Below are 982,728 nucleotides of genomic sequence, written 5' to 3' on the forward strand. Positions count from 1 at the left end.
GGCCCACTATCGGCACAGGCATGCAGCCCTTGTGCTGGCCCAATAATACCCACCTGTGAATTGAGGTGTCCTATTGGCTATTGAATTCACCGAAAAGTTGGAAATGTACTACCGAGCAGGGCAGAGTGACAAGAGATGAGAAGGCCATTAGGAGGAAGTGTAAGCTTATTCAGACAAAGTTTTTAAAGGATAATAAAATACTTCTTTTGTGGTACTGATTTCAATTTTTATGATTTACCAAATATAGACTATATTTTCCTTTTCTTTTTATATTTTTTCTTGTGAAACAAGAAGTACATTTTATGGTGACTAGGGAGTTGGCTAGGTGGGTGTCTGTTATTTATGTATTTAAAGATAACAGAGTTCCCACTGTCCTAGCTGTTAAAGGATTCTGCATTGTCACTGCTGTGGCTCAGGTTTGATCCCTGGCCTGGCAACTTCCTCATGCCTTGGGCGTGGCCAAAAAAAAAAAAAAAAAGGATTAATTGATAATCTAATATATGGGAAGGCCCCAGGGGAAGAGTAGTGACTAGGACTCAAGACTGGCTTTCAAATGACTCAAGTTTAATGAGAGAATCAAAGAAGTAACCATTTAAAATACAGAGTGTAAGAACTTTAGCAGAGGGGAGCAAGTCGTAAAGGAACATAAACAACATTCACCCGAAAAACTAAATACCAGGGTGATTCCAGAAATCCCTCCAAAATGAGGTGAACAAACCCTTGAGGGTTTTCTATTTTTCAACAACATGCTATAAAGTCTCTCATAATTTTAGTACTATTGACACAACTTTAATCAGCAATGTTTTTTCTGAGATCAACTGGATGTTTGGATAGAAAAAATGGAATAAGAGAGACTTTGGGACCTGCTACGGCTCTGCTTCCATTTGTAGGATGTTAGACTATTCTATTAGGGATTTTTCCATTATTCTAGCCTATTATTTTATTATGAATTTTTGGCTTGTTATTTTATGTGGGTTTTTTAATATTTAATTTTTATACTTTTAGCATTAACACATTTTACAATTAGTATTTTCTACTACTTTATTTTTCTGTTAAGTTTTAGAGAGTTTAGAAAATTACTTCATTATTAAAATACTTTGCCATCAAAACTCTCTGAAAATGTAGAATATCAAGATATTACTTTGAGGTTTTCTAAGCCACTCTCCTTGGGAGTTATTTCTTTCTTCTGGAATGCAAACTTACTTCTGACAGTCACTTAATTCTAATTTGGAGGTTTGTTTATATTCTCTCTTCATTACTTCATTTTTTTCCCCTCTTCTTATACCTCTTCTTTTCCTCCTTCCTAATAATTTTAAGTAGAAATTAAATGCCTAATGTATAAATTCCCTAATCTTTTTATGGATTGAGGCAATGGAGCATCCAGGACCTCACTTCTTTCTATCCCTATGCCCTAGGTCATTTTTGATTCAGGAGTTCCTTCTATTTCTATCTTCAAGTCAAAGTCTAGGTGTCCTGAAAAGCCATTTGCAGATTTATTTTCTCTAGAGGATTTTTAAAATTCTTTCAACAAAATCATATTTTCTCACTTAAATATATATTTGACTTACCTTGCTTCTTACCTTGGTCATTAATTTACTTAACTCTCCCAATAGATGAAAAGATACTTAGAGAAGAGATTGCATCATTTAAAAAAAAAAAGTTTAATTTCTATAGCTCCATTGTAGACTATCTTGTACCTATGAGATACCTGCTAAGGTCTGTTACACAAAATAAAATTAGAAATCAAGTTCATCCAGAAAATTCAGTGTAAGGCCTCATAGAACCCTCACTCTATTCTTTCAGTCCTCACGATTCTACCATCTGGTTTGCTGGCATTCCTGGAATCTCTGAATTGGTGGAATAATGTTCAGCAGCAACTTGGGGCTAAAGCACCATAAACGATTCTATCCTCAATGACACCCAACTCAGTACTCAAATATCCAGGCTCCTTCCTCTCTCACAAAATACAGGTGGTCTGTCTAGAACCCCCAGTGGATAGTCACTGGGCTAGACTGTCAATTACTTGGAGAGTTCACCTATGGACAAAATTTGGGTAAAAAGACAAAATCTGTTAACCATATGACTGCATGGTTAACATTTTTATTTTAAAAAGCAGGATACTGTGTATAACACTTTTTTAGAAAATAATTAAGATTGTATAATTAGGAGTTCCCGTTGTGGTTCAGTGGTTAGCGAATCAGACTAGGAACCATGAGGTTGAGGGTTCGATCCCTGGCCTTGCTCAGTGGGTTAGGGATCTGGCATTGCTGCGAGCTGTGGTGTAGGTTGCAGATGTGGCTCGGATCCCGAGTTGCTGTGGCTCTGGCGTAGGCCGGAAGCTACAGCTCTGATTAGACCTGTAGCCTGCGAACCTCCATGTGCTGAGAGAGCAGGCCTGGAAATGGAAAAAAGACAAAAAACAAAACAAACAAACAAACAAAAAAGATAGTATAATTAAATGAATTCCATGTTTTTAAACACAATAAGGACATATAGACTCCTTTAAATATGTTTATTCAAATTTTATTTAAACAGAATACACTTAAAGTAAGAGATTGAAGGGGTAATTTCTACATTTCACAAAATAAAAGCTCCTTTGCAAGTTTTTATTAGTTTATTTAAATTTTACATTCTCAATATATATTACAAGAGCTTAATATTTTAATTTAGAGTATATATACTGTATTTGAATAGCTCTTTGGGGGTTATATGTGTCAAGAAAGGTACATTTTCCTTTTTATTACCAATTAAAAGTGAATTACCTGACACAAAAAAGGAATGTGGCCATTTAAAAGTTTTGTCTCATTCAAATAGAATGCAGTCTGAGATTCAAAAAAGATTCTTCCTTGAAAACTGCAATTGCTTCCCATCCCCTGAAATGAGGAAAAAAGAACAAAATGCAAAAGTATATATGCCATTCATTTATTCTCATTGGATATAAATTTTCCCCTACAGTAGAATACACTAAATATCTGAGTATTTTGCTTTATCCTGGCTATAATCACGTAATCTTTAAAAAAGAAAACTGCTTAAAAATTCTATTTTCTTCATTTTCTACAAAATATGTTCTTCTTCCACAATAAACTGACCAGCACTCTTAGCATCAGAGACACATGGTATATGCATGTAAGTGGTTATGACCTTTAAAATTCTTGGTTCTTCACACACATCTCCTCTTCTGTTAGAAGCACGGTTATCCAGGTTTCCTTTGGAATCTATCTCTATTTATCCACTCAGTGTATGACAATGTTTAGCAAAGTGCTATCTCTTTTCCCCTTTACCTCTGACCCTTACAATCTCAGTTTAATTTTTACCTAAGAGCTTCATCCACTTAAACCTTTATGCAACTATACTGAAAAGAGGTTGCTCCAGAACACAAACACTCCCCATACACACATAAGAAGAGTTTCCAGATTACAAAGTTAACATTTGGTATTTAATATTTCTATCTACCATAGAGCTTTCAGTTTGAAATTTTTCTTAAAATATATTTTTTTCACTTGTAGCTGTCATTAAAATGGGGTGAATACCTCCTCTGATATCAAAGGAAGTTTTTAAAACTACTTTCCAAGTCCCAAGGGTAGTGTACTTGAAGGGCAAACTAGTCAGTATCTTTAGAAAATGAGTGGGGGAAAGTAGATTTGATTCCTATTTGAACATTTATTATTGGTACCAGTGAATCCTACTAACTGAAAATCTAACTACGATTATCACTAATTATCGCTATATCGCTACACTGAAGTAAAGCTACATCCCATTATCTCAATTACTGAAGTCTTATAGGCAGGTTGTTTGATTTCTCTCATCTCACTGTCTATTCAACAGCTTTTCACTGCACAGATTGATTCACAAACTGTTGCTGCCTTCAAACTATATACCATAAAAGCTAGCCAAGAAATAATTGTATGTTGTAATGAACACAAAATAATTTGTGGCTTCAGAATATGTTTTTGACACAAAGCCTGCCTGCCCATCATAGAAAATTTTGTCAATTTATGTAAAAATATTTATTACCTGTAACCATAGATACACAAAATCAATGTGTGTGTTATGTAACATTATGTCAGTAATGCAGTTGTTACTACCTTGAGATTTCTTTTGGTCTAGATTACTGCTCTGCCAAATAACTTCTTTATTATACTGGGGCAAGTGATTGCTGTGCTACATTTGCAATTGTAATGATAATTTTCCCGAGAATGCTAAATTATGTCCTAATTTATTCAAAAGCTTTTATTTTCAAAGCAATTAAACTTATTGTTGATTGATATTTACCATCCGATGTTCCTGGAACACTAAAAAAATACGCTTTATACATAATCTTCCATTATAGCACACTGCTTGAGAGTAGCTATTTGATATAACCACAGTGAGCTGAGTTTACAAATCAAAGAACTAAAATTATAGCGACTTCACTGGAAATCCATAAATCCATGCACAGGATTATGTTCAACAGAATCACTAAATGCTATTTGTTATTCAAAGATAAATGAATCAATAGAAAAATAGAACTGATAAATCATGAGTAGTTTAATGCAGAGTGGAGAGATAAACTAATAAATCATGCATTTCAAGCACTCGTTTTCCTTATGGCATGTCTGAAAACATAAAACATGCAATGATGAGATGCAGGTCATTATGAATGAACAATATCAAGACTGCCCAGAATAGCATTTCATTTCACATCATAGGCTTAATGAAACATTTAAAAAATACTATTCAATGATTTCTTCAAACAATCAGAGAAACTAATTATGTCATGAAAAACTTAACAATCCAGGCCATTATTTCCAAATAAATATTTGAAATGTCACAGAGTGGGTAGTGGAGTAGGTGAGGGAGAGGGCACTAATTACATGCATGATTGGCTTCAGTGCGCTCCATATTATTACAGGTATCAATTTATACTAGAACGGAACTGATACAATCATTTACTTTCTCAAGTGTATTTAACTGATCTGTTAAAAATCACACACATATTTATTAATAACCAAAAAAGGAAGAAATCAGCTATTGAGCTTGGATTGTGTTGTATGGCTTATTGTCTGCGAAAGGTAGGAATTTTAATTAATAGTTAATGTGTAATTCATTCTCTTCCAGAGTTTTAGTCATCCCCCAAATTAATCATGAAAACCATAAATTTTCTCCACAATGCTTACTTAATTACGCATTAGCCCATTTCTCTCAAGCATCTTTTTTTTTTTTTTTTCTGAATCTTTGGTGGGAAACACAGTTTGTTAGGCACATAGTTTCAAACATCTATTTGGTTACTGTTGTGATTAAGAATTTTTTTCTAGATTCACATGCAGGAAGGAATAAGGCTTGCCATATTAACACACTTTGCTGCCAAGTAACATGTTTTCACTTATGTCTGGAATTAAAAACAGAACTAAACAAAATAAAAACCACTTCCTATTTTTTATCACAAGAAACTTTATACCTGATATTTTAAATTCCACTCAGAAGCATTAAGATGTTGAAGAAAAACTATTTAGATACAGCAAGTAGACAACTATTTAATAAAATCTTTCAATTACAAGTTTCTCCTCAAGTCAAAGGTCAGAGATCATTGATATATTGTTCGATTCTAAGTGGGAAAAGTGTAGCAATCCGTATTTATGATCATTGTAGCATTATTAATTAGTGCTTATTAATAATGGGAATCACATTTCCCATGGTATTTCCTTTTTTTTATGTTGTACAGATTTTTCTTACAGGTTAGTAAATGTAAGTTGGGGAAATAATGGGTAGGGAACATAAAAATCTATGGGAATGCATGCAACAAAAATATGCAGTATCACTTCATGTAAACTTCTGCTTTCTTCATGCAGAGATGCCTATTGAAGACTGAGACAATAAATTTTCTTATAGCTGGATTTTACATTAGCTTGGTAACAAAAACTGTTAAACCAATTCCATGATTTTGCATGAGCAGAAGACTTGAAATAGTTGAAAGATTTCCAGCATAAGTGTTCCATGGCCCAATTATGCTAATTAGATCTCTAAGAATGAAATGATACAGGATTATTCCTTGCTTCGGTTTCTTGTTCTTTTGACGAGAGAGCAGAACAACCCCGTTTTTGGAGGAGGGCCCATCAGCATTGGGGCTTGATTCTTGTGTATAATTTTTATCTAGGGAAAAAAAAAAAAGAGAAAGAGGGTAGAAATAGTTCCAGATACCAACTTTTGAGAATCTGTTAAGGTTAATAATATCCCACGAGTAACCGAAACACAAGTATAAATCATAGTTCTAGAGTTTCTATTATTTTAAAAATATTTTTAAGGAAGATAAGAGTACGCATTTAAACCATATTCCGATGCTCAGGGTGCTAACAAGAAATGAAATTTAATTGAAATTACATTTTAAGTATCGCGTTACCTCTAACCTCACTTGTAATAACACCCCCAAATTCCTTGTTCATGCCGCATGATTATCTAGTGTAATTTATTAACCATAAGTTATGTATTATTTATTTAAGACAGGAAATAGTGCACCATTATAGTATTCAGAATCCCAGTTATAGCCTAACATCAAGATGTACTTGCTATCAAGGCCAGCCTTATTTACCCTGCTAATCAGATTGTTTCTCTCTTTCAACACGAACTGCAAGGCTTAATTTCAAAACAATCATTAAGAATGAAAGTCAAAAGTTAACGTGCATAAAAGGTCAGAAATGATGAACTAGCTTTCTAATTTGTTAATTAATTGGTAATAGAAAGGAATCAAATATTGAAAAGCCTGCTTAAAACACTTTGAGAGACTGTTCTAAAACTACTCATTTTGATTTCTTTGAAATAAAACTACGAATCACCTTAAATGAGACAACCTTAAAGTAGATTATGTCTGCAATTTTCTCTAATTCAAGTCTAAATTAGAGAAGACATTTTATGAATATATGCTATGCTCAAAGCTAATTGAAAGCAATTATCAAAGTGGCATTTTGTCTGTGACTTTAAGATACATTGTAAGATAATAAATGATTCTCATTATGTAATAAAAAGGTCACATCTTGCCTTTGGGCTAGTGACGCTAAGAGTTTTTCAAAAGCAATCTGAGACATTTTCTTTAGAGAACTGCGACTAATACAAGAACCATCGCTTATTAAATATCGGTTGTCAACCTGCACGGCACCCGCATCAGAGATGAGTACTTCTTTCAAAAAGAAACACCACCTCATTAAAAGCTGCAAAAATATATCTCTTAAAGTGCATAGCTGACATTTTCAAGTTAAAATGAATATCCTTCACTTGTCATTCACTAATAGCAATGAAACAAAAAAAAAAAAAGTATGTCACGTGGACAGGATCATTAAAGTCAGCACTGGGGCTTTTGGGAAATGGCGATTTACCTTACAGTCTAGAAAGACAGAAGTATGTCAAAAACCTGGATAAATGAACAATTTTATTTAACTTTGGTGGAATCAGGTTATTCTGGGGAGATTCAATGTTCTTCTTCATACCGTAAAAATAAATTTTATCTGTAAAAGCCCAGGCTAAAACCAGCCCCAAACTCTCCGGATATCTGATTTTATTTTATTTTTGTTATCTTACGAACTGAGGAACTAACAGCCAGACAGTTAAGATGCCAGAGTGGAACCATCCACATGGAGTGAGAGAGATCTCTACCAGATTTTCTCTCTTAACAATTCACTTTTAGATTACACTCTACCTTATGCCATTGACATTTATACTCCTCTAAATAATACACCATCATTCATTCACTTATTCATTCCACAAAATGTACTGAGCCCCTACTGTACTTTAGACAATGTATAAGGAACCTTTAATAGACAAGCACAATCTCTGCCCTCAGTAAGTTAGTCCAGAAAGATAAATTTAATAAGCTTGTTCAATAGTGCTATAGATGCTGAAATAGGAAGCTAAGCAGAAAATGACTATTTTTTAGTGCTGAAAATAAAAATGAATCTATTTATATAAAAATGCCGTTTTTAAATGAGTACTTGAGGATTCAGTTAACACATACCACTTATATATTAACTTTAGGTTCAAACAAAACATCAGTAGCTAAGGTAAGAAAGTACAGATTTCTGATTTACAGTTGCTGGACTAAATCTTTTAGAGGGCATGGTACTATTATTGTCATTAAGACCTTGGAAGAAATACATCATTCTAGTCACTTACAAAAGACTAGCATCAATTCATGACAAAGCATAGGCAAAATTCCCCATTTCATTGTGGATGAGATTTTGTTTGCCCTTTGTATTTTTAGCTATTTGGATTTTTGTTTTATCATAGCTATCTTTTTATTAGCAATCCCTTTGAAAGAAATTACATGTTCTTATTCCTTTGAAAAGTAGCACAGTGTCTCGTTTAGTGCTCTTGACAGAGTGGGACCTTTCATTCGTGCTATTGACTAAAGTGAAGTCGTAGCTTACAGTTTTTATGTAGGATAAGGGCCCATCCTATTTTTTTCCTCTTGGTCAAAGTACACAACTCTTTCTTTAATGTAACGTTAATTATGGAAAAGATGAAATCTACATCCTTTTTGTCTGTTTTTTATAAAGCTGAGAAACAACTGTTTTCCTCTCAAGGGGGATAACATGGAGGAAACTCACAGTCATGAAATGTCTACTGTGTATCCGGGCTCTTTGCATATGTTACTTTGTCTGATAATTACAGGTGTTCACATATTTGAACAGAAGCAAAAACTACTCCTTTAAGGATGAGAATAATTCCAGTCCACGTGAACTCTTGATATGATAGTCACAGAAAGTCCACATGTTGGCTTCAGAAAGCTGTAGAAACTTAACAGGTTCAGATGGCTTGTGTGTGTGCGTGTGTTGGGGGGGGATGTTCGGTAAGGGGGGCCTCATTAGCATGGGATAATGACTCAGATGCCTGTTTTAAACTCCACACTCTGGAGTTCCCGTCATGGCTCAGTGGTTAACGAATCCGACTAGGAACCATGACGTTTTGGGTTTGATCCCTAGCCTTGCTCAGTGGGTTAAGGATCCAGCATTGCTGTGACCTATGGTGTAGGTTGCAGATGCGGCTCGGATCCCGCGTTGCTGTGGCTCTGGCATAGGCTGGTGGCTATGGCTCCGATTAGACCCCTAACCTGGGAACCTCCATATGCCGCGTAGGCAGCCCTAGAAAAGGCAAAAAGACAAAAAAAGACCCTAACCCCCCCAAAAAAAAAACCCTCCACACTCTTTGTGTTGTTATTATTATTGAGAACCTGTTATCTATTAGAACAACAATACTGCATAAGGAGCAAATTTTATCCCTTGAAAGATGTTTCAGCACTCTGAAAACATGAACCAAACATTAGGCTCTCTTTGAGTGTGTTCATTTCTTTCTTTCTTTCCTTTTTTTTTTTTTTTTTTTTTAACTTTTTAGGGCTGCACCCATGGCATACGAGGTTCCCAGGCTACGGGTCGAATCTGAGCTATAGCTGCTGGCCTACATCACAGCTGCAGCAACTCAGGATTGGAAACGTGTCTGTGACCTACACCACAGCTCATGGCAACGCCGAATCCTCAACCCACCGAGGAGGGCCAGGGATGGAACCCACATCTTCATGGATCCCAGTCATGCATGTTTGTTAATTGCTGATCCATGAAGGGGACTCCAAGTGTGTTCATCTCTTATAAGAGTCAGGTAGTTACTTCTTGGTTGTTTCTAAATATATCAAAGTATTTACTGAGCACAAGCTATGGGAAAGGCATTTCACAACCTGATTTTGACTGTTTAGTTTGGAAGAGAATCTGATATTGTAATTGAGAGAGAATTGTGGGCAACCATAGGCAATGGTGATGGGACTCCTAAAGTTGGAATAGCTGCACAAAGGTAGAAGGGCATTGCTGAGAATGCAAGATAAATACTGTCAGAATTAGGATGGTGTCCTTCTATAAAAACTTTTCATTTCTATTTAACCTCTACTCCCCTGAAAAGCAACAGCAGCAAAAGTTCCAGGGCTCTTTCTACTTTTATCTTCCTATTGCAGGTTAAGATTGGGAACATCTAAAAATATAAACAACAAAGTTGATTTCACTTTCAGTTTTATAATTATTCAATATGAAAGATGCATACATAGAGACCAGATCAAGGATCACAAGGCAGTTTTCTTGTTTCTATGACACTTCCAGGGTTGCATGGAATGACAGCTGTACCTCTTATTGTAATATTAACAAGAAAAAAAAGTAACAAGATTTGGCTTTTGTTGTGCACCAAGTATTATGCTAAGTGCTTTATACCCATTATTCAGAAGCTACCTATTTCATCCATCTGTTTGAGTTGCTCTTGAAAAAAGTCAACTCCCATAAAAGTTAATACTACTGAAGTGCACAGAATTGAAGAATGATTTCATAAATGGAATAGAAGAGGGGTTTATATCTGATAGCACACAGTGAATAGTGTTTAGTCCCACCAGTTTTTGTGTTCTCTCCAAAGGCTTTCCTTCATCCAACTTAAATCAAGGAAAAGAAGAGAGTCTTCTTGGACTCATTCTCCAGGTAGTATTTGACCCAACTCATTGATATTTTCTTTCTTAGTCCTTGTCCATCAGTATTGAATATTTCCACTACTCTTTTTTTATGAAGAGTAGTGCTTCTCTTACTCAATGCTACCTGAACACCATACTTAACACCCAGCCTGTGGGTGCCACATCCACCCACACAAGGGCTTGTCAAAGCATTTTGATAAGATTAGAACAAAGGTAGGTCTATTTTTCTCTTCATGGAACTCTCCTACCTTATATCAAAAGAATACTTTTTTCCCCATGATTTTAATCATGTATTATCTACTTTTATCTTTCCAACAACTTTGGGAGGTAGGTGACAACATCCATATTTTACAATAGGGACAAAAACTTGACAGGTTATGTAACCAGTATTACACCTCTCCAGTTGGTAAGTGCAAGAGTTGGATCTGAAAGCTGACTCTCAAATCTCCTAAGTGCTCCTTGTTAATTTCCACCTATGCACCTCTGTGCCAGTTAGTGTTCTAGAGAATCTTCCCTCTTTTCTGCCAGTCAAACTTTGATTCCTGTCCTGCCCAGCTCAAATCACACATTATTTTGGAGATTTTAAATGCTCTCTGAGAGGACAAACAGGTCACTTACAGAAAAGTAAAAATCAGCATGGCATCAGGCTTCTCGAAAGCATTAGTGCTAGATGAAATGGAGAAACACCTTCAAATCCCAGAGGAAAAGCTAATTTTAGAATTCTATACTTAGTCAATGTATTGATTTAATACAAGGGTGAAATGAAGACATTTCAGTAATAACAGGATCTAGAAAATTTTCCTGTTATATGCCCTTTAAAACATATTTAAGGGTGTTCTCCAGTGAAACAAATGGGTGAGCTAAGAAAGAGATTCAAAAAGCAGGGGTCACAGTGACAACACCAAACACCCCAGGGAGGATGTGGAGCAACAGGAACTCCCATACATAGTTGCTTGGAATGCAAAATGGAAATAACTTTGGAGGTTTCTTACAAAAATAAACACATTCATCATATGATCCAGCACGTAGATTCTTTGTATTTATTCAAAAAACCTGAAAACTTAACGTCTGCAGACAACCTATACACAGATGTTTACAGCATTTTTTTTTTCTTTTTTGTTTTTTAGGGCTGAACCTGTGGCATATGTGGCATATAGAAGTTCCTAAGGTAGGGGATGAATTGGCACTACAACCGCTGGTCTACATCACAGGTCACAGCAATGCTGGATACTTAACCCACTGAACAAGGTCAGGGATCGAACCCACGTCCTCTTGGATACTGGTCAGGTTCATTAACCACTGAGCCACAATAGGAACTCCCTACAGCAGCTTTTTTCACAATTGCCAAAACTTGGAAGCAACCAAGAGGTCCTTCAATAGGTGAATGGTAAACAAACTGCAGTTCATATGGACAAAGGAATATTATTCAGTGCTAAAAAGAAAAGAGCTGTCAAGGCATGAAAAGACATGGAGGAAACCTAAATGCATATTACTAAGTGAAAGAAGTCAATCTGAGAAGGCTACATTCTATATGATTCCAATTATATGACATTCTAGAAAAGGTGAAACTATGGAGACAGTAAAAAGAAGAAATGGGTAGAGTGATGAACAGATAAAGCACAGAGAATTTCTAGGGCAGTGAAAATATTCTTTATGTTATAGTGATGGAAACCAGCCCAGAGAATACACCCTAATGTAAACTATGGAATTTGGGTGATTAAGATGTGTTAACATAGGTTCATCAATTGGATCAGAGATACCATGCTGGTGGAGGATGTGGCTGGTGGGGGCTATGTATGTGTGAGGGCTGGAGATATATGGGAAATCTCTGCATCTTCCCCTCAGTTTTACTGTGAACCTAAAAATGCTCTAAAAATTAAGATTATTAACAACAACAACAACAAACAGCAGATCCAACTGCCACTCAAGAGGACAGATTTGCAAGGAATCTAGAAAGAAACCTGCAGGGAAGGGTTCTGGCCATAAGAAGAGGAGTGGGGATAACAGATGGGTTGATATGGTGGAGCTTTAAGAAAAGGAGAATTACTATCATGAGACTTTGTCAAGAAAGAAAAAAAGATATTCTAAAATCTTTAAAGGAAAGAAAATGTAATTGTGTGTGAGTACTTGGTTCTAGAGTTGACAACATTTTCATTATCTCATCATTATATATCTTATATTGATTTAAATAAAATTATTATATATTGGTCCAGAAGTAGAACAGCATAATGGTTAAGATTCAGACTGCGTGGATCTACCACTTCCTATGTGGCAACTTTGGGCAAATGACTATAATTCATTTCCCTCATCAGTACTACAGAGACTTTAGTATAGTGTCTATTTCATTGGTTTCTAATAAGGATTAAAAGGATCAATGCACACAAGATGCTAAGAAGGTTACTTGGCACATAAAAACCACTCAGAACATATTAACTATTAGTAAGAGAGTTAAATGGAATAAAAATCACTTTTCTATAGCATAAAGTAAGTTGAATATACCTAAAACTAATAGGTCAAAAAATTATAGCAAAGCATATTGTTTAAAGACATGCAGTAAAAGATCAGAAGAGAGAGCCAAAGAATCGAAGAGGGACCTAGTGATCCAGAAATAATGGGACAGAAAATCATGGACTTGGAGAAGAGACTTGTGGCTGCCTGATGGGAGGGGGAGGGAGTGGGAGGGATCGGGAGCTTGGGCTTATCAGACACAACTTAGAATAGATTTACAAGGAGATCCTGCTGAATAGCATTGAGAACTATGTCTAGATACTCATGTTGCAACAGAAGAAAGGGTGGGGGAAAAACTGTAATTGCAATGTATACATGTAAGGATAACCTGACCCCCTTGCTGTACAGTGGGGAAAAAAAAAAAAAAAAAAAAGAAAGAAATAATGGGACAGAGGCTAGCTACTTTTCCTGGAACTCTGTACATTCTATTTTTTCCAATGTGCATATATTATGCTTTTGTACAAGTGTTAAAAAAATCAGTAAGAATAAAAATTCCCCTACAGGTAACTCTCTTGCACTCTAGTGTTTTGGTTCTGGTTCAAAATCCAGGACAACTGACATCATTGTTAGAAATGCAGACTCCCCAGTCCCACCCCAGATTTGAATCAGATTCTGCCTTAACAAGACAGCCAGGTGATTCATATGCATATTTAAATTCAAGAAGCCCTGGTCTATATGTCATTTCACTTCTCTTTCTAAGGGGTAGGGTCATTAAGAATTTGCTGAGTGACTGAGAGACTGAATGCTCAGCACCTTCATATATGCCCCCCCAAAACATATAGCTGAAACCTAATATTAATGTGGATCCAAATAACCTGATCTACTTAACTTTAATTAGCTTTATTGATAATCTACTAGGGACCAGCTTGCTTCAGCCTTAGTAGTGGGGATTCCAAGTTGAACAGACATGTTTTAAAACACAGTTGAGGTGCAGGACAGTGTAATGATAACAACATATACAGCAGTAGGATGTGATATGCATTTTGTTAAGAAGATATTCTCAGAGTGCAATGGAAGCACAAAACAATGCCATTTAGATCATGGAGAAAGGTCAGGACTAATTATAACTGAGCCTTAGCAACATCTCTCTGGAAGCATAGCTCGGGGGGCTGCATGGCAAAACAGAAACAAGGAGATTAGATGGGCGGTGAATATAATGTAGAAAAGAGGTAAAGTGGATTTTAGTTGTGGCAGTGGAAAAGCGAACAAACAGCAGATTTGAGAGACAGCAAGGAGGTACAATCTGCAGGGTATAACCAGAGGTGTGGACGACTGGAAAAGGGAAAGAATCTAGTATGGCGCCCATGCTTTTAGATGTTTCCTATGTGTGCAGTAATGCTTTTTTATAGAAAGGGGTGTGCTTTTGGCAGGAGTAAGAACCAGAAGTTAGTGAACTCTGTTGAGTGTGACACTCAGAGGAGAGACTCAGTGTCTCTGGAATTTGTAGGTCTGGTATTTAGAAGGGAGAACAGGTCTTGGGACAGATTTGGGTGTTACAATCCTATAAATAACATCATCTATTGATGATGAGATTAGTGAAGGACAAATGTGTGTAGCAAATGCAAATATCAAATATTAAACTGTGTAACTGGGGAACATGGACATGTAACAGTGAAGCAGGAGATTATATATTCTGAAAGAATATGAGTAGAAATAGCCAGGGAGGCAGGAGAAAAGCGAGAAAGAAGTACCATCATACAAACATTTCTAGAAAATCTTCAGTGTGGCCGACTCCTATTAATGTAGGAGAAGTCTTCCAATTACATGTACCTAGGCATGCCTCCATTTGTCACGATGGTTTGCATATAAGTGATGTAAGCTACTAAGTTGTTTATATTAATTCTAAATCCAGAAGTCATATTTGAGAGTGATATATTGTAGAACATTTATGTAATGTGGCGGTTGACAAGCATTTTCAATAAAGGGCTAGATGACAAATATTTTAGGTTTTGTGGTCTGTGAGGTCTTTGTAACAACTTTACTATGCTATTGCAGCAGAAAAAGTATCCATAGACTACATATAAATAAATCGGTGTGACTGTGTCCCAGTAAAATTAAATGTGAATTTCATCTAATTTCAACATTATGAAATACCATTCTTCTTTTGATTTTTTCAACCATTTAAAATATAAAAATAATTCTTAACTCTTTGGCTGTGCAAAAACAGGTAGCTGTGCAGATATGGCCTACAGACCATAACTTGCTGACTCCTGATGCAATTACAGTCAAATACTGAAAATTACATCTCGAATTATGAGGCAGAAGGTGGCAGAAAGGAATTTTAATTTAAAATTATGACTTGATGGGTCAATAGCTAAATGATGGATATATGTGGAAATAGTCTCACATGGCATGTCTTTTGCTATACTGAGTGCCACCATTCAGAATTCATTCTGTGAAAATCTGAATTAGAAAATGTACTAGCTTTCCCAATTCTGGTAACATATCAACCGATCAAATTTAGCTTAAAGGTTTAGCTCTTTATTGCTTTGCACTAGGGTGGACTTAATAATATTGTTTCTTAGACAGTACCTCAGCAGGGAGCATCTTCTTTTTAAAATATTCTCCCTGTATCTAACCAACATATTCTTTCTCTGATTCATCTCTTTAAGAGTTTATTATCACTGGATTTATTCAGCTGCCTTAAAAATGAATGGGGTTTTCAGAGCAAAAAAAAAAAAAAAAAAAAAAATTCCATAAAATATCTGTGGGGAGAGCTTAATTTAGCAATTATCCGGAACATTAGAAGTTACCTAACTTGATTCTGGAATAAGATTGTCTCCTTCCAATAATGGAAACCATTTTGAATTCATGCATGTAGTTGAGCCATATGACAGCGGGAATAAAGAGCATGTTAAATTTTTCAGGTCCATAACTGCCAAAAAGCAAAGCAATGAAACATAACAATTTTCTAAAATCCCTGTACCAGCCTCTTTATGATTCCAGCCATTATTTTCTGGAATGATAGTAATTTCCAAGTTTAATGTTAAAGTCTTTGATCTAACATCAAATTCAGAGAAATCATTGTGACGATTTACAATAAAATCTTTTTAAAAAATGGGTTTGAAAGGTTTACTCGCTGATTAAACCCAAAAGAATTTTAAATAGGTGGGGTAATGAGAAAAGAGAAACTTTTTCCTGAAAGTGATGGGCTATTTGGCTACATCGCAGGGGAAATATTCATACCTGGATTTGAAATCTCATTCAAGATATAAATTTGGTTCTCTCTTTATTTTATGGTTGTAAATTGGCTGCCAGGGAAGGTCAATGACATTTTAAAAAATGTTTTTATTATTTCCATGTCTTTACAGAGAAATTATATCCACAATTTTAACCCAGTAACTATTTTTCTTTTTGTAGGGTCTCTCTCTTTGGTCATATGGGAGAAAAAAAACAAAAACGATAAAAACAAAACAAAACAAAAAATTCCCCTCTTTGACTACAACCAGAGAATATTGACAATATTTACAAATTGTGGTTTTACTTCTCAACAAACAATATTTCATATACCCTTTCCTATGTAGTCTTTTCACATAGCATAGAGGTTAAGATCATGGATTCAAGACAGGAGGCAAAGGTTTGCGTGCCAGCTTGGCCACTGACCAATGGATCTCACATTTTTGAGCCTCAGTCTCTATTGACTAAATGTGGATAACCATACACCTACTTAAAAAGACCAATACAAGTACCAAATGAGGCTATGCATGTCATTTATGTGCTTAATACATTTTACTTAATAATTTTAGCACAATTATGCTTAGTCCAGTGGAAAACACATTTTGCTAACTCCTCCCCGAGACAAGGTTTTTGGGATTCCTTGGGTGACATTGAGAGATGACATTTATGGCCATCTGCCTTTCCTCTGAGGAGGCCAGGAGCACCTGTTAGGATTTCAGCCATATGCCAGGCTCCAGTTCTACCCAATGGAAAGACTAGAAAAAAATCCATGCTGGACATTTACTAACCCATGGAAAGTCTGGGTTTTTTAAACCAAGGGAGATCAATAAGCCCATTCTGACATACTGTGAGAAGCTTCTTTAATGAACCAATTCCTAGTCTCAGCTATACCCTTCATTATTTGACATATCACAGGACTGACTGACAGACTTCCTCTTCAATTTTAAACTATTTCATGGTAATCCAGTCAACATTTTGACAGGCTTCTCATAAAAACCTGCCACCCCATTACGTGATGATAACATATATATATATATATATATATATACATTTTTTTCCCCCTATCCATTCTAAGGACTGAGCAACTGCAGAAATCTGTTTTTTTTTTTTTTTTTTTTTTGCCTTCCATTCCATTCCCAACCCAGAATGTTCTTATCACCAGGCAAATCTAATGATCTTACTTAAACTCTCTAGTTCAACATGACCTCTAAATTAAGCTAAAAATCCTTCCTGTGAGCTTGAAGGTCCTTTAGCTCAGATTCCCATGGAATCACCTGCCTTACCCCACACCCCCTTCCTCCTATTATATTTCCATCATGTCTTCTTTCATGTCCTTGTAAACATCATGCTCCCTCCCACCCCATGTTGTTCCTTCTGCATCAGACACTCTTCCTTCCCTTATGACTAGATATATGCTCCTCATCCTTTAGTTCTCAGATCTATTTTGAGTTTGACAGCCTTCCTAGAACTCCTTTGTGAAGGTCAAATCCTTCTATGATAAAATAACCTCTAATATGACAGGAGTACCATGGTACCACAGTATCACAGTATCAGTCCTGTGAACCTTTCATTAACAGATCTTACTTCATTATTGAAACTTTATATACATGGGAATCTTCGAGTAATGTATACCTGAAAAGAGTTCAGAGATCATGCCTTAGTTTTGTTTTTTCTCTCCATTATAACACTCTAGGACAAAAAGCCAGTACCTATAAAGAAGGAATTCAGTAAGAATTTGTTGAAAGAATGAAAAAATAAATCACTGATATTTTTGACAGGGTTTTATTAAATAGTTGTATTATTAATTTTTATTTACATATAGAGGTGACTAAACTAGCTATAACATTCCATTAAGCGAAAGTCTAATTCAGAGTAAGACCCTATTTTCTTCAATTCTATGGAGCCTAAGAAAGGTGAGGAAGCTGCAGGAGAAAACTGTGAAGCTGGTAAAGGCTGGTTCATGAACTTTAAGGAAACAAACCATCTCCTTAGCATTAAAGCCCAAGAAGAAGCAGCAAGCACTGATGTAGAAGCTCTAGCAAATTATGCAGTAGGATTTAGTTAAGATAATTAATGAAGTTAGGAACATTAAACAACATACTTTCAATATAGACAAAACAGCCTTATATTGGAGGCAGATGCCATCTGGGATATTTATAGCTATAGAGGAGGAGTCAATGCCTGGCCTCAAAGCTTCAAAAGATAGGCTGATTCTCTTAATAGGGGCTAATGCAGCTGATGACTTTAAGTTGAAGCCTATACTCACTTACCATTCCTAAAATCCTAGGGCCCTTAAGAATTATACCAAATCTACTCTGCCTGTGCTCTCTAAATGGAACAATGTAGCTTGATGACAGTACATCTGTTTACAACATGGTTTACTGAATATTTTAAATCTAGTGTTGAGACCTACTGCTCAGAAAAAAGATTCCTTTCAAAATATTACTCTCATTGACAATGTACTTGGTCACCTAAGAGCTCTGATAGAGACGTACAATGAGATTCGTATTGTTTTCAGTCCTGCTAACATAACATCCATTCTGTAGCCCATAGATCAAGAAGTAATTTTGATATTCAAGTGTTATTATTAAGACCTACATTGTGTAAGGCTATAGCCACCAGTAGAGTGATTCCTCTGATGGATCTGAGCAAAGTAAATTGAAAATCTCCTGGGTAGGAATTATCATTCCAGAGGCTATTTTAAGAACATTCACGGTTCATGGGAAAATGTCAAAATATCAACATTAACAGGAATTTGGAAGTTGTTGATCAAACCTCATGTAGACTTTGAGGGGTTCAAGACTTCAGTGGAGGAAACAACTTCAGATGTTGTGAAAATAACAAGAGGACTAGAATTAGTAAGTAGAGCCTGAAGATATAACTGAATTGCTGCAATCTCATGATAAAACTTTCACAGATGAGGAGCTGCTTCTTATGGATGAGCAAAGAGAGTGGTTTCTTGAATGGAATCTACTCCAAATGAAGATTCTGTGACAATGGTTGTAATGACAAAAAAGGGCTTAGAATATTACAGAAACTTAGTTAATAAAGCACTGTAGGGTTTGAAAGACTGATCTCAATTCTGAAAGAAGTTCTCTTGTTGGTAAAATGGTATCAAGTAGCCTTGCATGTTATAGCGTAACTGACCTTAAAAAGAAGAATCAATTGATAACAGCAAAATTTACTGTTGTTTAATTTTAAGAAATTGCCATAGTCACCCTAACTTTCAGTCACTATCTCCCTGATCAGTTAGCAACCAGCAACACTGAGGCAAGATTCTCAACCAACAATAAGATTATGTCTCAGTAAAGGATCAGGTAATAGCATTTTTTAGTATGAAAATATTTTTAAATTTAGGCACATACATTGTTTTTCAGAAATGATGCTATTGTACACTTAATAGACTACAGTATACTGTAAATATAACTTTTATAGGCACTGGGAAACCAAAAAATCATGTGACTTATTTTATTGTAATATTTGTTTTACTGTAGTGGTCTGGAACTGATCTCCAAGGTATGCCTGTAATATGTTAAAATTAAAAAATTTTTTAAAGTCTCAAATAAGACACGTGCAACTATGTTCTGAATATTCAAGGAAATAAAAACAGTAAATTATTGCATCATATTTTGTATATTTTTATTAAGTTTTCTTAACTCAATTTTTTTTTTTTCCTTAGGGCCGCGCCCTTGGCATGAGAGGTACCCAGGCTAAGGGCCAAATCAGAGCTGTAGCTGCTGGCCTACACCACAGCCACAGCAATGCGGGATCTGAGCCGCCTCTGCAACCTACATTATAGCTCACAGCAACACTGGATCCTTAACCCACTGAGCGAGGCCAGGGATGGAACCTGTGTCCTCATGAATGCTAATCAGATTTGTTTCCGCTAAGCCATGACGGGAACTCCTTACTCAAATTTTTACTTGAAATTGGTAAACTGTCCTGGGAATATCTCTATGAAATACTGGATCTTTGCTCTCTTAGTAGTTAAGAAGTCTTATGCTTTAAAACTTTCAACAATACAGTAGTTGCCTCTTGAGGAAAAGCTTAGAATTTAATTTCTAATTTTTATACATAAAGTCAGAAGAAATGAAGGGCTAGTTCTCTCACAAGGTAATTGTGGGAGAAAAGTCAGGCTCAGGCTGTGTGATTCAATGGTTAGTGTCCACCAGAAGAGCAACCTCTACCTGCTCTGGAAGGAAAGAAAGAAATCAAATCTACATATTAGTACAATGATGCTCATCAACAAGGAGGCTACTAACTTTCCCCGTTCTAGAGAAATATATTCAATTTTGAACTAGATGTAAATTTAAACAACTATTGGTCCTCTTGAAAGCTAATCAAAAAATTCTATTACATGCATACAATTTGACCACCTTTAGCATGATTAACAGTCCAGTTTTAGAAATTTAACCTCAATATAAATGCATAAGGTATTACATATACTTAGTATATTTCTCATCTCACTTTTTGACCTTTCATGTTTTTTGGACATCATGTCCAATGTGGGTTAGGCATTCCTATCAAAGAACTGAAATGAACTTTTCTAAATCGAAACTTAGTAGATTAATTCAGGTTTCAAAATGGAAAATAAAAGAACAATGTGGGTTTATATCATAATACTTAAAGTACAGAAAAGAGCTATTAAAAGGTAAGTCTAATTGTATATGTAACCTGTTTGGGATAACTTTTAAAATATAGTATCATAAGAAAAAATTCTTTAAAATATTTTTGTGCAAAATGCAACCAAATCTAATCAGTTTGGCATTAATTAAGCTCTAATAATGTACTTCAGTATCTTTCCTAAATACTGTGATCTGTTTCCCCTTCATCCAGGTTGATTTGTGCACAGTATAGTGTCATCATAATTTTAAAACATACTGAGAAAATGACAGAGCTGCAATATTAAAATAAATGATTAATGGTATTTTTTTCATGTTTTGTACTAATAGGTATTACTGAGCCTTTAAATTAATAGAGCTGTCAAGCTCAAGGGTGTTACAGATCCACCAATGAACCAGAATGGAAATTATATATTCCACAGACACCTAAAGATGACACTTTGGAATATTTTAAATTTTAATTAGTAGGTGCAATTGTTTTCTTCTCTGTAACCACCACAAATTAATTGGAAATTAGTCACAACCAATCCTTTTTTTTTTTTTTTTAAACAATCTGAGATGAAGAGATTGGTGCTTTACACCTTAACATTCTTGTTTGGGGGCCAGAAAGCACACATGCAGTAAATTGCATTGTCAATTACAAAAACAACAACTGTTGTGAAATGAGGAAAAAATTATGCACAGGTAAACAAAACTAATTAATGCATAAGTAACAGAGGAACACACAAAATAATGCTACTAAACACTAATGTGCCAGTCTTTGGGGAGAAAAATGTTTAGAAATGCAAATTTATGCAAGAGTATTTACCAATGAAGTCTTAGGTAAAAGGATGCTTTCCCTTTATGTTTTATTTAACTGCTTTTGGAGTCTCACTACCACTCACCCATTAGAATAGCAACCTGCTTATTTAAATGTTTCAAGATGACAGGAGACTGTTAGCTAATTTCCTTTCTTCAAAATATTACGATGTAACTCATTAAACAACAAATGGTGGTATTTTCTTCTTCTTCTTCTTCTTTTTTTTTGTCTTTTAGGGCTGCACCCGCAGCATACAGAGGTTCCCAGGATAGGCGTCCATTTGGAGCTGTAGCCACCAGCCTACAGCCTATGCCAGAGCCAAAGCAATGTGGGATCTGAGCTGAGTCTGCAACCTACACCACAGCTCACGGCAACACCAGATCCTTAACCCAGTGTTTGAGGCCAGGGATGGAACCTGCGTCCTCATGGATGCTAGTTGATTTCATTAACCGCTGAGCCACATGGGAACTCTGTTATTTTCTTAAGATTTATCTTTATTTTGTATTTAAATATTAGTCAAAATGCAATATCTAGGCATATCAAGAAAATATTCACCTGTTAACCATTTTCCTACTGATATTTTATGGGTTACTCTTTTTCTTTAATCACTAAAATACACATGCTACCTTGCCTGCTTTTCTCCCTGCTCTAAAGTAAGCCATTAGAGTTGCTTAAGATGCTTTAAAAATGGTGTCTGTCAAGGCAGCAAGTGTCATTTTACAATAGGTGTGCAACTTTTAATAAGAAAATATTATTCTTATTAAATTTTCAAAATAAGACTATTGTCCAGGAAATCAGCCTGGTGCATTAACTATCAGTTAATACCATTAAAAGTTAACTGACTTAATGCAAAGGTCTTGAGAGATTCAAGAGTTAGGTAAACCTACACGTTTCATGAACTGCTTTATTCTGCATGGGTTTTTAATATAATTTTCCTTTTAGATAATTACTAAAGATTGATCTTTAAATGATCATAGGGAAAAAGTAAAAGTCACTGCTAATTTTCTATAACACTCTGGTTAAATCTCAAAAATACATCAAATACTATTTCAGCATAAAATAACATGGATTTAACTATTTTTTTTCTTGTAGGGTGTTAGTCTAAACAATGAAAAAGGAATTTCAGGTGCATTATTAAATATAATGATAATTAATATACACTGCAAAATAACTAATAGTTTTGAAGTGTTGATAAATGCGATGCATAATAATTTTCAACAACCCTTCAGTACTCTCTTGTGATTTTGCAGGTAGTTGGCTTTAGAAATACGGAAAAAGTTCCAAGATTAAGTACTTTTCTGAAATCCAGAGGTCACTGATACAACAAATAGAAGACCCCGGGCAATGGCCTTTATTTCTGTTTTCTACCCAGTGGCGTATAGTTATTTTGCACAGTAATATTCCTACGCAGCTTCTGTCTCCCCTCCTATGGAAGTCCCATAAAACACTGTCTTCAAGGAGTGAAAAATATTTTAACCTCGGACTACTATGAATTTCCACTAAAGTGCTTAGAGAAGTGGACTATTTCAGTTGTGGAGGCCAGCCTACTCAAAATAACTTCTAAAACATTAAAACCATATACATGTAAGGATAACCTGACCCCCTTGCTGTACAGTGGGAAAATAAAAAAAATTATTAAAAAAAAACAAAACAAGAATAACTTTCAAATAAAAGGCTGATATGCAGAAGTTGTAATAAAATAGTTAAGATTCTATAATAAAAGAGTGGTAAAGATTTGTAATTTCTAATCTGTTTTCAGTTCCCAGGTCTGTGATTGGTTAAATCCAGGTAGTCGGCATAAAGAGATCCACCTGCCATTAAAGATAAGCAAATTCTAGCTATTTTCCTACTTCTCAGATTCTCCCCTTTTTTCTCATAATTCTTTTCATGTACTGTTTACATTTAGGCTTTACTAGCCTCTTGACAGGAGACATCATTCTATACATAATTTACCTTTAAAAGTGTTTATCGTACCTTTAGTAATCAAGAGAGATATAAACACATAAATTATGGAAATAAGCAATCCATCTGATACTGTATTTCCTAATGTAATATTATGTGAAATTCTCATTTAAATGGTATTCCCAAACACAAAGGATTTCCATAGTATTCAACTTTACAAGTAGGTTTAAAGCACCATTAAAATAATCTCTTTCTTAAACCAGCTTAACTCCTTTTCAACCTGAGTGCTCCATGCTTGGTTTGCTGTGGTTAGAGCTGCCAGAGAAGTCTCATTGACTGGCTTTGCCTATTTAATACCTGCATTCTTTCACCCACTACTGTGCATTACAGAAAGCTTCAGAGATCTTGTATTTTTGTCCTCTCTGAACTTTATATCTTTGGGCAAATAAGCTTATTGAATGGTTAATGGGTTTTAGGAGTAGAAAAACAAGTTGGGAACAGCCCCACTTTTATAACCCTTTGCTTCATGACTTTGAACCGTCACCTAACCTCATCTCCACAGTCTAAAAGGCTCCCATACAATCACATAACTTACTTGCAATAGTCTTAAATATGTCTGCATACAAACTAATCTAGAAAAACACATCTCCTATGGTCATCCACACCATTACTGCCTAGAGAAATACCTAAAACATAACCTAATTTTTATAAGTGAGTAGAAAAATCAATGATTTTTTGGGTCAATTATTTTCCCTCAAGCAACAAGGTAAATGTGGTCTCAACTGCTTAAATGTAGGACACAAAAATAGAAAAAATTAATGCAGTTTTCTCAAAATGGATAAGATTTATGATTTGAGGTTTAGGGCACTTCTCAGACTTATTTAGAATTTTTGTAAAAGACATGTAAATGGTGACTATACTGTAAAATATGTAAGTTGGCAGATAAGTACTTCTGGCTAATAATACATCAATCTGACGGGTACTACACAGGCAAATCTCAAATGGCCATATACAAAATCTAAGGAGAGTGGTGGTGTTTTCATTTCAAGTCAAGTAGAAGTAAGCTGGCACCACCCTGAATCTCCCACTGAAGGCAATTATAAACCCTGCACAGATGCATGGAACAGCTAACTGAGGATTGCTGCAAAGCAAATGATAGCAGGTAGATAAGGGAAGGAAACCAGAACATGAAACGCTCTGAGCCAGAGATGATCTTCCTGTTTTTTTCTCCCCCTTCATATTTCCCAGCCTGGAACTGTAACACCAAGTATAGGTGGAGAGCTCCAAGAAAAGCCTTGTTTTTGATTCAAGGGTAGGCAATGAAGGACTTGTAGGGAGAGGTGAGAGAGGGTGAGAGAAGTATCTTGTGTCATTTCACCCCTACTCCACCCTAATCCCTCCCATCCCAGTACCCTGGCAATTCCATAGCGGTGACAGGGGGCTACAACTCCAGTGAAGGAGAGCCCTTCTCTATTGTCACTGAAACTACAGTCTCAAAAGCATGGGCAAATGTCTGCTGACTTTCTCTCTCTCTCTCTCTCTCTCTCTCTCTCTCTCTCTCTCTCTCTCTCTCTATTTCTTTTCCTTAAGGCCCTGGAGGTAGATGCTAAATCAGGAAGCATGTGGTAGTGCAGAGAAACTAAAGGTTTGGATTTCTAGCCAGAGCAGCCCTGGCAGTTCAAAAACATCAGGGAGATCCTGGAGTGGAGAGGGCCTCAAAAAGACTATCTCTTAAAGTTGTTATATGATCTTCAGAGTTTACCCCTGGACAGCGTAAGAAATAGATTTGACCTTAAGAAGCATACTGACAATGGAGAGAATTGAGTTGGGGGTAGACCACACCCAGGTTCCAGATAAACCTATGGATCTTGTACATGGAGGATAAATCTAACAATAATTTGAAAATTGAACTGATACTGGAACTATGATTCACAGGCAGCAGGTCAGGATTTGTGGCTTGAACCTAACTGGGTCAATTACCTGCTAAAAGAGCAACAATGACAACAATAAAAAAATTATTCCTCACGAGAATTAAATAACATCCAGATATAGTTAAAATATTCAGGACACAATCCAAAACTTTCAACATATGATGATCCAGGAAGATCTCAAAAAACTCTCAAGGGGGAAAGATAGCCAATGATGCAATCCCTGAGATGATCAAGTGTTGGAATTATCAGACAAAAAATTTATAGCAGCTACTATTACCATCTCCAAGAAGTAATGACAGACACTCTTGAAATGAAAGCTGATAGAGATTATCAGCTGAGAAAAGGAAGATAATAAAAATGAACCCACTGAAAATTTTACAACAGAAAAATAAATGACAAATGAAAGGGAACTGCAAAGGCTCAAGAACAGCATGGAGATAAAAGAAGAAAAAGTTAGTGAGCTTAAATATAGATGAATAGGTATTATCCATTATGAACAAGAGAAAGAACAAAGAGGGAAGAAAAAGTTAACTGAGACTTAAAGATTGAGATACTACATAAATATCTAAAACATGTCATCAGGACTTAGAAGGAAAGGACAAAGAATGCAATGCTTAAATCACTATTTGAAGAAATAATGGCTGAAAACCTCCCACTTTGGCAAAAGACATAAACCTACAGATTCATGAAGTTCATAGAAACTAAAAAAGAATAACCTTAAGGAAATCCAGCCCAGATTCACCAAAATAAAAGTACTGAAAATTAAGGACAAAGAAAAACATTTTTGAAAGCAGCCTGAGAAAAACGATGCATTACATTTTGTACAGCAATGATTCAAATGTGGATTTCACATTAGAAATCATATTATGTAAAAGACAGTATGTGAGGTAAATGAAGTAAATGAAGAGGATTTAAGGATGAAGTCTTATAATACTTACAATTAAATCAGAAGAGCTGAACACACTGGAATTCCCATTGTGGCTCAGCTAGGGGGGTTAAGAATCTGACTAGTATCCATGAGGATGCTGGTTTGATCACTGCGTTGCTGTGAGCTGAGGCATAGGTCACTGATGCGGCTTGGATCTGGCATTGCTGTGGCTGTGGCATAGGCTGGCAGCTGCAGCTCCAATTCAACCCCTAGCCTGTGAACTTTCATATGCAACAGATGCAGCCCCCCCCCCCAAAAAAAGAGCTGGACACATAACTGCATAGCTGAAATACAAGGCTGTGCACTGGGATGGCATTATAAAGATATCAACACAGTCACACGAATACAAAGGACCAGGCAGTTATTTCAGACAGATGGGCAGTTAAAAAGTCTTCATGAGGAAATTGCTGCTAAGCTTGGCATTGAAGGGAGGGATTTTATTTTATCTTTAGTATATATGTATTTATATGCCATTGCCTTCCAGAAAGATTTTGAAGTAAACTTATAAAAATACATATATCTCAACAGGGTAGGATAATTAATTCAGGCAAAATAATAAACAGTAGGTAAGATTAAATGAAAGAGATAAAAACCATGAATCCTAGACAACCGCTGAGAAGAACCACAGATTTGCAGGGAGTCTGCTTGAAGGCCAGAAGAATGTGTCTTTTTTCTAAACCACACAATAGGGAACGAGGATTTTAGGTACAAAATTAAGCTGTATAAGGAGAAAGCCTTTGCAGAATGGTTTCTATGAAGAACGGCTGGCATATGGCAGCTTTGGGAGATTGCTTGAATGCCATGACAAAGACAGTGTACTCCATGATGTATGAAACGAGGAGGCAATGAATTTTGAGATCAGACTTAGATAATCAGAGTTGTGTTGTTCAGTACTAATTCTGGTAATGGCATGGATGGCTTTGGCTATATGGGGAAGCAAAAAATAATGTATTAAATAACGAGAAAAATGTAAATAAGGTGAAAAAGAATTGAATTCTGTTATCAATGATAGAGCTTTATCTGGTTGCTAACACAAGTGACTGAGTGAGGCAGCAAAGCATCATAATTAAGGGAAAAGGCTTTAAGCCAGCTCAGCTGCTCTACCTCCAACTGTGTGGCCTTGGGTAAGTTGCTTGGCTTATCTGCCTCAGGTTTTTTTTTTTAATTTATGACATAGGTGTTATAATAACTTTACTGACTTCTTAGGGTTGTTTTGAGGACTAAATAAATGATGGATATTAATATGCAGAACTGAAACTGGTACACGGTAAATGCTGTTAAATATTGTTAAGCATTACTACCATGGTTTCCTCCAAACATCTCTAGGACATCACAATGTTTTAAAAATTCAATTAGCCTTCATCTACACATCACTAAATTCCTGGGACTGGAAAATCTTACTTTTACTTTTTATTTTCTATCTTAATGTCCTGAGATTAATTTGTCATTCTGGCAAATGATTGAATGTCACTTAACAATTATGGTTATTTTAAATAATTACTACAAAAACACATAAATAAAAATTTAATAGGCCCGAAACACTGTTCCTCTTTTTAAACAGTTTGCATTTTAAAGCTCTGCTGAATATTTTCTCAGCAAACATAAGTGTCAAAAAGAAGATAAACTCTGTGTACTTGTGTGCCTAAGGCCATGAGGATAAAGGTCAGGCCTTCCTAAGACAGGAGGCAAGCAAAGTCTAGGCAACTAGTCAGTGTCTGAATCAACTAGATACTAGAGTCCGAGAAGGAAAGTGGCATTGGAGTCAGAAAACAGCCTGTGATGGAATGGTCTACACAGTGGAAACAGGGCCTGAGGGAGGCAGGAAGTTGCTCTTAAGGCACTAAGTGAACAAGTCTCTGTCCCAATAATACTAGGAAGTAAACTTAAAGCAGCAAGACTACCAGGTTTGGCAAAGACTGGCTGACTACAGATCAGGGTTGAGTTGTGTGCTGAAGGTATTTAACACTGGAAGCTGAGATTGTGCAAGTAGGTCAGAGTCCTGAGAAGTATTATCCTAAGGAAGGTAAACAGGCAAGGGAGACCAAAACACATGTAAGTGCCTTTAAGTAGTTGCCTTGAATTCAGCTATCACTTTGATGAATCTTCATATTTTACCTGTGGTCATTTTACCATTTAGCTTATGATCTGTTCTTGACTTCCTTTCCATTCTCTACCACATGGAAGAAAGTTTCAGGAATCCTTTCTGACTTAATCATAAATAAAATACCCAGAGTGATACTGCATTTCAACTTCTTTGGCATTACTTTTCACAGAAGTATTACAAGTAACAACTAATACACGAGTATTAATATTACAAAGTATTAAAGGAATGTAGCTCACAAAATGTATAAAATGAATACATGATTGATAATGGAGTGAAGTGGCCCAAGAAGTTTAATTGTCCATTACAGAAAACAGAGATTGAATCTTTTAAGGTTGAGAAAGTACTTCTTCTCTGATACATTCATCATTCTTTGCTTTGAGAATGTAATGAATAAAGATAACTCAAAATAACGTTTACATGTATACATATGAAAAATATGTGAATGAATTGCTAGCCAACCTACATTATGTTCAGTGAAAGATTCAGTAGACTGCATTCTTTTAAGCTGTTATACTACCCCAAGAAATATTTAGGAAGCTCACAAATTCAAAATGCACTTGGTGTTGGCAGCCTAATGATGTGTGAGGCACAGTGCTATGCTCTGGAGGTAGAGAGATAACCAAAATCATTGTGCCTGACCTCAATAAGCTTATGTCACCAAGAAGCTAGTTAGAAAAGTGGATAGTTTCAATTCCATATAGTTCTTTGATAAAGAAATATGAAGCACTGAGGCTGAGCTTTTGGACTAGTTGAGGCTGGGGATGGGATGGAGTGGAGGAAAGATAATATTCAAAAAAGGCTTTACGAAGGAATGGCAGCATGAAATGAGTCTCAAAAGAGGAGGTGTTTAACTCAACTAAAGGAGAAGAAAGCTTATTTGGGCAAGAGGAAAGTATATGAAAATATGAAAAAGAAGTGATGGTGTTAGTGAAACAGGAAGCCCAATTCAAATTATATTTTATCAGATAGAAAGTAATCAAATATTTTAGGTAGAACAGTGTCATGGTGAGATTAGTATTTTATAGTGATTACTTTGGTAGAAAAGTGAAGGTTGGATTTAAATAGGAAAAAAAAAATGGAGATGGGGAAAGATTGATGTGGCCATTGCTGGAAGTGAGAGAGAAATCAAATGGACCAAATTGAGGACAAGGTACTAAGGATAAAAAGAGTCCAGAAATATGAAATATCAAGTGGGCAGAGTTATGGAATCTTAGGGTATAGAGAGAAGTATATAGAATGAGCCTCAGATTTTTAGCTTATGAAACTGTGTGCCCCACTACTCTATATAGTAAAGGGAGGGACAGGAATTTGGGAAAGTAAGAAGTCATTACTTGGTGGGTGGAAAGGAGATGGAAGGAAGTGCATGATGAGTCCATTGTGGCTACACTGAATTTAAGGCTTAAGATGGTCACTCTTCACTTAATGAAATTTTACCAGGCACCCATCACTTGTAATAAACTGAGGTGGATGGGCTGGGTGTGCAGATACAAAATGAAATCTGACCCAGTATGTGATCTCTCATATTAGTATTCTTCCTTCTCTCCTCCCCAAACTGCTCTTTTTTCTCTCCACAATGGGAACATACTGACAACATAGTATGTTTGAAGTGGTCAGGAGGAAGGATTAGGGAGGATGATAGAAAGGGGAGTTTACTCAGGCCCTGGAGTCCACCACAGAAAAAGGCTCTTCACGAACTGGTTCAGTATAATGTCTTCTTGAAATAATTGTCTCTTTAGTTTGACATGCTTATTAACATTGCTAATTATTACAGGGTTAAAATCCATTCTCCATTAATTCAGTGACTAGCATAAAACTGTTAATACAGGAGTACCTAACAAGCTTTCGTGCACTACTTTTCAGTGAGGTAATTTAAAAGGCCATACAAATAATTACAAAGCATATATTTGAGAAGAAAGTTTTAAGCTTTATAGTTTTTGTTTTTCCGATACTTGAATTTAGGATTAGTGAAATTTTCAAGTAAATATTACCTTAACTTTTTTCAATTACTGTTTTACGTTGAAAAATATACATAACATAAAATCTACCATTTTAACCATTTTTAAGCACATAATTCAGTGGCACTAAGTACATTCACACTGTTATGCCATCATCACCACCATCCATCTCCAAAATTTATATTACTCTGATTTTTTTTAAAGTATTAATTTATAAAAGAATTAAAACCCACTTATCACCTGCTTTTCCATTTTACATATTCATCTCAAGGAAAAGCAGAACTTCTGCTGTGCTCTAAAATTATATCTAGAGCAATTCCTTCATAAACTGAGTATCGGCTTATGGATATTTAAATTCAGAAAAGAATTTTAACATTCTACCAATTTGTATGTTCTGTAAGAGAAACACTGTGTTATTCAATCGAAGCGAGAACACGCTTTAGTTAAACCATACCAGTGCTGTGAATACTAAATATCCTCTTCAGTTAAAGTGAAATTTAAAGTTCAGATCTCCACGTGGTTCTAGGAAATGCAGAGTATGCCAGAATACGAAGTAATGGTAATGAGCCATAGTCTAGTACAGTTCTTGGCCCACTGTAGACTGCAATAAATGATTGAAATAAGAGTGTTTATATGGAGAAAAAACTAAATTTAATGTATATAAAATTTATTATTTTTTTACAAAGAAAATTGCTTTTCTTTATTGAATAATTAGGAGGGTCATGAGTATGGAGGATGCCAACTAGATTTTAGTGAATCAAAATCAGTAGGCACTCACCCTTTATTCACTCACTGTAATAAACATTTATTGAGGGTAGCAGGTATAGAGAACAAGGTAAGAAATGGCAAAGAGCTCGCTGATTAGGGTGAGAAATGACAGAGGCTTGGATGATGATAAGGACAGAGATAAAAAGTTGAGAACTTAGTGATCTATCTAGGAGGAGAAACAGGATGTAACTGCAGCTACAGAAGGACCAACCCCAACCACAGAGAATGTGAGAAACACTCTTTAGAGACCTGTGCCTTGGCTTTTTATGAGACTAGGATATTACTTTATAGAAACTCAAGAAAGGCTCTGTGGGTCTTTGCTTGGGCCTGCTTGTCATGCTACCACGTTGCCTCTTCTGTACGTGGCATCTCTTTGGAAATCACAATTCCACCATGCACAGAGGTAGCCCACTGATGCTCAAGAAAATATGTTAGATTCTCGAGAAAGTATGTTAATAATGCAAGAGGGGGTTATATTTTAAATATATTAATATTCTCTCTAAAAGTTATTATTAATTTAACAAGTGTTTAGATCATGATAATTAACAGGTGAAATGAATATCTTGTTACTAATTGAGACAAAAGTTAACAAGAGAGTTCTCAGCAGAGATTGTGTGAAATAAGCTAAAAGTATTCTGAGACCCTAATTATATTTTAACAGAGATAGATTTTTAAACCTGGAGAAGGGCAGTAAGTGATTACCAAAGGTCATACTGGAGAAGGGATGGCCTGGGGCCTTTTCAGGTGGAGATTCAGGGTGGAGAGCAGCCATGAAGAGTGCCAACGGTGGAGTCAGCTTCTTGCCTTTCAATTTCTAGTCTGCCCCTTAATATCTGTGTGGAATCGGGCAAGCTATTTAAACTTGGTCTGCCTCAGTAGCTTTATTCATGAAATAAAGCTTATTATAGGGTTTTGGTGAGAATTAAATGTGTAAACACAGGTCAAGTGTCTCAAATTGTATGTGGTACAAACTAAAAGCTTAATAAATGTCACATATTATTGTTGCCATTATTTTTTCTTGATTTAAAACACAGCATAGGTACCAAGAAGAATTCCAAAGAACACAGAATATTCATGGAAGGTGTTTGGTTTCATTGTCTTTCATTTATTCCTCTGTGATGAAGGCTGATGAAAAGTGACCTTTCATTAAGTCTAGAATTCTGGGAGTTCCCATCGTGGTTCAGCAGAAACAAATCTGACTAGTATCCATGAGTACACAGGTTTGATCCTTGGCTTTGCTCAGTGGGTTAAGGATCTGGCATACTGTGAGCTGTGGTGTAGATCTCAGAGGCAGTTTGGATCCTGCATTGCTGTGGCTATTGTATAGGCCGGCAACTATAGCTCTGATTCAACCTCTGACTTAGGAACTTCCATATGCTATGGGTGTGGCTCTAAAAAGATTAAAAAAAAAAAAAAAAGACAAGAATTCTGCTACCACCGTGACTACTAGCATCCTGCATCACGACTATCACCACCATCACTGACAGCACCTCCACCGTTATCATGACCACGACCATGGCCATCACCTCTACCACCATCATCAAAACTACCATCACCATAAATTTCACCACTATTTTCACCATAACCATCATGACATCATCCTAACCATCATTATCAGCACATGATCATCACCACCACTGACAGCAACAATAGCACTTTCAATATGCATGTGAGTATAAATGTGAACTCAGAAGTGCCATTGGAAGAGGGGAGAATAACAAACAGGATGTAAGTGTATATGTGCAGGGATTTTTTTAAAGGATATTTGAAACCAACTACAGATGTAGCAGAAGGCAGGAGAAGTTAGCCAGTCTAGAAAGATTTTAAGACAAGTTTGTTTTACATTATTACAACAGAATTAATGGATTTTACAAATGTGTGGTTCAATTAGCCAAAAAGAATACAGCAACGAATAAACACAAAGTCATATTCATGTGCAGTATATAAAGTCTGAGCCAACTTCTTCAGAGTAAAAGCATTGGAAAGGTAAAAATTAAAACTCCTTTCTTATATGCTAAGCTGTGCTCTTTGCGATCAGTAGCTAAGTGTTTGAATTAGTGGTTAGGAGAATGGGCTATAATCAAAGAGTCTGGGTTTGAGTTCCATATCTGTTACTTGTCTGACCTTAAGCTACTTTTTGACCTTCTAATGCCTCAGTTTTCTCTATCTGGAAAAATGGTGATATTTATTATTAAGACTTTGTGTGAATATTTAATAAACACTAATATAATGTATGTCAATTATTCTCAAAAAAATAAACCCCAACACAATATTCACATGTAACCCCGTTACATCAGCACATAGCACAATGCCTGTACTAATTTAAGACGAAGACCTCTGCTGTCACTCCCTAACCATCTTCCCTCCCAATCTTAACTAGGCAGTAAATGGTACCTTTATTTGCACACAGAGCTAACCTCGATTCATCCTTTCCCTCATTCCTCTCTCTCATCCTAAGGGAATTCATTAGCAAACTCTTCCTGTTTCACCTCCAGAATGTAGCTCAAATCCGTCCACTTCCCGGCCACTACCCTGGCCCAAGGGCAGACCATTCTGACAAACCCTGTCTTTCAGCTGTTACTCAGTACAATCCATTCACCACGTGGCAGCTAAGGTGAACTTTACCATCGTTTTTCTACTTATCTGTCCCCTGCTCATCTTTTCTACTTTACCTCTTACCACTCCCACCTTACCTCTAAAAAGTTTGGTCACACCATCCTCCTTACTCTTTAACACACCCAACTCATTTCTCTTCTTTCAAAATGACCTCCCAGAGCCACTTACATAAAGTAGGATCCTTTGTACTCCACCTAGTTCCTCTTCATCATTTATCATAAATCTTGTCATCAAAAGTTATATTTACTACATATCTATTTCTCTATATTAATTTATTCAATTTCCTATTATAAGAATGCAAGTTTCTTTAGGACAATATATATATATATTTGTCTTTTGTCTTTTGAGGGCTGCACCCACAGCATATGGAGCTTCCCAGGCTAGGGATCGAATCAGAGCTGCAGCTGCCGGCCTATGCCACAGCCACAGCAATGCAGGATCTGAGCTGCGTCTGAAACCTACACTACAGCTCACAGCAACACCAGATCCTTAACTCACTGAGCAAGGCCAGGGACTGAACCCGAAACCTCATGGTTCCTAGTCGGATTTGTTTCTGCTGCACCATGATGGGAACTCCAGGACAATTATATTATTGACTACGTTCTATTCCATGTTCTATTATTGCAATGTTTTATTATTGACCATGATCTATATTATCGAGCAGGCTTCTAAATTCCAAGAGTAGTGCCAAGCATATTACTGAAATGTAATAAAATATTCACTATACAAACGGAAACTGAAATTTAGGGAGATCTAAAGATTTCACTTAAATCATAGCTTACTGTGGAGAGAACAATTGTAATGGGAGGTTCTCTACAGAGAAGAAGCCCTCAGATCCTCTCATGGGGGCAAAAGAGCAGATGGGTAATAAATTCATGTCTGAAGTTCCCATAAATATTTTCCCATAAGGTGTTCTTTTTTTTCTTTTTTTGGCTGCACGCGCAGTGTATGGAAATTCCCGAGCCACAGCTTTAACCCACGCCACAGCAGCAACCAAAGCCACTGCAGGGACAATACCAGATCCTTAACCCACTGTACCACAAGAGAACTTGCATAAGGTGTTTCGAAATAAGTACAAAAACAGTTAAAAGAACCTTTATCAGTTTTGCTAAATTCCAGAGTTTATAACTGACCTATGGTATCTAAAGGTTATACTTTGGCTAACACAAACATTCAAATACTAAATCATTGCCAAGTGCAGAAAATATCTAAAACCTGAATACAATGGCTCTGCCACATAAATAAGGAGGGAAGAAGGTACTTGGTGATAGGCCCAAAGCTTAGATATTGTGATTATTTACTTATGGGAGTATTTGATTAGTTAGTTATGGGAGTATATAATATCTGGGAAACAAAAAAGAAAATGATACAGCAATTTAATTACCCTGTACTTACTGTGCATGGGGTCTGCATCCACGGTTCCCCATCGATCTGCATTGGCAGAGACTTGCTAGTCCTGGGGAAAAATATTTCAAAGTTTAACACAGCTTTATACAACAGGCTGTAAGTCCCATATAAGATGATGAGACCAGGGAATGCATATATGGTAATAGCTAGGCTCTGTTCTAAAATTATATCTTCTGAAAAGGAACTTGAACTCTTCACTATTAATGAATACCTGAAAGGTACCTTAATTACAGGACCGTTAAGAGCTTCCTGGTAAATGTGGTGATAAAAAATCCTGGATGCCAAAAAACAAATGCTGGCTTTATGCCTAATGACACGATCAGAATTCCTATAGTCAAAAGGGCCTCCTTGATTTCATGCAAACCCACATTGCAAACCTGGAGAAAAGTGTTTGACGTCGCAGATTTTCTAGCATCAACACTTTCGTACATATAAATAACACCAATCATATCTGTGCTGTAGCCTGTGGTTTCATTTTAAGGTCAAAATAGATCTATTTTATCTGTAGGTAAATTTGTGAATACTGTTTTTTAAACAAATTTAAATATAATACACATATAAAATCTTACTTTATAATAAGTCATTATTTACTTTTCTAGAAACAGTGGTGGACTTTAGTTCATGAAAAAATATAAGTTAATGGTCCTTCAACAGTGTTTTCATTGGGTATTTGGCCTGGTAGATACTTCCCTCTGTAAACTAAACTGAGTGTGAACTAGATTAGAGGGGGAAAAATTTGTATGTTAGAATTGCATGCATGGTCTCAACAAAAAAGAATCAAATTCCAGTGAACTTGCAAGTAACAGTGAATGAAAACTTTGTAAATTCTGCCAATTTCCATTATTTGTTCTGGGGTTAGGAGATGCAAACTACTGCATGTGGAGTGGATAAGCAATGAGATCCTTCTGTATAGCACAGGGAACTATATCTAGTCACTTATGAAGGAACATGATGGAGAATAATGTGAGAAAAAGAATGTATACATATGTGTAACTGGGTCACTTTTCTGTGCAGTAGAAATTGACAGAACACTGTAAACCAACTATAAGGAAAAAAATAAAAATCATTAAAAAAAGAAATTGATAATGACGTACAGATAAAACAAACATTATTATCAGAGTCTGCTATAATTTTAAATAATTCGTAGTTATGCCATGTCAATCTCTTTCTCACTATAGAGAAGGGAGCTACCTGATAACCACAGAGGAGCACTGAGCCAGCCGCCGCCCAGCACTTTTCAAGCCTGTGTATATTTGCCCCATCTCCATGGCTCCTTCCAAGCCAACCACCTCCAGCAGCTGATCACTCAGATCTGAAAGAAAACAGAAGCCTTGTCAGTTCCAGTGCATATGCCTACTGCACAGCCTAAAATTATGGAAATGAAAAATAAAAGTTACTTCGCAGAGAAAGTTTCTCTGACTAGGATTCTCTATTAAAAGTAACAAAAGGTGGCCTATTTCCGACACACTCAGTTTGACTAAACCTTGAGGTGCTCTGGGAAAAGATGTGTTGTCAGCTTTTTCTAAAATCAAATGGGAAGAATGGATTCTTAGCCAAAAAATGCCAAAAAATATACCAGTAGTTTTTATCATCCACAAATGTGATGCTATTCCACAAGTATATATGGAACATTTATACACCCCCACATCAGACATTTGGCAGCAAATACACACTTCAGTACTATAAATAAAGTATGAGGATATGCTGTCAAACATGATTTTTTTAAATTACTTGGACAAAGACCTTAGAGGTTACAGATTTAAATTTCTCATTTTAAAGATCAGAAGACTTGAATCCCCGAATCATGGAGTGACTTGTCCACAGTCATAGGTAAATCTGTGAAGTTCGAGAAACCATATTAGTTTCCAGAAATGCTTTTCTGATGATAAGGAATATGTTACCAAAGTCCACCTGAGAGTAGATTAGGCTAATTAGCACATTACAGTCATTATATTTTTTAACAGAAGACAGTAAAAAGAGGCTAACAGTTTTAGGTATTGCTTGCTGGGTGTTTCCTCAGTATCTGTCACTGGACTATTCATTCTCTATATCACCTCCTTTGCTACCCAGCTCCCCACCCCCAGCCAATTTAAGACAAAAATAATTATTAGAATTTACAGAGCTGAAAAATGGAGAAGTTAACTAATTTATCCCTATTCACATATATAGGAAGTGACAGAGCCAAAATTTGAATCCAACTACTCTGAGGCATAACTACATGCTATATTTGATAAATCAACCACAGCAAAAAGAGATATTTAAAACAAAATTACAGAAGCATTTCTTGTATAGGGAGCAAGAGTGGTATGTGTGAGCCGCAAGGTCCCTCTCCGAACTGAAGATTTTCATGTGGCTTGAAAGCAGAGGACGCCCTCACATCAGAAAATTCTACAGGACCCAGTCTTGGAGCACAGTCTTGAAGCTTAAATACCTGAACTCTTGCTTTGAAGGTAAAATTTTAGGTGCACATGTATGGTCCCTTTCTGTAGTGATACTTTCATGTAATTCATGTATTTTCAAATGTAAATAAATTACTTGATATTTTTAAAGTATTTACTACTAAACACTTTTTACAGGTAGGCTAGAGCTCCTCTCTGTGACAACACCATATGGCTGATGATGAGGTGCTGCAGAGGGGCAGTGGGGAGGTGGAGGTTTGGGGCCCTGAAATGAGAAGCACAGAGGGGGTTTGGCAGTGGCGTCAGGGGCAGGGGTCTCAGCCATGGTTAGGCCAGGGCCGAGCTGGGACTGAGGCTGTGGAGGGAAGGTGGAGGACAAGGAGTGGCTTCTTCTCACCTAGCTGGGTGGCCTGGTCAAAGACATGAAGTCCCTGGAGGAGATCTCTTATCTCTGCCCATCAAAGAATCTAAGATCACTGCCTTTTTCCAGGGGCATCCCTCAAGGGCAGGTTTTGAAGATCATGCCTTTGCAAAAGCAGACCTGTGCTGGTCAATGGACCAGGTTCAAGGCACTTGTCACCACTAGGGACTATAATGGATGTGTCAGTTTCAGTGTCAAGTGCTCTAAGATGACAGCCACTGCTATACGTGGAGCCATCATTCTGGCCAAGCTCTACATTGTTCCCCTGCAGTGAGGCTACTGGGCGAACAAGATCAGCAAGCCCCCTGTGGCCCCTTGCAAAGTGATTGGCTGCTGTGGCTCAGGACTGGTGCACCTCATCCCTGCCCCCAGGGGCACTGGCATCATCATAGCCCCTGTGCTCAAGAAGCTACTGGTGATGGCCAGAACTGACGACTGCAACACCTCTGTCCACCTCTGTCAGGGACTGCCTTGCCACCCTGGGCAACTTCACCAAGGCCACCTTTGATGCTATTTCCAAGACTTACAGTTATCTCACTCCTTATCTCTGGGGAAAGACAGTGCTCACCAAGTCTCCTTGTCAGGAATTCACTGGCCTTCTTGTAAAGACCCACGCCAGTGTGTCTGTGCACCAGACCCAGGCTCCAGTTGTGGTCACCACATAGTTGCATATGAGGAAAATAAAGTGAATGAAGCTGGTTTATTAAATAAATAAATAAATAATAAATAAGTAAGTAAGTAGGCTAGAGAGGTGGTATGTAGCGGCACAGGGTGGGTATGATCGTTGTACATGATCCCATGTAATAGCTGGTTATAGCTGAGAGACGCCTCCAGGGAAAACAAGCATATGCGTGTTGTTATGTACTTCATTTTGTATAGAAAACCCTCATTTTCCACTAATGAATCCATTTTAGCATGAAGCTCAGAGAGGTTAAATGATATATTTTCAGGGTAGTTCAAGTGTGTGGTGAACTGCACTTTGAAATCTCAAAGTTTGTTAGGCCCATGATCTGTAGTAAATTAAAGCCCTGAAAAGAGAAAGTGTGACCAAGCCACTGCATTTTTTCAAGTGAACTCATTTTAAAAAACTATTATTTTTTAAACTTTAAGGTCTAGCTGCAGTGTTAGTTTTCTTCATATAAACACAACCATCTAGCTACCAAATGAAATGTTAACAAGTCATAATAACTTAAAGCATTCACCTTGCTTTTCTAAGCCATATTTAGACTTATTTCTCATGAAACTTATTCTGTGTTTCTAGCTTAAATTTATGTTGCTGAGAACAGATGGACAAGGAATGGAAACATATTCTTTCAGCTGTAGCCGGCACTAAAATGTGCTTGGCTCTAGAGCCTGGGTGTTAATACGCACATTTCTTAGATATATGTCAACCAGAAAACTGCACTGTGGCAAGCACTAAAACCGCAGATGTGTGTCTGGTGATATTTATAAAACAACAACAACAACAACCACCGCCGCTAAACTGAAGTTCATATTTAGTATTGTGTAGTTTGCACTGCCTGATTCTTAAATAGGTGAAATTTTATGCTAATTTTTGTAATGATCTGGTTGATGGGAAGTATTCTACAAGAAATGAAATGCTTTCTCATGACAGAGTTAATCTGTAAGCCCTAACTTTTCCGTGAATCACAGGGATTGTCTACATCCACAACATATTGCTACTGTCTACCACCCTCCTTCTGATTTTTTCCTTTCTTTTAATTTCTTGTTTTCTTCCCATAAGACTACCCTGAAAATCAAACCCACTATTAATAATTGGCAATTAAGACACTTCTTATGGACTTAGAAGACACAGGCTTTCAAACTTCCATGTTCTTGCTAACACAAAGGACTGTGTAGAAATAGAATATTTAGAATATTTACCAATTCTCAAAAAAGTAAGTAAATACCATGTTCCTTCTAATTAAGTTGTTCAGAAAAAAATTTCTAATTTGTGCTGCATAAACTTATTTCCATGACACTTCCACATTTTTGAATAAAGCATCCTGCAATGTCTGTGTACAACTGCTGCCTCTCATACACTGTCTTTGAGATCAGTCTTGACTGGTTTCAGACAAAAATAATTTCTATATAATTTTGAACTGTTTCTATATATGGTATTATACAGAAGCATCAGATACTTCCTCACTTCACATTCCAGTTAAAATTTTTTTATCTATCTATCTATCTATCTATCTATCTATCTATCTATCTATTTTGGCCATTCCCATGACATGTGGAAGTTCCTGGGCCAGGAATGAATTCATGCAATGGCAGGGACCCAAGCCACTTCAGTGACAACACTGGATTCTTAACCCACTGTGACAAAAAAGAACTTCTAAAATGTATTTTAAGTGTAGGCCTCCTTGAGATGGCACCCCCAAGCAGATTCACCACCTTAACTGGCATGCTCCCTATCTACTGCCTTCATGTTTAAAAGTAGGAGTAGTGGGGGAAAAAATGTAATTGTAATGTATACATGTAAGGATAACCTGACCCCCTTGCTGTACAGTGGGAAAATAAAAAAATTATATAAATAAATAAATGTAGGAGTAGTGAACTGGAGCTGCAGCTGGCGGCCTACCCCAGAGCCACAGCAATGTGGTATCTGAGCCGCGTCTGACACCTACACTACAGCTCATGGCAGGGCCGGATCCCCAACCCACTGAGCGAGGCTAGGGATCAAACCTGCATCCTCATGGATATTAGATCCACTTACGCTGTGCTGCAAAGGGAACTCCAAAATTTTAATAATATATTGTGACATCTGAAAATTATATTCAATTCAAATTTCAATGTTCATAAATTAGTTTTTATTGAAACATAGCCATGCATTCATTTAGGTTTTGTCTGTCTGCTTTCACACTACAATGGCAGAAGACAGTGGTTGTAGCAGAAACCATATGGCCCAGAAAGCCTAAGATATTTATTATTTGGACCTTGAGGAAAAAAAAGCGCCAACTTCTGCTTAAAAGAAACATTAACTCTTTGAGGCCACTGAGGTTTTCACTTAGTACTGCCACCATAAATCCTAAACAGCATCACAGTGGCCTGAAAGATATAACATCCAAGTACTTGTTCTTTAGGGTGTGTATACTGGTCCAAAAAACAGCTGCTCTCAACCATGAATCTTGCCACAGTCAGATACTGTGAGGTTTCTCGTAATCAGTTTGTAATTAATCATGAAACATGAAAGTCTCTACATAACTTTATCACAAAAGAAACTAGAGCAGCTTAACATTCAACGTTATACTCAGTCATTGCATCTGGTTGGCTTTCTTGTGTCAAGGTAAAGAAGGAGAGTCATAGAGAGGAAGGCAGAAGTTGCATCCAGGTCTAGAGATCCAGGTGAGTGCTCCAGCTATGAGAGTCATTTGCTGAGCACTGAGAAATCCAGACGTCCTAGCTGTGGGAAGCGTGTCTACCCTGATGAAGACAGCGCTTTTGTTCAATTTAATGTTATGAGACATACTTTTGAAGGGGAAAAAATCCTATGTTTCTGAAAGAGTTACCATATCTTTCCAAATGGATCTATGGGTATTACAGAGGCAAGAGAATCTGCCAAATTTGGCATTTTCATATTTAAAATAAAAAAAATCTCGAAGAAGTGCTTCAAAGGGAAGAAACTTAGTGAAATAACTTAATTGGGATATAGTAGAACAAGATACTTAACATAAGGTCAGTGACTCTGAATGCAGAAAAATAGAACTTTATTTTCACTAACATGTAACCGAAATTAAGCACTTGATTATTGAGCCATTGCTAGATTTTTAGAGGTCATTTATTAAAAAAGAAGCACTTATGCTACTAAATCAAAATCTTTATGGCATTTCAATATAAGTGGTTTCCTTTGTAAGCCTACTTTGTAAAAAAATTTTTAAAACATTACTCTGAGAAGAGTCAGTAGATTTCAGCAGACTGGCGAAGAGAATTATAGCACAAAAGTGATATGAAACCCTAGAGTTAATTTGCTTTTAACTTTGTTTATATTTTCCTGAACACTGTTAGTGCTGTATTACTGCTACACAGGTGACTGGGAGTATGAATGCAAAATCTGAAAGTCAGGACTGCAATAAGGGTTTGAAAATACAAGAACAGCACAGCTAATAAATGGATAATATTTATTCATAGCTTAGTCTCTTCATTTTTGACAGTTATACTCTGATAATATGTCTCATTATGTAATTGTTTCAGACTGCCATATGTAGGGAACAGAAGAGGATGCATTATAAACACAGACTGAATGTGGGGTTTAGCATTTTGGCATTTTGTTGAATATAGCGGGTACTGAAGGGAGAGGAACAGGGTGGGTGCAGGGCAGGGTATATTCCTTTGTACATGGTATCTAGCAACATGCTACAGCACAGTGGGAAGTCACGTTCAGAGGGACATTCATTGACCTAGCAAGGACATTTTGTCATTACCATAAATCATTAATTATATCATCACCTATTAAGTCCTTATTTGGCCAGGGTGAGACCAGGCTAGCCATGGAGTTGTACCTCCTCAGTGTGGGTAGACTGAATGCCTTCAAGTGATGCTTCTTTTATCTAGCAAACATTTGAAATGTTTAAAATAAACTTTTAAAAAGCCAAGGGATATATGAAATTCCTCCACCAAAGTGAGTTCTTCAAGGATTCTTTATGAATGTGTCTATCTATTGCTCATTGATTCTTAATTTAGAGGTACCTCTTATAGCTGTCTTCCCCGACCTCTACAAATTAGAAAATGTAATTAGAAAGGGCTGAGTGGAGAGAGCTGAAGCAGAAATTTAACATGAACTCTGTTTCTCAGTATAAGTATATTTAAAGCAAACTTTTAGCACCTCAGGGAACATACTATACAATTATATCAAGGAAATGGGGAGTATATAAATTGTATGCCTCTTATGAGCAGGCTCTCTGCTAAGGGATTTATAAGCATTTTTTCATCTAAGACGCCCAACAATGCTTTTTAGAGGCTGGTGTTATTCTCCTCATTTTATTGATGAGGAAACTATGTTACTTGTTCAAGTCTTCACAAATAGTTAAAAAATCTGATTTTCCAATAACCCAAATCCAGGTTATTGTACATATTTGACAACAGTAAGAACCAACTGAATGTCATCAGTAATGAAAAGAACAAATACGAGAAAGAAATACATATAATACCTTAAAATGGTGCCACTACGTCATCCTACCACTAAATCATTTCAGATTCTGTCACCAAGTGTAATATCACGTAAAACTCATTCATGATGTCTATTCCAGGTCACGTGTGTGAATTATACTCTAAAGAATCTTTATAAGTATGCTAAGAATTGCAAAATACTCTTTGAAAGGATTTCTACCCAAAGTGGTTAGAAATTAAACATGAAACAGGTTAGAGTCTAGTACATAAATGGATTAATAAGAGTTCTTTGAAAAATCTAACAGTGTGAAATATCCCATTCTTTGTTGAAATATGAAAAGTAAGGAGTTAAGGTAAATACAGAAATATATATACAGTGGAATCATATGCCTGATGTTAGAGATGATTTTTAAAGAATAGATTTGATTGGAGTTCCCATTGTGGCTCAGTGGTTAACGAATCTGACTAGGAACCATGAGGTTGCAGGTTCGATCCCTGGCCTTGCTAAGTGGGTTAAGGATCAGGCGTTGCTGTGAGTTAAGGTGTAGGTTGCAGATGCAGCTCAGATCCTGTGTTGCTGTGGCTCTGGTGTAGGCCCGTGGCTACAGCTCCGATTCAACCCCTAGCCTGGGAATCTCCATATGCCACAGGAACGGCCCTAGAAACAGCAAAAAGACAAAAGGAAAAAAAAAGGAATAGATTTGATTATCTCTTTCAAAGCCATCTGCTTTTTTTTTTTTTTTTTTTTTTTAAGCACCCAGCTAAAGCTGACTATAACATCACGTATTTTCATTCTGAAACTCTGAACCCTCCTAAATGGATACCACAAAAAAAAAAAAAAAAAAAAAGGAGTAAAGACCAGAAATCATAGTGTGATGCACTGTCAACAACCTCTGTATTGTGACCAAAGCAGTTGAGGGCTTGCAAATCACTTTGTGACGGCCTACTTGAAAAATGGTCTTCAGCTCAGGACACACAGCCCAAGAAATCACAAGCATTTCATTCACAGAGTGAGCCAGCTTAATGAGCAATCTATTGCTACAACTGGTAACATGTACTACCAGTAAATGCAAGCAGAGAGTTTAGGAGGTGCAAGCTAGCAGTGAATCTGACACTGCTGCTTCTGGATTCTTGAGTCAGTTTGTTCTCAGCAAGCTTTGTGGAGAGACTGAAGGCTGTCACTTGTTTTCTGTGTGAATGGGCCATTAGTGTGTGAGGGGATGTTTTCACAGCATCGTGCCTCTCCTGCCCTCTTCCACAAACCAAGCTACTTCATGTGTCTTCTCACATTAGTGCCATCACTAAACAAAGCCAGTGCTCCTGAATGGAGGCTTATGTCAGCAAATTCTGAATAACTTTTGGAAGGGTATCATGCACCCCAACCCTAATGCCTGCTAAGGGGCTAAAGTCACCAGGGAGATCACCAGTCCTTATTCTCCTAAGAATTAAGTAGTTCCAACAATGAAAAAGCAATTTAAAATCCGATTTATTAGGGGGCAGTGCCAATATCACTTTACATATGACTATGAGAGCTTTACATTCAATTTCCAGAAGCACCCTGAAAATCAGTTATTTTCTTGAGCTATGTTAGATAATATAAGGGTATATTTATCCTGACTCCTTACTTTAGTTTCAATGAAATATGAAATACACTTGAGGAAAAACAATAAAATATTAAAAAGATAAAATCCATTTGAACACACATATAAACTTAAGGCTGAAAAATTAAAGACCAAATATAATGGAGAGAAATAGGGATTGACACTAAAAATTGTCCTGTAGAAAAGAGTTGAGTTTGATATTTAATTATTCCTGGTTACATATAAATGTTGTACTTCTGGCAAGAGATAGAAGTTCTTATTACATTGGGGTTTTGTGCTTTTTAAGGCCATTTGCATAAAAACAATGTTCGTCAGAAGTAAACCTCACTCTCCTGGCAGTTGGTCTTCAGAAAATTGGCTACAGAATAAATAGAATTAAATCTCAGTAATCTTCATTTGGAACTTGTTGATAGTGGTTAAAATATAGGATTATATCCTGAAATCTTGGTGTCCTGCCAGAGGGCCCTTGAGTGCCTGCTGAGTTCAAGGCTCTCCACAGCAGGAATGCCGCAGTTTCTGGTTAGAACAGTGTGTGTGTTTAAGGATTTTTGCTGTTATGCAAGAGTGAGGACCACCCCCTCAACCGAGGACAGGACATGAAAACAGGACTGGAGACAGGAACTGTTATGATCTCAAGCACTAGCAAACACACATCATCATTGCCTTACCATTTAAAGAAACGCACTTCTTGACTCATTCAAGTTACAGAAGACACTGCTTAAAGTTTGGTTTTTTCATTCTTTTAGGCTTATCACAGATCATAAACGGGTTGGCCAACATATCTAATAGGCTACCTGTTAAGTTAGTATAGGTTAAAATACACCTGAATTCTTCTATTTTGTATATATCCTCCTTTTTTTTCTTTCTTCTGAAGTAAGATAATTTTATTTTATGACTTTATGGCTATAGAAAAAGAATTATATTACATCTTGGATTACTAAATTGAATTAATGTTGACATAAGTAGCTTTATTTGGATGGGGGTTTTAAATTAATCCCATTTGTAAATACTTATAAGAAATACAATATCCTTTGTCTTGTCAATTATGAAGTTAGCAGAGAAATTCACTCCACATATGAAATCACTTAGAAGAGAGAACTTGCAACCTACCACTATATAGGAAATTTTCAGTGTCTATTCACCTCATGATGCTTATTAATCATGTACTGACAAGTTTCCAAAGAGCTTGAATTTAAAAAAAAAATAAAGAATAAGCCCTTGTATGTAGACATGTTGAGGGATTCAGATAAATACAAAAGGTCTCTGTGAAAAAGTTTTCCTTTACTGTTTAAAAAGGATGTCATTTTATCTTCATAAAAGAACTCTACTGATATTAATTCATTTTTTTAAGGAAATACAGCAACATTCATGACTAATAGTAATGTGAAAATTAGAAATGGAACAAAGTACCTCACCCTGAAGAACACTTGAGAACATAAGAGAAGCTCAAACGCAAACTTTCAGATTTCCAACACTGAGAAACTAAAGACTTTATCAGTCCTTTCAAGGAGTGCCTTTGGGGGTGGGGGAAACCAAAACCTCTTTCATAGTACAAAGTTTACTAACATAATTCTTTCTTCTCCTACCTCATATAAGAGATATGTCCTTTTTAAAAGACAATTTAAAGTACTACTGCATGGATATGCTTAGTACAAAGAAAATTTATTCCATTTAGTAGCATTCTTTTACAAGTTATTTATTTAAAAGGGCTTCACTGTATTGGTCTTGTAGCCCTTCATACAACTGAACAAAAGCAGTTCTATGAAAGAAGTCTAAACTTGGACAAACCGTAAAAAAAAGCAAAGTTCCTCTCTGTTTTTATCAAATTTGATTGCTGCAGCTGTTCCCAGTTTCTGTATTTTAAAAATAGCCTTATTCAGTGCCTTGTTGGCTAAAGGCCAGAGTGCCATTAGAACATGCTGTACGGAAAACCTCTATTCAGTTACAGATACAGAAATATATTTAAGATCAGTGGGGGTCATCTGCAGCAAACACTTGGAAAGGAAAATAGAATTTTAATGTGTTTGGACTGATCGCCACTTTTACCAGATAGTTCAAAGCTCCTGTGCAGAACCTTCCTATTCATTTTTTCCCCTCTTAGGTAAAAATGCAGAATATGTATCAATTTCATTGGAAAAATGTTAGTAGAAAGGTCTCTTCCTCAAATGTATTTGTATAGCTGAGATACACATTTCAAAGAATACCTACTAGTGGTTTCTGTTGGACAAGTTCATAGGTTTGCATCTATCATGTGGAAAGGTATGTATTATTGAGCAAATGTTACAGATAGAATTGCAACTTCTCTCTGAAGAAAGTCACCCAACTAAGGTCACTAAGTATGAAATAGACTGATGTGTCCAAGGTGACTCATTTTGGACTGATAAATTCACACCTCTGGGCTTGAAGGATGTGGGGATCGGGTGAAAGAATTGAATTATTTGGTAGAATTTCAGAGCTGTACCCAGATATTCAATTCTTTTCCTTTTTTCTTAGCAAAAGATTAAAACTAGCATTTGGGACTAAACACATTCATAACAGAATGTTAAATTGCAAGTAAAAAAGCTCTGTTTTTCATAGATCATCAATAAAAAGTAGAAATTTCTGAAGCAAAGGAATGAGAGTAATAAGAAAAAGATAGAGAGCAAGTGTCTAGAGAGAACCCGGATAAGAGGAGTTTTCATTGGGGAATATACATCATTGTCAAGAAGTGAAGCAGCTGAGATTTTCCCTTTCTTGAAAGTTAATGTTGTCTTCCACAGTCTGGGGGAGTCTGGCAGAAGACACGAATTTCTGGAGTCAGAGATCCAAGACTTTATTACCCACAACATTGATGTCAGTTCCCTGAACCCCAGTTTCCACAAGGCAAGGCAAAGAGCATTTCAATCATAGAGTCAAAGGGGTACAGAGAAACTAGGTCAGTACTCAGCTGGCTTCTTGGTATAGGATAGGGATCACTGTGCACCCAGGGGCAGAAATAAGACGCACACTGGGTCTTATTCCCACAAGGAATGGCGGTGAAGAGATGATGGCCAGGTGTTCTAGCTGCCATACATAGTAGAACCAAAAGTTCAGTGTGACTGAATTGGTAAGTAGAGCAAAGCTACATCATAACTGGACTAGTAACAGCCCACTGTAATGAAGATTTTTACTAGGCTATTAAACTAATGCAATAATTTTACTGGTATCTTTCATGATTTTTGAAACAATTATAGTAATGATGACAAAGTATACAATAAAGTATACAATAGCTTAGGTCTCTGGCTAGCAATATTAGGAAATAAGACATATGATATTTACCACACTCTTATTGTAATCTCAGATAAAACAAAACCAAAAATGTCAAAACAAAACAAAAAAAAAATCAAAGAAAATCTCAGAAATCATGTGTGTCGGTTGCCAGGCAAGGTGCTAAGGATACAGTGGTGAGCAAGACATAAACAAAGATTCTGAATACACTCTTTGGAAAGGACAAGTGCACATTTCACTGTAGGTTCAAAAATGAGCCTAAGTCCAGAGCTTTTGGAGGGCAACCTGCCCTTGCATGGGAGGAGCCATCCTGGTTAATGAATTGAGCACTTAGATCCAGCCATTCCCGAGCTTTGTCTTCCATTTTTTTTGCTGCATGAGCAAATATGTATACTTTGTATCTTTCAAAATAATTTTAAATTTAAACATTTAAAATAAAAGCAGTCTAGTTTTATTTAGTTGGCTGAACTGAATCTTTCACAACTGAATGGCACCTGAGTGTCATGGCTTCTGGTTCTTTCTATTGCCAGATTTAGCCTCCTCAGTATACTCTGGTGGTGTCATTCTCCTTTCTAGACGCATTTCATTGGTTTGTATGCCATAAACAGTAAGAACTTTGGCATCCAGCTTTCCATAATCTTAACTTTATTTCCAACATTCCTGTATGCAAATTTTCACATCTTGTTCAAACTACTATTTTCTGTTCTCTAAAATCGGCCCATTGATATTATTCCACTGCTTAATATTATGTAAAGCTTTTCCCTCCTCTCTTACTTAAACTGTTAGTCCTTTAAGGCTTAGTTTAATAATACCTCTTCTGTAACACTTTTTTATGTCACCAACCCACTGCTAAATGTAATAAAAACACTATTTTTGTGACCCTCTTGACACAACACACACTGTGAGGCGGCAAACACAGTATCAAATATTCACATAGGGTGGACCCTAGAGTGCAAGACCTCACAGTTAAAAATGACACAAGTCACTTTTTACTTGGTCATCTCATTGCCTAATGGACTATGAGAGCTCCTTACTACTGACCATGATCATTACCCATATTCTAGTTCAATTCTGACTTTTTTCCTCCAACACTACTCCCAAAAGTAATCCCAATTTTTACATAGTTCTGATGAGTTTCTGGTGATCTCATTTTGTTCCATCTTGATTAGGAATTTTGGCAAGTATTTTTATTTTCATGGTTTAAATTTTATCTCTATATTTTGTTATATCATACATACTGTTTCAAAATAACTAACAATCATTTGTTCATTTATCTATTTATTTCATACTACAAAGTTACACTGAGTACCAAATAAATGCTCAGTAGATCAATATATGGCAGGAATTATGGAAGGTGACTGAGATGGATGAGAATGAAGTTACAGTTCCTAACTTCAAAGAGGCTGGTATCCTTAAGATAAATCATAAATTAAGAAAGAAACTGTAACGTGGTATAATTAGAGCTACAATAGATGCATATTCTAACTACACACTGACAAAAATGTTGAGTGTTTAATTCCCTGGGTGGTAGTTGGTACTGGAGAGAGTTGAGAGGGGAGAAGTTCAGGGCTAAGTCTTTCTGGACTGATGATACCAATGGTAAGTTTTAGTTTTCTAAGGTTGGGTTAAGTGAAGCTCCTCTAGTATAAGCGGTGTGCATGGAAACACAATGACTTTGCAATGGCAATGGTAGGTTCCGTGAATTACAAAAATCTCTATTTTCCTGGATTATAAGTATGAAGGAGAAGAGCTGAGAGAAATGCAGTCATGATGACTCAGTCATGAAGGGTCTTATAAACATTGCTTGGAAGTTTGGATTTTCCCTGCAGTTGACTGGGAGCCAGTTAGATTTCTAAGCTAGAGAAATTATTAGATTGAAATTTAAAAATAAGATTAAGGGAGGCACTCGGAAGACAGATTGTAAAGGAATGAAGTAATGAGCAGAGTGGTCAAATGGAACATGGCTGCAATAATTCTCATAAGGAACGACAGACAAGGAATTAAAGAAAGGCTTTGACCATGTGCATGAAAGGGAGAGCTATGTAGCAGGGAGAAGTGACAGAACCACCAGCTGGGAGATGGAGAGTGTTAGAAGGACAATGATACCCAGGCTTATGCTGGTTAGGCAGGCCCATGGCAGTGCCACCAACCGACAGGGAAATCTGGGTGGAAACCAGTGGGGAAGCAGAGGACATGGGGAGTTTATTTTAGGATATGCTGACCTTGTGAGCTCTGTTGGGCATTCACGAGGAGCTCTCTGAAACTCCAAAGAGAGGATTTCTAGGAGTAAAGAATGATGTGGGTATGCACACTATCTCCAAATTAACTTAAACTCTTTAAGGGCGAGAATCATACAGTATTGCTCTGGAGTGTGTAGTTTTGTTTTGTTTTTAGATCTCCAAATGCACAATCTGGCACAGAGCAGACAATCAATAAGCATATGGTGAATTAGTAATAATACATTGTATTAAGTACACCTGAAACTTTCTGAGAGTCCTCCTTAAGTGTCTCCAAAAGAAAGACCCATTCACCTTTGAATTTGTTTTATGAGTACTAGCTGGGAAAAACAAAAAACAAATGGCTCATGATTTTAGAGAAATTTTCCTCAAGTGACAAACATATTCCTTTTAATTAAAGGTAAATATTGGAAGTTCCCATTGTGGCTCAGTGGAAGTGAACCCAACTAGTATCCATGAAGATGCAGGTTTCATCCTTGGCCTTGCTCAGTGGTTTAAGGATTCTGCATTACTATGAGTTGTGGTGTAGGTCACAGATGTGACTCAGATCCTACATTGCTGTGGCTGTGGTGTAGGCTGGCAGCCCCTGATTCAACCTCTAGCCTGGGAACTTTCATATGCTGCAAGTGCGGCCCTAAAAAGAAAAAAGAAAAAAAAATTAAAGGTAAATACTGACAGATTGTATTTTATATAGTACTTATTTCTTACATTTATGTGGCTGTTTAGTTTCCCACATTTTTTCATGATTTAACGCATGCATAGTACTTAAGAATTATGCTTAAGCCATTGTTAGAATAGTACTTAAGAATTATGCTTAAGCCATTTTAGACGAAATGAACTTAAAATGGAAGACTTCTTAGTGATAAAATTTTACAGTTGGGGTGAAGAAATCTCAAGAGATAAATTAGGGTTCTTTTCAGGATATCACAATTCCTTCTGACAGCTCAAAGATACAGATGGGATGGGAGGATTCTCTGGATTACCGTCATAAATTAATAATATCAAGGTAATTTTCAAAGGAAAAAGTTGTTTTCTAGCCATTTTGTCTTTGGAAATTCCTTTGTTATTCCTAATTCTTCTCAATTATCATCATGATTCAAAAATACTGATAACTTTGTTATTTTTACTGTCCACTCTAAAGATTGGAATCAAGTTGCCACTTTCTTTGATATCTCATTTTTTATTTTTTGATATCTTTTAAATAGTATAAATACGTTAGAAATCTATAATAATACAATAAGGTGTTACACAGCTGCCAACTAAACACTTTATTTTCACATATTTCCAAAAATGATTATAACATGATAACATTTTAAAATTTTAAAAATTCTTTCTTTAAGTCAGAAATACCCAGGTAATTATCTGTCATTATAAGATGCTAATTATATCCTCACATTGTTAGATATTGGAAGTATTTTACGAATTTTGAATTATATTAAATGATGATTTATTTTTTCCAGCAAAGTCACCATGCAAGAGGCACGTACTTATTACACATGTTTTTCAGCATATGTTGCAAGTTTATTTTAATGCTGAAGAGGCACATTATGATCAAAGCAGAATTCTGCCCAATTTAAACTGTTCCAAGCTATTTTCATACATTCACTCATGTAATACTGTAAGATTTACATTAAAATGAATGCTCCTCTACAATTAAGTGATTCAGTCGACATTAAAAAAAAGGTGCAAATGTGTGCAACGTGAAAAAAAAATCAACAGATGTGCGAATAATCTCTGCTTTGGGGCCAGTATCAAAAAGAACAGTAGCCCAAAAAGAAAGTTCCAACTTTAATTCTTTCTATACTCAAATTTTCCTGCACCAAATTAGAGGATATACACAAAAACATTCTCATAATTTTCCTTGATAATGATAACTGGATTGGTCAATCATTAATTGGGATGAGGAGCTACAAAATCAATAACAGCATTGAGATGGATATATATTTTGACTTCACGTTTTTATACTCTTCTATTCTGATAATGAATAAATTCCAAGGGCAGCAATGATTCACCCTTATTTAGAGAAGGTTCACATGTATAAACAAGAATATTTAGCATCAAAGCATTTAAATTGGAGTAAGCCAGCTGGGATACACTAACAAAAAGAAATGCTTCTGATTCCAGAAGTCACTAAAGCCGCAGGCCAGTGTGTGCAGTTGTCTGGTTGTACACCATCTAACTCTAAGGTCACCATTCACATTCTTACCATGTGAATGGCATCTCTTCAAATTTTACAGAGCATAGCCCATACAATCATAACACTGGATTTCTGAAAAATGTCATGAGGCTGTAGGAAATGGGAATAGGTTTACTTAGATGAGCTACCTCACATGAAAGTACTTCAGAAAGCTTCATTTCTGACTCCGTGACGTGCACTGTGATGGTCACTGGAAGAATGATGGGCACCTACTTCAGCAGGTGCCGGGCAAAGAAAAATTTGATGCCCGTCGACAATCAAATATATAGATAATCTGAAACTTCCTGTTAAAAAGCACCCATAAAAGGTACTTAAATGTCATCCTTATTCTTTCCTTCTCCAGGGAATTTCAGGATATTTATCCTTTTGTCATTTTAACTGAGCTTCCCAGTATCATCTATTAGAAAAGATCTAAAATTGGAAATGGCACTCACAGACAAGCATAGAGGAGGAAAATGAGACGACGTAATAGCATTTTAAAATATTGTCCTGGAGTTCCTATTGTGGCGCAGTTAACGAATCTGACTAGGAACCACGAGGTGGTGGGTTCGATCCCTGGCCTTGCTCAGTGGGTTAAGGATTCTGCGTTGCTGTGGCTCTGCCGTAGGCCAGCGGCTACAGCTCCGATTCGACCCCTAGCCTGGGAACCTCCATATGCCGCAGGAGCGGCCCTAGAAAAGGCAAAAAGACAAAAAAAAATTGTCCATTTATGTTTTTTCAACCAATGATTTATATAAATCACTGCTTTATATTAAATCATATACTTTAAAATGAGGACAGGACAAGTGCTTCGGTTCACAAATTTCAACAAACTCTGCTGGAGTGGATGACATTTTAACGCATGGACACTTGTATACTGAGGCCTAATACATGCATCCATGTTTGACTCTGATATGACCCAAAGCTTAATTGTTCTGATTTATTGCAGCTCCTCTACACAGATCTACAAGTAGCCTTGGAAAACTGAACCTTCTAAATGTGTCTGTGTATGTCTGTCTAGATAAACAGGAGTAAGGAAATGATTAGCCTGGGATCTCTGGTTAAGTCACTGACAGTACTTCAACCATTACATAAGATTGACTCTCCACACACGTCTTAAATAGGGAAGAATAAAACTGGTGAGAAACCATAGGGTTTACGATTTGGTGAGGAGTTAACATTGACCTAAATTGTTTCATAAAACTTCATTGGCTCTTTGCCCATGAGAACTAAAAGGTTCAAGTTCTTAGTGAACTTGATAAAAAGAGGTTGTTGTTTTTGAAACACTATGAAATAGCCAAGAGCCCTGTTACAACAACAGAGTAGCAACTATTTTCCACACAAAAAAGAATATGAAAAGCCGGGACTTGGATACAGAAGGGGAACGTATGCTCATGTGGATCAATTCAAAGAGAAAAAGAAATGTTTTACGTGAATTGTTTCTGTCCTGTATCTCTGATAGTTATTTTCATGCAATTCTTTGAAATTAGGGTCTGTGCTTTTATTTGGGAAAATTTTAATCATTTAAATTAAGCATTCAGTGTGTGTGTGTGTGTGTGTGTGTGTGTGTGAGAGAGAGAGAGAGAGAGAGACTGAGTGTGTGTGTGTGTGGCTGTAAGCTCACACTGGGTGTTCAACAAAAATATCATAGTTTTTATTTCCTGGTAACCAATTTAATTCTGTCTCCATTTTCCCATTATTGTATTTTCTCAGTAAATTCCATCTCAGATATTTTAAAGAGCAATTTCCTCTCTAAAGGCTGTATAATAGCCAGGATAATTTGAAAACAGCTTCTCATTCTTACTGTCCTACTGCCACTGTTATTCATGGTGTTGAAGTTTGCATTCCGATGCCATGAACATGGGGGACGGAGGAAACTTGTTGAGACTTGTTCTCCAGCTTTCCCCCAGCTCTTCCATCTGAGGACATTTTACCACCTTTTCAGGACTTCCAGGGACCCACTCATAGTAACTCCTTCCTTTGGCTGCCTGCAGAACTTCTCCTTTCTCTTCCAAAACCCAAAAGCTCCTCTTTTGTTGGGACATCTTGTATCATCTCTTAAGAGAACAAGAGTCACAAATTGTTGGTCAGAGAGCTAAATCTGGTCCACAGACTTCTTTGACTCATACATGTTCTAAAACATTTAATTTTTGTCAACTTTTTTTTTAATCTGTCAATTTTTTTTCTTTTTTAAAAACCACTATAATGAGGTGTAATTGATGTACAGAAACGTTACGTATTCAATGTATACAATTTGATGAGTTTGGGAATAAACATACACCCATGGAACCATCATTACAGTCTATGCTGTAAACACTCATCAGTTCACAAAGTTTCCTCCTCTCTTCTTTGTGATAAGAATACTTAACCTAAGATCTATTCTCTTGGTAAACTTTTTAAGTGTACAATATAGTGTTAACTGTAAGCTCTATGCTGCACACTAGATCTCTAAGAGTTATTCTTCTTGTATAATTGAAACTTTATATTCTTTAACCAATTCTGCTCTGTTTCCCCTCCCCCAGTTCCTGGCAACCCTCATTCTCCTCCAGGCTTCTATGAATTTGACTATTTTAGAATCATCAAATGGGATCATGTAGTGTAGGTTCTTCTATGTCTGGCTTATTTCCCTTAGCATAATGTCTTCTATTCCATCCATATTGTCACAAATGGCAGGATTTCCTTCTTTTTAAAGGTTGAACGATGTCCCATCGTGTGTGTATGTGTATATATATACACACCACATTTTTCTCAATGCATTCATCCATGCATGAACACTGAAGCTGCTTCCATGTCTTGGCTTTTGTGAACAATGCTGCAATGAACATGAAAATACAGGTATGTTTAGGATTCTGATTTCAATTCCTATGGGAATATACCCCAAAGGTGAACTGCTGGATCATTTGGTAGTCCTAATAATTCTGTGAAAAACCTCCATACTGCTTTCCATAGTGGTTGCACCAATTTTTACATGACCACCAACAGTGTACAAGGGTTCCCTTTACTCCACATGCTCACAAATACTTTTTTCTTTAAAGAACAGCCATCCTAATGGGTGTGAAGTTATTTCATTGTGGTTTGATTTACATTTCCCTGATGATTAGTGATATTGAATACATTTTCATATACCTATTCATCCTTTGTATGTCTTCTTTGGAGAAACATCTATTTTGTTTTTTTTTTTTTGGGGGGGGAGGTTGTTTTTGCTAATGAGTTGTCGGAGATCCTTATATATTTTGGATATTTACTCTTTATCAGATACATAGTTTGCAAATATTTTCTCCCATTCTTTTTAACATTTTTTTAAAAAGTTAAACCTTAAGGGAAGATTTCTCAGGAGAAGTCACATGTCTGCAACACCCTGAGAATATGGGATTCAGCTGGGTGAACAGGTAAGCAATGGTTGTTTCAGGTAGAGCAACAGTATGTGTAAAGGCACAATGAAACATTAGATAAATTCTGATGTTTAAAATGACTAAGAAAGTGTTCAAATTGGCCGCAGCATGGAATTTCAGGGCTTATGAGGAAAAAGGTAGATTAGGTTAAAAATGTAAGCAAGTGCTGGTCACACAGTTTTATAAACAATGGTAAAGAGCTTGAACTTATGTGAAAGGCTGTTAATCCTCCACTGAAATACTTTATATAACAGTCAACATAATCAGGTTTTAGGCATTAAGAAATCACATGACTCCTCTGAAATCCAGTTTTCTCTAATTTGTAAAGTGGAAATAATGTCATATATCATGCTTGACTTACTGGATTACTGCAAAGATAAAATTATCAAAGTTTGGAAAAATCCTGAGATACAAGTAAACCTTACATTAGATTAATTTTATTTATTTATTTATTTTATTTTGCTTTTTAGGACTGTGCCCCTGGCATATAGAAGTTCTCAGGCTGGGGTTGAATTGGAGCTGCAGCTGCCAGTCTACACCACAGTCACAGCAATGCCAGATCCGAGCTGCATCTGCAACCTACACCGCAGCTCATGGATCCTTAACTCATTGAGCAAGGCTAGGGACTGAACTTGCATCCTCATGGATACTATTCAGGTTCATAATCCCCTGAGCCACAATAGGAACTCCTAAAATTCAATTGTTTCAACTATTTTTGTAGCAAGATCTCTGATAGAGAATCAATTTGTTTTAAGACAATGGTACTAAAGTATAACTTACATCCATTTACTAACATTCAACTAAGGGAAAGACAAATATGATACAGAAAATATAAGTATTAGGGTAAAAAAGTATGAATGAAGACTGTAGATGTGGAAAATAACTTCTAATTAATCTTTTCTCTTATAGTGCTTCTCTTTTGGGTACTGAAGACATTTGTTTTGCTTTTTGCCATTCAACACATTTAAAGCAATCCCTTTATGTTTCAGGAATATAAATCCTGCCTTCAGCAGAGAGCAGAAGCTCACTGACCCTGCCTTGTTTGGAATCAGCATATGGTCCACTGGCATATGAGCAACAAGCACGTGACATGGACTTTGCCAATGAGGTGCACCAATGTGAGGCCTAGTTTGAAATTCATTGGCTGGAAGAAGGAGGAGCCAGGCAAAATGACTCCAGCCAGGATGGCAAGGAGATTCTGTTTCTGAGGGAATACTGTTGGAGGGTAGCATCCTGTGTTCTACATCTCTATGGTAACTTTTGTTTTACACAGAAGCAGTGACACTAAAGTTCCCTGTGGAAGAGACAGATGATGTACTTTGCCTGTGGTTTCTGGCAGTGTGGCTTTTAAGCCTCATTTTCTGTACTTTGGATACACTCTGGGCTACTAATATTAATGATATAAATACTTTTTTTCTCAGACAAGTGAGACTGAATCCTGTTGTCTGCAACTGAAAATTCTGAAATATATGTCAAAGTAAAACTATGGTTTTTATCTTGAGGTGGCAATCTTTTTAGTGACACTGTTGTACTTGGGAACTAGGGCATGAAAACAGTGAGGGTGAGAGTATAAATGTGGAACAAAAGATGAGGAAAAAAATGGATCCCACCACTACATCCTCAAAGTTAAGTAAAATGGCATTTTAAAAAATTAAGTTTCAAAATTTAAATAGGATTTATCATCACAATTTCTTATGTGATCCTTGAATATGTCTGTGGAATTTTGTTTGTAAAGTTCTACTCTATGATCTTCTCAGTTAAGTTTTATATTGTACACATACAAGCTTTACATTATGATGAGTCCATATTGTTGTTCTTTAAGTTATGAATTGTGTAACCTTGAAAAAACATTTAATTTTCTCAAACACTTGTCCTTTTGTTTGTAAAATGAAAAAAAAAAAAAAACAAAAACCTAGTAAAGGAATAGATTAAAAAAAGTTAGCACCATGCTTGGTATAAGACAGGACCTCAATAGTGTCAACATCATCAAAAACAAAGCCAATTCAATGAACTGGGAAAGTCTTTCAAGGGTTGAACAGGAAGGAGTGAGTTCTAGTGCTCTGGATTCTTGAACTGAGGTAGGAGTACAGTATTAGAAGGCTTTAAAACTCAAGAAGTACAAAGACTAGTCTAGGATAAAAACATATATTCTACTTACTCTTCATGTCTGAAGTAGGAAGTAGGAAGGATTAATGGAGGTTCAAGTTCTACTCCAAACATCTCCCATCCATTTTACTAGACGTTAGGGATTGCCAGACAGCCTTGATATCTTCCTCTTTTTCTTTATTTTTTCTAGGTTTTTGGATTGATATTTCTTTGTGCCTATGTATAAATATATGCCAGCATTTTTGTACTGAATCAAAGAGTTCTAAATGGAAATACTGGCATTAATTCTTAGAATATTTAGTAAATTTGCTTTTACTCTTTCCTTCTTCATTTTTCTGCTTTCTACCTTTATGTCTTTAATTTTGTAATGTAGTTCCACTAGGTAGGCTCTGCAGCTACCTTGATTCTCCAACTGTTTACTGAATACACTGCTAGTGTTTGTTCATTTCTATCCTAGTGATCCCAGAATTGTCAGAAATAAACAAAAGGACATTCACGGCCTTGGGGATATGACTAGTTTTAATTTTTTCATTTACTTTCTTTTGCTTCTTCAATCTTCCTCTTGGATTCTCCTCTTCTTTCCGCTCCATTCCTTAGTTAGCTGGCTTCTTGGTAGCCTGTGTATTCTACACAATGAATCACTAAATTACTAAAGCAATATTGATATAGTGGTGTGCACTGTTTCTTTTTTTTCTGTGGAGTGTGTGCATAAGTCTGAGACAGAATATAATTGTGGCTGTATGCAGAGTAGGAAGTAAGCAGGACATGAATATAAACCTGGAAACTATTACTCCTGATGAAAAAACTTTAAAAACCATCACCACTCATCAATTTTTAAAATATAGCTCATGTTTAAACATTTATTTGTTTCAAATGAATAATGAAAGGCAGTTCCATCTCCCCCTCCCAAACCAAAATTAAGTAGCACTGAAATTCCTTTTCATAGAGAGAGATATTTAAAAATTAGTTACTTGGAAGGATACAGACACTGCTTGCAACTATAAAAACAAGATCAAAACATTTTGATGCCCTTTCCCTACTTCAGGAGGACAGCAACTACACAAGGCTATTCTCTAGAGTAATGATCTTGTCTCCCTCCAAAGGTTTTTTTTTTTTTTTTTGTTTTGTTTTGTTTTGTTTTTTTTTTTTAAATCCCGTACATGGGAGATCATATCCAGTCTCCAGCTACAGAGAGCTCCACTCCTATTAATTCAAAGTGGGGGCCCCAGAGGTTCACATACAGGAAAATCTGCTTCTTAAGAGGTAAGCTCTACCAGTCTCCCATGTGAAAGATAAAAAGAAGAATTTAGCTTTGAACAAAATTATGTATTTATATAATCTATATTCTTCACTAATCAGAAGTAAAAGCATAAAAGAGAAGTTACTAAAATATCTTTTGTTTAAACATAGTTCAGTTTACTTCCATGTCTTAGTAACACTGTTTTTGTGTTTTGGATAGGGGAGGATTTGGTATTGTTATTTTTATCATTATCATCAACATCATCATCATTTTGTTAAGTTATCTGGCAGATAGAAAATGTTATTCACCCTATAGCTATCTCATTTTTCAAAAAATGTTGAGCATTCATTGAGAGGAATGAAAGAAATCTGGTTGAAGATGCAGGTGCACTAATAAATGGGTGGTCTTTGGATTACAGTATTTATGTGTACTATGGCAAAGCTGAACAGAAACCTAAATGTTATACATACAAAGTGGTACAACAAGAACATCTGTGTTGAGGGGATTGAACTGGCATGGCTAACACCTCCAGTGCCAGGTGCAAAGGAAATTCAATACAGCTTGAGTAATCTTGACTGCTAGCATCTGCCGGCATCAGATTATCTCCTATGTTCCTAGTCCACCACTATCCATTAGAGTATTTATATGATACATCTGGTGGTGCAATGGCCAAGCACAAAGTAGTGATGTTTCCATTACTGGGGGCAAATGCCTGACTCTAACTCAACACAAAGGCAAACAGGAATTCTTTTCAGGATCAAGGGCAGCCAGCCAATTCTCTGAGACTGATTAGTAGAAAGCACTCCAGAAAGATGGCTGCTTTTGTTCTTACAGTTTAGTTAAATACATATCCATGTGCATAATCTGGAGAAGGTTAACTCTTCAGTTTAAAAATCTGTCTCTGAATATTATTGCCAGGAAAAGAACAGAATTTTAATGTGTTGCAAGAATCATAACAGAGTTTTAATGTGACTTGGCTCAATCCAAAATTTCAACATACAACTGATTTTCAGAATCAGTCAGTATGGGAGGGTGAGGATGGTGGAGATCACCCATCTAGCAGTCTCTACAATATGGAGCTCACACCAGTTAGGTTCCTCCCTTCAAATACTCCAATCTCCCTTACCCTCAAGAAACAACCATGCAGGCTACTGCAGAGAAACTAGAAGTCAGTAAAGGGGCACTGCTTCAACACTCCATTTTAGAGCCCACACAAACCAGCACCCACCTTTTCCCCTTTGTTTTCTGTTACAATAGATTTGTGGGCTCCTTATAGAGCAAGCCCATTTCCACTGCATTATACCCTCACTTTTACTTGAATTTTCATACATACTCTCTCTCCACTGGGTTCTTGCCATCTGGATTTTAACCCATTTAGGATTCTCCCCTTAAAAGAAAATCTCTATAGTTGCTCTTTGCTCCTAACTTCATCATTACTCTCCTCTTTCTTAACAGTTTTACAAGTTTCCTTGCCTTGTTCCCCTCCTACCCACCTCTCAGACCATTAAAATCTGTTTTTTTCCCTTAACATTTCATTAAAACTGACTATGTTGATTTCACAACTCAATTTTCATGCTGCTGAAGTCAAAGGACTTCATAATTCCAGTGGAGATATCTGCAGTATTTGACATATGTGACTGCTATTTCTCATGTAGCTCCTTCATTAGCTTCTGCTTTGAAAATGTTTTTGTTTCCTCCGTCTCTGGTCACATGTTCCTAGTTACCTTTTCTCTCCTTCTTTCCTCTAACAATGAAAGGATGGAATTCTGCAGGGCTTTGTTTTGAGTTCTCTTTTCATTGTACTCTTTCTTTAGAAATTCTCACTCACCAACATTCATCATTTACCATCATGTTGTAGTTGACCTACACCTTTTGATCTCTAGTCTTCAAAATTCAGGCACTGACAATGAACTTATTCTTTCAACATCTGAATTTAAATGACTCACAAGTACTTCAAACCCAACACTTCTTAAGTTAACTTATTATTCCCATTACCACCCCAATACTGACTTACATCTTTTCTAAAGTTTGCAAGTCTTCCCAATTTCACTACCATCCACCTAACTGATTAGGCCAGATAGGTCATTTTTGACATCTTTCTCCTTCCACAATCTAAAAATTACAAAGACTTGTCAGTTAATTTTCTGAAATTAAACAAGTCTTGGAGTTCCTATTGTAGTGTAGCAGAAACAGATGTGACTAGGAACCATGATGTTGTGGGTTTGATCCCTGGCCTTGTTGGGTGGGTTAAGGATCTGGCATTGCCATGAGCTGTGGTGTATGTTGCTGCTTGGATCTGGTGTGGCTGTGGTTACAGCGTAGGCTGGCAGCTGTAGCTCTGATCAGATGCCTAGCCTAGGAACCTCCATATGCCGTAGATGCAGCCCTAAAAAAATAAATAAATAAATAAAAGAAAGAAAGAAATTATACAGGACATACATGAATATGTATTCAATAAAAACGGAAAAAATGTCCCTTCTCTATTACTTCTAATATTTGTCCATCTTTTCCTTTCTCTATCTAGATGTAAAATTGTATGAATTTGGTGTATATTCACCCAAATCTTTTGTCTACTTTTAGTATAGTCAGGTTGTGCATGTTTCTCTCCCCCTCTCTCTTTCCATTTGCTCCTTCCCAGTTACTCCTCATACCTTTTCACTTCTGTTTTCTGATACCACCATCCTAGTTGGACGTTAACTGTAACAGCTTCCTGATTAGTAGCCTCACATCACTCAAGTCTCCCTCAAATGCAGATCTGATCACATCACTTCCTTCCTTAAATAAACTTAATTTTTCTCAAATCCTAAACCCTTGACAGGGCCAACTTGTCCCCATATTTTCTTGTCCTTGATCATCTCTCTATTTGTTAGCACTCTTAATTTTCTACAGCAAACAGAGCTTTTCACTTTCTTGAATATGTCATAGTCTTGTTTGGGGGATGTTCATCCATTTATTAAATCAAATTCCATGTGCTATTTCAAATTCATGTTTTCAAAGAAATTTATTTTGATCTCATGTTTTGGAAATAAATTTTTTAAAAAATGTATTTTGGTAGTATACTGCAATACAAATTAAAAAGTAAGTATAGAAGGAAAACAGAAATGCTATATGGCAGTTATTTCTGGGTAGTAGGATCAACATGTATTTCTTTTTTTTTTGTAAATCAACTATACTTTATTTATTTAATTATTTTTTTAATTTATTTTTTTCCATTGTACAGCAAGGGGATTAAGTTATCCTTACATGTATACATTTTTTCCCCCACCCTTTGTTCTGTTGCAGTACGAGTATCTAGATATAGTTCTCAATGCTACTCAGCAGGATCTCCTTATAAATCTATTCTAAGTTGTATCTGATAAGCCCAAGCTCCTGATCCCTCCCCACTCCCTCCCTCTCCCACTGGGCAGCCACAAGTCTATTTTCCAAGTCCATGATTTTCTTTTCTGAGGAGATGTTCATTTGTGCTGGATATAAGATTCCAGCTATAAGTGATATCATATGGTATTTGTCTTTGTCTTTCTGACTCATTTCACTCAGTATGAGATTCTCTAGTTCCATCCATATTGCTGCAAAGGCATTATGTCATTCTTTTTTATGGCTGAGTAGTATTCCATTGTGTATATATACCACATCTTCCGAATCCAATCATCTGTTGATGGACATAGGGTTGTTTCCATGTCCTGGCTATTGTGAATAGTGCTGCAATGAACATTCAGGTGCATGTGTCTCTTTTCAGTAGAGTTTTGTCCGGATAGATGCCCAAGAGTGGGATTGCGGGGTCATGTGGAAGTTCTATGTATAGTTTTCTAAGATATCTCCAAACTGTTCTCCATAGTGGCTGTACCAGTTTACGTTCCCACCAACAGTGCAGGAGGGTTCCCTTTTCTCCACACCCTTCCAGCACCTGTTATTTGTGGACTTATTAATGATGGCCAACATGTATTTCTTATTTTAGCTTTTTTAATTTCCACATTCTTCCATTTTCTGCAGCAAACATATTTTACTCTATTAGAAAAAATTTCTCAAAATTTGCTTACCTCTATTTTGCTCTCTTCTATCACATAATTACAATAAAATAAACAAAAAAGTTTCAAATGTAGTGCATGTTTCTATGTGCAAGAAGGTAGAACAAATTTGAAAATAACAAAAATACCAAGAGATGATCAAGTGCATGAACTGCTTCTTTATCCTCATCCAAACTAACTTCAAATTAGTAAGAACTAAGGAAATACAGCATGGAGCGAAAATCCCATTGACTGCTTCACAGGTTTTGGAATCACATAGTACAGTCTGGCTTCCATTTATGTCTCCCATCCTCTTGTTCACACTCCTTTGTTCCTCCTCCCACTCAGCATTTAATGAGCACTAGCCAAATGCAAGGACACTGATAAGCAAGTCTAAAGAATTCATGGTGAAATGGAGGGGTTGATCTATAAACAGCTACACTCATCATCATGGCAAATGATGAGATAAAAGCACGAAGGCCACAACCATTACTGGAGGTACCATTTGGGTGGAGTCCTGAGAAAACCATGGTCACTTGTCTGGTGGCTGAGGGATGCACTGAGATTTTTCATACAGGGAAGACAAAAATATGTTTCAGGTTATGGCAAATAGAAACAGTTTCCTAAGAGAGGAACCTGCAGTATCAGCATGCATGTATTCAAGGTGGTTAATGACAAACCCAGGAGAAAAATACAGTTTCTGAGACACATTTTTCTCAAGAGTAAACTATAGGTAATATATTAAAAGTGCCTCAAAAGGTGTAGACCCATGGTAAGCATACATACTAATATTCTTTCTCTTCCATCTCTTATATGCATATTCCTTTTCTCTAAAATTTCATGGGAGTTTATGCATTCAGATGAGCCCATAATAATAAGAATGGTAGTTATAACAATAATAATACAATCAGTAATATTTAGAATATTTAATAAGTGCAGTAAATGTTTTATATGTTTTATCTAATTTAATCCTCAAATAGTTCCATAGGTGGGTGCTACATTTTAGACGAGAAAACTGAGAAAGAGTTAATTAGCTGGCCTAATTAATTAATGGTGGAGCTGGGATTTGTAGGTGGGGATTCTGATTTTGTATTTGAGCTCTCTTCTAATATAATTATTATTGATTTTACTTCTCTGTATGTATGTGTACATGGGAAAAAGATTCTGAAGGCATGTGTTTTATTCAAAAAAGTCAAACACTTTAAAATGTATTTGTTTATACAATGCTAAGCTTATTTCCTCTACAAGTGTGCCACTGTATACATGTGGCATGGATTTTATTTCTTTAAGCAGACTGATTTGCAGATTCACTCACAAATAGTTACCAAACTCTTACTATGTGTTAAGCTTTGTGCTAGGAATTTAAAGGGTTGAAACCATTCTCTGCCTTCCTGGAGTTTACTGTTTAATGAGAATAACATATTTTAAAAAAACTAAGATATATATTGACAAATTATGATGAATACTATGAAGGAAATCAATACTATGCTATGTCGGGAAAGAATAATAATGAGGCATAATCTTGGTTTTTTTCCTTTTCTTTTTTAATCAGATTGGAAGCTGGAAGTGAATATTACTTAAATCACAGCCATGCCTAATATTTTTTGGATTTCTTAAGGCTATGCCAGTGTATTTATTATGTCATGAGTGAAATTTTGTTTAAAATGTTATTATAAACCCAAATTATAGAATGAAAAATGTAGCTATAAAAAACAAATATTATGTTACCGCTCTTCTCAGTAAGCATGTGGGGGGGGGGGGACTGGAGAAAGAGGTATATGCTCAGAAAAGTATTTGAAGGATTTGCACTAATGTGTTGATCAAGGTTATCTTTGAAAGATGAAATTATGAGTGATATTTTGTTCCTTTTCAAAAGTACATATTTCCGTATCCTACCAATTTTTACATATTACATTTAATTAAATACACACACGCAAATGCATTAGATTAAAAAATTTCTTCCAAAACTCTAATCTAGCTTTTTTCATCTTGCCCATTGAATAAGAATTTGAAGGGATTAATAAGGTCACTTTTCTCTTTATATCACAACATATACATCAAATAACAAGAGAAAAGCTAAAGGGGGTCTTTAAGGCAACTTATAGATCCAAAGTGCATTATATTTCTAAAAGACAAGCATGAGGATGCTAAAGTACTATTTGGATAATAAATTTTAAAAAGTGAGAATAATTCAAAGTTTTATTTATAAGTAATATCTTTTCTAATAATAATTTAATAATTGTAAGCAACTGTCCACTGATTTTTCTCTTCCTTAATTACATTTAATGCTTAGATTATTATTTTATTCCTTGTTATATAGTTTTTTAAAAAATTTATTGGAATATAGTTAACTTATAATTCTGTATTAGTTTCATGTGTACAGCAAAATAATTAAGTTACATATGCTCCAGGATCTGGGAGCACTTACTGGTGGGCTAATACCTGTGCTGGGATACCCTGGACTCTGCATCCAGCCATGTCAGGAAATGGCTTTGCTAACCAGCAGGCCAGTACTACATCTGGAACCTCCAGATCCATAACTACCCACTTCAGGACCCAGCTGCAACTGCAAGTGGGCCAGCACTAGCCCTAGGAACCCCTGGTGCTTCACAGACATCAGCCTTGTGACACATCCATACTTACCAGTGGCTAGGCATTCTTCACATGAGGTAGGAAATGGCAACCATCCAGACCAGAGGCCAGTCATGCTTCTCTGACTGACCATACAAGTCAGCCCACTAGAACAGAAGGGCCCATGCAGCCCACACATGGGACACCCTTAGAGCATATGGCTCTGGTAACAAGAGGGGAATACACTGCTGGCATGCAAAGCCCATGCAAAAGGCCACTTCTCCAAGATCAGGAAACATAATCCAATTGCTGAACACATAGAAATAGTGAAGTGGAGATAAGCAATCTACCCAATAAAGAGTTCAAGGTAATGATCTGAAGGTGTTCGAAGAGCTTGGGGGAAGAATGGTTGAGCAGAATGAAAAGTTAGAAGTTTTGAACAAAGAATTAGAACACATAAAGAAGAACCAACACAGCTGAATAATATAATAATTGAAATAAAAAATACATTAGAAGGAATCAACAGAAGATTAGATGATGCAGAGAAATGGCCCAGCAAACCAGAAGCAAAATAGTGGAAATCACTAAAAGATAGTTCAGTCTGCAAATAATCAATGTGATACAGAAATACAGAGTATTAACAAATTGAAGAATAAAAATCATATCATTATCTCAATAGATGCAGACAAATTCTGACAAAATTTAACATATATTAATGATTAAAAATGCTCAAGAAAGTGGATATGGGGGAATAAATTTGAACTTATTAATGGCCATATATGAAAGACCACAGCTAATATACTCAATGGTAATAAGCTGAAAGCATATCATCTAATATTAGTAACAAGATAAGAATGCCCTCTTTCACTACTTTTATTCAACAGAGTATTGGAACTTCTAGCCACAGCAGTCAAAGAAAAAACAAATTAAAAAACTCAAATTGGAAAGGAAGAACTAAAATTGTCACTGTTTGCAGATGACATGATACACAGTAAATCCTAAGATGCCACCAAAAACTACTAGAACTCATCAATGAATTTGATAAAGTTGTAGGATACAAAATTAATACAAAGAAACCTGTTGTATTTCTACATATTAACAAAGAACTATCAGTAAGAGAAATTAAGGAAACAAATGCATTTATAATTGCATCAATATGAATAAAAAACCTAGGAATAAATCTAACTAAGGAGGTAAAAGAACTGTACTTGGAAAACTGTAAGACATTGATAAAAGAAATGAAAGAAAACATAAAGTGGTGGAAAGTTATACTGTGCTCATGAGCTGGAAGAATGAATATTGTTAAAATAATCCCACATGTTCCAAAAGAACTGGAAAAATTCTAAAATTTGCATAGGAACACAAAAAAAACCCTCTCAATAGCCAAAACAATCTTGATAAAGAGGAATAAACTGGAGGTATCACATGCCCTGATTTTAGACTTTACTGCAAAGCTACAATATTCAACACAGTATGACACCGGCACAAAAAAAAGACATAAATCAATGGAACAGAATAGAGAGCCCAGAAATGAACTCACATGACCAATTAATCTATGACAAAGGAGGCAAGAATATAAAATGGGAAAAAGACAGCTTGTTCAATAAATGGTGTTGGGAAAACTCAACAGCTATATGCAAAGGGATCAAACCAGATTTCTCTTTCATACCATGAACAAGAATATATTCAAAGCGGATTACAGACTTACATGTAAGGTCTGAAATCATAAAACTTCTAGCAGAAAACATAGTTTGCTCTTTGATAATGATCTTGGTATACTTTTTTGGATATGTCTCCTCAGGCAAGGGAAACAAAAGCAAAAAAATAGACAAATCAAACTAAAAAGATTTTGCATAGTAAAGGACATTATAAAAAATATGAAAAGGCTGCTTACTGACTGGGAGAAGGTATTTGCTAACAATATATCAAATAAGAGGTTTGTATCCAAAATATACAAAGAACTCACAAAACTCAACATCAAAAAACCCAAACAACCCTGCCATAAGAAAGAATAAAATCTTGCCATGTGCAACAACATGTGTAGACCCAGGGGGTATTATGTTAAGTTAAATAAGTCAGACAAAGACAAATACTGTATTATTTCACTTCTATGTGAAGTCTAAAAAAAAAAATCTAACACAAATGAACAAATATGGTGAAACAGAAACAGACTTACAGGTACAAAGAATAAACAGGTGGTTGCCCAAGGAGTGGGGGGTGGGGGGAGAAGAGAAATGGGTGAGCAAGATAAAGAGGTACATACTTCTAGTTGCACAATAAATTAGTCATGGATCTGAAATGTACAATGTGGGAAATGTAGCCAAAAATTATGTAATATCTTTGTTGACAGATGGTAACTAGACTTATCTGGTGATCATTTGGAATGTACAGGAATACCATATCACTACTTTTTGTAACAGGAACTAACACAATCTTATAGTAAATTATATTTCAAAAATAAACAAGCAAACAGAAGATAAAGAGATCAGATCTGTGGTTACCAGGGATAGGGGTGTGGGAGATGGGGAATTAGACGAAGGCAGTCAAAACGTACAAAATTCGGAGTTCCCGTCGTGGCGCAGTGGTTAAGGAATCTGACTAGGAACCATGAGGTTGCAGGTTCGATCCCTGCCCTTGCTCAGTGGGTTAACGATCCGGCGTTGCCGTGAGCTGTGGTGTAGGTTGCAGACCCGGCTCGGATCCCGTGTTGCCGTGGCTCTGGCAGAGGCCGGCGGCTACAGCTCCGATTCAACCCCTAGCCTGGGAACCTCCATATGCCACGGGAGCGGCCCAAGAAATAGCAAAAAGACAAAAAAAACCCCCAAAAACCACAAAAACATACAAATTCCATTTATAAGATAAATAGTACTAAGGATGTAATTACAACATGATAAATATAATTAGCACTACTGCCTGTTATATATGAAAGTTGTCAAGAGAGTGAATCCCAAGAGTTCTTATCATAAGGAAAATTTTTTCCATATTTATTTCATTTTGTATCTATATGAGATATACTCACTAAACCTACTGTGATAATCATTTCATGATGTAAGTCACAATCAGTATGCTATGTACTTTAAATTTTTAAAGTGTTATAGGTCAATACATCTCAATGAAACTGGAAGAAAAAATATCTATGAGGTCCCAGTAGAAATTCCAAAAGGTCTAGCTAAAACATAAATGGAAACCAGCAAAACATATCTCAAAATAAGCTAAAAGATATGTGCAAGCATGAAAAAAAAATGGCATGTTTCTTCCATACACAGAAGTATGAAAATTTCCATACAGAGCTGAAGCTATCAATTTCCTTCTCTCTCCTTGTGAAGTCACCAAAAGTTTGCTGGGTGGACTGAGCCTTGACAAAGCTATGCTCCTTCTCAAGGAAGCTGATTCACCATCATTCTTTTTCCCCATTTTCCTTTTCCTTCCCTTTATACACTGTGGTCTAGGCAGTGAAAACTGCATTGCATCTGATCCTATGGTCTTACTCACACTTTTGTAACAAGTCCTTTGTAAATAAACCCTTCTCAAGTTATCCCTACTTGAGTGTGTAATCTTTTTCCTATTAGGACCTTTACTAATGTGCAAATGTTAGATTTTATTTGACTTTGAAATAAGTTGTTTTATTTGGTAGGGTAGATTGATATAAACACAGATATACCTACCATACATGGTTTTGTGTTCCTAAGACTGAAATTTTCAAAAAGAATTTGAGCAATAGAATAATCACTTTCAATGTGAGATATTAAATATTAATGTGTTCAAAATAGAGACCAGAAAAAGGAATGTATTGGATTATCCAGAGGAAATGAAGAATTTGAAACCTTTTCCAAACAGATAATAAATCTGAGCTCTAGCATAACTTAGCTATGACACTTGAAGTGATATTTACAAGGTCATAGTAAAAAAAGAGTTAACAAACCTTGATCAAGATTACTCTATATGTCTCAACACTAAAATCATTTTGCAAAAGCACTCAATAGTTACATAAAAATATCACTCTAATTTCAAAAAAATTGTAAAAACCACAATGATAATCGCTCAACCTCGCAGGCGAATCTGTTGGTGGTCTAAAGCTGTCTGCTAAAGAAAGCTCTTTTTGTGCTGTGAATTGACCAAAGGCCAGATGCTAATGGGAATGAAGACATGATCTGCTTTGGAAGTGGCTCTTGCCCATAATGAATAAGAGATGCCTTGAAGGAAGATAAGGGGAAGGTGATCATATTTTTGTCCAATTATGGACTTTCTGGACTAAAATATTACATTACATCCTTTGAGAAAGTAGTTAAACCATCATTCCGGGGAAATAGATTTTTCATAGTTTTATTGAAATATAATTCACATGCCATACAATTCAACCACTTAAAGTACACAATTCAGTATTTCTCAGTATATTCAAAGATGTGTGCACAATCTTCACAGTACATTTTAGAACATTTCCATCCCCTCTAAAAACTGAAACACTTTGTTGTACGGCAGAAATTATCACAACATAGTGGTGTTATGATAAATAAACTATATTTCAATAAAACTTTAAAAAAATGAAAAAAAGGGATACCCTGTATTATTTACTTATCATCCCTAGTCCCTAATCACCCAATCATATAAATCGAATCATAAAATGTCTTTTGTTACTTCCTTCTTTCACTTAGTATAATGCTTTTAAGGTCCATCTATGTGTCAATACTTTATTCCTTTTAATGTGTGAATAATATTCCATTGTGTGAATATATTATATTTTGTTTATCTATCCATTGATGCACATTTTGGTTGTTCTCATCTTTTGGCTATTATAAATAATGTTGCTATAAACATTAATGTACAAGTGTCTGTGTAGCCACATGCTTTCATTTCTCTTGGAAATTTACCTTGGAGTAGAATTGCTAGGTCATAGGCTAACTTTCTCTTTTTAACCATTTGAATAATCACCAGACTGTTCTCCAAAATGTAGCACCTTTTTATAATCTTCTTCAGCATGTATTATTATCTAACTTTTTGGTTCTAGCTATCCTAGAAAATGTGGAGTGGTATTTCATTGTGGTTTTGATTTGCATTTCCCTAATCAGTAATGATATTGAGTACTTTTGCATGTGCTTATTGGCCATTTATATATTTTCCTTGGAGAAATGTCTGTTCAAAACATTCCCCATTTTTGAATTGAATTATTCATTTTTCTGTTGGTAACATATAAGAGTTCTTCATATGTTGTAGATACAAGTCCCTCGTAACATATATGAGTCACAATTATTTTCTCTTATCTGTGAGCTGTCATTTCACATTCTTGATAGTGTCCTTTGAAGCACACGTTTTTAATTTTGATGAAGTCCAATTTATATATTTTTAAATTTTGTGTTCATGCTATTGGTGTCATACATAAGAATACACTGCCAAATTAAGGAATCAAGATGTACCCCTATGTTTTCTTCTAAGAATTTTATAGTTTTAGATCTTAAATTCAGGCTTCAACACAAGTTAGCTTCAGCATATGGTACGGGTAAGGGTCCAATTTCATTCTTTGTATGTGGCTTGTCCAGTTGTCTCAGCACTGTTTTTTTTTTTTTCATTTTTTTATTACTCAAATGAATTTATCACATCTGTAGTTGTATAATGATCATCACAATGCAATTTCGCAGGATTTCCATCCCACAACCCAAGCACATCCACCCACCCCCAAACTGTCTCCTCCAGAGACCTTAAGTTTTCCAATGTCTGTGAGTCAGCATCTATTCTGCAAGGAAGTTCATTCAGTCTGTCCTTTTTTCAGATTCCACATATCAGTGAAAGCATTTCGTGTTGGTGTCTCATTGTATGGCTGACTTCTCTTAGCATGATAGTTTCTAGGTCCACCCATGTTGCTAAAAATGCTGGTATTTCATTCCTTTTAATGGCTGAGTAATATTCCACTGTGTATATGTACCACATCTTCTTGATCCACTCCTCTGTCGATGGACATTTAGGTTGTTTCCACGTCTTGGTTATTGAAAATAGTGCTGCAATGAACATCGGAGTACATGTGTCTTTGCGAGTCATGGTTTTCTCTGGATAGATCCCCAGGAGTGGGACCACTAGATCAAATGGTAGTTCTATGTTTAGTTTTTCAGCACTATTTGTTGAAAAGACTTTTTTCTCCATTTAAAGATGTTGGTGCCCTTGTCAAAATCAGTTGAAAATGGTCACACTGAGTCTGTAGATCAATTTGGGGATTATTACTATCTTAGAAGTTTTTAGTTTTCCAATTTATGACATGGAAAGTTTAATTTAGAGCTTCTTTAGTTTCTTTCAACAATGTTTGGCAGTTTTCACAGTATGAGTTGAGACAGGAATTTTAATTTTCTCCCAGTGTTTATTTTATGAAGCTATTAGAAATAAAATTGTTTTCTTAATTTCATTTTTTGACTCTTAATTGCAAATGTTAGAAATACAATTGATTTTTATATAATGATCCAGTTTCTAACAAGCATGCTCAATTCACTAATCAGTTCTAATAGTATTTTAGTAGATTTCTTAAAATTCCTATATATAAGATTGGGTTGAGGTAATTTTACTACTTCATTCCAACCTGAGTGATTTTTTTTTTTTTTCTTTTAGAACTGTCCTACCCGGACCCTCTAGTACAATGTTGACTAGAAATGATGAAAATGGACATACTTGTCTTATTTTTGTTCTTAGAGGAGAAAGTATCTAGTCTTTCACCACTAAGTATGATATTAGATGTGTGTTTTATAAACAGATGCCCTTTATCTAGTTGAGAATTTTTATCCTAGTTTGTTGAATGATTTTTTTAATTAGCACAATTTATATAACATAATTACATATCTATGTTTTTTCAATTGTTATTTCCCCAACACATTTTTTTTCTCCCACTATAGCATGACAGTGAGAGAAAAAAGTATGTTTAATATTTTTAAGCATGAAAAAGATACTAGAATTTGTTGAATGCTTTTTATGTATCTGTTGAGAAAATCATGTTTTGGTTTTTAACTCAGTGATATGTGTTTGATTTTTTAGATGTTAAAACCAACTTACAGTCTTAAGATAACACTTGGTCATGGTGTATAATTCATTTTATTTGTTGCTGAATTACTTTGCTAGTATTTTGTTGAGGATTTCTGCATCTATATTCATAAAAGATACTATTCTGCAGTTTTTGTTTCTTCTTACGCCTTTCTGTGGTTTTGCTGTAATGGTAATAACTACCTCATAGAATGAGTTAGGAGGTATTCCTTCCTCTTTTTTTGGGGGGGGGGACAGTTTGTGGATAATTAATATTAACACTTCATTAGCTTTTACTAATAAAGGGCCTGCACTTTCTTTGTTTATAGATTCTGAACACTAATTTCTTTACTTTCAGTTGAGATTATCTATTTCATTATGAGTCAATTCCACAGTTTGTGTCTTCTACAAATACATCCATTTAATCTAGCTTATCTACCTGATTGGAAAATAATTATCCATTTTATTCTGTTATAATCTTTTTTCTTCTATAAGAAAAGTAGTAATAGCCCCTCTTTCATTTCTGATTATAGAAATTTGAATCTTCTCTTTTTCTTGGTCAAAGTAAAGATTATTTAATTTTGTTCGTCTTCTTAAAGAAGCAGGCCTTGGTTTCCTCAACTTTCTCTGTTTCTTTTCTATTCTCTGTTTCACTAATTTCTATTTTAAACTTTATTTTTTTCTTTCCTTTTGTTTGTTTTATATTTAGCTTGCTCTCCCCACCCCCCTGCCACATTGTCTTAAGATGGAAAGTTAGTTTATTGAGAGCTTTTTCCCTTTTAAAAAATACCCATTTTTTTTGTTTGTTTTGCCTTTTCTAGGGCCGCTTCCAGGGCACATGGAGATTCCGAGGTTAGGGGTTGAATCGGAGCTGTAGCCACCAGCCTATGCCAGAGCCACAGCAACGTGGGATCCTAAAAATACCCATTCAATACTACAACTTTCCCATTTTTTTCTGAGCACTGTATCCTATAAATTTGGTATGTTTTGTTTTTATTTTTGTTCATTTCAATTTTGCTTTTGATTTTCTTCTTTGACTTACTGTTATTTTGGGGTATGCTGTTTAATTCATATACTAGTGAGTTTTTGGAATATCTTGTTATTGAATTATAAAAATTCCATTGTAGTCAGAAAACATACTTTCCATTATTTCTGCCCTTTAAAATTTACCGAGGTTTATTTCATGACCCAGCATACAGTCTGTCCTGGAGACTGTTCCAAGTGCTCTTGGGAACAATGTACAATTTACTGTTGTTGGATGGAATGTTTTATATACTATACAAATGTCTTTTATATAGTTGTTTGCACAGATGTTATATAGTAGTTTACAGAGTTGTTCAAATGTTCTATTTCCTTATTGGGGTTCTACCTAGCTGGTCAACCATTATTGAAAGAGGGATATAGATGTCTCTGCGTATTACTGAATTGTTTGTTTCCCCCTTCATTACGGTCAGTTTTTGCTTCATGTATTTTGGTACACTGCTGTTATGTGCATACATATAATTATTCAACTAATGGGCTGGTCCTTTATCGTTATAAAATGTCCCTATTATCTCTAGTGACACTGTTTCTGTAGAGTCTATTTCTCTTTGTGATATTAGCATTGTCGCTCCTTCTCCCAGTCTTTTTAATTTTTTTATTTTAATTTTATTTTTTTTTTTTGTCTTTCCTAGGGCCGCACCCACGGCATATGGAGGTTCCCAGGCTAGGGGTCCAATTGGAGCTGTAGCCATGGGCCTACACCAGAGCTACAGCAATGCGGGATCCAAGTCGTGTGTGCGTCCTACACCATAGCTCATGGAAACTCTGGATGCTTAATCCACTGAGCAAGGCCAGGGATCAAACCTGCAACCTCATAGTTCCTAATCATATTTGTTAACTGGTGAGTCACGATGGGAATTCCTCCTTCTCCCAGTATCTACTTTCCATCTGTTTTTACCTTTGAATCTGAAGTTTGTCTGCTATAGACAGGATGGAATTGGACTGTGATTTTTAGTTTGTCTTTCCATTCTGACAATCTCTGCCTTTTGATCAGGTTGTTTATTCCACTCACATTTAATGTCATTTTTTATATAGTGGATTTATTTATGTTTGTCATTTTACTTTTCAGTTTTCGTTTCTTTTGGTATATCTCATATCTTTTCTGCACCTCTCTACTGCTTTTCTTTAGTAAGTGAATATTTTCTAATGTAGTATTTCAATTACTTTAATGACTTTTAAATACATACTTTCTTGAGAAATGTCACTATGTATTTTAAGGCTTACCTTATACTTCTTTATTTATAAGAATCAGCTTCAAATTTATAGTAATTTCAATTCTAGTGATATACAAAAATGTTACTTCTACAGTTCTATTCCCTTTTCTATCCTTTCGTGATATTTTTATAAATAGTATATTGATATTTAACATTACATTTATAATTATTGCATGACATAATTTTCAGTCTTAAAGAAGTTAAAAGAAATGAAAGCAAACAAGTATAGCTTTTGCTAATTAACCTTATTTATCATTTCTGGATCTCTTTATGACTGTGCATCAAGATACTATTTGGAATCAATTCTTTAGCCAAAATAGCTTAGATCACTAATTTCCATTGTACTATTTTGCCAAATGTATTACATATGTATATGTTATAGGCCAAATAATACATTATATGTCTAATGTACAGAAGAATAGCTTTTTAAATTAGCTAAGGATAAGAAATATACACATATGACAAATACACACACACACACACAGGTTTTTTTTTTTAGGGCCATACCTATGACACATGGAAGTTTCCAGGCTAGGGGTCAAATCGGAGCTATAGATGCTGGCCTACACCACAGCCATAGCAACACGGGATCCTAGCTCCATCTGTGACCTATACCACAGTTCACGGCAATGCCTGATCCTTAACCCATTGAGCAAGGTCAGGGATCGATCCTGCATTTTCATGAATATTAGTCAGGTTCATAATCTGCTGAGCCACAATGGGAACTCCAAATAGGCTGTATTTAATGGTTCTAACATTATCTTATTGTTTTTCATATGTTTGTGTGAATTCAAGTTATCGTCTGGGGTCAAATGCTTTTAGGCTAAAGATTTTCTTTTAGTATTTCATGTCATGTGGGTTTGTTAGCAACAAATTCTTAGGTTTTTGTTTATTTAGGAATATATTTATTTTTCCTTCATACACAAAACATGGGTCTTCTCAATATAGAACTCTTGGTGACATTTTTTTTCTTTGAGCACTTTTAGTACCTTATCTCTCTCTCTCTCTCTCTCTCTTATTTTTTTTTTCTTTTTCTGGCTTCTGCTGTCCTGATGGGGAGTCACATATTAATCTTTTTGTAATTTTGCATAAATTAGCATGCTTTTTATTCCTGCTGATTCAAAGATTTTCTTGCTGTCTTTGGTTTCAATATTTTTACCGTGATGTGTCTGATTAAAGATCTCCTTGTATTTATACTGCGTGGAATTTGTTGAGCTTCCTGGATGTGTAGATTAATGTTTCCAATAAATTTGGGGCATTTTTAGACATTATTTTAAAAAGTATGTCTGCTTCTTTTTCCTCTCCTTCTGTACTCCTGTTATGAACATCATGGTGCCCTTAACAGTGCCTCGTATTTCTCTGCATTGCATTTTTCTTCATTTTTCTCTTTATTCTTAAGACTGTATAACCCTTATCAATCAATTTTTAAAACACTAATTCAGTTCAAATCTACTGAATTTTTCACTTCTGTTAGTAGCACTTTTCAGTCCCAGGATTTAAAACTGGTGCTTTTTAAAAAAATAATTTCTACCTCTTCATTGATATTGTTTATGTGGACAAAGAATGTCATCGGCTGTATCAGTAAAAACAAACAAACAAAAAAACAAACAAAAAAAGGATGTTGTGGCCATCAAGCCATCAGCCATGTACCTACCCCTGACTGTGCACACTGAGGGGATTCAGGGTGGAGAAAACAGGATGTCGGCCATAGATAGTTAAGGTGCATAGCAAAGGAATGATTTCAATGAGCCCAGACTCCTCCGTTTTCTCATATATACTAAAGTGCTAAATTCAGTAACTTGAGCTATCTGGTTTTTCTTTAATTAATAGTAATCTTTTGATGTTCCAATTACCTGGTTTCTGTTACAGAAACTCCTAAATATCCTGGTTCTTCCCTTACTTCTTCAGACAGTCCCTCAGAGCTATCTGAAAGTTTGTCTCCCAGGCTTAAGCCATCAGTAAGTCCACTGAATAAAACGTAATATGCAACTTTTAGGTTTTGCATTTTTCTCAGAAGACATCTTTATGATTTAACATTGTCGTCATACCTTTATTTTTTTTAATCATGATTTCTTTACTTTGAATATGTTTATAATGGTTACTTTGAAGAATTTGTCTGTTGAATCTAACATATGGTTGTAGACACAGGCAGTTTCTGTTGTCTGCTTTCCCTCTGTGTGTTGTATGAATCATACCTTCTTGTTTCTTTGCTGTTCTTATATTTTTTCTTATTGGCTACTTGACACTTTATTCATTTATTTATTTTTAGGGCCACGCCTGCTGCATATGGAATTTCCCAGGCAAGAGGTCTTACTGGAGCTGCAGCTGCCAGCCTACACCAGAGCCACAGCAACTCAGGATCTGAGCCACAGTTGCAACCTACACCAGAGCTCACAGCAATGCCAGATCCTTAACCCACTGGGCAAGACCAGGGACCTGCATCCTCATGGATATTAGTTGGGTTTGCAATGGCTGAGCCACAACAGGAACTTTAGATACTTGACACTTTAGATAATATGTTTTGGAAATTCTAGGTACTCCCCCACCCCACCAACCCTAAGGGCTTGTTATTGCTATGTGCTTATTTATCTATTTAGTGACTAGCTCAGTGAAGTTGATTTTTCCACTGCTACCCACTCCCCTATCCCACCTCCTAGCATGAAGCCTCTTATGTTGCTCCTCAGAGAAGACGCATTTGTGTATGCTTACTGTCCCTCTGTGATGACAGTGATCTCTGCGGGGCTCTCTGTCTCCTTCCCTTACCAAAACCAGGTCCAATACTTGCCAAGCCTATTTGTATTCTTTTCAACAATTTCTTAAGGAATAAATTGCTTGACAGAATTAAATCAAACTTGAGATCATCTGAAGAAATAGTTCTTGAGATTCCTCTCTAAAATTTGTTCTGACTAAAGAAAGTACTTCCCAGATGCATCTATGCCTGATTCTTCTCAGCAAACTTGCCAACTTAAAAGTTTAGTCTGTATGTCCAATGAAGCTGCTGGTCTTTTCCCAACTGCCTTTCATCATAACCACCACTGTTTTTGAGAGCATCCTTCACTATGTACTTCTCCACATTCTATTGTGAATGAAGTCAGTTCCTCTGGGAAAAGAATTGGAGCCTCTATTTCATTGCTTGTATTTTCCCACTGCAAAATCTCTTAGCTACAGCTCTGAAGCAGAAGTGGGGAGGCAGCATACGTCTCTTTGAGTTAACACCTCTGCATTATGAGCTAAATGTTTAATTGATGGGATGGGCACAGTAGTTTTAGTAGATTTTGTTGAATGTTTCTTTTTTTTTTTTTTGTCTTTTGTCTTTTTGTCTGTTGTTGTTGTTGTTGTTGCTATTTCTTGGGCCGCTCCCGCGGCATATGGAGGTTCCCAGGCTAGGGACTGAATCGGAGCTGTAGCCACCGGCCTACGCCAGAGCCACAGCAACGCAGGATCCAAGCCGCGTCTGCAACCTACACCACAGCTCACGGCACCGCCGGATTGTTAACCCACTGAGCAAGGGCAGGGACCGAACCCGCAACCTCATGGTTCCTAGTCGGATTCGTTAACCACTGCGCCACAACGGGAACTCCCGAATGTTTCTTAATATGTTTATTATATGACCTATGTTTGCCATTTGCCTTCCTTAGAACCACTTGAGAGACTCTGAATGTTCCCCTAAAACTATTTCTACAGATTTAATTTTTTAACATTTTTTATCAGTTCCACTAGGGAGTGATACAGAGCTTTTTGTGCTGTCATATCAAAAGTAAAATTAATTTTTTTGGCAGAGATTTGGGTCTGTATTTACATAATCCAGCCACATGTATTACTTGAAATGTTTGTCCTTTTTTTATAATAGGTTAGATGAAATGAATCCACAAATAAGATAATTATTACTTATAGACATTAAAAAGAGTGACTACTAGAAGATTGTGATGACTTAGTTTTGATCAGACCAGCTAAAGACATAGACAATCACATGATCTACTAAGAGAAAGTGAGAGAAATCACGACTATAATAAAAATGAGTTGATTAACTAAGAGCAGTAATTTCTCTTTTCCCCATAACACAAAGGCCTACATTTATTCTCTAAAGTCAGCCAGGTTTATGGTTATGAAATGTGCAGGAGAATTCAGGCCATTTAATCTTATAATTAGTTTCTCAAAAATGAATTAGAAAAATATTACTCCTCTCCATACTTAATAGGATTTCTATTTACTTTTCCCTCCCCAAGAGTCATTGATTTTTCCAGTTTCATTGAGTTTCAGTTTGAAATATCTGAAGGTCAAATTAATACTTGGCTATAGAGATCCAAGGATTGAGAAAATGTCTAATCACATCATAAATAACCTTTCAGAATCCAAACAAGGTATAATAGAAATAAAATAAGTAAATATAAATCCATACATATAGACAGAAGCATATCAAGAATTATTACAAATGGCTGAATTCCAGGGGAAAGTGCTATTATAAATATGTAATCCTTAGCTACTCATCCCCTCCCCCCATATTCTTAGATTTAAAGCCAGATTCCTTCATTATTTCTGACCTGATATGAAACACCATCTGGCATGTGAATGTTAAGAGGATTATATGTAGGCAAAATAGATATTTTCTTTCTTTCTGACTCTAAGACTTTTTAAAGGCATGTAGATTACTTACGTTTGAAATGTGAATTACAACCAAACTGATAGAAAATATGGGTTTTGTTATCTATTTTTTAAAGAAATTATGCATTTAAACTATTTGAGTTGGCACGCTGTAATTTCTCTTTTAAATTTTAGTCTCATTACTATTTCCTTGAAGAAAGATTTTAAATCAAGAACTCATAAAGCAAATGGTAACATAAATATTTTTATAATTATTTTATGATATACACACATGTCAAACTGACTCACATAGTTCACCAAATATGTATTGGCCAAATTTTCTGATAATTAGAAAATGTTTGTCAATATCTAGTTGTTTAATTTATAATACATAAAATCAATCATATGTGAAAAATATATTACAGCACTGGAATAAATTTCTATAATTAGTTTTTATATGAGGGATTTTTATTGTTTTAACATTTACTTAGAATCATAATCTTTTAAAGCTAGTATCTAAAAGGTCATGTGATTACAATATTTGTTTTGAAAGATAAAAATGCTGAGGTCTATAAACTTTATATAATTTACCTAAGGCTTCTACAGCTATTTAGTAAGACATCCAGGATTAGACTACAGATTGCCAAAGTCTTGGTCCATTCTATTTTTTCTACTATACTTCCTTTAGAACAGTGGCGCACTTCTATCCAGAAAAATCTCACTTTGAAGGGTTTGAGATTCATATGGTTACTTCATCTTAACACACACTATAGACTGAAACTAGATTTACATTCTGGAAAGTTCCCTTTCCCTAAATTTTTATGAAAACAATAATAATGGCTAAATTTTTGAGTTTCAAAACATCTCTCAAAGGTGAAAGCTATTAGAAAAATCTATGAGCAAAGAGCCAAACAAAACTAGCCAATGCAAATTAAAAACAAATAAATAAATAAATAAAAATGATTTTCTAAGGTCAATTCACCAAGAACTAAGAGTCAACCAAATTCCCATTTCGAATATGGAGTAACTAAGGCTCACTGGATTCTACCTTGATAAAATTACCCAAGAAGGAAGGAAAAAGAGGAAGGAGAAAGGGAGGAGCAATGCTGTTTGTTGGTCTAGTCTTTATGCTGGGCTCTATGAAAAAAAAAGGTATGTAAATATCAAAAACATGGAACAAGGACATGTAATTTATATACATTTCACATATACATACATAACATTTATCTATCATTTCATTAAAACAGCAGGAAAAACAATGGGACAATTAAAACTTGAAGTTTTGTTAGAGTATGATTTCAACCCCTGCATACATGATCACATCTGTTTTCAGCATTCTGGATAACTATGTGTACTATTAAAAAATATTAAACAAAATAGTTAGCCAACTTCATTTGTTGTTGTTATTTGTGTCTGCCAAGAATATCATCAAGACAGCATTTATTAAGTCATTGGCTGTGCTGAACTAGCTACTGCAGAGAGTGGTTTAACCACGCATAGTCTTTAGTCTCAAAGAACTCAACGTCAGCATTACAGAGAATTTCTGACTTTGAAGGCTAAGGTTATTATGTCATAAGCTTCTGTGGCTCACTAATTCTTAGGACACCAGGGTTCTCTGCAATTTATTTTTATTTTATTTTATAACTGATGCCTGTTTGCCTGGAAACCACAGAACAGAAACAGCTACAATGCATGCTACTGATAATTTCCTCAATTTGAAAGAAACAAATATAGAGGCTGACAGCACTGAAGGGCAAGAACTAAGATGTTAGTGGACATACTCTGGCACATGGTCCACTTTCCATTGCAACATGCTCTAAGTTAATGAAGAAAATGTACTCATTTATTATTTTAATATTGCAACCTTCTGAAGTGGCCTGTCTCTTGTGATTGGGAGTTCTACCTCATTATTATTTTTGTAAAACCAAAGATTCTAATTTGATAAGACACTAAATTTAGTATGGGTAGTTCAAAAATATCTTTAGAGCTATGTTGAAAGTACACCACACAAGTGTGGGTGCATGTAGACTTCCCTCCCCTCCCGGCCCCCACATACAGTATAATACTACACTGGGAGCATCATGATACAGTCTGTCCAAACAGCTCTACCCAAACAGCAGGGTGACCTTACCCATAAGAGTAGATGTGAACAAATGTGAAACTGGCTGATCATTTTGTTGTCTGCAGCAATTAGACAAATCATAAGAGAAAAATGAACAGTAAGATTTTCCAGGACAAATGAACACCCAACCTATGGAACATATTCCAACATTATTAAAAAACCTTTTCTTCTGTTTCAAAACCCATTGCTTCTGTTACCAACAAAGAAGATCACAATTCAAAGTACCTGGCATCAGTTTTTTCTTTTTCTTTTCTTTGTGTGTGTGTGTGCATGTGTTTTAAAATATTTTCCTATAAATAATGGCAATGAAAAAGAAAAGCACTTAGGATAACTTATAGTAAATGACCATATAAATTTCACTTAGAAATTGATAAAATGATCAGGTGCCATACACACACACACACACACACATTTATAAGAAAGTATATGGAGATACATGTTTATGCATATCTCATTCATTTATTCTATGAAATTTACACCATAGTAGAAATGCCAGAAAGTTTAGCCATTCAAGGAGAAAATTCTTTGGGTAAATTTTTAGGAAATATTGCTTTATCAATGACTACAAAATATATTTATCTTTTGTTCAGTGACTCTCATTCATTCCCGAGAAGCATGTTTCTAAGTGAAAAGCTGTTAGTTTTAAAAAAAATTAGTTGTAGTGAGAGAAATTATGATATAGTCCCTACAAGCTAAGATAACCAAATACTTTTCACTATTAGAAAAAAAAATGAATTAATAGAAAAAAGCATATATGTAATTAATGATAATTCCAAAGTAAATAACTGTTACTTTGCATGTAAAATGCAATGTAATGGAATTTAATTTTCTGTGCCAAAAATATAGCATAACTATATATAGTGAGAGATGGTTGGTAGAGGAAGTATGAAAGAGAGTTGGTTCTTGGAAAGTTCATTCTTACCGAACTAGTTTTCTAGCAACAGAAATTTTACAACTGCCTTTAATGGGCTTGGCTGAACATAGTTCAGGAAAGAATCCGAACAAAGACTGAAAAACACAGAACAGAATATCCAAGGACTGTAGGACAACTAAAAGGTTGTAACATGAGTTGAATAGGAATATGAGAAAGAGAAGAAAGAGAGAAAGGAAAAGAAGAAGAAATAAAATAAGAAATAATAATGACTGAGAATTTCCCCAAATTAATGTTAGAAATCAAACCATAGACCCAGGAAGCTCAGAAAGGAGCAAGCAGGATAAATGCTAAAAACCTATACCCAGACATATCACTTTTAAATTAGAGAAAACCAAAGATGAAGAAAAATCCCTGAAAGCAGGTAGAGGAAAACAAACAAACAAACAAAAAAACCTTACTTCTAGAGGAATAATGATAAGAATTACATCCAACCTTTCTTGAGAAATCATGCAAGTAAGAAGAGAGTGGATAAAATATGCAAAATGTTGGGGGAAAACCCACCACCAACTTAGAATTCTGTACCCTGCAAAATCACCCTTCAAACTGAGAGGGAAAAAAGACCTTCTTGGACAAACAAAAATAGACGGGGTATGTTGCCAGTACACTTGTTTTTCAAGAAAAGTTAGAACTTACTTAGTTCTTGAGAGAGAAGAAAAACAATACAGGTCATGAACTCAGATATTCTAGACAAACGAGAAGAAATAAATGAAGGTAAAACAAAAAACTTTTATTTTTGTAATTCTCAGTCAAATAGATAATTTATTCAAATTCATAACAGCAACAATGCATTGATTATATATAAATATATATAAACATAAGCATACATGTGTATATATATAAACATATATATATATATATGTATGTGTGCTTATATATGTGAAATAAATGACAACAATGATAAAAGGGATGGAGAAAGGAATAGGATTATTTTGTCATTATAAGGAGTTCACATTACCCATGAAGTGGTATAGTTTCATTTGAAAGTGGACTTTTAACAACTACTGGAGAAAGTGGAAGGAAAAAAAACCAACCATAACTCATATGCCAAGGAGAGAAAATGGAATTATATGAAATGCTCAATTAAAAATCACAAAAAGCAAAAAAGACTAAAAGATAAAAAGAGGAACAAAGAACAAGGGCAACAGATAGAAAACAGTAAATAAGGCCATAATTCTTAATCCAACTATAGCAATAACCATGTTGAATGTCAAGGGTCTAAATGCCCTAATTAAAAGAAAGAGCTTGTCAGAGAGGATCAAAAACCACAACCCAACAATATGTTATCTATAAGAAAACCATTTTAAATTTAAGGACTTATATGGATTAAAAGTAAATAGATAAAGAAAAAATATATCCTACTAACACTAATCAAAAGAAAACAAAAGTAGTTATATTAACATCAGAGAAGATTTCAAGCATGAAAAATTTTCAGATAAAGAACTACAAACTGTTACATTTAGAATAGATGGGCAATGAGGTTCTCTTGTACAGCACAGGAAACTGTGTGATTGGGTCACTGTGCTGTACAACAGAAAATGAAGAAACATTGTAAATCAACTATAATTTAAAAGAAGAAGTATATTACATAACCTTAAAGGCATCAATTCTCTAAGAATACACAACACTTTTTTTTTTTTTTTTTTTTTTTTTTTTTTTTTTGTCTTGTTAAGGCTGCACCCACAGCATATAGAAGTTCCCAGGCTAGGAGTCTACTCAGAGTTGTAGCAGCTGCCTACACCACCACAGCTCATGGCAATGCCAGATCTTTAACCCACTGAGTGAGGCTGGGGATCGAATTCACATCCTTATGGATACTAGTTGGGTTCGTTAACTGCTGAGCCACAACAGGAACTCCCAAGACATAACAATTCTAAATGTGTATGTGCCTAATAACAGGATGTGAAACATCAAGAGGCAAAAACTGACAGAAGTGCAATAAAAAAGTAGATGAATCTATTACCAAAGCTGGAGACATCAACATCTTTCTCAGAATTACACAGATCCAGCAGGCGGAAAATCAGTAAGGACATGGCTGAACTCAACAATACCATTAATCAACTGAATATAATTGACAGCTATAGACTATGTCATTGAACAATAAAAGAATACACATTTTTCCCAAGATCACAGAGAACATTCACCAAGATAGACCACATTCTGTGAAATAAAACGCTTTAATTAAAAAAATATTATTCATACAATGCTCTGAAATTGCAATGGAATCAAAGTAGAAATCAGTAACAGAAAGATAACTGGAAATTTCCAGGATACATGGAGATTGCACAATATACTTCTACATGACACATGGGCCAAATAAGAATTAAATGAAATGAAAACACAATTTATTATTTTTGGATTCAGTGAAAGCCATGCCTAGATGGAAGTTTATAGCACTGAATACATATATTACAACAGAAGAAAGATATAAAATAAATAACATAACTTTTCATCTTAGGAAATCAGAAAAAGAACAAACTAAATTCAAAGTAAGCAGAAGAAAAGAAAAAAAATTAGAGCAGAAATCAGTGAAATTTGAAAACAGAAAATCAAGAAAGAAATGAAACCAATGAAACCAATGAAATCAATGAAACCAATGAAACCAATGAAAATAGCTTTATAAAAGATCAGTAAACTCAATAAGCTTCTAGTTAGGCTAACTAAGGAAAAAGAGACAAGGTACAAATTACTAATATCAGAAAATGAAAGAGTGGATAACACTATAGATGCCATAGAAATTAAAAGAATGTTAGTGGAATACTACAAATACCTCTGGGCTCATAAATTTGAAAATGTACATAAAATGAAACAATTCCTCAAAGACACAATCTGGAGTTCCCACTGTGTCTCAGTGGGTTAGACACCTGACATAGTATCTGTTTGGGTGAGGGTTTGATCCCTGGCCTCGCTCAGTGGGTTAAGGATACAGCATTGTCACAAGCTGGAGTGTAGGTCACAGATGCAGCTTGGATCCAGTGTTGCTATGGCTGTGGCATAGGCTAGCAGTTGCAGCTCTGATTCGACCCTTAGCCCAGGAACTTCCATATGGCTCAGGAGCAACTGGAAAAAAAAGATACAACATGCTGAAACTCACCCAAGAAGAAACAGATGATCTAAAGAGTGGTATATCTATAAATGATATTCAATCAACAATTAACAATCTTCCAAAACAGAAAATACTAAGGCCCACATGGGTTCAAATATTCATTTTACTAAGCATTTAAAAGAGAAATTATATTAATTCTATATTAAATTTTTGAAAAAAAGCAGAGGGAATATTTGCTAACTCATTCTATGAGACTAGTTTTACTATAGTACCAAAACTAAACAAAGACATTATAAAAAAACAAACTATAGATCACACCTCTCACAAAATTAGATCGAAAGAGCCTCAACAAAATATCAGCAAATTGAGTCCCAAATGGTATGAAAAGTATTATATACTATGACCATGTGGGATTTATTCCAGTTATTCAAGGTTGGTTTAACTTTTGAAGATCAATTATGTCTTCCATCATATCAATAGACCAAAAAAAAAAAAATCACATGTTTATATTGATAGATGTAGAAAAAGCATTTGACAAAAATCCAACACTCATTCTTGATAAAAATTCTCAGTAAACTAGGAACATGGAGAACTTATTCAAGGTGATAGACTATCCACAGAAAACCTACTTTATACTTAATAGTGAGAAACTCAAAACTTTCCCACTAAGATCAGGTATAAAGATGTCCCTTCTCATCACTCCTTGTCAACATCATACTGGAAGTCCTCAATAATGCAATAAAGCAGGAGAAGCAAAATAAATGGTATACAGATAGGGAAAAAAGACATAGAATTATCTTTGTTCTCAGGTGACATAATTATCTACAGAGAAAATCTGAAAAAAATTGACCAAAAAATCTCCCACAAGCTCCTGGAGCTAATAAGCAATTATAGCAAAGTTGTAGGACACAATGTTAGTGTACACAATCAGTTGCTTTCCTATATACAAAAAATGAGCAAGTGGAGTCTGAAATTAAAAACACAGTGTTATTTTCATTAGCACTCCAAAAATTAAAAACGTAGGTACAGATCTAACAAAATATCTACCTGACCTACATGGCGAAAACTACAAAACACTGATAAACAAAATCAAAGAACAACTAAAATGAACAGAGAGATATCCCATGTTCATGGATAGGAAAACTCAAAAATGTCAAAGTGTCAGTTTTTACCAAATCTATCTATAGGTTCAATGGAATTCCAGTCATATACCAACAGGATATTTTATGGATGTTGACAAACTGGTTCTAAAGTTTATAAGGAAAGGCAAAAGACTCAGAAAAGCCAACACAATATTGAAGGAAAAGAACAACTGAAGTTAGAAAACTAGTGCTATCTGACTTCAAGACTTGCTATAAATTTAAAGTAATCAAGATAGGTGATATTAGTGACAGAATAGACAGATAAATTAATGAAACAGAAGAGAGTGCCCAGAAATAGACCTCTATAAATATAGTCAACTGATCTTTGACAAAGGAACAAAGGCAATACAATGGGGCAAAGGTGGTCTTTTAAACAAATGGTACTGAAACAATGGGAATAGCACATGAAAAAAAAGTGAGTCTAGACAGAGACCTTACACTTTTCACAAAAACTAACTAAAATGGATCACAGACCTAAATGTAAAACACATAGCTAAATGAAAACACTTAGATGACCTTGGGAATGGTGATGCCTTTTTAGTCATAATACTGAAGGCATGATCCATGAAAGAAATAATTGAGAAGATGTACTTCATTAAAATCAAAAACTTTTGTTCTGAAAAAGACCACATCAAGAGAATTAGAAAACAATCATAGATTGGGGGGAAATATTTGCAAAAGACACATCTGATAAAGACTGTTATCAAAAATGTACAAAGAACTAAAAAATCAACAGTAAAAAAAATCAAACAACTCAATTAAAAATGGGCCAAAGACCTTAAGAGAACCCCATCAAAACAACATGCATATGAAAAATAAGCATTATTACATCATGAGGCAAATGCAAATTAAACAATGAGATACCAATACACACCTATCAGAATGGCCAAAATTCAGAACAATGATGACACCAAGTGTTGATAAGTATGTGGAGCAACAAGGACTCTCATACAGTTCTGGTGGGAAGGTAAAATGGTACAGATACTTTGAAAGAGATTTTGGAGGTTTCTTACAGAACTAAACATATTCTTACCAAACAATCCAGTAATCATACTCTTTGATATTAATCCAAAGGAGGTGAAAACATAGGTTGACACAAAAACATGAACGTGGATGTTTATAGCAGCTTTATTCACAACTGCTAAAATTTGAAAGCAACTAAGATGTCCTGAAGTAGCTGAATGGATAATTAACTGTGGTACATGATGACAATGGAATACTATTTAGCATTAAAAAGAAATGTGCTACAAAGCCATGAAAAGACATAGAGGAAACCTGGGTACACATTACTAAGTGAAAAAAGCCAATGTGTAAAGACTGCATATTGTATGATTGCAACTATATGACATTCCTGAAAAGGCAAAACTGTGGAGACATTAAAAAAATGGTGGTTTCCAGGTGTCAGTAGGGAGGCACAAATGAATAGGTGGAGCATAGAGGATTTTCAGGGCCACGAAAATACTCTGTATTAGACTATAATGGTAGTTACATGTCATTATACATTTGCTTAAATGCATAGAATGTGCAATACCAAGATGAACACTAATGTAAATTACAAACTTTGGGTAATTATTATGTCTCAATGAAGGTTCACTGATTTTAAGAAAGGTACCTCTCTGATGTGGGATATTGATAATGAGAGATCCTCTGCATGTGTGGGGAGCAGGGATGATACAGGAAAACTCTATGTCTTCTTCTCAAATTTGTTGTAAATATAAAATTGCACTAAAATATGTTTAAAAAAATGAAGTCACAGACCAGGAGCTAGAAAACACTACTAGGCCAAAAATTCTTAACACAAGATTGGCTCAAAACAGAAGGATTAGCTTGAAGTATTATAAAAGATGCCTTCTCTTCAATTCTTCACTTGGCAAATTCATAAAACTAATTTATTTTGCATGATTTATTTTATCAGAAAATGTGACTTCCCACAAATTGGTTTAAGTATTTTTGCTGAGAACCCTAATGTCAATATAAAACTTCTTATGGTCTAGTCAGTATATTTAGGAGGAAAAAGTCATTTCACTGTGAATAAATGAAATCTAGTCTGAAAAATGATATACATTTTCAAAAGCAATTGTAGTAAAAAGTCATTAATTGAAGAATTACTATGTGAGGTAATCTGTAAAGTCAAATATCCTCCACAAATTAAGAAAAAGAAGAAATTAATGACACCAAGATAAGACATAGCAATAACTATTTCAATTGAAAAACAAGTATTACCAGAAAATTACTGTAACATTAACAACTTTGCCACATTTCATTACAGCAACACAGATTCACAAGTATTTTAACAGACTTGTTAGATCAGTAGATCATCCTCACTAGCCTTATCCCTTTTCATCATCTTTGATTTTTACTTTCCTTATTTCTATAAAGAACAAACCTCCTACATGTAGTATAACTCTCATACATGCTACTGTATCTGTCTGGACAATGCCTTTCTCCCCATTTCCTGCTAAGTCCAAATACTTCAGAACAGTCTTCCTTCCTTTCCTACCAGATGAGTTATGGCCCTAACATGTAGGTCTATTACAAATATCTGTACAGTAATTAAAAAACTACTATGTAATTATTTGTATCTTTATTATTATGATGTAATGCTCCTGGAGGACAATTATCAAGTCTGTTGTTCATTTTTGGTTGACAGATTGGATTAAGCAGGAATATACTTTTTAAGGACTATTATGGTGATGCCACACTTTCTGATACTAGTTAATAAAAATAGACAAATGACTGCTGAAAATTCCTTCCCTTCCAAGTCCAGAGCAAGTGTGGAGCCCAACATTGCCTTCTGTGAGTGTGAACTTGCATTTGCATAGGAGAAAATCCCCACGCCGCTATACAGGGTGATCTAGACCCTGGACACGAAAGCAAGTGAATCTTTAAAGTAAATCAAGTGCTGCTCGAAATCTGTATGATTCAATGTTACTCTACCTGACATGTAGCATGCACTAAGACAGGACAAGTAAAATTCCTAATTTGGAAAGCAAAAACTAACTTCCTTATGGGCACAGTCCTGCTAAGAAAACACCCAAAATACGCTAAGAAAATTTAATATTTACTTTGAATTGTCTGATTATTTTACTAGTTCAAGCTTTATCTCAAGGCTATGAAGAGGTACACATATGACTGAAAGTGCTCTTTTTTAAATTTTTTTAGGGTCGCACCTGCAGCATATGCAAGTTCCCAGGCTAGGAGTCAAATCAGAGCTGTAGCTGCCAGCCTACACTACAGCCACAGCAATACCAGATCCAAGTTGTGTGTGCAACCTACACCATAGCTCACGGCAATGCTGGATCTTTATCCCAGTGAGCAAGGCCAGGGATTGAACCTGCATCTGCATGGATACTAGTCAGGTTTGTAACCCACTCAGCCATAATGGGCTCTCCTAAGAAGTATTCTTTAAAACCCAACTCCCAGAATGATGAGCATGCCTGCTTTAGGAACAAATTCCAGACTCCACCTTACAAATAAAACTTCTTTACAAGCCCTAAGACATCAGTTTCCAAGCTCCAACAATTTTAAGATCCAGATTACATCAAGAGCAACAGGAAGAATCTGCTGGCCACTTAAAAATAGCATTTTTGTCCTTTCTACACAGAGACAGCTCAAGCTTATTATCCATGCTTGATATTTTGCCTTAATGGTTTCAACAAGGAAGAATGGCTTCTTGAGGTGTCTTGGCTAGAGTTGGAAGACAGAGGGGAACACATGAGGGGAACTCAAGACAATGCAAGCCTATGTATAAAAACACTTGCCTTAAGCTATGAGCAGGCAAAGAAAGAAAAAAGGGAACATAGAAAGGAAGCAGTAGAAAAATGATTTGTTCAGACAATTCTCCACCCTAGTCTGGTTAGCCAGGATAAGTTGGACTATCTGAAGTGGCTGAGTGAAGAGCAGTGTCAAAGTCTTTCTTTCTTTATCTTTATACTTTATATCTTAGCCAAGGAAGGATGTTCATATTATTTTGTAAATCATTCATGCCAATGTCCTCTTTTATTTCCCATAATTTGAGTCCCAGAATTTCTTTTTTTAAGTCTCTTTGAGTCCTAGGCCTCATGTTTCACCACTCTGAGTTACAAACTTAGTAAGGTAAATGTTCTCCCTTACTCCTTTTGTTTTCTTAGCAAGTGCGAGAGGTTGTGATGGGAGAAAAATCCTTCCTCATCAGAGGTCCACATTTCTCAGTAATAACTATTCTTAGTTAGAGGTATCCCACAGAAATCCTGGAAGGAAAGGTAATAAAGTATAAGTACATTTGTATCCACTGAACTAATACTCTATGCTGTTCTATAAATTGCCTAAAGATGATGATTATTGTCTAGGAATACTAAGCAAAAGCTACACGGAACTGGGAGAAGGGCAGGTAGTCTCAGAGCAAAGTTGTCTATATGATTAAGAACTGAACATGAAGAAATAGGAATGAGAGCCTAGGGAGGTGTATCCCCAGGTATATGGAGAGAACACCCCTACCTCTCTCCCAGTCATTTCTACTCTTACCCCCAGGAAGGGAAAGAAAGTAGAAATAAAGCTTCTGCTTGTCACTCCCCACATCACAACTGCTCTCAATCAGATGAAGGACCTGGCAAGGGCAATTTTAACTGTGAACCTCAGGGTGAGAAGTACACCTAATTTTGGTTCAAAAAAAGAAAGCCAAGATGCCTAGAAGGCATGGTATCTTTAAAGTACACCTTGCCAGGCAGGTAACAGCCCTTGTGAGCCACAAATTATGCCTGCATGTCTGTCCTTGACCTTTCTCAGGGATGACAATTTCCAGCGTGGAGGGGAAGCAGGGAACACTGTGGTGGACTTTGATATTCAACACATTACATAGTGAAGAAAAAAAAATCCTCTACTGCTGCTCACAAACACACTTAACATACATACTTGTCATTGCTAACAGAAGAATTAAGGATGAGGTGTTAACTATAGATTTAAAGGAAAATAAATTTCATGTACTATTCTCCAAAAGAAGTTATTGTTTCTGATATTTGCGAATACATCTATATATTCTTATGGTTCTTACATCATTTGAAACTATCTTAGCAATATCTCCCCCCCAAAATATTCCCCTTCTTGAAAACATGAACCACACAATGCTAAGTGAAATACTTACTACAAGTATTTTTCAGGGGTTTAAATGCTCCAAATTCCAAATAAATTGCTAGAAATAAAATTTTTGAAAAATGTTTCATGTGAATGTATTGTTTATGCAAATGTAGATTTAATAATCTCAATCAAAACAATAAAAATCAGTTTAAAACAGCCTCATTATATTATACCACCCCATCAAGATTTTTATCAATAATTACGCCCTTGGAAAGTTACTTCCTATTGATACTTTTCCCCTGGCAACAGTAAAATTCCAAGGGAGTTAGAAAAGGTGATGGAGGGGATATATTCCCAGCCTTATATCATTGCAGTATTCACTTTAAAGCAATGTAATCCTTTTCTGTTTCTCCCCCAACATTTCATAATTATGTCATTTTACAAGAATTGTGTAATTTACATAACCACCTAAATTGTCATAATTGCTAGAAAGTGCTGAAAAAGCATACATTCGGCATTTCAGATTCATTTCTGCTCTCTGTTTTAAATGCATTTGAAAATGCCTTTTGCATAAAAATTCTTTTGGTCAACAAAAAAGTAACTTGGGTTTGATTTTGAAGGAACCATCTCTTCTGCTCAAGCTGACTCCTCCTCCTTTTTCTCCAGGAAGCCTTTGCCAGGTGGAGGCTAAGGTTCTACCTAAGAAAATAATTCCCTCCTCTGGATTTTATGGAAGAGGGAACCGAGACCCGCAGAGGTCAACTGACTCACAGGTCATCTCTCCAGTCAAGGTTAGAACTCACTTTTTTTTGACTTGCATATTTTGTTTACTGCCCCACACCTTCATTCACTGCATTTACAAAGAGGAAAAAGGAAGGATAAAATAATGGAATGGTCTCTCTCCACAGTTTTCTCAGCATGCCATTTCCATCATAATTATCTTAACCATCTGTTTTGCTTGGAACAGGCAAAAGAATTTGATATTAAGAAACTAAACTGTCATTCTGTCCAAAAGAGAAGGGTTTCAGAAATGGGACCCTATTTCAGGATGTTGGAGTGAATATCAATTTTATCAGAGGTTTCATCAGCATCAGTGAAAAAGAATGCCAGTATCTGATCATTACTCTCTGGAAGGTTAGTGGCTCATAATTTCATAAATAAAATTTTATAATTAAGCATCATTGCAGCATATTGCTAAAAGTATTGCTAAAAGTGTAATCAGAAAACATGTGACGTAAGGCACTACTAAACAGTTAGATGTATCCAGAAATGAGAACTCATTTTTTTATAACTCTGCTTCAACTTCTCCTCTAAAAAGCTAAACTATCCTTGCATACTTAAAAATTATGTATTAATGTTTAGATTCCTAAAGCTAATTTGGCTGTTATGTATATCTAAAATTTTGTGGCAATAGAAATGATATTCATAAATAGCACACTACATTTCTGGAGTGTTTTACCCTTGGCATGTGCATCCATATATGAACACATGCACACACAAAACAAACATATATACAATTTATGATACTACTAATCAGGCTGAGTTCTGAAATACAATAAATACAAAATGAGCTCATTTACTTATCTGATACTTTTTTTGGTCAAAAGACAATGCAAAATACACATTTTAATCCTGATTTTAAAATAGAATTTTAAGAGTGATGTAAGTATTTTGCAGTTACTGACTTCAAATTATAGACATCATTTGAAAGAATGAATAATACTTCATAATCATCATTTAAAATGAATTGTAATTGTTATAATTTAACCAAGCATCAGAATGAGTAACTATCAACAGAAAAGGCAGCTTACCAACTTCCCAAACATACAGGGAAGGCACAGAAATTTTCTTAGAAAAGTGAAGAGAATACTCAGTACAAGCAAGAAAAGTAATACTAAATTATTACTCTGCCCCCCCAAAAGAGTAAAGTATTAGCAAAACTAAGAGGAATCAGAGACTCTGTGAACAATCACTATTTTTCCAGAATATAATTAATCATAATGTCACTGAAGAAGAAAAAAATAAAACAATATATATTTTGATAAAAGGATAATTGGGGGTGTTTAATAAAAACCAAACTGAGACAAATTTTATGTAGCTGATAAATCTACCATAAACTTGTAATTTTTGATGAAATAATTTTAGACATAGTGAGAAATATTCATTCAAAAGAAACAAAGTTCATAAATTTTCTAAAAATCAAAGCAATTAAACTTTTCCCAACTATAAGTTATATATGAGAAAGAAGCAATTTAATTCCAAATTTCTCTTGTATAAAAGTTAGCAAAAAATTTACCAACTTCAATTTATCAACTTGATGCACTTAAGTCAATTTAATTCTTACACTAGTAACAATAATAGCTTGATTAAACATCAAAAAAATTGAAACTAAATGGAAAAAGTTTTAGTGAAAATAAGCTGTAGGACACAAATCTTTTTCAGAATTTAATATTAGGTCTTTTTCTATTTCCTCCTAGTCACTCGAGTACAGAGAAACAATTTTCTGAAATTTCTTACATTTATTCTCTTCTTGTAAATGATTCATTTTTAAAGCAATAGGTAATATCCTGCAGTCCAGCATTATACTTGCCTTATGCTTTTCTACATTAATTACCCATAGTAACCTGTTACTCTTTTATTTATTTATTTATTTACTTACTTACTTATTTGTCTTTTTGCCTTTTCTAGGGCCGCTCCCACGGCATATGGAGGTTCCCAGGCTAGGGGTCCAATCGGAGCTGTAGCTGCCGGCCTACACCACAGCCACAGCAACGTGGGATCCGAGCCACGTCTGCGACCTACACCACAGCTCACCGGCAACGCCAGATCCTCAACCCACTGAGCAAGGGCAGGAACCGAACCCGCAACCTCATGGTTCCTAGTCAGATTCATTAACCACTGAGCCACGACAGGAACTCCTATTACTCTCTTAAAACCGTGTATGCATGTATAGATATAAAATATTTATATAAAGTTCAGTCAGTTTACCCAAGATTTTTTGAGTAAGAGTCAGAACCAGGTCTAACAGCAACACAATAGTCAACAACGTGATTACCTAAGATGTGGAAGATGCCATTAAAATATATCCTTTATTTGGCATAAAAGATTTGAAATTATCACCACTTTAAGTTTACCTTTTTAAGATGATATAAATATTTTTAAAATTTCATGTATATAATCCTGATCATCTTTGTAGTATTTAGTGAATGTTACTCATTCATATTAAACACAAAATATAATCAAGAATTCTGTGGTCCCTAATAGAGTTTATAATTATTAAATGATATTTTTGTTACTATATAGGTCATTGAAACCTAACAAAAGGTAATTTTCATGTTACACATTTTGAATCTATCTATTAAATTGGTTAGTATTCTCTACATATACAATCATGTAGTAAATATATTTTGGAGGTTCGTGAAAAAAAATTTAAGTCCATAAATTTCTTTTTATTAGAAATAAAAATTACTGAAAATTGCGTTACTTTTGCCTTGGTTTCCAGGGCTAAATTTTGGGTTCAACTACAATAACCCTTCTTGGAGTATATTTTTGATTTGGTAAGAACAAAATTCAGCAATGCTTATGGTAAATAACCATTTTCAAGATAGTACAGGGCAAAGAGTTAAAGTTTTTAACTTCTGAAGGGAGCACAGAAGTGCAACTGTTCTTGAGCCCAGGCAGAGAAGTTAAAGACAATTATTTTCTATGTTGGGTGTCTGGGTGGTGGTAGGTTGGTCCTCATGTCCTCTGCAGTTTTCTGGCCCAGTGTCCCTTGATTAGGCTGGTAGGCAAGAACATTCTCGGCACCAATGTTACTGGCCTGGAAATTCCAGTAAGCCACAATACCTGTACCATCCCTGCTGGTATTTAAACTAGGGCAGACAACTATCTCTAGGTACCAAACCCAACTGAAATCCACGAAGATGAGGATAGTATACCCACACCCATGTTTTCCCAGATGGGTAGCTGTAGAGAAGCAGTGAAAGCCAATTGATTAACTTCACAGTGATACAATACTGCGTTTTATGGAATTGGATTCATCACATTATGGTAGGAGTTTACAGAATTTTTCCTCCTTCTCAACTCTCCAGCATTCTAATGAACTCTCCACCACAGAATAGGAAGATTCAGTTAATCTAAACAGGTGATTTCTAGTGAAAATATACATCAAAGCTGCAGCAGCTAGATACTAATTGAAAAACATTAATTGATAAGTTACATATTCTATCTATGCATACATGCTGATCAATTTTCAGATGCTTGTTGAAGTGTCATACGAATATAGCCTAAGAAAGTTAGCATGTTTTGTCTTAGGTCGTAAAACTTTTTCTTTCTTTTTTTTTAACTTATCAAAAGGAGATACATATAAAGCAATGATTATATTACGGTGAAGAGGGATTTTGTTTTGTCAGCAACAGAGCATCTTCCAATAGAGCCCACTCCCAAAGCCTAACTTTATAACTGTTTTTGCTGTTTGTTTCCTCTCATTCATTTTGCATCCGTGTTAGGCTTGCATCTGTTTATGTACTTGTCTATTATTCATCTACAGGATAACTGCTCAGCAGTTGTTAACTTCCTTTCGTATCCTTTCTGCATCTTTTGTTTCCATGAGTTGTTTTGGCAATAAAACCAAGAAAAGGGTACGAAGCTTATAAAAGAAGTGCAGTTGGAACATCATGATTTTATAGCTCTAGGAATGTTATTGCTGATTTCAAAAAGTTTTTAAAAATGTTAAAATGTATCCAGCAAAGTTTAAAGCTCATAGGTATGATAAATTTGAAAATTTGAGAGAATGGAATTTAAAAAGTATCTAAAGCAGCTCACTACTGTTTGATCTTTACATGGCAGACTGCTTTGTGCAATTTTCTGTAGACTACATTTTCATACCAAAATCTCAAGCAATGCAGTCATAGTAATTCCTTACACTTACATAGCACTTCATAATTTTATTATGTGTTTATTCATCCATATGCCCTCTGATCTTTCTAGGTAGATAATTATCATCTTCACATTAAGGAAAAAAAGGAGAGTAAGTATGTTAAATGATGTGCTAAGGTCAAAAGGTCAAGGAATACCCAAGCCCTGACTAGAATCTACATTTACCTGACACCCATAAAAGCTGGTGTAGGTAAGAAGAATCCTCACTATAATAGTTGCTGCTGGCTTCCTGTGGGCATAAGGGGGTAAAATATAATTTGGAATTTTTAGATTATGTAAGCATAGCTCTGTATGTGATTTTAAATTATTATTGTTTTCACAGATTCAATAAGACTCTTTTAATTAAGGTCCATTACCCTAGAACACAAAATTTTTACTTGCTATACCAGAGGGTTTATGGATTCTCTGAAGCCCTACCATTCATTCCAGAATAAACTCTTGAACTTTATAAGGTTAATTTGTTCTCATCAGCTGTATTACAAGTATCTGATTCAACATGCTAGGTTGGGCTCAATGTATAATTCTTAAGTTATTTTCAGAAAAAAAATGAAAGTACAAAAAAACAGCTCAAATAATCAAAAGCAAGACATCTGTAAAAACTCACGTATTCAGAATATGCTTATACTTATTTCTTTGTGGAACCTTCATATGTTTACATGAGATGATCTGTAGGTTATTAGAAATAACTGGTATTTTTCTTATTCAAACATTTGTTCATTTGTTCAATAAGTCTTTATAGCTATGAAAAACATGAAGGCAACTGCAATGTCATTCTTTCAAATGCAATGCCCATTAATCATAAAAATAAAATTCCTTAAATTTTATTAGCATAATAAAAGAAAAAATGAAAATCATGATAAAGTCATTGTGTACTATTTAGCCTTAGTTGAGTTTAAAATGTTGAAAACAATATACAGAATTGGTTCTGACTAGGACAGGAATTTTTACATGAATGATGCAAAATATTTCATGGTTTGGGGAGCCTAAAGGACTTCTCAGGTTAAAAGCAGTACTGATTCTTCCATTAAAGAACAACCATTCTACTGGAGCCTCTTATGACAGGTTAGGTTATTCAAAAGAATGTTGAGCTGGGGTCTCTGGTAATGAGACCAATCCTCCAGTTGGCCTAATTATTATGAGATTGAAATTTAATTGCTATAGGAGATTAATATGGAGTTGGAGTTTAAAGATAAATCTATAGGAATATATGCATTTTACCATATTAAAATTTATAGACCCTACAGGGATACATTTAATGTTGACAAGAGATATAATTTAAAAATAATCTGAGTAATTTACTGGTCACTATACATAAGCTGTGTTTAAAACATTAATGGAAAGGAAAATGTGAGGAAGAAGAAAAGACAGCACGGGAGAGGAATATATGTTTTGCTTCCTCCCTCACCAATTTATTGCCAATATATTGCCATTATCCAGAAAATACTTTTATGCTTAAGGGATTTCATTATTAACTCTCTTTGTTATATTATTTCGACCTTCACACCCTGAAGCTGCAAAAGAATAACAAAGCAATCCTCCAAAGCCATCTAAGAAAATTTTTTTGGTAACTTGCAGTACCTGTGAAAAATCTACGATTTTAAGAAGTCACTTGTATTGCATCCCAAATAACCAAGAAATGTCAATGTTTAAACAACTGCTTAATTATTTAAAAAGTTACTATTTTTGGAGTGGTTAGGCTATCATTAAGTGATAAGTGGCAAAATGATTTTATTTTGGCCCATGACCTCCAGGATTCTCCTCAGAAACCTATGTTTGTACTTTTTTATTGTTGTCAGAGCTGTCACTGTGGCACAAGTTGACTCAGAAGAAAAAATAAACTAATTCCCTTTTTTAATCCCCTCAATCAGAAATGTCAGAAAGTGCCCCTTACCTTTTGTTCCCTCCCCAAAAGAAAGATTCTTGGTGAAAGGGCTTAGCTTCTGCCATTTGGGTCTCCTATTTACTTTTAGTAAAAAGAAGAGAGAAAAGGCAAGTGGAGAAAAGAAGCTACCTTCTGCTCTGACATCTTCCTCTTCATTGTTGTCTTTGAGTTGCTCAGTAATTAACACTTGATAAGCTAAGTGATATTTTCAGTAAATGGTTACAGTTTGGAAGGATTGACAGAGGTGCTATTTTAAAAACAACTTAATAATTTTCATCTCTGGGAATTTTTATATGTGTCCTTTATTGACTTAGCAAAATCTTTGAGTTAATCATTTCACAAATCTTTTTTGGGAGAGTCTTGCCAAATCACAAAGTAGTTATGGTCACAGAGATGGCCTTAATGTCCACGTGACCTTTTGATTCTTGGTAATAAAAGCCTACTAGTGGTTAGAAACTCAAGAGCTATCAAGAAATGATCTGGAAGTAACTTAAGTGCCTGCTGACTAAGAAGTAGTCTTTCAGAGCATTAATTAAATGTATGGAGCTTTCTTCTTCTAACCTCGTTCTGTGGCCATCTAATTAAAGTAAATGCTCATGATTATTGTTGTTATAAATTGTAATATTAATAATTCCTATGCATACTATATATCAGAATAAAGTTCACAATAGAAAAACAATCAGTAGCCTGAATTTCACTTAGTAGTTCCAACATAGTTTCTTCTACCTAAGATTTTTACCTTAGCATTTCTTCCATGGTGAGCCATAATTCTATAAAGGTTATCAAAATCTGGAATGCTCTGACCAAGTGAAGAGGAGTTTTACATAAATTCTAATATATCAAAATTAAATATGTGAATGTTATGTTCCTAAACCCAATTCATGTAACTTATGAAAAATGACATATCGGGAATATCCTATAACACTTTTCAGGCATGTCTTAAAATTGTCCTTAAGAAATAAGCTGACTTCTAAGCAGCTTATACACACTTAACAAGAAACAGTACAAATTAAAAGGCTTTTAAAACTTTAATTGAATTTGAAAATGTTTTATTTTAACTGATTCACTTACCTGAAATTAGGAAAGCAAAATAAAATGAATGAGTAAAACTGATTTGCTTGAACTCCAGGATACATACAGATATATCATGAGAACACTTATGCAGACTTAAGAACAGAAAGAGGGAGAGCTTTAGAGATATGACATGTAAAGTCTAGGAGAAAATATTAAATGATTTTTACAAATATTATAAAATGACTGCAAATGAATGATTAAATAATAAATTATAAAGAAAATTCCAGGTAATAAATTATTCTTAGAAGTAACTAATATAAAATAACTAAGTTGAGATAATAGGACAAATTTCATTAGGTTAGTGACCTGTAGCAATTTATATATTTCAATACACCTATATAAAAAAGACCAACGTGAAACAAATCAGCATTTTACGGTTCATATTTATTAGGCAGATGATGCCCAATGAACGAGAAAAACTAAGCTGATTTCATTTGCTTCCATCAGTCCCTGACCTGCCTGCAGTCTGACATAATTTTCCTTCACAGAAACCAGTCTCTAGTGGTTACCAGGCTTGATCTCATCCAGTGTAGGTTGAGTTCTCTTTGAATTACTGGAGCGGGGTGTACCCTAGAATGGATAAATCAGCCAAACAGAAAGGCCTAACAGGGCAAAGAAGCAGTAGGGCACCTGTCCTTACATTGTCCTGAAAGTGACCTCAAGAGTGACTTTGCACGAGGTAAGAGGTAATTCTGTCTCTGCTTTGGCATAGCTTATATCACTCACAGTAAAGGTCACAAATTGTGACAGCTTTCTATGCTTGAGAATCAGATTACTGTTTGTCTGAGAAGGAGCTGAGAGCCTGTGAGGCCTGCTTCTCTTAGGAATCTAGGTCAGAATTCATCCAGTAACGCCACCCAGGCCCTTCAAAGCAATATCTTACATTGTGGAAATACTTTGAGCAAATCCTGACGGTTGTTCATAAATTATATTACAACCTGAAGGGAAAAAAAGTTACTCTGCTCTTTGACTCCAGCTTTTCATAAGATAAGTCATAAAATTTAATTGGTGACCCCAGAGAAAGGCCATAAGTTCTTAAATTCAACTATACCCTTTATAAGTTTCCAAGTCAATAATAACTAAAGATGATGTTGGTGCTTCTAAATTCAATAGAAATGTCAGCAGCAGTAAATATACAAGAACCATATCCAAATATATGAAGGTTTTAAAGCACAAATATGGAGAATGAAATAGGATATGATAAAGAGAATTATGGTAATAACCTTTTTTAAAAAGCAGTATCAGACATTAAATGCAAATAAAAGAGAAAGTCTATAAGCAAATGCATTAAGCCTAATTTTTAGGCCAATTTAACCTTTTTTGCACACAAAAAAAGATATATGGAAAAGAAAAAAGTAAAATGGAAAAGGAGAGACTTCAGGAGAAATCTGCATGTTGCTCTGATGTTATACAAATGTTGCCAAAGCTGTGCCTAGTGTCCACTAACGGGTGGGAAACAGAATTGGCACTTAAAGTGTTGTGCACCTTGACCCCAAAGTCTGGAAACCTACTGCTTCTGTGGATAGAACTGAACTTTTAGTTCTCTCAAGGTGAAGGCAAATCAAATGAGGCGAATAAGTGATAGAAATTGATGATGAGAAACAGAAAATACAGAGACATTTGAAAATTCCTAGAATTGGATGCTATTTCATAACTTTAAACATCAAATAACTAACTCAGATATCCTGATTTTTATCTTTAAAAGTCAAGGTCATATGCTGAAATCACCAGCATTCCATTTACTCAAGACACTGTTCAAAATAGGGGAAGCGTACTTTTATCCCCTGACGTGGCATTTCAGTTCCCAAAACAAACATACTCAGGAATGCCTTCTGAAGCATTAGCACATCAAAACACACTGATATTCAAATACTTCATTTGGAGTGCAAATATTCAAGTTAGATGATTTCTTTGGAACAGTGCATCTGATAAATAAAAATATCTACTCAGTATTACTACTATCCTTCCAATAAAACTGAGACTGCAATCACCTTTGATCGATCACTATAATATCTTTGCTATTCGATATCAGTCACATTGTATAACTTTATTTATTAAGTGAAGATGTTGAAGACTGATACATCTCTATTTCTATTATTGATATTTTCCTTCTATATGCATAAGATATTGTAAGAGATTTTGTGTGGGGGTTGGAGAGGCAGAATCTACTTTATAGGTACTTAGTTTATAAGTTTATAAAGAAAATAGGATGATTTCTGGCAAAAGGCGAAAGAATGGGGAAGACATAATGAGGAAAGAGAATAATACCCAGGCCTTGAATAATGAGATGAATGCTCCAAAAACTAGAGAAGGAAAGAAGGATGAATTTGCCTGTCTGAACTTATTATAGTTTTCTCAAAATTTATCTTTTCATAAAATCTTTGCGCACAATGTCACTAAATACCAACCACTTATTATTCCACAACTTTTCGTTACTTTTATTCTTTATATCTCATCTGTGGAGAAACAGAGAGATATGCAGGGAGCAACTTTTGAATGAAGGGAGGAATGGGATCCATGAAAATGGCATAGAGGAGTCTTCCCAAAATTTAACTAATTTACCCATCAGACTTATTTATATTAGGGAAACACACACACACACTCATGCACAGCATGATAATCTTTGGGAATAATAAAAGAGTAGGCTACTGCTATAGTAAATATTCTACTGAAACCTTTGCTGAAGCTCCAAACTCTAATATTATTTAGGGATAAGGTTGATAAAGAAGATTGAAATTTGACTGCAACTGATGAAACAGAAACAATAAATAAAATGACATGTTTAATTACATCATGCCCTTTTGGGAAAAATATCTCATGAACTAAAAGAAGGGGAACACAGGAAACGGGGGATCCTAGAAGTCAGTGCTGGCCAAAAGGTGAGGAGACTATCCAAGTGGTCTTGAACGTTCAAACATTATGGTTTCCTTGGCAAGAATAATGGTTTAGTGAGTACGAGTGTTTCAGGCTACTTTAAGAAAGGAACAAGTTTACCAGCAAAAGCTATAATAATTTTATTCTTCACTTAATATGTCTTCATAAAGAGAGTGTGCTGGCTAGATCGGAGTGAAAACAAATTCATTTGACAATTATATCTCATCATAAGTAAGAGCTGGCCATCCAGTAATAAATTGGCTCTCTACTGAAAGAAAAAGGACCTATTAAGGCATATTTCTCAGCTGCTCCCCTAAACACAGTCCCTTAAACATTAGCTGGTTTGCCTGCGATGTTCAAGAAGGCTTCACCAGTCCAGGGATATATATGTAACACTGCTTGCATTTTTAAAAAATACCAGTGTGTTATAAAAAATTAACTCTAAATGTAATGGCTAATATTTATTTGGTGGTGATTAACTGCCAGGTGCTGCTGGCGAAGTGCTTCAGATCTAATCTTGACGATAAGTTTATGTCATACATTTAAAGCTCATCTCATTTTATAGACGAGGGGACTGAAGGTCAGAAATGTTAAGCGTCTTGCTCAGTATCGCACAGCTGGTAAGTGGAGGGGTCAGAGTCCAAAAGCAGATAATCAAGCTTCCGGAGCCACATTCTTAACCATTATGCCAAACTGTCCGTCTGTCTCTACTGAAAAAGCCTAAGTCCATCCTCTGTGCTAAGAACGGCATATAATTCACTATATAACTATGTAACAAATTATAGTTCTAAAGAATACAGCCAGTAGCTTTTCAAATGAAGTTCTATGTTTTTGTTTTTGGCAAAGGAACTGGGAGTGACTTTAAGAAGTCACAGAGACCATTGCTCTGAGTTTTGAGTCTGTACCCTCTTCTTGGTCCCCAGGTGTCTGGCCCTGGCAATCAGCACTGGATTATCTAACATTTCCTAGAGGGTCCATATTACCTAGTCTTAATAATTAATTATTAATCACTGAAATAGCTACAGCTCCCTATTTCTCTGTCCATAATGCTCTTATGTCTGAAGTCTCTCTGGCAACCATTTTTTTTTTTCCCTCTTGTGGGATTAGAGTTTTGAATATAGTGATGAGGACAATTTTTTTAAACATCTTCAGTAAACTTTTTTCTGCTTGGAATTGGAAATTAAAATGCCTCTTCCCACAGTTCCTGCCATGGCGCAGGGGTTAGGGATCTGGTGTTGTCTCTGTGGCAGTTTGGGTTTGATCCCCTGCCTGATGCAGGGGGTTAAGAATCTGGCATTGCTATAGCTGTATCACAGGTCACAGCTCTGGACTGGATGCAATCCCTGGCCCGGGAACTTCCATATGCTGTGGAAGAGAAGAGGAAGAATGAGGAGGAAAAGAAAAGCAAGAGCTGCATTTAATATATGCAAAATCTTAAAGAGAGAACGAGTAACTTTGGGAAGGGGTATGGCAAGAACCAAGATTTGAATTGAACACAAGATGCCTGCATTAAATTATCCCAGAGTGGGCTCCATGTTCTTTGTGACAGGTCTTCTCCACACTCTTGTGCTTCTCTATACATTTTATCACTCTCTCTCTCCCTCTCTCTCTCTCACACACATACACAGAGTAATGCATAAATTTCAATTATTATTATTTTAAACTACTTCTAGATATCGAAAAACCTTTCATAAATCTTCCAAATCGTGTTTCTTTGTTTCCCTGCTTTTCCTCTAGGGCAAACAGCAGTGTATTATCAAGTTTATCCTAAAAGTAAATTAGAAATCAAAATTAGAACCCAACTGAATTTTCTCCCTTTTTTATCCCATCTCAAACCTTTCCCTAATACCTCATAAAGAATTCTTCCTACTGTGCATATTCAGAAATACTGATGATTTCCCCAGAGTGAACAACGTTTCTTAGCACTGAGAAGTGTAAACAACAGGTTTTTTTTTTTTTTTTTTTTTCTACTTGGCCCGGCAGCCAATAAAAACTGAAGGAAGTCCCACACGCAATTCATCACATTAACGTCATATGAAAAATTCACATTTTTTTTCAAGTAAAGAACGAGTTATGGCAAGGAAAGGGGTTACAAAAGGAAAGACAGATGTGGAAGACAATGTGGTGAAATCTTATTGTGGTGTCAAACCAATTAAATTTGCCTTCTCTTAAAGCTGTTCCCCATTACTGGGCTAAGAATTATTTGTAATCAACAAACTTGAAAAGTCTTACTGAAAGAGAGATATAAGTGTTGCAACAAAGATGAAAACATCATCATATTAAGCCTTGGAAAAAATAAAATAATTTGGAGGTGTTTTAAAGATTAAAATATTTTAATATTAATCACCCTCCTATTGCTACTACACATAATGCAATCAGCAGAGTCAATACCTGTATACTCTTATGATGACAAAGGCCAAGACACAGAATTCAATTAAAGACATTTCACTCTACTGCAACCAACTCCCTTGGCCTCTAATTAAGTGGGAAGAAAAAGAAGCATAACAGCTTTTTGAAATATTTTCAGAGAACTGTAAAACGAGAAGTGCAGTCAGAGGTTGCATGGAGACCTCTATGCTGTTGCGAAGGTAAGAGTGAAAAACAAGGCTAAAATGATGCCTTTTTCAAAGACTTTCACACACACTAACACTATGCACACTAAGTTAAAGCTCCCAGACTCACCTCACTACTACCTCATTCCTTCCCTGTAGTTTGTGAAATAGCACTGTGACTTCAATGGATTATCCCCCCCCCCAGCTTCTCCCCTTCTCTTCACAGCCAAGCTTTTACTGCAGTTACTTGCATTTTATTTCTGTACTTGCTAACCTGCAATTCACTCTTCTGTAAACATCATTTAAGCTTGGACCGTTTGCTCCGACCCCACTGAACGGGTCCTACTAAACATGAGACATAATGCACATATATTTCAGTCCCTCTTCTCTTGACCTTTAGGAGGCTTGTGAACAACTCTATGTTCCAAAAATTTTCTTCTGTCCATCTCTTTATCATAATGTCCTCTTATGACTCTTCTCATTCCTTACTTATAATTCCTTTTAAATCTTAGTATAGTTTTGTCCATTCAATTAGACCTTCAACAAAAGTTTGTTTTATTTGCTTATCTACTGAATCTTTGTTTTCTATTAAGTCAATTTTTATCCTTAAATTTTTCTCTTTCACATTTTTGCATGTATTCTATTTTCCTAAACTTTTAAGTTTATTAGTGCTTTAATTTTCAATCTTTCTTCATTCCTAGTACTTAGAGCTATGTAATTTTCCCTACAGATACCCTTTGAGCTGATACTCAAATATAATCTATAGTATTTTACCTTTAATTTCATTCAATATTTTAATTTCATTTTGATGTTTTAAAATTTTCAAATTATGGGTATTTGAAGTGCATTTTTTTTTTACTTTTTTTTTTTTTTTAAATAGGCCCGCTTTCATGGAATATGGAGGTTCTCAGGCTAGGGGTCAAATTGGAGCTGTAGCTGCTGGCCTACACCACAGCCACAGGAGTGCAAGATCTGAAGAACTACATACAACACAACTCATGGCACCGCTGGATCCTTAACCCATTGAACGAGGCCAGGGAGCAAACCCATATCCTCATGAATACTAGTCGGATCTGCTTCTGTGGCGCCACAACAGGAACTCCCTTTTATTATGTAAAACAATATTTTAAGTGGGAGAATAAAATAATCAGCTTTATCTGTTTCAAAAGATTACCCCTGGCTTTTGTGGTGAGAGTGGATAGTGCCAGAGTGGATGTTGAGAGGTAAACTGGAGGTTACAGTGGTAATTTGAGAGAGAATGATAATTTTCTTAGGATATACATAGTGAAGACAAGAGAAGAAGCAGACAGATACAAAACGTATACTGAAAGTACAAGAGACAAGGTAAGAGTAGCATCACAAAAAGCATTAAGAAAAAAAAATGAGTAAAGGGTGAGAAAGTGCTAGGAGGAACTACCTCTTCCTGATTCCTCTATATGAATCCCGTCTAATTAAATAATAAAGGTAACTCCTATTAGGTCTAAGCTTTAAGTTATCTGAGCCCTAGTTGAATAAAATAAAATAATGCATAATAGTAAGAGAACTTTCTTTTAAGTGTGAAAAGGCTTTATGTTAACAAATCCTGTTTAACATTCACTTTTTTGAAAACCAACAAGATTTTGTGATAGATACCACTTCCTTGATTTATTTGGTTGACCTTAATTTTTCATGGGCATCCAGAATAAGAAGACTTTGTGTTTGTATTGGGCACAGGGAGAATTGTGCTTGGGGAAGGTACTTTGGATAAGAAGAGGAATACAGATTCCTTTTGCCTTGAGAATTTTTTCACAGTCAAGAATCAATAAATATTCTGAATTAAAAACATTTTGGACTTGTTGCCCAGAGGAATAACTAAAGATACATTTTCAAAGACAACAGATACAATTTACAGAATGCTGACATTAGGGTGGAAATGCAATGGGACATTCTGTCCTATAGCTTCCTTGCATAATCCAAGAAGATTTAATCAGTTCAAATTTGCCTGAATAGAAGAGAACAAAAATTGCTGGAGGGTGAAAGAGATGGGAGGGAACAACCCAGAGATGGCAACTGCAGCTGTAGCTCTCCAATGGCAACAAGTGTTATGGAAATACACATAAGCACAATCAAGTCTATGTACACCAGAAACTTGGTCTTTGGTACAAAGAGATACAGACTTTTCACAGTTGATTTAATTTACCCATGCTACAAAATGGAATAATGACCATATAAGGAATGAAAAAAGGATTCATAGCTCTAGGGTAAGAATGTTGCTTCAATCAGGGTCCACCTTTCTAAAAAAAAATCTGCAGCTTTCAAATTATTACTAAATTATTATTATTGGGAGACATTTATTTTAAACCAAGAAATTTTTGATTCTTAAAAGCCTGGTTCCAATCCTGCTCTAATCTGTAATGTAGCTGACATGTATCTATTGATGAAATGTGTTCAAAAGGTTTGAAGCAACTATCCCATAGCAGAACTTTTTTTTTCCCCCTTGAATTTTACACCATCCCCTGTTGAACATGGTTTAAGAAATGCCCTGGATACTCATTTCTTTCCAATCTGGAACAGAATACAGATTCACTAATGTGCATTGACTGTCTCTGTCCACTTAATGAACATTTTCACTGAAAGAAAAAAGTTAAATGAAAACTCGAGGAGAAAATTACAACTATGTATAGTAATCTCTGACATACAAGGTATATTTTACATATTTATCAAGATTTATTTTTTAGGAGTTCTCATAAACGAACTCAGTGGTTAACGAATCTGACTAGGAACCATGAGGTTGTGGGTTAGATCCCTGGCCTTGCTCAGTGGGTTAAGGATCTGGCGTTGCCGTGAGCTGTGGTGTAGGTTGCAGACATGGCTCAGATTCCTCATTGCTGTGGCTCTAGCGTAGGCCGGTGGCTACAGCTCCGATTCAACCCCTAGCCTGGGAACCTCCATATGCTGCGGGAGAGGCCCAAGAAATGGCAAAAAGACAAAAAAAAAAAAAAAGATTTATTTTTTAAAAATGCAATATTGGCAATGTGACAAGGTCTATTAAGCTAACACCCATGAGGGTTTTTTTTTTTTTTTTTTTTTTCGTATTTGTTAAAAACACAGTAAATATTTATCTAGTTAAGTGAATATATTTAAAATGTTCATTGTCATTGTATTTGCCTTATAACTAAAGAACATGTGAGACTGAGATTGTCAGTGGAAAGCTATGGGTTTTTTTTCTTTGGTAAGTAATAAGAATTTCTGATATTATCACTGAAACATTAATATTATAGAATTTTAAATTGCATTTCCTCCCATTACTTGTTTAACCTTTGATCTAATGTTAAATGTTGTCTTTATTTCACAAGCATCTTATTATGTAAAAATAAATATACTTAAAATTGTGCAGTACTTTTATCTTCTTCATTGGCAACTATGCATGTCCTGACTTTGAAACTTTATTGCAGATTAAAAACAGATTAAAACACACATATATACACACACACACACAACCTTGAATTTGCTTAGGAAAGAAATACATCAAAATAAATAATTCATGTTGGGATGGACTGAAATCTAGTCTTTTAGGAGGTGCCAACAGATGGTTTACATTTATAGAATGCACACTTGCTGACTTCCAAACAGAAATTAAAATTCATAAAGTATATCATTAGTACTCCTTATAAGCAGCATTATGTTTATGATATGAATTTGGATTTTCCCAGGTGAACAGTTTTCCATCATAATTTTACTAAGAAAAAAAGTGGAACAAACTGCTTTCCAGTTACTATTTTGTGTTAGCAAGTTTAAAATTAAACCTTGCTGGTGATCATCCAGCAACACAAGCCAATAGGCTCAGAGGTAGATGAGGCTGTTGTTTTCATGGTATTCAAGATTTCATAAGAACTCTTAGACATTTTTCATCATACAAACAATAGACATTATTATAAATAATAAAATAAGGCAGCTTTGTAGCTTTTAATTCTTGTTACATGAGGTTAGGACCTTTCAAACAATGAAATTAAGAGCGAGATTTCATCTTATTAAAGGTCATTTTTAGTTAATTTTAGCTCTTCGGCATAAGTGTGGCCACTTAAAACTGTGGAATTACAGTAACATTTCACTTTAGTGAACCTTACTAGTAACCAAAAGGTTAACATTTAACTCGGGTAACGTTATGATTAAAATTTGCTTTAAGCCTACAAAAAGAGATGGTTTCTTGCTCATTCAGATTTTGTCTACCCAGTAGAAAGGGGAATACTGTCAACCATACATTTAATGCAATCAAAAATCAAGACAACCATTATAAAAATAATAAGTATGGGACTTTATTCATTAAGTGCATACTTGGTCAAATTAACTAAATAAATGACAAAGCTCCTTAAGAATGACTATATTTACACATATAGAATATAAGAGAATTAACTAAATGAAGCAGGCAATTGCCAGATGATTTTAACCATGTTTTAACTGCTTTAGATCATGCAAAGCATTGTTTTCATTCTCTTCTTCAAAATGGTGGGTTGCCTGATGCCAAAATAATTTAGACAAATACTATAGTGGCAAAAATCTGTCATTTCAGTGAAAAATTCAAATATAAATGTTTGGTGTCATAGAAATAAAGCAACTAGTGCTTAGGCTGAAAATCTGTTACTTTTCAAGTAATAGTTTTCATAAGGTATAGCTAGTTCCTTCATATTTTCATGCAGAAATAACTAAGTGCTGGGATGTATTATTTGAAGCAATGTAATAGTCTCCTTTTGTAAACTTAAGATATTATATACTTGATGGTAAAGGATGAAAGATAGAGGTTTTGAACACATCTATTCAAAAATACCTGGAGTTGAACTGTTATTTTTGCTTTCTCATGGACTGACTTGATATGCTCAAGTAGGAATAAAAATATACATTATATTTAGATTCAATTAGTCCCTAATCAACTTAATATGTGGGATACATATGATAAAATATAAAATAAGATTGAGCAAGGTCCTCTTCCTTAAAAAGGATATGAGAGAAACCAAACATATTTTATATAGCTCTATTTTATTCTAACATAAAATATAATTTTTGATGTTTTAAAAGGAATACAATAATGTGGTGGTATCTTTTAAATTTTAAGTACCAGAATTTGATATTCCTATCTGTCTGATTCTTTTTCAACTAGACAGGTAGTATTTCAAAAGCTTACATTCTATATTCTTTTTCGAAAAGCAATTGGCACTAAATGTCCTTAAGAACGCAAAGTAGAAATAAATTCTTCCCTGTAAAGCTTCCTAACTAAGCAACTTAAAAACAGAGAATAAAATTACGCTTAATGAAATGTGCTTTCTATAACATAGAAAGCATAGAAGACTTTGAATAAATCCAGGGTAATGTGGTGAATAATTAATAATGCAGATTTCTCTTCTCTGGCCTTAGATTAAGAGAAGCACAGTGAGGGCAGTTGCAGCCCTCTAGAGGGTAAAAGCTCCCCAGATCATAGTGTAGAATTTGAATTTTCAGCAAAGGAAATTCAATATCACCACAGTGTTAAGTAGAAAAAGTTTACATTTTTGGGCCACCTCTTTCCCATGGTAGCATAATGAAACCCAGATGTACATACTGTCTCTGGAGGAATGGTTGGGAAGCCTTATGGGCTCAGAGTCAGGGACTTGCCGCAGGGCTATTTCAAATTACAGTTCAAGCGGGTGGAGGTGAAACATCCAGGTAGGGAAGGATATGGGATGACAGATTCAGAGTTCTGGCCAAACCAGTCAAACCTGTCAAACCACATTAAAGTGACTCAAATTGGAGTTCCCATCATGACTCAGTGGTAACAAACCCAACCAAGATCCATGAAGATGCGGGTTAGATCCCTGGCCTTGCTCAGTGGATTAAGTGGTGTAGGTCACAGATACAGCACAGATGTGGTATTGCTGTGGCTATGGTGTAGGCTGGCAGCTGTAAGCTGTAGCTCCAATTCGACCCCTAGCCTAGGAACTTCCATATGCCGCAGGTGTGGCCCTAAAAAGCAAAAATAAATAAACAAATAAATATATAAATAAGTACATAAATAAAACAAATAAATATATAAATAAAATAAAATAAAATAAAATGACTCAAACCATAGCTCATAACACTACCTGGGCAAGCAGCAATGAAACAGATAAAGGTTATGTCCAGGGACCCAGGGGAGCCAGAAGACACTATGTCCAACAATTCAAAATTGCCCTGCCCATGGTGAGGAAACTTAGACTATACCCTTCCCATCTCACCTCCAGATGAGATTTCAGAAGAAATCTGAGGAGGGGGCAAGATGGCCAAGAACTCTGAGGAGCTGCACATTTTATCTTAGAATAACTGAACATTATGTAAGAGATTTATGAAGTGTCAAAACACATTATTAAAATGATGGGATGGTATTTTTCCTTTCCTGCTATTTGGCAAATCGCAGTAAATTAAAGTTGATTAATTACTGGTAAAATAAACTAAATATCTTCTACATACCTGAGTAAACTATGAGTCTGCAATCCTACAAAAGTAGGTGGCCTTATTATGACTACTATGTTCTTTACCTTGTGATAACATATCCTACATCCAAGTGAAGAAAGAAACCATGAAAGGACTGACTAGTATTCATGCATTTTGTCAGAAATCTCTCTGAGACAGCCATACCAAATATTCTCAGGTCAGCCTTGGCATGCTAATGAAGCCCAAAGACAAATGAAAACACTTCCTTCTAGGGACCTCACTGGGACAGCCAGGGATGAACCTGTTGCTTTGTTTTCCGGGCAGGAATCCTAAAAAGATGTTCATAAGTTCTGATCATAAATAAGGTTCTCACTCAGAGTATAGGCCCAACCGTTGTGAATGGCAGAGACCAATAATGAATAGGATTTAACCCGTAAGAAAGCCAAGTAGCTACTGTTTTTTGCACTTATACGAACTCTGACTTAACCATATAGGAAATCTGCCTATTCTTCTGGAGTGCCCTTTAGAGAGGTCATATGAAAAATGAGGGTCTTATGACTACAAAAGAAAGGACTAGCTAAGTGTCCCAGCACATGAATGAGTCATCCTGGATATTTCAGCCCATTTGTACACCCAGATGACCATAGCCCCAGCCAACAACATCAATGGGAGCAGAAAAATGTCCAAGCTGAGCCCAGTAAACACATAGAATCATGAGAAAAAAAATGTTGTTGTTTTAAGCCAGTCAAATTTGGTTTATCATACAGTAGTAACTAAAAGCAAAACTTTACCAGAAATAGGGTTTTGCTGAAACATAAACCAAAAATAGTTGGTGTTGTCTTTGTAATGGGGGCTGGGCAGAATCTGGAAGACTCTTAGAAGAGCTGGAAGTCTCCTTCTTTCAACTTTCCATTCCCTAATTTATGCAATAGCAACTTCATCTTCCTGTCTCTGGAGCATTTTCTTTTCCAAGCCAGAGATCATTCTAAAGACAAATCTGATTATGTTAGATTTAAAAACTTTTAAAATAACTTCACTAGGCATTGGATAAAATTTTTGATTTTCACACCTAGTACTTCACGATTGTGCCTCTGGTCCTAACCATTAGCATGTACTTGTTGGCCTTAGGAGCTATGTTTGAAACACTTCCCTTTTTCTTGCATTCTCTTTCTAATATTTTTTTCTCAATAGTACCAATTCAGATGTTATTCATCTTACCACTTGAACTCCCACACTCCCCTGTTACCCACCCCATACTATGTTAATTGCTCCAGCTAACACAACTTTCTTCTCTCTTAATATTTTCATATTCTTTTCATATTGTGCCTTTCAAACCCATTCCATGACTCAGCTAATTCCTAAATGACCTTTCGGTACTTTTGAAAACTCTCCCCTCACTTTTCTAAAACTGAGTTAGGATCCTACAATATTCCATCCTTGCCCCAGTAACTGCACTTTTCACACTGTTCATGTGTTGACTCTTTCCCCTTAGATTTTCATTATATTGGCAAGGCAAGTGCTATGTCTTATTTCTCTCTACCCTCAGGATTGAGAATAGTATCTGGCACATAGTAGGCACATTTATGTCTGGCAGAATATAAACATACTCTGAATAAATGAATAAACATAAATGAATAAATGATTGAGCCAAGTACTTTTGTACTTTTTTTTAAACACCATCTTTTTTTCTGGAAGAGTAAGCATGCATAAAACATCTTCCAATTGGGGTGTTTATACAAATTTTAGTGTGCTTCTTGCTTTTACTGCAAGGTGATTACATAGTGAGAATGATGGTTAAAATAGGGGAGTTTGGGTTGTTGTTAAACTACCCTCTTGCCCTTGGCCCAGACTAAGTAGGTAAACGTTATTGAGTGCATGTTAGTGCTACATAAAAGGCAACCGTTTCTCTGGTGGTCTATTCTCTGTGCTCATTCAATTGTTATTTTTACAAAGCAAATAGCTATCAGTGTGTAGAAAAGCCATCAAGCTCTTATAGATGGTTTTAAAATACTGTTTTTAGTTTGTATGCCTTCAAATTGCGCTTAAATAACACAGTTATTTTTGACTGATTGATTCTAAGAATTTTGCTATTACAGCCAAACTATGACATTTTGCATCATATATTTTTAGCATTTTTAAAGAATGAAATGCTTTTCTATTTTTCAAAATGATTTTTCATTTTGAGTTTCAGCCAAACATCTCAAAAATCCATAGCTCCTAGAACTCAGAGAAAATTAGCAAGGCCAAATAAAATATATGTGGCTTGCTGCTGCTGCAGCTGTATATTTTAAAGAAAACTAATGTATCGACTAATTCTTAGAAAAGCATTCATAAATTGCTGTCTTTGAAAAATGTTTGTAGCTATAAAGCCTAGAGATGATGTCATTTTGCTGCTACAAGTAACGAGACTTCTGTGTATTTGACCTTTTAAGTATTTCTATTGAAATTCTAAACACCAATGTACCAAAATATTTCCACCATTATTTATCCAACATGTTGAAAATAAAATGACAAGATTCTACTGTATCAATTTATATTTTTATATATTTTACCCTATGATTACTTTAATGGTTCAGTTGCCTTTTAATACACATTAGTTTAACTAAATTGACCATATTGTTCATTTTAATACTGCCTAATTGTTTAATCAATTTCCTTGATATTAATGATCACAACCAGCATTAAAATACACTCATATTTAAGCAAGCTAATGTGATTCAGTGTAAGTGAAGTTTTTTGTTTTAATTTTTGTCATAGGAATATTACCTTATATTTTAAAGCCAATTTCATTTGAAATACAGATGATGAACAAGTTGGTTTCCCTCTAGAGCTATCTCCCGTATTTGAGACATATTTACGTATAAGTGCATGTCTTTGTGGGTCTTCCAGGGTATGGTAGATTAAAGATGCCACAAATTCTTTGATGTTTTCCCATCAAGTCTTAGAAAGTTCTTTGACTTTTAATTAAAAGATAACAATGGAAGTGATACTGTGCCAATTTCTGGGCCAGCCCTTAGGAAAAACTGGCTGCTTCTACATCCTATCTCGTGGAACTACATGGACACTAGATAGATGCAGATCACTTCAGCCTTTCAGCCCTCTATGCTGAGGTGCCAAGCTGAAGCCCACCAAGTGACCCTGGTCATTGCACATGCAGCAGAATTACCCACCAAAATACTGATTCGTAGAACCATGGGCTGTAATAAATGGCTGCTATTTTAAGCCATGCAACTTTGAGTGGTTTGTTATAAAACAGCAAATAATCAAAACATAGAGCAAATAGTGTGATTCTCTGGGCTGACAGTCCATTTTGTGATTCTCTTTCATTAAACTATTTCAGAACCAGTCTACTAACCAGGCTACAAGAGGATAAACATCTAAATGTTAGAAAATGACTCACAAGTGTATATAGAAATATTGAAATAATTAAGTCTATACAACCAGGGTTAAAAAAAACTTCAGGGTTGCTAACCAAGTATTTGTTTGGGTTTTACATTTGTTTTGGAGATAAGTCACGTCTGTTAGCGTCTACCTCACTGAACTAACCAATGAATAGAACTATCTGACATAGATATTAAACATCTATCTTACACACACACACACACACACACACACACACACACACACACACACACACTTTCTCTCTCTCTCTCTCAAGCTACTTTTCTCACATCACCAGATTATAAAGTGCTTTACAAGTCATAAAGGTTCTGGGAGCTAAGCAGTGAATTCACTCAGCACCCACAGGCAGCTACTTCTGTGGAGGAATTAGTCTTCAACAGCAATAAATAAATAAATATAAATAAAACAAAAATGGAATAAAAAACATACTCATTTTAGCATTCATATATATGTATATAAATACACAGTGATGTTTTAAGCATATACAAGGCTATTGATTGAGAATTCAAAATGATGAGGTACCCAAAGAATTCTCAGGATAATAGTGTAAAATCATAAAATAAATTATTCTGATACTTGGAAGTAAAACTGGTGCAATTTAAAAAATAAATATGTTAGATGATACAGAATCTTTGAGACTTCCTATCATTAATAATCAGTTTTGGAGAAAGCTGATTTTGCCTTTCCTTTAAGAAAAGTATGTAAATCTTCTGTTGGAAACATAGATTAAAAGTATAACATATTTATAAAATATGCAACGTATAACATTCAAAATACACACTGAACATTTTGAAAATAAGTTACTTTATCACCTCTGATAGGGAAGGGTTTATTGAAGAATAATTTGAATGTTAGAACATGAAGTATCTTTGATGGTCCTTCTACAGGATGGAAGGGTAGTGTACTAGTTACCTATTATGGGTAACACATTACCTATACATTCAGCAGCTTAAAACAGCAAGCATGTATAAACTCACGGTTTCTGTTGATTAGGAATTTGGGAGGGACTTAAGAGAATGATTCTGGCTTATGAGTTTTTTATGAGGTTGCAGCTAAGTTGTCACCAAACATTTGAAGGTCTACTCAGGCGGATCTGCTTCTGTGATGGCTCACCCACACGGTTACTGGCTGGAGGCCTTCGTTCCTCACTGGCTGTGGGCAGAGGACTTAGCCCCCCACCATATGGATCTCTATAGGCTACCTCAGTGTCATCACTACATGGCAGAGGGACAGATCAGAGTGAAAGGAGGAATTTTCAGTGTCTTTTATGACCTAGTCTCTGCAATCTACACACCACAGCTCATAATTTATTCTATTCATTAGCAGAGAGCTGCCAAGTTTATCCTGAATTCAAGGGAGCAGAATTAGGCCCTACCTCTCAATGGGAGCAGTATTAAAGAATTCCTGAACATATTTTAACACCACCACTGGTAGGCTCAAAGACACCAAGAATCAACTTCACTGGTTTGTCTGATCCTGAATTAAAGGTGACAGTCTAATCTAGCGCACATTTGTTGGCTCTGAGTCAGAGTTAGCCTGTAGTTCTGAAGACTATACTCTTTCAGGGGCTTTCTCAGAATTCACCATTTCTTCAGTTCCACTAGTGAGTCTCACAAGAATCAAATATGTTCTCTCAAAATGCAACTTCACATTCTGGCAGTGTGGGAGCAATCTAGATCAAGGTGTTACCTGGAACAGAAGAAAACAACTTGCACTGAATTGCAGTTCAGAGATTTAAGAACTTTTTTAGATGCAACCCATTTTTCTTCTTTAGTTTGTTCGTTAGGGAAATTTTGTTTTCACTAGTGAGAAATACTGGAATGTCATTTGAATCCAAAACACATCTTAGAATTAACTACATAGAGGAGGCTTTTCTACACTTCTTAAAATAGGTTGCAAATATTTAATTATCTGTATTAAAAATCCTGTAACATTACATAAGATGGAGAATTAATGGGTAGGCATTGTGGAAAGATGGAAATATACTGACTTTCAAAAATCACGGATCAAGAAATTCTATGCCTCTAATTAAGTTGCTTAACAATGAGGATTTATTGTTGCTGTTGCTCAATTTACCCCATGGAAAAGGGGTTTCATCTTCAAGATGCATGGGGATAATGGAAATAGAAAAGTATAGCTGTCAAAAGTAATGCAGCTCCAAATCTGGGCTACTCTCATGGTTTTTCTACTGTAGTCTACATACTTTGTGTCTCATGGCATTACTTTTGACAATTTTTACTGTACTTATGCTACATTTTCTTCTCTTTCTTCCTGCAAAACAGACTCTTCTGCTTAATCAGAGTTTCTCTTTCCTCACAACTCTAGCTTGGTGTCATAGTCTCATTCTTTCATCTGTACATCATGCATTTCAGCTGCTAAGTCACTCCTCAGGCTAGGTTCTGTATTGTGGAATTTGGGGCAGGACCTCGCCCATCCTTTCAATCAAGCAGCTCTGACTGAGGCAGACAGGGGTACAGGGTTGCAAAGGTCTAGCTCTTCAGGAAGAGATGTGGCAAATGTGTTCTTAGAATGGGGTTGTTGGTAGTGCAGGCATTCTGAGCCCTTGTCCAAGTAGTACAATGTTGAATAAATAGGTGAGTAAATGAATGAAAGATTTTAGTTCTATCTCTTCTACTTATTATTTCCCATGTGATCTTAAGAAAGCATATCTATATGTCTGTTTTCATACCTGTCAGAGAAATTTTTTTCTTTTTACAAAATAAGACATTGAAGGCTTATTTCTGTGAAGCCATGGTTAAAAGTTGTGGGGTTTTGAAAAATGCTTAAGAAGATTCTTTATCTTCAAAAACTTGTAGTGTTTAATAGGATGTATGAAGCATGTAAATAAATAAATAAAATATGAGACTGAAACTGACTTTTAAAAAGAGAGACTTTAAACACAGAGCTATTAGGGTTCAGATTAGATCTAGATAAGTCATAGATAACATCTTCCTTAACTACTTTACAGGAAGGATAATAAAGGTACAAGCTGGAAGGGAAAGACTGTAGGGACAAGTCTTGAAAAGAACAGAGTCCTATAGGAACACAGGCTCTCTAATGAGTAAGTAATAATTTAGGAATTTTATAATGGACCAAAAAACAATTTAAAGCTGCCTTGAACTCTTAAAAAATATTTTATAAGACTCAGATCTTTTTTCTTTAAAAAGTCTGTGGCCAATTTAAATTCATGTTCTTAATATTTTGCTATATATCAGAACTGCCATTCAAAGGGAAATAATATGAGAAACAGACTACGCCATGGTCCAGGTTATGTTGCTTATTGTTTCTATGTTGCTGTGTGAGTCTTTTAATTTCCAAGGCCTCAGTCTTCCTCAAAAACATGCAATGACTAAACCAAAGAATTTGAAGATCCTTGTAGCTCTGTGATTCTATTGAGTTTGGTCCATTTAGTCAGTTACCTGCCATTACAGAGGCTGTGGTGTATACATTTTAACACCAAACCACAATTTAATAACAGGGCACAGGAGCCGCAATGCCTCCTATTCTGTTCCATTACTAATTTATCAGAGGCTAAAAGCAACCAAACTAAGGATCCCAGACAGACAATGGTGCCTTTGAGGGGCAAGGGAAGCATCATTTAAAGGGAAAGCATTACCATTCTAAAATAATGGCAGAACACAAGGCCTGAGTGCTTTGAAAGAGAGCACTACAAAAAAGGTATTCTTGGCTTAAATGCTCCAAACATAAAAGCTTTTAGCTGGGATTTATAAAAAAGAGAAAAGAAGAAAAGAAAATAGCTCCCAATGCATTGGTTTCACCAGCATCCCTTTGTATGTATGCTGGTGCTGAAGGGGTGGTGGTAAGGCAAACTATGATTTGCCAAAAAACCTAACAATACTATGTTTCTTTTTAGAACAAAACATTAACATTCCATTAATGAGGGTAGAGAAAGCAGAAGAGCTACTTCTGTGCTCTTGCCAGTTGTAGTTATTGAAAGATCAGGCGTATAACCATACTCCCTCAGTGTGTTAGCAGTATAGCTAAAAGTCTTTTGCCCTTGACTTTCCTTGACACTTTGATTTAAAACAAGTAAACAAGCATAGAGTACTATATGTGCATATGCGATTTAATTTAATCTGAATTGAAGGGCAGTGATGAGACTAAAAAGCAAATAACTCTTTCTAATTAATTATATCATTTATATATTATCTTTTATAAACAACACATGATAGTATGCTTATTGGGAGAATTAGATGAATTAATAGTCTGTCGATTTAAAGAAATATAAAGGATATATGAGAAATTAACCTTTTAATATCTCTATCATGTTGACAAGGCATTTGTTCACAGATTCTCTGTACTAAAGTTCTTTAATTGTGAAAAATTCTATACAGATGCCAAGCATTATTATTACCATATACATACATGTAAAAGTATCAGCTGGAAGAAAAATCTTATGTGATAAAAAGGAATGTGTTTTATAAATCTATATAGATGACCATAAACTATGGAAAAACATTTAAAGATTTAAATTAGAAAAGTATATTTTCCAATTATTTTTGATTGAGATTTATGTCTTTGAAGAAGCCATGCACATAGTTGGTTGAAGATTGCATCGTACAGTAGTTACCTTTATCTGCCACATTGTTAGAACCTCCTTCACTGTCTGTTTTCCCTCCACTTTTATTGTCTAAACCAGATGTTATCCACAACTGATAACATTATTTTTCTGATCTATTAGTATCTTCATATAATAAAACCCATAAAAAATTAGGATATGATCATAGTGCATGATGCTGATATTTAACTTTTTTAGAAACAGCTGCTGCTCTAGCATTCTTAAATGAAAGATTCTAACTGCAAATCCTTTCTGAATAATAAAAGACTTTAAAAGGAAAGAAGGATAGTTTGTAGATGGCAATATTGAGATTAGGGAGCCTAATTTGGGGGGGGGAGTTAAAATAGTTGAATGAATAGATGTTTCTGATAATAGTCAGGATAGCTGGTATAAAGAACAAGGAGATGAAGATAATGCAACCCAATACGTCTGTCCCATTATTAGTCTAGATTCATAGGAAATATCACAATTTTCCCCTATAGATCCTATGACAATATGTTTGGCAATATCTTGCAGATGAGTTTTGACGATAGTGTGAGAACATGAAACAGATGTGCATGTGTAGTTAATGGATTCAGTTTGACCGATACTCACAGACAATACGTTTATATCAAGCACGGTGGGCTCTCTGGTTTGGTATATTTGCTAGTGACTGCAAGGTTGGAATGCTGGGACTGGGGATGATTAGTATAATACAACAGTAGACTTTCATGTGATATGGTACAGAGAACAGATTTTAATTGAATGACAACTTTACCTACAAATGTTATATGTATCTCCACTGGCTAAATTCATTTCTCTTGTTCTGAAAAGGCATGTTTTAAAATTGTACAGATACAATATTACTCAGTTGTTACTAGTACATGTTCCTTCTTTCCTTCCTTTGTTAATGTTGAGGAAAATGTGTGTGCATTTGTACAAAAATATTTATGTACATTAGTAACTTCTTTTTGTACCCACAGATAAGCAATATGATAATATCCAGAGATAATTATTTTAAAATTTTGCTTGCAGAGGGTTTTTTTCCAAGGGGTTTAAATTACTGGAAGCATATTTCACCATATTATGGCAGACTGTTCTAGAATTGAACATCTATCTCCCTTTTTGATCAGCTTGAGGAATATACATGGGAGATGCTTTGGCTAATATGAGATTGTATTGTGACTTGCATGTTTAGATGGAGGATCAGTCCAGGATTTGAGCTAAAAGGTAACTGTGTGATCACTGACTTCCTGCTTGCTCCAGAATAGCTCCCTTAAATAAAGTAAGCAATCCCATGCTTCACTTTCTTCCTTTGGATTTTGACACTGTGTCCAGAAGTTTTCTTACATGTAACATACAATAATAAGTTTTTGTCATTAGCTTCCACATTTTACCTTACTTTTAAATTTTTGTTATTTATTTATCTAAAAAATTTATTGGGGTATAGTTGATTTATAGTGTTGTACTAAGCTTCATGTGGCATCAGAGTGAATTAGTTATACATACATATATATCCATTCTTTTTTTTCCCATATAGATTATTACAGAACATTGAGTAGACCTATCTGTCCTATATAGTAGATCTTTGTTAGTTATCTATTTCATATATAGTAGTGTGTATGTGTTAATCCCATCCTCCCAATTTATTCCTTCCCTCTATGGTTCCCCCTTTGGTAACCCCAAATTGCTATGAAACTAGAAATAAACTGTAAGAAAAAAAAATACAAACACCTGGAAGCTAAACAATATGCTAGTGAACAACCAATGGATCTCTGAAGAAATTAAAGAGTTAATAAAAAAAACCTATAAATAAATTAAAATTAAAAAAAAATACAAAACCTATGGTATGCAGCAAAAACAGTCCTAAGAAGGAAGTTTATAATAATACAATATTATCTCAGGAAACAAAAAAAATCTCAAATAAATGACCTAACCTAATACTTAAAGAAATAAGAGAACAAGAACAAACAAAACCCAAAGTTAGTAGAAGGAAAGGAATCATAAAGATCAGAGCAGAAACAAATGAAATAAAGATGTAGAAAACAAAAGAGAAGATCAATAAAACCAAAAGTTGATTCTTTGAAAAGATAAAGAATATTAGTAACTCTTTAGACAGACTCATCAAGCGAAAAAGGGAGAAGACTCAAATCAATAAAATTGGAAATGAAAAAGGAGAAGTTACAACTAGCACCACAGAAATACAAAGGACATAAGAGATTACTATAAGGAACTATATGCCAATAAAATGGACAACCTAGGGGAAATGGAACACATTCTTACAAAGGTACATGAAGGCTGAACCAGGATGAAAGAGAAAATATGAATAAACCAATCACAAGTACTAAAATTGAAAACATGATTTAAAAACTTCCAATAGCAATGAGATCCTTCTGTGTAGCACTGGGAACTATGTCTAGTCACTTATGATGGAGCATGATAATGTGAGAAAAAATAATGTATATATGTATGTGTAACTGGGTCACCATGCTGTACAGTAGAAAGAAAAATAATGTATTGGGGAAATAATAAAAAAAATTAAAAAAACAACTTCCAACAAACATCCAGGACCAGATGTCTTCACAGGTGAATTCTATCAAACATTTAGAGAAGAGTTAATACCTATTCTACTGAAACTTATCCAAAAAATTACAGAGAAGGGAAGGCCCCCAAGATCATTCTATGAGGCCACCATAAGCCTCATACTAAAACCAAAGATAGCACAAAAAATAAAGTTATAGAATAATATTACTGATGAACATAGATCAAAAGAAAAATTAGCAAACTGAATTCAAATATATATTAAAAGGATCAAGCAGCATGACTAAGTGGGATTTATCCAGGGATGCAAAGATTCTTCAATATCTGCACATCAATCAGTGTGATACACCGCATTAACAAACTGAAAAATAAAAACCATACAATCATCTCAATAGATGAAGATAGAGCTTTTGACAAAATTCTGTACCTATTTTTTTTTGATAAAGTAGGCACAGAGGGAACCTACCTCAACATAATAAAGTCAACATATGATAAACCCACAGCTAACATCATTCTCTCTTTTTTTTTTTTTTTTTTTTTTTTTGGTCTTTTGTCTTTTTGTTGTTGTTGTTGCTATTTCTTGGGCTGCTCCTGCGGCATATGGAGGTTCCCAGGCTAGGGGTTGAATCGGAGCCATAGCCACCGGCCTACGCCAGAGCCACAGCAACGCGGGATCCGAGCCGCGTCTGCAACCTACACCACAGCTCACGGCAATGCCGGATCGTTAACCCACTGAGCAAGGGCAGGGACCAAACCCGCAACCTCATGGTTCCTAGTCGGATTCGTTAACCACTGCGCCACGACGGGAACTCCGCAAACATCATTCTCAATGGTGAAAAGCTGAAAGAATTTCTTCTAAGATCAAGAACATGACAAAGATGTCCATTTTCACTACTTTTATTCAACAGAGTTTTGGAAGTCCTAGACATGGCAATCAGAAAAGAAAATGAAATAAAAGGAATCCATATTGGAAAAGAATAAGTAAAACTGTCACTGTTTGCAGATGACATGATACTATACATAGAAAATCCTAAAGATGATACCAGAAAACTATTAGGGCTCACCAATGAATTTGGTAAAGTTGCAAGATACAAAATCTATACAGAGAAATCTCTTGTATTTCTATACACGAACAAAGAAGGACCAGAGAAAGAAATTAAGGAAACAATTCCATTTACCATTGCACCAAAAAGAATAAAATACCTAGGAATAAACATACCCAAGGAGGCAAAATAGCTGTACTCTGAAAGCTCTAAGATACAGATGAAAGAAATCAAAGGTGACACAAACAGATGGAAAGGTATACGATGCTCTTGGATTGGAAGAATCAATATTATCAAAATGACTATACAACCAAAAGGTAATTTACAGATTCAATGTAATCCATAAGAAATTTCCAAAAGAATTTTTCACAGAGCTAGAACCAAAATAAAAATAAAATTTGTATGGAAACAAAAAAAGATGTCAAATAGCCTAAGCAATCTTAAAAAAGAAAAAAAACGAACTGGAGGAATCAGGCGCCCAAACTTCAGATTATATTACAAAGCTACAGTAATCAAAACAGCATGGTACTGGTACAAAAACCATAAATACAGATCAGAGGGAGAGGATAGAAAACCCAGAGATTAACCTACAAACCTATGGTGTATTACTCTTGACAAAGGAGCCAAGAACATACAATGGAGAAAAGACAGTCTCTTCAATAAGGGGTGCTGAGAAAACTGGACAGCTACATGGAAAAAACATGAAATTAGAACATTCTTTGACACTGTACTTTTCTTGATAACAACTAATCCTGTCTTCCTATACCTGGCCAAAGTTTTCTTACTAAGACACATATCTCCTCAAATCACTTTCTATGAAATATCTTCAGTGATTTCTAGTTATTCCAAATTCAAATTTATTGGTATGGCATAAAATATCCTTGATGAGCTGATTCCTCTCTACCTGCCTTTATATTGCCTTCATTACCTGACACTTGTCATTAACATCAGTTTTACAGTTTCTCACTCTTCACTGTTTCTACTGTGTGTGTTATAAATGCGGTTTCTTCCACTTGGAATGGCTTTCTCCATTGCCTTAGATACATTCCTCTTCAAGGTTCAGATTAAGCATCACTATCTTAAAAACTTCCCTCTACCTCCTTTGGACAAAACTTATTAACACTTTTTATGTTATCATGGTTTGAATATACTTAATATACTTAACTTTCATAGTTTTGCTGTTTTATTCTGCTTTCAAATGTGTATCTTCATGAATCTTGAATCAGATACCATAACTCATAGATCTTTACAATCCCAATTCCTACTGCACACACTTTTTAATACATAAAAATCTTTGTATGAAAACCTGTTGAACACTTAATTATAAGCTTTCTTTTCCCAGTGACAGAAATCAAGGTTCTTAGTCATAATTCAACATGAGCCTCTATCTTTAACTAAACCAGGCTTAAGTTTAAATCTTTCAACACTTCCCCCTCTAATTGCTTTTCATTCAGAAAGAGGAAAGCAACATTTAGCAAGCACTTAATTGCAGCATGTGTAGAATGAGTCAAATGAAGTCCATGTTTGGAAATTTTAATAGTTTCAATTGATATAGAGTCTCTGACTCCTGGAACAGCCTATACTTTCTCTGCCTTGGACATGTGACAGAAAACAAGCAACAACTAGGGAAAAATAGAGTGTTTTTTTTTTTTTTTTTTTTTTTTTTTTTTTTTTTTAACAAAATTAACTAGCAATTCTTAATGGCCCTTAACAAATCCACAATGCCAATGATGTCTTGCCAGTAAAAGATTAGAATTCCAGAAGTTTGTAAACACATCTTCAAAGCTAGTTCATAATGATGATGAAGCTAATCAAATTTTAGGACAATGCAAATTGTAAGTAACAAACAAAATTGTCATTTAATCATGACTTTTAAAGGGAGTACTTATCTAATTCCTCATTCACAAAGAGTAATATCTTTATGAATATAAATGTAAGATGTTTTGAAATCTCATTCACAATTTTATTTCCTACTTGTACTACTAGACCTATTAATATACAGAAAATATTTTGTTTTTTGATATTTGAGAAAGCAGAATGCATTAAGTTCATGTTACTGTGATGCAGCAGTTGACGCTTTAATGTTTCTTTATTTTTTAGATTTATTTTATTATTTTTTTCCTTTTTATAGCCACATCTGTGGCATATGGAAGTTCCAGGGCTAGGAGCTGAATTGGAGCTGCAGCTGCAGCCTATGCCAGAGCCATGGCAACACTGGATCTGAGCCACATCTGCATTAGTTCGCAGAGATGCCAGATTCTTAACCCAGTGAGCAAGGCCAGAGATCAAACCCACCTCTTCATGGACACAATGTCAGGTTCTTTACCTGCTGAGCCACAACAGGAACTCCCAGCTTTATTGTTTCTTAACTTGGCAAAGTGCAAACTGTCCCAGATGAAAACTATAGCCTCGCTATTTAGTGACAGAATTTCTTTGATTAGTGAGACTGCACAGCTCCCTATTCCCTATAACAAAGAGAAGTAAACCTGTTCATTTTTGTTGAATTGTAGAACTACATTTTCTTACATCATATCCCCTCCCCTCAAACAAACTTCTTTTAATAGGTGAACATTTCCCAGTAATCTACTTTTTTTCAAAAAGGTTTTCTTAGTTAATAAAAAACATGAGTTAAATTATGGTAGATCTATATGTCAGAATATTAAACACCACTGAAATTCTATTAAAATATATTTATAGTATTAAGTAGATGCCCAGGGTACAATTTAGCTAAAATTTAAAATTTTGCAATATTATCTACACAGTATTATTCTGAATTTGTACTTTATATATATCATATACAAATCGAAAGCATTACTGGAAAATACACACTAAATTTAAGAGGGATTATGTCTATTACTAAATCGTATTAGTATGCATTATTTCTAACTTTCCTATGGTGAATTTCAGTATTATAACAATAATATTGACTAAACTTAAAGAATATTATATGCTATTCACTCTGCTAGGATCTTTCCTATGGATCGTCTCAGTTAATAAAACAACCAAATGGTATGGGCACTACTATAACCTCCATTTTACAGATTAAGAAACATAATATTTTAAATTTTTAAAAAAGTTTATTCTGAAAAAATAAATTACTAAGTTCTATTTCTATATAATATTTTAAATTTTTAAAAAAGTTTATTCTGAAAAAATAAATTACTAAGTTCTATTTCGTTATATTATTTAGCCACACTTTCTCAGTCTGCACCTGTAGAGATCACTGTTGCTTTACATTGAATTAAAAATACTTGATTTTCAGATGGGCAAAAAACACATGAAAAGATGTAAAACATCACTAATTATTACAGAAATGCAAATGAAAACTACTATGAGGTACCACCTTGCACCAGCCAGAATGGCCATTATCAAAAAGTCTACAAACGATAAATGCTGGAAAGGTTGTGAAGAAAAGGGAACTCTCTTACACTGTTGATGGGAATACAAATTGGTAAAACCACTATGGAAAACAGTATGGAAATTCCTCAAAAAGCCAAAACCAGAATTATCATTTGTTCTAGCAATACCATTCCTGGGCATCTATCCAGAGAAAAACCATGACTTGAAAATATACATTAACCCCAATGTTCATTGCCACACTATATACAACAGCCAAGAATGGAAGCAACCTAATATCTATCAACAGAGGAGTGGATAAAGAAGATGTACATATACATTACACAGCCATAAAAAGGAATGAAATAATGGCATTTGCAGCAACATGGATGGACCTAGAAATTAGCATGCTAAATGTAGTTAGTCAGACAGTAAGACACAAACGTCATATGCCATCATCATATGTGGAATCTAAAAAAAAGGATACAATGAACTTCTTTGCAGTACAGATACTGACTCACAGACTTTGAAAAAATTACGGTTACCAAAGGAGACAGGCTGTAGAGGGAGGGACAGACTGGGGGTTTGGGATGGAAATGATGTAAAACTGGGCTATGATGATCATTGTACAACTATAAATATAATAAAATTTGCTGAGTTAAAAAGTAAAAATTACTTGATTTAGCTCTAGTTCCTAATATATGTAATTTATTGATTTGCCCATATATGTACACAAAGCTCTAACTAAGCTAAAATGTATTGCCATTGCATGGGTGTTATAAAATTGAGCAAGACATGAAACTTACTAGCTTGTCCAGAAAGTCATTGATTACACTACAATTAGTGCTATAATCAAGGGGCTACAAACTACTGATGGAGCAAAGTGGTGGGAGGGAGGCAGTAAGTAAATGTCTCATAGAGAAGATACTCTTTCTACTAGCTGTTTAAGTTGCTCATCTTTCTCGAAAGCATTTCAAGTACAGCAGACTGAGAGTGGACAAAGATATAAAATTAAATATACAATGGTTTAGCAGAGGCCAGGGAAATGTTATTGTCAGACAAATGTCTCACAGACTACTTTGTGGATGATGCATCAGCTGGGCTGGGCTCACTGATGGTTGTCCCAAACTGTTTAGTAACTCACAATATATATTAATTGGATACTAATATGTGCCAAAGATGGACCTAAAATGCTTTTTATTTTTTGAAATCAATTATACTATATATTTTTTAAGGTACACTTATGTATGTGGAAATATGTTATAAATAATTTAGGGAAACAAAGAACACATTTATGAGACAAATTCACATTTAGCACATTTGAGAAATCCTTGACCTTAACAGCCTTAATGGCAGTCAGCATTTCTGGACTAATTTCAAATTCTTAAATATCACATCTTATTTGTATTTAAAAAAAAATTAAAAAGAGGCCAACTTTTCTGTATAACCAGAAATTATTCTATATATATCAATAAACTATATAGTATAGGTTTTCATTGTTTTTTTTTTTAACTCCCTTTAGGAGGTGACAGTAATTAGATGCTGGAGATTTCTTTGCCAACTGACCCTCAAATTTTGCAATGTCAGAAATCATTATTTATAATTAGTGTGAGTATACAGCTGAGCATTCTGTCCAACCACCATGGGAAGCCCTTCATGAAATCTACCTTATATAATACATAACACCTGTGAGCCAGCTTGGTCCAGGGCTGTGTGGTATCACTTCCTATCTATCCAAAAGTGTGCTTCTCTGAGCACTGAGGCATAATACTTTGGAAGGGCAGAGTACATATAACAAGACAAACTTAAGGAACAATATAGCTTTACATGTTAGCATGGTGACAATATGAATTGTATGGCATCTAGACTTTGAAAAGTGAAAGAATAATGGGAAAGCATTACTTAAACACTAATGTCTTGCACTAAGGGATCTAAGAGCAGACAAAATTTGGGACTGGATTTCAGAGTCTCTGACAGTAACTAATGGTTTTCCAAAGGGGGGAAGAAATCTCAAGCAAAAATTGGGTAAAATTCATATAATAGAAATGTTTACTCACAAATATTCACTTGATGTTGCAAAAGACATTTTTCAGATCTTTTTGATGGGAAACTTTACTAAGTTCACTGAACATTAAAAGTCTGGATAAGTTCTGAGATTCTAGACTGTGTTTCAATAACTGTAGTTATAAATATATAAGCATATTATAACTTAACACAGTTCAGTTATTATTAGAATTATAAAATATGTGCCAAAATCTAAGACATTGTTAGATAAATGTTTCAAATGATAGTAAAGCACCAACAACATAAATTTCCTTCACATGCAACCAACATATTAGCAACTGGACATATATCAGTTTTCCTACCAGTCACATCTTCCTATATAAAGTGATACATACAGACATATGGAATTTGAAAAACCTGGTTATTTTTGGTGGGAGGAAGGTAAAAGGAGGGCTATGTGATCTCTACCATCTTTCACAGCACTAAAAACTCTGAGAGTATAATTTAAAATGTTATTTTTATTTATTAGAAAAGCAGTTTTGTTAAATTATTTTAGAATGTTTTAATTAGATCCTACCAATTCTAAAATTCAAAATGACATAGAAAAAAAGTTAGGTTTTGAGTATGCTGAGTATATCTAACAAAATTCAAAAGGAAACATGGTTTTAAGATTTTATTGGTTGCTCTACCACCTGTCTTTTTAAGATATTTTAATGGGTTCTTGAGTTCTAAATTTCAGTGTTTCTCTTCTCTTAACATCAGGTTTACTTTAATGAAGCTGGGTCTGTGATGGCACTTTTTCTTCAGAAATTTTAATGAAAAGTTTCTAGGAACTTCCAAGTTGTTCTAAATGAGTCACTGAGTTAACTTTTGGCAGATGCGCAATAAAGATTTGTTGAATTAATACTCACTTGTTTACTGGTTGTTGTTTCTTACCCACCTCTACTGATGGGTCTACATGGCTGATAGTGAAAACAACTTACTATAAACACATGGTTAGGTTAGAGTCCATGATTCATGCGATACAATGTTTTCAAGACAAATAGCTGACAACTGCTGGGCTCCAAAAGCTTTTAAGTGAAGCATCATTTTCAACAAAGTGGTACAGTAATGAGAGTGGAACAGAGAAAGTGAGAGCAGAGATCTCTGAACATGTAGGTTCTGAATAGGACCTTCTAGAATTTGGTGCCAAATTGAATCGTATTGTGTTAACATGCTTAGACCTAAGGCATTTTAATAATTTAAATTTAATTGAAGGGCATCCTGGCCTTGAATAAGTAGATCTGAAAGGTGAGAATTTTAGCTGCAATTTTATACCATGGAACATATAATGGAAAGGAAATGGCAGAGTCAGCTGAGGCTATGACACTTCAGGATCAATACCAGATTTCTTTGCAAATTTTCTTAAGCTTATTATGATACTTATGTTGTTAGGACCAGAAATGGAGACAATGCCAAATACAAAATCTAAGCCAAGATGATCATGTTTGCAAGCATGTAAGAAATCATACCCTGAACACTTCCTGAACTGGTTAGGAAGAATCTGAAGCTGTTAGAACTTTTGACATTCTGTAAGTGAGGTCCATCTCTGAGTTTTTACTGTTATAGTCCTAGTTGGCTTTGGCCTGGGAGAGGAATATTACAATATATTTCTTTTGCAATAACTTCTAGTGACATACCCATGGTGTATTTCATATAATGAGTTCGTATACTAAGTTCAATTTTCTGATTTGAAAAGAATTCACTCAATTTATTTATTTATTTATTTATTTATTTATTTATTTTTGGTCTTTTTGCCTTTTCTAGGGCCACACCCGCACAGCATATGGAGGTTCCCAGGCTAGGGGTCTAAATGGAGCTGTAGCCGCCAGCCCATGCCACAGCCACAACAATGCCAGATTCAAGCCATGTCTGCAATCTACACCACAACTCACGGCAACGCTGGATCCTTAACCCACTAAGCAAGGCCAAGGATCGAACCTGCAACCTCATGGTTCCTAGTCAGATTTGTTAACCACTGAGCGATGATGGGAACTCCCAGAATTCACTCAAATATTGATTGTAAGAATGTTTTCATCAGTTAGGCCTAAATGATGATTGCTGTCATTTACTATTCCCAGGAATAGAGTGACCCTTGCACTTTTAACCATTACCCTCTTCTATTTTCTTCCTTGCAATTTTTCCCCCAGATCCTTTTTGTTTCCCTTTTAGCTCTTCACCTTATTCACACCCTTCTTTCTACTTTCTTTTAGTTCACCATTTTGTCCTTGCAGATTAGCCAAAGACAGCCTTTGGTTGTTAGTTAGACTCCATGGGCAATTCCCTCAATGTTTTCATTGTTTACATGCAAGCATCCAAATGTATAGCAAACAGACCAGCTGGAAATCTCCGCAAAGACAGACGAATCCAAACAGGAGATTCCTTGATGTGTTGTGGTGGGTCAGTCTGGTTTTGCTACCAGAAAGAACAGCCCACACCCATATGCACTGTTGCTCCTGAATGTGATAGCTTCCACATGGGCTGGGTCTCAGCCAACACTTAGCCCTTAGCACATACAGTGAAAGATGTGACGACAACAGTTTTGGAGTACTGTTTGTAGCATGCTGTTCTTTGGCATAGTTCTTCAGCATCTAAGAACAGATTTCTCCTAATTTCCCCAAGACACATGGTTTATTATAGAATCGGTTGTTAAAAATGTCTATAGATTTAGAAGCAAATGATCAATTTAATATTAAATTCAATATTTATCGCAAATATTTTAGATACTGTTTTGATTGCAATAGAGATGAATGCTTTAACAAATTACCTAAATTCTAATTTTTTTTTTTTCAGAGTGGGGCAGAGGAACATTAGTAATGAGATAACTACGATGATCCTAGACTCTTAACTAGAAAATTATGGTGAAGATTTATTAGTAAAAGTAAAATGCTTAAAAACTGAAGCAAATCTATTTGAATGCATTTTACAACACAGGCATTTTCTAAACAAAAATAATAATTTCCATAAGTAAGCATCTGTCTTACACACCATACTAAAATCTTGTTTAAAAATTAAACAGTTCATGCTATTTATTGATTCTGTCTTGAATACTATAGGTATGGTCTAAAAACACAAATCAGTAAAAATATTATCATAAGTGATGTGAAAGAGTAATTACTTACAAATTTCTACCTATATCACGCTAATAAGCAACAACAAAAAGGATAACCATTAAAAAAAATCACTCTTTGTTTTAGTTAAAAAAGATCCCTTCCTTTACCATCACGCTTTAAAAATAAAATTTAAAAAAAACAAAGGAAGTGTCCCCCCCCCAAAAAAAAAATCCTAAATGAAAGCAATTCTACAAGAGCAGTATGGTTAACGAAACAAATCTTTAGCCTCTTCTAAGCAAATGCCTTAAAAAAGTAAGTGGGACTCTATAACTCTGTATGATTACTATTATTATTATTACTTGTTTTTGTCTTTTGTGTTTTTAAGGTTCTATCTGTGGCACATGGAGGTTCCCAGGCTAGGGTTCTAATCAGAGCTGTAGCTGCCGGCCTACGCCAGAGCCACAGCAACACCAAGATCCGAGCTACATCTGAGACCTACACCACAGCTCAGGGCAATGCCGTTAACCCATTGAGCAAGGCCAGGGATCGAACCTGCAACCTCGTGGTTTCTTGTCGGATTCATTTCAGCTGTGCCACGACAGAAACTCCCTGTATGATTATCATTAAGGAAAACACAGCTGTATTTTTTTGTTCTTTATATTTGTACTGTAGGATGGTCAACCTGTACTATAGACTCATTAACTTACAGTCAGAAAATGCACAAAATCAAATTATATAAGCCAATCCAAAGTGTATGCAGCCGTCTTATAAATTTGGCAATACATAACCACCAACACGGAACCACCTGCACAAAATGATGCTCACAGTCATCGTGAAGAAAGGGAGGCTCTGGCTTGATCCCAAAACCCAATGCAGGCGCTGGGTGAAAAGCTGTATTCTCTGCTCCAAGGAACCTCAGCTTTTCAATGAATGGCGTTCCAAAAAAGAGATTTGGAAAACAGAAGAATGAACATTAGATCTCTTATTCCTCTTTGTGAAAGACATGAAATTGAATTTCAGAGACTGATTTCAAGTTAATTATTCCATCTTTTGTAATTTGAACATTTTGTATAAGGGTGACTCCTGAGACTTTACTTTTGGCCTTGGAAAACTTATAAACTCTTGAGAGCTGAGTATTATGTCACTTGAGTATGATGACATTACTCTGTTGCACAAAAACCCAAGGTCTTGGTGACTTACAACCATTAAGTTTTATTTTTTATTCATGCTACACATTCAAGATGTGTTTTAACTGGCTGTACATTTCCTTCCATCTATCTGAAACACTGATAGATGTGATGTGGAAAAAAAGCACACAGTAACTATACAGAGGTTCTTAAAGTCCTGACCAGAGGAGACAACAGCTACTTCTGCTCATGTGCTATTTGGGAATAAGAGTCTTATTATACACCGGAGTTCAAGAGGTTAAATAAGCAAATGTAATACCTTCTTCTATTAGGGGAAAATCTGTGAACAATAACACAGTTTGTCACAGAGAATACCAGGCTACATAATTTGCAGGAGTATGGTAGAGGAACTGACTGCTACAGCAGACTAAATCAGTGAATGTTAGACTAACAGACACTTGGATGGACTGTGACTTCAGGTCAAAGAAAATGATCACCAATAACAGATCCATTGTGCCACCGCCCCCCCCCCAATAATTCAATAATTAGGGAGTAAGTGCTAAAATATCACACTATCTAAAAGTAGACAAATGCTGGTCACTGTTAGAGAGAGATGAAACATTAAACAGTTTCCTAACTTGTAAACTCAAGTAATTTCTTTATTACTGGCCCAGATACAGGAAAGAATCTCTTATGACTCAAGGAGACATGTGCTTAAAGTGAAATGAGTCCTAAAAATGTCTTCTCAGAATTTGGCTCTTTCCTTGGTGATTCACAAATATTTTGGTTCAGGGATCTTATATCTCCTCAGAGTAAATTATCCAGTCTTATAGGAATCTATAAGGGTACTTGAAGACTTAGGCCTATTGAAAGCTTGAAACTTTTTCTCTCTACCATTTTTATTTTGATGAGAAAAATTTTCAGTGTAATTCCCTTTATGTGACCCAGATAAAAGTCCCAATTTTAATATTTTATTCTCAGAGATTTTTAGAGATTTCCAGACAGTATATAGAAGGAATACATCAAGGTAGACTATTCAATGTAAGCAGAAAATTCTGCCATTACTAGTAAAAATCACAAACCCTATCAGTAGGCAACAAAGATCTTGTTGCTGTAAACATTTTGCTGCTCTAAGCAATAAACCATAATGTCATTTTAGACAACAAAGCAAACACTGGCATAGAGAGCCAAGAGCTAATCTCAGGAGTTTCAGGCAGAGTAACTTATGGAAATTATTAGTAGCATCTATATTACATCCTTTTCAATTTCTTTACAAAATAAGACACAATACTCGCTTCTCAAGTTTTAATATTGTGTTTATCAATGCAAAGGAAAGCAGTGGAAATTATGACAACTTATTTGTTCTGTTTGTGCAAGTCATTTTGTTCTAATATTTTGTTTAAAAATGCAAATGTCTTTTGGGAAGATATTAATTATCATATTTAAGTTAAAATGTCACTCTCTATGAGAGTTCTCTCTTTCACTGCATTTTCATCTAGGGTGGATATGACATGAATTACTTCTGTTGTCTTTTCTTCTTCCTGCTGGGTCTGCTCTTGCAAATAAACAGCGTTGCATCGTCAGCACTGACTCAGAATGCAGAACCATAGTAAGAATGCCTTTCTCACAGTATTTTAAGTGTATTCAAGCTGTGAAAAGTGTCACAGCAATATTCCCATTCTCTGTTAGCTTTGCTCATATTCATATCTTATACTGACTACAATCCAAACTTGTGTTTTTTTTTTAATAATTGTTACAAAATAAAAGGCACACATCAGCAATGTTTTGGAACCCCTAAATAAGAAACCAATTTTTGGACTGATCTATATATACCATTCTTTCTTTGGGAGTATCAATCCTTAAACCAGCAGGTGAAAGAACATTTTATTAAATGGCTCATTCTAATTCAGATCCTGGGTGGTCTTACCTATGGATGAACTGTACTGCCATCCTAAGAAAATAATTTAACCTATCTGCACTTGGAGACAGCCTCTGCATACCTACTCTCTGATTTCACACCAAGAAATGAGAGGCTTCTGATTTGGAAATCAGGTGTCTCTAGGAGCTAGTCTTGACAATGGCTACCGCTTCATTAAAGAAAGAATAGAAAAGTATTCAGGGCTTTTATCTCTACTAGTTTCCTCTTGGGCCATCTCTACATGATGTGAAATGTCAAATGAAAAATTAGTCTACTGTTCTGAACTTTTGAGATCGCCAAATCACAGACTGAAAAAGTGCAAATGATTGTATATAAATCATTCTTAGGATGAGAGAGTAATACAAAAAAAAAAAAAAGAAAGAAAAATTCAGTGGATACCTATTCACATGTCCATTGAGTATATGTTTAAAAAATAATTTTCTTTATATTTAAATTAGAGATATAATTATTTTTTGAATGTGTACATTATTAGTTTAGTATATATATTATGACTAGAAATAGCTATCATTGAATAGTTTGGAAATTTTTTTTATAAATTTGCCCACATAAAAATAGAAAAACTCCTCAGAAATCACATCAAGAAAAATAGTTTACCTGAGTTTGCAGGTGTGTGATAAAAATATCTCATGCCCAGCTTCTATTTCTACATTCCAAGCAAAGGCAAATAGGAAGACCATACAACTTCCCATAGTTTCTGTACTTCATTCTGTCCTGGTTACTCAATGCCATATTTTTTTCTCTTCACAGGATAGGGCCTAATATGTCATATCTGTGGCTGATTTATTCTCTATGTGGTATGCCATTTATTGTTTTATATATATATATGTATATATATATATATATATCACGTAAAACATGCTCAATAAAGAAACTCGTAAAATAGAAAGAAAAAAGTAAACACATATATCACCTGGCCTGTCACCCTTCAAAATAGCTAATGGTAACATATGGTTTGGCTTTCTGGTATTTTTCTCTTTGTCTCCCCCTCATCTCTTCCTGAGCTTCCTTCTCTTTCCTATCTGTCTACCTTTTTTTTTTTTTTTTTTTTTTTTTTCTCCAGGGATAGCCTCTGGATTGCCTATAATCCATCCTCACAGAGCAGACTGAATTTACTTTTTAAAATTCTCCAGTTTAAAACCCTCCATGGCTTCCTACTATACTCTGAAGAAATTGCCAAGTGCTTATATGCTGTTCTTGCTGCATTTTTTACAACTTTCTTCTCTGACTTTGTAGAGTATGGTTTTCCTACTCTCCTCCCCTTCAATTGGTTTTCTATTGCCAAAACAAATCAGCACAAACTCAGTGACAAAAACAATTTTTTTCTCTTCCAGTTCTGGAGGGCACAAGTTCAAAATGGGTCTCACCGAGCTAAACTCAAGATGCTGGCAGGCTGCGTTCCTGTCCAGACGCTTCTAGGGGAGAACCCACACCCTTGCTTTTTGCAGCTTTTAGACTCCATTTGCAGTGAGTGGCTCCCTGGCTCCCCTCAAAGCCAGCAACCTGGTGCAGGATCTTTATCATGCTCCTATTCCCTGGTTCTCTTCCCTCTTTCAATTATTAAGGAACTTTAGGATTACAGTGGGCCCACCCAGATAATCCAATATAATCTCTTTATTTTAAAGGCAGTTGATCAGCAACCTTAACTCCACTTGCAACCTTCTTTTCTTGCTATGTAATAATATAGTTCACAGATTCCAAAGACAAGGATGTGGGCATCCTGTAGATTTGGGAGGCATTATTATCTTTATTATACTCACAAACATTCCTTGGAAAGTTAAAGCCAGCTATCTACCATTCTCAGTAAAATCAAGCGTGCAGACCCTGTGGTAGCTTACTGACAGCAACTTTGATGTGGAGAGTTCCATACTAATGAATAATCCAAAAAGTGGGAAATGTTGCAATATTGCAAATAGAAAGTGCAAAAGATGAGAAGGACTTCAAGATGAGGGGCAAGTTTGTTCAGCCAAAGTTTATGAGGGATAATAAAAATGCTTGTTTTGTTGTACTGACATCTGTTTATTGTGATTTACCGCATATATTGTTTTTCTCTTCTTTTTATATAATTTCTTTGGAAACAAGTAATGCATTTTATTGCAACTTGTGTTTTGGTGGCTGTGTGTTACTTAGTCATTCAAAGATTATTGAAAAATCAATTATGGGATAGCCTTAGGGCTAGAGTAGAATCGGACCCAGGACTGGATTTCAAGAGACTCCTCAGTTTAATGATAGACAATGTAAGAATTTTCACATGGGTTTCAGAGGATGGTTTGGGAGTTCAAAAGAGACTGACAATAGCAAGTTACCCAACTTCTAGACCAGAGAAGTTCTACAAAATTTTCCAAATGGAGAAGACCAGCTATTGAGGCTTGAGGCAGGAGTAGCCCGGTTGTCAATAGGTATCACATTCTTTCTGTTTGTCTTTCGTCTCCCAAGAGCTTTGTGAGAGAAAGAATCTTTATTTCTCTTGATCACAACCGTTTCCTCAGCACTAGTAGACTAGTTCCTGGCACACGTAAGTTCTGTATAAATATTTAATGAACATAAGGATGATCACATACATAGAAAATACAGTTTTTCTTTATGAAAAAAGGCATCATCCTGAAGGAACTATTTGGTAACATATTTCTCTTTCCATTAGCAAATATGTCACCATCATTGTCTGATCCCATTTTGGCTGTAATTCAATCCCAAATAAATGTTTTATCAACCAGACCTTTTTGTATTAGATTTCTCTTTTTATAATTAAAGAATGAAAGATATTACTGCCTTCTATTTCTTAAAGGAGTGCCAGGGACCAAAAATGTGCTTCAACTGTAGTTTTCCAAAGCCCCAAAACTGCATTTGTCTAACATGAATCTATTAAAAGATTTCTGTGCTTTAGATCTTTACTTAGCTCCATTTTCTATCTCAGTTCAGGGCTATGGGACTTAAAACTTCATTAATTTTTTTCTTGGATATGGTTTACTGGGATAGTTTATTTTCAATAAATTCTGTCAAAAACATTGAGCCTACTTTTTGCTTCCCAGTAAAATATTTCAATCTTCAATCCTCCCTCTACCTTGTTTTAGGACCTTTATGTTATTTTGTATAGTTGGTTATTTTCTAATCAATCCTCATAATTCTATTTCATAGCTATTCAATGTTAGTGGAGGTGGTGGCTATGGAACTGGAGTATTAGAAGAAAGGTAGGTAGTAGCAGGTAGAAAAAATAAAGGCATGTTTTATAATAATTCCAGACTGGCTACGATGTATAGTTTCCAGGGAGAAAAGCAAATGAAAAGGTACTTATGCAGAAAAGCCTATGTATAAATGTAGAATTACATTTCTATGGCAAGAGTCATGTCACCAATATATCATAATCTCTAAATAGTTTTGATACATTTTAAGGACTCAATATGAAATGGGTGAATGAATACATTATAGCATATACTAACAAAAGCTTTAGGGAAAATGCTAGATTTGTTTCAACATAGAAAGCTAAATAAAGTTAAAAAAACTATTAATGTGTTTCATTTAGACCAACAACTATAAAATGTTATCCACATTTTGGCTCATAATTCATTCTCATATTCTTTCTCCCCACAGACACCTTCACACAATGTATACGCACAGTGTATACTAATTTTATCAATCGAAAACTGAGTAACGTGGTTTGAGTAAAAGAATAGGAGAGAGTATGAGGGGTTTTTGGAATGGCAGAAAAGGGGTCACAGTGTATAAACTCACCTGGGGGATGCTTTTTCACCAGATACCTCTCTTAGATTGTGTTCCAGGCTCCCACAGGGCATAGCCTCCACTCCTCACTCCTGAGAAGTACTGCCTATGGAGCTGCTATTAATCATGTGTGTTTTATTTGTTAGGGTTTTTGAACTGAAACACTCCCCACAGTAAGCATAGTAAGAAAATATTTTAAAATGGCATGGTCCCCTATAATACAGGACATAAGTTCACTATAATCATATACCAACAACTTCCAAACTCAGAATGGGAAGCTATGCTTTTATAACTGCCAAAAGAAATCTACCAAGAATTATAAAATGGCTCTAGTGTAATTCCCAAACTCTACCAATATTTTCAAATCCTATGTGATATAAGTATTTCCTAACAAAATTAACCTAACAAATGTTTGTTTCTATTTTAGGTGTCTGTGTTTTAAATAAAATAGCAAAGTGGACCTTATTTGTCTTGTTTCACTTTTTTCTTCACTAATCATTATTTTGACATTTCTTAAATGGCTAGTGATGTGATTCACAGATTGATACATACAATGATACTGTTATGATTACCCTGTGTAACACTCCACATGTAAAAGTCTTATATGAAAATAATCATTTATTTTATTAATAACTAACAATTATAAACATACCTGATAAAATTAACTATTCTATAAATCTCAGAATACTTTCAGTTATATTTAATACTTTTTCTTAATTCCTATTTCATTTCTTCATTCGATGTTTCCTTTTTTAATACTTATCATTTTTGACTTTAATCTTACTCTCGATTTTCTTAAAAATACTCAGAATCCAGTTTTAACAAATGTATCATTCATAGAAAAACCTCCTCTATGGCTGTGCTCTTTTTGAGTTTCCTGGTTTTAAATAGTTTTATCTCTATCATTAACCATGAATTTCATCAACTAAAACAAATAGTTAAGTTCAATGACTCAGTTGAAAAATTCATTCAACAATGGTTTATCAGTCAAAGATGACATGTGTTTTGAGCCAGATGGGTTTTCTTAAGGAAATCCGTTAACTGGATGCAGATTTGATTGGATTTTAGCTTTCCTACATTATTAGGCATCAGAGTTTCATATGGCATGCACAGCCTGCAATATATTTGTATATACTTGACATGATTTTACTAGCCAAGGTTTTAAAAATAAAAGATTGTTCTTTTCCTTTAGTTTATCTGTTTGTGGTATTTGACATTTTATTTGTTTTAACACATGAATCATCTTACAATGTATTTCCAAAACCTAAAATCTGAGAATATATTTTAAAATCTAATGTTAAAGAGTAACACCCAAGAAGATAATTTACTTGACTCAGATGCCTCATTGCAATGAAATGGGAATAGTTCATCCTAGACACAATTTTCCCTTGGAAATCAAGCTCTTTAACCCCTCTATTTCCCATATCCTACATATCCTGACAACTGGAAAGTCCTGATATTTCTACCTAAAGAAAAACAATCTCTCTCCAGAGCTATTATATCCTGTCAAAGTCATCTTTGCCTATTGCAAAGATAATACCATTACTGATATAGTTTACATTCTGTCTTCAACTCTCAGCACTGAAATAAATGCAATCAGTATTGTTTTTTTTATGGCCACACCCATGGCATATGGAAGTTCCTTGGCCAGGGACTGAATCCAAGCCGCTTCTGTGACCTATGCCACAGCTGTGGCAATACCAGTTCCTTTAACCCACTGTACTGGGCTGAGGATCAAACCTGTGCCTCTGCAGTGACCTGAGCCACTGCATTCAGGCTCTTAACCCACTGCACCACAGCAGGAACTCCAATTAGTATTTTTTAAAAATAGAATAGGGAGACTATAATTATTATAGTAAGAACTAGGCAATCTGGGCCAGTCCTAGAAAGGGAACCACTATTGCTGTTGTATATATACATAAGTGCATATGAATATATTCATATATTTATACACATACACGTATATTTATACATCTGCACAGATGCATGCGTATGTTGTACACGTGTGTATATGTGTATGCATCCATCTACTTGAAGGCTCAGAAAGCTAATAAGAGAATTAAGAAACTGGGCCACCATCTAAGGATGGAGATCCCTAGGGAGGTGGACTACTTTCGCCCTGTGGGCTTTCCGTCATTCTAGGAGGGGTGGCTGATAGAATGTTTCTGTGAGACTCACGGGGCTGAATTCTGGGCTACCAAAGTAGGTGGCTTGGGAAATACCCTTAGTCTTGTTTTGGGACCCTAAGTGGCAGGACTCTAGCAACAACAGCCAATCAGAATTAGGCAGGATCTCTCAGGGACTGCAACTGTGTTTTGATTCTCTCAGTCTCTCTAATACCACATAGCAATGAATATGAACAAACTGAAGCCAAAGACAACTAAATGAGCAAATTTCACAAATATCAAATAAAAGAATGTAGATACAGAAGACTAAATACTAAATGACTGAATTTATTTTAACACACAGATTCAACTACAATGTTTAGGAATTCATTCTTAGGTATGAAAATTAGATAGAAAATCAAGAAAGCATTTATAATCCAAGTCTCAAGATAATGGTTTCTACGGTTGGGAGTAGTGATTTGCAACTGAAAAGAGGAGATAAGAACATGTTCTGGGGTGCTGGGACTGTTCCATTCTGGGCAATATTTACACAGGTGATCACTCTATGATAAATCATTGAAGTGTATTTTTTTGACACTTGTGTACATGAGTGCTATATTTTAAGACTATTAAAATGTTTATTAGATCATGTTGTTCCCTACTGAAAACCTTCCAATAGTCTGCCATTGTCTTTCTCTTTCTCTTATCTGGAAATAACCTGCTCTCCCTGTGCTCATCACTCTAGGCACAGAGTTCCTTGCTCTTGCTCAAAACAAACAAACAAACAAACAAAAAAACAGGAGTTCCCGTCTTGGCGCAGTGGTTAACGAATCCGACTAGGAACCATGAGGTTGCGGGTTCGGTCCCTGCCCTTGCTCAGTGGGTTAATGATCCGGCGTTGCCGTGAGCTGTGGTGTAGGTTGCAGACGCGGCTCGGATCCCGCGTTGCTGTGGCTCTGGCGTGGGCCAGTGGCTACAGCTCCGATTCAACCCCTAGCCTGGGAACCTCCATATGCCGCGGGAGCGGCCCAAGAAATAGCAACAACAACAACAACAAAAAGACAAAAGACAAAAAAAAAAAAAATTTGCCCACATCAGCCTCTGTACTTGAACTTCCTTTTTTTCCAGCAATACATTTTTATTGGCCTGTCACATAACCATTTTCCTTGTTCTTCAGCTTCAAATTAACTGTACCTTTCTCAGAGATGTATTCCTTGACACTCATTCTATATGAAAGGCAGCCAGTAATTACTCTACACTACCTTATATATTTCCCTCATAGTGGAGGGTGCCATACGACGAAACTACATTTGTAAGTTTTTGTATATATCGTTTGTCCTTTACTTAAAATATCTGCTTCAAATGTAAGAGCTATGAGTGTAGGTATTCTTTTGTTCTTTATTCTCAACACTGAATGAATCTCTGGCCAAGAAAAAATACCTTTAAGATTCTCAAGATTAGTCTATTACACAATGGATAGTAGGAGAAACCTAAGATCTCATTATGTTATTCAGTTATCATAGCTATGTTGCAAGGCAATAGGGTTATTTATTTATCCCAGCTATCTAAAATTATCTTAAATAAATTTTTATATGTATTCAGTGCCAATTTTGAAAATGACTTTTCTGACACACCTGAGAATTATTTCTCGGGGAGACATAACGAATCAAGGGAAAGACTGTGGATAGTAATGACAAAGTGTTTTTTTAATATAAAAGTTCATTTGTAATGTAATGTAACATAATGACAAATGTTATTGTATTTCATTTTAATTTGAGGTATGGCCTATGTCCTTAATGAAGATTTGTGTTAGCACTTATGGCTATTTTTCCTTCATGTGAAAAAAAGGAAGAATTTTATTTTATTTTTTAAAATGAATTTTTGGGAAGGATGTTTTATGTAAAACCATATTCATCCTTACATAATAATAAACAGATATTTCGCCTGAATTCAGAAACTATGTTTTGTTTTATCGATTGCTGATCCTTTTGACACCGTGCCTCTTTCCACTTGATGAAATAAAATATCTTAACTGCTATATTACCATCTGAACACTGGTTTATGTTCCCACTTAAATCCATCTTTGCTGTGCTTGTAACCATGTTCAAATACATCCACTGAATCATGGTACAATTCTTTATTAACTCATAAGAATTAAAAACAGTCAGTCCAAACAGGGATGGCAGTCACAATGGTAATTGCCACATACACTGAAACATGGGCTCCAGGTAAACAATTAGTCATTTCTGTAGTTGTGAAGAATGTTATGGCCAGGAGCCCTCACAGTGCAGGTAGTTAGTGTTTACTGCAAAGTTTTCATGTACTTTGCTTACAGCACCTCTTTTGACACCATGAAAATCACCTGAGGACTGAAAAGTCTATCAAGTGTTGGAGGGGAAATGCTAATCACACATACAAATTATATAATGTTTGAATGAAATCCTAAATTGGAAAATGGATTTCTTCATTCCTATTTTTTATGTTACATGTCTCTTAGTCTACAGAACTTCTTCTTGTAGAACTTTCATCACACACACACACACAAACACATACACACACCCTCATACACACACAAACCTTAAGCAAACAAGGAGGATGCAAATATTTTTTTTTTTCAAAAATAACAAATCAACCTGTAATTCTTCATGTTAAAGTTAAGGTTTATATACTTGCTTCAAGTATAAGTGACTTTCAGATGAATTATGTTTTTATTTTGGTTTTTTATTTTTTTTGAGAACCTTCTAGGCTGTCAGGGCTCTCCATTTGGCATCATTACATCCAGTTAATGTAAGACAGCTTATTTTTATAGTGTGGTATTTTATAGATTTTTTTATTGCACCATTAAGAACATTTTGATTTCTGTAATATTCCAAGATTTTCTTGTCATCATACATAACATTCCACAGCCCCACTTTGTGCTAAGCCTCATAGCATTTACTTACACCCAGTTTTCTGCCTCAGAAGGCCAGGTAATGAGATGAGCTTCGAGAAAAGAAATTGCTAGTTTAGTTTTTACATTAGAGTCCAAGCAGATTGTTTTCTCTTCAAATGCTAGCCAAAGCTCAGTTCACAGATATTTCCCCTGGTAAGTAATCATTGCCAGTTTAGTGTCCAGTAGTGAGTTCATAAATGTCATTTGACTTTCAATTTTTACACTGAGAAATAAAATCTGTATTTCAATACACTATGAACTTTAATGGAAATTTTGAGGAATTTTTCATCTTCTTGATAAAGTAAAAATTTGTCCATTTTGATAGGCCTATTTTAAGCCTAGTGAAAACCACTAACGAATTTGGATTATTGACATTGCTTAGTTTTGGCAATATTACAAAACTATTTCAATGACAGAGGCAGCCTCCAGTTTTGAAATTCACAAAGTTTATTACTGTATTATCTGTGACTTCTCACTCAAAGTTCACATATATCTCAGTCTTTATTTCTTTTGTTATTATTAGCCATAATTAATTAATCTATTTGCACAATATTTTTGTTTTGTTTGCTTGTCTGTTATTTTCTCACCTCATTTCTAATAATATGACACAGAAATCTAATCTCTGGTAGTTAGGTTTGAGGGTGACTTGGGGGACAATAAGGCAGTCATGATTAGAATGAACTAATTTTAAAGCTAGCGACCTCTCTCATGTATGTGGATATATGTTCAGAGTCACTGTTCAAATGCTTTCTGAACGTGTTTAACAGCAGCATTTATTTACAGATATAGCGGTCCATAATCTATCAGATGGCACCGGTGCCACTAGCTTCAGGGACTTGAAGGTTTTCTTGGCAGTGTTCCAGAACACTATATCAGTGTAATTTCAAGGCCCTGATTTGCTAACAATCTTATCATAGTGGTGATCACTACAGTCTTTTTCAGGTTTTTTATTTCAAAAGATAAATATTACAAAACAGAAGGTTCTATAGAATTGCCATAGCTTGACAAGATGACTAGATGGCCAGGCCATTTGACTCTCCTTTTTCAGATGTTTACATTTGAACTACTACCTTAATGATTAATGTCAATTTGCAGGATAATAGCGAGATTTATGTAAAAACAGATGAATTTTCAAGGGCTAAAAAGGGAATCCCCATTGTGGCGTAATGGGTTAAAAAGCTGACTGCAGTGGCTCCGGTCCTTGTGGAGGTGCAGGTTTGATTCCTGGCCCAGGGAAGTGGGTTAAAGGATCTGTCATTGCACAAACTGTGGTGTAGATAACAGCTGTGGTGTGGATTCAATCCCTGGACCAGGAACTTCCATGTCCTGTGGGTATGGCCGTAAAATTAAAAAAAAAAAAAAAAAAGGTGAGACCTAGTTTAATTTCAGGACTTAAATCTGAAGAGTAGTTGGCCTAGTAGGATTTCTGCCTTTTTCTTTTCCTTTTTTTTTTTTCTTTTTAGGGACCACACCTGCGGCATATGGAAATTTTCAGCTATGGGTGGAATCAGAACTGCAGCTGCCAGCCTACACCACAGCCACAGCAACACCAGATCCTAGCCATGTCTGTGACCTACACAACTGCTCACAGCAATGCCAGATCCTTAACCCACTAAGCAAGGCCAGGGATAGAACCTGCATCCTTCTTGGATACTAGGTTGGGTTCATAACCTGCTGAGCAATGGGAACTCTCAAAGTAGGATGTTTAAATTCATTATAAAGTAGTTAAATTTTTTGAGAAACTAGTTGAAAAGCAAAAGACTTAGTGGAGAGATAACCGATTCTATATCTGATTTCTAAGAAAAGGCTATTAATTAATACTGCAAGAGTTTGGTTGGAATTTGAACAGTGATTAGGGTTTTCTGGCCAATATTAATAACAATAAAAGAGAAACTGATAGTGGTTATTGTATATTTATATCTCAGCTTTTATCAAGTGAAGTAAGCCTTTTCTCAGAATTTTTGGCTGGCTGGGTTGATAGAGTAAAGAAACGGAGGGAAATACTCCCTTTGATTCCATGCTTTAGAACTAGGTCTATGTCTTTTGTTTTCTTTTCTTTTTCCCCCAAGAGTTACAATGTATACTGAAAAGTATACTGACTTTGGATAGAACTGAGTTCTTAACCCCTTTACCATATAACCACTCTATGAGTTTGAGCACTATTTTAAAAGCTGAGTCAGTTTTGTCACCTGTAAATGGTTTTTTATGAAGGTTTGCATTAATGTAGCCCCATGGCCACAGAGTCTGTCCTCAGCCTCATGGGTTTCCAGTTCTCCTCTGTGTTTTTTATTTTTTTTTCCCCATGAGTTATCATTGGGTTACTACTGTGTACCAGGAACCAAGTTCAGTCCTGGGAACACAAAAGGAAACAAAAGAGATATGATTTTTATAGTTTAGTAGGAGAGAAAGGAACACAATCCAAGTAATCAAACTAATAACTAGCTAATTCCATTATGACTTCTCACTGAATGTTTTTAGCAATTCAAATATGTCCTCATGCTCCACCAGAAACCTAGAATAATACAAACATGTCTCTGAGTACCTAATTATTCTCACTCTTTGAGTCTCAGCTTAGAATCATGTATTTCCTGACTTTGCTAATCTCTTAGACAAGCTTTGGAGCTCCAACTATACATTTCTGAATCACCAGTATTTCCTCTACTGCTGACTAGTCTTTGTTATAATTGCTGGTTTAATTTTGTCTTCTACCTCCTATTTAAACCTACCATACCACCTGGCACATAATATTAGTGCACCAATATTAGTAGGAAAAATTTGATAAATGATCAAGTAATATGCTTAATTTTATGTTTAGAATATAGTAGAAATCAAATACCTAACAACTATTATCACTATTTCAAACTATACCTGTCTCTATTTTCTAAAACAGGAGAATTTTAATGGCATAAAAAGGCTGAGAGTCATTTAATATTTTCAGACTTCAATTAATTAAAGTCTTTCATAGAAAATGATGTGGTGTTACAAGCTTTCATCTAAGACATTTAACTCTAGTTTTAACATATTTCTAATGTATGACTGGGCATATTAATTGGATAGTCAAATAACAGTAAAGGTTAAAGACTAGAGAATTTTCTAAATGAAAGATGAGCTACTGGCTGCAATATTTGCATACAGCAAAAGAATAGCTGAAACTTTCTTAGGATTAAAGAAATGTGGCCATATGTGTACAAATAAAATACAAATCTTTACCATGTACAGTACTTAATGCTGACTTATAAATTAACTACTCTGTGAAGAAAAAACTCATTGTCAGTAGTTAATATGAAGAACAGGAATGTTAAGATATAAAGCAAGTAATTTGTTTCATTTGTATGTCGCTAACAATATTCAATGCACGTTTCCCTGAATACAGCACTGCATCATTGACTTAGTTTTTCTCTTTCTCTTACAATCATAGTATCTTACTCAAAATTCTGTATAAACATTTTAGTTTGGTTCTAAGCCTTTGCAATATTCCCATAGTGACATCCTGAAATTACATGAAAATATCCTTCACTTCAGCTCAGATGTATCAATTAACTAATAATCTTACTGGCTTGAGGCTTTAGGGGTAAATATCAGTAAGACATTTTTAAAATAAAATACTTGGAAATAACAGATTTTTCTGATTTGAAAAGTAATATAAACTAATTTCAGAATATTTGAGAAAATAAAAATAATATTAAAAACTATTATCTCATTTTTTGGAGATAATCACTTTTTTATATAACTTGTATACATGTATATGCTAAAAGTAAAATGATAATAATCCTGTTTATATAGTTTTTGCACTAGGTTTTCTTCATGTAATTCCAAATCATAACCGTTGTCAAAATTTGTTAAAATTCTGTAATTATGTTGCAATAAATAAATGAATCAAATCAATATGTTGTGCACCTTAAAAACAAGGTTATATGTCAATTTGAGTGCAAAAAAAATTAAGTAAAAACATAAATGGAAAACAATACTTTAACACAGGACTATGTCATGATTAACGTTTTCCCTAAATTTGGACATTTACATAATTTCTCAATATGTAATAAATATATTAGATATAAATCATTTTTATATTCATCAACTTAAAATAGATTTCTTTGATAATCATTATTAAATTAAAGGAACTAAATCTTTTCTATAGCCTATCGCTAATATCAACATGCTATTTAGTATAAAAATCAGAGAATGACCAAATACAAATGTAATTTTTCTTTTTAATCACAAACATCTTTGCCAAATCTTATAACTACAGAGGAAGTAATAAGGAGGCATAGATATCTTCTTTTTAATTTTTTTACCTTTTTTTTTTTTGTCTTTTTGTGTTTTCTAGGGCTGCATCTACAGCATATGGAGGTTCCCAGGCAAGGGGTCTAATCAGAGCTGTAGCCGCCAGCCTACGCCACAGCAACGCCAGATCTGAGCCATGTCTGTGACCTACACCACATCCTTAACCCACTGAGCAAGGCCAGGGATCAAACCTTCAACGTCATGGTTCCTAGTCAGATTTGTTAACCACTGAACCACGACAGGAACTCCTATCTTCTTTTTTAAACATGTATAAGGTAAAGATATGGAATTAGTTACAAGAGTGAAAACATTAACCAATAATTAAAAAACTATCAGATAAACATAGAAAAAAGTGTGAAACTGTGTTTTCAGGTGGATAAAGGGGAAATGTATGGGCCAGGAGCAGAGAGAACCAGGGACTATCAGAGCTGGTGGGAAACATTAAGGGAAGAAAAGCCTTTAGGGGCTTTGCGAGGGGTAAAATGGGGTCTTGTTTGTAAAACAAACTAAAAATATGGGACACATTTTTCTCAGTTCCACATGCAGGTCTCTAACAGTCTCTAAGCGCTCTGTTCTACTACTGAAGATAAATGATCCAAGTTTTTTCAGCTTAAAAATTGGCAAAATGCTGCTTCCTTTGCAGGACTGTTGTTAGGATTAAATGAAATAATCTGCTAGAGACAGGGTATACTCTCTCTCTTGTTCATCCTGTATATTCAGGGGGTAGCATGTAGTAGATCTTCCATAAGAGTTTTTTTAATGGCTCAAGTGAAGCAAATACCATACTGATTAATCACCACTTCTGGGCAAAAAGTGAAAGCCAGAGGGCTTCTTTTGTGAGATTTATGATTTCTAACCTTGTGCAGCCAGAGAGCAAGGAGAGCAAAAGACCAGGCCTGGCACTTACTCATGAAAGCATCAGACTTCAGAGAAGTCTTGTCTTCTATTGTATTATCAGAACCCTGAGAGTTGCAATAGTGACATATGGATACCTGGATAGATGCAATTCAGACATCACATCTACTTTCTCTCTGGGACTGTAAAAAGTAGCCTATCTCTCTTTTTTACAATATACTACTCTTCACACTCTGGCTGAATATCATATGGAAACCTGACAAGAGGTAGCTTCCTTATAGATAATCCTTTCCCTTCTTCAAGGTCTGCCATCAGTCCTCCTGGCAATCCAGGCCCACATTAAGGATCACATACCAGCACAACCAGAAAAGAGATGCTACGGGACTGCTAAGAAAAAAGAGGGGCTATCACTAAAGTTTCTGCAGGGTCTGCAGGAGCTGAGAGAGTATGTAGGGCATGGATCTGGAGGGTCTTGTCCGCAGGTGACAGAATATACATTTACATATAGTATTTAATTGATCTGAGTGCACTCTCTTGTGAAACAATTTAAAACCCTGGCATATATCCTAGGGGACGGTGTTAACAGCTGCTTGGATAATTCTTGGAAGCTTGGAAAAAGTTAAGACCTATGCTAAGTGAGGCAGAAATTCCACAACCGCTATGGGAGATGAAGGAGGAAGTGATCAAAAGACTCAGTGTATTAGGCATGCCTGAGGGAAAAAAAAATATATGTTCAGGCTAGAAACCTCACCACTTAACAGGAGAGCCCTTCAGACACTCCATCTATCAAACAATAGAGAATGTGCTATGCAGACGGACGTCAGCATCGATGAGAAGCTCAGTGGTAGCTGTCTTCCGTAGGCAGCGTAGGAAATGACATTACAAAACTGGGATTCCTGATAAAAATGAGAATGATATAATTTCTAAATAATAAATACCAAGAAGTGGCACATAATGGCCAGAAGAAAGGTAGATGCAATCACTGCAATGAGCAGGAACACAGGAGAGGCAAACTCGGGATATAACCTTACATGGGATAAATCTACCTCTTTACCCCCAATATCAACATCCACTCTCACCACTCGTATTCAGTGCTGAATTGGAAACCTCACAAGAAAAGGAAAATGAAACATCTAAGGGTAGAAAGACAAGAAATAAAACTGTCATTGTTTATATCTGACATGTTTACAGATATTTACGATCCAACAGAATCTATGCATACACTATCAGAACTGATAAATGGTTTCATGAAGTTTTGTATCTGTATAACAGCAATAGACAATTAGAAAGTAAGTACTACAAAACATACTGTTTGGAATAGCATCAAATACCTAGGCATGAGAGTACTATATCAAAAGTTGTAAATCATTATTATGAGAAGTTTTTTTAGAAAACCCAAATCAATGGTAAGATACAATATGTTTATGAACTGGAAGACACAAATTGTAAAGACACTAATTTTCCCTAAATTTACCAATGCAATTCCAATTACTAACCCCTCAGTTATTTATTTATTTACTTATTTTTAGACTGGAGGAATTAACATGCTGTTTCTAAAATGTATAAGAACAATATAACAGGGATATTCTTCTTGAAAATTAAAACATTAATTAGGACAGTATAGTACGGACATAAAGGTTGATAAATACTCCAATAACCAAAGGTGTCAGCAAACTGTACCCTTGAGTCAAATCTGGTCAGCTGCCTATTTTTGTAAGTAGTTTTATTGCAACACAGCCATGCCAATTCACTTATGTATTGTCTCTGACTGCTTTTGTGCTACTGTGACAGAGTTGTGCAATAGAGAGCCTATGACTCCAAAATTTAAAGTATTTACTACCTGATACTAGAGAAATTTGCCTGCTTTTCAGTGTAGAATCCAGAATCCAGAAATAGATCAACACATAAATGAACACTTGAATCACAATTACGTTGCCACACGCAATGAGGTAGGAGCCTTTTCAGCATATAATCCTATGTAAACTGAATAATGTTATGCAAAAACAAATTATTCCAACTTCAATCTTAAACCACACAAAAAATCAATTTCATTCAAAAGTCAAACTAATAGAACTTCTTCAAAATAACACAGGAGATGCTAAAAAAGATTTTAAAAAACTAATCCCTGAATCAAAGCGATAATCAAAAAGGAATAAACTGATACAATAAACTTCAATCAAATCAAATCAAGATGTTCTGATTTTCAAAAGACATCATTAATATAGAGGCAAGTCACACAGCAGGAGAATATATTTGCAATCCATAGAATCAACAAAAACTCTAGTTCTTTCAAATACAAATACATATCTAGTTAGATTGAATCAATTAAAAAATGGGCAAGAGACTTTAACAGTCATTTCACAAAAGAGGATATACAATTAACTTGGTCATATAAAATGGTGCTGCACACCATCTCTTATAAGCTACATTGATATTTAAAACATGATAAACTAAAAAGACTCATCATTCAAAGAGTTGGTCAGGATATGGAGCAATGGGAAGCCTTATCTGCTGATTGGAGTGTAAATTGGTATAACCACTTTTAGAAGTATCTACCAAAACTGAATACACCCTATGGCCCAGCAATTTTCATTTCTTAGTTTTTTCCCAGAAGAAATACCATATACATGTCCAAAGACCTGCACGATAATGCTCATAGCATAGAATTTATAAGAGCACCACTGGAAAAAAAAATCTGTACCATATACTAATATAATGGATATAATTGAATAATGAAAATAAAGATGCTAAACATAAATGAATATATATTACACGATTCTGTTTGTATAAGATTTAAAAACAGAAAAACTTACCCATCATAATAGAAGCCAGGATATTTAGCAAGACATGCATTTGGGGAGGGGGTGCTGTGGGGTTGGTAATGTTCTATTTCTTGATCTACAAGAGTAGCTCCATAGTTGTGTTCATTTGTAAAAATTTACCAGCTGTACAACTATGATGTGCACAATTTTCTATACAAATGCTATAGTTCATTAAAGTGTTCAGGTTTTTTAAAAGGATAATACATAGTAGGGCAGGGAATAGAGAATGGGAGGGGATGGCATGATATTTTAGATACGGGGTCAGAGAAAGCCTCTCCCAGGAGAATGTATTTTAACAGCAACCTGAAAAAAGCAAGGAAAAAGCCATGTGAAACTCCGTGAAGGTCTGAGCTAAGAATGTTGCAGGCAGAGGAAATATCGATGCAAAGGCTCTAAGATGGTACCATACTTGGTGTACTGATGAGCATCAAAAAGGTCAATTTGGCTTGAGGGCAGTAAGTGAGAAGGAGATGGTCACAATTCTGGTTGGCTGAGCACATATTCAACTACTGAATGAATGACTTGTGTGCATGTTGACATTTCTAGTCCTAATATGATTGTGCTTTATTATCTGTCTTTAAACATACATAGCAACATTTTAAAATGGTTTTAAAAACTCTACCTAGCCTTAGAAAAATCAGATTTCAAGTGGGGATAATCGATTTGCTCAATTTAAGAGCTTACTTCTGTTTCATTCAATCTTTAGTTTTGTCCATTTACACAATCCTTAATGAAGACAGAAACCATCAGTTAACTAAGAAAATAGGCTGAGAAAAAGGTGTTAAAAGTATAAACTGTCCATACACTAATCATTAATGGGGGAAAAGAGTTGCATGAATATTTTATATATACATATGAAAGGTTTATATAGAGATGCTCGATTTAAGACCTGACACCAACAATAATGGAAAAAGAAAAACAGAAAATCATTCTTTAAAGGGGCATATTATTCTTAAAGACAAACTAGAGTTGTCCAGGAAGATGAATCAATGACATTTGAGACAATTGAAACTTATTCTCAGATGGCAAAAAGAATATGAACAATGATTACATTTCCATATTTTATGAGACTCTATACATCCGACACTTTAATGCTGATAATTTTTTTCATTTTAACTTAAAAATAGTAATGTCAACAACAGTAAAACAAGACATACAAGATCAATAAAATAAAAATTCAAAGTTTTGAGACCATACAAAGAGCTCCCCTGAGAACTGTGAATGACCTGCAAGGAGACCACACTTCTGCCACCTAGAAAGAGTTATTTAAAAGCAAGAGGCTTTAAACAAAGTCACAGAACTTTAAACAAAACCACAGAACTCCAACTTTCCCTTCTGACTGAGTCTATGTTAAAGGGTCATAAATCTTGTTGACAGTTATTGCCATGTCTATTGGCACACAGATAGTACCAGTTTGAAAGGGGTTGTTACAGTCTAGCTAGGGCCCATTACCTGTCCCATGTACTCACAATTTATTTTCACCCCAGCAGGCAGTGCCTCACAATGCCATTAATTTGTTAGGCAGATTGTACTTTCTGCTATAGCCTACTTTACAGAGGTCCCTCACAAACACAAGTAACGTTGCCAGGAGGAAAACCGACATTCAAGAGCAGCAGGTACCATCTGAGCTTATTGCTGAGGGGAACTTGGTCTTGGCTGCAAAATATATAGGAGGTACCCCCTGGGCAATGTGCTCATGCAGCTCCCAGGGAACCACTACTGTGGCCACCACAATCTTAAGGTCTTTGTGAGAAAGTGAGAGGGGAGGTGTGCAACCAAGGTAGTACAGAATGCAAACTGTGGTCCACGATTCACCACAAAGAAGAAAGGAATGGTTGGGTAGATGAGACATCAAGAAACTAACCAGCAAAAACAAAGTGTTTCAATTATCACAATACCTGGAAAGAGTCAACTGTACTTTAACTTTTGTTGGTACAAAAAGTCTACTAGGAATTGCCGCTTTCCTGGGAAAGGATGATAAAAAAACTGTTTTAATACATAGGTGGATCAGGATTCAGCAGTCCTTTATTCCTCAACAGATCTCATTTAAAGATTGCAATATGTGGAATCTAAAACACAGCACAAATGATCCTTTCTATAAAACAGAAACAGATCACAGAAAGGGAGAGCAGATTTGTGGCTGCCAGGGGGGAGGGAGGAGGGAGGAGGGAGTGGGATGAAGTGGGAGTTGGGGCTTAGTAGATGCAAACTATTACATTTACAATGGATAGGCAGTGGGGTCCTACTGTACAGCACAGGGAACTATATCTGATCGGTTGGGGTAGAACATGATGGAAAATAGTATGACAAAAATAATGTAAATATGTGTATGACTGGGTCCCTATGCTGTACAGTAGAAATTGACACCATACTGTAAATCAACTACACTCTAAAAAAAAGACTGCAAGTATTGAGAATTCTACTATTTAATCATAATACAGCTTCTCAGTAAAGAGAATATTTATTTCCACTATTTAATCACAATATAGTTTCTCAGTAAAGGAAATATCTGAAGTAAAAATCTTATTTATTTTTAAAATTTTGTGGTACCAGGATTGATTCTTAGAAGTGTTATTTTTTTCCACAGCTGGAAAATGACTCCTTAACTTTGCCTTTGCTCTCATAAACATGGGCCAAATGTTAGAAGTGCCCCACATACTGTAGAATGATAGATTTTTGCGTATCTTGAAGTTGATTAAATAAATATAAAACACCTTACTTTTCTACAGTCCACTATATGAAATATATTAAGATGTACAAATCACTCTATAAGGTAAAAATAAATCAGAAATGATTATATCCATTTATATACAGGTTAGGCAACAGGCTTGGCCAAGTTAATAACTGGTTGGAGGCCACATATTTCTTTCTCTTTTCACCACAGAACTTATTACAGCCATATTCTTATAGTCCAGAAAATAAAAACTAGAGCCTATCTCTAGGAAATTCACTGGGCTCAATGACCACGCCACAGTTCTTTCCCCTCAGGTGCTGCTGACTTGAAAAAAAAGTACGAGGAACACAGCCTGGACTGGGATGAGAATTTTGTGTAAAACAAAGAGTTGCTGTGATGTTATTTTGCATTTTTTTTCTTGTCATGGAATATAGCTTCTTTTTATCATACACATCATAGGAAGACATAAAACCAAAAAAAGGAAAAAACTCAATACAGTACAGTCAACAATACAGTATTATAAACTTTAAAGTTGCTAAGAAACTAGAGCTTAATTATTCTCAAGATAAAAAAGAAATAATTATGTGACATGATACAGGTGTTAGGTAGCACTATGGTGGTTATCATATTACAAAATGTAAATCCATCAAATCAACACATTGTGCAACTTAAACTTATGCAATGTTATATGTCAATTATATCTCAATTTTAAAAATGCAAAAAAAGGAGTGCCTGCTGTGGCTCAGCAGGTTATGAACCCAACTAGCATGCATGAGGATGCGGGTTTGATCCCTGGCCTGTCATGTGGGTTAAGGATCCAATGTTGTTGTGAGCTGTGGTGTAGGTCACAGACACAGCTTGGATCTGCCATTGCTGTGGCTATGGTGTAGGCTGGCAGCTGTAGCTCTGATTCGACCCCTAGTCTCGGAACTTCCATATGCTGCAGGTATGGCTTTTAAAAGCAAGCAAACAAACAAACAAACAAAAAAAGCAAAAAAAAAAAAAAAATAACCCCCCCAAAAAAAACCCTCAAAAAAGTCCTCTATTGAACACAATTTTCCTACAGACTATCAAATGCTACTGTCTTCTGATCCATAGGTACTTGTAAATGGCTACAAGGATCAAGATTCAAGAGTGGTCTGGGAATTTGGGGTTAGTAGATGCAAACTATTACATTTAGAATGGATAAACAACGAAGTCCTACTGTATACTCGGGAAATTATATCCAATCTCATGGGATAGACCATGATGGAAAAATAATATGAAAATTTTTTTATATAATACACACACATATGTAAAAACTGAGTCACTTGCTTCAGAGCAGAAATTGGCACAACATTGTAAATCAAGTATACTTTAATAAAAAAACTTTAAGTGAGCTGTTCAGCTACTGTTAGCTCTTCAGTGAATGTTCCAGGGTCACTCTAGAATGGGCCTTCTCATCTGAAGGAGGAAGAGTAATGAAATCTGAATGATGCATCATTCCCAGTGGGTGACATGTAGTGGAAGAAAGACAGAATAAAGAATTCCCTTCTACCTGTTTTTGTCTCCTTTCTCCCTGGAATAATGGGGTAATGATGCATGTTTTGGAGAATACTATGTTCTATAATACTCTCTTCTATTAAAACAAAAATAAAATTCCCCTTCCTTTCCCAAAGCAATGCTTTGGTTCCCCTGGTTTCCTAATTGGGACTTCCAAAACAATTTGTGTTCAAGTTATGTTTCACTTCCATGCATCATTTTTATATCTTCATGACCATTAGCCCTTCCTTGTAATGTTAGTCAGTATATATACACATGGATGCACAGACACTCACGCATACAAACTTTGTCAAAATAAACACATGATCAAGGCATTTTATCTGAGTACTCACTAGAATATACACTTTTATAATACTAAAGGGATCCAAAATGCCAGAATTTTTAGTTTAATTAAACTCTTATGACTAAGCTAATATACTTATTTCATTTTTGTGTATAATTTTGGATAACAATAATTTTTGGGCTTGCAAAAGGAAGTTATTTTCTGTATCCACCAAAAATAGAATATTCATTCATTTCCTAAGGAATGAAAACAACTATTAAAGTTCCTTGTTTTTTCCTACCTTTTGCATAAATATTTGGATAATAAGCTTACAAAGGCAGCATATATAAAATATTCAGAAACCAAACAGCAAAAAAAAAAAAAAAAAGCAATGGAAATCTAAGATTAAAGACCTATATAACCCATTTAGAAGAAATAGGTTTCATTAGTAAAAAGGAGAGAAACTAATAAAGAATTATAAAGTAACAGCTAACCTCAAAAATATAAAAAAATCTCATAACCAACTTTTGATTAAAAAATAGTTAAAATCAGCATATTTTATTTACATACATTTAAAATGAGACATAGATTAATTCATCTCATATCTCTGAGTGTTCTTCAAATCCTATATACATTTAAAATTGCTATTTAAACTTGATATAATTTGTGTCTTTTAAAAATCAAATAGCATGTTCCATACTTTTATATTTAGTAAAAGATATACTGATGCCTTGATTTCCACTAAGCTCACCAATCTTAGTGATCTGACTGGGATGATGTTAAAAGACTATAATATAAGGACTCTTAGGGAGAAACCGCTCATCATCAAGTATAGGAACCTTGGCCAAGCCATCAATGTTTAATATGCCACTTCATTATTGCTCAAGTACTTACTAGACAGATTTCAGAATAGTTAAGGTATTCGCTTGCATTTGACTATGGATAGCTTATTTCATAGCATCTACATGTTCAAATATGAGATGAGATGTCTTAGACCTATTTTCTAATGATGTCACATTTTTGTGCACTTGATATTCTTTTTAATTTTGAAAAACATTTAGTCACAAATTCTGTTAAGTTTCTTGCAGTAAATTTTAAAATGGAATATTCTTTGATATTCGTTGATTTTTTTTTACCTCTTACTAGTCTAAGAAGAGATTCTGAAAATATAAATACCACTTAGTAAGAAAATGTCTGATGTAGTATTTTGGATAAAGAAGTACATATTATCAAGCATCAGTAGGGAAAACATAAGAGCTAAAGGCTTTAATTATTAGAACAGACCTGGATTTAAATCATAGTACATACAAGGATTCTTCAACAGTTTTTGCTACTCAATATTAAAAAATATTATTTTTGTTTCATTCACAGAAATTGAGTGCTACAAATAGCAGCTAATTCTTTCATTAAATCAGAGCCAGGTTACTAATTTCAGTATTAATGGTTAGCTTTGACATGTTTAAAAAGTGTAGAAGATACTTAATAGACTTGTCTTCAACCCCGAAACGAACAACTGTTCAGGGAAATGGAATTGTTCAAAGATACATTTTCTTTCTGCCAATCTATGAAATATAATTATTCTCTTTTAATAAAGCTCTCAACGAGCAGCAATCTTTTAGAACTTGAACAGGTAAAATATAATGATAATGGGAGCAGCTTTGTAAATAAAAGGATAAAATGAGATTGTAATCTTGTGCCATATTATGGGATAATTGGAATAACAGTGAAGCATTCATTAGGCATTTAAACTTTCTCAAAAAACCTCCCTAGGGCTCTTTTAAATTAGTTACGTTTATCCATAGAGATTTTTTTGTCTCACTTCAAATGACTATCACCTTATAATATTCAGGCCTCAATCTTTAGCTTACTCTGATCAATAGCTATATTGTACAGCAGTATATTGTTTACTGTCTAAAACAGACACCAAACATCCCTGAGCTTATAAACCTACAGTGTATCAAAAGAAGATATAACTAATTTATTAAACCAGGAGAATAAAATTATTCAGTGTGGACAGGACGGTAATCTATATGACTCTCTATCAATTTCCACAAAAAAAACAGAGTTCGCTGGATACTGTCCAAGAAGCTATCATTTCTTTATTAACATGCTCTATATAATAAAAGATTATATTCATGGAAACTAAATTCATGGCAATGGAACCCCAGTGATTAGTTGCTTTGGTTGACTCAAGGATACATACAGCTCAAAGATAACCAAGCAGATGGTAGGATTTGATTCTTTTAAGAATCAGGTCTCTTTGCTCTCTGCTGGACCCCCCTAGCATCCTTTGGTAGTAAGACAATATGTGCAAGGAGTAACCAGGTGCTAGATTGCGGTGTTTTCATCACATCCATTAAGGCAACCAGAAAAAATACTTAGAAATAAAGAAGGGCAAAATAAACATGCAATAACTCCTGGCATGGTATGAAATCTCTGTCACTTCAAAAGATGGAGCAATTAAAATTTCATTCTCAATGATTATATATATATATATTTTTTCTACTTTGATGGAAAAAAACATGGTTTTTAAAAGAAAAAAAATAGATGTGACTTTAACAAATTATGTAGCTAGTTTTGTCTTTTTTCATTTTTCTTTCATCATTCTTTACTATTTTAAACCCCCCTTCTAATTTATTTTCATGCGTCCTGATTACAGGAAAATTAAGTTCCCTGGGACACATCTATTACCCTTCAAGTCATCATTCTCAAATAACAAATTTGCTATAGGACTTTATATTTAGGACACTTTAGGCCTCATATTTTGAAACGTCATGTGAAACACATAAAACCTTATGGAAACACACGCTCTACAAGTGTTAATTAGTTGAGGCTTATATAATCAGCCAATATTCATTTAATTTGGAACTATGTTTTATATTTCTACCATGCATAAGTTAAATTTAGCTTGGGTGGATGACCTGCCATTATTTTCAATTACATTTATTTTCAATACACTTGATTGGATATGATAACATAGGAAGAAGAAAGAAGGTTGCTTTATCATTGATATTAGACAACAACATCATAGAGAAAATTACCCATTAGAACATTTATATTTTCCATCCTTCCCTGAATTTACAATTAAAATACATGTATGTGTAACTGGGTTGCCATGCTATGCAGTAGAAAAAGTATATATGTAAAGAAATAAAAAGAAAAAAATCAATAGCCAGAAATGTAGAAGAGTCTGACGATAGCGGAGCATTTTGAAAATAAAGTATTCTGCCTCAGAAATCAGAGAAGGTAACAGCTGAGCCTTAATTTAAAACCTCAATTCTTTTCCTTCTTCCCTTGCTCGTATTGAATTGATTGTCAAATCATGTATTTTAAAAACTGCAGGGAGTTCCTGTTGTGGCTCAGTGGTTAATGAACCTGACTAGTCTCCATGAGGATGTGGGTTTGATTCCTGGCCTTGCTCAGTGGGTTAGGGATCCAACGTTGCCATGAGCTGTGGTGTAGCTCGCAAATGTGGCTAGGATCCTATGCATTTCTGGGGTTGTGGTATAGGCTGGCAGCTGTAGCTCTGATTCAACCCCTCACCTAGGAACCTCCATATGCTGTGGGTGCAGCCCTAAAAAGACAAACAAAACAAAACAAACAAACAAAATTGCAACTACTAATAAAAACTCATTTTTTTCTCTAGTTTTCCCAGATTCATTAGGTGAAAGCAAGTTGCTCCTTTTTCTGTCATTCCTACCAACCTGTTCTTTGGATTCTCTCCATTTTCCTAATTTCAATTTGCTTTCAAGAAAAAACCTTTAATTTCAAATATCTCATTTATGTTTAAGTGATTATTTACCTGCTACATTATATCTAAAATGATTTTGTGTCCTTACCAGTTTCACTACAGGAAGTTCTGGAACTATACCACATGTCAGAGATTGTTTCTAGAATTATACTGCATGTCAGATTTTGAAAATTTGATTACTGAACATGGGTAAAGGGCAATAATCCAGCTCTATTTTATATAGCTCCAGAAGGCATATAAGAATATTCTAAAGAGTGTCATCTGTTTTGATTATTACTAAAATATTAATTGATTTATACTTATGATGTCTGGCTTCCAAATTTCTAGGAGGCTAGAGAGTCTACGAAGTTTTTATGGTTCCTGAAACATAGAATTTCATAAATGCTTCTTCAAAATACATAGGCCTTTATGGGACAGCTAAACCAAATATAAGAGGCCAAATATATGATCTTATATTATAAAAATATATTTTTATTTTTATACACAAGAGATATGCCATATTTTCTTATTTCTTTTTACTTCTATTTCATAAACTCTAAGGCATGCCTTCTGTAAAACATGGAGAACCATCACATTAAGATATACAGGTATATGATGCAATCTTCAAATGCAAACCAAAAATTTGATATTTAGGTAGTTTGATTAAGAACTTGCTGTTATTTGTATTATCCATTGCTGGAAATTTCAAAGGAGGTAGTTTAAAAACATACAATTAGAAACGCATTTTGAGGCATCTCCTTAAAGGTTACTAGATAGCAAATGTTTGGATCTATTTTCAACCAATGAAATTATCATGGTATTAGTACATGCATATATTTTTGTAAAATCTCAAATGCCATGATCTTTTTTCAACAATTTTAACATCCAGGTATAATAATGCAGCATGAAATCTTTTTCTTGCTTCTAAATTTAATTGATTTAATCACTGAATTTAAATGCTTGGAAATTGTTCTGCTTGGTGGTGTCTGAATGCCAAATACATCATCTACAGTTCTAAAATGAATGTTGCAGTTATATTTAGACAACTTAAAACACTGCCTGCTAAATTACCCTAAATAACCCATAGAAATGCTTAGAAAAATTGATAATAATGTGTCACAAATGTCCATTACCATCAACTTTCAGATAACTATAACTTTTACAAGAAATAGGAAGTGTTAGAGTCTTACTATTTCAATGCTCATTGTGCAATTATCCAGGCAATATGATGCACAGCACACATAGATTAATCTCAACTCTTCCAAAAGTCATTTTAAAGATGAAGATCTTGAAGCCAATAACCTTATTTATCTTCAGCAGCAAAAGAAATTCAACTTTTTTCTGGCTGGGCTTGCAGCATGCTGAAGTTCCCAGGCCAGGGATCAAACCCGGGCCACAGCAGTGACAATGTGTCACTGCAGTGACATCACCAGATCCTTAAACCACTGAGCCACAAGGAACTCCAAAAGAAATTTAGCTTTTGCCAAGTTTTCACAGACATCAACTCATTTGCTCTCTTTAATCAGTTTGGTTTAAATTGACATTTTTTTTTTCCCCATTCTACTTCAGAGTTTTCAAAAAAAATAAAGTCATTTGAAGTAGAGACATTCTTTGACAGCCAGATACACAGTCTCTCTTCCCCTTTAGCTCCTAAAAGAAATCAGGGTTTTAGTCTTCCCTAGTATAGTGCACAGACATCAAATAAAGTGTAGTAAGGGCATATGCAGTGGAAGGTACACAGAAAAGTTTATTTTGGGGGAACCAAGACATAGCAAAGTTTATGCAAGATAAAGAAGACTAAAAATAAGGTTTATACTAAGTATTCAAAATTGGGGCTATGCAAATTATATGAAGTGGTGGAATCAATAATATTAGCCTAGTGGGTTTTTCTATACTTTATAGTCTTTCTTGACCCATTTTTACATTTTTTGTCATAGCTATATACTTCCTCTATTATTTTTTAGTTTGGCCTTTTACTATATTTTTATTAAAATGAATTTATCTTAAAATAAAATTATTTAAAAATGCAAATTAGAAAAAAGTATCTTTTATCAACTGTAACAGTAAGCAATTATACTTTAAAATACTCATCTATGTACTGTTTAAAATAGCTCAATTTTCCATCGCTAGAGTGCATGCTACACTTTGAGAAATTCTGTCCAAAGAAAAAAATAAGCACTGGTAAATGGGAATGAAATCATTGAAAATTTCATGGACAATATAATACACTAATTAGTTTTTAAAATAAACTTTCCTAGTTGTACCATATGTGGCGTAGACAGTCACCTAGTTAATGAGGTTTCAAGCAGGAAGTCCAGCTACTTCCAGCAGTACCTCCTTAGCTTCTGGCAAATGTTTGAAACTCTATGGCTTGAATGTAATTACTTTTGCTCAGTGTTTTTCAAACTTGTTAAAGCAGTCAACCTTTTTCTATTTTTCAAATCAAGCAATAATATTTTAAAACCCACTGAGCCACATAATTAGAATTCAAATGTACAAACGTATTTTTGAGGCTTAAATTATTAACACTAGTGATACAGTCAACCTATGAGAATAATGGAGTTATTGTGATAGACAGTTGCAGAGTCACAGGCATTCTATTTTTCATTGATTTCTACAGTATATTTTTGTTGTAATATTGGGAAAATCTGTAATTGTAAATGATATGGAATTTTTATATCTCACTGGGCAGTCTTGCACCATTATTTTTCATTACTGGAAAATGATAATAGTTGGACTTGAATCTTCAAAGTTAAAACTATTGGAATCACTAAAAACTGCTCACATTACTTGAAAGTCCTTATAGATTATAAAACACTTTCACAGGTGTCCTTTTAATATAATTTTTCATTTTTGTCAGTAAAAATTTACCTGCTGTCTGGTTCAGACGTTAACTTGAAGTTTCAATTAATTAATCTTGTTCTTCATACTTAGCTGGAACACTGTTTCAATTTCATTGCTGGCTCTTCAGCAACAGCTGTGAGCATGTTTATATTATAAATCTGTGATAAAAGTACATTAGTTTTGGGGGAGCTACTTAACTAATGCAATTTCTTTATGAGCAAAACTTTTCTAAAAAGTGATTTCCATTTTCATTGAAAATATCAGTACTCTCACCTTGCTTTCACTTCCACTAATTGTTATGCTTGTATGAAACAAAAGTATCTGAGCTTGTGGGCCTTTTAATTACTTAAAACTCACACATACTGTGGTAGTAAGGTTCCCATTTGTAGAATTATTAAATATGCAAAGATATAAAGTGACCAATGCTGAGCTATAGACTTTCCTATTAATATCAGTTATTTATTTCTTATTTTTTATCATTTATATATCTATATAAATCTATATCTATATCTACAGTACAGCATGGTGATCCAGTTATACATACATGTATACATTCTTTTTTCTCACATTACGTGTTCCATCATAAGTGACTAGACAGAGTTCCCAGTGCTACACAGCAGGATCTCATTGCTAATCCATCCCGAAGGCAACATTCTGTATCTATTTACCCCAAGTTCCCAGTCCCTCCCACTCCCTCCCCTTCCCGCTTGGCAACCACAAGTCTATCCTCAAAGTCCATGATTTTCCTTTCTGTGGAAAGGTACCTTTGTGCCATATATTAGATTTCTTTATTTAGATGTGTATGTGTTCACAAATGTGTGGCTATGTATAACTATCTTTTTGTTCATCTATCTATGGATTTATACTCTTATCAGAAAGAAGTGGTGGTGGAACAGGAGGACAGAAGGGAGTTGTTTTTATCTGGTAACAGTATTTAATGATTTGAAAATTGTCAATATGAGAAAGTGTTTTTATAGAACACACTTTTATGTGTTTTTATTATAGGTTTATGGCTATTGTTCCAAAATAATGGTAAAAATAAATTTGAACCAAGGTTTTACGGAACCCTCTGATGAGCTGCAGTTATAACTCAAGTGATCACAATTTGAAAAATAATGGTTTAGCTGAAGGCCTTTATTTCTTTTAAAATGCAAATATCTCTACTTTATCTGTGAGCAGTCATTTATACATTAATGTCAAAATGAATTTATTAGATATCTTTCTGAGGTTTAGATTTAATACAGAAAAAGAAGAAGCAAAGACAAACCCAGTAACAGAAAGAAATGGGAAAGATTGAATATTAGGCTCAGTGCACTGAAAACCTACTTGGCCTACTTTACATGCTTAAAGACCATTCTTTCTATATATGATATACTCATTTGTACTTCCAAAGGAGTTAAACAAAAAAACAAGAAACAACCAAAATAAAAGGCAAACCCGCAAAGAAATTATCTACTGAATTAGATGAATGCAAGTATGAGTACATTTCAGGACTGCATCCAACTGTTTTACAATATTTTGCTGGAACAGTAATTTAATTAAATTAATTACTTTTAATTTTTATCAACTCAAATTAAATCAACTGCTAAAAATTTCCAACCAGGGAACTTATTAAATGAAGATACTCTGATCTTATGCTGTGAGTGTCGTCAAAGACTGTGAGCAAATAAACTACAGGAGATCCATATCGTAGGGCGAAGTATAAATGAGTATGTAATGCACCAAACCTGATCACGTACTTTTGGTCTATAATTTTTTTTTAATTAAAATAAACTTGTAAACTTTTTTCTTAATTTAAATCCCTCTACTAAATAAAATAATTTATCTTTATTACAAGAATCTAGTTTAGTATGCTTTCCCTACTCTCCTTGCCACCAAAAGCTTTCCTTACATTTTTATTTATTTATTTATTTTTATTTTGGCTTTTTAGGGATGCACCTGTGGCATATGGAAATTCCCAGGCTAGGGGTTGAATTGGAGCTGTAGCTGCAGGCCTACACCACAGCCACAGCAACATCAGATCCGAGCCACGATCTATACCACATCTCAGGGCAACACCAGATCCTTCACCCCTCGAGGTCAGGGATCGAACCTGAGTCCTCATGGATGCTAGTTGGGTTCGTTAACCACTGAGCCACAACAGGAGCTCCGAGCTTTCTTAATTTTATAAATCAATAGTAAAAAAAATTAGCTGAAACTTTAAATTTTTTACAGAGACATATTAGAAAAGTTGTTAGTTAATATTTCAAGAAAGTTCATATTTACAAGAAGTCCACATTATTAATTTTTTCATTTATTTACTAAGAGTGAAGTTACTAATTTGAATCCTGGTTAAAGAAACTTTATTAGAATAACAGTTTCTATATTTCATTCTAAAGTCAATGCTTGTAATCATTTTGCGTAAATTGGAAAATATATTTAGATTTAAAATACTGATTGGGGGAGTTCCTATCATGGCTCAGTGGTAACAAATCCGACCAGTATCCAGAGGATGTGGGTTCAATCCCTGGCGTCATTCTGTGGGTTAGGGATCTGGTGTTGCTGTGGCTATGGAGTAGGCCAGGAGTTAAAGCTCTGATTTGATCCCTAGCCTGGGAACTTCCACATGCCATGCATGGGTGCAGCTCTAAAAAAAGTTAAAAAAAATAAATAGTGATTGACCCTCATACATAATACCACTGTTTTTGTGTCAAGAACTTGAAAATAAGATGAAATTATAGAAATATTTACTCTTTTGAAAGGGAAATATGTAGATATTTTAAGTAGTAAATTTCTTTCATTTCTGACTACTAAGCATAATATTTAAGAATTAACAGAATAAATTTTAAATCAAAATAGAAGCATTTTGAGATACATTATTCTGTTTTAAAATATATCGAAATTTATAAAAAAATTTTTTATAAAAAATTTTTTTAAAAAATTAATGAAAAGACTGATTAATACAGAGGTCTATTTTGTTAATATTCAGCTGATAAAGTCATTTTGTGTGTGTTTTTGCCTTTTCTAGGGCTGCCCCCACAGCATACAGAGGTTTCCAGGCTAGGGTTCCAATCAGAGCTGTAGCTGCTGGCCTACACCAGAGCCACAGCAATAAGGGATCCAAGCCTCGTCTGCGACCTACACCACAGCTCACGGCAATGCTGGATCCTTAACCCACTGAGCAAGGCCAGGGATCGAACCTGCAACCTCGTGGTTCCTAATCGGATTTGTTAACCACTGAGCCACAACGGGAACTCCTGATAAGGTCATTTTTAATAATGAATTATACTTAAATTGAAATGAAACTAAATCCAAACTTTCAAGCATTGTTGGTTTAGAGATAGAAGAAAGAGTTGTATCAAATCAGTCAGAAACAAGTTTTTGTTATTACTCTTACAATGACTTTCAAAAACTGATTTCTATTTTTTTTTTCCCATCTTAGTACTGAGACGAAATATATTCCTAAATCTCTTCCTTCTTTCCCAAGTTCATGGAAACTTGGTCCTCATAGTTTCATAGTACAAGGCAAGAAGACAGAACAGAAAAGAGACCTTTTCCTAGGATTACTGACAGTTTATAAAACATTTTTGGCTGGTATGTCTATGCTTCATTTCAAATGTGAGTTCATCATAAAAGCATACAAGGGCGGGTGGCGAGGCCCGCAGACAGCATGTCTGCAGTAGCTCCATAGGGAGTGTAAAGACACTTGTCCTGGTGGAGTTTTACAAATTTAACAGCTTGGTGGATGAATATAGTTGGCAGCTGAGCACTGAGAATCAATTCAGATACATATCTGAAGTGTCATGCAAAGGATATGCTGAATATTAATATACAGGGACCAAACCAAAAAATAAACCTAGAAATTATTGTGTATATATTACATAAAACTTCTTTTTAACTATACGGACTACATTATTAGGTAGTATACATGAACCCATTGCTTGCTTTGGGGGAAGGGAGCAGAAATTTTTAAGCTTGATCTTAGTATGGTCTTCGAATTAATTTTAGAACTAAGAAATTTTTCATAAATCTTTTAAAAAAATCTAACAACCTGACATTTAAGTATAAATGCACTATCAATGTCAATAACTCCTAGAAATGAATAATTATATCTAATTCCCCTCATTTTAAAATTCATATGGCACAAACCTACTCATTTATTCTATGTATTCCTTCTTCAAAAAACCATTTTCTTTCATGTTTTCAAAGTTATATTCATTCTTATAAAGTTATAAAGTATTTTGACTAATTTGGTATAAACTCCCTTGTATTCAATTACAAAACTCTTTAGGATTTACCACTTTAGTGAGCATTAAAATCTCCTGTCACTGGCAGATTGTAGTAAGCACTTCTTTAAAGAGGACACGTTCTACTTTCTCTGTCAATCCCTGATAACTTTAGGGTCATCAAATTCCACAAAAATTACTGCCTGCTATTAAAACTTGAATCAGATACATCAAGACACAAAAATGTCAAGCCATTTCCTACCCTCACCAAGCCTATCAACCGCTCTCACATTTTATTTATTAAAAAAAATATTTTTAATGGGCACATAGACTTTAACCTCTTCATATTTTGTCTTGCTACAATGAGATGAAACAATATGCTTTCTTGGCCATCTGAATGCCATCGATGGTATGAGGTAGATTCTAGAAACTAAAGGAAATATTATGGATACTATACAAAAGTTGGGGTAAGGTCAATTATTAGAATACTACCAATTTAATATCTTTGTTTATACTATCAATAAAGAATTAGTTACCATGTTCTAATGTGAATTACATTAAAATTGAGTTGAAAATTGATCTATAGCTATTCTATCCTACTTCATTAGTCCTTTTACATTTGTTTCCCACGTCTTCTATTTGTTGCTAAATTTCTAGAAAAGTAGATATAGATAACCAAAATTTAATGTGGGATATTAAAACATGTTTTTATATATATGATGCTGAGGACACTAGCTTAATGTAAGATACCTTCGAAATCATAACCTGACAGAAAAAGTCAAGAATAAAAAAAATCTTGCAACACACCTCAGAAAAATCTTGTGTAGGCCTTGTTAAAACAACTTAGACATCCTGACCAAGATGATCACATTCCAGAATTTAAGGGATAATATACCCTACATTACTATCTATGAAATACCTGCATGCATTTTATTTTCTTTGGGAAGAGTCATTTCCAAAAAAGGATAATGAAGGAGTAAAATCCATGAAAAAACAGCCAGTTTATACACAGTTTTAGAACTTATTATGACATAACTTAATTGCAAATGCATATCTGATATCATAAAAAATGCAACTGTATAAGTACACAGACTACAGCACAATGGAAAACTTTTTTCATTTCAAAGAAACAACAATTAAATGTTAGAAAACTTACCCTGACTTGCAAACTTCAACTCTTTAGCATCTGTGAGTGTGGTCCTTTTTTCAGATCCTTTTTTCTCAATTCTGCGATGGCTTCGTCTCTTTTTAGATTCTCCCCAAAGATTAGACCCTCCGTGCATGCTTGGTATATTCAAAATAGCAATTCCTTCCAGAGAGATGTTTATTAAATCAATCTGCACTCCATCACACTGATCAGTAAAATGAAAAGAATACAAAACAATAAGATATTTTATCACTCTCTCCTTGATTTCTTCTTTGGTATTTCCTTATCTTTTAATAAGAATTTTTCAATCTATAATCTTGTCCTTTCTAAATAAACCTTTCCAGAACACTTAAATGGTCATGCTAAATGTCAATAAGAAAGATAAGACAGCCAATAACATTCACCAAGTATCATTAATAGTCTTTAAAAATGATCAAATTAAATCACTGGTGTATCTTTGTGTACTGAAAAATGTTGGAAGGGAAACATTTTACTGTCTGCATATAACAAGCTGCACATTTCCAATGTGTTAAAAAGAGGTTGATTCTGGGAAGTCTGATTAAACTTTAGGGAGAAATTTTAATGACTGCCTCCTATTTAGAACACACTGCAAGGTACTACTGGGGAAAAAATAACAGAATTCATAATTCATGGTCTCATTTTGGGGGGATCAGAGGAAGAAGTAGCTTAAGAACCGTTGAAAAAAGAAAAAAGTACAAAACAGCATTAGAAGAGATCTTATAAACACTGGGGAGACCAAGGATGGTTGCTTTGTCTAGAGTAAGTTCCAAGCACAGTGTCTAAGTCAGTGAGAGCCATGGTTATCTGAGTGAAGGAAACACCAAGAGTAGCAGCAGTAAAAGGAATTTCCAAACCATCCTTGGTTTATAGTTACTTTGAAAAAGGTTTGAAAAATAAAAAAGTTACCCAGATTTCTCTGTTTGCCTGGCTCCAAAACACCCTTTTGATTATGTATATATGGAAAATAATAGTGCTTTGCAATATTCAGAGTGGTCGCTTTTTACTTTTTTGAATTTTCTGTACTTTTCCACTGATGGACATGTGTAGAAAGTGACAAGGCCTAGTTTTGTAATTATTATTTTTTTATTCATTTGCTTTGAGTTTTCTAAAATGGTAGTTATTATAAATATATCCTAGATATTGTTCTTCATTTTCGGTTTTAAGTCAATATGAGAAGAGATATAACTATGTAACAATTTTACAAACTTTGTTAGGAATATACACTTCATAAAATATATCTGCGTGTAATCGTTTTATTTACTATGTCTTATTACAGAAAAAAACAGGTGAGAGAAACATCATCATTCTCTTTCTCATGACAATCATGATTTTTGAACCTAGAAGAGATAATGCTCTACCAAAATTATAAAAACAAAAACCAACCAAACAAAAAAAACCCCTCTTTTTCACATTTTCCTCACCATACTGGATCTAGCACTATATCTTGCTCACCAAAATATAAAAACTGTGAAATAAAGCAACACATCTTGAGCCTACTTGGCAAGGCTAGGAGCAAATTCTAGAGAAGGTGCCAAGTTTTCATTCAATTTGCTTCAACGAGGGTGAAACCAAGGTCTGGATGATGCCTTTTTTTCCCCAAGAAATGAGTGATTTTTTCTTTCCTTTTCATGTATTAAATTAAGATGATTTCTTTTTACTAAAGAATTCTGCTCATGTGTATACTCACTAACTGCTATATATTCTAGATAAACAGATATTAATTTCATAATTAAAAGTAATCTTGTGTAAATACCCTGCAGGCCTCAATGAATCAAACACATACTGTGTGTCAGGCCTCCCACTGTCTTCAAGTGGAATGTACTGGCTGGATAATTAGATAGTACATATTTTTTAACCTTATTTGCATGCATATTATATCTTTTGCACACTGACAAGCAGCAGTAACAACAAAAGTCAGATTACCACAGGGAATTCCCACAAAGAAGTCTTCATTCCTTATAATTTGCAGCCTAAATTAAAATAATTTGATCTTTGACAAGGATGAAATGTCAAGCAGAAGGGGGTCCTCTACAAGCCACGGCCTGTGGCTTCTGAAATCTGCCTAATTTATGTCAGTCACTTCTTAATACATATTTAAGTATTACACGAAAAAGATGATAAATATGCAATCTGACACCTTTGGTATTTCCCTGCTGTTAATTTATAAAGGTCTGGCTTCCCCCAAACTGACTAAAATCATTTAAATAACAGAAGAATTGTGAAATAAGCTGGAGTTGGGGCCCAGCTTCCATTTTCACTCAATATTGAACACAGCAGGTAGTACACTAAGACAATTATTTGACTAGGCCTTCGAACCCCACTGTGACAAGTTACTTTCAGAATTAGTAAAGGAGTATTCCTTTGTTCATCTGCAGAAGAGGAGAGCATGTTGCAAATAGGCTTTAAAAAAAAAATTGAACTAGGGGAATCACACATGACAATTGCTGAACATCAGCATATACTATCATGCATGTTTTCACTCTTCGGTCTTGTCACGTGTAGTTTTAAGGAAACAGAAAGCAGCTTTCTGAAAGGTGAAAAAAATCCTTAAGAAATCCCAAAGAAGGACAGATGAAGAATAGTGAGGTTCCAATGAAAGGAGGACAATATGCTTACATAAATGCCTATTTATTAATGATTTGTTTCCATTGGTTCTTGACCGCAGGCTACCTTCCTCTGTTTGCTTTAACATTATGTTCATTAGTCTGGAAATTTCCAGTGCTGGTTCTGATGAAGACCAGGAGTTGTCGCACACCAGTTGAGTGCATGAATATAAAAGCTGAGGTGAAGGCTATGAAATATAAACAAGTTATAATACTGTGTCAGATAATATTTTCATCCACCTTGAAGATTTATGATTTTTAAAAGGTAGCTACAGAGGAAAAGAATATAAAAGCTTAAAAGCTAACAGCCTTGGTTAGTCAATAAATCCTGAATATTTTTATTATGTTGAAAAAAGGTCATTAACATGTAGCACTACAGGAGCTATTTGCAGAGTGCAGTGTTTTGAAGCCATTGTCCACTCTTTTTAGTTTTGAAATAGATCTTATTCCAGAGACAAATTTACCTAAAAGACAAGAATGGAGTTTAAAATTTTCTTCCAATATATTTTAATACTAGATTACAAATATAATCAGCAACACATCATATAGAAGTGTCAAAGACAAGATTTTATAAGTGAATTTAGTGTTTTAGATTCAGTTAACATGTCATTTGATAGAAATATTCAAAACATCATCTTTGGAGAGCCACAGTGTGGACAATAAATCTGATGAGATATAATGATAAACTATAAGTATTCTCACAGTGAACTTAATTCAACACCCAGGTGAGATAAAACACATTCATAATTTTACTTAATGAAACATAAAAGCATTGCTTTGTTCATTGTTTAAAATGGCATGGAGTAAAATGACTTATCTAAACCTACTTTTAGAAGTTTCTATATATTCATATGTAATTCACAGAATAAAATTATGTTTTGCAGAAAACTAGCACCAAACTTACAAATTAAAATAGACATGTATACATAAATGGCTTAATGGTATCTCTTCTGATATTTGAAGGCTGTGGTACTCTATATTTTCCCAAGAATTAAACTCCATGTTTTTTGAATGCGTTTTATAAATTTTATCTTTAAAGCAGTGTGATATAGGGACTCAAATAGGTAATTTTAGTATTAGCTGGCAGTTCAGAGACAGTGATAAAAGTGCTGATTGCAGATAATCACAAGATATTTTTCAGAGTCGAAAGGGAGATGGCCGGTAAAGGAGAGAAGGACAGAAGCAAATCCGGAAAATAGGCAAACTTGAGACTGGTACCGGGAACACACACACACAGTAACTGAACATGTTAATAATAATAATAATAAATGATGATGATGCTGGTTCAAGATATCAAGCATTAGCTATAAGTCTTAGCAGAAAACCACATATTTTTCTTTATCAATGGAGTCTGTGAGAAGTTTGTGTTGTAGCTCAGTAGTTAACGAACTCAACTAGTATCCATGAGGACACAGGTTCCATCCCTGGCCTTGCTAAGTGAGTTAAGGATCCAGTGTTGCTGTGAGCTGTGGTGTAGGTCACAGATGTGGCTTGGATCCCATGCTGCTGTGGTTGTGGCATAGGCTGGCAGCTACAGCTCCGATTTGACTCCTAGCCTGGGAACCTCCATATGTCATAGGTGCGGCTCTAAAAAGACAAAAAGACAAAAAAAAAAAAAAAAAAAAAAGACAGAGTCTGTGAAAGCCAGAGATTACTGCTGTGATATTAAATTTCTTACCAAAAGTTATCTTATTAAAAATAACTTCTGTTAAATACAGAAGAGAAATTTCACCTTTTGTTTACCTTTTCTGTCTCATTCTTCCTCACTATCCTCAGTAAGAAAAATTATAATGTATATATCTTAACAAAATAACACTGCCTCACCCCTATATTTCTTAATCTTTCCTAGAATAAGGTGTTATTTTTTGTTTCACACTTAATGAATCCAATTTTTGTTTACTAGAACCATCTTTGTTGAGGTTTACACCTTTATTCTCTCCATCACAGTGGAATTTCAATGCAAAAAAAAAAAAAAAATCACTTGGGAAGATTTATAAGAGAGGATAGAACTTTTGAATGTTCTTATCACACACACACACACAGAGGGCAGAAAGATACTTTTGGAAGTGATGAAATATTGGTGGTTTTGCTTACAATGATAGTTTCATGGGCATATTCTTTTCTCCAAACTCAGTAAGTTGTGTACATGAAATATGTATAGCTCTTTGTCAACTCTACCTCAGTAAGGGGTTTAGAAAAGAATGTCCTTTTATTGTTTCATTTTCCCAACTCCAAGACAGTGTTTTGGTAGGGCTGCTGCTGGGCTGAGGTTCTCTAAATGCATGTTGAAAGACTATCCAGGATGATTTTGATATACTAGAGCACAGACAAAACTGCAAAAATCTGCCCTACTGCCTTTTCTAACTGTGTTCTTTCCAGGTTGCTGGGCAATAAGAATCTTACCTTTCAAATTCTGTTAATTGATTCTGTGTCCCCAACACTTTTCTTGCAAATTGTTCATTCTTGGGCTCATTTAGATTTTACAGAAATACTTAATCATTAAGACAATGCATGTATTTGAGGGTGGAAGTTCTTAGCCTTAAAATTTACCATCCTTCCAAGTCCCACAAAATACTAAAATACTGAAACACTTTGGAGAATGGGCCATTGTAGTCTCTCATGAGCGCTGTTCGTTACAAGGAGCAAATTAAAATTCATGACCTTGAAGTGGAACAAAATGTTGGAGGAGTAAGAAGTTGTGCACACCTTCTCCCACAGACATATCAAAAAAAATAAAAAAATAAAAAACAAAACAAAACAAAAAAAAAAACATCTACATGTAAAACTACTTGCACAGAACATCAACTGAATGCTAGCAGAAGAACTTAAACCTCCAAAAAGGGCAAGAAACTCTTGACATAATTGGGAAGAAGAAAAGAAAAAAAAGAGAAAAGGAATTAGGATGGGACTAGCATTCCCGAGAGGGAGCTGTGAAGGAGAAAAGGAACACACCTCCTGGGAAGCCACCTAACTGACAAAAGATCAGCTGAGTCGGTGGGACCTTAAAGTTGCTGAGAAAAGCTCAGCAGCTGGACTGAGAACAGCAAAGCAGAGTGAGAACCACAGAGACCATCTGAGCCACCGGTCCAGACATCACAGCCTGAGACATTCAGGCAGGGGCTGGGTGCTGAGACTCAGGCTCTGGAGGTCAGTCCTGGGGAGAGAACTGGGGATGGCATGAGGGGCTAAGGAGGAGAATACCACAGAAGAGGGAACCCGGGAGAAGGTCCAAACCCGCAAGAGAGGCAAGGACCCATTGTTGGGGAGGGGAGAAGAGGAGGGGCAGGCTGCCATAGGAAACTGCCCTAGCTGGAGTGGGGCATGCCCGTGGGCTTAGAGGGTAGGGTGGCTCTGCAGAGGCCATGGCCTGCAAGAAGCCTCTTGCTCATTTAGGGGAGATTAGGTGCTTCTTGTTCAGGCTATCGGTGGCCAGACACCTATTGTGTGGCCTAAGGGCATAAGGGGGCTGAGTGCAATGTGGTGCCTCTTGCACAATCTAGAGGTGGCAGGAACAGACTGCGGCGGTCCTCTCAGAGGCCAGAGGGAGGCATGGCTTGCCACCACTGGGGGCCTGTGAGTGGGTTCCACAAGAGACCCAAGTCACCTGAGGGGTTGGCAAAAAAGAATAAAAGAGGGCACTGCAACCAAGCACCATATGCTGTTACTCTCACTCCCCTGGGAACACACCCACCCTGCAGCTGCCACTGCCAAACACTCAGGGTGATGCCCACACACTCGGTCACTGTCCCTTCCCAAGACCCTACAACTAGGAGCAACTGGTGCAGCACCTCCTGCATGGGCTAAGTGGGACAGGGTGCTTATTGCGTGGTCTACAGATGGCAGGGGCAAACCATCACAGTTATCTCTGATTCCAGAGGTGGGCATGGCCCACTGCCATTGGAGAAATCTGAACAAAAATCACTTGCAGCCCCATTCACCTAAGGGGCACCACAGAGGAGGGCAGTGTGACTGAACAACACTGCTGGTGCTCTTGCATCCCTGGGAAAACACCCGCCCTGCTGCTGCCACTGCCAAATGTTCTGGGCAGTACCCACATGCCTGATCTCTGTCACTTCCGAGGATCCTGCAAATGGGAGCACCCTCTACAACACCTCACATGTGGGCTAAGTGAAATGGGTTGCTTCATGCATGGTCTACAGTTGGTGGGGGCAAACCACTGCAGTTATCATTAACTCTAGAGATTGTCATGGCCTGCTCCCAAGAGGGGTCCCTGAACAGGCACCACCTGCGGTTCCAATCACCTCAGAGGAGGGCATTGCAATCAAACATAAGCTGTTGCTGCTTTCTCTCCCCTAGGAACTCACACACCCTGCTGTTGCTAATGCCAAATGCTCTGGTCAACTTGAAGATCTGCCTAGAGTTTATTACCACTTCCCAGGGACCTGTAACTAGAAGCAGACTGTGCCACCTTCCTACAGGTCCTTGCTGCTATTGAGAGCCCAACAACCAGGCACTGACTGCTGGCCCACCCATTACCTCCTTCTCCCTGAAAACACACTGAGAATCCGGGGAACAACAGCCTGCTCACACCAAAGAAAGAGACAGCAAATATTCAAAATCTCCCACACAAAAAATAACCAGTAACCCCCTCCCCAAAAAAATACAAAGGGTGTTCTTGCATAGAAGTAGCCTTACAAGACTAGAGTTTGGCTTCCCCAAACTCACAGAAAAAGAAAAGAAAAGCAAGATGAAGAAGCACAGAAACCATTCCCAGTTAAAGGAGCAGGAGATTTCACCTAAAGCAGTCAACAATGAAACAGACCTCAGCAGTCTGACAGACATTGAGTTAAAAAGGGAGGTATTGAAAATACTGAAGGAAGATATTAGGAAGATATTAGCAGTAATGCAGATTCCTTTAGAAAGAAGCTAAAAAATATGAGGAGGAACCAAGAAAACTAGAAAATTCATTTGCAGAGATATAAACTGAGCTTAAGGCAATAAAGAGCAGAATGAATAATGCAGAGGAACAAAATAGTGATGTGGAAGATAAAATAATAGGAATCACTCAATCAGGACAACAGACAGAAAACCAAATGAAAAAATATGAAAGCAATATGAGAGACCTATGGGATAATATAAAGCAGGCCAATCTGTACAGAATAGGAATTCCAGAAGGAAAAGAAGAAGAAAAGGGGATTGAAAATATATTTGAAGAAATTATGGCTGAAAACTTTCCAAATCTAAAGCATACTGATATCAAGACACAGGAAGCACAGAGGGCCCCAAACAAGCTGAACCCAAACAGGCCCACATCAAGACATATTATAATAAAAATGGCAAAATTTAAAGATAAAGAGAGGATTCTCCAGGCAGCAAGAGAAAAGCAAAGCGTTAGTTATAAGGGAACCCCCACACGGCTGTCAGCTGATTTCTCTACAGAAACACTACAGGCCAGAGGGGCGGGGCAAGGTATATTTAAGTGCTGAAAGGAAAACATTTACAACCTAGAATACTCTATCCAGCAAGAATATCATTTAAATTAGAAGGGGAAATAAAGGATTTCTGCAACAAACAAAAGCTAAAAGAGTGCAGCAATACTAAACCCATTCTAAAAGAAATACTTAAAGGGCTTCTCTAATTATTAAAAAAAGAAGAAGAAGAGAGAGAAAAGAGAAAAGGAAGAATTAGGATGGAGGAAACCACAATTGGAAAGCAATCACTTCAATAAGCCAGCATACAGATCTAAACATGAAGATGTCAAAAAAAAAAAAAAAAAGACATCAAAATCATACAATGTGGGGAAGGAAAGTAAGAAAATATATATATTTTTTTTAATTTTAATGATGTGTCTGAGCCTATATGACTATCAGGCAAAAGCAAACAGATTTAGGAAGGGCTTAACATGCTTAAAAAACACGGCAATACAAATCAAAACCAAACGTTACACTCACAGAAACTGAAAAAAAGTACTCAAGCATAAAATACATGGAAACCATCCAGCCAAAAAAAGAAACGAAGAAAAGAGAAACATAGACTCAACTGGAAAACAGGTTTAAAATACCAATAAATACATATCTATCAATAATCTCCTTAGATGTCAATGGACTAAATGCTCCAGTCAAAAGACACAGAGTGGTAGAATGGATAAAAAAGCAAAACCCTTGAATCTGCTGCCTTCAAGATACTCACCTTAGAGCAAAGGACACATACAGATTGAAAGTTAGGGAATGGGAAAAGGTATTTCATGCCAATGGACAAGACAGGAGAGCAGGAGTTGCAATACTCATAACAGACACAATAGACTTTAAAATGAAGGCCGTTAAGAAAGACAAAGAAGGGCACCATTTTATGGTTAAAGGATCCATTCAAGAAGAGGATGTTACAATTGTCAATATAAATGCCCCTAATATAGGAGCACCCAGATAACTCCAACAAATACTAACCCTAGACATAAAAGGAGAAATCGATGGGAATACAATCGTAGTAGGAGATTTTAACACACCACTCACAACAATGGACAGATCCTCTAGACAGAAAATCAATAAGGCAACAGAGATCCTAAAGGACACACTAGAAAAGTTAGATGTAATTGACATTTTCAGGATATTATATCCAAAAAAAATCTGAATATACTTTCTTCTCAAATGCTCATGGAACATTCTCAAGACTTGATCACATATTTGGACACAAAGCTAACCTCAACAAATTTAAGAATAGAGAAACTATTTCAAGTATCTTCCTGACCACAATGGCATGAAACTAGAAATCAACCACAGGAAGAGAAATGAGAAAAAACTGACTACACGGAGACTAAACAACATGCTACTAAATGGGTCAATGAGGAAATCAAGAAGGAAATTAAAAAACACCTCTAGACAAATGATAATGAAGACACATCCACTCAACACCTATGGGATGCCACAAAAAGAGTGCTCAGAGGGAAATTCACAGCAATACAAGCCTTCCCGAAAAAAAGAAGAAAAATCTCAAGTCAACAACTTAACCTACCACCTAAATGAATGAGAAAAATAAGATCCTAAAACCTAAAACCTAAAACCTAAAACCTAAAACCTAAAGTCAGCAGAAGGAAGGAAATCATAAAGCTCAGAGAGGAAATCAATAAAATAGAGGTTACAAAAACAATAGAAGAAATCAATAAAACCAAGAACTGGTTTTTTGGAAAAGGAAACAAAATTGACAAGCCTCTGGCTAGACTCACCAAGAAGAGGAGAGAAAAAACCCAAGTAAACAAAATCAGAAATGAAAAAGGGGAAGTCACAACGGATACTACAGAAATACAAAAATCCAGGAGAGAATACTATGAGCAATTGTATGCCAACAAATTTGACAACCTAGAAGAGACGGACAACTTTCTAGAGACTTACAGCCTGCCAAAACTGAATCAAGAAGAAATAGACAAACTGAACAGACTGATCACTAGAAATGAAATTGAATATGTCATAACAACACTCCCTACAAATAAAAGTCCAGGACCAGATGGCTTCACAGGTGAATTCTACCAAACATACAAAGAGGAACTTATACCCATCTTCCTTAAACTTTTTCAAAGGTTTGAAGAAGGGGGGACACTCCCAAAGACATTCTATGATGCCACCATAACCTTGATTCAAAACCAGACAAAGATACCACCAAAAAAGAAAACTATAGGCCAGTACCTTTGATGAATATTGACACAAAAATTCTCAACAAAATTTTAGCCATCTGAATCCAACAACATATCAAAAAGATCATAAACCACGTCCAGATGAGATTCATCCCAGGTGCACAAGGATGGTTCACAATACATGAATCAATCAACATCATACACAACATCAAAAAAAGAATGTATACATGTATGTGTAACTGGATCACCATGCTGTACAGTAGAAAATATGCCACATTAACAAAAGTCAAAAACCACATGATCATCTCAATAGATGCAGAAAAAGCATTTGACAAAGTCCAACATCCATTCATGATAAAAAGCATTTGACAAAGTCCAACATCCATTCATGATAAAAACTATTCCCAAAGTGGGTATGGAGGGGACATACTGTAACATAATCATAGCCTTTTATGACAAACCCATAGCAAATATAATACTCAATGGAGAAAAGCTGAAAGCCTTCCCACTAAAATCTGGAACAAGACAAGGATGCCCACTCTCACCACTGTTACTCAACATAGTACTGAAAGTCCTAGCCACAGCAATCAGATAAACAAAAGAAATAAAAGGCATCCAAATAAGAAGAGAAGAGGTAAAACTCTCACTGTATGCAGATGACATGATACTATACATAGAAAACCCTAAGGACTCAACCCCAAAACCACTTGAACTGACCAACAAATTCAGCAAAGTAGCAGGATGTGAGATTAACATTCAGAAATCTGTTGCATTTCTGTATACTAACACTGAAATACTAGAAGAGGTATACAGAAATACAATACCTTTTAAAATTGCACCCCAAAAAATCAAATACTTGGGACTACACCTGACCAAGGAGGGGAAAGGACTTATATGCTGAGAATTCTAAAACATTAATCAAGGAAATTAAAGAGGTTTCAAAGAAATGGAAAGATATCCCATGCCCCTGGGTTGGAAAAATAAATATTGTAAAAATGGCCATACTACCCAAAGCAATCTATAGAGTCAGTGCAATCCCTATCACATTACCCATGACATTTTTCACAGAACTAGAACAAACAATCCGAAAATTGTTACAGAACTGCAGGAGACCCAGAATTGCCAAAGCAATCCTGAGGAACAAAATCTAAGCAGGAGGCATAACTCTCCCAGACATCAGGCACTATCACAAGGCCATAGTCATCAAGACAGTGTGGTCCTGGTACCAAAACAGACATGTAGACCAATGGAACAGAATAGAGACCCCAGAAAGAAACCCAGACTCAGAGCTTGGGGTTAATAGATGCAGACTATTGCCTTTGGAATTGATTAACAAAAGATCCTGCTGTGTAGCTCTGGGAAGTATGTCCAGTCACTTATGATGGAGCAAGATAATGTGAGAAAATAGAATGTGCACACGTATGTGTAACTGGGTCACCATGCTGTACATTTGACAAAAAAATTTTTTGGGGGGAATAACTATTAAAAAATAATAGTGATTACAATAAGAATTAAAAAAATAAATTCATGACCTTCATAAACTTCAATTCCAGATGTTGACCTGAGATTTTCAGGTACATATCCATGCCCTAGAAAGTTTAATACAAATTTTGCTTTTAATACATTATCTTGTAATTTTGAAGATTTTTTTATTTTTTATTTATATTTTGGTTACAAATGTAAAGAAAAGCTCAAGTTCTTAAAGTTAAAATTTTCATTTCTGTTAATCTTTTTCCTAGTATCTATGTATATTTTCTCAAATGATTTGTTTCCCTAAACATTTTAGCAGCAAGCAACACCATTCTTGTTTCTTTTAAATTATTAAAGAAAATGCTTATCTGTGTATCTCTGCAGTGAAGATATACTAGAATCTCTCTAAATATAGGATCTTTGAGGAAGACTAAACCATGTAAGTTATGTACGCTGTTTAGCACTAAGCATGAGGTACATTTAACATGAGAGAAATCTTAGATATAATTATTATCAACTGGATACCCCTTGAGATTAATATTATTACAAATATTCACACTTTTTGGAAAAAAAGCTTCTTAAATGAAAGTTGGATGTAGAATAAAGGGTCACACAGCAAATGGTTCACTTTGAAGAAGCTGCCCTAAAAACATATCCATTACTTGAGGTACTCTTGCAATGAAGTGGTTTTATTCTCTTGTATATATTTTCAAACCATAGTTGGAATAATTTTAGGCAAAATAGGAAGCAACAGCAAACAGAATCAAATTTCCAAATTGCTGTTTTTGCTATATTTAATTATGAAGTAACCTTGAGGGTAGAAAGGCATATTCTGCTATTATGATAGACTGGATTCATTAAAAAGTGAGTAGAGAAGCTAATATTATATTATCATCCATACACAAAACATGTCAAGTTTTAGAATTAAGAAAAATACAGGAATTGTAGCAATATTTCAAGAGATACAACAGTAGCATAGGGAGTGCAGAGTGCTGGCTGTGATTTACAAATGCTACTGTAGTGGTGCCTAGAATAAGGTAGTGAAATGTAGAGCAGGGAAGCCAGACATGGAGGGCATGTAGAAACTGCACCATAAACAGTTTTTCTTTAAGATGTATAGCTCTGGGAGACAAAAAAAATCACTGAACATTATCACTGGTAACTTCATTTTTATTTATTTTATTTTATTTTATTTTATTTATTTATTTATTTTTGCTTTTTAGGACCACACGCGTGGCATATGGAGGTTCCCAGGCTAGGGGCTGAATCAGAGTTGTAGCCACCGGCCTACACCACAGCCACAGAAATGCCAGATCCAACCTGCATCTGCAATATACACCGCAGCTCACAGCAACGCTGGATCCTTAATCCACTGAGCAAGGCCAGGGATCGAACTTGTGTCCTCATCGATCCTAGTCAGATTCGTTTCTGCTGAGCCATAACTGGAAATTCCTCACTGGTAACTTTAAATAGTTGTTTTCAATATCTATTTCCATCAAATGTCTTTTGCTGTATGATATAAACATTCTGAACATTTTTCACTTTGTGATGCATATAATAGAGATCGTTTTTTTGTGTGTGTAAATTAACACTACTTTTTAGAGAATTTAAGATTCATGGCAAAATTGAGTGAAAGGTACAGGGATTTCTGATTTATCCTGCTTCCACACATGTGTAGCCTCCCTCACTATCAATATCCCCACAAGGGTGGTAGATTTGTCACAACTGATGAACTTATATTAACTTATCATAACCCCCAAAGTTTATAGTTTACATTAGTGTTCATGCATGGTGTTCATTTTATGTATTTAAACAAATGTATCTTAACATGCAGCCACCACTTCTGCATCAGAGTACTTTCATTGTTCTAAATACCCTCTGTGTTCTGCCTTTTCTTCCCTCCCTTCCCCTTAATCCTTGGAAACCACTATTTTTTTTTAAATTATCTTCACAGTTTTACCCTTTCCAGAATGTCATATGTTGGCACCACATAATACGCAGCCTTTTCATATTGGCTTCTTTCACCCATTTTTTTTCCACACTGAATAATATTCCACTACCTGGATTTACCAAAACTTAAATATCCATTCATCTACTGATGAATATCTGCTCACCTCCAAGTTTGACAAATGTTAAATAAGCTATTATAAACATCCAGTGCATGTTTTTGTACTGTCATGTTTTCAGCTCCTGTGGGTAAATACCAAGGATATGATTGCTGGATCATACAGTAAGTCAATATTTAGCTTTGTAAGAAACCTCAGTTTCTCAAGTGGCTGTACCATTTTGTATTCCCCCCATCAATAATTCTGAGTTCTTGCTGCTCCACATCTTCACCAGCCTTTGGTGTTTTCAATATCCTAATAGATGTGTAGTGGTATTTCATTTTTGTTTTAATTTGTATTCCTCTGATGCAATAGGATATGCTATATCATTTCACTTGCTTATTTGCCATCTACATATCTTCTTGAGTGAGTTATCTATTAAACTCTTTGGCCCAGTTTTCAATGGGGTTGCTTATTTTCTCATTGTTGAGTTTTAGAGTTCTTTGTATATCTCAGACGTATCGGATACGTCTTTTGTAAATATTTTCTCTTAATCTGTGGCTTGTTTTTTCATTCTCTTGGCATTGTCTTTCACAGAGCAAGAGTTTTTAATTTCAATGAAGCCTGGCTTATCAATTATTTCTTTCATGGATTGTGTCTTTGGTGTTGTATATAAAAAGGCACCACCATATCAAGACCACCTAGGCTTCTTCCCACCTTATCTTCTAATTGGATAGTTTCGCATTTTACATTTAGATCTGTAATCATTTTGAGTTTGTTTCTGGTAATGGTGAAGGTCTGTGAATGTTTTTTTTGTTGTTGTTTTGTTTTGTTTGTTTGTTTTGGTGACTGTGGGTGTCCAGTTGTTAAAAAACATCTTTTCTCCATTGTGTTACATTTCTTCTTTTGCCAAAAAACAGTTGACTATTTCTGGGAATCTATTTCTGGGTTCTATATTCTGTTCCATTGATTTGCCTATTCTTTCACTAACATCACTCTATAGTACTAGCTGTATAGGGATTCTTGAAATCACGTAGTGTCAGTCCTCCAAATTTGTTCTCCTTCAATACTGTGTTAGCTATTCTGGGTCTTTTGATTCTCTATGCAAACGTTAGAAGCAGTTTGTTGATATTTACCAAACAACTTGCTGGAATTAGGATTGGGATTGTATTAAACCTTTAGCTCAAATTGAGAAGAACTAACATCATAACAATATTGATTTTATCTATCCATGAATATGAAATATTTTTCTTAGACCATTTTTGTTGTTGTTGTTCCATCTATGTCCAAAGGTAAGATAAGGTAAGAAGAGGTGCAAGAGGCTTCAGAGTATCCACCCTCTATTCAGATGGAAGCCATATTTATTTATTTTTTTCATCATTGCCTTCTGCTTTTGCTGTAGATTTTCTTTGAGCATGAGCTTCTGAGGGTAAAAATGTGCAAAATCCACTATATAATAAACTTTTAAAATAATGAGTTTTAAAGGTAAAGGGTGATTTTAGATTATTTTTATAAATATTTATGCATATATAATTATATAAACATATGTGTGTGTGAAAAGTATTCACACATGCACACAGAAAACATATATATATGGTTTTTTTATCATCACAAACACCCCTCAGAGAAAGTATATATTGAGGCCAAACCTTTCACCTTTAGTGATTATATTCCTTTTCAAGGTTATGATCTGATTCAATCAAAAGGACATTTTCTGTTCCATGGCAATCAATTCCACCCTTAGTACTTCAGCTTATTTACTAATCATGATGAGAAAAAAAGCACGAAAAGATCGCATTCTCAACTAATACCACTTTTGCTGTTATTATCATTAACAGTAAATAAGAAAGCAAGGATAATGAAGAACATAGCCAGGCCATTATGATCCTTTGTAATCCAAAACTAGTTTTGTTTACTGAACTGAATACCTGAATATATGCTACTAATGATTTAGGTGTCAGTAGACAAGTTACGTATTTATTTTTAAAATGAAAAATGTTGAAGCCAATATTTATCAATTCTTATCAGCTGGTCATTAGGTGTTTTTGTTTCATAATTTTGTTTCTTTGTCTTTACACTTATCAAAATAAAACTTTTCTTTTTTCTTTAACCCCTAAAATTTATCAATAAAACTAAGTCATTTTCTGTTATAACTTGTCTCCAAAAATTTTAGTCCTACAGTGTCTATATTTTTTTGGTAGACCTATTTGCTCCAAATCTTTTTAAAGTGTGTCTTTTCTTGCTATCTTTGCTCTTTCTTGGCTTTTCCACTTTCTATAAATGTAATGGGGAAATGGCAACCTCAGGAACAGAGAAAATCTAGTTAATGAATGGGAATGGGAATGGAAAAGTATATTTTTTAACCTTTATTCATGAAAGTAGGTACAATTTTAGTGAACTCTGTTTTAAAGGTTATAAGATATTGAGGCGTGAAAATAATAAGTTTTTAAAATGTATTTTACAACTTTTTCCCTTCAAGTACCTTCTTTTATCCTACATTTTTCTGACCATACTATGCCCAGTACCTTCTCCATTGATTTCTAAAGTTGTGTTCCACCTCTCATTCTTCTATACTGTATTAAAATAACTCCTACTCAAACTTAAACTTATACTAGTGTTTCAGATAGTGTTAGATTCTCAGTGAGTGGCAGAAATAACATATTAGAATCTTGGGTAAAGCTATGAGAATTGCTCAAAGTATAACTTCTTCCATAGGCTATCACAAACATATTAATACTCAAACTAAAGCCATTTCAAATCATTATAAAGATAATTCATTTTTCTTACTTCTATTTCCACAGATTCATGTAGCTTCTTGCAGGTGGCTGAGAAAGTTTCAGATGTGCCAAACTCAAAATACCAAAATTTGTTCTTCATTCTGAAAAAGGAAAGGAAGAAGCAGCTTTAGGCAATTATCAGCAACAGAAGGGATTTTTAAAAATGGAGTAGGCTGGAGTCATGGCTCAGTGGTAATGAACTTGACTAGGAACCATGAGGTTGCAGGTTCGATTCCTGGCCTTGCTGATTGGGTTAAGGATGTGGCATTGTCATGAGCTGTGGTGTAGGTCACAGACAAGGCTCAGATCCCACATTGCTGTAGCTCTGGCGTAGGCTGGTGGCTATGGCTCCAATTTGACCCCTAGGCTGGGAACCTCCTCCATATGCCACCTGTGGACCTAGGAAAAAACAAAACAAAACAACAAAAAATGGAGGAGGCCTAACTTATAAGTGATAGAAAAAATTGAGGACATGTACCATCCATTATGTAATAGACAGTCACATAATAGTCAAAGCTTAATTGCTGGTGTCAAATTATACAATTATCCCAGAGGAGATTATAGGAATGTGTTGATCTGACAGATTCAAGTGTATCTTTGGATTTCCTACAATTATGGTTGCTCAGATTTTAAAATATGGTTTTTGTGCTTATGCTCTTAGCTTGCTCTTAGCCAACTTGATTTTAGACCAGCCATTCTACAGTTGCAAAGACAGAGAAGAAAAGACTTGTCATGAGAAAAAGGATACCAAACTTAAATATGCTGACATTTTCTATATGGTTATGTCTTCACTAAAAATAACATGACTGGCCAGCATATTAAAAAGAAAAACAATAGTGGTTATCCAAAAGATAAAATTTAGTAACTTTTGATAACTATTATTTTTAGAGATACTGTCCTCTGATATATGAACAATAGTGGGAAATTATGATACAGCATGAAATAAATAAAAAGTAATACTATTTTATCAATATAACAATTTTACAAAGAAAATATTGTTTAAAGTACTTCAGTATTTAATCTGGAATTGAGATGTTTCTATTTTTCCCACTTCCCAATTACCTTCTTTGTTTCTCTATGCCAGATAATTAAATTAATAATCATTTAATGTAATTTTACAAAGGTCAGTTAGATTTTTTATAGTATAGATCTTAATACTTAGATTATATAGTATTGGATTTAAAAATTCATTCTCATGAAAAACTGCAGTTTTAAGTTACATGCAGTCTAACAAGGTATCACATCCCAAATTAGAAGAAAATAAGGTAAAATCAGATACATTTTTCACACATGAAGGCAAACAAAAAGAAATTTTTTGTAATGATATTCAAACATATCTCTCACATCAAATTATTATTTTCCTTAAAAATACTGATAAGAACTTTTTACATTGTAATGTAAAATATTTCAACAGTTAAAAAGATATTTACCAAGGATCCTAATTTACCAAGAATACTTAATGCAACCTTATTATTTGTTATGGAAAATGACATGGAACCTAAATACAGTGCTTATTACCATGCTTTGCTGTATAGGGTTCTCTGATATGAAAATATAAATGTGATCTTATATATATAGATATATTTAATAATATTTAGTCTCATATAAGGTTTTCTTTGCTTACAAAATTTCCCCTAGCTCTTCTTGCATCAAACACCATATTCAGGCTAATAAAACGAACACCAACGTAAGTTTCATAGGACTCTAGCACTACAAACCATTATTTTTTTCTAGAGAATATTTTCCTTGGATTATGACCTGATTTCACATATCCAGAGTAGATAAAAATAGATGATAGCTAGTTAGATAGAACAAGGGCAAACTTTTAACACTAAGATCTGTGGGCCTGAGCCAAGTTTATATTAAATTAATGCAAATAATCTACTTTAGAGAATATAGATAGTTCTACAAATTTACACATTAGCTAAAGTTATGCAAAACTGAAAACATTTTTCTAATGATTCATCACTCTCATGAAAAATATATCATTCAATAAAGTGAGAGGAAAATATTGGTTGGTAGGAAGTGGTCTCAAGACAATCTTAGAATAATAATTAGTGGATGTTTTGTGACTTTTTGGAATTGTTTTTCTATATTTAGCCAGTTTTCTAAAAACATTTTTTGTTGGTTTTTTACCCAGACCTTTCTGAATTCATTTATTCATCCATTAATTCATTCAACAAATGTTCAGTGAGAACATTCACTTCCATATGCTGTTTTTAGTTCTAAAGACATAAATATGAACATGAATATCTTTGTCTCTGAGGAGCTCAGAATGTCTAAGGTTATAAGCACATAAAATAATTTAAAAGTTAATTCTCTAAATGCAATATGAGCAAAGTATTGTGCAAAAACACTCAGTCAATCACTCCTACCATGGGGAGTCCAGAAAGCTTTAGAAGAGGTGACGTTATAAGGAATAAGTAGAAAAAGATAAATAGGAGGAAGCTGAGACAAGTTCTGGGCATTTTAGGAGTGCAGTGTGACTTAAGAGATTGCTTGTGGGCTAACATGCCAAGTTAAGGGGTTTGACTTTAATATTACAAATTTAAAGGATGCTGATAGAAGTTTGTTGGCAGTGGAGTGATGTGGCCAGCTTTGTTACATGGATAAATAAAACTAGTAGAAATGAACAGGTGGGCTGGAATGTTGAAATGCTGGTACTGTGGACAGAAATATGGTACTATTTCATTTGGAATAATACAAATGAAATTTAATTGAAGGCCTAAACCAAGTGGCAAGGAAAAAAGAAAGGAGAAGCTCAATTCAAGAGACATAAATAAGGGAGAATCAATAGGAACTGGTGGTATTAAAATATATTGATTTCTGCCATATTGAGGTTATCTCTGGAGACATGTATGGGAATACCCAAGCACTACCCCAACAAAAGAAGGGCTGTGGGCTTATATTTTGACAGGTTCCATGACCTAATGTATTCTGTACTACAGTATGAAAATTAAATAAATATGTATGGCTTCCAATTACATGTAAATGGTTATGTTCTCCTTACCCCCCTCCATCAAAGTTCTCCATAGCTTAACCTGGAGGATGAGGAGTTTGTATCAGATAACCAAGATATACTCATTTCTGCAAACACATCAAGGAACAGAAATTCTGAGAATTTACATTCAGTCTTTATTCACCATATTAGTTAGCATTACTGCTCATGTGCAAAAGCTGCTTTAAATTCTCCATTATTACAACCATTTTATGTTTCGCTTAGATAAATATATGGAGGTAATAAAAAGCACATAGAATCAGATTCCACATGACAAATTAAAAGCTGTTAAATTTTATTTTTTTTTCAACCACACTGGTCTTTAGGTTGTAGAAATGCAAAAAAGCACATTTAAGCATGTATCTATTTGTTTTTATGGCTCACATTAGAAAATGTTCCAAATAATTCAAACTCAAATTTGTCAGATAAAATATATAGCTTTGGATTTTAAGAACAAGGTAACTAGACATTTAACCCACTGTGAAACATTTACACCAAAGTCAAATTTATTGTATTCTTAGGTTTTGTGATTACAGGTATGTTGATAAATGTCTTACAGAAAAGTTACTTATTCTATAATAATTTTAAGTTATTAGTATTGTAAACCCTATTTCAATGACTAATTATGAGCCTACAGGCTTCGGTTTAACATTTAAAGTGCTTGGCTACCAGATGTTCAGGTAAAAATGAAAGTATTATCCATGTACCATGCATTTTCTTTTTTTCCTTTTTTGGCTGCCCCTCAGGATATGGAGTTCCTGGGCCAGGGATCAGATCTGAGCCACAGTTGTGACTGGATCCTTTAACCCACTGTGCCAGGCCTGGGACTGAACCAGTGCTCCAAAGACACAACCAATCCCATTGCACCACAGTGGTAACTCCCCAGGCATTTTCTTACTACCAGTAATTTTGCTTCTTTTACATATTCTCAGGAAAATGTGAACTACCAGAGATTTTGCTCAAGCAAAAAAAAAAAAAAATCATTTCTGTTATGAAATTTAGTTAATGTTTAGTCCTACAAGTCCTAAACATTTGAATAGGCATTTTAATTTCTAGCAATACATTTTGCTTGGAACATCTCTTCCTGTTTTACGAAATTTTTTTTTTAACTTTTGTCTGCCAAGAAATATTAGTGCAGCACACATAAACAAACAAAACAAATTGCTAATGCATATCCCCCAAGGAATACCAAAGAATCTAATTAGATATGAAGCTCCTCTTCTAACAAAGATGCAACGTAAAAGGGGTGAAATTGCCTCATTTATCTTACTGTAGTAAACTTGAAGTCATAAACACACAGACAATTTTAATTCTGTGAAATTACTCTTAAATTAACAGTCAAGTTTTTCCTCTCACAGGTGTGTTTCTTCTATTATTTTCATGTATTTAGCGGTGATTTAGGAGATACAGAAAGATCTAAAAACTGAAGTTTTCATTAAACACTTGAATCCCTTTTCAAGCATCTATAACTAAGCTATTCTATCTCTATTTACATGAATAATATGCTCATCAGATAAGAAAATAAAACCCTTTCACCTCTGCTTTTCAAAGGAAAGCAAAAACATAATGTCCTAAGTAGCTTACTTAAAATGAATTTAGAATGAATATTTTTTAATCATTAAAGATGTTTCAAAAAATCTCATCTTTGACATTAGTTTGCTTTCGCTTTTGTTATGTTATGACAGCATTTCAACAATCATTTAATATCTGGTTTTAAAATTATTTTTTAATTAATTTATTAATCTAATTATTTTTATTTTTGTCCATTATAGCTGGTTTACAGTGTTCGGTCAATTTTCTTTTTTTTAGGTTATTTCCCCAATACAATTTTTTTCCACTGTACAGCATGGTGACCCAGTTACACACACATGTATACATGCTTTTTTCTCACATTATCATGCTCCATCATAAGTGACCAGACATAGTCCCCAGTGCTACACAGCAGGATCACATTGCTAATCCATTCCAAAGGCAACAGTCTGCATCTATTAACCCCAAGCTCCCAATCCATCCCATTCCGTCCCCTTCCCCCTTGGCAACCACAAGCCTATTCTCCAAGTCCATGATATTTTCTGAGGAAAGGTTCATTTGTGCCTTTAGATTATTAGATTCCAGATATAGGTGATATCGTATCATATGTGTTTGTCTTTCTCTTTATGACTCACTTCACTCAGTATGAGAGTCTCTAGTTACATCCATGTTGCTGAAAATGGCATTATTTTGCTCTTTCTTATGGCTAAGTAGTATTCCATTGTGCATATATACCACCTCTTCCTAATCCAATCGTCTGTCGATGGACATTTGGGTTGTTTCCATGTCTTAGCTATTGTGAACAGTGCTGCAATGAACATGCAGGTGCATGTGTATTTTTCAAGGAAAGTTTTGTCTAGATATATGCCCAAGAATGGGGTTGCTGGGTCATATGCGAGTTCTATGTATAGATTTCTAAGGTATCTCCATACTGATCTCCATAGTGGTTGTACCAGCTTCAATTCCCACCAACAGTGCAGGAAGGTTCTCTTTTCTCCACACCCCCACCAGCATTTGTTATTTGTGACCTTATTAATGATGGCCATTTTGACTGGTGTGAGGTGGTATCTCGTGGTATTTTGATTTGGATTTCTCTAATATCAGGGATGTTGAGCGTTTTTTTGAAGTGCTTGTTGGCCATCTGCACATCTTCCTTGGAAAAAATGTCTATTCAGATCTGTTGCCCATTTTTCCATTGGGTTGTTGGCTTTTTTGCTGTTAAGTTGTATAAGTTGTTTGTATATTCTAGAGATTAAGCCCTTGTCAGCTGCATCATTTGAAACTATTTTCTCCATTCTGTAAGTTGTCTTTGTGTTCTCTTTTTGGTTTCCTTTGCTTTGCAAAAGCTTGTCAGTTTGATTAGGTCCCATTGGTTTATTTTTGCTTTGATTTCTGTTGCTTTGGGAGGCTGACCTTAGAAAATATTCATAAGGTTGATATCAGAGAATGTTTTGCCTGTGTTCTCTTCCAGGAGTTTGATGGTGTCTTGTCTTATATTTAAGTCTTTCAGCCATTTCAAATTTATTTTGGTGCATGGTGTGAGAGTGTATTTTAGTTTCATTGATGTGTATGGAGCTGTCCAGGTTTCCCAGTAATGCTTGCTGAAAAGACTTTTTCCTCATTTTATGTTCTTGCCTCCTTTGTCAAAGATTAATTGACCAGAGGTGTCTGGGTTTCTTTCTGGGGTCTCTATTCTGTTCCATTGGTCTACATGTCTGTTTTGGTACCAGGACCACACTGTCTTGATGACTATGGCCTTGTGATAGTGCCTGATGTCTGGGAGAGTTATGCCTCCTGCTTAGATTTTGTTCCTCAGGATTGCTTTGGCAATTCTGGGTCTCCTGCAGTTCTGTAACAATTTTCGGATTGTTTGTTCTAGTTCTGTGAAAAATGTCATGGGTAATGTGATAGGGATTGCACTGACTCTATAGATTGCTTTGGGTAGTATGGCCATTTTTACAATATTTATTTTTCCAACCCAGGGGCATGGGATATCTTTCCATTTCTTTGAAACCTCTTTAATTTCCTTGATTGATGTTTTAGAGTTCTCAGCATACAAGTCCTTTCCCCTCCTTGGTCAGGTGTAGTCCCAAGTATTTGATTTTTTGGGGTGCAGTTTTAAAAGGTATTGTATTTCTGTATACCTCTTCTAGTATTTCAGTGTTAGTATACAGAAATGCAACAGATTTCTGAATGTTAATCTCACATCCTGCTACTTTGCTGAATTTGTTGGTCAGTTCAAGTGGTTTTGGGGTTGAGTCCTTAGGGTTTTCTATGTATAGTATCATGTCATCTGCATACAGTGAGAGTTTTACCTCTTCTCTTCTTATTTGGATGCCTTTTATTTCTTTTGTTTATCTGATTGCTGTGGCTAGGACTTTCAGTACTATGTTGAGTAACAGTGGTGAGAGTGGGCATCCTTGTCTTGTTCCAGATTTTAGTGGGAAGGCTTTCAGCTTTTCTCCATTGAGTATTATATTTGCTATGGGTTTGTCATAAAAGGCTATGATTATGTTACAGTATGTCCCCTCTATACCCACTTTGGTAAGAGTTTTTATCATGAATGGATGTTGGACTTTGTCAAATGCTTTTTCTGCATCTATTGAGATGATCATGTGGTTTTTGACTTTTGTTAATGTGGCATATTTTCTACTGTACAGCATGGTGATCCAGTTACACATATATGTATACATTCTTTTTTCTCACATTATCATGCTCCATCATAAGTGACCAGACATATTTTCCAGTGCTACACAGCAGGATCTCATTGCTAATCCATTCCAAAGGCAATAGTCTGCATCTATTAACCCCAAGCACCCCATCCATCCCACTCCCTCCCCCTACCTCTTGGCAACCACAAGTCTGTTCTCCAAGTCCATGGTTTTCTTTTCTGTGGAAAGGCTCATTTGCGACATATATTAGATCCCAGATATAGGTGATATCATGTGGTATTTGTCTTTCTTTTTCTGACTCACTTCACTCAGTATGAGAGTCTCTAGTTCCATCCATGTTGCTGCAAATTGCATTATTTCGTTATTTTTTATTGCTGAGTAGTATTCCACTGTGTATATATACTACACTATGAAGAACAGTATGGAGATACTTAGAAAACTGTACATAGCATATAACCTAGTAATCCCACTCTTGGGCAAATATCCAGAGAAAACTTTTCTTAAAATTATTTTTTTTAAGGAGAACAATGTTTGTAACAATTCAATAACTTTATTTTATCCAAAAAATTCAGTCTTACAATTCAGTGGAATACGCCAGAAACACAGCAGGAATTCTGAATTTGGCTAACAATAGTGGCAATGAAAGATGCAGCCCTGTTGACTTATGGCAATATGGTAAGTGTTTAAAGTAGTATATTTATGTCATAGAATCCATTTTATTTTCATTGCAGAGACACTACACCACACACTGGCCATATGGTTACTAATTTGTTCTTAAACGTAGTGAGGTATTACTCTTAAAAATCTCTCACAAGTCAAATGGAAGGGCACTGATAACATCTGATTTCAACAGGGGATGAGCAGCATCTGAAAGCTGCAGTTCAAGCAATGCGAAGGAGAAAGCATTCATTGGGTAGCTGCAAAAAGAGAACACTGGCTGGGCAGCTAGACCTCATCACTGCAACAACCATAGGTTAGCATGGGGTAAAAATATGGGGGAGGGGGACACTTGTAGTTTACATTGCTTGTCACTTTTTGATGTCACCTGTAAACTAAATGCCATCTGTATGGACTAGTAATAGCCAGTCACTAAGAACTAAGTCCATACCTAACTCAAGTGAAACCAGCAATTTAAATTTGACCGGCAACTGTTAATTCACCAGTAAATATTTATGAAAAAATTTGTTCAAAGTTTGAGATATTGGAATGAATGGGACCTCCTATTCTAATTTATAAAAAAATCTACTATCAAAATTTTAGTACAGTTATTTATTTGCTTAGAGAAATTTGAAACCATAATTTTACGATAATTACTATCCATATGAACATACTAGTGGCAGAAACAATCCTATATTCTATATAATTATATTTTATAAAAGGAACATTTTATTGAAACCCTCAAACCCATGTGTTTTTTAATAGTAATTCATACTCTCTCATAGCAAGAGAACAATGTTGATAATGTAATCTCATAAGGAAGAAACATGGCTGTAATGACTACTGTGGGGCCATTTTATATTCACACCAAAGAGAGAAAACATTTTTCATGTTTGCAAACAAGACATAAAGATATAATTTTTTAAAATGACATATTAAAGTTCTGGTATCTAATACTCATTCATAAGATATGCTTGCTAAGGCCCCATGAGACAATGAAACAAGCTATAGAAACTTCAGACAGAATCATAAAATAATGCATCTTAGTATGCAAAAAAAGATGGATGTTCTAAAAAAATAATTTTTAACCCAAATTACTTTTACAAGAGCAAAGTAAGTTTTTCATATGTAAGTACATATGAAAAAGATGCTTTAAAAGACCAAATATTTTAGTATGTTTTTTCAATTCTCTTGAAAGAAGAAAAAAATGTGGTTATGTGAGAGTATTTTTGTATATAAGAACTTTCTATCTTATTAATAATCAATTATTGATTTCCTAAATGTTCCTTTTCTCTGCTTTGTACTACATATAAAAATAATTAGGAGAGTTAGAATGGAAAAATATAAAGGCAGTAGTAATGCCACATCACAGAGTCTACACTAAAGAAATACATATATAACATATATATTAAGTCCTCTAAGACCAATGATAAATTAATAATTATATGAAATGTAAAACTAAACCTATAAAATCTTTCAAGATATCTAAGCATGTTTTGAACTAAATACAGTAGATCTCTACTGTTAAAAAATAAATACCTCATAATCATAAAATTTCCCTAAGAAAACTAAAGTCAGGGAGATTAAATGAAATTTGTGACAGCAATATTTGCTATTGTTATTAAGCATGGTACTGTCACAGTTGAACCCAATGAAGTTTAGAAGCCACTTGCCCAATATCATATGAGAAACAGCAGAATCTGACTCAAGATATTCTAGCTTTTTTCCCATTTTGTCTCGTATTAAATATAATAATTAATGCAACTTTTTTCTAAATCATAAAGGAAACGTTACAGTTCAGATGGTTATCATTAAATGGCTCTGTTATTCATATTCTATTTTAAAGTATTTTTAATACCTCTCTCCTTAAATAAGCTAACTAGGGATGACAATGCAATTTAGCACTGACCAAATGGGACCTGAGAAAAATATACTCTGGGCTTCTAGGGAGGATTTTCATTTGGAAAAAGATAGTTGTACAGTGTGAAAGCAATTTCGTTTTTTTCCCTGTTTTTTCAGGGAGAGCGGAATTTCCTAACCAATCAATTCTAAAATAGTCCATTTTTGGATGTCTACTCACATGAGATTTGTAAATAGACTCATTATTTATTTTGTGTTTTCTTTTACTTGCAATCAAAAGCATATTGTTATCACAGTCCAGTATAGATTATAAGACAATTTTCACATATATTATCAATGAGATATTTGGAAAATATAAATGACGTGATATGTATGTTAATACAAGTCTATTTTTCCAGATGTGAAATCTGATGGTAAACTGAAATAAAAGAGTTAAGGTGGAGAATTTCTGTTCAGCATAATCCCTTGTGTTTGTGACTCGATATAAAAATATGAATATGGGAGTTCCCGTTGTGGTGCAGTGGTTAACGAATCCGACTAGGAACCATGAGGTTGCGGGTTCGGTCCCTGCCCTTGCTCAGTGGGTTAACGATCCGGCGTTGCCGTGGGCTGTGGTGTAGGTTGCAGATGCGGCTCGGATCCCACCTTGCTGTGGCTCTGGCGTAGGCCAGTGGCTACAGCTCCGATTGGACCCCTAGCCTGGGAACCTCCATATGCCGCGGAAGCGGCCCAAAGAAATAGCAAAAAGACCAAAAAAAAAAAAAAATGAATATGCCTTCTTCATCTAGTTTTTTGAATTCCCTCTGAATTTTTAAAGGATTATTTCCATGTTCATATTCTTGAAATAATCTTGAGAAAAAAATAACAAAACATCCCTTTTAAGTGTCCCCATTTTGCAACTGATGCTTTTTCACAGTCAATAAAGTCGGAATAGACTAGTGAGCAGCTAGTAAGTTCATACTTCTCACCTTCCCCTGTCCCACATCCAATAACTCAGAAATAGAGACAGTGGGTGATATTTGCATTAATAAAATATACCATAATGTCTGAGGTTATACACAGAAATACTTCAGGTAGAGTATTTCTCACAAATACAAACATGTAAAGCCTAGTCAAAATTGATAGTGAAAATGTAATTAAGTTTTTATGCCTCAATAGAGAATAAAGCTCTACTTTAAAGCGGATTATTGTATTCATAAATAGAAAATATTCACAACACAAAAATTCTCTTCAGTATTCTTAAAAAACAAAAAGAGAAAGGCACTACAAATGCAGAAATTAGCACGTCTCTGTGCCTAGCTCTGAACATCATGGGAACTAGACTGTTTACCTCTCTAGCGGGAAAAAAATATCATTTCTCCTACATTCTGACCACCTGCTCTATACATGGTACTGTGATAGGCAATGAACTACATTTATACATAGGGTAAAAGTGTCTGCTTGCATTATGCTTAATCTCTAGCTAGGAGAAATATATGAAATGATTTCATATTAATTGTAATAAGTTCTAAAAAGGAATTTTACAGGATGATGTGAGTGAACATAATAAAAGGAAATCGCTATATATATACAAATGGAATAGTATTCAGTCATAGAAAATGACATAATGTTATTTGCAGCAACATGGATGCAACTAGAGATTATCATCCTAAGTGAAATAAGTGCGAAAGAGAAGGACCAATATCATATGATATCACATATGTGGAATCTAAAATATGGCACAAATGAACTTATCTACAAAACAGAAACAGATTCATAGACATAGAGAACAGACAAGTGGTTGCCAAGGAGCGGGGGTAGGGAGTGGGATGGACTTGGATTTTTGGGTTAATAGATGCAAATTACTACATTTAGAAGGGATAGACAATAAGGTTCTACTGTATAGCACAGGGAACTACATCCAATCACCTGGGATAGACCATGATGGAAAATAATATACAAAAAAGAATATGTGTGTGTGTGTGTGTGTGTGTATGTGTGTGTGTGTGTATCACTGAGTCCCTTTCCTGTACAGCAGAAATTGGCACAACACTTTCAATCTACTATACTTTAATAAAACACAATTTAAAAAGAGAAGAGCAAAATTTCCTTATGCAGGGAAACTGGCCAGCTTTTGCAAAGACTCTTGGTAACAGACTTCCTCAACCTACCTCCTTTCCTTTGTTCTAATTAAATAGTTACTAAGCAAGCTGGATTTAATTAGGCTTTCCATGGAGTATAGAGTATGTTATCATGAATATGTCCTGAATTACAGACAGGGTGCATTCTACCCTCTGTAAAGGAATTACTACCCCTTCTTCTTTATTTTAAGTGGTATATATACATTTTACTATTCGATAGCTTGTATAAGAGCCTGATCACTTCTGGGTACCATGATACAATTATGATTTTCCATTCACCAGAAGTGAGGATGAGAATGGACTATGATCACACACTCAAGATGCTGCTCCCTGGGAGGATGCTGGAAATTACCGGTTGCTGGGACAAAAGCTGGATAACACACATTCAGCATACTGAGCTGGAGAGGGAGAGAAATGTTCGCTACATCCCCTCTCTTTCTACAATTCACCAGCTGACGTTTTTAGTTATCTCTGTCTCTCTGTCTCTGGCTCTGTTTCTCTTTCTCTGTCTCTCTCTATCTTTTTTTTTTTTCCCAGAAAAAAAATCAACTAATTAAGCAAAAGACGTAAGAATATAAAGGCTCTTTAGTGTTAATATGGTTTGAGGGATATTTAAGGAGCACCCAACTTAGTTTCAGGGAAGTTAATGTAATAATTTCAGTAGACTTACAGTAAAAATGGTTCCAGGTTTCTGTCCTGGCTCATGGACAACGCTTTACAACTAGAATATTAATTAACTGGTAACTTTGTGCATCTAACAACTGAGAAAAGGAGTCAACATTATTAAACTAACTCGGTTTAACGTCATTTGCTATGCATATTAAAATATTTATAGCATCTGAAATCACTAGACAAAGCAGTTTCAAATGCAACATAAGGAGTTCAACATGTGAAAAAGGAGATAATACAAATATTTTTGAAAAACGCGTCTACTTTTCATCACTAAAAGGCCAATTAATTCTTTTCCATTACAATCCTCAGTGTGTAGAATAATTTTAAATCAATAATTATGAATCATTAGAACATACTATACCTTGCTATACTTTAAATCTATTTCTTCTAACAAATTTTTAGATGCTATATTTTGTAAAACTTGCAAAAATAAAGAAAAAAACTACACCTCTCTAGCTCCTTCACACATTATTTCCCTTACCTATATTCTGTAAAGACTACCACAGCTTCACAACTTAAAAAAATATTTCTAATAAAACTTGTTTCTATTCTCTGAAAATTAGTTAAGTGTTTCACTTTTTATTTTTCTTCACACATCAGCAGTCCTTTTTCAATTCTGTAACAAGAAGCGCAACTTTGCATTTTGAAAATGCTGTTCACCTTAAAACTTCTTTCACACTAGAATTAAAAAATGGGGCAATCCTCCTTTTTCCAATGCTGGAGGGGTGGTTTTATAAACACATTAATTATCTCATATAAAAACAATAAAGCTAGGAACCAGTCTACCTGAGTTATACTGAAAATATTGATATTTTTAATCAAATTGAAGAATTATGTAGTCTAACACATGAATCAGTAAATCCATTATTATTTAGATTGCATTTTTTGTCACTGATTTATATCCTGAGGGACCTAGACAACTCCCTGAAATATCATGATCTGTTTTTATTTACAGTCAAGATGCTATAGTTTATATAAAATATTCAGGGTGACTTGTATAAAAACTAATTGACAGATGTAGGCATTATTACTTGAGGATTAATCATTGTGCTAGTGCCTTCAAATACATACTGGATAAGTCTAAGATGAGAAAGAAACATTTCCTCTTCTTTACTCTGCAGTGTTACCTATTCTTCTATTTAAAAAAAAATGCCTAGCCCATATACTACTTTTTCCTGTTTGAAATTATGCCCAAATAAGCAGACAATAAATGCCGATAAATTATAGTTGAAGATGTTTCATAAACTAAAACTATTTTCTTTTCTTTTTGCCTTTTTTTTAGAGCTGTACCCAGAGCATATGGAAGTTTCCAAACTAGGGGATGAATTGGAGCTGAAGCGCCGGCCTATACTACAGCCACAAAAATGCCAGATCTGAGTCACATCTCGACCTACACAACAGCTCACGGCAATGCTGGATCCATAACCCACTGAGTGACACCAGGGATCAAACCTGTGTCCTCATGGATATTAGATTTGTTTCCACTGAGCCAAGATGGGAACTCCAAAATAAACTATTTTCAACTTGCTTTACCATCCACAAATGAATAAACCAATATTCTTGCTATATGAAAATCATCATCAACATATTGCTTTCCAAAATTTAAATAAAAAGTCATCTGTATTTTTCAGTTGAGCAAAAAAAAAAACCAGATACTCTTGTCCACAGAAGTAGTGCTACAGTCTGAACCTAGATATGGCATTGAAGTCATTTCATCCAGAATACTACTGGATATTTATAGTCACTCATTTAGGTTATTGACTCAAGAGAGTTTTCCTATGCTGAAAAAATTATAGAGGTTACAAAGGATATCTCATTGTTATTTTTTTTAATCTATCAATATGGAAACAAAGTCCCTTAGAGGTTCTATTTAGTGAGTGGTCACATGAAGAATAATCATAAGATTATTCACATTTACATGTTTCAGTGTTGCTCAATCTTGCCAGAATTCATTATTATGGATTCATGGAATCACATACATGAGTAGGACCTCTATTTCTCATTCATCTCTTTCTCTAAAAATTTAGGACCTGATCATTTGAGGCAGATAAAAACAAAAAATAACTTCCTTAAAATCATAAAAGGGGAGTTCCCGTCGTGGCGCAGTGGTTAACGAATCCGACTAGGAACCATGAGGTTGCGGGTTTGGTCCCTGCCCTTGCTCAGTGGGTTAACGATCCGGTGTTGCCGTGAGCTGTGGTGTAGGTTGCAGACACGGCTCGGATCCCGAGTTGCTGTGGCTCTGGTGTAGGCCAGTGGCTACAGCTCCGATTCGACCCCTAGCCTGGGAACCTCCATATGCCGCGGGAGCGGCCCAAAGAAATAGCAAAAAAAGACAAAAAAAAAAAAAATCATAAAAGGAAAGACCAAAGAAAGGAATGCCTATTATTTTTGCTCATTCATTCATTCAACAAATATTTATTGAATATTTCTTATGTTCCAGGCACTGTTCCAGTTGCTAGAAATTCATTTGTGAGTAAAATAAAGTTTATGGAGTTCCCATCATGGCTCAGTGGAAATGAATCTGACTAGCATTCATGGGGATGCAGGTTCGATCCCTGGCCTCACTTAGTGGGTTATGGATCTGGCGTTGCCATGAGCTGTGGTGTAGGTCACAGGAGCAGCTTGAATCTGCATTGCTGTGGCTGTGGTGTAGGCTAGCGGCTATAGCTCTGATTTGACCCCTAACCTGGGAATCTCCATAGGCTGCGATGCAGCCCTAAAAAGTACAAAATAAAATAAAATAAAGGCTCCTACTCTTATATTGCTCATAGCCTTTATTTATCTAAATGTGAGATTAGATTGCTTATCATCATTTAGAATTAATGTATCACTCTCTTCATCTCTTATTCTAAGAGCAGAGTGTAAATAAAATAAAACCCCAAAACAATTACAACCAAGCATAAAATATTTAAATCAGCCAATTCCTGCACTAGTCTTTAAAGTAAAGTGTAACTGCATTTGTAATTAATGAAAGTATCATTGACTACAGTGGTAGATTATTAACGGACACAGATTCTTTCCTATCCTGCGTGCATGGCCCTATGCAAAGGAACTATGCTACATCTCCCTTCCAGAAATAAATCTTTTCCATCACACCTTTCCATCTGGACTGGCCTTACTTTGACCAACAGAAAGTAATAGAAATGATGCAGCCTAGGCTTTAATGGTTTTGTAAATGTCACTTCCTCTATTGGAGCACTGTCCTGAGAACTTGTTGTGAAGAAGCCCAGAGTGGAAAATGATGAGAAGAGAAAGATCTAATATCCTGGCTGAGCTCAGGCCCAGCTCATCCATCAGCTTATTGCAGCTGAAGACCTACCTAGCTAAGCCCAGAGAAATATGAAAAATAATGAACTGCTGTTGCATTTAGACACTAAGTTTTGGTGTGGTATTCTATGTGGAAAAGGATAAAAGACACAAAAAGGTATTATATACCTTAGAGTATGCTAAGCTCCACATATACGAAAGTCAGTAAAAGCTTCCATAAACTCATTCTTATAGGTGATGCCCTACAGAATAGTGGAAGGATACTAATTCCTCAAATACACATCGCAAAACTGCTATGGTACTATGTGAAAGGAGAAAAAGTGAAAATATTTCATGAGAGGGTATAATTACTAGGAGGCAAGCATATTTCTGGCATAGGTGACACTCAGCACAAAGACCCTATGGCAAAAAGTAGATACACAAAGCCAAAAAGTAGATACACAAGGCCAAAGAACCTAGAAGGACAAATATCATATGATATCACTTATATGTGAGAATGTTAGTTCAGTGTAAGTGCTGCTAGGTTAGGGTCAGACACTTAGCTGTATAGACTATTTGTCTTATGATTAATACTATTAGTAGCTGTGTTTAAGCTGAATTTGTATCTCTTTATATATATGCATTATCTCTTTTTGATGCAATTATTTACCGCATGAGCATTCAGGAAATAGCAGCAAAACACATTCTTAAAGTATAAGCAGACCAGTGCTTGAATTTCATTGTTAAACCTTGCATATTCAAACCTCACAGCTAAAACTAAGTAACTTAAATAAATTTAATAATGGAAATGAATTAGAGAGAAAAGAGCTCTGGTAATTGTGGCTGTATCTGTATTTCAACTGAACAATTTAGAGTTTTATATAGAAGAAAGGGAATTTGATAGGGCAATTAAATATAGTAATATCCAGGCAAATCAACAAGTTTCTGCTACAAGTTGACTCTACTATATGGTCTTCAACTTCAGTAATTCAGTATAATATAAAGACTATGCAAAGTTCTGAAAGGGAGATAAAATTTCTCAAACTCTCACTGTTCACATAAAAGTGTCGAGTGAAAAAGTAACAGTAATAATTTCCAATCGGATAAAAGTACTGAAATATTTCTGTTGGGAACAAAATCTTGCTTTCCCTTCAGATCAAAAAAATAGACATAGCAAATTAACAACCTTGGAGTTCCCCTCCTTTGCCTATTAGACTCACAATAATATGATTTCTCAGAAGGATGAGGAGGCATCTGGGGGAGATTATTGGTTTAAGCAATAACCCCTTAAAGCAAGTCAAGCAAGAAGAAAAAAGGAAAAGAAAAATTCTGAATTCTTTTTGTTATATTCAATCGTCACAATAGAGTAATTGTCTCTCATCATCCATAAATCTATCATCCTGCTAATACTTCAGTAAAATCATTTCATTGTAGCACATAATATATATTAATAAGCTACTAGACTTTTTCTAATAATCTACTTTCCTTTCCACTTTAGATTTAACAGTCATATAATAATCACTATTCTGCTTGCAAATGAATCATATGCAATAGTAAGGAAATAGCTAAGAGGGAGATGCAGCCCATGAGAGATTTAATCATAGGAAATGGCTGACTTTTTATTTCCAATAACCATCTGCACTCATGGTAAATCAGGTGCTAATGAAGCTCAGGCCCAGACTGCATGGGAGCATAAATCTCGAGAACCAAAAGTCGTGGAGCAACAGACTTCAGAAAAACAGAATTTTCTAAGGAAATGCAGCAAAAGATTATCATATAGAAGGTCACCATCTGCAAATGTGTCACATAAATGAATATATTTGGTAGTCCTAATACCACTTTATGACACTGGCTGTAAACATCAAATATATACCTTTCATTTGAAACTTATCTATTTATTTTTTTGGCCTTGCCCGTGGTATGCAGAAGTTCCAGGGCCAGGGATTAAACCTGTGCCACAGCAGTGACAATACTGGATCCTTAACTCACTGCACCACAAGGGAATTCCCAAGAATCCTACTTGTACAGCAGAAAAGTATTTTTCCTGGTAAATGAGGAAGCCAGTTCTAAACTGGGTAGAATTTGTGCCAGAAAGGGTTAGACTCATGTCTCCTGGGAATCAGTCAGTATGATGATGTCTCCTAAGTCTTTTTGTCTGTTCATAATCCTTAACTTCATATCTTGTTCAACCACTGCTGAGGTGATATAGACAATATGAATCAGGACAGAAATGGAAGAGCAAGGGACCCAGAACCTACAGGTATCAATCAAATTCTCTGTTTCAAAAAAAAAAAAAAATCAAATATGAGCACTTGACAAAATATTGACCTTTTCCTATAAGCTAGTGTAAAACATGGACTATATCTATCCTTGTAATTATTAATGATTACATTCTTAACCTTTTGCAAATAATACAAAAGCAAAGACCTGGAATCACTGGTAAAGAAGAGGTGTGCAATTTCTACTAACACTTGAGTTCACCTGAAATCCCTACTACCCCCAGCTTAATGTTGCTTCATCATTCTCTACTTATTAACATGCATGCAGGAATCCTAGTCAAGTACTAAAAAGTATTTCCTCTCATGTCTGTAAAAACAAAATTAGAAAGCACTAAAAAGATATGTAGACACAAGAGCCAATAGTCTGTAAGGAGCTTTATGAACTACATGAGGTGGATACATAGAGCAGTAGTTCTTAATTTTCTTTGGGTCATGGGTATCTTGAGAATTTGATGAGAGTCATAAACCTTCTATTCTAAAATACATACATGAAACACATGTAAAGGAGTATGCCGAAATTTTCAGGACTTTTACAGTCTTCTTGAAATCTATACATAGTATGCAGAACCATGCAAATGCAAGGTAAAAGTCCCAACTATGGTCACATTTGTAACTCTGAGGATTAACAAAAATCTTAGGTGGTATGTATTATAAATGGCAAACCTTAAATGCACATCATTTTAAATTTCTTATTCAAAGCTATTTGGTACCAGCATTTATTATGTGATATCACAATGCAATTTTCCAACTGTGTTTTTACATATCTACATGAAATAAATTGATGATTTTTTTCAATTTAAGAGTGAAAAGACAGGCACATTTTAATATTTAATAGATAAATGGGGACATTATATTAGAGATGCAGCTATTCACTGATTTGCTATTCTAACAAGAATTCACAAATTTAGAGTTGATTATATTTTATGAATGGTTTTTAACTCTCAGTTCATTGTCCCACCTCCTGCAACTTTACATTGCTGTATCCCAAATATGTTGGCATTGACTTGGTAGAACATAATTTACTGTTAGGAGAATAGCATTTGTATACATATTGAATTACGTATTATTTTCACTTGGATCTTTTTCTCTCATTTATCTTAAAACATAGTAGAGAACTGACTGGTCTTTGTTTCATATTACAAATTATTGTACCTGAAACCAAATCCTAGTCTATTTTCAAATCCACAAATAATATGAACTACAAAGTGATTTTATGGCATCTAATATTATATGTAGGCATATGTTTAAAATAATCAATTATAGAAGGCAGATGCTAGTAAAAGCTAAATATTAGTTTTGAACTTAAAGTTTTCTTCAAAGATTTCCTCTAGAAAGAAATATACTTTTATAAGTTATTGGGAACAAGATGGAATTACACTTCCTGGTCCCTTTATGGGAGGATGGGGCCATGTGGCTACTTCTGACCAAAGAGATGTTAGTGAACGTGATGTGGGCCATTTCAGGATTGGATAATTTAATTGCCAGCCCCTCTGGAATTCACTTCCTTTCTTGCTCATTAAATGACAAGGTACAAGTATGCGGCTTTGCTATCAACTTGGATCCTTGACTGAATTGAGTAAACAAAACTCCGCTGCCCCCTGCAAAGAACTTGGAAATGATGGAGAAGAATCTTTTTGCGGTTTTTAGCCACCCTTATTTGGGGGTTCTTGCCTTAGTCTAACACTTCCTCTAATGTTCAAGACATGCTATACTATATCTTTACAAACATGTTGCTCCCCCTTCCAAACTATTGTCCAAAATGGAGCCCTGTTTTAGTACACTTGGTTCGACATGTAAAACAATAACTGTTACAATGAATTAAAATGATCAAAATGATGTTATCACAAAGAAGTCTGAAATTTATCTTTACATGTATTCTTTCATTTAGCTCTTTGCTCAAAAAAAAGTTTTAGTTCATTAATGAAAATGCTAGTTTCATCAAAACTCCTAATGTAACTGAAAGTTGAAATTTCTTCCCTGCCATAGCTAAGTGGTACAAGAAGAAAGCCTATCAGAAGGAAAGGGGAGGCAAATCCTTCACTCCTTTCTCGGTGACAGCCTTTTCTCTTTCTGTTCTATCTTACTATGCATGTTCTCTAGCCCTCTTATTTGGAGCACCAGGCAGAAGAGGTAAGGAGAGGAAGATAGTTTTTATTTGAATGCATCACAGTAAGAAAATCCCAAATAGTAATTTCTAGTTTTGTCATATTTTTAAAATTCACTTCTCTCTTGGCTGCTTGCTTCATTCTTCAGAGGTTCCTCCTAACACTGCCCTCCACCCCTAACCCCAACACTGGAGATATTTCAACCACAGTACCCTGACATGGTCAAGTGCATCGCCAATGCAGCTCATTTTGACCTCCTCCACATCCCCTGCATGGTTAATAATCTAACTTCCATTTCTTTTTGCTGAGGCCACTTTGTTCTGTTTGAAGGATCTAAAATAATGGCAAAGCAGCTCATGTTCTCCCACCTGGCATCCCCGCTGCCCTCCTTGGAGAGCTCATATATTTGGCCCTCACACTGTGTGTTTTGCCCTGGCTAACTCAGAGACCACTAGATTTCCTCAAATTGCAGTCCACTGGTCTGTGATTAACAGCCACTTCAGTCAGCCTTATGCCCTTTAAACCTCTCTGACATGAGTCACATACAGTGTCCAACAAAGCAGGAGACACGTATGAAGATCTCCAGGTGAATTTCTTAAACCTCCACTCCCGCCTTTGAGTTAGATGGGGTTTACTGAGACTGACTCCACTAGGAGGGATGAAGAGAACCTGATGGAGTATCTACCTCCAGAGAAATCCTCTTTAAAACCCTTCTAATTTGTACCCATTGGCTCTTTTACACTTTGTTGTGACAGAATGTTTTAACAGTCCACAAATTGGTTCCATATTAGCACTTTTCTTTGAAATTAAAGTGCTTCAGGTGAAACCCCCATTATAACAATCTATTCCAAATATAAGTCAAGTTTTGCCAAAGCCACCTGTCCCCCACAGCCTCACCCTGCATTACCCATACTGACTAAAAAAGCTTCAGTGACTTCAAATTCAGTGTCTATTCGAATTTATGACACAATCTAATCAAACCTATAGAGTCCTATATGATCTAGATTCTGTTTGTCTTAGCAATCCTGTGATAATAAGAGCTAGTCACAGGGATCCTCTCTTATTCTCATATGGCAGAACTTGCCCGACAGCAGGGTTTCTCAGTCTCAGCACCACTGATATTTAAGGGCCAGATAGTTCTTGGTGAGGATTGTCCTGTGTGTTGCAGAATATTTAAGCAGCATCCCTGGCCTCTACCTATTATATGTCAGGAGCATTTCCCCCTTGTGACAATCAAAAATGTATCTAGACATTGCCAAATTTTGCCTGAGGAAGGGACAAACTGTTTGCCTACTGCCTTAGGAATTTCAAATAGGATACTTTCTTTGCCTAGAGGTTTCTTTTTTCTCATTTTTCACCTAGAAAATTTTTACATATCTTAGACTTGGCCGACCCAAAACAAATCAGTTCTTCTTCTTATAAAGCATCCTGTACTACACTTCCTTTGTGACTAGATTTTTAAAAACAATAATATACTCCCCTTCCAAAAAGGGGAGTCCAAAAAGATAATTTTCAATGGCTGGTACATGGCATACACCAGACACCAAAGCCAGAATAACAAAATGAGGCCATTGCTAATGCAACTGAAGGCTGAGGAAAAGCCAAGACTCTGATGAGAGAGACCTCCAGACATGTGTAACAGTGGCAATTTTCTTTCAGATGCCCAATTTTCTGTATCTAAAGTTTTCACTGATGTCTCCTCCTTGTAAAGTGGAATAGATGAAACAGTGAGCAATGATAATACGAGCCAGCCAGCACTTAGTGAATATATACTATTTGTCTTACAGAAAATGATTATTCAATCCTAAAAATGATACTTCTAATAGTATTGCCTTTATTTTAAAAAAGAAAAACTTAGACACAAAGAATAGTTGGTTTCAGTTCAGGCATTGGTTTCATTGCTGAGCTTTGCTCAAACTTGGAAGAGACCAGTCTTCATTCTTTATACTTGCTATTCCCTCTGCCTAGAATTTTCTTCCCCCAAAGAACTACATGACTTTCAAGTTTTTATTCCAGTGCTACCTTCTTAGAGAGGACTTCTTGGCTGCTCTATTTAAAATTATAATCTCTGCACCCAAACTGGCATTTCCGATTTTGCTTTCTTCTGTAGAACTTCCTACCAATATTGATGTTTTACTTGTGGATTACCTTTCTCCCTCAAAAACCTAGAAGTTCCTCAAGGACAAGGATTTTGTTTCACAGCTACAACCTCATCTCAGTACCTACAACACATTTCATACTCCGTAAACTCTCCATAAACATTTGTTGAATAAACACACAAATATATTTCCAGTTGGACAGAGGGGTGGGTGTCTCAGTATTTGAGCCAGAGTGGACAGCAGAGAGACCTGGGTTGAAATATTGGCTCAAACGTGTTTCAAGGATGATTTCTTCTTTTTAGTTTTCTACAAATAAGGATACTAGCTGTGCAAATATTATACTGAAAATGCAGAATGGAAGAGAGTAGTAGTGGCTCTCTCCTGCTTCTCTAGTTTCTGCCTAAGAAGCTAGGCTCTGAGGCAGAAAGCAAGTGGGCACCTTGTGAAAGGCTGCCACGTGAGGTGGGTCCCAGCTGACACAAAATATCCGAGACAGCTGTCCCTGTCTGAAAAAGGAGGTGAATGGAGAAAATTCTTAATAAGGCACCAAGTCGACTGTTATAATAATGCACCATAGTAACTCATATTCATACTCAAGATTCTCTTCAATTTCATAAGTAACCTAATCCATCACACAATATTTAAATATGTTTATCTTTCTTGTCACAAAGATTATGAAAACAGACGTATACTTTCATCACAAAAATAGCCTTACATCAGATGAAAATTGTACTAATACCCTCCCCCCCAAAATCAACAGTTACTAACTATGCAATTTTTCATTTAAAATTAAATCATAGGAATACTTTTCCTTTTTCCCTCAACCCATTAAAAGTCCAGTAATTTATAGCAAAGATGACAATGAATGATACACAAATTAATGAAACCATTATTACAGTACTCTAAACTGTAAGGAACAGAATTATAAAAGCCTTGCAAAAACTATGACTGGCCCCAATCCTTGCACTCCAGCAGCATGTGTATTGCTTATTTAAATCTAAACTTACCTAAAACCAATTTAGGTAAGTGCTAAATAACTTTCTAAGGTGATAAAGAAGTACCCAGATACTTCCAAGCAGGCAGACTGGTGAGAGGCTAATCTAATACTCAAATTATAACAGTGTTTCTTAACGTAGAAGTAGTCTTTCTACAAATGACCAAACTTGGAAGAGAAATTTTGCAGTTGGTGTTAGGTTCTGGAGACCCTTCCTGGCCTTCAAAGACATAGGGAATTTTTTTAGAAGACCCATGGCACAAGACCACCCATAGCCTCCGTAACTTAAGCCAATATTTAGGAAGTCTGAAGTGCATGATTTTCTCTGCATATTGCAGGTTCAAATCCTGGATTATAGGATCAGAGTTCTGAACCATGAGAACTCCTAAATGTAAAACAATTTTGTGCCATGATATTCTGAGTTCTCTCTCAAGGGATTTTATCATTTGACCCGTTGTGCAGAATTGTTTCCTAATTAGGCTCTGTCAAAACTAAAAGGGACAAAAATAGGGCTGAGCTGCCTGCAGCCAAATGTACCTTTTATAAATCTATCTCTAAACTTGTAGAGAACTCTTAACAACGGTTTCATTAATTTAGCAATCACTCAATGTCATAGTTATTACAATGTACTAAGCTCTTAAGAGAGAAAGAAAAAAGAAAATTGTTTTATTCCCATGATTTAATTTAAAATGAAAGATGAAAAATTACAATGATGGTAGTCTTGTTAAACTTTTTTGATTTCCTTTATGATTTAAAGTATGTACTTGCTTTCCTTAAGGGCCATGCTTTTGCCTTCTATGTTAAAACTCCTCACTGTACATTCTTATCTTTCTAGGACAGGTATAAAGACACTTAAGCGATTTTAATAAAAGCTAGTATCATATATTTAAAACCTGGTAACAAATGCAGCTCCAAAGAATGTGTATAAAAACTGTGCCTGTCAAAACAATATACCTAACCAGGACCCCAAATTATCTGTGGCAACAATAAAGCACTTTGTCTCTCATCAATAACCCAGTACCTTACATTGGTGAGGCTCCCACTCCTGGACCCCTGGGATCTCCCAGGGAGTCTTGCCAAGTCCAGTTCCCAGTGCCATGGGAGGCTGTGCTTCCTCTGCCATGTGCAAAACTGTTCACAGTCAGGGCTTGGGATCTATCTTCTGAAGTGTCTTTGTAGACAGTACAGTACTGTCCCTTCCTCACAGTACTCCTTGGATTATGAACTAAAATTTCTGCCTTTCAATCCACAAAGAGTTTTCCATGAATGGGTATTTATTGGATCTGCCAACCTACTAAGTGCTGCCTATTATTCTGCAGTGCAGCTGAAGTATCTCAAAGTTACTCGGACATTCTTGCGATAGTTTACACTTCACTCAGGATGGCCCAGCCAAAATTGTGTAAATTGTGAGTCAGCCCAGGAGAAAGGCTTCTGCTGAAAGCAGAAAATAATGAAGGACAAATTAACTTAATTCTAGGTGCATGGGGCCCTTTTTCCTCCCTACTAATTTTGAAGTTGAACTCCTTATGAACATTGATGTTCTATGGAGACTCAGTCATTTCTAGGGGAAGAGAGTGACATTCTCATCTACTGGCATATAAAAACAGAGTAAACAATATAGTAATGTTAATTTCTCAGCTTTGGATGTTTATTTCTTAGTTTGGCAAATGCATTATGACTATGTAAGATGTTAACTTTAGGGAACAGTGGTTAAAAAGTTACATAGGAATTCTTTATACCATCTTTGCAACCTTTCCATAAATTAAATTTTTTTTTTCCAAATTAGATATTTTATTAAAAAATTACTTGATGTAAAGGTGATCTCCAGTAATTCAGAAAGTCAAATCTACCCTACAGAATGATGCAATCAGTCCATGTAAAGGATATAAAATTATTTAATATCTATCCTAGGTATACTGAACGTTTTCATTAGAGAGTAACATCAAATACCTCAACCAAATTATTTCTGTATAACACAGTCACAGATTTAGGGGAAAGCACCCATATGCATTTGAAGACTTAAAAACTCAAAGGGACCAAAACTAACCTTTATTTTAAATAAAATGTATACTTGGAAGCACTGACCTACATTCTTTCCTCAGATGACCTTTTCACTGTGTGATTATGCAAAGAGAATTAATTAAGAAGAGGAAAAAAACCTGTTTTTGCTCATGTCCATTATAAATATTTACATATTTTGGTGAAGTAGAAAAATTATTATTAGAAAAGTTTGCTTTTCTATATTTAACTAATATTTAATTTATTTATATGTTATTTAATAAATTTCTATATTTAACTAAATATTAGTTAAAAATAAAGGCATAATAACACTGAAGAAAATGTCATCTGAGGTAGAATTATACTGATTTTTCATTTATTTTTTAGTTTTTACCATCTTTTTTTTGAGAGTACTAGAGACAATTCTGTTACATACACATTTTAAGCCTCTTTTTCATTACACTAGATTTCTTCATTTTCTAAATTAGCTATTTGTAAATCATATTCATTTCTTTGGCTTCCCTTTTTTATCTCATTAAGCTAAATTCAGTTAGTTTTGAACCCTCTTTAAATAAGAGTGCCTACTAGTGTTAGTTTTGAACCTTCTTTAAATAAGAGTTCCTACTACTTTTCATCATCTGAATGTCCTCAAGGTACAAAATTATCTTTGTTGCACCAACTTTCCCATTCACACACCACTGCTACTACAAATTCTAAGATGAAATCCACCATTAGGTGCTTCAAAGAAATTATGGAGTTTTTTTTTTCCCCAAGTTCATTTCTCTCCTGTACTTGAGAAAGTCAATGATTCAGGGAAAAAGAAAAGAAAGTAGGGGGAGTCCTGACTGATGTCAAGTGTTTGGTTAGTTGATGACCTCAGTTGGCTTTCACTAGCACTTTTAATATAATAATTCCTCTATTAATCTCTTCCCATAACTTTTCCCAATAGACTTATGCCCACCTTTAGAGACTAGATAGTCCTCTCTCCTGTTGACAGAATGTGCTGGTGTGCATCCTGAGGCTCATGGATTGCCCAAGGGGCTGCTGTGTGCAGGGGACACATGTAGGCTGAGGTGTTCTGAAGGTGAAAGCTCAGCACTTTATGCATGATGGAGCTGAGGGTGTGCAAAGAAGAGGAAAGCCCATTGCCATGAGCTGCAGCCAGGACCTCATTCTCTGTGCTGTCATCTCCAGGTGAGAAACATCAGAGAGTTAGAAGCTGGCCTTCTATGTTGTTGTGCCAAAGTAATCAGAGAGAGCCTATTTTATTTAAAATCAATAAACAACTTGGTTAGACTGATTTAAAACTTTTAAATAGTTATATATTTTGTATGTGGACCTCCACTTTTACTTCTTTTCCAGGTCCTAAAAGCCTCTGGTGCAGTCAGAGGATAACAATTCCAGCGACCAAGATTTACTGAGTGGCTTCTACATGTCAGACACTATGCGAAAGTTCTCCATACTACTTTAGTTAATTCAGATGACAACCCACTGATACAGGAATAATGTGTACACACATTTGAGAGATGAGAAAATGAATTTACAGAAGTAGAAACCTATCTGACTAATAGATTTTTCTTTTAGTCACTGTTTGTAGGAAGTCTTCTTTTTTTGTTATTCAGGAAGTGGATGTCCTCCCCAATTTCTTCCTGTATTTAGCTATGGCCTAATCACAAACCTTTTCCTAAAATATACTGGTCTTAGAGGAATCTCAGTGAGGTTTGCCACAGTTTTAATTTCCTTCTGTGCTTAAAGTGGAAAAGCACCCAAACTCAGCAATCCATAGCTTGGATTACTATTTCTGTCAACTCTTCGTAATAATGCACTCTTTTCATTTTGTCAGTGCGGTATCCTTCTGGATCCTGAAGTATGTGCTTCATATAGGTTCAAATACAGCCATCTTTCTTCTCCAACTTATTTCCACAGGACAACTTATTTCCTAGTCTTAGGCTGTTAAATTGTTTTCATCTCAGATTTCACCTCTGATAGTTCGGTAGCAGCTGTCTGGAGGGTTCTACAGAGGACAATGGGAATACATGCAGATGAAGCAGGAAAGAGCAATTTAGAAAATAGGGAGTTGGGTATGCCTCCTATGAATTTCTTATTCTCAATTAATAGAGTTCTTGTGCACAGATAAACAGAAGGCACCAATTTTGTCTACCGAAGTATTATTCAATGAAGTATATATAACAGGTAGAGAGGAATATGCCTCTTTATTCATTCATATACACTTGCCTTTTACTTTCTCATCAACCACCCTCAATGATTGTTTTAGTACCTGCATACATATGCACACCTGCACTCATGCACACACGAACACACACATTCCCCATGTCTGTAGAACATAAAATATAGGTGGACTCATAGAAGAAAAAGGTTTGATCCTATTCACAAAAGTAATTTCTATACTTCCTGCTGATAGGCATGATCGGTTAGGAATACTTACTAAGGGAGCATTAACAGCCACAATAGCAACTCTTAGGAAATTAAGCATTTCAGAGGACCGTAAGAGTATTTTTACAAGAAGAGTGCTGACAATGAGAAGGGTCATAAAGCTTATGAGTTTTCACTGCCATGGGCTTTCCCCTGTAGCTCTAGAGTGAGAAGAAATTACAGAAGGTGCCTGGGGCAATGATTGAGAGTCTAAATGGCCAGTGGTGGTGACTCTCAGCCAGGTGGACACAGCAGCAACAACAGGCCCAGGGTGCAGTGACTGTGAAATAGAGGGTGGGAAGAGCCAAGAAGGGCTCCTTTGGGAAATTTAAAATATGAAACATAACATTATGTTGGTCAGGCAAGAAACTGAATAATTCCATTCCTTGTTCTGAGTGTCAATTTGGTAACATTTTGATAGTTCTAAGCAAGAAGAAATTCTTTCCTTTTCTTTTAGAGTAGATGGAAGAGTAAGATCTGCAGTAAAAACAAGACTTAACAGCAACATTTCTTTTTTCAGTAACAGTTCCTATTTATAATGGCTTGTCTCACTCTCAGGGAAGAATATTTTGGAGAACACAGGATTCCTAAATATCATTTCATGTCTCCTCACCTCATTTCTTTTGGGACTGATACTCTGGTAGTTCGTCTGAGGTATACCAGTTCCTGAAGCAGTACTCAGGATGTCAGCATTTCATACAATCATCAAATGAGTATTAGAATCATTTTCAAACTATGACTAATTCAATCAATTATGATCATATTTTATAACACATAACATGAAATCCAAAACCTCATTAGTTTAGAAAGACAGGAGTTTATTCATTTATCATGTAACAGATATCAGGAGGTATGCAGTCCTATGTGCTGACTTCTGCCTGTCATTAGAGATTCAGATTCCTATCTTTCCACTCAGCTACCCTCAATGTGTGGTTTCTAAGAAGCATTGTCCTACCTGGTTTCTATTGTTCTAGGCCTCATATCAAAGTGCCAGACTAGGAGGCTGAAGATGCCAATTAGAGCAAAAAGAGGCTCCTTCCTAGTCAACCTTTATAAAGTATCCTTCCTGAATATCTCACAGAACACATCTGCATCTGTCTCATAGGCCATGACTTGGTTACACAGCCATATGAAACTGCAGAAGAGGCTAAGAAGTATATGCAGTCTTTTAGCTGAATGCATGATCACCTTGAATTAAAACCAGGGTTCTAACTCTAAGGAGAAAGGGGAGTATGGTAATGAGTGGTATCACTTAACATAGCCTGTCTACAAGGGACATGTTAATTGGCATTCATACTGTTGTTTTAATAAAGCATGTAGTTTTTTTGTAAGTATCAAGACTGACTATACTGTGTCCCTATCTTTGGTCACCATCAATCATGGACTGAGAAGCTTTTAATGATGAGGTATGCACTGCCTAGCATTTCTTTAACAACCCACTTACTCATTTCCACCTTACTTTCAGGCACAAGATAACTAAACGTTAACAAATCTGTGAAGATAGGCCAAACTGTTTCATTAATTTATGTAAACAAACTTTTAGAAAAGACACAATGCCAATTTTGAATATTAGTATGGTTGAAAGATTAGCTGAATGTATATCAAATACATAAAATAACAGTTTCTTAAAAAACATCTTTCCTTATTCTAGACCTAAAATTAATAAATTGTATTTAAAGCAAAGTTGATCAAATACAGGTTGCTTGCCAAATTTGTCTTGCCATGTTTTTATAAAAATAAAGTTTTATTAAAATACAGCAACACTTCAAAGTTTATGTATGGTCAGTCACTACTTTCACTGTAGATTGGCAGAACTGAGCAGCTGTGCCAGACAATCTGGTCCATAAAACCTAAACTACTTACTATCAGATTGATAAAGAAGTTTGCGGATTCTTGGTATAAGTCATAACAAAATAAATAACAGGATGTGCTGAACTTCCCTCAATTACAAATAAATAAGGGGCCACAGAACTGTCTTTAAAAAATGGCTTATATAGCTATATTATTAATTATATAGCAGATTAATCAGTTTTTACCTTGACTCTGACTTGTTTCTAAAGGATGACAAATTCCTTCTTCATATAAATATTTCACTCCAGGAGTTCCCGTCGTGGCGCAGTGGTTAACGAATCCGACTAGGAACCATGAGGTTGCGGGTTCGGTCCCTGCCCTTGCTCAGTGGGTTAACGATCCGGCGTTGCCGTGAGCTCTGGTGTAGGTTGCAGACGCGGCTCGGATCCCGAGTTGCTGTGGCTCTGGCGTAGGCCGGTGGCTACAGCTCCGATTCAGTCCCTAGCCTGGGAACCTCCATATGCCGCGGGAGCGGCCCAAAGAAATAGCAACAACAACAACAACAACAACAACAAAAAGACAAAAAAAAAAAAAAATTAAATAAATAAATATTTTACTCCAGTGGTTCTCAAATGGGGGCAATTCTGCCTGCCAGGAGGTATCTCGCAGTATCTGGAGACATTTTTAGCTGTCACAACTGGAGCAGGGAAAAGTGTTAGGAGCTGCCACTGGCATCTAGTGAGTTGAGGCCAGGTTGCTGTTAAGCATCTCACAATGTATAGGACACAGCTTGCCCACTATCTCATGTGGCAAGTGTGAACTTGAACAGGTGGTTGCCAATTACCAATCACTTTCCTTGAAAGGAAGTGTCATGTGCTATTCTCTCAGTAATGAGAGCTTTGCAATATTCCTTCATCTGTTCTTCTCTGAACCAAAACACCATTTTTACCTGCACTAAGCAATTCAAAATATTCTGTGCATCATTTAAAAAATACCGACATAATGTTTCCCACACAGGCATCATGTTAAATGATAGCTCCTGAGTACTGTTCTGAAAGAATAAAGGATTCCATGGCCACAAGAACTGAAAGGAAGAATGTTTATAATATCATTTTCTTGGAGATTCACCACATACAAGGATATGAAAGTCTCTGGGAGGTCTGGTTGTAAAGACACCTTTGAACTTTGGGCATGTTGATCCTGCTGAGGCAGCCAGCTCCAGACAGAGCTCTAGGATAAATACAGTAGATCAGTGGAGGAGAGGTCATGCCAGAATTTCCTAAACAAGGTTCCCTGAATGATTCATTCCAACTTGGCTATCTTTGGGGAAAGTAAAGATTCCTAAATAAGTAAGTTTGGAAATCACTAGGTTAGGCACAGTTTAATACGTTTATATATGGCAATGGTCTTTATTTTTTGTACGACAGATCCTTTTGACAGTCGTAGATCTTTCTCAGAATGTTATCACATACATAAAACAAAATGTATAATGTTTCAAAGGAAATGAAGTATAGTTATCAAAATATAAAAATGTGACATACTAAGGCAAGTATTTTTTTATTAACACATTAAATAAGATCTAGTAGCAGGTCTAATAACTACAAACATTTTGAAGTGGGTATGAATATAAACGATTATTCATAATAGTTGCAACATAATTCTACATGAAAATGTTTATGATTTTTTAATTGAGGACTAAGTCTCAGGTATAGCTACTACCACTGGAGCTTTTTGTCTTCATTCATATTGAAGGAAATACTTAATTTCAGTGAGAATTTCATAAAGACTAAGATATAAAACATCACAGCACCTTTAAAATGTTATATTGATTGTGAATTTTCAAGAGCAAGGGTTGTAAGACTTATTTGAACTTGTTTGAATATGAGAACTATTCATTTATTTTAAAAATACAGTTCCACATGGCATGTAAGAAATTCTGCTCTGAACTGGTGGTGCTTTAGGCCTGGAAGCTCCTAATGTCATGATGCAGTACTGCATTTATAATAATTGTTTTAAGCTAGCATTTTCAAATCCAGTTCAGCTCCATGATAACAGCTGTTGTTTTCTTTACTGATACATTTCATTTTCAGAAATAAAATTTAAAAAATCTCTTTGAGCTTCATACTTATTCCTAGCAAGCATCTCCATTTAAATTCCCAGGATCAAAGGGAAAATGAGAAGTTTCACACCTCTACACTTAGGGATTCTAGGCTGATTGTGACCTTTTGCCCTAATGCATGACTATGTATCAGTATGATTCCTTTCTAATTCAGTAAACTCATTCATCAAGAAAGATCTGTGGTGAGAAGGCATTTTTACCATAGGAAGCATGACACAACTATGTGCCAGCTGCTGAAATCGTTGCACAGATTTTAGTAAAAAGCAGGAGATAAGTCCGAAAGAAAGTGTAAACTGTTAGTCCATGAATTACTGCTGCCCCTGATCTACAGTAATTACAGCAAAACCATAGCTATCTGTCCCTCTGGTGAACTCTAACAAACATGGTCTTTCAAGCTTATCAGTTTGACATGGACAGCTCTTCTCCCAGGAGGCCTGGCCTCTTCCAAATGAATAAATACTTTGATGGGGGAAATAAAGGACAAAAGAGGGGGGAAGGGGGAAGAGAGAAACACAAAGATTTTAACATTAATTAGATTCTTAAATTTATTATCTTTGAAAGGTCTATCTAATAGGAAGTTTCTTCTTTAAGTGGTGCCTGCCATTTTACTGATGAAGATAAACACAGCAGAAAATAGGCAGGGACTAAATTTTATACTGTGAGAGCAAAAACAAATGTAACAATAAAGTAAAACAGTTTTTGAGCTACAAACTCAAATGACTCATCATCATTGCTATTTGTTTAAAAAATATTTTCATCCTCTCAAACATCTCATGAGCTCCATTACTATGCCCATTTTTTTTTTTTTTTTTGCCATTTCTTGGGCCGCTCCTGGCATATGGAGGTTCCCAGGCTAGGGGTCGAATTGGAGCTGTAGCCGCTGGCCTACCCCAGAGCCACAGCAATGCGGGATCTGAGCCATGTCTGCAAACTACACCACAGCTCATGGCAACGCCAGATTCTTAACCCACTAAGCAAGGCCAGGGATCGAACCCGCAAGCTCATGGTTCCTAGTCGGATTTGTTAACCACTGAGCTACGAAGGGAACTCCACTATTCCCATTTTACAGATTAGTACTGTCATTTGGAAAGTGTCCTTTTCAAACACCCCCTGCTAGAAAATGGTGTAATTATGACTGAAGGAAAATTCTTTTGAAAATGATGCAAAATGCTCCTGAAATCATGTTAAAGGAAACAATATTCAGACTTTCCAGATTTTTGTTTTTAATATCAAAAAATATACCTAACAATGTAAGCCCCCACCCCCCAAAAAAGACTGAAAGGAAAAAATACTAAAAAGACAACAGTGCTTATTCCAGGCTTAAAGAATTATGGATGATCTTTTGAACAATTAAAATTGGGAGTTCCCGTTTTGGCTCGGTGGTTAACGAATCTGACTAGGAACCATGAGGTTGCAGGTTCAATCCCTGGCCTTGTTCAGTGGGTTAAGGATGTGGCATTGCCATGAGCTGTGGTGTAGGCTGCAGATGAGGCTTGGATCCTGCGTTGCTGTGGCTGTGGCGTAGGCCAGCGGCTACAGCTGGGATTAGACCCCTAGCCTGGGAACCTCCATATGCTGCGGGTGCGGCCCTTAGGAAAGACAAAAAAAAAAAAAAAAAAAAGATTGTATGTATTATCTAAATTTTCTACAACATGCAGCTATGATTTTGTTGTCAGAAAAAGAAAATACTGTAAAATAATGATAACTGTATCTGAAAATTATAAGAATAGATTGATGAATGAAAAATTTTCAGTTGATTTTTTTTATTGATTTTAAAAATTCTTTCAGGGAGGTGGGGGAAAAAAAAAAAAAGAATCACTGTAAACTTTCCCAAACAGCACAGTTACAAAAAATGTAAAACACAGTGGATATGGTGATGACAACTAAGGAGAGCACAAAGATGAAATCAGAAGCTGCTTGAACTCCCTTCTGCCTCTGTTGCCAACACAGAAGAGAGAATTTTTATATAGAATTTCAAGTGCTGTCCGTCCTTTACCTCTTTGTTAATTCATTCTAAACATGAAGGCAAGCACTCTTGGAAAGATCATCTGAAACACTAACTGCCCTTTCATTATAGCCTTGTCACACCTTGCCAGACTGAACAGAATAAGTCACAAACCATTTTTTGTTGTTATTGTTGAAGCGTATCTTTCAATATTATCACTGATTTAAGAGTTCATGTCTTTTTAAAAGTCGGACTAACATGGTAGCATTTGGGAGGCACCCTCTTTTGTGTGTCTGCTTCATTCCTTTGTTGGAGTTTCACGTTTTCTGTGTGTGGGATTGAAGAATCATGGAAAATTGCCACTTGTGTGATAAATTACTGTTTTCACCCATCAAACATCGAAAATGCTCCATACGAGCCTTGCACACCATTATGCTGTCCCATCTAGGACCCTTTGAAAGTCAGCAGGGTGCATCTGGCTGAAATTCAGTCAGGCGATTAAATTTATTCAAGCTTGGTGAACTTGAGAGCTTTCAAAAGGAGAGGAGCTGAAGGGATGAGATTATAGTCCTGACAGGGCTCTGGAAAGGTGTCTGACATCTGACTGCTCAGAGTGAGGCATGATACCTGTTCCCATTGATTTGCAACAAAGTCTTTCTCAGTAAGTATTTCCACTTAACATTTCCTCTCAGGGAACCCATGCAGTTGAAGATATTTACGAGTTGCTTTCAGCTTAAAAATAAATCACCTCTAATTCCTCTAAGCGAAATCAATCAAAAACCTGTAAAAAATGGACTGGTTGTTTGGTCGATTCTGGCAGAAAAGTAAACAGCACTTCAGCTTTTTCTCCGCCATTAAGGCCTAAATGGCCTAGAAAGTAAATCAATATTTCTAGTCAGCCTTCTGGCTATTGTTTAGCCAGTAGATATGGATTTGCTCTGGCTTACTGCACTCCTTCGGGACTAACCTATAATCCTCCAAGAGGAATAATAAGTTCGTTATCTAATTCAGCTCTCTGTTGCACATTTAAATGGACCACATCCATCAGTAGCCCTTGTTAAAGTTAAAAGATGAGGGCATGCCATTCAACTCCCCGAATAGTGAAACACTTCCAACATTTATAGGATGGGCATTACAACTCAAAGTTGTGCTGGCTGGCAAGTGACCACCAAACCCTAAGTGAGGGTGCAGGCAGTAATTTGAGGGTGAGAAGATATATATTAAAACTGTTTCCAGAGAAAATACTACTTACCCATTGGTAAACTAGGATATATTCTTAATGCTATATGCTAATAGAATCTTTCATCATGCCTACTAATTCTTCTTTAATATTTCTATTTAAATACTGGTGTGATTCCAAACCATAAGCGCTATTTAGAACTTCTGATGCTGCAAATGAAAATATCTCCATGTCTTCATGTCAGTAAATGAAAATCTCTATTATTACTAATTTCACTTTAATAATTTGTTTTAATAACTTGTTATTAAAGTTCTTGAGGATTCTAGAAGAGGAGAATCTTGGGGAAAAGATCCTTGAAAGAATTAATTTTTCCTTGCCTTTTCAGCCTGATAAAAATTTTTCTTTAACTGCTGTCCATGGCTTAACATGAGAAAGTTATAATGAAGGAATAATATACACTTAAGTCTTAGGTCATTTTATTGATTTCTTGACAAGAACCACAAAGGAAAAGATTAATTTTAATCATTTGAAATTTCAAATATAGATATTTATAGAGCCAGAAGACATTTTTTTCAACATAATGACAGCCATATCAGCAACAAAACAGAAGAAATTTGGGGATATTTGTATGTATCCAAGAGGCACATGGATCTTTCAACATGTTTGGTTTACGTTTCATTCAGAGATCTTTTCCACCAACTTATTTAAATAAAATCATCACAACAGAATTAAGAAGGGTGATCTAGTTATTTGTGTAAAATACTGCAAAAGAATTTAGAAGATGGAATAAGTATGCAAAATATACTTAATTTAGGAGAGAAAGTGTATCAATTAATCAGTATTGATTTAGAGTAGGTAAGATGACAAATCTCTCTGAGGAGAGATTTTTGCTATTTCCTTCTTTAAGAACTTACCTATTCAATTTTTGGAAAGTTTGTTTTAGCTTTGAATAAATTATACATTAAATTAGAGAAAATACTTACTTTTTTAGAAATTTGTTTTTAGGAAACTAAATTCAAGAAAAGTCAAAGTGAAACCAGTATATATTCAGTTTGATATATTTATCTCAACTTGCCAGAGGTATTTCTGTGATTAAAATAATAAATTTAGTGATAATATCATAGTAACTGACTTTTAAGAATTCACTTAATTTTATATGGCAGCATATAATTTTGTCTCTCTTGTTTTTTTGCTGTATTTTGTTTAAGTCCATGGTGAGCGTCTGACTGAGTCAGATTTTGCCACTTGAAAGTTGAGCCAGATTTCTCTCCCCACAACCTTTCATGTTCTCCATCCTACTTGAGGGGTGAGTTTATAAGGCAGATGGAAGAAGGTAACTTGAAAGATAATGGAAAATGGCTTTTTTGTGTCTTTCAGATGTGATATATGGACACTTGAAATTCATATTTCTGATTCTTTTTTTATTTTTTTATTTTTTTATTTGACAGTATATATTTTTTGTTGAACTGTGTGCTCTCCTTACTTTGCTTTGCCCAGCCTTTGTTTGCTCATTCTCTATTCCTCTGCTGGAGTATTTTTTAAAGTTAATACATTTAAAAAAATCAATTTTAGGTTTACGGAAGAAAATGAGAAGTACAGAGTTTCCATATATCCCCTCCCAACAACAGTTTCCCCTATTATTATTGTTATTAATTTTTTTCTTGTTTTGCTTTTTAGGCCCATACCTGCAGCACATGGAAGTTTCCAGGCTAGGGGTCGAATCGGAGCTGCAGCTGTCAGCCTAGGCCAGAGCCATAGCAAGGCCAGATCCGAGACTTGTCTATGACCTGTACCACAGTTCACAGCAATGCTGGGTTCTTAATCCACTGAGCAAGGCCAGGGATCAAACCTGCATCCTCACGGATACTAAATGGGTTCATTACTGCTGAGCTACAAGGGGAATTCCTCCCCTTTTATTAACATCTTGCATTAGTATGCAATATTTGTTAGAATTAACAAGCTAATACATTATTATTAACCAAGGTCCATAGCTTACATTGGAGTTTACTCTCAGTACATATTCTATGGTTTTTGACAAATGTATAGTGATACACATCCACTATGACAATATCATATAGAATAGTTTCACTGCCCTAAAAATTCTCTCTGCTTTGCCAATCACTCTTCCATCCTTCTACCTGAACCCTTGGCAACCACTGATCTTTTTACTGTCTCCATAGTTTTACCTTTTCCATACTTCTATTTCTTTAGTAATATACACATGATAAAGATTCAATAGTTTTAAAATTCTAATTACATTCTCATTGTAACAGGTGATTGAAAAGATATAATTCTGAGAGGTTGCACTAATCATATGAATGAGAATTAGACAAATAAATGATTTTAAAAAATGAGCTGATTTTTATCCTTCATTATACGTGAACATCCTTGTTAAAATAAAGTTGCTTTAAAATTGCTTCAAAATATATAATGATTTTTATATACATAAGCACATACTTCCTAGTACTCTTTGAATGAAAATTTCATGTGTTTACTCAAAGAATATGGTGTGAATAGCCTGACAACATCAGAGTGCCTGATCATATTTTGTTTGCCAAGAGAGTTTTATCTATACTTTTGACAGACTGATTTAGACATTTAATGCATGTAAATTGTCTGTTTTTATTTGCTTCGTTTTATTCTGATGTTTGAAAAACACTTATTTATTTATTTATTTTTGTCTTTTTAGGGCCACAGGTGTAGCATATGGAAGTTCCCAGGCTAGGGGTTAAATTGGAGATGCAGCTACTGCCTATACCACAGCCACAGCAATGCCAAATCTGAACCACATTCGCAACCTACACCACAGCTCAGCTTAACCCACCAGGCAGGTCCCAGGATATAACCCCTTCCTCATGGATACTAGTTGGCTGTTACCCCTGAGCCACAATGGGAACTCCTGAAAAACACTAATTTACATAGAAAACACTGTCACTTCAATATGGTTGAATCTGTCAGTCAAAACTTTTTAAGATTATAACCTTTATCTGGGAACTGTCATTAAAAAGGTAGCAAAAGTCTAGTTTACTTTAATCTAGTTAATAACATTATGTAATCATCTATCTGAGGAAAATATTCACAAAACATTTCCATGTTAATAACATTATATAATCTAGTTAATAACATTATGTAATCATCTATCTAAGGAAAATATTCACAAAACATTTCCCTGTCCTCATAATTATCAATGAGTGGAATGTACCATGTATTCAACACAAGATTGTTGAAGAATGAAGAAATAATTGATAAGTAAATTATACGAATATAAATTTAAAATGACTTTATTTCCATAAAAGAAGCTGAGGCCATTTTTCAGAGGATTCTTAGGTATCATGAGACATTGTCAAAGTGAATTTGGTGGGAGTAGATTTGGGCTCTTGTCTGCACTCAGGGAGTGAAAGGCAGTTGAAAGTAAATGATTTCGGTCGAATTCTACTGGAAATTCCAAATCCCACTGGCAAAATGTGGCTTTGATATCCTACTACCACTGGGGGAAAAAAAAAGAACTCAAGGATATTTCATCACATTTAACTGACTAGAAAAACCTTTATTTTATACTCTAGGTAAATATTGACATTGGAGTAAAATATAGATATTTTAGATAACTCTGGGGTAAGAATTTACCTAATTTTCCCATTTAGGAGATCAAATTTCCACAGATATATCTCTTACATAGGTCCAAAGTATTTTAAGGAAGGACTCAGCAATCTTTAGTTTGTAGGTCAAATCAAGTCTCTTTCTGTACAGCCTGTACATTTGCAATTGATTTGCTGACAAGTAACACAAAATTTGAACCCCAATTAAGCAAAATGTTATCCCCTCAAAGTAGAAAATCAATTCTTCTTGTTTGTAAAAATGTATTACCAATATAGTACTCAAGATATTTTATGTAATATTTTAATATTAATAAACTGTATGAAAATTTACTTATTTTCTTTTTTAGTATATTATACACACAATATCCTTATTTTTGCATCTTGGCTTGCTAATCCTAAGTATTTACTATACGGCCTTTGTAGAAAAAGTTTGCCAACCCTTTGTCTAGGGTATTGCTCTGCTCCCTAAAGATCACAAAATATTTACATTGCTAATTTAGCTGATATAGCATCTTTGGACCTTTATGTTTTCTGCATTCCTCTCACCATTTATTTACCTGTCTTAGTGGTCTACCAGTTGCTTATGGAGCAGCCAAGGATAACATTTTTATAGTTTCTAATGACTTATTTCTAAATCAGGACAGGAAACTGTGACTACTGTTCTGTACTAGAAAACTGTAAGCAAGCTCTCTGAACTGATTTATATAACATGAATATTGTGTACCTCAGAGCCATGTGACTTAAGAACAATATGAGTTCAATGACACAGACAAAAAGGGAAAGCAGGCTATAGACATAGTTTTATGCTGAATCTTTTAAAATGTAAGCACTTGTTAAGTTCAGTTCATCTCTCTTTGTCTTAAATAGCAAAAAAAGTAACCTTTTTTTTTCCCATTTAATTCACTGTAGCATCTAGAAATCAGTGATGGAAAAGATCAATTAGGTCATTTAGTTCCTTTCCAAGTTTCCAATTTTCTCATTCAGCATAATAACTTTGGCCTGTCCAAATTTAAGTGACTGAAGAGATAGGTTTCTACAGTTTAACTTGGGAGATATTTCTAAATCAAATTCATCTGTACCAAAGCATCATTAAAGACTCTGCTATTAGAATTATACTAAATTGTTCTGCACTTAATTGCATCTCATTTGTCCTTTATTCCCCTTGGCTACCCAAAGCAAACTACTTTTTTTCTTTGACTACATTTATTTTAGCTAAGTCACATATATTATTGATAAAGAATATATCAGTAATGGTTTCTGTTAATTGGATGTGTTGTTGCATAATTATCTGAGTTCCTCTGCTCAAACTACTGTGAAAGGGAGACCTCTTTGTATTAAAAATTGCCGTATTTCCTAGGAAAATTTCTTAAATTCAGCAAGGATTCCAAGGGCTTATGTACAACTTTTTCTGGCTTTATTTTTCAACATGTCGAACCATGAACACTTATATAACTGCTATTCTACATGCACCTTCTTCCTGCTATCTGTTTCCCCATCAATGTTCACATTTTGAGTCTCTGAATCCTCAATCACATAAAGCATTTCTTTCTCTGCAATAAAGTACAGCCCCTCTACCCTTCATTGATTAAGTCTAACTCAAGATATTCTGAGGATGCTAGGTTCCCAAGCATATTTTTCTCTTCTTCCTGCCCATTTGATGGATATCCTGTAACACAACCTTGAATCCAAAAATTAGCTGATTAAAGAAGTATTAAGAAAATCCATATATATGACTAAGTCAATCCATCAGTGTTTTGTTCAGTAGGGTCAACTTTTTTCTGTATGTAGAAAATACCACTGCCAGGAGATAGTAATGAACTACGACCTCTGAGAGTGTTGCAACAGGAACTAATGACAAGGAAACATTTGCTATTAGAGCAAATAGACTCCTAATCAACATATTATTGATCCTTCATTTTTGTCAAGGTCATTTTGTGCTTTAAAAAATGATCCTACAGTAGGCTTTAATAGGAAAAGTGGACTAATTTGATTTAAAGAGTAAATGCTATTAATTATGAAAGACAGTCAATAAAAAGCTTGTTCTCCAAAACATAAAGGCAAATCTTACAGTGCCTTTGATTTATGGTAATGAACAAAATGATGAAATATTTTCACTAGTATCTCTTACTCACTCCCATCCCACTATTTGCTCTGTTCCTTGCTCAGATATTAGTAAACCCTTAAAATAAATTTTGTATTTCAAAGTTAAATTTTGTATTTCAAAGTAAATTTTGGTAAAAAATATTTCTTCATTATTTTATCATTATGTTTTATTTTCAATAGAGAAATATTTTATTTAATAGTGGGATATTATTTCTGGAATAAATGTAAGAAAAAGAAAAAAAATCCCAATTTATAGTTAAAGATCTAGGTAAAATTTTTCAAGTAGCTAATTATAAAATGTTGATGTTCAAATTTACCATATAAGATTTAAGCGAGAATTCCAGCATTCTGAAATGCAGATAAAAGCATTTTAGAGAACTATGTCTAAATATTTCACTCTATGCACAATAAGAACCTTATCATATGTATAAACATGTATAAATTCCAAATACGCAAAATTTTAGATACATGGATCTATTAAAGCCATTTTTAGGTTCAATTAATTAGTCATGTTATCTGAAAAAAAACATAAATTATTTAACTGATAATAAAATAAATTTAACGAATTTACGATAAGTAAAATCCTTAAACATTTAAGCCTAAACTATTGAGTTAAAGAAAAATGGTAAACATTTCCCCCCTAAAAATGACTTTAAGCAATACAAGCTACTCTATATATCACTTCAATAACACGAAATTTCTTGGTTATAAAATATGCATTTGAAGAATGGCCTTCAATATAAGTTTTCCCACTGTGAGTCATCAATATATGAATTAAAGTTTGCTCTCCTACACTGTAATTATGTGACTATGTCACCAAAGAATGATAAAGCAGGTCAACCTTACACATCTGTAAAGATGCTATTTTCTTCTTTTTTATTTGAAAGAGTACGTTTATTGGTTAGGAAATAATATACATTAAATATAATAACTAAATGAAAGTAAATACAAATTCCCAGATTATTGTTTGATTGCAAACTGTCACCTGAGAAATCCTAAATGTTATTCTAAATTTTACTAAAGATTTTTTCATTTGAAAAAAACAATTAATGTCAAATTGAAAACATATGGAATAACTTATAGGAAATAAGAAGCAGATAAGTATAGCTCTGCATGGTGATAAAATAATAGAATTTTAAATAGAACAAATATTTTAGGCCAATTATCTGAATTATTAAAATATTATCTCTTCTACATAGAAAAAGCATGTTGGCTTATCATTAGGAATCTCATTAATTACGGATTTAGAGGCATTATTAGTGAAACCTTACATACTGAGATTTAGTACAATGACAATATTCAAGCTCGCCTCAAAGCAGGAGAATCCCAGCTCTGAGTGGCCATGGACCAAAAGACTATGATAAGCTTTTGTTTGTTGATTGGGATTTTTCAAACAGCATATCTAATAACACTGATGACATGTAGGTCAAAGCAGATAGCATATTTAAACAGAATCAGTATTTTATTTTGAAAATGTTGTAACACTGTGTTTTAGAAGTGCTTCTTACTTTCCATACTAGGGTGACAATATGCTTCAATCCATACACAGCTCTTCCATAGTTGCCTTACTATGCAAATAGCTACTAAATTGATAGAGTAACTGAACTCTAAAGACCAAGGACAGAATGAAAGTATGCAGGTTTTTCACTGAATAAAAGAGGCAGAATATGCTGCCCTACTATCTACATCTGACTGATTCAGTGTGGGGAGAATTCCCAACTCTGAGCTGGGTTGAGCAGCTGTCTACTAATTAATTCTCTAGCTTTTTATTGTAAAAATTATGTTATATGAAAATACTGGAGAGAGATAACATTCCATACAAGGAACTTTTCAAGTTTTCTGAGAGTTTTATATTTACTCCCACAAACTGGGGCATAGAAATCTTTGTAAAAACTATGTTTTCTTGCATAAGTGATCAGAACATGACTAAAACTTTCTTGACAGAAGATTACATCATTAGCATTAATACTTGTGTTATATACCACGTGAAGAGTCGAAGCTGCAAATGTCATTTTTACTGGTACAGAACTGAATAGGAGATTAAAAGTGTCAGCTGCGGATGTTTGCTGTCCTCAGACTATTTAACCATAGGGGTTAGCTTACTTCTAACATGCAGATATTTAGGGGGTAAAGAAGTTCCACACATTTACTCATTTCCTCCTTTCCATTACCCAATCATTAGGGTTAATCTATAGGTCTATCTTCAGGTTCTAATGTGGTTAGTTAGCACTTTGTTACTTTTGTCCTTGTAAGGTAGCTCTAGTCTATGCTTTCCATGAGCTTTGGGGTCTAGAACCACTGTGGCCTTCTTCCAACAAAGCTGCTTTTCCTACTATGCCTCTTTCTTGTTCATTTTCTTCCACATTACTCTGATTAACCACTTTCAGCCCTAACATTGCCCTGCATCATTATCCTACCATGGTCCACAGGACCCTTCTTTGCTGTGTGCCTTCTCTTTTGACTACAGAATTTCAGTTTTGTTTGGCTATGTTTTGTTTAATGCTACTACTCTTATACTTCTCAGCTTTAATGTGAAAAAAGTGGATTGTTTTTGTCAGCTCATCAGAGTATTTATTACTTGGCTTCTTTCTTACATAAAATGTGATCCTTGGGTCTTCCACTTCTTTGCAATAAATTCAATTGTTCCGGAGTTCCTGTTATGGTACAGAAGAAATGAATTCTACTAGGAACCATGAGGTTGAGTGTTTGGTCCCTGGCCTCGCTCAATGGGTTAAGGATCCAGTGCTGCTGTGAGCTGTGTTGTAGGTCACAGACACAGCTTGGATCTGGCATTGCTGTGGCTCCGACTAGACCTCTCACCTGGGAACCTCCATATGCTGTAGGTGTGGCTCTAAAAAAAAAAAAAATTAATTGCTCCTAGTTGCCCAGCAATTAGACTTTGTTTTCAAGGAATTGGAAGCCTCCTTTTGTATTTAGGTTCTTTCAAGATGCATGGAGGAACAAGAAGTCTGGTTTCAGATAGCCAAAATTTCACTGCAATCTCTGAACACAGCATTGATATAAATATTGGATTCAGTTCAATGAATGTTTTATGCATTGGAGAAAATGTGACATAACACCATAAATGCTCATATACTGCATGCGACTACCTAAATACCTACTTTGATCTCTTCCTTTTGAATGATTTTGATCAATGATAATGACTGGTTGAAAGACTAAAGATAGTAAAAAAGAAGAAATGCCAAGGTTTTATACTATCAATTGTGAAAAATTATGCTAAACCACATTTACCAACCAATAGTCTCCTATGTTTCCTATGAGCTGAGGCTTTAAAAGTGTCCTTGTGAATATAAAATGAGTAGTTAGGAAAATAGAAAGATACTTATAATGGACATTAGGATAACTGGTATATTGTTCTAAAGGTATAATTCATTCAAAGGCTGAGCAAGTGATAATCAATTTTTAAGCACAAATTTACATTTATGATTTTGACAAATTCACACTATCATTTTGAAAAGGAAGAATGAGACAAAGCTACAATCACTTTTATAAAAAGGAAAACTAACTGGCATGTGTGAAAGCAAAACCTTGAACTGTTTTTATTACCATTTTGTTCTTTTCAAATGAGCAAATCATCTACAGAAGTAAAGAACTTAGCAGCAATTTATCTCTGATGAGTTAGAATGAAGGTGTATACAGAACAGTGGTTACAAACACATCATAGGAATGGAATTAGAAGTAATAGTGGTTGACAGTTATTATTTAGAGTCTTCTGTGAAGTAATGTAAGCTTGGATTCTAACTTATAGTCTACGAATTTAAAAATGCAGGGGCCCTAAAGTGAAGCCAGGTACTGGTCTGTGCAAGGCCTCGATTTTGAAAATCATTTAGGTTTCTAAGCTGGCTGTCAGTGGCAGGACTGGCATGAGGCTAGGGAAGATATAGGGGTTATTAAGTACTACTTTAGCAAGTCATTTTGAGGTGAGATATGCCTTTAAATCCTAGAGACTTAGGAATCCTACTCATGTTTACAATTGGTAGACATGGAAGAAAAGTATGAAAGAAATTTTGAATCAAGAAAGTAAGAAATTGTGAATCAAGAATTATGAGTCTATTGAGTTTGATCTGTAATTTATAAAACATTTAAATAAAAACCAGTGTTTTAACTTCTCCAATCCCGATTTTCTCAATGGTATAATGAGAATACCACTATTACCATCACCACCATTACTATTCCTATAAGAAAAGTAATCTCTAGCATTTAAGAATGTATTTGAAATTACTTTAGCAACATAAGTAGTAATATTACCATCTACTATCATAAATACATTAGAATAATTATTATGTCCACAATATTCTGCAATATGTTCTAACTATGGAAAAAAATTACCATTTCACTTGAGTGTTCAATTCTTCAACAATTATCTATAGCCCAATTTTGTGCCATAAACCTAAATATTAGATAGAAGTATTTATCTGATATTAATCCAAAATAATTATATTTTCTCATAAACATTTAAGATCACTCAGTACATTCAATTGTAAAAAAAAGTGTATTTATGGAATAGAGGAACATTTAGACTCTATATTAAACCACACTATATCCTTAAAATAACTCTACAGACAAGCACTAAGGTTTGAGGAGCTAAGTAAACTGACTACCATGTATAGTGACTGTCTTATATATTTACTCCCATGAAAAAGTGAACTTTGATTTTGGCTTAAGAAAAATGAAACTTGGAGGTGGTGACTGTGCTTTAATTGAGACAGACTATGGAGCAACATTCAAAGTATATGTTTCTAGAATGGCAAAGAAAATCTCCTTCAACAGGGTGTTCTTTGTAAAAGCCATTTCTCTTGAAGTTCTCAAAAAGAGACAGAACAGATTATTTTGAAGCCTTTGAATCTAACACAATGAAAATTTTTTAACAAGCCTCAGACTGCCAATTTTTTTTCCTTTTTGATAGGAGTAATACATGATGACAATATTAACAAAAACTTAGATTATTCTGAAAACCACCATGAATTCTGACAAGAACAATAGAACTTCTTTTCAAAGTATTTTAAAGGAAGCTCTACATAAGTATTTATCAGACTATCAAAAAAATCATTTTTACAGTGATGAGGGTATAAAAATAGTTTTCTAAAATAGATTTTGAAGTACCATATAAATCTATTCAATTAAGTTGGGAGTTAAGGTGAAACACCCTCTATGGTCTCCCCCCAGAGTCAGGACCATGGTTTTACTTCCTTCCGACTCTCAGTACTACCAAACATAATGCACACTCAGTAAAGAGAATAGCACATAGATTTCCTTGCGTTATGTTTAATAATTTGTGACTCTTACAGAAGTAAAGCAGTGATTCCTTACAAGAATCACCCAACTAATCATATCAAAATTTGAGTCCTTTGGGCCTCTTCTGCTGTTTCTACACTGGCCAAGTACAAGCATATACTCTGGCTTTTGGACAAATACTGGTGCCGTACAGAATGCACCATATTCTCCAGATATCTGGCAAGTAACAGACTTCATCCTGCCAGTGTAGAAATAGCATTAGAGCAAGACTAATTGCTGGAAAACCTCTTCAGTAAGATTTGTCATTCAGGATGATAAAAATAATCCCACTTTTCAGAGTACATTCAAACTTTTTTTAAATTTCCAATACTTAATAGAGATCAAAACATTTCCATTTCTACAAGTGAATGCATTTTATGTCATCCAGTTATTTCCTTTGATTTGAGTTCAAGCAGAAAAGCTAAAACCAAAAAAAAAATTCTGTCTAGACTTACTATGTTTATTCTTTGTGTACAATGAAAATTTATTAAGCTTGACATGTGGCGTTAGGAAGTGTTCATATGTTCCATAAATATCTTATTGAAAAATAGAAATGCCAAGAGGGAGAGATCTTTTAGATACATACTTGAAAATACAGTGGAGTATAAGCAGGTTAGATTGAAATGATGGCTCTAGAAATGTACAGTAAAGCTATCCTTGACTGCTTCATAGTTCAATTTCCTGCCCTGCACTAGATGTGATACCTTGTTACAAAAATTTCCACCAAAGATGCCCAAGTATAGTAGCAGCAGCAGTCCTTCTGACTTTAATAACCTGATTCTGCCAGTAACATCTCTAATAACATCCATTGACTCTGATTATTTGAACTGTGTGTTCAAACTTCTGATTTCTTAAAAATTTTTCTCCCCTAGAGATATAATCATAATCCAAATTGTCTTCCATTGGGCATTGCCATAGTCTTATCAAAACAAAGCCCAGATTAAGCCAGTTTCTTTCCTCTTAATCTTCAATGGAGATAATAAACATAGTTCTTGGATTTCCAGCATCCAGTATCCTTATCTACCATCCCCTGAGCCTAAAAAAGCATATCTCTGATTTGTAACTCAAGAGAGCCAACATAACCACAGTAAATAAAAGAGAAACATGTTATGATGTTAAGCCATGTGCACTGCTTGGCATTTATTCAGTTCACTGTAGCTGAAAAAATAACTGTGAGGCTCCATATCCCATTAACACAGTGTTAATTATTGTCATTGTCTCATCAGTGGTTTGTTTATGACAGCTCTGGCTGACAGGAATAGTGGGATGTTCTGTCAAAGCCATCACCTGATGAGATTTTTATTGGCAAAAGATCTTTCTTTCCTTTACTCAACTACATTAGGGGAATCAGTGCTTCATTAACTCCAAACATAATCGCTTGCACTAGGCCAGTTTTTAAATGTGTCAAATAATTGGTATAATAGTTTCTTTCTAGCATTATAGTTAACCAATTCATTCTCTAAATAGGGAGAGACTCTTCAGTCTTTCTCAGCTCAAAAACATTCAACTGAGTAGCACTGAAAGGGAAAACTCTGCCTCACTGGGTGAGACTTTTTAAATACTAATACAGATTTTTATCCCTTTATGTAGGACACCAGTGAATAGGAGCAATTCCATAGGAGGACAGATCTATTTCAAGGGAAAAAAACCCACAATAACTTGTATACACACACACATATACACACATATCCTATTCAACTAATATGAACCACTGCTCTTTTTCTTTTTAATTGTGGTGAAAAGACTTTTTAAATCTCCCTCAATTGAAGGTGGACTTCAGGTTCTTTTGCAGAGACTGATAATTACCATTTTCTCTTTAATTCTCTCTCTTTCCCCTTCTCTCTAGATACAGACATAAGTTATCTGAGGGAAGTACATCTATTTCATTTCTTACATGATTTTAATGTTTTTTCAAAAGAAGACAAGAAAGTATAATTCTTAGAATCAAAATATTTTATCAGTTTACCTATTTCAGTAATTGAAAATATTTCAAGCTAAATTAAGGTTGCTGACAAATTCAGATACGTTGAAAAATTTTAATTTAATGATAAAGATGACACTCTTGCCCAAATCAAATAATGACTAATTTTAATTCCAAGAATACACATTTTTTTTTCTTTTTACAGTTGCACCTGCAGCATACAGAGGTTCCTGAGCCAGGGGTCGTCAGCCATAGCCATAGCAACATTAAGGTGCACCTGTGACCTATGCCACAGTTTCAGGCAATACCAGATCCTTAACCCACCAAGCAAGTCCAGGGGTTGAACGCATATCCTCACAGAGAAAACATCAGGTCTTTAACCCGCTGAAGCACAGGAGAAACTCCCAAGAATACACTTTCCTGCTATTTTTATTGGCTGCTAATTAAATTCTTTATGATATTGAACATGAACTGTATACACAATTCAAATATTTTACATTTTTAATGATTCTGTGTCCACATTTGTGTTTTTGAAATTGAAAATGCTTCCATGCTTAACTTGCAATAATGTGAGAATATAAAATTTGTCTGATCATATATAAAATTAGTTATCAAAATGTGAGAAGTCAGGAGTTCCTACTGTGGCTCAGCAGGTTAAGAACCCAACCACTATCCATGAGAATGTGTTGGCATCATGTAATCAGCTGAAGGCATTTAGAAAAAAGACAAAGGTCCCTAAAGAGGAAGGAATTCTGCTCTTCAGATTGCAATATAGAAATTCTGCCTGAATTTCTAGTCTTTGAATTCATGACTGTAATACCAACTTTATTTTTTGGCTGTGCCCATGTTGAAGTTCCAGGGCTAAGGATCCAACCTGCACCATAGCAGTGACGCAAGCCACAGCAGTGACAATGCCAGATCCTTAACCTGCCAAGTTACCAGGGAACTCTTGCAATACCAACTTTAATAAAAATTTCTTGCCTGCCAGCCAGCTTGCCCTGTGAATTTTGCCCTTTAAATTTTGTCAGCTCCTACAATCCAATCTCATGAGTCAATTCCTTAAAATAAATCTCTCTCTCCCCATATATATATTACATCCATCCTATTGATTTTGTTTCTGTGGAGAACTCTGACCTCTCTTATAAAATGAATTCAGAATTTCTTCCTTAGTAACAAAATGTCTGACTTTCTGGAGTAAGGTCTCTCATTGTGTCATAATCATTTTCTGCTCCTAGAGAGCAGTACATTTCTGCCAACAGATACAACATCCTCCTTCCTCTAGCCTTATACAAGCATGAAAGTAATTAATTCTCATGCTTACTTGAGTTTGGTTTGGCTTTGGCACAGCATGCAAACTCTAGCAAACCATAATTGATTCTGAATAATTGATCAGCAATGAACATTCAATTTTCTTTATCTTCTCTTCCTCTCATCCTCCTATGATAGATGTTTTCACTGGGGACCCATTTTCCACTTAAGAAAAAAAAAAAGCCCCAAATGCAAGGCCTTTTAGTGATCAAATCAATTTATGCTCCTTTCTGCCAATTCACATCAACTCCAATGCAAATCCTCCTGGAGATCTCTTAGGAAACGCTAATTAGTGTCCCATAGTATCCATTAGTTTTCAATAAGGAAGTAAACTTCTCATGTAAAGACCCTGGAAACTATTTACATATGACTACACTGGCATCTATCTAACCACCACAGTGACTTGCTCTTTTCAAGTATCCTTTGATAAAGATTATTACTGAAACCACTAACCCCTACCTGAATCATTGAATCTGGCAGGATAAAAACACCTAAAATCAGGACCTGTGATACTCATCTAAGCTTTGTCAATTTGCTTAGTGATTATTTAGTTTGCTTTTCACTACTGTAAAAGTAAGAGTACATTATAAACGCACCCCTCTATCTCATTATTTCAATTCCTTAGACAAAAGAATGAGATTTCCTTTTAAGAAAGAAGTAAAAGATTCCTTTGAGGAAGACAGTTTTCAGAAAGTCCATACATTTTGTCATGTAGAAAGAAGTAGGTGGCCTTTTGGCCAAAGGCATGCTTACTGTAATATGCCAAGTTGATTTAGAAAGGTTGAATATCTCTTACAGACAGACATAGTAGATCAAAAGTAAGAGTAGAGGAGGCTAGAAAGCGTTGAATGCTGATATCGTGAGGTGCATCCACACACACTCTAAGATATCTCCACATAACCTTCTGTTTCCTTCAGATATAATGACCTTCCTTCCTCCTTAAACCTCTGAAAAATGTTATCATTACCTTCTCTTTGAGGAATGCTATGCTGTGTCATCCATACCTTTCCAAAATGCTGTAACCAAGTGTTTAAAAGGACAAATACACAAATGGACTTGATTCCATTATTCATTCTCCCTAAGAGCAAATTAGCATATACACTCAATTGCTCGCTCTGCTAGAAATTATTCTTCAAATCAAATTATAAATCAATATCCAATGTAATCCTGTTGCGTGGAATTAACATTTACTGGGTAGCCACTATATACCAGAAATTGAGCCCAGTGATGGAAACAGAGGTGTAGCCTCATCTCATAATAAACTTTCCAATGCAGTGGTCTTTCTCTACATACTTTTTCTATTACTTCATCCCACGCATTCCCATTCAACCTCATCTCTTCGGTCTTCTCCAAAATACCAAAAGTGCTCTTTTCTGCCCTGTTCCTATCTTACATTACCTCCAACAAAACTGTTTTTGAATCACTTTTTCCTGTTTATGTCTATTAATTTACATTTCCCTACTTTTCTGTTTACTTTGGCTACTGCTTCTCAGTCTCTTTAGTTTGTTCTGCCCTCTCATCTCAGTCATAAAATGCTACTGTGACCCAAAGCTTCAGTTGAGTGCTCTGTGCCCACACTCTTTCCCTGGATAGTCTTGGGATAATCTTATAGGGCTCTGAGGCTAATCGACCCAAACAGAACTTAACTGTTGCCTGATTTACACTTAAGGGTCCAAATTCCAACAGGTTATGTGATATCACCATTTAGATTTCATATCTACTGTGTATATGCCCAAACTCTTTACTTCCACATTCTAAATCAACTTCACCTCCAGTTTCTCAAAGTAGAAACTTTATTAATTCCTGAATATCTGGATAGCTAAGACATTTTATATGCAATAAAATAAAGGAGAAAAATTATCTTACATGACCTTATCAATATATTTATTTTAGATAATATTTTATAAATAAATTCTGGTTAAGAGTGTGAATTAGAGAATCACAAAAAAAAACTGTTTTGTTTTTTCTTTTACTATGGATTCTACTATTGATTAGCATTTTAGTGAGTTAACGTTATAACTTCTGAAATAACTCATGACAAGCTCCTAATCTCTATAAATGTCAAGGTACTCACCTATTAAATTTGGTTAATAGTAATTATGACACTGGCTTACAGTAAGAAATAAAATATGCTTCCTAAGATCCATAATCAGATTTTATTTATTAATTTGGTCTTTGATTCATTCAAGAAATATGTATTATAAGTCTAATGTGTTATCATTCTAAGTGTTGAGAATAGAGGGATAATCATGAGAGACAAGGTTCAGTCATCATGCAACTATAATCCAGTAGGAGAAGAAAGTCAACATGAAGGAAATACAATAATTATGTAAGCTGTATAGACTGACACATGGGATGAAAGGATCCTATGTGATAGAGAATAAAGGAAGCCAGGTACAACTTTGCAAGGAGATGATACTTGAGATGAGACCAACAGGAGAAGGAGCACTCCATGCAAAAAGTGAAGGGGAAAAAAAAAAAAAAGCCACTATAGGTCAGAGCACTAAGAAGGATAACTATGGTAGGAAAGAATGGGGCATCATTTAGGAAGATGTGACTTCAAACTGGGGGTGGTGAGGCAATGCAGGATTAGCAAAAGCAGGAAGCCACTACTACCTCTAACCTGCATGGACAAAAAGGGGACATGAAATTATGAGAGCCCAGGGAAAGTTTCACTCAGCATCAGGTGGAACCTGAGGTGCTCTAACCAAAGGAAGTTGGCCCCAATGAGGAGATATAGCCTCTTGAGAGAGATGCCAGCCCAGAAGGGAGAGAGTTTTAAAACTCTCCTTTACCCTTTTTTCCATTATCCCATTATCAATAAACATCTCCATTAACAATGACTTTCAGTGGTTAAACCAAATCAGATACCAGATGACAAAATAGCCTGGCAAATACAGCCTAGGACTTCAGCCCCCTATAAAGCAAAATGCAGAGTACAAGAAAATGATCTGAGAACATGTTGGGTCGGACTAACAGAATATCCTCCAGGTCATGAGGGCTTGCTTCATTTAATATTTTTTGGGAAAAAAATCCTCCTGTGAAAGGAAAGGGGGATGGATTTGGAAATGTTATATTTTTAGAGACATAAAGAAAAATATAGCTTGTCCCTGATAAAAGTTAAAAGGAAACTCAGACAAAAGATTTGGGTCTATGAGTTAGTATACTCCTGGTCAAGACCACAAATACAGGCCCTATCTGGTTGTCTTCCAGAAAGATGGCTGTGAATAGGAAGCTAGAAAAAAAAATTTGATAGTGAACTTTTTCTTTAAGTGAAAAACAAGCTTTAGGGTGCAGAGAACTGGCCCATTTGGGGGCTGTCTAAATCTAGGGATCGTGGGAAAGAAACACACAGACTGAGAGAAACTTCTAGAAGATCCTAAACTTTCCACTACTAAGCTAAGTGGCATCTTGAATAATTAATGTATATGTTATGAGATATGACCACATTTGCTTCTCATTTTGTGGAGTTATTTAAGTTATACACGATTTTCTCAAGTGCTATATTATTAGTCTGAATGAAGAAGTAAAGAAGATAAACTGTTGTTTTATCTATGTTTGGGGTCTTCAGGAAAGATATACAGCAAATGAAAGAGGAACAGATGATTGAGGATTTAGTCAAGTGAGTAACTCTGGGTTTTGTATGGAACAGAAAATTTAATTGAAGAAGATGCTGATAGTTACAGGCGAAAATGCAGGCATCAGGTAGATGAGGTCTTTATGAGGTCAAAGAGCAGTTAAGAAGAAATGAAAGCAGCAAGACACCTAAATGGGTATAAAATAGAAATCAGAGAGTGAGGGCAGTGACACATTTTAACTGTATGAATATGACAGGTAACAGATGAACAGAAAGGAAATGATAATTTTTCTAGTTCATAGGTTTCAGAAACTACAATCTTAGGGAGCTAAAAAGTTGCCCAAATGGATTGAGATTCATCAAATGTAGTAAGTGTTTATAATACCTATTCTATTAATCAGCACTTCTGTTTAACAAACGATCTCAAAAATCTAGCTGGTATACAAAAAGAAACATTTTGTCCTATATCCATCCAGTTGATCAAGGCTGGGCTCACCTGGGTTACTCTGCTCAAAGGTGCTTGTGTAGGGACTTTGATCCAGTATTTAGGTTTCCTCTAGAAGCCAGGCTGATGGAAAAGAAGATACTTGGGCATGCTCTTCCCATTTTGGGTGACAGAAGCACAAATTAAAGTCTCAATATATGCAAACATCCCACTGTCCAAAATAAATTGCATGACTCAAATTGAAATTAATGAGGTAGAGAAAAATAATCAGTCTTTTCTAATGAATTGTATTACAAAATGGTATGGCAAAAACTGTGATCAAAACCAGAGAATGAGGAATACAAATGATGATACAAGAGGAATGCAGACAAATGCTATAAATCAGGTGTCCTGATGCTTCTTTGAGACTCCTGGGAAGCAAATGGGAGGTCAACAGATACCAACAACAAGTAGAGACAAAATAAACAGAATTAGGTGTTTAAGTTTAAAGGTTACTCTTCCCCACTCTTCTTTAAAATATAACAGAAGAGTAATAGTCTGAATTGTGCAGTAATGCAGGGTAAGAATAGAAGTCACATCCTTCAAGAATAGGGGGAGGGGTGTGTGGCTAACTTGTGTTAACATTATCCTCTGTATTTTCCTCAGTGGTGTTTAAACAGCATATGATCAATAATGTATACTTATTGGAAAGTATGGATACTGACACAGATAGATATTAGAGGTGAAAGAAATATCAACTCTATTTTTGTACTGAACAAAAATTCCAACAACTCTGGAAGACATCATTATTCAATTCTTAGAGTCCATACTGATAAATTATTATTCATCAGATGCTAACACTGTATAACACATATTATAAGAAGGCAGAATACATTTTAGCATATAAAGTTATGAAGAAAAAAATATTGGGGTTCTTGACAAAGTAAACACATCTCTTAACCCAGAGTTTAGTAATCAGTTTAGTTGGTTGAAATTGTCCTTTGAAGGTATAATAGTCAGAGAAGCTGTGATTGGTCGGGATTTTGTAAAGTAAGGCATTAATTAATAAGCTCTGGGTGTCAGAAGCACCTGAGGACAAATCCATTATCATGGAAGTACCCGGCATTTTATCTCTGGTACAGTAAGCACAGAAATAAAGAAACATTTCAAATCAATAAGTAATTATATACTTATTTACTACTATGTGAAGAATACAGTTTAGTTACAATAGGGAATATAGAAGGATTATAAAACAAAGCATTAATTTCCACAGGGTACATCAGAGTCAAGCTGACCATGCTTTTAGATGAACAGGAAAAATTTTTTTTTTTTCCACAATACCACCTGTGACATATGGAAGTTCCCAGGCTAGGCCAGAGCTGTAGTTGCTGGCCTACACCACAGCCAAGGCAACACAGGATCTGAGCCCTGTCTGCGACCTACTCCACAGCTTGCAGCAAGGCTGGACCCTTGACCCAATGAGTGGGGCCAGGGATCGAACCTGTATCCTCCCGGATACTAGTTGGGTTCTCAAAGCAGAGTGACAATGGGTACTCCTGAATAGGAAATGTTTTGATGATTTATTATATAGAGGGGAGGGCAAAATACGCCGGGGGTGTATACCTAAACTTCCAAATTAATGGAAGAACCGCCATTTCTAACTTATTTTATAATATTATTCTAGTTCACTCATTTTTATAATTTTAATTTTTACAAATTTTGCATTTTCCTTGTTCATTATTGCAACTATTACTGAATTTCAATAAACAAAATACAGTTACACTATAAATAACAAAACCCTTATCTATACTCAAATCCCTCTGCTATTCCTTCATCAATTTTTCTTATCTTTTAATCATACCAAGTCTGTTTACACACACATATACATATATAGACATATATATATACTTTTTAAAAAGAATCTTCCAGCAGAATATTTTAACATATTTTAAAATTTATAATAGCTCTATATTTTTATATAGTCTGGTTATGGGTAACTTTCTATTCATTTTGTTCCAAATTCATTTCATGTATACATTCAGTCTATTTCTGAAACCTTTTGCTATTCCTATCTCTAAGACATTTTTATTTAGCAAGCAAGACATATCTAATATAATTTTCATCTATATTCACTTATATAACCAATCATATTTATAATTTATATTTCCAAGTACATTTCTTTCAAGATTATTTAATCTTTATCCATCATTAAAATGTTTTCAAAAGTCAAATTATGGATATGGTAAAAGTATGTAGTTTTAGATTATTTTGCTATACAAAAGAGTTAAATTGACTGCAACATTAAAAGTACACACACAAGGGCACACATATACTCCATAAATGGAATTAAAAGAAAATTGACAAAATAGGAAAATTGACAAAATTTTTGTAATATATGAGGTATGAAGTTAATGCCCTTAATATAGAAATAGCTCTGAAGAATCAATCATATTAAAATTATACCCATAAAAATGATAAAAGATGAGACAACTCAGAGAAACATACAAATGTACTGAAACTTATTTACTTGTATTCAAACATACACTGATATATTAAAAATAAATTTCTGTATTTTCAAAGGGAAAAAAATTACTTAGTAACAACAGAAAAAGCAATAATAATGATGACATAGATACAGAAACACAGAAGTAGAGATTAATATAAAATCTCTGCAGGGCATGACAATAAACATAAACAACTTTAAAGAGTGTAGCCTATTATTAATGTCTTACTGTAATCTGACCATCCAGGACTCAAATTGTGATCTACCACTTGCTTGTTATATAATCCCAGTCACTTACTTTTTGCCTTGAATCTTAACTTACCTCTCTGTATAATGGGGATCACAACAGCCATCTTTTAGAATGACTGTCAAGTAAACAATATAGAAAACATTTATTGGCAAATAATAATTGCTCTCTAGAAAAAAACTGCTAGTATCTCAATATTCTCTTCCATCTCCTTATTTTTCCCTGCATATAATTTTATTTTTCCCCTAAAACTAATTTTAAACAGAGCTTAATATAAAATTATGATAAAAAATCAGATTTTAGAAATGTTTTATTATCATAATTTTGTCTACATGTGTATATGGGTTATGTTTAAGCACAGGTATTTACATGTGTAGGTCATGTAAGAACATGATATGATGTGTATGCATATGTAATAGCATGTAAGTAATAGCATGTAAGTATGTGTAAGCATAGAGAAAGACCGGATGTCAATAAGAATTCATTTATTCAAAAATACATAATGAATTCTTGTTACAAAGCAGATACCATATGAAGCTCTGGCAATAGGATTGTCAGAAAAAACGAACGCAAAACACAAACACAAACTTGTATAGCAGTAAACAATGTATTAGAGAGACAAGAACTTTTAGGATAATCTCATGAACAGATTTCAAATTGTAACTAGAATAATGCCTCAAAGAGAAGATCTATAGAAAAGCAGGTAATAGGAACACTGACCTCTAGAAAGAAATCAGATTAGGCATGTCTACTCAAGACAGAACTGAACTAAAATCTAAAGGAAGAGCAGGATATATGCAGTAAAAAATTGGAGGACAGATAGCTCCAGGAATGCCCTAAGCTAGAAAGAAGCAAGGGACTTTGGTGTGGTTTGGTTTTAATAGATAGGCATGGCATCCAGTGAGGCTGGAGGGTCAGGTGAGTGACAGATCCCACTGGGTTTACAGGGAATTATTAATATTTAAGGAGGTGTTCATATAGGTGCAATGATCAGAGATTTGTTTAAAAACCACCACTCTGGCTACAGACTGAAGATGAGCAGGTCAGTGAAAAAAAGTGTGAAGATATTTGATTAATTTAAGTGAGAGATTGCAGAAGCCTTGATTAGGGAGAGGTTTTTAGAAATGGAATGAAGCAATGGACCTAGAAGCCACTTAAGAGGCAAAACTAAGATTACATAGCAATGGGTTGGATATGGAGAGTACAGTGTGAATCTTTCCACTGGAGTTATAAGACTTAAACACAAAACAAAACAGTAAGTCACTTGAACACTTGGTACAGGGCCAGGCACGGAAAAGGACTGGTATTGACTAAGAAGGAGCTGAGGTAGTTGGTTTATAGGACCCTAAATTGCACAAAGAGAAGTATAGTGTTGCTACTCATGAGATGGGAAATGCTGTAAGAGCATCACGCTTGAGGAGGAAAATTATTAATTCATATCCTGACCTTGAATTACCTTCAAAATATTCAAGAGTAGATGCCAAAAATGTAGCTGAATAAATTAGCCTGGATCTGAGGAGAGTTCTGGATTGTACATAAATTTGAGAATTACATATGGGGTCCATAAAGTAAATGTTAAAGAGCCTAGTAGTGAGTCTTGAGCTGCTGCAGATAAAAAGAGAAGAATCCTAAAGGGGAGATAGAGCAGGAGTAGTCAGAGATATGGTAACATAGCACCAAGTGAAAAAAAAAAATATGTTCTAGAGGTACCAACTTTTAATGAATTCTGCACAGAGCTCACACAAAAAGCAGTTAACAGAAATCTCACTGAAGAAAGGGATATGGGGAGTTCCTGTCATGGCACAGCGAAAACGAATCCAACTAGGAACCATGAGGTTGCAGGTTCAATCTCTGGCCTTGTTCAGTGGGTTAAGGATCTGGGGTTGCCATGAGCTATGGTATAGGTCACAGACGCGGCCTGGATCTGGTGTTGCTGTGGCATAGGCTGGCGGCTACAGTTCTGATTAGACCTCTAGCCTAGGAACCTCCATATGCCATAGGTGCAGCCGTAAAGAGACAAAAGACAAAAAAAAAAAAAAAAAAAAAAAAAAAAAAGAAAGGGATATGAAGGTCCTTGATGCCCACAAGAGTGATCGATATAGAGAAGACTGGATCAGACTTAAATAATGAAAACGGAAAATAAAGAAAACACCTGTCCCATTTTGGGCAATGGAAGATGGGCAATAAAGAGCATTAACTAGAAGAGCATGAGCTATGCAAATAAAAGTAAAATTTATTTCTTAATGGGAGAGATCTGGATGTACTAAGAACAAAGATTTGCTCTTAGAAGTTAAAGGCTAAATCTACAGTAAGCCAGACCAGAAATAAACTGATACATTTATGGTCAATTAATCTATGACAAAGGAGGCAAGACTATTCAATGGAGAAAAGCCAGTCTCTTCAGTAAGTGGTGCCAGGAAAACTGGGCAGCTACTTGTAAAAGAATAAAATTAGAACATTCTTGGAGTTCCCACTGTGGCTCGGCAGATTAAGAACAAACAATCCAAAAATTTATGTGGAACCACAAAAGACCCAGAATTGCCATAGCAATTCTGAGGAACAAAAACCAAGCAGGAGGTATAACTCTCCCAGACATCAGGCACTATCACAAAGCCACAGTCATCAAGACAGTGTGGTACTGGTACCAAAACAGACATACAGACCAATGGAACAGAATAGAGAACCCAGAAATAAACCCAGACACCTATGGTCAATTAATCTTTGACAAAGCAGGCCAGAACATAAAATGGGAAAAAGTCTTTTCAGCTGCATGCAAATCAATGACACTTGAACACACCCTCACATCGTGCACCAAAATAAACTCGAAATGTCTTAAAGACTTAAATATAAGACAAGACATCATCAAACTCCTAGAAGAGAACACAGGCAAAACATTCTCTGATATCAACCTTATGAATATTTTCTAAGGTCAGCAACAGAAATCAAAGCAACAGAAATCAAAGCAAAAATAAACCAATGGGACCTAATCAAACTGACAAGCTTTTGCACAGCAAAGGAAACCAAAAAGAGAACACAGCGACAACTTACAGAATGGGAGAAAATAGTTTCAAATGATGCAGCTGACAAGGGCTTAATCTCTAGAATATACAAGCAACTTATACAATGCAACAGGAAAAAAGCCAACAACCCAGTGGAAACACGGGCAAAAGACCTGAATAGACATTTTTCCAAGGAAGATGTACAGATGGCCAACAAGCACATCAAAAAACGCTCAACATCCCTGATTATTAGAGAAATGCAAAGTAAAACTACCACAAGATACCACCTCACACCCATCAGAATGGCCATCATTAAGAAGTCCACAAATAACAAATGTGGGAGGGGGTGTGGAGAAAAAGGGAACCCTCCTGCACTGTTAGTGGGAATGTAACCTGGAACAACCACTATGGAGATCAGCATGGAGGTACCTTAGAAATCTATACATAGAACTCCCATATGACCCAGCAATCTCACTCTTGGGCATATATCTGAACAAAAGCTTCCTTGAAAAAGACATATGCACCTGCATGTTCATTGCAGCTCTATTCACAATAGCCAAGACATGGAAACAACCCAAATGTCCCTTGACAGATGATTGGATTAGGAAGAGGTGGTATATATACACAATGGAATACTACTTAGTCGTAAAAAAGAACAAAATAATGCCATTTGGGGCAACATGGTTGCAACGAGAGATTCTCATACTGAGTGAAGTAAGGTAGAAAGAGAAAGACAAATACCATATGATATCACTTATAACTGGAATCTAATATATAGCACAAATGAACAAAATATGGAAAAATAAATGAAAAAACACCATATTCAAAAATAAACACAAAATTTGTTAAGGATGTAAATGTAAGACAGGATACTATAAAATTCCTAAAGGAAAACATAGGCAGAACACTCTTTGACATAATTTGCAAAAATATTTTAATATCCATTTAAAACAAAAGGAACAAAAGCAAAAATAAGTAGGACCCAATTAAACTTAAAAGCTTTTACACAGCAAAGGAAATCATCAACAAAATGAGAAGACAACCAATTCAATGGGAGAAGATATTTGCAAATGATATGACTGATAAGGGATTAATATTCAACATACATAAATAGCTCATATACCTCAACATCAAGAAAACCCACAAATAAACCCATTAAAAATGGGCAGAATAATTGAATCAACAATATTCAAACTATTTTAAATAGACTGTACATATTTTAATTTTATGAGGCTATAATCTCTCACAGGTAATTCAAGGCAAAGAGTAAATAAATACTAGTAAAAGATGATAAGTTTCAATACATAGCAATAAAAAGATGAAGCTGATGAATAGTAAGTACTAATTGTGTATGCCTTTCAAACAACTAGAACTTGGAAAGGGAAAGCTTATTGTAAGAGACTGGGAGGGACAGGTCAGAGATATGACTATAAGGAATGTGGAGGGGGGTTAAGAAAATTTTACCCTCTGAAAGGAGAAAGATTTTAAAACATATTTGAACAATTAAAAATAAAAAAGAGATGAAAAGAATCCTATGATATTAGGAAGGCCAGGTCACCATTATGTGACGAACTGTTCTAGAGGTGGTATAATATGGTACAACTGAAAAGCCCCTCCATAGAAGTCAGGTAGAAGAGTTTCCTCACATCTCTGCCAATAATTAATAGGGGAACTTGGATAAGACATTTAATTAATGCACACTTTAGATTCTTTACATGTGTGTTTAAAGAATTTCCCTATTTATCTGTCACAACGTTATAATTCTTGAGTTTGCTACCAAAAGAAGAGGTAGGGCATGCTACAAGAAAAACAAAACAAAACAATGATGTAACCCTGAATATCTATATAGCGTGATATTATCAGAACTTTTTATGGTAAGTCCCTGAGTAAATGGGAATAAAAGCTCCACACATTTCTTGACTTAATTCTGATTAGGTTGGAAGAGGTGTGAAATGACATTCCCCAGACTTAGGGATGTGTGAGGGGTACTTGACATTCCTGACAAGCCAAGTCACTTGACTTTATTCCCTGTGTAATTTATCCATTAAAACCCTATCTCTTGTACACATAATTTTACAACTACATACAGTTTAAGTACACTGAATAAGAAAGCCATTTTGAGACTTTTTAATATAATCTGTTAAAAAACCAAAAACACGATAATGGAGTTATCAGTAGAGGATGAAATCAAAAGTTAACACATGTATTTCTTAAAGTTAATATGTTAAAATAAGCATGTAAAAAATAATGAACAGATGACATACAATGATCACAAGTAAAGACACCTATTCCTTTTACGAATTTTTATTTTCTAGTAGGTGTTAACATTGGTTTGGCTTTATGCATGAAATCAACGATTACCTTTGAGTCAAACTGTATTCATGTATTTTTAAATTGGGCTTTGCTTTGATTTCATTATATCTAAATGGGTCAGATTCTGTGGTGTTTCTTTTCAGTTATGTTTTATAGAACTGGACAACATGAAATTTTGGAAGATAAGAGAAATCCACTTCCAATCTTTTTTTTTTTTTTTTTTTTTTTTAATGGCTGCACTCATGGCATATGGAAGTTCCCAGGCCAGGGATCAAATCCCAACTATAACTGCGACCTATGCCACAGCTGTGGCAATGATGGATCCTTCTAACCCACCAGGCTGGGGGGATCAAACCTGTGTCTTCACAGAGACAATACCAGATCCTTAACCTGCAGTGACACAGTGGAAACTCCCCACTTCCATTCTTAACCAGTACTCTGTAACTTTGTAAACAATATACTGTTTGAAAATATATACTTTAATATTTTCTTTAGATTATGGATCAGGACCAAAATCTTGTTTTTAGCCTTAAATTCATTCTTGAAAAGCTTAAACTAGTTGATTTATATAGCTCCAAGTAAATCTATCCAATAGTTCCTTTGTCTGGTGACCCACTCAAAACTTAGATTTAAGTTGCAATTCATGCCTTCAATGCACAAGATTGTGCTCTGTTCACCAGGCTCATTCATGGGAGGACATTCTTCCTTTGTGTTAAGTATTCTAATACTATCACAGTCTAACAGTTACTATGCATATTACTAAAATTAAAGGTATACATATCTGATGGAAAGAACTAGTATCATAGGAACAGATGTTATATTTTAGTTTTTCCAACAAATCGCTCTATGAACCTTGGGGAAGACAATTAAGTTCTTTGCTCCCCTATTGTTTTTAGTAAAGATTAAGTATTTTCTGAAATTCATTCCCTCTAAAGTTCTAGTATTCGACCTTTCGTTTTTTTTTTTAGGGCCTCACCCGAGGCATATGGAAGTTCCCAGGGTAACGGTTGAATCAGAGCTACAGCTTCTGACCTATATCACAGCCACAGCAATGTGGGATCCAAGTTGTGTCTGTGACCTATAGCACAGCTCATGGCAATGCCACTAAGCAAGGCCAGGGATCAAACCTGCATCCTCATGGATATATTCGGGTTTGTTTTCACTGAGCCACACAGGAACTCCTAGGGTTCTACATTTTTGAGTATATTATATTTACAATGAATAATTCCATGATGTTAAATATTTCAGTGTTTAAATTTACTTAGATATTGTAAAATGTAGACACTGTATTAGAATAAAATAAACACTGAGATAACCGGCAACTTCAATGTTCACATAACACTTCAGGAAATGTAACAAAATAGAGGTACCTCAGTTCAGTTAGTTATGTTAGAAAATTTTTGAGTGGTAAGAGCTTTATGAATTAAAAATCATGCACTAATTCAAAACAAAAAGCTTTGACATACTTTCTGAATAATTTCCTTTTTTACTTCACCTTGGAGAAAATTATTCTTGAACCTGGACAAAGAGATTTGATAAATAACATTTAAAATTACTAAAATTCATTCTCTCAGTCTAAAGAACTCTATAAATAATGATCTATGGTTCAATTTTGCTCAAATTTCTGCACTGATATGTGAAAATTAGGAAATATAATACATTTTTATCATTATTTTACTATTTTATGTGCAAACTATACATTTACCCTGTTAAGAATGGTAGGGAGTAATTCAAAATAAACCTCAGTAAAGCTGTCTTCTCCAGAACTTTGGATCAGTAGGATGGTTTGGATCACTGTGTCTTCTGTAAATAATATTCAGTAATAAAGAAAAGAAAAGAAAACAAAAACTTTTAACCTGGTTTGAGTGGAAATCTTGAATATATTATGCACTCATTTGGTGTTTTTGGAAAACCAGGAAGTTATTAAGTAAGCTTGGGCTTATTTATGCCAGTTCCCATTTGTTTATGAATGAATGTAGCTTTCTGCAGCACAGTAGTGTTTATAGTACTCCAGGTAGATCTTCATGTCTCTGCATTAAGTACAGATTAAAATGCTTTGAGATTTTTCCCTAAAATATGTCATATATATAAATGCATATATACATATATACAAATGTATCTATACATATCTATGCATACACAGGGAGAGACAGAAAGAAATGAAAGGAGAAACCTCTAATTTCCTCTATAGAAAGATATGTAATACATTTTCCCTCTAATTAAAATAATAAAGCATACAATGCCAAGGGAAATAGTCTCTAGCATACAGCAACTACTCTATAATTGTTAGTTATCATTACTATTATTAAATAACTATGGAAGACATGATAGTTTATATCAATCCATTTATCTGTTTTTAATCTACTGTTCTGCTATAAATACAAATATAAACTGGAATTATACTGAAAATAATTAGGTTTGCAGTAAAAAAAAAAAAATCCTGGCTATGTTAATTGATAGCTGTGTTAATTTCACACAGCTATCAATTTGTTGTTTGAAATACCAAGTAGTTTGAGATATCAAGTAGGAACAATGATATTTGTCTCACAGATTTATAAGAAATAAAAAATCAATGTGATACAAGAATATGAAATGGTCTGACCACATAAAAGGCATCCAATACGAGCTAACTGGACCTGAAATCAAGAATGAAGATTGCTTCTTGAAATACAAAGATTTGTAAACATTCATGATATTCCAGGACATATGTCCTATATAGCTCATTATAGAGACAGGACCTACTTCAATTAAGAAGCCCTTCACTAAATATGATTATGGTTAACTGAGTGCAGAGGAAGTTTATTAGAATCTTACTATGGGGTAGGAGAGTGTTTGTACTATTTTTGAAAATCACTTATACAATTATAATAAATTATTTTGTTTGAAAAATAAATTCATTTTATCTAACAAAGTATATCAAAAATAAACTTCTACAAAATTCTCTCTCTTATGGGAAGAGAAAAGAAAACAGAAAGAGAAATTAGTGTGAATAAATGCTACAGTTAATGTGACAGAAAACATATTTCTTAGTTCAGAACCTATTAAAAAGGTGAATAAAGTTATGCTGCAATCAAAACTTTAGGAACAGTAAATTAATCTTCAACAATGGAGGCAATAATATACAATGGAGAAAAGTCTCTTCAGCAGCCAGTGTTAGAACAACTGGACAGTCACATGTAAATCAATCAAGTTAGAACATTCCCTCATACCACACACTAAAATAAATTCAAAATGGCTTAGACTTAAACATAAGACATGATACCTAGAAGAGAATATAGGCAAAACATTCTCTGACATAAATTGCAACAGTAACTTCTTAGATCAGTCTTCCAACGCAAAAGAAAGAAAAGCAAAAATAAACAAGTGGGACTTAATCAAATTTATAAGCTTTTGCAGAGCAAAGGTCCCAGAGAATGGGAGAAAATATTTGCAAATAATGTGACTGACAAGGCCTTAATTTCCAAAATATACAAACAGATCATGCAGTTCAATAACAATAAAACAAATAAGCCAAGCAAAAATTTTCGGCAGAAGACCTAAACAGACATTTCTCCAAGGAAGACATACAGATGGCCAATAGACAAATGAAAAGATGCTCAACATTGCTAATTATTAGAGAAATGCAAATCAAGACTACAATGAGGGAGTTCCCATTGTGGCGCAGTGGTTAACGAATCAGACTAGGAACCATGAGGTTGAGGGTTCGATCCCTGCCCTTGCTCAGTGGGTTAACGATCTGGCGTTGCCTTGAGCTGTGGTGTAGGTTGCAGACGCGGCTCGGATCCCTAGTTGCTGTGGCTCTGGCGTAGGCTGGCAGCTACAGCTCCAATTAGACCCCTAGCCTGGGAACCTCCCATATGCCGCGGGAGCAGCCCAAGAAATGGCAAAAAAACAAACAAACAACAACAACAACAACAACAAAAAGACTACAATGAGGTTTCACCTCACACCAATCAGAATGACCATCATCAAAAAGTCTACAAATAACAAAAGGTGGAGAGAGTATGGTGAAAAGGGAACCCTCCTACACTGTTGGTAGGAATGTGAACGGGTGCAGCCACCATGGAAAAGAGTACAGAAATTCTTTAAAAGGCTAAAAATAGAGCTACCATATGATCTACCAATACCAGTCTGGGATATATTTACAAAGAAAAGAAAATTCTTTTTTTTAAATTTTTTTTTTATTTCCCCACTGTACAGCAAGGGGATCAAGTTATCCTTACATGTATACATTACAATTACATTTTTTCCCCCACCCTTTGTTCTGTTGCAACATGAGTATCTAGACAAAGTTCTCAATGCTATTCAGCAGGCTCTCCTTGTAAATCTATTCTAAATTGTGTCTGATAAGTCCAAGCTCCCGATCCCTCCCACTCCCTCCCCCTCCCATCAGGCAGGCACAAGTCTAGAAAAGAAAATTCTTATTCAAAAAGATACGTGCGCCCTTATGTTCACTGTAGCACTGTTTACAATAGCAAAGACATGGAAGCAAGCTAAATGTCCACTGACAGAAGATAAAGACTTGGTACATATATACAATGTGTTATTACTCAGCCATAAAAAAGAATGAAATAATGTCATCTGCAGCAAAATGGGTAGGCCTAAGTAAAGTCAGTCAGACAAAGACAAACACCATATGATATCACTAATATGTGGACTCTTAAAAAAGGATACAAACCAACTTATTCATAAAACAGAAATAGACACACAGATATGGAAACAAACTTATGGTTACCAAAAGGAGAAGGTGGGAGGGATAAATTAGGAGTTTGGCATTAGCAGATACAAACATATATATATATAAAATAAACAACAAAATCCTATGGTATAGCATAGGAAACAATATACAATTATCATAAACTATAATGTAAAAGAATATGAAAAAGAATATATACATGTATATGTGTAACTGAATCACTTTGCTCTACATCAGAAGCTATCAAAACACTGGAAATCAACTGATGTTCAATAAAAAAATAAAATAAAATTTAAAAAGAAGGCCATTCTCGCTACGGTGTGGCAGGTTAAGGCCCTGGTGTTGTCTTTGTGGCAGCATGGGTCCAATCCCTGGCCTGGCACAGTGGGTTAAGGATCCAATGTTCCCAAAGTTGTGGTGTAGTTGCAGCTGTGGCTCAGATTTAACCTCTGGCCTGGGAACTTTTATACGCCAAAAGTGCAGGGGAGAAAAAAACATGATGAGAAATGAAAAAATAATTCGTAATATATATGTAAAGATATTCTAAAACATTTTTTAAATCCAATTCTCATCAACTATAAAATTGTTGAGTTTGAAAGATATAAACTTTGATTCTGCAACAGGTCAAGTCATAATTCCTTTTTGGCTTTTAGTCATTATAAAGAAAATTGTAATCATCTACTTATTGATACTTGTTACATGACTAAGGACAAAGCGAAAAAATATTATTTTGTTAGATTGTGATGATCATCACTAAACTGGATGTTTCCTTTGAAACACTGTTGAAATTATTCAACGCAAAGATACCTAATTTGAAAAAAAGTACTGGAGTAGTACTGATGGTGCTCTAGCAGGTTAATGAAACTGTAACTAGGAAAATTATTCACTAAGAACTGAATTAGATTTAAGAGGCTCCTATTTAGCTCTAAAAATGGCCTTCTCCCTACAAAGATATAAAGTATGTGGAAAAAGAGTGTTAAATACAAAATAATAGTCGAAAAAGCCCTGTGTCCCATAATGTCATCCATGTGTTGCCAAAGAGATATATGCTTGGCCAGATTAAAGAATGAAATGGATATTCCATCTAGTATGTGGAATGTGGGGTTGGGCACGTGGTGGGAGGAAGTGGATCATCCGACTTCTTATTGTCGACTTGTAATGCAGCACTTTTACCTGCCAGATATACTTGACACTTTAAATATATCCAACCTGAAACTTCAAGAGACAAATATCATTATTTTTATTTTATATATATTTAAAATTTGAAGTAAAATGAGCCCAAGGCATAGAAAACTGGTGTTTAAAAACGGTTCACATCTGTACTTGCTAAATGAGAGTAAAGGTCCTAAAAATGATTTCAAGAAGAATATATTAGCTAGTCTATATTAAAGATGAATTTAGGTGGCAATATTTTCACTGTGGTATGTATGACTGAAAAATTATTTGGAATCTCATAAAAATATCTTTTACTTACTGATCTTCAGACTTTTAAATATAATATGCAGGAGGGTTTTCAGATTTCAATTCCAATTCAACTTGCCAATACAAATTCCAGAAAATCACTTTGGAGAAAAACTGGGTAAAAGTCTTTCTCTGCTTTCTGCGAATTCAGTGAGTACAGTCTTTTGGGATCTCTGTCTCCTTTTTTATCAATACAGCTCTCACATTTTTTTTTTTCTGTACTTTTGAAGTAAAAAATGAATCATCACAGTAGATCTGAATATGAAAGTGACTATACTGTCCTTAATCTTCTACCTCATCCATTATATAAATTCAGGAACCTCAGTTAGAAATTCTTAAGAGACATCACACACTACATATAGTTTCATTTACCTTAAACTTTATTTTTTAATGATTTTTATTTTTTCCATTATATTTGGTTTATAGTGTTCTGTCAATTTTCTACTATACAGCAAAGTGACTCGCTCACACATACATATATACATTCTTTTTCTCACATTATGATGCTCCATGATAAGTGATTAGATATAGTGTCCAGTGCTATACAGCAGGATTTCATTGTTTTTCCGTTTCAAAGGCAAGAGTTTGCATCTATTAATCCCAGAGCTTTAACTATACATGGCTGAGATGTTAATTTATTCCAATTCAGCTATTAGGTAACTAAATCCTTATCTAGCTGATGAGAAAGAAGTAAATCACTCATACTTTACAAATGTAGACACTCATTTTAATGTTTAAATTAGTTTTTTGGAATTTACTTGTTCAGTCATTGAAAAGTCTCATGGTATTTTGGAAAAGTTTATGCAAGTGTAAAGAACAGCGACTCTGGTACTCAAATGATTTCAAATAGTCAAGCCTTACTTATATCTGGAAGTTATTAGCAGATAGATAGATGATAGATAGATAGGGTAATAAAGGTAACACACCCCACAGGAATTTAGTCAGGCTGAATAATTTGCTTTAAAAGTACTCGGTAAACTGTAAACTATTACATAATTTTTTCTTTTTGTTTTGTCTTTTTCTCTTTTTAGGGCCACACCTACAGCACACAGAGGTTCCCAGGCTAGTGGTCTAATTGGAGCTACAGATGCCAGCCTACACCACAGCCACAGCAACGTGGGATCCGAGCCATTTCTGTGACCTACACCACAGAATTTTTTATTAAAAAAGAAGGAAGACATTTTGCCTTTCAAGCTTTACCAATGGAAAACATTTCACTAAATCTCAAATATAATTTCCATAGAAATTTATTGGGTAGAGTATACTTTAAAAGTTCTAAAATAAGAATACTGTTGTAATGGAAAACAATGTTCAGTATCAACATTGCTTAGGCACAAAGTGTATTACTGTAATTAGACATACTTAGACATGCAGCTAAAGAAACTATACCTCCGGGAGAAACTGATTGCTGTTACTATTTTCAAACAAATAGGTGACTCAAAGTACCTATTTCAGTGCTGATATTAAATGTCTCACCATGTTTCCATTATAAACCCTTCTTTTAGGAGTTTATAATGGGCCATAAAAATTCACTTCAGATACCACTTAGCATTCAGAAAAACTATTATGGCCTCCTGGGAAAATAATGAGAATATTTATAGAATATATATATATATATATATATATATATACACATATATATAAAAATATTGATATGTTTATCTATTTTTAAAAATTCACTTGTGACAACTAATCTCCTTTGTCAATTTGCTGAATTATATTACCTTCTTCAGTTCCATTAACCTAAGAGGAAAAATACAATTAAATTCAGTGTCCTTTCAATTGTTTCTAAATATGATGTATCAACAAAGTATCACTGTATCAGAATTTGCTTATTGGCCTCTAGAAAAATCAAGAGAAGGGCCAATCCCCTTCAACGAGAATTAACTCATTTATTTTTTGAAGTTTATTTTTGTGTTATGGTTGACCACTGCCATTGCAAAATTTGTGTGTGAACAAAAACTGTGCTATTATATTAAAGAAATGAAGAGACAATAGGAAATATGTATATTGTCTATAGATGATTACTTTATAATCAAGAAAGCTTGAAATCCATGAACATTTTATTCAGGTAAAAGACCATCCAATTTTTCCATAGTCATTCACACACAGCACCACAGGAGCCCAAAGAACTCCCAGGCTTTATTTATTTCAAATATCAGAGAACTCTCTTGAAAAGAAAATCTATTTGTTGTATTTTATTTGTTAGTATAGTTTTAAGACTCCATTTCTCTCATGGGACATATATTTTTTTAATTTTATCTGCTAAAAAGTTCTCCCCATTAAGACATTTTTAGTGTTTAAATGCTGCATTGTACATGCATGAGTTTGGGTCATTAAAAATTCTACAGATAGAATAGAATCTTCAAAGTCTACTAGTAATAAAAATAATAATTAACAATACAAGGAATATTAATAGGAAGTACTTTGTGTGTGTGTGTGTATGTGTTTTCTAGGGCCGCACCTGCAGCATATGGAGGTTCGCAGGCTAGGGGTCTAATCAGAGCTGTAGCCGCGAGCCTATGCCGCAGCCACAGCAGTGTGGCATCCGAGCCGCATCTGCGACCTACACCACAGCTCACAGCAATGCTGGATCCTTAACCCACTGAGAGAGGCCAGGGATTGAACCTGCAACCTCTTGGTTCCTAGTTGGATTCGTTAACCACTGTGCCACAATGGGAACTCCAATAGTAAGTACTTTTTATTGAGTAATTTCTATTATCTCTGGTATGGTATTAAGGTCTTTACATTCATTATCTCATTAAATTACTGGAATAACTATGAAGCCAATGCATATTTTGATGAGAAAACTAAGCTCTAAGGGATAAAATGACTGGAACAATATTATATAGTTAAATACTGGAAATGCTGGGACTCAATGTTTATTTTGAGGATAAGGCTTGTATTTCATGATCATGCTCCATCTCTCTACTGCAGAAGAATTACCATCATGATTCGGTAAATTAAAGGTCTTAACAACAGGAACAGTATAGCTCACCTAAGTAATACACAGTCAGGATGGCTAGACAGAGAATAACAGAATATCTCTATGGGATTTTCAAATCCGTAATATAGTTTTGCCACCCTAGAAACTAGTCTTTAAACTTATTATACATTTTGATATTTCAGTTTGAAATATAAGATGAAAATATAGCCTATATTTAAAATAACTATCAAAAAGAATAATGCTATTATCTTTTGAAATCAGCAATGGAATATTAACTATATGAATTCTAATAAAATTATCTGACATTTAAGAAGTTTTAAATGGCTTCATAACTCTTACACTTTTAGTCTTTACCAAAAAGGTGCTCAAATATCATCTAATCCATAATTAGTATATAAAAGCCAATGAATCTAGTTATGCATAAATTTTTTATTTTACTGTGTAATTACTCCTTAGTAGTTCATTAAATTGGTTTGGAAATATTTTGAAAGAATTAGCAATAGCTTTGCATCTTTCAACTCACAAAAATGTTATTCCATATAAAGTTGAACTAAAATTCAGAAGAGAATTTCTAAAAAAGTTAACTAAAATCATTGACATTTCACACAATGATGATTACATATAAACCACTGACACACATTTAACATTTATAACTGCTTCAGTTGTTGAATCTGGTACATGGAAAGAAACTGAACATAGATCTCTTGATCTCTTCCTCTTTAATCTGGTTCTCTATAATGGTTTCTTTTTAATAAACTGTTCCTCTACTCTTTGGTTGTTCAGTCCTAAATTTTTAAATTTGCCACTCTTTTATATCTTTTATATAATCAATTAGTGAATCCCATTAATATCACATTCAAAACATATCCAGAATCCAGCCTCATCTCATCCCCTTCACTCATCACTATCATCTTGGTCCATCCAGTATCACTCCCTGCCTAGACTTGGGCAAGAGTCTCCCAACTGGTCTTGCCACTTAAATCCTAACTCCCATTCAGTTCTTATTCCACGCAGAAGTCAGAGTTGACCCAGTACAACTTGCCAAACCCCACCATTCAGTAAAACCCATATCTCAATACTATGAGTCCATATGTGGCCTGGACTTCTGCTCTTCTGTTCTCATTCTCTCTGCCATTTTTCCTTTTGCTCACTCTGTTCCTCCACCTTGCCCCCATTGCCAAGAAAGTCAAGCCTGGATTTGTTCCTGGACCTTCAATACAAGTACTCTTCCCTGTTGAAAATACTCTTCTTGCCAGATTTTCTGTATGTCACATCCCCTTCCTTTTTCTAAGTTCTCTTCCCAAATGCCATTTAGCAAGAAAACCTTCTCTGACCTTCATTATATAAAAGAGTTAAGCTCTACCACTCTCTATTTGGAAGCTTTATTATATTAATATCCTAGGCACTGTTCTAAATGCATTATATACATGATCTCATAATCCTCAAAGTAATTCTAAGAAGTACTTTTTTTTTTTCTCTTTCATCCAGAAGGTTGGAAAACTTAGGTAACTTACTAAAATTTATACAATAACTCTCTAGACATGTCACTAATATTCAAACTGGTCTCTACAGATTCTTCAGCCCTTGCTCTTTAACCACCACACAATCTCATTTATTTTTCAAGATGCTCCCAATTTACAAATTCAGACATGAGGGTGAAGAGTTTAAGGTAACTATTCAAGATCACATAGAAAGGAGATAGTAGAAAAGTGATTCAAATCCAGGTTGATCAGGAGTTACCATTGTGGTGCAGCAGAAATGAGGTTATTGCTTTGATCCCTGGCCTTGCTCAGTGGGTTAAGGATCCGGCATTGCCATGAGCTGTGGTACAGGTTGCAGACACGGCTCAGATCTGGCATTGCTGCGGCTGTGGCGCGGGCTAGCTACTGCAGCTCCAATTCGACTGCTAGCCTGGGAACCTCCATATGCTGTGGGTATCGCCCTAAAGAGACAAAAGACCAAACCCAGGCTGATCAAACCTGATGATTACCTCCCTGTATCACACTGCCTCCTTAGGGAAGAGGAGATATCATCACTGTTGGCAATCAACACCTAAAGACAAGTCATTTGTTCACTCTGCATATATTCTGGGCTTTATTTTTACACATTTACTCAAGCTTCAGGTAAATAAATGTTTATTTCGGTCCCATGATTTGGCTGGGGTAGAAGTATAAGAAAAGTATACATATAATATATAACATTACCAATATTGATTTTATCCCTGACATTATTTGGTGCTGAAACATGATTTCCATTGATTTGTTCTTCTTTCATTTGCTAATTATTTCTATACTCTTAATAACGTAACTGCTAAACTTCTCATTTTTAAATGTCCATACTGGACCACTGAATTAAAAACCCTCTAAAATAATAACTAAGAAATCCTTTAAATATACCTTTAACCATAATGTAAAGCATATTCCTTCAGAATTTTTATAATGCAATATTGGCATCAAGGCCATAACAAAAATTCTTTTACTGCTTGTATGTTTAGTAAAAGATAAAAATCAACTGTACCAGAATTTTTTTTTTTTCTTTTTGCTATTTCTTGGGCTGCTCCTGCAGCATATGAAGGTTCCCAGGCTAGGGGTCTAATCGGAGCTGTAGCCGCCAGCCTACGCCAGAGCCACAGCAACGCAGGATCTGAGCCGCGTCTGCAAGCTACACCACAGCTCACGGCAACGCCGGATTGTTAACCCACTGAGCAAGGGCAGGGATAGAACCCGCAACCTCATGGTTCCTAGTCGGATTCGTTAACCACTGCGCCACGACGGGAACTCCCAGATATTTTTTATACACAAGCCATTCTTTACAAATTTCACTGAATTTAATAACTACCATGGGTGAACAATTCCATTTATATGCTGGAATCGAATATAATTTAACACAAAGGACATACATTTTTACATTTACACAAAGATATACTCAAGATGTACCTGGTACATCTAACATCCAACACACAGAACCAAATAACTGCATGTAATAATCTGACAGTCACCATTAGATATAAAGTCTTTAAAACAGAACTTGGTTACAAGATTAGTACCTCTTGCTTGGAGATAAACTTTTCAGTTTTGCCTCAGCATTTATCCAGTAGCAGGAGAAAGAAGACAAGCTATCTTTTTATATATATATATATATTTTTTTTTTTTTCTTGCCTTTTGTCTTTTTAGGGCCGTATCCACAGCATATGGAGGTTCCCGGGCAAGGGGTCTAATCAGAGCTACAGCTGCTGGCCTACGCCAGAGCCACAGCAACGCCAGATCCGAGCCTCTTCTATGACCTACACCACAGCTCACAGCAATGCCAGATCCTTAACCCACTGAGTGAGGCCAGGGATCAAAACCATAATCTCTTGGTTCCTAGTCAGATTCATTTCTGCTGCTCCATGACAGGAACTCCAAGAAGACAAGCTATCTTGTGACAACGCTCTGCAGTATGTCCTTAATATCATGTTGTAATTAGATCTGCAGTAAAGATGATTACAAGTATCTTTGGTGCCTAATAAGTTTAGTATCATATCAGTATACTAAAAGAAATATTTTATATCATTTAAGTTAGTATTTAGTAATAATAGCTTTATTCTATTCTCCTCAAAGCCATCTCAAATAACAACAAAACATTCTTATCTATTTTTTCTGTAATAGTTTGAAATAAAACACAACAAATACTTAGGATTACTAAAGTTCAACATTTATCTAGTTATTGTTTGTTGTTACTGTTGTTTTAATATAGATTTAAGCCACCACTGTGGACATATATTTAAATGAATAGAAAAAGGAATATTTGCTTGAAGAGGAATATACCAGGCTAGTTTCATGAGTGATCCTCTTAGAGTTCCATGAATTATTTAACCCAAATTACCTGTAAGAATGGGAGAAGACTGTTCAGTCTACTTTTGGCAATACAAGCTCTTTGCAATAGAAAATTGACACTTGCACACTGGTAAAACTAGACTTAGAAATCTGTAAACAAAGTTAAGTGATTTGAAGTCAGGCAATATCCATGTGAGGTATATGAAATCAAAACCTGATGCTTTATTGTATAAATAAATCTCCCTTAGCATAAACTAGGAGATCAGTAAAAGTTTATTGAATGAATATTGAATGGATTGCTTGGCTTCACTGCATAAGAAAGCCGCACAAAACAATAATTAAGAGCACAAAGGGAAATTATAAGCCTTTGCAAAATGACTGACTAAAAGATGTTTAATTTTACCCCACTATTCAGGCTTGCCTCAGACTTAAGTGATTTCTTGATAATGGCATATTCCAGTCACTTCTGCTCAAATTATTTTTATTTTTTATGATATTTAGGGCTGTACTTGTGGCATATAGAAGTTCCCAGGCTAGGGGTCAAATTGTAGCTGTATCTGCCAGTCTACACCACAGCCACAGCCACAGCAATGCAGGATCCGAGCCATGTCTGCACCTACACCGCAGCTCAAGGCAACACAGGATCCTTAAACTACTGAGAAGGCCAGGGATCAAATCTGCATCCTTATGGATACTAGTGGGGTTTGAAACCCACTGAGCAGTAACAGGAACTCCTCTGCTCAAATTATGAGTAGAAGAGAGACAAACCATTTAGCAGGTTAGAGATCCTCAAGAAAGCTATCTCTGAACCTTGACTTTAAAGTTTGTTGAGTCCATTTTAGAGATTAAGCCCTTGTCAGCTGCATCATGTGAAACTATTTTCTCCCTCCCATTCTGTAAGTTGTCTTTGTGTTCTCTTTTTGGTTTCCTTTGCTGTGCAAAAGCTTGTCAGTTTGATTAGGTCCCACTGGTTTATTTTTGCTTTGATTTCTGTTACTTTGGGAGACTGGCCTGAGAAAATATTCATAAGGTTGATATCAGAGAATGTTTTGCCTGTGTTCTCTTCCAGGAGTTTGATGGTGTCTTGTCTTATATTTAAGTCTTTAAGACATTTCAAGTTTATTTTGGTGTGTTCAAGTTTCATTGATGTGCATGCAGCTGTCCAGGTTTCCCAGCAATACTTGCTGAAAAGACTTTTTCCCATTTTATGCTCTGGCCTGCTTTGTCAAATATTAATTGACCATAGATGTCTGGGTTTATTTCTGGGTTCTCTATTCTGTTCCATTGGTCTATATGTCTGTCTTGGTACCAGTACCACACTGTCTTGATGACTGTGGCTTTGTGATAGTGCCTGATGTCTGGGAGACTTATGCCTCCTGTTTGGTTTTTGTTCCTCAGAATTGCTATGGCAATTCTGGGTCTTTTGTGGTTCCATATAAATTTTTGGATTGTTTGTTCTAGTTCTGTGAAAAATATCATGGTTAATTTGATAGGGATTGCATTGAATGTGTAAATTGCTTTGGGTAGCATAGCCATTTTTACTATATTAGTTTTTCCAACCCAGGAGCATGGAATATCTTTCCATTTTCTTTAATTTCCTTGATTAATGTTTTAGAGTTCTCGGCATACACCTTTACCTCCGTGGTCAGGTGTATTCTCAGGTATTTGATTTTTGGGGGTGCCATTTTAAAAGGTATTGTATTTCTGCATGCCTTTTCTAATATTTCATTGTTAGTATACAGAAATGTGACTGATTTCTGAATGTTAATCTTATACCCTGATATTTTGGTGAATTTGATGATCAGTTCAAGTAGCTTTTGGATTGAGTCCTTAGGGTTTCCTATATATAGTATCATGTCATCTGCATACAGTGAGAGTTTTACCTCTTCTCTTCCTATTTCGATGCCTCTTATTTATTTCGTTTGTCTGATTGCTGTTTCTAGGACTTCCAAACTATGCTGAATAACAGTGGTGAGAGTGGGCATCCTTGTCTTGTTCCAGATTTTAGTGGGAAGGCTTTCACCTTTTCCCCATTGAGTATTATATTTGTTGTGGGTTTGTCATAAAAGGCTTTGATTATGTTAAAGTATGTCCCCTCTATACCCACTTTGGGAAGAGTTTTTATCATGAATGGATGTTGGACTTTGTCAAATGCTTTTTCTAAGTCTATTGAGATGATCATGTGGTTTTTGACTTTTCTTTTGTTGATGTGGTGTATGATGTTGATTGATTTGCATGTGTTAAACCATCCTTGTGCACCTGGGATGAATCCCACCTGGGCATGGTTTATGATCTTTTTGATATGTTGTTGGATTCAGATGGCTAAAATTTTGTTGAGAATTTTTGTGTCAATATTCATCAAAGGTACTGGCCTATAGTTTTCTTTTTTGGTGGTATCTTTGTCTGGTTTTGAATCAAGGTTATGGTGGCATCATAGAATGTCTTTGGGAGTGTCCCCCCTTCTTCAAACCTTTGAAAAAGTTGAAGGAGGATGGGTATAAGTTCCTCTTTGTATGTTTAGTAGAATTCACCTGTGAAGCCATCTGGTCCTGGACTTTTATTTGTAGGGAGTGTTGTTATGACATATTCAATTTCATTTCTAGTGATCAGTCTGTTCAGTTTGTCTATTTCTTCTTGATTCAGTTTTGGCAGGCTGTAAGTCTCTAGAAAGTTGTCCGTCTCTTCTAGGTTGTCAAATTTGTTGGCATACAATTGCTCATAGTATTCTCTCATGGTTTTTTGTATTTCTGTAGTATCCGTTGTGACTTCCCCTTTTTCATTTCTGATTTTGTTTGCTTGGGTTTTTTCTCTCCTCTTCTTGGTGAGTCTAGCCAGAGGCTTGTCAATTTTGTTTCCTTTTCCAAAAAACCAGTTCTTGGTTTTATTGATTTCTTCTATTGTTTTTGTAACCTCTATTTTATTGATTTCCTCTCTGAGCTTTATGATTTCCTTCCTTCTGCTGACTTTAGGTTTTTCTGAATCTTCTCTTTCTCATTCATTTAGGTGGTGGCTTAAGTTGTTGACTTGAGATTTTTCTTCTTTTTTTCGGGAAGGCTTGTATTGCTGTGAATTTCCCTCTGAGCACTGTTTTTGTGGCATCCCATAGGTGTTGAGTGGATGTGTCTTCATTATCATTTGTCTAGAGGTGTTTTTTAATTTCCTTCTTGATTTCCTCATTGACCCATTTAGTAGCATGTTGTTTAGTCTCCGTGTAGTCAGTTTTTTCTCATTTCTCTTCCTGTGGTTGATTTCTAGCTTCATGCCATTGTGGTCAGGAAGATACTTGAAATAGTTTCTCTATTCTTAAATTTGTTGAGGTTAGCTTTGTGTCCAAATATGTGATCAATTCTTGAGAATGTTCCATGTGCATTTGAGAAGAAAGTATATTCAGATTTTTTTTGGATATAATATCCTGAAAATGTCAATTACATCTAACTTTTCTAGTGTGTCCTTTAGGATCTCTGTTGCCTTATTGATTTTCTGTCTAGAGGATCTGTCCATTGTTGTGAGTGGTGTGTTAAAGTCTCCTACTATGATTGTATTCCCATCGCTTTCTCCTTTTATGTCTAGGGTTAGTATTTGTTGGAGTTATCTGGGTGCTCCTATATTAGGGGCATATATATCAACAGTTATAATATTCTCTTCTTGAACAGATCCTTTAACCATTAAATGATGCCCTTCTTTGTCTTTCTTAACGGCCTTCATTTTAAAGTCTATTGTGTCTGTTATGAGTATTGCAACTCCTGCTCTCCTGTCTTGTCCATTGGCATGAAATATCTTTTCCTATCCCCTCACTTTCAATCTGTATGTGTCCTTTGCTCTAAGGTGAGTATCTTGAAGGCAGCAGATTGAAGGGTTTTGCTTTTTTATCCATTCTGCCACTCTGTGTCTTTTGACTGGAGCATTTAGTCCACTGACATTTAAGGTGATTATTGATAGATACCTATTGATTGGTATTTTAAACCTTGTTTTCCAGTTGATTCTGTTTCTCCTTCTTTTCTTTTTTTGGCTGGATGGTTTCCATGTATTTTATGCTTGAGTACTTTTTTTCAGTTTTTGTGAGTGTAACGTTTGGTTTTGATTTGTATTGCCGTGTTTTTTAAGCATGTTAAGCCCTTCCTAAATCTGTTTGCTTTTGCCTGATAGTCATATAGGCTCAGACACATCATTAAAATTAAAATATATATATATATATATTTTCTTACTTTCCTTCCCCACATTGTATGATTTTGATGTCTTTTTTTTTTTTTTGACGTCTTCATGTTTAGATCTGTATGCTGGCTTATTGAAGTGATTGCTTTCCAATTGTGGTTTCCTCCATCCTAATTCTTCCTTTTCTCTTTTCTCTCTCTTCTTCTTCTTTTTTTAATAATTAGAGAAGCCCTTTAAGTATTTCTTTTAGAATGGGTTTAGTATTGCTGCACTCTTTTAGCTTTTGTTTGTTGCAGAAATCCTTTATTTCCCCTTCTAATTTAAATGATATTCTTGCTGGATAGAGTATTCTAGGTTGTAAATGTTTTCCTTTCAGCACTTAAATATACCTTGCCCCGCCCCTCTCGCCTGTAGTGTTTCTGTAGAGAAATCAGCTGACAGCCGTGTGGGGGTTCCCTTATAACTAATGCTTTGCTTTTCTCTTGCTGCCTGGAGAATCCTCTCTTTATCTTTAAATTTTGCCATTTTTATTATAATATGTCTTGGTGTGGGCCTGTTTGGGTTCAGCTTGTTTGGGGCCCTCTGTGCTTCCTGTGTCTTGATATCAGTATGCTTTAGATTTGGAAAGTTTTCAGCCATAATTTCTTCAAATATATTTTCAATCCCCTTTTCTTCTTCTTTTCCTTCTTCTTTTCCTTCTGGAATTCCTATTCTGTACAGATTGGCCTGCTTTATATTATCCCATAGGTCTCTCATATTGCTTTCATATTTTTTCATTTGGTTTTCTGTCTGTTGTCCTGATTGAGTGATTCCTATTATTTTATCTTCCACATCACTATTTTGTTCCTCTGCATTATTCATTCTGCTCTTTATTGCCTTAAGCTCAGTTTATATCTCTGCAAATGAATTTTCTAGTTTTCTTGGTTCCTCCTCATATTTTCTAGCTTCTTTCTAAAGGAATCTGCATTACTGCTAATATCTTCCTCCAGTATTTTCAATACCTCCCTTTTGAACTCAATATCTGTCAGACTACTGAGGTCTGTTTCATTGTTGACTGCTTTAGGTGAATTCTCCTGTTCCTTTAACTGGGAATGGTTTCTGTGCTTCTTCATCTTGCTTGTTTTTTTTCTTTTTCTATGAGTTTGGGGAAGCCAAACTCTAGTCTTCTAAGGCTACTCCTATGTTAGAATACCCCTTTGCGTTTTTCGGGGGGTTACTATTTATTTTTTGTGTGCAAGTTTGAATATTTGCTGGCTCTTTCTTTTGCTACTACTTCTACTTAACATAGTCTCAAAAGTCCTTGCCATAGCATTAGAGAAGGGAAGAAGTGAAGGCATCACTATTTGCAAGTGATATGACACTATATGTAGAAAACCCCAAAGTCTCTACCAAAAAACTACTGGAACTGATAAATGAATTCAGTAAAATTACAGGATTCAATTTAAATATACTGCTGCTATTCACTAATAATGAAAATCAGAGAGAAAAATGCAAGAATACAAGCCCATTGAAATCATATCAAATATAATGAAATACTTAGAGACACACTTTACCAAGGAGGTGAAAAACTATCAAAATCTATAAGACACTGAAGGAAACATGGAAGATACAGTGAAATAGAAAGATACCCCATCTTTACAGACTGGAAAAACTAATATTTTTAAAATATCCATACTTCCCAAAGCAATCAATAAATTTAATGTAATCCCTAACAAAATACCAATGACACTTTTCAGAGAACTAGAACAAATTATTCCAAAATTTATAAAGAACTACAAAAGACTCTTTGGAGCCAAAGCAATCTTGAGAAAAAAGAACAAAGTTGGAGGTGCCACACTTCCCTACTACAGACTATACTACAAAGCCACAGTACTTGCACAGAAACAGACACATAGATGAATGGAACAAAACAGCTCAGAAATGAACCCATGTGATTATGGTCAATTAATCTACAATAAATGAGGCAAGAATATACACTGGGGAAAAAGCAGTCTCTTCAGTAAGTGGTGATATATGCAAAACAATGAAATCAGAACAATTTTTCATACTATATACGAAAACGAATTAAAAATGGATTGCAAGGCCACAGACACGGCTCAGATCCCGTGTTGCTGTGGCTCTGGCATAGGCCGGCAGCAATAGCTCCAATTAGACCTCTAGCCTGGGAAACTCCATATGCCATGGGTGTGGCTCTAAAAAGACAAAAAGACAAAAAAAAAAATGGATTGCAGACCCAAATGTAAGACCAGAAAGCATAAAACTCCTAGAAGAAAACACAGACACACACTTTTGATATAAATTGCAGCAGTATTTTTTCTTGGATCTGCCACCTAAGACAATGAAAGCAAAGATAAACAAATCAGACCTATCTAAATATAAATGGTTTTTGCACAGCAAAGGAAGTTGACAAAACAAAAAGACAACCTAGTAAATGGGAGAAAATATTTGCACAGAAAATGATCTATGATCAATAGAGGGTTAATATCCAAAATACATAATAGCTTACACAACCCATTATCAAAGAAAGAAACAATCCGATTAAAAAAATGGGCAGTACACCTGAACAGACAAGCTTCCAAAGATACACAAATGATCAACAAGCACATAAAAGTATGCAGAACATAGCAAATCATCAGAAAAAGACAAGTCAAAACACAGGGAGATATCACCTTACTAATGTCAGAATGGCTATCATTAAAAAGAACACAAATAACAAATATTGGCCAGGACATGGAAAAATGGGAATCTTAGTACAGTATTTGGTGGTAAAATAAATTGGTGCAGCCACCATGGAACATAGTATGGCAATTCCTCAAAAAACTAAAAATAGAAATACCATATGAGCCACAATTCCACTTCTTGGTATATATCCAAAGAAAAGAAAATACTAATTCTAAAAGATACATACACTTCAACATACATAGCAGCACTGTATACAAAATCCAAGATATAGGTACAACCTAAGTCCATCAATAGATGAATGGCTAAAGAAGACCTGGGATATATACACACAATAGAACACAACTCACCATAAAAAGGGATTAAAATTTGCCATTTGTGACACGGATGGACCTAGGAAGTATTAAGCCAAGTGAAATAAGTCAGAAGGAGAAAGACAAATTCTGTACATTATCACTTACATACAGAATCTAAAACATAAAACAAATGAACAAAACAGAAACAGATTTACAGATAGAATTAGCTAGCAGTTATCACAGGGAAGAGGAGAGGGGGAGGGGCAATATAGAGGTAGGGGATTAAATACTATACAAACTACTATGTATACAATAAATAAGCTACAGGAATATATTGGATAGTTTAAAGAATATAGCTAATATTTTATAATGACTTTAAATGGAACATAATCTATAAAAATACTGAATCATTATGCTGTGCATCTTAAACTAGTATTTTAAATCAACTATACTTCAATAAAATTTTTAAATAAAAATATTTCAAATTATGATGATTTTTCTTACCTGGCTAATAATTTTTGTTAAATTTTGGTTAATTTTTCGAGATTCATGTGACTTTCATCTATATTTTGAATCAATAAATTGCTGCATACAAAGAACAGCTTATAACTGATCTGTCTTAAATTCTTCCAAAAGACTGAAGAAGGAACACCCCCAAAGACATTCCACAAAGCCACCATCACCCTAATACAAAAACGAAAGCTACTACCGAAAAGGAAAATTATAGGCCAATATCTATGATAAATATAGATGTAAAAATTCTCAACAAATTTTAGCAAACCAAATCCAACATATAAAAAAATATCACATACCATGACCAAGTAGGATTCATCCATGTTCACAAGGATTGTTCAACATGCACAAATCAAACGACAAAACAGAAAGATGCTCACAGAAATGGATGACAGACTTGTAGTTGCCCAGGAGGAGGGGGAGAGAGTGGCATGGACTGAGACTCTGGGGTTAATAGATGTAAACCATTACATTTAGAATGGATAGACAGAAAGGTCCTACTCTATAGAACAGGGAACTATATCCAATCTCCTGGGACAGACAATGATGATGGAAAATAATATTTAAAAAGGATATATATATGTATTTATTACGATCTTTGCTTGCATGTTTACATAATTATTTATAAATGTACATTTTACAATGTCTTGACATTCATTAGCTATGAAAGGCTTTGCCAGATATTCTTCAGTGCTTGCCCAGAAATATAAAATGAAAATGAAAGTGCTTGCCCAGAAATATAAAAAAGATAACTTCTCTTCTTATAATATTCATATATTATTATTACTGTTGATAAAAATATATTTCAATATGCCTTCAGATATGCATGCAAAATTTCCAATTATCAGTTTCTCACTGGTAGGTATAGAAACTGCTACCATCACATCAGAAATAATTCCCTCTGTGACTTTCTGTTATTATTGCTGCCCTATGTTATAGCTTATAAAGTGTTCTCTTGGCATTTTGACTTAAGAATTGATCCAATTTTCAGAAAAGAGAGAAAATAATGAGTAGTCCATACAATAACCTTTCCTAGAGTCATGTACTCATGTACCACCACCACCTCCTTTCAGTGAAAAACTGGGCTGCAAAACTCTACCAATGTCAATGGCAGTCTTTTCCAGGTATCTTTGCTCTCAGGAAATAATTCAAAATTGATTCAGCCCCAAACTGTTTCCACACTTCTCTGATTCTTACTTGTAATTCTACTTCTACTTCCCCAGGTTTGGTCTGTGGCTCTCATCTCTCTGGAAGACTTCTAATGGCCTTTAGCTTAAATTCTACCTACTAGATTTCCTGATTTGCTGTTACTTTTAAATATATATATATATATATATAGGAATTGACCTCTAAGCGCAAATCCATTAACCATAATCCATTAAAAAGGACATTTGAGGAGTGGTTCCCACGTGTCTCCACTCACTGCCAAAGTTGTGATTTCTTGAGCCTTGTCTCAGTTCTGATTCTACTTTTCCCATTTCCCTCATTCCATGCTTTCCTTTCTATATCTCCCTCTCCTTCATTCAGTCTGCCCCAGAGTCATTTTTTTTTTCTTAAGTGACACATTCCAGATTATCAACTAGAAGGGATAAGGAAATATGAAGCCCAGAAAACAGTCTTAGGGGAGAATATCAAATGCAATGAAAAGAAGGATCTCTAATAGGCATAGATGGAAAGAACACAGGAGTATAGTAGATGTTTTGGTGATCTTCCCAGTTCCCCACTTGAAGACTAAAGTTCTCATTTCTCTGGCTGCTAGAAATACTGACAGCTGACAACAACTGGGCAGGGAAGAGCTTCTCAGCCCTCATCACAGCTTCTCCCAGGGAAGAAGATAACTGGTCAATTCAACACTAAATAAAGTTTGGCCCCTTGCTTTAAGAATTATTCTCAAGGGCTATTCCAGCTCTAGAGCACTCCATGGAATCAGCTGAAGCCCTTTTTGAGGGCTTCAACTCTTCTTGATCAAAATTAAACTCTTCAATTAAAATTCAACTCTTCTCAGGAGTTCCCTTCATGGCTAAGAGGAAACAAATCCAACAAGTATCCATGAGAATTTGGGTTCAACCCCTGGCCTTGCTCAGTGAGTTAAGGATCTGGTGTTTCTGCGAGCTGAGGTGTAGATCACAGACATAGCTCAGATCCTGAGGTGTTGTGGCTGTGGCATAGGCCGAGAGCTGTAGCTCCAATTAGACCCCTAGCCTGGGAACCTCCATAGGCCACAAGTGCGGCCCTAAAAAGCAAATAAATATATAAATAAATAAAAATTAACTCTTCTCAATCTGATTTATTTTATCCTCTCAACATCATTCCCTCATCAATGCATTTCCTTCACACAAATCTCCGTTTCCGAATCTTTTTTTCCCAAGGAATGTGACCTGAAACTACAGGCTTTGGGGTCAGAGAGATATGGGTTTGACTCAAGTACTTTAACTTGCTGTGTATAACCCTGGATTCTTAGCTTTCTTAACTCTGTCAACAAAAAAATGGTAATATGAAGGCAACAGGATTGTATTTTATAAGAATGACATCATGGACTTGTGTAATCTGATTATTGGAAAAAAATCATGACAAGTGAAAGGTTAAATAAGAAAATATATTTAACACACATTATTTGGCAGAAGAGATTCTCAATAATTTAAAAAAATCCCTTTCTAACTTTAGAAAACAAGAGGACAATCAAACAAAATAGTTAATAAAAACATCTAAATACCACTTTTGAAATATAAGGTAAGATAGTAATCTCAGAATAAAAAAGATTAGTTATTTTAATTGGACTGAAAGTTAAAGTTAGACAAGCAGCTTGACATGGCTGAGTTATTTATTTATTTATTTATTTATTTATTTATTTATTCATTTAATTTAATGGCTGCACTCAATGGAATGTGGAACTTCTGGGGCCAGATATTGAACCTGAATCTCCCAGAGACCCGAGACACTGCAGTCAGACTCTTAAACCACTGTGCCATACTGGGAATTCAGTTATCTTTATTTTGACAAGGCAATCCTAAACTTTGTATTAGGCAAAATAATTCCTACCCCCTGCCAAAGATGTCTAAACTTTTTTCATCCTAACCCCTAGAACCTATGAGTATGTGACTCTAAATATTCAAAAGGGCTTTGAATGTGTGATTAAATTTAGGACTTTGAGATGAATAGATAATCTAGATATTTGGGTAAGCCCAATATGATTACAAGAATTCTTAAAAGTATGAGGCAGAAGACAATCTGAGGGATATGTAACACTACAGCAGATCGGAAGATGTGATATGAGAGAGTTCCTTTCAGGTGCAGTGGGTTAAGGATCCGATGTTGTCACTGTAGCAGCTTGGGTTGCTGCCGTGGCTCTGGTTTGATTACTGGCCTGAAAACTTCCACATGCCTTGCAAGCAGCCAAAAAAAAGATGATGTGATCTGGTACTCAGCCTGTCCTGTCCTTGATGGATTTGAAGATGGAGAAAGAGTGCCATACTGGAAAAGACATGGAAATGGGTTCTCCCCTGGAGCCTACAGAAAGCAAGGCAGCCTTGCCAGTGTGTCAAAAATTTCTGACCTACAGAACTGCAAATTAATAAATATAATAAAGTTTCTGTGTTATCTTTGAGCCACTAGGTTTAAGGGAATTTGTTAGAGCAGCAAGAGAAAACTAGAAGATCCTTCATGACTCATGGAATGGTTTCCAACAAGTAAACCAGGTCTGGTTTACATGTAGGGACTAAGGTTGTGAAAACAGTAAGAGATCAACACATATGACAATACTGGCTGAATAACACCACTACAGGTTTGTTTTACCAGTTGTATTCTCTTGCCCTTCTAATGTGCCCTCTCCAACCCACTTTTGTTCAAATTCCTACATATACCAGAAAAGTTATGTTGTTCTCAGTCTATAAAACTATCACATGGAGAAACATCAGGAAAGTTTATTTCTCTACTTTTGCATGTTACTTTTTTGGGATGGGGGTTAACATTATCCACCTGTTAATTCAAATTAGCACTTGATCTAGATTTTTGCTCTTATCAACCCCTATAGAAATTAACTTTTCTCTTCCTATTTCTCCAGAAATAAGCATTGCTCTCACCTCCTTTTTGTTGATGCTTATTCATATCACAAAAACTATAATCATGCCTAACTGCTGATTAATCACAATTAAAGGAAAGAAATCTCTAAGTTTGTATACAATTTGGACATTAGACTAAGTTCCAGATATGGAGGCAATATGCAGAGATCTAAGTGGAGTCAGACAGCCCTAAGTTCAGTTTCTGCTCCTGCATTTGGTCAGTATCTGATGACAAGAAGTTTATTTAAATGTCTAAATCACAGTTATCGCTTCTGAAAAGTAGGTTGTACTCACTCCACAGGGTGATATGAGTAGAGTAAATGCAGTTAAAGTACTGTGGCAACTAAATAGAAAAATAAAATTTTAGTTTATTAATAAATAATATTATTTTTATTACAAGAATCAATGGCATTAATAAATGCCTTGACAAAGCTCCCCATATAATACTCAATTTCATATTATCATCACTGGTCTACTTGTTCATGTTCATATAGCCTCTCTCTTTTTTTTTTTTTTCCTTTTCTAGGGCTACACCCACAGCATATGGAGGTTCCCAGGCTAGGGGTCAAATCGGAGCTGTAGCTGCCAGCCTACACCAGAGCCACAGCAACGTAGGATCCGAGCCGCATCTGCAACCTACACCACAGTTGACGGCAACGCCGGATCCCTAACCCACTGGGCAAGGCCAGGGATCGAACCCGCAACCTCATGGTTCCTAGTTGGATTCGTTAACCACTGAGCCACAACGGGAACTCTGAGCCTTCTAATTTATGTTCTTTTCACCAGGCAAGAAAAAGAGTGTAATTAGTTGCTTTTATCAATTAGAAAATTTAATTATATTTGGAAATAATATTTATTTATTTTTCTATTGTAAATCAGGACAGAAATCTAGTTTTTTGAAGTTATTTATGAAAGCAATTTGTGGAAATGGGTTCCAAGTTCCAAAAATAAAGCATAGTTGTTAATTTTGGCACATATTATACTGACATTTCCTTTCTGGAAATAGAGGGAAAATGGATACTGTAACTGATAATGATTAAGAACAATACCAAAAGAAAGATGAATAGAAATTTTCACTGTTCTTTGGGCAAAGACTATTTCAAATGGAATTTATTGCCTAACTCTCCCTGTTATACGTGCTAGTATACAATAGAAAAAAAAGTGTATTGGGTAAATAACTACAAAAAAAATTCTCTCTCTCTCAAAAAAAAAAAAAAGAAATAACGGAATTTAAAATTAATTCCCAATACCAATAATCATTTCCTTTATTTTTAATAGGACCGAATATTTAACTCTGAGCAAAGAGCATTATTAAATAAATAGAAGCTAAACATTAAATTCAAAAACTAATATTATTGCAAGAATTGGATTCATTTACCAACAGAATGGATATTATGCCTTCTGTTCGGCTAAGGACTGAGAATTCTTGCTCCCTGCCTTTCTAGGCATTTCTGACTGGACAGCGAGCTGTCTCAGCATGGTGTCCACTTGGAAAATGGGTGCTATAAAGCCCTAACCACTCTCCACCCTTTTGCTAGAGAGGCTACCTTTCTTCTAAAATACAGTGTTTTGTTTTTAAACTAAGTTTTTTCATTTCATACTAGTGACTTCCCAGTGATTCATCTGCAAGTTATACACCTATTTCTATCATAAAAGTCATCCAAGATAGTCTTGCCTTAGCTCAAACTCTAGGAGGCTGACCTTTGCTTTAACTAGAGAGTTTGCAGTATTACATTATTAAAAGTACTGGAACAAAAAAAGGCAAGGATAAACTTTGAAAATATTTAACGAACCTCAGAGTGAAATTACCTAATTGAGTCATTAAAAACTATATCATTGTTAAAATGCTTTCACAGACTTTACTAATTAAGACAACTAACTTCACCTTCCTTAATGAACTGAACTTGCATTGGGCTTTTCTTTCTTTTTGGTTTTCTTTCTGCTTATTGGTGGGTCTCTGCAGTGAAGAGCTGCAACCTCAGCAAACCATAAATTTCATTCTTATACACAAATTATTTTTCTGGGAACCAAGACTATATGATTTATGGAGATGCATTTCACTTTTAAATATATAAAGGAGCTAAAATGACAACAACAGAAAAAAAAACCTTATAGTAAGACTCAGAAAAAGTGATTATAATTAAAAACTAAGCTGGAGTTGATTGATTCAGTAACCATGAGAGTAAAGATTCAAGTTTAACATTACTCACTATTGCAGAATTAACATAAAATAACTGATCATGCTTTTATATTGATTTTGAGTTTCCTCCACATTAATTAATTAATTTATTGGTTTCTGGATTAGAAAAGGAAAATTTAGATTAAGCTGAGGAATAATATTGACTTCTACAGAAAATAAACCCCACTCTTGAAAGTATGCTAAATATATTCCTTAAAGTTTCTCATTAGAAATTATTTACTTAACCAAAAGTCGCTGCATGTGCCAGCTTTAACTGATTTCTTATTTTGATTGCATATCTCCTAAATATGTTTTTAACTGAGATAACTGCGTTAATTGGCATTCTGAAAGGGAATCTTTCAAGTCAGAGAACTGGTTTAAGGTAATCTCTTGGGAGATAAAAAAATATTTTCAACAATTTATTATGAGATTTTTTTTCAAAAGTTAATTCCCCATTACTCCATAACCTCCCAAATTTCCCCTAGGGTTTTCTTTTAGTTCTTCTTAGGAAATAACTAATATTGTGCCTTGGAGAATTCTAGGGAAAGCATTTTAAAGGCAGAATTTATTGGCTTTTAAGTAACTGATAAATAAGACAAAGAAACTGAAGCCTGGAGTTTGTAATATTTTCCCCTCAGTATAGGAAAGATGAAATTTATAAAATTCAAATATTTTATTGCAAGATAACACAAAGACAAAATCCATTAATATGCAAGAATAATTAGATTGCAAAGTCTTATTATCAAGTCTGAAGTTTGAGAAGTTTTGAAGTATTTTCTTTTCTATAAATATTTACCTAAATCAAATAGAAAATCAGGGAGACCAGGACAAATTAATTCAAACAGGACAGACTGCTGATCCAACTTGTCAGTGTAACACTAGAACATCCAGGATTAAGAAAATGAGGCTTACCGTCTCTGCCTTGCTATGAGATTGTGTGCTATCACTGCTCCTTTATGAGGCTGATGAAGTCGTATTAGTAGGTCAAGGGAGCAAAGATATTTTTTTTCTGTTTGTTTTTTTAAACAATCCAACCAAACATGTGACATTTGGAGGAGGACTTAAAGAAACCGTCACAAACACTGTGTTATTTTTGTAATCTATTCTAAAAAGGAAAAAAAAAAAAAAAGGTAAATGCAAACTCTCTTATTAAAGGAATTTGTGAAGCTAGATTTAAGTGTTTATTGAGAACAACTTATTACCCAAACCTACTATACAGTTAATATAATAATTTAGATAAAAACAAAGAAAAGTGAGTGAGTCTTGCTTCCTGGAGTGACAGAGGTTGGAGCACGGGTGAGATTTCAATGAACTACACTTAGGAGTGGCCATGAATTATAGATGACAGCATAGTTAGATGCATTATTTTATCTCAAATTAAAGCTGACATTGTGAAGCAAAGTGTCCTTCAAGAAGTGTTGGCAGCAAGAATAGGTTTCAATCCAGAAATATATTCCTTAAAGAAACAGACAATTAAGTATCACCTAATTAGCTTCTCTATGCATTTTATAAGGTTAACACTTTGCTTTAAATTCTAATAAGAAAAATATAGAGGTAGTGACTTGATATACTCTCTAACCTTTAACAATGTTTAAGATTGTTTTTAACATTTCAAATCCTATAATAATGAAGAAATTACATAACAATGGGGAAAATCTTATCAATTAAAAAAAAATCCCGGACTCTTTCCAAGCAAGAGTGCCTTGTAGTTCGTTGAAATCATAACCCGATGAAACATTCTCCAATTAAAGTGTGTTTAAGGGAAACAAATATGAAAAGGGGGTGTGTGGTTTTCTTAAGGTAGGTTTGCTTTAATTACATGTACTTATATCCAAACTACCTCCTTACATTTTTTTCTTCATCAGCCATTCCTGACACATGAGGCTATATTGTCAATATTTTATTTCAGTAGAGAATAAAATGAAACTTCTTACGGCATTTGCAAAAATATAAGAAGAATGTCAATATAAAGGCAATAAAATATTTTTATTTCTTCTGAAATACTATTACAAAATATTTTAGATATACAATGATGAATAAAAATAATTTAAAAATCTGTGTTCTCTTCATATAGTGAAAAAATAAAATGTAACAATATAAGTAAAGTTTTCCATGACCTTCTCTTTACTTACTCTCCCTTCCTTTCTCCCCCTTCCTTTCTCCATGTAGATAATCCCTTACTTCAGTTTGGCATTTGTCATTTCCATGAGTTATGCTTTACATATATAAGAGTCTCCAAAACAGATTAAAATTTTTGGAAGTTTTAGAGCTTTTGGAAAATATTATCAGAGATACGTATCTTTCTGCAGTTGGCTCTTTTAAATCCAGCACTGAGTTTTATGAGATATATTGAGGCTGACAGATGTAACTCACATTCCTTCATTATCATTGCTGAATGATATTCCATTGTTTGAATTTGCTACCATTGTTTGAATTTATTGATCTACTGCTGATGGCACAGTAGGCTGACTCCTATTTATCTTGCAAATATAAACAATGCAAAGAGTATTCAACATTTATAAACAAGTCACATGGTACACCATGTGTGAGAATTTCTCTAGAATACAAAATTAGGAATGGAAGTGCTGGGTCTTAGCATATGCACATTTTGAACTTTATATCTACTGATAAACTGTTCTTCAACAAGTATTTATCAATATATACAGGAAAGGCAGTGTTTAAGATTTGCCTTTGCTTTTCATGGATGCCAACACTTGGTATTGTCAGACTTACTTTTTTTTTTTTACTTCTTTCTGGCCACACCCACAACATGCAGAAGTTCTAGGGCCAGAGATTGAACCCAAGCCACAGCAGTGACCCCAGGCCATTGTAGTGACAACACCTGATCCTTAACCCACTGTGCCACCATTAAACTTTAAATTTTAATTATTCTGAGAGATATTCAAAGGTAGCTTTTCATTTGCTTTCTCCTTTTTAAAACCAATGGGATAGCTTTTCTTGTGTTTATCAGGTATTCACTTTTCCTCTTTTAGAATTGCTTTTTTTTCATATCTTTTCTCCATTTTCATACAAAATAAATCAACTTTATGTTTACGTCCACAGATACCCTTTTCATATTCTAGATAATAATCTTTGTCATAGAGATTATAATTATCTTCTCCCTAGATGCAGCTTATCTTTCATTTTGCTGTTATTTAAATACAAAAGTTTCCAACTTCTATAAACTCAATATTATTATTTTTTTTGTTTTGTGATATGAAATAGAGATCTGATTTACATTTTTTACACATTGATAAACAACCTCCTAACAATTTAAATAATTTACTTTTTGATTGTTACAATGCTATTTCTGTCATACATCACTTTTTTTTTCCTGTGTGGGGAGCATGTTTCTAGGCACTCCTTTCTAATAATATTTTTCTGTACTTGCACCAACATCAAATTTCACTTTGTGTTAATTATCATTGCCTCTTTATACACATTGGTATTTGATAAGACAACCTCTCCTGCTTTGTCTTGTTATTAAACATTCACCTTCTACACATATTTTAAAATAAGATTGTTCACTTCATTTTAAAAATTTACTCTTTTAGGATCATAAATGAACTAAAAATTGAGGAGAACTGACATTTTGATGGTACTTAGTCTTCTTACTATTAGGGTTTTATTTATTTATTTTTTAGGGTTGAATTGGAGCTGCAGCTACAGGCCTACGCCACAGCCACAGCAACCCAGTATCTAAACCACATCTGCGATCTACACTACAGCTTAGGGCAAGGCCAGATCCTTTAACCCACTGAGTGAAGCCAGTGATCGAACCTGAAACCTCATGGATATGTTGGGTTTGTAACCTGCTGAGCCACAACAGGAACTCCAATATTATGGTTTTAATGTTCTTCCATAAATGCATCGATTTTGTTATTGTTACTGGTGGTCTTACACAACTTTGTTAGATTTATTCAAATGTAATTTCTATCTTCTAAAATATTGTAAGTAGGATCTAATTATCTTTCCATTATATTTGATAACTACTTGTTAAATATCAGATGGCTCATAACATTTCTAATAATCTGAATGTAGACCATTTAGTTGTTTTCCATATTATCACGTCTAAGACACATAAGGACAATGTAACTTCTTTCCTAGTCATAACGAATTTTATTTTGTCTCACTTCATATTTTTGACTTACTGATATGATACTGATAACTTCCAGTATAGTATTCTATAGAAATAATGAGATTACAATCAAAAGCATATATTTTCGGAGTTCCCATTGTGGCTTGGTGGTTAACAAATCCGACTAGGAACCATGAGGTTGTGGGTTCAATCCCTGGCCTTGCTCAGTGGGTTAAAGATCCCGCATTGCCGTGAGCTGTGGTGTAGGTTGCAGATGTGGCTCGGATCCCGCGTTGCTGTGGCTCTGGCACAGTCCGGCAGCTACAGCTCCAATTAGACCCCTAGTCTGGGAACCTTCATGTGCCGTGGGAGCGGCCCAAGAAATGGCAAAAAGATAAAAATAAATAAATAAACAAAAGAATATATTTCCAATTTGTATTATTATTTAACAGGCCTGTTGTTAATTTTCGTAGGAGTAGAGATTTAATTTTACTTACTTTCTTTTTAGATTTTTTTTTTTTTTTTTAAATGGCTGCACCCCTGGCATACGGAATTTCCTGGGCCAGGTACTGAATCCAACTGCAGCTTCGAACCATGCCTCAGCTGCGGTAAAGCCAGATCATTAAACGCACCCTACTGGGCAGGGGATCAAACCCGTGTCTCCACAACAACCCATGCCATTGAGTTGGATTCTTAACCCACTGAGCCACAATAGGAACTCCCTTTTGTGATTTTAATAAGACATTTAATAAATTGCTTTTAAATATTTACTTTTGATATATGTCTACCATAATGTACTAATTTTGTACCATTTATGTATTCTTGGGATCACTCAACTGGGTTATGATGTAGTTGATATTTTAAAATATATTTGTTTTAGGAGTTCCTGCTGAGGTACAGTGGGTTAAGGATCAGGTGTTGTCTCTAAACAAATATATTGTATTTGTTTCTGGATTTGATTTCAAGCTATTTGCTTAGAATTTTACACCTACGTTAATATTTGAAATTAGATTTAATTTTCCTTTCTCATTCTATAGTGGATTATTTTTATCAATATGTTTAAACATAAAATGAATAAGAGTTTCCTTTTATATACCCTCGAACTGGTATGCAATTTAAATAAACTTTTCCTTGAGTATTTTTTCAAAGCTGTTTTAAAAAATATCAGTGAATTAAGGGGTATATTAATTTTTAACTATTGATTCCACTTCCTTGCTTTATGTCTAAAATTTTACATTTCTTTTGTTATCAGTTTTATAAATCACATTTGTCTTGAATATTTTTTCAAATGTGCTGTAAAAAAAGTTCACTGTACTATTATTTTGACTTCTGCATTTTAATTCTCATAATATTTCTGAAATTCTTTATTATATCATTTGTGACCTATCTTGTTATAATTTCTATCTTTTACATAAGAAAATATTTAACTTTTTTTACTTTTGCAAAGTTAGATTTTTACTCTATTTCTTTAAGATTATCTCTTAAAAATATTTTTAAATATCTTAACATTTCTTTGAGTGTATTGAAACTTTTTTTTTCGCTGTGCATGTGGCACAGCCGTGACCTGATGAGCCACTGAAGTGATGATGCTGGATCTTCTTGCAACACAAGGGAATTTCCTATTAAAATTTTTTTTAAGTTAAATAATTGGCTCATTAATTTTTGTTGCCCTTTTCTCCTGTTTACATTTGTAACTTTGCTTTAATTACATACTATGAGAGTTTGGGGGGTTTTTTATTTTTTGTCTTTTCGTCATTTTAGAGCCACACCTATGGCATGGGGAGGTTCCCAGGCTAGGGGTCTGATCAGAGCTGTTGCTGCCAGCCTACGTCGCAGTCACAGGAATGCCAGATCCGAGCCACATCTGCGACCTACACCACAGCTCACAGCAACAGACAGGAACTCCCTATGACAGTTTTAATATGTATTTTCATTATATTTCATTTCTAAAGATTATCTACTAGTCATATGACTACCTACTTTGATATATATTTTATGTGTAATTTTGAATGTCTAAATAAGGGTTTGACGTATTTTCTTTTTGTTACAGGTGACAATTTATATTGATGATTAACTCTTTTTTTTTTTTTCTTTTTTTTTTTGTCTTTTAAGGGCTGCCCATGTGGCATGTGGAGGTTCCCAGGGTAGGGGTTGAATCGGAGCTATAGCTGCTCGCCTACATCACAGCTCATGGCAACACCAGATCTGTAACCCACTGAGCTAGGCCAGGGATTGAAACCACATCCTCATGGATACTAGTCAGGTCTGCTACCAGTGAGTCATGACAGGAACTCATAATTTTTAGTATTATTCATTTGGTATGCATTAGCACTATTTTTCTCACTGTATACTATTTCTCTTAGTAAAAATTTTATTTAATGTTATATAAATGTGATATTTAATGTTATATAAATGTGATACTGAAAAGACAAGTTGTGTGTTCATTAACACCATTATAACATGGTTGCCAAATGCATGGACTTTGAAGATGGACGATAAGAATTCAAATGTTGTATGCAACAATTACAAGATTTACAACTTATCTGACATTTCTCATCTTCAGTTTTCCTAACATGGAAAATTTGGATAGAAAATACTGTTTCATTAAGTGTAAAGTAACAACAACAACAACAAAATAGAAACACTGGGCATTTACAGAACAAAGCACTAAGCACTTGACATTGATCAGACATTTTTTTGTCTTCACAGAAGACTACAAAGGAGGTCCTATTATTACACTCACTTTACAAATACATGATGATGTAGGGCCCTTAGCACAGCATCTATTATACTGTAAATTTCCCAACGAATAATATTTTTATTTTTATGGATTACTACAGCTAGTACTAAGTTTAAAACCGTACAATTTCAAGATAAACCCATCATTATTGTGTTCATAAGAGCAGTCTTTAAAAAGGCGTAAAATAATAATACACTATTATATCTGAAATGCCATAAACCACCACTGAATATGCCTGCTTATTCCCTATAGCAAGTTCATTTAGAAATATGATAACTAATTGATTATTAAATTCAAAATGTTTCTTTTCCAATTGATGAGTAATAGAGGCATGGAATTAATTATTAATATATTTCAGGCTGTCTACCAGTACCACTATGGTCCTCCCACTTCTGTCTCTTGTACCCTTTCAATTCTTTCTTCACTAGGTCATCATGATGGTTCCTTTATTTGCCTATAAGATCCAAGACTAATATTTTTTCTGTTCAGTTACCTGATACCATTCCTAGGTTTTACTGCACTATTAAAAAATCAAGGAGTTCCCGTCATAGCTCAGTGGTTAACGAATCTGACTAGGAACCATGAGGTTGCGGGTTTGATCCCTGGCCTTGCTCAGTGGGTTAAGCATCCAGCATTGCCGAGAGCCGTGGTATAGGTTGCAGACGCGGCTCAGATCCCGCGTTGTTGCGGCTCTGGCATAGGCTGGTGGCTAGAGCTCCAATTAGACCCCTAGTCTGGGAACCTCCATATGCCGTGTGTGCGGCCCTAGAAAAAGCAAAAATACAAAAAAAAAAAAAAAATCAATAGCAGAGTGCATTTTTAAGGCCAACATCATAACAATCAAGGAGAGAATTTAATCTCATTTTTCTCAAGTATAGATTCTATTATAATGATTTTTATTAAAAAATCTCACCCCACATTTTCTGTATTATAAATGATAAAGGACTGTATTATTTTTCCTTCACTGAATGAGTTTAAAATACTATAAATATACTGAAACAGATACACACATATTGGTTGTAAAATGAAAGCACAGAATCTAAAAACTTAGGAGACAAAAAAATTAATTTAAAGAATGACTAAGGCATAGGATCACATAGATGAAGAATTTAATTATTAAAAACAGTATCATATAAAACAAAGCAACTATCAACAATCATTCACAATGTTAGTCCTTGAATGATTCCCTACTTTAAGTTCATATAATCATAGAAACTACACTGGATCTTCAAGAGGATTACTTACAAGGAATTATTCAAAGATAACTGAGCATTTAAAGGTTTTTATTAAATTAAAAAATTGATTAAACATTCATCGGAATAATTTGTGAGGACAAAATTGAGCAACAACTTTGAGCCTATGACTATTCTGTAGAGACATTTAATAGGAAAGAAAACTGGGAAAAAGTGCCCAATTACTAAAGCCCCAGTTGCACAAAAAGCTCTGTTTAATGTCATATCAACTCATTACCTACTAGAAAACCATTTCAGAAAAAAATAGCTGCAAAAATTTTAAACTAAACTTTTCCCTAGCTTTTTTCTTTATTCCTGCTGTTTCTTTTCTTTGTGACACCTTGTCATGACGTATATTTTAAAACCATCACGTTGGAGTTTCTGTTGTGGCTCAGCAGTAATGAACATGACTGTTATCCATGAGGATGGTGTTTGATCCCTGATGTTGCTCAGTGGGTTGGGGACCTGGTGTGACCATGAGTTGTAGTGTAGGTCACTGATGCAGCTCAGACCCTGTGTTGCTGTGGCTGTGGTGTAGGCCAGAGGCTGCAGCTGCAGCACTGATTCAACCCATAGCCTGGGAACTTTCACGTGCCATGGGTGCAGCCCTAAAAAGCAAAAAAAAAAAAAAAAAAAAAAAAAAAAAAAAGGTTGTGTCTTCCAGAATGACTAACTTTGAAGAAAATGGACTAAAGTCTCTTAATTTTCTGTACTTTTACCATATAATTTGAATACATTATCTCCAAGACCACTGCATATTCCATTGCATTATTATGTGTAGGGTGAAACTAGTAATTATCAAAGCAAAAGCTGATTGATACTGAAAAGAAAAAAAAAAAAGAAATATTTTCCACAGTTGCAATAGTCTTTTTTCTTAATTTGCCAACTATATTTCTTTTTCTATCCCCCAATTATTTAACAATGTTTTACCAGGACACATAAAATTCAGAAATATACTTCAATAAGAAGAACTAGAGGAAAGGATATAATGGAGAGAAGATCATAATAATGGAGCCCAAAATGAGGGTTAAAAAGTATAAACTTTGGCTTTGATTGTGATTATATTTTTTACCTTAAAAGGTAGAAACTGTTTCCAAGAACCATGAAGAGAACCCTGCATCTTAAAAGGTAAAGTGACCCTAATGACATATATACATTATACACAGCCACAGGTTTCATGTTTCTTAGAAATCAAGGCATCTATCAAAATGTTTTTTTTGTGTGTGCTAGAATTATGACTTTCCAAAAGCAAGTCCTAAAATATTGCCTTCTGTGCAACAACTATTTTCTATTTTGTGCTGCAGAAATTCCCTAGAATTCAAAGTCCTACCAGGAAAGGATGTCTACACTGAAATGTTCAGAGGCTTTTAAAATTTTTTTTTTTTTACTTTTTAAGTTAAATTTCAATCACCATAATCTATAATATGAGGAAAAGACACATATCAGTACTTTCTTAGCTGTTTAGCCTCTCCTTGACACATATCACAATCAAAATTTTCTCCAGATACTTCCTGCACTCTCCTGTTGAGTGAGTTAATGTATAGGATCTCCCCATGCTTCACGAAAGGAATTTGCTTTGAAGTCCATTTGTGCTCTAAAATGCACGGACAGAATCCTGTCAATAGTGGACCCAAGAATCATACAAATTTCTGTGTTTTGAAAAGCAGCTGTTTAACTAAATGTTCCATTCAAATAAAATATGTTCTTTTCTAGGACAATTATTTGCACATCCTTCAAACCTCTTCTAAGATCCTTATCAAAACTTCCTGAGAACTTTGGTAAATTGATTTACTTAATTTTTCTTTATCAATTGCTCTATTAACTCCTTAGAAGTGATACAACAGGAAAAAGAGGTACAGTATTCTATAACAGAAACTTGCAATGTTAGTTTTTTTTTTTAATAGTTATTTCCCCAATACAATTTTTTTTCCTACTGTACAGCATGGTGACCCAGTTACACATACATGTACACATTCTATTTTCTCACAATATCATGCTCCATCATAAGTAACTAGATATAGTTCCCAGCGCTACACAGCAGGATCTCATTGCTAATCCACTCCAAAGGCAATAGTCTGTATCTATTAATCCCAAGCTCCCCATCCATCCCACTCCCTCTCCCTCCCCCTTGGCAACCACAAGTCTACTCTCCAAGTCCATGATATTCTTTTCTGTGGAAAGGTTCATTTGGGCCACATATTAGATTCCAGATATAAGTGATATCATATGGTATTTGTCTTTCTCTTTCTGCCTTACTTCACTCAGTATGCGAATCTCTAGTTCCATCCATGTTGCTGCAAATGGCATTATTTTGTTCTTTCTTATGGTTGAGTAGTATTCAATTGTGTATACATACTACCTCTTCCTAATCCAATCATCTGTCGATGGACATTTGGGTTGTTTCCATGTCTTGGCTATCGTGAATAGAGCTGCAATGAACATGCAGGTGCATATGTCTTTTTCAAGGAACCTGTTGTTCAGATATATGCCCAAGAGTGGGATTGCTGGGTCATATGGGAGTTCTATGTATAGATTTCTAAGGTACCTCCATACTGATCTCCATAGTGGTTATACCAGCTTACACTCCCACCAACAGTGCAGGAGGGTTCCCTTTTTCTACACACCCCCTCCCATATTTGTTATTTGTGGACTTCTTAATGATGGCCATTCTGATGGGTGTGAGGTGGTATCTCGTGGCAGTTTTGATTTGCATTTCTCTAATAATCAGGGATGTTGAGCGTTTTTTGATGTGCTTGTTGGCCATCTGCACATCTTCCTCGGAAAAATGTCTATTCAGGTCTTTTGCCCATTTTTCCTTTGGGTTGTTGGCTTTTTTGCTGTTGAGTTGTATAAGTTGCTTGTATATTCTAGAGATTAAGCCCTTGTCAGCTGCATCATTTGAAACTATTTTCTCCCATTCTGTAAGTTGTCTTTTTGTTTTCTTTTTGGTTTCCTTTGCTGTGCAAAAGCTTGTCAGTTTGATTAGAAAGAAAAGTCAAAAACCACATGATCATCTCAATAGATGCAGAGAAAGCATTTGACAACCCAAATGCTTTGTTAGTTTTTACATACTTCACATATTACTTGAACACATGGCATGCATGCAGAAACTGAGTGTTATCATGAACAGCAATTTTAAAAAAACGACTCAACTAAACATTGACAAATGATCATATCTTTGAATAATAATACATATAACAAATTATTATAAAACATCAACGTCTGTACCATATGTTCTAAGAGCTTTCTATATTTCTCTCTTTCCCAGCATACCGTTTTCTCAATTTGTATCTAAAGACATTTAAATTCCCTTTTCCAGGCTCCTGGATAACACTTTTGTCCATGGACACACAGAGGCTCAAATAACAAGCTCATAAATTTAAGTTAAATTCCAACAGCTTCCAAAAAATGTGGATAATGGATGGGGTATATCAATACAATACAATAGGTCTGTAAATTCACATATGCAGAAAAACAACACAAAAATACTATTTTGCATTTATATACATTGATAATTTTCAAAGATATTTATTTTTAATTAGATTATAAAATGTACTTACTTTAGAGCACTGTTATGTTTATGTTACTCTGTACCATTTTACATTTTCTCAGTCACCAGGTACTAAAAGTACCAGGTACTAAAAGTACAACTATCAACACATCCAGATCTCAGACCTGAAACATTGAAAACCCTTCTAGATATGAACAGACCTATGCTCAAAATTAGGCAATGGCTACCACAGCAACCTCTATCACAGCATACCCTTGGCATTCTTGCAGATAAAACTCATTAGCTGTTTCTAAGCTTCTATTGGAACAATTCCCTGACTTTGGTGATCTCAAGAAAGATGAATTCTGTGCTTTCATTGGGAATTTTGGATTATGTATCTGATTTTCAGTGGGCTCCTGACTAAAAAGATACTATCTAAGATCTAACAGAGTGACACTGAAATTCCAAGAAACTTAGACATTTTAATCCCTGTAAAACGCAATCTCTTTGTTGGATACTGCAATTTATGCATGTGTTTACTTATCTGCTTATTCATTTTTCTCATTCACCATATACTTAAGAGCACCTTTTGCAAGCAAGGCTCTACACTGAGTGTTGGTAGTATGCTCTCTGAGAATTTTGTAACTTAGGTGAAGAAATACGAATTATAACAATTTAGTAACAACATAATGTTTTTAAGTGTGTGGTTTAAGCTATTAGCATTGGAGGAATTTGGAAGGGAAGACTACATAGGAAGAGGGTGAAAAAGAAAATCATTATACAGGAGGTGAAATTAAAGAACTATCTGAATGTTGTGCATGACCTAATATATAGCTAAAGGTGGAAGTGGGAATGGTGTTGGAATGCTGATCACCATCCCAGTTGAGGAAAGCTAGAGGTTGAAAAGATGCAAATAGGAAGGTACAGAATGGGAATATTGACTGAACAGAATGTTTGCCTGTGGAAACAAGTTGGTTAAGATGGAGAAATCAGAGGCAGACAGTTGAAAAGACCTTGAATGCCTAAGAATTTTGAACTTTGTTATGCAACAGGGAATCCTAAAGTTTCTGATCATGATAATGACCTTTAGCTAAATATTTAACAATGTACTTGCGATGTGTATGGCACTGTGATGCGTCCAATGGTTTAAAATATTTTGAATGCAAATAACTAATTTATTCCTTATAACAACTTTCAGGTAGGTAATTTTATTATCTTCTTATTTGATACATACTCATACAGCTAAGAAACTGAGAAATTGCCCAAGGTCACAACTGGGAACAGGCAATACTGGAATTCAGATGTAGGCAGTCTGTTGCCAGATTCTGTGACTCTATCAAGTATATGAGCAAAATCAATTGTTAAGAAAATCAAACTGGCTGCAACATATAGATGTGTTTAAAGAAGTGGAAAGTCAGGGAATTAAATTCAATTAGAAGAATTTTCAGCGGTACTTGCACAGGGTACTCTTATTTACGCCAGAATAGGGGCTCTAAGAAATGAATGAGTGGGATAAATTCAAGAGTCATTATGGACATGAAAAGTAAATGAAATAACTATATAATAAGTTAAATCATGTCATTTCTCAATTTGTGTACAAATATATGTAAAAATATTAGAAGTTAATAATTATATTTTTAAATGCTTGATTAAATCTGTTTTTTTTAAATTCAAACTCAAAAGTAGTTTTAGTATGGGTTTCCTAATTAGTAAATTATTATTTTTTGTTAATAATCAATAGCAAAGTGTTAAATGTGAAAATATTGACCATAGTTGGCTAAGCCCTATTTTATATGGTATTAAATTTCTATTTGTGTCATTTTGCATTTTACTGATTCCTTATAGTCGAAACTGTGTCTTTGTGCTTTGTCTGCAAGCTTTCTGGGATATAAATTCCAGGTTATTTTGAAGTTATGCCTGTTTCTATCATTCGCCCACTCAAGATATCACACATTCTTCCAACCACCCCCTACACTTGGAACAGGCACTCAATTAATATACGCCAGGCAGGCCACCTTGCTCTTCTCCTTCAAAAACTCCTAAAAAACCATCTGCTCTGGGAGGCATTCCAGCTAAAATAACCACCTACTACTTTCAGTTGCCTATAATATCTACATCCACTTTCTTGAGAACAGCTGACATATTTTACCATTACAAAATCCATAAGATATTTCCTAAATATCTTATAATGGCATTTAACCTCCCCTCAAACATCTATATTCCCTTAAGGCATATTCTTGCAAGCTTTTATTTTATGATAGATCAAGCAAATATTGCTTCAAAATAGTAAAAGAATTAACATTTAATTTGTGCGTGACTCTTGGATCAAAATGTTTAGCCAACCCAGTTAGCTATTCTGATCTGGGTTTTGTGCCAAATTCTCATGGAGAATGTTGAGTGAAACTATCTAATTGGATACTTTATGAAGATACTATAGTATAGAAAGTAAACAATATAGTGAATTGTTTTTAAATTAGTAGACTTGGATTTTTCAAAGTTGAGTATGGTTTATTTTCTAGGCAACAGCTAATTGTGATTTTTTTTTTTATAAAACATTTCATAGAATAAAAAATCAAATATCACAAGGACACACTCTATGGTTATGAAAAATAGATACAACAGCTAGTTCCTTTTTATTTTTGAAATATTAAATTCATGTATTATCTTGTTGGTTAATAACCAAATCCTGAATGCCTGTGAAGTGCTCACTAATCATTTAAACATGTATATCTTTGTAGGCATGAAATTATGCAGGCAATAATCTAAAGACATGCATTTCTGACTTTTGCAAAAGTCAGGCTTAGCTGAAAGATAAAGAGCCTTCCCTGAATTTCCACAGCAGGAATTTACAGATCAAGAGTCAGGTACCAGAAGAATGAGAACAGGAGAATACATACATAAAAGCTATAGAATAAGGAGACACAGTGATGGGATTTCTCCCAACCAGAAGCACAAAGCCCAGCTGTTTCTGGGTGGAAGTGGTGGGTGTCAAGGTTACAGCCCGAATGCTGGGAATGAAAAGATAAGGGATTAGGTATAAATGTTGGCCTCCTCCTCATTCTTCAGGCCAATCCCTCAGCGTGAAAAGGGAAAATACCCATGTAGGACAAGGCAACCGAAGAACCTAGGGGTAGCTTTGGAAGACTGTATCTGTGAGTGGAAAGAACAAAATGTTTCCATTATTCTGTACCCTAGACAGAATAGGCTCTGTGAGGTAACAGTGGTGAAGGAGGTATCCAGTCAAATGGACCTGAAGAAAACCAGGGTTACTAAGATCTTCTTATGGTGAAAAAAAACCATTTTGGGATTATAAGACCCTTCTACAACATAGATGAAATGTGCTAAGAGGATGAAATGGGAGGAGACATAGATTCAGGATAAGTTGGTGGTGAGTATGGGACATTGCGAATGAAGGCAATTACACAGTCCACAGTCACGAGGAGCACATATTAACAAGATGCTCAAAATATCAAGTAGGTCTCCACAGAGGATACCAGTGGAAGATGCTCAAAGACCACCTGACTTCCTTTACACTTCATTGGAATTAGAGATCACCTGATAGAGAGCAGAGAGAGAGTTTTTTCCCCCATATTAAGAGGAAATGTAGAGCTCCCCCTACGGCACAGTGGGTTAAGGATCTGGCATAACCACATCTGTGGAGTAGGTCACAGCTGTGGCTCAGATTCGATTCCTGGCCTGGGAACTTTAATACACTACCGGTGTAGCCATTAAATAGAAGGAAAAAAAAAAGAAGAAAGTGATTATGTCCTTTGTACCCAAACATTGTTCTGGGAGGGTAAAAAAGGGAGGACAAAGCCAGTGAATTAAAATTGGTATCTAGAAAAACTGAGCAGTTAAACAAAAGATAAAAAAAATTAAATTGGAAAAGACAAGTATTTTAATTGACAAAACCAACAGTTTATTCATCAGTGAGAATGGGGACTCAAAAACAAGATGAGATCAATTCTAGAAATTAAAGAAAGGCATTTTTTTTTGCATAGTTTGACTTACGATTGCTTTATATTTTACTGCTTGTATTAATATGACTATTGCCAAAGCTATTAATTTTTACATAATAATGTGAAATTAACTTAGCTACTCTTACCATCAACTCTATCCCACGAACATTTAGAAACAAATCATTAAAACTTCCACTGAAAGATAAAATTTAAAATTTATGCAAGCTGATACATGTTGAATGTTTAAATTTGTACAGTTTAATACACGTTGAATGTCTACTTGTACTAGGCACTTAATGAGCATAGAAGACATCAAGATGAATAAAGCATGACTCCTATCTTGAAAATTTTGACATAACAATTATTTCTAACAATAGTCCTGATTTAAAGACTTTCAGACCATTTCTACTTTTTTTTTTTTTAGTTCTTTTCGAAGTCACTCAACAAGTTTGTTTTGAAATTAACTGGATTTATTTGGAAAGGTACACCTGTTTTCTGACTGTTTAGAAAATATTAATTATCACCGTCAATATGCTTGCAATATTTCCTGCCAAATAGAAAAGAGCATGCATGGCATACATCTCTGTGCTTAAACATCTCAGGATCACATAAAATAATGCATATAAAAGTAAAAATTGTAAATCGGTATGCACATGTATTTTATTATTTAAACAATAACACTGAGGGTCAAAAATTTTCTTAGAATACAAAAACAACCAGGATAATTGTCTAGAATATGTTAATGACTTTATCCTCACATAAATTCTAAACTATTTGACTATGTATTTTAAAGTAATATTTATTTTGAAATTAAGGGAAACCTGTGACCCAAGAATTGCAAATTTTGTCCTTTAGTATGAAAGTATTTATGCTTACTTCATCTAAGGTTCCAAAGAAATACTTATATAGCAACTAACATTTAGATAACTATTGTTTGCAATTCATTTTAAAATATACTTTCTTGACTGAAATTTTTAGATAATATTCCATTTGTCCAAATATGTGCATATGTGTGTATATAGATAATCTGTATCTATATGTGTGTGTGTGTATACATATATTCAGGTAAATTTAAATCAGAGCCCTATAAAGCCAAAAAATGGGTCAAATGAAATTGACTCAATTTACACTTGCAACGAAAATCATAAATAGTAAATATAAGTGAAAAAGCTAATATAAACTACTTTACACATGTGCATGGACATGGAAGTAGCAATGGCTTAGGCATATAGTGATTGCCACATTCCAGTCACTGTTCTTTGCATTTTTTTTTTTTTTTTTTTTTTTTTTTGCTTTTCAGGGCCGCACTCGGGGCATATGGAGGTTCCCAGGCTAGGGATCTAATCAGAGCTACAGCTGCCTACCCTACACCATAGCTCACAGCAACACTGGATCCTTAACCCACTGAGTGAGGCCAGGGATTCAACCCGCAACCTCATGGTTCCTAGTTGGATTCGTTTCTGCTGTGCCAGGATGGGAACTCCTGAATTTTACATTAACTCTTTTGCTCCTTTCTGTTCTCCAGGGTAGGAACTACTGTCATGCCTTTTTACAGAGAAGGAAACTGAGGCTCAGAGAGAGCAAAACTTCTTGCCCAAGGTCATCCAAATGGTAAGCCGAGGGGCATGGATTTAAATTTAGGCTGTCAGGTTCCAGAGTGTGTGCCTGTCACCACTAGAGTCACTTCAAAGGTAAAATTAAATGGTTCTGGTATGTACTGCCTTTCCTAACAACCTAATAAGCAAAGCTAACACTCAAGAGTCCCCACTTCACACACTGTTCTAGTTCACAATTTTGTGTAACAAATATGGATCTGAACTAGAATGTATTACATTGTGCAGAGAAGCCCAGTTTCTTCAAATTGCCCCAAATTCACACACTACCTAAGATGAGAAGTCTACTTAAATGTCTCATCCACTGTACAATTATCCCCAACTTTTTGAATGTTTACTTTCTGTCATTTCATTTTTGTGAAAGACATACATAGTACCTGTTTTCAATAACGTAAAGAAATCCTAAAAGGACTTTTATGCTTACAAAAAAAAAAAAGGAGAAAAGCAAATATAGATAGCATTCAGGTTTGTTTTGCAGCAAGTAGAGGCAGTGCTCACCCTGGAGTGGAGTGACATCTCCAGGCTCCTTCCCTGGGAACTAAACTCAGGCATCTCAGCATCGAGTCACCCACCACAGCTTTGAACTATGTCTGTGAGCATCTGTGCTTTATCTCGACTTATTCTGTGCATCCATCAGCAAGATGTACATCTGCTGGCAAGTGTCTTTGCTTTACACAATTTTGTCTTACAAAAGACTACACAGGAATGTTCTACTTTTGGAGAGCAAGAGAAACCTATATTTCTCAATTTTATCTATTGTATATGTCCCTATGTTACGGAACTTGAGATTTCACTCCTTTTACATATTCTGGTATCTAGCCATACTATTTTAAACATTTTCTCCATAGTTACAGTTTTCTATCTATTCCATGGTGTGTGTGTGTGTGGGGGGTGAATTTCATCTGTAAAGGCCCAGATAGTAAATATTTAGGCTATGTGGATTACATGGTCTTTGTCACAATTCAACTCTGCCCTTGCGGTTTGAATACTGATGTAGAAAGGAGGAAGAACCACAAGCTTGGCTGTGTTCCAACTCATTTTTTTTCACAGAACAAGGAGAGGGTTGGAATTGGTATGTGCATCAGTTTTCCAATCCTTGATCTATCTTGCTACAGAACTCTGGAAAGTGTCTATATCTTGTGCTACCTCTTGGGAGGTAAGTATAACCTGGAAATGCTCTCCCATCTAGAAAAGCTACTTAATTCTACGGCATTCTCTGTGTGTCTCTATCAAACTTAACTTCTCCTTTTGAACCATGATCTTTACTAGAAAATCATTCCTCGCCAATTCTTGTGTAGCCTGTGTTTTCACAAACATTATCATGCTGGATAACTATAACCCGTGAGGTGTCTTACCAACATGATTCCAATTTACAGAGGCAGTAACTTCCACAACCAAGAATTATAACATAGCTTCTTAATCTAAAATCTGTGCTTTTTTTTTTATCATGTAACAATTTTCGTATTAGATAGAAAAATCATGTGATTATTATGAGATGCATGTTACCTCTTAACTAGTAAAATTTTCAAAATCTTTCAACTCCATTTTTATACACTTTCTACAAATCACTTAATATTTCTGACCTGTCTTCCTGAATTCCAGAGAATTATTGGACCCTGCATTAGGACATCAGCATCCTTCATGCACTTGATTTAAATGATAGTTTTGGAGTTCCCGTCGTAGCGCAGTGGGAATGAATCTGACTAGGAACCACGAAGTCGTGGGTTCGATCCCTGGCCTCACTCAGTGGGTTAAGGATCCGGCGTTGCCATGAGCTGTGGTGCAGGTCACAGACGCGGCTCAGATCTGGCGTTGCTGTGGCTCTGGCGTAGGCCGGCAGCTGTAGCTCTGATTAGACCCCTAGACTGGGAACCTCCATATGCCGTGCGTGCGGCCCTAAAAAAGGACAAAAGATAAAAAGAAATGAAGTTTTGATAGTAAACTCTGATGGGGATAAAAAGGAAAAATATCACTTTAGCTAAATCACATGCATTATTCAACTTAATTTCCTCTTATAACTCTGAAAATTAGGAATTCTGTTGTTATTATGGAAATGTTTCTGTTGTTACAGGTGATATAATAGAAGTAATTCTAAATAATTTGCCCAAAGTTTCAGAGCTATGAAGAATGAGAATGAGAATTCACCCACTGCATGTAATTAGTGTGATCTCATGACATATCAGGTCCAAACTTCCAAATCATCAATTTACACTTTCTTATGTAAACTCTGCACAGAATTCTCTATATTTCTTAATGAGGATGAGGGAAACTTGGTTGTATCATTTGAACAATGAAGTTAAAAACTGCAGAAATAACTTCAATATGAGTTTTATTACTGTTTATGTGCTAGAGAGCTTGGAACATTCTGAATGAAATTAAAATGCATTTCATTGGTGTGGAATCATCAACATTTGTCAAATTGTTTTGTACAAAACCCTCTAGGTTTTCACAGCTGTATAAAGGCTCCCTCAAAGAAATAATTGCAGAATGAATAAAAACAGATGTGGCATTTTTGCATATTATCAACAAAAATCTCTTTATCTTGCCAATTTCTTACCATTACTTTATTTATGTCACAATTCTCTATATAACATGTACAAAGAAAGTACACGACATTTTGCAGTATATGTAATCATCTTCAGCAAGGTTTTCAGGTTAGTTATATTTCTCTAGAGATTACCTTTGCACAGAAACTAATTTTGTATGTTCCTTAGCTAAAACTCAAACTTTCATGCTATGCACTCAAAGTTACACCAAACATTCCCACTCTATTAAAAGTAATTGAATCAGAAAATTTAAACGTATTTTAAATGAATGTGCACTGAACATTCTCCAACTTGGTTCAGGAAATAGATTTAGGAAAGTTTTTAATACTCTGCAAACTTTACGAAGAGGAAATTACCTTTAGTTATTTAAAGCTAGGGAAGATTGGTCCTTAGAACTTTAAGACAATGTGCTATCATCAACCCCATGGCAATGAAAGAGTCCTTCTTGTTAAAAAGTCACTTAGTGTTTTGCCTTTAGAAATTGTGTTTTCTGTGTTGGAATATCAAACACCATACAATACCTTTTAGGCTTTCAGCTGTGGGACTAAATTAATTTTGTATAATATAAAGCTAAAATCGAAATGTAATCATTTGTAGTACCTGACAATAATTCAAGTCCTTAACAACATTAGAAACTGGGGGTGTTAATACACATGCACAAACTGGTTCTATGTGACTTCTGAAAGATTAAACTGCACACTCTGTGGACAGCGCAAGAAATTAAATCAGGATATGAATGAGTGCTGTTTTATTAGGTAGATGTTCTAGCAAAGCCTAAAACCCTTGCTCTACTTGAAAAATTAATGGCTTCTTATGTTATTTTTCCAATTGTTAACCTTCCAAAGAGTCATGCTAGCTTAAAATTAACTTCATATATTAGCTATATTCACCTAAAAGTTCACATAAAAATATTTTACAGCTTTTAATTGTTTCAAGTTTATGTAAAAGATTAAATATATTTTAACAAGCATCTGCATAACTGACATGATTATTTTATTCTAATCTGAAAACCTAATTATCACCTTCTTATAGAAGACATGGAACAGCTTTAGAGGCAAATTAATGTATCCTATCAGTGGGGCAGCTTGTCACTTTATTAAATAATCATTATCTTGGCAAATAAAATTGTTATAAGCTTCATCAAACTAAGAAAAGTGAAGGGACTCCCCTCACACTATTAAACATTAAAATTAACTTCCCACAGGTTTCCAAACAGTTTACTAAACTTTCACTGTGATGGATCATAAAGTAGAAATGACAGCATTAACTTTTTTCATAACATAAGAAGCAAATATATTTCATAACAGCCTTTAAAAGGAAACAGATTTCAGACGCTGTATAGATACATCATGTATTTAATTGTACACAAGTTTAAAAGTATGCTGCATGTTATAATAACAAGAAATCATGGTGCACTAGGAAGGGGGGCATGTAAAAGGGCCGACATTCATAAAAACTAATTTTTATTAAGAAATTACCTAAAATACACACATAATTTCTGTATATTAAAGAGCTTCAGTGGGGAGTTCCCATCGTGGCTCAGTAGTTAACAAATCCGACTAGGAACCATGAGGTTGCGGGTTTGATCCCTGGCCTCGCTCAGTGGGTTGGGGATCTGGCATTTGTGTGAGCTGTGGTGTAGTTTGCAGAGACAGCTCAGATCCCACGCTGCTGTGTCTTTGGCATAGGTCCGCAGCTATAGCTCCAATTGGACCACTAGCCTGAGAACCTCCATATGCTGCGGGTACGGCCCTAGAAAAGACAAAAAAAAAAAAAAAAAAAAAAAAAAGAAAGAAAAAAAAGAGAGCTTCTATGTGCTTAAAAAATAAACATTTTCTTTATTTTTATCTAAATGGAAAATGCAAGAAAATTATAATAATAAATGAATGTAAAATTTATTTGAGATTTGCTCAAATTCTTTTAAAAGATATATAGTATTACTTTTTTTTTTTGTCTGTTGTCTTTTTGTCTTTTCTAGGGCCTCTCCCGTGGCATAGTATTGCATTTTTAATATTTATAAAATAATATTTGTATAAGATGAGTTAGGATTCCCAACCAAAGAGGTGTTCAAAAAAATCTTATACATAATTAATGCATTATACCACAGTAATGCTATTATCCCTAAATCCAATTATTTAAGAATTTTTTAAAATAAGAACTTTTTCTTAGAATGTCCTCAGTCCCAATTAGAAAACTGTTTCAGACATTTTGGCTTTTATTAAATTAGTAATACTACAAAGGAAAAGTACCAAAACTCCGACTTTTAGTTTACATTAAGCAATGTCCTTTCCACATCAAATCAAAATTGGTCATGTCCATCAAATCTGATCAAAAACTCTTTAACTAGTTAGCAGAATTAGAAAACACAAAAGGCCTTTGACCTCTCACAACAGATTGATCAGATTTTGGCATTTTATAAAGAACTCTCAAGTGTACTGGCTGACATTCAAATTACACTTTGCTAAAAGAGATGCATATTTACACAAGAGATGAACTACTGGTATAAACATCTACCTTCTGGCATTAATGCAACACTCAGCAAAACAACTATTTTGCCAGTATGCTTAAGAAAGGACTCTTTCTGTGTTGTCTTATTACAAGGATTGCTGCAATGACTAAGTGCATGGGGGCCCACGCCCTCTGCTGGCTGGATTCATCAACTTCTTTAAAGCACTTTGAGAGTCTTTTCAAGACCTGTAAGTAAGGATGTCCTAAAGCTTCTTTCTTTCTGGAATTAAGAATCTATAAAAACTTTATGGAACAACTTGAACTTTAAACTTAATTTCAAGAATTCTAGAAAAATATACTTTTCTGACAGGATCATCGTAAAGGTAGGTTTTTAAATTCTTTATCCTAAAAATTAAAGAAACAATTTAATAAGTTTATATACCTACATAATAAATGCTTCTGATAAACTAGTCTAAACAAACATCAACAAATGGTAAGTAAATGTCTCTGATAAAGCTAGCAATTAATAATAGTATATACAAATGTATATATACTGTAATTATATATAATTTTATCTCATAATATATGAACATATAATTCACCAATGACTTTAATTCAGCATCTTCAAAAATCACAGCTACTATTTATTATAACGAGTATATTTCAAAATAACCAAATCTTGTCAAACAACCCAATTATCATTAATCTTGACTGGACCAATGTTCCAGTTTATAAATGATGGAGCAAGAATGGCTCTTTTATTTGAACAGCTCTTCATTTCCATCCCAGACACTCCCCATTATACCAGTCCTGTAAAGGATCTACTGTCTATGGAACTGACTGATATTTCACAGATACCTCACATTGAACAAGTGCAGAACCAAATTCATAATCTTCCTCCCACGTATCACCTCTTCCTCCTGTATTCACCTCTTGTTCGGCGTTGATACCATTCCACCTTCATTAACATACTTTCATTAACCATTTCCTTCACATCCACCATCATGGCCATAACAATTACTACATTCAATAATAGTAGCCAATTTTCTAAAAATCCATTTCTTTAATCTCATGTTCTTGTGTTAAACCCCGTAACTGCTTTACATTAGCTCATGTGTCCCAGGTTCCAATGGTTCTATTCAAGTTCTCTGTGATCTAAGTATGTTCAAAAAATCCTCTTCAACCTTCCATTTCTCACATTTCAAACATTATCTATCTATCTATCTATCTATCTATCTATCTATCTATTCACCCATTTATCTATCTATCTGGAACCATTTATGATTCCCACTATACATTGATATGTTTTGTGCCACTTCAACACATGATATTCCTCTCATTAACTCCATAGTCACTTGCAAACTGCATATTCATCTTTTAGAACCATGTTCAGGAATTCTGTTTTCTACAAAGCCTTCCCTAGCTCCACCACACTACCACCACATAAAAATCATTTTCTCCTTTGGATCCTTATGTATGATATTTTGATTGCTGCTTTCATCTCACAGTGCTACTATAAGCTTTGTTTACGTGTAATTTTCCCCTGCTAAGCCACAAACTCTTAAGAGGCTGGAATGGTAACAAACTCATATTTTACCCTGAGCAATAAAACTATTTTCTGTTTAGTAGCTATGTATTATATAACTGTTCATCTGGATAGAACGGTAACTTACTGATTACGTAGAATAGACAAACTCCTTATAACCCTGTTTTCGAATAGGTAGAGTGGGAATAATAAGAACAACCATCTCCTAGGGTTGTGGGTAGATTCAAGAAAATAATCCAAGAAAACCATTTGGAAGAGTACTGGAACATAGTGTAGCCTTTAAAATATATTAACAGTGAGTTTTTTCATAGTACAGTGTTAGAACAAAAGACAACTGTTATAACTATCTACTAGGCTATAAGAATGCATAATGAAAATAATATGGGTACTAACTATTGTGGCATTATTTTAAGTGCTCATGGTAATCCAAGTTGTTTTTTTTTTTTCTGAAGTAATTTTCCTAATAAAGACTGACAAGATAAATAAAGAGAAATCAATAGAGGTTTCATTAGAAATTTATGTAATAGTTTAAGTTAGTTTAGACTTGTGTGAAATGTAAGAAATGCGAGTAAAAGTAACTGAGTATGAAAATAAATATATCATACTAATAAATTCACAGATTACATGAATTCTAGGACATGAATGTTTCTGTACTTTAAGTTATTATAAAAATTCTAAATGACATCTGTAATTTGAATATGCCCTAAAAATTAAAACAGAATGAATTAAATAAGAAAAAAAAAACCATGAAGGATAATAAGATAAAATAAATACGTAAAAGTTACATGTAAAGAATTGATTACCTCTGTGTGAAAAAATAAAACAAACTATGTCATCACAGTGACTGACATCAGCAAATTAGAAGGGTGGTATATGTGGTATGGGCCCTTCTTAAAGGTAAATGGACATGTAAAGATTTAAAGCTGATTTATTTTTATTTTTTACTTTTTATTTTTCTTGTCTTTTGCCTTTTCTAGGGCCGCTCCTGCAGCATATGGAGGTTCCCAGGCTAGGGGTCTAAATGGAGCCGTAGCTGCTGGCCTACGCCACAGCTACAGCAATGCCAGATCCAAGCTACATCTGCGACCTACACCACAGCTCATGGAAATGCCAGATACTTAACCCACTGAGCAAGGCTAGGGATAGAACCCGCGACCTCATGGTTCCTAGTCGGATTCATTAACCACTGAACAACAACAGAAACTCCTTAAAGCTGATGTATAAAGCTGATAAATGTGGGCTGATTGCTGGCACTACAAACAGGTTTTATTATAAGATTTTTTCATAGTATCTGTATTTTTATTACATCATTAAGCAGATGCAAGAGAAGATAAGAACCATAGCAATGTAGATGTAACTGACTTCCTAAAGCCAAGAAAGTGAACTAAGAATCCTAAGGTCTATGAAAAGCCCAACTCACTTTCACAACATGTGAAGATTTTGGCAGAGACTGCTAATCAATTTCTAGTGTCTATTGCCCTTTCTTTCTGTGTGTACTAGAGTTTCCCAGGCTAGAGATGAGCCTATGACCCCACAGTGTGAGGCCACATGTTCCCAAGCTCCTGCCTTTCAGGATGGCTGCTTCACTAAATCACAATTTGAGCAGAAGTGATATGTGTGACTTTCAGTAGAGGAACTTGATGATGCTGCTGTAAGCAGTGGACAGAGATATGAGAAGACCATCTTTTGGTGGGATGTCCTCCTTTCTTCTTACTTCAGACAAAAATAGACACTTCCTTCTGGTAGCACACTGCACTCAATTTTGCACTTAACTTCAGTAAGAGTCTTTACCACATTTTATTGTGATTAGATATTTGGTTTTTCTTCTCCACTGACCTGCAGGCTTTTCAAGGGCAGGGAGGATATTTAATTATTAACCTTACTTATTATCCAAGCATTTTTGTATTACAGACCTATAATAAATATTTCTCTCATGTTACACATTAAACATAATGGGAAAATATGAAATTGTGGTAAGGATGTTTGTGTTAAAGTTTTCAAAATTTGGTAGTAATCATTTTATAAGTAAAGGAATATAAATGTGTAAATCTAATTTTTTGCTGAATAAATGATATGTGAACATTCTTAGAATATTGAAATATAAGGCCATCAACTAAGAAGTGATTAATTTTCTAAGAATATTTGTCTAAGAAAATTATATATAATATAAAAAACATCTCTATTTTGGGTATATGGTAAGTCTATCTGATGAATAGTTAGAGGGTTTCTTGAATACTTATACTCAAGTTTTCAACATTTAGAAAGATTTTCAGAGAAGAGAAAAACAAAGACCTGGTTAGAAAGATGCGCTACAGAGCAAATCAAATGAATACTAACATAAAATATAGACTATCAAGGAAAGTCAGTGATGAATGAGTATTTCTTTCTCTGTTCCATACCAAAGACAGAGGAGAGAAATAGAGAGAAAGAAAGATCAGGAAAAAATAAAATAGAATATTAAAATATACATCAAAGACAAAGAAGTCACAAGATGCTAAGAGGGGTGCTCTGAGGATATAATCAAATTCCATACCTGCTGTGTGGGCAACACACACACTGGAAAATGATTATATTGCAGAGGTTCTCCTAACAGAAGAGAGAGTCATGAGCCCCACATCAGGCTCCCTGGCCTGGAGGTCTGGCACCAGGAGAAACAGCCACCATAGGATTTGGCTTTGCAGGCCAACGGTGCTTGAGTGCAAGAGCCCTACAGGATTGGGGGAAACAGAGACTCTACTCTTGGAAGGTGCATATAAGATTTCACCTGCACTAGGACTCAAGGCAAAGCAGCGACTCCCTAGAGGCTTGGGCCAGATCTACCTGTGGGTCCTGAAGGACCTCCTGGGGAGGTGGGGGTTGGCTGTGGCTCAGTGTGGGGGCAAGGACACCGGTGATGGAGGCCACAGGGAATATTCGTCAGCACAGATCTCTCGGAGTTAGACATTTTGGCACCAAACCTTGACCCACTCAACAGCCTGAAGGCTCCAGTGCTGGGATGTCTCATGTCAAACAATCAACCTAGTGAGAACACAGCCCTACCAATCAGCTAACAGGCTGCCTAAAGTTGTCCGGAGCCCACAGCCACCCCTAAACACACCCCTTCACATGGCCCTGCTCAACAAAGGGACAAAATCCAGCTCTAATCACCAGTGGAAGCTTACATAAGCCAATGGATCAACCTTATTGCAAAGCTACATGTGAAAGAATAAGCCAATGGATCAACCTTATTGCAAAGCTACATGTAAAAGAATGAAATGAGAACATTGTATAACCCTATACACAAAAATAAACTCAAGTGGATTAAATACCTGAATGTAAGTACAGATACTATAAAAATCTTAAGGGAAAACACAGGCAGAACATTCTTTGACATAAATCACAGCAATATCTTTTTGCATACACCTTCTAGAGTAATAAAAATAAAAATAAACAAGTGGGACCTAGTTAAACTTAAAAGCTTTTGCATAGCAAAGAAAACCATAAGCAAAACAAAAAGACAACAGAAAAATGGATAAAAAGACAACCCACAGAATGGGAGAAACTCTTTGCAAATGAAGCAACTAACAAGGGATTAATCTCCAAAATATACAAACAGTTCATGAAGCTCAATAAGAAAAACAAACAATGCCATCAAAAAATGGGCAGAATATTTAAATAGACATCTCTCCAAAGAATAGAGACAAAAGGCTAAAAACACAGGGAAAATGCTCTACATTGCTAATTATTAGAGAAATGCAAAGTAAAACCAAAATGAGATATTACCTCACATCAATAACAATGGCCAACATCAAAAAGCCTGCAAATAATAAATGCTGGCAAGAATATGGAGAAAAGGGAACTTTCCACTATACTTATTTGGGAATGTAAATTGGTACAACTAGTATGGAGAACAGTATGGACGTTCCTTAAAAAACTAAATATAAAGCCCTCATCTGATCCAGCAATCCCATTCCTGAGCATCTATCTATAGAAAACCATAATTCAAAAAGATACATGCACCCCAATGGTCACTGCAGTACTATTTACAATAATCAAGACATGAAAAAAACCTAAATATCCTTGGACAGAGAAAAGTCCAAAACGAAGATGAAGTACATATATAAAAAGAAGTATTACTTAGCCAGAAAAAAGAATGAAATAATGCCATTTTTAGCAACATGGATGGATCTAAAGATTATGATATTAAGTGAAGCAAGTCAGACAGAGAAAGACAAATGTCGTATGATATCACTTATATGTGGAATGTAAAAATATGATACAGGAATTCTCTTTTGGCTCAGTGAGTTAAGGATCCATCATTGTCATCACAGCAGCTTAGGTTGCTGCTATGGCACAGGTTCCATTCCTGGCCCAGGAAATTTATGTGCTGTGGGCATGCCCCAAAACTATGATACAAATGAACTTATTTACAAAACAGAAACACACATATTTTAAAAACTAACTTATGGTTACCATAGGTGAAAGGCAGAGAGGGAGGATAAATTAAGAGTTTGGGATTAACAAGTGCACACTACTATATATAAAACAGATAATCAACAAGGACCTACTATATAGCACAAGAAATTCTATTCAGTATTCTGGCATAACCTATAGGAAAAAGCATCTGAAAAAGAATGGATACATGTGTATCTGAATCACTTTGCAAACATTGCAAATCACCTATACTCTAATATAAAATAAAAATTAAATAGAAAAAAAAAAACACTGAACATTCAGATAAGTTTGGTCATTTTATGATTTTTCTACAGAAAAGTTCAACATCCCACTCAGTTACATGGAAGGGAATCAACTTGGTAAATACCAAGCTAAGCTTTCGCTAATGGAAAACAGAAAAAGATGGAATAATTCTCGTTTGTTGGCAAAAGTCATTGAGATAATGAAAATGTAAGAACGGCATCTGCTATTTTCCAGCAAGTGAAACTTTCGGACCAGAATCTGTAAGGTAGTATTCAGGTTTATGTAAAAAAGAATAAGTAAAAAAAGTCAAAAGGAAAATTTAAAAAATTCTAAGGAGGCAAGTTTAGTAACCAATGACTTTAATTGCTTATTAATATGTATAGTTAACATAACTGCATCTATTTCCCAATCCCCAATCACTTGCTGTTTCCATCTAGAGATCTATATGATTTCAAGGGAACTGATTTCTATCCTCTGGTGAAAGTGATCAGTCCAGTGGCAGGCATGTGACATATGAAGAGCCAATAAAACTGCCTATCAGAACTTCCTTTCTCTTTCTCTCTGGACAGTGTGGGTTTGTAGATATAAATCCTGAAAATATTTACCACTATAACCTAACTCAGTCTAAGGACAAAGTTAACATGTGAAGGAGAGTAAAACCAAAACCAAAAACAAAAACAAAAACAAAAGGGAACATGAAATTAGTACCTGACAATTTATTTATCTTTGGATCGAACCTAGTCTGAAGCTCTGGTAACAGCACAGACATTACATCTGAGTTTCTGAGCACGCATGTGTTGCAGGTGTCCACGTCTGATTTTAGAGGCCATCTTACTTGCCATTTACCAGAAATAGGATTCTGTAGGAATAGCCTTGAAGGTGAAATTAGACTCTCTAAGAAGAGTCAGAGAGGTAAGGTGAACACACTGTGAGAGAAAGCTTGAGGGCTCAGTGCAAGTGATAAGATCATGAACAATAACTGCTAATATTTATCAAAAATTTGGTATTTACTAGTCACTGGTTTCTAAGTCATCCACTGTTTTTTTTTACCTAGCAATGAACATCCACAAATGGTACTATTAGTATCAACAGATGATTCCCATTAAACTCTAATCTCTTTTGAAACAACCTGTTTTTATTCATACTGAATCCCCTCTATAAAGGTTTTAGAACACATTTTAATATTCCTGTGCTTGAAAGGTGCTATACATGTCTCCTTCCTTTGAATCTGAGTAAGCTTTTGACCACTTCAATCAAGAAAAGTACAGGGGGAGTTCCCACTGTGGCTCAGTAGTAATGAAACAGACTAGTGTCCATGAGGACGCAGGTTTGATCCCTAGCCTTCCTCAGTGGTTGGGGATCCAGCGTTGCATGATCTGTGGCAGATCTCCAACCTGTGGTGTAGGGTGGAGACATGGCTCATCTCTGGCATTGTTGTGGCTGTGGTGCAGGCCGGCAGCTGTGGCTTCAACTGGAATCCAAGTCTGGGAACATCCATATGCCATGAGTGCAGTCCTAAAAAGATAAAAAAAAAAAAAAAAGAAAAAGAAAAAGAAAAGTACAGGGAATGTGAAGCTCTGACTTCCAAAGCTAAGTCAAGAAAATGCTACAGAGCTTTTACCTGTTTTCCTGCAATACTAACCTTTGGAGGCCTGAGCTGCCAAGTCAGAAGTCCAGGCATCCTAGGCTACCACACTCTGAAAAAACTCAGGAGGAGCCATTTTTAAGTACCTGTAATAATTAATTTTATGTGACAATTAGGCCACAGGGTGTTCAAATTAAACAATACTTCTGGGGTTGTTTGTGTGTTTCTGGATGAGATGAGCGTTTGAATTGATGGACTCAATAGATCACCCTTCCCAGTATGGGGAGGCATCATCCTAAGTGTTAAGGGACTAACAAGAACAAACGGCAAAAGGAGGAGGAATCCGCCCCTTTTCCCTGCCTCACTGACTGAACCAGGACATCTCATCTCATCTTCTCTGGCCCTCCAACAGGATTAACACCATCTGCTCCCCTGGTTCTCAGACCTTCGGGAATTACACCACTGCTTTCCTGGGTCTCCAGCTTGCAGAAGGTAGATTCTGGGATTTCTTAGTCACCACAGTCATGTGACTGATATCATATGCATGTACATATATTATATATATATATACACACACACACATATCTATATGAGTGCTATATACTATATGTATACATATGAAGGATATGTATACCAGGTCTGTTTCTATGGAGAACACTGATTAGTAAGTGCAACAGATAAGTTCTCAACCAACAACTAGCATCAGCCAAAAGAAATGAGAGTTACCATGCCTCCAGATAACTCCATCTATTGGTATCAAATCATTTCCAACCACAGAATCTTCCCAGTTGAAGGCCCAGGCATGATAAAGCAAAGAAAAGCCATCCATGCTTCATTCCACCTGAACTACTGACCCACAGAACTATACATATAATCAAATCACTGTTTTAACATTGCTAAACTCTCAAGTAGTTTGTACTCAGTAACAGTAAACAGAAGAGATTCTGATTGTGGAAGTGAATGGCTGTCAAAACAAAACCAGAAAACATGTGACATTTGCTTTGGAATTAAAGGGTGGGAAGAATCTGGAAGAGACAGGAAGACAATGACAAGTCTTAGGACACTGTTAGTAGGGCTTGAACAATGTAGTAACAACATTATTGGGAAGGGGAAGAAATCGAATTGTTACTACATGGTGGCAAAAAAATTTATTATGAAGTAATACAATAGTAAAGGGAATGTCCTGGCAATTAGCATATTTTTGGTTCCTTATACATGTTTGCCATATAAAAATCTTAAAAAATACAATGAAGTTACAGCATGTCTTATTTTCTTGCTAAAAGTGGAGGTGGGACGGAGAGAATTTTAAAAATTTAAATTAAAAGTTCCCAATAAATTAAGATTTTGTACTACTTTCTAAATCTCCTCAGACATTTACCCATTAAGAACATATTTTCTTCAGATTTTAAAGCTAGTACATAGGATTAGGGGTGGCTTAAATAAGATTCCCTACTTTGTAAAAACAATAGTCATGTAGAAATACAGAGTAGAAAACACAAACTTAAAAATGCTGCATATTTGAGATTATCTTTCTTTTCTAAAAAAATGTAAGTAAGGAAATCTTTTTTTAAAGTAAATTAGCCACTCAAGGTTAAGTGTTTAGAGTTTTAATTATATTCAGTCAGAAAATAATGCTGAACATACCCATATAAGAACATGTATTCCAAAAGGAAAAGCATTAGTAATTAACACTTAGGTGGAGCAAGAAGCAAGAGAGAGCACCTAAATCAGTTCCAATTAGCCATGCCAGGGGGATTACGTTCCAGGTAAAATCACCTTATAATGAGGTGATTAACCTCTTTGGAAACAGTTCGAGACAGATGTACTTTACACTTAATATGTCCTGTAAAGAAGCAGTATGACAAAGGTCCTCAAGCTTCTGTGTCAGTGGTAACTTCCACCAAGAATCAACAAATTTTACTGCTGAAGAATCAAAAACACTTTTATTATACCATTGATGGAGTAAATCCTAAAGCACCTGGATACTACAAATTAGTTATTTATTTAAACTTCTTATCAAATTAACTAACTTATATGGCACTAACTTTATACTAAAGAATACAAAAGCTGAACTCTAACCAATTCCAAATGCTAGCCTATAGATAGATAAACTATGAAAATCAAAGGAAAAAAAATCTGTTATTATCATTGGTCAGTATTACAAGGTCCTTCCCCAAAGTCAGCAGCCCATTGTCTAATTACATTAGTGGATCCTCTCAGCCCCCAGAGCATACCTGGCTCTTCATGCAGTTAGAGACTAAACCAGAAAAACAGAAAGTGAGCATAACAAAGAAAACAGGAGCTTCAGAGTTTTCAACACAAAAACATTTGATAAATTGGGGATAGAGATCCTAGAAATAGTAGCTTTAACTGATGGCTAAACTTATCTTTAGTTTTTCCCTCAAAATTGATGATATACTATGGACTACCTGAAATTACATATGATGTACATATTTATATATAATATATCCATATATATATTTGTTTTCAGCTTATAAAAAGCAAGGAATAATGTAGTGCTTTAACTTGATAACTATTTCCTGTAAGTTTCCATTTAGACACCAAATCTATACTAACGAGCAGAAATTGTTAAACTGCCTTCTTAGTGTTTAGCACTCTTCTCTTTAAGAAGATATTCAATATTTTGGATTATTCAGTTGTGCTTTTTGTGGACATGTCTAAATTAACTACTGTCACTTCACAAATCCTTATTTCTTTATTTTGTATCCTAGAAAGTATGTGCATGTGTTTGCATGTTTGTGTGTGTATAAAATTTTTGCATAAAACACTTGAAAATTCATGTAAAGCAAAAACATGAATCCTTTGAATAGAAATGCAAAATCAAGGAGGAAATATTTAGAATATTTGCTTGGAGATGGTATTAATAAAATGTATCTTGCAAAGGAAAACTAGAAATAAATGTTTTGTTTTCAGCTATATCAGACAATAAATAAGCAACCCTGATTTCAACATATATCCTTGAGAGCTCATGAGTCACCTTAACTTGGGAGCTCAAGAAATATTTCCCCCTCTGTACTGGTAATGGAGACTCTTTCTCCTATATTCTCTGCAGAACATATAATCATCTAAGATTTCTACATAACCTCAAATTCATTTCCCTCATTTGTCTTACAGAATCAAAAGACTGAGTGTTTAGGTGGATGCCCATTACATAAAAAGAACTCCTTATTAAGTGTCTACAGAGTAAATAATCAACCAGCTCAATAGCAGATAGGAATATTTCATCTTAAACTTCAGGACCTTCATTCATCCTTTTGTTACTCCACTGCAACGTCAAAAATAAAGAAAAAAAGAGAGCAGGATAAGAAATCTGGAAAGAATGAAGAAAAGAGCGAGAGGCAAAGACGGAAGGAAGTTGTTGAACCTCTTCCTTATTTATCCTCCAGTTCTCACTCTATTCCAAAGAGTTATCTTACAAACTTGATTCTGAATAACCTGGATATAAAAGCGAGTGATTTTCTTTAATGATACAAGGAAATAATGACGAAAGATTCAGGTGACTCACCCCCTGCCCCAATCACTGCGTACACAGATCTAATTTACTTAACCGTACTATTCATATTTCTTTTTTTTCTTTCTTTCTTTTTTTTTTTTTTTTTTTTTTTTTTTTTTTTTTTTTTTTTTTGTCTGTTTGCTATTTCTTTGGGCCACTCCCGAGGCATATGGAGGTTCCCAGGCTAGGGGTCGAATCAGAGCTGTAGCCGCTGGCCTAAACCAGAACCACAGCAATGCGGGATCCGAGCCGCGTCTGCAACCTACACCACAGCTCACGGCAACGCCAGATCCTTAACCCACTGAGCAAGGCCAGGGACCAAACCCGCAACCTCATGGTGCCTAGTCGGATTCGTTAACCACTACGCCACGACGGGAACTCTGTATACTGTTCATATTTCTATCTGCTCAGATCATACAAATATTTAAATGAGTTTCAACACAGAAATGAACCTAAATGAATATAAAAGTACGGTTATTAGTAACTTTTTTCTTTTTTGTCTTTTTAGGGCTGCATCTTCAGCATTTGGAAGTTCCCAGGCTAGGGGTTGAATTGGAGCTGTAGCTGCTAGCCTATACCACAACTCACCGCAACATCAGATCCTTAACCCACTAAGTGAGGCCAGGGATCAAAACCACATCCTCATTGATACTAACTGGGTTGATAACCCTCTGGGAACTTCCTATTAGTAAATTAATTTAAAGGTTTTATATTGGAATACATTGTAGAAAGAATACATACAATTATGAAAAATTTACATAAATAAGAAAATCTGAAACTCAGAAAATACATGTAGTATATATGTACATAAATAAATAAATCTACGCATCATTAATATGTGTATGTACACACATAAATTTATATATTATCTATCTATTTATCTACACACTATATGACTTAGATGACGATAATGGTTTAGTCATCTGGAAAAACTGATTTGATAATGTTTAGACAAAAAATTCAGGAAATACTATTTAAAGGATATAACTGAGTAGTCATTCTAAGTGATAATGAACAATGAGTATGTTTCTTCTTTAAAAGCAGACCAAAGTTGGTTAGGTACACAGAAAATAAAAACATAAAAAAAAAAAATGTTTTAGGTCATAGAATTCTCATAAGTCTGTCCAAAAGGTCCTTGTGTAATGCTAACCTTCCTAAGGAATATAGATTTTTTTTCTTTTAGGGCCACACCCATGGCTTATGGAAGTTCCAGGGGTAGGGGTCGAATTGGAGCTGCAGCTGCCAGCCTATGCCACAGTCACAGCAACACCAGATCTGAGCTGTGTTTGCAACTTACGCTGCAATTTGCAGCAACACTGGACCCTTAACCCACTGAGTGGGGCCAGGGATCGAACCCGCATCTTCATGGATACTAGTTGGGTTCTTAACCCACTGAGTCACAATGGGAACTCCTAATATAAATTTTATTCAAAAATACTAAAAGTGACAAAGATTAAATTTTTAATGTAAGTACTGTCATTTCCCTAGCTGGTACCTAAAAGGTGGTACCATTTATACGTGTTTACATTAAAACATTAAAAGTTTACATTAAAACATAATTTACATTTTTCCACAGAAAAAAAATGCTTCACTGTACAATAATGAAGTTGTCCTGACCAATGGATACAAAAGTGAGATCATATGCCCTAAACACAATGTCATGCAGAATTTGAACAATGCTTTTAAAGGTTTGAACATTTATTTTATTGAATAAAATAAACACTCAGAGAAACAATTTCTAAGTGGCCTTTAAATCGTAAAAATATCAGGTTATGATATAGCATTTTCCATCACTACTGAAATATCATTTTCAACTTCATATTTTATTCTAGAATTTCGGTTGAAATTTTCTGTCTAGCTATCAATTGACATATGTTTGTTTCAGACTTCTTGTCTGTCTGCTCTGTCCCTACAATACCAATGTAGAAAGTAAAAAAAAAAAAAAGATTCATAGGTTTTATTTCTCTATTAAATTGGAAATTATAATTTTTCACATATAAAGGACTGCAGAATAATTTTCAAGTTAAGAAATATAAACAAAGTTTAAAATAAGTAATGCACAGGTATAAAACTGGCTCTTCAACATCACTATATTTTATACCTGTTTTGATTAATAAAACATATTTGTGTCAGTTATCTCTTTGGATTGTTATACTTTATGCCAAACTGAATTTTATAGTTTTTAGCTTAATATCACATGATATGCAACTTGCAAAATTACACACATACAGAAAAAGTGAGACAAATCTTTAAAGTCTTTTTAAGTTCAACACCATCACCAGATAAATAGTGATAACTGACAGATAATAATGTATTACTAACTTAAGTTGATAGTAAAAGTGCTACAACAAATCTATAAGTAAGTTTGTTATTCATTAGCATGGTATTCATAATGCTCAAAGATTTATATTGAAAAATTTCTGTTTAACACTGCTGTCTGAACGTTTTGAATATTAAATACATGAAGAGTGGAAAAAAGTAAAAGGCATTATTAGCATCTAAAAGAATAGTTCTTCAAAATGAAGACTCATTTTAGGCATACTTCAACTATTTCTGTATTACCATTTTGGTACTATAAAAAGCATAAACTATAAAAGTTGCAGGGTATTTTGAAAACAAATATACACTCAATATTAAATAATGAATAAATTTACCAAATACCTATCTAGAGTTCGTTATGTTCCATGCACTGTGTAGATACTAATGTCCCAGAGAGAAAGAGTCTCATTACATACAGTTAGAAAAAAAATCAATAATCATTCCACAGAATGAGTGAGATCTTAAAGGTATATGCAAATTTTCTAAATTCATGTATACTATTAACTTCGAGTAATTTATAGAGCATAAATTCTTTTCAAATTTAAGTTTCATTCATAGAGTAATACCACATTAACAGTCTTTAATACCACCGTTTCAGTTTTGTTTCTTCTCGTCACACATTTGGAAGGCAAGGCCCTCTGTCATGAATCATACCCAGATTCTGAGGGAAACTGCCTTATTTTAAATTTACATAACAATTTTGGTTTTCTATTTGTAGATACCTTCATAAAAAAACAGAAAGTTTGACGGAAATTAGGCACACACCTCTTGAACAGGAGGATAAGAAAATGATCTTTGTCTCTCTTAGGGAAATAGAGAACAAATACTTTTAAATAATTAATGCGACTTAATGAAATAGTATCTTTTTTTTTTTTTCTTTTTAGGGCCACACCTGCCCTAAACACAGAAATTCCCAGGCTAGGGGTCGAATTATGAGCTGTATCCTCTGGCCTACACCACAGCCACAGCAATATGGGATCCAAGCTGGTCTGTGACCTACACCACGGCTCATGGGAATGCCAGATCCTTAACCCACCGAGCAAGGCCAGGGGTTGAAGCCACATCCTCATGGATACTAGTTGGGTTCATTACTGCTGAGCCACAATGAGAACTCCGAAATAGTACCCTTGTAGAGTACTGCCAGCCTTCAGGGTTTGCTAGCAAATGTATTAAGTGCTGTGTGTTAAGAATCTGAATTGGCTCTTTTAAAAAAGCTAAGACTACAATATTAAGAAATCTTTGTAAACTCCCAATACTTTTTCTATAGTTAGTTAAATTTTGAAGAGTTACCTATAAGCCCCTGTCAATGCTGCACAGTTTTACACAGGAAATTTATTCTGTATTTTATCCAAAATCATTATAAGTTCATAATTATATTATTAATAGATGCATATTTTAGTGTATTTACATATAATTGTTAATACCATTTTTAAAAAGCAAGAACTTAAAATGTTTTTTCTAAATAAAACCCAGAAAGGTGTAATATATTTGAATTATAAGTATAAATATGACTGTAAATAATCGTCAAGTTATGTAAATATTCTAAACACCAATATTATGTAGGAAATGGTTTTAAATAGCATAAATATTTTCAGAATTTTTTCAGACTAAAAAGACATTTAATTAAATTCATTTTGACTATAGACTACCTTAAAGTTTAGAAAGTTGAACAGCATATATTTCCTTCTAACAGTTAACTTAGATTTACAGAGAAATTTGGAAAAGAATATGATATAAACCTCTCAACTAGCACTCCCTTAAGTACCACCGGAAAAATCATTATCATTCCCAGTTCTTTCAATTTCTGTCATAAGAAGCATAGAGAGAACTATATATTTTGGTAATTAATTTCCTTAAGATAATGTTAGAAACATCATGTTCTTTAAAATATAAATGAATTTCAAGGTGAGCATGCTAGGAGATTATATTAATGGCATATGATTTATTGTGACAAAAGATCTGATCTGAAACACCATTATTAGGAGTACTTAAAAAAGCCCATTTGCAAATTCTTGAAAATATGAAAGTGCTATAGCTGAATCTGTCTCAATCATGAAATGTGGAAATCTGTTCTTGTAAGTATGAGATTACTTGTGCACAATATCTAGCAGGTCTTTTTCATAGAAAGTTATCATAAAATGTTCATATTCTGAATATGTTGCATTATAGTTTAGAGAATTGTCTAAATGCTTGTAACTCTAAGTGAAGACAATCTGCAAAAGCGTGGACTGAAATACATATGGATAATTAACTGGGTAATATCTATAATTTTAGGGCTGTTACTTTAAAAAATAGTTGGCAATAACACACTGAGCATCCACTGATAGATACTGCATTCTCTGAACTCACAACAGAAACATGTGACCTATGTCAATACAGAAAGTCTTTTCCATGTTGTTACTGTTCCAAATGAAATATTCCCTTTAAACTATAATAGCAAGATTTATCTGTGACTGAAATGTAAAAATAAGTTTCAATAAGAAGTACTCATATCTTATAAACACACTGGAGTTTACAAGCATAGTGAAGTAAATGGCATCTAACCACATATTGGGCAATGAGGAATGTCCTAAATTGGTACTGCAATCGATAACAAAAACCTAAATAGACATATATGAATAAGAGAAGTCTTTACTATTAAAAAGAATTAAAATTATTCTGGAGAACAGAATTCATTAGCCTCTCACATTTGAGGGATCATCATAAAGATCAGCATTCTTACATATAGTCTGTCAATTTGAGTGTAACCTAAACATACTGACGCACCACTCTAAAACTTAAAGTTTTTATTTCTCACTCCCCACTCCCCAATCTCTCTGTTCCACTGGTTTTCTCCCCTCCCACCCTTTCCCCTCTCTCTCCCACCTCCTCTGTGCTCAATAAGTTTGGGACAAAACTTTCCCCCCGTTAAACACTTCCCCCTGTGTATTTCCTAATGCCTTTAATGAGCTTTTAAATTGTAGAACTCCTGAAAGGGTACACGGGATGCAACATTTTTCAAATAACATCTTTTTTTTCTGCTTGAAACTTATTTTAACCTAAAACATGTAAAGAGATTAACATAATGAAAAATCAGTTATTACCTCACTAATTGTTAAACTATTTAATACAATTATTCTTGTATAAAGAGTACACTAAAATCTATAGTTAAGAAAAATCTAAAACGGTTTTTAACAGCATTTATTTACTATGAAACTACATGGAAGAAAATTATGTCAATCTACTACTGCATGACAAAACTGAAATAAATGTAAGAATTTGTAGAAGCAATTATAAGTGTTCTGTAACATTATGGCACAATGGTCCATCCAGCCAAATTCAAAGACTACTGGCCTTTCGCTTTGAACATTAATATAAAAATCACTTAAATATCTGTATATAAATGCTGATTATGATTTCATAACTTTGTGAAATGAATAGAGTAAAAATGAGTTCAAATGAAGCAAAAGATGATTCACTTTTTCTGCCTCATTTTTCCTGGAGAGTGGGGTGAAGACAGCCATATTTCCCTCTAGAAATGGGGAAGATAATATAGTCAAAGCTTTCTCTATTTCCTTGAATATCAGAAAAAGTCAATGCCTATATTTTGGAAGAAATAATGTCTGCATATTGTTATAGTAGCAAAAGTACTTTGGTCAATGCTTTTTACCTTGAAGAAAAAACTCTTTAAAAGTAGTTTTTGTCCATATTGACATTTTCTTTTTTTTGGTTTACTTTGCATTTAGCTGAGGCCAACAATATAGGACTGATAGTACAAAGATTCAAGTCGTTATATGTTACTTATGCAATGCACAGTTACTCAGAATGATCAAATCAGAGCCTTATATTTTCCTGTAGGATTAGGATGATCACCCCTCATATACTTAGCCATGGAAAGACTTGCAGTACATCTTAATAAAACGCTATTTTCACCTTACACATGAAATCTTTCTTCTTAGCACCTAAGAATGGGCTAGAGATAACAACATTGGACTCCCCATTATAACCTCATGAAAACTAGTAAGAAAAATTATTATTTTACATTTCTGTTAATACTTACACACACACTAAACCCTATTCAGTCATTACATGTAAAATGCTTTCTACCATATTGTGATCCCTTTTATGACACAGGTCATCAACAGCAAACACAATTATAATATGTCATTTGTTACCTTACCTACTGTTGAATTTTTCTGGGTGTTTTTCTCTCATGATGTGGAATCTGTGGGCAATGGAAGCATCCTAAGGAGAGAAAGAGAAATGAAAAACAAGACAGTTTATAATCTTATTATCATGTGGAAATAATGATTAAAAGAGAAAAAAAAATAATATTCTAAATTAAATTTTCCCATGAATTACATTGCCAAGATGTTCTGAAATTAGGCAAAAATGTGTAATCAACACAAATTCAGTGGATTTTAAACTACAGACTAAAAAAGTGTGATTCAGTTACTGTTGCTTATTTTTCATATTTAATTCCAGGAATGGATTTCTAACAAATGCATATATCTCCTTTAATAACTGGTTTTGGCCTCATGCTTAAAATAGGTTTAAGGCAGTTCATATGAACAAAGATGTCAAAAGTAGTTGAAAATATTGTTATACGAAAGCTAAAAGGATGGCATAAGTGGAGAAATGATTGGGTAGAGAAGCTCCAAGTTCTTTGAGATTAATTAGGGGTAAAAAGATAGTGTGAGGGTGCATATCTAGTAAAGGTAAGTATAATACATGATTTTAAGGTTTGCAAAGAATATGTTGGATATGTAATAATTAACTGTTCATTCCATCAGCTACTTTCTGGCTTAACAAAGAAAAGGAACAAAGAGAAACATTTATTTTTGGAAAATTGGTAACAAGTGTAACTAAACTCTGAGACCCCAAATGCATCATCAGTTCTGCTCTTTAATGGATGTTTCTTCCTTTTAGGAAATTCAGTTTCTAAGAGAATCACACAATGTGTGAGATTGGTAGAATACTGTGATTCAAGTTTTTCAAACAGAGACTGTTCTTGCTGACTTTTAAAAGTTGTCCCCGAAATTCCAAGCAAAGAGATATTTTCCCATTCTTCATCTTACACATGATTAATCACCCCAATGAGAAACTAATATATTTACCAGTCACCTCAATAGAAATAGAGCTATTGTTGCAATTAACTATTAATTTTGTTTCAAAGTGAGAATAAAAGAAAGAGAAAAACCAAATACAAAAGAAATAAAGAAGTTGTGTATTTGAGAGAATCCTGAAAACACTAATCAAGGATTTAAAGTCTAATGAATGAAATGAAAAGGCTAATGGGCTTACTCATGCATAACAAAGCATGAGGCACAAGAGAGGGACCAAAGCCCGCTGCAGATGGCAGAGCTGCCTTTCCCTGCAAGATAGAGCTATGACAGAAATATAAGTTTTCTGTACATTTTCTCCTCTAAACAGTGTTGAATAATTGAATTAATCCACAGTAAAAAGGACACAAGGTAGAGACAGGTGTGTACTGAAACAGTTATAAAATTAAAAACTTATACAAATTCTATGGTGGGATATTCTAGGATGTAACTTTGTTACATATGTTTGGTCAATTTCCTAGTTTGCTAAGAATATCAAGATGCTCATTTTTATTGGTCCAAATGCTCTCACACCCAATCACAGAGTTTCTTCCTTTTTAAAGAATTCTCACTAACAAGCCATAAATATACTTTTGTCAGAATGTGAAGCTGCAGTATGAAATAACAGAAAGTTGGGCTATTTATGGTATATTATGCAGCATAGCATTTTTGTCAATTAATTTTTAAAAAATCATTTATTTTGACTTTATCTCTAATCTGATTCAAACTCAATTTGGAATACCTTATAATTAAATGCATACATCCAACAGATCAGTTAAATGACAGCAAAGAAATATGAATCAAGCACTAAGAATGAATGATCAATATTAGTTATCCACAGGGAGACTACCATTGAATTTACCTCTGCTTGAACTATTTGCTTCCGCTAAGGTATAGGATGAAACTTTTAAAAGTAGACTGTGTACTATAATTTGCATTTTACAAGCATATATTTTTGCAATAACAGGTCTCTTCCTTTCCAAAGCAACATAAATAAGACAAAGTGAAGGAGAGGGGAAAGGAGAGGAGGTAGGAGGAAAGAGAGAGGGAATATCAAAAAACGACTTAAGTAGACTGGACTGTAACCGAGTAATTTCTTAGAAATATAGAACACCAACAAGCCAGTGGTAAACAATGTTAGCTCCTCATCCATCTCCAAGATACTCAGGCAACGGATCATGTAGCAAGGAGTGGGGAAAAATATAAACTATTGAGGAACACTGGCATGCCTTTTCCTTTTGTTGAATGGGTTCCATGACAAAGAGGGAGCTGGCATTGCTGACTAAAGGATGGATCCGGAACAATGACAGCAGGTGTTCATTTGGATGAAAATTCAGACCAAATTCCCATGGGACCTCGTCCCTTTGGCATAACCCCAAGAGGTTTGAAAGAGAACTGCCAATCCCTGCAAACTTACCCAGCAGCCATATTTCAGGGACACTTAAGTTTCTTTAAAAAGAAACCAATTAAGAAAAAGCTAAAATAATGTTAGTTTTTTACACAAATGTTGCCCTTCTGGTCTCCCTGTATTGCAGTTTTTAGGGATCAGAAATTAAATTTGGCACCAGTTCCACACCCAAAAATGGACAAACTTTGAATTCAGACTTTCACTTCTAAGACTTGTGACTTTGAGCAAATCATTTACCATGAGTCACAGCTTCCTTATCTTTAAAAGAGAATATCAATACCCCTTTATAGTACTGTGGTGGTGATGTTTTGAGATTATTCTGTATGACAATTGCCAATAGTGTCCTCTACAGCTGAAGTGTTCAAATATTTCTTATCCATACCAGAATATTACTGAAAATAATCAGGTTCTAAAATATAGTTTAATTGCATAATTTTGAAAGATTTATTTGCTGACTCTCAATTTGGTTATATTATTTTCTGAATTTATAAAATACTTTCAAGTTAATTTAAAAAAAAATCAAACCTAGAAGCATCTGCACAGCAAAGGAAACCATAAAAATAATGAAAAGAAACCAATAGAAATGGAGAAAATAGTAGGCACATAAAAAGATGCTCAATATCACTAATCATTAGAGAAATACAAATCAAAACTACAATGAGGTAACACCTCACACTGGTCAGAACGGCCATCATTAGTAAGTTTACAAATAGCAAATGCTGGTAAGAGTGTGGAGAAAAGGAAACCCTCCTATACTGTTGGTAGGAATATAAATTGGTACAACCACTATGGAAAAGAGTATGGAGGTTCCTCAGAAAATTAAATAGAGAACTACCATATGATCCAGAAATCACAATCCTGGGCATATATCCAGACAAACCTGAAATTCAAAAAGATACATGCAACCCTATATTCACAGCAGCACTATCCACAATAGCCAAGACATGGAAACAACTTAAATGTCTATTGACAGATGAAAAAATATAATCAGATCTAAGAAACAAAAATGCAAGTTCATTAAAATAAAACAAACTTAAATCTCATTATGTTGATTTTTCAAAGACATCTGTATAGTAATTTATATATGTATATACGTACATATATAGGTGAATATGCATATATCAGAGAATCAGCTCCTAAAAATATCTGTCCTTAATGCTCTCATCTGGTATTTTTCCAGATTGATTGTTTACTTTTTCTGAAAGGGCTTATTTTTTTTAAATAAAGTTACCCCAATCCCCGAAGTTGCATTTTAAGTTATTAATTTGAAAAACTTATTTTCTATTAATCATAACATTTTAAATTAAGAAAATATAAGTGCTGAGATACCTGAGGCTATATACAGTAATTTTTTACCAAGAGGAAGACATTATCAATATTAACCTTGGTTTTGAAGTGTAAAATATATTTGCCCAAGTATTTTCATAGGTACTATATATATATTTATTTTTTTTTGTCTTTTTTTTTTTTTTGTCTTTTTTGCGACTTCTTGGGCTGCTCCTGCGGCATATGGAGGTTCCCAGGCTAGGGGTTGAATCGGAGCTGTAGCCGCCGGCCTAAGCCAGAGCCACAGCAACGCGGGATCCAAGCCGCGTCTGTAACCTACACCACAGCTCACTGCAACGCCTGATCGTTAACCCACTGAGCAAGGGCAGGGACCGAACCCGCAACCTCATGGTTCCTAGTTGGATTCGTTAACCACTGCGCCACAACAGGAACTCCATCACAGGTACTATATTTTTTAATCCATTTAAAGAAACTTTCTCTAACAAATATTTTTACTTGTCAAATAATTTGTTTTTATTTTTGAAAGTAGTATTATTATTATACCAAATTAATAATTTTCTCAATTTCTTTCCATTCAGGACACAATTTAAATCTAGCGAATTACAAATGAGTATTAACAAGAGTTATTCCGAATGGCAATTATTCTAGAAAAATTAGGAGTCTGGGATTAACATATACACACTTCTATATATAAAATAGAAAGCCAACAAGGACATATTACATAGCACAGGGAAATCTACTCAATGTTTTGTATTATCTTATGCAGGAAAACAATCTGAAAAAAGATACATATGTATGTATAACTGAATCACTTTGCTGTACACCTGAAACTGACACAATATTGTACATGAACTTTTACTTCAATTAAAAAAAATAGATTTAACATTGTAAATCAACAAGAGAAAAAATAAAAATCTTAAAATAAATAAATCAGAAAAAAATTTGAAAATTAGAAGTTCCTAAACTTAAAGATGATAACTCTAACTCTTGCTTCTACATATTGCTAACGTAGCATTACTCATGTTGAACTATAGGTATTACGGGAAATGTGCTATATCCAGGGTACTAGAAGCTCCGAAGGGATGTTTCAGTCGCCAAAGGTGCTCATATCTATCATTGTAATCACCCTACAGCCTACAGAGTCACAAATGTACTTAAATATTTTCTTGAGTAAATGATCCTTAGACACTGTGAGCCCTCATCAGTACAAATTCTAAATTCTTTTGGCAACTTTAAGTTGTGGTCTGTATTATACATATTTCCTTGTGTTTGTTGTATGTTTTGGCCTTCATGATTTGATATTTTAAACTGTAATATTTGAGTCATTTTATATTATTTTGGTTCAAGAGTTAAACAGAAATCTTGTCTAATTTTTGCCAAAATACCTAATATCTATATTAATAGAAATTTTCAATAATTTACTTTTCCCTCACTTGAAAGACACAATTTATTATATAATAAATTTCCATCTCTATATCTGTTACTCTGAACCAGTATACCAAACTATTTTAGTTACTGTAGTTTGGTAATAAATTTACATATCTGGTTGGGCAAGAGTCACAGTCCTCATTTATTTTACTTTTAAAAAAAAAAATTTGGTTATATAAAAAGTCTGTATTTTCAGATAAAATTTGATATCATTTTGATTCAAAATACCTTGCTATGAATATAATCCTAAATCTTTGGTGATACAATGGGATCTGATTGAACAGATAAATTGTGGGAAAACTGGAATATTTCATAATATCAGGTCCTATCTTTTTAAAAGATATAATTTCCTACTTACTATGTTTTCTCATATGATTCTTAGTAGGTCCAAGTTTTTCATATTAAATCCAATGTATTTATGTATTTATTTTTATCAATTTCCAGGATAATTTATCTTATTTTTGCATTTATTGTAATATACCCCTTTCTTATTTTATCTTTTTAACTGGTTATGTCTTATATAGGAAACATTTTGATTACTTACTATTAATCTTTTAAATAGCCACCTTACAATACTGTTATTTTATATCAGTTCCTTTTATTTTTTTAAAATGGCTGCACCCATGACATATGGAAGTTTCCAGGCCAGGGACTGAATCCCAGCTACAGCTGCAACCTACTCCACAGCTGTAGCAATACCAGATCTTTAACCCACCAGGTTACAGCAGGAATTCCCTCAATTACTTCATTTTTCTTGGAATATAGTCCTATCATTTATACATAATTATATGTGCTCTGCCTCCTTTTAAATATTTCTATATCTAAATCCTTTTTTCTTATCTAATTGCTTTATATAATATATCCAGAATAATACCAAATAGAAATGCTGGTATTCTTTTTGCATATTTAATTTATTAAATGTATGTAGTAGATTATTGCTACTCAAAATGTTACCTTTCCTTTTGGTAATTAATTTTTTATCATTTTTGGAAATGATTCATCCAGTTATATTTTATTATGAGTTTGTCTTCCTTTTTTGAAATATTTTCCTATACCAATTAACATCTTATACATGGCACGTTAACAAAAGCTGACATGCTATGTATTTTTCTTTTATACTTTTTAAAGATTATCTTTTAAGTTTTGTGTAAAGTTATTTTTTGAATTTCAGGAATTTTTTTCTGAAATTCAAAAAATTCTAACCATTCCTAAGCATTTTATTAAACTGAAATTCCGAGATTGTCATTTTAGTCCAAAACGCCAAAGCTATTTAAAATTGTCTTTGACAAACATTTTTGGGATTTAAATATTTTATTTTTCATCTCCTATAAATAAAAAAATCTGTTAAAATCCTAAGATATTTTGACAGGAGTGAAAGAAAAAGTACAAATATATAGCTTAAGCTTAAATTTCAAAACAGAAACCCATGCCTCAAATTATGCAGTAAATGAGAACATTTTACTTAAATGTTAACAATCATATTGAAAATTCCCATTGTTTACATGTATTTCATACAAAAGAGCTCATGAAACCAGGCAGACTAGCTCAGGTTACTGGAAAAAAGCTTTGACCTCAGAGAACCTAGAGAGACACGCCAAGAAGAGAATTTAAAACATAAATCCTGCTCTTGGCCTTGTTCACACACAACACACAGGATTCGCATTGCCAGGAAACTTCCAGAACAGTTCACTTTAACCTTAAATTCTATGGACAAAATTGTGGAAAGAATAAACTTACTATATACCTACTATTATCACAACTATATGATTTCTATGAGCAAAATGCTTCCTTAAATATAATTTTGCTCCACTTAGCAAATTCCTGACTGGTTTTTTACTAGGGAAAAAAAAAATACTTCTTTTGATTAAAACTTCCTAGTTTTGAGGCCTAGAAATTTAAAATGATGTAAACAGTATAGATGACATAATCAGTGACTAAAGTGTAAGCCAAATGATTGCTTTTATAATTTCAATTTATTCCTAATTGGGGGGGTATTCTACTAGACCTTAGTTACATTGAAAATCCAGAAATCCCAATTCGTAACAGTTTTAGTAACAGTTAATCATTAGATCAGAATCTCTCTACAGAACCTAAGATGCATTTTATATAATACACACAGAAGCTAGTACCTAAGTAGCAAAAAAATATTTAAATCGACTTTGCATAGTTTTGGTGATGCTCTGATTAAAGTACTCTGGTAGTAAAATTCAAATTGCCCAAAACCTGATGTAAACCTTAACTTCCTAAGAGGAACTGTAGTGTTACAGAACAATCCTAGAAAGAGAAACCACAGATACTCCCTTTAGGAGGGTTCAGAAAGTCAGACCCCTCACAGAAAGCCCTGTTTGGGGTCTACAGAGAGAATTATCCCATCAGTATGATGGGAAGAAACTCTCCCCACGCCTGACAAGAAAGAAGTCAACCACTGTGCCATAATTAAGGTCTAGGATAGGACCAGAGTGGATGTAAGCAAGTCAGGACTTCAGGCATGCAGCACTGGAATACTGCACATGATGTTATGGCATAAAGACTTAAGATGGACTAATTTACTGAAACAAGGAAGGCACAGGCTTGTTCACAGCTGGGCACAATGGTAATTATGAGCACATGCTTTGCAGCCTGAGTGCTTCAATTCTGCTATGCTCATGCTCTTTATGCTGCTATTTCCTCACTTAAAAAGTGGAAACAGTCCATATTTACCTCATCAAGTAAACACCAATTAAATAATATTCTTGTAAGGATCCTTATCCTTTGGCATAGAGCCTGACAAGAAACAAAATAGGAAAGCTATTATAACATTGCTGGGTTACTAGGCAAACGAGAACTAGTCTAAGTGTAATACATAATAGAAGAAAAAAATTGATTGTGTCTTGGTGTTAATTGGTGGCTCAGTGGGTTAAGGATCTGATGTTATTGCTGCAGCTCAAGTCCCTGATGTGGCATGGGTTTGATCTTGACTTGGAAATTTTTGCATGCTGCAGGCACAGCGAAGAAAAAAAAAAAAAAATCAATGGTATCTTTAACACAGAAAAGCAATTCACTTCTTTAAGTATCACCTAACTGGAAAATATTTACAAAAATACTTTGTGAAGATAGTTACATGCCTAGAATATTTCACAAGTTCTGCTAGTATTCACTGAATACTGTAGTGTTCCAATGTATTTATTTATTTATTTATTTCAATTTTTGGTCCCTCTGTAGTAGAATTATTTTCTCATAGTTTGCAGTCTTCTTTCTAATTTGAAAAAAAAATATCAGACTTAAATACTGGAATATTTATTATAACCACTAAATTTGTCAGAGATTGTGAACTCAGAAAAATTAGGTCAAGATCATGTATTTTAACTATTCTTTTCATAGTAAGTTACATATTGAAAATTCTGTAACAGTTTATGGAAACTCTAAGCATTTTGTTGGTATCTATTATCTTCAATAATCAAGATATATTTTTCATTTAAAACAGAAACGTTGGATATATCAGTTATATTTATTTCTGAGGTTGATTTGGTCATTACTGTATTCATTCAATCTAATAAAAGCTGTGAATATATTCATTGCTTTGTTCAACAAAATGTATTCAACAAATCTGCAAAGAAAGTTTTGTCATGTTTGAATATCCAAGGGGTAGAAATGTGATAGAATTTTCTGTAATATCTCAAACTCTCAATTAGTAATTCTTGCATTTGCAAAATAAATCTAAGTTGATATTTGGTGTATGATTATCAGTCATTAAACTGAAGCTGAGAATGACTAAGCTGACTTGAGTGCAACAAGGAAACTGGGGTGAGACAGGGCAGAGATAGTGAAATGGGTAGGAGCAGGGGCTGAAGTGAACTCAAAGGAAGAGGAGAACTGAAATTCAGAAAATAATAGAATTGTGTGGGGGGAGTCCCTTAGAGCACAATGTCACAGGAAGAGGAGTAGTTTAACATAATCAAAAGTAGAACTGGGAAAATTTTCATGGGAAGCGTGAAAGTAAGGACCCCTATAAAATATTTATAAAGTCAATGAATGCTAATAATCCCAATGATGCAGTAAGTACAAGGTACAATTACACATTCTTTATCCCATTTAAATCTATAAGGTAAATGCTATTGTAAAAAAAAAAAAATTGAAGTTTCATCAGTTTGTATAACCTGACAGGTCATCAAGTTGGAGTAGCTACACACACACACACACACACACACACACACACACACGTAAAGTTTACAGTCATGTATTCTACTATCTTTAATGGCCAATTACTTCCAAAATGATTCTAGCCTTATTATAGGAATGGTATATCTGAAAAACAGCAATACCAACAGTTTGATTGACTTAAATGAGGTATTTGAAAGTGACAGTGTATGTTCTATTTATTTGATCTATCTTAGGGGAGAATCTCACTCAAGAGTATTGCACTACACATCATTCTCCTTCCTGTCTTGATTCTCTGCCCTTCTAAATTTTCCATAGCAAAGTACCTTAGGCAGATTTCACCTTTTTTCTACAGAACATTCCTTACCTATAATTGTATATCTACCTAAATAAAGCATTTTGGTTCTAACAGGGCAAAACTGTGATGTGGCAGCTGCTGCTTGTGGCCTTCCCAGTATCTATTTCTTTCTGCTTTTTAACCAAAAGGATCTTATTTCACTTGGGCAACCATGTACCCAACTAATAAACAAGTAAGCAAGAAAGCAAAGAATCAAACAAATCCTAAATCCTTGGAATTTCTCTTTGTAACTAGGAAGGGTGATCTAGGTATTCTTCCTTTCCACCCTCCACCACCAAAACCAATTTCTAGCACGAATGCGTAATTCCTAAGAGGTATAAGCAGAAAACTTGAAATCATAAGCATAAAAGTTACTACTGAAATCTAGAGAGGAAAATAAGGAGCCTGGTCCTTTAAAACATCTTGATGGCCACAGTAACTCTGCACTGAATTCCTCCAGATGTCCTTCTAAGAAAAGAAGCCCTTAACTTGTAATTTTGTTATTGCACAATGAATCCAAACAAATATAACTAAAACATAGGTGATAACTTCTCTGGCAACTCATTCCTCTGAAAATAAATTTTCTCCTGCAAACATAAGGAGATTCTACAAATTCCATAACAGTGATTTCTGGGAAATATTTCACTCAATATTCTTCTTTATGCTTAAAATTATGAATTTCTACAGAGATATGATTTATAAAGATTCTTTCAGAAAAATACATATTTAGACCTCATTTTTTCTGCTAAATTGGTTTTTTTTTGACAGAAACAGACAGATATTAGTACCTTTATTTCAGAACAAAAACATGTCAGTTTAAGGGACTTTCTTGAAGTTACACATTTCAAGAGAAGGGCAATTGACTTTAATCATTTGTCTCCCAGTCCATGTCTCACGGTGTGACTCCCTTATTTATCCCAACAACAGGGACGGAATACTTAGGGTTCCTTTAGGGCACATTCTTGTCAATAGGTATTTAAACGTTAGCTGCTGTTAATGCCATTAGCATATCATATTTTCTACAACAACTAATACTATTCAGAAAATCAGGAGAAACTGCTTACATCCACAGTTCTATTTGTAATGTAATAGTAAGTTTCATTTAATTAAAGATATATATCCCAGGTGATATTATAAAACAAAATGATGTTGATTGGTAATCATTAAATATATTCATGCTTATATTATTTGTTGACTAATCTATGACAAAGGAGGAAAGAAAATACAGTGGAAGAAGGATATTCTCTTCAGTAAATGGTGCTGGGAAAACTAAAAAGCTACATGTAAAAGAGTAGCCTTTTCAACAGGTTTTATGTACTGAAAGAAGGAGCAGTCCTACTGGGGAAGAGGGAGGAGGTATAGTACAGAGGTGCTGGTTCTAGTTGAAATCCTTGAAGAAAAATCCATAAACAAAGTTAAAGAACATAAATCAAACATTGTTTCAGCATTATTTAAAATATTTGGTCTTGTTTTTCTAACCTAAAAGTAAAGGCCTAATCCGTACGCAAGGAAAAGTATCTTACATTGTGGCTTGTTTGAAGAAAAGTAAATACAGTTGTCACATTTATTAGTGTAATTCAGATTACACAGAGGAACATAAGTAGTGAATACTAAGACATTTCTTTAATCTCTGCCTTGTACAAATCATGAATCCTATGAAGTGTTACTGTGAAGTACGTGAGAAGAGTGGCAATTAAATCTCAAATTCCTGAATATCTTTCACATGCCATTCCTGAGAAATTATTATATATGATTAGGTATTGTGTAATCTACAAAAGATTTATCACAGTAGCAAAATAAGACATATAATCCTGACATGTTAAACTATATACGATACCATCTGTGAAAGAATAAAAACTGTTAACACACAAGGACTCACAACTCCCTCCTCTGCTATTTGCTCAATTTTTTTCTCTTCTCCTATCTACTGTGAACACAAAGTTCAAAAGCCTTTTAAATTGACTTTCTAGAGAAAAGTACTATTAGAAAAATAATTACATTTCTTATAGGAGCTAGCAAAAAATCAACTTCATGGAATCAATGAGTGGAATGGTGGTTGGTAGGGGCTGGGGAAAGGACAAAACAGAGTCTCTAATCAAAGAGTGTAAAGTTTTAGTCAAACAAGATGAATCAGCTCTAGAGATATCCTGTACATCACTGTACCTGTAGTCAATAATATATCAGACACAACATTTTAAAAGAGGCTAGATCTCCCGTTAGTGTCCTTTCCTCAATAAAATATAAAATAAAATAACATAAAAATAATTACAATCCCCAGAGGGCTGAAAGGGAATATAATACATCTGTACACACACTGTGGGGCTATGTCATCAAAAAGAGTGAAAAGATCAAGAAGGCAATGTAATGGCAGGGAAACCGGTGGGTGCTGCTGGGATTGGAGAGTTTAGAGGGGCTGGAGAATGGGAGTGGGCTAACAATGTTTATATATGAGTTGTGTTCAAGGGAACTATGAATAGAGATGAAAGCTTCCATTTGGGTCATCCTTTAAATTCAACTTTGCTCCAAAACAGGACTTCAGAGGTTATTTCTTTAAATGCAGTTCAAAGAGTTATTTAAAAACTTTCATTTTTAATAGTTTTGAAATATTTAAAATCATTGTTCTATAGAACCTTCCTTCTATAAACATTTTGCATGATGAAATTTCCTAGAAGAAAAAATATTCTCCTTAGAACACAAATGAGTATTTATAATTTTATAATATATTTGGAAATGCTAATCAAACCCCCTTTGACAGGTATGTGGGCCAACTGCCTGAGATGAAAATTCAGTTTTCCACAGTTGTTCTAGACCTGATGTCTTTCCAGGTCTGACCTCTGATTGATGGCATCTTACAGGTTTCTGATTTGGATTTGTAATTTGTCTAAACCCTCTCCAAGCTAGGTGGTCAACAGTGCTTCACACAAAGTGTCTGACTTTTTGGACATATTAAACATTCTAAATCTTTTTCACACCTGTGAAACTTGCCTCATCTCCTGCACGCACGCGCACACACACACACACACACCTCCTAACCAAAGGAACTTTTCAACATTCTGCCTCCAAACCTAATGTGTAATTTTCTCCAACATACCTGGTTTTCTTTCTCTCCGTTACAATACAGGTCCCCTTCCTCCATTTGAAGATCAGTTCCTTGACCTGTGCTTAGATCCCATCCCTGTTTAATTTCTTGGGAACCACATAGGAGTTTATATCCTTCCTCTCCACTACTTCCACTTCTCCCTAAGTTCTTTTTCCTTAACATTAAAATTGCTGAGAGAGCTATAACATTAAAAAAACCCTTAACCTCCCATGTCTGCAAAATACTGGCACTTTTCCTTTTCACCTTTCACATAAACTTCTTAAAAATACTAACTAGAACTTCTGATTTCACTTCCTCACTCCCTCTGATGCTCTAACCTACCAAAGTTTGGCTTTCTATATCACAACTTAAAATTTTCAACCATGATTTCTCTCTTTGCTTTCTCTACTAACTTTATTTCCCTGTCCTACAGTCTAGGGTATAATTTATTATTCCATTATAATGGATATCTTGATCTCCAGGCAAATATGAATATTTTTTCTTCCTTTTTTAATACTCTCTTTCCTTGACTAGAATCAGACCAACTACGTGTTTTCCTTCTATTTTCCAGGCCACCCCATCTAAGTTTTCTTGGTGGGCTACTTCTATTCTGTCTGTCTCTTCCATAATGGCCTTCCTTGGGATTCTATCCTCACACTCTTTTTCTAACCCTACACAAGTGAATCTGAAAAGGAAGGTAATTATGTAGGAAGATAAGACTTAATCCTAAAAATAAGAAATTACAAAAATGTTTTAAAGAGGGCATCTTAATTGCATTTTAGAACAATCACTTAGACACTGTATGGATGATATATTTGGAGGATTCTGTATTTGAAAGATATAAAATAACTGCTGAATTAGAACTGTAGTAGTAGTATGGGTGGAAAGATAAGTACTTATTTATGAAATATTTAAGAGGTAGGTACTGGCCTTGAAACTGACTAGTACTAGGCATTGACTTGGTGGTAAGCAGGAAGAAATGGTTAGAAATGACTTGCCGATTTGGGATTTGGGTAATTGGATTGATATGGCGTCTCCAACTGAGATAGACTAAGAACACGATGTTCAGCAGAGATGACAAAGTCTTTTTTGGTCACAGTGAAGCTTTTTGCTTAAATTTTCACTGAAACTTAACATCTAGTTTAAAGAAGTGTATACAGTGAATAAATGGACATACAACTGTGTCACCCACATCCAGACTGAAAAAAAAAAAAAAAATAGATCATTTGCGTCCTCTCCAAAAATGCAGTCCCATCATGAAAAGTTGAGTTTTGGTCTTTTAACATTTCCTACTGAGTCTTGATTCAAGTGTAGATAATATAAAAAGTTACACACACACAAAGAGTAACAGTCTCACCTAAATATGAGAGTAAAATATGCAATTTGACTAGTCACTGACTATATCTTTGAAAGGGTACATGGTTAAAAGCCTATTTAAAATTATTTCTGGCATTTATGAAATTATGTGCAAGTATAATTATGTGATGATGTGTGTAAATAACTTTTAAATAATTAAATAGTGGAGTAGACTGATAGTTAATATCAAGAGAGTTTATGTTAACTAGAAGATATTAAGAATATTAGAATCTCAAATACAAATTTAGGTGTTATAATGCTATAATGTTAAAGTAATTTCTTCCAAATTTGTCTTCCCTTTGAAAACTGGCCCTCTTTATCAATATTTAGATAAACATTTAAAATAAAATATGTAAATCAATTTTTGGAATGTTTATATATGATGATGAATAATTGAGACTTTGCTATTCCTTATTCAAACAATGTTTATTCTTACACTATTTGATATAGATTAAATAAACAACCATCCAATTTTTCATTAGGGAAAAAAAATCAAACATGATTTGGAATCAATTATTCCTTACTTTGAATCCTTTCTCTGGCACTAGCTAGCAGTGCAACTCTGGGACAAAATTCTTTTTTTCTCTTTGAAATTATGGTAAGGAGTAAATTAGAAAATAGTTTAGTGAAAGAATCAAACTAATTCCTACAAAACAGAAAATACTCGATAATATTTTCTTTTTTCATTATATTTGGGTTTGCTAATGTAAAACTTGTCACTAACTGGAAATTTACTACAGGAAAAGTGTGAGATTTCTCCCTTTATGATATTTTAAAATTCTTACAAGTATTATCTTTTAACTCATTAATTAAAAAGACTTCATCTGCATCTTAATTACAATATATGAATCAAAATTTAAAAAACAGAATATTTCCTTTAGAAAAGAAACTTCATACATGAAAAAGTGGACATAACTATTGGTTTGCCCATGGATTTTCCTTATCTTTCCAGCAATTCTTAAAATTGAAGCACCTAAAAATATGCCATATATTTGTTTCAAGATCTTTGCTGAGTGACACTGAGACACATTTCACTGATAGTTCTGATGAGAAATCAAAGTTATTAGGAAGTTAACAGCATGAGAAAACTCCAAGACACTGAACTCCAAAGCCTTTTTCAGGATTCTTCTCTTGGTCCCTGCAACATAGCTCTTTCTCTCTAGCTCATAGTTTTAAAATCTCTGCATCTTTGGTTACACTCTTTTCTAGTTTTCAACTATTTTGATAAAATCTAGTTCAATAGCTACAGCCTAGAAGGCTGTGTTCTTTTTTATTTTTTATTTTTATTTGTGGTCTTTTTAGGGCTGCACCTGTGGCATATGGAAGATCTCAGGCTAGGGGTCACTGGAGCTGCAGCTGCCAGCCTACACCACAGCCATGGAAACGCCAGATCCTCAACCCATTGAGTGAGGACAGGGATTGAACCTGCATCTTCATGGATTCTAGTCCAGTTCATTACTGCTGAGCCAAGATGGGAACTCTGCTCTGTGCTCTTGCTATTCAGTTCCATGTTTCTAAGTCCATATTTTATTTTGTTTTGCAGGTGTCATTGCTTAAAATTCAAATACACCTTCATTTTCTTCTCCCAAATAGATCACCTTCTCAAATTGTTATTTCCATCATTGATGCCATCATCCTACTCCTAGCTACTTGAGTTCAGAGTTCAAGTTATTTCTGATTTTTTTCCTTTTCTACCAGATCTAGTTAGTAACTACTGCTATCAATCTATTGAAGCTTTTCGTTTCTACTGTCTTTGTCTTAGACCAGGTTTGATCACATTCCATATAATAAACTACTGCAATCATGCTCCAAGTGGTTTGTCCTGCTAATAACATGACATGCTATAATGATGCATTCTAAGTACTATTACTCATTCAAACATAGTAATTACTCTGTGCCATCAAACTTCCAAATCTGAGCCTTAGTTGTCAAGCCCTTTGATCCTCTGGCCACTCTACTACTTAAAACTTATTAGCCCCTGCGTATCTATCTGATATTTTCAAATATTTAATCTCTGTATTCCTGCTTTCAAAACTCATCTATTTCCAATTAACAAGTACTTATATCTATTGTGGCATTAAAAGTAATTTCACAAACACCAAACTGTTTTGAGTATCCCATGTAATTATCGAACCTGCAAAGTGAAGAAACATGAGTCACCTTAAAAAGAAATAAGATGAAAACTGTTGCATTTGGAATGGATGGGCAATGGGATCCTGCTGTATAGCACAGGGAACTATATCCAGTCACTTGTGATGGATCAGGATGGAGAATAATGTGAGGAAAAGAATGTATGTGTATATACATATACACAACTGGGTCACTTTGCTGTACAGCAGCAATTGGCAGAATATTGTAAATCAACTATAATAAAAATTTTAAAAAATAGAAAAACTAAAAAAATAAGTTCTAATAAATTTAAATAATTTTGATATTTCATAATTAATAGGAATAAAAATCATAGCAGTAAAATTAAATATTTATAGTACACTGAAATAAAATAAACTTAGTTGAAATGATGAAAAGTATGTCAATTATACTGTTTATATGGTTTATGTCAGTAATAACCACAGTCAAATTTTGCAAAAGATGAAACTATCATATATACTTATGCAGATATAACCACTTTCAATACCTTTACTTCAAATGCTTAACCTATGCAAACACTTTTAGAGACATGTTTCCCCATGGTTTTATATCCATGTTTTTAGCAAAATGGTTCTATGATTAGGCATAAATGTTTAATTATATTTATTTGAATTAATTATGCATTAAAAATGGAGTTTCATGTTCCACTTTGCTATTTGAAAACTAAGAACTTTTTACAACTCTCGACTTATTCACCATGAAAACTTCCACATATAAAACTATCACTTTTAACTCTAAATACAAAAAAAAAATTTGCATAATTACATATTGTGGCTATTTAATCATGAGAGCAATTAAACACAAATGTGACCTGCATCACATGCCATAATCCAATATAATCCAAATACATGAATGGACAAAACATTCTATACTTTGGCGCCAACATATTAGTTTCAATCTTTTAAGGGCTTTGATGGTTTAAAATATATAAAAATGCTCTTTAACTAAAATCATATATTCTTTATGCTTAGAGAATATGTACTACTAAAACATATTCTTATAAAAGTTTATCCTTAAAGAGTGCATTTTTCTACATTAACATTTTATCTCATTTAGTATTTACCATTTTATCTTATATGTTAATGTGCTATTGTAGCTTTTTTTATTTAGTTTTATAAAATGACAAGGTTTTACATATCTAACTCAAAATATATGAACTGCTTAAGACAAACCATATTTATCAAATGAGATACTTTTTTCTGCTTTGTGCTGATCTTAATTCAAGACCCCATTATCCAAAATGCACAAATTTACTCAGTTTTTGCAAATATAGGAATATAAATTTAATCTACATTTTGTTCTTCTCTTTTCAAATAAGCAACATTTATAAAAATGGTTTTCAATAGTTAAGAATTACATTCATGATAAATTAGTATCACAAACAAAATATTATGGAGCACCTTGGATTCAAATGGTTTGTTAGGCAAAATATCACTGACTCTCTGACATCAAATATGCAAAGTGAATACATGAATGAAAATGCTTATGACTTTCAAAATTGCACATTTGTAAAACACTACTTTGCTTTCACAATTTAGTTAAATCAATTTACGTACGTCAAATTATATGCCATTCTTTCACTCTAATATGAAATGAAAAAAAAAATTCAGATACTAACCAGTATCTAGTACTACTCATGTTTGCAAGCCTAGTGGATGTAAGTGGTACAGTTTTATGGCAAACAGTTATCTTCTCATAATTAGCAATGCTAGTTCAACAAACAAACAGAAACTCTTCAGAAAGGCAAAGGTATTAAGAAGTAGTTTAAATCAAGTTTGACAGTACTGTTGATAACTACCACAAACAAATTATTTATTGTTGTTGTTTAAATGAAAAGTCCAGGAGTTCCTGGGGCTCAGCAAAAACGAATATGACTAGTATCCCTGAGGACAAAAATTTGACACCGGGCCTCACTCTGGGTTTAGGATCTCGTGTTGCGGTGAGCTGTGGTGTAGACTGCAGATGTGGCTCAGATCTGGCTTTGTCATAGCTGTGGCACAGGCCAGTGGCTATAGCTCTGATTTGACCCCTAGCCTGGGAACCTCCATATGCTGCAGGTGCAGCCATAAAAAGACAAAAAAAAAAAAAAAAAAAAAAAAAAAAAAAAGAAAGAAAAGTCAAGTCCAATATATTCCTACTATATTTCAAGTTGACTTGTGATACTCTAAATGCAGCTGCCTCTAATTAGTGGCACCATGGAATTCAGAGACAAGTCTTGCCTGACACACACAATGGAAAAGTCTCTAATAAGTGAATACCTAAGAATCTATAATACCACTACACAAAGAAAACTATAATAATAGTCAATTCAAGCCTTTTTAAAAATGTACTATTTGTCACTAAATACACTGGCATCAAAACAAGAAACCTTTTGTGCTTTAAAAGGGTATGTTTCTCTCAGTAAAATATTTATATCTTTAGATATTACCAGACTACATAGCTCATCCACAACAATTTCACTGTTATTGCATAACACTGTAAATTATTTCTTTTAAATTATTAATTCAACAGAAAAAAAAGAATTTTTCAGGCCTGTAGTCTTTTGAAAGGACAGCAAAATAGATGAAACAAAACCAAAACGATAATTTCAGCATTTAAAATTTACACATGATAATTCAAACAAATGTTATGACATTTAAGATAATGAAACCCTTCATTTATTCTACTATCTGGTATGAGTTTTATTTAACATATAAGGAGTCAGAACAGATGTCCAAATATTGTAATGCCAAAAGAAAGTTAGGGCATATCTTGATTAACACCCTCTGAGAAGTCTGTAGTGTCTCTTTCAAACTGGTGTGCATTACCTCAAAAGACTATTCAAATCCATTCTAGGATATATAGGTAGATAAACCATTCCTGAGACAAAAGGAAAACAATAAAGCTCCGTATAACCCTTTTAGCAATGTGAGTCGCATACTATTAACAGACCATTCAAGGCAATCAGCTAGTGATTAATTGCAAATTTTGCTAAAGTGACCACAGAAGAGAGTGTGTGTGATACAGAGGGAAAGAGAGAGGTGGGGAGGAGGAGGGAGGGAGAGAGACAGAGGGAAAGGGAGAGGCTTCAGGCTACTGCTGAAGAAGAAAACCTTATGTTAAAAATAATTGGAGACTTTTTGCAGTGAATTAATTCTAATCAATATTCTTGTTGACTACACAGGAGAGTAATGAATTCCTTAAATAGCAGAAGTACCATTATAGACATTGAAATTAATATTTAACCTACAGACGTGCATTTTTAAAAATGTACTGAAGTAGCATTTTCTTGCTTTACTTTAACAAATAAATAGTTCATGTTTTATCAAACATGTGCTTTAGATTTGTTTTTCTATTTCAAATGTAGATTGCAGAAGTAATGCCCATATGGTCAAATTTAACAATAACGGCCTGAAGCAATTTGTTCTTAGATTTTTAAAGATAAACCTCAGTGGCATATTAAAAAAAATAAAAGGTGATAAGAAGGTAGTTAATGAGTATTTATTTCTTAGTTACAAATTGTTGTTATTTCTTTACATACAGAGCACCTTTCAAGTTCTTTTAATCAACTCAGAGTGACTTGGGCAAAAAAAGAATGGTGCAGTATTATATTAGAACAGATATAGTCTAACAAAATATAATAAATTGTTCAAAATGATAATGTTCATAAAACTATCTTTCAAAATTATTTCTTGAATAAACATTTAGTGAGTACCTACTATGTCCCAGACATTGTGCTGCATTCCAAGTTGACAAAATTAAATAAACTTAGACCTGTGCTTAGAAAATTATAACAGCTATAAATCTCTGTTTCGAAGTCTTATTTTTCTCTGAATCTTTCTGGCAATTCAACAGTGACACAGAGGCAAGAACAATATTTTAAAGTTTTTGGGAATAGTAGACTCAATTTTTTTTGCAATAAAATTGGAAACAGGTGAGCAGAGTTGCTTCAGATATTTATAGTAATTTAATTACTACTAAAATTATGTTGGTGATTACGCAGTCCCATTTTCAGGTAAGGAATCAAAAATCAATATACCTAGTAGGAACGTATTTCTAAAAAAATGTGAGTGTGCTTCAAGGTATACTACTATATACAAGGCAGGAGAGTAGGATGAAAAGTGAACATCTTTAGTTAGCAACACTAGCCCTCCATGTTGATGTTGCATTATTCTTTTGGAAAAACTACACCAAACTCTGAAATCCATTCCCCATATCACAGAGGAGATCGTTTTTGGTCAACTCTATGTTCCTGTGTTTGTCAAAGAGTGCATTTAATGGAATGCGTCACTATACTCCTAGTACATGTCTAGTTAGGCACAAGTGCACTTAAAGAGCCTCTGTTCTATAACGTAGAAAACACCAAATAACTCAGAGCTTGTAGGCAAGAATCAGAATTTAGCTGGATCACCTAGAATAATAATAATCTATTGATGCTATCAAAGGTTAGATATAACCACACATATAGTTGAGCAAACTGATATTCAACAATGTTGAGTAAGTCATGCAACACTGAAAAATCATTATCTAGTTTGAACTGGTAGACAAACCCCACTCTGTTCTGGAGATGGTTGGTTATTTTATTTACACGGTACCAGTGAATGCTGAAAGAACTGCTGTACATCACCAAAGGAAGGATAATGGACATTCTAGCACTATTAAACCTTAAAGCTGAAGTTTTGTTGTACATTCAACATTACTAAGAGAAAAATGCATTTAACGTGTTTTCACTTATTGTGAATTTTTATGTCTCAATTGAATTGAATTATTTTACTTTTAAAATACACAGGAGCGTAATCATGCTTTACTCTATCGGAAGGGTTTAAATCCAGTACAGGAAAATTTTTTATTTCGAATGGTATATAATTTACACCTATTCTCAATTTGTGAAATTATCTTTTACAGCACATAAATATTGTTTTAGCAAAGCAAATTTGCTGCTTTATATAGTCTTCTTAATAGCATTTGTTAAAGATGCTTACCCTGCTTAAATGTCCTTAAAGCTTATTAAAATATAGTAACAAACTTGAAAAAAAAATCGCTCTAAGGATACTTTAACATTTCTAACTTAATTAACGCACAATGTTCTAAAATCATAGAAAAAATCAGAGATATAAATTGAAAAGAAAAATAGCACAGGTAGCAAGCCATGGAATTCGCAACACTTAAAGAGACTTTAGATATCCAAACTCAGAGACTGAGAGAATAAAATAACCTATCTAAATGTTAGTGCTAAACCAGGAGTAGAAATAAAATCTTAAAATTGAAATGTAGACATTATTTTTATTTTACATTAAATCGTCTAAATTTAGGTATATGGAAAGTAACTTAAGGGAATTACTGATTTTGTTGTGGGCTGTTATTTTTTTTCTGCCTCAAAAAGTGTAACATTCTGTCAATGAGTACTTGGATTTATCTATAAGCATCTGTCGGCTTTTTGCCAGCAAGGATGTGTAGAACCAAACTAATTTGGATGGTACAGGAAGAAAACATTCATCCCAACAGACTGAAAATGTCAAAACTACTAATTTCTTTAAATAGTGATAAAGTTTACTCATTTGCCTTAAATTTATTAATGACCCACATGTGAGGAACAAACTACAACTGACGGGGAAGGAGAGATGAAGACAGAAGAAAACTACATTTTAAAGAAAAAGAAAAGATTTGTGTGAATATGAAGGGCTTTGACTATACAAAGGTAAGGAATTTTAATTTGACTTGATTGACAACTGAGGAAAAGCTTTATCTTGGAAATGGGCCTCTATCTAAAAAGATAGCTGTGATTCTGTTTTGGAAAGCTTAACTTATTACTACATAAAAGAAGGGTTTTATATAGACTCCTGAAGTGCTAAAATATAGCAAATAATGTTCCAAACATATTTATGCTCAAACTTATTTTCTGTCCCTTTTACTGGGTTTTGCCCAGAAATATACTCAGTTTGTTGTGAGTTGGCATGAAGTAGTTGTTTGAAGCAGATAATTACCAGCTTTGGTGAGAAAAAAGGATTCCTTTAATTAAAATGATACCTGAGTCCATTTTTTTTCAGTATGCTTTTGCTCATTTGGAACTCTTAGAGAGATGGGTGAGTTTTTGCTACCATATTCTACAAAGACATCATTTTTATTGGCCATAAAAGATTCAATTTGGTTTGACGACTCTGCCTTCCAGTCCATGTCTTCTTGAACACCAAAAAGGAAATGAAGATATCCAAGATCAATGATAGATAAACATAATGATAAAATCACAAATCTGTAATCTCATAGATCACCTTGTTTTGAAAATAAACAAAACAAACAAACAAAAAAAACCCCAAAATCAGAGTGGAACACCCTAAATGGAATGATATGCAAATAGTTAATAAGCTTGTGGCAGAGATAAGGGTCTCTTGATTCCTACTACTTCCCCTTTATACTACATAATCTAGCTTTAATGCCAAGTACTTTAAACAAGTCTGAAAAGTGAGTGGCTCATCCCAATGTTTTCTATCAGTGGCAACAAGAATATGGCACATTTGTTCTCCCTCACATCAACCTCAAAAGTTAGAAAATAAGTTGACTTGAGACTATACCTCAGCAGCCTGTTCATCCCTGTGGAATTAAATTTTTGTAGTTTTTTTTTTCTGTCTTTTTTTTAGGGCCACATCCATGACACATGGAGTTCCCAGGCTAGGATCCAATCGGAGCTGTAGCCTCTGGCCTATGCCAGAGCCACAGCAATGAGGGATCCAAACTGAGTTTGTGACCTACACCACCGCTCATGGCAATGATGGATTCTTAACCCTCTGTGCAAGGCCAGGGATCAAACCTGAGTTCTCAGGGATGCTAGTCGGGTTCGTTAACAGCTGAGCCATGACAGGAACTCCTGTAGCTTTTCTGAATATTTTTATATATTTTTCTGTTTCCCAATTTTATATACTCAAAATTTTTCTTGATTGAGTTTGTATTTGCTATAAACCGATGTTGACTTTAAAGAATCAAACAATGGCTTATTTTTTGTATTTTTACTTTTATTAACATTTTTGCCCTATATAACTTAACTGACCTAGAATATAAGTTATTTTTTGAATAAACAGTTCATAAAATTTTCGTATTTTACTGATAAAACCTTCCAATAAAATTACCTTATCCCTCTCTGCATTTAAAAAAATGGCTTTTTAAAATATTAATTCATGTAATCATTTAATTTTTAATTTATGTTTGGTACCAGATTAAAGGCTTGAAATAAGAAAATGGACATGATTGAAAATTTACTTGCTTTTCTGTTGTTATCATAACTTTCCTAAAGTGGAATAAACAAAGGTACAAGTAGTAAGTCTAGCAGCATTTCCGCATACTAGGTAAAATCTCCTCACCTCCACTTGTAGCAATAACAATAACAATAATAGTAAATCATTTATACTACTCCCAGACATAAGCAATCTAGCAGTATTGTGAGAATTTTTCCTGGAAAACTTTGTGTGGTAACTGACTGAGAGGCAGAAGTTCAAAGGACTTCAGGGAGTCTACTGGTGGGGATTTAAATACAGTCGGGAAAATGTTATTGGGAGCTGAAAAAAAGAGGACCTTTATTGCATGATGTTGAAAGGTTTTGCACCATTGCACCTTCTTGTTTTATCAAAGACTGGAATGATACCTTATAAACTTATAAATATTAATGAGAAAATTTCTAGGTAAAATATAAAAACCTACCCATTCACATCTTCTAACTGCCTGTAATAAAATGTGAGAGAGACAGATATCAAATAACAAAGAAACTAATGTTTTAAAGCAAAATTTAAAAGAAAAAAAAATGAATGAGTACTTGATGGGTTTGAAAATTTTCAGTCCTTCTTGTCAAAAGATTCTCAAAAGAGAAGACAACATGGTGGAGTAGAAGGACTTGAGCTCATATTCTCTCACAAAACCATGAAATCACAACTAACTGAACAACCATTAAAAAAAAAGACTAGAACTATCAAAAGAGATATTCTATATCTAAAGACAAGAAGCCACACCAAAAAGTAGGAGCAGTGCTTTGGCGAAAAAACCAAATCCCTTTCATGTCAGGTGGGCAACCCACAAACTGGAAAATTACTGTTATCACAGAGGGTCTCCCACAGGAGTGAAAGTTCTCAGCCCCATGTAAGGCACCCCAGCCAGAGGGTTTGGCCTCAAGAGGTGGAGTCCCAGAGTATAAAGACCAGCAGGGTTTGAGTGCAGGAATGCCACATGACTGAGGGATACAGAGACGCCACTCCTGGATAGCACACACAAGATTTCATGTACATCAGGACCCAGGGCAAAGCAGTGACTCTACAGGAGCCTGGGACAGACCTACCTGTTTGTCTTGGAGGGTCTCCTGGAGAGGCAAGAGTCAGCAAAGCATCACTGATGGGGCAAGGACACAAGGTGGTAGAGGCCCTAGGGAATATTTATTGGTGTCAGCTTCCCTGGAGTCCCCCATTTTGGCATGCTGACCTGGCCCCACTCAAAAACCTGTAGGTTCCATTGCTGGGACACCTCATGATGAACAAACAGCAGAGTGGGAACACAGCTCCTACCATCAGTAGACAGGCTACTTAAAGTTATCTGGAGCCTATAGCCACTTCTAAACATACCCCTTTACATGGCTTTGCCCACCAGAGGGAAAACACTTGGATTCACCCACTGGTGGGCAGGCACCAATCCTTCCAACCAGTTAGGCTGCAAAAGCCCCTGGACCAATCTCACCCACCAGTTAGAAAACAGCAGAAGCATTAAGAGTAACAATCCTGCAGCCTGAAAAACAAAGACCACAAACAAGGAAAATGAAACAAAATGAGGAGGCACAGAAATAGGTTCCAGAAGAAGAGACAAGATAAAACCCCAGTAGAACTATGTGAAGTGGAAATAGGCAATCTAACTGAAAAATAATTCAGAGTAATGATAAGATGATCCAAGACCCTGAAAAATAAATGGAGGTACAGACCAAGAAAATACAAGAAATGTTTAACAAAGAACTAGAAGATTTAAAGAACAGAGATGAACAATCAAATTACTGAAATGAAAAATACACTAGAAGGAATCAATAGCAGAATAAATGAGGCAGAAGAATGAATAAGTGAGCAGAAGCCAGACTGATGGATATCACTGCCATAGAACAGAATAAAGAAAAAATAATAAAAATAAGTTGGGACAATCTAAGATGTCAAACACACCATCTGTTGCAATGTAGGGGTCTCAGAAGAATAAGAGCGAGAGAAAAGGGCCTGAGAAAATATCTGAAGAGATAAGACATGAAAACTGCTAACAATGAAATATTAGAAAAGTAATACAAAAATACCTTTTAAATCACACCCCCAAAAGTTAAATACCTAGGAATAAACCTGACCAAGGAGGTGAAAGACATATATGCTGAGAACTATAAAACATTAATCAAGGAAGCTAAAGAGGATTAAAAGAAATGGAAAGGTATTTCATGCTCCTGGACTGGCTCTAAATGTTTGATAGAATTCACCTGTGAAGCTATCCGGTCCTGGACTTTTGTTTGTTTGAAGTTTTTTAATCAGTACTTGTGATTGGACCGTTCATCTTTTCTATTTCATCTTGGTTTAGTCTTTGAAGATTGTGCTTTTCTAGGAATTTGTCCATTTCTTCTAGGTTTTCAATTTTATTGGCATATAGTTGCATGTAATAGTCTCTTATGACCTTTTGTATTTCTGTGATGTACACTGTAACTTCTCTTTTCATTTCTAATTTTATTGATTTGAGTCTTTTTTTTTTTCTTGATAAGTATGGCTAAGGGTTTATGAATTTTGTTGATCTTGTCAAAAATCAGCTTTTATTTTCACTGATCTTTTCTATGGTTTTCTTCCTTTTATTTCATTTATTTCCACTCTGATCTTTATGATTTCTTTCCTTCTGCTAACTTTAGGTTTTGTCTGTTCTTGTCTCTCTAGCTGGTTTAGATGTATTATCAAAATGACTATACTACCCAAGCAACGCAATCCCTATCAGATTACCAAGAATATTTTTCACAGAACTCGAACAAAATATTTTAAAGTTTGTTTGGAAGCACAAAAGACCCAGAATAGCCAAAGACATCTGAAAAAGAAAAATGGAGCTGGAGGAATCAGGCTCCCGGAATTCAGACTATACGACAAAGCAAGAGTCATCAAAACCATGTGGCATTAGTACAAAGACAGAAATACAGATCAGTGGAACAGGATAGAAAGCCCAGAATTAAACCCATGCACATACAGTCAACTAATTTATGACAAAGGAGGCAAGAATATAGAATGGATAATAGATAGCCTGTTCAATAAGTCGTGCTGGGAAAATCGGACAGCCACATGTTAAAGAAGGAAATTAGAACATTTCCTAATGCCACACACAAAAACAAACTCAAAATGGATCAAAGCCCTAAATATAAGACTAGATACTATAAAACTCTTAGAGGAAAAACTTAAAAGTTTCTGCACAGCTAAGGAAACCCTAAACAAAACAAAGACAACCCACAGAATGGGAAAAACCTTTGCAAATGAATCAGCTGACAAGGGATTAATCTCCAAAATTTATAAACACCTTCTGCAGCTCCATACCAAAAAAACAAACAACCCCATCAAAAAATGGGCAAAAGATCTCAACTGACAATTCTCCAAAGAAGACATACAGATGGCCAAAAAACACATGAAAAGATGTTCAACATCACTCATTACTGAGAAATGCAAATCAAAACCACTATGAGATACCTCCTCACATCAGCAAGAATGGCCATCATCAAAAAGTCTACAAACAATAAATGCTGGAGAGGGTGTGGAGAAAAGGGAACCCTATTACACTGTTGTGGGAATGTAAATTGTAAAACAATATGGAGTTTCCTCAGAAAACTGAAAATAGAACTACCATTTGATCTAGCAATCCCACTCCTGGGCGTCTATCCAGAGAAAACCACAACTTGAAAACATATATGCACTCCAATCCCACTCCTGGGCGTCTATCCAGAGAAAACCACAACTTGAAAACATATATGCACTCCAATAAATGCTGGAGAGGGTGTGGAGAAAAGGGAACCCTATTACACTGTTGTGGGAATGTAAATTGTAAAACAATATGGAGTTTCCTCAGAAAACTGAAAATAGAACTACCATTTGATCTAGCAATCCCACTCCTGGGCGTCTATCCAGAGAAAACCACAACTTGAAAACATATATGCACTCCAATGCTCACTGCGGCACTACATACAATAGCTAAGACATGGAAACAACCTAAACATCCATCAAGGAAGGAGTAGATAAAGAAGATCTGGTACATATACACAATGGAATATTACTTAGCCATTCCAGGAAAGAAATAATGGCATTTACAGCAAACTGGATGGACTTAGAAATTATCATGCTAAGTGAAGTTAGCCAGATAGTGAGACACCAACATCAAGTGCTATCACTTACGTGTGGAATCTAAAAAAAAAAGGACAAAATGAACTTCTTTGAAGAACAGATACTGACTTTGTATGGAAACACAAAGACCCCCAAATATAGGAATTTTGCAAAAGAAAAACAGACTTTGACAAACTTGTGGTTTCCAAATGAGACAAGTTGGGGGGTGGGGGATGAGCTGGGGATTTGGGATGGAAATGTTATAAACTTTGGTTGTGATGATTGTTGTACAACTATAAATGTAATAAAATTCATTGAGTAATTTTTTAAAAAGTTAACACTGAAACTATTCCAAAAAATTTCAGCTGCAGGAAAACTCTCAAATTCATTCTATGAAGTCACCATCACACCAATACCAATGCCAAATATACCACAAAAAAGAAAATTACAGATCAATTACCGCTGATGAACACATACCTAAAATTCTTCAAAAAATACTAGAAAAAAGAATCTAACAGTACATTAAAAGGATCATATACCACAATCAATGATATTTAACTCAGGAATGCAAGGATTTTTCAATATTTGCAAATCAATCAATGTGATACACTATGTTAAAATTAAAGAATAAAAACCAACTGGTCATCTTAATAGACACAGAAAAGGTTTTTTGTTTTTTTTTTTTTTTTTTTTTTTTTTCAAAATTCAACACCCAATTATGATAAAAACTCTCCAGAAAGTGGGCATAGGGGAAACATATCTTAACATACTGAGGGCTATATCTGACAAACCCAGAGGTAACATGACACGCAATGGTGAAAAACTGAAAGGACTTCCTCTAAGATCAGGAATAGATCCTAGAGGTGGACAATGTTTACTCAGGTCACTTTTATTCAATATAGTTTTGGAAGTCCTAGCTGCTGCAATCTGAGAAGAAAAAGAAATAACAAGAATCCAAATAGGAAAAGAAGTAAAACTGTCCCTGTTTACAGATTTATAATACTATGCAAAGAAAATCCTAAAGATGCTATCAGAAAATGACTAGAGCTCATCAATGAATTCAGTAAAGTTGCAGGATACAAAATAAATACACAGAAATCTCTCACATTTCCATACTCTAACAACGAAAGATCAGAGAAATTAAAGAAACAATCCCAATTACCACAGCATCAAAAAGGATAAAATACCTTATAATAAATCTACCTAAAGAGGCAAAAGACCTACACACTGAACTATAAGATGCCGACAAAGGCAGTCAAAGATGACACAAACAGTTGGAAATACACAAACACATTCTTGGAAGAATCAGTACTATAAAAAAAAAAAAGACTATACAATCTAAGACAATCTAAAGATTCAGTACAATCCCTGTCAAATTATCAATGGCATTTTCATAGAACTATAACAAAAGGTTTTTAAATTTGTATGGAAACACAAAGACCCCAAAATATAGGAATTCTGAGAAAGAAAAACAGAGCTGGAAGAAATCAGGCTGCCTGACTTCAGACTATACTACAAAACTACAGTAATTAAAACAGTATGCAACTGGCACAAAAAAAGAAATATAGAAAATTATAACAAAATAGAAGGCCCAGAAATAACCCTATACACCTAGGGTCAACTAGTGTACAACAAAGGAGGCAAGAATACACACTGGAGAAAAGTGGTGCTGGGAAAACTGAACAGCTACATATGAGAGAATGAAATTAGAACATTCTCTAACATCATTCACAAAAATAACTCAAAATGAATTAAAGACCTAAATGTAAGACCAGGTACTATGAAACTCTTAGGAAAAAACACAGCAGAACACTCAGACATAAATCCCAGCAATATTTTCTTGGATACACCTCCTAGAGTAATGAAAGCAAAAATATAAATAAACAAATATCACCTAATTATACTGAAAAACTACTGCAGAGCAAATGAAGTTAAAAATAAAACAGAAAGGGGAGTTCCCGTCATGGCACAGTGGTTAACGAATCCGACTAGGAACCATGAGGTTGCAGGTTCGGTCCCTGCCCTTGCTCAGTGGGTTAACGATCCGGCATTGCCGTGAGCTGTGGTGTAGGTTGCAGACACGGCTCGGACCACGCGTTGCTGTGGCTCTGGCGTAGGCTGGTGGCTACAGCTCCGATTCGACCCCTAGCCTGGGAACCTCCATATGCCCTGGCAGCGGCCCAAGAAATAGCAAAAAGACAATAAATAAATAAATAAATAAATAAATAAATAAATAAAACAGAAAACCCACAGAATGGGAGAAAATATTTGCAAATAAAGTTACTGACAAGGGATTAATCTCCAAAATATACAAGTATCTCATGCAGCTCAATATGAAATGAACCAAATCAAATATGGGCAGGAGATCCAATTAGACATCTCTCCAAAGAAGATAAATAGATGGCCAAAAAGCACATAAAAAGATGCTTAACATCGCTAATTATTAGAGAAACACAAATCAAATCCCCAGTGAGGTATAACCTCACACTGCTTAGAGCGGTCATCATCAAAAAGTCTACAAATAATAAATGGTAGAACAGGTTTGGAGAAAAGAGAATCCCCCTTCACTGTTGGTAGGAATGTAAATTGGTCAAATCATTATGGAGAACAGAATAAAGATTCCTTAAAAAATTAAAAAAGAATTGCCATATGATCCAGCAGTCCCACTGCTGGGCATATATCCAGAGAAAACCATAATTTAAAAAGATACATTCACCCCAATGCTCACTGCAGCACTATTTACAAGAGCCAAGACATGCAAGCAACCTAATGTCCATCAGCAGAGGAATAGATAAAGAAGATATGGTATCATATGTACAATGGAATATTATTTGGCCACAAAAAGAATGAAATAATACCATTTGCAGCAATGGATGGATCTAGATATTTTCATGCCAAATGAAGTGGGTCATACAGAGAACAACAAATATATGATACCACTTATACATGGAATTTAAAAATATGATTCAAATGAACTCATTTACAAAACAGAAACAGACTCATAAACGTCAAAAACAAACTTATGATATCAAAGGTGAAAGGTGGGGAGAAGGGATAAATTAGGAGTTTGGGATTAACACACACTACTATTTATAAAACAGATAATAAGGATCTACTATACAACACAGTGACTTGTATACAAGATTCTGTAATAATCTATATGGGAAAAGAATCTAAAAAGGAATGGATATATGTATATGTACAACTGAATCACTTTGCTATACACCTGAAAATAACACAATACTGTATAAATCAACTATATTACAGTATAAAGTAAAAATTCATTTAAAAAAATTCTCAAGACCTGGCTTTAGGGAGAAGATAAAATCTAGGCAATACAAGTAACATACAAGCTTAAACTTAACATCACAAAGTTGTTACTAAGATTCTTTTGTAAGACCTCAAAAAACTTAAAGGTCTTGCTTAACAGTGCTTCTAAGACTCTTAAGAGTATGCTTTATAGACTTTCTGTTAATAGGATTTTTAAGAATCTTAAGGGTATTGCCCCACAAAGGCCTCTCAGGCAACCCAAATTAGAGAAAAATCTATCAGGAAGATACATAGGGTATGGCCTTGTCTAATGGAGTCTATTTATATTTTGATACATAAAAAGCATGTAAGGTTTTAAAAGAATCTATTTGGGCTGATAGGGACATAGTGCAAAATTAAAAGAAGTCGTTGAAAACATAAGCTACTATGGGAAGGCAGGAGGCTGAGGAAACTAACAAAAAAAAAAAAAAAGGGTATTTTTTTTTTTTAATAGAAAAGAAATAGTGAATCAGTAGAACTAAAAGTTCAGAGAATCATTCCCAGGAATCTTAATTAGGTACTAAACAAGAAACTGACCATATATACTCCACTAGATGTCAGAATTGCTATGAACCAGTAACTTGTATGTACTTTGCATTTCCTCATTTTTTCAGTAGGAGTGTGTCTGTGGCTGTTACTTTATGCCATTGTATGTTGTGTGTGTACAGAGGGAGAGATAACTTGTCTCTTCAGTTAATAAATATTTATTTAAGATAAATCATACTCAAGAATCTATATCTGAGGAACTGCATTCAGGAACCTCACCATGCCTGCACTTGAGTTAAATAATGAGGTTCTGGAATTTGAGTTGATGGCATAACGGGATCAGATTTTTGAGGTTTTGGGAGATAGCACATTTTTCATATGGTATGGCAATAAAATTGAGAGGCAAAGGGTGAATATTTTAGCTTATTTCAATAGTGGTTGTCATTAAGTTCTAGTCCTATCTAACCACACATGTTCATACCTTAGTGAAAGGTGCAGTCAATTTTTCTCTTCTTGAAACTGGGCTTGACTGACAGAATACAATGACAATGACATACTAGGCCTTGTGTCTTCCACCTTTGTCTCTTAGCAAGCTGTTTTTGAAATGTCTACTTTTGGGGTAACTACCCAGCCTCCATATAGAAAGTGCAACTAACCTGAGACTTGCAGATATAAGAAGTGGCTTCCCATGCTGGAAGGAGAGAAAAGAGTCAAACAGAACAAGTTACCAGACACATTGGTGAAGAAACTGTTTTGGAACTGGATTGTCCAGCTCCAGCTGCCAAAGTTGATGTCCATGAATCAGAGATAAGTCACCCTCTGATCACTTTCCAAATCTCTGCCCCTCAAAACTGTGAGCAAGCTAAAAATAGATGTTTTATGACTGCATTTTGAAGTAGTTTGTTATAGAGCAATAAATAACTCTTAATTAAGCCAAACACACCTATACTGTCATTTCAATATTCACTTATGAATCTTAAATACTTTTGGTAATACTTGTTTTTCTGGCACTAAAATGAAATTTATAAAAGTTGGAGCCTTAATTGCAGTTGATAGAAATGTAGAGATCACAAATTTTGACATTAGATTGACAACTTAATTCAGAGTTTGATTTAGATTGTCTTGGGTTTTGTAATTGTAATTAAAATGTCAATATATAGTTCTTGAAAATATGATATGATCTAAACCACTCTTCCCATCACCATGCATGCCAAATGCAAGGCCCCTCTTGCTGCTTGTACTCATCATTCGAAGTCCAGCACAATTCCTACCTGTGAAAAACCTGGCCCAGTGTTCTGACTCTCAGACTTCCTTTTTTCTTAACAACTTTCTACTACCCTCAGCTTTAAGTCCTCCAATCTTCTCTTTAAGGATCAATTTACTTACAGAAAACTGGAATCAATTAAAATACCACTAGACAGCTTAGGATCTCAAAGGCCTAGTTCTGTCCTTCTTTTGATTTTTACTTTCACTTTAGTAAATAGGTTTTCGTCTTTTTTCCCCCTTGTAATTTGTGTGCCTCTTCAGGGTTTAACTTATGTAACCGACTATATATTATTGTCAGTCCTTGCTTTAGAAACATCTACACTGCTGCATCTCCGCCACTTTTTATTGCTCCATTGGAAGGAAGGAAGGGAGGGAGGGAGGGAGGGAGGAAAGAAGGAAGGAACGAAGGAACGAAAGAAACTATTTAATGTATTTTGACATTTGTGTAGCATCTATTGCTGAACCTACCTGATACTGATTGTTCTTGAAAAGAGACATGTTTGATAAGACATACTTCTTAATATTCTTTCCCCAAATCAACTCCACATTTCTGTAACTATCTTCTCCAGGAATTGATCAGTCCTTGTCTTCTGTGTCATCCTAGAGAGACCTTTTTTTCCTGCACCCACAGCAGCAGAGTTCCCGGACCAGGTACTGTCACCAGCAGTGACACCATCTAATCCTTGACTGCTAGGGCACCAAGAAACTCCCTGAAAAGGATATCCTGTTTTAATGAATCTCTTTCCAGTTGCTTCTGATCCAGAGACCATAATACAAACACTGCTCTATATAATGAGGATGAGATTCAAGACAATTTTCTAATAATAATCATAAAGCAGTGAGAGATTAGAGCCAAGTCCAGTTAGAAAATATTTGAAAAAGTGCAAAGGAGATCCACCAGAAGCCTGATCTAGACAGTGATACTGGGGACAGAAAGGAGGGGACAGATGGAAGCTGAACTAGCTATTAACAGGTTCCTGAAACTGTTTTCTATTAAAGCTGCCTTTAAAAAAAAATGAAAATGCACTGTTGTAAGCACTAAAACAAACACAACCAAAAAGATGTTTTCTTAACTGGGAAATTACGATGTGCAGTTATGTTTGGTATCTAAATGCAAATTCTGCATGTAGGCTGCATTTATGGAAGAACTAAAAACAACCACAATATACTATATCATAGTAGAAACAAAACAAACTAGCTGTACTTGGCATAGTAATGATAAGCCCTTTAAATTAAATCTTTATGCAGATTCTATTTCATACTGCAAACTTTTCATGAAGCGTGTGTAATTCTGATGTGTAAACCAACAAATAGATATGCTCTGTGAATTGAGTAGCCGGTTTGGGTACCAGCTGGCTTGGCTGTGTGCCTTTCTAATGGTAATGAAGTCACACAGCTGCTAGGACAATCAGCTGGAGTTCAGATTATCACTAGCTAAATGGATATCCATTGACTAGCTTCTTATCCGGACTCATTAAAGTTCAGTATTGACAAACGAAGAGTGGTTAGAGGTTTAAAGCTAAGAGGCATCTAGAAATGAACTTGTTGACATTTTTCCCCATAGCTTTCTCCTTGTGATTCACTGAGTATCATTCATCTATTTGAGATGTGTGATTACTAATGTACTGTAAAATTTTAAGTACTTGCCATTTACTGTTTTTAAAAAGTGAACAAATATGCCAAAGCAAGTAGTCAATGTGTGTCAGTAAGAAGTTGTCAGTACCTACCACCAAAAATTACTGTTCTTCTTTAAAACAAACAGATTTTTATAAAAAGTTTACAGATGAACTGAAATTGATTTTTAATTTATACTCACTTCTAGAGCATTTTAGTGGAGAATTTCCAAGATTTGACTCTAGCTATACTCATCTACATATTATTGAAAAACTAAAAGATTTCTTTCAACCTAACAAATTAGGTAAAGTGTGGTTAGTGTGACTTCATTAATTCTACATATAATCATCCCTTTAATGTGTTAAAACCTTTTCAAATCCACAAAATAACAAGGACTTGAATTCAATACCCACTACTGTCTAAGTGTCAGAAGCAGAAAACAAGCGTTCCTTCCAACTACTGGAAAACTCATCAATGTTCTTCTTTAAACCCCTGCTGAAGTCAAGGCACAGAGCTGTTATATGATATCCAGTTTTTATACTCACATTACGTATTTCATGTACTTAATTTTGATTCCTTTTGTTTCAAGATTGTTTAACTTTGTTTCCCACGACTCACCCTCATCATCTCTTGTTATGTAGATTACCTTCTACTTGTCACAAGTTCACTGTTACAGAGATTTAAAAAATGCTTAATCCATGTTATCCAACTTTCACCTCCAAAACTCAATTTAAAATTGCTTCTATACATATATGTATACAATTATTAGTCTTAGACTTTGATTAAATATCCTTAGACTTTCCCTCTTCTTGAAACAGAAAATAAAATTTTAGCAGACTTTCCACAAGAAAATACGGAAATAAAAAAGTGCTAGGGCTGAACAAATGTGAATTAAATGCAAAACCCCAGTTTACTTGCTTCATTACAATGCACTCATGGAAATTCTCTATTCCTCTCCAACCTACAGTGTACTTGTTTAATTTCTAGGTCTTTTACTCCTGAATCTAAAGACAGGGCAACATTCTTCCCCTGCCAGTAGTGTAATTTAAAATGATTTCACTTTTAGCTACATCCAGATATGTCTGCAGGTCTGCCTCATATTTTCATGTGTGTACTACAAGACAGGACTGATTGCATTATTCAATGCACATTCGTTAGCTCACAGTGAACAGTACACTCACTATGGCTAACCATACTTCCTAGTAACTCACAACAAAGATTTTGGCAGAATCCTCTTATTAGAGAAGGACAAAATTCCAGACCTCTCACAAACCAGTAAATGTAAACTCACCCATAGGAAGGATGTTGTCCTGACTCCACAGAGCATGCTCAGAGCAAGTCCAGACGTTCAGGCAAAGTACATTTTTTTGGAGGCAAAATGGCAAACTCCTATGGTCAAAAACTACTTCATCATTTTTAAATTTCTTAAAGGGAAAAATTATGTTGCCTAGTTTAAAAACATTTATGCAATAAAAGGAAGAAAATATGCAAATAGAGTGTCCCTATATTGTCACAGCACCACACTAGAAATAAGAAGATGTGACGAACTCTAGGAATTTATGAAAGTCATTTAATCCCTCTGAGTTGATATGTAAAACAGGAGTTGAGACGTCATTCATTCATTCACAAAACAAGGATATGACATAGACTGTGTAAGGCACTGGGAACAAAAAAAGTAGCAAGCTATGCATAGACATCTGAGATGACACCTGGGATCCCTAGGGTACCAGAAAATTCAAGATTCTGTTAGTAGGTGAATGGGTAGGAATATCATTACCCCCTTGGACTTTCCACACCAAAGATTGGCTGCTGACATTCTCTGCTGTAGCAGTGGCTACTGATAACCCCCATACTCTTGTTCTCTTCTGTATTTCCTAGCAGGTTAACCATTGAATAGTTCTGGCCAATAGTTTGTAAACAGATGAAATAGGGGTAATAAGTATCACTATAGCCAACGGTCAATACCTGTCAGGATTCCTTCTTTTTGCCCTAGTTCTCACTCCAACTGTAGGCTAGATGATGCCCAAGTGACACTGTATTACTACATGGCAGAGGTACCAGCTTCAAGTATCTGGGTTATTTAGAGGACAACCATCTAACCCATGGACAAGATATAGTGTCTGTTGGGTTAATCCATAGAGATTTAAAGGCTTGTTTGTTGTTGCAGCATAACCTAGCATAGCATGCTTCATTCAAACAACTATACAATATTAAAAATCTCACACATTCATTGAGATAAGAAATTAAAATCAATGTATTCTTTTCAGTGTTTTTCATGGCAATTCCAAAATCTAGGCTCTTATTCTCCCCCTTCAAAACTTAAAGAGTACAATTTAAGCTCTGATATTTTCTCCAAGGAATACCCCAATTTTAATGGAATACTTAACTCCCTTCAGAATACTGTCAGAGATACTCCTGAAATATTAAATTTGCCATATAAAAATCTTAATGGTCTATTACTAATCAACATTTTTGTGGAGAATCCACATATGACTTAATGTTAAATATGTCAAGCCATAAGGTGTGTAAGGCTGTTTTTATTTTGTACTTGCAAAGAGATTTCACAGAGTTCTTATTTTTGCTGCCATTTGAGAGTATCTGTGGATTCCATGTCTTTGTTCACCCTTTCTCCCCAGGTATCCAAGGAAGGCCATATGTTGAACCAATGTGGTGCCCCCTGAAGCAGGTTTTCCTCTTTAAAATGCTATATTTTGCAGCATTATATGAACCATCCATCGATATTCCATTATGTTGGCACAGGTCTGACCAACTTGCAAGCAGGCATAATGCCAAAGACACAGATGGCATGAGGGGGAAAGAGCCAAAAAAAACATGTGAATCAACTGTGGGAATTGACGGCATAATTCCCAGACATGGAAGTCTAAAAACACTTGTCCATCCTAAGCTTATAGTACATACTTACAGATATACAGATTTGTCAACAATAATCTAGCACTGACAGATTAATTTTAGAAAATATTTTTAAAGCCACCTTTGGCTGCTGAGGATAGCTACAAGGAGTAACTCTACAAACACTGGTGTTCAGTCTTTACTCAAATGACTCTTCAAAAGATAAGCAGGCAAGACATTAAAAAAATTGCTTCTAACTAAATCAGTTATAAATAAGTGGAAAAAGTGTATCTTGGCTTTACACTATATACAGCACAATAAAAATAGAAGACAAAAGTTCAAACACTATATGCTAGGACCAAAGATGACATAGCAGGCTTTGAACTGTAGCTCTGTTAAATATTCATCTTTGACACTTCTGCCTGTGTAGTCAAAAATGTATTGTTTTATAAACTAGTAAATTTCATTATCAGGATTGGACAAGTGAGTACATGAAAGGGACAGTACATGATTTGAAGATCTTTAAATGGATCATCCACTTAAAGAACTGCTTCCCGGATGATTTGGCAGTTTGCCTGAAAATCTGAAATTATTGCCACTTAGGTTAAGCTATTATATCTCCTGAAGGTGCCTATTAGAAGGAAAATATTTTATCAGGGAAAGAAGAACAGTAGATTTTGGATTCTGTGGACAAATGAGGTAGAAATATTGTAGCCAAGGCCTTTTGGCCCTACTGTGAAGGACCCCCAGAATCTCCTCACCTTACCATAAGCTCAACTAAAGACAATTCCTATTAAATTGTTTTTAAGGTTAGCATCTCTTAGAGAAGATGATATTGAACTTCTTAAAGTTGACAATACTTAGAAAACTAATTTAGGACCTAGATAACATATATGGTCACAATGATTGCATCATATATTTAACCTAGGTCTCTAGAGTCTAAATCTGTTATCCTTTCATCCTGACATTTTACAGACTTGAACTAGTTCATTTATATAACTTTTACAGTTTAAGATATACGTAGAAATAGTATATCCAATCTTCATATGACCATTTATTAATGACTAGTGGCATACAAGATTTCAACTAACATGGAGAAAAAAAGTCCTATTTAAGTGGTTGGTTAAATCATGTTACATTTCCATATTTTTCTTAAATTCTATAGCATATAGTACATTTAGTGTCTTCTATGATTAGACAGCACAATCCCATTTTAATCTTGAATCCTAGTGAATTTATGTCCATTGTCTATAGGTGTAACTTGTTTATCAAATGCTTAATATATACTTCCAATACAACATATTCGCATTTGTAGACCATAAAACACAGACACAGAAACTGGCTTCTGAGATGCTACTTTATCCTCATCTTCCTACAAGATGGAATTATTTGCCTTCATTTGATTGCCGAAGAAGATTTACATAAGTGATATATAGTCAAATACTACCCAGAGAGCAGTTTTCCCAATCATAATTTTGTTTTTCTTAAAAGATACTGAAATGTTAAGAAATCAGCTTACTCTTGAACTTTACTAGGATATAAGACAGGATTAGAATGCCCTCAGCTTCCTTGAATCATCTTTCTAAAATCTCACCCCGAAAACTCAGTATCTTTTAAAAAAATTTGTCTTAAAACATTCCTATAGATAGCTCAGATTTTAGAAGTAGCTGACAGTCTATTCCCCAAAGAAACTAGAGAAGTACTATATAGATTTCTCCAATAAAAACTTACGGTTTATCAGTTTTCTGTATGAAATGTAATTCAGCAACTCCCTGTTCATTAATACATCATAGAACTCAATTATAACACAGCTCATCATTACACAGGTTTTGAAAGACCACAAATTATAAAATCTCCTTGATAGCAAAAGTTTACAAACCAAAACCTGAAAACAGTTTATCTGAACTAAACAAAGAGATTTTGCTTGATGACAATTCTTCTATTCTCTTTTTCATTCCTTCTTTCATTCAATCACGTGGTCATTTATGCAATCACTAAGTAATTGTTGAGCATTTATTACATGTCAAGAACTGGGGCAGATACAAAGAAAATATGGCATGTAGTCAAAAGAAAATTTCTTTGGTACAAGATTCAGAATTGAAAAGATTATATAACTTCTGCAGTGAATACATGAAAGGAGATGAGATTTTCATTCAAAGTAGAAAATGACATCCATTATAAAAGTGCTATTAATAACAGCCCTTGAATATTTAATAGAGCAGAGTGATTAAGACAGAATCCATACTTTATTATTCTATCTTCTACATGTATTAAGTAGGTTTGACCACATTTTGGGGTATTACATATAATTAAGAATAAAACTAAAAAATGTTTCAAATCTCTATAGGACATAATATATGGTGTGTCCGTTTAGAACAATAATACTTATGTCAACAGCTTATTCTACTTTTATTGAATGCAAATTTGTTGTGTAATTAATTTTCTCACTAAAAAATAATATAATGAATTAGCACTGTGAGTGTGATGAGGGGAAGTTTTTTGGGTTTATTCACTTGACTTTAAGATAAAAACTTTAGTCTAATACTGGAAGCAATTAAAACTTAGATAATATTACCTATATTTTCATATTATACCAACACAATGATTTTACTAAAACAAGATTTTTTTCAATAAGATTTTAAACATATAGTGGAAGGCCAACTTTTTTATCATCAACATTGTCAAAATTTTATATTGAAATGCAAATGAAATACATTTTTTTACTTGGCTGTAAATGTTTTTACAAGAATAACTATATATGTTGTTCATCTTTGTATACTACCCAGGACCTAGCATAATGTTTCATTTAATAAAAGAGTGTTAGAATGAAATTAACATTGTGAACATATGGATGATTTTCTAAATATAAAAGTGTTCTCTGCAGTTACTTTGTTCTACTCATTACTAGTGGTTAAAATGTTCTACCTGTTACTTGGTGTCTAAATTTGCTGGTACTGCCTTGGGGCTACCAACATTTTTTGGCAGTTAATTACCAAAAAGCAATATGATTCTCTTTTTAAAGTTCCATATCTTTTAAATGAAAATTAAAATCTTTAAATCCATGAGATAAATGTTAAATGTATAATATGCCAATAAAAAGCATACTAATTAACTTGAAAACTAATTATATTTGGAGTACTATTTAAATCACAAGGCTTTTAAAGTTCTAGCCAATGAAATTCTGTCTATAGCATCTTTCTAAATTGTTTTTTTTTTTTTTTGTCTTTTGTCTTTTTGTTGTTGTTGTTGTTGCTATTTCTTGGGCCGCTCCCGCGCATATGGAGGTTCCCAGGCTAGGGGTTGAATCGGAGCTGTAGCCACCGGCCTACGCCAGAGCCACAGCAACGGGGGATCCGAGCCGCGTCTGCAACCTACACCACAGCTCATGGCAATGCCGGACCGTTAACCCACTGAGCAAGGGCAGGGACCGAACCCGCAACCTCATGGTTCCTAGTCGGATTCGTTAACCACTGCGCCACGACGGGAACTCCTAAATTGTTATTTAAATAATAAACCAAACTTTGATCTTCTTTTTAAATCATGTAGGCTCCCCTCCCACCATGTTTTTAAAAAGCTATTTTCCAAAATTCAGGAATTTTTTTTCAGAACTGACAAATGAGGAGTTCCCATCGTGGCACAGTGTTTAACGAATCTGACCAGTAACCATGAGGTTGGGGGTTTGATCCCTGGCCTTGCTCAGTGGGTTAAGGATTTGGAGCTGCCATGAGCTGTGGTGTAGGTCGCAGATGTGGCTCGGATCCTGTGTTGCTGTGGCTGTGGCGTAGGCCAGCAGCTGCAGCTCTGATTAGACCCCTAGCCTGGGAACCTCCATATGACATGGGTGCGGCCCTAGAAAAGACAAAATGCCCCCCCCCAAAAAAAAGAACTGACAAATGAAAATATCCATGAGGACTATACTCCCACTCAAAATAAATTTTAAAAATAGGACATTAACTTGACTTTCTTAAATACTACACATAAGTAGAACTTAAGAACTATCAAGTGCATTATTTGAACAATACATTGATATTTTCAACCATTACTTGCACTTCACAGAATTTGACTATAACTGCAAAAACTCTTTTATTTAAATATTTGAATATATAGTATATTCTGGATTAGTAATCTTCTAATTAAAAAACAACCAAATGATTAAATATTAATGTTACGAGCAAAGAAGATGCTTATCTGAATAACAAAGATATTATTTAGCAGATACTGAAATACTATTCTATATCAAATGAACATATTTTAAATTTCACCCTGTATCAAATATAGTAATAAAATGAATGTTCTTAATTTCTACTAAAACTTTGTCAAGAAAGGTACTATAGAATTTCAAATTAAAAGCAGACTGAGTTAGCAACTTCAAGATCCCCTACTCAGAGCTGTGACATTGCACATCAATAAAAATTCCCTAAGTAACAACTCTCACATTTAAAGCTTTAGAAAGTCAGTTAAGAAATATTACAGTCCGATAACAAAAAATTAAAAATGTAAACACTCATTACAACATAAATAGATTGTTTCTTCTTTTCTATTTCATTAGCAACTTCAAAAAAATTACTCAACATCTTTGAGTAATAACAGATTCCGTGACTATTTGCCAGGAAAATAATGAAATCAGCAGTGGCAGTATTCAAGGCCTCATAATAAGGAAAGGAGTTGTTTGCTTAGAGACGGATTGTCTCTTAGGTGTTCCTGGCAGGCAAATCACTTCCACACCACCCCCCATTATATGAATAAATCAGAAACCAATCTGAACAACCTAACATGTTTAATAATTTAAATTTATCAAATTATCTTTTCATTAATCTATTAACTTGAATATCACTGTTTTCAAGAAGAACTTAGGTACCTCATCAAAAAATGTATGATTTGAGGAGAGGGGAAAAAAAATCAGTAACTTTCACATTTCAAGCATCTAACACAAAGTATTCACACAGCATTGCTACAATATGATCAACATCTCAAACTTCTGCCTTTTTATCTAGAAATAAATACTTTATCAATAAATTATTTGAATAATAATTCAATAACTGGCTGTTTTTCTTAATGCTACTTGCATTTTAAATAAATGATACATTACAGAAATTTAAGATTCATCATTCCAAATTGCTAGCATAGAAGTCATATTTTTTTAAAAGGAGAAAATTGTTTTACAAGTAAACAAAATAATCTAAATAATCTATCTACTCTAGGAATTATTAAACTATTATTAAGAGTCCCAAAAGATAAAATAGAAAGTAAGCCCCCGTAAAAGGACATAATTTGAAAAAATTCATTGAACTAAGTGAAAATATGGCTATATAATCAAACTCTATAGACTCTCCTAGAACCATAAGAGCAATACTATCTAAAAAATACTTTCTTGCAAACATTAAGAATTTAATGGATTTTCTAAACTCTGTAATTTTTGCTGAAGTAGTTTGGGGTTATATTGAAGAGTGAAAATAAGCAAATCAGACCCAAAGGTCCACAGTCAGAGAGAGTGAAGATGTATTAAGAAAGCTGAATGGGGGAGGGGCATACTGAAGAGCTTGTTATGTCTCAAAAGATTGACAGAATCTGCTCCAGCTCAACTCTGCCATGTAGGGAAGACCAGAGGAGTATTGCCTTATCTTTTGACTTTGCTGTTGTTTTTCTGGCCATAACCATGGCATATGGAAGTTCCCAGGCTAGGGGTCAATTCGGAGCTACAGCTGCCGGCCTACATCACAGTCAGGACAACTCCAGATCCATGCTGCATCTGCCACCTATTATGCAGCTTGAGGCAATGCCAGATACTTAACCTACTGAGCAAGTCCAGGGATAGAACTCACATCCTCATGGATAACAGCTGGGTTCTTAACCCACTGAACCACAACGGGAACTCCTCGTCTTGTGATTTTTTTTTTAAGAGAAACATGAAATATAGAATTCTATACATAATACTTCTGTTTATAAAAAAGTATTTGCCTATTCAACATTAAAAAAAAACTAAAAAAAAAAAATTTGGCTTATGGGGATTTAGGATATATGAACTTCTCAAAGAGAAAACCATACTACTACAGCAATATGAAGGTATGAGGCCCTCAAATTTTGCTTGTACCAAAGTGACCTAGAAGGCTTGTTAAAATACAGATTGCTAAGTCCCTGGCCTAGACTTTCTGATTTAGTAGGTCTGGGGTAAGGTCTAAAAATTTGCATTTCCAGCTAGTATCCAGGTAATGTTGCTGCCTGTGCTGCTGCTCCTGCTTCACTGATGTACACTGTTGAGTCTTCTCTGTAAATTATAAGGAACAAATCATAAAGCTCCATTAAAATTTTTGAACATTACTGAAGTTTAAAAACAAATATTTGCATGGATGTACTTTTCATTTCTTTTGAGTGTATTTCTAGGTACAGAATTAAATTTTTACGATACTGTTCTACTTATTGAAAATGGCTGTTTTCACAATACCCATCAGAAATTAATGAGGGTTCCAGGTTTAGCACATTGTCTTCATCATTTAGTATGTTCAGCTTTTGATTTTAGACTTCCTAATGGATATGTAGTAGCATATTATGGTAATTTTTAATTTTTTTAGGGCCGTACCAGTGGCATATGGATGTTGCCAGGCTACGGGCTAAGGGTTAAATCAGAGCTGTAACCGCTGGCCTGCACCACAGCCACAACAACCCAGGATCCAAGCTATGTCTGCAGCCTACACCACAGCTCATGGAAACATCGATCCTTAACCCACTGAGCAAGGCCAGGGATTGAACCTCGTCCACATGGATTCTAGTGAGGTTCGCACTGAGCCACAATGGGGATTCCATATTATTGTAGTTTTAATTTTGCTAATGATTAATAATGTACTCTTCATGTGTTTATTACATTCTTAAAATAGCATTTTTGGTGAAATGTCTATTCATTTGTCCATTTTATGAAAGTTGTCATTATTATATGTTAGTTATTTGTATAATCTGTATACAAATCATTTCTCAGATATATGATTTGCAAATATTTTTCACTCCAGACTGTCCTTTTAATTTTCTTAATGGTGCTTTAAAAGGAAGGCATTTTGAATTTTTGTTGACTTCAATTTATCAATTTTTAATTTATCTGTCATGCTTTCACAACTGTGTCTAAGCACACTTTGTCTAACCCAAAGCCACAAAGATGTTCACCATTTTGTTCTAGGAATGTATCATTTTAGTTGTTATCCTGGATCTTAGTAATTTGTACCTTTGGTCATATTTTCTTGGTCTAGCTAGTTTTTTTTTGTCAGTTTTATTTCATCAAATAATAAATCTTTGATTAGTTTTATTGATTTTTTTTTTTTTTTTGTCTTTTTGCCTTTTCTAGGGCTGTTCCCACGGCATATGGAGGTTCCCAGGCTAGGGGTCTAATCGGAGCTGTAGCCGCCAGCCTACACCAGAGCCACAGCAATGCGGGATCCAAGCCACGTCTGCGACCTACACCACAGCTCACGGCAATGTTGGATCCTTAACCCACTGAGCGAGGCCAGGGATCGAACCCGCAATCTCATGGTTCCTAGTCAGATTCGTTAACCACTGCGCCACAACAGGAACTCCTCTTTTCTCTTTTCTATCCCACTAATTTCTGCTCCAATATTCATCATTCATTCCTTCTGTTTTCTTTGTATTTAGTTTAGCTTCTTATGTGGAAACTTAGATTACTGATTTGAAACCTTTCTTTTCCTGTGATATAGGCATTTAAATCTATAAATTCCACTCTGAACACTGATTTAGTGACAGCCATAAGTTTTCAATTAAAATATTTTTAATTTTGTGATTTTTTTTCTTTGATCATGTGTGATTAGAAGTGTCCTGTTTAATTCTGACTATTTGGGGTTTGCCCAGATTTCTTTGTGTGGTGAATTTTTAATATAATTTTGTTCTGGTCAAAGCAACATCTTGTATGCCAATATTTTTATATTCATTGAGGCTTATTATGTGGCACAGCAAGTGGATGTTACTGGAAGATGTTACATGAACGTGAGTGAGCAGAATGCGTATTCTGTAGTCATTTGGCGGACTGTTCTCTACATGCTAATTTAACGGAGTTGGCTGACAGTGTTGTTGAAGACTATATCTTGCTATTTTCTACCTACTTTTTCTATAAATTACAAAGAGTGAAATTCTGAAAAATTCAGGCAATATCACTGAAGTTTTTATTTCTGCTTTAAGTCTTTCAGTTCTTGCTTCATGTATTTAGGGGCCATATACATTTAGAAGTGTATGTGCATTTACATGCTCTGTTGTACAAATATATATACATATATTCCTGATGTACTGACTTTTGTCATCTTAAGTGCTCCAGCTCTGTTATGGTTACTGTTTGCATGGTATTTTAGTATTCTTTTACTTTTAGCCTACGAATTTAATGTCTCGTATGTAACATATGAATATATATAAATTATAATACATAGAAATGATTTTTAACCCAGTCTAATAACCTCTTATTTTTGATTTGGGTACTTACTCCATTCCCAGTTAATATAAGTACTGATATGGTTAAATTTATGTCAGCTCTTTTGCCATTGCTTCCTATTGTCTTGAGACTACTTAGTCTTTTTTTTTTCCTTTACTGCCTTATTTTGTGATTAAATATTTTCAGTGAAACACTTTAATTTCACTGATTTTTAAAATAGTAAAATTATTTTCTTAGTAGCTTTGCTAGTTATAACAATATATAGCTAAACTTATCAAATCTAATTAACTTCTGCTAAAATATAGAAATTTTGCTCCAATATATCCCCTTTCCCTCTCCATTTTATTATTGCCATGTATAATTTTATGTTCTAATAAATATATTACAATATATAATCCCTATATATTATTATGCAACCTTATGATCATTGCTTTATACCATATTATATATTTTAAAATAATTAACAGAATACATAAGAAAAATACATTTATTAAGTCTTTTGTATGTACTCATACAACTGCCATTTCCAGCAGTCTTAAATTCTTTCTATAAATAAGAGTTATTTACTGGTGTCACTTTCTCTCATCCTGAAAGACCTCTTGTAGTACTTTTTGTATGGCAAGAAATCTTTATTCTTGTTGACAATTTTTTTCCTTGTAGCACTTTAAATATATTATTCCACTTTCTCACCTTCCTTATTTCTGATTACATGTCAGCCATTTTCTCTACTGTCATTCCCTTTATGAGAGCTCTCTCCCACTACTTCCAAAATTTTCAGTTTTTCTTTGAACAGTGTGACATATGGTATGTCACAGTATGATTCATTTAGCATTTATCTTATCTGCAGTTTGCTGATTTCCATGATCTGGAGATCACTACTTTTCAGCAAATTTAGGGAGTTTTCAACCATTATATCTCAAATTCCCCCACTCCTTTCTTTTCTTTACTTCTAGTACTCTTATTACCTGTATACTCGTGCGTGTGTGTGTGTGTGTGTGTGTGTATTATTGTCCTACAAGTTTCATACTCTATTCATTTACCTTCAGTCTGTGTGTGTTCAGATTAAAACATTTCCTTTCATCTGTGTTCATGTTCACGGATTCTTTTTTCCTTTTCTTTTTTCAGAAACACTGGCGTCCAGTGAATTTTCCATTTTTCAGTTATTGTACTATCAATCTCACAATTCCCATTTTTTAAAAATAATTTTGCTGCTATGAGATAATCTATTCACTGTCATTATTTTCATATATACCTTTATTTCAAGTTTATTTTATTTTTAGCATATTTATAATAGCTACTTTAAAAACGTGACCTGATATTTTCAATACCTGGGAAAATTTAGAGATCATTTCTGCTGATTGTATTTTTTCTTAGTATGGGTCATACTTTACTAATTTGAACATCTCATAAGTTTTGTTGAATATTGGACCTTTTAGACAACCAAACAATGACAGATTATGATTTTCCTTCCTTAAGGCTATTGTTATGGTTGTTTTGCTAGTCTGTTTATCTTGACAAAATCTGTGATATCTCTCTCTCTAGCAATTCATCATCTCCTACAATGTATATCTCTGTTCAGTTTGGTTTGTGGAGTTGTTTTTCATTTTTGCTTTTTTTTTTTTTAAAGCCTAGCATTGTAAGAGTCACCTCTGTCACCATTTAACTTAGTGTACCCATAAAGTCTGGTCAGAGTTTGTGCTCACCTACCTCAGCCAATAAGTTTTTTGTTTTTGTTTTTTCTGCTGATTTGTGACCCAGAGAGTACATTTTTAGACAGTGTTTGCAAGTTTGTCCAGGCTTTTATTTTTCATAAGGCTCTCAGATATCTCTGCCACATAGACAGAAACTCTATAGACTAGAAATATGTGGGCGGCTTAGGAATAGTCTATTTATGAGAAGGCACATAAGATTTGTCAACTTGGAATATAAGGAAAGATTACAAGCCTATTTATTATGTCTGTCTGACCTCCCATAGTTCTCTGTCATTTTCTCTCTCTCTCTCTCTCTTTTTTTGTCTTTTGTCTTTTTAGGGCTGTACCCACAGCATATGGAGGTAACCAGGCTGGGGGTTGAATCAGAGCCGTAGCTGCCAGCCTAAGCCACAGCCACATGAGATCCAGGCTGCATCTGTGACCTACACCACAGATCACGGCAATGTCCGATCCTTAAATCCTTAACCCTTTGAGCAAGGCCAGGGATCAAACCAGTGTTCTAACGGATGCCAGTCCAATTCAATTCAGCTGAGCCACGACAGGAACCTCCTTCTCTGTTATTTTCTCAGGACAGTCTGCTGGCCCTGCATACAGCATAGGTGCCTGTACACTAAGTTTTAGGAAAGTACAAATCTCCCTTGTTCATTGCTAATGATAATTAATTTTAAGTGACAATACCCCGATTAAACTAGACACATTTAGTGATGGCAGCAAGGCAGACCCCTCCCTGATTTAACTATCAGATTGACACAGCAAGGGAGGGGAGTGACAGGAGCACATCTAGTTAAAAATAGACCTAAATTGTTCTTGCCCAAATTAAAATATTTTCATTTATCGATAAGCTTCACTTTATATTTCTGGTTTAATTATAGAGCAAAGAATTGTTTGCTATTTATACTTGTTTTTGGGGTAAAAGGATTTGCTGACTCCTCACCTGGTCATTCCATCCACTGACTTCTGAGTGATTTATACAAGATTACTTAAAAATAACAAAAGATAAGATCAACAACCCTGACTTTTTTTGTGCAGAAAAAGATTAAGAATATGAAACTGACCAGATTTGAACTAAGAGTTTTTGACCAAGCTGAATCTAAACCCTACGTTGATTAACAGTCCAGTACCATCTATTGCATTATGCTTTCTAAAGACACGAGAGTCAGAACTATACTTAACATTTAATAGATGTTGATGCTAAAATAAAAGATAAACTTCAATAATTAAGATGTTAATTCAGATCAAATGAGTAATATTTCTTCCCTCCTCTCTTTTTTTTAACATTCTTCATTTTACAATAACTTCCATTTCAGTCTTAACCTTTTTTTTTTTGGTTGCAGTTTCAGCATGTGGAAGTCCCCAGGCCAGGGATCAAACCTGTGCCAAGGCAGTAATGACAGCCATAGCAGTGACAACACTAGATCCTTAACCTGCAAGAGAGGAAAGGAAATCCTCCTTTCCTCTTTCTGAAATAATAAATTATCTTTGAAAACATATTGGAAGGTAAAAACCAAGTTATCAGTCATAATATCCATAAAAATCACTTAATTTTGATAACATTTCCTTTCACAGAAGGTATCATATAAACCATTTGATAAGAGAGACTCCCATTCCCCTTGTTCATGAAAGCTGTTTAAACTGAAGACATTATAGTCTAATAGCTAGTATAAGACATTCCACACGCATGTTGTCACAGGTACAACCTTCTTCATTGATGAAAAATAGGTCATTCTATTCTAAGAAATCACAGATTAGTGAACAACCCAGAAGACAGCCTTACTTACAGTAAGCTCAGGATCTCTGAGAACATTTGCGTTAAAATAACACTCCAAGTCAAGGCTACGTACAAAATATAAATGTTTATATATTAGAACATAGTGTAATACAAGTAACATCAATAAAACAGTCATATGCCATCTTGTTTGGGTGTAATTATTATATACAAATGTTCTCTACAAATAATCATGACTCACAAGATATCAAACTGTTGCTGAATATGTTTCATATGAAACACTGCATACTGTGGTAGAAAAAGCCAGAGTTTTAGAGTCAGACACATTAGTGTATAAATCCCAATTTCACTAATTATTAGCTGAGTGATTTAGTGTGATTTAGCCCTTCTGTGTTTTAGATTCCTCATCTTAATAACAAAGACTGTAATGCCTACACTGTATTTTTCTAATAAGTAAATAATATACTATATATTTATTAAAGTATCTACATACAGACCAGAAATATAAGTGACCTTCTCTCTGCATCCCCCAACTCTGAACAAAGGCAGGTAAGCATACTGAATAAATCGTTTTGTACCTTCTCAAAAAGCCACTGTGGAAATGCCTAACATTGATTTAGTAAGAGCTCAGGAATGACAGTCTCTTAAATTTTTATATTTTATATTTATTGTATTATATCCAAAATATAAGATGCATTTCATATTTGAAAACAGTTTTTTAGGAAATACATTAGCAGCTTATGTTTATACTTGAAAAAAAAAACCAACCTTCTTGGAAAATAGAATTCCCAGTGAACTGGTCATAGTTCCTTTCTCTAAGCACAGGTAATGGTTGTTACTCCTTGCTGAATTCCAGACAAAGGAATTGTAAAAGCAATATTCTTTTCCTAGATATCAGCCATACTACTAAATGTAGCCAGGCTACTTGTTACTTGTGAAATCTCCAAACCCTGCTTACTTATTTTAAAATAGTTCATTCATTAAACTCTAAATTATTCCAACTTGAATGTACCATCTGTTTCCTATCAGGATTGTGAAAATATTAAGGGATTATTGTTATTTTTGTTAGATATAATAAAAGCATGGTAACTTTTATAATAATGCCTTTAGCAATTAGAGACACATACTAAAATATTTACAGGTAAAATAAAGATTGGCAAGAATTTGATAATAATTGAACCTGCTTTAAAAGTGCATAACCTCCATATACCCTTTTCTCCATTTCTGGTGTAGTTGAAGGTTTCCATAGTAAAAAATTTTTAATTTTTGGCTTACTATTGCTACTTTGAACCATTTTGATGAGTTATTTTTAATTATTATCTCTAGTTTGGTGTCCCTGCCATGAATATAAAACAATTTCCAAGCCAAGTAGTTTAGTATTTCCTCTTATCCATGCTGTAACCCTGATCTTGGTAAATTCTTCCACTCCAGTTCAAATTTTCTTTACACATGATCCCAAAATTCATTTTCATTTGTACCAGAACTCCTCTAAGATTTGTTGTGACCTCAGTTCCAGGTTGGAAAAAAAAAAAAAAAAGAAAGAAAGAAAAAGAAAAGACAAGACATTCTGAGAGGTTTAAGTTAAACTCTTCCAGAAATAAGAATGACTGTTCTGGAAATTATACTCTTTTGCTACATTTATACCATGTCTTAAGAAGAGTGTTATCAACTTGTCTCCAATAAGCAGCAGAGGAAAAATCATTCTACCCAACAAGGAATTCTCTCTCATTTGGCTAATGGTTGGGTACATGTCCATGGCAGGTCACTTCAATGACTTGGTCTAATGACCTTTAAATCAGAGCCATGACATTGTAGATAGAAGGCAAGATGTGATGAGCCAGTTGCTGTAAGGGACGTATACACACTGGCAATTTGAAAGAATGAATCAATAGGCACAGTAAAAGAGTTTTACTTAGGCAACAGTAAAAATGTTTAGTCTTTTTTTTATTATTTACTAAGCTAACTGCCCATTCAACATACTTTCCAGGAACTATTAACCTATATTAATAGCATGACACTTAGGGCCATAGTTAAGTTATGAAGGAAAACATCTGAAGAAAAAAATCACTAAAAAGGGAAAACTTTAGAATTTTTATGTCATTAAGAATAACTTAGTATATAGCTTTTTACATATGCTCAAAAGTATCTGTCCGCTCCCCAAAAAGCTAGGCAGACTAATTTTTACTTTACATTTTATATATTTCTTCAAACTCAATTTCATGTAAAATTTTCCTTCATTTCTATGTGTTTTAAATAATTTTGAGTAAAAAAAATCTAGTAAAATTCCACATGATTAATATAAACTATTAAGGTAAATGTAAGCTCATCCCTTCAAAACAGGTTTTCCAACTCAGGACTAAGAAATATGGGCTAGGTAATTCTTCATTGTACAGAGCTGTTTGGTGTATGGTTGGATATTTAGCAGCATCTACAGTTTCTCCTGTCAAGTAGTGACAACGAAAAACTTCTCTAGACATTGTCAGATTTGTCCCCGAGGAATAAAATTACCCACTTTGAAAACCAATGCTTTAAGGTATGTTTTGCTTTTTTATCTAATTTCGGATTATAACAAATAAAAGGAAGAGTTAAACAAGAAAGTGAAATGATGAATTTTGTGAAATGCACTATGATAAGAAGTTGCTTTTCAATTAAAAACATTTTTAAACTAAGTAATTTCAAGTAATGTGTGCTAAAAAAATGTGAGGATCTATACAAGAGTGCTACGATGAGCTGCTGCTTGAAAACTTAAAAGTTGCTTGTAAAGCCTTGGAAATGGTAAGGTGATAAGCAATGCATTTTTCATCAATTTGCTTTGCCATTTCTTCTTCTAGAACAGCTTCTCATAGACAAGACATGAATTTTAAATCTTCGTACAGATAAATGAAAATTGATCAGAGTTGGCGTTCCCATCGTGGTGCAGCAGAAACAAATCCAACTAGGAACCAATAGGTTGCGGGTTCAATCCCCGGCCTCGCTAAGTGGGTTAAGGATCCAGCATTGCTGTGGCTGTGGCACAGGCTGGCAGCTTCAGCTCTGATTAGACCCCTAGCCTAGGAACCTCCATATGCCGCAGGTGCAGCCCTAAAAAGACAAAGAAATGAAAATTAATCAGAGGTAAATACAAATAGGCATATGCATGCACATACACAGACACTTTACTATGAGTAAACTTATACTTTTACTTTTACTTAGCATGTCACATATCTCTATTGTCCTTCTTTTGAAAATGAAGGATGAGAATGATAATGTTAAATATGGCTGCTTGAACAACTAACTGAAATTACTCTTATGTGCTCACAAAGCCTACAAATAATAATGTGTTCATTTATTTGCCTTTTGAGAATCTTATTCTAAATATCCTCAATGTTTATGTTCAAAGATGGTCTTGAACTACCTTCAATATACTGGCGTATCTTAGCATTGATCTCTGATTGACTTATTTCATCTCTACAACTACAAAGAAAACAAATTTGATCAGTACCGTCCTCTGTATAAAGAAAAGCACTGGGTATAGAATAAAACTTGAACAAATATTTGGGCTTAAATTGAGGAACTTCCTTTTTCTTGTTTTGTGATCTTAGCTTTTAGCACCTCCATTAAGGATAAGCCAAAATTAAAAAACAGTAAAAGTAAACATCCAAACTGCTGGTGAACTAGCAAATTTTGGCACTAGAGAATTCCCTAAGAGAATTAGGTTAGAATGGATTTCAACTCAAAGTTTTTCTAAGATTTTTTATTATACATACTTGACTCTGTCTGAACTGCTTTTGGGAGTTTGAAAGTGTAGGACAATATTACCATAAATGTTACTGATTGAGTTTAAAAAAGACTTTTTCCTGTTAACACACCAATAAAGCCAATTTCTTTGAGGGAAACATGATTGTAATGAAAGTAAACACATAGAAAATAATGAATTATAGAATTAAAAGAATTACACAGTTCAGTAAGAAATTCAACCATGTAAAGCTATTTTTAAAGCATCAACTTTTATTTAACTTTCAAAGTGGAAAATTATCAATTCTTGAGATGCAACAACTCAATAAAAAGAAAATGTGCTAACTATGATCTTTTGCTGAGTGCCAGGTGCTGGCACTTAAAACTTCTTGCTATGTGGAAGTGAGATGGAAATTTTTAGTGTGTGAACCTTGTACTATGTAATTTCAAGTGGTCTATTAGTAGCCCCCCAAAAAGCATCTTTGGGTAAGGTAAAAAAAAGATACCTTAGCAAAAATGAATTCCTGAAAAGAACAAATTGACTGACTATAAAATATTTCAAGTTAATATAAAATCTGGATTTTCTCTTTCTGCACATACTTTGCATTAGCCATGTCAAAACCCAGTCACCACTACTTTACTTTAATAGGCCTTTGTGCTTCATTGCCACCTGCTCTCACCTTTATAATATGACCCACACTCTCAAGCAGTTCTTCCCTAAAGCAGCTTGCAGTGACCTTTCCACGCCTGAGTCATAAATCCCTAAACATAGGGGATGAAATCACTGACATGCCTTACATATGCTGGTGTGAATGCACTACAATAATTGCTCTGTAATTACATGGTAATTATTGACCATTTAAGTACATTTAAGAACAGGGTGAGTACTATGTAATCAAAGAGTAATTATCTGATTATTTCTGTCTTTTAAACTGCAGGCTTACAAGATATAAAAATTGCAAGGAACATGATGATTAGTCATTGAACTACGTGGTAACTTGAAGTATAATTATGAAGTAATCCATAGAAATTGTATTTGTATTGTGGTTCTCCTCAACAGTAATTGCAGAGTAACTATATTGTAATATACATTCTGTAAAGTGGTAACACAAAAAATAATTAATACATTATGCAAATAGAGCACATATATATTAACCAAAAATACTACACAATTCATTAGAAAAACACGTGATTGGGGACATATATTTCTCAAGATATAATTAATTTACTTACATATTACTTTAAAATAAAAACATGATATGGAAAATAACTGAAAAAGAGACAGAAGTGAATGAGTATTATAAAGTCAAAAGAGATGATGTTTAGAAATTGATCATTTGAACGGATGGCTAAATCCAAACCAAGAGCGTATCTTAAATTCATTACTCATTGGAAGGACGCACACTGAAGTCTTTCACCCACCCTTACTTCTTCCTGAAATTACTAAGTGGCATGAGAACTCTCTGGATGACTACTTACAATGATACTGAAACATTTGAAATTTTTCAATGATATTTACTTGAAATAAAGTAAGATATTTACTTGAAATTATTTTCAAAGCGTCTAACTTAAGTTTGGAAATGGAATAATAAAGGATTCTCTTTTTAAAATTATCTGATATAGACTGAATTCAGAAATCTGAACAAATACAAAAACTGGGAAATGGCAAGGATTTATATACCGTAGAAGGATTTGGTGAAGTATGGCTTACATATGTGTTTGCTGAGGGTTAAAATCAACTATTTTGCTGAGGAATGGTGCTAAAAGTTAATCTATAAATCTAGATAAGTAACTATTTCTTATGAAGTAATATGATTGCAAACACCAATAACATAAGCCCTGAAATAAAAATCAGTTTGATTTCATTATAAAGTAATTATGATGACATTTTATTTGTAATGTTGGCATGGAGGTCTAGAATGTGTTAAAATCATCATTTTCTTCGGAAAAAAAAATGTCTTTGAGCAATAGATAAAAATTCCTTACCTAAAGGATAAGGCTGATGTGACAGCATCCAAATAAATGATAATGCCATCATAAAGGACCTCGGTTACTTTCAAACCCTGTTTTATTTTTTCAACATAGTCTTAATATTGTCATTTTTTAGTATTTGTTGTTTTCTCCTACAGCCCTATGAAAGACAATATACACCTTCAAGTATTTTTCCATGGTTTATTTCATCCTTGATTTATATTGTTTTGCCTGCTATGTTCCTTCTCCAAGGAATACTACACTACAATAAACTGCAATTTGAAGTACTTTCAAATATTGTCTTGTACAATTAGCCAGATACAAAGGTGTACTCAATGTGCAATGCTATTAGCAGTCACTTATGATCTTGTTAATCTTTTGACCTGAGCAGCTATTCATAAAGTGAAATCCAAAATGGACTGTGGTAGATCTATTTGATCAGCATTGATTAATTCGTATATCATTAATGAAGTATTTTCTTTGATTGAGATCTCATTAAAGCTCTCTGTCTTATATGAAAATGTCAATAGTCCAAGATAGGAATGCCATTTTACTGAGGCTATATTTCCTAATGTGGTAACTAAAAATTATTTATCCTTGCTTTTCCAAAGTGAATCACTATTAATTTTTAAAATAAGTTATTATATACTGTTTTATGAAGCATAAAAAATTAGGAGGTAATAAATAAAAATCATGCATTGAATAATGCCTTTGATCAGCCTGAGGAAGGAAGTTAGTCAGTAATTAACATGGCCAGCAATTCTGTATATATCATAACTCATCTCAAGCTGCCTCCACCCTTGATCACTTCTTAACTAATATAGGCTACAATTTAAAATTTCTGTCTCTTTTATAAAGGGGGTAGGTTGGAAAGTGAATGGCATATATAAAATATGAAAAGATGCTTTAAATGAGTTTACCATACAATATTGGGTGTCTCATGAAAACATCAATGAAATATAACGATACTCATTACATCAGTTCCTAAGAAGAAACGTGCCATTATAAAAAGACGGCAAGGTGGTTCAAACTGACTTCTTAACAATCTCACCATGCATCATTTATGCAATTTACCATTAAACTCTCCTTTGTCTTCCTTTCCCCCTACTAATTCATTGTTCTAGTACAGGATGACTTCTCTCATAAAAAAAAGAAGCTAGCAAAAAATGTCATGAATGGATACAAACTAACTTTCCCAGCTCATTTTATCCAGGCTGTCTCCTCTATAAAGTAACATAAGAAAATATATAGTAGGGCTAAGTAATCTAAATTATGAAGCAAAACATACAAAAACTTCTATATAAAATGAAATAAAAAGAAAGAAATTTTAGTTTGTTCAATTTCATCATCAAATATGTGAAAAATATTTTGCATTTCTACATTTCTGTATTGGCAAACACATATAAAGGACATTTTGTGTCCTCAAATACGCTTGAATCTATCCCTTGAAAAACTGCTACACTAAATGGAACATCCATTTTCACCACTTATATTCAAATACTTCAATGGAAGTTACAACTAGAGCAACAAAGAAAAAAAAGAATTAAAAACAAATTAGAAAGAAGAAAGAAAAATTATGTTTTATTTCTAGACCACTTGATCTTGTATGTAGAAAATCCCAAACCAAAAAGCCCAACAAAAAATTACTAAAACAAGATACAAAAATCGGTCTAGAAAAATCAGTTTTACTTCTATTTACAAGCAATGAACAATCTTGAAGAAAAATCAAGAAAAGTTTGATTTAAAATAGTTCCTAAGACTAAAATCCTTAAAAATACATTTAACCAAAACATTGGAAAGCCTGAACAATGAAAGCTACAAAATACTGCAAAGGAATGGAAGAAAGTCAAAATAAAATGAGATATTTTATGTTCGTGGACTGGAAAAAATTGTCAAGATAGCAATGTTATAGAAATATGCTATAGATTTAATAAAACTCTTATCAAAATGCCAGGAGGATATTCTGGAGAAACTGACAGGATGATCCTTTCACACATTTGGAAATAAATAGAACCTGGAATACTCAAAACAATTTTTAAAAAGAAGAACAAAACTGAAGGACTTATACTGATTTCAAACTTTACTATAAAGCTACAGCAATGAGAAGTATGGTGTTAATGTAAGGATAGGCATGTGAACCAATAGAATATACTTAAGAGTATCAAAATTAACCCTTATGTTTAAGGTCAACTGAATTTTGACAAAGACATGAAATTAATTAAATGGGGAAGAGGAGAGAATTTTTAGGAAATGGTAGTGGGATAATTGGATGCCAATATGCAAAAAATGAACTCAGGCTTTTCCCTCAAATCATATACAAAAATTAACTGAAAATGGATCCCATATCTAAATAGATGAGTTAAAATTACAGAACTTCTGAAAGAAAATTTGGGAGAAAACCTTCATGATCTTTGTGTTGGATACAGAGCTCTCAGATATGGGAGTTCCCATTGCGGCTCAGCAGAATGAATCCCACTACGAATCATGAGGTTTGATCCCTGGCCTTGCTCAGGGGGTTAAGGATCTAGCATTGCCGTGAGCTGTGGTGTAGGTCGCAGATGTGGCTCGGATCTGGAGTGGCTGTGGCTGTGGCGTAGGCCAGCAGCTACAGCTCCAATTTGACCCCTAGCCTGGGAACCTCCATACACAACAGGTTCGGCCCTAAAAAGACAAAAAAAAAAAAAAAAAAAAAAAGTGCTCTTTGATATGATACCCCAAAAAAAGATACAGAAAAAAAAAATCTAAATATATTTCATTAAAATTAAAACCATTATACATCAAAAGACACAATTAAGAAAATGTAAGATAAGAGTCTGGAAGAAAATATTCAAATACATCTGATATCAGGATTGTATCCAGAATAAAGATATCTTACAATCAATAACAATAAGACAAAATATCCAATTTTTTAAAATGGGTCAAAGATTTGAGTAGATATTTAATTGAAGATATATAAATAGCTAATGATCACCACCACTAGTCATTAAAGAAATACAAATTAAAATCATAATGAAATACCACTACATATCTGCCACAATGGCTAAAATAAAAAACGACTTATCACGAGTTAGTGGTGATGTGGAGAAACAATTCTTCATGTAACTCATGTGAGGATGTAAAAAGGCACATAAAGTTCCTTTGAAAAGCAGTTTCATAATTTCTTAAATTGTTCAACAAGTACCTGCCAAACATCTAAGCAATTCTACTCTCAGGAATCTATCCAACAAATGAAGATAAATGTCCACACAAAGGAATGTATGTGATTGCAGCATTATTTATAATACTAATAGTGCAAACTGAGAATAATCCAAGTACACATTAATGAAATATATGTACTATTTGATATAACTATACAGCAGAACACCATTCAATGCTTAAAAAAATACAGATGTACACTCTAATATTACTGACTTAAAACATTATGCTAGGTGAAAGAAATCAGATCAAAAGACTGCATATTTCATGATTTCAATTTTATAAATGTCTAAAATAGATATTTTCCAAAGAAAATATATAGATGGCCAACATGCACACGAAAAGATACTCAGTGTCACTAATCAGGAAGGAAATTACAAGCAAAACCACAATTAGATATCATCTCACACCTGTCAGAATGACTAGCATCAAAAAGACAACAAATAAAAGTGTTGTCAAAGTTGAGGAGTAAAGAGAACTCTAAGGCACTGTTGGTGGAACTGTAAATTGGTGCATCCACTATAGAAAACAGAATGGCAATTCTTAAAAAAAATTTAAACTACTATATGATACAGCACTTCCACTCCTAAGCGTTTATCGAAAGAAAATGAAAATACTAATTGGAAAAAATATATGCACTCCTATGCTCCCTGCAGCATTATTTACAATAGTCAAGATATAGAAGCAAGCTATGTATCCATCCATAGACAAAGGATAAAGAAGATGTGAGATGTAATTCATACAGATATGAGTATATACATAATAAAATATCCCTCAGACATAAAAAAGTGAAATTTTGCCCTTTGAAGCAATATGGATGGACCTAGATTATTATACTAAGCAAAAAAAGTCAAAGACAAACACTGTAGGATGTCAGTTATATGTGGAATCTAACAAACAAAACAAATGAATATAACAAAATGGAAACAGATTCAGAAAACAAGCAGGTGGTTGCCAAAGGGTAGGAGGTGGGGAGAATAGAAAACAGATGAGGGAGATTAAGAGGTGTGAACTTCCAACTGACTAATAACTCATGCTATAAAACATACAGTGTGGGGACTATAGTCAGTAATTATGCAATACCTTCGTATGGTGACAAATGGTAACTGGACTTCTTATGGTCATTTTGAATTGTATGGAAATGTGCATAGTGTTGTAGGTCAATTATACCTCAAAAACAAAAAAACTCACAAAAAAAGAGATCAGAGTAGCGATTATCAGGGGAGGGGGACATGGGGGGAGGGAGACTTAGATGAAGGTAGTCAAAAGATAAAATCTTCCAGTTATAAAATAAATAAGTACTAGAAATATAAAATACAACATGATAAAAATAACTGAACGTTACATATGAAAGTTATTGAGAATATATCTGAGGAGCTCTCACAGGGAAAATTTTTTTTCTACTTCTTTCATTTTATATCTCTAGGGAATGATGGATGCTCACTAAACTTGCTGTGGTAATCATTTCATAATGTATATTAGTCAAATCATTATGCTGTACAGCTTAAACTTGTAGTGCTATATGTCAACTATATCAATAAAATCTCTAGAAAAGACAAATTTATAGATAGAAAGTATTATCAGTGATCATCTGTGATTGAAAATGGGTGCTGGTGTTAACTTGAACACTAAGAAACAATACTAATAAACAAGTGAATTGTGCACTTAAAATGACTGAATTTTAGACTATGTAAATTATAACTCAACTGCTGTAAAAAAAAATTGGAGGATTAAAAACGATACAGAATTATTTTTTTTTTTTTTGTCTTTTGTCCTTTTAGGGCTGCACCTGCAGCATATGGAGGTTCCCAGACTAGGGGTCTAATTGGAGCTGTAGCCGCCAGCCTACACCAGAGCCACAGCAATGCCGGATCCAAGCCACGTTTGCGCCCTACACTACACTCACCCCAACGCCGGATCCCCAACCCACTGAGCAAGGCCAGGGATTGAGCCTGCAACCTCATGGTTCCTAGTCAGACTCATTTCCACTGCGCCACGACAGGAACTCCCAGAACAAATTTCTTAAAATCCAAAAAAAAAAATGTAGTAAATGAGGAATAAAAGAAAAAAATGTCATCAGACTTAGAGAAAACAAAGACAAAACAGCAGATGTGAAAACAACCATATCAATAATTATAGAAACATGAAAGGACTATCACTTGCATCAAAAAGAAGAGACTGTCAGTCTGGATCAAATTAAGCTCCAACTATATTTTCTCTACAAGGAATATACTTTAGATTCAAAGACACAAACGGGTTGAAAACAAAGGAGGTGGAAAACATACCATGTAAATAGTAACCATAAGAGAACTGGAATGGATATAGTAATAATAAGAAAATAACTTAAAGAAAGGAAATTTTAAAATATGAAATACTGGTAGAGGCAAAAAATGAGGGTTATTAATAAATTATCAGACATAAGATATAATAATCATAAAGTGTATATCAATAAAAATTCATCCCAAGATAATATAAAGTAAGAAGTAAAAAAATTTAAAGAAAAACAATGTAGCAATTATGTTTGGAGAGGTAAATATCCTGACTTTTATTAGTAGATAAAACAGTTTGAAAATAGATGTCTAAAACAACACCTGCGGCATATGGAGGTTCCCAGGCTAGGGGTCGAATAGAAGCCATAGCCGCAGGCCTGTACCACAGCCACAGGAACACCAGATCCGAGCTGCCTCTGTGACCTTCACCACAACTCATGGCTATGCTGGATCCTTAACCCACTGAGCATGGCCAGGGATCAAACCTACATCCCCATGGACTCTAGTCAGATTCATTTTTGCTGAGCTGTGATGGGCACTCTTTATAAAATCTAATAAAACTTATCATGATAAAAATACATCAGCAATCTGGCATAAAACTTCTCAGCTTTAATTTCTAACCTCAAATTTAATCACCAAAGCCTGTCTTTTCCCTAAGATTGTAAACAGGGAAAATACACCTGCTTACTGGACTCTAGGTAGTGCAATAAGCTAAGAAACAAGAGAGACAGAAAGGAGACTGGTGGCTGCCTAATATTAGAAGTGGGAGCAGAGACTGACTGCAAGAGCATGAGGAACTTTTGGGGATGACAGAAATGTTATGCAGATGGTTGCACAATTCCATAAATTTAATAAAAGCACCGAACTGTACCTCTATGATGGGTTACTATGGTATGTAAATTACATTTCCTAAATTAAAAAAAATGCTGAGGAGTTCCCGTCGTGGCGCAGTGGTTAACGAATCTGACTAGGAACCAAGAGGTTGAGGGTTCGGTCCCTGCCCTTGCTCAGTGGGTTAACGATCCAGCGTTGCTGTGAGCTGTGGTGTAGGTTGCAGATGCGGCTCAGATCCTGTGTTGCTGTGGCTCTGGCGTAGGCCGGCAGCTACAGCTCTGATTAGACCCCTCGCCTGGGAACCTCCATATGCTGCGGGAGTGGCCCAAAGAAATAGCAAGACGACAGGAAAAAAAAAAAAAAAAAAAAAAGAAAAGAAAAAAAATGCTGAGATATGAAACTTGAGTAAATTACTTACAAATACTGTCCACAAGAATTTTTAAAATATCCATTTTAAATTTCAAAACCTTCATTTAATGCTCATTCTTTGTGACATACACGGTAATTCAGCAATAAAGATCTCAATCCTAGAGTTGCTATCCAATTCCTCAAAGAGCACACTAGAATAGTTTATGCTTAGGACATGTCCTTTGTTCACCTTCACAATATTTATTGGCTTCAATACTTAATTGAGATCAGTGTATATCTGATCACTGCATAGTCACAGTATGTGGATTATCTTTCAGAGTTAACTATTTCAGGGTGTAATACTCAGGCCTTTGAAATTACTGATCACAAAATAGTTTAATTCTCCATAATAATTTGTAAAATTTTGACTAATTTCTCATAGCATGAATTTTCATGTGATAACTAGAAGAAACATCACTGAGTCTGCTTCCCTTATCACATCAGTGGTTTCACTTAAATATCTGACAGTATGCAAAAACTCTGTACTTGTTCTTCCAAGGAGTGGTCCAATTATATTATCCCACAATCAACAGTATCATTTGATAAAAGAATTTTCCCATACATCATGTTGGGGGTATTATGCTTATTAACGTTGCAGATGTTGTTATGATACTCTCCGCAACCACACAACATATTCACTACGAAAATGTGACTTTAATGATGCCTTTGAAATGCTAGTTTCTTCCTTGCCTTTGGCAAAAATTAAATAGTAATCAATTTTATAAACATTATATTATGATTGTTCTGAAATAACTCAATTGGTTTACCAGAGAGGTTATTGTGCTTTGTTTGAAAATTAAGCAAAAGTTCATGTCCCAAATTGTCAGAGATAACTAACCTGGAAAGCTCTAGGGTAGGGTAAAAAAAAAAAAAAAAACCTCATTAATACAATAAAATCTAATTTTAAAAGATTTTGATCTTCATAATTTCTATCATATCATTTTATGTTCTGGCTGCTTGTGCAAAGTCATCACACTTACTAATTTGCTTCCCTAAGAATATGCAGTTTTACCTTCTATGCTTTGTACTACAGTCTGGTTCACAGTTTGAGTTATAACTTCATGACTGATTTCATCATTATATTTATATACCAATGTTTATTTTGAGGCTTTGCCTAATTTCCAATGATCTGTGTATAAAATTCAAACTAAGAGTAAAAATGACAAATGCATTTTTAAAATACAAAAGCCATAAATATAAATAAAATGGAAATTTACCCTGTTACCGGAACATGTTCTAAGAAAACTGAACAACACTGTCCTTTCAGCATGGATATAACTTTTCAAATGCAACTATTAATAATAGTGTCAAATAGTATGAAAATAGTAGTTAACCTTATTTTCAAATCTGTGCAAAATATATGAACAAATTTTACTCTGGTTTCACCTGAGCTTGTTGAACTTTGATAGGTTACAAAGATCCACTAGTGGTCCATGGTTTATTTACACTTTGAAAAATACCACACTAAAAATGTCACTCTTTTTTTTCTAATCTATTCATATGTGAAGGAATGTCCTTTACAAATATTTATGATATTCCTTCATTCATAGGAGCAGAGAACTCAAGTAAATGGCAGCTGTAGTAGTATCATCACTATGATTTTACACTAATAAAAACTGAAATGAAAATTACCCATAAACATTGGTCAGTTATAGTACAATTTCACTTGTGAGGCACAAGGAAGTGCTTATAAACCAGATCAGAAAATGCTACAGTGCCTTAGAGCCGAAATGGAAAAGTGGACCTATAGGCACTATATCTTGCTACCTATTAAACATGACAAGTGAAGAAGGAATGAAATGAGCCCACTGAGGAGTTCCCATAGTGGCTTGGTGGTTAACCTGATGCATATCCATAAGGACACAGGTTGATCCCTGGACTTGTTCAGCGGGTTAAGGATCCAGCATTGCCATGAGGTGTGGTGTAGGTCACAGACACAGATCAGATCCTGTGTTGCTGTGGCTGTGGGGTAGGCCAGAGGCTACAGCTCAGATTCAACCTCTAGCCTAGGAACCGCCATATGCCATAGGACGGCCCTAAAAAAATAAAAAAAATTTAAAAAAAGACAGAAAAAAGACAGGGGCTCACTAAGGAAAAATAATAAAAGATAAAATATCACTGAGATTTCTCCACAAAGACATGGACAAGATAACATATTTAATTAATTAATTAATTTATTTTTTGCTTTTTAGGGCCACACCTGTGGCATACGCAAGTTAGCAGAGGTTGAACTGAGCTGCAGCTGCAGGCCTACACCAGAGCAATGCCAGATCCAAGCTGTGTCTATGACCCACACACAGCTCACAGCAATGCCAAATCCCTAACTCATTGAGTGAGGCCAGGGATTAAACCTGCGTCCTCATGGATACTAGTTGGGTTCATAATTGTTTGTTTTTTAGAGTTCTTCTATTAAGAAACAACAGACTGATATTTAAAGAGAGCTATACAGAAGCAATCCAAAGACCTTTAAATTTCCCTAAGTACATAAATGACATTATCCAACTCAGCCTGGACCACTTTCCAAATGGGGAGTCTGGATCTCCCCATTCACATCCACATTACTCTACTCTTCAGATTTTTATCACCATATCCTCATTTGTTGTACAGACTCGAACTTACAACTCAATTGGTATATGAGTGTTTCTGAAGTCATAACATTTTTAACAGACACATCAACCTAAATTTAAAATTATTACCAAAATTTCTCAACTGTTCCTTTGGTCCTTCACACACTTTTGATTTCTAATATTTCCATTCTAATAATCCCAATCTGTTTCATTCATTATCTCATACCATGGAAAGTGCTGGCCTCTAAACTTATTGCTGGCCTCCCTGCCTCCATTTTTTAAACACATTTTCTTGAAAGTAATAACATTCCTTTCAAATGATCAACTGTTTTCCCCAAATCTTCCAATGGTTCTTTGTAGACTACCCTTAATCTTCAAGTTCCTTATCAATTTTTTCATGGTGAACTAGACTGTTGTTTTCAAACTTTCATACGATCATCTACCTACAAATACCTTTGTCAAGCCACAGTGGTCACTCTCCCCTAAACATGGTTTGTGTTTAGGCGCGTAATAAAATTCCCCACTTTTTAACTCTGCTTCTATCATTCTTCTTGTCCAGGAAACACTTGCACGTTTGTTTGTTTGTTTGTTTGCTATTTAAGTTCTATATTTCTTTAAATAATCCCGGAGAAGACAATTTTCCATATAGTTTTACCAGTTTAGCATTTCACTATTTGCCTGGTCACTTGAACCAACCTGTGGCTGCCTCTCTCTTGCAGAGGCAAAAAATTCAGATATTCAAATGTGAATATAAAACCTCTGTCCAAGCACAAAATTTGAGGATTTTTCTTACGGGAAAGATTCTGCATGGAGATACTTTCCTGGGATTTCAATCATTGCTCCTCTTTCTGAGCAGTTTGGTTACCATTGTATTTCATACTTTGGTGAGCAAATAAAATACTCTATCTCTACAAACAGCTCCCAAATCTACATTTAGCTGACTTTGTTTTTTTTGTTTTGCTTTGTTTTTTTTTTTTTTTTTTTTTTTTTTTTTTTTATCTTTTTGCTATTTCTTTGGGCCACTCCTGTGGCATATGGAGGTTCCCAGGCTAGGGGTCTAATCGGAGCTGTAGCTGCCAGCCTACGCCAGAGCCACAGCAACGCAGGATCCGAGCCGCATCTGCAACCTACACCACAGCTCACGGCAAGGCCGGATTGTTAACCCACTGAGCAAGGGCAGGGACTGAACCCACAACCTCATGGTTCCTAGTCGGATTCGTTAACCACTGCGCCATGACGGGAACTCCTAGCTGACTTTGATGTGATGGCTTTGAAAAAAGAGTGGATAGGTCCACTGGAACCACTCTAGGATTCTGAGATAAAGATTTACTTGCCCAGTCTCATACTATGGGCCAAAACACATTACAGGTTTATGTGATGTTTTGTTTTGTCTTTAACAAGTTAAAAAACTTCTAAATACCCAATGAACAAATTTCTATTTTATCACTGCTACAGTATTTTGAAAAGATATGTTTATACTGAAAGAACTAACTCTAACAGAGTTAGAAGAACTACCTGAAAGAATGGGGAAGGGGGAGTGTAAATTTTGCTATTGCCCTCCCCCTTACCAGCTGCATGAACTTGGGAAAACTGACCTACCTAGACCCCAGTTTGCTCATCAGTAGGAATGAGGCAAGAATAGCAGTAACTCACTCTTAGTGAGGTGGAGATAATAAAATGAAATAAAATTTATAAAGAAGCTAGTACCAAGTAACTCTCATATACAGTAGAATCTCAATAAATAATAGCTCATTGTGATGGCCATAAATGTAAAAACTCAGGTGTTGCTAACTCAGAAGGTACTACCTGGTTGTAAATGCTAGAGAGAAAGCTCCCCAAGTTTTATCTAGACATCTGTGTATACCTCAGGGTATTCAAAAAGAGAGAAGAAAACATGTTAAGTATAGGACAACAAATGAATTTTTAAAAATAATTTCATTTTGATAAAAATTAAAATAGTAACTGAACTTTATTTTAGTATATTACTAAGCATATTACATTGGTTTCAGAATATACTTTTTACTTCTCTATAATCAAGCCATAAATGCTAAATTTCAAAGGATCTTGACATTAAAAATATTCAAATTAACATTATTAGATAATCATCAGATATGTAAAAAAATCATGTATTTAGGAAATATCAGCAGAACCTCAGAAATTTTGTGATGGTACAGATTATAAAAGTGAAAGAAAAAAATGTTCTCCATTTAAGTCCCTTAGGACTGAATGAGGCCAGTCACTGAGAATATTAACTGATTAAACATCTAAGAAAATGTAAATTTTTATGATTTTTGTATTTTTTAATATTAAGTTGGCAGGAATGTAAATTGGTGTGCTCACTATGGAAAACAATATTCTTCAAGAAATTATAAGTAGAACTACCTTATAATCCAGTAATCCCTTTTCTGGATTTATGTAAAGGAAATTAAAATAAGATCTTTAACAGCTATCTGCATGCCTTTATTTACTGCAACCTTATTCACAATAGTCAGGATATGGGTATATCCATCAAGAGATGCAGTATACACATAAAATGGAATATTATTCATCCATGAGAAAGAAGACTATTCTGCTGTTTGTGACATTGTTGGGCAGGAAAGGCATTACGCTAAGTGCAGTAAATCAGCAAAAGACAAATATTGTATATAATTTATATATGGAATCTAAAAGAGCTGAATTCATGGAAATAGAAACTAGAAAGGTAGTTACCAGGACTGAGGGGGTGGGGGAAAAGGAGAGACATTTGTAAAATAGTATAAACTTCAAGCTGTTAAAAGAATTGAGTCCTGGGGATCTAACGTATAGCCTTGTGATTATAGTTAATAACAGTTTTATATAATTGAAAATTCCTAAGAGAGTAGATCTTAAATGTTCTCACCACAAAAAAGAAACATAGTAATTATGTGACATGGCACAACTGCTGTCTAACAGCACGGTAGAAGTCATTCTGTAATACATAAGTATTATCAATTTAATATGTTGTACACCTTAAACTTATACAATATATGTCATTTATATTTCAGTAAAGCTGGAAAAGTATATAAGATTCTGTATTTCTAAATGTTTAGCAGAAGAGCAGTGATTTTCATCAGCCTTGAAGATATTTATGAAGAGATCATATGCTTAGAAAACAAAGCAAATAAACCTAAAATACATAATCATTTAAATAATGGAAAATCTTCACTATAGGAATTTAAAGTTCATTAATACGTTTGGAGAGTCACTCATTTTTGTGCATAAAAAATGTCAAGAAAACCTTTTTTTCTTATGGGTCTTTAACATTGCTAATATGCAGGTCAAATTTTTGTGTTTAACAATTCAGTTTAGTTTTCAAAGAATATCTAAATTACCTGGCACATTTATTATTTGGATTTTATGGAGAGTCAAAAATACTGGGGAATGAATAACAGTAAAGATTAAAATTTCATATGGTGTTTTTGACAGGAAAATTCTCCTAGAATAAGGGTGTTGAATTCCTTAGTAGTGTTGTCTTGTCTTTTATAGAAATCCATTTTTGCTTTTCAGGCCTATCACAGTATTTTTCCCCCTTTTAGTCAGTTCTTTCTTTGCTTTCTAGGCTTGCTCCCAAATGTCAATTTCCCCTTTCATTCACTCCCACTTGTATTTCTGCTGTCAGATGCTTCTTCATGTTTATGCCAAAATACGTACTTTTTTAAATTCAGCTTTTGAAAGTCTTTTTCCTTTATACCTGCTATTCCATTCTATCACCATTCCTTCTAAACTCCCTCTATTGCTAAATGTTTTCTCTCTGACAGATTTTCCTAAAATTGCATTTACTTCTTCTACTCCTTTTTAAGCATCCACGGTAGGATTGTCATTAGGGCTGTTTGGCCATATTTCAGTTCTCCTTTTTCTGGGCACTGACAGAAATTAGGAGTGGACATGCGACTTGCTTTAGGAAAAAAAAAAAAATAAGTGAACCAAAGTGATACATATCACTGCCAGTCAGATGCCTTGAAGAGTGTGATTCACTGTATGTCTTTCCTGCTGCCAAGGCAACCATCAACTTTCCAAGTTGTGCAGAAAACATCCAATTACGGGTCCATGAATGAGGATGATATGGATCAGAGAATCCTGGCAACATATACTGGACACATAGCTTGAATGAGAAATAAACTGTTTTTAATCCACTAAGATTTAGAGCACTTTTGTTACCACATTGTAACAGAAATTGTTATTTTGCGGAGGATATTGTCATGATTAAAAAAAGAAAAAAGAACACATAGGAAGTTGGCTTAACAGTTAGGCTTAGGGTGCTGTATGGCAAGGAAACTATTTTCAGAGGTAGTAAGAAAGAAGGTGATGAGACATACTATACTTCGGTGAGACAGAAGTGGATCATGTACTAAATATCTTGAGCTCTAGGAGAAAAGTTCTTAAAAATGTAAGCAGTGTGTGTTGTTTGATTTGGCAAGGCATTTTAAGAAGGAGGTGAGCACAGAAAAGAACTGGACATTTTGCAATCAAGAACAAAATAATATAAAGAGAATTCATTAGGGCTGGAAGAAGTAACTTCTCAACCCTTAGAGTACAAGATAAAGCTGAGACAGCTTTAGAGAAACAAAAGCAGATTAAAACTTAGTTTTTGCAAAGAAAAGAATAACATGGATTTGCATCTATTATTAAAAACTTTTAATTGATTAAATTGCCTCAGGATAAAGATATGATTGAAGCTATAGTCTTCATACACAGTCTTAGAACCTCTGAAAGATTAATACGCTTTGGAGAAAAGTTAGGCTAATATGTGTGGGACACAGTAAATTCTTTTAATTGCAAAAGATGGCTCAAGGGAAAAAAAGATTAAGGGTGAGTGTCTATAGGTGAAGTTTGTAGAAATAAAACATCTTCAGTTAAAAGGAATTATGGATGTAGGTATTGGGGCATGTTGTTAACTGGAATCAAACAGTTAACAAGTCAACCAAGTAGTTAAAAACATTTTAGGAGGAGTTCCTGTTGTGGCTCAGGGGAAACAAATCTGACTAGAATCCATGAGGATGCAGGTTCAATCCCTGGCCTCACTCAGTGGGTTAAGGATCCGGCATTGCTGTGAGCTGTGGTGTAGTTTGCAGACGCAGCTCGTATCCGGCGTTGCTGTGGCTGTGGCGTAGTTTGCAGATGCAGCTTGGATCTGGCGTTGCTGTGGCTGTGGCGTAGGCCAGTGGCTACAGCTCCAATTCGACCCCTAGCCTGGGAAATTCCATATTTGAGAGTGCAGCCTTATAAAGACAAAAAAAAATTTTTTTTTAAAAAGCGTGAAGAGACCAAGTCTACAAGATTAAGATGACCCATGAGGCCCCAATAATTTATGTATAGAAATTGTATTCAAAAAATCTATCATCTCTCAAGAAAGAGTTATTTCCGAACCCTACTCCAGTTGTAGCTAGAGGATAAGGAAAAAGATTAAAGCAAAGGAACTATGCACAATGGACAACATGGTCTCTGGAAAGCAGGAAAAGGGCTTTAATTAGGTTCCATGACACATTCCCAGAGTTAAAATCCTCAGTTATATGCTCAGAAGCCTTGAACAATTGCTAAAAATCAGGGTCAGTTGAGTAGCTTCCATTCTTTCCCCTTCTGAGAACATGTATTGTGGTCTTCCTGTTGCTGATTCATCACATACCAAATGAGGAAGAGGGCAGAAAATAGTTATTTTTAATTCTAAGTCTCTAGTTCAAGAGAGGCCACACAAAGAATGGAGGCAGATGACTTTCTCACGTCCTGAAGAGACAAGTATGACTATGGTAGAGACTGTGGACTCTGACCAGGGTGGATGAGACTGGCTAGAGCTACAGGGTTAGCATTGTTGTTCAGGGCATGAGTGGACTGGATTTTCAGAGATAACACTGAATATTTTCTAATGGGCACATGGTAAAAATAAACTTCTCTGCCCATTGTAGTTACCTGTGGCTGCAGGCTCCCTTTAGTGATAAGATGTAAACGTATTCTATGTCAACTTGAGGTAAAAGCCTTTAAACATCCAGGACTGAATTTACCATTCCCCCTGCCACAGTGAAAGGAGATGTTGCAGATGGGGAAGACTATCAGCCTGAGTCCCTGAAGTTATTAGCACTTCTGGATCACAGTGCCTTATGGACAGTGATGGGTACACAACATGTTAGCAAGAAACAAACCTGTGATTTTTTTCAAGCCCTCAGATTTTGAGGGTTTGTTGCCATAGCATAACCCAGTCTATCTTGGCAAATATACATATTATTTTTATTTGACTTATCCTGCTTTTATCTAGTAACTGCATCTGTAAATATATTAAGTCAAAAGTAATTTTTTTCATAGTTTTTCAAAGCCTTTCAGCTTTACTGTAATTTTCTTTAGAGGAACCATCACTTATAACCATACTTAAGTATTATTCACACCAACAAGGACAATTACTTGCATGTATAGGGTAACCAAGGATTTAAATTACTTTTTACTTGAATTAATCTTTCAGTCTCCTTCATAAGTGACTTCCAAATATTTTAATGACTTCTGTTGAGCATATTTTTGGCTTTTTCTATCAAATAACCCTTCCTCTTTTTTTCATAATAAAATCTCTCGTTACAACAGACAACTTCTTCCTTGTGACTCAAGCAGAAACAAACTCATCTCCATCAGCACTATCTTTCTTTGCTGCAATAGTAACTCAGGACACAGTGATTGTTTCAGAAATGAATCTATGCAGGCTGGCTTCAGGAGCATAGGGCTTGTGCAGTTAAGAAGGACCTTACCATCAGGAAGGCCCTTCAATGGGTTCTATCTACTGCTTTATTCTTGAAATTCTTCTCAACAAGAGCCTCTTTACTTTCATTTCACACTGGGCCTTGCAAATTATGTAGCCCATCTTGAATGAATGTCCACAACTTTTTTGGTCAAATACTTCCCTAGGGTTTACTACTGGAACTCTAAGCTAAGACAACATCTTTCCACCATGGATTTAGAATTTCAGGAAGTAATTTCTTCCACTAGATGGGCTGAATCTGAAATAAGCAGATCATAAAATAGAGAAGACTAATCCAGACAATACTACTTGGACCTGAGCTGGAAGAGAAATCAAAGATCAAGTGAACAAAGGGATAGAATGAATACTATGGTATAGATGATGGTGCTGAGCCTCTAAATCCAGCTTGATTAGATATGTGAATCAACTCATTTTAGCTTAAACAAGCATGAGTGGGGTGTTGGCCATGTGAATCCCAAGCAGTTCTCAACAAAATTTGTATTATTTCCGTGTGGAGCCTTGTTTGTTTTCCTAATTCACCAAAATGTTCTTGTTTATGCCTGGAAAAGCATTATACCTTGCATAAACTATGCTTGTTCTTGGTTAACTAGTATCCCTAACAATCCCTGAATGCCTCAACTTTTTATAGACTCAGTGCTCAATATGGTATAATAAGTATAGAAGAACAATCTGGTTTTAAGTCTGAAAGGTCAGCAATTCCTTACTTTATTTCGTTGATTTTGTCTTACTAACATGTACTCAATTCAGACTGAATGCTATACCTCTGCTTTGTATGATTATTTATTGTATATATCTCCCCGCTCTCACATAATCCAAAATAAACCTGCCACATGGAGTGCCAGCGAGAACTAATCTAATCACAAGGAATCAGGCTTTATCTTCAAATTACTCATTTGTGTACATACAATGTAAAGAATAGACATTTACTCCTGCATTTCAAACATAAATGGTAAATAGAATAAAATGAAAATGTATGACAATTATATTATGACAATATGACTAAAGTATTAAGATGAATTGTTAATCATTACTTAGCAAATTACAACTTTCATATGGAGAAAATAATACCTTACATATATAATGAATAATATTACACTTGGACTAATACGGTTGTAAGTTAATTATAGACTACACAGCTGATTTAGTTTCATTTACCTAAGAAGCTGTTCTGACCCTGCTGCAGATTAATTATATCTTCAGGAATACACTCTCATTTATCATTGTCACTTGCGGCATTATAGCTCTTAGCAAGAGTGTAAGGCTTTTTTTAATATTAAAAAAATTCCTTAGCTGTGGTACATTTTGCAAGTTTAGTCATTAAAAGCACATGACAGCTAAAACCAGGTAAGATTAAATTAGTTATGGAACATTAGCAAAGTCCATGTCCCAGAAATTAAATGACTGTAAGAAAATAAAAATTCTGTTAAAATCATTCAAGTCAGACAAAGGTCTCTCCTATATTTTACAGCTTTTAAAAGAAGACCTCATGCTTTGAAATGTATGTAGAGAAAATGTACATACAACACATTACGAATTCGTTTATATACACTTAAACAGTATTTCAATATTCTGATTCTAAAACAGTCACAATAATAATATGCTTAGAGTAACACACATAAAGTTTTGTTTAAATTATGATGGATATTTTATAATGCTTGCTTTTCTCTAACAATGAGACTGTTCTTAATTAAATAGGAGCAAGACAAAGAACCAAAGAGATCTGTCTCTGAAAAGAAGACAGTATTTACTCATTCACAGTAAATGATCAGTTAATATCTGTTGAAAAAGACCTATGTTAAGGGATGTGCAAAGGGTAGGCACACTTGAATAACTTAAATTTCAGATCTCAAAGTGCTCAGATTCTAGGGGAAGACAAACAGATGATTATAAAAACAACAGGAATATGTAATTAACATTAAATATTGTGAAGAGTATAATGTTAAACCAAGGACAGGCAAGTTTTTCCTGGATGCTCAGGAAAAACTTTTTAAAGGAAAAATATCCTGTGTTGATTATTCACAAATAGACAGCTGCTAACCTTGTAATTTATGAATAAGAAAGGGGTAGATATACTTTTTTTTCCTCTTTTTTTTTTTTTTTTTTTTTTTTCCTTTTTTGTCTGCCCCACGGTATATGGAGTTGCTGGGCCAGGATCAGATTCAAGATGCAGTTCTTACTTACACCACACTTGTAGCTGGATCTTTAACCCACTGTGCTGGGCCAGGGATGCGTCCCAGTACTGCAGAGAGGCTGCCAATCCTGTTGCATCACAGTCAGAACTCCAAGGGTGGACAGATTTTGAGGAAATTCGTGGCAGAGATAGTGGGGTGGAGGAGGGATAAAGATGGTCATTTTCATCCAGAGAGAATTGATGACATGAGCAAAACTACAGATTAGGAAAACACAGTTCAGAAACTACTGTCAGTTTCCCAAATGAAGATGAGGCTAAAGGATGTGTCAGGGCCAAAACATGCTAAGCAGCTGGGAATTCGCTTGTATTAAATAGTGGGCCACTGGAGGCATAGCTGTCTAGACAGAGCATGGATTTGATGAATTAACACTGGAGGAAGAGAACAACAATGAGGAGGCATTGCAATAGTGAAAATCAGAGATGGTAAGAATCTGAAATCCTTATGGGCTAAAAAAAAGAAGAAAAGAAGAAATATTTAGAGAATATTAAGATACAGAATCATCAGAAGTCCTTGAGTAGTAGTGATTTGTGAAACTTCAAGAGATAGAATACTGTCATATATTTAGATGATGTTTGAAATCATGAGGAAGAATGAAATAACCCAGGCAGACATGGAGGGGAAAGGGCAGAACAGAAAAACAGTCCTAATGATCATCAACAATTAAAGGGCAGATGAAGTTAGAAAAGCACATGAAGGTGACAGGTATTCAGCAAAGTGGTAAGAAAACAACTGTAAGTTTTAAGAAGGTATAGGATTGAGAAAGCCCAAGGAAGTGAGAAAAAAATTTCAAGAAAGAAAGTGATTCAAGGGAGTTCCCATCATGGCTCAGCAGTAACAAATCTGACTGGGATCCAAGAGGATGTGGGTTTGATCCCTGGCCTTGCTCAGTGGGTTAAGGATCTGGTGGCATTGCCATGAGCTGTGATGTAGGTCACAGATGTGGCTCAGATCTGCCATGGCTGTGGCTGTGGTCAGCAGCTATAGTTCCAATTCGATCCCTAGCCTGGGAATCTCCACATGCTGAGAGTGCAGCCTTAAAAAGACCAAAAAAAATAAAAATAAAAAATAAAAAATAAAAAAATAAAAATAAAAAAAAAGAAAGAAAAAGAAACTGATTCAAGGTTAAATGCAGCAAAATACTGAGAGAGATGGTGTTACTAACTGGTCAATTTGAAGGTCAAGGGTGAGAATAGGCAGAGAAGTTTTAGGAAACTGGAATCAGAAACCAAGTAGAGAGCTATAAGTGCCAGTTTACTCTTGTTTAGCAAAAGGATGATAAAGTGGAGGTAACTAAAAAGAACTGTTTTGGACTCAGGAATTATCTAGTAAAAAGATTTCCTTTTTAAAATGTAAAGTGTGTTTTGCATTTTCTTCTTTCCCCAAATATTTTATACATTTAAAACATTCTGTTTAATATTTTGCATTTTATTTAAATATTTTAAACACTGCATTCTATCATCTTCAGAGATCAGAAATCTGTGTCAATAATCAAACACTGTAAACTTTCTTGGGTGATAAAGAAAATGCAGAAAAAATAACTCAAAATATTTAAGTCTGAACACTAAAAAAATAGAACACCTGCTTGGAAAAAGAAAAAAGATAACTGGAAAATACAGAAATCAGTTACTTAACAAAAGAGCAATTCTTGAAAGTTTATTAATAAAATACGAACAACAATTTTATTTCAACCTCTGATGCAATATTCTAGTGTGGGGCTTTTAGTTTTGGAAGTGAAATCAAATTGTAGTATTCATTATTGGTTTTTATATTATGAATCTGATTTTTAAAAAATTCTCACAATTTTCTTTGTGATACTTCTATTTTCTTTTAAATGAACAAGTTATTTATTATTCAGTAAAGAAAGTTACTTAATCATTTTTTAAAATAATTTACTAAAGAGTTTAATGTGGCCAAGCCCAAAAAAAGAAACACTATATAATGGTAAGAAAATGTTTAGAATTAAATTTGCATTGAAATTTTGGGTAAAATAAACTACCATAAGGTAAAATTATCAGGTATTTGAGTTAGTAACCTTTTTGTGATTGACAATTTCCTCAAACATTATTTATCTTTATTGAGATAAATAACCTATTTCAGAAATAAATGTCCCGTGAGATAGCATCTTCCAACAAAAATATGAAGTTAATTATTCAGGAAAAATATTTTATATCGATATAGCATTCATGTCATTATAAATTTGTCATAAAATGAGAAAAGGTACATTTGAAAACAATGTCTTTCTATAATGAGAATCAGAGTCTTGATTAGTGTTTTCAATTTCTCAAATATACAATCTACATTCTTCATGTAGGAAAACACATAACAATTATTATTGGCTTAATAACAGAATTATCTTTAGACCAGCAGAATCTGGCAAAAACAAATTTAAAGTTAAGGAATAAAAGGGTGGTAGCTTAAAAATTAATAATGTTTGTAATAAAAAAGTTGATGAAGTGGACAAATTAAAGGAAATAAGATTTAAAGAAAACAGATTTTGATCATTTGATCATTCTAATTTTAATGATTTTAGGAACAGACCAAAAAAAATCTCTACATTCTTAACCAGTCTGTGACCATAATTAAATTACTACAGTTTAGGTATTTCCTTTGTATTTTCAGTAAAGGCACAGGAAAACATGTAATGTAAGAAATGTCTGATGACTAAAGGAATTCTGATTGCTAACTATTCCACTAACTTCAAATTTACGGTTGTGAGAATCCCTACACTGGAGGAATAAGAGACTCTTAGTGACTGACTAAGGCTGAAGGATACTAAACCATAACTATGCAAATATCTATTTGAAAGGACACTGGTTGGTAATATATATGATGCACTAAAAGTCCATTTGCCTTTGTCAGCTTTCGTCTAGACTCAGAGTAATTCCACAGTGAGCAGAGACCTATTTCCAATTTCAGAAGTACTAATATGGATAAGGTTTTCATTTTCATGTTGGCTTTCACTTTTTACACAGTGTGTGATACTAATTTGTTTCTGGAAATGTTCTACAAAAACTAGAGGACCTTTCCAGAAGCCTTTGAAATTCTTGCTGCCTTACTTGTTTCTGCTCACAGTGTTGACTTCTGTGTTGAAGAGTGTCCAAATTGGAACTTACTGGGATGATTAACAGCTGCTACAAAATCAATACTCTATGTAGGGAAAACAGAATTGGGCTAAGATGATCTTACATGAGCACTACTCTGTGGCTGAATATCTATCGATGTCAGCAAGCCAGATATAATTTATGTTAGTGGAAGCATTTCCATGGATATAATCCATGGGCTTTTCAGAAATGGCCTCAGAGACCTAGAGGGTGAGAAAGATAATTCATAGGTTTTAATTATGCATAATTATGCATATTCCCAGTTGCAAGATGATCACTGATACACTTAGTGAGAAATGGGTTTACTTAAATCTTTCATTATTTTAACATTTATTATGGTTGAAACATTAAGACATACTATTATTGCTACCACAATCTGCCTCAAAGTGAGCCTTAAAACTTTTTATGCACAAATTAAAATGAAAGGTAATACAGATGTTTGTGTATTTGGTTTATTATGCACTAATGCTCCAATTATAGAAGAGTAAGGTAATTGCTGACGTATATCTTAAAAACCCTTTATATCTACTATTTTAGGGCTAAGTACTCTTTATAATAAATTATCAAGATTTTTATAACAATACCATAACTTTAAAATAACAAGATAAATATGCTACCAGTTTAAAGGGACAAAAATCATTCCCTGAACCATTATTATTTGTATTTCTTCTAGCCACATTTAAGGGAAGAAGCCTATGTATAATGTTTTACATCCAATATGCTGGAATTCACACTTCTTTCAGGCACAATGTTCATCTTTGTAACCACTATAATGCTTATCCCAGGAATTAAAGCAGTCACTGAGTACATGCTGATGGGTTAAACTGCAAATGAACTCCTTTTTGATTAAAATACTAACCAAAACGAGGGCACTAAATGACCATGATAATGCAATATTTTACATTTTTTATACTAAGTACAGTGCATACCTTCATAAGTTAAAAACTCTTTATTCAACAATGTCATTTACAAATATGGGTAAATGGCCCAGGAGGGGAACGTTTTGCTGCTCTGTTAAACTGGATCCTCCAGTAAGAGTACCTTTACATATGTACACTCCTCCTACCCTCATCTCACATGTTAATATCTCCTTATTAAAATATGGCATGTGTTTCTTGGGTGAAAGATAACTCACAGGGTGGAAAAAATTCATGTTTAAAGAGACTCAAATTGATCTTTTTTGTGTATGAGGCAGCTATTATTAATTTGAACTATACCGTCTGCGTATTAAATTTGCAACCTCTCTTGCTTTCCATACCAGTGAGAAAAGTACATGTTTTTGAGCATGGGATTTTCATGAAGTATGGCTTCTACAGTTACTAGATATGTAAGATTCCTATAATATTTTATGCAGAAATTGGCCCTCCAGCTCAAAGTCACAAGGATGAAAACAAGAGAAGGCAGGGGCAGTGTAGTAAAGGACTGGGAAAATGCTCAACAAAACCCAAAAGAGGAAAAATAAAATTAATGAGCCAGTGGTCTTAAGGCTAATGATGAGGGCCTTGATACCCTTGGGACACATAAGGCTTAATTCCCAAAGGGGAAATAGCCAAAGATAAAGTAGAGCTTTAAGAAGCCAATGGAGAAAATACTTATTTGAAAAGGATCATTCAAGCACTATTTATTATAGCCAAGGTACAAAAACAACCTAAATATGCACTGATGAATGAATAAATAAAAGAGATGTGGTTAAGTGCACAATGGAATACTATTCAGCTATAAAAAAAAAATCTTGTCATTTGTGATAATATAGATGTACCCTGAGAATATCATGCTAAATGAAATAAGTCAGAGAAGGACAAATACTACCTGATCACACTTGCATGGGAAATCTAAAAAATAAAACCAACAAAAACCAAGCTCATAGATTCATAAAACAAACTGGTGGTTGTCAGGAGAGGAGTGCAGAAAGGGTGAAGCAGTCAAAAGGTATAAACTGCTAGCTCTAAATTAATTCATGGGGATGTAACGTAGAATATGGAGGCTGCACTCAGTAATACTGCAATGCATACTTGAAAGGTGCTAAGAAAGTAGGTCTTAAAATTCATCACACAATAAAGAAAAAAAATTATATAATTATGCAATGGATGTTAACTACACTTACTGCCATGATCATTTTGCAATGCATATAAATATTAAATCATGTTGTATATCTGAAACTAATATAATGCTATATGTCAATTATACTTCAATCAAAATAGAAAAGAAGAGGAAGCAAATGGAACAGTTAAAATAGAAGAATTTGTTATGGTCTGGTAAGGCAGCCCTGCAAAGAGGAACCCCATTGAGCAAAACGCATCAAAATAAAGTCATACAAAGCAAAAAGTATTCTCCATCCAAAAGTGAAATAAAGACATATGTGACTTACATACTCTTAGTCACTTTGTATTTTAGTACTTTGCATCTTTTCCTTCCTAATACTTATCACTACTTGAAATTCACTTGTCTGTCTCAACCCCTCTATCAAAGTGCAGACAGAATGAGAACTAAAGTTCTGCTTGCACTATTCTCCAATTTTGATTTCCCCTAAACCACCCAATGTTTAAAGAATGTCCAGCAAATGGTGAACATTAAATTGCTGTATAAATGAATGAAAGAAAAAAGATGAGAAAGCATAAAACAAAAAATAATCAATAGAATAGCAATTATAGTTTAGTAAATAAAGCACATCCACTTAAAACAAGCAAATAAAACAATATAAAATCTTAAATCGCTATTAAAATAATTTTATTAAGAGGTTGAGATACAGACAGGTGTAGAGTTAATATCTGAATCGGAAATTAAGGATCATGGTAGCAGGTTTAAAAACATTTAAGGAGTTCCCTTTGTGGCTCAGCAGACACAAATCTGACTAGTATCCATGAGGATGTGGGTTCCATCCCTGGCCTTGCTCAGTGGGTTAAGGATCCGGCATAGCTGTGAGCTGTGGTGTAGGTTACAGACATGGCTTAGATCCCCTGTTGCTGTGCACATAAGCAGCTGCAGCTACGATTTGCTCCTTAGCCTAGGAATTTCCACGTGCCTCAGGTGTGGCCCTAAAAAGCAAAAACCAAAATAAAACAAAACACTTAAAAATGTTTGCAAAATCCTTTACAGATTCTCCATGGTCCCATAATACTTTGAATCATATTTCTCATTAAGTAAGAAAATCAAGTCTCATTTCCTTTTCCATATTCCTACACACTGATGTTAACATTTGGTATATAGCTTTTCTAACTCTTTTATACATTCTTAAAAACAGAGGTACATAAAGAACCATTCATATTTTATCAACATCATCATCCTTAACATTGATTAAGCATCAGTGCTAGATATTATTGTAAATATTGCAAGATTTAGGAGTCGCTAACTCAATGCCACAAACTCTTTTAAGATAGCTATTATCCCCATTCTCAAAAGAATAGGAGAAACAATGCTAACTTATGGACAATTTGTTTTTGTGATTAAACACTATAATTTTGGTACCTCTTTTCTTGTTGTGTATCATTTTCAAATTGGTAAACTTTCAGGTTGTTCCCAACTGCATGTCGCTAAATATAATTGGGGTAGCTTCAGCTTTTATATTATTATTTCTGTGGAATGGATTCTTTGAAATGGGATTGATGGCTCAGAGGTTATTCAAATTGTAAATTTTAACAGATACTATCAAACTATTCTCCAAAAGATTATTTAAATTTACAGACCCACAATTTAAAGACGCAGTTAAAACTGTATTTACAGGCCCACAATTATGATTGTGCCTATATTTATATATACTCACTGACATTAGATATTGCCAATCTTTATAATTTTCTCTAACCTGAAAGGCAAAACAATATATTCCACTGCACTGTTTCATTTCCTTATGAATTAATAAGATTAGAAATCTTTTTTGTCAGAATATTATAGTTTTCACAGTTGTAGTCATTTTTCTATTAGATGCTTTTTCAGTAGGAATCCCATATCTTAGTTTATTAACACCATGTTTACTACTTGTGTTAGAAATACCTTGACTTCTTTTTTGGCCATCCCTGCAACATGTGAAAATTCCCAGGCCAGGGACTGAACCCTTGTCAAGCAGTAATCAGAGCCACAGAAGGGACAACAGCAGATCCTCAGCCTGCAATGCCACCAGGAAATTCCTCTGACTTTTGTTAAAGGGTTTAAACAAACTTCTTAAAATAAAAGATTATGAAAAGTAATTTTAATTACCTTTTCATTTACAGGTTCTAAGTTTCCTGTTTGCCTCAAATAGGTTTCTCCTACCTTAAGCAATATAATTCTAGGTTTTCTTCTAATACCTTTTAAGTGTATTACTTATGCTATTATACTACCTTTTAAGATATTATGTATAATATAATTTGCATTTTAATCTAGTTGGTGTATATTTCTAGGTTATGAATAGAAATACAAATTTATATTCATTCAATAACCAATTCTGTCACCTGATTTATTGTGTATATTTAATTTTTACCCAATGATCTGAAATTTTAACATATTATAAATAATGAATTCTCTGCATATTTTCATAATTTTGGGGGCCTAATTTAATATTCTGTTCTATTTATTTTTGTGCTACCACATTTAAATTACAGTAACTTGGCAATATTTTGTTCATGGCAAGGAAAATTTGCCATTACAGGATATTAACTATCTCAAAACATTATAAAGGCATTTTTGTCTAATTACAAATTATCACTTAGCAAAACAACTATAAGTGATACTGTCAGAATTCTCCGTAGCAATGAACTTAATTTATAAATTAATTTGGGGAGATTTGACTTCTTAATATTAAATGTTCCCATACAGGAACATGAGATGACTTATTCAGGTTTTATTTTATAACTTTGCATTAAATTATTTAGTTTTCTCCCTACAGGCAGGCTATCTTTCATATTATATATAAATGTTGGTATTTTATAGTTTTCTCATACTGTTAACTAAATTTATACTCATTAATATATTAACCAGTAATTTTATAAAGGAAAGTTTAAGGGTCATTTTTCTTTTGTACATTTATCTAGTATTTGTTCATTAAATTGATTTACCAGTTTTATTTTTAGTTTATACATATTTATAATATGTCATCATATCACCTTCAAATAATAATAATCTTCTCTTTTCAATAGTTACATGACATTTACATTTTTCTAGTATTAAATTAGCTCACTTTTCTAAAAGTGTTAACTGGAGTGGTGACAGAAAAGATCCCTGTATTCTTCCTGATTTTACATGGGATGCCTCTACTATGCCACTATCGACATGAACTTAACTATTAAGAAATGTTTTACATATTTGGCAGTAGTTTTAAAAATAGCAAACCTGGTTTTTACTTAGATTATGTAATTCTGCTACCACTGACCCATTCTGGCTTTGCTGAAATAAACCTTACAGAGTCAACAGGTTTCAGTCCTTAAATATAATACTTGAATTTGCTAATTTTGTTGTTTGCAACTGCTGCATTTATATTCACGTGTGTGGTCTTTTGTGTTTATGAGGTACTGATATTGAAGTTTGCTAGCTATGTAAAACAAATGAGAAGATATTTCATCTTAATCTATATTTTGGAACAATTTTTTAAACAGAAAGAATTATTTTACTATGAAAGATCTTTGGAGATCACACTAGTTTCAATAGTTCTTTTACTACATTTCTTACCTTTTCCCTTTGGTTTATAGAAATGGTTCACAAAATATGACCCTGGACAAGAAATACTGGGGTCACCTGGGAGCTTTCAGATCTACTGAAATAAAAAGCCTAGATATTAAGATCATCAATCTGCAGTTTAACAAGCCCTTCAGGTGATTCTGGTACATGCTTAAGTTTGATAACTACTGGCTTAGATTCCCTACCCCCTTCTCTTAAGAAAATTTGTTTTTTCTATTTAGAAAGTAAATACTCAATTTCTTCTACATGATAAAGTTTATTGGCACAGATGCAAACGATTGCTATAATAACTATTTAAATATCTTCCACAGCTGTAGTGATATCTTCTTTTTTTTTTTTTTTTTTTTTAAGGGCCGCACCCAAGGCATTTGGAGATTTCCAGGCTAGGGGTAGAATCCGAGCTATAACTCCTGGCCAACACCACAGCCACAGCAACGCTGGATCTGAGCCTCCTCTGCGAAACCTATACCACAGCTCAAGGAGACGCCATATCTTTAACCTATTGATAAAGGCCAGGGATGGAACCTGCATCCTCATGTATGCTAGTCAGATTCATTTCTTCTGAGCCATGACAGGAACTCCGATATCTTCAAATTTATTATGCCCTGTATTTCTTTTTGTTAAATAATTTTGGAGAGTGACGTCAGCAAGTCGGCGGCATAGGAGTTTTCAGCCATCACCATCTGTCTCTCCCCCCCAAAATACAGATTTTGACAAACACTAAAATATGATAGTACCTTTGCTGGGAGTCCGGGAGTCCAGCGAAGACGTTCCAAAAGACCATTGGAGCAAAAATCCAAGAACAGATCCATCGAAGGGATGTAAAAACACTATCCCTTTATCTGCACGGCCCTTCATTCGCCAAATGGCACACAGCTTGGGGCCAAGAAAGGCTCAGTTCAGAGAGGTTTCTCCCGGGGTGGAAAGTGGGAGTATTGTGAGTTCAGCTTTCCCGGCCTTGCAGACGCTGCTCTCGAGACCACTTATTTCTTGCCCCACCCAGAATACCGAGGGTCTCAGCACCGCTGGGGTTAGGAGAGGCAGGGAACAGGTAGAAGAGGGCTCACAGACACAAGGGCTTGGAACTCAACAAGGGGCTGTGGAGACTAAGCGCACTGCAAGGACTCTACCTGGAAGCTCGAGCACAGGCTGCTCCCTTAAGCCTCAACTCATAATTTCCGCCCCAACTGGCCCACTTGAGGCCCAAAGCTTTGTGTGCCTCACCCCTCCCACCCTGCGTCGGGCGCCCTGTGCGCCTGCGCTGCACATGCCCTGAGCAGCGTCTTAGGTGGGAGGGCAGGCCCTTGCTGACCCCTTCTGAGCATGTGCGTACAGCAGGGTGAACCCCACGAAATTGGAGGACGATTCCCAAATTTGAGTATCTCTGGGCTCGGCACTAAGGAAAGCACATAGGAGGCTCCCAGCACCCACTCAGGTTTTGAAGGGTGGAGGGAAAGCAAACAGTCTTAAAAATGCCTCCCCTCAAAGAGGGAACAAGAGGTGGGGAGTGGTCGCATCTATAGAAAAGTTCTGAGGGAGCCTCACAATCCCTGGCTAGCTAATAAGGTTTTTCTCTCCCCAGGCAGTTCAGTAACGAGAAAGTGACTGTTTTTTTAAATGCAAACTATGGATCTTGAAGCATTTGTTTAAACTGGCCCCAGTTCCTCTTAGCAACGTTCCAGCAGTCCTGTATGCTTAGGGACCCAGAGGGAGATATGCTCATCCGTGCCCCAGAGGAAGCCCACTTAACATCCTTCCTAATGCTCACTGTAGATACTGAAGCAGCCTGTAACTCAGTTCCAGCCCCTCTCAGCTACTACAGTCTGGCAGTGTTTCCACATTTTAAGCTTTACACTTACTAAGAGTCATTTGTGTTGAATCCAACACTGTTTCTGCCAATTTTAGTCTTGATTATAATTACATAATTTAATTGACTATTATATAAATGGAAACTATGATTCCCGAAGAAAAAAAAACTTTGTTTTATATGAAAACAAAGATAATTTGGGAAGATTTGTTAAAAATGCGATTTTGAAACTGCTATAGAATTACAGTCTTTGCTGTAGAATTATATGTAAGAGATCATTATAAAAGATTTTTAAAACTATTGTAAAAATGCAGTTTATACTCAGATTGCTTCACAAGTATCTTTTGAGTTTTTGTTTCACCTAAAAGTAACTAAAAATGCGAATCATGGATAGTTTTTTATGGAATGGAATTTATACAAGCAAACTTGGTAGAACTCCAGTCAGTCAATGACCCATATTCAAAGAAATGACCGAGCTGGGCATATAATGGAAAACTGGTCATTTCAAACATAGTTATAAGTTTTAGGTTAAAATGAAATATTCAAAGCTATATATATTATGACCTTTGTTTTACCTCTCAATAAATGTTTATCCCCTCTGGTAAATGACCTTCTGCTGCAGGTAAATTGCACTACTTCATTTCCTGATTATATTCATTGACTCATTCAATGGACTGCCTTAAAAGACAAACACCACACTTTGGCTTACAAGAGTCTTCATGGCAGTAGCCACCTCTGCTACAGGCTTTTCTACCGTTCACTCCTTCTTTATGTTGCAGGCACACTGAACTTGTAGATCTTTTAACACATCAAGCTTTTTCTCTCAAGCTCTTCACATACAGCTGCACCTGCTCGATATGCTCTTTCCACCTCTTTGGTGTCCACCTGACTTATGTGTATTCCTTAGCTCCTCTCTTAAATGCATCTACTATATATAGGCCTTCCTTAACTATGAGATCTAAAGTTGATATTCCTTATTATAGCTCATTCCAACTTTTGTTTTCTCTCACAGAATGTATCACAATTTTGCAAAAAAAAAAAACCCTTGTATTTGTGCATTTGTATTTAATATTTCTTCTACCATTAAACTCCAAGTTCTAATAATGAGGTGATGACATATGTGAATTTGATGGCAGTGCAGGGGGTGAACAATTTTCTAGCTGTGATTTTTGAGATTATCTGTAATTATAAAGTACAAAGTCTGAATGACAGGTAGCACATATCAGTTTTTCTTTTTAATTTCTATAATCCATATTTCTTATTTTATAATCCATATTTTAACATCCAGGTGTTCAGACTCTCATAACAATTCTCTCTCACTTCATAATAATGTAAGTTTAATGATACATAGACTTCTATCTTGTTCACTGCCAGTCCTCACACAGTATCTGGCTCATAGAAGTTGCTAAATAAATATTTTTTTATTGAAGGATCATCATTGTAGAGAAATACCTATTTTCAGAGTTAATTATAATTTCAGGATTATTTCCAATTGTTCTGGCGAAAATTGAAAAGTGTTACAGAGAAGGAATTAACAGAAACTGGCTAGTTATTTACCAATTTCCCTTTTCTTCTTGGGCATACAGAATTCCTTTTTCAGCTTCCTTACAATTAGGTGCAGCTAGTTGATTAAGATAAAGCCAATGGGTTGTAAGTTGAACATGTTCCAGGCCTGGCCCCTTAAAATAAAAACAGACTCCAATACTTCATTCTCTTTTATCACTCAGTTGTTGAATAGAAGAGCTCTGTATATCTAGGGGAAGGTAGAGCCACAAGATGGAAGGAGCCTGGGCCAAAGACCGACCAAATAAAGTAGCAGCCCTCCCAAAAGACAGCTGCTGCTGTACTAATGTGTGAGAAAAGAACTAATTTTTAGTTGTTATCAAAACTCATATTTTGAGATTCTGCCAGCAGTCAAAACACTCTGACTAATGTAAAGATTATATCATAATATATATGAAGATTATGTTTATATTGTTTTGACCCTCACAGACTTTCTAAAAAATTAAATCAATATCTTATGTAAAGTGTAAGGCACTTACAATCAGTACATGAAGGATAATCATTGAAACTAGAGACTGATTCTAAGTGAAGTAAGTCTGAAAGAGAAAGACAAAATACCATATGATATCACTTATATCTGGAAACTAATATATGGAACAAATGAACCTTTCCACAGAAAAGAAAATCTGGGACTTGAAGAATAGACTTGTGGTTGCCAAGGGGGAGAGAGAGGAGGAGGGAATGGGATGGACTGGGAATTTGGGGTTAACAAATGCAAACTACCGCAATGAGATCCTGCTGTATAGCACTGGGAACTACATCTACTCACTTATGATGGAGCATGATAATGTGAGAAAAAGAACGTATATATGTATGTGTGACTGGGTCACCTTGCTGTACAGTAGAAAATTGACAGAACACTGTAGATAAACTATGATGGAAAAAATAAAAATCATTTTTTTAAAAAAGAAAACCACACTGATGGTAGAGTCAAGTTTTGAGACCATTAGGAAGTAGGTTTCCCCAAGATAATGTCAAGTACAAATTATGTGCTATTTTAAAGTTCTCTCATGTTGGTTATAGCAAAAGTTGCCATGTCTGCCTTATCCTTTCAATGCTTCAATTCCAGTTTCACTGCTTCTTATATATTTAGGAATAGCTTGAGTACCATAATTCATGTCTTTGTTTTCTGAAATCACTCACTGGAGCAGAGGGATATAAGCTGCTAAATACAAAGTTACCTGGCTGAGGGACAGCCAAAGCTTGAATTCTCTATAAAATCAGCTGGTTGATTGTGATGCTGAGTATTTATCCTCCTTCTTGCAGGGACAGAAGCAAACATCCTCTCCCTTTCTTTACACCTCTACTTCCCATGTCATAGTGAGAGAGGCTCTGAGTCAACTGAACAGGACTCTTCTGAAGAAAACTCAATCAAAATCTACCTTGTTTAGTTCTGTTCTACCTCAAAATCATAAATGAATGCTATTGCATATCCTTTTATGAGGTCCTAAATCTTCCATTTCAAATTTAGTACTTTAATAGATCCAGCAATTGCCCATCTAATAGGAGGTAGAGTTCTAACAATATTTTCTCCCCTAGAAAACTAATTTTTGTACACTATCAACTAAGTACCATCATTTCTTCAATGAGATTTTGAGCTTCATCTATACTGAGTTTCAGTATGTGCCTCTCTACTCCACTGAGTCTTTATTCATTCATTGTACCATTTTATTGTTATTAGCCATTCACTTGTGGCATGTCTAATTTTGTAAAACAGTTCTGCATTTCTTTTTATTAGCATTTACTGAGCAACTTTGTTATGTATATTTGGAAAAAGTTTTTCAAATTTGTCATAAAGTCCAGCTCTAAGTTTGGACAGTCATGAATCAAAGGTATACATTAATTTGCATATTATATTAAGCTATCTCATATAAGAATAAAAAATGTCTCTATTCTGATCTTTTATATCCTTGTAGAGAGTTTTAACATTTTCTATATGTGGTCCTTGTTTGTTCTTTATTATTTCTATATATTTCCAATTTTTTGGTTGTTATTTTTGAAACTTTATTGATTATTGCTCGTATGATGGACTGCTGTTGATAACTTAATTTGATTTTATATTTGTCAGCTTTGCCATACTTCCTTATGTAGTCCTAATATAGTTTCAGTTGAGATATTTTTAATCTTTATGGGGGGGTGGGTTGGTCTTTTTCACTCTATTATTTATTTGCAATTTTCTTGACAATATTTTTACAAAATCAATTTTGTAATAGATTTGATTAATTACTTTCAATAATATGCTTTTTGGTTTCAATAACATGCTCTTTTTTTTCCTTGTTATTCTTTGAAAGAGTTCCTGTCTTCTTTTTATTATAGCTTTTTCTTCTCATTTCTTTAGATTTTAGCTATTTCTCCTTTTCTAACATCTTGAGTTTTGTAATTAATATTCTGTTTCTTTATACTAGGATTTCTCACCTTCAGCCCTACCGACATTTGAGCTATGTAATTCTTTATTGTGTGTTCAGGGGGTTGTTCCATGAACTGGAAGTGTTTAACCATATCCATATCCTCTATTCACTAGCTGCCAGTAGCAATCCTCTCTCAGACACGGCCAGTGGGTCCCAACATTGCCAAAAATCTCCTGTGATGGAAAGGAATTTCTATTGAGGCTCACAGGAAATTGATCAAAGGCATATAACAAATTGAGAACTTTTAATTCAAGGAAAACTACTGAAACTAAAATAAGAAACTGGTAATTTGTGATGTTTCAGCCTTAGCCTACTTCTTTACCATTCAACTCAATTAAGGCTATGGTTCTACCAGAGTGGAGCAAGTTATGAAAGCAAGCAACCTTACTGCCATGAGAGCTAACATAATTTGAAGTGGAAGGTGGAAAAACTCCATGACCCAGAGAGTTATCTAAAATAATAATAATCTCAGTTGGAAATAAATAAGGAAGGCCAGTGTAGCAACTTGCATGAATTTGTGAAACTGATCAAGGCAAGAAACTTGCCAGCCAACTAACCACATGTTGGGAATGAGACAGACATAAGGGGCCTTAATAAGGCTGTCTAAAAGGCCATATACATGTGCAAGGCTGCACATGTGTTCAGGAAAAACCAAAGAGGGCCCTACTTATCTTTATATCCTTGGCTAATTGAGAGGCCACGTACATGAGCAGAAGAGACAAAAGAGCCAGAAGATATTAAAAGCTGAATCGGATTAATAATTGCCTGACATTTGTATTGTTCCCCAAAGTACACATGGATCCAATGGCAAAAGGATGAAGACTCACTGTCTCAAGGTGTTTAAACACAAACCTTAGTCAATCATGCTGACACAGGAATGATCCCTGAAGTGCATGATTAATATAAAAAAAGAAAAGAAAAAAAATCCTGAGGCGTCAGTGTATTCATACCCTCCCAGGAAGAAAGGCTCCACATAATTAATGGAGGGAAATCCCTAAACAAACAAAGGAATAACAATAATCCCTATGGAAGAATCCAAATTCACAGCTGCTATAATATATTGTATAAAATTTCCAATTTCCAACAAAAAGTCAGCAAACGTGCATAGGAACAGAAAAGCATGACACATACTTTGGAAAAAAAAGAGACAACGATATCTCTGATGGACTCGAGCTCAGATTTAGACAAAGACTTCAAAACAGCTATTACAAATACATCAACAGAACTAATATAAACTTTGCTTAAAGAATAAAGGAAAGCATAATATCAATGACTATTCAAATAGAAAATACCAATTAAAGACCTAGAAATATAAAAAAGAAAACCAAATAGAAATTCTTGAGTTAAAAATACAGTAAACAAAATAAAAAATTAACTGTAGGAACTCAGCGTGGCATTATGCATAATATCCAAAGACTGGATGCATTCTAAATGTATATCAATTCATGAATAGAAAAACAACACATGATATATCCATATAATGGGAAACTTACTACTCAACCCTAAAAGGAGTCCAGTATTCATGTGTTCATATAGGTGAACCACAAAATATTATGTTAAGTGAAAGAAGCCATATGCAAAAAACTATATATTGTATTATTTTATATGAACTATTCATAAAAGGCAAATCTTAGAGGCAGAAAGATTAGATGTTCTTTGGAGCTAGGGGAAGGACCAAGAAGTGACTACAAGTGGGCCTGAGGGTTCTTGTCTTGGTGATGAAAATGCTTGAAAATAGGATAGATTTATTAAAATCATTAAAAGGTTTACTTAAAATGAGTAAATTAGATTATGTGTAAGTTATTTGCCAATAAAACTGTTAAAATATTGTTATTCATATTCATAGCAAATATAAATAGGATTTCATGGAACAAAGGCATTGCATTTTTCTTCAAAATAATAAGCATTGTCATAGTATTAGTAGCAATTGTATATTTAGCCTTCATTATACATCATTATACGAGACTTTAAATGTAAAATCACATTATTTATAACTATAAGAGAGGAAATAATCATCATGATGATACAGGCAAATGAATGCACACTAAGAAGAAAAACATTGCCAAAGGGCTCTTACTCAGGTACCTCTAAGTTCATGGACTCATCCAGTGCTTTCTACAGTTTGCTAGCTGTGTTTGTGTGTGTGAGTGTGTGTGTGCATGTGCACGTGCATAAGAGAAAAATAAGAAATGACATAAGATTAATATTGCGTGAATATGTTTGGAAGGTAATGTTGTAGATAACATTTTAAGACTTCATAATTACTGGGTAATATGTAAATATATTTAAAAGCACTGCTAAAATTATTAATTCCTTAGGGATTAAAATTTCAATAACTTAATTGCTAAATGATATTTTAATTTGTCTCAATTTTTTTCAAGAAATTAAGTAAAAAGTTACCCTTTTTGACTTATTAACCACTTGAGAATACTAGCAGCATTTTTTTTGTTTGTTTTTTTTTTTTTTGTCTTTTTAGGGCCGCATTCACAGCATATGGAAGTTGCAGGCTAGGGGTCAAATTGGAACTGTAACCACCAGCCTACACCACAGCTCCAGCAATGCTGGATCAGAGCTGTGTCTGCCACCTACACCCCAGGTCACAGCAACACGGGATCCTTTAACCAACTGAGTGAGGACAGGGATTGCACCCGCATCCTCATGGATGCTAGTCGGATTCGTTTCTGCTGCACCACAGTGGGAACACCCCTAGTGGCATTTTTATTAGACTTCACAGCTAACCATAAATTTAAAAATAATGTCTCTATGTAAAAACCTAATAGGTAGTGATATTATAATATAGATCTCAGTATAAGAAAATTTGATGCCTTGTTTTCACATTTGCACTAATATTCAACTGTAGCTTATACCGCAAAGCTTATAACTAACTTATAAACCATTCTAAGCTTCATTTTAGTAACACAAATGGTGAAACCAATTGCAAAACATATAGTTTCTTTCTTCTGTTTTAACGCATGAAAAATTTATTGCTGATTCTGACTTTAAATCCATAAGCTTTATTGTTACACATTAAAAGAGGTGTTTTCAAATGAACATCTCCTCAGAAAAGAAAATCAATCATGGACTTGGAGAAGAGACTTGTGGTTGCCTGATGGGAGGGGGAGGGAGTGGGAGGGATCGGGAGCTTGGGCTTATCAGTCACAAGGTAGAATAGATTTACAAGGAGATCCCGCTGAATAGCATTGAGAACTATGTCTAGATACTCATGTTGCAACAGAAGAAAGGGTGGGGGAAAAACTGTAATTGCAATGTATACATGTAAGGATAACCTGACCCCCTTGCTGTACAGTGGGAAAATAAAATTAAAAAAAAAATAAAATAAAAAATAAATAAATAAATAAAAGAGGTGTTTTGCCGACACAAAGATAAAATAAATTATTTATAACCAGTAAATCTTCATAGTGTAAGAGTTTACATCAGTGATTATCCTGGACTGTTAAAAAAGAATGGTTATTGGAAAATCTTACCACGCCAATGGAAAAGTAATTATTGATGATACTGTAAGGCACTGGGTCTCCCTTCTCATCTTTGTCATTAGGTATGACTTCAAACTTCCACCTGTCCAACATGATTTCTGTGCTGTTTTCAATGTCTTTTAAGATTTTCATCAGATTCTCACCTTCATAACCTAATGAAAAAAAATTATCTTGAGAAAAAAACACATCCAAATACCAAAAGCTAAATCTATATGTGTTTAAGTGTATCATTCCAAAGCTCAATAACAAATTTGCAAGAAAATTCTAATACTAGTTGAAGAATTAACTATAATCTTACTATACTCATACCAATATTTTATTTTTAGTTTTAATTTCGAACTCATATTTTTACCCTGTGGTATAAATTCTCAGTTTAGCCAACTGCCAAATGAACAACTTGACTACATAATGCTCACAAACTTATTGATATATTTAAAATAGAATTAATAATATGCTTCCATATCATCCTCCTTTGAACTCTTCCTCCAAAAGACAACACCTTCTACCCAGTTGCTAAAGTAAAAAGCCTAGATGATATTTTAGACTTGCCCCTTGCTTCTCCTTCCTCTGCAGGTCTTAAAATTGGTAGCACTTCTTTCCAGAAGCCACCACCCACAAATAATTGATTCTTTACAGTACCATAGCACACAGTTCTCAAAACTAGTTCCACCTTGGAACTAATACATCACACTACAGTTATTTCCATCTTTCCCCTAAAATTTCCTACAGTAAATGCTCAACAAACCCATTTTAAAATAAATTTATTATAGATAGTCACCATGGCCTGAAAAGATTGTTATTGCTATATTATATTTTCTCTTAAATGTATCTATAGGTATGTAACATTACAGTTAAATGAGGCTTGCTTAATTCTGGCTGTGTTACTTAAATGTTTGCTTGTAATCTTCTAAATAATTTTCTCCTCTGTAAAAACTTAGATTTGTTGTGATAATTAAATGAGAAAAAAAGTGAGAATATGCATAAAAGGTTGTAGTACATGAGGCATGAAAATAGAAAGTTGTCAACAATATAATATTGATAACACTAGAATATGAAATATTATACTAAGTTAAATAACTTTCTCTAACTCTATATACACATACTCTGGAAATGATATTTTGAGTTGGGACAGTATTTTCATAGATTTTTTTTTTCTGTGTTCAACTTCAGTCTATATTTTAATAATCTATTTGTAGAACAAGTAAATATCAGAGGCTCTGAGTCTCATTAGAGGTGTTAGCACACATAACATTGGAAAAGCTAATTAAATTAAAAAAGAGAGAGAATGGGCACTATAACATGCCAACATTCTCTAAAGATGAGTAAATTACATTGATGGTATATTGCAGCAAGAAACTAGGAATACCTATCTTGGAGCCTATCATCCCATCTTACCTTGCACATATCTAAAAACTAACTATGCATTATGTATGTATTTATTTATTTATGTGCTTTTCTTAGGGCCACACCTGCATCATATAGAAGTTTCAAGGCTAGAGGGCGAGTTAGAGCTACAGCTGCTGGTCTACACCACAGCAATACAGGATACAAGCTGCATCTGTGACCTACACCACAGCTAATGGCAACTCCAGATCCTTAACCCACTGATCGAGGCCAGGGATTGAACCCACATCCTCATGGATACTAGTTGGCTCCTTACTGTCAGCCACAATGGGAAACTTCCCATGCACTATTTAATACATTAATTAATACATTGTTTTGAAGGATATACTATATTTTATAGCATAATTCAAAACTTATGAGCACACATAAGATGCATATAGTTGTACTCAATAATGAAACATTGATTTGTTTAAACTAGAAGACTATAATAATTAAGCCTACTTATTTTCCAGATGTTTTTTAGTAGTTCTACACTCATTCTCAATGTTTATTTTCTTCCTAATTTAAATTTCTTTTAAACCCCTCAAATATACATGCTTCCCTGTAGAACTGGAGAAAAATCAGTTAAATATTTTGAAAATTCTATTCTGGTTTGAAAATAAGTATGACAGTATTCAGGTAAAAATGAATTTATATGTATTAAAACAATATTGTATAATATAGTAGGGAAATATAGTATAATATATAGTAATATTCACACACTCAGCAAAATATGAGTAAATGATAATGCTTTAAAGTAAGCATTGAGCTTGTCCTCAGCTATATCTCAGGTGAAGAGATGCATCATTTAACATAATACTGGAAAAATGCAAGAATGGTAACTGACTGGAAGAGAACATAATGGAAATGAATTTAGTGAAAATTAATTAACACAGTGAGTTAAAGTAGGGTCAGTCAACATAAACTCTTTACCATTGGATATATTCTCAAGGATTTTATATCTAAGTATGACAAATGCTGGTATCAATCAGCCTTCTAGCCAAGTTAAATGGAAAAAGACAATAAATCTATCTTGAGAAACATATCTGCAGTTCAGAACCAATTCACAAAGGTGAAGAAATCCAAACTGTAGTCCCTCATTTAACAAATATCTATGCCCTACTTATTTGTATTTATCTATGCTTAAGCTTCTTAAATAATGATCCATAACTATAAATAGTATTCCTGATCTCAAGAAGATAATATTTTAAAAAAACAAATTAAACATACTAAATATGTAAACAAAAGCATATTTCTAGAAAAGAATGATGGTATTTTGCTTCTATTATTTTGGTTTAAAACCTATAATCACTCTAGGCTAAAAAAATGAAAACATAATTAGTGTTTATCTTTGGTTTAATGATATGTTATCATAATGACTGACTCTATCTAAAGAGTCATACAAATTTTTATAAATTTAAAATCAAATAAAGAATAATAACACATATATTTGTAAGAGTATGCTCAATCTAAAACTGTCCTTATCCCTTTAACTCTCACAAAACAACATCTTTCTTGCAATTAACTTCAGAACTTTTGTTCAGGAGATTATTGACAGAAAAATTGCAAAGAAAATGTAAATTTAGTATTTTTCAAATACCCTAGGACATCCTACATTTGTACTGTTTTATATTCTCCAAAATATGGAAATATACTTGTAAAATTTAAGCTTAATGACAATATATTCCAGTGACATTAAGTGTAACAAATGATTATTGGTTGAATAAAATACTTTCTTTCCTAAATATTAAGCATAATGATAATTAGTACAATTGCAGAAAGGACTCAGTGCAAACAATTTGATAGTTGGGAATAAAAACCTACAAGTCATATGCTATTACTTTCTTCAAATTCTGCTGAGGATCTGAAGCACCATTGTTAAGCAACTTGCACAAAGTTAAACACCTGACAGAAGTAATCCCACTCCAGAGCTTGCTTCTTTATCAGTAACTCTAGCAAATGGTAAATCCATTTTCCTAATGGTTCAGCTTGGGCATCTTGCTACTTCACTTGATACCTCACTTTCCCTAAAGCCCTGGTCCAACTAACTGGCAAATTCTATCAGTCTGTCCTTGAAAACATCACTCCATTTATCCATTTGCCTCACCTGCAATACCACCACCATAGCCCATTCCTTTTATTCTCTAATTACAATGGTAATTCAATTCTTGTTTTGAAAACTAGGATTCTCCACATTTTATTGACAGTGTTTATACCCCTCGATTAATCTATTTTTGAAAACATAAAAGTCATTGTGTCACTCTCCTTTTGAAACCCTTTCAAAACTGTGCCCACCCCCCACCTCAAGACTCCTTAGAGTCTCATCAGCCTTCCTTCACTCCTTCCAATACAGAGAGCTATTTTTCCTTCCTCATGTTTTAAATCCAGCTTAAATGTTGCTTTATCCACGAGGCCCTATTGACCATCTAGCTGAATAGTTTCCTTCTGTTATCCTCTAAAAATGCACTGTTTGATTCATACATAGCCTTGATTTTATTTTGTAATTATATAGTTAATTTTTCAATGATTTATTTTCTCTGTACTCAGTGAAAATGTAATCTCCAAAAGAGGATGGACACTTTATTTTCTTACTCTATATGCAGCAACTAGAACAGCGCTAACACATGCTAGACAAGAGTTTGTCATCAACATAAACTTTGACATATACTATAATCCATGTGTCTTTGGCCATGGTTATATCTTTAAAACTGTTTTATAAGGAAATAGTAAGAGATTCCCCCAAATGGAATTCCATATCAATTTTGAGACTTAAGTCATTTGCTAGCTTAGAACCAAAATAAAATTATTAACTTTCAAATATCAAAATTATTTTCCAGAGAACTATATAAGAAGCCATATGCATGATTCCCTTCCATTCAGTCAATACCCATATATAAATACTGACAAATATGAGCATCCCATAAACAATGACTCATCCTACCTATATCTATATGTAGATTCTATACAGTTTAACTCAATAGTTTATAATATTCTTAGGTTTTTTGGTAATTTTTAGGGCCACACCTGTAGTATATGGAGGTTCCCAGGCTAGGGGTCAAATCGGAGCTATAGCCGCCGGCCTATGCCAGAGCCACAGCAATACCAGATCCAAGCTACACGTCTGTGTCCCACACCACAGTTCACAGCAATGCCGGATCCTTAACCCACTGAGCAAGGCCAGGGATTGAACCCGCAACCTCATGGTCAGATCCGTTTCAGCTGAGCCATGATGAGAACTCCAATATTCTTTTACTAAATTAAATCCTTAATGAAAATTATAAATGTATCATATATGAAGTTTTTAACTTGGTCACAAATTCTGTCATATACACAAATACATATATACATCTTAGAGTTCACAAGTTACCCAGGTACTTGTGGAACAATTGTTCTCAAATTTTGTTGTAAATTGAGTTAGTTAGGGAGTTTATTAAAAATAAAATCAACTGCTCAGAACCCAGCTCTAGGGATTCCATTCAGCATATTTGAGGTGAGGTCAGTCCACCACATTTTTTAACAAGCTCCCCAAAGGCTTCTGATTCACACTCTCATGGTAGATACTTCTTGGACTTCCCCAAGTAAACTTAGAGGCTAAAAATACTCAGAATTCAGTTCTTGCTTCTTTAGCAAAATATGGTTTTCTTTTCTTTGATATCTTCGCGTAAGGATAACTATTAATGATGCATCAAATTATTTTAAGATCTGATCTTGAAATATTCTCTGCTTACTCAACTGTTCCATCTACACTATTCCATTTTGAGTTCTTTCAGTATGTCTAGTGCCTTCCTACCTCTGGGTCCTAATATCCCCTCTGCTTATAAAGTCCACCCTCATTTCTAAATGGCTCTGTCATTATCCACCTCCCTATGGCTTCCAGTCAGTTCCTAGATGAGGTCGTTCATTATGCTGATTGTCATCTTTCTTGTCAATAGGAAGTCTCACAATTTATATAGGACCTAATGTTCCACTAGAATTTAAGCCCCTACTTAAAAGAAGATTGTGTTTTCTTTCTGTTCTTATTCCTGTATCCCAAAGCAGAACACACTACCTACTGTAAAGTGGGTCTCAGAAAATGTGGTACTTCATGTACTCATTCCTGGACAAGTCACTTGTTAGCTTATCAAATTTTAACTTTGTGTTTTTTATCCAAACAGCTCAGAGATTAGGAATCTGAGTTATTTTATTTTATTTTTTGGCTGTACCTACAGAAGGTGGAAGTTCCTGGGCCAGGATAAAATCCATACCACAGCAGTGACCTGGGCCACTGTAGTGACAACAATGGATCCTTAACCTGCTCCATCACAAGGAACTCCAAAAATCAGAACATTATTTTAGAGTTAACTCATATATATCTCATTTCTTAAGTTACAGGTCCAAAAACCAGAGAGGGTTAGAAGCTCTCCTGCCCCATTAAATATGTAATTAGCACTCACAGTCCAAGTCTTGGTCCACCATTTGTTTCTCTACCCCAGATAACTGTTCAAAATTATACACTGTATATAGCTAATGACAATTATATTTGTAAAAATCACATAGAAGTTGTCGTGCAGTGAAGAAATTTTGGTGGGGAAGGATACTCTGTACTATATATCTGTTTTTAAGATTTTCATTGTTGTTTTAACTATTTTACCTCCTCCCCATCGCAGGCATCTTGCTAGATCATTGCCGGTCCCAAGAGGCAGAATAGCCACTGGAGGATGTTTGACTATGTTAGCCTTTTCTGTAGAATTGAAAAATTAAAATAAAATAAAAATTTGATCACAGTACAACAATAAAAACATACATTACATAAAGGAACTCGACTAGGTGCTTAGAAAGTTATATTTTATGGATATATACAACTATAAATTATGATTAATTTGTATGTACCTATGGCAATTTCCAAAATACAAGTGAATATCATAATTCACAAAGAATGATGGGGATTTTCAAGACTTAGGCATGAGAAAAGCTATTTCAGTATGTTAACCCAGTTAAAAATTGTGGCAAGTTTGATTTAAGGCCATTGAAATTCTCAAGGATGCAAGTATATGCAACATAGGAATATACATTCAGGAATGTCACCAGAGTGGAGGAGTAGGTTGATACATGAAGTACTTTTGCAACATCAACTTGAGGTATATTTTACTATAAGGAATAAAATATTTTGAAAACAGTGGAATTCTAAAAGTTAGTCAAGAGTGGACAATGAATGTGCTGCTCCTACCTATAGTGCTGCCTTGTGTCAGAGTCAACAACGGAAGGGATCATCAGGTTTTGTTTGAAATACAACTTTATATAACAGGGTTTGGGTTCAGTAAAGACATCTGCCACTGAAATTCCAAATGCTTTTGTGTGAATCATTATACACCTTGAATAAATCTCACAAACATATATTACTTTATTTTTTTTCCCCTTCTGGGCTCCTCAAAGTAAGTAGGTGTCTGCGTTTAAGACTGGGGTGGGAGGAGTTCCCATCGTGGGTCAGTGGTTAATGAACCCGACTAGCATCCATTAGGATGGAGGTTCGACCCCTGGCCCTGTTCAGTGGGTTAAGGATTCTACTTTGCCATGATCTGTGGTGCAGGACATGGACGAGGCTCAGATCCCATGTTGCTGTGGCTCTGGCGTAGGCAGGCAGCTACAGCTTTGATTTAACCCCTAGCCTGGGAACCTCTATATGCCACAGCTGCGGCCCTAAAAAAATAAAATAAAAATAAAATAAAAAAGAATGGGAAGAAATTATGTAGGGATCTGCCACGGCATAGTAGCCAAGGCTTAGATTCTGGGGACTAATGCAAACCAACAATATCCTACTGCTGTAATTCTTACAAGCCCTCAGACACTGTTAAAGCAACTCTTTAATTTTTGTAATTCTTGAATTCTAGTTTTCTCCTTAAAATATATTAATACTACTGACATTTTTGTTTATTAGAAGGACAAAGAATAAAATTTTCACTGTTTTTCTTGTTTGTAAAAACATGTTCATAAAGTTTTTAGATGCTTATCAAAAATGGGCTGAAAATAGGTATTCATTTTTAATCTGAATTTTTTTTAGGGTAAGAAAAGATAGAATATTCTGAACCACGTTGATTAAAGAAAAGTTGCTTCAACATATGTACACAGCAAAACTTTTGAATTTACTCTTTCCTGTTTGTGAAGGACCTGCTTTTAACAAATCAGTGCAGTTTTGGAAATATCTGAGGGTTTATCAAATCCCATGAGAAATGAAGAGAAAAGAAGGATTTCTAAATACTTATAATTTTTTTTGTCAAAGATTTGAAATATAGAAGAATAAATTAAACAAGTAAAAGTGTGTAACATGCCAGACATCTAATTATATAAATGTAGCGCCCAAATGTATGAATTCATTAAATACATAGAATTTAGGTTACCACTCTCATCCCAGCCATGTTAAAAATGTGTCTTCATTACCTATGCAGTCCAAAATCCACCCCACGGTTCCATCTCCACCACAGGCTAACACTCTGAAATCAGGAACATCACGGAAAAAGTTTAACCTGAAAAATAAGCATGTTATGGCACATGATTGGTATTTCAAAATGAGTACATTTTTACTTTTTTATTAGCATTTCATTTAATGAAAGATTTTGATTTTATTGAAAAATATTAAATTCTTATCCAGAATGAAATTCTAAAATAAAAGTATTAATGTCTTAATTTAAAAATGTTGTCATTATATATTCCATAATAAATATTATCTATTTCCTTTTATCAATTTTACAGTTGAAAAAATGAAAGTAATGAGTTATAGTAATTTTCATTAAGACATGCTCCTAGATGTGATATGCAGTTCACATAATCCAGAGTGAATTTAGCGTTGTATATAACACTGTTTCATTTGCTTATTTTTATTAACCCACATTTCTCTTTGGAATAATTAAATAAATGTGACTATTAGGCCAGTAAGTATGTCTTTGAGAGTTTTCTGCCTTCTCCATTACTGGGAGAAATTGATCAGGCTGCATTGGGGTTCTAGCCAACTGTTTCCAATGTTTCAATTTCAAATTCAATTTGCAATTTGAATTTGCAAATAGAAGCCAGCTTTCCCCTTGTCTTTTGACCTGTCTGGCAATATTTGCCACCCAGGAATACCCAAGACTAAGTGTTGGGTCAGCTGTGATAAATGCCCCCTGCTTCTTCTGCTACTGTTTGCAGCGTGCTTAATAATGTCACCTACCTTGGGGAAAATTACAAGGCAGGGAATCAGCCAGTTATACAAGCACACATGCCCATTTTCTTGCAAAAAGTTGAAACAGGACAGAATATTTGGAATATTCACCTTTCTTGCCCTAGAGATAACCAACAGTAATAATACAATATAGTTGGCCCTCTTTATCTGCGAATTCCTCATCTGCAGATTCAACCAAACTGGGATTGAAAATATATATTTCTAAAAAGCCAGAAAGTTTAAAAAAATTTTTAATTTCTTGAGCTGCAACTGTTCATAGAACATTTATATTATATTTACAACTATTTACATAGCCTTTATATTGTCTTAGGTATTATAAGTAATTTCAAGGTGATTTAAAGTATACACAAACACTATGCCATTTCAGGTAAGGGACTTAGAGCATCTGTAGATTTTGATGTCTGGAGAGTTCTGGAACCAATTCTCTACAGATACGAAGTGGCAACTATATGCAGTCATCCAAGGACATTTTCCATATGATTACATACATAAATGAACACATGTAAATTTTATCGCACACATATTTTTAACATAAATGGGATTGTGTTACACATCCTTTTAATTTATGTGTGTTTTTTGACAAAAATGTCAGCGATCTTTCTGTGAGTGTATGTATCAGGATTATAAGTGAATGCATTAAATAAGTGTACATTCCATAATTGAAAAAGTCACTTCACGCACTTCTAAGCTCTTTCTAGGGTTTCACTATCACAAAAAATAAACTTTTGTAGTTAACATTATTTGAATACACTTATGTGAAAAACTGTATTATGTTTTGAAGGCTAATCTAGAAAGGAAACGTTCTACTAAGACATCATATAACCCTTTGTATGGCTCCCACTGTAGAAAATGTTTCATTTCCTTGAAACTCCAAAACACTGCATATAAACAACTTTATGATATTTCTGCAATAAGTGAAAAATGCCATGATCCTGTTACTATAAAATCACACTTTCAGATTTCCCGTCGTGGCGCAGTGGTTAATGAATCCGACTAGGAACCATGAGGTTGCGGGTTCCATCCCTGGCCTTGCTCAGTGGGTTAAGTACCGGCGTTGCCGTGAGCGTGGTACAGGTCGCAGACACGGCTCGGATCCTGCATTGCTGTGGCTCTGGCATAGGCTGGCAGCTACAGCTCCGATTAGATCCTTAGCCTGGGAACCTCCATATGCTGCAGGAGCGGCCCTAGAAAAGGCAACAAGACAAAAAAAAAAAAATCACAATTCCCTGTTTATAAGTGGGTTGAAAATAGATTTGCAGTTTTACATATATGTGCATTGTCAAAGCTTTGTCCGTCTTTTCCATGAATTGTATTTTATTATTATCTTTTGAACTCTTTACATATTATGGGTGATATTTTTCATTTAAATTAGCATCATTGAAAAAACATTTGGTTAATATACTATAAAGATGGCATAAATATAATAGAAACATATAAAAATAACTGGAACAGCACTACCAGACAATAATAAATACAAATATTTAGAACATGAAATTTTCCTGTATTTCCCTAAGTATTATTGTATTATGGATATTTACCTTTTGTTAGACATGTTGCAATATTTTCTTCGACTATTATTGGTTTTTAATATTATGTATAATATAGTAAGCACCTATGTACTAATTGCCCATCTCAAAAAGTGGAACATTTCTAACAACTTAAGTATATTTCTGTATTTTTTCCCTATACCACCCCTTCCTCATTAATAAAGGCAAGCACTATTCTGAATTTCAGGTTATCAAGCATGCCATAAATAACACATTGTTTGTATTTTACTATTTCTTAACATTGTTACTAAGATTCCTACATGTAGTAGGTGAATTTCTGTCCATGCGTGGTTGGAGTTATTTCTACTGCTGTGTTTAATATCATGTATGTGAAAATGTCTTTTAAAATCCATGCCAGTGGATGTTTAGATGGATTAGTTTTATGTTCTTATAAAAAATTCATTATTGTACATACATTCTAGCACTCAAGGAGAGTGACTGCTTTCCAAGTAGTGTGTACTTACATGCAATACTTCCAGATAATGCCAATTGGTTTCTTAAAGAAATTATACCAAACATCTACCCATTAGGAATGTGGAAAAAATTGTGCTGAGCCCACCCTCTCTAAAAGTTCTAATGTCACACTTTTTAATTTCATGTATTTCTTCATTTGTAAAATGCCTTTTCATATCTTTACTCCATTTTATTGGTAAATATTCTTTACTTGTGGATTTTAAAAATTTTTTTATTTTTATTTTTTGCTTTTTAGGGCTGCATCTGCAGCATATGGAAGTTCCCAGGCCAGGGGTTGAATCAGAGCTACACCTGCCAGCCTAAGCCACAGCCACAGCAATGCTGGATCCCCAACTCACTGAGCGAGGCCAGGATTGAACCCGTACCCTCATGGACCCTACTTGGGTTTGTTAACTGCTGAGCCACGAAGGGAACTCCCATTACTTGCTGATTTTAATCCTTTTTGGGTTTTGTTGTTGTTGTTGTCGTTTACTAATACCTTCTACAGTTAAAAATTTTTTTCTTTTGCTTTCCTTAAAATGTATTGTAATAAACAAGATATTAATTTTAATGTATTCAGGATTATCAATCTTGTGATAAATGGCGAGCACTTTAGATAGTTTTACATAAGAAAAAAATTTGTTTCTCCAGTAGTCAAAAGAGAATTCACATTTACTCTCTTTTCAGTTTTATTTTTAACATAGAATCTTTTTGTGGTGATGTGGCGGGATGCTATGAGGTACTGTAATAGAGGTGAACACATGATATATACAAAATGCTCACAATATTCTATAGCGATAGTAAGTAGGGATCCCTTTCTTCTTTTTCTTTCTTCACTGCCTTTCTATGTCCTCTGCTCTCCCTTTCACTTTCCCCATTTCTTCTTTTCTTGCTTCCTTTTTTCCTTCCTTTTGGCTTCTGTGCACCAATTTTTTTCTTCATTTATAAAACCATCTTTTTTTATTACATAATTCAACTTTCTACCATGCAAATCATCATAAAGCAAATTTCCATATGGATGTAGTCTTCTTTTTGGACACTATTTTATTCATGAATTTGCCCATCTCTGCACCACTACCACACTCCTATAAGTACTATGGCTTTATAGTTAGTCCATATTTCACTAAGCATGAAAAAATCTTATCTAGTATTTCTTCTTTGCTTTTCTAAATACATTTTAAAGTTAACATGTCATATTCCATAAAAGTAAAAATAAAACCAAAAATTATAAGTTTTTAAAAGTTGGAGTTGCATGAAACTCACTGGTCAACTTCAGAAGAAATAATATCCGTACAATATTACTTATTTCCTCATCCATGAATATAGGATTTGTCAATTTACTTATTCTTTACAGTTCCTCAATAAATTAAAAAAAATTCTGCTTGCAGGTCTTATATACACTTTGTTTATTCTTGCTTTATCATTTGTGTTAGTATGTTAAATTTTTAAAAATTTTTTAAATTAAAATTAATGCTTCATAGGTGGCACATACAAATACATTTGACTTTTATTTACTGACCTTGTAAACAGTCACATTACTCCTGTTGCTTTCTATTGTATAGATTTTATTTATTTATTTTTGTTAGAATATAGTTGATTTACAATGTTGCGTCGATTTCTGCTGTTTAGCAAAGTGACTCAGATATACATATATATCCCAGGAGAATGTATATAGTTCCCTGTGTTTTTTACAATAATTTATTCTATTATTAAAGTATAGTTGATTTACAATGTTGTGCTAATTTCTGTTTTTACTGCTTAGATTTTGATTGGGGACTCATGAGGATTTCTATGTAACCAATTGTATCATATGCTAGTACAATGGTACTATTAGTATTCATCAATCCTTGTAACTGTTATCTCTCTCCCCATCCTATGTGCTGGCCAGAGCTTGAATCCTTTGTGAATCAGAGTATTCATAGAGAACATCAATATCTTGTTCCTGAATTTAATTGGAATATTTCTAGAATTCCACCACCTAGGATGATGTTTGTTATGGGGACTTCCTTTTTCTCTTCTTTTTTGAGTGATACCATTTATAAGGCTAATAAATATTTCTTGTTTTCCTATTACAGAGAAGGACATTTCATTCTGAATCATGTTAATTTTTCTGCATCTTTTGATTTATTCATATAGTTGATTTCATTTAATTGGTAATGTAGTATCATTTATATATTTTGCTGTTATTAAACCATTCTTACAATAATTTCATATACATAAATTGGACCTTTATTAATATTTTTATAGAGATTGGGTTTGGTCTGCTAATATGTTGTTTAGAAGTTTTTCATCTATATTCATGAACACAGTAGATGTACTAATTTTCTTTTTCATACCACCTCTAATTTTTTATCAAAATTATTTTCCCTCATAAAATGCAGTGCAGAGGAACCTCTTGTTTTCCATTTTTTGGGAGGCATCTGTATAATTTTGGAAATAACATAACCTGGTAGATTTGCATATCAACTTTCCAATTTCTGGTGAGTCTTTTATTCCTTTTTTTAAAATTAAGAGGTATTAAATAATGATTTCATTTCCTTTAATAATTATTGAAAACAATCATATTTTCTAATTCTTTCTAAAGCAGTTTTTACTGGTTATATAGTCCATTAATTTGTTTATCCCTTAAATTTTTAAAGACGTTGTCATTGAGGTTTACAAAAGCTTTTCAAAATATGCCAGTAGTTTAAAAGTGTACCACTGAGCTGAAAAGTTTACCATAATTGTTTCTGGTGAAAGCCTAACCATCCATGTGACTCACCATTGCTCTTCTACTCCATGATGATGTTTCATCTGTTATTCATTCTTGTTTTCTTTTAAAATTGTCATCTTTGGTTCTTCGGCAGCATCCTACCCCCAAACATAAACCCCATGTGACTGTCAGACCAGCTTACTCTCTGTAAATTGACTGCTAAATGGACTGAAAAATTGACCTCTCTATCTTAACTTCTCAATCCACTCAATCCATGCAGTTTTCCCTAGAGATTCTTTCATTACTAATTTCATTCATCCCTTGGATAATTATTTTACCATTGTGAGCTTCAGATTCCTTATCCTTAAAATGGACTTAATACCACCTGCTTTCTTGAGCTGTTTTAAGGAATAAACAAAATGCATATGTAAATCACATTGTACTATTCAGAGGTCACCATTAATTGAATTATTTTCTACTTATTAAAAGCAGTATATATATTTTGTAGCTCTAAATATCACTCTTCCATTTTTATCACCTCCACCATCCACAATGTTCTGGCAAAATAGTCAAAAAGACAATTTTCGAACAAGCAAAGCTGGATGGAAAGTGACAAGAGTTCTGCTATCTCCAATCTGAAATTATTGGGAGACCTATTTACGGCATGTGGGGCCGAAAGTACAGAGGCAAACAGCTCTGAAAGAGAACAAATGAATTCAAGAGACCTGGCAGAAGTCAAAATCCAGGGCTTTTTGTGAGCATTGACCTTTCATTCATGGGGCTGCAAAGACCAGCAGATGTGAATCCTACTTCATAAATCATCCTAAGGATAGGGAGGATGAGGGAATGAGGAGTATCTGAAAAGATTCCCCTCTGTAGAAGCTTTAGTACTGTATACTATCTTTTTCACCTATTGAATGTCTTCTTGTCACTTTTGCTCAACAGCCACCACTACAGCACACTCTAAAAAAAGTGGACAGTAAGTTTATGATGCTTAATACCACTACAAGAAAATCAAGATATTTCCTCTAAGTTTAGAAGTCTACTTTCCATTTTAAATAAATTTTAGGATAAAACTGATATAGACAAATTAGGAAGTGTTCATCTGAACCAAACAACAGTACTTAAAAAGCACACTAGAAAAACTTAAGAAGAAAAACTGCAGTACTGATTCCATTATCTTGGAAAATGTCTTATAATCAGATTTCTTAAATGACAATATGCAGGAATTTCTTTTTATTCCAATCTCACATTTTATTATTCAAAGGAGATGATACTATCATTTATAAATATAATTTTAATGTATTAGCTTGAACATATAAATAAATTCATAGCTACTAAAAAGTGTATATTTGTATGTTATATATTATAAAATTATATTCTCTGATACTTAAAGGAAACCAAGATAAGATTGAAAATTTGTTAGCATAATGATTCAGGGTGAATGCTCATTTAATTCTACACTTCATTCCTTGTATTGAAAAAACACAAGGTTGAGGGATCAAAAACTACTTTATCATAGGTCATCAACTCTGTTTCCTCTTATATTTTTTAGAAAAAAATAGTTTACTCCAAAAGCTTGCCTTAAGAAAGGTCTACACATTGATTTAAACATTCTAAGCCAGATAAGCATACTTATCTCCTATTACTCAAGTCAATTCATACTCACACTTGAATGTACATAGATACATACTATTCTTACAGTTATAAGATTAGATAGCTTCACAACTGTCTCATTAAATTCAGGCAGAATTTTCTGGTTTGTGATGTTACCATTGTTTTTGAAACTTTTTTTTGTTTGTTTGTTTGTTTTGGTCTAGAAAAAATATTTTTTCTTTTTTCTTTTGACTTTTTAGGGCCACACCCTTGGCATATGGAGGTTTCCAGGCTAGGGGTAAAATTGGAACTATAGCTTCCGGCCTATGCCACAAGCACAGCAATGCCAGATCCAAGGCTCATCTGCGACCTACACCACGGCTCAGGACAACACCAGACCCTTAAACCCATTGAGCGAGGCCAGGGATCAAACCTGCAACCTCATGTTTCCTAGTCGGATTGGTTTCCGTTGCGCCACCATGGGAAATCCAAGAAAGATGATTCTTAATACCTTCCATCTTGTTTTCTATTACTCAGACTGCATCTACACATGCCTTTGTGTCATTGGGATTATTACTGTTGCTGCTGAAGCCAATTTGAAAAGAATTCTATGCATGAATAAATTATGCCCCCCAAGTCTTTTTCTATACTATACATTAAAAATGATATACGTGATCCTTTTTATGGATTTTAATAATGTCATCTTCAAAGTGATGATTTATCAACTGCAACATGCCTTCCTCATTTCAGCAAAAAGTAAGACTAATTACAGAAGTACTCTATTTTGCCAACAAGTTATAAAGTTTAGATAAATTAGAAAGTGCAGGTATTTCGACAAACTTAGTTAGTCTTGTAAGGATATTTTATGAAAGAGGAATTTACACTTGTAGGGGGCATTTCATGTAGACAAGTGGAACATCTATAAAAAAATGTTATTTGACTCATCATTATGAACCTGGTAAAATTTAACACTGTGCTCATCATATCCAGAAGTAACTTTCAGAGTATTAGGGAAAATATATATCCAGATGAACCATTAATATTTGAAACATTAATTTCATTATCTCTGGAAATCTAAAAAAAATCTCATATGCATATATATATTTCATAAGAAAAATGGAGATTGGCAGAATAAAATGACAAAGAGAGAATAATAGATAAAACAAGAGACTATTTACTGCTGGGAAGCCTATATGTTATCTCATTAAATAACTTTTAATATTCTCCCCAGTATAAAATGAATTAGAAATAAGGCAGTATATATGCTCTGTAAAGTGAAACAAATATTTGCTCTTTTTTTTGACTGGTGCACATAATTTTTGGAAAATTAATGTCTTAAAATGTATGTCAAATTCTCTCAAGTTACTTTTGAGTGAATGAAAACAAGTAGTATTTAGTTAAAATAGTCTTGACCTTTTATTGAAAGTATTCATGATTTCACTTTTAATAAAAGTACAATAAAACATTTTTAAAAGATCTTACTTTAAAATATAAATGTTTTCTGTTATATGGAAAATACTACTATTTTAGGAAGTTTTAAATACATATATATGTGCATATAAATGCAGAAAATTAGTATTTAAGGGCCAAGTAACTGAAGAACATAAATGAAGAACATTGTTATTATTTTCTCTCATCTATAAATGCAAGAGTTTTCTGCATAAGAATGAGAGGAAATTAATTTGACCAGTATTTACATTCCATAATTAATGCTAAAAATATGTAGTCAAATTTATGGTCATGTACATGTATCTCCATCCCTCAAAGTACTAATGTATGTGAATATGTTAGGTAAAATAATATATATGTATATATGTGTATTACAAACACACATACATCTATATATTTGTATATGCAATTAAAAATATTTTTCAGTTTATAAATTCCATGACTACAACACAAATAGAACTGACCAACAATTTTGAAATAAAGAATGAAGTGAAAAAATTGATAAAAGATATACTTTAACCAGAAATCACACATATTTCCTGATCTTTCAAAGACGCTAACTTGGAATAACTCATACTTATTCTCAATACCTGCAGTTGGAAAGCAAAGAGGTATAGTCTACGGTGCAAAGGATAGTCTAAAATTAACCCCCAAAATGTAGCAGCAAAAGTAATTAGTTTGTTTGGGTCTGTTTGGCAAAACTACTCAAATACATTATGTTATCCTAGTGCTTTTACTATTAATAAAAAGGATGAGTTTTATATGTGTGAGATTGTTTTACCACGTTAACTTCAGAATTAGAATTACAAAGGCATTTTGAATTAGGAAATGCATCTAGACATCTATAAGAGAAAAAAGTGACTCTGACTAGTATCAAATAAAAAGAATACCTATGTACAAGAAAGATACACTTATTAGAAAATCCACATGCCTAGAAAAATAATTTTATGACTGGTATAGCACCTATATTGATTCACTTATTTAATATGCATTTATTAACTACAACTATGTACCAGGAACTGGGTTAGATTCCAAAGATTTAAAAGCTATATGGAATCCATGCCATCAAGTATCTAACTGAGAAGGAAGACAAAACAGGTCACCCAGGGATGTTTTCCCTGATAAGAGGTAACACAGAATAACTAGAGGAGAATGAATATTGGAGTGGGCTAAATATAAGTGAAGACACTTGAGTTGAATTTTGAGGATGTGGTAAAAATTAATTTGCTGATGAATTTGGAGACAAACACAAAAGGAACTGAGTGAAGAGTTAATACGTAGGAAGGGAGGATATAGGAGGCTAGAAAAGTGATTAAATGAGAAATGTCAGACAGCTTGAAATAATGCATTGTCAGAGGGGATGGGAAAGTGAATGGTCTTTCAATTCTTCAAGTTAGTGGATAAAGTCAGCGAACACGTTTGGTAAAGGGTAGAGACTTTAAGGAATTATACCCCCCCCCCAATTATCCCTCAGGGACTACAGAATCAGTAAGATAATGATTGAATAATTTGTGAATGTGTGTGTGAATGTGCATATGCATACAACTTGAAAATTAAGGCTTTCATTTTAATTCATAGACTATTAAAGTATCTTTGAAAGCAATCATGATTTATGAGCAGACCACAAACAATTCAAAGCATGTATTTGTAGCTGTATGTTTCTAACTTTAGAGGAAAAAAAAAACATGGTTTTGTCATGATCTGCTCTATTAAAATTTATATTCAAATTATCACCTCAGGAATAAATAACTGAAACTTAGTGCTGAACCTTTTAAATAAGTTTATGATAACATTATCAATAATATCCAATGTTTTATCATCATCCAAATGGACTTCCAAAAGCTTGATCTGGAGTCCACAAATTGCATATACTCAAATCATTTTTAAATAGATAGATTTTCTATTTAAAACATTCTGATTACTCTGATGTAAAAATAAGGTTACTTGATTTTTGTAAAGTTATTTTGCTAGTAGAGGCAACATTTTAACCTTACTATTATGTCACTTGTAACACACATAGAGAAACTTGAAAATTTAAAAGTCTCATTTGTTCTAAGTGAAAAATCAAACAAACAATTTTGGAATATTGCTGAGTGTGGGGCACTGAGAATACAGTGAAGCTCTTGGAAAGCTTCATAGAGGAGGTGACTGAGAAGTGGGCTTTGAAAGCTGTGTTCACCAAGCGGAAAAGTGGGGGTTCATCTTTCCTGAGTAGCTGGGGCAGATGTGAAGGACCTCAGATGTTCAGGGAATTTAGGCAATTAGAAAATATAGGGTGGAGACAGGATCAAGATGGCAGAATAGAAGGTCTGGAATTCACCTTTTCTCATTAAAAACAACAAAATTACAACCAAATGCTGAAGAACTTTCAACCAAAAGGACTGGATACTTTCAAAAAGATATCCTACTCCAGAAGACAGAGAAAGCCACATCAAGACCATAGGAAGGGTGATTATATAACATAATCAACACCATATCCACTGGGTGGACAACCACAGACTGGAAAATAATTGTATCATGGAGACTAATCTACAGGAGTGAGAGTTCTGAGCCCCATGTCAGGTCACCATGCCTGGGGATCTGGCTCTGAGAGAAAGAGCTCCCAGAGCATCTGGCATGGAAGGCCAGTGGGGCTTGTGCGCAGGAGATCCATGGAACTGGGGGAAATGGAGACCCCATTCTTGAAAGGCACACACAGGCTTTCATGTGAACTGGGTCTCAGGGGAAAGCAGAGGCTCCATAGGAATCTGGGTTGGACCTGACTGTGGTTCTTGGAGGATCTCTTAGGAAAACAGGGGGTGACTGTGGCTCATTGTGGGGGAAAGAGATTGGAGGCAAAGGTCTCTAGACTATTCATTAGCATGTGTTCCTCTAGAGGTGGCCTTTTGGGAAAATCTGGACCCACCCATCAGCACTGAGAAGCCCCAGGTAAAACAATAATCCAGGTGGGATCACAGCCCCACCCATCAGGAAATAGGCTGCCTAAAGATCCCCCAGGTACCCAGCTGCTTCTAATCTCACTCAGAGACAAGCACCACCCACCAGAGGGATAGTAATCAGCCCCACCTACCAGTGGGCAGGCACCAGTCCCTCCCATCAGGAAGTCCACAGCAAGCCCCCATATTAACTTCAGCCACAAGGGGGGCAGACATCCGAAGTAAGAGAGGCTAGAGCTCTACTGTTTGCAAAAAGAACACCACACCAAAAACATATAAAAATGAAAAGACAGAGAACTATAACCTAGATAAGGGAGAAAAAAAAAAAAAAAAACCCAGAAAAACAGCTAATTGACCTGGAAATTATCAGCCTCCAGGAAAAAGACTTTAGACTGATGATGCTGAAGATGATGCAAGACATTGGAAATAAACTGAGGCAAAGGTTGATAATTGAAAAACATTGAGCTCAGCAAATATTGAGCAAACATATACAAGATTTAAAACTTAAGCAAGCAGAGTTGCAAAATATAATAACTGAAATAAAAAATTCATTAGGAGCAACCAACAGCAGAATACAGGAGGCAGAAGAATGAATAAGCAAGGAGGAGGACAGACTAGTGGGAATCACTGATGTAGAACAAAAAAGAGATAAAAGATTGAAAAGAAATGAAGAGAGTCTCAGAGAACTCTGGGACAATGTTAAACACACCAACATCTGTATTATAGGTGTGCCAGAAGGAGAAGAGAGAGAGAAGGTGACAGAAAAAATATTTGAAGAGATAATAGCTGAAAACTTCCCTAACATGGGAAAGGAATGACTCACTCAAATCCAGGAAATGCAACGAGTATCATATAAAATAAACCCAAGGAGGAATACACTGAGACACATATTAATCAAACTGACCAAAATGAAAGACAAAGAGAAAATCTTGAAAGCAGCTAGGGAAAAGAAACAAATAACATACTGGGGAACCCCAATAAGCTTATCGGCAGATTTTTCAGCAGAAACTCTGCAGGCCAGAAGGGAGTGGCATGACATACTTATGTGAAGAAAGGGAAAAAACCTCCAACAAGATTACTTTACCCAGCAAGGCTCTCATTCACATTTGAAGGAGAAATCAAAAGCTTTATAGACAAGCAAAAGCTAAGAGAATTCAGCAACACTAAACCAGCTTTGCAACAAATACTAAAGGAACTTGTCTAGGCAGAAAAAAAAGACCACAACTAGAAATAAAAATACTGCAAATGGCAAGGTTCACCAGATCAGTGTAAAAGGATAGAAAACCCAGAATTAAACCCATGCACATACAGTTAACTAATCTATGACAAAGGAGGCAAGAATATACAATGGAGAAAAGACAGTGCCTTCAATAAGTGGTGCTGGGAAAACTGGACAGGCACATGTACATGAAGGAAATTTGAAAATTTCCTAACACCATACAAAAAAAAAAAACAAAAACTCAAAATGGATTAAAGACCTAAATATAAGACTAGATACTATAAAACTCTTAGAGGAAAACATAGTCCAAACATGCTCCAACATAAACCACAGCAATATCTTCCACCTCCTAAAGTAATGACAATAAAAACAAAAAATAAACAAATTGGACTTAATTAAACTTAAAAGTTTCTGCACAGCTAAGGAAACCCTAAACAAAACAAAGACAACCCACAGAATGGGAGGAAATATTGCAAATGAAGCAACTGACAAGGGATTAATCTCCAAAATTTATAAACACCTTCTGTAGTTCCATGCCAAAAAAAAAAAAAAAAAAAAACCAAACAACCCCATCAAAAAATGGGCAGAAGATATCAACAGACAATTTTTCAAAAAAGACATACACATGGCCAAAAAACACATGAAAAGATGTTCAACATCACTCATTATTAGAGAAATGCAAATCAAAACCACTATGAGATACCTCCTCACATTAGCAATAATGGCAGTCATCAAAAAGTCTACAAATGATAAATGCTGGAGAGGCTGTGGAGAAAAAGGTACCCTATTACACTGTCTGTGGAAATGTGAATTGGTGCAACCACTCTGGAAAACAGTATGGATATTCCTCAGAAAACTAAAAATAGAATTACCATTTGATCTATCAATCCCACTCCTAAACATCTATCCAGAGAAAACCACAACTTGAAAACATACATGCACTGCAATGTTCATTGCAGCACTATATACAATAGCCGAGACATGGAAACAACCTAAATGTCCACTGAAAGAGGAGTGAATAACACGATGTGGTACATTTACACAATGGAATATTACTCAGCCATTAAAAGGAAAGAAATAATGGCATTTGCAGCTACATGGACGGACCTAGATATTACCACGCTAAGTGAAGTTAGCCAGATAGTGAGACACCAACATCACATGCTATCACTTACACGTGGACTCTAAAAAAAAGGACACAATGAACTTCGTTGCAGAGCAGATAGTGACTCCCAGACTTTGACAAACTTATGGTTTCCAAATGAGACAGGTCGGTGGGTGGCAGGATGCGCTGGGGCTTTGGGACAGAAATGCTATAAAATTGCGTTGTGATAATTGTTGTACAACTATAACTGTAATAAAATTCATTGAATAATTTTAAAAAAGAAAAGTCATGATTAAAAGAGTGATCTGTAAAGTGATTTTCTGCTATTTAAATGATTGCCTTCAAGCAGAGAATTCACTATTAATTTTCATGAAGATACTGAGGCTTCTTTAGCATATTTGTATTTATCATTTTTACATGGTCAGTGATATCACTAGAGTGCCCATCAATGATGGTAAAGGTTGATACATATTTTATATAAGATATGTATTCATTACCAACAATTTTAAAACCATAGCAATTCAGAATTTAATTTTTCATTTAATATGTATTTCATTTTGAGTCAAATTTGCTGAAAAGCTTTATTGCAAAATAAAAATGCATTATATAACATGATATTTATAGATATAAACTACATGGTTAATTTATAAAATACTGAAAGGAGAATATTCAAACTACTCATTAAACATTCTTGGCAGGACTGCTCAACTTCTCTTTCTCACATAGACTTAATGTACATATAACCTAGGATTTTCCTCATCTACATTAAAATTACTGTTATTTGTTCCCCTTTGTATCTCAAAAGGAGATGTGAGGCATAGGTCACAGCATAACAAGTATACCAGTTGGCCAATAGGGTTTTTCAGTGAACGTTAAATTTTATCTTTGAATTTTCTGTACACTATACTTTAGAAGTTGTTGCTTGTATGTGGCAAGGGTTGAGAAGAGAAAGTTTTTCCATTTCAGAGGAAATGATTATAGGTCAACATGAGAACTCTGTTCATTGAGTATGTATGTGTGTTACATCTTACTGGAGGATTACAGTAGAAGCTGGATGTAAAAATTGGAGAGCTCTCAAACCATCAAGTTCATTGTAATGTACCAACTAATAATAACACTAAAATTTAAAATATAAAATTCTTATGCTAATGCTAAATTGGGCTAGATGCTGGAACACCAGGAATAAACCAGAAGACCCTCAGTAAATCTATCATTAGGGACACAGTAAGTGTAAGACTCTATGTGATCTGGCCCCTCAGTGTAATTTTTTTTTTCTCCCAGGTTAGGGGTCAAATTGGAGCTTCAGACTCCATCTACACCACAGCCACAGGAACACTAGACCTAGACCTACACTCAGCTCATGGAAATGCCAGATCCTTAACATCCTGAGCAGTTCCAGGGATCGAACCTGCATCCTCATTGATACGAGTTGGGTTCCTTACCACTAAGCCAACACAGGACCTCCCCACCATGATGCTTTTATTCTTGCTCATCCCCCTGTTTTAAATATTATTCTGTGAGATGACCTAATGGCTTGGTCCCTCTTCTCCTTTATATCTGTACTCAGTGAGTTCTTCCCTGCCTAGCCTTTTAAAATAACCATCACAAAGCACTCATTACCAACATACACTCTGGTTACCTTCCCTGCTGATACGTATATATTTCATTAGTTTAATGTGTGTCATCCTCCACTAAAATATAAAGCCATAAGGGAAAAAAGTTTCTCTCCTCTGTTAAAAGTGGATCGGCAGTGCTAAGGCTTTTTCCTGGCCATCTGATAGCCACTGAATTAATATATGCTGAATCAAGTTATATTTTTAATATTATTATATATTGCAGTTGCTTTTGTTAAGCTACCATTTCATTTTTTACTTAGTGTTTCATTATTCTGTTTGAGTGTGGACTACATTCAATAGCCCACTGTTATTATTTCTAATTAAATTATAAGAGTAGGTTACTATCTTATCATAATTAAATGATCCAGAGATAATCATCTGCTATGAACTTTCTTATTTTCACTCATTAGTAATACACTGTTATTTGACTGCCTGGGGCTGACAATAAAGTTGTGCAAAGGAGCTTGCTGGACAGGCTTAGATATAAGCAAACTGAGGATAGTCAAAATAGTGTATGATACGTTATTGGAAACTTTATTTTTCTAATTAGGGTTATATAAATACATATATACATATATATGAATACATATATAAATTAAAGATATATATATATATATTTATATATTTATTTATTTATTTTATTTTTATTTTTTTGGAGGGTGCACCTGCAGCATGTGGAAATTCCTGGGCCAGGAATTGAACCTGTGCCGCAACAGTGACCCAGATCTCTGCAGTACCAACACTGGGTCCTTAACCCACTAAGCCACCATGGAACACCATACTTTTATAGAATAAAGTAAGAAATGGGTATAAGGTTATAAGCAAATGAAGTAGTTATTTCCAACAGCCAATTCAGGAGAAAACATTATTTCTCTAGGGTGTTCAGGGAATTTGGATCAATAATCACCTTTAAACAATAAGACAGGGCTCTATAGTCTAACTGCTATTCAGCTATTTCTTTATCTGTGAAATGAATAATAAAAGTTCAGATTTTTCCATGTCTTTAAAGCCATAATCCATTTGCTGATGCTTTTAGAATTATGATACCCAAAATGGGGGAATTCTTCCCCAAGGCTGGAAGTGATAGGACTTTGTTAACTGTAGAAGCATGTTATATTTTTGCTGTGTGTATAACCTGTGGATCGTTAATATAGAAGCATACATCCATTCTCAAACTCACTCACTCTAGGATCAAGCCAGAGAAAGAATTTTCCTCACACATTTAATTGCACACTCATCTGCATCATATTTTATGATTAATCATTAGGGCTGAAAGGATGAGTTGAGAGCTTTATTTTTACCTTAGCAAAGCCACAAATTTTTTTTTTTCTGTAATTTTCCAATAGATCTGTGTTGAATTTTGATGAACATTTTCTTAGCATTTTGAGGATTTATTTCAGTTCTCTGACATAACAAGATTTCATGACAAGAGACACATGTAGTAGGTCATAAGTTCTGATTCAAGAGGATGTTTATTTAAGTAAAATATGGTAGAAACTTTGTTATAAAATGATATTTTGAATTAAGAAAGTATGAAATCTGTGAAATATGTTATATGTTTTCTAATTTCAAATTTATTTTGAGGAGAATATATTCCAAAGCTTTACTATGGAAATAGGTGTGATACTTGGAATATGTGAATCTGTATGTTGACTGTTAAATTTTATTTTTTAAACTATATGTTTACATTTAGTTCAGATACATGAGACCAAGGATCTCTATAAAGCACCTATTTTACAAACACTTCATTTTACCTAACTATGCTAAACAATCTGGAAAACAATTTACATAATTTAAAAATATTTATCATGTGTATTTTTTAATTCAATAAATACTTGTTATTTGTTAGTTAAATATTTTAGAGATAATAGAGAATCAGCCATCTGTACTTTTATGAAGCTTACAGTCAGAAGGGAACAACCAATATTACAAGTATACAAGAAACTTGATATTAACTTTGCATAAGTCACATTAGCATATGCAGTTGGTATAACAGCTTAAGATGTGCATATTTATTTTAATGTTGTGAAGGAGAGATAAAACTCATTTTTTGAAGACCAGTAAGAAATATATATTTTATGGTTAATTTTTTGCAACTAATTTATACCTCTATGCAATCTATTCAGTTATATCACAATATGCTTCATCAGGAAAAAACAACTTATATATGATATAGCCTTTCATTTCAGACATCTTTAAACAGTCTTAAGAGTGAGAGAATTTATGTAAGAAGATACAATGAAAATAAACACAAAAGTGTTTCTGTATTGAAAATAAGGATAAAAAGTGAAGTGACCAAAGAGTTTTGGTATTTACTAGATAACTCACACAAGAGATATGGAGAGATTCAATACATTGAGAAAAGCTTCTATTCTATAAGCATATGTAAGAAAAAAAGAAAGATAGGATAAGAAAAGAGATGCATACAAAAAGATTTAAAAATGTGGTATAGCAAAGAGGAAAAGAGGAGAAAAAGGAAATTAAAAGAATGAATAACGGCAAGATGAAGGTGGCAGATAAAATATTTACTTTTAAAAAAGTATACCTACAGTAGTATTATAAAAGTAAAACCAAAATAGAAATTAAATTAAATCACAATGGGTATTAGATTAGTAAAGAGACCTTGCAGAATAGAACTTGGAAAGCATAACACTGAAAGGGAACTGCTGCAAAAGGCAAGTTCCCAGCTGAACCAGGATTAAGGAGGTCACGGCCAGAAACAGGAATGGGAGGAGTTACAACAAGTGACCAGGTCCACCAAGAGATTAAGTGAAGGATTACAGCATAGCCTGCCCAGAGTCCCGTTTCGGAGCAGCTATCTATGACATTTGCCTCCTGGATAAAAACAGAGGAAGAGCTTCTCAAACATAAGTGAAGTATAGGTCTACCACTGGGCATACAGCATGGGAAGTGGAATCAGGGAAAAAGAGCATTCTATAGTGATCAAGGTGAAAACTAGAAATTCAATACAATCACATTCAAATTCATGTTTTAAAAACTTGAGATAATAACACACCGAGGAGAATAAATGTCACTGAATTTTGAGAGAATATTTTCTTACATTATGGTTTTCCCTGAATATATGGCCAGCAGTGGGATTGCTGAGTCATAAGGTATTGATCTATTGAATTGTTTTTAATTGCTTTTTTGAGTCACTTCTGCAGCATATGGATATTCCCAGAATAGGGGTCAAATTGGAGCCTCAGCTGCCATCCTAAGCCACAGCCACAGCAACAGAGGATCCAAGCCACATCTGCAGCCTACACCACAACTCAAGGCAACACTGAATCCTTAACCCACTGAGTTAGGCCAGAGATCAAACCTGCATCCTCATTGATACTACTTGGGTTCATAACCTGCTGAGCCACAGTGGGAACACCTTTCTACTGAATTCTTTAAGGAATCTCCATACTGCTCTTCATAGTAGCTGCATCAATTTACATTTCCATGAACAGTGTAGGAGGTTTCTCTTTTCTCTGCACCATCTCTAACATTTATTTTTTGTCAAATTTTTGATGATGGCCATTCTGACTGGCGTGAGGTGACACCTCACTATAATTCTGATATGTATTTCTCTAATAATAAGTGACGTCTAGCATCTTTTCAGGTACTTTTGGCATCTGTCTGTCTTTGGAGAAATGTCTGTTTAGATCTTCATATCATTTTTTGATGGGGTTGCTTTTTTTGATATAAAGTTGTATGATTCAAAAAGATACATGCACCCCAATGTTCACTGAAGCACTATTTACAATAGCTAAGACATGGAAGAATGGACTAGGAAGATGTGGTATATATATATATATATATATATAACTATAGATGAAGGTATATATAATAGAACACTACTCAGCCATAAAGAAGAATGAAATGATGCCATTTTCAGCAACATGGATGGACCTAACAGATTATCATACTAAGTGAAATAAGTCAGATTAAGATAAATATAATATGATATCATTTATATGAGGAATCTAACAAAATTGATGCAAAAGAACCTACTTCATAGCCCAGGGAAATTTACTCTACATTCTAGAGTAACCTTGTGGGAAAAAAGAATGGATATATGTATATGTATAATGGAGCCACTCTGCTGTACACTTGAACCTAGTACAACATATACTCCACTAAAATTTTCAACATAACAAAAGCCATTTTTGACAAACCCACATCCAGTATAATACTCAACAGAGAAAAGCTGAAAGCCTTCGTGCTCAAACTGGAACAAAACAAGGAAACAAGGATGCCCACTTTCACCACTTTTATTCAACATTGTATTGGAAGTCCTAGCCACAGCAATCAGTGAAACAAACGAAATGAAAAACATCCAACTTGGAAAAGAAGAGATTAAAATTGTTACTCTATGCAGGTGAAAACCTAAGACCTCCACCCAAAAACTACTTGAATGGATCAATAAATTCAGCAAAGTAGCAGGATATCAGATTAATATTCAGAAGTCAGCTGCATTTCTATATATTAATAATAAAACACTAGAAAAGGAATATAAAATACAATACCTTTAAGATTTAACTCAAAAGAATTAAATACCTAGGAATAAACCAGACCAAGAAGGTAAAAGACATATGCTGAGAATTATAAAGCATTTATCAAGGACTTTAAGGAGGATTCAAATAAATGGTAAGGTATTCTGTGCTACTGGATTAGAAGAATTAATATTGTTAAAAAGCAATCTACAGATTCAATGCAATCCCTATCAAATAACCTATGACAATTTTCACAGAACTAGAACAAACAATCCAAATATGTATATGGAAATATAGAAGACCCAGATTTGCCATAACAATCCTGAGGGAAAACAACAACAACAACAACAACAAAAACAAGCAGGAGACATAACTCTTCCAGATTTCAAACAATATTACAAAGCTACAGTAATCAAGACAGTGTGGTACTTGTACAAAAACAGACATAGAGACCAATGGCTACACACACTCGTATGTTCATTGCAGCAGTATTTACAATAGCCAAGACATGTAAACAACCTAAATGTCCATTGACAGATGAACAGATGAAGAAGATGTGGTATGTATATGCAATGGAATACTACTCAGTCATAAAAAACAAGATAATGTCATCTGCAGCAACATGGATGGAACTAGAGACTCATACTAAATGAAGTAAGTCAGAAAGAGAAAGACAAATACCATATGATATCACTTATACCTGGAATCTAATATATGGCACAAATGAACCTACTAATAGAAAAGAAACAAACTCATGAATAGACTTTTGGTTGCCAAGTGGTGGGGGGAGTGGGATGGACTGAGAGTTTGGGTTTAGTAGATGAGAACTGTTGCATTTGGAGTGGATAAGAAATGAAATCCTGCTGTACAGCAGAAGGAATGATATTTAATCAATTGTGATAGGACATGATGGAAGATAATATGAGAAAAAGAATGTATATATATATATACATTCTTGTAATATATGTAAAATTGGGTTACTTTGCTATACAACAGAAACTGACAGAACACTGTAAGTTAACTATAATAAAAAATTTAAAGAAATTAAAATTAAATTAAAATAATTTTTTTAAATATTGAGGGAATAATTAGGGAGTTATAATATATAAAGTAGTCTATACTGAAAATTGACAAATATATCAATGAAGCAAAGGAAAGGGAGAAAGTCTAACATAAACATTATTTCAAAATATATAAAGTACATCAAATCAGTGGTTAGGCATAGGCTAATCAAACAGCTTTTGTGGGGGCAACTAAATTTCAATCTGAGAGAAAAAGTTCCATCCCTACCTCATCTTATCAATGTATCTCTTTAAAAAATGCAATCTTTAAAGATTAAAGGTTAGAAATTTAAATCAAATGTAAAATTTATAAAAGATGTATGAGAATATTTCAGTAATTTTGGCTTGAGGAAAGGCTTCACTAAGACATAAAATCAAAAAATTATTCATTGTAGAATTAGCAGATGAAAATTTTACATGAGTATATGGACAAAAAAGAAAATACATAAACTGAAAGCCCATAGAACAAACTAGAAGAAAACATTAGCAACATACAGAAAATGATACTGTTAATATTTATACAATGAGATTTTAAAATGAACATGAAAAAGACAAATCAAAATAAAAATGGGCAAACAAAAGAATATATGCTTTACATAAGGAATCAAAAGTTTACTATATATAAGAAAAATGCATCTGTTGTTTTTGCCTTACATGATTGTAAGGAAATATACTGCTGAATACAGTTTTGGTAGGTATATCAAACAAAGACATCAACTGTATTGACCCAAAGATTGGGATAGGCATGTGGCCAAATCTGGGCCTCTGGGATACTTCTCTAGAACCTGAATCTGAATTTTGATCTTTGAGACACTAAGATCAAGTTAGGTTGCTGATTCATCCATAGGAGGCAGCCTGTAAAAATGGTAGTGAAATAGTCTCCTGGTTGTCTAAGAATTTAAAGTAGTTATTGGAGTTCCCACTGTGGCACAGTGGGTTAAAGGATCCAGCATTGCCATAGCTATGACGTAGGTTGCAGCTGTGGCTCAGGTTCAAGCCCTGACCATGGTCTTCCATACGCCATGGGTTTGGCCATAAAAAAACAAAGTGATCTTTATAAATTTAGTGGGGAAGTTATTTTAATTATAGCATATCAATATAGTCTGTAATACCTATTATATAGTAATTGATTTACTAAATAAGTGGTTCTTCATGATGGTTCCACATAATCAACTGAGGAGCTTTTAAATCAGTGGGACCTAATTAAACTGATAACCTTTTGCACAACAAAGGAAACCATTAAAAAAAAAAAAAGAACCTGCAGAATCGGAGAAAATTCTTTCAAATGATGCAACTGACAAGGGTTTAAGCTCTAAAATAGACATACAACTGATACAATTCAACAGCAAAAAAACAAAAAACAAAAAACCCCACCTAATTAAAAAATGTGCAAAAGACCTGAATAGACATCTCGCCAAAGAAGATATACAGATGGATTGACAACAAACACATGAAAAAATGCTCAACATCACTAATTATATTAGACAAATGCAAATCAAAACTACAATGAGGTACCACCTCATTTCTGTCAGAATGGCCATCATTAACAAGTCAACAAATAATAAATGCTAGAGGGGGTATGGAGAAAAGGGTACCCTCCTACACTTTTGTTGGGAATGTAAATTGGTACAACCACTATGAAAAACAGTATGGAAATACCTCAGAAAACTAAATGTAGAATTACCATATGACCCAGCAATCCCACTCTTGGGCACAGACAAACTTTCCTTGAAAAAGATACATGAACCCGTATGTTCACTGCAGCACTATTCACAATAGCCAAGACCTGGAAAAACCTAAATGTTCACTGGCAGATGAATGGATTAAGAAGATGTGGTATATATATATGTGGTGTATATATGTGTGTGTACACACACACACACACACACACACACACACACACACACATATATGTGGTATATATATACATATATATGTGGTGTATATATATATATATATATATATATACACACACACAATGGAACACTACTCAGCCATAAAAAAGAATAAAAAATAATGCCATTTGCGGCAACATGGATAGAACTTAGAGACTCTCATAGCAAGTGAAGTAAGTCAGAAAGAAAAAGACAAATATGATGTGATGTCACATATATGCAATCTAATATATGGCACAAATGAAGCTTTTCACAGAAAAGAAACTCATGGACTTGGACAACAGCCTTATGGTTGCCGGGGGAGGAGGAGAGAGTGCAACTGGGAGACTGGGGTTAATAGATGCAAACTATTGCATTTGGAGTGGATAAGCAATGAGATCCTGCTGTATAGCACAGCGAACTATATGTAGTCACTTGTGATGGAACATGATGGAGGATAATGTGAGAGAAAGAATGTATATATAGGAGTGACTGGGTCACTTTGCTGTACAGTAGAAAATGACAAAATGCTGTAAACCAAATATAATGGAAGAAAATAAAAATCATTTTAAAAATTCAAAAAAAAAAATAAAGAAATTGAAATGCCTGGCCCCAACCCTACAGAGATTCTGAACCTTGCTATACTCCCAACCCCTCCTTCAACCCACGTTTATGTCCTCACAGGGATTTCTACAGTCTCACTTTTTAAGGAAGAAGAGACTGATTTACCAGTGTCTCTCCATGATGTATCAAAAGTAGCTGGAAGTAGATAGCTGTGGCAGTAGAAGTATACTGGGAATAATTTGAAGACAGGAAAGAATGCCGTTTGACTAGTGGGCAGTATTTCAAGCAATAAAATTTCCTGTCTACCTTTTCTGGACAGAGACATAGTTAGAGTTTAGGAAATGCACCCATTAAATACCACTGACTAATAAATATGGCTCACACTATTAAGGACATGGAAAGGCCAAGAATGGAGAAATAGTGATGAAAGGAAAATTTATATAAGTGAATTTCTCAGAATAGGCCTATAATTGGGACTATAACTGCTCCAAAGAAATGCCAGTTTGTTTTTTCTTAATCACTCCCAGTGAGTGTCCAAAATACTCATGCTCATGTTGGTAGAGTTGGAAGCTTCAGAAGAGATTGACATCATGAATTTATCTTCAAGAAGAGTTGTTACTGTCTCCGGAGTACTCAATTGTCATCAAAGGAACCAATTAGTGACTCTAATATCTTACTCTAACTCAAGGGAAACTAAGCCAGCTACTTAGGAGTAGTCTAAATTCACTGGACCCTTTCCATATTGAAACTGCAGCCATTTGTCCTCACTAACTGAACATTTGTTCTAGCAATTGGATTTACTTTTCCTTCCCATTAGTATGCCTTTGTCAATGGCCATAGCAATTGACTTAGTGAATGCCTTAGACACTGTGATAGTGTCTCACTTAATGCTGTTTCCTTTCAAGGAATGCCTTTCATAAAGAAGGAAGAAAGACCGTGGGATGATACCCCTGGGATTTAAAAGCCTTCTTGTAATGTTTTATTATGAAGAGCAGTTGTCCATAGGACACTAAAATAGCCTACTAAAGACTCAGTCACTGAATCAGTGGGAGCACTTAAATGGTACACTATAAACAACTGTATCACATACTCTGAATTATATGATGCTGCATTACCTAATTCATAAAACATAATTCTGGAGCCCAAATGTAAAGCTTTGGTGACAAAACTTAGAATTATACTCAATACTCACTATAAATCTTTGGCTCAAATTGGCTGGGCCACAGATTCTCAGATAGTTGATCAAATATTATTTCAGGTGTTTCTGTGAGTGTATTTGTGGATAATATTTAGATTAACATTTAAATGTGTAAACTGAGTAAAGCAGCCTGGTCTCCTTAATGTGGGTGGCCCCCATCCAATCAGTTGAAGGCCTGATAGAGCAAAAGCCTGACCAGACCCCAAGAGAGAGAGAATGCTTTAGCCTGATCACATTTCAACTATTACACTGATCCTTCCTAGTTCTACAGCAGCTTGCCAGCCTTTGGACTCAAACTGGAACATCAGCTCTATAGGCTTGGATTTATCAGCTTCAATTAACATGTGAGCCAATTCCTGGTAATAAAACTCTCTCTATACATTACATTACTGGTTCTGTTTCCTGAAGCACACTGACTAATACATTCACTTTCAAGTATTTTGATTCACTTCCTTTTGGTTCTGCACTCATGTGGTATAGAAATTTTAACAAAAAGGAGGAATGCTAGGATATGAAACAATAGAGGTTTCATTGAATTAGAGGCCAACAATGACATTTGGACCTTTTGAGGCTCTTCATAGCACTAGACATATAAGCAAAAAGACATTTATGAAGCTAACTGTCATAAGTGATTGACTCCCAAGGAGAAATAATATATTTGCTTCCCTACAATGGGAATAGGGGATACTAACTGGATCTCTACCCCAATCATTCATTGGTTTAGTTGTAATGAATATATGTAAACAAGCCAAAATCTTAGTGGCATACGTTACAGAGGCTTATTTATTATTCATTCTATGGGGATCATGGGTAAGGGGTGGGGGGCTTTCTCTCCCTGTTTTTACTCTGTGATCCAAAAGGCCAAAATTTAATACTGCTTGTCACTGTGGTAAAGGAAAAGAAAAACTGGAAATTTTGCTTTCTGCCCACAGCAGACTGAGAGAGAGCGACACAAGGCTACTCAATACTGAGGGTAAAGGACTAAAATCAAAATCAAGTGCCTGGGAGGAGACCTGGAAATATTTGATAAATAGCACTAATACTGTCATGTACTACCACGCCTATCACTAAAGGTAAATGAGAAGCTAATTCAGCCCCATACAAGCAGAATTACCATAATACCAGACCAGACCAATCACAGGAAAATATTTGAGTCACTGCACTGGGGAAACATTTCTGAGAAGTTTAGAAATGTTTTATGTTTCAGCTACACCTTTAAACTAGTAGCAAAACTAAGACTACAGACTCTACATGTGTTTTATACTTTGTGTTATTACATATATCATTTTATGAAATTCATTTTTGTAGTTAAATATATAATTTTCTCATTACACTGCTGTATATTGAGATGAAATGGATGAAGAGAAAGGAGAAAATAGTTATCTCCAGAGATGTTTCAGAGAATCAGGACTTGAAGATGGATATATTAAGTATGTAAAACTTTGGGCTGTCTACATTTTAGGAAGATGTGTATTTTTGGTTACATATTTAGTAATAGCAATAGTTGATTAGTATTTTTTTTAATTTTTATGTTCAGAGAAGAAAGGATATTGGAAAGCACAATGGTTGAACAGTGATGAACACCTATTGCATATTCCTACCAAAATTTCCATCTTTATTTATTTATTTTTCTTTTTTGGCCACCCTGCAACACATGGACTTCCCGGGCCAGGGAACAGATTCAAGCTGAAGTTGTGACCTATGCCACAGGTACGGCAACGCAGGGTCCTTTAACTCATTTTGCCAGGCCAGGGATCAAACCTGCATCCTGGCACTGCAGAGATGCTACTGATCCCATTGGCCGGCAGTGGGAACTCCAAGAATTAATCTTTCATCTCAGGTTACAGCATCCTCCTTTGGCTCTGAGGAAACAAACTAATGCTCCTTGACAGGATCATTAGTCAAGATGCCCCTTTCCAAAATAGTCTCCCCTGTGGGCTGGGAAACAGGAGAGACTAATAAATATACTTCTCTGGATAAGAATCTTTGATAGAGAAATAAGACCACTAGAAGCAACTGGGATCAACTTCTCCTAGCAGTAACTCCTGTGGACTTTGTGTTTTTAGTCAGAGTTTCCTCAAATTTTCCTACTCCCTACCTTTTCTGAAACGTGATTCTCCATTTTTCTGTTAATCCCAGGAGCAACTTCATAAACTCTTTGGATCACAAGCCAGAGTATATTTCTTTTGTTTATAGGAACATCAATTTAACTAATGCCATATTGAACTTCATAATTGATTAGTCGTGCAAATAAAAATGATAATGATATATAATCACTTAGTACATTTGAAAAAAATAAAAATTACTGAAGATAGCCACTTTAAATGAGATTGTAGAGAATAAGCCATTACGCACTGCTGTTGGGATTATCATTCGACACAAACTTTTTGTACAATAATTTGGCAATTTCTGATAATTAAAATTGAAAATACTTGGATATGTTTCTAAAAACAGATACACTGATAGGCATTAATTTAGCACATACAGTAATAATTTAAAAGTTCAAGCAATCTAAATAATTACCAATAACAGAATAGCTAATGAAACTATGGAATACTGTGTAGCTCTTAAAAATAATGAAACTGATCAATATCTACTACCTCGAAACAATGTCTACCATATGCTTTTGAGTTAAGAAAAGCTGCAGAGCAATAAAAACTATACTGTAAGTTATACAAAAAAATTTACACAACATGCACGTGTGTATCTATATATAAATACACTGTATATTCATGAATACATTATACACCCACATTAGTTTTTGTATTTATAGAAGTGCTTAGAGGATACACACAAAAAATTTGCAATAATATTCCCTAATAGGGGGTAGTGCTTAAAATGGGGCCCTTAGCCTAATTTGTAAGTAATAGTCACTGTAATGTGGAATTTTACAAGTACATACATTGCTTTTATTTTTTATTATATTAAAATAGAGTAGGTAATAGGATGGCTAACATTGAAAGAGTAAAAGGAAACATGTAATACTTATTTAAGTGGAGGAGGAAAAATGAAATGAGAAAGCAAGGCTAAAAATCAATGTCATTATAGAATATTTACATAGAGTTACAAAGTGATATTATTATTAATTATTAATTCATATTACTAAAACTACACTAATCAAGGACATATTATGTCATAAGCACCATTTTTATATGCTCCATAAGCATGATCTTACTTAACTTCATAACTATCCTATGAGGCAGGTACTATTTCTTCCTTTCATAAAGAGGATCATGAAGACACAGGGAGATTAAACTGAAAGGTTGTGGTTAGCAGAATCAGTAGGCATTTAGTTTAACTATAAAATATAAGAAAATCCTGGATTTACTTGATCTAGTGGAGCTACAGAGGTCTTGGAAAGGCTAAACGTCTTAATGTACAATCCCTTAAATGTGCAGAATAAGAGCTTCTTCTTTGAAGTTCAGAGAATATTAAAGAATAAGAAAAAGAATCACCTGGACTGAGTTTCTGTGTTCATATCAAGACCTTACTCTTGCTTGTCTTTATCTTGCTTGTCTTTATCTAGACTGGGGCTTCCTGGATGCAGCTCACCTAGCTAATGATGCCAACACGATCCTCTACAATGCAGAGTCTGGAGTTTGAAAAGGCTGTGTTCTGAACTAAATAGCTATGGTGAGTCTACCTTCTACAGTCAGCAGGCTCCACAGATTCCTACCTAGCATTTGGACACTGGCCCTGGACAACAGGTAGCAGGGAAAGGGAGAGAAAGATGAATATAACTGTGGGAGCCAGTGCTAATTAATTGCATGTTATTTATATTTACCTAACATGAGATATGATAGCATCAATTTTATTCTGAACATTTAAAAGACAATTTTAACTTTTGGTTCCTAGTTTCTGAGAATAACCTAGAAGACTCATTTTTAATTATATTGATTTTTTAAAAAAATGAAGCTCTTCTCTACTTCATCTGGTCTAATGTTTACTATCATGTTGACAGAAAACAGGTCAGTAGAAAATGACACTAATTAGTTAACGAGGCCAAATTCATGACAATTTAATTCAGTGCATACTTATAACATCAAAAGTGTATGGTATCTTTTGAAAAAGAATTTTATTTTACTACATCTTGCCTATTAATAACATATCTTAAAAGAGAGTGATATTTATTGGATATTGTAAGTAGTAAATGAAAAAATCATATTATGATTTCCATTATTTGTTAATGAGCTTTTTTTTTTTTTTACTTTGTAGTACATCTATTTTCTATATTTAATAAGGAAAGGAAAAGAGAGGAGAGGAGTTCTTCAAACAGATAGATGGTTTAACAGTTTAAGCATCCAACTCATGTATATGTATGTTTGCAGCATGATAATAATAATAATAATTATTATTATTATTAGGAGGAGGAAGAGTATGAAAAAGAGCATCTACATTAGTTTCTCTAATGTAGCTGATATTCAATGTATTTTGCATACTAATCTGGCTGCTGTATTCCAATAACATTATTTCTAGTTATGCCAGGCTGCTTATTCAATTAATTAGTATTAAATGAGTTAATGGTAGTGATATCATATTTAGACTTACCCTGGCATTGGTCCATTTCCAGCAAGGCTGTAAACCTGACGAGGATTTAATAGGTATTGGAATTTTCTGTAAATTCTATGAAAATGAAAATAGGGAAGAAAGAAAAATTAAGTGATACCTCTAAATTTGCAAATAAATAGCACCCTTAATGTTATATTACATATATGATTATAATTAAATATATATGATAAATTTTGCATTAATAATATTAGAAATGTATAACAGCTCAATAGGATCAAGGTTCTTTTTAAAAAGAGGTTTTGTACCCATTACAAAGGCAATACAGCTTGAAAATTATAAATAATGATATTTGCATTCTAAATATGCACAAGCATTTAGAACATTCCCTATCCTGCTTTTGAATATTATCTAGCATATTTCAAATACATATTTTAAAATATCAGTATAAAATTAAGTATCTTCTCTTGTGAAATGTACAGGTTATTGGGCCAACCTAATAGAGATGAAAGCAAACTATCCCACATATAAAATGGGACTGTGCACTTTGTATGTATGTATATAAACCAAGACTGTGACCTCGGCTGCCTAATTATTTCACATAAACTATAGTCTTGATTAGTTAACTCACAAAATTGCTAAACTACTTCAACAGGCACATATGAAACAATTCATCTTTTTTTTTTAAAGAAACCAATCTTTGTATAACAAATGCAAGATAAATGTTTCTGAGTACACACAAATCCTGTCTAAGAATTCTGAGACAAAGCATTAAAAGTGAAGAGGTATACTTGTTTTTTTTTAAGTTAGTTTTTACATGCATGTGAGAATATATTTTAAAAACACATTTATATTAGGTTTATTGAGAGAAACTCCCCACATTCACCACATATTATCTACTTATACCCTCCCATCTCCTTGTATAATACCCTCATATTTTAGACCTTAAGTAATTGCATCACCTACTGCCTCAAGAGTGATCTTAGAGTCATTCTCAGTACCTCCTTTTCCCTAGCACCTGAACCTGAAGAGCAGACAATCCTGTGCCTTCTAACTGGGTGCTGTCTGTCATACCTGGCTATTCCATCTCCGTGCCTCACTTCAGGATTTCAAGTTCTCTCCCTAGCTCTGTACAAGCCTTGCCTATTCAGCTTTCTTCTATATTTCTATTTAAGTACCGTTGTGTTGTTCTTATGTTAAAAAGTTCTTGACGGTGTCAAGTTACTCATAATATAAAATGTTATTATATTTAAAATAGAATGTCTCACCTTTCTCCTCCCTTCCTTTATATGTTTAACTTTGTGAATATCTCCTGATTCCCTAAAAAACACCACACCATCCCCCAAAATTTGTCTTTTTCTTCTTTCACCTGGCAAACATCTACTTATATCAGAACCAGCTCAAAAGCTAGACATCTGAATCTTCGGAGCTAGTTATTTCTTTTTTGTAACTTTCACAGCACCTTTATTTTAAACATTCCTAGCTTAGATTTTACTTGGGATATTGAAGTAAATCTACTTATGTGTCTGCCTCCCTGTATGACTGTGTATTGTGTCTCATTCGCAGTTCCCAGAAGAGTCTGGACTCCCTCAGGTGTTGCTGTCTAAATGATGTGTAAACATTTTCACCTTGGTGACTGGTAAGAGAAACTAACTTGGATGAATATATAATTCTGTGACCTTTTTCTGCTTATCTAATGCATCGAAGAAAAAAAGCCCAAATGTTTTGAAAGGAAAACCCTAAAGAGAATTCCATTATTTGTGAAAGATGCCTCACGCATTCAGGAAAATTCATGATTGCATTCATAATAGATTTCCTTTAAACATACTGACAATTGTTTTGACTTTGAAATGTCCCTGTTAATGTATAAAGGATAAAACATAAGTGGGTGTGCATATAGGAACATTCAAATATCCTCCCTTGCCCCATTAAATTTAATTTACTAATGACTTCACTGTATCTACTTATTTTTTTAATTTAAAGAAAATTATTTTGTACTAGGAGAAGGGGATTAGGGTAAACATTTAAAGGTAATTCTACATGATTAACATTATCTTGATTTGAGGGGAATGCTTCCATTTGAAATATATATTTTTCACTTGATACTTCACTTGTTTCTAATTTTCAATATAAAATTAAGTCTCATCTAAGGCTTTATAGGGAGTTTACTTCTTTTCAAGATATCCATAACATACACAACTAATAAAGTATGAGAAGTAAAGGAGAAACTAATTTTAGCATCATTATTTAATTACCATTTTATATCTCTAAAAGTGAGGTGACTATTCTCTGTAATAAAGCATTGCAAATATTCTATAATATTAAGAGACTAGTCATTTAAAATAATTGCTGCCATGTTTATCAGAGTTAAAAATATAACTATTTGTTGATTAAAGAGAAAACTTGATAAACAAATAGTATTTGGTTAAATGGAAAATCACCATTCTTTATTTCACTGAAATAAAGCTGGAAACTTAAATGGTAGGAAAAGAAATTACTTTTAAAAATTCTATCATTCATGGAAAGTTTCAATTATATTATGTGGTGAAGTTGCAATGGAAATTTCTGTTTTATTATCATAGTGTTTGTGCAGTGCTTTTATCTGATCACTCATTTTTTGGCTGGAATTAGTAAAGAGTTCTAGAAATTATTAAGGTAAGTACAACTGTGTGTTTGTTTATGACACTCCTTCATAGAAGAACATAAGATTTACTCTCCAACATGGTGATTTTCAGATTTTTTATTGAATATTATGATTTAATCATTAATTTTACAAAAATGAAAATATTACGTTGTTCATAAGAACACTGAGATGCCCAAAAATGCTGTCCATTATTATTCAGATTAAATATAATGTACTTCTCCAGGATATATGGCATTGTGTTCCCCAGAAGGGCATGCAGAAAATCATTATAATAGATTTTGTCTAGAAGCTGGATATAAATTCTGTTTCTCACTGCTGGGTGATAATTTACCTGAAGTCACTTTGTTGCCCATTTAGAGAACCAATTTCATTCAACAGTATTTATGGAGCCATGTTGTATGCAAAGCTCTTTGTTAATGGCTAGGGGTGGTAGGCAAGGGGAAAAGAATTTAGATACCTGAGATATGATAATGAAATATTTATAAAAGGCTATTATTAATATTAAATTTTCAACTGTAAAAACAAGAACAGATCATATCAATATGCAGTGTTACATATAGATACATTTATTTCACATTAAAATTAATAAACTATGAGGGATAATATTTTTAAATGTTTTTACACCATAACTTTAGATTATCTTTTTACAGATATATGACATAGTAAATAAACCTAATTTTAAAAAACATACAGTTTGGAGTTCCCATCATGGCACAGTGGTTAATGAATCTGACTAGGAACTGTGAGGTTGCAGGTTCGATCCCTGACCTCGCTCAGTGGGTTAAGGATCTGGCGTTGCTGTGAGCTGTGGTGTAGGTTGCAGATGTGGCTCAGATCCCGCGTTGCTGTGGCTCTGGCGAAGTCCTGCAGCTACAGCTCTGTTAGACCCCTAGCATAGGAACCTCCATATGCTGCAGGAGCGGCCCTAGAAATGGCAAAAAGACAAAATAAATAAATAAATAAATAACATACCGTTCTCCTTGCTTCCCACCACTTTTGGGGTTCACGAAAACTAAAAGTGGATGAGTACCAGGAACAGGAGTGATCTAGAGAAGAGTTTAACATATGCACAACTTATTTACATTATACATAAAGAGAACCTCCTATTATTTCTAAGTAATGAAATGCTAATTAGCCAATTCAAAAATATGGTTCTTTTGTTCTATAATGTAGGTAAACAGATAATAGATAGATCTAGTTAGTAATTAAATCAAAATCTATGCTTTGACTCCATATACATCAACAGGAACACCCACTCCTCTAAGAGAGGGAGCAAAAAGCTAGGGATATGGCAAAGGGGAAGGCATCTATGAAAAGGGAATAACCTCTGAACAGATATAGGATGGAAACAATAGGTACAGTTTACAGGACAGTGACTCAACCACCCAGGATAAAGCAGAATATAATGGGAAAAAAGATTAGAAGAAAAGAGAGATGCAATTACAGTAAGCCTTATTTTTAGAGATGATCCTTACTTTAGAGCTTTGTAGAATGTTTGGAATCCATTGTCCCAATCATTTGTGAGCTAGAATCTACTATTTTTAAAATAGGTAAATAACAAGGACCTACTACAAAGCACATGGAACTATACTTAATATTTTGTAATAACCTATAAGGGAAAAGAATATGAAAAAAATTTTATATGATTGCATTACTTTGCAGTACACCTCAGACAACCACAACACAGTAAATCAACTATATTTTAATAAATGAATGTATAAATAAATAAATAAGAGTTTCGAGGTCACTTTTGACCTCAGTCTCCATCTACGCAATATTTCCTGAAAGCTGTCTTTTCTGGCTTGGGTAGTAGAGTGCCAGTTAGTCTAGTTTATTTGCTAAACAGATACATTAAATTGATTGTGTCTCTCTATGCCATGCACTGTTTTTATTGCTACATATTTCCAATGTAAAAAAAACCCAGTGCCTGCCCTAGTGATGCTTACATTCTGGTAAAGAAACATACAATAAACAAACAAATAAGTACATATTTATAGTGAAAAGTATCATAAACAAAAATAAAGCAGCCAAGGTGGTAGCACTTTAGTGATGGGGGCAGAAATTGTTTTTGATAGAGTGGAAAAAGAGAAGAGTTGTATTTTACTTAACTTCAGTGTTAAGAGACAATCTCTTTTAAATAAAAGTATTCCTAGTCAATGTATACCTATGCATCTTCCATTGAAACATAATTTGATAAAGCATTATTTTGATAACACAAGTATGCAACTAATACAGTCCTCTAAGTATTAAGTTGAACTATTTCATATCAGTCTGCTTTTGAAAGTAGATTTAAAGTGTCCTTTATTGCTATTATTTCTCCCCTATAAAGTATCCTTAAATATTTAATGAAATGATTCAAAATAACTATTTCACCTTATCATGCTCTTCCTTTTCTTTGTTTAAACTGGATGTTAAAAATATTCTACCAACTTATTTTCATCCAATTCTTGTGAAATGCCATTTTTCTAATGAGTATAGGCACAGAGAAATTGTTGAAATCTTCACTATATATGAGAAGGTTGAATAAAATATTCTAAATTCTTCTACTCTTTTTTTTTTTTTTTACACAGCTGCACTGGAGGTAAATGGAAATTCCAGGGCCAGGGATTGGATGCCAGGCACAGCTGTGACCTACACAGGATCCTTTAACCCACCGCCCTAGCCAGGGATCAAACATGCACCTCCGCAGCAACCAGTCTCTGCAATCTGATTCATAACCCACTGAGCCAACAGCAGGAACTCCTTAATTCTTCTACTCTTATCTAAATTGTTCTCATTACATTTCTGACTCTTTTACTTCTCCTTGTAAAGTGGGCACATGGTTTCTGTAACTTATTTGTCTCTCATTCAGTTGAGAGATGAGATGGATGAGCTGGATCTCTAGTAACTTGCCAGCTCTTCTCCCCAGAACTCCATGTGCTCAATCCATTACTACATGGAGACTGCCTACTAGGTTAAGCCATTGTGCTATAAACTTGTGGTATGTATTCTCCCCGACCCCCCACTGAAAGCTAAACTTGAGAAACACCAATATACACCTCTGAAGACTAGTTTTCAGTTTCCTTTCTTTCTCATTCTATTACAAAATCAGATATAGCTCCTAATGTTTTTGCATGCAAAAAGGCTAACAGATGTGGATTTTACTTGATTTTCACACTTAATTTGAACTGTTACTCCTTGTTTTTAAGTAGAGCTGAGATTCTCAAGGTAAATAAATTTTTCTAGTAAAATGCAACATCTGAACCCAAACACTAATTAAGATAATATTTCCCAAATTCAATATTCAGTTTACCATTACATGAGATTACACTAAATTCATTTGGCTAAATTTTAAAATTCATTTGAAAATATATTTTGGAATGCCTTCCAGAAATATTTATTAATTGGACTATTTGAAGGCATAGTTATGATTTATCAAATAAAGGTCAGTACCATGCTGCAGAAATTTATGTTTTGAGGAAACATTATTATAGACAATACAGATCTCACTAGAATATATTATAGTCTGTAGAGGATCTCAAAATACAAAAATCTAAATATTTTTAGGGGTGAGTAAATGGATAATTAGATCAAATGGATCAGAAAAATAGGAGAGAACTAGATAAAGTATTTAGAATAACCATAATATAAATCAAGTACCCAAAATGGAAGTATAGAAGTAATAAAATCAAACCAGTAAAACTTCCTCACATATCCCCTTATCACAAATTAGCCTTATAAAATACGACTACATAAAAATAAAATGTTGGAAAATTAAGATATTTATTTGTAAGTTGTCAGAGACTATGGAATTGAACCTTTTTGATAATGATGCTAAAAGATAAAATATCTGACCTAACATCATCTCCATTTAAGGAGTAATACGTGATTAAACATCAGAATCACTAAAACTCCAGCATTAGGGCATCATTTAAGGGTGTTATTTATATAGAAATGTCAAGATTTCAGGCAAATATGACATCTTTTTCAATGCTTATTCAAAAAGCTTAAAAATTCTGCTAAACATTGTTATTATAAAAAGAAGGCCAATCCAGGAGAGTAAATTTAGGTGCCAGGAGCCAAAAGACAGGGTTCTTAGATTTTGGAGCCAAAGACCTACAGTCCTACATAGCCATTATCAAGTCTAACAAGTTAAAAATGAACAACCACTGAATTCACTAATAGTCCTGAAATAAGAAGCATCATCTTAGTAGCCAAGACTGCAGTTGTCACTTAATTATGTCATTCCTCTTCATCCTTAGTAAAAAAAAAACCAAAAAACCCTGGGCCAAGGGTAAGTTTGTAAGACTACCCCCCTCCTATTATATCTGCATCTTAGAAGTTGCTGAAGCTTGCAGAATTTATAAATATATTTATTTTGAAGAGCTTTGAGAAGCTATAACTTTTGGTGTCTTGTTAGGTAAGAGTGCAAATAAATATCTTAAGTAGAAAATAATGTGTCTATATTTTGTCTGATAAGATATAACTGGAAGTTGCTATGGACTGAATTTTGTCTCCCCAAATTCATATGTAGAAGCACCAACTCCTAGTGTGAAGGTGTTTGGAAATGGGGTCTTTGGGCAGCAATTAATGTTGGATGAGGTCATAAGGGTGGTCATGAGCTGCATGATGGGATGAATACCTTATAAGAAAAGAGAGATCACTCTGTGCACTAACAAAGACAGCTCACGTAAGTACACTGAGAGACAGTGGCCATCTACAAGACAAAAGAGGAAGCCTCAGAATGAAACTCAACTTACTAGCACCTTGTGCTTGACTTGACAGCCTCTAGATTTGTGAGAAATAAATGTCTGTTGTTTAAGCCATCTAGTCTATGGTATTTTATTATACAACCAAAGCAGATCAAAATAGAAATATCCTTGGAAACTCAAGATATGTTCTTTAAAAAGGAAAAGTGAGGAAGTTCCCATTGTGGCTTGGTGGAAATAAATCTGACTATTATTTATGAGGCTGAGGATTTGATCCCTGGCCTCTCTCAGTGGGCTGGGGATCTGGCATTGTCATGAGCTGTGATGTAGGTCACGGAGATGGCTCAGATCCCACGTTGCTGTGGTTCTGGCATAGGCTGGCGGCTACAGCTCTGTTTGGACCCCTAGCCTGGGAACCACAGCTGTCTTATCAGCCCTGGTTCTGAAGATCCTACTTTGGGACTTCACTTACATGAGACAGAAATTTACAGCACTCTTTTCCTGTCTGAAGCACAGTTGGGACCCAATGTTGGGACAATTGGTGAAATTTGAATGTGATCTGAGGATTAGATAGTACTAATGGATCAATTTTATATTCAAGTTCACTAAATTCTCTTTTCAACTGTATCTTAACGTGACTAATTTTGAGTTGTTACTTTTGTACAATAATAATACAAGATGTAAAACTCACTTATTTTGAAAACTGATTTATTGACATCCTAAAATATCACATGCATTTTATTACAGATTTTAGTGGGATGGGAGGACTGAGATAAAAATACATATATTTTTATCTAGAGGATCTATCCTTTGATGTGAGTGGGGTGTTAAAGTATCCTACTATGATTGTATTCCCATTGATTTCTCCTTTTATGTCTATTAGTAGTTGTTGGAGGTATCTAGGTGTGCCTATATTACTGGCATATATATTGATGATTGTAATATCCTCTTTTTGAATGGATCCTTTAACCAGTAAATAGTGTCCTTCTTTGTCTTTCCTCATGGCCTTCTTTTTAAAGTCTATTTTGTCTGATATGAGTATTGCAACTCCTGCTTTCCTTCTTATCCATTGGCATGAAATATCTTTTCCCATCCCCTCACTTTCAATCTATATGTGTTCTTTGCTCTAAGGTGAGTTTCTTGTAGACAGCAGATTGAAGGCTTTTGTTTTTTTATCCAATATGCCACTCTGTGTATTTTGACTGGAGCAATCAGTCCATGGACATTTAAGGTGATTATTGATAGACACGTATTTATTGCCATTTTAAACCTTGTTTTCCAGTTGATTCTATGATCTCTTTTCATCTTTTCTTTTTTTGGTTGGGTGGTTTCCATTTATTTTATGCTTGAGTACTTTTCTTTTCAGTTTTTGTGATTGTAATGCTCAGTTTTGATTTGTGGTTGCCCTGTTAGTTTCAAATGATGAAACTGACAAGGGCTTAATCTCTAAAATATGCAAGCAACTTATATAACTCAACAGCAAAAAAGTCAACAACCCAATGGAAAAATGGGCAAAAGACCTGAATAGACATTTCTCCATGGAAGATGTACAGATGGCCAAAAAGCACATGAAAAATGCTAAACATCACTGATTATTAGAGAAATGCAAATCAAAACTACAATGAGATACCACCTCACACCAGTCAGAATGGCCATCATTAATAAGTCCACAGGTACAAATGCTGGAGGGAGTGTGGAGAAAAGGGAACCCTCCTGCACTGTTGGTGGGAATGTAACCTGGTACAGCCACCATAGAAAAGAGTATGGAGGTACCTTAGAAAACTATACATAGAACTCCCATATGACCCAGCAATCCCACTCTTGGGCATATATCTGGACAAAACCTTCCTTGAAAAAGACACATACACTCGCATGTTCATTGCAGCTCTATTCACAATAGCCAAGACATAGAAAGAACCCAAATGTCCATCGACAGATGATTGGATTAGGAAGAGGTGGTATATATACCCACAATGGAATACTACTTGGCCATAAAAATGAAAAAAATGATGCCATTTGCAGCACATGAACGGAACTAGAGACTCTCATACTGAGTAAAGTAAGTCAGAAAGAGAAAGACAAATACCATATGATAAAACTTATATCTGGAATCTAATATGTGGCACAAATGAACCTTTTCATAGAAAAGAAAATCATGAACTTGGAGAATAGATTTGTGGTTGCCAAGAGGTAGGGGGAGGGATTGGGACCTATTGGGGCTTGGGGTTAATAGATGTAAACTATTGCTCTTGGAATGGATTAGCATTGAGAGCCTGCTGTGTAACACTAAGAACTATGTCTAGTCACTTATTATGGAGCATAATAATGGGAGAAAAAAGAATGTATACATTTTATGTGTTATGTATACAATTTTTTTTTTCTACCCTACAGTTCTCACCATGCTGTGGGGTAGAAAAAAAAATGTATTGGGGAAATAACAATAAAAAAATTAAAAAAAATACATATATTTTTAAAATTCTGGTTAAATACTAAAAAAGAATTCTGTTAACCTAAAACTAATTGCTCTTGGAAGTAAATATGTATATATCAGCTGAGACAATTTCAAGTGGAACAGTAACAAAAAGAGATGAAAGGAAAATTGCTCTGTTTGAAATGTGAGAGAACCCTGAGCCTGTTAGCAGCTTCTCATCACCTCACTATTGTGCTTGAGACATATCTACAGATTCCTGGGCTCCTCAAAGCAGTTTTTTTGTTTGTTTGTTTGTTTGTTTTTGTCTTTTTGCCATTTCTTGGGCCGCTCTCACCGCATATGGAGGTTCCCAGGCTAGGGATCTAATCGGAGCTGTAGCCACTGGCCTACACCAGAGACACAGCAACGTGGGATCCAAGCCGTGTCTGCAACCTACACCACAGCTCACGGCAATGCTGGATCCTTAACCCACTGAGCAAGGCCAGGGATCGAACCCACAACCTCATGGTTCCTAGTCAGATTTGTTAACCACTGCGCCAGGATGGGAACTTCCAGGTTTTTTTTTTTTTTTTAATTTTTTTTTATTTCTTTATTTTTGGTTAAAAAAATCAGGAAAAGGTAATACAGTATAACAATGAAAATACTGATAACAGGATAAAGTGTTCAGAAATATTTTAAAGCTTGTGTGGTACTTGAAACCTTGAAAAATGATTATAAATTAGGTGTGAAGGGCAGTGCAGTATGAAACAGTTTATACTAGATTCTCCTTTATACGGAACAGAGCTAATCATGTTATATCTTTTTTATTCACATACAGGGGCGGTTATATTCGTACACAGTCAATACTAAAGGACATGAATTTAGGGTCAGACTGGTTTGGGATCCCAGTTCAAACATCCCTCTCTGCATATATTCTCTCCCTTAGTGAACTCATTTTATGTGAGGTGTTAAGGGCCATTGGTGTGCCTTTCACTTCCAAATTCATATCTGCCCTCACCCTGAGTTCTAGAACCACATATCTGTCTGCCTGTTTGACATTTCCATTCGGAGATCTAAGAGCACCAAAAATTTCTCTCCAGGAGTTCCCACTGTGGTGCAGTGGAAAGGAATCTGACTAGGAACCATGAGGTTGCAGGTTCGATCCCTGGCCTTGCTCAGTGGGTTAAGGATCTGTCGTTGCTGTAAGCTGTGGTATAGGTCGTAGACGTGGCTTGGATCTGGTGTTGCTCTGGCTCTGGCATAGGCCAGCAGCTGCAGCTCCCATTAGACTCCTAGCCCGGGAAATTCAATATTCCGCGGGTATGGCCCTAAAAAGGCAAAAAAGAAAAAAAAAATTTCTCTCCAAACTTTATTCTGTACCCTTTCCCATTTCAGTCAATGGGAACTCCATTGTTTCAGTTACATGGGTAAAATTTCTTGATGTCTCAGACCCTTTGCTTATGCATGAGGCCCAATCCTGCTCTCTGACATAAAATTACAGACAACTCCAACTCTCAGCCCTGCTATGGCTTATTTTATTCAGCTCCATTTTTTTTTTTTCATTTCATGTATAAACTAGACGTCGAATGTAAGAAGATACTGACTCATTTCAGAGGTTTTTATTACACTCAAAGTACAAGTAGCAATTCTGGACTTAGAGATTTAAAATGACAATGTAGAGATAATTGTAAGAATCAACAAGACTGAAGATTCCAAAGTGGGCACACACATAACATTATCAAAGAAAATGAATTAATTTTATACATACATTATATGTTTGTGATTAGCACATATAGACAATATCTAATTTATGGTTTTGGTAATTACAAGATATTGCAAATTAAAAAGACAATATGGATGGAGAAAAACAGTTGTGGTGGGGACAATACTGGTTCAGTTTTAGATATTTCAGTATAAAGTTATCTCTGTTTACCTTTTTTAAGAGTGTTAGAAACTAGACTTTGGTTCACAAGAGATGCATATATTAGGAAATTTTCTCAAAGAATAGTAGGGACAATGTAACATCAGCTTAATATAGTTTAAACAATTATTCTGTTTTTCTATGTATTTGTTCACAGGTGGATAGTCATCTCTATTTTCACATCTCTTGAATGTTAAGGAATTGCAGTTTCAATTACATTGGAGCATATGTACTAAGTGTAAACCTATGGTGTGAGCCATGACAAAGACGGAGTGCCTAACCACCTCTATTTGAAGTCCCCTAGGACTCGGGTTAATTAATGAGACTCATCCTAAGGTTATACATGATCTATTACTTCCTCTAATTAGAAATAATAATCCTGATCATTATGCTGGTTAGCTGGAAAGAAGTAAGATGAATGTGCTTAACTATGATTAATAGTCTTTAAATAGTGTAGATCTCTTCTGTCACTAAGTTATATGCAAACTGGGCTGCAACTCAATGCTTTTCCATGATATATATTTTTTAAAACTTGCAGAAGAAATTAAGCATTAGATATTAGATGAGAGAAACATACAGGAAGGGAAAAAAACAAAACAAAAATACCCCTAATCTGTAGTTGAAACAACTTACCTAGTTATTTTCGTATCTGACTGAGAAAGAGAGGCAAATAACAATAACGTATTCAATCTATAGGATGTGTCATAACACATATGGAAAGAAATCTTATTCTTGAGGTCAGAGACCCTAGGGGTAATGTAGAAATTTTTAAAGTACTAAAAACATGATTTTGAACAACCTTTGTTAACTTAAATGAGAAATATTCGTGAGGTATCAATTTTGACTTAAAACTTTGAATGATATGGGTAAATTATAATATTCTTTATTTTTATTATTTATTTAGAAAAAAATTCCACAGAGTTTATTTTATTCTTTTCCAAAAACATATTTTGAGTCAAAAGGACTCTTCAAGTAGATATAATAAAATATATGGAGAAAGTATTCTTGCAAATAAATGACACACACATATATATATATGAATAATAAATGTATTATATTTAGTAATACTTTGCAAAAACTTCAGATTGACAAAAGACCTCTTACCAGAGTTAAACTGGAGAAAATATCATAAATGATTAATTAGAACGTCATTCTGTCAATCAACTGTAAAACTGACATCTTAATAAATTAATAAAATTTTTCCTGAAATTGTCAACTGAACTAATCTGCACATTAACAAATGTGTTGATAGCTAGACATATGCCCCTCTGAGAGCAAATAAGTGACAAATATGAAAGCTACTAAAATTTGAAAAAAGAAATCATACCTGTAAGCCTTGTCCATCCACAGTAACAGAGTTGGCCCTTTGCATTTTATTCTTGTCAGTCACTTTGTTTACCTGCTGGGAACCACCCTTTTCCTTTTTCACTGTTGCTTGTCTTTCCTATAAGACAAAAAATCTTTTATAAAAATGTTGAATTGTTTTACTGCAAGGGGCAACATACAATTTCATGGCCACAAACTTGGGCCCAGATTCAAATTTGGGGTTTCTGGTGAATGACATGAAAGCTGATGCCTTCTACTGGCTTAAAATATATGACAGATACATGATCAAATATCAGTTAAAGAAAGGATGTTAAAGCAAATCAAACTGTATTATCCAGATGTGCCCAATTATGACTCTAGTAAAAGTTAATAAGGACCACTGAAGCGAATTATTTTCATAAACAATGGTACAGATAATAATATAGGATTATAATGTAAATGATATGGTACTGAGCATTAAAAATAATGCTTACAAATACATACAATATTGAAAATGAATACATGATGGGGCTTTCAGCTACCATTTTCTATTAAGAATGGCATAAACATAAAATGCACATTCTACCCCAGCTAATTGCTATGTTTGCCATAGTAGAAAAATTTTTTATAGTTGTCTTCTTCCTGTCACTGTTTCCTCTCCTCTCACTGTCTTTTCGACACTGCCCAATAAACTTTTATCAGCATTGGTTCACCGAATAAGCTTTTATCAAATCACCAATGATCTGCTCGTTTGCCTCACCTATTGGTCAATATTCATCTCAACTTTAAAGTATCATTAGACAGAAATGACATCTTCCCTTTAGAAAACTTGCCTCAGTTGGATTCCAGGACTTTTCTTTCACTTAACTCTCCTTGTACTTTACTAACTGCTTCCTCGGTCTCTATTGTTGGTCTCTCCTCCAGCTTTACAATCTATACACCTGACCTCTCCCCTTCCCTCTGTATACTGATTCCTTAGGTAACTTCATTTAAACCCAAGGCTTAACATTTCAATTTGGTAACAAAGATTTCCAAATTTATATTTCCTACTCAGATTTCTCCATAGAAACTTAATTCTTATTTACAAAGGCCCTTTTGTCTTTCTCCACATGAGTATCATTCTAGAATGAATGCATAGCAATTCTGAAATGTCCAAAACTATTTTTTTTAATTTACTGCCTACCCACCTTGAAAATAAATCCCAAACTGGATGATTATTCACCACATCCATTATCACATGGTTCAAGCCCCCATCATCTTATTTGCTTTAATTATTGTAACTATCACCTAACGGATCAACCAACTTCCATTTTTGTCTCCCTAAAGTCAATTCTCTATACCATAGCCACACTTAATCCTTTTTTACTCCATTCCAGCTATACCTACCTTGTATTTACTCCTTGATCACAACTATCCTGCTCTTAATATAGGCTCTTACAATCACTCTGCCCTCTGCTGGATAGCTCTTCTCTGTATATTTGTTGCGCTTGCTCCTGGTCAAATGTTAGACAGGCTTCTCTGTTTCTTTGTATTGTGAAAGTTTGTGTGTGTGTGTATGTGTGTGTGTGTGTGTGAGAGAGAGACTGTGTGTGTTTATGCTTTTAGTATTATGTATTATATATGGTATTTATACATTATATATAGTATGTATATATTATATACAGTATTATCTACCTAAAATTTGTTACAACTTGAAATGTTATCTATTTAATGCAGGTCTTCCTACACTTTAATCAAAGCTTGATCAAGAAAGAACTTTGTTTGCTTCATTGTTTTACATCAGATCCTAGGTCAGTGCATGACTACAGTCATTATAAATGAATGCAGAAATAAATGTCTTAACATTAAAAAAAATCAAAAATTTTAATGTGCCTGAATCACTGCATTGAGAAGACTCCTGGGGCATGTCTAAGCTTGGTGTGAAAACTGTCCTGCTCAATTAGTAATGTCTGCCATGTGTGCTTACATGCTCGAGTGCCACATATTTCCTATCACTTATTCAGATACATATTTCCCGGTTCCTATATTTACTTTTTTAGAGCATTTTTCAATTACTATAATTTAGGAAAATATTTTAAGTGGACTTAAAAGTAAAGCTCTTTTAAAATATATTAGGGCCAGATGGAACAGAAAACTTCTCAGATCAAAATAAACGCTAACATAATCCTTTTATAGTCTTTGCAATTTCATGGTGCAAAAACACTGAATATATTTTTTATGTGGCTGAAAATGGATGGTGTAATAGGAATCCTGAAATTCAAATACTTTGGAAAAGGATGTACTTTCATTTAAGCATAATTCTGCAGAGAAATATTGATATTAAAAAAAATCATTCTTTCTAAACATACAAATAACATTTTGTCCACAGATAGTTAAGAGCATAATGCATAAAATGAGCAAGTTATAAGATGAGGATTGGGGTCAGAAATCCAAAGTGGAATCTCATATCTGCTACTTAAATATTATTTAACCTTAGAGAATTTTTTCAAAATATGGTAACAATGTTCTATAAAAATCTCTCTATATATAATCATGTAACTTATGCATCTTACATTTTGCCATGCAGTCCAACAATTGTTATTTAGCATTTAATTTCTAAAAGTGTAGGTTATAAGAACTAAATACAGTTTAAGATGGTTAGTCACACAGGAATTCAGTATTTGTGCCCAGGCTATTTATAAATGTAATCCTGGAAATTTAAGACATGTGAATATATGTCTGTAATGAGTTAACAAGTGACTTATTAACATTATTTTATTCTTAGATATGCATATAGCTAGGGAAATTCCTGTGTGGTAAGGAACTTCCCTAGCTATATACAGCTATCAGCCAGCAAAGAGGCCTTAATTGAGTGGCTTCATGTCTCTCCAAGAAGTTACCCTTAGAGTAAATTGTGGAGTGGACTAAACTAGTGCTTTCTAGTAACAACTGTAAAACATATAAACATATTTTAAAATCCCAAATAGAGTTTTCAATGGATAAGATTTCACTTTCGAAATCCAGAATAATAATAAAGAGGTATGTAATTTAAAAAAAATCCTCAGTCAATCCATCTGTAGGTGAATTTTGTTATGTAATCTGGATAATACTGAAACATTTGTTTAAACATTCACACTCAGACACATCTAACACACATATACACACACACACACCAAGAAAATCCAGTGATTTCTTTGAGGAAAATATGCTTAGTAAGTAGAATTTGTAGAATTAATCAAAGCTGACAATATGAAAACAGGAGAGACTTGTAACCATTTAATTTTCCTATTTTTAATACTCATTTATTTTATGTTTATTTCCAAATTGTATGGAGGTCTCTCTGATCTCTTCACTGTATTTTACTTATGCAGCAGCATAAGCTAACAGGTGGGCAGTAAATACGTTTTTCCTGGTTCCACTATGAAAATCTTTCTTTCTTTCCTATTTTATATGGGGGGGACAGAAAAGGTGAGACAATTGCATCTTTGAAAAACCTGTCATCCACAAATGTTTCACTGGCTTGTTTTGGGGTTAATTCACTCTGACTGGCAGAGTTCTAGGATGATATTTAAGAGACTTACTTCTAATGCTGAAGTTACTGGAAAGTCTCAAGAGGAGCTTACCAGCATTATTTTGTGTCATTATTCAGGAAAAAAATGCTCTCTGGTAATAGGGGGCAGTGCTTATCACTTCACCTTCAGTTATCTTTTTTTTTTTTTTAAGTTTTTGGACTCTAAAATCACAAAATAAATTACTTTGTTATAATTAAGGCAAATTTTGTTCCGCCAGATAAATTATCGCAGATATAAAAGGAGTTGGAAAATTATTGCTTTAATCAATAGAAATTATTCAAACACTAAAAAGAGCTGCTCTAACCAAAAAAAAAAGAAAGAAAATAGAACTACAGATTATAAAATACAGTTATTGATATTTCAGCATTTTTCAAATATCAAACGTTTGTGTTTGCTACACAGACATTTGAAATACAGAATTCAATGTTTTGTGATCCTTAAACTCTAGAAGTAGCAGCAGATCTTAACTGAGGAATATATTGTATTAGAATTCCAAAAGAATAATCATCACAATAAACAGAAGAAAAGCTAAAAACACCTTTCGCAGAAAACAGAAAGATGAAATAAATGAAATAAAAAGATGTCACTTTAAATACGTGCTCTAAAAAACATCTTTTTCTATAGCATGCTGATTCTCAGAGGTAGGGTATTTGTAAGTTGCAGAAAACTGCTTTCACAAAAGGGATGTTTACCACAATACTTAAGCCTGCTGTTATCGATCATTCAGAAATGACAAGCAGCAAGTGATGATTACCTCAAGCACAGGGTTTTCTTCTTTTTGTCCAATCTCAGCATGAGAGACAGGCAGCAGCAAAGCACCTCGACTGGTACAAAGCCACAGAGGGTAGGGGTGGGGGTGCCTGACTGCCAACAGCATCCTTTATTGGAATCCTGGAACTTGCTTTCTCTGCCACAGCACCACTTGCCTGAATGGAGACTTAGCCTGTTCTGACACTGGAGCAAGGCCACAAGAATTTCCCAGAAGCTCTAGAATTTTAACCCAAGGAACACATGGATATTCATAATTTAAAAGATCTCCCTGAAGCAGAAGTGATACCATGTTCATCAAGGCTTACTCAGGTTATGAGCGCCAAGAAACCAACCTAATGACAGCTGCAAAGCTGCACCTTTGGTTATTATAGCCTTATTGTGGGATTTGAACATTTTCCTGCCAAGAGAAACTAGCTAATTTCAAAAAAATGCAAAGGCTCTAAATCTACTGGAAATCCCTAGAAGTTGCAGCAAAACATGGCTTAATAGCAAAGTAGTCTTTATTTTAAAAAATTACACAGTTTTAAATATAGATATAAATGATGTAAATATTGTCATTCCTTTTTAATTAGTTAAATGAGTACTTAATAAAAAAATTACTTTGAGCAGAGGCAAAAATACGGGTTTGGAAGCAGAATTCTAGCTTTGTCTCTTATGCACTGCATAGACGTGGGCAAGTTACTTACTATTGCTAAGCCAGCGATTTGATTCATCTCTAAAATGGGAAGTTTCATTTGATGACAAATTGAGGAAACGGAGATGGAGGTAATAGCATAAATTAGGTACTCAAGTTTTAAAATATAAAATATAATACTGCTATATTTTATCACAAAATTTAACACAGGGACACTGCTTAGATTGCAGTAAAGATATGTTGTGCAGAAGTACTTTATTTACTTTATTGCAATTTATTTCTCCACTAAGTTACCATAACTTGGAGTAATTGTTGTGATGATCTGGGCAGTTTTTTGCAGGAGGATAGAAGACACCAAATTAGACAGAACTAATCCTGGTCTCATACCTGCAGGGTGCCCTCAATCAACTTAGCCTAAATGTACAATTTATAACTTGCTCCACCAGTCCTGGTTTTCATGCATCACACAGAATGTGCATATTCTCTCCTAGGATAATTTCATAGCAGGTGTGAACCACTCAGGATTTCTGTTCAATAAATCTTTACTGAAATAATGAAATTTAGGAATGGGCCATTTAAAAATGGTACTATTTAACAACTGTGCCATTAGAAAATTATGTGCGTGTGTATGGACCTCATCTTCACTCTCCATTCCCTCCGTTAACCATGATAACTGATGGCCACAACAAGCCAAAGGGTAAAAGCCAAGAGGCAGTTCTCTAGTATGTTCATACTCCTCATCTCTTTTTCTAAGTTAAATGCTTAACCTCATGATTTCTATGCAGTCCTCAATTTGTATATGCAAGTTCTAAGTAGAATCTTATTTTTGGACAGTGTGATTGAATTATCACTCAAACCACTGAGTTGTGTATGTAAATGAGTAGTTGCCATGAAAAATTACTTGCATCATTTGGAGGCACAATAACACAAGATATGTGTCTGTGCATGTGAGTATGTGTGTATGTGTGTGTGTACATGCATGTGTACACATGTACACAGGCAGGAAGACTGGGCAAGTTGGGTTGGACACAATGATTGTAAAAGCTTTGAAAATTAATAATAGAAGTTGAGAGTTTTTACACTCAAATTACATCATAGATATGACTGAGTTTTTCTTATACTTTAAAACAATTAATATGAATTATTTTCATTAATAAATATCTTTTCACAAAATAAGGAATGCTTTTGTTATACATTAAAGTGACTGATATTAAAACTTATCATGGGTGATAAGGCTGTGATATATGCATGAAAGGGTAATGTAGATAGTAAAAGCCTTTGACTCCATGTCAAAAGTGTGGCCAAAGAATATATATTTGCACATTTTTGCCTTTTTTTTTTTTGTATTTTCTAGGGCAGCACCCATGGCATATGGAGATTCCCAGGCTAGGGATCTAATTGGAGCTGTAGCCGCCGGCCTATGCCAGAGCCACAGCAACATGGGATCAGAGCCACGTCTGCGACCTACACCACAGCTCACGGCAATGCCAGATCCTTAACCCACTGAGCGAGGCCAGGGATGGAACCCGAAACCTCATGGTTCCTAGTCGGATTTATTAACCACTGAGCCACGACAGGAACTCCCTATACTTGCACATTTAAATAAAACGGTTAAGGTATATATACATATTTCTATAATTTGGCCCACATACCTTTAACCACATTTTCAATTAACCAACAAGCAATTGTTCTTGATGGTGGAACATACAGTTTCTTGTGTGTGTGTATACATGTGTATTTACATACTCATCCATGTATATACCTATACATGGGCCTAAAGAAATTATTGGAGCAAGATAGTTGGAAAAAACCTTATGCAACAATTTCAGATATAGTGGAAAGTTTAAGTTAATATAAATTAATATATATTGACCCAAAAAGTATAGGAAGATGTTTAAAACTATTGATAGCAGAAAAAATGGTTCGTAATATATGAAAAAAAGAGCATGTTCTGAAAATAGCATATTTTTACTGAATCTAAACTTATATAAGTTATGTAACAGAATATGGGACAACCATTTGAGATTAACAAGGCTAAAGAAAAAACTTTAAGTCTCAGATATTGTGCCTATCATCATTTGATGAGATATGATATGGGCAAAAATAAACTCAAGGATCTTAACATAGGAAGTTAATTCTCGGAGTTCCTGTCATGGCTCAGTGGTCAACGAATCCCATTAGGAACCATGAGGTTGCAGGTTCGATCCCTGGCCTGGCTCAGTGGATTAAGGATCTGGCATTGCCGTGAGCTGTGGTGCAGGTCGCAGACGCGGCAGCCCACATTGCTGTGGCTGTGGTGTAGGCTGGTGGCTACAGCTCTGATAGGACCCCTAGCCTGGGAACATCCATATGCCGTGAGTGCAGCCCTAGAAAAGACAAAAAAAAAAAAAAGTTAATTCTCTGATACAAATAGTATAAGTAATAAACTTTCATAATTGCTTTGTCACTAAGTGTGTAATTTAACATCTCTATAATAATTATAATAATAATAGTATCAACTGATATAAATATAAAAACAGTTTAATTTCTCTTTTAGAGTAGAAACATTCTACTTTAAGGATAGCTCTTAGTATATTATTAAATATATCTTTGGTTACAAAATGAAATTTTAATGAGGCTGTCTACACTGATTAGAAAATATTTTAAAGGAAGAGAGAGACATTATCACATTTTTGTGTAATTATATTATTCTCTAAAAAATTCATATTCTTATATAGTGTTCATATAATATTTTGTAAGCAAAGAGATTAAATTATAATTTTGAAGGAAGCAATGCCATTTGAGCATATCTTTAGCAATAACAACAACTAAATTGGATATTGCCACAGAACAATGTGGAGGCTTTGCTTTATTAATTCAAAGGTAAACTTAACACTTAACTGAAAATAAATGTTGCAGGATTGCGTCCATTTATTTTCAAAATAAAAGTTATTTTTCTGGTGACTGTACTTTATTGCAATGACTTTCTATGCAATGTCATTTGCTTTGTGATTAATTTAGATGTACTTTCTAAAAATAGAGATGGCTACTTCAAAGTGAGCAACAATTTATCCATTTACTATCACTGAAAGCTACATTTTAGTGGCTTAGAGGAGTGAACTGCTTGAAAGGTTTTCTGCAAGATTTGAATGTGACAAATAGGAATGGTGCCATTGTTATACACTGGTCAAAACTCTGCAACGTAACCTTTATTTGTTCCTGTATACTTTATGCCATATAACTTTTTTCCATAACGCTTGTCACAAATGTAGATTGGAAAGGCTTCAAGTCTCTCCCATCATGAAGATATAAAGATCCCAATTTCAATGATCAAAATATGATAAAAAATAAGACATACGAATTAGTACACCACGGATACAGCCCAAAATGTTCTTTATAACAAAACAAGATGTGTAATGACCTATAATTGCAGGTGTGAAAACCTTTTTTTGCTTACGCACCTCAGGTACTGAAACTCCTAAAGTGGGCAGAGTCTGCTGAAAAAGAGAAGTTCATATTAAAGCTGAAAACAAAACTCAAGCTGAAAACAAAATTCAAACTGAAAACAAATACGAATGAAGGTTCTTATATCACTACATATCTGTGAAATAAATGAATACTTTGCAAATGCATTTCCCTGTCATAATGTTTCTACTTACTTTCATTCATAAACCAAAATCTTTTCATAAAATAAGGAACACGCTAATGCAGAGGGGATTAGGTTGTGGAACAACATATCCAAAATACAATTTTATATGCTTAAAGTAGACTAATCTTTGGCCAGCTTCAGAGACCTCTCTACAATAACAATGATGTATTACATTCTTTCATACTTTGGTAGGAGAACTCATCTCCAAATTCCATTATCCTTCATAAACCATTTATACCAATTTTTTAAGTTGCCCCTTTACCCAGACCACTATTTCACTTTCCAGTTCAATTCTCAATCTTTTCTAAAAATACTCAGAGTCTTTTTTTTCCTTCCTTTTCTTTTTAGGGCTGCTCCTATGGCATATGGAAGTTCCCAGGTTAGGGGTCAAATCAGAGCTGTAGCCTCCAGTCTATGCCACAGCCATAGCAACAATGGATCCAAGCTCCATCTGCAACCTACACTACAGCTTGTGACAATGAGGGATCCTTGACCTACTGAGGGAGACCTGGGATCAAGCCTGCATCCTCATGGACACTGTGTCGGGTTATTAACCTGCTAGGCCACAACGAGAATTCCCTAAAAATACTCAGTGTCTTTTTGATGTAGATATAGCTTATAGTGTTGATTTTTTTGTGTGTGATACTCTGGAAATGAAAAAAAAATCCATTAATATCAGTAAATAATTAATAAGTAGCAAAATTTTACTTGAGAGGAATATTTTAAAGATTACATTAAATACACTAAAATTGGCCTTCATGACAGTTTATCTTCAATCACCCAGCACTCTTTCTTTACTGAATCACATTGGGAAAGTTTTTTTCTGGCGAGAAACAGAATAAAAAAGTTACTAAATTCCAAAAGCCTGTGTTCTATAGTCCTTTACAATATAAAACACAGATTTGGAAGAATACTTGATAAACCACACTCATATACTAGATAAAGATTTTCCGATTTTCCTTGGTTGGGGGTTGGGGAGAGTCAGAAAGATGGATGGGAAACTAGGAGTTCTGAGACACTTCTTGTGTCTCTGGAAAGAAGGGAATGGTAAGTATATTTCAATTTCCTCTCCTGGACAAAGCCATGTGACGGGGACTCTGGATGGGTCTCCAAGACGGGTCTGCAAGATCTGCATAGATATTAGGTTACTGCTTTACCCAGTAGAACTCCAGGAAGGGAGCAAAACCCAAAAGAATAAAGAGCTACATGTGGGGTGATGTGGCTCAGAAGGCTTCATGGCTGCTCCTATAGAGATGGACTAGAAGGATCCAAAGTACTCAAATGTGGAACAGAAGGAAAAGTCTGGGGCAGCCCTAGAGAAAGTTAAAGTGTCCAGGAATGCAACTCTCTTTAAAAGATGTTTCCATAATATAAGTAAAAAATCAGCAGTAGCAGATTTTTAGTCAAAATAAGTCATGAAGTCGAGGAAGAATAACTGGGGTCAACTATCCCATTAACAGGAGAACCCTATGGGAGTCATTGCTGCTGTTTGCCAGATGCATTGACAATAGGTTTAGAGAACGTTCATTGAAATCTTCTGATGTCTTGACTTCTGAGTCCAAGTTAGTCTATATAACATCTTCTATCTTGGGAAGAGTCTGTCTTCACTGTGCATATGTCTATACAGAGCAAGGCAATGGAAAGCCAAGAAAAAAACTATAGTTATCAAATGGTTCAAAATAACAACCAAGTGCAATGCAAGGATTTCAAACATTTCCTGTGTACGCCAAAATTAAAAAAAAAAAGAACTATAAAGGACATTTTGACATACTAAAGGGCATGTGAAAATAGATAGGATAATTACTAATATTACGGAGTTGCTAATATTTTCGGTCGCAGTAAGAGTATTATAATAGTATAGACCATTGTTCTTATCGTAGAGCATGCCTAATGAAGTATTTAGACATGTGGCATCATACTACCTGTGATTTACTTTCATACGGTCGAACATAATAAAATATATATGTGTATATACATACATATATATGAAGAATGATTGAAATGTAATAATTATTGGAATCACTATATTATATTTGAGAATTATTGCAATAAAATTTTGGACAAATAAACTGACCTCTCTTTCTACCTTTTTACTAGATCCTCTAATTCCTAAAAGAGTGTAAAATGTTTCTAAAAAGAAATTAAATATATATGTGTGTATATACTTATAATCGCAGTGGAAACATAAAGTTTCTAAAAGTTTGGTCAAGACATCATGGGGATGGGAGGGAAGGACATAATGAACACTATTTTTATGGAGTCTCAGAGTTCTACTCTCAAATAAGATAAGGAAATATAGGTAAGTATCTAGGTTGCTGGGGAGAGAAGCAAAGAGAGACTGAGAGGGACCATTTGAAAATAAACAATAAAAGGGGATTCCTTAAAAAATAATGTTTCAGATGAGGCAAAAGCTTATATAGGTATTATATAAAGGTAGTAGCCTTTTCCAAATCTGTTCATTTTGAGTTAGTTTCTAATAATGGAGAACACACTCTCAGGGATTTCAAGCGCAAAAATCTATAGGTGACAAGAAGGTAACATAAATGCCAGAAGACTGTCCCCAATGTCACAAGCCTGTGCCAAGCTGCATAATAAAAATTCAATTTGAAGGCATTCTCCCCAAAAATACTATGGATGTATTTTGCTACCCCTTCTATAGAGAGTTGGTAATTTATAGATATTCATGTTTGCAGGCTTTGTCCTTCTCATTGTGGTGGGGATATGAGTTCTCTACTGAGAGTGAGTTAAGTTTGGCAGAGACGTAGTGAAATGAGGAAAGTAAGGAAAGAGGAAAGATTTTGTCACTATTCTTTGAGAAGGGGAAAACAGGTGACTAAAGACGAGTAACAGGACCAAATGAAATTAAAGACTCAGCTGCAGTTAAGAAGTAATAAACATGTAAAAAAGAAAGCCACCAGCTCTGAGAATTTCTCCAGTAAGGTTCAGCCATTTGAGAGCAACACTAGAAATTCACTCCAAGAATAAAGGTGATGAAAACAACACACATATGAGCTCACGTTCAATCGAGATGTGTAAGGAACAAGTGTACATTAAACTAACATGCTCATCAGTAGCTTAAACCTGAGATACAGTAAGAAAACCATGGCATCTGGGTAAAAGAAAAAGAAGCAACTTGTTAGAAAACAAATTAGATATACTTGTTTTTAAATCTTGTATGTAATTATAAAATATCAAGGATGAGAGAATAACTGTTGTAGTTTTTGAAAATTATCATGAGTTTGTAATCCTAAATGTAATGTATTTTTAATCAGAATTAATACAGGAACTGAAGTTTTTTATTTAATCAAATTTGAGGTGTGACTACAGAGGAATGTGATTGATTTTATTTAATCAGAATCATTTTAATATTAAATAGAATACACAGTAGAGATAATTAGTTTAAAAGATGCATTTGCCTTCAGGGTACTTATTAAGTTTAACCTAATGTCGAGAATTTTTAAAAATCCTATTATTCTTGAGATATCTCTTGTCTTTATATTTTCTAACATGTAATCATTTTAAATTGACAATTTAATCCAAAATGTCAGAGGACAAAGAAAAAAATCTTTGGTGGAGAGATTTTTGGAGATTTAATTTAGTTAAAAATACAATAAGAGCATAAGCACTTGCATTAAATGGGCCATTAGTTATATCAAGATAAAGTAAAATTAACAGAATTATACTTATACCTATATAAGAAGGTTAATTTTTGTTTGTTTGTGTTTTAGGGCTGCATCTGTGGCATATGGAAGTTCCCAGGCCAGGGGTCGAATCGGAGCGATAGCTGACAATCTGTGCCACAGCCAAAGCAACACCAAATCTGAGCCAGGTCTCCCAAAACTACACCACAGCTCACAGCAATGCTGGATCCTTAACCCATTGAGTGAGGCCAGGGATTGAACCCATGTCCTCATGGGTACTAGTCAGATTCATAACTGTTGAGCCACCACGAGAACTCGGTATTTTTTTAAATTGCTTTCATGTTTATAGTATCTCATACTAATCCTGCTAGTAAAATGAGATACCCCGTTTTTCATATTGGAAAGCCGAGAATCAGAAAGTTTAGATGACTAGTTGAGAAAATAAAATTAGTGACAGAATCCAAATATACTGTTCCCCTATTCAGGCTTCACTTATTAAAACGACAGCAAGTTCAACAAGAATTTTTTTAAGGTGTTTTTTTTTTTTTTTTTTTTTTTGCCATGTCTCTAGTTTTTAAGTGATTTGGAAATCAAATTAGTTTAAAATCTTGATGAACACGGCCAAAAATTTAGAAACCACATGCTACCTCTGTTCTGACTGAGAGAACAGGCTTCTACATCAGTATGGATGGATTTAATACAATAACTTCCAGTACTATGGTAAACAAAGTGGCCAAATAAAACTATTTTATTTTTTTCTCTTTTGGCCGCTCCATTCCCAGGGTAGTTGTGACTTAGGCCACAGCTGCAGCAGCTCTGGATCCTTAACCCACTGTGCTGGGCCAAGGATCAAACCTGTGTCCCAGTGCTCCCAAGACACTGCTGATCCCATTGCACCACAGTGGGAACTCCTAAAACTCTTTTAAATAGCTTGCTTTCCTTATATATAATGGATATTTCTGGCATCAAAAAACATGAGACAGGAAATCAGGGTTGGGAAAAGAACAACTGCCTTCCTAAAACAATGTACTGCCTCAGCCTAAGAGAAGAAGCTCTGCTCTTCTCACACATGATAACAGAATGCATCAAGGGCATTTCCATGTGCAGAAACTTAACACATATTTAGTCTCCATGAATCTTATTTTCACATTGAGACTTCATAATTTCTTTAAACTTCTTATGACTTTGTAGGCCTTAAGGATGTGTGCATACTGACACACCTAAACACAAGATAAATTTTAAGAGGAAATGGATCAAAAATGTTGTTTATACTACTGTTGTATTTACTAATACAACACTGTATTATTAAATAATACATTTAATATTATTAAATGGTATGTATGTCCAATGAGAATCCTAAATTGTTTTTCTTTTCCACTGGCACTTGGAATATCTAGTGAAAGTGTGACTATCCAAAATAAAATATTTTAGAAGATACACATATTGTAATCCTATCTAGCATCCTTTGCCTAACTACTTTCAAAGTTTGGCTGAAGCTTGCACCAACATGAATTTAAAGGTAAGAATGTTTTAACTGAGATGATTTCACTATTTCTATAACCACTACAAAAACATTCTAGTCCTTACTCTTGAACACATGATCATTTGTGCGTCTTTGCAGAGTTTTGCTCAGGAGACAAGGAAGAGAAGGAGTGTGATACTCCCTCAATATTCAAGTCTGTGTCCAGAACGAGAGCTCTCTGAAACTTCAGGGAAAGTATACCTAGTACAGTGGACACTGAGAAACCTTGATGCTGCCAAATGTTTGATATAAATATTAAAAATGTATTTTTATAGTGACATTCAAATTATTTCAAACACAAATGTCTTCATATAAAACAAATAAGCAAGCATATCCTTATTGCCTTGCCTATTTAATTAGCTAGTTAAATAAAACCATTAGAAATGTTATCCTACCAGGTTAGGTCTCATACAATTGTCAGAAGCCAATATAGCTAAGGAAGTGTTCTTTGTTTCCTTCTGGCTGTAATCCATAATAAATATCTGTGTTATTTACACACTTGTAAAACAATTTCACAAAGAAGACCATGTGGGTTGTGTGCCCCCCCATCTATTACTCTCTTCTCTCTTCAGTTCTGTTCCCCGCTATGCTACCCCATTGCTTTCCTTCCCATTCCTTTTTTGAAAGGCTAGTCTAGATCCTAAATTTATTTTCATGCCTCATCAATTATGGGGACCAGCAGCATGAACATAAAAGATAGGTTTAGAACATGGGATTCAGGGTAAGGCAGGTTATTGCATCTGACAGGTGCATGTTGGGTGATTTTTAGGTATTAATCTCTCTATGTTTCACTTCCCTCAAATGTAGAGAGAATATCATAATTATCTCTACCTTTAGGATTAAAAGGATGGCCAATAAATTGAAGTTCTCAATAAACAGTAACTGTTTTATTAACCTTAGAACCCAAATGCTTCCACTGCTTGCTTAGGACCCAGCAAAAAATACTGACTGCACTTTCTTTTATCTGAAAACATTTTTATTACTAATAGGGACATGGGATCCAACAGACTGATCTTTTATTCAAAATATCTATGTGAAGGCTATTAGAAGAGAGAATAAGAGAGAGGCAGAAAAGGAGAGAAAGAGATCAAAGAGAGAAGGTAATGAAAAAAACAGGACAGAGCTGAGAAGAAGAGGGTGGAAGAAGCCTGTCTCAATCTTAGATACTATTTCTTCCAAAATCTGAGAAAAGAAAACAATGACACTAAGTAAAGAAAGGATGGCAGCTGATATTTAGACCATGGCTTTAGCTTTTCGTTTTATGTATTACAAACTTAATAGCAGATTCAAACATCTCCAAAACATATTTCAAAATGAAACACACATGCTGTTATTGATTTTTCCAGATTAATTTTTAACTTTCTTACTTTACAAATAATTAATAATTACCTATTTATGGGTATGTGTATGTATGTATACTTATGTTGTGAATTTTGGGGAGAGGAGTCTGAATGCAGCTGGTGGCTTACAATTAAAAAAGAACCCAAATAAAATAGGTTAATACATACTGAATTTTACATTGATAAAATTAATCAATAACACTTCTTGCTACACCTATTTTGTCTCTCAACAGATACACAAACCAGTTCTAGAAATGAACCATCGTATCATTAGTGTACTGCTACTTTCTAAAATACAGATAAATCACTTAAGATAATGAAAAAATATTGATAATAAATTCGAAATTAGAGCATTAAGCTGCTAAGTTTCCTTGTCATCAATCATAGAAAAGACCCTGGATTAGAAAACAAGTAAGTTATAATGAAATTTGTTCTCATCCTTTGCTCCTCTAAATATCCACTGATCTCACACCAAAGCATTTTCTAACCAGGTTAAAGTCCAATTCTATATTCACATTAGGCTTAGATTCAATTGAGTTAAAATTTTACACTGAATGCCAGTCAACCTTATCATGAACTTTCATTATGTGCATGTAATTAATTGGGTCCAACGAACAATATCAGTACTGAGTTATAGACTCTTTTCTCCCGACCATATAATTAGAATATAATTACCCACAGGATATCAGAATGATGCAAAACCTTTCCTCTAAATGCACCCTCATTAGGAAACAAGTCTCAATGTACATTTATTCAATCAGTGTGAATTAATTAAAATGTTACTGAAATAAAAGAGGGCAGCAATAAAGAGTATCTGATATCTATTAAGAGACTATCACTTGAGATCTGCATGCACAGTTTATATTTAATCCCATTTGGCTCAAGTAGGAACTTTGCCATGTAATGCTACATATATCCAGTAGGTTAGGAAATCTGAGTAAATGAATGAATCGCTTTGTGCCATTTTTTTTTTTTTTTGAAAAAAGCATAATGCAAAACGCATACAAACATCTTAAAGCATCTGGGCAAAATTACAGAGGCTTTCATTATTCCATAATGAATCCACAAATTTATTAGCATCACATGGAATATACTTGGTGGACAAAAATCTTATATTTTTTTGGCATGAAGAGGTGCCCAGGCCAGGAATCGAACCTGTGCCATAGCAGCAACCTTAGCCACTGCAGTGACAATGCCAGATCCTTAACCCACCGAGCCACAAGGGACATCCCAGAAATTATTTTTAACTTGAAGTACTGAAGCAATTAGTGTTCATCTCATACCTGTTATTACAAGTCTGACATACTTGTTTTTATTTGGCTTAAGTCATGATGGTTGGAAAAGCCTAGACTTACCAAAACATTAACTTTTTTTTTTTTTTTTTTTTGTCTTTTTGCCTTTTCTAGGGCCGTTCCTGCCGCATGTGGAGGTTCCCAGGCTAGGGGTCTAATCAGAGCTGTAGCCGCTGGCCTACTACACCAGAGCCACAGCAACAAGGGATCTGAGCCGCGTCTGCGACCCACACCACAGCTCACGGCAACGCCAGATCCTTAACCCACTGAGTGAGGCCAGGGATCGAACCCGCAACCTCATGGCTCCTAGTCGGATTCGTTAACCACTGAGCCACAATGGGAACTCCATAACTATTTTTTAAAATAGAGAAAATAGCCTCAATTACTTAAGCTAGATCGAGTTATTTCAACAGCATATTTTGTTTAAGCAGAAGATGCCAATGCATCTAAGAATATATTCTTCCTAAGAGTATGCATAATATTATCCTATACATTCAGATTATATAAAACATGGAAAAATAATGCATGTAAAGAAACCATAGGACCTATGATTCATGTCCCACAAGCAGCTGCTGATTGACATAAAATTATTCTTCCTAAAAGCCATTTAACTTGGTTTCTTTAATATCTGGCATATTGTCATATGTAACAAAATTTTATTAAATTAGTAAATAAATAATCATACAAAGGAATACTCAGCATTATTGAAGAACAATATCAAAAACACTAACAAAAATTTTTAAAGCTACATAGCATCTATGTATAATATGATATACAGAAAATTTCTACATTTTATTATTGCATAAATTTTCAGATATCTTTAAGCTTTAGAGGTAGGATTTAAAATTCTGTTCTGGTAATCAAAATTTGGTATTCATAGTTAAAAATAAATATGTAGTGAAATTTATACTGGAAATTCTGAATGAGCTCTAAAATAAATTAAGCCATCAACAAATTGTTCTTTTTCATATGCTATTTAGAAGCAAATCCCAACCAATTTGTAAATTATTGCTTGTTTTTTTTTAAGTAATGTTCTCTATAAAATTATATATTCTTAAATGTTCTGAATGAATGTTATATTTATAAACTAGTATAAGCTTTCTTTCAAATATTTGATTGTTCTTGGGAGAGACTAAAAACTGAAAGAAATAATGTACCCATTCTTGCTAAGAAGGTAGATTATCACACATAGATTTGCTTTATTTTGAACATAAATTTATTTTTAGAACTTCAGTAACAAAAACATAGAATAGTTACTTGCTGAAAATGCTGCAATTAATTTGAGTAACATTAACTAAAATACCAACTTTACTAAAAGTAATCTCCACAAAAAGAACAAAAAATTTCTAATATAAGATGAGCAGTTTTAAAATCGCATTTTGTAGTAAGCATCAATTTTCATTTTCTGAGAATTAAGAGAGTATTTATAATATTTCACATGGACTACTATATTATGTAAGCTATGCTTAAAAAAATCTGATTTTAAATATAATTTAATAGCCAGAGGAATATGTCTATTATGCTCAGAATTTTTGAACTGTTCGTTTAAACTCCCTACCTGCAATATCATTTTACTTTAAATATTAGGCATTTCACAGTACCATCTATTGGATACTTTAATAACTACAACAAAATAACAATAACAGGCTTTTAAAAATGTAATAATTATAAAATACTCCAAGTGCCACTCTAGAAATGACATACAGTGCTAATTTGACATTCAGTAATACTATCTCATCATCACACAATTTATTTAAAGATGATTCAATTATAACTGTGAAATTCAATTATCATGTGTTACCAATGATTTTTTTAAAATAAGCCTTCCTGTCTCTTGCATATCATTTTGATTCGTATTTAATATTTATGTCACATTTGATGTATTTTCTTTAATATTTGTATTTAATATTTATGTCACATTTGACTCAGGAAAAAGAGTGATGGTTAATGGGAATGAAGAGTTGGGAGTGTTATTCATTACCTCAGTAAATATTTGTTAAGCATCTACTACATCTCAAATTAAATTAGCTGCTGAAGTAAAGAGATAAACTCTTAGTGTGAGGATAGGAATGGCAGTGGTACTATTCAAAGAGCATAGGGAAGAGCTTAACAAAAAACAGGTTGACTTCAGTTCCTAGCATGCTGGCTTGGAGGCCTCTGTGAATACTCAAGAGGCAATTTCCAACATGAAACTGAGTACTAGAGTCTAGTGAAAGTAAGGGAGAACAAGCTTACATAGATATATTTAAAAGTGGTAGCTATAGCCATGAAATTGGATGAGATAAATTATATACAGTATAATAACATGAGAATATAATTAAAAATGGAAACTACACAGATTTAAAAATAGAAAGAGGGAGTTCCCATTGTGGCTTGGCTATAAGAAACACTACTAGTATCCACGAGGATGCAAGTTCGATCCCTGACCTCGCTCAGTGGGTTAAGAACCCAGCATTGCTAAGAGTGGGGGTGTAGGTCACAGACGCGGCTCGGATCCTGTGTTGCTTGGCTGTGGTGTAGCCTGGCAGCTGCAGCTCTGATTCGACTCCTACCCTGGGAACCTCCATATGCCAAACACTAAAAAGACTAAAAAAAAAAAAAAAAAAAAAAAAAAAAAAAGATGACTAGGAATTTAGTAACATGGATAGTATAGCTAGAGAGTGAGAAGAAAAACCAGTAGAAATGTCTCAAATAAGTATTATAGAGCATGAGAACAAAGTGTTTCAAATACTGTCAAATGCTGCAGGGAATTAAAAAAAAAAACATCCTTGGAAAGGGTGTGTAGTAGGGCATCTACCTCTAACTGCTCAGACTGTGGACAGCTGAGAACTCTCAGCTGTCCCGTTTTCTGTAGAATTACCCTTTGCTCACAGGAGCAGGCTTTCCAGGGAGCACCTTCTACCTTGGAGGAGGCAACAGCCAGTGAATGACTGATACAGATTACAAAATACCAGCCCTCCCCCCACCCCTTTAATTTAAGAACAATCCTATGGTATGCTTTTGTCCCATAGTGCCAAGGTTCAGCCAAGGCTTAAACTTGTCCTAAGACTATTCTTTAATGAAAGCTTGACTCTTCCCTCTCCTGCTTCTTCCCTCCCTTAAATATTCTTTTAAAATAAATATCCCTCTTTCTATACATCACACAGAGTTAAATCCCTGATTTATAGTTCATGTTCTTCTCCTTGGGAATCCAACTAAAAAGAATGACATTGGATTTAGGATGGATGGCCAGAGTAGTTTTAGCTTCATTTTATAGTCAGAAATTAAAATAATGTAGATTGAGGAGGAAGGAGGAAACTTGACACAATGAGTTTATCTTAACACTGGCATGTACTTATGGTCACATTAAGAGGCAAAGACCACATCCATATACAAATGTGGAAAATAACTGCACAGGAGAAAGAACACCTCTTCCTCTGCTCTGGGTTCTTTGATAGGCAAACAACTAAGAGTATAAACTGAGAAGTTCAAGTGCTGGGCTTAAATTACAGCTCAAGTGCTACCTAACATGAACACATTGGATGACACCTTGTTTGAGTTTTTTCAATTGCAATTTCACAAAGCAGCAGTACATTATTAGATTGTGACAAATGCCAAAAGGAGAAAAATGGGGACGGAAAATGCTAGCATAAAAGAGACTGGAGGAAAATAGGCCTTAGATGATCCTGGATGAAGGACATTGGAGAATTGGCAACCAAATGAAATAATTTGAGAATATTTGTGGTTCGGATGAAATAGGAGTAATGTCACAGGGAATTGAACATGAGGTGATGAGCTGTATTCCTCCAGAATGTGAGTTTCCTTGGGCTAAATAAGAAGGAATTGGTGAAAGCTCCTATGAGTATTAGAAGCAGAATTTAAAATGATAGATTTTATCATCTAGACTGCTTAGCAAGGAGTGGGCATGGAGGTTTTCTGAAGGACTAAATTTTTATTCCATATAAAGGGAAACTATAGGATGAACATATAGGATGAGGAATAAAGAGAGGGTTGAGTCAAAAATCATTGCACTATGCATGAAATTCATTTATGGACAAAAGACATATATAAATCAATTCTTGTTCAGGTTTCAAGAGAAAGTTGAGACTTGACAAGTAATATTTAATAGCAAAACAGAGGAAGTATGTATATAAATACTTCATAATCACCTAAATTTCATCTGGAATCATTAAAACCACGGGTTACCTCTACAAGGTGGAATTTATTCTCAAATATATACTGGTGAAGGGACTCATTTTTATTGAACTCAAAATTTAAAAGTTAGAAGACAAGACTAATATAAAGCATTTATTTCTATGGTTACGAAACTACATCTGGATATTTTCCCTGCACTAATCCAAATCTTCCTTTGGAAGATATAAGCAGAAATACCAACACAAGGGTTGACATATATTTGGGAGCTTTTATGACACAGTTTGGGGCAATTTAGGCTTACCAATATTTAATGAGAACAACCAATTTTGTACATCCTTGCCAATACTGATATATATTTGCCAAAAATGGATAGAAAAAGTAAATTTTATTTTTTAGTTTGACATTCTTGGATATTTATAAGCTTTAAAACTATTTTTAGTTATTTGCATTATTTTTACAAAATAGGGCTTTTTGTTGTAATGATTATGTTTATATTGATTTGTAAATTTTTGTCTTTACAAATTTCTAAAGAAATTTTTGATGGGTCAAGGCTATCAATCCTTCATTTTTCTCTCTTTAGAAAAAAAGTTCTTCTGCAGGCAACAATTAAATCTTTAATCCATGCTTGCTTTATTTTGGAATGGGTATAAAGTAAAATTTATTTTAATGTAGCTTCTCATATGGTTATAAAGTAATCTAAACACCCTGATCTCTCATATGTTACTAGATTTGACATATGACCTTCATTACACATCACACCATTACATATAGTTCAACATGTTTGAGACATTTAGATTCTTTATACCTTCCAGAGCCACTACTACATCATTTTGATCTCTGTAGCTTTAGTAAACATATTAGGATTTGTTAAAACAGATCCTTCCTTATTACTCATCTTTCTCAAAACTTATAATGTACACATTTATTCTTGGAGGCAAAAAAAAAAATCTTCTAGCAAAACATATTGCATGGGAATTGCTTTAAGTTGATGAGTGAATTTGAAGAAATGCAGGTTCTTTTTAGTTCAGTTTCATCTTCAGTGTACTTAGACTTAAGAGAAAACTTTAGCTTTAATTTTTTGTTTAGGGGTAGCATAATATCTTTCCATTTTGTTGCCATTCTTCTTTGCACTGCAAGAGATTTTCTTAATCTTCTCCCTCTAATTACCAATTCAGTTGTTCTCAGGGTTGCTTTTCCCCTCTGCAGATACTGATATATTTTAGTTGCTGCTAAGGCATAATTTCTGTCTCTATGTATGTTCTTAATCTTCTAGATACTACTTTTCAATCAGTTATTGTGAAGTAGGTATTTACATTAGTATTCATGGTCATGTAAAATTGCTAACATCTTCTTCTGCTTCTGCTTGATGCAATGAATCTTCATATATGACATCTAACTAACTACTATGCTTATTTCTTCATTTCCTTGTTGCAGAATTATTAGTCTTTTATTTTGGCACCAAATAGACTTATTTATACTAAAATGCACTTTAGTCATAAGCCATCAGTCTGCACTGACAATTGTCATAAAAACAGCAAAATCTAAGGAAACAAAGGCTACTATACCAATTACAGAAATATTGTTTAAGTAAAGTCCCAAACCAATACAATTTTACATGGATGAAATTAATCTCCCATCTTAGTAATAACAGTAACAAGGAAAGAAATGAATGGTTTGTTTTTAAGTTGTGACTACTGTCAAGCAACATTTCCTTCCTTTTCCTAAGACTACCAAGAATCTCAGGGGCAAATTTGTGAACTACTTCTGTGAACTTTTTAGGATGCTGTGACATGAATTTCTAAGTCTAAATTTGACACAAATTTTATTATGTTTTATATTGCTGCTTACTGTATATCCATATAAACTATAAAAACTTGTTGGTAATAAGTTGGTAATAAGTGCAGAATAACAATTCACTAAACATACTCTCACATCCTCACTTTTAAATCAGATCCACAGGATATTCTTCGCTTTATCTGAGTTTATTTAATATATTTTAGATTTTAAAAATTTTTAGTCTTTCTTTACATGGTGTTCATTTTTGGCTACATGATTCTTTCTTTCCTCCCTCCTCTCCTTCCTTCCTTCCTTCCTTCTTTCTTTCTCCCTTTTTGAGCCACACCCGCAGCATATGGAAATTCCCAGGTTAGGGGTCGAATTGGAGCTGCACCTGCTGGCTTATACCACAGCCACGGCAATACCAGATCTGAACTATCTGTGATCTACAATGCAACTCACAGCAACACCGGATCCTTAACTCACTGAGCAGGGACAGGGATGGAACACGCATCCTCATGAATACAAGTTGGGTTCGTTACCGCTGAGCCACAATGGCTCACTCCCCTGTCTTAGATTTCTATCAGATTTTCAATTAACTGAACTTCCAATTTATGTCATATCAGACTTTTGATTTTCTATAAATCATGACAAAACCAGTTTGTTTCCTTAAAAACTTATTTTAACTTTCTCGGGGTACAGTAATATTTTAGGTATAAAATATCATAGAAACTTGTGGGAATATTTTTGTAGCCCTATTAAAAAATAAGCAAAAACTAAGAGTCCTAACAATAGAATTTACCATATTTGTTAGGTTAAAAAATTATAATAAACCATAGAATATGAACTGTTCTCCTATATTAGACCCTGATTATATGTACACATATTCTGTATAACATAACCTACATTAGCATAAAGATGGGTTTTTCAGAAACCAGTAAAACCAATCTAACTAAAACAATGTAACAGCTAAGTGGTTCATCTCTCATGTCTAGATGATGGAATCCTCACTTAGTGTCCTAGGTCCTTTTCAGATTTCTTGAGTTCTGTCCTTTTAAAATACATGTACATGAAGACTATGCCTTATCAAATGGATCTATACTAGTTTACAAATATTAAAGCTCTCTAGTGCTTAATGTGTTTTTTTATTGGACTGTAAATCAGAAAACCACAGGCAAAAAATAAGAACATTTAGAATTTAATTCTATATATTCAAAAATAAATAAAAAGCAGCTCTCCTTTATGAATAATATCATGAAATTGAGCCTGAGTTACATTTTCAAAATAGGGGGGAAAATGAGATTCCTTCTTGCCTATCATTACCATGATGACAATTATGAATTGATCTATAATGAATATTAATTAAATGAATATTAAGTAATGACATTGATGAAACATTTATTGAGCGCTGACAATGTGCTTTGTCCCACTCTTAGACAAAAAAGAAAAGTGCATAGGTACAAACCCATGATCCATTACATAAAGAATTTTCAAGAAAAAAGTAACTGTGGTTAAGGTTAAAGAGGTAAGTGCAAAAGAAGGGTGAAGCAGCTGAAATGATATTAAATAAAGCCTGAAGCTCCGTGTGGCAAGTCATATCCTTAGCCAACTGTTCACGCCTCTCCACCAGACACTACACTTCTGGGAGCTCTCTAACTAGTACAGGAAACAAGGTTACAGAGAATTCAAAATCCACGTCTCAAAATCACAGAGAATTCAAATATCTCCCTTCCTCTTTTAATTAGCTGATATTTAGTATTGACGTCATCATCATTAACTGTTGCTGGTTAGGTTAAGTGAAAGATGCAATTGAAAGAGCCCATAATACTTGGACTGTAGCAAAGAAACACATGCTACACTTCCACTCCCTAACAGGCCCCTGACATTACTGAGGAGTAAACACATGCTCTAAGGAAAGATTTAACATATTCTATGCTATTTAAGACTTACCATATCTACAATGCATAATTTAGGAGAATTCTTATAATTGTGGAAGAGCAAATAAGATCGGAGGAAGAGGAAAAGTTAATATAGACATATGGTTCTCGGAGGGTGTTATACCTAGAGATACAGAGATTGCTGCTTCAGCAACACCACCACTTGGCCAAGTTTGCAGAGTCACAGCAAAGAAGAGGGAGAAGTAGAACTGTAACCATTTGAATCAAATCTTAAGGCTATGGTTAAAATTTATATTTTCTCAATATTTTTGTCTTCCATTCTAACAAGTTTTATTATTTATTTCGTTGGCATCTTTAAAGGTTAATTTAAGGTAATACAGGATATTATAATAAGAGAAAGTATTCTGGGAAGAATATACCACAACTGGACCAAAAGAAGCACAATGCTGAAATATTCTTTATTTCATATCCCTTTTGGTCAATGAATACTACATTCACTGCAGATTCTGATAATATCATGTCTGTTTCAAAATAAGATAAAACAATCCTGTGAAATTAGTTTTTAAAATACTTAAATGATTAATAGTTTATCATAAAACAAATTTTTGGCTTAAGGATGCATGTCAATCATTGTGTTCCTGACTGGAAATATATAGTACATGAAGAACTTAACAACTATGAAATCTAATTCATTTATAGAACAAAATAATACAGCATGGGAAGAAAATGATACTTTGCAAAGTATTGATTAGAGAGTATCTTGGAGAAGCCAGTCTTTATAAAGTTATTCACTAAAGTATTATTTACAAGATCAAAATAAGGAATTAAAAACATGTTAATATAAATTGTTTCAACTGAATTATATCTTCAATAAATGAAATAATATATAACTATTAGTAAAGGTTTCATAGTATATATACATATACTATATAAACACTGAATTATTAATGATCAGTTTAATGTAAAAATATGATGTCATATGATATGTCAATTTTAATCACAAAAATGTCAAAAATTATACATTTAGAAATAAGAGACAAACTTTATGGTTCTATACAGATAGACAGATAGATAATGGTTCCTACATAAAATTTTAAAAATTTTAAACGTTTTTCTCTATATTTGATATTATTTTCATAAATTTTATTTAATAAATGCATATTAAATTCACTTGCTGACTCAACATAATACTTATAACAGTCATATTAGATGATACCAACTGAGTACTTACTATATAATAGGATAGTTTCAAGGCATTTTCATGAATTCATTAATTCCATTTCTCAAATGAAATATGTAGGTACAAAATGTTGTAACTTGCCTTACATCATGATACTAGTGAAACAGATTCAAATACAAACAGTATACTGCTAGAAGTAACTAGGTTGAACCAATATGCTCTCACACTTTTAATGTATGGACAATCTGATTGTTCCACGTCCTATCCTGATAAATAAAGATGGTGAGGATTCAGTCATTTGTTTAAAGGTGATTTACATGTACGTAGTTTTATTCATATATTTCTTTAGATCTTTTGCCCTTTTGGATTGGATTATTTGTAGCTTGTTACTGGTTTATAAAAATTATTTTTACATTCCAGACACAAATCATTTGCCGTCATTTTGTAACCACTTGAAAGGGGCACAGCTTGCCTACAGATCCAGTATTTATGTTAGAAACTTAAGTTTCTTGTCTTCCATCCTTTCTGGATAGCACTATCCCATACTTATTTCTGCTTTCTTTCTCAATTGATCTTTTCAGTGGGCTCTCTGGAAACTTTTCTCAAAAGAAACAAATTATCCCTTTTAATTCTAAGTTACTACAACTTTATAACACTTTTGAAAAGAGGTGGCTCATTCTCTCAAACATTACTTGTTCCATTACTTTGCTCTTGTTTTAAATGGAATCTCTTGGCTATGCATCAATATCATCCTTTCTCCAGCCCTAAAGTAGAATCATTTGAGACTTTTGTCTCTAACAGTTCCCCCTTCTCCCCTTATTCATTACTGTCATATAGCAACCATTCCATCAAGATCCTGTAATTATCTTGGGTGGTTTTATGGACGGCGTATATAGACCATCCCCAGAGTTCCTTGACCACTGACATCTAAGGAACTTCCTCTGAACACCAGCTGAGGTGCCCAGATCCATGGCTGCATACTGGACTTTACTGTCTCCTGGAACTAAACTATTTTGAAGTCAAATCAAACACTAAACTTCTTCTCTCTGCTACAATCTTCTCTCCTGATTCCCCAGTTTTTCTCCTCTGTTGGTCTTTTCTGATATTTGCCTCACAAACCAGTAATTACTCTCTCATATCTCCCCTTCTCAGTGCTTTAAATTTATGATAATTCATACTGCCAGCAAGATTATCTCTCTAAAACACAAATCTGATCATGCAGTCTCCTATTCACATTGGATAGAGGCCAAATTCTTGACAAGAAAGGCTAGACTTTTCACTACCTCAGATCTTTTCTGTCTCTCTAAGTCTTACCTTGATTTATAAGCCTTAGTAGATATTCTGCAGTTTCAAGATCTCACTCTGTGCTCTCTTATTTCTGAGACTATTCATATGAAGTTCACTTTGCATTTGCCAGCCAAATCTTGATTTTATTCAAGATTCAGCACAGGTATCATATCCTCAAGAAAGTTTTCATTTACTCTTGAATTACCCTCAGGATGGATGAAGAATCACTTCACTAAAGCCTCAATAAGTTAATGTTTTTCATACCCTAATGTGTAATCTGTTTCGCCGACTTGTGCAATAAAATCAAAATTACAGTAAATAAGAGAACTGTTCTTATCTGAGTTTTTAGCTCCAGTGACTTTAATAAAAGCCAATGGAAAGAAGAAAGAAAGGAAAAAGAAGAAAAAACAGAAAGAATCTAGCACTGCAGATAGTGTGTATAAAAATAATGTACTTGGCTATCAGCAATGATCTTAAAAATATTTAAAAGGCACAGAGCAGTTATATAAAGAGTGGATATTTATATGTAATATAAACTCAAGTTTAAAGAAATCAACATTATATAGTCCCTATATTTTAATTTATCAACTTTAGTAACATATGTTGATATAGAAAATTACTAAAAATTAACCTCTTATTTACAGAATAGAACCTTGCTTTTAAATTATAATGAAAAATAATTATTTTATATATAGAGAATTTTAAATTAAATTATGGAGCTAAGTATAACAGAAATGATTTTTCTGATGATCATCATTCACTGTTCAAATATAAAGTTTAAAAAGTTACTTCTTCATGAGATATCTCAAGTATGGCAGAATGAATTGAATAAAAGCCTAACCCAAACTGAAGAATCATTACAAAAACATTTTTGATCACAGAGGCCCAGTTAGCCTGACCATTTAAAAATATATAAAATCTATAATTAATGTAAGACTACACCATAATTCTAGAGAAGCTGATCAAACTTATAGCTCCTACTATAAAATTACTCTAAGAATCAAAGGGACTCTTGCCTATTTGTTACCTAACAAATTTATGTACTATCAAAAGTAATTTTAAAGTACTAAATGAGGCCATTATAGTGAAGGGAAATTTATGGAAAGGATAGCAATAGTGTTATAGATTAGCAGATAGAAGTAACATATACCCAAGCATCATGGTCAAATGTCCATATAAATCTAACTCTATGTTTCTTAGGGACAGAAAATAACAGATGATAGTAAAGACTCACAGAGTCCATAAGGTAACAAAACATGATGAAAAATGAACAGAGCTGAGAGGGCCTTCTGTTAAGTAATGAAGGCATTACCAACAACAATATATCTTTCCTGTTACAATGGAACACTTTCATATGATTAAAACAAACAAACAAACGAACAAATAACCTTCCAATGCAGAATGAAGACAAAATGGTGAATTCACATTTAACTAAACCAACACTGTAAGGGACTTAAGCAACATGGACCAAGTCTCTCTTGGGTTAAGGGTAAAACTTAAAACATAAAAGAGTGGGTAAATTGCATGCTCATCAGGCCATATTTTATATGAAATATAATAATTTCATATATAATTTCATATATAATTTTTGACATTGACATTTGATTAGAACTGGACAGCAGAGATTCCTGAGTGTGATCCAAAATAAGAATCAAAAATGCACTTTTGATGGAGTTCATTAATGGCAGATAGTCTATTTTGACAATCATGAGGTAAGGGTTACTGGCCTTTTATAGAAATTAAGATGCTGAACAAGAGTCCTTACTGAATAGATAAGGACTTTATATTTGATTAAAGGTGGGATGAGGGAAATCCTTGAAGAAATCTACCTTTGTAAATGGTTCTGAATTATCTTCAATATGGCAGAAAATGAACTGTGGTAATAATCATTTTTGCTGGAAAATCATCAAAGAAAGAATCATAAACACCTAAACACAGTATGGGAAAAAAATCTTGATAAATTTTAAGCAATTAAGTTTTTTGATAGTATTCTCAAAATATGCTAGATACCAATTGCAACTCCAGAAAACAGTGACTATATTTAATATTTGGAATCATGTCTTGCATTTCTATTTTAATCTCAGAGTAGTTGGTTTTAAACCATTTTTATGGCCATCAGCATTATTAAGACATAATCTGCGGAAGCCATTTTTAGTGCATGCTTATAGAAACGTGTCAGCAGTGCAGTTAAGATGCTCACCTTCCTAATCTTTATAATAGGTGAGCACATATGTATGTAATCATTAACTTAATAAGTGTTGGGGGGATTGAAGATTGAGAGGGGGTACAGAATTTTTTGAAATAAATAAAGATAATTAATACCTGAAAAGATCTTCTAAAATATAAGACTGCTGGAATGGACTTTGACCTTGAAGTATTTCATTAAGAAGTTTCAACCAGGAATTACGAATCCATAATGAGTTTATATTTTTATTCTATAACCAATTCCTGATCGCAGGGTTAAAGGCAAGGGATAAAAATCCTCAATAAAATCATACGTCATGTGTTCTTCATTCATAGTTTCTAGAATGAGCTAGAAATATTGATAACCACTTTGCAATAACTGTGTTTGACATTCACTTGCTCTTTGTAGAGAACATTATCATAAGAAACTGAGACAACTGAGATATGTTTTTAAGAAGAAAATTGTTATTAAAAAATAAAAAAAACCAAGATCATATGATTTGTGAGCACTAATGATTTTCTTTCAATGAAAGATTAAAAATATACTGCAGGTGATGCAGTGTGAAATCACTCCTGGGAAGTTAAATAGAGTTCACAAATTGAAAAGCCTCAGAGCCCATCAGTTGAAGCACATTAAGCAATTTTATGTGCTGAACAATTTTATTAATTTGTTTAAAGTTTTAGTATTTAAACAGTTAACGGGTTTAAGAGTCAATGTATTTGTTCTATGATCAGAAAGTAAACTTTAATCTCTACCTAACAAGTCAGGGGAAATTTTAAGGCAAAGTGATTTAGGCTAATTAACATGTACAAAACCACAAAGGCTTTAGAGAGCAGGTGTACATAGAGATAGAGTAGTTCAAATCTTTGATTTCTAGGGAGTAAGGTTATATGTGAGCGACTGGGTGACTTGAGTTGTTTCAAAAGTCTTATTTACCATGCTAGATAGTTTGGCATTCAATTAGGAATCACTAAAAATATTTTAAATATTAAGCAGAAAAATATTTTATTGTATTTTTTGAAAGTGGATCCATGAAGCTGTGTGGAGGGTGCATAGGAAAGAGGGAATTCAGTGATAACGCTCCTAGTACTAGGACAATTCTGCAGAACAACTGGGGAGTGACATTGAGACAGTTAACGGTTGGGTTGAAGAAAAGAAAATGAGTAAGAACATTAGAATAATCTGCCTAATGTGATACTGAAAGATGAGACATAAATGATAATTATTATTAGGTTTCTGGCTTAGAAAATTTGGGAAATGAAGGTTCTGGTCTCTGAGGAAAGACATATAGAGAAGGCCAACATTGGAATTTGGAGAAGGGGCAGAAAGGATTATCTGAGTGTACAAGCTCTGGGTTCCCATTCTAGATTGTCACTTCATAGTCATGTGACATGGGCAACTGAATCTCTATGTTTACCAGGTTCCTTATATGTAAAATAGGGATAGTTACAATATTTATCTTATGGCATCACTGTGATGATTAAATTAATTCAGACTTGTCATTAGCAATAGCAGCAACCCTTTAATAATGTCAATTGTATGACATTCATTCTTTTTTAGAATGTTTTTAATTTAATTTTTTAATTTTTTATTGCTATTTCCCCAATACAGTTTTTTTCTACTGTACAGCATGCATTCATTCTTGTAACTTGACACCAATACCTTTGATTCCAGCAAATTTTGATTCCACTGTAATCAAACATACTTTGATTACAGTGAGATCATTTTAATCAATGATCCACACTGTATTTTTCCTAACATCCCTACTGTACTTCACTCTTCATGTCCTTACTTCCCTTGTTACCCAGCTTAAATTCCATGCCCAATTCCTATAATCACTCCTTTGTACACTCTCAACTCCTTTGCTTCTCTCCTTTCATCGTACTGGGCAAAACACAATCTCATGAATGCTGGTCCATGTCTATTCTACTCCTACAGCTAGAAAGTAAATGGAGAAATTTAACAAGATGTGACCCATCCAAGGTTACAAATCATTTTCTAAACTCATGATTATTAACAAGAGAACACTCATTATACCGTGGCAGTCATACAGTATTTCCCTTGATCCTCGTAGCTCTCACTCTCTAGGTAACTGTTATGTAACTTCTCCCAATCCTCAAAATTTTCATAACATCCTTGCTCTCATCAATGATGCAGCTTCCTACACCTCTAAGAAATTCTAAGTGTCATAGCTTATTTTTTTGGTTCTCCCTCAACTCACAAGTTAGACTCTTCTTTTTATCAGTCACATCATTCTCTTTCTTGGTTCAAACAATCTTATGGCTTCCAACTTCATTCACAAAAAAAGCATTAGTTAGAATGGTCTAACTTGTCCTACACATTTGAAAATCTTAAGACATCTTTGACATTCTCTACTATTATTCCTCCTGCAGAATAAGATCCAGCCACTAATTTCTTAATGTTCTTTGGATATGTCAGGCTTCTCCTGCCCTTGAGTCTTCCCTTGCCCTTCTTTGGTGACTCCTCTGTCCACAAAGCTTGGTCCCCAGATAGATACATGGGCAATTCCCTCACACTCCTCAACTCTTCATTCAAATAAACTTCAATAAACTTTCTTTATTCAACTATTCCTTGGTAAATTCTTAACTATTTCTTTTATAATTGCAGTTTAATCATTTCTTCTCTTCCTGTTTTAACTTTGTCCTTTAAGTTTTAAATACCACCAGTATATTATTAAAACCAGGTACTAAATAACTTACTTCTTTATTAACATTTCACCCCACTGGAGTGAAAACTTTATGAAGGTAAAGATATAACTTGTTTTTGTAGTGTTCTCCCTTCTACTGTTAATAATACAGGGCACATACTAGATATTCAATAAATATTTTTGGATGAATGAATGAATTAGCATAGCAGCTGGTATGTATGTGTTCAATAAATGAGTTATTATTATTCATATATAATAATAGTAATAGTAACAACAACATATTGAGCATGTAAAACAACACGGGACCTCCCGATTGCAGCTTTATAGTTTAGAGATTCAGATGAGGAGGAGGAACTTAACATAAGTTAATGCATAGTAAAATAAAGTGAATAAACAAGACCTCACTTGGAAGAAGACTGGAAAGTGATAGCATGTGAGGGTAGGGCCAAGGGATGAGCCAACACAGGGCAGACTGAAGTCCTGAAAACCAGTAAAGATATTAAAAGGAAGCATCCAGAGACAGAAGAAGCAGCTAGAGAGTGTGGTATGGTGGGTGTCAATGAAAGGTAGACACGTGTGAAGGATGAGGTGGTTAACAGTGCTGAATACCTCAGAGCAGAGAGTGCCAAGGAAATGATAACATAGCAAATGTTGAGATACAAATCATGATAAAAACTGTAGGAAGATTTAATGAGTGAAAATAAATCCAGTATCAAAAGTGTCTGCAAAAGCAATGAAAGAGTTTGCAAGATTGTTAGCAACAAGAATATTCATTGATCACATGTTCTTTACCTGTGATTCTCTCAAGGAAAGAAAGAATGGAATAATAAAAGAATTTTTCTCATGTTTGAACATGTATAACCAGAGGTTGACATAAATGGGCCAAAGAAGTAGCCCCCTAGCTTACTGAACTGAAGAGAGTTCGACCCAGATAGCTGGGTAATAGAATGACATGATAGATTTCATCTTAGAGTTAAAATCTGAGATCAAGGATGAATCTAAACCTGTGAGATCACTATAATTTTTTAAAATAATGCAAATGTTAAAAATTCCACAAGTTCTTTCTCTTTAAGAAAATCATACAAAAGTATAAAAAATTACTAAAATTCATCTAAAACATAAAGTATTTTAATATGACTCATTATTTTTAATTAATCTTATTTACTACAGGATGTCTAATATATCTTACATGCAGAAAGTAAATTTAGAATTAGTAATTGCTATCCTCAGCAATATGGAGGTTTTTTCTTCTGCTTTTTATTTGCAGTTTGAGAAAATAGTTTTTAATTTTTCTTAAATAAAGGCATTTAAATACGACCAGTATTTTACAGATAATTACAAAATGAATCATAAGTGGGTGCAAATTGAGTAATTTGATTAATTTCTAAGTTGACCTTTAGAAAAGTATTTGTCTAACATTTCTTAGTTGTTGTATTTTATTATATCAAACCGAAGTTCCAGCTAGTTAATTTCCATGTTGTTTTTTAAAAATGAGAAATGCATTATGGATATAAAATAGTTTGTTTTATAAAATAACTGTTTCACTTTAGAAACAATTGGGATTTTAAAATGTTAATATGAATATTATCTTTGAATATCTGCTTCTCTTTCTATCAAGATTCGTTCTTTTCAGGTTACTTACAGATTTGTAACTTGTATATTTATTGAATCAAGTGATTATTTTGCAGTCAGTTAAATTTATTAGTCACTAATAAAAGATAAAACACAGCTAATGGCAGTCCATAGCTTTCTTCAAGGTATGTGTCCTCATTTTAAATAACCTCTGACTTAAGTGAGAGACCTCACTATTGCAGATATAGAATTTGCATCTCCAGCAAAATTGCCAATAAGAATAACTTCATTATTCTGGGAAGTTAGATCTATAAAACATGTAAAATGTAGATGTGTTCTGTCTATACAATTTCTGGTAAGTACAGCACGATCAGTGATAAAACCTGAGTCAGCTTTAGTCAGAGCATACCTTGCCAAGACGTTTATTGTGCCATGAAGGAAAGAAGACATACAGTGGACAAAGGGGTCTTCTCTGAAGGGAGGAGTTTTTTTTTTTTTTTTTTTTTTTTTTTTTTTTAAGTTCTAGAGAGTTCTGCCTTAATCAATGGAAAACGGTCTCTGGAAGTATCTAGTGGTAGAGCATATCAGTTGGTCTTAGAAACCCCCAGTTATAGCAGAATGATGAGAAGGAAAAACTCACCAGTACCACTGGACAGATTGTTGTGGGTGGTAAAATATGGTCCTTCAAAGGTCCGCAGTCACACTCAGGTTTTAGATGAGAAGCACATTTATTATGCAGCTAGGGAAGGAGAAAGAAGACACTATCAAATTCTGCATGACAACAGCAAACATGGAGCAGATTATATTTCCACTGAGATACGGCAAAAACAATAAAGTATTACAAGAACAAACAGGATCATAAAGGGATTCATATTACATTTGCCCTTATATATTCTACCTTAAATAAACTGTTTAGCAACTTTCGTGACCTAGCCTATGCACCTTCCAATTCTCATAAATGTTTATATTAAAAATGTGCTTTAGGTTTTCCACCAAAAAGCCTGATTTCTTTCACAAACACACATTATTGTCCATTACAACGCTTCCTTTGCTTATCTGTTAGCATAATCTTGAAACCACTATGCACTGTGGATGCTTTTTTTTTTTTTCTTTTGACCCTCCTGTTTTCTCAAAGTCATTCCAAAGTGCACAGCTCAGTATGGGGCATAATTGATCCCATCATTAGTTTTAACTTTCTAATTCAATATGTAAATGTAACCAGAGATTCATCTCAGTAGGAACAGGATATAAATATAAGAAGATGATTATGATGATAAAAATTTATCTTTATATTGTATTTACCAGCTCTTCACTGAGTGTATAATCATACAACGTGTTATTTACTTTTCGACATGTAAGAACCTACACTGATATTTTTTATCAAGCTTGGTCACAAGTTTAACTTAAAGTGTTATAACATAGTGCATTAAATAGTAATTTTTTAAAAAAATTGAAGTGGTAGAACTTATTGGAGCCATACTGAATTGCTAAGGTAGTAGTTGTTTAAAGGCATCTAGGGAGTTCTGTCTACTATTCCTTGTCAATTTAATATGAAACATTCATATTTTAGAAAAACTATTCATGTTAATAAAATAACATATCTTGTTCCAAACCAAAAATGAGCTGCTTCATTTTTCAGCTGTGTATCAAAGGCCACCCTGTCTAAGTCATGGTTACATTAAGTTCCTAAGTTCCATAACAAACCTATATTTATAACAGTTAATTAACAACCAATCAGAGGGGTTTAAGGAGTGTTGATCTGCTGCTGGTGACAGTAGATCACTACTACTGAAGGGGTAATTCTATTGTCCTTGAAGCTAAGTCCTCTATCATGGTAACACCCTGCCTTGAAGTTAAGGCTACCTGTACTGTAATTAACACACACTAGACAACATTACATGAAATAAAAGTACCTTTAACGTTCATCTGTAATTAGCAATTCTGCTTCTCAGTGTCCTGTAAACTCCTTACAAAAAAAGGGGGTTTAATATTATCAGGTATTTCTGATCTTTGTTAAGAGGTGAGAAGAACTGAAGATAAAGAGGCAAATGAAGCCACATACAAAGCAGAACTAAACTCTGATTTGGCAAATGAGATGTATAGTTTCCTCGAAATGAAATTAGTGACTGGTTTAAATACATAGTTGATTTATTAGATTTAATCAATTTTCTTAGAATAAGTCATGGTCCTGGAATCCTGCATTCAGCCTTAAGTTTTACCAAATGTTGTAGGTTTAAATCTAATCTTTCACCAACTGAGGTCCTAACTCTTGGTACCTGTGAATATGAACTTATTTGGAAATAAGATCTTTGCAGATGTATTCAGGTTCAGATGAAGTTATACTGAATTAGCTTGTGCCCTTATCCAATGACTTGTGTCCTTTTAAAAAGAGAGAAATCTGAACATAAAAGACAAGTATGGAGGGAAGAAGGCCATGTGACCACAGAGGCAGAGAACTGGTGACTCAGCTGTGAGTCAAGGAACACCAAAAACTAAAAGCCACCACCAGAATCAGGAAAAGACAAGAGAGGAGTCTTCCCTACAGGCTTCAGAGGGAACATAGCCCTGCTGACATCTTCATTTCAGGTATCTAGCCTCCTGAATTACGAAAGAAAATATTTCTGTTCTCATTTTGCTGTTATTTTGTTATGGCCACCATAGGAAACAAATATATGGATCTCTATGAAACCTGAACCCAAACCAAAGACAGGCTCTGTGTCTTAAGTCTCCTTTGTACTGTGGTGCCACAGAGAAAAAAACTTTTGCTTTTTGATCCTGTACAACCTGTTTAAAACTAACAATGCAAGACTGTAAGAACTCTGTACAAGTAGCAAGATTTGAGACAAAAATTCTGTGTGTACAGAGTGAGAAAGTACTGAATTTGCACCCTTGACTGGACTTTGTAAAGCTTTACATGTGACTCTCAAGGACAGAAGGGTGGGGCACTCTGAGTTTCTTGACAGCACTGAAAACAGATACACAATCTGAGGGCTCAGCCTCCTCCATGTTTCCACACAACTGATCTCCAACAATCTGCAACTGATACAGTAATGGATGCTGACTCCTCTATACAGTAATATGGGGCTACTGGGTGTAAGAAAAGATAACAAAAATAAAATGAATTTAATGGTGGCTTTTGGCAATGCAGGTTAATTTCCCAGCGAAAAAGAAGGAACTGAGAACTCAGGTAGAACCAGAGTTGATAAGCTTTACAGAACATGTGTGTAAGGGATAATTCTTTATATTGTAGTTTGAAGGTTTCAGAGTAAAAGTACTGGCAACTGGTCCTACGAAATATTATTCTCTGCAGCATGGAACTGTCCAGTTTGACTGCCACGTGACCTATATCCCCAAGCTTTGCCTCGGTATCTGGAAGGCAGAGTCTTTGCAGGAATTTGGGCAGGCAGCAGGGTCTACAAGAAAGTAGGTATCCCTATTGTCACCAGTGAAACAGGGAGACACACTGCAAGAATATTCTCCTCTCCAAGAAGTGTGTATTAACTAATCACCTTATAGTTTTATTAACATTGGAATCTGGTAGCTGCTAAATATATTCAGGTGTCCATCAACATCATGACACTGTTTGTAGCCAGAGTGTCGAAGCTTGAGGACACCAGGTTGGAAAACACTGATCATCGCACAATTTGAATACCAAATCTAGTTAATTGACCATATTGCTCAGAGACATATTTGAGCACAAAATATAAAACATGAAAGCCAATGAGAAAAAATGCTTATAGTTCCCGGGACTATTTAATCAAAATTGAAAAGGAACATCATTTTTGCTGTGAAACTAAAACTTCTGTGAAAAATAAAGTCTATTAAAAAAGAACAAATATTAACAACATAGAAACCATATAACAGAATTTAAAAGCTATTTCACCCTAAAACTATCTTAGGTTACTGGTAATGTTCTGTTTCCTGATCAGGTACTAGATACACTGGGTGTTCATTTGCGCAAAGTTCATTGAGTTCTATACTTAAGATATTTATACTTTTCTGTATTTATGCTATTTTTCTATAAGACTATAAAAAGGGAAAAAAAGTGAATATAATCAACAATAAAAACAAGTTGCCTAAACTTGTCACCATGACATTTTATATAAAAAGACAGAGCTGAGTTCTTCTAGATCAATAAGATACTAAAGTCCGACAATTTTCTTAAAGATAACCCAGATCTCAAATCAGCAAAACACAAAAGAGCCTCAATAAGAAAAGAAATAAACTAAGATATTGATGAGCCTTGTTTCTTAATGAAATGGCCAATGGAGCCCCAGAGGAAATAAATTATCTTCTTTAAAATGTTTTTATTTTTGTTCACAGTTATCTTTGCATTTTTACAGAATAAGGCATAGAAATCCTCAGGTCATTATTTTATTATACGTACAGAAACTTCCATTCACATTAAAAGAATCAATTCTATATCTAGGAAATTTATGAAATACGAACCAGCTATTCCTGGAAGTGAATTAAATACTTGGAAATAATTTCAGAGTTTATGACAATTTCCAATAGCACTTAATTTAGAGCCAGATCTATGTTTATTGAAAAAACTGTCTCAATTTAGGAGGGAAAGGAAAATGTGTGAATAAGACTGTGTGTGTGTTTATGGGATGGAGTTGAGAAGAAAGTGAGGGTATTGTACTAAGAAGAAAACAGTGGAATCTAAGTCAAAAGGAAGAAAAACAGAAAATAAATTTTCCAAAGAATTTGGAGAAAAAAAGAAAATTAAGTAATTTTTCTAGAGAAAAATGAAGTGACTTCACATAGAAGAATACTTGTTGGTTTATACATGCTTATCTCTTAACATTTTTGCTGTTTCAAGGTGCTGTTTTAGTGCCGGCATTTACTTCATAATAACCTTTCTATTGTAAAGGCACTGGAAACCCTGAAACATTATTGTTTTGAGCTTACTATTTTAATAAAAGTAGTGGTCCCACATGACACCAAAAGTAGACAGTTCATAGCCATAACATAGGCTTCCTTTTGCCAAACTCAAATAAAATGTATCATCCTCTTAACCTTGCGAGTCCTGCCTGACCAGGGACCTTTTACCATAACCAGGAGTCAATTATAACATGTTTTAAGTAGAATGTCAAGAAAATACATTTGGGGTAGATATGAACAGCTACAAAAAGTGGGATCTCAATGATCAGATAATATAAATAAGAGAAGGAAGAGAGAACCAATGAGGACATTTAACTTGGCTGGTTGAATTATCAAGCACAGGGAAATGGTTGCCTAAATGTTAGAAGATCGTTAAGACTGTTATTATACAGGATTTTTCTGTTTTTAATTTTAGGCTTGCAAAAGGAGATAAAACTCAGTTTTAAGAGCCCAAACTTATAAAATAACAAAATAGTATACCATCAAGAAGCCTCAAGTACTGACCAATAAAGAAGTGTTGAAATGTTTTAGTTTTTTAATATATTTAAGTATTTGTTTACTTGTATATCTCATATAGATTTGAGTATTACAAGATGATTTAAAAAAAAACAGAATTTAAATCATTCATTTAAAATTCACTATTTAACCTAAGAATAATAGTATAGCAGTCATTAAAGTGAAATTATTGAGGACCTCCTTTAAACTCAGCACTCCATCAAGAATTTAGGGTGATTAGAGAAAAAATATATGTTGGACAATGCAGTCTAGCAGCATAGAAAATGCTAGCATGCAGACATGAAACTGTCAGACAACCTTTCAGTCTTTCCTTTGGTATGGAATAAAAGTCTAAAAAGGATTCTGAAAAAGGAAATAGGGAAACTCAATTTGCTTCTGGAGGTGTAGTGAGTTTAAGGCGGGTGTATTCAGGGCAATGATAAGAGTGAGCAAAATAAGAGCAGGGAAGCATGGCTTTCCCAAAGGCTTGACAACAGACATGCACAACCACAGCAGAGGCTGGGCAAAGAGGGAACTATTATATATGTCATGTGCTTGGGTTTGGGTCTGATATTTGATGAACTGAAAAACAGGTCGAGGAAGGAAGAGGTGAGGGCTGCATTCCTTGTGACAGAACTATTATAGGCTGGTGAAGGTGGCATATGATAGCGCACTAGTATTTTCAGAAGATGATTCTGGAGGTGGTTTGCAGCCTGCCTTATAGGAAAAGTACCTTCTGTTAGGGAGATAAGCCAAGAGTTCTAACTCTAATCTAGTTGAGAGGTGCTAAGAGCTTGCACTTGGGCTGTGAATGGTGAAGACAAAAACTCAAATCTGAGAGTGATATTTTAAGGAGGAAATTTAAAGGCTCAGTGATGGGCTGAATATATGAGATAGAGGTGAAAGACTAGGATAAAGGAAATCGACTTCTAACTCTATTTCCAGTGATTGTAAGCATGATGATACCATGTTTGATAGAAGAGAGCTGGAACAGCAGTTCTTTGTGAATATAAATAAATCAGCTTTGTCTAGGATTTGGTGATATTCAGGACTACACAGTTCTGGATGTTTTAGAACATGCTTAGACTGGACAACTATGGATCCTTCCAGGAGTGAGAGAGAAAGATGACATGAGTAATTTTCGTGGAACACCCTCTGTAAGTCAGGTGTTGGGTTTTGTGCCCTCATGTGGTATTTTACCTAGCGTTCAAATATGATAGAAACTGCCAGTCATGAGGCACTATTATGTATGAAGTCCAGCCCTAACCACATTTACAGAGATTTTTAAAATTAATTTAGTTCTTATAAAAATCTTGCAAGATAGGTATTAAGTCCATTTTACAAATCAGGAAACTGGCCAAAGCTTTTGACATATCTGGCCCAAGACTGAACAAATATTCTCTCAGTTCTTGAACAGAGACATTCTTAAGAAATTGATCAGTCTAACTTATAAGACTCAAGCCATTTCCAGAAGTTTCATATATAAAGGAAATAATGCCATTTGGAAAACTACTGAGATGAAGCCAAGTTTCATTCTCTTTATTTCTCTCTACCTTCTATTCCTCATGAACTCCATTCAGATAGGCCTTCCCAAAGCTCAACTTTGATGGTGCTGGGTTGCATCACTTTGGCAACTTCTGCTAGCTTTTTGCTAAAATATTATTTTTGGGGTCTTTTTAGGGCTGCAGCTGTGGCATTTGGAGCTTCTCAGGCTAGAGGTCGAATTGGAGCTGTAGCTGCTGGCCTATGCCACAGCCATAACAATGCAGCATCGGAGTCACGTCTGTGACTTACCACACAGATCATGGCAATGCTGGAGCCTTAACCCACTGAGCGAGGCCAGGGATTGAACCAGCATCTTCATGGATATCAGTTGGGTTCATTAACCACTGAGCCATGACAGGAGCTCTAATTTTTCTTATATTAATAGCACTTTATGGGAAGCATGTAAACTTAAGAAAGTAGATTCAAGTGGAAAGGCAATCTGTAGTGTAGGTGAGCCTGTCAAGAGCAGATTAACTCTTTACTAAAATTTTCATACAGTGGTTCAAGAAGAAAGTACAGATTATACTAAACACATAAATGTTCTGAGGTAAACATTTCGGCTGTGCCAGTGGCATGCAGGTGTTCCCAGGCCACAGACTGAACTCACCCCCCAGCAGTAATAGGAACCACGGTGGTGACAGGGCCAAATCTTAACCCACTGCACCACCAGGGCACTACCTAAATATATTGTTTAACCTAGGCACAAAGTCAATAAATTGATAAATGTATTCTTAGAACTGCCCAATTTAAAAATCCAAAAGCACACAGAAGCTAAAGTTACTTTATAGAAGGCTATCTATACTTTTCTGGATAAATGAGACCTTTTTTAAAAAACTGCAATCTTGTTGCATGAACCAAATATCCACAGGACCCCTGGATATCATGGTTTACAGCAAATGAGGCTTACGTCAGCCAGAAGCTTCAGGTCTTGAGAGAGCTTAGTAAGAGGGCAATGCTCTTCCCCAGATTCTGCTTTAAACCCTTCACTGCTCCCTGATTAGCCTGTATCTTAAGTAGAACTCAGGATTTAATGACATTTACAGTTTACATTATGCTTTGCCTTGGGGTCATCTTCACGTATATATTGACCTCTTGTTAAGGATGAGATGTTAGGGGTATGTTGCCTAAATGGAATTGAACATGAAATCTTTAGATTTTAAAAAGCACAGTTTATTCAGAGGTAGCTTTCTTATAAAATGAAGAATGTAATTTCTTATAAGACTAGGACCAGAATCAAGACCAAATATAAATGTATAACTGGAGACTGCTTGAGCGAGAAATGTAGATTTTGGAGTTACAGATGAGGGGAACCACTAAAACAAAAGAAAGAAAACAAGAAAAACAAAATGAAATATAGAAGAAGATGGACATTTCAAGATACCTTGAGTATCAGTAAGAGACCATCAACAATGGTAACTTTGAAGAGAGTGCTCCCCATAGAATGAGAAGGGCAGAAGATATACTTCATAGAGATTAAAAGGGGAAAGGAGGAGAGGAGTCAAATAAAGAAACTTTAAATCACTAAAAACTTTTGTATTAGGAAAGGTAGCAATGCATATTTTAGAGTGTTCTAACTCTAAATATATATTTTTCATTAAATAAAAAAGGAAAGAAAAATAAGAGTCTGAAATATGACATTGGAAATATACGAGGGATGGGAAAAATAACTTGAAAAACAAAGAAGAAATAAATTCTGATATTTAAAGTAAAGCTGCAAGTAATTAAAGATGCACTCTGTGGGAAAAATTTTTTTTGAAAATTGAAATAGCTGTGGTCTTCCTGAAACTGAGAACTCAATATGTTTAAGTAATTCTTACATGTAATTTAAATCATTGTTAGACATTTTATTATAATAACCAAACACTTTAAAAAATAAAACTGTCTTTCATAATTGAAGAAATTTCAAATGTAAATATAATTTAACAGCATAATAACTGAAAATGATTGAGGAAAGTGTGTTCATTTTAAAAAAAGTACTTAATTGTACTTTTGAAATGCAAGTCACAGTTTGTTTTTCTCATTATTCTGTATGTATGTGTGTGTGTGCTTAAGAAAAATTTTTAAATGGTGTGTGTGTTGAGAAGGGTTTTTGAAGGGTACTGCAGAGAAGCTTATTTGCTTAACTGAAACAGTGCTCCCTACTGTTTTATTCCTACAAAAGCAAGAACAATTTGTCCTCTAACAAGATGACTCACACACTAGCTGTAAAAAGAAAACAAAACCAATGGGGGGAAAAATGCAGTCTCATAAATGTTCTACTAAACTATAAAAAAAAAAAGCTACTCTTAAAAATGTTTATTCTCATTAACATCCAGAAATAAAATATGAAACATGAAATACTAGAGGTACCATCTAACAACTGCATTTATTCCAGAAGTGATTTGAAGCAGCCTTGACAATGATGCAAGCCAGGCTGAAGTTTCTCAGGAAAGACCTAGTGACCTCCTCTTTCTCCATTGTCAGTGCTGTTAATGACTAGTGTTTACATCCACATCTCTTATTCCCCAACTACTGACTTAACTAAAGAAGCAAGGTAACAGCATGGTGAATGGAAGGGTAAAGTGAGTTCTCAGAAGCATCAAGAACTAAAACATGGACTCCTTGCATCTCCACCTTGTTATGTGGTCATTGACAATCTGCTTAGGTTTTCTTGGTCTTTGTGTCTTCACTATAAAATTAAGTCTTTGGATTACATTAGTCATTGTTCTACCTTATTTTTTAAGCCCATAGATCCTGTGATTAAAATAAATTTACAACATGTAAAATAGAAAATTCTGCCAAAACAGTGTTGCAGAGCAGAGGGATACCTGAATTCTACCAGGTCAGCAACCCAGGCTCACTGCCCACCCACAGCCATGGAAACAGGTTACCTTCCTGTCAGCTTCCAGAATTCCATGGAGCAGAGTTAGAAAACCTTATGACACTATTATCTCTAAGGTTGTCATTAGCTTTAAAGTTTTGGATTCTTGGAAGACAAATCTGACTCTGACCCTTATCCCTTTGGGAGCCGCCATGATTTTATGCTAACTTGGACTTAGTCAACAATTCAGAATGACCTTCCAGGGTAGGACTCTCAGAGAATCTGGGATACACTGTTGTCATGGTGAGTGAATGCTGGAGATTTATTCTTCCATGTTACTCACTGTGATCTGACACCAAACACAATGCAGTCCTGTCAGGCCCTGGTAACATTTAACGGTTTTGTGGCACTTATCACACTTCGTTGGGCAGTTGCCTTCAACCCAGTAATGATGCATCACCTGGAACAGAACACGAGTGCTGTGGTAAGAGGAGGCATCCATAAACGCCACCCTCAAAAAGCAAGCAGGGCCATACACTTACGTCAGTGTTCTTCTTGGACTTCACGTAAGTCTTAATGCAAGAAGGAGGTGCTCTGGACACACAGCGCTCATGAACTGTGTACTTGCAAACTGAAAGGAAACATGTCCACAAATTCAGAGCTAATCCTAGTCCTTGACTGCAATTTTATAGAGAAAGGATGACATTAACAGAACCTCATTTCATAACCACTGCTCCCTAATCAATCCAATCAGCCACATCACGGAGAAGTCCAAGCCGACTGTTTTTACCATGGAATACAAAAGGCCAATTAGTACAGGAAATATTATGCATGTGAAAAACCAAGACTCCTCTATCATGGCATAGCAGGAAATGCTTAATTAAATCAGGCCTTACTCAAATTTTTCACAACAATTCCCAGATGACAAAAATATTAAAGACAAATTGATGACTGCCAAATGGCTCGGTGTCATTTGCTAGAAGGAAGAGATCTATATTTTACAAAGTATAGGCATGAGAGCAGCTGGCAGGCATGGGAATAAAAGCCTATGAGTTTATGCTATTTTGTCTATTGATTTATCTAAACGTTAAATGGCTGATTAGTCTATTTCCAGAGAATAGATTTCATCGTACATGTCAGGCCTTCAGTTAGAGCTCATCCTTCATTGCCATTTTGGCACTGTTTGTCCAAAAGAAATCACCTTTGCTGGGTAGCACATGATATATATATGCAAAATTTTATATGTATGTGCAAACATGTATATACACACATATATAAGTTCGTGTGTGTATGTATAAAATGTGACACAAAACCAATGCATATGTCTTACTAGGCATCTTCAAATTATTTCATGACTTGATTCTAAATATAACTTGGGTCAATAACAGACATTCTTTGATAAAACACTCGTTCTAACTTAAGGGTTCTAAATGTATAAATATACAGAATAAAAAATAAAAAACAACCAGGTAACTCTCTCAGTAAAACAAGCAAAAATTAACCACTGCATGAAATGAGAATGAAAAAATGCTAAGTCCACATAATATTTACACAGTAAAACTCTTTCCAAATGTCCACATCTGTGATTTCCTTTGGTGACACGGAGAAAGAAAACATACACTTTCTCCTCTCCTCTATAATGGCAGTAATGTTGAATATTACATTCACCACACCAATCTGTTAAAATTTGGGAGCAAAATTCTCACTTTTATATGCTACCACCTACATTATTTGAGAACTATCATTTTGTTTCCTAAGGTACCATCAATAGAATGCACCATGAAAAATTCTTTTCCTTAATAATAATAAAACCTTGAAAGCAAAATACTTCTCTTGTATATGAAGAATGATCTCATATACAATCAGGCTTTTAAATGTGGTCACCAGAAACTGCCCTCTAAAGTGACACAATGTTATTTTATATAACTTTATTACAATCCTTAAACACATAAGAAATCACTTAAAAGTAGCACTGGTTGGTGGAACAGCAGTTAAGGATTCAATGTTATCATTGCTATGGTTTGGGTTCAACCCCTGGCCGGGGAATTCTCCTTGCTGTGGACTCAGCCAAAAAAAAAAAAAAAAAAAAGGCACTAAAACTGGTTTTTAATGTCAAATAAAATATTTGAAAGTCAACTCTCAAACATACTATCAAAGAACCTGTAAGCTAAAAATAATATCTGAGAAGGATGTATTACATTGAGGCCAGTTAAGGAATTTAGATTTCATATCAATGCATACAAATGGGACGTGTCTTAACAAACTTGACAGTTCCGCATGTTGCAGCAAAGGGTGTGGATGGACAGTGTGCTGGATCAAGGGAATGTCACATTTTAATGGGAGGACTCAATGTTCCCTCTGTTTTAACAGAGACATCGGGGAATGTAATTCATCAGACATATACCCTGTTGCTTTAAAGATTCTTAGGTGACTTTTATAAATTTATTTATTTATTTATTTATTTATTTATTTATTTTTTAGGTTTAATGGATCAGGGAAGGGTTTTTTTTATATAATTTTTTCTTTTATTTTTTCCCGCTGTACAGCATGGGGATCAAGTTATTCTTACATGTATATATTTTTCCCCCAACCCTATCAGAAAATTCTAGTGGGCGGTACTCCACAGAATACCATAAGGATTGCAAAGATAAATGTACTGAATTGCCACAACACAATTCAAACACTGCCAATACACTGGGTCCCCATATCCATTAGCCTTATATGAAGATTTTCTTCATGATAGAATTAAAAATCATGTGCCTGAGGTATAAGATGAGTTTGTAGTCCCTGTGCTTTCTTAATCTGAATGCAAACTGATAATCAGTTAATTGAAGTATTTTAAAAAGACTTTAAGGAATTAGCTCTTTATAGGAAGACAGTGTGAATAAAGTGACTAACTCAGGGGCGGGGGAGGAGGCGAATATTAATGAGATATAAACATGAGACCAGGGGGTATCTTCCTAACAATCCCAGAAGAAATGGGAATCATGACTAAATTAAACTATAATGGAAAGAAAACGGATAGTGAATTGGAAAATGTCTTTATTTATTTCCCAAGGAGAGGGTTTCCCAAAACTGAAGGAAGTTCCTAACAGAGTGATCTGGATACCTGTGGTCAGGAAACGTAGATCACAGGCACAGGAAGGGTCAGGCAACTTCTCAACTCCATCTCCAAATGAGACTATTCCATGAAATCAGCATTTCCTCACCAGATGTAATAATGTCTCAGCAAAGCAAACATACTCACAGGAGCAGCAGAGGCCCTGCTTGCCCACACCAATCAGCATGTTCAGGCAAAGATTGCAGTAGGCAGGTTTGTTAAAGTGCTTGAGTCGCCACACATGCTGTCCGTCATCCTTCACATTCTGCACGGGATGTAAGAGAAACAGATTTCACTTAATGAAATAAACAGTGGAATATGCAAGTGCCAATAAAATTCAGAGCTGGACTGAAGCATTTGAAGACAATCTGTTATTTCATCCGTGACTTTCTCCAAGATCGCCACAGAGTCTAGAAAAACACATGTGCTTGAGTGGAATGAGATCCTGCTAATGCATCTCGGATGCTATAGCAACCCACAAATTCTTGTCTACTGTTAACAGTTCAACAGCACGTCCCAAACCATGATAATGACCTGCCAAACTCAGGATTCCTAAGAACAGAGGTATGTCTGTGTGCCTCATCTTTGTATACTTTATCTTTAGCACAGTTCCATAAGCAAATAAATGAATAAAGAAAGAGAAAATACCCTTGAGTAGAAGATTCTCAGAAATGAAAGCTGGATACAATACGTCAAGCACTTGTTTGATAATAGAAATATGCAAATTCCATGATGGTATTTAGGTCTTAAAAAGAGGTAGAGGGGTGAGATGGGATAGGAAAGTTAGTTATTGATGATATCCTAAGACTTTAGGTTGGGGATTCCTTATATGTTAATCATTTACATTAATGCATTCTTTGCATGTCTCAAATAGCAAAAATTTTAAAAATGTTTTTAAGGCTCTAATTACACTATTATTCTCTTTTACAAAATATGAATGACTTTATTCTCATGGAAAGATGGCAAAAATATTAAAGCTATGTTATTGTATTTATTTATAACAATCACTATGGTTATCTGCCACAGTAAAACCTGGAGTGCAATTAATTCACATTTTAGCAAAACAACTGTAATTATCACTTATTTTTCTAAGCAAAACTCTATATAATATCATAATAGCTACTCTCTATCGGAACTTAATTACATCTGCATTGTTTAAGATTAAAGAAAAATGAAGTAATAGCACACTTAAAAATCTCTTAAATTCTTTACAAGGAGGTCAAGATATTAAATGAAGTTAGATATATCATTATTTTCGTTATCATCACTTTTTGTATTGACATGTAGTCCTTGTGCTTCATTCACCAAATTGTATCAAACTCAGATTAATTTTACACATCATTTATTGGTGTTCTATAGAAACCATCACAGGTCACAGTTTTTCAGGTTAGTCAAGTTGCTATATTTCTTAAAACATATTGACTTTATAGTTTTTTGACTACCTATTATGTGCTGGGCACTAATACAATTCTGCGGTAGTGGGAAAATATAAACATGTCCAGATCATCTTGTTTTTTCTTGGTAACAAAATATTAATAATTATGCTTCCTAACCACTTTTTTCTATTCCCAGTCAAGAGATAAACCACCAGATTTGAAGCATCCAATTAAATCCAGAGTAACTAATTCTTACATTAGAACCAGAAATGTCAAATTTGCATCATAATATGAAACATTAATGAAAATGCTTCCTGGGAGCTAATTCTCCGTGGGTATCTTGAATTTCTGCACATTTTGTAAGCAGGACTGTTTTCCCCCCACTCCAGGCTATTTTTTTCAAAGACATTTGAATAACAGACAATTTTGCACAATAGAGATGTTGAAGGCAGGTTTACTTACTGTCCAGTATAATGAAAATAATCTTTCCCTTCTAAGCAAAAGTTACACAGGTTTGTTTGCTGCATGTTATAAAAGATTTAGTTTCCCCAAGCCAGGGGTTCTGAACTCTGATGCTGGGCATGGCCATTACTGGGGCCTCTCGGCATGGCCCTTCGGAGACTTTGAAGGCCTGAGAACCAGCTCAGATAGAAGCTCCTGCTGCTCCCTTGCTGTGAGTAAACAAGTCTTGGTTTCTGACCCACGTGCTCATGGCCTCTGCCGTACACATGAAACTGTGGCAAAATAACTTGTTCACTTGCCAACAGGGTGACTCTCAGACCCTTCGCAGTTCTTGACAATGCTAAAATTCATTTTTCAGACAAAGGACTAACAAGTTCTCAACAAAAGCACTTATGTAGAAGGTGTCATGGAGAGGATGTCAGAAGACAGTGTTTCAATTTTTTTTTCTCTAAAGCTTAGGAAATAGGTTTCACAATAATTGCTGAAGCCAGTTACGGTTTGCCTGAGTCATAAAATTTCTAGTATGTTTATTATTTGAATGAGATGCTTTATACATTTGTTTAATGTTGTTATAGTTTCCAAACAGTCTACATTTTAAAATTTATCTTCCTTCAAATAAGGAACCCTGATGTTAATGATTAAGAGGTTAATTTTTTAAAAAGTATATTGATGAAGTTAACGTTAAGCATTACCAAATTATTTGAAGTAATTAGCTTAATGCTTTTAAAAAGTTTTAAGTGAAAAAAGAGAAACTTTGAGTTTCATGTGTATTACTGTTCTCATTATCCTTGTCATTTATTTTTCAATGAGTGTCCATTACATGTGAATAAGCCTCATCCTATTGAAGAGCACATATGGACTAAGTTAGCTGGCATTTTCCTTATCAAAAAATAAATAAGTCTGAACGTGGGTGTTCTGTCAATCAGAACACTTAGCCATGTTACAGGCTGCCACTGATATACAAATCCATTACCCGGACATAAAATGCTTTACCAAAAAACAAATTAAATAGCTTTATAGCTCTTAGCCGGATCCATTGCCAAAATATGCAAAGGATGAAATATGTATGTGACTTCAAGGGAAGAAATTGAAACCAGGAGCCAACTACTTCTCAGCAGTGCAAATTACACTTCAACGCTCTGTATTCTGTCTTGTCTTGTTTGTCTTATTTAGATGGTAAATTGAGTGGGGAAGGGGGAACACTGTCCCTTACTATATCCCATCAGCCAATAGGGCATATGCCTATTAGTACTTCCATAGCAAATAAATATTTATTGCCATAGAACAGAATTCATCTTTATAAAAAAGAAATGAGGAGGGAATCTGGAAGGCTTGGTTCTTTGCCTCTGATGAAAATGTGGATAAGCCATTTCACCTTTCTTATTTTCCTCTCTAACAAAATGCAAGTACCCACTTTCCTCGCCCAGGCCGTGGTGTGAGGTTTCATTATACAATACCTGTGAAGTCAATTTAGCTCCTAGAAGACTTGTGTTATATAAACAGCAAATATTATTACCGTCATTGGGTTGAATTGTGCAACATCACAGTATTTCAACCAACACATTTTGAGAAGGATATTTGTAGATTTACAATACTTTATTTCATAAAAATTCTGTTCCTTTTTTTTCACTACCAGACATTGTTTGTAACAAAATGCATTCCTGATATTTAGAAAACACTGTATTTGATAAGGAAGGCTTTCAGTTCTGTGCTTTCATCAGAGAAATGTTTAATGAAACTCAAGCAAGTTCTGACATAGGGGGAGCTCAAGTTTCCTCCTTGTCTTTACATCCCCTACAAATAAAAAGGAGGTTTCAAAGGGAAGAATGCTCTTTGAAAATTTTGAAACTTATTTCATTATCCTAGTGATTTCTAAAGTTTTTGTTTTTCCCTAAATATCTCTAAGATTACATATTGTAATTAAGTGGACTAGGGCTGATATAAGTAATATCATTTTTCCAAAAGACTTCAAGGAGAAATTCCACTGATGTGACAGCCCAAATGCACCCATCCCCACACCTAGCCATGTCCTTGCATCAGCTGACTTCACTTATGGCACAGAGAAGGGCCAAAAGTGCAATGGATTCCAACTCATTAAATAAAAGCACCATGAAATTATTTTACTTTTCCATTCAAGGTCTCCAACATATTATAACAATATGAAAGAAGCTGTTCTCTTAGACAAAAAACAAAAAAAAACAAAAAACAACAAAACAACAAAAAAACAAAAACGAGTTGTATCAAGCCTGGACAAAGAGAATGCAGAGAGAGGGCTTAAAATTCTGAGTGGAGCTGCAATCATCCTCCCATCTCCAGATGCCATTTTCTGAAGCCAGGCTCAGACACTAACATTCTCAAGGTTCAAAGTCAGATTCAACAGCCTGTAGCAACACATGGTTACATTTCCCTTGAATGACCCAATGTGGAATCTCAAGAATCATTGCATTTATCCAGCTTCATAATTCCTTTCCAGACTGAGCAATGTATGAACAGCAGAAAAACAACTCAACCAAATTAAAATTAAAAAAAAAAACAGTGTGAAATATTAGTTTTCCAAATATAGCTTAGTCTATTAAGAACATATCAAGCTCTACTCCCCATCATACTCAGCAAGGGACATATTTCATCAGCAATCAAGGGGTAAACCAAACATTCACTTTCACTTTATTGAATGAGGCAAAAGCAAAAAAATGTGTCCTAAAACATTTAATCAATAGCAAGGTTTAAACTACATATCAGGATTAAAGAAACCAGACTCTGTGAGCACATACAGTAAAATCAAAATACATAACCATTCCAAAATGATATTGCCCAGATTTGGGCACAAAAATCCAAGACTAAGAAGTTAAGGCATCCTTATTTTAAGCCAGCTCATACTTAAGTGCATATTCCTGTTTTTATGATAACATGAATTCAGGAATTTTCCCTGAAAAATCCAATAATCTAAAAGTCTAATAATGATCCAAGACTACAAATTTCTGGAATTGGAGCATTATTCATTTTATTCATCTAGGTATAAGAATATTTGAACTGAAAGAATACTAGAAAAGGAAAGAATGAGAGGATGACTGTCTGGTATAAAATGACCTAGTTAGTTAATAACCAAGCCAAGGTGAAAGCCAATTTGATGACGTTCATTGCTACTTACTTCATTAGTCCCTGAGTCTTCCTGGGGTGATCAAATTGAGCTAAAGGAAAAATATCAGATTTCTTTTTCCAAAATGATTAAAAGTAAGTTAAAATTTGTTCTCTTTATAATATGACAGATGAATGATAGAATTAGTCAGGAATTAGCAAACTATGATCTTTGAGTCAAATGTGGCCAGCATGCTGTATATGCAAATAAAGTTTTATTGGAACACAGCCTTGCTCTTTCACTACAACATGTCTGTGGTTGCTTCTGCATTGCAATAGCAGAGTCCAGCAGAGAACTTATGACCCACAAAGCCTAAGTTATTCACCATCTGTCCTTTTAGAGGCAAAGTTTGCCAGTCACTGGAGCAGAGTTTATAACTAGATACTGTTATTTTAAAAAGGAAAATATTTTTATTCAAAAGTAAGATGTCTTTTAAAAGTTCTATTATTCAATAAGATTGAAGGAAAATGATTAAGGAAAATGATTAAGCCTCAGGCATACATTTTTTTATTGTAATCAAAATCACACATGCTACCCAAACTCTCAATATTCCTTCAGAGGTAAGAGACTGTACCATTTCATACTGAGTATCACAAAGTTTGAAGGACTTCTTTCAAGAAAAAGGAAAGGACTCTTACTCTCTAACATTTGATAAAAAATTGGCATCAAAACAGGTACTATGTATAATAGAGTAGTTTTAAAAATTGTGTTGATGGACATGAGTGAACTACAATAAAATCACAACTGCTCGGCCTTATATTCCAAGTGAGAATTGCTCTCCCAGGGCAATATTCTTATCCGTACAATTTGGCGAGTATACCACAGCTATTTTCAAATACACTGTGGTATTTTAACATTCACTATCAATTAGAATTTGCTTCCTCAGCTCATAATTGACAACAGACAAGAATATATAGGACAACATAACAAGACAGACCTCACAATAAATGGCTGAAGTCAACCTAAAGCTTCTAGATTTCCAGTCTGATAAGCAGAAGTAGGGGGCAGGGTAGAGGGGGATGATACTATGAATCAAATTCTCTACAGGTAATAACATAACATATTAGCTACCTACAGAAGAGGAAATAAATCTCAATTATTAAAAAAAGGCCCTCATCACTCAGTTGTCATTGTGTCATTCCTGCTTTGTAAAATACTTGCCATCACTGAGAATTAAAAAACCATTAACGGATACTGTCTTGTGATCACAATTACATGGCTTATTCGCTTTATTAAAAGACAATTTTTAAAAATATTATTGGTTTATTATTTTTTAAGAAGTGAAGAAAAAGGGGTATTACTCTCAGACTTGTTCTTTACAGGGTAAACATCCAACATCATATGCAAGTTGATCTATAAATGTTAAACAATGTAGCCCTGCCACCTAGTGGTCATTACTGGGAACACAGCTCCGGAACAGCTCAGGTGGCTTTGAAACTCTGAATTGATTTCTCCTATTAAGCTCCCCACAGAAAAACACCCTTTTAATGAAAAAAATAAAACACAAATTTGAAAATATTAATATAAATTATGTATCACTAACCTAATGACCATTCAAGACAACTAAGTGTCATTCTGTTGGGTAAATTTATGCTACACTAGAAACTGATGAGGCATAATTGTTTAAAATAGTTTTAGTTAAATACATATAGATTTGTGTACTATGTTTACCCAAGCTATTTTCATAATTTTACAAATATATTTATTTATGAATTAAATTGCAAAGAGTTTCTAATCAATATTTTCCAAAGAAAAACATTATTTCAAAATCTTTTCTGATATTTAAAATACTGATGACTGTCTCCATTGCTACATTTTCCTGTCTAACCATAAATTAACAAAAAAAATTACTTATTCCTGCATCTTCTCTCATTCTCTAATATTAAAATTTCCATAAGTATTTAGAATAAAAAATTAGCTTTAAAAATATAAAATTTCCTTCTAGGGAGCCATTATTAGTAGAACTTCTTGAAAAGTTATTTGTCAACTATTTTTCAGTATAAAATATATGCCAAACATTACAATGATAACATTTTGACAGTTTTCTTTTTATTTTCACCTAATGGTCTAATTTACATATGCTTTTGTCAGAACAGATTTTAAATAATTAACACACATTTACAATACAGATATGTAAGTTATTTATAAAAAGATATTAGGTTGTATATAGTATAACCTTATGACCCAGCAATCCCACTCTTGGGCATATATCCAGACAAAACTTTTCCTTGAAAAAGACACATGCACCCCTATATTCATTGCAGCACTATTCACAATAGCCAAGACATGGAAACAACTCAGATCAATGGATTAAGAAGATGTGGTATATATACACAATGGAATACTACTCAGCCATAAAAAAGATCAAAATAATGCCATTTGCAGCAACATGGATGGAACTAGAGATTCTCATACTAAGTGAAGTTATGTTAGAAAGGCAAATACCATATGATATCACCTACATCTGGAATCTAATATATGGCACAAATGAACCTTTCCACAGAAAAGAAACTCAAGCACTTGGAGAACAGCCTTTTGGTTGCCGAGAGGGAAGGGGAGGGAGTGAGAGGGATTGGGAGTCTGGGGTTAATAGATGTAAACTACTGCATGCATTTGGAATGGATGAGCAATGAGATCTTGCTGTGTAGCACTGGGAACCATATCTAGTCACTTGTGATGGAGCATGGTGGAGGATAATGTGAGAAAAAGAATGTATATATATATATATATGTGTGTGTGTGTGACTGGGTCACTTTGCTATGCAGTAGAAAACTGAAAGTAAACCAACTATAATGGAAAAAATAAAAATCATAATAAAAATTAGGTGAAAAAAAGAACATTAGATACAAGTTTTCAAAATGTAGAATTACGTATCTATTAACAGTGAGATCTATATTCTCTTTGTTCTAATAAATTGTTTACTTTAAGGATAATTTTCTATTTATGGTCTATTAGTAATTTTTCTTTTCCTTCCTCTGACTGTGTCTAAAATCCCATAGGTCTCATGTAGGGTAAGATTAACCTGAATGTAAAAGTTAGAAGATACAGATAAAACAGACCTGTATCTTCTACTATCCTGAAGCCCATTTATAGATTCCTACACCCATATATAAATATGTTCAAACATATTTTTATATACTCCAATGTGTTTTGTGAAAACAGACTGCAACATCTCTTAAGAAATGACTTTTAAAATATTTGGTACCTTAAATAACTGTGGTATAGTCTTGAATCTGAAAAAGTGTTACTGCTGGTAACAAGTATGAAAAGTTTGGGGATCAGTAGCAAACGGGGGATGCTACATTCTTGCATCTCAAAACTCTAAATATAAATGTCATGGTACTTTCTATCAGCGTTACTTTTTAAATGTAAGTACACATTTTACTATATGCATATTAATTAGCTATAGTTAATTTTTTAATGCCAAGTATAAAAATCTGGTGTGGACGCATTAGCTTTTTTTTTTTTTTTTATTAATATTATTTTTTTTTATTTTCCCACTGTACAGCAAGGGGGTCAGGTTATCCTTAGATGTATACATTGCAGTTACAGTTTTTTCCCCCACCCTTTCTTCTGTTGCGACATGAGTATCTAGACATAGTTCTCAATGCTATTCAGCAGGATCTCCTTGTAAATCTATTCTAGGTTGTGTCCGATAAGCCCAAGCTCCCGATCCCTCCCACTCCCTCCCCCTCCCATCAGGCAACCACAAGTCTCTTCTCCAAGTCCATGATTTTCTTTTCTGAGGAGATGTTCATTTGTGCTGGATATTAGATTCCAGTTATAAGTGATATCATATGGTATTTGTCTTTGTCTTTCTGGCTCATTTCACTCAGTATGAGATTCTCTAGTTCCATCCATGTTGCTGCAAATGGCATGATGTCATCATTTTTGATGGCTGAGTAGTATTCCATTGTGTATATATACCACATCTTACGAATCCAATCATCTGTCGATGGACATTTGGGTTGTTTCCACGTCCTGGCTATTGTGAATAGTGCTGCAATGAACATGCGGGTGCATGTGTCTCTTTTAAGTAGAGCTTTGTCCGGATAGATGCCCAAGAGTGGGACTGCAGGGTCATATGGAAGTTCTATGTATAGATTTCTAAGGTATCTCCAAACTGTTCTCCATAGTGGCTGTACCAGTTTACATTCTCACCAGCAGTGCAGGAGGGTTCCCTTTTCTCCACAGCCCCTCCAGCACTTGTTATTTGTGGATTTATTAATGATGGCCATTCTGACTGGTGTGAGGTGGTATCTCATGGTAGTTTTGATTTGCATTTCTCTTATAATCAGCGATGTTGAGCATTTTTTCATGTGTTTGTTGGCCATCTGTATATCTTCTTTGGAGAAATGTCTATTCAGGTCTTTTGCCCATTTTTCCATTGATTGATTGGTTTTTTTGCTGTTGGGTTGTATAAGTTGCTTATATATTCTAGAGATTAAGCCCTTGTCAGTTGCATCATTTGAAACTATTTTCTCCCATTCTGTAAGTTGTCTTTTTGTTTTCCTTTTGGTTTCCTTTGCTGTGCAAAAGCTTTTCAGTTTGATGAGGTCCCATGGGTTTATTTTTGCTCTAATTTCTATTGCTTTGGGAGACTGACCTGAGAAAATATTCATGATGTTGATGTCAGAGAGTGTTTTGCCTATGTTTTCTTCTAGGAGTTTGATGGTATCCTGTCGTATATTTAAGTCTTTCAGCCATTTGGAGTTTATTTTTGTGCATGGTGTGAGGGTGTGTTCTAGTTTCATTGCTTTGCATGCAGCTGTCCAGGTTTCCCAGCAATGCTTGCTGAATAGACTTTCCTTTTCCCATTTTATGTTCTTGCCTCCCTTGTCAAAGATTAATTGACCATAGGTGTCAGGGTTTATTTCCGGATTCTCTATTCTGTTCCATTGGTCTGTCTGTCTGTTTTGGTACCAGTACCACACTGTTTTGATGACTGTGGCTTTGTAGTATTTCTTGAAGTCTGGGAGAGTTATGCCTCCTGCTTGGTTTTTGTTTCTCAGGATTGCTTTGGCGATTCTGGGTCTTTTGTGGTTCCATATAAATGTTTGGATTGTGTGTTCTAGTTCTGTGAACAATGTCATGGGTAATTTGGTAGGGATTGCATGGAATCTGTAGATTGCTTTGGGTAGGATGGCCATTTTCACAATATTGATTCTTCCAATCCAGGAACATGGAATATCTTTCCATTTCTTTACCTCGTCTTTGATTTCTTTGATTAAAGTTTTATAGTTCTCGGCATATAGGTCCTTTACCTCTTTGGTCAGGTGTATTCCGAGGTATTTGATTTTGTGAGGTACAATTTTAAAAGGTATCGTATTTTTGTATTCCTTTTCTAATGTTTCATTGCTGGTATACAGAAATGCAACTGACTTCTGAATGTTAATCTTATATCCTGCCACTTTGCTGAATTTATTAATCAGTTCAAGGAGTTTTGGGGTTGAGTCCTTAGGGTTTTCTATGTATAGTATCATGTCATCTGCATACAGTGACAGTTTGATCTCTTCTCTTCCTATATGGATGCCCTTTATTTCTTTTGGTTGTCTAATTGCTGTGGCTAGGACTTCCAAAACTATGTTGAAGAGCAGTGGTGAGAGTGGGCATCCCTGTCTTGTTCCAGATTTGAGTGAGAAGGCTTTCAGTTTTTCCCCATTGAGGATTATATTTGCTGTGGGTTTATCATAAATGGCTTTGATTATATTCAGGAATGTTCCTTCTATACCCACTTTGGCGAGGGTCTTGATCATGAATGGATGTTGAACTTTGTCAAATGCTTTTTCTGCGTCTATTGAGATGATCTGATCATATGATTTTTGACCTTTTTTTTTGTTAATGTGTTGTATGATGCTGATTGATTTGCGTATGTTGAACCATCCTTGTGAACCTGGGATGAACCCAACCTGGTCATGGTGTATAATTTTTTTGGTATGTTGTTGGATTCGGTTGGCTAAGATTTTGTTGAGAATTTTTGCATCTATATTCATCAATGATATTGGGCGATAGTTTTCTTTTTTGGTGGTATCTTTGTCTGGTTTTGGAATGAGGGTGATGGTGGCCTCATAGAATGTCTTTGGGAGTATTCCTTCTTCTTCAACCTTTTGAAAGAGTTTAAGGAGGATGGGCACCAATTCCTCTTTATATGTTTGATAGAATTCACCTGTGAAGCCATCTGGTCCTGGACTTTTATTTGTAGGGAGTGATTTTATGACCTCTTCAATTTCATTTCTAGTGATCAGTCTGTTCAGTTGGTCTGTTTCTGCTTGATTCAGTTTTGGCAGGCTGTAAGATTCTAGAAAATTGTCCATTTCTTCCAGATTTTCAAACTTGTTGCCATACAGTTGTTCATAGTATTCTCTTATGGTTTTTTGTATTTCTGCTGTATCCATTGTGATTTCTCCTTTTTCATTTATAATTTTGGTGATTTGGATTCTTTCTCTCCTCTTTTTAGTGAGTCTGGCCAGGGGTTTGTCAATTTTGTTCACCTTTTCAAAGAACCAGCTCTTGGTTTTATTAATTTTCTCTATTGTTTTTTGAGTCTCTATTTTATTGATTTCTTCTTTGATCTTTATAATTTCCTTCCTTCTGCTGACTTTAGGACTTCTTTGTTCTTCTTTTTCTAATTCGTTTAGGTGGAGGGTTAAGTTGTCAATTTGGGATCTTTCTTCTTTTTTGAGAAAGGCCTGGATTGTTATAAATTTCCCTCTGAGCACTGCTTTCGCAGCATCCCATAGATTTTGAGAGGTTGTGTCTTCATTATCATTTGTTTCAAGGTAGTTTTTAATTTCCTTCTTGATTTCCTCATTGACCCATTGGTTTTTTAGTAGCATGTTGTTGAGTCTCCATGTAGTAGGTTTTTTCTCTTTCCTTTTCCCATGGTTGATTTCTAATTTCATGGCATTGTGGTCAGAGAAGATACTTGAGATAATTTCTATGCTCCTAAATTTATTGAGATTCGCTTTGTGTCCCAATATGTGGTCGATTCTTGAGAATGTTCCATGAGCATTTGAGAAGAATGTGTATTCTGATTTTTTTGGATGTAGTGTCCTGAAGATATCAATGAAGTCTAACTTTTCTATTGTTTCCTTTAGGATCTCTGTTGCTTTATTGGTTTTCTGTCTAGAGGATCTGTCCATTGATGTGAGGGGGGTATTTAGGTCTCCTACTATGATTGTATTCTCATCAATATCTCCCTTTATGTCTGTTAATATTTGTTGTATGTATCTGGGTGCTCCTATATTTGGGGCATATATGTTGATGATAGTAACATCCTCTCCTTGGATGGATCCCTTAATCATTAAATAGTGTCCTTCTTTGTCTTTCTTTATGTCTTTTGTTTTAAAGTCTATTTTGTCTGATATGAGCGTTGCGACTCCTGCTTTTCTGTCATGTCTATTGGCGTGAAATATTTTTCCCCACCCTTTCACTTTCAATCTATATGTATCTTTTGTCCTAAGGTGAGTTTCTTGTAGGCAGCATATTGAAGGTTTTTGCCTTTTTATCCACTCAGCCACCCTGTGTCTTTTGATTAGGGCATTCAGTCCATTGACATTTAAGGTGATAATTGATAGATGATTATTTATTGCCACTTGAACCTCGTGTTCCAGTTGATTCTATGGTTCTCCATTCTTCCTTTCTTTTTTTTTTTTGGTTGGATGGTCTCCTGTTATTATCTGCTTGAGTGTATTTTTTTTTTTTTTTTCATTTTTGGCAGATGCAGTATTTGGTTTTGGCTTGTGGTTGCCCTGTTTTTTAAGTATGCTAACCCCTTCCCATAATTGTGTGTTTTAGCCTGATGGTCCTGTAAGTTCAAAGACTTCATTACTGTATTAAAATTAAGAAGAGAGACATACATATAAACAAAAAGGGTTATTTACCTCCTGACATTCCTTGCCCACATTTTATGGTTTTGATGACTCTTTTTTATTTTTTTCTTTTTAATTTTATTTTGTTTGAAGCATGTTCATGATTAAATCTGTATGCTGGCTTATTTGAGTGACTGCTCTCTGATTGCGGTTTCCTCAGTCCTAGTTCTTCCTCTTCTTCTTTTCTTTTTTTTTTTCTTTTTTTTTTTTCTTCCCTTTCCTTCCTTTCTTTTTGGTTTAGAGAAGCCCTTTCAATATTTCCTTTAACCTGGGTTTTGTGTTGCTGTATTCTTTAAGATTTTGTTTGTTGGGAAAAATTTTTATTTCCCCTTCTATTTTAAACGATATTCTTGCTGGATAGAGTATTCTAGGTTGCATATTTTTTCCTTTTAGCACTTTAAATATCTCTTGCCATTCCCTCCTGGCCTGTAGTGTTTCTGTAGAGAAATCAGCTGATATTCTTATGGGGGTTCCCTTGTAGGTAACATTCTGTTTTTCTCTTGCTGCCTTTAGGATCCTCTCTTTATCACTAACTTTTGCCATTTTCATTATGATGTGTCTTGCTGTGGGTCTGTTTGGGTTCAGTTTGTTTGGGGCCCTCTGTGCTTCTTGTATCTTGAATCCAGTATCCTTTAGACTTGGGAAGTTTCCATCGATAATTTCTTCAAATATATTTTCCATTCCCTTATCTTTTTCTACTCCTTCTGGAATTCCTATTATGCGTAGATTGGCCCGCTTTATATTATCCCATAGGTCTCTTATATTGCTTTCCAGTTTTTTGATTCGGTTTTCTGTCTGTTGACCAGATTGAGTGATTTCCATTATTCTATCTTCCATATCACTGATTCGTTCTTCTGCATTATTCATTCTGGTTTTTACTGCCCCTAGTTCAGTTTGCATCTCTGCAAATGAATGTTCTAGTTTTTCTTGGCTCCTCCTTATATTTTCTAGCTCCTTTCTGAGGGTATCTGCATTACTGTTCATATCTTCTCTTAATTCCTTCAGTATTTTCACTATTTCTCTTTTGAACTCCAGGTCTGTCAGACTGCAGAGATCTGTTTCATTGTTGACTGTTTTAGGTGAGTTCTCCTGTTGGTTTGACTGGGAGTGGTTTCTCAGCTTCTTCATCTTGCTTGTTGTTTTCTTTCTCCTGAGGGAGTTGTACTCTCCGTTATCGGGCAGTGTTTGCCTTGTCACTGTCGTGGAATATTTCCTGAGGGCTGGCGTTGTTGGTCAATCTTTTTTGAGGCAGTGTGGCTTTTCTGGAGTGTTGATGGGGCTAACAGTGTTTCTTTGAAGCAAAGGAGGACTTCCTGAGGGCAGACGGGACTGGGAGGTCCACACCACGATGGTAGCAGATTTCACTTGGTCATGCAGAGCTTGCTCTGGTGTTTTTAGGCTGTGGGGTTCTTGCAGGGGGTTGGCGGTGTTGGGCAGCTGCTTTTCAGGGGTGCATCACCCCCTGGGGGCTGGAGCAGCTATCTGGGTCACTGAGAACCTAAGAGGCTCTTCCCTAGGGTAGCCCAACTCAGAAGGACAGCCTGAGAATGTAGGCGGATCTTTTCACAGTCTGGCCAAGCTTGTTGCAGCTTTTCTGGGCTGCAGGGGCTCTTCCAGGGGGCTGGTGGTGCTGAGCAGTTATTTCACGGGAGTGGGGCACCCCCTGGGGGGCTTGGGCGGGTAGCAGGGCCGTTGGAAACTGAAGAGGCTCCTCCCCGGGGCAACCCGACTCAGAAAAACCGTCCGAGAATTAGGCCGATCTATTCACAGCCTGGCTAAGCTTGTTCTAGCTTTTCTGGGCTGCAGGCCTTTTCTCGGGGGCTGGTGGTGTTTGGTGCTGCTCTGCGGAAGTGTGGCCCCACCAAAGGGCAAACAGGCCTGTGCAGGGACAGCCCCTGCGGTGGTAGGCTTCAGGCAATTGTTGAGGCCAGCCCTCCTGGATGGCAGGCCGCCCCAGGTCCGTGAGAGCGTAGGGCGTGGCGGGGGTGGGGGGAGGGGATGCACTGGGAAGCACAGTTTTCAGCTAGCTAGCTGGCCTGTAAGCTTGCTGTGGCGTGGGGGGTATTCTATGGGGACCCACCCCTTCTTTTCTCCCCTCCCCAGCACGGGCGCAGACCAGGCTCTTCTCCCAGGTTCCCTCTGATGTGGCTTTCCACTTCCCCGCCCCTGGAGTATTGCTCCCTTCCTCTGCGACAGCTTTGTTTTCTAGTCTCCCAGGCAGTCTCTGCCCCGTCAAATGGTTTCTAGACCTCCCAAGCAGTTTCCGCTCTGCCCCGCCCCCCTAGCCCGGGGACTAATCTCTGGAGCCGAGGTCTCAGTGCCCAGCCCCCACCCAGGCGGTGCCCCCCGGCCCTTTCTCGGGGACTAAACTTCTGCAGCGAGGTCTCGGTGCCCAGCCCCCCTCTCAGGCGTCCCCCGGCCCTTTCTCAGGGATTAACCTTCGGAGGCGAGGTCTCGGTGCCCAGCCCCCACCCAGGCGTCTCAATTTTTGGTGACTGTGCCCGTAGTTCAGATGGTCCGTTGGGTTCTTGATCGGCTTTTCCGTACTCCAACTTACTGCTACACTCTTCTCTGCATCTGGAGATTCCTCCGGTTCGTTTGATCTTTCGCCCGGTAGGTGACTTTCCAGGGTTCGGGATCCCTTTCTCCTCCGCAGTTCCCTTTCGGGAGCGCCCGTCCCGCTCGGATTCACCTTCTCTCACTCTCCTCTTTTCTCCCATTCTGCCCAATAATGTCACGAATATCTTGCCGTTATTGGAGTTTAAGTTCCTCTGCCAGCGATTGGTTGCTGTTCTGTGCGAGTCATTTATTCTGTAGATGTGCTTTTTTTTGTTGTGTTTGTGGGAGAGGGCGAGTGTGTCCTCCTACTCCTCCGCCATCTTGTCCTCCTCTCTCAGCCTTTTAAATTAACTATTACTGAAATTCACATCAAGGCTAGGGCAGCAAGACTATTACATCATATTCTTATCTTAGTTTGCTCTACTTTATTCCCCAAACCAGTTTTAGTTACCACTGGAGGCACTGATAGAAGAAAATTTTCACAGGCTTAGAAGAAAGAACCTGGATAACTGTTGATAGGTAAGAGAACATTTATATATCTATAAAATATATTATTTTTATATATATACAATATATTACAAATATATATAAAATCACAAGTACCATGATATATAATTGGCTCCTCCAAATCCTGTTTTGGTTATCAATAACACAGATCATCTTCATAGGAGGGGGGAATACAGAATGGGATGGAGCACAAGAACCACAGAATGCAGTAATACTAAAGTGTTTATTGCATTAGATAGAATGAGGTCAACATTTTTTAAACTAGATTGCACTTCAAATAATGAAAAAAAAGCTACTATGTATTAAATAATAAGATCATCCCTATAAATATTTGAGAAAGAACCCCACTGACTTACCACCAGGCTACTCCTTTGTGTAAATGCTGTAAATTTTCTCTTTTTTTGGCCATACCTGTGCCATATGGAAGTTCCCAGGCCAGGGATTAAATCCGAGCCACATCTGTGACATATGCCACAGTTACAACAATGCTGGATCCTTTAACCCACTGCACAGAGCCCAAGATCAAACCGACACCTCCAAAGTAACCTAAGCCACTGCAGTCAGATTCTTAACCCACTGTGCCACAGCAGAAACTCCAAATGCTTACGTTTTCTAAGCCTAGGAGCACAAGAAGTGGAATTGTTGTCATTCCTCCTTGAATCCATTCCTCCAGAGAGACAGTTCCATCATGATCATAGTCAATTTCTTCCATCATTTCATGGAGGATCTAGAGTAGAGGGGATGAGGAAAAACGAAATAAATCAAAAAAATAAATTTCATACGATACCAAAAGGTATTGCATTGAATTCGTTATGATAAACTGTGACCAGCAGCTAAGTGGAGAGTTGAGATAAATATCTAGATAAGTTGGTACAACATTTATCCTATGATTGAGAAGACAGTGGCTTTCTTATGATTTCTAGAATCTGACTACTTACATTGTCCAAATTTCAGAAATAATTGCTTCACTTTTTAACATGTTGTCACTGAGTGGCACAGCTTAAACAAGAAGGTATCTTTAATTTAAGGAAGAAAGTGCTCTTTAATTGCTTTCTCTAGATTTTTTAAATTCAAATATATGCCAGATAATGGCTGAACAAATTAACTTCATGGCAAAGAGCTGAAATAATTCTTTGCTAAGTGGTATGGGGCAGGGGAATTAAGTTGCTTTTAATTGCCTATCAGAACTTAATAGAGCCAAGTAGTTAAACAATCCAGACATTTCTGATTAGATTTCTTTTCTAAGGACGTCATGCACAGAGTATCCCAAACCATTCTCTCCAGTGTTTGTTCATTCTACATTCACCTCTTGGCTGCACAGCGCTAATGCTAATATTAGTTGTTAATTTGAAGGGTTGTTGTAAGGGTTAAATGTGTTAATATAAATATCTTAGCTTATATAGTAAGTGGAATAGAGCTGTTGTTAGTGTTATCTTAGCACACATTATAGTTGAATCCCAAACATATAACCCTTGGATGCTGGGAAGACAAAGTACTTCCCATCTGATGGCAGCAAAGTGGCAAACGTGGTAGGATCCAGTGAAGGAAGTAACCCACCACGTTTATCTAATATGAGAGTTTTAATCAATTCAAAAAATAAGAGAGAAATACAGAGAGCATCAGAACAAAAATGTGAAAAGGTGCAATAAGCAGAATACTTGATAAGTTGATACAAGCTTCGTTTGTCCCAAAGTCCCTGAACTTAGTGGACTGGTGTCTTTCATCAGGAAGTATTTAGAAATCAGATTCTTTTCCGTCATGGAAACACACATATCTTAAGTATTGGAAAAAGACTCTTTGGAACAAAATGATGCTGAAGTGATTATTCCATTACTCTCGTTATTCTCAAAATGAAAGGCAAGGGACATTATTTTGAGTTGGGCCAAATGGCATATGATCTTATTAAAGTGTCATATACATTGAAGGCCTCTGATGAACTAGTAGAAATGACCAAAAGAGCAAAGAACTAAAATACAGAGCCATTGTTTCAGAATGTTGATACTTCCATTTGTATGAAATAAATATAGTGGTAGTGCCTGGGTTAGTTTTTTAAAACACTCTGTTCAAAGACATCCTAGTCTCCCCTACTAACTTCCATTAACCTCAAGTGCACAATTCTCTTTATTTATCATGCAAACTCACCAGGATTCAGAAAACAATGTGCACAAATGTACACACGTGTCTAAAATGGGGAGAGCTGTTGAGTCATCAGGAGGGATGAGGCAGTTACCATGACAGCACATACAATGCACAAGGCAAGTCTTTTATCTGGACTCTCTATGCTTTATGCTACCCATAGAAAGGGCAGGCTGGCTGGTATGAGCCACAAATGGCAGATAATGCTACATGGTTTATTATTTGTATTTTCCAATAGGTATCTGTCCTAATTAGATTGTTCTCTTCCTAGGGCATCCATATCCCCCTTTTCTCAAGCCCCCCACAACCAAATACTTTTTGTTGTGATGGGATGAGGCCTCCTCCTGCTTTGAAAGCTGATTGAAAAAGATCCCCTCCCCTCTATTACTCCAGTGAGGACAAGAGGCTTGATGGGTAGATGAATTATATTCACAGTTATTAAGTACAATGGAGAAAGCTGTTTGACATTAACATAACCAAAAAAAGCAGCAGAATGTATAAGAAGTCCTTTGATTTCTGTGAAAATCATATTAAGATGAATCAAGCTGTATTCTTAAACGTTAAGTACTTGTTATTATCTAGTTTATTATTCCACATGCAAACTGCGATTTTGTTAATGATATCTGCCGCTCATTATGTACACAGCATGTGCATGTCCACATTCGCAAAGAAAAAAAGCAAAAGAAAACCCAGCTGAGCTAAAACTTAGAAAACCCTAATCCCAGTAAAAACGGTGCCTTCCCTTTCCATGGCATTGCACTGACTTTGCTATGGAAAGCATATTGACTAGCCAATAAACTAATGCACTTTAACAGCATTAGTTTGCAAAGCAAGGGAAATGCTATTAGAGCTTTCCTACCACGTACCCATGCCATCACCATGCTGAGGACTGCATAAATGTGAATTTATGTGGTTAAATAGGTTCTTTGAATTCCTATAAAATGTAAACCATTTAAATAAATTTGATTGGTATTTACTTAATTAACGTACAATTTGCTAAACTTGGTTTTAAAGAGAAACTAAAATCAGTAATATTAACTCTCCCCCAAGAAATTACATGTGGCCAAAGTGAAAGTTTCCAATCACCTGTATTTTAATATACATTTGAATCATTTGTAACTTTGATATAGAACTATTTAATGAGAGGGTTTTTTTTAATGTTCTTGTACTTATTATTAGATACTATTTCTTTAAACAATTTGTTTAAAAACTATCATTATCATTTTCTTAACTTCATCTTCTTTTTTTTTTTGTATTTTCTAGGGCCACACCCGTGGCATATGGAAGTTCCCAGGCAAGGTGTCTAACTGGAGCTGTAGCCGCCCGCCCACGCCAGAGCCACAGCAACTCAGGATCCAGCTGCATCTGCAACCAACACCACAGCTCAAGACAACGCTAGATCCTTAACCCAGTGAGCGAGGGCAGGGATCAAACCTGCAACCTCATCGTTGATAGTTGGATTCGTTAACCACTGAGCCACGACGGAACTCCCTCATCTTCTTTTAAAATGAATATTTTAGCTATTTCCACATAAGGAAAATCATAGATCATAAAAAAAACAAAATTCTGACTTTTTATGGCATGGCTTATGACCTTGGAACTATCATTACCAACTGATATATGTCATTACATATATCAGACCACCATTCAAATTAATTCCCAGGAGAAAAATAAAAGCAAAGCTATTGCTAAGAGCTTCAGAAAATCACATATACCTTTTCTTGTTCGGAGTTCTAAGGCTTCCAATTAGAAATAGCAATTTAGAGTAATCAAAAGATAAAATCAAATGCTAATAACATCATAGGATTCAAAAAAAAAGATGAAAAAGAAAGGGGCCTTCTAGAATTTAGCTAGCCATTAAATCATTCATATACCTACTGGATTAAGTTCAGTGACATCCCATTCAAGGTACTCTGCCACATGCATCATCTGACTGATGATATTTTCTAGTTCCTGTGGGAGAAGGGGAAGTAGGGGAGGGGGAGGGAGAGAGGAAGGAGAAGGATGAATACAAGGTCTTATTAAGTCCTTCAACTTTGACTGACAGGAATTGATTTGTTCAGTATGTAGCTCAAAAACCAAAGGAGTGATATGATTAATTTTGTATAAAAAGTAAACATATACCTCATTTTAAAGGTCTAACTATCCATTAAAGAAGAGCCTAAATTGAAATTCCTTTAGTACTTTGTCTAGAAATCTTTACCAGGAGAGGGCACAACTATACAAAGAAAGAGTTCAAGAGCCCTTGCTGTACAGTGGGAAAATAAAAACAAACAAACAAACAAACAAACAAAAAACAAAAAAACAAAAAAAGAGTTCCTTCCAGGTGAAGATTTTAAACAAAATTTTTGTTTGCATAGCAGCATCGGATGAAAGTAGGAGCATGCATAGTTTTACACTATGTGATTTTTAAGTCACTGAGTATCCTGACCTGTGGCTTGGGAACAGGTGTGCAAGGATGGAAGGGAATGTCTGAGAGAAAATGAGAGGTTTATTTTTACTCTGATACACTGAGAAGGTGTATTGATTGTTTTAGCCATTTATTGGTATAATTTACTCCACTAGAGGAGTGTTCAGGGTCAGGTTTGGAGGCTAAATGCATGTAGTTGATTTTATGAGAGGATAGAGTTTTAGTTTGAATTTTCACATTATTCTGCTCATTGTCAATTCTTTGAAGAACTGTTAGTTAATATGCATGGCTTGGCTAAATAACACACTATGTTCATATTTATTTAATGTTTTAATTCTTTTATAGCTTCAGAACAGATTGAACATACTTTATAAATGCTAATAACTTTAAGGGTAGTTAGCCAATAAAACAATTTAAAGGGGTGTTTCATAATATGATATTTTAAAATATAAGTAATAAGAATACAACTTGAAGTTACATTAATACAATTTATTCTACTCAAATCTCTGATCTAATATATGTGGTTAATAGTCATAGAATGAAGAAGAAAATATGGTAAAAGAGGTTCTTTCCTGGTTGGGGGAGTGGGTGGGTCACGGATCCCTCTGAGAAACTGATGAAAGCTACACTCCTTCTCTCCAACATGCATATATGTCATCATGAAAATATTATTTATATAACACAGGCTGCTCCAGAAACAAAGACAAATATAAATGTGTTTATTTATTACAGATAAGAAAAATTTTAAATACAAATCCCTTGGAATTAGAGGCTAGAATGTGTGTGTGTGTGTGTAACCAATCTTCCAGCTACTTTATCATTGCTTATATACCTTATCTTTGCTTATACAACTTAGCAATTTAAGAAGGTAAAGTCTCTGGATATGTTTTGAGAAACAGAAAGTACATGTGGTGGACTAAATCACAAGTGTAGGCATGTGATATTGGATGACTCAGGTTCCTCAAAAATGGATTTTCTAATAGCACCTAGTTCACAGAGTTGTTACAAAGATTAAATGTGCTCTCATATAAAACACATTTATCTTATCAGGAACCAAGTGATCAATAAGCATTAATTACTATTATTAGACGTAGTGGTCATTTTTCAGAGTATTAATTTCCCTTTGTTTTGTCTCCAATATATGAACAGCTAAACTTTCAACTTTTGAAGACAAATGATATCAAAAGGTACAATTTCAACCTGATATGGAAGGAAATATAATGGAGCAGTAAGTTGTGTGGGAAAAAAAACATAGGAATTGAATCCAGAGCTTTAATTACAAAACAAAAGACTAATTTAATCATAAACAAATTTATTTCCTTAGCTCATCATTTAATATTGGGAAACCAGTTATAAATATTGCTAGTTATCTACTATATATTAACTAAAAAATGGCCAGAGACCAAACAAAGCATTTGACTGAATTTGCAAGTCAGCTGCCAACCCGTGGCTAAAAGCCCAGTAAAGAAACATTCTTCTAATTTAATTAAAAATAAAATTAAATAAATTAAATCTGCATTAAAGATATAATTTGCATTAGTATAGTCAGAAGTGCTACAATAAGTATATTGAAATATGTAGAAGAAATCTAAACTCCTAGCCATGAAATGCCACCAGAAAATGAGTGCATGTATCATGTAGCTTATTATTCCTAATTGGAAAACTGAACATTCCTAGGCACTTAAAAATAATAGCATTTGAAAAATTAGAGAGACTTTAACATAAGAAATTCCACAATCACGGCATTAATTCAGACTGGTGGTCATTCCCTAAGTAGGAATGATATGTTTTTATCTCTCTCTGGAGAAGCTAATGTACCATTATCTTACTCAGTGTCACATTAATATGTCTCCAGCTTCATTGCTTCGCTTGTAAAAGTCTGTTTGAGTTCTGCCATAGCGACGTACATCAGATGAGAGAAACTCATTATTAGAAATAATGTTGACTTTAATCAATATTAAATATATCAAAACATTTGTTTTATAATGTACCCATGTACTTCAAATTTTTCACAATCTGATACTCTTTTGCTACTATTAATATATCTCCCTCATAGAACAGGAAATGATGCAATATGCAAAAGTTAAATAGAAAACCTCTTTGGGTAAAACCTGAGATGGATGTACTTATGAAGCCCTGCTTTGAGAACTAAGGGTCTAATGACTCCTCTTAAAACTGTCAATTTTTTGTATATATTACAAAAAAAAATTTAATTATTACTTCTAGAGAGATGGTATTTTTATTCTGTTGATTTTTATAATTAAAACTATAGATAGCATGCAAATTGCACTGAAAATCAGACAAGACATTTTAAAAAGGGAATTTGGCCAAAGCAATTTTAAATATAACTATTTCAATAGCACCTCTGTCTACAGATACTTTTTAAAAGTGGGCAAATGATAAAGTGACTGAATCAACTTTGTAATTCTTTTAAATCTGCTTGTAGTCTCAATATCTTCCTAAGTGTCAAATCCCATTTTTATATACATACAAATATGTACATATACACACACACATATATATATTTTCTTTCTAGATCAATGGTCTCATTTTTCTCTTATGTTTAATTCAGACAAGGCTGAAATCTTTTCTTATCTTTCTGTGTATAAGAAGTCACTTTTTGTACAAGTATTCAATAGAACAATTGTAAAACCAACAGTTTCCTCAGATCACTTGCTTTCAAAAAGTCAGATGATAAAAATGCTGTGTGAGTGCATGGAAATTATATTGTGTCTTCCATGGTAATAGCTATAAATTTATTCATTGCATTTTTCAAAACAAACTACTTTGAAATTTTCACAGAAAATTTGAAGAGAAGTATTACCGAACTGTCCAGGAAGCCATTTCCATCCGTGTCATAGAGGCGAAACATAACTAGAAATAAAAGAGGTGTTGAAAAGATTATAGGCGAGCAAGATCAATCCTAGAAAAAGGCATATTCTTTAATATTTATTTTCTGCTGAAAGCAAATACTATTAAATCACTCCCCTACTCAAAGCAATTAGTTAGGATCATTTTTCAAGCTAAAGGGGATTTAAACATAAAAAAAATTACTGGATATCGGATATAAATTTTATCAACTTTTGTTAGCTAGAAAACACTAAAAAGTACTATTGTTTGCTTAAATTTATACTGCAAGATGACTGATGGAAATTCAAAAATAATAGAAGTTCAGACATTTAGAGTCTCAATATTAAAGGACAGAGAGAATAGGAAAAAAATATCTGTTTTAGATATCCAGAATTTAATTATAATTTGGAATATGCCATCCACTATTATGTGAGCTTAGCCAAACACTGCTTTATCTTAAGATGAGAATAATCACCCTGCCATAAGACACATATTCGTTGTGAAAGTTAAGTGAGCTGCTACATGCAATTGTGTGTCAAGAGCTATAGGTCACTACCAAATATAAGCCATTGTTTTGATTGATCCTTAAGCACTATGGGAAAGGAAAATTAACGAAAAATAAGGGAATTTTTCTAATAGAGGATGCAAAGACATAACATGTGTAATCATCATGGGTATAATGGTGTATTTGTTTAAATCTGAGATTAAGTTCATAGGGTAACGACTCTTTCGTTGAACTAATCAAGTAAGGAAAGACACTGTTGGTTCTGTGGTGAGGGAGTTCAGAAAAGCAAGAGGACAGAGGTCCACAACTGGTCTGAGGAGTCCCTGTACAACACACATACCACCAGGGAACACAGGAGGCTGCAGGTGCCATGTGACAGAAACAGAAAAGAATGAGACAGCTGTGAAAATAGAGGAGTGGAAATGAGGTTTTGTGTTGGGTTTGTATAATTTCCTGAATAATTTTGATGTCTTAATTTTAATATTAAATTGCAAATAAGAGGCATAATTATGCAATGACCTTAATCTGTAACACATTATTTTTATATTTAAAAATAATATTCATATTTCATAAATTCTTAGATGTAATTTATAAGATGCAAAACTAGTCTGCATATAACTTAAAAGAAAAAAAAATGCTACCAAGCTAGCCATCATGTTCTATTTATTATAAAGTGGAAAGAGACTTTACAGATATTAAAATGTAAGGAGAAAATGTATACCTATTTAATTAAAGGATATGAGGTTGGGCTGGCTAAAAGACTTTAATGTAATTATTTGCAAACTATGATAATTGTTCTCTTTCATATACTCAATAAATGAAAATAAAATTCAGAAAGCAAAAAAAAAAAAACTTCCACAATGTGGATATTAAGCATTTAAAGATTTTATAGTATAGCATAAAATAGTAAAAATATCTGTATAAATAGCAAGAATTCACACATCACTCAGAACTAGGAACAAGACAAGGACTTCCAAAAGCCCAATTACATTTTAGAGCGAAGGACACTTTTAACTCTGTTAATCCTTATTGGAGGAAATGACTGCTAAACTATTTCACACAGCTCAGATATAATGGAAGCCATATGCCTATTGATAAATTTTGTTGGAAGCTTGAGCTCAAAGATATACCTACAAGTGGGGTATGTGGGGGTGGGGGGGACTACCTGTCATTCGTTTGGGGAAGCATCTGAAATGTCTACGTTCTGAAAGCCATACTTTATCACAGATGAAGGGTCAGATACCTTCTCTTTATTAGCCTGACTTGAAAATAGACTTTGCACATGATCCAGCCTCCACCAATCAGAAGCACAAGCCCAGATGATCAATCAGATGCTAGTGACCCAATAAAAAAGGGGCTTCACAGAATCCATGGTGATGGGAGGCACAGTAGCAGCAGCGATTGGAGAGACAGCTTCTGGCGCCCTGTGTATGTCAGGGGTACTGGCACTGAAAGGTGCTCTATCTGCATACAGAGAGCCAGTGATGGCCTTTTCCCCCCCAGTCTAATTTAGCTACTTATTTGGTGATCATTCGTAGACATGTAGCCTCAAATCTGGTTCTCTGCTTGTCCTAATGATTCTCTGTGTTCCTCAATGCCATTTAAAAACAATAATAAACTGCTCTATTTGATAAAAGATCTTCAATTAAAAACTAACCTGTTTCTCTGTTTCCACCAGTGATACTATTCAGTAAACACTGGTTTTAAAGATAAACTTACTACTGGGAATTCCCATTCTGGTGCAACAGACCCAGCTAGTATCCAAGAAGACACAGGTTCGATCCCTGGTCTCACTCAGTGGGTTAAGGATCTGGCACTGCCCTGAGCTATGCTGTATGTCACAGATGTGGCTCAAATCCCACATTGCTGTGGCTGCAGTATAGGTCAGCAGCTACAGCTCTGATTCAACCCCTAGTCTGGGAACTTCTGTGTGCTGCAGGTGTGGCCCTAAAAAGAAAAAAAAAAAAAGATAAACTTATTATTACTGAAATATTACACTTACAGAGAGAGAGGTTTAACATTCAACAAATTATCAAAATGAACAGATCAATGTAACCAATAATCCAAATCAAGGAACAGAATACTGCCAATGCAACAGAACATTTCTCATGCTTCCCCATGATTATTTCCTCTACCCTACACAAAGATAACTGCTATTCTGACTTCTACATGCATTCTTTTGAACTTAGCATCATTTACTCATTATTCTTTCTCATCTTCACCTGTACTGTAATTAGCATTAATTCATTCCTTTTCTGCATATTATTCCAATGCATAAAATATCACATTTATTCATTCTAAACTTGGAAGATATTCAAGTTTTCTTCAGTTTCCTTTTTTTGAGCTGCCAGTCCAGAGAGTTTTGGACATTCATTCACAGGATGTTCCAGATCCCCAGTGTTTTTAGTTCTACCCTGTCTGACTGCAATTCCAAGAGAGACCTTCAGTCAGAACTGTTATGTTTAGGATGATTTTTTCACAAGAGAAAACGAGAAAGTATAGATATCCAATTACCCAAATACTATTACTGGAAATCTTTGCTTGCTTTCCAGTGCCAAAACTTTGTCAAAATCAAGTATCCATGTAGGTTTGGGTCAGTTTTTGGATTCCTTATTGTGTTCCATTGACTTACCTATTAGTGCATCAATAGTACAATGCCATAATTATACTACACCTTTGAAAAATATCTTGAGATACCATCAAATGTATCCTGTAACTTTGTTCAACTTGAGAATCACCTGGGTTATATTTGGACTTTGCATTTATATGTAACATTTAGAAAAAATCTCCCCCCCAGCAAAAACAAACAAGAAAACTTGATTTCTACTGTGATTGCACTGCATTTATAGATATGTTTGGAAACAGTCTTTACAATGCTAAGTTGGCAAAAAAATACAATCTTTTTATTTAGATTTTCTTTAATTTTTCTCAATAAATTTTCAGAGTTTTCTGGTAGAGTTCTTTCAAATATTTGTTAAAGATTTATTCATAGGTATCTAATAATTCTAATGTATTATAAATGGTAATATTTCAACTTCATTTTAAATTATTTTTAGTGTTACATAGAAATATAAGTTATTTTACTTTTACTTTGTATCCAGAGACATTGTTAAAACATTTGTTTTTTTTTTTTTTTTTTGGCTGTGTCCACAGCATATGTAAGTTCTCAGGCCAGAGACTGAACTCAAGTTACTACAGTGACAATGATGGGTCCTTAACACACTGCACTAATTCAAATAATGTATCTGATTACTCAGGATTTTTTTAACTGCAAATAATCATGTTCAAATAATGTATCTGATAAGTTTGGATTTTTTTAACTGTAAATAATCATGTAGCCTAAGCCATGACTTTTAATTTCCTCTCTTCCTATATTGATAAATTCTCTATAATAATATATTTTATAATATATAATATACATACACTCATTTTATTGAAACCTACAACTTATCAAAACTAAAACAATAATAATAGATAAATCCTAATACCTTAGTATTAAAGAAACTGAACTCACAATTTAAAAAATTCTTTTTAAAAAGATATCTTCAAGCATGGATTTCTCTAATGGTGAATTCTACCAAATATTTAAGGAAGAAATAATGTCAATTGTCCAAAAACTTTTTAAGAAAATAAAAGTTTATTTTATGAGGACATGCTGAGACAGAGATATTTTAAGAAAATAAAGCCCCATGTATCCCTCTGACTACATATAATCAAAATAAAACATCGAATCTAAGTGGGGATTATTCTATAAATGCAAATCTGCTTTAAAATATAAACATTGGTTAACAATTCCCATATTAACCTCCATAAGGAAAAAAATGTTATTATGCAAATGGATACCCAAAAAAGCATTTAAAAATATAATACCCATTCATGATGAAAACTCTCACCAAAATAAGAAAAAAAATTTCCTCAACTAGATAAAGACCTTCTATTAAAATTTTCAATTAAAATCACACTTATAAGTAAAATATTGAATACTTTTTCCTTGAGATCAAGAACAACTCAAAAATGTTCTCCCCTATCATTTCTCCCTGACATTATACTGATTATTCTAGTCTTTGCCATAAGGCAAGAAGTAATATATAAAAGGCATGCATATAAGAAAATGATTATTAAAACTATCTTTAATATGTGTATGTATTTATAAAATCCTATATTTCCAAAATTTATATAATTTAGAAAATATATGTAAGAACTTACATAACATGTATATAAATATTAGAACTTATATAATTGATACATTATATGTATCATATTAAAACATACATCATATGTATTTTATCTTATGCTAGAATTTATATAAGTATTAGACCTATATGTGTCAGACCTTATGTAACTATAAGTATTAGACCTTACCTAACTAACATATTGCATATTATATAAGAAATTATATAACATTTATGTAAGTATTTAAACTTACATATGTATATATATTAAGTGATGTAATAGGCTATAAATTCAATTGCAGTTTTATATATGTGCAAAGAAGAACTGGAAAAAGAATGAAACATAAAATGTATCATTTAAAATAGCATCCAAACCCATAAATACATAAGATAAATTTATCAAGAGTTGGACAGGACCTCTGTGCAAAAATTATAAAAATTATAAAACTTCACTGAGAAAAATTATAGGAAACCTATATAAATGAAAAGATATATTGTGTCCATGAATTGAAAGATTCTATATCATTAAAATGTAAATTCTCCACATATTGTCCTATATAATGGATACAATCTCAATAGAAATATCAATAGCTTTGTTTTGAATATTAACATACTGATTCTAAAACTTACATAAAAATAAAAAGGACTGGAGTTCCCGTCATGGCACAGTAGAAACGAATCCGAGTAGTATCCATGAGGATGTGGGTTTGATCCCTGGCCTTACCCAAAGGGTTGGGGATCTGGCATTGCCCTGAGCTGTGGGATAGGTTGCAGATGCGGCTTGGATCCTGCGTTGATGTGGCTGTGGTGTAGGTTGGAAGCTGCAGTTCTGATTCGACCCCTAACCTGGGAAATTCCACATGCCGCAAGTGCAGCCCTATTAAGCAAAATAAATAGATAAATTAATTAATTAATAAGACTTAGAACACCCAAAACAACCTTGAAAATGGGGAACAAATCTGGAGGATTAACATGACCTGACTTCAAGAGTTGTTAAAAATCAAGGGAGTCAAGACAAGCAAAATACTGCTAAAGGCCACACAAATAGAAGGATGAGAAATAGAGAGTACAGATAAAGAGCCACACACAAGTATCAAACAATTCAATGAGATAAGAAAATTCTTTTCCAGAATGATGATGGGACAACTGGATGGATATTCACATTTAAACAAAGGTATCTTTATCCTTACTTCACACCAGGCATAAACACTAGGTCAAATTTAACGTTAATTTTTTTTGGCCACACCTAGGGAATGGTATGTGGATGTTCCCAGGCCAAGTACCCAAGCCCCACCATAGCCTCAAAACAAGCCACTGCAGCGACAACACCTGAACCTTTACCTGCTGCACCAAAAGAGAACTCTGAAATTTTAACTTTTCTTTTTTTTTTTTTTTTTGTCTTTTTGTCTTTGTTGTTGTTGTTGTTGTTGTTGCTATTTCTTGGGCCGCTTCCGCGGCATATGGAGGTTCCCAGGCTAGGGGTTGAATCGGAGCTGTAGCCACCGGCCTACGCCAGAGCCACAGCAACGCGGGATCCGAGCCGCATCTGCAACCTACACCACAGCTCACGGCAACGCCAGATCGTTAACCCACTGAGTAAGGGCAGGGACCGAACCCGCAACCTCATGGTTCCTAGTAGGATTCGTTAACCACTGCGCCACAACGGGAACTCCTTAACTTGTTTTGATACGAAACTTTAATGATAAAACTAAGCTATGACGCTCCTAGAAAAAGATCTAGGAAAACATCTTCACAACCTCAACATAAGCCAATATATATCATCAATGATTTTTAAAAATGGAGGTCAATTAAACTTCATCAAAGTTAAAATCTCTGATCATCAAAGAAAAAAAAACACTATTATGAAAATAAATAAGCTAGTACAGATTTGAAAAAATAAATTTAGAACACAAACATCTAACAGAGGACTTGTTTCTAGACTATATGAAGAAATCCTACAGCTCAGTAATAAAACAACGTTAAGAAAGAGGCAAAATATTGAGTGGGTGCTTCAAAAAAGGAAGATATACGAGTGGTCAATACTAACCAAGTACTCAACATCATCAATCATAATGAATGAAAATTTAAATCATGATGAGAAACCATCATATACCTGTTGGAAAGACTCTAGAATTCAAGACTTTTCCCCAAGACAGTTTACCAAGCTGCTTAATTTCTCAGCTTCTCAGTTGTCTAAGTATTTACAATTCAAAAACACTGGCAAAAGCCTGGCTCCCTGATCCCAGAAATTTGACCCACAAACCCAACTTGCCTTGATAATTTCCTGAAACTTACAGAGTTTTAAAAAAATATTGAGTTTAAATGTTCTAGTTGTAGTAAGCAGTAAAGTTAGAGTGAAAACACTTTACTGTTTTATAAAGTAGAAGCCCTAGTTATTTCATTTCATTTCATTTTGGCTGCAGGTACAGCATATGGAAGTTCCCAGGGTAGGGGTCAAATCACAACTACAGCTGCAGGCCTATACCACAGCCACAGCAATGCCAGATCCGAGCCGACTGGTATAGATCTGCAACCTATATCAAAGATCACAGCAATTCTGATCCTTAACCTGCTGAGTGGGCCAGGTATCAAACCTGCATCCTCATGGATAACAGCTGCATTCGCTTCCGCTGAGCCACAATAGGAATGCCCCTAGTTTATTTTAAATATTAAATTCCAAACACATTAAGAGGAGTTAATGGCTGTCTAGAAATGCTGTCTAATTCACCAAGGAATAAAGTTGGAGAACTTTCAGTTAATAATAATTGCAATAATAAAATTAGCATACATTTATTAAACACTAGCATTAGGTATTTTTGGCTATGCCCATGCCATGTAGTTCCCTGGCCAGGGATCAGACCTGTGCCACAGCAGTGACAACCCTGGATCCTTAACCTATTGAGCCACCAGGGAACTCCAAGCACTATGTATCTTATAGTCTAAATATCACCAAGTATAAATTAAAGATAAAATTTTCTTTGATCCTAGATGAGTGAGAGAAACTCCAAGACTTTAATTTTCACTGATAAGTCACTTTTTCTGATTAAAAATTGTAGTGGGGTCATGCAAAACATGAAATATTGAACATACATGTTTACCTTGACTTTCTATTGAAGTGCCTCTACAGTAAACAGTAGGGAATGAAAGAGTCACAAACCCACCAGTGCAAAGAAAAGATGAAAGAAGACAAGAATAACACAATTTTAGAAGCTGAACAATATACATTGATTGACCTAGAAACTTGAGAAATATCAACTTAAGCTGGTGGTGAAGAGGAGGCACAAATTTACATAGAAGGGGAAACTGAACATCTTACTGAAAAGAATTTAGACCTGTAAATACCACCCCTCACACCTTGCTCCTGAGAATATGTCAGCTGGCTACGTAACAGAAACCCAGATCTTTAAGCTTTATAGCAGTCAAGCCACGGGGATTCTGAGCTCAGGATACTCAGGAATTCCGACAGTAGGGGTGCTACACCAAAGAAAGTGTTGTTATATCAAAGTGCATGGACTAAAAAAAATAAAATAAAATAAATAAAAATAAATGGAGTTCCCATCGTGGCTCAGTGGTTAACTGAACCCGACTAGGAACCATGAGGTTTCGGGTTCGATTCCTGGTCTTTCTCAGTGGGTTAAGGATCCAGCGTTGCCGTGAGCTGTGGTGTAGGTTGCAGATGTGGCTCGGATCCCGCATTGCTGTGGCTCTGGAGTAGGCCGGTGGCTACAGGTCCGGTTAGACCCCTAGCCTGGGAACCTCCATATGCCATGGAAGCGGCCCAAGAAATAGCAAAAAGACAAAAAAAAAAAAAAAAAAATGTGCATAGACTGAACACTGAGAGATGTAAGTCCCCTCCTCATCTTTAATGAGTCAGACTTAAACCTCACCCACTTACCCACCTACCCACAACCATTAAGCAGTCATTTCAAAACAAATTAATCTGGAAGAAAGAAGCAAAGCAGGGAAGTGGGGAACCTTGTAAATAAGAAGGAAGTTTCAATCAGTGAAATAAGAATAAAAGCAAATAAAGATTATGCTGACAGCAAAATGGATTCTCTGTGAAGTTAAAATTATGATAGAAAGAGCAAAAAAAAAAAGGCATTATAAATGTAGAAGATGTCCCAGATATTAAAGAAGACATGAGAGAAAAGAAGCTGGAAAATAGGAAAATTTAAAAATATAGTAATTTAGGAGTTCCCACTGTGGTACAGTGGGTTAAGGATTCAGTGTTGCCACAACTGTGGCATAGGTTGCAACTATGGCTTGGATTCGACCCCTGGCCTGGGAACTTCAACATGCCTTGGGCATGGCCAAAATAATAATAATAATAACCCAAAGTTCTGCCTTGGAATTTCAACTTCCACAAATAGTGATTCCAGAAAGACAGCAAGTAAAATAAAGGAGAAGGTAATGAAAAGATGGGAGAACAGATGGAAAGCACAAGTTTCCAAATTAGAATTTATGATGGAGGACTTGGGTACTAATTAGTAATATAGGAACAGAAAAACTAATCAAATAAAGAAAAAAGGTGGTTATTAACATCATAGAAAATAAAAATTGTTTGGCTTGGCAAGCATATAGACCCTTTGCCTTTTAAAACTATTTGAATAATATAGATAAAATAAATATCTATCCTCAAACATTATATAATAAGACTATTTTTCCCTTAGAATTTGAAAATAAAGTTAGTCTCCAAGGTCAAGTGAATCATTGAACAAATAGGTCTTATTATTAAAATCAACATATAAGGATATAGATTTTTAGGTGCAAAAATAATTTAAGCCCGATAATAATAATCTATATAAGGATATAGATTTTTAGGTGCAAAAATAATTTAAGCCCAATATCAAAATTATTCTGTCAACAGGATAGCTTCTAAAGATAGGTAACTGTTACAAAGTTATAAACTAGTTTAACCCACTTTTTTTCTATTTTTATGCTCATGCAATTATACTTTATATAGAAACAATTATGTGCCCACACGCGAATTTGGTTAAAAGATCAAAGGGAAAGGCACATTATGCAACATAAGGGTAATTCTTTTTTTTTCTTTTCCAAAAGATTTGCAAGTTTTTACCAGTCTATTTTGCCAATCTCTTTTCTCACTGAATATTCCATTATTAATACACTGGCATTTTTCCTTTGTGTAGTATGTTATTGATATGAAAATATTAATATGGAAATTGTTTATAAAGATTAGAAAATATACATATTAAAAGGCATTTAACCCAGAATTTCCTTAACTCACAATTCTTTTACTGTTTTATGTAATTCATGCCCTACTAAACCATAAGGTCAGAAGTGAAAACAACTTCCTTAAGGTTTTTGACATCTAATGTAATGGTGTGACACTTTCTCCCTTTTTTTTCCACAAAAGAAACAATAATATCAACAAGGAAGAGTAGCTTTTCAAAATAAAAATCATACATTTTAGTCACAGAAAGATAAAATGGTAGTATAATTAATTAACTAGACTTTCTGGGCTTTAGTTTTTTCATCGACACTTCAGGAAGGTTGATTAAATGATATTTAAGGTCTTCTCAATGTTAAATTTCAGTTAATTCTAAAATTAACACTATAGGAGTTCCCGGGTGGCTCAGTGGTTAACAAATCTGACTAGGAACCATGAGGTTTCAGGTTCGATCCCTGGCCTTACTCAGTGCATTAAGGATCCGGTATTGCTGTGAGCTGTGATGTAGGTCGCAGATGCAGCTCGGATCCTGTGTTGCAGTGGCTCTGGTGTAGGCCAACGGCTACAGCTCTGATCCGACCCCTAGCCTGGGAACCTCCATATGCCGCAGGAGCAGCCCAAGAAATGGCAAAAAGACAAAAAAAATAACAATAATAATTAAATAAGTTAATTAATTAAATTAAATAAAATTTACACTATACATAGCAATAACCTTAACATACAGGTTAGTCTTTATGGTCTGCATGTCAATTATCTATTTTATGGAAATTCCTGCTGATTTTTTTTTTTAGTGATATATTTTTAGTACCTGTAAGCTAACTTAAAAGTTATTCTAGTTAAGTCATTATTAATTTGATAAACAGTAACCCAAATGTGAATGCCATGTATTTTACAGTAAAAGTAAACATTCAGTATTACTTGATACTTTAAATAACTAACAATATTTTTCTCTTGTCAAGCATCCATGGATTTTAATACAATTCCATTTAACTAATTTATTGAGCATCTATCTTTTTGAAACACATACATACACAAGTGGTAGGTGCTTGAGTGGGAAGTTATACACAGTAGGAAAGTATAAAGAAGAGCAAAATAATCTAATTAGACATGGCATGTGGATTCATGATGTAAGCTAGGCTTCAAGTGTAGACTCAACTGCATCTGATATTCCCTGGGAAAGAAATACATCCCCAGCCAATGCATATTATAATCCAAGGCATGAAGATAGAAAAGTCCAAGGTTTATCTGAGGGTTGAAAAGTATATTCACATCCCCTGGGACATTTGTGTTTGTGTGTGTGTGTGTGTGTGTGTAGGTCAAAGACAATTTTAAGACTGGCCAGGAGAGTTGGGGTCAAATTGTGGAGACAGATTAGTTTATGGATGCTAAATTAAGGGCTTACTTTTTTGTAATCTTCAACAGGAAACTATCAAAGGGAGAAAGAGTAAGAAGAGAAAGAGGGAAATCAGGTATAGAAGTTGGCAAGTTTTAGGTAACATGAGAGGAAGTTACAAGAATTCACCCCTTTTGAGTGAGATGAGGATTAAATGGGTAGGTGTTAGAAGCAACGAAGCCTTCTGGATTAACTTGTGACTGGAAAAAGTCAATGACCAGAGAAACACTGATGGCCAGCTGAGGTTTTTAGCAGGATTATAATCCATAGTTTTATATTTTCATTTCGTGAACTCTCTGCCAGCTCAGTATATGAGCAAATAAATTTGATATCTGAAGCTAAGTGAGAAAGAATGATTGGCATCATGGATTGTGGGGTCAGTCTATTTAAAAAATGAGAGGCCCCAAAGCAGCAGGCCAATTCAGGAAGAAGTAAAATTTCGTTTTTTTGGCTGTAACCATGGCATGTGGAAATTCTGGGACCAGGGACCAAACCTGAGCCTCAGCAGTGACAACACCAGATCCTTAACCCACTGGGCCACCAAGGAACTCCCAGGGGACAAGAATTCTTAACTTACTTTTATTTAACTTAACATTCATATGAACTAATAAATGTAAAGGAATCTATTGAGTAATTATTTATTCATTTAATTCTCATAGAAAACATACAAGATAGACATTAATATGATCTCAGTTTTACAGGTGGGGAAGCTGAGACCCGAAGAAGTTTTAAATATGTGCCCAGGTCACTCAGACAGTAAGTGTTAAAGTTGAGATTCATTCAATTAGTGAAATGAAGAGTCCAGGTTCTTGAGCAGTATGTCCAAGCTATATTTAAAGTAAAAGTAGGAAAATGAGGGGTTAAATGAACATAAGCTGTGGTCAAAGTAAAATACTAGAGTTTCAATTTTTAGAATAAGAGCAGTCTTTGGAAATACATGGCTTGGGGTATTTCAATCAAACTGGGTGGCTGAAGTAAGATGGAGGCTGGGTCACAGAACTTGAGGAGTGCAAGGAGATTCGAAGAGGGATGTATTGAATGGCTGTCCATGAAGTACTGCAGTGGTGGGTTTAAAGGGCCAATCAGCCCTGTATGACTCTCTCATCCATGCACCAGGATGGCTGGTAACTAACATCAAAAAGGAGAGATAAAGATGGAATTTCTCAGACTTCTTGTCTTGGCTCAGCAGAAACGAATCTGACTAGCATCCATGAGGATGCAGGTTCAATCCCTGGCCTCACTCAGAGGGTTAAGGATCAGGCATTGCAGTGAGCCATAGTGTAGGTCTCAGAGGCGGCTCAGATCTGGCATTGCTGTGGCTGTGGTGTAGGCCAGTGGCTACAGTTCCAATTCGACCCCTAGCCTGTGAACCTCTGCATGCTGCAGGTGCAGCCCTAAAAAATAAAAATACAAAAATAAAGTTGGAATTTTTCCACAACCTCAGCACGCGCAAACACATACACACAAACTCACACACACACTTTCGAAGGGTCCATGGGAACAGGTGAATAAATTCCTTCTACCTGATAAGGCCTCAGGACTGGCAAAGACCATAGGGCAGCATTAGGATTGAGTTAAAAGATTAAGTAAGCAAGTTGAAGAAATGCCATGTAATCAGTGGAGAGTTCAAGAGCTTTTGTTTGTTAGTTTCCTTTCAATGAAAAAAAAATGCTTTATTCTAAATATTTTGTATGTTCCTGGCAGAAAAGACAAATGTGGAGACTGGAAGTAGCAGAAAGCACTGAACAGATTCATGAAACTATTATTTTTATTTTTTGGAGAAAAAATATTCCTTTTATAAACATTGAAAACAATGACATTATTTTATCTAATAACCTAGGTAAAAGAGCCTATCAAATACTGTCACCATCAGTTCCAAGAAACAACTGTCATATCAGATTGATTGTGGGATTGGATGTGTGTGTTTTCATTGCATAAAACATTGCTTCTCAAAATTTGGTTCCTGGAGCAGGAGCAACACCTGGAATGCAAATTCTAAGGCCCCATTCTAGGTTTGCTGCATTGCATTTACTGGAATTGGGGCCAGTCAGCTGTATGTCCATAAGCCCCTCAGGTGATTCTCATCTGTGATAAAGTTCAAGAACCTCTGGCCTAAGCCAATATGTCTGTACTCCTTTCTGCTTAGCCACTTGGAAACTGAGATTCAAAAAAAGCACTCATTTGCAAAAATTCATTATCTTATGTGCTTGAGCACATCTATTTCAATGTTAATTTCAATATTTTCTTATTGTCTTTCCTCTAGCATATATTGCATGTAGAAGGTCTTAACTGTTTTTGAAATGTGTATGTTAAATTTAACTATCCCTTAAATTTCTTTAAAGTCTTTATTTTTTGGTATTTTTAGGGCTGCACCCCAAGCATGTGGAGGTTCCCAGGCTAGGGGTCAAATGAGAGCTACAGCTGCCAGCCTATGCCACAGTCACAGCAACTCGAGCCACATCTGCGATCTACAGCACAGCTCATGGCAATGACAGACCCTAACCCACTGAGCAAGGTCAGGGATTGAACCTATGTCCTCATGGATAGTAGTCAAATTCATTTCTGCTGAGCTGTGACAGGAACTCCCTTTTTTTTTTTTTTTTTTTTTTTTTCGTTAAAGTCTTATTGAAAAATATTTCAGAATCTATAACAGTAAAATAATACATGAGTCTTAGGTATTTGTAAAAGTTCAATCATAGAAGAGAAAAATGTGTAAGCACATGGCCAAGGAAGTGGGTGAAAGAAATGGATTCTGATTTAATGGACATAGGAAAGAGCCAGTATTGTTATTTAAGAAGCAAACAAACAAATGCAAGTTCCAAATGGTTAAGGACCAGGTTAAGGTCCTCCAAACTTGAGGACAGGAGAGAAGAGAACTACAGCAGAGCTGGAACTTTACTGTGCTTCTGAAATGGAAATTCATTTACTTTGAAGTCTGGTGAAAATCACAGCAGTAACGCCAGGCCCTAAGAATCTCATAGCTACTCATAGGTAGCTATGAGGAGGTTCTGAAGAAATGGTTAAGAAAAAGGAAAGTGCAGATGAACCTCGTATAAGCTTGAAAAAAGAGCTGGAAAACTTAGAGAACAAAGGGAAAGGGGACTGATAACACTGACGGAAGTTAAGTGGCAGGTCAAGTTCGACTTGATTCATTAAATAGTTTTGAATCATTTGTGGGTTAACATCCTGCCCTGCAACTGTGGACAGACTGTTGATTCACAGATTCAAACACAGAACTAAAAGCGTGCCACTAAGGAATTCTACCTTAAGAAAAAAATGCTTCGGGTTGACCTAAAAATAATTAAACTGGAACACAAAGACTGTTTTTGGGAGAAGTGATGGTGCCTTTTTTTATCCTCAGACCTGGAAAAGGGTATTCATCTTTGTAATTTTTAAATCATTCTAAACATGGTCTGGATAACACCTGAAAAAACTTTTTCTCTGGCTGTTGCTTCAATAGAAATTCACTAAACATTAATATGTATTTTGGAATGGGAGAGATTTCTGTAGGTTCTTGGGAATACAAATAAATCTTGGAATGCATATATTCAACACTTGGAACTCATGAATATGTATTTAAAGAATGTTGTTAATATGGTTTATTCATAACCTAAGCAGGTGTGACTCTGAAATAATCATAGTAAATACTTTATTAGTAAATAGAAATATTATCAACAAGTTATTATTAAATTTAACCTAACATACCCTACCTAATCATAATTCTGAGATACTACAATGTTCTATATTTACTTTAGCAATATAAAATTTAAGATTCATTATCTTTACTATCATTTCAGTAGCAAGAATTTTTCATTCATTTTAATGATATACAAAATAATCAAGTTAATCATATTACTGAAAGCACCATAAGCTCTATATTTATCAAGGGCTCTGGAGACAGAATAGATTATTAAATGAACTGGCTTAAAGATTTGGAACATAGATAAGCAATGAGATCCTGCTGTATAGCACAGGGAACTATATCCAGTCATTTGTGATGGAACATGATGGAGGATAATGTGAGAAAAAGAATATATATAATATATAACTGGGTCAAAATTGACAGATCACTGTCAATCAACTGTAATGGAAAAATAAATATCATTTAAAAAAAAAAGATTTGAACAAATATTTTCCTGCCTGGCAATGAGTATAATTTTCCACCAGAGGGAGCCCAGTCACTGTATTTTATTAAAGAGAGCACTTACTCTCAACTAGATAAAAATTTTCTCTCTGAAATGCCTGCTACATGACAGAAGAAACAAAGCTATTGTTTAATTATTTATGATATTCAGAGTCAACTCCAATAAACTAAACTCTTCTGTTTGGCATTTAAGAAATAATATGTCTCTGGCAAAGAAAGTTAGTGGTTGCAGGGAAACTATCCAAGAGGAAAAGGCTCAGGCTTGAGTGTGTCCAGTGAACCTTCTTTCTGACTAATGGGAAGACTTCTTCACATTCTAGAAATAATTTTTTTTTCCAAATTTGTCATTTGTTGTCCAAAATAACTCAAAAGATCCTCAGTACTGTTGTTACCAAACTGGGCAACATTTTTTTAAAGTCATGTGATAAATATACTCAAGAAATACTTAGTGATAAATGGAATTTGACCAATAATAACTTAAAAATGGATAGATTCTTAATATTTTTCCCATTCTCAATTGAAGAATTTTTAATATTATTAATAACAAAGGTCACTTTATTTAATAAGAATTTAGAAAACCACAGTAGGGACAACTTTAAGGTTGTCAATGTCCAGGCCCTTCCCCCACCTCATCTGTGATAAAAAACATAAATGAAGAAACACATACACTCCAGTTTATCCTCAGGTCTTCCTCTTTCAAGGAGAGACAGGTAGCAGACAATGTCCTTCAGATGGATCACTTCGGGGGAACACGAATTTGCTGGAGAAGTACGTGGAGGGGTGATGGCCCCTTTATTCATTCTCAGACCTGGAAAACAATATCTGTCTTTATATTCTTAAAAACATTCAGTGCTCTCTAACAAACAAACAAAAAAACAATGGCAAAGAAAATAGATAATGCCTAGACCATGGAGAAGCTGTGTATTTCTTAGGCATAAAATCGTCACATTCTCTGGTTTTTAGTATAACAGAGACAGACATCCTATCACTCTTTTAAGCAATGGAGAGAGTTCTCTGGGATTTGGAGACATGGGGGCTGCAAAACCGACTCACTGGAGGGTGTGTGGGTCAGAATTCAAGGTCCCAGGGTGAGTGGTGGACATCTTTCAAAGCATGAAGAAATGCTTTCCTATATTACTTCTCTCTACTTGAGGCAGTGACAGCTTAAATCAGCTGGGAAGACTAAACATCATTCCTTCACAGAAAACTGAAGACATTTGCGTCTGTCACACTGTGATTTATAAGTTGATAACTAGGAATCATTCATACACAAAACATGTATTTATGTCACACATTTGCCAGTACCATGAGTTAGACATCCTTTATGCCATCAAGGAATGTGCCCATGTATAAGCAAGAAAGAAAAATCTAGATAAACATGAGGTTTAATTAGAGAGGTAAGAACATACAACGGCAGTTTGGTTCTAATATGGCCCTTACTTGAATTCCGACACCCATTCACTGTACCTGTTCTAAGGCAAGAGGAGAGAACTTGAAGGTCTGTTCAAAACATGTGATGACTGCAGATTATCTAGCCAATGATATTAAATTGAAACTCTTTCATAGTAAATAGTTCCATCTTACAGAGAAGCCTCTGAAAGCAGACCATTTTCATCTGATGAGGCCTCGAGGTAAATCCCAATTATCCTTTGAGGTCTATTTGGCCATATAAAAGGTACTGGGCTGAGATGGATAATGGGATGAGTGGCTACTTGATTCCTAATCAACCAGGAGTTAGTGGAATGGAGGGAATAATCTTCGCCAAATACAGTTCAATGAGCTTGTTATTCAGCTCTCATTCATCACCTCTACCTCACTACATCTCTTGCTCTAGTCTATTTCCTTCCATGTTCAACTTTGGTTAAACCCCTGTTGGATCCTTCAGCCATCTCAAGATATCCAGGCATATAATTTAATGTATTATGAGAAGTCCTAAATTATGTAGTTCAGTAGTCACAATGTTACCATATATATATGTATCTGCTTTTTAGGGCTGCACTTGCAGCATATGGAAGTTCTCTGTGAGTCGGAGCTGCAGCTGCTGGCCTACACCACAGACAAAACAACGTGGGATCTGAGCCATGTTGGCGACTTTACACCATAGCTCATGGCCATGCCAGATCCTTAACCCAATGAGCGAGGCCAGGCATCAAACCTGCATCCTCATGGATACTAGTCAAGCTTGTTACTCCCATGTGGTAAGCCACAACAGGAACTTCTCACAATGTTACTACTAATAAAATGTACCATTTATTGAGTGTATATAATATGTGGCAGTAACTATGCTGAGCACTTGAACATATACCATCTTACTTAATTCTCTCATTAACCCTGTGAGGGGATTGTATTATTCCCATTTTATAGATGAGAAACAGGATTGGTGAGATTAAATGCCCAGAGTTTCATAACTAACAAATTTAGCCTCTTTATTCTACACAAATAGCATATAGATAATTTTTGTTCAAGGCCAACATTAAGGAAGAGAAAAAGAATTTACACCTTAGTGCGTCACAAATACACACACACACACACACACACACACACAATGTTTCATAACTACCCCAGTGTTTTCTTTTTTAGGTTAACCTATTGTCTTCTATTCTATTTCATTCTTAAAATTCTGTCCAAGACTCCCTACAATGAATTCATTACCCACTAGGGGCTGCAAGCCACAGTTTGAAAAAACATTGATTTACATCTTCCCTTCATTTCTCTACAAAAATGTCTTACTTATTTCAAATACATCTCTATGCTTCATAATAGTTAAGTTACTGAAAAAGACATCAATTTACATATAATGTGTATATATAACATACATATAATACATACTTATTATAAGTTGATTTCCCTCCTTAACAGCAGTGTCACTGTATATCTGATGCAAAAAAAATAGTCATTTTTATAAAGCAAAGGCAGAGAATTGAAGACAATTCTCAGCTTCAAAAAAAAAAAAGAACAAAATCTGACCAATTCTAACTAACCAACTAAAGCCTAGCCAGCTGCAGGGATAAGCAGTTCCAACTTATGATACAAGACACTTTGGCACTCACTCTTCACACGACCATACCTTCCAGACTCGGTGAACACAGCACTTGAATTATGGTTGGATAAACTATGACCTAACTCATCCTGCCTGATGAGCTAATCCTCATTCTCTGCTCCCCCTCATGGTCCTAACATGACTTAATCAGCTCGATTTAACTCTTTTATACAAAAACTCAGCACAAAACAGGAAAGAATAAAAAGCACGTGTCATCACATTCATTTGGAAGCATGTCAAAGATAGTATATATTTCCACCTATATATTTTCATTATGCTCATTTGTATTTGTAAGACTAAGGTGTAGGGGTATTTCATTATCAGTTTTTGTAAGACCGAACATAAACAATTGGAAATCTCACAAGTGGAGAATGTAGGTACCATATATTTTTATGTTTGCCTTTCCTATATATAATGTATATACTGAACATTAAGACGTAATTTAACACTACTTTTGAAGAATAAACATGCTACTGTACAAAAATTATTTTTGTTAGACAAAAAAATGAGTTGACTATTTCCCAGTTTCTATTCATGACATGTTACAAAATTGTATCTTGCATCTAACTCTTTCATAGTTTTACATGTAAAAGAATGTAAAGTTTATTTAAAGAAGAAATTATGGGCATATATGACCACATGCAATGAAGAACTAATCAAATTTTCCTCAAGTGTAACTTCAGCCAAATTTGAGAGGTAAGATTTATACTTTTTGCAATGGTTTACAGGGTGCATTGAATTAAAAAAAATAAAATGGCAAAGACCTTTTTCACAACTACTTTATAACAAGAAAAATTACAGAGCAGGTCTTTACTAAATCTTGAGGTGCTAAACTGAAAACGTTCACAGATTTGTTCCTGCTCCTACCCCTTCCCCTAGATCAGCCTAATTTCTCTTATGCAGGGAAAATTTTTCTTTATGTTTCCATTTAACATTTTGAAAGCAGACCCCAGGGCCTCAATCTATCTTCATAGGGGTTATTTTCACAACTTATGCTATCCTTGAGAATTTTTTTTTCCTGTCTCTAAATTTGGCTGCAAGTCTTTCCCACTCCTTATCTCTCTCCAGAAAAGTCCCCTGCCCTGAAGAAAAGGCCTTTTCCTTTAAGTAGCCTGTCCTAACAGTTATACAGAACATAGTAAGCAGTGCAAATGGCAAACAGGAAGTAGCAAGCCTAATTTCCTGACTGCAGCCCCTGATGATGAGATGGGAAGGGGAACTCTTCACTCCTCAGAAGAAGTGGCCCAAAAGCCTACTTCCCCTTCACAAAGGCCATTTTAACCCATGCAATCATCTGTGAAACTCCTTAGACTTTGAACTATATGTGAAGCTGAGTAACATGCAAGACATTTCTTTTGCCTCAAGTGGTCAATATTTAGTGACTGACACCCAATTTGCAGGTTCTTTGACTTACCTAATGTTATGCTTCTTTAAATAGTTCCCCATGAAAGTGAAGCAAGTGTACATACATCCACACATTCTATTTACGTCCACACACGCATATGTGCCTATACACATATGATATACATTACAAGGTACAATGAAGTACAAAATGAAGTGTGAATAGGCATTGCAACTAGAGTCTATTAGTTTTATTAAGAATAGTTATCTTACACTTTGATAGACTTTTTTTCTGTTTGAGGATTATTATATGCATGTTTATATGTAAATGTGTATGTGCATATGTATGTGCATGCATATATACACACACATCCATATATATACACATCCATATATTCTTCTCGTCAAGGTTTTAACTACAAAAATAAGCAGCCTTTGCCAAATTGAATATTACCTATTTCCATATCCTTCAAGCACGTGATTTTCACTGTATTCCAATACAGACCCTCCATTTCTTGCAACAATACTCTAAAAAGTTCTTTTCTAATAAATACTTTTAATTCTAGTCTCAAGGTTTAATTATTAGCAACTCGGTTTTGGGTACATGTTCAATTATCTCCTCTGCTCCAGTGTGTTTTATTTTTAAACACTTACATTCCAGATAATAAAAACGGCGGCATTATCTCCATTGTTTCCCTTAATCCATTAAAATGAAATATTCAAAACATGAACTAAAATTCTAGACTTAAAAGGCAATGACACCACACCCTCTGGCCATTTGTTGTTTCCACTTTTTACACTGGTTCAATATGCAGAAATTCATCAGGTATATGAAGATCAATCACATATCATACTTGCAATAGTCACATAAGTAGTCATGATGAGTAACAATCAAAAGTAACAACAGTTATTTAATATTATTACACATTTCATGATTTTTAGATTTAACCTTCTAACTATGCTTGTCCAAAGACATTATGATAGTTTTTTAAATTTTTTATGCTTACACAAAGTTGGCAGGACTAGAGACTGGGATCAGCAAAATCCCTCTGAGAATATCATGTAGGAGTTCCCGTTGTGGCTCAGCAGTTAAGGAATCTGACTAGGAACAATGAGGTTGCAGGTTTGATCCCTGGCCTCGCTCAGTGGGTTAAGGATCTGGCATTGCCGTGATCTGTGGTGTAAGTCATAGACGTGGCTCAGATCCTGTGTTGCTGTGGCTCTGGGCTAGGTGGGCGGCTACAGCACCGATTGGACCCCTACCCTGGGAACTTACATATTCCATGGGTGTGGCCCTAGAAAAGACAAAAAAAGAAAAAAAAAAAGGAACATCATGTAGGTTTCAACTTTTTGGACATTGCCAAAAAACCCAAAGAAGCAATGATTAGGAACAGGGCTTGAGGAGTTTGGGGGTGATGTTCTAGAAGCAGACTGACCACTGCAAAGGAGCAACCATAATAACACATCTGGTTGTGTACCAATAACACCTTCACATCCTGAGCTTATTTGACCCTGCAGGTCTATCTGAGAGAGAGATGGGTGAAAAGTCAGACAGTTAAACTGCTGATGGTCACGTCATAGTCCCAGGAGTCAAGAGTTGAAGACAGGTCATCTAACTCTGAAGTTTGGGCTCAATGCAAAAGAAGTCAAAACAAGACCTGCTCTCTCAATCCTGTCCAAGAATATTCTGCAATGATAGAAATGTTCTATATTTGTATTTTTCAGTATAGTAGTATTAACCACATATGGCTGTTGAGTATGTGAAATATGGCTGGTGTCACTGAAGAACGGAATTTTGATTTTAATTAATATTGTTAACTGATTCAAATTTAGGATGGTAGGTACCACTGGGATGGTAGTGACCATAATGCAGGTGACACACACTCTATTGGTAGGGAATTGAAAATTGGTTGAATTACTCTCAGTTCCTTTAATGTGCTTAGGCACGGGAATTCAACCACCACCTCTGAGGCATGACATACAAAAACAAGTCATGCTACCAAAATTTCTGTATGTGTCATGTTTGTCACATTAAAAAGAAATCACAATAACACTTCTTAAATTTTACTGGATGTATGCCATCTTATGGAAAAACAAAACAAAACAGAACAAAAAACCAGCATTGATTTTGACCTTCATCCTGTATTTGCAAACTGAAACACAGGAAAATAACCTGTTTAAAGAATAACACTAAGAGGAGGCATTCCTAATGTACCAAACACATTATGTTTTTGAGTCCACAATACCCTGTAAGACAGAAGCACTTATCATTTCCATTTTACATTCAAGAAAACATGGGCAAAGATAAGTGCTGCATCCACAACTCCAAGGGCAGTCTGCCGTAGATTTCATGCTTTCAGTGTAATTTTGTGTGGCTGTGGAGAGAAAAATATATCAGAGTACTCTGCCTCCTACCTCTCAATAAATGACCTTGTATTATGACTCTGGTTTTCAAGACTCTTGAGAGAACATGCGTTGATTATTTCGTAAACCTTTGGAAGGAAATTAAAAACCCTAGCCCTGGCTGAGAGCTCTACATGTTCATCTTCCACTCAGATCAGTCCTCGGGCCATCCATTTAACACATGTATACTCTTGCTTGCACATATAAACATACACACAAATATAGATACTTTTTTTCTTTTTCAGCTATATTTGTGGCACATGGAAATTCCCAGGCCAGAGATAGAATCTGAGCCACAGCTGTAACCTATGCTAGATCCTTAACCCACCCTGCACCACAGCAGGAACTTCCCACAAATCTATATTTATCAAATCTTTAGCTGCATTTTCTTATAAGGAAATGGATTATGACTAAGTTTTCTTTTTGCTTAACTGTGTTTTCTAATAAGTATATATTAGCATATGCTTTATAAACATAAACTTAAATAAATATTAAGGACTTTTAGTGTTAACTATGTGGTCAGGTTTTAGGCACTGAAGATGAAAGGAGTAAACAAAGCAATGAGAAATCCCATTTGTATAGGGCTTTTATTTTAGCAGACCAGAGCAAATGCTCAGTACCAAGGTGTATTTTACAGCTTGCTACTAAGTATTTTTATAGCATATCACAAATTAAATAATTTTATAATTGATTTGAGATTCTCCAAAGTGCTAAATATATTACCCTTATAAAGATCTTAGAAAGTGTAAATAAATGTGAACACACTGCAAAATAAACTTAAGATAGTGCTATTATTTAATATGTAATCATTAAGATGCAGTTGAATATACAAGGCCCCTTTATCTTGGGCAAATAAATTTCATAGTTAAAATGAAAAGTTTGAAGACCAAAATTTCATTTTAAATATTCCCACAGAGTAATAAAGAAAGCTATATACTCAAGCCTAATGTACTCAAAACCATTTAATAATTAAAGAGGAGTTACGGGGGAAATTTTACTGGCAGTAATCTTATCATGAATGGGGACTTAAAGTTGTGGGGTTTTCTCTGGTTTCAGAGAATAATTTTCAGAGTCTTTAGAGTTTCAGTATAAACTGAAGACTATATTTTATTGGAGTAAAATAATTTGTAGATTACTGCTACTACTAAGAATAATAATTAGAATGATGAATTTGGTGCTAAAGAGGCATAAAACATGTAATAGCTGATACAAAAAAATACTAATTGGCCAATAGATAAAAAATTTTATCTGTATTTCTAGAGCATTTGTATGTAGGGATACAAGCTGCACAGACTATAATCATTACTATCTAAAAAGCACATCAAATTAATAAATGCACAAATACATTTTAAATGGCCTACTGTGTGCCAAGAATCTCCCCACTGCATAGTTACATAAGCCTGTTTAGTTTGTGTTTTGGGGGGACCATAATTCAAAAAGATACATGCACCCCTATGTTCATAGCAGCACTATTCACAATAGCCAAGAAATGGAAACAACCTAAATGTCCATCAACAGATGACTGGATTAAGAAGATGTGGTACATATACATATTCGGTTGAATACAACTCAGTCATTAAAACAAACAAACAAAAAACAACAACAACAAAAAAACGGGAGTTCCTGTCATGGCTCAGTGATTAACGAATCCGACTAGGAACCATGATGTTGCAGGTTCGATCCTTGGCCTTGCTTAGTGGGTTAAGGATCCGGCGATGCCGTGAGCTGTGGTGTAGGTCGCCGATGTGGCTTGGATCCCACGTTGCTGTGGCTGGGGCTTTGTAGGCCAGCAGCTACAGCTCTGATTAGACCCCTAGCCTGGGAACCTCCATATGCCACAGGAGCAGTCCCAGAAAAGGCAAAAAGACAAAACAAAACAAAACGAAACAAAACAAAATAACGCCACTTGCAGCAACATGGATGCAAGTAGAGATTCTCATACTAAGTGAAGTTAGAAAGAGAAAGACAAATACCATATGATATCACTTATATGTGGACACTTATAAGATATCACCAAAAATATGGCGCAAATGAACCTATCTACAGAAAAGAAATAGATTCACGGACACAGAGAACAGACTTGCAGTTGCGAAAGGGGAAAGGGGAAGGGAATTAGATGGATGGGGAGTTTGGGGTTAATAGATGCCAACTATTACATTTAGAATGGATAAGCAAGAGATCCTACTGCATAGCACAAGATACTATTCCCAGTCTCTTGAGTTAGACCATGATGGAAAATAATATAAGAAAAGGAATGGACATATAAATGCATGACTGGGTCACTTGGCTGTACAGCAGAAACTGTCACAACATTGCAAATCAACTATACTTTAATAAAAAAAAAATTAAATAAAGAAGATGCTATGGTGCAAAAAAAGGGAAAAAAAGAAAAGGGAGTTCCCTTCGTGGCTCAGAGGAAACAAATCTGACTAGCTTCCATGAGGATGCACATTAGTTCCCTGGCCTCAGTCTGTGGGTTAAGGATCTGGTGTTGCTGTGAGCTGTGGTGATGTTTCAGACATGGCTCAGGTCTGACGTTGCTATGGCTGTGGTGTAGGCCAGTGGCTCTAGGTCCATTTAAACCCCTGGGAACCTTATATGCATCAGGGGCAGCCCTAAAAAGAAAAAAAAAAAAGAAAAGAAAAGAGTCTGGGTGCATGGGGCAAGGAGACATAAAAGAAGGACTCTAGGCAGACTCTGTAAGCTACACGGCATGTGCTTAATGCCATGGAACTCAGATTTAATCATCCTAACTGCACCACCCAGGCAGGCCCTGGGGTCTCACTTAGGGTCCTTTAGGAGGAAGTGTCCCCAGGGGGCAGGGGAAGGCAGAGTGATTAGGACTCTCAGTACTTAGACCTCTCCTGCACCATCCCACAGCAAAGCAACTCTGCTTTAATTAGCTTTAACTATCAAGGATTTAAGTTTAATTGGAAAATGAAAGTTTAAGAAAAGACCTTCCACTTCACAAGATGCTAGTGAAAGCCTGAATTTGGGAGCCCAGGAATCATATAATCAGGCTTCTATGTTAGAAAGAACATTTTGCAGATGGGTAGTCAAGGCCTGGCTGGGAGTCATGTTCATTGAGAGTCTATGACACAAACAATGATGAATCAAACTGACACTGGCAGAATGTCAGAGCAGAAGTTATAAGGCGTAATAGAGAGCATTTTGTGATTAAACATGCATGAGGCAGTGAAGGGTAGGAAGAGTTCGAGACTGTAGGGTTGGGAAATTGATAAACATTTGGATTCCATTCACCAAGAGAGAAGAGAGGAATGCAGGAGGCTTTGGGTAGCATATAATTACTTGACTTTCAGAACATTTAGTTTGATTCCTCATGGATAACATTGAGATGAAGTGTTCCATCTGGAATACAGTTAATAACGTATTCTCTGTGAGCTGAAGAAACAATTTTGGGTTGTGTGGGAAATAATTGAAGCATTTTATGCTAGACAGTGCCTATTTTTTTTTTTTTGTATGATGTGAAAAAAATGTCATCCGTTGAGAATGAGGAGAAAGACATGAATAAACTAAAGAAAGTTTTGAAAAGCTGAATGTAATTGATCTAGGAGACAGTATTAAGACTGAATACCTTTCAAAACAGATTTTTTAAAAAAGCTGAAGAGGTGTAAAGGCCATGTTAACTGGGTGTTAGGGATTTGTAGTGGCAACAATCTGCATATTTATGGGATTTCTCCCTGGTATGCTGAGCATTCAAATTGTTGGAACTGAAGAATGGAATCATAATATTGATCCATGGTTGAGGGTTTGTAAGCCACATATGGGGGAGCAGGAGGTGGGGGCAAGGATTCCAAGCGATGGAATCATTCTGTAAAGATAACAGATAAGGTGATGGATTCAGTAAGATCACAACTTGGTCATTAGAGTAGCCAAGAGGTGAAGGATTACTGACTTGGGGTTTACAAGCTGTAAAGATGGTACAATGTGGATATACTCAAAAAATTAAAAGTCCAACATGGAAACAGTGGAATTAACCATCTTCTATTAATATAAGTGGTAAGAGGCACTTCACTGCAACAAAATCTGCCAAAAAATATATCATCCACTACATGAAATACTATATGGGTCATTAGGTTTTACAAGTTCAACAAAATGCAACTGCATACAAACATAAACTTTATATCTATTTATACCTATTTTAAAATATTTTCTTCTATAAAAACTAAATGTTTTACTCTTTTTTTGTTGTTGTTGTTATTGCTTTGGGGTTTTATTTTGCCATACCACAGTATATGGAAGTTCCTGGGCCAGAGACTGAATCCAAACTGCAGCTTTGACCTTCATCACAGCTGAGGCAATGTCAGGTCCTTTAACTCACTGCACCAGTCTGAGGTTGAACCCTCACCTCCTGAACCACTGCAGTCAGATTCTTAACCCACTACACCACAGCAGGAACTCTCCGCTATTTATGTGATTATTGTTCATTAAAAATATTTTTTTCCTTTAAAAGTGTTTATTTTTATTAAGAAGCTATTATTGTTCAGTATTGTGGTAATAAAATATTGTGAACTCTGAGAAGATAAAGATTATAGCATTCCTTTATTCAAAAATAATTTGTGGAGTTCCCGTCGTGGCTCAGTGGTTAACGAATCCGACTAGGAACCATGAGGTTGCGGGTTTGATCCCTGGCCTTGCTCAGTGGGTTAAGGATCTGGCGTTGCCTGGAGCTGTGGTGTAGGTCGCAGACGCGGCTCGGATCCCACGTTGCTGTGGCTCTAGCGTAGGCCGGCGGCTACAGCTCTAATTCGACCCCTAGCCTGGGAAACTCCATATGCCGTGGGAGCAGCCCAAGAAAATGGCAAAAAGACAAATAATAATAATAATAATAATAATTTGTGATTTTTCAAACACAAATACATCTTGTGTAGGTAACTTAGATGACTACAAAGCAAGTCTCTAGGAATGAAAATAATATATATTTTTCAGTTTCTGAATCAAGGCTATCCCAGGCCTTGAAAATTTTATTATTGTCCAGTGTTTCTTATTCCCAAGGGGGGAAAAAAAAAATCAAAGGTACTTCTGAAAAGTAAATAGGATGAGAAATAGTACTACAAAGGACACGATGCATTTATGTTTTAAAATGTGGAGCCCAAGCTTTGAGAAAGCATCACAGTTTTTTATTGCTGCATGAGGGTTACAAAGCCTTGTAATTCCTTAAAGTGAGTCTATACAGGATATGTGATTGTGCCAAATGAAGTACAAGTCGTTATTCCCTTTTTTTTTTTCATTTTGAAATCCGACTTGATTTCTACTCCTTGTAAACTGTATGTAGTACTTATTATACGCTATTTGAAGAAAAGAGGACATGAGATTTGAATTTCTTGCGGAACTACCAAAGTAATTAGATTTGTTCTCTTTCCTCCAAGTCTGACACAATTATTCAGAGAAATAGCATATTACAAAAAGGTTCTTCTTTCTCAAACTCCAAGGACAGTTTTGCTTCATGTATATTTAAATAAGGGATAACTCTGCTATTTCTAATGAATGTGCAAAGCCTTTACAGAATGAAATGAAGAACACAAAAGTTTTCATTTCTAGATCCAAGTAAGAACCTGCCCCATTTTAAATGTTCAGCCTATAACACTGGTAAGCTTTGAAACCACACTTTAGAACAAACTAAATGGAACTCATTCAGAGAAGAACAGCAAATGAGGGGCGTCCTCTCAATTCATGGTACAAGAGGAATCATTATTTTTTGGCCATGCCCGTAGCAAACAGAAATTCCTGGGACAGGGCTCAAACCCAAGCCACAGGAGTAACCTGAGGCACACAATGACAACACTGGATCCTTAACCCACTGAGCCAATAGGGAACACCTAAGGGGAATTATTTAAGGAATTAAAATGTTTTATGGGTAAAGATTATAAGCACGTTAATTATTCCATATGTTGAAGGGATCAAAATTCAGCATATGGAAGGTGTACATCTGTTTTAAAAAGCTTGAGCCAACATGTGATTTCTTGAGCAAAAATATATTACTTCATTAATAGACAGGAAAGCAGCACAACATGAGGCTTAACAGTGTGGACACTTCATCAAATTGCTCAGGTTTTGTTTATGACTCAATCACCTATTTCTTAATTGTATTTTTTGAACTTTTTATTTATTAGTGTGTTGGTTAGTAAAATTCTGCTCATCTCTTTGCCTGCACTTTGATCTTCTACTTTGTAATGCTAGGGGTGGAGGTCTCTAGACCAGTGGCTCCCATGGGATACTTAAGATGTATAAGGTCAAAATGGTTATCAGTGATGCTTCTGAGATATCATTTGCTTTTATCACTCTCATTCTCTCACAAGTGTACAGTGGAGTTTTCAAGAGGCTGCATGACACATGATAATGTCAACACAGAAGCAAATATAGTTATTCAGCTGCCTCATATAAAGTTGGATATTAAGCATTTGTAACAATGTAAAACTATGACCATCTAGTATTTTTCATTTTTGAAAACATAATTTTTCATAAAGATCTTATTTTTGTCAACATTTGACAGGTCGATTATTGTCATTTCTAGAATGCTTCAGAGTTAACATGGTAAACAGAAATAAATATCATCCACATAAACAAAAGCATTTTGAGGTCCTCAGTAATTTTTAAGAGCCTAAAAGAGCCCTGAGTTCAGAGAGCCTGAGAAACACTGCTGAGGACTATGTTCCTCCATTGCCAGGTGGACCTGTTGGACTCCCAGGGGCCCTAGAGCCATGAGAAGGAAGGACAGAGAAGGAACTAGCTTCTGCTAGTCCATCTGCCCTTCCTGTTGCAGTTCCCCAGCCTTTCACCCTCGTAGCACCTGGTCCCAGGAACAATGGGTTCTAGTCTCCAGCTACTGCCACACCAGGAAGGCAGAGAGTGAGCTCTGGCTCTACAATCCTGCATGGACCTTGGTGATGCTACTAGAGGTCTCAGCTCCAAGGCTACAGGCTCCTCCTTGTGCTCCTGAGCTACCAGAGCCAGTCAGTAAGGAGCCCCTCCAAAGGAGTCCAGTGGCGAGGTCAACCAGACAACATCCCCCACCTCAAACTCAGCCTCTCAGATCTAGGAGGGCCCCCCTCCAAGATTCTGGTTTTGACCACTCCAACCTGAGAGAGAGAAATGCTTCCTGTGGTTCTACCTCCGCATACCTCAGTGTGCATCTTTGCCTTCTCAACCATCTAACACTGTCCAACCAGTTTCCCATTTCACATTCCCTACAGTAATACTGCGACATTTTTATTTTCCTGACTGCATGGAGGGGGATACAATTTGCCACAGGATACATCAGACATCTCTGAAAAGCTACACCTAATGAGAGAACCAGCCATCTCTATGGTGACAAAAACTGAATTAAACAACTAAGCAAAAAATAAAACTTTGTTTTGAGCTAAGTCTAAAAAATGTGAACTATAATGATAATTTGCACAAGTGATATTAAATATTATGTTTTTAGACATAACTGCCTTGTGACTACATATATATATTCCAGCCATTTAAAAGAGCACTTTTCTATACTTGATGGAAGTTATGTGTTAAAATTATTACCTTAACAGAGACTTCTAAGACATGAAATGACAAGTGATGAATAATGAGAAAATATATTTTCTCTAATGTTTAGTTACTTTAAAACTGGAGACACCTTAAATACTTTGCATATTCTTAGTATGAAAATATAAATCCTGCAACAAAGGTAATTTTTAAGCAAATCGTTTTTCCTTATAGAGAACTTGACACTGATTTTTTTCCATTTAAGGTTTTTAAAGAGTATACATTTTGAAATTAAATAATTAAACTTACCACCGGAGAGGAGAGCAGGCTTGCTTTTTACCATTGGACTAGAATGAGGAAACTTGTTGCTAAAGGACATGAATAGGTGTGTTGTGAAGTCATCGGGAAGCTCGGCTTCTAGGAATGTCTTCATAAATAGCTTGAAACCTTCAAAATCTATTGTCTGAAAAAAATTTAAACATATATTTTAAGACTTAGGAATTTTAAAATGCTATGTTCAAAATCACTAGCAGTAAAAATGATCTCAAACATTCTCATATCATAGTCTACAAAGGGAAGATAACTGCATAAGAAGGGAAGCAGGCAGTCTTAGTTACATTATCTGTAGCAATGGAGCAGGAAAAGCAGTTTTCCAGTCTGTTTCCACAGTATTTGTGTGGCCTTAAAAATTTTACTCTTTGAAACTTAATTTCCTCCTCTGTAAGTCAGGTATCATATTCCCAATCCCACAGAGTCGTCGTGATGATTCAATGATTGTGTGATTGTTGTGATGATCAGATGATTATGTGAAGGTGTCAACACAGCATGAATACTCAGAAAGAAAGGCATGTCTCTGGTGTCCTTTCTTTGTTTCTAATGGTGAATATTGTCTTTGGCAACTGGAGAAAGTGGTTAACATGGAAAGTTTTCCCTAACACCAAGACGAGTGGATATAAAATTCTGAAGTGAAATTCTAAATCTCCTTCTGCAGATTTTCAAATCAACCTATTTCAAGATCCTTGCTGACTCTCACTCATGGCAGGACTGTAAAAGAATCAACATGTACGTGTAGAGAACTATTGCTACATTGAGTCTCCATGTTCACTTGGGGAAATGGTGATGGAAGCCACCTCCTATCCTCATGTTAATGAATGGATGTCACAGGAGCTCCTAGGAGAGCTTGCTTTCTCCAAGCAGATGAGAGCAGTGGGTGGGGCTCTGACTCCTGCCTAGGGAATCGAAGACAAGGGTGCAGGTGCTTCAAACTAAGGCAAATAAATGGTATTTTTCTGGGCTTAGCCAACCCTCCTTGTGATGGCACAGACAGTGATGCATAAACGTTTTCTGGGAAACAGAGGTAGACCTTATGGAAGAGAAGGCCCCTGAAGTTACATTGGATCCCATCCAGTTGGCCATCGGAAGGGACCAGGAGACCTTCAGAGAAGACGCTGGAATAAAGCCACCACTGCCCAGATCGAGAGAGGGCAAGGGCTATAGGCCGCATAGGAAGACCCTAAAGGGCATTTTTTTTCTTACCCAGTTTAATGTAACTGAGATGAAAATAAAAATAAGGCAACAATACAACTTGGCATAAAAATGCTCCTAATTTTTTTTTTCAAACCCCTGGCCCATGAGAATAAGATTAATTCCATAAACTGCTATTTTGGATACAAAAAGTCTATTTTTCCTACATCAAAATATTGGGATAAGGTGGTAGGGAATGTCCAATTTTATTATTATTTTGAATAAACCTAAAATGGAATAAGATATACAGAGGTATCATCATAGCAAGTGAATTTTTGCTGATTCAATCACATGCCAATTAACTATAAGTACTGGGTATGCTTTTTCCCTAATATAATCTCAAGCCAATAACAAACAAAACTAAAAACTTCACTTTATTTATTAATGGTTCCAAGTCTCTATCTACAACATAACCTGCCTTTTTTTTTTTTTTTTTTTTGCTTTTTAGGGCCTCACTCACAGCATTTGGAGGTTCCCAGGCTGGGGGTCAAATCAGAGCTACAGCTGCCAGCTTACACCACAGCCACAGCAAGGCAGGATCCAAGCCACATCTGCGATCTACACCACAGTTCACGGCAATGACATTCAAAGCCAGGGATCCAAACTGCAACCTCATGATTACTAGTAGAATTCATTTCCACTGTGCCACAATGGGAATTCCAACCTGACCTTTTTTAAGCTTAATCTTGCTTTGCTTATTCATTCTTGGAAGGGCACTTCAGGTATGTATACTGGTGGCAATAAAAAGACTTCATTCCTGTCCATATTTAATGCATCACCACGCCCAGGGAATATTGTAAACTCTACTAGTAAACTGAAACATAAACTAAAAAAAATCGTAATAATATGAAAATATAAAGAATAGCATCGATTACCAGAAGAACTCTGAAAAAGTAACTTGCTACAATGAATGAAGCCAAGGTTTCAAAATATGCAGATGAGGCTACAGCTTGACTAGTACCCAAATAAGTATTCTTGAGCAGGGGCACCTATTCTAACAGAATGATCTATGGAAAGAGAAGTCATCCAGCCTCAATTGAGGGTGGAAGTCATCCACCCTCAGTGCTGGATGAGTGACCAACATGAGCAGTAATCTTCACTATGTATGAAGGCCCAGGGGGAAACAGAAATTAATTTTATTTTCAAAGTTACAGGAAATGTGTGTGGTAAATATATCCACTTGTGATTAGAGTCAAAGTTACCTACAGTTGGTCTTTTTTCCATAATCTAAGCCTCTTAGAGTCAGCATTGCATTTGGAAATATAACCTCATTGAGGCATGGTTTTGAAATCAGTTTCCTGGATCAACTCACAGATCCAACACTTTCCAGCTGTGTGACAATGGGCAATTTATTAAGCTCTCTGTGCCTCAAATTCTTTATCTATAGCCAAGAATAAGAGTACTGATCTCTTGGTTTGTTAGGAAGAACTCCAAACAATATTTGAAGAATGAGCCTTAAAACAACAGTAACTTAAATGTTTACATTTGCATTTAACACATTGCTATGTAGTTTATTGGTTTTTGGGTGGGTGTTTGTTTACTTGTTTTTCTTTCTTTTTCTTTTCTTTTTTTTTTTTTTGAGAAAACTGGTAATAAAATGTGAACAGAAGACTAGGAATGCTGAAAATTTTTCTCTGGGTCTTCCTTTACAATGAAACTGTATTTTAAACAAAAATTATTTCAAGTCAAGAGTTTAACATAGTTACACAGGAAAACACCAACCAACCACTGACAACAAAAAAAATTTTAGAACAAAACAATTTTGTTTCATATTCCAGTATTTCCACCAGCCACCTGAGTGATTTGGGACAAGAAATGTATCTGCTCTTTTAGGGAAAAACCTGCCACATCCCAAGTGTGTTCTCTTTGTAGAGCCTTACATAACCATACAGAACCTCCTGGAAATTGGTGCTCAGTATTTAATGAAGACCAGAAAAACAGCCAATCAAAAGGAAAATGTGAACTTAATAGACGACACCCCTCTTAATAAGGAATACAGTTCTCCTTGGTCCTTCTTTTTTCAATTCTTGGGAAAACTTTCTGAACTTTCTCCAGTGTTGTGGCTCTCCCCTGCTCAGCAAGCAAAAAAACAACTTAGTTTTATTATCTAACACTCTACACCTTAATTTCCTCTACATAAGTTCAATCACTCAGCATTATTGCCTAAATGTAAAAATAAATTGATGTAAAGCACTTAACATACCCTTGGGCACATAGGCTGTAAAATAAATAAAATGGTAAAAAGGAAAAAAGAATAAATAAAAGAAAGGACAGGTTTGAGGTTAGATTTTTTCTTATCTTAATCTGCCCTCCTCTTCATTGGTCCATAAAATTAGAAAATTCACTGTATTTTTCCAAATCAAACCCACAGGTTTTTTGGTTGTTTGTCTGTTGTTGTTGTTGCTATTGTTTTGTATCTCAGATATTTTGCTGCAATTGTTCTGTGTCCAGACAACATTGGCAAATGACTGCTTTCAGATAGCAAAACTTGAAAAATACATAATCTTACTTAAAAAAATAAAAGCCTATTACAGACATAAGAATGGAATAAAAATTTCCTTAGTTCTATGAGATGATGTCATCCTATTTATTACTGAAATTTTACTGGTGATGTAAGCTTCTTCCTCAGACTTCTTTAGAGTATTGGTGGGAGCAAACTTCCTTTCTCTTAACATTTCCTGTGATTCCACACAGCTTACAATGTTGCAAAACCTAAACTTCTTTAAAGCCAAAAAGCAACTGCTTCATTCAGTGTTTTGGATTCATTGAAAAATTGACAATGTCTTTACTGGTTAACCCATTTCTTTCTTATTAGTAAAAGATTGTGAACTCTTTTCTAAAATTCTCCAATGTCCAAAATACCAAACATTTCTATAAATGGGTAATGTCCACAATCTATATGTTTTCTTTATGATTTAGCATAACATTTCCACATTTAAGCATCTTATTTTCTACTTCTAACATGCAGCAGCATTACAATTGGTTTTTGAAGATTATGACCTTTAAATAGAATGGGATCATTTATATGCATATCACTAGAATAACTAATGAAAAAAGAAGGGTCAGACAATTGAATGAGTGTTAAAAAATCAATTTGGCTGTAAGCTCAGAGACAAACACACCAAATGATGCTCAAAATTTTGAAAACTGCTTATTCTTTTTTTTTCCTTAAGGAGCAGCCACAGTCTATTTAGGGAGATAGAGAATCTGTAAAGAATACAAACTGAGGAAGCTGCTCAGATATTACTGCCAAATTGGACCCAATTCAAAACACATTTCTATATGCCTTTCATTATTATATCTGACCATCTGGATTCTTGGTGTTTAAATCTCTGCTAATACTAAAGAAATAACTCCAAGTAGATTCAAAGTGAGTGAAAATAAATGTCGTCACTCTCTCATTACTTTATTTTGGTAGTTTCAGGATAGAGATTCTCATATTTAGCAAATGTTCACTGCGCATGAATCCATTCTGTATACTGGGTTCTGTTCTAGGTGGTGGGTAAAGATGTTCAGGTACATGCAAAAATCCTTCCACCAAGGGGTTTATCTTCTAATGAAGGGAATAAGAAAAAATCAAGACAAAGAGACTACATGTACAATGTCTGATGGTATCAAATGTAAAAGAAAACAAAGAAGGAAAAAGTTTATATATTGGGGGTAGTATTTGCAGTTTTATTTTATTTTATTTCATTTTATTGGGGTGGGGGGGTGCTGCACCCACAGCATGTGGAGGCTCCCAGGCTAGGGGCTGAATCAGAGCTGCAGCTGCCTGCCTACACCACAGCCACAGCAACCTGGGATCCCAGCTGTGATGGTGACCTTTACAACAGCTCATGGCAACGTGGGATCCCTGACTCACTGAGCAAGACTAGGGATCAAACCACATCCTCATGGATTCTGGTTGGGTTCATTACCAGTGAGCCACAACAGGAACTCCACTTGCAGTTTTAAACCAGATGATCAGAGAGAGAAATGAGAAAATGAGAATCTGTTCCTTGAATAAAGACTTAAATGAGATGAGGGAGAGAGCTTCACACATATTTGGAGAAAGAACAGTCCAGATAGATCAAGTGGGTGGTCCAAATGACCTGAAGTATTAAGAAGATTTTCTATAAGCACCAGTGAGGAGGATCAGGAGACTGGGGCAGGACTGAGGGAAGACTACAGTTATAGGAGGTGAGGTAAAAGGTCTGATCATTGGTGGTGTGTGGACTTGGGCTGACAGTGTGAAATATATGAGACCGTCAAAAAGTGTCATGGCTGTAAAGGAGAGTGAGAAGAACAGTTACTGAAGGTACTGAGGTAGGAAATCACATGATTTGGCATAGTTTGACAAGATCATATGACCATAATAGCATCACATGACATTCATATAATAGGATCAGTTTATATAAGAGGATCATATATATGACTTTTTTGGGGGGATTTATACTTTGACTAATTTGAATATTATTAACTCTGCTTTTCTTTTTCCAGTTTTTTTTTTGTAAAATACACATAACAGAATTTATCATTTTTTTATATATATGTGACTTTTTTATCAGACAAGGCAGTGCAACTTTCACATTCTCTAACAAACTTGTATATACAGCTAATTAATAAATGATCTTTAAAAAGAAAAAATGAATCATTGAAATATTACAGATGAAGTAGCTAGGTAAAACCGTTAACAAGAAACCCCTCTATTTATCAGTAGGTGTTGACTGAGGGCCTACTATGTGTACAATACTACTGGCTACAGGGCAAAAAAAACTCTGATCAAATGGAGTAGGTGGTAACATAAATAGTCAGACAAGATGCTTTCTTTCACCATTTACATTTTGCTTTCTAATTTGTATCAATTCAGTTACATAGAAAATTGATGTAAATGTCATTGAAGCAAAGTATATAAATTAATATGTAGTGTGCCTAACTTCCTGAGATTTCACATTCACATTTTTGATATTAAAATACATTCAGAAAAAATTTACATTTTAAATGTCTCTTTACTTATGCTTATCTTGTATTGCAATTGATTGTTCATTACTTCAAACTGTGGAGAGCTCTTCCATAGTCCCCTAAAACCGCCATGGAGAAACTTATGTTAAAGAGAAAGAGTAGGGACTTCCCACTGTGGCTCTGCGGTAACAAACCCAACTAGTATCCATGAGCATGCAGGTTCCATCCCTGGCCTCACTCAGTGGGTTAAGGATCTGGCACTGCAGTGAGTTGTGGTGTAGGCAGCAGACATGGCTCGATCCCGTGTTGCTGTGGCTACTGACGTAGGCCAGCAGTTACAGCTCTAATTCGAACCCTGGCCTGGGAACTTCCATATGCTGTGGATGTGGCGCTAAAAACCAAAAGAAAAGAGAGAGAGAGAAAGAGAAAGAGTAAAAGTGTGAAAAGCCAGATTTCTAAAAAATTAGTTTTGGCTAATGAAGTTATTTTTACTACCTCAGAAGTAATTTATTAATTATATTTGTCTTTACCTAAGACAAAATATATTTGTTAAGACTCAGAAGAGAGAAAATTAGAAACACATTTTTTCAGTAAGAGATGGTAAGTGCAAGAATAACAAACAATGCTGCTCCAAGTTATTTTAGTAATAATGAAATGCAAATAATGGGTTGGAAGGACTTTAAGCAGTGTTTTTACTGTGATATTCAGTATATCATGTGACCAAGATTCAACCAAGTTTTGTACTGCAGATGGAAGACACTTTCATCCAGTAGGACATTGTATTGACTATTTCAGTGTCGTCATGAGAACTGGTGTGAGCTGCCACTGATGCATATACTAAATGCTCTAAGGTTATTTTCTCCTCAAAAATTAAAACCCAATAGAGATTTCTTGAACAACTATGCATATATATTTTTTATTAATAGTGTCAGTTTTTAGTGATTGCTTACTTGGATCTTCGCTTTTAAAGAAAATGTCCAAAGGGAATTATCATAATGCAAGTATGTGTACAGGCAGAATTACAAGTATTTCTTTCCCGCTAAACTATAAGATCCAACACACCTATGCATCGCATGGTAGTTAACATAGTGTCTTTTACATTGTAGGTCCTCATTATATATTAGAAATATGGACAGTGGACTATCAAAATTTCACTCAATTACCCCTTTGTAGGAAATGCAGCAAGAGAGAAAATTGATTCAGTTAGAATTAGGAAGATAAGAATTGGTGAAATAGAATAAATACAAAAGCTCCTGATTAGGAATACATTGTTCACTTAATAAATTTCAAATGAGATTATTTTAAAGTATAATAGTATATGCCTACATATTTAATATTGTAGTAGCTTAAAACAAAACAAAATCCACAAAGCTAATTATAGCAAAATAATGAAGAATTTGTATCAGTTTCAAATGCATACTATCTTTTAAATTCTATTATTTCTAATGCAGGAAGGCCCAAATCTACTAGGGTTAGTATTGACAAAAACACCAAGATGAGAAGATATAGAAGACAGGCCAGGATATACTCAGCCAGTATATGAGAGTGCATAACTGAGATTTTACAAGTGGGTCAAGGAATTTGCTAATAATTATCAGGGCTTAAGAATTCACCGAGTTGAAGTATTTTGTCAGCAATTTGTAAAATACATTTAATAGTTTGACCCTTGGTTTTTTTAAATAGCCATACCCGAGGGATATGGAAGTTTCCAGATCAGGGATCAAATCCAAGCCACAGCTGCAGCAACTCCAGATCCTTTAAACCACTGTGCTGGGCCAAGGATTGAACCCATGCCTCCACAGTAACTCCAGCCACTGCTGCAGTCAGATTCCTAATACACTGCACAGAGTAGGATACTTTTTGATAGCACAGGTCCTCTTGACCATTTCTGTTTTCTCCCACAGGACCAGTTACAATATCTCAATAAATAATATACATGCAATAAGTGCATTTGGGATATAATCCAATACTTTGTTTCTGTTCCAAATGCTTTTCTCACTTTTTGTATGTTTATCTCTCATTAATGGGTGGTTTTATGCCAAACTCCTCTTTTTTTTTTTTTCCTGCTTTTTAGGACCACACCCACAGCATATGGGAGTTCCCAGGCTAGGGGTCAAATCGGAGCTGTAGCTGCCGGCCTATGCCACAGCCATATTAACTTGGGATCTGAGCTGCATCTACAATCTACACCACAGCTCATGGCAATGCCAGAGCCTTAACCCACTGAATGAGACCAGGGATCGAACCTGCATCCTCATGGATACTAGTCAGATTCATTTCCATCGTGCCACAACAGGAACTCCCTCCAATGTGTCCTAATCTTTATAGTCAACGATACAGTCTATATCCATAAATGGAAGAATGAAATTAGGCATTTGCTTAAAATATTTGTTGCATATAATGCAAATACTAACTAAATGTTACTGTGTTCTAGGAATTGCACTAAGTATGTTATGTGTGTGCTATACTTTAATCCTCAGAATAACCCAGTTAGTAAATGCTATTATCATTCCTACTACATAGAGAGGAAGCTGTGGCTCAGAAAAGTTAAGTAAATTGCCCAAGGTAAAAAGCTCTTAGTTAGTGCCAAGGACCTAAATGTTTTTGACATCAAAGGCTACTATGTTATAGTTTACCTAAGTATAATTTTATAGAAAGATTTTGATTTTTCAATATTCACACCTAGTACAACCATTTTATCATTATTGAATGCATTGACTAGACTATCAATAAGCCATCCATTTCAGAAAAGGGGAAATAAAATGAAGCATAAAAATAAAAAGTAAGGGTATCATTATCTCTACTTGGTGATGCAATCTTGAAAATTGTGAGGTGACTATAAATCTTTTTGACATTCTAAGTATAATCTATTATTTTTGACCATATATCTGAAATGTATTCTAAATCTACCCCAGCCTCCATACTAATCCCTGTTGCCATCTCAGTTTTCATCATTTGATAGGACTATTTCAATAACTCATATCTGGTCTTCTCAAGAACTCAAACTTATTGTTCACATTGGCTTTAGAAGTATTTTTCTAAGTGGAAAATTTAACTTGTCAATTGTAAGAATATTATTTATGATTTCCTTTACCTAATAAAAAACCCTAAAAATCCTTAGACACTTTAAGCTTTTTCTGCACAAATCTCTAGATTTATTTCCCCCTAATATCCTTAAGTGCACTTTTGCTCAAAAAAACCATTCCTAATGATCAAAACACACAACCAAAAACAATACACAAAACTTAAAATGTTTTAGGTGTAGCAAGCATGTAAAGAGTCTGCTGTACTTCTCCTTGATAAATTACACAAAGATCATCTAAGGATCCCAGCATCTCTTTTTCTCTAACCTGATTTTTAACTCTTATATAAATTATTTAATAAATTTTATGAAAGAAATGAAAGAGCAATCTACATAGAATGTTTAAATACCACATTTCAAAGGTGGCTGTTATCATTAAATGAAGTAGAGTCACCAGTTTATTTTTCAAATTATTTAAGCTTGTTTTAAAAACTCAACTGTAGGATTTCCTGCTGTGGCTCTATGGTAAAGAACCCAACTAGTATCCATGAGGACGTGGTTTCAATCCCTGGCCTCACTCAGTGGGTTAAGGATCTAGTGCTGCCGTGAGCTGTGGTGTAGGTTCCAGATGTGGCTCAGATCGGGTATTGCTGTGGCTGTGGCAAAGGCTGGCAGCTGTAGCTCTTATTTGAACCCTAGCCTGGCAACTTCCATATGTTGCAAGAGCAGCCCTAAAAAAAGCAAAAAAAAAAAAAAAAAAAAAAAATCTGTAGAAGAAGCAATGGGCAGCAATTACTATAGTTGTGTTTTATATACCCTAAGTATTTACCTATTTTAAAATTTATGTATGTTTATTACAGAAGGTTAAGGGAGAAAGAGATCATCTGTGACATACTAACTATGACAGATATCACCTTGGTATTTGAAGCAGTCAGACCATTAATCTAAGCTTTCCATTTGGGATAAGATGTTGTAGATGGTCCATTCTCAAATTGTAAATGTTTTCATAGATAGTGTTTTTTGGAAATGTTGAGATTCAATCCTCAGTGTTAATTACTAGAAACCTGCAAGTAGCTATTCAAGCTGATTTGTGCAATTATGACATAACTAATCTTATAAGTATATATGGAAATATTTGCTTCAATTGTTGGACATGGCTCCATTCTAAGTGAGAGAAATTCTCTGAGTATCATGGCATAAAAACTGAGGCCACATGTTAAAGTTACTACATATTTCAACAATAATTAATACATAGTCAATATTGGGTTACTAACACAGAATTACAGTAGGCATTTTATTATTCCATTTGGTGGTATTTTTTCAAAAGTGTGCTCTCGGTGTAGGTTTGATAAGATGAGAAAGACGACTGAAATTGGGTTGATAGTAATAAGCAAGGAAAGCAGGAACACAGGTTAACATGTTCTATCCATTCCTTAATACCTAACCGGCCTGGCCTTTATGCAGTTGTGGGAGGTGGGGAAAACACAACAGACACAATAACTACCACGAGGACAGCATTCTGGATGGCAACCAGGCTTAGGAGGGGAAGCAAACCACATGTTATATCCTCCACTCACATCTCATGGTAGGGGAAGGAAGCTAATTTAGGGTTAGAAAAGACATCCTAGTTACAGCATTATATTTCCTCACTTTATAGATGAGAAAGTGAAGCTATGAAAAAAATCAAGGTTATGGGATTGGCTGGGGTATCTCAGATACTCTCCTTTTCACCTTTCATACATGCTCCAGAGTTTTCACGTTGGTCCCCAGAGTGTGACGAACAGCCACTGCTTGCAAACATCAATGGACATCTATCAGACCCAAAGTAAATACTTTACATATACTTTAGAATTTAATCCTTTTAATAACTCAGCAGAGCCAATACTCTTCGTTTTATAGGTGAATAAACTGAGGTGAGGAGAAATGAAGTAACTTATCTAAAACCTGTTCATATATGGCAGATGTGGAATCTGAACTCACTTCAGCTGGATTCCTAAGACCACATTTTCTCTTTTATACCTTCCAGATGCTTTCTTTAATAGAAAAGGTTGAATTTGGCTCTAGAAGGTCAATTATAACTTACAATAAAAGAGTGTTTATATCATTGCTAACAATTATAACAGTATCACTATCCTTGTTAATGACATTTAAAAGACTATATTAGGTAGCAGTACTACAAAATGTTGGTTATTAATTCCCAGGTTTCTTATTAAGGGATTGAAGCAACTCACTTGTCTGAATATAAAGGGTATACACATTAGCATAAACCCAGAGCACCAAGTATAAAGATAAGGTACACCCAGGGAGCTATGAAAACTTAACCCAGCCTTGAGCCAAGAATCATCTACTGACAGAAAATGTAAAGAGAGAATCCTACACTCAAAGCACTGATATTCGAAAAACACATACAGATCCATAAATACATATGCCCTCATTCTTTTTTCCTTTGGCTACCCTCAGCTTTCCATGCTCCTTCTACTCTGCAACCGAAATTGCTTCCCCTGCTAAACAACTACAAAGGGAACAAAGACTGAGCAAGGAAAAGGAAGGAAGAAGCTCATTCTACTGACCCCAAAAAAGACCGGCTCATTTGACACTAGTTTTCAGACAGCCTCGGTGAGGATGCAGGTTGTACAGAATGAGGTGTTTGCTGACCAAAGTGCTCAACAAATGCCTTTTAAAAGCTAGGTCCTGCTTCATAAAAGCAACTGTTTACTCTGAGGAGTTGCCTCCTAAGCACATAACGTCCATGTGGACTGTCTTTGGAGGAGCTAGTAGGCTTCCACAGAGGTCAGGAATGAGATCAAGGAAGGACCACCTTGAGAGAAGCTAGTAAAAACCATCACCGTCAACGAATTGCCACGTCAGCCACGCCTCTTCCTAGGAGACCGTAATATGCTACAACAGACCCCAGCATCTGGGTCAGCTAAGAGCATTCCGATGTAATCAGTTGTCCTGGAACATGTTGCAGATGAAATTACAGTGTTCTTTGTCATTGAAACAACAGGGAAACTAGTGAATAAGAGGCAAAGCAGCTAGTACATATCCAGCATTGACTAAGGGAGACAATATTATGGTTTTAGACAACTCATGCATTTTAGTAAGATGTATTCCTAGTGGGACAGAAAAATCCATTTAGAGAATGAAAAATGCCTTGTAATTCTATATATCCAACTAAACTACGGATCTAAAATTTGTTTTACAAAATGGACTTTACTAAGCGAGTAGGGCTAGAGCAAGAGATGGGTTACTCTTTTACCCAGAAGTGTGAAAATCAAGAGCCTTTCACTTATATTTGACTCACAGACTCTAACAGCCTTGTAGTACAATAAAAAAATACAGTCCTTATCCATTGCATTTAAACACAACTTTAAAATATCCATCAGAAATTAATAAAGTTAAGACTTTCATTAAATAAATATTTATCAGACCCTGATTACGTTTTGGTGAGATTAGGAAATTAAATTCAGTAGTATACAAAACTGAAGCCTGTATGCTAGACCCTTTTTTGATTCTACTAAGTTATCAGCTTCTCCATTTGGCACTAATTGGAACAAATATCAGTCACAATTTTATAAATATTACAGATAATCTTACATATTATATGAATCTTAATGGTACCAAAGCATAGCTCAGTGATATGGATGAGAAATTCATAGCTCACATCAGAATAAAGAAAGAAAAGACAGATTTTTAATAGAAAAGAAAATGTCTTACTTGGTTAAGAATGTCTTGTTTCTGTGCATGCAAGGAAAGAAAGAATACATGTGTTAATGTAAGATAATTTATACTCTTAATCTCATATCACTGATAATTTAACTGAAAATTCAAGTTTATGGATTGAATTTAAAACATACCCTAGGATCCATGGGTCTCAAAAGTGTGGTTTCAAAATAGCAGCTTCAGCATCAGCTGGGAAACTGATAGAAATACAAATTTTGAGCCCCATCCCAGAAACACAGAACCTAAATGGTGAGGCAATAATTTCTATTTTAAGAAGATCCCCAGGTGATTCTGATCCAAGATAAAATTTGAGAATCATTGACTAGGTCAGTCTTAGAGTGAAATAAGCAAACAGTTCTGACATGAGAAAAAGATAATAAATAACACATACAGTATAATTAATACCTTTCAGAGAAGAATATAAAAATATTACAGTATATATAAAGGTAGATTATACCTATCCCCACTTCTAGTGTTTCCTTCTATTAGGATAGCTTGCCTAGCCTCTCTCCCTTCCTTTGAAGATAAATATCTTTCCATACATACACTACTACTTAATTGCTTCAAATCTCTTTAAGTGTTAAATAAATAATTTGGTACCAAATTTTAATTCCAGTGCAAAAATACTTACATACGCAATGCCAAACTGGTTCTTTCTCATATTATAAAATTTTACTTTTGTGTATCAGTTATATCTGAGATGTTCTGACTGTTTTACTGTGAACATTTTCATTGAGACTGATGGTGACTAATACAGTCTACCCGTAATCATATGCTGTATTATTCAGATAAGATTAGGTGGAAATCCTACCTTGCTAGGCATGAATAGGTAAAAATTACATGCAGTGGAGCATGCTATACTCATTTTATAATCAGTGCCATTCAATGCATGTGAAATATCTTTCCCATCCTGATATTCTTCTCATCTCCCCCAGGCCTTCCCTCTCATTTTAATGGCCTCGTCAGTTAAGTGAATAGAAAGATCTTAATCTGGAATTCTGAACAACTGGATTTCAATGATGGTTACTGTCACAAGCCTAGATGGTTAATTTTAGGAAAGTAATTTTACTTTCCTTGAAATGAGTTTCTTTTATTTCAAACTTTAATAATCATATTTGTCTAGTTATCTCAAGCCTTTCTCAAGCTTTTATTCTTAGAGAAACTTTAAGCCATTGTTTAAATTTATATCTTATGATTATTTTATTTATTTCCTCAAAGGAAGATCATCAAATGATCTTTAAAAGAAAGGAATTAAAAATAAATGATTCATCCATATATTACACTTAATATTTCTTCTCTATTCAACTTAGGTCTTATTTTCATTGGATTAAGTTTTTATACACAGAGCTTTTATTATTCAGTCATTTAAGTGAATGATAAGAAAAATAATGTATCTACCATTTAAGCCACTTTATTTGTAAAGGAGAAAGTGATTTATAGATATTTAGGTTGCTTTCTCTCTTGGCATATACATTTTATATGGATGATACAAGTCATGTCCATTTTAGAAAACAAAGTATTAGTTACTTATTCTAAAGCCAGACTAGATTAATCACTTTTCTAATTTTTCTTGTATAACTGAACACCAATTAGGTAGTCAGCTAAGCTTACTTTGGGCTCAACTTGGCCAGTAGAGAGTGATAACTTCATATGTGAGTTGCCAGTATGAGTTATTTCCTACTATTAGAGTAACCTTTTATAAACTTGCTGGAGGCATGTACTGAAGAGAATCTGAAGGCCTTAAAGGTTTCTTTTTCAACACTGAATATGCCTCAGTATTTCCCATTGGCTTTCACAAAATACATACTCATGTTTAAAAGACTCATATAAACTTTCATTTTTCTCCTGAAGGGAAAAATACCTATCAGCTTTAAGATTAGAGAGTGGTTTCACTCTTAAATTAGAAATACTTTTGAGTCATAATGAGATCTAACTTTTTTTCCCCAACTGTTCATTATTTTAAGAATGCATTTCAAGAGCAGATCTGTGCACTTATGGTGAGGTATTACATTATTGAAAAGGATGACATCATATATGTGTCTAACAATGAACCTAGTAATTACCTCAATAAATCCAGTATACAGTGACTGAGAATCCACATGAAATACATAATCAGTAAGAGTAAGTCTTGAGAGTCCTTTAAATAAAAAATAATTGAAGCAAAAAGTCTACTTTGCAAACAAGATCGCATTCCAACTGAATTTATAGCCAACAGCTATCTTTAGAGAGAAAACACTGTTTTTTTCTATGTACATAAAATAGATAACATGCATGTTTTCAACTATAATTGGGAGTGTAAATATTAATGAAATTGTGAGCTCTTATAGCAAATCAGTAAAGTTGTCATCTTTACCTTTCCAACTCTGCTTTCTTGGTCTTTGAGATTTTCAGTTCTACAAATTTATCTGGCAACATTTTTTTTTTTTCTCATTCTAAAGGATCTAGGAAAATAAAATGTGAGGAGGATGTAGGCCAAATGTTTGCTTTTTTTCCCCATGATATAGGCAAATGGGAATGACTTTAAACTGTCTATTTTCTGCATCATATGTAGGCACTAAACATTAATTTTACTTTTAAAAAAGAAAATAAATCTTCAGTTAAAGTTTTAAACAGTATCGTTATGTATCAGAATGTAGACAGAATAAAATATGGAATGAAAGAGTCATCACTGGAATAAAAATAACTAGTATTGGAAATACTAAAACAAAAAACTATGAAAATTTTGAGGTTAGAATTTAGAATTTGGGTTTTGACTCAAGTATGTTCTATAAATCCCACAGTAGTAAAATGCAAAGGATAACCAAGAACTGTGCTTTTGTAAACATCTAAAACCACAATGACAATAATAAAAAAACAACCACATTTTAATCAGTAAAAAAAAAAAAATCTATCTAGAAGGCTAGATAATATCCAGGCAAAAGAGTCTTCTACAAATGGTAATTTGTTTTAACTCCCATATAATACAACTATCACTTGGTGAAGCTACAAAAGAAGTTAGAACAATGATGATCAAACATAAAACGTATCTCAACTAACACTAAACACAAGGTTATTAACAAATAATAAGGAAGGCGAAAAGCATTCATTCAAGCAAAATGTTTCAAAGCAATTGACAGAACATCAATTTTTATAGGGAAAGAATTTCAGGGACTGATAATCTTACTGGTCATAGACTAAAAGAAGTAGAAGAAAGTCCTCTCTTTGTAACCAAGCTTAATCTTCAAAGTAATAGACCAGTTAGTTATAATAATTACAGAATCCTTCTTCAGTCAAGGGAATAACTTTCTTGCCCCATACCAATGTGTGTTTGGGATTAACGTTTGTAAGTTGTAGAGTGAGAGTCAGGCATACATTCCTTCTCCTTCTGTCTAATCCTACTTCCTGACTTCTAGGAAAAAAAATCTAACATATATTATAGATAATCTACACTCTTCCAAGCACACAATATAGAAATGGTATTTTCACTAGCAAAATGTTTTTAGATGAAAAAAGTAGTACACTGTTTAATGTATCTTCCAGAATAGCATTTCATTACTAATTTCATTTTATATATTAATATATTTCCAATAACTCTCGGTTAAGAAATCTTCCTTCAAAAATCTATGTGAATCTTATATGAAGAAAAAAGAAGTTTTACCCCTTCAGGATTATACTTTGCAAGCACACCATTACCATGGAATTCTTCAAGAACATCTTTTAATTTCTTTGTAGAATCTGTAAGAAGTAAAAAACACACAAATAATTTATATATGCTACTGTGAATATACAGCCCAGTACAGAAATACAATATATATTTTTAGTATATATTTTGCAAGCACTTTCTATGTTATGACTATGTTAATTGGTTATGCTATTTTTAGTATATATTTTGCAAGCACTTTCTATGTTTATGATTATGTTAATTGGTTATACTATGCCCCTTGCTTGGTTGTAGGTTGTTCCAGGGAATAAAATGTACACTTCATTTTTAGAAGCATTCAAATGCATTACAAAGCTGAAACAATAGAATTGCACTAAAAACTGGAATTGAACTGATCAGAGCTATTCCTAAATGTACAACAAATTATAGTACTTGCTTTGACATGTATCTAAGCAAAAAGTTATACAACTTCAGAGATAAGGCTCTATATTAAAGAGAAACTTGAAGCTGATTCCTTATTCCCAAACGCTTCCCTATGGTTGATAATACACTATGCCAAGTTAGCAGAACACCTTCTAGTCCTTCTTTATAGATGTAGACCCAGACCATCTATCTGTACATGCCTACAGAGACACAACACATACAGAAGTATAAATTCTGTAATAATATATCCCCAGAGACTATTTATTTCAACCATGGCTTGATCCCATGATAAAATGGAAGGGAAGAAAACTTATTCACAAACTTTCCACAGAACCTTAGAGACACAGACTGAAGGTGGGCTTTTCATTTCAGACATGCAAAGAAGTTTAAAAAAAAAAAAAGTCAGAAATCATTTATAAATGCCCTAGGGAAGGCAACAGCCTTTAAAATTACTCAAGTCATTTTTTAGCAGTTTACTGGTCATAGTTTGCATTGGAATATTCTCAGTAGGGTGAACACTAGGGGTAAATTACTAAATTAAGAGCCAAAATCTCTTTTGTGACTGCAATTTCCTTGAACTGAGGCTCAGTGGTGATCTTGGTCTGGGACAATTTAAGAAGGTCTGATTCATATTCAGATGAATCACCATCAACTTAACTTGTTCCTTTTCCAATTCCATTTTTAATGTGTTGACATCTGAAATTTACCCACAATCCAATTCCCACTTCACAATCTAGTCTAGAAACTGGAGCCTTACATTATTCTCCTATTCATAACCCAATAATCTTTCTCAGGACCAGTTTCTCTAAGATTTTCCAGCCAGTCTTCTACAGATGGAGATACTGGCATGGAACACCACGGGGTTCCAGGTATATTGCCTGGACCCCATATTATTTAAATAGAATTCTCTTACATAAACTGCTATATATATCCTTGAATTCCAAAATTGTGCTATGTTGTGAGGTACCAATGCTGGGTTCTAGCACCTTCACAGGAGGTTATATAGTTACTTATTTTGTAACTCAGCTGCTTTTCTAGATTCGTTCCTATTACCTATCATCAAAAACATTCCTGGCTTTTTAATTTTGTCTGAATCATGTCTGTCCAAAATAACACTGGGGCAGCAAAGGGAAGAAAGGATGCATGAATGAGTCTGACATATCCTCTACTATAAGACAGATACCAAGGAAGTGACACCTAGATGAACAGATAGTAGTTGAGTGAAAGACATTGTTTCAATCATATTTCAGCTAATATTGGAGTTTCAAGTATGAGAGCATAGTGACAAATTCCGGGCTGAGAAATCCAGGCAGGCAGCCAGAAAGGCAGGCAGCTGTGAGCTGGGAGAGCAATTTACAGTTAATACGTATCTGTAATGGGATAAAGGTCCAGCTTCCAAGAAGATTGGCAATTGAAATGCTGGGCAGCCACGTTCAAACATCTGATTTAACATCTGATTTACCCCGTGGGATAAGGGATCAGGACAAATGCTCAACACAAAATACTGGGTCTTCTAGAAAGCAAAGGGGGGTCGTGACTTGAGGCAGTTCTGAAATAAAGGACTAATTTCCAGAGTCGCTGATGCTTGGCTTGGGTAATAGGGCAGGAAACTTGGAGGACAACACTGGACACCAATTACCACCTTTTGACTAGCATATCCATCTTAGCAGTAAGTAATTTAATGTTAATAACCATAATGGAAGAATGGGGTCATTTTAGGTTATCTTTTCCATCACTCTCAGTATCATCTAGGAAACAGGAATGTACTAAATCTAAAAGCAGGAGTCATTTTGCTCATCAAAGCCTTTGATAAATGCTAGAACAGAGGAATTTATATGAGGATTGACAGAGCAGATATTCTCTTATGGTATGGTTTGTCTTTCTAGCACCTGCTCTACTGCATGAGTTTTTCCAGAGGTCTGCTAAAGTGCCCACTCCCTGTGAATCCTCTCATGTTTGGCTGAGCCACATGATATCCAAAGCCATGAGAGTTAAACTAGCTACACTTAAGAAAAATTACAGTTAGGAATATTCAGAATGTTTACCTGATTTTCACTGAAAATTTGTCTTTTTACATAATTTGGTCATAAAAATAAATAATTTGGTAAGCGTGTTTGGCAAAGTTTAGGAAATAGAGAAATCAAGCTAATGGGTTCTAAAGATGCTACATAAAAATAAAACACTTTTGGTTTATCTCATATCTCTTTAGATGTCTCTTGCACTTTGAATGAGCTTCCTTTGGGATTTTACTGCCTCTTTGCCTCTTTATTCCAAAAAACTCAACACACATTTGTCAGATTAATTGCCATGGCTCCATAGAGTAATGGAAAGATTTAAAGCCAGATAGATTTGGATTTGAGTCTTGGCTCTAGAACTCTTGGCTGAATATCCCTAAGCATATATTTAACCTCTCTGTGGATCAGTTTTCTAATGCTTAAAATTGGAATAATGATATGGATCTTGAAATATTGTGTCTAGCAAAATGTCTAGTGCTGAACAAATTTCTGTTCCTTTGTTCTACCCAACACAGACTTCAAACACATCATCATTCAGTATTTCATTTGTCTTTAAGTTGAAGTACAAGCTCCTCCCACTGGCATCACAGATGTGTGAGAATATGATACAAACCTACTTAGAAATAATTATTTTCTTTATCTTCTATATTTGTAATTCAATATACAAATATCCTATTCTTAGGTATCCCATTGTTTTAGAGGCATTCTTTTGCTCATGATGTTCTTTTGGCCCAGCATTCCAAAAAATGTCAAATGAAGTTCAGACATAATGTATGCCATAGTTTCCCTACTACCTTGTCCACAGAATTTCTCAGAGCCACTTTCAACCACAGTAGATAGCAATTTACCCTGAGTGGAAGCCTTATAACAAGTCTCTTAGACACCATACCTGATTGAGGCATTGAGTACTATTATATGAATTAAAGTTTGCTTGTAGAATATTTTGGAATTTACAAAGTGGTTTTTCTTCTTACTTCATTTAAAAATTAAAATTATCTTATAACTTAATCTAACTTTCACCTACTTTAAAACATAAAAAATCAAGGTTAAAGAAACCATGTACAGCAGAAATTGGCACAGAACAGCAGAAAATGGCACCACATTGTAAATCAACTATACATCAATAAAAAGCAAAATGAATAAAAAAAGAAGTCACTACATATTCAAAATCACACAGATAAGAGATTAAAGTACTGATACAAGCTTATATATGACCTAAATCTGGTTTCTTTATGTTTGAAGACAAATCACTGTAAGTTTCCATTACAGCCAAGTCATCTTATTTGGAGAACATAGCACTATTAATTTAGTTCAGAGTATTTTATCGCCTATTTTTCTAGTACATGGGAATACCCCATTTCTTTTTTACCAGTTTAAATTAACAGATGAAGAATATATCTTCCATACATACAAGAAATATAAGAGGAGGGGCTGAGATGGTGGTGGAAAGATTCTGAGTTCACCTCCTCCCATGAGCACATCAAAGTTACAACTATTTATACAGCAACTGTCAATGAGAATGATCTGAAAACTAGAGAAAAGATTTTCTAAAACTAAAGATATAAATAAGAAACCAGAGTTTCTATTATGGCTCAGTGAGTTAAGAACCCAACTAGTATCCATGAAGATGCCGTCTGGATCCCTGGCCTCACTCAGTGGGATAAGAATCTGACAGATGTAGACTGCAGATGCAGCTTGAATCTGGTGTTGCTGTTGATGTGGCCTTGGCTGGCAGCTGCATCTCCAATTCAACCCCTAGCCTGGGAATTGTGCGCTCCTTTCCCCGCCAAAAAACCACAATAAGACTGGTATGAGGGATGGAAAGGTGGTATAGTGAAGGCATATATATTTTCAGAGTGTTTGGGGGGCACAAAATCGAAGATAATCACAATTACAGAAGTTCCCCTGCCCAGGAGTGAGGGCTCCAAGCCCTATAAGCAGCCCCCTGGCCAGGGGACTGGTGTAAGAAAGACTTACCCCCAGAACATCTGGCATTGAAGGTGAGTGAAACTGGCATTTAGGAGGACTGAAAGGCTGTAGGAAACAGAGACTTTGCTCTTAAAGGGCACAAACAAAATCTCACATGCTCACCCTGGGCAGAAGCACTAATTTAAAAGGAGTCTGGGTTGTACCCACCTACTGATCTTGAAGAGCCTCTTAGAGATGTAGAAGGCATCAGGGACTTTTCCTGGGACACAGATAACTGTGGCGTCATTGTTAGGAGCTCATTCTACCACATAGAAGCCCATTCTACACTAGTACTCGCAAGTGCCATTGTGGAGTCTTCTCTCTAGTCTCTGAGTACTGGGAATGGCTTCATCCATCAGCCAGTCCATGCAAATTCTACAACACCCCAGGCCAAGCAGGAAGATACACAGGGACATGGCCTCACCATCACCAGGCTGGCTGCAACTATAGATTCCCTTGAGCCCCCTAAACACCCTGAAAATCAACTCCACACATCTTGGGGAAGAAACCAGTTCTAGGAACACTGGAACCTGAAGCAAGCAAGCCAGGTGGGTCATAACTCTGCCCACCAGTGGTCCACCAGCAAGACCAGGACCCACATTCAGGCCTGGCCCCACTCACCAACAGCCTGAAGCTTCTGCACTGGATAGGAAACTAACAGGGCTGGAGGCCAGCCTACGACCATGACCACAGTACTGGCCTGACAACAAAAGAAGGGCCCACACAGCCCACATAAAGGGCACTCCTACAGCATATAGCTCTGGTGAACAAAAGGAGTGTGCTGTTGGGCACACTCCCTTTTATGTAGGATGTTTATGTAGGATGTTTTCTACATAAAGCCACCTCTCCAAGATTTGGAAATATAATTAACCTAACAAATCTAGGGGAACAAAAACAGAATCAGGCAAAAAGGTCACAGCAGGCACACTATTGTACTTAAAATGGCAAAAAATAAAGAAAAAGAATACTGAAAGCAGCAAGGGAAAAGCAACAGTTACACACAACCCCAATAAGACTGTCAACTGACTTTATAGCAGAAACTTGAAGACCAGAAGGGGTGGTACAATATATTTGAAGTGATGAAAGGGGAAAAAACCTTCAACTGAGAATACTATACCTGCCAAGACTATCATTCATAGTCCAAGGAGACATAAAGAGTTTTATTGAAAAGCAAAAATTATGAGTCTAATTCCACTACACTGGCTATATAAGAAATATTAGAGGTACTTTTCTAAGTGGAAAAGAAAAGGCCATGATTAGTAATATGAAAATTATGAAAGGAAAAATCTCTTGATAAAGGAAAATATATAGTAATGGTAGTAGATCAACCACTTATAAACCTAGTAGGAAGGTTAAAAGACAAGGTTAAAATCACATATATCCATAATAAGCAGTTAAGGGATACACAAAACAAGATGTAAGACACAATGTCAAAAAAATTAAAAAACCCACAAATTAATACAGTAACATAATAGCATGAATTAATCATCAAATCACAAAAGGTAATAAAAAAAAGAATAAAATCTTGCCCTTTGCAACCATATGGATGGGTCAGGAGGGTATGCTTAGATGGAGAAATACAAATATTGCATTTTATCACTTATATGTGCATCTAGAAATAAAAGAATGAATCAATATAATAAAACAGAAACAGACTCACAGATATGGAGAAGAAAGTAGTAGTTACCAGTACCAGGGGAGAGGGAAAGGGGTAGAAATAAGATAGGGATAGAAGCAAGATAATAGGATACAAACTACTATGTATATAAAATAAATAAGCAAAAATGATATATTCTACACCACAGGGAATATAGCCAATATTTTACAATAAATGTAAATGAAGTATAATTTACGAATTATTGAATGGCTGTGCTATACATCTAAAACTAATATATTATAAAACAATATAAAATATTATATTATAACAATATTATAAATGAACTATACTTTAAAAAGTCACAAGGGAATAGAGCAAAAGGAAGAACAAAAAAGAACTACAAAAATAACCTGAAAACTACTAATGAAATGCCATAAGTATATATCTATCATTAATTTCTTTAAAAACAAATGGACTAAATGCTCCAATCAAGATACATAGAGTGGCTGAATGGATACACACACAAAAAATACCTACCAATATGCTGCCTACAAGAGACTCATTTCAAATCTAAAGACACACACAGATTGAAAGTGAGGCGATAGAAAAGTATTTCAAGCAAATGGAATGAAGAGGATACCAGAGAAGCAATATTTATATTGGACAAACTAGACTTTAAAACAAAGACTGTAACAAACAAAGACTTTAAAACAAAGACTGTAACAATAGACAAAGAGGGACATTACATAATGATAAAAGAATCAATCCAAGAAATAGATGTAACAACTGTAACTATATATATAGCCAACATAAAAGCAAACATATACACAGAAATTGATAATACCGCAACAAGAAACTTTAACATACCTTTTACATCAATGGATGGGCCGGTCAGATATAACATCAATAAAGAAACTGTGTCTTTAAAGAGCACATTAGATCCCACTCCTGGGCATCTATCCAGAGAAAACCAGGACTTGAAAAGATAATGTACTCCAATGTTCACTGAAGCACTATTACAATAGCCAAGACATGGAAACAACCTAAATGCCCATTGACGGATGAGTGGATAAAAATGTGGTACATATACACAATGGAATATTACTCAGCCACTAAAAGGAACATGGATGGTCCTAGAAATTACCATGCTAAGTGAAGTTAGTCAGTGAGATGCCAGTGTCATATGCTATCACTTACCTGTGGAATCTATAAAAAGGACACAAGGAACTTCTTTGCATAACAGATACTGACTACAGACTTTGAGAAACTTACAGTTTCCAAAGGAGACAGGATGGGCATGGGGGAATGGGCTGAGGGTTTGGGATGGAAATGCTATAAAATTGGGTTGTGATGATCACTGTACAACTATAAATGTAATAAAAATTCATTGAATTAAAAAAATAAAGAACACAGAGCAGATGGGGTTAAATGATATATAGAGGACATTCCATCATAAAGTAGGAGAATACACCTTTTCATCAAGTGCAAATGGAGTATTCTCTAGCACAGATCACATGCTAAACCAAAAAACAAGTCTCAGTATATTTAATATTAAAATCATAGCAATCATCTATTCTGACTACAAAACTATGAGACTAGAAATCAAATACAAGAAAAACAATTTCAAAAAACCTAAACAAATGGAGGCTAAATCATATACTCTAAACAACCAATGGATCTTTGAAGAAATCAAAGAGAAAAAAAAATCTGAACACAAAAACAAAAGAAAACAAAGTAACCCACTGCATATTCACTGAAGCAAAAGCAGTTCTAAGAGGAAAGACTATAGCAATAGAAGCCTACTATACAAAACAAGAAAAATCTCAAATAACCCAATCTTACACCTATAGGAACTAGGAAAAGAAGAACAAATATGAAGAGATCAAGATGGCAGAGTAGGAAGATAAAGGACTCACCTCCTCTACAAACACCTCAAAAATAAATCTACATGTGGAATAATTCTCACAGAAAACTAAGAAGCAGACTGAAAAAGTCTCCTATATAACCAAGACTGCAGGAAATAACCACATGAAATTGGGTAGCAAGAGCATAGAGGTGATCAGGTCAGCATGTGTGTCCCTAAGTGGGGACAGGGGACTCAGAAGAGGAGAGGAATTAAATGGGCAGAGAATCTCCCTGAGGAGCTAATGGTTCAAGATACATAATGAGTGTCCCGGCCCTGGGATCTGACATTGGGAAAATAAAACAATCTTGGTTAGTTGGAGATCTTCTATTAGATTGGGCTAATAGAAGGTCTGCGGGAAGTCAAAACTCTGTTCATGAGGAGCATACATACACGCACTTACTCCCAAAACAAGGCCGAAAAGGCAGATTGAAATTAGATCCTGATTCTCCTAGCAGCATTAGTTATAATAGCCAAGATATGGAACCAACCTAACTGTCCATCAACAGATCAATGGATAAAGGAGATCTGGGGTGTGGGTGTGTGCACCTGTGTTTATTTATAGAATATTACTCAGCTATTGAAAAAGAATGACATTCTGTCATTTGCGACAATGCAATGGACCTAGAGGGTATTTTGCTTAGTAACATAATTCAGATAGAGAAAGACAAATACTGCAAATTATCACTTATATGTGGAAGCTAAAGAATAAAACAAACATACAAAACAAAACAGAAACAGAATTGAAGATATAAAGAACAAACTAGTTACCAGTGAGGAGAGGAAAAGGAGGATGGGCAAAATAGGGGATTATGTGTAGAGGATTATGAGATACAAACTATTATGTATAAAATAAATAACAAGGATATATGGCACAGCACAGGTTAATATAGCAATTACTTTGTAATAACTTTAAATACAGTATAATCTATAAAAATATTGAATCTATGCTATATACCTGAAACTAACATAACCTCATAGATCAACTATAATTTAATTTTTAAAAAGAACAAACAAAATCTGAAGTGAATTGAAGATAATAGATTTTAAAGATTGGAGCAGAAATAAAACAGAGACTAATAAATTAGAAAATATTCATTAAAAAGTTATTTGATAAGATAAAACTAATAAATATTTAGCCAGATTCACCATAAAAAAAGAAGGCCCAAATCAATAAATTCAGAAACAAATAAAGAAAAGCATAAATGAAAGCATGGAAATGCAAAGGATCATAACAGATTACTACGAAATATATACCAATAAAATGGACAATCTAGAAAAATGGTAAAAAGCCTAAAACTGCACAATTTCCTAGGACTGAACCTGGAACAAATAGAAAATATGAACAGACCAATTATCAATAGTGAAACTGAATCAGTAATTAACAGATTCTCAACAAAAATAAAAAGTCTAGGACCAAATAACATTACACATAAACTTTACCAAACATTTAGGGATGAAATAATACCTATCCTACTCAAACTACTCTAAAAAATTATAGTGAAAGGAACACTTCTATACTCATTCTACCAGGCCAGCATCATTGTGATTTAAAACCAGACAAATACAACAAACAAAAAAGAAAATTTCAGGCCAATATTCATAATAAACATAGATACAAAAATAACCAACAAAATATTGGCAAACTGAATTCAACAATACATTAAAAATATCATATGTTGTGATTAAGTGGAATGTTAACATAGATCTGTAAAGATGGTTCAATATCTACAAATCAGTTAATATGATTATCAGGTTACAAAATTGAAGGATAAAAATCATAAAATCATCTCAAAAGATGCAGGAAAAGCTTTTAACAAAATCCAAAATCCATTTAAGATTAAAAAAATGAAGTTCTTAACAAAGTGGTATAAAGGGAAGATACTTCAATAAGTTAAGCCATATATGACAAGCCTACAGCTGACATTATGTGCAAAGGTGAAAAGCTGAGACAATTCTTCTAAAAGCAGCAATATGACAAGGATGCCCACTCATTACTTTTATTCAACATAGCGTTAGAAGTCATAGCCACAGCAATCAGGAAAAGAAATAAAAAGAACCCAAACTGAAAATGAAAAAAGTTGTCAATGTTTTCAGATGACATGATACTCTACATAAAAAATCCTAAAAATGCCAACAAAAAATCAGTTAGTATAACTCATCAATAAATTTAGCAAATCTGCAGGATACAAAATTATTATAAAGAAAACTGCTGTATTGGAGTTCCCATCGTGGCACAGTGGAAAGGAATCTGACTAGGAACCATGAGGTTGTGCGTTCAATCCCTGACCTCGCTCAGTGGGTTAAGGATCTGGCGTTGCCATGAGCTGTGGTGTAGGTCACAGACATGGCTCAGATCTGGTGTTGCTGTGGCTCTGGTGTAGGCTGGTGGCAACGGATTTGATTAGATCCCTAGCCTGGGAACCTCCATATACCACAAGTGCAGCCCTAAATTAAAAGACAAAAGACAAGACAAGACAAGACAAGACAAGACAAGACAAGACAAGACAAGAAAAGAAAAGAAAAAATGTGTTTCCATATATCAAACAACCAACTATGGATAGGTAAATTACAAAATCAATCCCATTTACATTTGCATCAAAAATAATAAAAAAATACCTAGGAATAAATCAAACCCAGAAAGTAAAAGACTTGTCCTCAGAAACATAAAAACCATTGATGAAAGAAATTAATACAAATAATGGAAAAATATACCATGCTCGTGGATGGTAAGAATTAAATTGGTCAAGTGACCATATTACGTAAAATAATCTACAGATGCAATGCAATCCCTATCAAAATACCACTAATGTTTTTTCACAGAAAGAGAACAGATAGTTTAAAAAGCTGTATGGAAACACAAAAAAGAATAGCCAAACAATCTTGAGAAAGAATTAGCTAGAAATATCAATCTCCCTGATTTTAAACTGTACTACAGAGCTTGAGTAATTAAAACAGTGTAGTATTAGCACAAAGACAGACACAAAGACCAATGAAAGAGAATAGAGAGTCAAGAGTTAAATCCACATTTATATGGTCAGTTAATCTACGACAAAGGAGGTGAGAATATACAGTGGGGAAAACATAGCCTCTTCAGTAAATGGTGCTGAGAACTTAATAGCCCCATGCAAAAGAATCAAACTGGAACACTTTCTCACACCATATACAAAAATAAACTCAAAATGGATTAAAAACTTAAATGAAAGACCTGAAACCATAAAACTCCTAGAAGAGCACATTCTTTGACAGTGGTCTTAGCAATATTTTTTTAGGATATGTCTGCTCAGGCAAGGGAGACAAAAGCAAAAATAAGCAAATGGAATTACATCAAACTAAAAAGCTTTGGCATGGAGAAATTTTTTGCTAACAAAATATAAAAGGTTGTCTATTGCATGGGAGAAAGATATTTGCAAATGACATATCTGAAATGGGTAAATATCCAAAATATACAAAGAATCCACGTAATTTAACATCGAAAACAAACAAAAATTCATTGAAAAAAATGGCAGAGGACCTAAATAGGCATTTTTCAAAAAAAGACATACATATAACCAACATACACATGAAAATATGTTCAACATCACTAACCATCTGGGAAATGCAAAATCAAACAACAATAAAATATCACCTTACACTTGTTAGAAATGGCCATTATCAAAAAGACAAGAAATAATAAGCATAGTACACTGTTCAGGGAATGCAAATTGGTAGTCACTATGGAAGATAGTATGGAGTTTCCTCAAGAAATTAAAAACAAAATTACCATATGATCCAGCAATTCCACTTCTGGCTATTTATCTGAAGTAAACAAAAACACTAATTCAAAAAGATATATGTGTCCATATGTTTATTGTTGCATTATTTGCAACAGCCAAGATATGGAAGTAACTTGTGTCCAAAAGTAGATGAATACTGTCCATCAATAGACAGATGAATAAAGAAGATGTGAAGTATACAAAGTATTCTACAAGGAATACTTCTATATATGTCATAAGAATGAAATGTTCACATGGGGAATATAATCAGTTATATTGTAATATCTTTTTATGGTGATGGGTACTAGATACCTTCTGCTGCTCATTTTGAAATGTAAAGAAGTACTGAATCATGTTGTGCACCTGAAACTAACATAGTGATGTGTGTTAACAGTACCTCTGTGAAACAAACATGTAGAAACTATGAAGAAACATCAAATTGCTAATGAGTTACCTCTGAGAGATGAGGATTATGGGTGATAATTTTTATTTTATGCTCTCCTAGTTGTTTGCAATAAAAATGTATTGTTCATAAAATTAGAAAAAATAAATGTCATCAAAAATTTTTTAAAAAAGAAACTCTACAGGGTTCTGGTTTATAACATCAATTAAATTCTACTGGATGATTTAAGAAGTAAAGCACTAAACAAAATCTTTACCAAAAAAAAGTATATATGAAGCAAAAAAAAAAAAGCCAGAAAAGTAACATGAATTTTTAAAATTTAAGTGTTTCATTGCATGATTTTCTTTTTTGCTCAGGATTATTTTCTGTTTGATAATGTTTTAAAAAACACACAGTTTTTAAAAAAAACTTTATATTTTCATACTGTTTTATATAATTATAAAAAGGAATATTTCAGAAATAACATTAAATGTTTATGCTGCATTATAAAGGAAAATTACATCAAAAAGACAGAGGTCCACTGAACAGAAGAAAAAATCTGCAAATAAGACATTCTTCTTATGCCCATGACAAAATCTTTTAAAAATTAGTTCCAAAGTAAATATATTTTAAAAGCCAAGGCCAATAATTTCACCACCTAAATCATAGTCACATTTGCTATGAGAAGATTATTAGATTTCATAATTAATACCAAGACTATCCAACTTATAAAATTCATTTTTCATCATTGAAAATAACAAGATTTTAAAGAACTGTAGAATAAAATCTTGTCCTTTATTTGCAAAAATAGACAATGCCATTGGGTGCCTATTTCAGTGAGGACATTGAGTTTCCAGGGAAAGAATGAACCCTTTGACAATCTGAGAGAAGCTGCCAAAGCCTTTGATCTTAAGATTACATGGGACCATTGCAAAACTCATCTTTCAGTTCTCGCTACTTAGCACTTCTAAAATTTTCCTTCAAAATCTAGACTTCCCAGCAGAGTTTTTTCCCTTATCACAAGGGATATTTGTGGCCTGGAAATCTTCCCTGTGCCCAGTTGGAGGCATCTTTGCAGTAGCTGTTTTAACCCTGTAGTAGTAGAGTCATGTAGCTTCAACCGTTGAAAGAGAAGACTATTCTCATATAAATACTGTTAGCATTAATGTGCATAACGTATTAGTACAAATCTTCCTCAACTTATGATGGGGCAACATCCTGATAAATCCATCATAAGCTGATAATATAAATCAAAAACTCATTTATTTAATATATCTAACACAGCAAAAATCATAGCTTACCCTAGCCTAATATACACGTGCTCAAAACATTTACATTAATGTATATTTCAGCAAAATCATCCAACACAAAGCTGCTTTTCTAATAAAAGCATGAGTATCTCATGCAATTTATTGAATACTGTACCCAAAGTGCAAAAAGGAATGGTTGTATGGGTACAGAATGGTTTTAAGTGTATGAATTGTTTACCTTTCCAAGTCTGTGGCCAACTGAGAGCTGCAGATCACTGCTGCCGCCCAGCATCAAGAGAGATTATCATATCACACATTGGCAGCCTTGGAAAAGATTAAAATTCAAAATTCAAAGTATAGTTTCTATTGAATGTGTATCACTTCTGCACCATTATAAAGTCGAAAAACCATTGAATTTATCTACCCTAAGCTAAAGACCACCTGTAAATGGTACAAATGTAAACTTGATAAAGTTTCCCTTAGCTATATCATATTTAAAATGAGTGAAAAAGCTTTATCTTTGTCTAACCCAAACATTTGTGTGTCTAACTCAGGGGTACACAAAGCTGGATTCATCTTAGAATCATCTGAGTAACCTAAAATACATTGATGCCTGGGCCCAAAATACAGTGATAAAAATTGCATTGACCTGGCATGGCTCTCAAAAACAGGAATTTTTTAAAAGCTTCTCACATGATTTATATGCTCAGCTAAGGCTGAAATAACCTTTGATCCCATTCTTAAAAAGATACACAAAGAAATTAAAAGTTAATCAGTATTTTTTTTCTTGCTACATCTTCCTATGTATGTATGTATGTTTGGTCTGTATATATGTATGTATATATGTTTGGCCAGGGATTGAACCCACAACCTCATGGTTCCTAGTCAGATTCGTAAACCACTTAGCCACGACAGGAACTCCAATTTAATGGAAAGTGCACATTTTTTTTTGTCTTTTTGCGTATACTTAAATTTAAGTTGTGTGAATCTAGTGCAATGCCTTGGACAAAATATTGTAAGAGTAAATCTTTGTATATGCACCTCTTACAATAGCCAAGACATGGAAACAATCTAAATGTCCACTGACAGATAAATGGATAAAGAAGTTGTCATAGAAATATGCAATGTAATATTACTTAGTCATAAAAAATAATGAAATAATGCCATTTGCAGCAACATGGGTGGACCTAGAGGTTATCATACTAAGTGAAGTAAATCAAAAAGAGAAAGGCAAGTTCCATATGACACCACCTATATGTAGAACTTAAGATATGACATAAATTAACTTATCCATGAAACAGAAGCAGACTTATAGACACAGAGAACAGACCTGTGGTTGCCAAGGAGGAAGGATGGCGGAGGAATGGGTTGGGAGTTTGGGATTAGTAGAGACAAACTATTATATTTAGAATGGATAAAAAACAAGGTCTTACTGTATAGCACAGGAAACTACATGCAATATCCTCTAATAAACCACAATGTAAAAGAAAGAAATAAAACATAGTGCCTACAGTTAACAATTTAAAAAAAGAGTGAATCTTTGGACAAAGTATCTGATAATTTTGTTAGCAAACTTAAACCAGCCCAACACAGGCCTAAAAGCTCATGAAATAATTTTTATTGTATAAAGATTGTATTGTGTAAGAAATTCATTAAGAAAAGATATACTTTTATTTGAGCCACTCATCTATACAATAACAAAGTTGATACGAAAAATTTTTTTAATTAAGACTTTTAATTGGTGGTTGAACTGACTAGTCAGATTCAGTGAGGTGCTGACAAATTTTTAATAACCGCTACTATGGGTACAGAGTGCTGACCTGAAGTGTTTCTAACTTTAGGTCTTATAAATATTCCTACCATGGCCACTGCAGGCCTTTAACATGATGTCACGAACATGAAGTTGAGAAGAGAAGATAGTACTGGATTCACATGAGCAGTATTTGATGAACTAATCAATACAAAATGTTATATAATTTAGGGAAAATGAGCAGGTCTTTCAAAACAGAGATAAAGAACAGAAACAAAAGTCCCCAGTTGCAATTGTGTAATCATTCTTACAAATATCTGAGAGGCATGCATTAAGTTTAGGAGTCTTCTTTTAAGGACCTGGAATATATCATTGTACACAACAGAAAATATTCTGGCTCATGTGGTTCATAGTCTCATGCAAGGAGATGGAAAATAAACATAATACATAATGTAGTATGTTAAAAGATTTTAACTGCTGTGGTGGGAAAAAACAGTACACGGTAAGAGGGAATATCAGCTTGCAAGACAGTTTATCATTTCATTTTTTATATATAATGATTTTTTTTCCATTATAGCTGGTTTACAGTGTTCTGTCAATTTCCTACTGTACAGCATGGTGACCCAGTTACACATACATGTATACATTCTTGTTTCTCACATTGTCATGCTCCACCATAAGTGACTAGACATAGTTCCCAGTCCTACACAGCAGGATTTCACTGCTAATCTGTTCCAAAGACAATTGTCCACATCTATTACCCACAAACTCCCAATCCATCCCACTTCCTCCCCCTCCCCCTTGGCAACCACAAGTCTACTCTCCAAGTCCATCATTTTCTTTTCTGTGGAAAGGTTCATTTGTGCCATATATTAGATTCCAGATATGAGTGATATCATATGGTATTTGTCTTTCTCTTTCTGACTTACTTCACTCCGTATAAGAGTCTCTAGTTCCATTCATGTTGTTGCAAGTGGCATTATTTCATTCTTTTATATGGCTGAGTAGTATTCCATTGTGTATATATATATATATATATATATATATATATATATATATATATACCACATCTTCCTAATCCAATCATTGTTGATGGACCTTTGGGTTGTTTCCATGTCTTGGTATCATTTTAAATAAAAAGATTAGAGTTGACTTTTGTGAAAAGGTGACATTTGGGCAAAACTTTAAATCTGATTTATCTTTTAGAAGAGGCACTCTGTTCATGTAAAACTGATGATACCTGAATAAGCTTTGTGGACTATATCAATGTTTACTTTCTGATTTTGATAGAATTTTATAAACTGTCAATATGTGAAATATAATGATCTGCAACTGGTACATGGGATTTCCCATCTAAGTTTTTTTTTAAGTTTCTGTGAATCTGTCATTATTCCAAAATATTTTTAAAGCAGCATTCCATTGAACTGAAAACAGACTGCAGAGACAGGGAAATAATTATGGAATTATTATGTTAATTCAGTCTAGAGATTTGATGAATTTACATGAAGGTATTTGTGACAGAGCAGGAACGATGGGCTTATTTTGAATGCAGAGCCAAAAGAGTTTCCTGATAGACTGGATATGTGTTGTGCAAGTGAAGAGTCAATAATGATCCTAAAGTTTTATATCTGAGGAATTGGAGGGATGAAGTTGCCATATAGAAGAATGCGGAAGACGGCAGAGGGAGCAGATATGGGATGCAGAGCTCTCAATTTTAGTTTTAGGCATTTTATATTTGAGAAATCTATTAGACAATCCAAGTGTAGCCATTGAGTAAGCAATTACACCTAAGTGTTGAACTCAGGAGAAGGGCTGGGCAACAAAACTAACTTTAATGCTCTTTGCATGAATAATATTTAAATCCACAGAGCTGCATGATATCACATGGAAAGAAAACAAAGAGAAGACACCAAGGACTGAGATCTGGAATATTTGGGAGTTCAGATCGCAGGAAAAGAGGGGGAATGTGCAAGGAGACTAAGAATGACTACCAACTGAAATAACAAAAAACCAGAAGTGATACGGCGTGAAAGCTAAGTATCACATTAATGTCAAGTAGGACGAGGAACAGAAGCTGATCATCGGATTTAGCAAGAAGAAAGTTATCCCTGTCCTGTCAAGAACTGTTTCAGTTTAGTGGTTGAGACAAAAGCCCAATTGGAGTGAGTTAAGAGAAAATAGGATTGGAGAAATGGAAAGCAGCAAAGAGAGGCAACTCATTCAAAAAGATTTGCTGCAAATGGAAGCAAAGAATTTGAGCAGCAGCTAGACGGCAGGAAGTGGACTCAAGATGATCGTTTTTAAGAGGAGAAAAAAGAAAACAGTACGCAGGTAGAAATGATTCAGTGGAAAGGGAAAAATTTAAAAATGACAGAAAAGAAGTTGGAAAACCCACAAGAACGCTGTCCTTAATTGGACCAGAAAGAGTGCAGTTTTGTTCACAACTGAAAGTGGGAGGGCCTGGCTTAGGGTAAAGGAAAGGACAGTTTACTTAAGTAAGATAGAGGAGTTTATGGGCTCATGTGCTGGGGGAGTTAGAGGTTCAGTTGGTATATGTAAAGTTCTCTTCTGATTATTTTAGTTAATGAAGGAGAAAGAAAGGCTATCTGCTGAGAAAAGAGGACAGGGGAAGTGATGGAGTTTTAACAGGAGGACTGAGGTGTTGATAGGTCAGTCAGGAGATAGCAAAAGTGAATGGATAAGGGAAATGTGTCAAGATTGCCAAGATGCCTGAAGGCCGGTCAGCTATAAAGCAGAGGGAGGGTTAAAATTACATAGGGTTATGGTTTGTTTATCCAAGTGCTATGGAGTAAGGGGGGCAATAGAGTTGAGGAAGGAAGCAAAGAGACAATTTCAATGACTTCTCATGAGGACTGCACCTGGGACTTAGGTTTTATTTCTTCAAGTCAGGAAAAGTCCACTGTGACTCTGCCAGGCATCTTCTTCAGTTTGAGAGAACAATTACTGGCAGTTTTTGTGCTTTTCAGAGGTTTATTCTCTCAACTCAGATGCCAAGCTCCTCTGTACCAGCCCCTAATGTGACATGGAAGAGAGAAATTGGTACTTCAGGTTGCTTTTTACATGGTGCCCACAGAGTTAACTGTACATCATACATCAGTGGTTCATGTCTTTTTGTTCCCTTTCTCATTTTTCTCTCCATCTGGTAAGTGGTATTACACTTATGTAATGTTCTGTTTAATAGTTGTCTTTTCAGCCTTATTCCTTGTCCAGTGGATGATAAAATAGAATGTCCAAGGGGTTCAGCTCTGTGTAGAGCCATCTTATCAGTAGTAAAAAGGGTTATTTCTCTAGAGAGGCATTCTAAGCCTCTTGTCCCCTTTCTACCGCTGCTGCTCTTACTTCTGTCTGATAATGCTCCAGACACACCAGTACACATTCCCTCAAATCCTTTTAGAGAAGTTGAAAAATAACAGTGAGATGATTTTTGATAATTTCTAGTCCTTGACAATACTTTCTAACTTGTATGGTTGAAATTAAGTATTTTTCCCTCTCTTCTTGAATTTAAAGTCTGCTCATTTATTCTCTAATTTTTTCTTTATTTTTAAAAGTGATTTTGGGTCATTTATTAAGTTCAGTGAGGAAGATTTTATAAACTGAATTAATTGTATTTTCGCAGGAAGTGGACTAGATTTTATTTATATATATATATGTATGTCTACATAATTGTGATAAAAGATAATTTCAAGTAATATTGTTTGAGCAGTTTCTTCACAAATACCATGTGGAATCATCAAACTAATGAGCCCATTTTTAACTAAATAACAAGATTTTTAGACTGGTTAATACCAATTAATTATAATTTACTAGTTTTGATGACATTATTGCTATTAGTAAGTAGTAATAATAATATTATCTTCCTCATGTTTCTATGAGATTAGGACCTGGCAGACATTAAATATTATTAACTGTGAGACCTTAACATCATCTGTGCTGACAGATTTACACTGAGCTCTGAAAATTTTTTCTTGCCATAACCTTAATTTTAGATTATTATCAATTTTCATTTTCTTTTGCATTTTTACCAGATGCGTTAAACTTATTTGAACTAACAACCAGGATATAAGGAAAACATTTTAAATTAAAGTTATATTTGGGAGTTCCCATTGTGGCTCAGCAGGTTAAGACTCTGACTAGTATTCATGAGGATGTGGGTTTGATCCCTGGCCTTTCTCAGTTAAGGATCTAGTATTGCCATGAGCTGTGGTTTAGGTCACACATGCAAACCAGCTCTGGTGTTGCTGTGGCTGTGGCATAGGCCAGCAGCCACAGCTCTGATTCAACCCCTAGCCTGGGAACTATGATGTAGGTGAGGCCTAAAAAAAAAATAAAATAAAATTATATTTATATTATTAATTTTAATCTTATCATGGAAAATTCACTTTCATAGGCAATAGAATTAAGTGTAGTCATTATATGTGTTTCAATTAAAATACTGAATGAAATGCAACTATGAGTTAAAATTTTAAATCTGTACATCATTAAAACTTTTGAAACCCACACTAGTTCCAAGGTTGAACATTCTGTCTTATTTTTTAGAGTTCTTTTGTGGGTTGCAAAACATTTACTGAGAAACCAATATTCTGGAAACAATAGCAAATTCTCTAGTCACGAAGTTAATGATATCTTGTTTTAAGACAATGCAAAATTACCAAAATTTCCAAATAGTTTCTGACCATAAAAATTTCCAGCTCTCTGTACGTTTACCAACAAACACAATATTATGCAATCTGGAAAAATCAAATTCTATTTAATTTTACTGGCACACATATCTCAAAGAATAATTTGCTCACATATGTATTTTAAAGAATATAAAACTCCAAAATATTGTCCCCAGTTTTAAATTCAAAACAGAACTCAGGGAAATGGGCCATGTTTATCTTGTGGCTTTATGTAAGCAGCCTCTGGAGCTATGAAAGCTTCACTGTGAAAAGGAGGGCTGCAACTATACATGGGAATATTCTAGACCTCAGTTCTGTGTTGATCTTTAGGCTAGACCTCTCATAATAGTGATCACCATTTTCTCCCTCTTCACTGAGGAAATTAGGAGAAACAGTTTTTAGGAGTTCCCCTTGTGGCACAGTATAAACAAATCTGACTAGTATCCATGAGGATGCAGGTTCGATCCCTGGCCTTGCTCAGCGGGTTAAGCATTGGCATTGCCATGAGCTGTGTAGGTCACAGATGTGGCTTGGATCTGGCATTGCTGTGGCTGTGGTGTAGGCTGGCAGCTGCAGCTCCACTTCGACCCTAGCCTGGGAATTTCCATATGCCATGAGTGTGGCCCTAAAAAGACAGAAGAAGAAGAGGAGGAGGGGGAGAGGGAGAAGGAGGAAAACAAACAATATTTAAGTCATGGAAGTCTGTGATTCATAATAAAAAACATCTTCAGATACCCTAGAAGGGTACCTTAAGGGTACTTCTCTTAAATCTTATCCAACATTTAGACAGAAAATTCAGATTGGAAGATCTTGGAGATTTCTAATCCCACTTTTAGATAAACTAAAAAAAAAGGGGAAAGGAATTCCAGTTCAAATTCCAGTTCAGAGAGGACGTTTTTCTGGCACGTCAAATGCCCTAGGACATTAGCGCCTCTAGTAATATTAGTACTGGTATTATATTTAGAAACTATATTTAGAATTAAACTTAGTACTCTGAGAAGTGATTGGCTTTAAATTCCCTCTGATTAACAATTTTAAGCTAAGAGTTTTACCTACCATATGACAATCCATTTTTATATTTTGAAAACTTACTGATCAGAGTAGCCTGGAGATGAAACACAGTGTTTGGATATTGCTGTTTATTTTTCTGAATATCCCTGGCCTGCAGTGTTCAGAAGGGAAATTTATGGCATCATTTTTTTCTTTAATGAGATCCCTCACACTTTACATCTTACTTTGGAATATTTGCTATAACAACTTCCAACAGAGTTTGCCATAATTTGTCATGACGTGAAAAAAACAAACTGCTAAAATGCTAATAAATGTGCTGGCTATTCTGAGTGAGAAGTTATCAGATGTATTTTAGCTGTATTTCAGCCATTCACCTGTTAGGGTGAAGACTTGTCTCACATCGTTTAAATATTTTTAAAGATCTAACAAAAGAAGGAAATGATTAAGAGTAATGATTCTGTAGAGGGTTTAGTCACAAAGCAGTTGGAGATGGTTAAAGGACCACGCACCACTGTGCAATTGAAGAATCAGAAATGAGATGAATGAGAAAACAGCAGCCTCCCCAGGGAACTGCAGGAATCTACTGATCAATGTGCCTCTACTACAGAGGAAATTCTCAGTCAAAGTGGCGGTGGGGGGTGGGGGGGGAACCTGCCAGGAACACAAAAGCTGCCAAAGGTAAGCTAACACTGCTTATTATTTTCTTAGGCTGCTGTGAAAAATTACCACCAACCTGGTGGTTTAAAACAACACAAATTTATTTTCTCACAGTCTGGAAGCCAGAGGTCTGACATGAAGGTATCTTTAGGGATGGGTCCCTCTGGAGGCTCAGAGAAAGAACACATTTCAAGCCTCTCTCTTAGCCACTGGTAGCTGCTGGAAACCCAAGGCAGTCCTTGCTTTGTCAACTGGCTTCTCCCCCAGTGCTGTGTGTCTTCTTCTCTTCTGCCTTTTCTTTAACCTCCCAGGCCTAGGATCAAATCAAAGCCACAGCTCTGATCTATGCCACAGCTACAGCAACATCAAATCTTAATCTACTGCACTTTAATCCTCCTTACCTCAGCAGCGACCTGAGCCACCATATAGACAACTCAGGATCCTTAACACTCTGTGCCATAGCGGGAACTCCTTCTGTCTTTCCTAAGGACAATGGCTATTGGACTTAGAGCCCACTGAATTTAGGATGAACTCATCTTGAGATTTTTTTTAATGACATTTGCAAAGACTCATTTCCCAAATAAGGACAGCTTCACAGGTTTCAGGGGTTAGAACTTGGGACATATCTTTTTTTGGGGGGGGGCAGGGGGCAGCTATTCAACCACGACACACTAGATTTAGGTAGAAACTTCAAGGGTAATATTCAGCCAAAACTTTTATTTCAGCACCTCTATGAAAAATTTCCAGGGGCCTTAATGGAATTTTGTAAAGTTTATTTTTTGTTGCAAGGAATGTTAGTTCAGATTCTGTGGGATGTTCATGCAAGAAAGTGGTAAGAATCTGTGAAGGATAAAGGGGAGCAGGAGCAGGAGTGGATGAAGGTGGGAAGAGCCTTCAGACTATAAGCCAGGTCTGACCCTTGGGAAAAGAGACAAAAAGGAGGAGAACTGGGCAGCTGGGTCTCACCTGGTGTAGCTCTGAGAAAGCCTCAAACAGGCCCAGGAGGAACTCCTGAGAAAACACTGGACACTGGAAGAGTGTTGGGTTGGAACCTGGATTTACCACCACCATCAGTGTGCTTGGCCAATGTCTGGGAGCAGTCCAGGGAGAGCTGGCCTCAGCATCAGCACTGCTAAGTCCCACATGTAATGCCTAAATGATTAAGAGGTAGTCAAAGCTCCATGAAAGGCTTTCTGTTACCATTCATCAAAATGTTCCAAGAAGAATTCAAGAAGGAAAATTCCGCAAAGAGCTCAAGGCATATCCTGCTCAAGATCATCCTTCAAGGATTGTTGATTATTAGATAATGTACAAGTGATCTCCCATTACCACTGATACTGTTATAGCCAGGGTACCGACAACCTTGAAGACGTATTATTTTTTATTTATTTATTTATTTATTTATTTATTTATTTATTTATTGTCTTTTGTCTTTTTAGGGCCACCCCCAAGGCATATGGAGGTTCCCAGGCTAGTGGTCTAATTGGAGCTACAGCTGCCAGCCTACACCACAGACACAGCAACGCCAGATCCGAGCCACGTCTGTGACCTACACCACAGCTAACGGCAATGCCAGATCCTTAACCCACTGAATGAGGTCAGGGATCAAACCTGCAACTTCATGGTTCCTAATCAGATTTGTTTCTGCCACGCCACGACAGGAACTCCTTGAGGACATATTATATTAATGATGCAGCTTCTGGAGTAGGGTGCTGATGCAGATGACTTTCCTCTGACAAAGGATTAATAAATGATCCTGAGAGCAAAAAGGTACTCAAATTGATCAGTTGGGCTATAATATAGATCTCATGCCTAATAATAAATAAAGTATGAAAAAAGACTGTGCTATATTTTTCTGCTAAACTTGCAAGATTTTTATGAAGAGAACTAATCAAACACACATCATCTTGTATAGAGGCCAGATTTCCTACTGTGAACAGTGAAAATGTTGAAGAATAGGTTTGCATGTAAAGGATTACAGCAAGTAATTCATTCAACTTTATTATTGTGACTTGAAAGAGAAAACATACACACTTGATGAAAATATTTAAGAAAATTTTAGATCATGCAGAAAATAATTGGCAAAATATCTGAATAAACATAGTCAATTATTCTTCCAACTCAAAATGGTACAATATGAGAAAAGTAAATAGTTCAACTTGCAACATCAGTAAGCATGCAAATACTTTTCCTTGGGACACTCTATTTTGTGTCCATAGGAATTATTTATGCATACTTCCAATTTTGTTACATAGGATATTAAGATGATATGTTCAAAAGCAATGATTTGATTAAATTGATTAAAATGTCTTCTTCAAAGACATTCTTACCTGAAATAATAAATTAAAAATAATCTGACAAGTGATCACAACAGGAATATGAACATCACATATTGTCATAGTATCAGAAGTTATACTGACATAAGCAAAGTGAAAGGAAGCATGTGGAGTTTGAATTTTAAGCCTCCTATTATCCTTGTCTGTGGCAACAGTTGGTAATTTACAACCACTCATTTCTACATTCAAAAGAGCCAACAGGAGAAAATTGTTCATTGGCTCCATGTACTTGGACATGGCTTCCTACTTGGACGTGATCAAACCTCAGGCATTTATTCCTGCCTAAGTGCTTCACCAGTTCCTTCCTGTTCATCCTTCCTCTTCAGAAAGCAACAGCTTTGAATTCATCTTCTATTTTTCACCACTAAACTTCAATCAAGAAGTCTGTAAGAGTTTAAGTTGAAGAAACATTGTAAGTGAACTCTAATAAAAAAAAAGGTTATTTTGGGGGAGTTCCCGTTGTGGCTCAGCGGTTAACAAATCCGACTAGGAACCGTGAGGTTGCAGATTCGATCCCTGGCCTTGCTCAGTGGGTTAAGGATCCGGCGTTGCTGTGAGCTGTGTGTAGGTTGCAGAAGAGGCTCGGATCCCGCGTTGCTGTGGCTCTGGTGTAGGCCAGTGACTACAGCTCTGATTCGACCCCTAGCCTGGGAACCTCCATATGCCATGGTGGTGGCCCAAGGAGAAATGGCAAAAAGACAAAAAAAAAAAAAAAAAAAAAAAAAGGTTATTTTTATTTACTCTATCTTTAACATATTAATCATTCTTCAAGTTTTTGCTTACAAGGAAAAGGTATTTTTGCTTAGAAAATTTACACACAGTTTCATTATACACTGAACACATATACAGTATTAAGTCAAAAAAGTGCTAAATAATTGTTACATGATTAAATAATTGCTGCTTTAGTGCTTTTCATGATGCAAAAGTCTGTTTTACATAGGTGATTTGGTATTTATTACTACCTAGGTAAATTTTGGTTGGGTGTTTGTACAGGCTGGGAATGCATTTTTATTTTTCCTAATCAATTTTTTAAAAAATTTAAATCCTCATTTTCAATAATGGATTAGATTCAGATAATAAGAGATGCATGCATTACACTTACTAAATAGAAAGAGAATGCATAAACTCAGTGAATTCAAGTAACTGAAGAATAACGAAGAAGGTAATGAGGAAGAGACCACGAGGGCAAGAAAAGCCGAGAACAGCATGGGAGTTCGACCTAGCACACTAGGTCCTCTATAGCAGGACTCTAAATAAGGGGTCCTATTCTCAGGTTTGTAATGAAAAATGTAAAGTAATCAATCATGCGGAGCAGAAAACTGCATATTCAAACTGTCTATACCATAGAAAAAGTTGTGGAAAGCAGTAAGGGAAGGGCTTTTGCCACAGACAAAAGATGAAATCAACAGGAGATGTAAATGACCGTAAATAAAAATGACTATATTGGCTGATACCTGTGGGAAATTCTATTGTATTGTAACCTGTCAAGCATCATGATAAAAGCATATCTGTATTAGACAGTGATATTAAAAAAAAAACCAAAAACACATATTGCCTCACAAATTTTTGGTAGGGTCCACTGCAGAGGAGAAAGAAAACCCAAAAAACTCATTTTCCTGACATTTTGAGTTTTGTAAATTGGCTTGAGTTACTATACTGTGTGACAGCCAGCTACATTGCTTTTGGCCCTTACTTGCATTAGTGCTATTTGCTCTCACCAACCAAACAGGGAGAGTATAAGGACAAGTGAAAAGTTTGTTTGAATGACTGGGCAGAAAAGATTTACAAGTTGTGGAGAAATCACTTTGATTGTTTTGTGTTTGTGACAAGAACTGGAGAAAGCCTGGGAACGTACCTCCTCTAAAGCAAGTTAAATTAAGAGAAATTCAAGAAATGAAAATAAGTTCCACTTATTATCTAAAAAGAGATTTACCTAAGACACATTATTCAAGCACAAATACAATTTTAAAAGTTCTAAATTGTTTAAATATTTGTTTCAGTTAGAATCTGAAATGATGGAAAAGCTGAGAAAAGGCGGTATGAAATGGAAAGTGTCAAAAATTTTAAGTTTTCTCTTATTCATATGTTACTATCATTGTCATTTTGCTGCTGGTTTTGCTTGAGTATTCCTCTGAATTAGGTTATTAAATTAACTTTTTATTAACTGTCCCTTATAAGTGTTATTTAATTCTTAATCAGATTATGGTTGGATATCAATCATCTTTTTTTAATTTAAGAATCTATATATTCATTTGCAACAATCTTTTCCAAATTACTAGATATTCTAAGAAAGTCCAAATTAATCAAGACAGATGGCCCATGACATGAAATTGGCAGTAAATTTATCTAAATTTATTACATTAGAAACAATAATTTGTTATTGTCTTAGAATTCCTCATTTCCTTTCCTACCTTTGCCAAGACTTATTTCCATCACAGATCATAGTGGCTGTAACTCGCCAGAATAACATTATATTAAGGGGCGTGTGTCCCTTTGCTATTAAAATTTTCATGTATAAAGGCAAGATCATTGTATTTTTTATGAATATATAATTATTTATTAAAAAACCCTAGGAAGCATTTAAATATAAAAAGATATAACCATCTATAATGTCTCTCTTTGCAAAAGACTGCTATTATCATTGTGATATCCTTTTGGAATATTTTCAGTATGCATGTGTAAATATATATTTACAAAACTGGCATCAGAAATTATGAAAAATGGGATTACATATTAAGTGGGCATTTTCAAACTTTATACTTAATGTATTTTAATTATTTTTCATGTTAACAGCATATATCCATAACATCATTAGTATTTGCTGAATAATATGTCTTTGTGTGGCTATGTTTCCTTTTCTAGTCTCACATTCAAGCACTGAAATTATTTTCAAACTATGTTTCTATTAAAAGTGTAAGATAATATGAGAAAGAGCATGTACAGATGTATGACTGGGTCTTTCCTGTACAGGAGAAATTGACAGAACAATGTAAATCAACTATAATAAAATTTTTAAAGGTATAATAAACAGGACATATATACATATCTTGACACCATATGTGTTTCCTGAAGGAAACATGGATGGGCCAAAGGTTTAATACATTTTAAGGCTTTTTTACATCATACTGATTTGTTCATCAGGAAGTTGGAAGCAATTTAATCTGTCACAATAGTGTATAAGAGGGACATGTTTGTTATTGTATATAGAATCTGTACATAATTCAAATGTGGTGCAAACCTGCTCCCATTCTGACTACAACAATCATATGCTCAAGTAAAAATGCCACAATAATTTCAGATTCCATATTGCTATGAATAATTTAAGTAGACATAGGAATTATTAGTAAGTTCTCTATTTTTCTGGCATTGTAGCAGAACTATTATTGAGCATCATGCTCTTAAAGATTAATCAAGAAAGAGAGACTGAAGAATAAAAGTGCTCTGAAGTGGACAGAGCATAGGATTCAGAGTTAGGAGACTCGTACCACTAGGGCAAATATATTCCTTAGACTTAATTTTTATTATCAGTAAATAAAGATGATAGATTGGGCAATTTCTAAGCCTTTTCCAATTGTAAAATGCTCTGTATAGGCTATATTGCAAGCTCCATTAAGCTAATGACTGTGACTTTTCTTAGTTTTTTCCATAGCACCTGGAATGAAAGTACTTCCATAAAAGCCATTTTTGTAAATGCCACACAGATTATGCTAAAATATGTTTTTAAATGAGTATGCTAGTTGCTTATTAACCAAATCTTATTTCATAGGATTGTTTCAAAATAAACTAAGCATTGATTTTCCAGTATTAATTATTCCATAACCCTTTGCAGATGGAACTATTCTTCCAAGTTGATTTGTTTTTTAGAAAGTAAGAGAAAAATGATTGAGGTCTCATGCAACATTTACTAATACAAAATATTCAGTCAACTAAGAAAGTGTTGTTTTTATATTTCTTGCCTTCAGCTAAGAGAAAAAACCAAAGAAGAAATTGACCTTTAACTTTTACTTCTGTGTAGATAGCTCTGCATTTTCAATGTATGTATTATTTCATTTTTGTAACTTTTAAACATAATATAAAATTACTGGAGTTCCTGTCATGGCTCAGTGGTTAACGAACCCGACTAGGAACCATGAGGATGAGGGTTCAATCCGTGGCTTCACTCAGTAACAATAATATGTATGCATTTTTACAATATTAATTAAACATATAACTTAAGTAGTAGAAAACTGAAGATTTTTTTCAATTTTAGGTCTTCCTGGTGTTGAATATGAAATATTATTCCTTTTATTTGTCAGCTTTAATAAGTTTTCATAAAATTTTATAACCTTCTCCATTAGGCTGTTGTATATATTTTGTTGGAATTTTTTATTTTTTATTTCTTTACTGATTTTTTTTTGCATTATAGCTGGTTTACAGTGTTCTGTCAATTTTCTACTGTACAGCAAAGTGACCCAGTCACACATACATAAATACATTCTTTTTCTCACATTATCCTCCATCATGCTTCATCATAAATGAATAGATATAGTTCCCAATGCTATATAGATTTATTTTTAGGTATAGTGTAGTTCTATTTTTATTTTGAATGGTATCTTTCTTCTTTTTAATTATATTTTCTGGTTGTCGTTTTTGGAATATAGAGCAATTTTTCTGTATTTATCTTACATCAAGCACCTGGTTACTCCAATTATTAATTCTCAAAATGTTTCATAAAATCTTTGACCCTGTTTCTTCCTCCCTAATTTTATTATTTTTTAAATTACAAAAGCTGTACAAACTAGTTGGAAAGAAATATATAAAAACAATACGAAAGTGAAAACAGAAATTTTTCCACTCTCCCTTGGGCTAATCTATTTTTATCCTTTTTCCAAATTTACTGAGATATAATTGATATATAGAACTATATAAGTTTAAACTGTAGAGCATAATGATTACCAGAAAAAGTTTAATGAATTTGACTCAACTTTTATACATCATGATCACCACAAAATTTTAGTGAATATCTATCATCTCATACAGATTCAAAATTAAATACAGAGAAAAAATTTCCATTGTGATGTCAACTCTTAGAACTTAGTCTGTTAACAACTTTCACATATAACCTAAATCAGTATTCATCATATTTATCATATTGTACATTGCATCCCTAGTACTTATTTATCGTATAACTGGAAGTTTGTACTTTCAGCAGCCTTCATGCAATTCCCCTTCCCTCACCCCAAACTCCCCACCCCTGCCTCTGATAACTACAAATCTGATTTCTTTTTCTATGAGTTTGTTCGTTTGTTTTGGAAGTAAAACTGACTTGCACACTATGTGAATTTCCGTCACACAATAAAGTGATTCAGTATTTCTGCATATTTCAAAATGATCACCACTATAAGCTGTTACCATGATTTTCAAATATAGACAACCATATCATTCATGCACTATGTTAATTTGTTTCTCTTAGTCCAATCCTTGCATCTTTTGTTCCTTTTCTTACTTTACTGACTAGAACCTCCATTATAATCTTCAATAGAAGTAGTAAAAATGGGGATCCTTATTGAATTCCAGATTTTAGAGGGAATGCTTGTATTGTTTTGCCATTGAAAACAATACTTATATTTTTCTGTTGAATACTTTTAATCAAGTTGAAGACATTTTTGATTTTTCCAGTTTACAACAAACTTGTAATTATGAATACAAACTGAATTTTATTGGATTTTTTAACATTTCTTTTACAACATGAATCTGTTATTGTCAATTGCAATAACTGCATTTTAAGTGTCAAGAAGTCTTTCATTCCTGGAGTATATGTAGTGAGATTAAGATATACTGTATTTTTTTTCCTTTTTCTATCTTGTTTGTTTGTTTGGTCTTTTTAGGGCCGCAACTGTGGTATAGGGAAGTTCCCAAGCTAGGGGGTCCAATCAGAGCCACAGCTGCAGGCCATAGCCACAACATGGGATCCAAGCCACATCTTCAACCTATAACAGATCACTGCAACACTGGATCCTTAACCCAATGAGTGAGGCCAGGGATTGAACCTGCATCCTCATGGATACTAGTCAGGCTGGTTACTGCTGAGCCACGAAGGGAACTCCCTGCTGCATTTTTTCCACTTATCATTGTCTATTGACTTTTCCCTCTGACCTAATGTTCTTTTTTGTACTCTACTGCTCCCTATGTCATATTCTGTAATATATTCTATGAATGGTTCACTTGAGATAAAACTGTACATACTTTAATAGAGTCTAATTTTAATAAAATCTGAATAAAAGAGCCTTTGAACATTTTAAACATATTGACTTCCTTTCCAAATTATATGCTATTTTGATTAGAGCTTTAGTTGTCTACTTTTTATTCATGATAAGAAGTTATGATGTTTATTTGTACACTTAAGGTTACTTTAATTTTCTGGTATTAGAATTTTTCCCAAGGCAAGCTGGCTTCTTTGTTCTCTTACCCTCCTATGTCAGCTTTTCTTTTTATCTTTTTTTTTTAATAGTTTTTTTTGGGGCTTTGGGAACTTCCAGTACCTGCTTTGAGTTTAAGAACAATATATTTTAATGCACACTCGTTGTTGAACGACTTCTGAATAAGGCTAGACCACAACACTGCTGGAACAGTATAATTCCTTTACTGGAGCACAGCTGTCATAAACTAAGGTCCTGGTGTATCAAAAATCACCTGTTCTATTTTCCTTTGTACTGTGAGATATTGGTATGAATGTCCTTTCTGTGAAAAAACAGTAAGAAAGAGTCATATAAATATTCTGAGTGACTTCCATGTCTAATTTCCATTTTCCCTTGGCAGTATACATTTATCATGATTATTTATCAAAGTCCGAGAAATGTATAGTTATAAAGTAAAATGATACAAAATATGTTACATCAAAGTTTAGAAAAACCAATTAGCTTTTTAAAATCCTTTTCGGATATCTTATTATCAGTACATGAAGAAAAGCATAGAAAATGACTAGCAAATTTACTAACTCCAGGAAATGGTTTTGGTCTTTCCTTCTCTAACCTTGCCTTGTCATTTGATTTATTTTTAAGTAAAATATTTTGGTTGTAATATCAACTCCTTCCATCTAGGTAGTTTGTTAAAATCACACACACACACACACACACACACACACACACATATATATATATATAACATCATTCATATATAGCATAAGCCCTACTGCAATTCAAAATTAAATTGTATTCATTCATTCATCGCTATGCATTTGTCAGCAGAATAAAGACAGAGAACTGAACTAGAAATCCAAGGCCACCTATATCAAAAACTTGTGAGAGAGCACATAACAGGAAGAGTATGACACAAAGAAAGTTAAGCCAACTCTTCCATGCTGAAATTCTGAAATAGAAAATCAGATACTGGAGCATAGTCTCAAAATATACAGCTACTGTACATTCAAAACACCATGAATAAGCTTATTTCTGAAATATAACATTAAGCTAAATATTAATTTCACAGTCCAAAATTTAGGATAACTCAAATTCATGTAAATAGTGTTGTAAAGTATAATATTCAGATATGAAAGGAAGAATTTTTTTTTCTTTTTTGCTACACCTGAAGGATCTATGGATAGAAGCAAGCTATATTACAACTTCTTGTCCCATGAGCTCCAAGAATCATTTATGAAATAGTTTTTGAACTCTTTGGCAGAAAGTCATTTGTGAGACCCACCTGTCTTTCTTTTTCGTGTTCTTCATGACATTTCTAAGCAATTGTACAGATAACTCCTGTGTTACAAACATCATAGGAAGCAAAGGTCAGAAAAATTTCCAGGGACACGAATGCACACACACACACACACACACACACACACACACACACATGCACACACACACCCCTTTATACAGTATCACAGAGTCTGAAAAAATGGATGCCTAAGACTGAAGCTGGGGCAGGAGAACAAAGACATGGCCAGGCCCCTGAGGCACTGCACTGAGTGACAAGCCATAGGAGGACACTGCTGGAAAAGGGAAGGCAGTCTGCAGTTACCCCAAGTCCAAGCAAAACTTTGCTTCTGTGGAGGACAAGCAAGAAAGCTCTAATGCCCATGAGAACACCGCTCTGACACAAAGCAGAGGTCTATTGCCTCTAGGAGAAGTCCAGGAACACTGGGAACCTCACATGCCCCGGGGAACAATAGGCAGAATCTTTCTGAGTTTCAGAACATAGCAAATGATTATAAAATCCTCCAATGGCATCTCCATCCCAACAAAATACATGTATATTAATGCTGATATAACCACACTTTGTGGTTTTCTGTATTCTGGTTCTTTAATATATTGGGGCCTTGCTGAACCTGGAGGGATGGTTCATTTCAGGGTTAGCTAGTTCCTAGACATAGCAGAAATCTTGCTTGTGACTATACCTTCATTTCTATCCAGAGCTTATAAACAAGCACCTCATTTATTAGGCTCTCACTCTGGGCCACTATCCATCTGCTCTGATTACCACAGAGTGAGGTATCAGACAACTAGGGACAGGCCCTGTGAGCCAAACTGCTGAAATTATTCAAATTAACCAACCCTAACCTGGCACCCAGCCTTGCCCATTCTTTCTCACAGAAATCATAATAAAGGCTTTCATCCAAGTTTTCTCCTTTCTCCCACTGCCTCTTCATTGACCCTGGTGCTACCTATGTGGCCCCTCGCCATAGGTGTGCTCCCTTCTCTTAGGATCTGTGAGTACACTAAATTATTTTCTCAATTGCAGTCATTCCCTGATCTGTTGGCCTTGCCTCACCTAATAATGATAGAATCTAATTTTCTAAAGAAACACCTTACACCAAGTAACAAACAACAGCAGTCTACTTGAGGTGAATGTAAGGCAGTGAGAACTCTCATCTACGCCACAGTCACTGAAGACCTGTGAAAGAGCACAGTGGAGCAAGTACACTGAGAGAAACCCCTCAGCATTCCAGATCTTCCACAAAATAAAGCTGCAGTTTACCACTGGGGGGATTTTTTTTTTTAATTAAACCACTTTTTGTTTTTCTTTTTACAACCGTACTTGCAGCATATGGAAGTTCCCAGGCCAGGAGTCAAATCGGAGCTACAGCCACAGCCATGGCAACACCAGACCCAAATGCATCTGTGACCTATGCAACAACACTGGATCCTTAACCCACTGAACAAGGCCAGATATTGAATCCGCATCCTCACAGGCACAATGTCGGGCCCTTAATCTGCTAAGCTGTAATGGGAATTCATAAAGTAAACATTTAAATTTCAGATAATCATAGATTTATACGTAGTTATAGGAAATAAGATAAAGTCATCTCCTGTGTGATTTTCCTAGTTTTTCTCAATGGTAATATTTTTGCCATTTCCCAATTCCCTCTAGCTTCCACCTCCTTCTTAGCCCCTGACAAACACTTATTTGTTCTTTATTTTCATAATTTTGTCATTTCAAAGCTATTATATATATGGAATTATATAGTATGCAATATTTTGGGATGACTTTTTTCTATCAGCATAATTTCCTGGAGATCCATCCAGGCTGTTACATGTGTCAAGAGTCAGTTCATTTTTATTGCTGAATACTGTTCCATGGTATGGAGCTAACACAGTTTGTTCAACATTCACCAGTTGAAGGACAACTGGATTGTTTTCAATTTTTTAGCGGCTATAAATAATGCTATCAAAAAGATTTATGAGGAGTTCCCTTCGTGCTCAGCAGTTAACAAACCTGACTAGGATCCACGAGGATGAGGGTTTGATCCCTGGCCTCGCTCAGTGAGTTAAGGATCCGACATTGCTGTGGGCTGTGGTGTAGGTCACGGATGTGGCTTGGATTCTGCGTCACTATGTCTGTGGTGTAGGCTGGCGGCTACAGCTTTGATTCGACCCCTAGCCTGGCAACTTCTATATGCCATGGGTGCAGCCGGTGCCCCCCACTTCCCCCCAAAAAAGATTTATGTACACTTTTTTTTTAATGTGAAATAGTCAGTTCTTTTAGATAAATGCCCAGGATTCCATTGCTGGGTTATACGCTGGTTGCATATCTAGTTTATTAAGAAACTACCAAAGTATTTTCTAGAGTTACTATATCTTTTTGAATTCCTACCAACAAAGGATAAGCAGTGTCTCTACATCCTCTCCAGCGTATGATGTTGTCACTACTTTTTTTTTTTTTTTAACCTATTCTAATAGGTGAGTGTTGATATATCATTTTGGTTTTGATTTGCATTTCCCCAGCCAGCAATTATGTTGACAGCTTTTCACATGCTTATTTACCATCTGTATATCCTCTTTGGAGAAATGTCTGTTCATTTCTTTTGCCTACACTCTAATGAGAATGTTGGTTCTGCTTTTTACTGTTGAGACTTGAGAATTCACCATGTATTTATAATGATCCTTTGTTACGTGTGTTCTGTAAATATTTTCTCCCCACGTATAGCTTGTCCTTTCTTCCACATAATAGACTCTACTGCACAAGATTTTTATTTTGATGAAGTCCATTATATCTATTTCTCCTTTTATGGATTGTTTTTAGTGTCAAGTCTAAGAAAATTTTGCCTAGCACTGGATCTCTAAGATTTTCTTCTATGTTGCTTTTTTCTCCTGAGGATTTCACTTCTTAAATATAAGGCTATAATTCATTTTGAGTTAATTTATATTAAGGTTTGATTTAGGATCATTTGTTGGTCTATTTAAAAGATGCCCAATTGCTTAAGCACTTTTTACCTGCAAAGCTCTTTCCTCCACTCAGTTTTTACACCTTTGTCAAAAACTAGTTGTGCATACTTTTCTTAGGTCATCTCAGGGTTCTCTGTCTCCATTAACTATGTATCTAACCTGAAAATACCACACAGTCTTGACTACTGTGGCTATATAATAAAATTTGGAAAGTGAGTAGGTTAATTCCTCTTACTTCTTTTTCTAAATTGTTCTATTTTTGCTCCTTTACCTTTTACATACACGTTTTAGAATAATATTGTCTATATCTATTTTAAAAGTCCTGCTGGGTGTTTGATGGTAACCGTTAAATCTGTATATTATTTCAGGGATAATTTCCGTCTTTGCTAGGTGGTAACCTCCAAACCATGAACACGTCTGTCCACTTACCTAGATTTTACTTGACTTCCATAATCCAAAGGTTTAAACTTAAGCACACAAATCTTGTGCATATTTTATTAGATTTACATCTAATTTCGAGTAATTATAGGTGAATTTCAGTGTCCATCTATTCATTCCCAACTCAAAGATATACAATAGACATTGGGATGTTTATCTTTTATCCTGAAAACATTATAAACTACCTTAAAATTCTAAGAATTTAAAAATTGATTTTTGAGGATTTTCAAGAAAAACAACAATGGCATCTGCAACCAGTGATAGTTTTATTTCTTCTTTTCTAATCTATAAGCTTCTTATTTCCTTTCCTCCCCTTACTGCTCTGGCCTATATGAATTAGAATGGGGAGAGCAAACATCTTCTCTTATTTCCAGCCTTGGGCAAAAAACATTTTGTCTGTCACCATTAAGCAGAATGATAGTTGTGGCTTTTTTGTAGATGTTCTTTATCAAATTGAGGCTTTCCTCTTTATTCCTAGTTGTCTGACAGTTCTTCTTTATGATATATATTTAATTTTGTCAAATGACTTCACTGTATTGATTAATGGAATTGTGACACTTTGATTCTTTCACCTGTTATTGTGGTATCTGCACTTCTTGATTTCCTAATATTGAACAATCTGATTTCACTGGAATAAATTACACTTGATTATGGTATAGTATTTTATATATTATATTTGTTGGTATTTCATTAAGAATTTTTGCATAATATTTGCAGTGATGTTTGTCTGCAGTTTTCTATTTTGGTACTGTCTTCATCTGGTTCTGGTATTGGGGTCACATTTGCTTTATAAAGGAACAGCTATTTAGTGGAAGAGTTATGTGTAGAATTTATGTTACTTCTTCTTTAAATATTTGATAGAATTCTCCAATGGTATCATCTGGGTTAGAGACTTCTTTTGGGGGATTTGTTAACTCACGAATTCAATTTTTTGATAGTTAAAGGGCTGTCCAAACTGTATCTTATTATATAAGTTATGAGAGCTGGTTTTGATGAACTCATCTAAATGATCAAACATATGTGTGTAGAGTTATGATCTTCCCTTATCATCCCGTTGATGTCTACAGAATCTATAGTCTCACCCCCTGCTTCGTTTCTGATATTGACAGTTTGACTCCGCATTTTATTGAGTCACTCTTTCCAGAGGTTTGCGAATTTTATTGATCTTTTCAAAGAACCAACTCTTCCTTTAATTTGTATTCTCTGTTGGGTTTTTTTGTTTGTTTGTTTGCTTTCAATTTCACTGACTTCTGCTATCTTTATTATTTCATCCTCCATCCTTACTTGGATTTAGTTTGGTCTTGTTTTTCTAGGTTCTTGAAGTAAAGGGTGAGTCCTGATTTGAATTTTTCCTCTTTTATAACAAATGCATTCAGTGCTGTAAATCTCCCTCTCAATCTTTGTTATCTGTGTCCTACAAATACCCATATGTTACGTTTGCATTTGCATTAAGTTCAATCTAAATTTTTAATTCCTGTGAAAGTTTTTCTTTGACTCATTGTTTATCTAGAAATGTGTTGCTTGGTTTCCAAGTGTTTTGAGATTTCCTATTAGTTTCCTGTTATGGACTTTTAGTTTGATTCTATTATGGTTAGAAACATACTCTATTTGATTTTCATTCTTTCAGATATGTTAACTTTTGTTTTATGGCCAAGAATATGGTCTATCTTGTTGGATGTTTTATGGGCACTTGAAAAGTGTCATATAAGTATGCTGCTACTGTTGCATATAAAGTTCAATAAAAAATGATTGGATCTGTTAGTTGATGATGTCATTAGTTCTGTTATATCCTTGCTTTTTATGTCTAGTTGTTTTATCAACTTTTGAGAAAGATGTTTTGAAACTTCAACTCTAATCATGTATTTGAGTGCTTCTACTTACACTTCTTTCAGTTCTGCTTTATACATTTTGAAGCTCAATTGTTTGGTGTAAATACATAGGGATAGGGATTGTTTCATTTTCTTAGCAGAGCCATCATTTTATTTTTATATAATGTCCCTCTTTACTTCTGGAATAGTCTTTGCTCCAAAATCTATATTATCTCCCTATATCAATTTTTCCATTCCTACCTTAATATTTGCATTTATGTATTTTTTTTATTTTAATCTGCCTATATCCTTATATTTGAATTGAGTTTCTTATGGACAGCCTGCAGTTGGTCATGATTTTTAATCCACTCTGCCACCATGTATGTTTTAACGGGCCTTAATTTGACTATTGGTATTTAATGCCATTATTTATGTATTAGGCTTTAAGTCTGCCTTTTTGTTTTGCTTTGTTTTCTCTTTATCTGTTTTATTTCTCCTTTTTCTTTCTCTTGTCTTCTCATCAATTACTTGAACATTTTTAGAACTCCATTTTGACTTATCTTTAGTGTTTTTGAGTGTATCTCAAAATAAGTTTATTTAGTAGGCTTTAGAGGTTGCTCTAGGAACTGCACTATATACGTATAAATTGTCACTATTTTGCCAGTTAAGTAAAATGTGGAAAATGTACATCCTTCTACATGCTTTTACCCTCTCTTATTAATAATCGCTTTAAATATTTCTTCTACATGCATTTAGTTATTTGCCAAGAAAAAGAAAAATATTTACAAATAAAAAGAGTTGTACTCAAATGTTCAAAACAGGCTTACTCTTAATTTCTGAAAACTGGTAACATTCAGTTCTCAGGTAAACTGATAGACATTTTGGTACATTATACAGTGAAATGTAGTAGCAGAAATCATTGCCAACTACTAATACAAGCAATAAAGATGCATTCAACAGCATTAAGTGAAAGGAGCCATTAAAAAGAAAACAGCAATAAAGCAAAAGTAAAAACAAAATAACTATAGGTCTCCATTTTTATGACACTCTTAAAGGACAAAAATGTAATAACAAAAATCAAATTAGTGGTGCCATGGGCTGAATATGATTAAGTGTGAATTGACTTATAATGTGTTAGAGGGAACTCTATGATATGAAGGAAACTGCAAATTAAAATTTTTAAATCAGTTAAAATAATATATTACTACGCATGTAAATTACTTTGCAGAAGGATTTCATACATTATCTCATGTAATCATCTTATGAACTTTTCTATATAGCTTGTGTTATCCTTTTGTTATTTAAGCTTAGTGAGACTGAGGTGCAGAGAAAACTATAACTTTTCTACTGCCACTAATCTTGGGTAAGTTAATGGGAAATTTAGCAGCGGCAGGAAAGTAGCAATTGGACTGACTAATCTATAGGTTTTCCTATACAGCATGTATTATATTCCCTTTATAAATATGCTATGCTATTCTACATTAGTGTATAATTTTTCAAAATTTACACCTTGGGCAGAGTTAGGGTTTCATGGAAGTAAAAAAAATCCAACAATGAGTTTTAAAGGCATGTGTTTAACAGGCATAGTTATGAAAGCAAGAGGGTGAAAGAATAACAATGAAGGACCTAAGAAGATGCAAACCAGTCCTTGAAGAGAGACAAGAGAAGCACAAGAAAGGCAGAGTGATCAGCTTCATTTTGCTGATATCCACAAATGCATTATAAATAATTAGAAAAACTATTTGGTGCATCTTAAAATTGTCTTTATTGTCTTTAACCTTTCTGAAAGGTCCATAGAGGTTATTTTCAGCTTTAAAACAAAGCATCTAATAGTTTCCCAGAAATTAAATATGAGCACATGTCTCTTCTTCTTGGCTATTCCTGTCAAATGTTCCAAAGTGATCAAAAATGGACCCTCAGAACACTGTAAACCAAACTACAATGGAAACAATAAAAATATATATTTTTAAAATAGGACAATCAGATAAATCACAGCTCAGTGGGCATCTGGCTAACTTAAGTTGTCTGAAGAATATTCTGACATTTTTAATACTGTATTATTAAAAACAGCCAACTAGGTGAGTGCAGTGGTTCTGACTCTTCCAGGAATAGATTTGCTTACAAATGGCAGGAAGCCTTGAGAGAATTCTGATTGATAGTTGCATAGTCATTCACCTTGTTTCAGACCTATCATTTGCTTTACCTTCCCAGAGCAAAATGTTCTAACAGTCATCAAATACGAAGATGAAGTGCTGAGCTTATTCATGCCACTCTAATCCCCAAATCCAATTAGCATCCAACCTTGTCATGTATCTACCCTTCTAATGCTTTTTCAGCTACATGCAGCACTGTGGCTCTGATTAAAAACAGTGGGTGGCCTTGATCACTTAAGATGGTTCTTATAAAATCATCAGGAGTCTAGCAGAGAAAAAGAATGAGACCAAAGAGAAAGATGGAGACTATATAATAGTCCAAAAGAAAACCACAGTGATATATGCCAAGAAAGACATTTTCATCTTAAACTATTCATTGACAAGATTAGGTGAGGAAGATGGAAAACCAGATAATACTCACATTTCTACAATATTAATTTGAACAATAGAAAGAAGAAAACAATTTTCTACTATATGACTACTACCTGCCACATACTCTTCAGATTCATATTAATTATCTCATTTATCCTCATAATGATCTTCTGAGGTACCTACTGTTTTCCCCATTTTACAAAGGAGGTTACTAAAGATCAGAGGTGCTGGAAAACGTATCTATGTTCATGGATTCAATATGGAGCAGAGAAGACTTCAAATCCAGGTTCCTCTGATCTTAATAACTAGGCTATTTTAGGGGGGTGATTCAGTCTCCAAAACTTATAAAGTAAATTCTACTTTTTCATTTATCAATTAGCTTCCTGGACTTTTAGTAACTATGCTTTCTGATAATAACCCTATTGTATCTTTGACATATCAATTTTAAATGACTTCATATCTCATGTATTATGTATCTATGAAATGAATTTGGTAACTGTCAGGACTGAAAGAAGGATCCTGTCTAGTTACTAAAACAAATATAAAGCTTTGCAGTTATTTGAAAAAGAACTATTAGAAACTTTCATTAGATAACAAAGAGTACAATGTAGCTATAAAGTAATAGTGAGAAAGGTCTTCATATACTGCTAGGGATAGAGTACCAGTTAAGTAAAAAAGTAGAGTTCAAGAAAATGCATACCTTAGAGAAGTTTTGTTTAAGAAGGAAGAAGGAGTTTCCTTCTTGTAGCTCAGCAGGTTAAGGGTCCAACAGAGTTTCTGTGAGGATGTGGGTTTGAACCCTGGCCTCACTCAGTGGGTTAAGGATTTGGCATTGCCATAAGCTGTGGCGTAGGTTGCAGATGAGGCTTGGATCTGCCATTGCTGTGGCTGTCATGTAGGCCTACAGCTGCAGCTCCGATTTGACACCTGGCCTGGGAACTTACATATGCTGTAGGTGCAGCTGTCAAAAGAAAAAAAGAAAAATAGAAAAGAAAAGAAAGAAGGAGTAGAAGGATAATAACGTATATTCGATTTTGCTTACATTTTGCAAAGTAAATACTGGAAAGGCAAATAAGAAACTTATAAATAGAATTACCCATAGGGAACTAGAGGTGAGGAAAGAAATAAAGGGCTGCAGGTCCTCATTAATATGGGAATAAGATTTCTCAGATTATTCTCTTTTTTATGGTTCAACTTTAAAACCATACACAGATTTAACCTATTCAAAAGTAATTTAAGGAGAAAAATGTTAAGGACCATTTCAGATAGTCAGAAGAGTGAGGAGAATAGTACGTAAGTGCTATCTTGAGACGTATTTACCACAGGGCCTCAACAATTTATTATTTCATTCAAGCAAAGATCAGGAGGCTTAGTTGTTACCTCGCTTGGGATGACTGAACACTGAGTCAAGCAATCCTGAGTTTAAATTCTAGCTTTCTTATTTGCTAGCTATGTGATATTTGCAAGTTACCTAACATCTCTGAGTTTCAGTGATATTAGTAGTAACAATGGTATTGACTTCATATGGATGTAAAGAAAATCAAATAAAATAATGAATGTAAGGTACTCAGCACACACAAAATGCTTGACTAAAGACTTGCCATCATTACAACTATCATTTTCATCAAAGAAGCGGAAAGGAAATAAATAGACGCTACTTCTTGGAAGTCATCTAAAAAGGCCAGGGAGTAGGAATGTCTCAACTCAAGTATCTGGACAGAACTAAAGGAAGGACTTCATATGTTTGGGGAAAAATCAACCTTTTCCCCCAAATTTTTTTATGAAAGACAACTCTATTAGCTTGAGATATCTCCAGAGTTACAGTAAAAATAGTCTGATAGACTCAAGTCAAAGATGAACAGTAAGGCAAACAAACAAAAATCTGTTGAGTAAACTTTGAAACTTACTTTGTAAATATAAGAGAATAGGTTGGTTTTGTTTAATATAATGATGCTTCATCTTTTGGCAAATTGGATTTAAGGAAAAGCCAGTATATCTACAGTATTATCATTAAGCCCTTCATGCTTTTTCTATTCAAATAATTATAATTTAACCCACTAGAAAAATTTTCCCCATGGACACATAATATTTATTTCATAAAAATAAATTCTTTAGGAAAATCAGTGCCACGTTAACTAAATTTCTTGACTTCAACAATTAAGAATATACTAATTAAACCTAAAGAAAAATGTTCTTTCTACAGAGGACTAACATTCTAATTAAGGAGAAAGGAAAGCACAAGTATGTGAAAACCTATACACAATACAAAATATCATGTGAGACAAATTTACCAATTGAGCTTCTTGTATAAAGACTGCACATACCAACCATACCTGTGTGTGATATACATCTTGGGGGAATAGGAAGGAAAAAATATCAAAGACAAAAGCTAAGAAGCTTCTTAGAATTTCAGGAGGAAAAAGTTGCATTTACTATTCTGCACAATATTGTGGTGAATTTTAAGAAAAATAATAGCAGTCATTCTGGCAGAAGACTATGGGAAATACATTCTTTAAGAAATTGTACCTGGAACTTTGTCAATTCAGAAAACACAAAACCGCTGGAATGGGATTCCTTTCTTCATCTGGCCTTTTCAGGACATGTCATTCCACCACTACTGTCTCAAGAAAATGCCACTGCCTTTCTCGCTCCAACTCTCACTTGTGATATTCAAATACCATTATTTCCTCTTTCTGTTTCCTGAATGCATTGACTCTGCTTTGCCTTCTCTGTCTGGGTTCTGAACCTTCCTGGGAGGATCAATTTTTAGAAATTAGAGAAAAGTGTATGATTTTTAAAGTATCACTCAACTATTTCATGTAATTAGTACTTAAGAGCTTTTATGAAGATGACTAATATTGCTTGTTGGAATCAGAGAGATATACAGACATCTCAGTTTTTATAGTATATGTACAGGTTAACTTTAAAAGAAAAATTATGATAATAAAAACTATCTCCATGAGAAATTCTTATATCTAATGTTACAATTATTGTCCACATCTGAGATTTCATCCACAATTTATGGGCATTTTTTTATTTATTTATTTGGCTACACATGAAGCAGCGTGATGTGGGATCATAGTTCCTAGACCAGGGATTGAACCCAAGCCACAGTGGTGAAAGTGAAATCTTAACCACTAGACTACTAGGGAACTCCAATTTATGGACCTTTTAAGTCAAGTTTGCTATTTTATTATAAAGTCAATGCTACTAAGACGATTTTAGTCATTTCTATACTTGATTAATTTCCAATTTACAAAATCACTGCCACTACTATGGCATTCTAATTTTAAAGGAGTAACATTTCTATTATACTTTTTTTGCCTCTCATTTTTTCTTTTGTTATTAATCTTACAAATGCAATGATCTTTCTGCAATGTCCATTGCAATCAATAAGAATGTGAGGGCTACAGCATTTAAGTTGATAGATCCATAAAAATCTCACCAGTCTAATATTAATAAAGTCAATAGCATGAATTCAGCTTCTCTCTGTTTTTTTGGAGATTTTGTAAAACATTATTTTTAATTTCTATTAATTTCTCTGAATATATTTAAAAATCTTTACTTGTTAACATTCTTGATATAATTAATTTATAAAACAAGGAAGGTTGAAGTTTTACCAAATTATGATAGATGAAATGATCATCCTATTAGGAATATTTCAAATATGCAGAGAAGTTTACAGAATGAAATCATGAACATCTGTGTACCCACTACACAGATTTAACAAATGTTAAAATGTTATATTTTTCTTTAGTTCATTTATAAAAATCAACATAAAAATTACAGACTCACTAAAGTCTATATAAACATTTCTCTCAATCCTACCTAGAAATAACCACAATCCTAAAACTGAAGTGTATCTTCACCATCCTGATTTTTTAATGTTTGTTGAATATTTATGTATCCATAACCAGAGCAAGGGTACATATTAATCTAATATTTGCATAAAATTTTTTACTTTCATAAATTTTTAGCAATGTTTCTTTATTCATAAAATAAAAAACTAAATAAAATGAAAAGTCTTAGAAGTGACAGTGCTAAGAAATAAAGTAGAAAAGTAGGGTTTGAAATGTGTGAGCTGAGTGTAGTTTGCAATTTAAATAGAATGAATACAAGTCTCTTAGAAAAGGTGTCATTTGAGCGAACATTTTAAGAGTGGTTTCCTTTCCTCTATTATTGCACTGGTTTGGATCTCTCAGGACACAACCTTCTTTAATTTCACTACTGTTTTTGCTTTTAATTTTTTCACTAACACTGCTATACTGGCTAATTGTGAATGTGTTTGGGTGCAAGGAGTGATTATAACTTACCTAAATATCTCCTGCCATTATTTCAATTTCACTTTGTCTTGTTTGTTTCTCTTTTTTGGTTGGTTTTAAAACATCAAATGCTTTACTTTTTCTTCAAATTTGTTAGGCACAGTCCCTGTATGACTGAGTTAATCTGTTTGAAATTATTATGACTACTTTTAAACTGAATTTATTTCTATCACCTGCTCTATAAGGGTGTGCGTCTATCTCTGTGTATGTTTTTTTTTTCTATTGTGATTACTTTCCTTTGTTTTATATCTTTAGAAAACTAGATACCACTTTAAATTGATTACATGTATATGTTTAATACAAATAATTAACACAATTTCTAAAAATGTTGAAACTAGTTCAGTTTATCTATTACTGGCCGAAAAGAATGTTTTAGTCACAAATCAACATCTCCCTCATTTTCCTTGTAACTATTGTATAGAATTTTAGTAATATCTTTTGAAACTTAATAATTTTACTTATTGTTAATTATTCCACTTAATACTGCCTTACATTTACCACATTGATCCTTGTATTGTTTCTTCACATTAAGTTCATTTTTTTGTATTTTTCTCAGTAGTTCTTTTATTCAGGGGTTTTTTGTGTGTGTGCTAAACATTGAGAATGAGTCTTTTATTTGTCTCTACCCTTGAACCAAATTACAATCAATGTCCTTGAGCATTTTGAATTATTTTTTTCATTGTCCTGTGATATCTTTTATTGACTACGATCCCAGACCCTAGTCGTTTTAAAAATAAATCAGGGGTTTTTTGGTTTTTTGCTTTTTAGGTTCCCAGGCTAGGGGTGTAATCAGAGCTACAGCTGCCGGCCTATGCCACTGCCACAGCAACGAGCTGCATCTGCGACCCACACCACAGCTCATGGCAACACCAAATTCTTAACCCAGGGAGCGAGGCCAGGGCTCGAACCCAAAACCTGATGGTTCCTAGTCAGATTTGTCTCTGTTGTGCCACGACGGGAACTCCTAAATTCAGGTTTTAAGTCTTCACCATCTAATTGCTTATAAGATTCTCTTTCCGGAGTTCCCGTCGTGGCTCAGTGGTTAACGAATCGGACCAGGAACCATGAGGTTGAGGGTTTGGTCCCTGGCCTTGCTCAGTGGGTTAAAGGATCTGGCGTTGCCGTGAGCTGTGGTGTAGGTCGCAGACGCGGCTCGGATCCCGCGTTGCTGTGGCTCTGGCGTAGGCTGGTGGCTACAGCTCCGATTGGATCCCTAGCCTGGGAACCTCCATATGCCGCAGGAGCGGTCCAAGAAATGGCAAAAAGACCAAAAAAAAAAAAGATTCTTTTTCCTTATATATTCTGCAGTTTCAACATTAGAGACTCAATATATATTTTTAATATTTCTATTTTTATTTGTATATGTATGTATGTACCTCTTTATTTCTATCCATCCATCTTTCCATCCATCTTTCTATTTATTCTGGTTAGCACTGGGCATGGACTGTCAATTAGAAAACTTATGTCTTCCTTTCATTTTTTAATATTTTTTTATTTTAATTTTTGTATATACTTTTTAAGGCCACACCTGCAGCATATGGCAGTTCCCAGCCTAGGGGTTGAATAGGATTTGCATGTACTGATCTATGCCAGAGCCACAGCAACGATGAATCTGAGCTGAGTCTGTGATCTACCACAGATGAGGCAATGCTGGGTCCTTAACCACCAGTGAAGCCAAGGATTGAACCCACATCCTTACAGGACGCTATGTGGGGTTCTTAAACTGTTGAGCCACAACAGAAATTCTGTATGTCTTCCTTTAATTCTAGATAATTCTTGGAAATTATTTTTCAAATATCACCTCTTAAACTCCATTCTTCTTTTCTAACACAGTCATATGTTATATATTTTCAATCTAATTTTGGTGTTTCTGAAATGTTCCTTTATAACTTTAACTTCATTTTTGCTACAAATGGGGAATCATTCTCTCTTATCTTCCAATTTTCTAATCTCTTTGCTTCCAACATAGGTATTTTTCCATCTATTGAGTGTACTGCATTAGGTGACTGTATTTTCTTTCCGAGAGTAATTCTTGGCTCTTTTCGGATACATCTGTTATTGTTTCTCTTCTATTTATTGTAATCTATTACATTTTATTGATGTTGTTGTCTATAAATTCTAGTTTTTTGAGAATTTTTAGTCATAAAATTATTATAATTCTTTTAGAACTGATTTTTATTGGCTGGATTTTTTTTTTTTTTTTGGTTGATTTTCTTTTTCCTTATTGGTGATCATACTTAGAATTTTAGGCAGATTTCAAGTTGAAGATTTCTTTCTTTCTTTTTTTTCTTTGTCTTTTTGTCTTTTAGGGCCACACCTGTGGCATATGGAGGTTCCCAGGCTAGGGGTCCAATCGGAACTGTAGCCACAGGCCTACACCAGAGCCTCAGCAACAGGGGACCTAAGCCGTGTCTGCAACCTACATCACTGCTCACAGCAATGCTGGATCCTTAACCCACTGAGCAAGGCCAGGGATTGAACCTACATCCTCATGGATGCTAGTCAGAATCGTTAGACACTGAGACATGATAGGAACTCCAGGAAGATTTCTTTCTTTATAGAAGTTGTATAGCTGCCTCCATTCAGTTATAGAGCCCACTGCCTAGAAACAAGATTTAGGCTGGTGAATTGTTATCCCCAGGACTATAGCCCAGAACCATGACCACAGAACTACAAAGCACCCCTTTATTTGGACTACAATGTGAGTGATACCCCTGAGGACTGTGTAGTATACCATCTACACACCTCAATTGCTGCCCTGTAGAGTATCACCTGAGTGAAGATGGGCATATCATGGAAGAAATTAAGAGGTAGTGGGTAGAATCATTATAAGAGTGCAGCTGCTTTGTTCCACTTTCCTACATTTCAAACTTCTTTTCACTAACAGGTTAGACTAAAAATGGCATGTTTTCCAACTTTGACTGCATTTCTGGTATCTCATCTTTCGTAGGTTCTTTTAACTCTCACTGATGCAGAAGAATTGAAGTCTCAGACTCTTACATGTTTGTGTCTAAAAGCAAAGTCCAGTATGCCTACACATTTAGTTACACATCCTATTTCATGTTTCGTTCCAGTTTTTGGTCCAAGGAGGCGTATAGCTTTCTTTAGATAGTATTTCCTATGCTATATAGTATAGTATTTCTTCAGAAAAAGTGTCATTTTGCTTTCAATTTCTGAAATATCTAATTAACCAACACTATTAAGTTTTTGTAATAAAAGGGTATGAACTTTACCTTAATAAGCATTTCAAGGAAATGATCTGATACTTATTTTTGGTTTTGAAATATTTTAAGGCTATAACTCTTTTTCCAAAGTCATTTTACCAAGAGTTCGTTGAATTTGAATCTCAAGAATATGTATATGTAAAGGAAAATACAACCTACACTTGTGATTATGTTTTTAAAATGGTCTTTATATCAAATCAAATCATTTCAGCCTACTTGAACTTCCAGTTTTTTATATTTTCACATAGTAATTTCACTATTATTTTTATATACACTAGGATCTCAAAAGTTCTTCATACTTTACTCCAAGAATAGTTGACCTTTTTGTGGCAAATTTATATGACATGATTTTCTCTGATTTCTCCATCATAATTTTGCAAAGCAGCTCTCCTTATAACTCTAGCTTAATCTGCAGTCTTCCTGAAGCGCTAACTTTAACTCAAAGTGAGGTTCAGAAAGATAAAAAATGTTCTTTATCCAATTATATTTGAATAATTTTAACTAATATTCTTTCATATATTTGGAAGGAATTACTGCCTAGCATTGTGCTGTATTTATTGATCATATGGCTATAGATCTTGAAGTTTTTGAAAAGAATCTGGATCTTGTACGTGTATAAACTAAAATGTAGTAAAGATCGTGACCTAATACCTACCTCTTCTTAACTAGTTATATAAACATTCGATTCCAAATAAAGGGGAAAATAAACACAAACAGGCGACTGATAATTATTCACTGCTTTATACAAGCCATGTGAATAGTGTCTATAGTGCTACTGTTTGTAAGATGAAAAGATGTTAAATAAGACATTGTATTCATGATCTTAAGTTACATGGCATCTCCTTTGTTGGTGTGTGGTGTCCCTCCAAAATAAGACATTGTACTCATGTTATTAAATCACATGGCATCTCCTTTGTTGGTGTATGGTATTCCTCCTTTTCATTGCCTTAGTACTTTGTCACTGTCACAGCTCATTTTCTGTGATGAATAGCTATCACATTTGCCTACTTGGTATTCACAGGCTGCCCACTCTTTACTAGTAACACACCAATTTCCTTTAAGAATCCGCTTTGCTTCTGCTCTCAGACTGTGTTGTTTCAGAGGTCCTCACTATTCCACCGTGACAGGAGCAACAATATAATCTAGACACAGACAATCAAAGCCATATCATTTGTTGCAGTGATGAGCACTGAGACACACTTAGCATCATCAGCTCTGGGATTTCCTCTAACAATTAGAATGATGACAGCTCTTTCTGCCAGACTTGTAAACCAGTAAGGTATTCATCTATCACTGCTTGAGTCACCCTGCTATCAGAGGGGAAGACGGAGAAGCTCTGAGAGAGGAAAATCAGAGCTGAGAAATGGAGACAAATTCCTGAGGGCATGAAGCTGTGCCTTAAACTAGAGGAGTCCTAGAGTTTTTCAATTCAGTAGGTAAAATAGGTAAATTCTCTTCTTTCACTCCCTTCCTTCCCACCCCCTTCCTCTCTCTTTCCCTCTCTTTCTCTGTTGCCAATTAGAGTTTAGTTTCTCTCCAATGGCAGGAGTTTCATCTCACAGATGATATTATAATCACCTGTTTTCTCCTCAGCATCATTGATTATGTCTCTGAGAATCCAGATGTTGCCTTGTTAACCATTTCATGTTCAGTTTCCATCATGGTGTACAACACAAATAATAAAAAAAAGAATGAAAAAACGAATGAGCACTAATTTTCATAGTATAATACTCTCCTTATTATTCATTTGCAATAATGGATAAATTTGTCTATAATTCTAAGTTAAATATCTTGAATGGCACTAAATAAATATTATTTTCCTTCCACACTATCCTATGGGGCATTCCTATGAAGAAACAGAATATCAGATTAGAAAAATAGTTATCATCTATGATGTTAAATCACATTTATGTGGTAATATCAGTATCAATGCACATCAGAAATGATATAAGTGACATAGAAAAGTATGGTGTTGTTCTGGAAAAATAACACACATCCTCTCATCTCTGCCACAAAGCTCCTGCTTTCCATAATTATATTATCAAACAAATATATTATGGTAAGAAATGTTTACATATTTACTGCTTTAGAGCATCTTCTTAGAACAGAATCCTTCCTTTGTTTTTTTATTTTGGTTATGAAAAGTTTCATGGTATTAAAAAAACATGTCCTCAAACTACCTTCAATAATTGTAATATTTTGGCATATTTGTTTATCTGTTATTTATCTGTGTATACACATATTTTGCTGTTACTTTATAGTCAGTTATAAAAATAATGACACCTCACCTCTTCATTCCTCATCATGCAACTCCTAGGAATAGGATCATTACAAAGCCAAAGGCCAGTATGACACCTAAAATAACTGACAAGAGTTCATAACTAGTCTCTAAACCATATTCAAATATTCCCAGTTGTCCCATAAACGTCCTTTAGAGCTTCCTTTTAAAAACTAGTTTCATGCATTGCAAATGTTTATACAGTCTCTTTATTCCAGACTAACAAGATTTCTGTAATTCTTATATGAACAAATAGATAAGATTATCTTTTCCTGAACATTCTGCAAAATACTACCACCAAAAAATGTTAATGATTACAACACAGAAAATATTGTGAAGCAAATAAGTTCTTAAGGAAGAAGAGTTCTATACAAAAGTAATAAATAACACTATGAAGGGGGGCACATTGGTTAACACACTGGAGGGGGTTACTGAGAAAAAGATTCTGAACTATTCAAATCCCATATAAATACTTACTACATGTTCATTACCCTCCATTAAAATTCTGAAGAGTTCAGAAGTTCTCATTGTAGTACAGCAGAAACGAATATGACTAGTAATCATGAGGTTGCGGGTTCGATCCCTGGCCTCACTCAGTGGGTTAAGGATCCGGCATTGCTGTGAGCCATAGTGTAGGTTGCAGACACAGCTCGGATCCTCAAGTGCTGTGGCTGTGATGTACGCTGGCAGTTATAGCTCTGATTCCATCCCTAGCCTGGAACCTCCATATGCCATGGGTGTGGCCCTAAAAACCAAAAAAAAAAAGCAACTCTGAGGAATTTAAAAGAAATGAAACAAGACTGAATAAAAAGAAAAGTGATTGCACTCTAAAAACTCAAGGACAGTATAAGGACACTGAATAGGAATCAGTAGCCAGTGAAGGAGTTTTTCATAGGATAAAGACTTGATGAAGATAATAATTGCGGGGAAAACAGGAAAGTACCACAGGAAACTACAAAATGGAAGTAAAGCATGGGCATAGGGTATTACAGAAACGCAGGTGAAAACTGACAAGGTTAGAATGTTTGCTTTTAATCCATATGTTTCATTTTGTCAGAAAAGGACAAGAGGCTCTTCAGAAACACCAGAAGTAACTATACAAAGATACAGGTATTTCAAGTCCTTACCCCAGACCTGTCACTAATTAGCTATGTGATCTTGTACAACTCAGGGAACATACCTGGCCCTTGAAATCCTCATTTGAAGTCTGAGGGAGTGAATTGATGACAACTCCAACGTACAGCTCCAAATTCCTCTGACTGACTTTAGGAGTGTCTCTGTCATACAGACATCCTTTACACACACTTAAAGTTTCTTAAAGCTTTCAAATGATGTGGATATAAAAGCATTTAGTTCTAACAGATATTAAAGAGAATTTTAGAAATAAAACCTGAGGCAGTGATAACTTTAATGTAGGCTAACTTTCCTCCTAGCATCTTCTTTATAGCTATTGTAGAAAAGTGTAATAAACTAAGAGACATAAATCAGAATATCTCATAGGAAAATCTACTTAGAAATTTAAGGAGTCTCACTAAATTATTTAAAGACAATTTAAATATTTATATTTAAAACGTGTAATTTAATTGTGATTTAATTTACAAGAGTATTAGCTCTTTACCAATAAATACTAGGTTTCTTGCTATAGGCCTAGGGTTAATACTGATATTTCAGATCAAATAGTAATAGAGTCCATATTTTCACAATGATATTAAAAAGAGTGAGTGAAACATCAAACTTAAGACTTCAAGTTCAATTGAAGCAAGGGTCAAGGAATGTGTAGAATGTATAGGAATGTTACCGCCCCCTGGAAACATGGAGGTCTTATTTGAATTGCACCCATGTAAGAAATGTAGGGTTCCTTTAACAAATATTCTAACACATTTGAGATCCTCTAAAAAGTGTCCATTAGTAAAGAATGAATAAAAGTAGGCAATTATTTTTTTGCCAAAAAGTATTTTATTTTTAGTTTTAGTTAATATGTTTTATGAAATCAGCTTAAATAGATGCCTGACAGATAATCAAATAAGAAATATATAATAATTTAGAGCCATGATGCAGTAGTGTTTTAGGAAATTAAAAAGTAGGGAGTAAGGAACATTAAAAACAGTAAATGTAGTTCTTTCCTCAAGAAAATTATGGAGTTCCCATTGTGGTGCAGTGGGTTAAGAACCCAACTGAAGTGGCTTGAGTTGCTGTGGAAGCGTGGGTTCAATCCCTGGCCTGGGGCAGTGAGTTACAGGATCTCATGTTGCTATAGCTGCAACGTAGGTTATAGCTGCAGTTTGATTCAGTCTCTGGCCCAGGAATTTCTGTATGCCGTGGGTCCAGGTATAAGGAAGGAAGGAAGAGGGAGAGAGAGAGAGAAAGAAAGGAAAAAAAGAAAGAAAGAGAAAGAAAATTATAATCATGCTGCTTATATTACGTGTACAGAAGTAAGCAACAGATCCTAATTCAGCATCCCGTGACACTTGTTAGGGATATCCGGGTGCTGCATTAACAAACAAAACGTGTCCCTGTCGATTTCTAGTAGGTAACTGCTAGGATGTGTTGTACTTACTTTCTTATTTTCCACTAACTCTGGTACACAAACAAATCACTAAACATGTTAGGATCTTGTGTTAATTCCTTCCGATCACCGAATTCCACTATTTTATAGTATTTTATTTAATTTTTTCCTTGAATTTTGAAAGAATATATCCATACTGTAAACATAAATGACTTACTATACTTAGAAACTGGCCCAAAACTAGGGTAAAATCATTCTCAAAGGCTATACTCAGAGATCAGTGGCAGAAGCACACACATTGCCACTCTCAAGGAATGGCAATGACAGGGAATAAGACAAGCTAGCTATGGTCTGGTGTCTGGTAATCTAATGAAAGCTAGTCCCTCCTGAAAATTAATCTGTACCTTAAGGCAACATATCTCATCCTGAACTGGTTTTCTCATTGTCAGGTTCAACTATGTTTAGGTTATGATATCCTAGGATGGTCTTTGCTGTCATTTAAATATAATGCAAACCACGAACATGAGCCAAAAAAGTTAGCTAAAATTGTGTAGTAGCCACACTAAAAAAAAAAGTGAAACTAGGTAAAATTAATTTTAATAATTTAATTCCAAATTTCAAAAATGTTAACATTTCAGCATACATGCTATATTGATATTTTACAACATGGACAAATACCTTTATCCTCCTGCATCTTTGAAATGTTGTGATCCTTTCATATTTATTAGTAATTGGGGTAGCCACATTTCACATGCTCAACAGCACACATGGTCAGTAGCTACTGTATTAGATAATACAGTTCTGGAATGTTAATATTGCAAATGATTTAAACAGTGCCAAGCAGAGTGACATGAGCTTGCAAATTAAAATGCTCTTTGATATAACTAAAAGGTGGAAGTCTGTCTGGAGGTCCCGGAGAGACCTACTTGAAACACGCCATATTTCTCAGTCTCTTTTAATACAATCCCTGTAAGGCTGTGTTGCTTTAAAACCAAATAATTTTAATAATATTAATAATTATTAACATTAATAATAATTTTAATAATATTTAAATTGTTCTCAGCGTTTAATTTATAAAGAGTTATAAGTTAAATTATACAATAAGAACAGAACATACTTTTAGATACTGGCTCTTCTAGAACAAAATCCATGCTATTCATAAAAATTTTATTATTCAGATATGAAGTCTTTCATATTTATTCTTATTTATAAAAGTAGAAATGGTGAATGAATAAATCATACCTACTTTAAATGAAAGAATATTCAAATTATGCATATAATTTGTTAAAACAGCCTAAAATCAGTATTCTCTAAATTGATCATCTTCAAACCATTATTTACTGTTTCTAAAAGTGAAGCCTCACTTTTTTTCCTTGCAGTGAAATAAACACAACATAAAATTTATTGCTGTAACCATTTGTAACTGTATATTTCTGTGAGCTTAAGTATATTCCCATTGTTGTGTAACCACCATCAGCATCCATCTCTGGAACTTTCTCATTCCCCTCCCACTGACATGACATGCTCTACTCATTAAACATTACCACTCCATTCCCCTCTCCCCTTAACCCCTAGAAATTACCATTCTACTCTCTGTTCCTATGAATTTGACTATTCCAGTATCTCATATAAATGGAATCATACAATATTTGCCTCTTTGATACTAACTTACTTCATGTAGCATAATGTCTTAAGGGTATATTCAAATAATTAGCATGTGTCAGAACTTTCTTCAAGGCTAACATCTCCTTCTATACATAAACCACATTTTGTTTACATATGCATCATTTGATGCTACTACAAACAGAACTTGAGTGTACAAATATCTGGGTCCTGGGCTTTCACTTTTATTACTTGTCCTAAGTTTGTAGACCACCTATTTTTCCAACTTTTCTTTCACTAAGATGGTGGCATATTTTTCTTTTACTTTAGAATAAAATAAAATCTTTCCTCTTTGACCAGGTTTTATATATATATATGTGTGTGTATATATATATATATAATCTTTTCCTAATAAAACAGATAAATTCATTCCTCTGAAAACTTGATTTTTTTTTCTGCCCCTTATTTCCTAGTTCTTATTCCATTTTATTCCAAGGTCATCATTCTTTAACATTAAGTCACTTCACATGTAGAAATATTAGCATAATGAATTCTGAAAATTAAAAATATCTGTAGAACATTCTAAGCTACAGCTCCCTGGGTCCCAGATAAATTATCCCAGTTTCACATTTTGGTTGGAATTTATCTTGTCACACACTCCAGGCTTCAATCTTTCAACCTTCTTCACTCTATTAGTTCTTCTCTCAGCTCCCACATGTGAACTATTCTTGGTATTAAAAACTCATTTTTAAAGCAATACGATTCCAGCAACTAAAATACCATGTGTGCTTGGTTAGGTTAAATTTAGCCTTGTGATGCTGCACCTTAGCAATTTTGCAGCATCAGTAAGTGCTTATCCTATCTCCAGGTCCTTTTTATCTCCAGTCTACAACTCGGATTCGATTGTAATTTCTTCCCCTCTAGTAAATATGGCTTTGAGGATGCATGATCCAAACCAAGGAGAAAAATAAACACACCTATGTTTCAAGTATGATCTAAAAATATAGAAAATAAAGCTCATGGAATCTTGAGAACTGATGCCTGTAACTAAAGCAGACTGTTCTCTTATTTTTTCAATGCCATATTTCAAGGGTTCAAGGACTTGTGAGAAGCTTCTGGTAATTTTATTAATAACTAGAGCTATCCCAAGGTATTTCAACTGTCTAAATTTCTACAACGTTCAGTGTTTCTTATTTCCAGTGATTTCCTTTAGCAAGCCTTAGTGGGATAGATGAGCAGATGTAAATAATGCAACATTTAATTTTTGCTTCAACTGCAATAGGAAAACTACTATTTATTATACCTATCAGATATATTTCCCCACCAGTACTGCTCTGGAACATCAAGCTAGAGCATAAATAAAAAGCAGTGAGAGAGAGAGATGACATAGAAAAAAATATATAGACATACATGTATTATAGCCACTTTGAACTAGGATTTCTACTATCATAGCTGAAAATACTCCAGCAGCAAGAATTTCTGCAAGTAATATTACTTAGATTAATAAAGGGCTAACAAGTTTCAGGATCACAAAATCTTATATAAATCTGTGGGTACTGCTCTCTGCTGTATTTATTTATGAAAGGAAGTGTAGTTGCTTTGGAATTTTGGAGTCATTTTCTTTTTTTCTTTGCTTTCTTTTTTTTTTTTTTTTTTCCTTGTCTTTTTTTGCCTTTTCTAGGGCTGCTTCCCAGGGCATATGGAGGTTCCCAGGCTAGGGGTCTAATCAGAGCCATAGTCACTGGCCTACGCCAGAGCCACAGCAACGTGGGATCCGAGCCAAGACTGCAACCTACACCACAGCTCACAGCAACGCCAGATCCTTAACCCACTAAGCAAGGCCAGGGATCTAACCCGCAACCTCATGGTTCCTAGTCGGATTGGTTAACCACTGCGCCACGATGGGAATTCCTGGAGTCATTTTCTAATCAACCTTTAACTAATGTAACTTTATTCTTCTTCTGAAAAGTAGTTCTGAAGAGAAAAATCTGAAACTAGACAGATGTTCTCAACTTCTTAAGTGCTTATAAATGTTTTATTTATCCTTCAAATTTAAAAATACTATGAAAGTATTCTAGGTAAGAATACTTTAACTCCTTTGGTCAGCAGACTTATGTTCTTCAATTCAGAAATGCATATTCTACTACATACTTATGTTCATGACTGATTTCTTCTGCTCTTTTATTCTTACATGTCAATTACAATATTTTATAATTTTTCTAGTCTTCATATTTACTATTTTTCCTCTCACATTTAATTATTTTCATGATGTTCTATGTAATTTAAATGAAACGTCATGAATTACACATGAAATATTATGAACTACAAATAAATACACAAGGTTATAACCAGAAAATGGAGGGATTAGGAAGGAGGGGAAATATTTTTGTCTTGTTTTGTTTGCTTCCTTGTTGCTTGCTTGTTTCCATCTTGGTTGCAGCTGTCTTTGAGAGTAGGGCTGCTGGTTTTCATCACTGAAGGCAAGCAAGCACCCAGGGCTCACAGTTTCACACGGAGGTATGAAATCACCATTCTTGGCCTCCCACTGCACTTGCCTCTGACACTGGAAACCTGCCTCCAGCTCATCCTCTCCTCCCACCTTAAGTCACTTAAGTTCTTGCTTCAAGGTCCCCTTAAAAGCAGGCTGATCTCTAGGGTATGACAGATGTCTGCCTCACTTCTTCCAGCCACTCACTTAACAGGATTGTTCTTCCTCTTGCGTAGGTGTCCGGCAAATAACCAAACCTACTGCCCTAAGACAGGATCCTCAAAGAAAGTCTTAATCTCTCCTGCAATCCTGATCTTTGAGAGAGATTTTCTTGGGCACCCAATCCTCTGGCTTTAGGGGGTAGTTGGGGGACTTCAAACCACAGAACTGTCCACTAGACAGGCTCAATACTCCTTCCTTCACCCCTTGGTAAACTCTTTCCGTCAACAGCAACACAAAAAAGGTGTCACATGATAGCAGACTGTGTACAATCATAAAAAGAAAGGAAGTTGTTGAAAACATATTGTGAGAGATAATTCCCTGGACCAGACTTGTTGGGCACCAGGAAACAGATAAAATATAACCCCAAGTTAAACAGAAGAAGAAAGATACAGATGCTAAATATAACAAGCTTCCACTGCAAGCTGTTATAATATACATGTGTTGCATATCTTTAGAGAATAGCCACAGAGTCCTTCCGCATGCTTATTAGAAATTATCTTTATGTTCTTTTCCATTCCCCACCCAATTGCCATATTGCTCCTAGTTTTTCTGAGCTCTTATCCATGTTGACGGTTATAAATTATCAAAATAATTGTTTTTCATTATTTTTGGTCTCTAATTGTTGTGAGGCAGAAGGAATTGTGACCACTTCTAAGAATAGCAAATAAAAAAAGAGCATGTAATGAGACAGACCCAAGTTTCATTTCTGACTGCATGGTACAGTCATGCCACATCTCTAAACTTTAAATCTTATTAGTTGGAAAAACAGTATAGATAACACTACCTCATAAGTGTGATATAAAGATTAAATGAGATCCTACTGTACAGCACTATGTCTAGATACTTACAATGGGGCATGACAATGGGAGAAAAGAGTAAGCATACATGTATGTGTCACTGGGTCCCCATGCTGTACAGTGGGGGAAAAAAAATTGTGCTGGGGAAATAACAATTAAAAAAGATGAAATGAGACAGTGGAAGCTTAAGACATAGCACACTTTTACATACAGCTGTGTTATATTATAGGATGATACCTACATTCTCAGTGAATACTTATTTTAATAGCAAAGACAAACAAAAAAAACTGCTGAACTTACATATGCTGATAATAATAACAACGCCCTCTAGGTAACCTGACATATTTATGCAAATGTCATTCAGGGATGAACTCCTGGTGAGAAGGATGACTTGATCCATGCTGCTGACGGTGCACACTCAATACAGCAAAGCTCACAGGCTGCTGACAATCTGCTGTTTGTAATATGCTTCTTTTCATATTAGACATCAATATCTGTCTTTTTAGTTTCCTCGTTCCAAATTCCTGCTAAAGTTCAGGTCTAGTTCCAATTTTTGAGATTCCAGAAAAGAACTATGGGTTAAGAGTAGCGTGAAGTTCATCTCCAAGTTACTTTAATTTGATTATAATCTCTGTCAGGGATCCTGACCTTCACTTCTGAGATTACTGGTTTGCAGTTGCATCTACCACATACACACATATAAGACTAAATGCCACATACACATATATAAGGCCAAATGCCACATACACATATATAAGACTAAATGCCACTATATTTTAGGTTATTTGTTCCACTAGGAGTTTATCTTACAGTCTGGTAAACACTGCAGGTTTTAATTTGGTGATCGTAATATATGTCTAGCTACACTAAAATAAGAATTTAATTACACAAAGCCCAGGTATAATATTTGGCTTCAGTTTGAAAAGGATGAAATCTAGTCAGACATTATTACTATATTAAAAAAAGAAAACCAAATAGAAACGAAAACATAAAAGCTTCAAAGGGATTAACTACAATAAAAATGATCAAGGAGAGGTTGTAATAACTGAGTAAATATTAGATTTCAGTTTGCAAAGTTTTTTAAAAAAATGTTCTTTTTTGAAGTGCCTAATATCTATACTTCTGCAGTCTAACATTGACTTTAGAATTTGGATCAGAGTTAGATATGTTAATTAACATACTTTTTTTTCTTCTTACCATGGAAATGCATGTTTTTGTCTGAACTAAGCACAATGACACAATGTTTAGATTATATTGTCAAAACCAATTGTCTACTTAGTGTCTATTCCCATATCCCTGCCACATATATTGACAATAATGATACAGTACAAAGTAAAGTCTGGTTTTAGTCACTTCCCAGGGAAATATAATAATGCAAATGTCCACACACATTCAGAAGCACACAAAATTATGGTATGATGCTGATAGCAAAAATTAATTCTGGTAACAACAACAACAACAAAAATCAGTAGGCGTCACATGTATCTGCCAAACCTAATTCTGAATTGCTCTACTATGTGCTAATATAAGAGAAAGCAACCCAGATACCAACTGGGAAAAACTCCAGATTTTCTCTTGGGTTCACCAATCATGACTTCTGCTAGGAAACTGTGATAATACCAATGTTCCGGAAGATTAGAACATGCATTCTTAAGAGCCTGAAACCTCTATAGGCTCCTTGAAGGGGGGCTCTTAACAACTAAGCACATTTGTTTCAAAAATATCAAGAGGAATTGGGCCATTGTCACAATCCTCCTACAGGGGACTATTGAAAGTCATTTAAAGGTATTTTCCAGAAATAAAAATAAAATGATTAAATCAGGGGTGGTCCAAATTCTATTCTTTATTAATTCAAACATTTAATTCTCCCCCCTCTAATGCATGCAGTTCTAGAATCTTGAACCAGCAGGCTAGGATGAGAATGCCAACCCTCCAATATCAAAGGAAAGCAATAAAGAGCCAGGCAGGAGAAGTTCCCCAGCAGAGTGAAGAAACATAGGCCATTAGACTCCTGCGGGCATCCCTTTCCTTTTCTGCCTCCTGCCCTCTTGCCACAGCACAGGAAAACTGCTGGGTAAGGTTGTGAGTAGAGGATATAAAGAAAGGAACTATAATGTAGCTGTAACATGAGGTAAAGAGAAACAGAAGCAAGGGCTATATGGTGAAGAAAAAGAAGAATAAAATTACCTTCATTCAAATTATTAAATGGAAGGATTCTAAATTCAACTTGTGGTTGAGAAGTAGAAGTTTCTACTTCGCAAGAGAGGAGAAGGGAATGATGATAAAGACAACAGCATGTTCACTGTTGTCGAAACTACATTTGGACAATACTGTATTCTCAAGATGTATGTATTAAGGATGGTGATTTTTGAGGGCGAAAAAAAACACTCGAGATGATAGTATTGTAAGGATGTGCAGAAACCAAAAGTCATGATGAGTGCCTATTACAAAAATAGGCATAGTTCTTATGCGATTTAGAAGTGAATATAGGAGTTTCCACTGTGGCACAATGGGATTAGCAATGGCATCTTTGCAGCACCAGGACTCGGGTTGGATCCCCAACCCAGCACGGTGGGTTAAAGGAACCAGCATTGCCACAGTTGTGGCCTAGGTCAGAACTGCAGCTCGGATCCGATCCCTGGCCCAGAACTTCATATGTCAAGGGGCAGCCAAAAAAGAAAAAACTAAAGAAAATAAAATAATAAATGCATGATATATTATTTTTTAAAAGTGAGTATAAAGTAGCAAATATTTAATTATTCTTTCAAAGAACTGACTACACCTAATCATTAGAATATTTGCTCTATCCGTTATGCTACTTCTCTGTCCTCTTTCCTTCTCCTTCTGGTTTCCTTTATTCCATTCCCTATCATTTCCAGATGCCAAGGATTCACTCACTTTCCATATTTTATTTCTTTTTCCCAATATTTCCATTTTTTTCTAATTCATATACTGTACCCAGTTTATATGCTATAGAACTGGGATAAATTGATGTAGAAACATGGACTTTAAGTTATATATATATTCTATGTGGATAAATCAGTTGTTTTGTTGACCAATAACAATAAGTGGTAATAGTAATAATTACTAGCACTATGTCTCTATAACAAATACACTGTAAATATCTGCATTTTACAGATGAGGAAGCTAAAGAAGAGAAATGAAGTAATTTGTCCAAAGTTGCACAGTGTGTAAATCAAAATTCAAACCTAGGCAGTTTAATTCGATGCCCACATTCTTAACCACTATATCATTTGCCTTAAGAGTTAAAAAAAAATAAGTACATAAACATACTAGGTTAAGTTATAGAACTAAATAAAGTGTCAAGTAAGTGGTATAACCAATAAATGTAATAAATTCTGAAAAGACAGAGGTTAGGAGAGGTTGAAATATTCAGAGAAATGAGTATTGTGGGGAAAAGAGAAAGGTAGAAAAAGAAGAAAGAGAAGAAAAGACAAAGTGGGAGAAAGAGAGGTAGAGGCTACCATTTTTCACTCTTTCAACACATTGCCCAATATCAGCTCATTGTAGAAATTACTTTAAAAATTTCAATCATCCATCATCTGATGATTCTCTATGTTTTGGAGCATGCTTGGTCACCTTTTATATAAACCATAGAGAGTCCAGATCAACAAAAAAAAAAACTTTTTTAAACCCCGTTTAAATTTGCCCTTTTTAAAAACACCATCTAGAAAATCCTGCTCCTTTAGTATAATACGTAGGCAATCTTGTATTACATAGCATTGGAATACAGTAGTGTTTCATTGTTCTCCAGATTGCTTATGCCACCTTTTATTTCAACATCGAGATGACCGTCATTTCTATAATCTAGTCTAGTAAGTGCTTAAATCATTTTTCAAAAAACTTGCAGTTGTTCCACAGTGCTGGATACTACATAACATTTGCAAAAAATTCCCTTAGGCTGAGCATTTTAAAGCATTTCAGAAACTGTTTAACTGTATGTATAAACAGGAAATAGTGTTTATCATTTACAGTTTCCAATCAACTAAAGTCTTGTAATAAGTTTGTTGAAAAAAATCAAATTATTTTATTTCAAAGATAAATAACAGAAAGAAGTAAATATTCTTAATGAACTTGTAGTTGACCACTGAATGGAGGGGTGGAGAATGTTTAACTTGAGTGGGTAGTGTATGAAATGCTATGGGGCATAGTGCTCCTTCCTTGATATGACTTTTCATTGGGTTTAAGGCATGAAATGCTAGCAAAGTTAATCCAAAATTAGTAGAGATTCATCTCAGAACTAGAATTTTGAAGTCTGGAGTAGATTTGTGGTTCTGTTGCTAAACTACTAGATCTGGAAAACTACAGTGGGTCCACTGGATACTATTTGACCCAAATGTCATAATTATAATCTCCCACTAAGCTATTTAAACATTACAGGTATTTACAATAAGTATGCTAAGCTGTCTGTATTCTCTGTAAACATATTCAACAGATTCCAGAAAGATTTTAATTACTTGGGGATTTTTTTAAAAAGGCTATTCACATCTGAGTCAATACACATCCATGATTAGGAAGGGGAAAATCTTAAAGTCAGACAAGTTTACTCTTGTATCTTTAACACACTACCATGCCCCTTTTTATATATACAGACTAGAGTCACTTTCTCTGATTACCTTAAGTTTCACTAATTCATTAGATCCATATTTACTGATTGCCTATTGTTTGTTAAATGTTCACAAATTGGATATACATTTGTGAATTCCAAAGTTATTAAATGATAATTACACAAATTCAAAATGCACTAAATCTAAGAGGGTAAAAGAACTATGTTTTTTGTTTTATTTTGATGGAACAGGAGGGAATCAATAAATTGATTTTGAATCTGTTAAATGTGAAATGTCAATGAGACATTCCATTGAAGTCGTTCTAGTCAGCTACATATTTAGAGCTGAAGTTGAGAGGAGACAACTGGGTTAAAAATATACATTTAAAAGTCAATGTCACAGACATGGTATTTAAAGACATTGTCACATACATTTCATTGAAAGGAAATTAACATTGAGTTTTAGAAGGGAACTGAATAGGAACAAAATATGCCACCCCAAAATATGCCTCTTTGATATAGTGATTATTTTAAGCTAGTTGTTTTTAACAAACGGTAGAGACAAGTGAAGCTTTGAAAACTAAGCAGAAGTTACTTTTTATTTTAAAAATTGCACTTATAAGAGAAATCTCCATTTGTAAGGGAGTTTCCCTCACTGTACTGAGAAGAGGAAGATGACCAATCTCCAGAAACTTAGCAATGGAGAAGATACAAACTTAAATCAGAAAAATCACCTTACCCTTGTTTACTGTGTTTTTCCCATTAAACCTCCCATAACAAACTCTCCTCTCCCAACATCATCTGTCTTTAGCTGATGATGCAATTGAAGGTGATGGTTCCAGCTGTTCCAGAGATTTACTCATTATTCCTGGGTGTCTCCCATGTACATAGGACTGACTTGTACATGTTATTCAATTTCTGTTGGTTTTTCTCGTGTTAATCTGTCTTTTATCAATTTGGTTACTGGGCCAGCCAAAGAATCTAAAAGGGTGTCTATAGTTTGTTAAAGCTGAATGGGCTGTGGTTCTGGTAAGCAGCATATTTTTTGTCCAGTCACGACAGCTCTCAGGGGAGTTTATCATAAGAGGGGCTTCTAGTCCATAGGGACCTCTGTGATCTCAACCTGTGCTATTCTGCTAGTCCTGAAAAAAAGTCCCAGTCTATTAGCCCTGGCACAATGTCACAGATTTGTGGGTCTTTTGCTGTAGACATCTCATATTCTCCTAGGAAAATAGAGACACCATTCCTTGCTTTCTTAGGCTAACTTTGAGAGTAAGCTTCTGATCTTGTGAAGGCTGCACTCTTGTTGTGGTGTGCCTCTTACATCCTTAGTTAAACTACAAAAAGCCCTATTAGTTTGAATAACTACTGAGACTAGATCCTACTTCTCAACAGCCAGACAACAGATCTTTTGAATTGGAATTTTTTTTAAAAGTTTTGAGAGAACTGTCATCCTAAACAATTGTCTCACTGGTAATCCTATGGAAAGATCAAACTGAAAAGAGGATACAAAGAAGTATAACAGCTGGCCTTAGGAGTTCCTTAATAGAATGAAAGAACAGAAATTGGACTTACAACAAAAATTAATGTCTACATTCAAGGTAAATTTCCTTCTCAAAATCTGGTCCCATTTGACTATTTTAGCTTCTCTTTTCCTACAAGATTTAGAGAAAGCACTCCAGCCTCATGTCCACACCCTGGGTTTACAGGTGATTCATGTAAACACTAAAAGCCAGGAAATGAATTTAGCAGAAGCATCTGGAACTGGCAGCAGTTCTCACTTTGTTATTTCTTAATACTCCTTCTGAAATGGAGCAGGACCTGGTGGGACCTTCCTGGACACAAATTCTTTCCATGTCTTCTGTTTCTGCTTTGTCACAAATAGACTATTCAACCTCCACAATCTATCCTGAGTTCCACAGGGCAGGTCCCAAAAGTTTCCTATCAGGGAAGGGAAGGAATGAAGAGATGAGAAAGGAGCAGTCCAGAAAAAACAGTGCAGCCTTTGGGCAGGGCCTTGGTTCCTCCTCAGGGAATGTACCCAACAATGTCTTTCAGTTCTTTTGCAGGAACTAAGGTCCTCACTCAGATGGATAATGATAATTTCAAGCTGAATGCAAGATTCCTGGAACATCACCCTGTGAGTTCACTACTAATTATCCAGAAGAAAGTCTGGACACATTGGAAGATACCAAAGACGCTGACCCTGTCTCTAAATGATTGTCCCTTTTAAAACTTTCCCAGTTGAGCACACTCCTCCGAATTGGTTTTGCAACAGATCACCTTCTTCCCAGGTTGCTGGCCTCCTCAACAAAGCAATCTTTCCCTTCCAACCACTTGCCTCTTGAGTATTGGCTTTCGGGCAGCAAGCAGCCAGAGTTGAGTTCAGTAACACCCCTACTCTCTAGGCCTCTGAAATCAGGCTTGGTCAGTCTCAAGTTTTTCTATACAATGGACCCGCACTGCAAAGAATGCAAGTCCCTGAACAGCAGTAGATCTTCAAAAACCTACTGACACCAGAGGGTATATGTAGTGTGAAGCAGTCATTTCACAATGTTGATCAGTACCATCAGCATCTTGAGGAACATTTACTGAAATGGACTATGAGAGCACAATTAACAATGCAGAGGTTAGGGGTGTCAACCCATCACACAGTTGAAAATCCATGTATAACTTTATAATCATCCCTTGGTATTTGCAGTTCTGGATTCAAAGATTCAAGCTACTACAGATCTTGTAGTACTAGAGTATATATTGATTGAAAAACAGATCTGCATATAAATGGACCCATGCAGTTCAAACCAGTATTATTCAAGGGTCAATCGCAACTAATTTGGGAGCTATGTTTTTGGTTCTGAGTGGAAGAGCTTGTTTGAGTTGATACAGAACCAAGAGCTCACCATCCAGGTCATGGTAAACACTATGATTAAGGGGCCCTTTCACAAGGGCACCTCATATAATCTTTTTTTTTTTTTTAAACAGCTGCATCTGTGCAATATGAAAGTTTCCTGGCCAGAGGCCAAATCAGAGCTGCAGCTGGGGCCTACACCACAGCCACAGCCACACCAAATCTGAACCACATCTGTGATCTACACCAGAGCTTGTGGCAACACTAGATCTTGAATCCATTAAATATGGCCAGGGATTGAACCTGCATCCTCACAGAGACAACAGTGGGATCCTTAACCCACTAAGCCATAATGGGAACTCTGCACCTCATATAATTTGTTACAAAAGTGAAAAACAATTTGAGAAGCCTTATTAAAATTGCTGTCTCAGCTTCCCCTCATGGGTCTTCCAGATGGTAATAAAAACATTAGATTAATTAACAAGAGAATGAGAAAAGGCCCAGAGGAGAGTAAAGGGACTATTCCCAACAAGATGGAAAATTTTAAGTAAAGAATAAACTAAATAAGGCAAAAATTGATTGGGACAAAATAAAGAAGAAACAGAAAGGAGAAAGTAATGGGACTTATCCCAGCAGTCTAGAAATTTTTAGATGGTTATTACCTGACTCACTTTTTTAGTTGTTGACAACTGAACAATTCATCTCATAGTTTAAGAATTAAATTTTTATCTACTTACTTCATACAATTATAGAGAGCTTAAATTATATTTCTACATTAAAGGAAAACTAAGTGGAAGAAAAATCTGTTCAAAAACTATAATTGAAGAAGCAGTGGGATCTCAGGACCAACTAAAGTTAAATTAGGCAGAACACAGAGATGAGTAAATTAATAGATAGAATACTGAAATATCTAGATATGCTACAATGTTTAATTTTTATTTGATTCTTACTTCTTGTGTCTTCACTTAAAACTTTTATTCCTAAGCCAGCATATGTTTAAAATGTTTTCTCAATTTAAAAAAATTCATCTCTGTGGTATACCAAATATAGGATATTTTTGTTTCACCAGAAATTAGCCTTTGGGAGAGAGGGGAAATATGGTTATAAGAGCATCTTATTAAAGGTTAAAAAATCATAAAGACATACAAGATTTTATATCTTAGTTAATTTCAATTGAGAGAACTAAAAAAGTTGGCTATGCTTTACAATGTCAGAGACAAATTTTAAAATTTATTATTATTTTCTTAACTAAGAAAAAAAGCTTAAAATCAATTACCTCCAACAACTTTCACAAAAACAACTAGAATAACAAAATATTCTTGGTTAACAAGAAAGAAAGAAGTGAAACTAAAGATATTAAAATATTTTCTTGTCTATCCATATTTTACAGATTACTTACAAAGAATATATGTGGCTTTTAAAAATAAAATTTAATTTCTTTGTCATTACTCACCAGTCTTTATTAGCATAGCTGTATCCCTACTGACTTTTAGGTACATAACCTTTTCTCCTCATTTATTTTTCCCCGTAAATAAATAGTAAGTAATAAATTAAGATTCCATGTTAGAGAATATAAATTCGTTTTTGCTAATTAGGATACTAACGTTTTTCTCTCTCAGGATTATGATAAAGAAAAAATAATTATTCAGGGTAAGAAAATAGGAGTGAAGTAGAACAAAAAGAAAATACAGACTGAGAAAAAGAGAGAGTGATGGATCGAATTTAGTTATTTTGTGGGAAAATTAGCAACATATCTTCATTACCGATCAGAACTCAGAATGCTACATTATACAGCTCAAAAATTATTAAGATTCTCAAAAGTTTCTTCATTAGCTTTGACTTGGAGAAATCTGTATATACAGCTTGATATGATACAACCAAGGAGTGTTACATCAGAGATTAGAAGACATATTAGGTTTACTTATGCCTACCATTTTTACAATTACTAAATTTATTTAGACTTTGTAATTTAAGAACATATGACAAAATTATGGAAAACATCATCTGGGGTATATTTTTTATTGATTCTAAAATCCTAATTTTAAAATATTCTCATAATAAATGACTATTCCATATAGATTAGTCCCAACAGAAACAGCTGGTTTGATGGATGTGTAAAATGGAAATGAAGAAAGAAAATGAGGAGTTCCCATTGTGGTCCAGTGGAAACAAATCTGACTAGGAACCACGGGGTTGCAGGTTCTATCCCTGGCCTCGCTCAGTGGGTTAAGGATCTGGCCTTGCCGTGAGCTGTGGTGTAGGTTGCAGACACAGCTCAGATCTGGCATTGCTGTGGCTGTGGTGTAGGCCGGTGGCAACAGCTTCAGTTAGACCCCCAGCCTGGGAACTTCCATATGCCACAGGTGAGGCCCTAAAAAGACAAAAGAAAAAAGAAAAAGATGTACCAGGTAAGCGGAGATGCCATAGAACATTCATTTGGCTATTCTGCAGGCATTCTTGGGTTGTGGGAAATATATGACACCCAACAGCCTTGAATAAAGAACTCTTGTCTAGAGCAGGATGGTATTTCAGATGGGCTAAGCTGTTCAATGGCTACTGTCTAAAAAGGCAATGCCCTTACTCTCCAAAAATACATTTTAAAAAGTTCACAATTTAAATAAATGATCCAGGGAATTTCTTCTTTCCTTAAAATGAATGCTCTGTAGGAAAAGGGGCGGGGGGTGGGGAGAGGGAACTGCATTCCTACTTACTGAAAACAAAAATGTAAGTGAACATTTACCTCTATATTATAGCAACAAAGGATAGACTGAGGAGAGACTGTGAAGGAAAACACATACAGAGGTATCCTGGGCTTCCTCCCTAATTCATTTCATTTTTGTCAATTGCATTAACTCTCCAAGTGCAAACTTCCCTTTGCCCACTTACTGGATTATACCTTCAGCATTTCTTGTTACTGCCGCTGCCTGAGGCAGCCTATTTGATTTTGCCTACACTGCTCAGGGCACAGAGCAGCAGTATTAAACTTGCAGTAAAAATGAGCCAAACCTTTAAACGCTTACTCAAACAACTTGGCTGACCCCATCTTGCTTCTTCCTACTCAGGCCTGGAAATGGATGCTGCCTGGGAGAAATGTTTCTTCTTCATCGAAGCTTCTGCCCACAATCTCTGATTTTTTTCATGAAGTCTCTTACCGTTTTCAAAGTGACTCCAACTCCCTTCCCATCAGAACTATCTCTAATCCATTTCTTGGCCCAACAGCTTTCAAGAAACATCCATTATTTCATATTTTTTCTCCTTAGTGGTGGCAAACATATGTATCCTTTATGAATAATTTGACCTTCCTAGTCCCTTTATTCATTTTTCCCCTTTCTATTCTCATTCCTGTTGTAGAGAAATTGTGTTTGTTTATACTTTCTTTTCAAGCTAATGATCACACTAGGGATAGCATACAAAGAATCAGTATAGCAGGGAGTTCCCATTGTGACTCAGCAATAATGAACCCAACTAGTACCCATGAGGATGTAGGTTCTATTCCTGGCCTTGCTCAGTGGGTTAAGATCCCGTATTGCCATGAGCTGCAGTGTAGTTGGCAGACGTGGTTTGGATCCTGCGTTGCTGTGGCTCTGGCGTAGGCCGGCAGCTGCGGTTCCTATTTGACCCTAGCCTGGGAACTTGCATATGTCTCACATGTGGCCCTAAAGAGCAAACAAACAAACAAACAAAAATCAGTATAGCAGAGTAATTAAGTGTATGGATCTAAGATACAGGGTCCACCTGATTTAAACCATGGCTCTATAATTTAATATGTCTATGACATGAGGCAAGTTATTTAATTTCTCTGGGCTTCAATTTCCTCATCTGTAAACTAGAGATGATCATAATAATTGCTAACCTCACAGAGTTTCAATGGGGATTAAATATCTCAGAATAGTTACAGTATAGGTACTTAGAAAAATATGACCAAAACGTACTCATGATAACCTCTTTTTAAGTATTAGACAATATATATTTGCCATCCAAGAGATGTTCTCAGTAAAAATAAGTAGCAGCATGCAAACACTTGGCTGGCCTTAAAAGTGCATCACTCTGAATATCCTAAAATAGACCCAAGGTCTGCAATGAGCAGTCTTTTGCCCTCAGGGGATGAAGTCATGAGTAATGGCTGATCATGACTACACAGGACACCAAAATAATGGTCTTGCTAGTTCTGATCCTGTGGGACACAGGCAGGATGGAGCCAAGACACTGCAAAGGGCTACAAAAAGAGAGAGGAAGGAAGACAGGGGAAGAAAGGGAAAAACAGATGAAAAAATGTTTTGCCTCATTCTTTGTACTCTAGGTATGTTTTTGATCAGATACTTATCAATACAGATCAGATTCTTTGTGAAACATGGACTATTCTGAAACACCCTTTAAACATTATATAGAATAATAGCATCGGAACAGTTGGAGAAGGCAATGCCCAGGATTTTTGACCTGTGGGATGGTCACACCTATATCCAAGCATACCACAGAAAGTTCTAGAAGTTTCCACTGTGGCATTTAAACTGAGAGTGGAGAGATACGTAACAGTTTAAGAGAGGTACTTACAACATAGGGATACCTTGGGCTCTGCAGTGGACCTAAAGAAGAAACATAAGCTTTGAGAATGCAGTTTTGGAGTTCCCCAAAGTCATGCCTCAGCGGAAACAAATCCGACTATAAACCATGAGGTTGCGGGTTGGATCTGATCCCTGACCTTGCTCAGTGGGTTAAGGATCCAGCATTGCCACGAGCTGTGGGGTCAGTTGCAGATGGGGCTCAGATCTGGTGTTGCTGTGGCTGTGGCATAGGCTGACAGCTGTAGCTCTGATTAGACCTCTAGAGCTCTAGCCTAGGAACCTCAACATGCTGTGAGAGCAGCCCTAAAAAGCAAAAAAAAAAAAAGAGAGAGAGAGAGAGAGAATGCTGTTTTTACTCTCTAAAGTTAGGAGCAAGCTATATTGTGAAGGATGGATGGATGGATAGATACATATATATGGAAGGGAATCTGGAGAAACATGGACATAGTGGCTGCATCTCTTTGTACTGAGCTCTGTACTATCAGCAGTTTAGAAGACAAATTTTTCATTAGGTTAGGAAATATTGAGATATATATGCTAAGTTCTTGATAACCTGGACAAGAGAAGATAAAATATATGCAATTGTATGATGCACTAGAGAGTTTTTATAAAATATGCTAGAGAGGAGAACTTAGGTTTTTTAAAAGAAAGCCAGTAAAGATTCAAACAAGACCTGGTGGCAGCAAGATATGGCCCAGTGCCAAGCTCTGTCAGTCATCCATCTCCCCAAGATGTCTGAGTATCTCTGTGGTTTTTATTAATTCAAGATAGGATAAAGAAAAGTCAGAGGTTATGGAGAACCAGGAAAAAACAGAAGTAGTTGAAAAACAAGGGTCATATATCAACTCATAAGATATATCTGAAAGCTGAGATGTCAGTGGACACTTTAGGTGGTTGAAATAAGAACTTGCAATTCTCATCTCATGAGTAGAGGTGACACCATGGGCAAGCTCCTTCAGTAGGACACTCCATCTACTGCTACCAGCGCAGGCCAGTAAATTATGTTTCAAATGGATTCTTTCATAGGGATGGACATAATGCCATCCTTTTGGATCTGGCTGGGCTTCCTATAGGAGAGCCCTGTTGGAGCCCTTGACTTATAATACCTTGAGAAAAGTGTAAACAGTTCAAGATGTCTGTACTAACAGAATAAAAATTCATAGCAGTGTCTTAGGGGACTATTATTACTTAATTCATCTCTGGGCATTACTGTCCACATTTCCCTAGAAAGACTACTGACATAATTTCTGTGGTTTAAATGTACAAAGTTATGTGCACCTGGACTGATAGCACTGAGAAGCCCCTGTATTTGCCAGAGGAGAATGAAAGAATCAGAAAAATGGTGCATATGGACACAGCATGTGTAGTGTAGCCAGACTAATGCTGCTAACTAAGGTCAAACCCAACTTCTTTTAGGTACTGATCTATACTTTTACTCTTCAGGAGAGACTGACTGGCATCTTTTCATACTCTCTTTGTGCACACTTGTACAGGGAGTTAGAGGTCAAAAATATTATGAAAGCAGTTCCAAATGTCTCAACCTGTAGATTTCAGTGAAAAGGAGTTAAACAGAAAGTATAACTTTTTTTTCTTTTTTGTTTTTAAATACTGAACATTTTTAGATACCCAAGAACCTGAAATAGTAGATGAAACAGAAACTACAAGGTAGAGGAGAGAATTCTCTCACTTTATGTGCAATTTGGACTCAGAAACAAAGCAATATGCAATTACAGGACATGTGGATTTTATCAATGATCAATTTAGGAATGTCTGTTCCTCAAAGACGGATTCTTTGAGGGATTACATTAAGGAACTCTTAAGTTAATGGTATTTTTATTTACTCCTAAACACTACACTTTTAAGATCAGACTAGAAGATATGGTAATACAAGGAAAATTGGCACGGAACTCAATATAATGATGATAGTAGCCAGCAGAAGAAGAAGGAAGATGTTTTGCAAGGTTCTTTTGCTAGAAAATGACTTTAGAAATGGCAAAAATTATCATTAAATGAGTGTACCACATAGCAGTGTCTCCTAAATTGCCTGTAGAAGCAATTATTACTGCTTCAGAAATGCTTCTCACAGATGCGAAGAGCAATGCCTGATGCCTTTGACACCTAGGAAGAGAAAAGAGACTGAAGATCATTCGGGTGTAGGTTTTCTGGTTCAAAATAGCCCAAGATGTTTAAGATGTTTAATTTTTTTTTTAATTCTGCCACCTGTGAAACTGAGTATGTGGCAAGTGGAAGGGATAGTATTCTCTCCCAGAAAGGCTTACATAAAATAATTCTGGCTTATAATTTTAAAAAATGTATACAACATTTTTTCCCATCATAACCAGCTAATATGATATTGGCAATAGGCTATTTCAGTAATCATATCAAATCATATCCCATCAATAATCAGAATATATCCTCTTTTCCATGCATGCTGTGTGATTCCTTTCATTATAGACTACCTCCTTGAATACCTTCTAACTCAGGTAGAGCTTTTAAGGATAAATTTCTAGAGAAAGACTTTCATTTGGCAGAATTTTTAAACTACCATTACTAATCTGATATCCAAATGGAAACAATAAACCAGAAATATTTGGTATAATTGTGTAAACATGAGGGACTCTCCTGTCCAAGTCAAAGCTGTGGCCACCAGCATTTTACTCTGTTCTTGATTTGTTTTTGTTTGTTTGTTTCTTTGTGCATGTGAGAGTTCTGATTTCCCACTGTCTTCAGTTTACGGGTATGTTTCAAGGAACAGTGGATTAACCTAACCTAGTAAGAAACTAAGTCTTTAAAAGGTCTAGAAGTCATTTATCATTTGGCAGCTGCAGAAGCTCAAATAGTAATACATTCTACTCCAAAGGCACTGAAGACATGAGGCAGGATCCTGGACATTCATTCAATTGTAAGGAGTTCTGATACTCTGCCTGGAGCTCTTGTCCACTTCTCACAGATCCTTCCTTTCTGCATTCATTCTACAATAAAGTACTGAAAAATAAGTTAATAGTGTTGCTTGCAAGGAAAAGGCGTGTATGTATGTGTTTGTATGAATGAATGTGTATAAATGTATTTTTGAGACACATTTAAAAGTAAAATGTAAGAATGAAGCCTATTTTTCATGGTAGACTCTAAAATACCTGTAGTTAAATAGATCCCCCTTCATTTTCCCTGAATAAATATAAAATATATATTAAAATATATTTATCTATATAAAAGTGGGAGAATCTCCTTCTACCTTGAAAGTATGGGGGACAAACAGCAAGAATGTGAAAACCTAGCAGTAGGGAACAGGGAAAGAAGAAGGATCAGAAACCAAGATAAAGAGACTTCTGGACACAAATCTGAGGCTGCCTTGATATGGACTGAAAGGCAACCCAGTGGGAAAATATGTGTTTCATCAGCCACTGGGCTACTGATTATGGTGATAAAGGTGATTATGGGCTAATATTTACTAGGAGATAGTTCTCAATGTTTCTTTCATGTCTCTGGAGGTTTTACAAGCAGAGGCACAGACTACATTCCCCCGCCCCCTGACTATCACTTAAAGGATGTTTTTATAGTGAAGGACCTTGAGGAATAAAAGCTGTGACCCTCTCTTGAGCAAGAGGTAGGTTTGTTTACTGTCTGTTATAAAACATTCAGTTTCCCTAAACTTGGAGCTCTCCTCCTATGACTCAACTCACTGCTTGTGCAAGGTCACCAGGAAATTTTCATATTTTCCTGTGAGAACTAAAGTAGAAGAGCCAATAAATATGAGGTACATGCTATTTTCTGTGACATAATTAATAAAGTCCTCCTTCTCCGATCCAGGAGTCTTGGATCTTCTAGTACCATGAGGTTGCAGCAAATTAACTTACTACATTGTAAGCAGAGTAAGATTTCAGACCCAGTACAGTCTTGGCAATGTTCTTATTTATAGAATATATTTTTTGGTATTAAAAAAAATAATCCTTAAACCTGAAGATGTCTAGGCAAGATTTTGAAAGAGGCTGCAGGATTTGAAGATAAACTGTAGAAAGCTGGCCCACAATAAGCAGAATGGTATTTCTCACATAATCCTACAGAAGCAAACTATAAGATTCAATAAATGGTAAAATTAGAATAGTGTATTTGGAAAAAGTACAGATACTGAACTACAGAAAAAGAAAAGAAATAGTAGGAAGATAACTCAGAACATTCTAATGATAATAACAATGAAAGCAATAATTAACTTACATATGGTAGTTTGCAGTTTACAAAGCATCTCCACACATATTATTTTATTTGAGACTTATTCTTGTGAGTAGGCTTTATTATTTTCTTAATTACACAGTTGAGAAAATTAAAATTTAGAAGGGTTATATAACTTGTTCATGGCCAAAACTAATACATTAAGAAAATAAACATCATAGAAGGACTTAGGAAAACTGAATAAAACCAAAACATAAATCAAGATTTGGCCACAAGCTCAGAATCTTTTATCACCAAGTTTTTGCCTTTATATGCCACTCCATTTGCCCTCTATAAACATGTCTTTCCTATGTGAAAGAATGAAATCCCCCTTCTTATCTTATTCACTTTAGCTATGATCCTTCCTTTTTTTTTTTTTTTTTTTTTTTTTTTGCGGCTAAGAGTCTATAATGAGTGACATATGTATTCTCTCTGCCTTTCTTCTTTTCCATTCAGTTAATATCTTCAAAATCTATGTGGCTCTATATGGATAGATAGAATTTTACCAATGACATTCATGGATCCATATTTTATGACTGTTGCTGAATTCTTCAGCCTCGTCCTCAGTATATATATACACGTTTTTATATGCACACATACACATACACACACCAACACATACTTCCAATTCCTTCTCTATGTGTCACTTTCTTTCCTGACTCAGCACATATTCTGATATCTATTTGGAGTTTCTCAGCTTCTTTTACCTTCATTCAATATTTTCAATTAAAATTCCATTTCCCTTTCAACACCTTGTTCATCCACATGAACAAAAGTTTCAAGCTCTCCAAGACTCTTACATAGGTTTTGGTTTTAGTTGGTGACATAGGAGGCTCCTGAACTCACCTGCTCCCCATGGACATACCAAATCTACAGCTATGTATGGGACAATTTCCTCTGCAAAAACTCCATAAACTAGATGAATGAACCCTATGCATTAGACCAACAAGAGAAAACTCACATAAAATAGGCAGGAGAGGTTGAGACCCAATATTGCCATGAACCACAGTCTCACTGTGATGACCCACAGCCAGGAGAGAACTTACGGCTCCCAGCTTCTGCCTGAGGATCGAGGGGTTTGGACCCTACATATGTTGCCCCAACTTTTAATCCTTCTACCTGAGAGATGGGACCTCAAGACACCTACTTTGAAAGCCAACAGGGCTTGTGTCCAAGAGAACCACAAGGCTATAGGGAATAGAGAAATTGTTTTTAATGGGCTCACATGACTCACTGTGGCTAAGCCCCAAGGTCCAGTGAAAACGCAGCAGAGTAAAATCTGTAACACTAAAATTTTAAAATGAGAATATACTATGTCTTACCTATCGGATATACATGCATAGACAGAGAGATGTAGATACAGGTTTATATTAACATGAACAATACCTCAGAGTGGAGCTCATGGAGAGATAAGGAAGTCTAAAGTGTAAAGTGGTTTCTTCCAGAAGAAAATATACAACATTTTGTATAGGAAAGATGCCCAGTCTTTCCATCAAAAAGGATTATTAGCTTATCTTAAAATTTGTTACCTGAGAATCAATCATCTAACTTAATACTCCTCCAAGGGTGACCACAATGCTCTCCAGAGAAGCAGCGCTATCAGGTACCATCTTTGCTCACTGTCTCTTTCTCCTGACTCCCAACCTGGTTGAGAGATATACTAAATGGAGATATACACACAGGTCTGCTGCTCCAGCTTCTGCAGCTGTGCCCAGGGGATGCACCCCTTGATGGCTCTGGCAGCTAATGGAGTTTATGTTCGGGGGTCCTACAAGCCTGCAACAGAGAATCAGTTCTTACCCGTCGAACTCCCAGGGCACAGAACAGACGCTACAGATTAAAACACCTAGTCTTTCGGAGAAAGATCCCTATATGCAGATCATATTCCAACAGATACAGGAAAGGGTGCTCTACATCACTAATCATCAGGAAAATGCAAATCAAAATCACGAGGTAACACTTTACACCTGTCAGAATGGCTATTATCAAAAAGATAAGAGGCAACAAGTATTGGCAAGGATGTGCACAAGAACCCTGCACACTGTCAATGGAAATCGAAATTGGTGCAGCCACAATGGAAAACAGTGTGGAGATTTCTAAAAAAATTAAAAATAGAACTACTGTATTTTGTAGCAATTCAACTTGTGCATATTTTTCTGAGAGAAATAAGATCATTTTCCTAGTGGTATGATTTGCCACAGCCAAGATATGGAAACAACTTAAGTGTCCACAGACAAACGAATGGTAAAGAAAAGGATATATATAAAATCCAGTCAAGAGAAAGGAAGACATCCTGACATATGTGACAACAACCAAAAAGGATCTTGAGTGCATTATGCAAAGTGGGAGAAGTCAAAAATACAAATACCATATAATCTCACTCACATGTAAAATCTTAAAAAACAGAACTTACAAGGAACAAATTGATGAAAGGCAGGGGGTGAATGCAATAAGTAAATGTGGTCAAAAGGTACAAACTTCCAGGAATAAGTATAATGAAGTGACTATAGTTAACAATACTGTGACATATATTTGAAAGTTGCTAAGAGAGTAGATCTTAAAAGTTCTCATCACAAGAAAAAAAAAATGTAACTGTGTGGTGACGGGGGTTAACTAAATTTATTGTGGTAATCATTTTGCAATACATATCAAATCATTATGTTGTGTACTTAAAACTAACACAATGTCTTTTTTCTTTTTTCCTTTTCGGCCACACCCGTGTGGCATATGGAATTTCCTAGGCAAGAAATGGAATCCGAGCTGGAGCTGTACCTATGCCACAGCTACAGCACCACCAGATCCTTTAACTCACTGTGCCAGACCAGAGATCAAAGTGGCAGCTCCAAAGAGACAAGCTAGATTATTAATCCACTGTGCCACTATGGGAACTCCCACTAATATTACATGTCAACTGTACCTCAGTGAAAAAGAGTCTTGCAATATATAACATTCATAGAATGCATTTCATTGCTTTAGCATCATTTGCCACCACATATGTGTCTCTGAATATACTAAGCTCTTTAATTAAGAGAACCACAATATTCATTAATGTATTACCTAGAACCAAGCATAATGCCTAAGAGTGAAAGGTACTGAATACTGTTGGCTGAATAATGATACATACTCGTGTGTGTGTGTGACTTCCTGCTACAATGCAGATAGTGATATCTAAGGAAACTTCTATTGAAGAACAACCTTTAATCTGTTATTGAATTGAAGTACATATTTAATCTGTATGCATCTTTGTGATAACTTTGTTACAATGTGTCATGCTAATATTCGTTATAAAAATAAGAGTAATCACTTATAGAGAGTCCTATCCTCACTTTATAAGGTGAAGAAATAGAAGCTTAAAGAAATTGTGATGACTTACTTAATACTCCAAAGAAAATGGCAGGTTATATTTTATGAGTGCGATACTGTCCACACTGGTAGTTTTCAAGTATGTCAGTTCTCCCTTGATGCTAGACAGGCAGAAGACATGCGTTCTCCACTCTTTTGAAGTTGATGTGATCATACAGATTGCTAAGGCCAAAGAAATGTAAGCATAATATACCAAAGAGAAGTCTTAAAGGCCAGCATCCAATGCACAAACTTTATCTTCCTGTGCTGCAGCATCCGCCAATTTTTAAAGCTGATGACTTTTCCATCTGACTGGGACTTGATCAAGGACAAGGTGAAATCAAGCCATTTGCTTATTCAGATTTGGAAATATAATAGAAGCAAGAAGTAAACTTCTATTTTGTTAAGCTAATGAGATTTGGGGGATGTTTCCAATTATAGCCTAATTTGGTCCACCTTGATTTGGTCCACTTCACAGAAGTACTAATTTCAATATTAATCTTAAGAAAATGGTTTTTTGGGCAAGTTTGAAAAGTTGAAAATAATAGATGTTAAAAAATCATTGAGGAGTTCCCATCATGGCTCAGTGGGTTAAGGACCCAATACTGTCTCTGTGCAGATGTGGATTCGATTTCTGGCCTTCAGATTGGGTTAAAATTCTAGCATTGCCGTAAGCTGTGGCATAGGCTGCAGATGAGGCTCAATCTGGTGTGGCCATGGCTGTGGCATAGACCTGCAGTGACAGCTCTGATTCGAGCCCTGGCCTGGGAATTTCCATATGCCTCAGGTGCAGCCATAAAAGGAAACACAAAAAAAATCATTGAAAAGCATGTATTTTTAGGATACTAAAATAATGGAAATTTAGATCTTCGTACTTCCTACTTTCTTTCACGATTCCAACATTTTGGTAGTAAAAAACTTAAGAAATATGGACCCAGAGAAGCCATCAACAGGAGACTCAGTCTGAAGCAGTACAACAAATAGGAAGCAGATGATGAGGCAAAAGAGATTATGCAGCCAACATACATTCCAGAAATAAAATCTGGGTCAGAGCCAGGAACTGCTGAGTTAATCAATTTGAATCAGAAGAAGCAGGGTCGGAAATGAGAGACATATATTACCTAAAATAGAGTCATAGAGTCTAATTTTCAGACCAAGTATCACAGCTAGGACATTCCATGTAAGTAGAATAAGTGAGTAGGCACGAATCGAAGAACAAAAAGTCCTCAGGTGACATCAAACCATCTCACTCACCACCATCATGATCCTCATCAAATCAGTGTAATGGAGTTTCCATTTTGGTACAGCAGAAACAAATCTATGTAGTATCCATGAGGATGTGGGTTCGATCCCTGGCTTTGCCCAGTGGATTGGGGATAAAGCATTGCCATGAGCTGTGGTGTAGATCACAGATGAAGCTTGGATCCCAGGTTTCTGTGGCTGTGGTGGAGGCCAGCAGCTACAGCTCTAATTCAACCTCTAGCCTGGGAACTTCCATATGCCAAGGGTGTGGCCCTGAAACACGAAACAAAAAACAACAACAAAAAAAAACACATAAAAGCAATAACTTATTGAGTCCTGAGCAATTCATAGGCATCTTCACACTTAATCATCATTGCAATCCTAGGACACAGGTACAGAAAGCGAAATGTACATCACAGCCCTGGAACTCAAACCCGGTTTAATCTAAAACCAAATCATGTGTTCTCAGCCACTATACTAAATAACTGTCTGCCATTTATTTCTCTGTCTTGTACAAAGAGAGCAATTAACATTAAGTGGCCTGGCTTCCCAAAATAGAGGCAATGTAGCACAGGGCACTGGACAGAAGTAAAAGCTAATCCCAGCAAGAGGACTAATATGTGATCTAAATGTGCTCAACAATTAATTGAAAATACACAGGGGAGGAAGTCAGTCTCTCCCTCCACTCTCCTTAACCCACCATGTATGGATCAAGCACCAAATATAAATCAGAGACACAATCAGATCATCAAACCAGAGGATGGAGTCTCTCTGGTGAGGAAAGCTAACTTAAAATAGAAATGGACTTTACCAATTTATTTATTATGACTGTTTCCTGGTTTTATTCTCTGATTTCCCTCTTGTGTTTTTCAAAAGAAAAAGAGAGGGATTTTCCAGAGACAGGAGAAAGGAGCATGAAATCTGACTCTACTTGGGGCATAGCATCATGGAGGTTTACACATTGTCCAGAGCAATCTAATAGGAGATGAAAGCAGACGATAGTTTGATGCCAAAGTTATGGTTAGAAGATTTGCTTGTTAGCTTTGTCTTGTATACAAAAGCTCTCTGAGAGATGGCTGTGGCTGATGGAGATATGAGGATCAGAATCCTGGATTTCAACTTTCCCTATTTTGGAAACATGATTAATAACCTATTTATTAACAGAGCAATCTTTGTAGGAAATATAAATGAACTATTACTGTTTTGATCTTTATGACTTATTGTGTCACAGCAATGGGCCAGGTGATCTGTCTGAAAGAGATCATCTGGCTCCTCTGAGGCTTACTGTATTAACTGAATTAATATTTGTATGTTATTTAGAATAGGGGACTAAAAATCTATGATGATGAAGATGATGATGATGATTGTCTTATTAAATTCTGTAACATTTTCAGGTGGAATTCTAGTTTTCCAGGTGAGAAAGCTGAGGCACAGGTAATATATGTAACATCCCCTAGGCCCCACAGATAGTAGGTCAAAGATGGGGCTGGGATTCAACACAGTTAAATATTAGTTTACCTGCAAAGCCTGGGCTCTTTCTACCATGTGCCTCTCTCCAAAGGAAGAAAGTGTACACTAGGTCCAAATATTAGGCACACCAGTGCTTACTGAAAAGAACAACTTCATAATTTTGCAATTTTTAAAAGTTTGGAAGTATTCCCACTGTAATAACAACAGTATTTTTTTTAAATAATTTACCTGCTATATAATATACTTTATACAGAGCAAATAAAAAGCTAATCCTACATGACAATATGTGGGCAGATAATGAATCACTTAGAAATATTCTGTAGATTTTATAGAGAAACTACTGTTACCCATGAAGAGGTCTGGAGTTTCTTAACCCTTTGCTGTGTCCTGCAACCACAGTGGGAAGCACTGACAAACTAATAATGTGATAAGCTCAATTCTCCACACGGCAGGAGTGAGAGCTCTCTATCTTATAACGACAGCTTGGTTGACTTCTTATAAAGAGTGGGAAAGAAAATTATACTCCTCTTCCCACATATCAATGGAAATGCTTCCCATGGAGTGACTCAGCCTGAAACCCTAAACAGGAGCATGGTCTCAGCATGCTGTAGGCAGCCACAGCAGGCTTCACATTAGCTGCCTTCAGCATTTGTGGGGACAACAAAGATCTAAGGCTGCCAACAGCACCAGAAGCTTCTACCTTGTGGAAAGAATCACAGAAAAAAAAAAAAAAAAAAAAAGACGCCTGCTCTTTATGCTCCAAAATGTGGCACTTTTTAACTTGATCATCAACAATACGTTCAAACAGCCAATAGAACACACTTGCTCCCTCTCTATTAAAATAACAATTGTAAACACTTACGTTACTTGCAACTTGCCAGCCAAGGTTCTCATTACTTGACCAAATATATTAACTATATATTTTAAATATAGAATATTTTAAAATAGAATATTTACTGAATATGTTATTCAATTTAATACTTATGACACTTCTGCTGTATAGCATAGGGAACTATATCTAGTCACTTGCGATGGAACATGATGGAGGATAATGTGAGAAAAAGAATGCATATATAAGAGTTCCCATAGTGGCGCAGCAGAAACGAATCCAACTAGGAACCATGAAGTTGTGGGTTGGATCTCTGGCCTCCCTCAGTGAGTTCAGGATCCGGCTTTGCCATGAGCTGTGGTGTAAGTCACAGATGTTGCTTGGATCTGGCGCTGCTGTCACTGTGGTGTAGGCCAGCAACTGTTGCTCTGATTGGACCCCTAACCTGGGAACCTCCATATGCTGCAAGTGTGGCCCTAAAAAGCAAAAATTAAAAAAAAATGTGTATATATGTGTGTGTGTGTGTGTGTGTGTGTGTGTGTATGATTGGGTCATTATGCGGTACAACAGAAATTGACAGAACATTGTAAATCAACTATAATAAATTTTTAATGCAACATATTTAATATTTTCCCATTTTCTAAACTTGAACATTGACTAAAAGTATATGAAATAGACTAAAAGTTCATGTCTTCCCATAACACTATGTTGAAACTCTTCCTCCTAATGTGAGGGGACTTTGGGAGGTGAATAGGATTAGATGAGGTCCTGAGGGTGGAGCCCCGGTGAATGGGATTAGCACCCTTAAAAGGATCCTGGGGGAGCTTCCTGCTCCTCTCTCACTCTTTCTACCATGTGAGGATACAAGAGGTTGGCAGTTTGCAGCCCAGAAGAGGACCTTTATCAGAATCCATGAAGGCACCCTGATCTCAAACTTCCAGCTTCTAGAACTTTGAGAAATAATTTTCTGTTGTTTGTAAGTCACCCCTTCTGTGATACTCTGTTATAGGAGCCTAAGTAAAAATAAGACAAGTGGTATATTGTGGTAATTGTGAAGAGAATTCAACACCAGATAACTTGAGGAAAAGATCTTTATAGTATTATCTAGGTCCAACATTGAATGATTTGCTTTTGCTGGGGTAGGGGTTCCATGAACTCACTCATCTTTTGTGTGTGTGTGTGTCTTTTTAGGGCTGCACCCTCTGCATATGGGGTACAATTGGAGCTGTAGCCACTGGCCTATATCTCAGCCACAGCAATGCGAGATCTGAGCCACGTCTGTGACCTACACCCCACAGCTCAAGCAACACCAGATCCTCAACCCACTGAGCGAGGCCAGGGATCGAACCTACATCCTCATGAAGGCAAGTCAGGTTCATTGACCACTGAGCCATAACGGGAACTCCTGAACTCATTCATCTTGATCAAGAATTCTACAACTCAATGAAGAGACAATCCACAGAATAGGAGAAAACCTTTGCAAAAGAAGCAACCAATAAGGGATTAATCTTCAAAATATATAAACATCTCATGTAGCTTTAAGCATATATTTTAAAAAAAATCAAAATTGGCAGATCTAAATAGACATTTTACCAAAGTAGACAGACAGATGGCCAAAAAGTACAAGAAAAGATGCTCAACATCACTAATTCTAGAAATGCAAATCAAAATGACCATGAGATATCCCCTCACATTAGTCAGAATGGCCATCATTATAAAGCCTTAAACAATAAATTCTATAGAGGGTATAGAGAAAAGGGAGCCCTCCTATACTGTTAGTGGGAATGTAAATTGGTGCACCCACTATGGAAAATAGTATGGAGGAGGATCTTTAAAAAAATAAATACAGAACTATCATATGATCCCGCAATCCCACTCCTGGGCACATATCCAGAGAAAACCATAATTCATAAAGATACATGCACCCCTGTGTTCACTGCAGCACTATTTACGGTAGCCAAGACATGGAAGCAACCTAGATGGCCACCAACAGAGGAATGGATAAAGAAGATTTGGTATATATGTATAATAGAATATTACTTAGTCATAAAAAAGAATGAAATAATACCATTTGTGGCAATATGGATGGACCTAGAGATTATCTTGCTAACTGAAGTCAGACAGAGAAAAACAAATACCTTATGATATCACTTATATATGGAATCTAATAAAAATGACATTAAGAACTTATTTATAAAACAGAAACAAACCCACAGTTTCAAAATCAAACTTATGGATACCATAGGGGAAACCATGGTGGGGAGGGATAAATGAGGAGAATGGGAGCAACATATACACACTACTGTATATGTTAACATATATATAATATGTATGTTACTAATACATTGATAATTAACAAGGATCCACTCTGTACACAGAGAAATCTACTCAACAGTCTGTAATAACCTATATGGGAATAAAGAATGGATATATTTGGCTGTATACCTAGAACTAATACAGCATTGTAAGTCAACTATACGCCAATAAAATTAATAAAAAAAAGAATTCCATGACCCCTCCTCATCCCTCCACAGGATATACATATAAAACACTTATTTGACATCGATAGTACATATAATCTTAGCATATTACAAATTTAAACTTAATGTATTAAAAATATCATTCATTTAATGCATATAAAGAATTTCCTCTTGAATGTTACTAAACTATTAAAATCAAAAAAGCAAATCTAATAGACTATGGAGGAATGTCACTTTGCCAATATAGTGCTGCAACATGAAAAAAATGATCCTTACTGTTGCTGATAAACTGATCACATGCACTGAATAGTATAGAATATATACTATTTGTATTATCCATAAGATAATTTGTTTCCAGTTATATTTTGACAATGGCAATTTATTACACAAAGATACATTCTAATCATATTATTTCATATTTAATTTTATAGGAAACTTTTTGGAGGATTAAATCTAGCACTTTTCAAGTTGTCTTTTCCATTTAAAAAAGAGTAGTTCTAATGATCATGGAATCAGCACTATTTATTTCATTCATGAATAAACATTTAATATGTATTCTCATAAAATCAATTTTAATAATGTCTTATACTAACGATGTCACTGCTTTACTACAAATTTACTGAATGCTCAACAAAGAATTTAAGAAAAAGAGCATTTAAGAATGCCTTGTCTCAATGGGTTACAACTTTCACATTTATGACTATTTTTATTATCACTTGTCTTGGGTATTTCTGCAAATTCATGACAACATCAAGCATTTTAATGATATAATTAAATATAACCTCATATTTCTTAGCAAATAAAAACAGCAACCTATAACATATTTAACACCTCAGTATTAAATTCTGTTTATCAATTCAAACAGAATTTGAATATCTGAGCAAAAGCTACTCTAAATGATAATTTAGCTAGCATGGAACAGTATATATCTATTTCATAGTAGCGCCTCCATAGGTAAGTTTCTCATAAGTAACCAAACACAGAAAAATATATTTTAATAATCCAGCTAAGTTCAACATAACCTAAACCAAACTATTATGTTTATTTTACTTGGGGAATTATATCACCATATCACCAAATTCCCCTATCCTATAAGTCAAATTTTTAGAGCTAAACTTTAGAAATCATCTGTCTCTCTCTAAATTCTCACATTTTATTACTGCCCAAATTCTCCTCTGTTTGTTTCGATGCCATAATATCTGAATCTATAGTTTTCTGGTCATCTTTCACCATCCAAATTTTTTTACTCTATTCCAGTAGCCCTCCGGCCTGTCTTCAGTCTCTTTTTATTGCCATACACCATTTCTATATTTGCAGATTAAGCTTAGAGCATAGCATCGTTCACGTCATCATACCCTACGAATACTCTTCACTGCCTAACTCAACTTGAGCATTGTATATTTTATTTCCATCTCATTTTTATAGCCTTAACTCTTCTTCTTCCCTAAATTTTTGGTGTGGCTAAATGTGACTTATCTCACTTTCTCAAATATATGTTAAATTTTTCTTTTTATTTATATCACTTTCATCTCCATTTACCTTAAATCTTTTTTTTTTTTTTTCTTTTGGCCACACCTGCAGCATGCAGAAGTTCCCAGGCCAGGAATTAAAACTGTGCCACAGCAGTGACCTGAGCCATAGCAGTGACAATGCTGGACCTTAATCTGCTGAGCCAACAGGGAACTCCTTAAACCTATTTTTTAAGATTCATTTTAAATACTGCCTCTTCCATGAAGATGTCCCTTTCTCCAGCTCTAGCTACACACTATAACCCTATATGATCTCTAACTTTGTTTGTAGCACTTAAATAATACTTTGTCTAGATATAGTCATTTACCCATTAGTTTCTAGCCTTTATTAAACTGTGAATTCCAGGAGTTCCCATTGTGGCTCAGCAGAAATGAATCTGACTAGCATCTATCTGAGGATGCATGTTCAATCCCTGGCTTCACTCAATGGGTTAAGGATCTGGCATTGCCTTAAGCTGTGGTGTATGTCCCAGACATGGCTCAGATCCTGCATTGCTTTGGCTCTGGCATAGTCCGGCAGCTACAGCTCCGATTTGACCCCCTAGCCTGGGAACCATATGCTATGGATGCGACCCTAAAAAGACAAAAAACCAAAACAAAACTGTAAATTCCCAAAGGGGCAGATCCACCTCTGTTCATATTTACATTCTCTGCAGTGCCAAGCATAGAGCTCTCCCTAAAGAAGATGCTCAGAAATATGTAATTATTAGATGTAATACAATAGTAAAGGGTATACAGAAAAGAGAAAACATAGGTAAACCATTTTTTAGTCATTTTAGAAATTATTAAATATAAACATACAGATAATAACTCAGTCATTCTGTGCTGAATTGTTCATATAATAAGTAAATAAATTGTGCTTTCAGACTAAACAATTTTAGTCCATGAAAACCACATATTGATGTCAACAATTTCTGATTCCCCCCCATTTGATAGTTGTTGTATTTTTATTAGTAGGATTATTTTTGCCTATGCCAGAGGCATATGGAAGTTCCCAGGCCAGGGACTGAACCCACACCACAGCAGCAACCCAAGCCACAGCAGCAACAATGTCAGATCCTTAAACCACTAAGCCACTGGGGAACTCCTATTTTTATTATTATTGACAGAGAAAATTTATAGATTCTTATGTGGATTTGTATTTTCCTTGTGAACACTCACCAGCTCTCTTATATCCTTACCCAAAACACTTGACCCATCAAGTTTGGAAGACTCTGGAAAACCTATGAAATTGGCCTTTTCTGATGATATAAATTAAATGCTTATTAAGGTCCTGACTTATAATATGCACCCTATAAATGTCAGTGCTGTTATTCATTGACATACTTATTTCTTATTCCAAATCTGTCTTTTGTGTTTAACCCTTTCTATTGGCCTCTCCTTCATAATATGATTCAATCCATTCCTGACACTTATTTCCTACATGTCACAATTCTCAGCATAAGCATCTCCAGCTGCTTCCTTTTTTGCTTCTTTTACTATTATGTGCTCTTGCTTCTTTTTCGCTGTCTGTTTTTTGTTATTTTATTCTCTCACTCTCACCATTCTTACTACTTACAACATATTTTCTCTCCTCATCATGTTCACATCCTTTTGCTGTCTATTCATTAGAAGCTTCATTTTCTCTTCAACACCTTGACACAGCTGCTGTCTGTATTTAAAGTTGAAGCTTAATTTGTGAAACAGACCTTTTTTGAAAGTCCATGATAAAAACAATAAATAAATAAAATCTTACTGTTTATGGTAAAGAAGCTTACTATATTAAAAATCACATACGATAAAGTGTATGACCAGAGCCTATCTTTTGTATTAATCTCACGCTAAAAAATTGGCATAAGGTCACGACACTTTGTCTTTTACGACCTCTGATTTCAACTTCAGGAAGTGTCTGTGACGTCCTACTACGGTCTTTGAAATGTTATACTAACAAACAGCGGGGGGAAAAAAATCTCACTTTTCTCTTACTTCTGCTTATCCTTCTCAGTTATGGTATCACCAGTCTCCAGTCTCCCAAACTGTCTTATCCTTCACTTCACATCTACTACAGCTGGAGCGTTTCCAAGTTCAATTTTGCACATAATATTCTGGTGCTTTTTCTTCGAGATTTGATTTGCAAGTTTACCTTTTCCTTTTTCTCAGGCATAACAGGTAGTCTCAAGTTCACTTACTTATAAACACAAAAGTCACACTGATATTTATACCAAAGCTGAACTGGATCTATACTCTGCTTTTGAAAGTAAATAATATGTCACTTAATGTAAATGCCAAATAATATCCTGTTATACATATGCATACTTACACTCAGCGTATTTCTGAAGCTGGGAAAATTCTGAGGGGCTGAGGTGGGCCCATTTTTCCTGGTTTGTCATAGTGGTGGTGTGGAGTTCTCTTACATACCAGGTGAGGAATTCTTTACTCAGATGTGTGGCAGAATTTATGCTTCAAAGTTTCCACATGGTATGTTTCATTATAAAATACCTCAAATTTTCAAAATATGCAATCTGTCACCAAGAAACCGCTGCAGATATGGGTTTGTAGTTTCAGTATGGTATTAAAGCACTGCAGAAAGAAAAGCATAAAGATCCAAAGATTAGCATCATGAAACAAAGAAAAAAACTGACAAGTTATAAAGATTTTTAGCTCCTAAATAACATATTTCAAAGTTATTCTACTTTGCATAATACTCAATCTTTAATTCCTCAGTCTTTATGAGCAATTTTATATACATTTCCTAACACCAAATCATAGAAGAAATATGACTAAAATGCAAAGTGTGGAGAAAATTTTATAACAATTAGTTTCGTAAAAGTAGATTTTTTTGCTCAGTTTTAAAAATGCCACATTCAAAGGGCAAACAAAGGTATCATTCTTATCAATCTGAAGGTATCAATTATTTAAAATTTAACAAATGTTATGTTTAGACCCATATTATGAAAGGAAGCTAAATAAGCTCTATAGTTCCCTAAATATACAATGTTCTAGTCTACCAGCTTTCCAACAATGGTTTGGAATGGTCATCAGTGATAGTACATATATTTGCAATTATGAAAATCAATTTAGGGGGTTATATAAATTGTGTTTTATTCTCACGGTAAAATACAGTAATTTTAATTTTACCATCCATAAAAATTCCAGCGAAATTTACCAAATTAAAGCAATTCCAAATGTCTGACAGACTTTCATAATGATAGTAGATCGGACAACTGTGAATCATGCTTAAAAATAAATCCCTAGGTTGTCATGGACCTACATTCACTGCTCTATCTATAAAGGCAAACAAAATGAAAAACCATCTGGCTTCAGTTTTTTATCAGAGACAGTGATCAACTGCTCAGTAGCCAACCAGACTGGCACTGTAAACATTATACAAACTGAAGTATTTAGAAATTATTACTTAAGACAGTTTATGAAATTTTATGACTGGAAGGATTATGAATATAGGTGCCATTACCTAAAGGCAGGGTACCTATATAGGGCATTAGTGGCTGAGATCTCTTTACTGTTTTGTCTACCAAACCCTCGACCTCACCATCATATTCTGTCATCTTTTGCTTAAAAAAAATTCTTTTTGTGGGTCTCGTTTCTCAGGGTTCTTGCAGTCAGTTATCAGTTTTAAAAGGTGACTGTTTGCTATTTAATTGGGAAAAATGAAGATAGTGATTCATTAACACAAGCCAAATTTCTAGGTCTTTTTTTCTTCCCAGTGGATGTTCTTACATTACAACCATGACTTTGTGGAAGGAATGCAAACTAAAAGGAATGAGAACATGTGATGGATATTTCTTTGTGCTTTCCACCCAGTTTCTTCCTACTGATTTCATCCTTCACATCAATTTCATCCCAATTCTTTGCTTTTTTCCAATTACATGCCATTTTGGTGTGACTATAAAGCAAGGTGTCCTGTTCTCTCTTGTCCAAAGGGAGACAGATGACTCACTCACAACTGGAACATGAGACTCAATCTCATGGGGCTTTAAATGTAAGTGGAGTTATTCAAGGACAGGGTAAAAATAGCTCTATCTGAATGATTACAGCAAAATAGGATACCTGTCCCTGTCTGAGCCTGGCTCTTCAGGTATCCTGCCACTTCTAGAAATAAGTAGCATTATTTTAATAAGGGATTAAGTGGTCCAGAATCAGTTTCCATTGCCTACAACCCCAAAACCTCAACTCATGAGAGACAGTTCATTTATTCATTCAAAAAAACATTTATCAATCCCTTCTGTGCCAGAAAGCATTCTAGGCACTGGAAATACAACAAAGATCAAAATACAAAGACAACAATGTTCATTCTAATGATGTGTCAGTTTTACTGAGAGCCTACAGTATGCAAGGCATGGACTTAACAACATTCATTTTTGGGTCCTTTAGTCTTCATGAAACAACTCTGGGAGGTGCTCATTGACTCCCACTGCAACAAAAGAGCAAACTAACACAAGGTGATTGGAATTTGAGAGACAAGATAGAGACTGTGAGAAACCCACCCAATATCCATTCTCTCTTGCTTCCTTGGTAAGCAGAGCCTTAATTTTATAAAATAGAAAATATCTCCATCTAAACAACTACACTCCTCAAGTTCTTTGCACAAAGAAGTGGTCAGTGAGATGGAAGTGGACATTGCATGGAGCATACAGGAAAGTTCTATTTAAAGAAACAGCTGGCAAGTATTTGTTTGTTTTTGCTTTTTAGGGACACACCTGTGGCATATGGAAGTTCCCAGGCTAGGGGATAAATTGGAGCTGCAGCACCTGGCCTATGCCACAGCCACAGCAACACAGGATCCCAGCCATGTCTGCAACCTATACCATAGCTCACAGCAATGCCAGACCCTTAATCCACTGAGCGAGGCCAGTGATCAAACCTGCATCCTCACAGAGACAACAGGGGTCCTTAACCTGCTAAGCTACAACTGGAACTCCTTCCTAATGGTCTAGTGGTTAGGATTTGGCACTTTCACTGCTGCAGTTTAGGTTCAATTCCTGGTCTGGGAACTAAGATCCCACATCAAACCACTGTACTCAGTGGCCAAATAAATAAATAAAGAGGCTCGGGCGCTACTGTGAAGGCAGTAAGAAACAAGGAAAGAACTGCAAAAAAGGGCAGAAACCAATCACTCTTGGAAAATGAAATTTTGGAAAAATGTCAATGTGCTCCTTTAGGTTTTTCTCTTTCACCTGTCTTGCAATTGCTTCCTAACAGGCTCCCTGAGTATTTCCCTTTCCTTAACATGGCTTGTCCCTTCCTGTCCATGGATAATCATGAACTGAGATGACTCCAAAGTTCTGTCTCATAAATTACCAACAAGTAATATGTTAGTATAGCAATTAATTAATTATAGTTTTTCACCTGGCTACTTGTTCTGAAATTTATTAAAGTTCTGCAGTTAATTTAGTGTAAGAAACTCAAATTTAAAGTGACTGGTCAACTACAATGAGGTACCACCTCACATTGTCAGAGTGGCCATCATTAACAAGTCAACAAATAAATGCTGGAGAGGGTGTGGAGAAAAGGGTACCCTCCTACACTGTTGGTAGCAATGTAAATTGGTACAGTCACTATGTTAATTGGTATGTAGGTACCTCAGAAAACTAAATACAGAACTACCATATGACCCAGCAATCCCACTCTTAGGCATATACCCAGACAAAACTTTCACTGAAAAAGATACATGCATCTGTATGTTCATCACAGCAATATTTACAATAGCCAAGACATGGAAACAACCTAAATGTCCATCAACAGATGAACAGATTAAGAAGACGTGGTTTATCTACACAATGTAATACTACTCAGCCATAAAAAAAAAAAAAATGCCATTTGCAGCAACTTGGACACAACTGGAGACTCTCATTCTAAGTCAGAAAGAGAAAGGCAAATACTGTATATCACTTATATCTGGAATCTAATATGCACAAATGAAACTTTCCACAGAAAATCTCATGGATGTGGAGAATAGACTCATGGTTTCCAAGGGGGAGGAAGGGAGAGGAAGTGAGATGGACTGGGAGTTTGGGGTTAATAGATGCAAACTACTGCATGTGGAGTGGATAAGCAATGAGATCCTGCTGTATAGCACTGTGACCTATATCTAGTCACTTGTGATGGAACATGATGGAGAATAAATACACACACACACACAAACACATACACATGACTGAGTCACTTTGCCATACAATAGAAATTGACAGAACACTGTCAATCAATTATAATGGAAAAAATAAAAATCTTAGAAAAAAGAAAAAAAGAAAATGACTGGTTAACTGATTTCCTTCAGATCTTTATATGAACGCTACCTATCTCCTTAATAACATCTCAACTGGTCATTCAATTTAAAGTTGAACATTCATACACACTATTCCTCCATCGCACTTTTATTTCTTTTGAATATAATGTCATATTATCAAATACTCATTTGACATTTGAATCACACTAGAATAAGAGGCAACATGAGCGATTTTAAGCCCTGATGGGATTCTACAAAAAGGACCAAACAACTGAAAATGCTTATTGAATTTGCCCTTGATTTTCATCTTAATGCATGTATTAGATTTTGCATCACTATCCTCTCATGTGATCTAAGATATAAATCCCATGAGGGCAGGGGTTTTCACCTATCTGTTCATCGCTGTTGGCCAGTGCAACAAAAGAGTGCTTGGTATATATACATATTTGTAGGATGAGTTCACCTACACGCTTTTTTCATAATGAAAATCTTTGGCTGGAGAATGAGAATGAGCCCCTGAAGTTGATAAAGGGAAAATGGTACATGAGGAAGGGATAGAAATCATGATGAGTTTCACTTTCTCTAGGTGCCAAACCTCTTCCCTTCAAGTGAATCGACATCAACCAAAGACACTGTACTTAGAGATACAATCTTCTATAGTTCCACCAAAAAAAAAAAAAAAAAGTTTTATTCCACTCTTTTGGAGGTTGTTAAATATAGCTAACTTTGCATAAATGAGCAATATTTCCTAGGGATGCCATAACTGAGATGAGTTAAGCAGTTTACAACACCATTTACACATGAGCATCAGGACAATATCTAAATTACTTTTAGATATTTAACAAAAACACCACTTAGCTTTTTATTTAATTTAATGTGATCTTGTCAGCTTAACTCTTCACTTTTCATATCAAGAACAGCTTTTCTGAATGGATCTACTCCAACCTGCATTTTAGCAGATGTGTTTAGAGAGTAATGGCATCCCAGAAGGACACAAAGTCAATTCTTTCTTCTTAGATATGATTAATTCCCACATCAATGTGCTTTGACTAAAACTTTCTCTTTCTCATCCTTCTCCTAATGGAGACTCTGGTTTCTCATAATTCTCCTTATTCCAGCTCTCACCATGTGCCATGCTGCCAAATTCACACACAAATAAGGGTGAGGTACAAATGGAAAAGGTTTTCTTAAGTCTTTCAAATGAATTAATCAACATATCCCAAGTCTAGGTAAAGAGAAATGTTGCATGTGTAAAATTAAATAAAGAAACACAGATCTTCATGTCTTAGAAGGAGATGAGAATGATGACAACACTTTCTTATAGTTTCTGCCTCTTTATAAATGTACAGAAAGAAAATGACAATATTTAGTTGAGATTCTCTATAGAGCTTTTGCAAACTTCCCATTCCTCTGCAAGGGAGTTGTCTTTAGGCACATAAACTGAAAGCCAGAATGGATTTACACTGCTGAATGTTGGAATGCAGTCTAATTCTAGCGTCTCATCTAGTGAATGGATGTGCCACTTTGTTTAGCTGATGGCTGGAAATAATTGTAAGAGTTGGAGAAGGCTCTTTGTACCTGGATAAAACACATTCTCCATAATCAGGGAAGGAAATCAGACTTCTCATGACTGATGCACTAGGAAATGTTTAGATAAGTGGATGCACTGGTTTTTAGTCACATTAAACGTATGTGTCTAAATAATTCTTAAAATTCAGCATGTGATGACTTCAGTCATTGAATTAGTACACACTAAAGTACACTGAAAACTATACTATACAAAGTTAGGTATTATGATCACTGAAAATACTTACTAGGTCTCAAGGGTCATAAATCCCAAATTATAAAGTAACGGACAGAAAAATCATAGGAGTGAAAAAAAGATGAGGTCCAAAATATCAATCATAGAATTTCAGAAAGAAAAATAGGATGAAATTAAATGGAATGTTAATATTATCACTTCATTTAAAATTATTTGTTCACTTATCCATGAAAAGAAATCCAAAATGAGACCCAATATCATGCTGGGCACTATGCCAAATGCTGGTGCTGTAGGTGTAAATAAGACAGATCCTAGCTCTTGTTTGGTGAGAAGATCTACATTAAACAAACCAACTACACAAATAAATAATTATAAACTGTGATTAAGTTATATGAAAAATAGGTCATGGAATTTTATGAGACTACAACAGGAACCCTGATTTAGATTTAGAGATTCAAAGTGCAACTCACAGAAAAGGTGTATTTAAATTAAATCTAAAAAGTTGAGTAACAATTACAAACTTGATTAATAAAAAATACATTCTGAGTAGAAACCTGGAAGTGAAGAAACAAGCAATAGAAATATTAGAAGATCTCCAAAGAAGGCAAGTGTGACAAGAGCCTGGTGTCCAAGAGCGAAAGGAACACACCATTAGATCAGAGAAACAGGTAAAAGCCATGTCATGGAGATTCTCAGAAGCCATACTAAGGACCTGTCATATACATAAAGCCACTGACATATTCTTTGAAGGAGATAAACATGGTCCATTAAGAAGTTCATTCTAATCAATGGATTGTAAAGTGAAAAAAATAGAAGTGGGAAGGCCAAAGAGGAGGCTATTCCAGTAACTGGAAGAGGACTGTTAGTGGCTTTAACTTGGAAAGTCATAGTAAAAATGAAGATAAAAAGCCAAACTTGTGATATATTTTCAAAGCAGGATCTGAAAATGAATGTTATATGCAGGATTAAGAGATGAAGAATAACTCTCATAGTCTTGCCTTGAACACAGGCTGCAGAAAGGTGGAATTTAAGTTTCTAAATACTGGAACAGTATCAGGTGTGAGAAGAAAAAAATTAGTAATCTTGTTTTGGGATGTGTTAAACTTATGAAAAGACATCTAAACTGAAAGGACAAGTAGACAATGAGATAAGCCTAGGGCTAATAAAAGAGAGACAGAAGTATGACATTGTGAGTTATATGAGACAGATACAGATATTTGAAGAGAGGGAAGTTCATAAGACTGCCAGATATTTAGAAGCTATGCTACTAAAAGCTCTGCTTTCAAGAAAAAACTTGCAGTCAGCTGCACAGTACAGTTAGCTGACAGTCTCTAGCTCTTTTGCCTTCAGAATGTGTTCAGCTTTCAAGGTCACATTCTTTACAGGCAGAGGTCAGGGACTAAAGATGACGGATTAAAGAGGATCACACCATTTTTGTCCAATAAGATAATCCTTTTATAATTCATATTTGCTCCAGAACTCCCCAGTGGACTGGCTAAGACTTTACCACATCTGCATAGTTATCTGAAGCTGCTCATAACCAACCCTGAATCTCCCATCCTCTTTCTTTTCTGAGGTATCAAATGTGAATCATTGTTTGAAGGTTCTCTCTGCCGGATCCTGCTTTTCTTCCTTCTTTGTCTTTCACAGGAGTAATTTCCTGATAAGCCTCTGTATCTGTAACTCCATCTCAGTGTTTCCTGGTGAAGGGTCCCATGTGTCAGGATACCAATAGGAAATAGATGACATCCTTAAAATGAATAAGGAGGAGTTTAATAAAAGGATTATTTAGGAAGTGTGAACAGGGGGTTAGAAAAATTAATACAGGCCAGTGCAGTATCCTGGTCAAGCAAAAGTTAGGAACTTACTGAACTAAGTCTGAAGAGGATAGGGGTGTTGCAGCTAAGAAACCCAAGAGTGGTTTTATATATATATATATATATATATATATATATATATATATATATATATATATATAGGATCATGTGATAGGAGCCATGGGCTTAGGTAGTGGGATGCATCCTTCTTTCAATGACTTAGTTGGACAGGAGGTAGAGAAATAACTTCCCCGACCTTGTCATCTTTCAACTCTCCAGTCTCCTTCATTACCTCTCATTGACCAAGCCCAATCATAAGTCACTAGGCCAAGATGGCTATTGGTGCAGTCTATGTAAAATTGCCTCATGCGAAACAGAGCAAAGTGGGAAGAGGATAAAAAGGAATCTGTTGGGACAAACATGAAATATCAAGCAGATCTGCAAAGAGTGTGTGGTGTGAGAAAATGGGCCCAGCACAACACTCCAAAGCAATCCCGTATTAGACACTAGAATTGGAAAACAAGGGAAGAAAACAAAAACAGAAAAATATGGTGTCAAAGAGACAACAGAAGAGGAAGAAAAGAATTCTTCCAGGATAAGGTAGAAAGCACTTTTCCAAAGTTGCTGAGCAGGTAAATAAAAAGAGGATTGAAGGAGTCCTATGGCACAAAGGGATACGTGTTTTGCTACAGTACCAGGACATAGGTTTGATCCCTGGCCTGGCACAGTGGGTTAAAGGATCTGGCATTACTGCAGCTCAGGTGTAGGTCTCAATTGTGCTTGGATTTGATTCCTGGCAAGGCAACTGCATGTGCTGAGAGACAGCCAAAAAAAAAAAAAAAAAGGAGAGGGATATCTGATGCAAAACATGCTGGTCACCAGAGATCTTAGCAAAACAATTCTCTGAGGCTAAGCAAGTCAAATTAGAATGGGCTTCATAATAGAGTTGACTCTGGAAAGGTTGTGAATATGGATACTTTGAGAAGTGTGACTATGAGGGGGGAGGTCAAGAGCTAAAAGTAGGAGTTCCCATCATGGCTCAGTGAAAAAGAATATGACTAGCATCCATGAGGATGCATGTTCAATCCCTAGCCTCGCTCAGCGGGTTAAGGATCCAGCATTGCTGTGAGCTGCGGTGTAGGTCACAGATGCAGCTCAGATGTGACGTTGCTGTGGCTGTGGCATTTGCCAGTGGTTCTATTTCAACCCCTAGCCTGGGAACTTCCATATGCCTCAGAGGCAGCCCTAAAAAGACAAAAAAAAAAAAAAAAAGCTAAAAGTAGTTATAGATAAATGAATGAATCAATGATCAATGTGGAATAATGAATTTCAATTGCTGTAGGAATCACTATAACAAAATGTTAAATCAAAGAGAAGAATTTCTAGTGGGAACAGTTCAAGCTTTGGGAGACAGAAGAACTGATCCATATTTCAAAGCCCTTAAAAAAAGGACTTTTAAAAAGTCCTTAATAGCAGGAGGAGAGAAGTTTCATAAAACATGTGAGGGTCAAAATTAATCTTTACAATGAGTATAAACGTAAGTGGTTTTATAGATCTGGGCAGGCAATGACAGGGAAAGAGGAAGTAAAAGAGGAAAGACATGAAAAAATTATATGCAAATAAGGTAAAGTGAGCTCAATAAAGCATATAGGAAAAACAGCAGGCAGAATTAAAAACGAATGGGATATTGCTTTTCATTTATTTAAAACTGTAACGGCCTGATTTTAAATTATTATTTTATAGACTAAGGCAACTAAAAGACAATCATATTCTTTTTTTTTTTTTTTTTTTTTTTTTTTTATTTTCCCACTGTACAGCAAGGGGGTCAGGTTATCCTTAGATGTATACATTGCAGTTACAGTTTTTTCCCCCACCCTTTGTTCTGTTGCGACATGAGTATCTAGACATAGTTCTCAATGCTATTCAGCAGGATCTCCTTGTAAATCTATTCTAGGTTGTGTCTGATAAGCCCAAGCTCCCGATCCCTCCCACTCCCTCCCCCTCCCATCAGGCAACCACAAGTCTCTTCTCCAAGTCCATGATTTTCTTTTCTGAGGAGATGTTCATTTGTCCATCGACAGATGACTGGATTCGGAAGATGTGGTATATATACACAATGGGATACTACTCAGCCATAAAAAAAGATGACATCATGCCATTTGCAGCAACATGGATGGAACTAGAGAATCTCATACTGAGTGAAATGAGCCAGAAAGACAAAGACAAATACCACATGATATCACTTATAACTGGAATCTAATATCCAGCACAAATGAACAATCATATTCTTAACCTACCACTTCTGAATCAGATAGACCTGTACCTCATTCAAGTTCTGAGATGTCTTCCCTACGTAGAGCTATTCACTTAACCTATCTGTGTTTTAATTCCATTCTCATGAAAAGTGGATAAGTACCACCCTCCACCCAGAGGCATTTTATGAAATAGCATGTGTATAATACATAACGAATAAAAGATTCTCAATGGAGGTTATTTTTTCCTTGCTTTTGTTAAGTAGGGAATTTAAGATATATTTGTAGTACTGAATTTGAACATATATACAGTTTTCATATCAGTGAAATAGAAGTCTAGAAATCTTTTGGAAGATTATGTGAGTAGTTTAATATAAGATTCATAGTTATGTTATTTTTTAACTTGGCTGACATAAAAGAGCTAAAAAAAATTACAGGAAATCTTTGGTGATATGAAACAGGGAAATATATCAGCTTGTATTATCTGCATTGTATAGGTGTGGTTTTTTAAACTCAGATTTTTTTTTTATTCTTTTTAAGAAAATTGCTTTTAGTGAACTTTTTCTTCCTTTCCACACATGGTTTTAAGCAGAATACCTCTTAGAATAGAGAACAGAACGTTAGGTGAAAATGGAGATCATATACAGGAGTAGAACATCTTCCAATACGAAACACAAATGTAAAGTGCCCTTCTAGAAATCTGTTCTGCTCTCTCAGCAGATGATGGCTGTGTCCTTCTCTTGTACTTGTGAGCACCTTTATGACTACATTTTAACCAACAGATTACAGTGGAAGTGATGTTATATGATGTTTTAGAAGAAAGCCTGACTAACCATGTAAAAAGACCACTTGGAAACACCATGCTCAGGTGTACCAGCCAACAGCCAACATCATCCCCAAAACATGTGAGTGAGGACACCTTCAGATGGATCCCACCCCAGGCTGTCAACCAATCTTCTTCTCCAAGCTGGAAGTCTCCATAGATGAGGCAGCAAACAGAAAGGAACAGAAACAAGCCAACCTAGTAAGCCCATTCTAAAAGCCTGACCACTAAATTCACAAGCCCAATAAAATGGTTGTTATACAGTATTTTGTGGTTTGTTACAGGGTAGTAAAAAGAACAAATAATTTGGAACAATATTTGATACACAAAAAGTACAAAAAATTATTTGACAATGATGACATTTTTGCATATGCTCAAATATGAAAATGTATGTGTGGGGGTGTGCGTGCTTAACTCTTAATTTATCATTCTTACATTATATGGTCAAATTCATATTGGTATATGTTTTCCATCTCCCTCTGAAGGGAAGAATAATGTCTTTTGGACTTGAGTACAAATATTTAACCCAGGTTTTCTTCTAACTTTGGGTTTTATAGCAATGGATTGCTGAATGATTGAGAATTTTGGACTACAAAAAAGAAAAACCTAGCAGAGTACAGTAGAAAAAGACAAAAACTCTAAACCCAGAAAGAAAAAAATATCCATTTGGTAGGCCATTTATTTTTGTTATGTTTTGATAGGAAACAAAGCCTATTTGTGTTTTCTACAAAGATTTTCCAAATATTAATATAAGCCCCCCAAAACAGGAGAAAATGAAAAGCACAAAGGGTCTTTGTCTCTTAATCTCTTCCTTCCACTCCCAGCATAGAATACTAATTAAGGAAGAAGGCCATTAAAACAGTTTTTTCAGTCTACCTGACCTGGGACTTTTTACAACAGAAACATGTATTTCCTATAATGCTGATTATTACAAGCTGATAAATTTATTTTTAGTTTTCCATGCCCAGCTTAAGAAAACAGAAATTCAATAAAAATAATTCTCCAAATATTAACTCCTTTCCCAAAGAGACTCTGATATATTTAGAATTTTGTATTGAATTAAAAATGCATGTGTTAATAATTTTGTTCTATTAATTAAAAAATAATAAATTCAGTCCCAAGCCCTTCCTGGAAATTGATGATTACTGGTAAGGAACTAGTATCTTTCAAATCTTTAATCCCGAGAAAATAATCAACTCTAAAAATATTATTCAACTTCAAGTTACAGAACACAACTGCCTAAGGAAAATCATTATTGAAGTACACTAGGGACCTTTTTACCAAATGAAATTTGATGTTTGCAATGAGAAACAAGTAATGCTTGCAGTGAATCCACTGTATGAAAACAGAGAGCTGTATTCAATTTACAGACACAGAGAGAAAAGTCGGCATTGGAAGAATATATATTCTGGCTATTTATAGTTTTGTTTTATTCTATAAAAACAGTATCTTAAACTTTCCATGTCCATCATGGTTCAAGAAAAACACCACTGAAAAACACAATGTAATTTTCTCTTTTGGTTTTTCTTTTGTTGCTAGTAGTGAAATAGAAATGTTGCCTTTTTCTGCTTGATAAAATAATAAACTTATTTTAAAATTATGAAGGATTTAAGATTAGTCCTTTTTTTTTTTACCATAAACTACAGAAACTTAGAAGTTACCTTGAGAAATGTCTGGAATATAACATTTTTCTCTAAGATTTATGTAAAAGTGATTTTAAATTTCACATGATACTTTATAAGCAAAATATACACTGTCTCCATCCACCTGGTCATTGCATTACTAAACACCTTTATGACATCTCTTCTCACTTTGTCCTAAACCCTCTTTATTCCATTATCAGCACTGCAATCAAGATACTCTTTCTAAAAGTCCACCAGCAAATGTGACTCCCACATCTGACAGCCTTTAATGATTCTTTATTACCTGTATGATAATGTTCAATTTGTAGCATTAAGCATATACAGTTCAGCCATAGGCTCTTACCTGGTTAAGAGCACATTTATTTCAGTCAAGTAACTTTGGAGCTACATTTGCCTTAAAACTGTCACTTTCAGCAAAATTTAACTTCTTTATATCCTACTCACATCTTGGGTAAAATGATAATACAAATAAACATTTGATCCAGCAATCCCACTCCTGGGCATCTATCCAGAGAAAAACACGACTCAAAAAGACACATGTACTCCAATGTTCATTGTAGCACTATACACAATATCCCAGACATGGAAACAACCTAAATGTCCACCAAAAGATGAGTGGATAAAGAAGATGTGGTACATATACACAATGGAATATTCCTCAGCTATTAAAAGGAAAGAAATAACGTCATTTTTAGCAACATGGATGGACCTAGAAATTACCATTCTAAGTGAAGTCAGTCAGACAATGAGACACCAACATCAAAAGCTATCACTTACATGTGGAATCTAAAAAAAAAGGATACAATGAACTTCTTGGCAGAACAGATACTGACTCGCAGACTTTGAAAAACTTATGGTTTCCAAAAGAGACAGGTTGAGGGGTGGGGGGATGCACTGAGGGTTTGGGATGGAAATGCTTTAAAATTTGGTTGTGATGATTGTTGTACACCTATAAATGTAACAAAATTCATTAGGTATTAAAAAAAATGACAATTTTTTCTTATGGGAAAAAAAGTATCTTACAAGGATTAAGTATGTTGTGGAAAGCACCGTGTTTATTATAGTGGAAAACTGAACCAAAAGAAGAATTTCTTTTTTCTTTTTTTGTACAAGTTAAGCTTTTATTTTTAACCTGTTGAAGTTTATCATCAGAATTACAAAAGGATAAACTGACTAATGAAATTAGGCTATGGTGTATGTTACTTGTCCTAAAGGGAAAAAAAGAAAGTTCTTATCACCAAAGAAACACAAAAAGAAAAATTCTTAACTGGAATAATTCCTGGGTAGAAGCATGATGTACTGTAATGGATTCATGAGTCTGTAGGACACCCTTCAAAAAACAGAAACAGTGAAAACTTAACAGTATTACAAAGTTTTTAATGTAGGTTTCTTAAAAATGCATTGAAACTAAATTACTCTTTCTGAGAAGAAATCAAGATGTGAAATGAGGTTGCAATATTTTAAATCAGGTCTATCCCAAAAAAGACCAGGGAATAGCAGTAGCTGTTTGGAGATCAGCAGAGAAATAGCACACCTCAGCCTCTCCTGGTTAGAAGGCCTAAATTTAGCAGCACTTGGAAATCTAGGGAGAGCCTAAATCACCCTGTAAGATCTATTTCCAACTAAGAGACTGTCTTCAAAGTTCTTTCAGAGAGCGGATAAAGATTTCTACACAGAGCCAAACTCTTTTTATCTTAAGGTACTTGTTACAAATATGTTTCTATGACACACTGGAAAAGAATGAGGGACTGAAAATTTGATTTGGAAGTCTGTATTTCCATTGACCAAGAGACATAGCTGAATCTCAACAGAATTAAGCACACACACACACACACACACACACACACACACACACACGTTTTGTCAGAGACTACTTGAACATTTGATTTGCCTTCCTGAGCTATAAGTGATAAAACTCTTGAACTCTCAGATATTTATCAAAAGTTTTTTTTAATAGAATCAGATCAGATCCTTTCTGTAGTTAATTTATTGCTCTCATTTTCGTATCTAAATATTAAGACCCAAATTGGTTAAAATTACACCATATGGTAATGGCATTCAGGTTCTAAAGGAAAGAATATGCAGAGATATCTATGCAATATAGAATCTGTCCAGATTAATTTTCATTTGGGGAAAGAAATTCTGAAATATCCTCAAAACACTTTACTTATCAATTGAAAGTCCTCCAAAAAATAAAACTATTGGGAAACTGGTGTGTGGGGTAGAAAAGAAAAGCTCCCTCAGTTATCTTGGAGGAAATAACTTTAAAAATGCTTAAATGGCTACGTTTACTTGGTGCAGTTAAGATTTAAACTTGTTGATTTTAACACTGCTATTACATCCGAAATAAACTTATGTAATGCTCTAGTAAAAAAACAAAAACAAATAAATATTAGCACCCTATGTAATTTTGATTAAATATGACTTTTGATAAAACTTTATTGTGAAGAGTTGCTCATATGTACTTTAAAGGATATTTTTTTAAATACTGAGAATAAGGGATAAGTAATAAAAACAAAGAAGTTAATGTAAAATATGCAGAAGATAATATATTCAAATACCATTTTATGGTAATACTAATGGTATTTAGCATCAATGTGCTAATTTAGATGTAATGAATTACTAGCAGTTAAACATTTCCTAAACTTACAGTGTACTTGAATCTGTGAAACACACACGCTATCAATTTTAATGATATTAAAATATCATAATTTAATGCCTTAATCAACTATAAAACCTGATAGCATTCAAGATATTTTTTATAAGGGAACTCATAAGTAAATAACTTTGAACTTAAAAAAAACTTTTCCTTATTATCTTCCTGAGGCTTATGTCTAAGAGCTGAAAAATTCCAGATTAAATTTGAAAACTATCTCAGTGGAATATGATACATAGATCCCAAGGTATCCTTTGAAAAGACCTCATTGAAATACAAATATAAAAGTACACAGTTACAACTGATTTTTCTTCCAGTTGGTAAGCACACATTTTTTTCACTTACGTCTTCTAAAGTCCAGATGTTAACAATGCTCTTCATTATTTCTAGCTTCCTTTATCTTTTATTGTGTTCATAACATAATTATATATAAATGAATATATACATATACATTGTATATATACATATATAATGAAGCCTGTAAAATTTGCATTACAGTATCTTTTTTCTGCAACTTGCTATTTTTTCACTCAATCTTCCATATATATATATATATATATATATATATATATATATACACACACACACACATACACAAATAAAATATATTCCATATATATGTATATCTACATATGCATATGTAGCTATGATTCATTCATTTTTCACTGCTGTGGAGCACAAGAATTCATTGTATATTGCATCAAAAAGAATAAAATACCTAGGAATAAACCTACCTAAGCAGGCAAAAGAACTGTATTCTGAAAAGTAAGATGCTAATGAAACTAAAGGAGACACAAACAGATGAAAAGATGTAACAAGTTCTTGGATTAGAAGAATCAATAGTGTCAAAATGACCATACTATCCAAGGCAACCAATAGATTCAATGCACCCCCTATCAAATTACCAATGGCATTTTTCATAGAACTAAAACAACTTTTTTATTTGAATTAAAATACACAAGACTCCAAATCGCCAAAGCAATCCTGAAAGAGAAAAATGAAGTCAGAGGAATAGGGCTCCCTGACTTCAGAATACACCTCAAAGTATAGTCTTCAAAAAACCATAGTATGGTATTACCACAAAAATAGAAATATAGAATGAATTCAATGACGCAGGATAGAAAGCCCAGATTCTAACCCAAGCATTTATGTTCAACTCATCTATGACAAAGAAGCAAGAATATACAATGGACAAAAAACAGTCTCTCTAACATGTGGTGTTGGGAAAACTACACTGCTACATGATATAGAATGAAATTAGGAGTCCCCGTCATGACTCAACAGAAACGAATCTGACTAGGAACGACGAGGTTAGGGGTTCAATCCCTGGCCTTGCTCAGTGGGTTAAGGATCTGGCATTGCCGTGAGCTGTGGTGTAGGTTGCAGACGCAGTTCAGATCCTGCATTCCTCTGGCTGTGGCTTAGGTGGCAGCTGTAAGCTCCGATTCGACCCCTAGCCTGGGAACCTTCATATGCCATAGGTACGACTATAAAAAGCAAAATAAATAAATAAAAGAATGAAATTAGAACATTCTCTAACACCATTTACAAAAGTAATCTCAAAATGGATTAAAGATCTAAATGCAAGGTCAGATATTATAAAATTCCTTAAGGAAAATATAGGCAAAACATTCTTTGACATAAATCACAGTAGTATTTTTTTGGATCTGCCTTCCAGAGTAATGGAAATAAAAACCAAAATAAACAAATGGGACCCAATTAAACTGAAACGCTTTTGCACAGCAAAGGAAACCATAAACAACATGAAAAGACAACCTATGGAATGAGAGTAGATATTTGCAAATGGTGCAACCTATAATGGATTAATTTCCAAAATATATAAGCAGCTCACACAACTCAATATCAAAAACAAAACAAAACAAAACAAAAACAACTCAATCAAAAAATGGGCAGAAGACATAATTAGACATTTCTCCAAAGAAGACATACAGATGACCAACAGGCATATGAAAAGAAGCTCAACCTCACTAACTATTAGAGAAATGCAAATCAAAATCATAATGAGGTACCACTTAACACCAGTCAAACTGACCATCATTAAAAAGTCTACAGATAATTAATGCTGGAAAGGGTATGGATAAAAGGGAACCATCCAATACTTAGTGGAAATGTACTTGGTGCAGCCTCTATGAAGAACAGTATGAAGTTTCCTTAGAAAACTAAAAATAGGAGTTTCCACTGTGGCATAGTGGGTTAAGAATCAGACAGTAGCAGCTTGAGTTGCTGGAGATTTAATCCCAGGCCTGACACTATAAATTAAAGGATCCAGTGCTGCTGCAGCTGCAGAGTCTGTGGCTTGGATTCAATCCCTGCCTGGGAACCTCCATCCACATGCTGCACTTGTGGCCATTTAAAAAATAAAAATAGAAAACTAAAAATAGACTTAGTGTATAATCCAGCAATACTATTCATGGGTATATCTGGATAATATAATTCAAAAGCACACATGCCCCAATGTTCACAGCAGCACTACTTATAATAGACAAGACATGGAATGAGCCTAAGTATCTAATGACTAATGAATGGATAAATATGTGGTATATACACACAACGAAATTTTACGCAACCATGAAAAAGATTGAAATAATGCTATTTGCAGCAACATGAGTAGACCTAGGGATTAGTTTACCAAGTGAAGTAAGTCAGACTGAGAAAGAAATATGACATTGTTGATATGTGGAATCTAAACGAATAATACAAATGAACTTTTTTACAAAAAAGAAATACTCATAGACAGAGAAAACAAATTTATAGTTACCAAAGAGGAAAGGGAATTGTGAAGGATAAATTAGGATTTGGGGATTAAATATACACACACTACTATATATAAAGTAGATAACCAACAAGGACCTATAGCACAGGGAATCATACTCGATATCTTGTAATAACCTATAAGGGAAAAAAATTTAAAGGGATACACATGCACACACATAAATGTTTATACATAAATGAATGACTGCTATATACTTGAAACTAATATAACATTGTAAATCAACTATAGTTCAACAAGATTTTAAAGTATTCATTGTATGAATCTTAAATATTCATTGTATGAATATTAAATTTATTCAACTAGTCTTCTATTTAAAGAATTTATATTTTGTCCAAATTTTCATTAATAAAAATGCAACTAGACATTTTTGCAGCTATCTCTTGGACACATAACTATACATGTGATTGCTAGATTTTAGAGTACACTTTACTTTGTGCTACCAAATTCCCCTTCACAATGAATTTACTTTAGTGAGCTTCTTAAATTTTTGCCTGTAGGATGAGGGTGAGAGGCACCAGAGGGTGAATCCCAATGAGTCACATCCTTAAATAATCCCCTCCCCTTGAATATGGGTGGCAACTGTGAGCTACTTTTAACCAATAGATTATGGCTATGGTCCCACCCTTCATTAGGTTACATTATGTGGCATGAGAGTTTGAATACAGTAGAAGTCTCTCATTAGTTGACTTTAAGTTCATCAAAAAGAAGCTCATCCTGGGTGGACTCAATCTATTCAGGTGACCAAGGTGGCCAAGTCCTTTGGAAGAGGGTCTAAGAATGCAGCAAAGTCTCTCCTTATCTCTGCTCCTGGCTTTGAAGAAGCAAGCTTCCATGAATTCTACAGCCTCAAGGAAAACAATTTCCCCAACAACCTCAGGCAACTCAGGACAAGAGTCAACTCTAGTCAAACCTCCAGATGAGAATACAGCCCTGACAACACCCTGATTTCAGTCTTCTGAGACGGTGAGTAGAGAATGCAGAAAAGGGGTGCCTAGCTTTCTGAGCTGGGCATAACCAAGAGATAATAAATGAATGTCACTTGAAATATATATCAGATTCCAGGACACTGAGCACCTTTTCATGTGTCCCTTGGCCATTCAAATATCCTGTGCACTATATTGCTTATTTACATCATGTTTCCATGTTTCTGTTGGGTTACTTTCCTTTTTCTTTTTCATATAAAGAAACCTTCATAAATAAATTTATTATTCTGAGTATATTTCAGTTATTGATCATATCTCTGTTTTCAGGATTTTAAATTTTAACTTGTTTAAATGTATATATTTGTATTTTATAATTTATTGTATATTTTTAAGTATCTCAAGAGACAGGATTTGAAAAATATAAATGTCCAAAGTGAAGGAAACTTCTGCTATATGGGTAATTTCTGATTTGACTGATTTTTTAAAATTAATGCTCAAAGGATACTAATTCTCAGTAATAATTAAGGTTTATACTCTAATGAGCTGTGAACATTTTTCAACATAAGCAAAATGCATATTCAAGATTATGGTAAGGATTAGGAATATGAAGGTAAAACTGTTTTCCAATATTGGCCTACAACCCTATTTAAAAAATACCCAAGAATCATGCTTTAGGTTCTTTTGTTTCTAGTTTATTTTTTGTTTCCAATTGCCTCCATAAGATGCTGCTTCAGAGACTGTCCAGAGCAGATCCCTATGTTCAAAAAAAACCTACAGTTAAAAGGACTGTGAAAACCAATAGTAACATACATGAAAGAACCAGCATGATTACACACTTCTCATATTCATTTTAAGATATGAATGTGTATCTCCTGAGGAAAGTAAAAATGGAAAATATGTCTATATATATCGAGAGAAATATGTGTGAAAGCAATGCAAGATGCATGTAAAAGGGGACAAAAAACTATACATTATATTAAGATCCTGCCCTGTGCAACATGAACAAACAAAATTCGTTAAGTGAGGTGGCAGCTTTGAAGGGGGTATAATTACTTGGCGTGCAAAATGTGTATTATAATTAGGTGGCAGAGCACCATGAGGGATATTAAGTTGTCACAGTGTCAGATGGCAAGAGAACAAGGAGTAAGAGGAAAGGGATAGATAGAACTACTAGAATAGCAGTAAAAGCCAAGAAATATGAATAGGAACCTTAGCTAATAACCAAGAGATTCCAACTAGGTGGATCCGCAAGGGAATTAATAAAAACCAGCCAAAGTAGATACATTGCAGATATTCAAATCACACAGTTATCAAGTGACAAGTGCATGTAACTGTCACAGGTTCTGGGGGATGCAAACATGACTAAGCAGTATTCTAGGACCTCAGTGACCTCACAATCTATTTGGAAAGACAAACTTAAACACATTCACCTTCCTATGAGGCAACCTGGTGAATAATTGTGCTTTGGAAGCATAGAGACGGAAGTGTGATTCTGACTGGAAAGATTAGGAAAAGCTACATAGAAGTGTACAATCCAAATCTGACCTTGAAGGACGTGTTCACCAGGAGAGAGAGAACATGAGGGAGAGAGGGCTTTCCAATCAGCAAAAACACATGATCTGCAATCAAGAAATGTTTCAGGCAGAGAGAATGGGTCATGGGTGTGTGTCATGGAAGAGAAACCAAAAATCTGGGCAAAAAGAGATTGGAACCTGGATAAGAGATCTGGATATCAAGGAAAGAAAAGGGTAAAGGAAAACAGTGTCAGAGTTGAGCCTCCTTGTTAATCTTGGTAATGAGATTTGATTCCTCAATCATATATGAAAATATATCCTCAGATAGGGAGGGAACTCATCCTGGAACCAAGCCCCAGTAGATAACCATGGACAAGTGTATACTGTCATTTATTTACTAAATATACATTTGTTCAGAAGTAGAAACAGACCTTATAAGTGAGTGAGAAAAAAGATAGGAAGGCTTGACCAAGATGAACCAAGAGAGCTTAAGTACAGGGATCATTGCTTTTTATCTTCAGACTATAGAAGAGTAGAGAAGGAGGTACTAGTGGGGTAGGATGTTAAGAAGGATTTTTTTTTTTTCTCATTACTGTTTTAAGATTTCACAAATTTCCTTCTCCAGTCTCCTCCTACCAAACCGCTGCAGATTACTGCTCCTTTAATTATGGAGTCTCTATGTTGTTTAATAAACATCTTCCTTTCTTTCTTACCTCCTTTCCTGACTAAATGCAAACACATGAAATTGATTAAATGTACATCTCACAACAGTTACATTAGATACAAGGATCCCAATTATGTTACAATGTCACTTATAATATACCCTAAGGACACTCAGACACAACATAGAACCAAAGTTGTAACACAGGTTTAGTAGAAAAAAACTAGGGGATTTCAATAAACAGCCATCAGAGTAGAAAAATTGTATGGAGAAATAAAAAACAATTTGATGACATCTACTTAGTTATTTTCACTGTCACAAACAAAATGACAAGAAACAATTTCACTAACTATAGAAATCTGGAAAAAGCAGCTTTGTATTTTCATACTTAAATGATACATTCCAACAACAATGTACCAGGTATTTCCTCTGTTAAATATCTTCCTTGCCTATAAAGCACAGCATTATAAATACTTCAAATATAATTTATCATTTCTGTCATTTTAGGAATTGTGAAATTTTATAACTTAAAGTACTTATTTTAAATTGTTTACATTTTAGATCTATAAGGTAGTATTTTGTTACAAAAGACAAATGTCATTTACTCTTGATATTAATTGCTTGTCTTGTAACATAAGTGTTTCTTGGACAAAATTTGAACTCTGATGACAATAATATACATCTATCCTGATCTCCATTATTTATTTCTTTTATATGTATACATAATACCTAATAACTTGGTATTAGGAAATTACTTTGAGAAAGAAAAACAAAACTGATACAAGTCAAGAAGAAAACAAAATGACTTTAGAGTGATATTTTGGCATCATTTTCCAATGACAATGTTCTATTCTCTTTTTATTACACTGTAAAATTGGATGATATGCAAATCCTAAGATGAGTATTTCAGTGACACAATATTAATCTAGAGAAATATTTAGATCCTTTTACTGTTACTTATCAGTTGTATAGTTTCAAATGGCATAATTAAATGTTATTTATACTTAGAAGATTGCCAAAAATGATCATTTTTTTTGAGTTTTGTCCCCCTCTTAGGACATTAACTAGTTCAGGGACTGTGTTAGGAAAATCTTTGAACACACTGTTGATAAGTGCAAAATTGTGCAACCATGTGTACAAACTTAGGAGAGAAAAGATTCATTTATTTTGTGACATTCTTTTTTGTTGTTGTTGTTGTTGCTATTTCTTGGACCGCTCCCGCGGCATATGGAGGTTCCCAGGCTAGGGGTCGAATCGGAACTAGAACCGGCCTACGCCAGAGCCACAGCAACGCGGGATCCGAGCCGCGTCTGCAACCTACACCACAGCTCACAGCAATGCCAGATCCTTAACCCACTGAGCAAGGGCAGGGACCGAACCCACAACCTCAGGTTCCTAGTCGGATTCGTTAACCACTGCGCCACGACGGGAACTCCTATTTTGTGACATTCTTTAAAGGTTCTAACGTTATAAATATTGACATCATCTAGGAATTTTAAATGATGCCATTTACTTCATTCATAAACAATGAAAGATATATTACATCCCTAAATTACCTACACCCTGGTGAGAAAATGATTCTTAGTTGTGATGCAAGACATCTTTGTAGGGGAAATTCAAACTAAGACTCCAAATTCAGGATGACTTTCCCACAACCACAACTTCATTTTATTTTAAGGTAGCAATATGTGCACATATATATATGGCAGTCATATTTAGTATATGATTCATATAAATGTATTAGGTTTTTCACTATTTGTATTTTTTTATATTTCATATTTCTCAGACCCTGAGGCATCCAATAAAATGTACAAAAACATTTCTGCTCAGTTATACTTTCAAAAAATATATATTAAATAGATTTTATAAAATAAGAATGTGTTAAATATTTAATTTTCAGCATAATCCATATTTAAGTGATTTGTGATACGGTTTAAAAATAAAAATATTAAGTGGTCAATAAATCAAACAATATAAAAATAGATAACAATTATTAAGTGCTCTCTAAAACCCAGGTACATGTTTAAGCCTTTATATTTATTTAGTGGTCAAAACAAATTTCTGGTGAAGTAATAATATTATTTCCATATTTTCATATAAGAAAACTGAGATGGAGTATTTAAGTTATTTGTCTCAAGTTACACAGTAAATGATGGAGCCAAAAATCAAACTCCTGGGATTCAAAGGAGGAACTGCCTCTCACCCAACTGTACAACACTAAATTCCACTGCTACCTTATATATAGACTAAACATTTTACATTTAAAATAAACATAAAAGTTTGGGATTCAATAAGGGGAAAAAAGCAAAAGGAACAGCTCAAAGGTCCTCATCATCTCTCTTTACAAATTGGTCTCTTTTTTTTAACACATAGCACAATTCTAGCTCTCACTCAACTTTACAATTTTTTGTATATTTGAATCTTATTTCAAACACTTTAGTTCTATTGCATTAAATGTATTATACAGGTCACAAAATTCATTCAATTTACTTTTGATTTTTCCCTGTGCTTTTCCTTAGTAATGATTATTTAAAATAATTTCCCATAGAACTCCTTTTACATTAGGCACTGGAGGGTAATGAAGGAGCACTAAGATGGAAAGTCAGGAAACGTAGGATCGGTCATGGCACTGAGCCCTAAGGAAATGTTTCAATTATTTTAATAAAATTGCACTTAATTTATTTTTATGCAATGGGCCAAAAATGGCAAAACATTTTCAGTTATACTTCTTTCAGTTTTAGTGAAGATATGAAACTTTTTATATACAGTGTTTGTAATTTTTTGTATGCATATGAACTGCCTCTTCATTCACTTTGTCTATTTTCCCACTGAGATTTTCTCACATATTTTCTTAATATTTTATATGGATATTAATCATTTGGATCTCCTTTGTGTTGTAGAAATTTCCTTTTGTATACATTCCAAAAATTTTGTATTTAGATTTCAGTTATGTTTAAAAGTGAAAAAACTAATAATACCTGCATTAAAATTACATATTTTAGAATTATATATGACTATAATTTCATAACATAGTATTTTATATGAGACAAGGAAAATCACTTCAAACTCAAGAGGAATGGATTACCTACTACATATTTATAGTTATATAAATAAATGAAGATATTATAATATGAATTAAAATATAAATTTAAGGTTTTAGATAGCATATGTTAAGAAGATACTAAATTTAAAAGGTACTAAATTAAAAGTGGCACACTGACTTGGCAAAAATTAAAAATTGTTTAAGGATTTTTGTCTTAATTTGCTACAGAATTATAATCATCTTTATTTCACATAATAGTTTTGCATAGATATGTTTCTGTAGGTATCCTACTTTTCTTAAATCTTTTAAATGAGAGAGAGAGAGAGAGAGAGAGTGTGTATGTGTGTGTGTGTGTGTGTGTTCTTAAAATGCAAAGAGATAAATACAAATAGTTATGTATGCCCGGTCATTAGAGAGAAAATTTCACACACAAAAAAATGAGATTCTTGAGTAGAATCCTATAGAAGCACTAGGAATTATCCAGACTGAAGGAACAATATACATAAACGCAGAAAGAAACACACACGCAATAGCTAAGCCACTGAACAGAACTGAACAGAGGCTGTAGACAAAGGGATGATAGATGATGGTGGAAAAGTGGGGTGGGGAATGGAGTCAGGCTGAGGCTTTAAGACTTTATTCTTTGGGCAAAAGGTAACTAGGGTAGAAATATAAGTAGGAGTATCACATGGCTTCATTTATGTTCTAGATAGAACTGTGCTGGTATTGAAGACCAGAGGCAGAGCTGCTGATGAGGCAGCTTTACAAGAAGAACTATATTAATGATAAACACAAAAGTCACTGCAATGAGGATGAAGAGGAAAGGGCAAATTCTAGAGATATTCTAGAGCTAAAACTGTAAAGAACAGATGACCTACTGATGAACTACAAGATGATCAAAAATGAGCCAGATAAATATTCCAGTAACGGGACTCTGAAGGAGCAATGGATTTGTGTTACAGTAAAAGAAAATGACTTTAGGGAGTTCCCATCGTGGCTCAGTGGTTAACAAATCCGACTAGGAACCATGAGGTTGCAGGTTTGATCCCTGGCCTCGCTCAGTGGGTTGGGGATCCGGCGTTGCCGTGAGCTGTGGTGTAGGTCGCAGACAGGGCTCGGTTCCCGTGTTGCTGTGGCTGTGGCATAGGCCGGCGGCTACAGCTCTGATTCAATCCCTAGCCTGGAAACCTCCACGTGCCGAGGTTGCAGCCCCGGAAAAGACAAAAAAAAAAAAAAAAAAAAAAAAAAAAAAAAAAAAAAAAAAGAGAAAAAGAAAAAAAGAAAGAAAATGACTTTAATGAAATTATATTTCTGAAATCTGTGAGTTCCAGTCCTTGCTTTTTTATAGTCCCTGTTTCTCCTGATACATTTCCCACTCCCTCGCTATCTGGATTTAGCAAGCCATAACACAATTCCCATACAGAAATCAGCTAAGAAAGTCATAAAAATTAATTTGGTTTTTATATTTGAAATAATTTTAACTAATTTTGGAATACAAATGGCATCCAAGTTGTTAAAGTTGAATTTATTGGGCTCTTCCTTAGATATGATAATTTCACTTAAAACAAGTAACATGAGAGTAACTGTCAATGAAATTGGCAATCATCAACAAAATAAATCCACTCTCAGGCAGAATGTTCCATCAATATTATTTGAACTCTTCTAAAGAGCTTCCCCAAATAAAATGACTTCTATTCATTTATTCGCTAGTAGTAAATTTTTCTTGTTTGACAGAAATGGAGATGGCCATGTGCAACTTTTTCAGCTACATAACTATACAAAGCTTGTAGAAAGTAAGTACAAATAAGAAGTACAGAGTATTTTGTAACAATTATGAATAATTAAAGCTTCATATATTAAGCTTTAAAATAATGTAGGAAGTTATCTCAAATGAAGTTAAACGATGATTTTGATAGGGTAGTGTTTCTCAATCTGTGACAATTTTGCCCCTACGAGATATTTGGCATGTCTGGAGTGAGTTCTAAATGTTCAGACTGTGGGGTGGATGTGGGGATGCTACTGGCATCCAGTGGGTAAAGGCCATGGATGTTACTACATACCCAGTGATGCACATGTCAAGCCCTGAAGAATTAACTGGTCCTTGGAGTTCCCGTCGTGGCGCAGTGGTTAACGAATCCGACTAGCAACCATGAGGTTGTGGGTTCGGTCCCTGCCCTTGCTCAGTGGGTTAACGATCCGGCGTTGCCCTGAGCTGTTGTGTAGGTTGCAGACGCGGCTCAGATCCTGCGTTGCTGTGGCTCTGGCGTAGGCTGGCGGCCACAGCTCCGATTAGACCCCTAGCCTGGGAACCTCCATATGCCGTGGGAGCGGCCCAAGAAATAGCAAAAAAAAGACAAAAAAAAAAAAAAAAGAAATATATAAAAAAAAAGAATTAACTGGTCCTAGACGTTAACAGTACTGAGGTTGAGACATCCTGTTACAAAGCACTGCAAGGTAAACTGCTTTTAAGACATTGATGTAGATAATCTTAATTGGATTAATATTTTTATGATGATCATTTTTTATAGGTCACTTAATTATCTGAAGACAGTGGTCCTGTTTCTTAATACAGTCACATAAATTTATGAGATACTTTCAGAAAATACCCATTTTCTACTCAGTTTTTCTGAAATGTCATACATCTTGTGTTTTAAGCACTTTAAAAACTAACTTCCAGCAGCATATACAATATATTAAGGCCAGTATTTTTGTGCTTACAGTATTAAAATGATTCTTGAAATGTATTTCATTTTATGCGATAAAACTTGCTATATTACTCTTTAAATTTAAAAACTGACTTGAAGTTTTCTGAAATTGCACCACTAATTTTTCAAATTTGTTTGCTTAACAGAGTTTGGCAAAAACAATAATAAAGCTCAAAGTATTTATAAATTATTAAAAGCAAAGGTAATTAACCTACATAAGCATCTCTAATGAATCATATTTTCTCTTTTACTCTTTTACAGAACATGAAGCTAAGGCTTCTGTTTATTCCTTTGAGAATCATCATTCTAAAGAATACCAGTATAGCTGAGGAAGTACAGTTCTTTAGGATACATATGCAAAAACACAGGCATTGATTCTTTGGATGATGTCGAATTCTGAGATACCTGACAAAACGATCAAATCAACTGTCCAGTCAGACACTGGTAACAGAATAATAATGAAGGAATCATCAACAAAGGATAAAGCAGCCTTTCTGAGGTGTTTCCCCATGAATTTATAGCTGACTTCTAATTGTAGGCAAAAGGATACAGTAACAAAGTATCTGATAAAGTCAGAGAGATCTGGGCAGAATTCTTTTGTTTGTTTATTTGTCGTTTTGTTTTGTTTTCTTATTAGGGCTGCACCCTCTGCAAATGAAGGTTTCCAAACTAGGGGTCTAATCGGAACTGCATCTGCCTGGCCTATACCACAGCCACAGCAATGTGGGAACCTAGCTATATCTTTGACCTACACCACAGTTCACGGCAACACCAGATCCTTAACCCACTGAGCAAGGCCAGGGATAGAACCCATGGCTTCAACCCACTGAGCAAGGCCAGGGGTTGAACCCATGTCCTCTTGGATACTAGTTGGTTTTGTTCCTGCTGAGCCATGACAGGAACTCCCTATCCTCAACATCTTTGCATTTCTGTTTCATCATCAACATGTAATCAACATGTGTAACTGGACCTTGTTCTGGCTCTAATCTGACCAAGAACCCTCCTGAGGTCAGTCTTTCAATGGCAATAATGTGGACTATATGGAAGGTTTTGTGATAGAATAGAGAAGGAGCTACTGATACATTTTCCAAAGCAAAATATCTCTTTTAACTTCCCCTTGGTCACTGATCCCTCCATAGCGTCCCCACCCCGACTCTCTAGCCTCTCTCCTCTCTTGGAAGGATTCTCACTTGAGATGCCATCTGTACATAGCAGCTCTGGCCCTGCTCCCAATCTCATGCCCTCCTCCCATCTTCCCTTTAACTCGCTCCACCACTTTTCCTTTAATGAACAAGTTATCTTCCCTTCAACTTTGATTTTCCATTTTCAAGTCTCCCTCTCTCCCTCTTTAGAAGTGGAAAAGAGGATAAATTCTCCTTTACATATGGTATGACAAAACAGAACCTACCTCAAGGGACTCCTGTGAAATGAAAGTGAAGCCCTAATAATCCAGCATCATCTCTGTTGCATATTTTAACACCCAATCAATGTTAGTAAACAGCTAGCTCCTAGCTTCCTTACACAAGTGCAAATTCCAGATACTTCAAGGAAGACAAAGACATAAAACAGACCCATGAAAACATTGAAAAAAGAAATCCTCACCACTGTTTTTCTTAAAGGTAAAGATAGGACATTTTTGTCAAACTGCAAGGACAGTCCCTCTAGGATTGTAGTCTAAACATTGTCACAATTCTTCCTAACTAAATGTTACAAATCCTACCTTGGAATGGCAATCACTAAAATAACCAAACCCACAAAGATAAGCAATGGCATCTGGTCAAAGGGAATGTTACATACAAACACAAAAAATTATATTCCTCATCAAAAAGAGTAATGAAAAACTAAAAACAGCCTATTTAATTTGGAAAATGTAATTTAGTTAAGAATTCGCTCTTGGTTTTTATTTCACCTTGGGGTCCACCTCGGAGAATTCAAGACTTTATCATGTTTTGATAATTAAATACTTAAGGCATAACTGAGTCCAAAATTTCCTGTGCATTTTATTAAAGTACAAAGTTTTTCTTTTTTTTTTTTTTTTTTTTTGTCTTTTTAGGGCCTCACCCAGCAGCATATGGAGGTTCCCAGGCTAGGGATCGAATCAGAGACATAGCCGCTGGCCTACACCACAACCACAGCAATGCCAGATACAAGCCACATCCTCAATCTATACCGCAGCTTGTGGCAACAATGGATCCTTTAACCCACTGAGTGAGGCCAGCATCCTCATGGATACTAGTCAGATTCTTAACCCACTGAGCTACATTGGGAACTCACAAAGATTTTCTTTTTCATTTTTTTACTAACACATTTTATCACAATTTTGTAATTGAATATACAGTCCTCTGAATAGAAGAAAATTTTCTTTCCGTCTATAGAAAAAAGTTTAAACTGTCATGCTGTATCACAGTGTTGTTAGCAGTGCCTATCCTTAAATAAATTCATATCAAACAAGTATTTTGCTTCTAAAAAAGAAATATATAATCAATCTCATCTCAATAAAAGCTCTTCTGAAAGTTTATTGTCATTTAAATATATAAAAGTAGGTCTTTAATAGGGAAAGAATATATTACATACATTTACTGTACATGAGCTTTTTCCAAATTTATCTTTGAAATAATTACATACACAAAATATATTCAGATTTTTAAATCAATTATGCTTTGCATTTATAATAGTCTACTCACATCTAGTCAGCATCAATGGATCAATGACATAGGAATCAACAAACAAGAGATTACCCACTAGATTTCATACGGCATCAGGTCTACTTTATGATCTGGGAGAAAATATTAAATAATGTTCTATCATCCAACACTTATTTTTAAATTACCCTCTCTATTGACTCTTCTTCCACCTATACATTTCCTAATTCCTTCATTAATGTTTCTTCCTTTAGGCAACACCTTGACCCAGAGCTATATCTTGGGGGTCTTGGCCTTACATACTTTTTCCCAGAGTGACCTCACTCCTCTCTAACATATCCCCTGGCACCTAGATGAAAAAGCCTTCTCAACTTACTCAGATGGCATGTGTAATTCTCACCTGACATCCAAGCCCACAGAATCACACATTAGGGAGAGATTTTCATCTAGGCATCCCACAGATACTTTAAATGAAGTGCTGTCTCCATTCTCATGTTTACCCTACCTTGAAGCGTCTTATAAACTGCACCGTAGGTACGCAAGCAATTTTTTGGACATTGAATAAACGAGGGAAATGAATAAACATATGAATTGCTAGGTTAATTCTTTAGATAATACTTTGTCCTTATACTCAGGATATTTTCCTTCCTGTGTTTGAAAAAAATCTTTTCCCATTTTCTCGAATTATGGACATCTGACAAAAACGAACTTTTGTCTGAATGTCTTCAGAAAATTTGTCTTAAGTTTCCAAGATTCATCTTATTTTGACCTTAAGGTCAGTCCCATAGAGTTTATTATTTATTTATAAAATGCTCACTCCTGGGCATCTACCCAGAGAATACCACAACTTGAAAAGATACATGTACTCCAATGTTCATTGCAGTAGTATATGCAATAGCCAAGCCATGGAAGCAACCTAAATATCCATCAAGAGATGAGTGGATAAAGAAGATGCGGTACATAAACACAATGGAATATTCCTCAGCCATTAAAAGGAAAGAAATAACGGCAATTGCAGCAACACGGATGGACCTAGAAATTATCATTCTAAGTGAAGTCAGTCAGACAATGAGACACCAACATCAAATGCTATCACTTACATGTGGAATCTAAAAAAAGGATACAATGAACTTCTTGGCAGAACAGATACTGACTCGCAGACTTCGAAAAACTTATGGTTTCCAAAGGAGACAGGTTGAGGGGTGGGGGGATGCACTGAGGGTTTGGGATAGGAATGCTGTAAAACTGGCTTTGATGATTGTTGTACAACTATAAATGTAATAAATTCATTGAGTTAAAAATAAAATAAAATGCTTATTGTTCTCTAGTTTGGGTAATGTTAAAATGCCTAAATGCTTAGTATGCCAACATCATCTAGAATTTGCACTGATAAGGACTAGGATTCTTGTTTCTTCTAAAACATGCAGAGCATAGTGTTGAAAAAAAAAAAAAAAACAACTTCTTGGAACATACAGATCACTCTTCTAATCAAATAACAAGCATTTATTAAGTCTTTACTAAGTGCCCAGCATTGTTTAGATTTTGTAAAAAATATTAACATGTTTATTATTAATTGTTAAGTATAGGGAGATATAAAGACAGATGGCATGATGCAAACAATAGCTGATCATTATCAAAATGAATTCTGATATTTACTCACTCTGTACTTTTATCTTAAATAAACATTTTCTAAGGCTTTTATGCTAAAACTTCTATCATGGATATGGCAATTTGCCAAAAATAAAGCTATCTTTGAGAGAGGACCAAGATTCCCAAGAACATTATCCTAAGTTCTTTGTGAAGCAAAGGGCAAATGGTGATTCATTAGATCTAAAAATAAATATGAGTTTGTAAAAGATGAAGAATTGAGCATCATAAGTCATTTCTACAGTTTAATATAGGAACTATCATTTATTAATCTGCTCACATTATTCATTATATAAATAGGCTACCTATAAAGTATACTTATTTTTCCAATAAAATTGCTGATTCTAAGAAAACGGTAGGACAGGGATAAGCAGTACATGATATACATGCTACCACTAGACACTCAAACAGCCACAATAATAAATAGTTAACTAAAATATTTGACTGTTGAGCCAAAGGCAGCCTCAGAAATTTCTTCTGTACAAAGCACTGGAGGCAAATACTACCAGTTGATAAATGTTGGCATATGTAATGAAACCTATTTTTTTGCTTGTTCTAGAATCACATAATTTACATAAAGTAGCTAGGTAAAGTGCCCATCATATATTGTATTAAACTCCAAATGCCTAGCACAGTTCCTGATTTAGGGTAGATAATAATTGTTGGAAGAATGAATGATCTAATTATTGGCATATATTTCCATAGCAGTGACATTATCATCACTTTTTAAAGAACCCAAGTGGCTCCAAAAATTCTGAAAATGAACTTTGCTTGTCTTGCTGCCATTGGTTATTTTCAGAATTGTTCCCTCTATGGGTGCCTTTCTCTAAGACACTATGCTGGCATCACTCCTGGCTCCCAAGCAAAGAAACCTGCTTAGTAAACTATTCACATTTTATAAATAATACATATTTCTCTGAGAAGCTTCTTCAACTTTGAAGTGGGAAACAATGTGAAAGGCATTAAGAATTCAAAATTTTATTTGATAATCAAGAAATAGGAATGCAACTATTTAGTGATAATTGTACACACTTAAATGCTACCCCTTGCCTCTAATGCCAAACTGTAAGTTAAAAAAAGCAAACAAAGAATAGAATTATCAAGAACTGAGTCATATAATGGAAAATTCAGATCACCCTACAAGGTAAGAAAAGTACCCTGGCTCATAAACAGAACTTTCCGAAATCTCTGTTAAATTATCTTCAGGAAGTTCTTGTTTGGAAATTACTTTCTGGCACATGAGGTCAACATAGCCAGCAGCCCTTTCACTCAGTCTTCCATTCAAACATACACTCACTCAACTTAGCCCCCTTTACTTGTTCTGGTATAAAGACAATAAACATTTTCAAATTTTGTTCTTAATCATGATAATAGCCTGCTTAGTAGTACCATAATTAACATCTTAAAATATTTAATATATCAACACCCTATACGTCTATGACAATGACAAAATAGATAAGTCAGGAGATAATAATGCTGCTATAAATTTAAAAAGTTATTCAAGTACAGTACACAATAAAAGCTCAAACACTGTTTTTTTTTTTCTTTTTAGGGCCGCACATGGAAGTTCCCAGGCTAGGGACCGAAACAGAGCTACAGCTACAGCAGCTGGCCTACACCACAGCCACAGCAACGTGGGATCCAAGCTGCATCTGCAACCTACACCACAGCCATGGTAACACTGGATCCTTTCACCAGGCAAGGCCAGGGATCAAAGCAGTATCCTCACAGATCTGAGTGGGTTCGTTAACTGCTGAGCCACGAAGGGAACTACTTTTTTTTTTTTTTTAAGCAATATATCTATGACTTTGTTGAGAAAAATTTGAAATTAAAAGAACAAATACAAATATCACCAACCTAATATCAGTTGTCCGAATTAATGTTTTATACACATTCCTTACATATACACATACATGCACATGCCTACATATGCATACATATTCACATGCTTTTCCATCACATGTATGTGCACTGATTGTTAATTTTAAGTTACACTATGTCTAGGCAAAGTTACCCTTAGAATCAAAATTATAGATTCATTAGGAAAGATCTCTGAATTGAGTGAAAATCATTTAAAAGTTATTCAGTTTCTTTAAAGAAATATAATTTGTGGAATTCAGTGATGATAGCATTTATGTATTCTATTATTAACTTAACTGTAAAGTATCATATAATTGATTAGTACACAGATATAGAATAATTATTTTTTATTAATTGGTCAAAATGTGAAAAAATAGAATGTTGAGTTACTATGAATGAATAAAAAATACAGTAGTGATTTTATTTACTTATTATTTTTGTCTTTTTTAGGGCCACACCTGTGGCATATGGAAGTTTCTAGGCTAGGGGTCGAATAGGAGCTGTAGCTGCTAGCCTACACCTCAGCCACAGCAGTGCAGGATCCAAGCTGCGTCTGCAACCTACACCACTGTTCATGGCAATGCCAGATTCTTAACCCACTGAGTGAGGCCAGGAATCATGGATACTAGCTGGGTCCTTTGCCACTGAGCCATGAAGGGAACTCCCAAAAAACAGCAGTGATTTTAAAATATGTTTGGTAAGATCATTCTTTCTTTGAACAAAATTCTACTGGTACAGTCAATATATCAGAGGTTAAATTGCTTTAGTTGAAGACGAAGAAGAGATGTACCCAGTTACTCTGCAGTAATGCTACACACACACACACACACACACACACACATTCTTGAGAAATCTCTTCTGAAAATGCTCACAAAATCAGGACCTAAGTTCCTCTGCCCTATCTCAGACCTCTTAGTTGCCTCATCCATTTGCCTTTAATCAGGATTTATATTATTACAATTGATCTCATGGATCATTTCAGTAGACATGCATTACTATAATGCAATTTTTGTGAAAAAAAGTTAGTTGATACAGTATAGCACTGAAAACAGGATATATTTTCCACATTTCAAATTCAACACCTTAACGTAAATATTATAAACATTGTTTTCATTTGAGTAATATATCAGATGTGATTAATGTATGAGAATCCCAATTTTCTTATATACGAAATCTTACCATGAGATTATAATGAGGAAAAATAAATATTATATATTATATAAATAATATACAATTAATAAATAATGATAAATAATAAGTACTAAATATTAACATACAATATTATGTATACATACAGGATTTTTTAAAAGTAGGAAATTATTGCTACAAGAAATCCAAGTCATTTGAAACATGGTTTTTTTTTTTAGTAAAACTGAAAAAAATAACAATTGCAACAAAATTCATTGTACCCTGAGCTTGGAGGCATTATTCAAAATCAACCCCCCCCACATAGATTTATTATTAGATACAATATAAAACTTAGATCACACAGTCCCCTGCATGTAAATTTTCAAGTTGTTCTTCCAAAATAAGAAGGAGGAAAAAATAGCTTTGCAGTAATTTCTTTTCCTAAACTCTTTTTCCTTCTTGCTGGCTTAAGGGGAAGAAAATTAAACAACTAGACATTTTGTATAATTTCATAAGCATCTTTGCATGGTAAGGGATTTTTCCTCTGTATGAGAAAATAACGTGTATCATCTAGAGAAAAGTTCAGTGTGTCATTAAGAAGCTCAGTGTGATGTAGTTAAAATGAATTTCCCTGAAAGCCAGGACAGCATACAAAGAATAAGAAATTTAACAACAGTTTAATTAACATTATATTGAGAAATGATTTTGAAGAAGTGAAGCTGTCTTCACAAGCCTCAGAAAAAAAAAAATTCTCTGTTATCTATCCACCATCTAGGACATTCCATTATATTCAAACATGCTCATTGAATGTCAAATGCTATTGCTTTTATTTTGGAAGGGAATCTCTGCTTCCTGTATTGGTTTGTAGCTTAAAATCCAGGAATACTTTACTCACTTTTTAGAAATTACCATGCTTTTTTTTATTAAGCCACAGAGATAACTGAACACTACTGAACAATACCATTTCGTACCCCTGTGTAAAATAAAAATGCTTTTGGTAATTCTTTGTTGCTATAACGTCCTGTGTTTTCACATTTACTTATTTGTAAAAATAATTAATGCAACAATTATCAAGACCACCATCAATCTTGTTGCCCATTAACTGCCAATAAAGACCATTATAAAATTTATCTGAATATGTGCATACATTCTAAATGTCAGACACATATTATACCCTTATCTCAAAATAACCCATGTTGGGATAGAAAGAATTATCTTTCCTAACACACTATTAAAAATCATCCAAGTAAATAATAAGACCTTTTTAATTATTATGGCTACATTTTTCCCTTGACTACTAAGAGTTAAGCAAAAACTCAACCAACTTTCCTAACCTGTTTTTCTTATATTTCTTAGGCTTTCATGCTTGTTACCATATCAGCTTAATGTTGTTGGTGTTTTTTTGTTTTTTGGCTTTTTTTTAATTATAACCTGCAACAAATTCAACTCAATGTAATTAGGCTGCTTTTCTGGACTTGATTTTTGTGCACAACTGATAATCAAATTTACCTATATAATGCCATGTAGTGTCATTTGATAGCATGGACCTGTCTGCTCAACTAGCCAGGCCACATATTTTGTATTTCTTTTAAGTCTACTGTGCCTAGCACTACTACATACTTTCAATGTAATATTTGTAATCAATTGGATCAAATCACAAATAAAAATGTTAACTATATTCCAAATGACTTTTCTCATATACTGTACATTATTTAACAAAGATTAGTAACATCCACTGAATTCTGTTTTCAGAAAATAAAAATTAGTCACTGTAATTTCAATATGTCCATGCCTTTCCTGTGCTAAGAACTGTGCTCAATGCTGGTAAGATAGTATGAAGACATCAATACTTTTAAACTTGCAAGTAAAAAAAATAAAATAAAAACACTTACATGACCACAGTTAAATAAGAAGGTTCTGTTTTATTTTGTTTGTTTGATTGTTTGTTTGTTTTCTCATGAAACAATGCTGCGGATGCTAGAAGTTTCATAACTATTGCATATTGTCACCTGAGTCTCTGAGAGTTCATATATTTGATTTACCTTCTACAATATTATTGCTGAAATTCAGCCAAATATTTTGGTCTCATTCCTACTCAAATATTCTTTTGAAACATTCTGTTTTGGGCAGGCACTCTGGCATTGCATTTCCATCACCCTTGCGCACAGCTTGTGCTGGCTTGCCTATGTCAGTGGTTTATAACTTCTATATAACTTCTTTTGCTTTGGAATGTTCTCCAAAAAATCAAGTTTGTGATAGATGCTTAATACATGTTTATTTACTAAGGCAACCTCAGATTAAAAATTTTTCCCAGAGGATAATTAAATAACTCTCCACAGAGAATTCTACAAATAACAAGCCCTTGAAGCTTTTGAAAATACGCAGATTTGTTATGCAGAAAAATCATATGTAGGAGAATTAAATCAAAACCCTAGCTTTGAGGTACTGATTATCATTTTATGATTTTTTGTATCTCAAGTGCCTAGTTTATATAGGTATATCTTCAAAAAAGAATTCACATTTGTGCCAATTTTACAGAAGGGCAAAAATAGATTTTTCATTTTAACTTATGGTAACTTTGGAATTGACCAAGAGGGAGAAAACGCCAGTAATATTTTATCAGTGAAATATGCACCTATACAAATACAGTCCATCAACAAAAATTCTTTATGTCTGCTATACATATTAACGTATAAATCAAGCTAACCAGAAAAAATTCATGCCAATAATAATTCAGAAATTAACACCTACATTTTTCTTTCTTCTTCATTCATAAATAGTAATCTAGTAAAACTTGTAACAACTGCTCTTTCTCTTCTGCAATTGTTCTAATGTTCCTGCACTGAAGCTTTAAACGATGTCAGCATTTTTCTGCATAATTTGGGTAAGTTTGTGAAAAGGCCTTATAAACTACAATTGTATTGGGTATAAAAATTCAGAGACAGATATTTATATCATGTGATCTATTAAAATACCCTATAAATTAATTTTGTTTTCCTCCTATTGAATTCATTATACATCTTGCATATATTTCAGCCTAAGGACCGTAGGTCATAAGCTCCCCTCAGACCACTCAATTTCAAATTAAAAGCCAACAAAAACTATTAATATAAAATGACCAAAATAAAACCCACGGCTCAAAAATCCATGCCTTCCTTTGATAACAATAAATGATATATTCATGGTCTCATGTTACCAGACAGGATAATATGTCATATGATTCCTGATGTTTGTTTTATTAAAGAGATACTGTGTATCAAGACAAGGGCTCACAACTCAAGGTAATGTAACTCTTACCAAATAATGACCAAAAAAATGATCTATATTAATGTTTCAAAATATTAATGACCCAAGGTAAAGGATATCCTACTTAGATGCTTGATTGGTCTACAGCAAGCTAGCCAGGCCTATCTAATGAAACAATTTAATATGATAAACTTCCACTCTTAGCATTGTTACCAATGGCCACATTCTTAGCAATGAATGTGGTCAGATACATCACTTGAAAGAGATAGACTGTTTCCACCACTTCGGATGGGAGCATACTCCCTAAATATAAAACACTTAACTCTTCTTCCAAGTTATTTGGATAGTTTATACTTCATCTTGTCAGAACATCTAAAATAATGCTTGCATTCTACATAAATATTTATGTCCTTAGAAGATTCTAATCCAAGTGGCCAAATTTTTTCATTATCTGAAATGACCAAGGGCGATAAAGTCCAAAGATTAAGTCTACGATCTTAAATATTTATGTTAGTAAACAAACTTGCAAAACTTCTTTTATTCAGCAAAAATCTTCACGATAACCACCTTATAGCTCTAAACAAAAATCAAGCAAGGGCATTCATTCTTCTCTAAGATAAACTAACCCTATGTTGAAATGATCCTTCCCCACATAAGATTTTTGTATGACAAATTGAAATTCTTTCTCAGTGAAACAATCCAAAAGCTATCAATGTTAAGTATTAAAAGACAATTGTATGCCTGATCTTTGTTTTCTCTCATCATAGGATTCTATCTTTTTAAAATTACATTTAATGAATATTTATCTAGTTCATCTTGCACAGTATGCTCATAATTTTCAGATTAGCTATTCTGAGCTTCTTCTTGAGATGTCGATTTGGTTTCTTTTTAAAAAGTACATTTTTCAGAATCCTTACAAGAATTCATGACTGATGGACATAATTTCTATTGAAGGATCAAAGTGACAATTACATGGAAGTGACATTTAAACTGAATCAGCTAAACAAATTATGGCAAACATGGTTCTATCCACAGAGTATGGTAGTAAAGAGGAAGGCTTTAAGGTAAGAAAGAATTACATTTCCTGAAGAAAAAGTAAAAACTGAATACTGTTACTAGGAGTGCTAGAGGTGCTCAAGGTCAAGTTGGGGCAGAACTGAATCACAAAGGACTTACAGATGGGGGTAAGAAGTTTGGATTGCATTCTAAAGCCATAATAAGTCCCTTGAATGATTGTGATCATGAGGGCAGAGTTATAATAACTTAAAATAATATATATAATAATAAAATTAATGTTTTTAATAAAATGATAAAGTGTCAAAATTTAAAATGTCTTTAAGAAGCTCATATCAATCTAATAACCTTAACCTAACCACTCATAAGGCTTTGTGTATAACTTTTCTTTGCTTGTACAACATCTTCATTTTGGGGAATATTGCTTTTGTCTTAGTTGCTTTTATTTTTTTTAAAGATATGATCATTATGTAAGCCAAATTTTTACACTGTACATCTCAAACTTGTACAATGCAATATGTCAATTATATCTCAATAAAACTGGAAGGAAAAAATATTTGATCACAGGCTACACAAATTTACAGGTTAACTTACATGGTATGGAAGTATAATTTACTCAACAATATCTGTACTGATGCTTATTCGCTTTTATTTCCAGTCTTAGGGTATAATAGATAATGCTGCAATAAAAAAAATCTGTGACCAACTCTGTAAACCTCACATCATCTAATTCTCTTTTGAATTATTCTGGGTATTTTACTAGTTCCTTCATTAACTGATAAGTTGAATAAAATCATTGTATTCATTTTGTGTTTCTATGAAAGTCATATTTTTAACACATGTTTCCTAAGCAAGAGATTTTGGTGGATTCAAATAGCATGATGAAAATTAAGAGTAGTGGATTTAGAGGTAAAAAGTCGGAAACTAAATCTGAATATATTTGAGAGTATGAGGGAGAAAGAGAAATCAGGGTGAGAGAGGGTGAAAGGGAATAAATAAGTGATGGCGGCAGTCCACAAAAAGGGTAGTGTCTGATAGTATATAATGACATCTTAGATGCCACGCAAGGACCAAGTCTTCCTCTCTCATACTATCAGAAAGAAAGATGTGTAGGGATGGGATTGTTTTACAGTCAGGTAGGCAGTGCTGACTTTCCTGTTTTAATGTTTCAGTTTCTGTTATATGTTTCCATATGAAATACAGTCCATGGTGATCTGGGCTGGATGAATAGTAATAACTGAAATTTTAAGAAAAATGGACTGAGTTCCTGTCATGGCTCAGAAGAAACAAATCTTACTAGTAACCATGAGGATGCAGGTTCGATGCCTGGCCTCACTCAGTGGGTTAAGGATTAAGCATTGCCATGAGCTGTGGTGTAGGTCACAGACATGGCTAGGATCTGGTGTTGCTGTGGCTGTGGTGTAGGCCAGTGGCTACAGCTCTGATTCGACCCCTAGCCTGGGAACCTCCATATGCCACAGGTGTGGCCCCAAAAAGACCAAAAAAAGAAGAAGTAAAAAGGAAATTTTTATCATTTTTAAGCATATAAAGATAAACTTTTCAGAAAAAAATTAACAAAATTATAGTGAGGTACTTAGTGTAATCATGAATGTACAGAAAATTATCTGGGTTATATTTTCTCCTTCTCTTGTCTTTGCCTAACTTCTCATTTTTTGTCTTAGCTCAATAATTACTTTGTTAGGAAAAGTTTCTGTGACTCCTTTTGTCCAAAAACATGACCTCCTATGAAGAACTGTTTTTGCCTTCTGTATATGGCACATGTTAAGTTTGTGATTTTATATATATATAAAATTAAATTTATACTTTTCCTTTTTGATGTACGTATCTATTTATCTACTATGACTTGCTGTATAAAAGACAAAAGGCTCAGGGTATTCAAAAGTATAAAGGCAGACGACAGAGAAATAGATAAAGAAGCTGTGGAACATATATAAAATGGAATATTACCCAGACATGAATAAGAATGAAATAATACCATTTACAGCAACTTAGAGGGACTTAGAGATAATAGTGAAGTAAGTCAGACAAAGACAGACAAATATCACATGATATCACTTATATGTGGAATCTAATAAAAATGGCACAAAAGAACTTATTTATACAATAGATGGAACAAGACAAGGATGCCCACTCACACCACTTTTATTCAACATAGTATTGGAAGTCCTAACCCAGCAATCAGACAAACAAAAGAAATAAAATATATCCAAATTGAAAGAGAAGGGGTAAAACAGTCACTCTATGCAGATGACATGATACTATATATAGAAAACCCTAATGACTCTACAGAAAAACTACTTAAACTCATAAATGAATTCAGCAAAGTAGCAGGATACAAGATTAATATTCAGAAATCAGTTGCATTTATGTATACTAACAATGAAATATTAGAAAAGAAATATAAAAATATAAAACCTTTTAAATTTTCACCTCAAAAAATTAAGAATAAACCTGACCAAGGAGGTGAAAGACTTGTATGCTGAGAACTATCAAACATTAATCAAGGACATTAAAGAGGATTCAAAGAAATGGAAAGCTATTCCATGCTCCTGGACTGGAAGAATGAATATTATTACAACGGCCATACTACCCAGAACAATCTACAGATTCAATGCAATCACTATCAAATCACCCATGGCATTTTTCACAGAACTAGAACAAACAACCCCAAAATTTATATGGAACCACAAAATACCCACAATTGTCAAAGCAATCCTGAGGAACCAAAACCAAACAGAACACATAACTCTCCCACACTTCGGACAATATTACAAAGCTACAGTAATCAAGACAGTGTGGTACTGGTACAAAAACAGACATACAGGCAAATGGAACAGAACAGAGAACCCAGAAATAAACCCAGAATTATATGACTGATTAATCTTTGACAAAGGAGGCAAGAATATCAAAATAGAAAAAGCCTCTCCAACAAGTGGTGCTGCTAAGATTGCACAGCTGCATGTAAATCAATGAAACTAGAACGCATCCTCATGGCACGCACAAAAATAAACTCAAAATGGCTTCAAGATCTACACATAAAACAAGACACCATAAAACTCCTTGAAGAGAACATAGACAAAACATTCTCTGATATCAATCTTACAAGTATTTTCTCTAGGTCAGTCTCCCAAAGCAATATAAATAAAAACAAAAATAAACCAATGGAACCTAATCAAACTTTTGCACAGCAAAGGAAACCATAAAAAAAAGACAACCTACAGAATGTGAGAAAGTAGTTGCAAATAATGCAACCAACAAGGGCTTAATCTCCAAAATATACAAACAGCTCATTCAACTCAACAGCAAAAACACAAACAACCCAACTGAAAAATGGGCAGATGACCTAAATATGCATTTCTCCAAAGAAGAGGTACAGATGGCCAATAGGCACATGAAAAAAATGCTTAACATCACTGGTTATTAGAGAAATGAAAATCTAAACCATAAGAGGTATCACCTCACATAGGTCAGAGTAGCCATCATTAGTAAGTCTACAAATAACAAATGCTAGAGAGAGTGTGAAGAAAAGGGAACCCTCCTACACTGTTGGTGGGAATGTAAATTGGTACAACCACTATGTAAAACAGTATGGAGGTACCTCAGAAAACTAAATATAAAACTATCATATGAGTTAGCAATCCCACTCCTGGGCATACATCTGGACAAAACTTTAATTGAAAAAGCTATATGCATCCCTATGTTCATTGCAGCACTATTCACAATAGCCAAGACGTGGAAACAACCTAAATGTCCAACAACAGAAAATGGATTAAGAAGATGTGGTGTGTATACACAATGGAATACTACTCAGTCATTAAAAAGAAAAATAATGCCATATGCAGCAAAATGGATGCAGGCTAGAGATTCTCATAGTAAGTGAAATCAGTCAGAAAGAGAAAGACAAATACCATATGATATCACTTATATCTGCAATCAAATAAATGGCACAAATGAACCCATCTACAGAAAAGAAACAAACACATGGACATGGAGAACAGACTTGTGGTTGCCAAGAGGGAGAAAGAGTGGGAGGGATTGGTAGTTTGGGTTTAGTAAATGCAAACTATTGCATTTGGAATGGATAAACAAGGAGATCCTACTATATAGCACTGGGAACTAAAACTAATCATTCATAATGGAACATAATTGAGGATAATGTGAAAAAAAGAATATATATAAATGTGTAACTGGGTCCAAAAAAACATAACAAAAAATATTTAAAAAATAAATAAAACAGAAACAAACTCAAAGTTTCAAAACCAATGTTGTGGTTATTATAGGGGTAACAGTGGGGGAGGGAGGAATTAGGAGGATGGGAATAGTATATACACACTACTCTTTAAGATAGATAGTTAACAAGAACCTACTGTATAACACACAGAAATCTACTCAATAGTTTGTATTAACCTATTTGGGGAAGAAGAATGGATATATTTATATACATGACTGCTTCACTTTGCTGTACACCTGAAACTAAAACAACATTTTAAGTCAACTTTACTCCAGTACAATTGTTTTCTAAGTACAGACACTGAAATTGTCATCTAGAGAAGGAAAAAGGCAAATGTTGCAACCAGCAGACCAGGCAGGTGACAAAATGAGGTGAGCCAGGTGGGTCTGGAGAAGCCACACCCTACCTAAGGGATAGCTAGTTGCTCCTGCTCCAGCAGACCACTGCCTTGAGACAGCAGTGCACACACCCCGGAGAGCCAGCTCTGCTTTCTCACAGGATGGCAGAAATGCAGATTTCCTGATCTATAAATATCAGAAACCCAATTTTTTAGGAACTTAAGGTTTGAATCTCTGTGGTTTTTTCCTTGGTGGGTGGAGATGACCAGGAGACACCTGGCAACTTTGATGGCAACTTTCTGCTTTTTGATGTGGGTTGGTTACGTAGATGTGTGCAGTTTGTGAAAATTTCATGGGCCATACAAGAGCAAGATATGTACCCTTCCTCTCAGATAAAAACGTAAAAGGAGAAAAAAATACGTATATGTATATATATGTGTGTGTATATAATTCATTTGCAATGTATTAAATATTTATTCCGTCTAATTATAAAGGCTTGTTGAAGTTAGGAACCAAGCCTTTTTGCTCCCCTTTAGCACTATTTGATTAGATGGTTATTAATGAATGCTAGTAAACAATTAATATACTACTAGGACACGAAATGTAAATACACGAAATACTAATAAATTCAAATTTTCTAGTTTAAGTAAACATTTAACATGGAAGAATACACATACACCCATGCAGAGATGTTAGAGACAGAGATGATAGAGATAGAGATGGAAAGACAGGCAGAGATAGAGGTAGAGATAATCTGCAGGGGTTTTGCTAGGTGTCTGTACTCAAAGCCTTGTGATTTTATATTCATCCCTGTGACCATTTGTACTTTTTAACAAATTGGAAAGTCATTTTTTGGAAACCTCTCATAGGAAGAGGTGACCTGGACTAAGAGGTTTAACTGATATTTTGTTCCCATAAGTAGACCTAGTAGCTATGCAAACAATACCCAACTCTGTGATACCTAATAAACCCCTAATGAATATTTTATATGAGGCAGTATAAATTTATTATCTTTTCATTTTTAGCCATATGTGAAACCCAATTATGTCCAACCAATGAATGAATCGGTAGATTAAGATATCTATTAATAAATAGATGCTCCCATCACAATTCTTTCATTTATCACAATTAGAACAAGCTTCCGGAGTTCCTGTTGTGGCACAGCGGAAACGAATCTAACTAGGAACCATGAGGTTGTGGGTTTGATCCCTGGCCTTGCTCAGCGGGTTAAGGATCGGCATTGCCATGACCTGTGGTGTAGGTCGCAGACACAGCTCGGATTTGGCGTTGCTGTGGCTGTGGTGTAGGCCAGCAGCTGCAGCTCTGATTTGACCCCTAGCCTGGGAACCTCCATGTGCTGCATGTGTGGCCCTACACAGCAAAAAAAACAAAAACAAGCTTCCTTTTAATGCCACTAAGGAAAACAAAGTAGAAACTTCCTTTTATGACAAAAATTCCTTCTAGGCCAGGAATTAACAAACTTTTTTCTTAAAGGACCAGGAAGTAACAACTTAAGGCTCTGTAAGGCAAAAGGTCTCTGTTGTGGCTACACGGCTGTGCTGTTGTGTGTAAAAGAGGCCACAAGCAATATGTAAACACATGAATTCAGTCATGTTCCTATACACTGTGTTCATAATAACAGGTAGACTTCTGCCTTAGGCAAACCTGAGGGAATATTTTTTAATATAATTACTTATTTCTCTTATATCATGTTATCTATGTTTGAAAAAGAATGAAAAAGAAGCATTTAACTAGCAAGTCTTCCCCAGTACTGCATTACTACAGGGAAAAAATGTTCATATTTGAATAATTATAGATTTCAAGTTATTCTTTATACACAGGCAGCCCAAAAATTGTAAATAAAATGAATATAAAGCCAGGTCAGACTGACCTTCTCCTTCACCTTAGGACTTTTTACACAGGTTCTTAAAAGGTCTGCACATATCCTGCTCTGCTACCCAAATGTCGAGATAAATATGTTCGCTGACAGCCTGACTTTTACTGAGGCAGCACTCAATTTATCATTGCTCCTAAAGCACATTTTCCAAAACCTGACAAAAACATTCCTGAAACCTTCAGAGGGGAAAAATAAACCCTCATCTCAGGCTGTGTAAATTACCACCAAGTATAGCCATGAATAAAATAAGAATCAATCCTGATTCATGCTTTTGGAACATGCTAAAAAACAGCAGCTCAGGCTCCAAAGGCCATTGCTTAGGAGAACTTAGACCACAGGAAATTAGGCAGGAAGCAGAAAAGATATTAAATATTCTTTTTTATGGCACATTTTTTTAAGAAGCCAATTATTGGAGATCTCTGAGTGGAACAGTATTAAGCTTGGGGCTTGGCTACCTCTCCTAAGACTGCCTCCTTCAAATTATGCATAACTGAGGGAAAGAAACACCAAAAAACCTCAAACTAATGACTTGGAACACAAAAGCCAGGCCACTGTTGCCAGAAGGGCTTAGTTAAATGTACTCAGAGTTCTTGAGAGCACAGGAAAACACATTAGCAATGATTGGTTTAGAAGATTGCTGACTTAAAAGCTCTTATCCTAAAGGAAAAAGATCTGGGACAGGTAACTTGATGTTTCTTGATGGGTGGTAAAGCCAGCACCAGTCTGGGTGAGAAGGAAAAGAGAGAACGCATACAGATGACTGAAGGAATTGCCACTGACATTGCAATCATTCGTTCGCAAATATGGACAGCACTATAGATGCTACAAATAAATTTCCTATGCTCAAGAGACAGTGCGTGACAACTGTAACCAGCAACATGCATAACTATAGATGAGGAGCTGATAAAATATATGTCAATGTACATAAATACATGGGGGAACAGAACTTAGGATTAGGTGGGGGAGGGCTGAATAGGAAAGGAATGTTAAGCAGAGAGAGAGAAAGGAGCTGGTCTTGAAGACATGAAAGAATTTAGACAGGAAAAAATCGTATGTGGAAAGAGTAGGCCAAGAGAAGACTGAGAGAGTGTTCTAGGTAGAAGAATGCAAGGAATCCAATATGGCACCTAAGAGAAATGACAGGTGTGTTCATTAAATGGTGATTAAATGTGCCTGTGCACATACAGGGGTGTAGTGGGAGGTTAACAGAATAATCTAGAAGCTGCATTAACTTAGTGCTAGCTTTGTGCCAGGGCTGTGCTAAGAGAAGTTCATAGATTTTAATTTGATTTGATTTGATTTGATATTTTTTGCTTTTTAGGGGTGCACCTGTGGCATATGGAGGTTCCAAGTTAGGGGTCAAACCGGAGCTACAGCTGCCAGACTACACCACAGCTACAGCAACTCAGGATCTGAGCCAGGTCTGCAACCTACACCACAGCTCACAGCAATGCCGATCCCAACCACTGAGCAAGACCAGGGTTGGAACCTGCAACCCGTGGTTCCCAGATGTGAGAAAGTAGTTGCAAATAATGCAACCAACAAGGGCTTAATCTCCAAAATATACAAACAGCTCATTCAACTCAACAGCAAAAACACAAACAACCCAACTGAAAAATGGGCAGATGACCTAAATATGCATTTCTCCAAAGAAGAGGTACAGATGGCCAATAGGCACATGAAAAAAATGCTTAACATCACTGGTTATTAGAGAAATGAAAATCTAAACCATAAGAGGTATCACCTCACATAGGTCAGAGTAGCATCATTAGTAAGTCTACAAATAACAAATGCTAGAGAGAGTGTGAAGAAAAGGGAACCCTCCTACACTGTTGTGGAATGTAAATTGTACAACCACTATGTAAAACAGTATGGAGGTACCTCAGAAAACTAAATATAAAACTATCATATGAGTTAGCAATCCCACTCCTGGGCATACATCTGGACAAAACTTTAATTGAAAAAGCTATATGCATCCCTATGTTCATTGCAGCACTATTCACAATAGCCAAGACGTGGAAACAACCTAAATGTCCAACAACAGAAAATGGATTAAGAAGATGTGGTGTGTATACACAATGGAATACTACTCAGTCATTAAAAAGAAAAATAATGCCATATGCAGCAAAATGGATGCAGGCTAGAGATTCTCATAGTAAGTGAAATCAGTCAGAAAGAGAAAGACAAATACCATATGATATCACTTATATCTGCAATCAAATAAATGGCACAAATGAACCCATCTACAGAAAGAAACAAACACATGGACATGGAGAACAGACTTGTGGTTGCCAAGAGGGAGAAAGAGTGGGAGGGATTGGTAGTTTGGGTTTAGTAAATGCAAACTATTGCATTTGGAATGGATAAACAAGGAGATCCTACTATATAGCACTGGAACTAAAACTAATCATTCATAATGGAACATAATTGAGGATAATGTGAAAAAAAGAATATATATAAATGTGTAACTGGGTCCAAAAAAACATAACAAAAAATATTTAAAAAATAAATAAAACAGAAACAAACTCAAAGTTTCAAAACCAATGTTGTGGTTATTATAGGGGTAACAGTGGGGAGGAGGAATTAGGAGGATGGGAATAGTATATACACACTACTCTTTAAGATAGATAGTTAACAAGAACCTACTGTATAACACACAGAAATCTACTCAATAGTTTGTATTAACCTATTTGGGGAAGAAGAATGGATATATTTATATACATGACTGCTTCACTTTGCTGTACACCTGAAACTAAAACAACATTTTAAGTCAACTTTACTCCAGTACAATTGTTTTCTAAGTACAGACACTGAAATTGTCATCTAGAGAAGGAAAAAGGCAAATGTTGCAACCAGCAGACCAGGCAGGTGACAAAATGAGGTGAGCCAGGTGGGTCTGGAGAAGCCACACCCTACCTAAGGGATAGCTAGTTGCTCCTGCTCCAGCAGACCACTGCCTTGAGACAGCAGTGCACACACCCCGGAGAGCCAGCTCTGCTTTCTCACAGGATGGCAGAAATGCAGATTTCCTGATCTATAAATATCAGAAACCCAATTTTTTAGGAACTTAAGGTTTGAATCTCTGTGGTTTTTTTCCTTGGTGGGTGGAGATGACCAGGAGACACCTGGCAACTTTGATGGCAACTTTCTGCTTTTTGATGTGGGTTGGTTACGTAGATGTGTGCAGTTTGTGAAAATTTCATGGGCCATACAAGAGCAAGATATGTACCCTTCCTCTCAGATAAAAACGTAAAAGGAGAAAAAAATACGTATATGTATATATATGTGTGTGTATATAATTCATTTGCAATGTATTAAATATTTATTCCGTCTAATTATAAAGGCTTGTTGAAGTTAGGAACCAAGCCTTTTTGCTCCCCTTTAGCACTATTTGATTAGATGGTTATTAATGAATGCTAGTAAACAATTAATATACTACTAGGACACGAAATGTAAATACACGAAATACTAATAAATTCAAATTTTCTAGTTTAAGTAAACATTTAACATGGAAGAATACACATACACCCATGCAGAGATGTTAGAGACAGAGATGATAGAGATAGAGATGGAAAGACAGGCAGAGATAGAGGTAGAGATAATCTGCAGGGGTTTTGCTAGGTGTCTGTACTCAAAGCCTTGTGATTTTATATTCATCCCTGTGACCATTTGTACTTTTTAACAAATTGGAAAGTCATTTTTTGGAAACCTCTCATAGGAAGAGGTGACCTGGACTAAGAGGTTTAACTGATATTTTGTTCCCATAAGTAGACCTAGTAGCTATGCAAACAATACCCAACTCTGTGATACCTAATAAACCCCTAATGAATATTTTATATGAGGCAGTATAAATTTATTATCTTTTCATTTTTAGCCATATGTGAAACCCAATTATGTCCAACCAATGAATGAATCGGTAGATTAAGATATCTATTAATAAATAGATGCTCCCATCACAATTCTTTCATTTATCACAATTAGAACAAGCTTCCGGAGTTCCTGTTGTGGCACAGCGGAAACGAATCTAACTAGGAACCATGAGGTTGTGGGTTTGATCCCTGGCCTTGCTCAGCGGGTTAAGGATCGGCATTGCCATGACCTGTGGTGTAGGTCGCAGACACAGCTCGGATTTGGCGTTGCTGTGGCTGTGGTGTAGGCCAGCAGCTGCAGCTCTGATTTGACCCCTAGCCTGGGAACCTCCATGTGCTGCATGTGTGGCCCTACACAGCAAAAAAAACAAAAACAAGCTTCCTTTTAATGCCACTAAGGAAAACAAAGTAGAAACTTCCTTTTATGACAAAAATTCCTTCTAGGCCAGGAATTAACAAACTTTTTTCTTAAAGGACCAGGAAGTAACAACTTAAGGCTCTGTAAGGCAAAAGGTCTCTGTTGTGGCTACACGGCTGTGCTGTTGTGTGTAAAAGAGGCCACAAGCAATATGTAAACACATGAATTCAGTCATGTTCCTATACACTGTGTTCATAATAACAGGTAGACTTCTGCCTTAGGCAAACCTGAGGGAATATTTTTTAATATAATTACTTATTTCTCTTATATCATGTTATCTATGTTTGAAAAAGAATGAAAAAGAAGCATTTAACTAGCAAGTCTTCCCCAGTACTGCATTACTACAGGGAAAAAATGTTCATATTTGAATAATTATAGATTTCAAGTTATTCTTTATACACAGGCAGCCCAAAAATTGTAAATAAAATGAATATAAAGCCAGGTCAGACTGACCTTCTCCTTCACCTTAGGACTTTTTACACAGGTTCTTAAAAGGTCTGCACATATCCTGCTCTGCTACCCAAATGTCGAGATAAATATGTTCGCTGACAGCCTGACTTTTACTGAGGCAGCACTCAATTTATCATTGCTCCTAAAGCACATTTTCCAAAACCTGACAAAAACATTCCTGAAACCTTCAGAGGGGAAAAATAAACCCTCATCTCAGGCTGTGTAAATTACCACCAAGTATAGCCATGAATAAAATAAGAATCAATCCTGATTCATGCTTTTGGAACATGCTAAAAAACAGCAGCTCAGGCTCCAAAGGCCATTGCTTAGGAGAACTTAGACCACAGGAAATTAGGCAGGAAGCAGAAAAGATATTAAATATTCTTTTTTATGGCACATTTTTTTAAGAAGCCAATTATTGGAGATCTCTGAGTGGAACAGTATTAAGCTTGGGGCTTGGCTACCTCTCCTAAGACTGCCTCCTTCAAATTATGCATAACTGAGGGAAAGAAACACCAAAAAACCTCAAACTAATGACTTGGAACACAAAAGCCAGGCCACTGTTGCCAGAAGGGCTTAGTTAAATGTACTCAGAGTTCTTGAGAGCACAGGAAAACACATTAGCAATGATTGGTTTAGAAGATTGCTGACTTAAAAGCTCTTATCCTAAAGGAAAAAGATCTGGGACAGGTAACTTGATGTTTCTTGATGGGTGGTAAAGCCAGCACCAGTCTGGGTGAGAAGGAAAAGAGAGAACGCATACAGATGACTGAAGGAATTGCCCACTGACATTGCAATCATTCGTTCGCAAATATGGACAGCACTATAGATGCTACAAATAAATTTCCTATGCTCAAGAGACAGTGCGTGACAACTGTAACCAGCAACATGCATAACTATAGATGAGGAGCTGATAAAATATATGTCAATGTACATAAATACATGGGGGAACAGAACTTAGGATTAGGTGGGGGGAGGGCTGAATAGGAAAGGAATGTTAAGCAGAGAGAGAGAAAGGAGCTGGTCCTTGAAGACATGAAAGAATTTAGACAGGAAAAAATCGTATTGTGGAAAGAGTAGGCCAAGAGAAGACTGAGAGAGTGTTCTAGGTAGAAGAATGCAAGGAATCCAATATGGCACCTAAGAGAAATGACAGGTGTGTTCATTAAATGGTGATTAAATGTGCCTGTGCACATACAGGGGTGTAGTGGGAGGTTAACAGAATAATCTAGAAGCTGCATTAACTTAGTGCTAGCTTTGTGCCAGGGGCTGTGCTAAGAGAAGTTCATAGATTTTAATTTGATTTGATTTGATTTGATATTTTTTGCTTTTTAGGGGTGCACCTGTGGCATATGGAGGTTCCCAAGTTAGGGGTCAAACCGGAGCTACAGCTGCCAGACTACACCACAGCTACAGCAACTCAGGATCTGAGCCAGGTCTGCAACCTACACCACAGCTCACAGCAATGCCGGATCCCCAACCCACTGAGCAAGACCAGGGTTGGAACCTGCAACCCCGTGGTTCCCAGTCGGATTTATTTCCGCTGTGCCACGATGGGAACTCCTAGATTTTGATTTTAAATCAACCATGCAAATGAGTTTCATGAACCCATTTAAAAAATGGAATATTCTAAATATACAATTCAACCCAAATCACACCACTGGTTAAACCAGCAGTTCCTACAGATTTTATTTTACCATTTTAGTGGAATGCCAGCCCAAGGTGAATCTACAGCTTATTTAGAAAAAATAGGGGGTGGGGGCAGTGAATTAATCTAAGCAAGAACATGAGAAAATGAGAATCTTATATAGGAAAATTGATGCTGAGGATTTAAAAAGAACTATAAAGCAAGGAATGGACTGAAAATGAAGAGACTCCATAGCAGGTTAAGAGTACAGCTGAGTGAAATTTAAGAGTCTGAAATTGCCTGGTAGGGATAAAAATGGGAAATAAAATGAAGAAATGTGAGGTAGAACAGAGACAGGAAACATCAAGAGATGGAAGTGAGTCAGCTAATACAGAAGCTGGGAGGGTATGAGGAAGACGGGACATTTCAAGATGACCAGGTCTGGGACCAAAGGAAGGAGAAAGTTTGGAGGATGAAAATAAACTCAGTTTTAATAATATTCTTGGGGAGCCAATAGATATGTCTTGATATCTAGACAGTAAAGTCTAGTAGGCAGATGAAAATGGCTCAGAAGTCCCTCAAATTCAACATGATTAAACTGAATTGATTAGGGCCCACAAAAATAACAGCAACTATGGAATCCTGCTCCAATTTTCTCTCAATTGGTGCCAAGGCACGGCCTCTCTATTGAAAATGCCTGAAGCTTTGAGGTCATTTTGACTTCTCTACCTCATTTCCTCATGTACTGATATCAAGATTGATATAAGTGTTATTCACTTCATAAATAACACTCAGATTTATCTGTCTCTCCACTTACACTGTTACTGCTGTAATCTAAGCTAAAATAATCACTCACTCTCATTACTGCATGGCTTGCTAATGGGTTACCCAACTTCCATCTGGTCAACCTGCAATCCATCTTACACACACTACAGCTAGAATAACTTCATCAAAACATAGATATCCACATATCCCCCACCTCCCTTAAGTCATCAATTATGTCCAATGCTCTAAGGCTAAAATCAAATTATCCTTGTACCATTTGACTCCTCTTTAAACTCATACATACACACTCTAAACTGCATGGGCTTCTTTTGGCCCTCAAGTTTGTCGTGCAATAAAGCCTTCTCACATGTTCTTCTTTTGCTTTATTATGTAGTTAATACCAACTCATCCCTCAGACCTCAGTTTATAATGACTTCATAAAGCCCTTCAAATCCTCTTGACCAAGTCAAACAAATACTGTTATATTTGGGCCACTCATTTCATGTTTGTTTCCCAGTTTATTTGTACCAGTATTTAATATGTTTTCTCTCTACTTTAGTACGACCACCAACTGATATTTTAATCTGCTTCGGTCTGACTTTTGCTCCCCCACTTCCCTGAAACTGCCTTTTTCAAGGTCAACAAAGATCTCTTTTCCAATTCCAAGTCATCTTGCTGGTCTTCTCAAAGGCAATCACCACATTCCAACAGCCCCTTCTTACTGAAAAACCCCCTTTTTAGGCATCCTAGGAAGCACCTTTTCCTAGCTTTCTCTAGCTGCTCCTTTTCACCTACCTTTGCAGACCTCTCCACCTCTTCTCTACCCCATGAAATGCTGATTTACCCCAGAGCTCAGATTTGGCCTTTCTGTATCTACATTCAATGTCTAGGTGATCTCTCTTGGTTTCAGGTGTATACAAAATGTTCACATTTTTGTTAGAGGTAACACTGATTTATAACATTATACAAGTTTCATGAGTATAACACTATATTCTACTTCTGAATACCCTACCCATGATCATGACCAAAAATTTAGGTTCCACCCATCACCATTCACTTGATCCCCTTAATCATTTTGCCCTCCCCTTGGCTAATGTCTGCTCTCTTCTCTGTAGCTTCATGCTTGGTTTGGTTTGGTTTGCTCATTTATTTTCTTCATGCCAACATGTTTATGTCCAACAACCTCCCTTAATTTTAGCCTTGTTTATTGACCTGCCTGATTAATAGCACTTCTTGGGAATATTAAAAATACTTCAACAAACCACTATATACAAAACATATAAACAACAAAGTCTTACTGTGTAACACAGGGAACTATATTCAATATCCATAATAAACCACAATGGATAAGAATATGAAAAATAGTGCAGGAGTTCCCGTCGTGGCGCAGTGGTTAATGAATCCGACCAGGAACTAGGTTGAGGGTTCGATCCCTGCCCTTGCTCAGTGGGTTAAGGATCTGGCGTTGCCGTGAGCTATGGTGTAGGTCGCAGACGCGGCTCAGATCCCGCGTTGCTGTGGCTCTGGCGTAAGGTGGCAGCTACAGCTCCGATTAGACCCCTAGCCTGGGAACATCCATATGCCACGGGAGCGGCCCAAGAAATGGCAAAAAGACAAAATTAAAAAAAATTTAAAAAAAAGAAAAATAATGCAGATATATGTATAAGTAAATCACTTTGTTGTATATCAGAAACTAACAGAACACTGTAAATCAACTGCAATTAAAAAAAATTCACATATAATATTCACAGAGAAGAATGAGAAATATTTTTTAAATAAATATAAAATTCTACGTTATTTAAATTAGCACCCATTCTCTATCACTTTCCTCTTACCCTGACTCACTATTCTTCATGGCACTTGTATATAAAATTATATTATACATTTCATTGTTACCTTCTATCTCCTCCTTTGTTTTTCTGTCTTTTTTGCCATTTCTTAGGCCGGTCCTGCAGCATATGGAGGTTCCCGGGCTAGGAGTCTAACCGGAGCAATAGCCACCGGCCTACGCCAGTGCCACAGCAACACCGGATCCAATCAGCGTCTGCAATCTACACCACAGCTCATGGCAACGCCGGATCCTCAACCCACTGAGCAAGGCAAGGGATCGAACCCTCAACCTCATGGTTCCTAGTCAGATTCGCTAACCACTGAGCCACGATGGGAACTCAGAGGAAATATGAAGTTTTTGAAATGACTATTTTTATACTGCATTTCTGATACCTAGAACAGAACCTGGCACCAAGTATGTGCTCAAATATATTTATTACACTAAATAAGCTATCATTAATATCAATCCACTCACTAAACTGTAAAGTAACTGGGGACAGAAACTATTTACATGTTTGATTAGTATTGTTTTCTGAGTGCCTGGCAAATAATAGTCTTTAAATGCTTTTTTATGGCTTGAATAAATAGAAATAACACTATAGTAATTCAGTCTTAGTCATAACAAAGAAGCATAGATTTGCAACAGTGAGTACAGATATCAAAAAGGGCAAATGGTGAAGTGTTGAATTTGACAAGAAACAATAAAGGGTAAATACACCTGACAATTTGGAAATATTAATAAATTTAATCCCAATTGTAGGTAGGTGCTTATAGATGGCATTAGAAACTGTCTAAGGAATTAGTGGGACATACAGAGACAGATGCCCCCATGGTAAAAATGCTATAGTAGATATCATTCTTAATGCCTGGGTCCTGTTCATTGCATATGCAAGAGCTGAAATTTCCAGCACCATTATATCATCGAGGACACTAACACCTTTCTTCCCTGCACTTCTTATGCACTGGTTTCTTAAATCAGAAAGGACTAGTTCTCTTCATGTTTATCTTTGTGTGAACAAAGAGCCATACCTCTGAAAGTTAGGAGGGAAGGTTATTACTTAGAATGAAGACCACTGCTATGAAGTTAAATTTCAAAATTGGATGCATGTGTAGTGTTTTTTTTTTTTTTTCATGTGTAGTGTTTTGAGCACTCTGATTTAAATATTGAATTAGGAAGTATAAATAAAGGTTGGTAACTGTAATATCTAGTGGCCTGTCAGAATATTTTTTCGAGTAATGATTTTTGTAACATTTAACAAGATCATATACCTTGCACTCTAGGGTATATAATATGGATAAAAAGGACAACCATGGAATTGCTGGAGCCAAGCAGTGTTGATGATATACAGGAAGATAGGAAGTAGCGAGAAATCTATGTCTAGCCCAGTAAAGACATTTTTCAGTCATTGACTCTAAGCTTGTCAGAAGAAAAAAATCTGGTTCAGGTTCTAGCACTGGCAAGAATTAGGTCCGTGACTCATTTAGGTTTGGCTTTCATTTTGATTTACAATTATACCGGCAAATAATTCTTACAAAGAATAAACACGGGATTCAGAATGCAAGTGAGTAGATGCTTCCTGAGGCTTTGTTTTATTCCACACAAGAGCACAGCCAAAGTTCAATACCACCAGAATCCCAAGCAGAAGGAAGAATCCTCTCAGTCTGCACAGTGCAAGTCTTCTATAACCATCTGGGGGCGGGGGGCATGTCAGCACTCAGGGGCCAGCCCTCTCCATTTCAGTCGCCATTCTTGCTGCACCACAGACACACACTTCTGTGTTCTGTTTCTTGTGTTTCATCAGGCCAACCAAGCCTCCAGTGCAGCATGCTTCGCTCTAGCCTACCACAAAGCCCTCTTGGAAAATCACCTCCAGCCCCAATGCAGATGGGAAAGGAAACTCATCTCACAGATCAGTCAGTATTCAGTTTAAGGAACAGAATCACACATAAGCTAACAGAGATCCGACATTTCTTAGGTAGTAATAGGCCGCCAATACTTTGTTTATTGTATAAGAAAGAACAGGTCTTCAGAAGAATCCATGTAATTAATCCCTTGGCAATATAAAGTTGAAAATGAAAGGAAGAGTTTTAAAATCAGAAAAATAAAAATCCCACTCACAACCTATAGAAACAAAACCTGTGCAATGAGTGGAATCTGGACAATAAGACATAGGGAACTTTGACCTCTGTCACCTTAACTCAGGCCAATCAAGAAAGTCATTTTTCTAGAAGTTCCCATTGTGGCCCAATGAGAACAAACCCATCCAGTATCCATGAGGATGTGGGTTCAATCCCTGGCCTCGCTCAGTGCGTTAAGGATCTGGCATTGCCGTGAGCTGTGGTGTAGGTCACAGACAGAGGCTCGGATCCCACATTGCTGTGGCTGTGGTGTAGGCCAGCAGCTGTAGCTCAATTTTACCCCTAGCTGGCGAAATTCCATATGTAACAGGTGTGGCCCTAAAAAAATAGTCATTTTTCAAAACCAAAAATTAGTTTTTCATTTTTTCCCGGTTAGCCTAAAATAAATATCATACATAACGTTAACCTCTTTCAATGATGTATAAACCCAATAAAAACAGAGAAAAAAAGCTAACATGTGCATTAACAATGTATCAGCTTATCAGAATTTACATAATCCTAAAATCTAAGAGAAGTCTGAATGCCTTCTCTTTCCACACAGTTTTCATTACCTCGTGAGGTTACACTTTCTCAAATCCCACAAATTAAGTAAATGAGGGCACATACTATATTGTGTTCTAAGCAAAATGACTGACTATACAGTTTTTAGGTCACAGTTAACCTTAATTATATCGCTAAGGTAAAAGGACATAGAACATAAATACTAGAAATTCAAAGGCTATTTTAGGGACTGTGATTTCTGAAGCATGTAAGTGAAAAATCCACACTTCCAAAGTAGACTAGTGTATTACAATGAATAAATCCACCTGAAACTAAGGCTGAGATAAATAATGCTTCCCCCTAAAATGCCTTCATTTATCTCCTTAGTTGATAGCTGTTTCTATGGAAAGAATGGTCTAGAATAGAGTTACAGGAAAGCAAGAATCTGAACAAGTGATCACCCACTCATGAATTACGCCTGGAAATCACAATAAAAGCTTTCTAAAGAATTTTCCTACCTTTCTTATAAGTTTTTGATGTGGCTGAGAAAAATATTTTCTTCCTGTCATCGGCACATCAACATTTAGATGAGTCTCTGAGAAAGTGCCGCTGCACTGGGGAAAACAGACTAGGCTATTTTCTATTCTCTCCACATGTGTGACCTCTTAGCTTTCTGTTTATTTCCCATAAGCCCTCAAAGTCTCCATGCTTGTTTTCAAATACTGAAAATAACCCTGATCCTTTTACTTCTTTACATCCAGTGTGCAACTGAATACCAATAATCAATTTGTGGAATGTGCCACGAATAAAACAAATACCTAAATCTAAATCAATCTGCTAATCTTAGAGAAATAAAGCTCCCATGACTACACTTGGTCAAGTTAACAATAATCTTATTCTCTCAAAACAGAATGAGATGATTAAGTCTTAGCTCCACAATAAGCAAATCTATTTAATGGTGTTATATACCAAGGGAAAAACATATGCTATAGCAAGACAGTTGTTCAGAATTAGTACAAACCTTACTACAAAATGCACAGGAAAGAAGTAAGAAATAGTACATTTCAGGGAAAGAAGGATGACATCATTGTTGACACAGGGAGATACTTTACAAGATAACCTATCACCCGTAGTCAAGAAAAAGGCATTTTCAATTTTTTTATTCAGGATTTTTTTTAAGGTACCTGTTTTGTACCAGCTAATGTTCTAAGCACAGAGAATATAAAGAACCCCTGAGATACAATGGAGTGCAAGTAAGGTGAGAAAGGAGCACTGACAGAAAGGATATTTTAAGTAGCTTAATGTCAAAGGAACACTGGAATGGAAGAGAAGAGAGTGGCAATTGACATTCTTGAAGGGATAAAGAGGGGCCATGTCATAGAGCACTCTCTAAAGGCAAGTGTGCAGAAACTGTGTGGCAGGGGGGAATACAGTTGAAGTAATTATCAATATTAGTATTTTTTAAATTAAAGCCATATTTAATTTAAAAATTTAAATGCCATTATCAAAAGACAACAAATGACACAAAGAGGAAGAAGTTAGATACTCAAAGTTTCTTAAGGAAATACAAAATAACTCGTATGCCAAGACATTACAAGGCTGCTATGGAGAATGGAAAGGAAAATAAAACATGGGCACTTAGAAGAATTACCAAGGTCAGACTAAGACGAGAGATCACAAATTTATTATTAGCTTTCACGGTTTTGTGATTTTCTTTTTTTTTTTTTTTTGGTTTTTGTCTTTTTTTTAGGGCCACACTCATGGCATATGTTAGATCCCAGGCTAGGGGTTGAATCGGAGCTGTAGCTGCCAGCCTAAACCAAAGCCAAAGCAACGTGGGATCCAAGCTGCATCTGCAACCTACACCAGATCCCTAACCTACTGAGTGAGGCCAGGGATCAAACCCCCATCTTCATGGATCCTAGTTGGGTTCGTTAACCACTGAGCCATGAGGATAACTCCTGGTTTTGTGACTTTTCAATAGCAGTCAGTACCCCAACTGAAAAAGCAAAGCCATATTCCTCAGTTGAAATAGGGCAAGGATTTTGCCATATGTAAAATGAAAAGAAAAGAGAACAAAGAAATAAAGATTTGGGCAAAATAGTTATTCAAGTTGTATACTAGGTCCTGCCTGTATGGTACAGAGAGGGTGAATGAGAAAAGAGTCACTGGAAGTAAACAAGGTCTGTCAAGGTCCTGGAGACTGGTGAGAGGTAGAGAAAACAAGGTAATTATTGTTTCCTAATTCATTATTTCAAAGATGATAAGTTTCCGGTAACATCACGATCTAGAATGGAGTCATTATCCAGTGGTTAACATGGGATAGAGAGGGATGTCAATGAAGGTAACGTGGTTAAGGAGTTCCCATAGGGTATCGAGTGACTTGTCAACCTATATACTTTAATCAATCATAATAAAGGCAGCAGATATAAAGAAAAATTCTCATCCAGATTTCTAAACATGAGAGAGTAATAAAGAAAATGACAGGAGCTCCCCTGTGACCCTGTGGGTTAAGAATCTGGCACTGTCACTGCAGCAGCTTGGGTCACTGCGGTGGCACAGGTTCAATCCCTGCCCTGGGAACTTCCACATACTGCAGGCACTACCAGGAAAAAAAAAAAAGTGACAAGTAATACCTAAGGGAGTAGGTGATGATAATATAAAAGGCAAAACAAAATAAAACAATATATCTGGCGTTTTTAATGCCATATCCTAAACTACTGAAACGTTCACATTAAGGTAAATTATTATCATTATAAATTCATAACTCAGATGACCCCCCCTCAATATTGTCCAGATTCTAGTAGCTGTCTCTTGTCAGTAAATCCTCCAATACTGTCTAAAAACTTCAAAGTTTCTCCACTTTGTTCAAACTCTATGAAGTAAACAAATTCCAGAAATATCCTCAATTTTGCACTACAAAACATGCACACCTATCCCAACTGCTCCTTTTCTCTTTTATTTCCTTTATCTTTACAGAGTATGTAACCCCTGGTTAAAAACAACTCATACTCTGATGTCTTTGAACCAATTCAATTCCACATTCTCAGTGTCCTTCTATATTTTTTAATAATTTCATCTTCACAGAGATGCCCAGAGAGTTCCCATGTTTCAAAAGAAAAAGCTCCCTTAAATTTCTATTATTCTCCAAAACAAGCGCTTTTTTTTCTTTTTTTCCCAAAAGCTTCACAAACTTGGAATTCCCATTGTGGCACAGTGGAAACGAATCTGACTAGTATTCATGAAGATGCTGGTTTGATCCCTGCCCTTGCTCAGTGGGTTGGGGATCCTGCATTGCCATGAGCTGTGGTATAGGTTGCAGATGGAGCTCAGATCTCGAACTGCTGTGGCTGTGGCTGTGGCGGGCAGCTGCAGCTCTGACTCGACCCCTAGCCTCAGAACCTCCATATGCTGCTAGTGTGGCCCTAAAACCGAGGAAAAAAAAAAAAGCTTCACCAACGTTTTGAATAAATCACTGTATCTCCACTTCCTGAACTCCTACTCAATCCTTCACACATTTTCATCTGGATTTTACCCAATCACTCAAGTGAGGAACACATCATTAGCTAAAATCATCACTGACCTCCCTGTATTCAAATCAAAGGAATTTTTCATTCCTCATCTTAATTAACCTCTCAGCCACAAGTGGCAGTGATGATTACTTTGTCTTTCCTATGGCATGTTTTCCTCTGGTCTTTGGAAAACCAGAAATTTCTGTCATTGTTTTCCTCTGTGGCAATTCATTTTCATCTCTTACAATCCCATCTACTCCAATATACTCTAAAATATTAGAATTCATCAAGATGTGTTCCTAAAACTACCTTCCTTCTCATTCTACATTATTCTACCATGGATTCTTATCTATTCCAAAGGAATGGATTACCATCTGCACCACAAAATTTATATATCTCTTTCCCGGTTTGTTGATCTCATCTCTTTATTCATATAGCCAACTGTTCTCTCAAGAGTTGTGCTTGATGAATGAAAGGAGTACTGGTTTCCATACAAGCATAAAAGAATGATCTCTGAACATATCTTTGTAAATGGTTTTATTGGTGTTTTTTTTTTTTTGGTGAATTACAAATTTCCCTCAAGAGGCAACTCAAATTCTAAATTATCTGTGATTAATTTCATAGTCTCTTACTTCCTCATCTTCTCTAGCAACCTAACATGTACATCCTTTGCAACTAGTTTTCACACACAGGCCATGACCTTTAATTCGTGCATCTTCCTCCAACACTCAATTCAAGAATTACTGAATGTTAAGGCCAGGTTCTATTCATAATTTTCTTCTCAGAACTTACTACTCTGATAACATGCTAGATGCTTGAAAAATGTTTAAATGAATAACTGAATGCCAATAGAACAATAAATTGTGTTTCTGGGTTTTCAAAAATATATTAGTAGGTGCTTCTAGAAGGAGAGATTCTTTAAGAAAGAAAGACCAGCAAAATTTTTACTAAATCCCACTCCTAGAGATTCTAACACACACTTGTATCTGAAGAAGTATATGAAGTCCTTAACGTAAAAAACATGTAACTTTGTTTAATGTTTAGATAAGCAGAGCTTTCTTTCAACACACATTGTAGTATTCCTCAAAAATGTTTCCTTGTGTCTTGAAATTGTTTGGATTTTTTTATTTTTATGATTTTTATTTTTTCCATTATAGTTGATTTATGGTGTTCTATCAATTTCTACTGTACATCAAACTGACCCAGTCAACCTATATACACACATTCTTTTTCTCACATTATCCTCCATCATGTTCCATCATGAGTGACTGGATATAGTTCCCTGTGCTATACAGCAGCATCTCATTGCTTATCCATTCCAAATGCAATAGTTTGCATCTATTAACCCCAGACTCCCATCATTAGGATCAGCAAAACAGATGTTAAAGAACAAGAGGGTATGGCACATCCCCTTTACCCAGGATGCTCAGCAATGGTACCATACAGGCACTAATTCCTTGAATAGAGCTTTGACATGTCTTAGCAGAGGAGAAATTTTGATCAACATAGTACTGCCACTCTACCGATGTATACATGAAATCTAACAGACTCTTATTATTTCCTTTTTATAAAGTTATTAATTTTAACCATAAAGAAGAGCAATATTTTTATAGCCACACTGGAATCATGCTTTTGGGGTGTTTTGAAAGCACTCTTATAAAGATAATATAGTTATTTAAATACTGAATGTGCCACCAAGCACTAATGCAGGTAGCTTGAATGACAGAAGCATTAATAGATACAAAACATAATTTCCACTTGAAGCTCAAAAAACGTACAACTTTATTCTCACAACATGTTGTCTAGTATAGTTTGGATAGAGTACATTTAAAACCAAGGACCCCAAACAAAACAATAGTCCTCCCCTGAATGGCTTTCATGCTATGCTTTCTTCGATGTGTGACAGGGGAGGAACCTCTCCTTGCCAAACAGAAAGTTCTGACATATGGTGTGGCAAATGACATTATATAACAATAAAGCATTCATCCTGGTAATCAGAACTCTTATTAAGAACAACAGGATAGCAAAGTGACTCATCAGCTTGTATGCTCCTTGCCGATTCTAGTAATTTGGGGCAAGTGTGGGGAAGTTACAAGTTGTTTATGTGCAGCCCCAAATGACAGGCAAGAGAAGTTACTAAGCAACATTAAGTGCTTGCATTTTTCTAATCTTTAAAAGCTTCCACAAGCTGAATAATCCGGTGATATAAAGGTAAAGGGAAAAGCAATGTGGGAGTCATGTTTTTGAGTGAATGAAAATGTTTTCTTCAATAATTCTGAAATTCTGATTCACCATGAATTCATCTGTCTTGGTTTTAAAGATTACTTCAGGCATATAATCCCCTTCTACTCACTGTTAACACCAGACACCTGTTCTATAATGGGAAAAAAACCAGCATAACAGGACAGGAGGAGTACCTCACGTGAGCCTTAAAATCAGTTTGTCTTCCAATAAATAGGATCTCTGTTCTCTATTGCAGCTTTTTGTCTCCTTCATAGCACTTATTGCAACAACAATAAATCATGTCCTTGCTTCCTTGTTCAGTATGTTTGCCTCTGTGTTTCTTTATCACTGAAGTAATTTCAGTATTACTGAAATTAAGGACTCTTAAGGACTCTGTCTTCCCTGAGTCTGGCTGGCATAGTGCCTGACAATGACAGTAGCCCATCCACGAGTAAGGGGTGAAACAATCCAGCGTCAATGTTATCAACAGTTCTGTTTCTTAAGGTGATGATCTTAATAACTATGCCTACTGAACCTTAAATTTCCCAGAAATAGCTGAGTGTTGCTTACAATTTCTAAAACACACACTAGGAAAGGCAGGCAAGTGAGAACTCCCAGCTCTTATTTCTTTAAATCAAGGAACCAGCAAAGGGATTTCTTGGTCAAAAGCCCAGGAAGAACATTTCCTTACATTCTCTGTCTCAGCAAAACAAGTTGCTGAATAAACCACAAACTCATCTTTTGTGCCTGAAGACTGTTTTCAGGTCAAGGATCCTGTAATGCTTTTCCACAGCCCTGCTGATTCTTCCTCCTTTCCACTTCATATAATTCAAAAGGAGCTGATCTAGGTAGTAATAGGTTTCCTCACATAAGAGGTCGTATTTTCTCAGTTTGGGCGCAGAAGGCAGAGTGGTCAGTACGATCATTTTGACATTTAGACATTAAGTGAATGACGGCTGTGACCATGTTTTAAGAGGAAGGAAAGTGAAGAAGTCCTAGGTTTTATTTATTTATTTTTATTTTTTTTTGCCTTTTAGGGCCACACCTGTGGCAGATGAAGGTTCCCAGGCTAGGGGTCAAATTGGAGCAACAGCTACCAGCCTACACCACAGCCACAGCAACAAAGGATCTGATCTGCATCTGTGAACTACACCACAGCTCATGAAAACACCAGATCCCCGACCCACTGCATTCTCATGGTTATATGTCTGATTCGCTTCCCCTGCCCCACAATGGGAACTCTAAAAAAATGCCTATGATTTTAGTTAAGAGGAGGGGAATTAAAATTTCTGAGGGTTGACTCGTGCCAGCCGTTCTCTTGGAGTTATTTACATGGGTTATTTTTCTTTTTTTGTAACTCAATAAAACCTTTTTTGGGCAAAATAATAAGTAAACAATACCCTAAATAGAGGGTATTTATCATAACGTTTAATAGATTTTATGTTTTAATAGATTTTATCTAAAATACTTTTAGATTTATATTTTATTTAGAACATTTTCTTTGTCACTGATGCTTTATTCTTTACCAGAGACAACCTCCCAGATAAAGAGGAAATAACAAATAGCTAATATTTTTGAGGACTTATTATGTGCCTGTAGTTCTAAGCCTTTCATGTGATTAAATCATGTAATTCTATGAGGTGGATATCATTTTCATTTATCCCAGCTTTACAAAGAGAAATCTAAAGCATAAAATTTAAGTTACTTGTTCAAGGTCATCCAAGTAGTAAAGATTTAAGGCCAGACAACTTGAATACAAAAAAAAATAAGTTTTAACGCCTACATCTTAATGTCTATCTAGCAAGGGAATGATGAAATTCAAATGAGCATCTTTGCATATTGAGAAAGTATACATGGAGTCGATTTCTCCACATCCTCATCATGAATCATCAAAACAAGATATAAGCTGAAATTATTTAAAGTAAGATAAATTATTACAAAGGAAGACCTAGCTACCTCGCTGGGGTAACCTCATCCTGAGACTGCTCTGTTGATGGAATTTCAAAGAGATTTTAAATAGCTACCACACTTCTCATCCCATCTGTCCTTTCCCTTGTTATAATTTCATATTTCATAACTGATTCATGTGGATTAGAAAGAGAATAAAATGGAATTATTTGACCTAAGATGATACTATTAATTAAAATATTGTATTTTGGAAACTTTACGTGATGTCCATCCAGTTCACACTGTTACAATATGTAAATACTAAGAAAAAAGCACAAATTCATCAATAAGTAAAACCCAAATTATCATATATACCGAAAATGCTTATGTGGAGTGGGGGAATGGGAATTGATTTTTCCATCATTACACATTTCTTCATTTTTTTTCTACTTGTAGTCAAGTTACTAATGTCAGCTCGCAGATACGACTCAAAATTTTTAAGCTATGACTAAATCAAAATTTTCTCAGGATTTTTCCTCAAAAGAAACAAGAGTTTAAGAAACAACTCATAAAAAAGAATCATTTTACAACTTTATTGTCCCACAAATCAAAACATCTTTGATGTACCTTTTATTTAATATTTGTTTTCCCCTTTAAAGATAAATTAGTATCAGAAATTAGGTATCACTAAAATTTTCAATATTATGATAGGATAATAAATATGCCATGTGCCATATACTACAACATTATCTCTTATATTCTAAATATGCAATTCCAGAGAGGATGCTAAATGTATTTAAGTACCTTTATACTAGTTATGAGTTCAACATATTAGAATATGCTATGTGGCTCAGCCTTTGTAACTAATATTTGACACAATGTTCTCTACTCTTTTTCAGGGTAAAAACTGTGAAAGTGAAAATACCTACTACTTGGAGAATTGAAATTAGAGCTTTGAATTCGGTTTATAAAAGAAGTGTTTACTGAGCTCCAATAATGTATTAGAGAGTATGCTAGGCACTAAAATCCCAGAAATAAAAAAGGCTTGGTTTCCTTCCTCAAGATGGATAAAGATTACTTCAATATTAAATATTCACATTCAATATTAAATAAAGCACACATTTCAGCGGAACCCTGGAGAAGGACAGTTGGGCCAGTGGTAGAATCCAAAGAGCATCCCAGAAGGTCACGACATTAGAGCAGAAACTTAGAGGACACAGACACATCATCAAGTAAAACACCAACAGACTGAAGGCAAAGGGATCTGGGTGTCCAAAAAGAAGTTATAGGCAAGGATAGGCATCAGCAGAGAAAAAGGAGGTGACAAATAGCATGTACCATAGAGGGTATAACAAGACAGGGATAGTTAAGAGTAGACTTGGAGCCTTTGGTTAAGAGCATGGCTTCTAAAACCTGACTATTTGGTTCATAGCCCAGCTCTATTCTAATGTCTAACTCATTTAACCCTCTTGTGCCTTAGTTTTCTGTCTTACACAATGGAAATGAAGATGATAATAAGATTAACTCATAAGGATATTTTCAAGATTATATGTGTGAGACGCTTATGCAAGCAATTGGCATGTAGTAAGCACACAATAAAAGTCATTGTCATTATTTTTAAACCATGAAGGAAGAGAGCCAAAGCGCCACACTAAAAATCAACTCTTCGTAGTTCACGTTGTGGCACAATGGAAACTAATATGACTAGTATCCATGAGGATGCAGGTTCAATCCTTGGCCTCCCTCAGTGGGTTCGGGATCTGGCATTGCCATGAGCTGTGGTATAGGTCACATACACAGCTTGGATCCTGCATTGCTGTGGCCGTGGTATAGGCTGGCAGCTGTAGTTCTGGTTCTACCCTTAGAGTAGGAACTTCCATATGCCATGGGTGTGGCCCTAAAAAGCAAAAAAAAAAAAAAAAAAAAAAAAAAAATCAACCCTTGAAACTAACTCTATTCCTAACCTCAAGCTTCAGAGTCACAAATGACAGGAGAGAGACAAGAGAAAGAATCAGGGCTGACAACGTGAGAGTATTTGCAAAGCTCCATCACCATATAGTTATATGACAGGAGCTCAGAAGCATCAAATTTCCTCACAGAGCATGGACATTTATACTCAGATTTTAAAGATGACAGCTTTTGTGCTTGATCTGTAGTAACTGGCATATTGCCAATAAAAAATAACTGAGTCAAGGACATTGTGTTTCAAACTTACAATGCAATACAGACTCCCTGTTAAAGGGAAATTTCTCCATTTCAAATTGTTGACTCAGATTATTCTTTAAAAAGAATTTCAGCTTTTAAATTTAGCATGCTAAGAAAGACCAATCTTAAAATATTGTTTGGCTTTATGCCCATATCACTTTCATTTTATTCCTTGTTAGTATTTGTCTTCCATGACAAGAAGACAAATGACAGTCATCAGGTTATTCTCCTTAACACTTCAAGTTTTACCTAAATGAACCATTTTGTTTTCAACCTCACCAGTTAAAGATGGCCTTTCATTTCCTGGCAAATTTTCAGAAAGTGATTATGCAAGAACTAGTGATATTTCCAAGCACGATTTTACCTCTTCAGTCATCATCTGGCATGTCTCCCCACTTTCCTTTGAATCATCACTTTTACTCTTAAACATATACACACAGACATAGACAGACACACACGCACACACACACACACACACACACACACACACACACACGCTTATGCACACACATGCAGGAAATTATCTTGAAGACAAGACTAGTCTGATTTTCATAATCAGACCTTACAACTATTTAAGGAGCTATTTTGAGTCTCTGCTTTATCTGTGTCTTTAAAGATCTCCATCCCAAATATAGCCGAAGATTGTGTTTTATAGAGTCCCTCACAGCACAGAATCTGGGCAAGTTATGCCAGCCTCCTGCCATGTGAGCCCCTTATTTTCCTCCCACATTAACTCCATCATCTTTCTTCCTGGCAAAGATGTTCTCAGCTTCATTTCCTTGGTTCATGAAGCCAGAAGAGAACACTGAAACTGGTACTTTAAGCTGGGGTTTGGGGTCAATATAAGTCTCACTTAGGTAGACCCATTTTGGGGTATCATTAGAGCTGGGAGTTTTCTCCAGACAATTCTCTCTCAAGCACTCTCAACCTATACTCCATCTGCAAAACAATAAACTCATTCCACTTGATTTGTTGTAGAGTACCATTTAAATAAGATAGAGTGGCAAGGTGACTAGAGTGAGAGCTAGTCACACTTGGGGGCTAAGTCTAGCCCACCATTTACTAAATATGTTGCTTTAGGCAAGCTACATCTTTCCTCTGGGACTGAACTGCTTATACATGGGAGAGAATGCGATCTCCCTCCAGTAGCTTTTATCCCATAAATGAGAAGACATATTCAAAGTACTTAACCTAGTATGATGCCAGAGGGGATTAAAAGGTACAAACTACTAGGTATAAAATAAATAAAATATAAGGATGTAATGGACACTTAGGGAATATAGCCAATATTTTATAACTTCAAATGGAATGTAATCATAAAAATACTAAACAACTATGTTGTACACCTGAAACTAGTATTATATTGTAATCTACTTCAATTACAAAACAAAGTGCCTAACCTAGGGCCTGCCATTAGTGCACTCACAGTAACTAGGAACAACTCATGCAATATGTGGTGAGAAAATCGTACATGCAGATAACCTCAAGAGCTGCCACTCCACAGTCAATAACTAAGAGTGAACAAGTACACGAGGTTCTGACCTGAGGTCAGATTTTGTGTTGGTATTTTCCAAGAAAAAGAAAATGCCAGAAATGTGAGAGAGGCAGTAGGAGAGGCTTCTTCATCCTCTTGTCTGGAGCTTCTTCCTGGCAGGTGCTCCTAAGCTAAGGGTGTTACTCTTAAGAGACTAATGCAAGCGTATCATGAATACATAAGTACAGTTCTGTTCCTGAAGCCAGCCAGGAAGAGAAGCGCCCAGGAAAGGATATGTTTAAAATGTCACTTCAAGCCTATAGATCAACATCACAGTCATTATTAGCAGGCAGAATTAGATTGAGGGACCAGCTGATCTCTGTCTGGTTTGTCCAGCCACAACTCTTCCTTCTTTCAAGTGTGTGAGGAAAACCATGAGTCATAGGACACTTGGCTGGTTCAGACACTGTTCCAGCAAACCTTACCAATGGCTTAAACCTTAAAGTAACTGTTTTGTTTCAAAAGTAGATCAGAAAATCTTCTCCTCAGCTATAAGACGTGGCTTGCTGACCAGTAGGACAACCAAAATAGGAAGCAAAGGTATTCCCCAACCTCAATGCCATCTACCTAAATTTCTATCTTTCAAGAAATTCTGCCAGATTCCTATTCAATCTAAATTCTCATCAATTGTAATCAGGCTCTCAGCTTGATTTTTCTTTTCTTAAACTAAATTCTTCAGTTTCAAGTAATGATTTATTCTAGAGTATAAGGGAACTGCTTGCAAACTTACTTCAAACATAGTTTTAGTTTCTGTATAGATGTTTCCTTTTATTCTTCCTTTGCACTGTCTAAAATTTTTAACCACTTATATACACACTATCACAACAAACATTCCGTGGATTAAATATGGCTCAGTGACTTACAAAGTCAAATGCAGAGTTTTTTGCACCAAGAAGTTATGGGTGTGGAATAGGTTACCTCTAACAAGTTGAGTATCTCAATAACAACACAAATATTATATCTGAAGATCTCCAAGATAGGTAGGCAAAGTAATTCAAATTATACTCAGAATATGTTTAACTTTTAATAAAATAAGCAAGATTAGGTGGATTAAAGGAAGAATAACATGATTTAAAACTAAGATAATTGGAGACTAAGCTTTAATTTCCTCTCTTCTAATGATGGAGAATTTCAGAATTATTTTGTATCTCACAATGGTTATTTCACAAGTTTTGATACCCTTCTATCCTATAGAATTAATAGCAACATGTGAAAGTGTTCAGCTTAAAATCTTGGCTTCCCTTTTAGACAACCTCTGTTTTTCCATTAATATCTCCTGGGGAAAGCATAGTAATATAGTCATTTCTTCTACAGTCCTGTTGCTAAGTTGAGTATTTTTGTGTGACATATCCTTTCTGCTTGAGGGATTCCCTTTTTTCTTATCCATTATAAAAATCTAGTCAGTGTAAAAGAGGACCTGGTTGGAAATACCCCAACATTTTTAGATTAATTATTTCTGGTTTCCCTTCTTAAAAAGACTTTAGTATTCTGCCTGCATTCACAATCAATTTGGTCATTTGCTTTACAATGGGCTGGCCCTTGCTGACCTGTTTTTACCTCCTTTGAAAAGTTGGTTATCTGCAATTTGAGAAACCAGTACAAGTTGTTTTTTAAAAGTTTTTTTAAGCCTCCATTTTTTGCCAGTGAACACAAATGCTTCTTGGTTCTAAGCACAAAGTCATCTATGTAAAAACCACCACTTTGAAATCACAAGAAGGCACTGCTTAACAAGTGGAGGAGATTATTGCAGTAGTAAGAAACTAGGGGAATCCTGCATGGTCCACTCACTACAGAGTATTTTCAAATGTTCATCATATCATCAGTGTCACCTAGACTGTTGCCTAGCAATTATCTAAAGACCTACTTCATGTTTTATTTTAATAAAGTAAATCAAAGACTTTTGTTTTGTTCACTGCTTTATTTTATAGGTTAGGAATAAGTCTGGAATGAAACTTAAAATTAACTGGGTATTTGAAAAATCTAAGCCAGCCTCGTTACAAATTTTTTGTTGAAAATGCAAGGTGCTATCCATCAGTAACTTTCAGAGCCCACTCTTGTAATTAAATCTAGAGCACAGTTACCCGTTTTGCTGCCGAAAATCACTGTGAACAGGGCGCCTCCTGCATACCTAACCAACAAGCAGTTTCCGTCTGCAAATAACTGAGAGGAACCCCACCCGACTATAGCATAACTAGGATAGGAGTCAAGGAGAAAAACCGATTTAATAGCTCCTGCCAAATTCAAAGCTATGCTTTTCTAACTTTCCTCGTCATCTCGTCGGCTTCCCTTCCCCCGCACAACATCCCCAGAAGCCACTCAAATTGCCGACCGACCGTGCGGAGTTTAACTTACTGCAGCGTGATGCAGGCGAAGGCTGGGCACATCTCTGGAGCTAGAGCAACTGCTTTTCCGGAGAGGAACTGGGACTTGCCAGCTCTCAGGATCCCTTCCAATTCACACGCTCCGCACAGTCAGAAGGCTTCCTCACAGCTCGGCTTCCCCAGAGGAGTAGAGCTTCAAGAACTCTGCTCACAGCATCTCCTCCTGTCTACTTCCACCCCCTTCCAGAACGCACAGCCCATGCTAACTAGTGTCTGAGAGATGAAAATTGACTTCCAGGCAACAACACTGGGCTGCCTGCAGTCCACTGCTTCCTGACAATTTGCAAGTCAAAAACAGCGGAGGCTGAAAGATGTAGGTTTCCGGAGCCTGAAAGTCATCTTTGGCAGCCCCCTTCCCTACCTCTCACTCCTCCCACTTCTCCCTCCTCTCCCGCAGCCACCCCCAGTCTCCCACTCAAACTAGGTATCACGAATGATTATTTTATCATCCATACCAATAAGCATCAGGAGGAATTTGTCAGAGATGAAATACCTGTTGTCCATGACTAATGCTCTTCTCTCATCTGAGTCCTTGATATATATCAAGACGCACTGATATTGGAAATCTGTGTGCTGTGTGTGTGTGTGTGTGTGTGCAGCGAGGAGGAGGCAATCTGCGCGGCGGCTGCAAGCAACAGCCCTGCCTATCTCTGGCTGCCGCTTCCACAGCTGCTGTTGCTACTATTGCTGTTGGAACTCAGGGAAAATGAGACAGAGAGACAGTGCTTTACAGCTATTTAACTGCTGGACCAGTAATAAGACAAGGGAGGAGACCATGCAGGAATGAGTGGCTGTTGTTGAAACATTGAGCTCCATCTGCAACAATCACTACCATTCAAGATATATTTCCCCTCCAACAGGAAACCTGATACCTGTCTTCTCCTGTCTGCTATCTACTAAGTATAGTCCTTGATGGGTCACTGTTCATCAACCACCTGCCTAACTCACTTTGCTCAATTGCGGCAGCTGCACACACTACTTCTACATGCAAACTTACTAACTCCAGGACAGGTGATTATGGGATGAAGAAGGAAAGGATGGGAGAGGAGGTGAATGTGAAAAGAGTTGTATGTATATGTAACCAATCAGGACACAGATAAAAATGAAAATTTTGAGCCATGATATAAAAAAAAGGCATTGGGGTAATAAAAATGTAAGCCAGTAAATAATCATGCTTATTTTATATAATGTGTACAAAACCAGATAGTTACAAAGAGTGTGTTTACCAGCTTAAAAGAAGGGTATCTTGATATATACGTGCCTTGGTGGCTTTCAGCCTTCCTGTGTTATAGCCATTGTGATTTTGACGTGTTAATATGCCTGCCAGCTCCAGATTCTAGTGAAACATACTGGTTACTGCTGCCTATAAACTCTCTCTTTCTCCTTATTGGTTGCTCATTCTCTGCCCCATTTTACCTCCAGATTATTCTCACATAAGATGATATTCATCAGAACTCAGAAATTAAAGAAGTTCTCAAAACCCCTAAAGACTAGAATATTTCTTAGTGACTAAATTTTCTCTTGTCATAGTTTGTCTTCATGTTCTTGTTCTGCAATAGATGGGGAAACCATGAATAACACTTCCCAAACATAAAAAAACACTACACTTAAATGAACAGTACTATTAATCCACTTTCCTCATTCAATCTTCTGAGCTAAGAATAAACTTCATTCCTTTTAATGTTGTTAGTAATGAACACCTTTAATTATTTCTTCCTTGTTCTGAGCAATTTTCATATTTGCCACACATTTCCCAGTTGTTAAGGGTTGGTTGTATAATCAGGATTAAATTGGACAGATGTTAATGCAGAAAGAAGAAAGCCCCTGAAAATATAACAGAGAACCCAGAAGGAGGAAAAGAACCCAAAAGGATTAAATAATACAACTTTTCTTGATCTGTTTATATTAGAAAATCACTGCTGTTAGCTAAACGGAGGCTGGTTAATGTGCAAAGCATTTCCTAATTATCTAATAAATATCAATTTACCAAAACCAACCTAACTACAACTGTAACAGAAAATACATAGGCTAATTTTTTGTAAAAATCATGCAATACGTTAAACCCACAGTATTCAGAATGTTTAATGTCAAAATCCTAAAGAAAAATAATGCCAAATAGCCACATATTTCTGCCTCTTAATTTTGTCTATTAAATAACTTTATACAACGCACAATTACTATTGAAAATCTGAAGAGTAACTTCACATTTTCATACCTCTATACAATGCAGTGTAAGAAAGTAGGCAAAAGTAGTGTACACCTCTTAGAGATACTTTTGATACAGAGACTAATTTACCCAGAGGTGATGTGATCTGAAAGTTATGCTGCCCTTCAAACTTATTTGTTACTAAAATTACCAGAATGTGATATTCCATAGTTTAGTATTGGGGGGATAACTTTACTTTTACCCTTATTTTAAAACTCTAATATATTGAGGAAGAGCAGTTATAATTTAAACATTCCCGAGAGAGAAAATTCATTATTTTTCTTGCTGATAAGCAAGAAACTAAATATCCAGTCTAGGTAGAGAAGGAAGAACCAGAAAGTACTGAAATACTTGGTAATTAGCATTTAATACTGATTTGGTTGGCTTTTTAAAAACTGTTTTCAATATTACTGAGATTTAAAGAAGAAACAGATTTCTTAGCAAAATACCCACAATTCCCAAAGTTTCGTAACGGAAGAAGAAAATCTTCAGTTGGTGACTGATGGCTGACCCTTAATCTCTGACTCTTTTAACTCAGGATTTTTCATTTTGTAGGAAAACATATAAATCATTGCTTTATAACTGCATGCCCATTTCTCTAAGATGCCTCTCTGCCCCAGCACTAAATGTTGGGAAACTTCATAAAGATCATTGCATAATTAATCAGTCTCAAGAAAAAATAATGGTAGAAAAATGAACTTGCTCTATAAATTCTCATTAATCAACAAAATCTATAATTTGTGGAAATATAGAAAGAATTTCTTAATTTTCTACTAAATCTCTTTTATCATGGACATGTATATTTCTAACCAAATTCTGTAATTTAATAATACTTGCTCACTGAAGAAAAGCCAAAGGATGGTAAACTCTACCATGGCAGAAGCCTTGTTTGTTTAGTTCACTTATGTGTCTTTGGCATCCATCAAAGTGCTTAGAATATGGCATGTGCATAGTAAAGAGTTTTGTTTTTTTTTTAAATAAATGAGTGAATGAGTAAATGAATTTACCTCTGCATGCAGGCCACTGGGAAAATAAATGAACTGGGAATAAAGATGTTTAAATTCTCCCAGCCTTTACGCTGCTGGTAAGTAACTGAGGCACTTTAGGGCAGTGACTCACTTCTTACGGTCTCAAAGCATCCTCTTAGGCGTATCACTCACAGACTTCACAAAACTACATAATAAATATCTGTCCCCAGGACTTCTCCAAAATGATTTTTCTATTATACAAATTCAATCAATAAGGTTCCCTAAAATCTCATTTCCTGAGCATTTTACAAATGAGTAAAATTAAGACCTATTTAATCTCTGCGAGAAAGATGGTTTTTCCCCCCACTTTTTGTTCCCCAATCTGCAACTAGTCTAGTGAGTATTGGACCAGATCTTAAAGAAAATAGGAAGTTACACATTTATATCTGTGTGTGTTTGTAAAATAAGAGTCTTGAATCAGACAAGGCAACCTTTTGTAAATGGAAATTAGGTTTTTTGTTGTTGTTGTTCTTTTTAGGGCTGCGCTTGATGCATATGGAGGTTCCCCGGCTAGGGGTTGAATTGGAGTTGTAGCCACTGGCCTACGCCACAGCCACAGGAATGCCAGATCCAAGTCATGTCTTTTTTGGCTGCCCTGTGGCAAATGGAGAAAAAAAAAAGAAGAGGAACCATAACATAGGAGTTCCCATTGTAATGGCTCAGCAGTAACAAACCTGACTAGTATCCATTAGGATGCGGGTTAGAACCCTGGCCTTGCTCAGTGGGTTAAGGATCCAAAGTTGTCATGAGCTGTGGTGTAGGTTTCAGACGTGGCTCAGACCTGGCGTTGCTGTGGCTGTGGTGAAGGCTGGCAGCTGCAGCTCTGATTTGACCCCTAGCCTGGGAAATTCCATATGCTGCCAGTGAAACAGTAAAAAGACCAAAAAATAAACATAATAACATGACAGATATTGATAGGCCCTTTGATCTCATCTAGTCCAATTTTCATATTTTATGGGATAGGAGCTACCATCATAGTTTACCATGGCTTATTTCTGGGAAAGCTGTTTACCAGTCTCTCCACTGGACACTCTGGCTAGGAATAACACAGTTTTAGATGTGTGAGCTCTGACACAAAAACTCTCACTTTTGATTCTCAGGCCATGCCAATGACTAGTTGCATGGTATTTGGAAAATTTTTTTGTATACCTTAGTTTTCTCATCTATACAATGAGAATTATTTTTTTCAGCCTCATTGAGGTATAATTAACAAAACTGGAATATATTTAAAATGTACAATATGGTGATTTGAGGTACATATACATTATGAAAGGATTCCTACTACCAATTTAATTAATATACCCATCATTTCACATATTTGATTTTTTTCATTTTTTGTGAGAACACTTAAGTTCTACTGTCTCAGCAAATTTCAATTATACAGTACAGTTTTACTGACTCTGATGTTATACATTTATTCTTATAATTTATTCATCTTAAAACTGAAAGTATGTACCTTTTTTACCAGTCTCTCCCTAGTTCCCCCACCCCCAGCCCATGGTAACAATCATTCTACTGTTAGGAATTCAACTACTTTTTTTTAATTCCATATGTAGATAAAACTATACAGTATTTATTTTTCTCTGTCTGGTTTTTTTCACTTAGCATAAAGCCCTCCAGGATCATCTATGTTGTTGCAAGTCCCAGAATTACCTTCTTTTTAAGGCTGAATAATATACTATGTGTATGTGTATATGTATGTTACTATTAACATACTCTCTCACTGCTAACTCTTGTAGGGATTCCAGTTAGTGCTGTTGACTGGAATGAGAGGCATCCCCTGGTTCCTGGAGGATACCCACCAAGGGATACAGGACAAGTCTAGGATTGGAAGTGCAACTAGGGCTGAGGGCCAAGGAAAAGCAGATGCTTTGCAATGGTCAGAAAAGGCTCACATGCTAGGGGGGAGGTATACCTTGTTTTGTGTGTATATATCTATAAACACTTTCTTTATCTGGTCATTGGTACACAAGCACTTAGGTTCTTTTTATACCTTGGCTATTGTGAGTTATGCTGTCATGAACATGAGAGTAGAGATACCTCTTCCAGATAATGATTTCCTTTCCTTTGGATATATGGACATAGAAATGAAAAGAATGAATCATATATTATAGATCTATCTTTAATTTTTTGAGGAATCTCCATACTGTTTTCTACAATGGCTATACCAAATTATATCCCTACCCACAATGTACAAGGTTCCTCTTTTTTCACATCTTTGCCAGCATTTATCTCCTGTGTTCTGATAACAGACATCCTAACAGGTATGAGGTGACAACTCACTGTGGTTTTGATTTGCATTTCCCTGAGGATTAGTGATTGCTGAACATCTTTTCAGCTTTGTAAATTCTGATTATCTTTCCAAAAGCCAGCTCTTGGTTTAACTGATCTCTATTATCTTTTCAGTCCCTATTTCACTTAACTCTGCTCTGATCTTTCTTTCCTTCCTTCTACTAATAGGCTTAGTTTGTTCTTCTTTTTCTAGTTCCTTGAGATATAAAGTTAAGTTGTTTATTTTAGATCTTTCTTTTTTCTTAACGTAGGCATTTATCACTACCAACTTCCCTCTTACAACTGTTTCTGCCATATCTCCAATTTTGTATGTTGTTTCCATTTTCATTTGTCTTGATTTTTTAAATTTTTCTTCTGATTTCTTTTGGATCCATCAGTTGTTAAGGCACATGCTTCTTAATTCTACATATCTGTGAATTATTCACATTTTCTTCTTATAATTGATTTCTAGTTTTATATCATTGTAGTTGGAAAAGACTCTCAATGTCATTTCAATCTTCCTAAATTAAGACTTGTTTTGTGACCTAACATATGATTTATCCTGGAAAATATGCCACAGGCACTGTAAAAGAGGTGTATTCTGCTATTGTTGGAATGAATGTTCTGTGTATGCCTGTTCTATCTACCATATAGTTTAAGTCCTCTGTTTCCTTATTAATTTTCTCTCTAGATAACCAAACCATTATTGAAAGTGAGGCACTGAAGTCCTCTATTATTATTGTATTACTGTCTGTATCTTCCTTCAGATTTGTTAATATTTGCTTTATATATTTAGTTACTCTGACATTAGGTGCATAAATATTTATAATAGTTTCATAATCTTGATGAATTGACCCCTTCATCACTAAATAATAGCCTTCTTTTTCTCTTGTTGCCCTCTTTGGCTTGAAGTCAACTTTGTTTGATATAAATATAGCTAACTCTGCTTTCTTTGGCTTGTCTGCATGAACTCTCTATTGGGTAAATCACTTATCTCTGTTTCACTAAGACCAGTTTCTCAAGATTTATCTTGTTCTCTTGTTTGAAACATATCCTCCTATTTTGTTCATTTTCCGTGACTCTCCAAGTTGGCGTATAAACATCATATAAGAGAGCCACCTCTCTTAGTCTTGACAGACTATTCTCTTGTAGGAGATGAAGTCTGTTAAATCACTTTGATCCAAGCTCCAGGTTGTCTCTGGATCAATCCTTTGTGCTTATCCAAGCTGTAGTATTTTTTCTTACTGGCTCCTAGTATTTGAGGGTATGCCAAGATGTGTAAGTGCAAGGGGGATGACTGTAAACAGCATCTAGATGCAGGATGATTAGAAGCCAGATCCTCAGGTAGCAGCTGGGAAGGTATGTGGGTGAGCCTCTCCTAGGGAAAAATCAGGAGACGGGCATTTTTTTCCTGCTTCTTCTAAACTAAGTATGGGTGTATAACCATGGCAGTGTGGGGGGGGTGCTCCTGCTCCCATTTAAAAATTGATTCTCTGGAAGATATTCTATGCTCATGGAGTCGAAGAATTGATATTGTTAAAAGGACTATACCACCCAAAGCAATCTACATATTAAATAAAATCCCTACCAAAATATGGAGTTGCCTTAAAAATATATATATATATATAGAAATACCATATGACCCAGCAATCCCACGCCTGGGCATCTATCTGGAGGAAAACATGACTTAAAAAGATACATGCCTCTTCATTGCAGCACTAGTTACAATAGTCAAGACATGAAAGCAACTGAAATGTTCATCAATAGAAGAATGGATAAAGATGTGATACATTTATACAATGGGATATTATTCAGCCATAAAAAAGAACAAAATAATGCTATTTGCAGCTATTATATCAAGTGAAGTAAGTCAGGCAGAGAAAAACATACATCATGTGATATCACTTATACATGGAATCTAATGCAAATGATACAAAAGAAGTCATTTATAAAACAGAAAAACTTATAGATTTTGAAATCAAACATATGGTTACCAAATGGGAAACCAAGGGAAAGAGGGATAAACTGGGAGGATGGGATTGATAAACACACACTACTATATATAGAATACATGACTAACAAGGACCTAATGTACAACACAGGGAGGTCTACTCAATGTTCTGTAATAACCTATATGAGAAAAAAGCAGGGATACATGCATAACTGATTCACTTTGCAAAGCTAATATAACATTGTATATCAACTACACCTCCATAACATTTAAAAAAAAATTCCAATGGCATTTTTTTCACAGACATAGAATAAACAGTTATAAAATTCATAGGAAAACACAAAACTCTCCAAATAGCCTAAGTGATCTTGGAAAGAAGAACAAAGCTGACATTAGACTTGCCAATTTCAAACTATATTATGAAACTATATCAATCAAAATAATAAGGTGTTGTCATAAAAACAAACACATAGATCATTGGAACATATCAGAGAGCCTAGAAATAAACCTATGCATATACAGTCAATTAATTTACAAGAGCTAAGATCATACAATGGGGAAAGGATACTCTCTTCATTAAATGGTGTTGGGGAAACTGGACAACCACATGCAAAGGAATGGAACTGTACTCCCATCTTACACCATGCATAAAGATCAACACCAAATGGATTAAAGATTTGAATGTAAGAACTGAAACCATTAAAACTTCTAGAAGGAAACATAAGGGGTAAGCTCTTTGACAATGATCTTGGTAATGATTTTTATAATTTGACACTAGAAGCAAAAACAATAAAAACAAAAGTAGGATTTCCCGTTGTGGTAGAGCAGAAACAAATCCCACTAGGAACCACGAGGTTGCGGGTTTGATCCTTGCCTCGCTCAGTGGGTTAAGGATCCAGCATCCCATGAGCTATGGTGTAGGTCACAGAAGTGGCTCAGCTTTGGTGTTGCTGTGACTATAGCACAGGCCAGAAGCTGTAGCTCTGATTAGATCCCTAGCCGGGGAACATCCATATGCTGCGGGTACGGCCCTAAAAAAGCAAAAAAAAAATTAAATAAGGGAGATTATAAACCTCTGCACAGCAAAAGAAATCAACAAAATGAAAAAGAAACCTATATAATGGGAGGGAATATTTGCAAACCACCTATCCAAAAGGGGTTACTGTCCAAAAAAAAGACTTAAGACTTACATAAGTCAATACCAAAAAAGTAATAACCCAATTACAAAATGAGAAATTATGTGGACAGACATTTTTCTAAAGAAGACAAAACAAATGGCCAACAGGTACATGAAAAGGTTGTCAACATTTTCAGGCATTAGGTACGTGCAAATATTAAAACTACAGTGAGGTCCTACTTCACACCTCTTAGGATGTCTATCATCAAAAGGAAAAAGCTAAGCATTGGTGAGGATATGAAGAAAAGGAGATCCCTGTGCATTATGGGTGGGAATATAAATTGATATAGCTAGTATTGAGATCAGTATGTAGGGTCCTCAAAAAATTAACAAAAAGTACTATCATATGATCCAGAATTCCCACTACTGCAAACATTTCAAAAGCAATGAGAAGGGGATCTTAAAGAGACATCTGCACCCCCATGTTTATAGCACTATTACTCACAATAGCCAAGAAATGTAAACAATCTAAGTGTCCATCAGTGAATGAATGGACGAAGATGCAATGTGTTTATATCTATCACACACACATACCACCCCCCCAACACACACACTCAGTAGAATCTTACTCAGCGATGAGAAAGAAGACAATAATGCCATTTACAACAATGGATGCAAGTCGATGGCATTATGCTAAGTGAAATAAGTAAGACAAAAGAAGGCAAATACTGCACAGTATTATCTATATGTGGAATCTTAAAAAAAAAATCAAACTCATACAGAAAATTGAAAAGTGATTGTCAGGGATGGGGCTGGCTAAAGGAAATACGTTGGTAAAAGAGTACAAACATTCAGCTACAAGATGAATAAGGTCAGAGAATCTAATAAGACATGATGACTACAGTTGATGACACTGTACTATAAAAACAAAATCTGTTAAGAGGCTAAAACTTAAATGTTTTCACTAAGTTGAATGAATGAATGAATAAAAACTAAGGTGATAGTTAACTAGTGTTAATTAACTAGGTGGGAATCTTTTCATACATGCATGTATCTAATCACCACAACATACACTTTAAATATCTTTCAATTTTACATGTTGATTATACAAAAAGGGTGAAATTTAATTTTTTAAAAAACTAAAAGCTACTCCTCTGTTTGCTACAGTCCTGTTGGAGTGGTGAATACAAGCCCCACTGGCTACCAGAGCCAGGTGATCTGAGGGTCACATCCCTCAGGTGGCTATCATAAAAGATGAGACACCAGGGTGTGTACAAGATACTTCAAGAAAGATGCTGGTGAGCTGGTTTGATAGTTGGAGTGCACTGGAGGGAGAAAGCAGTGGAAGTGTTCACTGGTTCCCCTAGCAGAACAGACGATCATAGCTACTCCCTAGATGCCTGAAAATTAGAAGCCAGAGCTCAGGGAGCAGCGTATGAAATATATAATAATATCCCTTACAAGAAAAGATGGAGAGATGGGCATTTTTGCCTGATCTGTCCATGTTGAGACCTGGGGTGATAGTCATGGCTAGTGCCCCACTGCCTGTTAAGAACTGCTTCTTTGTTTTCTACAGTTTTACTGGTCTTATGGACATAAGCTCCTTTGACTTTCAAAGCTATGTGTTTTGGGAGCCCATCCCTTGAGTGAAAGCCTTAAAAGTTCAAGCACTAGATGTGTGTTTCAAACCATTCACTCATCAGGGAGAAGGTGGGAGTTAGGGGTTATCCTCCAATTGTGCTGTTCTGTGCCAGATGCAGGGTTTATGGGGAAAGTACATCTCAGCCTTTTCTACCCATTTTGATGTTGGTATTTTCTCATCCACCTGATGCAGAGTAGTCTCTCAGCTAGTTTCTGTATTTCTCTCAGCTCTGTAATATAGAGCTATACATTCTATGCATTCATGAGAGGAAAGAAGTTCAAGAACCTCCTATGCTGCTATTTTGGTTCCTCTTGAAATAAGGATAACAGTAGCAACTACCCTGTGGAATAGTTTAGCAAATCAAAAAACTTGGTACATGTAAAGCACATAATATGCTGCCTGGCAGAGTTCTACACATGCCTATGCATATTCCTACCTGTGTGTGCATACACACACACACACACTCACATCCACACACATACACAAAGACTCTTCTTTTCATTGGACTCATAATTTCTGAGGTTAATGTTTAAATAAATGACTTTTCAGCTTTTTAAAAAATTTTATTTATTTATTTATTTATTTGGTCTTTTTATGGCTGCACTTGTGGCATACAGAAGTTCCTAGGCTAAGGTTGAATTAGAGCAGCAGTTGCAGCCCTAGCCACAGCCATAGCAATGCCAGATCCAAGCCATTGCATCTGTGACCTACACCACAGCTCACAGCAATGGGTCCTTAACCCACTGAGTAAGGCCAGGGATCGAATCCATGTCCTCATGGATACTAGCCAGATTCGTTACCGCTGAGCCATAACAGGAATTTTTAAAAAATAAATAATGATGGTAGAATCTTCATGATTCTCTGGAGTTACCGTCGTGTCTCAGGGCTCAGATCTGGTGTTGCTGTGGCTGTGGCATCGGCCAGCGACTACAGCTTTGATTTGACCCCTAGTTTGGGAACCTCCATATGCTGCAGGTGCAGCCCTAAAAAGACAAAAAAAAAAAAAAAGGAATCTGCATGATTCTCTTAGGGGCACCAAGCATATTGCTGATCTAAGAGACACTTAAAATTAGGGAGAATTCTTCCTCTACTTCAAAGAATCTAAGTAATGTTGTAACGGGGTCTGATGGAACAGTGATAACATGAATTACTGAAGAAACCATTCAGTCATAACTTTTTTTTTTTTTTTTTTTGTCTTTTCTAGGGTCGCTCCCGCACATATGGAGGTTCCCAGGCTAGGGGTCTAATCGGAGCCGTAGTCACTGGCCTACGCCAGAGCCACAGCAACATGGAATCCAAGCTGCATCTGCAACCTACACCACAGCTCACGGCAACTCCAGATTCTTAACCCACTGAGCAAGGCCAGGGATCGAACCTGCAACCTCATGGTTCCTAGTCGGATTCGTTAACCACTGCGCCAGGACAGGAACTCCGAGTCAGTCAAAACTTTTTTAAGCATCCACAATTCTGAAGTCCTAAGCTACACACATACTTAAGGAACCATAGAAAATGCAGCAAAATGTGATTTAAAGCACAAAATAGAAAGCTTTCGACAAAGAAACTATGGTATTGAGATTGAAGTTTTAGGTGAGAAGTTGGCAGACCCTAATATAACCTAACCATTCATTTGGCTGTCTCCAGGATGGCTGTGGATTACATTGTAATTGATTTAGCAGTGGTCACCCGTATAGTGAATTTCAGGAGCAATTCCTGAAAATGACCATATTATGCATTGTATGATCTCACTTTATTATTTAGACCGATGGCTTAAAAGAAGGCAAAGGATACATATTCTGTCATGACTTTTTCTTTTTTTCCTTAAGAAACCAGATAGGTAGATTTAATTAATTGTTCTATGCCTTCTCTAACCCTAGAATGGCATTCCATCATTCTCTTTAACACTCTAGAGGCCATTTATTTGTCTTTTCACTGCACTTACAGGCCAAATTATATTTATATTTGTACAGAGCCTACAAGCAGAAGGCACTCAGATTTTTCAATTACACTGATCTGGAGTCATAACAAATAATCCTTTTAAATGCCATTTTTGAAAGAGAATATGTAAGTCTTCATTTAACAGTGAACTATTTAAAACAATGCGATCAGTTTCAAACAGATACTTTAGCTTTAAGCTATTTAAGTGGTTAGATGTGGTTTCTATTGTTTACAGTTTAGGGAAGACTGCCTTAAGATGACATGCAGGTACTTTCTGGTAGGGTCAGATCTTGAATAGCTTTCTATCATATCCTTTATGCATTTAACTTTAAAGCATATTTTTATTAAATTGAAACTTGAGATCACTATAACTTTTAGAATGGCAGGTGACCTGAAAGGAAGGGCTTGTACTAAAATCTGTAACAGTAATTATACCCACCTTCACTATGCATTAAAAATGTATATACGGACAGATTCATTTGGGTGAATTTAACAAAGCCCGTCATTGAAAAGACAAATGTTATAGTAAAAATTTTGATAACAAGGTTCATTATCTTTACTACTTTGAAATCAACCATCTGTGTGGTATTTGTCCTTAAAGTTCGTTTGAGAAACTGAGGATGTATATTTTTCAATTAACCCTCTCAGTCTACTAGCTGAGAGATAAAAATAAATAATAATAAAGCATGTTCACAAAATATAGAAATTCATTCTAAGCCTCAATTATTAAAAACAAACAAACAAACAAAACAAACAGAACTCTTATTACTTTGGGATGGCTTCCTTTTCTATGATTCCCCTGAATCCCACGCAAAGAGTTGAAGGAGGAAAAGTTTGATCATGTATGTGACCTGCACAGTCCCCAAATAGCCAATGAATAAAGACAATTCATCTCACCCTATAGTTTAATAATTTCTTGTTTTCAGATTATAACCATATTTTTAAATGTCAGATTCTCAAAAATCTCAGCATAAAGATAGAGCTCCTAAAAGCATGATTGTTTGGTGCAATGTTCCTTTCTGCCAACTATTCATAGACTTTTTTTTGGGGGGGGGCACACCTGCAGAATGCAGAAGTTCCAAGGTCAGGGATCAAATTCAAGCCACAGCAGTGACAATGCTGAGTCTTTAGCTGCCAGACCACTGGGGAACTCCCTCTTATATGCTCTTTTTTAGCCTCGTCATTCTTAACTATATTAATATTTGTAGTTCTTAGAATATTATGAGAAGACACAGAAAGAAGAATATTTCTCACTGTAGACTTATTAAACAGTCACAAATATATCCAGGCCAATGTTTAAAACTAAGATTTCTTGGCCAGTACAAAAAATTAAATTTACAAATGGGCTTCATTATATGTCAGCTTACAAATTAAAAATAAATTGCATGATTAAAACAGACAAAGACGAACTATATTTTAAAAAGTCAGTCACTTTTCCTCAGTTGGCATGACCTGAATTCAGGTACCATCTTTGCCCTGGATGATTTATCTAAAAATGGTTTTTTAGGTTAAATAGTTTCATGACACACTGGCACATAAGCACTTTTACATCTACAGGAATCGTCATCCAACTATTATGGAAACTTTTTCATCCATTATGAAAATCCTGTTAAGCTGTGACATTATGATACTTTATACAAACAAAAGACATGATATTAATTTAAAAGCAGGAAAAGTAACAGCTAGATTAAGCAAATCTTTTTCTTAGAAAGATTTATTCTAAAGTTTATTTTTAAAAAGCCTGGTAGAGGAGTTCCTGTCGTGGCGCAGTGGTTAACGAATCCGACTAGGAACCATGAGGTTGCGGGTTCCGTCCCTGCCCTTGCTCGGTGGGTTAAGGATCCGGCGTTGCCGTGAGCTGTGGTGTAGGTTGCAGACGTGGCTCGGATCCCGCGTTGCTGTGGCTCTGGCGTAGGCCAGTGGCTGCAGCTCCGATTCGACCCCTAGCCTGGGAACCTCCATATGCCGCAGGAGCGGCCCAAGAAATAGCAGCAACAACAACAACAACAACAACAAAAACAATAACAACAACAAAAAGACAAAAGACAAAAAAAAAAAAAAAAAAAGCCTGGTAGAGCATATGCCTTCATGTTAACTTTTTGTTTCCTTTTTTGCCCACCAAAATATATTCACTTTTAATAAGAAAAAATATTTTAGGTTAGTTACTAATCTAAGAGGTATATAATATGCAATGGCACCTCATTTAACAATCAGAACTATCTTAAGTGGCAGATGCTGCTGTTACTTCCAAGTTTCAGATAAAGAAACAAAGTATTAAGAGCTTAAGTAGTTTATCCAAAGACCAAAGTCAGTGATGAATGGCAAGGCACTGGATCTTTATAATTTGACTCCAGATGTCATACACTTAACAGCTCTGCAACACTGATTCTCTACTTCTAAAAAGTAAATATCATTTAATCTATGAAATTCAAATGAGTAAGGCAATGTAACAGATAATTGATGAATCCATGTGTGATCAGTTCAGGATGTAAACAATAAGTTCCTGTTGTGGCTCAGGGAGTTAAGAACCCAATTAGTATCCATGAGGATGTGGGTTCGATCCCTGGCCTCACTAGTGGGTTAAAGATCCGGAGTTGCCACTAGCTGCAGCATAGGTGGAAGACATGGCTCACATCTGGGAATGCTATGACAGTGGCGTAGGCCAGGAGTTGCAATTCTGATTCAACCCCTAGACTGGGAACTTTCATATGCTGTAGTAACAGCATTAAAAAGGGAAAAAAAAAAAATGTAACTAATATTTGAAGTGTCAGTAATTTATATTAATTTTAAATTACTTGGAGTAGAATTTTGACAATTTAGTATCCTCATTATATCATAAATTCAGATATAGTTTATATCAGATATACTTCATAACAAGGTAAGGAATAATTAATAGAGCCATTAATTTACGCCTTTTAATAACTAAATTAACTTTACAATGCATACATATAGTGAAACATGCTACAGGATTATAGTTTTTTTGTGTGGTTCTCCTTCATTACACTGTAAGCTCGGTGAGGGAAACAAAATATCTTATTTGCCTGTGAAGCTTTATCTCTTTGAAAAAAAATCGGAATTAAAAACATTGTCAAAATTGTCAGAGCATTAATAAATGTTTGTGTCAGGATCTGTCCAAATGCTGAAAATACTTTAAGCGGCTGATTTTATATTATATAAACATTATAGTCTGGTATTAAAGAATAAGTATATTTTCCTTTCAAAGGCTTAGGACAATTATTAATTATACAGTATATTTGTTGTTTATTTGCTTGATATTTGTCAGTCTTATTAACTTGTTAGCTCTATGAGAGGCAGGATTCTAAAAGGATTCTTCTGTTATCGTTTTTTTGTTTGTTTGTTTGTTTGTTTGTTTTTACCGTTATAGCTCCAACATTTGGCTCAATGCCTGGCAGATGGTCACTGAAGTTTAATGATCTATTAATTACCCACATATAAATAAAATTAATTAATTCAGAAAGTTAGTAAATATTTTGTTTCCCTTCAGAAAACATAACTGTCTTTCCCAAGTCTAAATCATCTGAGAAAGATGTGTATGATCACCTGAGGCCTTCATGGTACCTTAGGCTCCAGGATTAGCATCTTGGTACCATGATCCAGAGAAACCAACTTGCAGTAACACCATGCTTCCTTTAGCTAAGATAGAGATCAAAGATGTTAAAATTAAAATGAGGGTTAGTAAATTAACAGACCATCTTCATTACTTATTTTCTGACCTTATTTACACAACAATATGCTGGAATGTTGTATGACACTAAAGCAGTATCTAAAAGCCAGGAAAAAGAAGAGGCTGACTATCAGGCTAAGATCTTTGGGCTATGTTCAGAACACATTTGAGTTTTGATTTGTGGACTTGTTTTAGTTTCTGTTTATTCCTATTTAGTGTCTTCCCTGTCTTCTGGTAACAAACTCTTTTTCCTTTGGATATAATTTTGTTGGAATGTAAATAAAGACACCCTGTCCCTAAGGCCAAGGAAGCTAAGTTAAGCCAATCACATTCTTTCTCTAGAAATTTGAGTTTCCCAGGCCACATGAAGCTATTGCAGTTAATAAATTCCAGTATTATCTTCAAGTGCTTCTATCTAGATTTTCAAGTCAACCTATCTCTTAACCTTTCTAAGCCTAGTTCTATCGTGGTTTCTGTTGTCTATGAACCACTTTATATTTGCTGAATGATATTACTGTGCATCAAGTAGCCAGAATCTGTTTATCTTGCTGGCAACAAAAACATAAGCAGCTAGAACAAACAATGATGAAACACTCAGAATTTTCATCCCAAGAATGAGTTCTTTGGGAGATTACTTACTATGACTCACCTGGTGATCATGAGTAGACTATATGAGAATATTTTTTTTTTTTAAAGCACCAGGAAAATGATACAGGATGCTGTTGAAAAGTTCACATGAAAAGCCAGAACTGTTTCAATGAAGTTAAAGGTATTTAGTGTTATATAGATTTAGCTAAAAATTCATTGTTTTTTTCTCCTAACTGCAACTGAGTAGGATGCCAATGTAGGTATTTTAGTGGAAACCTACTGAGTTATTTATCTGCTTTATCACAATTGTTATTCTCCTGATTTTTTTTTTTTTTTTTTTTTTGTCTTTTTAGGGCTACACCCGAGGCATATGGAGGTTTACAGGCTAGGGATCGGAATTGGAGCTGCAGCCACCAGCCTACACCACAGGCACAGCAACGTGGGATCCAAGGCACATCTGTGACCTACCCCACAGCTCATGGCAATGCCAGATCCTTAACCCACTGAGCGAGGCTAGGGATGGAACCTGTGTCCTCATGGATGCTAGTCAGATTCATTTCCGCTGAGCCACGACAGGAACTCCTCACATGATTTTAATGGTAGCTCCAGGCTCTGGTTCTTTTGTAGAATGCTAAGTGTCCCACACATATGATGGCCCTACAATTAGCCAACTCTTCGCTACCTAAAAACCATCTCACATATTCCCTTTTCTGGGAAACTCTTCTCCGTTCCCTTCAAGTTGCTGCTTCCTGTTTTATTTTTTTTAATTGTTATTTCCCCAATACAATTTTTTTTTCTACTGTACAGCATAGTGACCCAGTTACACATACATGTATACATTCTTTTTTCTCCCATTATCATGCTCCATCATAAGTGACTAGACATAGTTCTCAGTGCTATAAAGCAGGATCTCATTGCTAATCCATTCCAAAAGCAATAGTTTGCATCTATTAACCCCATCTTGATTTAATCATAGGGTTTTTGAGTATATTGCTTTGTATATGTTTCTTAGAGATTGTTCTAGATATTACAATATACACATAATTTATCATAGTCTCTTGATATTGATGTTCTACTTCAAGTGAATGGATATAAGTAAACATCTTACTTCTCTTTAGAATGCTTTACCTTCCTCACTTTTTTTTTTTAAGGTCTGCACCTGCAGGCTATGGAAGTTCCCACTAGGGGTTGAATTTGAGCCACAGCAACTCAGGATCCAAACCACATCTGTGATAAACACAGCAGCTCATGGCAATGCCTTAACCTATTGAGCAAGGTCAGGGATCGAACCTGCTTCCTCATGGATACTAGCTGAGTTCGTCTCCACTGAGCCACAGTAAGAACACCCCTTCCTCACTTTTAAAGTGGAATTTTCTTAAGTGTATATTTACTGGCAGTAATTTTCTTCTAGGTTTTTTTTTTTTTTTTTTTGGTTTCTTTGTTTTTGTTTTTGTTTTGTTTTGTCTGAGAATGTCTTTATTCCCCATAAGTAAATGAATGCCTTTATTCATTCCTGATGTTTATTTTCAGAAAGAAACTGTGGTTGACATTTTTCTTAAAAAATGTCATGCACTTCCTTCTGCTTCCCATAAATTTCAGATAAGAGATCTGGTGTCATTCAAATTAGCGGTTCCTCTGTAATTAATGGGTTGTTTCTCTATGGCCTCTTTTGAGAATTTTTTTTTTTTTTTTGTCTTTAGTTTTCCTAAGTTTAATTATAGTGTGCCTTGGATTCCTTTGAGTTTATCCTTTTTATTTTTTATTTTTATTCATTTATTTATTTATTTTCTTTTTAGGACCGTACCTGCAGCATATGGAGATTCCCAGGCTAGGGGTCTAATCAGAGCTATAGCTGCTGGCCTATGCCACAGCCACAGTCACGCAGGATCTGAGCCACATCTGTGACCTACACCACAGCTCAAGGCAACACCAGATCCTTGACCCACTGAGCGAGGCCAGGGATCAAACCTGCATCCTCATGGATCCTAATCAGGTTCATTAACCACAAAGCCATGACAGAAACTCCTTTTTTTTTTTTGGCTGTACCTGGGGCATGTGGAAGTTGCCTGGCAGGGACTGAACCCGTGCCACAGCAGCAACCCAAGATGCTTCAGTGACAACATCAGATCCTTAACCCATTGCACAAGAGAACTCCCCATTCTTTTTAAAATTTAATTCAGCTTTAGTTTTTAGGTTTATGGCTTTAAGCAAATTTGTAGTTTTCAGCCATCTTTTCTTGGCATACTTTTCTAATCCCACTTCTGTCTTTGGTTCTGAGATTCAAATGATAGGAATGTTAACTTGCAAATTTTAAAATGTGTATTTTCCAGCTGTCTCAACATTCCCACATCCCAGCCAGGTGACAAGCACCAGAGTGATAAGTCTTGCTCCTGCCACAAAATTCCTCTTCTCACTTTTCTATGATTGAGATCTGGTGCCATCCAAATGCACCAGTGAAACTCCGTCATGACTTGCTCTTGTGTACTTCACGTGAATTCCATGAACCTCCAAAAGGCATTAGTCCACAGATCCTTCTTTCTCTGCTTGTCTCTGCTTGGCTGAACCCATTGCATTAGTGCTCCCCCATCTGGTCCCTGTGGCATGTGGTGACTCTCTCCCTCTAAGACTTGTGAATATACCTTAAACATATTTTTTCTTTTCTTTTTTTTGCTTTTTAGGGCCGTACCTGTAGCATATACAGGTTCCCAGGCTAGGGGTAGATTTGGAGCTACAGCTGCCAGCCTACCAAGCTGTGTCTGTGACCTACACCATAACACACAGCAATGATAGATCCTTAACCCACTGAGCAAGGCCAGGGATCTAACCCACAACTTCATGGTTCCTAGTTGGATTCGTTTCTGCTGCTCCACAATAGGAACTCCCAAAATTTTTTTTACTATAGTTGATTTACAAGGTTCTGTCAATTTCTGCTATATAGCAAAGTGACCCAGTTATATATATATATACATTCATATTATCTTCTATCATGTTGTATCACAAGTGATTTGATATAGTCCCCTGTGCTGTATATCGCTTATCCATTCTAAATATAATAGTTTGCATCTACTAACCCCAAACTTCCAGTCCTGTGCTTCTCCTATGTCCCTTCCTGTGACGGCATCTGACTATATCATGAAAGAGTACAAAGTATTACTCTTTTTTTGTTATTGGCCTGTGAGTTCCTGAAGCTGTGCTACTTTTTGTTGCTATTAAAAATATTTCTGTTTCAGATGGGGTAAGTCCCACCAATCTGTTATTAATTTTATGGAGTCTATCTTCTATTATGTCCATTGTATTACTGAGTTCATCTCTCAAGTTTTGTTTTGGGGGATTTTACCTGTCAAGTTTATAATTAAGATTGGGTTTTTAAACAATGTTTCTTCTTTTGTTCTATGATTGATTTTTTTCCTGTTGTTTCAAGTGAATTATTATTATAATTGTTTTTTAAAGCACTCTTATCTAGGCTGATTTAGAATCTTTGTCTGATAACTATATCATCTGATCCATTTTAATGTTGGCATCTGTTGACTTCCTTTTCTTATTCAATTTTGATTTTCCTGGTTCTTGGTAAGATGGGTTATTTTTGATTTTATACTTGAATGTTTTATTTTTCAAGTCCTGCAGTTCCCAAACAGCTTGCCATTTTTCAAAATCTACCTAAATGTTGTTGTTGTATTATGTTTATTTATTTTTTTTAGTTTTAAGTGGGAGGATTTATAAAGAATAAAGCTACTCTATCTTCATGGAATTATAAGTCTTATTCCTTGATTATTTTATGTATACATTTTGCTTTAACAAATCTTGTCACTTTATATATCTCAGGCTTCTTATATGTTTAACCTTCAATTTTTTATAAATATATTTAATATATTTTATATTTTATGTGTGGGAAAGACAATATTTAATACCTCTACATCTGAATCTGCTATCTATTATTCTTTCTGGTAGTGCCTGTTTCCTTTCGTGTCTTTTAAGTTTTAGAAATCTTACTTTCCCTTAAAATTTATCACAGGAATTCTTTGACACCTTGCTGAATGTCATTCTCTGCAGAAGACTGGCATTTCCTTCCACGTGGTTGTAGTGAAGACCCTTCTAACCCAGGACTATTTGAATATAAATTCTGAGGTTTGTGTTTTAAACCACTCAGTGAAAATGTGGGCTGCAGACTCATGAAGAAGCCTGTTAATCATGAAATGTGTGTGTGTGTGTGTGTGTGTGTGTGTGTGTGTGTGTGTGTGTTATGATATTCTTCCTCCTTCTACATCAAGCATCAAGTTTCAAGATTGGCAGTTTTAGAGCTTCTTGTTGGAATTGTAGGGAGGTGGATATTTTTGCTTACCTGTATCAATGATGATTTAGATTTTGTGCACCCTGATTTTATGCAGAGATGGAGAGTATAATGGTATCCTCAACAGTGAGTGGGCCCTTGGCCTTTTTTCTCTTCTCTGAATTGCTATTACAAATACATTTCTCATAGTACTATGTTTAGATGACATGACAAGAGTAACTAGTGGAGATACTTGGAATTTTGAGGACTGTAATTAAATAACATTTTCTTGCAGAAGTCCCTTCAACTTGGCAACAAAAACCTATTTAAAATTATATTTATATATAAAAGTTAATGAAAATAACTGTACTAAAATATAGAATAAATCATTCAACAAGTGTTTAATGAGCAACTATCATTTTCCAGGCACTAGTCATTTAGAAATGAATATCAGGCCCTAGCCTCATGGAAGTTTCATCCTAGTAGAGGAGTTTATAGAGCTTTATTTCCTAGCAATTACAGAAACATAAGGACTTATCAAATACAGAAGAAATGTTAGCCATACAGATACCTAGTTATCCTAGAAATGTTCTAATTACATCAAAGTTGTCTCAGAATTTTCCTAAAGCCATTAGCATATCAAAATAATAAATAAATGTTCTTTTCTCTGTCAGATTATAAAATCCTTGATCACATATATTTCATCATGTTACTGATTTTCTCTGTTCTTTCAAAGCAAACTTTTAAAAAATAGTGATATACACATCCTCAGTGTTCCTACACACTCTTTTCTGTATTCTGAGCTCTATGTGTCATTGAAACTGACACATAGAGCTCTTAACAATGTCACCAGTGACCATATTTTTTTCTCTTTACCTGAATTATGAATAATTATGAAATGATTACCAGACACATGCTATTAATGCTACAAACTGTTACACTTTGTACCACACATGGCTAATGATGCCATCTCCATGGGCAAAACCTCCCAATGCTTTTTAAATTGAGGCATTGTTTATGTACAGATGTACAATATAACAATTCACAATTTTTAAAGGTCTTATTCCATTTAGAGTTATTGTAAAATTTTGATTATCTTCCCTGTTATACAATATATCCTTGTAGCTTATTTTATACATAATAATTTGTATTTCTTAATCCCCTATCCTTATATTGCTCCTTCCATCTTCCCTCTCACATTGGTAACCACTAGTTTATTCTATTTATCTCTAAGTCTTTTTTCTTCTTAGTATATTTACTAATTTGCTGTATTTCCTAATGCTGTTCTTATCAGTTAAGTGACATTCAAGAATGAGAAACCAAGCGAGGCTTTTCAAACATAGATGATTTACTATAAATAACTGGTTACTTAGATATCAAAAGGTTAAAGCAAAAACAGGATATAAAAGAAGTAGTTACAGCCTCCTAAGGCTTGGGAAACAAAGCCCAAGAAGTATTACCAGACACCTGGAGTTCAACAAAGCTACTGTGATGACAACCAAGGGGCATTTAGGTGGCATGTTGAAACCTGGCCGGGGATTAGGGTAAAAGAAGTGAGGGAATGTGGTGGAAACTTTATGGGTATGTTCTTTGGCCACCTTGGAAAGTGCTAGGTGGGTGGTTATAGAAGTAACAAATAGCAGTGGAAGTGCTACCATCAGATGATACTGCCAGGATGCTCACAGAAGCTACGGGCAGAAAAAGAGTCCCTTCTCTTCTCTAAACTTCCAATCACACACCAATGCTTCCCAGACAGTAATGAAATCATAGAAATGTTTGCAGACTCCCATTTTCTATTGCAGAGAATATTATAAAATTGGTGAACCTGGCACTGAGAAACAATAACCACCACATTATACTCCACTTAAGATAAAACTTTGCTTCCGGATTAATCTTCTACTAAAGTAACACTACTTATTCTCTATTAAATTATTCTCTACCACCCAAACACACTTAAATTTGTCATTATGTACATTATATCATGACAACTCTGTTACCCTGGAGGACTCTTCGTGTTCTTTCTTTATTCCTGGAAATTGTATCTATCAACCCTTCAGTTTCTCTCTTAAATTTGATTTATCTATAAATATTTTCTTCATTCTCAGAGATATATATACATTTTTTTTTTACTCTTAGCATAGCACTTGGCATACAGTCTATGGGAACTGTGTTGTTCTGCCTGAATAAAGACCATTTTCTAGCTACATTTGTACCTCTTTCAAGGTTACTACATTCTGCCTTTTTCTTTAACTAATTATTGTGCTAAATTTCTCACTTTATGAGTTCCTTTGGAGTAGAAATGAGATTTTACTCATATTTTCAGTCCCCAGATGTAGCGCTCATCAGTTGACTGAATTTCCAAAACTGATATATAAAAAGATAGAGAATGTTCACATACCCATAAATGTTAATTTTAGGGAGGCAAAAATTCAACTAGCTTCAGAACACAAATTTCTTCAGGTTTTCTACTTTCTGTTTTTCTGCTCATTAATATTTTAAATGAGGTCATACATACATCATTTTCAATGGCTCCAGAAGCTTCTCTATTTAGCTGATGTTTGAAAATTACAAGGCTTGGCTTTATTAATTTTTTCTCCTATCAACTATGGCACATAAGTGAAGAACTGGGAAGGGCTGTTTCCCTAACATTATGACATCTCAATATGTCCTCTCTAGAATCTAACCCAACTCTGTTCAAAAAAAAAAAAAAAAAAAGGATTTCCTGTCAGTAGTAATTTTTCTTCATGGCATCACAAAAAATGATACCCTTTCTGAATCCCCTTTCATTGTTTTATATCTGCAGATGATCAATGACCTCAGGAAAAAGTGACTATTTGAATTACCTGCCAGGTCTGGATTTGATAAACAAGGTTGTAGTGCTTCAACCTCATGAATAATTTCAATTTCCATTTGATCACCAGAAAAATAATTTCAATTATTCGCCCTTTTGACATCTTTAACATTCAAAATTGCTAATTTAATAAACTGCTCCCAAAAGAGGGATATTACTTTAAAAACTTTAATGACAAATTTTGTTTATACACAGATATGCTATAAAATGTTTTATAATACACTAAATAAGCATTTGTAATAAGAATAAAATGTATCCTATTTATAAATGCAAGCAATTATCTGATAATCTGCTGTTACCAGTTTTTTGAGTGCTGGAGTGCTTGACATGCTATACATCATCAATCTAACATATAGTTAAATTAAAAATTCATTTTCATTTATTTCTTTTTCAGTCACTGTTGTGAGATTGAGCTATTGCTTTTTGAATGTGCTGACTGAGGACCCCAAAGAAGAAAATATGTGAGCAATAGGAAATCATTAAATGCTAATTTCAAGGATACAAGAGTGACTCTTTTTATATATATTCTACCACAATTGGTTTCTCTTTATATCTAAAATATACTCTACCTAATGTATTTTATCATGTAAAAATAACATGCATAAAAGAGTATATTTCCAAATGAATACTCAAGTAGGTGAAAAACAGATGAAGCCAAACACAGTAAGAAATGTCTGTTTCAATCAGTCCCCTTAACTTGATTTAAGACTCCATGTGATATATTGATCTATATTTGACATCTGCCCAACTTTTTAAATTCAATGATTTTTAATTGTGACTGAAGGAAACAAAACAAAAGCCACATAACTGAATTTCTTTGCAGTCATAATTTTACCTGCAGCATAATGTTACATTTGGAGTCTTGTGGTTCTAAACGAATGTTACTAATGCTGAGTCAAACTGTAAAGCCAATTTGAGTTTCACTGGACAAGAAAGCAATCAGGTGCCGTCTTTGTTCTGGGGATATGAGCTGACAAGTCAGCGACGACCAGGTCCTGTCTCATTGTGGGTTTTAATGAGCTTGCAAGTGGGATCCCGAATTAAAGTGGCTTTGGCAGTTGATCAGTGAATTCACAATGTTCTTATGGGAATTCTCCAAAAAGGAAGAAAGCGTATATCATGAAGACAAGTGGATGTGTCACACTGAGGGTTGTTTTTTTTTTTTCTCCATCAAGGAGAAAAAATAATTTCTCTTATAGCAGCAGCAGATGAACCCTGAAGGTTTTGACTGGATTGCAAGAGTCTCACTAAGACCCAGTAACACACCTCAAACATGAGAATATCTGCCAAGGATTTTTTTTAAATAAAAATATCCTACCATATAATTCCTCATAAAAGTGTTTATATAAGAGTTCCCATCATGGCTCAGCGGTTAATGAACCCCTCTAGGATCCATGAGGTTGCAAATTCGATCCCTGGCCTTGCTCAGTGGGTTAAGGATCCAGCATTGCTGTGAGCTGTGCTGCACGTCCCAGGCGCAGCTGGATCATGCATTGCAGTGGCTGTAGTGCAGGCCAGCAGCCGTAGCTCTGATTCAACCCCTAGCCTGGGAATCTCCATATGTCACAGGTATGGCCCTAAAACAGCAAAAAAAAAAAAAAAAAGTTTATGTAAAATAATATAATGAAGCTATTACACGCATTTTTGACTAAAAGTATTCAAATAAATCCTTCCAGTGGCTGTTTGTAGTTGGGTTGGGTAATGATGAATAAGGGCAGTAATACCACATAAAAAGAGAAAATGAGAGTTCCCATTGTGGTGCAGCAGAAATGAATCTGACTAGTATCCATGAGGATGCTGGTTTGATCCCTGGCCTTGCTCAGTGAGTTAAGGATCCAGCGTTGCTTTTAAGCTGTGGTGTAGGTCAAAGATGAGGCTCAGATCTGGCATTGCTGTGGCTTCTCAGTCTAACTATGACTGAGAAGAGTGATTTTTTCAGAGCCATGAGCTTGAGTGATGAGGAGTATCTCCAGGTATTTAACATGGTTGACAAAAAGAAAGGTGATACCATTAACAGAAATAGAAATGTCAGTCTTATCAGTGGATTTGACCTGGAAAATGAGCTCTGGGAGTTTCCACTGTGACTCAGTACTAACAAAACCAACTAGTATCCATGAGGACGTGGATTCGATCCCTGGCCTCACTCAGTGGGTTACGGATCCAGTATTCCCATGAGATGTGGTGTAGGTTGCAGATGTGGCTTGGATCCCACGTTGCTGTGGCTGTGGCATAGACCAGAGGCTACAGTTTTGATTCGACCACTAGTCTGGGACCTCCATATATCACAGGTGTGGCCTTAATTGTAATGTATACATGTAAGGATAACCTGACCCCCTTGCTGTACAGTGGGAAAAGAAAATAAAAAAAAAAAAGGAAAAGAAAGAAAATGAGTTCTATTTTGCATGTTTGAGGCATCAACATGAACACTGGTGGAGATTCCTCACCAAGAGTTAGAAATAAAGTTTGTAGCAGAGAAGAGAAGTCAGATTTATACCTATAAATTTAATTAGTGTCTAAATATGAAATGTGGAATGAAACAAAAATAGTTGAAAAACGTAACTTAGAAAACACACATACTTTTGAGGTGGGTAATGTAAGAATTGTCAGAGAAGGGATAAATAAGGAGCTATCAGAAATAGGAGGAAAAACACATCCTAAGTGCCTGAAAATGAAAGAGAAGAAATTTCCAATCAGGTGCTGTCAGAAAAAACAGAGAACTTGAGGGTATAAAGAACAAGGAAATATATAAAATGGTTTTATTCATTAGTTAAGAAATCTTTTTAAAAACAACATATGGAGTATTCAGTATCAGATACCAAAGTATAAGTAGGAAATAGGGAAGAGTAGGAGTTTTCACTGTTGCTCAGCAGAAACAAATCTGACTAGCATCCATGAGGATGCAGGTTCAATCCCTGAACTTGCTCAGTGGGTTAAGGATCTGGTGTTGCTGTGAGCTGTGGTGTAGGTCACAGACACAGCTCACATATGACGTTCCTGTGGCGGTGGTGCAGGCCAGTGGCTCCAGCTCCAATTTGACCCCTAGCCTGGGAACCTCCAAGTGCTGCAGGGTGGCCATAAAAAGCAAAAAAAAAAAAAAAAAAGAGTAAAAAAACACAGCAGCATTTTTCATTTGTTTGTTTTGCTTTTTTATTTTAGGGCTGCACATATGTAAGTTCTCAGGCTAGGGTTCAAATTGGAGCTGCAGCTGCCACCCTATGCCACAGCCATAGCAACACCAGATCCAAGTCATGACTGTGACCTACAACTCAGCTCATGGCAACACCAGATCCTTAACCCACTGAGCAAGGCAAGGGATCAAACACATCCTCATAGATACTAGCCGGGTTTGTAACCTGCTGAGCCACAATGGGAGCCCTGAGTAAATTTTAAATAAGAAGCAATGATGAAAAAAAGGAAAAGAGACTGAAAGCATAAAAATATTGAAGGAAAGATTGCCTAGGTTTTGCTTTCTCTCCAATAGGCAAGCTTGAATAGAGAGACTATACAAATGAGAATGAAGAAAATTGATGGAGAACAATCCCTGTGAATATTGGCTAAAGTGGATCAAAATCACAAGTGGAACTATTACACCTGAAGCAATCTACAGATTTAATGTGATCCCTGTCAAATCACCCATGACCCTTTTCAAAGAACTAGAATAACCAAATCCTAAAATTTATATGGATCAAGAATAAACAATCCTAAAATGTATATAGTAGACAAAGAATTGCCAAAACAATCCTAAGGAAAAAGAACAAAGCAAGAGGCATAACTCTCCCAGACTTTAGACACTACTACAAAGGTACAGTAATCAAAAATGCATGCTAATGGCACAAGAACAGACATATGCATCAATGGAACAGAATAGAGAGCTCAGAAATAAACCCACACTTCTATGATTAATTACTCTTCAGTACCTTTGCTTGTCTCTCCTTAGGCAAGAATATACAATGGGGAAAAGATGGTCTCTTCCCAAGTGATGTTGTGGAAGTTGGAAAGCCATATGTAAACCCATAAAGTTAGAACACACACACACTCCATAAACAAAAATAAACTCATGACTGCTTAAAGAGTTCAATACAAGACCTAACAGCATAAAACTCCTAGAAGAGAACATAGGAAAAATATTCTTTTATATAAATCATACCAACATTTCCTTAAGTCTCCCAAGGCAACAAAACTAACAGCAAAAATAAACAAATGGGAGCTAATGAAACATAAGCTTTTGCACAGCAAATGAAGCCATAAGCGAAATGAAAAGATAACCTACAGACTGGGAGAAAATATTTGCAAATAATGCAACTGAAAAAGGCTTAATCTCCAAAATATACAAACAGCTCATACAAATCAGTAACAACAACAAAACAAAACCAACCCAACTGAGAAATGGAAAAAAGACCTAAATAGACATTTTTCCAAAGACATACAGATGGCCAGTAGGCACAGGAAAAGATGTTGAAGGTCGGTAATCATTAGAGAAAAGCAAATCAAATCTACAATGAGGTACCTACCACCTTATAAGGTCAGAAAGGCCATCATTAAAAAATCTACAAATAACAAATTCTGGAGAGAGTGTGGGGAATCTTCCCACACTGTTGGTGGGAATGTAAATTGGAGAACAGTACGGAGATTCCTCAAAAAACTAAAAATTAGAGTTGTCATAGGATCCAGCAAACCCACTCCTTGGCATATATCTGGACAAAACTGTAATTCAAAAAGATACATGCACCCCTGTGTTGACAACAGCTCCATTTACAATAGCCAAGACATGGAAACAACCTAAATGTCCATTCACAGATGAATGGATAAAGAAGGTGTAGTATACATACATATACACACAATGGTATATTACCCAGCCATAAAAAATGAAATAATGCCATTTGCAGCTGTATTGATGAACCTAGAGATTAGCATATTAAGAAGTAAAGTAAGTCAGAAAGAGAGAAACAGGGAGTTCCTGTCGTGGAGCAGTGGTTAACGAATCCGACTAGGAACCATGAGGTTGCGGGTTCCGTCCCTGCCCTTACTCAGTGGGTTAACGATACGGCGTTGCCGTGAGTTGCGGTGTAGGTTGCAGACTCGGCTTGGATGCCGCGTTGCTGTGGCTCTGGCGTAGGCCGGTGGCTACAGCTCCGATTCGACCCCTAGCCTGGGAACCTCCATATGCCCTGGCAGCGGCCCAAGAAATAGCAAAAAGACAAAAAAAAAAAAAAAAAAAAAAAAAAAAAGAAAGAGAGAGAGAAACAAATACTATATGATACATATATGGAATCTAAAATACAAGACAATGAACTTATCTACAACAGAAACAGACTCACAGACATAGAGAACAGACTTATGGTTGCCAAAGGGGAGAGGGTAAAGAGGAGGGTTGGATTAGGAGTTTGGGACTAGCAGATGCAAACTATCATACATAGAATGGAAAAACAACAAGGTCCTACTGTACAGCACACGGAACTATATGCAATATTTTATAATAAACCATAATGGAAAAGAACCTGAAAAATTATACATATATATATACACATACATATATATATACACACACACACATAACTTTCTTCTTCTAATTTTCTTGTTTTTCTCCTTCTTCCTCCTTTTTAAAACATAACTTATTCAAACTTGATTTTGCAACTATAGAAAGTTACTTAATGCAGAATTAAGTACTGGAGGTGATAATATGACTTATTCAGTAGTTTATTACAATCAACAATAAGAGATATTTAATATAGGGAAATAGGCTTTTACTCATTCTTACTGGAAAGATGACTTCAAACCTCCAGACTGTGAAATGTTCATCTTGCATGCATTTTCTGGCATTCTGTGTATATACTTACATAACATTATCAAGTTTTATGCCACCTTCCCTACCAAAAAGTTTTTTTTTCTTTTTAGGGCTGCACCTGTGGCCACATCTGCAAGCTATACCACAGTTCACAGCAATGTTGGATTCTTAATCCACTGAGCGAGGCCAGGGATTGAACCTGCATCCTTGTGAATACTAGTCAGGTTCTTAACCCACTGAGAAACAGTGGGAACTTCATTCCCTACCAAAATTTAATTCTACAAAGATAGACTAACTTTATATTTCTGTTCTATACATTTCTGTGCCAATTATCCAGTAGGTGCTCAATAAATACACTTTTTTTTCCAGAGTATGAACATAATTGATCAGATTTTTTTCTGTATGTTATAAAGTTATTCACAATATTAAAATCACTTGCAGTTATTTTTGGTAACATCTAAGTAAATACTTAGTGGTTTGCTAATTGCCCAAAGCTCCTTTAAGTATTTTATTCTTAACCTTGGTAGTAAAAATATTTTACTCTGTTCAAAATCTTCTGCATGCAATATTCAAATTCTGAGAAACTTTTTTTTTTTTTTTGCTTTTTAGGGCTGCACCTATGATACATGGAGATTCCAGGCTAGGGGTTGAATTAGAGCTGTAGCTGCTGGCCTATGCTGCAGATGCAGCAAAGCAGGAGCCAAGCCGCATCTGAGACCTACACCACAGCTCACGGCAACGCCAGATCTTTAACCCACTGAGCAAGGCCAGGGATCAAATGTGCATCCTCATCGCAGCTAGTCAGATTCATTAAATGCTGAGCCACAAAAGGAACTCCAAATTCTGAGAAACTTTAATAGAAGACATTCTTCTTGAGGACTTGAAGGAGTGGCAAAGCTAACAATTTCAGAATTTTCAAGAAAATTTTAGTGCAATCAATATATTTGGCTGTTAAAATATATGGTTATTAAAGAAAGGTAATATATGTGGTTTATTTTCTAAAATAATAAAAAATCAGGAGAAAATGTTTATTAATGCAGAATTATGAGCCACTCACGTTAGTTTGAAAAAAATCAATGACTGCATGTTTAATATTGTGTTTCAGGTAGTTTTAGAAGATTATGTGATAAAATATGATTTTACTTTTATGGAAATCCATTTAAAATTCACCATGGAGCTAGTAAAATATCACCTTATAATGACTTTCTACTAAAGTATAAAAATCACTTTCGATCTGACTCATTATTTTTTATCTCAAATCAAACATGACCTGACTTCTTCCTTAGATTATTGAGTGTCACGGTAATGACATTATTACATTCGCATGATTAGATTTACAATTAACATATTTTCATATTTTATTATTTCACAAAATACATACCATATCCAGGGCTTTTACAATGCACATACTATTAATGCATTAATCTATTGATTTATTTATAATAATAGAGTTAAGATAAAAATAAAATGTCACTTTTGTTAAGTGTAGCTTAATTTTTATTATCTATTCAAATCCTGATTGAATATAAAATTATATGTAGGGAGGGTCTCCTAAGGAACGATGCTCCCCTTTGAAAGGAGGAGACATCATGCACATCTGTATTTATAAAAATCTAGCTAGACCGCATAGTTAACATAATTGGAGAAGTCAGCTCCAGCCACTGGACAATATGTTCACATGTACATATGGATGTAGATTTTCTAATTCCAAGTTCATTGTTTTTTTCAATGACATTCAAAAATACATATATCTATATAGTATATATGTTCTTCAAAACATGATATATACATGTTTGTGTGTATATATGTATATGTATAAAAAACATGTTATCTGATTTGTTATCTCAATTTGTAAGATAGGAGGATAACTAATACAAACTTCATAATATAGTTGCAAACGTTAAATGAAATAATGTATATAAAGTGCCTAGACAGAACCTGACACAAATTAAGCAATAAAAAAGAAATCTGTTCCTGACCTTTCCTTTGCTGTTTTCATGACCTCCCTCTCTGCCCAGCTTTAGTATTTGTGAATGTGCATACAACCCACAAGCAGCCAAGCAGGCACATATGCTTGTGCCCACACAGAGGCAGTGAGTGATACAGAAATCTATGGACATTCTGCATGTTGTCTCCAATCCTTTAAAACACACACGATTTGAAGTTGCTTAAAAAATATCCTATATTTCCTATTTCCTAAAGGCCCTGAAAGGGCTTTTAAATTTAATTTTCAAAGAGAAAACAGAACTCAAATCAAGTAAGAAGAACCCTGGAGGAAACATTATTAGGCATTTGATATGGGTGGGCTGAAATAGATGAGCATGTAATTAGGCTTGAGTTTTTGTCATAGTTAAAAGAAATACATAAAACTTGCAGTTGCATTGTTTTTCTTGTCTGACAAAGAGAACATACAAACAAATTTATAGAGATACATTTTTTCCTGTAAAAAATTTTTCTATAAAAAATATTTCAATGTAAGGCACTTTTGTCTGGGACCATATTTTGTCAAAAACAAAAAAAAATCACTATTTGAAATTTAACATTGGTAAATTAAGGACATTAGTAAGTCTTTTTTCAGTTTAGGTATATGTCTGTGGACAGTAAGATCAGATTCTAGGTATTTTATTTTATGGTACCATGGCATTAATGGATTTTTGATACTTTAGACTGTTTCTTTCAAGTAATGTGTCTGAAATAAAACTTTGATATAAGAGAATATAAATTTATTATTTGAAGTTTCAAAGTGTACAGATCATACTTCTTGTAATGGTAAGAACCATGATTTAAATGCTAGATTTGAGGAAGACAGAGTTACATTTTTTCATGAAAATTTATGAGACAAATTACCTATTCTTGCTCAAAGCAAAGGTCAACTAACTTCAATAGGGCATGGACAGTGGGAATGATTACAGATAGAACTGATATTGTCATAAAAATTGCATCTGTTCAAGTACTTGTAAAAAACTACTGAAACAGTAGTGTTCTATACAATGAAAAAAAAATTTAGTCAGAGATTTTATGAGGAATATTCTATATAGAGACTGCCTTATCTATAAAAGAATTCAATGTGTGATTTAGGCAGATGATTTTTTAAAAAATAAATGATTTTTGGAGTTCCCGTTGTGGTGCAGTGGAAACAAATCCAACTAGGAACCATGAGGTTGCAGGTTCTATCCCTGGCCTCCCTCAGTGGGTTAAGGATCCAGTGTTGCCGTGAGCTGTGGTGTAGGTCATAGATGTGGCTTGGATTCCCCGTTGCTGTGGCTCTGGCATAGGGCTGTGGCTACAGCTCTGATTAGACCCCTAGCCTGGAAACCTCCATATGCCACAGGTACAGCCCTAGAAAAGAAAAGAAAAAAAAAAAAAAAAGATAAGAAAAAAAAGAAAAAAAGAAAAAAGAAAACCTATCCTGAGGTTTGCAAAATTAAGGGGAACTTAAATGGATTTCATGAAGAATATTTACTGTAGAAATTTTATGCATAATTTATAAACATACAATTATCCATGGAAACAGTTTATAGTTTACATAAGACTATTAAAGTGTCCTCAGACAAATAAAAATTTAAATATTTGTGCATAATATCAAATAAAACTATTTATTGTTACTCATTCTGAAAAATCCTCTAGAAGTGACTAACAAGAATAGTAAAGTCCTAATCACTTACAATAAAGATCATATAAAAATATAACCTGATGCTGTGTAGCACTGGGAACTATATCTAGTCACTTATGATGGAGCATGATAATGTGTGCAAATAGAATGTGTACATGTATGTGTAACTGGGTCACCATGCTGTACAGTAGAAAAAAAAATTGCACTGGGGAAATAACTATTGAAAAAAATGTAACCTGAAATCTAGTATAATTTTTTAGTTATCATACAAGATATTAAAAATTATACCAAAAATACTTATATAAAAGTTAACTAAAGGGATGCTGGGAAGTGGGAAAGATATAGCAAGATATAATTTCATAATTTATTAAATCATTACTTCCAACTCAACCTTGATAACAATCAGTTTTAGAATCCCATCAGTAATAGTTTCTTTTTTGTTTGTTTTTTTTTTTGTTTTTTTGCTATTTCTTGGGCTGCTGTCGCGGCATATGGAGGTTCCCAGGCTAGGGGTCCAGTCGGAGCTGTAGCCACTGGCCTACGTCAGAGCCACAGCAACGCGGGATCCGAGCCGCGTCTGCAACCTACACCACAGCTCACGGCAACGCCGGATCGTTCACCCACTGAGCAAGGGCAGGGATCGAACCCGCAACCTCATGGTTCCTAGTCGGATTCGTTAACCACTGCACCACGACGGGAACTCCCCCATCAGTAATAGTTTCTTTAGAGCTGTGCTCATTTGTGCTAATTTATAGATTTATAAATTAAACATAATCTAAAAACATAAATTTATCAGTGCAATTGAATGGAAAATTTGCCAATTCAAAAAATTGAGGAGTATAGAGTGACAGATATTATTGTTTGCCGACTCAAGAGCTGTTTTCCTCAATATTTACTTCTTTGTCAAGAGAATCACAAATGCATTTCTAAAAATTAGATTAGGCAAATAATTGGTTTAGGTAAGGAGGGCCTCTGTCCCTACCTCAGATCCTGAATCAGGGATGTCCTAACTGGGTAATTCTGTCCTTTGCACCAGGGACTAATTTCTGCCAGGACCTGATGGAGGTTGTCATATCAATTCAAAAAAGAAAGTGATGTGAGGAAGTGAGAAATGCATCGAGAATTACTTGTAGACTGGTAAAAAATGTACTACACAAAGCCGTAAAAGCAATCCGTAGACCATGCGAAGGAAGAGTAAAAAATTGTGTAATAACAATGTCAATGACTTTCTGATACCCTGAACCTTTGAACACATCCTAGAATTGCCTAACTCCAATTTCTGGTTTGGAAAAATAATTAATGAATATTCTTATCATATAAGACACTTTGAGGGGAGGTTATTATAACTTGTAGATCAAAGCATTTCAAGTGAGTGCCCTGGCACAGCATTTGCAGATTGTATTATATGGAAATACTCACAAAACTGAACTCCAAGTTTTATCTAAAATGTTTCTAACTGTAGATGAGCAATATTTCAATAACAGTCTATCACCATTTCAACCACAGATGTAGAAACATCTACTATAAGCATGCAAGTGCTAAAATTTTAGATATATTAAAAGAATTATATATAAAATGATACCATGTGAATATAAACATGTTTTTATAATAATATTGTGAAGTATAAAATTGAATATATCTTACACTCCTTATTACTCCTATAAAAAAGCTTGACACAAAAATAAGGCATACAAATATTCAGTAAATAAGTAACAAAGTACATTTCTTTCTTTTTTTTTTTTTTTCTTTTGTCTTTTTTTTTTTTAGAGCCACACCCACGGCATATGGAGGTTCCCAGGCTAGGGGTCTAATCAGAGCTACAGCTGCCGGCCTACACCACACCACACCAGATCTGAGCTGCCTCTGTGACCTACACCACAGCTCATGGTAATGCTGGATCCTTAACCCACTGAGCAAGGCCAGGGATTGAACCTGCAACCTCATGGCTCTTAGATTCATTTGCAATGTGCCACGATGGAAACTCTACAAAGTAAATTTCTTTAAAGAAAGGTTTCTATAATAAAAATGAATATAGAAGGTTGAGATACAGCTTGAGGTAACAAGAATAACACTATTTCCATTCCTGTTCACTTGTATTTTTACATTTATGTTATTAACAACACCAATCTTAAAGTTCTTTCATGTTTATATTTTTGAAGGGGTTACTGGGGGTCACATGTTCCCTGTTTTTGTTTTAATATTGTGATAAATCCCAATTAACAGTGCCTAACAATTATAGTTTCAGTCTATGATTCTGTCCTTTGTAATCTTTTCTACTTACTACTCTCCTCTGGCTTAGTTTGCTCTATCTTTTCTTACCTCCCTCTGTCCTTTGAACTCTTCAAATATGCTTCTGCCCCAGGGCTTTTGCACTTTACATTTTCTCTGCCTGGAATTCTCTTCCAAATATTCTAGCCTCTAGCTAGTTACATGGCTCTGTTTCTTATTTAGGCCTCAACTCAAATGCTACCTTTCCAAAGGTCCTTTATTACTTTATCTAAAATACCTTCTCCATTTCACTTGCAATGCTTACCACACATTACTTACATAGCAACTGCCTAATTAGTTTCAAAGCCTGACCTAGCATTTTATGTAGATTTTTTTCATTTATTATCTCTTTTCAATGAACAAATATAAAGTAATATGAAATGCATTAAAAACTCCAGAATGAAAGCTGTATGAGTACAGAGATGTGATCTATTTTATTCATACCTAGATAATTTAATTAGCACATGGTAATTGCTCCGCAAATATTGACTGGATAACTGACTGGCTTTCTGATAACTGTGTTAATTTTGTGTCTTTATTTTTATGTTTAATACAGAAAAATGTTTTTAAAATAACCATGTTCACATTCCCTCAATTGAGACATAATTAAAGCTCATTTTTCTGTTATAACATTGTTCTCAGAAGAATGAAAATATTACATATTATTAAAGGTAATGAAGTCATTTTTTTAATGGAAAGAATCATGTTTATACACATCAATTAATTTCTTTCCTAAATTAGTATTTAGTATTCTAATACTAAACATAATAGGTAAAAGGGAAAAAAAAAACTCCGTAAAGAAGTCAGATTAACATAATAAGTCAAATATAGTCTACAATGAACAATGAGTACTTCTAGATGGTTATTTTATAGATACATTTATGTTTATGGAATGCCTGAGCACATAAGCCAGAAGAAATTATCCGCATTATTTTTATTGTTAGCAAACGATGAAATGAGTCTTAGACTCAGTTTTCTAGGTAGTTTGATAATACAGAGACATTTTTGGCCAGATAATTGTTGAAAAGAACTTTGATTCTAATGCCTGTTTTGAGATAACAAAGCACATTTACATGTCTGACTCTGGTATTTTCAGTGTTCCTCAATGGTTTGCTGAAGGCAGCTGTACTAACTCACAAGAGCCAATTGTATTACTGAATTTAAGGACATTGTGACTGAGTTGTTAAACAGAACTATGATTAAAATTAGCTTACATTACAGTAAATATTAAATGTGTCACATTAAAAATAAAGGGAATACGGAGTTCCCATTGTGGCACAGAGGGTTACAAACCCAACTAGTATTCATGAGGATTGGGTTCTATCCCTGGCCTGGCTCAGTGGTTTAAGGACCCAGTGTTGAGCACTGTGAGCTGTATGTAGGTCACAGATGGATTTGGCACTGCTGTGGCTGTGGTGTGGGGCCAGCAGCTGCAGTTCCGAATTTAACCTTAGTGGGAACTTCCATGTGCCGCGGGTACAGCCCGAAAAAGCAAAATAATAATAATAATAAAGGGAATGAGGATTTCCCTGGTGGCCTAATGGTTAAGGATTCAGCGTTATCATTGTTGTGGCTCAGGTTTGATCCCTGGCCCGGGAACTTCAGCATGCCACAGATAGAGCCAAAAATAAATAAATAAAGGTAATAAATACCCAAATTCATTGCCTCTTCATTGTTTTACTCCATTTTACTGTTATGAAGTGAAATTCACTCCCCTACTGGCCCCACATCTCTTTTTCTTTCACAATGTTGCCTGCTTTCTCTTTACCAGTGGATTGCTCTTATCCCCTAACACTCTAAGGCTGTCCCTCCTTCTTGGCAACAAATGTGCCATCAAAGGTCACTTTATTATTCCAGCAGGGTTTTTCTGGGAGCCAATAAATGAACTCAAGCTCATTGCCAATGGCATCCAAATAATATTATTTTATTATAAATTGACTAGTGTTGCATGTGTTACTATGGTAATGCTTTACATTTTTTACCTGGGGAATTACATTTAGACCTCATAATAACTCTACACACTAACGGTAACATTCTATACATTGGAAGACTGAGAAACATTAGCTCACCCACTGTTATAAAATTTGTAAGTGGTAGATTCAGGAACCCAGATTTACTAGGTTTTGCCTAGTCACAGTGTTTGTATTAGAATTTTTTGGTGCTGCAACTAGCTAATTAAAGAAGGTGTGACATTTGTGAAGAGACACAATAGGCAATAACTGCTGATGATAAAAAAAATTTTTGAAAACTGTGATATGATAAAAAGTTTAAAAATTATTCTTCTGGAATTGATTATTTTTGAAAATGGGAGATTCATATTAAATTCCATGTAGAGGAATTCCCAAGTGGCCCAGGAGGTTGAGGATCTGGCATTGTCACTTCAGTGGCTTGGGTCACTGCTGTGGCATGGGTTTGATCCCTGGCCTGGGAATGTCCATATGCCAGGATGCAGACAAGGAAAATGTCATATAGATCAAATATTTTAAAATATTTTGTTTTCCAAGGGGGAGGGGGAGGAGGAAGGAGTGGGATGCATTGGGAGCTTGGAGTTAATAGATGCAAACTATTGCTTTTGGAATGGATTAGCAATGAGATCCTGCTGTGTAGCTCTGAGAACTATGTCTAGTCACTTACAGTGGAGTATGACAATGGGAGAAAAAGGATTTATACATGTATATGTAACTGGGTAACCATGCTGTACAGTAAAAAAAAAATTATATTGGGGAAATAACAATAAAAAAATAAAAATATATTTGTTTATTAATTTTTTTTGGGGGGCCATGCCTGTGGCATGCAGAAATTCCCTGGCCAGGGATCAAACCCATGCCACAGCAGTGACCCAAGCCATTGCCATGGCAATGCCAGATCCTAAACCTGTTGGGCCACCAGAGAATTCTGAAATTCTTTTTTTTTTTTAAAGAACAACAGATAGGTCACAGAATTTCTTTTCTGTGATACAAATACTCGACATTATACTGTTAAATATCCTAAAATGCACAGGACCAACCCCCACAACCAATAAATTTCCAATGCAAAAATGTCAATAACACTAAGACTGGAAAAACCTAAATTAAATATGCCTCTTATTTTGTTTGTATAGACAATAAACTTACCAGAAGTTAAGACTGGAAGTATTTATTTTAGGAAGGATAAGAAAAATCTGTTTTTTCAAATAACGTAGCCATCATTTGAAAAAATCTAGTAACAAAGTAACAAGTGTGGCAGTATATACATATGGGTTATATACATTCACTAAAATACATGTACAGCTTATTCATAATACCACAAAAGTGGAAATAACCTAAGTGTTCAGAACAATAGAATGGAAAAATAAATTGTAGTATAATATGTCACAGATACCACACAGCAATAAAAATTAATGGATTATAATTACATGTAACAACAGGTATAAATTCTCATCACCAAAATGTTGAAAAGGATACAATAACATCTGTGTCATATAATTCCATTTATGTAAAATTCAAAAATAAGCAAAATTCATCTATACTGTTAGTCAAAAGTTTGCTTATCCTTGGAGAGGTATCATAGGCAAAGAACTTCTAGCATTCTGTAACGCCCTGGTTCTTAAACTCAGTTCCGGTCACATATGTGTGTTCAATTTGCAAAAATGTTTTGATCTTTATAATTATAATTTGCCTTATTTCTTCTTTGTATGCCATAAATTAGACAATTATACTTGCAAAATTAAAAATGGCTCTGGTTATAAATAACAATACCAAAGTCAGGTCTTTCATAAATACCCATGATTGTTACTCATTATAGTGGTTGTTCTCTCATACACTCACACATAAGCGCACACACACACACACACACACACACACACACACACACTCAAGTATGTACTTTCTGAAAGCACTAAATATGAACACATTCTACTAATCCTCAGACACAGACAATAATACAAATATTCTATTGCTATAAATCTAATCATTTTAGGTACAAGCGAAGAGGAATAAAAAAGCAAGGGAGTGTCAGACATCAATATTCCAATTATCAATGTCTGTTTATTGTACTCTGGTCATCACTAAAAACTAATAAAGTTCTAGTGTTAGATGATGTAGCCTTTGGTGACTTACCAATATCATCAATAATATGTCTATATCAGGTAAATAAGCAAATTCAGTAGCTTAGTTATAACTTTTCCTGCAGTTTTCGTGTGAACAACTTTCTAAAAGAAAAATCTTGAATTTCAAGCGGAAAATATTTTAGTATTAATATCACTATGGCACCATATAAACTAATTTTCTTTTTGGCTGCACTCGCATCTTGTGAAAATTCCCAGGCCAAGGATAGAACCCATGCCATAGTAGTGACAACACTGGATACCTGACCCTCTGAGCCACTAGGGAACTCCCAAACTAAATGTTTTTAGATGTGTCAGTATAAAGATGTATTAAGCATCTTATCTATGAATGTGTTGGAGTTCTCTTGTGGTACAGCAGGTTAAAAATATGGCGTTGTCACTGTAGTGGTTTGGAACACTGCTGTGGCACAGGTTTGATCCTGGGTTTGAGACCTTCCATATGCCATGGACATAGCCAAAAAAAAAAAAAGTGCTACTGATAGATAAAATGTCATTAACATATGGGCATTTGTATGCTAATTTTGATTAAGAATGTATATACTACCTATTATTAGCATTTTTATTGCTAAATTTTCCATATTTTAAATCCAGTTGATTTTTATAATTTAATCCTATATAGGTTGTGTAGCATTTGTGTTTTGGGTTTTTCATGATCTGCTCATTATGTCCAGCAGAATTTAAGCTTGACATTTGACATAAAGTTTTAAGGAAAAAAATTCAGGCACAAATTCTTATAGAGCTAATCAAGGAATCCTCCATTTCCTTAATTACCACTTTAAAAAAAATTTTTTTTTTTAATTTTTTATGGCTACACCTGAGCCCTGTGGAAGTTCCCAGGCCAGGGAACAAATCCAAGCCACAGTTGTGACCTATGCCCCAGCTGCTGGATACTTATCCCACTGTACTAGGTCTGAGAATTCTTACCACCACAAAGACAAGCGCAGAACAGGGACTCCAAATACCACCTTTTTGTTTGAGCCAAATTCTATTTGTTTTTACTCTGGCTTCTTAATATATTCCTCTCCATCCTAATCATGGTTATCATTGGTTCAAACTATTTTTACTCCCCTTCCAACATACACACATACTGCATAAACAAAAAAACCTACATTTCATAGGTTGGTATCCAATCCTATATATTTTTAAAGTGATACAGTGCAATAACATCATTCTCACCCCCACTTCAAAACCATATAAATATGCACAAACACATGAATATCAGCCCCTCAATCTTCCTGAATGTCTTATACCCAAAGGACTCTATGTCATCACATAAGCAGGGAAATTGAGAAGTCTTAGGAGACATGACTTGCCCACCATCACAAAGCCACTGAGTAATCAAAAAAGAATTATAACCTATCTTTTCAAAGTCCAGTTCTAAGCTCCTTCCTCAATATTATTTACCTTTACTACACTACTTGGCATTACTATGCTACTTGGCAAGATTTTTCTATCTTTTGAATCAAGTTCCTTAATCTCTTTTTATTATACTTGATTGATTGTATATTCATTGAAACTATCTGCCTTCTATTTATTATCAGATAGAAATAATTTAAAATATTTCAAGATAAAATAGATCATTTCCAACAAGTAAGAAATAATAAGCTATAATCTAAGGAAATATTTAAAGGATATCATATTTTTAAAAAGAGATTAATTCAGAGTTCGTATCGTGGTGCAGTGGAAACAAATCCAGCTAGGAACCATGAGGTTGTGGGTTTGATCCCTGGCCTGCTCACCAGGTTAAGGATCTGTGGTTTTGGTGTAGGTGGAAGATGTGGCTCAGATCCTGCGTTGCTGTGGCTGTGGTATAGGCCAGCAGCTGTAGCTCCGATTTGACCTCTAGACTGGGAACTTCCATATGCCAAGGGCGTGGCCCTAAAAAGCCAAAAAAAAAAAAAAAAAAAAAGGTGTTAATTCACAGAGCTACTCTGTTAAGACAAGGATTAACAAAAAAGGGGCGAAAATCTGAAAAAGAAAATATCTGTTGTACCCAATGTCAAGGACTTTTAGCAGAAAAGAGAAATGCTAACTTCTGTAGTGAGTCACCTTCTTATTTTACTAAGCATTTTTATAATGTTTCAGTTTGTTATGCTTAAACCTAAAAAGTATAAGGTCTGTTTAGGTATCCAAGAGCCTAGCAACAAGAAGATTGTTTTAAGCCATTTGTTACTTTGCTTGTAAAACAAACTCCTTTATATAGAAATGGAAAAACAAAACTGTTCTGTTATGAATCTTTTAATTTATGTTTCTGGCATTCCACTTGTTTCTGGATGAATTGTTGTTCAAATGTTAAATTTTCTTTAATAAGATTTATTTTGGCATGCTTATCCTTTTGAAACCTATGGAAAATATGTTTTAACAGGAATTGTTACATTAATGAGATTATGCTGAGCAGCTGGAGTCAAGTTAATGTACTTACATGATCATACAATAGTATGTAATAATAATATATGTTATTGTATCCATAATATCCACAGAAGAAAAACACTCCTGCAGGTTTATATATGTGAAAAGCTTTAAAAGCAAACAAATCTGAAAATATATGTATGTATCTTTATATCATATACAGTTAATCATGTATGGTCAAAGATAAGTTGGAAAAACACATGTTGAAAGAGAAACACAAGATATAGAAAAATATATTCAATTCCCCTCTTTTTTTGTCCAAGTTTCTCTTATTTTTTCCTTATATTGGTTCAATAATCCCACCAACTCCATTTTCATTAATCTACTACTTTCACTGCAGAACTTTTTATACTAATTCTCATTTTTTCCCATTCATTGGCTTCTACATAGAACCAGCCTATTTTGGTGACTGAAAGGGAAACCTCTCCCCCAACAGCCAAGGTCAAAAGACTAAAGGATGAAAAGTCCTTTGTTCCACCAACACACCTAAAGCAATGCTCTTTAAGTAGGCACCTCACAAAACTATATATAGCATACTGACAATTGAATTTTCTATATCTGATGAGAAACTTATCAACAGAAGAAAGATAATGTTTATGGGGCCTAAAAAATGAGATTCAGGAGGAAGAATATTTCAGAGCATCCAAAATAGAAGGACAAAACCAAGATCACACACACCCTCCTTTCATTATACTTCTTAGTTTCACCAATTTTTTTTTCCCTAATCTGGACTAAAAGATCATTTACTTTAAATTCACATTATGATGATTCTTAACAACTTTTTTCTCTTTTGTTTCTACCAAAGTTAAAATTTTAAATTTCAAGTTTAGCAGTGGAGCATTTAAAATAGTCATTTGGCCAATCAATCCTCTAAGTGAAGTGTTTGTTTTAAATACAACATAAACAAAGTTTAATGCATTACCAGGTTTACTAAAATCTGAAGGAAATTTCCAAATTGTACAACAACAACAAATAGAGCAGAAAATAAAAGACAAGGAAAATATAAAAATGAAGTGTTTTAAGACATCAGCAATCAGAAATCAATATACTAGTTATCGGTTCCATACGTATCTGAAGAAGCTGAAGCTTGCCATGTTAACTTTAGGACCAATAGAAAGGTCCCAGAAGTGTTGATTTAAGTAACATGGGGTATGATACAATTATCAGGGCTTTAAAAACTCCCTTAGGTATTTCTACGATGCATCTAAGGCTAAGAACTACTTATTACAGCAAGGCTTCTTAAAGTGTGGTCCTTGAATCTGCAGCATCAGCATCACCTGGGAGGTTGCTGGAAACATCAATTTCAGCCCTTTACACCAGCCCTAGTGAATAAGAAAGTCTGAGGGTGGACTGAGCAACTTGTGATTTACTAAGCCCTCCAGGTGCTTTTGATGCTGCTCTAATTTGAGAATCACTATTAGGGATCAAAGAAGGCTTTTCTAAAGAAGTTTCATCTATTTTGGGGACCTCAGATTTAAGTAGGGGTGTAAAGGGAAGATGACGTAGGTATTCTTGCTCAAGTCAAAATTCTAGAAGTTGGTCTCTGACTCCTCAACCTCCAAGTTAAATTGTTCACTATGTGCTAAAATTCTGCATTTCCAATAAGCTGACAACTGATGTCCATGGTACTGACCATGAGAACAATTTTTCAGTAGTGGGAAGAGAGCACTTCATATAGATGAGCACTAAAGATGAAAGAGTCGGGAGAAATACATTAAATGTCAGGCAGAGAGTTATGAAATGATGCTAAAAAAACAAAGAGCAAAATTATGCAAAGCCATGTAAGGAACACCAATGTTTCAAATTTTGTTCTCAATTATAGGAAGTCTTTAAAAGACTTAAGCAGTGTAGAGATACGATTAGATCTACATTTAAATAATCACTCTAGCCACGGAATCAACAATAAACTGCAAGGAAAGAAAAAGTGAAAGTCAGAAGTTTAATAAGAGGTCATAGAGTCATCCAGGGAAGTGCGGGGATTTTTTTGTATTACAGATATGGAGGCAAAATAAACAAATGTAGACATATTTGAGATATATTCTGAAGGAATAATCAAATCCAATAATTATTTGTATATATATATTTGATATCAGGTAAAAACAGGAGTGTGAATTACATATACATAATGAAATATATTAAATGTATAAAAGGTAATATACATAAAATATGTAAAGTAGATGCTTACTGGATAACTACCTGGAGATAATGAGTAAATATTTGGCCACATATGTCTGGAGCACTGAAGAGAAGTTTAATTTCAACATCAAATTTGGGTGTCACTGGTGTATAGATATTTTTCTAAATACATGGATGCTGTGGGGAGAGTACACCAATGGAAACTGGTATACAATTGAACTGCAAGTTGAAAATTAAAAGATCTGCTGGAGAAAGAGTAGATAACAAAGAAGACTTAGAAGAAGCCAATCATTCCATATACCTCAGTGTGCATATGCCAGTCTCAAACCCCCAAACAAGATTGTCCAATGGGGACCCGCTGTATAGCACAGAGAACTCTACCCAATAATCTGTGATAATCTATGTGGGAAAAGAATCTGAAATATGCGTACATGTATAACTGAATCACTTTGTTTTACAGTAGAAATTATCACAACTTTGTAAATTAACTATACTTCAATAAAACTTTAAGAAATGGAAAACAAAACCAAAAAAAAATGCAACATATTGTTGGCCCACCCAGCAATATAAAGGAGGAGGAGGAGGAAGAGAGGGAGGAGGGGGAAAAGGAAGGGGAGGAGGAGGAGGAACCAAAGAGGAACAACTCCCATAAGACTGCCTGGTTATAAAGGCAAGAAAAGAAAGTCCCTGGAAGAAGGCAAGACCAACATGGGCTAAGTTGTTGAGATGTTAGAACCTGGAAGCACACATCTGATTTAACAGTGAAGATAATTTGCAGGAGCAAACGCAATGGAAATGTTAGGGCAGAAACCAGGTTTTTTTTCAAAAGCTGAGTGAATAAGAGAAGTAGAGAGAGCCCATGTGAAAAATTCTTACTGAAGTTAGTGTTTCTCAATCTTTTTTATAAGTTTAATTTCATTTAATTTCTTAAATGCTGGAATCCTCTCTTTGACTTTCACTCTACACCCTTTTTAATCAGTTATCTGAACTATACCTTTCCCTTGAAGCAGAACTTCGGCCTCAGAGTTGTTTCTTCACATTCATCTTCTTTCTGGAAATGGACCTCTATTTTGACATTGTCAGTGGTACCTCAACCCCAATCCTCACCCCAAATTAATACAGTCTTGATCATCCTTCTGTTTTCCTTTCTTTTGTGATTGGCCTTAACCTGACTGTGAGCTCTCTTCCTCTGCAGCACTAGTACTTGTCATATAGGAGTAATTCTATTCATACTTGCTAAGTAATTGGGTGAATAATACAAAATGATTGCTTTGCTATTGAGTCAAAAAGAAGTTGCTGGGGTCAGAGAATAATAGAGTCATATGGACCTTAAAAATTATTTAACAAATACTTTGTTTCAAAAGTGGAGTGGGAGTTTCTGGTGCGGGCAGAGGAAATGAATCCGACTAGTATCCATGAGGATGCAGGTTCGATTCCTGGCCTTGCTTAAAGCTGTGGGTTCGGGATCCAGCATTGCCCTGAGCTGTGGAGCAGGTCTCAGATGTGGCTTAGATCCCACATTGTTGTGGCTGTGGTGTAAGCTAGCAGCTATAGCTCTGATTTGACACCCAGCCTGGGAACTTCCATATGCCATGGTTATGGCCCTAAAAAGAAAAAAAAATGGGGTGAACGTAATAAGCCATATAGATTAGTTTAAAACAAATAAAAAAAAGATAGTTGGAGGTAGATGATTTCGATTCAAAATTCAACAGCAAAGTAATAGTTCACATACTTGGAAAACCATTTAACCTAAGTTTATCAGTTAAAAGAAATTTAATAACCTTCTAGGATGATATGATAAACTAAATATGTCCTCAACATAAATATGTCCTTCAACATAAATTCTTATGTTGAAGATCCAGTGTGAAACATTCAGAGGTGGGTCTGTGGAGGTAAATAGGTTTAGATTAGGTATGTGGGTGGGGCCCCCATGATGGGGTCAGCGTACTTACAAGAAGAGACCAGAGATCTTTCTCTCTCCCTCTCTTTACACCATCAGAGGATACAGGAGAAAGTGGCTGTCTTGAAGGCAGGAAGAGAGCCCTTGCCATGAACTGAATGTTTGCACCTAGATTGTGTAACTTCCCAGCCTCCAAAAGACTAAAAAATATTTATTAAATTACCCAGGTTTTGAGATTCCGATATAGCAGCCTGAGCTAATTAAAACAATGATCAATCTTGAAGGATGGTCAGGTTTTTAAATAAAATACTATAAGACAATGATTTATGTTCTCTCTTGTTTTCATCAACTATTGGCTATAATTTTGAAGATCCATGTCACGAAGCTATTGAAGGGTCAAAACCAGGACCAGAAATCTAAGTTTATTTACTCTTCTATCAGTTTGGTTTAGGGATAATACTGCTTTGACCTCCTAGGTTTCCAGTGGGATATGTGGAAGTAAAGTGCTCACAGTTTATCTGCTCTGGCTGTAATTGGTTTTTTCCATTACCCCAGTGTACTATACAAATTAGAATTCTTTCTACGGGTGCAGTGACCACATCAAAGTTAGACATCACTAGTTTAGTAAAACCAATCCACCTCCTACAGTCCCACTGATAGTCTGTCCTGATTGCCAGGACTGTGTGTTTTTATTTTTATTTTGTCTTTTGTCTTTTTAGGGTTGCACCTGCGGCATATGGAGGTTCCCAGGCTAGAAGTCTAATCGGAGCTGTAGCCACTGGCCTATTCCAGAGCCACAGCAATGCCAGAACCGAGCCACATCTGTGACCTCATCACAGCTCATGGCAACACCGGATCCTTAGCCCACTGAGCAAGGCCAGAGATCGAACCTGCAACCTCACGGTTCCTAGTCGGATTGTTTCCACTGCGCCATGACAGGAACTCCCAGGACTGTTTGTTTTTAAAGTAGAACACACACAGGATTCTGAGGAGGCAGGTATAACCCTGAAGCTACTGGCTAGAGGCAGAGCTTCAGCACCCTTTGGAGCCCAGGAGGTCCCATTGACGGTCATGAAAATTTCTTTCCAACTCCTCCTGTGGCAGATTTATGGTACTCTGATGGTGCTGTTTGAATTACTGACACAAAGTTCAAGTCCCTTTGAGTTTTCCTTGAACATTTTAGTTTATGCTGCTTTGATTATACAGTAAAACACTGACACACTTTGAGGGAAAATGACCTAGCCAAAAGATTTGGTACCTGAATAGTAGCAAAATATCTTGAAGTCAGTGGGAGAAAAAAAAAAAAAACTCATTACAAATGCTTTTGATGTCCTTGAGTCATCTGCAGTGGAGGGGTGTCCTCTGCTTCTGCAAACTCTGCATTGGGAAGAATTTAATATTGATGTAAAAATGTCCAACTTTTCACTGGGGGAAAGACTCAGCCTTCTTGACTGAGAACAGAAAAGCCAGTCCTATAAAGTTTTACTTCATGGAGTGCTGATGGCTAATTTAGAAGGACAGCCGAGCTTATTCAAAGAACTATCAAAATTACTCCGGTCCAAAGTGAATGAGTCCAAAAATATCTTCAAGCCATCTCAGAAGACTGCAGAACATCAGAGGGAAACACTGAATGATTATTTGTGTGAACATTCAACAAAATCTAAAGCTGCTTGTCCAAGTAGACACTAGCTGGAAGGAAACAGTGCAGGAGCTGAAAGAGATACATGAAGACTTCACCACCCAATGGGAACAGGAGGACAATGATGAAAGAAAGAGTTAAGAGGTCTGACTGAAATTCTAAGATGATATGATCAGGAATATATAGGTCATAACCATGTAAGTCATTTGCTATTACAAACTAGAAGCAGAAGGCATATATGAAGGTGGGCATCTCCTAATTGGATTTAGTCCTTTAGAGTATAACTGTTTAGAAAGTACTACTAGAAGTTACATTGAAGGGGAAGGTATGACATATATATTGTCTAGAGGACAGTAATACAGAAATGTCATGCAATAATGTACAGAGTGATCATTCTAGGAAGGATATTAGAACTAAAGTTGGCAAAGCTCAAGTGATAATACGTATCAAAAGATTATAACTCCAGGTATGTTAAGACCCATGTCAGGTAACTTTAAGAAAGATGAATACCTTGACAGAAGTGCAAGATAGAGACCAAGAGATTAACCAAAATAATTGTCTTTGCCATTCACATGTAGGATACTTGACACTTTTCAAAGAATTTCAAATATAGTGCTTTATGCAGCAAGAGCTTCCTGAATTCAAAATTAGCTTTGCCTCCTCAAAATGACTCTGATGTCCACATAGTAAAGGACTCTAAATTTGTTGAAAGAGTTAATACTGTTACATAAATTTGATTACCAGCATGCCTGGGTAGTACGATTTAATCAATTAGGTTAAAGTTTCACTCAGTAACTGATGAAGATTTTATGAAGCCTTTGTTAAAATTAAAAATCTGCTGCTGAGTAATTTTGGGACCATATTACAGGGGCACAAAATTTTGGGGGGATGTGAAAGTGAGCTGCTAATTACATTTATCCAAAAATATGCATACTTGCTATACCAAAGAAGCTGCATGAATAAGATAGCTTTCAATTAAGAAACTCTTCACTTCTCACAACACTCCAGATTCTGCACAAGAAATATTATCCTAATATCACAGACCAACATAATTGCACAGAAATATATGGGCTCTCAAAGAAGAAAAGGATAAATATAGTTCCCTGTGATACAGCGGGATAAGGTTGCAGCTGCGGCGCTGGTTTCATCCCTGAGAACTTCCACTTGCTGCGTGTACAGCCAAAACAAAACAAAACAAAAGAAGAAAAGAAAAAAGAAAAAAAAAAAAAAGACAAATACACCCATGTGTGCAACAGAGCAGATGTTAAGATGAAGTTTTGGTTGTGTCTGAAGCATGAGACTTCTCTTAGGCACAAAAGGGAGAAAAGGCACTTCTAGAAAAAATACATATAAAGGCAAATGAGCAAAGAACAAAGTTTAACATTCTTATAGCCCTCCTTCTTGTCTCCCTCATCCTGGATTCCTCTAATTCAGCTTTAACAATTCCATTGCAAAAGGAATAAAATCTCTAACTGAAGCATGTTAATCACATGCAAAAATTTTTCTGTGGCTATCAAAGACCCAAATTTGAATTTGTGATCCTGTTGGTTTTCTAGTTTCATGGTTGAAATTTTCTATTTCTAAATGTACTATCTTATTATATATTTTGCTTCATTATCCTTAGACACACTTTGAAAATTGCTGACTGACACTCTTGTTTTATAAGCATATTATTTCTGAAGCTTTCTGGAAATATTCCAAGAAGAAAGGTATAGAATGCTGCTTTGACCTACTTAAAGATGTATTTATTTTGTGATACCTTTGAAATGGATAAAATAAATAATGCTACCTAGTACTGGGGACATTTTCTTATACAACCAACTGTAATATAAAATAGAGTATGTTAAAAGTGAGCATTGGGGAACAAAAGAACATGAGAAGCAAGAAAGATATTAATTCAAACTGAGGAAGACTGTGAAAGACTACAGAAAAGTTTTATGAGTGTTTTGAGGCATTATGAATGTATTTTCCAAGACTAGCTATTATTCACCTAATGATTATCCTGATGCTCTTTTCTCACATTGTACTTTGACATATATTGTGGTTTGTAAGCTCTTTTATTTATTTACAGCAGTGACAATGCCAGATCCTTAACCTGCTGAGCTACCAGTTCTTTTTTACATGAGATTGTTATGATTTATTATCATACCTATTTCTATATACTACAGATTTTATACCTGTTCCAAAATATTAATATCAAATGCCTTACATAATTTGATAATAAAGTCTCACTTATAGAATTGTCCGTTAAGTGAATACAACATATAGTGAAATTTAAAAATATAGTTCACATTTACAGCACTATAAAAGCAAAAAATTTATGAGGACTGATTTAAAATATTTTAAAAACTTGTATTTAGCAACAAATTATGAATGATAAATACTGGTGTTTACATAGAATATGTTAAACTATACAATCTGTTATATTGTATATGTACAGTTTAAATATACTGATTTGAAACCCTTCTATAATTTCTAAATTGTTCTTATATTATTCAAACAATTTTGGTAAGGATTAAATCAACATCCAGTCAACCCTGGCACCATATCACTGTATTCATAAGCATCCCCAAGTATGATGACAGGCTTTGGTTTCCCTTCCATTTGCAGAGAGGTCTCCATGATATAACTAAGAAGGCCTCCAGGATGGGCTCTTCCGATGAAGGACCCTTATTTGAGACATAGTAGTTTAGTTTAGTTTCAAACAAAGTAGATGGCAGATGGCAAACATATAAAAAGGAATTGTGTGGTTTCCTAAGTTGCTACACATCCCTGTTAAAAGATAAAACGAGGCATATTATAATTTTCGAGAGTTTATTTGAGCACACATCAATTTGAGTTAGGCAGCACCAAAGCAAAAGAGGTTAGCAGTGCTCTACCAACAGGACTTAGGGGAGACCTTTTTACAGAGAAGATGAGGAAGCAAAACAAGAGTACTGATTGGCTATAACTAAGCATCTGCCTGCACTGGGAAAGTCCTGTTGGCTGTTTGTGATGATTTGCTGTTCTTAGGTTTCATTTCCTCAGATGTGACTGCACTACCTCTTGACTTTGTTTTGCTTACATGGACTCCAAGGCCTTACAGACACCTCAGTCTAACAGTCTCCCTGTTTAATTACATTAACTCTTCTCTCCCCCTATACTTCTACACACACACACACACACACACACACACACACACACACACACACACCCTTCCAGAAGATGTTACTAAAATAACAGAAGAGACCAAAACAGAGAGTGTTAAGCCTAGGAAATTTGTTTCAGTATTTTAAGACAAAATACTGTCTTATATTTAAGACAAAATTCGGAAAACCAAAAATATTTGATTTTCGTCCTTTAATGGTTGTTTTTATGACCAAATGTCCTACAGATGGCATTACCATTTTTTAATGTAAGCTACATTTTCATTAAGGTTTTCAACTCCAGCCTTTTTGTAGAACATCTCCTCATGAGTGCCATGCACATCCTCAGCCGATTTTTATCACTTCTCATCTCACATGTGAGGAGAACTCTTTGCATGATGGTTCCTGCCACCTACTGGGCACACAGCTGGATGTTGCCAGAGCTTGTACTGCAGTATTTTCCTTCCCACAGAAGCTGCTCTTGAGAAGGAACTTTTAGCTGGGTTAAATTCTAGGCATAAGGAAATATTCCGGTTCATATCTCAATAATTTGTATTCTTATGTCAAAAGCCAAGAAAGCATCTAGCTACATAATTCCAAAATTTCATTCTGTACATTGTTTCTGGAATTAATCTCTTTTTTATTGAAAAATTACTGATGGTTATTTAGTATTTTGTTTGGGAATTGACTGAGTTACGGATCAATAGAAAAGGAAGTTGGATGAAACCTGACATCTTTACAAATATATCTTCACATTTAGGAATACTGAATACATTTTCACTTGCTCAGATCTTTTACACTGTTTAAAACGTACTGTGAATTTCTTCATAGAATCAGTGCACATTTATTGATAGGTCAATTTCAGGTATTTTATAGGGTTTTTTTCAGTTGCATTGTTTAATTGCTTATAGCTGGTTTATATGAAAACTGTTGATTCTGAGAAAATGATTTTCTACTTGGCTCACATATCTCTTATTTGCCAGTAAAGAGATTTTTTAAGTTAATTTTTCATCCCCTTAGGGTGTTTTAGGTGGGCAAAAGTTACATGCGTTTATTCATTCAATCTGACATCATGATCCAGTTTCTTGAGTTTAATATTTTTATATTTGGTGGAGGGAACTAATTTGAGTGTTCACAGCCCTACAGTTCACCAAGGACAATATAACTCATTTGTAACCTAGTAACCATTTTTGTCACTAAATTACATATTGCCATGCTATCTGACTAAGTAACTGCTCCAATGCGCCAACCTGAAAGAGGTCACTGGAAAGCTCAGTAATTTGAACATTTTAAGTCTGTTCTTTCACAATCATTGTTAAGAGATATGAAAAGCTCTAAACATAAGATTTTATAACTGAAAGTAAAAAAGAATGTTAATATAAACGTATTTCTACTATAATTTGAGAAAAAATAATCTACAAATGTCATTTGGTATGATAAAGTCAGAGCAAATCTAGCCAGGGAGCAAAAACGACAATGACAATGGTGATTTTCCTCCAAAACCTCAATTGACACTGACTAGTATGACACTATTGTCAATGCCACATAACAGCTCATCTTTTCATTCATTCTGAAGTTGAGGTGGATACTGTTCACATTGTACTGTGAATCCATTTATCTTCTCCACCCAGATTTTGAAAATTATAATTACAAATACTTGTTTGTCTGTCAAATCAAATCAAATATAAGCCATTGGTAAGTTTTTCATTACTCAGGATCTCAGTCAGAAGGGCTCAGGACAAAACACCAGAGAACATGACATCTCAAAGATGTAACTTTTATAATTCCATACACTCACTTGAACATCTGGCAATCCCAACTGTGAAGCTAACAGTTACTGTAGGGATTGTACAGTTTATTTAATGTCTGTTCTAGTTTAAATATTATTTTCTTAGCTTCTTTATTCCATTCTTCTTTGACATCACCCCACTTGTATTCCCTTTCTATTTCCTTCTATTCCTGAAACTTTATCATGTTTTGAAAATGGCCTTGTGTCTCATTTGTTTTGAAGATTTGTGTGCATGCAGGTTAACTTTTTCATATAATAAAGTTTTGTGGAACAGAATATTGACTTTACTTTCACATCTCTCTTTTCATTTTCCATTCAAGCACTTCCTGGAGGTAACCCCACACAATTTGGAATTCCTGGCAATGGTCCTGTCTCTCAATGAATTGCGTTTACTAACTTGATCAAAGTATACCTCTTGAGTAGCCTATGTATCTCCAGTGTGGCTGCCGTGGAGACATGCCAGGATGATGCAGGATGGACTCCTTGCCCAGTTCTGGAGTATGTAGTTGGGATGACAGCATTCATCTGTTAAGTCTTTCTCATTCATCACAAGTTCTGAGCCAAGGACACTCTTTGGAAGCAGCAGATAATTGAGTCAGCTCTGGTACTGAATTTAGGTCATTTCTGCTTAGCAAAGGACTTTAAAAAATTATTATAGTTGATTTATAATGTTCTGTTAATTTCTGGTGTACAGAAAAGTGACCCAGTCATACATTTACAAACTTTTTTTTTTTTCACATTATCCTCCATCATGTTCCATCACAAGGGACCAGATACAGTTCCCTGTGCTATCTAGCAGAATCTAATTATTTTCTAACAGGTGATCTTTCTGTCAAACCTCTCTGTTGAATTGGCAGAATTTAACAAATCCAAAACCTGGCCTCCAAGTGCCTCCCGAAGAACTCCGCATCTTCCTTCCCTCCTCCTTTTTTACAGGTGTTACTCCACAATAAACCTTCACAGCCCTTCGGAAACTTCAGTCTCAGCATCTACTTCTCAGAGGATCCAAATTATTTATAATACAAAAATTACAATGAATTAAAACAAAAATCAGTGTAGGCTGCTTAATTACAATATCTACCCACTGGATAAAATAACTTTATCTTCTTAGCCTTGATATCATGTGAGATGATATATTTATGAATCCTTTATAATCACCATCTCACCAAACAATCATTTGTCTAGAACTGTGAAAAATATTTGTCAATATGAAGAGTATATGACAAAGACTATTATCATCAATAATAATCAATTCAATTAATTATTGAGTATATAATAGTTTGCATATATTTCTGAGGCACTTCAGACCTTCAAACTTGAAAAATAAAGTATATACCATATTATAAGTTTCCCTATTTATCCAATTTCAGAAAGAATAAGGCACTTTCTGCCTTGAAAAGAAGCTGTTTTCAGTGACATCCTTTACTTCAGCTGCAGAAGTTTAGAGGACATCACATTTTACCATAAGATAGCAGCAGCAACAACAAAAGCATTGCATTGCCTTTTTCCAAGATCAAAATCACTTTAACATTTTATGTTTTGAATAAAATGATTTATTCTGGGGTAGAGAGTACATGTTTACTTTATAAAACAGAGGCTTTTCATTGTGATCCTGGAAAATCAAGATTTTGATTTTTTTAACTCAGTCAAAACATAACAAAACATCACCCTGTGCCTCCTCAAAACTCATTAATTTTCATGGAATTCTTTGTAAGTAGATGCAGGTGTGTGTGTGTGTGTGTGTGTGTGTACATAAAACAAGATTATTACCAAGGTTAATAAATACTCCTATTATTATTGCAAGTGATAATTTTCATTTTAATCTTATTATCAACAAACAAAAATCTCACAACTGCTAATATATAATCTATTTTATTATTGAGGATTCTATTGATATGAAGTGGCAGAAATGTAGGTAAAATGGGCTTGGACAAGATGTGGACAACAGGGCAACCAGAACTCAGAACTTGTGACCACTTGTGCACTCTGCCTCTCTGTCTCTCTCCTTCCCTCTCCATTGCTCATCTTCACATCATCCCTGGGCCTACCTGCTTATTTCATGAAACCACATTTGAATGGGGAGGGGGGTGGTATATCTGCTCTTGAGAAGCAATTACCTCACTAAAATCCAAAGACAACTGTGTGACAACTGTTTCCTATGCTAGGGAATGGTGGGACAAGATCTGATCAGTAGATAAACTTATTCTAGAACTCCTGGTGTTAAACAGGTGCTATTTACCCATTCTACAGCGAAGATGGATCAAAACATTTTTGTTCTTTTTTACTTTTTTTTTTCTTTTTTTGTGACCACATGTGTGGCATATGGAATTTCCCAGGCCAGGGGCTGAATCTGCTGCAGCTGCCAGCCTATGCCGTGGCCATAGCAATGCAGGATCTGAGCTGCATCTGTGACCTACTTTGCAGCTTGCAGCAAGGTCAGATCCTTAACCTATAGAGCAAGACCAGGGATCTATCCCACCTCTTCAGAGAGACACTGGGTCCTCAACCTACTGAGCCACAATGGGAATTCCTATTCTTTTCAATACATAGAAGATTTCTTCTTATTTAACCAGTATTACTAAAAAAAAAAATCTACCATGTTGAAAACACTGGATTTAGCACTGGCAATATGGGGATAAATACAGTATAGACCTTTGCCTGAGGGTAGTGGTAGTGCATAATAAAGAAAACATAAACATAAAATAATATATATGTAAATATATGTATGCTATAAGAAACTGATATATAAAACTTTATATTCATAAACTTGATTATCTTTGAGGAAAAGGGTGGGAATCTGGGAGAAGCCTTCATTGGAGGTGAAGCCTGATGAACATTTGGAGGAAATGATGTGTTTGACAGTTGAATTATGAATAAAAATATAAAGTGTTAAGGTAGAGAGTCACTGAATAGCACTGTACTTTGATGAATTATAAATATTTTAGATAAATGGTGAATAAATATGCAAGTAAGTTTTACAAAGACTTAGCTGGATAGCCAAAACCAGAAAAAGATCTTGTAGGTTATGAAAAGAATATTGGAATTGATTCTAACATAACTGAAAATTTTTATTTTATTTTTTATCAATGATTTTTATTTTTTCCAAAGTGACCCAGTCTTACAAACACACACAAACACACACACATATACTTTTTCTCACATTATCCTCTACCACACTTCATCACAAGTGACTAAATATAGTTTCCAGTGCTATACAGCAGGATATCATTGCTTACCACCCCAAATGCAATAGTTTGCATCTACCAACCCCAAGCTCCCAGCCTATCCCACTCCTTCCCCCTCCCCCTTTGCAACCACTAGTCCATTCTCCAAGTCCATGAGTTTCTTTTCTGTGGAAAGGTACATTTGTGTCATATGTTACATTCCAGATACAAGTGATACCATATGGTATTTGTCTTTCTCTTTCTGACTTACTTCACTTAGTGTGGGAGTCTTTAGTTCCATCCACGTTTCTGCAAATGGCATTATTTTGTTCTTTTTTATGACTGAGTAGTATTCCATTTTGTGTATATACCACATCATCTTAATCCATTCATCTGCCGATGGACATTTAGGTTGTGTCCATGTCTTGGCTAACACGTGTTGCAATGAACATATGGGTGCATGTGTCTTTTTCAAGGAAAGTTCTGTCCAGATATATGCTCAAAAGTGAGATTGCTGGCTCATATGGTAGTTCTATATTTAGTTTTCCATTGTGTTTTTACCAATTTACATTCCCACCAACAGTGTAGGAGGGTTCCCTTTTCTTCATACCCTCTCTAGCATTTGTTATTTGGGACTTATTAATGATGGCCATTCTGACTGGTATGAAGTAGTACCTCAGAGTAGTTTTGATTTGCATTTCTCTAATAATCAGGGATGTTTAGCATTTTTTCAAGTGCTTGTTGGCCATCTGTATATCTTCTTCAGAGAAATGTCTATTCAGGTCTCTTGCCCAATTTTCAATTGGGTTGTTGGCTTTTTTGCTGTTGAGTTGTATAAGTTGTTTGTGTACTTTAGAGATTAAGCCCTTGTCAGTTTCATCATTTGAAACTATTTCTCCCATTCTGTAGGTTCTTTATTTATTTATTTTTTTTGATGGTATCCTTTTCTGTGCAAAAGCTTGTCAGTTTGATTAGGTCCCATTGGTATATTTTTGCTTTTATTTCTGTTGCCTTGGGAGAATGATCTGAAAAAATATTTACAAGGTTGATATCAGAGAATGTTTTGCCTATGTTCTCTTCCAGGCATATGATGGTGTCTTGTCTTGCATTTAGGTCTTTAAGCCATTCAAATTAATTTTTGTGCATGGTGTGATGGTGTGTTCCAGTTTTACTGATTTACATGTGGCCATCCAGTTTTCCCAAGACCACTTGCTAAAAAGACTTTTTCCCATTTTATATTCTTGCCTCCTTTGTTGAAGATATTAAAAAAGGACTTCAAAATCATAGAATGTGGGGAAGGAAATAAAAATCTAGACCCTTTTTGTAATAATGTGTTTGAGTCGATATGAGTATCAGGCTAATGCAGGCAGGTATAGGAAGGGATTAACATACTTGAAAAACAGAGCAACCACAATTCAAAACCAAACATTACATTCACAAAAACTAAAAAGAAAAGTACACAAGCATAAAATAAAATCATCCAGCCAAAAAATGAAAGGAACAAAGGAGAAACAAAGAATCAACTGGAAAACAAGGTTTAAAATGGCAATAAATACGTATTTATCAACAATTACCTTAAATGTCCATGGACTGAATGTCCAATCAAAAGACACAGAGTGGCAGGTTGGATAAAAGAAGCAAGAGCCCACAGTATGCTGTCTACAAGAGACTCACCTTAGGCCAAAGGACACACATAGATTGGAAGTGAGGGGATGGGAAAAGATATTTCATGCAAATGGCAAACACAGGAAAGCAAGAGCTGCATTGCTCAATTCAGACAAAACAGGCTTTAAAACAAAGGCCACAAAGAAAGACGAAGAAGATCACTCTTTAATGATAAAAAGGTCCATTCAAGAATGGGATATTATAATCGTCAATATATATGCCCCTAATATAGGAGCACCCAGATACATACAACAAATATTCACAGACATAAAAGGAGAAATTGACGGGAATACAATCACAGGAGGAGACTTTAATACCCCACACACATCAGTGGACAGATTCTCTAGACAGAAAATCAATAAGGCAACAGAGATCCTAAATGACAAAGTAGAAAAGTTAGACTTCACTGACATTTTCAGGATGTTACATGCAAAAAAATCAGAATATACATTCTTTTAAGTGCACATGGAACATTCTCAAGGATTAACCCCATACTGGGGCACAAAACTAACCTCAACAATTTTAAGAGTACAGAAATTATTTCAAGTATCTTCTCTGACCACAAGGGCATGAAACTAGAAATCAACCACAGGAAAAGAAATGAGAAAAAACTGACTACATGGAGACTAAACAACATGCTACTAAAAAACCAATGGGTCAATGAGGAAATCAAGAAGAAAATTAAAAAAAAAAATACCTAAAGTCAAATGATAATGAAGACACAATCATTAAAAATCAATAAGATTTCACAAAGGCAGTGCTTAGGGGGAAATTCATAGAGCTGGTTCTTTGAAAGGTCAAACAAAATTGACAAACCTCTGGCCAGACTCACCAAGAAGAGGAGAGGAAAAACCAAAATAAATAAAATGAAAAATGAAAAAGGAGAAGTTACAACAGATACTACAGAAATACAAAAAAAAAAAAAAAAAAACATAAGAGAATACTATGAATAATTATATACCAACAAATTTTACAACCTAGAAGAAATGGACAACTTTTTAGAGATTTACAGCCTGCCTAAACTGAATCAAGATGAAATAGATCAATTGAACAGACTGATCACTAGAAATGAAATTGAATATGTAATAAAAACATTTCCAAAAAACAAAAGTCCAGGGCCTGATGATTTCACAGGAAAACTCCAGCAAACATTCAAAGAAGAATTTATACTCATCCTTCTTAAACTTTTCCAAAAGGTTGAAGAAGGAACACTCCCAAAGACACTCTATGGGGCCACCATTACCCTAATACCAAAACCAGAAAAAAGATCCTACCAAAAAAAAAAAAAAAAATTGTAGGCCGTATCTCTGATGAATATAGATATAAAAATTCTCAACAAAATTTTAGCCAACCAAATCCAACAACATATCAAAAGATCATACACCACGATCAAGTGGGATTCATCCCAACTTCACAAGGATGGTTCAACATAAGCAAATCAATCAACATCATACACAACATTAACAAAAGAAAAGTCAAAAACTACATGAAAAATTTAAAAATAGGAGTTGGGTGACCTGGAGGGCAGTGAAATTTAAAAAAATATTTAGGAGTTCCCGTTGTGGCGCAGTGGTTAACGAATCCGACTAGGAACCATGAGGTTGCGGGTTCGGTCCCTGCCCTTGCTCAGTGGGTTAACGATCCGGCGTTGCCGTGAGCTGTGGTGTAGGTTGCAGACGCGGCTCGGATCCCGCGTTGCTGTGGCTCTGGCGTAGGCCGGTGGCTATGGCTCGGATTCGACCCCTAGCCTGGGAACCTCCATATGCCATGGTGGTGGCCCAAGAAATAGCAAAAAAAGACCAAAAAAAAAAAAAATTTATTTAAAAGAGATCTTGCTGGCAACAGACTAGAGAAAAGATTTTTGAGTAACTGACTGTAGGCCACTAACTGAGATGGGGCCAAGAGGTATAATTTCTTTAGCCAAATCAGTGATACTCAAGATTAAAGACTGATGATAGAAACCAAAGCATTATTAATAGCACAATTCGTAACAAAAATTTGGTACAGATTTTAGGACATTAAATAAAACAAACAAAGACAAAACATTTTTCTCTTAATTGTGGTTTAGTGGTGGTTTGTATTCATCATATATACATACCACTTATCATTAGTAAATATTTAATTTGGTTCAAAACATAAACAAGAAAAAACAGGACTGGGTGATAGTAACATATTAACACTATCACTCCTGCCCTATAAAATAGGCCTACCATCAAAAGAATATAAAACATTACAAAAAAATTCTCATCAGTTCTAAAATCATATATTTGAGACTTCAATGTACCTGGTAGCACTTCTATATATGAAAAACCATTTCCAACTCACATATATCAGCCGCACTCCAAAATGGCTACTCGCTTCTCTCTTAAATACTCTATTTTCTTCCTGACTCCATGCTTTTAATTATATTTTCTCCCATCCTGACATGACTTTCATTCTTCTGTCAACAAAACTATATCCTCTGAAATTCTCAAGGTCTGGCTGGAGTCTTTAGCTTATGTGGTGATTTTACTCTTAACAGTCCATGTGCATCATTTCCTTCTCTTATTTCCTAGGAGTGAATGAGTAAGATACAATTTAGCTTTTAAATTTGTCTCCCTAATTAGACACAGACTGCCTTGACGGAAGGACTAAGTCTTAAAAGGCTTTTTTATATCTCGGCACTTAAGGCACAGTAAAATTTTGCTAAGCAAATTTTTTAGTGATTCATCCCGGTAATACCAGAATGGATTGGCATAATTTTCCTGATTCAAGGAAAAATCCTAATTTGATAGGAATGGTAGAAGTTTTTAGAAGATGTTCAATCAATGTTGCATATTGCCTGAATTTGTGCTGCTTTTATTAGAACAGACTGACCAGATGAGAGATGGAGGTGGATTTGTTTCTGTGGCTCCATTCCACAATAACCTCAGGCAGTCTAATTAACTTTTAATTTTATTTTTTGTTCACTCAAGTACAGGAATTTTGTAAGAATAACTGTGAATTAGAGAAGGAAATATTTCCATTTGATTGTGAACACAATTTTATTAAAAGATACCATCTAAAAACTGTATTATAGAATACTACATAAAAATAAAATGATGGAAGATTCTTAACAGCTAAAAATTCAAAAATTGTACCTTTTATGAATTACCTAATATACATAAATTTTACATTTTAAAATAGTTTCTAACATGCATTTTACATAGAATGCAAATTTTTGCAGGAGCCACTTATTTGAAATAAGAGAATTTAGTGATAAGCCTCATAGCAGTTACTGGTTCAGTTAAACTACTGAAGTAATACTAATTTCAAGTTTCGGACTGAAACTTCAGATGATTATCTATAGATTTTTATTCACATGCAAGATGGAAACAATTTAAATGAAAAATTTAATTCAAATGTGCTAAGGAAAATTCAAAAGTATTTTAAAACTCCCACATAATATAAACAATTTTATTCACAGCACACCCTAAACAAAAAGTGCTAACTTTAAAAGATGTGATTGACTTTTTTTTTTGTTTGTTTGTTTTAGTGCTGCACCCTTCACATATGGAAATTCCCAGGCTAGGGGTCTAATCGGAGCTGTAGCTGCTAGTGTACATGAGAGAGAGCAATGCTAGATACGAGCCATGTCTGCAACCTACACCTACATCACAGCTCAGAGCAACAATGGATCCTTAACTCACTGAGTAAGGCCAGGGATTAAACCTGTATCCTTATGGATACTAATCGGGTTCCTTCCCTCTGAGCCATGACAGGAACTCCTTCATTGACTTTTTTAGGGTGGATATTTTTTATAATTTAAAAAACTATAAGGATTATTTGACTAGACATAATGTCAGACTTGATTTTTGAACAAAATGTAATTGTAGAACTTAAAAGATTTGAATTATTCCTGCTTGTGAACAATCTTGTTTAAAATGTAAAAATCAGTAAAGTATATAAAACTAATGAATTTCACCAGAGAATTATAGCCAGAAAAATAATTAAAACAAAAAGTATTTGAGAAACCGAGAGGTGGAGAGGACGGAGAGGTCTAAGTTTGGTCCAAAGCAGGAACCTACTCTAACAACTGCTGGGTTCTGTGAATATTCTTCTTTCTGACAAAGCTGTGGAAAGAAGAATGTGGAAGCCCACTTAGCCATACTCCATATATTAGATACATATATTTTAGTTCTGAATTTCTCTATCTTCTACTTAATAGCAGGGATAGCAGATAATTCTCAAATATTTCTATTATTCTCATATCTTTTTATCTCAAATTTAAGGTTTTTTTTCTTCCTTCTTCCCCCCCAAACAGTAAAATACATATTAAGATAATAAAAACAAGCTTCCAATGACTTACTCTTATATTAGTCAAAAACACTAAATACAGCAAGCCTTCTCTTAGTGGATAAGCAGCAATTAGAATGTGAACAATTTAAAAGATTAATTTCTTAACTCAAGCCTTTAGAAAATCTTCAATTTATTCTGTTTGTATATATGGTTAACTGAATCGAACTAAATGTAACAGTGCTGTTTTCACAGTAAAAAGTAAAATATCAGTGATAATAAATTACCCATTCATAGCTCTTTTTAACATAGCAGCTAAAACTCAAATCAAGGTTTCTCAAGAGAGCTCCTTTGAAAAAAGAATTTAGTATATCCTCTATCTTTGAGGACTGAAAATAAAAGATCCTGTCTTTTCCCATTTACTTTCCTGGGGTTGAACTGCTGTTACTGTTTGTCTTCTGTTTTTTAGCCTTAAGTATCTTACTCAAAAATTAAATCTCAGACTTGGAAGGGACTTGAGTAGCATTCAATCCTTTCCACTTTCCATGGAATAGATTCTCCCTGTAACCAGATCAAGAAACAGTTATTAATTCTTTACCCAAAGATTTCCCTGTGATAAGGGTAGGCCCCATGCTCTAGAAAAACATGCACTAAATTAAAGTGACCCTGCTGAAAAATGCAAGTAAATTTTTAGTATCCCTCTTAGAATGCAATGCATAAGATACTTTATTTGAGCATATATTTTTATCAAAGCACATAAAATTTCATATTTTTTAGCATATGCACCATACATTTGCATCATTCACAGAATGCAAAATGTTTTTTCATACTAAACAGTTAGCATTTTCTTATCGTGGATTGTTAACTACTTTTTAACCTAAATAAGAAGGTTTCCATTAATTTTTATGAAATACTAGCTCTTTATTTTGACTTGTTTTCCAAATATCAAAATTATTTTGATTGTTTTGTGCTCACATAAACATCCACTGTCCCATCCTATTACTGTTTTTTAGCCTTATGCCATTTGTAAAGAATTAACAAAAACCTTGATGACAACAACTGTGCTAGCAACAGATGGTGGCAGTATCGAAGCAAGAGTAAACTCTTAGTGTTACCATCAGTTCTCTTTAAGGAATCTTGTATTATAAACAGCTAAAGGACAATTAGGGACCCAGGCCTCAAGTGATCATTCGTTTAATATGTTAAGATTTCATACACACAAAAGTAATTATAATTCCTGTCAAATACAAATGTGTTGGAGGGGTAATAAAAAGAAATGACTGCAGATGCAGAAACCCTCTGACTACGGAAAACTTTGGATTATTTGAATGTGAAAATTTGTGGGATCAATTGGTCATTCATTAAGTATAGCAACATGATTTTAGCCTAATTAATCCCAGTGAGTCCTCTACTATGACTTCACTAACTGATTCTTTCATTTTTTGAACAAACATTTAAAAAAATTAACATGGGGTTCCCATTGTGGCACAGCAGAAACAAATCTGACTAGGAACCATGAGGTTTGGGGTTCAATCCTCGACCTTACTCAGTGGGTTAAGGATCTGGCATTGCCATTTTGCTATGGTGTAGGCCGGCAGCTATAGCTCTGATTTATCTCCTAACCTGGGAAGCTCCATATGCCATGGGTACAGCTCTTAAAAAGCAAAAAAAAATTAAAAAGTTAACAGAAGTTAGCTGCTGTTATATTATTATTATTATTAATAGTTAACAGAAGTTAGCTGTTATTATTATTATATATTATTATTTTTATAACAGTGCCAGGGCTTGCCTGGCACTGTTATTACTAGATGCCAGGCAAGCCCCTAGATCTGGGAAAGTCAGCATTGAACAACATGTAGTATTTACTTTTCTCACAAAGTATAATTTGTGAGAGGAAAACAGTCAAATTAGCAAAGACTTGTTTGGATAGTATCAAATAATGACACTATCTTTGAAGAAATAAAATATGGTAACAGGAAAGGGTAAAGTCTTATAGTAAGAACATGTTTGGCAACTACAATAAAAATAAAGTGGCATATAATCCTAAATGTTGATAAATGTTAGGTGAATGAATAAATTAAACAATGAGTGACACAAGGGGAAAAGGGAAATTCATGAATGAATGCTTTGGAGGAGAAAAAAGACAAATAGAATCCATCTTCAAAATGCCCACCTATCAATCACAAAGAGAAAGCAGATAAAATTGCCCCTCAGAGTTTCCTGCCCCCTTCCACAAAGTGGCCTTTTTGTAACCTCCCCTCCCCCAACTCCCAAAGACTATCCTTGTTTTAACAGGGACAACAAGTCTTGTTGCAAATACACTGTGTAGTATTCCTTTGACTCTCTTCCAAAAGATGGCCCAGAACTCCTCCTGCCCTGGAAACCACTCACAGCTCTCTCTGGAGGGAGGATCAGCTGTGCTAGGTTGGCATCAAATACAGGGTGAGGGGGTGTCAAAGAATTCTCAAACCATTTTTGTGCAAAGCCCTAAAGGGAAGTTTCAAATGCAAATCTGAATGAAAAGTATTTAGCATTTTCTTTCCTTATCCCAAGTCAGATAAGGTAAACTATTGTATCACAATGAAATAAAAAATAAACCTGTGCTCCCTAAATGACAATTTCAATTGTTGGAATTAATTTCTCAGTTAACCAACATCTGCAAGTGGGATTATTCTTTTGTTGCTTCTGTTCAATTCAAAATATTTTTTAACAGATGGTGCTAATAGCAAGTAAATAAAGCCAGTGTACTTCGGAGGCTGGAGAATTTTCTGGGCTGATGAAAAAAAAAACTCATAAATAAATATATGTTAAGGTGTCCCTATGTTTACTGAGCTCTGAGATAATGAGAGGGGAATCTCATTTATATTGCAGAAAATAATGTTTCCTACCTCCTTTCTCACTTCTGCACACTACTAACAAAAAACTAGGGTGTATTTTTGGCAGAAAACTCTGGCCACAGGATATCTCCTTTGTGGATACTAAATATAGCACTTTTTAAATGGTTATTTGGTTTAAGATTTGTAGGTAAGTAAAAATATCTATTTTCCATTTCCTAACAGTAAAACCAAATCAAGTAAATTTAAAACAAACATTTGAGAAACCAACTAGGTTTATTCAAGAAAAAAGAAAGGAAAATAATGAAGTGCATTAACATTAAGCTTATCAAATGCAATACCGCATGTGCAAAAATTCCTGGATTGATAAAAGTTTTTTATTTTTTTAAAGTTACAACCACACTAAACCTGCTTATAAAAGAATACTGACTGAAATTTTAAGGTAAATCAAGATGATATTGCTTTAGTAAGATAATGACAGGCTACTGTGCCTTAGGATCTGGGTATAACAAAAATCAGTATCCGGAGTCCCTCTCAGTCTATTCACAAATGCCAATTTTACACTGCATTGCAAATAAACTAAGGCTTGACATATATTCTAACATGCATATTAGAAAAAGTTTCCATTGTAAATTTCATATTTTTTAAATGTTCCAATTTCTTGTGTACTGTAAAAGCTATTTGATGTAACTTACGTAGGCAAACAGGAATAAATCAGAATTGATATATAACAGACTGTGCTGCTCTTTTGTCCTAAATTTATAAGCAGCAAATTTTATTTATTTCCAGAGCAATTAACTAAAACACTTGCCTTTTAAATCCAAAAGGAAGAAAAAGAACAGAGTACTTTGCTGTCTTCTATTTCTGACTTGCTACAAAATTATGGAACTTCAATAAATTTAAAACACTAGGAGAGGGACTAACCTCACATTAAAGTGATGTATTAGTATGTGAATCATGTCCTACTAGATTTGAACTATATTTCTTAAGATTTGAACTCATGATTTTGATGTTCTAGCTCTCTCAGAGATTACCAAAAAATCTACTGTTGCTTAAGTCTTCAAATAAAAAACTGTTCTTAGGGAAGTGGATTTTAAATTTGTTTATTTCTATAAGAATTTTAAGGAGAGACAAAAAAATAAAACTATGGTAAAATATATCATTTGGATTACAGAGAAGAATAAACACAAAAGCATGTAAGTGTATGGTGTGTGCACATGTGTATAGGGGGAGGTTATAGAAATTAGGTTAACTTTATATAGGATATGGGAAATCTAATGCTTATGTTATTATATGATAAAAATAGGTTAGATGGATGGTGTAGAGCAGATTTTTTTAGTGATATACAATATGCTCTGCTAAAGGCTTGATTTAAAATAGAAGCTACAATTTGAAGGGAATGTCTCATGAAAACAAATCTCTTAAAGCAATCAATTTGAAGTTTTTTGTTTTTTGTTTTTTACTAAAAGTACATGTCTGAAATTCTCTCAAATTTTCTTCACATCGAATAGACTTTTGATTAGTTTCCTTCTCTTTATATCTGTGCATATCTATGTTGAATTTTTTGTTAAGAATGCTATTGAGATATATTCAAAATGTCTTCTATTGAAATATTTTCTTGTCTAGATGGTTGTCTAATACACCTATACAAAGCATAATTTGGAAAACAAAGGTTGTTTGGTTAAAAATGGTATAATCAGAATATGCACATTTGTGTTCTAATAAAGAGGTCAATACAAAAGATACAGATTGAATGTTAAGTTAACCATATCACTTTTCAGAGAAATTTAAGACTGCTTATAGATAAATATCCATGTTCAATTTTTTGCTATTATCTTTCTCAATTGTTCCAGTTATATTTGAGTAACACAAAAATCATACTTGAAGTTTTGAATCATATACTTTGGACTAGCACACCCTTTGCAAAAATGTTTGTTTTTCTTTCAGTGTCTCTAGCATTACAATAAATATGTACATTACAATAAAAAAGTCTTTCAATCAAGACTTTCTTTCATTAAGAATCTTGTGCTTAGAAAGTTGTAAGAGAACAACATGGCCATCTCCATGATTAGAGTTCTTATTTATGCATGATGGCTGTCATAGTCTCTTAATTGGTCAAAAAGAAGACTTTCAAAATCAGGAGAGATTATACCTTTTTTCTTTTCTTTTTTTCTTTTTGTAAATTGACCATGTCTTACAAGGAAGGAATTCCTCCAAACAGTTCCTATTTTACTCAGATAAAATAAAAAGGCAAACATTACTGGGAAAATTGCCATTTGTCAAGTGTTCCATGTCATGTTGTGTGGTGATACAGTTCTCTAAACAACAAATGCCACAATGCTGACACTCTACAAGTTAAAACAAGTACAAAATTGAGCATTAATAATCTAAAAATACTGGCAGCAGTGCGTTTCTAGATGGATGGCATTTGTGATGACTAACCTTTTCTTCCTAAGTCTCTGACACACCTTTATTTATTTTCTATAGGACAGCCCTAGTGGGAGGGGAACAGAGAGCACACAAGAGTCAAGTTATTTTTAAAGTTAACAATGAAAAAAGATTTTGAATCCTTGTTTAATTAAAAATGGAACAGTACAAGAGGGTGACTCACTTCTATCATAATAAGCTAAAAATTAAAAATTATGCAATAACCTAAAAGTATAAAGACTGATTCAAATAATGCTTCACAGAAAAACCTTCAAATAAATCCCAAAGCTCACCTATTTAGTTAGACTATCTGTTGATATCACAACCTTGTGCTTTCTTAAATGCAAAACAAACAAAATTTAAAAAAAAAAGCAAGTGAAAAGAAGGACATTTACTGTATTAAACAGTTCTTTATAATGATAAAACAGCTGCTTCCATTCTAACTGACTGAAAAGTTAAAGTATACATTCCTCAAATATTCAAATCTTACCTTGAGAGAAACATAAACATGAATGGTTTCTTCATCCAGTTGTGATTCAACTTTCCCTAACCATTAAGGTACTAATTTATGCAAGAAAGTGGAGGTCCTATGTGGGTTACATTTTATTCGGCAATATAAATGACAATTCCTTTTACTAGGTAGCTTACAGTGACTAGTTCTTGTCATAATGTTGTCATAGTGATGGTGACATCAATGCACTTCATGGTAATCAGTGCAGCGATTTAACTGAGAAAAATATCAGGGCTGATTCCTGAGGCATTTTACATTGTATAATGCTGAAAAAATACACTCTTTAATGTATTATAGCTCCATGAGCTTTACTTGAGTAAAAGTGAGAGTGTAGACTAACAGATAAAGATATTTATCTGCCAAATGCACGTAAAAACAAGCATCTGAATGGATGATGGGGATACTGGTGAACAAGCCAGGAGATCATGATTAACTGGTTGCTAAGGAAGATCCTGCTCTCAAGTGTCTTTGCCAAATACAACAGCTCCTCAAGTCATGAGCTCAGTTTAATTATTTTGTTAAATCCTTTTTAATTTTTTTGGACTCTGAGGGTGACAGGGTGGTGATAATCTTGAATTCTGGATTCCGTCCCTCACAATCTTGGCAAGACACTTTCAATCCTCACCTTCTGAGCCAAAAGGTTGTTACTGAAACTTCAGGGGTTATACTTAGTACTTGAATTACCTCTTCGTCCAATGCTTTGCAGACTGATGTCACAATGGCAAGGAGAAGAACATTGGCAAAACTTCTAGGAGATGGAGAAAATTCCCTGTTTTTAGGTCAGCAGCACATTAAAAATGAAAGCAAAATATAACCAAAGAAGTTATAATTTTGTGTATTTAAAATGTCTTCTTTTTTATAAACTATTTTAACATAAAACTATGATAAAATAATTAAGTTTTCACACAAAATTAAAGGATGTATTTTAAAAATTACTGTGGATACTGACCAATGAAGTATCCATGCTGAAATTTGGAAGAAAATGACTTACTTTGCCAATGTAGGCAATCTGTCTCTGTAACTGGTTGTGCAGGCTCATTTTGACAAGATCTTAATGCCCTTGCCAAATGTGTGAATATGGCCAGCCAGAAATTCTTTACCTAAATCATTCTAATTAAAATAAAGGGGTATCAGTTCTCAGGGCAAGGTGGAACTTACAACACCAAAATTTCAGACTCATGAAAGGTTTTTTTTGTTTGTTTTTTCTTAGGTTTTTTCTTTTTCTTTTTTCATTTGCCATTTTCTAATTTGTGTAAACTCTATCAAGTTAATGTATGTTGTCAGTAGCATGTTTACATACTAAATTTAACATAACTATGAATATATCCACACTGTTGAGAAATTATCATAGATCATAGATCAGACCTTCCCAAATGCAGGTTATTTTGCCCTCTAGGAGATATCTGCCAATATTTGGAGACATTTTTGTTTGTCACAACTGGGTTAAGAGGGTGGGTTGCTGGCATTTATTAGGTAGAGGACATGGATGCTGCTAAACATTCTGCAATGCACAGAGCAGGACCTCACAACAAAGACTGACATTGTCTCAAATGCCTCATGTCAACAGTGGTTTGGAAACATTGCCATTCACACACACACACACACACACACACACACACACACACACAGTATTTAAAATTATGTATAATAAGATGATAATCATGGCCACATACTCTTGCTTTGAAGAGGAAATCAAATAATTTGCATCTTATAAAAATGTTAATTTATCAAGGCTTAATCTTAAGCACAGAATGTGGTGCACCATCCCAGTTTTCAGACACATGCTCAGTCTACTTCAAAACCAGTAGCAGTTCTGGACAGTAGCAATTTCTTATATGTTGTAAATAAGCATGTGGTTTGCTGAGATGAAATGAATTTATTCTGGTGCAACTCATATCTATTTAGGTGAGTAACCATATTTCCTTCCAGCAAGACTTTGTAGAAAAAGGATGCAAGATAGCCTGTTCACATTGTGCCCGTGCTCTGTCTGGAGCCCTAACCACACTGTCAGGAGCATATTTTCAGACTCATCCAGGAAAGTCTTCTGGATGTTGTGGAAGAGCATATGCTTGCTTTGTTTTTGTTTTGTACTACTAAACATATGTTCAGGAAGACATTTACCACCCGGAAGAGTAGAGATCAAATCCAAGATAACACAGAATCTCTGGTAAAAAAGAAAATTAAAAGCAAGGAAAGTGAAGGACTAATTCAAAAGGATTAGAGATATCAAGATTGCACAGAATCTTTTTACCATAAATTCATATAACTATCTTCTTTAGCTTAAAAATGTTTTTTTCCCCCTAACTGCATGCTTTGTTTCTTATTTCCCATAACTTTTTCTCCCAGAATGCCCTTTTTCTTCAGCTAACAAATATTCACCTAAAATATCTGATATGCTCCATAAAACTATTCCTACAAGTAATACTAGAAGTAGCTGGGGGAATTAATAGACACTCATATATTACAAGAGAGCTATTCAGTAGGACTCTGTGCTATGCAGGAAATGCTTTTCTGCATTGACCAGTATAGTCAACATTAGAAGCATGTACCTACTGAAACATGGAAATGTGGTTAGTATAACTTAGGAAATAAATTTTCAATTTTATTTAATTTAAAAATTATTTTTAATTAATTAACAAGTTTTAAAGTTTTGATTTGATTGGTAGCTAGTTTACTGATGAGCGCAATTCTAGACAGAATATTAATGACTCAAAGAAACTGAGATTAGGGGAAACATAAAACTGAGTTGAACAGAAGGAAAGAGGAAACACTAACACAAACAAAGGCAAAAGATTATGATGAATCAATGCCTCTAAGAATTTAATCTTCTTTTGACATTTAGGTTACAAGGCCTTACTGAAGGTAGAAACCTATTATCTAATTTTTGGTATGATGATGTGATTTTTTTACTTTGGGGCAATTCTAAGAATTTAGAAACTTCCGATTTGGGTGGAACCTCCCTGTATTCCTTGTAGTAAAATAAAAGAAACTACATGTTATGTGAGATTTAAAGATATTTTTGATAAAAGAACAAAACCCACTGATATTTGGATAGAAGAAAGGGAGAATTCCTTGTTATTTAGAGCTCCAAAGAACTGGCTGCCAGGTAGGGCACACAAAGATTTCCCTCCTCACTACCCCAGCAGGTAATAGCAAGGTGTAGCTCTAGGGAGCAAGGAGGTGGAGTTAGTTAGGTTGAAAGGGTCCCTGCGGACTGGCTAATTTAAATGATTGTTCAGGCTCAGGGAAAAGGGGCTGTCCTCAGTTGTCTGGTTTCTGGCCCTAAGGCAGTTAGCATGTATGTACAATGGTCCTGCTGTGGGAGCCTGAGAAGGGAGGCCACTGGGGTGTGGACTTAAACAGCTGCTCAAGAAGGGTAACTGACCAACTTTTAGGTCCTCAAAACTGGGTCAAGACAGCACAGAAACAAAACTATATTATAGTTGTCTTGACATCAGTTTTGAGCTCAATTATTTGAAGAATTCCAGTAGCCCAAGGAGCAGAGAGGAGACTTTTAGAGAGGTTCAAGTTGCCCTCAACTACATAGAAAAATATATTATGAGAGTCAAAAGGAGAGAAGCAGTAGAAGTATAAGGTCAACCCATAACCAAGTTTCCTGTTTATATGGAAAAACAGGTCTGAAATCTGGGAGTCTCTAACAATGTCATGGTGGAATTATAAAGCATGTTTAAGTACAAATTAAACATATTTTTGATAATAACATCTTGGTGTATTCCTTGAGTTAAGGTGATAAGTGCAGCAGACAGATACTATGAACTGATAGTTTACTACAGTATATGTAAAAGTTAGGGGTATTTGTTTGTAGACAAGGGAAAGGGTGGTTGTAGTGGCCATAGACACAGGGTGAGAGGTTGTGGTTGCAAATGAGGGAAGGGAGGTAGACCACCCAGCTGTCCCTCCTGGTGTGATCCCTTGTGAGGCCTATCAATTTTAATTTGGACCAATTTTTGAGCCTTTCTTGGGAGGGGGTGCCAGTTAAGATGGGTGATTAGTAAGTAACAGCATCAAAGAAATTAAGTAGTATTGCTAAATGAGAACCATGTTGCCTCCAGAATGGAAATGAGTGCATTAAATAAAACCACTTGAAGGAGGATGTCTTCACTGTAAAGTCATTTGCATGTTGATGGAAAAAAAAAAAAAGGTGGATGCAGTTAAGATCTTGTTTGCAAGATTGTGTGCAATGGCAAAGATCTTGAGGTCCCTACTCTAGAAGGTGGCCAGTAAAAGTTGTATTGCTTCTCTTGGAGGTAAAGGCAAACTGCTACTGAGAGGCTGTTAAAATAGGCACCAAAGAGAACGTATGAACCAAATCTCTTACCACCAATATACTGATTGTTGATTAGATGAAGTCAGTAATTTTAACAATACTAGTCACTATGTATGAAGACCTTAATGGATGGGTCCATTATATTACAGTTGCGGTTATCTACTGTAAGGCATTCTTTTTTTTTTTTCTTCTTCAATTTTTGAAGGTTTAAGAATAGGCAACTTTTGACAATTAAATGGAGGGACAGTGAATATAATCCCTCTTTTATTAATTCTTACATAAAGTTTGAATTATTGAAGGTCCTGTCTTAACTTATATTGGCTGTCTTAACTATTTTAACTGGGAAGTCCATGGGGTCATTTCCTGTCAAGCCAGTTTGTAAGGTCCAGAGACCTTCTTTACCTTCAGTTTATTAATCATTGTTTTAGAGTGCCTCTGTCCAACACAAAATATTTTAGGGCTCTAGATATCATGACTATGGGAAATTTAATCAGGGTTATAACTTAAAATGAGGAATACCTATTTTGTTCCTCTGTTTTTAGTTACTTTTCTAAGGTTGGAGGTGGGGGGGTCCATGTTTGAATTTAATGGAATCCTCTAATTAAACTGTAATTTGAGATCCAGTGTGTTTAAGTCCATGAAGTTTTGTCAATTGGTGCATTTTAGCAGTGGTTAAAGTTAATTGAGAACTTATGCTGTTGAGGTACAAAAGGCAATCAGTAACCTTTTTATTCTTTTGTGATAAAATTTATTTTAGTAAATCTTGAGTTTTCAATTGTTTCAAGTTATGGACCTTTGTTTTTTAAAAAAAATAGGAGTTCCCATTCGGGTTCAGCAGGTTAAGAACCCATGGGTTAAGGATCTAGTGTTGTGGCTGGGATACCATGGTGCTGTGGCTGTGGCTTCAGCCTGCAGCTGCAGCTCAAATTTGACCCCTATCCCAGGAACTTCCATATGCCACAGGTGCAGCTGCTAAAAATATATATACATATCTTTATTTATATAATTTATTTTTCCCTGTTTTGGGTTTCTAGCCATCTAAGGCTGTGTTTTTAGTTTCTATCTCTGTCTGATAACTCATAGTATGAACTCTTTGGGTGGCTGTAAGAAGGGCAGCCAGCTCTTGCTCAAGCTTTCTCAGTCCACAGCTAAAAGGTTGGGGTTTGTATCTCTCCTTAGGACAGTGTTGTAATAAGACCCACTGTCAGAAGCATCAGTCCTATCACATGTGATATCACAGAACTTACTAAGGCCAAGCACACTGGTTGGAGGTCTGCATTATTTAAGTAATTGGATAACTGTCAGGTGTTCTGAAGGGGGTTGTTTGGATGAAATTATCAGTTTCCTTGCACAAGAGGCCCCCTTTGGATTATATATTGGGAAGCTGGTCTCTAAAGGTGCAGGCTATGATACTGGAGAGTCTAAGGAGTATAAAGATCTCTGGGACAGCAAAGAGACAAGCAGCAGCAAAACACATAGCTGCTACCTTCACCTGAGCAATGTCAAAGTGAGACGCAGCTGCCATTTCTCTACCAGGGGCGCCCAACCAACATCTTCCTGCACAGGAGTCCCCTAAAACACACAGACCAACCAGAGTTCTGACCCAAATGAAAATAAACAAACACCATCACCATCAAGAAGAGGCCGTCTCCTAGAATAGGTCTCTGACAAACAGACTGAGACTAAAGGCAAACCCACTGATCTTCTAGCTTGGAAAGCTTAGCTAAAGGAGCCTCAGGCTACAAGGGCAAAGAGCAAGTTCAAATTCCATCCCAAATGTTCTCTCTGTGGTCAGGAGTCAGTTAGTGAGCCAGGAGCAATTTCTCCAAGAAATAATCCAAGACTCAATTGCTCTGGCCAGAGAGCCAAATGTTTTACAAGACCTTAAGAATTCTTTTGACTGTGGGAAACAATGGCCCATTTAGAGGAAAAGCTGAATGTTTTTTTTACGAAGGCTACTAAGAAGAGATGGCTGCTGGGCTGGACCATCCAGGGAATTGTACCCAGGGAGAGAGTGACAGCAAAGGAGAGCTGTGGGGGCAGCTACGAAGGGAGATCTAGCGAGCAGGGTGGGTGTTAGGTTTTGCAGGCTTCCTGAGAACTAGCTGGTTAGAATCATCAGCATGGGATTATCTCAAAATGTCTGGAATTTATAGGGATTAGGGTGGTATACAGTGAACTCAAGGGTTGGGCCTGGTGAGGGAAGTTAACTTACCAGAGCAGCAGGGTGGGTTCCACCAAAGTGCACTCTACACCCAGAAGCCTACAGCAGCCAGAATACAAGGATGAAAGCCTGGCACTGCATAAATATCCAGGTTGCTTCACAATTTATAGTCATCTTGATGTCCCATTTTAGAAATAAGTTTCATGACTGAGAAAGACCTATTTTGTTTCATTTCCTGGCACATAAACTGCATGTTTAATTTAGGCACTTAATTTTTTAAATTACTTTTTTATAAACAGGAAACAGTGGCCCATTTGATAAGACTCTTTTCAGAATTTTCTAAAATTCCAATAAAATATGGAGAAAAGATGTCAACTCTTAAAAACCTACCATATGAGTGTTCATTTCAAAGCCTTAAGAGAGTTATGGAATTTCACAAAATTTCACCAAGTGCTACATACATTATAAACCTGCTGAATAGGGAATTCCTACCACAGATTAATTAACTAGGGTTAGGCAAAAATCAAATATTACAGTCTTCCTACTCTTGGTCAGTTTATTTAATGTCTTAAAAAATTAACAGAGACACTCCAATAAATGTAATTTTTAGGGCTGATAGCATCCAAATTAATATAGCAACCCAATATAACATTAACACACTATTACAATGATTTTATGTAGATTTATGCAAAGTGACTTCAAATAGGTCTTTAATCCTGCTCAGCATTCTACCTGTATTACTCTGGAAACTTCCTCTGGCAACTTCTCCAATGGTTACTTCAATTTTTCTTCTCTTTCCCTATATTTCTCTTTCTTTCTTGTTACATTGGAGGCAGTTTTTTGCTTTTCCTAAGGTAACTCCTCCCATCTGTGTGTTTAGATCCCATTATAAGAAATATTATTCAACTTCCCTTTCCTGAATATTCAATCATAGCTTCTCAACTAGACCTTTTCTATCAATATGTGGTCATACGTAGGCCTCTATGCCATATCGTCCTTACTTACAGCCTTAACTCACTGACACTCCACAATTAATCTCTTTTTAAAAATTTATTTCTTTTGCTATCTTCATTTTCTTTTCTCCTACTCATTTACCAACATACCTTATACCAACACAGCTTACGATTCATCGTTTTATGGAACAATATTTCCATTTTGGCCTTCATTTTGCCAAATGTAAGAGATAGGTTTAGTGCTCATTTCATTGATTTCTCAGCATCATTTAGCACTGTTAACAGTTTCCTCTTTCTTGAATTACCCTCTTACTTTAGCTCCCATGAGCAAAGCCAGAATTAAAGTACCTGAGTGAAAGCAACATTAATAGGAATATAAGAAAAAGAGATAAAATGTCACCAATAAACCTGATTGTACAAATATAATTATGTGATTGTTGCAGAGACTATCAGCTGTCCACCAAAATCCCCTCTCCCTTCTTTCATAGTAACTGCATATAATATGCCCAGTTCTATTACATTTTTAGCCTCTCTTGCAGGTGGCTATAACAATTTGCTGAAATTCCCTTGAAGGTAGGTAAGAAGCCCTACAGGGGTCCTGCTTCCCACACATCCTGTCTGTGCTCTCAATTCTCATGTGTGCATATTGAGGACAGTAGAAATAGAGTCACCTTGAGTCTTTGGACTAAGTGAAGCAGAGACATGGCCCATTCACTGCCATACACATAAATCTTCCTGAATTGAAAAACTGCCCCATAGATATTAAACTTTAACGTGCAATTAGAAGTACTTGGAATGTTTACCAAAGATAGATTGCTGACCCTCAAAACCAGAGTTTCTGATTCAGGAGATCTAGAACAGGGTGCAAGAATCTTCTTTCCTAACAGCTCTCATACTTTGGGAAGTGCTGTCCTGGATTATTGTGCAGAAAGAAACAAACGTATTTTCTGTCTTTTTCCCCCTCAAGTCATTATATTCTGAATCCATTGTTAAAGCAGTTTAGCTTCCCCTATCTAATTCAGACATGATTATGGAAACTTGATAAAAATTATCTTATTTTCGGAGTTCACATTGTGGTGCAATAGAAACGAATCCGACTAGGAACCATGAGGTTGTGGATTCGATCTTGGCCTCACTCAGTGGGTTAAGGATCTGGTGTTGCCGTGAGCTGTGGCTGTGATGTAGGTCTCAGACGAAGCTCAGATTTTGTGTTGCTGTGGCTATAGTGCAGGCCAGCGGCTGTAGCTCCAATTCAACCCTAATCTGGGAACCTCCATATGCCATGAGTGTGGCCCTAAAAAGCAAAAAAAAAAAAAAAAAAAAAAAAATATATATATATATATATATATATGTTTATATATATACACACACACACACATATATAATTTTTTACACTGGTATAAGTACCTAATTTGATATAAAATAAAATACAACCCTGTAAGAAGGTTGAATGACTGGGAAATGAGTCAAAATGTCTAAGTTCTCTGGTTTGTCATCTTCCTACAGGTTGTCCTATTCCTCTGAAAACTGATCCCCAGCTTCTGGGCTGCAGTATTGTCCAAAGATGCTCAATATGTGAATAATTAAGGAATTTAAGGCTTAGAGTGGAAGAAAAAGAGAGACAAAAAAATGGAGGGGAAAGAATACTTCATAAAGTTGCATGGTTTTGGATTTTGAAAATAAGAAATAGAAAAACAGAATTCATTCCAAAATGCATTTTGTATTTTTGAGAGGTGGGTCTGAGTAGGGGGAAGAATGTGTGTACTATTTGGAGCCAGGATTAAAATTACAATTGCTATTCAGAGAGAATGGGTATACTGGATAAGAGTCGGCAGAAATGGTCAGTGATTCAAATCCTTTAACTGACTAGATGAGCAATCTTGGGCTACTGAGTGCCACCACAAGGGAAGTTGATCTAGATGAACCCAAGATCCCAGTCAGAGTTGACAAGTTGACAATCTTTGACTCTGCTGCTGAACTGCTTATTTTATAACAGGGAAAAGAATAGACCTTTGTCATCCTGTAATGACACATATATAGTAAGCTCAAAACATTTTTTGATGGACATATATTTTTTTTTTTGACATTTAACTAGAGCAAAGAGAGATTTCCATTCTTAATCTGACATATTTCAGTTTAAATGCCTAGTTTTTTTTTTTTTTAATGTGTATGAAGAAATGAGATGATGAGATTTAAGTCATGGAATGGAAAGCTGAGACATGATGGTTCTTAGCAATTTCCAAATAGCACAGGACAAAGAAAAAAGCTTTCATTCTTCAAAGACAATTTTATATAACAGCTTTACTTTTATATTAGTGCTTTAATTTGTCTCAGGTTTAGGACAAGATTTTATTTAATTATCTTCTAAATGTCCTTAAGGCCACTTAATGACTGGACATAAATTTTTCCTTTCCCATATTATTCTTCATTTATTTCTTATAACCAGGATTGAGTTATTGAAATCAACAGTCTCTTTATTGGTTGACATTCAAGACGTCTTAAAATTTTTTCAGGAAACCATTTAGACAAAGTAATGTTCTCCAGCTTCATGCCTTTTCTCCTTAGATTAGAATCATAAACCCTAGAGAAACACAGTTATTGCCTTTGTGTCATCAAAGATACTCAAAAGTTGCTTCTAGAAATGTATCTTTTAACTTTCATCATCTTGTGTTTCTCTCCTACTTGACTATAACATGAAGAGCTGGCAAATTTTCCAAGCACAAACAAAGTGTGGCAAATTAGTAAAATAAGAAATTAAAACAAATTGAAAAAAAAAAAAACTCACCAAGGAAATCTAAAGTTAATTTAATGTTGCGAGGCAAAAAGAGAATTGACAGATTACCACTAAAATCAGTGTCTTGTACAATGTGTTATAAAGGCATATTCAATGGGAATAACAGACTTGAGGGTCAAAATCTCATGTTAGGGTGATTTCTAAGGATATTAGGGACCAGAGGACGTATGCTATAATATGTAGAAAACCCGAAAGTAATTTGGGAGCTGTGATTTCCAGCCCTAGCTGTTCTGTCCCACACCTTACAAGGTTAACTGATTTACTGAGTGAACTAAATTTGATGGAAATGTGTTCTAGAAGTCCCTTTATTTTTAACCAACTATTCCTCTTATCATTCCTTTTTAATCAAACTTTCCTACCCTCTGATGGCACATTATGCAAATCTTATAACTTCAAAGTCACTTCTATTTCCTTTTCAATCACTGTGATTCACTCTTAGTCAACTTTATTCAAAAGTTCAATCCAGTCTAAATTGGAGCTCCAATCTCTAATTCCATTCAAAGCTTCTTTCTTCTCCACAGTTCAAGACTGGTCCATGACCCAAAGACTCAGTGAGAGAAAGGGCATTTTTACTTAGCTTCACTTTCTCTCCTCACCCCACTTCCTTTCCTGCTTACTCTTGGACTGTGGTAAGAAAGGGGAGACGAAGAAGAAGGGCAAAAGTCTTTCTTTCCTCATAGTTTTGCAGTCTGGCCTTTGTTGTCTTTCACGACACCATTCTAAATGGTTGCTTTCTTAGGGTACATGTGTGAATTTTTTCAGGGGGTCTGGGGGTCTCCATGATGCATAGTACTGTAATTTGGGTGCAAGGCTCTGGGAACTCTCTTTTTGTCAGCTTCCCTCTTTCACGGGGCACAGTTAAGAACACTCAAGCTGGGCTACTCTGTTCTGCATCTACTGGCCCATGAATCCTTGTCATTTCCAGTTGTGGGAATCCAAAGCATTTCATCCCCTTTAAGTCTGTCTCTCTGCTGTGGTGGACTGTTCTAACCATACTCCCAACAAATGAAGGCCTCAGGCAATAAACAGGCCCAAGTCTTCATGTACATGAATGCTTCCACCCTATGGGGATTTAATTAATCAAGGTCTTGGGTTCTACTCCAAGGTAAATCCCAAATGGGACTGAGATTCTATCGCTCTTGTGCAATTGACCATGGTGTGTGGTATACTCTACCTTGCTTAAAGGCACCATCAGTCTCTGAATACTTTTCTTAGATCACTTTGGGAGGGAAAGAAGTTCCATGTCCCAGTATTCTTTCCTGAGCTTACAGCTTAACAACCCAGATGAATTCTCTATTTCCATAATCTTTTCTAAACTTTATTTAGGTTGAATGGGCTATGAGTGTGAAGGTCAAAAGAACTGTGTTAAGTGAATATGAAGAAGCATATGGTATAACACCTCCTATTTTATTAAAGCAACAAGGAATGCTCAGAGGAGAGGCAATCCATTTAAGACATGGGATTGGATCTGAGGATGGTGCCCCAAAAAAGCCACATGGACAATGGTCACTGGCCTCACCTACCTCTAGAAAAGAAGACTGGGTGCTGTACATCTCCTTGATGGCCTCCTCTTAATAATTATCATCACAGTATCTTCAGCTACTTCACCCCACTATTACTGATACTCCATAGAATCTGAAGCCTAAAGCACTACGCTTCAGAATGATCTTACACCTCAGTAAGCATAGCATTGTTACTGCTGCACAATCATGGTAGAATTACCTTGTTGGAAGTCTCAGGTCCTTTTCACAGAGAAAGAAGCAGGGCATCTCTGGGTTGAAGAGTGCTAATTCATAAAGGGCTACTGGTCTACTGGAGCAGGTGGTCTCTGATACAGAAGAACTGCATGTGATACTAGGTTTGTGAAAACCTATAATGAATATATATTTCCCCACCAAAAAAACCCAAACAAACAAACAAAAAAAACACCACGACAAAACCAAACCAAAAACTTGCCCTGCCATCTTTTTTTTTTTGTTAAGTACTATAAAAATTACTTGTAACTCCTTGACACTCTAAAATATGGGAGAAATTTCTGCTTGTGATTATAGGTTTCTAACACTGTCTGAGAGTATAGGAACAGCACACTCAACTTTCTTTTATGGCGGTATTGTGATATTGAACAAGTTACCCAAATTTTAACTGAGTTATCCAGCTGGGCTGCTGTATTAATTTCCCATGAGTGCTAAAACAAACTACCACACACTGGGTGACTTAAAGCAATGCAAATTTATCTCTTACAATCTTGGAGCCAGCAGTCTCAAATCAGTTTCACTGGACTAAAGTCAGGGTATTGATAGGGCTTGTTCCTTCTAGAGGCTATAGGGGGTTATCTATTCCTTTGTTTTTCTAGCTTTTAAAGGCCATTTGCAATCATAGATTCATACCTTGTCCTCACATCATGTCAACCTCTTGTTTCCAGAGTAACATCTGCTTCTTCTCTCTTTTCCTGCCTCCTGCTTATAAGACCCCTAAAATTATACTGGTCCATCTGGATGCTCCAACATGGTCTCTTCAAGATCCTTAGCTAAACCACATTTATAAAGTTTCTTTTTGTTATCAGGTTTCTTGGACAAGTTCTGAGGAATAGGATGCAGTCATTCTGGAGGTCAACATTCAGCCTACCACAGTTGTGTTAAGAATTAAATTATATAATATACATAAAGTACCTGCCACAATGTCTAGCACATATTAACACTCAGCATGTGTTCATTTTCTTCCTCCTACCTCCTCATCCCATTCACTAGGTTGTATGATTTTGGTTAAGACATCTGATCACTGAAGAGTCCTTGCTGCATCATCTGTAAAACTGATATAACACTCCCTTGAGAAATGTAATGACGATTAAGACTGACTTAGTGTCTGCCATCCTTAAGTTTTTTAAGTTCTCATTCCATTCAAGGGAGCATACAATAAGATCATTTTATAAACAATATTATGATATATGGTAAAATAAATAAATAAATTTTTGAGTATGTATATCACTACCCAAAGATTGCAGTAAAAATGGTGAACTTCTGTGACTATCAAAAACTTATATTTTTTTCATTAAAACACCTATACCAGGTGATAAATGAACTGAAAGAGACGCCAATCAATAAATAAAATGTAGGAGAAGGATTAAGGTAGCAGAGGAGTAAGACATGGCACTTACCTTCTCCCACAAACACATTAAAAAAAAAATCCACATGTAGAACAATTCACACAGAACATCTATAGAATGCTGGCAGAAGACCTTAAAACTCCAAAAAGGGCAAGAAACCCTTCACGTAACTGGGTAGAACAAAAGGAAAAGAAAAAAAGAGAGAAAAGGAATCAGGACAGGACTAGTACTCCTGAGAGGGAGCCATTAAAGAGGAAAAGAACCCACACCCTGGGAAACCACCTAACTGACAGAGAGATCAGCCAAGATGGAGTGACCTCAAAGTCACAAAGAAAAGCACAGCAGCTGGACTGAGGAGATCAAAGCAGAGTGAGAACCACACAGACCATGGGTACCACTGCCCTGGGACATCACAGCCTGAGATGCCTCAGCAGGGGCTGGACACAGAGACTCAGGCTCCAGGGGTCTGTTCCATGGATAGGACTAGGGTTGGCTGTATGGAGATAGCCTGAGGGGTTAGGGAGTGGTGTGCCACAGGCTGGGGAGCAGAGTACCACAGCTGAGGGAACCTGGCAGGAGGTCTGAGCCCACAGGAGAAGCATGGCACCACTGCTGGGGAGGGTGAGAGGAGGAGGGGTAGACAGCCATAGGAATATCTTTCCCTGAACACGCATGGACTCTCAGAGGGCAGGGCACCTTTGGCACAGGCTATCAGTGACAGGGTGCCTCTTGTGTGGGCTCTGGGTGGCAGGGCACCACTGTGTGGGATAAGGGCAGTGGCAGGGGGAGGCTAAGCACAAAGTAGTACCTTTTATGTGGTCTTCAGGTGGTGGGGGCAAACCATGCAGTCATCTCAGGCACCAGAGGTGATGTGGCCCGCCACCACTACAAGTCCATGAACAGGCACCACCTGAGTCCCCAGTTACTGCAGAGGTCAGCAAAGAGGAGGGCAATGCAAACGAGCACCACCCATTTTTGCACTCATTCCCCTGGGAATGCACACGCCCTGTAGCTGCCACTGCCAAACACTCTAGGCACCACCTACACCTTCCTGATTACTGCCACTTCCCAGAGCCCTGCAACTACGAGCAGCCTGTATCACCTTCCCATGGGTCCTTGCCACTGTCAAAGGCCCAGCGACCAGGCACTGGCTACTAGCCCTGCCCACTGCTTCCATCTCCCTGGAAGTACTTGCATAACCCTAAAAATAAATACCAAGCCCTCAGAAAGCACCCAGGGATGCTTGTGCATATAAATAGCCTTCCAAGATTACAGTAGGTTTTTTTTCCCCTAAACTAAGAAAAGTATAAGTAAAATGAAGATCAGGAACCATTTCCAATTAAAAGAACAGCAGGATTCATCTGAAGGAGCAAACAACGAAAAAGACCTCTGCAGTCTAACAGATACCAAGCTCAAATAGGAGACAGTGAAAATAGTGAAGGAATTAAGAGTGAATATGAACACTGATGTAGATTACTTTAGAAAGGAACTAGAAAATATAAGGAGGAACAAAGAAAAATTAGAAAATTTGTTTGCAGAGACGCAAGCTGAGTTAAAGGCACTGAAGAACAGAATGAATAATGCAGAGGAAAAAATTAGTGACTTGGAAGATAAAATGATGGAAATCACCCAATCAGGGCAGGAAACAGAACCAAATGAAAAAACACGAAAGCAATACAAGACATCTATAGGATAATATTCCAGAAGGAGAGGAGAAAGAAAAGGGGATTGAGAATATATTTGAACACAGTTCCTGTCATGGCTAAGCAGTAACAAACCCAAGTAGTATCCTTAAGGATGTGGGTTTGACCTCTGGCCTCACTCAGTGGGTTAAGGATGTGGCTTTTCCATGAACTGTGAGGTAGGTCACAGACTTGGCTTGGATACCTAGCCAAAGTATCCAAGCCAAGCTCTGACTGGACCTGTAGTCTGGGAACTTCCATATGCTGTGGGTGTGGCCCTAAAAAGACAAATAATTAAATATATATGTATATTTGAAGAAATTATGGGTGGTAACTTTCCAAATCCAAAGGAAACATATCAAGATACAGGAAGCACAGAGGGCCCCAAACAGGTTGAACCCAAACAGGACCACACCAAGACATACTATAAGAAAAATGGCAAAATTTAAAGATAAAGAGAGGATTCTAAAGGCAGAAAGAGAAAAACAAATAGTTAATTATAAGACAGCCCCCATAAGGCTGATTTCTCTACAGAATACTACAGGCCAGAAGATAGTGGCAAAATACATTCAAAGTTCTAAAAGGGAAAAATCTGCAGCCTAGATTACTTTACCCAGCAAGGATATCATTTAAAATAGGAGGAGAAATAAAGAAAGAATTTCTCCAACAAAGAGAAATACAACAGTACAGCAATATTAAACCATTCTAAAAGAAATACTGAAAGGGCTCCTCTAAATAAAAAAGAAGTAAGAAGAAATAGGATGGAAGAAATCACAGGAAAGCAATCGCTTCACTACACCACTATACATATCTAAAAGGAAAAAAAAAAAACTATTGTAAAAGTGATGATAAACACAGGAACAGCAAAAGGAAAAACAAAGATGTCATTAATAAAGGGCTTCATAAAACGTGGGGAAGGAAAGAAGTAAATCTAGACTCTCTCTCTTTTATTTCTTTTAGAAAGTGTTTGAGTCGATATGAGTATCAGGCTAATGCAAGCAGGTATAGGAAGGGATTAACATAATTGAAAAACAGAGCAACCACAATTCAAAACCAAACATTACATTCACAAAAACTAAAAAGAAAAGTACACAAGCATAAAATAAAATCATCCAGCCAAAAAATGAAAGGAACAAAGGAGAAACAAAGAATCAACTGGAAAACAAGGTTTAAAATGGCAATAAATACGTATTTATCAACAATTACTTTAAATGTCCATGGACTGAATGTCCAATCAAAAGACACAGAGTGGCAGGTTGGATAAAAGAAGCAAGAGCCCACAGTATGCTGTCTACAAGAGACTCACCTTAGGCCAAAGGACACACATAGATTGGAAGTGAGGGGATGGGAAAAGATATTTCATGCAAATGGCAAACACAGGAAAGCAAGAGCTGCATTGCTCAATTCAGACAAAACAGGCTTTAAAACAAAGGCCACAAAGAAAGACGAAGAAGATCACTCTTTAATGATAAAAGGGTCCATTCAAGAAGAGGATATTATAATTGTCATACAACAAATATTCACAGACATAAAAGGAGAAATTGACGGGAATACAATCACAGGAGGAGACTTTAATACCCCACACACATCAGTGGACAAATCCTCTACACAGAAAATCAATAAGGCAACAGAGATCCTAAATGACAAAGTAGAAAAGTTAGACTTCACTGACATTTTCAGGATGTTACATGCAAAAAAATCAGAATATACATTCTTTTAAGTGCACATGGAACATTCTCAAGGATTAACCCCATACTGGGGCACAAAACTAACCTCAACAATTTTAAGAGTACAGAAATTATTTCAAGTATCTTCTCTGACCACAAGGGCATGAAACTAGAAATCAACCACAGGAAAAGAAATGAGAAAAAACTGACTACATGGAGACTAAACAACATGCTACTAAAAAACCAATGGGTCAATGAGGAAATCAAGAAGGAAATTAAAAAAAAAATACCTAAAGTCAAATGATAATGAAGACACAATCATTAAAAATCTATAAGATTCCACAAAGGCAGTGCTTAGAGGGAAGTTCATAGCGATACAGGCCTCCCTCAAAAAAGAAGAAAAATCTCAAATCAACAACTTAACCCACCACCTAAAGGAATTAGAAAAAGAAGAATGAAGACAACCTAAAGTCATCAGAAGGAAGGGAATCATAAAGTCCAGAGAGGAAATCAATAAAATAGAGATTCGAAAAAACAATTAAAAATATCAATAAAACCAGGAGCCGGTTCTTTGAAAGGTCAAACAAAATTGACAAACCTCTTGCCAGATTCATCAAGAAGAGGAGAAAAAGCACTCAAATAAACAAAATAAGAAATGAAAAATGAGAAATCTCAATGGATACTGTAGAAATACAATAAATAAATAAATAAATAAATAAATAAGAGAATACTATGAACAATTATATGCCAACAAATGTGACAACCTAGAGGAAGTGGACAATTTTCTAGAGACATAAAGCCCATCAAAACTGAAAGAAGAAGAAATAGATCAATTGAACAGACAAATCACTAGAAATGAAATTGAATATGTAATAACAACACTCTCTACAAAGAAAAGCCCAGGACCAGACAGCTTCACAGGCAAATTCTAACAAACAAAGAAATTAGACCTATCCTTCTTAAACTTTTCCAACAGGTTGAAGAGGAAACACTCCCCAAGGCATTCTATGAAGTCACCATCGCCCTAATACCAAGACTAGACAAAGTACCAAAAAAGAAAATTACAGGCCAGTGTCTTTGATGAATATAGAAGTAAAAATCCTCAACAAAAGTTTAACCAACTGAATCCAACAACATATAAAAAAGATAATACACCCCAACCAAGTGGGATTCATCCCAACTTCACAAGGATGGTTCAACATATGCAAACCAATCAACATCATTCACCACCGTTAACAGAAGAAAAGTCAAAAACCACATGACCATCTCAATAGATGCAGAAAAACGATTTGGCAAAATCAAACATCCATTCATGATAAAAACTCTTATTAAATTGGGTACAGAAGGAACATACTTTAACATAATAAAAGCCACGATGACAAATCCACAGCCAAAATAACACTCAACAGAGAAAAGCTGAAAGCCTTCTCAATAAGATCTGGAACAAGACAAGGATGCCCACTCACACCGCTTTTATTCAACATAGTATTGGAAGTCCTAGCCACAGCAATCAGACAAACAAAAGAAATAAAAGGTATCCAACTTGGAAAAGAAGAGGTAAAATTGTCACTCTATGCAGATGACATGATACTAAATATAGAAAACTCTAAGACCTCTACACAAAAACTATCTGAATGGATCAATGAATTCAGCAAAGTAGCAGGATATAAGATTAACACTCAGAAATCAGTTGCATTTCTAACAATGAAATATTGGAAAAGGAATATAGAAATACATTTAAAATTGCACTCAAAAGAATTAAATACCTAGGAATAAACCAGAACCAGGAGGTAAAAGATTTTATGCTGATAACTATAAAACACTAATCAAGGAAATTAAAGAGGATTCAAAGAAATGGAAACATATTCCATACTCTTAGACTGGAAGAATTAATATTGTTAAAATGTCCAAACTACCCAAAACAATCTTCAGATTCAATGCAATTCCTATCAAATTACCCATGACATTTTTCACAGATCTAGAACAAACAACCCCAAAATTTATATGGAACCATAAAAGACCCACAATTGTCGAAGCAATCCTGAGGAACAAAAAGCAAGCAGGATGCATAACTCTCCCAGACGTCAGACAACATACAAAGCTAAAGTAATCAAGGCTGTGGTACTGGTACCAAGAAGGACATACAGATCAATGGAACAGAATAGAGAACCCAGAAATAAATCCAGACACCTATGGTCAATTAATCTTCAACAAAAGAGACAAGAATATAAAATGAGAAAAAGTCTCTTCAGCAAGTGGTGTTGGAAAAACTGGACAGCTGCATGTAAATCAATGAAACTGGAACACACCCTCATACCATGCACAAAAATAAACTCTAAATGGCTTCAAGACTTACATAAGACAAGACACCATAAAACTCCTAGAAGAGAACATGGGCAAAATATTCTCTGACATCATGTGCACAAATATTTTCTGAGATCAGTCTCCCAAAGCAATAGAAATAAAAACAATAATAAACCAATGGGACCTAGGTTTATTTAAACTAACAAGCTTTTGCACAGCAAAATAAACCATAAAAAAACCCAAAAAGGCAACCTATGGAATGGAAGAAAATAATTTCAAATGATGCAACTGATAAGGATTTAATCTCTAAAATAAAATGAACAAACAACTTATACATCTCAAGAGCAGAAAATCCAACCCAGTTGAAAAATAGGCAGACATTTCTCCAAAGAAGTTATACAGGTGGCCAATAAGCACATGAAAAAATGCTCAACATCACTATTTATTAGAGAAATGCAAATCAAAACTACTATGACGTGTCACCTCACACTAGTCAGAATGGCCATTGTTAACAAGTCAACAAATAATTGCTGGAGATGGTATGGAGAAAAGGGAACCCTCTTACACTGTTGGTGGGAACGCAAATTGGTACAACCACTTTGGAAACAGTGTGGATGTACCTCAGAAAACTAAATATAGAACTATTATATGACTCAGCAATAATACTCCTGGGCACATATCTGGACAAAACTTTCACTGAAAAAGATACACGTACTCCTATGTTCACTGCAGCAGTATTCATAATAACCAAGACATGGAAAAACAACCTAAAGGTCCATCGACAGACGAATGGATTAAGAAGAGGTGGTACATATATACAATGGAATTCTCCCTGCCATAAAAAAGAACAAAATAATGCCATCTGCAATAACATGGATGGAACTAGAGACTCTCATGCTAAATAAGTCAGAATGAGAAAGACAATTACCATACATCACTTATATCTGGAATCTAATATACAGCACAGATTAACCTATCTACAGAAAAGAAACAAACTCATGGATTTGGAGAACAGACTTGTGGTTGCCATAGGGGAGGGGCAGGGGGAAGGAGTAGGAGAGACTGGGAGTTTGGGGTTAGTAGATACATACTACTGCATTTGGAGTGGACAAACAGTGAGATCTTGTTCAACTTGTGATGGAACATGATGGAGGATAATGTGAGACTATTATATATAATGTATATATTACTGGGTCACTTTGCTGTACAGCAGAAATTGACAGAACATTGTAAATCAACTATAACAAAAAAAAAACGTGTAAAAAGATAATCTGTATACATCGTTTAAAGACCACACATACATATCTACATTTGAAAAATTGTTGAAATGTTTCTCTCATAATCATTTTCTGAAAATTGAATAACTACAGGATATATGAGAGAGATTATTTTACCATAGATGGGGTAGGAAGCATACAGTATCACAAAGCATGTAATGTAGAACTCTAATAATTATGAAAACAGGAAAACATTTCAGTTCTAATTAGACCAAGTGTTTTACTCTGTGGAATTTTTTTGTTCAATTAACATACATAACCCATAAAAACACAGGTTTCTTAAAATGAAAGAAATGATAGCCTCTAAATTAAAAAAAAAAAGTATTTTAGCTGTGATTCACTTCCAATTTTATAGGTTAGAATGATCAATTTAAATTGGTGACATGTTTATAAACCAGCAACTCTTAACTTATGATTTCTAAAATGTTCATCATTTAAACTGATGTCCTTGTTAATGAATTGTTGATTGAAAATAAGAACACATGTTATTTACTGTTATTTCCATTAGTTTTTATATATGAATTCAATTCTATATATATTTAAATTTTTGTTTAAATGAGCACATTGCTTAATAATAGGACTGCATTAGGAAATATCTTTTAGTAAAAATATTAAAAAAATATTATTTTAAAAAAATCTCATTTAAGAATCCAATTTCTTGATACATATTGCTGTCCCAGACATGACCACTAGTTCCAGCTGTCTACATTATCAGTCAATTTGGTTGTTGGGACAGTTGGTAAATATGAGCACTATAAACTGTTCACAAGCTGCCCTTTTCCCTGATAAGGTCAATAATACAGTTTCAGCAAAAATAAACTAAGGATGTGTACCACTCAGCGAGTCTGGCCTTTCTAGCATCACTATTTCCTTCAGAGATGACATGCTTATAAGGTGGTGAACAGCTAAGATTCTGCTTGTGTAGGGAGAGGTCATGCCAGGTTGTAGGCAGCAGTGGGTGGAGGCCTCACCTAACTCCTTAGTCTCCCATGGAAAGTTAAATATGACCATAAATGTTTTGACACTCTTCCCATTCCCAGGTCTCTTGGCCCTGCCCCTTAATTTGATCTGGCCGATAACAACTTAGACAAGTCAAGTTTGGCACAAGTGAAACTATTCCAGTTCTGGGTTTAGCTTTTTAAGAATATGGGGAGATTCCGCTTTGGTCTCTGAGGGCCCCAAACATCCACATAAATGGTCCAACCACCTTGCTAGGGATATCATATTGTGAGGCCCTAATACTACATGACAAATGAAAGGAAGAGAATCCCAGCTGAGCCCAGCCTTCCAGAAAACCCCACCAAGACACAAGACATGTAAGTGAATCAGTCTCAGGCCCTCTAGTTCACCTCAGTCACCAGCTGAATATGACCCAGTGATCCTAAATATTTCCACACAGAGCAGAAGAATTGTTCAGATGAGCCCTGCCTGAATTTCTGACCCCCAAATTAGAAGACATATTTAAGTAGTTGTTCTTTTTTTTTTTTATGGCCACAGCCGTAGCATATGGAAGTTTCCAGGCTAGGGGTCGAATCAGAGCTACAGATGCTGGCCTACACCACAGCCACAGCAACTCAGTATCTGAGCCATGTCTGTGACCTACACCACAGTTCATGGCAACACTGGACCCCCCATCCACTGAGCGAGGCCAGGGATCGAACCCACATCCTCATGGATACTAGTCAGATTTGTTTCTGCTGCACCACAATGGGAACTTCCATAGTTGTTGTTATTTTAACCCACTAACCTATAGGCAAGTTTATTAGGCAGCAATAGGTAATCAGAACAACCTCCTAAATAAGTCTTCTGGGCTTTAGCATAGCTACCTCAGATGTTTGAAAATAGTCATTATCAAGCTATGTCACTAGATTTAACTCCAGAACTGGACAGATAGTCTTTATATTACCTGGGCCATCTTTTTGAAGTGGCTACAATGATGAACTACAATGATGTAGTTTCAGACTTGCACAGTAAATTTCAGCTATGTAATGTTATAATGAGCATGCAGAATCACCGTGTTCTGCTCTACAAGGTCTAGGAGAAAGTGAGAAGGGCAGAGGTTCAATGTTTACATACTTCGAAATCAGTAGCTCTAAAGCAGATAAATTTGATTTTCTTCTTTAGAAAAAAGCCCAGTTCAGTCAGTCAGATTCAAGATATTAGAATCATTTTCAACTACTGTACTACTCAAATAAAATTAATAACAGATCTCTGTAATATCTACCATTTAAAAAATGTACTGTAGTATCTTTGCTTAGCCCCATTTATGGGTTTGAGGTCTTCATTAGCTATTTCATAGTTTCCCAAATTGATTCCACTAATATGTTCATGATATCATTTCATACCTTAAAACATTTCAATAATTCTTAATTAGACATGCTATTAAAAATCAACTTTCCATCCTTGTTTTCATGTCCTTCCATAGTCCTATAGTATTTTCTACTGTTTACTTCCAAATTCACTAAAAGACAAATAAAACCAAACAACTGTTGGTCAGTATATCTAACTGTGGTAAATAATATCTAGTCCTGAAGAGGGAGAAGTTATATTCTAGATGGCTAAAGAGAAAGCTGAGGTGAGACTCTTATCAACAGACATCATATATCATTTTGAATTGTTTTACATGTTAAAGAGAACATTTTAATCCATCAGTGTTCCAGAATTTTTGACCTGGTTTAAGGTAGCACGAGTGAAGTGAATACGTAAAATTGTCTCATGTCCATTGGTAGCTTTCAGATTGTGGCAATTGGCTTTGAGTCAACTGAGAAACTGCTTGATTAGCTTTCTAAAGGGTATTAACTCATATATCACAATAATAGACTTTTAGACCCAGGAAAACTACAGGAAACATTTCTCTGTGGTTAAAATATTTCTGCTAGGAGTCCATAACCAATCAGTAAATATCTCTGCTTCTCTCAACCTACCAGTCTTAACTGATACTGTTTTGTACAAACTTTTTTTTAGTATTTCAAGCTATTTTTTTAACTTAAAAATTTTTGTTATAGTTCATTTACAATGTTCTGTCAATTTCTGCTGTACAGAAAACTGACTTGGTCATACATTCATTCATGTATATATATCTGAATATATATATAGTTAGTATTCATTTTATATATATATATATATATATATATATATATATATATGTATATACTCTTTTTCTCATATTCTCTTCTATCATGTTCTGCCACAAGAGTTTGGATATAGTTACTGTGCTATACAGTAGGGCCTCATTGCTTATCAACTCTAAAAATAATAGTTTGTATCTACTAACCCCAAACTTCCAGTCCATCCCACTCTCTCCCCCTCCCCTTTGGTAACCACAAGTCTGTTCTCCTTGTCTATGAGCCTGTTTCTGCTCTGTAGATAAGTTCATCTGCGTCATACTTTAAATTCCACATATAAGTGATATCATACAGTATTTTTCTTGATCTTTCTGACTTACTTAAGATGAAAATCTCTAGTTGCATCCATGTTTCTGAAAATAGCATTATTTTGTTCTTTTTTTTATGGCTGAGAAGTATTCATTGTGTATATATACCACATTGTCTCAATCCATTCATCTGCTGATGGACATTCAGGTTGTTTCCATGTCTTGGCTATTGTGAATAGTGCTGCAATGAACATACAGGTGCATGTATCTTTTTGACTGAAAGTTTTGTCCAGATATATGCCCAGGAGTGGGATTGCTGGGTCATAGGGTAGTTCTATAATTAGTTTTCTGAGGAACCTCCATACTGTTTTCCATAATGGTTGTACAACCCCTCTTAAAACCACTCACACTAAGCCCTAATACCCTGTAAAAGCCTGGCATTATTTCCTCAGACTGAGAATTCCCAAGTCTTGCCTGTGGAGTGTTCTACCTCACTGCACCAAGCTAAAGAAACTTGACATTGTATTACTATAGATGTGTCTCTGGTAGCCTTTGACCCATGGGCTTCAAAATGACTACTAACTAAACATGCAATCTCGCCCTAGTTATTTAATAGTCATAAATCGTATTTCTCTTTCCTTACACACTGCTAATAATACTTGCAATATGTGGTAAAGTTTAGGGACAAAATAGGAAATGTGTTTAGTGAAATATATACTGGATAGCAAGCATTGGTAGATAGTGGCTAATTATTTTATTGGTACATTTGTTTTTAAAAATATAAATGTATCTAATAAAATTGAAAGTGTCCCTGATATAGCTCCTGGTTTATTTCTTTTAAACTCAATTTTCTTAGTAGCCCATGTCTGAGAATATAAATCTGAATGAACTGTCAGACAAGGACATCTTGAATAGGGATGACTAATGCTAATTTGGGAGACTGAATAGAATGTTCATAGTCTGTTGGCTTTTGAAAACTAGAACTAAAACTGGATTCAATGACCTTTCAGAATTATTTGTCCTTATTAAATCATGCATCTTGAAAAGAAAAAGTCAATGTCCTGCAATCTTGAGGGGATCAGAAATTGATGAAGATTGTGAATGAGGAAAAAGAGGGAAGCAGTATAAGACTCCTTTGAGAAAATGAGCAAAGTAATTTAATAAAATGATGGTAAAGTAATGAGCAAATGCAGAGCTTTTCCAAATTCCTGTTACAGTGTTTGCAGTTTCAAACTGCAATAATTGGGGAGGAGGCCAATGCCTCCAAAACCCTAGGAGACTCTGACATTTGCCTGCATGTGGTGCAGTGAGTAGTACTCTTCACCTGAAGAGAGGTAAGGAGGCAAGATTGGGCAGAGAGAAGAGACAGACTGTGAGAGTACCACGGAGGATCTCACCTGATTCCTTGGGGACTTGGCATTCCCCTTAACAAGTTTCCCAAGTTGAGGCAAAGGGGCTCAGCTTCTGTCCCCTTCTATTCCTCCACTTGTTATAAAGAGGTAGCTCCTCCTAGCAGAAGGTAACTTTTGGGGAGAGCTGTGAGCCAGGAACACTCCCTGCTGTGGAGGGATCTAGTGCACTGGTTCTAAAGGGGGATGGCTATCTAGTGCCCCTCAACATCCACCACAGTGCAGTCACAAACTTATCTACTTTGTGTCTTAGGACATATTATCTGATTGTCTTCTATTTGCCCTTTGAGGATATAAAGTAACTGTTAATATAAAATTTATTGAGGAAAGAAGTTGAAATGTGTCTATTATTAAATCCAATTAATAAAACATTGTTAAATTAACAACCTCCTTCCCTTTTACACCTGTAGATTGTTGTGCTGTGGTTTGACAACTGTTTTTACCTCACTCTCTTGTCTGTGTTGACTTTTTGAAATATTAAACTAGGTTTACGTCTTGTGGAGATGAATGCCTTCAGTACTGGGCTGGTCATGCTTTTGAGCACAGCTACTAAAGTATTTCCATGGAACATTCAATTGCTACTGTGTCGAAGAAAAAACGGATTCAGAGGGGTTTGTGGGAGACATATACTGCATACCAATTCATGAGCTGAAACTTTTCCTAAATAAATTCATTTGGTTTCTATATGAGACTGTGACCATTTGATTAATTTATTTACATGGTGATATAATGTAAAAGAACCATTTGTATATGGTTTTGTTTTCCTTCATTTATGAATGTCACCTAAATGTTGATCTGTATTTGTCTATTTCCTACTGCAATTCCCAGACCCATAAAGGCTAGGACTACTACTTCACCAAGCAAACATAAACATTTAGTAAATTATCTTCAAATGTGGATCACAAAACTAGGTACCAACTTCTTTTATAATAAGAAATGCTAGTGAATAATGTGCTCCATCATATTTAGGTTTTTTTTCTTCTTCCCGCATCATTTTCTGTGATATCTCCTTGAATCTTGTACTATTTATGAGGAATGCTAAATAGGTAAAGATAAAATGTTTCCTTGCAAATATCTAAAGTATATATTCTAAAGCAAAACACTTTCCTTAGTAAGAGAGTTGAATTAGGGCATTCTTGGAGACAGAGAGAGTAAAATATGAGCCTAGTATTCAACTACAAATGATGGCTTGTTCTGCTTGAGATGACTGATACGCTCCTAGTATAAAATCTATGCTTCATTCCACTCTGGGTATTGCCATTATTTTATTCTGCCCACTGGAGTCTTTAAATTTACAGTACAAAGTTCAATGACCATTTTAACTTATCTGCAGGAATAGTGCTGTTCATTTCCCATTCTCTATTGAGACTCTAAAATCTTTCAATGAGTACCTTATTTTATTACCTCATTGAGCCTAATGCATCCTGCTAAGCAATTAATACTACCTGTGGAACACCTTTGCCACCTTTAGTAAATCTCTGAAGGGTAGTATTATGCTAGAAATGAGGAAAATGTGCTCATAATTTATCTGTGCCGTTTGGAATACACAAAACTCTCATTTTAAAATGAATTATCCTTGCTCATCCTCTTTTAGATAAACAGAGGTAAACACATTTTCTTTTCTGTCATGCTCTGTTTTAAGTGCGCTATTCTGATTTGCCAGTACCAAGTTAAAGAAAAAAGAAAGAAATTGACATGTCTTGGGAACTTGCTTGACCTGATATATGTGATGAGAAAAATGATGTGATGGTTAAAATATTCAAGTTAATAAAAAACTATCTTTTTGTTCTTTTTAATGTGTATATTTTATTTTATAGGTTTACGACAAATTTGGTTGCTGTTTTTTTGTTTGTTTGTTTTCTTTTTTCAATCACACCTATGGCATGTGGACATTCCCAAGCCAGGGATTGAATCTGAGCTGCAGCTGTGACCTACACCACAGCTGTAGCAATGCTGGATCCTTAACCCATTGTACCAGGTCCAGGATCAAAACTGCACTGCCTCAGAGACAATACCAGCTCCTTAACCCAGTGCACCACGGTGGCAACTCCTGGTTGCTATTTTGTGTGTGTGTGTGCTATACCTGTGGCATATGGAAGTTCCCAGGCTAGAGGTTGAATTGGAGCTGCAGCTGCCAGCCTATGCCATGCAGGATCCAAGCCACATCTATGACCTAGGTCTCATATTGTGACAACCCACTGAGTGAGGCCAGAGATTGAACCATATCCTCATGGATACTAGTCAGGTTCTTAACCCGCTGAGCCACAAAAGAAACTCTCTGGTAGCTATTTTTAAAACTAAGAATTAGTGTTTAATTTATGACAGGGTGTCTTTTTAGAGTTTGGAATAATAGGCTATGTTATTTCACTAGAACCTTAAGAAAACCTCAAGAGGCCACCATTTTATATATGAGGCCTCAGCTCAGACAAGTGGCTTGAATCCACATTACATGATAGGGATAGAGCTTAAACTGTTGATTTTCAATCTAATTTCTTTACTCTAAACACTACTTATTGAAATGTACAAAGTCCATTGGTCTAGTTGAAAGATCCTTTGTCTATGAAAAACAATAAAATTTTCAGTTTACTTAGCAGTGCTAGGCAAGGCTGAGAATTAAAGAGGAAAAATTACAAGTAGCACTTAATCACTGGATTTAAACATATGAGCCAGCAAGATCTGTTTAAGAATTACATTTCTAAATACCTAGAGATAATCATACCCTAGTTTCATCTAAGATAGTCCATTTGACACAAAGAAGGTGAACATGAAATAGCTTATAGCAAAGTTGCATAGGTCTAGGGACTTTGCAGCTCTATCCGTAATACTTAAAATAGTGCCTGGCACATAGTAGGCCCATTATATTGAGTGAATGAATTAGTATTTAAATAGCTAACCTATAAGAATAATTTATAAAGAATAGTTCCTTGATAAATATGTGATTAGATCCTTGAGCAAGAGGATTAAAAAAGTCTAGTATTTAGAAACTACTCATTGATGTCTGATTGACCATAAAATACATCATTTGTACTCAGAAAATTTAAATCTTTGATTTTTAACAAATAAACATTATAGTGCTAAGTTAATAGATGATACAAACTGGGGAATCTGTCCATGTTATATTTATTTGGAGTGATTTAAAAAAATAAAACAATGCTTTTTCAGACACTGAGAAAAACTAATGCACATTTTTTTTTTTTTTTTTTTTTTGGCTCTTTAAGGCCACACATGCAGCATATGGAAGTTCCCAGGCTAGGGGTCCAATGGAGCTGCAGCTGCCAGCCTACACCACAGCCACAGCAATGGGGGATCCAAGCCACATCTGTGACCCACACCACAGCTCATGGCAACACTGGATCCTTACCCCACTGAGTGAGGCCAGGGATCATTTTGCAGCAGGGGACTCAACTGCTACAGAAACATGGTCCCTAAAAAAATAGGAAATACTTTTTTATCTATATTTAGTACATTTTTGACAATTTACAGGTAGCAATGTGTTGCTAAGTGTGGTCCAATCATAATAAAGAAAGCATGAAACTAATTTCTCTAATAAAAGAACGTCCACACTCTGCAGTTACCTATGGCTCCTCATTCTTTAAAGTACCACTTTCATCCTGCCATTGCTTCCTTTGGGGCTACTTATAAATGTCCATCCAGAATCCATGCTCTTCCAAGATTTATCCCCTTGATCCAAACTGTTGTCAGCAATCATCTGTTTACTTCAGTAGCCCTCCTCTAGCTGGTCTCCCTGCTTCTCTTCCTTTCTTCCTATGTCTGTTCTCCAAACCTTCCACTGATTGCTCATCTCTCTCAATCTAAACCACAGTCCTCGCCATGACCTCTGAGTTCCAAGCCCTCAGCTTCCTCTCTGCCTTTCTCTCTGACCCTTGCCTCCTCCTCACTCAGTGCACTGGCCTCATGGGTGTCCACCTTGTCACTGGGATGTACCAGCTTCCTCACACTGCAGGTTTGTGACTTTGTCCCATCTCTCTGGAATGCTCTTCCCACAAATGAATTTGCTCGCCTTATCCCTTTCAATTCTTTCTTCAGATGTTATTTCTCAGTGAGGTCATTTCTGACCACCCTGTTTAAAGTTGCTGACTTCCATGCCTTCCCTACTCTCTCCCTGACTTAATTTTTTTCCATAAGGCCATGACCTTTTACGTGTTAAATGATCTACTTCTCTATTTTGAGTTTTAGTATTTCTTTCCTCACAAGTCAACTAAAATGTAAGCACTGTGGGTATGGATTTTTGTCTGGTTCGTTTACTAATGTACCCATGGCACCTTGAACAAAGCCTGACTACCTGCTAGAGGCTCATGTAAAATTTGTTGAGTGAACAAATGAATCCTCCTAGGAAAACACTGGAACAGAAAATACCCAGTTGGGGAAGGGGAAATGCATCCCACAGCCCCAACTCAACAACTCAAATCCTGTACCGATTCTTTTTCCTTGTGGATCAAAGCATGGCAGCCATGACATTGCTGGCTCCAGATTATGCTATTCTCCCCCTTATTACTCTGTATCAAAGCTGTGACCCCAGATCTTGCCTATAAGGCCCAAAATGAAACCATGTCACCAGGACACCAGTCAAGGTCCAAGTGTAACAGACAGGAGACACAAGAAAGAAGGTGTCTTATAATCAGCTCCCTAGTTTGTCTCTTAAATGTCCTCACTGGCTCCTGCCCAGACATTTGGCTGCCATTCCTTTACTTCTTCCTTGTTAATGGAATCCTTTTGATGGCTATTGTCTCAGGATAAGCTGGGAGTGGATCTATTTCCATCAAGGAACTAGTAGTCTCCCTTCCAGTGACTGATTCAGAAACAGGAATTTGACACTGGTTGTTGGAAGGTGAGAGCCAAGTTGGCTGATGCAGCCTCCAGGAAGATTCCCCGCTCTTCAAAACATACACACAGAGGCTGCATACCCTTCCCCACACACCACTCCCTGCCTCTGCTTTGGACATGGGGTGTTATGATCTGAAGATGTGATTCTTCAAAGTACAGGATTATACTGCATTCACAAAGCAACAAAGCTAAGGACTGAAGCCAACCCTGAGAGAGCAGCTGAGGGAATGACAGTGAGAAACTGGCTTTGACTACACCGTTGATTCTTTGATTCAGCCCACCCTGGGACTGGCTTATCTCCAGACTCCTCATAAGGAGAAATGCTACATTTTGTTAATTATTTGAGACAGTTTAAGTTATATTTTTCTTTCAGATGAAGCTGAAATCATTCCCATTGCCCCATTGCCTCCTCCCCATTTCACTGCTGTTTCCTAGGAGCAGAGATGTTCTTTGCTCAGCCATGTTAATATTCCTTAAAAAGTCTAGTCAAAGAGATAGAGGGATGTGTGTGTGTGTGTGTGTGTGTGTGTGTGTGTGTGTTTATTGGGAGGCGATGGCTCTCCTCCAAATTCAAACAATTATTTTCCAAATTTGACTGTTCTCAAGAAGTTGCCAAACTCTATGGCCTCAACAGAGCAGTTGGCGTGCATAACCAAATTTGCTATCTACACAAGAAGCACCATCCATTAAATATTTTTCTTAGTGTTTAACAAATTTTGGATTGAATATAGCTCAAGGAAAGTTTTAGATCCTTGGTGGCTGGAAGCAAGTATTTGAGTCAGTGAACTGATATGGGTCTTTTCTGAACTAATAGTTATTTACCTCTCAATCCAGTCTGCAGGAGAACAGCAGATTTTTCTATTTGATTAAACCATTTAAACATCCCATTCAAGGATGTTATCTAAAATTAAATGAGCAGGAGTTCCCATCATGGTGCAGTGGAAATAAATCCGACTGGGAACCATGAGGTTGCGGGTTCAACCCCTGGCCTCGCTCAGTGGGTTAAGGATCCGGTGTTGCTGTGAGCTGTGGTGTAGGTCGAAGACATGGTTCAGATCTGGTGTTGCTGTGGCTTTGGTGTAGGCCGGCAGCTATAGCTCCAATTAGACCCCTAGTCTGGGAACTTCCATATGCTGCAGGTGCGGCCCTGAAAAGACAAAAGACAAAAAATGAAAATAATAAAAAAATAAAAATAAAATGAAATGAGCAAAAGCAACCTATGAAATAGAAGAAAATACTTGCAAATGAGATATCTGATGGGGGTTAACAGCCAAAATACATTTAAAGACACACACAACTCAATAGCAAAAACAAAAAAATTAATAACTGAGCAGAGTGACTGAAGAGACATTTTACAAAGAAGACACACAAATGGCCAACAGGTACATGAAAAGGTACTCAACATCACTAATCATCAAAGAAATGCAAATTAAAATCACAATGAGATATCATTCCACATCTGCTAGAAAGACTACCATCTAAAAGACAAGAAATAACAAGTGTTGGCAATGATGAGGATGAAAGGGAACCTTGTGTGCTGTAGGTAGAAATGTAAATTAGTGCAGTCACTATGGGAAACACTATGGAGGCATCTCAACAATTAAAAACGGAACTATAATATGATCCAGTCATTCCATTTCTGGGTATCTGGAATACAGAAATAAAAAGAGAATCTCGATGAGATGAGCTATCTATACCCTTATGCTCACTGCAGTATTATTTATAACAGCCAAGATATAAAAACAACCTAAGTGCTGTCTGTCAAAGGATAAACAGATGAAGATGTAGGGTGTGCATGTGTGTGTGTGTGTTTGTGTAAAATGGAATACTATTCATCCTGACATTAATGACAGCATGGGTGGACCTTGAAGGCATTATGCTAAATGAAATAAGTTACAGAGAAAAAGAAATACTATATGATATCACTTATATGTGAAATCTGGAAAGCTAACTTATTCATACAAAGAGAGAGTAGATGGTAGTTACTAGAGTCTAGGGATGTGGGAAAAAGAGAGATGTTAGTCAAAGAGTATAAATATCCAGTTATAAGATGGATAAATTCTCGGGATTTAATGTACCACATAGTGATTATAGTTAATGATACTGTATTATATACCTGAAAGTGGCTAAGAGAGTAGATCTTAGATATTCTCATCATAAAAAAGAAATAGTAATTAGATGACTCCATGCAGGTAATAGCACTATGCTAGTGACCATTTCGCACTTTATCAGTGTAATATGATTATGTTAATTATATTTCAATAAAGCTAGAAAATGTTAAATGGGCACTCCTTTATTTTTTTCCCCATGAAACAGCCTCTGGAGGGAAAATCAGTTAAAAAAATTGAGAGGCCTGATTTGGGGCCATGCAGGTGTGTGAGGTGTTCTACAAAGTCTCTCACTTTTTCCTCTCATTTCTGCATCTGTGGAAGTGCTATATCTATGACTAACGTGCAGCAAACTGCAGGAAAGCCTTAAGGAGAGAATGCAAATGACAAAGAGTACAAATCAGGGTACAGTAGGTTGCAGGTGAATCTCATAACCACAGTATTTCATAATCAACTGTGCCTCTGATGTAAGCATTTTTGTTTCTAGATGGGTTCTCTTTTAGAGTGTCAATACCCCTTGAAAAGGCATTGTGCAACAAAATCTTATCTGAATGAGCTTATCTAGTCCTTTCTTCTCAGTCAAGAAGGAAGAATGTATCCAAAATATGGGCGTAGGTATAGGGGGTTACTGGATGGGTGGGATGAGAACCTAAAGGAAAATAGGTAGTTTGGAAGGGAGGCAGCTATCATTGGATCTTCTGTACACATGCAAATACTGAGGCTGATGAGCTAGTCTGCCAGGCTACTCAGCTGAAGCCTCAGTATGCACTTACATCTAGCTGACTCCAAAATCCATCTGCTTATTTGCTAGACCAAAGCCAAACGACCTGAGGGTTAATTATGTCTAATGTTATCAAGCTGCCTACCTTTCCTTTGCTCTTTCTCTCCTAAAAGAATAATCAACAAATATAATGTTATAAACAAATCATAGCAGATTTTGAAAATGAAAGGCAGTTTTGCCTGGTAGTTTATAGTGCTAAGAAATCTTGGGCAAGTTGTCTCTGTTCCTCAGTTCCCTCATCTGAAAAAAATGAGATAAAAATACTTACATCCCAGGGTGGTTGTGAGAATCAAATGAGGGCTTAGAATACTGCCTGGCACGCAGAAAGCCTTCAGGAAAGGCTTTGCTATTATTGGAGTTATTGGCTTCATTTCGATTCTACATCTATTTTTTTTCCAACTGATAAGAAAGAATATCTTTATTTTTAAAGAAATTTTATTTTAATTTGGTGGTTAGTTTTCTATTTTTTTAAATTATTACATATTTGCTTAATAGAAGGCAAAACTGTTTTAAGCCTACATTCTTCCTCAATACTGTTTCTCATTCAGATGTTACTACTGTTTATACGTATTTTTAAGTCATTCCCATTTCTTTTCCTTAGTTGTGACTTTGCCTTTCACAATTTCCGGCTATCAGTGAGCAAGAAAATGAACTCTGCTCATCTTACAACAAAATAGCCCTAAGGATATATCCAAATGTGCAAAAGGAGCACAGTGCTGGACGCACTTCCCTCCATTTGAGAACTCCTATGTTGCAATGAAAAGAAAGTCATTTTTCTTCACGCCAGCTGAGGGTCACAAAAAGGAAAAAAAAATATTCCCCAACTGGCACAGGATATATCCTGAAAAGAGTAAACCGACAAGAGAAAATGTCAACTGCAAAGCCTAGGTCCTCATTCTCCTCTCCCATTTTGCCCTTTCTCCACCCCCAGACACGTGCTAATCCAGGTGCAACCTGTTTAAAATCGACTCCAAGGGCAGAGGCAGTAAGTGAGAGGGGCGGGGGCCTGGGGTTTTTGGAATGGAGGGGGTGGGAAAGGAGGAGGCTGCTGGGTTGCCTTGGCAATACAAAGAAGAAAGTCGAGAGGGAGGGATTTATATGCTGATGCTAATTGCATTTGCTAATTGCATCTATTGTGCTGACCTGCCTGCTTCCCCAGTTCCTCATTCTGAGTCATTAAACTGTTCCCAGACTTCCCTAAACCCAGTGTCCCTTTCCCATCTAATTTGATCCCTTCTCCCAGTCCCTGTTTACCAGAGTGCTACCTTTGGCAAGGCTCTGGGGACGGCTCTGTTGTAAACGTCTATGCAAGGTTTTAGAAATCCTGCAGGAAAATATTTCCCTGCTGGAGTTTCTGGAATATTGCTTTGCTGCTCAACCATAGCATGGATTTACAACTAAAAAAAGCAACTGAAAAACCAGAGAAAATAAATCTGAAAGAAACTTCCCACAGTGAAATGCAGGCTGCAAATGATTCACTAGGGGGGAAAAAATACTGAGCAGTTCCCTCTGGAATCGAATGTACCTTCAGCTGGAAAGGTGCCTGGAAGGGGCTTTGAGATTGTTCCCTCACTCCCCCTGGTGGGAGTTTCATTTAACTACAACAAGAATCTGAGACGCTAAGCACATCTGAATACAGCAGTACCTACTGTGAGTAATGCTTTCTTATGGCCCCTCATCGCTCAGTTGAAGTATAAGCTTGCGTCACTTCCTGAAATTGGCAAAAAGCAACAAAGAAGGTACAAAGCGCAGTTTCAATTGTTACCTGGATATAAAGGTCAAGCCATGTTTAAATATTTCAAAAGTAATACATAGGAGCTCTTTCCAAACAGTAAGTTGTTCACAGTAATGTTTTTGGTTTCTAGACATTCATTTTCCCCTTTGATCTTCATTTATGAGCAGAGCTTAAGGAAGGGCAAAGCCTTTCTTCAGTCTATTTTTGTTTCCCTTAATTATTTTTATCTCCCTTGATTTAAACATTTGCTCTCCCAGGTTGTTCCATCTCTACTGATTTTCTAAGAGTAAGATTTCTATTTTGTTCCAACTCCTGCATTTTAACAACAGACCTCTTCTGAATTCTCACCTGGTGTTTCTGTATTTCTCAGGCACTGATGCACTGCATTTCACTGCTCAGAGCTCAAATTGGCTCCTGCAAGGCTGTAAAAGGCAGGTCAGGCCGCCTCTAGGCTGCTTAGTGTCTATCATCCTGTTTTGCATTTGGTCATAAAGTATGGCAGATTTATCTGAGTGGAAATTTTTTTCTATGGAAAAGTTTAGTCACTGTACATATTGAAAAAACATTGCCTGCCAAAGAGCCGACTCCACACCATTCCTAGTCTTTGGTCTCACATCAGTGTTTTTCCCTTTTATAAGCCTATGAAATTCCTTGCAATCATCAGGGATGGTATGGGAAAAGGGAGAAAGAAGGAGGCTTTGGCTGGGATCCCTGATCATTATGATGGATTTGCTATAAATATATCTGAAACCTTGGGTCCATTACAGGGTCTGTGATCCTGAAACCATATTTATAATTTTCTCTTTGTATAGTGTCACAATACGTAACAACCCGGGGTAATTCATCATGCTGGAATTGTGAAGGGGAGCAGAATCTGTCACCCCCAAATATGCCTCTTTGGCATAAGGTTTATTTTAGCTGACTGTTTGTAAGAAACAGCAGACACAGGAAAGCTAAAAAAAAGTTAAAGTTACCCTTTTGTAAGAGAAACTCAATTAAAGGGAAATCTCCTCTAAATCTCTAGAAACTCTTAACAATGGAGAGGCAACAGCTTAAATCTGTGAAACCACCATGACCTCTGTATCCTTGTTTACTGGGTTTTCCTGGTAACTTCCAATAATTGGCCTCACTGCCCCCAACATCATTCCTTTGTCTTTAGCTGAAAAAAGTATTCTTCAGCCATTTTGAAGAGTGTCTCAGTTTTCCTGCTCATCTCCCAACTATGCAGGTGGTCTACAAGCTATTAAGCTTTTGTTTATTTTTCTCCTGTTCAACTTGTCCTTTATTACAGGGTGCGTTCCAGACAAGAACCTGGAAGTTAGAGGGGAAATTATTTTTCCTACCTTACACCAGCCAAGCCCTTTCCATTCGACTACAGCACAGGTCTAAGTCTGCCTGGTTACCATGTTTGTTTTCTTACTGAAACAAAATTTGGAGGTGGTGGAGGTGTGAAGACCCTCAAGCATATTTTAAGTCTGGGAAATGAATGAGATCTCTTTTCCGGGTATCTGTGTGTGTGAGTCTGATAGAAGAAAGACCCTTCCAACAGAGAGAGGTTTGAACCACATCAAAGCCTCAGTTATCAGAAGGGTAGAGTGATTCTGAGAAAAGCATGGAACAGTCACTGAATTTATATCTCACTTAGTGTTTCACAGACTTGTGCCTGACTCCTAAGACAGGTAGAGATATGTTTACACAGTCTGAAGAAATATATAATTTTTTTTTTGGGGGGGGGTCTTTTTGTCTTTGTTGTTGTTGCTATTTCTTGGGCCGCTTCCGCGGCATATGGAGGTTCCCAGGCTAGGGGTCCAATCGGAGCTGTAGCCACCGGCCTACACCAGAGCCACAGCAACGCGGGATCCGAGCCGCGTCTGCAACCTACACCACAGCTCACGGCAACGCCGGATTGTTAACCCACTGAGCAAGGGCAGGGACCGAACCCGCAACCTCATGGTTCCTAGTCAGATTCGTTAACCACTGCGCCACAACAGGAACTCCTGAAGAAATATATAATTAAACTCATTTTTAAAAATTCTGCAGAGCACTGGGATACAAGATGTCATAGTAGTTACAAAGTATAAATCAGGAAAGAATAAGGATCTTTTTCTCTTTTTTGGTATATTACTCAATGGAGTGAGTCCACACAGAATGTTTCAAAGCACTCACCTCTCTTAGAGCACTATATGGTGGCAGAGACCTGCAGTGGTACAAAAAAAGGAACAAATGGAATTCAACTTGCTGAGAACTTGGGGGACAGTGGCAGAGTCTCTTCACCCAGCTCCTCTTGTGAATGCAGGAGAGGGTCAGAGAGGAAGAGAGAAAACAGCAGACTTTACGGTGACTGACAGGAGTGGTTTGTGAGCACACATGCACAACCATCACAATTCCTGAAAAATAATGGAGGAGGACTTTTTTAGGGAATGAAAGTCTTGTGTTAGTAATTTAGGATGACATGTTAATTTCTATTAACATTAATTAATTTGTACTCTGATGGGAACAGGAATGCCAGAAAAGTGAATTCTATACTTTCAAATAGAAACTGACAAATGTTTGTGAATGACTATTCATTCAGTTCCAACTCTGTTCTAGGAAGCTGATAATGTTGTAGTAAACTAGATAGATTGGTCATTATAGATGCTAAACAAATTATAACTAGGAAATAGGTGAATTATCATTGGGATAAGGGATATTAAAAAGTTACATGAAAGTATCTGTTTGGGGGGAAACCAATGTAGGTCTCAGGTGATGGAATACGAGGCAGATGGGAATCTTCAGTGTGAAGCAACATTGAGACTGGAGGAAGAATGGAATAAGACCTGGCTAAAAGGAGTCGGAGTTGAAGGATCATTCTGGGCAGAAGAAACAACATCTGTGATGACGTCAAGTGAAAGAATGATGTGACTGGTTCACAGAGACTGAGGAAAGTTGGTGCTGACTGCAGTAATTAATGTAGGCAGCTCCAAATAACATAGGACATATTAAGAATTAGGGGCTTTTTTGTAAAATAGTGATGTCTTCATACTAAATGCGTATAAGTATTCAAACTATGTGTTCAAATATTTATCCTGAAGGATCATATCCCAGGCTAGATATTATGATTACTATAGCAAACAAGAGACATGAGATTTCTCCCTTAATAGAGTCTCATTCTACAGGAGGGATGTTATAACTAGTAAAAAATACATAAAAGTCAAAATAATAGTACTTTATCCATGGAGAAAGTAAATTAGGTAATATAAATATAGGTTGTGCTATAAACTGTGTAGAAGGAACTGCTTTAGATAAGATAGATGGTCAGGAAATGCCTCTTTAAGGAGATGTTTGGGCTGAGACATGAAATTGAGAAGAAGCCAACTAATCCACAAAGCTCCAGCAGAAAAAGACCCACTATGATCCTGAGTTGGACAAGAGCTTGTCCTCTTCAATGAGATGGGGAAGACTAACGTGGCTTAAAAATAGTGAGTGTGGGAGTGGTGTTACAAAAGGTCAGTCCATGGAGAAGATTTTGGCTTTTACACTAACTGCAATGGGAAGTCATTGCTAGTGGGGGAATTATGATGTTTTTGTTGTTGTTGCCTAATATTTCTCTAGTGCTGATGGAGTATGGATAACAAGGGAAAATAACAGAAGCAGAGAGACCAGCCTAAAGGCTATTGTATTGGTCCAGGAAAGAGAAATTGAGCAAAGACTCGAGGAGCACTAGTGAAAATGTAAAGAAGTTGATGTGTTCTAGCTAAATTTTGGAGACTAGAAATGTCATAACTTGTTGATAATTTGGGTTATGGGGAGGAACAGAAAGAAGATGATAAAGGTAGACTGACAATCTGATAGTGGTGCCATTTCTAGAAAGAGGAAAATTTAAGAGGAAATAGAACTTTGATTTAGACATGTTAAGCATGATGAATTTTAGACATGTCTGTTGTAGAGTAGCTGGATATGAATATAATGCTCAAGAGGAAGATAAAAGTCAAGAATCAAGAATAAACTTATCAGAGTTCCACTGTGGCTCATTAGGTTAAGAAGACAAAACAATGTCCCTGAGGACATGGGTTTGATCACTGGCCTTGCTCAATGGGTTAGAGAAACAGTGTTGCTGCAGACTGTGGTATAGGCTGGCAAGTGCAGCTCTGATTTGAGCCCTAGCTCAGGAACTTCCATATGCTGCAGATGTAGCTGTAAAAAGAAAAAATTTTTAAAAAAGGAATAAATTTATCAACTAGTGGTCCATGGGTAAAATCTGGCCCCAAGTTATGTTTCACTGACCTATATAGAATTTCTTTTGTTTTGTTTTGTTTTGTTTTGTCTTTTTGCCATTTCTTGGGCCGCTCCCGCGGCATATGGAGGGTCCCCGGCTAGAGGTCCAATTGGAGCTATAGCCACTGGCCTACGCCAGAGCCACAGCAATGTGGGATCTGAACCACATCTGCAACCTACACCACAGCTCATGGCAATGCCAGATCCTTAACCCAATGAGCAAGACCAGGGATTGAACCCGCACCTTCATGGTTCCTAGTCAGATTTGTTAACCACTGCGCCATGACGGGAACTCCATAGAATTTCATTTTATTGTTAGGTAGTCATCAACATTTAAAAATCAGAAGAATTCACATAACATAGAAGCTGGTACTCTTAGCTCTGCATTCGCACTGAATTCCAGGGACCTGGAGCTGAGTAATGTCTGTACCTCTCCTAGAGGGGAACTTGCCCTTCCATTGGCCACACTCTCCACCATTCCCCATTGTATCTTCTACAATGACTCTGTCAGTTGTTGTTGATAATTTTTTAATAGTAGAAAAATAATTTACTCATATCTGAACCAAATATGGGAAAAATAGATAATCCTAAGACCCTGTTTTATTTGCATCCATCCTGCATTATTCATCTTATTCATCTATGTTTCCTGTGAGGCACAGTTTATCCGAGGTTGTGATCTGACTCATATAAATCAGATTTCACTATAAGAGAGTGAGAAGGTAGAGAGAGGGAAGAAGAGGACCCCATGGCAGAGTTCACAGTCTTGACACTTTCAAACAATGTGAATCTTCTCAAGGTGTATTTTACTGTGCTGAATAGTCAGATCCTATCAGGAAGGGAGCCATCTGAAGAGAAAGCTAGAGAAAACAGACATCAAGATGGCAAGGCAAAGAATAGCAGAGGAAGATTGGTAGTGAAATTTCCCCAGAATCTCTCTCTCTCTCTCACACACACACACACACACAAATGGTCCCTCAATGTCTACTTGAGAATACTGAAGGACTGTCACAGTAAGATTTTGTCATGGTTACTGAGCTTGTTGTAGAGCTCATGCTATTATAGCCATGAGCACTAATAGGAAAATTCGTGACAGTTTTAGAAAAATAAATCCTCTCCTTTCTAACATAATGAAGGAAGGCGGTGTACTGGTTAGTCAACGATCCTAAGAAATAAAGTGGTCATACCACCCATGTTGATATATCTTATGCATCACAAATGTATTGCCACACTTCAAATTTATGAAAAGGATGACTAGTCTTAAGCAGAGGAGGTAGCTGCCTCCATAATGCCCATGTCTTAAAATATTTTTATCACCATGCTGTCTTGGTCATTAAATTTCTATCATTCCTTAGACCTACAGTAACTTAGCCAAAATGAAGTGTAAATATTCTACCTTAACATTCCATACACTTTCAGCATCATAGAGTACTACTATCAATTGTCAGTGCAACAGAAGCAAGTGCAAATGTGGTATGACTGGATATTTCCAGATGATAAAATAGCAGACCAGGACTGCCTTTGCATGTCATGTTTTCTGTGCATACATGTTTTGTGTATCATGTAAGAAGCTGTAAGTTTTCATTTATTAAATGCATATTAGAAAAAAAAATCCATTAGAAGCAGGAGAAGATAATGAGTCTGATCTGATTCAAATCCCAGTTGACCTAGCCACTACCCTATTAAAAGAGATAGAATCAGTTTCTTTTCCCCACTGCCCCTGTGCAGTCCTTAAGTCGGCTTTGACCTGTAGAATACAGTGGAGAGGATGCGGTGCCAATTCTGGGCACAGCTCTGAACTGGGGTTGACAACGACTTCCTTGGAAGCCCACCACCACATAAGAAGAGCGACCATTCTAAGATCACTGTGCTATGAGATTTCAAAGCCGCATGGGTGTTAAAGCCCAAAAATATGATGCCAAGTGGAGAGAGGGAAGCCAGGGGCACCAAGTCACCAGACCTGTGAGTACAGAAGCCATATTTTAAGTGGAACCCCTGGTCCCCTTAGCTCCATCTGCCACCAAGAGGGTCAGAAATACTCCTCCCAGCTGAGACTTTCCAAATTCCTGATGCACAAAATTATGTGAAGTATTATGTATTTGATACTGCATGTGCACTTAATAAATTGTAATAACAATAGGAGAAAACTATTATCAGCATAATTCATTATAGTTAAAAAGAATTTTAAAAATGTAATCTTTAAAATTCTTCTATGAGGCAAAATGATCTCTTTCACTTTATTGATGAGGGTTTAGAGAGTCAGAAAAGCTAAATGAGCCCAAGACATTGCATGGCTATGCCAGAAATAACACCTGGTCTTCTAATTCTAAGCCAGATGCCCATCCACAGCTGTCCTCTAGAAAAAATAATTTTCTCTTTTAGGCATTGATTAGACCATGGGATTGTCCACACTAGGAGGAAAACAGCTAATCATCTCTCTTTCCTTTTACACAGTGTCTGATTTTATATTGTAGGGAAAGAATTTCTGAGGATCATCCCTGTGATTAATCCATGAAGCCCTGAACTAGTGTTTATTTCCATAAAAAATAGAGGGCAAATCAAGGACAATTTCTTCTGTGCAGTAAAGCACCTTGTGGTATAAGAAATATGACTTAAATGAAGTCATGTTTCTAATTAGGACCCATGATGCCTAAATTATAGTAAGACTATATGGATTTATAAACATGTACATATTCACATATTAAGTTTTTTCATAAAGAAACTATACTTTTTCTCATTGTGCATTTCAGTCTGATTCTAAAACCACTTGAAAAACTTGCCTAGCCATCATCTGAGATTCAAATAATAGGGAGGGGGTCCCCTACAAGGCCCATCATCCAGAGACACCCAAATGCATACTGACTGGTGGACTCTCCTGGGATTTACTGTAGTCACGACTTGCATGATGTCATTATTGAATAATAGCAAGCATTTTACAGCTTCTCTCTAGTTTCACTCCATGCCCCTAAGATGCTAACTGACAGCAGCATCAAACCTGGTACAAACCATACTCTTCATCAGTGAACGCTGCTCTTGTCCAGCAGGCGGGGCACCAAGAGAGAATCATGTGGAAATATATATACATACTATGAAATATTTATATGAAACTTCCTAGTTCATGCATAAAGACGTATACCTACTAGACAAACTACTCCAAAATTATATTTCAAGATAGGTCAGGTATCGTGATTAATCATAAGTAATTTTTTTGCTTTTTAGGGTCACACCTGCAGCATATGGAGGTTTCCAAGTGAGGCATCAAATCAGAGCTACAGCTGCTGGCCTATGCCAAAGCCACAGCAATGTCAGATCCAAGCCGTGTCTGTGACCTACACCACAGCTCACAGCAACGCCAGATCCTTAACCCACTGAGCAAGGCCAGGGATCGAACCCACAACCTCATGGTTCCTAGTCGGATTCCTTTCTGCTGCACCACAACGGGACCTCCAATCATGAGGGTTTTTTGCTTGTTTTTTAAGGCTTCTTTATATGTCTAAAGCAATAGGTATTATTCGTTTGGAGTACCAAAGGGAAACAACACCTCTCCCTGGCATGAAATTAGGGAAAGAAGACGGACGGAGGAGAAAATTAGCATTAGTATACTCTAAAAATAATCTTGGTTTGAAAAGATTGCAATGTTTTGTTCTAAGGAAACATGAGATATACTTGATCACTGTATTTAACCAAACAAAATTATATATTTTACAACTTCACTGTATAAAATAAGGCTAATACAACTCATATGCCTCCTTCTAAATTATTACATTTCACCCAACACTTTAAAAAATATATTACCTTTTTAACAAAATATTTTCCTTTTCTGGGAAAGCTTTCTTTATTCACCCCTTCCCCCTTTCCAGCCCACACACGTGCACATCCCAAATGGGAACTGAGATATTTTACCACACCTTGGCTTGCCAATTACTTTCCTATCCTTTCTTTGGTATTTTTTCCCATTCTTCCAGTTTCCAATATTCTTTAAATCTCTAAACCTCAGATTTGTTTGCTCAGTTGTGAGTTCATTTTCTAGAATGCCAACATAAGTATAGATCTTTTTAAAAAAATAACCTATGTGGAAGGCATGCTTTTTGTTCTTAGGAGATACACACACACGCGCGCGTGCGCACACACACACACACGAAACCAAACTAAGTTTCTTATGCCCAAAGTGTCCACATTCACAATACTTGGTAGTGACACTAAAAAACAAACGAATCAGGGATAGCTGAAATTATTATACTCGTATCCTTATTCCTGTTTTTGGCATAGAGGAATTCTTGAGACCAAACTACAAAACCCAACCTCCGACTCACCTACAAAATGCCAAATCCCGGTTATATAAATGGAGTCAATATGTATTGCATTTGAAGGTAAACATAACAAAAGAGAAACAAACAAAACTAAGTCACATAACTAGTGCTAGTGATTTTTCTAATATTTGTAGATATAATGGTTATGAGCTTTACCTTCTCCTGTGTATACTTTCCTGGAGTCTTGTTTGAAAGAAAAAGCAAGCGGATCCTGGTTTAGACTATTACTTGGCGTCTTGTCTCTTACCCAGCTGATGAACATCTATGATCAATGAGGCTACCGAATCAGTGGGCATTAACCTTGGCTGGAAATAAGAGTCACCTAAGGATCCTTTAGCGTTTACCAATGACAGAGGCCCACCTTGATGAATTAAATCAAAAACTCTGTTGGTGAGATCTGACCTTCAGTACGCACTTTCCAGGAAATTCAGGGATAGATCTACTGAGGCATTCTCATTTCATCATTTAAAAAAAATATATACCATTGCAGAGGCCACACACTTGGACATTCTATGTCTCTGGACTCTATGAAAACCTGGTGACTTGTCCCATAGCTGCTATAGTGAATGGTCTATAGTTTTGTAAGGATTATAAACCTGAAACAAACGTGGTGCAAAGTTAGTCCTTTTGAGCCTATTAAGTCATGAAACCTAAATCTAGAGTTCAGCTGGCAGTCTATTTCAAGCAGGTATGGAGGCCTCAAAGGTTAATAAGCACCCATGAGGAATAACTCTCACCTCATACATGGGTTCAAAAGAGCAATCACAATGAACAGAGCTCATGAGGAAAATTAAGCCCTTCAATCAACAGATCTTATATTCAGATAGATCATCATCATATTTGAGGATATGACTTAGACCTAATGAATTCTGAAGGACAGCCAGACTGCAAACATACAGGTCCTGGAATACATAAAGATCTGGGCAAAGGAACCAAGAAAGGAGAGATCAGCATTCCATTAAAATGATTTCCATACATTAACATTTTTTCTAAGCCTACTTTTATATTCTGGAAAGACAAATCATTCATCATTCTGAGTTAGGACTAAGGATCTATGATTTCTCAGGTTATGGATACTTAAACTGTTCAGCTTTTGACCTAATTATAAGCCTGTAAAATTAGTGTCTTAGCTCAGGAAGAAAAATATAATCTTATATAAAAATATAGTCAGTCAAACTTAAGATACTTAATTTGCCTTCCCCTAATTCTTTTTCTAGCAGGCATAATAATATTTGGTTCATGAAGAATCAACAGCAAAGAAATTTTTTTGCACCTAGTTACAAATGTTCTAAATGGCATGAAACAATTTATTCTTCTATTTTTAGTTCAGTTAATCAGCTTTCTCAAGGAAATGACTGCAGGGAATTAAAAGAAATCAAGTAAAACGTCTTTCCTGAATTAAATGAACCATAATCTGTTTGAGTTTGAATAACTGTGTGATAGTATGAATAGTTCATATACCCTAAAATACAATAAGCAGTAGACTTGCTGTATTTTCCTACAAATTTCTTACTACTTGCATCCCCACTGGTTATAGCAATCAAAGTATGAGCCTTAACATACTGTAGAAAGTTCTGCTTTAGAAACCAGGATATTTGGTTCCTGGTTCTGCTTGTGTTATATTCTGTGACTTACAGTACATCATGAAATTGCCACCCTTTAAATTATTCCATCTTTTAAAAGGGAGTAATATACCTTATTTCTTTCTGAAGACTTTGGTGAGACTAGCAGACACTAACAAAACAAATATAATCTTAAATAACTGTAAAACTACTTCTGTTCAGCCACTGCCTCTTTTCAGTAGGGTGTGGACATAGGGTTTGTCAAATTAATTTATATGGGTTTAAAGATGTATGAGTTCACTAGTGTGTAAATGACTGGCTTCTGGATAGACACCTTAACCAAAAGGCAATTATTATGGCTGTGTCTAGAGAAGGAAGTTAAGGGAAGTGATAAATTCTTGTCAAGTGCTAGCATCTGGCTTCACAAAGAGAAAATAAATGGAGAAACAATGCCCCTGTGTTCAAAGGTAGATACAGTAGTAGAATAAGAAAGACCCATCAACAAGGCGAGGCCCAAGACAAAAGTGATTCAGTAGGGAGCATGAGGGTGGCCGCTGAAATGGATCAGCTCTTAGGGTTGTTTCTAAGAAAAGATTTTCCTTCCTCCCAATTAATGAGGGCCAAGCTTATGTCAAATGTTTTCTTTGGTTAGTATTACTGGATGGCTGGTAAACAATATCTGATGCAATCAAATAAGCAGTTATAACAGATTTTCTTCACTCAGCTTGAAAACTAAACATATTCTTAGACTCTATACTAGGCTTTCTCCTTTTGTTTGAAAAACACTAAGAAACTAAACGTCACTGATAGGAAAAATTTTTTATGATTTCTTTTTGTCTTTTTAGCACCTCATATGGAAGCCCTAAAAACAGCAGTTACCAGGCTAGGGGTCAACAGAGCTGTAGCTGCCAGCCTACACCACAGCCATAGCAACACAGAATCCTAAATAGGACCTGCACCATAGCTTGTGGCAACACTTGATCCTTAACCCACTGAGCGAGGCCAGGGAGTGAACTGGCATCCTCATGGATAGTGGTCAAATTCATTTCAGCTGAGCCACAACAGGAACTCCCTAATATATATTTTTTAAAATAGCAAGCATGCATTGTTTTTATAAAAAATAAATTAATTTTGAAAACATTATTCAAATATTTAAATATACACATAACAATTATGGTGGAAATTCTCAAGGATCTACTAATGTGTAGCAGTTTTGCTTTAATCACAGTGAGAAAAATGTAGAAACTCAGATTTTATCAATGACAATAATATATGGCGTTTGTCATGGTAGTCTACACATTTGTAAGCAAATTTATTATCTGTGACAGTGCTAGAAACTCTGGATGGAATGCATTCACAAATAAGAACATGATTGGGTAACCAATTCAAGATAGCAGAACAAATTCTGTAACTGCTACTTTGAAGCTATACCTACCTTTTCATTATTGTCCTTGTTGGCATTAACAATAATTGGTATTGTTATCATCACACTGTCCAGTTGTTAAAACAGTGTTTTTCCAATTTTTATTATTTTTAAAAGTTTTTTTTTTTTTTTTTTTTTTTTTTGTCTTTTTGCCTTTTCTAGGGCTACTCCCGCGGCATATGGAGGTTCCCAGGCTAGGGGTCTAATCGGAGCTGTAGCCTCACAGCCACAGCAACGCTGTGCCGCGTCTGCAACCTATACCACAGCACACAGCACACAGCAACGCTGGATCCTTTAACCCACTGAGCAAGGTCAGGGACTGAACTGGCAACCTCATGGTTCCTAGTCGGATTTATTAACCACTGAGCCACGATGGGAACTCTGTTTTTCCAATTTTTACAAATTTTTACTGTACCTGAACATGTTTAAACTGCAAAAAAAGAGTGGGTATCGTGCCAACTTTATATTTTCTCTTTAATAAAGAGCTGAGACCCTCCAAAACATGGTAGGCAATCAGTAAATGTTTGAACAATGAATGAATGAATGGGAGAAGAATAGCTCCTGCTTTCTTCAGTTTCTAGTAAGATGAGAATAGCAATAATGGATCCTACTGACCTCCTATGTGACAGAGCGAGCATAGTTTATGAATCAAACTTGAACTTGAACCTTAATTTTATCATCTAATAATACCTAGTTTCTCTAAGCTAGTTTTTTTTCAGCCTACTAAGGACTCAATAACCTTCATTTTGTGTACAATTATTGTGAAGATAAAATGAAATTGTGATGCCAATCACAAGTAGCTTCTGGTATAAGAGTTGCCAGATGGAAACATATATATATATTTTTTTCTCTTTGTTAAGCCACTGGGATAAAGAATGACTGTGTGACCTTGTTTGTGAAACTAGATGCATGTGGACAATATGACTAAATAGAGGGGATATGGCAGGATTCAGGTTTGACGGTAGAGATGGGAGGGGGAGGAATGGTACACAGAAGGTGAGTCCAGACTGGAATGAGCTAAATTTAACATGTCTGTGAAACTTCTGAATGGTCAAGTTCAGGAAATAAGTCTTTATTAAAGATACAGTTTCAAAGATTACTAGAATCTTGATCACTAAAGTCTTAGAAGTGATGTGCTCACCATAGAAAGACAACTTTCTTCACTGTTTCTGTGTTATTCACGCCTGTGACAGACTGGTAAAGTCTATAAGAGCTTTAAACAGTTCATTTAAACGTGCAGAATTAAATATATAAGGTCACAAAGAAAATCATTTATTAAATCATAATTATCAAAATATTCATAAAACACATTCAAGTTATGGTCACACATTCACCTCATTACTAACAAATCTATAACAAGCTCCTGTGGAAAGCTAATAGCTAGTGTAATTTCAAACTAGTGGTGGCTATAAGTGATATATGGAGTATCTACAAACTGTCATGTGATAGAAAAATACTCAATTTCTGTCAGTCATAAAGATACAGGTACTGCTATTACTATTCCAGGTTTTACCTACATTCAAAATTTAAATTAAAGGTTAACAAATATAATTCTTTTTCTTATCCAAATTCATGGGTCCCCTTGAATTATAAGAACAACTTTGAGGTCTGTGAGCTTAAGTTAAGAACACCTGACTTGAACTGAAGTAATCCTGAGGAGAATTGATCCTTAAGGGTGACTACATAGGAGAAGCAGCTGCTAGTTAAAGAACTTAAAATGGAGTTAGAAGGAAAAAAAATTGAGAGTAGCCATCTTGAAGACAAGGTCACACACAGTACTTACCAGTAGGTAGCGGCCAATGCATTACGATGCTTAAACAGATTCAATCAAGTTTGAAAAGCAAACAAGTTTGGTAAACAATAACCTATAAGAGAAAGATTCCCCCCAAATGTATATATCGCTGTGCTGTATGACTGAAATTACTATGATTCTATAAATCAACTATATTCTAATAATAATAAAAAGTCATTGTGTTTCTATGATCCAGTCTCTGTTACAGAAGAACCACTGCTCATTTTGACCACAAACTAGAACTTGAAATATTTGACAATTACTCAGGGACCACATCTTAGATATTGCAGATACTTCAGAATAAATTAAAATTAAAACAATTCAAAATGTCTAGAGAGGGACATTTATAGATTATGGTGGTCTATATTAGGTCATACCACTTCCCCGTGATGGTCAAATTTTGTATTTTCAACTAAATTAACTACATGTATAATTTATGCACATGAAAAAAAAATCTAGCACTGTAAAAGAAGTCAAACATAAAGACATCTTCTGAGGTAATAAATTCTTCTCATTAAGGCTTTGTCTATTAACCAACTATGTACTCTTCCAGAAATTTTCCATGCATATAAAAGCATAAATAATAGATATTATGTACCAATACACATATAAACCTACTAGAAGAATACATTCTAAACATTTTTATACTTTTTACTTTTTACTTAAGAATATAACAGAGATAAATCATACACCTTTTAAAAGTTACTGCATAATGATGTGTTAAATGGATATACACAGAATAGATGAATGATTTAGTCAACCAATGACCTATGGGAAGTTTGGTGTTTTGTTATCGACAATGGCCTATGGGAAGTTTGGTGTTTTGTTATCGACAAAAAAACCTACAGTAGATATGCATGAAACATATCTGAAAATCTCTCTGTGGGCCAAATTTTGAACATAAAATTTCTAGTTAAAAGCTAGACATGAATTTCTAATTTTTATTGATATCGCCATATCACTCCCTTATGGCCTTACTAAGATGCTCTCCCACCTTCGTGCAGTGTATGAAAATTCCTGTTTCCCTTATCATTCTATGTACTATCAAAACGTGCTTTTGCCAAAGTAATAAGATAAAAATGTCTCCTTGTTTTAATTGCATTTGTTTAACTCTAAGTGAGATTGAGCATCCTTTCAATAGTTTAGAACACTAGATGGCTAGATATCTCATATCTAGCTGGCTGAAATAATCCCAGTGAGTATAGATGATCTAATTATTTAGTTTATTTCCACAACAGGTTCAGACACACAATCCTATTAAGGCTGCTTCAATAGTGTTCAAGGTATAAAAATGTTAAGATTACACTCAATCTTGATTTCCCTCTTTTTCTCACACCCCACATCTTTTCCAACAACAGATCCTTTATCCAGCATCCAAACTCTTCTCATCACTCCATAGCTGCACTTCAGTACCATAGTCAACTCTTGCTTCGGTTATTATTACAATGAATCTCCTACTAATGGATTCCATTCACACCATCCTTTAAGTGTGCATTCTATTCTCAATATCTCTCAGAGGGATCCTGTTAAAATGTAAACCACATCAAATCCACCCAAGTAAAGGCAAGAGTTCTTATAATGACCTAAGAAACCTACAGGAGCAGGGCCTCTATAGGCTCTGGGACTTCATCTGCTGCTATGCCTGCTGCTCTCCTACTAAGATAAGGCCCAGCCACACTGACCTACCTCCTTGCTGTGCAGTAAACACGCCCATTAGGCTCAGAAATTCAACACCTCTTAACTTTCTTTCCTCAGAAAACTGAAACAAACAAACAAAACTGCATGAACAGACTGAAAGAAGGTTGCTGTTAGTGGTGGAAGTTTCATTTAGAAGTTTGGTTTTGCAATCAGGAGCTTGGAAAACCTCATCATTCATAGTAACACCTGTAACACCATCAGTAACAGTTATATCTGTATACTGACGGATTTGGAAATCTCATCCTGCATTTTATAAAATATAGTCAAAGAGTAAGTAAATGACAGCTGTGTCATTTTTCAAAATGGGACACTTTTCATTAAGAAGTATAGCTCTGTCATGTGATTCTCAGTTCTAGTTTTGGAAAGTATGATAAGAGAAAAATGTGTGGTTCTGAGAAGACGACTTAAGAAAGGATGCTGATATTATAAAGAAACAGCCTGATAGATGTGTCCCAAAGATTATTAGGAGAAACCATAAACAATTAAAATGGTTTTCATTCAGGACCCACCAGGCTGCCCGAGGGGAGAACACTCTATCTTCGTTGCTAGCTGCTAGCTAATCTAAAGGAAAAATTTTTTTTACCCAAACCATCTGTATTTGTTTTCTTCTCTCTTTCATCTTTTATTTAAATCATTCTGCTCTTTTTCCTTTGTTGAATGAAAACGTCTATTGATTGTTATATACTACATACATGTGAAATCATTTCCTAAAAATTAACTATACATTTGAATTTTTCTTTGGAAGTATTTATAATAACAAAAACTTTAATCTCCAGATGGAAACTTGGATTTACTTTTCTGTACTTGTTCATTTAATTTTTGTCAACAACATCCAAAACTGTTTTGAAACACTAACATGGACATAAAGCTCTGCTGGTCACTGTGATGTGTCAGGTTTCCAGTTGTCCTCTTACAGGAGTTTTTAGTCCAATGGGAAACAGACTAAACTAAAATCTATATCTAGTTTAACTGAAGTTCCAATTGTTCCAGCACTAAGGAGGAACCCTCTTTGTTCCTATTTCTCTAATGTCCATTTTGAACAGGTTGCTGAGTAGAGACAGCAGATGAACAGAGATGATGATATAGTATATATATAATTTTAATTGAAATAGTTTGGATTGATTTGAGAAAATTCATACCAAAAAAATCAGTGGCGAGAAAAATCAAGGTACAAAACAGGATTCATCAGGGGTATCTTTTTCTTTCTTTCTTTCCTTCTTTCCTTTTCTTCCTTCCTTCCTTCCTTTTCTCTCGGGCCACTCCTGTGGCATATAGAAATTCCTAGGCTAGGGGTTGAGTCATAGCTACAGCTGTCGTTCACTGCCACAGCAATGCCAGATCCGAGCCACATCTGCGACCACAGCTCATGGCAATGCCGGATCTTTAAGCCACTGAACGTGGCCAGGGAATGAACCCACATCCTCATGATACTAGTCGGGTTGGTTAACTGCTGAGCCAAGATAGGAATTCCCTTCTTTTTCTTTTTTCTTTTTTTCCTTAAGCACAGCCTTTTGTTTTCCTTTTTTGCCAAGGGTGTTTTTGTTTTTGTTTTTGTTTTTCCTGAAGTAAAGTTGATATGCAACATTGTGATTGTACATATTCTTAAAACTCTGCTTGTGTAAGATGAAAGACCTGAAATGAATGGTACTATTCACGAGAGCTTTAGCAAGGTTCTCAATGCTGGATGACTGGCACCTGTGAAGCAACACTGAAGTTATTCAAATATGACTGGAGTATACCGTGTGCCCATTTAGTGATGTGATGGCAAATGTTAACAACTGGTCCCGTGGGTATTTCTGATGTTGACTACTGTTTTATATGCCTAGGATTGTGAAGTGTTTTTAGTGTTCCCCGAAACTTTCAATGTGCTTGAGGTTTCATGTTGCAAAGTGCAAGGGTTGAATTTCTTTCCAGGAAAACTTTCACCTTTCACTGATAGTAGAAGACTTAAAGTAACGAATAAATAATTAACCAGAAGAATGTGATTATTAATCTAAAAAATCTGGATCATTTTTAAAGATGCAGGGAATCCAAGTGTCAGGAGAGGCTGGGAAAAACTAGTAAAAAAAGAAGGGAGAAAGGAAAGAGGGACTGGGGGAGAACAAGGAGGAGAGAGAGGACTTGGTAATTGTTAACAAAGTGTCTGGGTGAAATGAAACAGAAAAACACAGCAGAGAGAAAAAAATCATACTCATGATGTTATTACTAAATTTGTTTTTGGTACCAACTTACTTGGAAGTGAATAATGACACAATGACTAAGTAGGCCAATGTCCATAGCATGTATTAAAACACATAAAAGCTTGTAAAAAGTTAATTGTAATAATTCTAAAAACTATATGCTGGAGAAATTGTCTTTGGAAAATTAAACTCAAGTTCTTTTGGTGTGTTTTAAATTTTTAAATGAAGTAGTCATATAACTGTCTACCTAACAATAAGAAATTAATCATAAATGATATGCAAATAATCTCAATTTCCTGAAAGTTCAACTGTTAAATTACAAAATATTTCCTCACTTTCATTTTCAATGCTCACTGGGAGATAAATATTTTTCTCTTTATGCTTTTGTTCATGAGTAATGTCCTCAGAATTTTTATAAATAGTTTTGAAATCTATATTGAATCTCTTATTGCCAAACTCTAGGAAAATAGAGAAAAGAGATGGAATTTCAAGATGCTTTCAAAGATCTCCCTAACCCTGTTTAAAAATGTATTCTACTTTTTTTAGTTTCTATCACAAATATTTTTAATAAATGGCACACTCCCAAAGCAATGAATTTTGAAATGAATTATTCAACAGTGTGTTTGGGAATGTCCTGTTTATTGTTCATTCACATTTCAGTCATTGCACTTTCCTAAAGGATACTGGAATGTAAGTATCACTGAGAGATTTAAATTATAATATGTATATGTCATTCTCACTATTGAAAATCCTAGTGAGGACCAGAGAGTATAACAGGGAAGGAGTCTATCCTATAATTTCACCTATGACTGACATGGCCAAAGAAACATAACAAGCAAATGAATAATGACAAAAGGGTTTAATAATCTGTAAGATTATTATATGATGTTCAACAATGCAAGTTAAGAGAAAAATTCTGCAGTTAAAAGTTAAGAAAGATTTACATTTCCACATATTTATGCAATTCTTTGCTAATGTGGTAGACTACTTTGCCTGTGTTGGTCAGGGAACTAAACTGTCTTCTAGGAAAATCTATAGTGATTAGAACAAGTGGAAATGAGAGTGTAAAATATGTGGCCGAAACACAAAATGCAAGAGGAGTATTAGGAAGACTAGAGAATAAAAAGAAAATTAAAAAGGGTATTGAGTTTGATACAAGGATGCAAGGATAGCTTGAAGATATAAAACGAGATTACGCTGGAGTATAATATAACTGATAGGTAAAATTGATAAATAATTGCAAAAATCAAAATTGATATCATTTTCCCTTTTTAACTTTTAAGAGAATCAAGGCCAAATGATAAAAAATTTTACCTTCCCTTTCTTCTTTCCTTTATATCATCTTTTTTTAATCTGTATCTCTTACACATTTTCTATGTCTTAAAAATTTTCTCATCAGTTTTGGAAATCCAACCTGCTAAGTCACTGAGATTTCTTTTTCTTTAAAACACTGTGACCAATAAATGATAAAACCATCATTTTTATCATCCCTGCTGGCCACTCAAAAGGTTGCTCTATCATTTTTCTTCATATGTATAATTCAATGTTAAATATAAGTACTAAGTATTAAATTCTAAACTATATGTTAACAACAAATGATCAGAAACAGATATTAAGGAAATAATCCCATTTACCATAGCATCAAAAAGAATATAATACCTAGGAATAAACCTGCTTAAGGAGGCAAAAGACTTATGCTTCAAAACCTATATGACACTGATGAAAGAAATTAAAGATGACACAAATGAGGAATCATGGTCTCTAACTTTAGACTATACTACAAAGCCGCAATCATCAAAACAGCATGGTACTGGCACAAAAACAGACACATAGATCAATGGAAAAGGATAGAAAGCCCCGAAACTCACATGATTATAGTCAATTAATCTAGGACAAAGGAGGCAAGAATATTCAATGGAGAAAAGACAGATTCTTCAGTAAGAGGTGCTGGAAAAACTGGACAGCTACATTTAAAACAATAAAATCTGAACATTCTCTAACACCATATGCAAAAATAAGCTCAAAATGGATTAAATACCTAAATATGAGACCAGATACTATAAAACTCCTTGAGGAAAACATAGGCAGAACACTCTTTGACATAAATCACAGAAAAAAATTTTGGCTATGTCTCCCAAAGTAAAGGAACTGAAAGCAAAAATAAACAAATGGGACCTAATTAAATTTAAAAGCTTCTGCACAGTAAACTACTGACAAAATAAGAAAAGAAAAAAAAAACTACCAAACTGGAGAAAGTATTTGCAAATGATATAACCAATAAGAGATTAATAGTCAATATATATAAACTGCTTATACAACTTAACACCAAAAAAAAAACCTTATTAAAAAATGAGCAGAAGAATTGAATAGATGTTTTTTTTTTTAAAGAGTAAATGCAGATGGCCAACAGGTATACAGAAGGATGCTCAAGATTGTTAATCATCAGGGAAATGCAAATCAAAACCATAATAAGTTATCCTCTCATACCTATCAGAATGGCTATCATAACAAATGTTAGTGGGGATGTGGAGAAAAGCAAACCCTTGGACACTGTTGGTGGGAATGTAAACTGATGCAGGCAGCCATCATGGCAAACAGTAAGGAGGTTTGTAAAAAAAAAAAAAAAAAAAAACTGAAAATGGAACTACCACATGCCACTCCTGGATATACATCTGAGGAAAAAAAAAAAAAAAAAAAAGCCAAAAACTAAAACCACCAATTTGAAAAAATATAAGAACTTCAGTGTTCAGAGCAGCCTTATTTATAATTTCCAGGATTTGGAAACAATATAAATGTCCATCAACAGATGTGGTATATTTACACAATGGTATACTTCGTGGTCATAACAAAATGAAATTTTGCCATTTGCGGCAACATGGATGGACTTGGAGGGCATTATGCTAAGTGAAATAAGTCACGCAGAGAAAGATACTGTATAATATCACTTATATGAAGAATGTGAAAAATACAACAACCAGTGCATATAACAAAAGAAAAGTGGACTCAGATATAGAGAGCAAATGAATAGTTACCAATGAATAGGATGCAGAGGGGCGATGTTGGGGTGGGGGAGAGGTACAAACTATTAGATGTAAGCAAGGCTCAAGGATGTACTGTAAAACATGGGGAAAATAGCCAGTATTTTGAAATAACTGGCAATGGAAAATCACCTTTAAAATTGTATAAAAAATTAAAAATACTCAATAATAAAATTGACCTACCATTTTCTTCCTATGTAGGCTGAATATTAAATTTAAGTATTAAATTCTAAACTGAATATTAGTACATTAGAGAAAATGCAACAGACTAAGGAGAAAATTATCAAAAATAAATGCATGCAAAGATATAAGAACATTATAAGACAGTTCAAAAATAGAGGAAACTATAAAAGCGCACTTGCAAGTCTATTTGTAGTTAACAGCTCAGTAAAATTATTCTGACTGCCTTTTCAAAAATACCATTGTTTTAAAGTTTTTTTTTATAAATGTAGTAAAATTCATTGAGTTAAAAAAATAGGGTTTTTTTTGTTTGTTTTTTTAACTACATCGGCCTTTACTGATCTGTCATTGTTCAAAGGATAGAACTTAAGTCCAGTGTCATTGCAAGCAGTCTTAGAAATAAAGGACTAAAAAAAAAAAAAAAAAAAAAAAAAGAGAGAGAGAGAGAGAGTACTAGGTGTCATCTGAAATTGATTAGAAAATCACACCAACTAAAGAAGAGTCCACAGGAGGGAGTAGAGAGCAAAGCATGTAGCTGAGGAAATTACAGGGTAATCCTGTTGTGAGAAGGCTAGGAGCAGGAAGCAAAGAGTTAGTGGGTGCTTTCTACCCAATGGATGGTAAACAGGTCATCTAATAAGATGAAAATGGCATTATTTTAGTTTTATCATGACTTCACTCCCAATACGTCCTCTTGGAAAATCTGTACATATATTCCTATTCTCCTGAGTAATACTCTGGATATTTTTAAGACATCTCCAAGAGTAAGACTAGAAAATAATATCAATAAATCATCAAACCTTAAAAGACCATTTTTGTTATATAAATGAACTTTGTATGTGAAAGGAACTTTGTGTGTATATGTAAGCCTTTAAGTTACTAAAAATACCACAAAATTTAAAGAAACTTGTTAGCTTTGAAGGAACTGTATTGTAAACAGTCCCTATGAATGGTTTATTTTATTTTATTATTTTATTTTATTTTAGGCAAGCATGCAGACACAAAAATTATGTGCTACTGATCTTTCAGGACTTAAGCAAGTCACACTACCTGAAAAGTTGCTTTCCACTATTTTAGTTTTCTGTCTTTAAAAATGTACCACACTGTAGTTGAAGCTTCACAGAGTACCATCTGTCACTTATTTTCTGAATGCATGGTAGGTATTTTGCACCAGCAATATTATCCTTATTATATGGATCAAGTAAGTCAATGATTTCTTTCAAATTATGTTTTCTGTTTACTTCCCTCCCAGTTTATAGTGCATACGGAGTGCTATTTACAAAGTTGCTCAACTAACACTTCCTGGTCATTTAGGTGCTTTAGAAAGCAGTTTACTTAGGTATAATGTTTGTATCAAGCTCTCTATTTTAAGGTTTAACATAAATGTTATTAAAGCATTAATAAAGGTAGAATGAAAAAGCAATAATATAGACAGTGCATATAGAAACTTAATTGCATAGAAATACATTTGATTATGTCATCACGAAGAATTCACAGCTGAAGAAAAGATATGATAAATGCTTTGGGCATTCTCCAGGTATTCACAGTATAATTCATAGGATAGTAATACCAAATGTTTTTCAATAAGCTTTTACAAATGAGGTATAATTTACATAGAGTGAAAAGTACAGTGTAGTAAACTGTGATAAAGTTTAACAGCTGTACACACCATTGTAGCTCTTAGGATATAGAAAAATTGTTTCACCGCAGAAAGACCCTTTCTCTTCACAGAAATCTCCACCCATTTCCCTTATAGTCCCTACATCTCCATCATCCCAAAGAAACTACTGTTTTATTTTTGTCAGTTCTAAAACTTCATGTAAATTGAATTATACTATATGTATATGCTGGACCTAGCACCCATTCTTCTACAGTATGATCTCATCTTAACTGTTTCTGCAAAGAACCTATTTCCAAAAAAGGTGACATCACAAGGTTTTAGATGGACATTAATTTTGGGAAAATACCATTCAGGCAAATATATATACTATATTGCGTGATCTAGAAGTGCCTCCAAGCAAGAATCAAGGTTATTATGGGCATATGTGTTTCCCCTCTACAAAAATTTCTCCTGCTCTACCTATTGTCCAATACCGAAAAGCACTTTAATATACTTGTTCCAGGCTCTCAGTTGTTTAGTGCAGAAGGGCTAGTCTGATACTAGTTACCATATCATAGTCCAGAAGTGGAAATTCCTCTGAATACAAAAAGTTTAAAAAGTTTTAAATAAAAATTCCAAATGCAATTTATGTTGATACTTCAGTAGAATTTTTTTTCTAGGTTCTGGCTGTGGAACCAACCTAAACTCAGAACACCAAATCTTCAATTTTCTTCTCTTTATTTTGGTATAAAAAGCTACGTGCACTGGGTCCTCTGAGAAGCTGATCCTGAGACAAAGTTAGGAGTACAAAAGATTTATTGGAAATCTATACTAATGGAAGGAAAGAGATAGAAGCAGGATTGGGAAGGGGGAGCCATCACATACCCTAATGCAGAACTGACAAATTCTGACAGCTCAATATGGAAGAGAGATTAGCCTGAGTCTGCTTTGGACAGAAATGACTGGGCCTCTGTATCACAGTGTTTCTCAGTCAGTGACTGGGGCCACCAGAAGAAGAATGTGATCTTAGCATTAAAGTAGAGGCTGGCCTGAAGGAGTCAGCAATGGAGGCTATTGGCTAACCAGAGCTCTTGCAACTGGTCAACAAGTCCTTTCTTGGAGATCTGATTGACACATTTCCAAATCTGTTGCTGTCCTCCCTTGTGCCACATGAGTCCACTGGCCCATACACATTTGAGGAGCCCTTATCCAGAAACCCTGCCTTAGTGAAGTGGCACTTAGAATGATGACGTTAATGTCACTGGAACGTTTTCTCTTTATTTCACTTTCCAAGTTACATTCTCTTAACTCTCGGCCTTTGCCTCTGCTGCCCCTGGTTGCATACATGGAGATGAAAGAGACATTCCTTTCCACAGAGCTCTGAGTCACTGCTAACATATCCTTCTTGGGCACTGCATTTGACTATCCCATTTGAATGGAAACTAATTCTCTTTCCTGATTGGGACAGGAAATAACTCATTCTCAAATCAGTGGCTACCACAGCACATATTCGAGGCCTCATTAATCAGCTTCAGCAATGATACCACATGAACAAGGAAGCTACAGGCTTACTACTTGGAGGAGCTTTGGTAATCTAGTAAAATGTCAAGATTCATCCAGTTTCTGGAGGAGCCATACTTGTTAATATAGTGGATACAGGATAGAGACTATAACCACTGCATTGCTTATATTTCTGCTATTATCCCCAGACATAATGGCTGGAGAGATAACTCAGAGACTTCTACTTGGCCTTCCGTACTAAGATAGCTCTTACTGCACAGGTTAAGAACTCAATATATTATATTGTCACCTATGATAGTGACTATATAAACTATCTATACCAATAACATTCCATAATTGTGGAAATGACTAATAATTGGATCTATGGGCCCAGTGGATCCACCTTACTCACAACTTTGGTTGGGTTCCATTTACTACCTAACCTCTCCATGGTTAATAACCACTATAATAGACTTTCAGTTATGTATGTATCAATGCCACCTCTTTTTTTTTTTTTCCCACAGAATGGAATTACCCTAGTATGCTATAGGTCCTATTGTGGAGTCTGAGTGTTTAGAAGATTTAAAGGTTATTTTGATGGTGGGACACAATGATCCTTGATAGATGAAAATGGAAACTCTCTGTTTTAGCTCAGAGGAGAAAAGGCTGAAGGTAGAGGGGGCTGCACCTGAGACAGGATAAGAGCAAACCAGAGTTGTAGCGGGCAGCTTACATACACAGCAAGTGTGATGGTGTTGTGATCTCCTTGTATACTAGCTAAATTTAATAATTTTTTCTGGTACCTGCTTCTGAGTCAATTAAGGAAGGTGCATAGTGGCTTGGAGTGTGATAAGAACTTGATAAAGGTAGTGGTTGGGGTGTGGACTTCAATCAGCTTCTCAATAAGGGGAATGAACAGGCCTTTAGCCAGGGCCTGAAGACAGGGTCAAGACAGCATTTGGAAAAAAAAAAAAAAAAAAATCCCAACAGTGGGGAGTGGGGTGAGGAATCATTACAGTTTTCATTTGTCATGGTCCTACAGGGTCCTTCCTGAAGACACATTCAGTTCTTCAGTCAATAGTCTATGAGTCAGAAAGCTGGCAAGGGAGCATGCTTTTTGAGAGCAACAGTGCCACTCTACTCTGGTCATCTATTTTTGCTATAGAGATAAATAAAGTAGTATTTTATGTGTCCTGCCTTTAGGGTCGGCACATTAACATAATCCCCTCCATAACTTTCTGAGGTTCAGACACCCTAGGCTGCCACTCTCACTCTGTGAATCATTACAAAATTTACCACTGCCCCCCACCCCCTGGGGCTTCAGTTGTTAAAGACCATCCGGGGTCTCTATCATCCCATGGAGTCATCATCCTCTTAGTTACTAAATGAGCCAAGCTCTGAGACAGCCTCTTCTGTAAGCCAGGACACACAGAGGAAAGGCATGACTGAATTTCTCATTGAAGCTAGTGTCCCTTCCCTTTGCATTGCTAATGACCTTGTTGAACTGGGTGTCTTTTGGGTCTTCCCAGAAATGTGATCTTTTGACATCATCAGGCTTTACCGAGAATACCCACTCATTCATGGCCATTTCTTGGGGCCTTTTAATTCATTTCTCAATTATCTGCCAAAGCATTGCAGGCATTTCAACTTTGTCCAGCAAAGCCATTACTTTCTAGAGGTTTCAAGTACCACCCCAGCAATAAATTTTTAGGATTCTTTCTGTGGTGTTAAACCCTGTCTCTCCAAAGAGACCCTGAGTCAGTTAAGACTCTCTTATCCAGTCTTACATGACCCTCTTGATAAAACACCCTGAAAACAGTCTCACTGGTACTCCCACACCCTGTCAAAATTTGGCAGCTAATTACAATAGCTCTTTTCACATATAGTCCTCTTTCCCTCTTAAGATAGGTGGAATATTTGTGACTAAGATACACTGTTCTTAGTCACCAAACATGTGGTGCAAATCACAGACGCAGATCCAAGCCACATCTGTGACCTGCACCACAGCTCACAGCAACACGAGATCCTTAACACACTGAGCAAGACTAAGGATTGAACCCACTTCCTCAAGGATACCAGTTGGGTTCATTACTGCTTAGCCAAAATAGGAACTCTTTTTAATGTTTGTTTGTTTTCCCCAAAGCCAATTTCATTTTATTAAGGATTTTATGAATGCTATCCTTACTTATTTTATTTTGTTATTTTTTAAAGTTTTATTTTATATTGGAGTATAGTTGATTTACAATATTGTATCAGTTTCGGTGTACAGCAAAGTGATTCATTTATACACATATCCATTCTTTTCAGATTCTACTCAATATTCTGTAATAACCTATACAGGAAACAAATCCTAATGTTAATTCGAGAATCCTGGTTGTACTGTGAATCAGAAGCCAATTTCAGAGTGATCCATTAAGGACAAGTGCCCCATTGATTTTGTTGTATATGAACTATCCATATGTAATTCAATATCACAAATGCTTTTTCCAGCACCACTTTATTGGCACACTACCTTTATACAAATGCCACTGTCTTCTGCTGGGAACACTTACTATGTTACAAATATAAACCAGACTTATTTCAACACCTCACAAAGTCAAAGGACACAATAACTGGGGAGATTAGTAAAGAAGATAGTAAACAGAGCTACAGAGGATGCAACTAAAACATGTGAAAAGAACAGTTTTATTTATTTATTTATTTATTTATTTATTTATTTTTGGTCTTTCTAGGGCAATGGAAGTTCCCAGGCTAGGGGTCAAATTGGAGCTGCAGCCGCTGGCCTACACCACAGCCACAGAAATGCCAGATCCAAGCCACATCTATGACCTACACCAGAGCTCATGGCAATGCTGATCCTTAACTCACTGAGTGAAGCCAGGGATTGAACCTGCGTCCTCATGGTCACTAGTGAGATTTGTTTCCAATATGCCATGACAGGAATTCCAGAAAAGAACAGTTAATACTGAGAAGACTGGTGAGCATTTTGTGAAATAATAAACCTATGATAGGTGAGAAAAACTAAGGAGTATCAGTAAGACTGTACAAAATCCACTTTGAGAAACTAAACTCAGGAATACAAAAGGTGTCGCAGGCTAAGGAATAATGTATAGAAAAACACATCAATTAGATAGAGGATGTTAACTGGATATTTAGAGAAACAAGAGGGAGTTCCAAGTTGAAATTCTGTGTTACATTTGCCAAGCCAGGTCTATTGCAAAGAGATGAAGAGCATGCAGTTATTTAAAGCAGAGACAAGCACATTTCCACACCCTTTTCCTTTTCTTTCCCCAGGTGAGTGGATCTGAGGGAAGGACAATGGGAGGACTGAGGTATGTTCCTAACTAGTTTCTAACTAATCAGAGAGCTGTTTTTATTATCTGCCACAAGAAGAAAGTATGTCTGTGTTTAATTTGCACAAAAATTTGGAGCTAGGCCATTACAAAAAGAAATGGACTCACAGGCATAGAAAACAAACTTATGGCTACCAAAGGGGAAATGGGAGGGATAACTGTGAATTTGGGATTAACAGATACACACTACTACATATAAAATAGATAAACAACAAGGATCTCCTGTGTGGCACAGAGAGCTATACTGAATATCTTATAATAACCTATAATGAAAAAGAATCTGAAAGAGTAGATGTAAAATTGTACATGTATAAGTGAATTGCTTTGCTGTATACCTGAAACGTAAATCAACTATATGTCAAAAAATTTTTAAATAAATAAACAGAAGGTTATAAAATGAATACATGAGATAATGGGCGATGATTACCTAACATCATGCCTATCAAATTTTAGCTCTCAATAAATAATTATACTGATGGGAAGAGATAACAAAGGGGACCCTGCCAATCTTAAAAAAAATTGGAAGTAGGCATTTCTTGAAGACTAATATTAGCAGATTTTAAAAAATCTGGTGGTGAAAGTATTTGAAATCTTTTATCAACTCCCATGTTGTAACTTTATGTTCTACAATCTTCAGATTATGGCTTGGCTTGTCTAGAATTTGTCCACAAAGAGAGAATGCATACAGAAGTTTGGTCCCTTTATAGGAGCCTTTGTACTTTTTACTCTGATCAGTAAATAAGCGTTTTTGTTATAGACACTGGTGTCTGAGTTTAATTGGATTCCACCTGTGAGAGATAGATGTAGCACTATTTGATACACTAAATGTGAGGTTTCTGAAGTTAGGTGGTTGAAGGCTAATCTATGAAACTGGCTAATTTTGCGAATCTAAGGGCCAATTTATAAGAACACACGATTTCAGGTCCCTTATTTACGGTGAGATGTCTTTGAAATTTTCACATAACTATGAATATAAATAATTATTTGAATCTTCTAGAACATAAGTTTTATGAGTGCAAGCAACTTTGCTTCATTCATTGATTTACTCCCTAAGTGCCTACAACAGTGCCAAGCACAGAGTAAGCACTCAATATGTATTGTTAACAGCTCACTGTCATTGAACAAAACTGTTGCAGCATATAGTTTTAGTATAAAGTTTTAGATAAACTTGTATTTCTACAGATAATTTGTCATTATGGATTTATTTTTTTTTTGCACTCTTGAATAATCCCTAGGCATCCTGAAGTATAAAACACCATTCTCTATTCTAGAATTTATTATTATAAGCAATATGCAATGGCAACTCTGAAAATAACACAGTTAACATTCCGACTCATCTAAAATAATTTAGTTTACTCTCAGCTGTTTATTTTCTTCATTTTTGTTTTTATCCATACGGATTTTGTTAAGGAGGGTAAGATATTTCCATATTTGATATACTATTTTCTCTAGGGAGGCATTTACCATGTGTTGAGGGATTTCATGGGTGAAATTACAATTTTGAATATAAATGGAAAAGTTGGCACAACCAATTTCTGTCTTACAAGTGAGTAGAGAAAAAGGTTTGACTCTTCTAAAAGACGGAAAAGTTGGCTTACAATTTTCTGTCTTTCTTGCTGTTATAAAATGCTTCTGAATTCTAATATGCATTAGGATTTCAGGTACTCCACTGTAACATACTTGAAACTAAGTAAAAAATGTTTACAGTAGTTACACTGTAAATGGATTCTTAGAGTTTTTTTAAAGTGTGATGCTTTTCTAAATATTCAAAGAAGACTGAGTCACCTTTCAAGGTAAAGTGCTCTCAAAGAAAGGGGTAAAGTATAAGTCAAAAAGTGGTGAAGGGGGTTAAAACTCAAGCACAGTGCTGAGCTAGCATGGTGACTGCTTTGACTGCCCAGCATGGCTTTCTCTCCCACACCTTCTTCCAGTAACAACTATGTCCCCGCTGCCTACAGAGTGAGCACAGTACCCAGGCCTTCTCCACAATAACGCCGAGGCACATGACCCAGAAGGACAAATCAGTACCCTCTTCTGGAATTTTTATGAATACTGCGGGTTCAAAGGGGAGTTGATTCCTGCTCTGTAAATTAATCTGCATAATGTAAAGTTGCAAATTGGAGTGGCCATTTTTCCAGGCCACAGGACAGAAGTTTTTCAATGGAAGGATAAGGAAATACTAAACTGAGAAATAGGAAAGGACATCGAGAGAAAAGCAGGTTGCAATGAGAGCGGTTCACAGGGGCATATTAAGGAAGTCTGGTGTGTCAAGGAAGCTTCTGATCAGTCAATTTGTTTGGGCTGCTGTAACAAAATACCATGAATATTATTTATTTCTCATAGTTCCGGAAGGAAGTTCGAAAGCCCAAGATCAAGTGATGGTGGATCCAGTTCAGAAAGAGTCCATTAATCCATCTGATCAGAACCTCCTATGATCTCATTTAACATTAATTACCTCCTAAAAGCCCATTTCCAAATATAATCACATCAGGGGATATAGCTTCAGCATACGTAATTCATGAGTACATCAAGTCAGTCCATAGAAATTACCAAGTGTGATGCATTTCTTCACTTTCCTTAATCTCTCCCACATTAGTGCCTTTATGCTGCCTTCCTCTCCACTTTGCTTAGTTAACTGTTACTCATTCACAGCTCAGTTAATCATCATTTCTGCATGGAAACTTTCTCTGACCCTTCTGATTAGGTGACATCTCTTTAGTGCACTTTCATTTTATGTTCTTATATTGCCCCAAGCTTTTCTTTTGGAGGACTCTCATAACTGTCAGTTTATTTGTGCAAGCACTTGCTCCAGGTCTGTTTTCCTATTTTGACTCTAATATTCTCGGGGCCAATGACTATGCCTGGTGTGCTCACTGGTGGTGTACCTGCAATTTTATCACAGCACCTGGTATGTTGTAGGTAGTAAAAAGATGTTTTTTGAGTGACTAAAAGGATAAAATATAATTATGAGACAAATCTGGTTATAAAATAAAGACCAAGTACTTTAGAGGCAGAAGTAACAGCATATGCAAAGACTCAGAAATAGATTCTTATCTCAATGAAGGAGTTATATAAAAGAAAACTACAATGAGTGAAACATGGAAGGTGAAGAGGGTGAAAAGCTTGGAAGGGATCTGCTTCGGTAGATCCTTTTTATTCCTGAAAGAGAATTTTATCTTTTTCTTTCCTAAGAGAAATGAGCAAACATTGAAGAACATTAAGCAAGAAAATGGAATGCTTTCTTTTGCATATTATTAGAAGCTCTCTGGCTCCTCAGTGGGAGATAATCAGACAAGAGTAAGATGGATATAGGTAGAACAGAGGGGAGGTCTTATAAGAATGTAGAAAGGAGATAACTGAAACTGACTGAGGTAGTAACATGGAGATGGAAAGCCAAGAATACTAAAAGGTGCTTGAATGATGATATACAATCAGTTACGTTTAACCTATAGTAAGACAGTCCAATATTTTTTTAATAACTGACTAATGCTCCCTTTTGCAAACAATACATCAATTTTTCTATTTATGTCAAAGCTACTCAATATATACTGTTATGGTTAAGATTATTTAGTGCCAAGAAAACAGAAATGAGGAGTATTAGTCATAAACGAATGGAAAGTCAATGATTTGCTGTTAAAATCTTTCAGGCATTCAACTTTATGGAGGTTCTGCAACCTGCTAAGAAAGGAACCAACTCATAAAAATACGTAAATGCACTTCATAGTGTTCAGGGTATGCTTGCTTATATTTGCCAGTATTAATAATAAATTCCAGAGTTTAAATCAATAAGTTTACAAATGAGAAGTACTTTACTGAGGGTTTTGTTTTATATTATCTTTCCATAAAGTATGAGATGCTTAATTCCATTAAGCATTACCAACCTCAGTGTGAAGCTTATAAAAATTCTCTTTAAACAGAAACAAGGTTTCTGAAAGACATAAACTGTTTTACTCTTTCTCTTGTTCTTCCCCTGACTTTTAGTCAACAATCAGGTGTCAAGAATTTCCTTATTATTTTAAAACTAATTTGAACAGTAGTTAGATACGGGTAGAAAATACCTGCACAATGAAATACTTGGGTCAAGATGCGTAAGTGAACACCCAGATTTTTCTCTACTCCTTTTGTAAAACCTATTGAAATGCCAAAATAAATACTAATAAAAAAATACCTGTGCTGGTGACCTCAGAAGATTGCAAGGACTTAGCAAACAAGAGAAATGGGTCAATTGTGAACTAAAAGGAGTCAGTAGGATTGGGAAATTTAGGGTAACGGAAGAGTTGGTCATTCCATGCCACTCAAAGATAGGAAACAGCTCCAAAGGTGAGTTTTTAGAAAAGAATCTTGGAATCAACATCAGAAGGGGACTGAGGACTGTTTACTTTATGTAGTCTGCCAAAAGGTGGGGAAAAACCTACTCTTATTTTCTTTCTCTAAATGCTTATTTTCTTTCTCTAAATGCTCCAGTGTATGCCATGGCTTCAAAAGTGGAGTAGAGCTCACTAAATGAAATGAGGATGTTTTGACGTGGGAAATTCTAAAAAAGAACACTGGGGTCGTCGAATGTAGAGCATAGCCACAAGGAAAAAGGGTCTCAGAAATAGGAAACTATGAAAAGAAAATTCACCTGGTCCTAATAGTCTTGCTTTATATTTTCACATTAATTTTGGAAAAATGTTATTTTCCACAAAAATAACTTGCTAAAAATTTGATATGGACTGTATTAATTATACAGAGAAATTAGTAGGGAAATCACAACTTCACCTTATGAGCCTTTCTGCTTTTGGTATGGTATGTCCTACCATCTATGTAGGCTTTGATTCCTCTTTCTCACGTTTTATAGATTCCACTGAAAAGTTCTTGCACATATTTTCATATTTATTACCAAGTATTACCTATTTGATATTAACTTAAATGCTGTCATTTAAAAATATTTTCTATTAATTGATCTTATTTGGAAATGCAATCACATTTTATATATTATTTGTCTAGGAATCTTGCTGAATTAACAGATATGTCACATGTAGATTGTTTTGGGTTTTCCACATACACACATGTGGTAAGTGTTTAGACATAGTCCAGTTCTCTTGAGTATACACCTAGTGTGGGTGTACTATGATAACTCTATGCTTAACCTTTTGAGAAACTTGTAAAATCTTTTCCAAAGCTGTTGCACCATTTTACATCCTCACCAGTAGCATCTTAAATTTCTAATTTCTCTGCTCTCATGACTTATTATATGCCGTCCTATAGTGTTAATTGATATCTAATTGTGGCTTTGATTTGCATTTTTCTGAGATGAATAATGATGTTGAACATCTTTTTATGTGCTCACTGGCCAGTTTTCAGAATAATGTTTATTCCAACTCCTTGTTCATTATTTAATGTGGTTACTTGTCTTTCCTGTTCAGTTGTAAGGTTTTTTTTTTCCAGTATATTCTGGATATCAGTCTCCTATCAAATATATGATTTATAAACGTTATGATAAAGGGATTATGTTCCAAGAAGAGGCAATAGAACTAAATTTCAATATACCTAACACCAGAGTTTCAAAATACATTCAGCAAAAATGGACAGAATCCATATACAGTGTAAGGCTTAAGTGTAAAACCCATTATTATATGCTACCTTGACATCTGATGAAATCAAAAGGTCTTGGAATGGCCTAATTGCAAGTTCCCCTCTGGACTTTGATATCATAAGTCCACTATCCAAGGGACCAGGCACAGTTCCTACTTATCTCCAAATACCTGGTTTCAGTTTCCTGCTAGGCCACAGGTTTATTCAAACAAACCAAGCACCTCAACCATCAGAACAAGGGGTCATCCTACATTCTTTTGGGGGGGGGCATGCCCATGGCATATGGACATTTACAGGGGTCAAATCAGAGCTGCAGCTGCCAGCCTACACCACAGCCACAGCAACTCGAGATCCAGGCAATGTCTGAGACCTACACAACAGCTCATGGCAATGCCAGATCCTTAACCCACTGAGTGGGGCCAGGGATTGAACCTGCATCCTCATGGATGCTAGTCAGATTTGTTACTGCTGAGCCACAATGGGAACTCCCATTCTACCTTCTTGGTTCTACAAAGTCTGCCTCTCACCATCCCTGCTTGTTCATCCTTCCAAGTGTAAACTTGGCTGGTCCTGAACAGTGTGCATTGTCCACACACTCAGACTCTGAGTTCATGTGACTAATAAACTGCAGTAATGTCAACTAGTTAGTGTCACTTGTCATGTGTTTGGCCATCCTACACGTGGGTGGCCTAAGGAGGAACTCCCTCCTCACCAGTAGGGTGAATAGGGAGCAGCTGAAATAGCTGGCATAAAGGACAGCATAACCACACCCTAAGACACTTGATAAGGTTTAACTAACTGCTCTTGGCTCACTAACTGATTATGTGATACACTTCACTGTGTGGGACAATGGCTGTCATGTTTGTGCTTTTGCTTATGGACACTCTATTGTCTCTTTTGGGTGATGACATCTCTTTCAAGACTAAAACACTCTCATCTCTAAGGTAAGGATTGCTATTAAGTGACTCAACCCCCGTACGACCTGCTGTCAGGTTCAGAATCTATTTGGCAAGTCATCTCTGAGGATCTCGCTGTGAAGGCAGGAAAGCATAGCTGCTTAACCAGTCTATGCTTGTACTGCACTCATCAAGGGTCAGGCTAGAGTTCTCTGGTCAATGCATCTAGCTTGGGAATGTACTGGGTACCTGGGGCAGCCATAAGGATATTTGTTTGTCATTGTGCACCCCTGCCAGACAAGAAAAAATTAAGCATGGTAGCAGGTTGCTTAACAAGGGTCACTGTCATTCACACCAGAGTAGTGGCCTTGCCTCTTTCTGTGCTACTGTTTCACTTACTGATGTCATGAACACTGTTAGAAAGCAGGGCTAACAGACTCAAAAATACATGAGAATTTAGAACATGACAAAGGTCAAATTTTAAACATTTTAAGCATGAATTGTCACATAAACCCTATGGAAAAACTTCATTGTGATTTGGGGGTGGGAGTATGATGTGGGATTTCCAACTCCTTCCTAATGCAAACCAGAATGGAATCACATTTTAAATGTACTTGGCCAACTTTGCTCAAGGTCTTCAAGAGACCTTTAAGAGGCTCCACTTTTCAATGTAGGAAGCCAGCTGCCAAGAGCTAAAGATGCTCAGGCCAGACTACTAAATGATGACACACCATACGGAGAGAGAAAGGACATATGGAGAAGCACAGAGGACAATGTCAGACAAAGACATAACACCTTCCCGTAACTTCTGGCCCAGTCCACCCCATATGGAACAGAGGAATTGCTCAGATGAGCTCTATCAGGATTCCTGATGCAAATATTACAATAGATAATTAATCACAATTGTTTTAAACCACTAAGTTCTGGGTTGCTTAGTTATGTTAAAAGAGAAAAATTGAAGGAAGGCAGAAGGGATAAGGGAAAGAATATAACTTTTGATGTGAGTGCTAAAAATAAAATACGTGGTTGAATGAGGAAAAAAATTAAATTTAAAAATTTGTAACCATAAAAATAATAGAGAGGGAGAGAAAATTAAAATTAGATTGAGGAGAATCTTTTCAAGTTAAATGTATAACTCAGGGGCCATAGAAGCATATTTTATTTTGACTGAATAAAATTTGAAAAGGTGAAAAGAGTAAATAATATTATAAACAACACAGCAAAAATCACAAAGAATAAATATAAAACAAAAGGTTGCAAAATAGTAACTTCCCAAAATTAATCTACAAAATTAGGCCTGAATTAACAAAAATACTAAGTTTAGCAGGGGATGTGATTGTGTTTTTTGTTTTTTTGTTTCCTTTATAGTGTTTGACCCAATCAATATTTATTGAGGTAAACATTAGGTTACTTTTAGAGATGGGTTATCATTGCATAGCATATGGAAATGATCTTTAGTGTTTCTTATATCCACATGGTCAGGTCCAACTTCAGTTATAATTTAAATAATAAAGCATCAATTAAGTAATTATAATATAATAATAATATTATCTAATGCTAGATGACCTGATGAAATAAACCTTTTTTTTTTTTGGCCTTTTTTTTGTCTTTTTAGGGCCGCACCCACGGCACATGGAGGCTCCCAGGCTCGCTATAGCCGTCAGCCTACACCAGAGTCACAGCAACATGGGATCCAAGCCTACGACCTGTAGTGTGTCTGTGACCTACACACAGCTCACGGCAATGCCAGATCCTTAACCCACTGAGCCAGGCCAGGGATTGAATCTGCATCCTCATGGATGCTAATCAAGTTCGTCAACTGCTGAGCCACAATAGGAACTTCATGAAATAAACTTATATATTCTAAAAATTAAAGTAAAGCCATCTTGGAGTTCCCCCTGTGGTACATTGGGTTAAGGATCTGGCATTGTTTCTGCAGCAGCATGGGTTCAATTCCCAGCCTAGTGCAGCAGGTTAAGGCTCCAGTGTTGCTGCAGCTGTGGTGTAGATCACCACACCTGGCCTGGAATCTTCCATATGCCACAGGTGCAGCCCCCCTAAAAAAGATACATATACATATATATGTATATATATATATATAAAACAGAAAATCAACTATAATAAAAACTTTTTAAAAAAGCAAAAAAAAAAAGGAGTTCCCGTCGTGGCGCAGTGGTTAACGAATCCGACTAGGAACCATGAGGTTATGGGTTCGGTCCCTGCCCTTGCTCAGTGGGTTAACGATCTGGCGTTGCTGTGAGCTGTGGTGTAGGTTGCAGACGTGGCTCGGATCCCGCGTTGCTGTGGCTCTGGCATAGGCCAGTGTCTACAGCTCCGATTCGACCCCTAGCCTGGGAACCTCCACATGCCGCGGGAGTGGCCCAAAGAAATAGCAAAAAGACAAGACAAAACAAAAAAAAAAAATACAGTAAAGCCAGCTATTGGAAATAATATGTATATAGTTATAATTGTATAAAATTTCAAAAGAGTAAATATAACATCAATTAAGTAACAAGTTCAACCAAAAGACATCCCTTAGAATTAAAGAGAGAAAACAAGTCAAATATCCTGCTGAGTCTGTAAATATTTGGGATTTAGCTGCTGTAAGATTTAATCAAACGTAAACATCACCCTGAATCCCTAAACCTTCACATTTTGCCTCTCATGCTCTCCTGGGGACCTGATAAGAGAGGGAATTACCAGACTTCTTTGGGCCACTGCTCTGGGCTGCAGGTGGAATTTTGGACACAAAGGGGTCATGTGGAAAAAGCTGGATTCCAAACTCTAATTTGCCTGTTGTGACCATTTCCTTTCCTTAGATTATAGAGTTTTCTCTTGGTCGAAATTATAGCCAACAAATTTTCTTGTACTATTTCTCATGGTAACTGATCCACCTTGGGTTGAAGGAAATGGAACGTCCAGTTGTTTCTCCAGGTCTTTGGCGATGTTTCTGTAGAAGTCAATATTTTGATCTATAAGGCTAATGTTTTCATATACTATGTACAGTTCCTCCTCCATTTCTAAGAAGTATATTTCCTTCTCAGTTGATACTCTGCAAAATTGCACTTTATACTACTGATTTAGATCAGCCTGTGTCTGGAGAATCGGGGAAAGCTTTTGAAGCTCACTTCCAAACTGTGCATTTTCTCACTGCATAGAAAGATGACTGCTTTGTTTGGGAACTTTTAAAATATTCATTCTTTCTTCCATTTAATTGTATTTAAGGGGACATTTAAGTTAACAGCATCAAAGAGCTTCTTCAATTTGACTTCTGACTAATAATCTTGGTTTCCATTTTTCTTTTTCCTTTTTTGGCTATCCTGCTGCACATGGAGTTCCTAGGTCAGGGATCAGATCAAGGCCACAGCTATGACCTATGCATAACTGCAGTAACACTGGATTCTTTAACCACTGTGTCAGGCAAAGGGGTGGGGAAGAATTGAACCTGCATCCCTGAGCTGCAGAGACATCAGGCATCCCATTTCGCCACAATGGTAACTCCTTGGTTTCCATTTTTTATATCATTTTTGTTCAGTGCCAACTTGTCATCATCTATGTAATCTTTTCTAAAGAAAGCAGGTAAGTTTATCACCTTAAGCACAGGAGTTCAATAAAAGATATTTAACTGGCTCTCTTTATAGTTGACCTCCTGTTCCTTTGTGTGCTGATGTTTTCTATTCCTTCGATTTTTGCACTCTTTTCCTTTCAGCATTTTTTGGGGCAAGCAGTTGAACATCCTTATCAAAGACATTAACTATTTCTGATTTTGTCATATAGTCTTCTGAAATGACTTTAAGATATTTGAGGCCTCAGTCACTTAAGATTAGGAAGTTTGATGACTCTTTTGAGTGATTGCGATTGTCCTTCAAGACTACCATCATCAAGTCATAAAATGAAAGTTTTGGTGACTCTCTTTTCTGTTCTTGCTCAAGAAGGTCTACTGTGTTCCACAGGGAAAAGGCAGATCTGTTTGCATCCTACCAAGTGCTGACAAACACAGACTTTGTAACTTCAGGGGACTGGCCTCCACCACAGATATCTCGAGGGCTCCAAAGGCATATGAACTGGGTCTACCCTTCTCACTGACTACATGACTCTTCAACTCAGGGAGCAAGCCTCATAGTTAGCTCTTTTTCCCTCAAAGTATATCATTTTTAAAAAATAATAAAGCAATTAAAGCAGCACATATCAAAATTTCCAAAGGAAAAATCAAGCACACTTGAGCCTTGTGTCTGTAACTGTGATGACACCATCTGAGCACTCCACAGCTGCCACAGGACAGGCTGGAAAGACATTTTTGTGAGCATCAGCAGCAGGACAGGCCCTTCATGGCTTTGACCAGCACCCTGTGGGATACACTTCCTGCCTAGAACTCTGTGAATATTGCACCTTAAAACAAGTCTCTGACATCTAGAAGCAACCATCAGTGGGGCTGGCTATGGGGCAAGAAGGAGGTTGAGTTTATAAACTGGTTCTCTTTAAATTTGCTCTGATCATTGAACAAGTAGAAAGGGTCATACTGTAGCATACTAGGGGAAATCTAGTCTGATTTCCCTAGTCTTTAGGAAAAAATGATTACAGCCAGAGAAGACCAACCTACAGGCTGTGATCCACAGTTGAACCACAGGGAGTAGGCAGAACCAAGTCATAATCATAGAACTAAAAGTGAATTAAACTGAATTTCCACTTCTGTTTCTCTTCCATAGCTGAATGACTGGAAACTTCAAAATCAAAACCAATATGAGGAAAATGATGCAGATTATAAATTATCATCCTTTGGAATTTTCTACTTAATCCCAACTATCCGATGAGGTTGGCAAAACCATGAGGCTGAAAATCCTACCAAGCCTCTCATCCTATGAAGTGGATAAATGTTAAAGGATAAACTTATGCTTGGGCAAGTTAAATGGCTTGGTCAAGGACAGCAACTATTAAGTTGTGGTATTGGTTCTGAAAAAAAAATCAGCTGACTCCAAGTTTAGCGTTTCTTTACAAATACTTCTATATTGCTTCATATGAACAACCTACCTACTCACTCACCCTCATTTTAAAAAAGCTTGGTAAACAATGGCTAAAGACCACACAACACATTCTCTAATCCTATCATTATTCTTTTCATATTTTAAATGCAATAGTAAAGTGTCTACCAGGTGTTATTTACCCATTACTTTGATGATCAGTAATGGTACAATACCTATGGGACAAGCAGCAGTGTTAGAGAAAAATTCTGGTCAAAGCGACAAGCAAGTGAAAAGAAAGCTGCAAAATATTGTAAAAAGTGTTATCCAAGAAGGTAGTACAAGCCAAGGGAGGACACCCAACAAGCAGGAGTTGGGGAGAGGCGATGGAACAAAAGCTCAGTACTATGGAGAAGTACAGTGAAGTGAGTTTAGAAAGGAAAATGGAAATTAGCTAATTCTAGTGCTAATACCAGAGGGTAGAATATTCAAGGTAAAGGAGAGAGTACATTAAAGATTGTAAAAAAATAAACCTGTGAGTTTCAAAACCACAAACAGCTCTACGGTTGAAGCACTGGGCATGACAACTGAAGTGACAGGATATCTTTGAGCACACCATCATAGGGCAATTGCAGTAAAAATCTGGCCAACATGAAAGGAGCTTGTAAGTCATCACTCCAGTCTTTTTTTTTTTTTTTTTTTTTGTCTTTTGTCTTTTTGTCTTTTGTCTTTTTGTTGTTGTTGTTGTTGCTATTTCTTGGGCCGCTCCCGCGGCATATGGAGATTCCCAGGCTAGGGGTTGAATCGGAACTGTAGCCACCAGCCTACGCCAGAGCCACAGCAACGCGGGATCCGAGCCGCGTCTGCAACCTACACCACAGCTCACGGCAACGCCGGATCGTTAACCCACTGAGCAAGGGCAGGGACCGAACCCGCAACCTCATGGTTCCCAGTCGGATTCGTTAACCACTGCGCCACGACGGGAACTCCTCACTCCAGTCTTCATATCAAAAAAAAAAAAAAAAAAAAAAAAACCCACAAAAACAAACACAACAAACAAAAAAATAAAACAAACAAAAAACCTGAAAAAAGTATGTTTTGAAATATGCTGAGAGCTATCTGTGTTCTTCAACAAGAAACTTCTCTCAACAAAATCTATTTTATCAGAGCCTAACTGCCTGGAATTTTACCAAATCATAACATATCTGGTAGAAGGGAAATATACAAATACAGCTTTCAACAGCCTTTGATATGGGGAGAGAAATACACAACTCAGGCTCACTAAAAGACTGAGACCTAATCACAGGCATATAAAATGTTTCCCTTTCCTAGAAAGTCTTAGAAGTCTTAGACCCTCTTTAAGGACTCTCTAGAGACACCCAAAGACAACATGGGAAATAAAAACAAGGAGATTAAAGGCAAATTAGCCTCTGATACCACAGCTACAGCAAAGAATAAAGATAGCTTTACTTTTTAGCCTAACACTTTACTTTAAAGCCTCACACTGCCTATCTACCCCAGTTCCTTTAACTTAATATAGCATGTCTGTATTACAATAAGAAATTATAATATGCACTAAAAAAAAAAGTCTAAAGAGACACAACAAGTACCAAAAACCAGACTCAGTTATGGCAGAGATGTTGGAATTATAAGCCTGGGACTTTAAAACATCTACACTTAATATGCTAAGGGATATAATGGAAAAAGTGGACAATATATGAAACCATATAGGTAATAGAAGCAGAGAAATACAACTCTAAGTAATAATTAAAACAAATGCTAAGAACATACAAATTACTAATGCAAAAATAAAAGACTAGCCATCATCACCAATTCCATATACTTTAAAAGGGTAATAAAAGAATATCATAAATAACACTATGCTCACAAATTTGATAATTTAGAATAACTAACCTGTTTCATGAAAGATGCAATTCACCAAAAAGTCACACAAGGAGAAACAGATAATCTCAAGAGGCCTAAATGGATTAGAATAATTGAATCATTAATTCATACCTCTCCAAAGATAAACTACCATGCCCAGACAGGTTCATTGGTGAGTCTACTAAATATTTAAAGCAGAAATTATACCAATTCTCTACAATCTGTTCCAGAAAATAGCAGAGGGAATATTTCTGAACCCACTCTATGAAGTCAATATATTACTCTAATACCCAAATTGGCAAAGACATTAGAAGAAAGGAAAACTGCAGACCAGAATACAGGTACTTAAACCCTTAACAAAACATCAGCAAATCAAATCCAATGATGTATAAAAAAGAATTATACACCATGAATAAGTTGGATTTTTTCTAAGTAAAGTTTTATTCAACATTTGAAAATATTTACATACATTGAGAATATTTTTCTATGTGCATACACATCTAAAACTGTTATACGTTCCCTTTTATCACTATAAAGTAATCCTCTTATAATCCACCAAATGGCTTGAGTGGAAAATGTGGTGTGGCTTTAAGTAATGAGACTACTGTTTTCTAGATATGCAATTTGAAATAAAGTTGAGTCCACTAAATTACTCAATTTTGCCTGTTATTATACCAGAATTCTTGATTTTTACATGTTTATTGATATAGTTGAACTCTTTAAGTCACCTTATAATTAATGTTTTATCTTTAAATTTCAGAAAGAGACATGTGCATCCTGCATGAGAGATTTACTAACAGTGGACCAATCTTCTTGTCAAGGACAATTAGCAACACTGATAAAGAGAAATAAATCCATATTTATCAAGACTAGTAATGACTTGAGGAAATAGTTATATGGTAAGAAGAAACTTTCCACTTCCCTGTCATGTGCTGTAATTTTTTGAATTTTTAAACATTAACAAGACTACTTATTTGCTTTACTATATAATGTATCTTCAAGAGTTCAAAATTATTTCAATATTATCTTCTTTATACTTCTAGAAATAGTCTTCAAAATTTTTACCCTTGTGTCCTTAAATGTTAAGTATAGTTCATAAGAATCTAGAAATCTAAAATCTGACCGTTGCAAATCCATTGTGATTATACATCCAAACAACAGGAATTTTAAATTGATACAGTTGGCATATAATCTGTTCTACATATTGGCTTCACATAAAACAAAAATCTAATCAGATATCAAGTTTCTTAGTGAGACAAATTAGGAATTTGGGCAAATAAATTGTAATCATGTCTAAATCTTCTGTGAATGCAAGCTTGTATGTTTCTTCCTTGGTTTCATGTGGGTCTGCTCTGCACTAAAGAGGCAGAGAGGCTCAACTTGCTGTCAAATAAGAAATGAAAACTAGTCCTTGCTGGCAACTGTGTATCTGTTGAGACTGAGGCGATGACACCTTCTTCTAAACACTCAATTTTCCAAATGTTCCTTACCAAAATCTTGTATTTTCCAAGAAAAAAAACTGCATCCAGTTAATTAGTAAATAATATTTTAAAGGGTCTAATAAAGATACACTAATATGATACCTCAATTTATACATGATTTGCTTATATACATAGGAGGAAATTTAAGATATATTTATATACATCTTTTATAAGAGATGTTTTTTTCTAAGTTTTGGAAGAATACTACAGCAGTCCCCTTTTATCCGAGGGAAATACTTTCCAAACTCATAGTGGATGCCTGAAAGTAAAAGCAGTACAAAATTCTACATACACTATGATTTTGCCTAAATGTACTTACCTATGGTAAAGTTTTGGCACAGTGAGAGTTTAAAAATAATTACCAATAAAACAGAACAATTAATATATTGTAATAAAAGTTATGTGACCATGATCTCTCTAAAAATACCTTTTTTCACAAATGTACTTCCTTTTCTTGACCCATTTTTGCACTCTGGCTATACTTTTGCAGTTTGACATGTGACAGCAAAACAAACATGCATTTCTTTTCCCTCTGTCACAATTTCACAGACAGATTTGCTTTTACTGTACATCTTAGCGAGCTCAGCATACAATTTTTCTTATCTCATTAAGTTGAAATTTTTTATTTTTCATTTAAAGGAAGCACTTTAGGAGTTCCCACCACAGCAGAAATGAATTCAATTAGGAACCATGAGGTTGTGGATTTGATTCCTAGCCTTGCTCAGTGGGTTAAGGATTCGGCGTTGCCATGAGCTGTGGTGTAGGTTGCAGACACGGCTCAGATCTGATGTTGCTGTGGTTGTGGCATAGGCCAGTGGCTACAGTCTGATTCGACCCCCAGCCTGGGATCCTCCATATGCCATGGGTGCAGGCCTAAAAGGCAAAAAGTAAATAAAATAAATAAATAAATAAATAAATAAATAAATAAATAAATAAAGGAAGCACTTTATGGTTTCTCTTTGGCATATCCAAATTGCCAGCATCAGTACTCTTGTAAGTAAAGCATGTGTTACGTGAACACGAGCACTGCAAAACCAGGCATTATATCTGATAACAAAGTCTGTTACCAAGTGACTAAACAGTAAGTTACACTGGACCAAAGGATGATTCATGTCTTGGGTGGGACAACGTGAGATTTCATCATGTTACTCTAAATGATGTGCAGTTTAAAACTTATGAATTATTTATTTCTGGAATTTTCCGTTTAGTATTTTTGGAACTCGGTTGATTACACATTAACCAAAGCCACGGAAAATGAAACCTCAGATAAGGGGAGAATACTGTACTCTAGAATAATGTACTTTTCTAAGTATGTTTTATTACATGATGTAATTCAATTTGACATGTCACAGTAACACTATATCAGGCTTAGGGCATTTTGAAAATAAACATTCTTGTTCAAAAGACTAGTAACTCAAGATGTTGAAAATACCCACTTTGTAAGATTTGGGGGATTTTTAATCTCAAATTTGTAACAAAAGTCAGTAATTTTGCTATATCAGTCTTTCTTAAATGAATGGTTTTTCTTGTTTGATTTTTGGAAGTAAGTAATTTAAGAGAAGTTCAACTTTGACTTTTAGAATAATTACATATTTCAAGACACTCTCTAGCATATAGAAGTGCTATGATTATACAAATGATTTTTCTACCATTGAGGCCTTCCATCTAGACTGAAGGATTATCATTTTATTAAGTACACTAGACATTTATCCCCAAGGTGAAATATACAGAAAAAAAGAGTTATCTATGACTAGGAAACTTTGTCGAAAAATTAGATCCATCTTTTTTTTGGTCAAGTTCAATTTTGTAATAGAGTAATACCCAATATTTTGTAGAACAGTATAATCTGGCTGGAATGGACTTGAACAAACATTTGGTTGAATAGTTCTTCATTTAACACAGTACTGGGACCAGAGAAATGAATACTTATCCAAATTCTCACTATTCATGAGAGAAAATATCAAATCTATAATTTGGGCTGCCATGTGTTTGTCACTCTATACCACATACAGTCCTTCAAGCATGCCAATGTCCTCTACTGTGGAACAAAGATGCCAGTGAGAGTGAAGAAAAGAAGTGGCCCCAGGCATCCACCAACAGTTTCATTTTCAGCATCGACAATGTGTTTTTGAAAAAGGAACTAAAATTATTGTGAAAAAGGATCTGAACTTGGAGTCAAAGTCAAAAGCAAGTTCATAGACACTTGTTTGACCACAAACAAGTCACTTAAAAACCCTAAATGTGTTTCTTTTTCTGTTTCTGCCTACTTTCCTTCATAAGAATATAAGAATTAAACACTGAATTTGAAAGCTCCCTGAAATACGTAGAGTGCTGAAAAGTGTAAGGCATTAAGGAATTGTATTAAGCGTTTCTAAAGCTGGATGTGATGGATTTAACAAGTGTAGATTCAAGAAGCAGACCTAGCAATTTATCTCAATTTTCAATGTGTAAAATATGCATAAATTAAAATCTATATTAATGATATTTCATTTAATACTTTGTTTATATTTTAAAGGATTTTTTCCCTTAATATCCTTAATCCTCTCACAGAGACCTGTACATTACAGGCTCAAAAAATATTTTGTTTATATTGTATAACATATTTTAATTATATATTCATATATAAATAGAATTGAACAGTTTTAGTTTTATTTTGTAGAATCACTATTGAAGAGAAAAATGGAGCAACCCATGAAGTGTGAAGAAAGAAATTAAAATATAGAGTTCATTTTAATCTCCCAAAGGAAATAACCCCAGCGCTATACAGGCACTGATGTATATTTGAATTTATTTATCTATATATACCATAATACCACCTAAAACCCAAAGCAGAAGTTTCCACTGTGTTGCAGCAGAAGTGAATCTGATTAGTATCCATGAGTATGCGGGTTCAACCTGGCCTCACTCAGTGAATTAAGGATCCGGCATTCCTGTGAGCTGCAGTATAGGTTGTATACAGGGCTCGGATCCCACCTTGCTGTGGCTGTAGTGTAGGCTAGCAGCTGTAGCTCTGATTCGACCCCTAGACTGGTAACTTCCATATGCCATGGGTGGAGCCCTAAAAAGCCAAAAAAAAAAAAAAAATGAAATCCCAAATTAAAAACAAAACAAAGCATTTATATTTTAATTCTGTGTTTTGCCTTTTAAAAACAAATAATCTGTGAAACCAAACACATAAAAAGATTATAATAATAATAAAGACATTTAGAGTATAACAGAGTACAGGGAAAGTAATACTAATAAATTGTAGAAAAGTACCACAAAGTTTCAGTTCAAAATATATTACTCAAATAAAAACTAAACTATGTACTTTAACATATTTGTCAGTGATAAATGTTCAGTTACTTTGCTTTTGGAATAAATGAGCATATTAATATTCATCAATTTTTTAATATTTTAATGATTTTTATGTTTTCTTATAGTTGGTTTACAGTGATCTGTCAATTTTCTACTACACAGAAAAGTGACCGTCACACGCACACACACACACACATAAATACATTCTTTTTCTCACATTATGCTCCATCATTCTCCATCACAAGTGACTAGATACAGTCCCCAGTGCTATGCAGCAAGATCTCATTGCTTATCCTTTCCAAATGCAATAGTCTGCATTTATTAACCCCAAATTCCCAGTCTGTCCCACTCCCTTCCCCTCCCCCTTGGCAACCACTAGTCTGTTTTCCAAGTCCATGAGTTTCTTTTCTGTGGAAAGGTTCATTTGGGCCACATATTATATTCCAGATATAAGTGGTATCATATGGTATTTGTCTTTCTCTTTCTGACTTACTTCACTCAGTATGAGAGTCTCTAGTTCCATCCATGTTGCTGCAAATGGCATTATTTTGTTCTTCTTTATGGCTGAGTAGTATTCCATTGTGTATATACACCACATCTTAATCCAATCATCTGTAGATGGACACTTGGGTTGTTTCTATGTCTTGGCTATTGTGAATAGTGCTGCAATGAACATACAGGTGCATGTGTCTTTTTCAAGGAAAGTTTTGTCCAGATATATGCCCAAGAGTGAGACTACAAGCTTATATGGAAGTTCTTTTTTTTTTTTTTTTTTTTTTTTGTCTTTTTGCCTCTTTTTGTCTGTTGTTGTTGTTGTTGCTGTTGTTGCTATTTCTTGGGCCGCTCCCGCGGCATATGGAGGTTCCCAGGCTAGGGGTTGAATCGGAGGTGTAGCCACCGGCCTACGCCAGAGCCACAGCAACGCGGGATCCGAGCCGCGTCTGCGACCTACGCCACAGCTCACGGCAACGCCGGATCGTTAACCCACTGAGCAAGGGCAGGGACCGAACCCGTGACCTCATGGTTCCTAGTCGGATTCGTTAACCACTGCGCCACGACGGGAACTCCATATGGAAGTTCTATACTTAGTTTTCTGAGGTACCTCCATACTGTTTTCCATAGTGGTTGTACCAATTTACACCAATAGTACAGGATGCTTCCCTTTCTCCACACCCTCTCCAGCATTTGTTATTTGTGGATGTATTAATATGACCTTTCTGACTGGTGTGAGATGGTATCTCAGAATTGTTTTGATTTGCATTTCTCTAATAATCAGAGATGTTGAGCATTTTCTCATGTGCTTGTTGGCCATCTGTATATCTTCTTTGGAGAAATGTATATTCAGGTCTTTTGCCCATTTTCAGTTGGGTTGTTGGATTTTTTAGCTACTGAGTTGTATGAGTTGTTTGTATATTTCAAAGATTAAGCCCTTGTCAGTTGTATCATTTGAAACTATTTTCTCCGATTGTGTAGGTTGTCTTTTATTTTTTTATGGTTTCCTTTTCTGTGCAAAAGCTTGTTGGTTTGACTAGGTCCCATTGGTTTATTTTTGTTTTTATCGTCATTACTTTAGTAGGTGGATCTCCAAAATATGCAAACACCTCCTGCAGTTCAATTTAAAGAAAAAAAAACCAACCCAATAAAAAAATAGACATTTCACCAAAGAAAACATACAGAAGGCCAAAAAACACATGAAAAGATGTTCAACATCACTAATTATTAGAGAAATGCAAATCAAAACTACTATGCGGTACCACCTTACATCAGCCAGAATGGCTGTCATCAAAAGTCTACAAATAATAAACGCTGAAGAGTGTATGGAGAAGAGGGAACCCTCTTAAACTGTCAGTGGGAATGAACACTGGTGCAACCACTAGGGGAAATAGTATGGAGGTTCCTCAAAAAAAACTAAAAATAAAACTACCATATGATCCAGCAATCCCATTCCTAGGCATTTATCCAGAGAAAACCATCATTTGAAAAGATGCATGCACCCCAATGTTCACTGCAGCAACATTTACAATAGTTAAGACATGGAAACAACCTAAATGTCCATCAACAAAGGAATGGATAAATAAGATATGGTACATATACACAACAGAATATTATTCAGCCACAAAAAAGACTGAAGTAATACCATTTGTAGCAACATAGATGGACCTAGAAACCAAAGTACTAAATGAAGCTAGACAGTGAAAGGTGAATATCATATGATATCACCCATATGCAGAATCTAAAAACAAAAAGGATACAAATGAACTTATTTCCAGAACAGAAACAGACTCACAGACTTTGTAAAACTTATGGTTACCAAAGGGGACAGGTTGTGGCCTGGGAGACCTGGAATGGGGGTTGGGATTGGCACATGCACACTGAGTTATATGGAACAACTGGCTAACAGGAACTTGCTGTATAGCACAAAGAACTCTGTATAGCACAGAGATTATCACAGATTATTCCATGATAATTTGTATGGGAAAAGAATCTGAGAGAGAATGGATACATGAATATGGATGACTGGGTCACCTTGTTGTATAGCAGAAATTATCACAGCCTTGTAAATTAACTATATTTTAATAAAACAAAATAATAATAGCAATAAAAATAATTTCTACAAAAAAAGAATATACAATGGAGAAGACAATCTCTTCAATAAGTGGTGCTGAGAGAATTGGACAGCTCCATGTATGAGAACGATATTGGAATATTCTCTACCACCATACACAAAAATACACTCAAAATGGATTAAATACCTAAATGTAAAAACAGATATTATAAACTCCTAGAGGAAATCATAGGCAGAACATTCTGACATAAATCACAGCAATATCTTTTTGGATCTGTCTCCTAGAATAATGGAAATAAAAACAAAAATAAAAAATGTGATCTAATTAAACTTAAAAGTTTTCGCACAGCATAAGGAAACCATAAACCAAACAAAAACACAACCTCCCAAATGGAAGAAAATATTTGCAAATGATGTGACCAACCAGGGATTAATCTCCAAAATACACAAACAACACATATAGCTCAAGAGCAAAACAAAAAACCCAACCCCATTTAAACAATGGGCAGAAGATCTAAGTAGATATTTCTCCAAAGAAGACATACAGATGGTTAAAAGTCACATGAAAATATGCTCAACATTGCTAAGTTTTAGAGAAATGCAAAACAAAACTACAATGAGGTATCACTTCACACCTGTCAGAATGGCCGTCATCAAAAAGTCTACAAAAAAAGAATGCTGGAGAGGGTGTGGAGAAAAAGGAATCTTCTGCACCCTTGGTGGGACTATAAACTGGTACAACCACTATGGAAAACAGTATGGCGGTTCCTTAAAAAACTAAAAATAGAACTACCATATGATACTGCAATTCCAATCCTGCACATATATCCAGAGAAAACCATAATTCGAAAAGATGCATGCACCTCAATGTTCATTACAGCACTACTGACGATAGCCAAGTTATGGAAGCAACCTAAGTGTCCATGGACAGATGAATGGATAAAGATGTGGTATATATACACAATGGAATGGTACTAAGCCATAAAAAAGAATGAAATAATGTCATTTGCAGCAACATGGATGGCCCTAGTGATTATCACACTAATTAAGCCAGACAGAGAAAGGCAAATATCATATGATATCATTTATACATGGAATCTAAAAAAGAAGATAGAAATAAACTTTTATACAAAACAGAAATAGACCTACAGACATAGAAAACAAACCTATGGTTACCAAAGGGGAAAAGTGGGGGAGGGATAAATTAAGAATTTGGGATTAACATATACACACTACTATATATAAAATAACCAACTAGGACTTATGGTATAGCACAGGGAACTATAGTCAATAATTTGAAATAACTTATAAGGGAAAGGAATCTGAAAAAAAAATTATATATATATATATATATATATGTAACTGAATCACTTTGCTGTATACCTAACGCAACAATGAAAATCAACTATACTTCAATAAAAAATAAAATCAAAAAATTATTAAGAACTTAAATTTTTACTGTATATATTTGATGTAATAAGTTAATATAATGAATGGAGACATATTAGGATAAAATGGAAAATATGTAAAACCATTTGGCCATTAATTAAATAGGAGTTCTAATATGAAATTTGTACCCAATTATGAAAAATATGAAGCTCTTAAGATCCCATACACAGTTCCCAAGTATATACAGAAAAAAAAATATATACATATACACCAAACATTAATCTCTGGCACTTGAAATTACAAGATATTAAGGAATGATATACAAATCTGCAAATAGGAAAAGAAAAATCAAAACAAAACAGAACACAGCAGGCCCTTTTAATGTCACTGTGTACTTTCCCTAATAGGTCCCAAGACAATGTATCTTTTTTGTACTTTTCTATTTATTATTTAATTGTAGTCCACCAACTGTGATTAACTTGTAAATTTCCATCTGGTAGAAAAAGACTAGCCCCAAAGTTACTGATTTAGTGCCATATAGGACATTAACTAGGATTGTACCTAATTAGCAATCTTATCCTTACAACATTCTTCTTCTGCTCCTCCTCTACCTTCTTCTATACCTTTACATTCTCAGCTTCTCAAATGCTCTTGGAATAAGCTTTACTCTTTGCATTCGAGTGATTTCCTCATTAATAGGTATTAAAACTTTGACATTTTATGGGAGCGTAGGGTGGATCCTTAGAATTATTTACAAGTGCCAACAGTACTTTAACCTCCCTCACCACTCCTTGCTCCCCTCCTTCCTCATTACTGCTCTTGTTCTCTTATAATTCTGCTTTTGTTTCAAGTACTTGACCAAGTTTGGTTCTGAGTCTGCTTTGTGTATGGCCAATAATTTATTCCTCACTGGGTGGCAGCAACGATAAGGATTCTGGTTTTGTGATCAGAATATTTAATAATCTTTACTGAGATGACAGAGTTTTTTGTTTTTTTTTTTTTTTAAGTCAGGTGAGAGATGATAGAAATCTGGTTATTTAGTTCTTTACTTTGTGTTGCTCTTTATTTGTGAGCTTAATGAAGAAAATATTTCTTGCCCATTGAGAAGGAGAACAGCCCTTTGAGATTTGCAGCCATGATTTTTTTGTTACTGTTTTGTGTTTATTTTAAACTTGTGACTGAGGTTGCAAAAATGAGCCTGAAGGCTCCATATCTGCTATCGTTAGGAAGCACCTGTACCTCTTGATGAGAGTCTGATATCCTTCCTTCCTTCATAGTAAATGAATATGTTGAATTATAAAATCTTTTAACTTGAATGGGCTATTTAATTAGCTTATAGAGGCTAACAAAGGTCATAAAAAATATTAGGGAACCCAAGAATTCAAAAACCTAGTGGAACAACTTAACTTCTAAAACTGAAAATATGCTAGTATTTTAGGACTTGATAAGTATTAATTATGAATTAAGAAATAAGAAGTATTCACTACCATTTTGGCATGTGAGCTTCATATAATGTCCAATATCCTTATTCAACTTAAGGACTTTGACTTATATTAAATCAAATTATTAATAAATGATATTTAGATACCTGGTGAACTATTTAAGATTGAAATTTTTATGTGTGTGTTTGTTAGTGTTACAGAGTGACTTGTGGATTCAGATAATGAACATGTCCATTTAGTCAATTATGAATAAAAGGGATGTGAGTATAAATAAGTAGTCATTATTTTGCTTAGGATCCTTCACTATCTCTCAACATGACTGGCATTGGCAGTTAGAAATCACTACCTTCCAGTTTCCTCCTTACAACAGAACTTACACTGATGGAAAGTTACAATTAATACTGATGTTTAAAATTAGACTAGGAATGATAATAGCATGGAAAATTGACTCTGTAAATACACAGTAAGTTCTTGATTTCAAGAGAAAAAACAGTAGTTATGTTCTCAGTAGTTAATTTCTCAGGTCATTTCTGAATATACAAAAGTCAAGTAAAGGGAAATACTTCAATGTGTATAGCAAGTTTGAGGATTTGAGAGAAGCTGATTTTTTTATTTACCTTGAAAATAATCTGCCTGCAAATAATACATTTGAAAAGAAGCAAAGAAATATGTAAAAAATTTGGCATAATTTTAGTTTGATGGCCTTATCAATAATATATTTTAAAATGAGCTTAAGCATTTTTATTGCCACATATTAACACAAAACTGAATTTAGTTATCAATTAATGTGACAACTGAAGTGTTTGTTTTTTAACAAGGAGTATTAAAATGGTATGTCCAAACAGCTATATTTTCATGCCATTTTCATTTCTATTTATTATTATTATTATTATTATTTTGCTTTTTAGGGCCGTACCCATGGCATATGGAAGTTCCCAGGCTAGGAGTCAAATCAGAGATACAGCTGCTGGCCTACACCACAGTCACAGCAATGCGGGTCCAAGCCGCATCTGCAACCTACACCACAGCTCACGGCAAGAGTGGATGCTTAACCCTCTGAGAGAGGCCAGGGATCAGACCTGCATTCTCATGGATCCTAGTCAGGTTCATTAACTGCTGGGCCATGAAGAGAACTCCCTCATGCAATTTTTAGAGTAAGTCATTTTCTGTTTTGTTTTGACTTTATCATGTCCTTGAGATTTAAACAATGAAAATATATTGCTCATACCTGAAGGAGCTAAGATTCCTTCTCTGTTTACTTAAAATATTATATTGCCACATTGATTAATTGTTCTTAGGCATGCAGGAGCCTATTTTCATCAAATGACCAAATCTTCTTTGCTAATCTTTTTTATTTTGCTTTCCTCTAAATCAGTCTCTAAATTTAGTGGGGAAAAACATGCATGTCTTTTATAACTAAAACTAAAGTTTAGAGCTCTCAGAGTTTGGGGAATAACAAAGGCTTGTTTTTTCATCTTAATAATAAGAGGGAACAGAAAAATTAGATTCATTTGATATGCTTCATATATCTTATCTAGCTTAACATTATTATAAAAGATGCCTGGAAAAAGATTTCAAACCAAAGAATGCTATTACACAAATAAATTGGGAATTATAGAAATATTTCAGAGATTCTACAATTTGCAAAATGGATTTAAAGGCTCTAAAGATTTGTCAATGCCCTTGCTGTCCTTAATATGTTCTCAGAGGCAACAGTGATAAAATTCAAAGAGTTATTCACTGTGCCCCAGAAAGGAACTTTACTCCTCTCCATACTGATATCATTGGTTCTGTAATAAGTTAGGCACAGCCATTCAGTCTCATGTACAGATGTTTTCTGCTTTTATTTCATGCTTGCCTGAATGCTCTGTAAATGTTTATCTTCAACAAAGAAAGTTACGCTCAGTCTTATGTAAAGCAATAAAAAAGGTATTTTTACTATTGATATCTCAAGGAATAGACTCACATTTATAGGCTTTGGGGCTTAAAGCTGCCATCATTTAGACAGACTGTACCAGGAGACTCAATCAGAATATTGAGGTTTATTTTTTTATTATTATTTGTTAATGTAGAAGCAGAAAACTATATAAATATAGACAGTTGACTTAAGACTCTGTAAAGGAATTAATCCCAGTGGGCTGAATGAACTAAGAAGGGGAATTTAACTATGGTTACTTGTCTGCAGTATTATTGATTTAATTACATTGTTCTATTTTCTGACAGGTATATAAGTAAGCTCATTCTCTTTCCCTTAATCTATGTCCATTCTCAATTTATAGTCTCTTTTACCCCCTCATACTTCAGAAACACATACTACTCAGTGTCTGTACTTTTCATGAAAATATAGTGATTTGCAAAGTTTAAATAAAAATCTCTTATCTTTTCACTAAGATCTAATTGGAGATATCAGTGGTGAGTCTGAGGTCATACCTAGAGAGTCATATTGAAAATGCTGCTCATTTAATCAGAGCATGTCAAGCACACATTTAAGGAAAAAATGCCCACAGAGGCCTTGCAGGTAAACTCGCCTGCTTACCTCTTACACATTTCTAGCCTAACCTGTAAGGAAGGTCCTTCTAGGTAGAGCAGAGACCTTACCAAATGGCATATACCTCAGAAAGTAGAATTCCCCCAAATTTACAGGAGAGACTTCTTGGTCTCGGTTTCCTGGCTTTGTTATAAAAGAACAAATAATATAAGCTTGTAAAAATCCAAACTTAGATTCATTTTGAACATTTCTAGATGAACTTAATTCTCCAGTAGATGCTTAGTAGTTGCTCAAAACTGCAAAACCATTTGCTCAGGATTTCTACTGTCAATGTTACTGTAACTATATAATTAAGTGATCCAACTATAATGTGGTCAACTTTTGTGATCAAGGATATTCTTTAGGGAGTTCCTGTTGTGGTTCAGCAGAAATGAATCCAACTAGTATCCACGATGATACGGGTTGGATCCCAGACCCTGATCAGTGGGCTGGGGATCTGTCATTGCCGTGAGCTGTGGTGTAGGTTGCAGACGTGGCTTGGATCCCATATTGCTGGAGCTGTGGCATAGGGTGGCAGTTGTAGCTCTGACTTGACCCCTAGCCTGGGAACTTCCATATGCCTCGAGTGCAGCCCTAAAACGGAAAAAAAAAAATTCTTTAGAGACTATTTAGCAAAACGAGGGGACTATTAAGAAAAATTATCTAAATTTGAAAAAAGGCAAATGGAAGTACTTAATGTTCTTTCAATGTCATACTGGAGCACTGTTTTCATAGACTGAGTCAAGGGTTATTAAATTCTTTAGAAGAATGTACCTGTGTTCAGTGTTGCGAAATATTATTTAAGTTGAAACTATGAGGAGACATGGTAACTTGCATATTTCTGTCTGGGAGAAAAGATACGCCCAATATGATTTTACTGCCCTGTAAAACATTAACAAGTTTTATAGCTTAACTAGAAGTCTTCCGACATTCCCTTTTAAAAATGTTTTTAAATATCCAGTTGCAGCGGCAACTAACATTTAACATCCTATTGGTTCCTTCATTAATGAGTTAAAAATTCTTTGATATCTTCATTCTATATATGCACAAAAGTTAAATTTTATATTTTTGAAAAATATGCTTTGACAAGGTAAATTTGACATTGTAATTTTTTGAAAGTTTACATTAATTTTATATTTCCTTGTTATCAGAAAAAAATCACAAAGAATTAAAATAGATTATTTTATATGTGAAATATCAAAGCTATTCTGAAGGGCAAGGATACATTAAATTATATCCTGTTGTAATATTTTAAGACAAAGAAATTCCACTTTTTTCTTTCATATCTCAAAATAGCCACAGCTATTTGATATTGAGCATCCGATCCACCCAAAATGTATCTGAAATATATGACAGAGATCCAAGATGCAGTAGTAGTAGGCCATCTCTCAGATATGCTCAAGGGTACTACAGCTCCCATGCATTGATCTCAAGTGTTTTACCCTCCTTGGCACTATAGGCCATGCCTTTTTACTAACTCATGTGGACTGGGATCTGTCACATAGTGACAGTCTGCAAGGTTATGATAGAGGAGAACAGACAGACCAATGCTATAGCTTAAACCGGCTGATGACTGAAACTCAGCACCACTTTTCCACCTTTTCCCATCTACATCCTGAACTCTCCCTGAAGGAAGGTGTTCGTACCTTTGTGCTACAAAACATCTTGTGATAATGGAAACCCAGTTGTGTAAAGGCAATAAAAATGTTCCTAGAAAAAAATTTGGAGTTTATTTTTATGTTACTTTGAGTAAAGCAGAAAAGTAAACTCTGAATAAATACAGATTTATCAGAATTTGGAATTTTATTTCAAGTAATGAATTTACTAAATAAAAAGGAAACCACATCTTTTGCAGCATTCCTATTAGGTTTGTGAGTAAAAAGACCCAAGGAAAAAAATTTAATGTGAATTCTCTGTGTCACTTAAGAATAATTCAATTTTTAGAGGAAGATAATGTATCTCAGGTTGCTTTTTGGTTTTGAAGAGTTTCTAATTCTTTATGGTGATTCTTTTTTGCCCTTGCTGACATTTGCAGGTTTGCACAAATTCTGCCAACCATTAGAGAAATTTTAAGGATTAAAAAAAAAAGTTGTTTTAGGCCTAGCATATTATTATATTTTTTTTTTTTTTGCCTTTTTGTCTTTTTGCCATTTCTTGGGCCGCTCCTGCGGCATATGGAGGTTCCCAGGCTAGGGGTTGAATCTGAGCTGTAGCTGCCAGCCTACGCCAAAGCCACAGTAACGCGGGAACAGAGCCGCGTCTGCAACCTACACCACAGCTCACGGCAACGCCGGATCGTTAACCCACTGAGCAAGGGCAGGGACCGAACCCGCAACCTCATGGTTCCCAGTCGGATTCGTTAACCACTGCGCCACGACGGGAACTCCAGCATTTTTTAATAGAAGGATCTTTATGTAGTATTTAAAAGTTTGAATGAAAACACAAGAAAATTGTCTATTCTACCTTCGAAGGATCTTTATGTAGTATTTAAAATTGTCTATTCTACCTTCAAAGGATCTTTATGTAGTATTTAAAAGTTTGAAGGGAAACACAAGAAAACTGTCTATTCTACCTACCTTAAGGAAAAAAGTGAGCTGTGTTATAACACATTATGCTGTTTTGACACTGTAAATTTGTTCTGATATTTCAAAGATTTTTTCATTTAAATAATTAGCTGGTGTCTAAAGACCTAAAAACTTCTGAAACATATTTGCAGTTGAAGAAATTCTTGTTTGGGACGTTAGAGACAGAAGCTATTAAACTTTAGAAGATTAATATCAAATGTGCCGATTTATTAACCAAATGAATAAAAACCACCTGTATTCATTCCTTAAAATGATAAGAATGACATATCAAAAAATACTTTAGATGTGAAAACATCGAGATCAGTATAGTCACTTGGACATTTATACATTTGCTCTTAGTGGGACACTATCAAAGATATTTTTATATGACAAAGATTAGAAAACATTCCACACCCCCAAAGGATCAAGCATAAATGCACTGATCGAAAGTCCCTTTGCATTCTCTTATAAAATAGAGGGATAGCAAGTGCCCTGACCCACTCTAGAGGGAGCCCCTGAATCAGAATTCCCTGACTTTTCCTCCATCATCTTTCTCTGCTGGTTAAATAATCTGTAGGTATTTCTACTACTTCACTTCCCTCCTTCCTCTTGATGACTGCTGGCTCTACTGAGCCATTTGACTTGAGTGAATCTGACAATAAATATGCTGTGTATTTTCTGCAACATACTTCCTTTCAGTAAGGTTTTTTTTTTTTATTTTCTGAAATAAAATTCCAAGAAAAAAATGTGTCTCGTAATTTATTTAGCTGATTTTTATTCATGAGCATGTGTATGTGTGTATTTTATTTGGAAGGAATATTTCTTCAATTTAGAGAAGTAACTGTATAGTAGACAATTCTAAAAAAAAATCTTATGTCTCCATGCTTTTATGACATTATCTTGTCCATTTAAGCAAACTCAAGAGCATAAGAAAAAAATATGCTTCTAATGCATCAGAGAACATATTTGGTCTTAGATTTAAGATTTCCAATTCAAGAAATATGGAAAGAAAGAAAAAGAAATAAAGAGAGAGAGAGAGAAAGAAAGAAATCCACCAAGGAATGATTTGAACCTGAAAAATAATTCAAAGAAACATTGATTTTTGTTCGTAAATCAGTCATAAAAAAGAGGTAAATGTAACATAAAATAAACCTGTGCAATTATTTAATGTAATCTGCAGGAACTCTTAGGCTATTTTCAAAGATTAGACATTTTAAATTTTAAAATGATAGTTTTATTTAAAACCTAAATAATGCTATTACTACTCTCTATACTGTTTTATTCTCATTCCTACTTATCCTCTTATTTATGATTTCTTTTAATTAATGATTGTTTTAAGGCATACTTTAAAAAAATTTAGTGCTTTTAAGTATTCAATAACAAATAGCTCCATTTAGCCTCTCCCACACTCTTACAATTTATTTTGTCAAGGGGAAAGTAGTTATACGTGTATGTGTATGAGAAGTTAAGTCTTAAGATCAATGCCTTTGCTTAGAGGAAATTTAACATCTTTATATTTCAATCCAACATACTTGTTGCAAATCATAGTAATAAATGTCAAATTCATACCTGTAATTAAATATTCTTTAGCCCTGAAATATTATTCGCATCGTATCCTCTAGTAAAAAATAATTTAAAATTATATGTATGTATGCCATTGCATTATATGCCCATATACATATATGCACTCATCCATAAAATGACAGAACTTTCAATTCATCTACTAAACAAAAGGTGAGCCGAGACAACTATAACAACTTGCTTATTCCTTGGGGAAAGTGAATTGAGTATATAAAATATATATTTAGGAATTAGTTGGCACCATTACTGATTCCAATAGATACAGTAGGCTTGTTTACTATAAATGAATATATCTGAACTATTTGGTAAAAAACCACTGAGTACACTAATGGCCCTCCTTGGGCAAAAGAGTCTGATAATTCAGATAATGGAGAGTAAATGGTGAAAAAACTTTTCTTTTAGATATTGGTAAAAATATGTTCATTCTTGAACATATCAAGGAATAAAATCAGCTCTTAAGGATGGAATACATGTAAACATAGTTTTTTTGAGCTCCTCTTTATATCAGATTTTATTACCATCTTAATATGTGGCAAAAGATACCACAGTCTACAGAATGGGTAAAAATTTGCAGAATATACACATTTAACAAAAAAAATGACATTTCAAATAAATTTATTATAAGAGAAAGACAGAAAATCCACAGAAGAATGTGCAAAAGTCTTGAACAGATATTCACAAAATATACTAGATATTTAAGAGGCCAATAAATATCTGAAAAGAAATTCCTTATTGTTACTTATAAATCTCCAGATTGACTACAATAGAATATCCTTACAAAAAGATACTACACAGTAATAAGAATTAATGATTTACAACCATATGCAACAGCATGGACAAATTTCACAAGCAAAATATTGAGACAAAGAAGATTGATACAAAAGTGTATGTAATGTATGACTCCATTTATACTAACAACCAAAAAGGCAGAACTAATCTAAACTCTTAGAAGTCAGGATGGCAATTACTTTTATGGTTGGGGGTATTAAGTATAATGAGGTACCCAAGAAAGATTTCTGGTATCTTAATAATGACCTATGTGCTAGCTCCATTATTGTGTTCAATTTTGCAAATACTTATTGAGTTTGATCCTTGAGATATGGCCTCTGATGATAAATTATACTTGATGAAAGTTCAAAAAAATGAAACATCTTGTGAACACTTCTATGAGAATGAAGAAAGATAAAACATCGTGCAGAGAATTATATTTATGAAAAGTTAATATATAAAAGTTTGTTTAAAACTCTTACTATTTCAAAAATATCTGTATGATAAACTTCTTTGAACCATAGGTTTCTTTCCAAATAGTTATCACTCATAATTAAAATAAAATTCAGTTTCATTGTAACTGTATTTTGTTTTATATAAAATACATCAATATATAATATAGCAGTTAGCGGTAAACCTACACTTAAAAAATGAAAGAATTCATTGTGGCTAACCCATTACAAGCTCTTCAATTCACTTATATGACCTCTGGTTAAAACCATATGGATCATGGTGGATAATGATGTAAAGAGTTACTGTGTTATAAAAACAGTAATCTTAATTAAAACTGCTATGCCCCATATGGACTGACTCAGGTTAGCACAGTCTTTGGCACTTTGTAAGCCACAATTTATATGACAAAAATTTTCTTCTTGAGCTACATGAAGGGGAGGCCAAAAGCAGTTTGCTTATATATATTAAGGCCAGCAGTACAACTTCACTGTAGAACAGGTTAATTCTCTTCTTCTATCATAATAGATCACACAGACTTTGATGTCTCTCCTATGCCAGGAAATATCACACATGATTTTCTTATATTTGTTCTATAGACTATCACACTCAATCTACTATCAGTAACACTATATTGATCCTGATAAGCAGAATGTTGCAAGTATCCTAGATACCCTAGTAATATATTGTCAGAATATAAAAGATACTTCTTGGAGCTGGCTTGCAATGGCTCATGGGGTCCAAATGTGAATCTTTCTTTCCAGGTACACACTTTGAGATGCCCCTTTGATAATTTAAAATCAGCCATGGTGGAAATCTTTCCATGAAAGAATTATATATCTAAAAAAAATACTTTTTTTTTTTTCTTAGAGAGCTGACTGTCAAACATTTACCAGCACACCACAGGAGAATCTCTATAGATACTGAGGGATTTACTGCATTGGTAAAATGTGGGAGTCTGAATGACAATGGTCTGTGATGTTCTGAGATATCTAAGATAAAGAGCAAGTTTTTGTACACTGTACCTCCTGCCACTAAAAACTAAGCACAAGGGTTTTAGGCTTCTTGAGATTTCAAAAGTAACATATAACATACTTGAGAATAATCTCCTGTCTCATTTATTACAGGTTGTGAATGACTGTTACCTGTGAGTAGATCCCAATAGAAAAGAGGGCTCTGAATCTATGGCTTAAGTTTTCCTGCCAATGGAGCTATAATGTCCAGAACATTTGATAGGCCTGGAGTTTTCCTGGGTGAATAGGGACACCCAACTTAGTGCTAAGCTCCAATAGGTGAGCTGCAATGCAGATTCCGAGGAATTTGGAGCAAAAACAGGTCCAGCATGACAGAGAAGATTCTACTTGGGGGAAAAAAATGTCAGTGTGCTATTAAGCTTTTCTAGAGAGATATAGTCTGATTATGGGACAAGTATAAATGAGTATAAATTGTCACCCATAAGCTGCCTGTTATTGAGCTACTAAGTCATAAGATCACAGGTATTTCTGAAAGTCATCATATAATGGAAATAATATAATTAGGATAGAACACAACAGTTCCAAAAAAGCATGAGAAAGTTACACGAACAGCCAGTTTCATGAAGAGATGTGTCTATTAACTCAGCTAAACAGGACAATTCTAAGTACACCCTGCAAATACTGTTTTTCAGAAAAGTACAGAAAGGGTAGTTTAACTTATCTGCATATCTATCACCCCCACCCACCCACTCATGCTGGTCAAATTTCACAACAAAAGGAGTTAATATCCCAGACTATCACTGACTTTCAGGTGGATTAGCTGGTCCTTGAACAGTCATTGGGAAGTCATTTCCGTGCCATGTAGGATGGGACTTCATTTGAACAGAGTGGGAAGATCATAAGACCTTTGGCCTGAGATGGGCAGAAGAGCAAGGCCACAAGGAATGGGTGCCATGTAGCAGCTGGTGGAGCAAGGATAAAGGACCAGGAGGCAGGTAAGGATGAAGGGATCTGACATCTACCATGCTTCAGATATGGCCAGCTTACATCCTTAACAAAAACTGATTCTCACACAGAACTTTAAACATCTAATTAAATGTTTTTTACTTGAAACAAAATAATAATATCAAGCATTTATTTCACATTGGGTACTTTATATTTTTTAAATCATTCAATTGCCATCAAACTTTATTTTTTATATTTTATTATTATTATTATTATTTTGTCTTTTTAGGGCCGCACCTATGGCATAGAGACATTCATAGGCTAGGAGTCCAATTGGAGCTATAGCTGCTGGCCTACACCACAGCCATAGCAACGCGGGATCAGAGCGTATCTGTGACCTACACCTCAGCTCTCAACAATGCTGGATCCTTAACACACTGAGTGAGGCCAGGGATTGAACCCCTGTGCTCCTGGAGACTAGTCAGGTTCATTAATGATGAGCCACAATGGGAACTCCCTAATTAAAATCATATGTGATTAGACAGATACCATAACTGACAAAGTTTTAAAATAGAGAGAAAAATTTATATAAAAAAATCATCAAAAACAAGAATGGTGAATTATCATTATCAGGCATAGTAGCATTCACAGCAAAAAGCAATAAATGCATAAACAAGTCACACTATAACATAAACAAGTATGTATATTACAAAGGTAAAAGGACTAAACACATGTGCCAGCTATGAAGCAACAGCATTACATAACCAAGTGAAAATGAGCCCCAAGTCAGTCTATGTACCTCTAACCAGTAATAATCAACTAGCAACAAACCAAAATGCAAAACTGCATTCTATACCAATCATACCCTCACTATAGTTTGATGCAGAGAATGCAGAGACTTTAGAATAACCTGAGTAAAGAAGAAATATAAGAGCCACACATGATCTCGCACACTATCTTGTCACTTCCTGCAAGTCAACAGGCTTATTCGAATGAAAGCAAATGAAAAACCACAGGGCAGGCAGAAAGAAGAGCTAAGCTATTGGTGTTTTACTTGCTTTCGTATTTATTTTTTTAACTCCATGAATTTTATTACATTTACAGTTGTACAATGTTCATCACAACCCAATCTTACAGCATTTCCATTGCAAACCCACAGCCCCCAACAGGTATCCTTTGGAAACCATAAGTTTTTCAAAGTCTGTGAGTCAGTATTTGTTCTACAAAGAAGCTTATTGTATCATTTTTTTAGATTCCACATAGAAGTGCTAGCATGTGATGTTTGTGTCTGTCTAACCTCACTTTGCATTATAATTTCTAGGTCCATCCATGTTGCTGCAAATGCCATTATTTCTTTCCTTTTTATGGCTGAGTAATAATCCATTGTGTGTATGTACCATATCTTCTTTATCCACTCCTCTGTCAATGGACAATTAGGTTGTTTCCATGTCTTGGCTGTTGTATATAGAGCAGCAATGAACACTGGAGTACATGTATATTTTCAAGTTGTAGTTTTCTCTGGATAGATGCCTAGGAGTGGGATTGCTGGATCAAGTGGTAATTCTATTTTTAGTTCTTTGAGGAATCTCCACAGTGTTTTCCACAGTAGTTGCACCAATTTACATTCCCATCAACAATGTAATAGGGTTCCCTTTTACCCATACCTTCTCCAGCATTATTGTTTGTAGCCTTTTTGATGATGGCCATTTTGGCTGGTGTAAGGCAGTACCTCATAGTAGTTAGTATTTGCATTTCTCTAATAATTAGTGATGTTGAACATCTTTTCATGTGTTTTTTGGCCATCTGTATGTCTTCTTTGGATAACTGTCTGTTTAAATCTTCTGCCCTTTTGATGGGTTTCCTTTATTTTTTTTGGTATTGAGCTGCATGCAGGAGGTATTTATAAATTTTGGAGATTTTGTGAGTCGCTTAATTTTCAAATATTTTCTTCAATTCTACAGGTTTTCTTTACATTTTGTTTATGGTTTCCTTTGCTGTGAAGAAACTTTTAAGTTTAATTAGGTCCCATTTGTTTATTTTTGTTGTTATCGTCATTACTCTAGGAGGTGGATCTGAGAAGATATTGTTGCAGTTTATGTCAGAGAGTGTTTGGCCTGTTTTCCTCAAGAGTTTTATTGTATCCAGTCTTATATTTAGGTTTTTAATCAATTTTGAGTTTATTTTTGTGTATAGTGTTAGGAAGTGTTCTAATTTCATTCTTTTACATGTAGATGTCCAGTTTTACCAGCACCATTTATTGAAGGGACTGTGTTTTCTCCATTGTATATTCTTGTCTCCTTTATCATAGATTAGTTGACTGCAGGTGCGTGGGTTCAATTCTGGGCTTTCTCTCCTGTACACTTGCTTTTTAAATTAATTTAAAAGTTGTTCCTCACTGCTATTGCTTTGGAATGATTCATAGATCAATGGATTATCTGGTTTTTAAAAGTTCAGTAGAATTTCTTTTTGAAACCATTTGAGCCCTGTGCTTCTGTGAAGTTCCTTAATAATTTTCTTGATTAGGAAATTGCTCTGTTGAAGCTATCTAACTTTATTGGGGTTAATTCTGGTAATTTGTATTTCCCTAAGAAATTATCCATTTCATTGAGATTTTCAAACTGATTAGCATAGCATTTTACAAAGTAGTCTCTCTAAATTTCTTACATTGCAACGATTATCTCTCCTTGTTAGGTCTTACTTTGAATATTTGTGCCTGTTTTCTCTTCAATTCAGCTAATGGTTAGTTTTATACTGTGAGTGATATAAAAAGGCATGAAACTTAGTCCTTTGCTGATACATATTTATCATCAATGAAAAAATGTTGTATTTGCTTTCTAAGTTTTTGTTTCTTTAATCCAGAAATTCATGAACATCTACTATGAAATTATGAACACTATTCACTATTTACATGGTTCAAAGGAGGAAAAAATTCATGAATTGAAGAAATGTCAAATTCTATAACTCCCATCCATTCCTGATTACAAAACAAAATTCTTACTAAAATAATAATAGAACATTACTTTAAAAATGTATATGGAGTTCCCGTCATAGCTCAGTGGTTAATGAATCTGACTAGGAACCATGAGATTGTGGGTTCGATCCCTGACCTTGCTCAGTGGGTTAAGGATCCAGCGTTGCCGTGACCTGTCGTATAGGTCGCAGACAAAGCTGGGATCCTGAGTTGCTGTGGCTCTGGTGTAGCTACAGCTCTGATGAGATCTCTAGCCTGGGAACCTCCATATGCCACAGGGGCAGCCCTAGAAAAGGCAAAAAGACAAAAATAAAAATAAAAAATACATAAATAAAAAATAAAATGAAAATGTATAATCAGGAGTTCCCATTGTGGCTCAGCAGTAACGAACCTGACTAGTATCCATGAGGAGGCAAGTTCAATCCCTGGCCTTGCTCAGTGGGTTCAAAATCCAGTGTTGTTGTGAGCTGTAGTGTAGGTCACAGATGAGGTCCGGATCCTGCGTTGGCATGGGTGTGGTGTAGACTGACAGCTGCAGCTTAACTCCCGGCCTGGGAACCTCCATATGCTGCAGGTACGGCTCTAAAAAGTAACATATATATATATATATATATATATATATATATATAAAACATCAAATAATAAAATCATCCTAAATGGTGAAAAACAGAGACACTTCTATTAACTGAAAAAGCAATGCAAAAACTACTGCTAGGAGTGTAACCTACCAAGGCCCTGTTGGGCTGCTGGGCATGGAAGCCTTTCTGTGTCCCTGATTGCTTGATTTTAGGAAATGGGCCTCATTCATCTTCCATGGCCTTCCCTGAGTTTCAAGAGGCAAGTTCAGACAGTTGCTGATCAGGGACGGTAGGGGATGAAAAGACAAGGGAGGAATAGTGAAGCAACAATAATACAGCCTTGGGGCAAGATCCTGGTTCCCTCTCAAGGGATATACTTAATAATGTAGGAATCTTAAACACCTACGAGAAAAGTTATATTCCTTATGCTTCTTTTAGAAATGAATACCTAAAAGCTAACAGCTTGGAGTCCGTTCTCATGCTTCTCCCTCTTTTGATTGTACCCTAAACACAATCACCTGTGAGCTAAAGATTAGGCACCCTGAGCACAGTTGCCTGTGGATCAAAGATTGTTAGCACACAATGTCTTTTCAGGAACTTTCCTAGTTTGTTCTAATGTCTAATCAATATGCCCTTTTTCGAAAGTACTATATTATTCTAGACAATAACCCAGAAGACCACCACCAGGATCATGTCGAAATATCCTGACACCAGCTTTGATGACTAAGATTCCCCCAAAGAAAGAAGAATGCATGTTTGCCCCAATTCTGATTCCTACCTGAAACCCTGCTTTTCTCCTTTTAGACTATAAAACTCCCTGCAATTCTTCCCCAAAGGAGGCCACAGTCTTTAAGGCATGAGACTGTTGCTCTGGCCTGCTTTGCTTGGCAAAGCAATAAAAGCCATTTTTTTTTCTCCTTCACCCAAAAATCTGCCTCCACGTTTTTATTTGGCACAGATGGACAGAGGCAGAATTTCAGCAACAGGAGTACTTTTATTTCCCTGAAAGTGTTAGCTTATACAGATTATAAGAAAAATAAGAGCTAAAATATATAATCCATGGGTGTATTATTAGTCTCACAAAGTAAATCAGTGATTCAAAAACTTTTTTTTTTTGCTTCTTAGGGCTGCACTCGCAGCATATGGGGTTTCCCAGGCTAGGGATTGAATCAGAGCTGCAGCTACAGGCCTGTAACACAGCCACAGCAATGCAGGATCCGAGCTGCGTCTGCGACCTACACCAGAGCTCATGGTAATGCCAGATCCTTAACCCACTGAGTGAGGCCAGAGATGGAACCCGAAACCTCATGGCTCCTAGTAGGATTCATTTCAGCTGAGCCATGACAGGAAATCCCTAAAACTTCATTCATAAATCTCCTTTGAGAATCTGATAATGATTATTCTACTCCAGAGGAAAAAATGGCATGTAATCTAAAAAGTTACAAAATTTTACATGAAACATGTTTTACCCCATTTACATACAATATAGAAAGAGTATTTTAAAGATATAGTTCTCCTACAATTTTGGGGTTTTTTTTGGTCAAAAAGGTTATTGCCATTTCAGAAAAAAAGGGGAAATTAATTCAAGGTATACTATGAAATTTAATTATGGTTAAAGTAAAATTTAATTATGGTTAAAAGTGATTTTCAAAGTAAATATGCTAAAATGAAGTTTAAATGTGGAATAGTTTAAAAATGACAATGTACATGTAATTGTTTCATTTAACCAGTTTTATTTTTATTTTAATGGCCATATGTGCTGAAAATCCAGACTCACAAATATATGTGGGTACAAAAGAAATCAGGGCTTTCTTTGCCAAACGGTCTAAACTGTGTTGAAGAACATCAGAAACGTTAGATAATGTTCAAGGTGAATTTATGCTACAATTGCCTTTGTACTTATGCCAATTAAATGATATCTGTCTGGGTTTGAAAAGCGCTATTTACATCTGCAAAGAAACAACTGAGAAACCACGTTCAAGTCTGAGGTAATCTCAGCAGATAACCTTCAAAAGAGTTTTACCATATTTCCAGGTGACTGAATATTTTAACTTTCAGAGACAATGACCACTGTCAACCTAGATTCCCACACCTTTTAAAACTTCTTTAGCTTTGAAAAGTTTACATGGTTAAACATTTCCAACATATGTAAAGGAGATTCAGAATATTTTAAGGAAGCAGCATGCCCACATATAAGCTAATTAATTTGAAATCTCGATAAATTAATAGTGAACAAATATAAAGAAAAAATGAACTCAAGAAAGAAAAAATATGAGTAAATCAGTAATTGCAAAAGTGTTGAAAAATTCAAAAATCACATCAAAATAAAGCTCTGAGATAATACAGCTCACCAGTGAATTCTTTCAAGATTTAAAAGAATAGCTAATTGCACATTATACAACTATATAGACATTTTAAAGTTTCTTTACATTAACAGTATGTCTAAAACCTAATTCAGGTGATGAGAATTTATTATATATATATATATATAAAGAAGTTTAAAAATTTAAATAGTTGAATAATCAAACCTCACAAAATAAAAAGTGGTATAGATTACTTAGCTTTTATTGGCCAATATATATTATCCTTTCCATGACAGGTATTTATTATTATAAATAAACTAGCATTTCTTGTTTACACCAACCACTTTTGGTTTTTTAACCTGCTTTTGTCTTTCACTTTGTAAGCTATGAATTCAAATGCCGTGCAATAAAAGGGGACAGAAAATGTATAACTATTTTTGCTAAGTCAACATCCATTACTGGTCACCTAGGTTGAATAGAGTTAATCTTTTTCACATAGGGCCTTTTTGAACAAAGCATAGATTCAATCAATCAATTTCATACTCATTCTAAAAAGATTGTATAGGAACAATAACATAAATATAGATGTTAAAATCTTACTTAAATTCTAGACAACTGAAATAAAACACCGTGATGAACCTAGATTTACCTGATCAATTAAATAAATATTAAAATCACTACATTAAATTCCAGGTAGCTAGGAAAAATGCTCGTGATTACCTTAATAGATGTCTGTCTCTAAGGAATTAAGCTTTTCCTAAAATTAAAATTAATTTAAACATGAAAAAGAAATCCCCTTAAACTAAAAACTAATGTGATACTATAAGCATTCAAATTAAAATCAGAACATGGCTATCAATAGCATTAAGTCCTTCATTTGGAATAGATGGCCATAAAAGTAATTTTTAATAGTGTTGTGCTGATGAAAAGAGTAGTTCTGTTCTGTTTTGTTTATGCAAATACTACATCTGAGATATTTTGTCTAGAAAATCCAAAGCAATGATTTGGAAATTTATAAAAATTAAAAGATATGGATCTTGATTAGGATTGGCAAATGATTTTGATTTGCAGATCAAATCAGCCTACTGACTAAATTTGTAAACAAAGTTTTATTGGAACATAGCCATGCCTACTCCTTCAGGCGTTATCTATGGCTATTTCTTGAAGGTAGAGAAAGAGTAGTTTTGCCAGAGACTCCACAGCCTGCAAAAACCTAAGATATTAATATTGAGCCTTTTACAGAAATATTTGCTGATCCCTGATCAAGATAAATATTTAACAATAAAAAAATTTAACCAGCAATTACAAGTTATAGAAAGAGATAACAAAGAGATATGGGGAGGGAAATTTCTCAGACCTGAAACACATGGGTTTTCAGACTATAGGGGCTCTCTAGTCAGTCAGCATAATATGAAAATAAAAACACCACAGCAAGCCAGGCAAGATCATAGTGACACTTCAGCTGTACATTCAGATCTAGAAACTCCTAGAGCAGGAAAAAGGAAATTTATAAACAAAATTTGCAGGATATTTCTAACAGGCAACCTAGAAAATTAAAAGCTGATGAAACACTTGCAGCCTACAATTCTATATATTTAATAAACTTCAATATAAAGTCATGATTAGACATCAAAGGTCTTTAAATGCTTTACTCCCGATCTCTTAGAGAATATACTCCACCAAAATTAGGAAATAAACAACAGAAAGAAAGACATGAGAAATAACAAAGAATATGGAGGAAGAAAATTCTCAGGATGATGAAAAAATGTAATGTTTCAAAGTACTGTGTGCAGTAGGTTTTGTGGAAAAACAAGTTAGATGCAAGCAGTGGGACGGAGAGGCACAGGAGAGACAGATCAAGGGAAAAATAATGAAACGTAGAAATACATGAAGTATCTGACCATACTGAAAATAATTTTACAGTTCTGTGGAAGCATTTGGGTGCTGAGTTAGTGATAAATATAGAGAAAAAAAGCAATGGAAGTGAATGAGGTAACTCCAGGATAAAGAAAAACTCATGGAGAAATGAAGTGTTAGTGTCTTTAGTGTAGAAATGAAGTGTGAGAGTTCTGACAATGGCTCAACTGAGAGCAATATTTGCAAAACCACAAAAATGTAAATACTGAAATTTGACTTAACCAGGAAGCCGGGTATTACTATTTTAGGAGAATGGCTATAGAAGTGGAGTCCCAAAGGGGAGAAGAATGAACTCTATGAGCTAAATCCTCTTCTATAATGTAAGTCAATAAGTAATGTCTAACAGTGGAAAATAAAGGCATAGCTCTATAGACCACATTAGTTAAAAATGTGGAGACCTTTTTTAAAAAGAGGAAGGTGGAGGGCATAAGGGAAGTAGTAACTGGTGATGGCAAAAATGGGGCATGTTTATTATCAGCTCTGGACCACTATTAGATATGTAAAAACAAAATAAAATTTGTCAGCTATATTTTATTAAATAAAAGGGAAAAATTATATAAAAAATTAATAAAATAAAAATAAATTATTATTTAAGAATGCAAGTTCTGGGAGTTCCCACTGTGGCTCAGCAGTAACAAACCCAATTAGTATCCATGAGGATGTGGGTTCGATGGCCTCACTCAGTGGGTTAAGAATCCAGTGTTGCTGTGAGCTGTGGTGTAGGTCACAGACACAGCTCAGACCCCACGTTCGTGGGGCTGTGGTGTAGGCGGACAGCTACAGCTCCAATTCAACCCCTAGCCTGGGAAATTCCATATACTGCAGGTCCACCCCTAAAAGGATTTTTAAAATCAAGTTCTATATTTAAAAGGTCTATATATAACCTGAACTTGACCACTTACTAACAGTAACTCTGGGTAACTAAATAAATCTCTTATGTGTCTCAAATTTTTCCTTCTTAAAATAGGAATGGTTAAACTGTAAGAGAGGCATAATGGAAGATAAATTAACTAATATAGGTAAGAAGTTTATTTTTAAAATTTATTTTACTTTGCTAAAATAGCAATTATAATTTTAATGTAATAAACATAAAAGGGAAAATAATATCTTTCCTAGAGATCTATAAAAGAATAATCTGTACCAGAAATGTACAAGGCCTATACAAAGTGTTGGCAAACCAAAAGAAAAATTTTGAAAAGTCATAAATATGAAATCAGTCAATTTAAAATTATTGTTAATTGTAATAAAAGATATGTTTTCATGCTGCTGAATCAGATAATCTTATCTGGAGACGACAGCATGTAAGGTATTTATGAAGAAGGTGAATAAAACAATTTTCATAAAAATTTATAGACATTTAGAAGACCACTGACATGTAGATATTCTTTCTTAGGGAGACAATGTTTAACACACACACACATGTATAAAAGAAAGAGGTTCTATAATCATTAGCCTTTGAGGTAATTTTAGAAATGTTTCTAAGAACATAGTTTTTTCAACTCAGCCTCTGAAACAGACTTCACACTTTGTTTCTTTGTTATTATATTAACCATTGACTATTTCCGGCCATTTTGGAGCTATCAGTTATTATTCCCATTGTATCATTGATATTTACGAATAATTACTGGTAATGAAAACACTACTATCTTTTTCGTGAAGTGAGGGAGAAGTGCTTTAAAAATGTATATATACACCTAAAAAAGTAGTCTAGAGATGAATGCTTAAACGTGTGCGGAATAGTCCGGAAGACTAATGAAAGCAAAATAGCTCTTTGACATTCCCTTTCTATCCTCAAATGGAATAATTATTATGAACAGAGACTGACCTCATAGCAACCATTAGCATTCATTACAAATTGAAGAATTTAATCACCCAGTGTGTGACATCGATGGAATTTAGTAGTTTGCCTGAACACACCCCAAAATACCCGACTTGCACTTGTGAAAATGTCCTGGCATCATGGACAAAATGTCTGGATGAACATGCAATCTCTCTGCAGATTCAAACCAGCCTCCTCAGTACTCTGTGCACACCCAGGTATTTATGATCCCCTCCCTGGCTTAACTGCAAAAGCGCCCCACTTTTTTAAGGGGCCAGCTACATGTTAGGATTTTCTGGAGGGAAAAAAAAGATATACAATTCCCCATTTTTTTCTGAATTGCTGGTCACTTAAAAGGGACACAGTATGGGAGTTCCCATCATGGCTCTGTGGTTAACAAACTTGACTAGCATCCATGAGAACACAGGTTCAATCCCTGGCCTTGCTCAGTGGGTTAAGGATCTGGCATTACCATGAGGTGCAGTGCAGGTCACAGATGCTGCTCGGATCCTGCATTGCTGTGGCTGTGATGTAGGCCGGTGGCTTCAGCTCCGATTCAAACCCTAGCCTGTGAATGTCCATATGCCGCAGGCATGGCCCTAAAAAAATAAAAAAAGGAAAAAAATAGGGACACAATACACAATATGTATCTACTTATATGGTATTCTAAAAGAATTTTCACAAGGTTTCTCTTCCAAAATCCTTTAGGAAACAAATAAAGGCACACTGTGGAGATTTAGTAATACCCTACCAGAAAAAGGGAGTGACTAATAGGACATTAAACAAGCTTTTTGGGAAGAAAACTTGGCAGAAATGTACATAGAGTTCATTGCTGGGGTGGACTAGATATGGTAGGGTGATCGTGACAGGGAGGACACAAATGGGGCAGCAGAGGAACCACTGGGAAGCAGATGCAGCATATGGGAATGGCTATAAGTCCCCCCTGGAGCCCTGCTGAATAGAAGCAAATTGCAGCTCTGTCACTTACTAGCTGTGTACTGAACAGGTGACTTTGCCCACTATGGGCCTTAGCATCCCCATCTGTTTAATAGAGACAATGCTAGTACAAGATTTTTAGCATTGCAGTGAGGATTCAATTGACTCCTGGCTATGTTTAGAAGAGAAGCTTGCAGAAAGAATGTCCAGGCAGGCAACCAAACATATATATTTCTTGCTCTTCAATTTGGCCCAGGTCTGTCTGTCTGTCTCTCTTTCACTCTCTTTTTTTTAACCCAGATTTGCTGCACTGTGGCTTTTTGGAGATTATGTCACATCTGTGTGAAATACTTCATGTGAAAATTCAAGTAGAGGGCTGACCTCCCCCCAAAGAAGATTAACTGTAAATGATTGCCAAGCACTTGGAACCCTTGAAGTGTTCCAAAAATGTTGCCTGTTAATTCCCCTCGTCCTGAGAAGAGCCAGCTGATGACAATTCTAGGCTGAAATATCTCATGTCATATAAATACTGAATCCAAAGTTGCTGTGAAATTCCAATTTGCAAGTGGCCAGAGGGCACACTAAGAACACATTCACTGAAGAGCGGTACATTCTGCACCTGGCATAAGATTAGTGGCTGCCTAAGGAAAATGTTATTTCCGGCATTGGTTTTCAATTCAATTTATTTTTTTCACATTTTTCACATCTGACTAGTTAAGTGAGCTTCACACAGCAATCTTCCTGTCACATAAAAAGATCATATGGTGAAAGGCAATATTATCTGAGAAAAATCTGGCAGATTAAGACTATGGAAATAAATTAGATTCTTTGTGTGTTTAGTAAGTTCTGCAGATGACATCACATTCCCAATTTTGATTGTATTATGATCCTTTAGAAAGATACTTAATGGTCCCAAAGGTATCTTCAACAAAATTACAGTGAAATCTAAAAGGAAACAGTTTTTGCGGAATTGTGAATTGCACAGGAGTACCATCTAGAGATAAATATTCACAAGTCATTAACAAATTCCAGATCAGATCAGTTCATGATTATTCATCATTAAAGCACATGTACTCGATTTTATATGAATTATTCATTGGCTTTGTTTATGAACATCTTTAACTGATTAATGGTAAATCTTGATGAGTATTCCTGAATTGTGCAAACCAAAGCATAGATCAGAATGAATGAAGTCATGCATTGCTTTTCAGGACTATGTGATGAATAGCTGATACAGGAAGAAAAGTAAGAAAATGCAATAGTTTTGCAAATATGTCTGGTTTAGAAATCTGAGGGCTTAGCTTTTGATTAGTAACACATTGACAATCAGCATCCCACTCTTTAAGTCTTGGCTTCAGACTCAGAAAAGGTGATGCAAGGTGGTGCCAGGAAACATGCCTCAAGCACTTCAGTGTTTCTCTGGCTCAGTTTTCCAAAACCAGAGCTCAACTTTTGAATAGGTGGATTATGCATTTAAATAGCTTCTTCAAATACGGCATTTAATTCTGATTTATCCAGAAGTATTATTTTCATTTTATTGCAGTTACATTTAACATGAGATCTACCCTTCTAAGAGATTTTTAAGTGTATAATTCAGCATTGTTAACTCTAGGCATAATAGTGTACACTAGAGCTTTAGAATTTATTCAGCTTACATTACTGAAACTTTATACACTGGTTAGTACCTCCATATTTTCCTTTCCCTTCTGTCCCTGGCAACTTCCATTTCACTGTCTATTTCTATGAGTTTGACTACTTTAGATATGTCATATAAATTGAATCACACAGGATTTGTCCTTCTGTGAATGGCTTATTTCCCTTAGCATAATGTCCTTAAAGCCCATTTGTTTTCACATATCATAGGATTTCCTTCATTTTTTAAGGCTAAATAACATACCACTGTAATGTAAATACCAAATTTTCTTTATCCATTCATCCACTGATAGATATTTAGATTGTTTTCACACCTGGCTATTGTGAAAAGTGCTGCAATAAACTTGGGAGTGCTACTATCTCTTTAAGACTATAGTTTCAAACCTTTTGGATAAATACACAGAAGTGTGACTGCTGGATCATAAGGTCATTCTATTTTTAATCTTTTGAGGAGTCTCCATGCTGTTTTCCATAATGGCTTCATCATTTTTGCATTCCCACCATGAACATGAAAGGGTTCCAATTTCTCCATATACTCGACATCTTTTTTTTTTTTCCAAAAAAAAAAAAAAAAAAAAATCCATCCTTACAGGTATGGAGGTTATACTTCATTGTAGTTTAGATGTGCATTTCCCTAATGATTAATGATGTTAAGCATCTTTTCATAAACCCATTGGCTATCTGTACATCTTCTTTGGAGAAATAACTGTTCAAGCCCTTTGCTCATTTTTAATGGGGTAGATAGTTGTTTTGCTGTTGAGTTCTATGAGTTCCTTATAGATTTTAGAAATAATGCTTATATAATATATAGCCTATAAATATTTTTTCCCATTCCATAGTTTGCCTTTTCAATCTACTGATTATTTCTTCTACTGTGTAGAAGCTTTTCAGTTTGACTGGAAGACATAATATTGTTAAAATATTCATACTACCCAAAGGAACCTACACATTCAATGAAATACCTATCAAAATCCTAATTGCATATATTTTCAGAAGTAGAAAAAGCAACGTGAAATGAATTCAGAACCACAAAAGACGCTAAATAACCCAATAAATCTTGAAAAGGAAGGACAAAACTTGAGGCATCACACTTCTTAACTTCAAAAGCTACAGTAATTAACATAGTAAAATATTAACATAAAGAAAGATATTAGGCCATGGAAAAGAATACAGAGAGTCCAGAAATAAAGTCATACATCATACAGTCAACTGATCTTCAATAAGAGTGCCAAGAAAACACAATGGTGAGAGGATAGCTTCTTCAACAAATGGTGTTCAGAAAAATAGATATCCTCACGCATAAAAATGGAATTGGACCCTGATCTTACACTATACATAAAGATCAACTCAAAACTGACTAAAGACTTAGACATAATTCCCAAAATGAGAAAGCTTCATTAATGAAGCTATCATATGGAATATATAGTTACAATATGGAGTATGCAGTACAATATGAAGTTAAAATATGGAAAAAAGAAAAAAGAGAGTCTATTATTTTGCCTGTGTTAAAACTTGGTAAAGTCCTGATATATATGTGCCTATACATGAATTAATATTAATATATATGATTCTTATTTCTGTATTTTCACCTTGCTTCTAGCATACCAAAATACTAAATACTAATACTAAAATAACATTTTATGATGGAATTGGAAAATAATGTTCTCCCACTATCAATCAGAATGACACTAAAAGATTAAAGACAAAAATGATTTTGTGGCACAGGCTTTAGTCAGTTTATTACTAAGTTATTATTAGAATAATCCACTGAATCAGAACAAGTCATAGAATAAATAAAGATTCTTCGGGAAGTCTGGATAAAGGCAAAAACTGGATAAGATGAAGAGGGTAGTAGAACCAAGGGATACCATAAACCAAGTAATCTAGGAAGAACATTTTATTGAAGTTTTATATATTACTGTTCTTGATTTTTATATTCTGAAAAGTAAGCACAAGGGATAAACCACTAGATCTAAGTTTGAAAGTTTCCTTTGTATCCATGACTTACTTCTCCTAATAGTTTTGTGCCTCGCCTGAACCTGGTAAACTGTTTGATAATTTCAAAAATATAAGCATTCTCTGCTAAGGCCACTCAAATCACCATATCATATCTCTTGGTATTGATTTTATTAGGCCAGTGATTCCCAATCTGGTTATACATTTCAATTATCTGTATGGATTTTTAAACACATATACACCTTTAGTGAAAATTTGTGATGGAGAGATGCTATGTATGTTTAGCTTAATATGTCCCACAGATGATCATGGCCCCTTAAGAGTAGAATCTGATGTGTTCATACCATATGTAGTAGAGTGTTTTCATTATTGATTTTATTCTACTCCCTACCCAGTGTTTGTGCTTTTTGACCTAAAATGAAATACTCTTCTCCTGCTCTTATTATGGATTTGGGCATGAGACTTGGTTTGGCCAATGGAATGTTAGGAGGTGTTTTCAAAACAAAGGCTTGAAAAGTACTTTCAAGATTTCAACTGTGCCCTTGCCTCTCTGCCATCACCACGAGACTGTGCTCAGCCTAGGCAACTGAGGACATGTGCAGCTGAGTCAGGTGCCCCAGTTTTCCCACAGCCAGCCTACGTCATTTACAAATGGTCAGTTTCCAGACCTGAAAATAAATCCTGCCAAAATGAGTGGAACTGCCCAACCAAGCTTAGCCTAAGTCACCAAACTACAGGCCCATGGGCTAATAAATGCTTATCCTTTTAAGCCATCGACTTTTCAGGTGTTCTGTAATGCAGCATTAGATGGCTGAAAGAAAGCTGATAAACCATTTTAAACAACACATTAATTTAGATTGATTCTAATTTACAGTTTCAATTTTAATCCCTTGGAAAAGTCCAAAAGAATGTAGGAAAATTGTGGAAAATATAGGTAGATGGATGAATGTATTTAGTGAGAAATTATGTCCTTAACTTAGTGGTTTTGGTCATTCAAACAAACAAATATGATTAGCACATGATACATATGTTAAAAATTTTAATCCCTTATCAGCCTATCACAAATGTCATGGTAATATCCATTGAATCCAATAGAATATGTATCTAAAAATAAGCTAAGTAAACATTAATGGAGTAATATGCAAAAATGTTAAGAATTATCTATTCATTGATCTATCACTTTTTAAAGAATAACATTTTTGCTGTTCTCTTGTATATAAATACATATGAATTATGATATACATATACTCTATATATACATATAGAGTAAATGAAATAAATAGTATAAAATAATAATAAAGATAAGAAAATTACTTATCCCACCTCTCAAAATGCAAACAATCTTTTTTTTTTTTTTTTTGTCTTTTCGCTATTTCTTGGGCCGCTCCCACGGCATATGGAGGTTCCTGGGCTAGGGGTCCAATCGGAGCTGTAGCCACCGGCCTACGCCACAGCGTCTGCAACCTACACCACAGCTCACGGCAACGCCAGATCGTTAACCCACTGAGCAAGGGCAGGGACCGAACTCGCAACCTCATGGTTCCTAGTCGGATTCGTTAACCACTGCACCATGACGGGAACTCCAACAATTTTAATATAACAAAGCATATTCTTCATTTTATGACATGCTAATTGATCACAATTGTTTTCCAAATTTTTAGAAACTATTAAATCATGAATCCATTTGGCTATAATTAAATATTCCTTTTTTCAATAGCATTTTAACAATTGATACATCTGAATATATGCAGAGAAGATACATATACAGAGTTGCATTATAACAGAAATAATACATTGCATATGGAGAAAACTGTGACTTATCAATATTTGAAAGCTCTTATATTTAAGGACTGCTTTTCTCACAACAATGCAAAAGAAAGAAAAGGAAAAAGAGATTAAAAGGAAAGAAAATACATTTTATAGCTAGGACTGAGTGGTATTAAAGATGTTACTAAAATGTCAGTTCCTATCCCACAACTATTCTGTGCTCAGCTAAACTGCTGTAGTAATACTGGGAGCTTCCTGGAATACAATTCAGTGTTAGTAGATAAGAAAAGCAAACATCAGGTTAAGGCACACACACTCTTAGATCAAAGACAAGGTCATTTTGCCATCAGTGCTAACTGAGAGACCATGTTCTGTGCAACATTTTCTGTTCAGTATCTTATCCAAATAATCAAGCCATTTTGTTTTCTTGGTCAGTTTAATTCAGGTGTTTTTTTAGGTTTTTTTTTTTTTTAATTTTCTTTAGGACAAGCAGCTGCTTTTATTAGATTTAGATGGAGGCAACTCAAGTATCAGTAGTCTGCTTTACTTGATGGCATCATGCTGCTGTCTTTTATTTCATTTCAGGATTGTCTCCTCAGGGCTAGACATTTTAGACATCAACCACATTGCAAATTGAAGCAGGAAGGTTAAAAGGCAGCAGAAAAAAGAAAATGCAGAATGAAGTATATAAACAAATTCTGGCAGGGCAATTATACCCAAGCCATCAGATTCATGGTCAAAAAACCAATTATTTGGCAAATGACTGCTTAATCAATAGGTAATGTATCAAAGCAAGCAGATACATGAAAAACTCTCTCAGAGCAAATAAGGATAGAACATAGGGAAAGGACACTTGTTTTCACCTATACATACACTCCTTAGTAATTCTGTCCTATAAAAAACCCCACCACTCCCTTTTTTTTTTTTCATTTGCTCCAGATATTTTCTAATTTTTTAAATTCCCTTTATACCTATCTTCTTTGATTTTTCTTTTTTCAATAGCTATTTCTCTAATACAATTTTTTTTGCTACTGTACAGTATGGTGATCCAGTTACACATACATGTACATATTCTATTTTTACACAATAGCTCTCTTAATTTTGATTTTTAAAAATACTGATTTCAGGAGTAAATTGCAATGTTTCAAATACCTATATTTATATTTTTGGGTAAACAGAGTAGTAGTCATGGACTAATATAAATCATTTTAACAGAAAAATTACATTATCACAGTATGAACTTGTCACATTTTAATGATGTTAGTTGTTTCAATGCATTTGAAGTTTCTAAATTAGCTAGGTTATTACCATTTTTCTCATGTGATATATAGATACTCAAAAGTTCCCATGTTGCCATGAATCTTTTTTTTTTTTTTTTTTTGTCTTTTTGCTATTTCTTGGGCCACTCCCATGGCATATGGATGTTCCCAGGCTAGGGGTCGAATTGGAGCTGTAGCCATCAGCCTACACACCAGAGCCACAGCAACGCGGGATCCGAGCCGCGTCTGCGACCTACACCATAGCTCACGACAATGCCGGATCGTTAACCCACTGAGCAAGGGCAGGGATCGAACCTGCAACCTCATGGTTCTTAGTCGGATTCATTAACCACTGTGCCACGATGGGAACTCACCATGAATCTTTTCTTGGATCCACTGGGACCACACTCAGACATAATCTTCATGATTTGTTTAATTCTTCTTTCAGGATTATTAGAGATTCTTGCAGCCTATTCTCTTCTAAATAATTATCTTGCTCATGTTTTCTACCAAAAAATAGAGCCTTATCTGAAACTGAGCTGGAGCTGGGGATCAGGGTGAGAACTGTAATATGTACGGTACTCAGCAATGCTGGCTTAAATTCTACAGATTTCCATAGATCAGGATGACATAAAATCCTGTATTTTATGGAAAGTAGTGATGCTTTATTGAATTCTACAAATAACTGGATAAAGATTTTTCTATCTTAGAAATAGTTTAAGAAAAAATAGGAAATATTTTGAAGCAAAACAATGTGATCTGTCTTGAAAAGCACTAGATAAAGCTCTTAAAAAAGAAAAAAATACACAGTTTTAACTACAAAGAGAGTTGTTCTGTGTTATTAGTTAAAAAAAAAAAAAAAAACCAAAACACTTCTGTTACTTCTATTATCACTGACATGAAACCAATTCAGGGGTTTCTGAATATCGTACATTGGGCCTTTTATCATATGACTTATTACCATGTTGTCAACATTTTAAACCAATTTTATTTCTCTGGGTTATTTTTGTCATCTTTTTTTGCCAATCTCAACTAATACTGGAATGTGGTGAGTGATTCCACGCATAAGTGAAGAAAAGAGGTGTATAGGGATGGGGAATAATTTAGAGCTAAGACTGTATACTGAAGCATACTGGTATATTCCAGGAGCAAGAAGCCTGGAACAAGTGAAAAAGGAGGGGCTTAGGAGGACATGAAAGAGGTTAGGGAGGCCTGATCATGTAGTGTCTCACTGGCCTTGGTAAGGGCATTTCAGCTCTTCGAGGAAAATATAACTTTCCTTATACTTAAAATGGTGATTTACGGCATTATGAGGTACCAATATATATGTGAAAAAATATAGTATATCACCAGTTCTAAACCAGTGCTGAAGACTTCTAAGCAACTCAATTATGAAACTGCTATATTATTCTGTTATAATTTCAAGATGTTCTTCTATAGACCATGTAGAATCTAATGTACCAAGAAGACATGCATCTAAATGCTTCCCAGTACAATAAAGAAATAAGGCCAGTTTAAGAATCTTAGCTTCAGGACAAATATAGTGACTACATTACTTTTAAAATGGGCAATAATTAACATATAAGTTTAATTTAAATGACACTATAGGAATATTACTGTCTAATATCAAAAAGTAAGAATTCAGTCATAATCAGAAAGTTCTTTTCTTCTTTCCACTACTATAGCACCATGGACAGTGACTAGCCAAAACCATTAGTTAAGACCAGCCTGTTGGTTAATACGGAAAATTCATAATTACCTCCCAGTATTATAAAGAAGACTCAATGACATTACAAGCCTTTGAAGCAATTAAAGTCAAATATTTTATTTGGTTCCTAAAGTTTCAAGAAAAAGCATAGTGTTAGGTAAAGAAAACTGAACTAAGAACAAAGACAAGTGTTTATAGCTCTAAAGTTCTAAAGATAGAAAGCTAAGCTACCTTTGAGAAGCCAATTAACATTTCTGAAGTTCACCATAATCATTGTAAAATGGTGAGGTGGAACGAAAATGTGGGAAACGTTGTCTAAGGTCCTCTGTGTTCTAGATTTGAGTAATGTTACCTAAAATTTTTTCCACAAATGTAGATGAATGCAACCCTAATTTATATATCTATGCCGCTGACATAAACTCTCCATGCTTTCAAATCCACTCAGAGAGATACAATGCCTAACATTAAAAAATGTTTCAATATACTGAATACTAAGCATCAACTATCATACAAGTTAGAGAAGAACCAAACTAAACTAAACTGGCAGTAGAGAAATTTAGTATCACAACTGGAAAGGAAGATCAAATGCAGAATGACTGGATAATTTAGTGAATACATTACATCATAATGAGTAACTCTCTTTATGAATTTTCTCTGCCTATAGGTACACTGATTAATTATTTTCTGCTGGATCTACTCATGTTCCCAAAATGACTGCCAAAATGTTAGATGTCACAGAAGAATCCATTAGAGAAGACTTTTATTTTGCATCTACTTTTCTCTGCTATTGGTGAGAATAGCCGTCTTTTCCTTGAAGATTTTTCCTCATCTCTATTAGGCCAGAAGTCAATCACATGTTTGAGCCATCAGCATGAAAGCTGAATTAATAGGGAGTTCTCGAGTGGCTCAGTGGGTTATGAACCTCACTAGAATCCACAAAGATGTGGGTTCAATCTCTGGCCTCACTCAGTGGGTTAAGGATCCAACACTGTCGTGAGCTTTGGTGTAGGTCACAGACACAGCTCGAATCTGGTACTGTGGTGTAGGCCAGCAGCTGCAGCTCCAATTCAGCCCTTAGCCTGGGAATTTCCATATGCCATAGGTGAGGTTCTAAAAAGAAAAAAGAAAAAAAGAAAAAAGAAAAAAGAAAAAAGAGAACAATTATAATCAGAGGCTTAGCTGAACAAAATTAGCCTCTGGTGTGTACATTTTGAAATATATGACCTTCTCTTTAGTATACAGCTATCTAATGCCTGAGCAGAATTGGGGTTCTGTTAACAGGAAAAATAAGAAATGACTGTAAAGTCTACCTTGTTTAATTTCAAAAGAAACAGAGGTTCTACCTCACTCTGTAATATTCTCTCTATGGAAGCTGACAATGACAGACATATGCAACCACTTTGCAATGAAGTATCATTTAGGAAATTGACCATCTCTTAATATGAAGAATTTTCATCCATGGCTTTTCAAACTCTTGAGTTTTATCAATTATGAGCATCACTATTACATGATTTTAGGTTAACAAACACAAATTGATATCTTAATGCAGTGCTTATAACTCTAGTTCAACTGATAGATTTGTTGACAGTGAATTCTGTAACCACCCCGTTTTATACACTTATCTGATCAAATTTATCCCAAAGGCTTATTAATAAACCATGACATTTCTAGTCACTATCATTTCCAATTAGATGCTAAATTATATCCAAAAATAGTTACTAGATTATCTTTTACCAGGTGCAATGTAACATTATCTTACCTAAAACCAGATCTCCTTAAGAGTCCACTTTATCATTTCCCTCATTCCTAATACCCCTACTTTTTACATAATGCTAATAACCCTAAATCCTATTATATAAATATGATGAGCAATTTACTTAAAATATTAATGTAATTATTCACCTAAAATCCTCTGCAAATCATAAGAGAGTATGCCTTAGTTTTCTTTGCCAGAGAGTCATTAGCAGCTGAATAGCGTAAAATTTTCAAGTAACACACAAAATGTGAAATTTTATTTTCCAAAACCCTAATCCAATGAGGAGGTATTATGCATTATTATCCTTACTTTACCAATGACACAATGTGCAGACAAATCAACAGATTTGCCACACCAAAAGTGGAGACTGAGAACAAGGTCATCGTAAGCATAAAAACCAACTCTACTCTTAATTCTCTTAGTCACAAAAATATGATTAATGCAGCAAATGCAGGCTTGTTACCTGATTATTATCCCTTCTGGGTATGACATAATTCTGTCTGTCTCTTTACAAATATATTCCATGTGTGATGTTGATCCAGTGCTCTGAAAAACACACCAGGAAGGCATTAAAGTCTCTTTGCTCAAGAGAAAAAAATCATTAGATTTATGCAAGCCCTGAAAATGGAGATTTATATTTTTAAATGCCATATGCCATTTTAGAGAGGGATCTGGTTTTTCCAAGTACGACATCATAATTGTCCTGTAAGGGAGACAAAGAATAAGAAAAGTAGTTATGAGTTGATCCTTCAAAAGGCAATGGCTCTGGGATCTAGAAATTGGATTACTAAACATTAATTTTCTGATGTTGTATTTTGGGTTTATTTCTTTTAACGTATACCATATGAAAGGTCATATTTAGTCCCATAAGCATTCAGCTGAGTTTTCTTCTTAGTGTCAAAGTCTGAGGTCAGTGGGTAGTTGCTATGAGAATGCTGCTTCTAATCTTTCCATCACAAAATGCATTTAATACTACAGTTTCTCAGACTCGCAGATGTAGAGAACAAACTTATGGTTGCCAAGGGGGAAGAGGGAGGAAGTGGGCTGGATGGGGAATTTGGGGTTGGTAGATACAAACTATTACATTTACAGTGGATAAGCAACGAGGTCCTACTCTACTGCACAGGGAACTATATCCAATCTCTTGGGATAGAACATGATGGAAGATAGTAGGAGATAGATGGTATGAGATAGATGATAGTTGAGATAGATGAGATAGATAGTATGAGATAGAAAATAGTATGAGATAGATGGAAGATAGTATGAGAACATATATATATCTATGACTGGCTTGCTATGCTATAGCAGAAACTGACACAACACTGTAAATAAAATTTAAAAATTCAGTTTCTGAAAGTGGGGGAAAAGACAAAGGTAATAAAAAAAGTCTGAAGACTCTCCAGATAAGTATTCACTGTCTCTTTATTTATAATGCTTATTACATAATGAGTGCATTTTTTGAGAAGATCAACTGCACTGTGAAAGGTCAACTTGCTACAGACAGCACCATCTTTAGTAGAACCAAGTGCTTAAAGACAAGTGATAAGCAATGATGGAATAATACCCAACTGTGGACAATTATCACTAGGAAATATTTCTCATAAGTTTAAGGACATGTTGTCTTGCTTTGTGAATTCTGAACTTATGGATTTAAGCTGCACACCTTGTGAAATCTGCACTTATGGATTAAAACCTGCCTATAAAACATGTCTGTATGTAAATGATGATTTATTACAATCCTGAAAATAAGTTACTCAATAAGATAATGAATAACACCTTATAATGATAAAGCCTTAGTACTGTATTATTAGGGAGAAATAAATTATCTTCAGGAAAAATATTCACAGAAAATTGTAAATATGGAGGTAAAGAAATATTTCTGTTTTCCACAACAGATCAAAGGTCACAGGCACACAAGTCCATAGCCATGCTTAAAAAAAAGGCAATTCAAGTTAAACAAAATTGCCAAAATTTCATAGCAGTGGTCCATTTAATTTTGATTTCGCAGATCACTGGGTAGATATTGTAAGAATATCAAATGGATTTATTAAAGTATACAAGTGGGAAGTGAAGACCTAAAAAAAGAAGAAAAAAACAAAATAAAGCAATAAAAGAAAAAATAGGAAAACATTATTCCTATAGACATTAAAATAATGAAAATGATTATGGTTCATTTACAGAATGCTTTTTCTCTGTAAAGTTAAATGCTCCTGTAAATCAAATTTTCTGATTTTTTTAAGTGTACCTCTCCTATGGAAAGTTTTAAATTAATTTTGCTTTTGATTTTAAAATATTTTATATTTATTTTTTAAGGTAGAAGTTGTAAATATAAGAAAGAACACAAACCACCCATAACCAGTATATGAAAAAAATGCCTTTTCTCTGATTAGTTTGTAGGAAACTAACAAATGCACTAAGAAAAATATAACATTAGTAACCATTACTGTTTTGTTTAGGCACAAGACTGCTTTATCCAACATGTGGGGTTTTTATATTTTCTGTGGTAGATGTTGAAGGGTTTTGGACAATTCAAGAGTTAATAAGCTCAGTTAATTCAATTACGTTTATCAATTATGCACTTCACTTCTTCACCTATAAGTTGCAACTGGAGATTTCTTTCGCCAAGGGAGATAGGAGAGAACTGATTACCAAAGAAGAAAAGCTGGAGAGACTCCAAAAGACATTTTGTAAATGTTTAAGTTTTCTAAATAATTAATATGGATATAAATTTGTTATGTGATCTTTAACTGAAATTACTATTCCAAATGGGGGAAAAAAACACAAAAAAAGAGGAGAATCAATAGGGCAAACTTTAAAAGTAACTCAAAATTAAAGAATCATGTAACTGTAAAGTGAGATTTACTTGAACTATTTCAGATCTCTGATACTAAAATAGCATATGGAAAAATGTTTACGCATTTGTCTTGCCTTCAGGTCTTCAGAATTTTCAAAAATTATTTTTCATATCTAACTGTGGCAAGATGTAGCTACAATATTTATATAAATCCATGTTTTTACATTTATGGCATAGCCACAGTATAGTTGCCACTTTACATTTTTACTAAAATTGAATGAAATCTTAAATTATTAACTAGAATAAATAACTACCATTCATTTAGGATATTCTACGACAGACTATACCAGGTACTTCAACTACAACTGAAGACACAATAACCCAAATACATGGATAATACATATGGGGAAACTAGAGCTCAAAGAGATAAAGTGATATACCCAAAGTCACTGAATTGGTCAGAAACACTTAAGGTTGAACATGAGTCTATTTGACTCAATTCTGAACTCTCAAAAGTAACTCTTTATCATCTTTCCAACTAATATACTTGCAAATTTCATATCATGCATGGTGACTGATTATTAAAAAAAATTACACTAGAAATCTGCTAAAAAGGCTTTGTTTAAATTTCATTCAAAATACTCTGTTGAAATAATCTGAGGTCACATTTTAAATAATTGATAAAGGTTTTATATGTGAGAACCGGCTATGTAGGGCTGACACTTGCGTCATTTATTATTTATATATTGCTTTCCTCAAAAATGATTTGAAGTATTTCTAAAATTGACATATCAAAAACATTTGTAATAGTTTTTAATACCCAACATAAAGTGGCAGAATAAAAAATGGCAGATCCTGGAATTTCCTAACTCAAAACTAACAAAATAAATTGATGGGGATATCTGGGTTTGGTGTTTTCCAGAAGCAAAAGAATCTGAACACACTGAGGAAAAATTCAAAGCTCAAAAATATCTCAACAAAGGACAGAATATATTCCAGCCAGGTGGTATAAGGCCTGTCACAGAACTGATGAACTACCAGTTTCCACACTGAATTCATAGTTCTAATTTAACACTTTTGATCCTAACCCACCCTCACCTTCCCCTACACAAACACTGGCACATATTCAGGCTCTTAGAAGACCACAGAGAACATACATTTATGCTACCTCTCAAATAAAATGTTAGATGTGGAGACAAGTCTTACACAATATAGTAAAAGAACTGAGGAAAATCTAACCATATTATAATCAGAAAAACAATATTAATAAAACTGAGTTAGAAATGAGGCAGAATGACATCTATCCACAACACAAGACGGTAGACCAAAGGTGAAAAAATGAGAAAGTGATGAAGTATTTAATTCTGAGATTAACTAGACCCCCCCAAAAAAATGCCCCCCCAATGTTATGGCTGTTACCATAGAAGAATTTAAAGACATTATATATTTAATGAAATGAGATATTAAATATGAGGTGATAAAATTACAAAATTAAATTAATATGAGTTTGAGACTCAGAGGAACAAAATGATGAAACAAGCAGTAATACTAAAAAAGCAATGAGTCTGAGACAAGAACGGGAATAAAAATGGCTGAAATAAATTCATAGCATAGAGAAAGGACTTAAAAATTACAGTGAACACCAAATACTGGAAAAAGAAAGATAACTAGAAAGAATATAGTGGGTAAGGAGAAGAAAGATCATCCAGTATCAGAAAAAGCTCTCTCTCTTAGGTAGGCCACAGAACACAGGGAATAGAAAGAAATATGAAAGGCTATAACAGAAAAATATTTTATTCTATGAAGGAAGAATTAAATAAATATATTGAAAACGCATGTTGTGTTACTAAAAAAATGTGATTGGATTATTTAGAAAAAGTTACACACTGAGACACATCCTGGTTAAAATGCTATATTTTCAAGTTAAAATAATTTCTCAGGTCACTGAATACAAAAGGCAAAGGAAAAGAGATCATGCAGAGTAGGGGAGAAAAAAATCAGACTGGTCTGAAACATCTCATCAATAGCTAATACCATAAGACAACGGAAAAAGTCCGAAGTATTCCAGGGCAAAAATAATGTGATCCAATTTTTTTAATCCTCAGTTTAGCTGTCCTTGCAGTATAAAATTAACAGGCAGATATTGCTAAACTGAAAATAAGTCAAGGTAAATAGAACACATGATCCCTTGCTTAAAAGATAAAATGTGATGAAATTCAATCAATTTTAGGAATTAAAGTTTAAGAGCCAGAGAATGGCTCACCAGACCCAATTTCTTTCCATTTACCACAGTCAGCAAAATAAATGAACTAGACTGGGGTCGATAAACTTTTAAAAGGGGTCACAGGGCAAATATTTTAGCTAGGCAGGCTCTAGGGTCTCAGAAGCAGGTATCTTACTGCACTGTTTAGTTCCAAAGTAGTCATAAAGATATGTAAATAGGTGGGTGTGGCTGTTATCTCAATAAAAAATTATTTACAAAAACAGACAGCATGTTGTATTTAGCATGTGAGATATAATGTGTCAGACCAAGGATTAGATGACCACTTATCTCAGCCGGGGTCCTGCAGTGAGGAGAAATGGAGGAAAATATTTAGCTATCTGTAAAAAATATGTTGTAAAGATAAATAAACCTGGTTTTAATCTGAGATTCTGCTATTTTTTGTTAGATGAGCATAACCCAGTGTAACCTGCATGATAAAAATGAGAGTGTAAATTGGTGCAAATATTTGTAAACTGATCTGATAATCTCAAATATAAACAAATCAGTTCATATTTGTGAGATAACAAATCCAATGATATACACAATCAACACAAGAAGGATTAAGATGCTTATCAACAGAGAAGCTGGCTATAACTTACTGAATCACTGCACAGATGACTACAATATGAGAATTCTTTATTAGCAGCATCAAAGACTAGATATCTTAAAATATCCTGACATTAGTCATGGTTCGTTCTTTCTCTAATATATAATATATATTTTATATATTTATATATATATGTATATAGAGACATGCATATGTATGTATGCATGTGATTTATTATAAGGAATACCTAAAATATGATTTATTATGATACATATTATTTATAATAAGGAATTGGCTAATGCAATTATGGAGGCTGAGAAGACCAATGACCTGCCATTTTCAAGCTAAAAACACAGGAAAGCTAATGATGCAGCTCCTGCCTGAGTCTAAAGGCCTGAAAACCAAAAGAATCAAAATTGATGGTATAAAGTCTGAATCCAAGTGTACCAGGAGCACTTGTCCTAGCTTGGGGACAGAAGACCAATCTACCAGCTCAATGGTTGGGCAAAGGGAGTAAAATTTCCCTTCCTTCACCTCTTTGCTCCATTATTCAGGCCCTGAAGAATGGATGATGCCCGCCCACATTATGGAGGGCACTCTGCTTTACTTAGTCTATGGAACCAAATGCTAATCTTCAGAAACACCCTCACAGATACACCCAGAAATAATATTCAACCTGGGCATCCCAGGGCACAGTCAAATTAACACATAAAATTACCCATTATGGTTTCTCCATTAAAAATAGTGAAGATAAAGGATAAAATATTTTTAATATCGTCTTTTTCAAATAGTTTATTTGGGCCAACAGTAAGAAGAACACAGAGATCTCAATGGTAAAAAAAAAAAAAAAAAAAAAAAAAGACAGCATGATAGGTGAGGGGACAATGCTGTTACTTTAAAAGTCATTGAACGTGCACAATTGTCATCAATTATATTGATTAAATCTGCAGTAAAGATTATACCCCCCAAATTTTTTTTTGTCTTTTTGTCTTTTGTGGCTGAACTGGCGGCATATGGAGGTTCCCAGGATAGGGATCTAATTGGAGTTGTAGCTGCCAGCCTACGCCAAAGCCACAGCAATGCGGGATCTGAGCCACATCTGCAACCTACACCACAGCTCACGGCAGCACCAGATCCTTAACCTACTGAGCGAGGCCAGGGATCAAACCCTCATCATGGATGCTAGTCGAGTTTGTTAACCACTAAGCCATGACGGGAGCTCTCCAAAATAAGTCTAAATTTTGTGTTATTATTTTTGGTAATTTCCAGCAATAAACGGTCAATCATTACAATTTTTAGCCACCTGACCCAGGGTATATCACTGAGAGTTGAACGACACGGTGACACGTTGAAGAAAATTTAAAATCACTGATATTTTCATCTGTTCTATCATTAATAATTTCCTACTACGCCAAAATATAAATGATGAATGGTGACTATAGTAAATGCTCTCTTTAGTTAGGGCTAGGAGCATTGTGATGTATTTAAACGTTTGCAGCTTTCCTACTGATTTTTATAATTTTTGATTTTAGAGCTGCTTTTATAGACTCTGTAATTTACTCAAATTTTTCAGTGTTCTTGTGGAGTTCTGGTAAATCTACACCCTAAACTTATGTGAAAATTTCTATTGAAAATTTCCATTTTCTCACAGTTCCTCATTTAAAGGACAAGTGTATACTGAACTATATCTATTCTTCTGTAAGAGTGGTGGTATCATTGCCTACTCTTTTATATTAACCAGCTCTCTGCTCAAACACAAGACTACATATTGTATAAATATTTGCTACAGTTTTGTGTTTTCATTTATACTCACAGAAAATGAAAGTGGAGAATCAATGCCACTACTGAGAAAAGCTGACAAAAATATGGTGATCTAGTCTAGCTGGTGGAAAATAAATTCCCTCCTTAATTGCTTAGTTCTTCATTTACTTTCTTTATTTAGACACAGCTACATTACAGATAAATGAGATGGGCAGTTATGACAATGTTAAGGACATGTGGCTTTGTTTGTTTCTTCAGGGTAAATTACTGACTTTCAGAACTGGCTGTAATATAAACAACATTAGAGAAGCAATTACTGTGTAACTAATTTTGTTTTTGAAAATCAAGCAGGAGACTCTCAGATATTATTGACAGGGACTGCTAATTCTGATACTCCCTCTGGGAATTCTCACCAAATAAGATTTGTTCAATATGTCTGCAATCTATTCTTGGCAACAGCAGTAAAAAAAATATATCAATCTAAGACATCCTCATAAACAAATCAATGAACCAGAGGCCTCAAACAAATTTATATAGACCTTGTTCCAGTAATACATTTCACTGGCTATGCTTTTAAGTATCTCATTAGTTGTCCATTTAGGATAAGACATTCTCTTTTCTCCACAGGAGATTCACCTTGTGTTTTCAATGGTGACAGAATGTCATTATCAAGCTTGCAAGGATGCACAGCTCTTTATCTACACTGCCAAAAAGGGGCTCCTGACAATACAAGAAGCCATTCAAGTAAAACTTGAGAATTTTAGTGGTTTTCCTGTGGAAGTTTTTGGTCTTAATTATCAGTCTGAGTTTTTAGCATGATGGAAAGATTACCTTATAAAGCACTGGCTTTCCTTTTTTATAGATTGATCACCATAAATTTTAATGATAAAATCCATCACAATGTATGAAAATTATATGTCCTAGAGGTATTTTCCAGGGGATATTTTCAGGTTTTTTTTAACATGAAAATTGATGCCTGTGAAAGAAGCAAATAGAAATGTAATTATCAGCCCTGCTCCTCACACATGAAAGCTAGCAAAGATATACAAGTTAGAGATGGCATCATTATTAGAGTGTACAAGAGGAAGGATGAGCATCCAAATCAGATGAGACGGGGCAGTTGGATAAGGCATGAGTAGATATTACTGCCATTATACTGGAAAAGTTATCCTTCAAAAATGTGATCTTTGAAGACCTATATGTCTCAGTGATTTGAGTAAAATTTTGTTCTTAACTCGGCAGCTGCTCATAAAACAATGTTGAATTAAATTCTTCCAGATTGTTTTTTAAATAAGTGAAGTTAGCAACTGAATAAAAAAAACCCTTGTGTCATTGAAAATAAAAGGAAGACTAGGAAAACCTCAAAAATACATTGAGTCAATACAGTAATGGTCAGTTCCTGTTTTGCACTTTCACAAAATATTTTCCTTCACCCTACAGTCTCTCTTTAGAGAATTTGTAATTTGTTTATCTCCCTAGATAGAAAAGAACAAATTTATTTTCAGCTTAGATCTTACTAGACAGTTCTTCCCTAAACTAATCATAATCTAGCAAATCTGATATCTTTACCAACATTCTGTCTCGACAAATGGGACTACCATTATCCTATATGCCTAAAGTTAGAACATTGGAAGAAATTAGAGATTCTTCCCTAATCAAACTTATCCCCTACCAATCAGCTGACCATTTTAACCCCTAAATATTTAGTGAAACATGAAATGATTAAGTGGCCCTAAAGCAGCAGTTCCAGATTGCCTGGTTAAAAAAGCAAGTTTTAGTGTTCCTAAAATCTTGAACAAGTTATTCAAAGTTTATAAACATTCATTTCCTCTTTTTTTAAAAATAAAGATAAAAACTGGTCTAATCTTATAAGGCTGTCATAAAGATTATGTGAAATGATTTTATGTAATAAACTTTCAACAGGACAAGTCAAATAGCAAGTGCTCAAGATGTTACCTGTAATCATCACCAGCAGAAACAGCATCACCACCTGCATCAGCATCACTATCATCAGCACCATCACAGTTTTCATAATCATTTTTTGAATCTATTTCTATCTCTCTAATCACTCTTCTTCTGCCTTAATCTAATCTCCAACTCTTGACCTTTGCCTGACAATGTACATTCCTAACCAGTCTTCCTGTTTTCAATTTATCACTCTTCATAAGTAGTTTGTTTGTCTTAATGAAAACTGATCATGTCTCCTCTACTTAAAATATATCTATAGCAAAACCCATCTCTTGAATATACAAGTTTTGATGATTTGATCATTATGGGCTTCACCTGACCCCCCTCACAGAAACCATGCTCCAGGTGTTTCCCAGGTAAGCACTGAAGAACACAAAACTCCAGCCAGCCACAGTCCCATCTTCAAGTGGAGAAAATCTGCTATCTCTTCCTCTGAAAATCTCTTATGTTCCCCCAGTAGAGATGCCTGCTTCCATACCCCCAAAGCACCACGTTCTCTCAAAACATCATTCTCCTACAGTTACCTGATCATCTTCCCAAGCAGACGTTATGCTTCACAGTGTGCATAATATCTCAGTATCTCTCCTTGCACAGTTCCTCATAGCAGAGACACAAACGGCTGGGGAATGAGCACTATTTTTTCAGCATTCCTTTTGTAAAGACCTTGTTGTACTTGATCTTTCTGTCTCCAACAAACTACATCCAATTACTACAAAATCCTATATGTATAACTTTCTCAGTGACCTGCACATCCAATCCCAATACCCTCTGACACCACTAATATGCATCAGCTCCCAATTCATTTGTTCTCCATTTTCTCCATCAAGTACACCTCTACATTATTTGAAATTAATCTTCCAAGAGCAGAGGGGGAAATTCATTTACTCTCTTCAACTCAGACTTCCTAACAGTATTTTACTCCTGATTCCCTCATATTTGCTTCAATACGCATTTCTATATGAAATCACCTTGTGTGTTTCTATGTGAATTTCTATTTGAATTTTCATTTCCTCCCTTTCCGAGCGCATGCACGCATGCACACACACACACACAATCTTCCAATCAAATTTTCTCTCTTTTCTGATCCAACTCCCCTCTTAAATCTATGCCATTCTTGACTGTTTCTTTAGGATGCAATGCCCTCATTCCACCAGCTTAACTGGTTGAAATACTACCAGTAAGAAGCACAACTCTTAAACTCATATGCCCTCCTGAAAATAATAATACCAAAAACTTTTCTATGTCTATTCCAATTATGCAATTTCCTTAGGATCTTCAAAGGACTTTGTTATTCTCTAAAGACACCTAATACGCTCTACTTTTCATGTTAATTTTTCAACCTAAATGAACTATTTAATCTAGCTCTACTTTCAAAAGTACGAAAACATTATTGTGCTTTATGTCAAATAAATTAAACCCTGTATGATTTTTAATTGTGTATTTTATTGAAAGCCATGGATAAGAAACTTTGCTTATCACTGGAGAGCTGATATAAGTATTACAGGTTTCATCAGTATTCTACTCATAGTAGTAGAATATTTTCAAGACTTTTCTCTTGGCATTTTGGATCAATTTGACTTTTTTCTTAATAATACTATAATCTTGTTTTTCTATTGTTAGTGATAACTTTTCATGATGTGTCAGGATGTAATTATTTAGCAGTCAAGGTACATTTTATTACTCTTAAATCATGACTTAAATTTACATCCCTCTCTTCTAAGTAGATTACTAATTTCATTTAAAAGCATACATTTAAACAATTGGTGAATATCTAATCAAACAAGATTAATTTGAATAACTACAAACTGATGTATGTATCTAAGATATGAAATAAGAGTACCACACATTATCAGCATGTATGAAAAAGGTCTGGACCGGGAGGCTAAAAACCTGAGACCGTTTGTAAACAGCAAGACCAAAATGGAAATGGTCTTGATTTCTGCTATAAAAGGAATCTTTAAATTAAACATATTGGAAATACAAATAGAAAAGCTTATTACTCTTTGATACTTATTTCACTTTATCTAGGATTTATAATCTCCTGATGGCTGTGAATTTATTTTTATTTAAGAAAAACCTACCTCCAATCTTTTAAGTCCTATATGCCAGGCATAGCTCTTGAATATTCACATGAGTTTAATTCACTTTGAGAATTTTAGGGGGAGAAGGATAAAATTTTATCTTATGGGTTGGGCATCAAAATTCTCTAAGCATTAAAAATACATTTTCAGAGATGTAATATTACAAAAAATGATTAGTCTGCCTTTCAAAAAATATAAATTACTTACTTCTTTCCAAAGAGGATTTTGAGTTTACTTGATCAAACCGAAGCCATACCTTCAAACATACCTGTGCTTTAGGTATGTTTTTAATAAAACTCATTTTTAATCTCTCCTTTGGGGTAAATAAAATTTTTTTCACACCCACTGTAGATAGCATGCATTTATTCATTCAAATAATGCATACCATATGCCTTCCATGTGCCAGGTATATATCAAACACTACCTCAATAAATGAGTCTATAAAGTAAGACACTGGTTAAATAGTACACTCTCCTATTGTACTTTTTATCTAAAGGGGTTCTTTTATGTGGCTCTTTTCTAAAGTGAAATTTCCAACAGAAACTTAGGAAACACCAACTTCTATACTCAGTCAAAACCATATGTGGAAGAACCCTTTATTTGTATAATAAAATTTCAGGGAATATTGACAGCTCTTCTAAAATTCAAAACTAAAAACTGAACAAACAGAACCACTCAGTTCTACTGGATAACTTTTGAATTCTCAATAATAAAGAATTTTTCATTTTGATTAATGAAGGTCTTATTTAAAAACACATTTCATAAAAGATACTCTAAAATATGGAGTCCTGTTGGATTCTGTTACTTTTTAGATATGTGTATATTATGAGCCACATTTTATACATGATTCTATCTACATTTAAGACAAACATGTTCCAGAAATTTCCTCAGGGCAAATTTTGATAAAGGCTGTTTGGTGAACACATGGTCTCTGCCCTAGTGAGGAATTATCACCAGAGCAGGGCAGCAAGAAACTGAGAACATTTCTTACATTTCACAATTTGATCTGAACCTGTCCTTGGTTTCATAAATTATTTATACAGACACCTCAGAAATTTCCTTACAGATGCATTCTCTAAATTAAAACAATTAACTTTCCTGAGAAGGCCATTGTAAAAGAGCTCTGTCTCCTTAAGGTTAAGGATGATGTATAAATGTGTACTGACATTCAAACACATTCATCAAATCAAAGGCAAATACAATTAATAAAAATACCAAATGTTTGAATAGGAACTGTCATCCATATACTTGAACTTCTATTCAAGCCAGAAGTGAAAACAGTCTGATTCATGTACATGAAAATAGCTATGATAAATGTGAGACAATTCACGAGTCAACTTTTTTTTTTTTTTTCTCCTGCCTTTTAAGGCAGCACCCATGGCGTTTGGGAGTTCCCAGGCTAGGAGTCAAATCAGAGCTGCCAGACTGCCTACCTACTGAGTGAGGCCACAAATCGAACCCGCATACTCATGGATATTAGTCTGAGTTGTTCTGCTGTGCCACAACAGAACTCCTAGGGAGTCAACTTTTAATTAGATTTCACTTTTTATCACATATACAAAGCAGTTTAATATTATTCCCCGTGTGTGTGTGTGTGTGTGTGTTCTTTTTACGGCTGCACCTGTGGCATATGGAAGTTCTCAGGCTAGGGGTCAAATTGGAGCTGCAGCTGCTGACCTACACCACAGTAGACACAGCAATGCTGGATCCAAGCCTACATCTAAAACCTACACCACAACTTGTGGCAATGTGGGATCCTTAACCCATTGAGCGAGGTGAGTGGTGGAACTTGCATCCTCACAGACACTATGTAGGGCTGCTAATCCACTAAATCACAATGGGAACTCATTTCCCACTTGTTTTTATGTTCACTATGTAATTTCGTTATATCCTATTTTTCTTCCCATTTTTTTATACTTTCAGTATCTTCAGTAGGTTTTCCATCACTTTTAAGCTTTATTTATGGATACAAGTTTTGTAGTTTATTTTTGTGTAAACATGGCAATGCATTTGGGAAGTACAGAATCTTGTAAATTGTTACTTGAAAGCAATGCAAAAATTATAAATTTAGTAATTCCATTTTATTAAAGGGAGATTTAGTATTTTAAAATACAACTTTTGAGGTTTTTTTTTAAATTCTAGCTATAAAACTCAAGATACATTCAGATACAACTTCAAAGTCTATTCAACCAATTTACAATGTTTGATTAAGTTAATTTATTGATGTACTGAGATTCCAGATCCAATGTGTAAGTCTGAAGAGTTGAGAACGGTCTGTGTTTGCTGGGCCTACTAAAATATGGACTATTTATAACAAGTAAAAGTGAAGGGCTTTATCTTCCTTGGTATACTGTAAAGGCAGTTACTCAAAGGCTTAGTATGACTGGAATGGTGAAGAAAATTTACCATGCAAGAACTCCGTACCCACGCCAACCCTTAACTATGTTTGTTAGGATCTGACATTCTCTTACCCAAGGTAGTGAGAAACATAATCAAGGGAGCCCTTCACATCCATCTTTAAAGAGCTTTATTGTACCTCTTCTTTATAAGCCATTTATTATAGAGGACAGTGCTACAATCAAATAGGGATCTCTAAATACCATTGAGATCCTGGGATTTCAGAGGCCAGATGGTAGTACTTTATTGTCAAGAACAAGGTGAACGTAGTTGTTTGGTCAGAGAGTCAAAACATTTATCAGAATAGTCTAATCTACAGATATTTTTGTATTGGCTAGTGGATCATGGCATCCCTACAAGTGAAATAGATGGACAGTCTATTAAAATCATATTTGATTTGTGGAAGTGGGAAACTCTGGCCCAAAGCCCCAACCCCCAAATATTTTGATTTGGTCTGAGACAGAGTGCAGGTGTCAGCAATTTTTAAAAGCTTACAAGGGATCCTGTCACATATCCAACAATGGAAAACAGTGAGTTAAGCTATTGATTATTTTCCTTTGACCATTATAAGAGTTGACTATATGTAGAAAACTGATTGATGTGGATGTCACCAAAAGTGATTCCTTCCACCTGCTCTAGAGAAATGAATAAACAGTGAAAGAATCTTGGGCACCCAAGATACAAGGATGAAAGAAATACAGATATGGAGATAGGTAGGTAGATAGATTGATAGATTTACCTTTACTCATATTATACCTTACAAATTGATACATCCCCTTGGGTGAGGCAGTTTGTACCCCTGACTTGTATGGACAACTCCAACTACAGAGCAGGATTGATTACACACTAATAATGGGCCACACATGTATATAGTTTTAGAAATGGAAAAATTCAAGTGATAGGCAGTACATACATATAACAGTATAAATGTTCTGTGTCTGAAACCTTAGAAATGTTGACAAATGAAGTAAAAAATGGAAAACATAATTGCAAATGGTTAAAATATGATAATATAATCACTAATTTTGTTTGTGTTCAGTTACCAAACTTAAGAAGAATGCTACCTACCAATTTACATACATACATATATATATATATATATATATATATATACACACAGTATAATGTTTTATTTATTTTTTATTTTTATTTTTCCACAGCCCAACCTGCATCATATGGAAGTTTCCAGGCTAGGGGTTAAATCAGAACTGCAGCTACAGGCCTACACCACAGACACAACAACACAACAACGCCAGACCCTAGCCACATCTGCAAGCTATGCCACAGTTTGCAGCAATGCTGGATCTTTAACCCACTGAGTGATGCCAGGGATTAAACCCATATCCTCTTGGACACTATGTCAGGTTCTTAATCCACTGAACCACAATGGGAACTCCAGTATATAAATTCTATATTGACTTATAATAAATTATGCATGGCTTTGCTATCTATGTATTCCCCCCATTTTATAGAACATAATTTAATCAGGTGAGATGATATTGATGATTACATCAAGAATGGGTATTCTGATATAAGCAAGATATTTTTCTCTAACTTGATACTTCTAATTTCTACAATGTTAAAATTGACCCTACCATCTTTTCACTATCCTCCACTTTCCTGATACCATTCCCCTTTTTCTATCCCAATCAAATTCTAAGGTCAGTCTTATAAATACTTTCTTGGACACACTCTCAGCTTCCTTGCACCTCTCTTTGTCAAATTTTCCTGGTTGATTATATTCAATTTTGTAACCCCTAAACCCCTGCAGCTGAATGTGCCTACCCAGATTAAATTCTAAGGTCAGTCTTATAAATACTTTCTTGCACACACCCTCAGCTTCCTTGCACCTCTCTTTGTCAAATTTTCCTGGCTGATTATATCCAATTTCCTAACCCATTAACCCCTGCAGCTGAAGGTGCCTAGAGGGAGATACAGGACCTATTTACTAACTCCACTTTCAGTATAAGACCATCAACTTCAAATACACTGGCCCTTCATGTTTCCATGCAATTATACCACCAAGTACAAATATTCCATAACTTCTTATTCCCAGCCTATTCTCCCCAGCCTCAATCTGAGATAATTCCTTTGTATCTTATCAAGAAAAATGGAAGCAATCAAAAAAGAATTTCCACACATTCCCATCACCAATCCACTATCTTCTAGCATGTGATTCCATGTTTTCTGCATTACTGTCAGCTTCCATAGGTGAATAATATTGGGACAAGGTTGAGCATGATCACTAAGAATTAAAAAAAGCAAATATTAACCTTGTCCTCGTTAATTGGAGAAATAAATTGACCCAGATTTTAAACATACCTTTGATGAGTTTATTAGATACATAAAAACTATGGTGTGAGCAGCAGTAAAAATGAAATAATTTACCACAACAAAATGTATGTACTCTTTGCTAAGACATATTTTTTACTCAAATAACTTTATGTACTTTTTCTATTATATATGCCTTCAATCCATCTCAAATATTCTTATGAAATGCATCAAGTTAGTAACTTACAGCATAGCCTTCACATCTTTAAAAACTCAGAGTTTTCACTATGTTTGTAATGAAGACCTTCTGTAGAGATGGTATAAGTGATTAAAAGACAGTGACTGTGTAAGCATTGCTTCACACATGCAGTTATGAGCAAAAATAGGCAGGTAGAACAAGATCAAAACCAACAAACCAAAAAACCAGCTAACAGCATTGTCCTTTGCTTGCTGGTGGCTGACCAGCTTGTTCCTTCCCCTTTTACCTGAGCCATTTATCTCTGTGGTAGCCATGGAGTCTCCTTGGTAACGCTCTTCCAGTGAGATCCAATAGGCACAGCCCAGATCTGTTCCAATATCTGGTTTGGATTGTCTATCATGACAATACAATTTACCAGCAGGTCATATTGTGTTGGTTGCAGCATAAAATAACCCAGGATATAGGAAGATGGCAGACAAAAACTGGAGCAACTTAGTTTCGAGTCCAGAGTCACTTGCATCAGATAAAGCTTTTCCTTGTTTATGAAACATTTAATTCACTGACACATTCATCTAATCTTTGAGAGGAAGTCGAAGATGATATTGCCGTCTTCTCCATTTCTTTAATATTCATATAATTTCTTACATTTAACTAAAGATAGACATTTTTCAACAGCGATGGAGTATTGATCCAAGTTTACAGTAGACTTAGGAACTCGAGAATAATAGAAATTGCTTCTCAAGATGTTATGAAAATGCCAGAATTGTTTGTAACTGGATTAAGATAGTGAATGTTTCTAAGAGTACTGCCTCCTACAAAGCCTGAAGTCACGGCCCCATTTAAGTCATGTAAGTGACTAGGACATTAATGTAATGGCTGAGAATGAACAGAGAAGGGAGCAGAAATCAATCATGAGAGCAGGGCTTGACACATTTTTTAATGAAGTCATGAAATAACTGGAAATTTAGAAAGCAGAAGGAAAATTATTTTGGGAATGGGATAGCTTCAGGAAACAAATGACAACTGAATGACAAACACCTACTGGGAATATTTTCATTACACCCAAGACCAAGATACTTCCATATACAAGTCTCAAATGTTTTTCTAATTAATAAAAACAGTATTCTACAGCATGCATATTTTTGAAAACATATGTAAGGGCTTCTTCTCTAGCTGGGAAGTTGGAGATACAAAAAAAATGCATGAGTTTGTCCCCAGAGCTCAGGGGCTGGAACTGTGCTTTCCCTCTAGCCTTTTCACAAAGTGAGAGTGAGAGAGGGGGATACTGAGGGGTCTGTGGTCTGCAGACTGGGATCAGAAACACGATAGAGGTAGGTTTCTATTATCAGACTACTGTCAAGGCACCCCTTATTTATTACAAAGGAGAGAGTGATTTTGATAAAAATAACAATATATAAAGATGGGCCCCTAGATAAACTGTTACTAGGTCCCTCCCAGCGGTGTTTTATCTTTTGCCTCAGTCTCAACTCTAGAATGCATTAGCTGTTATTATTCCCTTCTTTGGGCAATGCTTCCTTTTCAGAAACACTCTTAGAATAATGTTTATATTTACCAGATGTCTTTACGTTTGTCTTCTAGACAATGGTGGGTGGGTGTGTATATTTACACATCTATCTCTGATGGACTAAAGAATAGGAAAGTTAAATAAGTTAACTAAGTAGTAGGTCGTTGGAGTGTGAACGGCCCCAAATAAGGAGACTTCACAAATCACATAAAAATAAAGAAGCGTCCTGTATCTAAATAAGCAAGAGATCCTGGAAGAAGCATAAAATTCAACAGAATTCTGTCAACCATGTGACCTTAGATATGTCAATCTCTCTAAACCTCAATTTTATTTCTAAAAATGGAGATAGTATCAACAACTTTTTAAAATTATTGTAAGTATTAAAGAGAATATCTCTAAATCATCAAATATAGTACCTGGTATTTCATAGATATTCTTAGTATATTCATTAGAAATCAATGCTATGCAAATATCAGGATTGCTTGTAACTAGGTTCAGGCACTCAGTAAAGTTGTGTATTAAATACTAAGAAATAGCTGGGAACCAGGCACACATTAAGCCCCCTTCTAGTGAGACACAGATAGCCTACTAGAAATTACAATCACTTTGAAATTAGGACTTAGGTCCTGACTTAGAAATTACCAGCTACTAATTATATATTTACATAAAAATACTTACATTTCTTGAATCAAAGTGTTTCCCATATGAAGCCAAACATAATAGATCTTACTATAACTATGAAAGAGATGTTTATAAAACAGTGTACAGTGTCAAGTATAAGAAAGATGTAAGAAATGTAATAATATTTAAATTTAACCAATCATACAGCATACCAATTGGCTAAGTATAAAAATCTATGAAATTTGGATTTCCCATCATGGCTCAGCGGAAACAAATCTGAGTAGTATCCATGAGGATGTGGGTTTGATCCCTGTCCCCACTCAGTGGTTAAGGATCCAGCACTGGCGTGAGCTGTGATATAGGTTGCAGAGGCAGCTCAGATCCCGCATTGCTGTGGCTGTGGCAGAGGCTGGCAGCTGTAGCTCCAATTCAACCCCTAGCCTAGAAATTCCATATGCTGAGGGTAAGGCCATAAAAAGCAATACATAAATAAATAAAAATCTATGAAATTTTTATAATAACCTCTTACTATAATCTATTGCTGATTATAATAATGATAAATAAAAGAACGTATATTCCTTCTAGGTACCACATAAAAATAAAATTCAAGTGATCAAATCTAAAAATGAAAGACCAATATGTAAATATATGATTTTAAGACTCAGCTTTTCCCCAGATAACCTTTTTAAAATGTAGCATTGCCGTGGGCCTTTGTATTCAAATGACAAACATTTCATCAACTTTTGAAATTATTATGAGTAATACTTAAATAAATTCCCAACAAAGCTATTCTCTAGTATATACAACAAGGTCTCCACGATCTTTTCACATTGAGAAAAAGTTGACTAAATCATCTCTAATGGATGATACCGAGAGAACTATGTTGTAAATAAATCTTCTCCTTTCAAAGACTGAGTGATAATAATCCAATTTTGCTAGTCTACAGACAAAAATCCAAATCACTCTGAAATAAAACCACTGAAGCAAAATTGAAGGCCTTAATCTAGAATTATTCCTAAGAACAGTGTGTTTTAATATTCATAATTTGGTTTGGTATTTCTATTTAAATATTTCTATTTTAAAGTCAATATTTTAATTAAATCACATTTCTTTTTTTCTTACAGAATCTTTTAAATCTGATACTCTGTATTGTAAATCTGTATACTAAATATCTGAATTTTTTCATTCTTAGAAATATAGTGAAAGTGGTTGGTTATAATTCATCTAACTTCTCTTTCTTCTAATTTTATCTTCAGGAATTTATAGCATTTTCCTCTTCAATGTCTTCTCCTCTGGTGAATTTTCTGTCCCCAGCCTTTAGATCTTGCCACCCACATTCTTTTTTTTTTGTCTTTTTTATTTTTTAGGGCCACACCCGCAGCATATGGAGGTCCCCAGGCTAGGGGTCAAATTGGAGCTACAAGTGCTGACCTACACCACAGCCAAAGAAACACAGGATCTGAGAGCCATGTCTGTGACCTAAACCACAGCTCACAGCAACACCATATCCTTAACCCACTGAGCAAAGCCAGGGCCCAAACCCACATCCTCATGGATACTAGTCAGGTTGGTTAACCACTGAGCCATGACGAGAACTCCACCATCCATATTCTTAATCTAACTCCCTGTGCTTTAAACCACTGCATGGAATTTTAAGAAACATCCAAAAAGTTTCAAAATGAATTTCTTCATCATTTACTTCTGTTTTATAATACAACTTCTGCCTTGCTGGCCCTAAATCTCAACAGTATCACCCAATAATTTGCCTCTGGTTGGTAGTTCTGTTTTCCCCATGCAGACCTCCTTAAAGGAGTAGATGGCTAGCAGCAACTCAAGCATACGTAGTAAGAGATATGCCAGTGCTCTGGGGAGGCAAAAGAGAAACAAGGATCTGGCCATATCGCCATGTAGGTATGGGAGGCAGAGGCTTTCTAAGAGAAAAGATAAGGAAAAAAGAAGGAATCAGGTTTATTGAATTTGAAGAAATTACTCAATTTTCAAAGTCACCAGTATAGTAGAGAATATTCTAGGTAACCCCTTCTCTTTTTAACAAATTTAATGTTGTTATATTAACAGTAGTGTGTTCAAAACTATTTGTATATAAGCCTATTAGGAACTTTGTGATAATTCTTTTGAATATGTCATGTCTTATCTCTTTAAATAAATAAAAATTGGTTCTCTAATGGAAACAAAGCTGATTTATTATTTAAAATAATTTTGGAATAAAAAGTCCTTTAAAATGAATTATTTGAAGAGATCAGTCCTCATAGGAACATGAACAGAGTGTGAGTGGCTCACCACCTGGGGCCAGCACAAAGTGTTTTCCCTCATGGGTATAGAAATGCATATTCATCCAATTGCATTATGGGTGGTTTCGCCCTTCTTTGGAAGCATTTGGTAAAGGCTCCTTCCCAGACAGGATATTGAACAAGAGTTCTGTACTGGTATGACAATAACCACAGGCAGGTCCTGCAAATACTCATTTAGCGATAGTGTCTGTGCTTAACTCAATACAGCCTTGTTGTCACTTGTCAAGTAAATCAAAGGCACATAGTATGTATTGAATGCCTGATAGTATCTAAGTGTATCAGTCATGCTTGAGCAATCCCAAAGGTTTAATTTTAAAAGAGGAATGGAAAACCTGCATTGTATAAAAGTTGGGGGTCCAGGACATATGTTCTGGAAATAGGAAATTGTAAAATGCTACATTCGATTTCTCTTCTTTTTACAATTTTAATATGTTTTTTTATTTGGTGTCTGAATTAAATTGGAAATATACTTTTATTTTAAATAGTATAAAATATATTTAATTTGATTTCTGACTATTTGGGTTTGTTTAGGGCAATGGTTCCCAAATTTATTATAATTATACTTTAGAAATTCTTAATTTAATATTTATTTCTTTCCTCATGTTTAAAATGAGATTGTTTTTATACTCATAAATACCTTACTTTTATTCTTTTCTGCATATTGTCTAATCTTTTTTTTATTGTTATCCTTTTTGTTTTTCTCTCCTGCAACTAAATATTCTAGAATAATGGAACATTTTCATGCATGCTGGTATCATATTTTCAACATCCTTTCTCCACTCCTTCCTCTCCACCCTTCGAAAATGACTAAACCTGGAAATCATTTTTTAAAATGCTCCAATATGGAAAAAAAAGGTTCTCTGATTTCTGTGAAGTGTGATAAAGGAAACTATAGCCCAAGGAGTGAACAAGGCAAGGGATATTTGAATATAAGGGAACAGATTAGGATCTTAATATTTCAGTCATGTAATTTATGTAACTGTTGGAATTAATAGACTTGGCCACTGGTTTCACAGTGAAAGAAATTTTGTGTTTGTTTGAAATATTGCTTAAATGAAGAGAGAAATGAAAAAAATAGCATTAAAGTGATGACATCACTTAACCTCAGTGACACAACACCTGGCATATTTGTGTTATGAATATATATATATATTCTTCAGGAGTGAGCAATCAGTGAGCAAGGCTTTCCATTCTCATCTTCAGCATCACAGCTATTGTGTTATTTAAAATAATTAACTTTCTCAAACAAAGAATGCGGTTTATGAAAAATAATTCTAAAACATCGAAATAATTTAATAACCTTCAAAAACTTAAAATCTCAATGACAAGTTATATCATTCTGACTCAAATCTTTTTGCTTATAACTTTATTTGTATATAGATGAAACCACTTTGTTAAAGAAGAGGCAATTTCAGAAAGAAGAGAGAAAGAAGGTTCTTGCCACAATCTCCAGAGAGTTTTGGCTTAAACATTGGTTCCAATAACAAATGGAGATTTGTTTATCTGGGGAATAGTTTCTATCACTGGTGATAGAAAGGCAGAATATTGCTTAATTACTTGCAAAATTAAGTAAGAGTTCCACAACTTATTAGATAAAATGATATGATTTTAGTCATCCCCTGGGCTCCGGTTTTAAGTTAACTCATCATGGAGAATTATTTTTTCATATTCCCCCTTTGGTTGATGTTTTTCTGGTTATTGAATCCTAATTTTAAAATTATTTCGCTTTGAATTTGAAGGCCTTCTTCTATACCCTACAAATATGCAGAATTTCTGAACACTTTTTTTGTCCATTTGTCCATGACATATCTCTAGGAAATTTTAGAATATAATTTTCATCCATGCTGTTCAAAAATCTCAAAATGATAGGTACTAGAGCAATCATTTTTCATTCGTTTTACTTGGAAAGCAGTACATACTTTTGATCTGACAACTTATGTTTTTTAGCCTTGAAGATATAGCCCTTTTCTTTTTGTGACTTTTTCCCCTGTTCCCATTGTTTTCTATTCTTTAAATTTTTAATAGTTTAGTGTTGTATTTTCTGCATTGCAGGTTACTGTAAAGAGGAAATGACTCCCCAGGGGTTTGGAGACTGTTTTGGAGGATGCAGAACTTTGACATGTGTCCTGAAACAGGTGGTAAAGGGTGTGATATCATGGTGGGGTAAAATCATGCAGACATTTGGTGGGGACAGACAGGTAAAATCAAATGCAGATCAGCATGCAAATCGAAGAAGGCTGAAGAAAGTGGATTTACTCTAAATGAGATAGTTTTCATGTAGAAGATTCATAGGAATGATGGTTCAAAAGAACTGTTATGATCATATTGAGGAAGTCCTTGAGTTCAAGCTCCAGAAAATATCTTGCCAAGTGGAAGGAAAAGTCAGTGAATATTTTTACTGGGGAGAAGCATGATTGAAAGCATTTTTAAAAGAGCAAAGTGTTTTGAGGAGGGAAGAGAGGAGAGAGGTAAGAGGCAATAAAATAATACAGAAGAACTTCCCTTGAAAAGAAAAAAAATGCTTCTTTGCTTTACTGTTTTCTGAGAGCTACTGTCTCCTTCATCTTATGAGTCTTAAACACTCTCCTGCACTTTTGCAAGCTGTAGCCTGGCCCTGGAAGGCTCTCAGCCTCTTTATTCTCCAAGTGATATACTGATATATACACATAAAGACTATATATATTTAGTCTTTCTGTCTTTTAGGGCTGCATCAGCAGCATATGGAGGTTCCCAGGCTAGGGGTCGAAGCAGAACTATAGCCGCGAGCCTATGCCAGAGCCACAACAATGCGGGATCTGAGCCATGTCTGAGACCTACACCACAACTCACAGCAACGCCAGATCCTTAACCCACTGAACGAGGCCAGGAATCGAATCCACATCCTCATGGATACTAGCTGGGTTTGTTAACCACTGAACCATGACAGGAACTCCAGCCAAGTGATACTTTATATCCATTCCCAATCTAGCTAAACTCTCAGGTTCCTCCATTTGCTACCTCACCAGCCTTTCATGTGGTTAAATGACCCCCGCGCCTTTGATCACATTTCTCTTTCTTAAGACATCTATTATTGGTATCTTTAACTTGAAGATACTTATTGAAGTTACTTGAAGTTACTTATTGCTGAATCTGTTCCTCTAGATAGCCCTGAAGACAGGAAACTACTTCAGTCACTCATGCTCAGAAAAACTATGAAATTTGTGTTAAATAGTGTTGGCAAGGTACATGTTGTACGTATGATGACTTTACTTACTCCTAGATGATTTAAGTAAAGAGTAAGAGACACAGCATGTAATTATATCCCACTATACCACCTGGACAACATAAATCATAATCATGACATCCCAAATATTATATACATTGTGAGGCAATGAGTTGTTGAATCAGTATCCATCGAATTTAGTCATACAAAATTCCAATTATCTATGTGAGAAATTCTATACAAAACTGCAGAGACTTAAATTAACCTGAAAGCATTTAGAACATGGTTGTCTGGGTGATACATTACAGCACATACAACCAAGAGTTAGTTAAGCAGGGGGGAGCAGAACAAACTGTTACCCAAATACCAGTTTTTTAATACTTTTCACAAATAACATACTGCCCAAGATGGTAAAGTATCAACTAAACTTAATGAAGCAGATTAACAGAAAATGAAACCCCTTCTAATAAAGATAAAATGACCATGAAGGCATAATTAATAAACTGAACACAGAAAAAGGCTGATTCTATAACTAAAGCTCATAAAAAAGGCAAAACAGCTTTTACATTAAGTTCTTTAAAATGTTACTAGCTATTATTTGATAGATGCAATTATCATATATATACAATAACATACGTAAATTATGAAGCTTAGTAACCAAACATCCCTCCCCATTCAACATACAACTCTAGGGGAGATGTACATTTTATTTTGTTTCTGAGTTCTCTAAAATGGCATTACAGTGTATGTTGTCACCTTTGACTTGATTCTTCTACTCACAATTGCTCCTAAATTTCATACAAACTGTTAATTGTCACTGCTGTGTATTCATTTTCACTGTTTATAGTTTCCAGTTATTCTCCTGGAAATGGACTTTAAGTGCTTCCAAATTTTTATTCTTGTTAGCGTCATTATGAATAATCTTGTCGACTGGTGATCAGGTATAAGAAACTTTTGAGTGCAGGAAATGGGGGCAAGTTAGAACTGCTGGATCAATTGGTATGTGAACATTTTATTTTACAAGATTGTGCCAAACTGAATTTGAATGTATTTCAACAATAAGAGCAGCTATTGATTCAAATCCTCACCATTAGTTAACATTTTATCTAAATATACTCAAATACAGGATATGCTTTAAATACATTAGACTCTGGCCATGATAGAGAATGTTAGGGAAGAGAATAAAATTAGAGATTCAGGCTAAAAAAAAAAAAAGTAAAAATAAACTAACAAAAAGAGAGGCTGAACTTTACAATAATAAAATTGTAATATAAATTATATATTATGTGTAAGTTATATACATAATATAAGAATAATAAAAATATGCCATGAAATGTAGAGGATAATTCACTCAGTGCTGGAAACTGAGCTAGAAGGAATCAAAGTAATCATGAATAAAAATTAATTTGGCTAATTACAAAAATGTAAGTTTACGTTGCTGGCAAACACCTATCAAACTGATATTTAGGAGATCTGTCTTTTCTCTCTAATGTTTTATTAAGACCTTCTGGGTTTTTTATGTCCATTTTGTATTTTCTCACATTAGTTAAACACTTGTAACTTTTTAATCAATCTTTCAGCAGTAATGGAAACTATGCAGGGGTCATTTTCTGAAATAGTTCCTCTCTTTTATTTCACTTATTCTGTCCTTCTGGGACTTAAATTAGATATATACCAGGCCTTCTATTCTCCAAATAGCTTGATCTTTTATTGTTTCAATCCCCTTGCTTCTTTTTGCCACATCATTATTTCTTCAGATTTATTTTGCAGTTCACCACTCCCTAATTAGGTTTATCTAATCTAAAGTACTTATTTATTTATTTAAATTTTTTATTATACTTGATTTACAATGTTCTGTCAATTTCTGCCAAACAGCAAAGTGACCCAATCATACATATACATTCTTTTTCTCACAGTATCCTCCACCATGTTCCACCACAAGTGATTAAATATAGTTCCCTGTGCTATACAGCAGGACCTCACTGCTTATCCTCTCCAAATGCAATAGTTTGCGTCTACTAATCCCAAACTCCCAGTCCATCCCACTTTCTCCCCCTTCTTCTTGCCAACCACAAGTCTATTCTCCATGTCCATGAGTTCATTTATTTACTGTAGATAGGTTCATTTGTGCCATATATTAGATTCCAGATATAAGTGATATCATATGGTATTTGTCTTTCTCTTTCTGACTTACTTCACTTAGTATGAAAGTCTCTAGTTGCATCCATGTTGCTGCAAATGGCATTATTTTGTTCTTTTTTATGGCTGAGTAGTATTCATATATATATGTACACACTACATCTTCTTAATCCATTCATCTGTCAATGGACATTTAGGTTGTTTTCATGTCTTGACTATTGTGAATAGTGCTGCAATGAACATACAGGTGCATGTATCTTTTTTCAAGGAAAGTTTTGTCCATATGCATGCCCAAGAGTGGGATTGCTGGGTCATACGGAAGTTTTAGTTTTCTGAGAAACCTCCATAATGTTTCCATAGTGGTTGTACCAATTTACATTCCCACCAACAGTGTAGGAGGGTTCCCTTTTCTCTTGACATTTTTCACAGAACTAGAACAAACAATCTCAAAATATATATGGAACCATAAATGAACCAGAATTGCCAAAGCAATCCTGAGGAACAAAAACCAAACAGGACACATAACTCTCCCAGACTTCCGACAATATTACAAAGCTACAGTAATCAAGAGAATGTGGTAATGGTACAAAAACAGACGCACAGACCAATGGAACAGAATAGAGAACCCAGAAATAAACCCAGACACCTACAGTCAATTAATCTTCGACTAAGCAGACAAGAATATAAAATGGGAAAAAGACAGCCTTTTCAGCAAGAGTGCTATGAAAACTGAACACCTGCATGTACATCAATTAAACTCTCACACCAGGCACAAAAATAAACTCAAAATGGCTTAAAGACTTAAACATAAGACAAGACACCATAAAACTCCTAGAAGAGAACACAGGCAAAACATTCTCTGACATCAATCACGCAAATGTTTTCTTAGGTCAGTCTCCCAAAGCAACAGAAATAAAAACAAAAATAAACCAACGGGACTTAATCCAACTTACAAGCTTTTACACAGCAAAGGAAACCATAAAAAAACCAAAAAGACAACCTATGGAGTGGGAGAAAATAGTTTCAAACAATGCAACCTACAAGGTCTTAATCTCCAAAAATACAAACATCTCTTACAACTCAATAGCAAAAAACAAAAAACAAAAAAATTGAAAAATGGGTAGAAGACCTGAATAGGCATTGCTCCACAGAAGACATACAGATGGCCAATAGGCACATGAAAAAAATGCTTAATATCACTAATTATTAGAGAAATTCATATCAAAACTACAATGAGGTACCACTTCTCACTGATCAAAATGGCCATCATTAGTAAGTCTACAAATAACAAATGCTGGAGAGAGTAATTATTTATTTTTATTTACTTTTATTTTTTGCTTTTTAGGGCCACACTTGCAGCATATGGAAGTCCCCAGGCTATGGGTTCAATCAGAGCTACAGCTACCAGCCTACACCACAGCCACCGCAATGAGAGATCTAAGCCAGGTCTGTGACCTACATCACAGCTCACGGAAATGTCAGATTCCCAACTCACTAAACGAGGCCAAGATCAAATCTGCATCCTAGTATTCTGGATACTAGTTGGGTTCATTACCACTGAGCCACAATAAGAACTCCTTCTAATTTAAAAAAATATTTCAATAATTATATTTTTCTTTCTTAAAGCTTATTTTGGTTCTTCCAGATATCCCAATCATTTTGAATAGTTTCTTGTTAAATTTAACTCTTTATATTTTAAATATTTCATACATGGCTATTTTATAATTAATATATGATGATTCTGAAGAATGGTAGAATATGCCACCCTGACCACATGCCACCTTGGCATAAGGATTATTTTCAGTTAAAGTACTTGGAAAAAAAGCAGATGTAAGAAAGGGAATTCTAATCTCCTCTTTTCTTGCAGGAACAAGAGAAACTCTCATGTGAAGGATACCCTTCCTTGTACCAGGAGAAAACAAAACCTTCTTCGATGGGGAGTCAAAGACTAGAGAATTCTGTAAAAACAGATTTTGTTAAAATAATTCTTATCTTCCATTAGACTCTCTCTCTATTTTAATTACTTTTCCATCACTGCCTCACTTTGTGCAAAACTAGTATAAAAGTAGTTCGGTTTTGTTACTTTGGCTCTTCCTTTCCTTCTGTTACATACAACTTAATATTTGCATGCTTTTCTCCTAGTTATCATTTTTATGTCAATTAAATTCTCAGGCCCGTCTGAAAACCCTAAGCAGGTAAAAGTCAAGTTTCGCCTCCTCTAAAATTCCAATAGCTAAGGTTCTTGGGGCTCCTAAACCAATACCTTTTTTCTACTGAGTCTCATTTAAGGCCCTCTGTCTTCTTATGTGTTTGGTGCTCTTTGATGACAGGCATATGTTTAGTTGAACTTAGTTAGTGATCTTCCAGAGTAGATATTCATTTCTTCCTCCCAGTAATCAAGGCAGCTACTAACTGGGAAGGATTTATCCAGCTTTTAGGGTTCTGGTATTAATTAAAGAGCCTAAAGACGTGTGTCTTTCAAATAGCTCATTGTTCACTTACCTGACTCCAGCACAGATATCATTTACCTTGAAAGGTACTTCACCCATTGAGTATCAATAGATAGGCTCCAACTCCAGTTTCAATTTCCCTTATCTTTTAGTATTTTTGTTTTGTCTCCTTGGAAATGACCCCAATTTCTGATTAATCCAATAACATAATAAGATTATGTGCTAGGCAACATCTAGTTTTGTTTTCCTAAAGGCCAATCAAAGCAATTTCTGGGGATGGAAATTCTACAAATTTGACGTTTTTAGAGGTTAATACACCTGATACACCCTTCCAAGTAAAATGGTAGTTACATTATCTGGGTTAACTTTAACACTGATAACTACAGCACAAAATCATCTTTGAAAATTAACCTGATTAGTATCAATGATATTTTTCTTTTGTTAATTCTTAGAACTAAGCTGGGATTCTTTGTAAAGGAACAGAACTCCCTAAAGCACATGTTAAAAGATCGTTAGAAATATCACCTCAGCCAGCATTTCTTTCTCCCAAAAGGTTGATCAGTGTGCCTTTGCCAGTGGGCCTAGCCTTATGCTAATTTCCAAAGTCAAATATTACCTGATCTGTGAAGTTATTCATTTAATCTCAGCTCTATATAGTGAGGTTCGCTGTAAAGGTTCACAACTTCACAATACTCTTAATCCCTTACTCTTTACTCACATATGTGTGCTAATGATTATAATGCAGAACATATGAATCACAAGCCACAAACTCAAGTACACAGGAAACAGCCATTTTAGAATTTTTTTAAATAATCAAATTAAAATGGATTCTAAATCTCTCTACAGGTTAAGTAAAAGATTCTAAGTCAGTCATTATTAGGGCCCCATTCTCTTTTAAGGTCTCAGTGAAATATGGCCTTGGAAAGGAAGCCAGACACGCTGATATTTGAACCATACTAGTTACACCTAATACTCCTAACACTGTTACTGTATAATGTTTATCTTTGATGACTTCCCACACATTGTTAGATAAAGGAAATACCTCTGTCTTTGCTCTTGATCTTTCGAATTTCCCCTTTCTGCTCTCCTTACACTCATGAGCATTTCACCTAATTCCTTCATCCCAAGGCTTTTAGATATCAAATGATAAGAACAAATGCATCTTTTAATTGGCTTTTACTTTTGGCTCGGCAAGGCAAGTTTCCCTGAGCCTCTGGACCCCAAAGATTTTGGCTACCTCAAGGAAGGAGAGGGAGATGGGGATTACAGAGAGCAAAGACCAAAGTGATTATCTTGTCAAAATAATTTTTCTAATATTTATTTACTATTTCTTGAATGCTTGATATGTGCCAGAAATAAAGCTGAGAAACTTATGAGTCATCTCATTTAATTCTCAAAACAACCTTAGGAAATAAGTGCTATTATTATCTCCATTTTACAAAAGGCTAAAAGGAGTTTAAATCACAGCCCCTGATCTCACAGTTACTTAACTGAAGAGCCACGATTTAAATCTCAACAATCCAACTCTAAGTTATATTGCTTTTGGTCACTAATTAGGCTCCTGAAATTCTGCTTGTTCCCCAGTTCTTCTTTTAGTAACTACTTATGTGATCAATCTAAGAATTTCAATTAGTATTTTACCCCTGTATTTCTTCTGAGAGTTTTCTCCAAGGATTTGGAGTCCTCCTATTACTGATGAATGAAAACCTCACTATCTGTTGACAGAGTTCTCTAAGGCCAACTCTTCCTATCTACAGCAGGCCATTCCACAAAATCCCCTAAAGTCATGTTCTGTAAATTGGCTAGAAGAACTTGCTGCTATTTCCCTAAACCCATATGTGACATACTCAGGAGGCATCACATACCACTCAGTCTGTCCTCCCCATCAGTAAGGCCATATTTTGTGCTGGTCTCTTCTCCCATTCCTTCCCATTAACAGAGCATGCACCAGGCATGATGCACCAGTTGCCAAGGTATGACAAACAAAGCATGCAGACTATAGTTGACTGAGAGCTACTTTACCAGCAAAAGTCATCTTGGTCAACGAGTAAAATATTTACACTATAAACATTTGGTCTTTGATGCCGTATCATAATCAGAAAAAACTTAAAAATATGCTTCTACTCAGTCAAGCAAGATTTACAGAAGGAATTGGCATGGAAATCTTTTACTTAAAAAAATATAAAATATACACAGTAAGAGTTTCTGCCACTATAAAACAGCTTGCTCATTAAGATGTCGTATTTTCTTAGAAAGGAAGGAGTGATGGGCAGATTTGCAGACTGATTTAATTGTCCTGGAAAATACTATCCCAGTGGTGTTCATTTTGCAAATGCTCACACAGGGTATTATGTGAGCAGGAAGTAAAAAGCAAGAACATTTAAAATTTTGATAAGTAGCATACACTGTAAATTACACAATAGGAAATTTTACAGTATAAACAAGTTATGGTAAAATACATGTTTTCTGTACTACTGACCTATTGAGCAATCTCATATCTCTATTACCTGGCCTGTATAAAAGATAGCTATCAGTGTTAAACTTGAATATAATATTTATAAATGTGCATAAACTGTTGGCAGACACAGAAAGTATACTACTTTTTTTAAAGTCTGGAAACTTGAGCTAAAACTGGTGTTATTATGAGTATGCCACAAATATATAGTCATATATTTTGTGAAATAATCCAAAGTAACTAGCATCTGTTTGACTTTCTCAGTACTGTTCTACACTATATCTTTGATTTATATGGCATAATTATGTCTTAATTACTTAAAAACATTAGAATACAGTACTTTTCTCAAACCGTTTCAGAGAATAGAAACTAAAGATTAAAAAAATAAATACCTCAAAATGTTATTTATCCATTACCTGCGAAAGCATAACAAAATGCAAATAAGAAAAACAAACAGAAGAAATATATGATTCTTGAGTTCCCATTGTGGCTCAATGGAAATGGATTAGACTAGCATCCATGCGGAGTCAGGTTCCATCCCTGGCCTCACTCAGTGGGTTAAAGATCCAGCATTGCCATGAGCTGTGGTGTAGGTTATAGATGAGGCTCGGTTCTGGCGTTGCTGTGACGTAGGCCAGTTGTTACAGCTCCAATTTGACCTCTAGCCTGGGAACCTCTTTATGCCATAGGTACAGCCCTGAAAAAACAAATATATGATTCTTACAAATCTCTAATTTTCTCATTGGCATATAGACTAGTCCATGCATATTTTGAGTAAGGAATAAAAGATGCTTCCAAAATATATTTACCTCTAGTAGCACTTCCTCAACTGTAATTACATGTTTACATGCCTGTCTACACCTGCTCCTTTAAGGCAGGTTACAAAGTTTTGGGTATCATCATATTTAAGCATCGAGATGTGCTGAGGAGTCTCTAGTGTTTGGAGGCATTTTTATGTCTTATTTGCAAGAGAGTAGGAGAAGCGACCTAATAATTTTATTTTCATCATTAGGGTAAATTATCACATGACTACTGCCCTATACTTTTGAAAGAAGATGAAGTAAGATGTTGAATAAATAAATGAAGTTTCAATTGCCATCATCAACTTGCTTCCTAATTAATAGTATTTGAAAAGATAACTGCTTTCTGAATACAGGTGATTACAAAAACTTTATGAAATAAAGTTATTAAAAAGTCTATTTAAAATACATGAACATGCCAAGTCTATCAAAGTATGAATACAATGCAAATTTACTATTGTGATAAAGTTATAGATTTGCTGTAGCTATATAAGCTAATACACACAGAATAAACAACACAATAGAAATATATCAAAATATTAATGATGGTTATCTCAAATAGTGATATTATGGGTAATTTGCCTTTTTTGTATTTTCCATATTTTTAAAACAATAAACTGTAGTGTTTAAAAGGGAAACTAAATGCTATTTTTACCATATCTTAGATGAAACTATTCTCACCTTTCATGTTTTTCCATATACTTCACAATGTCAATCTCCATTATTCTCATAAGAGAAGGTGATAGGACTACTATTCTTTGTCTCTTTAGGACATTCTGTAACAGATAAATTTAATGATTATTTCATGATTACACTGTAGAGCAAATGCTATTACCTATACCCACTTTCTTTTAAAGCAGAGCAAATGGGAAAATTATTTTGTCTTCAAATTTTAGGGATAGTATGCTCTAAACTATTGCTCATAAATTATAATTTTAAAGGAAATTTTATGCCAAAAAACAAGAAAGTATTTTTCTTATAAAAATATCTGTACAGCTACATTTTCTTATGAAAATTAAGATGCTGAAAATATTCCATTTTTAACAGAGTTGATTAAATATAAAATATTAAAAAGTAAAATAAAGCAGATATAATGCTGTACTGAAACACAAGAAAAAAATTAAAATTCTGATATTAAAATGGTTAATATAATCATAGTTAATTCTGATACATAATTTTTGAAATATAAATATTAAATCTTGTCAAGTTAATGGTATAAAGATATGTATTTTCAGATTTTTGGTAACTAATTCTTTAAATCGGTAAGGTCAGTGTTTTCTTATTGTAAACCTAACTTAGTCACTAGTTTCTTAAGAGAAGGAAGAATGTAGATAATTTATACATGAAGTATGAGGCTTAACATGTGGCTCAAATACCATAATCCCAAATGAATTACTAAAAGAAAGAAAGATGTGATAGAATTATTTAGTGTTGCATAAAAGGTAGCCTTACATTTGGTGTAATTCAATCATTTCCTCATATTTTTTAAAAGGTTAGCTTATTCCTCCCACGAAGTGATTTTGTCTAGACAAAGGAAACAACCAGCTATTTTTGTTAAAGTTCTCTTTGTTAAAATGATTAGATATGTTAGTTGTCTTAGTTCTGAGACACAATTATAGTTTTATTAAAATTAAATCAAACAAGTCCATATCATCATATTCTTGTTATTTCTTAAACCTACCTATACATTTGGATAGGGCCCCAAAATTTAGTTTTAAAGATACACAGGTTTTTTCTGGAAGGCACATGCTTTAGAAAGTATTATCATAGAACATTCCCTACATATTTCTTTCCTGCTTTCATGATCATGGTATTGTTTTCTAAAATATAAAGTGGTATTTCAAAATTACAGAAATATTTACAGCATAAGAAATAATGTTGTTTTCATGAAATATAAAGATCAAAGACATATTTGCAGTAAAGAATTTCAGTGTGCCTATACATTTACATATGTTTTTTTATAGTCACTCTATTTAGTTCATATTACACAGTTCAACTAAGTGTAACAGATACAAAAATAACAATGTCTTAAACTAGAAAGAAAGTCCAAACTATGGAGGCACTGTGCAGTGTCAAGACTCTGGCTCCTTCCCTCTTGTTCCTCTTCTATCTCTAGGGTGGCGTCCTCCTTCTCAGGGTCCAAAACTGCCCACTGCCACATTTACAGTCTCATTCTTTAAAAAAATGGATATGGCAGGCAGTCAACAGCACAGTCCTTCCTCTTAAGGGTACATCCTGGAAAACACATCCATTACCTTTTAATGTAGCTCATAGGCCATAATTTTATCTTAGAGCTACACGTTGCTAACAAGGAGACTGGAATTTATAGCTTCTATTCTCAGTGGCCATGTGACCAATTAAAAATAAGGAACTCTGTCTCTATCAAAGAAGAGAGGAATGTATACTGAGAGAAAAAGAGCAGTCTCTGCTCTAGTCAGATTTGCATAAATTCCAAAGTTTAGTCCCTCAAAACCACAATGAGCTATCACTTCACACCGGTTAGAATGGCTATTATCAAAAAGACAAGAAATAACCAGTGTTAGCAAGGATATGAAGAAGAAGGAACTCTGATGCACTGTTGGTGCAAATATAAAGTGGTGCAGCCACTATGGAAAACAGTATGGAGGTTCTTAAAAAAATTAAACTATCAGAGTTCCCGTCGTGGCTCAGTGGTTAACGAATCCGACTAGGAACCATGAGGTTGCGGGTTCGGTCCCTGCCCTTGCTCAGTGGGTTAACGATCCGGCGTTGCCGTGAGCTCTGGTGTAGGTTGCAGACGCGGCTCGGATCCCGCGTTGCTGTGGCTCTGGCGTAGGCCGGTGGCTACAGCTCCGATTCGACCCCTAGCCTGGGAACCTCCATGTGCCGCGGGAGCAGCCCAAAGAAATAGCAAAAAGACAAAAAAAAAAAAAAAAAAAAAAATTAAACTATGATATGAGCCAGCAATTCCACTTTAGGGTATTTATCTGAAGGAAAGGGAAAAAAATACACCTACTCAGGAACATATATGTACCCCCATGTTCACTGCATCATTATTTACAACAGCAAATACATGGAAACAACCTAAATGTACACTAATGAATGAATAAGTTGTGGTATACACACACACACACGGACTATTACCCAGTCATAAAAAAGAATGAAATTTTGCCATCTGCAACAACATGGATAGGCCTTGAGAGCACTATGCCAAGTCAAATACCAAATGATCTCTCTTACATGTGGAATCTAAAAAAACCCAAAAATTAAAAAAAAAAAAAAAAAAAAACGTTTATAGATTCAAAGAACAGACTGGTGGCTACCAGAGGCAGATTATGTGGATCTAGAAAAATTGTAATAATTAAAAGAATACTGAAACTTAGAACTTTTTCTTGACTTAGATACTATACTTGTACTAGATTGAGCATTATTATTTTGACTTTTATTCAACATAGAATATGCCTGTCATAACACCAAATTCAGGTGTAAAGTTTGGGATCTTTTCCAACCCTATAAGAGGGAGGCCCCAAATAAAGCAATACGCCTAGATTTGAGGGTTTTTGCTATAGCCAAGACTCAAAATCACAGAAACCCAGGTGAGTCTTGTTCAGTGATAAAGCCTATCAGAGGAATTAGTTACCAAAAGCAGTGGTAAAAAATATAAGAAAAAATCAGTTAACCAAAAGCATTAGTATTAATACTATTTTTAGTAGAGGTAACTTGAATTTAGTTACATTTTACATCTGTGCTTACTATTCATTTTACATTTCATTTTTTCTTTCTAGATTTATTTCCCTTCCACTTAAAATATACATCGTCGAATTTTTATTAAGAAAAGTTTCTTTAGCCGTAAATCTCTTATGTGTGAAAATTTGCTCTATTCTCGACAGTTTTTAGTTTAGTTATTTTCTCTCACCGCACTGAAGATCTTATTCCCTTGATTTCTGCTGGCTTTCAAAGCTGCTGTTACAAAGTTAGCCATATAATGAGCGTTCCTTTTGGATGGTCTGAAGCTTCTTTCTGGGTTTAAATGCTTAGGACTGCAAGTAACACAGTCACTAGATCCAAATTTAAAATTATTTTTACAGTCATTTCACACTCACATGAATTGTGGCCTACTTTATTAAGGCTGGTAATAGTAACATTGATATAGCACTCACCATGTGCCTGACACCGTGGTCAAAACAGCCCGCCTATTTTCATTCGGTTCTCACAATAATTTTTGCAGTATGCGCTCTCCTCATCTTTGTTTCGTGTGCGGAATATGAGGCTCAGGGAGGTTGGATAACCTCTGCCAGACAACTCAGCTAGTGAATGAGGGGGGTTGGGGAGAGAAAAGACTGGCGTCACGTGGAATAGCACAGACCCAGCTCAGGTGAAAACGATTCATTCTGAAGGTCAGAAGGTGCAGCGATTTGCAGCAGCCCGCTGGGCTAAGCCAGAACTACATTTCCCAGAATCCTCCTCCCAGAGGCTTCTAGTGTGTGTCAGCAGGAGGGTTTGGCGGGACTTTTGGAAGGCGGAAATGAAGCGGTCATACTCTCCAAAGGTCCTCGAGTTAACTGTGGGCAGAAGTACAGGTATAGTGCCTGCCTGTGCATTTAAGCTTGGCTTGTTGTCCCTTGCTCCATGCCGCACTCTTCTGCTAGGCAGCCAGTCCTGGTGACAAAGAGAAGCCACATCCCAACAGAGGCAAATGGAACAACCCTACAGAGACTTATCCCAGCTCGCCTTGTCCTGCCCGCACAGACAGACAAGACTGCTTCCCTTATTTCCCGGCCAACTTTCACCCTTCCATCCACGCCTGTTCTTGGGAAAGCTGGCTTCTGCATTCCCTTCTTGACCTTCTTTCTCTGGGTCTCCCACGATAGTGTGTGATCTAACTCCTCTAATATATCCCTTATCCCATGATACTCGCAGTAATCGCATCTCTCTAGTGGAACCCTGATGAACCCAGAGGAATATAGTATTAAAATATTGCACAGATAGTGTTTCAAAAACGTTTTTGAGTGTGTACTCCTTAAAATGTAGATAGTCTAGTTACTAGGCAGGGCCAGATACTTGCTTTCATGGGCCCTAGGCATTTTTGCCTTCAGAGTACCCTTTTATCCATGAAAAAAAAAAAATTATACTAAACGTTATATTTTACAACTGCTGGTATAAAAACAAATATAATCCAAGTTGGATTTCCAAGAAACACGTACTTATTTCTTCCACGTTTGAAATGAATTAGAACATTTTTGGGGGATTCTAAGAGTATCATGGACCCTAGGAACTGTGTCTATGTGACTAATAGAGAACTCCGCCCTGTTACTAGGTTTGGCAAGGAGCAAGCATTTTAGTAGCCATCCCTTGGTAATTCTTCTCATTAGGTAAATTTGGAAACCTCTGGTAGAAAATATAGGTGTCCGACGACCTCAGGGACAATCTGTGATCATGGTAAATGATAAACAACAAAAACCAAGCTTCATATGAGGCCAACACATTTGTGGGGGAAAAACGTTTTAAAAAGTATATTAACAGCAACAAAATCCACCTCTGAAAAATAGCAACAGATTGCCCACTCTTTGCCTTATGCCTGTAACATCTGATTTTTCAAGTTTTGTTCTTTCTTATGCATTGGTCTTACAATAGCATCACAATAGCACTCTTCCTGTAGGAAATAGTCCTAGACCAATGAATCTATCTTACAAGCCCCTCTGAGAATTCAGTTCCAAAAGCAAAAGAAAGTTATAATAAAGTAGGTCCATTCATAGGAGAGAATTTCCCAGACTGCTGTGCTTATAAAGCTTGAGCATAAAATTGATTTGTTTTTATTTGTTTCCTGTCTCTGAATTAAATATTAAACTCTTTCCTGGAGGGAAATAAATTGTATACTATATCCCAGGACTTAGGACAATGCTTTAACCAATGGGGACTCCTTAAGAAACGCTAATGATAAAAACCAAGAATACAAGCAAATGTAATGTTATATTTAGCCCTGAAAATAATTACAAAATGCTAAGCGGAACCAAATATTCAAGATTGTGTGTTATTGTTGTTGTTTTGGTGAAGCTATATTCTCTTAAACAACTTAGAAGTGCATATGTCTTATCTCTATTATTGGATGGTTTCTTGATTATATTTTCTTTGTATTTAGTCCCAATAGCTCCTACATATTACTGTAAATGCTGACATCTCCCTAAAGTAACATTATGTAATTAATGAGAGAAGAAAAATTTTGAATTAAGTTGTAAAAATATATTCCTGGTAATCTGTTGTGGGGGATAAACTTTTTTTTTTTTTGTCTTTTTGCCTCTTCTTTGGGCCGCTCCTGCAGCACATGGGGGTTCCCAGGCTAGGGGTCTAATCGGAGCTGCAGCCCCCAGCCTATGCCAGAGCCACAGCAACGCGGGATCCGAGCCACATCTGCAACCTACACCACAGCTCACGGCAACGCTGGATCCTTAACCCACTGAGCAAGGGCAGGGACCAAACCCGCAACCTCATGGTTCCTAGTCGGATTCGTTAACCAATGTGCCACGACGGGAACTCCACCTATTTTTCTTTTTTAAAAAAATTTTTTTATTATAGTTGATTTACAATGTTCTGTCAATTTCTGCTGTACAGAAAAGCAACCCAGTGATGAAAATATATACATTTTTCTCATATTATTTTCTACCATGTTCTATTACAAGTGATTGTATAGAGTTTCCTATGCTATACAGTACTTAGGATCTCATTGCTTATCCATTCTAAATGTAATTGTTTGCATCTATTTATCCCAAACTCCCAGTCCATTCCACTTCCTCCTCTTAACCAGTGGCAACCACAAGTCTGTTCTCCGTGTCTGTGAGTCTGAGGATAAACCTATTTATGATGAGCCAAAGTTGATAGATATAGGGGAGCAAAATCTGTGGCCCTCCAATGTATCTCTATGGTGTAAGGATTATTTTAGGCTGATTATGTTTAAGAAATAGAAGACTCAGGGAGTTCCTGTCATGGTGCAGTAGAAATGAATCTGACTAGGAACCATGAGGTTGCAGGTTTGATCCCTGGCCTCGCTCAGTGAGTTAAGGATCTGATGTTGCTGTGGCTGAGGCATAGGCTGGCAGCTACAGTTCCAGTTAGACCCCTAGCCTGGGAACCTCCATATGCCACAGGTGCGGCCCTAAAAAAAGAAATAAAAGACTCAGGAAGTCTCTCTTTTTACCTCTCCCTTACCCCCCTAGGAGAATTTCAATAAAAAGCCTGGTCCAGGAAGAGCCGGGCACCAGAGAGATCTACAAAGCATCTGGTCTAGGTGTGGCATGGAACACTGGGCAGGGCCTGGACACCAAAGTCCTCTCTGTCTTCCACTGCTTCTGTGTGGCCCAGCAAATACCTCCTTACCAAACATTAACTTTTCTCATCTTCCTGTAAATTACCCTTCTCCCCTTTGAAGTCCAAGACCCTTACCCCTTTCTGCTTAGTTTAGGATAACAGATAAGCTACAACTGCCTGAATGACATTTAGGCTCTTTTTGCTTATGGAGCTCAATTATGTATGTTATTAAATTTGATTTTCTTGTGTCCCATGTCAATTTAACCCTTATAGCAGCCAGAAGAACCCAAGAAAAATAGAGGGAATTTTCTCTTTTTCTTTCTTCAACACAGACTTTGATTGAAATAAATTTCTTGAAAGATCTCAAATTTTAATTCTGAAAAAAATCTTTATGCTCTAAGGAAGGGCTAGGAGACACAGTAAAGAGTGATTGCTTTGTTTTTACCTCTTCTGCTGAGATTCCATTTCTTCTCTTTCTTCTTATTACATGCTTCCAGGACACATTTCCAGGACTTTAAAAAAACAAGGGTACTGTATACTCCCTATGCTCATCTTCAGCTAGAATGCATGTTAAGAAAAAAAAAAAAATCCTGTATTTGCCTTTCCTAGGGAAAAGAGGAGCCAAATAGTAGCAAAAAAGCTTTAAAGGAGTGAGCCAGACTACATACAAAACTGATGCCTGACATCAATCTGAGACATGTCTCTCCCCATCTGTCCCGATGGGTAGAGAATATTGATCTGTTGCAGAATAGGGAAGGATAATGCTTTCATAGATTTTCCTGCTGTCTGAGCTTTAGGTTTTTAATTCCATTTTATTACCTTGCTAATTTGTGTGTTATTAGAAAAATTATTACAAAGCATACTATAAATTAGATGTTCTATATAAAATTTTCAGAATACATACAAAGAAAGTAATAGAGGAAAAGAGAATATATACCACGTGTCATTTAATTGGTCACCCTGGTGTGATTACACGAACTTTGTAGATATAACAAACTTATTTGGGGAGTTCCCTTTGTGGTTCAGCAGTAACTAACCTAACTAGCATCCATGGGGATGCAGGTTCGATTCCTGGCCTTGCTCAGTGGGTTAAGGATCCAGTGTTGCCTTGAGCTGTGGTGTAGGTCGCAGAGGTGGATTGGATATCCTGTTGCTGTGGCTGTGGTGCAGGCTGGCAGTCTTATTTGAGAACTTCCATATGCCATGGGTGTGGCCCTAAAAAAAATAAAAAATAATAAAAAATTTAAAAAAGAAAGAAACTTACCTGGTGGTAATTTGGTAATCATGCTTGGTTCTTGAGCCCAGCTTTTCTAGCCTAGAATGTGCTTTCCTCCCCGTAAGGGTGGTAGAAATATTCTTTAAAAATACCATTAGGTATCTTTAGAGAACATTTTTTGCAGAAACCAGAAATAACAGATACCACTTGTATATCTTTCTGATTCCTTAGGGAAATGACGATCAAGTTATCCAAATATTTGAATTGTGCACTCTACCTCCTCCTTACCTCTGCTTCCCAAGATGTTCCCGAAATGGGAGATCAGATTTTAAATGTATAAAGTAGAGCACAAGTTGACAAATTTATGTTAAGTGCAATTGAAACATTTATTTAGTATGCATTATGAATTACAAGAGTTATTTTTGCCTTCAAAGCATTTTCAATCCCAAAGGTGACAAAACCAAACGGAGTGCCTTTTAGCTTTTCTTAAAGAAGTTGCTTTTATTAAATTCTATAGAAGGCAATTTTTGACATAGTTCTCAACTTTATAACAACTGTTTTCCTGAGATCTACAGCTCCCATACCAAAAATCTCGTGAGGAAGGGTCCCTAGGAGCCATGTTTATACATGTGACCACATTATCTGTGCCTCATGGGTTACTACAGAGGTGAACATTAGATTCAATTTTAGCCAAACCCCTTCCAGTAAAATAGAAAGTGAAATCAGCAGGCATTTTGCACCAGATCTCTGAAGGTGGTTGGTAACAAGGTGAGGAAACTATCTGTAGAGAAATGGAAAAGTTGAACTAGACAAAGAATACTGTAGGAGATGTCAAGGAGCAGCTGGGATGAGATATATTGGCTCAAAGACAAAAAAAAAAAAGAAAAAAAAAAGAGAGAGCGAGAGATCGAAGAATGACTCCCTGGATTCTCTAATTCCCTCACTTCCATCATGAACCCCCAGTGTACTTTTTAGTCTTAGCTTTCATAAGCTCTGTACTCATTCTCAAAAAATAAATTTCCTCCTTCTTGCACAAACTTGTTCTAAGCATGTTTTTACAGTATAAAGCCCAAATATCTCTAAGACAGCACTCCATAGTTATCACTTGTAGATACTGGCCACAGAAGTATTTTAATTTCTTTCAACATTTTAATGCCCTTTCAATTGCAAATGTTTTAGTTTTTTTATCCAAGATGTCAAATTGAACTGCATTCACAAGTATGAATAACGGATCATATGTTCACAGGTATGATGGTAATTTTCTAATTCTGCTGCCTCCTCCCATTTCCCAAATAATCAAACAATAACTTAATAATCAAACATTGATTGAATATAACTATTTTTTAAAAATTAGACTTATTGTGGAGAATGCAAAGAGAAAATAATGCAATTCACATGAGAATACATAGATTTTTCAATGACTTTCTATGTCTGAGATGTGAAAAGTAATGATCTATTAAGTAAAATTTTAAAAAATGTTCAGAGTAGAGATGGTTTAAACACACAAATAGCTCCGTCTAATAATCTGAAAGAGTCATATCATACTATAATTTAATCATCTTTCAGATATTCATAATACAATATATGGACTTGAAAGTAATTTCCAATGGTTTGAATTGACTTTTTAACATCATTTCTCCTTAAATAAGGTAGAAATAATTGCTTGGTTGGCCAGTCACTAATTTTAGTTATAAGTAAAATAAATTAGCTGTGAATTAATTAAGCAGAAAATGAATATATCAAATATTGATTAACACACAGTCTCATAAGAAGAACTAAGATCAGAGATGATATAACAATGAATGATACTCAGAGCTCTGCAAGAGAACTGATCTAGTAAGCACGATGCCTCTATCCTCAGGCACTATAAACTGTAGTTCCCACAACTAAAAATGGCTGCCATGGATGTCTCACAGGGCTGTCAACATAGTCATCACTCCACCTCAGGAATTTGGTTTCTCTGTACTTGCCACTCTTTCAGAGAGAATTCTGCAGCTTCTGCTCCTTTGTATTATTAGCATCCAATTTGTCAGAGCATAGGACCCATAACTGTGCTCTACCTGCAAGGGAGGCTGGGAAATAATGAGTACAGCTTTTTCAGCTTTATATGAAGTAGGTTCTACCCACCCAAATCTCCAAGAAATTGAGTCACTATCCTGATTAGCCAGAAAGTGTAAGAACTGTCTGTGACAACAAGTGTGCCAAGGGCTAATGCAACTAATGTCAGTTATGTTCCTTTTTTTGTGTGTTCTTTTGAGTGCTTTTTCTTCTTTCAAGTTGCGTTCTGCAAGTGATTTAGGGAGAGTGGAGCCAGAGAAATGCTCATACCAATAAAAGATCATGAGTTGAAAATATTTTTGTTTTGTGTGCTTACTGATTTTCAGAACAACAAAAAATATGAGTGGATTAAAAAAAATGTAAATGGAGGAAACTGAGAATTAACTGAAATGTTTTACCAAAGTGATCCTATTTGTATCGCTTACAGTGATTTTGAGGATTTTCAGACTCTCTTTGGCAAGTGTCTGAGCTATAAGATAGAATGCTTCCTAAGAGGTGAAACATGTGCCCCAATTTCCTTAACTTCCAAGGGAAAATAATACATTAAAAAGAAAATATCTCTTCTCTAAATATACAAATTTGAAAAGTTTGTAGGAAACAGCCATTTCATCTGACACACACATGAAATGGTGAGTAGAATTTGTGATTAAGAAGAAAAGACATAAATTAATTGCAGGAATCTGGGAGCATCAGTACAAGCAAGTACAGAGATGGATATATTCATATGAAGGAATTAAGCAAGAGGTCCTTTGATCTCCTGATCATGCTCCTTAAGGAGAAAAGAAGTAAAGGAAAATACAATACTATAAGCTACCCGAGAGACTTGTTGCTTTCAGACAAAAGGATTCCCTCATTCCTCACTCTTGATTATGGTAGAATTTTTTGTTATCATTTGAATCTTTTCTAAATTCTATACTTAGTCTTTGCCAATGGTGTTGACCATTTTCTAGGAGTTTGTATTTTCCCTAGTGATAGAAAAATTTGAAGTCAAGTGAAGTGTGAAGTGTGGAACGCCCCCCGCCCCAGTTGCTCCTTTCTACTCACCTCTCTCCTTCCTCCTTCCTCCCCCACCACATCACCCCTCCCCCAGCAAATACACACAAAGTGGTAAAGGGCCCAGAGCCACATGTATACAGATGCCACAAGTATGAGTTGATTTTGATTTATTTACTGGTTTATGTAATGGTTTACTCCTAATTCTTATGGTCATTGTTTTTTGCAGAAAAACACAAATAACCAGGAATATCAGGAAATACATTAGAAGACAGTGTGACTTCACACACCAAGCATTAAAAAGAAAATGAGAAAGTAAGGATTTAATCTTGAATCATGTCTTTGCTGTGAGTCACTCTGTGACTAGAAACAAGTCTTTGAATTACCTCAGCTTCTATACCTCATTCTAGAAAAAAGAACGATATTTTTCTGCAAAGGGAGGCAAAATTTGCCACCCCAAAATATGTCTCTGTTATAAGCACTAGCTTGAGCTAGTTATTTTTTAAGAAACAGCAGACACATAAGAAGCTCTGAAAACAGTGTAGTTTTCCTTTTGTAAGAGTAATTTAATTTTATACGATAAATCTTTATTCTATGTCTTCCTCTTTGCACAAAGAAGAAAAGGATGACTAAATCTCTAGAAACCTTCACTGGGAAGGTGAGTTCTTAAGTCTGCAAAACAACCATACTTTTTTGTTTGTTTTCTAGGGCTGCTCCCATGGTATATGGAAGTTCCCAGGCTAGGGGCCAAATCAGAGCTACAGCTGAGGGCCTACACCACAGCTACAACACTGGCTCCCCAACCCACTGAGCAAGGCCAGGGATCAAACCTTTATATTCATGGATACTAGTCAGATACGTTTCTGCTGTGCCGCAACAGGAGTTTTGACCATACCATTTTTAACAGAGCTGTGTCCACAAACCTCCCCAAACTGCCTCCCCACGCCTCAACATATTTTTGTCTTTGGCTGGAAGTGGTATTAAAGGATGGCTTGGACCATTTAGGAGATTCACTCAATTTTTTCTGGCTATCTCCCACATATGCAGGAGGAATATATGTTATTAAATTTCCACTTGTTTTTCTTCCATTCATCTGTCTTTTATTAATGGGAAGTCTCAGTCCAGAACCTAGAATTATAGAGAGAAAATTATTTTTCTTTCCAGCACCTGTTATGGGTAGGTGACATACTATAATAGTTATAGAAAATGTTTTGTAGATTTAAAAGTAGTTGAGAAGAGACAGAGAGAGAGAAAGAGGGATGCAGAGTTAAAAATGTACTTAGTACTACTCAGATATGAAAAAAAAAACAGTAGCTTATCTATATTTTATAATGAAAGTACTTATTTTCCTAAGTCTTTTCCCTAATGAGCTTAGCATATAAAGCTACAGAAGGTTGGGAGAGAGTGTTGGAACAGACTACACTGAGCCATGGACTTTTTCATTTTAAATAGTTTTCTTTGGTTAAATAAGTCATTTTCAGAAAAATGCTCAGCCTTTTTGGATTTTCTTTTCCACCTGGTACTTGTCCTTAAAATGGCCCTGAGTTGCTTTATGGTGACCAGAGAACAAGAAGGCCTCAAGTTCATGTGGCTTCTGCAAGTTGGCTTTAGTTCCTGGACTCACAGCTATGAAAGATGGTTCTCCCTGTCTTACCTGTTGGGGTATATCTGCACCACTGCTAAGGCCCATGGTATCCATTCATTTGTTCCTAGTGGCAAAAGTCATACATATTATCTATCCTCTTCTGATTCCTACACCTGTGTTATTCCTTCATCCTTCTTCACTCCTAAATATTTTTGTCGGAACATGCATAAACTCTTATCTCCTGCATATCATGCAGAGAAAGCTGGAGGTGCTGCTTCAAGCTTACATATTTAGCCACCATCTTTGGCAAAGGCCAGACTATTGACATAGCTCTGTGCTCTACATGGAGCTGAGCCAAATGCCAAGGTTCCTTAGAGACCCACAGTTACTCCCAAGCTAGATGAAGAGGTCTCCTCACATGTGTGGCTATTTCCACAGCACCCTCCCACTTAAAGGAGACAGATCAGGGAACAGAAAGAAGCAGGAATTTTAACATTAGCACATGACTTACCGACATTCCCTTCTCTTTCATGTACACGTGGGTCAGAAGGAAATCTCCCTTTCTCATTGAAATTCTCATTAGCAGAGATTTGACTTATGCCATATTCTTGGTTCTCTCCATCCATGGCCTAGTATAACCTTGATATAAAATTTGGCAGGCTTGTTTCTGATACAAAGAATTAAACATTATAAAAAATATATCTCTAACGGCTTAATATAAAAAAAATTGCTTAGCTAAACCTGTATCTCTATCCATCTACCATTTACCCATCCATTCTTCCATCCATCTAGCTATCCATTTAGCTGTCTATAACTCTAAACTACTTAAAGGCCCATATGTGTAATATCAAAGCTCAAAAAGGTAGAATTTAATATATCAAAAAATCTGTAAGTGACTATAAATTCTTTATAAAAATAAACAAGAGTTCCACAGCAATGAAAATTTATTGATAATTATGTAATATGATTGCTTAAAATATTTATTAATCATCAACTGTGATGATTAATTTTTATGTCAACTTGGCTAGGCCACAGTAGTCACACTCTTCATCAAAAATTAGTGTGTTTTTTAGATACATTGAGCATTTACATCCGTATACTTTGAATGATGTGACAATAGGAATGTGGGTGGGTCTCATCCAATCCTTTGAAGGCCTTAAGGAAAGGGTTGACATTTATGAGTTAAAGGAAATTCTGTCTGCAGACAACCTGAGGTTTGGAGCTGCAACATCAACTCTTCTCTGGGTCTCTAGCCTGCTAGTCTACCTGACAAATGTTGGACTTATCAACCTCCACAATCACATAACTAGTAATACAGCTACCATCAGTCAGGCACTTTTCCTGCTTCAAGGGATGCAGAGGTGAATAAGACATTGTTTTTGCCTTCATTAGAAAATTTTCAGCCTTGGAAAGCAGATTCTAAGTAGATTCAATCAACAGCTTGAATAGAAAGTTATAGTTCTCAAAATAATCACCCCTATGTTATCATATTTAATCCTTTCAAACAAATGACATAGATGATAAACAAAATGCGTATCATTTGTAAATAGAGAAAACAAGGATTTTATGTAATCCACAAGAAGTAAAGAGTAGCAGATATGGACAGTTTTCCTCCTCTTACTCCAGTAATTTTTTTATGTATTACTCAATCAGTATGCCATAGTCTTTCATTTCTTAAAATGGATAAAACACAGATTAACAGAGATATTTTAAAATTGCCAAAGTTATTTTGCTGTAACTGGGCAGTAAAAAAAGATTTACACTATATATTATTGATTATCAAAATCATAAAATTGAAAATTAAAAGACTTTTAATGATCCACAGAAAGGTATTAGTTAAAAAAAATTATTGTAACCAAACGCAAAATGATTTTGAGCATATTTTAAGTGTTCAGAAGTGGATATATATGTATATATTCATATGGATGATTTTTTTGTATCCATTCATTCATTCAATAATTCTACACCTATGTTTTACATTCTTAGGACACTTTGATAAATGTGTAAATAAAACAAAGACTCCAGGCCTTGTATACTTTCTTGTGGGATTGACATATTAAGTAAATATAGAAATACAATAGAAAAAAATAGACACTCAGAGGCAGATAAGCAGGATCGGTGGTGCTGGGGAAGAAGAGGAGAGTAGGACACTCTTTAAAGGGAATCTCCAGAGGATGTTTGAGCAAAGATGCAAGATAATGAGAAGAGTTAGCCATGCGAAGTGGAAGAGACCAGCCCAGGCACAGGGAACAATTCACGCAGAGCCCTGAGGCAGGAGGGTGCAGGGTGTGTTCAAGTCATCTCTCAGATGCCAGAGTGGATGGAGCAGCAGTAGAAGATGAGGTCAGACAGGGATGGGGTACCAATCACACAGAGTCCTTTGGCTTTTATTCTGAGTGGAATAGGAGGCTAGTTTTAGATTCTGAGTAGAGTAGGAACATGATTCAATGTGTTTAAAAGAATCAATCACCCTGGCTGCTGTATTAAAAAGAGTCTTTACAAGAAAAGGAGGCAAAGCAGGGAAACCAGTTTGAAGAATGCAACAGTAATCCAGTAAAGAAAGGGTGATGAGGAGTTTCTGTCGTGGCGCAGTGGTTAACGAATCTGACTAGGAACCATGAGGTTGCGGGTTTGATCCCTGGCCTTGCTCAGTGGGTTAACGATCTGGCGTTGCCGTGAGCTGTGGTGTAGGTTGCAGACTCGGCTCGGATCCCACGTTGCTGTGGCTCTGGCATAGGCTGGGGGCTACAGCTCCGATTCGACCCCTAGCCTAGGAACCTCCATATGCCGCGGGAGCGGCCCAAAGAAATAGCAAAAAGACAAAAAAAAAAAAAAAATAGTGAAGATAACAAAAAAGGAGACTCACAGATATAGAGAACAAACTAGTGGTTACCAGTGGGGAGAGCGAAAGGAGGAGGTGAAATATAAGGGGGGAAGAAGTTATTATGGGATTATATAAAGTTGTGTGGGAAATTTTGAAAATTGTAAAGCACTATAGAATTTGAAGACCCACTCAATAAAAAATTTAAAAATTAAATTTAAAAGAGAGGAATTCCCATCGTGGCTCAGCAGAAATGAACCTGACGCTAGTCTAATGAACCACCATATGCCTCAGGTGTGGCCCTAAAAGACAAAAAAAAAAAAAAAAAAAAAAAAGCATCAGCAAAAGAAAAAAATAAAAAGAGAAGGATGATGCATTGGACAGAGTAGAAAGGAAGCAGTTGATAAGTGCTCACATTATCGTATAATTTAGATGTAGTGACAATAGGACAGTCTGATAGATTTTATGTGGGGGGGTGCAAAAAAGAGGAATCAAAGATGATCCGAGCATTGGTTTGAACAACTAGAGGTCTGGCATTTTGAACAACTGAGATAGAGAAGTCTCTGGAGGGAGCAAGATTTGGGGTCAGGGGAAGAGGGAAGGGGCCAGGATCAATTTAAGAAAAGTTGACTTTCACATTAAATAGTGAGTTATTTAGTCATTAAATAAAACTGTCCAACAGGAAGCTGGAGAAGAGGGAAAAAGAGGAAAATTGGGGAGAGAGGTTCTCTTTAATTTTTCCCACATTAAGAGATTTTTGATCATTTAAATTGGCATTTTGAACTTTGTAAGTCTGCAACAAGTACTCTTAATTTGTTGTAAACCTAGAGGTGCTTCCAAATAGCACCACCAAATCATGAAAACTTGTAGCAGTCAGTTTCATTGTGATGCAAACAAAGTCCCCCATAATTAAAAGTTACTTCAAAGAAATATATGAAGGAATATTCTGTGGAGAGAGTTAGAAAACTCTACTTAGAAACTGATTGATAACCTGTGGTTATATTCGTGTTAGAGATGAAGGGATGATACAAAATATTGTCTTAAAACATTTCAAGTTATGAAATATATATTACAATTGATAAAACAAAAATTTTCTTAAGATTTGTTTACTGAAAAGCATTTTCTGGAAGAGCTTTGTATCTGATAACATTAAGTAGGCACATCACAAGTGATGTTCTGCAGGAAAAGTGAAAAGGAGACTGTGACAAAAGAAACTTGGTGGTGACGTTACACAACTTTACACACACTGGTCATTCTTTTTTTTTTTTTTTTTTTTTTTGTCTTTTTAGGGCCCCACCTGTGGCACATGAAGATTCCCAGGCTAGAAGTCAAATCAGAGCCATAGCCACTGGCCTATGCCACAGCCACAGCAATGCCAGATCTCAGCTGTATCTGTGACCTACCCCACAGCTCATGGCAATGCCAGATCCTTAACCCACTGAGCAAGGCCAGGGATCAAACTTGCATCCTCCTGGATACTAGTCAGATTTGTTTCTACTGAGCCATGACAGGAACTCCTTCACTGCTCATTCCTGAATAACACAATTAAAAGCAAACTATGTGCTTTAAAACTGATGTATTCAGAAACCATTTCAATTTCCAAACACTTAAAAAGGAAAGGAAATTAAAAAACCAAAGATCATTTTTTAAAAGCAGTTATAACACATTTCAGCCATTCACTAGGTTCTCAGGTCAGGCTGAGAAAGTTCACATCAACCTGAAGATGCTTGGCTATGATCACTGTTCTGAGAGCTTTGCAACCACTTCAGAAGCTTCTTCAAATCCAACTCAATAAGGCATTTAAATCTACCATCCATTACATGTGCTGAGGCATCACGAGCCTGTGTAACTTTTGACCGTGACAACAGGCATTTATTTTATTTTCTTATTTATGATTTTTATTTTTTCCGTTATAGTCGGTTTCCAGTGTTTTATCAATTTTCTACTGTACAGCAAAGTGACGCAGTCACAAATATATATGTGTATGTATATATATTTACATTAATATATATTATACATATTTATATGTAAATGTGTATATATTATATATATGTTATATATATATATTCTTTTTCTCACATTATCCTCTGGTTATGTTCCATCACAAGTGACTAGATATAGTCCCTGTGCTATACAGCAGGATCTTATTGCTTATCCACTCTTACCCAATGGTCTGCATACACCAAACCCAGACTCCCAATCCATCCCACTCCCAACAGGCATTTAAAATCCTAGAGTTTGGGGAGATGTTTTGGAAATGGAAGTGTAATTGACTTTTAAATGTTGTGTCCTAGAGGAGCAGTTCTAAACCTTGATAAATATAAGGTGGACATCATCACTTATAGCAGTATAAAGTGATCTTGTCCATAGGTAACTCTCTGTCTCTATAGAAATTGAGCAAGTACAGTGGGCCAAAGCAGGTCCTAGCATTGGTACAGGGGTCAAACCATCTTAGCAAATATACCTTTGTTAGGTATGTAAATGTCCACTGCAATCTATTTGCACGGGGTGTAGCAAGCAATGCCAAGTTCACTGGCCTCAGTAAAAGCACAGGTCATTAGCTAGCATTGGCAGCCTCAGGGTACATACGCTCATTTGACTATACTTTAAACTTTGTATTACACCTACTGCAGGGAAAGGAGAAAATCAACATATTCTGGGAAGTCTCAGGGAACTTTGTAAGCAGGTGAAATTAAGTAAGGGTTAAAGAAAAGCAAAGAAAAAAAAAATGAAGGGAGTGCTTACAGCCCTTTTATATCTGGATGGTTGGATCAACATTTTCTGTTTTTAAACTGCAAAGCATTTATGGGGTCCTAGGCATAAAATTGTTAGGACATTACCTGGTCCAGTATGTGCTGCTGGAGACATCAATATTGCAAGAGCCAAGAACGGAATATTGTGAAGGACGAGTTTGTCCACAGCATTGATTATATCATCCTCACCAGGTGGCCTCCATTTGGCTCCTCATCAGTTAATTACATAAGAGGAAGACTCTTTCCCAGGGAGGCAGGCTATTTTTAAGCCCAAGCAGTTTCACAGCAAGAGTCAGTAGAAACAGTTCCTAAAACACAGGATTGAAAGTACTCACAAGGGAGTATCCACGCTCAGTCACTAGATGGAGCCCACACTCAATTCAGTTAGAGGGTGTCAGAAACATGACTCAAAATGAACAGGAGAATTAGGTGCTTTAAATATATTGGATGGGAAAGAAAAGCACTTAAAATAAACCCAGTGACTGGGAATGGCAAACTTCAAAATGTTGCAAGAGGGTAGCTATGTCTTTAATGTCACAATTTTTAGAAATTCCTGATAGGCTATATGCAATAACACATTTGGAAGTAATTGGACTGCACAATGGAAAAAGATAATTTCCAGCTTCGGAGTTGGATTGATTAATGTACTGTTCTGACCTAGTTCAGAGCCTTCTGGGAGTGTTGTTCTAGGGGCAAAATCCTTTTGCCTGTTATCCTCAGGAGGATAACAAGGGAAGCAGGGGTTGGTACTGGGAGGTGCCTCATGAAGGAAGGTGGGTACCTTCTGGCCAGAGAGACTGCTATGTCCTCCACTGAGGGAGGAAGCAAAGCCCATCTCTCAAGGTCAGGGCCAGCAAAAGTTTCCTGCAAAGTCCTGACAGTATATATTTTTAGCTTTGCAGGCCAGATGGTCTTTGTCACAACTACTCAGTTCTTCCAACATGCAGTGCAAAAGGAGCCATAGGCAATATGTAAACAGACGAGTGTGCCTGTGGCCAGTGAAACTTTATTTATGGACTCTGAAAACTGAATTCCACTTAATGTTCATGTGTTACAAAAAGTATTCTTTAAAAAAAAATTTTAACCATTTAAAATCCTGAAGCACATTCTTATCTCCCAGGTGATGTAAAAAACAGGCAGCAGGAAAACTATAAATCGCTAATGAAGGAAATTAAAGAGGATATAAGAAATGGGAAAATATTCCATGCTCCTGGATTAGAAGTAATTTTGTTAAAATGGCTATACTACCCAAAGCAATCTACGGATTTAATGAAATCCCTATCAAATTACCCATGACAGCTTTCACAGAACTAGAACAAATAATACTAAAATTTATATGGAATCATAAGAGACCCAGAATTCCTAAAGCAATCCTGAGGGAAATAGAACAAAACAGGAGTCATAGCTCTCACAGACTTCAAACAATATTACAAAGCTACAGTAATAAAGAGAGTGTGGTACAGGTATAAAAACAGACATACAGTTTGATAGAACAGAATAGAGAGCCCAGAAATAAACCCAGACACCTACGATCAATTAATCTTCAACAAAGGAGGCAAAAATATAAATTGGAAAAATTCTCTTTATCAAGTGGTGCTGGGAAACCTAGACAACTGCATGTGAATCAATGAAACTAGGACACACCCTCACACCATGCACAAAAATACTCTAAGTGACTTAAAGATTTAAACCTAAGACACCACACCATAAAACTAGAAGAAAACACAGGCAAAACATTCCCTGAGATAAGTTGTACCAATATTTTCTTATGTCAGTCTCCCAAGGCAATAGATACAAAAGCAAAAAGAAAGAAATAGGACTTAATCAAATTTAAAAGCTTTTGCACAGTGAAGGAAACCATAAACAAACAAAAAAAGGCCACCCAGAGAATCAGAGAAAATATTTGTAAATGATGTGACCAACAAGGGATTAATTGCCAAAATATACAAACAACTCATACAACTCAATAACAAAAAACAAACCACCCAACTGAAAAATGGGCAAAAGACCTAAATATACATTTCTCAAGTGAAAGCATACAGATGTCCAATAATCACATGAAAAGATGCTCAACATCACTAATTATTTTGAGAAATGCAAATCAAGACTACATTGAGTACTACCTCCCATCAGTCAGAATGGCCATCATGAAAAAGTCTATACCCAGCCATAAAACAGAACAAAATAATGCCACTTGGAGCAACATGGATGGAACTAGAGACTCTCATACTAAGTGAAGTAAGTCAGAAAGAGAAAGACAAATATCATATGATATCACTTATATCTGGAATATAATATATGACACAAATGAACCTTTCCACAGAAAAGAAAATCATGGACTTGGTGAATAGACTTGTGGTTGCCAAGGGGGAGGGAAAGGGAGTGGAAATTTGGGGTTAATAGATGCAAACTATTGCCTTTGGAATGGATAAGCAATGAGATCTGCTGTATAGCACTGGGAACTGTATCTAGTCACTTAAGATGGAGCATGACAATGTGAGAAAAAGGAATGTATGTGTGTGTGTGTGTGTGTGTGTGTGTGTGTGTCTGGGCCACCTTGCTCTACAGTAGAAAATTGGCAGAACACTCTTAACCAGCTATAATGGAAAAAAATAAAAATCATTTAAAAAATTCTACAAATAACATATGCTGGAGAGGGTGTAGAGAAAAGGGAACCCTTTTACACTGTTCTTTGGAATATAAATTGGTGTAGCAGCTATGGAAAACATTATGGAGCTTCCTCAAAAAACTAAAAATTGAATTACCATATGATCCAGCAATCCCAGTACTGGGCATATATACAGAAAAAACTATAATTCAAAAAGATACAGGCACCCCCTATGTTCATAGCAGAAGTATTCACAACAGCCAAGACATGTGTATATATACAATGGAATATTACTTAGCCATAAAAAGAACAAAATAATGCCATTTGAAGCAATAGGATTATAAGTAGAGATTATCATACTAAGTGAAGTAAGTCAGATAGAGAAAGACAAATACTGTATGATATCTTTTTTTGGAATCTGAAATATGACACAAATGAACTTATCTATGAAAGAGAAACAGACTCACAGATATAGAGAACATACTTGTCTTTTGCAAGGTGGGAGAGGGTTTGGAAGAGGGAAGGATTGGGATTTAGGATTAGCAGAAGCAAACTGCAGACTATTGTATATAGGATGGATAAAGAAGATCCTACTAAATTGCACAGGGAACTATATTCAAAATCCTGAGATAAATCATAATAAAAAGAATATAAAAAAGAATGTGTATACATATATATATTTAACTGAAGCACTTTGCTATACAGCAGAAATTAACAATGTAAATCAACTATACTTCAATAAAAAATAAATGCCATTAAAAAACAAACAAAAAAATCCCCCCAAAAAGCAGGCAGCAGCCCATAGGCTGCCATCTTTCACTGATCCCTGTACCAGGATAAAAAGTACGTTCCATGTGTTAAGGTCGGAACTTTTTTTTTTTAACCCACCCATGATGTTTCTTTCCTTTTTTGTTAAGAACAATCTGTCAAAGTTGTACTTGTTCCACATCATCTTACTCCTTCTAATGGACATAAACATACCAGATTTGTGGATCATATCATTAGTTCATATTTCTCAATTGGACAGAACTAAGCTATTGAAAGTCCTAAATTACAGGTAGGTAGTTATTAGTATCAATTATTGCTACTTCTCTGAGCCACTCTGTAGGCGGTATAACTTGGGCAGGTGCAGACTTAAACTTGCCATCAGGAGTTCCTGGTTTTAGTCCTCCCTAGCCAGCCTGCTTATCAAGGGAAATTGACTGGATCCTGATTAGAATTAATGCATCATTTCCAACTTCTCCAATGGTAACTTGTTCAGGAGACTTGGCTTAAGGCCAGTGAGCACTTGCAATACATGATGGTAAATGTTACTGGTTAGGGATGAGCACAGTGACCTGAGTTGACTCAAATATTTTTCTAAAGTCGGAGGAGGTGTTAGCTTCCTCTTTCACTGGATATGAACAGGAAAGCATATTGCTATGTAATTAATGCTGCCACCTATCTTGTGGCCATGAAGGAAGCATACTCAAGGACAAAGCTGGCATGCTGAGGACACAGAGCTGAAATGAGACAGTGAACTGTTTCCAAAGCTCTGAGTCACACATAAGGAGAACCTCCCTTACCTCTGGATATCTTGTTTTTGTGAGAAAATGTATTTCTGTGTTGTGAAAGATTTCTGTAGCTTATGCCTATAAAGAGTTACTTAAAAGGAGACAGAGGGTGATTTTACATTTGCTTATTTTTTTCATTGTATAACAAATTATTAATGAAGAAAAAAGATTAAAAAAAGCCCACTATTAAGAGACAACCAAGGTTAGCATATTATCACGTCATTCCAGATGTTTCCCCACGTATACACATACACACATATATTTTACATTAACAAAGATATACCATGCATGTTTATTTTTAGCCACTTAAAATTTTAATTAATTTTAGATTTATAGAAAAGTACAGAGTCTTCCCATAAACCTCAAACACAGTTTATTACAATAATATCCTATCTTTAACACAATTAATAAACCAATTTGGGTATATTATTATTAACTAAAGTCCATAATGAATTTGTATTTCTTGAGTTCTTACCTAACGTTCTTTTTCTGTTCCAGAATTCCTTCCAAGATACCACACATGACTCTATGCAGTTGTCATGGCTCCTGCTCCTCTTGGCTGTCATAGTTGAGACTTTCCTTGATCTTGATGATCTTGATGGTTTTAAAGAGTACTGGTCAGGTGTTTTTCAGAATGTCATTATATCTGGTTTGACTGGTATTTTTTTTGTCATAGTTAGACTGGGACTATGGTCTTTGGTAGGAAGACCACAGAAGTAAAATGCCACTTTCATCCCATCGTATCAGAAGTATACAGAATCAACATGACTTATCTCTTGTTTTTTGTTTGATTTTAGGGCTCCACCTGTGGCATATGGAAGTTCCCAGGCTGAGGGTTGAATCAGAGCTGCAGCTGCCATCCTATGCCTCAGCCACAGCAATGCCAGATCTGAGCTGTGTCTGGGACCTATACCACAGCCTACGGCAATGCCAGATCCTTAACTCATGGAGAGAGACCAGGGATCAAACCCACATCCTCATGCATACTAGTCAGGTTTGTAAACTGCTGAGCCACAATGGGAATTCCTTGAATTATCACTCTTGATGTTGACCTTGATCACCTGCTGAAGTAATGTTTGTCAGTATAAAGTATATACTCCCCCCCACTTCTATACTGTACTCTGTGGAAGGAAGTCACTATGTGCAGCCTCTATACTTCAGTTGCAGGGAGTTAAGTTCATCTTGACGAGTGAGTCTCCACATAAATTATTTGAAATTCGTCAGCAAGGGGTAGACTTGCCTGTACGCCCCTTCACTGATATGTGATGTATTTAACCGGCACTTTCTTTCACAAAGCAATTTTTTATGTCTTTTTGTATAAATAACGAAATGAGTCACATCATGATTTATTTAGCTGCCTAGTATTCCACTATATGTGTATAATAATTTATCACTTCCTTATTAACATTTAAAGTATCTTCCTTTTAACTATTATAAATACTACAATTAATATTAAGAAATCTGAGAAATTCCTGGGAAGCGTCATCCACAGATGTGAGCTGAGTTTAAAGAGTATTAGAAATCGTGAAGAGATGGACTGTCTCAGAGTTGGAGCATACCTAGATATCTAAGTGACCATCTCTATGACCCAGCACCTAGAGGCTAATTATGAAACAAGTATTGACAGCCTGGGATAATCTCAAATTCGTAACTACATCTCAACTACATCTCAAAAACAAGAAAAGTGCTCTTCTTTTCTGTTCCCACACAAAGACTTTCCAGAAAGTTCTATGCATCATCACAGCAAGATTTGGAGGTACAGAATAAATTTGGTAGTTAATTGTTTGTAGTCAAGAAATCCTAAATTCAAGGATAGTTTTCATTATAACCCTGAGTGTATCTCAGACTCAGGAATAAGAAGGACAGAATAGTCCATGGCTACCCTTTGGACACAGGACTGCCAGCATCTTAGAAGGAGGTAGGCAGCTGTCTATAGTGGATATTCCTCAAAGACTCCAATAAATGATGGATGGAGTAATGAGTTAAATCATTCCAATTCATCTTTCTCCCAGAGCCATTTCAGGGCTCAGGCTGAAGACAGTACTTACTGGTTTACTTCTAGTCCCACAGAGAGGACCACAAGCGGGTTTGCAGAAACCATTTCATAAGTCTCAGCAAGGTGAAGGAGATTCATTCATCATGTCTGGACTGACTAAAACATCAGGATTTAAAGAAATCCTGACTTTGACTTTGTTGGAGGCTACAGCGGAGCTTCATTGTAGCCTTTGCTGACAGGCTACAATCCTAAAGACTTTTATTGGTGGCTGTAACTCTTTTAACGTTGCAGTAGTGTAGAGGCAAGAGAGTTCCCCAAACCCCTGTCCGAGTATTGTGGAGATGGACTTGGAGGGTTCAGCCAGCAAAGCTTGTTAGTGCCTCCACAAGTTGGAGAGAAGAATGATGCTTATCCAGAATCCAAAAATGGATGGAAAGGAACAAACTAGTTGGGTGCTGGGGAAGACGGTGGTGCTCTGATGCCTTCCCCTGCTTTGTATTAAAATACAAACTCCACTCAGTAAAGGTTTAACATTTAAAACCTCTGACAAGCACAACTGATAGACACAAAAACTTAGGTGAGAAGAAAACCTCAAAGATAATGACTTCTGAAATGATTACATCCCATTATATCTGCTTAAGAGATAAAATATTTCTTTATAGCTTCTTCTATGTATTTTTTTTTACTGAATTTTATTTTTCAAATTCTGTTGACTAAAATCCTTATATCACTGCAGAAAGGTCAAATGCATGCAAAGGAACTCCTTGACAGGATACCCCTGTATAGATTTTTTTACAAACAAAAACAAAAATGAAAAACAAAGAAACAGGAGTTCCCGTCGTGGCGCAGTGGTTAACGAATCCGACTAGGAACCATGAGGTTGCGGGTTCGGTCCCTGCCCTTGCTCAGTGGGTTAACGATCCGGCGTTGCCGTGAGCTGTGGTGTAGGTTGCAGACGCGGCTCGGATCCTGCGTTGCTGTGGCTCTGGTGTAGGCTGGTGGCTACAGCTCCAATTCAACCCCTAGCCTGGGAACCTCCATATGCCGCGGGAGCGGCCCAAGAAATAGCAACAACAACAACAAAAAGACAAAAGACAAAAAAAAAAAAAAAAAAAAAAAACCAAAGAAACATCATGGCATATCTGATTTTATAAAAGGGAGAAAATGTCATCTATTATTATGAAATAAATTTTTCATTTCTTGGATTTTTATACAGTATAGACTCTAAATATTTGTAAAGTCTTATTTATTTCTTATAGGCTGAATGAATATGAAGAAGATCTATCCCCTAGAACACAGATTAAAATTAAGCTATATATCTGGCCCATTGACTATTATTGCAAGATTCAAAATGAAACTATGACTTGAATGGGCAAAGGAATGTGAGTATAACATAATTAAAATGTATAAATGAAATATAAAATAAACATAAAACTACTAAATTGTAGTACTTATGATTATAGAACCATGAACATGTGAAACAAATATGGCCATAAGAAAACTGGATAAAGAATGAAATAAAAAGTTGGGAGTTTAAGTTTGCAAAGTTACTTAATTTGTCCAGCAAAGAGTCAGTAGATGTAGAAATTTGGAAATGTAAAATGTTTTTATTCATATTTCCTTAATATTATCTCTTTTTTTTTTTCCACTTAAGATTAGTGGGATTTTCCTTCAGGAATTAATATCTTTCAGCGTAAAGAAACATTGATTTAAAAGCTCAGTAATTTCTTTGGCTTATTTCTATTTCTTTTAATTTTGTAAATGTTATGCTAACTTTGACACCACTTTTCTTTCTTTTTTTTTTTTTTTGTCTTTTTGCCATTTCTTGGGCCGCTCCCGCGGCATATGGAGGTTCCCAGGCTAGGGGTCCAATCGGAGCTGTAGCCACCAGCCTACGCCAGAGCCACAGCAACGCGGGATCCAAGCCGCGTCTGCAACCTACACCACAGCTCACGGCAACACCGGATCGTTAACACATTGAGCAAGGGCAGGAATCGAACCCACAACCTCATGGTTCCTAGTCAGATTCGTTAACCACTGCGCCACGACGGGAACTCCGCTTTTTTTTTTTTTTTTGTCTTTTCTAGGGCCACACCCATGGCATATGGAGGTTCCCAGGCTAGGGGTCTAGTTGAAGCTATAGCTGCCAGCATACACCACAGCCACAGCAACATGGGATCCAATCCACATCTGCAACCTACACGACAGCTCACTGCAAGGCCAGATCCTTAACCCACTGAGCAAGGCCAGGGATCAAACCCTCAACCTAGTCAGATTCGTTAACCACTGAGCCACAACAGGAACTTCTGACACATTTTAAATTTTAAAATAACATGAAGAGGGAGCTCCCACTGTGGTGCAGAAGGTTCTGACTTCTGCAGCTTGGTAGCAGTTAAGGATCCAGTGCTGCCACAGCTGCGGCTTGGATTCAGTTCCTGGCCTAGGAACTTCCATACCTCATGGGTGAGGCCATAAAAAAAAAAAACAAACCCAAATATGGAAAGTATAATCATATTTTACCTTTCTTATTTATATCTGTGTTTAGAGATACAAAAAGTCTGAAATGGTGTTTGTCAAAAATTAAGGGAGAACCAGTGTTCTAAAACAGTAGCATCTGGGGGATTGTTGTTTCTTTTTAGACTTTTTTCAATACATTTATGAATTTCTTCAATTTCTAGAATTCATATTTACCACACAATACATAAATGCATATGTGTATAAATAAATAGATACCCATGTCATACCTTTTGTATATACACATTCATATACATGTAAATACATGTAGCCTAGACAAATGAAGTTAACAGTATTTTTCCTGGGAGGAGGAGAGTGGTATTAAAGAAGGGCAGAAAAAGAATGATCATTTATTATATTCTATATACTATTTGCATTTTACATATATCACTTGTGTAATTTTAATGTTTAAATTTTAATCAAAAAAGAGAGAAGTTAAATTTTAAGAACAGTACTTTTCTCCATCCCATGCTTGACTTTCTTATATTGGTAAAAATTCAAAGAAAAATGATGGGGTAACCCAGCTGAATGTAGCAACCCAGCTGAATGTAGAGAAAGTGTGTATATTTTAGGTTGTCTTACCAAACAGAGGTCAGACTTCAGAGCTGTGTGTTCTCTATTTCCATGGAGATCTTTGTGAGTTCCTTTAGACACAAATGCCATTCATAGGCCTAGTATGTCCAGATCTACTTAATTGAAGAGAGGTTTGAGTGGTAGTCACATAGCTACATACATGTTGTATTGGGTGCACATATTTTTGCTCAAGTAACAAATAGATTTGGCAAAACCTAGCTAAAATATTCTCCAAATATTTTTAAAAGGATATTCACATATTGAATCTATTAAATTATTTCAAAAAACTTCCTTATCTTTGTGTTATTGATTCGCTCTTTTTTTTTTTTTTTGTCTTTTTGCCATTTCTTGGGCCGCTCCCACGGCACATGGAGATTCCCAGGCTAGGGGTCAAATAGGAGTTGTAGCCACCCGCCTACACCAGAGCCACTGCAACTCGGGATCCGAGCCGCGTCTGCAAACTACACCACAGCTCACAGCAATGCCGGATCCTTAACCCACTGAGCAAGGCCAGGGATGGAACCCGCAACCTCATGGTTCCTAGTTGGATTCGTTAACCACTGCGCCACGACGGGAACTCCTATTGATTCTTGATAGAATGAAAAATCTTTTCTTTAGAGTCTGATAGAGTGCTCTTGAACTTAAACTTTGTTTTTTCTCACTATGTAATGTTAGCTTCTTTGTTCAAATGATGAACACGTTACCTAAAGTTCGTGAATTTTAAAGAAGATGCAATTATATTTGCAATAAGGACTACTGGCTTTTAAAAAAGGTTTATAATATTGCAAACTCATGTAAATGTGTTTTCAGCAATTAGAAAATGGCATCATTAAAGTGGTTAATTTATTTTACATTCTTAATTTTTAGCTTAAATTGGGCTTTTAAATGTAATGGATCAGTTTTTTTTTTCCAAAAAACAAACATGCACACATTCTCCTGTTTTCCAATAGATGTCAGTATCAAAAAAGAAAAGAACTAGTCTAGTCATTTAATATCATTGTCTTATAGTACAAAGGATATTCCTCCCCCTTCTTTCCAGTTTCATGTACACAGAATTGCTAGAGCTGGTCTAAGAAATCCGATAAGGGACTGTAGCTTTCTTTTCCTTTGGGGAGCAGGGAACAATAGTTTTAAAACAGACAATGGTTATTATTTTGGGAGTGGGTAGGAATTCATGCAGTTAGTGTAGTTAGGAATTATCGTACTTAAAGAGGAAGAAAATAGTAAGGAAACATCTGAGTATCTCAAGTAATCTCTATTCCCTTTCTTTCTTGGCTGTTCTTTTATTCTATCTTTTCTCAACTTGTTAGTTTCCATTTCCAACTGTTAATTCACAAATGATTTTTTGTTTAAGGAAGGAGTTTACCTAGTTTCCAGTGGCATTTTTTTTTCTCTTTTTTTTTTGGCTGCATCCACAGCATGTAGAAGTTTCTGGGCCAGGGATTGAACCTAGCCACAGCATTGGCCCAAACCACTGTAGTGATGTTGTTGGATGCTTAACCCGTTGTGTCACAAGAGAACTCCACACATTGCATTTTAATCTTTGAAATGCACAGTGTATTTAAAAAAAATATTATCATGACTAGTCTTTATCTCCATACTGTTTTCACTATCATAGAACTTTAATTTCCCCCAAACAAAACATCATCTTTAGAATAAATATTAGTTAGCAGAGTTTTCAAATTAATTCATTGTAAAATACATGTGTGTGTGTGTATTCTTAGGGAAACATTTGTACTTTTCTATAAATCTTTTATTAAATTATTTAAAGTTATTTAAAAATTTTAAGTGGATAAATATAAATATAAAGAAGCATGGTATACCTTTGTTAATGTTGTTAATTCATCAACAAAATACAGAATTCAAGGCTAGAGAGAATTGAGAAGTGAGAATTTTGCCTAAAATGGGAAGGAATTTTACTCTGAAATTCCAAGATACCACACATGACTCTGCTACTCTTTGTATATGGGGGCACCATTGTTTCATGACAAGGAAAGTCTCAACTATGACAGTCAAGAGGAGCAGAAGGAGCCATGACAGCTGCATAAAGTCATGTCTCATTGGGAGGAATGGCAAACAAAATTCAGGTCCTGTCTGCCATTTTTTTTCACTGCATTACACTAATTTAAATATATCTTTTTATACCTTTCTACTTAGTTTAACAAGAGAAAAATGAAAAAGAATCTCATGCCACCTGCTCTTTCCAAAATGCTAGAGACTAAAGGGCAAGATGACGTTGCTTTTAATGAGATGAGGTCTATGCATTTGAAACATGACACAAATAAATAAAAGTTAATATTGGAGTTAATAAAATAGAAGGTGTTTCTTGTAGCTTGCGCAAACTCTTCCCTCTAGCCTTTACTTTCCTTTAAATTAAGTGCTTTTATTTTTATAAAAATTTCACATTGATTTTTTTAAAAAATCAAAGATCACAAGGATTATATCATAATGCAAAATAATAAAAATGTATGGTGTCCTCTCAGCCCATGAAAGCTTCTGTTCCATCAGAAAAAAATCTTCTTACTATTTTCTGGTTTCAATTCCACTGGTGTTTACCTTGATTTAAATTTACTTTTATAACACTTTTTTTTTTGATTCACAAAATGTATATGTTATTAATTTCTCTTATAATAAGAAAATAACTGGCTCACAATTACCTGCTAAAACTCTCTTCCCCCTTTACTTTAGAAAACTTTCTAAAGTCTCCATTTTAATTCATTTTCTATAAACAGCATCTTTTTGCTTTTTAGGTCTGCAGTCACGGCATATGAAAGTTCCCAGGATAGGGGTCTAATTGGAGCTACAGCTGCCGGCCTACACCACAGCCACAGCAACTTGAGACCCAAGCCATATCTGCGACCTATACCACGGTTCATAGCAATGCCAGATCCTTAACCCACTGAGTGAGGCCAAGGATCAAACCCACATCCTCATGGATACTAGTTGGCTTTATACCACTGAGCCACAACAGGAACTCCTATAACAGCACCTTTTGACCCCTCTTTCAGTAAAAGGGAAGCCATTTGAGCTTCCATCAACATCTGCACTTTTCTTTATTGCCTCCTCATACTTATTTTCTGAAAGTTTTATAATTCTAAAGTTAAAGATAAATACATTCTGTTCAATACCCATAGTGATATTGTACCATACATCTTAGTGGTATTGTAATAATAAATCCCCTCGATCTAGTGTTTCTTGATGGGAAAGAGGCTCCAGTAAAAAGGACTGTATGTACTTTGCACACAAGGAGAGATTCTTGCCTCTCCTACTTAGGTTGCAGGTAAACAGTCAAGGAGACTTGTGTTAGGTTTTGGAACCATTAAAGGCCAATATGAAGCAGGCTGTGTTCTGGGATGCCAACTTCACAATTTTGCAAAGCTAACTAGAGAAAAATACTCATTTTATTTTCCTGGGGCAGAATCACCCATTTGTCATTTCATGCCAAATGCGGAGAAGTCTTCCACATGAAGTGTTAATGGATTCTTATTTGAATTCCCATATTGCATTCCTATTAATTTTTATCTGATGAGATTCTTCAGGGACAGGTCTCCTTTTTCCTTAGATAGAACCCCCTGCGTTCATATTCGCCACTGGACACTAGACCAGAATACTCTACCAGCCACTACCCACCCCATAAACTGGCTCTCACCTTTCCAGAGCTCTTTCTAATTCCTCCCCTCCTATTCTCTTCTTTGTCTATAGAAACATAGTTTTTATTCCATTGCTTCTAAAGGAATAGATTTTTAGGACGGAGAAAAGATAGACTTGTAGGTTTAATAGTTCATCTGAAATTGAAATCCTCCCTTGTTTTTTCTTTAATTTTACTATTCATTATAACATAAAATTATAGGAGTTTTGGATACCTGTGTGTTGAGGGTGGTGATTTATTTATTTTATTTTTTTAAATTTAGTTTTAGTACAGGCAGCTCCTGAGAGAGTAAACAAGAAATTTTTTTTTTTACTTTGTTAACAGTGAATGATGTAGAACTCAGGAATTTCCAAAGCTTCTGAGGGTGTTGGAGATAAAACTTACAATTAGAGTTATAGATAAAAAAAGAGACATCTTACACCCATGTTTATAGTAGCATTTTCACAATAGCCCAAAGGTGGAAGCAACCCAAGTATCCATTAATAAATGAAAGGATAAACAAAATGTGGTATATACATATAATGAAACACTCAGCCATAAAAAGGTAAGTTCTGACAGATGATACAACATGGATGAACCTTGAAAACATGTTAAATGTAATAAGCCTGTCACATAAGGACAAATATGTATGAGTCCACTTTTTGAGGACATATAGTACTCAAAATCATAGAAACAGAAGATAAAGTGGTTTCCAGAGCCTGGAGGAAGGAGAAAGGGAGAGTCAGTGTTTAATGGGTACAGAGTTTCACTTTTGGATGATGTTTAATGGGTACAGAGTTTCACTTCTGGAGGTGGATGGTGGTGATAGGTTACATAACATTGTGAATGTACTTAATGCCACTGAAGTGTACATTAAAAGTGGTCCAAATAATAAGTTTTATGTTACGTGTATTTTCCTACAATAAAAATTAGTAAAACAAATTGGAGAATGTATTTCTTTGGTTCACATATGCTTTTTTATTACTTATCATGATGGCATATATTAGCAATCGGAAGGGTTCTGCCTTTATATGTCTAATTCATCCTCTTTCTATATTTTCCTTTCTCCTTCCTGACTTCAGAGAAAATAAAATTTCTCGCATCCAAAACCCACACAGTTGGAAGAAGACCCAAGTAAATGGATCCCATGGTACCAATCTATTCAACAGGGTGAAAAGGAACAAGGAATTGAGTGTTGGAAGTTTGCAAATGCTCATTTTTTTATTACCTCTCATGATATTCTGATGTTTCTATTTCAAACATGTGAAATGTTAACTTCATGCTTTAGATGAAAAAGTATCCTCGAATAAAAACCAGGATTAACCACATTTATTTGTGTAGATTTTGTTCGTGGATTTTAGTTCAGTGAGAGATGAGGTAATATACCAGATTCTAGATTCAAAAGCTCCTGGTTCTCCTTCTGTTTCACTACTGTATGACTTTTAGCAAGTTGCTTACTTTTTTAAAGGCTCAGTTTTCTCAGCTATAAAATGGACATAATGACTACTTAATAGTGTCGATGTGAAGGTCCAAGGAGTTAACGCATAAGGCAAGAAATTGATAACCTGTTAGTATCTATGACATATTTGGCAGCCAAACTGCAGTTAGATTAGAGTGAATCAGGCCTTTAACATCACTGAATTATATTCAAGTAAAAACTCAGTTAAAATTAACATTCTTCAATGCCATAAGAGGTGCAACAACAATTTATGGATTTTTTTCAGTTTACTAAATATGTAAAATTAGATACATGCCCCTTTTCAAGTACAGTTTTCTAAAATGTGATTGTTATTGTTAAACATATTTTAATGAGACAGAAAATAGCATATTTAATAAATTGCTTAAAAACACTTTTAAAAAGCAATACCTCCTGGGGAAATAGCCCTTAATTTAATCTTCCCATATCTATAAATCTGAGTATTTTGACAATTATCCTACATTTAATCTGTATCACAAATACCAGAATGCTCATTTGAATTCAAATTTCTAGAGCTTTAAAATGAATAAAATGTCTTTTCTCTTTGGAGAAAAGCAAAGAAAGAAAGGAAGGAAGGCAGAAAGGAGAGAAGGGAGGGAGGGAGGAAGGAAGGAAAGAAGGAAAGAAGGAAAAGAGGGAGGGAGGGATTAGAGAAAAAGAAAAGAAAGTTTATTTTTTAAAAAGAATCAGGAGAGCTACAAATAAACTGTTTTATTGTGTGATACTGGCATTAATGATACAAATTTAAAAACTATTCTCTTAAACCTTTTCTATAACATAAGAATATTCTCTTAAACCTTCTCCAGAATATTGACTGTTAAGATTCAATGCATACTTCGGTTGAATATTGATTTTAACAAATTTTATCAATCCCTTTCAGAAAAATAAACTAAACGGCTTTAAATGAGAAAACCTAAGGTCTTTCAGTTTGCTTGTCTATTTTTTTGGCAGTAAACACACTGGGCCTCAACTCCTTTCTAACTTTATGGTATTTTGTTGAAAAGACTTCTTATGAATATATTTCTGTTTCTGGTGGGCAAATGAATGAGGCCTAGGATTTCTGAGTATGCTTGACATCTCCTAAACCACACACTTTGGCTATAGATGATATATTGCTCTGGGATAAGTAGTTCTTTCATGAAAGACAGCATGGCTTCTGCCTCGTGACTGCCAGTCTATGTCCCGAGGAGGCTGCTCTTCTCATGGATGCCAGGTGTGGACTGCGAAGGGCGAAGGGAGATGGTTTGTCTGAAACTTAATCATAGCCAGGGCTAGAGCTCTCTTTTGGAAGATTAGAGCCCAAGAGCCTTGCTCCCTAAGGCTCCGAACCAAAGATGAATGGTGAAAACTATGATCTCTAAAGAATATGTGTCTTGTTTTCTATGAGAATAAGGTTAGTAGCATTTTGATACCACTGCAGTGAAGAGCCTTATTAAATCGGCCTAGAATCAAAATTAAGTCAGTTCCAAAAGTTCATGGTATGTATTCTTCCTGTCCAATCTCCTAAATATAGCTCTATCCCATATAATTTTCAAAATTTTATATACTGAATTTTAATTATCCTTATATATAAGCTATTTGGTGGACATGATGTCCAGTTCCACACGGTGTAGACTAAAACAAACTAATCCAAAAAACTCATCTGTGAGCAGTTACAGGCATGCATATCAATATTCTTGTCACTCTCAGTACCTTGGCCATTATAGTTGAAGAGTCTCCCCTTTACTGGAAAGTTCCACTCTAAGGCTGGTTGTTTTTTCAACAATATTCTGTTGGTAATTTGCCACTTGGTACAACTGGCTTCATGAATTCCAGAAAGCATTTGGCTCCCAACAATACAAAGGACCACTGCAAGCATTTTGGGACAGTAGTGATTGAATGCAGATTTCGGGATTGTTTTGCTAGACCACATTATTCTTTCAAATGTTTCTTCGGTAGTTGCATATTACTTTCTAATGATAATCATTTGCATTTTCAAAGCCCCTTTTGCCCCTGATGTTTCATAAGGAAATTTCTCAGAATGCATCTCTGTCTTCACTGTGCTTCCCTCTGGATAGAGCAGAGGCCTGCAGCTCCTGGGCTTGCGCACGGCCATCTTAATAAATGGCTGCCAAGGACCAGTAGGAAGAAACCCAAGAACATCCAGCTAAGGTGCTATCGAGAGTGAAGGGCAAAGTGGAAGGCTATCATTTTCCCATAGGTACAGAAAAAAAAAAAAAAAAAAAAAAAAATTGAAGGGTGTGCTATGAACTCTCTTTCACCACCATACTGAAAAACTGTTTTTCACATGAATATTATAGCTCTTAGATGTCTTATGTAATGGAAAAGGTAAACTGAAGGTTAGGCAATTAGTTGGATGTTTGGGCCTCATCAGCTCCCAGTTTTTCTTTTTCGTGTCTGCTGCCTCCACCCCCACATGCTTCTTTCTCTCCACTTCTGGTGGTCTAAGGCATACTCTGCAGATGTTTCTCCCACACAGTGGAAACATTCCCTAATGTGTCTGTGCACTTCCAGGCTCGGCTCAGATGGGAAAAGGAAAAATTGGAGAGAAATAATGAATTTCTGGATCGGTCTTATTTCCTTTTGCGCCTTTCAAAAGTGCTGAAACAGAGAAAAAAATTACTTTAGACCTATTCACCTTTCCCACACTGCTAGCTACAGAAATTGGTTTATAAGGCAATTTTTTTTTTACTTTTAAAAAGTAAATAAATAAATAATCATATCATATAAGTCTCAGGATAGCTAGTCTATGTTAGAAAACATTTATCATTTTGTTTAAATTGTATTGTTTTTAAAATAAGAGCTATTGTAAATGCTGCAAACTTGGAAAATGAGAGTAAGCGTAGTTTGTTCTACATGAAGTATATAGTTTGCATCTCACAGTTTTCAGATAATTTTCATAAAGAGATCTTTTTCTCTGTTTGCACAGTGGAGCATGAGACCAGCATACTGGAAACACAGGGCCCACAGATAACAAAAATTTGCTTTCATTTTCCTCACTCCCCCTCTATTGTTTTTGTAAAACCAGCTATCTTCTTTGCTCTTGAATGACATTTTGAGCAGCATCCATAATTCACCTGAGGCCTCTTTGAATCTATAATTCCTTGAGTCACCTTAGTCATAGAAATATTCTCAGTTCAAAAATTCATATGTCAATGTCTTTGAAAAACAACTCTGAACTTTAGTAGAGGTTCTTCTTCTCCTGTGCCCCTCTCCCTCATAGTTGTGGGTGATGCAGGTGAGAAGTGTGTGGTGATCTTGTGAGTATGTGTGGTGTGTGGCGTGTGTGTATGTAATCTTAGTGAGAGAAAATTTTAATAAAAAGGCATTTGATTAAAGACATGATGAGGTGATAGATCAAATCAGACAAACACTATCAGTTTGCTAGGGCTTCCTCAACAATGGATGACAAATGGGTGGCTTAAACAGCAGACATTTGTTGTCTCACACTTCTGGGTGCTAGAAGTTCAACATCAATTGTCAACAGGTTTGGTTCCTTCTAGGTGGTGTGAAGAAATGTATGTTTACACCACTCTCTTGGCTCCTGGTGGTTTGCTGGCAATCTTTGTTGTCCTTGACTGGTAGACACATCACTGATTTTTGCCTTCATGTTTACATGGCATTCTCCCTGTATGTTTGTCCAAATTTCCACGTTTTATGAGGACAGTAGTTGTACTGGGTTAGGGTCCATGCTATTTCACTATAACCTCCTCTTAACCTAATTACATCTGTTAACTACACTATTTCCAAATAAGGTCACATTCTTATGTTTGCAGGGTGAGGGGTTAAGACGTGAAGATTTGAGTTTGGGGTGGACACAGTTCGACCCATAATACCAACATCTGGAAGAAGATATTCCAGGCAGATGAAACAGTGAGTACAAACCCCAAGTCAAGTCCAGGAAACCTGAAGTATGAGGAGTCCAATGTGGCTGGAAAAGCAAATGAGGGGGGTGCCAGAAGAGGTGAATTCCTAGAATATGAAAAGGCAAGATTATAAAGAATCTTGCATGTCATACTAAGGTGGTAGTTTTTACTCTGAGTGAAATGAGTAGCCATTGGAGGGTTTTAAGAAAATGCATGATATTTTCTGATTTATATTTTAACAGAATCATTCTGATTGCATAGTAAGAATAGACTAAAGAGAATCAAGTTAGAAACGGTGAGACAACTCAGGAGGGTATTTTAACATTAAGAAGAAGGCGTAATGGCTTGTACCAAAGTGGTGACAGGTGAAGGGATGTGAGAAGCAGTGGTTTTCTGAATATATTTTGGGGGTCATTCAGCACATTTTGGTGAAGGTTTGTTGGGTGGGATGTGAGAAAAAAAGAAATTCCTATGACAATTCTACGGTTTCTGGCCTGAGCAAGGAGAAGCACTTACAAGATGCAAAAGACTGGGAAAGAATCAGGTTTGGATATAACAGGAGCACAGTTTTCAGCACTTGAAGGATGCCCTTTAACTGTTTAATTTGAGAGGTTATATAGCAGAATTATAGGGGACAACGATGTAGATTCTAGAACCTGAATACTCAAGTTCTTCAAATCACCTACTTCAAATCCTGCAGTGCCATTGCTGGATATGAACTTCATAAAGTGCTTCATCTCTCATTCCGTTTTCTTAGATGAAGAAAAATGAGGAAGATACTATCAACCTCATAAAGTTGTTGTGAGAATCAAGTGAGTTAAAACTTGCAAAATACTAAGACTAGGGTCTGGCATCGAAAGGGTTTCATAAAGTTATTTTTTTCTCTTTCTATGATTGAAGAGACAATGTCAATAGGATAGGAGTCTGAAATTAGAAGAACTATGGGCTAAAGATAAACGTTTGGGGGTTTTAGCCTACAGATTGTGTTAGTATTATGAGACTGGATGACAACACCTAGAGGATATGCAGACAATGAAGACTGACCAAAGATCGAGATTGAAACCCTGAACACTGAAAGGATTAGGGAAGACAGAGAGAAAGCCAAGGAAGAGGGGCTCATGATTTCAAAGAAAAACTAGGAGAGTGAGTTGTCCTGGAGGGAAGCACATACTTGAAGGAGAACATGTGCTAACTGTCAAATTCAACAAAGTCATGGCCTTGAACTGGCCATTGGACTTAACAACAGGGGCATCATGCTGACTTTGTAAGAGCAATTTCAGAGAAACAGTGAGGGGAGAAATGCCTGCTAGAGTGTGTCCATGGGAGAAGTGGGGGAGAGAGATAAGAAACAATGATTATAGACACCTCTCTGAGGGAAATTTGAGATCAAGTAATGGAAATGAAGCCTAGCTATAAGCAAAGAGGGGGTGAAATAAAAGCTTTTTTAAAGTTGGTAGAAAATAACAGGCTTTTCTGTATGTAGACAGGAATAATTTTAGAGGAAAACTGAGAGAGAGGTGCAGAAGCAGATGGAAACCAGGACACAAGCACAGAGAGTGAGCCTTATTTAATAGTATGAGCAGTTCATTAAGAGAAATAGGTTTGGCTGGTGGGTTAGACAGGTGAAGTTCTCTTTGATGGCTTCTTTTTGTTTTGTTTGAGGTTAAAAAAAAAAAAGGAACAAGTGCATCAATGAATACTGAGGACATGTTGAAAGTGAGAGTACGAATCCATCATCAAGGAGTGTGGAAGAGTGACGAGAGTTGGGGAAGTGTAGCATGATTGCCTGACAGAATTAAGAGCTCAGCTGAAGTATGTAATCATGAATAGGTGCAGCCAGTTTCATGGTCATATGATTTTCTCTATCCACATTCAGCTAAAAGAGGACAGACATACAGGAGACCTACGGTGGACTGAATCTTTTTGGTGATGTAATAAGACCAAGAGAACAATCATATTGATTATGATATTTGGCCATCTAAGAAAGTAAATACATGAGAAAGGGTGAGAGGATGGAAAGGTGGTAGGGATGCCTTAGTGAGGCAATGCTGGCTATGGAATATCAAAGGTAGTGAGCTGGAAAGAGAGATGGAGTGATCAGAGAAATGTTTGAAATTGAAATTATGGTGGAATTACAGTTATTATAAAGGCAACATGACTGATATAAAGTGAACAACAAAAATTACTGGGGCAAAGAGACCAAGGAACTGAGATGCCAGGATAATAGAAAGATCACTTATGTGATTTAATCACAAGAGGAATATTGGAGAAAACAGCCAGTGAGCCACTAGCAAAAGTCACTATGCTGCAATCACTGCTGGCTGAATTTGTCAACCAACCAGAAGGTTAAGAGGCAAACTCCCCTCTCTATCAGCAATATCAACATCACTTCCTGGCCTTCCACACTCTCTGGGGTCTCATGAGGATAGAGCTGTCACAGAGAATTTCAATTATCAAGATACTCAAATAAAGCTAACTTTTATATAACCTTTGCCTTATATATTTCAGTACAGAGAGGTAAGGACAGAAAAAGGTATTTCTTATCACATTTTGTAAGCTGATAGGTTACATTTCTGAAGAATTATAACAATTCCTTAAATAAAGGTTGTTTATCATTCACATTTAATAATGAATTTAAAACTTGCATGTTTTCCTGATACTGTAAGCAATTTCCTCTGTGTTCTGGGACTTTCCCTGCTGTTCCACGAGTCTGACCACACTCATCTGTATCAGATGACCTGAATTTCCTGAGTTATTTGTGTAGTGCCTGTATTCAAGGTTTCCAAGTGCTATCACGCAGTGAACCATTGTTTGTTTTTAATTTCAGAGGAAATATTAATTGAGGGACTACCTGATATTTTTCATTCCAAAATGAAAAGAAGGGCAAAAACTAATTAATCAACTACTAAGTCAATATGTGGTAGCCAAAATAAGCACACATAAGATAAAGTAGACCATACTTCATATAAAACAGCTTTAACTTAACTAATAGAGAAGATAAGAATGGAAAGGAGAGAATAAAACACAGAGAAAACAGAAAAGAAAATAGATATTAGAAAGGGAAGCATGTCTGATGGGTGAGGCCAAAAATGCTATTTCTTGTGTTTTAAGAAAATATGTATAATTAAAATACATAAAAATTGAACAGAAAGTAGCCATAGTAAATGAAGTTACTCTGTTATTATGTTCAATTGTTTTATGTTTTAAAAAAAATTAATGTGTTGTCTCTGAAAATAAAAACATATATTGTCTATAAAAAACAAAAATTTGTAAACTGCTGTAGGATTCCTAAATGAGTGAATGAGATTTTATTTTTCATATTATAATTTTATAGTTTCCTAATCATATTTATTTAGTTAATTATTTAGGCCACACGTGCAGCATGTGAAAGTTCCTGGGCCAGGGATCAAACCCATGCCACAGCTGCTGTAGTGACAACACTGGATCCTGAACCTGCTGCACCACGAGGGAACTCCTCCTTATCTTCTTTATAAGGTTGCCTCCATTGACTTGCCTCCATGTATTTCAGAGTATGTTCGAACATACTCTGAAATAAAACCTCATTACTTCATTATTGATCTAAATCCAAATTTCATCATAGTCTTTAAAAAATGCAGTATTATTACTTTAAAATATAGAAGTACATTGGATTAATTGCTCATTGGAAGGTAAGAGTTATAAGGAACTGTACACCTGATCTGGTCCAGTGCTCACATTTTTTCAGTGAGGAACATGAGACAATAAATGACCAGACTGGGTTTTGAATCTTGTGTTCTACAGACCCACTCAGCCACTTTCTATTTCTGTTCAGGGTCACACAGCTAGCAAGTAGCTAAATTGCCATGAGAATTTAAGTACAAGTCCTATTCTTTCTGAACCAAGCAAAATTCACCTTTGAAAAACTTGGTTAATGGACTTTTTACTATGTGTGTTAATAATTAAAGCTTAACTTTGGGGAAAAGGTTATTTTTAATAGTTTAAATGTGATCCTGGGTATTTTGCTGAGACTATTACACAGCATTCATATTTTAATGAAAAAGAAAGAGAATAGCTTCCTTATAGAGAGTAGGAAATAAAATTTCAAACCAGTCAAGAACCAGTGATCCCAAGCTCAAAGGAAGCTTCTGAAACACAAGAAATACTATAGGGGATAGAATATCTTGTTAAATATCAGAGTTTATATGAGCCTCTTTTCCTGTAGAAATTTTCCTGTAGAATCCCTCCGAGGAGCTATTTATATTTGTAGATGGCAGAACTCATCTCCTAAGGTCTGGAATCCTTAAGTCTCAAATGGAGCCCTGGGAATAGCGGGTGTTTTGATGTGGATAAATCTCAGCCCATATATTAAGAAATACTGCCCCAATCACATAAAGGAGATGAGAATGAACAACAAACCACTCAACATAAGCCTCTGTTAAATATCTTTTCATTATGAATAATTAAATCTCATATTGAAGAGCTGCAAAATAAATCTTCATCAAATTGAATGGATCCTTGAAGCTGGTCAATGCTCAAAAGAACTACCCTTCAAAGTTTTCTTAGGTAAAATTATTATCACTTAGCGAGGGTTTATAAGGCATTAATGCACTGTTATATTTACTGTCACTACATTTAGATTGTAATATATGAAAAGTGTTTAATCTCATTTCCAGCACTTCAGCATGAGACTCATCATATTAGTGTTAAAGAATGTGTAAGAATTTCCTGTCTTCAGGATAATTATGAGTGGATTACATAGGCCATATTGGTAGACTGACTGTCTAAACTGTTGGTCGCTCATGATTTCTTTCTCTCATTAATTTACACACAAACATATGCAGGTAAATACGCACATATGCACATACCCTTATTAATTAAACAGAAATATGTTATGTTATACTGCAGATTTATAAAATAGTATGTTTAAGACTATTTCCTCAAATAAAAGTCTTTCAAAAAGTAAAAATAGAAAACCATGTAATCGATGCAAATTAAAAAAACAAAAACAAAACCCATCCATAATGATTGTCTAGATTCCAGATAGAATCATCTTAAAATGAGTACTGTCTTTTGAAACAGATGCTACTGTTTTGTCAGCAAATTTATTTTTTCTAGTTTTCATACAATCAGTGATCTCACTAAGCCTCTCTCCACCCTGTGCATGGTACAGACTGATAAATATTTTTGGCAAGCTATGGAGTTCCTGCTGTGGCACAGTTGGTTAAGAATCTGACTACACTGAAAAAAAAAAAAAGAAAGAAAGAAAAAAAATAATCTGATTATAGTGGCTTGGGTTGCTCCAGAGGCATGGGTTCAATTCTCTCCAGGCACAGTGGGCTAAAGGATTCAGCATTGCTGCAGCTGCAGCATCAGTCACAGCTGTGACTTAGATTCAATCCCTGGCCCTGGAACTTCCATATGCCACAACTGTGGCCATAAAAACAAAAACAACAACAAAAAAGCATTTTATGCAAGCTATACATTTAACACGAATTTTCTGAAAGAAACTCAATTCATCATTAAAAATTCATTCATTAATAATTTTTTGATCTTACTGTTGCAAATTAGCAGCCTGATGATTTTGTTCCTGCAGAGTCTTGCATAGGCCAAAATAAGGTGCCTTAGTGTGCCACGTGACTGCCAGATGCCATTAATTAGACAGTCTCCTCACATCTCCGGGCTAGATGGAACTAGCCATCCTTAGACACTGATTGTCTTGGCACGTATTATTTTACCAGCGAAATAAAATGCATGCTGTGTACTGTTCTGAAAGGAGGTATTAGTTGCATTTTGTCTAAATAGGGCAGAACAGGAAGAACACAAACCACTATATATGGACATCTTTCATATTTAACTTTCTGTTAAAGTGAGAATACTTTTCACCACACATCCATCTTTCACATAATCACAAGAAGCCCTGGCAAAACCTGAAAGTACAGAATCAATATCTACCAAACCCAATCCAGTACATTTTAACTCTGGTATTAATGATATTGTATTGGAAATTAAATCGAGAACAAGCATAAACAGGACCTAGGGCACTAATATTTTTTGACCATGTTTCCTTTATGTGCTAGACATCCCTGCTCTCCCCATCTCACTGATGCTTATCCGAGTTTTAAACTTTCAGTTTTTGTTCAGGTTTGTAAAGACATGAAAAATAATCTGATGCTAAAGTGATGCTTTTCCTTGGGTGGCATATCTAAATACTCAAGCTTACTTAGTCATTATCACCCTTTTTCTTTTAATTTGCTATGGAAACAATAATCCCTTACATTGTGCACTTTTCCCGCATATTTCTGAAACTGAAGGGAAGGTTCTAGAGAACCTAGATGGGTTAGGGCCTCTGTAACTTACCATTAGTAGAACTTTGAAGAACACAGCCTCTCTGGCACCACTTGAATCTTATTAAATTAGGATTCCACTGTTCCTACTAGGAATCTGCATTTTTAAAAAGATCCACAGTTAATCCTGATACATAAAGACAAAGCCTGCTTCTTCCTGCTTCCTGTAATGTAAATCTATGCAAGTTAGAATTTTGGATTTATCATTGCTAATACAAAAGGAGAGCACACCCAAAGAATACACTTATGATTGATGGGTACTGGAAGGTCTGGAAAGGTTAGAGAGACTGACTAAAGAGGTCTTAGACTTGAAGAACCAAAAAAGGAGACACAAGCCACAAAGCAAGACCATCAAAACTTGCTTATTTGTTCTTTTTGCTAATATTTTTTTCCTAATTGAGTCTTTGATGAGGGAGGAGTTATGCGTCATGCATTGCAGAGGAAAAGGCAGCTGACTGGGGCAAAATTTGGAAAAAAAAAATGCCAATAATAGAACATTGTGAAATTTGCTTTCCCTGAAGTAGGCTTAACATAGAGCCTGACCTCTTCCACAGTGCTGCTGAAAATCATGACATTATTATTATTATTTTTTTAAGATTCTGAAAGCCAAACTAGCCCCTGTGTTTTCTATTTTTCCCTGGGATTCTATTTTTCCCTGGAAGCTATAAAATATTTAAAAAAAAAATAGAGGAGGGGAATAACAAAAGGAATTCATTTTCTAATGACTGTTGTGCTCTCTAATAAATCACATTACAATTCTTCATTACATACACACCATACCTTAAAGAATTCCATCCAATGGTTCTATTGTAGATGGCGCACTAAAAAACTGAATTGCATACTACCAGTAAAGTGGAAGGTGAGAGCCTCTAATAAACAATAATGCATGCTGGAAATGTTAAAAAACAAGAGATCAGATACTTGGGTGATTAATTGAACTTCAGATACTCAATTACAGATCTACATATTGCTGAATATCATGGCCATGAGATGATTAGATTAAATTTAACAACAATAATTAGAAAGAACAAGATGAAAGGGAAGCAAATGATACAATAATTACAGTTAGAGTACTATGGGCACATTTATCAAAGCAAATCAAGTACAGGAATGGACTTCTTTTAGACATGTGGCAATCCTGTAAAATAACCTAGGGCCTTATCTATCTTAGAAAGATAATATATTCTGTTCTCATTCACCTAGTCAACAAATCCATCCTATAACTAGACCACTTATTCTCTG

General features: G+C 35.2%; 1 protein-coding gene, 1 long non-coding RNA gene and 1 pseudogene across 23 annotated transcripts; 1 reads left to right on the forward strand and 2 right to left on the reverse strand.

Annotated features, from left to right (window-relative positions):
- Positions 4,506-791,291, reverse strand: DGKB (diacylglycerol kinase beta). 22 transcript variants are annotated; one of them, XM_021102444.1, is made up of 27 exons: positions 791,147-791,290; positions 739,714-739,806; positions 654,142-654,401; positions 568,186-568,262; positions 564,543-564,563; positions 551,648-551,801; positions 537,740-537,880; positions 521,642-521,691; positions 518,286-518,360; positions 514,879-514,998; positions 498,508-498,625; positions 495,803-495,891; positions 495,604-495,720; positions 486,174-486,272; positions 460,851-460,883; positions 452,477-452,593; positions 443,103-443,176; positions 439,529-439,603; positions 410,412-410,497; positions 408,628-408,717; positions 402,606-402,766; positions 311,892-311,956; positions 184,213-184,303; positions 167,711-167,906; positions 36,371-36,491; positions 35,168-35,228; positions 4,506-6,129 (listed from the first exon to the last, which is right to left on the reverse strand). In XM_021102444.1, the coding sequence occupies exons 3-27, from the start codon at positions 654,209-654,211 to the stop codon at positions 6,022-6,024; spliced, it is 2,409 nt and encodes an 802-aa protein (XP_020958103.1). In that variant the 5' UTR covers positions 654,212-654,401; positions 739,714-739,806; positions 791,147-791,290; the 3' UTR covers positions 4,506-6,021. The 22 variants fall into 22 exon arrangements, with proteins under 22 accessions (XP_020958103.1, XP_020958096.1, XP_020958101.1 ...); XM_021102441.1 differs by having other exon boundaries at positions 5,157-6,129; positions 460,851-460,886; positions 791,147-791,291; XM_021102437.1 differs by lacking the exons at positions 739,714-739,806; positions 791,147-791,290 and adding an exon at positions 723,974-724,381 and having other exon boundaries at positions 460,851-460,886.
- LOC110262236 lies at positions 36,498-40,521 on the forward strand (annotated as a pseudogene).
- Positions 891,834-943,877, reverse strand: LOC110262237. Its single transcript, XR_002347054.1, has 4 exons — positions 942,381-943,877; positions 938,923-939,017; positions 906,923-907,005; positions 891,834-893,174 (listed from the first exon to the last, which is right to left on the reverse strand). It is a non-coding gene; the product is annotated as an uncharacterized LOC110262237 (long non-coding RNA).

Source organism: Sus scrofa, chromosome 9 (genome assembly GCF_000003025.6).
Source record: "Sus scrofa isolate TJ Tabasco breed Duroc chromosome 9, Sscrofa11.1, whole genome shotgun sequence".
NCBI classification, from domain to species: Eukaryota; Metazoa; Chordata; class Mammalia; order Artiodactyla; family Suidae; genus Sus; species Sus scrofa.

What these genes read in the sequence shown, in the direction of transcription:
- DGKB (XM_021102437.1), bottom strand. Translation starts at nt 654,211, where the DNA reads ATGACAAACCAGGAAAAATGGGCCCACCTCAGCCCCTCAGAATTTTCC. An exon ending in GCTTCAGAAATACGCTGAGT is followed by an intron (nt 568,263 to 654,141) that starts GTAAGTATGCAT and finishes TACTTCTTACAG; the next exon opens with ATTCTACAAAGAAATTAAAA. An exon ending in ACCTGAGGATAAACTGGAGT is followed by an intron (nt 521,692 to 537,739) that starts GTATGTGTTTCT and finishes TTTTATTTCTAG; the next exon opens with TTATGTTTCGCCTCTATGAC.